The following is an 861,556-nucleotide window of genomic DNA, read 5'->3' on the forward strand; positions in this document are numbered from 1 at the left end:
GCAGAGGTCACGGATTCGACTCGTGGAACAGCTATGGATTTGTCTTGGTAGAGGAAAGGAAAGTGGTGCACTTAGCCTCGTACAGCCAAATGAGGGGCTGCTTGAGCGAGATGTAATTCGGAAAGCTGGTAACGGGCGAGAGAGCAGCTCCTCAACCCACCGAGCGTTGGGACGCAAGTGTAAGCCACTGGCTTCGTAATCTGGATGACGGCGGTTCAAATCCCCACATGACCATCTAGAGTTAGGTTTTTTTGTGTTTTCCTAAATGGCTACAGGGGAATGCACGGCTGATTTCCTTCATCGTCCTACCCATCACGAACTTATATTCCGTGCCTAATGACCTCGTCATCGACGGGACAGCACGGCGTCCGGTCAGTGTCGTATGATTCTCTGCTCCTGGTCGGGGAGCCTTGTTTATACACTACAATCCCGTAGGGCTGAGTGGAGTTCCTATAATGAATCGAAAGTATTGCCAATAAAGGGAACAATCTCGACTTTGGACACGTGTTATGAATGAACAGTTCTAGGGGAAAGTACGTATTTAAAGTTTCTACATACACTAGAGTGAAAATTGCAGCACCATAAAGAAATCATTAGACAACACGAAAATATAATTCATATGTTATCCAAGGCCATGCGAAATCCAAAACTTTTATTTAGTGAAACTCCGATCCGGTGCATTTACAGTGCGACCGACCCCGCCAGCGTTCGAATATGTCACTAAGGAGCGACATTCCAGATAAATTCTTTGGAATCTGTATTGGATACCGGTTGAGGATCTTGAGCAAGCCGGCCATCGGCGAAACTGCGGAATGGGCGAACAACCATTGCAAAGAATACTCACATCAAAGGCATAATGTCCAACGACAATAGGTAAAATGGTAGACGGAAGCTGGGAAGCTTGCTGATCGTTGACAGCTGCTGAGAAGATGGGCAGGAATTCGTTTAAAACAAAACGATAAGTATTAAAAATATTTAAAACATAAACCGAAAATAGGAAACTGGCCTCTTGTGAAACAAGGATTTTCCTGTGATTACAACACTAAAGTGCACAATGTATGAGGGTACGACTTCAAGATCTGATGCTGAAGCACTTAGTATTTCCACATTTTTAAACAAACTTGCCCGAACACAAACTTGGTGCATTGCAGCATACCAATACACATGTGCAGTTTTCGTATTTTTTACATTACCCACGCTTCCCGCTCTTCGTGTAATTACTTTCATTTTGTCACACTGCTTCGTTATTGCGCGGTATACAGAATGAACCGCGTTATAGCTGCTGTTTGACAAAGGAAATTGTCTGTCAAGGAATTACATCTTCACTATGTGATCGTAAGATATAAAAGAAATTCACTTGTACCTATCGGATACAACAACAAAAAGTAAATTACGAAAATGTGAGTAATTAAGTGCCACTTGATGCCTGTACGAATTGACCAGCATGCTTCTAGGTACATGTTTTGCATTTCATATCATATTCAAATGCTTCAGGTTAGGCCACCGACGGGAGCGGCAGCTAACGAGTTATATGTCCGGTGGATTGGCATGTGTGTTGCTCTAATCGTATCCTGCAGCGACTGCTGAACATTGAGGATGCCACGATTATAGTTCCAGCGTTGTAGCCCCATATCAGATCGATTTTTCTGATTGACATGGCAGTGTTTCCGTATTTGTCGTTTAGAGATAGTCTAAGGTCTTCTTAGCGTCGTTACGTTGCAGCTTTTATTTTAATAAACCTAAAATTCCTTTCTGTTTCTCCTCAGGTGCATTACGGCATTTCATTGGTGTACCTTTGCACTTTAGATCTTAATCATGAATTTGCATCACCTTCCGAGCGGCAGCTGCGACAAGAAACATCTTAGCGCTTAAATAAATAGTTGGTATGTTCTTGTGTAGTGCAGCCAGCAGCTGCACTGTTTGCCCGAACTGACTTCCACTTAGCGCTCACTTACGTCTTACTTGTCTTAATTAATTAATTATTTAATTGGTGTTTCTTTTTAGTTCTCCCCTCTCCATGACGACGTGTTAGAGTAAAAAAGGTGGTGATTAACGACATTGTGGGTCATACAAGGAGGTGTAGCAAAGGGGAGGACGAAAACAGCGACAACGGTTCTGTCACCAAGAGTTGTAGAGGCAAGAGGAAAATTCACACACTCTTAATTCACAGCAGGGTTATTTCCATATTAGCAAAACGAAAATGTCAGCAACAATATTTCTTCGCGTGCTTTTTTCGGTAGAAAATCGACGTCTAACGGTAGCAATGCGGTAAGACTGTAATTACGTGTACGACTTGCTTTTTGATTCAAGACAGTGTGTTCTGGATTCAAATGTAGTACGAACATGAAGTTGTGCCAAACCCTTAAATCAAGCAGCTATGTGATGTTTATGGTCGAAGGGAATCTACAGAGACGTATGAATTCAATAGTTGAAGAGAAGCATATGCTAGACCAAAAACGAGACGGGTTAGTTTCTTTGTCCTTTAGGAAAAGGATTTAACTGAAGAAAGGGGAAGCAATAACGACAAAAGGCTGAAACCATTGTTAGGTATAGGTGATAGAACATAATAAATTTTCAAAGCCAAAACGCTCCTTCAAAACAGTAATAATAATAATAATAATAACTATTGTACACTCATTGCTGTGTCAGTGTTACTTAATTGCATGTTTTAGTACAGTACGTTTTATAATTACTGTACAACGATTAAGAAATCAGATGCTATACCACGCAGAATAAAATAGCAAATAATAAAAAAATAAGCTACTTCCGGAATCTAAGCATTCATGTCGGATTTTCTAACCCAACACTCTACTATCTGCAGTAACTGGTCTGAGCTGCTATTCCGTTTCCAGTAAAGATACTTATTATTACAGCGTTGCCCAGTTGTCATTTGTCATGTCTATTTCTTACCGAAAATACGATGAAATTTGTTGCTGAAAGCAAAGAATCACAGTGTGAAGTGAGAGCGCGCAAATATTTTTTCACTCTTTGGGTCCAACTGACCCTAATCACAAAGTAGTTTCATATTACTGCTCGCTAGAGTGTTTGCATGTAGGCTCTGCAGCGATAATTAATTTTAATGCTGTCTGCTGTGTGTCATCTGAAATAGTAACTGAAAACTAAAGCGATGGTGGTGCCTAGCGATCTTGCTTGCCAGCAAACAACGAATGAAAACTAAATGAGTGTAATAAGGGAATGAAATTTGATTGATGCAGATGGTCACAGTCTCTTTAGAGTGAATTGGAAACACAGAATAAGCTGAAGAGAAAGCATTTCATTTCCCTCCAATTCGAACTCCGACCGTATTTCCATTTCTCCCTAATTTTCTTTCCCTTTTCGGCTGACATTATAGTACTGTTTGAGAAAGAGAGGAACAGAAGTGGAGTCCCGAATTTTCGTTTCTGTCCTCATTGCAGGAACTAGTACTACTAGATTAGTACAGAGACTGACATCTTTACGGTTTAGCGAGTTACTATCATATTTTGTATCATGCAAAGTCAACTGTATTTATAACACAGTTCGGGAAACTGCGAAAACAGGTCACTGGCCTATCGATGTAGTACGAAAGTGGAATAGCTGTAATGAGTATTTGCATTTTTTTTTCTTTCTAGCGAGGTGTAATCAGTTCCGCAGCAGGGCAACAGCGTGCGAAAAACACGTATAAATTTGCCGTGTTGAAACAGTAACATGTTTTGTCTGAAATTCTCATTGTGTTATGTCAAACCTAACAACTAGATGAAGATACGGTCTCTAATAACATGTGGTCATTGTCTCAGGTTTCCGTCTGCTGATGAAACAGCAAACCGTAAATTGCCGTCCCATACGCTATTAGGTGTCGCGTATATAACTAGGCAAATGGATAGTAGAGGGAAAAAGAAAGATATCTGCCGGATTCTAAGAAATAAGGAAAGACCGAGACCGCTATTTAACTGAAGGTGTGTGAATGAAATTAGCAAACATGCAAGAGCACCATGAATGGTCACAGCTAAAGACCGTAATGTTGCTGCTGCTGATGAAGATGATGCCTTTTAAACTATAAGGATTAATGGCTGACTGTTGATTAATACTGTAACTTTACACATTCGTAGCATGTCACACGGATTGTATCCCCTTCTCTGTTTGTGTGTGTGCCCTATGTTTTAGTGTTTATAATCGTGACACAGATGAGTGACTATTTTGATGTGGCGAGACCGTTCGTGTTGGATGTTCGGTGCTACTCAGCTCCTTTAACATGTTATGTTAAGACAAAAACTAGATCTACGGTTTGCCAATATGTCGATAAAAAAATTGGAATTTTTTGCTCAGTATTTGCCTACAAACAATATTTACCGATCAGATTGAACAAAAAATGCTGTATAAACGGACACTACTTACCATCTGCCTTCATTTGCATATAGTCGTAGATATTGCACCTCTAACCATAGTAATGGAGCTGAGAGTAACGTGAAAAATGAAATTCATTCGGTCATTGGCCAACAAATTAGACTCTAGTAATTAGTAGGTTTCACACAGTGGCGAGAGCATTTCATCGATGATTACACCGTCTTTGTTCCACCATATAACGCCAGTGATACGCTGTTTTAGTAAAACATTCCGTTGTATGGGTCACCAATATATACAGCATGTCACACGTCCCTTGTCCGCCCCCGGTAGCTGGTCGTCCTGCTCCTGCAGCGGTTTCTTAAAAAAGTGGTTCGCGCGACAGAATGTCAATCCTAAGGGCCCGGGTTCGATTCCTGGCTGGGTCGGAGATTTTCTCCTCTCAGGGACTGGGTGTTGTGTTGTCCTAATCATCATTATTTCATCCCCATCGACACGCAAGTCGCCGAAGTGGCGTCAAATCGACACACTGTGCACGCGGTGAACGGTCTATCCGACGGGAGGCCCTAGTCACACGACATTTACATTTTTTTACAAGTCCCTGAGGTCAAAATTGTCCAGATGCTAGGGATCTCAGAGTGAGTACTTTGATGTAAGTAAGAAATGGCCAGAAATAAATATCTGGTTCCTTACTGACATGAATAACGTATCCCTTATAGCAACAACTTAAGCTCATAGCAGGTGTTCAGAATGACGACTGTTAGGTCGCAATGCATGCATTACAACGGTATGCATTTTGCGGCACACACTGTTGTCTGTTGCGGTACCTATGATCGAACAAACAGTTCGCCTTCAGTTTTTGCTGCGATTTCATCCACCGACGACTTCCAGCAAGCCGATAGAACGAGAAACTATCTTCTACTCGACCGAAGAAGGGATCTGTTGTTCAAGTGCTCGTGGACATTAATATGGATGTGGCGCGGTGAACAATCCTGTTGCAACCACACCCTCTCAAGGGAAATAAGAGGTATTGTCGCAAACAACTGTGGCACAATATTTCTAATGAACGCAGGTGACCTCCCCCCTTCAGAAAATGCAGCAGCAAATAAGATCCTACTAGTTGATCTTGAAAAATTGTAACACAGGAGTTGCTGAAGATTTGTTACTCATGATGCAGGCCAGCGACGTTCACAGATTTTTATTACTCCAGTCATTGCTGTTCTAGCAGTTGTCAGCACCAGTACGAATGAAAGGTCATTCACATGTGGGCAATACACACTGTGGGAAGATCGGCATTGCAGTACAGTGCTGGGTAATTCATTTGTAGAACTGAAAACTAAGTTCAAAACCGTTTGGCTCCACTGCTTGCTCACGTTGTTTATATGATAGGGGAGTAATTTCTCCCACATCACTGCTCTCTACTTTGTATTCTTCAAAATGAATGTTTCGCGAGCAAGTTGGCGAGTGTTTATTAATGAATACACTTTCACATGATCAGCACGATCTCTTCAAATTCTACTTTGGGTGCATTTTTTTGTGGATAACGTAGACCAACTCTCAATGGCTTGAACGATCCAGTTTCTCTAAGTTTCTTTACACGGTGATTAATTTCTTCCAGTAAGGCTGATGACTCTCGGGGAATTTTTCTTTCTACATTCGTCTAGTTTTCAGACCACTACATCCCACTGCACCACACAGTAAATGCACGTCTACTATTTCCTACAATGAGTAAGTCTTCATCTTTGACAACCCCTCATGGTCTGTAAACACCGATGGACCCCACCTGTGATACATTACAGACGGCTATGTGTTGTTTTTAAGGTGACATCAAAAACATGATTCGGCACAGAGCAGAAAGTTATCAAACATGCATTCACAAATAAATACGTGCCTCACGCGCATGGATCACCGAAAGCCTCCTTTTGTCAACGGTGGTGCTGCGGTGGATACAGTGGTTTCTGTCAACGCAACCAAGTGAAGCACTATCGGGCGTGGCCAGTACTTGCACGGGTGATCGGGTACGACGCGCGCTGCTGACAATTTTCCCTTTGCCTTTTCAGCAGGGGGGAGAAGAGGGCTGGTTGAGTAAAATCCCTGATTACCAGTCTTTGCGCCAGTATCCCAGGTTAAATAGCAAACCTCTCTGCAGTGTCTCTTGATATAAGGACATGCCACACTGTGGTGTTGATGTTGGTCCATCCGTCGGACGGGGACGTTAAGCTTGGCAATCCCCTTGGTGCTATTCTAGAGGAGTAGACTGTGTGCCATCACTGATTTTCACCTTCTCCCATCTCTCATCATCATCCTACACTTACAGAAGTTGGACAAAAATATGCAAACACCGCGAGAAACGCATGCTTCAACATGAATGCAGAAGCTAACTGAGCCTGTAGGTTGCGCTGTCCTGTTTGACCACGTTGCAAGTGTTGTGTTGAGAACAGTGTTCTGTGTAGTTGTGAGTGAATTATGTCGGAGGTGAGTGAAGTCAACGTGGGGAAATTGTAGGCCCTCTTATGGTGGGTGCCTCTGTAACCGACATGAACTGTGCGGATACTTTAAACCGCGTACAGGTAAAGCGGAAAAAACATCCGCTAAGTCACAACGCAGACGATAGTTTGTGTTGAGTGACAGCGATGGACGGTCATTGAAGAGAATTGTGACGAAAAATAACGAGGACGACAGCTGCGAAGTCACTGCAAAACTGAATACCACGCACGTAAATCCTGTCAGCACCAAACAACTCGAAGGAAGCTTCATAAGCAAGCGAGCCGGAATTCTAAGACCATTCGTCAGTGGTGCAAATGTTCTTAACAGGAAAGTGTGTTGCCGAATCCGTAAACTCTGCGCTGTGGAGCAGTGGAAGAAAGTCCTTTGATCGGATGAGTGATGTTTCACATTGTTTCCGTCCCAAGAGTGAAATGTGATGAGGGTTCGGTGGTGATTTGTACAGCCGTGTTGTGGTATCCCATGGGCCCCGTGATTGCTCTTCGAGGTGGTATTACTGTCAACGATTACGCGACTATTTTGGCTGATTAGGTCCATCCCATGGTACAATGTTTGTTCCTCAGCGGTGATGCTATCTTCGAAGATGACGGGGGCTTTGTTCACATACATCGCATTATTCAGGACTAGTTTTGTGAGCACGAGGATGAACTGACGCATCATGCCTGGCCACCAAAGTCACCAGATCTCAGTATCATTGAGCCTTTATGGTCTGCTTTGGAGAGAAGGTTACATAATCGCTTTCCACCGTCATCATCGTTGCCTGAAACTACCACTACTTTGTAGGAAGAATGATATAGGATTCCCATGGAAACCATGAAGTACCTGTATTTATCCGTTTCGAGACGAATGGAATCTGTTTTGAATCCAACGGTTTTCCTACACCGTATTAGGCACGTTAATGTGTTGCATTTTTGATACAGTATTTCTATATTTTTTTCACGCTCTTTACATGACATCACACAACAGAAACATATTACAGTCGCCTACACTTAACAGCTACACTTAAACAATACAAAACGCCCATACTTCGTGTAGGAAAGATGCCTATGGATGCGAAGGATATAAAACCTCTTTCAAAATGGTTCAAATGGCTCTGAGCACTATGGGACTTAACATCTTTGGTCATCAGTCCCCTAGAACTTAGAAGTACTTAAACCTAACTAACCTAAGGACATCACACATATCCATGCCCGAGGCAGGATTCGAACCTGCGACCGTAGCGGTCACGCGGTTCCAGACTGAAGCGCCTAGAACCGCACGGCCACACTGGCCGGCAAACCTCTTTCCAATTCAGGCGATTGAACGTGCGCTAGGGGTATCCCAGCAGATCATGCCATACGACTTTACTTTACCTCTTTATCACCTGAAATATTCATTTCCGATCTTTGTTTCTCTATCTCAAAATACTCACTTTAGGTTGGTCTACCGTGTGCTTTATTTCGATCCTAATGATTTGGGAAACCCTGCATATTTAGGAATATAGGAAGTAAGTGCTGTTTACCGACCGGAGCAATCCCGGTACGCCTTTTCAGCATTATCGTTACGGACAGAGCAATAAGTGCACCGGTATGGTGTCATGTGTGAGATGACATGTGGAAGTGGTGGTGTGAAGCTGAGACGGGCACCGGAACAGAAAGCACCTATAAAAGCTACAGATGCTACGCTGCGAGTGCCGTGACAATAAAGCCTGTCGGCAAGATGTTTCGCTTACGTAGTTTGTACGCAAAATCTAATCCTTTTACTTTAGCCGTTATTAACATTTCTTCATTTCTGAAAAGTCGCGGCAAACGATAACTTACTAATTTTCTGGAAGGGGAAAAAGAGTGGCATCGTGAATATCGGGTTTTCACGGGCGTTGTGCTTCAGCGGCTGGTAATTTGCGTGTTTCGAATGACATTTGTCATAGATTGAGGGCCCCCGTTCGTCGTTACATGGGCAGAGCTCGCGTGAAATGCGACCGCCTCGTCCAGGATGTCATTATACCAGCGCGCCACTTCCCTTTTATTTCAAAAAGCTCGTACGAACGTCCCTTTTTCTAGACGCTCAGTCACGCCAGCTTCACCACATACCTGCACACGACAGTTACGCCGTCTTCCGTATATTCTACTCTAGTGTTTGGCGACATCATATGTCCGTATGAATTTGCGATATGGAAGACGACATAACGGTTAGTTCCCTAGATAACCTATCTACCGGAAGTATCGCTATAATCCATGTAACATCCTCCTTGCTTGTGCAACACGAATATTGAATTTCCTGGACAATTCCACAACTTTGTTATAAATATTCACAAATTAGGATATTCTCAGATATTTTGAATAGTGTTACTGTTCTTATTGTTTCGCGCAGGCCGAGATGATTCCTTCAACGATGCCATCGACGAATTCTTCCAGGTACTAGTTCGACCGAACGATTGTTTGGTTTTTAATTATTTGATTAGATTACTTTTCCACAGATCATTTGCACGATCAGTCGTAATGACGTGGAACGAGTCATTTTACATTCACATCGCAACTAAAATTTTTAAAATGGCTACATGCTGAAAATTTATAACTTGAATGTTTTTTGTTGCTGTTGTTAATGCAGATATCAGTTAATAATTCCTACCTACCGCCTTTTACATATTACAACAATAGAAATTATTCTACGGGATAGAAGGAGTTGTAAAGGAGAAACTTTTTCAGTTTGTTTTAAATTTTACTCTGTGTATCAGACATTTTATACCACTTGATAAGTTATCAAAAATTTTAGTGCAGCATTGTGCACGCCTTCGTGTGCTGAAGACGACCTTAATGTGGAGTAGTAAATGTCATTTTTCTTTCTAGCATTGTAATGATGTATATCATTGTTCCTTTTCAATTGGTGTGGATTATATAAAATAACTTCTTAATGACATAAATAGACTATGAAGCGGTAGTCAGAATGCCCAACTTCTTAAACAGACAATGAGACGTTCAGTCCTAAGAGCAAGGATACTGTTTGCATTGTGGATTCTGTCGGGTTATACTAACAAAGACTAATCAGTTACGTCATACAAATAAATGTGTACATAAATTCCGCCGTCAGTATCAAAACCACTTTATTCTATTGTTTTATGCATTTTGGTCAGAGAACACCGAAATTGTTTTCATAAATTATACTATAGGAAATACTGCAACCAGCCACAAGTTTTTGTTGTGATTTCATTGTACCATTACTAGTTTCGGGCCCTAGCCTATCTTTAGATGATAACTTGATGTCTTTGCAGGTTTTACATTTATGTCCTAAAACATAACAAAGTTTTTGTGACGCAAAGTTTACAAAAGGTTTTACATTTGCATCCTAAAATGTAACAAAGTTTTTGTGATTACATAGTTTTACACTCATATATGCTCTATACATTGTACTCAATTCTTGAAAAGCCCTCCTTTGCAAATTGTAAGACAAAGATTTGATTCTCTTCTATAATTCATACTGATCAGTGAACTCAACTAAATGCAAGATGACGGATACATTTTTTGTTTACGTTGGGTGCTGATTGTATGTGCCAAAGAACGCGATATTTGTAAAGATATGGCGCACTTCTGGAAGTACTTCAAAGATATTTCTGCATAGAACAGATAATTTTATACAGTTAGACATTAAAGTATTTGGGTTTTAAAGATGCTAGTAATGGCCACTGAATAATTGATTCTCTGTCAATTAATTATTATTTCTATCATTTCAGGTTATAGGAATTGTATGAAGTTCCGGAGCCACATTGTATTTTGGTTCTAGTTTATCATTCAGTATGCAGTCAGGTTTATTGTGAATGTGGTTGTATGTTTCTAATTCCTCTAACAAATTTATCTGTACACCTTTTAAAGACCTAAATTATTAAATGTCTGACTGTATAAAATAATATATACTATGCAGAATTATCTCTGAAGTAACACCAGAAGTGTGCCATATCTATATACATATCACGTTCTTTGGCACATCAAATCAGCAGTCTATGTCAACAAATGTATCCGCCATCTTGTATTTAGTTCAGTTTGAATTATAATCCTGTGTCTTATAATATATAAAGGAGGGCTTTTTAAGATGTAAGTTCAATGTATAGAGCGTATATAAGTGGAAAAACTATGTAATCATAAAAACTTTGTTACATTTTAGGATGCAAATATAAAACATTTTCGTAAACTATGCATCACAGAAACGTCGGTATGTGACTTGTTGCAGTATTTCCTTACAGTGTAACTTTATTTTAAATTATACACGACGACATTTCTGACACGTGAAATCAACCTTTAGGTTAATTGGCTTGTACAGCTTCTGCGTGAGTCGTCCTCTGTAATTACACGTGTCTGTTGTTAACAAAAACGATACTATGCAGAAAAAAATATAAAAATATTACTATACAAATCGAATGTTAATTATTTTACACAAATTACTTTGCCTTCTATGGTAACCTGAATCCAAGACAGATTACTAAGTGACATAGTTCTAAATCAAAACTAACTTAGGAAAATTACAAAGTGTCAACAATCCGTGTTAACAAAGCAAAGATAAAAGCTTATGTTCAAAGACGTCATCATAAAAATACCTGCTATATTTAAAGACAAAATTTCGTAAGATATTTTATTGTTATATTTTCGGACATCCCAGTTAATTAGAGATATTAAATGCACGTGGGTGTCTAATTAGCGATCTTGATCTTTATCCAAAATGTTTTAGTGTTCAGCATAATTGCATCAGGAAGGTGACTGATAAAGTCGTGGTTGTGGAATTCAGTTCCCTCACTCAGCAGATCTGTTGGCTCATGGATATGTGCCAGTAAATTTCAAGCTTTTCTAGTAAAACTAATGTTTTTGGTCTTTAATATGGTATCACACATACTAAGTGTTTTATCTCTTGTATGCATTTTGTGAGTTATGTCCTGCATGCGTGTCACTATGGATGTTTTTTTTTTAAGTGACTCAGTCAAAACCCGTAAAGCTGCATTTCAAAACATTTTTTAAAAATTCGTTCTGTCTGTCCTATGTAATGTGCAGAACCATTTACACAACAAACTTTGCATACGACGATGTTGCTTTTTTGAAATGGTTCAGATGGCTCTGAGCACTATGGGACTTAACATCTGAGGTCATCAGTCCCCTAGAACTTAGAACTACTTAAACCTAACTAACATAAGGACATCACACACATCCATGCCCGAGGCAGGATTCGAACCTGCGACCGTAGTGGTCGCGCGCTTCCAGACTGAAGCGCCACATCGGCCGGCGCTTTTTTAAATTCTGTGTGTGTTCCTGTGTTATGTATTAACTGTTGTTCTAGTTTTTCATTGGTGTATGCTACGAGAATACTGGATTTCCTGCATAAGTCGACAGTTTTCTGGTATATACAGAGTGATTCTTATTACCGTTTAAAAATCCTCTAATCGACGTAGATGACGCTGAGACAAGTAATTTAATATAAGACACATGGGGCCGCAAATGTCGGGAAATACCCAAAAATGGGATGACAAGTGTTGGACATGGGAGGTCATCAGATGAAGTATGTCACCGCACGTGCAGCCGTGGAGCCTGTCGGTTTGTCCCATCCCAAGTCAAATCAAGTATCCACGTCGGCGTGGCTCCGGGACCACGTCGGCTACTTTAGCGTGTCGATCTCATGGATCAAGTCTTGTGTCTGACAGGCAGCATTTTGCGTTAGACAATTATGTGTTTACATTGACGCAGTATTTATTATTTTATTTAGCTGTCTCACGGCCTCCACTGGTTACCTGCAAAATACTGTACAGCAAAAATCTACTATATTGCGTCACAAATAAATAACTATATGCTTCTGAATTGCATCGCTACCAGTAAATGACCCACGTGTTCTTAACTAAATAAGCTCTATTAACAAAAAAAGAAGGGACAAAACGAAAGAAACATAAAATAAGAGCAGCTTTTGCTTGTTTACAGCGAGGACAATAATTTTGTAGCTTCTACGTTTACAACAGGTTTTCTAAAATAGAGGAACCTAGCGGAGAGATGTGTAGCACTGACCGCTACCGGCGAGGGTAGGATCGAAAAGTCAAATCTCTGTACGTGAGGTGAGGTACGTCATTTGGTGACGTCACATGTCCAACATTTGTCATCCACTTTTGCGGTATTTTCCGACATTTGCGGCCCCATGTGTCTTATATTAATACTTGTCTCAGCGTCATCTACATCGCTTCGGGATTTTTTAAACGTTAACAAGAATCACGCTGTATATATTCATATGACTGTCACAGTCCTCGTTATTTCCAGCACGTCGCGGGTACGGAGCCATATGCTACTTCGACAGAAGAAACATTTGTTGCCGGCCGCGGTGGTCTCGCGGTTCTAGGTGCGCAGTCTGGAACCGTGAACTGCTACGGTCGCAGGTTCGAATCCTGCCTCGGGCATGGATGTGTGTGATGTCCTTAGGTTAGTTCGGTTTAAGTAGTTCTAAGTACTAGGGGACTGATGACCACAGCAGTTGAGTCCCATAGTGCTCAGAGCCATTTTTTGAAACTTTTGTTCTAAGTACGACTTGTTTCGAAAATTTATTGTGATGCTAACATTTTTATATTAAGTTGTCGATGTGACTGATTCTTCCGAGTGGGAAATGCATTTTATTCTTTTCTTCGTATTTATCTCAATGCAAAAAAGAAAACGAACTTAAGTATATTATTATATTCAACAATTTTTAAATCTGTATTTAGGACAGCGATAACATTTATTTATACATATTAGACGTTTTGCGCTGAAGAAATTGGCTCGTCCTCTCTGTCATCCCGCAATGGAAATGTGGGGTCCTGACCACTCGTCGCCTATAGCCTGCCTAAGGGATGCTGCGTTCTCGGAATGCTATACAACAGTGCAAGTAAATTACATTAGTAATTTTATTTCAATAAAGCAGATTGATAATGCTTAACTTTGAATTCACACTGGAGTCGCAAGCGATGGATGACATGCAAACAAAGTCCTTTGCTGTATACAAGATCCATGTAAGCACTTGGTATGGATCACACGTCACTTCCATCGTAGTATTGTCCTAGTACTGTGCGAATACTGTCTGGACGAGGCTGGCAGGAGCGGCGCTTATATTCACTTCGTCTAGATGTCGCTCCTATCGTGGTGACATCCTGGTCAGCGCGCTATTGGCTGACGTCGTCTCACCGCCTTCTCTGGTCTTGCGTTCTTCGCCTTCGTGCCGGCGCTTTTCGATACGGCGGAACAGCAAATATCACAGGAGATTGATATTTGAAGGATACTATATCTAGCATCATGATCGAAAATATCCGAACGACCTGAATTACATTCCACCTGAGTGGCACGCAACCCTCATTACATAGCTTCCTTGCGGGTTCTCTAGTCACTTTTCGGTATAGTCCTTTGACTATAGAAAATAGCTACCACAAGTGACCGCTAGAGAACAGTGTTCTGTATGGCAATAATTTAAGATGTAAATTAATAACTCGTTACTGTAAATATCAGAGAACGCCGTAGTAGTGGTGAGATAGTTCTTAATGCTTGTAAATTCAAATTTATTGCAATAAGTGACAGTTCTAAAATGTTAACACTCTCATTAGTATCTGAGACTACCAATGCCCGTAACTCTACTACAAAAATTATTCCTTAATCCTTACTCAAATATAATTAAATTTGGAATAAGGTATTTTTCAAGAAGATTTTATCTCCAGAAGTTCAATGATATTTTGAAGTGTTCTTGCTCTCTAAAAGGTTTTCAAAGTACCTATTAACCGTCGTTCGCTTGACGAGTGGTTTTGTATCAACTGGTTAATGCCCTAACGAGACAGACAGAGCGCGATTAACAGTGTGTAGCGCTTTATGGAAACCTCACGATCAACAACGTATCATTAGTAATATGACACGCCTCCGCAGCCGAGGTCGCTAACGCACGCTCGTGCGGTGGCGCTCGACTCGGAGGTAAACGATTCGAACGGTGGATGAAATTTTCACTGCGAGTATTTGGCTGGCAACGGGGGAACAGGTGATGGCGTAAAGGTTCTGGTCACCAATATTTGCGGCAATATTTTGGATTAAATTCCAAAGCTCTCCGCAGTGTCTCTCGTGAGCATGTCACGCTGTTGATCGTGATCCGTTCGTCGGATGGGGACGTCAAACTCGGCATCCGCCTTGGTGCTACATGTGAGGAGCAGGCTAGGTGCCGGCATCGGGTTGCACCCTCTCCCGTCTCTCATCATCTCCGATACGAACATGACGCTACACTACACACACATCAGTCACTTACGCTTCACAGGTACACTTACCCACATAGCTCTCATACTTGGCGAAGGAAATGTGCCTGTGCGCGCGAAGAATAAGAAAAAGTTTTACAATTAGGTGGCTAAACCTGTCCTTCGGGATCTCCCATTCGTGGCATATGACTTTAATTACTAGTAATATCGCACTATTCATCATGATAAGTGGATCTAAGTACAGTTCGGAAGGCACCTATAGCCATAGTTATCTAACAAAAAGTGACATTAAAAATGTAAATTGTCCGTGAGCAGCAAATTGTGCATATGTTTGAACTTTAGATGATAATGTGAACTGTTTACTTCTGGAGATGAATTCAAATCTAACATTCACGGGTAATGAAAACTAAGCAAAATTTTCGTGCCTGATCGAGAATGGAACACAGAACAAATCGTCATTACTGACTTGGCATAAAGAACCGTGATGTATCTAAATTTTGAAATAGTATCAGTTTGCAATTCTGAACTTGAAATCTGATGACAAAACTCCTAGTTTTGTAGCCACGAGTGGACATTAAACGTAAGTTTCTTTCCTCAGTAGCGAGATGGGCTCATGTCTGAATGAGAAATAACATGATGAAGAATTCACTGCTGACTGGGAGTCGGGCCCCACACATATCGTCGTTGACTAAACACCAAGAACGCATTAACTATCGAATTATGTTTCATCAGTAGCTGGGAGTAGCATGTTTGAACTTGAAATGATGAGACGAAAAGTTACGTATCACACTGGAAGCAGAAGTCCTCACATGTCGTTATTGTTGAGAAAGGATGAAGAGATGCTAAAAAGCAAAGCTATTTCCCATGAGCAGATAGATCTGTTCATGCTATAGCTTGAAAAACACAAAGAAAATTTCTATGCCAGACCAGGATTCCAACCACAACAAGCGCCTGACGTGAAGACGTTGGGGTGTTTGGAATTTACAGCAAAAAAACAATTTATGGAACCGTGTCGCCATGAAACGATCAAATACCGCTAGACGAAGGATCCGAGGTCGAATCACAGTCGAGAAGCAATACATTCAACACCTCATGCTCAAATCAAAAATGGAATAACTACCTTATGACCTTACATGGAGTCTGGTTTAGTAACTGAAACAGTACTGGTATTAGAATGGTTAATGGTGACAAAGTTTCTACATGCCGTATCTTCCGTCTCTGTCGTGGTCCAACCTATCCTCTTCTCGGCAGCGAAGGGGCACCATCAATATAGTGAATATAGAATTACGGTACAATCGTACATTCTTCATTGGTGTAACCAGAAGTTAACAGGATCTGTTTGTGGGAAGTAACTACCTTCAGTTGAAGCGAGACTCGAATCCACACCTAGCATCAGTCCACCACATCACCGTGTTCTATATGTGACCGTATCACCATTTTGGCGTAACGCAGAGCCTCGTACTGGATGCCACGGGGTCCCGGGTTCGATTCCCGGCGGGGTCAGGGATTTTCATCTGCCTCGAGATGCCTGGGTGTTTGTGTTGTCCCCCTCATTTCATCATCATCCAGGAAAGTGGCGAAACTGGGCTGAGCAAAGGTTGGGAAATTGTACGGGCGCTGATAACCGCGCAGTTGAGCGCCCCACAAACCAGACATCATCATCATCGTTCTGGATGAGAATGATGACTCTCTGAAGCTGATTACATATGTTCACTGCATTCATTTACTTGTTCGAGCGAATCGCCATTAACTAACTGCCTTAACTGTCCAATGCTTACATTAAATCTCATTTTGTAATCCATACGTATTATAAAAATGGATGTACGTATATATGTATATTCCACATCTCCTCCTAAACCACTGGATCGATTTGAACCAAACTTGGTACACATATCACGTATTGTCTGGAAAGAATCGCTGTGGGGGCAAGAACCACCTACCTATTAAAGGGGAAGTTTGAGAAAGTTGCGTCGGCCACGAGGCGCAAACACGCATACTTCAGCCATCCAGTATTCGAGAAGGAGATCACTTATAGACTTGCCACTAACTTTACACAGATTTTCAAACCTTTACGAAATCTTTTCTCTCTGGTGATCCCCACAAACTGAAAAATGGTGAAAGGAAAGAAAAGCTTATCTCTTAGTACATTTTCGTTGTTCACGCAGTTAAACTGTCGAATGAAGTATTGACATTTCAGTTTATTACTTGTTTACAACTAACTATATTCGCGACACACTCTGCAGACAGTATTCACGTATACCACTGAGTGTACCAGAAAAGATACGCTATGTGATCAAATGTTTCCGAACACCTGGCTGAAAATGACTTACAAGTGAGTGGCACTCTTCACCGGTAATGCTGGAATTCAATATGGTGTTGGCCCACCCTCAGCCTTGATGACAGCTTCCACAGTGGCAGGCATACTTTGAATTAGGTGCTGGAAGGTTCCTTGCGGAATGGCAGCCCATTCTTCAAAGACTGCTGCACTAAGGAGAGGTATCGATGTCGGTCGGTGAGGCCTGGCAAAACATTCCAAAGGTGTTCTGTAGGATTCAGGTCAGGACTCTATACTAGCCAGTCCATTACAGGAATGTTATTGACGTGTAACCACTCCGCCACAGGCCATGCATTATGAACAGGTGCTCGATCGTGTTGAAATATACAATCGCCATCCCCGAATTGCTCTTCAACAATGGGAAGCAAGAAGGTGCTTAAAACATCAATGTAGGCCTGTGCTGTGACAGCGCCACGCAAAACAACAAAGGGTGCAAACCACTTCATGAAAAACACGACCACACCATAACATCATCGCCTCCGAATTTTACTGCTGGCACTACACACGCTGGCAGATGTCGTTCACCAGGCATTCGCCATACCCACACCCTGCCATCGGATTGCCACATCGTGTACCGTGATTCGTCAGTCCACACAACATTTTTCCAGTGTTCAATCGTCCTATATTTACGCTCCTTACACCAAGCGAGGCGTCGTTTAGCATTTACCGGCATGATGTGTGGCTTAGGAGCAGCCGCTCGACCATGAAATCCAAGTTTTCTCACCTCCCGTCTAACTGTCATAGTACTTGCAATGGATCCTGATGCAGTTTGGAACTTCTCTGTGATGGTCTGGATAGATGTCTGGCTATTACACATTACGACCCTCTTCAACTGTCGGCGGTCTCTGTCAGTCAACAGACGATGTCGGCCTGTACACTTTTGTGCTGTAGGTGTCCCTTTACATTTCCAATTCACTATCACTTCGGAAACCGTGGACATAGGGATGTTTAGGAGCGTGGAAATCTCGCGTACAGACGTATGACACAAGTGACATTCAATCACCTGACCACGTTCGAAGTCCGTGAGTTCCGCGGAGCCCCCCATTCTGCTCTTTCACGATGTCTAATGACTACTGAGGTCGTTGATGTGGAGTACGTGGCAGTAGGTGGCAGCACAGTGCACCTAATATGAAAAATGTGTGTTTTTCGGGGTGTCCGGATACTTTTGATCAAATAGTGTTTATCATTGCACCACACATAGTTCAGGAAATCTGACGTTATAAACACTGAGTTACGTGAGAAACTGCAGAGATGCATGACGTGTTATTTCTTTACTGCTAAATCTATTCGCAGCACATTTCGCAGACAACACCCACATATACAACTGGATATACATGCAAAATTGTATCATTGTGCAGCACATAGTCCAGGAGATACGTCATAAACATTGAGCTGTATGAAAATGGAAAAAAAGGCGAAATTTGTTAGATATGCAGGTGAAATACGTGTACAAATATTTGTGAAATACGTGAAATATATGTGAAATATATTTGACATGTGCGTGCGTGGGAAAAGCCACTAGGAAAATGCTCGTCCTGTCATCCTAAACCCCTGGAATGATTTCAACCAAATTTTGTACACATATTATTTACAATATGGAAATAAATACTGACTGAGTGAGAACCACCAACCTCCTATTTTGGGGAAGCGTGATAACGTGAAAAGAGAAGGAGCAGGAGGAGGAGATTGGCACAGACAGGGGAGAGGAGGAGATGGACAGAGAGGGGGGGGGGAGGAAGTGGACAGAGAAGGAGAAGGAGGAGGAGCTCGACAGATAAAGGAAATAGGAGGAGTTGGGAGGAAATTGAGACAGAAAGGGAAGAGAAGGAAATGGACAGAGAAAAGGTTAGGGGGAATTAGAGGGGGAGGAGGAAATAGACAGAGGAGAAAGGAGCAGATGGACAGAGGGGGACGCGCAGGTTGACACACACAGGGAAGAAGACGAGACTGACAGAGAGTGTGGCAGGGGTTGGTTGTTTTTGGGGGGAAGGAGACCAGACAGCGAGGTCATCGGTCTCATCGGATTAGGGAAGGAAGTCGGCCGTGCCCTTTGAAAGGAACCATCCCGGCATTTGCCTGGAGAGATTTAGGGAAATCACGGAAAACCTAAATCAGGATGGCCGGACGCGGGATTGAACCGTCGTCCTTCCGAATGCGAGTCCAGTGTGCTAACCACTGCGCCACCTCGCTCGGTGTGTGGCAGGGGAAGATGGACAGAGAGTAGGGGATGGAGGAGGTGTACAAAGAAAGGGGGTGGGGAAAATGGGTATAGAGGGGGTGAAGGAGGAGATCGACAGAGAGATGGGGAGGAAGAGAGAGACTAATAGAAGATAGGAATAGATACACACCTGGACAAAGCTGAGTACTCATCTAGATAGAGCCTTCCATCCCAGCTGCTCTGCTTTACAATCTGTTCGTCGCACAGTGCAAAAGAAAAGGTGAGTTATTGAACCCACTCTCTTTGTAAGTTTTTAAGCCACGGAGCCCAGAAATAATTCACTTCGTTTTCTAACCCGTGAATAGTAGCAAAGGGCTGGAACGACTTTTCCTTGAAAGAGCTCGTGACTGCCTTTCCTAATCAGAACAATTTCTGCACGACCTATGATCTACAGCGGACGTTCCTGTACTCACGTTGGCTAGCGTAAAATTATTTCATATTGTACTTTGGTTTTCAGCGTGAAATATTTTCGATAAACCGAGTGTACTCCATGCAGTAAAAACAACGTTGTAACCAGTGTTCACACAGCACACGACGTGAGGTATATTAAGCACGCAATCTGCCATTGCGGGCAAAAATCATCCGAAAAAAGTAGGTTGGCCTAGAAGTTCGGGGCGACGATGTTTGGTGTGTTAGTATGCGCGTTGCTGTAAATGTATATATCAATCGTCATTTTTTATTCCTGTTAGTGATCCTGAGTTGACATCTTGAACGTTGCATATGTTAAGGTTTTGATTAGCGTTGTTTATGGGTTAGAAACCGGAGGATTAAACGGAAAAAAGGGTAAAATTTGTAACTTTTTTCCTCTTTGGATTTAATAGAGGGGTAAAGGGAGTTGAGGTAGCTGGAACATTTGTGCCGAATACGAGATGAGTGCTATCACATCAGCAAATAGTTTTCTCACGTCACATAGGATCGTTTTGACATGAATTATTCGCCACATTCAGGAATTCTAACGGCTGTAGTTCTGTCAAGTAAGTGGTCAAACGCTAGTTTCTCTCAACATTGGAGCCTAGAACCAACACTGAGTTGGCTTGGAGTAAGACGACGTTTGCAGCAGGACGACAAACCACAAACGTAGCAATCGGCTGAAACAATTACTGCTCCCTCATTGTCATAGTGATAGCTAAGACAGATAATTCGTAATGAGAAAAAGGGAAATTAGTTGTATTTTGTACGTATAATGACCTTCCTGGACTGATAACATAAATTTGATAGTAAAATGACACACCATAATTGAAAATCATTCAGAATATTTAATCGAAATACCAATAAATATCAAGTGAATGTAGCAGTATAATTCTGTATCATTCCAGGAAGTTACTCGAAAATTATAAGGTGGCCAGTCCTATTCTACGATGTTGTCAAGTCCCAGTGATCCTTGCCGCAGGAAGGAATACGTTTCCACAACCGATGTGTTCCTTGAGCGAGCTAGCATTCCAGGAGAAAGCTTTCGCATCGAAGACGAAATGGAAACTGCCGCCAAATTGACATAAGTTTGAAATACGACAGATATAGGGCAAGGTGTGTAAGCCGCCCGTGACATCATAAACAAAGAGGAGGGGAAATTAACTGGACGGCCCTCCTTGTCATAGCTGTCGTTATTTTAATTTTGTTAAACTCCACGTTTTTAGTATATTCGCAGGAGAATTATAGAGGAGTAATTGTTAGAATAGACTGCTGCATTAAGTGTAAATAAGGAAATAACTTAGTGTTCATTCTGATGAATGGCTCAATGACAGTAAATCCTTAAATAGAAGGAAATTTTAAAAAGCAGACTGGAGTGTCGTTTACACGCATTGACCCACAACAACGTCTGGGAAAACGAATATGTCGGTGCAGATGGACAGACGGTACTGGAGTGTGTGTAGACAACCCAGATGCTGCTGATTCATTAAGCCAAATTACAAAATCTGTTTAATAGCGATCATTGTCAGCTAAGTTATAATTCAAACTAATTTTCTACGATTGGAAGCATTAGTCAACGGTGTGTGGACAGCATCAACACCTTTTCTATCCCACACACAACACAGCCTCATCACATTCTAGTTAATCACAGCAATACGCTCTTTACTTGTACCTTTCTGTAGACGATTTTCTTCGTAACAGGGAGACACCTCTCATTTTAGGGGCGTATCTCACCGCTGTCCGGGGCATCTCCAGACACCTCTTCTGTTGGAATCTCATTGACTGGAATATAATTGAATTCAGCGATTAGTTCCGCTTCGAATAGACCCCGACCAGCGGACACGTGTCTGGAGACGCCCCTGTCAGCGGTGGGATACCAACCTCAGTATCGCCCACTACACAGCCCGACAACCAGTGGTGATGGGCTGTGGTGGCATTTCTTTTCGTAGCAGGACCCCTTCGGTGATCATCCGCTGCAACCTTGCGGCACAGCTGTACGTCGACGATAGTCTACGTCCCGTTTGGTTGCCCTCCAAGGCAAGCCATCCTGAGCTTATATTTCAGCAAGAAAATACCCGCACGCACTCGGAGAGAGTTTCTACTTGTTATCTTCGTGCTTGCCAAACCCTGTCTTGGCCAACAGAGTCCCTGGATTTCTCCCCAATTGAAAACATTTCGGACATTATGGGCAGGGCCCTCAAACCAGCTCGGGATTTTGACGATCTAACTCACCAGTTGGACAGAATTTGGCACAAATCCCTCAAGAGGACATCCAACAAATCTGCCGATCAGTGGCAAGACGAATAAATGCTTGCATAATGGCCAGAGGTAGACCAACACGTTACTGATTTGCTTAGTTTGTGAAGCACTTTCTCTCGAATAAATCATCCAATTTTTCTGAAATTCTTTTTATTTGTTTGCCTGTATGTGTACACCACATCTACCGATTTCCGTCCCATTCGGATCATTACTTCGTGGTGCGTCTTTTTTTGTCTTAGAATGTACGTAGTATCGCGTCACAGGATTTCAATCTTAACATTGTTGATAAATTAAGATTGAAATCGCGTGACACAACACTATGTTTTGTGAATCATATCGTCTAGACCACTTAACATATTTCTTCATTGATTAAGAAGGTTTGGCTACTGCCATTATCAGCTCAAAAACTATGTATTAAAACATTTTATATGAGGTAGCGCTGATGTGCTATCCCGAAATGCGTAAACAGATTTTTAACAATAAGTAGACAGTTATTAGTTCTACCAAAAGAAAGAGTGGTGGTACCTGCTCAGTATTCACCATCTTATGATGGGACTGTGATGAGTGTAGGATGCAAGACCGCGGAGGCTATTCACACTCTATTGAGCAAATTTGAAATATAATCTGGTTGTTAACGAATCATGGTACTTTAATGTAATAATTCTACGACGTCTGGATAGTCTCCACACACTCCAGCATCATCTTACCCGTCTATACCGACGCATTCAGTCACCACATGCTGTTGTGCGACATTGTGTGTAATTACCATTCCAGACTACGTTTATTTAATTGTTGTCTATTTCAAGACTTGCTGTAACTGGGCTCTTCCACAGAATGAGCACTACGTTATTATTTTTATATATACTTTTATATATACTTAAAGTAACCCCTGGATTGGTAGTCCACTCAGGGAACACATCAGCTGTGGAAACGTATTCCTTCACGCTGCGAGAAGGATTGGGCCTTGCCAACATCGCAGAATAAGCCTGGCCACCTTGTTATAGTCAAGTTACTTCCTGGAGTGACATAGAATTATCTTGCTTAATTCACTTGATATTTATTGGTGTTTTAATGAAATATTCTGAATTATTTTCAAATTATGGTGTTTCATTTTACTATAAAATTTACGTTTTTAGTCCAGAAAGGTCATTACACGCAGAAAATACAACTAATTTGGTTTTTTCTCATTACGAATTATCTGTCTTAGTTATGACTAGGACAATGAGAGAGCACTGATTGTTGCAGTTGATTGCTAGCTTTGTGGTAATGTTGTCTTGCTGCGAACGTAGTCTTGCTGCAAGTCCAACTCTGGGTTGGTTCTAGATTCCAATCTCATGAAAGACCAGCGTTTGACCTCTTACGTGACAGAACTACAGCCGTTGGACTTCCTCAATGTGGTAAATAATTCATATCGAAACCATCCTACATGACCCGAGAAAACTATTTGCTGATGTGATAGCACTCATCTCGTACACGGCACAAGTGTTCGAGCTACCTCAGCTCCCTTGAACCCTCTATTAAATACAAAGACAACGAAATGTTACAAATTGTATCCTTTTTTCTCTTTAACGCTCCGGTTTCTGACCCATGAACAACACTACGCAAAACCTTAAAATATGCAACGTTTCATATGTCAACTCAGGAACACTACTACAAATAAAAAATGACGGTTGATAAATACACTCACAGCGTCTTTTAATGCCTATTCAGCAGTGATGATCAGTGCTGTGGTCGAGTCTCGATCAGAGAGCTTTGCTTAGTTTGCATTGCCTACTTATGCTGTGTTTGAAGCCATATCCAGATCAAAACAGTTCGAATGTTATTTAAAGTTCAAACATACGCACAACTAGCAGCTCATGAAAAATTCTCGTTTTAATGTCACTTTGCGTTAGATAACTAGTGCGATAAGTGTCTTTCGATCTGCACATAGATACACGTGCCATGATGGATTCAGTGATGTTACTAGTGATACGGGAAATTAAAATGTAAATGTCGTGTGACTAGGGCCTCCCGTCTGGTAGACGGGGTGCAAATCTTTCGATTTGACGCCACTTCGGCGACTTGCGCGTCGATGCGAATGAAATGATGATGATTAGGACAACTCAACACCCAGTCACTGAGCGGAGAAAAATCTTTCACCCAGCCGGGAATCGAACCCGTGCCGTTCGCCGGGTGCAAATCTTTCGTTTTGACGCCACTTCGGCGACTTGCGCGTCGATGCGAAAGAAATGATGATGATTAGGACAACTCAACACCCAGTCACTGAGCGGAGAAAAATCTCTCACCCAGCCGGGAATCGAACCCGTGCCTTTAGGATTGATGTGCTGTCGCGCTGACGACTCACCTACCGGGGACGGACAGTAAGAAGGTATCGATGGTGAGAGTTCCATTGAGCGCTACACGCTGTAAATTGCGGTCTGTCCGTAACTAGCTGATACAGAACCACTCGCCAAGCAAACGACGGTTAATAGGTGGTTGGAAAACCTTTTAGAGGGGAAGAATACTTCGAAATATCATCGAATTTTTTGGTGTTCAGGTGTTCTTGGAAAATGTCTTATTCGAAAAAATTCCGTTTTGATTAAGGATTAGGGAGTGATTTATGTGGTAGAGTTACGAGCATTAGTCATCTCGGATACTAAATAGTGTGTTAACATTTTAGAACTGTCACTTATTGTAATCAGTTTGAGTTCATAAGCGATAAGAGTTGTCTCACCTTTAATAATGTGTTCTCTGATATTTGTAGCATCGTGCTATTATCTTATGTCTGGATTTGTTATTACAATACAGAGCAGTGTTAGCTAGTGGTCCCTTAACTCTTCTGGTTATGAGCGTCCCACTTCCTCTAAGCCGTTGTTGTAGCTGAGCGAAAGTGGTAGGTGATGGACTGAGGTGATCCGGAAAACATTATCGGTAATGCGGTGTGCGGCTCTACCACTACTTGTGTAACGTGAAGTGGGAGATACGAAAGTCATTCATCTTCAAACTTATCTTATATCCAAACCGTACAGTTCTGGACGTGGGCATCTTACCTAAACTTTTTTCTACTAAATCCCGTCTATTACCCCTAGAATAGGAAACGTGAAACATCCTGTATAACCTGAACCTATGTGAACGTACTCTCATACAAGAAAGTATCCAAACGACCTGAATTGCTTTCCGAGTGATTTGTATTACGCGACATACATACTAAATGGTTATTACAAATCATCACCAGAGAACATTGCTCTATATGGGAATCAGTCCAGAAGTAAATTATTACCACGATACGAGTGCAATAAACAGTAAATACGTTATTAGGGGTGACGCAGTCTTTAATGCTTGTAAACTCAAATTAATTACAATAAAATTCATTTAAAAACGCTAGTTTCAACTTGAAATTGCATTACACAAGTTTTTGTTCTGGACCAGGACCCGGGACTCTATTCAGAAACTATTGTCCGTGTTAACTACTCACGAAAGTTCTTAAAACTGCTTTCATCCACAAGTGACAAAGTGTGCGCATATTTAAACTGGAGATGATGTACCTTACTGTTTTGTGTTGGGCAGTGATTCGAGCCCAGCACCTTCTCGATTGTTTAATAAGAACAACCAAATGTTAGTCGACATTTTTCACCAGTAGCGAAATGACGATACGAAAGAGTTTTGCTTTACCGAGACTCGAACCCGACACCTGTCGTCGATCTTTGCAAACCACGAATAGACATTGAATATCTGTTTATTTCACCAGTAGTGAGATGTGTCTATGTTTGAACTGGAAATAATATAATGTTGAACTGGAAATAATATAATGAAAAGTTACGTGCTGGTTACGAGTCGAACCCACACATATAATCGTTGTTGGCTGCACACGAAGAAACTTTAACTAATGGTTTCATTTGGCTAATAGCTAGGAGCGGCATGTTTGAACCAGAAATGATAGGGCGAAAACTCTGTGTAACGGGCACCGATGGTTACTGTTGATAACACACGGAGCAACGTTAAAAATCATAATTACTTTTGACCTCTAGTTTTGTTTGCACATGGTAAAGCTCAAAATGGCATAGGCAGTAGTTGCTGAGTCCTGCTCCAGTACAAACATCTTCGTCATGTAATCAAGTTGAAACATGCTTTTTGAAATGTCATTTATTGCAATAAATTTAAGTTTGTACGAGTTTAACACTGTCAACTCCAGTAATGTGTTTCCTGATATATGCCTTATGGTATTAATTTGCATCTGGACTGATAGCCATACGGACCAGTATGCCCTAGTGGTCTCTTGTAGTAACCATTTTGTATAGTCAAACGATTGTACCTAGAAGAGATTAGAGGCCCTGCAAGAAAGTTATCTTATGTGAGTGGAATACCAATCACACAGAAAGAAATTTACTTCTTTCAGACACTTCTGAACATTAGAATACGATCATGCTCAGACTGCGTGGTATCGTTACAGCCCACATAACGTAACTATGTTGCAGGTATTCCACTCTCTTTTAGGCACAGTCGTGTGACTGTAAAATGTGGTTATTATATGAGATCGCAAGAAAACATTGCCCTGCATGGTAACCAATTCAAATGTGAATTAATACCATAATATTTGTTTTATAGTTCAAACCCTTGTTTCTTGCTGCAGTCTACATCGTACTTACTTTCCAGGCACATTTCGTCTATTATAGTAAGATATCTTCAGTGGATTTAATCCCGAGTAATACAGTTTTCTTTTTATATACGAATCTCAGAAAATACTTCGCGTCATAATTTTTACGTAAATAAGTTATTACTTACGGTTATTTTTTTCCCATCTAAAATTTGCGTTTTCTCCCATGTCGTCATTGGTTAGAGATCACACCATCATTTCACTTACAAAATATACACACATTTTCATGTCACGATATTTTGGTTATGTTGTTGTGGAACACCATCACTAATCTGGCACTAACTGCAGATTTTTGTTGCGATAATTGTCAGTGATTTCCACTATATCAGTGCTGAGCTGGTGTCTCTTTTTTTATTTTTTTTATTTAAGTGTTGTCAACCTAATGAAATTCTTGATGCAAGCCTAATGTTACTTTATTTTTTTCCTGTCTGTCTCTGTATATGTTGTGTGCCCGCGCGTGTGTGTGTGTGTGTGTGTGTTTGTGTTTGTGTTTGTGTTTGTGTTAGTTGCGCCACGGTTCGACCTGGCGTAGCGGACGGCTGTAGTGACCGACTCAACAAAATGACGTGACGAGTAGGGTATCGCAAGACGCGTCGCTAACTAGGGCGCCTGGCACAAGACCGAGGATTCAGTAAGCTGAAATTGCCAAAGACGCTGCACAGGACCTCTGAAGAGGAGGAGGTGCTTCACACTAGAGCAATGACAGACCTGGAGGAGGACTGACACTTGGCCGGCGCCTCAGACCTGTTGTTACTTAGACGTCAGGAACGGTGTCGTTTCAAAAACACTAGCCGAACAAATCTGTATACATACCACCTAGTTAAGACAGGCATTACTGCAATCACCAGCAACGCTAAAACAGGGGAGGTCCACGTTAGTCGTGGAGCAGAGACGAAGTAAACTGCCTCCAGCTGACTCTTATCTTCAACAGCGCCGCGCCGGGTAGCCGCGCTGTTTCAGGCGCCTTGCCACGGTTCGCTCGGCTCCCCTGTCGGAGGTTCGAGTCCTCCCTCGGTCATGGGTGTGTGTGTTGTCCTTAGCGTAAGTTAGTTTATGTTAGATTAAGCAGTGTGTAACCCTACGGACCAATGACCTCAGCAGTGTGGTCCCATAGGAACCTACCGCCACCAAAAATTCTGTATGTAACATTTGGCTCTGCTTAGTTTACAGTCTGATAGTGGCATTTCCGAATCCATGTCCGACAGGATTTAAGGGGTGCACACTTTGTTACTTGTAATGAAACCATAGTTAACATCTTTCGTGGTTAGTTTACAGAGACAATAGTTGCTGGATAGGAGTCTCGGACTAGTATAAAATTTTTCGACATGTAATTTCAAGTAACTTCCTTGCAGGTCCTCTACTCTGTTTTACGTACAGTCTTGTGACCACACAGAATGGTTACAACACACCCCTAGAGAACACTTCTCTGTATGGTAATCAGTACAGATACAAATTAAAACCACGATATTTCAAACTAATACTGGCCAAAAAACATATATTTCACGTCTGTTTATCCCTACTCAGCAATGACAGTCGGTGTATGTTCGAGTGTTAATGAGGCACGAAAGTTTTGGTTGGTTAGCATTGGCCATAGGTGCTAGATTGGAGACCAAATCCAGTACAAAGCAACTGGGCACGTCATTTAAAGTTCAAATATATGCGCAAATAGCTGCTTTTGAATCCCTTAGATAACAAGGGCGAGAGGTGACTTGAACTCATAAACTATTATGATTACAGTGAAATTACTAGTGATATGCTGTTGATTTTAAGATTTCCGTAAAGCACATCAGGCTCTTAACTGCTGTTTTCATTTTGGTTATATCTTTAATGAGATTGTGTAAAATCACCCACCAAGCGAATGATGGCTTTTAGGTGGTTGGAAAACCTTTTAGAATGGAAAGAATATTTCTAACTATCGTAGAACAGTAGAAGTCCTGGTATTCTTACAAAAGCTCTTATTAAAGAAAAAAAATAGTTTTTAGTAAGAATTACTGAAACATTTATGTGACAAAGTTAGCAATTCTAGTTGTCTCAGATGCTAATGAGAGTGGTTATATTTTGAAAAACCACATATTGTAGTAAATTTGAGTTTACAAGCGTTAGGTATTATCTCATCTCTGGTAACCTGTTTCCTGACATTTGAAATATCGTGGTTTTAATTTGTATCTGTACTGATTACCATACAGAAAATTGTTCTCCAGGGGTCTGTTGTAACCATTCTGTGTGGTCACAAGACTGTACGTAAAACAGCGTAGAGGACCAGCAAGGAAGTTATGTCATGCGGGCTGCAAGCAAACTAGGCGGAATGCAATCGAGGACATTCGTATACTTTTGGTCATGAGAGCACATATACAATATTGTTTATAAGAGTGATATAAATGAGAATACCAGTAGTTACAGTATATCTGAAAGACATTTGAGACAGAAAACCGATCCGGGCATTAAATCCTCTCAGTGTTCAAGTTGCGTCAAATCTAAGTAAAAACTCGAACTTTTAAAGATGTCCACACCTTCTCCGTCAGACCATTCGAAACCAGTTTTCGATTCACTTTCCAATTTTGAGGATAAGGGTTCGTAAAACAAATTATACTTTGTACTCAGGATGTGTTTCCTATTAAACCTTTCATAGAAGAGTTCACGACTGAGTAAGTTAGCAACTAATTGTAAGTTAATTTGGAGTACTGTGTGCGAGGAACAGGAAAGCTACAGTTTTAATCCTACATGTTTCAGTGGAAAATAATAAGTAACTACCGTATCGTTCAAACATATGAGGCGTACATACATTTAACTGTTATTGAAGATAAAACGCGAGTTATCACTGTCGACGGACAGTGGGAGAGATTATTGGTATTGACGTATGCGGCAAGACTAGTATAAAATACGTTATTATCAAAAAAGGTAATATGATCTTACCTAAAACGGCCAAATTCATTTCGTGGATTCGGTTTTTCAATAGAATATGCAATCCACTCATGCATTGAACTGAATCAAGCAACAGAACGTTAAAGCAATGAGAATTTAAAGATCAATCTACCGCAGAAACTATATCTCGATTTTTAACCCATTTCGTTATTGATCATATGTATGCCACAGAACTTGATGAATCCTCACGTGCGTATGAATAACACAGGACTGTCACGCTGATGATGCAGTGCAGAATTCCAGAACACAGAACTATGGAGAAGCGACATTTCACACGTATTCTCATCTGAAAATCTGAATTCCATTTTTTTCTACATAAATTAACGTAAATCGAATTTATTTCTGAGTTATTCTTAATTTGATTTGTAGCAACTGCCTACTAAAATAAATGTGTGGCTAAATTTTCATTTGTCTCGGTGAGTAATGTGCACAAATGAATAGCAAGTACTCACGATTACACATGGTTTTGTTTTGCGACTTTCTTTTCTTTTTATGATAAGCATTCTTCCTCCTGACATTGTATGAGTAAATGTACATCTGAATATCTTGCTCACAAGATCACTGTATAAATCGTATTTTCTTTCCACCGTTTATATTTTCTTTTTGTCTTCAAAAATGATTTTACATAAAGTAATGGACTTTTTTCAGTTGAAGTATGACGTATCTGAAATGCACAGTTGCTAGATTGACCGGTTTGTATACTAAGACAATTTGCATATCTAATATTTCGCAATGTACATCTTACTGGCCTTTTTAGGTGGTTGGGGGTGGGGGGGGGGGGGGGGGGGGAGTGTCATCTGTCACTGCATGGCGTCACGAGGCGTGCCAGATTTCCTCTCCCGCGCCGAGCTCTTATCTCAGAGTAGCACTTACACCCAACGACTGCAATTATTTGTTGAGCACATTCTAATTTTTGTCCTCTCGTACAGTTTTTAGCCCTCCATTAACATGGAAGTTATTTCCTGTCATGTCCCTTCTTATAGTAAGTGCTCTCCACATACTCTGTGACAACTTCGCATTTTTATGTAATTCGTCTATCTCGCTGAATAAGATAATTACATAATCACCAAAATACACTTGTACACAATTATTCTCAGCGTTAATTATGAATGAACTCAGTAACTGTAGTCTGTCCTACCGCGTTACATGTTCTTACACGACGGTGTTTGATATTCTTCTCTGTGCTAATGTAAAATTCTCTATTCATCCATCATCAATTTGACCCTGAGTTATGAAATGTGGGCTAGCTCATGATGTTTCTGCTACTCAAGTGTATGTGTCTCAAGGCATAATTTTTCCGAATTTCAGCAAATTCTGTGACGTGATTTGGGATTAAAAGGTGTAATTCAAGTAAATAAGGGTAGAAATGCGGTTAAGATTGTTCGAAATTTTACTAACTATATCGGAAAACTACATCTTCTAAACTAGATGTAGGCTGTGACCGTCATATCATTAAATCAGTCTGCTGTTCTTGAGTTTACATTACACAAATTAAGACCTGCTGGATGCTTGATTTTTTCATATATATTCCGTCACATAATATATGTCACGGTGCATTTGATAATTCTAGCAATAGTTAATTATGTATACATTCTTGGCACGTTTTCGACGCTGTGACGATACATTTACAACTGGAAACAACTATCATACATTTTTCTTCGTAACGCACATAATTACTTTCAGTTTAGACTAAGAAATTTTCTTTGCTGTACGTGGAAGTTCCTAAAATGCTTGCTAATTTGTGCTTGGCTCCGCCTTTTTTAAGTGCAATAGACAGAGCAGTCCATAAATGAGAGCGCAGTTCCTGTTTAGAAGCCAAGTGAGGCAGTTCTGTTTCAATATCGAGCTTAAATTCTTGCTAAAGTACGATGAACTAAAATTCGACTAAAAGTCATTTTACAACTTGCTAAAACGCCACTTCAGTGTTGAATGAGAAACAGGTGATTGGTTTATATTTAAAATTGGTGAGCTCAAAAAGCATTGTAGGACTGCCATCAATGTAAGACGTATTCGCGTAAGATTTTACTTTGTTACATGAATAAGCAAATTATAATAATTTTTATGTGTTTATTACGGTAAATTAATACTTCGGTGAATATTCTACGTACGTTTTGAATACTGTTTTGTCTAACCGATAATTCATGTTTAATTGAACAACTGCAACATAGTTTCTGAGATAAGTTTGCTACTTAAAATAGGCCGCTGAAACGTGAACGGTCAACACATTCCACAGTCTGTTGTATACCCAAGGGCTAAGAGTGGATTAAACATAGTCACCTGAAGTTTTTACAGACCACCTGCCTTAGTAGCAGTAGTGGCGGAGTATTTTAGGGGAACTTGGAGAATATTTCGTGTAAGGTCATGTTATAGTATTAGGTGGAAGTTTGAACTTACCAGCTATAGACCGGGAAGCTCAAGTGATTAAGGCGGGTAATAGGGAGAGGGAATCATGTGAAATTGTTCTAAATGCCTTATCCGAAAATTACCTGCAGCAGCTAATGAGAGACCCTGCTCCGAAAAATATATTTGGTCTTTTAGTCACCAACTGGCCCAAACTTTTTGACTCAGCGTAGGACAGGAAATCAGCGATAATAAGGCCGTTGCAGCATCACTAAATACGGCTGAGAATAGGATTCTGAATAAAAGCAGTAAGATATTTGTGCTTCGCAAGAGCGACAAAAAGCAGATTTCAGATTATCTGAACGGTCAACATAAGATTTAATCTCCATAACAGACAATGTTAAGCTTCAACGGACGAAGTTCAAAAGTATAGTACAATACGCTTTAGACAAGTATGTACCGAGAAAAGTTGTGATGGATGGGAAAGACCCACCGTGGTTCGACAGTCGTGTTACAAAGCTGCTACGACAGCAAAGAGCGCTTCAGTGAAAATTTAAAAGTAGTAAAAACCTTAAAAACCAACAAAAACTGAACAAACACAAAATTAGCGTAAGCAGATCCATACGTGAACGGTTCAACGAACTAGAAAATAAAATTTTATCTACCAGCTTGACAGAAAGTCCCAAGAAGTTTTGGTCTCACGTTAAACCAGTGAACGAATCGAAGCCGCTGTACAACCTGTGAGACTGCAATGGTATCGAAATAGAGGATGACAGAGAAAGCAGAAATACTGAACGTCTATTTCCAAAACTGATCCGCTGAGAAATGTAACACAGCATTTCCTCGTTTAAACTGTCGCACGAAAGTCAGAATGCCAGATATCGAAGTAAGTGAACACGATACAGGAAAGCAACGGAAATCACTCAATAGAGGCAAGGCCATGAACCTGACCTGATACCAATATGATTCTACACTCAGTATGTGAAAGAACTTGCTCCTCTGCTAGTAGCAATTGTACTGTAGGTCGCTAGAGTTTGGAGAAAAGCTAAGGTCACTTCCGTCTCTGTTCGTTCACAAGTCCCAGAAAGCAGTAGGTATCGGTGCCTAGTTGATACTGTGTTCGCCGGCCGGAGTAGCCTTGCGGTTCTAGGCGTTACAGTCTGGGGCCGAGCAACCGCTACGGTCGCAGGTTCGAATCCTGCCTCGGGCATGGATGTGTGTGATGTCCTTAGGTTAGTTAGGTTTAATTAGTTCTAAGTTCTAGGCGATTGATGACCTCAGAAGTTAAGTCGCATAGTGCTCAGAGCCATTTGAACCATTTTTTGACACTGTGTTATTCGACTTCGGGAAGACGTTTGATGCAGTTCCTAATGAACAAAATACGAGCGTACGGAATAACAGACGATTTGTGTGATGAACTGAAGAATTTATAGCAAAAAGAACTCAGCAGGCATGCTACTCTCAACGGAGAGTAATCTTCAGACGTAAAAGTAATTGGGGCGAACCGTAAGGGAGTGTTGTAGGACCATTACTACTTACAATATAAATAAATAACCCCGACGATAACTGGGAAGTTCTACGAGGCTTTTCGCGGATGATGCTGTAGTATACGGAGAAGACGCAACGCTAGAAAACTGTAGCGACATTCAGGAAGACCGACAGGGGATCGACGCTTGGTGCAGGAATTGGCACTTAACAATCAGCATAACGTACTGCTCGCAAATATACAGAAAGGCCCATTATCATATAATCACACGATTGCAGGACAATCACTGGTTTATCTAGGAGTACGCGTACACTACAGTCTGGAACCGCACGACCGCTACTGTCGCAGGTTCGAATCCTGCCTCGGGCATGGATGTGTGTAATGTCCTTAGGTTAGTTAGGTTTAATTAGTTCTCAGTTCTAAGGGACTGATGACCTCAGAAGTTAAGTCCCATAGTGCTCAGAGCCATTTGAACCAGTACGCGTACGGAGCGGTTGAAAGTGGCACGACCACGTAGAACTAATGGTAGGTAAGGCAGATGCCACACTGGGATTCAGTCGAAGAATCCTCAGAACGTATAGTCAAACCACGAAGGAGGTACCTTACAATGCTCGTCAGTGGAGAATCCTTACCAGGTAGGACTGAAAGAGAAAATATGGAAGATACAAAGTAGTACAAAGCGCTTCGTTACAGGTTCATTTAGTAAGAGCAAAAGCGTCATGGAAAAGCTCAGCCAAGTCCAGTGGCAGACGCTGCCAGTGTGGTTTTCTGAATTGCTATGCCGTTTACTGTTGAAGATCCGAGAGCCTACATTGCTAGAAGAGTCAACCAAAATATTGCTCCCTCCCAAGCTTATCTCACAAAAAGGCCATGAACATAAAATTAGAGAGGATCGAGCTCACGCAGATCGTCAATAACTGTTCTTTTGCGAATGATTCGCGATTGGAATAGGAAACGGGGGAAGCGGCAGCAGCACCCAAAGCACCCTCTGCCACATACTGTAAGATTTAGACGCAGGTGTGCTTCTCATCAGGGTGTTTTGAGGAACAAACAGAATGTAAAGCTGGAATTCGGCAAAGGTGCACAAGTTGCTGTAAAACTAACATTTCGAAAATACACTGAAGAGCCAAACAAACTAGTACACGTGCCTAATATCGTGTAGGGGCCCCGCGAGCACGCAGAAGTGCAGCAACACGAGGTGACATGGACTTGACTAATGTGTGAAGTAGTCTTGGAGGGAAAATATTGCAGGGTTGTCCATAAATCCGTAACAGTACGAGGGGCTGGAGATCTCTTCTGAACAGCACGGTGCAAGGCATCCCAGAAATACTCAATAATTTTCATGTCCGGGGAGTTCGGTGGCCAGCGGAAGTGTTTAACCTCGGCAGAGCCTTCCTGGAGCCACCCTGTAGCAGTTCTGGACGTATGGGGTGTCGCATTGTCCTATTGGAATTGCTAAAGTCCGTCGGAATGCACAATGGACATGAATGGATGCAGTTGATCAGACACGATGCTTACGTACGTATCACCTATCAGAGTCGTATCTAGACGTATCAGGGGTCCCATATCATTCCAACTGCACACGCTCCACACCATTACAGAGCCTCCACTAGCTTGAACAGTCCCCCGCTGACATGCAGGGTCCATGGATTCATGAGCTTGTCTCCATACCGTAAACGTCCATTCGCTCGATAAAATTTGAAGCGACACTCGTCCGAACAGACATGTTTTCAGTCATCAGCAGTCCAATGTTGGTGTTTCCGGGCCCAGGCAAGGCGTAAAGCTTTGTGTCGTGCAGTCATCAAGGGTACACGAGTGGCCTTTGGCTCCGATAGCCCATATCGATGATGTTTCGTTGAATGGTTCGCACGCTGACACTTGTTGATGGCCCAGCATTGAAATCTGCAGCAATTTGGGAAAGGGTTGCACTTTTGTCACGTTGAACGATTCTCTTCAGACGTCGATGGTACCGTTCTTGCAGGTGCACTCACGAAATGGTCGTACGGGAAAATCCCCACTTCATCGCTACCTCTGAGATGCTGTGTCCCATCGCTCGTGCGCCGACTACAACACCAGTTCAATCTTACGTAAATCTTGGTAACCTGACATTGTAGCAGCAGTAACCGATCTAACAAATGTGCCAGACACTTGTTGTCTTATATGGGCATTGCCGACCGCAGCACCGTATTCTGTTTACATATCTCTGTATTTGAATACGCATGCATATACCAGTTTCTGTGGCGCTTCAGTGTAGTACTTGCCAAGTAAAAGTTTCTGTTTGGATGAAGAACACCTGTTTAAATGAAGAACAAGGAGAAACAGGCTTTATACCTCTATTGAGAGACGTTACAAAGCTTAAAATAGGACGAGTGTGCAATCGGAATCCCGGTTCGACAATGTTCACCTGCCGAGAGAGCAGGCGCCGGAAGCGGCGACATCTGTCTGGAGGTAGGAGCAGACAGTAAAGCAGCTTCTACCGCCTCAGTAGATTCCTATCTGCATTCCCTCTACCCCTATTCTGTCACTGCCAGAAGGTGCTTCATACCAATGTTACTTCCTTTGTTATTCTATTTGCGAATGTAAAGGGCGAAAAATAATTTATCTTCGCCTCTGCGGTTTATGGTTCTTAAACGAGATACAATAACAAGACTTATATTAAAAATACACGAAAGGTATCGCTTTCAAGAAAAGTTACATGACATCACTGCTGACTAGTTCCGCAGATTTCTTGTCATTATTGTACGTATATAATCGAAACTAGTCATCATTTATGCCATGCAAGTGGGACTGTAGAAATAAACTTCTTTTTAAAAAAATATATATATGCATGGTAGCTCCCGCACGGAAATGACGTCCGCTCCAAAAGATATTCCCTATACATCATTCAGGTGCGTGCCCGAACGTGCTCATATTCTGAAGACCAGGTAGATAAGCTCTGTGGAGAGTGATAGCAGATTCCGCTAAAAGGTAATAATACGGAATTTATATGCGAAAGTAGAAGCCATTATTAGGAAATTTCGAATACGACACCAGAAATAAGAGAACTCATACGTCAGCAGAATTCACCGAGAAGATCAACATGGCTGACCTCAGTACAGTCTTCCGAAAGATCAATATAATCATTGCATGGTTTGTGACGGTGCTATACACACATCAAAAAAGGTATTGCATCTCCGTGGTTCCGAGAGTTCCGGAACCTGTACCTTTCTATTGCTCATGAAAACCACACATTGCATGTCGTAACACCGCAAAGCGAGACCTTCAGAGGTGGTGGTCCAGATTGATGTACACACCGGTACCTCTAATACCCAGCAGCACGTCCTCTTGCATTGATGCATGGTTGTATTCGTCGTGGCATACTATCCACAAGTTCATCAAGGCACTATTGGTCCAGATTGTCCCACTCCTCAACGGCGATTCGGAGTAGATCCCTCAGAGTGGTTGGTGGATCACGTCGTCCATAAACAGCCCTTTTCAATCTATCCCAGTCATTAGCGATAGGGTTCATGTCTGGTGAACATGCTGACCACTCTAGTCGAGCGATGTCGTTATCCTGAAGGAAGTCATTCACAAGATGTGCTCGATGGGGGCTCGAACTGTCGTACATGAACACGAAAGCCTCGCCAATATGCTGTCGATATGGTTGCACTATTGGTCGGAGGACGGCATTCACGTATCGTAGAGCCGTTACGGCGTCTTCCATGACCACCAGCGGCGTACGTTGGCCCCACATCATACTACCCCAAAGCAGCAGGGCGCCTCCACTTTGCTGCACTCGCTGGACAGTGTGTCTAAGGCGTTCAGCCTGACCGGGTTGCCCATTCTGGAAACATCCCCACGATGTGGCTAAGCCATGTCTCCCCAATATCCTTTCTTCCAGGTGTGCTAGTTGTGCAGGAGAGCTTCTGTGAAGTTTGGAAGCAGGAGACGAGGTACTGGCGCAAGTATGGCTATGAGGACGATTCCTGAGCCGTGCTTGGGTAGTTCGGTTGGCAGAGCACTTGCTCGCTAAAAGCGAAGGTCCTGAGTTCGAGCCTCGGTCCTGCACACAGTTTTAATCTGCCAGTAGGTTTCGTATCAGCGCACACTCTGCTGCAGAGTGAAACTTTCATTCTGCTTGAACTTTGCCCCTAATCCCTCTACGTCCATATTACTGGAACTAACTGACGTCAATTCACTCTATAACTGAGATGCTGACAACTGCTTATCTGCTCTATCTAGCAGAAATACGCTCCTAGCCTTCTTGACTGATTTATTAACTTTCGTAGCCAGAGTTGCTATAATGACATCATGATCGCTAATCCCCAATTCTATACTCACATTGTCGAGAAGATCTCGCCTATACGTAGATACAAGGTCTAAGATAGCGTGTGGGTTATCGAGCTAGCTGTTCAAGACAGTTTTCAGGAAACGAGTACAAAAGTATCGCGTACGACTCTGCAATGAATCGATAGAAATACGAGTCTATAGTCGGCAGGTTAAAGTCGCCTCCAACTAGTATTGCATGATCTGGGTTTTTGCCCGTTATTGACCGTATATTTTCTTTGAATGATTCTAGAACTGTCACATCAGAATCGGGCGACCCGTAAAAACATCCAACGGTTAACTTGGTTTCACCTGAACATATTATACTCGACCAGATGACTTCACTGTCACACTCATCTTCGACCTGGATAGAGGCAATATTTATTTTTGTCAACTGCAATGAACTCTCTCCCTCCTATGGCCTCTAATCAGTCTTTTCGAAATATGTTCCATGACTCACTAAATATCTCAGAGCTTTTCACTTCGGGTTTCAGCCAGCTTTCAGTCCCAAAAATAATTTGAGCGCGAGAACGTCTCTGGATGGCAGTAAATTCGGGTCCTTTATTATGAATATTTCGACAAATGACTGATAAAATTTTGACAGTCGAAGCGTCTTTACTCTGAACGCGGTCTGACTCCCTTGATGCGTATCGACTGTCGAGTGTTCATAAGAGTACCTCAAACTACCGCCTAGTCTAAAAAAACCCTCATGTGCACTCTACAAGTACTCTGTTACCCGAGTAGTTGCTACCTTCGTGTGGTGCACTCCTGAAAAGGGCCAAAAAACCTGGCACACCTGACTAATATCGTGTAGGGCCCCCGCGAGCACGCACAAGTGCCGCAGCACGACGTGGGATGGACTCGATTAATGTCTGAAATGGTGCTGGAGGGAACTGACACCATGAATCCTGCAGGGCTGTCCATAAATCCGTAAGAGTGCGAGTGGGTGGAAATCTCTTCTGAACAGCATATTGTAAGGCATCCCAGATATGCTCCATAATGTTCATGTCTGGGGACTTTGGCGGCCAGCGGAAGTGTTTAAATTCAGAAGAGTGTTCCTGGAGCCACTCTGTAGCAATTCTGGACGTGTGGAGTGTCGTATTGTTCTGCTGGAATTGCCCAAGTCCGTCGGAATGCACAATGAACATGAATGGATGCAGGTGATCAGACAGGATGCTTACTTACGTGTCACCTGTCAGAGTCGTATCGAGATGTGTCAGGGGTCCCATATCGCTCAAATGCACGCACCCCACACTATTACAGAGCCTCCACAAGCTTGAACAGCCCCCTGATGACATACAGCGTCCACGGATTCATGAGGTTGTCTCCATAATGGTACACGTCCATCCGTTCGATACTATTGAAACCAGACTCGTCTGACCAGGCAACAAGTTTCCAGTCATCAACAGTCCAATGTCGGTGTTGAGGGGCCAAGGCGAGGCGTAAAGCTTTGTGTCGTGCAGTTATCAAGGGTATACGAGTGGGTCTTCGACTCCGAAAGCCCATATCGATGATGTTTCGTTGAATGTTTCGCGAACTGACACTTGTTCGTAGCCCATTGAAATCTGCAGCAGTTTGCGGAAGGGTTGCACTTCTGTCACGTTGAACGATTCATTTCAATCGTCTTGCAGCACCATTTTCCGGCCGCAGCGATGTCGGAGATTTGATGTTTTACGGGGTTCCTGATATTCACGGCACACTCGTGAAATGGTCTTACGGGAAAATCCCCCCTTCATCGCTACCTCAGAGATGCATCGCTCGTGCGCTGACTATAACACCACGTTCACACTCGTTTAAATCATGATAACCTGCAATTGTAGCAGCAGTAACCGATCTAACAAATGCGCCAGACACTTGTCTTATATAGGCGTTAGCCAACCGCAGCGTCGTATTCCGCCTGTTTACATATCTCTGTATTTGAAAACGCATGCCAATAATAGTTTCTTTGGAGCTTCAGTGTACGTAAGAGGTTTGCAACAACTGCTCGAAAGTATCATGGTCCTAAAATAGCTTAAATCTTTGGAATTTACTTTATGAGCTTAACATGGAGTCATGGGTACAACGACATACATGAGACAATTTATTACCAAAAATCATCCCTAAATTAAGTTATAATGCGCCTAGTATATCTACAGATATGACGCGCTCCTCAATCAAAATCACAAGTGTCACTAATGTATCCAATGTATAAAGCTTCCGTTTTAGATACTTGAAAGTTGCCTAAGGCCAAAGTTGTATAATCGTACATTAAATAAATAGAGTGGCAGCTGAAGGTATCACGAAATCATTCAAAAAATTCATCGCAGCTGCAGACCCTATCGCATTGAAAATTATACTATCGAAAGGCTCATTGGAATTCGGAATCCACCTATGTAGACACCTTCAGAGAAGGTCTGGGTGAGCTAGATTCCTATAAATTCACTTCATGGCTTCCATAACAGCTTCAGGAATAGAGTTCTTGTGTTCAAAATACACTCCTGAAACTTCAGCCTTCAGGAATCTACACCATGATGTAGGTCCAGGTTGGTGAACTGAGTGCGTCGCTTTTCTTTCAGTAGAGAGTTTGTGGACTTGTGAGATCAAAACTGCTTTCTTCATCCTTTCTAAATCATATTCGTTATTCCTGATGGCAATTCTATAATACTGCTGAAGCTGATCTATTGTTTTATCAGTCAGGCGACACCTCAGTAGGTTCACCATCTGCGTGTTATTGGCAATAATTCGTTTCAATTTTCTGAGGCTTGTGCCCATCCTATTTTGTACATGTCCGTCGTATTCCAGTTTCTTTAACTCTACATTTTCATATGTATTTGATTCAACTACTCCCTTACAGGCTTTAGAATCGCATACAAAGAGATGCATGTCCGAAATAAGGTCGTGTCGGAGATCCGCAAGTAATATAATAAAATTAAAAGTAAAATACTTCTAAACGTCACAGAAAGATACGTTATACAGCATTTTGTGCAAGAAAGAATGAAGAATATTGTTCAGCTTCTTTTGTAAAATGTCAGAAATTTTGATTTTTTGATTACACACTTCCCTAACCGATTAATTAACAAATAACTGTGTACTAAAACAGTTTTTTTGGTTAACGTCGGCAAAAAAATATTTTCTGATGGACTGTAGCTCTATGCTTTCAGACCTTTCTGTAGACAGTGAGCGTGTGCATAAACTACCCGAAGCTGTATTGGATTGTGCACATGAAAATCAATAGCGTTGTTAGCTTACACCGCCAAGATGCCAGAGGAACGTTAGTTACGGTGACAGCACACAACTGGTACGGCGACCAGCGTTAGGTACGGCGGCAACACGAGGCGAAGGAGAGAGCGTGGCGTCGTTGACAGCGCAAGTCACAGCTTCCGTTGCGTCAGTGTGCCGAGGTCGCCTTCTGACGTCCGAGACAGACAGAGAGAGAGAGAGCCCTTAGATGCATACCGCTATCGTCAGCGCACCAGCCTCACTAACAAAAATGCCGAACGGTGATTTTTTGCACGAATCACTGGAACTGCTATTAAATGTCCATTTTATTGCCGGCCGCGGTGGTTTCGGGGTTCTAGGCGCTCAGTCCGGAACCGCGCGACTGCTACGGTCGCAGGTTCGAATCCTGCCTCGGGCATGGACGTGTGTGATGTCCTTAGGTCAGTTAGGTTTAAGTAGTTCTAAGTTCTAGGGGACTGATGACCACAGCAGTTAAGTCCCATAGTGCTCAGAGCCATTTCCATTTTATTCTCCAGTACACGTTTTGATTTGCAGCTTCATTTCCGGTTAGTTAGTTCCCTGTACGCGAAAGTGCTAGCAAAAATTATTCCAGTCGATTGTAGCATCAGATATATATTTCCATGAAATGTCCTATTTCTATGACTTTATAACGTCAAGCTGGTCGTTGGCATTACAAATGACAATCGGAAGTGCAGGCGTCATCGACTTGAAAGCTAGAGCTACATTCAAAGAACCTTGATGTGTGCAGTGAAGGGCACTTGAGAGATCATTATTTCTTCCTCCCACTCCCCTCCCCCTTCTCCCATTTAGGAATGCTACGCGCGAGTTATAATTTCTCTGTAATTCTCGTCACCTATACATCGCAACTATCGTTAGATATACGTTTACGACTGTAATGGCTTCCTCACTCTTCTCTGAACGCATGGTCTCTGAATTTTAACAGTAAACTTCTCCGAGCTTCACAACACCTCTCTTGTAGTGTTTGCCAGTGGCGATGAATGAGAATCACCGCGAGCAAAACAAACCGTAACGAAATCACCGTCTACCTCTGGATCTTCTCTATCTTGCTATTAATTCTGTGTGTTACAGGTCCCTAACTGGCGAGCAGTGCACCACAGACTATTGAACGAGACTTTTGTAACGTGTCTCATTCTTGGACGAATTACGTTTCCTTATGATTCATCCAGTGACTCTTAACTGGGCTCCAGTCTTTCCTATTATGTGGTCGTTCCAATTTAGGACATCTACATCTACATTTATACTCCGCAAGCCACCCAACGGTGTGTGGCGGAGGGCACTTTACGTGCCACTGTCATTACCTCCCTTTCCTGTTCCAGTCGCGTATGGTTCGCGGGAAGAACGACTGTCTGAAAGCCTCCGTGCGCGCTCTAATCTCTCTAATTTTACATTCGTGATCTCCTCGGGAGGTATAAGTAGGGGGAAGCAATATATTCGATACCTCATCCAGAAACGCACCCTCTCGAAACCTGGCGAGCAAGCTACACCGCGATGCAGAGCGCCTCTCTTGCAGAGTCTGCCACTTGAGTTTATTAAACATCTCCGTAACGCTATCACGGTTACCAAATAACCCTGTGACGAAACGCGCCGCTCTTCTTTGGATCTTCTCTATCTCCTCCGTCAGACCGATCTGGTACGGATCCCACACTGATGAGCAATACTCAAGTATAGGTCGAACGAGTGTTTTGTAAGCCACCTCCTTTGTTGATGGACTACATTTTCTAAGCACTCTCCCAATGAATCTCAACCTGGTACCCGCCTTACCAACAATTAATTTTGTATGATCATTCCACTTCAAATCGTTCCGCACGCATACTCCCAGATATTTTACAGAAGTAACTGCTACCAGTGTTTGTTCCGCTATCATATAATCATACAATAAAGGATCCTTCTTTCTATGTATTCGCAATACATTACATAGGTCTATGTTAAGGGTCAGTTGCCACTCCCTGCACCAAGTGCCTATCCGCTGCAGATCTTCCTGCATTTCGCTACAATTTTCTAATGCTGCAACTTCTCTGTATACTACAGCATCATCCGCGAAAAGCCGCATGGAACTTCCGACACTATCTACTAGGTCATTTATATATATTGTGAAAAGCAATGGTCCCATAACACTCCCCTGTGGCACGCCAGAGTTTACTTTAACGTCTGTAGACGTCTCTCCATTGATAACAACATGCTGTGTTCTGTTTGCTAAAAGCTCTTCAATCCAGCCACACAGCTGGTCTCATATTCCGTAGGCTCTTACTTTGTTTATCAGGCGACAGTGCGGAACTGTATCGAACGCCTTCCGGAAGTCAAGAAAAATAGCATCTACCTGGGAGCCTGTATCTAATATTTTCTGGGTCTCATGAACAAATAAGTCGAGTTGGGTCTCACACGATCGCTGTTTCCGGAATCCATGTTGATTCCTACATAGTAGATTCTGGGTTTCCAAAAACGACATGATACTCGAGCAAAAAACATGTTCTAAAATTCTACAACAGATCGACTTCAGAGATATAGGTCTATAGTTTTGCGCATCTGCTCGACGACCCTTCTTGAAGACCGGGACTATCTGTGCTCTTTTCCAATCATTTGGAACCCTCCGTTCCTCTAGAGACTTGCGGTACACGGCTGTTAAAAGGGGGGCAAGTTCTTTCGCGTACTCTGTGTAGAATCGAATTGGTATCCCATCAGGTCCAGTGGACTTTCCTCTATTGAGTGATTCCAGTTGCTTTTCTATTCCTTGGACACTTATTTCGATGTGAGCCATTTTTTCGTTTGTGCGAGGATTTAGAGAAGGAACTGCAGTGCGGTCTTTCTCTGTGAAACAGCTTTGGAAAAAGGTGTTTAGTATTTCAGCTTTACGCGTGTCATCCTCTGTTTCAATGCCACCATCATCCCGTAGTGTCTGGATATGCTGTTTCGAGCCACTTACTGATTTAGATTTAACGTAAGACCAGAACTTCCTAGGATTTTCTGTCAAATCGGTACATAGAATTTTACTTTCGAATTCACTGAACGCTTCAAGCATAGCCCTCCTTACGCTAACTTTGACATCTTTTAGCTTCTGTTTGTCTGAGAGGTTTTGGCTGCGTTTAAACTTGGAGTGGAGCTCTCTTTGCTTTCGCAGTAGTTTCCTAACTTTGTTGTTGTACCACGGTGGGTTTTTCCCGTCCCTCACAGTGCGAACACGTACTCCTAGTACGATCAATAACCTTGGAACCGAACGATAATCGGTCTTTAACGCCTATTTATGCACAATATGCTCGCCGTCAATTCTCAGCACCTGACGAAGCTTCTATTCGTTCCTTCTATATTTTGCTACGGTTTTCCAATGCTGCGAGTTTCCTGTACGTAATTAATGAAAATGTGACTGCTTGAAAATACATTTCTTTCCATAAGTCGGGTAAACATTTTTGTTCCGTAGGTTTCAGTGAAACTAACCAGCGATTTAATCGCCTCTCGATGTTCCATAACAGCGTGTGCTACTACATGGTGCTTCTCTAGTGAGTAATACAAATATAAAAGTTGTAACAGCGTTAAATATGACCCATTTTAGACGGTAAACTATGCGTTAACAGCTGCAAGTAACGAGTAAATGTTAAGAGTCTATGGGCGTATTAAAAGAATGGAACAAACCAGAAAAACTACACAGGTTGCGGAATCATATGGAAGGCACAGGAATAATAAATTTAAATACCAGAAGATGTTAATAAAGTTGGAATAACACAAGTTGATATGCCACGCAGAAAAAAAATTGGGACTGGACAGTTGGCCTGGCAGAAAATAGAAAAGTCGGGAACAACCTGGTCTTTTAGATTAGATTTACTTTCATTCAAATTGATCCGTAGTGAGGCGGGCCTCCAGTCTGTAGAACATGACAGAAAAACAATAATACACGACAAACATTTACAACTAAAACAAATAAGTTAATGTACTTTCCACAGGTACCAAATGGAATGATCGTCTTTTTTTAGATGTACAATATATGAGAGGATCATTATACAACACTCATTTACTAAGATCGCATTAATGCACTGAATTTAAAATAAAAAAAAAGTTTTTATTTTTAAGGTAATAAACATATAATAGAACTACTACAATACTTATTTAGAATGAACACATTACTGCTCTGAAACGGTCCACAAGTTCGATTACACACACAAAATCAGTTGGCTCTATTGAGAAATTAATCAGTGGAGTAGAAGGTGTTGGTCACCAATAAATCCTTTAGGCTTCTCTTAATCTGAATTTCATTGGTTGTCAAGCTTTTTATGGCTGCTAGCAAGTTATTGAAAATTTGTGTTCCTGAATAATGCACACCTTTTTGTACAAGAGTAAGTGACTTTAAATCCCTGTGAAGATTATTCTTATTTCTAGTATTGATTCCATGAACTGAGCTGTTGTTTTGAAAAAGTCATATATTTTAATGCCAAATTTCATTAAGGAATAAATATACTGGGAAGTAGTAGTTAGTGCCCCTAGTTCCCTAAACAGGCCTCTGCAGGATGTTCTTGAGTTCGCACCACGTATAACTCTTATTGCACGTTCGCGTGCCCGGAAAATTTAGCTTGGCTGGATGAATTGCCCCAAAAAATAATCTCATATGACATTATGGAGTGAAAGTAAGCTTTGTATGCCAACGTTTTCATTTTATATCACCTATGTCTGACAGAATTCGCATTGCAAATAGAGATTTGCTTAGACACTTCAGCAGTTCTGTGGGTGCTCCTCCCAGTTGAACTTATTACCAAGCTGTAATTCCAAGAATTTAACACTGTCCACTTCTTCTAACTGCTTGTCATGATATGATAGGCATACACTCGTGGGACACCCTTTACAAGTTCTGAACTGCATTACCTTCTCTAAAATGTTTGAGAATGCTGGCGAAAGTGAAATTGGATGGCAATTTGACACTATTTATTTATCTCCTTTCTTAAACAGTGGCTTAACTTCAGTATAATTCAACCATTCAGGAAATATTCCACTGATAACGACTTGTTAAACACATATCTTAATATGCTACTTAACTCAGAATGACATTCTTTAATTAACTTCGTCGATATTTCATTATACCCACTAGATGTTTTTGATTTTAAAGATTTTGGTTCAAATGGCTCTGAGCACTATGGGACTTAACAGCTGAGGTCATCAGTCCCCTAGAACTTAGAACTACTTTAACCTAACTAACTTAAGGACATCACACACATCCATGCCCGAGGCAGGATTCGAACCTGCGACCGTAGCGGTCGTGCGGTTCCAGACTGAAGCGCCTAGAACCGCCTGGCCACAACGGCCAGCTTAAAGATTTTATGATGGACATTACTTCTGGTGGGATAGTGAGGATCAAATTCATATTATGGAATTTAATTGAAATGTCTGAGCCGGCCGGAGTGGCCGAGCGGTTCTAGGCGCTACAGTCTGGAACCGCGCGACCGCTACGGTCGCAGGTTCGAATCCTGCCTCGGGCATGGATGTGTGTGATGTCCTTATGTTAGTTAGGTTTAAGTAGTTCTAAGTTCTAGGGGACTGATGACCACAGCAGTTAAGTCCCATAGTGCTCAGAGCCATTTGAACCATTTGAAATGTCTGATTTGCGGTATCCCATGGCAGCATCTACAGTACCTGACAACCCCATCTTTTCAGTAACAGTTATAAAATGTTTGTTAAAAAGTTCTGCAATACTATACACATCCTTCACCAATGTGTCATTTACTCTTAATGCTATTTGCCCCTCTTCATGTCTGGTTCTTCCGGTCTCCTCCTTCACTATATCTCATATTGTCTTTATTTTGTTATCTGATATGACTATCATTTCCTTGTAATATATTTGCTTTGACGTCCGTATTATAGCCTTTAATATTTTGCAGTATTTCTTGTAATATGCTGTAGCATCAATATCAGAACTGTTTCGGATTGACGGATACGTTTTCTTTTATTTTACAAGATACCTCAATTTTTGGCTTATTGATCACCCTCTTGAGTTCAGATTTCACAGATTTTATATCCTGTTCAGTATTAACATTTAACAGAAGGAACTGCATGTCATGGTCTGAGACGTCATGGAATATTGGTTTGGTAATATAATTTTGTTCATTGGACTTATCTATAAAGATATTATCAAAGGCTGTTTGTGAGCAATTCGCTACCCTAGTTGGGAACTTTACAGTAGGAGTTAAGTTGAATGATAGTGTTACCTACTCATATAAGTTTCTATTTGGAGAGTCTTTAAGGAAATGGACATTAAAGTCACCAGCAACCACTATTTCTTGGTTTTTGGTTCTTAAGTGGACCATTATAGCTTCAAGGTGGTTTATGAACACGTTAAAGTTACCTGCAGGTGCTCGATATACTCATAATATTATGAAGGATTTTTTTTGTGAAATTCTACTTCTGTTGCACATGCTTCCATGTGCAATTCTAGGGAAAATTTATGAATGTCGTATGTTCTTAAATTTATGACAATTCCTGATGAATGTGGCAACTCCTCTTTTTTCCATTTCTGCTCTACAAAAGTGAGATGCTAACCTAAATCCTGTAACACTTAAAAGTTCTATACCAGTGGTCACATGATGTTCTGAGAGGCAGATTATGTCAGCTGGGTTTGAGGAATCTGATACATATATGCAGATAATTAATGAATTAATTTTATTTCTTAGTCCTCGAATATTTTGATGCAATAAAGATAGCTAACATTTCACAATGACTGAGTTAAAGTTGGGTAGAGTTGAAATTTCTGCTGAGTGTTGAAAATTCTTAACCAACAGCTGTTTACGCTGATATAATAAGCTAAAATTATGCTTTTTGGTTTCTTTCTCAGACTGAAGGTTTGTCTCAATCCTAACCTCTCTTAAAACTTGGATTCTTTCTGTCCTCCCTATCCTAAAAAGGATCTTTTCTGAACCCTATAACTGCTGGTATTTTATCACTCATGACAGTGCCTCCCCCCCTTTAACTTTCCTGCTATTTTCCCAGCCAGTTTAGCCTTCCCTTTCCTGTTGAGGTGAAAGCCATGCCTAGTATAATCCCACCTATTGAATCAACAGGACCCACACCAATGTGTGACCTTGCATTAGACATAAGCAGCCGTTCCAACTCCAAATTAACTCTCGCGACAGAAGAGTCATGGCGTCCAAGAACAGATACAAACTCAACACCAGTATGCTTCGATGCTGATGCAATCTTTGGCAGGTCGCATTCTATACTGTACCCAGGACCTCTGTCAATTCTATTACCTGGCCCACCCACTATAATGACGGTGTCTTCCTTAGCAATATCTTTGCAAAGTGATCCTAAATCCTCTGTCACCTGCTCCAGACCAACAATAGGTTTAAAAAAATTGGTGACCTGGTATTCTGATCCTAGTTCATCCTGCAAACGTTCGCCAACACTTCTTCAATGGGAACTACCTAACAACACTTTCTTTCTCTTTACTGATTTCTCTATTGTCTTACTATTCAATTTTGCTGCTAAAAGTTTGTTGTACCCTGTCTACACCTTCAATTGCTTGAGGCTCGCCAGCTTCTAACTGAAGCAACAGGTCAAATCTATTTTACACATTCACCACGAAGCTGTCAGACAAAGTTCTAGGCCTTTTCCTCCTGTTGCCTGTTGACACTTCCCATCTCTCTTTACCGTCTCCCTCTTTTACCTGTCATGATCACCCCTTGGCTTGTCTAACTCAGTCTGAATGGCGGCAATTTTTCCCTGCTGTTCTAGTATCTTCCTATCTCTACTACATATCCTACAAAACCACTGATGAGTCTCATTTACTTCCCCTACTCCCACGCCACTACAGTCACCCACATGTAAAAAACTACAGCACACGTCACACCGAAACCCCGACCTAACAATTCTACGGCAAATCAAGCACTTGTCACTCATGATAAACGTAATGGTTTATTAAGAATAAGTCAGTTAAATTACAGATAAACACGAAAATTTGATTCCACAAATTTGGCCTATACGCAACTGTACGTAAACAAAAACAGTGCAGAGTTTCTGAAACAACAACTTAAACTTTATGCTGTTTTCCGGAAATGTGAGTTAAATAATGAAGAAGTATGCTAAAGCTAAATTACTGGAGAGAGCAAAGAACAATTAAACGAAATTCTATAGATTTTCTGCGGCCAAACGTAAACAGGAAATACAACTATATCCCGACTGTAAGATTTTTCGCGTTTGCTGCTATATTACGTAAAGAAAAATGAAACCTTTCATGGTACGCTTAAAAAGTACACTAATACACCTATTTATCAAGGAATCAGTACTAAACTAAATGTTATTATAATCTAAAATAACTTATCTTCACGAGAACACCAAAACTCGCACTAGTCGCCTGGCTGCAGGGCTGCCAACCTCCAAAAATGTACTGACAATAGGAAAAGACTGAAGGTCATACAGTCACAAAGAAAAGCTGAAACAAACTCTGAAAATGGCCATTATTGGACACCGCGTTATCCAGTAGCATCCAAACGTAAATAATAATAAATGTTTTGAACGTAACAGATCATTATAACCCATACAAAACTGCAACGGAGATGTTCAGGAAACTTAAATCGGAATCTCTATAAAGATAACGACATTATTCTCGAGAAAGCTTGGTCGCAAATTTATGTACACAACAGGATCCTCGGCGAAGAGCATATCGGTGCTTCCGACGTTACACCTATATCAGTGCAAAGTGAATGAGTTGAAGGAGACTCCTAAATAACAGCACTCAACACTGTTCTTCAATTAGTCACCTGAGATATATTCATAGAGCTACTGCGAAACTTCGATTCCATTGAGAAAGGCATCCGAGGACTTTCCCTCTGAAACCGCCCGGATGTTCGTGATTCGTATGACACTGGAGGAATATGGGGTATGAACATGTACAAAGAAGCGCAGGCGACAGGATTATAGATTTATTTGACCTTACGGCTTCTCAACGATAGGACATGAAGTGGGGTGTCGGGATTTTGCGGCAGACATGATTGTCGAATGTATTCCATGTTTTCGCAGATGTGTGAATACTATATCAGTTAGTACGGGATATACGGCATGCGACGTTCATACATTAAAAGTAGATGGACATGATACTGAACGTACAAAAAGATATAAGTAATCAAACATCGCAAACGAGAGCCCTTGGGTGTCGGTTTTCTCTAAATTCCTCTATGCAGTATTACTGTCCTTAGCTATACGCATCCACATAACTCCTGTATGCTTTCTATAAATGTTCAATTACGGCGTCCACTCAGTTTTTTTTTCGTCTCTTGGAATTCACCAAAGTATTTATTTGGTTTATCGATCGACCAATCATTCGCCTGATTGTATATCGTGTGCACCTCCTTCTCACGCTTATAGCAATTATTTATGTATTCCATTCCAGCCTGTTCCTTTTATAGTTACTTGTTTTCCCATTTCTTAGTAATTTGTAACATGCATCTTTGCATTGCTCACTACAGAGGTAAATAGCGTAATGTCATCAATAAAGCAAATGTGAGTTTGGTAGGTTCCGTTGAAACCTACTCCAATATTCATTTCTTCGTTAAATAGCGATCTTGTTTTGAGATTGACATTAAAACTTGAAAAAGTCGTTAGTTAAACTATATTGTGTGTTATTTTTTTCTTACAGGTACGTCAATCTGCGATGCTTCTGCACTGACTACGGTGGAAAAAAGTTTCAGCACTTTTGGAGGTAACGTACAAGCTTTGCCTAAATTTATCTTATGTGTGACACGGTCCGTCCGAAAGTTCCGAGGCTGATTTTATTCCTGGCGTACAGCCGATGGTAGCGCAGTAACTGCGGTTGCAGCTTGCACCAACAGTACCTGTAAACAACCGATGTGCATTCTACCCGTCAGATGAGAGTTGGCAGAGTGAAGTGGTGGACGTGCGACCACCGAGTGTCAGCGTTCTTTTGTCACAAATCACAATGAAGCAACATCTCTAAATCAAATTTTCAAGACATTCTCCAGAATATTTTGAAGAAGAGAAAACGGTGTGCACCGTTCGTCCCGCACACTTTGACTTGCAAACAAAAACGACCTGGAAGCCGGCCGCTACTTGATTGAAATAAAAAACGCAGAAAATTATTTTCTGAAAAAAAAACATCACAGGTGATAAGACTTGATGTTATCAATGCGAACCTAAGACAGAACGACAAAGTGTGGAAATTCACACGAAGGGTCAATGCTTTGACGATGTAACCGAGGGGTGTGCCAATGTGGCGCGCGAGTTGAACATCGCAAAGAGCGACTTTTTGGGAGTTTCACATGGTTGTATGAATGTTCTGTGCGTTGTACACAAGTGGTGGAAGACTATATAGGCCACCTGAAGCATTAAAACCATCATCTTAACGTATTTCTATTTTTTAAATGTCTCGAAACTTTTATGACTGACGGGGTACATAAGACTAGAGTAAAGAATGTAGAAGAATTCATTTTAAATCCTTGACAGAAGCGTAGAATATGACTGATATCACCTCTGCGAGTCGATTCTAATAAGTTACCTTAGCCAATTTCTGGATTCGTGCGAACACAAGACTATTACCAAAACAGTGGTTCCTGGGCAAAGAACCACTGTAAGACGTAGCACGGGAAAATTTCTATTGATAATACGATCGCATTGGATCTTTAATATCGGGAACAAGAACATAAATAAAAGTAGTACTACAGAAAATATGCGACCTCATCGATAACCCACAACTTAAATCGTGGTACATCTCCAAAAGCATGCGAACACCTGCGCAAAACTGAAACAGATAACACTACAGAAGGGGACTCCAGTAAAATCTCTATGTTAGATAAACGTAACTGATAAAAGTAACGAAAATATTAGGATAGAAAAGTATAGCAAATATCTCTTCAAAATTTCCGTTTTAAAATTTTTTATATATATTTTAAAGATTTATAGAACCATAATAGCGGCTGGGGTACTGTGCTAACTATAAAAATCGCGAGATATTATTGAAATTGATGGAGTGATTGGATATACATTTGGCACTTTGTTTCAAGGACCGAAAAGAAGAATATACACTCATCTTTCTGCCAAAGGGGTGCAAACCCGTCCCTTCCAGTTGGAACAAATACAGCCCCAATTCCCCATCATAGTTATAGTTTTATCATCATGATTACTATTATTATTATTATTACAACATACACAGCAAACGAGATCATATGTTGCATTTGCTATTTGGTCACTAGCAGCACACTTCAGGTCGGCCTACAGTTGGTGACGATCAGCGAATAATTCGTGCAGATCCCAGTATAGCGAATTTTTGTAATTAGTGGGTAAATCATTGGCATTGATGTTATACCCATTGGCACTGCTCCCACTGCGCCGAGAACCACAGGGACGACTTTCACTGATTTTCGCCATGCTCATTGTACTCGATTTTAAAGCCTTCATACCTCGTAAGGAGTTTTTCCACTTGTTTCTCGTCGATTCTGCTATCACCTGGGATGGCAGTATCAATGATGTATACTTTCCTTTCCTCCAAAATTATGATGTCTGGTGTGTTGTGTTCTAACATTCGATCTGTTTGATGTCGCAAGTCCCACAGTAATTCGTTATTTTCGTTATCAACGACATTTTTGGCTCGTTCTTTGCAACCGGTAGATGGCAATTTTGACATAAGCTCAAGTGGATCATTCGTGCCACATCGTTGTGTATCTGCTTGTAAACATTCTGGGGGCTCTTTTTGCAACAACTCAAGAAGTAGTCAGTTGTTTCCTCAGCTTTTTGGGAGAGTCTGCAAGTTTAATCTTCTGCTGATTTTTCTGTTCTGGCTTTGATAGCGTTAGTTCTGATGACTTGTTCCTGAGAAGTAAACATTAGTCTTTCAGATTCTTGCTTTAGGGTTCCGGTGGTCAGATAAGACCAGGCCTATTCTTTGCCTATTTTTCCTCCGTTCTTATCCAAAAACTGCCCAGCCGTTGCTTTATTGGGCCGGCTGTTGGTCCGGCATTGGAGTACAACTTTCTAGTATTGATTCTTGGTTTGTTGTACTTTGAGAAGCTTTCTTTTGTTGACTTCGGTCAGAACTGATTCTTGGCTGTCTATCACATAGTCTGCCAATGCAGTCTTCTCTTGTTCCACTGCTGCCTCACTTTTAAGAGGCTTCTACTGCCTGTTTTTCTGGGTAAGTACATAAGCCTATTATTGACGTCACCACGAGAGTGAAATACAAAGTCAGTTACCACAGTTTTCTTGTTTTCCTGTACAGAATATACAACTCCACTGGTGTTCAGTTCACTACGCCCAAAGTGTATCTGAAGATGGATATGGCCCAAGTATTGATTGCCTTGAAGGTATTACCGCCACTCAGTTTGACGTTAGAAACTTTACTGACCATTTGCGTGTACCCTGTTCTGTCCACACTTTATACATACACATACTTGTTGTCGCCCAGCTGCAAAATGCCTACGTAACTGTAGGCTATGGGTTACTGGCACCTGATAGCTTGCCCATTTGGCATACCGATCCTTCAGTTTCTGAGATTTTGCCCTTGTTTTGTGCCAGTGTGGCGTACTCATCGAAGCCGAATTCCATGCTGTTGTCACTGATGAGGATTCGGGGTGTGTTCATTTTGGACTGGATTTCAGTTTCAGATTTTCCGGTGAGCTTCAGGTCATCCATGCGAATCAGAAGGAATATTTTCTGTGAATTTCTCGCTGTTTGATAGCACCGATTTGCTTTCTGTAAAATGTGTGCCAGTGGGGTCAAGGCGATGATGAACAGCAGCGCGGAAGTGTCCTGACAAATGCCTCTCTTCGTGTAGATTAACCGTAACTTTCTTTTCAGTTCTGTCTTCTAGTGTTTCATCGGATTTTCTGTGAATTTCATGACCTTTTTGCTAATCTCGACGGTTTCTGGGTATTTTATGATCCAACTATGTGGCCGTGAGTCAAAGACTACTTTGTAGTCAATTCAGGTCATGCGTAGATTTGTTTATAATAATAATTATTATTACTATCATTATTACATATTTTAGATGGCATTGTGATACTGTGAAATACCTATGAATAATCTGCATCCTTGATGCTGTTGCCGACTATCAGTATCTAAATTCATAACTAAATCTCAATGAGTTTTTCTGGTTAAAGCTTTTGTAGCAATTAATTCGCAGTTAATTAAAAATTAAGAAATGTAAGAAGAATATTAAAAATACAAAAAGAATAATTAATTAGAGAAGCTACAAGAATTAAAAAATCTACCCCGATAGTGCAGCTTCCGAAAGATACCCTCACATCCGATCTTTTCCTACAAACGAAAATGTAAAGGCTCTTCCAGTCTTGTTTTACCTGCACTTGCGCCAATATTGAAAAAAAAATGTTCAAATGGCTCTGAGCACTATGGGACTTAACTTCTGAGGCATCAGTCCCCTAGAACTTAGAACTACTTAAACCTAAGTAACCTAAGGACATCACACACATCCATGACTGAGGCAGGATTAGAACCTGCGACCGTAGAGGTCGCGCGATTCCAGACTGTAGCGTCTAGAACCGCTCGGCCACCCCGGCCAGCGCCAATATTGCAAGATCCTGTAATTAATTAACTTGGCGAGGAGAAAAATTGAAAAATCATTCTGCAAAATCTAAATTTCAACCATTAGTTCGAGCAGGAAAGGACGGTTTCTTTTTCGGCCACCTAAAGCTATAAATTTCGAACGAAAAATGGAAAAGAAATTCAAAAACATACAAGAAATGAAGGGAATAATCGAAGAAGGGAAATTCCAATCTTCTTCTAAACGTTTTACTTAAAGAGAAACAATAATCCATAAAGTCACTGAATCAAGGAAGACAGATGTAATGGCTACTGTTTGCTGAATTTCAAATATATCTAGGAAATTATGCCTGTGGTTGCTTTAAGATGGTCTGTACCAACATTCTGAATGCCACAATGGATACCACGCCAAATTTATTGCGACCCTAACGCCAGAGAAGTGGATTGACAATCTTGCGTTTTACAAACCAACTGTGCCAGACGGTACATTCGTAATGTCCTTTATTTACATTCAGCAGTTTGGTCTTAGATGCCTTATACCTGTAAAGAGAATTCTCATGAATTATTTTATTCTAAACTTAACCACACACACACAGGATTTAAAAAAAAACTGAAATACTGGTAGTCTTCGTTGCATGATTGCCCCGTATGTCACAATGTGTTCAGAAACATATTTCGAAATCTTAAGAGAACCACCTCTTCTTCAAAGCTCATCTAACCCATGGAAAAAGTCACGAAAATTACATATTTGAAAATTCTGTCAGGACATACACCCAACAACCAATTTACTATCAACAAAATATAATAATAAGACAGCTACGTATTGAGCACACATTTAATCTATACTACATAGAACATTATTTCAGCTATGAAACTTAAATCCTTATACGCCGATGACATACCAACAGTCATATAAAAATTTTTCCTCGAAATCGAGCTGAAATAGAAATTTGTGAGTGAAATTTTAAATCAATATAAAATATAGTAAATTCGCGGCGTTCAACGCGAGAACAGCCGTGTGGCTGAATGCAGCCTCAGTAGGAGGGGGAGGATGGCGAGCCCATCCTGGATGGACTGGAAAGACGAAAACTCCCCGCCCCTTCCTGGGACTGAACCCGGGACCTCCAGAGCTGGAGAGGGCTCCGCCTACAAGATCACCGCGGCCACTCTTTGAATAAATTTAACAAAGTATGCTAAAATAGCCACTAAACAGTCCAGCTCACGGTTTCAGCATGTCACGTATCATTGATGCAGACTTTCATACTACAACGTACAAAGAAAACGCCTATTTTCAAGACAAATATCTCACATTGGCACTTGAAATCCTCGATACCGTCTGGCGATGGCCCAGTCCCGGAACAAATTATAGTGAAATAAACCATTCATTCGCCGCCCGGAGTGACCGAGCGGTTCTAGGCACAACAGTCTGGATCCGCGCGAACGCTACGGTCGCAGGTTCGAATCCTGCCTCGGGCATGGGTGTGTGTGATGTCCTTAGGTTAATTAGGTTAAAGTAGTTCTAAGTTCTAGGGGACTGATGACCTCAGATGTTAAGTCCCATAGTGCTCAGAGCCATTTGAACCCGTTGGCATTTACTTTAAGCACCAAAATCCTATACTGGAGGGACCATGAAAACAGAACAGGGGCAGGTTGAAATTTCACCGTAATGACCTAAAAGATTCTATAACGCCAATTACAGTGTAGCAGCAATTCAGGAACGGCGTCACCTAAACAGAATTTGAAGTAGCCACCATAAAACTATATACATGCTACAGAAATATACCATCTTTCGTGGCCCTGTAAGTTGTTGTAGCGCGTCGAGACAAATAACTGAAATGGTATGGTTAGAAAATATTATGGATGGGGAATGTCATACTGGAAAAGCTACATCTGCAGCCGTCACCTGGTTGCAGAAGATGAACACAGTGTTCTGCCTCATCCTGCCGTCTTATACAGCCCTCGTAATCCCAGGACCGAAAATGTAAGAAGTTTGCCCCAGTTGTGGTGTGGTAAATATTACAGGTCGCGGAAATTTTAAACTGATCCGAAAACGTAAGGCATCGGCAATGTTCCTACTTGCAGACGGTCCCAGATTTGTTTGGGTACTAGCAAAGGTGAGAGGATATCACAAAACTAATAAAACGAAATAAAGAGTCATAAAAATAGGGATATATTCTGAAAGTAAAATGGTGCAAACAGAATATTTAACCTAGGGCATCCTTCACTGACTTTACACAATGATAAGCGACAAAGAGGGTATAACATTGAAACTGTAGCTAGGCACACACAACTGCGATCAAATCGGAGAGGGAATGCTGAACAGTGGGAAGCAGATCAAGGTGAGAAAGCTGGAGATTTCGGTGAATCTTACCACAAGCCCGGGGCCTCTGGTTTGCTGTGTTCTGTTTAAAGCAGTGAACAGCTAAACTGCTACTATTATGTGGCAGCAAATTCCTACAGCAAGACGCGGTTTCGATGGTAACGGTGAATGGAAGTTACACTTTGTGCCTACTTAGAGGACGGATTGTGGCCTGTTCTTTCACTTGGCTCTGCACTACACACAGAGGCAGAAATGGGGTGCCGAATCTGTCACACGAGTGATTGCTCACGGTTCGTCACGTGGTGGACCCGGAAAAGTTCGACGTGTTACAATAGTACTCTCACTTTGTTCGCTGCCAGTGCAGTTGTCTACAGGGAAGTATCATCGTTGGATGCTCGTAAGGTAATACAGAACGATGTGGACAATATTTTCCACACATGATTACAAAAGAAAAGGTATGTCTGGTGGACAGCTCTGTGTGACACCAAGACACGGACAAAGAACAACACATAAATGAAACGCTCGGACATTTTGCCGGTGAATATGTAGTTATTAGGTGAAGATGGCACCAAGTCTCTTAGCCGCAGATTCGTGCAGTATCGTCTGCACCTGGCTAAACACCCGAGAAGAATTTGAAACAAATAATAAGATTAAAAGGCTTTCAAATCTGGTCTTACAGGAGTTTGTTAAAGATCAGATGGATTGGTTGAGTGAGGAATTCAAAATCCTTGCAACGAGTCAATCAGAAAATAAACCTGCTACAGAATATTTTGAATCGAAGGGGTAGAATGTTTAGGCATATATTACGACTTGAGTTGATAGAATCTGTCGTTGAAAGAACGGTGGAAGGAAATAATCACGAGAACAGACTTGGATACGCACGTAAGGCAGATCGTACACGATGTGAGAAGAAGCAGCTATTCTGAAATGAAGATGCTATCTGGCTAGCGACAGCATTAGATAACCGCATAAAAGCAACGTTAGGGTTGATGACGGAAACCACGTGAGTTTGTGGTAGGAAGACGCTAATGGAAGAAGCACGCCAGAGCTTGCGTGGTGCGGGGGCGGGCCGGGCCCAGCAGCTGGCGCCAGCATGGCCCGCTGTCAGCGACAATATTTGTGGCAACAGCTGCCCAACCTCATTCTCGCCAGCTTAAGCGCCACCACATCGTTTCACCCTGTATCAGAGGAGATAGAGGCTTTCTCAAAAATGTTTATTTAACCGACAAAACCACCATTATTGCAATGTACTACTGATTTCGGTTGATACAACAGTCCTCCGGTCATATTACTGTCACGGTAGTGTACTAACTAACAATTGCCAGTTCAAATACATGTGAACGTTTTGTTAAAATAGTAGTGATATGATCTAAAAATAGATGTTGTGTGAAGCGAAACCCATAACACAGTGTAATAACTACGTTTCTCTTGTTGCAATAAAGCGGGAGGAATCAACCAGTTATTCGTTCAAGTATCCTGTAAGTATGCAGAAGTGGTGAGGAAACAAACAGCGTTTGGCGGTGCAGTAGTAACAAGGGGCTAAAGTTCCTGTCGGCGACGAGGTCACTAGTTCTCCTCCTGAGAGAAACTTTCTTTTCGTTTATTTTATTGATCCATATTTTTATAGTCAGTTCAACATGTTATGCACTGCTCATGTGCCATTCATATAGATACGACTATTATTTTTTCATTGGTTTTGGCCTACTAAGGACCACATGAAATAACTTATGTCTTCTTTCGTTTCTTCTTTTTTTCTTCCCAGTAATTTTTCATTCTTTCGCTAACTTTCTCTCTTCCTTCTTCTGTTCATACTGCGCCCGTCTGCTTTGTTTTCCCCTGGAAGCCTTTGAAACTATTTACTTTTGCTCTGAAGTTTCCTCGTTCTGCTATTTCTTCCCCCGTTATTTCCATTTCTCTCAGGTATGCTTTAACTTCTTTGATCCATGTCATTGATCTTTTGAACTTTCGTCAATGAAGTTAAAAATTCTTTTTGTTATCCTCTTTTCATCTAGCCGCTTCAAGTGTCCATGAAATACAACTTTCTCTTCTTCATTGTGTCTGATATTGGTTCTGTTTTTAATAAATATCCTTATTACTTCCTAATTTCCATTACCCATTCTCATGTCTTCGTCCCAAGACTTTTCTGATTATTTTTCTTTACTTCCTTTTGTTTCACCTGATTTTTTATCTGTATTCAGTGAAAGCCATTACAAAGCATACAGGCATTCTGGTTTAATGACAGTGTTGTGGTGCCGGAATTTTGCATTTATGGAAATAGATTTTTGTTATACAGGTCTTTTTTAGTTGGAAAGCACCTACATTTTACTTGTCCTTGCTAAGTTAGCTTCTTTGTTCAAAATATTTCGTTGTATTAATATTGTTTTTATTATTAATCTCATTAAGTACTATGAATAATGCGATGTTAACTCACCAAGGATGCCTGCAGGCGTTAATTTTGCCAGATGAAATAAATGCGTAACACAAATAACTATTTACTTCTGAGCAGAGGCTAATTTTCGGCTCTGTGTTGTATTTCGAAGCTTCTCGATAAAATAAGGCAGTTGTTCGTACGGTATCAATCAGTGTTGGTAAAGAACGTTGTGCCGGACCACTTGACAATTGGCATCTATAAGTAGAGAAGTTAATATGCTTCCGTTGCATGTGTGACGGCGTGCTGAAAAGTAATGCATCCGAATTTTTAATGTGAAACCTCTTAAAGCTTTTTAAATCAGACGAACTTTATTGACATTCTACATCTTTATTCTTCATTTCTACATACTTATGTCTCAACATAGTTGCCCTGTCGACGAACACTTTTCTCCCAACGAGAGACCAGTTTGTTAACACCGTCTCTATAAAATGTTTGACTTTGTTGAAGGAGCCACAACCTCACCTCTACTTGCACCGCTTCGGCACAATCAAAGTGCAGTCCTCAAAGGTGTTCTTTGCGTTCTGGAAACATATGAAACTCGGATAGGGCCAAATCGGAACTGTATGGGAGCTGATCGATTTGAGTGAACCCAAGGCGTCGGATTGTTGCAGATGTCGCAACGCTCGTGTGTGGTCTGGCATTATCGTGCTGAAAGAGAGGGTGCTCCATGTGTGGACAAACGCTTCGAATTCTAAACTCGATTACAGCACGCTGTTTCTCGGACATCGACATAGTTACGTTACACACCGCTGTGTTACTCGCAACAATTCGGAGCCCTCTAGCGGTAGAGGGTTGCAAATATGTAGACATGAAGAATAGAGATGAAATGAAATGTCGTGTGACTAAGGCCCCCCGTCGGGTAGACCGTTCGTCTGGTGCACGTCTTTCGATTTGACGCCACTTCGGCGACCTGCGCGTCGATGGGGATGAAATGATAATGATTAGGACAACACAACACCCAGTCCCTTGGCGGAGAAAATCTCCGACCCAGCCGGGAATCGAACCCGGGACCTTAGGATTGACATTCCGTCACGCTGAAGAATAGAGATGTAGAATGTTAATAACCTTTGTTTTATTTAAAAAGCTTTAAGAATTTTCACATAAAAATTTCGGGGGAATTATTTTTCAGCACGCCCTAGTAAATGTAAGTCATTGACTGTGCGATAGATAAGTGTCTGATTCTTGTACGTCGGATATAATTAAATCTGATATTTGTGGGTTTGGCCGTGTTTATTGTAAAACAGCAGTTGCAATTATTCTTAAGAAATATATGGATCCACCGAATAAGAATCTGCAGAGATTTCGTGAACGTGTAAATGTAATGAATGAACCACAATTATAGCAATACTCATCAAGATCTTGCAAAATATCAGCCTAGTGCAAAGACTGGCAATTAGCTCTTCATGCAGGAAAAGTCGAAGCTGTGTCACTTACGAAACTTACCCTTTGGCTACATATTTGACGGGTGGGTCAAAACTAGAATCAGAAAAATCTTATAAATATTTGCAAGTAACTGTCTGTTGAGGTAGGAGGTGAAACGACCAACAGTGTCAGTTGCAGGTATAGCAAATGGCAGCTTTCGATTCCTCGGTATTATTGTAATCGTGTATGACGAAATAACATACAAAACACATCTACGGTGCTCACTGTAAAACTGCTCAACTGTACGGGATAGATACCAGGATACATCGCGTTCGTAGAAAGAAAAGCAATGTCAATGCCACAGGCATATTTGAGCAATAATCGAGCAGATAAAATTTGTCACAGTAAGATTCGCACTGACTCGTACATATCTTTCCACGCTTCGTACGTGAGGGAATGGAACGAAATATTAAAACATAGTCAATAATAAGTACATTCTGTCATATACGTCATTGTGATTTGCAGAGTTTAAATGCAGAAATGGATTTATGTGACCGCTCCACGTTAGGTCACAGCGGATGGATACCACTAGATACTTCACTGTTGGGACTGATTCCTGTAATAGACCGACGTTTTATGCTCAAATAGGTGTCTTTCGGCAATTTTTATCCATCTTCGTATTTATATTATATCAGTCGAACGTGGGTTATCACGTGTCATAGACATTTCAAGAGGATTAGCACACTGAAATTCGATAGCACTAGTGAAAGCGCAGTCCAGAATACAATCGTCCTATGGGATTCCAAAGGAAAAGTGCTTATAACTGAAGTAGCGTTCTGCTTTCGCGATGGGGAAAAGTAGGCATTTGAACAATAATTTGTCCCCCTAGGTACTTAACGAACAGAGGACAGAAACAGTTTTAATCTTGCTACTCTTAGAAATACATTCCTTTCTACGGCATCGATTCCGTGCTTTTGTGTTGATATAAAACGGGAAGGCAGCATTTACTGCAGCGAGGAACTCAATGCAGGCCAAAAATCGTGGCGGCACCAGCTATGTTGGTGTAATTGGCTCACTTACCGTTGACTCCCAGAGGCCTTTCTCACGACGTGTCACGAACATCGCAGTCCACTAATTCCCCTAGATTAAAATTTACGGCAGGCGCAGCCGAGAGCTGTTTTCGAGTAATCTGCTTTATTGTTGTATCATACTACTACACATAAAAAGTAAATGTGCTCCCAGGAGCTGACACACGTGTATGAAATATTGGCTGAGATCGTTTTGCCGTCAACGACTCTTTCTGCATGACGTAATAAAAAAGCTGAGCGATGTTCGAACGTCACAGGTTTATATGAAGTCGGGTGCAGAATAGCACATTCTCTTCCACCTCCACTTCCTCAGGGAAGTCCATGCTAGTCAGTCTTTCCCCATTCACACTCAAGCATTTAAATCACCAAACAAGTGGAGAATATGAGGATAATTTAACTTTGGCTAACATTTACAAATACTATTGCAGAAAGCATCCTTGTGGTGTGTGGCGTGGGGTATTTTGATACCTCCTTTCCGCTTCCATTCACGTGTACCTGGAAGGATGGCCGATTGCCCGCAAGTCTCCGTATGAGCTCGGATTTCTTTAATGTATGCGGAAGGCCTGTTCTTGGAATGTACGCTCCAGATATTTTGACACTCGATGAGGCACGTCGTCTCCCCTCGTGTTGTCTGGGCACCCCCACGATTCTCTCGCGTTTACTAAACGAACCAGTGGCGAAAGCAGCCGACGTTCTTTACATCCTCTCTATCTCCTCCATGAAAGCGACGCCGTGTCCCAGACTAACGAGCAATACTGAAGAATCGGTCGCACGAGACTTTCCAGAGCTGTTCCCCTCGTGGATGAATTACAAATTCCTATTGATTCTTCCAATGAATCCCACGGTGGAACTTGATTTTGTTGCTACTAGTTTTTGTGGTCGTTCCATTTTGGGTTGCTATCACAGTTACTTCCAGATTACTGTTTTAAGTGTGATTTGTCGCCGATACTGTCATCGAACAGTAATGGGTCTTCCGCTTATTCATAACATTTATTTAGGTCGAGGGTCAACTGCTAGTCTCTCTAACAACTGTCGATCCTATCCCAGTCATCTTACATTTCGCGTCAGTTTTATGACGGTGCAACTTTCTTTTATTTTGCTTCCTCATCCACGAACAGGTACGATTCTTCCTGAAATTTTGAAGTATCAAGAGCCACTCAGACTCTGAAATCTATCGAAAAATATAATAATCGAGGTGTAAGTTACACAGCTCCACGCGCTGAAAGAATCAGTAACATAATTTTTAGTTAGGTTGAAACCAAGGGTACGTAAGAATACTGATGTAGAACGCGACTGTCTAGATTGTGGGAAGCCATTATTGTTGGTCAAAGGAACGGTCTTAAACACTTAAATTTTCGTGCTTATTGAAATCCTTTTCAAAACAAAAGTAATAATTAATCGTATACTGGATAAAGTTCCACTCAACTGTCTTATCTTTTCATTATCGATTCGGGATGATTCAATCCCGTCTTGAGACGTCCTGCAAGATACGGAAATGGACACATTGCAATGCACCAACACGTTAAGTATTTGAAACAACGTGGAATATCGTCATATAAAAATTATCAGAGGTACATCTTTCTTCTGAACAATCGTGATTTGGCACGATATCTGTTGTCACTTCATTCAAAATACCGGTTTCGGTCTAAAAATAGATCATCTTCAAGATGTAAGAAATGACATTAATTAAAGGGCATACGTTGAATCATCATAATTTGTATCTGGATCAACGTTGTGGGAATTTCATAATGCAGCAGTGTCTGTTGTTTGAAAGAAACTGGTAGTTTTAGTGAAGAAAGTACCGCGATTGTGCCAGATGATAATTAAAAAGAAAAAAAACTAAAATATGTAAATACTTAAAATGCTGTATATCATATTTTCTATTAATTATCCAGCTTCATAAAAATATAAAAAATATATGACGCGTTCTTCGATACAAAAAATAGTCGCACAAACGTACTGAACTGAGATCTTATTGCCTAGCACGGAGTTTACCTAGTTAGTCTGGGAGGAATACCTTCGGAGAGTGACGAAAAGTGTGGGGTGATCAGTTTAAATTCAACAATTGTGTATAGTTAAAGGATACTTGCTAGTCACAGTTCTCGGTTCTGGTACCAGTTTGTGTAATTCTCGTTAAAACTGTGCAGGACTGTAGGCTGTGGTGTTGAGTTGCAGATCGGTAGGCGGCGTGAGAAGCGGAGTACTTGCGGCGACACGTGTTGGGGACGTACAGTACGCTGCGGCGGCGGCGGCTGCTGCCACGTGACGGCCAGATGTTGCCGGCACCGGGACGTGGGAAGTGCTCAGTGCTCGCGCAAGCCTTCTTTAGCACGCGGACCTTCTTTTTCTCTTTTAACTCGATATAGCAGCTACCTCGAGTGTGCTAACAAGCGGCTAATCTGCTCGCGTTTAGGATACCTACTTATGTTGTAGTACAGGCGCGCACTTTTAACGAGCAGATATTACAGCTGATATGTCCCATTTGACGCTGCTCCACGTTGTGCGTGGCGTGAGTGGTACGAGATATATTTGCTTTTGTGCTACCCCGAAAAGTCACCCGCACGCTAGAAAATTATCGTAAAATTATATAAATTATTTCTGGGATTATGCTACAAACTTTCAGTCGTGATAAATCTAAAAATTATACCCGAAAGTGAGGAAGGGTCCGCCTTCTAGAAAGCAGTTGATAATTGTCTTCACTCAAACGTGTTTCACCACAAATGTAGCATTCTCAGTGGGCATTTGTTTATTTACTCTTAAAATATTATTTCATAAATTGTACTGATTTGGAATATCTATTTTTCTCCATTTCTATTATGGTGTTTTTTAACTGGCGCAGCATCCATAGACTCAACACGATGTGAGATCTGATACTACCGGGAGATAAAGCTTACGCTTTGTGAGACTTGTAGCGAAGTAATTTTTGTGTTTCACCCTGCAATGTTCGCCACACCCATTTCACCTGCGTGTTAGTTGAAGTCTTGTAGCGGAGCGAACCATCCGCAGAGCATTACTGGAAATTCCTGCCCTTATAGCTAATGTTTTACGCCATGTACGCCTACCTGTTGGACGGGTTTGCCTACCCTGCGGTCTTCACAGCCAGGTACACGGCAAATCAGATTATTACATCACATTAACGACTATTCGTAGGCTCTCGTATTCCACGGCCAAATTTATGCCACAACAAATCTGGCATCGTAGGATTCGACAGAGTCGTTTATGGACCAGGGTTTCTGATACGTATGTCCTTCTTAATCACCCCTGAAAGTTTGGATCAACATCCGGACACATCCTCCATATGATAAGAGACGTTTGTCGCGTGTGAACAGTCGGTGTCTGGACTAATTCCATTAGAGAAGATTGTGACATTAAAATAGCAGATGAGCTGTAGCCAAGTGCGGCGTGGACGCAGATAGAGTGCAGTGCCACACGTCACCTACAAATGTCGTTAAGACTGGTGACATGCTTATAATATACGGAAAGCGAAGTCATCAAAACGTCAGTCAGCTACTACCACATGACAGTAATCGGGGAGCATTTGTTCGCAATGTTTGTTAAGTTCGTACTTCGTCGCATTTTTCTTTCACTTAACAAGCAACCTATTGCCAACGACCTTGCCGCAGTTGTAACACCGGTTCCCGTTAGATCACCAAAGTTAAGAACTGTCGGGCTTGGCTAGCAATTGGGTGGATGACCATTCGGAACTACCGAGCGCTGCTGGCAAACTTGGTGCACCCAGCCGTTGTTAGGTCAATTGAAGATCTGCTTGGCTGAAAAGTAGCGGCTCCGGGGCCGAAAACTGACGTCTGGGACAGCAGTCTGCTGACCACATGCCCCTCATATCCGCATCCAGTGACGCCCATCGGCTGAGAACGACACAGCAATCGGTCAGTACTGTTGAGCCTTTCGAGGCCTCTTCGGGCGGGTCAAGTAGCCTATTACGCAAGTACATCACCTCAAAGTTGCATATGACATTACACATACCACACAGATTGTTTTGCGAAGTCAACTCTGTCACGTGTAAAGCACATTGTAACGTCATTTTAACTGATTGATGAAGGTTTCTCGGGTCCGAGAAACCTTCATCAATAGTTTACGCCGGGAAAGCCTACAGTCACATGTCATTTTAACTAACACGCGACTTGGACAACACATGTAATGCACAAAACGACAACAAATCCTTGATGCCAGGTGTGGGTCAGTTGTGCTACGTAAAATTAGTTGTAAAATCTGGGAAAATACATGAACTTAAAATGGAGGGTAAATATTCCTATGGTCCTACCCCTTCACACATTAGTGTACCAATTTCCAACCGCGAAACCCTGGGTTTAAACATAGAGTGTCGAGAAACTATAGTTTCCAGCTGCGTATGTCAAGCGTTCTCAGTTGAACACTGTGTAACTTCGTGTCATGGAGTTAATACAGGGCCCTTCTGGTACGAAGGATGTTGAAACCTTTTGTGCCATTTCGGTTGAACTACGTGACGTTAGACCACTTCGCATGTTCTAAGGCAAAAAACCGATTCACAGCTTCCAGAATGGTACATTACTTAAGCAAAAGGCATTAAGATATTGATCAGTATCAAAATATTCACGAACGTAATCAGGATAACATGGCTCCAACAATTTAAATATAATGCGATTCTGGTAACTACGTCACGCCCTTTTAAGACTGCCATATAGCAGGATGCTTTTGTGAATAGTTCGGTCCATTGACGAGCAGTCTGAATTCTCGAGTTTCACGCAGCTTGTAACAACAGTTACAGGAAAAGGCTGAGGCAATATCATGTCAGAAAGAAAAGACTCTGTAATCGAATCAGTACCCATCTAAATGACGCTCGGGAATTACGATCTGATGTCTATCCCGATCTAGGTCATTTAAGATTTAGACGCTTCTATAATATCTTCAGAAAAGTCCCGACTGCAACCGCAGAACCAAATCGTGCTCCTGTGTCTAATAACTTCGGTGTCGACGAGACGTGAAGTCAAAATGTCTTCACTCCTCGAATCTTCCGGTTTCGTCTCATAAGATAAAGACCAGTGCATTTGTAATCGCGGTAAAATGGACTCGATGTCAGACAAGCTTTGTGTCAGGATTCAGGATTTCTTAGCAGATAGTACTGAACAAGTCGTTCTTATAGCGGACAAGTCGTTGAATGCAAACGTAATTTTGAAAGCACTCTAAGGGATGTTACTGGGCCGTTACTATTCGCGAAATATATAAAAGATTTAGTGGAAGCACCGATGATGCTGTTGTACAGTACATAGGAAAGCTGCAAAGCCAAAACGTTATAGCGATATTTCGTAAAATACCTGAGGGTAATACATATGTATCTTGAGTGAAACGACCACAAAAACTATTTGTCGGAAAAGTAGTTGGCACACTGAGAGTTACAGGAGGAATTGTAAGTAAATGTAAATCACCCACGAGAGATGTAATCACAAAACGCGCGTTCTGTTGAGTATTACTCGTGAGTCTGGAAACACAAGCAATTGCATTCGTAGAGGAGGCAGAGAAAAATCCAAAGAAAAGGTGTTCATTTCGTCACGGGTTCGTTTAGTTAACGCGAGAGCGTGGCGGAGATACTCGTGAAATTCCAGTGGCAGAAGACGCTTCGAGAAAGATGCTGTATACCGCGGAGAAGCTTACTGTCAAAAATTCCGCGGGCGTGCTTTCCACGAAGATCCGTGCAGCACGATAATTCTTTCTACATAACGTATTGCGAATTGCGAAGTGACCGTGTCGGGAAATCAAACAAAATCAAATTGTTTTACTGACAGTCTTCTTCCGATGCACCATTCGCGAAACGAAGAGGGGAGGTGCGGCAGCCGGCAACAACGTTTACATGGTGCGGCCTGGGGCCTGACAGACGTGGCGGTCTCAGGGGGCGAGAGGATCGTGGGGGGATTCTGCTGCTGTCGCGCGCTTCGTTACCTCCCACCGACTCAGCCCATTCAGCCCTCTCCGCTCCGCCAGTAATAAGCGTGCGACTGGCACGACTGTCTGTGTGACGTTCGCTCAGTGCCTTCTACCAACGCTTACCTATTCCCTGTTTCGTACCGAGGTTTTCCAATATTTTTTCTAAGAAATTAAGAACTAAAGCGTCGATAAAAACAAAAGGCTTAATCTACAGGGGGTAAGCGGTAACTGTTTACAACATATCACAGTGATGTAGGGGATATCGAGACAAAAAAATAAGACAAACTGGTCTACAAAAGGCACATAAGCTACATCGTGAGTGTGCCGCGCGGGAAGTTGAATATCCTCCCGCCCTCTTACATCATCAACTTTAGTTAACATTAGTAAGCTGACTTTTCTTGAATCTAGTTAAATTTCCAGTCCCATCTAATCTTAACCCTAATAAGCACAGTAGTCTCATAGTAAGAGGGCCAGGGAAACAAAACGGTTTACTCGTTAATTTGACGCTGCTAAAATTCACAAAATTCTGGTTTAAGACTTGTACAGACGTGAATTTTTAAAATTTCTAAGTGCCCGAGTAATCCAGGGCCTGAGAGAGCGAGAAGATATTCCGACACCTCGCACGATACGCCTGCGCCGTAGCTTAGGTAGTTTTTGTAAGCAAATTTGAGGTTCTTCTCTGGCTAGAGAGAACGTAAGTATCCTATTTCAAATTATTCATCTGGACTTGCCCTACACAACTGTGAGATGCAATAAACAGATAACGTTTACACTCTGTACATCTACATAAATTAGATTACGTTTCATGTTCTTCTCGCTTGGGCGCAGTACAAACTTTCTACAGACTGTCGCAAATGTTTGTTCTCTAAACTTCTTCAATGGCGTTTCGTGAGAACATCATTTTCTAAAGTCAGGGAGTATTTCCTTAACGCTCTCATATTGAGCGAAGCGATCGGCATCAATTTTAGCCGCACGCCTCTGAATTGCTTCGGCGTCTTCCTTTAAGATCCAAACATTTGACCACTGACAAGAATGGGTCCCACAACCGTTCTGTAGCAATCTCATTTATAGGTGCGCTACACATTCACTCACTCACTGCCCGCCATTCACTCTTCTAAAACTGACCTTATGTTCTCTTTTCATTTTATGTCGTTTCACAACGTTCCTCCTGAATATTTAGTAGACTTGACTGCGTGAAGCAGCAAAATATTATTATTTTATTCGAACATTCTAGGAATATTTCTTCTACCCGTCTCCAATACATCCTGAAACCACCTACACTCACTACACGGCAACGCCTTCCCCTGTCCAAGAACTTCATCAGCAAACAGTCCTAGTGTGATGCCTGCTACTGAGTTCTATGACTCATAAAAATCTTTGGGCCAGTCGCATACTTGAAAATTTATTCTGTTGGTTCTGTCAATGTATCATTAGAAGAAAGGCATCTGGAACGAGTAAAAGAAGTTATGTACTTAGGGAATTGTTTAGTAGACAACAGAAGCTGTATGGAGGGAATGAAAAGTAGATTTTATGAGTAAAAAGGCTTTTTAAATATTGAAAGGTTTGGGAGCACAACTAAGAATATCATTCATAATATGTACCTGGGGTGTAGTATTACGTCACGGAGTGGCCAAAAAGAACGCAGAAAAATATTTTCATTGTTTAGAAATATGAAACGTGAAATGGACTGAGCGAACGAAGGACGAATACATGGTTAAAATATATACCGGAAAGGAAGCTAACGAGAATGATTAGAGCGAGAAGAATATCTTGGCGGTGACATTATTTCGAAGACTCGTTGAATGAATGATTTCAGGAGAATCAGGATAAGGATGAAGAAGACTTGAAGTGCTGGATGAAATTAAAAATTGATTAAGGGAGAGGCACAGGGCCGCGGAAAGTCGAGAGCGTCCTGTCACAAGGCAGAGCCACCATGGCGAGAATATCTCATTACACAGCACTGCAATATCACTACTGAACCTTCCGGAATTCGACGACAGAGAATTACTATGGAAAGCGTGGGCGTGGGCCACAAGCTGCAACGAAGTCGCATAGCGCATGCGTATCAGCATCAAGCGACATGTTCTTTGTGTGACACGAGATGAGGAAGTAAGGAAGTCTTTTCAGGAAGCTGCCAAGTAAGGTAAGTGATGATACACGAAAAACAATACAGTGAAAGGAGCCCATCCACAATACGAAATTCAGTGGCAGCATTTTTACTAAATCCTTTCAGTGCAGTATTCGTTACCCTGCACCAAATTCCATTTCACATAACAGGCGATGTTATGCAAGCGGACTTGTATGAGACCGAAACCATGTTCCGATAGCTGACATAAGTTCAGTGTTGGATTTCTGACAGAGAGCACAGGTTCATAGTTCCACGAGCGTTGCAATGAGACTGTTACGGCGTAAAGCTAGCGCCGGCACGCCAGTCGGGAACGACTGAGAAGATACGGCTGTGAGAAGAGGTAAGCCAATCGCACGCTCGTCGATCTCCCTCCAGGACGACAACGCGACAGCAGCGGCCCCTACGTGAAGTGGACACAAGCGCCGCGCCCGTCTAGTGGCAACCCACTTCGACGGCAGCTTGAATGTTAGCCACTTCGTTAACTGGCGCATCGTACCCTAGATCATTTTACTCTCTACGTAGCACAGACATGTGTTTGTCTATTCTGAAGAAGACTGATTATTTTCTATGTCGCCCTTTGCTTGCAACAAATCTATCAATGTTAAGTATTGTATTTGCCTTGTTGTAATAATACGAGTTGTTTGATTCTTTTGCCCGCATCTCGTGGTCGTGCGGTAGCGTTCTCGCTTCCCACGCCCGGGTTCCCGGGTTCGATTCCCGGCGGGGTCAGGGATTTTCTCTGCCTCGTGATGGCTGGGTGTTGTGTGCTGTCCTTAGGTTAGTTACGTTCAAGTAGTTCTAAGTTCTAGGGGACTGATGACCATAGATGTTAAGTCCCATAGTGCTCAGAGCCATTTTTTTTTTTTTTTTGATTCTTTGTATAGCGAACAGAATACACTGAATTCTTAGGCACAACAGAGACTATCTCACAGACCACTGGATTTGAACTGCGAATCTATTATTATTATTTTATTATTATTATTGTCGTTTCAGGATATATTTGCAACGTTACTAGAATGAACAGAAGACAACATACTCATGACAGAATATAGCGCCAGGGTTTTTCTGTATACGTTCAGTTTAAATCAAATGTGAGTAAAATAGTTGTCACTAAAGACTGTTACTAGCACTAGACAGTTCTGATACTGCAGGAGAACCGAACCTTCTGCAAATATGGCACGTGGAGAAATGACCAAATTCAGAGCAGTTACGAACTCGTTCTTCAGTTTCACAAAGGACAGAATAGTCGTAAATATCTCCCATTTTCCTTCGGAAAGATCTCATGACAAATAACTTTAACGTTACTGGTTCCATGCTAGGCTCATCCATTGCATTGCTTCCAGTGCTTAACACAAAGCCTCAAAATCATGTGAGTACAGCCACCTTGCCTTTGACGGCACGATCTCTTCCGTGGCCTCTATGTTCTCTCGCCGTTGTAACTCCAGCCTCAGTCTCAAACGATCATTCACTAGAAAAACACCTGTACTCACAAACTCATGGATTGCGAAACCTGATAGATTGTTACACCGTACGCTTTTTATGTGCTGGTGTCGTTTACGTCTTGCGGGCAGCTCGCAGGTACAGTATTGACGCATGCCTTTCATTTGTCGGCCAGCGAGCTTATGACATTTAGTACCTGTACAAAGAGTTTAATAATCGCTCTGGTACTGATTTCGCTGCCTTATGTATCTAACATGTTGCACCATAAAACGTTATATTTTTATAACAAGCATTTGTAAGGTTAATGACATTCAAAAAATGAAAGAAATTCATTGCATTACGTAAATTATATTTCATCGATCAGTAAAAGGCACCAATGCGTCCTGTTATGCGGTGTTTTACCTACAATATGTATCTCTGTATTAGCAAGACGCATGTCTGTGGCATTTGTGACACATTATGGTGTCTTCTCTTATTGCGAGTCTTCTTTGTTTGCCTGAGACTCTTCTGTTTACCACAGACTTGGCAAGTGTAACTTGAAGAAAAACAGGTCGAAATATCAGCACTTTGGATGGCTCCGCTAAAGCACCTATATTTACATCTAAATCTACATCTACATGAGTAACACTCAAGTTACATACGGCATGTGGCGGAGGGTATATAGTGTTCCAAAATCCTTCCCCTCCCTTCCTGTTCCACCGCGAGTGGAACGCAGTAAGTGCGATTGCCAGAACTCGACCGTATAATACGAAATTTCTCTAATTTTACAGTGTAGTCGTAACACGAGGTGTATGTTGAACAAATTACAAAGCTCTTCTTTGAGTCATCTCTCTGTATCTTCCAATATTCAACTCTGGCAACAGATCTAGATGAACAATACTCAAGAAGTGGTGGGAAGAATGTTTCGATAGCGACATCATCGGGAAGAGAACGCCGTTAGTGATAGTCTGGCATCTGCCTTCTACGACCACATTTATGTGGATAGATACTCCTAGGTACCTGACAGTTATGACTGACCGAGTAACGGACCGCCGATCGTACGGTCAAAGGATATCGTATCGTATCTTATCTATATTACATTTATTGACGTTGAATTAGACGTCAATTTTTCCACTAAGCGCTGGTGATATGTAAGTCTTTCCGAATTTCATTTCTTCCTATAGTGAACTTTGTTATCCTCATACATCCTCATTTGTCTATACACGTTTAAAAAGTATTTACTGAGTTCTGTTTCGTAGCCTTCAGTCAAACTGAACATCTGTTCCGATGTTCCAAGTACTTTGTTTATTAGGTGAGGGGGGGTCCTCTGTCAGTAGCCTTCCGGAAATTGGAACTTTGTCATAAGGTCTTATGGGACCAAACTGCTGCGGTCATCGGTCCCTAAGCTTACGCACTACATAATCTAACTTAAACTAACTTATACTAAGGACAACACAAACACACATTCCCGAGGGAGGATTCGAACCTCCGACGGGTGGAGCCGCGCGGACTGTGACAATGCGCCGCAGACCGCGCAGCTGCCCCGCACTAGCCTTCCGGAGTTCGTAAATGAGTAGATCATACTTCGATGTGTGAATCCAGCGTAAGCCACGAATTGTGAAGAATACATACGTTTTAACGGAGAATGCACACACGAAGCCTAAGTCACGCTAAGACTGAGAAATTACAGCTGTCTTCCGGCTGTAGGTATGCGGGCAACCGAGCTAACAAACACAACATTGTTCTGTATTTTAAGGTGATGGAGAATTTTGTCTCGACGAGCGTCTGGATGGTGTTTACCTGCGTTGCTGAACGTAGATCTGGAGCGAAAACGGGAAATGGACGCAGATGTAGGTTTTTTGGCGTAGAGTGCTACATTAACAATCTATTCCAATAAAGTTTGTAAACAGAAATATATTTACTGTGGTGTCACCGCCAGACACCACACTTGCTAGGTGGTAGCCTTTAAATCGGCTGCGGTCCGGTAGTATACGTCGGACCCGCGTGTCGCCACTATCAGTGATTGCAGACCGAGCGCGCCACACGGCAGGTCTAGAGAGACTTCCTAGCACTCGCCCCAGTTGTACAGCCGACTTTGCTAGCGATGGTTCACTGACAAATTACGCTCTCATTTGCCGAGACGATAGTTAGCATAGCCTTCAGCTACGTCATTTGCTACGACCTAGCAAGGCGCCATTATCTTTTGCTATTTATCTTGTGATGCATGTACCCTCAGACCGATGTTCACCAATTATGGATTAAAGTTAAGTATTCCAGAAGCTACGTACCTTTTTTGCTAGTCTCAATTCCTTGTCCTGTTCCAGACCTCACGCCAGCCTGCGTGAGCTTAAACGCGTGCCTTTCGGCTTCCTCCTAGTGGCTTGGCTGTCTTGCCAGGCCACAACATTTACAACATAAGAAATTCAAATACAGCAATAATAGAGAGCTTTGGGCACTCCGTGGGTTTATCAGAAGCTGTCCTCTCAGCAATGTAACTGCCTCAGGGGATACTACTTCCGGCACCACAGCGTATCCTGCCTAAAGTTTGGTCCAGGTGGAACGAGGAAAGTTGAAGCCAGTCATTTCTGAGCAATGAACGCGGGAGCTGATAACGTCATCAAGATTTGTTTGAGACCGTGCATGTCTCCACGCTTTATCAGGTGTAAAAGACAGGTCGACTGACTCCTGGGCCTTCATCCAAGCACGTTTACAGGATTTCAATCTCATTACAGCAAGTGCTTCTGTTCCTCGCTGCATGGGATGACAGCAGTTGTTCAGTATTCTGGACAATAGTCTGTAAAGAGCGCTCTGCAGTCTTATGTGAGAGAATATGTTGTTCTATACGGGCGACTATTGGAGGAATGGAGAACAGCGTACCAGATTTGATTCTCACTGTGTGATGCAGTTGGTGAGAGAGGGAACTGTTGTCATATAGAAGAGCATGATTCAGCTGATGAATATAATAATGCTATAGCAATTGTTCGTATGTTCTCCCCACGAAGTTCCACAAGGCGTTGTTAAGGTTTTCAAGTTCAGCAGCTAGTATCTGAAGATGGAACCAGTACGTGAAAAATGTTTTCTAAGACTACACGCAAGTGCTTGTGGTCGTATCGTACCGTAATGTGTGACTGCCGAACCTGAGCAAAGACGAAGTTTGCTGCGGCACTGGCGTGGTGGACCTCACGACCGGAACATTCCGGAAAGGAACCCAGAGCTCTATCAAATCGTTCTTTTGACCACTCACAACTCCACATCTGAACACTCGGCTCTCAGTTAACTAGTTACGAACCTAAAATCGAAGAGAGGTTACTTAGTTATTTCTTACATTGTAGCCTTTATTCTCATAACTTAAATAGGCCTACAGGCTATTGACTGTAGCTCAAATTACTTCCACGAAGAGTTAATATTGTTTTCTGTACATCGGCAACTAATGAAAGTACATGTACTGCTGCAGCTAACATAATACTACTTGCCACCACTACAGAAGTTACTGAAAATAATTAAGGCTACACCTACTACCATAACTAACTATATGTACTAACATTATTGCGCTACTACTAATTCCGCTGCTGTCTAACAGTACTAGACATTACATCTATCTGGAACTTATTATAAACAGTAATAACAACAGGTTTTTCATAACAGATTCCGCAAGACACTCTGCTTTTCATAAGTGAGTCCTGTGGATATAGTCGTACTGGAGCATGGGAAATGAGCGCCGCTTAAAAATTTTGGCTTCGGTCGTTCTCCAACAGGCGGACAGGTATTTTCTATCACACTTAACAATGTGACTATTTATATGAGATCGTAAGCATTCCAAGGCTACAGCATCAGGCAGCCATTGGTGGCAGCTCTGTATAAACCACTGGAGATTTAAATTCTGCGCCACAGAGGTTTCCTCTCAGTTACAGAAGTAGGGGCCTACTAGCCGTGCTCTGGCCAGACTTCCCCTATTACCAACATGCGAAAAGCCGCTTATCGAACTACCGCGAAATTCGAATGAAGTTGTCTTCTAGAAAACTGATGTGCCCTCTCTCAATTCTGCAGTCGAACTTCGAAAGGACAGTAGCAACGCCTCACATATTTGCGGAAAATTATTTTACTCGCGTGTCGATGACGCTCGACCCGCCCCCTTCCACTCTATTTTAAACTCAGTACTGTGAGTGTTCCCCGCAGCCAATGATATCTGCAATTAAACTCGTAGAAGAAACAGAGTACTTCGCAGGTGATGAAGCTCCGCCATCGAAAGGCACCTGTAATAAACTCGTAATGGTGTCGAGATGTGGAGACGCGAACAGCTCTTCGCTGAAATCTCTTCCTTTGTATAGTATTTAATAGCTGCCTGAGGAAGAAAGAAGGCTCTCTAGGAGGCGCAATGTGCTGTTAGGCGTTCTTGCGAAATAGGAAGGGAGACAGACGGGTTTTACTGCCATAGGTGGACAAATATATTGGACGGATTACGCTCACATTAATGTCTATGACTGGAAGCTGCGGCATTAAACAGGATAAGCGACAGCTCGCGCGGCAGCTGCTCGGTCGGTCGATAGTCTCATTTTTGCGGACTTTCCGCGCCCGATGAAAAGCGCGACGGCGGCGGCGGCCCGCGGCGTAAAGTGCGCAGCTCAGGTCGCGCCGAGCCGGTCCGTCGGGTTCCGCAAAATAACACGGACACGGACGCCGGCGTCGCGACGCCGCTCATAAAACGCGGCTATAAACTGCATTCGGCGTGCGCCGCGGCCACCGCCTGGATTCCAGCCTAATGATGTCGGAAGAGCGGCCGGCGGCCGTGGGAAGCAAAACTGAAAGCCTGCGGCTGCCGCTGCCGCTGCGGGCACGATTAACAAGCGCCATTATGGGCGCGCCTCGGTGACATCATCCAGTGTCCCCTCACTGCGACGACGCGCCGCCACAGTTGGCCAGAATACCCTAACTTAGTAACTAAAGTGGACAGTCCTCCAGCGATCAGACTCCAGGAGAGGATGCGGCCAGTCGCTAAAACTTTTCGGAAACCTCAATAGTTGAAAAATGCCTGTAGTAAGAATATTCGAAAGAACAACCCTAACAACATATTTGTTATATCTGATTTAACTTTGTCGAGTATGCATATTGCTCGGTAAAGAGCATTACAGTGACGGATGTGCATTTAACACGGTGAGTTCTCTCCCCGATCGTGACGAGGATTAGAGACAGAAAGTGCCAGGAAGGTACGAATGAGAACAGATTTGTAACAGCGGCATTCTGTTCCGTATTTCTATTGAGAAACCGTGAGGTACATCGTGCCCCAGGCTGGAAATTGGAAATTTGTGTAAGGCCTTATGGGACCAAATTGCTGAGGTAATCGGTCCCTAGGCTTACGTACTACTTAATATAACTTAAACTAACTTACAATAAGGACAACACGCACACCCATGCCCGAGGGAGGACTCGAACCTCCGACGGTAGGAGCCGCGCGGATCATGACAAGGCGTCCCAGACCGCGTGGCTACTCCGCGCGCCCCCCAGGCTAGATACCATAAAATAGTCTAAACGGAAGGAACCGACGAAAGACTGAAAACTAAATGCGCAAATCTGCGGTCAGCAAAACTGAGAACCACCCGTCGATTACTGTCTACGTCTGCAACTACATACTCGTATATACTGCACAGATCACTGTACGGGGCGCGGTGCAGCGTAGTTCCTACCTTTATTAACGACTTCCTGTCCTATTCCACTCACCTACTGATAGAGCGAAAACGAATGTTAATAACTATGCCTCTGTCTTACCTTATTTTCGCGAGATATACGATGGTGCTAACAGAATTGTCGCACATTCATCCTCGAATATCGGTTCTCATAAATTTGGCCAACAGTACAGCACATTTCATCTAGATACCCATTTCAGTTCCCCGAACATTTCCGTTACACTTTCGTACGGACTATACCGACCAATTACCACGCTGGCAACGTACCCCTGAATTGGTTCGATGTCTGCTAACGTGCCTACTAGATAAGGACTCTAAACGCTGGAAAAATACTCCGCAATTGGTCGCACTAGCGTCTCGTATGCGACGTTGTTTAGAGATACACTGCACATTATCGGAACCCTTCCAAAAAATAGATATCCTACATTCATCCTACTGTTACAGATTTTGTGTGTTCGTCGTATTTCATACAGCTTGTTAGTATTGTCCCTAAATGTTTAAACAGTACGAAATGCGCCAGACGTTCACCACTGTTCCCGTAATCTGATACTATCGGATCCTTCCTCTTTGATACAGGCACTATCTTGCCACTAGAGGAAGCTGCCAGTCATTGCACCAAATATTTTGTCTAAGTGTTTCTACACTACCTTTCGATTGTCCAATGACAGTACTTTTATGTAGACAACAATACAGTCATGTAACAATCTGATGGATCAGTTAATTGTGGCTAATAAGTTGTCTATGTATCTTGGGAATATTATTCGAAGTATTAGGCTTCTTGCCGCGCCTTGCAGCCGCGTGGTCTTAGACGCCTCGCCACGGTTCGCGCGGCTCCCACCGTCGGAGGTTCGAGTCGTCCTTCAGGCAGGGGTGTGTGCGTTATCCTTACCGTAAGTTAGTTTAACTTAGATTAAGTAGTGTATAAGACTAGGGATCGATGGTCTCAGCAGTTTGGCCCCATAGGAACTTACCACAAAAATTAGGCTTCTTTGGGACACATCCGATGTTACTTTCGCTTCTGTTGAAAAATGGTTCAAATGGCTCTAAGCGCTATGGGACTTAATATCTGAAGTCATCAGTCCCCTAGACTTAGAACTACTTAAACCTAACTAACCTAAGGACATCACACACATCCATGCCCGAGGCAGGATTCGAACCTGAGATCGTATCAGCAGCGCGGCTCCGAACTGAAAGGCCTAGAACCGCTCGGCCACAGCGGCCGGCGTTTCTGTTGAACATTCGCCGTCCACTATGTAGAACTGGATTTCACTGGTCAAAAAATGATAAATCCAACGACATATCTGCGAAGATACTCCGTGTCATCGTGTCTTGGTTATCAGTCGACGATGCGGTACAGTATCGACGAACTTCCGTAAAGCTAAGGTAACGGGATCTAACAGCTCACCTGCATTTTGCTGTTTGCAAAGTAACGTGTATGTTTCATAGAAGTGTTTTTTTCCAGGCCCGTGCTGATTCTCCGAGAAAAGCCTCTTTTCCTCCAGCAACTCCATTACACTTAAGCTCAGAATATGTTGCAGCATCCTGTCCATGGAACAGAAACACACCCTACATATCATAAACGATACTACAGTAGTTCTTTTTTGTGTGCTGATACTGTCCGTCGTTGGTTTACAATTATTACAGCAATTATTAAAGGTATTTCATATCCGTCTTTGCAACTAGTAAAAATGCCAAATGTGCCATGTTGTACACATATGGCAAGCCACAGATCAAAATAAAGTATTTTAGATAAGGTGAAAATCTGAACTTCAGGTTGACAGTATTACACATACAAAACACACACGTACATAGATGTAACCACGTGTCGCGTTGGACGTCAACAAATTTGTAATACTGCAATCCAAAATGAACGCAGGAATACTAGAAAAATTTGCATGCAGACGACACGCCCATGTAAGTGATCGCCAAACCGTCGATCGCAAGCAACTAGTAGTTCGCGGGTACATTTTCGGTAGATGGCGGTAATGCTCAGGTTGGCTAACCTGGATTGCTTCGCGGTTTTTGAGTAAAGACCGCACTCACGACAACAACTGCTCGATTCTCCCGTGCAACTGCCACTGTCATTCACGAATACTACATTGTCAGCCTCTTAGTTCATTGTATATGCGGGAAGCTGTGGATGTTATGTTTCTCTTGCGTATATCAGACATTTGATAACGTGCATAGTTTGATTTACGCACTAATACTGAACTAAGTTTGTCGTATGACGTGTGGAAACAAAAAGTAAAAAAATTACCACTTTCATTCTGAATGGAGACCCGATTACTCCTTTAATCAGTTGTGTGTTTACTGTGCTATGCAAATGTACCAGTTGGGAAGAAAGGAAACGTCGAACGTCACTTCAAAACCGTTCACTCAAAGATTGGACGCCGGCCGCGGTGGTCTCGCGGTTCTAGGCGCTCAGTCCGGAGCTGCGCGACTGCTACGGTCGCAGGTTCGAATCCTGCCTCGGGCATGGATGTGTGTGCTGTCCTTAGGTTAGTTAGGTTTAAGTAGTTCTAAGTTCTAGGGAACTGATGACCATTGACGTTAAGTCCCATAGTGCTCAGAGCCATTTTTGAAAGATTGGACAGAATTTCCCACTGGATTCTGTTCTAAGGAACTTTAAGGAAAGGCAGCTAAAATCCAAAATTAATGCTCAACAATCAAGGTTTTTAAAACCATTAGACAAGACTAAAGCAGCAAGTGGAGCATTCTGAGTTTCAAATATTATTTTTCATAATAAGACACAATAAAATGACGATGAATTAATCGAAACTACGTTTCTAAATCTGCAGATTCATTATTTGACAGTTTCACAAATAAAACTGAGGTAATGCCTGGTATCAAATGTGTACAGCTTTCTGCAGATATAGTAATGAGAATGGTTGAGGTATTAGTTTTGACAACTTAAATTTGACTTTGATCGCTGCAGCTATTTTTCCCTACAACTTGATGAATCGACAGATATAGCTGACATAGCTCCGTTGCCCATTTTTGCAAGAATGGCTTTTGCTAATTTCGAAGTAAGAGAGGAAATGTTAAAGATTATATCACTAACATGACACACTAAAGCACAGGACATATTTTTAGCAGTTAGAGATCTTATAAACTCTGAGAATATTGTAAAGAGCTTGGTGGGCTTAGCAACTGATGGAGCTCCTGCGATGGTAGGGCGAGAGAGAAGGGATTATGTCTAAACCAACACCTTTCAGTCTTATCATTGTGTAAGACATTAGCAGTCACTGTGTGGAAAGTTTTTAAGTATGAACAGTATAATGCTAACAGTCATAAAAGTAGTGAACAAAATAGGAGACGTTTGTTCAAGGTGCCGGCCGGTGTGGCCGTGCGGTTCTAGGCGCTACAGTCTGGAACCGCGTGACCGCTACGGTCGCAGGTTCGAATCCTGCCTCGGGCATGGATGTGTGTGCTGTCCTTAGGTTAGTTAGGTTTAAGTAGTTCTAAGTTCTAGGAGACTGATGATCACAGATGTTAAGCCCCATAGTGCTCAGAGCCATTTGAACCATTTCTGTTTGTTCAAGGCACTGACATGGTGATCTACTGCTTCATACGGAAGTTCTTTAGCTTAGTAGAGGCAGAGTTTTACAACGTTTTAAAGAGTTTATTTCCACCTTACTAGAATTTTTTAAAAAACGAGGTAAATCCTTCTGTGAACTAGAAGATCTTGTTTGGCTGTCATGACTTTTTTTTCTCTCAGACAGCACCGAAAAGTTAAATATCCATAACTTGCAGCTTAGAGGTAAGGATAAAGATATTGGCGGAACAATTTCAAATGGTGCTTCATTCTCGAACGAGCTGGAACTATGGGACAAAAATCTTGTCCGGGGTGAATACAAACACTTTACCTGCTTGAACTCTGTCGTTTCTAGGTCCCCGGCTAACATACAATACAATACAATACAATACAATACCTGTTTGAAACAAACCCTTGACAAGCAAGGCTCCTCAACACCTCCCCACAACAGCAAACAATACCTCGAAATTCTTTAATGTTTGAGAAGTCAATTCAACAGACACTTTCAAGTTTTCAAAAGAATTTGAACTATCGCAAATTTTGTCAAATCGCATTCTACAGAGATTTATGCCGAAGAGCTCTCTACTTTTATCGTGAAGTATTTTGTTCCTAGAGAAAAATATCCAACTTTGGTCCGGGTTTGTCTCAAAATGAAGTCAATGTTCAGCTCAACATATCTATCCGAGGTTTCTTTTCCCAGCATAAATATAATTTTAAAAAAACACCCTCTGAAACAGACTGACTGATGAACACTTAGACAACTGTAGTCGAATGGCAGCCACTACTTGTTCTCCCACCACTAAAAAAATTGTGATGACAAAAAACACTGTCGTCCTTCTCAGGAAAGGTAAAATCTGTTCTTACATCTGTAATCTGTTTGCTAACTACACTTCAGTTTCTTTCTTACGTACAATTCAGTTTCAATTTATTTTTCTTATGTGCAGTTTATTTAAAATTCATTTCAAATTTATTATAAATGTGAGTTTACAGGCAATAAACAATTTTTTTTAAAGAAGTTCTTACTTCCGTGCTAGCTTCTTTTGGTAGCTCGCATTTGTATTTGAAAACAGTAGGGTAGCTCAGAAGCTTCATACGTTTGGCAACCACAGTTTCAAATGAAAAAATAAGACGCATATGGCCAAATCAAAATGTATTTTTATTAGTGGGCAAAACGAATTTGATATACCTATGATAAAAGTTGAACCTTTCAGTAACTAGTGTGGCTATCACTGAAAGAGTATGCTGCAGTGAAATTCATAGGGACTAAAACTCGTTCATGAAGGTCAGTATACCAAATGAAAATTCCGTTTTAAACGTGCACTACGTAACATAGAAGTATAGCTTACAACTAGTTATCACCAATGCAACAGTTGTGATACACACAATTGCAATGGACTAATTACCTAATTTTTACTCTTAATGATTAAGTTTTCATCTTGAGATCGAGCCCAGTAAGTGAGTAACACATATTACGCTGTCTTAAGCCTCTGCTAAGAATCACATTATTGCCATGAATTCGTATTTTGTAAAACCGGGTGTCCTAAAATTCTAAGGAACAAAAATGAACAGATGTTAGATGATACTAAACTGAGTGCTGGCGAAATAAATGGTGGAAATGAATGATTCGTTTTTTACTGACATAAACAACTTTCAGTTTGTAGAGTAATCATAATAGCAAATGAAAAACACTAGTTTCCTTTTGTTCTACGGTATTAATTTTTTGCGTTAACCGGTTTTCGGCTTGCAAAAGCAAACTAGCGCTTCTCATTTATTATAATGTTTTTCTACCAACAGCGTACGGAAGATTCAGTCAACAACCACAATAGTTCAGAATGATTACCGTCTGTCTAAGTACACTGCAACATAATCCTTTGGTCACTATTGCTTGCATACGTTGTTTATTCAAAAATGGCTCTAAGCACTATGGGACTTAACATACGTTGTTTGTGATAGGGTTAATTGATGTTGCAAAAGTATTCTCTCACACTATTTTTTGCAGTGTGTTGTGTGTGGCCAAGTTAATGTACGTTTATTGATGCATCTTTTCCCACATGGTCCAATACCATCTCTCACAATTTTATTGTGCGATAAATTTGTCCTCGACTACACTGGACATCTCTATGTGCCTGTAAGTTTCCAGTCACTGTAATAAGTTTCTTGCAATTAAAATAACACATGTTATGAAACTTGTCTCCGAATATTCGTTCGGATTTCTATGCACCACATTCTAGTGCACCATACATTAATTAGAAGTCCGCAAGTTCCTGCAACGAGTAACGCTCCGTCTTCGACAAGCAGTCATACTTTTAAAATTTACCTCAAGTGTCTGGCTTCACAAATTTAGAAGATATAACCTTGATACCCGCAGGACAAAGACAAATAAGGGCAACTCACTGGCTCCGTCACTAGCGTGATGGAAGCGTTACTACACTCACTCAGTCATGGCATCATATACTGTTTCAGTGGACATGATCAGGCAACCTTCCAACACAATCTCGCAATGTTCAGAACTTTTCTTTTGGCTTAAGATCATGCCATCTGCGTATTTCTTCAGTTGCTAGTTGGCTATTTCTGTAGACTGTTGCCGGCCGCGGTGGTCTCGCGGTTAAGGCGCTCAGTCCGGAACCGCGTGACTGTTACGGTCGCAGGTTCAAATCCTGCCTCGGGCATGGATGTGTGTGATGTCCTTAGGTTAGTTAGGTTTAAGTAGTTCTAAGTTCTAGGAGACTGATGACCACAGAATTTAAGTCCCATAGTGCTCAGAGCCATTTGAACCATTTTTTGTAGACTGTTCTTCTTTCCTGTGCGGATATTACTTCTTTTCGTGCCTCGATGACTCAGTGGGCAGGTATCAGGCTATAAACCCGGAGGTAAGCATTTCAGTCCCAGCTCGGTCCACAGAATCTTTTCCTTCACTTACCGCTTCTGTCGTCCCTGGCAATGAACTGTTAAAGCGAAAAGTACTGAGCTGCGTCACGGTTCGCCGTCCACGTTAAACTTAACACCCCCTATAAATGGCAGGCAAAGCAATTCAAAGTTTGAAGGCAGCGGCGCAGCACCCCCGGAAGGAGCGAGCCTAATAATGCACTGCGGTATTCAGTCCAAACTTCGTGTTGATGGTAGCTTTGATTTTTTTTACTCCGTATTTAGTCATGACAGGACTGCTTATTATAATGGTGCTGCCATATACTAGTTCCCCTTTCGAGTGCAATTGTCCGCTCGAAGTGGGCTGTAATTACTGTACCGCCTCATTCATTGGTAATATCCACTGAGCCTCAAATTGTCTCATTCCTCTGCAGCGTTCGCACTAGCGGCAACAGCAGTAAAAACGGCCGCCTGGTTGACAGAAGAATGCCCTTCACCGGAAGAGCCGTGACAATCGCATTAGGAGTTACAGTCTGCTGGTTGGAGCTTCAGCCGCTACCTTTCCTCGGCAGACCACAACAGAAGCAACTCCCTTTCTAAGGAGTCTCTAACGGCCTCGTCGTCGACGGGGCGTTAAACCTTAATCTTCTTCCAGGGGAATTCTTCTGACTTACTCAACAGTGACGCAAACATTGGTCACCTTTGACTGGACACCTTTAATATACGCACGTACAGTGTAGTGCACGTCCGAGAAGCAAATGGGACAAATAGAAGTTAATAGTCTGACATGTTCTACATAAACTGCGCTGCTACATATAGAAAAACATCGATAAACATTTTCAAAGTATGTGTAGAATTCACTGCTCATTTCAGTGTTAAGTGAGAATTCTTCTACAGTCAGTGTAAAGTTGAATAAAATCATTTTGGGTATCATGTAGTGTCATTCTCTAAAACTAACGTAAAGTTCCGCGTTCTGGCCCTAGACAGGCCAATCGGGTCCGACCGTCCGCCGTGTCATCCTCTGCCAATGGCGTCACAGGATGCAGCATGGAGGGGCATGTGGTGAGCACAGCGTTCTCCCTGTCGTTGTCAGGTTTGTTCACCCTGGCACCGCTACTAATCGGTCGTGTACCTCCTCAGTTGACCTCACGAGGCTGAGTGCACTCTGAACGAGTCCTCCTAGCAATACGGGGAATCGAACCCGAGTGCCCCGCATGGCAGTCAGCCGCGCCGACTACTTACCTACGGAGGCGGACGTCTAAAACCAAACAGCAATTATATAACACATAGACCAATGTTTCGTCCGAGTTGGAGAGCTCCTCTTCGGGGCGTTGGAACTACTAGGTTCTGATATCGCATGAGAGCCGAAATATGACGCATTGTATAGAGATGATAACATTTAAATCCCAATAGTTCCGACGATCTGAAGAAGAGTGCTGCAAGTCATTCAAAACGTCAGCTTTAATTTTATAGTCGTTAGTTAGTTCCACAAAATAACTTGGCCTTACGCCCAGTAAGTTGTTGATCTAACTACTCGTTCTGTTTCGAAACAGCGCCGCACCAAATGAGGCTTCTCCGATTCTTCTTTTTGTACTTGTAAGTCTCACAAGATGAATTGCAGTGCCGCGGTTCTCGCCAGCTATCTTCCTTTAAATTTTCGTGTAATTTTTCCCGCTTCCCCTTCGGTAAGAAAAACTATCTCAAATCAACTCCACGGGAAGTTTTCTTACCTTCTATGCCCATCCATAGACGTGAAGTAAAGGAAATTTATTCTATATTCGGGTCACTGTTCAATTCGTGACCATGTCGCAGCTTATCACACGGAATAAGTTCTCAGATTGTTGACTGGCAAGAAGAAGGTTTGAGCAGTAGAATCCAGTACGTTGTTCCGGACGGCTAGTCTTTATCAGAGACGAAGATAACTTCAAGAGCGTCTGACAGGACCGCTCCTGTTCTCCATATACAAAAACTACCTGTCGCATAGGGTCGGCAGTAATCAGAGACTTCTTGCTGGTGGCACTGTTCTGTGCGGGAAGGTGTCGTCGTTGAGTCACTATAGATGGATTCCGCATCTGCAACCATACTCTGCAAACTACTGTAAAATTTTATGGCAGAAAGTACTCTCCACTGTAGCGCGTATCAGGTTCTCTTTCCATTCCATGTGCGTGTTTAGTGCCGGGAGACTGACTGCTGAAACGCCTCTGCTGTAATTAGTTTTTCTCGACTCCTTCAGGAGTGATACGTAGGGCGCAGTAGTATACTCCCATTCCATAACCTTGCACTAGTTCTCAAAACTTTGTGTGTATGCTTTCGCGTGTTAGTTAGCGCCTACCTTCATACGTGTGCCAGTTCTGTTTTTTAACATCGTGGCGCTAACCCACGGGTTAAACAAAACTCGACCAATCGTGTAGTCCTTCTTTGTATAATGATCCCTGTCAGTCCTATTTGGTATAGGTTTCACACATCTAAACAATATTCTAAGGCGTTTTCTAATGAATAGCCATAGCTTGGACAGAGTTTGTATTTAGTGCGAGTAATGGCAACTTGCTTTAAATCTGGTTAAACTGGAGTTAATGCAGGCAGGTAGGATGTAAATTCTTGCAATGTCCGAGTACAGCCTTAATGGTGTGATGATTGACTCAGTCATGTCGATTAAGTATACAGCAGTAACGCTGCGCAACGACGTGAAATTGAACGAGCACAAAGGTCAGCTGCTTGGAAGGGGAATGGTTAACGGCGATTTGGAAAAGACTGGAGATTCAGCACCAATTCTAGAATTTTTTGGGATATCCAATAGGAAGGACCACGGGGACGAAATGAGGGAGATTAGGTCTCGTGCAGGGACGTAAAGGCAGTCAACCTTTCCTCGCTCCATTTACAAGTGGGAAAGGAAAGGGAACGACTAGCAATGATAAGAACTATTCCCCGTCATGTGCTGTACACTGAGTGGTTTCTCATCCCTGTTATAGTTTCTACGAGTCTAATGCAGAAAATAAAGCATAAACAGTTCTCATAGTCAAACTTTATCCTACAATCAGTTATTCTGATGCGCTGTAGCGTGACGTTCCGTCCTCACATTTCTCCGTTTGCATCACTCGTGTATCGGTGCCTGTACACAAGATTCTAACATTAATTCTTTACTATTAAATAATATAGGTGTGCCAAATATCCGTACCTGCGCTGTCCCCAATGGATCGAAGGGGTGAAAATTTACATCTCGATCTACAAAGATATTCCGCTAACCTCCGTAGAATGTATGGCAGTGGGTACTTATCACTTCCATTTCCATGAGCATACGAACCTCGCGAAGAACGACTGTGTAAATGCCTCGGTGCACGCTGTAATTAGTGTAATCTTGTCCTCGCGGTACCCACAACAGCAATACCTTGTGGGCTGCAGTATGTTCCCAGATTCTTCACTTAATACTGGTTGCGCGAACTTTGTTAAGTACACTCTGCCGGAATAATTTGCGTCTTTCTTCAAGCGTCTGTCAATTTCGGTTTTTCACTATCGCTAAGTTATAGAACTTTTCACGCGAAACAGAGTTAATAGACCGTCTTCCCCTTTGGGCCCAATCAGTACACAGTAATTTCCTTGTGTTCGGGACATGGTAGAAGCAATGAGTAAACCCAGTTCGCCTTCATAATCGATAGGCAGCTGTGTTGATGAAACAAATGTTTCAATAATGGTAATCAGGTTGAAGTTTAATGTGTACGACTGTTATGCATCAGTGTAGCTCTCTGTAAAATCCGAAAAGAGAGTTTTAGATTAGAGTTATTGTTACCGTACTTTTGAATAAGCTTTGCCCAAACCGTAGCTCAAAAACGAAGGGAAATTGGAACTATGTTCAGCCTGATATTTTTGTTTCGTATCAGCGGGACACAGTAATCGCTTGGTACAAATTGTCTGCATCCATTTCTCAAAATTTGTCAAGAGATTACATTTTTCTATGTGAAAGTGTGACGAATGCCTCATGCAGCACACAAATGTGATGATGATGATGAGGTCCCATACTTCGAGGAGCGTAAGGGACGATGCGGAAGACTCGCACCGCCGACTAGGCAAGGTCAAACTGTGTACCTTATAAATATTAAGCACTTGTTTAGAAATAGGTTAGAAACGATTGAAGATGCGTAAGTATAGATACAACCCTTGCATGTTTTCTAGCGAGGATATCAAAATTCTTCACGTAACACAGCAACTCATGTTTCTGTGTGAGAACTGTTTTGGAACTACACAGATTCAATAGAGAGTACTTTGATGGAGATTTGCCTGTTGATCAATGTAGGATTCGATGATAGTTTGTCAACAAATTGAATTGCCTATTATTAACGCCCCATTCCAAATGTGAATTTTATGTGAATATTTCTGCTCTGGGACGCGCTTTTCTTCGTTTTCAGTGTCTTCCGGTAGAGTGTTCTTGTAAAAATTCGTGTTCCACTGTCTTCCAACTACAGGCACAATAAATTGCTAAAACTTTAATTCTCGTAACTCCATCTTTTTTAAAGTATTCAGTTACATGGCTTGGCACGCACTTTTACAGATCCGATCACCTAATTAACGACTGTGAATGTAAGAAGCACATAAAATGTGCTCTGGTCCTTGCCCACTCGATGACTAATCCTCCTGTATCTTTGCACGATTATACTCACACTCAATTCCAAATAATGAAAATAAAGAGGCCTTTGATACCCCAGTGTGAATATAAATTTGACATGGAAAAAAAACACGAAAACCTGCCTGTCCTACAATTTATGAATCTGACTTTATACCTCAAGTAAAACTGTCATCTTTTTCCAACTGACAATGGGTTATGTTTATTTTAACAGCTGTCAAACCGAGCTTCTTTCGCTATTACGCTTTTAATTACCAGTAAGGGAGCTTCACGTTTTAGGTTCCGCTGCGTGAAAGAGGAAGCACAAGTTCAGATTGCCCAAGAATAGGAACGCGGAACTGGCTTGTACATTTCAAATGACCCGTCTTTGCATGATACCTGAGTAATGTAGGGAAACCACGGAAAACTGGAGGAAAGTCGACACGCCCGAATACGCGTCCAGTGACTTAACCATCCCGCCCATTTGCTCTTTTGATCTTGTTTTCGCTTCTACACTCGTTCACCTCCCTTCATTACATCTTATTTTTCTGAATTTATTCTCACTCTTCCTACGTCCAGTAAGAAACAAAATATCTCATATGTCACGTTCGCAATACGTTCTCATTTGTAGCGCGTTTTACGGTGACGTTTTTCATACCGGTACTAAACTGTGGGACACAGACATATATTCTACTTACCGCGTTTCGTCCAAGCTGGAAATAGAATATCTGGCCATGAAGTGGCACATGTAATCCTTCTTCAGCGCAAATCGACGACTTTATGTGACATCCCGCATCAAGGCAGAGTTGACTGCTTCCTACCACCAGAAATACGATCGTCTAGGAAAGAAACCGGTTTGTTCTGGCCAGCTATATGTCCGTGTTACGCCTTATATCTGAAAATTATTGCTCCTTCGTATCCATATTTAAATGGCTCCTCAGCCAGGTTTACATGTACAAGCCCAATAAAATATGGGAGACCAAATGTTGGATATAATTCAAAAGATGTTAGTTGGAGGAAGAACACTAAGAAACCAAATGCATGGCACCTACCCATTTTTTTAATTAGAAAGTAAGGAGATCACCGTTTTGATTAAAGCACTATGATTGTTATTTTCGCTCATCTCTCCTAGTGGATCGTATATGAGTCCTGCCATTTATATGTATGTGGAAAGGCGGTAGAGGAATCATGTTTTACTGCCAGAGAAGATTAAATGCATGCAATCATCACTCAGAGAGACCAATGTCAAGTCGCACCTACTTCAGGTAGCCAAATGGATTACTATTTTACATTTTTGAGCAGGAAAACAAAGCACAAAAACAGATAGGGATGCATTGGTAAGAGACTGGAGGACGCTAAATGCCCGTCATATGCCACTTATTTTTATTTTTCCTAAATAGCTAAAGGCAAATTCCTTCGGACAAGATACTGCAGATATCCTTCCTCAATCTGAAAAACAGGAAGGAAAATTATAGTTTAATGTCCAGTCGACAACGAGGTCATCAGAGACGGATCATAGCTCGGATTAGGAAAGGGCGTCGAAGGAAATCGGCCTTGCGTTTTTTAAGGGAACCTTCCCGGCATTTTCCTTAAGAGATTTAGGAAAATCATGGAAAACCTAAAACTACATCACTGGACTAGGATTTTAACCGTCGCCTACCCGAATGTTAGTCCAGTGTGCTAACCACACTCCGCCACAACGCTCGTTTCCCAATCCCAGCTCGTGTTCCGTCTCCAATGACCTTGTCATCGGCGAGACGTTAATCCCAAATCTTCCTCCTTTACGATCATATTTGTGAATTGTGCCAGAGGAGGAAGGGGAATATATGGGAGGAAATACACAAACCTGCAGTTCCACTTCTGCCTTATGACCGAACAGTTACATGTAATCTCCAGAAGAAATCCACAATTTTGAGAAATGGGCTAACGTACATTCCTAATTCTATCGCGCAGTTAGGCTGAAGAAAGGGTTAAGTATCGTAAAATGAATGAGAAGCAGTCAGTCGAAAATTCAGAAATGTACTCTACCCGATCACTTGAGTACTGATTATCGTGGAATTTTACCCATTAATGTTAAAACTGCCTCACTTCCAACCAGCCCGCGTTTGGAAACAGAATGATCTCTCAAGAGTGCCATTGGGGAGTTATGGGACCTGTTGATAGCAATGTAAGTTAGCAAACGCCAATACTGAGCACTGAACGTGCCGTTCTCATGGTCGTTTTAAACGATCATGAGCAGACTCATTCAAGACAACATTTATAACGTAAACGCATTTCCACATTAGCGAGGTAGTATGCTGCACTGCTCTCCAGAAGCGCTTAGCCGCTCCAGAGGAGAAGTAGATCTGACATGTTTTGTATACAAAAACACGTAAGAGTATGTTCTCATTATTCACCAGGAAAACGTCTTTAACAAATTAGAATATACTCCCTTGCACCACGCTTATAAATATTTTATCGTAGTGAATAGATCACCTAATCTCAAAATAAAAGCATTTACTTTCCTGTTTCTGTATGTTGTCGTGGAACAATGAGATTTACTTTACGATCGAATGCTCCCTGAAGGATGCTTCGTTTCTTGTACCAAAGCTGCGGTGTGTATTGAAGCGCCAGGCAGATTTGTTGTAAACAACCTATTAGAGTTCAGAAGGAGTAATGAAGTCCGTAACTGCAACACCAGCAGATAAAATCACTGCCATTAGTACTGACTTTAGCTCAAAATGTGGTGAATAATGCTGCTGCCGAAGTTTTTGGAGACATACTCAGTTATATTAATCGAAAATCTGCATTTAACGTAAACTACAAAATTTATTCTAGGCAGGTCCAATTCCATAGAAAAATACTTACTTGGAAACTTGTAGCTTATTTAGTGTACTTATTTCTGTTTTTAAACAAAATATTAATTTCTGTTTGTGAACTGCTCCGTAAACGATCAGCATACAGTCATATTTACATAAAAATTATTACAATTATGATGCCCCTTGAAAATATTTCTTCGCTTTACTAACGACCGAGCGGTCTGCCGCAGTGGTAAGACTTAGGACGGGCATTCGGGAGAACGACCTTGTAAATCTCCGTCCGGTCACCCAGAGTTTGTGTGTCAGTGGCTTCTTTACATCGCTTGAGCAACTCCGGAATGGTTCTTTTGAAAAGAATGTGGATATAGCCTTCCCGTCCTACCCCCTTCTAAGGACCTAGTCCTCTACCTCCCTTCATTCTTTGGTACCGGTCAAGAGAAAAGAAACAAAAGGTGAGACAAACGGTGGGTGTTATAAAGTATGCGTACCTTTCGCTTACCGATTCTCTCTTTTTGTCACATCATAAAACGTCAGTGCTACTTGACATTAGACGGAGTAAATTCTTCTCTCGTGTATAAGAGGCAGTCAAACAAAAACTAGACAGATTTATTATTTCAAAAATAATCGCCATAACTATTAATACATTTATCCCACTGTGGGACAAGACAGTCAATGCCTTAGTGGAAAAATGTTTCGGTTTTCCACGAAACCGCGATTGCGCCCAGGAGTGCACCTCTTCGTCCGAAGCAAATCGAGGGCCACGGACGTCTTTCTTCAGACAGTGGGATAAATGTATTAACAGTTATGGTAATTATTTCTGAAATAATAAACAGTTTACTTACTTTTTTCAATGTCTCATTTGACTGTCCCTTATAGTTCATCGTTTAATTTAGGTACGCTTGAAAACACGAAGACTGGTGGACATTTGAAGTGAAGTTGATTAGGTTGCCGTTAGCGTCAGGCGAGATAATCGTTTCCCGCTACTGTCGGGAACAGGTGTTGGCCGAGGCACGCGAAACCGAGAGCAGGGAGGCGGACCGAATCGCTCACGGACGTTCTGGCCACCTTGCTGCGTGGACAGATTGCAAAAGCACAACAAAACGGAGCTACAATTAGTTAGATATTGACGTGTGTGACAATGATATATTCTCTGTTTACACACCGCTTGACCCTAAAACAGAGTGTCTATGTGCGATGTAATCATTTTGGATTGTCTGACGTACAAAGTAATTTAACATCGAGGAGACTTGTGTTGTCATATTTCCTTTTCCGATAGGAATTAGATACGAGATGGAGAATGCTTTGACGTGGGACATATTTACGCAAACGGTTTCTTTCTTTTTTTTTCAGTAACTACTTCATCTCATAACGTTAATGATTTGAATCACGATTTCAGTAGCGATAATTAAGGGTGTATGGGCTGTTATGTGAGCGTGACGAAACAATATTTCAAGGAAAATCCAACGGTGTGCAGTTGGCAGTGCGACCTTGTCTAACTAATGAACAAAGAGGAAGAAAAAGGATAGCAGGCTGCCGGCAGATGCTTTAACTGCTCCGTGCACCTTCCTCCACGCTTCAAGGATGCCAAACAAACGAAAACGTACAATAGAGCAAAAATATTTGTAGCATCACTTTCGATGTAATTCTGCTTCCTATTCCCAGTTTTCTATCCCGTACTAGCTCTATTTTTTTGTATATTTAGCTCCAATCGAGCCTTCACAGTCGAATTACTTGAAGTTACTAGTACCTCAAAATAATACCGAGAAATACAACCTGTGGGCTGTATTGAAATATTAGTTTTATTACGTAGAACTAATGAAATGGGCATGCGCGAGAGGTAGAACCAGTAAATATTTGGACATCCGAATGCAATTCCCTGGCTACGTGTCAGATTACAAATCCAGATGTTCCAGGTTCAATCCCGGCGCAGACCTAGATTTCTTTTCAATCCTTTATCACTTTCTTAACCTTTGGCAGTTATTCGTATATGAGAAAAATCCTAAGTTGCACATTGTATCGGAGGTCTGAATAAGTCAATCCGAAGGTCGAAAGAGGGTAAGGCCTACAGCTTCAATTTTACTCAGTTGCATGAAAAACCGCTAGAAATACAATAGCTCCAAATTGAAGAACCTGCCACGTCAACAGATACTGTGCGCGTCCAGTTTAGACAAATATGTGCTTTTTGCCCGGTAGCTCACTGAGCGCTCTCGCTCGTGAGCACTGTAGCTACCACACATCTTTCTCTCTCTTTTTGCCTACAAGAGAAATTTTACTGTCACATTCTGATCAAATAATCGACGAAGTTGCACATTTTAATTCTCAGGACTGAAGATAGATGAAAAACTGTCTGGGAATTATCACATACAGGTGCTTGTGCACAAACTAAATGACGCTGTCCTTACTGTAAGAATAACCTGCACAGTCTCTGGTACTGAAACGGAGAAGCTAGTTTACCCTGCATTCTTTTATACAACAACGTGCTATGGTATTGCATTTGTTGGCAACTCTGTGTGGGCTTAGTCCAGAAGAGGGCAGACTGAACAATGTCTAGTTTACCAGTCCACTCAACAGTCGCTGCTTCCAATCAAAAGAAAATTTATAGTTAACTTAATCTCCGGTCTAAACTGGCAAATGTCCCCAGTGAAATATGTAATGTACACACAGGAAGTATAAGCATACAGAAAGGAACATAAAGATATGTATTTCACTGCATACACTGTGTATACTGGGATTTTTAGGCACAGTTGTTGATTTCTAATGCTTTCTACCAGCTCTAGTCAGTAGAGCACGTGGAAATGTGAATAGTTGTTAAAAAAACCGGGCAAGTGTGAGCAGGACTCGCGCTCTGAGGATAATAACAATAATTTGGTGTGGCTGTGGCCCGATGGCCTGGTGCAAGTCTTTCTGTTGGACGTCGCTTGAGTGACTTGTGTGTCCTTCACCTAATCCAGTTATCCAACGGGACGAAGGGGCCTACAGTTTAACGTGGAAACCGAACCACGTGTAATTTCTGGCGACTAATCACATCGTTAAAAGGTGAATAGTAGGTTACAACTATGACTGACAAATCCGTGGTCCGACAGAGATTCGTGCCTGAGATCTCTCGGCTTCCAGGCACGCGCTTTACCGTTTTTTTTTTTTTCTTTTTTTGTTTTTTTTTTCTTTTCCTTTCTTTAATTTTGTTCTATCTAGTTCGTTGCGTTTGGTCTGGGTGGACGTCACAATACATCTGTTCAAGTTGATCGTTGATTCCTTGACTCAGTTTTTTATTACAGAGTGCACGCTGCCCTCTGACCGAACATGCTGAGCTACCGTGACGGCATCCGTTAGACCACCAGGCCTGGCCTCCGTATAGATAGTTCATCCATAGGTATTGATGAGCGAGTTTGCGCGTATCGAAATATGTATCCTCTGACTTCGTTGGCTTAGAAGCTTAAAATATTTACACCACCAAGGCACCGTAGGCTTTGATATAAATTCACACACGTTAAAAATCTCCCCGATAAGACAGGAGAAATATTTATATTATTTGTAACCGTAATACATTCAATAAGATTTTCTTTAATAGATGCCAGCGCAGTAAAGGATGAAAGTACTTGGGAAGCCAAGACACACTCATTCCGCTTTCTTGCGTATTCAGCTTTAGGATGAACCGTAATTTCCTTGAGACTTTGCTAGCTATAAACAATTCTCAATAATTTTAGTACAGAAGCAACAAAAGAAGTTGTTCTTCGGGTAAGGAACATGACGTTGTTTGAACATTTCATCGTATTTAACGTCATGTGCTCTCCTAAATGAGATGACTGTTTCGAAATCTGATTGAACTGAGACGTGAGAATATCCAGTAAGTCCTGCAACGGCGACCACGTATTCTACAAAGTAAAACAATTACAATAGGATCATTAGATCTTCGCGCGCTACACTCTCCAGTAATATCAAGTTTCGATGTGTGGCCGCTAGGCAGTGCCGGCGTCGCGCTGACTTGTTGCCCTGCGACGAGCTTCCGCGTACTGGCACCAGAATGCGCCACGGTCGTGTTTGTCGCCACTTCGCCTTCCATTGGCGGTAGCTGCAGATGCAACGTCGAGGATCCCACACATTTTTACAAACTTCCTTTGCAAAGGATAACGTACAAGCGTTCAGCATCCAAATATTTTACCGTGTTTATACGACTGGAACCTTTCAGTTAAAAAGAGTTCTTCTTCTAAGAAGATACAACCCCCTCCCCCCTTGAAGAATATTTTAGTAAGTGTTATATTTCGGACCGTGAAAGTTTAAATTTTACAAAGATGGTCTTTGTGTAAACGATTATTAAAACCCACGATTGTTACATTTTATTTCGCTACCATAAATTTCAATAAAAATCATTTAACGTCTCATACTTTTTGTCTATCAAATATTTAAGACGCTTATTTTGCTCTCGTAGCCCAAGACGTACGTACTGGAAGAGAGCTACTTTCGCACTGCAGACAAATGAGACGAGGTATCAATCACGAAATTTTCAAATAGCAACCCCACGTATAGGTACGTAAAAATGAATGCATGATATCTGGGACGTTTGGCATTTATAATTTAGTGCGTCTCCCTCTGAAGTACCAAACCCGTAGAGAGGAAAAAGGTATCGCAGAAGAAACGTATCCTGCGTCCAGCTGAGATGTTTCTTCTAATTCTGATGACGTTATCGCGAGTTCTCCGGAAAATGGCACAATAACCCCGTCTCTGTAAGATTAAAATCGACACACATTTTATACAATGCGTCCGGACCGAAAATTGTTATCTGCATTCCGTAAATACGTGATCAAAACAGCAAAGATGTTTGTCGATAAACTAACAGAAGACGGCCGAGGGCACCGATACTCAGCAAGACGAAGCAATAGCTGTCATAGCACAACGAATGTTTGCACGTGTTCATTCGGGATTTGTAACTAGAGGACAGTAAAATCTCAGTCGTTGTGTCAAGAACACAAGTGTTCACGTGCATCTCAACTCATGCATATACGAGAGGAGCGTTACGGATTTGCTTCACTGAGGATAACAGCAGTCGTGATCATTCTTGCATCATGATAATTCATCAGCATCACTATCATCTTCTTCATTAGTCATTTGACATCAACTTTACTTACATCATAATTTTGTTCCTGAATGTTTTATATCCAGCTGTTTCTCGGTCTTATCTTATTATTTTTTTGCATTATCAGTCCAAATCCCAGTGGCCTAAGGCAGAAGTGGTAATAACCACTGACTTTACATTTTTCTTTTCATACAAACGGGAACCCCATAGCTTTTAAAACGCTGCTTAGTATATCAAAGGGGATTAGTGGCCATTTCTCCTCTTCTGTTCATTTCTTTTGCTGTCCGTACTGCGATTGTCTTCATCTTCCCTACAAACAAAAATTCACGAAATAGTTCTCTGACTTCCTTGTTTACTTCTAGTATTGTCTTTACGATATGTTGGTTATAGATTATTTTAGTCCTCTTGAAATTGATCTCAAGCCTAATTTCTGTAATCATCCAAACGAAGGTGGTTCAAACAATTCCATTAGCACGTCGTATTCCTTCTCTGTTTTGGCTAGTTTTAAGGATGTAAACACACGCTATAGAACCGCTATGAATTCTTTCAATTCTGAAGTTCTTACTATCATTATATTGTTTCTCAAAGGCTGTAGGTGTAGATTTTGTTGAAACTGAGTGAAATGTTTTCTCGAAATCATTGAATCCGAGCCCGCATCTCGTGGTCGTGCGGTAGCGTTCTCGCTTCCCACGCCCGGGTTCCCGGGTTCGATTCCCGGCGGGGTCAGGGATTTTCTCTGCCTCGTGATGGCTGGGTGTTGTGTGATGTCCTTAGGTTAGTTAGGTTTAAGTAGTTCTAAGTTCTAGGGGACTGATGACCATAGATGTTAAGTCCCATAGTGCTCAGAGCCATTTGAACCATTGAATCCGAAACAAAGTGGTAGGCAATCCACATTCACTGCTACGTTCTACAATTGCGTTCACAGCTTTGAAAACTTCAGAATATAATTTTGCAAGTTTCTGTGGCATAACTTTTTCTTCAGTTTTAACCATTTTCATTGAAACACTATCTCCTCCAGTTCCTTTCCATCCCTTCACACGTCGAATGGCTTTACTCAGTCGAGTCTTGGTAATGTGGCTGAGCGTGGTAAAACTATGGCTCGTTATGTCCTCTATTAACGTGAATGTTTATTTTCCAGTTTAAAAAGAAGTCGTATCCCAAATATACTCTAGACGCTATACTGGGTAACTAGCGAGGTTCGATACCCAGATGGTCAAGTTGAATTTACTGTAAGAGGCAGATCAGAGCAAGGAAGAATTATGTAAAGGTCAGAGATTACGGTCTGTAGGAAGAACTGCGTCGCGGATTTGTTGACAGAACCTTTATTAAATTCGTAGGAACTGATGTAAATCACGATGGGCTGGCGGGAATTTGAACCATACGAAAAATGTATCTAGCAACGTCAATCTGACCAAGACAAAAGCTGTCGTAGAATCAATAACTAAACGTCGATATTTAGTGATCATAACTGATGTGACAACATATATTTTTAGCTGTCCATGCCGCGCGTCGTAGCCGTCCCGTCATTGTAAATTAGTTTCAATTAGATTGAGTAGTGTAAGCCTAGGGACCGATAGCCTCAGCAGTTTGGTGCCATAGGAACTTACCACAAATTTCCAAAACTAAGTCCATGCATATTTTAAAAATGGATGAATGTATGTTTCACATCACCTCCTAAATCACTGGATCGATTTCAACCAAACTTGGTATAAATCTCACTTAGTGTCTGTAACTGACCACCTACCTCACAAAGGGGTAGAGTTCATGATGTGGACCGAGCGGGGTGGCGCAGTGGTTAGACACTGGACTCGCATTCGGGAGGACGACGGTTCAATCCCGCGTCCGGCCATCCTGATTTAGGTTTTCCGGGGTTTCCCTATATCGCTCCAGGCAAATGCCGGGATGGTTCCTTTGAAAGGGCACGGCCGACTTCCTTCCCCGTCCTTCCCTAATCCGATGAGACCGATGACCTCGCTGTCTGGTCTCCTTCCCCAAACCAACCAACCAACCATGATGTGGAAATAGCCAGGATTTGAGAATGAGAGCACTTAGTAACTTGCAGCCAACTTTACACATAATTTCAAACCTTTACGAGACTTGTTCTCCCTGAGACTTCCTACAAAAGATGAAAGAAAGAAGTTTATAGCTTCCATTTTCGCTGTTCATGCAGTAAAATTGCCGCATCATGCATGACGTTTTAATTTCTTACTTCTTTACTACTAATTCTACTCGAAACACATGTCTCGGACCGTGTCTCCATATACCATTCGACGTACCTGCAACATTATATCATTGTACGACACATAGTCCAGGAAATATGACGTCATAAACAGTCAGCTGCGTGAAAACGGAATTCGTTAGGGATACAGGTGAAATGTGTGTGTAAATATGTGTAAAATATGTTAAACGTAACTCAAATATATGTGACTTGTGCGTAAGTGGTCAAAACGATTGGTAAAAGCCGCCTCCTAAATCCCTGGATAGATCTTAACCAAACCTGGTAAACTTATTGTTTACTATCTACAGAGAAATACTGTGGGATATAAACTAATAATCTCCTATTGGATTGGGGCGATAACGTGTAGAGAGAAGTGGGGAAGAAGAGATGGACAGACAGAGGGGGGAAGGAAAAGATGAACGGAAGAGGAAGGAGAAGGAGATAGAGGAGATGAGGTGGAGATAGTAGGACAGGAGGAGAAGGGCTTAGGTGGGAGCAGATGAGATCGACAGAGGGGGAAATAGCAGGTGGACAGAGCGGAGGGGAGTAGGCGGAAAGAGGAAAGAGGAGGAGATGGACAGAGACAAGGGGATGAAGAGATCGTCAGCGAGAAGGGGAGGAGAAGATGGGCAAAGAGAGGGGAGGAGGAAATGGGCAGAGAAATGGAAGAGGAGGAGATGGACAGAGAAAGAGGAGTGAAGGAGATTAACAGGGAAAGGAAAGAGGAGGAGATGGATGGAGAGAGGTGGGAGAAGGATATGGACAGGGGGAGGGGGAAGGAGGAGATGGAAGAATAGAAGGCTGGAATGAATACGTACCTGGCCAAGGACAGGTAGTCAGCTAGTGCTGAATATAGGAAAGTGGCTCTTGAAGAGGCGGACGGATTTTTCTATGTCGCAAGTAGATCAGATAAAGACCGTTTAAGAAAGGTAAAGTACCACGGAGTGCAACAGGGGAAACGGTTTTCTATAACAAGATACAGCTACTAACATATTGAAATACAATAGAATCTTTGTGACCAGAAAGCAAAATGAAAATGTTTTGAACACAGCTTTGTACATGTGTGAGGTGTGGACCATGGGGAAAACAGAAATGAAACCATTAGACGCCCTTGAAATGTCGTGTTACATGAGAACGTGGTCGATCAAGAATATTGGTCGTTTGAGAAAGGTATAGATGCCACAACGATTCAGCAAGCGAAAAGTGCAGAACGAGAACATAATGAACCACAGAGACAAATAGGTGGGTGCATATTACGACACGAATAAAACATTGGGTGCATATTAGGACACGAATAAAGAACAAAGTTACCCGAAGAGAGAGGATGGTTGGGTGCGTATTACGACATGAGTCGAATCCGAAAATTGTAATTGAAGAGATGGTGGAACGAAAGGAAGAGGAAAGATGACTATCAACAGGGGTAGGGGCTGCATTAAAATAACAACTTTATCAGCTACGTTTGTTTGACAACAGTAACGTTATCTCTACAAAAATTGACTTTTATTCTTAATTCTTCTTTTTTCAAGGTCTTGAGTCCCATGTCGTCCGTGTGTGCTGAGCTGTGGTTATAAAGTTAGATCTGCTTCTGTTTCTGCTTGTCTCGAAGAAGATGGGGTCTATATTGCTGCTATATTACTATTTAATTTCCACGTAGATTTCATCCTTTACATGAAAGGCATATACCACAAATTTTTTTGTGCTAACATACAGTTTTGTTTTTACGTTTGTTAAAAATAGAGGCTGAACAGTTCATGCTCTACTTTATTACGTAAATAAAATGTTACAACTCTTTTTTTTTTGCCCGATCAGGAAATGTCTGCGTTTCCTCTTTGCATTGACATGTCTACTTCACAAGCCACCTTACAGTGAACTTCTGGTATCATAACCACTTCCCTTCTTCCTGTTTCGTTCACGAATGGTGCGTGGGAATAGCGACTGTCGATGAACCTCCGTGTAAGCTCTTTCTCGTCGTGAGACGAAGTAATATGTTGGCCGACTCCTCTTAAAACATATGTTCTCGGAACTTCAACCTATCCGAGATGCACAACGCCTCACTTGCAGAATCTGCCACTGTCACTCATTGAAAATCTGTGTAATGCTCTCCCACCGACTAAACGATCTCATAACCAGTCTTATGTCGTCATAAGTTACGAAACCCTCTTCCACTTCACATAAGAAAAATCGAAACGTATTCGCGTCGAAATTTTCGTTTTTCATATTCCTCCATGATTCGTATTGCGTGTACTATACGGTGAGAAACACTTCACTGGTCATCTGGCAATTATTTGAGACTGATAATCAAGCTATAGCTTTGTTAGTTGAGCCTAGTTCGCCTTCCTCCATAACGTCCTTCTTCCTGCTACAATCACTAACTTCGTGCATTTAAGTGTTATTGACTCACTTCCCGCCCTCAAGAAACGTATTCAAAATTCAGGTGGTAACTATATCGTGTTTTCCATCTGAACAACGTCAGTCGTTGTCTTATCGATATCTACGTCGATACGAAACCTACGCACATAATCTGGCAGGTAATTTTTTCCCTGGAAATGCGGAAATTACAACAAAAGGATGTACCCCTTTAATTATGACAATATGTTTCACAGATGGGTGGCCTATCTCGGTGTCAGGCTGACATTTAGCAGAATATCCGTGAATTATTTTGTCAGCACAAAATTAAATTACTGATAATTATGGAAACTGTGTCAATATATTAGCATAAACATAAGATTAATTTCAATGTAGTTGTCTGTTTAGTATGTGCTTTTACTAGAAATTTGCTCGTTTGTCATTATTTACTCATCGGTAGAGAGTCCATTTTTTAAATACGATTATTTCAGCTTCAGCGAGAATGAGCGTTGTGTAAAGAGTCGAGCAGGGTGGAGCAGTGGTCAAAGTAGAAGGAAGGCTATTTCACTCCGTCATTGGCCGGTCATTCCGATTTACGTTTTCGTGTTTTGCTTTAGCTGCCTAACAGTATGGCTCTACATCTAAATCAACATGTGCACTTACTGAACCGGATTACTGTCCGTACCACTACACCGTCTCCCCTTTCTTGTTCCATTCCTGAGTAATGTGTGAGAGAACGACTGTCTCTAAGGCTCTGTAAGAATTGCGAAAAGAGGCAATTCAATATTATATTCAACAGTTCTACAGGTGCAATACATAGTAGACTGAAGAATATTTCCAGATGCGACACCGAAAAACTGTTGTTGGGCTCTTCTAAGTAATTTTTCGCGACATTTTACACGACTTCCCGTAAGTACATGCCAGCTGATACTCCTGTGGTATTCTCCCGCAAGAAAAATGGGTCCGTAAGCATTCTCATTTCCCTCCTTTGAGCACAAAATAGTCAGATTTTCAGATTTTCACAGAAGACTTTTTGCTCCAACCACCAGCAGGTCAGCTCAAAAACTAATACATACTTAATCTAACAATATTTATTAGAATACATTTGAAATGTGCCGTAATCAGCTACACTGTAGAAAGTATAGAGGAACTCTAGAGACTACGAGAGCAGTAGTTCAAGTTAATGGGAGGCAGCCGCACACAGACACACAGTTACTAAGAACATTTAGAAGAATCAAATTACTGCAAATGCAAGGTCGTATTTCGTCAAAGATAAACACGATATGAACAACACTGCGACAGGAACGTAGTTCATCACGCTCTCTACTTCACCCGCAGAAACAACTCCGAGATATTATTAGTAAATTCGGAACAGAAGGAGATAATACAAATGGATGACGTGTCATGGCTGAAGATCGCCGATTCCATTGCTTTTGGTGCTCGACATAATAAAAACGTGGAGAACGTAGTAACCATAAGAAGCGAGTCTTAAATTTTAGGACCGATTGGCAACAAAATGACTGTCTGCAGTCATCAGTTCGAGCCTGTCCACTAGCATGCTCCGGTCCTCCGCGCGTGCGTAGCCCAAACTCCTCATATTGTTTCTGCTTTCTCTTTCTGTCATACGCAGATGAAAAGATGGCAGAAACAGGTAATCCCTATGGTCAGTTTTAATTTACCCAGTACAAACCAGGCGTAATACGTCTGGAATCCACAGTGAACAGAGTGACATCTATGGACCTTAGCTACGGTTCAAAGAATATTAAGACAACAGCGTCGCGCATTTAGGGAAGGTCGTCCCTGTGAGGAGTAGCAGGCCAAGCAAGATTTGAGAGTGGAAAAGTGCATTTCATCAAGTCTGAAACATTACAAACATTTGCAGTCTATTGTCAAATAGTTTCGAAATAGTATTATCGCATTCGGGACGGAAGACGTAGAGAGTCGACATCCAGAACTGTCTTGATTCAGAAAATGATCTTCCACCCTTTAGGGTGCAAAATCTGCCTCTTTCAATCCTCATCCCGCAACCAGTTAGTAACATCTCTTATTATATCCCAAGAAATGGACTGATTCTCAACATTTCGAACATAAGAAAGAGTAAAATTTTATGCATTGCTATGGTCTGTGCAGCCGCCGTATTAGAAAACATTCCTTCTTCGCTCACAGTGGCATATTTCCTCCGCGTACTGTTAAGTGTTTTGTATTAAGCCTCTCGGCTGAATGTGGGGAAGTGGAAGACCCACAAGGGGTTGTTCAGCAGCCTGATTGGAAAAGTAATCCTTTTACGCGCACAGTGGCATATTTCCTCCGCGAAAAGTGTTAAGCGTATCTGCTGAGTGCAGGTGACTCTGATAGTACATCTAGATATTAGTGATTTTATGACGATGATGAGAAAGGAAAGGGAGAAGATGAAACCCAGTGCCTGTACGTAGCCACTCCTTTCGATTAGCATCAAGTGGGCCGTCGAGCTCATCAACCTGAGCCAACGGATGAATCACCATCGGTAGTGTCACATGCCTTCGTTCCATGAGACACTGCGGAGAGTTTCGAAGTTCAACCTAGGATGTGGCGGAAGGTTTGATGATCAGGAAATATACGCCACTACCTATCTCCTCCTTTCCCGTCAATTATTGGCGATTAAAATTATATTATTAGAAGACCAGTGGGAGTTTTCAACGACATCGGTTATGGAGCTGGATTGCTTTTAAGATAATGAACTGTTAAACATGTAGCTTCCACATTTCAGGTAACATACTCGAGTATCGTTATCACAAACAAGTTACGTACTGCGGGTATTTTTACAGTCAATCCCTACGACCAATAAAGTATAAGAATTTCTTAAATTTTACAGGGGTGGGCTGAAAAAATAGACGCGCGGGGTGGTGCATTTGTTAAGTTCCTGGAATAGAGTTCTCAAGAACTGGTATTCGTTCCCCGTCAGTCTATCCAGATTTAGGTCTTCCGTGGTTTCGCAAGATCGTTTAAGCCCAATAGTTCCTTTGAAAAGAACACGGCAGATTCTCTTCTTCTTTCGTCCCCAGTCCGAGACGATACTCCGTTGCTGTTGATGTTGTCACCTACGCGACCTCAAATTATCAACTTTCTTCCTACTTCTGCCGAGTGCCAAGCGGAAATTTCACAATAACCCAATCGCATGCCAACTCCTCACGACAATATGTGACAGCTATGGAAAAGATTCTTGAGATGTATGCAGCGTAAAGCGCCGACAAAACTGACAGCCAACAGCTTAAACATATCGGTCGGAATTATAATTATTTTCCTATTTGGACTGTTTTTCATTTTCTTGGAAGTGCAGTTTCTTATTCGTCAATGCTGCTGTATAATTCCCAAAAAACTTATTCTATGCTTTTCAGTGACAGTGGTTACTCTTTCAAATCGCAAGTGACTATGTTATCCATCTGGTGACAGTGAAATTATGTACCACATATTGTTAAACAAGAGTTGCACGTAGCGGAACAGCATGACACAGTACTTAAATTTGATAACCTTATGTTAGTTATTTCATCCGAATACCTTGGAGTAACAGCATGAGGTTCCATAAATCCATAAATCTAAATGGTAGAATGCATTTACCTCGGTGGAATGTTTTGTGGCATTTCGATGTCTTTATAAAATTGTAGCGTCGTATTCGAAAAAATATCCTTTATGACTACTTCTGGGTCACACATTCAAACGACACGCAAATGTTTAGTGTTACATGAGCCTAATAGCATATACATAGGCTTATCGAATGGCAGGTTGTTGAACGGAATTGCAAAATATTGTTTAAATGCGAGATTCCTATAAATCAACTATAGCATTTGCATCTAACGAAGAGCTGCAGCTCATTGCGTAGTAGAATACAAACGTCCAAAACTCATCACTCCGACCCACTCGCAGTTTCGACTCAGTAAGTATCAATGAAAATTGTATCTGCTATCGATACAGCGACGTAATATTTTCGAACAGCATTTTCTCATCGAGCTACTAGTAATCATGCGATGCTTGGCTTTAACAAAACGACGAATCTGGATGGCGTTCGCCGGCCACAACAAATCTAGTCTCTGAGGTTACGTACTAGCGGACAACTGCAGGTGTTTCACCGATCTGGAGTAACCTCCTGGATTTTATCACAATGTCCAGTTCGTTCCTTGTCTCCCTTTTTTTTAAAAAAATAAACTCCCTATACCCTGTGATGCAAGACATATTTCATACCCACCTCTTTCTCATGATTGCTTTTTGATTATACGTGAGTAATTATATCAGAGAACTCTGGTTGCTGTTAATGCTCCGGCGCACTTCCAAATGCTTTCTCCTTTGCTCTGTTTTGCGTAGCAGCGTAGCTATTATGACTCATGCCGCCATGAATGACGCTTGACGCGGGTTCAGAGGTCATCCTCGATGCCTTCAGACGGCTGGACGAACCAGAGAAGACAGACTCGGGGTGGAAGCTCGGCTCACTATTTGTAGCATTGTACCCCAGAACTGATCCTGTGGTTTGGAGTCAAGTAAAAGGCTTAACACTTCAGGATAGACTACTCTGTAACGGTTTCGGATGCGAATTTCACACGTCCGATATGGGTGGCGAAATTCCCTCTCCCCCCCCCCCCCCCCCCAACCTTTAAGAGGTCAGGTATCCACTACAAACAGGTGCGGCTATTCGGGTAGCAGAATACGTGCGGCGTACACACGAGAAATTTGTAGGATAAAGGAACTCCTCAACAGGCTTTTTCATCAATTACGTGACGTATTCGGAGAGAAGAGTAGATCAACCTCATTAAATACGAAATGCGATAATATTGATCTGGTATATGTTAACTACAGGAAAGGTCCCAGAACGTTTAAGAACCTTTACCGAAAATAATGTTACGTGCTGCGAGCAACAGAAAACTGATGGAAAACAGAAGTGAAAAGCAGCGATATTTTTTAGTCCGAACGGAAGACAAATCGCAAGGATAGGCTGGACACTGATGGTGGCGACGTGTTTATTGCGGTAACGAACTCGATCACATCCATATTACAGATACCGAACACGAAATAATTTCGGAAGCAGTGAGCTCGCAGATGAGTCAGACTTGGTAATCGTGTGTTTTAACGACCACCTGCCTCTGGAGCTGTGTACAGAACGCTTCGTGTAAAACATGGATAATATCGTACGTAATTTTCCTATCATGAAAGGCAATTGGGGGACACTTCAAACTATTAGCTATAGACTAGGACATTCGCGCGATTAGAAAATGTGTAAGTGGCAGGGATCTGTGTATATTGCACTAATCATCACATCGGTAATACATGAATAGCCAGAGGACCGATTTATTACGATAGCATCTTAATTCCTGTGGAGGCAAACAGACTCAAAATTTTCGATTCAGTTAACGTAGAGTCACTGACCATAAGTCTGTTACAGCAGCAGTCACTACAGGTGTCGACAGGAATTTTAAGAAAGGTACGAAAATATTTGTGCTTAACTAGTGTGACAGGAAGGAAGGAAGATAACAGCTTACGGTCCCCTCGACGATTAGATCCATAGCGACGGACCATATACTCGAGTTGGGAAAGCATGGGGAAGGAAGTCGGCCGAGTCCTTTTGAAAGAACCATCCCGACATATGCCTCAATCAGCTTGATGGTTGGACGAATCCATCGTCTTAAGAGCCACGTCACCTCGCTCGATAAGGGCGACTACCTGAGCAATCGACATCGAACATTTATCAGTGGGGATGAAAATGTGCAGTACCAATGTTCAAAATTCGAGAGTGGTGGTTCAGATAGATACGTATAGATCAAGGCTGTGAAAGATGCTTCAATACTCGTGTTAGACAGCTGCAATGAATACAAAGCCACAGATGCTGTAAGCAAGGCCATCCAATCCGATAGTAAAATTCTATCGGTCGAGCTGACAAGAAATCCCAATGACGATTTGTTTTTGCGTAAAATCAGTAAACCTGACAACTCATCTATCTAGTCGCCCAGTGACCATTCCGGCACCGAAAGGGAGGATGATACAGAGAAAGCACAAACAATTAATTCTGTTGTCCGAAACTCTTTCATCGAGGAAGATCATGATATAGTGCCTGTCGACGATCTTCTGAGTCTCATCTTGTACTCTTCATCTGGGGTACCCAGCAGAAAGCAGTCGCAGCTCGATGCCGTGTTCCTTGACTTCCGGAAAGAGATCGAAAGTGTTCCGCTCTGCTACCTAGTGAACAAAACACGAGCTTCGGAATATTAGAGTAGCTTTCTGAGTGGACTGCAGACTTCCAGAATGGCAGCTGATCTTCAAAGGAGACAAACATAACGTAATGAGCATAAGCAGGCGAGCGACCCACGACTGTTCGCTAACACGATTGGCGACCCATCACTGGCTACAGGAGCCACCGTTAAATATCCAGGGGGGAAGTATGCAGTGTGATTTAAAGGGGAACAACCACATAAAACTAGATGTAAGAAACTCAGATGCTACAGCGAAGTTAAACGGAACAATCCTAAGGTAACGTATTCCACTCATGAGAGATAAATCTTACAGAATCCTCCTTCGACTTACTCTTAAGAATTACGCTTCATTATAGCACCCCTACCATGTAGTATGAATGGAAGAGCTAGAGGATGATTGAAAAAGGAGCTGCGCATTTCGTCACAGGCTTCTTTGTTGAACACAAGAGCGTCACAGAGATGCTCGTGTAACTCTAGTAGCAGGCGCTGCAGCGACGTGTTGTGTTGTACATGACAGAGGTTAACTTACTGTTACAATTCAAAGATCGTGCATCCAAAGAGGTTTCAAGCAATATATTTATTACTTCCACCCAAATTTATTTCGCGAAATGAGCATGACGGTAAAAATGAAAGCAATCTGAACCCTAATGAAGTCTTTACCGCCATCTCTTCTTTCCGTGCACCGTTTGTTACCGTAATAGGAAAGGATGAGATTATAGCGGCGAGTCAAGACTTCCGCCACATGTGGTTAGTGATGTGTTGGTAAATGTGCCAACACCTTGTAGATAGAGGCGGCCTAAATGCACGCTATCTAACGCAGACGGGCGTGAATTCTGGAACAGGATAAGTAGTGAATTCTAATAAGAAAAGTATGCAGCTCCTCGAATACTTAACTTTATTCTGTCCTTGTGGTACATCGCTCTTGATAATACAAATAAGACTATCTTCAGATACGGTTAATGGCGCCTTGCTAGGTCGTAGCCATGGACTTAGCTGAAGGCTATTCTAACTGTCTCTCGGCAAATGAGAGAAGGCTTCGTCAGTGTAGTCGCTAGCAAAGTCGTCGTACAACTGGGCGAGTGCCATTCCGTTTCTCGAGACCCGCCTTGTGGTGGCGCTCGGTCTGCGATCACACAGTGGCGACACGCGGGTCCGACATGTCCTAAATGGACCGCGGCCGATTTAAGCTACCACCTAGCAAGCGTGGTGTCTGGCGGTGACACCACAGTTAGGTGGATTGTAAAATATAAAGGTACGATTTTATAGGTCACAATTACAAAAGAACAGATATCGAAGTACTGCTGTCATCTTTGTAATACGTATGAGAATAATAACCATTGGTATGAGTTACTGAGCGCTTCCATTTCAGCAACTAGTGTTTGGCTTCTTGCCGTTATCGTACTTTAATCGAAATATCCTAGGGGTGAAATAGTGAAAAGGCACCTATCTCGGAGTCTTTATTTGTTTTATTTGGTTTCCGTGACAATTATAATTTTACCAGCTTCAATTTGTCTGTACATATTGAGGAAAAATGGACTGACTGTAACGTTTATAGGGCAGAAATTCAGTTAAAGACAAAACTTTAAAAAGTAAGTCTGTATCCCAGTATAGTGCTTTCTTGTAGAACTAACAGTAATAATAAATGATTGAGTATAATATGGGAAGATGCATTCCGTAAGTTTGATTCCTGGTTTAGAGCAAACGTATTAACTACAGCGTCTCCCTCAGTTCTCTTACTGCGAATACTTCATAGTGTTCGTCTACGTATGCGCAGATATAGACATAAGATTCGTCCATCAGAATTTTCAAAGATGTTTCATATGATCTTATTACGCTAATGTATTCTCCGACAAGCAGAATACCTCGAACACGAATACACGATAAACTTACGAAGATGTTTGTCAAAAACAATCAACGAAGAGTTTTCTGAAATACACTGCCGGCTATTAAAGCAACAACGCCTTGAACGCGTCATGCAACAAATTTAAAACTGGCATCAAGTGTATGTGCGTCCTTTGACATACTAATTATTAGCAGTTCACAGCAACTGCACAAAGTAGTTTTGAGTAACGCCTCCTACATTCTGTATTCGAGAAAAGATAACATTCTCGGTTTCACATTGAATTGTAGCATATGAATGTTGGTTGTTGTCGGCCGGTGTGGCCGAGTGGTTCTAGGCACTTCAGTCTGGAACCGCGAAACGCTACGGTCGAAGGTTCGAATCCTGCCTCCGGCATGGATGTGTGTGCTGTCCTTAAGTTAGTTAGGTTTAAGTAGTTCTAAGTTCTAGGGGACTGATAACCTCCGATGTTAAGTCCCATAGTGTTCAGGGCCATTTGAGCCATTTTTGTTGGTTGTTGGTGAGAAGATGGTGTTATGCCTCGGGTAAGAATGAGAAACATCTGCCAGCACGTATCGCAGTTGATCGTTTCGCGATATTGCTGCTCACGTTGGTCGGGATTGTACAGCTGTCATTCTAATATGGAAGCGATGGGAATAAGATGGCCATATGATATCAAGGCCCCAGGTGACTGGCGCCAAGTGGACTGACACTCGGCCGTGTAGGATCGTACATCGAGATGGCCTGGCTCGAGCCAGGAAACGGGCTTGTTTGCAGCAAGACGGACGATGCGAGTACATCTGACATGTGGAGCACCACGACTGGCAGCGCGGCAGCAGAGAGGTGCGGGGAATAGCATCGCGGCGTCTTCTCAGACGACGTTCCTTTCTGCTTACAGCATCACAGAAGATACAGTCGTCGTCGCCGTGCAAGACAGACTATATATAAAATAATTGAAGACGTTGAAATGACCACATCTGCCGCCGACAAGAAAAAGAATACTATCAAATCTGTCGCTGCACACGCTCTACTGGACGGACCTGCAGTCTTTTGTGAATGCAGACTGAACTTCAGCATCGACATCAATGATTCGTTTACCCACGGAAATGGATCGCTAACAGTCGCTGTTGTACGTGGTGGAACAGGTGTACCCAATGTATCCGGACTGGAAAGCTTTGTTGATCGTGACATCATAGCATACCGAACATGGCGGGTCTGCGCAGGACGAACATTCATTATCATCGTGTAGGTCGAGCACATGGTGTGACGGAATTGGGTGCCACTGGGTACACAGAAAGATCACCTGTGCTTCCCATTGCCGCGAATGTGGACAGAGGGCCTTACATTTTTGATGTGTTACGGCCGGTGGCTGCGTTTTACCTTCGAGGTCTCTGTGGCGTTAGCTTTCAAGAAGATGACCCGACACTGCTCGGTGCTCGTGCTGTCCTGACCGACCTCGGTGCAGACGGTGTTCGATTGTTACCTTGACCAGCATGTTCTCCACATCTGTCACCAACTGAAATGCCTTGTCATGGATTGCCGACATCAGAGGTATTGCTGTGCCAACACTCGCCACCCACTACGATTGATGAACTCCGGCATACTGTTGAAGCAGCATGAAATGACGTACCCGTTTCTGTCATACAAGCTAAGTTCGACTCGATGTCCATTCGGATTAGAGCTGTTACTGCTGAAAGTGATAGTCCTGCGTACTAAATTTTGCACTCTCTATACTCCAAATCACCTACAAATTTGATCATGTTATTGTTATACTTCACTGTCCAATCACACCTGTCAATAGCTTGAATGACCACCATCTTTTGCAGTGGCACCGCTGCGAGACATGCAGGAGAGAGTCAGTGAGGTTCTGGAAAGTACTGACTGGGATGTGGGGCCGTGCCGACTCCAGTGAGGTGCCCAGCTGCGCTAGGTTTCTCCGTCGAGGATCCACGGCGAGAACAGTCCGATCGAGGTGGTCCCACATATTTTGGACTGGGTTTACATCTGGAGAGTTTGGTGGCCAGGGGAGTAGGGTAATTTCATCCTGGCGTTCTTCGAACCACACACATACACTGCAAGACACATTGCATTGTCCTGCTAGTAGATGCCATCGTATCGAGGGAAAATAAACTGCATTTAGGGGGTGGGCATGATGCCCAAGGATAGATATATACTTACGCTGATCCACTGTGATTCCAGAATGACGAAATTTCCTAGGGAATGCGACGAAAACATTCCCCAGATCGTAACGCTCCCTCTTCCTGCCTTGACCCGTCTGACTATTGTTGCAGGGTGTTTGCTTTCAGACGTTTCACGTCGTACACGTCAACGGCCATCTGTTCGATGGAGCATAAAACGTCATTCATCTGAAAAGGTCACCTATCGTCACCCAGTGGACGTCCAGTTGCGTTACTGGCGTGCATATTCCAGCATTCGTCCCCAATGAACAGCACTCAGCGTGGGTGCGCGAACCAGGCACCTGCTGCGGAGGCCCATACGCAGCAACATCTGCTGAACGGTACTTGAGCAGACTCTGTTGGTAGCCTCCTTGTTCATCTGGGCGGTACGTTGATCGACAGTTGCGCTTCTATTCACCTGTACGCATCTCTGCAGCCGTCGTTCACCACTGTCATCTATGGACCGTGGTGCACCATAGTTTACTCTGCGCCGGTTTTGGATAGCACCAATTTTGCCACACACGGTGCATTTTAAACGCGGTTTCACTGCGAACAAATGGTTCAAATGGCTCTGAGCACTATGGGACTTAACTTCTAAGGTCATCAGTCCCCTAGAACTTAGAACTACTTAAACCTAACTAACCTAAGGACATCACACACATCCTTGCCCGAGGCAGGATTCGAACCTGCGACCGTAGTGGTCGCGCGGTTCCCACTGCGAACAGTTTACAAACTTAGCCGTTTCGGTAATGCTTCCACCCGTTGCCTGAAAACCACTGATGCCAGAAAGATAATGATCGTGCCCTTCTGGACGCCACATAAATCGCCCAGTTTCCGTATTACGACAACGGCTGCACTGCTTCCTGCGTTACCCCGACACGCTTTACCCTCCACTACTAGTGCTGCCACTTGGCTTCTGTGAGTGATTATTGCACGTTGACGTCTAACATAGGCGCTGGTCACGTTAATGTGACTGGACCGTTTCGTAATTCCTCACATTTGTAATTTTAATGGCCAGCAGCATTTTAGTGAAAGACAATACAGTTCCTTGTAAACAGCCTGGCATCAAAGGTTCGATTCCAGATCAGTTCAGTATTCTTTCCAAATAGCTTGCCCTTGGTTCTCATATGCTTTTTAAGGGAAACCAGGACATTTTCAAAGTATTGCACAATATATCTTAGAGAGCTTTTTCAGTATTAGGACATGACTAAAATTTTCATTCATATACACATACTACTCATTTACTCAAACAAAATAGGACAGAAATAAATTATTGAGCATATAACGTAGACTCCACAGAAACATTTCAAATTCTGGACTGAACTTGATGGGAATATTATGATACCATTATGTAGGAAAACAACAAATAGACGAACAGGTTTGAAATCTGCGTGGTCAGAAGAGTAAATAGTTACTGAAATACTTTTTACTTCTTTTAGATAATTTCTTAATTGTTCCATATCAAATGATGTAATTACATTCACAGTCATTAAATTAGTTTCAGTTTGAGAACATGAAAGCTTCTGGAGCAATATCGTTATAACTATATCAGACGTGCAATTCGACAATCTAAGACAATGGTTGCGCATCACAGTGTAACATTCAGACGTAGCTACTTGACTAGCAAGTCGTTTTTCCATGTCTGTAACTGGCTTCACCAAGATGCAGTTATCAATTTTAAACCTTGGCGATTTAATTGGAACAGAAATTTCATGTTTGTTTGCCTTCGCATGAGCTATAACGTTTGTTCCTCTTCCGTATCTAATTCTAAGTTTCGCGCCAACATTCTCACCCTCTCCGTTATGAACTAAATGTGTTGCAATAATTTACTGTTTACTTTGTACTTTTGTTTTCCAAGAATAGAAAATAATTCACCATGTACGGAACTCTAACCTTGACACTGCTTAATTTTTCGGGACTACGAAGCGTTATGTCAACATTCTTCAAATTCATACAATAATTAAATTAACGCAAGGGAACTTCGACCATTGTTCTGAAAGAAGGCATCCTGTACAGTCGGCTGATTAGTTTAAATATGAAAATGGAAACGTACGCTTCGTAACACGAAAATGGGAACATTTCGCTGTTCCCAAAGAGTATGTGGCGAGAGCGGGGCAATTTGTTAAAACTAGGGTCCGCCCCGGAAAGTTGTGAGTGGTAATTGTCCTGAGCGAGAAGAGAAAGTGTCATTTGACGAGCGGTGCGCGGGCAGTTAGCAAGGAGCGCCGCAGGTGCAGGTCACGTGGCCGCCTCGAGGTCGCCCCACAGGGACAGCTGCGCCTGCCCGCAAGGTCCTCGTTTTACAACTGGGCGAAAAACTCATTTCGAAATCAGTCAACGCGAAACGCCACACAACACAATACGCTTCGATGACCAAATTCCCCACCGTTGTTCCGTAGGATGAAAATTACCCGCTTGCAACAGCGTCTCACGTGACGTCTTAAACGACTAGAATCAAAGCTCCCTACGAATTACTTTATTCCTCACAATGTGTCGACAATTGTAGATCCTCTGCCAGAATGCAGGGATGCAATCTATCAGCGAAAAGACAGAAATTTATCGATATTTTCTTGCGAATATTGCGTGAATCATTTGTACGATTAATCGAGATGTTGTGGAACGAGTTATTTTACGTTCACATTACACATTCATATGTAAATATGGTTCCATACTGGCCATTTGCTGGTGTGTTTGTTAATTTGTCACTTATTTTATTTTTAATACACATATGAATTGTTAATTCCTGCTTACAACCTTTAACACAGTACAAAGAAATAGTTCTTCTACGGAATAGAAGGTTTTGTCAAATTTACCTTAGCTATCTGTTAGACAAATTATGTCAGTAGGTAGTAAGTCATCAAAAATTTTGGTGGCAGTATGGTCCTAAGGACAATGTTGATGCGGAATAATCACTGTCTTTTTTCTTCTGGCATTCTAATGATGTACATAATTTTTTCAATTGTAGTGGGTTATTTGCAACAAACTTAAGGCGGGAATCAATATAATGCCAACCAGTAGACTAAATACCCAATCCCTTTGTGGTGGTAAGCTACTATGGGACCAAACTGCTGAGGTCATCGGTCCCTAGCGTTACACGCTACTTAACCTAACTTAACTAATTTACGCTAAGGATAACACACACACACACATGCCCGAGGGAGGACTCGAACCTCTGACGGGGAGAGCCGCACGAACCGTGGCAAGACGCCTAAGACCGCGCGGCTACCCCGCGCGGCCCCAGTTCCTTAAACAGAAGTATACAAGATGATCCTGGGTGAGCACTACGTATTATTCCTACAACACGTTCCTGAGCAATTCTTTAAGACGAGTTGCCCCTTCACAGCATGGATTACAAAGAATTTGCTGTTTTGCTTCCATCATCTGAAGCCACCTTCATTCCTCACTGAGCATTCCAAATACTATTAGATGTTGCTGCTTCCTTTCTGTATTTTATCGCTTGAGTGGGATGGTTTTCGTCTGCAGAGCGAGTGAACGCTGTTGCTGTTTTCTTTTTCTCAGTATTAAACTAATCTATCGCTATATTTCATTTATTACACTGCTTGTTACGAAACAATCCTTTTTCCTAAAATATTAGGCCGGAAATTTTACTGGTCATCACATGATATTACAACATTTTGTGAGCCATTAAAGACCAAATCATTTCCATGCCTGCGTCTGCCATTACTTAACGGTGTTGGTTCAAATAGAAAAACACATCAAAACAAAGAAAAAACGATACATGGGTTCCAAAAGTTGCCATCGTATAGATGAAAGTAATCATTGTGCAACAGTTCACTTGAAATTGCCGTTAACAATGATACAATCAAACGGAGCAGCTTCATGAATATGCGACTGACTCGATGAAAATTTGAGTAACAGTATGCAATACGTCATACTGGACGGCGATTTTTCAATAGAAACGAACGTAACATACTACGCGTCCCAAGAAATCACAATTTAAATCTCTAACATTCTTAATACATATAAAATATTTGTCAGATAAGGTCGACAAGACTATCAGAATCAGGGTGTATACGACCCGGGACAACAGGGAGATCCGGGAAAAACCCGGGAATTTTTTCATCCGGGAGAAAACCGGGAAAAAGCCGGGTATTTTTTAGAATTCCGGGAATTTTTCATTGTTTTAGTTTTCAGTTAAATTTTTGTAATTTTGACTGGTAAGAATCGATACTCTAACAAAGGAAATTAGTGTATGCCGCTACTGCAGAATAATACTTCAACAATAAAACATAAACGAGAGAAAAAACGAAAATAACTTAAATTGCAAAGGAAATGCGCCATATACAAAGACACACAGACTCATGCAAGCGTCTCCCAACAGCAACATGTGTCAAAGGCTTTAGGATGACTACGCGATGCTCCATAACAACAAATTGCCTCCGATGAGCATGAAGTCACAACTGTTTACATTTGATTCATTTTAGCAGTTACGAGCGGGCTCGTGCGTATGCGCAGGTGAGTCGCGTTTGAGTAGTAGATTCTCTCGCTTCTGGCTACAGGAATGTGGCTGTTGGCTGTGCAAGCAGTCGCAGCAAGCAGCTAGATGCTAACGGGAAAAGGGGGCGCCAAATTCATGTTCTTGAGGAAAAAAATTTTGTTTCACAAAGCGCGTAGCGTCCAGAGCACGTTTGTCTATTCATATGATCTCGAAACGCTTCCCTGTTGGTTTTTGAACATTTTGGAACACATTTTAAGTTGATTTCTGAATGAATCATAACTTGATTTTTGAATGCTTGCATAGTGTATGTGATGTCTCTGTCAGGAGAATCCTCGACGCATCTTGAAATAAACTTTCCGCAGACAAAAGAGGAGGGGGCTATACGAGCTGAGCGGAGTAAAGCCCAACGGATGAATGGGAATCGCTGTCTGATTATGTGGTTGATTGGGTTTTCGAATGATCAGCATTGAATCAATGGATTTCGCCAGTAATTATAACAGACTACCAAAATGGAAATAAACGACTGGCAGGAATAACAGGTGAGAAAGATTACGTATTATCTTCTCAATGTATCCAAGAAGATGAAGTTTTGACAGAAAATTTTTGCTCAGATCGCTACACTAGTAAGGACCAGTTGTACAGTCCCCGGCTAGCAGCCGCTTAAGTTATATTCTGGAAGTAACGCGGAAAACGTGTTGTACGAACACGTAATAACGCCTATCCGGAAAATAATCGCGGGATAACTAAACCTGTGATTCTGGCGGGGTTAGTAAAGTTAATCGGCGAACAAATTTTGACAATGGCAGGAATAGCTACAAAATCGGTGATGACAAGATTGTTTGTTAGAACGAGGAAGGAGAAGAAACGGGGAAACGGGGACGTCACACAAATTATGGAAGAATAAGACTATTCCAAATTTATATAAAAATTTCGTAATACCACTTTTCGATCTCATGCTTGAGAAACTGGTGCATATGAACGAAATTTGAAACTATTTCCTAACATAAAGCTTTTTGCTTGTAGTAGGCCTAATAGGCATTTGATATTGGTACTTCGTGAATTATATTCCGTCGTGTTATGAAAATGACCATTTGTGCCAAAACAGTTTCGTTTATTTGGTGTGTTTTACAAAATTGCTGCAATATTAGAAAGGCCTATTTTGTTTTATCTAGAAGACAGTCACAGAATAGACGTAATCAGATCGAGAAACCACACCAGTCTTCGTTATTATTTGTGTTAACACCTTTTCAGTATTAAATAACGACATTTCGATTTTTCATTTAGCAAAACGTTCGACGAACTTTGATGAGGTAATAGATTCTTTCGCAGAAAGGAAAGCACGCCATGTAAAGTTGTAGCAAAATTAGAGAGAAAAAAATGCAAGGAGCTAAGGATTGAAGAAATGTGTACTTTCTTGCTTGTCTCTTGTCTTTATTGGTTTTATGTATCCTATATTTAATTTTATGTCACACAAAACAGCAAGTTATTAGCTAATAGGCAATAAAGAGTGCAAATTTTCTGAAGAGTTCGTGTTCTCCCGATTACAAATAATCCCATCTGCTATTAATCGCGAGATATTTTTTAAGAGGGGCAGGCTGTCAACCCAGCCGACTGGGAGCAGGAGAGGCACCACAGGGCATTTCAATTTCCACTGTCCTGAAAATAGTTTGATGGCATACATTACAAAATATACACGTTTCAATTCCACAGAGCGAAATACAGTGACGTGTGATAGAAGAATGCTTTATGAATTGGCGTGGCACTGCACGTTGGCACACTTCAGACCAAACAATATGTCTTACATTTCCTCGAACACATATGTTTTATGTTCTAGACTTTTCTGAAAGATGTACGCTACAAGATGAACATATTTTTGAATATTCGATTTTTCTTTTTTTTAATATTGACAAATATCCGTAGATCCGGGGCTGACGCACAGGGCAGTCTGAGTTGTAGTGGGCAGTCTCCACGTGACCCGTGCTTACATTTAGTGATTTTGCCGTTTCCCCTTCGTTTACTCTCACGTCAAATGAAAACAAAACGGATATCTGTGGCCGTGAGCTATCAAGTGAATTAAAATTCATTCACATAATTACAGAAGGCTAAAATATGTCATTAGTTTGAGATTTTATTTTATTTCCACCTTTCTGACAGACAGGCATTAATCGCCTTGCGGAACAATGAAGTTATTTTTGTCAGTTTGCTGAAGAAATTTGGCTTTTATTAACCTTTTCCGCAGAGGCAGTCAATATATTTGAAACGAAATGTTTAATTGCACAGTACTGGCTAGTTTCAACTGTTCGCTGCATTTCTAGTGCCCGTTTTCATCTTCTAGCACGTATGGCATTATGCCATAATAAAGTACCAAACATGATATAATACAGTACTGGTGCTCCAAGAAAATTTACATCCCGAAAACCACATTGAAAAGCCTAATATCATGTCGAGGTCTACTTCATTGGGAATCTGGACATACGAATGTGCACTTTAAGTATGCACTTTAAATGTGCACATTTTAGTATGGTTCACGAAATTCCGATGCTCTTGGAGTATCCTCTGATGTCTTATTTCTTTTATGACATAATGTATGATCTTTCAATGTTTTACACGTATGTACATACAGGCTTCCTACGTCATGATAGCAAGCGCGGTGTCGCCTGTTATCTGCGCTCTCTGGTAACTGCCGAACGAAACTATTTCTAACAGGTCGCGGGAAAACACTGCGAATGGTGGTTTGAAAAGCGTTACTTTCAAAGTAAATATCCTTTTACGTAAGTTGAACTATGTGCGAGAATGTACCATGAATATCTTAATTCACAGAGCGTTTGACTCTCATTTAAAAATCAACTCTTTGATGACGAGCCATTTAGAAGAATTTCAAACCCTGAAGATCATACATTTATGTCATTATTAAAAATTTTACTGCCACATTTGTGTGATATATCTTAAAGTGTAACACGCGCGAGAAAGATCAACATTATATGCGAAAGCTCAGCTTCTCTTGCGGCTTATTAACCTTAGAGACCAATATTATATGTGAAAGCTTTGCTTTTCTTGTAGTAAGACTATGTATATTAATATAACTATTAACTTTTCCTGTTTGTGTGTTCGTGCTACTTAACAGTGATGTTGCTGTTGGCTGACTACATCACCTGTCCTATGCTCTGGATATCAGCCGTCATCGGCTGGCGAGATCACGTGACATATGCTATAACTGGCTTACAAAAGCGCTTCGCAATCTCGAATTCAATGATTCGGAAAGTAACATGCGGTGTTTGGTGGAATTCCAATGTATGCTTTCGTAATACAAAAATACGCAGCGTGCATGTTGCTGCACATCAAATATATTTCCAAAACGTGTCTTGTTTCCCTGAGTTTCGTTTTCTAAAGTGCCGGGAAATTCAAAGGATTGATAAGGGAAAATATACTGTCACTTAACACGGAAAAAGCGTGTTTTCATCCGGGAGAAAGTGTATTTTTAACCGGGAAATCCGGGAAAAATCCGGGATTTTTTTTCCTTGTCCGCGTATACACCCTGAGAATGTTTGCTGACCATGCTGTTGTCCGTAGGAAAGTATCTTCGTTAGAGAAAATGTTCGCTCGATGTAATGATCGGCAGCTCTCTTTAAATTCAAGGTAAGGTCGACGCGAAAGAGAAAGATCCAGATGGTACCCTATAGCATGATTAGCGGGGAACATTTTGAGAATGTCACATCGTTCAAGCACTTGAGAGTTACCCACTGCTGGAAAAAAATGCAACATCCTCAAGTACTGTGTTCAGGGGCACCAAGGTGTATTATATGCCTACTGAGGGGCTATAGTGTTAAGTGATTCATTGACCACTGTCATCGGCGATCACACTGTAGCCGGTAACTGTACTCAGTTTAGTGGTGAACAGTATTTGCAACAGTCATTTTGGGATACAACTCTGCCACACTGACGAGTATGTGCTCCTACATCAGCTTCAGCCATTTGAACAAGCTCGCATAGTGGGATGCAGGAAGCTGGATGGACGTGTCGACGGACTGCTGCATATGTTGGCCACAATGTGTCGCGGTGTGTCGTTGTTTCAGCAGTGGTCTGTGAAATAGTACCACACCTGTAGATCAGTTTCTGGGCGTCGTCGTAGTACAGACATACGTCAACATCGATGCATTGTGCGAGCAGCGGTGGCCGACCGGTCATCATCCAGGGACCAAATCCGGGCACATGCTGCACCTGATATGCCATCAGGGACCACTGAGAACCATCTGCCTACAGTATACTTTAAATCACGTGTGCCTCTGGTCAGGCTACCACTGACACAAGGACACCTCCAAGAATGAATCCTGTGGTGTCGTGAAGGTGTCAACTGTAATGCGTAATGTGTAATGTCACTCTCGGACGGAGATAACGGCCTGTGCTGTGTAGCGGACACTGGCTTCTTTACCCTGCAGATATACCAGGTGTGAACTCAAGTTGTAACTGATTGGCCAGCACACCACGAAGCCTGAGATGGGACCTTTGTGACGCGAGCGAATGAATTCTGAATATGCAGCTCACCACTTCTACGCCATGCACGTGTACGTCCATCACTCGCTTACAGATAGAACCTATTCTCATCACTGGAGACAACAGCCATTTTGTCGACAGGAAAGTGATGCTCTTTTTCAGCAAGACAGTGCACATCCACATACGGCTGCTGCAACGCAACGTGCTCTTAATGGTGTACAGAACTGCCCTGGCCAGCAAGATCACCAGATATCTCTCCAACTAAACACGTATTAGTGTCAGTGGTATTGAGAAACAGCTGAAATCGTTAAAATTGAACAAAGCTCCCGGGCCCGATGGAACCCTGTCAGATTCTACACTGAATTTGCAGCTGAATTAGCCCCACTTCTAACTATAATCTGTCGTAGATCCCTCAAACAAAAAACCGAGCTCAGTTCTTGGAAAAAGGCACAGGTCACACCCGACTACAAGAAGGATACCAGAAGTGATACACAAAACTACCGTCCAATATCCCTGATATCGTTTTGTTGTAGAATCTTAGAACATATGCTGAGTTCAAACATAATGAGATATGTTGAACAGAATGACCTCCTCAATGCCAACCAGCATGGATTCAGAAAACATCGATCATGTGAAACCCAACTCGCACTTATCTCACATGACACAAAGAAAGCTTTAGATCGCGGCAGTCAGGTAGATGAAGTATTTCTTGATTTCCGAAAACATCTGACTCAGTACCACACCTAAGCTTATTGTCAAAAGTACAATCATATGGGGGAATCAAGTGAAATTTGTTACTTGATTGAGGACTTCTTCGTAGGGAGGACACAGCATGTTATCTTGGATGGAGAGTCTGGGTCAGATGTAGAAGTAACTTCGGGTGTGCCCTAGGGAAGTTTGTTGGGACCCTTGCTGTTCGCCGGCCAGAGTGGCGGTTCTAGGCGCTTCAGTCTGGAACCGCGCGACCGCTACGGTCGCAGGTTCGAATCATGCCTCGGGCATGGATGTGTGTGATGTCCTTAGGTTAGTTAGGTTTAAGTAGTTCTAAGTTGTAGGGGACTGATGACCTCAGAAGTTAAGTCCCATAGTGCTCAGAGCCATGTGTGAACCTTGCTGTTCGTGTTGTATATTAATGACCTTGCAGACAATATTAATAGTAAAATCAGGCTCTTTGCAGATGATACAGTTATTTATAATGAAGTACTACCTGAAAAAAGCTGCATAAATATTCAGTCAGATCTTGAAAAGATCTCAAAGTGCTGCAGAGATTGGCAACATGCTTTCAGTGTTCAGAAACGTAAAATTTTGCACTTCACAAAACGAAAAAACGTAGTATCCTACGACAATAATATTAGTGAGTCACTATTGGAATCGGCCAACTCATACTAATACCTGGGTCTAACGCTTTGTAGGGATATGAAATGGAATGATCACAATAGTTCAGTCGTGAGTAAAGCAGGTGATAGACTTCGTTTTATTGGTAGAATACTGGGGAAGTGCACTCAATCTACAAAGGAGATTGCTTACATATCACGCGTGCAACCAGTTCTACAATACTGCGCAAGTGTGTGGGAGACGTACCAAATGGAACTAACAACGGATACTGAATATATACACAGAAGGGCAGCACCGGTTTGTTTAATCCATGGCAGACTGCACATAGGTACTGAAGGGACTGAACTAGGAACCTCTTGAAGACAGACGTAAACTATCCCAAGAAAGTCTATTAACGAACTTTCAACAACCGGCTTCAAATGATTACCCTAGGAATACACTACAACCCCCTACGTGTCGCTTACACAGGAATCGTGAGGATAAGAGTAGAATAATTACTTCACGCACAGAAGCATTAAAACAATCATTCCTCCTGCGCTCCATACGTAAATGGAACGGGAAAAACCTTAATAACTGGTGCAATGGTTCGTACCCTTCGCCATGCACATCACGGTGGTTTGCAGAGTGTAGATGTACTTGTAGATGTATGGGACATGATGCGGGAACTTACACGTTGTCCAGAGACTGCAAGAACCATTGCCGAATCGCAACAAAGGGAGCAATTGCTTGAGACAATCTGTCGCAGGATGTCATTCGATACGTTTATGATGGTTTGGATGCGAGGATACACGTCTGCGTTGCCGGCAGGGAGTGGTACACTGTGTATTGATGGAACTGTTTAGACAGCCTTTAGTGTGACGTGTGTCGCATTTGGTCTGAATTTGTTATCATGCACTCCTAAAACGATGAACTACCTCTCACATCGCGTGTCAATAAAATGACGTTGCATATGAAGATAGTAACTGTTCTCGAAAGAACAGATACCATTGATGACCGTGCAGCTTCTCTAGAATAAATAATAATTAATATTAACCCTCAGCTGTCGACAGGTGTTGTTGATATACCTCGATGGGGACAGTGAAAAATGTGTATCCCGACCGGGATTCGAACCCGGGATCTCCTGCTTACATGGCAGACGCTCTATCCATCTGAGCTACCGAGGACACAGATGAATAGCGCGACTGCAGGGACTGCGCGACTGCGCACAGATTGCCCGAACTCTTACGGGAATCATCACCTTAGTGTCCGGGAGTAATGAGTGGATGGGCGAATATCTATTAGGTACATTACATACGTGGATTGTGGACAGTTGGTAATGTGGGTCTCGCGGGAAGCGTGCAAGGGATAAGTCCCTGCAGCCGCGCTATTCATCTGTGTCCTCGGTGGCTCCGATGGATAGAGCATGTGCCATGCAAGCAGGAAATCCCGGGTTCGAGTCCCGTTCGGGGCACACATTTTCAGCTCTCCCCATCAACAACATCTGTCGGCAGCTGAGGGTTTCAATCAATTATCATTTAACATGACTTTGTTCTTCAGGGCATTGCAGTTTTTGCCGGCAGTGTATTATGAAACGATATGAAGGCATGGTAAATCAGTAGCAGAATAGGTAAATGGAAGACTTACGTTTGTTGCAAGGGCTCTGGGAATGCAAGTGTATCTGTAAAGGCGCTAATGAGACAGTTCCCGGAGTGCTGTTCTTACGTTTTGAGTCCTTGTCAAATAAGCACAAATGCGCCCACAGCGAACGAATTCAGAGGCGCGCTTCTACGATCGTAAGGGACCGGTACAGACCATATAAAAGTTTGACAGAGATGCTCTGGGATCTTGAAGGATTGAAAGATAGGCAGTATTGTGAATGTAAACTTCCCCACGCGTAGTGATGACGAAATCTCGGGTTTCCATCCGGGTGCCTGCGTTGAAATTCCGAGACGTTAATATGAATCTCATCTTCTGATGGTGATGAGATTGACACTCACAGAAACGTCGTCGAATTTCAGAGCACCCACATTGATAGAAGGCCGAAAAGAGCTCGTCAAAGTCCATATCGTTTTTTTGTAAACCGTTTTGAGTAGAATTTGAGAACTAGTAGTCAAGGAAGACTGCTTCCACCATCGCGTATTTCGAGTATGAGAGTTACAGACGCTTGAGTCAATCGCGTTTCGTTACTTAATAGACGAATGGAATGGGGCAAATAAAAATCCCTAATATTGGTGAGAAGTATCTATTACCGTGCGGGGAAGCCGCGTGGTTTAAGGCGCTTTGCCACGGTTCGCGCGGCTTCCGCCGTCGGAGGTTAGAGTCCTCCCTCGGGCATTGGTGTGTGTGCTGTCCTTAGCGTAAGTTTGTTTACGTTAGATTAACTAGTGTCTAAGCCTAGGGACCGATGACCTCAGCTGCTTGGTCCCATAGGAATTTACCACAAATTTCCAAATTTCAGAACAAACTTTTGGCTGGTTGCTGTATTTCCTACTGTATAATGTATTTTTCTATCAATTAAACTGTCTTTTCATGTTAACAGTCGAAGGTAATTCATGATTCAGAGGGCTAATATTTCGTAGTAACGCTATTAATGTTTCCTTCCGGCATATGCAACGAAAGCGAACGTGATTTAAAATTTCCTCTCCAGTCCAGTCCCACATAGAAGTTGAAGTGATGTTAATGCAAAGGAGGTGTTATTTGTATCGACCGTGGTTAAAAATCGTATGGTATACAACAACTAAGAATTCGTATTCGCAGCTGAACTCACGGTATCAAGGTTAGGTTGGTATAGCTGGTATAATCACTAGTGTCTTCCCCTTGTTACCTGCGAGCCTCTCCGCTCTCTGTCCCAATCTTTTCTGACGAGTTGCTTTGTCTAGCGGATAAAGTCTCCCAATGGCATTTTGCCATCGCAAACAGCTTTTTTCACAAGAGTGTCAGCTTTTTTATAGTTTCGTTTGTTTATATGGCCTCTTATACTACAAATCGCGAAATGGTGTCCCTTTATAGACAACCGACATTTATAAGTCACTATCTAGCACACATCGGGTGATTTGAATGTCTCTTCAGGTTTTTAAACAATGTTAATACAGACTTGTCCGTTAATAAATGGTCGGCAGCAAGCTCTGCAGTCACGATAGTAGTGTCATTATTCAGTTTGGATTTGGCTTTTGATGTCGTATTGGGTCTCAGAAAGCACATATTATGCCATCCACGTTTTCTGACTCATATATACTCTAACTTGCAGATACTCTGTCAGCTTTTCACTGACATAAGCTCTTTTTCATGCCTTTTGTAGTAAACAATAGGCTCACTATTACGTCTCAAAGCAGGGAGATCCGCGCAAATCGTGGCAAGGCACCTCAGTTTTTTTTAAAATTATTATTATTTTATTGTACCATTACTAGTTTCGGACCTGAGCACATCGTCAGGTGGTAGCGTCGACTTCTTTGCAAGTTTTGCATTTGTGTCTTCATGAAAAGCCATTTTGTATCATAAGGCAGAAGTTTGATTTTTTTTCTGTCTTACAATATTTAAAGGAGGGCTCTTGATGAAGACACAAACGCAAAACTTGCGAAGAAGTCAACGCTACCATCTGATGATAGGCTCAGGCCCAAAACTAGTAATGGTACAATAAAATAATTTAAAAAACGTTTGGATGGTTGCAGTATTTCCTGCAGTGTAAGTTATGAAAATAGCTGCGGTGTTCGCTAACCAAAACGGATAAAATAAGAACAATACTGAATATACCTTCTCATTGGAAGCAAAAGTAACAATACAAATAACATTTTTTAAATACAGTGTAATCAGATTACCTGTTTCTAAGTACTAGTTACTCAGCTACTGTAATTGTGCCTCCCATTTTTTATGTTTTGGGTTTTACACGCTTGCGCTGCAGGAAGGGCCGCACACGTGTACGCAGGGTGTGCGATGCGGAGGCCTTGACACTATTCGGGTTACGTGGGCCATCGCTTCTCCAGCGAGCTTACACTTTATTGCTGATGCAACTCCGCTGTCAGTCAATATGCTAATGGATGGCTCACCATTCTTACAATCTGTACCTGTCACGGCGCGCACGTCAAAGCCTCTTCATACGTATTCATCCCGCCTGCGGCATTAGCACACCTGAAACCAATTCTCGGCCGAGCTCATCTGCCAGTCTCTTAAACACAAATGGTATTCGCAGCAGGAATACCGACAAATTTGACACATTTCATTGCATAATTGCGATGAAAGTCTCTAAGCATTCTGGTCAAAATTATACGATGGTAGCTGATCCTAAAGTGAGTACTTTGAGATTACGAACTACGGGTAAGAAATTAATATTTTACATGAATAGTATTACCCAAAAATAACCAACTGATATAAATATCGAATATCTGATCACTAAGCCAAGTATTGTGCCATCGCACAGTTACAGTATGCCGATTAACTGCGCTTTTATGCACAACGATGAAGTTTTCAAAGAAGCCGCCTAGTATATCCAGGTTAGCGAGTAACACATCTCACGCTTCCTTAAAGCTTGGCTAACAGCACATTAATGTCGTGAATTCGTAATTTCTTAATACATACTGTCCCAAACATGTAAGGTTAAAATAATACAGATGTAGACCACCCATAACTGAATAAAAAATGGTTCAAATGGCTCTGAGCACTATGGGACTTAACTTCTAATTCTAGGCCATGGGACTCAACTTCTAATTCTAGGCCATAAAATACGCACGGTTTACTCAAACTATTGTTTTCCATTCGTGGTAGACGGCGCTATAATCGACAAATATCAAGTGTGCCTGTTTTTGCAATTAAGAATTGGCGCATTTTAGTCTACATTTCATTTACGATGTAAATGTAAACCTTTGTATTCCAACGGTTGATATTTAGGTTCATAATTTACTTTATTGTTACAAAAATTGTTGGGCAATGCAATATGATTAGCCTTGTCAATGTTTGGTTAGAAACTACGTTTAGCGTGATCCAGGAACAACGACTTGGATGTAATAGTTTTGTGTTCCCATCGGGATGCCTGATTTCGGTGAGTGTCCTTGCTCCTCACCATTGTGGTGCTTGATTTCGGTGAGTATCCATGGCAGGTGCGCCTGTCTCTATCACTTCATGGACATTTTACCTTATTACAGTGGTTGTGGTTTGTATTTCGTTGGTAGACTCTAGCAGCCTGCTTGAGAGTTACGGCGGTTGGATGGGAGCACAAAAATCAGGCACCCTGACGGCGGGGTTCGAGGGCGACCACCGAAATCAAGCATCTGGAGACGCGCCATAATAAACTCCGCAGGGAACAGAAAACTACGTTACCATACAAGTAGCTTAATTGTCAGACATGACAATGTCTAGCCATATTATCTGTACTGTACAATCACACACGACTCAAGTAACGTTGGAACATCAGTATCGACCGTTAGAGCAGAAAGGTTTACATTTACATCGTAAATGAAACACAAAATGAAATGCATCGCTTCTTAATTGCAAACACAGGCACACTTGATATTTGTCGATTACAGCGCTGCCTACCGCGAATGGAATGGTTTCACTAAACCGCACGTATTTTTTTTCATGGAACCCGAATACGCAATAAAAATGGGGGTGGTTAGGAGCTGGTGAGCTGAAGCACGGACAGATGTCCCCTTTATTACTATTAAGTTTTCACCTAGGTTTTTGTTTCGTACGTTGCGTCGTTTTGGAGATATTTAGTTACCTCAGGTTACAACAAACATCATGTATAATAATTTTCTTATATAATGATTCTACATATGTTACTATGCTACATTTTTTGTTATTCTCTCGTGGTTAAGTCAGGAACAACTCTTAGGGGCGTGAGTTTCGTAAGGTTAAATCCATATTTGGTTCTGCTTGCTGTATTTTGATCTTATTAGTTCATATTTGTCGTCCTGGAGTTGTACTTGGTTGGCGTACAGACACCAGGATGCCTGGTTTCGATCACATTTCAGTATTGAATAGTTCTGTTTCACTGTATATAGGAGGAGGGTGTTTTTTGATTATAATGTTGCCAACTGCCGCTGTGTTTTTCGTTCGTTTCTTTTTTGGTAGTGTCTGTATGCAATTTTGTTTGATTGTTATTTGTTGTGTGTCTGAGTGTGTTATTGTGGGTGCTGGGGCCTGCTCCGAAGAGGAAATCGGTTTTTTTTGCACTTTTGTGGTGGGAGATTAAGTTATTACTTAACTCGGTTACGTCCTACATTTCTGTTTGCTATTGTTTTAGTGTCTAACATGATCAGTGAGTTGTTGCTTATATTCATTATGTCGTTTACTACGTTCTTGTTCATTTCAGTGGCTCCTGTATGTAAACGTTTTTCTGTAGTGTTAGGAGTTTTCTGTTGTAATTGTTCGTTCTAATAATTTTCATACCATGTTCTGCGTTAGAGCGCACATGCCCAGGCTTTATTAGATGTTCAGCAAACGTAGAAAGACTATTTTCATACTTCCATCATCTTATGTGTACTTCGTATCTAGTTTTGATATTTCTGCTTGTTGTCCCCGGATACAACGATTTGCAGTCTTGGCATTCTAAGCGGTATGTACCAGCTCCTTTCTTTTTCCACTTTGTACAAACTGTAGGGATTGATCGATGAGGCTATACGGAACAAAAAAGGTCTAATGAACTTATTTCCTGAAATGCATGGTTTCCATGCTAGAGACCATTTATTCAATCATACTTTGTCTAATACGCGCTTTACCATGCAGCCACTGTTATAGTATGCATGGTTTCCTCCCAGAGGGTGGTACTGTTCCTCATACGTCATGCCCCAGCGACCTCTCCTGCCATAGTAATTGGTAATTTTGTGTCCGATCCACTTATCTTGCTTACTCACCTCGTAGTTCATGTGATACAGCATTGTACACAATGGTTCCGTATTCGAATCGAGGACTTGCCGACAGCGTGTTTACTTACGGAAACGTAAATAGCAATTGGCGGCGGGCAGCAAGGTTGTATCAGGAGTCCTATCCCCGCTGACAACAACCACAGCATTCAATGTCTGCAACAGTTTTTCGCTGTTTGTCCGAGGCATGGGTTGTTCCAGGAAGCAGGAAATCTTGAAGGGCTTACCCGAAATGATGGGACACCAGGCATGGAGGAAAATGTGATTAACACTGTGGAAGGCGACCGACGTGTCAGGACCAGGCAGTTGGCCCGCCAGTACAGGGTAAGCCTGACGACCGAGTGGAACATTCTCCATGACAATTGTTACTACCCTTACCACGTACAGCGTGTGCAGGGCTTACTAGCGACAGACATTCCACATTGGGAGCAGTTTTGTCACTGGTTTCCCCACCAGGCATTCCCCAACGATTCTGGGATTTGTGTCAGCCATCCTATTCACAAACGAGGCAATCTTTACGCAGAGTGATACCTTCAACTTTCCTAGCAGTCATCTGTGGGACAGTACGCACAATCCCCTTGGTATGGTGACAGCGATTCATCAACATCGGTGCAGCCGCAATGTGTGGGCTGGGATAATTGGCGACCTATTTTGGGACCAGTCTTCCTTCCACGCCGCCTAACAAGCCGGAACTATCGACGTTTCTTGCGGGTGGCTTTGTGTCCACTGATGGAAGAAATGCCACTGATGTTTCGAAGGGTTATGTGGCTGCTACATGATGGTGCTCCAGCCCATTTCGCCGTTAACGGCGGGACGCATATCAATCGGGTCTTCCCTTGTCGATGGGTAAGACGAGGGGGTACAGCTGCGTGGTCTCCTCGTTCACCGGATCTCAACCCGTGCGGGTTCTGGTTATGGGGGCATCTCAAAAGTATTGTGTATTCAGAGCCCATTCCAGATGTGAAGACACTGGACAGTTCATTAGAGCTTATTTGTTCCATATCCTCTCATCGATCAATCCCTAGAGTTTGTACAAAGTGGGAAAATCACCTTGTATAACGCAGTTATTATGTACATAAAACAAACATACATTACAGGCTACTAAAGATGTTTCATAAATACAAAGAAGTGAAATGCAAATGGCACAAAACAAACAGCCTTTCACTTAGTTGCATAGACGGACCACATGTCGAAGAATGCGGAAGAAACTAACGAACGACGTAAAATGCAAAAAATGAGGAAAGAGCTCATGAAATACTCAACTTTTTATTGATGTAAGCAACTTAAACCTTGCAGCAACGACGAGGGATAGCAACCGCTCTAAGTGACTTGCAATCCTTTGTGGAGGACCTCGGCCTGCTCTCAGTAGCGTAAGGGTCGCGACAATACCGAGCGAGGTTGAAAATTGGTTAGCACACTGAACTCGCATTCGGGAGGACAAAAGTACAGATTTTACATTTAGATTTTCCGTGATTTGCCTAAACCGCTTGATCCAAACGTTGGTACGGTTCCTTTGAAAGGGCACGGCCGATTTGGTACATCGTCATTAACCAATCCGAGCTTGTGCTCCATCATTAACAATCTCTTAGTTCAGTGGACGTTGAACTCTAATCCTCCCCTTCCTTCCTCAGTTCTCGCTTTGGTCATAATATTAATTAAGTGTTCGCTATGGAAACAAGAAAAGAATGAATGGAGAACTTCTCGGTCCTCTGAGGCGTAACACTTTTTGCGTGATAGAACATGCATACGACTCGGGAATATGACAAACAAATCAGGCCACACTAACTCAAACGCGTACTTTACAACTAAGCTATCAGTATACTACCACGAGGAAAAATCTGCTGTACAATGTGCCTAAAACAAAAGAATGCCATCGACGTGTGCGGCTTCGTACTGGTAGCCCTTTCACGTTTGGAAGCCGGCCGTGGTGACCGAGCGGTTCTAGGCGCTTCAGTCTGGAACCACGTGACCACTACGGTCGCAGGTTTGAACCCTGCCTCAGACATGGATGTGTATGATATCCTTAGGTTAGTTAGGTTTAAGTAGTTCTAAGTTCTAGGGGCTGATGACCTCAGCTATTAAGTCCCATGGTGCTCAGAGCCATTTGAACCATTTGGCGTTTGGAGTGACAACGGTGGCAGCTGCGATCTGCTGCGCCGCCCGGCCCGCCCGACTGTTGCTTTTTATTCCGGTACGTGCCCACACAGCCACCTCAACAATGGGAAGGCGATACGACTGTGTGTCGCGACAATTCAGAACATTCTGTACCGATTGGAGAAAATCTCCGACCTGGCCTGGAATCGAACGCGGGTCCAAGCGGTTAGCAACCCGCCGCGCTGACCCCGCAACTACCGAGGCATTGTGCCAATTCACCAGCCATCTGCCCGCTGCCGACCCCCGACTGCATTGCGAGTACGCACGGACCTCGCGATCGCACCTGATTCGGCCACTTACCGGCTGGTCAACTCCAGCGCCAGTCTGGCGCGAGCTACATTTTCTGTGTGACCTTTTCCTGCATTTCCCAACATAACAACGCTACAAAGCGCTCGCTGCCACGCGAAATCAGCACGATGCACATTCTTTCGAGCAACATTGCTACAAAGTACCCTATGCCACGTAACATTAGTACCCACCCGACAGCAGCGCCTGGCCGCACGAGCTACCATAATCCCGAGGAGCTCTGTCATTCACCACTAGATAGGAAAGGCATCGTTTGCATAGCAGTGAGGGAATTAACTCATCATAGTTCAGCCAGTTTGCACGAAACATTTATAAACTCTACAAAGAAACATTTCTTGTAAATCATATTGCCCATCTGTATAAACAGTATGAAAATCCCTACAATAGTTCCTCAGCCGGCCGTTGTGACCGACGGTTCTAGGCGCTAAGTCCGGAACCGCGCTGCTGCTACGGTCGCAGATTCGAATCCTGCTTCGGGCATGGATGTGTGTGATGTCCTTAGGTTAGTTAGGTTTAAGTAGTTCTAAGTCTAGGGGACTGCTGACCTCAGACGGTAAGTCCCATAATGCTCAGAGCCCTTTGAACCCCCTTTGAGTAGTTCCTGAGATTAATGCGAACATACAGACGTAACTGTGGCACGGGACTCGATTTACATCTCTGAAGAAAAGAAGATGATAGATAAAGAGATCACCTTGTACACATCGATTATGGAACACGCAGGAAAGTAAAAAAGTCATCTAATGCCTTTTTCATTCTTATTTCCATATAAGTACAAACAAACATTCACTGCATCACTTTAAAATCTATGAAGCCCTTAATAATTTTTGCAAGGAACATTATAAATCTTTTAGTGTCCAATTTTATTTACATATTTCTTGAATCGTTTAATATCAATGTCTGGTAGCATTGCACAAGACGGCAGTTCAAGCTCAGCATTTTTAAAGCATTTGCCAAATTCGAAAAAATGGTCCTTTGTGTAATACATGTCGCTAGATTCTAATGCAGCATTGGGCGACAAACAAATGTATAGCGAATTGTAATGTGATAAAGTGACTCGTTCTATACAATTTCGATAAAAGAATCGTTCAAATGATCTGTGGAACATGTTACTAACTACCTGCAAGTTTCATTCCTCCGAACCGTAAGTCCTAGGACTCAAAACAAAAAGGACAGTATTGGCTGCTGCAAAGAAATACTCGTAAGACCTGTTCGCCAGTACAGGAAGTCTCGCGGCAGCGACAAGTGAACGCGGACAACTTTTTACGTCCAGAATAAAAAACTCTGCTCTTAACCATGAGAGTTATTAAGACTGATCACGATTACAATAGTGTGACTGCTATTCCCAGTCATCATCTGTCTCTAAACGTAAAGTCTATGGTATTCCCGTCAAAGATTTCTCGTGCCAGAGAGTTTTAGGTCATTTTTACTTTCCAATCATAAAGGTCTTCCTGTTCGTAATAGGTGCTCTTTCGGTGGCGGCGCTACAATTCTCGACTAGTTTCGAAAGTGCTATTTCGGAATTTTAAAGAGTAAGCCTTCACATAACGGCCCACCTTTAACATCTCCTGCTAGGAATTGCTGAATATCTTTGTGACGCTCTCGTGCCGATTAAATGAACTAGGGAAGAATCGAGTAGTTTTTATCCCAATATTCTCCTTCGTTTGCGACGTCCGCCGTATCCCCGTCGTCAAGCGTTACAGGGATGCGCACGAACTCGAACACCTAGACATTAATCGCACGGCCGTTAGTTCCGCCAATGCTGGGCACAAACATAGGAATCGCGGTAAGCACGTATCTAGTGATCTCTGTACTGAAATGGACGAAGAACAAATGTTAAATTTGTATATCTCACCTACGTACAATAAAATCGTATTAAGGGACAGATTGTGTTTTTGGAGGGAGGGGGGTGGTAATAGGATGGAGCGGGCGGGGTTGGAGGTTAGAAGTGCGAGGGAAAGTAGGTCGCTGGATTGTGGCCATGCGCTTCCCTCCTTCATAGGTCTGTTAACTGAAGAGCGCGCAGATTCTCCACTAAGTCACAAGAAGCAGGGTGTTTCACAGAGATATACCAACCCTCCGTCTTACCAATCACTGGCTACATGGAATACCGATATGAGTTACTAGCAATATTAACAGAGAATCTCATATAGTAATAGACGGCAAATCATCGAGTAAAACTGAAGTGATATCAGGTGTTCCCCAGGGAAGCGTCCTGGGACCTCTGCTGTTCCTGATCTATATAAACGACCTGGGTGACAATCTGAGCAGTTCTCTTAGGTTATTCGCAGATGATGCTGTAATTTACCGTCTAGTAAGGTCATCCGAAGACCAGTATCAGTTGCAAAGCGATTTAGAAAAGATTGCTGTATGGTGTGGCAGGTGGCAGTTGACGCTAAATAACGAAAAGTGTGAGGTGATCCACATGAGTTCCAAAAGAAATCCGTTGGAATTCTATTACTCGATAAATAGTACAATTCTCAAGGCTGTCAATTCAACTAAGTACCAGGGTGTTAAAATTACGAACAACGTCAGTTGGAAAGACCACATAGGTAATATTGTGGGGAAGGCGAACCAAAGGTTGCGTTTCATTGGCAGGACACTTAGAAGATGCAACAAGTCTACTAAAGAGACAGCTTACACTACACTCGTTCGTCCTCTGTTAGAATATTGCTGTGCGGTGTGGGATCCTTACTAGGTGGGATTGACGGAGGACATCGAAAGGGTGCAAAAAAGGGCAGCTCGTTTTGTATTATCAGATAATAGGGGAGAGAGTGTGGCAGATATGATACGCGAGTTGGGATGGAAGTCATCAAAGCAAAGACGTTTTTCGTCGCGGCGAAATCTATTTACGAAATTTCAGTCACCAACTTTCTCTTCCGAATGCGAAAATATTTTGTTGAGCCCAACCTACATAGGAAGGAATGATCATCAAAATAAAATAAGAGAAATCAGAGCTCGAACAGAACGGTTTAGGTGTTCGTTTTTCCCGCGCGCTGTTCGGGAGTGGAATGGTAGAGAGACAGTATGATTGTAATTCGATGAACCCTCTGCCAAGCACTTCAATGTGAATTGCAGAGTAGTCATGTAGATGTAGATGAAAAAAATATATTTCAAACTGTTCTACACTGCTAGAGGGGAAACTGATTCTCAGTGATCTTGTACGTCAGCTGCAGCGTTCTTCCGAGAAAGGCAGCTTCCACACCAAGAGCGCTTCTCCGTTTTCAGTTTACAGACAGGACCACCTCCTCAACGTTTTTTGTACACTTCTCTAACGTGCGTACGCAAAGTAACTTTATTGAACTCATGTTTATATAGTCGAGTTATTTTCACTTTATCGAGTTAATTTATTTTCTGTTGTTAAGTGCGCTGATATGTACAAAGGCTCAGTAGCTGAAGCTGTCAACTGTCTACCAAAGGACGTTCTAAACGGAACACTGAAGGCCCGAGGAGATAACATAGCGTACTACTTTTGACTCTGTGGACTATTTTATAAGAGGGGTTCCCAGTTCTGCCATAACAACAACCACTCTATGTCCACCATCAGACAGGCATAGCTGAGCTCAAAGTATTGATTAATGGTATCCCTCAGAAACTTAAAAGAAAGATATCAAACAAGACATACTTACACAAGGACTTCAGGTTACTGAAATCCACCAGTACATGACGACATATGAAACGACAAGAGAGATCATCCGAAAGGCCACCTTCACGGAGACATTCCCAGTCACCCAGCAGTAGGTGCAATTTACGACGTCATATGTATGTTATACACCAGGGTGAGAATGAAAAGTATGTGTCAAGGGACGAAAACCTAAATGTAAAAATTTTCATCGCTGGAAACAAGTAACTACTGTTTGTTACCGTCGTCATGTGTTAAGTGTGGAGACGACGACCAAAGACAGACATGTAAACTGAGAAAAGACCAACCAACAAGATGTGCCAACTGTAAGGAGAGAGGACATCCGGCGTTTTCAAGGCATTATAAGCCTGCAGAGTAGTAGCGAACATATCCATTACAGAGGCAGGACAGAAAAGTATTATCAAGAAAAGAACCGAATGGGTCCCATGGGGGAACAAAGAAACCAGGAAAGAGATGCAACATCCACAGGACAGTAACAAGGACGAAATCCACCTGAGATCGCAGTCACCATCAAGGAGAGGAAAACTCTAATCTAACGTCCTACAAAACAAGGAGGGAAGTAAACAGCAAGATACGCCACCACATCAGACAATACCGAGACAAGTTAAGAGATCAGTGAATTTGCTGATTTGGTCCACTTCTTGCTTATCGACAATCTTTGTAAAAGACCAGTAGACGAGAAAGGTAATAAAACGAACACCAGACACAACGTCCAAGATCATCACCTTGATTAAGGAAATAGTGAACTGTTTTGAGTAAAGCACAATGGCCAGAAACAGAACAAAAGACCTAAAAATCTGTATCTGGACCAGCAGCAGCACTCAGAAAAGGAAAGAAGAACGGCAAGACATCCTAATATCCAACACTGCAGACTTCGTATTTTTAACCCAAACCCACCTCAGACAACCAAACCACTCTAGTTGAGGAACACGATAGGATATCCAGCAGACAGAATAAACAGAAGAGGAGGAGGAACCGCCATCTTTCTCAAACAACACAGCACACACCAGGAACAAAAATTATAACAATTACAACAACTGTAAGAGACAGCTGTCACTGTGCTCGGAGCAGCACTTGAAATCTATGTCCTCAATTATTTGCTGAATGTATTCCAAGCTCTCTTTCTCTACAGTTATTGCCCTCTACAGCTCCCTGTAATACCATGGAAGTTATTCCCCGATGTCTTAACAGATGCTCTATCATCCTGTCCCTTCTTCTTGTCAGTGTCTTCCATACATTCCTTTCCCTGCCGATTCTCCGGAGAACCTCCTCATTCCTTACCTTATCAGTCCACATAATCTTCAACATTCTTCTGTAAGACCACATCTTAAATGCTTCGATTCTCTTCTTTTTCAGTTTTCGTACACTCCACATTTCACTACCATACAATGCTGTGCACCAAACGTACATTCTCAGAAATTTCTTACTAACATTAAGACCTATGTTCGATACTAGTAGACTTCTCCTGGCCATGAATGCCCCTTTTGTCAGTGCTAGTCTGCTTTTTACGTCCGACCGTCATGGGTTATTTTGCTCCTTAGGTAGCAGAATTCCTTAACTTCATCTGTTCCGTGACCACCAGTTTTGATGTTAAGTTCCTCGCTGTTCTCATTACTGCTACTTCTCATTACTTTCGGCTTTCTTCGGTTTACTCTCAGACCATATTCTGTACTCGTTAGACTGTACATTCCATTTAGAAAATCCTGTAATCCTTCTTCACTCCCACTGAGGATAGCAATGTCATCAGCGAATCTTAACGTTGATTTCTTTTCACCTTGAATTTTAATCCCACTCGTGAACCCTTCTTTTATTTCCGTCATTGCTTCTTCGATGTGCACATTGAACAGTAGAGGTGTAAGACTACATCCCTGTTTTACACCATTTTTAATCCGAGTACTTCGTAGCATATTTAATACCAAATGCACAGTTCGTTGCACAGCACTCCGGGGACATTTTGATAGATATAACGGATTAATTGTAGGAGGCAACTTAAACGCCGAGAACCTAAGTAACTGGTGCAATGATATGGGACCCAGTAGACCCAACACTCATGCCAACACAACGAGACCAAATGCCAGACATAATCGACATTGTGATGATTAAGGGAGTGAAATGCGACCCTGAGCTCATGACAGTTAACAAACAGTCATCGGATCACCAGCCAGTACTTGGAAAAATACGAGTAAGGACAATACCAACACTGCGTACTAGACACGAAACGGACTAGGAGAGATACTCCAGATCTCTAAATCACAATACTGTCCCCACATTCGCCGGCCGGAGTGGCCGAGCGGTTCTAGGCGCTTCAGTCTGGAACTGCGCGACCGCTACGGTCGCAGGTTCGAATCCTGCTCGGGCATGGATGTGTGTGATGTCCTTAGGTTAGTTAGGTTTAATTAGTTCTAAGTTCTAGTGGACTGATGACCTAAGATGTTAAGTCCCACAGTGCTCAGAGCCATTTTTGTCCCCACATTCGAACTGAGAACACCAGAACAGATTGACAAAAATGGTTGAAATGCCTCTGAGCACTATGGGACTCAACGTCTGAGGTCATCAGTCCCCTAGAACTTAGAACTACTTAAACCTAACTAACCTAAGGACATCACACACATCCATGCCCGAGGTAGGATTCGAACCTGCGACCGTAGCAGTAGCGCGGTTCCGGACTGAAGCGCCGAGTACCGCTCGGTCACCCCGGCCGGCCAACAGATTGACAGAGCAGTGCATTATGTGACCGAAACTGCACAAAGCGGAGAACTTAGCATCTATTACAATAATATATGTTAATCTACAGAATGAATCTTTACCGCCACTTCTCCGGAAACTTAACCATAAAAAAAAAGATTCTGTAAACTCTGGCAAGAACTCAGAAACCATAGGGACAGAAGGCGAATTCATGGACTGCAGAGTAAACTCGACAGACGATTAATAGAGGAGAGACAAGAGAAGTGTAAGGAAAAAACGAATAATTTTAAACGACAAACAAAGGAAGAATGGCTATAAGCGAAATGGTTACGGTTGCAAAAACCACACAAGAACACTTTTCGCACCCACCAAGGACTCATAACAGACCCAGTGGCCAAGCAGAAATCTCCAAAAGATGTATACGAAGATCAAAACACACTTCTCGAGGAGGATCCCACCGTACAAGAACGAGAACGGGATATCATAATCAACCAGGTGGTGGAGAGAATAGTAAATACGGACATCAACGTCCAACCCAAACAACTACACCACGAGAAGTAAGGGCGACGATAAAAATTGAACAGTTCCAAAGCACTGGGATGGGACAGTATATCTAACAAGCAGTTAAAATGGTAACCGACAAAACCAAAGGAGTTCTTAACCAGAATTTATGACAGCTGTCTACTAAACTGCCACTTCCCAACAAAATGGAATTTAGCAAGTATCGTACCTATCTCTAAACATAACAAAGACCTCTCAGGAGCGGAAAACCATCGGCCAATAAGCCTTCTAAGCAGTCTAGGCAAAGTGTTTGAAAGTTTGCTCAAGGAGCGGATCCAAGAACTCGCCAATGATGAAACCATCAGAACAGAACAGTCTGACTTCCGAAGGACGATCTCTGCGGAGCTTCAAGTGCACAGGCTGACATTGCTAAGAACTTGGAAAACCAACCTTATACGGAAGATACATGACCAAACAACAATACCACTTTGGGACACGAAGCTCATCGCCAGCTTTCTAAAAGACACAACAGTGATCGTTAAAATCGAGCGAAAAAGAACAGACACCAAAAGACTACGGCCAGGAATACCACAATGTTCTGTCTTAATACCTGTACTATACACAATTTACGTTAATGACGTGCCGATGACCAGTAACACCTCATTGACACTATTTGCTGAGACACGACCTCCCTGACTATAGCCCGTTCAGCATAAGAATAAACCTGATGTAAACAAACACAAACGCGCTGATTGGTCAGAAGCCGTAGCACAAGTACACTGGTGTTGTTACGCTCTTGGAAGTAAGTCCTACTTATGTATTAGATATCTCATTACTAACAAGGGAGCCTCCCCATCGTACCCCCCTCAGATTTAGTTATAAGTTGGCACAGTGGATAGGCCTTGAAAAACTGAACACAGATCAATCGAGAAAACAGGAAGAAGTTGTGTGGAACTATGAAAAAAATAAGCAAAATATACAAACCGAGTAGTCCATGGCCAAGACAGGCAACATCATCGATAATCTGAGCTCAGGAGCGCCGTGGTCCCGTGGTTAGCGTGAGCAGTTGTGGAATGAGAGGTCTTTTGTTCAAGTCTTCCGTCAAGTGAAAAGTTTACTTTCTTTATTTCCGCAAAGTTATGATCTGTCCGTTCGTTCATTGACGTCTCTGTTCACTGAAAATATTTTAGTGTCTGTGTTTTCCGACGCACCGCAAAAGCGTGCGAGTAGTAGACGAAAGGACGTGCCTCTCCAATGGGAACCGAAAACATTTTATCGCAAGGTCATAGGTCAACCGATTCCTCCACAGGAAAACACGTCTGATATATTCTACACGACACTGGTGACGGCATGTGCGTCACATGACAGGAGTATGTTGTCGACCCACCTAAGTTGTACACTTGGCGAATGGGTAAAAAGATTCTTCTACCTTCCCCGATTTAGGTTTTCTTGTGGATGTGATAATCACTCCCAAAAAAGTGATGAAAACTTAAGAGTTTGTCACATAAACTGCAACAAATGAATGCAACCGTTTCACAGTCGCACAGTTTTCCCTGTGATCTGTCAAAACATATGTTTTTAACGTTTTCAAATTTTTCCGTGTGTAGACCGTCAAATCCTGCATACGTCCAAGCAAATCTGAACATGTCCTTGAATTTTGGAGAGTGAAGTTGATTATATGTGAGTGCCTGAACTTTGATAATTGACACAGGATCACGTAAACAATACTGCTCTGTGTACCTGTGCAGCTTCGCAAAATCATAGAATGTTTTCACAAAGTATTTCACTTGCCGAAAACCAAACACATCTAACGGTTGCACAAGAGGTGTACAACCTGGAGTAATGGTGATCACGTCTACTCCCACACTAAAATTGTACAATGCCTGATCCTTCTGTCCTGTATAGCTGTCAAGGAATAAGGCAAAACTTTGTCCGCGTAATCAGCAATCACACGTTCATTAAAGTCTTTCACTAGTCTTTTCTCCATTTTTCCTGACGCACTGCAATTCACAATGACATTCGGCGGTCAGATAATAATTGTCTGAAAATAAAAAATTAAAGTTTTTCTTCAAGAGAAGACTCGAACCAAGGTCCTCTCGTTCCGCAGCCGCTCACGCTAACCACGGGACTATTTTTTTTACGCTACCCCCTTTTTTTCTCTTTTTTTCTTTTTTTCTTCTTCATTTTTTATTTTTTTCTACCAACTTTTTTATTTTAATTTTTTTGTTTGTTGTTTTTTTTCTCTTTGTTTTAACATTTTCTTTTCTTTTTGAAAACCCTTCAATAATAAAAAAAAAAAAATAAATAAAGAAAAGGGCCAAGTGCCACCGCCACTTTTCATCCTATAACAAAAAATCTGGTCCACTTCAGGCGTTGGCTCCTGACGAAACCTACCCCAGAGAGCTGCCTATATACCAGGGGAAATATGGGAAATCAAGGTTAGGGCTATCCTTACAAACAAAACAAAACCTTCCTTTCCCTGAATTATATTTTTATTGTTTTTATGTTTTTTTTGTGTAATCGATCAGAGGCCTTCTGCGCCCCGCTGGTAATATGTTGAGTCACGTCTTCTCGAAATTGATGTGTTCCGTTCAATTGTTCAGAAATGTTCATTGGTTCAAACAGGAAACCTTCTTCTCTCTTGGCTTAACACATTCCAGCTGCGAGGCGGGTCGTGGAAAGCACTCCCAAGGAAGTTCGAGAAAAATTTTCTGTATTTTGGGTGACGGACAACGACATAATGACGGTCATTGAGGTATGTCCAAAAATCGAGTACAGAGTTTACAGTTTGTCAAAATAGGTAGTGAATGGCATGTCCGCGAATCCAATTCACAGCATTGGTCTTTGTCCGAGGAAAATATTCACGTTCCGGAACTAATAATGAAAGGGGAGTAATCCGATCCGGAATGTCCCGCGTTAGAAAAGCGACAATACGACGAATCAAGTGCCAAACCTCCTCCGCCGGTCCGCAAACAAGTCGATGTTCATCAGTGTCTGGCACTCCACACGTGGAACAGAGAGGTGATTGGGCGAGGTGGATACGATGAAGGCGGAATTGGTTAATTTGCTTACCATTGACAGTTAGGTACCAGACAGATTGAACATTCGTGTCAAGGTAACAGGCGAAAACCGCGCGCCATACATGACGCCAGTCAACCTGGGGGAACTTTTGTTCAGTCGGGTTAGGTGGACGACCTAATTGGAGGACATTGTATACTGCCTTTGTCTTGAGTAAAAGCTGTCTTGGTAAGGTGATGCGTAGATAACTGAGTTCAAGAAAGAAGTATCGTATATAATGGAACTGAGCCGGAACATCCGAGCTCATCACTGGGGCTGACAGTGAAACCGGCGAATATGCCGACAGGAGGAGACCTGTGAGGCTCGTTGGGCAACGTGTCCATACCGTCATCTGGGAGCTGACAAATAGGGCGCGAGCTCTATCCGGCACATGAAACAGACCTATCCCACCTCGTTCGCGGGGAAGAGTAAGGGTTGCATAGTTAACTTTGAACAACAGCCCAGAGCTGACGAAAGATGCCATCGCTGCCAACATGCGACGTGCCACAGTAAGCGGGAAAGGTAGAACTTGTGCTACATGGGGAACTCGGGATGCGATATATACACTCCTGGAAATTGAAATAAGAACACCGTGAATTCATTGTCCCAGGAAGGGGAAACTTTATTGACACATTCCTGGGGTCAGATACATCACATGATCACACTGACAGAACCACAGGCACATAGACACAGGCAACAGAGCATGCACAATGTCGGCACTAGTACAATGTATATCCACCTTTCGCAGCAATGCAGGCTGCTATTCTCCCATGGAGACGATCATAGAGATGCTGGATGTAGTCCTGTGGAACGGCTTGCCATGCCATTTCCACCTGGCGCCTCAGTTGGACCAGCGTTCGTGCTGGACGTGCAGACCGCGTGAGACGACGCTTCATCCAGTCCCAAACATGCTCAATGGGGGACAGATCCGGAGATCTTGCTGGCCAGGGTAGTTGACTTACACCTTCTAGAGCACGTTGGGTGGCACGGGACACATGCGGACGTGCATTGTCGTTGGAACAGCAAGTTCCCTTGCCGGTCTAGGAATGGTAGAACGATGGGTTCGATGACGGTTTGGATGTACCGTGCACTATTCAGTGTCCCCTCGACGATCACCAGTGGTGTACGGCCAGTGTAGGAGATCGCTCCCCACACCATGATGCCGGGTGTTGGCCCTGTGTGCCTCGGTCGTATGCAGTCCTGATTGTGGCGCTCACCTGCACGGCGCCAAACACGCATACGACCATCATTGGCACCAAGGCAGAAGCGACTCTCATCGCTGAAGACGACACGTCTCCATTCGTCCCTCCATTCACGCCTGTCGCGACACCACTGGAGGCGGGCTGCACGATGTTGGGGCGTGAGCGGAAGACGGCCTAACGGTGTGCGGGACCGTAGCCCAGCTTCATGGAGACGGTTGCGAATGGTCCTCGCCGATACCCCAGGAGCAATAGTGTCCCTAATTTGCTGGGAAGTGGCGGTGCGGTCCCCTACGGCACTGCGTAGGATCCTACGGTCTTGGCGTGCATCCGTGCGTCGCTGCGGTCCGGTCCCAGGTCGACGGGCACGTGCACCTTCCGCCGACCACTGGCGACAACATCGATGTACTGTGGAGACCTCACGCCCCACATGTTGAGCAATTCGGCGGTACGTCCACCCGGCCTCCCGCGTGCCCACTATACGCCCTCGCTCAAAGTCCGTCAACTGCACATACGGTTCACGTCCACGCTGTCGCGGCATGCTACCAGTGTTAAAGACTGCGATGGAGCTCCGTATGCCACGGCAAACTGGCTGACACTGACGGCGGCGGTGCACAAATGCTGCGCAGCTAGCGCCATTCGACGGCCAACACCGCGGTTCCTGGTGTGTCCGCTGTGCCGTGCGTGTGATCATTGCTTGTACAGCCCTCTCGCAGTGTCCGGAGCAAGTATGGTGGGTCTGACACACCGGTGTCAATGTGTTCTTTTTTCCATTTCCAGGAGTGTATATTAAATATCGAGCTCGCTGGAGAATATTTAGGGATCGAAGGCGATGGTCCATAAGACCTGCTCTGATCACTAAAAGGAGGCGTCGACAGTTGATGGCGGCTGAACGCCGGAGATCAGATGAAAAATCTATTCCCAAACAGCGAATGGTATCAACGGTGGTGAGAGGTGTAACGCACTCCACGCGAAGTCCCGTGCCAATGAACATAACTTTCATAGTTCTGAACAACTTCTTCCTGTTTTCTCGAGTTATCTGTGTTCAGTCTTTGAAGGCCTATCCACTGTGCCAACTTATAACTAAATCTGAGGGGGGTGCGATGGGGAGGTTCCCTCGTAAGTTACGTTAAATGAAACTTAAAGATATTCAAATATATTAACCGCCATCAACGTTTTTCTTAATCACGCTTTAGCTATATAGTTTTTAGTTAAAAAATTGGGTACAGCCACAGCCTCTGCAGCGTTGCGCTCTGACTGTCGCGCTGATAAAGCGCAGTATGAAAATGGCCGTGGCTGCTTTCTGTTCCGTAATGAGACAGTTAATAAGTTCCGAGAAATAGGCTGTTCTTAATGTTTTTCATCAATTTACGACGATAATCGGCTTTGAAGTTTTCCCAGTGGTGTATATATTGCAGTTGACAAAAGAAACTCACATTCAAAGTATAGCGCAGTCGGTAGCGTAATTAAATATGAACCAAATGCGTTTGTTCGTGCTGTGGTTTAAGCCTCCACAGTATCATTTTTTTCTCGTTCAATTTGAAATACCTACATCTCGTAATTATAAAACTCACCATCATTTTTTTATGAATAATGCACGACTTCTTGTTTCTACATATTGGACGCGAAATTCCTGTTTCCATTTGCAATACAAATTCTTAATTATCGATGTTTCATGAAAGACTGTTCATAAAAGTTGTCGAAATTAAGAAAACATGACAGTTTAATTTTTTAAAGCAAAAATGAAAAAAAACCAATCCTCTTTATTTGGACTATGCCCATCGTTTTATACCACAATGGTAGATACGTATCACAGAAACACGAAAACCAATCATTTTCACAGCATCGAATACATCGAACAAACGCTGCATTTTTACATTTGCTACTGGCCCATTACAATATGAACCCAACAGAACTGATCTGGAGTCAAGCTGCGGGATTTGGCCCGAGAAGTAACAAGACTGTTAAGCTGCCAAACTTACTGGAAATAACGCACGCAGCTTTTTCACGCGTCACTGCCGATCGCTGGCGGGATATAGAACAGCTCGTCATAAAAGAAGAAGAGAATATGCTGCGCCTGGTTGGCTTCGTGGATTCTGTTGTTTTACGTGTGAACTACAGCCGGTCACGTCAATGCAGGCTAGCTCTACCAGCTGAACGGACAGTGCTGTCCAAGTTAAATGTGCCGGTAAAGCTGTTGTCCCGTATTATCGCTAAGTCAATGTGCGAGCAAAGCAGAGCACAAAACGTACTCTTATTATCGTACTTGACAGTACTCGAGACAGCTGGGCTGAAGTCCTATGTGAAACGGAAATCCAATGAGGTTCCAGCAAACGCGCAAGAATACATAATGCAATGTTTAATGAGGTTTATTCTTATGGTGAATGGATTATAGCGGAGGAACACATAGCAAGTTCACCTTAATTTAATGTCTCAATGGTGTCGGAACATCAAATTTATGATTAGCTCCCTAAATACAACAGCTGTATATTTCAGCAATAAATGCCCTAACAGGCCAAACATTAAATCTTCACGGACAGAATTTACCATAGGGCCCAAAGGTCAAGTAATGCATACACAACTCTTATTCCATAACCATGTCATCAGGGCTGGCATCTGGTTTTCGCAAATAAACGTTTCTAGTGCAGCTCACCGTATATAGAAAAAATGGTTCAAATGGCTCTGAGCACTATGGGACTTAACATCTATGGTCATCAGTCCCCTAGAACTTAGAACTACTTAAACCTAACTAACCTAAGGACAGCACACAACACCCAGTCATCACGAGGCAGAGAAAATCCCTGACCACACCGCGAATCGAACCCGGGAACCCGGGCGTGGGAAGCGAGAACGCTACCGCACGACCACGAGCTGCGGACCGTATATAGAAGATGTCCTTTAATACATAAGAATTAAAACCCTCCCGCTGCCACCTAGGAAGTGTGGATCACGGAAGTGATGGAACCGCCATAAAAAAGCAGGGAACTATCAGATCCTTGAAATGCATTCGTAGTTGCAAATAGCACCAACCATCACCTATATAAGAGAATGACGACAATGAAAATTTGTCCCGAAGTATTGTTGTATTGTCAGTACGAGAAATATTGACGATCTAAATATCCTCAGTATTACCAATGCGTATTAAGCGTGTGAGGGCGAGTATTATCGATTTGATAATTCGCCATTCCTTTGTTCGCATTTTTCCAGTTTTTCTTCAGTGTGATACAGCCGATATATGCTAACGTCAATCGATTTAGACTTTTAAACTTTTTATAATGAACAAATAAATGATGGTTTAATTTATTTAATGTTGCAGAAGCAACCCATGACTATGTGATCAGTCATCAAAAGTATTTTTGAACAAATATTTTTTAATAAATGCTTGCTAACAGTGTTTCTCGATATTAACACATTCGAATGATCTGCCTGTGATTAAAAAGATCAAAGATATTCTTGATTGGTTGCGGCTGGGACTGCCTATCTCATTGCCTTATTCTGTTTTTCTAACCTTTCTCGTATTAACATTAGTAAATAATTCTTGTGCATTGTGGACGTACTAGAACACTGCAAATGTTGAAACTGAAGGTACTTTGTAATGATTTAGCTGCAAACAGTTTTTATACCCGCTAATTTTTCGCAATGATATTTCAGGTTGACTGGTATCCAATCTTCATATATTTACATTTATTTATGTGTCAGAACATTGTTTCTTTACTAACGGTGGTGAGAATTTTGCAACGGAAGTTTTTAATACACCTATTGTAAAGCATTGTAAGTAACGAAACAGTGTTCATAAAGCAAAAATAAATTTAAACATCTGAAGATGGGGTGAATATAAAACGATTGTACTCTCAAAAACGCGTGTTTTGAGGCACAGTTTGTTGGTGTGACGTGTAGGGAAACGGGTGCCATTCATATCTGTGCGTTACCCCACAACCATCAACGTAGAAAGTAGGAGGAAAGTTCTGTTTTTAGACACTAGCCATGGAAGAGGTGTGGGCCACATCCTGCTGGAAAAATTAGATGACAGGTACCAGGTCACAATCTTTTTCAAGCCCAGTGCTTGTCTTAGCCAAGTGATAAAGGATGCAGAATCATTGTGCAAGCATTTTACAAAGCAGGATCATGTTGTGATAGCGGGTGGAGCAGGAAACAGTATTCATAGGGATCAGGGCAACAATATTGAGAGTGACCTGGTTAAAATAGCATCTGCAACGAACCATACAAATGTTGGCTTCTTTCCTGCTTTCATGCAGTATGATCGGCCCCAACTGAACAGCTCTGTCAGGAGGGTCATCATGGAGCTACACCAGCTGCTACGGGCGATTACTTTGTCAGGCATACGTTTAGTTCCTGTTAATGGTACTGGAGACGTGTTCATAGAGCCTTATGATTAAGGCGACTGCTCGCGATAAACAGGAATTCCGGGTTCGAGTCTGGTTTCTTTTTTTCTTTTTTTTTCGTTAGTCGCATTTTCGTTAGTATCCGAATACTTACTAAAATCGTCTTAGACTGCCGTTGGCATTTATCTCCTCTGAATGACAGAATGTGGTGCCTTACGTAAAGTCCCACTTGAACTTGTCTTGCAGTCATGGCCTCATACATATCAGATGCCATCATGCTGACCGTAACACAGGCATCTTTCATGGCTGACGCCGGCCGAAGTGGCCGTGCGGTTAAAGGCGCTGCAGTCTGGAACCGCAAGACCGCTACGGTCGCAGGTTCGAATCCTGCCTCGGGCATGGATATTTGTGATGTCCTTAGGTTAGTTAGGTTTAAGTAGTTCTAAGTTCTAGGGGACTAATGACCTCAGCAGTTGAGTCCCATAGTGCTCAGAGCCATTTTTTTTCATGGCTGAGGATATAAATGAAAACTGTATGATGGTTTGGGGAGCTATTAGAAACAACATGTGCCCTCGACTGCAGTTTATTAGCGGTAATTCGAACAGCAACTGATGCATCACACAAGGCAACCTCACATGCTATATTTAAGCAGGAAAGTGCCTAGCCACAAGTGACGAAGGACGTGCAAGTCTTCTTCGAAGAATGGCAGATATCACTGCTTCTCTGACATGACGTCTATCGAATATTTCTTAGATTTTGTTGAGCGGCAACTAGTTCGTCACAGTTAACCAGTGAAACCTGTTGATAGTTTGTGGCCTAGTTTTAAAACATAGTGGAATGAAATTCCCAAGAAATGGATATGAACGTTTCTTGAATTAACTTGCACGACTCTTAGAGACTCTTTTTTGCAGTAAACTGAGACTTCAAACTATACTATATTCTCAAAGTAATAGACCATTTTCAATTCTATAATGCTAATCATTTCTATATTGTTATGTACAAAATCCCTTTCAGTCACTTGTGTTCTACTGGTTTAGCAAATTTTGACAAAAGGCATTGTAAGTATGCATCGCAGTCCAAATGAAATCGTTGCAGAGTTTATTGATTCTATTTATTGCTTATTTAGCCTGACAAGGTTATGACCTTAAGGTCCTCTCTTACATCTAACCAGGGGCAACACATACCAAAGATATTAAAAAATCTTCCCAATAATAATAATAATAATAATGTAGTTTATAGACGCAAATGTGTTTCCGGGCGCAAAAGACAAATGAAAATATCTTACAGTCCCCGTTGCTCGACTTCTGGGGCGTTTCGAGATCATTGCCCGAGGAAAATTCCGACAGGTCGAACTACGATATAAGTGACGAAAGTTGTGGTAGTTTGAGAGCCCGCCAGCGGATCACCTTGAAGAAGGCCTCGCCTGAAGGAGAACCAGTGCTGGCAAATCACTCGAGAGTTGCTGAACACATTATATTCGTACTAAGTATATTGCATGCTAGAAATGAGGGGGGCGTGCACTCGGCGTGCTGCTGAGACAATGGGTACCTCGACAGAGCGGGACTGCAACTTTTGCTCGGGGCAAAGTCCAAGTGCAGTTGCACCGTCCGTGTTCTTTCCACGTCTCGCAGCTGACGGCCTTGGGGAACGCTCTCGACCACGGCGCTCCGCCAGAACTACACATTTCTACAGACCAGTGAGCAGCAAATACAAGGTTTCCCCAGCGATGAAACTTTATCGTCTAATTATATCACGATACAAGCCGTTTTCTACCACAGTGATACACATTGTAGTTCAGTCTTTCTTGCTTACTCGTAGCTGTGTAACTACCGAAAAGTAGAGTAAGTGGTTTTGCTGTCGAGTAATCGTAAATGTTTCCTCTGTAAAGCTGGGCATTAATTTACCGTCGAATAAAAGCGTGCATTAATCTTTCGATCTCTGTGATCATCAGAGAGACGATATAATTTAGATCGTCTATTCAGTGAACTATTTTCTTTGGTGCATCATTTTGAGACTGTTTACAATCCCCATGTGAAAACTAACGAACCACGACTCGATAAATGGACACACACTTAACCTACAAAAGAGCACAGTTCATTCAGTTGCGTATAAAATTAGCTATATCATCGTCAGTGATAAAAATAGTGAGGAAATATGTAAAACTGATTGCTGAAATTCCAGGGCGGGCGTACTAATTATAACTTCAATAGGAAATAATATATTCTGTAAATTTTAAACACCCGAATTCAGGTAAACTTGCTCTCCCTGTAATTACTGAGTTTGGTGGTAAAAAATCAGAAACTTGGCTTACTGCGCGTAACTCCATTTATTAATGTCACATGGAATAATTTTCTAAGGCAATTCCACATATAGATGTCAATCGGCCGTTGCTCGGAAGCGTGCTATCATGAAATTCGTGTGAACCGTCGAACTGTAGGCAACTGTTTAGGCACACTGTCAACAGTCTTACAATATATGTTCTGCCTTATGAAGCTTGTTGTGAAGAACAAATAACTTCCAGGCTTTTAAAGGAGGAGAATTAATAGTCCGAAACGCGAAATTTGTCGTTTATGTTGAGTATTATTTTCTACATCCTGGTTGAACGCTCGTAAGATGTAAATTCTTCGGCAACTAAAAGTGTGAAATTCTACTTTAACTGCTCTTTCCTAGGCTTCCTTCTTCCGTCATGTAAGCAAGAAATGACGTGGAAGAGACGAATAATAGATAGTGAAGCATGATGGCCGGCCGGTGTGGCCGAGCGGTTCGAGGCGCTTCAGTCTGGAACCGCGCGACTGCTACGGTCGCAGGTTCGAATCCTGCCTCGGGCATGGATGCGTGTGATGTCCTTAGGTTAGTTAGGTTTAAGTAGTTCTAAGTTGTAGGGGACTGATGACCTCAGATGTTGAGTCCCATAGTGCTCAGAGCCATTTGAACCATTTTTGAAGCATGATGTGTGGACGACTGGGGTGGATGCAAGTGAAACGAAGTGAATTCTGCGAAGCAAAGCGTAATATATGACAGGGTTTTGAATTCCAATGAAAGAAGGGTTGAATGAGGGGCATTCGCTATGGCTTGCTGTTCACTCGCAGCCCCGCGAGGAATAATTTGCGCTTCCTGCGACGCTACTCTCTATTTGGTGTGACTTTCACACTACAACCGCGGACGACAGCAGGTAAAGAATTAGTTCCATTTTCGGGCAGTTCTGTTAATGTGCACACCATCTTCGACATTACAGTTGGCATTAGACACTTACGTGGCAGACGTCAAAAACAATCTTACAGTTTTTAGAAAAATAACGTAGCTTTTTTGAGCGTGCAAAATGCCTTGTCACATTAAATTACGTGGTGTAAAAGAAGTGAGGAACACAATCACATAAATTTGATCGTTTTCAATCAACATAGAACATGTGAACAACATTGTTGTTAGCTTGCCCAAGTTCCAAACCAACGAGCTAGGAGTTGGAATAATATCCGCACTGAAAGCTTGCATGCGTCAGCTAAGACACACTCGATATTAGCACTTTATCTTCTTAATATATTAATGTAGTCACTGGAGGATAGAACTTTCGTGTGAATACGACAGAAACAATGTTTGGAGTTGTGATGGACCGAAAAAATCCCGAGAGTGAAGAACAAGACTCCATTTCATATCTGAGAAGTCCTGCACAAAACCATCATTGGTAGCAATGATTAAAGAATCATTCTGTTCTGTGCTGGTAAATACGGAAGACGAGCAGGTTGATAACTTCAAAACCAACATCCCATCACGTTAAGTATCATTCACTGTCTCTTAGCGATGCACTACCCAACTTGGTCCATAAAATAAGAATTCAACTTATAAGTGCTCACTAATTAGCTAAGAACCTAAGAACAACATCTCTTCCGTCAACTTACGGCGTCAGAGGCCCTGCACAGCCAAGCAGTGAAACTCTGAACTCAAATGACGCAGAAGCATGGTTTAAAGCAAACCACAACACCCAAAGTTAGCTTCTCTGTAGTTTTCTCAATAAATTTTGTGCGAGGCCTCCTTCCATTCATGACAAAGGAGACTAACTGCCGCAATCCAGCCCGTCCATCGTAGATTGTTCCCCAAATCCTTAGGGTTAACATTATCCAGGTGGTAGAGGATTGTAAACTGAGTGTTTGGTACTAATGACCGGAAATGAATATATACTTTTTCACCTTACACTTCATATGCAAAAAACTTAAGGTATAGCAACTGATCAAAGTGACGGCCATCAGTCTCAGTACATGCATTGCAAAATAGTCCACGGACGGAATTGAACCGTGCACACAAATCATTTGGTCCCCACGGTTCACACATGTTTGTTTGTTGCTCCGCAAGTATTCTTCGCACTATTCTCTTTCACGGTGAAGCTTAAGGATGCTTACTGATGAATCTACTCCCACACGATACAGCCGACGACCAAGTACTGTGTACCAAAGTGCGGCTACCTTCGTTGATGCGGTAAGCAGTAATTTTTTATGAAACAAACAGTTTACAAACACTTGCCTCACACACATTGGTCATTCAAGATCTCGTAGCGCCTGAAATACTCATTGCTGACCACTGATTCTTTATCTCAAAATACTCAGTTTACTATCCCTTATAGCGTGTATAATATTAACCCTAAGGGTTGGGGACGCCCTGCGTGTAACGTAAAACTCGAGAGTAATGTGCTGGCAACACTCAGAACAGAAGGCTCGGATGATGTAACTAGAAGCCTGAGTTCAAACTCGCGTTTGAAACGCTCAAGAAGTTTGCTATCTGGCAACATTTCATAATTCACTGTAACGGATACACTCTTAACGTCTTTACTACCAATAAAGCTACGTCGGACCGTAAAGGATTGCTGGACTACATCGATGACTGCTGCCTAACCAATTACCGCCGACACTAGGTTACAGTCGTTAGTACAGCTTAGAGTCCCAAGAAATACAGAAACAAACGACGGATAAAATTAAACACTGCTGAAGACAAGCTCGTGATCAGTGAAATAGTCAATCCACAGTTCTGCAGTAAGAAACAATAATGAACTGCAAAAGTTGTGGCACTCCGAAACATTCACTGATTTATAAATAACAACAGAACAATTTAACTAGTTCTGCGTAGGTGCGACATTCGTAAGCTTTATGAGGAATGTGCTATGGCTGCGCAAAGGCCAGAGTTCTATCGTCCTTGCACAATGAGACAAGGAGAAATAGAGCAGAGCTATAACCAAACAAACCGTTACCCTTACCCTCTTAATGAAAAATCTGCGTTCTGTACTTAGACTCTCAGAAGTGTAAGAGGATGCCGCAAGGAAGAAGTTACAGGTGGTTGCGGAAAGAAATATTCTGTCCCTCATTCTGGCGACCTGCTATTCGACGGATAACTTGTACTACAGTGTTATCGGACTCGGCGAAGATGAAGTAACACCTAGTTCCTGATAAAAGGGTCTAAAATCAAATGACACATTAGGTTTTAACGTACCGCAGATACCAAAGGCATTAGATACGAAGCATAAGCTAGGACTGCGGAGGGAAATTCGCCTTTTAGAGGTGGTCATCTCGACATTTGCCTGAGGTCATCATTGCTGTTGGAATATCGTAAGGAGCTGCAGGAATATTTGAATAAAATTTCCACAATTTCCTCGTGGTGTAGTGGACGGTAGCTCTCTTTAATTGCGGCTAAATTCAATATAATGCCTTTAACAAACACAGAGAACTCAACAGTATCTGATTAGAAAATTAATGGCGCACATGAAGCACGTCACGTCGTTTAAGTACGTAGGCGTAATAGTATAACTTGATATGGAATGGGACGAACAGGTAAAAGCAACAGAGAAGGCTAAAATGAAAGATTTAGAGTTGTTGGAAGGGTTCTGGAGAAGAGCAGTGCATATGCAACCGAAGCCTCAGACAAGATGCCAGTGCGTTTAGTGTTCTAGTTAAGTAGGCGTGACATCAGACGTGGATGCATCCATAAACGGGCTGCTAGGATCGTAACAGGCCGATAGAGTCCGACAATTCAGTTACCACCGACCTGCATCTCTCGTAGGGGCCGTTAGAATGAAATACGAGAGATTAGGGCGCCTCCAGAGCCGTATACAGATTGTAATTTTTTCACCGCTCAGTACACAAATGGAAAAGGACACAAAATCGACAATATAGCTACGAAAAACCCTGCACCAAACATTTCATAGTGGCTTGCGATGTATATACATGCATGTGCATGTAGATTTTTGACTCGTGTGCCTCGTTCTGTATAGGTTCCTCGTCCCGATTAATGAACATGCTGCAAGCCGGTGTGGCCGAGTGGTTCTAGGCGCTTTAGTCTGGAACCGCGCGACCGCTACGGTCGGTCGCAGGTTCGAATCCTGCCTCGGGCATGGATGTGTGTGATGTCCTTAGGTTAGTTAGGTTTAAGTAGTTCTAAGTTCTAGGGGACTGATGACCTCAGATGTTAAGTCCCATAGTGCTCAGAGTCCCAATGAACATGCTATTCCTGGGCAAAGGCCAGATTACAGTTTTCCTCGAACAATGTCGCACTAAGAAAAACAGACCAGTGCCAACACTAAATCGGAAAAAAACAACTGCCTTCTTAATGACAAACCATTTTTCAGTACTTTTACCGACAGAAGTCTGTGAAGATAGAGTACAGATGGCTGTGGAAGGAACATGCTGCCTCTCAGCCTGGTGAGTTTATGCTCGCTGCATAGCTTGTGCTACGTGTTATAAATCTTAAGGGAGACGCACTAACACCCGGTTATTGCTTAATGGGTTTGAAAGACAAAAGCAGATTAGGATCTAACGTCTCACTGGCTACGAGGTCACTGAAGATGGAACGCTGTCTCGGACTGAAGTAATCAAATTCCACTATGGCCACCAAGTTTTATGTTTTCGTCCTTCCCCTAAATCGCTTAAACCGATTTCAGCTGTGGTTAATCTGAAAATGGCAAAACCCTTTTTGTTTTCTACGCACTCCGAGGATGAGTTCTTTCTCTAATGGAGACGAAGTTGAAGCGACATTAAACCGTAGTTCTCCTCCGTTTCCTTCCTTCAACCTCAATTCTTTCCACAAACCGTAATTTCCCTTCCTTTCAATTAACAGCCCCGCATTGATGGTCAGAGCCTTGACGACTCTCAAAAGGCAACAGCCTATTATCTGATTCTTGTCACCCATACGACCCGTTTCCGTAATATCTTCGTATCATTTATGTCCCTTTGGAATCGGTGACACATAACGTATGTCTGGGAAATTACATAAACTTACTCGAAAACTAATATCAGTTAGTCTGTTACGTGGCTTTCACCCATTTCTCGCTTAGTTCCCATCTCGACGGTAAGCGCACTTCGGGTTGCGCTATACTAACAGTTTCCTTTCTTCACACTTCTCTCCCACCGTCGGTTTGTTCCTTCGAAACGTTTCTGAAATAGTTAAGACTGGAAAAGGAAGATTCACTTTTGAGGAGGAAATCAGAAGCTGTAAACAATTTACCGTCAAGGACATGCGACCACAACTGCAAATCGCTGCTCTCTGTTGTGAGAATTTCATTTACAGAGAGCAAATTATGAACTGTGTTTCGCCTACCTAATCATTTCCTCTTGGTTTCTTTCTAAGAGGAACCACCCGGTGTGTGCACAGAACGGCCCAGTGGTGGCGTACCAGACAGAGCTCTATTTGCTGCGTTACATTTTGCGGACGACGTTTACATCCTTTTTTGCCATTTACTGTGCACTTTCACATCGCATACACCCAGATGTCAGTTCTGCCGTCTGGTCTAATGCTTTGCTAGTTAAAATTAACAGAAAAAGTAAAATACATCGTCATTTTAAGAATTTCACCATTCAGTTTTCACATTGATGTACAGCTGAACGTGACATTCATTATGCAATAACAATTTATTAACAGAATTGTTACTTACTTAACAAGTGGTTAGAGCTTCATTTGAGTCAATAGTTTGTTTATTGGATTAACACATCTGACAGTTCTGTATATTTACACTCACAAAAAGCCAAAGATATAGAGCGTATGTACATGTGGCATTTAATAGCCTGTCGCATTATTTCACATACGAACAGCTAGCAAATACCCTACTGGCCGTTAAAATTGCTACACCACGAAGATGACTTACTACAGACGCGAAATTTAACCGATAGGAAGAAAGAAGATGCTGTGATATGCAAATGACTAGCTTTTCAGAGCATTCACACAAGGTTGGCGCCGGCGGCGACACCTACGACGTGCTGACATGAGGAAAGTTTCCAACCGATTTCTCATATACAAACAGCAGTTGACCCACGTTGCCTGGTGAAACGTTATTGCGATGCATCGTGTAAGGAGGAGAAATGCGTACCATCACGTTTCCGACTTTGATAAAGGTCGTATTGTAGCCTATCGCGATTGCAGTTTATCGAATCGCGACATTGCTGCTCGCGTTGGTCGAGATCCAATGACTGTTAGCAGAATATGAAATCGGTGGATTCGGGAGGGTAATACGGAACGCCGTGCTGGATCCCAACGGCCTCGCATCACTAGCAGTCGAGATGACAGGCATCTTATCCGCATGGCTGTAACGGATCGTGCAACCACGGCTCGATGCCTGAGTCAACAGATGGGGACGTTTTCAAGACAACAACCATCTGCACGAACAGTGCGACGACGTTTGCAACAGCATGGACTATCAGCTCGGAGACCACGGCTGCTATTACCCTTGACTCTGCATCACAGGTCTGCGATGGTGTACTCAACGACGAACCTGGTGCACGAATGGCAAAACGTCATTTTTTCTGATGAATCCAGGTTCTGTTTACAGCATCACGATGGTCGCAACCGTGTTTGGCGACATCGCGGTAAACGCACATTGGAGGCGTGTATTCGTCATCGCCATACTGGCATACCCCCCGCGTGATGGTATGGGGTGCCATTGGTTACACGTCTCGGTCACCTCTTGTTCGCATTGACGGCACTTTGAACAGTGGACGTTACATTTCAAGTGTGTTACGACCTGTGGCTCTACCCTTCATTCGATCCCTGCGAAACCCTACATTTCAGCAGGATAATGCACGACCGCATGTTGCAAATCCTGTACTGGCCTTTCTGGATACAGAAAATTTTCGACTGCTGCCCTGGCCAGCACATTCTCCAGATCTCTCACCAGCTGAAAACATCTGGTCAATGATGGCCGAGCAACTGGCTCGTCACAATAGGCCAGTCATTACTCTTGATGAACTGTGGTATTGTGTTGAAGCTGCATGGGCAGCTGTACCTGTACACGCCATCTAAGCTCTGCTTGACTCAATGCCCAGGCGTATCAAGGCCGTTATTACGGTCAGAGGTGGTTGTTCTGGGTAGTGATTTCTCACAAGGGAACCTCCCCATCGCACCCCCCTCAGATTTAGTTATAACTTGGCTCAGTGGATAGGCCTTGATAAACTGAACACAGATCAATTGAGAAAACAGGAAGAAGTTGTGTGGAACTGTGAAAAAATAAGCAAAATATACAAACTGGTCATCAGTCTTGGCCACATAGGCAACATAAAGGAGAACGTAAGCTCAGGAGCGCCGTGGTCCCGTGGTAGAGTGAGCAGCTGCAGAAGGAGAGGTCCTTGGTTCAAGTCTTCCCACGAGCGAAAATGTTACTTTCTTTATTTTTGCATAGTTATTATCTGTCCGTTCGTTCATTGACGTCTCTGTTCACTGTAATAAGTTTAGTGTCTGTGTTTTGCGACCGCATCGCAAAACCGTGCGATTAGTAGATGAAAGGACGTGCCTCTCCAATCGGAACCGAAAACATTTGATCGCAAGGTCATAGGTTAACCGATTCCTCCACAGGAAAACACATCTGATATATTCTATACGACACTGGTGACGGCATGTGCGTCATATGACAGGAATATGTTGACGACCCACCCAACTTGTACACTTGGCGAATGGGTAAAAAGATTCTTCTACCTTGCCCGATTTAGGTTTTCTTGTGGATGTGATGATCACTCCCAAAAAAGTGATGAAAACATAAGAGTTTGTCACATAAACTGAAAATAAAAATTTAAAGTTTTCACTCGATGGTAGATTTGTACCATGGACCTTTTCTTCCGCAGCTGCTCACGTTACCACGAGACCACGGCGCTGCTACGGTTCCAGTGTCCTTAATGTTGCCTATCTTGCCATGAATCACTCAGTTTGTATATTTTGCTTATTTTTTCACAGTTCCACACAACTTCTTCCTGTTTTCTCAATTGCTCTGTGTTCAGTTTTTCAAGGCCTATCCACTGTGCCAAGTTATAACTAAATCTGAGGGGGGTGCGATGGGGAGGTTCCCTTGTCAGGATCTATGCACCCAAATTGCGTGAAAATGCAATCACATGTCAGTTCTAGTATAATATATTTGTCCAATGAATACCCTTTATCATCTGCATTTCTTCTTGGTGTAGCAATTTTAAAGGCCAGTAGCGTATATTTAAATAGTTATTGATGTCATCTCTAGTACCACTTTGGCGCTCTGTGAAAGTCGTACCGCGCTACTGAAAATACTTACCAAGTTGCTAATTTTTTACTTTCTCTGTTACTCTTGTGCCACACAGTACGTACCAGGTGGCTATAATTGAAGTGAAGCTACCCGCGGAGGTCCAGTGGGAGCTGTAATTATCGTATGGCAGCGAAACTTGATAGATTTTCTAATACATTAATGGGGAATCGACTTACGCTGGAAAAAAATTAGTTCCAATTTTGGCCACCAGGTACAAATCTGGCGCTGTACAGCATCTCGTCGACGTATCTGGTGCTCATAGTGAAAAAATTGTGTAAGCTGCGGTTAATAATAAAATCGACATTATGTCATTCTCGGTTATCTGAATTTCCTGCACACGTCCCATTTCTAATGCAGTACATATGGAAACATTTCTATACGTCTTTCTTGCATTCACAGCGCCAGGTTTGCATCTAGTGGACACAATTTTAACTAATTTCCCCCAGCGTAGATCGGTTCCGCTTTAAAAGATTAGAATATATACCAAGCTTCCTTGCCATACGATAATTGTAGCTCACACTCTGTGAGTAGCTGCACTTTAATTATAACCACACGATACAGTAGCAGCAACTGTTTTTTCGTCATCGGTTGCAGAGGCCCATTATTTTCGAATAATCTCGATTCTGAGAAAATGACTTCTTTCTGGTAATATTGCTCCAGACATAATGCAACTGCAAAACATAAATCTGTAGTCTTTTTCTCCTATTGTATCTATTAAGTGCTAATGTTTTTTTAAATCGCTAAAGGGCACCAATTTTTCCAACTTTTCGCGTTACATGGGCAAGACTTTTGGTCTTAAATTTGATAGTACCCCGTACCCTCAAGAAGCCGCCGAACAGAGCAAACGGAAACCTAAATATTCCACTAGAATCGTTTAGGAGATCATACGGAAACGATTGAAATAAGAATGTTATCGCTTTCTGTTGCAACAAATTTTGACTAGCGTATACAATATCAGTCACTCTGAGTGTGCTATAGGAGTGCAGTATCATTTAAAAGGGATATTTTTTCTGAGAAACTGTTTTACCTTATTCTATGAGTCAAGACTTTTTGTGACTGGCGAAGTAAACAGATAATGTGCGAATCTGGGGAATACAAAACTCACGGGCTATTATGCAGTATGTTCGCAAGTCACCAAAGATTAATGTTTTATGAGTTTTATCGCTTTGAGAAACACAGCGATCTACGAGGTGTAGATATTTTTCTATTTATTTTCAGTTAATTATGGCAGGCAAATATGCGTAGATTATAGCTTTCAGTCGACTATATGATGCACTACATTTTCTAGTTTCTTTCTATGTTGCATTGATTCCACAAAAGCAGACCGGGTAACAAATGAATCACCCCAAGAGCCATGAAGCTATAGTGTAGAACATAAGCTATACCTTTGATAAAGGAAGAAGAAACTCCACATGTTTGTTCAGGTATACCATATCCTGCAAAGCCACTCACTGATAATTAGATTCCGTAAAGCTACTAAATTGCGCGCAATTTTATTTGTTACGTTTGACTCGCTGTTCCAAACAGTCCCAGACAAGATCGGCTGATTTAGCGGTACACTGGAGATGCCTGCATGTTCGTCAAAGCAGCACGTTTGCCTGCAGGCCTCAAAACACGACAGTTGTCATCTTAGTAGATAAGATTGTCCACAGCATACTCATCCTGAAGATGAAGAAGAAAGGACAACACCAGAGCACCGAATGTTAAAATAAACATCGTGGTTGACGATCACAGTTACGTGAATGAGTGGCCCAAGGTATGATACGAAAAACTGGTACCAGTTCTCACCATCAACAGCACTGCAAAGTGACCAGTGTCTTCTTTTAAGGTGACTAATGCTTTCTTCGGTGAACTTATCCTGTTATTGGATTTCATTTTGCTGATATATCTCTGTTTGTTTGCTTTTTTCCTAGACTTCATATTTGCAAGCATATCTGAGGATGGTTATTGCTCGAAAATGATATTTTTATTAGGTTTTGCGATCTCATTTCCTTCATGGAGCAGAAAATTGTGAGGATATGTTGCGAAACTGGCCTATACCTTAGCTAGAGATGGACAGCGTGGACTTCATCTACCGACAAGATATTGGTTCACCACATATCTGTCTCCATGCTCGTCAATCCTTAAACACAACAGTGGGGAACTGATGGATAAATCGTGGTGGGGATGACGATGAGAAATTCCTACAACTGCATCCGCAATCAACTAACTTTGCTTCAAGCGATATTCTTTAGCGCTCGTGCCATCTTTACTAGGAGACCTAACATACCACCAGCGCCTTCGAAAAGACTGATATGGATATGTTACTTTGAGTGTCGTAATAGCTTGATTACAGACTCGATATCTGCAGAATTAACTACAGGGAATACATTCAGCACTTTTAACTGAAGCTTTATACGATCCTCTGTGTGACTGTAAAACCCCACAATAGTATTTCAAAAACTACAGCTACGCTGCAATGGCGAAGCTGCGTCATTCATTTGTAGCCACCATGTACACAGTCAGTATGGCCACAATTAACAGTCGTATTTCTGTTCATTTCATAGCTCACCGTGAAACGAAATTTAGTGATAGAAGAAAAGTGCTACTGTCGGACCATCAAAGCACATCCCATATTGAGCTACATTCCTTGCTACACTTACTACACTGTTCTCGACGGAACTATTCGTATAAGTGCTGTGTGCCATTACATCTGCGTTGTTAGAAGTGACATATTGTTATAAGAGTGGACTTTCGATCGCCGGCCGGAGTGGCCGAGCGGTTCCAGGCGCTACAGCTGGAACCGCGCGACCGCTACTGTCGCAGGTTCGAATCCTGCCTCGGGCATGGATGTGTGTGATGTCTTTAGGTTAGTTAGGTTTAAGTAGTTCTAAGTTCTAGGGGACTGATGACCTCAGAAGTTAAGTCCCATAGTGCTCAGAGCCAAAACTTTCGATCATAGGGACAGCCTAGGATAATCCATGGCAAAGAAAAAGAACACAGCATAATCCAATTACAAGATTAGTGGTTAACTTTTGGAGTTCGTCAGATAGTTTTGAATATTTATGTATTTATGTATAATAACGAGAAGTGATTTGAAATGGCATGAATATACAGTTTAAAATAAATAGCGTACTAAGGAATACGAAGGGAAGAGTTACATAAATTGGATGGATTCTGGGCAAGTGTAGTGCGTATGTAAAGAAAAATTTATACCAGACACAAGTGTGGCCAATTCTGAACTATTTCTGCAGCGTTTGGGTACGTTATTAAGTAAAAATTACACCAAACATCGAACTAATACAGAGAAGCGCTGCTACGATCGTAGCAGATCAGTATAGTCTTTGTGGAGTAGTAATAGAGGTGCTCAGGGGATACAAACAAGAAGAAAGGCGACGTTGTTCCTTGGATTACGTGTGTTGAAAGGGAAGAAACTCTAATAAGAAGTCCAACAGGAAGCGCCTTCTGCTATGCATTTCACAGTGCTTTGCAGACTATGTGTGTAAAGACAGATGCAGAAACCGTATTGGCAAAACTTAGAAAAGTGGTATTTTAAACAGAGTTCTGCTGCCACTGTTGCATAATATGCAAAGGACTCGTGAAAATAAGAGAGATTGGGGGCGTACAGAGCGCCTTTCATTGTAGCGTGGATTGTGGAGAATATGTGTAGATGTGGACGTAAGTTTTAAGATGACGATGTAGTGAATCTCATTGTTCCAAATTCCCTTTGCGCCACCATTGTCTGTGCCCCTTGGCATCCATTTAGTTCTGTGCTTCGCGGGACGTTTCCTGTTGTTTAATCATTTGCAGGAACTCCAAAAACTATATCATTATAAGTAATACAGGATTCAAGTTGCTTGTAGGTTGTGTTGGTAAGAGTACATAGCAAGACGATGAGATGCGTTTTTAAATAAGCGTTGCCCAAGCGCTGGGCACTGAGATGTGTAGACGGGAAGCGAGTTCGAATCCCATTGCGAACAGGCGTAAGTATGCTCGCCGTCGGTGTAACGTGACGTAGCTAGCAATCCAGCTCCGTATTTCATCTAAGCCGCGCTTTTTGTAGCGTCTATCGACGGTGTGAGCAAAGTGGATTTGTATACGGCGTTCTCATCTTTTAAAGTTGACAGGATACGGTAAAAATATTTTTTAATCTTGTTCAAAATCTTATTACTTGCTATAAAAACAGAAGCTATACCTGGAGCTCAGAAAGGTCCATGACTTTTACTCTCCTTTGTAGCTGAACACGTCACAGGGGGCAAACCTGTTTGAAAGGCGAAGCTGTATATATGTTTGTGTTAAGTTATTTACAAAACGCGTTATACTCAGAACGCGATAGCCGAATAAAATTCGTGGAACCGCGAAAGTTAACAGCGCTTCCTCAATTTTTCGCGTTCGTCACTCTCGGCATTTTACGACCTACGTCGGTGCAACAGGGCCTCATTAAAGCTCTGCGCACAGCGCTTCCTTTTTGCACTCGCTGTATTACCAGACAGGCGCCGCTTTAAAAAAATAAAAAAATATATAACAACAATAAAACGCGCGTTCCTCAGTGTTTATCGCGAAATAGCTCTCCTGCCCCTCTGTTATTTATCCGGGAATGGATAGTCCGCCTTCACAGTTCGGGCATCAAATCTAGAGCAGAAGCTGCGAAATTTGTTGCACAAAGATGCGCTCAGTCAATTACCACACGAAAACGCGGGTTGTAAAAATGCTGGGCATTTTTATCGATTTGCGGTGTGGCGGGGAGGGCGCACGATTCGGCGCCCTGCTGCCATCTGCGGACCGAAAGGCGAAGTTGCGTGGCGGTAACTGAGCAACGCTAACAGTAGACAGTCGGCACTCTCCCCTGCGCCGGGCTTTATTTTTTTAGCGCAGCCCTCTTCTTCTCGCCTTCACGATGCTCTCCTTGCGTTCCTAGTTTCTCGGAAGCGATTTTCTCGGTGGCGCGAGTGTTTGCGTTTATGTGAAATGACGGAGGGAAGGATCGCAGGGTAAGTGTAGTATTTCATTGAAAATTACCGTTACGTAAACCGTTTCTTCCCTGTATTCTGTGCGTAGTTTTTATTTGTAAGTTTCTTTAGTAGTCGTTTAAATATCAGCGTTCGTAGCTGCTCTTACGCACACTAAAAAATCTGATGGACTGTGGCTCAGCGCAGAATAGCTCGCTTTGTACCACTAATGCAAGAGGCTGTAACATACTAAACAATAAATGTTCGCCAAATAGACCTTGCGATTATGTTTCAAACGTATTCCTACTTTGATTGAGCGACAGTATCTCGATACCTAGTTCCAGTGGAGAATGGTCTTCATAACGAATACGTGAGCGAGTCAGTTGGTGAAGCTGATGGACATGTCGGTTAGACGCGCACCCTGCAGCAGCCCTGAGGACGCGGCAGCTACGGCGTCGCCAGGTCTCAGCGGCCACGTGCTCCTCCCATTTCTCCCGAAACACCCACAAGACTCTCGTCATATCGCAAATATCTTACCAAAACAGCTACCAGTACATATCATTAATTTTGCTTCCGTCTCTGCACAGTTTAGACTGTGAAGCGCTTTTCAAATGTTTGTATGTACAAGTTACCAAATTTGACACTTTTGTCTAGAGCCCAATAACTCATCAAATCACACAATGGTGCAAGCGTAGGAGGTTGGCCACAATACTGGACTTCACAATTAGAGACGTGATCAGGCATATCTCAGGTGACACGTTGCTACACATAGTCCAGTTAGTAAACATCCTAATGCTACCCCTTCATAAGTACCCACGACGTACAATGTACTTAACTGCGGTGTACAGATTGTATGACATTCGTACTATTGTTTTTCTGCCAGGAAAGTGACATTCATACACGCGCGAATACTTTGCATTTCCACGGTTTAGTAGAGTAGTACCTGAAAATACATCGTGATCTGAAACAACAACGCTAAGGAAAGCTTCAAGGATCCAGAGACATCAGCCATTTTCAGCTGCAAGGAGAATACTGATGAACGGCGAAATAGTTTTAAAAGTTCATGACAAATGGCTGTTGGTACACTTGCATCTAGTCAGCATATATGACGCGTTCTGTTCGACTTGAACTACGTCGGTCTGTGTGCCGGACAGCATAAGCCTTCAGTTGGCGCAGATCATAATTTTTCTCTAGATAAGGGATGAGGCAGCTGCCCTCCTCTGTCCCTTTCTGTGTACTTCCTTGGTAATCCCACGTGTTTTGATGAATTGTTGGATTCTAGCTTAAGTACTTTCATTTTTACAAATCATTTTTACAAATCATTTTTACAAATAGAACATTTGTAAATTAGTTCACCACCAAAATTGTTCAGTAATAATAACAAAATGAAGGGACTTGTAATGCGCCCAGTGGTAGCCGTTGTGGTGAAATGTTATCATTCAGACAATTGCAGTGGCTGAGATCAACTTTGAAATGTGTTATGACTCTGGTAGACACCTTACTCAGACAGGGTATACACAAACTAAGCATCTACCTAGGGCGCGGAAATCTGGGAAACGTCAAATTTTGTGCGGAAAACCACAGTTCGCATTATTTACGGACCGGTAACATGTGACCATGGTTTACATTAACACATACCCGTCAACACTGAAAAATACTACTTGGTACAACTGTACCGGCTAGCCGATACGACGGACTACGAGCCAATGCTAAGAGGAGAGGAGACCTTCAAGCAAAAACAACTTAATTGACATTCAGTTAATGTCTTACGTGACCAAGGAAGCATTAAATGAGCTTTGCTTGTTCACTTAATACGTTAATCGCTTAGCTAATAGTATTACTTGCAATCCCATGCTTCCCGCGAATGAAATACTTTCTGGATAAAAAAAGTGCTGTGAAAGTGTGTGGTCTCGTCTTCAAAGTAAATGCCGATCTCTTTGGAGTGAGCCCAGAAACTGCGAAGGATACCGAATTTCTGCCTGCATTTTATGTGACACTGGTAACTTCTCATGAAAATGCAATGAAAAATCTGTTTCTCGCGACACAAATCGTTTAGCGGACACTTCTGACAACATCGTCCGTATTTTCGTTTCCCAGAATTGCATTTTTTTCCTCTAGCTTCTTACTATTTCACACGGTTTTAAATCTACACTGCCTGACAAGAACAGTTCAGCAACATGAAGGAAAGGAGAAAACAAATTGAGACAGTATGTGATGATGTTTCGCTGATTACAAATTCAAGGCAAATTTATAAAGAAGTTGGCAGTATTAGCCCATTTATCAGTATGACGTTTCATCTGGATGCATACACTGATTCGATTGGGAAGGATGTCATAAAGCTACTGTATGTTGTTCTGATGCACCCTGGCACACAACAGTTGCTACTGGTGCTTGATATCCCGGCTACTGACACTGGGACGAAGTTGACGTCTGAGCTAGTCACATTTATGTTCTATTGGAGACAGATCTGGAGATCTGGTTGGCCACGGGGGTAACTCAGCATTATACAGGCAATCCTTAGAGACACATTTTATGTGAGGATGAGCATTGTCTTGTTGAAAAGTAGCACTACTAGCTAACGCATCACAGGTAACACGCGAGGATGCAGAATGTCTGTAACGTATCGTTGTGCTGTCTGAGTTCTCTCGGTCACCACCGGCCATGACCAGAAGTCATACACGATGGCTCCCCACACCATAACGCCAGGAGTAACAGCACCGTGCCTTTCCAAAACACTGGAAGAATGGGACCACTCCCCAGGTCGACACCATACTCGTTGACGATGGTCATCCAGGGGTTCCGCAGAACCGCGATTCACCGCTGAACACAATGCGATATCATTCGTGAGCTCTCCAAGATTCCAGATCATGGCAACATTCCAAATGCAGCCATTTCAGTTACTGTGCCAACGGCAGCCTACGAATGCGACGGTAATTCCCTAGTCCTACTAGCCTCCGACCAAAGTTGTGGGATCACACAGAATGCTGCAGGGAGACCATTACTTGTTCTCGGTTAGGAGGCGCAGGCGTGAAGGGTTTACGAAGTGCTTGGTGCACCATACGACGATCCTCCCTTGTGATGGTGAGACGATCGGAATCTTGATGACGCATATGCCTGCCCCCATGTCCCCATGCAGCCCGACATAGGTCCAGTGTCACATCCTAATGCCCCACAAAGCTGCATGAAGCACGATTCGACCAGCCAGTGAAGTGGAGACCCACAATGAGCCCGCTTTCAAGATCTTGTCAGATGCTGATAACGCTGTCTCGTACGAATATGCGGTATCTCTGTGTTCTTGACAGTGATTGCTCAACATCTCTCGCTGTTGTAGCTCCATTTCATACTCTGCCAGGTTTGGTGAAACACTAAACACTAACATCTACTAGTTGCCGTTACACGTTCACAGAAAATTGTGACTCTAATGATGGCGATGGTGAGTACGTGTACAAAGTTACATCGACATTCGACCATTTCTTCTCGGAGCTTCACATTTTTTTCTGATTAAACCTATATACAATAGTCTTCACTATACTGGTAGATCTGCCAATGGTTTCTCCGATTTATCGAAAAGATTTTCGGCGGCTTGTGTGGCCGAGCGGTTCTTGGCGCTACAGTCTGGAACCGAGTGCCCGCTACGGTCACAGGTTCGAATCCTGCCTCGGGCATGGATGTGTATGATGTCCTTAGATTAGTTAGGTTTAAGTAGGGGACTGATGACCTCATATGTTAAGTCCCATAGTGCTCAGAACTATTTGAACCATTTTTTAAAAACTTGATGCAGATTTCTTTTGTAATATCGCGACGTTTTCGGCCCATGCTACTTAAGTGTTTGAAACAGAGACGGAACTATCCACTACAGTCTATGAAACACAACTGCGTAAGGAAAGGGAGAGGGGCGTGTGTCAGTGCGGCACCACATCTGGGATCTTGTTTATTAGGAGAATACTTGTTTGATATCAACAGGGGCATGATGTTAAATAACGTGGATTTATTCATAAATTAAGCGACATACGAACCCAAATAGAGTTTTATTTCTATATGTTGATATAAACCGATGCAAGGAAAATGGATACTGTTCGTTTCTTAGCTACATTTTTATAACTGTGGTTGCTTACATGCTATGCGCTATGGTCGGATGAATACTTTTTGGAGTCACTGTATATGTATGATAAAGTAACATGTTGTCAAACACTTCTTTGAAAGTACGCCCACGGAACTGTAATAGCAAGTACAATGATATTCTTTTACTCGCACGTATTAAACGAAGCCCTGATGAAACGAGTTCATCTCTGAATCTTTTCTACCTCCTCCAAGAAATTGGAATGACCAACAATTCTCAAGAATTAGTCGAACGAGATTTTTATAAGTTATCTATTTCGCGGCTAAATTACGTTTCATTATGAGTCTTTTTTGTGGTCGTTACGCTTGCAGGGAGATTGAAACATAAACGTAGCAAGACTAAATAAGAGCCTCGCTGAGGTATCTTCTAAGTGAGGTATAAATAGCACCAAACATCAGGACAGTAAGTAACGCTGGTAACCTGTAGAGGCACACGACAAGAGCTGCTTAAGACAATCAGCTGGAGTCAGGAAATACGGCCGAACAACTAACAATTGCTTGTATATGGCCGACATTATCCGAAAAGTAACAGTGAGATTCGAATCCAATTTATGTCGGATCTCGCACTGTTTTGGATCAAAATTTATTGCAGTGATGTGGAACTGAGTCGCAGTAGCATTCCGTTTGCATATTTTTCACAGATGAAGACGGCTTACACCACAGACGAGACAGAATATGGTCTCGAACAAAGAACAGAAATCCTAAAATATTTTAATCAGTGGGTTTTAATAGCCTTGCAGGAATCTAGAGCCCATTCGTTTAACTACAGGAGGTAATGTGTAGTCTGGTCGAAAGTTAAACAGTGAAAATGCTAAGGATAAAATCGAAGCAGAACAAAACTGAAGAGTCGCTGGGAGAGGATAATAGTCAGGTATAACATTATGGCTACATTTTTTCGTGGAAATTGCATTGTTTTCGTGGTGAACCTTTCCGAGATAATGGTTTTGGAGCAAGGTATCAGTCTGAGGTAAAGAACCATGGCCAAAAAATTACTGAATCGAAAGTTACAAAGTAAAACATGTTGTGAAATAACTCGGTCAGTGGAATATGAGTCGTTGTTTTTACGATGTACTAAACTGATTTGCTATTTACGTGGTTGCTAACACTGGTAAGTAGGCAAACCCAAGCAACACACTGGCGTACGCCGTGAGGAATCCTGTATGGTGACCAGCTCGTTCATCTGACCTGAAACCACTTTGTCTGTTTGAGGGCCATGTGAAACGTGCAGCATTGGGATTTTCCAGAAGAGTACGACCGAACTTTGTGCCACAATGACGTGGCTTCACAGAATCTGGGGAATGCTAGTTTGAATAAATGTTGTGAAGCGCAGGTAGTATAGATAAATGAAACTATTACAAAAATGTATCTACTTGCATTTTTAATATCGTCAACATACCACTCGTAAATTTCCTCACTTTCGCTAGTAACTTCGAATACGCCATTTCCGAAGTAGGGTTTCCTATCTCATATTAATAAACTGGTCCTAAGAATTTGTGTCATCGTCTCTGAAACAACCTGGGTCTCAGCGCAACATACAGCTTTCTAAAATATGCTACGAGTGCCATGCATTTGATATAACACAGCATTCACCGCTCATATTTGCACACGGGGCTTTGCAACAACCGAACCGCATGCGCGCTCTTGCTGACAGCCCAAGTAGTGAATCGCTGTCGACGGGAAATCAGGACATTGAGGAGTATAACTTTGCTCTCTGGAGCTTCGTAAACGTAAAAATCACTATTACGAGATATCTGACGGCGCCTAATCCGCATTGCACTGTCACTCATAATCTGATACAACACGTCATAGTGTATGACAAACTGAATATCTGATGCGTACGTAGCCATCATTGTAACAGAATCTAAGCGACAATGCGTTCTGCTGAGCAGCATTACTGCACCGGTATTTTGGATGCATAAAAAGCTGTCTACATCGTCTAACCTTCAGTACCATTTTTAAGCAAGCGGTTGAAGGATTTATCGTCATCACGACCGACACAAATTGCGGGTACCTTGAATTGAAATCGTCAACTATACGAAAGTCGTACGTTTCGTTCAGCACATTTCTGGCGGTAACCGAACCAGGTGGTGCACTCTCAAGATGTAGGCGGTTCAAACACCCAACCAGTTTATGATTTTTTTCGTGTTTCCCCTGAATCAAATACTGGCATCGAGTCTTTCAAAGGATGCGACCGATTTCGTTGTCTTTTCTGAGATTGTACTTCGTCTCGTATGACCACATCGTCGTCGGGACGTTAAAACCGAACCTTAAATTGTTTCTGTAAGAACGATCAGAACATCGCAGCAGAGCAGGAAACGGTCACCTAGATGTTTGCCAGGCAAGTCGCCAACTGTATACCTTTGGCTTATAGTCGCTTCTCAGACGGCCCAGGGAGTAGACGAACTACCAGATGTCACCGTGTAAGTGGGACAGATAGTGGGTAGAAAACTTGCAGTGTTGTATTTAAAATGAAATATACGTCCTAACCGACTTTTCCGAGGAGCACGAATGCCCATAATCTTCATTATGCCTGGACTTCCTGACTCACTCATTTTGACTTCTCTAAGTTTAAAGTGCATAGGTTTACTGCAATATAATGCAGACTGACACGATAATTTATAATACGCACTATTCCATACCGTGGCGAATACGATCTTCACAGTGGTGGTGAGATCTACTGTTAGATCTTTCTGCAAGAGAGTTCGTAAGTCTAAGTCGATGCTAAATCTCTCTGGATGTTGTTCCTGGCAGTGAAGTGATCATTCATCACTAACTTCGTGTACTGAGAATGTGGCAGTAATATTTCTTAGATTTGCCTACACTAGGAAGGTGTTCTACGAGACCACCATTAAAAAAAAAAAAGAAAGTCTATGATCATGCCCTGAAGACTATGCGACGTCGAACAGCCGGCGCGTCACCTTGTGCTACTATGGTGGAGGGCAACGGAGTCACAACAGCGCTCCCCCTGCCGTTGGTGACTTCCAGACGTTGGAGCCACCACTAATTCAAGTAGCTCCTCAGATGGCTTAGTGTATCCCATTCCAGTCCTCCCACGATGGTTCAAATGGTTCAAATGGCTCTGAGCACTATGGGACTTAACATCTGTGGTCATCAGTCCGCTAGAACTTAGAACTACTTAAACCTAACTAACCTAACGACATCACACACATCCATGCCCGAGGTAGGATTCGAACCTGCGACCGTAGCAGTCGCGCGGTTCCGGACTGAGCGCCTAGAACCGCGAGACCACCGCGGCCGGCCCTCCCACCATGGAAAAATCCCTGGCAGTACCGGGAATTGCACCTGGATCTCCCGCATGAGAGTCAGACGCGATCACGACGTGTTTTTTTATTACTTTGTAAATGGTTACTTTGTCGTTTTCCTACTGCGGAGAGATCAGTGTTGTTTGTAACTCACGTAACGTCTTTCACACATTAACGTTGACACTTTTACTTAGATTTTATTAGATCATTAAAGTAAATCGCAATTGCTTTCATATAGCACGAATAATCCATTTTGAAATATGGTTTTGTTGGTGTCGGCTTCCTGGCAGCGAGTGGGCCAGGCTACACCGAGCATTTAACAGCAACGACTCTGGCCTCGAGTGTAAGTACTGATAATCTGGCAAAATCTTCAGTGCCCTTCCAGCAAAAACGGAAGTGCCTCACATGAGATGCAGTAACGAAGTGTCCCCTGGCAGCAGAGTATCAGTTTCTTGTCTCCCCTGACATACTACCAAATTTTCCCTTTGCGTGTCTTTACTTCTGATAACCAACTATTATTCTGAGTCCCACAAATCCTAACATTAGCTAACTTACTACTACTGAGTAATGTCCTGTTTTCCCTTGCTAAAATGCACACGCATCAAAAAATTTCCCTCCAAAAGCAACGCACAATAGTGCTTAGTTTACCAAAATCTGCAAAACTCTGTGTCCCGTCGGATCATAAATATTATGGCCCTTCAGGAAGGGCTCTGGTTCATCCATCGTGCACTATCATCGCTGATTTGCAGACCAGCAACAAGCCGAGGTCTCTTACACGACTACAACAGCGCTCGGGAGACGTCTGGAGCAGCACTGCCTGGTAAGATGGTTTCTTTCCTGTATATTAAGGCCTCGTATTGGATAGAGACATCACACACCTTTGAAATTTAAATGCAGCTTCAACTCGCCTCAGTACTGAATGCTAGATGCGCTGATGTATCCCTGGCGTATTGTGTATAGTTAGGTTGCTTTCCACAACACGGGTACGAAGATTTCCTGCGCATCAAGTTGGTGCGTGTATCGGTGCTACTAATGGAACATATTTTCAACATTTCGTGCAAGGAAGAATTTTATGAGGTATACTACAAGTACGTTCTGTTCCCGCGTAATTCCCATGAGTAATGTACTTTGAAAGTTGTGAAAATGAGTTCTAACCAGGAAATAAATCGCTTTTCGACCCCAGTCGATGTAAAAAATTTTGTTCTTTCCTGTGCCCCGCGTAGTGGCCACGCGGTTACGGGCGCCATTGTCACGGATTGCGCAGCCCCTTCAGCGGGAGGTTCGAGTCCTCCTTTGGGCACGGATGTGTGCGTTGTTCTTACCATAAACTAGTTTAAGTTAGTTTAAGTAGTGTGTAAGACTAGGGACAGATGACCTCAGCAGTTTGATCCCTCAGGAGTTCACACACATTTGAACATTTCTCTTGTGCGAGTGATTCAGCCTGAATGTTCTTTTTACCACTCGCGTTTTTCACTAACACTGACGCTATCAATTTCTGCTCTTTCACAATCAGTTTAAACACGTCGTCTTTCTAGCTGACTATAAACTGTTTCCCTACTTTGAGTTTTACGTGTGAGTTGACGTCGTCGGATTGATTAAGAGGTAACTAACTAACTATGGTGAAGATAACATCAGTTGTCGAAACTGCAAATGACAGTGTTAGAATCCGCTATTGATAGTAATAAGTGAATGTCAATATATTTAATGTCTTTGATGTTCATTTAAAGAGTATTTTGTGAAAACACATGCGATAGTAAGTATTGACATCCTCGTTGCTTTATTAGGCACGGTCCTCGTGGATGTGATACGCTAGGCCGCGTGGAGTGACCGCCCGGTTAGAGGCGCCATGTCACTAATTGCGCGGCCCCTCCCGCCGGAGGTTAGAGTCCTCCCTCGGGCATGGGTGTGTGTGCTGTCTTTAGCGTAAGTTAGTTTAAGGAGTGTGTAAGTCTATGGACCGATGACCTTAGCAGCTTGGTCCCTTAGAAATTCACACACATTTGAACACTTTTGATACGCCAGCGAGTTATAGGCAAACGTAGACTCTGGATCACAGCGCAAATTAGCATTGTTCACGTACATAAATTATGCCACAGTTGAAATAAACTTTTACCATTAAAATAATCTTAAGTGCTACCGGGAATCGAAACCCGCACCTTCAAATTTGTAGTCCGAAATTTATAGCTGGTTATTATCCCACATAGTTAACAGAATCATGCAGACAAGAATGAAACAATATCACGAAACTTTGGTTTGATACCTCGAAGAGCGCATAGGTAATGGAGTACGGCTCGGTCACTCCTTCCAGATGTGTGGGGACAGGCGTTAATACGTACAGTTTTTCCGCGTTACGAGGCGATCGATCAAATGAATGGCTGCGAGGGTGCGAGCCGCGATAGAGACGCGTGCGCCGCGGCCGCACCCAGCCTGCGGCGCTGAAAACACGCCGGGACAGCGCCGACGGCTGCTCACTCCTCCACATTTGATTCGATAAACTGATAGACGACTTCCAGCGTCAGCCGTTAGCGGGGGAATGGGTTTGCGACATTGTACGAAATTAAACCAACGTACTTAATTCGAAGAATGGAAACTCAAACCCTTTGTTCTGGTGAAGTAAATTGCAAACATTCAAAATATATTCGCCAAACAATACATGAAAAAGCCAGATATGCAGTCTACTGCTCATTAATACATTTGTCTCTAAGAAACTGCCTCAGAGTGCCAACAAAAGTGATCAGGCTACACCAACAGACTGTGAGATTGTACTGACAACCGACTATTTTTAGCGTATCATTGAAGATTTCCATCTGGTATTAAGCTACCAGAAAGTTTCAGACTTCAGTGCCGAACACTAAAAGCTGCACTGCTGTTGAACGCAGGTACTGACAGACGACGTGCCTAAAGTTTAATGGCGAGAACTAAAATAGCGTCGACTGAAAGCTAACCACCACAAGTCAGGACAACAACGTAAAATATAATTCCAGGTAGCCTTGTCAGAAATTCCAACTCCATTCCTCCCTACAGTGAGTCCAGAACCCTAACCAGAAAACCATCTAACTCGGTGAGTTGCGTGGAGCACACGTGTGTGCTGGGTACATAAGCTTCGTCATAAATACCGTTATGTCTTAACTATCTGCGATGTTTCCTAATTTCAAATACAAACTGGAATGATGTAACAACTAAAATCCACCACTAATAATGTGATCGACAAAAGAGTTTGTGAAGCAATGACCACCCTAGATGTCACAGACTAAACAGTAAGCTACATTGAAACCTACTTATTGTACAAGTCACTCGTCCACTTCTGTAGCTGAATGGTCAGAGCGTCTACCTGCTATATGGAGAATTTGGGTTGAATTCCCGAAACTATCAGCTATTTTTCCTTGGTAGGAAGACTGGAATATTTCTCGTTACTGTGGTGTCACGCATACTGAATGTGTTATCTGTTTCATGCGTTTTGTGACCTCTCCCCTGCATGTGTGATACTATGGATAATTCATTGAAGTGGTTCAGTCAATATCCGTCAAAGTGTCCTTCAAAGCGTTTTTAAAACTTCGTTCAGTCTGTCTTACGTAATATGCAGAACCATTTTCACAGCAAACTTCGTATGCAACACTGTTGCTTGTTTTTTATTCTGCGTGCGTTCTTGTGTCGTAAATTAATTCCTCGCCCAGCTTTTGACTGATGTATGCTACGCGGATAGTAGATTTCCTGGATAAGCCGACAGCTTTTTGGTATATATGGTGCATATTCATCGGAATAGTCACAGTCATGATTATTTCCGGCATACGATTGATGTCACAGATTTGGAGCAATATCTTATTTCGAGAGAAGACATTGCTGAAGAGGTTACCATGAATGTTTCTGCTCGGAGTCTAACATTTTGCAAGGAAACTTGTGTGCCTCATGTCAGTTGGTTTCAGCACTCTATAAGGTCATCTTTCATGGTAAATAGCTGCACTGCAAAATTCAAGGACGTGGTAGACAAAGTAATATAAAGTATTAACAACTCCGTGAAAATGAAGGGAAGTGCGGAATCATGTTGCCAGAGGTCTCCCAGTCTTGCACAGAAAGCTGGACGCCACATGGCGTGGGATGGGGCCTATGAAAAATACGGGCCCTGAAACATACTTGTGACGTCACACTAGTCAGTTTGTCCACCATACTTCGCGAACGCTCGACTCCTTGTAAGGCCCACGAGAAATCAATGTGTAATTGAAAAGACCCTCACTAAAGGCCTTGACTTTATTGTTAGCTATCGAGAGTTTGCATGTGTTTAAACGCGTAGTCAAGAATTATTAAACTCGTCTGAAGTAGTTACTCGCTCCCCGCCGGAGACGGCTGCTGTCACTCGTAAGACCTGCAGTGTCACGTGCTGTGACCAACGCGCCACGGCCTGTCTTTCTCGTTGGCCTCGGTGTGAGGTCAGAGTGACTAAACCGCCAAATGGGGCTGGCCCCGCAACACGAGGCAGCTGAAGGAATGGGGAAAGACAGTGTGTGTCAATCAGAGAATAGTTACGGTGTACTGTGGTGGCGTTCTTCATTACAACATGGCCTGAAGACAACCTACGGACGACTTCACACGGACAAGAATTATCGGGGAATTGGAAGAAGAGTGACGAGTGTAGCGCAAGAGTATTATTTCATGTGCGTGGGTAACGTTCTGACCCATGGGCATGCTGCCGGAAGGAGAAGAGCTGATCGACCACGGACAACTACAACAGCAGATGACCGGTACATTGTGCAACGGGCGAGAGGGGACGCACATAAACAACGGGTGCAATTGCAACCCTATTTAACAGGACTGAAAGGCACGCAATCTCGTCCACAGTGGCATGGCGACAGCATGGAGTGGCCTCTTTACGCGACAACCAGTGCGTCCGTTGACAACCTCACTGTTTGGGATGGTGCCAAGAGCACAGGCACTAGACCAATGATGAATGGTGTGCATGCTCTTCTCGGAAGGGAGCAGATACAGTCTGAATAGTGATTCTGCGTGCACCCTCATATAGCGAGAGGTGGGAACATGTAATGCAGCCAGAAATATTGTCGAACATGATGGTTTTGGTGCTCCAGGTGTTTTAACATCTGTCTGTGACGTACTATTGGGCCTTCAGAGTTCCCTGAATCACTAGCAGAGGTGGACTCAAGTCATACCCGATGGCTTCCCACACATTGAAGCTGTGGATAAAACCCATTTGTGTCTCCAAAACATTGGCATAATGTATCCCCTCCCATCGGGGCCTTCATACATGCAGAGTGTGGTTACCCAAGGTACTGCAGAAGCGAGATTCATTTTTCACGATGATGCGACGCCACCCGTCAGCAGTCCACGCCCCCAAGTGCGGCACCACTCTTAAAGGAAGCCACCTGTATTACGGTGTTAACGGCAGTGTTCTCACTGGATGGCGATTCAGTAGCCCAGCTTCAGCTAGTCTCCAGACAATGGTGCGGGATATTGTAGGGAGTCCATTACTTGTGCGAAGATAAAAGGTGCGAACATGAAGCGGTTACGGTTGGTGAACAATATGGCTGTACTCTATCAGTCGCTCAAAACATCGACGGCTTGTGTGGTTCACCTCGTGATCCCATTCAGTCCAACAATGGATCACGGTCACATCCAAATGCCTGAATATTGCGTAATCGAGCAGCCGGGACATGCCGACCCACAACGATGCACTTTTCAAATTGTCAAACGCTGATGTTGTCTCATGTGAGCACAGAGCACTCTCCGTGGTCCTTCAAAATGTTCGTCAACGATATGATGCACTGCACACCTATCGTATATACTGTCAGCCCGGATAACGTGGTCACACAGTGAAGAACTAATGCAGTCTGGCGGACATCCTAGCCATCACAGACGATTGCAACTCTTAATTACTAACATACCTCTAGTGGTGCGTATGTGTAAGGAATCGTATCGGCATCGGACCTTTGCTTCTAGATACTCAACCCTCTTTGTCAACAAATATAAATAGCAAAGATTAAACTAGCCTTGTTACTTCTGCACCTTTCGCGATTATGTCGCACCTATTTGGTACTAAATCTTTAAAGTTAAAATAAATCCCATTATGCGTTGAGACAGCTCCTTTCTGAAAGCGGGAAACCCTAGCAGAAGCGGGAAGCATCGAATGTGCTTGGTCAGCGGGCGGCTGTTTAGCGGTGAGGGCGGACGAACGTGCTGCAGCGCTAGCGGCTGGCAACAAATCGGGATTCGTGATTTAACGGTATCACATTTTCTACCCGGGCCGTGTCAAATCGTTTAGAGAGCATGCCCCGTGCGGCTTTGATTGTTTCCGTGCATTCGCCGGCGTTTCTTGCCGCTCCCGCGCTATACGAGAGCTCGCAGCGGGCACGACGACGCTACACGTAGTTTCCTCGTCCACATTATTTCCGGCCTGCTGAATCACTTGTTTCATAGCACAAGTTTCTTTAAATGGACTATTTTTGTAAGGTTTTGGCGAGTCATTTATTCGGGAGTGAAATTCCGTACATACCCAATGAGCTCGTTCTCGAGGAACACGAACGGTTTTAGCGGCGACGCTCGTGCATGATTTCAGATCGGACTGCGAGAAAGCTGCAGCGTCACAAAAACTTTGTAAACATGCCTATGACGTTGCAGCTACAGCGGTACCAGCTAGTGGCGAGAAATCAGGCTGTTCACAAAGCCAAAATGGTAAATCAACTACCAGGTCGCTAGGTCCGCGTTCAATACGAGTTTCTCACATTACAGAAAGCAAAATGTGTGGCTGCTTATTATTTAGTGTGTCCCTGGTTGGATCTCAACAGATTCTGTGGTTTCCCTAAATTTCTCAAGATGAATATCCACATGGGCGTTTTCAAAAGGACACGGCAAATTTGCTTCCCCAACCTTGTTTATTCTGACGTTGAGCACCATCTATATTGGCCCCATCGTGGATAGGGCATTGAACCCAAATCTTCATTCCTTACCCGCAGGTTTGATATTTTGTAGTGCTTAGAGTATGTGCAAAAACTCAGTCGTTTGATGGTTCTAATGCCACGTTAAACCGTACTTTCTCATACTACTGGCTCCGTTAGAAGGGGGGACACTGGATCTTGAAATCAAGCTTAAGAGTGTACAAAAATTCCCAGCCTTTTTGCCGCGTCGAATTAGAATAAAACTCCATTGTCTTTGCTAGGAATAACTGACTCATGCTGTGATGGCCTTACGCAACGAATAATCGACCTATGATTGGTCGACGTACAGTATCGTGACTTAATGCTACCAGAGGTCGTGTCGATGTGTGTGATGCCGGCACCACCGCTCCCGATGGAACGTAGACAACTCGACGAATACCTCTGTAGCGACTCAACGTCGACAGCCCGCTTCCGTGCAAACACTAAGATAGTAGCTGTTGTCCCGATTACAGCCATTGTTGCACATTACGGTCTAGTGGCCCCTGTGACCGACAGGTCTATACGTGAGACAAGAGTTTCGTTTCGTCAAACATAATTTTATGTTTATTCGTGAGACAATTTTCAGCAACCGCTGAATTTTCTAATAAGCCCTGGCGGTACACGATTTTTAAGGTGTCCCAGGTATTCTGTACAGCGTTTGGAAACTGTACGGATTGAATGACCGACAAAGATGCTACAGTAATACACCAGCGATGCTTTCGGCATTTCAACAGGAATGGTGACATCGTAACACTGTAGGTACCGACACTATCTCTGGCAGCACGGCACTATATGATGTAAGTCCGTCAATCACACGCCGACTGTTCGTTACATACGGTCACCACACAACACTTAAGACTGTCAGTTGCTCCTGACGAAGAAGATGGTGGTTCCATAATGAATTCTCCGTCTGCACCGGAGTGTGCACTTATTTGAAACTTTCTGACACTGGAGTTTTTATTCTACTGTGGCAACGGGCGAATACTGAGACATTTCATATACTTATTATATTCTTGAAACTTGGTTCGATTTTTCGTGATCTGGCAGACTTCACATCTCAAAAGCAGTATAAAACACGCGTCCATGATTGCACTGTGTGTTAAATATGTTGTTAACATTGAGGAACGAAGTGTACGGCACGACATCATCTAGCTCGCAAAACAAATCTTGTATCTTTGGGTACTGGGTGATGATGTGATATACACTAAACCCACTTACTTACGCAACATTAACTATGTATTAAACATACATTGAAATCACTGACACGTGGTTTATACCACTTAGAACTGTAAAGTCTGCCAGATGATGACGAACAGTGGAAATAAGTTTCGGCAAAATATAGTCATATGCAATAACAGCTTTCGGTTGTATGCACAAGTATAGCTGTACCGAAAACTGATCTGGGTCTTCTGATCAACGTTTCGTGAAACAATAAGCCGTGTAATTTATCGCATAATTTGGTTGGCGCACCGCACACTGTCAGGAAGTAGTAATCCCGGCCGCGGAGGAGCCTTATATTTCTACATTACGAAAGACCGGGAAAGGAAAATTTCCAAACGAAACGGAACGGAAGATGTTACACAGGATTTCTTCGATGAAAACATTTTTTCAATTGCAGATACTCAGAAGAAAGAAGAGATACCGTGATTGCGTCGCCACAAGTAAAGATGAATATGTTTGCTCACAATAAACACCATAGCATGGAGAAAAAGTCTTGTCAAACGTTGTACTAGACAAGGAATGGCTTTAAATCCTTGTCCGACCATTGTAGTTAGGTTTTTTGTAGTTTCCTTGAGCTATTTAAGATGAAAACCGAACGTTACTTCAATATCGCTTCATTACACTCTTTCTCTCATTGCTTTTAAACCAAACGAATTCTTTGCGTCTTGTTCTCATGTAGGTGGCGAGTTCTCTTAACAAGAATTTGAAAGAAATCTTTGTCACACTAATCCACATGAAATGAACTCGGTAAAATATTGTCAATGATGCCCTCTGAAAACTTTTCAGAGAGAGGGACAATCCTTGGTTTAAATTCGTCGATGCGTTATTCTGGGGAATTCAGCTTAACAGATGTGATAAAATCGAGTAAAATCTGAAACATACTGGCAGCATAAGCTCCTAGAATACGATGCTACCGTTTCATCCCCTCGTTCAGGAAATGTCATCATTTTCAGTATATCACAGAAAGTAGACACACGTCAGTGGATAGAGCACCTCCCTGCTTTGTCTGCTCACATTCTAGTTTCTGAATGTGGGTACCGTCCGCGACCCAACCATAGTACAGACACGTCCCAACATGTCATGATCCTAGTGACCGCGCTGCTTGTCTTTCCTTGCAACACTTCCAAAGCAAGTGTCGGTGGAAGCAGGAAGACGTGATCTTTGACATAATCCTATAAAAAGATTACGGGGAGGTAAGTCAGGTGACCGTGGAGACTACTGACGAAGAGGACAGCACATGACTACCGCAAGCATGAAAGTTAATGATAGCTTGGAATGAAGTTCCATGTGTCATAAATATTCTATAAGCAAAGTATTGCTAAAAGAAGACGTAGGAATATTCCGACGTATATTAATGAGCCGACTGTATTACTTTTTCCCAAATGTTAATTTTTAAGACCCTTCAGAGATAATATCCGTTACCTTCCTATACAACGAACTCTAGCTATACGTGTGAGAATGTTCAGATAATACGTCTTGGCAACTGCCTACTATGTACTTGAGTGACATTGCCACTGAACCAAACTAACGATAACATTTTTTTACTTTCTGTTTAGCAGCCGTTATAAACTAATTAACCGTTCGAATCATGGTTCCGTCGACACTGTAAGCTTTTGCCAGAAGCTAGAATTATTGGTACACCATGACTGGCCAGTGAATTCAAGGGATACAACGAAACAACAGTCATAAAGCGCAGCACGTGACTCAAATTCGTATTGATAGCCACAAGTACGAGAGTTAGAACGTTAATAATCTCAACTGTTTACTTATCACTTATACAAAATACATTGTCGGGGAAAAATCGCAACACCGAGAAGGAGTTGTGTGACAGTAACGAAAGCTAACTGATGTGTTTCTACATCTGAAAGATGATGACTATTCAAATTTCGCGCCAGTCGTATAAAAGCGGTGCTTGCAGCGCCACTATGAGGATGCAAAATAGGTTTGCTTTAAATACACGCTGTAACTGTCGTGAGTCTTGCCTATGGAATTGGACGTGGTGAGTTGATTTTAGTCAAGAATGTCTTTAAGGCGACAAAGACGCCTTTATCAACAACTCACTGGGTTTGAAGGAGGTCGTGTAATAGGGCTACGAGAAATTGATGTTTCTTCTGCGATATTGCACAAAGACTTGCCAGGAGCGTAGCCACTGTACCTGATTGCTGGCAGCAGTGGTCTTGAGAATGTACGGTCGCTAGAAGACCGGGCTCCAGATGGCTAGGTGGCACTACCGTGTTCGGCGTATGGCTCTGGCGCATCGTTCTGCAGCTGCAGCATCAATTTGAGCAGCATTTGGCACTACACCGCTACAATGAACCGTTACAAATCGGTTACTTCAAGGACAGCTCCGAGCCAGACGACCTGTAGCGTGCATTTCACTGACCCCAAACCACTGCCATTTGCGATTTCAGTGATGGCAAGCGAGAGCTCGTTGAAGGGCAGGGTGGTCTGTTGTGTTTTCTGAAGAAAGCTGGTTCTACCTCGGTGCTGGTGATGGCCGTGTGTTGGTTAGGAGGAAGCCAGTTGAGGGCCCGCAACCTAACTCTCTGCGTGCTAGACACACTAGGCCTGGGATGCGATTGGTATGACAGCAAGAGCACTCTCGTGGTTTTCCCACGTGTCCTGACTGTAAATCTGTACATCAATCTGGTGATTGGACCTGCTGTCCCGCCATTCATAAACACCGTTCCTGGGGATGTTTCCCAGCATGATAACGCTCGTCCCGTCATGTTGCCGTGGACTGCTTGACCACCACATGTCTCCAGTCGAGCACATATGGACATCATCGGTCGACAACTCCAGCATTATCCACAAACAGCATTAACCGTCCTTCTGATCACCGATCAAGTGAAACTGCCATGGAGCTATATCCCACAAACTGACATCCAGCATCTGTACAACACAATGTATGCACTTTGCATGCTTGCATTCAACATTCTGCCAGTTACACCGGTTATTAATGTACCAGCATTTCACGTTTGCAATGGCTTAATCTCGCGCTTACATTAACTGCGACCTTGCAATGTTAATCACATAAATATATTACCTAGACACACGTATCCCCGAAATTTCATTACTCTACATTAATTATTTTTGTGTTGCGATTTTTTCCGTCTGTGTAGACACGTGTTTCAAATTTTTACTGCTTTAAAAGTTATCACTAGGCTTGCGTATTACACGTGGGCTCAGGCTATGTTCCAAAACTGAACACCTTAGCGAAAGGAGCTGTGACACTTTATGAAAGACCTTCCCATCATTTTGCAGGACAATGCTCGGCCGCATATGGCGCAAGTTGTGACTGATTTATTCGATCAATGTGGCTGGGAAGTGCCGTTACTACCCACGACACTCCCCGGACTTAAACCCTTGTTACTTCAACTTGATTCCTAAACTGAAGGAAGCACTTCATGGTATTCGCTTCAGACCTGTTGCACAGATTCGTCGGGCAATAGACCGCTCCACTCGAACTATCAACAATATTGGCGCTGCTAAGGCTATCCTACGACTTCCACATCGCTGCCAGTTGGTTATACACAATTATGGTGACCACTTTGAAGAACAGTAAAACTCTGAAACATGTATCTAGTTTGCATTAATTATAAGCAAAAGTTTGCCACTACTAAAAGTTCGAACCCTCACGTTACCTGTCACATGCTTGTAAATCAGGCTCAGTACGTACCGCGTGAGAAGCGCCTCTAAGGCCAAAACTAACCAGTCATGATGGACAAACATGTTTTAATTTTTGGCAGGAGCTCGCAGCCCCGTAGAAACATGTTTTTAACAGCGAACTAATTACGAATTCCCTGAGAACAATTAGGCCGCAGTGTTCACATTTGTTGATTATCGATCTATTCTGAGCTTACTCCATCAGATTTTTTCCTCGTAAGTATTAACAAAAATTGAAGTTTACAGAATTACAATAAACACAATTGACGAATAAAGGTAATAGACGAGATCAATATTGCCGCCACCGTAGTAAAACATACGAGCGACCTTGGAACAATGATATTGCACAATGGTTCGCTGCAGTTGGACGTTTTATTGTTAAAAAATTTATTACACTCCTAGAATTTACTTGAATACTTTCGGACAAATGTCTATCATCAAGCTACTGCCCTAGAGTTGCTAATTTCTGTGATTGTTTATATATATATAACTGTAACATCCGAAATTCAGTACCTAAAAACCACAGAACACATACATGTATACAAAAGCTTTCGGCACTACCTTCTCAAATATTCGCCGTATCCACTGAAACAACATGTGTACAACTGTGCATTAGTGACGAGTGGTGATATCTGAGATTGTTTGTATTTAAACCTAGCTACACACTCAATAGTTGTTTAGTCTGCTTAACAATTGACAAACACTGACAACACTGTCAAAGACAAAAGAATGTGATTACTAAAAGAAGTGCTTAACATCTCAGGAAAAGAGGTGCCCGAATTGTCTTTGACTGATAACTCGACTTCGCTCCATCCACTTTGCCCTTCCTTCTCTGTTGTTCCCGCAGACAAAAATTATTTCGCCTAAGGGTCTTGATGAACTGGTTAACTCAAACAACGTTTCACTCCGAACTTCAGTCACATGCTATTATGTCATCTCTGCATTTTGAAATCCGTTGGACGGTGGAGCACTGTTTCTTATAGACGCCACAAATTTCCTTACACTTTACGATCATCATGTATAGGTTTCGGGGTCGTAGCTTGCCACGTTTTAGTAATCCATTGACGTTATTTTATGCCTTGCACCTCATCACGAGCTCTTATAATTTCTTTCTCGTTGTCGAGATTTTCGTTACGATATTTCCTTTTTCCTAGTATATATGATTACATTTATCGATGATTTGCGGTTATACAGGGTTTGAAATCTAATAGACAGAGCTGCCATTTCTTGTCTCTAACCCGGCTGTATTTCAGATACCAGTACCTCTTTCTATGGCAGAGTAGCGGCTGACGATTGTGAGAAAACCAGTGTCTCGCCAAGTCGTGGCAGATGTGAGCTACGTGTCGTCCAGGGCGCTAGCCGCGTGCAGCCATTGAGATATGGTATACGTCGAATATGGCCCTCCAGAGCCATATTCGCTTGAGAGTCGTGGGATTCAGACCAACGTGAGCAACGATAAGCCGCAGTCCCGATAGGACACCTTCCTGTCGACAGTGCTGGCTGACATTTCTGCTTGTTACAAACAACTAGCATTCAAATGCGATTTCTAATTGAGTAACTGTGAAAAATGTGTGTGATATCTTATGGGACTTAACTGCTAAGGTCATCAGTCCCTAAGCTTACACACTACTTAACCTAAATTATCCTAAGGACAAACACACACCCATGCCTGAGGGAGGACTCGAACCTCCGCCGGGACCAGCCGCACAGTCCACGACTGCAGCGCCCCTGACCGCTCGGCTAATCCCGCACGGTTAATTGAGTAACTCGCTGCCTAATTTTTCCTTATATACATAATGTGGATAGCGTTGCTCACACCTGCCGCTGGATCTAAATTCTTCTCATTTTGATATCCTAACATGCAGTACACATCATGGCAATCTGACGTTTGTTAAATCCTTCATCGCGGTGCAAAAATATTGGTGACCAGCAAAGTATATTCCTGTAACTGCACTACTGGCCATTAAAATTACTACATCAAGAAGAAATGCAGATGATAAACGTGTATTTATTGGACAAATATATTATACTACAACTGACATGTGATTACATTTTCACGCAATTTGGGTGCATAGATCCTGAGAAATCAGTACCCAGAACAACCACCTCTGGCCGTAATAACGGCCTTGATACGCCTGGGCATTGACTCAAACAGAGCTTGGATGGCGTGTACAGATACAGCTGCCCATGCAGTTTCAACACGATACCACAGTTCATCAAGAGTAGTTACTGGCCTATTGTGACGAGCCAGTTGCTCGGCCACCATTGACCGGACGTTTTCAGTTGGTGAGAGATCTGGAGAATGTGCTGGCCAGGAGAGCAGTCGAACATTTTCTATATCCAGAAAGGTCCGTACAGGACCTGCAACACGCGGTCGCGCATTATCCCGCTGAAATGTAGGGTTTCGCAAGGATCGAATGAAGGGTAGAGCCACGGGTCGTAACACATCTGAAATGTAACGTCCACTGTTCAAAGTACCGTCAATGCGAACAAGAGGTTACCGAGACGTGTAACCAATGGCACCCCATACCATCACGCGGGGGGTACGCCAGTATGGCGATGACGAATAGACGCTTCCAATGTGCGTTTACCGCGATGTCGCCAAACACGGTTGCGACCATCATGATGCTGTAAACAGAACATCGATTCATCAGAAAAAATGACGTTTTGCCATTCGTGCACCGAGGTTCGTCGTCGAGTACACCATCGCAGGCGCTCCTGTCTGTGATGCAACGTCAAGGGTAACCGCAGCCATGGTCTCCGAGCTGATAGTCCATGCTGTGGCAAACGTCGTCGAACTGTTCGTGCAGATGGTTGTTGTCTTGCAAACGTTCCCATCTGTTGACTCAGGGATGGAGACGTGGCTGCGTGATCCGTTACAGCCATGCGGATAAGATGCCTGTCATCTCGACTGCTAGTGGGATCCAGCACGGCGTTCCGTATTGTCATCCTGAACCCACCGATTTCATATTCTGCTAACAGTCATTGGATCTTGACCAACGCGAGCAGCAATGTCGCGATACGATAAACCGCAATCGCGATAGGCTACAATCCGACCTTTATCAAAGTCGGAAACGTGATGGCACGCATTTCTCCTCCTTTCACGAGGCATCACAACAACGTTTCACCAGGCAACGCCGGTCAACTGCTGTTTGTATATGAGAAATCGTTTGGAAACTTTCCTCATGTGAGCTCGTTGTAGGTGTCGCCACCGGCACCAACCTTGTGTGAATCCTCTGAAAAGCTAATCATTTGCATATCACAGCATCTTCTTCCTGTCGGTTAAATTTCGCGTCTGTAGCACGTCATCTTCGTGGTGTAGCAATTTTAATGTCCAGTAGTGTTGACAAATAGCTGTCACATTTTTGAGTAGTACGGGCAATGAAAGACAGCTGTTGTCACGCAGTATGCCACATGCTAAATGTCGCCGTACGTCACTGTGCGAGGTAGTCGTGTAGACATAGTCCCTTAATGGAAAAATCACTTTTTTGAAGAATCGTGACATTACTCGCAACCAAGGGGTTTACACATTACTGTATCATTGTTATTACGGTAAACCCCCAGATATCTCAGCTGCTGAGTCCTGTATGCAAGTCAGAAAGAAGAGCAAGAGAAAAATCACATTTCGTTGGCACGGACCAAATAGAAAACAATTGATCAGCTTCTCATGAATATTAAATGGTGGAACATGGTGACTAGCCCGTTTACCACCACTGAAACTGCTGATGTGTGGTGTTCTGCCAGTGTCAAAATCACCAGAAACAAATTAACCTCAGTTACCTAACATCTTCATGATTCTCGGAAAGTAAGCATCTACCTGCTGTGTAACATCAAAATAGGGAACAACACACTAGTCAAAGAACTGAAAGCACTCACGCATCCAGGTACCATTCTTCAATAAAACAGCTCCACTTGTGTCAGATATTGATACGGTACTGACAAGGGAAACTCCCCGTCGCACCCCTCAGATTTAGTGGTAAGAGGGCCCAGTGGACAGCCCGTCAAAAACTGCACTCAGATCGAGCATGAAAACAGGAAAAAGGTGTACTGAACTGTGAAAAAAAAACCAGGAACAGTGAGCGGTCCAAGCAAAAAGTGCAACATAGAGCAATGCAGAAGAGTAACGGAGTCGTGGTCAAGTGGTCACGGTCTTAGACTACCAAGCGGGTGAGCCCTGTTCAAAGCTCGCTTGATTCTTCCGCTGTTCGCTGTATTGAAATTTGAGTCTGTTTCGTGGTGTAACGTCCGTTTGCATCAACGTGGTGTAAGGAAGGGACCTATAATGAAAGTTGGTTCTGCACAACTACCGTATTAGCAGCCGAAAGGAAGTAGCATTCGAATGGGAACCGCAAACGTTTGATGACAAGGCGACAAGTCAACCGAATCCTCCAACGGAAAACACGTCTGGTGTGTCATACACGGCATTAGTGACAGTACATCTGTCTTATGATACGAATCTCTTATCGACGCACCTAATTTATACGCGTGGTGAGTGAGTGAGATATGCCTCCTTGCCCGATTTACATGTGTTGCGTATGAATGTGAATGTGACCTCCCCCAAGGGAATGATGAAAACATAATAGTCTGTCACATAAGCTGCAACAAATGAATGCAACAGTTTCACAATCACACAGTTTATCTGTGCTCTATCAAAACATATATTTATAACGTTTTTGAAGTTGCGTTCCGTTTCCAAAGCTTTGACTATTCAATTCCTTCGTTACAACATAGTTCACAACCGTTTATTTGTTGTTTTCATTTTTGTGAGAAGTCTACGACGGATCTCGCCTGCTCTCACTATTCATCACTCGTACCTGCAACGGTAATACACTGAAGCGCCAAAGAAACTGGTATAGGCGTGCGTATTCAATAAAAGAGATATGTAAACAGGCAGAATACAGCGCTGCGGTCGACAACGCCTATATAAGACAACAAGAGGCTGGCGCAGTTGTTAAATTCGGTTACTGCTGCTACAATGGCAGGTTATCAAGATTTAAGTGAGTTTGAATGTGGTGTTATCGTCTGTGCACGAGCGATGAGGCACAGCATCTCCGAGGTAGCGAAGAAGTGGGGATTTTCCCGTACGACCAATTCACCAGTGTACCGTGAATATCAGGAATCCGATAAAACATCAAATCTCCGACATCTCTGCGGCTGGAAAAAGATCCTGCAAGAACGGGATCAACAATGTCTGAAGAGAATCGTTTAACGTGACAAAAGTCAAACCCTTCGGCAAATTGCTGCAGATTTCGATGCTGGGCCATCACCAAGCGTCAGCGTGCGAACCATTCAACGAAACATCATCCTTATGGGCTTTCGGAGCTGAAGGCCCACTAGTGTGCCCTTGATGACTGCACGAAACAAAGCTTTGCGCCTCGCCTGGGCCAGTCAACAGCGAAAGTGAGCTGTTGATGACTGGAAACATATGGTCTCGTTTCAAATTGTATCGAGAGGAAGGACGTGTCCATACGGGGACAGCCTCATGAATCCATTGACACTGCATGTCAGGAGGGAACTGTTCAAGCTGGTGGAGGCTCTGTAATGGTGTGAGGCGTGTGCAGTTGGGATGCTTGGTGCGTCTAGATGCGGCTCTGACCTTGTGACACTTGCATAAGCATCCTGACTGATCACCTGCATCCATTCACGTCCACTGTGCATTTTGACGGACAATGTGACACCCCACACGTCCAGAATTGCTACAGAGTGCTCCAGGATCACTCTTCTCAGTCTAAACACTTCCGGTGGCCACCAAACTCCCCAGACATGGACATTGAGCATATCTGGGATGCCTTGCAACGTTCTGTTCAGAAGAGATCTCCACCCCGTCGTACTCTTACGGATTTATGGACAGCCCTGCAGGCTTCATGGTGTCAGTTCACTCCAGCACTACTTCGGACATTATTCGACTCCATGCCATGTGTTGCGGCACTTCTGCGTGCTCCCGGGGGCCTTACACCATTCCGCGCGGGGTAGCCGTGTGGTCTAGGGCATCCTAGCACGGTTCGCGCGACTCCCACCGTCAGAGGTTCGAGTCCTCCCTCGCGCATGGGTGTGTGTGTTGTCCTTAGCGTACGTTAGTTTAAGTTATCCTTAGCGAAAGTTAGTTTAAGTTAGATTAAGTAGTGTGTAAGCTTAGTGACCGATGACCTCAGCAGTTTGGTCCCATAAGATCTTCCTACAAATTACCAAATTTTCCTTATACCATATTAGGCAGATGTACCAGTTTCTTTGGCTCTTTAGTGTATATTCTTATCACACGACTCATACTCTATAGCGAGTGTATAGTATGACAACTGCCAGCGCTACAGAAAGAGAACAAACATTTCAATGACCGGACGGATGTCCGTTATGTGAATAAAAAATAATAAAAGTAAATGGAAAGGTAGGTTTGTACACGGCTCGTCCGGTTAGCAGTCCAACACCGTAGCCACTTAGGCACCTAGCCACTGCTACTTCTCTTCTCTCGATGTTACACTTGTTAAACTTGGACCGTTCACTATTTCTATATTCTTTTTTCTTTCTTTCTTTCTTTTACAGCTCAGAACGCCTTCTTGCTGTTTTCATGTTTGATTTGTGTTTAGTTTTTCACGGACTATCCGCTAGACCATCTTACCAATAGAAGGTGGTGCGATGGGGAGATTCCCTTGTGAGAAGAAAGTGCCTGAAAGTATACGTCTGGGTACGTTAGTGTGTGGACGTGTAACGCGAATGATTAGAAATCCGAGGAAGATGAAACTAAACATTTTTTAAATGTGATGCTACTGTAGGCAGTTAAAACACGAAATAAAGAAGTAGTATAGGAAGTGATGAGGACATAAGGCTCTGTAAAACCCTTACCAAAAGAAGGGTCAACTTGATGGGACGTGTGCTAAGGCATCTACGGATAGATAACTTTGCGCCTGTAGTAGCAGCAGACTGAAAAAATAGTAGGGTTAAACAAAGACTAGAATGTTATAGAGAATGTTAACTGTAGTAGTTGCTTATAGATGAGAAGCTTAGTACACATATAATGTGACGGACTGCAAAATAAAAATGTGTTTTAAAAAAATAGCTGTTGTGATAAAAAAATGGCTCTGAGCACTATGGGACTTAACTTCTGAGGTCATCAGTCCCCTAGAACTTAGAACTACTTACGCCTAACTAACCTAAGGACATCACACACATCCATGCCCGAGGCAGGATTCGAACCTGCGACCGTAGCGGTTGCGCGGTTCCAGACTGCAGCGCCTAGAACCGCTCGACCACTCCAGCCGGCGCTATTGTGACATCTTTTGATAAATCGCAAGTTTCGTTACATTTAATTGGTGTCAAGTGCATTTCTTACAGGACACGAGAGTGTGGTGATTGAAACTCCGCGTTGAACACACTTGTTTCAGAAGTGTTGGGATGTGAGGGTTTAGCTGGCAGAGGTAACCTTAGAATAGCTTTCACTCGACCCCCACAGCCGACACATGGGCTGCTAAACGTCCACATCGCTCACCGGTTATCTGCGGAAGGACGTCGTCGCCTACCTGTAATTACTGTGTTGCTGGAGGCACAGTAATTTTAATTATTTAGCTTTTTGTATCGGAAAGAAAAAGGAAAGAATGGACGTGGGCTAAAAGCTTCTGCACGCAGGTCGCGCACTCTCCATCTAATGCAACGCGCGGTAGGCGGTGCGAGTGGATCGAGACAGCCGTCATTCTATGCTCTTCGCCATCGACAACATTCGGCTAACTTCGGAACGTTGCCCACGCGTCTTTCTAGGCGTTATCCACAACTTCGGTCCCAAAACTGTCGCTCATCAGGTATACATTCGTACGGTTATGAGACATAACTCGGCTTCACATATAGTTGGGTCATTCAGACAGCAATAACAATAGTGTTTATTTAGCATGCGAGTACACTGCTGGTCATTAAAATTACAACACCGCGATGGCGTCAAACTGGCATAAAGTATACTACACACTTCATATGTATGGCACAGGGTTCCATTATTAGCGATGTTCTGTCCGATTGCTTTGGCGTATTGTGTAAGCGGAAAATGATAGCCTCTATGCCTTTGCACCCGCCCAGATCAGTTTTACTTTATTTTATGGTCTATAAGCGAGTTATACGATGATGGCAGCACAACTGTGTCACTGTCTTCCTGCAATATCGGATCCCAAAATTTACTCAGTAGAGTTTCCTGAGAATAATGTCCCCACTATTCTAAGTTTACAGACCATTCTTGCATTTTCGTCTGGGCTCTACCGACCTGTTGCAATGCGAGCAGTGCGTCTCTGAATTCGTTCCAGCGGTCACACTAACGATGCGAATTCTCTTACAGACACCTAGCACTTTCCCACCACCCTTCCAATAAATTTAAGTCTTCCATTTCCCTTAACATTGATTTTCATTTCTTCATATTTCATAAAACTTCTTATATTATTCTCGTTATGCCAAGAGGAAATTTTCTTCACGTTTTTTCTGCAATTTCTTACGACCATCCAACGAGAATACTTTCTTGTAGACAACAAAGGTCGGCGCTTAATAATCCCATAGCGCTTATGATAAATAGTTTATGAATAGCGAGTAACCTATATTATAGGTCTAACCATGCTAAACAGTTGTACGCCCGATAATAGAGTGATCCTGTTGAAATTTCGCCGGTTGGTATAACGTACTTGGCTCTATTAGTCAAAAATTCACCGAGCCAGTCGCTTTTTTGTGAAAATACTCCGTAGGATTATATCTTGGTTATTAGTCGACGATATCGTATTACTTATTCATATTCGAGGAAACGCAACGAACACTAGCAATAGAACAGAACACAATGTATGTCTGTGTGGGACGTCTCTGCCGTGTTAAATTAATATCTGGCAGCTATCTCAAAGGAGCTTCTCCTAAACATTCCTTTTAAACATCTATACTCGTAATCTGCGAATCGGAGGATCTTTACTGAGTGATTAAAGTTCTTTAAATATTGTGTTTCATTTCTATGCGCCATAATTAACAATAGCTAATGGACTTGATCGATCCAATGAATAATTCTAATTCGGGATCGTCTTAGCGGATAAACGTCGCGGCCATATGCTGTTGGTGCTCTTTGTATTAAGAAAGTAAATCTTAGTTGTTAAAAGTAATGACACATTTAAAATCCGATGTTCAATTTGCAATAGTTTATTACTGTCTGCAGCACTTTTTCAATGCTCTCGATATTTGTAGTAAATAGGGGAACCCTATATTCCAATTTATTTTTTCAAAACTTTTAATTACGGGTAGTTCAAAGAATTTTTCCTCGCCACTTCACAAAAAATGATCGACCAGTTTCTGACGGACCTAAAGATGCACAACCAGGAAACAATAATAATGCAGAAAAGTGTGTCAGATTACATGCAGACCGTTTTTAGCAACAGCATTTATGTTGGAAAAGACCGATATTAATCTGAAATTATGCCCCAGAGTGCTGATGACTCTTACATGTGGCTTGTCTGGAGACTCGATTCGATATAAAATACTCCGCTCAGTGTATTTCCCAGGGCAGCGAGTAACTCTTATTAACTGGTTTTACGACAGCAGTAACGTCTTGAGTAATCTGACACGTTCAGACACTTTTTCTTTTTCCGTCATGTTTCTTTTTATTTATTTCGCTGATACCTTCCACACGACTACAGACTCGGTCAAGTAGTTGCCGCCTCCGTCACTAGATGGCACGGGCAGATCGGACGCCGTCACAGGAGCTCGATTCTTTGGGTAGCAGCCATTTCGCAGGTTATCGCAGCCACTGATACCCTTATTCTACTTAAGTTACATCTCCCTGTTTTCTACAGTTCGTGAAGAAGGGAGTCGTTCATAGGAAGAGTGACATTATTTAAAACTCATTGTAAGGCTGCCTCCTGCAAAAAGCTCTATGCTTCCATTTTCGTTCATACGTTCACTTTTACGATGCGTTAGCCAATAATGACAACGAATGACATTCCGCTCGAGACCTTAGCAATAAGTTTTGCCTACTCTTTGTCACCGCGTTATCCTAGCACCGGTATCGTCGACGACTGTTGTTGACGGTAGAGAATTTCCCAAAATGCTACCAGTTTCGCTATGGTCGTTGATGGTCGTGAATGAGATAGGAAAGAAAACTGACGTGGAATGTTAACTCGTAGAATTCAGTTTCATCCCCCTCAACTCAAAATTCGTTTGGGAAACAACTATGTCATCTACAAAACCGTATTCCTCAAAAAGTAGAGCTCGCAGGGTAGCTTCATTCTGTACTGACGTAATCAGTCCTTCCTTTAATTTTCTGATTATGTAATGGTGAACACCATCATCGTTGATATTTCCTTGATTAGAGTCCTTGACCCATTTTTTTAAATGTAAGCACTTTGTGTGTAGGTCGTGCTTGGGGTTGTTGATTTTAATGATCATGTTACGTCATAAGACTTTATATTCATGGCTTTAAGTTTCTGTTGAATCACTTGACATCAGCTAAGGAAGGAACTTCGGCTCTGAAACCCGATGTGGTGAGTTAAAAATGTAAAATGTAACGACTGGTTCCAGTTTCTTTCTTCTCGTTCATTTTACTTCATGCAATCAGAAGTACGTGAAATGCGTGGTTGCCATTTAATGTTTAATAATATTCGTAGTTTCTGCCCTTGAATCCGGTCATTGGAGTTTTCTGAGCAGCTTCTCACGTGCCTGGGGGATGGTGGTGGGGGGGAGGGAATGGGGGGGTGGATTTCGTCACGTGTCTTGTTTGTCTATTGCTATGATACTGACAATGGCTCTTGCTCCCTTTTCTCCTAAAACGCTGATTTTCATCTAGTTTCGTTGATCCGTGCTGGCCGCACACTTAAAAGCTTACAGTAGTTGGTCAGTGACCGACCGCATAAAGACAAATAATGGCTGAGCGTTGTGTGACACCTTGAATATCTTTAGAGAACTGCGCATATCCGAATTGCGCGACGCTTCTTTAGTTGAACTGCTACCTCATCGTAAGTGATGAGACCATTGCTAGCCCATCTTTCGTCAGTGTCGTACTGGTGTGACTGTCAGTTAAAACACATGAGCTGTTAAACCGCGACAAAAAGGAAAATACACTGAAGACTACGAATTACATTAGGTTCTCTCTTGATTCTCGAGATCAGATCACCTCACCAAACTGAAATAATGTATTATCAGAAAGAGCAGCTACCTACAACGTGTGATATAAATGGTTCAAATGGCTCTGAGCACTATGGGACTCAACTTCTGAGGTCATCAGTCCCCTAGAACTTAGAACTACTTAAACCTAACTAACCTAAGGACATCACACACATCCATGCCCGAGGCAGGATCCGAACCTGCGACCGTAGCGGTCGCTCGGTTCCAGACTGTAGCGCCTAGAACCGCTCGGCCACACGGGCCGGCCCGTGTGATATATTCTCATAGATCCTGACCGTAGAAGTCACGATCATTAGGGAAAAACAAGTCAAAATATACTTCTTCTGATCTGAAAATTCTCTCAATTTCATGTAATATTTCGATTTCATCCAGTAGACGACCAACAATTAAGAGTGTGTAGGAGAACATACATTTCAATACACTATACCATACCATACCATTTTTTCCCGGTAAATTCACGAAAGAAGCGTGGGAAATATGTAACATGTTCGTCTCACTTTGACGACCTCTACGTAATACATACGAAGAGGCTGAAGAATATTCTTATTTTTTGGTCTCGAAGCCGTTTCTTGGAGTTCGTTAATCAGCTTTTTGCGAGTTGTACGGTGTCCGCCAGTTGGTACCACATTTTAATCCCATGTCTGGAATACTCAAAAAGAAGAGCGCCGTGTTCCACAGGCATTGTCACTCAAAGCTCGCCGCCCTCTGCCACGGAAGACCCACGGAAGACCCTGCCACGACAGACCCACGGTTCCGACGATTTTCTGACTAGAATGCAGGCGGATAAATGACGTAATACTAGAGACTCTAAAAACAAAACTAGCTTTATAGCACTCCAAGATTACCATGGTGTCTGACCTTGAAACAGAAATAGATCACTTTGATCAATCGAACTACGCTAAACTCGTCAGTGATTGGAATATCGACATTATTACAACTTTTGAAAGTTGTAAGATCATCTTTACCAAAACTGCTAGTCAGTATTCCGACTTAGCTTCAAAATGTAGTTCTTGTGAACGGGTGGCGACAGGAAGGGCGCCTGGTCATCCTCTACCACTAAGATTGCCAAATACAGGTTAATATACCGACCCCTCCAAATTATGGGTAAGGCCAGGAAAAACAGAAGAAGATTTGATATACCTTGCTCATCTGCAGAAGTTTCTTCGTCTGCTTCGAAAAATTTCTATTGTGCTTTCAGAGCAACATCATATGCTTAACAATGAGATGTTGTTGCAGGCATAACACTTGATTAGAAATTAAAGAAAAGGGGAGCCGACACTGATCCATGGGCAGCCTTTTTTTTTTTTTTTTCAAGTAAATCATATAAAATGAATCATGGCAAGACTCATATGAGCCAGTCATATCACCTAAAGACATGGAGCCACGGAGAAAAATCTGGAGCCACATGAGTCGCACAGAACCAGGCATGAAAGATTCAAACCATGGGATTTTGTATTCTGTCGATAATGTGGCAAAACAGGTTGAACAGCAGATCGCATTATTAACGAATGCCCAATAAGAAGATTTTAGGGAGACTGGAACGCATTCGTACAGGCCTCTGCAAACGCTACGGCGTGGTTACAGGGCCGGTTTAAGGCCGAAGCGGCCCAAGTCGTCGCTTAAGGCGCCAAGCTGTCGGGGGCCACAACTGTATGATTTCTGTACAGGACGCGCCACAATTAGCAGCTGCCGCTTGGGGAGACAACCCGAGAGGGGTGCCACGGGCATCCAAGTGCAAGACTCTTTTTGTTTACCGGTCGTGGTGTACGAGACAAAAGAGGGAAGAGGGATGCAGGTATCAAGTAAGTCGCTATTGTGGAAAAACATTCTCAAACCGGCTCTGCATGGTTAAATTTCTCGGACATAGAGATTTAATGAAACTGTAATATTAATAACGTTTCTAAATGTTCACTCGCTATAATTTTACACTAGTTCCTTAATATTTCGTACGTTTTCTTTACATCTTATTTTTCTCTTTTGTAAATGTCACGTTTTCTGCAATTTTCCCATACGCTAAATAATAAACGATAATAATCTGATGATAAGTCTTCAGTAGCTAAGGGGCAATAAGAACTAAAAGATGTTAGTCATCTCATTTAAAACTCTTTGCCGCCCTACTAGCAATTGGAAGGCTCTCTCCTATAGGTTTAAATGATCAACCACGGCCTTTCGTGTAGCAACGTTCTAGTATGTGTGCCAATTAAACATTCCCCTATTCAACTTTCTCGATTTCTCCGTTGAGTCTTCCGCATCGCGAGCTCCACGCCTCTGACAATCGCTGGCCACGCGACGAAGACTCACTGCTGGCCTTCCCGGGTTTAGGGAGGGGAGAGGATAGCGTCGCGTTCATTAAGCGCCAGGAATTCCCATCTACAGCGAAATAAAGTGTCACCACAACCAGCAAAATCGGATTTCCTCCAAACTACGCCTGATCTGCAAGATCTTGTCATCATCAACTATGTCTTCTTCTTATTCCAGTGTATAGCCACTAACGAATTTTTAGCTCTTCTGCTGAGTATATCAGTGATTGCATATCGTTGTGTCCTAATACTTTGCAGCCGAAACGCCCTATATATTCCAGTTCGTCTTCCGCGTTTAATTTTGTATTCAGGTATCAGCTTCAAAAAAATGGCTCTGAGCACTATGGGACTTAACATCTGTGGTCATCAGTTCCCTAGAACTTAGAACTACTTAAACCTAACTAACCTAAGGACATCACACACATCCATGCCCGAGGCAGGATTCGAACCTGCGACCGTAGCAGTCACGCGGCTCCGGACTGAGCGCCTAGAACCACGAGACCACCGCGGCCGGCTATCAGCTTCAAGAATCGGTATTTTTTTTATTGGTACGATATGTCCGAAATACTCGTCATTCTTTTCTTTATTTTACTGCGTAGATCCGGTCTCTATTGATACACTTAACGAGTTCCTCATTTGTTATTCCCGCTGCCCACGGTATCTTTAAATGCTATGCGTTGCATCTACATCTCGAAAGTTTCTATTTTGTTGATGGTGTTTACTTCTTAGTGTCCAACCTACTCCGTAAGGATGTATCGACTGAACGTGACCTTTTTGAAAACCTATTTTCTTACGTTCCGTTCAAAATACCAACTTGTAAACACTTTAAGACCGCTTGTCTAGCTCGTCCAATGCGGAATTTTACTTCACTGCATGATATCTAGTCTACAGAAAGCCATTTGCCACATATTTAAATTTGCTGACTCTGTATATGGGCATTGCACTAAATTTAACTGCATAGTTTTGGTACGATTCAATGTCCATCGACATAATTATGAATTTAGTACTGCATCGCCAATATCACGGTTGTTGTTGATCCAGTTTATTTTCAAATTCACCGTGGTGGCCGAACTGTAACAACAATTTTGAATATCACAATTAAATTTAATCTACAACAGTGATTGAATATTCTGCTAGTTACAGTTCTGCACATTCATACTGGGAAGCAGTTAGTCGCATCCTGCATTTCCACACAAGATTAGTGTGATTGACTCATTACCAAAGACGTCATCCAGTCAGAAAATGAGCGGTTCTGTCATAATTTCTTCTTGGCTCTACAGACGGCCCTCTGAAACACGAATTTCTAGCTCATCAGTCTTAATGATAAAGAAGGTAAGGCGGATTATACGGTTGTATTCTTCTTCTTCTTTTGCTACTGCCTTTATCCTGCATCGTACGCGGCCGGCCGCGGTGGTCTAGCGGTTCTAGGCGCGCCGTCCGGAACCGCGCGACTGTTATGGTCGCAGGTTCGAATCCTGCCTCGGGCATGGATGTGTGTGATGTCACTAGGTTAGTTAGGTTTAAGTAGTTCTAAGTTCTAGGGGACTGATGACCACAGATGTTAAGTCCCATAGTGCTCAGAGCCATTTGAACCATTTATTTGCATCGTACGCAGGGTCGGCAAGGCTAAGTACGGATTTGGCATAGTTAATTTTCCTGCCGCCACCCCGTACCCCCCGGGACGGAATTAGTGTACTCCAGCTGTCTGCGTATAGTGTAAATCATGAAATAGTGTGAATTTGATTCAAATATCTGCAAGTCGTGTAACTTAGATGGGACGTGGGGACCAGCCCGGTATTCACCTAGTGGAATATGGAAAACCGCCTAAAAACCACATCCAGGCTGGCTGGCACACCGGTCCTCGTCGTTAATCCGCCAGGCGGATTCAATCCGGGGCGGCGCGCCTACCCGAGTCCAAGAATCAGGGCATTAGCGCTCTCGGCTATTCTGGCGGGTACGCTCTCGGCTATTCTGGCGGGTAGAATAATACTGTTGTGTATAGGGAAGTTATAAAGCATAAAAAGTAGATAATTAGAGGAAGACCCGCACAGGATCTAATAGCCCACAGGCGGACTCCTAGTCCAGCAGCGCGCAAGAAACAGCCAACTTACCCTGTACTATGGATCGGTCTGCATTTAGCACCAGGCATTGCCTCATTCGTTTGACATTCTGTTTGAAGTTATCGCATTCCGTGAGAGAATTTACAGCTGAATCACCTACGTAACACACTCCGGTCTCTAAACACCCTGCAGAGCTGTCATTCGGTTTTATGGTTGAGAGATAAACCGCGTGCAACTCGTCACTTTTCAACGAAGTGGGATGAGATGGGGGTAATTACGTACAGTGCCCACTATCAACATTGCCTTCGTCTGGCAAAGCACTTCAATCTATAAAGCAAGCACGCAAATATCTTCGCACATAATCAATTTTCTTAGTGTGCAGTTGACGAGTTTCCTTCAAAATGTTTCGTACCGTGTGCATTTGCATTTAGCAGAGACGATACCGAATGATTTGCTATATAATCTCTGCAAGAATTTTTTCTACTGTACCACATCACACAGGATTTCTTCGATTTATCGTTTTTAAGATACTTGACAACAATTACAGTTTACACAAAAATTCTATTTGTCGAGGTTCGACGTAGCAGCAGCCGACTATTTCAATAGTGACTGTCCATACTACGTGAGGAGAGATATCGCTTCTCCGTCCACCGAACACCCCACCTTTGGATCTGTAGCCTGACGAATTTTAATTTTACTGGCGAATTACCAAGAGCACTAACAAATGACTTGGTGCTGTTAGGAATAGAGGAGTTAAGGCACGTACACCGGAGGTAGAATGGTTAATCTATTCCACATTCTATTTAAACTCCGGCTTTCAAGCTCTTTCATACGTTTAACACATCCAGGCGGATGGGTTTGTCACCGGTTACACTTCCAAAAGACGCGACAAATTGAACTGGGAACATTAAACTCATCCCCGAACGTTTAGATTTTATAATTAATGGTAGAACTCTGCATGCGTTCTTATGGGGGAGAAGTCATCAGATGTGGAAGTGTCTTTGTGCGTATACAGTTGAAACGCCAGAAAACTGCAGAAAATTTGTATTAGTCCTTAATTTTTCCTTTTACTCCTCTGATCCTACTTGAAGCAAAATTTTTGTATACTTTAAAGCTCTAGTCAGCTAATTTTACTTTCTTTTTCTCAAACTGATGCACCTGAAATGGGAAAGATATGCTACGACTTGCGGCTGGCGAATGTGCTTCTCTTTTTTCGGAGGTTTCAGTTGGCTAAGCAGAAGCTACAGTGTTTTTATTTGGCTCGCCAGTTAGGACATATCACTAATGTTGCTCAGTGAGAAACGTGGTTGTAATTTTATGTATGTCTCCGGTGCTAAATATACACTATGTGATCAAAAGTATCCGGACACCCCCAAAAACACACGTTTTTCATATTAGGTGCATTGTGCTGCCACCTACTGCTAGGTAATTCATATCAGCGACCTCAGTAGTCATTAGACATCGTGAGAGAGCCGGGGGGGGGGGGGGGGGCTCCGCGGAACTCACGGGCTTCGAACGTGGACAGGTAATTTGGTGTCACTTGTGTCATACGTCTCTACGCGAGATTTCCACACTCCTTAACATCCCTAGGCCCACTGTTTCCGATGTGATAGGACACGTACAGCAGAAAAGCGTACAGGCCGACCTCGTCTGTTGACTGACAGAGACCGCCGTCAGTTGAAGAGGGTCGTACTGTGTAACAGGCAGACACCTCTCCAGACAGTTAGGCGGGAGGTGAGAAAACTTGGATTTCATGGTCGAGCGGCTGCTCATAACCCACACATCACGCCGGTAAATGCCAAATGACGTCTGGCTTGGTGTAAGCAGCGTAAAAACTGGACGATTGAACAGTGGAAAAAACATTGTGTGGAGTGACGAATCACGGCACACAATGTGGCGATCCGATGGCGGGGTGTGGGTATGGCGAGTACCCGGTGAACGTCATCTGCCAGCGTGTGTAGTGCCAACAGTAAAATTCTGAGGCGGTGGTTTTATGATGTGGTCGTGTTTTTCATGGAGGGGGCTCGCACCCCTTGTTGTTTTGCGTGGCACTGTCACAGCACAGGCCTACACTGATGTTTTAAGCACCTTTTTGCTTCCACTGTTGAAGAGCAATTCGGGGATGGCGATTGCATATTTCAACACGATCGAGTACCTGTTCATAATGCACGGCCTGTGGCGGATTGGTTACATGACAACAACATCCCTGTAATGGACTGGTCTGCACAGAGTCCTGACCTGAATCCTATAGAAAAGCTTTGGGATGTTTTGGAACGCAGACTTCGTGCCAGGCCTCACCTACCGACATCGATGCCTCTCGTCAGTGCAGCATGGGCTGCCATTCCCCAAGAAGCCTTCCATCACCTGACTGAACCTATGCCTTCAAGACCGGAAGCTGTAATCAAACCTAAGGGTGGGCCAACACCATATTGAATTCCAGCATTACCGATAGAGGGCGCCACGAACTTGTAAGTCATTTTCATCCAGGTGTCCGGATACTTTTGATGACATAGTGTAAGCAGCTTGTTTCAAATAATCGTTTTTCTTTAATTTAAACATACATTTATTTGATTAGCCCTAAAATTGCATCTTTTATGGCCGTTTCTTCAGTTGCAAATTAAAGTGTATTAGATTATGAATGAAAAGTTTCGTATTCTGGATGTCCCGAACAAGAGCATAGCTCTGAATAAAAAAGTGGGGAAATGTCCAAACACACTATCTGCAGCTGTTCGTATTTCTTTTTTCTTCTAGTAAGATGCTGAACATCAAAGAACCAACGAGGAATATCCTGCGAACAACAGGACGACAGTCGGCAGGAGTAAGTTGATAGGGATGTCACGTTAATTTGTCGAAATCTACTTCTACAATGACCAGTCAATTCTGCTGCATGCCCGAGAGAGGGCACCATCTTCATACATCTATGGCTGCGCTATAAACCTTTCATTCGTGCTGAATATGTTTCGAACCGAAGTCCATTTTCAACAGTCGTCGTGATAAAATAAAGGTATGAGGATGCGTTCATTTAACAGTCTCACAGTAAGAAGAGGTCCCATATTCATCGATACAAAATACATGTGGAAAAAGGATCAGCAGTCAAGATAATATTGAAGCAAAGAACGAATACATGGGTTACATTTGAAATTCTGAAATGTTTTTGCTCCTGCTTTGGTTCAGTCTTATCTTTCGTGCTGCGCCTTTTTCCATTTGTATATTATATTGATGTATTTACGAGATGAAATAACCGAACTTAAGTAGGTTCTTAAACCCAGATGTGTAAGTAGGGTATGGCAGCCGAGGCGCGATCCCTGGGCGCTGTTTCCGTGTGGGCGCAGTTTTGTGACGAGTGAAAACAAGGAATGGCCAAAGAAAAAGGGAAGAGGGAAAGCAGAGCAGAAGGTGGAGGAGGAGGAGGAAGAAGAAGAAGGGAAAGGATTGGAGGGCACTGAAGTGGTAGGAGGGTGGAGGTGTAGTTACGTAATCCCTAGCTCTCGCTGGCACGGGGAAGCGAGTATCTTCTTGTCGGTTACAAGATGGAGCCACTCTCGTTATGCCAGCTGAGCCATGGCAATGAAAGCGTAAGTAGTATATTTTGCTTTTTTTAGGGCTTTGTATTGGTCAGCAATTAAAACCGAAAAAAGAATAGCGTTACTGTTGCAGGCAATGTGACTTTGGACTATGTGTTTTCCATATTTTGAATTATATCATAGAAAAAAAGAGATACCGAAACGTGCAAGTTTCACTAAATAGAGGTGACGTCGACCGCGAGGGGAGGGCGGAAAAGTCGGACTTTACTCTGGGAATCAGTTAGCCTAATTACACCACCGCTCATAGTTTTGTTTTATTACGTCCGTTGAAAATGCACTTTGGTCCAAGATATATTCAGTATGAGAAATAGAAATTTATCGCACAGTGTAATGTGAACAAACAGTTTCTTTCGGTTGGCAGGCACGGACCCTACAAGCTGTCTGAAAAAATGAATTTCCTTCGAAATGTATCCAACCACGCGAGTCGGATTTTCAGCGAGCCCTGGGCTCGTTACTTTTACACGCACGCTTCAGAGTTTTCACGTGAGGCGTTCGAGCATGTCCTGCAAAATGATGGGCAGGTCCTGCAGGGAGTGGCGCCGCTTCTTTCTCTAATCTGGTCCCGGATGTGTTCCAAGAAAGTGAACAGCTCGTTCACTAGTGAACGCCGACTGGGATGGGAGACACAATAACGTTTGCACTGTGTTTGTAACAAACGCTTTTCACTTTGCCAAAACAAAGTTCTGCAAAATATTTGAAGTATGGTTCAAATGGCTCTGAGCACTATGGGACTCAACTGCTGTGGTCGTAAGTCCCCTAGAACTTAGAACTACTTAAACCTAACTAACCTAAGGACATCACACACATCCATGCCCGAGGCAGGATTCGAACCTGCGACCGTAGCGGTCGTGCGGTTCCAGACTGTAGCGCCTTTAACCGCTCGGCCACTCCGGCCGGCTATATGTGAAGTATTTGTGTGCGGTTCTCAATAAGTGGTGACAACGCAAAAGAAAAAGGATCTGCCAAAGAAAACCATGACAAGTTACCAGTACACGATAATGTACAAATGTTCCAGTATAACCGATAATGTAAAAATTAAAATTTGAATACAGAAAACCCACTGATGATAGCACAGAGATGCTGAGACATGCTCGAATCACATGAAAAAAAAAACAAGTGTTTCGCATGATAGGAGGATCTGATATCCATTAACGTCGAATATTGTTCAGCTACCTGGGTACCCGTCCAGTTAAGAAAGCGTAAATAAAATTTGACAATTAGCTGCCACAGAGATACACAGACAGACATTCTTCCAACGCATAGTCAGTGAATGAAACCCAGTATTGCGGTACAATAAAAGGCACAACCAGCCAAGCACTTCGCAGAGCGTTCTCTATCCTCGTCCAACCCGAGCTACTATTCCATCGCTAGTGACGCTATAATAAATTCGGACAGTCCTTCCGAGATTTTCGAGCAAGTTCTTTCTTCAATGGGATAAAATTAGTTCCACTAACAACAATTTACACCTTGCGAAATAAACATCTAGTCTTAAGTAAAATCTAAATATCATACACTGATGAAGGAACGGAAGTTTAGTGTTCTATGTCACGACTAGGTATGGAGTACATGTATATGTACATCTACATATATTCCGCGCAGACCAAGGTACATTGCGTATTCCATTTGCGTATCGAGTGACTGAAAAATAACTGTTCGATATGTCTTTGCACGCAGTCTAATCTCTTTCGTCTTATTCTCACCATCCCTACGCGTGATACGTGAAGCTGGCAGCGCAGCTATTGCGCACTCAAGTACCTGTGCTCTAAATTTACGCAACAGAGTTTGACGAGAAATACGTCAGTTTTCTTCCAAAGATTATCATTTAAGTTCGCTGAGCATCTCTCTTACACCTTCGTACGCATTATACCCATTTGTTACGATCCGAGCGTCGCGTCTCTGAATTCTTTAGATATGTGCACTCGTGCCTACCTGATAACAACCAACGCTGGAGCAGTGCTCTAGAATTTGTCGCTCTTTCGTCTTTTATGCGGTTTCTTTTGCAGAGACAATGTATTCTCTCAGAGTCCATCAAACAAATGCAAGTCTCCAATTCGCCTTATCTCTGATAGATTTCACGTATTCGTGCTATTTAATATCCATTCTTAGTATTACTCCTAAACATTTAAACGATACAACGGACTTCATAAGCTCCGTACAAATCTTATAGTCATATACCGTAGGATTCTTGCATATTACTGCATTTATCGACGTTTAAAGAGACCTGCCATTCATTACATCGAGTGGAAATTCCATCAAAGTGATTGTGCATGTTTCCTCTATCTTCCGTTGAGGATGCACTCTTGTAGATAGGTTCAGGTTAGACAAGGACAGGAGAAGGAAAACTGCGGTCATCTTTTTTCAAAGAAAGCGTCCCGTCACTCGCCCTAATAGATTGATGGAAGCCCCTGTTTTTCTTGCTGTAGTCCAAGACATGGTTGGACTTCGTATGTGTTGAAAAGCAAAAGCAAACAAAAAGCGTTCGCATAAATTTTCTTGATTTTTTTTCTACACAGTAAAGCAGAATGGCAAGATATCAGTGGTTAGAGGCTATCCAAGTATAGACATATATCATTGGATGGACATAGACGGTACTGGATCCCAGGTACGCCTGATGATGGAGTGTGCATTTCGAAGCTGATAATGTATCTTGCATGAATAATAAGCATCAATAAAGTACATCTTTAGGAAGTCTTTAATATTTCACACAGGCTAATAAAATATATTTCGCTTGCGAGCCTTCGAGATGTCATCGTCGAAAATGATGGAGAGATTGTTGTTGTTTTGGTCTTTTGACCAACAAGTAGTTGGATGCAGCTCTCCACGCAAGTCTACCCTGTGCCAGCCGCTTCATCTGTGAATGACGACTGCAACCTGCATCCATTGAACCTACTTGCTGCATTCGTCCCTTTATTTCTCTGTACAACTTTTACTCGCAACACTTCCCTCCAAAACCAAATTTACGATTTCTTCAAGAATCAGAAATTTCTTGTCAACCGATCACTTCTTTCAGTCGAGACGTGCCATAAATTTCATTTCTCCCAAATTCGATTTAGTACCTCCTTAGTAGGTATGGGATCTACCATATAATCTTCAGCTTTCTTCGGTCGCAGCACGTTTCAATTGTTTTTGTCTGGTACGTTTATTATCCATGTTTTACTTCCATACAAGGGCTCCATTACAGAATAATACCTTCAGAAAAGAATTCCTAACACTCAGATTTTTATATGTTAACAAACTCCTCTTTTTACTACGTTTTTATTAGATTGTCTTCTTTTCTGTTTGTTTGGTGCAACTTTTGCAGTTGATTTTAAACTAAGTTCCCAATGAGCTAGAGACTTGTAATTTTAAACGCAGCTCACAACTGGATGTCAATGCAATATTAACTCGCTTTCTTGTCTGTCTGATCCACCTAGGTCCCACAGGGGTGGGTGTGGGGTTGGAGATGAAAAGGATTAGTAACGCCTGACATCTCGGCTGCTATGCGGGACCAGCTCGTTGTGCAGGTAATATCGGAATGCTTTCCAGGTGGTATGTGTGGAACTCGATGTCGGCAGCCAGACGGCACTACTGCATCTGTGAGCGCCAGCACTGCCTCTGCAGCGTATACCTCGCGGAGCCGCAGGGCCACGTCCACCTTACTGTCCAAATACTGCACTCGACTGCATTAAGCTCTTGCATCGTTCTCATTACACACTGACCCACTGACAAATTTCACACTTACAAGGCTAAGAAGCTGCAAATGATAATTTAAATGACATACATTTTTAATGTAACATTCTTTTACCCGCCCGGATAGCCGAGAATATAACACCGCCACTTCCGGTACAGGAAAGTGCGCTGGTCCCAGATCGGATCCGCCGGGCGGATTAACGACGATGGTCGGTGTGCCGATCAGACTGAATGTGGTTTCTAGGCAGTTTTCCACATCCCACTAGGTGAATACCGGACTGGTACCGAAGTCCTGCCACAGTAACACGACTTGCAAACAATTTGGAAAAAATTTCATGACCTCTACATGTACACTGAGGTGACAAAAGTCATGGGGTAGCAATATGCACATATACAGATGGTGGTAGAGTCGTGTCACAAAGCATAAATGGGCAGTGCATTGGCGGAATTGTCATTTGTACTCAGGTAATTCATGAAAAAGTTTTCCGACGTGATTGTGGCCGCACTACTGGAATTAACAGACTTTGAACGTGCAATGGTAGTTGGAACTAGACACATGGTACCATCCAATTAGAAAATCGTTTGGGAATTCAGTATTCCGAGATCTGCAGTGTCAAGACTGTGCCAAGAATATCAAATTTCAGGCATTATCTCTCACCACGGACAACTCAGTAACCAACGGCATTCACTTAACGACCGAGAGCAGTGGCGTTTGCATATAGTTGTCAGTGCTAACAGACAAGCAACACTGCGAGAAATAACCACAGTAATCAATCTGGGACGTTACAACGACCGTATCAGTTAGGACAGTGCGGCGAAATCTGGCGATAATGGGCTATGGCAGCAGACGACTGACTCTGGTACCTTTACTAACAGCACGATATCGCCCGCAGCGACTCTCCTGGGCTCATGATCTTATCGGTTGGGCCCTAGATGACTGGAGAACCGTGGCCTGATCAAATGATACCCGATTTCAAATGGTTCAAATGGCTCTAAGCACTATGGGACTTAACATCTGAGCCGGCCGGGGTGGCCGAGCGGTTCTAGACGCTACAGTCTGGAACTGCGCGACCGCTACGGTCGCAGGTTCGAATCCTGCCTCGGGCATGGATGTGTGTGATGTCCTTAGGTTAGTTAGGTTTAATTAGTTCTAAGTTCTAAGCGACTGATGACCTCAGAAGTTAAGTCGCATAGTGCTCAGAGCCATTTGAACCACTATGGGACTTAACATCTGAGCCGGCCACGGTGGCCGAGCGGTTCTAGGCGCTACAGTCTGGAACTGCGCAACCGCTACGGTCGAAGGTTCGAATCCTGCCTCGGGCATGGATGTGTGTGTTGTGCTTAGGTTAGTTAGATTTAAGTAATTCTAAGTTCTAGGTGACTGATGACCTAAGAAGTTAAGTCCCATAGTGCTCAGAGCCATTTTGAACTTAACATCTGAGGTCGTCAGTCCCATAGACTTAGAACTACTTAAACCTAACTTAACATAAGGGCATCACACACATCCATGCCAGAAGCAGGATTCGAACCTGCGACCGTAGCAGCAGCGCGGTTCCGGACTGAAGCGCTTAGAGCCGCTCGGTCACAGCAGCCGGCTACCCGATTTCAGTTGGTAAGAGCTAATGGCAGGGTTCGAGAGTGACGCAGACCTCACGAAGCAATGGACCCAAGTTGTCAACAAGGTACTGTGCAAGGTGGTGGTGGATCCATAATGTTGTGGATTGTGTTTATATGGGATGGAGTGGGTCCGCTGTTGCAACTGACTAGAGAACATTTGCAGCCGTTCATGGGCTTCATGTTCCCGAACAACGATGGAAATTGTTGGCGATTGGTTTGAAGACCATTGTGGACAATTCGCGCGAATGATTTGGCCACCCAGATCGTCCGACATGAATCCCATCGAACATTTATGGGACGCAATGGAGGGCTCAGTTCGCACACAAAATCCTGCTCAGACAACGCTTCCGCAATTATGGATGCCTATAGTGGCAGCATGGCTCAATATTTCTGCAGTGAACTTCCAACAGCTTGTTGAGTGCAGGCCACCTCGAGCTGCTGCAGTACGCCAAGCTATCCGATGACTTTTGTCACCTCAGTGTACAACGCTAAAAGTAGACAGCTGGAGTACACACACTCCGTCCCGTCCCTGGGAGTAACAAGGTGGCGACAGGAAGCGCATCCTCTAAATAACCCATGCCAAATTCGTTCGTAACTATGGCAAGCTCGGGACAAAGGCACAAGAAAAAGAAGAATGTAACTCTCTTTTAAACTGGACTAAAAGGTATAAAATAAGTTCTCCTAGTCCCATACAGATTCCACTTCTATGATTTATAATGAAAGACGCTGGGTACATGTAACAGGTAATAGTTAGGAGGTGAACTATTCATGTATCAATTATGTATTGCAAGTGCCCATGTTCTTCATTACAAATCCTACAAGTATTTTCATAGCTATTAAATATTCAATCACAAATTTTCAGAGATATATGTATGGATTAGGAATCTATATGTAGCTAGGAGAAATTATTTCATTTAGTTCCGATACGACGGACCTAGAGGAATTTTGTACAAAGTTTAAAGTAAATGTAAATCGCACTCTAGAGTAGTATGTGCCGAGTAAGTGGATTAAGGAAGTAAAAGGTCCACTGTGGTTTAATAACAAAATTCGGAAAATAGTAAGGAAACAGAGATTCAAGTACTCTCGGTTTAAAAAGGAACGCATAAATGTCGACAGGCAAAAGTTAGTAGGACTTCGTGCATCAATAAAATGATCTATGCGCAAAGCATACAATAAATTCGAATGTCACATGTTAGCGAAAGATCTTGCCGAGAAGCAGAGAAAATTCTGGGCCTACGTAAAATCACTAAGCGGGTCGAAGGCTGCTATTCAGTCATCGACCAGTGTAGCGTGGCAACAGAAGATAGCAAAAGGAAAACTGAAGTTTTAAAGTTCGAGTTTACAAAAATCATTCACGCAGGAGGACTGTACAGACATACGATCGTTTGACCGTTGTACAGACTCACATATGGTGTACATAGAAATATTCATCCATGGCGTTAAGAAACAACTGAAAGAGCTGAAAACAAATAAATCGCCAGATTATGATGGAACTCCAGTTCGGTTGTACAGAGAGTATTCATCGGCACTGCGCGTTTCGTAGCTTGCATTTATCGCGAATCTCTCGCCCAGCGTGAAGTTCCAAGCGAGTGGAAAAAAGCGCGGGTGACTCCTGTATATGAGAAGGGTAGAGAAACGGACCCGGAAAATTACAGACCAGTTCCGTTAACCTCGGTTTGCTGCATAATTTTTTAGTATAGTCTAAGTTTGAAAATAATAAATTTCCTTGGAACATAAAAAACATGTCTCCACAAATCATCACGGATTCAGAAAGCATCGCTCGAGCCTGATTTAATTATCTTAATTTCCATTTCTTTTGTTTTACTTTTGCAAATGTTTATCTTATAAGCTACTTTCAGGACACTATCCGTTTCGTTCATCTGCTGTTCTAAGCGCTTTGCAGTGTCTGATAGAATTACAGTCTCATAGGCAAACCTCAAAATTCCTATTTCTTCCCCCTGAGCTTTAAACACTTTTCCAACCTTTTTTTTAAATTTGATTTACTGTTTTATAAATGTACAGACTGAACAACATCGGGGATATGCTTAAAACCTGTCTTACGCTCTTCTCAACTACTGCTTTCCTTTCATATCCTTCGACTCTTATAACTGCAGTATGGTTTCTGTACAAGTTGTAAATAATATTTCATTCCCTGTATTTTATCTTTGATACCGTCAAAATTTGAAAGTGTGTACTTTAATCGACATTGTCAAAGGTTTTCTCTAACTCTACAAATGTTATATGCATCGAGTTGCCTTTCTTTAAGATACATTCTAAGACAGTATCACCTTGTATTTTCCTACATTTCTCCCGAAATCCAACGGATGTTCCCCGAGGAAGGCAAATACCAGTCTTCCCTTCTATTAAAATTCATACCAGTATTTTGCAAGCGTTAATGATACCGCGGTAATATTCACACCTGTGATTTATTTCATTCTTGAAGTCTCAGGGTATTTCGCCTGTCTCACATACATCGCCCGAGAAAAAAGTGAAGCACCCAGAAGTGGAGGAAGAAACGAAATTTCACGGGCTCAGAGGATATGCGGTGTTACTTCAGTGACTGCAAATTGGAGTCCGTTTGACGAAGTACTTGGAAGTGTGAGGCCACTTATCAGTATGACATCTCCTATCTCATCTTCATCTACTTCCTATTACCTTTCTACACTACTGCCTCAAAGTTCATTTCGCTCGTATAGCCCCTCTCTATATCTCTTCCACCTTTCAGTTTTCCATTCTTTGCTTAGAAGTGGCCTCCCATCTTAACTCTTGATATTTACACAGTTGCTTCTCTTTTTAGGAAGAGACTTTTTAGAAAAGGAGAGATTAAAAGACATTAATTAGTTACTTTGCACCGAGAGAGGTGACGCAGTGGTTAATACACATTCAGGAGGGCTGCGGTTGAAATCTCCACATGCGAATTCGGTTTTAGGGAGTGTGGTTTCCGTACCACGCTTAAGGTCGAGTGTCGACGTGGTTCCTTCGGGGAGGTTGCGGCGGATTTCTTCCCCAGTTCGAGATTTTGCTCCGTCTCGAATGACCTCGCCGTCGACGGTAAGATATATCCCGATCCCGCTTCCTCCGCTGTTATCTACTAGTGCCTGTAGGTGGTGGGTAGGAGAAAGAGATCTCGCGTTTGTTTGGCTGTATCGGCAGCGGGCCCGGTGCGCAGGCGTGGCCTGGTGGCGCGGCGCCCCAGTGCGGCGGCGGCAGGTCGCCAGATGCGGGCCGCGGGCCCCGCGGCTCGCGCCGCCCCCACGTCCCGCGGCTCCTCTCCCCGCTCCGGCGACGACGAGCGCGCCTCCGCCCCCGCGTCCAGGCCGTTCCAGCTGCCGCCCGCGCTCTACAAGAGCTTGCTCAGCAGCGCTCTGCTAGACAAGGCGGCCAGCTGCGTCTCCGTGGGCGTCCCGACAGCCCTCCGTGCGTCTTCCGCCGCCGCCGCCCGCGCCCCTGAGGTACGAACAAACTTCGGCAGTCGCGTATACGGGGCGTCCCAGATCTTTTACACTGGCCGTACTAGATCCTGAACTCGCGGGTTCGAATACAGATTTTACTGAGGTGGTTTATCGGTGCTCGAGTCGGAGTCGGAAGCTACACAGTTGTACTCTAAGTCGGAATCGTTATGTACGAAATTATCATTTACGAATAACAACAACACTGCGTAAAATTATCGGTCTATTTACTCGTATAACGAAACTACTTTCTTTGGAAATTATTTACGAAAGAAGAATGAAACTTTTCGATTAAAAGATGTAATTTAACTGAGTTAAATCAAATTAACATGAATGTAAAACTTAATAATATAATCCGTCTACTGTTTTTAATAACGTTTTTATTTCGCCAGTGTACAGTTCGATGACACAGTTTCATCGTCAGAGCTCCAGTTGTTATCTAAGAACCTTCATTAGGATGACAAGAGATCAGCGACGCCAATCTGTTGGTGTGGGTGTGAAAGGATATATTTAACAAATGTTCAAATGTGTGTGAATTCCTAAGGGCCCAAACTGCTTAGGTCATCGATCCCCAGACGTACACACAACTTAAACAAACTTATGCTAAGAACAACACACACACACACACACACACACACACACACACACACACACCCTTGTCCGAGGGAGGACTCGAACCTCCGGCGGGAGGGGCCGCACAGTCCGTCACATGATGCCTCAAACCGCGCGGCCACTCCGCCCGGCTATGTATTTAACAAAGAGACATCTTGTAAAAATGTCAAAAGTTATTTGAGGTGAAAACGTTGGGCGCCTCAGCCTGTATATTTCGCTTCTTCTGCTAGCTCACTTTCGTATCAACGGTGATGTTATCAGAAATGGATACCAGCCCAGTTTCGGTGACAAATGAGTTGGGTGCGGCATATACACAGTAACTAACTCCGCACTCGTGTAGACTAACTTATCCAAATCGGAAAACGCAAAGAGGTATGGCTCGCGCAAATCTGAGTCTATAACACCTCGAGAATACAGGTTCAGACGTTTATAGTTCTTCCACTTAGTTTTGGTGATTTGCAGTTGATAGTAATGCCGAAGACAATTTCACAGCCATGTACCCCAAAAATTAATACACTTTCTAAACCTTGGAAAGAAAAAATGTATCATAAAAACCCTCTTTCCAATCTCCCGTGGATCAGTGTGGTGTTGAAAGTGAAGACATCACAAACAGAGCCCGTATATGAACTTCCTTTATTAATACTGAATTCACGCATAAAGAAATTATCACACTTATATGTCCGCCCCGGTAGCTGAGTGGTCAGCGTGACAGACTGTCAATCCTAAGGGCCCGGGTTCGATTCCCGGCTGGGTCGGAAATTTTCTCCGCTCAGGGACTGGGTGTTGTGTTGTCCTAATCATCATCATTTCATCCCCATCGACACGCAGGTCGCCGAAGTGGCGTCAAATCGAAAGACCTGCACCAGGCTAACGGTCTACCCGACGGGAGGCCCTAGCCACACGACATTTCCATTATATCACACTTATATCAACAATTACATGACTACTCTCCAAGTCACGGTTAAGTGCCTGGCAGTCGGTTCTTCGAAGCATTTCGACTGTTTTCGTTCCACTCTCGAAAAACACGCGCGAAAATTAACACTTAAAATCTCTCCGTACGAGCTCTAATTTCTTTTATTTCTTTCACAATTATCGTTTCTTCCTATGTAAGCTGGGACAATAAAGTACTTTCGCATTCAGAAGAGAAAGGTAGTGATTGAAATTTTTTGAAAGATATCGCCGCAACGAAATAGGCCTTTGTTTCAATGATTGCCAGTCCAACATATTCGTGAGTCTCTCTCTCCCATTTCGCGATAATACAAAACGCGCTGTCCTTCTTTGGACTTTTCTATGCCCTCCGTCAATCCTGTCTAGTTAGGATTCCTTAACGCAAAGCAGTAATCTAGCAGAGGACGACAAGAGTAGTGTAGGCAATCAGTAGACCTCTTGCGTCTTGTGAGTGTTCTGTCAGTGAAACACAGTCTTTGATTTATCTTTCTCATAATATTATCTATATGATCGTTCCAATTTACGTTGTTCACAATTGTAGCTCTTAGGTATTTTGTTGACAGCCTTTAGATTTATGTGATTCGTCGTGTAACTGAAATTAACGAATTTCTGTTTGTACTCATGTGAATGACCTCATACTTTTCATTGTTTACGGTCAATCGCCACTTTTTGCACCAAACTGATGTCGTAACTAAGTCACTTTGTAATTGGTTTTGATCGTCTGATGACTTTACCAGACGGTAAATGACAGCATCATCTGCAAACAGTCTAAGAGGGCTGCTCAGATTGCCTCCTAAATCGTTTGTATGTATTATGAACAGCAGAAAGCCTGCAACATTTACCTCGGGAACAATTAATCTCACTTCTGTTTTACTCGATGATTTTCCGTCTATTACTACGGTCTGTGACCTTTCTAAGAGGAAATCAGGAATCCAATCACACAACTGTAACAATACTCCATAGATATGCTAATTGTTTAGAAGTATCTTGTGAGGAACGGCGTCAAAAGCATTCTGGGGATCTAGAAATATGAATACAATATGAGATCCCCTGCCGATGGCACTCATTACACGACATCGTTTGGTCACTGCACACGCTCACCTGTGTGAGGCAATTGAAACCAATTAACACTACTCTAGTTCAAAAAGGCACCAGGTCCTCACAGAATTCCTGTTAGACGTTGTACTAAATTAGTTCCAAATCTACTAAGAAAATCTTGTGCGGCGAATTGTCCTGTGTGACGGAAAAAGCGCACAGGTCAAAATGGGTATAATCGCAAGATGAATGGGTATAAACGCTGTAGGATGCTGCAACGCATTGTGCGGTCGAACCACTAATTTAAGACATAGATCGCTTTATTCACACACACAAAGTCTTGTAAATAATACATGCAAGTGAACGGGAAGATTCCTTATTCCAATATACTGTCGACTAATAATCAAAAGACGATTGTACCTAATATATTCACAGACATGTGAAGGGGTTTAAGAATTTTGATTACAGAACCCAGTACGTTAAACTGAACAGCGTATGATCGACAGAAACGTATGTAATACCGGCTAACCCACAAAGTAGCAGGATAGAAACATTTACGTTTCAATATACATAAAATATTTATGAAAAAGAGAAAGAAGCGGACGTCATTGGATTGTGTATGGCTCGGTAACTCAAATCAAACCAGGAACTGAAGACAGTTTCACATTTAGTACATGATTAAAAGTTATTGATATATTTCTGGAGCCCAACGTTTAAAAACTTTCAATTAACGCTAAGAAGCGATATGGCATGTGACATAAACGTGAAGCTAGTGGTAGACTATGTCAAGGCCCATCCATATATTTGCAAGCAGTGTTCTGGGACAGTGCGGCGCACCTGTAAAGAAACCACATACAAAACTCTAGTCGACCGGTTCTACAGTACTCTTCCTTATTAAGTATATATTACAGCGGATATCGAACGAATTGAGCTACGTACTCCTAGAATCGCAGAAAATCATTATAGCCCATTCGAAAGTGTGACAGAAATGATTATGCAACGTAAATGGAAATATTTTGAAGAAGGGTGACAGTGTTCTCTCGAAACGCTGTTGGTTAAATTTAGAGAAGCGACATTCGAGGAAGAAAATGTGATAAATCCACTATTTTCATCGTATGTATTGCGTAGAGTAGTTGTTGTTGTCGTCGTCGCTATTGTGGTCTTCAGTCCGAAAACTTGTGATGTAACTCACCACGGTAGTGTATCCTGTGCGTAGTTACTGAAACCTACACCCACATGAACCTGCATACTACAGTCAAACACAGCTCTTCGTCTACAATTTCTACACCCACACTTCCCTCCATTGCCAAAATGACATATCAATCGAGCCCCTCGTTTACTCAAGTTGTGCCATACATTTCGTTTCTCTCCAGTTCTACTAACTAATTCTTCATTACTTATCCGATTTACACATCTAATCTTCAGCAGTCTTCTGTTCACATTTCACCACATTTCAAAAGCTTCTATTCTTTTATTATCTGTAATGTTTATTGTTAACATTTCTCTTCTGTACAAGGCTACACTCCAGAAAAATACTTTCAGGAAAGATCTCCTTACATTTGAACTCATATTGTATGTTAACAAATTTATCTTTTTCAAATACCATTTTCTTGCCATTGTCAGAAGATATTTTACATCCTCTCTACTTCGGCAATCTTCAGCCAGTGTTCTGATTAAATCACAGAATTCATCTACTACTTTTAGTGTCTCATTTCCTAATCTAATTCCATCACCAGCACTTGTTTCAGTTCGACTAAAATTCATTACTCTCATTTTACTTTTGTTGAAGTTCATCTTATAACATCTTTTCGTAACACTGATCATTCGTTCATCTATTTATTTGATCTTCCATCCCCTTTGACGTCTCTGACAAACCTCAAAATTTTTATTTCTACACTCTGAACTGTAATTCCATTCCGATATTGCTCTTTGGTTTCATTTACTGCTGCATATGAACTGTCACTTTCCTCTCATTCAATACATGAGCCGAGTTGGGCAGAAAATCGCTAAACTTTTACAAAGTACCGTTCATCAGGTATTTTTCAGTGGCTTGCGGAGTATATATGTAGATGCAGATTTAGAGAGATACAGAAATCGTGAATAATAATGCCAATAAAAGCCAAGTGCAACTAATCCTGGCTGTAGGCGTTAATCTTCACGTGAGACTATTAATTTCGTCGATGTTAGTCACAAAAATGATTACACTTATACACTTGTTTCGTAATATCGTCATGGCTCCATTTCCACTGCCGGCATGGTAATTCCTGCTAGTTGTTTGTTGCTAATTCACGGCCACTCGAGACGGAAGTTCCGCGTGACGCCACTGAGCGGGCGCGACCTTGTTGCACTCGAACCTGACTTCCAGCATCCGCTGGGAATATTCAGGTGGCAGCTTCCAGTTGCAGACGGGGGCGTCTAGGAGCGAGTACTAATGGCTGGAAGTCCCGGGGAGCCGGTTTGACTGCGAGGAGTGGCCGCGCGCTCCGAGCACTCCATTTACTCTTATTATAACACACCAGCACTGCCTCTACCTCTCTCTGGTCGAGCCCAAATAGTTGAACATACATTTCAGTCGATTGTCGGAGCTGTACAGCTATAACGATCACAATCTTTACCGATGTAAACAAAGTCTCTCTAGCAGATGCATAGGGCTATAAAAATATACTTCAAATTTATTAAAAGTTAAAAAATTAGCGGCACAATGTAAGCAGTAGAAACTATAAGTTCTGTCTAACCTATTTCCATCACAAGTTACAGCTGCTCATGTGTTCAAGTTTGACCTTCACACGTTGGAATAGGTCCTCGTCGGTGGTCTTCAATGCAGCAGCAGTGCGTTCCAGGAAAAGGAAGAGTAGGGGTTAGGGTTTAACGTCCCTTAGGTTATTAGAGATTGAGAACAAGCTCGGAATAGAGAATGCTAGAAAAGGAATGCTGTTAGCTCTGTTTGAAATGAAAAATGATGGTATCTGCGTCATTTTGTTTCATGAAACATCAAGAAAAAATAAATACTGATCATATGTCTTGTTTGTACCCGGCTCCACCCGAAAGCAGGTACAGTGTCTTAATCGCTACACCCGCGGTTCTGTAACTTCTGCAGTACACAAACTAAATGCTTTGTCATGCCCTTAAATTAGTGCGAACCTTGAACTGTAAGATCGAGAGAGTTAGGGCATACTTTACGATATTTTCCATTTCTGTGACATAGCTCTTCTTGCTCCATTTCAAAGAGTGTCTTTCCTTTTACTGATAACCAGACAGTTCTAGGCGCGCAGTCCGGAACCGCGCGACTGCTACGGTCGCAGGTTCGAATCCTGCCTCGGGCATGGATGTGTGTGATGTCATTAGGTTAGTTAGGTTTAAGTTGTTCTAAGTTCTAGGGGACTGATGACCACAGATGTTACGTCCCATAGTGCTCAGAGCCATTTGAACCATTTGATAACCAGACAGCAATGCAATGCTTACCTTCGGAGGATTTCTCAAATTCTAACACTCTTTCTAGAAATCATGTGCAGGAATGTAACAAGTAGCAACTGTTTCCCCACTACAATAGCTGCTGCCACCACGCGTCGTCCTGAGGGCAAATATGTGACCTCGTAGTTCGCCTCCTTCAGAAATATCTGCCTGGAAGTTTGCACTCTGCCCGCTTCTTGGCTAGAATGTACAACTTCGTTATTTCGGCACTATGTGAACTGAAACGAACCATTCCTCCGTAGTGTCAAAAGGTGGAATGTGGGTTACATTTCAGTTCCATACCACGAATTCCCGAGCTTGGATAGCCTCCCTGAAATCCTCTCCCACGTATCTCAATATGCTATAATATCTCACTTTTGTATCCTTACTTGCTTTCTTCATTGTTAGTTCCTAAGCAGTTTTATTATTCCCAATCGTATTGCACATGTGCAAATTTTATTAATACAGCATTAATTATTATTATTATTAACTACATTATTTTTTCTTGTTTATTTTTAATTATATTATTGATAGTTGTAGGATCCCAAACAAAATTTTTCTTCTTTTCGTTTCGGTCATCTGTGGACAACATTAATTGGGATCATTTTCTTTTCTTTCGCTCTTTATCCTCGTCCAGTATGCCTTTGCTATCACACTTTGCAACCCTCTTCGCGCCTCTGTCAGTGACATTCTGGTCATCCACCTATTGCCCTAGGAAACTGTGGCAGCATCGACTTTCATTTGACGTTTATCCTGTGGTATGCATCTATTTCTTGTGCTCATGTTTCTTCTATAGCTCTTTGTACCTCTTGTATCTATCGCTCTTTGGATTTCTTGCTCACAATAAACTGTTATGTCCATCTTCGCTGGTCCATTCTACAGATGTGTTCAAAGAAAATAGTCCATTTGTTCATGGCAGTGTCCGAGATCTTTTCCATCCCGATATGTTACTCTTGATTAGGTATTCTTCTAAATGAACAGTCTACAGTTCTTCGAGGACACAATATTTTTCAGAAAGTTCCAAACGTTATAGCTTCCTAATAGAGATTCAGACTCCCAGCAGCTTACAAGTTTTCAGGTTAGATCACAGGCTGATAATGTCTTAACTTTATATTGATCGAAAGCTGTTCATAATGGGTTGATTCGTACTACCGTAATGTGTTTCTGTCACATCAACATTTATCCACTCTCCTAGATGTTTAAATCCCTCTACTTTCTGAATTTTGCCTCCTTCTAAGATAAACCACGAAGAAATGGTTTTAATGTTCTTCATATATGGTGTCCCAAAGATGGAGATCTTTAATCCTGTAAGAGATTGGGTGGCTTGATTAGTCACATCCAACGATTGCAGCCGGAATTATTAACTTATAAACAGGCACTCTTTTACTCTTCAGTCACGTTTCAGTATCAGTATTTACTTTGACTGGAGGCGCTGGGTAGAATGCCGCCGTCACCAGATGCTCATCTATTAACCATACATTATTTTGGGTGAGTACTTTGTCATAAGTTCGATATTTTTGTTATTTAATGTGTTGGCTAGGTTTTGTGACGAAATTTAGTTATTTATCTGACGAGGAATCTATTTCTTGCACAATAAACCAAATAGTACGCGAAAAACGAAAACACTGCACTTATGGCAAATGCACTCAGGGAAAATAATGTCTAATTAGTGGATAGCTCGTCGTGTCGAACTAGACTTTGCTTTTAAATGCGACTAAAGCAGAAAAGTATCTTGCTTCTAATGTGCTTCCGAGATTGATGGTGAATAAGGCAACCAGTCGTAAATGCTTTTAAAATGCTTTATTTCAGTACCATAACATGCATAACATGTTTCGGGCTATTTTCAGATGGACAACGTTTCCGATTACATTAATGTTTATTCTTAAGTTCGATATAACATGGATAAATTGAAGGAATCAGTTCGTCTAAGAAGGTAGCAGGATATCACAGATATTTCACAAGACTTACGTGCAAGCATAATCGTAGTCGAGGGCCAACAGTCCCAAGAGCATAATTTCGTTCTTACTAGTGTGCGGTTGTAGTTTCCGGATAGTACCATCACTCCCCTAGCGGCTGAGGAAGGGGCCATCTAATTCTGAATCACTTGCTTAGGCAGAAGGGAACGTCACGTGGAAACTGACGTATCTCAAGCGATTGTTATCGGATAAACAATGGTAAACCGAGCTCAGACGATGAATTGAAATGCTTAAAAACAGGTTTTATCAAACTGCTACCAGTAACAACTCTTCGTTAACTTGCTAAAGTTATTTAATATTGCAACATGCTTCGAGGAATGACCTCATCAGTACGTCAAAAAAGGCAATACAAAAAATTTAACAACATTACACGTAGATCTTTATTTAGTTACTTTTATTTTGACATGATTTATGGCCTGCTATGTCCATCAGAAATGATTGTCTTCTTGAGGCGTATTTCACTTCTTCCGTTTCTGTGGCTATCTGGATTTTTGTTGTCCACTGTTTATTTGTGAAGAGCCATTACAAAACGTTTATTATAATCAACACCACTACGCACTAGAATGAAGATTCTAGTGATAGATCGTCATTCTAGAAATAACTTACGAGAATGCAGCCAGTTAACGTCGTTGGCAACAGCCGATATTTCGGCAGGAAACACTCCCCATTTTGAAGGCACAAACGAAACGGGAGATTGCTGTGTGTGGCAAATTAAACCCTCAGTGGACTGGGCTACGTCCACCAGAAACAACAGAAGGCGTACGAGTAAAGACAACAGAAGCTGTAACAACAACCAAAGATAACCAAAGCCAGAAGTTATCGGTCGCAAAATATTAATTAATGACGGATGGGAAATCAGCGGTGACTGTCCCTGGCCAAACAATAGAGTGACAGAGTTACTGCCACTTGCTAACCCGCCGTTAAGTAATCTTTCGCTGTCGATAACTTCTGGCGCTGGTTATCTTTTGTTCTTAGTTGTTTAAAGTGCGGCTTTCTATACATGCTGCTTTTCGCTTCCGGTTCACGCAGCGTGGCCCACCGAGGATTTAAATTGCGAGGCAAAGGGGCCTCTCCTTTCATTTGTTACTTCTTGTATTCACCTGTCGAAATATCGGCTGTTGTCGACGACGTAACCCGGTTGCATTCGCGTAAGTTACTCGAACATTCGACATGCCGGGAAAAGCTCGACTTCCACACCTCGATTCTAGTCCACAGTAGCGCTGATTATAATAAACAACATGTAATAAGAATTATTCACAAGTTTGTAAAGAGCGGACAACAAAAATTCGGATTTACCAAGTGTAGAAGTATAAAGCCGGAATTTTGTTGCAATAATTACACGTCTGTTGTTTGAAACTGATAAACAATATTTTATACAAAATAATCTCCATTGCTATTATACATTTCTCCCACCTCTCCGACAGGCTATGGATGCCACGCCAAGAAAACAGTTCTACGTTTGAAGCGAAAATGTCAGCGAGCCATTTTCGCACCTTTTCATACAAACTGAAGCGTTGTTCAGCGAAAGCGTGTCCCAGTGATGCAAATAGAACATAATCGGACGGAGCCAAGTCTGGAGAATAAGCCGCGTGCCTTAGTATTTCCCAACTGAATGCCTCGAACGTTTCCCTGACCCGGTTTGCTGTGTGCGATGGGGCGTTAGCATGGAGCAATATGACTTTGTGTTGCCTTTTTCCATATTCCATTCGTTTTTCACATAATGCTCGATTTAAATCGATCATCTGCTGTTGGTAGCGATCAGTGTTAACAGTTTCTCCAGGTTTTAGCAGCTCATAAGAGATGAAACCCTTCTGGTCCCACCAAGTACAGAGCATTTTCCAAAGCGATTTGGTCTTGCAGTGGATGTCGATGGTTTCCCTGGATTCACCCACGATTTGCGACGATTAGGATCTATTTTTCATCGCCTGTCACTGTTCCATGAAGAAACGACTTTCTTTTATATCTGGCGAGCAGCATTTCAAAAGTAGTCTTTCGAGTTGCTTGGTGTCTTTCATTCAGTTCATGCGGAACCCATTTTCCCACTTTCTGAACCTTTCCCGTAGCTATCAACATTCAATTGTTCCGCGAGTTCGTGTTGAGGATGATTATCACCTTTATCCAATAAGGCCTGCAGTTCTTTGTCTTGGAACTTTTCCGGTGGTATCTCGTGCTCGTCGTTTCTCAAGTCAAAATAACCACTTCTGAAGTTTTTGAACCACTCGAAACACTGTGTTCTCCCAAGAGCATGTTCGCCGAAAGCTTCGACAAGAATTCGATGCGATTCTGCAGCAGGTTTCTTCAAATGATAACAGAGAACCAATGATGTCCGAAAATCGTAGTTGGTAGGCACAAATCTCGACACGTTTATGGGTTTTAAACAGATACCGATGTACGGAACTTGGGCTACTGTGTGTTGACATTCGTCGTCAGCCGTTACAGGAAGCAGATGGTGCTGCAGACACTGTCTCATGGGCCCTACACTGACGGCTAGCACTATCTATAGGGAAATTCCGGTTTCATACTTCTACACGTGATATACAGAAATCCAGATTTATTTAGTACACGCAGGCATCGCTTGCTGTGGACAGAGCGGTTGTTAGGAATTAATGTCCAGATAGTATTATCTGAATCACAGTTGGTTTCTAGTGCTAGCAATAAAGCAAATAACCTTTAGTTGTTTATGAGAATATCAAAATACAAATAGCCAAAAATAATTAAAGAAGGAGAATACATCGCAAGAAGAGAGCCAATTCTAACGAACAGCACATGCCACAGCACATGCCAAAGTAGAAAACTACTACATTGAGATCTGTGTGTATTCGTGTCAAATGCTTTTGTACTGCTACCTTTCGCCTGATGATGAAGTGATACTTCAAACCGCGTTGCAAAAATAAATAATTTAAGCAAGTTAACGAAGAAACCGTGACCGGTAGCGGGCCCTGGTAAAGCTGTTTACAAAATTTTAAGAAACAGTCACGGTTTTAAAGAAGTGTGAGTGAGGAAACTGGTGGGAAGTGTGGCGCAGCGCGTGTGAAGTGTGGGCCGGCGCTGCCGTCTCAAGGGCAGGTGTCGCCCGCGGCGCTGCGCCCGCAGACACGCTCCCAGCCTCAGCACAATAACCCACAATCCAGCTCCAAGCTTCAAACGTTAAAGGAAAAGTTTACAGAAAGCTTGAAATTGTGCTTAAAAGTTGTATTATGGAACACCGGATGAATAAAAACTAGGCAGTTTGCGCTAAGCAAAAGCGAGTTTGTCACGCATCTCCGTGTTTATGACGTCATGTCTCCTGAACTGTGTGTCGTACAATGATGTAATTTTGCACGTTCAGTAATATGCTTAGATACTGCCTGCAAAGTGTGGTGCGAGTAGAATATGTAGTAAAGAAATGGCAAATTAAAACATCGTGCCCGATGTTGAAGATTTACTGTGCGCCATTTTAAGCAGAAGCTAATTTTTCACGCATCTAAATGTCTATGACGTCATATCTGTCAAAATACGTCGCACGAAATGATATAATATTGCAGGCGCGTCAGTGGTATCTGCGAATACTGTCTGCAAAAAAAAAAAAAAAAAAAAAAAAAAAAAAAAAAAAAAAAAAAAAAAAAACGTCAAATGTATGTGAAAACTGCTAAGGTCATCAGTCCGTAGCCGGTCGGAGTGGCCGAGCGGTTCTAGGTGCTACAGTCTGGACCCGCGCGACCGCTACGGTCACAGGTTCGAATCCTGCCTCGGGCATGGATGTGTGTGATATCCTTAGGTTAGTTAGGTTTAAGTAGTTCTAAGTTCTAGGGGACTGATGACCTCAGAAGTTGAGTCCCATAGTGCTCAGAGCCATTTGAACCATTTTTTTCATCAGTCCCTAAAATTACACACTACTTAACCTAAAATATCCTAAGGACTACACACACACACACACACCCATGCCCCAGGAAGGACTCGAACCTCCGCCGGGATCAGCCGCACAGTCCATGACTGCAGTAATGTCTGCAGAATGGGTCTCAAACAGGGTCGGTAGTACGGAAATAATAAAATGAAACGTTTTGTCCGATGATGAAATTTCACTACATGAGCAGCGAAAATGTAATACGTTATAAATTTTTTTCCTTTCTTCTCGTATGAGGGAGGGGTGACAGCGAGAAAAAGTTTCGTAAAGGTTTGAAATTATGTGTAAAACTTGTTGGAAGTCGCTAAGTGCTCTCGTTCTCAAATACTGAACGAATAAAGCCCGAGTACTTGCGCAGCCTCAGGACAAAACAACTATAACAAGCTATTTATTGTGTTAAAGTTTTAGCGTACGATTATACGTCTTTATGAGCAGATAATGATGGTTTTTTAAATCTGTCAAATTCCCCCCATAATTAAGCGAAATACTGAAATAAAAAATTTTATTGCTCCTAGAAGCCGTAAGATATGCAACCTCACCTGGTACTGAAATCCAGATTCCCGGTTACTCGCTTAGTAATATGGTTCAAATTGCTCTGAGCACTATGGGACTCAACTGCTGTGGTCATAAGTCCCCTAGAACTTAGAACTACTTAAACCTAACTAACCTAAGGACATCACACACATCCATGCCCGAGGCAGGATTCGAACCTGCGACCGTAGCGGTCGTGCGGTTCCAGACTGAAGCGCCTTTAACCGCGCGGCCACTCCGGCCGGCGCTTAGTAATATAAGAGGGTTTTTTCTTCTCTCCAAGGTCCGATCGGTCGCGAAATGGAAACGACAGTGAAAATCAAAACTCTTTTATTTGCAACATTTAGCTACATCTTCCAGCTACTTGTCTACATAGTCGCCACCACGACTTAAGACATCTGTCGTAGTGTGGTACCAACTTTCCAATACCGTCTTCACAGAACGCAGCTGCCTACACTTTCCGCCAATTCCCTGCTCCGGCCTGCAGCTACAGAGCAAGTAGATGAGTCAGGGGGAGCTAAATCTGGAGTGTATGGTGGGTGATAACACATGTCCCATCAAAAACGCTGCAGGAATGTCTTTGTTATAGCTGGAGTGCGCGGCCGAGCAATGTCACGAAGAAGCACAGTGGTAGATGACAACATGCGAATCGCTTGCTCTGAACTACCCTTCGTAGACGATTTTCTCGACTTTCCTGGTCAACTTCCTGAACAACATCGTCGGTTGACACTCCCTTTCTTCCCTGACCGCCAGCATCGTGAAGGTCTGTACGTTCTGCACCACTGAGGCACGTTTCTGTCAGAAATCAGGAGGCGACCCTGAATGACAGCACGTACTTCGCACTTGGCGGAAGACTCTATGGTTCTAAGTACCTTTACGAGCTCACTGCGAGCTCACAACTCGAAAGTGCAACCTGATGCGGTCGATGGGCAAACTATAGAGACACTGCACAACACATTTGTTCCAAGTTTCCTCAGATTTTCACCGTGGTTCTAATCTCACGACTGATCGACCGAGCGAGGTGGCGCAGTGGTTAGCACACTGGACTCGCATTCGGGAGGACGACGGTTCAATCCCGTCTCCGGCCATCCTGATTCAGGTTTTCCGTGATTTCCCTAAATCGCTTCAGGCAAATGCCGGGATGGTTCCTTTGAAAGGGCACGGCCGATTTCCTTCCCCATCCTTCCCTCACCCGAGCTTGCGCTCCGTCTCTAATGACCTCGTTGTCGACGGGACGTTAAACACTAAAATCCTCCCCCCCCCCCCCCCCCCCACGACTGATCGGACCTTGAAAAGAAAAGTTGCCGTTGTACATTGCAAGAGAGAAATGTGGCCTTCATATTTGATCTACAACATCACCACCATTAGCCATCTGACATCCGGTACTGATTAAAGACCTCTAGAGTTTCCCATGTATTACCATCGTCTAGCATACGTCAATGCACATTCCATTAAGTCGCCCTATCGTCTATTATATTTTGGAATGCAGCACAGAATTTTACTGCTTTACCCTATTTTTTTAAGCCTGTCAATCCTAGCAATTCCCAAAATGATGCATCTCTCCATTTCTCGCTGATCAGCCGTCAATTTTTGAAAAGTTGTCGCTTTAAGTGTGCACGTCTCATTGTAAATAATTCAATACTGGTACCTTGTATTTTCAGATATATCGGAAGTTTCAACTTAAGAAGCTCATTTAATTTACCAAAAGCCCTCCAGGCTATCACCCGTATCAGTTTTTGCTATTAATTATCATACAACCTATATAGTTAAATTCAGTGTCTTGTTACTAAACAACTGTTAGTACTGATTTAGAGGAAAGTGAGTCTAAAGCTTTCTCAAAATGTATAAATCCAAAGTAAAGTGGTATTTCGTACTCATTGCTACATTCTACAGTTTCATCCAGGCGAGGCTTGTACTCCATTGTCCTACTTCCACTATTAAAGCCAGCTAGTTCCCTTACTTGACTGAAATCCAACATTGATTTATAAGTGTTTGGTATTACTTTAGGTGAATTATTCGTACATAACGGAGGGGAAGCTGATACCTCTACAGTTTTTTACGTCTTGCAGTTCTCATTTCTTGTGAAGTTGAATATTAACAACATTGTTCCAAATTTGGAAGACTGTCCTCCGCAAACACTCCGTAAACAATTTTTCAAGTTTCTTTTGTGTTACTTTCCCTCCGACTGTAATCACTGCTCTGGAGAAACACCATCTTCTAATCACTGCTCTGGAGAAACACCATCTTCTCCAGGCGCCTTCTCTTTCTTCATACTCGAATGGCTTTATACACCTTATCTGGCATTATACGTTGATTAAACGTCTCTAAAAAGGTCACCATCATTAACAGGTGATGTGTGAAAAGCAATAATGTAAAAGTGCAAATAAATTAGAGTGATAGTGGCACACGTCGGAGGGTGTCTCCTACTGACGCACGCTTCATTTTTAAATAAAACACCGCGAAAAATACAAGCGACATCCTTCAATGGTTCAAATGGCTCTGAGCACTATGGGACTTAACATCTGTGGTCATCAGTCCCCTAGAACTTAGAACTACTTAAACCTAACTAACCTAAGGACATCACACACATCCATGCCCGAGGCAGGATTCGAACCTGCGACCGTAGCAGTCGCGCGGTTCCGGACTGAGCGCCTAGAACCGCTAGACCACCGCGACCGGTCATCCTTCAATACTACGATATATGTGCCGGTATTGAACCCTTCTCACCGTTGCATTACCAAGAGCGGGCAATTATTTCATATCTAATATTTCAGATTTGCATAAAGCTACAAATTACAAAATTATACTCGTAGAAAAAATCGGACGCATGACGGCTGTTACATTTGGCCTTGTTGAGCAACGTTCGCTACACGTGTTGTTAATCGGGCAAAACTGGTTGCAGTTAGTCTATTACGAAGAGTTTCGCAACATCTGATTTCATCTCTTGTTTGCGAAGATATTCGAAGTGATAGTCTGAGATTAAATGTACCACCTAGTTTTGTTGTTCATCTTACAGTTTATGATCGGAAATGTAACTGATTAAAACTTTTAATTGACTTGATTCACAGCTACGTCACAGGTGGCATGCATAAATAACAGCGAAAAATAACGGAGGGAGGATTTAATGAGGGATGTAATGCCCCACTACCAACGTTCGTAAATTCATGGAATGGAAGGATCACATCACACTGTGACCATCAGTCAGGTTCATTCCAAAGGATAATGTTTTGTGAAACTGCAATAACTGTTTGCCAAACTATCATTTCAACTGTCCGGCTAACACGTACATGGCATAAATTTATGATTGATGGTATTTTACGAACGCATTGTTAACTTTTCCACAGTCTTTGTCGCTGTCTGAGAATAAATAATGTGCTGTGACAAAATCCATTTCTTCATTATGTATGACAGAAAGAGGTGCTGCAGCTATAAGTCACTGCATCATATTTCGCGACAAACATGATTTAAATCCCCGCATGTCATGCTTATTTCGGTTCCGTGGTTTCCATATATCGACGCAGGTGATTGCTGAAATTTAGTTTTAGTAAGCACATGAGCGATTTTCTTCCTTATCATCGATCAGTTGAGCTCCAGTACAGTGTCTCCAATAATCTAGGCGTCGACGAAACGTTAAACTCTATAGTTCCTTTTCTTTTCCTTTAGGATCTACTAATATATTTCAGCTAGCGAATATTCGTGATTTTAACAGTTATTTCGTGTTTTCATTTCACAGAAACGCTTTCACTCACAGAAATAGCGCATAATTAACAAATTAAAATGGCACATCATTGTTTGACAACCCTTGGTTTTAAGACGCATTTCGAATACTGCTGCTGATAAATGTTTTGTGACACATTGCAGGTATGGTACCAACCACAAGGACAACAATGAGGTTCGAGTTGACGCCTATAATAGACAAAAAAGTTTCATGCGCAATCGATTTGAATTACTTTCCGCATGGACGGACACTCGACTTCCGACACTGCTGGAAACAAGAAGAATAACAGACCCAGGCAGCCGCTGTTTTCCCTTACACTTGAACAAAGAAAAGCTAATTATGCAGGGCAAACCACTAACATGAAAGCGCTTGGGCGATAAAATGGCCAACTATGCGGAAGTTGGTCGTCTCACTGGAAAACCGGCAGATGCAGCGGAGCGCACCATATTCCGTTGACCAACAGCCCTTTCCTTTCCAAAGAAAGCTGTTACCCTTTCCCCACAAAACACGAGAACGCAATTCGGAATTCTCCACTAGAAAAAAACTATATAAGTACAAAAAAAGGACAAGAAAAGCAAAAGTAAAACATGGAGATGATCCCACAGAGTTATATATTTTAGACGGTGTGCAGACATTTTGAGATAAATGCGATTGTGAAACGATGAAACACATGAAAAGAGCGTTTTTCGAAGTGAAGAAACGAAACAAGTGACGGAACAAAGGGTGTGGACGAAGGGGGGAAAGCAGAGTCATAATTGTTACAAATTTCAAACAGATTGGTTTTTTTCTTTTTGTATATAAAATTCTACGTTATACCACCACGATATATATACAATGAGAGTCGGGGGCGAGGAGAACGAGAAAATGTATCAATTTGACATACGGAACCTTGGTTCAAAATTGTCTGAGTCGAAACATATTAGGGAGAATTGTTGGCAGCAGATTCTCTTCAGTATCGATAGGTACCTCGTACGCAATATTTCACGGGGAAAAAATGAAAATTTTAAGGGTTTCCGAAGGCATTATAATGCTGTCAGAAACGGCAAAGGCCTCGGAAGATCAGGTGAACGGAATGGGTAATGTCTTGAAAAAAGCTTTAAGATGATTATCAACAAATATAAAATAAGGGTAATGGAACGTAGCCGATTTAAATCAGGCGTTGCTGAGAGAACTAGAATAGAAAGTGAGGCACTAAAAGTAGTAGATTAATATTTTTTTTATTTGAACAGCAAAATAATTGACGGTGGCTGACGTAGAGAGGGTATAAAATGCAGACTTACAATAACAAGAAAAGTGTTCACATCGAATGTAAATTTAGGTGTTAGGAAGTTTTTCGGAGGGTATTGATCTGGGACTGTAGCCATGTGTTGAACTGAAACGTGGAGGTTAAACAGTTGAAACAAGAAAAGACTAGAACCTTTTAAAATATTCTGCTACAGAGGAATACTGAAGATTATATGAGTAGATGGGATAACTAATAAGAAAGTACTGAGTAGAATTGAGGAGAAAGGATATTTATGGCACAGTCCGATTAAAAGAATGGATAATTTGTTGAGAAACATCCTGAGGTGTAAAGAAAGGGTGTGTGGCGAGAGGTAAGAGGTAAAGAAAATGACGACTTCACTACAACGAGCAGGTTTAAATGGTTGTAGGTTGCAGTGGTTACGCAGAGATGAACGGACTTGCGTACGTACAATGGATTAGAACAGCGTGGAAAACTGCAGTGAAGCAGTTTCGGACGGAAGATAACAACAACAAAATCGCAAGACTTTTCACGTGGTACAACAATAAGAAGACAAGTATTGTCGGACGTGCTGGCCATGAGACGATGCCTCTCAGAAACACAGTATTCACCGGAGGGATTGAAAGGGGGGAGGGGGAGGGGGGGAGGGAGGAAGGAAGGAGGAGATACGGGCCTATTATGCAACAACTGAGACTGGCCGCCCCTATGTTCACTACAAGTCTAATGACTTTTCACTACCATAGTCTGGGCAGCCTCAACGGCTCATACAGATTATTGCGACTACGAACATTCTGTCGTTGCTTGCACGGGCTTCATTTCAGAAGAGAAGGTTTGCAGCAAGGCAAGGTGCTGCAGCACCTAGTGGCTTGAGACGTCGCGATGCCGGAGGTCATCAGGCGTCAAAGTTTGTACTTTTTGCTGCTGTTCAGTTACCACTTTACATATAGGACACTACACGAAACACATTTTATAAGCAAGCGGTCGACTGCTGATTGAAGGCCCATCTTCCAGAATACCAAGAGCAAGCAGGCTGCTTCCGATTTAGAAGCCTGTACAGCTCGTTATTCTCCTCAGTCGGTACACTGTGGTACCACTTATCATGTTTCCTACAATCTTGGAAATATGGTGTGCGTCGGATGTCTCCTACGTGGATACTTATCTCTATAGCACTTGTCACATTCCCTGCATTTTCCGTTAGCTTGTGCGTACACCACTATTATGTCTGCAAATTTTCAGTACACCGCCAGTCACTATGGCTCATCGACTATACAACTCAATTTATTAAGTCAGACCGTTACATCAAGACCCGTTATGCCACTTCACACATAACGCCATCTGCAGTACATTAGTTTATCTCCCTTTCCTCTAGGTTGGTCGGGTTTGGCTACCTTACTCTGTTGGTAACTAAATAAAAAATAAATCCATTCATTACGCTGTACAAACAACGATTTGTAGGTTCTCGTATTCCGCTGATAGAGTTACCTCATTACACTTTTGGCTCTATAATGTTCGACTCAGTCATTCTCGAACCATAGCCTCTCATCTTAAATTGAAATATTTGCTCTTCTTTATCATCCCTGAAATTTCGTATCATCATCACGGAAAAACACTGCTTTCCTAATAGTATCAAATTGGGAATAATTTTTGGTGTGGTCTTATTTAATGTGACACGTTTACATAAAAGCTTTTTACTAGCAATGTGTCAGTGCTTTTCTTGTCTCTTTGTAACAATCATCGTACTGTAATAATTGCTCATATATTTTTGAAGCCGCCGGCCGAATTGGCCGAGCGGTTGTAGGCGCTTCAGTCTGGAACCGCGCGAACGCTACGGTCGCAGGTTCGAATCCTGCCACGGACATGAATGTGTGTGATGTCCTTAGGTTAGTTAGATTTAAGTAGTTCTAAGTTCTAGGGGACTAATGACCTCAGAAGTTGAGTCCCATAGTGCTCAGCGCCTTTTTTTTTTTTTTTTTTTTTTTTTCGAAGCAAATAAATAAGTTGCTTTAAATCCGCCGATCAGTTTTCAGATTCAAAATTTCTACCATGATCGATATTGAGTACCTCACATGGATTTCTGCACTCTCCTGTGAACGACTACTGGGCTTCGTTGCTATATATACTGAACGAGGTGGCGCAGTGACCAGCACGCCGCCAGCCGGAGTGGCCTTGCGGTTCTAGGCGCTACAGTCTGGAGCCGAGCGGCCGCTACGTCGCAGGTCCGAATCCTGCCTCGGGCATGGATGTGTGTGATGTCCTTAGGTTAGTTGGGTTTAATTAGTTCTAAGTTCTAGGCGACTGATGACCTAAGAAGTTAAGTCGCATAGTGCTCAGAGCCATTTGAACCAGCACGCTACATTCGTATGCAGGAGTAAGACGCTTCAAATCCCCTTCTCGTCGACTTATAAGTGTTTAGTGGTTTCCCTAAATCTCATAACTTAAATGCAGAGCTAGTTGTTGCGAACAGGACACCATCGATTTCCTTCCCCTTACAATAAGTTTGTAATTGGCGTTTCAACGAGTCGTTTGGAAGGGAGCAGTGTTTCTTCCTCGAACACCACGTGGACGTTTTATTGCCTGTTTCGCAGGCATATGCAGTGCCCCAACATGTACTATACTCCTTCAATCTATCAACCACAAAGCTATTTTATCCGAGCTATAACGGCCTCAATGAGCGAGGTGGCGTAGTGGTTACGATACTGCACTCGTTTTCGGGAGGACCGCGGTTCAAATTCCCGTTCAGCCATTGAGATAAAGGCTTTTTGTGATTTCCTTAAATCACTTTAGGCTAATACTGGGGGAGGGGGGGGGGGGGTTACTTTGAAGAGCAGCATGTGCTGTGATCTCGTCGTCGTTTCAATACTTCTGTGGCCGCGTGATTTGAGGCGCGTATCACGGATTGCGCGGCCCCTCCCACCGGAGATTCGAGTCCTCCCTCGGGGATGGTTGTGTGTGTATGTGTGTATGTGTGTGTGTGTGTGTGTGTGTGTGTGTGTGTGTGTGTGGATGGGTGGGTGGGTGTTTTGTGCTTAGCATAGTTTAAGTAATGTGTAAGTCTAGGGACCGATGACCTCAGCAGTTTGGTCCCTTAGGAATTCACACACATTTGAACATTTGAATACTTCTGTGTTGAATTAATACATTACATATGCTCCCACATAGTTGGATATGGAAACAACAACACGTTAATAAATTTGTGTTTTTTGTAACACTTATAGACCTATTATAAAACATGACACTAACAAAGCAATCCAGTTGCTCATAAATACGGTATTCCATTTACGGTGTCTTACTTTATAGTTCAATCCACTTGCTCAAAATAACTAATATGTCCATTTCGTATATAGTTATTAACCATGTGATCAAAAATTTTCTGGGGTCTCTTACTACCTTCTTTCTTCGCGCTAACTGAGGCCCGGGAGCTGGTTTGTTTAGTATTAAATTATTCGGGGAAAAGAGACTCATAGAATGAGCAGAGACACGTGAAGCACCGGAGGACACTGTACAAACTTTAATAGTATTCACTCTCGTGTAGTCATGGTGGATGCTGTAGAACCTAAAACATGAGCTCTTCCTGCAGAGTAATTTCTTTCGGAAGCCAAGCAGGACGGTACGTGTGGCAGTTCCCCGTACTTGGTGCAAACCTAGCTTGAAGGCCGCACCAAGCAGGTGAGAGACCCCTATTGACGGGCCTTCTTTGCCCCGTGGACCAAGAGTAGCTAAATAGTACGTAGAAAATATTCTGCACCTGCCTCACTTTCCTTCTACATGAAGTGCTGCAGAAAGTAGCTTTCATTTAGAGAACAGTGTAGCTGGAACAGAGAATTTTCGGGTTTCTGTAATATATATTACTTCCATTTACAAATAAATGTTGAAAAAAACTTTGGTGTTCAATCAAGCAAAGGAACAAGCTGGCTTTAGAAGTGGGCACTCAGATGGTGGCAGAAATTACAGAATAAGTGTGAATTACCACTTCGCCTGGGATTCATAGTTTTTTACTCACTTTCATCTAAATTTGTACTAACTGCTTTTCAGAAACAAGGCATTGGTGCAATTTGGGTTAGTAAACCGAAGAAATTATGTATGTCAGCGATTACACTTCAACGGAAATGCGGGAAACTTAGAATTAGATGTAGAGTAAAACCATTCTCAGCAGAACTGGAGAAAATTCCCAAATCCTTAAACTAAAGAAACAAAGAAGGAATATGTGTTAATGGAATATATCTAAACCACTTTTTTGCGGATGACTGTTTGCCTTGAGTGCAGATGAACTTCAACAACGACGGGAAGAACGTTAGTATCGAAAGAAACGTAATACAAACCAACAATGAAATTCTAGAACCGCTTATTGAGCTTTTATATTTAGGACTGCTGATGACATCGACGGGATAGACAAGAAATGAAATACACACAATAGTAAATTGACGAGTGCTTGTGGCAAACGAGGGCTAGTAGAAATCCTTGGGTGACAGAAGAGAAAAAAATGGTTCAAATGGCTCTGAGCACTATGGGACTTAACTTCTGAGGTCATCAGTCCCCTAGAACTTAGAACTACTTAAACCTAACTAACCTAAGGCCATCACACACATCCATGCCCGAGGCAGGATTCGAACCTGTGACCGTAGCGGTCGCGCGGTTCCAGACTATAGCGCCTAGAACCGCTCGGCCACTTCGGCCGGTGACAGAAGAGATATTGGATTTAATTGATAAAAGGAGAAGACATAAAAACACAGTAAATGAAGCAGGCAAAAAGGAATACAAACGACTTAAAAATGAGAGCGACAGTAAGTGCAAGATGGCTAAGCAGGGATGAGGACAAATGTAAGGACGTAGAGGCATATATCACAAGGGGTAAGATAGATATTGCCTACAGTAAAATTAAAGAGACCTTTGGAGAAAAGAGAACCATTTGCATGAATATCAAGAGCTCAGATGGAAAACCAGTTCTAAGCATAGAAGGGAAAGCAGGAAGGTGAAAGGAGTATATAGAGGGTCTATACAAGGTCGACGTACTAGAAGGCAATATTATGGAAAGGAAGAGGACGTAGATGACGAAGAAATGGGAGATATGATACTGCGTGAACAATTTGACAGAGCACTGAAAGACGTAAGTCGAAACAAGGCCCCGGAAGTAGACAACGTTCCATTAGAACTACTGATCGCCTTGGGAGAGCCAGCTCTAACAAAAATCTACCATCTGGTGAGCAAGATATATGAGACAGGCGAAATACCCTCTGACTTCAAGAAGAATATAATAATTCCAATCCCAAAGAAAGCAGGTGTTGACAGGTGTGAAAATTACCGAACTATCAGTTTAATAAGTCACGGCTACATAATACTAACACGAATTCTTTACAGACGAATGGAAAAACTGGCAGGGGCCGACCTCGTGGAAGATCAGTTTGGATTCCGTAGAAATGTTGGAACACGTGAGGCAATACTGACCCTACGGCTTATCTTTGAAGCTACATTAAGAAAAGGCAAACCTAAGTTTCTAGTATTTGTAGACTTACAGAAAGTTTATGACAATGTTGACTGGAATACTCTTTCAAATTCTGAAGGTGGCAGGGGTCAAACACAGAACGAAAGCCTATTTACAATTTGTTCAGAAACCAGATGGCCGTTGTAAGAGTCGTGGGGCATGAAAGGTAAGCAGTGGATGGGAAAGGAGTGAGACGGGATTGTAGCCTACCTCAGATGTTATTCAATCTTTATATTGAGCAAGCAATAAAGAAAACAAAAGAAAAATTTGTAGTAGGAATTAAAACCCATGGAAAAGAAATAAAAACTTTGAGGTTCGCCGATGACATTGTAATTCTGCCAGAGACAGCAGAGGACCTGGAAGAGCAGTTGAACGAAATGGACAGTGTCTTGAAAGGAGGACATAAGATGAACATCAACAAAAGCAAAACGAGGATAATGGAATGTAGTCGAATTAAATCAGGTGATGCGGTGATGCTGAGGTAATAAGATCAGGAAACGAGACGCTTAAAGCAGTAGATGAGTTTCGCTGCTTTGGTATCAAAATAACTGATGATGGTCGATGTAATGATATAAAATGTAGGCTGACAATGGCAAGGAAAGCGTTTCTGAAGAAGAGAAATTTGTTGACATCAAATATAGATTTAAGTATCAGGAAGTCTTGTATGGAGTGTAGCCATGTATGGAAGTGAAACATGGACGATATATAGTTTAGACAATAAGAGAATAGAAGCTTTCGAAATGCTGAAGATTAGATAAGTAGATTACGTAACTGATGAGGAGATACTAAATAGAATTGGGGAGAAGAGGAATTTGTGGCACAACTTGACTAAAAGACGGGATCGGTTGGTAGGACATGTTCTGAGGCATCAAGGGATCAATAATTTAGTATTGGAGGGAAGCGTGAAGGTAAAAATCGTAGAGGGAGACCAAGAGATGAATGCACTAAGGAGATTCAGAAGGATGCAGGTTGCAGCAGTTTCTTGCAGATGAAGAAGCTTGCATAAGATAGAGTAGCATGGAGGCTGCATCAAACCAGTCTGTAGACTGAAGACAACAACAACAAGAAAACAATCAAATGCATCGCGGAATAGACGGGAGTGGAAGATATAAGTATGACTATAATGAAATTGGCATGACTGTGGGCTGGACATGTAGCCAGGCGGAAGGTTGGTAAAGGAAAGAAGGGAGATCTTTGCTGGATTCCAAGAAATATGAAAAGTCCGAAACTATGGAGAAGCAGGGTTCTGGGTCCTGATCTCAGTTTGCTGTGGTGCCCCTAAATTAGTTCATGCGAAAGCTTGGATGGTTATTTCTACAAGCAGCGATCTAAAAGTTCCCGTTTGAGGGCGTTGCTGCAGCCTATATGCACCGTAGCGTGAAGCTGATGCTGGCGTATAAGCACCGACATGTAGGCAAGGGATTGGTGTGGCATTTGTGTCTCTCCTACGTGGGTGCGGTGAATGCGGAAACGTAAACTATGGCGACATTATCACCAATAGGACTAACGTGTTGTTATTTTTTTCTTGGCTCCCGAAGGACAAACGCCGCTAGATATTCATCGGAGAATGAAGAATGTGTATTGGATAGCATGTCTGTTAGAACCCACTCTTGTGATAAATGTTGCGCCAAGTTCCGTGCTGGTCGCGAATCGACAAAAGTCGCCAAGCCAATCGCAACGCAGAAGTTAGGCCAACTCAAGCGGGAGACACTCGAGCACTCGCCCTATAGTACGAGGGGTGTCCAGAAAGTAAGATGCGATCGGTCGCGAAATGGAAACGACTATGAAAATCCGATAAAGCTTTGCACAGATGTGTTGGGCAATGTCTCTAGTACGAGCCTAGATAGCAACACGTCGCACTTCTCATTTCTGAGCTCACAGTGAGGGCGTAAAGATGTCTAGCAAATAGTGTTTCCCGCCAAGTACGAGGGCCTAGTCAGAAATTTCGCCTGAAGCTATGCAGCCAACATTATGTAAGTGTCGTCCGGTTTCTTCTTCAAGACAATTCTCAGCCGCATTCTGCAGGGGCAATGAAGATGCTCCTGCATCGTTTTCAATTGGAAATGTTTGATTACCCACAATACAGCCCGTAATTGTCTCCCACTGAGTCTCATGTCTGCTCACATGAATCACTGGCTATGAAGACAACATTTTGGCACAGACAACGAGCTGTGGGCCAGCGTAGAGAATTGGCGGAAAGCGCTGGCGGCTGCTTTCTATAACGAGGGTACTGGAAAGTTGGTACAACGCTATGACAAACGTCTAAGTCCGATCGGTGACTACGTAGAGAAGTAGCTGGAAGGTGTAGCCAACTGTTACAAACAAAACATTTCTGATTTTCACTGTGGTTTCTACTTCGCAATCAATTGGAACTTACTTTCTGGACAGCCCTCGTATCTCTCCTCATGCTATTATCACTCCTTCGGTTCCTTAAGAAAGGACTGGAAAGGTCGACGATTCCTGTCCTACGAGGATGCGCAGCAGGCAGTTACTGACTCTTCCATGCAGTAGGACAGGTTGTTTCACGAAACGGGTATCTTCGCGGGATTGGCCGAGCGGTCTGGGGCGCTGCAGTCATGGACTTAGCGGCTGGTCCCGGCGGAAGTTCGAGCCCTCCCTCGGGCATGGGTGTGTGTGTTTGTCCTTTAGGATAATTTAGGTTAAGTAGTGTGTAAGCTTAGGGACTGATGACCGTATCAGTTAAGTCCAATAAGATTTCACATACATTTGAACATTTGAAACGGTTATCTTCAACCTGGTGCGTCGGTGGGATGAGTGCCTCAGTGCTAACAGCGGTTTGGCGTGATTGTCATATCGATTCTGCTCTGAGCGACCTTCGAACGGAAACTTTTTGATAGCCTCTTATACATACCAACGTTCACTTGGTCGTCCAGCTATGTTAGTGCTGTGTTTCCAGTGACGTCTGATGTCAACAGAATATGAATTCTATTTTTTCTTTGACTTTGGTTTTGTGGAACTTCACATGCTGGTTAAACACAGTATGTAAAAAATGAGAAAAGCCAAGTACTATCCCTAGACGGTCTCTTCATTAGCACTGTCTGTAACAACTGGCCACTATTGCCGAAGTTGCACTCATGTCCAAGCTCCAAATATCCCTAAACTTGGCGCAGCCAAGCCAAAACAGAGGGCGAAATCACAGATAAATTAGTTCTTTAAACAAGACTGTCTGCCTTATCAACATTTTTCTCATGCCACGTCCGAATGTATAAGTGAGAGACCAGCCACGACAGTTACAAAACCTAATAGCCAGGTTCTCAATCTGGATACTTGATTTTGTCGTCCATTTCTGGTTAATCTTGTTAATGCGCAACTCTGTTCCGTCATTTGAGATATTAGCCAGAAAATCCTTGTTAATAAACACGTAAGTTCACCAGACGATATGTAATATGTTACATTTAGCGCCCCGAATAAAAGTATTGACGTGTTCAGTAGGTTGCATCTTACAGCTCTCAGATACTGTAGAAAAGACATTTTAAAATATTTAACACTCAAGCTGCCGTTTATTTATTGGCTGACTAGTTTCGGGATTTTCCCATTTTCCCAAGTCGCGTATCTGCGATGGCACAAATAGAACTATCCACACCAAACATATCTTAAACCCAAATAAGTGACTTTTGAGAAGGGAAAAACCCAAAACTAATCGGTCAGTAAAGAAACAGCAACTAGAGTCGCACTTGGGATGTCGATAGGTCCAAGTCTACCACGTAAATTCAACAGGATACCGTGGATGAGAAAAAAGTATTGCAGCAATAATATGTAACATTGCAACAGCAGTTTCCGTAATTATACAACGGTGATGGCAACGAAACCACAGTAAAAAAAAGTAAAGATAAATTTACAAGTACACAGACACATCGTTTTCGGACCACATAACCAAGGTAGATGGCTCAAGGCCAAGCTCGCCAACCCGTATTTGCTTCATTAAATTGTTCGTTTTTTGCCTCTTAAGATTATGGTGGACTGAATTCCGTGTGTGCTTGGACACCCGCATGTTCCGCTCACGTGTATCACCTTATTTTTGCCTTACTGTGAAAATGAGGATGTGGGACTTGCCGGCGGTTGTAAGGGGGTGGGTAGAGTGAAGACTGCCTAGATTCTGTTAACGGATTCTCTAACTCTGCTTCCCAATAACGTCATATAGAAGTACTGAATTCTTTTCAAACTGACATCGGAGTTCTATAGTACATGAAGAGTGATATCAAACAAGTAGTCCAAGGTAAAAAAAAATCATTATTTTATACTTCTACAGCTTACAAAGCCTATTGCAAATATCTACAGCTGCACACCTCATGAAATAATTTGGTTCAAAGATGGCTCTGAGCACTATGGGACTTAACATCTGAGGTCATCAGTCCCCTAGAACTTAGAACTACTTAAACCTAACTAACCTAAGGACATCACACACATCCGTGCCCGAAGCAGGATTCGAACCTGCGACCGTAGCGGTCGCGCGGTTCCAGACTGAAGCGCCTAGAACCGCTCGGACACACCGGCCGGCAAATAATGTGGGAAATTGCAGCTTACATAGAGCTTTAGATTAAAACAATCATTTAATTTTTGAGTCAATAGTACTGTAACGGCCAACTACCGGCTCAGGAGGTCAGTGGGCGTCGAGGTTGGACAGATGAGACGGTGACACTACAAGTGTCGGAGGACGAGCTTTGAGTGCTGGTGAGTGTTTCAGTCTTAGCACCGAATGCGTCACTGAAACAGTGGTATCTGCAGTAATATTTTATTTACGTGATTTCTACAATGCACACTGTCTTACCTGGTGCACAGTAAACAGGCTGGGCTCCTCGGTTACATGTCGGTGAGGAATGGTAGTCACCACACTCCGCAGCTCACGTAGCTTGCGACAGGTCAGGCACACTGCCTGGCAGCAAGGTGGCGTGTAGTGAGGCAGAGGGCCCAGAGACCCACACCTCTGCGGATACAGTGGGCATCAGGACTCTCCAAGATGGATGCACGTTTACACCTATACCCACAGCATCTTCCGGATGGCAGCTGTCGTGAAGGTGGAAACCCAGGGCTCGCTCAGCACACGCAGCATACAGTCAGGAAGGCAGTAATCTTAAAGCCGGTCGGCACTCCAGCAGAAGGGAAGCTTGCAGTTAGTCGGTTTGGCCCCTCATCAGAGGAACACCCAGTAGGTCCGCATCTTCTATCAGTCACGGCTGTGGCAGTAGCGTGCGGCAGTGGAGTGGTTCAAATGGCTCTGAGCACTATGGGACTTAACATCTGAGGTCACCAGTTCCCTAGAACTTAGAACTTCTTAAGCCTAACTAACCTAAGGACATCACACACATCCATGCCCGAGGCAGGATTCGAACCGTAGCGGTCGCACGGCAGTGGATTCCCACCACAGCCGACAGGCTGCAGTGTCGTAGTGGAAGTCTTTAGGCAGGCAGCAAGCAACAAACCACGGTTGGCCAGTAGGCCTAATCTGTAATTAGCGAGGCTGTCATTCCGCCGGGATCGATGATGTAGACAGAATGATCACACACCGAGGAGGAGATGTCTGGAACTGAAGTACTTAAAGGCAGACATGAAGTCTTTGTAGCATGTTAGGCGTCCATTTGCCCTCGTATAACACTTTGGAGACCGCCCACTTAGAAGAATATCGGGCCTAGAAAACTGGACAAAAAGGACCTGGCTTCAAGATTTATTTCTCATATATTCTTTAGTTCTTTAAAATAATGATGACAGAACGTATAATTATCCTTCCATGAAAAAATTGTGGGGTGAGTTGTTGAGCAATTTCTTCCTCTTAAGCTTCCAAAATTTCTTGCTCAAGCAACAAACGTGGTGGATTTGTAGCAGAATTACAGCAAACAGTGAAACCTAGCGAGTACACACCTTCAGTGCGCTCATACTGGCTCAGCCATTCGTGTCAGTAGCCGTAACGTTCGATAATATATCTTTCGAAATATTTATAGAGATTTACAACCGAAGGCAGTAACAGTCAAGAGACAGATAGCGAGACGCCCGTACATTGTTCTCATACGAAATGAATCCAGTTTTAGAGCGATAGGTGGCTCAGGCGCGGTGTTTTTATCATAAAGTTGTGGGCCGAGCTACGCTCGGGATTCTTTTCTAAAGTGTTAACCAGAGGTGTGAGAAGAAATTTTGGATGCTGTCATACTGCACCATTTGTGCTCCTTGCTATGGCTCTGCTCGCTCTGTGGTAATGAGTTACAAGCGTTGCCCTGCTTTTGCAATATTGGCTCTCTTCGTGTGCTCTAGGTTATGAGTGTTGTTTTAACGGCTGTGTCGAGCAATAGCTTCTTTTGGCGACAGTGTCGAACAACAGCTTTGGAAATTTATTAGTGCACCTGGCACGGCTGTGCAGCAGTACTCGGCCTTTTCAGCGTCGTTCCCTCTCACAGAATTGTGTGCAGGAATTCGGGCTTATGTCTCAGTAATTTCCCCTTCTACTGAGCCAGAAAGTTTGCCCGTGATTAGCTAATGAAATCAATTTCAGTTGATTTGACATTGTGAAGACAAAATAGCTTCTCAAAGGAACGGAAGTTCGACAGTCAGCTACAGACGACTTGCGAAAAGACCCCACTTTTGACTCCTGTTCATTGTTTCATGTGCGATGATTTAAATCCTCCTGAGGAGCGCGTTGATTTGTCTATAACACAAAGGAAATTACTGTTTATTACTTTTTTGTAGAAAAATAAATGTCTATTACAGTAATACATTGCTGCAGAAAACACTGCAAAAGTTGACTTGTACTAAAGTATTGATACTTCAAATACAAACTGCTGAAAATAAACTTTTACACCACCCTCATTACTTACATGGTTGGTGTTTTTTTTTTCAATGGACACTTCTTTCGCAGCGAAGTGAGCGCTGATACGAAACTTCCTGGCAGATTAAAACTGTGCACCGGACGGGTACTCGAACTCGGGACCTTTGCCTTTCGCGGGCAAGTGCTCTACCAACTGAGCTACCCAAGCACGACTCACGCCCCGTTCTTCATATCAGCGCACACTCCGTTGCAGAGTGAAAATCTCATTCTGAAAATGTATGCTACCTGCGACCAGCTAACTTCTCGTGATTTCATCTGTAGTAGTGTCAATATGTGATGCATGTGTATCGCTTTTCGTTTATGAAATCGTACCACTTGAAAGTGCATCCAAAAACTTTTCGATTTCAAATAAATATGTCTTACAAGTTGGGTGTTTTGGGAGAGAATATCACAGTATTCATAATCCAAACAAATAGTGTTATCGTTTCATCAGGCACACAGTAGTAGTGCGAGTACGACAGTTTCGTCTTGACACTATGTCCCTCTAGAATGCACCGTTTATCCACTATTGAAACATATGTGGCGTCAAAATCACTTTTATATACATCCGTTACATTAAGGATCACTAGTCCCTCTCTACGACATATTCCGATTACTCCATCTATGTAATGCTGTTTTATTTCTCAATGTATGTGTGGCGTCATGTCTCTTCCATCTCACTGTATATGTAACAAACTCCGTATATTTTTGCCAAGGGGTCTACGAACCCCTCTCTGCATTCAGCGAAGAGCTCTCAGTCATTTTGGGAGCAGATGGTGCTGTGATTCTAATAGCTTTCGTCCTTGGTACAAACTTGCAGCTTTCTGAGAAAATATCAAAGAACTCTTCAGACACTGTAATCTACTCCTTATTTCACAACTTTCGACTACTTTGTATGTATAAATACAAATATCCTGTATGACCATATTATATCCAGATTTTACCGTATTTTCGACATTTTTTACTGTGGTTAAACTGCCTGTTGGCTTTTGCCTTGGGTTCTCCGGCCGACGTTTGTTTGTTAATTTTTCTGACGATTCGCTAGCGCGACTCGCTGGCTTTGTCAACGCTTCACCATGCACTGCTGACCGCGGACTGAACTCGAACTCACGGCAACAAATTATGTGACCTGGCGCGCCCGCCCAGTGGTTTTTGCTACATGCAACAGTCGTTCGCTGCAGCACGGGAATCCAGGATCCGTCCACCTTGAGGCTTCCTTATTTCTCATTGAAGCTATTGTCGTGTTTGTGTGTTTCTATAGCTTCTCTGAATAAGCGGGTTTGATAGCTCTTCTCTACAGCAAGAAATTCCGCGTCAGCGAATTTTACTATGAGGTGCCACACAGCGCGTTCTCCGCCACGACCGAATTCCCCACCTCCTCCAGCCTGAAATGCCGCTTATGCTCGGTGACCCTGGTGTTGTTTGAGCGTCCAGTCATTTCAACACAGGCTTTTCACATGTACATAGTACGCAGTATATTCTCGACATTGCAAGTGGGTCCCATTTCTCTTTTACCGATGTGAGACACTCTTTGATATACTTTGTCGGCTTACAAACAGTCTTCACGGTCTGTTTGCGCAATATACGGCCGATTCTGTCCGTCACTCTGGGAATGCATGGCAGAAAGGACGTACCCGACATTTCGTTTTCCAATGTTTCAGTCCCAGTATGTTGGATTCTGTGACACTTCGGATGCAACAGGTGGTGTACGTGTCCCTCAGGACGCTTTCCAGGTACTGCATCTCGCGTATGAGGTGCTGCGGCTCACATATTCGTCTTGCTCGCGTTTCGAGCGTGTCAATCATGCCTCTTTTTCTGGCTCGGGTGAATATTTAACAGTTTGTCCAGGTATCGGTCCGTGTGTGTCTGTTTTCGGTACACGCTTTGTCCTAGGTTTTCACCATCTCCCGTGACCAGCACATCTAGAGAAGGTAGCTGTTGGTCCTTTTCTACCTCCATGGTAAATTTTATGTTGGCATGGAGGCTGTTCACGAGTCTTAGAAAGTCACCGAGCTGCTCCTCATCATGGTTCCATACAACGAAGATTTCGTCGAGATATTTGTACCACACCTTAGGTTTACAAGGCGCCAAGTCTAGTGCCTGTGCTTCGAAATTTTCCACGAAGAAGTTGGTCATCACTGGACTAAGAGGTTTATCCACGGTAACACCTTCCAGCTGTTTGCAGAAGTTGACATTCCACATGAAATAGCTCGCGGTGAGACATGCATGAAAGAACTCGATGATGTCTTCTGGGAAAATGGAACCGATGTGCTCCAGAGTGTCACTGAGCGGTTCTTTGCTAAACAAAGGAACAACGCAAAGCTGACCAGGATGTCGTTTGATCCAAATTTTAGTTTCTGCAGCTTCTCAATGAGATGCCCTCAGTCCTTTTGTATGTATCAGGCTTTTCCACGTGCAGCTGGAGCAGAGAGGTCAAGTTTTTCGCCAGTTCATACGCCGGTGAGCCATGGGCGTTAACAATCGGTCTTAATGGAACATTCTTCTTATTATCTTCGTTGATCCATATAGCCGACGTGGTAGAGCTCGTGTGTTATGTAGGTCCATCTGTATGTCGGCCGAGAAAGAAGACGCCTTGCCGGCCGCGGTGACCGAGCGGTTCTAGGCGCTTCAGTCCGGAACCGCGCGACTGCTACGGTCGCAGGTTCGAATCCTGCCTCGGGCATGGATGTGTGTAGTGTCCTTAGGTTAGTTAAGTTTAAGTACTTCTAAGTTCTATGGGACTGATGATCTCAGATGTTAAGTCCCATAGTGCTCAGAGCCATTTTGAACCATTTAGAAGACGCCTTGATTAACCGATTCGTATCCCGTATGATCCGCTGCTTCGGATCAGCGCTTATGAGCAGAACATCCGGGACCTATTAGATCTGACTACTTACCGAAAACTAAACGCTGATCCGGCGCAGCGGATCACAAGAAATACGAATCAGTTAATCAAGGCGTCTTCTCTCTTCGCCGACATACAGAGGAACCTGCGCAACACATAAGTGTTGTATGGATTACCAAAGATCCATAAAAATAATATTTCATAAGACCTATTGTTAGAGCTCCTGGCTCATCAATGTATAAACTGGAGAAAAACTTGGCCTCTCTGCTTCATCCGCACGTGAGAAAGCATGATACGTACCTAAAGGACTCAGGACATTTCATTGAGAAGCTAAAGAAACTAAAACTTGATCACGAAGGATGGTAAAAACCTGAGACACAGCGTGTATCGAAAACACACGGGCCGATACCTGCACAAGGTGGCTCCATCAGTGATACATTCGGCATATTACTCGGCGTGGGTGCACCGAGGTTAATTCCAGGTTAATATCCGCCAGTGGATCCACTAACATTATACCTGGGGTATTGTTCGGAGTGGATCTAACTGCGCTACGTCCGTGTTTCATAGGAAGAATCTCAAGGAAATGTAACACATCCAGGAAAGATGTGGCTTAAAAGGGGCTCGTTTGACCGATTCCTGAATATTGTTTGTCAATCCTGGTCTCTTATCAAGTAGGACTGGTAGATGATATAGAGAGGATTCAATGAAAAGCAGCACGTTTCGTGACGGGTTCATATAAGTGTTGATGTAGACGTGGATATAGGAAGTGTCTGAAAATGGATCCACGTATGTTAAGTTCAGGGCAGCATCCTAATGTGGGACAATGTCCACATACCACCAGGGATATAGTCCGAAGGTGGATCCACTGCAGAACGCTTAGGGGAGGAAGGAGGGGGGGGGGGGGGGGGGACGGAGAGATGTAGGAAGAAATACTGTCAACAAACTCCCTCCATAGCAATCGATCTAGGTGTGTGTGTAAGTGTATTAGCTCTGTCTTTGGCAGTTAGTGTAACGTAATTTGACATTTAGAAGAAGTATAGCTTGTAGGTACTCTGGCTGGGTTTGGGGTTTGTATCTCAGTTCCATGGTAATAATAGCAACCCACACCTGGTAACGTAAGAAATAATAGCATATATACACTTGTGCATTCACCTACTGAATATAGATAAATGTGGAAAAATGGCAAAATACTGAAAAACAGAAGAAATGGAAAAATATGGGGAAGACATTAAAAAATGTCAAAAATACGGTAAAATCTGGTTGTGATACGGTTATACAGGATATCTGTATTAATACATAGGAAGTAATCGGAAGTTGTGACTTAAGCAGTAGATGAAAGTGTCTGGATATCTCTTAGATATTCCACCAGAAAGCTACAAGTTTGTACCAAGGAAGATAACTATTAGAATCACAGCACCATCTGCTCCTAAAATGACTGAGAGCTTAGCGCTGAATATTGAGAGCGCTCGCAGACACCTTCGCAAAAATATATCGAGTTTGTTATTTATACAGCGGTGGGATGGAGACATGTGACAACACACATACGCATAGAACTAAAAAGCATTATACAGACACAGTAATCAGAATATGCAACACCGCATATGCGTCAACAGTCGAAAGATGCGCACTCTAGTGAGACATAGTAACAAGACGAAATTTTCATCCTCACACTAATTCTGTGTGCATGACGAGGCGGTAATGTTATTTATTTAGATTCTGAATGTTATGGTATTCTCTCCCAATACACGTGCGTTGCAAATCGTATGTATTTAGAATCGGAAAGTATTTAAGTGGAAGATTATGGTTTAACGTCCTGTCGACATCGAAGTCACTAGAGACCGAGCACAAGCTCGGAATGTTTCAAGGATGGGGAAGAAAATCGGCCGTGCCCTTTCAAAGGAACCATCCCGGCATTTTCTTGGAGTGATTTGTGAAAATATCGGAAAACCTAAATCTGGATGGACGGGTTTGAATCATCGTTTCCCGTATGCGAGTCCAGTGTGCTAACCACTGCGCCACCTCGAGCGATGTCGGAAAGTGTTTGGATGGAGTGTAAAGCGATAAGATTCCGTAAACCTAAAGTAATACACATGAATTACATATTGACACTACCACAGATGAAATAATGAGAAGTTTGTTGATAACGTGTAGTATCTCCCCATGACGTGCAGACTCAACTGAAGTAGTTATGAACAACGATAAGGGAGAAGCGGAGCTTGAATCTTATTGGTGCAGGGGTGAGAGGTTTCCCGCGATCAGTCTAGGGACTCCCCACCAATTTTATACCACACGGGCCGGCCGGAGTGGCCGAGCGGTTCTAGGCGTTACGGTCTGGAACCGCGCGACCGCTACGGTCGCAGGTTCGAATCCTGCCTCGGGCATGGATGTGTGTGATGTCCTTAGGTTAGTTAGGTTTAAGTAGTTCTAAGTCTAGGGAACTGATGACCTCAGATGTTAAGTCCCATAGTGCTCAGAACCATTATATCGCACGACCAATATCGAGATACATCATCACCTAACCTACATGCCTAAGGTGTGTTGGTACAACAGGAATTACCCCAAGTGATCTGGATCAATTGTTGGTAGTCCCCCGTGAGGGGGAGGCAGTGCAAGTGTCCTTGGGTTTACTAGCAGAAATGTGTAACCTGACACCTGAAGTCCGTATCAGTAACCTTGAAATAAGATCGTTATCTTGGCTCGTATTTTGTACTGCTTATCTGCTGACCCTTTGAATCATATCTCTTCCTTTAAGCCGCTGTTGTCGAGCGGTTCTAGGTGCTTCAGTCCGGAACCGCGCGACTGCTACGGTCGCAGGTTCGATTCCTGCCTCGGGCATGGATATGTGTAATGTTCTTAGGTTGGTTAGGTTTAAGTAGTTCTGGTCTAGGGGACTGATGACCTCAGATGTTAAGTCCCATAGTGCTTAGACCCATTTGAACCATTTTGATCCTTTAAATCGCCTCCATTTACAGTATGTTCCATTAAATCTCGAACTCCCACTATATGACTACTATTCCGTCTGTAAGCAATTTTGTTGTATTGCTCAATTGAAAAAGTCAGCGCTCGGAAATTATAAGACTTCTGCTTGAAATCTATAAGCAAATTTAAAAGGAAGATGGAAAGCAACATCTAACACATGGAAGTCCACCAGCAAAAATCCGCTTAGTCTGCAGTGCTATCAGGATGAATGGAGTTCACTGATACTACACAGTGGGCATGTTATCAACTGTATTTGAGATAAAAGAAGAATAAATGCCAGTCATAGGAGAGCGTTTGGCTGGGGTGATCATGTGCACATCTTAAAAACAAAGAATGTCTGCTTCCTTCCTTCAAGTGGTGATTGCTACGTAACTGTAAGTAGGGAGTATCTTTTCGTTCATTTATTTTTTTGTTACATTACTATTTCATTGGAAAGACTCCGTTTGAAAGCTAAAGTAGATAAGAACAACAAGTCTGAAAAACCATGTCCGTGTATTTATGTTTTACTATACGACTGCACGTGTACACATTAAGAATATACTGAAGGTTTACTTATGGCTTGGATACTCATGAAGAGGAACCTCAGGACGCGAGAAGAAGACTATGAAAGGTTCGGGGATCGGATGCTCTATCGGTCCCAGAATTTTTTCTATCACTTATTGCATCTTTACTTATGGCAATGTTTTGTTAATGTGAAAAGTGGCAAGTTGCATCGTGGTTCGGAGTACACTTTAAACTGTGGATCCCCGAGTAGCTAGCTGGGTACGTCACTTCAATCGCCGGACGAAGAAGAACGCATTATACGTCCAGAACGCCAAAGCGGCGTTCAAAAGAGTCTTTTCGGGTTTACATACCAAGAGAAAACCACTTTTCTGCGAAGTTCTGTGTTAGTAATCAACAGGTCAAACCGTCGCGATCGCTAAAGGTAGAGCTACCCAAATATTTCCCGACTGAGTCCCGCTCAAACTGTTTGCTTGCTAGAAGGATTGAGCCATTGGTGAAAATCCTGTACCCCTTCACTAACTTAGTAAATTGGGCTGATATTCTGTTAATATCGAGAAAAACTTTATATTTGTCTTCAAGTATACATTTTGCTACTGCAGTCTTCCACGCAAACTGCGCCCTGGAGTAAGTCCTTGTTTGTTAATCTAACGGATGAGAAGAATCTCTTCGTCGTACGCTATCACATCAGGGGTCAACTTCACAACATAACTGGCAGCGGCTTATCAAAGAAGCATCTGGTTCTCAAAGAAAGAGCCGTTCTGCGAGTTTGGCCCACAATTTTGTGTATCCTACAGCCTGCACGATGGCAACAACATATAAAAGTCACCTGCAAACATTTCCGACGAGTAATTCTCATCGCTATGAAACGGAACTCAACATCATGTCAATTCTTGATTGGGCTTTTGCTTATCTACACGCCGCAAACATGCTTACGGTTTGTAGCGGAGGGTACTTTGGGTGCCACGATCACATCCACTCTTTCCAGTTACACCCGCGAGCAGCCAGCGTCATCAACTGATATGAATAATATATCATCTGACTTTTTTTTCAAAAATGGTTCAAACGGTTCTGAGTAATATGGGACTTAACATCTGAGGTCATCAGTCCCCTAGAACTTAGAACTATTTAAACCTAACTAACCTAAGGACATCACACACATCCATGTCCGAGGCAAGATTCGAACCTGCGACCATAGCGGTCGCGCGGTTCCAGACTGAAGCGCCTAGAAGCGCTCGGCACAACGGCCGGCCTGACTCTTCTTGGAAAGTACGTTCTGGTATCGTTAACAACAAACCTCCCAGTGATGCGCAATAACTCTCTTGCAGCCCCTGCCAATACTGTGCGATGTGAATCTCCGTGATGCTGTCGAGTTTAGTGTGACGAAATTAATATTATGCGGTAAGGGTCCCGTAATGACAGTACTCAAGAATCGCTCAAATAAGAGGTTTCCAAACCACCTCTTTCGTGGATGAATGACTTCTTTTTAAGTCTTCAAATAAGTCGCAGTCTTTCGAAGAAAACATTCTTGTGAACGCATTTCGGGTCGGCGCCGCGGATTTTTCGTGAAAACGTAAGGATACAATCATAATAAGCGTTTCGTATTAGTACATAATTTCATTATCAATCTGTTTAATACAATAGTTACAAAGAGAAGTGTAATGATTCAGAATAAATAAATCAAAAGTCCGAACGGTCGCTAGTCGCTGTAGGTCCGATGAGCCAGCTACGTAACAGCTTTGTGCCGTTTTTTCATTTACTTTCCGACACTGCCGTAGGTCTTGCATTCTTCCAGTATAAGACCTTTGGGATTCCTTTCGACGTGAGCTTTCCTCTGACTTCCATTTTTTACAATTCCAAGAAAATTTAGGAGTCGTATGAGGCGACATCTTTTAATTTAATACCGATTTGCACCTCTGTTCCGGCGAATATTTTTGCTGTCTCATTTTGTGTCGTAGTAGTGCTCCGCAAAAAATGGCATCGGAATCAATGCTCTAGCTAAAAGTATACACACGCAACACCAATTTATAACGTTACCCAATGCTAATTCGTAACAATCACGCGCATGCGCCTACGACGATACGATGACGTCACAGGCAAAACAAATACTGCGCGACAAACACGCACAGACAGGATCTATCCCTTGTAGGCTCAACTACTGTTTACGCGTTATTAATCTCGTCGTTATTAGCGATTGAAATCTGACAGCATTTTGTCACACAAGAAAGTTCAACAGACGATCAAAATAGACGTTTTCACGTCAACAATAACATTCTGCCATCGGAGACCGTAACTGGTCATATATATATGCCTTTATTTTGTTATTTAGCCGGCCGCGGTGGTCGTGCGGTTCTAGGCGCTGCAGTCTGGTACCGCGGGACTGCTATGGTCGCAGGTTCGAATCCTGCCTCGAGCATGGATGTGTGTGATGTCCTTAGGTTAGTTAGGTTCAAGCAGTTCTAAGTTCTAGGGGACTGATGACCTAAGATATTAAGTCCCATAGTGCTCAGAGCCATTTTTTTTATTTTGTTATTTACGCAGTTACTGTTCGCAGTGCAACCGGTTTCAGTCACACTGTTTTCATCTTCAGACACTATAAGAAAGAAGAAAGCAGGTTAGTTATAAGGAAATCTGCCAAATCTCCAATTTTAAGACACAAGGAACATAAAGCAGTTTGACACCTATGCTTTCACGTTGCCTACAGTGTTACCAGGTGCCCACATTTCTTCGTTCTACTGATACATCTAGTCTATCCCAATAGAGTACTGGGTCAATGCTTTTCGATCGGGTTCTGAGACAGAGGCCAAGGCAATAAAATCTAGTGTGAGGTATTTCAGTCTTCTCGAGTTCTGTAGTCACGACAGGCCACAAAGTACGAATATAGATTTCTTTATCTGACAGGAAGGAAGACTAGGGTTTCACTTCCTGTCGATATTGCGGTCGTTAGAGACGCAACACGATCTCTCGGGCTGGTTCAGGGCGGGAAAGAAATTGGCCTTCCGCTTTCCAAAGGAACGATGCCGGCACCTGCCTTTAGCAACTTAATGGAGCCATGGAAAACCTAAACGTTGATGGCCAGACGAAGATTTAAAAACCGATCCCCAGTCATGGGAGTCCAATACTTGAGCCACTGCGTCACTTCGCTCCGTTCCCGACTCTATGGTGTCCCAGATGTGACCAATAGCATTTAGGGTTGGGGTTGGGTTGTTTGGAGGAAGAGACAAAACAGCGAGGCCATCGGTCTCATCGGATAGGGAAGGGTGGGGAAGGAAGTCGGCCGTGCCCTTTCAAAGGAACCATCCCAGCATTTGCCTGGAGTGATTTAGGGAAATCACGGAAAACCTAAATCAGGGTGGCCCGAATGCGAGTTTTGTGTGCTAACCACTGCGCCACCTCGCTCGGTAGCATTTGGTAAACAAAGGTTGTACACCGACAATTACCTTTAATCAAATATTTTATCGCTCGGTTGCACAGATTCTGTCCAAAATCAAAAAACAACGTTTCTGTAATTTCACTGAACTTAGACCCCAACAAAACGAGATACTATGGAAGACGCCCCTGATATTTACTGTGCTGGCGCATGAGTACCAGGAGGTTCGCTTTAGTGATTTCGCAGACTTGCATCCAGTATCTGTAGTGTCATTCGCCGATGATATAGTCATAAAGCACTCAGACGAAAATGGTAATGTGTGTGGCCAAGCTGGGAACTCCACCTGCGGGGTGCCTTGCCGCCTTTTTAGTTAACACCACTTCGGCGACTTACGTGTCGATGAGGATGAAATGGTAATGAAGGCAACACAACACCCAGTCCCCAAGCGAATACAACAAACTTTTTTAGCTTCATTAACACCCTCACTAAACGGAAGATCATTGCTGAAAAGAAAAGAGAGACAATCTCTTATTTTACAAATCGATTCTAAGACCGGTAATGCCGCATGCCTATCCCATACAGAACTTCGCATACGCTCATCGATAAACTCCATACTTTCCGAACAAAACACAGCGAATAATACTACATACCCCGCGGTTTGGTAGAAACTCAACAATACATAATAACCTAACAATCAAAGCATTTCAGAAGAAGTTCGCTCTATATCTGAACGCTTACTCACCAAAATACACAGTCATGAACTATCCTACTATGACATCTCTGATCGACACGAACATGAACCTCTAAACCGGGTATTACTTCCACGTCGGAAATATTAAAAATGATAATGACGAATAACAGAAGAACATCTATTTTAATCATAGATTCAAGGTAAAAAATATTGTAAATGCCGAGACGTCTTTTTTTCTTTTACAATAACGAATCATGTGGTCCAGTAACTAAGTATAAGAATCCTTGTGAAAGTTGTGAATGAAGAAAATGTAAATTACAAGTATTAAGTCCTGTCGACGCCGAGTTTGTCAGTGGTGGACGTAAGTTTGGACTGGAGAAAGAAATCGAATGTGTCCTTAAAAAAGTAACCAACACGGAATCTGACGTATCTGATTTAGTAATTATGTTACTCATCTAGAATTTGCTATGTTGTGATTTTTTAATTACTTAATCGTGAGTAGTCTTCCCCTATAATCATGAAGCGATAATTATACTAAATATTTTTCTTGTATTAGGATGTGAGGATCCTTGGTTTAGAATCATAGAAAGAAGTGTGACAAAAAAGCTCTAAAGATGAGCTGTATCGGTAGCAACCCATGCGCATCGTCAAGTGATCGAACTTTGAACTATAGACACTGCAATAACTAGATTGCTTCCGGAGCTGTCTACAAATGTGCCTCGTCAAAAACAGTTAAAACAAACGTGGAAACTCGTTTTGCATTCTAACTGCATACGAGATTAGTCGATGGTAGCTTAACGTATAAGTGTCATACAACAAATCCAGGGCTCGATCCCCACACTGTCTAAGGATTTTGGTAATTTATCGCTTCTTTTAGCTCCGGCAATGATTTGTGTGTGAAAAGTACCATGTAACATTGTGATTTGGAATCCACGTCACACTGTATATCCCTATAGAAGGTGATTCAGTTTCCCCTACGGATATCATTTCATGCAACCCCTAATGTTACATCTGGCCTTCAAATGCCACGAGCGAGATTTTCGTATTCTCTTGTTCGCTACGCACAAATTATTAATTCTAAAGAATAAACCAATTGGACTTTTTTGTAGTAAATTTAATATAGTTAAATTTTGTACTGGGATACGTTTTCACTGGATGCCACGGTTTCCGAGTTATTAAAGTGACCTTCAAACGCACCACTAACCCGATACTCGATCCTCACCAGACGGGAATAATAGTATGTTGTTCGTGGCACTCCCTCCTACAAAATTTCCTACTACTCGAACTATTCCCGATATTCGACCTTTTTTGCTTTCTATCGATTGGGCTATTACGCCATCAGCATATTCGGCTACTTCGTTAACGTTATCAATTTAAACGTGCCTATGAGGGTAATGAAAGAAAACGACTTTTGTAAGTGTTTCGCTGGAACCAATTACGTTCACAATTCGATGCAAAGCTAACTCTTATGAGTACAGTAGTTTCGTGTCAGAAAGCCTGAAGAATACAACGATGTACCTGTTTATTTTATGTTGTTTAAATTTACAGAGATGTTAGGTAGAACTTACACAAACGTCAGTTTGAAAATTTGCAAGTGCTCGACTAAGACGGTGGCATAAAACGTCAGTCAACGGAGACCAAAAAAGGTCGAATGTGGGAAATAATTAGTGCAGGCGCGAGTTTTTGTACAGTGGTAGGAGGAAGTGCATAAAAAACATATTAGAAATCCTGACCGGTGGGAGAGGAGTGTGCGTGCGTTTGAAGGTCACTTTTGTACGTGTCTCTCGAATAACTCGAAAACTACTGCCTCTAGCGAAAACACATCCCAGAACAAAATTTAACAACATTAAATTTCGTACAGGATTGTACGATTTCTTTTTTCTATATGACTAATAGTTAGCGCGAAGCGAGCGAGAGAATATGAAAATCTTGCGCGTGGGTTTTGAAGGCCAGATGTAACATTGCGGGTTGTATAAAGCGACGTCGGTAGATGCAGGTGAATCACCCTATACGACTTGGTGGGTGAATCAGGTCGGAGGAAGACAAGGATATACCACCTCTAACTGGACCTGTCTAGTATTGCGGTGTTCAAACCAAGCATCTTGCTCAGATGGCTCTAAGCACTATGGGACTTAACATCTGAGGTCATCAGTCCCCTAGACTTAGAACTACTTAAACCTAAGGACATCACACAAATCCATGCCCGAGGCAGGATTCGAACCTGCGACCGTAGCAGCCCCTGGTTCCGGACTGAAGCGCCTAGAACCGCTCGACCAAACATCTTGTTACTGAAAGCTTTCGTTATATTTCTCGTATAACTATAGGGTTTCAAAAATTTTATTTTTTTCAGTTTAAGTGGTTATTGGATCTATGTGATGACTATTTTTTCCACAACCTGCCAAACGTCGTCGTTGTTTATTTTTACTTTTTTATTCATTTACACGTCTAGTTCCGTACGATCAAATTGAGGAGCGAATCTCCGAGAACATGGAACGTGTCAGTACATGAAATTATAACATAAAAGTAATAACAGATAAAATAAAATGTTGATAAGCCATAAGTTTAAGTCAACGCAATAGAATAGAATAGAACATAAGAATCAGATCGATTTTTCAAGGAAATCCTCAACAGAATAGAAGGCGTGACCCATGAGGAAACTATTCAGTTTAGATTTGAAAGCAGGTGGATTACTGCTAAGATTTTTGAATTGTTTTGGTAGGTTATTGAAAATGGATGCAGCAGTATACTGCACACCTTTCTGCACAAGAGTTAAGGAAGTGCGATCCAAATGCAGATTGGATTTCTGCCGAGTATTAACTGAGTGAAAGCTTCTAATTCTTGGGAATAAGCTGATATTGTTAACAAGAAACGACAGTATATATATATATATATATATATATATATATATATATATATATATATATATATATATATATATATATTGAGAGGCCAATGTCAGAATACCCAGACTAATGAACAGGAGTCGACAAGAGGTTCGCGAACTTACACCACTTATTGCCTGAACTGCCCCTTTCCGAGCCAAAAATATCCTTCTAAAATGGGAAGAAGTACCAAAAATATTATACAATGCGACATAAGCGAATGGAAATAAGCAAAGTAGATTAATTTTCGTGTCGAACGATCACTTCAAATACTGTTCGAACAGTAAATATGGAAGCATTAGGTCTTTGAACAAGATTTTGAATGTGGGATTACCACGACAGTTTACTATCTATCTGAAAACTTAGAAATTTGAACTGTTCAGTTTCACTAATTATATGGCCGTCCTGTGAAATTAAAACGTCGAGTTTGGTTAAATTGTGTGTTAGAAACTGTGAACACCGAGTCTTACTGCGATTTAGCGTAAGTTTATTTTCTACAAGCCATGAACTTACGTCATGAACTGCACTATTTGAAACAGAGCCAATGTTGCATACAACATCTTTTACTACCAAGCTAGTGTCATCATCAAACAGAAATATTTTAGAGTTACCCGTAATACTAGAGGAACAGAAGTGGCCCCAACGCTCATCCCTGGGGCACCACCTCGTCTGACCGTGCTCCACTCAGACCCCACATCACAGCCATTCTCAACACTGTGAATAATGACTTTTTGCTGTCTGTTGCTAAAGTAAGAGGTGAACCAATTGTTAGCTGTTCCACATATTCCGTAATGGTCCAACTTCTGGAGCAATATTTTGTGATAAACACAATCATACGCCTTAGTAAAATGAAAAAATATGCCTAGCGTTCGAAACCTTTTGTTTAATTCATGCAGTACCTCACAGAAAAAAGAGAATATAGCATTTTCAGTTGTTAAACGACTTCTAATGCTGAACTGTACATTCGATAGCAAATTATGAGACATCAAATGATCAGTTATCCTTACATACACAGCCTTTTCAATAACTTTAGCAAAACTAATGGCATAGGAATAAGTCTAAAATTTTCTACGTTATCCGTTTGTCCCGTTTTATAAAGCGGCTTTACTACAGAGTACTTTAATCGTTCAGAAAACTGACCATTGAAAAATTGCAAGTATAGGTAAGTACAGGACTAACATGTGCAGCACTGCACCTTAATATTCTGCTAGGCACTCCATCATATCCATGAGAGTTCTTAGTCTTCAGTGATTTAATTATTGACTCCATCTCCCCTTGTCAGGTTTGAAGAGGACAGAGGAGCATTTCAGACATCATTCTCGGAAAGGCATTTTCCAAGAGAGTTATATGATTGCCAGTAGAAGCTAAATTTTTTTTAAATCATCAGCAATGCCCAGAAAATTATTGTTATATACTGTACATATATCTGATTTATCAGTAATAGAAATATTTTTACTGCGAACTGACTTTATATCGTCGACCTAGTGCTGCTGACCAGACACTTCCTTCACAACTGACCATATGGCTTTGATTTTATCCTGCGAATTAGCCATTCTATTTGCGTACCTAATAACATTTTTAAGCACCTTTCAGTACTATTTGTAATGGGCTACTGTAGATTGATTCTAAGTATTTCTAAGATTTTGATATAATTCCCCCTTTGTTCTACATGATATCCTTATCCCAGTAGTCAGACACTCAGGCTACCTTTTACTGCTACTAGCCTGTTTAGAACGATCTAATGGAAATCAACTCTCAAAGAACATGAGAGATGTGTCAAGGAAAGCATTATATTTGTCACCTATGTTATCGACACTATTAACATCCTGCCACTCTTGTTACTTAACGAGGTTTGAAAAACTCTCTAGTGCCGTTGAATTAGCTTCCCTACTTAGTTTGTAATTATATGTGACATTTCTTTGAGTACAAAAGCCTTTTAATGTTAAAATTTGTGCATCATGGTCTGAAATGCCATTCACCGTTTTACTAACAGAACGCACATCTAGTAATGAAGAATTAATAAAAATATTGTCTATGGCTGTGCTACTGTTCCCCTGCACCCTAGTTGGAAAAACACAGTCTGCATCAGATCATATGAGTTAGGGGGAGGACCAACATAATTTTTCTTGCACAATCCTATACAAAATTAACATTGAAGTCAGCACATATAACTAATTTCTGGTACTTCCTATAAAGTGAGGCAAGAACCCTCACTAGTTTGAGCAGAAATTCTCTGAAGTCAGAGTAAGGGGACCTATAAACAACAACAATTATAAGTTTAGTTTCACTAAATTCAACTGCCGCTGTACAACACTCAAATATCTGTTCAGTGCATTGTTGCAGTTGGAAGTGTGAAACGTCGTTTGATGTGACTTCTCGAGACAGTCACTGCAGCGCAAGTACCTTCATGTGTGTACAACTACAGCAGCCTACGTCCACTTAAACTTGCTTATTGTATTCAATCGAGCCTTAGTCTTCCTCTACAAACTCCACTTCTCACTTTCTCTCTATTGCCAAATTAACCATTTCTCGATGCCTCTGGATGTCCAATCAAATTATCCTTTACTTTAGTCTAATTTGGTATCTGTATTAGTGCAGGTTTAATGTAATCACCCATCTCTGTAGCTTCTAAACTTCTTCGTCCGAACAGGCCTCGGAAGGCCCAACGGTGTCAACCGACCGACGTGTCATCCACGGTTGATAGGCGTCACTGGATGCGGGTACGGAGAGACATGTGGTCAGCACACCGCTCTCCCGGCCGTTGACAGTTTTCGTGACGGGAGCCGCTACTTCTCAGTCAAGTAGCTCCTCAATTCGCCTCTCAAGGGCTGTGTGCCTCCCGCTTGCTAACAGCGCTCGGCAGATCTGGACCGTCACCTGACCGAGAACGAGCCAAGCCCGGTGTTAACACTGCGGCAAGGTCGTTGGCCCAACTCTATAAAGTTTCTTTAATTTAAAAGAAATTAAAATATTAACATCTGTTTTTATTTTTTAGATTAAGCATATTACTCGACAAACCTCGTGAATAAATTGATACTCCCAAATCTATGATGAAACAGATTTGTTTTTTGAAACGTGAGGGGTGATGCCCGGTGCTGGCGGCTCTGTTCCAGAAGGCAGCGTTCGTGTGGGGCGGCGAGTCGTCGTCGGCGCACCACCACCACCAGCAGGCGCAGCACCAGCCGCAGCAGCAGCCGCCGCCGCCGCAGCAGCAGCCGCAGCACCAGCAGCCGCAGCCGGCGCCGCAGCAGCAGCAGGTGTCGCAGCAGCACCAGCTGCAGCTGCAGCAGCCGCACCCGCCGCACGCGCCGCACCAGGGCAAGTCCGCCGCGGCCGCCGCTGCCGCTCTGCACGCGCCGCCCGCCTCCGCGCAGGGCCTAGTGCACTGGATGTCCGTCATGGCCGAGCACATCAACACGCCGCACCACGACTCCATGCACTACATGTGGAACGGCGTCGAGGTCAGTCGCGCTACCCTAGTCTCGGCCAATCCGACAATCGACGTCTCGCAACTTGTCTTAATTATTTTACTAGCTTTCGGGTGACCCCGCGTCAGCTGCCTGCATACGATGGATGGGCATGAAGTTTTAACTATCACCTCCAAAAAAAATTACGTAATTAATTGTTTGTTTTACAGGTACTGGTACACACTGAAATTCTCCCGACACGGTAGGTCTAGTAGGCTGCTAGTGCGGTCAAAAGAACACGGTACATCCCGTTTATAGAATACACCATTGTGCGATAATTTGCTTTCCGGTGAATTGGTGGAAGTGTACGGTAACAGTGCAACACCAAATGACCCAGTGGTTACGTCACGCAGACAATGTCAGTGATGTCTGAATTGTGAAGAACACAGTGACAGACAATTTCTCCGTAAACAGCCAGGACTCACGAGAGAAGTAGGAGCCCTAATTTTCGAAAACCGACGTGGCGCAATCGATGCGATAGTGGAGAAAATGAAAATCAGTCGTGGGTCAGTTTTCACCACGTTGCACGAAGTTTGAACACGACGGAGGTCGCACCCATCGTTCACTGTATTCCACAAATGAACACTCCGTTTCAAAAGACCCGACGAAGCAAGGAAGGAAGATTAGAGTTTAACGTCCCGTCGACATCGAGGTCATGAGACGCAGAGAACGAGTTCTCGTTGTTTCGAGCACGGGGAAAGACACCGGCCGTTCCGTTTCCTGGGAGCGATTGAGAAAGCTAAGATAAACCTAAATCAGAATGATCTGAACCGTCTTTCTCCCAACGAACCGAGGCAGTAGCGGAAACTTTTCGGAAGTGGCAGGCCAGTCCAGATGACTTCCTTAGTCGTTTAATCATAATGGATGAGTGATGGGTGTTTCAGGATGACCCAGACACAAAACAGCAAAGCACGCAGTGGAAACTTGTAGATTTACTGACGTCGAAGAAGGCGAACACAGAACATTCGTCGATCGAGGTGCAGATTACGCTCGTAAGCGGCAAACTGCCACAAGATCATACTACGGCACTCTCCAGATGAGGTTACTCGAGCCTGTCAGTATGCAGCGCCACAGGAAGCCGTCCGAGGGATTGTTTTTGATCGACGACAACGCCCCAGTACATTCTGTATAGGAAACAGTCACACATGTTGCTGCTTTGGCCATCAAATTTTGCCTCACGTCCTGTGTTCTCGTGACGTGACACCCAGTCAGTGACTTCTTCCTGCCGCCTCAGATGAAGAGACCATCCAGTGGCAGACATTTCCAGGGTGACGACGATGTGATATCTGTGATGCAACGTTTCGTGAACAGCTAAAATCAGACTTACACAACCGTCTCCGCCGAGTCATCTACCGTTGGGAAAAATATTTCCATTGAAGGGTGAATACGTAGAGAAGGTCTAACACGATCACCTACATCATGATCACAGCTTGATTCGTTGGATGCGATTATTAAAATTTTACGACTACCCCTCACACATGCCAGTCTTGAAGGAAATATACTCAAACGTTATGAAATAATACGCTGCACAACACATTTAAAGGGCCATCTTTTCGAAACCTCGTAATTGTCTCCCAATACGGCCTATGAGTCTGAATTTTTTTAAAGGTACGTGCAACCATCCTCTGTCTTGGTACAAAAGCGCGGCGCCCTACAACGTCATCCTCGAGCCCGACAATGGTTCAAACAGGACACATGCGAAATAAAGGCCAAAGCTCAGAAGCTCATGAGAGCTTTAATGTGGGTTAATAGTGTCACATTGGCTCCAAATTTCACCACAATTCTGCCCAACACCACCGTGGAAGTGTTACACGATAGAAAGGTCATCACACTCCCTCTTAACCACATTTCACTCTCTTTTGACGCCTAGGCGATAGAGGTCAGAACAGCGACGCCTAGCGTCAAAATCACACGGGTTTCTTACGGGTCGCCGAGGAAAACATTTAAGACGCACCGCAGCTCAGAATCGACACGAAACGCCTCAAGCGGTGGTGTAAAACGCGTGAATGAAATCACCACTTTCCTTGGGGCGTTGACTCCCACACATTTCGCGGTCGAGAACTACACTCCGCACTGTGATGTCCAACAGGAATACGTTCCCGGCAACTTTTGACTCTAGTGACATCCCATGGACGATACAATCCTTCTCCAAGGACATCGTGGGCCACAAATCCCACCGAACATGATCGCAACACTTTGGAGTGTAGCATGGCCGCAATTTAGCTCTGTTGTACGGAGTGGAATCATTAGGGTCCGTTCAAAACTATTCGACGACGTTTGAATGCGGTCGGAAGCAGCAAAGGGCGCTTATGCTTTTTCAGCCCTCCAGTTTCGCGCCCTCTTTCCTCTTGTGGCGTAATCACAGGGGAAGAGTGAGGGTGCAACGTTGACACATGCATGAATAAAATGGCAAAGGGTCCCTCTAAGACCACCCATTATGGCAACACCCTCGGTGGCATCGGCACACCTTTATTGGAAACTTTAAAAATGTATCCGTACAGAGACAGCCCTTGCTGTAGTCCTAGGCACCTCCAGGCTGACAAAACCCTGACCCCCCACCGACTCAACATACCCGCTATCATCGGCTAGCAGCAGCGTAGCCTGTCTGCAAGTGCCTATGACTCCGTCACGGGTTGTCTCTGTACAGACACATTTTTAAAGTGCTCAACGAAGGCTGACAGGTGACAACAAGGGTGTTGCCGAACTGGTGGTCTTAGAGGGACTCGTTGCCACTTTCTTCACCCATGTACCAATGTCGCACCGCTTTCCCCCCTCTCCCTCCCTCAGACGAGTGTCAAAGGTTTTCAAGTACGTCGTCGTTGCTCATCGCACTGGGAATTCTAATTTTAAACCGCGAAATGTGTGAGAATCAACGCCCCAAGGAAAGTGGTGGTTTCATTCACGCCTTTTACGCCAACCCTTGAGGTTCAAATGGTTCAAATGGCTCTGAGCACTATGGGACTCAACATCTATGGTCATAAGTCCCCTAGAACTTAGAACTACTTAAACCTAACTAACCTAAGGACATCACACAACACCCAGTCATCACGAGGCAGAGAAAATCCCTGACCCCGCCGGGAATCGAACCCGGAAACCCGGGCGTGGGAAGCGAGAACGCTACCGCACGACCACGAGCTGCGGAGCAACCCTTGACGCCTTTTTGTGTCGATCCTGAACGGCGGTGTGGCTTAATTGTTTTCCTCGGCCACCTATAAGAAACCCGTGTGATTTCAACCCTAGGCGTCGCTGTTCTGCCCTCTGTCGCCTAGGCGTCAATAGAGGAAGTGAAATGTGGGTAAGAGGAAATGTGATGACCTTCCTATCGTGTGACACTTCCACGGTGCTGTTAGCCAGAATTGTGGTGAAGCTTTCGGCCAATGTAACACCATTAACTCACATTACAGGTCTCATGAACTTCTGACCTTCGGCCTTTATTTCGCGTGTGTCGCTGTTTGAAGCGTTGTCGTGGCCGAGGATGACGTTGCAACGCGCCACGCTTTTGTACCATTACAGAGGATGGTTGCAGGTATCTTTAAAAAAAATTCAAAGTTCTAGTTCGCAATGGGAAACAGTTACGGGGTTTCTAAAAGTGACCCTTCAATTCTGTTGCGCAGTGTAGATACATATTTAAACCACCTTGATAATATAGCACTAGTCTTTACGATCGTATTCTATTCTCACATCAAAATCGTTGCTTCATATTTCATGAAGTCTCCTATATAATTACTGTTGCTTTCATTATGGAAATTCTGTATACCAAAATGTTTTCCGATGAAACAGTACAGAGCCTAAGGTTGACAACTAATGTTTCAGACGGCTGAGGTTTCTTAGTAACGCAACTGACATGTCGTTCCAGCGTATGCAGCCAGATACAATGTGATTTCGATCTTCCTCTTCACCGCGGGACGCACAGAGCACCTGAGAAGTTCTCGATTCCAGCACGTTCTTAGTATTATCGAGAACTAACGAGTTTTCAGCTACTACATTCGAAAACAAGACCTCGTTTGTGTAGCGTATCGGCTCGTTTCGGTAGCACTCGAAGCCAAAAGGAGAATAGTTGTTGGCTGTTAAAACTTATCAGTTCACGAATGAGTATTCATTCCCGGGTGTTTTGAGCTGCCTCTTCCTACGGAAATTTGCTCCACAGATTTCACTTGTTCTCTTGTTATACAAGAGATTATTTCACTGATAAATGTATTAAAAAACAACACTGGATCATACATACTTGATATTTGCATCAACATAACTCTACTGAATTTCGCTGAGAACTGTTTCATTAATTTTAAAAAATAACTCGGAAACACAGGAGAATAAATATTTTGGAAACAAGTTTCATGAAAATACAGAAGTTGTTTAATTTTCAATTTAAATCTAGATTTAAGTTCTATTCTTTAACCTCTTTTCAACAGAACAAAATCACACAGTAATTTTCCCGACGAATAAACGTCGAATTAATTGTCAGTTTTAAATTAACATTAACAATGATTTTTACAGAATAGTTGCTTTACAATCGCATAAGAAAGACTGCAAAATAAGGAATACACACTAATCCAGAAACTACCTTATTTTTGCATGTGTACAAACAAAAAAGAAGATGACATCCGAAAAACGAACTACAGAAACAAACGTAGCTTTGCTTCACTAACATAAAACTAATTTCCTTAGGGGCGCAGAATACGACGTAGACGCAGGCATGCTAGATATACATCGGTGCTCGTGAGTTGTCACATGGGGATAATGAAAAACTTATATCTTTCTTTCAGTGGTTCATGGCTTCTGTAACTCTATATAATAAAGAACTCTATGATTGGTTTCCGTTCGACGAGGCAGGCCAATAGTTTCGCCTTGTTGGATATGTGAATGCACAGAATTCACGTATGCGGGCTATGGAAAATCGACACAAAACCTGGGTGTTTCGTGTGCTGACGACATTCTTTCCTGATACAGTGCATAGTGAAAAGCTACATCTAGATGGTGCAACAATTTTTAAACTCAGTATTTGAAAACTAGGTGCAGTACACATAGTTTCAGCAGCACAACCTACATCAACATGATTACTCTGCAGTTCACAATTAAATTCCTGGCAGAGAGTTCACGACCTTCAAGCTGTTTCTCTGACGTCCCACTAAGGAACAGTGCGGGGGATATCAAACACTTAAATCTTTCCGTGCGAGTGCTTATTTTGTTATAATGATCATTTCTCCCTACTAAAATGTTTTCGCAATTTGAGGAGAAAGTTGGTGATTGAAATTTCATGAGAAGATCTGCCGCAACGAAAAACGCCTTCGTTTTAATGACTGCCACCCCAATTCGCGTATCGTATCCGTGGTACTTTCTCCCCTACGCAGCGAAAATACAAAACGAGTTGCCCTTCTTAAACTTTTTCGATGTCCTCTGTCAGTCATATATGACGTGAATCCTATACCGTGCAGCAATGCTCCAGAAGAGGATGGACAAGAGTAGAGTAGGCAGTCTGTTTAGTTGACCTGTTCCATCTTCTAATTGTTCTGCCAATAAATCGCAGTCTTTGGTTCACTTTCCTCACAACATAATCTGTGTGAACGTTCCAGTTTTAGTTATTCATAATTATAGTCCCTAAGTATTTAGTTGGATTCACAGCTTTAGATTCGTGTGACTTATCGTATAACAAAAATTCAGCTGTTTGCTTTTTGTACTCATGTGGATGACTTCACGCTTTTCATTATTTAGATTCAGTTGCCACTTTTCGCACTATACAGGTGTCTTGTCTAAATCACTTTGCAGTTGGATCTGATCATCTGATGACTTTACAAGACGGTAAATGACATCATCCGAAAGCAGTCTAAGAGAACTGTTCAGATTGTCTCCTAAATCATTTATATAGATCAGGAACAGTAGACGGCCTATAACACTTCCTTGGGAAACGCCAGATATTACATCTGTTTTACTCGATGATTTTCCGTCATTTACTATGAACGTACATTCTGACAGGAAATCACGAATCGAGTCGCACAACTGAAACTCCGTATGCGCGTTATTTGATTAGAAGTCGCTTGTGAGGAACGGTGTCGAAAGTCTTCTCGAAATCTATAAATATGAAATCAATTCGACGTCCCCTGTCTATATCACTCATTATTTTGTGTGAATGAAGAGCTAGCTGTGCTTTACAAGAACGATATTTTCTTAATCCGTGTTGGGTATCTGTCAATAAATCGTTTTCTTCGAGGTAATTCATGATGTTTGGGCACAGTATATGTTGCAAACTCCCACTGCAAATCGACGTTAGTGATATGGGTCTGTAATTCAGCAGATTTTTTCTACTTCCTTTCTTGGGTATTGGTATGACTTGTGCAACTGTCTAGTCTTAAGCTAAGGAGCTTTCGACGAGCGAGAATTGTATATGACTGCTCAGTATGGAACTATTGCATCAGCATACCTTGAAATGAACCTAACTGGAATACACAGGGTAGTCCATTGATCGTGACCGGGCCACATATTTTCCGAAATAAGCGTCAAACGAAAAAATTACAAAGAACGAAACTAGTCTAGCTTGAAGGGGGAAACCAGATGGCGCTATGGTTGGCCCGCTAGATGACGCTGCCATAGGTGAAACGGATATCAACTGGTTTTTTTTTAAATAGGAACCCTCATTTTTTACTACATATTCGTATAGTACGTAAAGAAATATGAATGTTTTAGTTGGACCACTTCTTTCGCTTTGTGATAGATGGCGCTCTAACAGTCACAAACATATGGCTCACAATTTTAGACGAACAGTTGGTAACAGGTAGGTTTTTTAAAATTAAAATACAGAACGTAGGTACGTTTGAACATTTTATTTCGGTTGTTCCAATGTGATACATGTACCTTTGTGAACTTATCATTTCTGAGAACGCATGCTGTTAGAGCATGATTACCTGTAAATACCACATTAATGCAATAAATGCTCTAAAGATGTCCGTCAACCTCAATGCGTTTGGCAATACGTGTAACGACATTCCTCTCAACAGCTAGTAGTTTGCCTATCGTAATGTTCTCACATGCATTGAAAATGCCTTGATGCATGTTGTCAGGTGTTGTCGGTGGGTCACGATAGCAAATATCCATCAACTTTCCCCACAGAAAGAAATCCGGGGACGTCAGATCCGGTGAACGTGCGGGCCATGGTATGGTGCTTCGACGACCAATCCACCTGTCATGAAATATGTTATTCAATATCGCTTCAACCTCACGCGAGCTATGTGCCGGACATCCATCATGTTGGAAGTACATAGCCATTCTGTCGTGCAGTGAAACATCTTGTAGTAACATCGGTAGAACATTACGTAGGAAATCAGCATACATTGCACCATTTACATTGCCATCGATAAAATGGGGACCAATTATCCTTCCTCCCATAATGCTGCACCACACATTAACCCGCCAAGGTCGCTGATGTTCCACTAGTCGCAGCCATCGTGGATTTTCCGTTGCCCAATAGTGCATATTATGCCGGATTACGTTACCGCTGTTGGTGAATGACGCTTCGTCGCTAAATAGAACGCGTGCAAAAAATCTGTCATCGTCCCGTAATTTCTCTTGTGCCCAGTGGCAGAACTATACACGACGTTCAAAGTCGTCCCCATGCAATTCCTGGTGCATAGAAATATGGTACAGGTGCAATCGATGTTGATGTAGCATTCTCAACACCGACGTCTTTGAGATTCCCGATTCTCGCGCAATTTGTCTGCTACTGATGTGCGGATTAGCCGCAACAGCAGCTAAAACACCTACTTGGGCATCATCGTTTATTGCAGGTCGTGGTTGACGTTTCACATGTGGGTGAACACTTCCTGTATCCTTAAATAACGGCCGGCCGCGGTGGTCTAGCGGTTCTGGCGCTGCAGTCCGGAACCGCAGGACTGCTACGGTCGCAGGTTCGAATCCTGCCTCGGGCATGGGTGTGTGTGATGTCCTTAGGTTAGTTAGGTTTAAGTAGTTCTAAGTTCTAGGGGACTTATGACCTAAGATGTTGAGTCCCATAGTGCTCAGAGCCATTTGAACCATTTTTGAACCTTAAATAACGTAACTATCCGACGAACGGTCCGGACACTTGGATGATGGCGTACAGGATACCGAGCAGCATACATAGCACACGCCCGTTGGGCATTTTGATCACAATAGCTTTACATCAACACGATATCAACCTTTTCCGCAATTGGTAAACGGTCCATTTTAACAAAGGTAATGTATCACGCAGCAAATACCGTCCGCACTGGCGGAATGTTACGTGATACCACGCACTTACACGTTTGTGACTATTACAGCGCCGTCTATCACAAAGCGAAAAAAGTGGTCCAACTAAAACATTCATATTTCTTTACGTACTACACGAATATGTAATAAAAATGGGGGTTCCTATTTTAAAAAAAACGCAGTTGATATCCGTTTGACCAATGGCAGCGCCATCTTGCGGGCCAACCATAGTGCCATCTGGTTTCCCCCTTCAAGCTAGACAAGTTTCGTTCTTTGTAGTTTTTTCGTTTGATACTTGTTTTGTGAGATATTTGGCACGCTGACTATCAATGGACCACCCTGTAGTCTGGACCTAAGGCCTTGCTTTTATTAAGTGACTTAAGCCGCTTCGTTACACCGTGGATATCTATGTCTAAGTTACTCATGTTGGCAGTTGTTCTTGATTATAATTATGGAATATTTACTTCTTCTCCTTTGTTGAAGCAAGTCCGAAAAACCGTGTTTAGTAACTCTGCTTTAGTGGCACTGTCAGCAGTAACATTACAGTCGCTATTGCGTAGTGAACGTATTAACTGCATCTTGCCACTGGTGTTCTTTACATACGATTAGAATCTCTTTGGGTTTTCTGCCAGACTTCGAGATAGAGTTTCGTTGTCGACACTATTAAAAGCACGTCGCATTGAAGTTCGTGCTAAATTTCGAGTTTCCGTAAAACTTCGCCAGTCTTGGGGATTTTGTGTTCTTTTAAATTTGGGATACTTTTTTCGTTGCTTCAACAGTGTTCCGACCCGTTTTGTTCAACATGTGGAATCAGTGCCATCTCTTATTACTTTACATCTTTCAGTTGCCGTCGACACTGCTACTTTGAATCTAAACAAAATCATATCTACGCTTACATAGTCAGATTGGAAGGAGGCAGGAGTCAAGCGAATTTTTATCTCCTTTTTCAAGCAGACATATACTACGTTTAATTTTGGTAGATTTGAATGTTACAGTATTCATTCTTCCTACAACAACCTTGTAGTCACTAATCACTTTATCCGTCATGATGCTGCCAATTTGCTCAGGATTATTTGTTGCTAAGAGGTCAAGTACGTTTTCGCAACCATTTACACTTAGAGTGGGCTCCTGAACTAATTTTTCGATATAATTTTCTGAGAAAGCGTTATACAGCTAAATCTACACCGATACTCCGCAATCTACCCTACGGCGCGTGGCGGAGGGTACCCTGCACCACTATTAGTCATTTCCTTTCCTGTTCCTCTCGCAAATAGAATGAGGGAAAAACAACTATCTTATATGCCTTCGTGTGAGCCATAATTTCTCATATCTTACCTTCGTGGTCCTTACGCGCAATGTATGTTGGAGGCAACATAATCGTTTTGCAATCAGTTTCAAGTACCTGTTCTCAAAATTTTCTCAGTGGTATTCCTCGAAAAGAACGTCGCCTTCCCCCCAGGGATACTCATTTGAGTTCCCGAATCATCTCTGTAACACTTGCGTGTTGTTCGAACCTACCAGTAACAAGTCTAGCAGCCCACCTGTGAATTGCATCGATGTCTTCCTTTGACCTGACTCTGTACAGATCTCAAACACTAGTCCAGTACCCAGAACAGGTCGCACTAGCGTCCTATATGCGGTCTACTTTACAGATGAACCGCACCCTCCCAGAATTCTCCCAATAAACCGAAGTCGATCATTCGCCTTTCCTACCTGTCCCTACATGCTCGTTCCCTTTCATATTGCTTTATAGCGTTACGTTCAGATATTTAAAGGACGTGACTGTGCCAAGCAGGACACTACTAATGCTGTATCCGAACACTAAAGGTTTGTTTTTCCTACTCATCCGCATTAACTCACATTTTTTTACATTTAGATTTAGCTACCGTTCATCAAACCAACTAGAAGTTTTGTCTAAGTCGTCTTGTATCTTCCTATAGTCACTAAACTTACCGTTCACCACAACACCATCAGAAAACAACAGCAGACTGCTGCCCACCCTGTCCGTCAAATCATTTATGTATACAGAGAACAACAGCGATCCTATCACACTTCCCTGGGGCCCTCCTGACGGCACCGTTGTCTCTGATGAACACTTATTGTTGAGGACAACATATTGGATTCTATTACATAAGAAGTCTTAGGCCACTCACATATCTGAGAACCTATTCCATATCCTCGTACCTTCTATAACAGCCTGCGACGGGGCACCGTGTCGAACGTTTCCCGAAAATCTAGAAATACACACTACTGGCCATTAAAATTACTACACCACGAAGATGACGTGCTACAGACGCGAAATTTAACCGACACGAACAAGATGCTGTGGTATGCAAATGATTAGCTTTTCAGAGCATTCACGCAAGGTTGGCGCCGGTGGCGACACCTACAACGTGCTGACATGAGGAAAGTTTCCAACCGATTTCTCATACACAAACAGCAGTTGACCGGCGTTGCCTGGTGAAACGTTGTTGTGATACCTCGTGTAAGGAGGAGAAATGCGTACTATCACGTATCCAACTTTGATAAAGGTTGGATTGTAGCCTATCGCGATTGCGATTTATCGTACCGCGACATTCCTGCTCGCGTTGGTCGAGATCCAATGACTGTTAGCAGAATATGGAATCGGTGGGTTCAGGAGGGTCATACGGAACGCCGTGCTGGATCCCAACGGCCTCGCATCACTAGCACTCGAGATGACAGGCATCTTACCCGCATGGCTGTAACGGATCGTGCAGCCACGTCTCGATCCCTGAGTCAACAGATGGGGACGTTTGCAAGACAACAACCATCTGCACGAACAGTTCGACGACGTTTGCAGGAGCATGGACTATCAGCTCGGAGACCATGGCTGCGGTTACCCTTGACGCTGTATCACAGGCAGGAGCGCCTGCGATGGTGTACTCAACGATGAACCTGGGTGCATGAATGGTAAAACGTCATTTTTTCGGATGAATCGATGTTCTGTTTACAGCATCATGATGGCCGCATCCGTATTTGGCGATATCGCGGTGAACGCACATTGGAAGCATGTATTCGTCATCGCCATACTGGCGTATCACCCGGCGTGATGGTATGGGATGCCATTGGTTACACGTCTCAGTCACCTCTTGTTCGCATTGACGGCACTTTGAACAGTGGACGTTACATTTCAGATGTGTTACGACCCGTGGCTCTACTCTTCATTCGATCCCTGCGAAACTCTACATTTCAGCAAGATAATGCACGACCGCATGTTGCAGGTGCTGTACGGGCCTTTCTGGATACAGAAAATGTTCGACTGCTGCCCTGGCCAGCACACTCTCCAGATCTCTCACCAACTGAAAATGTCTGGTCAGTGGAGGCCGAGCAGCTGGCTCGTCACAATACGCCAGTCACTACTCTTGATGAACTGTGGTATCGTGTTGGAACTGCGTGGGCAGCTGTACCTGTACACGCCATTGAAGCCCTGTTTGACTCAATACCCAGGCGTATCAAGGCCGTTATTACGGCCAGAGGTGGTGGTTCTGGGTACTGATTTCTCAGGGTCTGTGCACCCAAATTGCGTGAAACTGTAATCACATCTAGGCGCTCAGTCCAGAACTGCGCGACTGCTACGGTCGCAGTTTCGAATCCTGCCTCGGGCATGGATGTGTGTGATGTCCTTAGGTTAGTTAGGTTTAAGTAGTTCTAAGTTCTAGGGGACTGATGACCACAGATGTTAAGTCCCATAGTGCTCAGAGCCATTTTGTAATCACATGTCAGTTCTGGTTTGTCCAATGAATACCCGTTTATCATCTGGAATTGTTCTTGGTGTAGCGATTTTAATGGTCAGTAATGTAGAATCTGCTTGTTACCTTTCATCCACAGTTCGCACTTTATTATGAAAGAAAAGGGCAAGCTGAGCTTCGCACAAGCGATGCTGTCTAAAACCATGATGATTCGTGGACATAAGCTTCTGAGTCTCAGGAAACTTTATTATATTCGAACTGAGAATATGTTCACAGATCCCACAGCAAGCCGATGTTAGGGATACTGGTCAGTAATTTTGCGTGTCCGTTCTTTTGCCCTTCTTATACACAGGAGTGAGGCCGGCCGAAGTGGCCGTGCGGTTAAAGGCGCTGCAGTCTGGAACCGCAAGACCGCTACGGTCGCAGGTTCGAATCCTGCCTCGGGCATGGATGTTTGTGATGTCCTTAGGTTAGTTAGGTTTAACTAGTTCTAAGTTCTACGGGACTAATGACTTCAGCAGTTGAGTCCCATAGTACTCAGAGCCATTTTTGAACACAGGAGTGACCCGTGCGTTTTTCCAGTTGCTGGGAACTTTGTGCTCGGTTAGAGATTCACAATAAATGCAAGCTAAGTAAGGGGCCAATGCCGTAGAGTACTCTTTAAAAAATAGAAATGGGATTCCATCCGGACCTGGCGACTTATTTCTTTTCAACTGCTTCAGTTGTTTCTTTAGCCCAGGCATGCTTAGTACTATGTCCTCATTGCAGGAGTCTTTTCGATGGTCAGACGATGGTATATTTGTACGTTTCTCCTGCGTGAACGATTTCTTGAACGTGAAACTTAAAACGTCGACTTTCGTTTTGCTACTTTCAACTGACACACCAGACTTGTCAACAGCTAACTGGATGAAAGGTTTCGACCAACTTAGTGATTTTACATACGACCAGAATTTTTTCGGGCACTCTGCCAGATCAGTTGCTACTGTATGACGGTCGTAGTACATTAAGTACGAGTATAAAGGGCAAGCGTGAGGAAGTGATCTCCACATGCATGGGTCAAGGCACCGCAAGGTGTGTGGCGGGGATTGCACAGTGTTTTCCCATGGTTCCTATTCCATTCGCCAGAGTTACACGTAATTGTCACATAAAAGATATGAGCCCGAATTTCACTAATTTTACCGTACTGAACATCACGCGAGATGTATGTTGGAGAGAAGGAGTAAGTTCCTTGACTCATAACGTGAATTTTTGGAATTTTGTAAAGCTCTCCACGGTCCATAAAGTATTTCACGTAACATCTGCAGTTCGTTGAACATTACTGTGACATTCGGGAGGACGACGGTTCAACCCCGCGTCCGGCCTTTCTGATTTAGGTTTTCCGTGATTTTCCTAAATCACTCCAGGCAAATGCTGGGATGGTTCCTTTGAAAGGGCACGGCCGACGTCCTTCCCCGTCCTTTCCTAATCCGATGTGACCGATGACCTCGCTCTCTGGTCTCCTCCCCTACAACAACCCAACCCAACATCTCTGAATCTTTTCTGTCTCTTCCGGTAAAGTAACTTGGAAGGGCTCCGAGATCTACGAGCAATACTAAACAATTCTCTGAACGCAGATTTTGTAACCGACCTCTATTGCGACTTTAGGATTCCTTCAATACATCCGAGACTGGCATCTGCCTTCCTCACGGACAGTATCATGTGGCTGTACCGCCATGAACCACTTCGGACAGAAAGTTATAGATACTTAAAGACCATGAATGACTGTAGCAATTAGTGGGCGACAGTGTAGTTAAATGATATCGAATCGATTCGTCTGTTTACGCACATTATAGTACGTTTATTTACATTTAATGCCAGGGCGCTAACGGTCTGTCTGCATTTTTAAACAAATTTCTAACGCTGTCACCTCCCTATGCAGAAGTACGTGATCTTGAAAGAGCCTCATGCCAGGGCGCTAACGGTCTGTCTGCATTTTTAAACAAATTTCTAACGCTGTCACCTCCCTATGCAGAAGTACGTGATCTTGAAAGAGCCTCATGCCAGGGCGCTAACGGTCTGTCTGCATTTTTAAACAAATTTCTAACGCTGTCACCTCCCTATGCAGAACTACGTGATCTTTTAAGAGCCTCATACGGCTACAGACTCCATCTGCCACGTAATGTAAATGCGCGTGTGGCTAGGGCCTCCCGCCTGGTAGACCGGTAGCCTGCTGCAAGTATTTTTAGTTGAGGCCACTTCGGCGACTTGCGTGTCGATGAGGATGAAATGATGATGAAGACAACACAACACCTACTCCCCGAGTGGAGAAAACCTCCGACCCGGCCAGGAATCGAACCTGGGCCCCTGGCATGACTTTCTACCGTACTGACTACTCAGCTATGGAGGCGGACATCTGCCAGGTTATTTATGTAGGGTGAACCCAATCACGAATTTTTAGATGTTGTTTAGGACTAATTTATGAGCATTTTGTTACAAGGGACCCGTGGTCTCCGTTGGCTGGTAGTTGAGAGGCAGGGAGACTATGAGGGCAGATGATGATTTTATGTCAAGGTCACAGCCACACTTCCGAGAAATCCACCCCCCTCTCCTCAAACCTGTCAGCCACTTGGGTTTGGTACATTCAAGGTCAGGATGTAACTTGAAGTGTGTCAAGTTTTCTCCCCTTCCACTGCCCATATCTGTAAGGTAACTGTGTGTGGGTCATTGAAGGTCCGGATGTAAGCAAATACCTCACCCGTACTTTTAGGGTACGTGACATAAAAAGGGCGGGGAAACGAAGGTCACCATCCCCCTCTGTCGCCTTCTTCTTCTAGTCCAATACGAATCATTCTCCCCATGCCATCGACCCTTTTTATTACTATTGCAACTGTAAGTGTTTCATCACTCAAGGCCAATATACCGTAGTGAAAGGATCATGAAGCGCCATCAGCCACTGTCTCTGACCAGAATAGAAAAAAGTCTGTCACGTTCGAAAGTAAGTATTAGTACATACATCTCTCTCATTATTAATCAGTTATTAATATCCTATGTGTTTTTAGATATACCAACGATTTTTCTTTTTTCCACAAATGAGTATATATTTAATAATAGTCTATATGTTTTTTGGAAATTCTGACGATTTTTATTTTTTATTTTCCAAAAGAGAAAAGCCCCCGTGATGCGGCACTAGCTAAAATGTTGGACCAGAACATGCAGGTGTTTAAGATTCTATTGTCTGCACGACCACCACGGCAGCAGACACCTGAATTATGGGACAGGGAAACGCGGCTAGCATATGCACTGCAGCAGCAGTCACAGCGACAGGCTACCTGGTATACGACAAATATTCCCAGACATCGAGTTCCCATTATCGGCATCATCAGCACCACTCATCAATCTGCTACCATGGCATAACTCGCCTATTAAGGTGATGTTATTTTCTGTAATGTACAGTCTAAATATGAGTGGTAGTAAATGTCTGGTTGTAGGATTATATTCAGATTGTGAGTTCAGCAAACTGGTAATGGTTGAAAAGCCCAATATAGTGATATGACTGTAAAGATTTCACACTACGAATGGCATATATTATGCTACAATTTCTCAGATATATCTACAATGGTCAATGGTCAAATGTCTCCTGTGTTACCAAATTACCACATAGTATGTTATTTTATTTATTTTATTTACACGCCAAGTTTCGTAGGACCAAATTGAGGAGTAAATCTCCAAGGTCATGTAACGTATCAGTACATGAAATTACAACATAAAAGTAGAAACAGATAAAAATAAAATGTTTATGAACCCGAAAAAGCAAATCCATAAGTTTAAGTAAAAGCAATTAACAATACAACAAGAATCAACTTTCTTTTTCAAGGAAATGCTCGCCAGAATAGAAGGAGTGACCCCTTACGAAACTCTTTAGTTTCGATTTGAAAGCGCGTGGATGCTAAGATTTTTGAAATCAATGGTCCAACTTCTGGAGCAGTATTTTGTGAGCAACACAATCAAACGCCTTAGTTAAATCAAAAAATATGCCTAGCATTCGAAAACTTTTTTTAACCCATCCAGTACATCACAGAGAAAAGAGATTATAGCATTTTCAGTTGTTAAGCGACTTCTAATGCCGAACTGTACAATTGATAGCAAATCGTGTGATATAAAATGATCCATTATCCTTACATACACGGCCTTCTCAATAACTTTTGCAAACACTGATGCATGGAAATCAGTCTAAAATTGTCTACGTTATCCGTTTCTTCCTTTTAATGAAGCGGCTTAACTACTAAGTACTTTAATCGTTCAGGAAACTGACCATTGAAAAATTACAAATGTAAGTAAGTACAGGACTAACATGTGCAGCACAGCTCTTTAATATTCTGCTAGGCACTCCATCATAACCATGAGAGTCCTTAGTCTTCAGTGATTTAATTATTGACTCAATCTCCCTCTTGTCTGTATCACTGAGGAGTATTTCAGACATCAATCTCGGAAAGGCATTTGCCAAGAGAGTTATATGATTCCCCGTAGAAGCTAAATTTTTGTTTAATTCACCAGCAATGCTCAGAAAATGATTGTTAAATACCGTACATATATCTGATTTATCAGTAACAGAAATATTTTTACTGCGAACTGACTTTATATCGTCGACCTAGTGCAGCTGACCAGAAACTTCCTTCACAACTGACCATATGGTTTTAATTTTATACTGTGAATTAGCTATTCTCTTTGCATTCCACATACTCTTTGCCTTCCTAATAACTTTTTAAGCACCTTATAATACTGTTTGTAATGCGCTACTGCAGCCTCATTGTGACTACTTCTAACATTTTGATATAATTCCCGCTTTGTTGTACATGATATCCTTATCCCACTAGTCAGCCACCTATTAACTGCTATTACCCCGTTTAGAACGTTCTAATGGAAAGCAACTCTCAAAGAGCATGAGAAATGTGTTAAGGAAAGCATTATATTTATCATCTATGTTATCGGCACTATAAACATCCTGCCACTCTTGTTCCTTGACAAGGTGTAAAAAACTACTTGGAAAAAGCACAGTCTGCCTCTGATCATACTAATTTAGGAGACCTACCAACATCCTATTTCTTGCACCATCATAGACAAAATTTATATTGAAGTCACCACATATAACTAATTTCTGCTATTTCCTACAAAGTGAATCATGAGCCCTCTCTAGCTTGAGCAGAAATGCTCTGAAGTCAGAGTTAGGGGACCTATAAACAACAACTATTAGAAGTTTAGTTTCATTAAATTGAACTGCCCCTGAACATTATTCAAATATCTATCTGTTCAGTGCAGTGCTGTGATAGGTCTATGGACTCAAAAGGAATACTGATTTTTTTACGTACATAGCCACTCCCCCACCCCACAAGGAAGTCCTTGAAAAACAGCCAGCTATTCGCGAAGTTAAACTTACGATCACCTGAAAAATTCAGATGTAAAGAAATACACTTACTTTTCTAAATAATACTCAGTTTTAGCTTTTGAAGTACTTTTGGCTTTTAAATAATGGTTGTAAGTGTTCCAGACTGCTAATAGTTGTCAATAATCTCGACAACTTAATGTATACTGGTATTTCAGACCAAAGATAAATAAACGAGTCAAACCATGGTTTGTTCGCTAAGGTGTCAATACAGGTGTCAAGCGAAAGAGTCCTGAATTCAGAATTAAACATCTCAAAAGCTAAGATCGATAGACGAGTGCAACAAAACGAATGTTTATTGTGAAAGCTGTGAGCAGTTTGTGCAGAAGTTACACAAAAGTTTCTAAATAGTTCGAAAAGCTGCAAACAGATGGCACTGTAATCGCAATACATAGTCTCTATAACTTGTGCGCCGCAGTTCAGTGCTATCAGCTGCACCGTTAAAGCGTAAAAGGCGGTTAGCGTACCGAAGGAAGAAGTATAAATCATGTATTCCACTGAGCAACGTATTTTTCTGGTACAGGTATACCACAGGTTAGAACACAGCCCTGCGGCAACTAGGCGCAGTTTCCAAACACGGTTTACTGTTGCAACAGGACCCGATGTGAAAACCATTCTCAAGCTCATCGCCAAACTCCAACGGTCAGAAATGGCTCTAAGCACTATGAGACCATCTGAGGTCATCAGTCCCCTAGACTTAGAACTACTTAAACCTAAGTAACCTAAGGACATCACACACATCCACGCTTGAGGCAGGATTCGAACCTGCGACCGTAGCAGCAGCGCGGTTCGGGACTGCAGCGCCTAAACCGATCGGTCACAGTGGTCTGCTCCAACGGACAAGTAGCGTTGCTGATGATCTAGCAGGGTATACTCCTGAAAATATTGCCACGATTTCTTGGATTATTCAGCAAAATCCAGGGACATCCGTCCGAAGCATTAGAGCAGAGACTGGTTTGAAGTGTTCCAGCACGCAGAAAATACTGTAACACAGCTACACTTGTTTCCACGCAAAATCCAAAGCCAGCACGCCATAGCTGAATTGTGTTACAGAGGGCTGATTTTGTGAACCGTATGACTGATAAGGAAGGATTTCCTGTTGGCTGTATGTGGTTCACAGATGAAATGGAGTCGCTAATAAATAAAACTGGCGATTTTGAGGTTCCGAAAATGCCCGATCACTAGTCAACGTTACGTTGCTATTTTGGAACAATTGCGTTGCATTATTGCAAATTTACCGGCACGTGTATGGATTGACCTCCATATTCTTCTGATTTGACTTCTTGTTACTACTTTTTGTGGGCACATTGAGAGACACTGTCTGCCGGAACCATCCCACCAAGATGGACGAGCTTGAATAGGCGATCTGTGTGGACTCTGAATGTATTTTCCTTGAGACACTGCAGGACGTGATGGCAAATTTCATTGTTCGTTTGCACCGCCTACGTCCTACGATTAATGGACGTTCCGGAATCATTGTGAAGTGATTGCACAGGTAGCTTGCAGAGGACAAGTTTAATTACGCATGCTGATACTGAACAAGCCGCACAGCGTACAGCGCCATCTGTTAAAGGCTTTTCAGACTATTCGAAGATTCTGTATAACATTTTTACAGCTTTCATAATAAGCATAGGTACCTTTGTTGCACTCGTCGCTCTTAGTTTTCGAGATATTTAATTCTGAAATCAGGGATTCCTTCATGGACACCCCGTATGAATTTACAGAAGAAGCTGCGTTTCACACGACGGGTGTTTGCAGTTGCTCGATTTCCCGAAAATGCATTATAATTCTCACCCATAATACTTGTGGCAAGAAATTTATGTCAGTGGGATATATTTTACGTCTTTGTGTGTCGGTCAATACGATCTTGTTCGTAGGTAGGAACGACCTGCGCGTATTTCCAGTCATGTTGCACACTCCGTCGCTCCGGAAAGCTAAGTAAACTTATGCTATACTAAAATGAGTTTAAACTGAAGACATGCGTCGATAAACTCTTTTATCGCGCTCTGCTTAGAAGCAAAGGCAGGAGGAGGAAATCTAACGCTGAATCACACGTCACTCACCAAGATTCCTTGTGAAGAATTCTCACACGTAAAGATCTCGCGCTAAGTTCTTTGAGATTCACTCTGAATATCCACGAAGCATTACTAACATCACGAAGTTGTCACTTGTACTTACGTGTGATGTGTTTTTGCTTCGGTGATGATTTGATGCAGCTCTCCCTCCAATCCTGTCATTTGCCAGCTATCCATTTCAGCACAACTGCTACATTCCACATCATTGCTGATCTATCTTTTACACACATAGAAAGGCCTTCACCTGCGATTCATGCCTTCCACTATGCCTTGAACTAAAAATTTCACTTATGACTAATGTCGTAAAATATGAGAAACCAATCTCTCTCTTCGGTTCATTATGTTCTTTGTTAGGCATTTCTATCGTTGACTCGTTGCAACATGTCTTCACCAATTGCACGATCAATCCATCGATTCTTTATTCCTCCTCCGTAACACAACACTTGAAAGGCCTCCAGTGGTTTCATTTCTGACGTCCCCATTGTTAATGTTTTGCCACTATAGCTGTCACAAGGTTTATATTTTTCATGTCTCCGGTTGCTTCTTTGTATAGGAAGCCCTTTTTGCATTGTGCAATCCTTGCTGGTCTGTCTTCCCTGTATTCTCCTTCTTTGTCTATTCTACAATGATGTGCAAAACTTAAGGACGAAAGTAATTCTCACATGACGTGTCACAACCAAGTAATATAGCTCGATGAAACTTGGACCCTGTATAGAGATGTACTACAGAATAGTACTGAACGTAAATGAAAGAAATACGCAATGAGAATATTTACACTGAATTCACCGCGGTTCGTGATGGTCCTCTCGTCATTACCAAAGGCAGAAAATAGTTTTTAATGGGTGCGTGATCGCCACAGACGGCAGTGCATGCACTGCAAGGTGCTCCCGTGTGGCCACAAGGCTGGTAAGCGGTTTCATTCCACCACCAGCGAGGCTGACGACAGCTGGATGGTCGTTGGTGCATGTGGACGTGCTGCAATACGTCCCTCCACCACATCCCACAGGTGCTCGATGGTATTCAAGTCGGGGAAGCCGCTCCATTCGCCGAACATCCTCCCGTTGGAGAAGTACAGTGTCACAATACCGTTGACCAGTGAGTTACCACGGTCAAGGCTTTGGAGGTCAGCCCGCCCATGCAACATTATGCCTCCCCACACCATAACACCTGGACCGCCAAAACGATCATGTTCGACAATGTTCCTGGGTGCATCATGTGTTTCCACCTCTCGCCGTATGAGGATACGTGATGCACACAGGAACATCGTCGACCATGATCGTTTTAGCGGTCCAGGTGCTATGGTGTCGATAGACACAACGTTACATGGGTGTCTTGACCCCCAAATCTTTGAACATGTTACTTTCACCGGTTAACGTTACTGTGACCTGCTACTCCTTCCCCATGTGCCTCTTCTCGGGATGCATTCGGCCCTGACTTCATGTTTATGGATGACAATGCGTGATCGCATCAAACAGCACAAGTGAAGGAGCTCTTGCAACGAAGGGATATTCGGCAAATGGCCTGGCCTGCCCATTTCCCCGACTTAAATCCCATCGAGCACGCGTGGGATGCATTGGGGACACCTATCGCAGCACATCCACATGCAGTAGAGACCATCCAAGAACTGTCAACCGCACTGGTGCAGGAATGGAACCCCCGACCACAAGACCTCTGTACCAACCTTGTGGCCAGCTTGGGAGCGCGTTGTAAAGCATGCAGTGCCGTCGGTGGTGATCACACTCCACGATAATATCTAAGTTCGGCGTTTTGCAGCGTCCAGGAGGCCATCGTGGCTCCCTGTGACTACAGTATAAATATCTTCTTTGAACTAAGTGTCATTTTTGTTCATATCATTGCGTATTACTTCAGGTTACCTTGTGTTCTATATTATAGTAGTTCTCTCTATGTTTGGTCCAAGTTTTATCGCGATACAAAAAATGGTTCAAATGGCTCTGAGCACTATGGGACTTAACATCTATGGTCATCAGTCCCCTAGAACTTAGAACTACTTAAACCTAACTAACCTAAGGACAGCACACAACACCCAGTCATCACGATCGCGATACAGCTGAGTACCCGGCGTTCCCCGTGGTATGTATTTATTTCAGTCTTCCATGAATCCATCTCCTCCTCCCCCTTCTCTCTGCCCATCTTTTTCTTCCGTTCCTCTCTGGTTGGTTGATTGATATGGAGGAGGTGACTAAACAGCGAGGTTATCGGTCCCATCGGATTAGGGAAGGATGGGGAAGGAAGTCGGGCGTACCCTATTAAAGGAACCATCACGAATTTGCCTGAAGCGATTTAGGGAAATCACGGAAAACCTAAATCAGGATGGCCGGACGCGAGTTTGACCCGTTGTCCTCCTGAAAGCGAGTCCAGTGTACTAACCACTCCGCCACCTCTCTCGGTCTGCCTTTCTCTGTCTATCTCCTCCTCCCCTTATCAGTGACAATCTCCTCCTTCCTCTCTCTGCCTGTCCATCTCGTCCTACCCCGCTCTCTCCCCACGTTATTACCCATATCTCAATACGAGATTACTGGCTCTTACGTCCACAGAGTTTCTTTCCAGACAGTAAGTAGTATGTGTACCAAGTGGTTGAATTCCATCCAAGGATTTAGAATGAGCTTTTACCCGTGGCTTTGCCCGCATACACACGTCGTATATATTTAACATATTTCACTCAGATTTTTGCACAAATAATTCACCTATGCCTCTAGCGAATTTCGCCCTGCAATTTCGTTTTCACGCAGCTCAATAATTATGGCGTCATATCTCCTGAACAAAGTATCGCACATTCATATATTTTATGGGTACGTCCAATGGCGTATGTGGATACTGTATGCGAAATGTATTGCGAATAGAGTTAGTAACAAATAAGTAGTAAATTTAAACGTCATACATGATGCGGCAGTTTTCCACGCATCTAAGTGTTTACGACGTCATATCTCCTGAACTGTATGTCTAATAATGATATAATCATTGTTGTACATTCAGTGGTATATGCTGGAAACCGTCTTCTAACTTTGTCGTGAACACAGTAGTAAAGAAGTAACAAACTAAAACGTCATGTCTGATGTACAGTTTTACTATATGAAGAGCGAAAATGTAGTAAGCGATAAACTTATTTCGATTCATCATTTTCTGGGGGCTGTTAGCGAGAAAAAGTTACGCAGAGGTTTGAAACTATATGTCAAGGTTGCTCCAAGTGTCTACGTCCTCTCATTCTGAAATACTGGATGACTAAAATCTGCGTATTCTCGCGTCGTGAGTCACACTTTTTTTTCACCTCCACCCTCACCCCCACACCTTTGTGAGGTAGGTGGTTTTTACCGCCATAGCGATACTTCCCAGACAGTATTGCCGGCCGGGGTGGCCGAGCGGTTCTAGGGGCTACAGTCCAGAACCGCGCGACCGCTACGGTCGCAGGTTCGAATACTGCCTCGGGCATGGATGTGTGTGATGTCCTTAGGTTAGTTAGGTTTAAGTAGTTCTAAGTTCTAGGGGGGCTGATGACCTTAGCAGTTAAGTCCCATGGTGCTCAGAGCCATTTTGAACCAGACAGTATGTGATATGTGTACCAAGTTTGGTTGAAATCGGTAAAATGGTTTAGGAGGAGATTTGGAACAAACGTACATACATATTTTATAGTATAATATGTATGGATGTTACCTAGCAGTGACACATTATGTTAAAGTCTGTTTCGTCCTTTAAGTTTTTCACACCAATGTACATGCAAGACGTCCGTTGTCACGTAGTGGTTATAGTCGGTGGATGAAGATGTGCGGATAACTGCTTCGATGTTTACCTACTGAAATTATTTACCATTTGTGATTTCTATTAAGTTCTGGGACTTCTTTATGGAATTAAATAATTTGCTAGAATATTCTACGTATATATGAATAGGAGCACATTGTACGTGTATACAAATAGGAGCAGTCTCCGCTGAGACAGGAAGTTCAGGTCCGGCTTTAGCTTCCTGTGTGCTTTAAAAAAATGCTTTCGGTGCGAAGTATTAATTTCTATTGACGGTCCTGCTCTCCTGACTGGTACTTAATTCCGCATTCTACGTGACGATATTAGAGCCGTCAAATACACGTTTCACAATATTAAGCACCCGTCTCAGTTCCTGCTAACTTTCGGCGACCACTGCTATTTCATCAGGGAACCATATCATGCTGATTTTTTTCCATAGCAAACAACTCCTCGATCGAGATAGTTCTTGGTGCTCTAACTGTTCCTTTTATATACAAATTAAGCATCAGATTTGTCTACGAGCAAGTCTGCCTTTCACCCTCCCTAATTTTGTCTTCTTGTACAGTGCCCTCTGTGCTTATTATTCCAACTTGCTTCGCATAAAGGAAATGCATTTCAATTTTTCAAAAGTCCTTCTCCAAACTCCAAATCTACGATGAAATATGTGTTCCTCGTTTATCGTAAACTTTGCTCGCGGTGCCTATACTTCTCCTAAAGTGCTCCAGATCCTCGTTGTTGTTGTTGTGGTCTTTAGTCCTGAGACTGGTTTGATGCAGCTCTCCATGCTAATCTATCCTGTGCAAGCTCCTTCATCTCCCAGTACCTACTGCAACCTACATCCTTCTGAATCTGCTTAGTGTATTCATCTCTTGGTCTCCCTCTACGATTTTTACCCTCCACGCTGCCCTCCAATGCTAAAGTTGTGATCCCTTGATGCCTCAGGACATGTCCTACCAACCGATCCCTTCTTCTAGTCAAGTTGGGCCACAAACTTCTCTTCTCCCCAATCCTATTCAGTACCTCCTCATTAGTTACGTGATCTACCCACCTAATCTTCAACATTCTTCTGTAGCACCACATTTCGAAAGCTTCTATTCTCTTCTTGTCCAAACTATTTATTGTCCAGATCCTCACCTAATCTAATTCCAATTCTCCGCGATACTCTTCGATGAAGTACCCGAGCGATTATTTTTATGCATGTGCCTATAGACTGATTGTACAGTGATCTTCACAACCACCCGCTCTTTCTTTCTTCTGAAGTGTAACGGTTACAGTCTTTTCAAAACTTGATAGAATACACCCAGTTATGTTAATGTTTTTAAGGGTTTGTTTTTTCGTATTCGTACTTATACAAGGAATATTGTTTATAGACCATCTTTGGCGACTATAATAAAAGTCATATTTAGAACATAGTTGTTTCGCTTTATTTTAGAGCATCGTCAATGGTCACTGTAATAGTTGGATATTTCCTACAGACTTGTTTGTCAAGATCTTAAATAGGTCTCATGATTTACATTGCTACTATTAAACAGGATTAAATTACAATTATTACTCAAGATTTTTGTTTCCTACTTCATTCCTAATATTCTTCCACATATAGGCGCTCGATTTGTAGAACACTGTCTTCACTGACACTATATATATTTACGTCGTCATATTGTGCAGTTACAACTTACGCCCTCGTACAGTTTGTTTTCATGTTGCTCAAAATGGTTCAAATGGCTCTAAGCGGTATGGGACTTAACATCTGAGGTCATCAGTCTCCTAGACTTAGAACTACTTGAACCTAACCAACCTAAGAACGTCACACACATCCATGCCCGAGGCAGGATTAGAACCTGCGACCGTAGCAGCAGCGCGGTTCCGGACTGAAGCGCCTAGAACCACTCGTCCACAGCGGCCGGCTTTCATGTTGCAAGATGCGATTGTCTTATGTTTTGTTTTCTGTGGTTGTGGAAGTGTCTGTTGCTCGTCTGTGTGTGCTTTCATTAATTTCCGACTAGTATGTGTGACTGCATATATATATAACGAGAGACCAATTTGTTGCTAGCACCGTTATAGCACTTTTGACTTTTTTGACGGAGCCACAACCTCACCACTGCTTTCACCGCCTCATCATTGTCAAAGTGAAGTCTTCGAAAGTGTTCTCTACGTATTTGCAAAAGACGAAAATCGGAAGTGTTCAAGTCGGGACTGCATGGAGGGTGATCGATGGCAGTGAATACAAAGTGTCGGATTGTTGCAGATATCGCAGCGCTCGTGTGTGGTCTGGCATTGTCACGCTGAAGGAGAGGTATTCCATGTGTGAACGAATTCTTCGAGTTTGAAACTCGATTACAGCACGTTGTTTCTCACGTAGCGACTTACTTACAACACGCCGCCATGTTACACGCTACAGTTTGGAGCACTCTAGCGGTAAAAAACTTCAAGTACGTAGACACCAATAATAAAAAGCTGTAGAAATGTTAATACCGTTTGTGCTATTTAAAAAGTTTTAAGAGTTTTTACAAATTCGGAGGCATTACTTTCCAGCACGCCCTGTTTGTTTGTGTGTGTGTGTGTGTGTGTGTGTGTGTGTGTGTGTGTGCAGGGGAGACATGTGTTCTAATTTCTTTGTACACAAATTATTACTTTGTTAAAGCTTCTCTACTGTGGTGCCGAAACAGTGATCATGGCTGGGTATGTCGGCTGTTTTATATGACACTGTTCTTGTGTTGTCTAGAGGGATTGTTATTTATGGTATCTACTAAATGTTTTATAGTTTAAATAACGTTCGGTTTCTGATATTTGTTTGGTCGTTTATTATCTGTTTCTTTTCTGTGACTGCGTTTTGAATTTGGATGTTTTCTTGTCGTGTTAGATGTTGATCATTGCTGAGTTTGATTGCTTTCATATCTGTTTCTGTAGTGGTTGGGGGAAGGTTTCCCTGTCGGAGGTGTTCTGCAATTCCTGAATGGCTGGTGCCATATTTCCATGCTTTTTTATATTCTTTACTTCCTGTTTAAAATGGTTTCTGGTATGTCCTAAGTATAGAACATCACAACTATTCTGTTGGCGTTGGTAAATATAATCGCTTTTTTTCCAGTGGGTGACTGTAACGTCACTGTCCTTTCCTGAAATTTCTGAAATAATATAAGTCGAGTTTCTCTTGTTGCTAAACACAAGATACGTCAGTGTCATCCTCCTTCTTTAAACCTTTCGATATTCAGTTATAACTTTGGCAAGTTATATTTATTCCTCGTTTCTTAAAGATAATACCAATTCTATGTGTCAGCTTGTTTCCATATGTGAATATGTACTAGCTTGGTTGTTGAGCTTTAGTGATGTGTCCTTGTTGTGAAGTAGTGGTGTTGTTAGTATGTGTGTCTGTGGTGAGTGTTTTGAGTCCATGGATATGTGTTGTCTTGTTTTACTCTCTTGGCTTGTTTTATATTTATTGTTTTCTGGATTTTCTTATTTAATTTTGTAACGTACCCATGGTGGCCGTTGTGGATGCTTTGAAATAAAGCGAAAAGCGTTTAGTCTGAATAACACTTTTACTGCAGTCGCAAAAGCGTGATACAAGCTACATTACTTGTGCGTAAATTTTCGTTCACGAATTTGTCTAATTCTTGTTCCACCCTTTAGCTCTTCTGGTACGGATGTGGATGTGATTAAAATAGAAGAAATGCAAACATTATTGTAAACAATGGAGCACGGACTTGGCGGCCCTGTAATGGGTACAGGCTGCGCAGAGAGAGGGACACGCACCTGGCGTTCGGATATCGGCGCTTACAAAAGCCGCGCCCTGCGTCCCATCCCCTCACGCTACCAGCGTCCTTTAATCTCTTAGCCCCTTTCAAAGCCTCACACCTGAACCCATAAAATACGCTCACGACCTAGCCCACAAGCCACACCATAACAGCTCGTGGTAACATCGGGGAAGCGGTGGACGACGCACTAAATTTATACCAATGTTTGCCGGCCAGACTCAGTGTTGGCTCTAAGGCATTTATCTCAGACGAGCATGAAATACCACTATGTTTCTACGTAAGTTATCGCTTTCCTCTAGTGGGTGACTGCAACGTCACTGTCCATTCCTGGAATTTCTGAAATAGTATACGTCGAGTCTCCCTCGTCCACACTTTCCACGTTCCTTGTACAATAAGACAGATTCCAAGGTTAAAGACAGTAAATCCAGTATATACTTGTCGTTTGTTTCCCTGCACTGTGGTTTTTTGCAACTGCTTGTGCTCCGCACGCCACTAAACAGTTTGTGTCGGGCGATGCTTCGTACCGATTTCGGTGATATTCTGTCCGATTGTCCGATTCGCGTAATGAGTGACGGTAAATGACTGTCTATTTGTCGACGTATGCACCCTACTCTCTCTTATCTTACTCTCGTGGTCTTTTACACGCGGTATGTAATGGTGGGATACAATGTTGTCGCACAGTCTTCCTGTTCGAATGGGGATTCTCTAAATTTTGCTCAACAGGGTCTCGTGACTGTTACAGTCCAAACAGCGTGTGTCTGAATTCGGTGGATGTCTCTTCTCATGACTTCTTAACACTGACTCCAAACTCCGGAGCAGAAATTTAGAACTGGTCGCAAAAGCGTCTTGTACGTGAATTTTGCACTGCACTTTCCCGGAATCCTTTCAACGAATCCAAGTCTTCCATTCACCTTTCGACTACTCATTTTACGTGATCGCCCCATTTAATATTGTTCCTTACCATTACCTCTAAATATCTGCGAGTAAATGCTGTAACGGTTTCCAGAGATTCACTATTAATCTTGTAATAGGATACTGTCACATTATTTTTGTTATGGACATATTCTTTCATTTATACTTAAAGAGAAATCCTTTTAATTGCACCGAGCGTAAATTACAGCCAAGTCGTTCTGGATTTCCTTATGATCAACGAAAGATGATATTTTCCTGTAGAAAAAATCACTGCAAGTGAACAAGCTAATTTTGCTGCTGACTCTTATCTGATAAACCGTTTACGTATATTGAGAATATTGTTGGTCTTATTACGCTTCCTTGTGGATTATACGATCTTACTTTTTTCTGTTGAACATTTCCTGTCCGATGTGATGTGCCAGTCATAACATTGTGAAATACTTGGTCTGATCGTATCTAGTTTACAAGTCGGCAGTGTGGTACGGTGTTAGTACAGTTTTGAAGAAACAGGAATATACTCGTAAAATCTGCCTATTCAACTGCATCCACTATTTGCAAGATAATTAAATGGTTCAAATGGCTCTGAGCACTATGCGACTTAACTTCTGAGGTCATCAGTCGCCTAGAACTTAGAACTAATTAAACCTAACTAACCTAAGGACGTCACACACATCCATGCCCGAGGCAGGATTCGAACCTGCGACCGAAGCGGTCGCTGCTCCAGACTGCAGCGCCTAGAACCGCACGGCCACTCCGGCCGGCTGCAAGATAATTAGTGTGACCTGTGTTACACAAGGCTGTTATATCCCGAAGCCGTGCTGATTCTTTCAGAGCAGCTTCTTTTCCTCTTTCTAGACCCATACAGCAGACCGATGTATGTAACTCAATGCATTCGTCGTGTTACCCTTTTCGAAAGAAGGGGTGACGTGCGCTTTTTTCCGGTCACGTGGGACTATTCTCTGAGCAAGATTTCCTCGATAAATATGAGCTAGGAAAGGGGCAAAATCCCGCAGCGTATTAAATGCAAAATCTAAAATAAAATCCGTCAAGGCGTAGTGACTTGTTCGCTTTGAATAGTTTTACTCGTTTTTCAATACTGGATGGGAGCTTATAGAATATCTCTCATCTGAGTGAGTGTTCTGCTGTCGAACATTTGTGTGGCTGTCTTCTCTTGTGAGAATACATTTGTAAATGCTCTTTCTTCACTTTAACACCAAACAGATCCACTTGTGATTCGATGAAAGGTTTGAAAAGAAGGGAGCGAAGAATTTAAGGCTTAACATCTCGCCGACGAGGAGGCCGATAGAGACAGAGCACAGGCTCGTACTGGGGAAAGATGGGAAAAGAAATCGGCCTTTACCTTTCCAAAGGAATCATTCCAGAATTTTCCCCAATCGATTCAGGGAAACCCCAGGAAGACTAAATGGTGAGAGGGGAAATTGAAGCACCAGCCCTCCGAATTCGAGTACGGAGTCTTACCACTACGGCACCTCGGTGGAAAGGCTGGATCCATTCATTAACCTTAATGTTACATGTGACCACTACTTCCTAGGATATTTTGGTATGTTTTCACCAGGATCTGAAAATGAAAATTATTGCATGCATGATGCAAAGTCCTCTTAAAGATGGCAGAGTTACCATTAACTTTACTGTATAAGTTACTTCTATTCTCTTTGTAACGAGAGTCCAAAGTCCATTCTCCAGATAGTACCATTAACCCAAAGTGGGACGTGTTTAGCTAGAAAACAATTTAGGTGGATGGTTAATCTGCGTTTCTCGTATTCGAACAAAATGATCTCAGTTCGTCTTTTAAATAGGCTCTTAGTGACACAATCACTTCGACCAGACACACATACTCTTCCAGCTGTTTCGACGATTTTTTCACTTTGGTGAGCATCGTCCCTCTAATAGCATCATGATCACTAATTATTGGTGACGGACTTGAAAAGATGGGACCCGCTTCTAACCAGTAGGCCTAAGACATTTCTTCCGAGTGTTGGCTGTCGGACAGATAGTTTCGTGAATGGTGCAGATTCCCTAACACCACTGTCGGGCGCTGCAACATCTTCGACGTCTATCATGCATGTACTTTCTCACTGTCTACCGAAAAAAGAATTATAGTATCGTCGTGAAGGGGCTTTGATATCAGTGCATAAACAAGTACCGTCTGTTTGCATTCCCAAAATTTCATCTAATTAGCAACATCTGTAAAATACACTACTGGCCATTAAAATTGCTACACCACGAAGATGACGTGCTACAGACGCGAAATTTAACCGACAGGAAGAAGATGCTCTGATATGCAAACGATTAGCTTTTCAGCGCATTCACACAAGGTTGCCGCCGGTGGCGACACCTCCAACGTGCTGACATGAGGAAAGCTTCCAACCGATTTCTCATACACAAACAGCCGTCGACCAGCGTTGCCTGGTGAAACGTTGTTGTGATGCCTCGTGTCAGGGGGAGAAATGCTACCATCACGTTTCCGACTTTGAAAAAGGTCGGATTGCAGACTATCGCGAATGCGGTTTATCGTATCGCGACATTGCTGCTCGCGTTGGTCGAGATCCAATGACTGTTAGCACAATATGGAATCGGTGGGTTCAGGAGGGTCATACGGAACGCCGTGCTGGATCCCAACGGCCTCGTATCACTAGCAGTCGAGATGACAGGCATCTTATCCGCATGGCTGTAACGGATCGTGCAGCCACGTCTCGATCCCTGAGTCAACAGATGGGGACGTTTGCAAGACAACAACCATCTGCACGAACAGTTCGACGACGTTTGCAGCAGCATGGACTATCAGCTCGGAGACCATGGCTGCGGTTACCCTTGACGCTGCATCACAGGCAGGAGCACCTGTGATTGTGTACTCAACGACGAACCTGGGTGCACGAATGGCAAAACGTCATTTTTTCGGATGAATCCAGGTTCTGTTTAAAGCATCATGATGGTCGCATCCGTGTTTGGCGACATCGCGGTGAACGCAGATTGGAAGCATGTATTCGTCATCGCCATACGGGCGTATCACCCGGAGTGATGGTATGGGGTGCCATTGGTTACACGTCTCAGTCACCTCTTGTTCGCACTGACGGCACTTTGAGCAGTGGACGTTACATTTCAGATATTTCAGATGTGTTACGACCCGTGGCTCTACCCTTCATTCGATCCTTGCGAAACCCTACATTTCAGCAGGATAATGCACGACCGCATGTTGCAGGTTTTGTACGGGGCTTTCTGGATACAGAAAATGTTCGTCTGCTGCCCTGGCCAGCACATTCTCCAGATCTCTCACCAACTGAAAACGTCTGGTCAATGGTAGCCGAGCAACTGGCTCGTCACAATACACCAGTCACTACTCTTGATGAGCTGTGGTACCGTGTTGAAGCTGCATGGGCAGCTGTACCTGTAGACGCCATCCATGCTCTGTTTGACTCAATGCCCAGGCGTATCAAGGCCGTTATTACGGCCAGAGGTGGTTGTTCTGGGTACTGATTTCTCAGGATCTATGCACCCAAATTGCGTGAAAATGTAATCACATGTCAGTTCTAGCATAATATATTTGTCCAATGAATACCCGTTTATCATCTGCGTTTCTTCTTGGTACAGCAATTTTAATGGCCAGTAGTGTAGAATACAGATCAACGTTCCTATTCACAAGGGAATCACGTTTACTCGTCATCACCGATTTCATCCAAATTTATGGAGATCTCGGTCTTGGACAGAAGCGGGACCTCCAGATGACCAAGTGTTCAAAAAAAATAATATTTTTGGCGCGGGTCGGGCGAGGCATTAGCTTATTATGTTAGCGTTGTTGTCAGACAGCGGTTGGTGCAACATAGAGAGTACGTTAACCCGAGGGTTGTGGAATCAAGTCCCTATGCGGAAACTTCGTTTCTTTTCTGTATTCAATTTTTACGGTACTTACACTGAAAATAAACTGAGATAATGCTCTGTGTATTGTATTTATGTGATGAAACACTATGTGCAGAAGAACGAATTTCTTCTCATAATTTTCTGGTAACTGGCTCGTGAGGAGGACACACAAATCCACAATTATACGACGAGGTGAAGAATGATTTCCATCGTGCAGTATTAAAGGGATTCCAACCAAATGCAAACCGCTAGTAAAACCCTGCAATGTCTATTTTTATCGTCAACGAAATAATTTTATCAGAAAGTTGCATAACTGATCCTACCCTGTCGAGACAGACAAACAAATCACATTACGAGAAGACTGCATCAAAATACATTCCATTGTACATCACAAGCTAACCTCACCAACATTTGGAAAAATTATTCGTTACACGTAGTTTACAGTCAAGCTCTGCGATGAAAGAGAACCTTTTACGACTGTAAACCAAGTTTTTTATCTGAAACTTTAAAACAACCATGTAACTGTAAAAGCCGCGCCGCGCAGCGCCTCTCGGAAACGCACTGGGCAGAATGGTGCACACCAGGGCAAAACTGTGCAGAATGGAGCAGTGTCAGTGTGTACGTAGGTGTGAGGCAGTTGTTCCAGTAGGCGCGCGCGCGTCGATAAAAATGGAGAACGGGAAACGCCGAATCTCTTTCCTCGGTTTTGAGTGGAGCGGCTTAAAAATGCAGCGTTTATGACGTGTGCTGAAAGCCGAGAAAATTACAGCTTCCCTTGTTTTTTCGAGGAATATTACCCAAGCACATTTAAATCATCAACTGTAAAATAGCAAAAGTATGTAATTATATACACGGAGTTCTCGTCTAAGCAGTACAATCCCTTCCTCGAAATTTTCCTTTGCCTTTCCTTTATAAATACAATATATTGAGCATTATCTCAGATTATTGGCACGCTAAGTAATTTTAAAACTGATAATTAAAAAAGTTTCCTCATAGGGACTCGATGCAGCGACCCTCGAACTATCGTTCTGTACTCATTCCACTGCACAAACAGTTGATAGAAGCTACGCTAAAATAAATGGCTCATTTCTCGCCTGACTTGCAGCAGGAATACTATTTTTTTCTAAATACTTGAACATCTGAATCTCGCACTTCTGTCACTCGTTTCTGCGCAAGACCTGCATGTATCACAAATTTCGACGAGCAGGTGCCGTCCCCTTGTCAGCAAAGTGGCACAGTGGTTAGCATATTGTCGGACTGACGGCCAGTTTTCCGCCTGCACATCCATATCTAGATTTTGTATTTTTATTTATTTTTATAAAACTCATGAGACGTCAGTGTGTGAGTATTTATGTTATTACTACCAGTTTCGGTCATTAGCCATTATCATCCTTCGAAGGTGCCATACATCAACTGAGCATCACAATAGTTTGAGAGACAGAAAACGCAATTTTGTACGAGGCTTTTACAGTACAATAATAGGCAATGACCGAATCTGGTCGTAGTAAAGTAAATACTCATACATCCGTGTGCCATGAATTTCTTTAAATATTTAACCATTGGTGGTAGTCGACTAGTACAAATGTTAAATTGCTGTGGTTTGTTCCTGAGGAGAGGATAGGGCCGATTTCCCCGCCTGTACCCCGTGTCTAATAGCCCAACAGGATGTTACAACTTAATATTCTTGTTGTCTTTGTTCAGGAAACTGCGCTGGTTAGCTGGGTAGGTGGTGGATCATATTCATATCTGCATGTCTGCGTTAGCACATCGGGGGGCACTCTGGAGTCTTGATTGTCCTGTGTGCCTGTAGGAACAATGGATACAACGAATTAAAATTACAAAGCGCGTACCGCACAGTAATATGAGGATGTATGCGTTCAGCTTCTGGAAGAGCTGCTCACTGTATGTAGAATCGCATTTTATGACCCTTTAATATTAGGCTTTCGAGATACCAGACATTACCTACTTTTTATGTTGTTTAAATAACATACTGAATTTTCATTATTGTGAAAGCGACGTACTTCAAGAATGTTCCAGTCCATTGTTTTTAACGTTATCAAAATGGTCCAAATGGCTCTAAGCACTATGTGACTTAACATCTGAGGTCATCAGTCCCATAGACTTAGAACTACTTAAGCCTAACTAACCTAAGCACATCACACACATCCATGCCCGAGGCAGGATTCGAACCTGCGACCGTAGCAGACGCGTGGTTTCAGACTGAAGCGACTAGAACCGCTCGACCACAGCGGTCGGCCTTAACGATATCCACTACAAGTTACATGGTAATGTGGCAGAGTGAGATGACGCACACCGAACTCGTAAACGAGTGGAGCAAGATTAAAAGCCCTGTTCTACTATACCGGCGTGTAGCTACTTTCTGCTGTTACTGCTACTATCTGACGCCCATATATATATATATATATATATATATATATATATATATATATATATATATATATATATATATATATATAATTTTGAGTGTTTCACAGCAGAGAAATAACACGTGGGCACTCTAAGTAACCGTCCGCCAGTAAACAACAGATATGCATTCGACCAGTCGATTGTGAACAAGTAGTGTTAAGCAGCGAACATGCGGCGGCGTTGTTGCATCACAAATCGTAATGGAGTACTATATGTAAACCTAGTGCTCAAGCCTTTCTTGAGAATGTTTTGAAGAAGAGAAAAGCGTAAACAAATTTTGTTCCGCACACCGTGACTCCCGTACAAAAACGTCGACGCGTGGACGCCTGCCGCGACTTGATTGAAATATAACACGCGAACAAGTCTTTTCTGTAAAACATAATCACGGTTGGCGAGACTCGGTGTTATCAATACGAACCTACCACAAAACGACGAAGTGCAGAAATTCACATGCAGGGTCAACGCTTTGACAGCATAACTGATATTCAAGCCAATGTCATGCGCTAGTTGAACAACATCCCAAAGAAGGACTTTTCTGAGCGTTTCACATGGTTGTATGAACTTTCTGTGTGTTTTATGCAAGTGGGGACAGACTATGTAGCACACCTGAAGCATTAAAGTCACCATATTAACTTTTCTCTATTTTTTATTAATCCAGTCTCGAAACTTTTTGGACAGACAAGGTACATACTGGTTTAACAATGCTCACATGCGACGTAATAACTGCTACACTGCCTTGAGAATCGCATCATATATTCACTTACGCACCAGACAAACGATGTACGGTTTGGCTGAAACCTTTCACTTTATAGCAGACAATAACGGGATCAACACTCCAGATTGACCGTTGCACTTTTGGACCACGAAGCACTGTGTTTCCACCTCTAATGACCTCGTCGTCGACGGATCACTGAACTGCAGACTTTCGTCAACTGTTTTCACCACTGTCACTATTCTCCGGATGCAATCGTGTGTAGTAGATATGATCTCTGTCGGTGTGATGCCTTGCATCTGTTGAACAATACCTCTTGGAACGCACGCCAGGGACACACGGCAGTCCTTTCTGTCGTTTACAGCTTTTTGTGAGGTACACAGTAACTTGCTTGACATTTGAATTTGCTGCAGCTAGCAGCCTGCTGTTCTCATTTTGTAATAGCTCACCAATGCACACCAACTGTCTCGATGGCTATCGCATTTTCCTGCTCGTCAAGTAATGTTGCTTTACTTCTATTTTCGAACTGCCCATTCAACAGTTCATTATTACTCACGTGGAAGCGATATGTCTGTCTCCGCACAGAAGTGTGATCCGATCATACGCAGTCGACACGGCTAAAGACTATTCACATACGTTTTCTGTAAATCACTACATTGGCACTCACTGTCCCCACATGACGAACAACAGGCAGACGTAACTCGCACTATTTGCGTACTAACAATTCCGAACTGGGACAATGCTTATGCAGCAGGCTCGCAAGAGGGATGAAGGTTGGTGTGATCTGGACGATTCTGTAGCTAAGCGCTGACTGCCACGGCTGTTTATTGCTCGCGCGTATTTCCAGTCGACCAATGAACAAGCACTCAAAAAACTGCCCCCACCTGGGCTGTATTCATTCAATACGCTCTGCGGTCATTGAGATGGCAGTTTTTTGTTGTTGTTTTGCCAGCTTTTGACACTACTCGGACACCTGTGGCTTGCAAGACAAAGCGCTTTTTTGCTCTCCAGCAATTTTTTCTTCCTGAGGGGACACTACGGAGGGCTCGGCCGTGTACTGGCTTAAGCAGTCATACTTGCATGCAGTTGAGATACAAAGCACTTACCACGTTCGCAGGGAGTCGCAGATCTGGAGAACTCTTTTGACTCAGGTTTAAGAAGATACGTACTACGAGTACATAACGAAGGCATTGATTCAACCTATGTTGTATGTTGAAGAATATATACATAAATGCTACAATCTCCATTGGACTTCATTTGGAGAGAGCGAAATTCAGAACTAAAAGAGGCATCTGGAAAGAAGGCGATATGTCACCAGTAGTCTGTATCACGGGACCTATTTTCGGCGGTCCTGGAGGACGTTATTTGATCTTTAAACTAAGTTATTTGATCCTTAAATTGGGAAGACACCTGGAGGAACGCGTGTTAAGGGAACATATCCGAAGCACATTCATTTTGTCCATAACACCGTACTGTTTGTATCTGGTGAATGTAAACTTCAATAACGAATGGAAGAACCTAAAACAGCAAGGTTGGAATCAGGTCTGAAAATAAATTATAATACGATTAAAATAAAGTATGATGAACAAATCTGAAAGAAAGAAGTACAGATTCACAATGAAGTAATGGAAATAGTTGACAAGATTTTTTTATAATTTTGTATTTTGGACATCTGGAAACGACAACTAAATGGAAAGTAAAAGAAATAAACATGAAATTAAATGTGGCCTGCAGCACTTAAACTTAATCTGGTCTCAAACTAAGCTTTTGTACTGTCTAAACATAAAGTTTACAATCAGTTACATTAGCAGTTTTAATTTATGGGAGTGAGATACTGACTCTCTACGCAAAAAGGTATACACGTAGATGTAGGATGTTCAGCGATCAATCGAGAGATGCATAAGAGAATCTGGAAAGCAAAAAAATGGATCAGCGTACTCACTGGAATGGAAGACGCACTTGTGACTGTAATAAAACTGAAATGTGATGGATGCGAGGTGTAAGCAAGTGAACAGATTGTAGGTGGACCAAAGAAGTTCTTCGCTCGATTCCAAGAGATAAAAACGACGGAGACGACTACCGAATAGAAAGCGGTAAATGATATTAAGGAAACATGCAGGAGCAACATAAATGCGTGTAGCTGAAGAGAATAATGTATGGAAAGGTCTATCACTGGGTTTCAAACGCCATGATGATGACAGTTGTAAATAACGCGATACTAGTGGTATTTTAATACGAAATTAATGCAATTTACAAAATTGGGGGGGGGGGGGGGGATAGCGGTCTGACAAAGCGAACACGTTTAGGGGATAATTACGTCCCTTTTTGATAAACTAGCCTTTTACCACCTAAGACGTTCTAAAAGCTACGTGGATGTGGAACCGCATGTAAAACAGATGTGGTTAAGAAAAATAAAAATTGTTGACTGTCTATCCAGGGACGAGAGATTTGTGTAGATGCCAAAGTTTCCAGAATTCAATAGCATACGTATTCTGCTTGCAAGAAATATCATCATGCCTAGAATTAGGACAGGGAATGAGAAAGGATCTAGTAGCAACCGCCTGTGCTGAATGGAAATGACGGCAAGTGGTCGGCGGCAGACCGGTTCGGGAGTTGTGGGAAGCTGCGCTGTCGCTCCCTCCCTTTGTACGCGCGCCCGTAAACATACACGGAAGATAACATCCCCACCCAGACGGGACGGCCCTTCGCGGCGCTCTTTCGCACTTAGGCATTCCCACTGTTCCGCTGTTTCCTTTTGTCTTGATTCCAGGCACCCGAGTAAAAAATAATCTGCCGGTGGTAGATGGCTGTAAGAACATAAGCGGTCTTTCTCTAACGGCTCCGTATAAAAAGAGGGGCCGGACTTTTTTGTGCAGCGTCTTCGTGCGTGTGTGTGTCCGAGTATGCAAATATATTTCTCTGCCGGGGTACGGTGATCAGAGAGGCCCCCGAGAAAGATTAGGGTTAAGTATGCAAATGGTGTTGTCCTATGCGAGATCTTTACTAAGGACCGAAGGTATACAGGGGTTAAGATAAAAGGCTTGTTTTCAAAGGCGCTGGGGAAGAGAGAGAGGGAGAGAGACAGAGGGTCCATAAGGAAAGGATTAGTGGTCTCTCGGAGAACCCTCAATCAGCAAGAGCCAGCGCTGGGAAGGGGTTAATAAATGAATAGGCAGTAGACATTCAACTGAGAGAACACCGTACTCATCATTTATAACGCATGCAAAGTAAGAACTAACCGAGGTGGGGACCGCGCCGCTTTCAAGGCGATGAGAAAAAAATTCGCGTCGCTCTTGTCCCTACGAGCATAGAAAAAACGCCGAAGAAAAAGCGGGAAGCTTCGTTCTCACACCTCGACTCGTCCAACGAATCTCAACTGCCGAGTCGTCGTCCTGTCTGAGCTTTTTATACCAGTATTAAACGTGAATCTGTGAGTGGTATCTAGGTAGAGATCTCTTTCGCTGTGTTTCAGTTCGGCTCATTTGTACTCCGGGAAGCTGCCGACAGTTACAACGAGACCGTTGGTGGATAACGAACTGGACCAGCGGACGCAACTTGGCTGAGGTTTCATTGTCTCGTACGTGAGTCAGCAGGACCACCGACGGTTCGTTGGATACGTGTTGAGCATGTACTACCTGCTGCATCTCAGAGGCGAACCGCCGGCCAGTGGCTTCCTGAAGAATTTAGTTTGGGACGGAGAAGAGCTACTCAATGATGAATTATTTCGAAGATCGCCATGATCACATGAGTATATAGCGATCTAGCAAAACCACAGTCGGTGAGGAGTCACAGACAACAGTTCGTGGTGTAGCATTTTTCCGTTGCGCTACAGCGCTGGATAATTTCACGTAATGCCGAGAGTTCATTTCTCCTTAGATGTTTCTACACAAGTGTCGGGTGGCCGTAGTCAATTCCTACTCTTCACGTGAAAAGTAGCGAGACCTCTCGCTGAAACGTGAGGAACATTTGCAATCCTAAGATCTTAATTAACCAGTGTTATTAGTTTTGTTGTGAAAGTCTCGGAAGTGAATACTTCTCTTTCCTTAGTGGAGTATAATATCACGAAGTGTGGTTCAAGACACTATTGTACCGCCAAGCGTGTTTCAGTTTTACGTAAAGGACTTGCCCATTAATGTAAATTCTATTTGCAGACGATTCATAAATGTTGACAGATGGTAATGGCGCTGCAAAATAATCCAAGTTCCAGTGTGATAAACCTCATTTTCCTAGAAACATGGTAACAAATTTATGGATTGAAACTGAGTATCTTCAAACTCTGTATTGAGCACTTTAGAGCCAAACATTAAAATTTCCAGAAAATTAAAAAAGGTCAATACAGTCAACTTAACAAATAACCTGATGCATCCAATTGCATGGACTACATACAGACTACAATTTAAGCTTTAACCATGTTCAATTTCTAGCGAATAAACGGAGCATTTTTCAAATGTAAATATTATCAAATGCTACTGACACGTAAAAAAATAATATTTTGTAGTTGTTGAATCTGTCATTAGATATGGCACTGTGTATTAGGAAAGCTCAAGGGAGCTATCTTTGATATTGAAGTTGCAGAAGGAAATTTCTTAGATCCATGTGTATTGCACAGCTAGAAGATTATTATCGCCATCTTCAGTCTGCTCCCTGTACATGTGTGAAACTATAATCTTTTTATACAGTGGACTGAAATTATTTGAGAAAGATCAATTTGACCTTTTCTATTCAACAAAGTGTGGGTAGGTAAGTGCTCACGGTCGGTGGCCATAAGAAAATTATTCAATACCTGGTAGAAAACTCAAAACTTTAAAGCAAAATGACAGAAGTCAAATGAAAGATGTTATGGCACAGTGAAAGAGTCTTTTCTTTGTATTTTTTACAGTGTGTGTATGATAAGTCAAAAACACGGAAAAAAGAAAGAAATCAAAATTTATAACAGGAAACAGTTCCAATGAATTAGAGTTATATAGGTGGCAAAACGCGGTCAGCTGCAGGGAAGAAGACTTGAAAGAGATTATGAATAACGTGAAGCCAAAGCTGCCCATGTGAGAAGCGTTCGACGAATTCGAAAGTAAAATTATATCTATTGACTTGACCGAAAATCCTAAGAAGTTTCAGTCTTATGTTAAGTCGTAAACGGATCAAGCCATCTGTCCGGACACGGTGTCACCATGACGGTATCGAAACGGGGGATGGCACAGAGGAGGTCGAAATACTAAACGTCTTTTTCCAAAACTGTTCCACTGATGAACATCACACTGTAATTCCTTCTTTAAACCGTCACACAAACGCCAGAATGACAGAAATCTAAATAAGTGTCCGTGCGACAGAAAAGCACATGAAATCGCTCAACAGAGGGAAGGCCACTGGACGTGGCGGGATACCAATACGGTCCTACATAGAGCATGAAAAAGACCTTGCTCCACTTCTCAGCGCACCGCAGGTCGCTGAAAGAGCGAAGCGTTAGTAATGATTGGGGAAAAGTGCAGGTCATTCGTGTTTTCAAGAAGGGTTGTCGAACTGGCGCACGAAACTACAGCCTGTATCTCTGAGGTCGGTCTGCGGTAGATATTTGCAGTATCTTTTATACTCAAGTATTATGACATTTCTGGAGTCCGAACATGTCCTCTGTAGGAATCAACATGGGTTTAGAAAGTGACATTCGTGTGAAACCGAACTCGCTCTGTTCGTCCTCGAGACACAGAAAGCAGTAGATATAGGCGCTCAAGTTGGTGCCGTGTTCATTGGCTTACGGAAGGCGTCCGATACAGTTCCGCTCTGTCGTCTAATGAACAAAATACGAGCGTACGGATTATTAATCCAGCTGTGTGGTTGGATTGATGAGTTTCTAGCAAACAAAACAAAGCATGTTATTCTCAGCGGAGCTAAATCTTCATGCGCGAAAGTAACTTCAAGTGTTTTAGGACCGTCACTTTCCACAATATATCTAAATGACGTAATGGATGGCGTCGTAAGTTTCATGAGGCTTTTCGCTTACAATGGTGTTGTATACACAGAAGTACCACCGGTAGAAAATTGTAGCGAAATACAAGAAGACCTGCAGTTGACCATCAACATCAACGAATGTAACGCATTTAGCATAAACAGGCAGAAAGACCCGTTCTCGTATGATTGCATGATCGCAGAACAATCTCTCGAACCAGTCACATCCATAAAATATCTAGGAGTGTGAGTACGGTGAGATTTAATATGGAACGACCACAAAAAACTAATTAAAGGTAAGGTAGATGCCAGACAGATTCATTGACCTCGCTCAGCCAGTACCTAAATACTGTCCGTCTGTCTGGTATCCGTACCATTTAGGATTGATAGAGGAAAGAGAGAAGATCTAAAGGAGAGCAGCGTGTTTCGTTAAATGTTCATTACTGCATCTCGAAGCTGCCAAAGAATTGGGTTTGCTGACGGCCTGTTGTGCATGGCGTCGTATTGGTAATGTTCATGATGTCGGTCTGCTCTAGTTTCAGAGTGGCGGATTCCAATAAGTGCTTTGCGTGCGATAAAGAGTTTCAACATTCTATGCACGTATCATGCCAGCAGCTTTTCAAGAAGTAGTGAATCTTATACACGTCCTTGGATCCTACCAGATTCAGTAATAAATTGTAAAGTCATTGTTTCGAAAGTTCTCTGTAAAGTGATTTGAATATTTTCGTTAACTTGTCCTATAGAAATCATGGAAGTGCTGTGACTACATTCCTCTAAGTATTTCAATGTCCTTCACATGAATACGGAAAATATGCAATTTAATACGTACTACATTAAAACATATTAGTTGAGGCTAGTGAGTTGAAAATTTCGTGATTTATTTCAGATATCTGGTTACACATCAAAAGTGCTGATGATACAACAGATACACTGTTATAATCAGTGACATATATCTACAACACAATTTGGAGATAAGAGTATTGTCTAGATCTGTTCCTCATTCAGCCCTATTTATCATAATGCCACAGACAAATGAACTGGATTTTGAAAAACTACATATAGGAAAATGAGATTGTCACATGCAGTCGGAATATATCTGTTTGTTTTCACAATAAAACGACGGAAATTTAAGCATAACACATATTTGGCCTAGAGTGTTATACTGGAAACCCTTCCAGGGAATCTTGGTTGTGGTGACAGACTGATCTGTAGCATATCCCGAGGTGTAGGGTAGGTTGAAACGTAGTAATGTGGTTGTGAGCTGGCGAAGCCTCTGAATGTTAATGCCAAACGTAGATTGTGTTGACAGGTTTAAGTGTAGCGCAGCCTAACATTTACGAAAGCCTCATATTTAAATGACGTTTCTATATTTAACTCCCTTTTCGCCATAAAAACTAAAACGGCAAAAACAAATCAGAAAACGTATATTAGACAATGAATAAGTCTCCGACGAGTATTTTGATGCATATTCCTTACGCATACCGTAATAAACTGAAAAAAAAAGAAAAAAGAAAAAAGGCAAGGGTGTCCACTAGATAACATTTATCCATATTTAGCCTATTTTCCGCATTTGCTATTGCCGCTAAAGATGCAGATTTACGGAGACTGTGTTATGCTATAAATCAGTCTGTCATTCGACTAATTATTCGTAGTTACATTCACTGGCTTCAGAGAATCGTCTTACAATCTAATCTTTAAGTCCGATACGCTACGGTTCAGTCTGTCACCACAACTGTGGTTTATCACAATCGAATCTGGCTTGTACATTTCATTTTTATAACCTAAGTTCCAGTCCGAATCTGTATTGACTAGAAGTTCCGTAATAACAGCTGAGGTTCGGTCTCTATTAAAATGATTTGGTGAATAGGTGAGTGACGTCACTTTTGTCAGTAGAGCTCCTTACAGGCCAAGTCACGAGGCGGTGCTCTTACAGACTTTCTGCCTTATGACGTCATGAACGCCAGCCAATTACCAACCAATACCTTGGCAGCCGCGAGACCCGGGCCAGGCTGATGTGGTACGCGCGATAGCTAACTCTAGTGCCTGACGCTGCAAGAGAGGCGTTCAGCATCACATTGTGGTTTATCGTTGAACATCCAAGAGTGTACTTTCCTAGAAGAGTCAGCCAATATATTGCTTCCTCCTACGTACATGGAGCGGACACAAATATGGAGACACCACAAACACGACACATTACCATACATAACGCGTTGTATGAAACTCTTTGGCATACAAAACAGCTTCCAGTCGTCTCGGGGAGATGCGACAGCTCATACTCGTGCTCACAAAACCAGTCCTGGACGATGCGAGCTGTGGAACTCAGCATCACCGTTTTGGAACAAACACTGTACCATTGCATGGATCCGATCAACACAAAATCGTCATATAATCCTTGGCAGTAATGCGACCTTGCAGAGAACCCATTAGGTTCATGGAATACCAAGTTATGGCTGCCTAAATCATCGAAGAACCCCCGCCATGTTTCGCTCTTGAGACGTAAACTCGGCAAGAAGTTGGAAACAATATTCATCCGACCAAACGAATTCTTCCAAAGCTCCATAGTCCAGGCCTTACGACTTCGGAGGCAAGTTTTTCTGTTACGGGCATTTGCCTCGCTGGTGAGTCGTTTTGGAATTCCAGCTCACCCTGTAATTCCTTGCTGCTGGAGCTCCCTTTGTAGTGTTTTTGTGCTGACAAGCTTCGCCAGTGCGATGTTGAGTCCTACAGTGACTTTTGCAGCTGTCATCCTCTTATTTCTCGTCACAGTACTCTCCAGTGACAGTCCGTCGTAATGAATCAACACACATTTTCCTTCGCGGTGTGACTTGCGGTTGATATTCTTCCGCTTTCCCTGTAAGATGTAAAAATCTTCGATGCGTTGAAGCACCAAACGCTTGGGCTACCTTGGCTACGGAAGCACCCACCATACGAGCACCAACAATTTTCTCACGCTCGAATTCACTTAGCTCCGATATAACGCACTCACAACTCCACAGAACACTGTTCTGACCACGATTGGCATTTGCAACGTATTGAGGACATTGCAAAGGTATAGTTAGTGGTCAAGTAGAATAGCACAACCTGCACGCTTGGCTAGCATCTGTATTTATGTCCATGCATACATTTCTCACGGTGTTCCCATATTTCTATGCAAACCCTGTACGCTTCGCCAAAAGACCATAGATTAGAGAGAATCCAGCTCGCACGGAGGCTAACCAGAAACTTTTCTTCAAGCGAATCTGTCACGACTGACGCAGGTCAATGGATATGTGAAAGTGGTACACACAGTACCCTCCGCCACGCGCCATAAGGTGACTTGTGGAGTACAGATGGAGACGTGAAGCTAAAAGGAATATTAAGATTTCGTGGAACAGAATAAAACACCTTCCGTTAATAATGCTGAAACAGATGCTGGGACCATAGAATAAGTCGCTAATTATATTGTTGTTTGCAGCTTCCCCGACGTAATGCCTGCTTGAAAGGTTCTCGGGTGTTGCGTTGGATGGTGTTGTGGAAACTGCACAATATATCAACGCGGCAGCTGCTCGTCATTGTGCAGTTTCCGTAACAGCATCTGACGCAACGCACGAGGAACTTTCAAGCTTTTATATTGCTCTTTAAATTTTTAACAACTAAAGCAGGCAATCTATAACGATTATAATATTATAGGAATATTTATTACACTTCCGTATGGAAATTATATCAGCTGTTAAAACACACAAGCCGGCCGCGGTGGTCTAGCGGTTCTAGGCGCGCAGTCCGGAACCGCGCGACTGCTACGGTCGCAGGCTCGAATCCTGCCTCGGGCATGGATGTGTGTGATGTCCTTAGGTTAGTTAGGTTTAAGTAGTCCTAAGTTCTAGGGGACTCATGACCACAGATGTTAAGTCCCATTGTGCTCAGAGCCATTTGAACCATTTTTTGAAAACACACAAAATTTTCGTAAACAGTCGCAGTATAAATTCGTTCTACCCAGAAACTAGAGTAAGTTTGAATAACGAACGATGATAAATAGCCATGGGAAGGTAACTTTTATACGTCGCCTTTCAGAAACGAGGTAAAAAAAGACTATGCTGACTTATTATGTTTCGAGAAAATACAAATCTGCAGTTACATCCGGGTGACTTTGAGCGTATATTAAGAGTAAATACACAGAATACGAGGCAATAGTTCTACAGAAGAAGTAGATGAGAAACAAAAGAAATCACACGTTTATCTGAAGAAAAGGTTTACTCTGAAAATAATTAGAACAGAAAGTTCAGGGAGGGCAGATAGTCTCCTTTGCTGATATTTCGGCTGAGAACCGTCCAGCCAACTCCTGGGCCGTAAAACTGTATCTAATAAGATGGCTGGACGCTTTACAGCGGAATGAAGTATTTTGTGTTATCATAGGAGTCGAAGGCTGGAGGAGCCGGCCCAAGTGGCCGTGCGGTTAAAGGCGCTGCAGTCTGGAACCGCAAGACCGCTACGGTCGCAGGTTCGAATCCTGCCTCGGGCATGGATGTTTGTGATGTCCTTAGGTTAGTTAGGTTTAACTAGTTCTAAGTTCTAGGGGACTAATGACCTCAGCAGTTGAGTCCCATAGTGTTCAGAGCCATTTGAACCATTTGAAGGCTGGAGGACCTGAATATCAACCAAGACTTCACTTGTGACTGTTTCTCCATGTATGTATGTATTACAGTACTTCCTGTGCACGCTCGAATTTAATGCTGTAACACCATTGTCGTGCAGAGACAAGTAATTAGACGTCAGACAAATTAGATTTGGATTAGCCTAATTAGTCTCCACGTCGGAGAGAGAGAAGGTGAAAAAAACGTTCCACACTTCGTACTGGGTTCTTTTTGTGAGAGTCAGAAATGCTCAACAAATTGCAGTGGGAGGCGCTGTGTATGCTGGAGAACCTTCCACACAAAATTCCGAGTTCCAACATACATATCAAGCAATTATCACAACGGTAATAACAGATAAATTCAGGCTTACACTGAGAGGATTTCTTCCTGTGTACCATTTGTGAATATTATACGGCAGGAAGGACACGAATCTTGTGCAGGACGTACCCTACGCCAAACACCGTACGGAGTACAGGTGATTACGGACAGCTAGATTCTTTCATTCCCCGAAATCACAGCAGCAAGCTATACATGAAGGGAACATATTTCCTCCTCAGAAGGCGTCCAAGTAAAATTAAAGTGAACGTAAATGAAATTTTCGTGCGACTAACTGACTGAGATCTCTTCGGCCCAAGAGCGCGAGCCGAGCATTTAGACGCCAGTGTCACGCAAAATAATTAGGGATGGATCCCTTTTCTTCGCTTAGAGAGTGATGAATTGGTTTTCCTACTTGTGTATGCTAAACCGTCTCAAGTATTACGAAAGGCGTGGAAGGAGATGGGGTGGGGACAGCATAAAAGAAGTCCCGACAAAGCCCTTTCCGTTTCAGACGGAAGGGGTTATTAAGCACAGTTAAGTCTACCGTTATTTTCTTTCGTATTCAGAGTCCGTGCCCGTATGGAGAGAAATAGGGGTAGAGACAGCATGCGAATATGTACTGTTTAATCACTACTACCTCTGTTTCGTAAGCAAAATTTATTTTTGGGTAACAGTCGTCGTGAAAGGCACGGGAAAAATAATTGTTCTCTTGGTAAAACGCTTTCGCAGCGAAGCTGCATCACTTCTGATTTCTCGCATACAGTAACGAAGATTCCAGAAAAACACTCAAATAGTGCAATACTTTATCAACATACGCCGTCGCAAAGACTTCGAGATTTTTTTGAAGTCACAATTCTGAATGAATATCGCACTAATAAATCAGGCGATGTTAATAGACGCGAACTGGTGGCCACATGGTTTAAAGAGTCTACTCAAACCAACTAATAAAACATGTAGACGTTTGTAAAGTTGTGGAATTACAGATAGATCACAGCCTTAATTGGAAAACGCACACCCTAAAATCAATGAAACGCCTTAGTTCAGGTACATGTACAGTATGAATGATTACTTCAACAAGTGATTTAAAAATGAAGTAACTAATTTATTCTGCACATTTTCATTCATTAATGAGGTACAGAATCATGTTTTGTGGAAACCCAACTCATAAGGATATTATTTTCAGAATGAACAAGCGATTTAAAACATTTTATCTGCTGTCAGTCCTAGAACAACCCGCAGAAAACCCTTGAAAACAATTGGTATTTTGACAACGGCTTCACAAGTACACACACATTCATCAGTGTCCTTTGTCGTTACAAATATTCCTGTTTTCTCAAAGAGTAACGAAAACCGTGAATGTTATACTAGGACTAAAAACCACCTCAACAAATACTTCAAAGGGGTTGACATTAGTAGAGAAAGGAGTTAGATACATGGGTACGTATGTATTCAACACGCTGCCAGACTATATTAAATATCTAGTAGCTTATGTGGCGGAGTTGAAGACTGAATTAATGAAGTTTTCTTCTACTACACTGAATAGTTCTCTACAGAATCTCTTAAAATTGATGTTTAGGTTACTTTGCAATTCAGGTTGGCACTGTGCATCCCAGAGACCCCTCTCAGCGGTATCCACGCCATACGGTCACTGTAATGTAACGTAATGCCATCAACTGGACAATGGGGTGCCAGATATCCAGGAGTTATTTTGTGAACCGAACGCTTATAGACAGTCTAATAGAGCGTGGTCGGAAACAGTCTGAAAAGCTTGTAAGGCCGTTGTTAGGTAAATTGTACTGAGAAATACCTGTTAAGAAAAAAAATCTATACGTGGCGCCGTTTCCGAATTAATTAGAATTGAAGTCAGCCAATTAGGCCGTTGAACGCATATTCATAGCGTAGATGATAATGAACGAGACTGCTCAGCCTTTGGTGGGTTAGAACCTTAATGCTGTTCCATGTCCAACTTCAGTATCGCTCTCTTGTTCGGTTTTAGGAAACCAAACGCAGCACACGTTAGGCGACACCGTCCCCGGCGGGCCGCTTGAATTTGCGCGCGCGGCGGCCTGAGTGTCTAACTTCAATGCTACGAGTAATTAACTCGGAAACGGTGCAGCGTATCGAATTTTTTTCTTAACAGTTGTTCCTCAGCACAACCTACCCTGCAACACACTTACAAGCTTATCAGACTCTTTCTCACCACGCTGTGTATCTAACAAGGGGAAGGCCTCAGACACGGCCAACCGATTCGGCTCAAATTTGGCAGGTCCCTTGAGTACAACCTAAAACGAAGAAATCTAAGATATTTTCGGTCAACACCCCCGCAATTTTGAGAAAATCACCCCTAAAGGTTATGACGAGCAATCGACTCAAAATTGGACGGATCGATAGATAATAGTAAATAGAGCATTTTTCATAATCGGGTATGGTGTCCGCAAACGCAAACTTTTCCAGAAATCGAGGAAAGAAACTTTTACAGCTGCCACTTCTGTACCCCCATGGTACACGCTTTTCGCCGACAGCGCCCTTAGCGCAACGGCTAAGGTAACTAGCTAGGAGTCGGAAAACCCGGGTTCAAATCTCGTAGAAACCTAGCGGATGTTCTTCTTTTCGTTTGTATTTTTCCATATCTCAACTGATAGGAGGGTTAATAAGGTAAGTAAATCAATAAGGAATGATAATAATAAGGTAGGCAAACTAATTTCCCAAACGCCGTGAGTTAGTAAAGTATTAAACTTTTAAGCCTTGTCATATGAAAACAACTCCGAGTAAGAGTGCTACGAATTCCTCACGAGGGATTACAGATAGCCAACCGCGCGACGCTTGTTTACAGCGAGGCACAGGACAGAATGCACGTGGGAGAATACAATGTTCTTCCGTAAGTAACATACGACGAGGGTCAGCCGACGTGCACTGTAAAAGTAATACCGCCAAACTGCACACCTGTGTACCAGCTGTGTGATGTTTATTTCTATCGCCAAGTTAAAAACTTTATATCCAGGCTTCAGTGTTGCAGCAGTCTGCCTTCGGCAGTGACACAGTGCGGACCGTGTTGCCTGCCGGCCGCGCTGTGGTGCGCACGCCTGTTTGTTTACGCCGGAGCAGCTTCGCGTGTGCGGTGTTGTGAGTCTAGAACGATATGGCACACTCGTACAGAAAAACGACCTTGAAGGTCAGTTTTGCGAACGACTATACACGACCAAAGGCACACGAGATCGAACGTTTCTTAAGAGAAGAGGTAAAAATCGATCCACAGGAAATCGTGGGAATCAATTTATCGATCGTTTCAAGCATCGTCTATGTCAAGCTTGTTGACGAGGCTGCTTGCGAAAGACTTCTACAACGATCACCGAACGGGTATCGTTTCCCTCATGCCGACGGGAATGTTGGTGTGGTTACGGTCGATCACGCGGGAATGGGGATCCGCACTATACGAGTCTTCGAACTTCCGTTTGAGGTCCCGTCTGAACTTGTTACCGACGCCTTTCGACCATACGGTACAGTTCTATCCCATGTGGCCGAAAAATGGACGAGTTTTACCACGTACCCCGTTTTAAATGGGGTGAGACAAATACGGATAGAACTGCGAAAGCATAGGAGGTTGTCGAGCGATTATAATCTATGATGGGCAACCTCGCACTTGCTCGGGGTGCGGGAAAGAAGGTCACGTCCGCTCGGAATGCCTCCAGCGACGTTTAGTGCAAACCCCACGGGATGACGTTCAGACACCACAACAGATGACTGTCTTACCGTTGTTGACCTTTGTGGAAACCCTCAGAGGCGACGCGAGGGAGATTTCCGATGGGCACCAGCAGCTGCCCCCTATAGAGAACATGGACACCAACGGACTGGAACTCAGACCACCGGTTCCACCACAGCAGACACAGGACACCACACAAGAGATGCAGCTGACGGCCGCTCCAGGCTCATCCGTGGTGGCTGTCAGTGCTTCCACCGATAGCGTGATAGGCCAGGCCCAAGACGGAGGATACGCAACCCCAACGGCCGATGCGGAAGCAAGGCAACGGAAACAGCGTTCGCCGAAGAGAAGAAAGAAGCGTCGACTGACTTCTGCCGACGATAGCCATAGTCCCGAGGGGACAGTGGACGACGACAACGACAGTATCGACCTGAGACCAGTGGATTCAACACTTACCGAGATGACGGTGCAGGAATTACACAGCGACGAAAACTTGAATTCTCCTTCTGGTGACCGGAAGGCAGAAGTGGAGATGACAATTGTCCAACATCAGATCGGTGACAACGTTGCCTCCCATCCTTTGACCAGTTCCGGATATACGCTGGGGGACTGGGCGCAAGAATTGGACCAACAGGAACAGAATGAAAATACGAACGCGACGATTGAGGATACTCCTGGACAGAGACCGGGAGGGGTCGGGAAATGTTGAACAACTTAGTGTGGTGAGGAGCGCCGGGGGTGCAGATAGACGCTTAATGACACCGCCCTCCAACTGATGAACACACGCCAGGCGTACCGCATTGCAGCGATAAACATTAATGGTATTCGGACACCGCTTAAAATTCAAATGCTGAAAGATATGTTGCGCGTTGCGGACGTGGATATTGTACTCCTACAAGAAGTGCGTTTCACATCGCCGCCAGAGTTCTACGGCTACGAGGCACATTATTCACTGCACGATGAAAGTGGATGCGGTGTGGCGATTCTCACCAGGGAAGGAATAGGACTGGAGGACGCCATGTCTCTCCCTTCGGCACGTGGCATAGCGATCACTGTCGACGGCGTTCGTTTCATCAATTTAAACGCGCCATCTGGCTCCACAAAACGAAGAGAAAGGGCGACATTTTACACCGAAGAGGTAGCACCGTTGTTCGCTGGACACTATGATAACTATATAGTGGGCGGCGACTTTAATTGTGTCGTCGACAAAAAGGACCAAGTACCTCATTACGTGCCATGCATGGAACTGCGTGCGTTGATTACCGAGATGGCGCTTCTGGATACCTGGGAACTGCAGCATGGCGACAGACCGGGATACACGTTTGTAACGGGACACTCGGCGAGTAGACTTGATAGAGTGTATTTTTTTTTTTTTTTTTAATCTTGGACTTAACATCTATGGTCATCAGTCCCCTAGAACTTAGAACTACTTAAACCTAACTAACCTAAGGACATCACACAACACCCAGCCATCACGAGGCAGAGAAAATCTCTGACCCCGCCGGGAATCGAACCCGGGAACCCGGGCGTGGGAAGCGAGAACGCTACCGCACTACCACGAGATGCGGGCAGAGTGTATGTGACACGAGCTCTACGGACGGCGATACTGGATGCCGAAATCTGGCCAGCGGCTTTTACGGATCATATGGCGTACGTCTGTACGATTTCACTAACGCGTCAGAAGATATGGCGGAGTAAGGGTGCCTGGAAAATGAGTTGTGCACTTTTACGTGACGCTGCATGTCGCCGGTCGATAGAGGCGGCATGGGAGACCTGCGTTCGCCGCCAACGAGCATACACCTCAGTTCTCCAGTGGAGGATCAAATGTGCAAAACCAACGTTACGGAGAACGTTGATACGATACGGGCAGGACAAATCGCAGTGGAATCGCACGACGGCTGATTTTTATTTTACAGTCCTGAGGGAGCTGATGACCCAACAACCATCGCCGGAAAGGCACACGACCATACGCAGGATAAAAGCCAAGTTATCACAGCTGACGAGACTAAGAATGGAAGGTATAATGGTCCGGGAGAGATTGGCGGACACAGTTACTGCCGAAACCCCCTCCATGCACCACGTAGTACGTGAACGCCAACGACGACGCAGGACATTGATCAGGGAACTAATCTCTGAAATTGGCCAGCAAGTTGTGAACCAGCGTGATATTGCTCATGTGTTTACTATTTCCGTCAGTTATATGGACCTGTACAAGTGAACCACGAGACACTACATGATGTCATCTCGGAAATGCCAGATAGAGGACCACCACTGGATGCAGAGACTTTCATCACAGCGATAACAGAGGACGAGCTGACAGATGCAGTTGCCAGGGGGGCTCCGAACAAGTCCCCAGGACAGGACGGCTTCCCAATTGAATTTTACCGTGCCTTTGCATACCTCATGGGACGGACCTGGATTCAGATGTACAACGAACTCCTGTTACCTCAGACTGAGATACCTGCCAAATTCACGGAGGGTATCATCACCCCAATACCCAAACAACACGGTGGCAGAAGGCCAGGAGATTATAGACCACTCACTCTCTTGAACTGCGACTATAAGATTTTCGCGCGCATCCTTGAGGCCCGCCTACGGTCTTCAATTTCTGATAGACTCCTCATAGATCAAACTTGCCTCGGCGGTAAGAGTAACGTACATACGGCGCTCGGTGACTACCGAGATATCATCGCATTAGCAGCGTCATGCCGAGTGCGTGGAGCACTCGTCGCTATTGACTTCGATCATGCGTTCGACAGAGTGGATCATACCTTTTTGCATGCGGTGATGGGCAGATTGGGAATCCCACAGGCCTTTATTCTAGTGATCATGCGACTGTTACACGGCGTGCGATCAAAGGTCTTGGTGAATGGACGGGGCACTGACTACATTGTTATTTCAAGGTCAGTTCGTCAAGGTTGCCCCCTTTCGATATTTTTGTATGCAATGGCTTTGGAACCCTGTCTATATGGTCTCCGAAGACGGTTGGAGGGAGTGCCGTTGCCACAACTCACCTTTCATTGCCGCGCTTATGCTGACGATGTGATGCTGGTGACAAGGACAGGCGACGAAGTACGTACGGCGTTGGCATGGATACAGCGATACGGGATGGCGGCAGGAAGCGTGCTTAATCTACAGAAATCGCGCTGCATGAATGTCGGTCGAGTATTACAACCGGGGGAGGAAGGCCCGCTCATGTTAGTTAAGACCATAAAATGTCTAAGTGTTACATTCCACACGTATGTGCAGCGGACAGCAGCGGATAACTACCGACACATATTGAAGCTGATGCGGACAATGGTGATGTTACAGAAATTAAGAGCGTTGGATATGATTCAGAGGGAGACCTATGTTAACGTATACCTAGCGCCGAGACTCACTCACGTAGCGAATGTCCTGCCTTTAACGCGCACAATGCCTTCACAGATACAAGCAACTTTCGGAACCTACGTGAGTGTGGGACACCTGTTTAAGATCCAATACACAACGCTTACGCTACCACCTGGACAGGGTGGACTTGGTCTAGTGAACGTTTATGAAAAGGCACGGGCGTTATTCGTCAGTACGATTTTCCGACAGTGGCGCGGCCAATTTCGCAATATCTCGGGTGCGTTGGCCGATGTACTAGCGCCCACTTCAATGCTGCCCCCAGTCAATGTGGGACATATTTCACCGAAGCTGTCACATTTCAAGTCTTTTTTTTTTTTTTTTTTTTTTTTGGAGCTTAGCTATGTCAGAGATTCCTTCCCAACAACACGACTACCGACGACGCGAGATGTATACCAACTCTTACTGCGCCTCCGGCCGAAGTGGCCGTGCGGTTAAAGGCGCTGCAGTCTGGAACCGCAAGACCGCTACGGTCGCAGGTTCGAATCCTGCCTCGGGCATGGATGTTTGTGATGCCCGTAGGTTAGTTAGGTTTAACTAGTTCTAAGTTCTAGGGGACTAATGACCTCAGCAGTTGAGTCCCATAGTGCTCAGAGCCATTTGAACCATTCTTACTGCGCCGGTGCCCCAGAAATACCCTGGAAAAGAAGTACCCAGACAAGAACTGGCGACAGATACGGCGCGTTATACGGAACGTTTACCTCCCAACGTCGGTACGCTCAACATGGTATGTGGTGGTAAATAGGAAGTTCGCAACGAATCAACGGCGGCACGCGATTCATTTGGCAGACACTCCACTATGTTTAGGCTGCGCAACAGTGGACACTGATGAACATCGTTTAGCATGTAGTGGGTCGGCTCCAGTGTGGCACTTAACACAACAGACATTGGCGTTCCTGTTACGCTCCGCCCCTCACACAGTTTCGTCAGACACACTTTTTTCCCCCCAAGAATCTTATTTTCCGGTCCAAAAAACCAATGCAGTGACGTGGGTACGGGGAATGGTGGTGGGCTACGTGTATAACGAATCGGAAAAGGATAAAATTGATTTTTGGCATTTTCTCCTGGATGGACACACGAAGTTGCAACAGCATAAGGGATATGGGCAAGACTTCGCTAATTATTTGCGACTTACATTTATCGACCCGCCGGCCAGATGGGGTGTGACGGGTGAGAGATGAGATAGACTAAGAAGGCGAGAGACATCGATCACACTTACGGACCCTTAGTTAATTTCGAGAAGACGACCCAGTCTTGCACCAACGTCTGGGGAACGAGTCGATAGATGGCTCTCTTGCTCTATCGAACGTCGGGTCGTGAGCAGGTGTCGCCCCCGACACGAATTTCATTTCATTGCTACAGAAGCATGTTTCTTTTGTATCTGTCCTATCCGCAATGTCTTCCTGTCTTTCATTTGGGCATTTTCAGTTTTCTTCAAAAATGGTTCAAATGGCTCTGAGCACTATGGGACTTAACATCTGTGGTCATCAGTCCCCTAGAACTTAGAACTACTTAAACCTAACTAACCTAAGGACATCACACACACCCATGCCCGAGGCAGGATTCGAACCTGCGACCGTAGCAGCCGCGCGGTTCCGGACTGAGCGCCTAGAACCGCTAGACCACCGCGGCCGGCACAGTTTTCTCCATTTCCTTTATTAATTAATTTTCTAATTAGCCACTATTTGTCAACATATGGACATTGTAGACACAATTTATGCGGTAGTACAACAAAATGTATGTCAGCAAAGGTGGTAAGCCTGACATTGAAAAAAAAAAGCGCGTTCGGCCAAAGGGTTAGCTGCCTTAAAAAAAAATAAAAAAAAGTTGGTAGAGCACTTGCAATTTAAAAAAAAAGATGGATAGAGAAAAAAAATAAAAAAATAAAAAAATAAAAAAAGGTAACTAGCTAGGAGTCGGAAAACCCGGGTTCAAATCTCGTAGAAACCTAGCGGATGTTCTTCTTTTCGTTTGTATTTTTCCATATCTCAACTGATAGAGATAGGAGGGTTAATAAGGTAAGTAAATCAATAAGGAATGATAATAATAAGGTAGGCAAACTAATTTCCCAAACGCCGTGAGTTAGTAAAGTATTAAACTTTTAAGCCTTGTCATATGAAAACAACTCCGAGTAAGAGTGCTACGAATTCCTCACGAGGGATTACAGATAGCCAACCGCGCGAAGCTTGCTTACAGCGAGGCACGGGACAGAATGCACGTGGGAAAGTTATGTTGTCTCTGTTGCCTCTTCGTCATATCATAGTTGTGAACCTGCAAGAGTGAAGGTGTCCAGTACGAGCCTTATAGAAGTCAATCTGAAAGAATTGTTTTCCGTCATTTGGCTGCCGCGAACCTCTCGGATACATGTAGTGATTTTTCCATCGCTAATGCGCCGAATGAAATACGTTATTGCATGAGTACAATGTTCTTCCGTAAGTAACATACGACGAGGGTCAGCCGACGTGCACAGTAAAAGTAATACCGCCAAACTGCACACCTGTGTACCAGCTGTGTGATGTTTATTTCTATCGCCAAGTTAAAAACTTTATATCCAGGCTTCAGAATTGCAGTGTGCTTCTGGAAACCCAGCGGTGATGGCACAACCGCACGGACGCAATAACTATTCACAGCATAATTCATAACCAACTTTCAGCACCGATTATTCAGGCAATGATATCGCATGCGTGGTGCGCATTAAAATTAATTCCCGAAAAAGACATATTTTTAAATGTAGACAAAGTTTGTTTCCCGTCGACTCTTCGGAAGGAACAGTGCAGCTGTCGAAAGATTGCATTCATTATATGTTCTTGGTGCCGTGAGTATATTTGTTTCGAATTTTTATATGACAAGTACCATCCATCTAGTTGTCCGAAGAAAAGTGAGGACACGTAACAGTGACTGGAAGAGCCATTGTAAAGTGACCTGGAGTAACATTTTAGTTGTTTATTATCCCAAGGGGTTTGAGAAATTTATTTGCCTACCTTATTATTATCATTCCTTATTGATACATACCTTATTAACCCTGCTATCCCTATCAATTGCGATATGGAAAAATACAAACGAAAAGAAGAACATCCTCTAGTTTTTTTTTAGTTTCGAGATCGAGTTCTCCGATTGCCAGCCAGTTACCTTGGCCTTTTTTTTTTCTTTTTTGGTCATAACATTCCACAGTAGTACACAATTTTCAACAGACATTTAAAAGTAATAAAACAAACTAGTCGGTGAACAGTGTGTACCATGTGGGTACAGAAGCGGCAGTTGTAAAAGTTTCTTACCTCGATTTCTGGAAAAGTTTGCGTTTGCGGACACCATACTTGATTATGGTAAATGCTCTATTTACTATTATCTATCGATCCGTCCAATTTTGAGTCGATTGCTCGTCATAACCTTTAGGGGTGATTTTCTCAAAATTGCGGGGGTGTTGACCCAAAATATCTTAGATTCCTTCGTTTTAGGTTGTACTCAAGCGACCTGCCAAATTTGAGGCGAATCGGTTGGCCGTGTCTGAGGCCTTCCCCTTGTAAGCCGCGATGAGAAAGTTTTGCAAACTGTTGTTAATAAAGCTTTCGGATAGATACACTTTCCTTTATAAACACAACTTTCAGCATTAGCCTAAGCAGTATTCAGAAAATTAACTATCAACTCAACCACACATAAGCTGAGCAAAACTGGTGGAGGACAAATGGACAGGACGTTGACCAGAATGTAAGGCATTTGGTACAATGTGCGCAATATGCCGATCTCAGTCATCATCACAAAGAGCGCAAAGAGTACTGAGGGCATCCAAGCCATTCCAAATGGTGGGAATGGACATTTTGGATCGATTCAACCTAACACCTGCAGGTAACAGCTATGTGTTAACCATCATATTGCACATCTAACGTTATGCCACAGTGTTTGCAGTACTGAATGAGCAAGTGAGTAAGATGGCACGGACAACAGTAAACAACTGGTTACAGAAATGTGGTATTCCTAACACAATAATTACACATCGGGGCCCGAACTTCATGTTCAAGCGGATTAAGCACTTGCGCCATCTATTGCGAATCTGGAAGCTAAGAAGTTGTCCTTACAGCCTCAGTCTTATTGAAGAATGGAACACATCCACTGGTCTCTCACCAAAATGTTAAGTTATTATGTGGACACCCATCATAACAATTTCTTAAGTTTATTTACTATATGTTGTAGCTGCATACAATTCTAATGTACATGATAGCATTGGGGTCTCACCACAGTCGGTAATGAAAGAAAGGTGCCATGGTCTTTTGAAGTGATTGAGCCTCGAGTTGGGAAAATAGGGAGTCATTGAAGAAGTTTGTGAAGATGTTACAGGGTATGTGGAAATGGGTGAAGAAAGCAAACACTAAAATGCTCAAGCATCAAGAGCAAGTGAGACGATTTGTTGGTAAATTACCTGAGAAGAGACTCTGTCATTGGGTTATGCCGGTGAGACCCTGCACACTGACGGGAAAACGAAAATTTCCTTACGCAGTATCAAGTCATAGAAATGAAACCGCCCATGAATGTAAAGTTACAGTTAGTAATAGATCTACACTAATTAACCATTAACACAACAACAAAAATCTTAAATTTTTTTGTTGTACTTTTACACATTTGTTTTTTAAAATTATTTCATGTAAATTCAAATTAAGTGCAGCTATGTATTATTGTAATTGCAGCAGCAAAAATTGTACAGAAAGAAGTATGAGAAAATGGTAATGTAAAATTGAATGTATGATATCACCATGAGTAGTATCAATAAATACATATCTCTGATATGGGAAAGTACTGATGATGTGGATGGCGCAAAAAGTTAGCATGCATACAAGAATATACAGAGAGATGAAGACATTGTATGAAGTAGACTGCCAATAAAGTAAGATGTAGTGAGGATGGTCGCTCTGTGGTGTCAGAACTTTGACTAATTGATAGTCTAACAACAGTAAATTTGATATGAAGTGAGTTGTAATAATTCAGTAAGAGACTGAGTACTGCACTATGAATTTTATTTAGTGGATAAAGTTAATTTGTGTTAATTGCCATACGAGTGCAGTGGTAAAAACTGTGGTGTGTGCTCTTGTAAAGGTATAGATGATCTACGATGTGTGGCATGAAAAATAATAGAGCAGATGTATTGTGGGGTATTCTGCTTTAAACACCAATTACCAGCCTCTACTAAATTGTCTGCATCATATACAGCAAGCAGAGTATAAATGCACATACTGGTACTTCAAGATGATAATGTGTATACTAACATGTGATATGTATTGTAGAGAATTGTATCTAAGAGCAGCCGCAAAATGAGTACATACTTCGTCGACCACAACCACCAAAAGGCAAGATCTAAACATTGTATACATTATTTTTGTATACATTAGTTTTGTAACAGGGTTCAGATAAGTTATGTTTTGTTAATTTGAACAGTTAAAATCAGATAGGTATTTAGCGCCTGTTATTTAATGAAAATTACTAACAAAGTGAACATAATTACTGATTCACAGCAATTGAAAGAGTGTGCATTTTTCAAAGCGATTATCATTAAATATTTTACATATACTGGTACATATACCAAAATCCATCAGTCATTCCACATGGAAAAGCTTCTATACATATACATTAAAGTGAGAAGTAACTATTTACATGTTTACATGTTCAGGCAGCAAATACATTAATTAATATTTTGTAGAAAATATCTGACAGAAACGGTGTTTTCCATTCCATTAATTCTATTATAGTAAAAATGGTTATTCCATTGTTCACAGAAGTTCATGAAAGTAATAACAAATCGTTATTAGTTAATTGAAGTTATAACTGCTTTTGTTTATACCGTCTTAAAGTGTACTCCACTGAGAAGCAATTATGTGACCACAGTATTATAGTGGAAGTAATGAGAGCGTGTTCGGTACAGTAACATACTTAATGCACCTATGTTAGTGTACATATACATGTAAAAGTTACTGTACTGCTGCTGCTTTGGTTCATACAAGATGAGCTGTAGTGATTCTCAGTGAGTCTGGAAGTTTAACTATTTTTCTACCCAGATATTCTTAGCTTTGTCAGTAAATACATAGAGGTAGTACGTTGCTTAATTCTTGCAGGCAGAAAACTTTAAAATCTTCACAGTGCTTTAATTGACAAAGTATTGGCTTTAACACAAATAACAGTTATCCTGTGTTTTATCATGTTTTAAGACACCACAATTGCTTTCCAAGTTATATTTTATGCTTCTTTATTTGGGACTTGCATCACCTTTCAAAATGAAAGTTAACTTCTCCAATCAGGTACTGGCACAATCAAGTTTTTCAAGTGAAAAACTTTCATGAAATCATTAGCATCACTAAACTTTTAGATTTATGATTTCATGGTAAGTATTGGCTTCTGTCTTAGCTGAGTGTACTGCACTGCCACAAAATGTACTGAAGGAGGAGCAGAACAAGAGGGTGGGAAGCAATGGTGTTTATTAACAGTCAATTTACAGTGTGTTGTTGTGTCTTCGGATACTGACTGCCTATGTGTTAGCTAAGTCACGGTCAAGGTACACTGTAATTATTTCAGTAGTTAGCTGGTTAGTTGCTGTATACAAGATACAACTCTCGTTTATTTATTCTTTTCGTGTAAAGAAGTAGGGTAAGGTTAGTATTGATGGACCAGCTCCATCGATAAACCGGCTTGATTTCTCTCCTTATATTGACAATAGGCACATTCTAGCGGTCATTAAGTGCACCCCATGTTGCCAAAGATTAGCTATCTTAGTTGTAAGTCGTTCCACGAAAACACAAAGCAACCGTGAAATAAGGTAAGATTTTCAGTATGTTCTCGTAACTGAATACTGTTAAAGACTGAAACATTGGAGTGATACTGTAATAGTGATTAAATTTCTGCGGCGATAATTGAAAAGTAGGAGCAGTTCACACCATTTTGTCATATTCACAATACGTGCTGTGGACGAAGACTAGGTATTCTTAAGCGATGCCATGCGAGTTGTCTTGAGCGAGCCATTTTCAGTTTCTGTGAATACGTTCGTGGCCCAATATGGGAACTATCTCTACACATACTGTCACAACAAGAGTTCGAGTTATGTACCAAACAAATGCGATGGTTGACTTAAAGTTTTAAGTAACAACTAACTGACTAATAATTTATGAGTAATAAGCAACTAATTAATAACAACTATATGAGCAACGAATAGTGAAAAATCAATTTAATAATAACGATAGATCTGATAAAAATAATTGAAAAATTGATTTAACCATCAATTGAATAACTGTTAACTGAGTAATGATTAAGTGCATGACAAAGGATAATATTTAATTTCATAAATCATATATTATTCTATATTTGGTGTTGTTTACCCCAGGCAGTACATGAGCTCTCACGTGCTGTTTTCCCTTGATACGCAGTCTTATGGGGCTATTTAATGTCACACGTGGCGTGGAGTGGCCATGTCTCGGACTGCGCGGCCCCTCCCGCCGGAGGTTGGAGTCCTCCCTCGGGCATGTGTGTGTGTGTGTGTGTGTGTGTGTGTGTGTGTGTGTGTGTGTGTGTGTGTGTGTGTGTGTCGTTCTTAGTATAAGTTAGTTAACGTTAGTTTAAGTAGTGTGTAAGTCTAGGGACCGACGACCTGAGCAGTTTGGTCCCTTAGGAATTCACACACATTTGAACATATGAATAATCTCATAATTAATGTGATAATAGTGAATTACTTAATTAATTAATTGATACTAGTACTAATACATGCATATATTACATGTGAGGTTTCTATCCTGGATGCCTCCAGGACTGAAATATGGAGAGTGGCAGGAAGTCGATATGGATCGTGCATTAGCTGCAGTACGAAATGGTGATATGGGAATCAATGCGGCTACCAGAACTTGTAGCGTGTCGACAGCCATTTTACAAAGACATTTAGTGAGGAAAAACTACTTTCCTCTTGACAACAAAAGAGTTATAGGCTGTACGGCTGACCGGCCCATGGCAGTGGAGGAGTAACTAATTGTGTAGGTCCTGAAACTAGAAAAATTAATATTTGGCGCTATACCAGAGGAATTATGTTCATTAGCTTTGAGATAGCGGACAGAAATGATATTTAACACAGATTCAGTACGGCAAAGAGAATCCCCAGGGAAAAAATGGTATTATTCATCAATCGGGGGGCATCCTGAGCTTAGTTTGCGTCAGCCAGAAGCGACTTCGTATGCACGAAGTAAGGGTTTTAACAAACAGAACTTGATCCACTTCTTTGATATACTCGAAAAGACCGTTGATGAAATCCAGCTCAGCACAATACGAGTATTCAGCGTTAACGAGACAGGTTTATCAACAATTCAGAACAAACCAAGAAAGGTACTTGCCCACAACTGTAAAAATATGGTGGGGTCAACAGCCAGTGGCGAAGAGACTAGCCAGTATGTCCCATCTTTAACGATTTACAAACGTTCCTATTAGGATGAAGGGTTAGTAGAACGAACAATTTTTGATTTATCAATAGGGATATATATGAGAGGTGGTTAAGACATTTCATCAACTCACTCCACTCCTCAAAGGAGAGAAAAATATTGCTTCTACTTGATGGTCACTCAACCCACACCTAGAATCTCGATGTCCTTTATAGTGCTCGAGGAAACGATGTCATCCTGTTGTCACTGCCAAACCACACTACCCACAGGTTACAACCACTGGTGTCTCAATTTTTAAGCCTTTGAGTAGTTATTAAATTGCAGAGATGGAGGATTTTCTAACGCAAAAACGCAGTGAAGGGAAACACGAAGTTGTTATGCAGTTTCACCTTGGGTGTCTCTCCGGTAAAGCACAGGGACAGGTTGCAACGTAAAGCACAGGGACAGGTTGCAACAATAAGGTGTGCAGTAAATGGTTTCGCAAAAACAGTAGTTTGGTCAGTAAACATGAATGTTTTCCGTACTGCCATTATGTAGCTGTGATGCAGTTTGAAACAAACAATATTTCTATAAGAGAACGACAAGCTAAAGAGCTAATTTTGGTAAGGCATATTCCTAGGCCCAATACAGTCGTCCCCGCATCTAGAAGTCAAGATAGGCCGGAATTTATTCCAGTTGGCGCAGCAACATGCGCTTCGAAACTTTCCTTGCATAAAATTTTTCCCATGCTGGAAAAACTCTCTCGAGAAATAAACTTGAATAAGGCTCAGAAAGCCATAGATATCACAAGCAGTCCATACAAACTGAAGCTGGAAAAAGCGGCAAACAGAAAAAGTTGTAAAGAGAAACAACTAGATCTAAAAAACGTCTACAGAAACATGCACCCAAGAAGTTAACTAGAGCTCAACTTTCGTCAAGTGATACGGCCACCCAGATCGACCGACATGTATCCCATCGAACATTTATAGGACATAATCGAAAGGTCAGTTCGTGCACAAAAGCCTGCACCGGCAGCACAGTCAAAATTATGGACGGCTATAGAGTCAGCATGGCTCAATATTTCTGCAGGGACTTCCAACGACTTGTGGAGTCCATGTCACGTCGAGCTGCTGCACTACGGCAGAAAAAAGGAGGTCCGACACGATATTAGAAGGTATCCCATGACTTTTGTCAGCTTAGTGTATTCTAAATGCAGTCCAGGGATTGGTTTAGAGCTTAAACTTCATCATCCGAGAGTGCGGCACTATGCGGTAATCGCTTATACTTCTTTCTCTCAGAAGATACAAACACTTTAGCTTCCCAAATGTGGATTTAGGTCGTTTTCTTACAAAATAGCGCTTGTACCACTTTTACTCTAAGCCCTTCAGTTGTTATTTATATTATTTACATTATACTGGTGATGTGTAACTTAAAACAACACGTCATGTAGACAAATATCTTACTAATAGATAGCTCACTAGTCCTTGCAGATTCGTCTAACAGCGTATCGTGTACATATACATAACTGTCCCTGTAAAATGACAGGCCTACACTATTGGGTCATTCTCAGCCCAAACAACGCATCTGTTAAATGCTTTTCCACAGCACACGCGATACGCATTTGTCAGCGCTGTTTTAAAAATATCCCAAGTGTTTTCGTTGCTACAGATGACTTTTTTAGGTCCATCATGTCACTCCAGATTCGACAGAGCTATGAAAGCAGAGCTATGAAAGCAGCGTGTGGAAGCTGCTTCAAATAAGGCGATATCGATTTTATATGCCTAAAAGATTTCGGTCAATAGTTTTGGGAAGCAATTTCTTTCCTTTTGAGTACCTTGCAGAGTGTAAAGCTATAAAAAATTTAGGATACTCGAGTCTTCCGGAGTAACTGGATGCAGAAACATGAGATAGGACGTTGGGACTACAAACGTTGGGGAATATATGTACGAAATGTTGGAATATCGATCCTGTTCGTAAGATTTAGCACCTTCTGACTGTCTATTTCCAGTTCTGAAAGAAAGTTTTTTTACATCTACATCTATACCCTACACATCAGTGTGAAGTGCGTGGCAGGTTCTTTTTAACGCACCACCATACATTAGGTTTTCCTCTCGTTCCACACACTAACAGAGAGTGGCGAGAATAACTGCTTGTACGCCACTGTGAGAACTGTAACTAGCACAATTTAAATCTATAAAGAAATTAAAATCTGCTCGATCTGAATGGAATAGGTATGTAGAGCGAGAGAGCACATAAGTAGTTTTGTGCCATGTAAGTCGTTTCTTTAACCTTTTTAAGCAAGCGCTCGCTAAAAGCAAGGCGTCATTCTACGAGTGACTGCCATTTAAGATTTATTTAGCACTTGTACTACCGTCTCTCACCAGTGAAACTCTCATTTGACGATTCGCGGCGCCCTTCTTTGTTGACGGTTGATGTACCCTGTTAGTCAGGCCTCATAAGGGTCCCATAAACTTCAGTAGTATTTATGCAGGTTAGTACAAGTTTGCCGGCCGGTATGGCCGAGCTGTTCTAGGCGCTTCATTCTGGAACCGCGCAATTGCTACGGTCGCAGGTTCGAATCCTGAAAGCCGGCCGGAGTGGCCGAGCGGTTCTAGGCGCTACAGTCTGGAGCCGCACGACCGATACGGCCGCAGGTTCAAATCCTGCCTCGGGCGTGGATGTGTGTGATGTACTTAGGTTAGTTAGGTTTAAGTAGGTCTAAGTTCTAGGGACAGATGACCTCAGATGTTAAGTCTCATAGTGCTCAAATCCATTTGAACCATTTAGTACAAGTTTTCTGTATGCAATTTCTTTTGCAGACAAACTGCAGGTTCCTACCATCGCGTCAATGAATGCGCTTTACGTTCAACTGACCGAATGTGCTCTTTCCACTTAATATCTCTAGATATCGTTATTCCCAAATATGTGAACGACGTGATTGGCTCTTAGGTCTGACGCATTATTTCCGTAGTCAAAGAATACCAAGTTTTTAAGTTTCGCGAAGTGGCCACATTTTACTACCAGTCTTTACAACACGCTAATATTTGAGTTCGAAAGTGGAAGCTACGGTAGCCGCTGTCGTTGTTGTATTCAGTACGAAGACAGGTTTGGAAGAGCTCTCCACGCTAGTCTGTCCTGTGTAAGCCTCTCCATTTCTGCAGCGCACATCCATTTGATCCATTTCTGCAGCGCACATCCATTTGATCCCGCTCACTGTAGCCAAACGTTGGGCACCCTCTACAATGTGATCCCTTCTCCTTCTTTTAATCTGATAGTGCCATAAAATTCTTTTATCGCCAATTCGAGTGAGTACCTCTTTCTTAGTTATCTGATCTACCCATCACATCTTCAGCATTCTTCTGTAATACCACAGTCCAAAATGTTCTATTCCCTTCTTATCTGAATTGTTTATCGTACACGTTTCACTTCCTTTCAAGGCTGCACTCGAGACAAATACCTGCATTCATGATTTCCTAACACTTAAATTTATATTCGATGTTAACATGTTTCTCTTTTCCGGAAACGCTTTTCTGCTAGTCTGCATTTTATATCCATTCTACTTTGGCCATTGTCAGCTATTTTACTGCGATAATAGAAAAACGTCTTATTTATTAGCCTAATTCCCTCAGTAATACCTCATTTAATTTGATTGCATTTCATGCAAGACGTAGCTCGATCTCATCGAAGCAGGAGAGTGTTTGATGTCCTGGAGGAGTTCTTTGGGGACCGCATTCTGCCATGGACCTTTTGTTCACGTTCGTCTTATATCCTTTCAACAAACTGTCCATTCCTTTCAATTGACCATTCACCCGTTGATAAGTGTTTTCGAGTACTTGAGGCATAGAAGATACTGACAAGAAAAGCAGGAACAAATTGTATAGAATTATTTTTGCTGCTGATGGTGATGAGGTGGTGTTTTATTTTGGGCAACGGAAGAGCACAGGGAGGACGCATCTACTTGTGCAACGGCCCCACCGAACGGAAGGGGCGGCGTACGCTTAGTATTCCAGGCAGGGCTTTATCTCGCACTGCGACTCGACTAATGCGCCGACTCGCGCTGCATACGTTAGCGCGGTATCAACCGTTAGCGTCTGCTGATGAGTTGCTACCTTCCGCCGTTTCCTCGCGGATAGCTGGCCTGCCAGATCGCAAATACAGGACGACAATTATTGAACTATATGAAATTAAATCGTCATAACTTCTGAACGGTTAGCGTTAGAGCGTTCGAACTGCACGGTTGGTCGCGGGACATGATGGGAATTAGTATGCGCTGTATGGTTTGGTTTAGCGATGAAGGCCACTTTCATTTGGATGGGTTCGTCAATAAGCAAAACTGGCGCATTTCGGGAACTTAGAATCCGCAATCGAGAAGTCTCTTCACCCTTAACGGGTGACTGTGTGTTTTTCAATATCAAGTCACGGAATAATCAGTGCGATATTCCTTGATGGTACGGTGTCTACCGAACTGTAAGTGAAGGTTTTGGAAGATGATTTCATCCTTATTATTCAAAGTGACCCTGAGTTCTACAAGATGTGGTTCATGCAAGACGTAGCTCGATCTCATCGAAGCAGGAGAGTGTTTGATGTCCTGGAGGAGTTCTTTGGGGACCGCATTCTGGCTCTGGGGTACCCAAAAGCCACTGGCATGGACCTCGATTGGCCGCCATATTCTCCGGATCTGAACATATACGACTCCTTTTTGTGGGGTTATACCAAAAACAAAGTGCACACCAATAACCCCAAAACCATTTCTGAGCTGAAAACAGCCATTCAGGCGGTTATCGACAGCTTCGATGATCCGAGACTTCAGCGGATCATGCAGAATTTCGCTATTCGTCTGCACCACATCATCGCCAATGATGGCAGTCATATCTAACATGTCATAACCTAAATCCGAATATCTCTAGTGACGTTTACATGTCGAATAAAGCGTGTCCACGCCGAAGTTTGTAACTAATTTACGTTTTTTTTCATATAGTTCAATAACTATATAAACCTTGTTGCTCGATACAGTCGCTGCCAGTGGAGACCGGGACATCGACAGCCGCATCCGTCGGGTGCGAAAGTTGGCGTTAGAGAGGCAGCATCCCAATTATATTTTCTAAAGCAGTTCACGTCCATTTGCTCTGTTTGGTAACGCGTGAACGCTGGGTTCCAAATTTCATACAACTGTTTCAGGCACGCTGGAACAAAATGATACGGCCGTATGTTCGTGACATATTCCTTACACTCAGACGAAGAAAATAATGTGCCTGTACGTGGGTCCGGCAACGCTTAATTTTCATGTTAGAATTCATTTTATAAACTTCTATACTGCATTAATCATGGTAATCACATACGGACAGAACGTATCAGCACGTCATATACAATTTTCTCTTACATAAAGTGTCTAACATGATCTCCGTTAGCTTTGATACATGATCAATTCGTCGTCAGATTGATTACCACATGCGCTCATGATCTCTGAAATCCTGCGTACGGTTTCGTATCTTTACGCATTAGTGTCACGAAGACACTGTACCTTGTAGCGGAATTCTATATACAAGAGCCTTAAATTTTTTTTCAAAAATAGAAGTCTAGTGGATTTAGGTCCCGAGAACGTGGGGGCCAGGGTGACTTAAGAGTAAATCTTACCCTGACGCAACCGAGCTGGCAATTCGAACCGTTCATTTAAGCAAGGTTCTACGTGAGGTATGGTAGTACGTTCAGTTCCCGTGTGTTCCTCGTACCTAACGCACTATGATGAATTGTAGAATCTTAAGTCAGACTTGGAAATAAAGCTTTCCAGGCCCTTGTCCATTTAACATACTCGTATTTTCTGTTCGTATGTGCGAAGACTGTGTCTTGAAAGTTTGACAATACGTTTTCGTTACACCCTGTACAGTATGGGCTTTTAGTATCTCCCAATTGGGTTACACAGTTATTTTATGAATTAAATATGATAACTGCTGTGAACACAATAGTAAACTAGGACGAACGGTAAAGGAAAGAAAAAAAGAAGATTGCTTAACGTTCGCCGACGTTGAAGTTATGTAAGACGGAACGAACGGTAAAAGGTGAATTGCGTAGGAAAACGAAACCAACATCTTGTCGAACTGTGACAGTGCTGTTAGCTGGTAGTGCAATGAGATGTCAGTAAGCCGGCCGCTGTGATCGAGCGGTTCTAGGCGCTTCAGTCCGGGACCGCGCTGCTGCTACGGTTGCAGGTTCGAATTCTGCCTCGGGCATGGATGTGTGTGATGCCCTTATGTTAGTTAGGTTGAAGTAGTTCTAAGTCTAGGGGACTGATGACCCATAGTGCTTAGATCCATTTGAACCGTTTGAGATGTCAGTAGAGGAGAAAGCCATGAAGTCCATGCGCAACTTAGTGAAATTAATTTTTCGGAAGATATGACAACATACATCAAAACGCACGCGAAAGGAAATAGACGTATTAAAGAACAACGGGCGTTTGAACCTGCTGTCTCATCAAGTATACAGCCGACGAAACAGAAAAAGCACTGTATACTGAATTTAAAAAAAAGCATGGGAATAGAGTAGCGCTGTTGTTTCTGAACACAGAGGGAGGGGGGGGGGGCGGCAGGACAGGTTCCTAAACGAGATTGGGGGGGAGGGGTTCAAATGGCTCTGAGCACTATGGGACTCAACTGCTGAGGTCATTAGTCCCCTAGAACTTAGAACTAGTTAAACCTAACTAACCTAAGGACATCACAAACAACCATGCCCGAGGCAGGATTCGAACCTGCGACCGTAGCGGTCTTGCGGTTCCAGACTGCAGCGCCTTTAACCGCACGGCCACTTCGGCCGGCGTGGGGGAGGGGGGCAGAAGATATCAAGAAAAGGAAAACAACGAGAAAAAGCAGAAGAGGTAAAATGGAAAAGATTAAACTAATAAACATTGTGGTAGAGCTGTATTTTGCCTGTAACTTCGCTGTATAAATTTTACTCCAACTCACTGGCTGGCGTGCAGACCTCTGCATGAGACAAATCGTTTCTAGTACCTACGTAACCTTGCTGAGTACAAGAATTGGCGCTGAAGTTGTGCAGCCATTCGGTCGTGAGAAATGCGGTTTTATTCTTGATTATTCATTAAAATGTTCATGGCAAGTTCAGCTCCCAACGATCTGCAAGGAAAATACAACAATCTCAAAATTACAGGTCACGCAGAAACCTATAACCTCAATCGTGAAGTTATAGGTCACATGGATTACTATACATTTGTATCTGCAGATCAGTTTTCAATAACATAATGCGGTGCTAACAGAGTTTTCTTGAGTTAATAAATGATTATTCCACGGATGTTGTTGATATTGTTGCAAATTCACATCATCTTATTACACACTACTATATACTTATGTTGATTTCTCCGATATTTTCGGAAATCAAAGATCGATTGCGAGCACAGTTTGCAATCGCATGTTTCAGAAGGAAGGCTCTTTCTTCATCATAAACGACATTTTCGACTGATGAATCTGATTCTGATTTAACATACAAGACACATTTGGCTTCTACATAACATTACTTCAAATTACACATTTTCTTCCATATAGATATTTATAATGTATGTACTTTATCAGCTTTTTCCTATAATTCAATTTCTTGTAATTATGTTCCTTTTTAGAAATTATCCCCCTGTTACTAATATTTATTTCAAGCTAGAACCACCTCTCATCCTGCGTGACGTAATAGGTTTTGTACGGAACAGTTTCACGAACTACGAAGCCCCTCAATTTACTTTTTTCGAAAGTTTCTTTGAAAAGCATTGTGAAGAAACTGAAGTTTCACAGTCGATGTACAAGTTCGAAATACCCCGTGAGATCCACACTCCCCACGGTAACTGTTCTATCAGGAACAGATACTACCGTCATATATAGTTAAAATATGGCTTTCCGGCCATTGACCTTCTTGTGCGAACGCACACGCTATGCCCGAACTCGTACGGGACTTGGTAGATTAATCTGCCACGAGTAATGAGTATAATGGGCAAACATCTATTAGGCGCACTACGAATGTAGTGGTGTGGACATGTTGGGAATGTGGATCTCACGGGGAGCGTGCAAGGGATAAGTCCCTGCAGACGCACTATCCTCTGTGCCCGCGGTGGCTCAGATGGATAGAGCGTCTGCCATGTAAGCAGGAGATCCCAGGTTCGAGTCCTGGTCGGGGCACACATTTTCAACATGTCCCCAATGAAGTTCATCAACGCCTGTTTGCAGCTAGGGTGTCCATTTAATTATCATTTCATTTCTAGCAAAGCTGCATGGTCATCCACGGTAACTGTTCTATCGGGAACAGATACTACCGTCATATATGGGATGTAAATCATATTTCCTTTGCTTAAAAGGCGCGTAGATACCACCAAATAACGATTTTACAGTTGTTAATCAGATATAATTAAGCAGATTCAATCTACCACTATCAACCAGCTTAGCAGTTCTCCTTGGTCAAAATTATGTTGTCAAATTGAGAAACACAACAACACAGCTGTTCTAAATAACTAATATAGACCTGTAATGTCCCAATAAAGCTCTAAAACACAGAGAACTATACTGACTATATAACTCAAATACAAAATAAACGTGCGAGGGAGGGGAGGGGGGTACAGTGATTTTACTTTTCCGAGAACGGCACCAAGCTGATAAGGATGTGCGAGGAACGAAGAGTCTTGCGGAGAATCATAATTGAATTGTAAGTTGATTGTAAGAAAAATAATATCTAGAGTTTTCGCTTTATTTGAGGGTCACGAGAAATGGATCGAAGTCCAGCTGTTGTTTATCGTTCGCTGATATCTGAAAGAAGCTAATAAGGTGTATAAAATGAAGAGTAAGTCACCATCGTTATCGAGAATACTCCCACGGGAGACATGGTAAACAACAGACTTATGGCACCAATGCAGATTTTTTATTCGATTTGGAAACAAAAAAAATTACCTCTTCGTTTTATTCTTATACAAAATAGAGAATGTAGCAAATAATCGTGATCGGCAAAATGTTGTGTTCTTTTATTTTAGGAAGCTTCTGACACAGTTCTCAACTTTTGTTTAATGAACAACTTACGTTTTGAGGGAATATTAATGAGCTGTTAGCACCCGTCGCGTTTTTCTTTCCTAGTTCATTTTAAGTACTCTCTTTTGTAACCTTCTCTTCTGTCTATCGTCTTCCTTTTTCTTTTCAGAAAAAAAAGAAGTCGACGTTGAGGCAGTTAGAGACACTCCTTCTCTTTCAAGATACAGACGGACTAGTACACTCAAACATGGCACTAATTTGTCGTTCTCCCCTGGCAGCTCATAATACATTTAATATCATTAACGGTGAATCACTATCACAAAAGCAATATAAATATGTAGGTACTCTGAGGACACTACAACACAGTCATAAAGGAGTCTGGGAATCTGGAACTGTTTTATCTACAATAGTACATAGACTTTGTTGGGTCACATTGGTTAATGCCGTACTTCGTCGTGTTGCGTAAAACAAAGGTCGTTAGATCTTTTAAGAGCTATTTGAGTGACAGTTGTGTATGAAATGGACAAGGTGCGCGAACTCACATGCCAGACTATCTCAGAAGTCGTTCAGGCACCATGTGAAGAGTCTGTAGTGAGCCACTCAATCCAAGTTAAATTGGCACCAGCAGAGCCAATTACCGTCGTCAGTAACACAGTGATGATGGAGGTCACTAGCTATTAGCTTATGGAACAGCAGATAACTTATGAGCCATAAATTAATACACTGACAAAAAATAGCAGCAACTATTATTAACCACAAAGATCTAGCACTATCTCTTTACTACTGGATACATGAGGCGTACTTCCACACGAGTCTTACTGTTAACGACACGCCAAGGTGAAGAGAGGTTAGCACGAGTCTGGGAACACCCCTGTTGGGCACCTGAATAAGCGAAAATGTCGCCCACGCAGATTAGCGGAACATATCTTGCTACACACCACTGACAGAGTGCACAAGGTGACAAACAAATGGTACATGTCATGCTGGTAGTAGTATCCTCGTACGGAGACTGGTAACGGATAATGAAATCGCGCACATGACAGACGTAGTCGAGAAGTGCTCTGGAGTCTGCTCCGACCAATGTACCAGAGTTGTGAACGGTCGCAGAGCAGACGTGCCTGTAGACCAGCGTGGCTCCCCTCGTGCTTCCCGCCTTGTATGCCACGTGGAATCGCTGCCATCTTCAGGGTGAGGAGGGTTGCTGCACGCCACGTGCTTTTAGGGAAAGATGCAACTAACACGAGCCTACATTACACGTCCATTGCTTCCTTCATCTTATATACACATAAAAGTTAAGCTCCTGTGTGCAAGAGTGAGCTGAAGATTTGAGTGGTTCCCAAAGGTAAAAATAAAGTTCCTTTTGTATTAGGATTCATAAGAATAGTGAACGCATAATTTTTGTGAAATCTGGCGCGCTCAGCGAGAAAAAACTCATACAAATTGTAAACTGTGAAGCAGCAAGAAATCACCAGGCGATAGCATGCCCACACTCACGACTAATACTTGTATAAAAGAAAAAGAGTCGTTCATTGTTCGATAACCGGCGGCTCAGCTTCCGAAAGCAGGTGTCCAAGGAAAATGAGTGGTCTGCTCTCACCTGATTACAATATGGAAACACACTAACTAATGGTGATCAGACTGTCACTTCAGATCGGGGATGGAAATCAAATACGTGCGTAAGTCTTGAGCTAAGAAGCCAAGTTACTCCTGAAGTTCGTTCCTTTAACATTCCGAGCCGATAGTGCAGCCTGTTACTAACGTAAACGCTACAGAGAAAATGACTTTTTCCTCGCTGCTCTTCGTGGCAGTCGCTTTTTTCAGAGCAAGCGGGCGACCTTGGCGCTGTTTGACCCAGTATCGGGGTGCGCCTGCGCGTTGCGTCCTCTCGCCTTATTGATTTTCCTCCCTCGTCTGGCTCCCCACCCAAGTTAGAACCCTGACCCAGCCTACTGCAGCAGACAGTGCGTGCGTGGGCAGGCGCTCCAAACAAAATACGGGACTACACGTCCATAAGAAACGACTCGTGGCTCTCCAACGGTGGCTGGCAGCCTTTACGCTCGTGACTGTACCCTTCCATTGTAATGGAGTATGAGGCACAGTAGCAGTTTGTGTAATGTTTCCTTATACGTCGCGCTGCGTTTAACGACTGACGCTCTCTCGTCTTATTGTAGAGAAGAATAGCAGAATATCGCTTCATCTACTTCGGTTTCTATTAATCTATCTTTGTAAGGGTTTCTTAAAAATGTTGATAGGCTTCTTTCAATTGCCTGTAAATATTGTTAGTTAAACTCCTTTATAGCTTCATTTAAAACAGGATTAAGTAAATTTAATAGCATCCGAGGAGAATATTAGCAACTTTCGTATCGATATGGCTTCAAAAGAACTTTCTGAGTAAAGAAATCGCGTTGTAGCAACTTTTCTCGGTGTTATATTCAGACTCGTGAGAGTTGTTCAACTCGTAGCGAGTTTCTTCACTTATTCTCGGATATATTCCGAGTGTCCATGTGAGTAGTACGACGGTCGTTTGACAAACGCACTGAAAATAAAATAAAATATCAGTTTAGGAAAAAAAATTCATTTTGTTTTTCAACACTGTCTCCATCCGTGACTATTCCTGTTGCCCAGTGCGCTGCAGATTCTTTAATTCTGTCAGAGAATAGATTTTATGAAATTGCAAAATATTGGCGCCAACGACTACTTCCTCATGAAATATAAAAGGTTCTTCTGCGCAAACCAAATTTCAAGTTGAGTAATGAGAAAATGTCACTTGGAGCTAAAGCAATGGAATACGCCTAATGAGTAACTAATTCGAAGAACATTTCACGCATTTTTACTACTGCGATTACTACAGTATTAGAACGATGCATTATTGCGGTAATCAAAATACCTTCTTGCCTGACAATTTCGGTCGATTTCGCTCATCTTATATTTCAGACTATACAGAAATAAAGCATAGTAAGTTGTGGGTATGATTTCGATCTTTCCAAGTATTGTACGATGATTATATCCCGGGAATACAAAAATAAAGTGACCATTACTTCATTAGCCGATGAGCAGTACGTAACTTCTTCGCCGCAGTTCTCAATGGCCTTTGTCCATTGTTTTGGCCTGCGTTTCATCGACAGTCAGGAATCAGCTAAAATATCCTATAGTAAAACATTCTTCCAAATGCGTTTATGGTCAACAGTCGGTACCGCGGCACACGTCGCGCATGCAGCTTTCTGATTTCCAGTATTTCGTCCAGCTCAGATTCCAACACTCTCAACTTCTTGGGGCTCTTGGCCGCGTGGTAAGTATGCCAAACGGCATTGCTGGCTAATCATGCTGAGGTTCCGAGATCGATTTCCGGTAACCATCTCAGGTTTTTGTGGGGTGGAAAGATCTGAGAAGGAGTCCACTCAGCTTTGCAAATGAGTGTAACAGAACAAGTAATTGAACAGAAGGATGAAGTGTCGACAAATGAAAAGGCTTGCTGCCCGCGACTCGGTGGCCTTTCATTACAGTCATGGAGTTTGTTTCAACGATTTCAGTTCAGGTAGCCACGAGTGACAGGATGAAGCACGCTTTATCTTCAGTCCATCTAGTTCCACGTTGAAACTTATTAATCCAAAAGTAAATGGCTTTCAGTTTTGGTTCAGATACCTGGTGACCTTCATCCAACTCAGTTTTGATCTGTCCAGCTATTCAACCATCCAAATGAAATTGTTTAATAATAACACGGAACTTTTTACAATGTCCCACAGCAGCTACTACACTGATCATTTCAGGTGGCTGTCAACAGTGATGTGGCTGACGTATCCCATTCTAACGGGGTTTATAATCGTTGAAGGAATCACCCTTGCCTACGACGAAGCAGTTGGAAAAATTCTCTGCTATTTCACAGAAATTTTCCAGCCATAAGAAAAGATCTTCGGCTATTTTTCCGGTATTCCTAGTCAGGAAATGTTTAAGTGAAAACTTTCGTTAGAACATTGTCTTTATCTCTCCTACACTGTATATCAGACAGAACTCCACATCACGGAGGAAATTCAAAAACTCGAAGGAAATTTAAATATGGCTGGCTATTCATAATAACCTAATTGTGCTACAGGGCTTCTAGCGACTAGATGCTGATCAGCTACACCATTAGCACACAGTATACCCGAGACTTGAAAGTGAGTGAAAGTCACTACCCAGCTGGAGGCAGGTAGCCAATGTGAGGTACGCCTGAAGTGCACCTGCATTGCACTCTCGACCGGTAACTTTCTGTCGGCGCTGTGGTTGTCCAGCTAGTCAACAGCCCTACCTCGCAGTCGCTGTGTTTCTGAGAAGAGCCGTTTTCCAGTCATTTGCAGTTTCGGAATACGTCAGAACAATTTGGAAGGGCAGAGGCATTCTTTTCGTGAGCATTTATTGAAAAAGGTTAGGGAACTTACACTTGCAGCAGACTGCAGAACGATTTACAGCCTTGAACGCCTGAAGACATGAGAAATCAGGACTTATATGGAAGTATACACTCGTTATCTCCTCACTAAAGTATCGCTACTTGATGGTTAAGATCATCACGCAGAGTACTTCATCATTTGTACAATAACCCGAAAATATACGAGATTTACTGCTCGTTCTAAAAAAATGGGAGTGACTGCTTAAGAGTGTGTCACTATACATATTACAGTGCTGATTCGGTGCTACAAAAGACAAGAACGATGCTGACATTAGTGATATGTCTCGAATTTCACACACAAAACCTAGAATCCACACTGTAATGTATAATACTTTGCTGTAAGAGTTGTACTGTTTGTAGTCAAGTAACAATTCCCCTGTACTTGTGAAATAATAATGGTTTCACGTGTTTTACACGGTCTAATGACACAATTTCATCTGCCTGTATCGCCATTGCCAAACAGAAAAAGGGTTGAGAAACCATATACGGAGGAGTGTTGAAGAACTACGTACTTAAGGCAGTAGTTTGGAATATTTAGCTGCACTTCAACTCTCAAGTACATTATGTTTCTGTATTTAGTTGGTGATATATGTTTCGACTCTGGATATCTGGAGAATAATATTGTACACAGTGTTCACATTTTTCAAATAAGTCTTTGGTTTTACCCAATACTTGTGGTTGTGTCATTTGTCACAGTTCGTTATCGGTTTTACTTAAAAGACTATTATCTCCTTGTAAGGAATAGATACGTGCAAGGCAGCAGTGTTTGAGGTTTGAAATAACAGTATTCTGCCGATATTTTACTAATGTCACGAACAGAACTGAACAGAAGCTCACCCAATCTCTGTCACACAATAATCGTCAAGGACATGGTTAGAGAAAATTCTGCATGGTGCTGGTAGAATCTTACCAGTTCCTGTCACTTATTCAGAGTCACTACAGCTATGAAACTGAATGATTCAGTTTATTTCCAAATTGCTTACAAGTATCCTAAATGTGGTGGAGAAAATTCCTCTAGAAGTTTGATACAGCATTTCACAGTAGGGCATTCGCTGTAATTCATCTTTACATAACTGCAACACCCTCGACCGAATAGCACACAGCTTACATAACAGAAACCTGAAGTGTCCTGCATATATTAGACTACCATTACATTGAAGCCTATTCAACCTCAAACCAACATTGCATGATTCAGCCTTTATACCACAGACGGAATACATCTCATAACACTGGAATCTGAATGACACACATCTCAATATACATGAACGACAGACATTGACATCAAATCCACAGGATTTTTATATCAGTGCAGATGAGCAGCATCTACGATCACAGTTTCTAGCTTGACACAGGTAGCTTGAAAGTCTTGACTCACAAGCACTGCAAATAGTTCTAGACATGGAAGAGTATCCCTTTCGATTGATGAAAGTGAAGTGTTGCTACATACTAGATGAACGACGACAAGTGTCAGAGGTTTGCAATCGTAGACAGATGGTAGCACAGTACAACCATTTGAAACTGTCGCAGAAGATATGCTGTGAGTTAATTGTCAGATATATATTTCACATTCTTCCTTAGGATTTCTAAATCATTTCTAATGAATGCAGGTTGATTCTTTCTACAACATACTTGCATTGCAAGTCTATGCTGGCCAAGGTTGTAGATGTTCATTATAGAGAGGTCTGCTGCCATAACTTACATTACATTCCACACACAGGCTTACGGTTGTTGGCAGATCCAGCATGCAGATGAATCAGTTCTACATCCGTTTCTTCCGGATGTATCTGACGTTGTATGTTTACATAAACTCCTGTAAATTGCTGTTGTAGCGCTAACGTCCAATAGAATCCCAGATGCATTCAGATCAGACGAATTTGATTCCTAAAATATCAACGTGAGTAGACTTTAAACCACTCTGGCACAACTGAGGCTTAGACCACAGTCAGTCATAAGACTTTTTGTACACGAAAATATGTTATAGTAGCTGTTAACGACGTTTGGTCTGTGTGGCTCAGTTGGTAGAGTAGTAGTGGTTGTTGTTGTAGTAGTACATTCATTACATGGATTCAAACAGTAGGTCATGGCGAATTCAGTAAGGCAGTAGCAGTAGATTCGTACGAAAGATTGAACTAGGTTCCCACTAGCTATACTAGTAGGGTAATACCATAGATTCTCAACTAGCTGCATCGTAACGACCACAAACTTTTTGACAGTATTCTTCTTTAACTAACATTGATTTTCGCTTGAGGAAAGCCTTGGTGTGATAGCAATTTCATATCGATGTAGACACAACGGTAAGTTCCAATTACCATTCCTATAAACATAAAGCAATCTAATATCCATGTTAGCGCTGCATTTTTAAACGATTTTATGGCGATTTCTCTCATAAATTGCCTTTTAAATTATACGTACAAAGTCTAACATTTCCAGCGGATTCATAAGTGGTGGTAGTTGAGGAATCTGAAGATGTGAGCGACATGTGAAAAATGTTCATAATCAATTGATGGATTAGGGGGGATTCAGTGTTGGAGATATTCTACAAGTCTGCTAAGATATGGGACACTGAAGAATGTTCAACTGTAGCGAGATATTTCCGACAATCTCCGAACTATGATTTATTCAAGTTGGTGAGGAGTTCTAAGGCTACTCCGAAATATATTGAACAAAGTTTGGACTTCGAACATTGCATATGAAGTGGAAACGTGGTGGGAAATTGAACAATTCGAATGCTGCATAGTGGGGGCTACATAGCACCTCGCCCCATACATTTAAATGTCACAGCAAAAGCTGTAACAAAGTGCTCCAAAACTGAAGCATTCGGCATAGCGAACAATCCAAAGTAGAGATCCTGAAGGTATAGGCACAGTCTGCATAGTTCTAAGTTCAGAATTCAAGGTGGCGATCTGGGATGGTAATCCATGAAGTTATCAATGACATCAGGATCCAAGATGGCGATACAAGATTGTTGACCTGGGGATATGAGTGCAGACTGCAACATTGCTACTCCAAAATACTTGTTCCAATTTCTGTAGGGCTGCACTCTACCTTCACACCGCTCATTCTCAGTATCCACTAATCAGTCGAGCTTGGCAGACATATTCAGTACACCCTAGTGAAAAGCTGATCATCATGAAGCATCATCAGAGATCTGCCACCTCCAGACAGAAAAAAACTAACTTATACAGTGGATTATAAGTATTAAACCGTGCTTTTCTCTCAATCTTTATTATTATTATTCATTGTGTGTATGTGTACATGTTTTCAAAGTTTTCATTTAATTCTCCCTCAGCATAGCAACCCCTTACATAGATGAAGCAGTGGCTGATACAGCTGAGCAGCAGCAGAAATCACGTCAGCATGCAGCCAGACTCCGTGATACAGTGCCTGATATATGGGAGCAGGATACAGAACTGTTTCCAGACTTCAAGTTTCTAATATATCAAGCATATGCACCGACAATCACGCCACCAGCACTGCACAGTGCACCTGATACTTCAGAGTAGTAATCAAGCCAGCATTGTAGAATTATTTCCAGACTTTGGGTTTCCACTATCACCACTGTCTGCACCACTCTCCGAGCTGCTACCATGATAAGAAGCAACTATGAAAGTGGTTTTATTCTTGGCAGCATACAAGCTGAATGCAAGTAACAGTAAACACATCACTTTAGGCTTGTTCTCAGATCACGAGTTCAATGTAGTAGTAATTTTCGAAACTTCACTATTTAGTGACATAACAGTACTGATTCAGACAATGAATAGTATCAATTATGTAGGAATTCAACACAAATAACTGCAGTGTTCAATGTTCAAATGCCTGCAGTGTAACTGAATTGTCATATAATGTGTGTTGGGGACTACCCAAGAATATTGAAAGTATATAACAATGAGTATACCATGCAGTGCATTCATTTTCAGGAATCGAGGTTCATAAACTCCATGTGTCGTTTATGAGCATCTTGGGTGTACAGAATATGTGTATGGATTTTTTGGATATATATCGCATGCACTTACAAAGCTTACCCATCATTACATTTCAGAAGAAGTCTTTTCTGCTAATTTTGATATGTGGTGCACTTCAGTATACAATATGTATGATGAATCAGGATCGTCTCAATCTGACATTGCTAGAAAATTATTTGCATATTTGTACTTATTTGTATAATCTACAACATAATCTCAAGTTAAAAAAATAGGAAATAAATTAGTATTTATTTCTCAAAACTGTATTCCATTTCATCAAAAATCTCAGACTTGTTGAATAAAATATAAAGTTAAGATTGTTAAAGTGCAAATGACAATTAGAATTATTTACATGTCCAGTAATCATGATAAAGAGGCAGTCGAGATATATCTTAAGGTGAAAGTGAAAACAGTGAGGGTTGCACCTACAACACTAGAGGGAAATTGACCTACACTACCTATTATTAAAGCTATGAGTGGCTCAGAAAGGAGTTCAATATGCAGCAACAAAAATATTTGATCAGCTGCCCAGTAACATCAGATGTCTGACAAGTATAAAAGCAAGTTTTAAATATAACCTAAAACATTTCTTCTAGACAACTCCTTCCATTCCATGGGCGAGTTTTTATTTAAACACTGGTAGCTTGTATACAAAAAAATCTTGTTTTTAAGAGTACTTGAATGATAAAGGCTAACAAAATAATGTATTCATTAATGTTAACACCAATCATGTATACGTATCCTGTAAACTGACTTGTACCCCATCATTTCAATAAATGAATCATTTAAATGATACATGGAACATGGAACTAACTAGCTGACTAACTAACTTTACCTACGGACAGGAGCACGCAGCAGAACTGTAGCTCAAGTTTAAATGAACAGTTGCCCATGTACAGGTTACATACATATCTAGTAGAACAGTTCTCACATCAGATACCTGCCTCTGGCCACGAAGCAGCTCTTGCTCACTTCGTCATGTCCTAGATATGTGTAGTGTAGTGTGTGTCTGCTAGCGGTCTACTTGTTCAATGTCTAGTCATTAGATTGGGGCTGCACTCTATCTCTGGTGATAACAGAGTTTTTCATGTTGAAATGCTGTGCATAAGAAGGGTACAGACCACTGCTGTCATAAAATCTCTTTCTTTTCACATCTATATTTCCCATGTTTTTGAGGATCATGATTCGTCTGCTCTCTTCACGAGTTTATTCCGTTCTCAAAACTGGTGTGTATGAGTGGGTGCATATAATCTTCACATGACTGAATGAAAATGTTGGGCTGGTTATTGACTAGCTGCTACCGATACAATGCATTAATTTTTCATGATGAATTTTACAGGCATAGTACTCCCCAGACTGGTATTTGTTTTAATAAAGACATAAACACTCCTTTCATACCCCATCAGTGGTGCCAGTAGTTTAAACATAGCACAAGTTGACTTAAACTTAAGACAAGTGATATGTGACTCCAGGCGAGAATCAATGATTTTCGATATTCCCACCTCTTAAATTTAGGATAAGTGATATGACAACCATGCAGCCTGGTTCAGTATCCAGTGACTTGGCAGCCAATATGCCAAGGTCGCCATCTTGAGTTAGGAAACTGAATTGTAACATCATCAGGTTGAGGAAAAGCTGACAACTGTGCAGGCTGAGCCAGTATCACAGGGTCCACCATCTTGGATTTTAGCGACCAATAATCATGCAGGCTTTGCCAGTATGCCGAAGTCGCCATCTTTAATTGCCATCTGCGACTGTGATGTGACACAGGCTGGGGAAAACCTGACAACTTTGCAGGCTGGGCCAGTATCCCAGATCAGCCATCTTGAATTCTGACATAATAGGGCTGACCTCTTGAGTTTTCAACTAACAGAGACAATGCGCCATCTTGAATTTCCCACCAATTTATATTTAGGATAAGAGCCCTATTTCCACTGTGGTATCACAGGAGTGGGGGAAAGCACTGTAGCACAATTGAGCTCTTTTGAATTTGCAGCCATTTTTTAAATTTCCCACCAAGTTCTGAATTTCCTGCCATTCCATGCAGAGTGCTATTACCCATCGTTAAAGTGGGAGAAATCTGGCAGCAATGAAGAGTGGGCCAGAACTGGCACAGCTATAATGCACGTGTAAGACAACTAAATCCAATCATTCTGTGAAGTCCATTACTTTGTCATCCATTCAATAAGCACTGGTCCACATGACAGATATTATAAGTTTTGTGGAAGAGGAAGTTTGGTTACTTCAAATGGCTCTAAGCACTATCGGACTTAACATCTGAGGTCATCAGTCCCCTAGACTTAGAACTACTTAAACCTAACTAACCTAAGGACATCACACACATCCATTCCCGAAGCAAGATTCGAACCTGCGACCGTAGCAGCAGCGCGGTTCCGGATTGAAGCGCCTAGAACCGCTCCGCCACAGTGGCCGGCGTTTGGTAACTGTCTCACATATTTACAGACAACATAAACTGTGGTACAAATACATTTAACCACGCTATGATTTATATACTGTCACACTATAGTGCTTTGTCATTCAAGCAACAAAATCTCTCAAAAATATTGCCATTCAGATCGATTCATGCACAATGGTGCACGGTACCAATACATTCCAAAAAGCCTTCTCATGGTCACAGAGCTAAGGGGTCACATGTTTTGGATAGTCCTTGGCCTAGCGACTATGTTATACCTATCGGAACAACGGGAATACTGTAGTTATCCTCCAGTACAGGGTCAAAATTTAAACATTTCACACTTCCTCCAGACCAGGCAAATTGAGCAAATCGGTTGGTTTTTCTGCATTAGGTGTGGTCTAGGGTAGACACTGGCGGTGTATAAAAGCACCATTTGTTCACCAGCGGTTCCTGAGAAAATCCCGAAATACCGTGATTTTTTGATACGAGAGGTGCCAACTCCCGGAATAGCCTCTTCTATGATTTTTGTTCATGGCAAATTGTCGAATTTTTTACCATATGTTCTTAAGATGATATTCTCGGGGAATGTCGAAACTTTTTCGGTATCATTATTCGTTAGTGAGACCAAGAGGTACAAAGTTACTGTACCTATGCAGAAAAATGCAAAAAACGGTTGTTAGCAATTTTCACAAATTGGACCACATTTATCTAAATAACTAACCTTAGCAGATGGTTCCAGTTTCAACTGTACTTTCTTTCGACATTCGTGTAGAAAGCCATTTTCCCCATTTTCGAAATCCTGTAGCCCTTACAAAGATAAACCTGATTTTTGGGTACCAAAAGTACTAATTGTGGGTATGGCCGCTTCCATAACTTCTTTTCATGGTAAAACGTCGAAATTTATACCATGTGTTCTTAAGATGGTGTTCTCGGGAACCTTGAAACTTTTTTCAGTGTTATTATCCATTATCGAAGACCAGAGGTTCAAAGTTACCACACTTAATGCACATAAATTATGAACACATGACAAGGATCCTCAGGCCATCACAAGGGTTCTGTGGTCACGAAACTATGTTTTTAGTTGTCATTTTCAATTGTCATTTTTTCATCAATAAAACTTTATGATGTTCCATAAAAGTAAACGTGGTCCGTCGTAGGCTGTATTGTGATTTTAATCGTGTGATTAGTTAATTTCGACTACCTGTCACTGTCAAGTGCCTGTAAAACCAACATAGAAAAACACTACGTTGTCTGCATACATTGCCATGTATAAATAACAGTTTGCCGGCCGAAGTGGCCGTGCGGTTAAAGGCGCTGCAGTCTGGAACCGCAAGACCGCTACGGTCGCAGGTTCGAATCCTGCCTCGGGCATGGATGTTTGTGATGTCCTTAGGTTAGTTAGGTTTAACTAGTTCTAAGTTCTAGGGGACTAATGACCTCAGCAGTTGAGTCCCATAGTGCTCAGAGCCATTTGAACCATTTAAATAACAGTTTACACACCTCACATTAAGATAAAACTTTACTGCACAAATTTCTTACAACCACATGGTAACTGACAGCAGCTGGTAATTTGTTGTAATAGATTCATTTTCATCCAAAGACCTTAAGACTCTAGATTGCATGTATCATACGCACATTACATATTTGCTGGCATGCCAGACTTAGTTGATGTCATGTATAAAAACAGTCATCGACCAAAGAATACATTACGGGTATACAAATGGAAATAAAATATTATATAAAGTACATGGCCTATCACCGGGCAAACTACATTATTTTAAACATCATATTAACAAAAGTATACACGAGGTACATCCAAAGTTCCACAGATAACAGAAATAGAATATTCCATCAACTGCTGGCGTGTCAGATATAACGATTGCCTTATATCGTAAGTAATCAGTGTATGAAAACTGTTTCTAGGCACACAGAAGCCAGACCCAACAACCAATATGCAATGCTGAAAGGGTGGTGACGAAATGTTACTGCGCTAAAAAATGTATCAGCCAGTATTGGGATCATAAGGTACTTCATGACTTACGGTGTATGACAATATCATAATATAAAATACATTAAAAAATCATGGGATCGGTTCAATATCAAGAGAAATAACTATACATGAGAAGAAACAGAAAGAGTTATGTGGCCACATAAAGTAAGCATAACACTAAAATGTAAAATGTGTAAAAATCAATGTCATAGTCCTAAATTAATAGCAGTTTGTTACTCAACATTCACTACATCAAACGCTATTGGATACATAGAGCTTCCAAAACAATGTTCTCACAATCATATTCATGCTTATAATGTTGAGCAAATACATGGTAATACATCATATTGTTTGAGGAAAGATATATAGTAACCTATAGCAGAATTACAACGGAAACAGGTATACAATATTATATGACGCATATCAAGTAAATGGATGAGCTAATACACACAACTTATTCAGAATAAAAAAGGTGTCAACAATTGTAAAATGTAGGGAGGGACAGCAAATAATACTTGACTTGCAACGGGAAGTGTGGGAGCCACCACTGTACACGACATAACATGTATACTGTTATCATGATATAAATTCCGTTGTAATATTGTAAAATACATATAAAAACATTTTGGTCAGTTCAATAAAAATACGCCATATTGCAAAATGACGCCCGAAAATAACGGCAAAAATAAGAAACTGAGCATAACACTAAGATATGAACCATAGTCCTAAGGCAGAGCAGTTTGTGAAGATAATATTCAACATTACTGCGTCACACATTATTGGGTACGTAAAAATGTCAAAAAAATTTTCTCACTATCATATACGTGACTTTCATGTTGAGCAAGTACATGGAAACGCATCACATACTTTGAAGAGAGATATATGGTAACCAATAGCAGAACTAAGGAATTAAGAGGTATGAATTACTATATGTACATCGACTGATGGACGAACTAAAGAAAGCATGTATGGTGGGCACTCCACGCCAATAAAGGCTGTCTTGACCTGTAATTTATTCGATGATGCCACCTGGCAGCGTAAGCACCTTACAAAAAATTATTTTGACACAGAAATTCTTTGTACTTGCAAATCAAATACCGCATTTTTGGTATATGGAAGGTATGGCCTAAAAATGTTGTGTGTTTTCATGTAAAGTAGTGTAAAGTGAACTTTCATTGGATGCGAGGCGATTTTGTGTTAACCTTATATTATGAGTACTTATTTGTTGTTTATGTTTGTCAAAATAATTAAATATGTCGAAGTATATAAACAAAATGTGAAAACTTATCTACACAGTTCGTTTTATATGAACAGCATACCTCTGTTGCGATAAGGAAAAATGTTCATGTCAGAGCACAAAAAAGGCGAATATGCTCCTTTTTAAAAGATTCCGACAGAAAAGTGGGTAACCAGCTGCCTTAATCCTCATTCTACCTTCCTCACCAAAACTTTTGGAGTGCGAACATATTCGTGCTTTTTTGTGATGGAAGAGAGTAACAGAGAGACAGTGACGGTGGAAGAAAGGGGAGACAGTGCCACTGGAAGAGAAAGAGCGACAGTGAAAGAGAAAGAGAGAGGAGAAATGGATGAAGACAATAGCATTGGGACCCAAAGAGAAAGGAGAAGTGATCGCCAGTGAGACATAGTGGCAGTAAAAGAGAAAGAGAGATGGTAGATGGATGGAGATAGTAGCAGTGGGAGCAAAGGAGAGAGGAGGCAGTGGAAATGAAAAATAGAGATGAGTGGAGATCATACATGGACTTGGAACGTCTGGACCTCTCCCCCCGACCGCAGCGAACTTAAGCACGTAAAAACTTGCTCACTTTCCCACATTTCCCAGTCTAGAGGTCAAAACTCTGAGCAGACCATCCCCATGAATATGCGTGGAGAGGAGACAATGGTGGCTGAAGTGAAAGACAGCCGACTGACTGTAAGTGCGAGAGAAAGAGACAGTGAGAGACAAAGAATGGGACAAGTGGCAGTGAGAGGGAAATACTGTGTATGAAGGCTTCACTAGAAAGAGAGACTGGGTAAAATGATTCAAAATGTTCTGTATTAAAAGTGCGTGAATATGTTCGCATGGCAAAATTTTTGGTGAGTACGGCAGAATAAGGATTGAAGCAGATGGTTCCCCATTTTCCTGTCAGTCTCTTAAAGAAGAGCATATTCGCCTTTCTGTGTCTGACCGCAGCGTTTTCCAGCTGATAATAGAAAACACCCAGTTTCACAACTACAAGTAAAGTGGTCTTTCTTATGAAGTTTTAAATTTTGTTATTGTGATGTATAGGAGGTAGCTTCATCACAAAGAATACCTACAGATGAGGCATTTCATGCAATGCAAAATGTCAATGGACAAAAATTTTATTGTTAACAATTGCGGTCATTCTTCCTCAGTCACTAGTCAAGCAAAAGAATAATTATTCATCGTCTTTAGCAAACGAAATTTTAAAAACGCTGCAAAATACGAGCAGCAGTTATTTTTTTCAGGAAGATAAACAGTGTAAAATACTTCGTTTTGCTTCTCACTACACATGAAACTTCTCTACACTGTAATTTCCTATGTCCAATCGATAGAGCAACCTCCAATTAGTCTGCTACAGTATTCAATTCAAGTGGATTTACTGAGGCTGCCAGCAAAGCATGAAGGACAATTGATGTTTCCAGCAGCGGTTGAATACCACAGCTGTGCCGCGCATTACTGACTTTTTTACCGCCCCATTGCACAATAGTACAATGGAGCTGAGGCCAGCGTGGCACAATATTGGCATATTGGTATGATATTGCTTACAGAACACTCGTTCGACCAACACTTGAATACTGCTCGTCAGTATGGGATCCTTACGAAATAGGACTGATAGAGGAAATAGAGAAGATCCATAGAAGAGCAGCGCGTTTCGTTACAGGTACATTTTGTAAGCGCGGAAGCTTCAAGGAGATGCGCAGTCAACTCCTGTGGCAAACAGTGCACGAGAAGTGCTCTGCATCATTGTCTACTGATGAAGTTCTGAGAGCATACGTTCCTAAAAGAAACAACTAATACATTGCTTCCTCCTACGCATATCTCGCGGAAAGGTTGTCAAGATAAAATTGCAGAGATTCAACCCCACACGGAGGTATACCAGCAATCGTGTTTCCTGCGAACGACACGCTACTGGAACAGGAATACACAAAGTACCCTCAGATTGCGGAGTGTAGATGTAGATGTAGAATGACTACGGAGAATTATCCCACCCCTATACACCTGCACCCATATTCAGCAAATAACTGTAAAATGTAGTACTTTTTATTGTACCGTACATTCATGTTTCCGGAAGTTACCATTCCAGGATGGAGGGTGGGAACAATGACTGCTTGTAGCCTGCGTTTGAGCTGTTAACCCTTTGTGCGTCACATTAAGAAAAAAAATTGGGGAAAATTTTTTTGTAATGAATATTTACTATACATGTTGCATATATGCCATATCCATTGCAAAAGTTCTTTTGAAGCTATAGGTTAATAAATAAAATAATGATTCCAAATGGCATCATTAGAAATTACATAATAATTACTCAAAAAATGCATATATAACTGTATTGTAAACTTACCGTATTTCTTTCCCTTGCCCTTGAGGAACTACTTAAAGTTGGTTCCATAACCAAGAATTTCACTACACACAGCATAAAACTAAACACAACAGTTATTTTTCACTCACAAATTCAGTAGCACAACTCACGACACTTCTCTGTTCTGCACTTCAAACAAAGGGCGAGTCACGAAAGCAAACGCCACTTTGATCTGTTGGAACTACGTGAAGCGATGCCAAACGATATCATTGAAGCATTGGGAAGCTAAAAAAAGCCATTTGGAATCGCAAACGCAGAAAGGGTTAATTGCCTAACTGCATCCGCACGATCTTTGCGGTACAAATACGTAGCTAGGGTATTGAATTTTCGTAGTTTCGGTTCTGAAAGCCGGTTCTTGAGGTTTTCCTCGCATGTTCTCTCGATATGTATAGCAGACGTCTTCACTGTCTGTCAGTTAATCGTTTTCAACGTATCTGATACACTCTCGCGAAAAACAGTCATAAGACCACTGCAGCGCTCTTCTTTGTAGACACTCGGTATTCCCTATTAGACCGACCTGAAAAGAACCCCATGTGCTTGAACAGTTTTCTAGTATGGAACGTACAAATATTTCGCATGCGATCTGTTTTTCAGACAAACTGTAGTTTCCCGGTATTCAATCAATCAATTTAAACCTGCCATTGCCTTTACCTATAACTGAGACTATATGATCATTCCATTCGTAGATCTGCACCTTTGTACTCGCAAATATTTATGAATCTTGACTGGGTAGTCGTAACTCATTAATGTTGTAGTCGAAGGATGTCAGATTTTACGCTTGGTGAAGTATACATCTTTGCATTTGTCAATACTAATAACTAATTTTACCAGGTTGATGAGTTATCGAAATCTATTTGAAAAGAGTTTCCTCACTGCTAACTGCATCACATTCGAAAAGTCTGGAATTACAGCTAACATTACCCATTAGAGATAACTTGTACGTTATACAATAGTAAACATCTACATCTTACCCCCGCAAACCATCTTAATAAGTATAATAATATTTTCGCCTCCTCCAACTCCACTCGCGCGGGGTATGCGGGAAAGCAGAATTCCTCTAATTTTAGCGCAGTCTTTATTACTTTGTAGAAGGTCACACGTTTCTCGGCTCGTCTTGTAACATGGGCTGATGGAATTCGTAGAGTAAGGCACTCCGGGAATAACAACACTTTAGTTGTTACCTCTCCCACTGTAGTTTTTCGAGGATGTCTGTGACGCCGTCGTGCCGACTATACAAACCTGTGACCAATCGTGCGGCTCTTCTTTGAATCTTCTGTACCTGTTCCATTAATCAAGTTGATATGGGCCCACATCGGCGAATAATGCTCAAGAATTGTTCGAACTAGCGTTTCGTAAGCGACCATTTTGGTGCGCCTGATGCACTTCTTCAGCGTACTTACAATAAAGCTGATTCCGGCATGTGCCTTCCCCACAGCTGGATTTATGTAGTAGTTGCTTCTTAAATCACTCTGGACGGTGTTTCCCAGATGAAATTGGTGACTCATTCCAGTGACAGACTATCTATCGCCCATCCAAAGTGTCGTCTCATTTCCTCCGTGCACGTGCTTTGTTTACTAAGGGTCGGTGTGGAACTAATCTAAGGGTTTGTTTAAGTCACAAAATACAATATCAACCCTGCTCCAATATCTCTGGATCTCATGAATAAACAGAACAAACTGGGTTGCACACCGTCAGTGCTTGTGATATCCTTGTTTATTCCCACGTAGGAGTTGTTCGATTTTCAAAAAAGTCATCATTGCGAGTACAATATACGTTCCATAATTCTGCATGAAGTTTACGTCAACCAGATACTTCTACTCTCCTGCGCATCGTTCTTGCTGTCCTTATTATGTGGATCGAAACGATCTGCAAGTATTTTTTCGTAATATGTGTGACATATTTACCGGAATCACCCTCTTATGCTCATTGTACATTACTAGAACACATTTCAAACTGAAACATAATGCACGCATGAGGTATATAGCGTCTTTTTAGACGTAGCAGATGGTTTGGCCTTCAACCGTAGCTGTATTTACACCCGCTTCTTTGTTGTTAATTACCAGGTGGCGATACTGATGCCTTGTTTGCTAACTGGTTGTTATTTGTTGGCAGCAATGCGGCCCCCACGGGAAGGAGCTGGATTACGCGTGGTCGCGGCAGTCGGTCGTCGCAAAGCAGGGATATGAGGTGAGTAGCGAATCTCTTCTTACCCATTAATAACTGTAATCCTGAGAAAGATCCGTTGTGCTATTTAGTGAATTACCAATCTAAAGAGCATTTCGCCGTTGCTCAAGCAACACACAGTTGCGTGTTTCCCTCTCTTATAACAGTGACTAAAAGTGCAGTCTCTGGAGTGCCACCATTCTAGCAGTCACATTCCGTACAAAAAAATGTCAGGGTTTCTAGACCTGTTAAATGCTGAAGTACCAAACACACAACCGAGCCCAAAGAGATACGAAACGCTCATGACAGGTATACATGAAATCTTGTGGAGGTCTGCACGTCAGCCACGACACCTTACCGTAGATCTTGCCGTAACTTTCCATAGGTAAAGAAAAACCTTTTAGCTGACATATTAGAATCGAGAAATCGATTTATATTATCATTTGCAACAGCGAAAAAGGATTTCAAAATAACTGGACTTAACCATAATTCTTGGCAATCGGTTTGATGGTCAGCAACGTTCCAATAAAATATTGTCCCATTCCAAAACGAAGGAAGATTAGGGTTTCACGTCCCGTCTAAAATGGGGTTATTGGAAAAGGGAATAAGATTAGGGTTTAACATAACGGTGAAGTCAGTTAAAACCTAAAGTTGGGTGACCAGAAGGGGTTTGAGCCAACGGCATTGCCGCAGTGTTAACATCGGTTCCCGTCGGATTACCGAAGGTAAGTGCCGTCGGGCTGGGCTAGCAACTGGATGGGTAACCGTCCGTTCTGCCGAGCGCTGTTGGCAAGCTGGGTGAACTCAGCCCTTGTGAGGCAAACTGAGGAGCTACTTGATTGTGAAGTAACGGCTCCGGTCTCGTAAACTTACAAATGGCCGGGAGAATGGTACCCTGTTCAGATGCTCCACCATATTCGCAACCAAAGGGGCTAAGGATGACACGGCGGCCGGTCGGTACCGTTGAGCCTTCATGGTCTGTTCGGGCAGAGTTCAGTTTAATTTAGTTTAGAAGGGGGTTTGAACCATCGTCTTCCCGAATGCGAGTTCACAGATAGTGGAAGCGTAGGGAAGGAAATCGGCTTCACGGTAACTACCCCAGTCTCTATGACATCCTGGCTGAACAGGCCATAGATTTTCAGCAGAGAAGAAAAAGCTTCAACATGTAGTATTCTTGAAATTATACAGATTGGCCAAAGTAAAATTCGCCCGATATATATATATATATATATATATATATATATATATATATATATATATATATATATATATATGACATAATTTACGTTTGTAAGTGAACAGGAGACCTGCTCTATACGCAAGATGCTGGAAATGACCGCTGTGAGCGGTTAGTCACACTATGAGACACGCCTAACAGCTCCGCGTCAAATATGGCAGGTGTGTCGTTTTTTACGTTCTGTTGCTGTGCGTTGGGATTGTTTGAGAACACCTGATCCTTGAACTCTTCCCGCAGACAAAAATTACACGCATGGAGTGAGATCAGTCGATCTTGAAGGCCAGGAGATTTAACTGCCTTTTCCGACTGACATCTCCTCAACGATCACCACACGAACTCGTGCCAGAGTTATTTGCGGCATGCGGTGTTGAAGCTCTGTCTTATCAAAAGCATCCATATAGTCAGTTTCTGGTAACTGATTACAGACTATTCGGACAAGTTTTATTTTGGCCATTCTGTGTGAGCAGATGACGTGTGTCCAAATTATTAAAAAAGAAGTGAGTGATTGCTCCACCATTTTTCAAAATCTCTTAATCGTGGAAAATCTGAGCCAGATCCTTAAACTATTGTAACGCATTATTTGAGGCCGCATATTATCGATCGGCGATATACCGTTAAGCATCAGGATAGAGGATGAGAAATTTGGTAGTGTTAATTAGCTACTGCGTGCCAACAGTGAAAAACAAGCACTTGCGCATCAAAAACTTTCCGGACAAAAGAGCTTTCCATAACTGAGAGCACTGTTCAACGATACTGATGTTCGATTACCTTCCCATGAGGCTGTCTGAACCTGAATTTGTTTCCTCCGGGGTTTTGCAGCGCATTTGAGAGTTACGGACATGCCCTCTTCAAGGGCTATGAGACACGCTTGAAACGTAATTCCTGTATGACAGACATACATGTAAGACTTTTAGAAAAGAAAAGAAAGAGGCCTTGCTGTAAAAGAATACGTGATAATCGTATACTTGTGGTAGAAATGTATTAGACAAGTGTCTAATAATTTACGATGTTTTTTTCTGAAAACTATTGACGTGCATCGACTCCAGACACATGTGCGTATTATGTAATTGTTACTAAAATGTCATTATGACAAATACGCTTAAAAAGCGAAAAACTGTATCATCCAAGAATGTGAGACAACTCGTTTACATAGTAATAACATAAACTGCGAATATGAATTCATTTGTCGGTGTAGCTTGTAAGTAGGAGAGACTTTCCAAACTTCCGTAATTTTTTACGAAAGCTTATACGCTCAATAGAAGTATAAGGAGCAGAGACAGGCAAGCAAAATCTAACAGGGGTACACTTACGCTCTTGTAGTCTTGCTTCAAGAAATATCGACAGATGAGAAAGAAGAACTTTTCACCAGATTGGTAGTTACATGTCTGTCTCTGAATGCACACTGTATAGACTAAATACAAAGCCACTACACGATTACATGGAGAATAGCTCCAATATTTCTCAGTCGTCGTCTTTCAGATATTAGGTACGCATAAAATTTATGACCTCATTAAAATTTGTCGTAAATTCTATGAAATAAATGTCAGTTATAAGTGTCCGACCAGTGGAATAAAGATGTCAGAAATACGGCTTCTTCGGTCGATTTGTAATTTTTATTGCCTAGCTCTTGCACGGGTATCATTAAAAGCGCTCGACGTATTCTCCGCCAGAAAGTCTCGACAACTTGCAGAGCATTTAGGAAAAGAAGCATGACACACAGACACCTCAAGATTTCGACTAAATTACAGTCAGCAATAAATTTTCTCACTTTGAATTTTAATTAAGTTAGGATGGGATGACGTCAGATATCAAGTTCAAGCAGAAGACGTGTCAATTAGCGATGAAAATACTATAACTGACAGCTAATATCGTTCTATTAACAACTTAATCTTTTAATGCAAGCGCCTAAGGCCCTTGTACCTAGACATCATACGTTGCGAGTGTGCTTCTCTTGTGCTTCGATTTCTGATCGATACCTGTCCTTCCTCAAACTGAAATGCAGAATGATATTTTGCCTTCATTTTGAGGCGATACATTTCACCTCGATACGAATGTTTATATCTAAATTTCATTTCACTGGCTACACTGCACACACTTCGTGCACTAAATGTAATTATAAAACCTAGCGATGTACCTTGAAGGCGGTGAACTTAGTGGAACGGCCATGCAGGTACATCGTTTTATACACCGGGTGAAAACATATGACGTTGTCAGCTGAGAGACCCTATTTGGATAGGTTTCCATTCCTTGCACGCAATAGCAGCTTTCCTTCACAAAGCACAGGTTTTTTAAGTAAAGTATCCAATGTAGGTGACTATGACGAAAGCATATAGAGTTTATTGTCAAGTTTTCGTTGTTGATGTCGATGAGGATGAGAAGGGAGGTACAGTTTCAAACCCGGTGTCGGCAAATAGCCTGCTACTCTCGAAAAGCGTTAAAGGGACCGCCGAGCTTAACGTCCCCATCCTACGAATAATTAGCAGCTGTACGTCACCACATCGCCTCCACTTGGCAGCCGAATGCTGACGATGAAAACTTCTTCCACCACCAGTATTTGAACCAGCTATATTGTTAGAAAATGTAGCTAAACCGAAATGACTCTGCAAACGAAATTTTGATCTAAGTAATTTTGCCGTCACAAGTTGATTCAATGTTCGATTGTGAGGGAGATGGGAAAACAGTTTGTTACTGTCTCTCACCGTCTATTCTCCGTCCCCCCAATCCTACCACAACTTGCCGTCATCCCTGCTTCTAACGTGTGTACGATTTTGTTAATAACAACAATAAACAATATAAAATGTTTTAATATGGTAATAATAAATTATTTATCTCAACAAATGCATAAAACCTTTTTAATATAATAATAATAATAATAATAATAATAATAATTTGTTTAGATCGGTGATTAGTAGATTGCTTTAACGTAAACTTACGATAAATTGGAGTTCAGAGAAGTACAGCAAGTAAAAAGAATTAGTCCAAAAATTTGAGATGTACATACAGCGTGCAGTTGATTTAAGAACTAGAAGAATAAGAACTGTCAAAACTTTCACGTCATAATCTACACGATATAAAATTGTTGTGTGCTCTTACCGTTATCAGTATTCCACATAGCAGTGCGACTGTGAACAGGCACTATCTGATCAAAAGTTTCCAGACACACCTATGTATTGCGGTACTGACCACTAGATGTCACGACAGTAGAAAAGGAGGCGGACAGTATTGTGTTGTCTGTAGAGATGCAGTATCAGCAGAATTGGTCGATCAGGAGAACTGAATGACTACTAAAGTGGACTAGACACTGGATATCACCTTTCAACCCCTCTGCAGCTGCCCAAGTCAACCGCTAGTGATGTGATTGTGAAGCAGAAACGCGAAGAAACAACAACAGCTAAACCGAGACCAGCCAGCCCTCGTGCTGATGGACAGGGACCGTCGAGCATTGCAGAGGCTGATTGTAAAAAAATCGCATGAAATCAGCGGAAAGAATCACTCTTAAGTTCCAAAATACTGTCAGCAATCGGGCTAACACGTTGACGGTGTGCAGGGAGTTAAAAGAATGGGCAGAATGGTCGAGCACCTTCTCGTAAGCCAAACGTTTCTGTAGTCAGTGCTTAGCGGTACTTGTGGTAGAGTAAAATGCGAAGTGATGAATCACACTATACCATGTAGCAGTCCGAAGGAAGGGTTTAGGTTTGGAAAATGCCTGGAGAACGTTTCCTGCCTTCACGTGCCAACAGTGAACTGCGGCGGAGATGGTGTTACGGTAGAAGGGAGATTTTCTTGTGTGGGGTGTGCTCACTTACCGCAGTCGAGAAAACGCTAACTGCTGAAAGACTCGAACACATGTTGCAGCACTGTGTAATGCACACTGTAGAGGAACAGTTTGGAGATTATGATTGTATTAGCATGACAATGCACTCTGTTATAAAGCAGTGTGTGTGAGACAACGGTCTGTGGCCAATAATTTCACTGAAATGGACTGGCCACTCCAGAGTCCCAACCTCAACCCAATGGAACGCCTTCTGGAAGAGTTGCAACGTTGGCGTCAGCAGGTTAACATTGTCGGGTCTGGTTTCAAAGAGACACTTACTTCAAGGTCACTGATAAGTGCTTAGCGGTACTTGTGGTAGAGTAAAATGCGAAGTGGGGAATCACCGGCAGATGAGCAAGCTCACCCCAAACCCTCTCGCCTCGCCTCCTCCCAGAGAGGTGATAGAAAAGCTAGGCCCATATGAATCGATTGCTTCCCTTCCCTCTCCTTTATTATACTGGGTGTTCCATTTCTCTGATAACTGCCTATGTGGCGCAGTAGATGCCAGGCAGCGAGCGCTCCGCTGCCCAGCGGTCAGATGCCGTAGCCCGGCGATCAGATGCCGCGTCGCCCGTCTATTGCTGCGGTACGACATGACCATATTTAAAAGATAAACAAATAAATTTTGTACTCGCGCAAGGAGATGCTGGAACCACCTGCCATTATTTTCCACGCGTTTCTGACATCTACTCAAGAAATTATACATCACATGATGTAATTCTCTGAGATATTGAATTAACTGATTCACAGATATTATCCTTGAGTTCCTCTATCGTGTGAGAATTTGTTGTGTGCACTTTGTCCTTCAATGCACACCAAAAATAAAAATCGCACTGAGTTAAATCAGGACTTCTGGCGGGCCAGATATCGTTCCCAATCATTCTTTCATCGAACACATCGTGACTTGCGTGCAAAGAAACACTGGCCGTATGAGCCCTTGCCAAATCCTCTTGAAGAAATGCGAAACTCCGTTCTCTTTCACTCATTTCATTACAAACGGTCAAAAAAAAGTTTGCACATATCTTTCACTTGTAACTGTCATTAAAAAAAAATTGGGCCTATTATTCTGTCACCACTAACTGCGCGCCACACCCCTATCTTCTGATCATGAAGGGTTTCCTCATGAAGCACAACAAGTCTATCTGCGCTCCAATGTCGTCAGTTTTGGGAATTGACATACCCGTGTAAATGGAAACGAGCCTCGTCTGAAAACAGAATGAGGTAAGGATCCATTTTACCGTCATGCATTTGTTTTAAAGTCCATTCGCAAAACTTAATCCTGTGCACAGGATCACCAGGTCGAAGTTCTTGTACTACTGATACTTTATACAGAGATGCACGATATTTGTGTTTGCTCCGAAAGACGTCTCAGGGATTTTTAGGGGAATTTTCCAGGCGGTATGCAATGTCATCGAGACGAGCTGCTGTGAGCACTGTACGTCATCGTTTGCGTTTCTTGTCTTTAACACTTCCCGTTTCACGAAATTTATTCACTAATTTGTGAACTGCATCACGATTCTGAACTCGAATACCTGCAAACTTCTGTTCAAACAATCTCCGAACGGTACGAGCGGACTATGTTCGCACATACGAATCGTAAATAAACACTCCTTGTGGAATTGAATAATTCGCTCTTGCCATTGCTGTGTTCGCAAAACTTCCCTGTTACACTCGTGATGCCTGATTCACTGCTCAAATGACACTGTCTGACAAGGTGCGTATGTCTGTACAGTCTCCACAAAAGAGGGGGGGGGGGGGGGAGGGGCATGGCATAGTCTCGTGGGACCTATTCGACCGGCAGGCGCGGTTTCCGTGGCCGGCCTGCAATACCCCTGCCAGGCGGTCATCAGATAAATGGAAAACCCTGTATTATGAATCCAGCTGCCCGAAGCCCTCCACCCTCCACCCTCCACATTCGAGGTATGATCTTCACAGTGCAAGGATGTAGCTCCAGCAGAGAGAAGCCAACACTTACAGGCATAAGAAGAATAAGACTGTTTGACTTGAAAGTAAGTATCTATGAATTCTGAAATTATTAACATTGCTATTCATAAATATATTCGGTTATACTTAAGTTTTGTTACTTTTCTTCCTCCAGTGCAACATGCCTTGATCTAGTATTGAGAGAACAGCTGGACGAGAACACTGACATACCATTAGCTACATTGCCACACCAGCCAACAGATGGTCTTGCTAATTTATCAGACCTGGCGTTCAACTGGCACAGCTGCAGGTGTGTCCCTCAAGAGTGCTACTGTCTGCGAACACTTATGATGTGACTGTGAGTGGATCTAAACATGTAAATATAAGCCTGGTACAGGACTTCGACTTTGGCGTGGTAACTGAAGCTGAAATGTGGAACATGATGGTGCCAAAGTCCAATAGTCGTGATGTAAGTGGGACTATCTGTGTAATATGATGGAGTATATAAAGAATAAGATGATGGACGAATATGTTCCATCCCATACTCCTAAAGAATTTCGTATGTATGGCTGTAAAGTCTCTGTATTAGATATTTACGATGAGGCAATATTAGAATTAACTTCATGTGAGACAGGCATGTACTTAAAACATTCGAGTGCTGTGAAATTAGATGATCTGTACTTTCCACTATCAATCACCACAGATACATTGTACCGCAGATGCCCATATGCAAGGGGTTTTACTGCAAGTTTGTTCACCATTTAAGCAAAAATACCGTAACTACGTACCAATTAGAGCAGTGTATTAATACCTGCATTCCCCCTGTACCAAAGTGTGTTAGCGTATAATCTATCAAGTCTACAGAGGCTGTATTGACTGAAGAAATTCCTATATACATTATCCCATCTACTGGACTGAATGCAATGAAAGTCGAATTTAAGGGTTACAGAAGGCAGCTTTTTTTCAATATTCTATTCTGGCCACATGCAGTGAAATTTGTGTACATATAAATCAATAAAATATTATATATATATATATATATATATATATAAATTCTTTTTGTTGTTATTTCACACCTCAGTGTCCTATCAAACTACCTACAAAAACATAGCTTCTTACCAAGAGTCAGCCCTCACGTATCCCCGACACTGCAGCCCCTGATGCCGCCAGCCCCGACATATCAGGTCTCAATGGGCAGCCGCCATCCACAGAGCGCTGTAACAATGGGCAGACTGACATATAGTCACGTCGTCCTCATTAACGTATGAAATAAGAGACTGTGATAATATGTACACACACAAAGATGTACACACAGCAGCTTAGTGGGAACCGCCTTTGATTCCTAAACATTACCACATACTTGCTAAGCCACTGTGTCTAACATATTTTTATTATACTGCTAATACAAGTACACTGAGTAAAAGTAAGTCATTTACTTTCCTTTTTAGAACCAGCAAATTGCCATTAGGTAAAAGGAGGCCCATCATAATGCATTCACATAATGCATTCACATCATAATGTCCATATAAGGACTCATACATAGAAAGAAGCAGATCATTTTTAAACGCTTGAGGCAGTAAGTAAAATTTGTGCGAAATATCACACAGTGAAGGTGTAAACCACTCAGGGAACAAATAATAGTTTAAAGCATACAATCTGTGGCGTCTTTCAGTGTGTTTCCTATAAATGTTCACAAGCACTTTACATGTATTTCGTGATTTTAACAACTCGAACATGTAATAGGCAACAATACGAATATTGTCGTCTTGGAAACAATAGTCTTCCAGCTGAAGCACTGTGACATGATCAGGAATACACAAAATAGCTGACGCCTCACTGGACATCACTTACAATATTCCCCCCACAAAAGTTAATGCCGAGCATTGTCGGTCTGCAAAGGATCATAACCTTGTTCATTCTGATGATGAACTGGCAGTAGAGGCCAGCATATTTGTCTTTTATGATGTGATGATAAATTTTTAAAGTTGGATACAATGCTGTAAATAATGTATATTAACAGCAGATGATAAATACACTCATGAGAGAAATGGCAAAGGGTGAAGGTGTTGAGGTGCACAGCAGGTGAGGTGAAGCAGCCACGTGACACAATAATTATGTTTTTAACAATGCTATAGATTGTACAATAGAGGCTGTAAATGCACCAGTGTCAGTGCGACGTCAGACCAGGAGCTGTATCCAGTGGTTTCAAACACATTTTAATGATGATGGATATGTATTCCAAGTTTTCCTAGATCCTTCCTGTGAAAGTAAAGACTGGGAGGGAAGTTACACAGATGTTCGAACAATTTCTGCAGACTTGGACGAATCGGTGCCCTGAAAACCTACAAACCAACCGCGGAAGTGAATTTCAAAATAAGTGTTTCAAATTAGTAATAGGGTTATATGGAATAAACCATTACTCAACATTCTCCCTCATGAAAGCAGGTAATGTGGAGTGTCTGAACAGAAAAAAGCTCTTTGTGTATGCAATTTAAACTCCATGGTTCATACACATCGCTAGACACTCTCCCACAAATTACATTCTTATTGAACATCATATAGTTAAAATGAAACCTATAGATATATACAACAGTGGGCTTCTAAATACAGCATACAATCGAATTAAGATGGATCCTTGCAAGCAGAAATTCACTGTAGCTAATTTCTAAATACAAAACTGTGTTTCAAAAGTGTTACTTTCCTAACTGGTCAACGGAGATATTTACAGTGTCCAAAGTACATAGAACAAACCTAAGCACTTTCATCTTAAAGGACAACTAAAGTGCGAATATTGCAGAGAGTTTTTAAATGGAGGAATTATGGAAAAGTTCTGAACCGAACGTGTTTCTCATAGAGCGTGTCACAAGGCATCACGGGATCAAGGCTTTAGTGAGATGGCTTAGTTTTCCATCATCACAAAACAGTTGGGTGAAGGTTCACAATTTGGTAGTTAACAGAGTGCGCAACCTCTGACAGTGCAGTAACATAACATGACTGCTAGGAAGTGCACCAGAGGTGGCGATGATTTTCTTGATAAACTCCCACTTGAACTTTGTATCCCTGGATACAACTTCTATGGACCTGGAACGAAACTAAAACAGCCTGGCTCATGGTTATAAGGCTATTAAGCTGCTTGACAAACGATAAAGCCGCGTATATACATCGAAGAAGGGACATGGGAATTGGACAACTTATTGCAATATTCACAATTGATAAAGCAATGGATACGAAAATTAAATTGGGTGCTTGAATAATACCGAAAAAATTATGAATGCAGTTGGTCATACACTAAAGAAGAAACCCACATGTTTAAAAAGTTGCAGTCCTATCAGCAGTGATAGGGACATAAAGTGTCTTCAAGAAGAAGAAGAAGAAAGGAGTAAGAAGAAGAACCTATGTTAAAACGCCTAGGGTTCTGTGGATTATCCCGTTTCTAATTACAGTGTTGGCGGGGCTTAGCAGTTGGGTCATTAGCAGAAGAAACTGCTGCCATATTCTGAGCAGTAAAGAACGCACAAAACTCTCAGGAGCAATTACAGGAAACCAAAATGTCATAATAGGATAAAACCATACCAGAAATGACTTGGACTGCTTATTTAAAAAAGGAAGTCCCCTAAGTATTCTACTGGACAGACGACTTACCAATATAGATCTGCTTGGATTCAGCAAGAAACTGAAAATGTCAAGATTTCGTGGCGTGTTTACGTGGAATACTTTGCCGAAGACGAGCGTTGTACTGATGAGTCTGGAAATTTATAACAGCATTCCAAATACCTCTGAGGCAAACAATAAACTTTGTCTATGAGGTGGCAAAATTGTGGAGATTCCTTCTGACTCTTCCAGCAATAATGATCTAAGTGCAATTATAATACAATCTGTAAAAATATTTGACTTATATACAAACATTAATACATTTAAAACAGAGGTAAAAACGATAAAAACAGGTAGTAGACATTAGCCAGGACAGCTCAAAAAGATCAGTACTTGATTTCTTGAGGCATTACATTTCGGTTAATAATACCGAGAAAATTTTTGAGTCAGATCCATCAGTGGATATTCCACTTGTTGGCACGATACATGTCGAGTGTAATATCGCAATGAATTCATACGTTAAAAGATGACTAATACATACTATCTACAAACTTTTCCCAACAGTGGAACCAGGATATCCATATTTACATCATACTCTGCAAGCGACCTGACGTGTGGCGGACAGTACTGCTGGGAACACTAACTGATCCACCTACCCTGTTCCATTGGTGAATGGCGTGTGGGAAGAATGATTGTCACTGAGTCACTGTATTAACTCTTAATTTTTTGAATTTTTCTCGTCATGGTCATTTCATGAGGTACCGAGCAGCCCAATATACCTTCCAGTGACTGTACACGCATTAAACCATTTAAAGTGGAACGTTATTGACCAGGACGGAAATCCAGTAGATTTTCCGAGCAGAGGAAATCATGGTACATTTTAATTTGAATCAGCGCTATGGGCATAAGGTACAAAACCAGTCCACACACCTGTCAGTACTCCACTCTGCAACAGCAGGCAGTGTGGTAAAACATAAGAATTACGAGTTCCTCAAGTCAACAGTACTGAAACCTCACAATGACGTCACACCATATAACAACATGATGAACAAATCACTTTCAGAAATGTATCTCCCACAGACCTTTCACTGAGGCGACATTCGATAATAACGACAAAATAAGAATTCTGATTCAGTTTCAGAATCATTTAACAATTCTGAACAACGGTTTCATCTACTTGGAAGGCACATTTATCAAGAATGATGGAAGCTCTTCAGCAGAAACATTGCAACTTACACATAACGCTTTCCACATTCTGTCTCAACGTATTTGATACAAACGTAATGACGTCGAAGTCAACTGCACAAGAAATATCAACACTCAGAACTTATGTACGCGCATTAAATTCAGGCCTGAATGCTGTACAAAACACAGTATGGTTTAATCACAGATCTTTAAGTAATGACTTCAGTATGTGTATCCCTTTAAAATGTCTATGGGTTCTTTGAGGATAATAAGCGAGTCCTTTTGAACGCCAAACGAGAACTGACTCTCATTCAAATTGCTTCAGACAATAATGTGTACATTCGACAAGTGCAAACAGCAGAAAATAAAATTGTTTAGGATAATTTGGTATGTAAAGTTCCGCACATATCAATATCAGATGAGGACCATTTTAGACTTTTACATGTGGTAAATTCTGGAGTTCAGCTGCCATTAAGTTCTGTTAGTGGGAACACTACAAGTATCCAGTTCTGCCAACAACATCAGGACATAGCTGGTCAATAGAGACAACTGGTCAACTATAAACTCCTCAATTAATTATTCTGGTGCCGCAGACAGACAGGAGAGGGAATGTGAATAAGGATTCCAGCGTATTCAACAACTGTAACCTAATCAGTGCAATAGTGTTACTGAATTCAGTATATTACCCACATGATAATCTGCAACCTGACTAGAACAATTACAAAATAAGTTTACTGTACGATATGTAGTCAAGGTTTTGCTGTTCTTACTATGAGGGTGATGAATTTGGATGCATGCTCAGCCCACAGTAGTTTAAAGAATTAGTCGAAGATCTCATGATCGACTACTCCGAGCAAAATTAGAGTATTAAGATAGGCCCTATAGACATCCTTGTTGAATTTGGAAAGGAGGAGGAGATTAATGTTTAACATCCTGTCGACAGTGAGGTCATTAGAGCTGGAGCCCAAGTTCAGATTAGGGATGGGTGGGGAAGGCATTCGGCCATGCCCTTTCAAAGATACCATCCCAGTAATTTCCTGAAGCGATTTAGGGAAATCATGGAAAACCTAAATCAGGATGGTCGGATGCACATTTGGCCCGTCTTCCCCTCGAATGCTAACCACTGTGCTAACCACTGTGTCACCTAACTCGGTCCTGAATTTGAATCATTAGACTATTTCCCTCCAAGCACCATAGCGTACGCATTATTGTTACATAATCACGTGATAAATTACTCACCTCACACAGGTTTTGTAGAGTGATTAGTATAAATGTGTCAGTGCGGCTTCACACCAGAAGCATTCCATGACGACACCACAATGAGCGAACATCGTCACGGATGTGCAGGGCTTTTAGGCCTGTGTGGACAGTTTGTGTCTAAAGATGCTGCATTCCTTTCATTCTCCAACACTTGAGAGGTGCTGAATATCGTCGCTTCACCCAAACTGTTTAGCGCAGTATAGAGTGCCAAGATTCTACAGACAGCTGCTTGGTTGTCTCACTATCACCACGGAAAGTGGTGGGATGATGACGGATTGCAGTATTAAGAAACAGCGACACCGCGCCGAATATACGATGATAAAGACAGCAAAGTTTGCGTCAAAGACCGTGAAAAAGTGTTCTGGCTTAGCGACAATTTCAAAAGTGCATCAACAAGGGATCTTGAAGATTATAGCTGCCCAGCCATTCAGAGACTCAGGAAAAAGTGTGGTAAACAGATAAGAGATAATATGTGTGCTTCAGAAAAGCACAAAGACCTTTATGTTGGAGTATCAATAAAAGATATTGTCTTTTTTTTAAACTGTGTATTATTTTATTTTATTTATTTCACAATACACTTAGAGGGTTCAGCTAGGTATTCATTATACACTGCCTGTGAGGTTCACTGAGTACAGGGGTTGTAAGCCTCCTCTAGACATTTTTGAAAGTGCCACCTTTGCATAGTCACCTGCTTCCAAGGCACCATGCGGGTCTCTCTGTACACGATAATGGGCCAATAATTTTTCGTATGTGACGTGAAGTGCACACCTCATCTGGAAAGCGGACTTTATTCATCATCACTGCGACGTCTATGTCACAATTTTTTTTATATACAGACGTGTGTAACCGCACCACAGCATGTGACGGCGAATGCCTGCAGTGAGCCGCCCTGGCAAACGCCAGCTCGGAGCAGCAGTGGCCGTGTCTGCCCAGGTGGCCAGTGATAATGGCCAGCAGCCTGGGCACAGCTCTGCAGATAACTACATCGTGGCAGTTAGCGGGGGCCATCTTTCTCATCTCTGGTTCGATCCTCTACCGTTGACGTAGAACACCACAAAGTGTCTGAAAAATATTTTTCACTGGGTGGGATGCAGCCCACGTACGACAAATATGATATAGTGCATACCTGCAGTGAAATGTACACCAGTGTGATAGCGCTGCCGTTTACTGGGTGCCACAAAACGTCGGAAGAAAATATTTTTCTATTGCTCTCAGTATGAGGCTAAATTCCACCGCCGCTCAAGTTATTGACCAACGAACACACTAGCATGATAGCGAGAAGGCTCTGGCATGCCCGAGACTGTGCATGCAGAATCCAACCTGTCTACACAGCTACACAGCGATAGGCAGCCTGGATTCCTGTTGGTTGAAATAAGCAATGGAACGCAGTTCTCGCCTATAGAAAGGACCACTTTGTCGTGGATTGTCATTCCGGTCGGATCACTAACAGAAGGTATTTCCCTTCCTGGCTTCTGAGTAGACTGTACGGAGCCACTCTTCGGTGCTTCTCAATACCTATCCCAGCCTTCCCTTCATTCCTATACTGAGTAGACAGGCTAGAGCAACTCTCTAGTGATTCTCAATAGCAACCATCCCACCATCCCAGGATTCCTTCCTTCCCACTGAGTAAACTGGCTAGAGCACTCTCCAGTGCTTCTCAGTACAAACCACTGCTCCTCCTTTTTTTTTAAAGCTCTTTCCCAGAACTCGTCATCGTTCAGTGAGCTATGGTGGTGCTAATAAGCATCCCACACTGAACTCCAGTGATTCTACAGGTATGTGATGATGTAATATATCCTTTATTGTAATAACGTCACAGTTGCGTTTTAATATACTGGCGACTAGTTAGGAACTATCAAATTTATTTTAAAGCCAGGCCTATTAAAGCTGCACTAATAGTGCTTGGTTAGGCGATAATCAATTCACACATAGGTAATAAACACGTGATACATATTCACACTGAATGTTAGACCACTTTCACAGTGTAGATGATTCATGAGGTGCAGTTGAACCTGCTAGTTCGAAACTAGTCGCCAACTTAATAAAACACATCTATCACGGAATTACAATAAATAATTTGTGTTATCCAAGTTGCTGACGCTGTCCTGACTTCATGTTGGAAATACATAGCGTGTGATGATGATTTCTGTCCATATTGTTATTTTTGTCTTTATGTTTTAGCTACAATCTGATGACTAATTTCTCTTTCTGCTGCACATGGGTGCATACCGTCAGCTCCGATGAATGACAGTACACTTGAGGATTTGATGAAGCGACTTTGCATTCCAGAGGTTGGTACATCGGTAACTGCCGAATCTCGTGAACGTAAGCACCCATTTTACCTCTCCCTCTCCATGTGTGTGAATAATGCAGTCATCGAACGTTATGCTTGTTTTATGTTTGTTGTAGAATTCTTCAACAAAATCGCACTTATGGGCATCGATCAGGTATTGCCGATTTCAATAACAATTAATTCAGTTCTGCAATCACTTACTGAGATGGATTCAAAGGATGGTGTTCACATAATAGCGCCAATGATCCTCATAATCGAGCCATCGGCTTTCTCTACTATGAGGTCATCAGGAACGACTCCAGTGATTGATGGGCAAATACATAAGTAGTAGTTTTTTTCTATTATTCTCCTACAATAATATGCTTGTTACCCATACGGCTGTATGCATTACTAATGTGATGTGTTCTTGTTTGTTTGTGGATGCCGTTGTGATGCTTCAGAGATAGAATTAGCTCATTCAGTGCTGCAGTCTATGATGGAGACTGGACCCTCACCATAGTCTCCAGAATTAGCTCGCGGGGGTTGACTCGAGTCATTGAGGAACGAATACGTGGGCAGAAGTTGTTTCTGTTCTTCTACAATAACATGCTTGTTACCTACACAATTGCATGCATTACCAACATGAGGTGATTTTGATAGTTTCTGCGTGCACTTGATGAAAATATTGCCATGACCCAAGGGGAGTGCGGATCGATCTGAACGTAGAGTTGGATAGGATCTTATGAGAGATAGCAGCCAATAGTGGTGTGACGAATGTCTCATGGACTGATTCGGGCGCTTCTAATCTGGAACATATGTGAAAGTACTTTACCCAACTTGCATATATCTTTCTTTTCATTACACATGATACATAAATTTTTTGTTTCTTTGCAGGTGGCATGGATGAGATATGTGGGCTTGCGCATGTGACAATAACTGATATAAATGACGGTGCAGCAGTGACCAGACTGTTGCTGACTGGCCTCTCACCGACAATGATTATGCACCCATTGCTGGATGTGTCGCAGGCTGGCCCATCAATGACAATGTTGTATTCACCCTGGGTTGGTCCATCATCGTCACCATGGCATTGCGTTACAACTCAAGTTCTTTTTCCAAGGTCTAGGCCACACTCTCCACACCCTGGCCCATTACATGAACGTTGCCATTGGGCATCACTAAGACACTGCCCTGGGTCTAGCAGCAGCAGCACCCCCACCCACTCCATTATGGGTCACCAAGTAAGTCCTGCAGCTGCATCGGAGTACTTTGTGGTTGCTGGTACAGTTGCTGACAAGAAATCACAGGATCCCATTGACAACATTAATGTGGGCAGCAGAGATCCTGCCACTTTGCTTAATGGTGGTCAAGTCGTCCTGGAAAGGCACCTCCCCGAATTCATCAACGACTCTCGATATCCTGCCTTTAAGTGCAAAGCGGTTATGTCCTGTGAACTCACGCATCCTGTGAAAGAGGGCAGCGGTACTGTTAAGTAAAAAAAGCATCGTCCAAACTTGGGGGTACTCGGATATTTTTCCGAAATGCTGGAAAGAGGGTCTGGTAGGGCGCTCAGCCATGTACCCCATCTTGGTTTTTACTCACATGCCTTTGATCCATTTAGTGGTGGTCCAGTTTCATCCCTGTCCCAAAAACTATTGCTCCTAAAAGCATCCATTGAGATTTATAATCTTAAGGAGAAATATTGCTTTGCATAGTTGCTTCTTGCTTGCAATAGAAATTACCCTAAAAATGCAGCTGATACGAAAACATATCAAACATCTCATGTCCGTGACCATTACAATGTCCAAGGCATCTCGTTCCCCATAACGGTACAGGAGGTACCAAAATTCGAGAGGCAAAACCCTGATTATTCAGTTCACATATACGGGCTAGATGTTGATATCAAGGCAGAAGATAGCCATGAGCACACTGTACAGGACAAAGAAGTTAAGTATGAAGTAGTTGGACACCTCTAATTTTCAAATCTAGCCAGTCAGCGCCCTAAACATGTAGATTTTTTGCTCTTCTGTGAGGGCGAGAAGCAACACTTAATGTGTGGATCAAAAACGTTTCCTGTGTCAACTGTTAAAAAATAAAGGAGTAAGGTAGTTCTGCTATAGATGTCTCAGCTCGTTTTCCAAGAGCAAGAATTTTGGAAAATACCTCATCGATTACTCAAACCAGGAACTAGTACATGCGGAAATGCCTACCGAGGATAAAAAGTTCTTAGACTTTAAGGATGTCACCACCAGGAGTGATGTCCCTTCATCATATACGATGATTCTGAGTGCATCCTAGCTCTTGTGGCACATTGTGAAGGCAACTCCAATACCTCCCATACTACCTTCACAGAACAGCACGTACAGTATGTGGTAGCATATATAATTGTATTCTTATATGACTCCAATCACGACAAATTCGAAAATTACGTCAGGGATAATCCTGCAAGATGGTTTGTCACTGAGCTCGAAAATCTTGTGTGAGAAGTTGATGGGATTTATCCCCGTGACTGACTCATAGCAGAATGATGCCTTACATGAGCAGGCAGTTAATTGTTATATTTGTGTGCTGCCACTGGATAGACAAGCAAAAACTCTACATAGAGCCCTATTCCATCTAACAGGGAAGTTCCACACGCAGCTCACAACCCATGCAACTTGAAGTATCAACCGCCATGGCACATACCAGTCGTCGTTCACAGTTTGAGCAGGTATGATGCCCACTTTCTCGTTGAGCATTTGGATGGTTTTGGTTCAAAGTATGAGAGAGTCAGTGTTATTCATCACACTGTTGAAAACTATACTTCTTTTTTCCAAGAGAATCATGCCAAAATTACCGCTCGGCTTCGTTGATACACTACGTTTCATACACTCATTTATTCAGAAATGTGCTAAGATGGTGTATCAGGAGGACATGCTTATCACGAAAGCCACATATTCTGATGATCTAAAGTTTCATACTGTGACCGAGAAGTGAGTCTTTCCATACGAATAACTGGATTTGATGAAGAGACTTCATGAAACCACGTTGCCCGACATAACCAGATTCTCTAATAAACTGACAGGCACTGCCATAATGGATGTGGAATATGAGCATGCGATGAATGTTTGGCAGGAGTTTGGCATCGCTAATTTAGGAGAATCACCAACATTGTAGATGAACACCAATGTACACCTGCTTAAGGGCATTTTCGAGGAATGCCAAATTCTATGCCTAAACACAGTTTCTCTGGTTCCTGCCTTCTGTATCACCGTGACACGGCTTTCGTGGGACATAATGCTTTGAGGAACACGTGTGAGCACCGAACTGTTGACCGATGTTGAAAAGCTGCTGTTCTTTGGACGCGGAATTTGCGGCGGGATTTAGCCAGGGCGTGCAGAGGTACGCTAAGGCAAATTTCCCGTAAATGAGTGAGGAGAAGTACAGGGCATCTGAACTATTAACTTACATCCTTTACTTGGATGTAAACAACCTCTACAGGAAAGCCATACAACAAACTCCTTCATTTGGAGGAATCCAATGGCTGCCTGAAGAGGACATTATCATACCAAAAGAAAAGATCCATGACGTGGATGCTAATGCTGGTGAGGGATGTGTTCTGGAGGTAGAACTGACACATCCCACCCATTTACATGACACACACAGTGGCTCGACATAGTGTCCAAAGTGCTTAGTCCCTGAAATGACCCCATCCCGAAGCTTTTTGCAATGCTGTGGAACAAGAAGCAGTATATTCTACACTACAGAAACCTCAAGTAGTGTGGAACCCGTTAAAATCACCTGTAACACCTCCTTCAAGCTGCGCTGCTGGTGAAAAGACTATAGTGATCTAAACACCGAACAGAGGGCTCTCGCGGTGTGTGACTTTGCAAAAGTGTTTTACAAATTGATTATTAATTCATTTTTTCGGAAAAACGAAGGAGAACGCGGAATTCAATTAGTTTATCGTTCAGACAGTTGTCGTGGCACAAGAGATTACTTCTCCGCGACAAATTCCATGCATGCCGCCATTTTCAAAGAAGGATTACTCAATGCGGAGATGGCCAAGGTTTCAGCGCAGTTCACAAAACCTGTCTCTATCGGTACGTGTCTTCTGGACCTCTCCAAACTCCACATGTACCGATTCTACTATGAGTTTGCGAAGCCAAACTGCACCTATTACAAGTTATTTTATATGGATACAGACAGTTTCTTCTACTTGGTGAACAGCTGCGATTCATATGAAGTAATATGGTACAGTCACATATAATTCAACATGTCTGAATGTGCAGTCGATAATCCTTTTGCAATAACACCACAAAATAAGAGAGCTATCAGCCTGATGAAAGACGAGACGAATGGTTCACAGTTTGTGGAGTTTTGGGGGCTAAGGTCGAAAATGTATGCGTACTGCATAAATGCAGGTGCCACCCAGAGGCGGGCTAAGGATGTGTATTGCGGGGCCTCAAAGGCTCTCATAATCGAGGATTACAATAGATGCCTGCTCGAGAGCGTTGGCGCCGCTCCATACGTGGTGCACCAGGTAGTGTTTCAATCACGAGGCCATGAAGTACATACTGCACTGCAGCTGAAAGTAGGGCTGTTCCGTCATGACGACATATATATCGTACATAGAAATATGATAGGAAAAGGATGTGTAAAATGTAAATATTGTACATAGAATAATCAGAGAGAAAATCATTAAAATGTAAATTTTGTGTAAAAGAATAAAAAGTGTATCTAGAAACAAAAATGGGAAACGTAGGACCTAAGCTGTTCGTCTCTCTACTAGTTTTAGTATAAATAAATGCTTCTGATAGTCATAAGTCATCAGAAAAAATAGCTTTGTAAGGAACTCAATGTATATAACCCATCAAAAAAATTATAGATTGCATCTGTAAATAAAATCATAAAAGAAAAAAATTTAATAAACAACAAAAAATATTGTAAAAAAGTTATATTCCAAAAACGGAATTGTTAAGAATAAACCATTAGTTATTTGCCACATCATTGTTATTATTTCCAAACTCTTTCAGTATAGAATTATTCTCAAAAATAACTTGTTTACAGCAAACCTGAACCTTTCCCCATGATGCACAGAACTTGAATGAAGAGGCTTACTCAACTGAACTAGTTACAAAGGCTGATAATGGGGAGAAGGAACCTGAATCTTATTGGTCCAGGGGGAGAAGGAGAGGTTTCCTGCTATCTCAATGCTTCCATTGTTCCAGGGGTTTCTCACCAACTTTATATCACGTGACCATTCTCGAGATATGTTATGACCTTGAATACAGCTAGTCCATTTGCCTAAGGTGCGTGGGTAGGACAGGGCTTCCCCTGGATGACCGTGGTAAATTGCTGGTGGTTCCCCAGGAGGTAGGGGAGTTGGGTTAACCTTGAATATACCTAGCACAAGTGTATAACTTGACAACAGAACTTTTTATCAGTGACCTTGATATAAGTGTCCCTTTAAACACAGGGGGGTTCCATGAGGCTGGTCGCAAATCGTGGGGTTGTCTATAAGAAGAAGATAGCAAAGCCAGAAGACTATACCAAATTGCAGAATATTGATAGAGGGAGTGGCATTTGACACTGGAGGCACGTAAACGTAATGTACTGCATATAAATAGGAGAAGAAACCCGCTCACTACTGTTCTATTACACTATTGGTGATAAATCACTGGTGGCAGTAACAATCGCAAAATATCTAATACCATCTAGACAGACCTAAAGTCGAACAGCCATGTAAGACAAATAGTAGGAAAAGGGGATGCCAGGCTGATGGGAATCTTAAAGAAATGTAATCCATTATCGAAAGAAGTGGTTTACAAAGCATCTACCTGACTGATTTTTTTGAGTATTGCTTGTCTGCCTGGGACCCTTCCCAGGTTGGATTAATAAAAGAGACAGATAAGATCCAGTGACAAGTGGCATGCATGTAATTTCTTAGTCAGTGCTAGAAAATTACACAGATGCTAAAGAACAACTACAGTGGCAGTCGCTACAAAAGAAGCATTGCATATCACGCGAAGGGTTTGTTGAACTATTGAGTATGTACACATTAAGAAGATACAGCAACTTATTACTTTCTTCCACACATGTCTCATGAAATGATCAAAATCGGAAAATCAGAGAAACTAGAACTATTATGAAGTTTACTGACAGCCATACGTTACGTTCAACCTAGGAATCCCAAGTACAGTCCTTTATATATGTATATTACAAATGCAGTAACCTCATTTTTCTCACTGTCAAGCAGTGCAGAGTTCAAATTATTGAATCCGCTTTTTTGTCACATGTACATCTACTTGTATATATACATAATCCCTGTACATGCCGGAAGCTAACACTAGAGATTTTAGCAGCTTTTCTGCCATGTACAGATGTTAAGCAACGGAACAGTGACTGTCTTCATACACTGTGATCTCTTTTATCTTATTCCTATGGCATCTGCATGACATTTACAGTGGCACCAGTAGAATTATTGTACAGTCTACATCATAAGCTCATTCCCCAAAATTACACAATAGGATTTTTTGAGAACTACATTGCCTTTCTTCCATGGAATCTCATTTACTGCAGAGATGAGATATCAGCCTGGGAATTACATATGCATATGTCCAAACATCTCTCAGGCTGATCTGTGTACTAGACAAATGGTAGCAAATACAAAACACATAAGTAATGACTTTGTTTACATAAAAGTTCTTTCTTCACTGAGTAATACACTACTGGCCATTAAAATTGTTACACCAAGAAGAAATGCAGATGATAAACGGGTATTCATTGGACAAATATATTATACTAGAACTGACATGTGATTACATTTTCACGCAATTTGGGTGCATAGATCCTGAGAAATCAGTACCCAGAACAACCAGCTCTGGCCATAATAACGGCCTTGATACGCCTGGGCATTGAGTCAAACAGAGCATGGATGGCGTCTACAGGTACAGCTGCCCATGGAGCTTCAACACGGTACCACAGCTCATCAAGAGTAGTGACTGGTGTATTGTGACGAGCCAGTTGCTCGGCCACCATTGACCAGACGTTTTCAGTTGGTGAGACATCTGGACAATGTGCTGGCCAGGGCAGCAATCGAACAGTTTCTGTATCCAGAAAGGCACGTACAGCACCTGCAACATGCGGTCGTGCATTATCCTGCTGAAATGTAGGGTTTCGCAGGGATAGAATGAAGGGTAGAGCCATGGGTCGTAACACATCTGAAATGTAACGTCCACTGTTCAAAGTGCAGTCAATGCGAAGAAGAGGTGACCGAGACGTGTAACCAATGGCACCCCATACCATCACGCCGGGTGATACGCCCGTATGGCGATGACGAATACATGCTTCCAATGTGCGTTCACCGCGATGTCGCCAAACACGGATGCGACCATCATGATGCTGTGCACAGAACCTGGATTCATCCGAAAAAATGACGTTTTGCCATTCGTGCACCCAGGTTTGTCGTTGAGTGCACAATCGCAGGCGCTGTTGTTTGTGATGCAGCGTCAAGGGTAACCGCAGCCATGGTCTTCGAGCTGATAGTTCATGCTGGTGCAAACGTCGTCGAACTGTTCGTGCAGATGGTTGTTGTCTTGCAAACGTCCCCATCTGCTGACTCAGGGATCGAGACGTGGCTGCACGATCCGTTACAGCCATGCGGATAAGATGCCTGTCATCTCGAGTGCTAGTGATACGAGGCCGTTGGGATACAGTTAGGCGTTCCGTATTATCCTCCTGAACCCACCGATTCCATATTCTGCTAACAGTCATTGGATCTCGACCAACGCGAGCAGCAATGTCGCGATACGATAAACCGCAATCGCGATAGGCTACAATCCGACCTTTATCAAAGTCGGAAACGTGATGGTACGCATTTCTCCTCCTTACACGAGGCATCACAACAATGTTTCACCAGGCAACGCCGGTCAACTGCTGTTTGTGTATGAGAAATCGGTTGGAAATTTTCCTCATGTCAGCACGTTGTAGGTGTCGCCACCGGCGGCAACCTTGTGTGAATGCGCTGAAAAGCTAATCCTTTGCATAACAGAGCATCTTGTTCCTGTCGGTTAAATGTTGCGTCTGTAGCAAGTCATCTTCGTGGTGTAGCAATTTTAATGGCCAGTAGTGTATTATTCTTATTTAAAATACTGTGTGCTATTCGACTGATAGAACACTACATATTAATATCCAGTAGTATGTGTCTGGATACTTTAGATTAGATAGTATATGCAGAATGTAAATGACAAAAGAAACTAGTAGAGAAGGAAATTTGCACATGGACAATGCCAAAATAAATTTGTAATTAGCCACGGTTTTCTTATGTGCTATACATCATTGTCAAAGTATCAACATTCGTTTAGATGCTGTGTCGAGCTGGTGGTATGGGGCCTGGAAGGATGCGTCTTATATGCTCCTGGGTAGGGAGGAGTGAGAAATTTATTTACGAATGTGTGCCGCCAGCTGCTCCCTTAGATTCACACAGTGCTGTTGATCACACTTCACCTCTGAGTTGGCCAGAGGTAGTAGCTGCTGGCTGCCACTATCGTAGTCATATAGAGGACTGCACAGCAGTGAGTGGCACGACGAATTGTGTCGTGCCTGCTGTAGCTTGGCCCTGCTCTGTTGGCATGAAAGCAGTCAGCTGTAGCTCTCCAACATGACACAATCTGGATGGTGTAATGCACCATGTGAGGCACTGCACACTGCAGTGGTTGTTTAAATAACAAAGGTGCAATTGGTCCTATCCTATCCTAGCAGTGGTAGTAACAGAACAAGAGATCTGGCAGCTGATGGGGGAATTTGTTTAAACTGTTTCATCAGACGGGCCACAGGATTGTTTAAACATTGAACTGTGGGATATCAACGTAACTTATTGTTTATGCACCTCCATGATGTAATTTAACGATGACTTCTGAGACTTGCAATGTGTATTTTAATCTATTACTGGTACATGTACATTTGTGAAAATATTCCTCCTTTGATTTTTTTAAATTTACAGCCGGTTTTACACCTATACTGTAACATTATGATGCAGTACCAGGCATGTTTTGATTGTGGTGTCTATATTTTAGTCACAAATTATAGCAATGAAAATAAGGGTACATAATATAAGAGGGAACATATCCAGCGGCTATATTGCATCACAAATTAAGATAAGGATGATGCTAATACAAAGGCAGGTCTCTTTCGGTAATGGGGTCATAAATCATAACCATTAAGACAGTTGGGTAATAAATTGGTTCAAATGGCTCTGAGCGCTATGGGACTTAACATCTGTCGTCATCAGTCCCCTAGAGCTTAGAACTACTTAAACCTAACTAACCTAAGGACATCACACACATCCATGCCCGAGGCAGGATTCGAACCGGCGACCGTAGCGGTCACGCGGTTCCAGACTGAAGCGCCTAGAACCACACGGCTACACCGGCCGGCCTAATAAATTGGACCTAGATATATATGGGAAAAATCTGGCTACTATTCAGGCTGCACCGCTATGCTTCAGCGAATAGGATAATACCCCACCCCTAACTTTTTAATTTCCTACCATTCATACCTCACCCAGCTTGTTCAGAAAGGAGGAGGAGAGGTGGACTGGGTTGGAGGAGGGAGGAGATCTGGCAAGAATGCAGATTTCACTTGAAATGGTACAGTACCACTACTTTTATATATCAATTTCCTAATTTCTCGACTAAATTTCGAAAAATAAAGTTAGCACGAAAATAAAATGTCACGGAAGTTGCAAGGCACTTACGAAATGTGTGTAACGTAAGATACTTTTCAGTTGCTGGTACACATGTATAAGTTTGCTGCCTACGTGGTTGAAGAAAATATTCCAGCCAGGTAAAAGTGTCGATTCAGAGGGTGATTATACTGTTGCTAACAGTACATCTAACATGGTTCATGAGTCCAGTAGTCGAATCGGCAAACTCCTGGAAGTTGAGTAAGATGTTACAGAAAGGGAAAGACACTCCGCTAAGAAAAACATATCAGGAATACTGGCTATCCCGAATATAGGCAGAAAAACTGAAAGAACAATTCCGAAAGAACATCTCGCAGAATCCGCAGCTGTGGTACAATTATGGAAACTGAAGGTGGACTGGGGAGAAAGGTAAGGAAAGAGAGGGCACTGGTGATACCAGCTGCATCGGGAGTTTATACGGTAACTGCGGAGACGAGTCAAAATGTGTGCCGGACCGGGCTCGATCCTGGAATCTCTTGCTTACAAGGCAATTGAGTTAACCACTGCGCCATCAACGCATAGTATTTATCGCGGATATACGGATTACCTCGGCACACTTCGTTTGTATAGCCATAGACTATAGACCTGGCTATTCGTAGTGGTAACTGAAATACTGATAATGGTGAGTGCTCACTTCAATTTTATATTTTGAAAAATATGACATTGTCGAAGCCATACAACTTTTTATATCAATTTCATGACACTTGTATTTCTCAAATTCTCAAATGAGTACTTTCTAAGCGATGTGTTTCTCTGAACCGAATTTTCTTGGAAGTTATGTTAAAGAATTTACTAAGTGCTGATGTAAACAAATTATTATTATTATGTTACTGTATCTGTGGCTCGTTAAAAGCGAGGTTACGGCAAGTTTCTATTAGCGGGGAGGAGACGGCAACACCAAAGTGTCGATCTCGCCTCCGCCCCTCCCCATCGTTAACCTGATGAAATCGAAACTTTCGAGTATGTTAATAAACATGAGCTATAAGATGCTATCCCTAAGCGACTGCGCTCTAACTGCGTAAGGTAACTTACTAATGAGACATCTCAAAAGGATCTCTATCGTTGCCACCTGTTCCAATCGCGTGAGTCTGCCATCTGAGAGCAGAAATGGCGTAAAGCTGTAGCGAGAGGGGAGGAAGGCAAGACAGAACACATGGCAGGCTGCTGGCGTCCCTAGGGGATGGCGCCAGACGTCTCAAGCGCAGAGGGGTGCACGCCGGCAACAAATCGTCGCGGAAGAACACTTCGCCATAACTCACCAATCCGCCAGATACTCGCACTCGCTCATCAGTTTGAACACTGACGACATTGCATGTTTAAGTTTTGTCAGGTGGACAGTGTACTGCGATTTAAACAAACTGTTGAGTGATTCTTATGTAGTATCCAATGTTAAATATAGCATCTGTGCAAAACTTAAGGACGAAAGTAACTTTCGCATGATGTATCACTGCCAAGTTAATTTTTTTTTCATCAATCTTCTGTCTGGTTTGGTTCGGCGCGCCACGAATTCCTCTACTGTGCCAACCTTTTCATCTCAGGGTAGCAACTGCAATCTACATTCTCAATTATTTGCTAAATGCATTCCAATCTCTGTCTTCCCCTAAAGTTTTTACCATCTACGGCTGCCTCTAGTACCAGGGAAGGAATATTCTCTTCTGTCCCGGTTTTCGCACAGTCCATGTTTCACTAGCACACAATGCTGAAGCCGCGCGGTTAGAGGCGCCATGTCACGGACTGCGCGGCCCCTCCCGCCGAAGGTTCGAGTCATCCCTCGCGTATGTGTGTGTGTGTGTGTGTGTGTGTGTGTGTGTGTGTGTGTTGTTTTTAGCATAAGTTGGTTTAAGATAGTTTAAGTAGTGTGTAAGTCTAGGGACCGGTGACCTCAGCAGTTTGGTCCCTAAGGAATTCACACACACATTTGAACAATGCTGTGCTCCAAACGTACACTCTCAGAAATTTCTTCCTCAAACTAAGGCCTATGTTTGATACTAGTAGATTTCTCTTGGCCAGGAATTCCCTTTTTGCCAGTGATAGTGTGCTTCTTATGTCCTCCTTGCTCCGTCCGCCATGCGTTATTTTGTTACCTAGGTAGCTGAATTCCTTAACTTCAGCTATTTCGTGATCACCAATTATGATATTAAGTTTCCCGCTGTTCTCATTTCTACTACTTCTCATTACTTTCGCCTTCTTTGATTTATTCTCGATCCATATTCTGCACTTATTAGAATGTTCATTCCAATCAGTTAGCTCCTGTAGTTCTTCTTTACTTTCACTGAGGATAGCAATGTCGTCAGCTAATCATATCACTGATATCCTTCCACCTCAAATTTTAATCGCGCTCTTGAACCTTTCTTTTATTTCCGTCATTACGTCTTGGATGTATACATTGAACAGTAGCGATGAAAGACTACATCCCTGTCTTACGCCATTTTTAATCCGAGTACTTCGTTCTAGGTCTTCCAGTTTTATTTTTTCCTCTCGTTTCTTGTGCGTATTGTATATTCCCCGTCTTTTCCTATAGTGTAACACTATTTTTATTAGGCTTTCGAACATCTTGCACCAGTTTACATTGTCGAATCTTTTTCCAGGTCGACAAATCCTACGAACGTTTCTTGATTTTTCTTCAGTCTTACTTGTATTGTCAACCGCAACGTCAGAAGTGCTTCTCTGGTGCCTTTACATTTCCTAAAATCAAACTGATCGTCACCTACAGATCCTCAATTATCATTTCCATTCGTCTGAATATTATTCTTCACAGCAACTTGGGTGCAGGAGCTGTTTAGCTGATTTTACGATAAACCTCGCATTTGTCCGCTCTTGCTACCTTCGGAATTGTGTGAATGATGTTTCTTCGAAAGTCTAATGGTATATCTCCAGTCTCATACATTCTATACACCAATGTGAACAGTCATTTTGTTGCAACTTCCTCCAATGATTTTAGAAATTCCAATGGAATGTTATCTATCCCTTGCGCGTTATCTGATGTTAAATCGTCGAAAGCCCTTTCAAATTCTGATTCTCATACTGTATCCCCTAACTCTTCCCTGTCGACTCCTATTTCTTCTTCTATCACGTCATCAGACAAGTCTTCCCGCCCATAGAGGCCTTCAATGTACTGTTCAAACCCATTCTCTCTCTCCTCTGCATTTAACAGTGGAATTCCTGTTACACTCTTAATGTTACCGCCATTGCTTTCAGTTTCACCGAATGTTGTTTTGACTTCTCTGTATCTTTAGTCAGTCCTTCTGACAGTCATTTTTTTCCCGGTTTCATCACATTTTTCATGCACCCTTTTCACCTTATCTTCTCTGAACTTCCTATTTATTCCATTCCTAAGTGACTTGTATTTCTGTATTCCTGAATATCCCTGAACATTTTTGTATTCCCTTCTTTCGTCGATCAACTGAAGTTAAAAAATGGTTCAAATGGCTCTGAGCACTATGGGACTTAAATCTGTGGACATCAGTCCCCTAGAACTTAGAACTACTTAAACCTAACTAACATAAGGACATCACACACATCCATGCCCGAGGCAGGATTCGAACCTGCGACCGTAGCAGTCGCGCGGCTCCGGACTGAGCGCCTTAACCGCGAGACCACCGCGGCCGGCCAACTGAAGTTAAAAAAATAAAAAAAATAAACTTCAAATGGCTCTGAGCACTATGGGACTTAACTGCTGAGGTCATCAGTTCCCTAGAACTTAGAACTACTTAAACCTAACTGACCTAAGGACATCACGGGCAGGATTCGAACCTGCGACCGTAGTGGTCGCGTGGTTCCAGACTGAAGCGCCTAGAACCGCTCGGCCACACCGGCCGGCGACCAACTGAAGTATTTCTTCTGTTAGCTGTTATTTCTTCGGACTTATCTTCCTGGTATCTATGTTTTTCTTTCCAATTTCTAATATTTCCCTCATTAGAAATGTTCAAATGCGTGTGAATTCCTAAGGGACCAAACTCCTGAGGCCATCGGTCCCTAGACTTACACACTACCTAAACTAACTTATGCTAAGAACAACACACACTCCCATGCCCGAGGGAGGACTCGAACCTCCGGCGGGAGGGGCCGAGCGATCCGTGACATGGCGCTTCTAACCGCACGGCCACTCCGCGCGGCCCCTCATTAGAGATTTCTATTACTGTTCAACTGAACTGCCTAGTGAGCTATTCATTATCGCAGTACCTATATCCTTAGAGAAATTCAAGCGTATCTCATTATACCTTAGTACTTCCGTATCCCACTTCTTTGCACACTGATTCTTCCTCATTAGTCTCTTAAGCTTCAGCCTACTTTCCGTCATTATTAAATTGTGATCTCAGTTTATATCTGCTCCTGAGTGCTCCTTACTATCCAATAACTAAATTCGGAATGTCTGTCTGACTGTGATGTAATCTAACTGGAATCTTTCCGTATCTCCCGGCCTTTTCCATGTACACTTCCATAAACAGAATATTCGCTATTACAAGCTAAAATTTATTGCACGACTCAATTACCATTTGTAATGTACTGTAGCAGTTCTTTCTACGTGTGGGCAAAGTTTCATCGAGTTATGTTACTTCACAGTGTCATGTGTTGTGAAAGTTAAATAGGTCTTTAAGTTTTGCGTGCCGGTGTATATAGAAGCTTTAGCTTAAAAACAAGTAAGTTGTAATATTACCAGGTGTGCCACAGTACTAACACACTGAGCTCGTATCTGGGATGACAGACGTTTAAACCAGCGTCTGTCCATCCCGTTATAGTTTTTCCGTGATTTCCTAACATTCCTCAAGGCAAATGCCGGTATGATTGCTTTGAAAAGGAGGCGGCCGATTTCCTTTCCTGTCCTCCCCCGAATCTGAGCCTGTATGGCGTCTCTAATGGCCTCTTCTTCGACGAGACGTTAAACCAAAACCTTATTTCCTTTTTCTTGGAATATTTTCGACAATAATGAGCGGTGTGGGATCCTTAACAGATAGGACTGATGGAGTACATCGAAAAAGTTCAAAGAAAGGCAGCACGTTTTGTATCATCGCGAAAAATGGGAGAGAGTGTCACAGAAATGATACAGGATTTGGGCTGGATATCATTAAAAGAAAGGCGTTTTTCGTTGCGACGAAATCTTCTCACGAAATTCCAATCACCAACTTTCTCCTCCGAATGCGAAAATATTTTGTTGACACCGACCTACATAGGGAGGAACGATCACCACGATAAAATAAGGGAAATCAGAGCTCGTACAGAAAGATATAGGTGTTTATTCTCTCCGCGCGCTATACGAGATTGGAATAATAAAGAATTGTGAAGGTGGTTCGATGGACCCTCTGCCAGGCACTTAAATGTGATTTGCAGAGTATCCATGTAGATTTAAATGTAGATTTCCCCTTAAATTCCAGGGTACTAAGAAACTGTCGTTTTGTCGACGACAATATATGTTTACAAAGTAACTGTAAGACCCGAAATGGGATACTGTTGAGATGTCAGGTTTGATACCAAGAGTGTTTGATCGGATAAGGATAATGGCAGTGGAATTACGTACACGATCGTGCGACTAGCGGGTAAGTGTAGGAAAATGGTGTAAAATCTGAAATGATAGTCAAAGAGGTTTAAAATATTTTAAAAGCCTATTTAGAAAATTCCAGGAACCGGTTTTCAGGGCGTAATGTTCGAATGTTTACCCTATATATAGTTCTGACGTAAACCGTGAAGACTAATAACAGGTCACATATTGACTTATCAACAGTCGTTTCTCCCTTTCTTAATTAGCAGAATAAGAAGGACAAAGTAATGTACTGTAAATTGAATGCAAACTTTCTGTTTTCCATATAGTTATATGTGGCCAGTGCTCATATTAGGAAATCCTACTTCATAATACATGACCTTGTCTTAGCATTTGTCAAATAGAGTAGATATAACAATGCGCTTGTGTCTTTAAGACCGATACAGACACGTAAGATTATAAGGTGAGGTTCGATGTTTTTAATATGGCACTGTAAAAACACCGTTGTTAGGTTGTAGTTCTGATACAGTGTACGACTTACGTTATATTGATTTCAGAAAATAAACTGTACGTGCTTATGTTTAAGAGAAATTGTATTATGTAACTTGATTCTTCAACGTGATGTCTATGTTTAGGCCAAAACAAAGAGTTGTACTAACTCCCATGTTTCTTATTTTCAGGCGAAGATGAGTACGCTGGATCAACATAACCATTCCATGCAGAAAGGTTTGTGTATTGTCTCACATTGATTACGTTTGTCACCTGAACCAAGTGCTTCTCTCTTAGATGTGTAGGTGTATCGAACCGTTAATTTTTGCTGTGCTTTTTATTGTGCAATGTATTAATCTGTAAAGCATAAAGACTTTTTATTTCTGATCTTCATTCAATATTTGAAAGATAGTGACAATACAGAGGCAAAGCTATCAATGTCATTACCACAGCCCTGAGAAGAAGTGATGTCTTAAAAATCTTGCCAGTCAGAAATTAACTTAAAATATGTATTCTTGGGCGATCATGCCATTTTTCTGTCTTTTACAAAAGAGTGCAGGTCCACTACATTTATGACAGTTTTCTCCAAGTTGTACAGGACACATATGGGTCCTTGCCATTACGTGCACCAGTATTGTCCGTGCTACACTTCAGGAATAAAAAAGATGCAGATCCGCAACTGAATTTTTCAAACGCTGTCCCGTGTTGACTTTAGAACAGTAGGATTATTGTACTATTCATGATTGACGTCAAGTTCTACGACTGTTGTCAGTGAAGACAACGTCCTGTCGATGGCGAAGTTATTAGAGATTGACAGGACTGGACAAGGATGCGGCAGAAAATCGGACGTGGCGTTGCAAATCCCAGCTATGGTTTACGTAATATACCGTCACTATCAATGTTCCTATTACACTTTTTGCCGTTCGCCCGAAGTAATTTTCGCTTCTAACGAGGTACTCCAAATGAGTTTGTGCGCTAGAAGCCGGCCGGAGTGGCCGAGCGGTTAAAGGCGCTACAGTCTGGAACCGCACGACCGCTACGGTCGCGGGTTCGAATCCTGCCTCTGGCATGGATGTGTGTGATGTCCTTAGGTTAGTTAGGTTTAAGTAGTTCTAAGTTCTACGGGACTTATGACCCCAGAAGTTGAGTCCCATAGTGCTCAGAGCCATTTGAACCATTTTTTTTGTGCGCTAGAAGTTTACCAGCTCAGTCGCGTATCTAGTCCAACAATGAGCAAAATAGTTTTACTAAATTACTATCTGGAACTGTATCAAAACCTTTCCTATGCATTGAGCTGAGCTGAGCTTTTGATTTCTACATCCTTCGGTATCTTGCGAAAGAAGGGGGTGACCTTGAACTATCTTGTTCGCATTTTGTTGAAGTCATACTGTTTATAGTTCCTAAAGGAATTCCTCAAGAAGCCGACCATAGTCGAGCTGGTAACTATTATCATATAACAAACTTGCTAATTTTGTTGCGGAATCAATACAACTATGTCTTTCTTCGTTCGATGATCTATAGCTCGGATTGTGGAATTGTAGTACAACCGTCATTCGAAAAATATTTAGAATTGGTGCAGTTACCTTACATGAGAATCACACCCCCTAACCTTCGGTCAAGAGTTGGCTTGCAGATTTGTTGGGGGTGGGTTGTTTGGGGGAAGAGACCAAACAGCGAGGTCATCGGTCTCATCGGATTAGGGAGGGACGGGGAAGGAAGTCGGCCGTGCCCTTTCGAAGGAACCATCCCGGAATTTGCTTGGAGCGATTTAAGGAAATCACAAAAAACCTAAATCAGGATGGCCGGACGCAGGATTGAACCCTCGTCCTCCCAAATGCGAGTCCAGTGTGCTAACCACTGCGCCATCTCGCTCGGTTGCAGATTTATCGCCGTACTGTAGCAAGGGACTCAAGATGCACCCAGAACACGAACGTGAGATTGAGATAACCTTGACACTAAAGACAGCACCAACCCCTGTCAACCCTATTCCCTAACGACCTGTAGGACATAACGTTGTGATTCGCAACAGGGCAACACAGATCAAATAAATGCAGCTTTTAAAGTTCTCATTACCACCTGGAAGAAGATGCGGTTGGATTGGTAGCATTTTACCACAACAGTTAATGTTATTTATTTTGCCAGAATGGTAGTAGAAACTGATGTAATACAGCTTAGAATGCTTTGCAACTGCGCTGTTCAGTCTACGATAGCTCTCATTTTCCTTCCTTAAATTCCATTTCCTGTTACAGACTGTTTGTAAAAGTACTATTACATAATATCTTTAGAGAAGAAAATGTTCTTGATTTAAGACGCCGGAGCTTTATAAAGAGAATTTTGGTATGGTGGAATGATATTCGAGATTCTTTCATTCAACAGCTTACTGTGATCGGAAACAAGTTTTTAGTAGCAATACCACCCTTTGCTAAGAGGGAATCGTATTAGGTTTTCTAGCTCGATGAACCTTCATTACTTGTAGATTAAAGGTGACAGGAATTCTTAGTTAACATCGGAATGTTTGTGGCCTATGTTTAGTTGTTAAAAGCCATTAGAAGCGATACACTTCCGTAGTTCGAAAGGTGTCGTACTATAGCATCCCGTGAGCTGTGAAATACGTATTTCAGGGATGTGTTCGCCAAATCCAAAGCCAATCGAGATTCCGAAGCCCAGTCGGGGATTGGAGTCACGCTCCTCGAACGTGTTTCTGCCCTGCGCTACCTCAGACACGGAGAAAGTACGGCGAGCATATGTGAGCGCAGCGCAGAGGACCGTAACACTGGAGGTGGACGCTGCCTCACAAGAGGGGAGTTATCCATTGGTACTCCCCTAACCTCCTCCACTGCGGCTTTTAAAACACTGGCCAATAGGAATCGACCCGACTCCTTTCTTTTATCTCCTTCCTCCTCGTCCGACTCCGAGGAGGAGGGGAAGTCCAGCTGTACGAACTAAGCTTTCGAATGCCAGCCCGGGTCCAGTTGGCAATGCTTTTGATAGTTGTTCCGGCTTGTTACCACTTGCGTTGGATACATTGTTCGTTACTTGCAGTACTGATCAGTTTTCGGTAGTACCCATAAAGTATCTGGAATGTCGTTCGGTTGTTGTGGTACTCGGGAGTGAGCGTTGTGTGCTGGCCGACAGGTTCTAGCGCAGTGAGAGCCGAAAGAAAGTTCCGGCATTATGTAAAGTGCAGTGTTTCGTTAAGTTAATTGTTGCCCTAGACTGCTGACGTCATTCGTTGGGGGACTGAAACAAGAGCTGCTACTGACGTCACACAGGCAGATGTTGCCGACTGCGATAAGAGGCACTGCATTGTCACCGCGTGGATAATTGTGCGGCACACTAGAGCATTTGTTTGTCATTTGTCTCTGCAAAAAGGAAGAAACCGTTTCTAATGTCTATTGTCGATACGTTAGACATCAAACAGCTTCCTATAAAAGATCGATGTTGTTGGATCTTTCATTAGAGTACGGTGAGTCAACCGCTTATCTCTGACAATTAATGTGTGCATGCATGACTGAATTATTTTTGAATTCTGTTCTGCAGTATTCGAGTGCATGGAATCCTGTCTTTTGCGTTACGTAATCGTTATCTTAGTCACAAGTGCGATGAAAACGAGATTTATCCGGCTTCCACAACTTGTTTCTCTCTCTCTCTCTCTCTCTCTCTCTCTCTCACTCTCTCTCTCTCTCTCTGAGCCAAGCACATCACAAGTTTCATAGCGCATTTTCTCTACCGAAAAACTGCTATCAGAGAATAAACTGTAACATAAAATGAAAACAAATTAACACTTCCACAGTACTGTCCTGAAAATAGTATTTCATGTGCTTTAGTAATATCTTTGCATTTCGAAACACACCTATGTAAACGCCATTATTTTGATTATAGAGCAATATATAGTGGTAATAAAGATAATATCTGTTTTCCTAACACGATTTCGTAATTTGAGTCGGTCCTGATTGTAGGTTACAATACCCTTCGTGACATATCTAGTTCATTCAACAATTACTGCATTTCTATATACCTACTTTTCATTTTCTACCCAAAAATTGGAGTGGGCTGTTGCTGTTCTGATCCACAGTGGCTTTCAAAAGTAACTGGTTCTTAAACACGAGCAGAACGAGAAAACGCAGTAAAAAATCAAACGGGTCAGACAATCTGTTTTTGTCTTCCACTTCTTCGTCTTCTTCTTCTTCTTCTTCTTTTTCTTTTTCTTCCGTTCGTATTTAAGATCGAGTTACTGGACGAATCGAGTTTGCTTTTTAGTAAAAGACAGTAATAACATCGGTTGCCAAACGGCGATGTTTAATTGTTTACACACCTAGAACAAAGACTCTTACAGATAAAAAGATGTGGTGTGCCAATCCAAGCTTGATCGCGTGTATCTCTCTCTCTCTCTCTCTCTCTCTCTCACACACACACACACACACACACACACACACACACACACACGTACTCAGGCTCTGGAACTCGATTATTACCTTCATTTTCCTTCTTTCCCATTACCCACTACGTGTATTTCAGGAATCGTCTAAGTACTGACGGATATAGCAGTAAGTCACCAGGCTAAATACCTCAAGGTGAGGCGTGGCAGGGAAAGACTATGTTTGTGATCGTAAGACTTAAGAATCAATTTAATAAAGCCGTTGACTTTCATTCAAGGGTAAACACACCGAAATCCGTCCCTTCTGGTGCAGCTCTTCTATGGTTTCCACAAATTACAGCAGGTAACCAATATGATTTCTTCGTACAGAGAATAGCCGACTTTCTCTCATGTTCTTACCAAAAGTTAACTTATGTTCGTAATACGTCTCTACTGGTCACTGTATCGCCTAAATATTAACCTGTAAACCATACGAATGCAAATAGAGGCGCTGTTGGGAAGCCAAAGATGAAACTGTTTACCTCTTCACAGTTCATCGAAGAATGAGTAAATGCCAGACTAGTTATCCAAAGTTCCCTAGTCCGATCCCCAGTTGGCCCTAAGATGGTTTTCAGTCACTTACCATTTCTTCCATTTATGGTAACGATTATTACACATGAAAAATGCCATCTTGCACCATGGTTCAAAATCCAGGTTTTTAATGCAGTTCCCCCATACAAATGGCTGAATAAGTCAGTTCAGAAGCCGCAGCAAGACAAGGACATACTACTCCCAATTGGACCATGCTTAATAAGGAACTATGGTGTTCTTACAGATCTTCGTGTACTGTACAGCTATATTTCATTTGCTATCATTATAGCAACAGTGTATGTCCAAAGTAACGCATGTAGGGATGATCTGAATGCAAAGTAGAATTAGTAGTAATCTGTGAACTCTTTTACGCTTCTGCCAAATTCCTGTCTTATCAAACGTTAATTCCGAGCCTACTCTACAAAAAGACAAAATATGGTTTGAAAATATCATTGAGAAACCGAATGTGACAGAGTAAAACAGGTATTCATTGCAACAACAGACACTCCTCGCTTTCGAATGTAGGTATTGCAATAAGAAACGTACAATTAATATTGCATCGACAATTGATATAATTTATCGTGAAACAAAATATAAATTGTTAAAAAAATAACGGTACACGATCATATGCATCTCTTCGTGAGTGAGGACCAGTTTTTTGACAGGGTTAACTGAAAATTAGGTCAAATGTGTGAGAACGCTACGGATTTCATAACAGACGAAACCCGACACGTGATCCTCAATTGGTAGACGTGGTGAAACGTGAAATCAGCGTCGCCGTATTTGGTAGGAGCATTCATCACCATCATCACTGTCATGATCAGCAGCATCGATACGGCAACCACAGATAGATACAGGCCTATTCCAGACTTCTGCATGCACTTTGGTCTTCATATTCTCTAATGTCATCTATTAACCCTCCGTTAGGTCGTCTTCTCGATCTTTTTCATTACATTCATAATTACGTAGTCCACTCCAGTCTACTACCTGACCCTTTTGTGTTGTTTCTCAGAGTTCACTTTCCGTGTTGTAGGATGCATCAACTAATCGAAATGGGTGTCATTAGACGGACCATAACTTCTTTCGTCTTTGAAGATCAAAGATTCTAATTAAGTCAAACAAGAATGCCATTCAGCTTCCTCCCTATTGTTCCTAATCGTTTTCCAGTTTAAGGAAGAGAACCAAGGAACTTTTTTGTGCACAATAGAAGCATTTTTATTACTATTATTTCATAGAAAGTGGCACGATGTTTAGTGTGTGGTAGTTTTTTAATAACTTTTTGACGCCACATTACTTAGTTGCCGATATGGGCAAGGAGGAGACAGTATTACGGAAACACAGCATCCAGTTCAAAACTTACGCCATGGAAGGTAATTAAGATACTAACACGAATTAAAAAGTTTACAAAAGCTTGTCTTAATTGCCGGTACCACCTACTGGTGAAAATGTATGTCCACGGAGCGTTATGCATGTTGTCATTGTATCGTATGTGAAAACGCGTAATGTGCCGCCAGTTACCGCGGCTGCGGTGGGATCAGATTCCTGCTATCTCATCTATAGTTTCCACAAACTTATCCAGCTACCTGTATGGGGCGCTGTAACTTCCTCTGTAATTTAAGTAATTTCTCGAATCTTCACACGATTAATTCATTTTTACTGATGCCAATATCTTTTCCTAAACTCTATGTGCAATGTGATATTATTTTTGTTTCACCTGCCATCAGAGCCTATAGATTTAGCCTCAATTTCTAGGAACACAACGAACTTAACGCTTAGCTTTTCCGACCTAGAAGACAGTGGTTCTCAGTTTACCGTATTCTTTTCACGTCTACGTCGATCTACGTTGTTAGAGTATATCAGTGAGGCTAGTTTGTCTTGGAAATGTTAAATTACCAACAGTGTTAATAGTATATTGCCTGTCAAAGACAGAAGATTTTACGCTTTATTTCTCAGTTTATTTAATTTCTCTATCAACAGCGTACCACAGGAATTAGCTTAATTTTTTTAAATTTTCCCAGGAGTTCCTCGATAGAGCAAAAGGGGGTAAGCCATGAGGGAACTCTTCAGCTTAGACTTCAAAGTGCGTGGATTGTTGCTAAGATTTTTGAATTCTTGTGGTATTTTATTGAAAATGGATGCAACAGAATTCTGCACGCCTTTCTGCACAAGAGTCAAGGAGGTTCTATCCAAATGAATATTGGTTTTCTGCCTAATATTAACTGAGCGAAAGCTGCTAACTCTTGGGAAAAGACTGATACATTACAGAAAATATGTATTGAGAGGCTAATGTCAGAATTCCCAGACTTCTGAACAAGGGTCCATGAGAGGTTCGCGAACTTACATCATGTATTGCTGGAACCGCCAGTTTCTGAGCCAAAAATACCCATTCTGAATCAGAAGAGTAACCCTAAAAAATAAAAACTTACATCATAAGCGATTGAAAATAAACAAAGTGGACCACTTTTCGTGTTGAATTACAACTTATTTCAGATACTGTTCTAATCGTAAATAAAGCAGCGTTTAGTTTTTGAACAAGGTCCTGAACATGGGTTTTCCACGATAGCTTACTATCTATCTCAACGCCTAAGAATCTGAATTGTTTAGTCTCACTAATCATACGTCCATTCTGTGTAATCAGAACGTTATTTTTGCTGAACTGTGTGTTAGAAACTGTAAAAACTGAGTCTTACTATCATTTAGCATCAATCAATTTTCTACAAGCCGTGAACTTATGTCTTGACTGCATTATTTGATACTGTGTTAATACTGCACACAACATCCTTCACTATCAAGCTAACGTCACTAGTAAACAGAGTAACTTTAGAATCACCTATAATACTTGAAGGCACATTATTTATATAAATAAGAAACAGTATCGGTCCTAGCACCGACCCCTGGATTACCCCCAATAAACTGTGCGCCTTTGGGACTGAACATCGTAGCCGTTCTCAGTGCTGCGGAGAATGACCTTCTGACGTGTTTTCTTAACGTAAGAGATGAACCAACTGTGAGCTACTCCCCCTTACTCTATAATGGTCCAACTTCCGCAGTATTATTTTGTGATCAACACATTCAAACGCCTTAGTTAAATCAAAGAAGAGGCCTATCGTTTGCAACCGTTTATTCCGTCCAGAGCCTCACAGAGAAAAGGGAATATGTCATTTTCAGTTGTTAAACAACTTCTAAAACTAAATTGTACATTTGACAGCAAATTACTTGAACTGAAACACCTTTGTGTGTACAGCCCTCTCAATAACTTTAGTAAACTCCGATGGCATAGAAATAGGTCAAAAACTGTCTACATTACCACTTTCTCCTTTTTCAGAAAGTAGCTTCACAACAGAGTACCCCCAGGACAGTTTCCTGACCATTCCGGAAGGAAAAGTTACAGATACGACTAAGTACTGGGCTAACATATGCAGAACAATACTTAAGTATTCTGCTAGATGCCCTATCGTATCCATGAGTGTCCTTAGCCTTCAGTAATTTAATTATTGACTCAGACTCTCCCTTGTCGGTATCATGTAGGAGTATTTCAGATAACAGTCTCAGAAAACTATTTTCTAAGACAGTTATATGATCCTCTGTAGGAACTAAACTTCTATTTTGTTATATTCAGAAAGCGATTATTAAATGCTGTACGTGTACATGGCTTATCAGAAACTGAAAAACTTCTGCTATGCACTGTCATCATATCCTCAACCTGATGCTGCTGACCAGACACTTCCTTCAAGACAGCCTTTCGCCACTGTTCTAGGATAAATTCCAAACTTCTCATCGGATGGGGATTTTAACTTAGGCGCACCCGCCATTGTGTTCGAGAGGAGTAGACCTGGTGCTAGTTATGATTTCATACTCTCTCGTCACTCACATTGTCATCACAGTCCTAATATGACGCTAAAATTTCACACGCACTCATGACAGTTGCCTGTACTTAACAGGGAGAGCTAAGAAACACAAAAACCGCACTTCACGTGGGAAACGGCATTAGCCGCGCGAGGAAGGAAAGACACTGCAATTAGATTGCTAACAGCCCCCCTCAAGTAACACAACCAATAATGCTATACAACTTTTTTTTAGTTTTCTCTTCAGAAAAATGTGAAAGAGCTTAAAAATACTCCCGGTTACTGCCGGCTGTTCGTAAAGATTATCATCTTCATGACACACTATGTAATGACGGTTCTGGACCAAATACGCACACTGGCCATTCCTTGGGCTGTCTGAATTAGATGCTCGGACTGTGGTGGATGGAAGCCACACCCCACTGATATCACAATCCAAGGTTGCAGCATGCCACGCCCCTCCTTATCAATGACATCATCAAGCTATATTCTGTTTTGCTCCCTCTTCCCCTTCACCAACCAACCAAAATACAAAATGGCGGACTTAACCCAGCTGAGCTAATGGCAAATTAAAATTAAAATCTAAGATGGCAGAACTACACCAGTTGTGCTTTTTACCCTCTCCCCTAATGAAGTATTAAAATGAGACAACTGATCAGAATGTAGCTGCAAGTTTTTGACACCAAGTTCAAAAACACGCATTATTTCTGTAACCTCCTCCTCCACTTTTCACTGACCATCTCCTCCACCCCTTCTGGCTGTCTACCTCCTCAAGCCTTCACTCTCTCTCCATCTTCTCGTGCCCCTCTCTCTCTCTCTCTATCCATCTTCTCCTTCCACCCTCTTTGCCTATCTGCTCCTCTCTCTGTCCATCTCCATCTCCTCCTCCTCCTCCTCCTGCCTCTGTCGATCAGCTCCTTCTCCCTCTGTCCATCTCCTCCTCTAATTCCATCTCCCCTTCCCCCTCACTTTGTCCTTCTCCTCCTCCCCCTCACCCTGCCCATCTGCTCCTTCCCCTCTTGCTTTTTGTCTTAGCCTCCCTCCTCTTTCTGTCCATCTCCTCCTCTCACCTCTCTCTATCCATTTCCCCTCCCCCTCTCTCTCCATGTCCTGCTCCCCTCTTCCCTGTGTGTAGCTCCAACTCCCACCTCTCTGTCCATCTCGAACTCCCACCTTCTCTATCCATGATATCACTCTCATCCCAATAGGAGGCGGGTGGTTCTAAACTCATAGTATTTATTTCCAGAGTGTAACTAATATGTGCAACAAATTTGATTGAAATCGCTCCAGGTGTTTACAATGAGCTTTTAACCTATGGCTTTGCCCACATAAGCACATGTCAAACATATTTCACATATATTTATAGTATTTCACACATATTTGTAGACATATTTCACAACTATATGTAGCGAATTTCGCGCACAGATTCATTTACATACAACTCAATGTTTGAGGTCATATCTAATGAACTGTGTGTCGTACAATGATATGTTTTTGTAGGCACATTCGGTGGCATATATGGATACTGTCTGCAAAATGTGTTGCACATGAAGTTAGTACCAAATAATTAATAAATTATACGTCATGCATGGTGCGGCAGTTTTTCACACATCTCAGTATTTACATCATCATGTCTCCTGAACTATGTATCGTACAATGATGTAATTTTGCTGGTGCGTTCAGTGCTGTATCTGTATACTGTCTGCACAATGTGTCAACAATACAGTTCGTAATAAAGAAGTAAGTCTTACTGTATATGGCAGTTTTACTGCATGAGCTGCAAAAATGCAGCAATCGATAGCCTTTTTTTCCTTTAATCATTTTGCGGCGGTTGTCAGCGAGAAAAAATTTTGTAAAGGTTTAAATTATGTCTGTTTTAAGTCACTAAGTGCTCTCATTCTCAAATACTGGATAAATAAAGTATGGATTTTCGCAAATGAATATTAATTTGCCACAACTAGGTTAATTCCGCCATAATGGGTTTTGATTGGTTGAAGAGAGGGGGAGGTGGGAGGGGGAGATGAGCTGGCCTGATCACACCATTGATAAGAAGGAGCAGGCCTTGCCACCATCTTAGATTGTGGTGTGAGAGGGGCGTGGCCGCAGCCTGCCACAGTCTAAGGCACACATATCTACTATCATAGGATGTCAGGACCGTCCTTCCATCCATTACAAAGACATCTAACATCTCTCTGACAAGCCACTTTGCAGATCAGAGCCTTCCGCTCAGGCCTTTTGCGTTCATTCGCAATGGTGCTTGTACCAGCTACATTTTTGTTTTCCTTAATTTACAGTTACATTAAATATGAAACTTCCTGGCAGATGAAAACGGTGTGCCGGACCGAGACTCGAACTCGGGACCTTTGCCTTTCACGGGCAAGTGCTCTACCAACTGAGCTACCCAAGCACGACTCACGCCCCGTCCTCACAGCTTTACTTCCGCCAGAGGTAGAGCACTTGCCCGCGAAAGGCAAAGGTCCCGAGTTCGAGTCTTGGTCCGGCACACCATTTTAATCTGCCAGGAAGTTTCATATCAGCGCACACTCCGCTGTAGAGTCAAAATTTCATTCTAGATACATTAAATATATTTTCCCTTGTTTGATGCTTTCGTTTCTCATTTTTTCTCTAAGTATATACCCAGTCTTTCTTCTTCATTCAGTACCTACCTTCTCCTTTTACTTTGAAGCCACATTCTCACATCCATACAACTTCATATGCACTGCTACCACACTGTATAAGATATCATACATTATGTCATTAAGTGTTCTATTTGTAAAGCCACTTATCATTTGGAATTTACTAAACTTGTTTCTCAGCTGTTTATCTTCATTACTGGAAATCAAGCATCCCACATAGCTAAACTCGCTGAAGTACTCGATTATGCACTGGTGTGCAAAACTTATGGAGAAAAGTAACTTCTCCATGATGTGTCACTATCAAATAACGTAACTCAATGCAACTTTGTGCGTGCATGGTAGGAACTGCTGCAGTATAGTATGTACACTCCTGGAAATTGAAATAAGAACACCGTGAATTCATTGTCCCAGGAAGGGGAAACTTTATTGACACATTCCTGGGGTCAGATACATCACATGATCACACTGACAGAACCACAGGCACATAAGAACACAGGCAACAGAGCATGCACAATGTCGGCACTAGTACAGTGTATATCCACCTTTCGCAGCAATGCAGGCTGCTATTCTCCCATGGAGACGATAGTAGAGATGCTGGATGTAGTCCTGTGGAACGGCTTGCCATGCCATTTCCACCTGGCGCCTCAGTTGGACCAGCGTTCGTGCTGGACGTGCAGACCGCGTGAGACGACGCTTCATCCAGTCCCAAACATGCTCAATGGGGGACAGATCCGGAGATCTTGCTGGCCAGGGTAGTTGACTTACACCTTCTAGAGCACGTTGGGTGGCACGGGATACATGCGGACGTGCATTGTCCTGTTGGAACAGCAAGTTCCCTTGCCGGTCTAGGAATGGTAGAACGATGGGTTCGATGACGGTTTGGATGTACCGTGCACTATTCAGTGTCCCCTCGACGATCACCAGTGGTGTACGGCCAGTGTAGGAGATCGCTCCCCGCACCATGATGCCGGGTGTTGGCCCTGTGTGCCTCGGTCGTATGCAGTCCTGATTGTGGCGCTCACCTGCACGGCGCCAAACACGCATACAACCATCATTGGCACCAAGGCAGAAGCGACTCTCATCGCTGAAGACGACACGTCTCCATTCGTCCCTCCATTCACGCCTGTCGCGACACCACTGGAGGCGGGCTGCACGATGTTGGGGCGTGAGCGGAAGACGGCCTAACGGTGTGCGGGACCGTAGCCCAGCTTCATGGAGACGGTTGCGAATGGTCCTCGCCGATACCCCAGGAGCAGCAGTGTCCCTAATTTGCTGGGAAGTGGCGGTGCGGTCCCCTACGGCACTGCGTAGGATCCTACGGTCTTGGCGTGCATCCGTGCGTCGCTGCGGTCCGGTCCCAGGTCGACGGGCACGTGCACCTTCCGCCGACCACTGGGGACAACATCGATGTACTGTGGAGACCTCACGCCCCACGTGTTGAGCAATTCGGCGGTACGTCCACCCGGCCTCCCGCATGCCCACTATACGCCCTCGCTCAAAGTCCGTCAACTGCACATACGGTTCACGTCCACGCTGTCGCGGCACGCTACCAGTGTTAAAGACTGCGATGGAGCTCCGTATGCCACGGCAAACTGGCTGACACTGACGGCGGCGGTGCACAAATGCTGCGCAGCTAGCGCCATTCGACGGCCAACACCGCGGTTCCTGGTGTGTCCGCTGTGCCGTGCGTGTGATCATTGCTTGTACAGCCCTCTCGCAGTGTCCGGAGCAAGTATGGTGGGTCTGACACACCGGTGTCAATGTGTTCTTTTTTCCATTTCCAGGAGTGTAAGTTTACTGAAAGACATACACAATTGAAGAAAGAGAATTGACACTTTTATTCAAAGACATCATGATTGATGATGGTCCTCTGATATTACAAATGGCATAACATGGTTCTTAATAGTGTGTGTGGTCACCACAGATGGCAACACATGCTCTGTATAGTAAGGGGTTCTTGTGGTATGGCATTCCATTTCTCCATTAGTGCAACAACTGGTCGATAGTCACTGGTCCATGGGGACATGCTGCAATACATCTCCCCAATGCATACCACAACATGTTATTCCATACCTGTAAGGACATCACTTGGGATCTGTAGAAGGTACATTAGCAACTTTTTATTTGTAAGTATTTATTGGTGTTTTTGTTTTTCTGGGATTTTTTACATTCTGGAGGATCTCTTCACTATGGCTCCATTAGAATAAAAAGTCTACCTAATCTTAGCTCATCTAAACATGTGTGGGGATTTAAGTTGCAGCAACAGGCAGGCCAGTCAATTCACCGAATATATTTTCTTTCCAAGAGCCTCTCCACATTCACTGTTCGATGCAGTCACAGATTTTCGTCCATAAAAATGAAGAAATATCTGTATGTACCTCTTACAAGCAGTACAATGTCACAGTGACAATGATCAGTGGGAGTACAGTGTTGAAAGATTTAACAGCCAGGCAATATAACCTTATGTCTCCCCACACCATAAGATCTGGACAACCACAATGATCACATTCAACAATGTTGGACGTACCCTTATATGGCGAGAGCTGCGAACACATAATGCACAAGGAAAATTGTCGAATGTGATAGATTTGGTAGACCAGGAGTTATGGTGAGTAGATGGTCACTGCAGGTTCTGGCCCAAAAATTGCTGACATCAGCATTCCTGGAATTGATGACATCAGCATCAGCATTCCTGGAATTGTCAACATCTGCATCAGCTTCCCCTCCCCCTTCCCTCTTCCTCCTTCCCATGGTGACCAATGGTATGTGCGTCAAAGTTGTCATGCGCTGAGATAATTGTGTTCGGCCCCTGAAACACTGGGATTTCAGCCAAGTTCAGCCCCCAAACCTTGAGCAATTTTCATTTCTATACTTTCCTTATGTGTGTATGATCATTTGTCATCTGTAGTTTGTCCAATACAAAGCACCACCAGCAGCAGCAGCAGCAATCAGCCAGAGAGAAGAAGCCTAACAGTAAGTATCTGTCAATTCTTTCTGTGATAACAGTGTGGTTGTTAGTAGCAAAAGCTACCAATATGTGCTTGTTTTCACAGCACTCCATTGTGGCACAAGTGCAGCAACTTATGTTGTACTAATTCCATGCCAGACTTAGAGAACTACTGCATGTGTATTTTTACAGACATGGCGACCTGTTGTAATAAATTAATAATGTTATGAGTTTTCTGTACACACTATGTGTATTTATTGCATTTATACTTAGGTTTAGTTGCTAGTGTTACAGCCCCCAATAAAGTGTCGGTAGAGTCCCAACCATCTACTGAATTTAGGGGCAGTATGAGGGAGATAGACAGTAGCCTGTGTCCTGTAAGATGCACAGTATGTAATCTGGATGAACCTCATGCCCTGGAGTGCAATAAATATATGCTGGGGGCAGTTTGCACAATACGTGGGATGTAAGAAAACCTGGTGAGTGATGCCATGAAGAAGAAAGAAGGAATAGCTATAGGGAGTTTGTGGTGTGGTGTGTGTGTGTGTGTGTGTGTGTGTGTGTGTGTGTGTGTGTGTGTGTGTAGACTAGTCCAAAATGCAGCTGTAGTGGCCGAAAAGAATTGTATGTGTGTGAATACTGTATATCCATTCTTCCAGATATGCTTACTGTGGTCTCATCCAAAGAAAGGGGTGCTGTAGGAAAGATTAATACCTCACAACAAAACCAAAAGAGTATACTCACTGCATGCTGCATTGATGAATAGGAAATGCCAGAGTAGCCACGCCTCCTAGAGCTTTGCTACACTATCACAATCGATAGTCTACTTACAGTTGAGCAGAGGAACACACAGCCCAGTTCTCAGTCAATGATCAAGCCGTCAGCATCTTCTTAGATAGCCTACCAGTGTATAAAATATGTCTCAGGCAGAACTTAATGTGAACATTATTTGTTTTTCATCAGCTGAAGAGTCTTGTAAATTTGTCTGCATCAACTGATACTTTAATATTCAAGAGACAGCAGGAAATACTCACAACATTCCTTGACTGTACAAATCTATGTCAATCTTCATCTCTATAATGTAATAAACTGAACTAATATTTTACATGTAATAGTTCTGTTCAATATCCTCCTGGAGCAAACCAAAGAACCATCACTGTGCTGGCGAATGTATTTTCTTGTGGCACAACACTTATCACCCCAGTGGAAAAACTACAGAACACTGTTAAACACCACACAGGAGCTGTTCTACAACTTATTCATTGATTGTGTGGTGTCACCGCCAGACACCACACTTGCTAGGTGTAGCCTTTAAATCGGCCGCGGTCCGTTAGTATACGTCGGACCCGCGTGTCGCCACTATCAGAGATTGCAGACCGAGCGCCGCCACACGGCAGGTCTAGAGAGACTTCCTAGCACTCGCCCCAGTTGTACAGCCGACTTTGCTAGCGATGGTTCACTGACAAATTACGCTCTCATTTGCCGAGACGATAGTTAGCATAGCCTTCAGCTACGTCATTTGCTACGACCTAGCAAACCGCCATTACCAGTTACTATTGATGCTGTAAAACATGTACCGTCAAGAGCGATGTTCACCATTTACGGATTAAAGTTAAGTATTCCAACAGCTACGTCCTTTTTTGCTAAAGTCTAACTTCCTTGTCCTGTTCCAGACCTCACGCCAGCCTGCGTGAGCTAAAATGCGTGCCTTTCGGCTTCCTCTCGTAGTGGGTTGGCTCTCTTGCCAATCCACAACAGATTGATACAACATGGAAGTGGAGCATTGAGTACAGTTGTAAATAGTACTTTTTGTTCTTTACACAGGGTGAAACACACAATCCATTCTGTTCCCAGCTACAAGATTCTGTTTTCGCATAAACATTTGGTTGCTAAACTGCTACTTCTATGCATAGGACTAGGTGTACAACATCTAGTCCCCACCATTTAGATGGAATGTAGCTTCCATTTTTTCAGCAGATCTAGGTGAGAATGTAGCTTTATAAACATTTTTCATGTGTCCCTTAATGCAGTAAACGGTCTCCATTCTGACATTTTAGACCAGTACTCCAACATATGGCTATTTTCAATTTTTATGGCTGGAAAAAAACCACCTTCCAAACGGTTTTCTTTGCTAGTGCTGACAATAACGACAGAACGCAGCAAGAGTCATTGTCTCCATTACAGTAACTATGGGAATGCAAAGGATAGCTAGGCATCTCTAGAGATCTGACTCTTACTGGCAAAGATATAGATATCTAAAGAAGGCAATGTGTCAAGGAACAAGATGTAACTTTTCAATGTGAATACGCTGAATGCAGTATTGCATGTGTAAATGTACTACAGCTCCACTGTGCTACATTAATGTAAACATACATCCATAAAAATATCCGCAATCACCAGCCACTTTCGATCCAGTCTCTAATTATTAATCACCTCTAAAACACGTTTCTGATTTGTGTGATGTGTTAATATAAAAAATACAGGAATTTTTCGTCTGCCTAATACACTTACGAGGTTGGATCAATGAATTTGGGATATATTTATCATGAGAAAATATGATCGAAGCCTATTTTACTGTGGCAATGTAAACCCATGTAGTGTTTACATATGCATATATCTGAACAAATAGCTAATTCTGCACACATCACAGATTCTTCATGCTTTACATGGATTGTGATGCAGTGTCATCACAATAGCATGGCACGAACTACTATTCTGCACTTCACATTGATATTGAAGGTTTTTTAATCCAAGCAGTACACTGAGAAACGACACATGCTGGCCACATGCACAATCTGCATGTATCATCAAGGTCACTCTCTCTCTCTCTCTCTCTCTCTCTCTCTCTCTCTCTCTCTCTCCATCTCTCTCTCCATCTCTCTCTCTCTCTCTCTCTATCTGTGTGTGTGTGTGTGTGTGTGTGTTTGTGTGTGTGTGTGTGTGTGTGTGTGTGTCTACCTTCTACCAGCATCAGATGGGGAGCTGTACGAATAACAACAAAATCTATAGAGAATGTCGTAACGTTATTAATTTATCACAGTAGGTCAGCTCATCAATAAAAATACACATGCTATAGTTCCCTATGTCTAGCATGGAAGTAGTAGAATATTAGCTGCTACTCTTATGCAACATTGGAGTGCTGTGTTGCGTACATGCATATTAATACTAGACAAAGTATAGATGGCAAATGATGGCGCGCACACAACAGAATTATAAAAATTAAAATTGCTTGATGGGTGGAGAGCTGAACTTGCACACAACTGTCTGAAGCATCACTGCTCCATGGCTCCGACACAACTGGCTGAGAGCTTGATGATATCGACACACATGTAGTGCCATTGGCCACAAGGGAAGGGGAGGGTGGAGAGAATGCTGATGCTTATGTTGGCGCTTTTTGGAATGCTGATGCTGATGTCATGAATCCCAGGAATGCTGATACTGACGTCAACAACTTTTGGGCTAGAGCTCACAATGATCCTGGGGAGTGGAAAGGCATAATATTGCTTAAGTACACTGACTTCCAAACCTTTGAACATGATACATCCACTGGCCAATACATTGTGACACTGTAGTCCTTCCTAATGTGTACCTTCAGTCTCACTAATGCTCATTGTGTGTAATTATAACGTCAAGTTTCGTTGAACTGTGTGTTAGAAACTGTAAAAACTGAGTCTTACTGTGTTTTAACGTCAGTTTATTTTCTACAAGCCATGAACTTACTTCTTGAACTCCACTCTTTAAACAGTGCCAACGTTACACACAAAACCCTCTACTACCAAGCTAGTGTCATCACCAAACAGAAATATTTTAGAATCACCTGTAATACTAGAAGGCATATCATTTATACAAATGAGGAACAGGAGTGGCCCCAGCAATGTACCCTGGGGCACCCCCATTTAATTGTGCCCCACTCAGGTCCCACATCATAGCCATTCTCAGTACTGTAGAAAACGACCTTTTGCTGTCTGTTCTGAAAGTAAAGGTGAACCATTTGTGAGCTACTCGCCATATTCCACAATGATCCTACTTCTGGAGCGATATTTTGTGATCAACACAATCAAACGCCTTAGTTGAATCAAAAAACATGCCTAGCGTTCGACACCTTTTGTTTAATCCATCAGTAACTCACCGAGAAAATAGAATATAGCATTTGCAATTGTTAAACCACTTCTAAAACCAAGCTGTACATTTGACAGCAAATTATGTGAAATTAAATGATCAATTATCCTTAGATGCTTCATTTTTAAGGATAAAAATGCGCGAACGCATCGAACGGCGCAGGTGGAGAAGCTTTTGGAATGAGGGCAATGGGATGGCCTGCCTGTTCTCCCGATTTGAATCCCATTCAGCACGTGTGGGATGCGTTGGGAAGGCGTATTGCATCACATCCACATGCACCAACGACCACATAGCAGTTGTCAATCGCGCTTGTGGAAGAATGGAACGTTCTACCGCAAGAACTCCTTACTAACCTTGTGTCCAGCATGGGAGCACGTTGCAGAGCATGCTGCGCTGTCTACGGTGAGCCCACACCATATTAAGAGCCATATCCCGCCGTTTTTTATGTCCAGGGTACCATAATAAATTATGGTGACTTCAGCGTAATTATTGTCTTTGAATAACAGTGTCATTTCTATTAGTCTCATTGCATATTCCTTTCAATTATCTTCTGTACTACACCATAGCAGTTCTTTCTATGTATGGTCCCAGTTTCATCGAGTTATGTTACTTGGCAGTGGCACATCATGCAAGAGTTACTTTCGTCCTTAAGTTTTCCGCACCCGTGTACCGGTGCGTTATTTTCAATTACGATCTTTGAATGGACTGGCTATTTCTCATTATATACCATTACCTTAGAGCTGCTAAAGTATATATCTAGGTTGTAAAGGTAAAACTGAGTTGAAAAGCTGATTTGGGCCAATTATAAGCCAGTTGTCTGTAATTATGGTCTGATAATGAGCAAATGGTTCAAATGGCTCTGAGCACTATGGGACTCAACATCTGTAGTCATCAGTCCCCTAGAACTTAGAACTACTTAAACCTAACTAACATCCATGCCCGAGGCAGGATTCGAACCTGCGACCGTAGCTGTCACGCGGTTCCAGACTGACGCGCCTAGAACCGCACGGCCACACCGGCCGGCGATAATGAGCAAATGAAACTATTTTTTAAACTGTGTTTTCAGTTTGAAACCTATTTCCTTACCTCATCTGGTATTTCAAGTAAAATTGTCTTGTCACCCCTTTACGTGTCAAACAAAATCGGTGTGCCACGAGAGGAAATAACGGCAGTCCAAACATTGGCAAACGACGTACCAAATGTAAACTGCCTGTATCAGGAAGCGATGGTCTATCAGGGGTACCTGGGTCCAGTAAATAGCAGATCCACCTTTTTGTTCTGTATCTTCGAAGTCGAACCACGCCTTCCCCACCTGTCAGACTTATCTGATCTTACCTGCAGGGCAGGTAACAGCACGTTTCACACCTGCATATTAATTCTGGGATCGAATGTGCTACGAAAATAGCACTCTGGTGATGTGGTTACACCCGTAAATGACTCACAGACAAATCTAGTAAAAGCTTACTATATTGTCGAGGTTCTGTGTAAGTGTACATTCGTTACAGTTGTTGCACACAGCTATAAATGATTCGCTCAGAATTCATCATGTTCTGTCAAACGAATCTTTTTACTTTCGCCCCAACCCTACCGATACACAAGAGAAAGTTACTTGCACCAGAATGTAAAATACTAATCTGCCACAATTCTGCTGTGCTTTGAAACCTGTACCAGCCACAGAGGTCTTGCTACCACATCACCAGGATAGTTTAGGAAATGCTGGCACTGTTTCAACAAACACAACGCTGAAGCAGTAAACACTGGAGTAGCAAAGACACCCAACTTAACTAACACGAATACCGGTAATGGCATCACGACTGGCATAAGCTTTGCGCATTGCCTGACGCTTTCTAAGTCTGCGAATTTGTCACCAATCAAAAATACTTATAGTCACAAAACAAATTCACTTCTTACGCAGCTTAACTTGCAAATACCTTATTTGTGTAATATGAACAAAGTTAAAGCGTATTTTGCCATAGCTGTGCAGCTGCCTCTCACACCACATCCGACATTTCAGGTCCCAGTCACATTCTTCTGATCAATGGCGCGTCCTCCCAATTGCTGCCTGTCCTAAGCCACAATGACAAAAGTGTTAATGTTTTTGGTACAAGAAAAACTTCCGTCGACAGCTCCATTGCAGAAGGATATCTGTCAGAATTTTGCCTATCTCCTAAGACAATTCCTAACTTTATCATATCCTACTTTTCCTCTGTCTCTATACACTTTGCACTCTTCCACCCGCTCGGAGTCTGCCGCTGCAAACTACGCTGTATTTTTGCTTAGTACACAGTTCGAATCCATCCGCCAGCCTTCGAAACATTCCCTACGCCGTGGCTTCTCCCGCGTCCCAACAACGCGATTTTACGACTATCACTGCCCCTCTCTGCAACAATGGCGTCTCCCCCTCACTTTCGGCACTCAGAAATTTAGATCGATCAGCTGAATCAAAACTCTAATATCTCGTGATTCGGTGCTCGTATCGTTGCAGTTTTCACCACAATTGTTGGAATAAAATTTTCTATACAGCTGGACATGCTTATACTTGTTCAGTTCTTTCTTTCATTATTTTAATTTATCCAATTATGGATGACGAGTACAATCAGCATGGGCAGTGGACACTTCCACGTCTAAAGATCTAAAATGTTTTATAGTACTTTGCATCTAATGGAATTAAAATCCCATAGCATATCAATTTATTCTTCTCGATAGACATAAATTTCTATTAGTCTTGTTGGTAAAGTCTGTTTCTATGGCACGTTGTCGTTATTACGAGGCTTTGTTAGAGCTGCGGGTGGGCATTTCAAACTGCCCGAGCTTTGCATCCTCTTCACCATCACATTTATCTCGTGATCGTAAACGAGTAATATGTGTAAGGCACCCATATAGAGCCAGAGCCTACCTCTAACACCACTTAACCATATTCTTTCTCGGCACTGGCCTAAATAAATACAGAAAACACATTCTACCTATTCGGTTCGCATTAGGGGCGCATTCGCCAATTAAGAAATTCGGTCGATATCATGGCTGTTAGAATCTAACATGCGAAATGATTCCAGCGTCACCTTTTCTTTCAAGATGACAACCTTGTCTTAAACAGTCGACGAATAATCTATCTACATCATTATTCCGCAAACCGCCTTACCGTATGTGGCGGAGGGTACTTCGACTTCTACTGTCGCCTACCCCTTCCCTGGTACAGTCGCAAAAGGTGCATCGAAAGATCGACTGTTGGTAAGCCTCGGTATGAGCTCGAATCCCTCTAATTTTACGTTCACGATTTTTTCGCGAGGTATGTGGAAGAGGAAGCAATATATTGAATGATTCTTCAAGGAACGTACCTCTAAATTAAATCGTTCCGTGCAATGGATGTGACTGTTTCTAATGATTGTTCAAGAATAGTATAATCAAACAGTAACCACGCTTTCCCTTATTTATGCGAAATGCGCTCCATTTGTTTGTGTTGAGGGTCAACTGCTAATGCCTGAACAACCAGAAAATTTTCCAGTGTTGTGACTTCAGCATCATTCGCCAACAGTCTCACGGAGCTTCTAATGTTATCCACTACGTCATTTATATTTACTGTGAACGGCAATGGCCCGATAACATTCCCTTCAGGTACTTCAGAAACTACTTTTACGTCTGTAAATTTCTTTCCGTTAAGAAAAAAATGGTTCAAATGACTCTGAACACGTAAATCGATGCACGGCAGCAAAAAAACAAACTAAAAAGGGGACAAACGAGTGATTCAAATTCGCACGATTAACATCTATATCTAAATGTCCTCATCGGGAAGCAGTCAAATGAACATGTGGAATGCTGTATTTCTTTCATTTCGGCGTATCTTTTATTATAAAACGTATGTTCCGCGTAGTGGTTATGAAGACTTCGTGGCTTGAATTATTTTCTTGGCATAGCACAGGCACACGGTATCCAATCTTCTGTGCAATTTAGCGCATCGGGTGCCTTTACGTGTGAAGCAGGTTGCATAAGTATGTACCAACTAACAATGGCCTCATCCTTGTGTTAAATTAGCGAGACTAAGAAACATGCAATAGCCGTACGAATGCAAAAATTCCAGTTGCAGAAACTGCGAAAGGATGGCAACTGTTCTGGTAGCGGCACAGAACCTTCAGAACACTGTACAGTATTCGATATGAGACGAAGACCATTTGCAACTGTACGTCTTCACTGAAAATATGGTGCACGAAGTCGTACTATAAAGAACAGAAGGGAAGCCTGGAATGACTAGCGGGAAATATCAGCAGAACTACTCATCGATTATCTAGAAAGCTTCTCGAGGGTGAGTTGTATTAACACCCACTGAAACAAAATTGTACCGATTTCTCCGTTCAGATGTCTCTGTTATATCAAGGCAGCAGATATTCCAGTGAGTTCCAGAACTAAACAGCTTAAATTACGCCCGCCGTTTCCCAAAGCGTATGGGTATGTGCTCATTTATGCAGAAAGTAACAGCACATAGAACGTTATTAGATGTGGAATAAAAGGAACAATTAATGGAACAGATTTCTTCATTGAAATATTTTTTTTTTTTTTTAGGATGAAGCATAGGAAGAAAATTTGCTTGTCATTAAAAATCGCATCATTTGACACAAATGAAAGTCGTGAAAACAGTGGGCCGCGTTTATAAATGCTTTAGGCAGAACTACGACAAATACAAAGCAAAACGGTCAGAGTGGAACAAACCTGTCCAGTCTGAGAAGTATCCTGTCAATCGGTGTACAGAAAGAATGTGTGCCTCTCCGAGAATATTAATTGAACCGTGTAAGAAAGCTACGAAATTTCGTAACGGAACCTGAAGATCAGGCCTGGGAAAGCTCTTTGAGGAAGGCGAAGCCGAAGTCCCGTCAAGTTACACGTGAGCCAACATACGCGTAGTATACTGGCCACGCTGAGGTAAAGCAGCACGTACAGCTTACACTGGAGTACAAGTTCGGCTAGAGGTGATGGCTTGGTTCATGCCATCAAATGTAGCTGTTCTTCGTGCAGGCTAACGTTACCTTTGCCTTAACGCATAGATCCAAGTTGGCATCACCTGAAAGAATATTTATGTCGTCGTGGTAGAAGAGGCGTACGTGGAAGATTATTAACAAGCATACCAGTGTTTGTATAGAGCCTCGTTTGAGACGTAATTACAATGGGTCGCAGAAAGATCGAATGATATTTAACTTCCAGAAGACGTTCTATACAGTTGCGTACTGTTGTCTAATGAACAAAATGCGAGATCATCAGATTTGCTATTGTGATTGGCTCAAAGAGTTCCTAGCAAATAGAACTGGCCATGAAACTCTTAACGGAAAGGCCCGGCCGGTGTGGCCGAGCAGTTCTAGGCGCTACAGTCTGGAGCCGCGCGACCACTACGGTCGCAGGTTCGAATTTTGCCTCGGGCATGGATGTGTGTGATGTCCTTAGGTTAGTTAGGTTTAGGTAGTTCTAAGCTCTAGGGGACTGATGACCTCAGATGTTAAGTCCCATAATGCTCAGAGCCATTTGAACCATTTCACGAACGCTACAAACCGATAATGAAAAAAATTATCAAATCATAACCAGTGACTATTTTTCGTTCATTATTAAGCCATCGTGAGCCTATGCTCCTTTCTTTTGTTTTCATCACGATCACACCATCTTACCATCACCATTATCATCATCATCGTCATCATCATCATTACCAATCATTTGACAATCATTGCTAGATAAAGGCCTCTTCTGGAGTTTCCTGTGCGTTACGGTCTTTAGCTATATCCATATTCTCGCGTATTTCGCAAAATCATCTATGTACCTTCCATTACTGCGGCGCCATCTCGGTGTTTACTTACATCTTTTAACCCTGCAAAGAACTCCACTGGTCCATCTGCTATATACTAGCCTGGCTACATGTCACACCTCCCTTTCATTTTCTTTCCAGTCGTAACTACATTTTCCACTCCAGTTTTTATCTGATGCGTCCATTTGTTTCTTTTCCTGTTTCTGACAGCATCACTCATAATGCATCTCTTCGTTTCTCACTGAACCACTCTCAATTTTTGAACTTTTTCAGATTATAAGTCTTGTTTCACCGCCATTAAATCAAAAGCATTAACAAATTCTGATTGTAAGTTATTATAAAGTATGTTATTACAATCAACTGTCGGAACTTTTTCCAGAAAACAGGTTTGACAGAACATCGTTGGGTCAATAGTAGTTACAGAGCAGTGACTCACTTTCACCCAGTATAAACAACGTCCATAAATGAGTAAGGTACCTCAGTGTCAGGTGAAAATAATGTATAGCATCACTGTGGCAAAAGGCGGCAGTTGACTAAACGACATAGCAAAAATTCAGTTGTCTCGAGTATTTCCACTTTACAACATGCCAAGCTTTCGTAAATTGTTTTAAACTTCCCTTATCTGCCCATGCAGTCGTTGTCTTCATCTGCCCCAAATACAAAAACTTATCAACTTCTTGATTGAGTTAACTGAGAGTTTATACTATTTTCTTTTCGATAAGACGATTATACATTATATTACTCCGGTTACAATTGATTTTCGGACGTACTTAAAAACTTCCATTCGTTGTTGAAGTACAGTATATCTGCACTAAATGGAAAGAGTACGAGGCCAGTCCCGGTGCGGTACAAATTTTCATGCATCACAAATAAGGTATAACTACACCTAATGTAGTTGATGTCAAAGAAATCGTTATCAGCAAACAAATTTCGTAATATTCACTACAGCTATTGATCGTCGACAATGTTTATTCCTCCAGGTAACCAGTGTGAACGAAGAGACACTGTAATAATTAAATGAGCACAATAAATCAGCAAAATGTAATTAGTTTACATTTGTTCAATTAATAGGTATTGCTTTTTCGGTTTCCTAGTTTACGCTTCCTCAAACTTTTTCTACAACTGCAGAGAACAGTTTGAGCGATACATAATTTTGGTGGTACTTCGTCTTACTGCCTGACTCCTCTTTCAATTCTGAGTAGTACACCATTTCGGTGACGTCTAATCTCATTTTTTAATTCGCCTCCTTCCTCTTCGTCCAATATAATCTATATGGTGTTCCTTATGAAAACAATGTTGACTACTGTTAATGACACTGCACGTATACATACAAGAGTATTAGAATTAGGAGTCGTTAAAAACGACGCATAACGGTGATGCTCGTAGTAACCATCATAAGCTTCAGGTCATCTCGTTCACGACACTGTGTGCGCCAGATTGCCATCTACACGTAAAAAATGACTTTTGAAACTCAAACGGAGCATATAATCCGCCAGATAAATGGCATAACTTTTTTTTACGACGGCTCCGGCTTAAGGAAGCGACGATTCAATATTCACGCCAAGCATACCACGTCTGTAATGACGGACGGTGAGCACGAAGCGAGAAACGAACGAATAAGTTTGCGCGCCTCAGACGAGCAGCGTCAGAAGGCAGCTGGGAGGGGAACGGTTGCGCACGTACGCCGTATTTCTGGCTACTGATGTCATTCGTCCAGCACTTACCGAAAATAAAGCAATACAGGCCCTTTGTTGCCATCGTTTTTCGCAGCTGCCGGTGGAATAATCTTAGCTTTGGGATAAAGACATCTCCTTGGGAATTTTTAAATTCCTCACAAAATAACTTAAGCTTCTATTACACAGAAGAATATTTAGTTCCGTGTACTGCAAATGTACACTTCAAGCTACTTGTGACTTCTTAATAGCAGTCTTCCATAGAGGGAAACACTTATCTTTGTTATTTTCTTAGGTCGATGTTGACACTAAAAAGTCTGTTTACATATACATCGACACTTAAATTCCGCAAAGTTGAAGGTATTTTGTACCAATGTTTGCGATGTTTTGTATTATTCCATTCGCGTATGGAGCGCGGGCAAACTGAACGTCTATACGCCAATGCCGTAAACTCGAGGAAGCAGAATTATCGCACATTCTTCCTCGAATAAAGGTTCTTTAAATTTAGCGACGAGAACAAGGTCATCTTTCATTCAAAGATTGCCATTAAGTTTCACAGTTTCATTTGGGCTATACGGGCCTGTTGTGATGCTAGCAGCGCGTCTGTCTTAATTCGATAGATATCTGCCGCAATGTTAGGGAGTACAACCGCTGGGGCAGTACTCTAAAACTGAAATCTTTTATCCGGTTTCCTTTACAGATGCCCTGTACTTCCCCAGTACTCTGCCAATGACTTAAGTCTTCCATTCACCTTCCCTACTACTGACTTTACGTGTTCGTCGCATTTCATCACACTTTTAGTATTTGAAGAATATGATGGCCTACTGCAGTTTACTACTACTGTTGCAACCGGGCACAGTCTGGTTGCTCCCTTTTTTATCCGCAATATCTTGCGTTTATCCACATTTGTTACATCAAGTGCAAACTTTGTACCTAGTTTCCTTCCTGTCGTCCAGCTACGATACTTTCTTGTAGACAGCAGTATCGTTAGCGAACAATCTGTAGTGCTGCTGACCCTATATGATAAATTACTTACTGATATATTGAGAACGTCCGTAGCTAGTGGTCTTGCGGTAGCGTGCTCGCTTCCCGCGCACGGGGTCCTTGGGTTCGATTCCCGGCGGGGTCAGGGATTTTCCCAGCCTCGAAATGATTGGGTGTTGTTGTATCGTCTTCATCATCATCATCATTCATCCCCATTACGGTCGGAGGAAGGCAATAGCATACCACCTCCGCTAGGACCTTGCCTAGTCGGCGGTGCGGGCCTCCCGCATCGCCCCCTACTCCTCGGAGTATGGGACGTCATCATAATATTGAGAACATTAGTCGTCCACATACGCTTCCTTCGAAGACGAACTACGTTACTGCTGTTTCCGTTAACCTTTCACTACCAGTATGACGTGCTGTGTTCTGTTAGTCAAATATCCTTCGAGACGATCGCATATCTGTGAAGATGTCCCGTATGACTGTATCTTCGCTGTTAATCGAAGCTTAAAAGGTATCGTGTCGAATGAAGCAAACTGTGTTTCACACGGCAGGACTTTTTTAACCGGTGCTGATACTTTTAGTAAAGCCTGTTTTTCTGGAGAAGCTTCATAATTTTCAGAGTTAAAATATGCACTAGGATCCTTCAATAGACGAACTTCGGCGATATTCGTTTGTAAATTTGTGCATCCGTTCCTTCATCTTTTTGTATATAGAAGTGGCTTATGCTCTTGTCCAGGTACGTGGGAGCAGTTACGTGGGAGGATTCGCTACGTGAGAAATTCTCTCTCTTCGAGCAGCTGCCGTTATCTTCGATACTGGAATTACACTTTGGGATACCCTAATAACGCTTCACGCTATGATTGACTAGGATCTATATACCAGTGCTACGAATCATAGTAAATCACGTTGCTTTTCTGACACAAATACTGTTCAGCCTGTATGCAAATGATCAGCTGCTTCTCCAGGACGCCAGAAATTTTCTAGACGCAGATGATCTTGCCCTCGTCGTACAAGATGGAACCCTTAAATATAAGGTGCATTCGAAAAGAATCGAGCCGAAGACTGTAAAATGAAAGCCGCTGCCGGCCGCGGTGGTCTCGCGGTTCTAGGCGCTCAGTCCGGAACCGTACGACTGCTACGGTCGCAGGTTCGAATCCTGCCTCGGGCATGGATGTGTGTGATGTCCTTAGGTTAGTTAGGTTTAAGTAGTTCTAAGTTCTAGGGGACTGATGACCACAGATGCTAAGTCCCATAGTGCTCAGAGCCATTTTTTGAAAGCCGCTGAAGGGATTATAATGTATTGCCTGTGAAGAAGGTGTGGCCCCTATTAGAGGGCTGAGGCCTCAGACTCGCCGCTAGAGGGACATGGGCGCACATCTACGTGACGACAGAGCGAGCACGTACACGTGTCGACCGTCCACTGCACTCAGTGATGCTGAAAACGCAGAAAATGAGGCTTCAAAAGATAAGCAAAGGGGTGTAATGTGTTTCCTAATAGCGGAACGAGTGCGGGAAACGGAAATTCTCCAAAAAATGACGTAACTTTGCGAAGAGCACTGCACGTCCATTGCAAGGGTCAAGGCGTGTCTCAAGCCATTCAATGAAGGACGGATATCGCTGGCCGATGACGCACGATCTGGAACGCCACACCGCATTTCCGATAACATCGTCCAGCAAGTTGACTCCTCATTATTGAAGACCGGTGACATACGATGGAAGCCATTGCTCCAAAGGTCGGACTGAGCGTCGGAATTCCAACGGACATGCAGTGCTCCTCATACATTTGTGCTCCGACATGCAGTGCTCTTTGAAAACTTGTGCTAGTCTCTCATGAATTCCCGCCCCCACCCTCTTTCCCTGGAAGCATACGCACTACACCCCTTTGCTCTTCTTCTGAAGCCTCCATTCCCTGTTTTCAGCATTACTGACCGCAATGGACGGTCGACGGTCGACACGTGCACGTGACTGCTCTGTCGCCGGCCGAAGTGGCCGAGCGGTTCTAGGCGCTACAGTCTGGAACCGCGCGACCGCTACGGTCGCAGGTTCGAATCCTGCCTCGGGCATGGATGTGTGTGATGTCCTTAGGTTAGTAAGTTTTAAGTAGTTCTAAGTTCTAGGGGACTGACGACCTCAGAAGTTAAGTCCCATAGTCCTCTGAGCCATTTGAACTGCTTTGTCGTCAGGTGGATATGTGCCCATGCCTCCCAGCGGTGATTCTGGAGCCGAAGGATGACACTTCTTCCGTAGGCAGTGGTGTACCATCCCTTCACCGCTTTTCATTTTACAGCTTCCCCTCGCTTCTTTTTGAATATACCTTATAGGTCGAAGATCAAATCAGAAGAACACTAATTGCATTCTGGAGGACGGCGGTTCAAATCCTCATCTGGTCATCCAGATTTACATTTTCCTTTGTTTATGTAGACCGCTTAAGGTAAATGCCGACATGATTCTTTTGAAAAGATTATGACCAGTTTCTATCCCCAACCATCCACAAACCGAGCTTGTGCTCCGTCTCCAATGACTTCGTCGTCGACAAGGCTTTAAGTCCTAATATTCTTTTAACATCTAACACCGACAGTGCAGAGACAAAATTCTTCAGCGACTGAATTCTGTGTCTTCCATCTGTACTCGGGCTAGCACGATGAAACTTAATGTACCATAGTAAGCCAGCTACTAAAGCATATGCATACTAAAGCATATGCATACCTTAGAGATTGTTCTGCTGGGAAAACGTTTGTAAACATACAATTCAGAATACTGAAGCAAGCTATAGTACACTTAGAAAGTCTGTGCGCCACAAATTGAGTTCAAATCTCCTGCTCTCAAAAATCAGCCAATGCTTGGTCAAACTGGAACAGATCCGCTCATGCGAAGAAAGTAGGTATCATCCTTTATTATACTTGCTAGGTAATAATTGATTGCACGAAAGGTGCACATTTGAACAAGGTGTAGAAACCAGAAGACATTTGTACTCCAACAGTGTAACGAGTAGCTCATCAATACCATAGTAAATTCAATAAAGGCTATGGTAAAAGACGTGAGATTAATTGAACAGAGGATAAAGTCGGTGTACCACAACTACTAAAACCAAAGAACTCTGTCGCATCACAGCTCAACACAGAACCTTTAAGATGATGTCCACTTCGAGGGGACGAGCCCACTGGCATTAAACTTCCATGGAAGACTTGGAGAATGTTCTTTCTGCAGCGGTGAAGACCAGCCTAGCAAGATATGGCCTGAAGGGTGCCGTCAACATCCTTTGTGACTGCAGTCAGGTACCAAACATACAGCATATCTTGAGTACCCTGTTTCACTCTTCCTGCTGTTGAATATCTATGGGAAACGAATAGGGGTGCCACCGGCGTAGATAAGCACTGGCCTAAGAAACTGTAGGAATTTTATGACACCTAGATAAGACAGAGAATAAAAAAATATTTTACAGAGGTTTTATACCATGTCTACTTAATATTTCTTTTTATTGGCATCTGAGGACGGCTACATGTTATATTAATAATATTAACAGTCTCGATGATCGTTGTAGCCGATACCATTACTTCATACACACACACACACACACACACACACACACACACACACACACACACACATCACTCCAGACCAGACCGGAGCAGATGGGAGAAAAAAACGAAATGAAACTTTACGTGTTTAGAGGGTATTTGATGTTATTTCATAGATTGGAATATAGAGTCAAATTTATGAAGTACTTTAGCAGTACTAACACTCTTATCACTATGACGTTACAGCCTGTCTGTCCTTGATGCATGCACTGATTCGGTTAGCACGTGGTAGTCATCAGGTTACAATATAACGTTGAATTTACCACACGCTGTTGTCCTAGGTCCCTAGAGACGTATCGTTATCTGAGCTCGTATGCCCATTGATACCATACTGTAGTCACCAATAACAATGCAGAACCAAGATTCATTACTCAACACAATGTGACGCATTGCATCAGCAGTCCACACTGCCCCGTCATAGCACCAATCCTAACACAGCCATTTGTGTTGCAGCATTAATGGTAGCCTATGCATGGGATGGTAATTTCCTAGGCTGGCTGCTATCAGTGTCCGATCAATGATATGGATGATACAGAATGTTGCGAGGAGTCCACTACTGTTCTCAGATGGCAGGTGTAGAGGTGAAAGGGTTACAATGTGCACGGCGCCCAGTTCATCGATTCTTTGTGACTACGCTAAGGCCCAAAACATACAGTATATTCTAATGGGCCATTCTCAGCTCATCCTGTGTACAACACTCATACACCCTGGTGGATATTCTATCTGGCACAGTGTGTTTCAGCTCAAATCATTTACATGCCTGCCAGTGGTTTGTACGTGTATGAAGTTGCATTGACATCAGCCCACGTCTTCTCACTGCTTCATTTTTTTGTCAGGCAGTGTAAATAAGTAGTAGCGTAATGGTACCATGAGGGCATTTTGTTACTGCAGTTTACCTACTTCAGGGGCAAGTATACATTCAGAGACAAAACTGTTGTTCTCTTTTGATTGACAGGTCCTTAACTTATTGTTCTGCTAAGACGTTTATGATTCCCTGGGGACAATCCGACCTTTTCATCGACAGGCCCTTAACCTATAGTTCAATTAAATGGTTTTATAAGAAACCCCCACCGTTCCCCCTCCCATCCCACCGCATCCCTCTTGGAAATCCCCACGCTGATACAAGTACACTTTTGACTTCAATTTGATTGACTAGTTAATTAAATCAATCACATAACTAACCCCTCCCCCTCTGGGAAACTCCCACCCCTTCCCCTTCCCTCTCCCGCCTGGAAATTGATGGGACAAGGGCTCAGCTGATTGGCCATTTGGCGGGAAATCGATTGCAGTGTATGCAATATTGTTTAAACAATTTAGACAATACATTGAGTATATTTTATTTAAACAAACTATGCGATCCACGACAGTGTATAGAATATAGTTTATTTATTTATTTAAACAATTTGGTGAGAAATCGATTCCAGTGTATGTAATATTGTTTAAACAAAATCTGGAAGACAAGTCAATGTGTGGAATATTTTTTATTTAAAAAATTTATGGGACACAAAGCGATGTTTGGAATACAGTTTAAGTATTTAGTTAAACAATTTGTTGGGAAACTGACTGCACTGAGTGGAATACTGTTTATTGAAGCGATTTGAGGGTAACAAGCCACTATGAAATATTTAAACAACTGTGGCACTTTTTATTCTGATCGTGCATGGAATCGCTGAGGAGGCTTAGGTCATATTTGCTGCCGGAGTCAGAGATGTTAAGATTCTAATTTTTTTCCCCACTTTTTGAAGCATACTAGTATCTGAGCACAGACACGAAAATCAGAAATATTATTTCGAAACCCACCGCCACTTACTGCAGATAGACAAATTACTAGAATCTCAGCAGCAAACTATTTTGTACAGATCGAGAAACACACAGCAGTCATATTGCACTGACAGTTAAACCCTGCAACAGTGGTCTACAGATCATGAGTAGAATGAGGTGTAGTGAAGCAACTACCTCCAGCGAGTATGTCCATCATCATGGCGCCACCACAAAGGTCAAAACAGCCCAATATCTTAATTACAGATCATGTTACTAAATACCATGGACAGCATATCGGCCTCCGTTCATCTCGCAGCCCCCCCCCTCCCCCCCGCCGCGCCCAAAGAAAGCATCAAATGGCAGCATTCTGTCGATCGGGAAATTCCAGTCTCGCTTCCTCTTTCTGTCTTTCTCAAGAGACCACTCCCTGTTTGTCTGTGAGAACCAACGTCTCGAAACACGCTGACGGAGGTTTTCATCTCTCCTCAGAATATGGTGTTCCTATTAGCTAATGCTGGAGACTAAGGGAGAGCTGATGCAGTTTCAGTACCAAAATTAGAGTGGAATAATCCATCTGCACTACCCTATCAAATTAACTGTTTAACAATTTACAGAAGTCAAATACATCGCTTAAACCACTCACCTCGACTTTACAACTATCATTCTTCATAATAAATCGTATTTTTAACATTTGAGTATCACATGCAAACATTATGAAAATCAAGTAATGAAATTTCGACCACAAAGAAATTTTAACGCTACATATATACAAGGTCTTGTACACATCAACGTGCGAGAGCACAAATACCCACCTCCACCACTGCGTTTCCACTAACGATATCTGGTGAAAAATATCCTACCAATCACACGAACTAGCGATCGCGAGGCACGCGCCATCCGCTGACTACAGGGTAGCCCTGTCCACACTGGCCAGGAGACAACCGCACAGAACATGCCTGCCTGTACCAAACGGATGGAGAAACAATAAATTGACCAATCAGGAATTTGACGTTGCGACTGGGTTTTTAAAACACAACAGAATTCCTAAATTGGTCCTTTCCACTACATGAGGAAGGAGGAGGAAGGGACTACCACGTGATAGGATAGAGACAACAACAACAAATACCTCTGCAAGGCGGAGTCCACAGCGATGTATTGAGAAGGACTAAATACAACACACTTAAACCACAATCCGATCCGCAGCAGTAGTTGTCATTGCTAGAATCTTGAGATCGCAGAAAACACTTGCACATTCCACGCGCTCTTGTCCAGATGCCCACATGCAGCACGCCACTGGCCCCAGCGTTCAGAGGTCAGTAAAAACTATCGCCACAGCCACAGTAATGGGCGTGCATGTGTGCCAGAGTGCACCATCCCTAGCCATGGAGGGCATCTGGGGATTATTGGAGTGGTAGGAATTTGAATGTTATCAATATGTCCAGCGCAAACATCTGTCATTTGAATCTTCCCTCACACAACACACACATCCGCTTCTGTCACCGCTCAAACTGCATACTAGTCGCTTCACGAGCCTCCACTGCCGCGGGAAAGATAAAACGTGTCAGTACATTCTTTGCACCTAGCCACCCGCCACCGGTGAGCTAATCCGCAACTTCCGATTGCCAAAGCCTGGTGACCACTTCTGCCAATAGCTGCAGTGCACAGCGAAACAAACGCCACCAGCAGCGATGCACTGCGAAACAAACAGCTGCAGCTTCGATGTATACAGTAGTTCTAAATAATTCCACTCTGATATAGAGCCGCAACCCCCCAAGCTTAAAAACTCTACTTTACCCAATCCGAGACAGCAACGTTGTTGACCATACACCTGTCAATCAAAAGAATGGATTATCCCCTGGGAATCATAATACTCCTAGCAGAACAGTACGTTAATGATCTGTCAATCAAAAGAGAACAATAAGTTTGCCTCTGACTGTACGAGGTGCTATCCAAAATTTTCGGGACTGGTGCTGCCATCTGTTGAAAACCTTACATTTGGACTAATGGTCACCATCACCCTCGAAGTAGTTCCCATCCGCACGTACACACCAGTCCCAGCGCTTCTGCCACTGGTCAAACGTTTTCTGGAAGTCCTGATCTTGGAAGGGGGTTTATCACCACCAGCGATGCTTCTTGAATCGTCTCTAGAGTGTCGAACCGACGGCCTTTCAACTTGAGTTTCAGTTTTGGGAATAGCGCGAAGTCACAAGGTGCCAAATCTGGCGAGTACGGTGGGTGGGGTACAACCGCCATGTTGTTTTTTGCCAAAAAGCTCCTGGTGAGCAAGGACGTGTGACAGGACGAGTTGTCGTGATGCAGCAGCCAGTTCCCTTGACGCCAAAGTTCGGGCCATCGTCGCAGCACGTTTTCACAGAGCCCTCGCAAAACGTCACAGTAGTATGTGGAATTCACTGTTTGGTTGGGTGGGACGAATTCTTTGTGCACAATTCCCTTGGTATCAAAGAAAACGATGATATCTTCTTCACTTTGCTCTTCACCTGTCTCGTTTATTTGGGTTTTGGAGACGATTGTTGCTTTGTCTTTGGGTCATAACCGTAAATCCAGCAAGGGTCTACATAGCACTTTTCCCGAGATTCACACAGAATTTGATACACAAACGCTGTTCTGTTGGCGGATCCATCGTAAAATAGCCACACACAAAACACAGAGTACTACAGAAATCACTGTGGACACACAACAAGTCCTCCCAGCTGAATGCCGCTCCGCACACTGACTCATCAGATATGCAGCTCTCGCCACCTAGAGATGCAAAAATCTACTACTCCTACTTTCCAGATGGCAGCACCACTCCCGAAAATTTTGGATTCCACCTCGTATACTTGCCACTGAAGTAGGTAACCCGCAATAACAAAACACCTTCATGACGCCATTACTCTACTAGTTACATATATAATGGGCAGTCAAATGAAAATGAGACAGATGGAAAGAAGTGGGTACCTGCTTATTATTTTAAAAGTACTCACCACAGTTGGTAATACATTTATCCCGCTATGAGACAAGACAGAGAAATGTTTGCAGTTGCCTACAGAACCATGACTACACTTAGGCTTGCACCTCTTCATCCAAAGCAAATCGATGGCCATGACTATATCTCTCTCTCTCTCTCTCTCTCTCTCTCTCTCTCTCTCTCTCTCTCCAGGGCTCCAAAAATATGGGAATCACCATGGAAGAAATCAGGTCTGAATGGAGGATGTGTAAGGGTTTCCGAGCGAAACTTCTGCAGCATAATGAAAACTACATTGGCACATGTGGGTGGGCGTTATCCTGCACAACAGAATGATGGGAGTTTGGACTTGATGGCGCACTTCAATTTTTGTAAAGTGTCCATATATCGCTGTGAGATAATTGGGGCGCCGTGTTCCAGGGAGTCAATCACACAGAGCCCTTGCAGTCAAAGTAAAAGGTTGTCATGACTTTCCTGGAGCTAGCGTGCCTGTTCTTTCGACTGTGGTGTGGAAGTTTCACTGGGAAGCCCTTACACATCCTCCATACAGTTCCTACTCCCACATGCGATTTCCATGTTTTTGAAGCCCTAGTGAATGACATTTGTGTGTCCATCAATTTTCTCCGTACAAAGAGGTGCACACTTCAGTACAATCATCATACCATAGGCAACTCCAAACATTTTTTCATGAAGGCATTGACCTTCTAATCTCACAATGGGACAAATTTATTAATAGTTATGGCGATTACTTTTGAAATAACAAACAGTTTACTTACTTTATGTCGTTTTCATTTGACTGCCCATTACACACAGAGGTGACAAAAGTCATGGGATACCTCCTAACATTGTATAGGACCTCCTTTTTCCCGGTGTGGTCCAGCAGCTCGATGTGGCATGGACTCCACAAGTCGTTGGAAGTCCCCTGCAGATATATGCGCCATGGTGCCTCTATAGCCATCCATAATTGCGAAAGTGTTGCCGGTTCACGATTTTGTGCACGAACTGACCTCTGACTACGTCCCATAAATGTTCGATGAGAATCGTGTAAGGCGATCTGGGCGGCCAAACTAGTCGCTAGAACTGTCCAAAATGTTCTTCAAACCAATAGCGAACAATCTTGGCCCAGTGACATTAGGCATTATAATCCATAAAAATTCCATCGTCGTTTGGCAATATGAAGTCAATTAATGGCTGCAAATGGTCTCCATATAGCCGAACATAACCATTTGCCATCAATGATCGGTTCAGTTGGACCAGAGACCCCAGCTCATTCAATGTAAACACAGCCCACACCATTATGGAGCCACCACCAGCTTGCACAGTGCCTTGTTGAAAACTTGGTTCCGTGAGGACTACGGCGCACTCGAACCCTACCATCAGCTCTTAACATCTGAAATCTGGACACACCTAACCGGGCCACGGTTTTCCAGTTGTCTAGGGTCCAACCGATATGCCCACGAGCCCGGGAGAGGAGCTGCAGACAATGTCGTGCTCTTAGCATAGGCACTCGCGTCGGTCGTCTGCTACCATAGCACACTAACGCCAAATTTCATCACATTGTCCTAATGGATACGTTGGTGATGAACGTCCCACATTGATTTCTGCAGTTACTTCACGCACTGTTGCTTGTCTTTTAGTCCTGACAACTCTACGTAAACGCCGCTGCTCTCGGTCGTTCAGTGGAGGCCGTTGGCCACTGGTGCTGCCCGCGGTGAGAGGTAATACATGAAACATACACTACTGGCCATTAAAATTGCTACACCAATAAGAAATGCAGGTGATAAACCGGTATTCATTGGACAAATGTATTATACTATAACTGACATGTGATTACATTTTCTCGCAATTTGGGAGCATAGATCCTGAGAAATCAGTACCCAGAACAACCACCTCTGGCCGTAATAACGGCCTTGATACGCCTGGGCATTGAGTCAAACAGAGCTTGGATGGCGTCTACAGGTACAGCCGCCCATGCAGCTTCAACATGATACCGCAGTTCGTCAAGTGTAGTGACTGGCGTATTGTGACGAGCCAGTTGCTCGGCCACCATTGACCAGACGTTTTCAATTGGTGAGACATCTGAAGAATGTGCTGGCCAGGACAGCAGTCGAACATTTTCTGTATCCAGAAAGGCCCGTACAGGACCTGCAACATGCGGTCGTGCATTATCCTGCTGAAATGTAAGGTTTCGCAGGGATCGAATGATGGGTAGAGCCACGGGTCGTAACACATCTGAAATGTAACGTCCACTGTTCAAAGTGTCGTCAATGCGAACAAAAGGTGACCGAGACGTGTAACCAATGGCACCCCATACCATCACGCCGGGTGATACGACAGTATGGCGATGACGAATACGCGCTTCCAATGTGCGTTCACCGCAATGTCGCCAGACACGGATGCGACCATCATGATGCTGTAAACAGGAACTGGATTCATCCGAAAAAATGACGTTTTACCATTCGTGCACCCAAGTTCGTCGTTGAGTACACCATCGCAGGCGCTGTTGTCTGTGATGCAGCGTCAAGGGTAACCGCAGCCATGGTCCCCGAGCTGATAGTCCATGCTGCTGCGAACGTCGTCGAACTGTTCGTGCCGATGGTTGTTGTCTTACAAACGTCGCCATCTGTTGACTCAGGGATCGAGACGTGTTTCCACGATCCGTTACAGCCATGCGGAAAAGATGTCTGTCATCTCTCTGCTAGCGATAGGAGGCCGTTGGGATCCAGTACGGCGTTCCGTATTACCCTCCTGAACCCACCGATTCCATATTCTGCTAACAGTCATTGGATCTCGACCAACGCGAGCAGCAATGTCACGATACGATAAACCGCAATCACGATAGACTACAATCCGATCTTTATGAAAGCCGGAAACATGATGGTACGCATTTCTCCTCCTTACACGAAGTATCACAACAACGTTTCACCAGGCAACGCCGGTCAACTGCTGTTTGTGTATGAGAAATCGGTTAGAAACATTCCTCATATCAGCACGTTGTAGGTGTCACCACCGGCGCCACCCTTGTGTGAATGCTCTCAAAAGCTAATCATTTGCATATCACAGCATCTTCTTCCTGTCGGTTAAATGTTGCGTCTGTAGCAAGTCATCTTCGTGGTGTAGCAATTTTAATGGCCAGTAGTGTAGTATTCTCGGCAGGCAGGCTCTTGATTCTGTGGATATCGGAAATGATATGCGAAACGGAATGGTGGTGGTGGTGGTTAGTGTGTAACGTCCCGTCGACAACGAGGTCATTAGAGACGGAGCGCAAGCTCGGGTTAGGGAAGGATTGGGAAGGAAATCGGCCGTGCCCTTTCAAAGGAACCATCCCGGCATTTGCCTGAAACGATTTAGGGAAATCACGGAAAACCTAAATCAGGATGGATGGAGACGGGATTGAACCGTCGTCCTCCCGAATGCGAGTCCAGTGTGCTAATCACTGCGCCACCTCGCTCGGTGAAACGGAATGTCCCATGCGTCTGGCTACAACTACAATTCCTTGTTCAAAGTCTGTTAATTTCCGTCGTGCAGCCATAATCACGTCCGACACCTTTACACATCAACCACCGGAGTTAAAACGACAGCTCTGCCAATGCATTGTCCTTTTATTCCTGTGTACGCGATACTACCGCCGTCTGTATATACGCATATCGCTAACCCATGACTTTGTAACGTCAGTGTACAACGTATAACTGTATCGAAATTAATACTGACAGCATATGGCGACAACTTCTGGATCTCCAGTACTAGAGAATGCTTCATTCATCACTCGTGATTTTGGGTGAAGTTCGTGATTAACGGGATGCCTCATTTTTCCTTTACTACTAGACACTGCAGACTCATTGTGACTGCCCTGTAATGGTTCTGACAGTATCTATTTAAAGTCGCATAATGCATGGCACCTATGTGCGGACCTTTTTTTGTTTCGTTTCCCAAAGCTTCATCTACTCTGTTAATTAGTTCTTTCCGTTTCGCTGTTTTTTTGTTGTAAATATTTACGCTGATCTGACACAGATGCTAAAACGCAGTTTTCCTCTAGCTCAAACTGTATCAGTGGCCAAGTATGAGATGCTGTCCCTGCGGGGCTGAATTGAGTCATTTCTGCAAAGTAGGCACCGCGCGCCCCGTCCTTGATTAGCCCGGGTCAATAGATGTGGCCTGTACGCTAACTACACAGCCTAGCGTTTGACTGCACTCGCTTCCGTATATTTTCTCAACAAAGGAATGTCTAATTGGGGCATCCTGGCCACAGAAGTAAAGCGTGTACACCGGCAATGGCTTGTTTATCCTCTCATTACGATTACCATTTTAGATCTCGATTAATACAAAATTGCTACAATTTATAGAAGTAGAAACAAAACAGAGGCTACAAAACGGAAAACCAAGCGAGGCGGTTCAGTGCTTAGGACACAGGACTCTCATTCACGACGAGCGAGATTCAAATTTCCGTGTGGTCACTCAAATTTGCGTTTCTTTGGTTGGCCTAAACTCCTTTAAGGCAAATATCAGGATGGTTTCTATGAAAAAGACACAGTCGAATTACTTTTTCACCCTTCCCCAGTCTGACACTGTCTCCCGTCTCAGCTGGCCTCGCTGTCGACGGACTTAACGCTCTACTTTTCCTCTTTTTTTGAGATGAAAACGTGGTCGTGTTTCTTATTTTAATTTTTTTAAATCTAAATAATTTCTACGATTTTATGAATTTTCTGTCAGGGGAAAACTGAGCATTATTAAAAGAACTAGAAAATGAAACCAATATCTAGCGAATAAATTGTAACGTACAGTATACATAGTAACCAAAAGTGCTCTTTTTCTGTAATTCAAAAAAAATCTAGCAACAAGCGTTGACTGTCATGAAATCTAGCCTAAATGTATATCACACGACAGGCCATAGAAAACACGAGAAAATGCGGCTCCAGATGAGGAATTTAGTATAGAAATTTGAAGACGTCTGAAGTGAACAAAACAGATGTTTCATATTCCATCATTGCTTCCACTGCAGAGTGTCTGCTGGGTCCTTTCCAGCTATTGTTAAGGAGAGTTGGTATATCATGTAAGTGTTTCCTTTCATATTCTTTCCATTCCCTACCCCTAGAGGCAGAGCAGTCTGTTCCAGGTCTGGCAATTATAGACTCAGGGTCTTTTCAAATAAATAATGAGTGAGCTAGCAGTGGGGCTCTCGTAGGAGCGGAATTCGAATTCCGGCGTTTTGCCATACAAGGGAGATCTCTCAACCCTTTGATCAGAACTAGGAAATAGTACCTATTTTTAACTTAGTTTTATTGCATGTGTCATAGATGATACAAGTGACACAACATCCCCAATCATAGGTAATACTTGTGTCATAGATAAAAAGCAAACTGGTCCGAGAAGCTATGAATCCGCAATGTTGAAATTCGTGGCAGGTTTCTGAATTTCAGGCAGAGAAGATAGAAACCAGAAATTGGTGTGAGAGCGACTACTTGAAACAAGAGGATTCCGAAAATTGTCTAGAGGGAGGCCCTCGTCGCGACTGAGCAGATTATCTACCAGTCGTATTTCCAGACATCCTAAATCCCAGAATCTCAAAAGGATGAGGCTGTGAGCAGCGTCTAAACATTGTTGTAATTAATGGAATGACCAGAAGAAACACAATGGTCAGGCACTGTAGGTCTGTTCGGCTGTAGTGGAGAGTGTGCCGTTGGTGTTCGATGTAGCCTTTATTTGTACAGACCGTGTGGTTTGCCTTATTACACACACGGTAACGCATTATGCGATTTGATAGTCATACATTAATCTGCCAAGACATATGCTGACCTATATTAATATAATGTACTGTGTCTTCCGGTGATGTGATTAGACCCGAATATGGTTTGCAGTCATTCATTCGGAGCGTAGAAATTGGTATTGGCGAATATACGAAATTATGCCATTTGATGATTACGCTGTTACATGTTGATATATTCTACACTGTTCTGTCGGTCATGATATACTTTTGCCGGCCGCGGTGACCGAGCGGTTCTAAGCGCTTCAGTCCGGAACCGCGCGACTGCTACGGTCGCAGGTTCGAATCCTGCCTCGGGCATGGATGTGTGTGATGTCCTTAGGTTAGTTAGGTTTCAGTAGTTCTAAGTTCTAGGCGACTGATGACCTCAGATGTTAAGTCCCACAGTGCTCAGAGCCATTTGAACCATTTTGATATACTTTTGACACATTAGTCCTTTACACTACACATTTGTGTAATGTTTGAAAATGACGGAGGGGGTGATTTTAGCTAACTGAGCATAAAATCGAGGGTTTCTTCCAAATAAAAATATCCCCTTATGTAGGAAAAATGATTTAGACCAAGAAACTGAAGGCGGCTGTGGACACAAACGTAAAATGTACAAAGTGAATTAAATTTTGAATTCACCTGGCAGACCGATACAATATACGCTACCCAACAACAAAAGTGATGCACCCAGAAGACATGGTCAGACTTCAACGTAAAATCGTGCACGTACACACGGAAGAGCCAAAGAAACTGATACACCTGCCTAATATCGTGTAGGACCCCCGCGCGCACGCAGAAGTGCCGCAACACGACGTGGTATGGATTCGACTAATGTCTGAAGTAGTGCTGGAGGGAATTGACACCATGAATTCTTCAGGGATGTCCATAAATCCGTAAGAGAACGAGGGGGTCGAGGTCTCTCCTGAACAGCACGTTGCAATGCATCTCAGATATGCTCAATAGTGTTAGTGTCTGGGGAGTTTGGTGGCCTGCGGAAGTGTTTAAACTCAGAAGAGTGTTCATGCAGCCATTAAGTAGCAATTGTGGACCTGTAGGGTGTCACATTGTCCTGCTGGAATTGTTCAAGTCCGTCGGAATGCACAATGGACGTGAATGGATGCAGGTGATCAGACATAATGCTTACGTACATATCACCTGTCACAGTCGTACCTAGACGTATCAGGGGTTCTATATAACTCCAACGGCACACGCCACACACCATTAAAGAGCCTCTACCAGCGTGAATAGTCCCCTGCTGACACGCAGGATTCATGGATTCACGATGTTATCTCCATAGCCGTACACGTCCATCCGTTCGATACAATTTGAAACGAGACTCGTCTGACCAAGCAACATGTTTCCAGTCATCAACAGCGCAATGTCGGTGCTGCCGGGCCCAGGCGAGGTGTAGAGCTTTGTGTCGTGCAGTCATCAAGGGTACACGAGTGGGCCTTGCGCTCCGAAAGCCCATATCGATGATGATTCGTAGAATGCTTCGCACACTGAAACTTGTTAATGACCCAGCACTGAAATCTGCAGCAATTTTCGGAAGAGTTGCACTTCTGTCACGTTGAACGATTCTCTTCACTCGTCGTTGGTCCTGTTCTTGAAAGATCTTTTTCCGGCCGCACCGATGTCGGAGAGTTGATGTTTTACCGGATGCCTGATATTCACGATACACCCGTGAAATGGTGGTACGGAAAAATCCCCACTTCATCGCTACCTCGGAGATGCTGTGTCGCATCGCTCGTGCGCTGACTATAACACCACGCTCAAACTCACTTAAATCTTGATAACCTGACATTGTTGCAGCAGTAACCGACGTAACAACTGCGCCAGACTCTTGTTGTCTTATATAAGCATTGCCGACCGTAGCGCCGGATTCTGCCTGTTAACATATCTCTGTATTTGAATACGCACACCTATACCAGTTTCTTTGGCGCTTCGGTGTATAAATGGTTCAAATGGCTCTGAGCACTATGGGACGTAACTGCTGTGGTCATCAGTCCCCTAGAACTTAAAACTACTTAAACCTAACTAACCTAAGGACATCACACACATCCATGCCCGAGGCGGGATTCGAACCTGCGACCGTAGCGGTCACGTGGCTCCAGATTGTAGCGCCTAGAACCGCACGGCCACTCCGGCCGGAAGATGTATAAATGATTGGAGTTGCAATTCTCTGTGACACGCAGAGCGGTCAGCTGGGTGCATTAGTGTTGTTCGTATTTTGCGTTGTTACTAGATGGGTAGATCACATAACTAATGAGGAGGTATTGAACAGAATTGGGGAGAAGTGGAGTTTGTGGCACAACTTGACTAGAAGTAGGGATCGGTTGGTAGGACATGTTTTGAGGCATCAAGGGATCACCAATTTAGTATTGGAGGGCAGCGTGGAGGGTAAAAATCGTAGAGGGAGACCAAGAGATGAATACACTAAGCAGATTCAGAAGGATGTGGGTTGAAGTAGTTACTGGGAGATGAAGAAGCTTGCACAGGACAGAGTAGCATGGAGAGCTGCATCAAACCAGTCTCTGGACTGAAAACCACAACAGCAACTAGACATGTTTGGGTACATATTGGGCATGAACAGCATCAAATGATTAGTATTCACTGTGAAGGACACACAGATGCCACGCATTCGTCTGAGACAGCGTTATCAGCACGTGACAGAATTTGAAAGGTGCTTCATTGTGTGTCTTCATTTGGTTGGCTGATCGAATCGTGTGAAAGGGGCTTCATTGTGGGTCTCCATCTGGTCGGCTAACCGAATCGTGCAGTGTCTAGACTTGTGTAGCATTCGTATGTGACAGCGGCCCGATGTTTGATTGCATGAGAATGTGAGGGCAGGGATACCCGTCGTCAAGGTCCCGTTAAGCACCACGTCAGACCATCACAACGGGTAATTTCCGTATTATGCACCAAGCACATCGTAAATCCTTTACATCCGAGAACAAGTATTGAACCTCCTGTAACCTTCTGTACCATCCCGCACCATTAGTCTGAGACCAGTAGCATCGGGACTAGGGAATTACCGGCCCGTGCTGTTAACACCGCAACACAAATGGCTGCGTTTGGAGTGGTGCCGTGACCGGGAAGCATGAACTTCTGCGTCGCATTGTATTCAGCGGTGAATCGCGGTTTTACACTACCCCGGATGACCATCGACGACAAATATGGAGGCGAACTTTGTTGAGGTCCCATTCCTCCAGTATTTTGGAGGGGCACAGCAGTATTACTCCCGGCGCTAATGGGGGGGGGGGGAGGGGGGGGAGGAGTCATCAGGTATGACTTCACGTCAATACCGGTAGTGATTGAGGGAACTCTGACAGTTCTCGTCCACACATGAGAAGTGTCTCTGTGAATTGCATGCGTATTATGTGGTTATCCCATGGGTGGCAAGATCACCAAACCTGTACCTATAGAATCTGTGTGGGGGCCAGCACGAACGTCAACTCCGTCCCAGCGCCAGCATCCAAGATATCAAGGGTCAGCTTGGCACAGGAGAGGGAACAACAACTCTGTGACACCGCTCCCAACAGAGTCAGTGCAAGTATCCATGCCATATGAGGCGCAACGTCATACTCATCAGTGGGCTCATACTGCCAAGTTCTTTGAAAATTTGACTCAGTTTCATAATCACTGGAATAACATCATATACTCTCTCAAGCAGTGCAGTTTTATTTCGTTTCCTCCTCGCCTTTGAGTGCTTAACGTTTTTTTCAGGCAGTGGAATATAGTACCGGTACGTCTTCGACCATCAGTCACTGCTATCAGTCACAATAGTCAAGTATCTAGTAGAATTATCTGCCCGGAACGATGCGGAATAAAACGATAACTTAAATCTAGCAGTATATAAGTCAAACGCAAATTCACATTTATGGTAAAAATTATAAGAATGTGTAATTAACTCTCGAAAGTGACGCTGTCAATACCCGCCTTCGAATTATTTTGTGTCGTCCGTTAGGCTGGGACACTCGCCAAGTTGGATTAGCGGAATAGATGGAAAAGATTCAAAGAAGAGCTGCAATATACGTCAAAGGTTTGTTTAGTCACCGTGAGAGTGTCACACAAATGCTCAACAAACTGCGTTGAGAGACGTTAAAAAAACATAAAGTGCGTCGCAGAGAGGCTTGCTCACAAAATTTCGGAAGTCTTCGTTGCAAAATGGGACAATAAACATATTTCCTCCAACCTTAATTTCGTGTAATAAAGACTGAAATTAGGTCATTTCGGGCCCGTGTAGTCCCCGCGTACGATTTGTGCATGAAATCAAAACGAGGGGAATGAAATTAGTACAGGTACTTTTCAGCACAGTAGCCTACAGATTACAGATGAATATTTGAATGCAGTTCGGAGAATACTGCGTCAGATTAACGCTGGACGACGATTGGTTTTAGCAAAGGAACGTGTAATATTAATGATTTTTAGGTTAGAACCGTCCGTTTGCAAATGTATAAAGGCAATATTTGTTTTGCCAGACGCGTTTCGCCTCAGTCTGTTAGGACATCGTCAGTGCCTGTGTATGTTCACATTGTTCTACATGCCACTGATGATGCCCAAATAGACTGAACTAAACGTGTTTGGAAAACAAATACTGCCTTTATTCAGGTGCAAACAGACGATTCTAACCTAAAAGCTTTCAATATAATATTAACAGCAACTGAAGACTGACAGACCGACAACATTAGAGGTGTTAAAAAGAAATTTGTATTTCTCAAGGATATTTTCGTAAATAAATACCCATACATCAACTATTTAGTGAAAATACACTTTAAAAAACTCGCAGAAACGAAAGAAACACCAGTCGTACCCTAAGGAAGAGTGACTGAACCCTTAATGTATGTCAACAGGAAAGTATCTTCGTTTGAGGTCGTAAGGAAATGCAGAAACACTTGGACAAAATTTCCACTTGGTGTACCGATGACTGCTCTTTCTAAACGAATATGAATGCCTTTAATAAAGGGAAATAATCCTACGTTATCCATTTACAAGATTAGTGGTAAACGTCTAGATCACGAACATCGTTTAAATATGTAGGAGTAATTGTAAGAAGCGACGTGAAACGGGACGAACACGTAAATACATTATTAAGGAAGATGAATGCAATAATGAGATTTGCTGTAAGAGTTTTAAGAAATTAAAGGAAATCGCATACAAGACGCTGCAACGAGGAATTCTAGAGTAAGTCTAAGTGAGTGTTGAGTCCCTAGCAGACATGACAGCAGAGATACAGGGTGATTCACGAAGATAGGCAAATATTTTAATATGTTATTCTAAAAGTAAAACTAACGAAAACAGTTCTTATAAACATAGGTCCGCAAATGTTTAGTTACGGAGTTACGGCTAATAAAAGTTTTTGTCTGAAATTTAGCAACTTCGCGAATATGAAACCATCGCAAAACTGTACGAGGTTAAAGTAAAGCACGATTCTCATTTATTTTGTTGTTACTGATCTGGTGAATCTAATAAAACATGTCCACGACGTGTATCTGGAGTAGTAGAGAACGTGTCTCCCGTAACATTCGAAATACTCCACTAATGGTTCGTGCATTCGGAATCCTCCGAGTTGGATAACGTATGCGATATTCGTTAACTGCAGCCGTAGCATTAGCATCACATTTGCCATAAATAAACACCATATCGGCGTATTCCTCTTTCGTAAATTTGAAAGGCATCCCTATTTCATAAATAATCTACAAATTACAACATTTACTATGTGGTTTCAATTAAGTACACTGTTGTTATTATGTTCTTGCACTGAAAAATACAGAAACTAACTCGTTTCAAGGTCAGAAAACGACTGAAATAACCCACTAACGGTTGCCAACAATGACATAAACGATTCTACATTCTTAATGGAAAGGAAACAAATTTACTTGTATAATAATCTTTGCTTCTCTGGATGTTCTGGAAAACTACTGCACGTACACGTCTGGGGCATGTTTTATTAGATTCACCAGACCAATAACAACAAAATAAATGGAAATCGTGCTTTACTTTAACCTCGTACCGTTTTGCGATGGCTTCATATTAGCGAAGTCGTTACATTTCAGGCAAAATATTTTATTAGACGTAACTCCGTAACTAAACATATGCGGACCTATGTTTATATGAACTTTTTCCTTTAGTTTTGCTTGTAGAATAACAAATTAATATATTTGCATCTCTTCGTGAATCACACTGTATAACGACACCAGAGACGCGTTGCTAACATCGTAAGATGTCGGTAGAACTGATGCGAAAGAGTAACAGAGATACAGTGGAATATTTTTAAAAAGACGACATTATTCGCGTGAAACACTTGTGTAAATTTGAAGAACCGATATTAGAGGAAGAATGTACCACAGTTCTGCTGCGACCATTATCTACCTCGCATAGGGATCACGAGAGTAAGATACGAGATAACACGGCGTAAGTAGAGGCGTATAGACAGTTATTTATCACTCTCTCAATACGCAAATAGAATAGCACAGAAATCGCTACTGTTGTTAAGAAGTGTATGTAGGTGCCGATCAGTACGTAGGATACTTTGAAAACTTGTCTCTTTGCGTCACAGAGTAAGACACAGAATTGTCAAAATGTCAAGAAGAACCCAGTGTGAGTCATCAGAGGCTGACGGTCGCTGGGAAGAGATCCAGTTTTGCAAACATTACTAGAGCTAAACCACTTTCCAGTACCATTTCCTCGATTTAAACCGTCGGGGGGGAGAGGGGGGGGAGGGAAGTCGTGTCGAGATTGCATATGATGAAACATATCTCATATTATACCAGACGAAACAGTAACTGAATATATAATTACGAGGGAACTACAAAGAGTAAGTTACACTTCCCGCCCCACGCTAACACCAGAGGGTACATGTTCTGTCTCTCCTGCAGACACAGTTCTGTTGTTGCACGGTACATGCGCATCGTAGTGTCGGAGTAAAGTGGCACGGCAACTTGAAACGTACTCCAAAGTTGAACTATGCGACACATTTGGATTATTATGGAAAACACGTCTAAATTGCACACAGATTCACCGAGTCACTCTGGCGGTATACGCTGACGGAAAAAAAATCCCAATACCAAGAAATAATCAATTTAGAGTAATGAAATTTCGTGAATACATTTGTCTAGCTAACACATTTCAGTTATTAGCAGTGCAAGATCACAGGTAATGTAAACGCGACAAAAGCTGCTGGTACATTAATAACCGTAATCGCCAGAATGTTGAATGCAAGCATTCAAACGTGCATGCGTTATGTCGTACAGGTATCGGATGTCAGTTTGTGGGATGGAGTTCCATGGCCGTTAAACGTAGTCGATCACTAGGACAGTTAATGCTGCTTGTGGATGACACTGGAGTTGATGTCCGATGACGTCTCATACGTGCTCGGTTGGAGACAGCTCTGGTGACCGAGCAGGTCTAAGCAACATTTCAACAATTTACTGAGCAAGTTGGGCTACAACAACAGTATGTGGGCGAGCGTTATCCTGTCGGAAAACACTCTCTGGAATGCCGTTCATGAATGGCAACACAGCAGGTTTGCAGTTATGATGCTTGGGGTAATCACTAGAGTGCTCATGCTGTCATACGAAATTGCAACCCAGACCTAACTCCAGATGTAGGTCAAGTGGGTCTGAGCAGCAGACTGGTTGCAGACGCTCATCTTGCCTCCTCCTAACGAAACACGGCCATCACTGTCGGTACAGGGTACCCTCCGCCACACACCATACGGTGGCATTCGGAGTATATATATAGATGCAGAAGAAGATCACTGGTGCCGAGGCAGAACCGGCTTTCAACAAATAAAACAACATACCTCCAATCCGCCCTCATATGGAGTCTGCAGCTGTAATCTGCTGCTCGAATTGCTGCTGCAGACGCCATATGATGCGCAACAGCCATAAGCTGAACATGACGGTCTTCCCTCTCGTTGCCGGCCGTTGTGGCCATGCGGTTCTAGGCGCTTCAGTCTGGAACCGCGTGACCGCTACGGTCGCAGGTTCGAATCCTGCCTCGGGCATGGATGTGTGTGATGTCCTTAGGTTAGTTAGGTTTAAGTAGTTCTAAGTTCTAGGGGACTGATGACCTCAGATGTTAAGTCCCATAGTGCTCAGAGCCATTTGAACCATTTGAATCTTAAGTATCAACAAGATAGAAATGGCACACCACCTTACCAAAGCTGTTTATAACGAACGATCAGTATCCATCAATGGCTAAGCTCAAACGCTACTATACACAAGATCTATATGCTCAGGAAACTCATTTCTGATGACTGAAAGTCAGCACGTCTGCATAGTTTTAGTTTAATTTTTTTTTCTTTTTTTTTTTAGTTTAGTTTAAAATTTGACTATCCCTTACTGCTACATTGAAAGAAAAATTCATCAAAAATAAAGTTCCTGAGTTTCGTATAAGTAACAGAGCATAGTGTTTCTGCTTCTTAACAAATCAGAAAGATCTGCCAAAACAACAGGAAGCCAACGAAAGGAAGAGTCTGAGAAAGAGCTTAAGCAGACAGAAAAAATAAAAACTGCTGAGTAAAGCACAACCGAGTGCTATCACAAATAGAGAAAAGTACAGACACCACTCGGAACTGAAGGATTTCGTATTGTGGTAAGCTGAGAATAATGTGACCACAAGGGTGGTACTGTTGAAACTTTGTCCACTCCTTAAATAAAAAATCTATTGTGCTTAGTTCACAGAAGTGGAAAAAGGCTTGAAAAGTCTAGGTATCTTACGTTATTTCATTGTGAAAGTTTCTTCCATTATGGTCTCTGTAGGACCACAGGTAGCCCCTTCATTTTCTTCTTCTCCTCCAAGAACATAATCATCCTTTCTCTTTTTCTCCCTCGCTCTTCTTTCAGCAGAATACTCAGTTTCCTCTTTCAGCCCAAAGTTTAGTTTGGAATCGTCCTACCCATTTTCTTCATCCTACATCCTTTCCAAAACACTTTCTCAAAAAAAAAAAAAAGCTGTCCTAACATACAGCTCACTTCCTGCGAATTAGTACAGGAAAGTGAAGTGTTTCCTGCGAATTAGCACAGGAAAGTGAAGTGCTTCTTTTTTATAAAGACCAGTGTAATTTTTTATCTTAAAAGACAAACGACTTTTATTTAAAATCTTCGATGAACAAACCGCTAGCTTCAATAATTTCATGCAACTGATCATATTTTAACATTTGATGTTTTAAAAAACTATGCTTGTATATTTTATAATTGCCCGCGGCTGAAAAATGCCGATGTATTGCTGTCAGCCCACCATTGCCTTGATGGCCGAGGAAATGGAGCAACAATAAAGAAAAAAAATATACCGACGTCGCGAAGTTAGCGAAGAATGGACTACTGCTCACATGCTCAAACGTATATAGTATCGGTGTGAAGTCAAAATTTATGACTATGTAATGTTTGACAGTTTGCGTGACCCCGCATTTGTTTGGGCCAGTATGTATGAATGACGTGGCGGATACAGCTGGCGGCAGACACAGCCATTAACCAGATAACGTCATTATTTACGATTTAGTATTATCGGAATAAAACATTGCGTTAATTATCGGCAATTTTGCAGCCTGGTTCCGTGATTAGCAACTTGCACTACAAGTAGATAACGCAGATTTGTGCATGCCGCAGAAAGAAATATGATAGTAGCCTGTAATTAAAATGCTTATCACGCAGACCTGACAGAAGTTTCCGAGAAAATACAGACGTGCTGCTAGGAACACGGGTTGGTTAATATACTGAAGAACGTGGACGTTCATGCTACAGCTCGGGTTGTGCTTCACCAGGAGAGTGAAAAAACAACTGCAAGATGATTCCACATCACCAAAAGTATTCTCACTTGGTCTATAAAAACTTTTATATCTTTAAACTGGAAAACGAAGACCGAATATGCGTTAATGAAACATATTTGAAGCATTTCCGTTTTGACGATGACATTAACCTTTTTGGCTATAGTGAAGATCAACATAAACAACAAACGAAAAATCTTAATAGAGCCATTTAAAATTACCTGCAAAACAACTATACTATGACTAACATAACGTAAAATGAACACATCGAAAAGTAAATTGTACTAATTCACTATGTTACAGAATCAGTTGATGGATTTTTGATTTTACGATGGTTATGGATAACGACTGGGTGCACTAAAAAACAATTGAACATAAAACTAGAAATTATCAGGAGTGCTTTCGGTAAAATGCATTGGATTTTCAAACCTAAGCTATCGATATGTCTTAAGAGAAATATTTGTAGTCGGTGTGTATTACTAGTTTTGCTTTAAGGTGGTAGTAGACGTGTACGTTAAATGTGAAACTCTTTCAAGGTTTTCTCAGTGGTCAATGGGGAAGTGCGCCCGAGTTGGGAACTACTAGTAGAAAGAGAAAAATCAACGACGGATCAGGTATCTATACACTTCAGTATGGCCGTAATGAAAACGAAACTGACCTGGCAGAAATTTGGCCAGGCGAATGGCTCGTAGATGAAGCAAGCAAGTTCGTGGCTGGATTCCACGCCATCAGAAATGCGCGGGATGATGATAGGCGGATAGGTGTCACTAGAAAACATGCAGCATTGAAGGCTGTCGCTGAAAACCGTAATGTCTCTAGGAAAACATGGGAGGCCTTTCTTCAGAAATAGATGTTAAATGTCTGATGATAATAGTGGTGCTAGCCCATACGGAAGTGCAACAGAAACGCTCATGGTATCTTTACTGGGAATGTCAAGGTTGTTTCCGCGATACTCTGTCGAGTAAATGCAGAGAACCTGTTTTTGAGGTAGAATGGCCAACAATTCTACTGCCTCCATCGTATCTCTTGCGTAGGGATGATGATAACATAAGAGGGATTAGCGTGCACAGTGGAATAGGACAGGGGTAAGTTAATACTGGTACGAAGTACTCTCCGCAGTGCACTTTATCTCGAGTTACCGGGTGTGTGCGTGCACGTAGACAAGCGTCTCACAGCGGGAACTGTTGTCTTACTCTTATTAGCACGTAGGAGTAACAGTACGAACGAGGTTGAAGGCGCGCGTTGGGTCGCGGGTGAAGCAAGTAGAAGGCGCAACATGGGGCGCATCTCTTTCGTCCGACTGTATGACTCCGTGACCCTACAGAGATAACACAACTTCCGTTCGGAGTTCTGGGGCTTCTGGTGGCAGCGCTGCGTCAAATATAGGCGCGCAGTGCAGAACGGTTCAGCTTTTCCCACTGTGAATCGTATTACTTTACTTGGGACGGTTAGTCTTGCTCTCTGCAAACCATTAGTGACAGAGTGTTTCTTGAGGATTGGCTTAAGAACTACTACACTACTGTTTATGAAAGAGCAACGCCGCTAACGCAGTTAAAAGAATAGAATATTGAAAGGGTAAGACATCTTCAAAATTTGAATCTCCAAAAGCCACTATATGCCGCGCATTGAGTCTGTTCTCGTTTTCCACCTCTGCATCTTCAACTACTCAATTTCTCTTACTAACACCGTCAAGTATTCAGACTTACCCTTTGACAAGAAACTAACCTGGGACACATGCCACCTCACGATCCAAAAAAAGCCTGAAACCGACTAAAATCACTAAAATGATTAACATGACGCACCTGGTGCCTACATCCTTCTACCAACATTCTCACCTGTGAAACTCTTATTGGTTTTCTCCTAATGTGTAACAGTACTGCCTGAATAATTTCCCCTCCAGAATTCTGCAAGTCCAAGACAATACATATCCCTTCACCTCGCCTTCTACACCCACCTGCATTCCTCAACTCGCCTCCTACACCATCCCACCTATTTCCCACACCTTCTTCTCGTTCTGGGGGAACCTTCGAACGCGTTTCATTAAATGAGAAATCTACACTCTGCGTGCAATATCTTATTCCCTAATCACTATTTTCAACTTCCCATGTACTTCCAAGCCCTTATCCATCCAATCAGGCGGAACATGAAACAACTTTCACTTTCCAACCGTGACATCCTTCCCGACATATGCACTTTCTAGCAGCCATCGTAAACAACACTCCATTCTACCCTAATCCCAGCCTATCCTTTCGTTTTTCCTCGTCCTCGCCTACCACATTCACTGTCAGTTACATCTTGCTGTTTTTCACGGCCACATTACAGTTAAAATCACTTCATCTCCATCATGCATCCAGAACTTGATCGTTGAGTCCAAAATTCAGCTTTACTGCCCATTACATTATCGTCAGTCGTAACGGCGGGACGATTCAACGGCTGATATTTCCAATAAATGAGCGGGCTAGGAAAGATAATACACCTGCAGTGTAGAAAAATATTTGAAAATTCTGTACATTATGTACGGAACAGCTGGATTTAGTGCCACTTCAGATCCCCATCGCAGTAGCTTGTGCTTTATGATGTTGAATAATCCACTCTGGAAAATAGTGTACATCTCTCATCACGCGTATTCAATCCAAGATAAAGCGAAACGCAAAGAAAAACGATGCGTTGCTTTTTAACACGCCATTTGCGCGTCTTCGGTTTGGTTTCTACAGCAGTCTGGACAAGATAAGTGATCTCGCTCTGTCAGTGACGTCTACAGACGGAGGAGGGGACGCAGACAATGGCATAGCTATTGCAGCAGTACACCTTTGTTGTGACGACATTCGAAATAAACCTGTTATGCAGACGTGGCATCAGTCAACCTGTGCTGATGTCCGATTTCGTGATCGATTGCCTGGATTAAGAGACCCGTCCGATTCTCTTCGGCGCGCAGTTTCTGTACAGGCCTCCCCGCAGCAACATTACGCCCTGAACGGGCTCAAATCTCTAGCAACGAAAACCTGCTTTCCCGAACGCGGTTCATTCTCCTTCCTTCGAATTATGTAACGGTTTCACTGGTGCCATCTGGTCAGTGACATCTCACTGGGCGTTTACTGCCGGCAGGCAGTGATAAAACGATCTCTGCATCAATTTTATAATCCTAAACGTCAGCCCATGCATGCACTATTATTGTTGTCATCGGTCTGAAGACTGGTTTGATGCGGCTCTCCACGCTAGTCTATCTCGTGTGTTTTCATGTCTGCATAACTACTACGTCCTACAGCCATCTGAACCTGCTTACTGACTGCAAGCCTTAGTCTACCTCGACCATTTTTATTCCCGACGCGTCCCTTCATTACCAAAGTAAATATTCTTTGATGCATCAGGATGTGTCCTATCAACAGACCCCTTCTTTTAGTCACGTTGTGCCATAAAGGTATTTTCTTTCCAGTTCTGTTCATTACCTCTTCATTAGTTTCTTCATCTATCCACCCAATCTTCAGCATTGTTCTGTAACACCACATTGAAAAACACTCTGCTTTCTCCCTACCAGGCGGCCGAAGTGGCCGTGCGGTTAAAGGCGCTGCAGTCTGGAACCGCAAGACCGCTACGGTCGCAGGTTCGAATCCTGCCTCGGGCATGGATGTTTGTGATGTCCTTAGGTTAGTTAGGTTTAACTAGTTCTAAGTTCTAGGGGACTAATGACCTCAGCAGTTGAGTCCCATAGTGCTCAGAGCCATTTGAACCGTTTTTTTTTTCTCCCTACCTGTGCTGTAAATTGTCAAATCTTATACCTTGTTTGAACACCGCACAAGTTTCGAATCATTTGCATCTTTCTTCGTGATAACTGCAAATTTAACTAATAGTTAAGTGGTTAAAGAGAAACAACGCACTGCGGAAGAACAACAATACGCTCCACACAGTACAGCTATTTCAGTATACATTCGGTTTTCCGTCAAACCCCAAAGACAGACGTCAGTAGGAACTATTATTGGTAAGAGCTTTTACGATCGATGTTAGTTACTTTTAAAACTGTTTTTGTGTAACGTCATTTATTGTACTTGTATTAATGACGTAATCAAGTTTCGAAGAATACTTCGGCTTTCTAGTGTATATACTTCAATTTCGGTAACGTGCTGTTACGGCTGTTAGCAGCATAGATCTTCAAATAGCACCTTTGTGTTTCGTTTTGACGTGACTACGTCTCACCCTAAGGCGTTCGTGTTCGAAACGTTTGAATTGTAAAAATGATCTTACAAAAATAAATCTTTGTTGTTCTGCTCTGAGGTGACAATAGCTTACCACCAGGCATTCATGTCCAAAAAGTTTGCGTTATGCGTTATGAAAATACGTCGCCTATCTTCGGCTATTTGTGACAACATATAAATAATAATAACAATAATCCCGTATCGTACCACGGCCTGGAGCAAGTCTTTCAATTGGACGCCATTTCGGAGACTTGCCAACGGCACCCGGTTGCTCCCAGTCTCCCACCAAAGTACTAACTGGGCCCGACGTTGCCTAACTCCGGTGATCGGGGAGGAACCGGTGTTTCCAAAGCAGCAAGAGCGTTGGCTGACACATAAATTATAATTATTACATCATTTTCTTGTAGAACATCTTAGTTAGATATCCCCGATAAACGTCTCAAAAACCATCGTTACCGGTACTGGGAAGAGACGAAAGTGCGAATTGGCACATGAATCCTTGGTTAGTTCATGTGGATGTGCCAAAACAAATTAAAAAGATGATAAATTTTTGATATGTTGGCCTTACGTTTTTTAAAAACGGATACTCCATAAAATTATATCGTAAGCACGCTGGACCAAAAATTAGTCACCCCTCTACCCACAGGGCTGCCTGCAGCTGTGATACAGGCCTCAATTCGACCAGTAAAAAAGAGAGTCCACTAGTTTCTTCAAGTACGTCATATCCAGATGAAGCCACTCATTGATGATTAGATCTGGTAGAGATATCGGACTGTTGTGATGTTAATTTCTAAATTTGTCCCGTTGTCCCAAATAGTCCCAGTCATTTTCTATGCGATTAAGATTTAGTGGTTTAACTGGGCAGTCGAGGTGCGATGGATGATTGAATGTTCGTCTAACCTGGTGACTGATTTTTTGTCCGGTGTACTCACCAGCCTCGTGGTGTACGAGTCCAACATGTTGTAACGGAGGCAATAGAGTTTAGAATGACGGATCATTTATTTCAGTAAATTATGGGATCTGGTTCAAATGGCTCTGAGCACCATGGGACTCAACTGCTGAGGTCATTAGTCCCCTAGAACTTAGAACTAGTTAAACCTAACGAACCTAAGGACATCACACACATCCATGCCCGAGGTAGGATTCGAACCTGCGACCGTAACGGTCTCGCGGTTCCAGACTGCAGCGCCAGAACCGCGCGGCCACTTCGGCCGGCAAATTATGGGATCTGTCGATGAACTGCTTCAACCACGTGCGAAAACATATCACGCTATATCTCCATTCAAAGATAATCGCATATTTCCGCGCTTTTGGTGAGGTTAATATCATACGACAGTTTCTTCACCCACAACGTTTCACAGTTTGGCTAGTTTTGAATCTGTGCGAGATTGTTTGATGGCGCAGCGCACAACCGCTAACACGACAAGCCGCTTGTCATGTTCACAGTTTGGAGTCCAAACAGCGCTTGACCCCCGACAAAAATGACTTGGGAAGCAAAACGGCAACGTTAACTCAGCGCCAAACCCAAAAACTTAGTAATCAGATTTCAATCATTTTGGATGTCCGTCGGTCCTCAGGCTCCGCAAAAAGTTATCAATAACGACATTGTTCCACAGCAGGCTGAACGTATAACGATCCATTATTCCTCACTACTGTATAGATAAAACAACGAAGCCATTTCCAAAAGCACTCAATTGGGGACTATTCAGATGTAATGGTCATTGGATGAGCAGGTTGTTTTAAACTGATCCTAGCATATGACACACTTCATTTTTCATTGTGGTGTTTATGATAGAACTTGTTGACTCAAATTATAGTGTCTGAAAATGGTTTCATGGCTGCAACTGTATGGTAACGAGGAACAAATTTGCTTTAATGTGAGCCCCGAATTAGTATAATAACAGATAAAAGCAATCATTGTAAAACAATTTAAACTGACACGATTCCAAATAGGTGTAAATTCCCACTAGCGGGAAGATGATGACACTTTCATGTTTTTTCTGTGTAATATATGTATTATTAGTTTTATTTATGTTAATCTAACTATGCTAACTAAACATACTCCAATTAGGGAAATATTATTATAAGATTATAACAACAACATCTGGCGATAAATAGTGAACACTTGTATGGTCTTTTGTTGAATTGTGTCATAAAAGGAGAGAGTTTGCAGTTATGGATACCGAATTCAGTTGCCAGTGGAAGAGTGACAGATCGTTTATTGTAACCAATCATCTGATGTGCACAGAATTTATTGTAACGTAATATTTTATGTATCTGTAACAAGGCGAGCGCGGCAATAGAACAATAACGCCTCTTGCGAAGTAGCCAAAAAACGGCTGAAACAAGCACGAACAAAAAACTGCTGGACCTGGCTCAGGGCGTGCCTGTGCCAGTGTGCAGTATTGGGCAAGTGCAGCGGTGTTCTTTTTGGCGGCGGCTGCCTGCAGGCCAGCTGTGAGGCAGAGCTGTTGGCACAGTGTGTGGCGCGGCACGGCCTCGGCTCTGCTACCTGCCCCTGTCAACATCCACATTCCTAGCCGCTCCCGCCTCCCGGATTGATACGCTTCTCACTGTTTGCACTCCTCTCACGCCGCTACCAATCTTTATAATCGCCGCAGACGCAACGGCCAGCGAAGCCAACGTGAAACTTCCACAATAGTAGTAAAGCGGCAGGGCAAAACGCATCACAACACCGTTTGTCGGAAAAGGTGAAATGTTACCTGCAGGCGTGAGAGGTCCAACAAATTCTGGCAATCAAATTGGGAGACACAGCACCCAATACAGATCGCTCCTATCTAACTTCTTGTATGTCATTCGCTTCTGATTGATGTCTTTACCATACGCTTCTCTTCAGTCTGATGTGACTGCGTTTACAATCCTCCTCAATTGTCTTAAAACATATGTTCTTATCCTTACGTAACAGACTTTGAAGTGGTTCCCTTTGACTTCCTGGACAGTTACTCGAAATAAATAACATCTTGTACATTTATATATAAATCCATTACAAAAGCCTTAAACGCATTTCAGGTATTACTGTTATGCCGCGCGGGATTAGCCGAGCGCTCTAGGGCGCTGCAGTCATGGACTGCGACTGATCCCGGCGGAGGTTCGAGTCCTCCCCCGGGCATGGGTGTGTGTGTGTTTGTCCTTAGGATAATTTAGGTTAAGTAGTGTGTTAGCTTAGGGACTGATGACCCTAGCAGTTAAGTCCTATAAGATTTCACACACATTTGAACATATTACTGTTATGAAACGTTCGTAGGCGTGCACTATTTATCTAACGTCTCCTGAATCGGGGAAGTCAGTAGTAGTCGGAATAGTACAGATCACTAGCGTTTCTCTCCGGTCACTACCAGCTTAACAGACGGAAAACAATGGCAGTACTGGGTGTAGCACTGTAGTAGCCACTGTGGCAGTCAGGAACATTCGTGTTTCCAAATGTGTTTTGAAGTTATTCTGGGCCTAGTTCAGAAGCTAGCTATGACTCCAAAGTGAAGCGTGAAAACAATAATGTGAGCGAATGCCGTTTTTCTGAACCAGTGGGAGTATGCGTAGCAATAAGTGTAATTATTGGTTATGAACTTGTCAGTATGGCACCGCTACGAAACATTTAAGTATTCACTACTTCCCTGCAACACTTCTACTTTTCGTACTGAAGTTCAGTACGAAATACGAAACACATAAGAAGCGTTCACAAAAATTTCGACAAATCATTCACTGAAGACCATGTGTCATACGACAAACATCAAAACGATAACCAATTTCTTGCCACACAGGAATCAACGAGACGCTTTTACTGTACGCACAACTTTTATTTCTATATAACCTGTATGAGAGGGTATCAGGCCTTCCATTTACATACATTCGCAAACGAATATTACAAAATGGTTCAAATGGCTCTGAGCACTATGCGACTGAACTTCTGAGGTCATCTGTCGCCCAGAAATTAGAACTAATTAAACCGAACTAACCTAAGGACATCACACACATCCATGCACGAGGCAGGATTCGAACCTTCGACCGTAGCGGTCGCTCGGCTCCAGACTGTAGCGCCTAGAACCGCACGGCCCCTCCGGCCGGCAAACAAATATTACATTGAGTAAGAAAAAATATAGTGTCCAACCGTCAAATGTTTACTGTGACTTTTTTTTCATTCAGTGGCTGCAGCAATAAACAGCGAAAATGTTTTTAATCAACAGCAAGATGTTCTTTTCACTTGCCTCGAGCTACGGTCGCTGATATTTCGGTGTCCACCAGAACCATACTGTAGAAACAGTTAGCTCCTACATTCTCCTGCGGATATGGTAACAGTTACTGACCACCATGAGACAATTTCTGCCATTGCCGTTACAAGAAGGAAATTCATTGTGACGAAGGTGGCATAGCAATGCAGATGGTCACAACAGAAGTGAAGGACGCGCAGGCAAAGAGTGTTGTAGTACGCATATACGTGGTGTATTCTCATCCCATCGCACCTCATGTGGATGAACTCAGGGCCTTTGCTCTGTATGGATGAGATGCGTGCCTCCTCGTGGCAACAGATGCGAATGCAAAATGCCCTCTGTGGCACAGTAGGTAAACTGACGAACGAGATCAGATACTAGAGGACACAATACAGGAACTGGACCGCATTGTTTTAAATTTAGAAGACCAGCCGAGGGACGAGCAGGTGTAGCAACTAACATAGATGTCTCTTTAGCAAACCGCATGGCAGCAACAAAGATTAATAGTTGGCAAGTGCAATGGGGCAAATGACAATAACACAGGGAGACAACCAGAGGAAAGCAGGATTGGGTTAGACATCAGGAAAACGGATTGGGATGGCTTAGTTGCCTACGTCGCAGGATTCCCAATGGAAATGCTTCCGGTACACGTGGCCTTGGGTGCGCAGCTACTAACTGAACTCTTGCAAAGAGTACAGGACTTTTATATTCCCAGGAAAAAGGTAAACAATCAGGCTACGTTCACTTGGAGCTCAGAACTCTCCAAGCTGAGGGGTTCGGTAATATCAAGAAGACCTTATCAACATGCTCTAGGGCAATCAGGCTGCCAGGCCCCATGAATATAGGGCAATTAAGACGCGCTACAAAACAATGCTTCAGGAAATTAAAAGAATACACTGAGGGAAATTTCTATTAAGGTAACTGCAGTTTGACACATGGGGAAGACCGTGTAAATTATTGACTGAAAAGGTTAAGGGGCCTACAGTCATGTCCGCAACTCACAAAGACGATGGCTCAATGATGGCTGGATGGAGGGAGTCAGCAGAATATCTGCTAGCCGCATTGCTTCCTGATGATAACTCAGACAGTGATACTGAAATACACGCACAACTTAGAGGTGAACTAGATAACGGATACGGCAATCAGATGTTGGTGATGCCGTTCACTCAAGAAGAAGTTGCTGTAGCAATTTCCAAGCTCAGAAATGGAAAAGTACTTGGTCCAGATGGCGTCCACCCTGAGGTCGAGTGGAAGGTAGAGCCACTAACAGTGCCATATTTGACAGCAAACTAAAATAGGTGCTGCGAATAGGTAGGATGCCGGCGATATGGAAAACAGCTAGGGCAATAGCGATTAAAAAGGGAAAGGATAAAGACCCAGCATCACCGTAAAGCTATACCTATTTGCTTATTAAACATTTTGGCCAAAGTTCAGGAACGTCTGCTTTATGATCGGTTGCAGGTGCACATGGAGCTCTTGGGTCTAAACCAGTGTCAATATGTATTCAGAAAAGGGAAGTCCATAGATGTTGCGGTTAATAGAGCGCTTCAGATTGTAGAAAATTCGACAACGAAGTATGCAGTCTCACTCATGATTGACATCGCAGGGGCATTCGACAATCTTTGGTGGTCTGCGATGGTCGCAAGCCTTCGAGATCTCAGGGCCCCAAATGTCTTATTAAGAGCTTTGTAGATTATTGTGGTGGACTTACTGTTCAGTGATTCGCGGGGCAGAGCAAGACAATCATAAAGGTTACCAAGGGCTGTTCTCAAGGCACCATAAGTGGTCCACTGTTCTGGAATCGTAATATTGAACCCCAGTATGCATATGCTACTGAGTTGCATACACAGATGGCATCCTTGAGGTTGTGTCTGCAGACGCCAGGGCGAGACTTGAGGAAACGGCGAATTACGTGCTTGCTCAGATTCAGTATTGGTGCAAGAGCATCAAACTGCTATAGATTTTCATAAAACCACATGCACACTTCTGAAGGGAAGACTTTCTCTTGCCAGATATCCTTTCCTGAGGCTGAACTGTCTGTAGATATTTAGGCATTCTTCTAGACGAGAAAAGAAACTTTCTAGAACACGTAAAATCTGTCACTCAGAAAGTGGCCAAAATTATGCATAAGAATGCCCGTGCTGTAACTGCTGACTACGAATTTCCGTTGCATGTGGTGCGATCATATCACAAAGCTATCTTCAACGCTATTGTGGGTTTCGCAGCCAGCGTCTGGACGCATCACCTTAGACTAGGCAGGTACGAAACAATACTGCGATGAATTCGTCGGAGCATACGTCTGAGGCTCACTGGTGCTTTTCGCACTACACATGTAGAGGGTTCAGAGGTGATCCTCCGGTTATGTACGATGGATATCGTGGTACGTTACAGGGCAGTTCTTTATTGGTTGGGACGTGAGCAATATAATCGAGCCATTTGTACGAGATCACAGGAACGCATATTACTGATAAAATACATTTACGAGCCTGGAAGTCAGATGAATGGCAGTCTGACTGGGACACTAGGACCACTGCAAGGTCCGTTTACGGCATATTACCAAGGACCAGGAACAGGCTCGAACTGCGTGACATTGCCCCTACACAAGGTATGGTGTACCTATTGACAGGTGACAGTCCATATCCCAAACATCTTCATCTAGTGGGATGTAGTAACACGCCAATCTGTGAATATGGGGGAGAACGGTTCCGCTGATCACCTCGTTCTCAGATTCCCCCATTTTCATGTAGAGAGACACTGCAGACGATTAGACTGCGATGTACAAGCAACTGTAAGTGATCATAACCTATGGACTAAAGTCAATATCGTGGCACATCGAATATCTAAAAGGCAACTGCTTAACTTTTAGCCTACAAGATCAAGTTGACGCTCTGAATATCAATAGTGTCAACAGGTTACAAGAAACGTTCCCTCAATTATAGATAATGACAGGCACATATAATTTTAATTAAGAGAAACCTCAAATACAAAAGTTACAAAAAGAGAAAAAAAAGAAAGAATGCTATGGCCACTCGCACGTGTATTATAGTTCAAGCCAGCCATTCGCTTGCATATAGGCATTCTGGCTTCACTACTATGTTGTGTGTTGTAATGCCTTTTTTTGCGTTTTTGGATAGGCACTTTTTTTGTAGAGGTATCTGGTTACACCATATGCTCTTCCCATTTTAAGCAACATTTTCTGTCTTGCAGAACTTTCCATAGCATTTTCTTGGATTATCTCCCCAAGATATTAGAATTTTTTTATTCTCTCTATTTGGCCAATACATGTTTTCGGGAATTTTGGAGCATCCTTAACGTTTGTCAAAAATCTTGCTTTTGTATAGAAAGCTTTAACTCAGTTCTCTTGGCTATTTCTTCCACGAGATTTGTTTGCGTTATAGCAGATTCCACGTTTACGTAAAGTATAACAAAATCATCTGCAAAAGGAAGGCAATTGATTTCGATCTTTTTGATTCCTCTTCTTAACATTATCGGCGAAATGTTGTGTTCAATACGTTTCTCGTTCCAAATTCTCACTCTTTCCTGTAATACACTATTAAAAAATTTAGAGACAGGCGCAGGGTACTCGCCCACTACTACTGCATGTTGCTTCTCTCTTCCAATCTGTGAATTATAATCTCCTGCGAGTATCTTTACATGTCTATGTGGTATATTTTTCAGTGTATCATATACACTCCTGGAAATGGAAAAAAGAACACATTGACACCGGTGTGTCAGACCCACCATACTTGCTCCGGACACTGCGAGAGGGCTGTACAAGCAATGATCATACGCACGGCACAGCGGACACACCAGGAACCGCGGTGTTGGCCGTCGAATGGCGCTAGCTGCGCAGCATTTGTGCACCGCCGCCGTCAGTGTCAGCCAGTTTGCCGTGGCATACGGAGCTCCATCGCAGTCTTTAACACTGGTAGCATGCCGCGACAGCGTGGACGTGAACCGTATGTGCAGTTGACATCCTTTGAGCGAGGGCGTATAGTGGGCATGCGGGAGGCCGGGTGGACGTACCGCCGAATTGCTCAACACGTGGGGCGTGAGGTCTCCACAGTACATCGATGTTGTCGCCAGTGGTCGGCGGAAGGTGCACGTGCCCGTCGACCTGGGACCGGACCGCAGCGAAGCACGGATGCACGCCAAGACCGTAGGATCCTACGCAGTGCCGTAGGGGACCGCACCGCCACTTCCCAGCAAATTAGGGACACTGTTGCTCCTGGGGTATCGGCGAGGACCATTCGCAACCGTCTCCATGAAGCTGGGCTACGGTCCCGCACACCGTTAGGCCGTCTTCCGCTCACGCCCCAACATCGTGCAGCCCGCCTCCAGTAGTGTCGCGACAGGCGTGAATGGAGGGACGAATGGAGACGTGTCGTCTTCAGCGATGAGAGTCGCTTCTGCCTTGGTGCCAGTGATGGTCGTATGCGTGTTTGGCGCCGTGCAGGTGAGCGCCACAATCAGGACTGCATACGACCAAGGCACACAGGGCCAACACCCGGCATCATGGTGTGGGGAGCGATCTCCTACACTGGCCGTACACCACTGGTGATCGTCGAGGGGACACTGAATAGTGCACGGTACATCCAAACCGTCATCGAACCCATCGTTCTACCATTCCTAGACCGGCAAGGGAACTTGCTGTTCCAACAGGACAATGCACGTCCGCATGTATCCCGTGCCACCCAACGTGCTCTAGAAGGTGTAAGTCAATTACCCTGGCCAGCAAGATCTCCGGATCTGTCCCCCATTGAGCATGTTTGGGACTGGATGAAGGGTCGTCTCACGCGGTCTGCACGTCCAGCACGAACGCTGGTCCAACTGAGGCGCCAGGTGGAAATGGCATGGCAAGCCGTTCCACAGGACTACATCCAGCATCTCTACGATCGTCTCCATGGGAGAATAGCAGCCTGCATTGCTGCGAAAGGTGGATATACACTGTACTAGTGCCGACATTGTGCATGCTCTATTGCCTGTGTCTATGTGCCTGTGGTTCTGTCAGTGTGATCATGTGATGTATCTGACCCCAGGAATGTGTCAATAAAGTTTCCCCTTCCTGGGACAATGAATTCACGGTGTTCTTATTTCAATTTCCAGGAGTGTAGCTCCTCCCAGAAACTGTCTGCAACTTTCTTGTCTTTCGTGGGTATTGTCCTACTACATTTCTAAATTTCTTTTCTCTGCCTATTTGTGCATTAAAGTCGTATAATAGTAACATGGCGTTCATCTTTGGAATTTTTGATATTTCAGTTTCTAATAATCCCAGAATTCCTGTTTTTTTGTTGATTTTTCTTGTTGTCTTCATTTACTGGTGCATGGCAATTAACAAGTGTCTATACCTTATTGTTGCATTTAACTGGTAGGAAAGATACTCTTTCTAAGGTGGATTTAAATTCTGTTACATTTCCTATTATACATTTATGAACATAGAAAGCTGTACCCAATAATGGCATCTGATTTATAAATTTGATTGCTGGTTTGTCTTTGAAGATTCAGTAGTTGCAAGTATCTACTACATTTTCACCTAGGAACCTTGTTCCTTGCACTGCTAAAATTTAAATTTTGCTTTTCTCTAAAAATATTCCTAATTCTTTTTGTTTACCAGCCTTGAGCAGAAAATTTACATTTAAAGTGTCTGGAAAGAATTTCATTTTGAATTTTATTTTAGAAGGATTCCACGGTTGCTCCGATTCAACCCTCTGATTGCAGTTGTTGGGTCTCCCCAGAACCCTTGGCCCCAATGCACTGCGTAATGCAATGGTGGATTTCTCTTTAGTTACCACCTGAGGGAGTGCATTCGTTTTGTGGACTTTCCATAGTGCAATTGAAGTTGTATTACATACAAAGTAAGGAATTAGATACCACGATAAGATCCGATTGTTAGACCGAAATTTTATTTCTTGTTCGTGGTACACTCCACTAGGCTCTTCCGTTCTCTCCTCCATTGGAAATTAAATCAGACTTCCTCTTCCGCCTTCGAGACCGTTGGCCGTTGAACCTAGGTTTTTAAAGAGGTTGTTACTCCTCCCTCTCCTCCCTCAACGTCATTTGCTAAAGGGGGCCCAGGCTTCGAATCGGTAATAGCAGAGTTATTAATATTATTATTATTATTATTTTAAATTATTCTTATTTTTCTACTGTTCTGTTTTATTTGTACTTTAGTATTACCAGTGGTTGCTGTTAACATGATTTACTACAGCATACATAATATAAAACATTGTATGTCATCAAGATTAATGAATATGTACGACCAGTCTAGAGTTTCCTTTTAAAGGGGCCTAAAATTCATAGTAACAAATAAATTGAATTGAATTGAAATAATTGAATTGTCCGTCAGATCTCCAGGTCAAAGTGAGATGGCGTTCCCTCATGCAGGAAAATTATATCATTCGAATCTCTTAAAGTTGAAGACTCAACCAGATCTGTAAAATATCCACGTCTTAAAATTTCAATTACGTTTGTTTATCGAAAAAAGAGGCATAATTATATATTAGTTACGGAAATGGCGCGAAACACACATCTCCGAGAGAATCTCTACCATGTTAGTCGACCACATAAACGTTTTCACTCCTGTAAGTTTTAAAATTTTGTGATTCACCTCAGCAATAGAATCATCATAAACTATTTGTCGTTTGCTGCAACTGTCGTCATTCATAACATGCTGGGCAGCAGTATCAGACTGTAATCATTTGTTAGGTTAGCGTACGTAATGCCTGCAGGAGCCGCAATATGCACTTTGTTGTTTACATAGAAATAGTGGAGAGGTCAGTAACGGCTCAAATTATGGATTTCCTTGTATTCTAAAAGAACTCATCGCCTATCAGCTCAACTCCATGTGACGACGACCAATCCTTTTCCATTTGCGTATGTAATAAGCTTCTAACTTGTCTTAGTCACTCTGCATATGAAGAGGCCACTGTTTCGATAGCAAAAATCAAGTCGTTCTTGAAAAATAGATTTACACTTCCCAAACTTCCACTCGTCCTGAGACGCACCGTATTCCGTTGAACTAGCTGCTTTGAGTTAGGTACGTAATATATTGGTATCTATACCTTTATCAGTCTGTTTAAAAGAAATTATCGAACTATAGTATACGCAACATGTATGTATTATTTCTGCATCATACCTCTGCCCTATTTTAAAAAATCGTGAAGTATCACCCTTTGTAATGAAGCTTACCGAGGCTAACTAGTTTCTGGAGAACAATATGTGTCTGTCCATCGAAAAGTGTTATACAGGACAACGCAAAGCCTGTAAGTTTCTTACATCATGCAATTGAGGAACCCTGGATGCATATCTCTGCCACTTTCATTCACATTCAGAAGTTGCGTTCCTCACTTTTTAAGGCTGCTTACAAGCTGACGTTAGTACGCCGATTCAGCCTCGCAATTTTCGCTAAAATGGACGACGATCGCGCCGTCAAATGAGAAATTAGACTGATCAATGGTTAAGAAGTCCCGGGTTCCCGGGTTCGATTCCCAGCGGGGTCAGGGATTTTCTCTGCCTCGTGATGACTGGGTGTTGTGTGATGTCCTTAGGTTAGTTAGGTTTAAGTAGTTCTAAGTTCTAGGGGACTGATGACCATAGATGTTAAGTCCCAAAGTGCTCAGAGCAATTTTTGGTTAAGAAGCAGAGGAAGAAACGGGCCTTTTCGTTTTTATGTATGAGAAATTAAGAGAAAAATCTCCAAAACTATTTAATTATTACACAATGTGTGCAACGCCTTTTACATCGTGTGCTGTTGCTCTCCGCATACTGATACTGGCTGTTCAGTACCGACCGGCCGCTGTGTCACACTCTGCTAATGTCGTCGTTCAGACGCTGTGTGGAGGCGCCGAAGCCGCTACTTGTGTCTCACGTAGCTCCTCAGCTGGCACCACGTGGCGGATGGCATCGCGCTCCACCGCCCCAGTCATCCCACCGAGGAAAAAAATCCGTAGCAAACACCACGAATTGAAGATATGTAAATTTTATGAACTTGGACGTCACAGCGGTATTCCTTGCACACTAACAGTCCTAAAAGATCTCTTACAGAATTCTATCCCTTGCATATTTTCGGTAGAAAATGGACGTCAAAAAAAGGCAGTTTGCCAACACTGTAACCACGCATATGACAAGTGTCTTCAGTCAGTACTGTATAACTGTTCTGTCCAATTAGGACGCTAGGTATACTGTTATCATAGAATTCTAGACTTCGTGAGTTCGACTGCGGAGGTAGGTGAATTTTTTTTAATCAAAATGTTTATCACTTTGCGTGCAACAGGCTCTGTTTCAAGTAGACATTTTTCGTCCGAGCGTGCACGTCAACAAACTTTTCAAGAACGTGAAGAAATTATCGCAAGTGTTGAGCGAAGTCCCAGTACGACCATACGAAGAATGTCCCTATGTATCAGTGTTCCACAGACATGTGTATGGGAAACATTAAATGCGGAAAACCTGTATCCATTTCACATACAGCGTGTCCAAACTCTCCACGTTGGCGACAATGCCCAACGACTTCAGTTCTGTCACTGAGTAATTGAGAATAGTCATTTGCTTCCATACGTACTGTTCACTGACGAAGCCCAGTTTTCACGACTTGGAATAAGCAACACGCGCAATAATCATCCATGGTCACGGGAAAATACACACGCTTTAGTGTATAGCAATTTATAAATTCGTTTTGCCATAAATGTTTGGTGCGGCATGATCGGTAACCTTATGTTAGGTCCATTAATTATCAATCAGCGACTGACGGGAGAGAGGTACTTGCATTTTTTGGAAAATTCATTTGTGGAACTATTGGAAGACGTTCCCTTAGCCAAGTGAACTGGAATGTACTTTCAACATGACGGTGCCGCTTCACATGTTCCCTTACGTGTAAGGGACCATCTCAACCGCACCAAACGTAATCGCTGGATTGGCCGTGGCGGTGGTATTAACTGGCCTCCAAGATCAACTAACCTTACACCTTTGTATTTCTGTTTATGGGGTTGGATGAAATAAGAGGTGCACAAAGTAAAGGTAAATACACGAGATGAACTGCTTCGTCGCATCATGGATGCTGCTGAATTCATTAGGAACCAACCACAGGCAATTGAACAAGCAACACAACATGTTATCGCTAGAGCGCAAAAGTGCATTGATGTTCATGGTGGAATTTTCGAACTTGTTCTGTGAACCGTACTACGTTTGTACGATAAGTGTTAAAACCGTTTGTAAAAGACGTGGCACGTCTTTTTCAACTCAATACATGTAACATGCATGTTGTAATGCATTATGTACTAAATGCAAAGAAAATAAACAGTATGTAAAAACGTGTAACGTAACTGTACTTCTCTGTAACATTGTTTTCAAGAAAATCAAGTTACGGTCCAGTTGCATTGCGTATACGTTCACTTTGTGCACATCAATTTTGCAGAATTAAAGTTCCTTTCAATACCCATACCTCCCTAACGAAGCATTTGCGGACCTACGTTCATATAACATTTTTTGTTCAGAATTACTTATACTGTCACTGTGTAAAATATTGACCTTTCCTCCCAGAACACTGTGTACAGCAATGACAGCAATTCTTTAAGAACAAAATATTCCTTTTTGGGTGGAAACATTTACTCTGTTGTGTTCCACATACTACACCCCTACATGCTTTCCGGCCGATTGTCAGCACTGTATTACTTTTCTTCAAATACATCCCACCCCTCAACAAAAAGTTCCTTCTTGGAATATCATTGTTTCTTTTACCCTAGATACTCCCACTGCAGCCTGGAAAATACATAGTCACATCTCGTAAGTGTATTGTTTTGCCCTACTTTATCAACTACATTCGAACCCAGTTTGCAGTATAGCCTCTGCCATAGGTCCTTTCGATTAGTAACAACTATCATGCTTATCAATCCCATGTCCGTTGCATTTCTTTACTGCATCTTGTCGCCAGTAGGTGTAGCAACCCCCTCCGCAGGTAGTTTCCACACTCTGTTACTATTCGACTAGTAATGCCCTTCGGCTTTCAGTCTACTACCACTACTACTACTACTATTACTATTTTTCATTATATTATTGGCAAAATTAGCAGCAAATTTTTTATTTCTTTTTGATTACATAAGTTCACGACAAGTTTGTTTCGATATCTGTGGAGTGACGTCCATAAATTATCTTGGAACGTAGTTCCTTCTATGTTCTATGTTGTTAAAATAGATCACACATTTACTTTTTATATAAATTTCGTGTTACTTTTTGGCAGTTGAAAACGACAAATAGTTCCAATGATGTTTTATTGCCATCATCATTATTATTATTGCCTACATAGTTTGGATTTCGTAGAAATGTAGGAACACGCGAGGCAATGCTGACTACGACTTTTCTTAGAAGAGAGGTTAAGGAAAGACAAACCTACATTAATACCATTTACAGACTTAGAGAAAGCGTTTGACAATGTTGACTGGAATACTCTCTTCCAAAGCCGGGGAGCGAAAGGCTATTTATAGTTTGCACAGAAACCCGATGGCAGTTATAATAGTCAGAGGGCATGAAAGGGAAGCAGTGGTTGGGAAGGGAGGGAGACAGGGTTGTAGCCTATCCCCGATGTTCTTCAATCTGTATATTGAGCAAGCAGTAAAGGAAACAAAAGAAAAATTTTGAGTAGGAATTAAAATCCATGGAGGAGAAATAAAAACCGTGAGGTTTGCGGAAGCAAAGGACTTGGAAGAGCAGTGAAAAGGAATGGACACTGTCTTTAAAGGAGGATATGAGATGAACATCGACAAAAGAAAAAAAAAAAGGAAAATGGAATGCAGTCGAATTAAATCAGGTGATGTTGAGGGAATTAGATTGGAAAAAGAGAGACAAAGTAGTAGATGAGTTTTGCTATTTGGTCAGCAAAATAGCTGATAATGGTCGGAATATGAAATGTAGCCTGGCGAAGTCAAAGAAAGTGATTCTGAAGAAGGGAAATTTGTTAGCATCGAGTATAGATTTAAGTGTCAGGAAGTCTTTTCTGAAAGTATTTGTATGGAGTGTAGCCATGTGTGGAAGTGAACATGGACGATAAACAGTTTAGACAAGAAGAAAATAGAAGGTTTTGAAATGCGATGTTACAGAAGAATGCTGAAGATTAGATGAGTAGATCACGTAACTAATGAGGAGGTACTGAATAGAATTGGGGAAAAGAGGAACTTATGGCATAACTTGACTGGAAGAAAGGATCGGTTAGTAGGACACGTTCTATGGCATCAAGGCATCACCAGTTTAGTATTGGAGGAAAGTGTGAAGGGTAAAAATCGTAGAGGGACACCAAGAGGTGAATACACTAAGCAGACTCAGAAGGATGTAGGTTGCAGTAGTTACTCGGAGATGAAGAGGCTTGCACACGATCGAATAGCATGGAGAGTTGCATCAGACCAGTCTTTGGACTGAAGAGCACAACCACAACCACAACAACAACAAAACATGGATGAGGAAAAATCTTGTCTATTGCTGCTAGGGAAACGGCGTAGTTGAAAACTGACGCCTTTCTCGCAGCAGTGTTGAGCTGAATAATGGAGAACAAAAGCTGCTTTCTACAAAGCTGCATTCTACACAGCCGATTACATGTTAAGAACATCACATACATATGACTCTTTCTTGAATCATTAATTATTCATCGTCATTCTGTTTCCTCCAAAAGTACTCCCAAAGTGTTCTGAAAATCTTCAAATCGTTTTGAATTTGTCAAGACATGTGCTGCTACTTAAATTTCGGTTTTAAGAACTCAAAGTTTATCTCCATAACTCCGTTTGTAAAAACACCACCAAAAACAACCTGCAAAATCACAGGTGCCGACTCCATGGGGCCTGAGTTCACTCAAAAATTTGTTTGGCGCGGCGGACCCCCCCCCCCCCCCCAATAATTTAAGAAAATTATTAGTTATATTATGCTTTGTAAAATCACAAAATTATGTTGGAATTTTTTATTTTCCTTGTTTGACGGTAGTTACCTTTTAAAATACATCCAGTAATGAGTTAAAACGAATAATTATTACGGTAGTAAGCAGGTTAACTGAAGACGAGTGGTGTGAATCATGATACTGTTACGGTGCTGCGGGCACACTTAGAATTTGACCCGTTGCGCTTCGGGAAAAGTCTGGCGCCGGCGGGCTAGCTCTGAGGCCGCGGCGACATCAAAAGGACTGGAGCAGAAGCGGCTGGAACCCTCCGCCTCTTGTCGGCTTGACGCTTCCAGACAATACGGCGCCGCGGCTATATAAAGCCCACCCTGCTGTCGCAGTCATTCCGCGTGGATAGTTTCGTTCAGTGTACGCTGAAGATGTGCTTAGTGTTCCGACTTTAGTGTCTAGTGGACTATTTTATATGACTGTATTTTATTTGTTTATTTTGGTCTCTTAGTGTATTGTGAATTAAGTTTGCAATGGATAAATTCGTTACAAAAAGGGGCGCTTGGAAGTTAATGATACTGGAAGTCAACCTCCATCAATTACTGCGTCGTCAAATACTTCGTCGTCTTCAGGAGAGAACCGTTCACAGTCGAAACCTGGACAATTCGGTAAGGGAAGATCATTTCAGAAGTCGTGGTTGATCAAATATACATGGCTAGAATATGAAGCATCTCCCGAAAAAGTTTTTTGCAAAATCTACAAAAAAGCAGCTGCTAAAAATCTATTACAATTTTCTTCAAAAAAAGAAGATGCATTTACTTCCATAGGGTTTTCTAACTGGAAAAAGGCTTTGGAAAAATTCCATATTCATGAAAATACGTTTACGCATAAAGAAGGTGTTCTGCAACTAAATTCTATCACTGACCGAAGTGCGGCCTCCCAGTTGAATGAACAGTTATGAAGAAAGGCCGTTTAGCTCTTGAGACAATTTTTACTACACTTTTGGGAATTGTGTTTAAAAGAAAAACCTTCACAAGTTGATGATCCTTCGCTTCCTCGGAATCGAAGTATACCAAAGAAGTATGAAAACAACGAAGCCAGCTCACCGCACACTTTCAAACCCCCAAAGGAATACTACAAAGCTATTTACATTGAAGTTTGTGAAACGGTGCAATCTTGCATTACTGAGCGGTTTGCTTCAACTGGACTCACACAGATCATTGCAGTTGAACAAGAGTGCTTGCTTTAGAGCGGTGATAAAAATTTGGCAAAATCAGCTGAGTTTTTCAGAAATGACCTAGACATTGAGTGAAATGTTTTGTGAAGTAGTGAAGTGCATTATGCTTCTCCGAGTAGTTCCATTCATGACAGCAACAGCAGAACGGTCATTTAGCGCCCTTAGATGTCTGAAGTCATATCTCCTATCAACAATGGGACAGAAGAGATTGGACAACTTCGTTATTCCTCATGCCCACCGAGATGTTTTGGATGAATTGGATATCCGACCAGTCATCAACGACTTCATATTCAGTAATCCAGTCAGACAGTCGACATTTGCACCTTTCTAAAGACACTCTAGCCCTAATAATTGCATTTAGAGCAATATTAAAAATATTTATAAAATAGAGAATTAAATACATACATAAAGTTTTCAGTTTCAAAATATTAGTACTAGTTTAGTACTATATTACTATAGTACTGTATTAGTTATTTTCAAATACTTAAATATTATTAGGCTGTAAAACCCAATTAAAACGCGCTATTTACATACTTTTTGACTGAAAGTATTAGGCATACTGTATTAACTTTATTAACTGTATAAAATCATTAACTTCGAGATATTGTTTTTATTTAATGAACCCTGAGCCTTATTCAAAGTAAGCTTAAATTAGCTATTTCACTCATTAATCAAAGTGCTATCACTGTGCGACAGCAATATTTTATGTTTTATTCTTTTAATGATGGTTTAGGATTTATTTAAATATAATTTCTGTCTTTTCAGAGCTATATATTCACTGCTCTGTAATAGTCTATAAGCATGATTACTACTGTTAAATTAAATTAGCATTTTACGAAAATACTGTGCGTGTTTATGTTTTGTTTCTTTTTTCAAAGTAAAAAATGTGTAGGCTTGTCGAATTTCCCGCAGTGTCGAATTATCGAGAGTCCAGTTTTCGGGGATCTAATGTTGATCATATGACTTTACAATTCTTTAAAAAGCTTTAAAACTCACTACTTTTCATCTAAAATTTAGAAAATTTCTCGGAGCAAGACCCCCAGTATGCCCCCCCCCCCCCAAATATTTTTTATAAGTCGGCGTCTCTGTGCAAAAGGGTTGACGTACGGGTAGGGACAACAGTCCATTTCGACTAACGAAGTGTTCACGTGCACTTTTCTACGCATTTGCAATGTGGAAGATCTGATAGCACGTTCCATCCTGCTCTAATAATTGGCGATGCAGTTATGCTCCGAAGCTTTCAGAGAGGCACGAGCCAGTGAGTCTTTAAATTTTTTAGGGTAGGCTGAGAATTAGAATTGCGATAAATGAAAAAAAAATCTTAAAACAAATCTTGTAAAACGGAAACACTGCCCAAGGAACTTGGTTACATATTTCTACTAAGACTGAAACTACTACCGAAACTGTGATAAATAAATGCTTAAAAATATCAAGCATCTACACATTCATAAAAATATAATACATAGTAATGCACCGTTACATATGTTTATAAATTTGTTCTATCCTCCAACCCTTTTTCAGAGTGTAAACATTGATAATAAGAGATATGAAATCCTGCCGATTAGTTGAAGATTTCCCGTTTCCCTTTTCTATAGCCAAAATCGCCAAGTTTGACAGTCTGTCATTTGCCACTGTGGTGCGAAGGTAGGCTTTAACGCGTTTTGATGTACTCACGCTTCTTTTGCAAGACGCAGTGGTTGTTGGAATTGCAAGAACCAACGACAGTAATTTCACACATTCAGAGAACATAATTTTAATCCATTGTTTATAATGGTAAGGAGGTCCTGAGGCTCTGGAAGTTTATCCTCACTGCTGTAAATAAACATAAGTTCTCTTTTCAGTTTTCCATTGTCAATAAAGGATATACTTTACGTAGTTCTTTAACTTCACGTATAGGGAAATCGTTTGTCCTACGATAACCTGAGAACGTTTTCTCGATTACACGTTCTGTGGAATCTGTTTTATGGAAGTTCTGGAATCTAGTTTCAATGTTTACTACTACTGTGTCAATTATTTTGAATACTACCCTTCTCAATTTCTGAATACTTACTTCTGTTTCGTTAAAATTTATTTCAGATACTTCTGTTAAATGTATAAGGCTCTTAGCACCCACTATGCATTTCAGAATAATTTCTTCACATATTAGTCATTCACCAGCTTTAATACAGTTTTCAATTTCAAGCTTACAGCGTCTTATATCCACAGTTTTACTTTGAAACATGTCAAACAAGAAGCTTGTATGCAGGAAAATGGAACTCTACAGCTGCAGTAGAAAAAGAAAAGTCTGGTCATCTGAATACTATCTAGCCCAATTGCTTGATGTAAAGAATTATAATCTCAACGCTGCGTTCACACTGCCGGCCGGGCCGGGCTGACGCGTACTGGCTCGGCTCGTGCCTAGCCAGTTCAGGCCGACGAGTAGTGCATTCACATTGCGCGCCGCGCCGAGCCGGGACGGCAAAATGGGGGAAAATCCACTTCTCCGATTTTCATGTTCTAAAAATTCTTAGCGGTATATAAGACTTCGCCACATCGTTTTATGAACTTATTTTTTCCTTAAAAGCGTTACTTTCGTCGTGAAAAAAGAAAAAGTCTACTTTTCGTTTCGCGTGATTTCTTAGTTTCGTAACGCTTCCCATCCGATTTTGAAGAAAGTATGCGGCTAAAGAATCTGATTTTTGTACATGTGGTAGTGCAACATCTTAGCTTCGTATTGAATCATTTATCTTTCCATATTTCTTAACAGTCATTGTGAAATCATGCTATTTGTCAACGTTGTGCACTTGATTTACAAATCTTGTAGTGAAAAAGTTATGTAGCGGGTAGCCTACTGTTAGATCCGTTTTAGACCATACATTGTTGGGAATGAAATGTAGCTAAAAGCACCAAAAAGTTTTTGAAATGATAATGAAACTGATATCTGTCTCTGGTCTCAAGTAATGCGAGCTATTCAGTGGCGTCAGTGCCACGTCCGCAAGCCACGGAGTTTGTGCGGTTACAGCTTGGTTTAGTGTAGTCATATAATGCAGGACAGAAAAAAACTAATTACTAGTGATCAGCGCAGACCTAGTGCCGGTCCCTCTTATTATTTTAATGGTCTCATTCTCTAGATAAATCCAAATGTATAAGAATTTTTCCCTCGGCTACTGGACAATCATCTGCTATGCTTTTATAATTGGCCACACGTTGCATCACAAAAGACAAACAATTATTTGTCATCTACATCCTACAATTAGTATGCTGTACATTTCGTATTTCGAACTAAAAGATAACTGAAGCGCAATTCTGTAGTCTCGTTGTCTACTTTGACAGAAAAAATAATGGAGAGCTAATGAAACTACTGTAGATCGGCACAGATGTGCGTTTCATTGTTCTTCATTGTTTTTTTTTTCTTCTGTGGCGGGCTGCGCTGCACTGTCAAGGTAATCCCCACTCTTTGGCTAAATGGCTGGTGGGAGGCCAAATAAATAAATTTAAAAAGATCCCCACCCTTCGACAGCTGACAAGCAAGTCAGTAGAAAACGCAGCTGCAGTCAACAGTTGCTCGCCTTTAGCTAGTCTGTGCTGTCGTGTAGAACAATGTCTTCACTCTTTTATTGGTATTGTTTTGACTCTGCAGTAACTCGTCGAGTTTTGAGGTACAGAAGAACTAGGAGGTTATGGATGAATCCCATAAATAGCGACAGACATTTAGGAGAGTTTTTTTCTTTATATGAAGAACTTAAAAACTATCCTGAAAAATTTTATTCAAATTACAGAATGAATCATAATACATTTCAGTATGTGCTGCAGAACATTCAAGACAAAATTTCTAAACAGAACACAAATATTCGCAGACGTATAACAGCAGAAGAAAAATTGTGTATAACAATAAGGTAAGATTCGTTTGTACACACTTTTTGGTTTGCAGTAGAACTTTGTACAGCATTCACTACCCCCCATTAATTGTAGTCATGCTTTTGTATTTTAAATTTCACAAACGCTTACCTCTGAGGGGAAGAGAGTTTATGGGACTCCTGAGAATCATTAGTGAGTAATTAGTTTCGTCATTTTGGGTAATGTCTTGCTGTGCCTTCAACGAAGAATCGCAGAAATCCTCCTTCAGAATTTTCCAACTTTTTTCTTCTTTTTTCTTCATGATGCAGCGCTTGGCAGTGGTGATTGTTCATCAGGTGGAGCCACTGATGACCTCACAGAATTCTTTTCATTACCTTGTAAGATAGACAGATTGATAGGCGAAGAGTTTTGAGATAATGCCCTTTGACTCAGTGGTTCTATTTCCACTGATAAGGAACTGCCACAGCATGACTTTACAATGCATTATCATCTGGTAGGGACACATTTACGTCCCTCAGTGACACTCATATCTGTCTCCGTTTACAAGTAAATGCGAACTATTCAGTGGCGGCAATGCCGCGATCGCTGGCAAGCTATTGTTGTAAATGCATGTAAATACTGCAGATTAAATAAACGAAATAAAAGTAATTTCGCATGTATCATTATAATAAACGTAATTTTTCCTCACTGATTGTGAAATGTGAGGTAACATTTTAAAATAAAAGACGTGTGCAGTCACACTTGTGAAGAAAGCAGAAGGGAGACGTGTGATGCGTGTACTGCAGAAGCTGTAGTGCTGCTCCACAGGCTCGCGCCTGCCGTCGGCTCGCGCCGGCAATATTAAACACTCGGGATGTCGCCGGCTCGGCTCCGGGAGGCTCACGCCGTGTCGGCGCGGCCCGGCCGCCAGTGTGAACACCGCAATTCAAAACCATGTGTTTGACATCGAAGCGGGCGGCGGCCCGGCCAGGCTCGGCTCGGCCCGGCCGGCAATGTGAACGCAGCCTTATGCAGGCTGTAGAACTCCAGTCCGCAACGTGAAAGAAACGGGCTTACTGTGCACGGTCGTAACAAGCACAGATTTCCGAGCTGCTATTGGTTATAGAACTCCAGTCCGCCACGTGAAAGAAACGGGCTTACTGCGCATGGTCGTAACAAGCACAGATTTCCGAGCTGCTATTGGTTACAAAGCAAGAGGAGTGATGCATTATACCGGCAGGTGAATATACGAAGTTCAGTCGTAAAATATTTGGCTCAAATGTCTCTGAGCACTGCGCGACTTAACTTCTGAGGTCATCAGTCGCCTAGAACTTAGAACTAATTAAACCTAACTAACCTAAGGATATCACACACATCCACGCCCGAGGCAGGATTCGAACTTGCGACCGGAGCGGTCGTTCGGCTCCAGACCGTAGCGCCTAGAACCGCACGGCCACTCCGGCCGGCTATGGACGAATTATTTTGAATTTTTTTGGTAGGCTCGGCCTAAGAGCCTTAAACGTATAAAGTGCAATTCGTCTCATATTTGTACTGTCAATTGTGTCAGTCAACAAGATCCCGATAATGAGCACTGCAGCGAGCCATTAACTTTGTAAAAAGTTTTTTCTGAATTTAGGATCAAGCCACACGACTGAATACCACATTTAAATTTAAAATCCTCTCTGGAGTCGTATGGCGTAAGACAAGAGAGAATCGGGCATTCTGATATATGTGGCATATACAGGGTGATTCCATGATGATATTACAAACTTTCATATAATTTGTGGTAAGGGACCCTGTTCTGGAAACAAATGAATCAAAAGTTATAAGCAAAAATCGATATGATACCTCTGATAGTTGAATAAATGTGCTGTTACAGCTGCTGCTAAGATTGTTAAATTTGCAGTGCTGGCATGGACTAAAACAAGAAAAAGATGTCTTGCAAACATTGGCTGTAAAACGTATACCTTATGAGCTGTGGACATTTGTTCAGCAGAAGATGTGTTTCACAGTAGCGAAGATGAACAAGTGCCCATAGCTCTTAAGGTATGCATTTTAGAGAAGGATTTTCACTCATAACTTTCGACTCCGTCGTTTCTGGACGAGGGCCCCTTACCCAGAATTAATACATTTACCCTTCTCCATCATCCCAGAAAGTTTTGTAATATCATCATGGAATCATCCTGTATGTCACGTACCTCTCTTCACTAGGACCCTGGATTGATTTCAAAAGAACTTGGTACACATACTATTGGGAAAGAAATCTTATGCGGGTACAAATCACCAACCTCCCACTATGGTGGGGGTCATGGACTGAGAAGGGGGAGGAGGTGGTGGACGGAGAGGCGAGATGAAGAGATGGACCGAGAGGGGATTAGGAGGAGTTGAGCAGAGGGAAAGGGAGGAAAAGTTTGACAGAGAGAGGGAGGAGGACATGTATAGAGAGCGGGAGGAGGACGAGGTGGATAGAAAGAGGATGAGGAGGAGACTGACACTGAGAGGTGGGAGGAGGAATGGACAGAATGAGGAGGGAGGAGGAGATGGACAGAGACTGGACTAATACAAGATTTGCATAGATATATACCCGGGCAATGCCGGGTTTCTCAGCAAAAAAAAAAAAATAAATAAATAAAAATAAAAAATGCATTTAAACCAGGAATCCAGTTTACGAACCAAGTATTGTATCGCAAAACCCTAGCATCTGCCCTAACTGGCAATACAGATATACAGTACTGAATGAAGATTCTTGCTGCACACGTGACTAGTGTTTCCAAATTGCCTTTCTCTCACGTCCATTTTCGAACGAAAATGTGCACGAATGAAATTTTTTGGGAGACACTTTTTGAGTGTTAGTATAAAAGGAGTCGCTCTGTGGCGTCAAAAGTGCGCGGTTTGTAGTTCACCTTGTAAATGTAAAAAGATGCAGGAAGTGCGTGAAGCATCAATCGCTAACTGCTAACGAACAAACGCAGTGCAATCTGCCTTGGCGGCAGCGGCCTACCGACACTGTCTACGCTGTTGAATTTGCTAGTGAGTTATGTCGTCAAATGCGCCGTTCGCTGCTATAGGTCGCGGAACAGGCGGGTGCACTGCTTTTGACGCATGATGTCTTGCAAGAACAGTGTACCAAGTGACAAATGCGACTTATTCGCCGTGCTAATCCCACGACCAGTTCGCCAATGTGACTGTGAGAAGGGAGCCTCATGTGCCAGTACGAGTATAATTCTTCACTGAACCGTCTTTAAAATTCGAAGAAACTACAATCTGACAACATTTTCCGTCTTCCTGAGTTTACAAGTCATATTGACTCCACATTCAGTGAAACACTTGTTATAGTTTGAAATGAGAACTATACAATAAAACAAAATTTAATCAATAGTAGAAACTAACAAACGTAGACGTACGATAGTCGATTTCCCAGTCGAACACTGTTCAACAATTCGCAATACTTTGCTATGCGAGTGACATGACGCTACTTACAGTTCCGATTACAATTAATAAAGAATTATTATCGAACTGAGAGAAGCTAGAACTTTTAACAGGGGTTACTGACATTTCGCACGCCGGCAAGAAAAGTGACACAGCTCAACAACACAGTACTTCAGAAAACTCGACTTTAAAAATGAATTCTACGAAACTTATACCAAAACAGTATAAGCTTCTTTTAAATTTCAAGTATGTATTGTTGGCAGTAAATTCCATTATATTTTTTTAGTGCAAGTTGTGGCACTTCACACGTATTTTTCAGTGACAAATTAAAAATTGCCGTTTGTCGACAAGTGTCACTTTTCTTGCCGGCGTGCGATTTATTTAGTTGCTACCTGTTGAATTTCAGTGCCATTACGTTTTCCGGCTACAGTAAGGCTACGTTCGTGAGGGACGGAAGCTATATCCGATGGGTTTTCCTTACCGAATGGCTCATACATATTTATTGGTCTCTGTAGGCGGATGTCTTCGCTCCTTTAAACAAAGTTATGGATCTGTGTGGTTTAGCGAAGCAGTTTTCCCGTTCGCCATACATGTTGTTAGGCCTCCGTTAAGTGCGGCAGGAAACAGGTGTAAAGGATTTCCTTGCCACGTTTTGCTGGAGGCCTGCATAAATCGAATGTTAGCTCTCCGATTCTACTTCACAGTGATGGCTTTGCAACAATGGCGCTAACAGCTCTCTGTGTCGTTTATTCCTCGAGCGTCCCGGGACACGAATGCCATTTGTAGTGCAACTATCAAATACGCAAATTTCTGCCCTGTTATGTCGCAATTTACTTGGTTCACCGTTGCGACACCTTCTTGTGTGAACACGATATTCTGTTTCACACACAAGTGTCTCAGTGACAAACGGCAGTGGCATCTACATCTACACACATACTCCGTAAGCGAAGGTGACTTTGCACCAATATTTGCGATTTACTGTCCTATTACATTCACAAATGGAGGGAGGCCAAATTAGTGGCTATATGCCTCTGCACGCCCCTTAATCTCTCTCGATTTGTTCCCATCACCGCTATGCGAGATATATGATAGTGAAAGTAGAATAGTCGCGTAGTCTTCACAGAAGTCATCTCTAATTTTGCGCTACAGGTTTCGCTAGAACGTTATCTTTCCACGTAAGACAAACAGAGCATTTCTGTAACAATGTTGTGTGGGATTTATTGACCTGTTACAATCCTGACAGCGCATCTCTCTACACCTTCCATGTCTGCTGTAATACGCTGGAACTGTATCCAAGAAATGGTCGCATAGCCGCACTGTAGTGTTGTATGCGAAGTGACTTACTAGAACTGGTCGGACTAGCTTCTGAGAAGTGTTTCCAGACCTCAGCTACCGATTTTAGATTCTGAACACATCGATTTGTAAACTTGTTGTAGTTTTATGTCCAAACAGTACCGCAGTATTTTCGAAGAGTACGAATGCCGACGCATTTGTTCATGACGTCTGACTATATAGTGGAACGTGTCAGTTGGTATAGAAGAAACCAGACAATTGCGAGTAGGACTCGAGGTCTGACGGTTCCACACCAATTACATTATGTATTTAGACAGTTCATTTATAGGTCCTGACAAGTGAGTTTGCGAGTATCAAAATAGGAAACACAAATGGCCGTATCTTTTGATTACATTGACTTAATTTTTTACACCGCTAAGGGACCGTAGACCCTAGTATTTGACATTCAACTTGATCCATCTACCGATTCCTGAGAGACAGACTACAAAGTGAGTCTACAAGGGTTACGTTTTGAACGACAGAGGCACAGAATCCTAAAAAAAGACATATTTTGTCAATGAAATACTACCATATGTTGACCTTTTACATGAGGGGCTTAAATATATTGTTACTTAATACACCAACATTCGTTTTAATTGGCTACGTACACACACAAATAAATTCTAAATTTGCCTAGGGTGCAAAATTCATGTCCTTATATTTTGCGAGTGTCTAATCGTTAATATTCAATGCACCAAATCGGAAAATGAAACTTTTTTCGCCTTCTTACCATTATGTTGATAGCAATTTATGTTTACCGCTCGGAAAATGAAAAAAAAATACTGTAAAACCAATGTGCACTCAATAGATACGTGGTACCATTCCTTTTAAATGCAAGCAACTTTTAGTCAAGTTTATGTAGGTTATGTAACCTATTACACAGCCACTAAATGAGTTTATAACCTTAAAAATCAGAAGGAAAAAACAGAAAAAGTTCCCATTTCGGTTCGATGAGGAACGATTTGGAGTTTAACGTCCGATCTTAAATCAGTACATTTTTCTTGTTTCTTTCATCAATTTAAAACGTACTCTTGAAAATATTTTAATGTAGATTTGAAAATACACTTACTGCGAATATACAGCTGCAATGACGTGAATTTTCATTCCTATAAAATGTAAGTAAAACGTGTTAACATTCTTCCGTTAATGGCTGAAACTTACGGAAAACGTGTCACAGATGTAACAGCTAACAAGCTATTGCAAAGATGTTAATTCAGTATCGATTCCAGAAGCCATGTTTTCTTCAGACTGTTAGAAATAGACTTAATTTTATAAATTAGTTTAGTTCTTTTTCCTGCCGATCCAAGAACTCCGTTTATTGCGTTTATCGAGTAATTAGATGCTTTCAAAAACTGCGACCGAATTTTCGTGCGTAAATTTTTAAATTCACACGTATGTCATTTAATTGTTGTCCAGAGGTGTCAATATGGTTAGCTTTCGGCGATTTGTCGAAATGGTTCAGGCTGTTGAGTTTTTGAGCACACGTGGAAGAGCTCGAGGAGTTTACGTCACAGCTGGGGAAATTTCGGGCTCGACCGGAGTTTTGGATCGCGATCTCTAATGGTACTAGCGCCACGACGAATCTTAGCGCGTAATTGATTCTGGCGGTTGTGATCATAATTTAGTATGAGAACTCTTATTGAAAAACTGTTCAAATACAACAAGTGTTCGTGCTGTGTTAGAACTGAATGCTATTTATTTCTGTGCTTTTTTCTCGAAATTGTCTAAAAACTTGTTGTTGCATCTAGATCGTAATTTATCGCGTACTGCTTGCTCTTCGCGACGCGCGAGTCAAAGTAACGTCATTGTTCAGCCATGCTTGATGAGTGTCGAGCTCTGCGACGTATCAAGAAATTTCGGCTCCCTTAGACCGCGAGTTTCATTTTTTCCTCATACAGACAAAATGCATCCATGAAACGAGTGCCGCACCTTCTACCTGTTTCGACAATATAGTGTGCAGGACTGCATCCATAACGTACATAATTTATGCCACTATTTTCTTTTTTAGATTTTATGTTATGAATTAGTGGATGTTTGAACTCGTTGTTCCATGTGTACGATGCCCCCCCCCCAAAAAAAACTGGCAATTTAACTAAGAAAATAGATATGAAACTGTCTTTCTCCACCAACAATTTATTCATCCATTCAGTCAATGCCAGACAGAGAGCATTTGCACGTTGAGTGTATGTCCATGAATGTATTTCGGAAATGTAAGGAGTTCTAGAGAAACTTTTTGCATTTCTTGCACCTCTGTTTTTCAGACCCAGATAGAAGCGTATTCTTATCACGAACTACTTTTTTCTTTCACAATAAAATCAAACATTTGTTGAATTTATTGTGTGTTGGTTTTGTTCATTAGCGGACTAATAGTGCATCACTTAAATATGGAGTGACTCATTTCACCGCCGGCCGAGATGGCCGAGCGGTTGTAGGTGCTACAGTCTGGAACCGCGCGACCGCTACGGTCGCAGGTTCGAATCCTGCCTCGGGCATGGATGTGTGTGATGTCCTTAGGTTCGTTAGGTTTAAGTAGTTCCAGGTTCTAGGGGACTGATGACCTCAGACGTTTAAGTCCCATAGTGCTCAGAGACATTTGAACCATTTTTGAACTCATTTCACCCATCCTAAATTAGGTTAACCCTTTTTGTCACAATTATGGTTCACGTAGGTACTGAGGAAGCAAGTTCACACCCGAGACCTTCTTATCTTTTCCTGCATGTGGCAGAGGAAAACTGTGCGCCTAATTGGGATAGCTGTTTTCACGAGCAGTGAACGCAACGTATTGACCGACTCAAATCTTTAACTTGCCACTGGCTTTTCTTATTTCAAGTTGAAACGTCGTGTTGTTCGAAGAGCTGTATTGTAGCACAACGTGTAGCGGAAAGCGGGACCGGGGTACTCAGCAGCACACGTCCCCCACTCTGTTTTATCCCTTAACGTCCTAGGCGCGGTCTCAGAGACCACTAACATTTATTGTTACTCTGTTGCTAATGGATAGAGGTGGGGTAGGGGATTACAGCGTTGTCTAGTTGTTCTTTTCTGCCGTGGTGTCCTTCGTCATTAGCCACTTGAACGTGACGTCGATCGATGCTATTACTGCTTCTTTCATGCTAGCGGTCTCTGGGTCTTTGGTTTATAGATTCAGTAGCCAGGTCTTCGTCTACTGTTCTTGTTACAGACCCTGACTTCGAGGGTACGGTTGTAAAATGGTTTGAGGACAGTTTAGGAAGTGTTTGATCAGATAGTAACAGCTGAATTGAAAGTTAACATAATTAAGAATCGGAACAGTGTGAAAGTGAAGATGAATTTGTTTTACCACCTGTGAATCCCTTGAATGAAACAAGTGATCAGACTGATGAGGATATAAGGAGAGAGACTGAACTTGTAGCTAAACGTTCTGCTAGAAATATATTTGGTCGAAACCAGTATCGCTCGTCGTGAAAGCCTTTTCTCGAGCGATATGGTGTTCAGCAGCACAACATCATTCGTCTGCTGACAGTGCAGCCACCTGTTCAAGTAGGTAATAAACTAGATCATCTTGCTACTTGGAATTTGCTTGTGACTGACGATATTTCGAGTATTCTACTGAAATAGACTAGCGTAAAAATAAAGAAAAGCCTGAAAATGATACAAATGTTTGGTATGAAGCCGATTTATGTGAACTAAAAGCGTTTTTCGATTTACTGTTTTATTCGACTATTTTCAAATTCAGCAGATAAGATTAAAAAATGGCTATGAGCACCAAGGGACTCAACTGCTGTGGTCATAAGTCCCCTAGAACTTAGAACTACTTAAACCTAACTAACCTAAGTACATCACACACATCCATGCTCGAGGCAGGAGTCGAACCTGCGACCGTAGCGGTCGCGCGGCTCCAGACTGTAGCGCCCAGAACCGCTCGGCCACTGCGGCCGGCCAGATAAGATTACAAATCATTGTATGCCACAGATAGTACTGGACATGATATATTTAGGTGCGTTATATCCAGAAACCACTTTGGTGTACTCTTAACATGCTAGAGATTCGATGACCCTGCAATCCATACTGAATTCAAGCAAAAGGATCCTTTGGCTCAGTGTCAGAAATTTTTAAACAATTTATTGACGGCTGTGAAATGTTGTACAACGTTGGAGAATGCACATATATCGATGAAATGCTGGTATCATTTCGTGGCAAATGCAGATTCAAAATGTACCTGCCGAACAAACCGTGCAAGCATGCCTCGAAAGTCATGTGCCTTACTGATGCTCGCACTGGTTATCTGTGCATATGTTTACACAGGAACGGATTCCGATTGAAAAAATCTAAGCTCAGTAGAAAAAAAAAAGTTCCACAAAGCAACCCAGACTGTGATTATATTAGCTAAACCAACTGAACAGACTAACCGCAACATTACTGCAGATAAGTGGTTTAGCTCAATCGAGTTAGCAACATGTCTCAGATCGAGAGGACTAACGTACGTGGGAACATTGAAAAGCCGGCCGCTGTGACAGAGCGATTCTAGGCGCTTCAGTCTGGAACCGCGCGACCGCTACGGTCGCAGGTTCGAATCCTGCCTCGGGCATGGATGTGTGTGATGTCCTTAGGTTAGTTAGGTTTAAGTAGTTCTGAGTTCTAGGGGACTATGACCTCAGATGTTGAGTCCCATAGTGCTCAGAGCCATTTGAACCATTTGAGCATTGAAAAATTTAAAAAATAAAAGAGAAATACCAGAAGAATTCTTACCTATGAGAAGAAGCAAGGAAGTCAGTTCTTCAATGTATGCATTCATGCATGATCTAACTCTAGTTTCATTTATGCCGAAAAAGAGTAGGGTAGTGACTCTAATATCGTCTGTGCACTATGATGAATGTAAAGATGGTGATGGAGGAAACCATACATAATACTTCATACTATAATGGCAGTAAAGATGGTGTAGATGCCCTAAATGAGAAGTGTGCCAAGTATTCCTCTGCACGACGTACCCCATGATGGCCAATGGCATCGTTTTTCCTCATGTTGGACCTAAGTGGGGTAAATACCTTTGTCCTTCATTACACCAATAAAGACACTACCCAAATCAACCGCTTTAAGTTTTTGAAGAAGCTTGCATACACATTGGTGACACCACAAATAAAAAAGCGAGTCAACTACTCTCACATACGTTGTGAACTTCGTGCATCCATTCGTAGCAGAACCAGGAGCAGAAGTCGTCGTAGAACGACTGGAAAAACGCAAGACATGCTCCACCTATGACCCAAAAAAGAAGAGGAAGAGTTGTTATGTTTACCATTATAAGCAGCAATCTGCCTTGAATACTGTACAAAAATTGGCAGAGTGTGCAAAGAAAGCTTCTGAGACGGAAACTAAACTCCAAAGAAGTACTAGTACAATTTTTATTTTTTTATGTTGCATTGGAGATTATTATGTATTTGTTATATCTTTACGTACGATCTCTGATTTCCCTTATTTTATCGTGGTGATCGTTCCTCCCTATTTAAGTCGGTGTCAACAAAATATTTTCGCATTCGGAGGAGAAAGTTGGTGATTAGAATTTCGTGAGAAGATTCCGTCACAACGAAAAACGCCTTTCTTTTAATGATTTCCAGCCCAAATCCTGTATCATTTCTGTGACACTCTCTCCCATATTTCGCGATAATACAAAACGTGTTGCCTTTCTTTGAACTTTTTCGATGAACTCCGTCAGTCCTATCTGGTAAGATCCCACACCGCGCAGCAGTATTCTAAAAGAGGACAGACAAGCATAGTGTAGGCAGTCTCCTTAGTAGGTCTGTTACATTTTCTAAGTGTCCTGCCAATAAAACGCAGTCTTTGGTTAGCCTTCCCCACAACATTTTCTATGTGTTCCTTCCAGTTTAAGTTGTTCGTAATTGTAATACGGGGCGTGAGTCGTGCTTGGGTAGCTCAGTTGGTAGAGCACTTTCCGGCGAAAGGCAAAGTTCCCGAGTTCGAGTCTCGGTCCGGCACACAGTTTTAATCTGCCAGGAAGTTTCGTAATGCTTAGGTGTTTAGTTGAATTTACGGCTTTTAGATTAGACTGATTTATCGTATAACCGAAGTTAAACGAGTTCCTTTTAGCACTCATGTGGATGACCTCACACTTTTCGTTATTTAGGGTCAACTGCCACTTTTCGCACCATTCCGATATGTCTTCTAAATCGTTTTTCAGTTTGTTTTGATCTTCTGATCACTTTATTAGTTGATAAACGACAGCGTCATCTGCAAACAACCGAAGACGGCTGCTCAGATTGTCTCTCAAATCGTTTATATAGATAAGGAAGAGCAAAGGGCCTATAACACTAACTTGGGAAACGCCAGAAATCACTTCTGTTTTACTCGAGGACTTTCCGTCAATTACTACGAACTGTGACCTCTCTGACAGGAAATCACAAATCCAGTCACATAACTGAGACGATATTCCATAAGCACGCAATTTCACTACGAGCCACTTGTGTGGTACTGAGGAAATTGAACGATTTACCTAATTCAAAGAAGTTTCTCGATGAATGCTTCGCCGCATAACTGATACAAGGAACGGGAAAAAGTAGGATTTAAGGTCCTTTTGACGACGAAGTCATTTATTAGGACAAGTTCCGAATGTGGAAGAATGGAAACTCAATGTTTTATTTCTATTTTTTTATTTTTTATTTAAAAATAACCGTTGCGGCACTCAGCACACATTATTTAGAAATGCAACGGAAAATATAATTTGGATGACCGGACTGGGATTTTAAACCCTCTGCATTCAAGCGTAAAAGCTATACGTCAACTTACTACGTCATAGCGTGAGACGAATGGCTGCAAGCTGTTAGAGATTTCACTGAGCGTCAGATAAATACGACATTTCCTCTTTTAGGAACGTGTCTGCCGCTTCTAGTGCGAACAGGCTATACATCTGAGTGCAACGGAATTGGTTACTGTCGACACAAGCGAGACGTTATTACGCGCACACTCTTTAAGGGGCGCGGAACAACCTCGCGAACGGATTATGAGCCGCTTGGGGAAAAACTGACACAGAGAGCTTTGCCTTTATTTAGGATACACACTGTATAGCCGAGGCGGAATACGGCGAAATGTGTATTCTTAGAAATGTAGCTAAACCGAGGTACGATACACAACATTAGGATCTGAGTAATGTCCTCGTCAGTCGCGCATTCAGGGTTCGATTTTGGGAGGAGGGGGAGGGGGGGAGAGGAGAGAGATGAGTTTGTTAATGTCACTCTGTCCCTCCGTCACTCCTAACGGAGCCCGCATCTCGTGGTCGTGCGGTAGCGTTCTCGCTTCCCACGCCCGGGTTCCCGGGTTCGATTCCCGGCGGGGTCAGGGATTTTCTCTGCCTCGTGATGGCTGGGTGTTGTGTGCTGTCCTTAGGTTAGTTAGGTTTAAGTAGTTCTAAGTTTTAGGGGACTTATGACAACAGCAGTTGAGTCCCATAGTGCTCAGAGCCAGCCACTCCTAACGGAACTTCCCGTCACTCCCGCTTCTAAAATGACTACGATTTTTGATAATAACGTCACTACAAAATATAAAATCTTTTAATATATTAATAACAAGTGTATATTTATAACGAAATATATATAATGTTTCAATGGAATAATAATAATGATAATAATAATAATTGGTTTGTATTAGTTAATTAGAGCAGCGTTTGAAAATAATACGTCAAAAAATTTGAGAACTACTTATATCATGCAATTGATTTGAGCTCTACAACAGCAACAAAATCTCTGAAAACTGTCACAACGTCATAATCTACACGCTATAATATCGTAGTATCCACTTACCGTTATCGATATTTCACTAAGCATTACGACACTGTGAACGTACGCCGCCTAATCAAAAGTATCCAGACACCCCTACGTAATGCTTAACTGACCGCTAGATGTCACGAGGAAGTCAGCAGAGCGACAGTAACACCAGGAAAGCTCATGACTTCCCACCTGCGCTATTCACTAGATATCACCTGAGTAACAAATGCATCAGGGACATTTCAACCCTTCAAAAGCAGCCCAAATCTACTTTTGCTGATGTGACTACGTAGTGGAAATGCAAAATAACAACCACAACTAAATCGAGACCAGACGATTATCACGTCCTGACGGACAGGGGTCGTCGAGCACTGCGTAGGGTAGTTGTAAAAGTTCACACGAATTCTGAGGAACGTGGTAGTGGTAAGTGTGGTGTCACCGCCAGACACCACACTTGCTAGGTGGTAGCCTTTAAATCGGCCGCGGTCCGGTAGTATACGTCGGACCCGCGTGTCGCCACTATCAGTGATTGCAGACCGAGCGCCGCCACACGCAGGTCTAGAGAGACGTCCTGGCACTCGCCCCAGTTGTACAGCCGACGTTGCTAGGAAAGGTTCACTGAGAATTACGCTCTCAATTGCCGAGACGATAGTTAGCATAGCCTTCAGCTAAGTCAATTGCTACGACCTAGCAAGGCGCCATTTTATCCTTTGCTATGTATCTAATGAAGCATGTACAGTAACAAGACCAATGTTCACCAATTGTGGATTAAAGTTAAGTATTCCAGCAGCTACGCACTTTTCTTTATAGCATTCATTACGTATCCTGTTTCAGACCTCACGACAGTCTGCGTGTAATTAAACGCGTGCCTTTCGGTTACCCGTCACTGTGGATTGGCTGTCTTGCCAGTCCACAACAGTAAGTTCCTATGGGACGAAAATGCTGAGGTCATCGGTCCCTAGGCTTACACACTACTTAATCTGACCAACTTACGTTAAGGACAACACGCACATCCAGGCCCGAGGGAGCACTCGAACCTCCGACTGGGGGAGCCGCGCGAACCGTGGCAAGACGCCCTTGACCGCGCAGCTACCCCGCGCGGCTTCTGAGGAAGGAATCACTTGTGAGTTCCAAAGATCTCTCAGCAGTAAAGCTAGCACAATGACTGTGCACAAGGAGTTAGAAAGAATGGGGTACCACGGTCGAGCACCTCTTCGTAAGCCACACATTTCTGTAGTCTGCAAAGCGAGCTTTCAGGTGGTGTAACGAGTGATGTGGAGTGATGGATCCCGTAGCAATCCGATGGAAGGGTTTGGGTTTGGCGAATGGCTGCGCAGTGAAGTACGCTGGAGGCTGTCTTACGGTACGGGGTTGTTTTTCGTGGTTAGAGTATGATTCCCTCACTGCGCTTAATAAAACGCTAAATGCGGAAGGATATGAACATATTTTGCATCGTTGTCTACAGAGTATGTAGAGGAACAGTTCGGAGGCGACGGTTGTTTGTACCAACAGGACAATGCACTACGTCATAAAGCAGCAGCTGTGAGGCAATGGTTTGTGGAGATTAATATTCCTGAGACGGACTGGCCAGCCGAAGGTCCTGACCTGAACCCAGTGGAACACGTTTGGAATGAGTTAGAACGTCAACTTCCCTCGACACGCCAGCATCCAACGTCACTACTTTCTCTGGTTACGGCTCTCGAGGAACAATGGTTTCACATTCCTGGACAGACACTGACACACCTTATTGGAAGTGTCCTCAATAGATGATGATGGTGATGATGATGTTTGGATTGTGGGGAGTACAAATTCCCAACCTTTTCTCAGTACAATCTTGCCACTTGCATGAATGATGATGAAATGATGAGGACAACACAAACACCCAGTTATCTCGAGGCAGGTTCTTCAATAGAGATCGAGCCGTATGTAGGCGAAGGGTGTCCGGATACTTTTGTTCAGCTAGTGTACTGTCTACCGCGTTAATGAGTCGAACGCTGTTTCCTTCAGTCGTTTGTGCCTCAGTTCTCAAAGACGGTCTTTCTGTGTTGCCTTACTCAACTTGCTGTGATTTGCTGTTTCTGGCTGTGGATTTGTTGTTGATAGCAAGTACGGTCAGGCTGTGGAATGTTCCCTGCAGCCCTTCCACGTGGGCAGGCACTCACACAACTGGAACTTATCCTGTGTTAAATTTTGCGGCACTTGCAAGGCACTTAAGTTTTCATTCTGTTTTATTTTCCGTAGGTTAGTTAAGGCATTTAGAAAATGATCGACGTAGAAATATAAAAGAATTTCTGGAGCGTAACGCGTGTGTCGGCGCAGGCGGAGGCGGCGGCGCCGAGGACCAGCAGTTGGGCGGCGCGCTGGCGGCGCGCTCCTCCAGCTCCAGCAGCTGCGCCTCTCCGCCCACGCACGCGCACCCGCACGCGCACGCCGGCGCCGCCCCCGCGCCGCCGGCCGCCATGCTCGTCGTGCCGCAGCCCATCAACGCCTCCAAGCAGGCGCCCGCCACCAACGGCGGCCCGCCCCCGCGCAAGTACCAGTGCAAGATGTGTCCTCAGGTAAGCCCAGCCCTCAATTTCTTCTTGCAGAATGAACCTCAACACACGTTTCTGGCCCATTCGGGTTCGGGATGTTGAAAACTAACGTTATTTTTTTTCTCCTCGAGACCGGTCGGCTGTTGGGGGGTTGAAAGGGGCGATATCAGCGCTCTTCTGCTTTCGAATAAATTAAATTAAATCTACATAATATACGTTAATAGGAATAAAAACGACGGTCTTAAGCTCGATGAGATGTTTGCTATGTGTGGGTCTCGAAACCTGTGAGGACGGCGGTGTTGTGCCCTCCTGATAACAGTTGCTAGCCGAAGGATTTAGATGCACGAGAAAGGGTGTGGGATAAGTATTGGCAAGAGCCTAGGGGGAGGCTGTAGGAGGTAGAGGATGGAAGAAACACAAAGGCGTACAACGAGGCGAAACGAAGAGGACTTCCGAAGATACGAAATGACACACATCAGGGGCCTGCGCTACCGAAAGTGCAAATTAAATGCCACGTGAAGCTCTGTCTGTTCATAATCTCTATATACGAGGGTAGTTCAATAAGTAATGCAACACATTTTTTTTCTCGGCCAATTTTGGTTGAAAAAACTGGAAATTTCTTGTGGAATATTTTCAAACATTCCCGCTTCGTCTCGTATAGTTTCATTGACTTCCGACAGGTGGTAGCGCTGTACGGAGCTGTTAAAATGGCGTCTGTAACGGATGTGCGTTGCAAACAATGGGCAGTGATCGAGTTTCTTTTGGTGGAAAACCAGGGCATCTCAGATATTCATAGGCGCTTGCAGAATGTCTACGGTGATCTGGCAGTGGACAAAAGCACGGTGAGTCGTTGGGCAAAGCGTGTGTCATCATCGCCGCAAGGTCAAGCAAGACTGTCTGATCTCCCGCGTGCGGGCCGGCCGTGCACAGCTGTGACTCCTCCAATGGCGGAGCGTGCGATCACACTCGTTCCAGATGATCGACGGATCACCATCAAACAACTCAGTGCTCAACTTGACATCTCTGTTGGTAGTGCTGTCACAATTGTTCACCAGTTGGGATATTCAAAGGTTTGTTCCCGCTGGGTCCCTCGTTGTCTAACCGAACACCATAAAGAGCAAAGGAGAACCATCTGTGCGGAATTTCTTGCTCGTCATGTGGCTGAGGGTGACAATTTCTTGTCAAAGATTGCTACAGGCGATGAAACATGGGTTCATCACTTCGAACCTGAAACAAAACGGCAATCAATGGAGTGGCGCCACACCCACTCCCCTACCAAGAAAAAGTTTAAAGCCATACCCTCAGCCGGTAAAGTCATGGTTACAGTCTTCTGGGACGCTGAAGGGGTTATTCTGTTCGATGTCCTTTCCCATGGTCAAACGATCAACTCTGAAGTGTATTGTGCTACTCTTCAGAAATTGAAGAAACGACTTCAGCGTGTTCGTAGGCACAAATATCTGAACGAACTTCTCCTTCTTCATGACAACGCAAGACCTCACACAAGTCTTCGCACCCGAGAGGAGCTCACAAAACTTCAGTGGACTGTTCTTCCTCATGCACCCTACAGCCCCGATCTCGCACCGTCGGATTTCCATATGTTTGGCCCAATGAAGGACGCAATCCGTGGGAGGCACTACGCGGATGAAGAAGTTATTGATGCAGTACGACGTTGGCTCCGACATCGACCAGTGGAATGGTACCGTGCAGGCATACATGCCCTCATTTCAAGGTGGCGTAAGGCCGTAGCATTGAATGGAGATTACGTTGAAAAATAGTGTTGTGTAGCTAAAAGATTGGGGAATAACCTGGTGTATTTCAATGCTGAATAAAACAACCCCTGTTCCAGAAAAAAATGTGTTGCATTACTTATTGAACTGTCCTCGTAGCAGGTACCAGTGCTCGAGGTCAACATTTTGAGTACTTTAATTGATAGTCATAATAAGGAACACAAGAACTGTACCAGAGTTACGTGTTTATTTTCAACAGGACAGATGTTTATAGGACCTCTCCTCCTTACACACCTCATTATTGCATCAAGTTTCACAAATGTTGTATCACTGAAGTCCTCTTCAAAACTCTCTTTCCAGTGCCACATAAAAAGTACACAGTTTGTTTGTTTCATATTCCATGGATCGGTAGATCGTAATATTGCGAAATGAGTTTAGATTCACATCACAAATTACGGGGGGCGTTCAGTCAGTAATACAACACATTTTTTTCTGAAACCAGTCTAGGTTTTTCAGGATTTCAATACAGCATACTGTTCCCCACTCCTTTGGCTGCAAAACCGTATTTTTCAAAATTATCTCTGTTCAGTGCGACTGCCTTACGTCACCTCACCGCGAGGACCTGTATTCCCGCGCGGTACCACTCTACTGGTCGCCGTCATGCTGCATCAGTAACCTGCCCATCATCGACGAGCGAAGTGCAGCAATCAGGCCAAACAGGCAGAAGTCGGAGAGTGCGAGATGCGGACTGTAGGGTCGATGACGAACAACAGTCCAACGAAGTTTTGTGACCTCTCGGATGTGCAGACTGGTGTGAGGCCTTGCGTTGTCATGCAGAAGAAGAAATTGGTTTGCTTTTTTTTTGTGACGAAGAACACGCTGAAGTCGGTTCTTCAATTTCCTCAGTGTAGCACACCAGACTTCAGAGTTGATCGTTGCACCGTGAGGGAGGGAAGCAAACAGAATAACTTTCAGAGTCCCAGGAGACAATGACCATGACTTTGCCGGCTGAGGGTGCGGCTCTGAACATTTTCTTCGGAGGAGAAGTGGTGTGGCACCACTCCATGAACTGCAGACTTGTTTCCAGTTCTAAGTGATGAACCCACGCCTCTCACGATGTTCGTCAAAGAAATGTCACGATTATCCTCATAGACCGCAAGCAACTCTGCAAAGGTGTTCCTTTGTTGCTCTTTATCGTCTTCTGTTAGGCGATGAGGCACCAGCGGGCACCCACCTTTGAGTAGCCCAACTGCTGGACGAGTGTCAGTACTACCAACAGGGACGCCCACTTGAGCAGCGAGGTGTTTGATTGTGATCCGTCGAGCACTTCGAATAAGAGTCTACGCACGCATCAACAATCCAGGCGCGACAGCTGTGTGCGGCCGGCTGGCACGCGGCGTATCGGATAGGTGTATGCGACCTTCTTGCGACAATGACAGACGCTTGGCCCAACGGCTTACCGTGCTTTTGTTCACTTATAGGTCTCCCTAGACATTCTGTAAGTGGCTATTAATATTTGCGATTCTCTGGTTTTCCGCCAAAACGAACTCAATGACACTTTTCTAATTGGGACGCACCTTCGTTACAGACGCCGATTTGAAAGCTACGTCTAGCGCCGCCACATATCGGAACTCCATTGAAACTATAGGGCCTGAAACGGGAGTAGTCCTTGATGCCCGACAACAACCGCGTTTTCGCAACCGAAAATGGCCGAAAATAATGTGTTGAATTACTTGGAGAACTCCCTTCGCAATTTGTAATTATGGCTACATGCTGATCATTTACACTGAAGCGCCAAAGAAACTGGTATAGGCATGCGTATTCAAATACAGAGATTTATAAATAGGCAGATGACGGCGCTGCAGTCGGTAACGCCTATATAAGACAACAAATTCAAATGGCTCTGAGCACTATGGGACTTAACATCTGAGGCCATCAGCCCCCTGGAACTTAGAACTACTTAAACCTAACTAACCCAAGGACATCACACACGTCCATGCCCTAGGTAGGATTCGAACCTGCGACCGTAGCAGTCTCTGGCGCAGTTGTTAGATCTGTTATTTCAGCTACAATGGCAGATTATCAAGAATTAATTTAGTTTGAACGTGGCATTATAGTCGGCGCACGATCAATTGGACACAGAATCTCCGAACTAGCGATGAAGTGGGGATTTGCTCGTACAACTATTTCACGAGTGTAGCGTGAATATCAGGCATCCGGTAAAACATCAAATCTCCGGCATCGGTGCGGCCGGAAAAAGATCCTGCAAGAACGGGACCAACGACGACTGAAGAGAATCGTTCAAAGTGACCGAAGTGCAACCCTTCCGAAAATTGCTGCAGATTTCAATGCTGGGCCAGCAACAAGTGTTAGCGTGCGAACCATTCAACGAAACACCATCGATATGGGCTTTCTGAGCCCAAAGCCCACTCGTGTACCCTTGATGACTGCACGACACAAAGCTTTACGCCTCGCCTTCGCCCGTCAACACCTACACTGGACTGTTGATGACTGGAACCATGTTGCCTGGTCAGACGAGTCTCGTTTCAAGTTGTATCGAGCGGATGGACGTGCACGGGTATGGAGACAACCTCATGAATCCATGGACCCTGCATGTCAGCATAGGACTGTTCAAGCTGGTGGAGGCCTTTAATGGTGTGGGGCGTGTGCAGTTTGAGTGGTATGTGGCCCCTGATACGTCTATATGCGACTTTGATAGGTGACACGTACGTAAGAATCCTGTATGATCACCTGCATCCATTCATGTCCATTGTGCATTCTGGAGGACTTGGACAATTCCAGCAGGACAATGCGACACCCACACGTCCAGAATTGCTACAGAGTGGCTCCAGGAACATTCTTCTGAATTTAAACACTTCCGCTGGCCACAAAACTCCCTAGACAAGAACATTATTCAGCATATCTGGGATCCCTTGCAACGTGCTGTTCAGAAGAGATCTCGATCCCCTCGTACTCTTACGGATTTATTGGCAGCCCTGCAGAATTGATGGTGTCAATTCCCTCCAGCACTACTTCAGACATTGGTTGAGTCCATGCCACGTCGTATTGCGACACTCGTGTGCTCGAGGGGTCCTACACGATATTAGGCAGGTGTACGAGTTTCTTTGGCTCTTCAGTGTATAAATTTTATTCATTATTATTATTATTATTATTATTATTATTAAATATACAGATATGAGTTAGTAATTCCTACCCACCACCTGTAGCACATTATAGTAATTTAAATTCTTCTGCGGAATAGGAGCTGTCAAGGAGAAAATTTTTCAGTTTGTTTTCTAATTTTGCTTTGCTGTCTGTCATACAGTTTATAGCACTGCGTAAGTTATCAAAAAATTTATTGTGGCAGTGTGTACCCCCTTTTGTCCTGAAGACTCTAAATTCTTACTGGTAAGGAACGCTTAGAATTTTGAAGTATCCGCCCTATTAATTATTTTCTCGCCATGTGTTCACTTATCAGTAGTTAGTACCCCTAGTTGTATAGAACTGAATATGTTGTGCCTTTTTGAAATGAGGGTGATCAATTCGCATAGAACCAGTCAACGATACTTTTAAGGATACTGTTTACCATTTCTTCTCTTTCTGTGTGTATGCCCTGATTGAGTACAATACTAGTGTCTTCTGCAAAAATAACTAATTTTCCTTGTTGTATATTAGACGGAAGATCGTTTACATATATAAGGAAAATAGTGGACCTATGACTGAGCTTTGGGGACCCCTATACGTGGTTTCTCCCCAATCAAAACAATGTCTCCCGCCTACGTTGATTGAATTACTAAGTACAACATTTTGCATTCTTTTGGTTAGATATGACAGTGTCCACTGGTTGACTATACCACCAATCCCATAAAACTTCAGGTTATCTAAGACAGTGGTTCCCAGTCTTTCTTAGACCAATACCCTTGAGTGCAATCAGACATCAGCTACTACCTCCTACCTCTGCCATCTGTTGCCTCCCCTGCCGCACATAATCACCAACTTCAGCACCTAACTAAACTGTAGAATGAAAGAATTTCTTGGGACACTTTTGTTTTTAATATGACGAAAGATGAATGATTTTTTGTTTGTGTGTGTGTGTGTGTGTGTGTGTGTGTGTGTGTGTGTGAAAATGAATGAAGAAAGAACTCGTGGTGCATCGCAAGTGTTACTCACAACTCCTCCCCAGATAAGTAAGCTAGCTATACACATGAGATTAGACACTTGTTACAAAACATACATCCCCTGTACTATTACTCTCCATTGAGACACCTGCTTGACCTGCGCACTGCAACGCCATTTAAAATCAAACAGGTCCAGATGTGTGCACTATACTTACTGTTTGTAAATCACTTAATTGCTGCACTCCTTGTTTCTGAACTGACAGAAATTTGACGACTTCAGGCTGTCAATGCTTTGTGTCTAACCCCTCTAACAATAATAATAATAATATTGTGTACAGCATTATAGTAACTCTTATGTAGTTACTGCTGTGTCGTGTTGTCAATTAATTCATTTATCTGTCTCGAAACGAGTAATGAAAAAATTTCTGGACTACTGCAATTACTAGAATGAGATTTGCACTCTGCAGCAGAGTGTGCGCTGATATGAAACTTCCTGGCAGATTAAAACCGTGTGCCGGACCGCGACTCGAACTCGGGATCTTTGCCTTTCGCGGGCAAATGCTCTACCATCTGAGCTACCCAAGCACCACTCACGACCCGTCCTTACAGCTTCAATTCTTCCAGTACCTCGTCTCCTGAGACGACTGAGAATGCCAGTGTACATTTCGCGCCATATGTAGTCTGTGGTGTTTCTTCTACTAACCTAAATTGCTAGCAATAACGTTCACAATAATTCCTTTTATTGTAGCGTACGAACAACAATTACTGATTTCCTAGCCCCCTGACAGAGTTTACGACAACAGGTTTGGCTTCATAACTTTTGGCTCAGTCGTTGCCTTATCTCAGACTCACACAGTTGCCTTCCGTGTTTTCTCTGAAGTTCGTATCAACATCGCGAAAACACACCACAGACAACAGCCTAGGACATTGCAGTAGACTATAAATCATTATGTAGCCTCATCTGCGATCAGTATTTCAGAAAGTTTCCTTCTCGCTAGCAAGACAATCCCCCATGTCATGGAAAAATTCAAATTCTGTGACATATTATTTTATCTCATGGACATATTATATTTTTATCTCGTTTCTCAATCTTAGTACTTCGGGAAACTACAGAACAATAGGTATAACACACTGAACAAGATAGACTGTGGTAAGCGACATTCTTTCTGATTAGTTGCGTAAATTATGGAAAAAGATGCGCATTTGAGCTCCCAGCATCGTTGTAAGTAATGCGCACATATGCAGAGAAACGACTTCCATTTGTTAAGGCCAAAGTGACTAGTGGAGTAACACTTTTTAGTTATCTGTTTCAAACTTGCAGTTGATAGCTCCTTCAGTTGATTGGCAGCTTCCGTCCCTGCAGCAGCGCTCAGAAGCACACTGTTCCGTTTGTATGTTCACACAGCTTCTAAAAAGAAGTGCTATATTTTGAGTTTCCTGTGAGCTCTTTAATTTAACCTCTTAAATTTTATTCCTGTCTGTTTATTTATCAGCCACAAAAAAATGGCTCTGAGCACTATCGGACTTAACTTCTGAAGTCATGAGTCCCCTAGAACTTAGAACTACTTAAACCTAACTAACCTGAGGACATCACACACATCCATGCCCGAGGCAGGATTCTAACCTGCGACCGTAGCGGTCGCGCGGTTCCAGACTGAAGCGCCTAGAACCGCTCAGCCACAACGGCTGGCTATCAGGCACAGTTCCGCGTTTTAATAACTGCCCAGAGTACATTTCTTCCGTCGTCTTTAGCATGGATGGGGACTATTATTGCTTTATTCAGATGTGAGCTGAGTTGGTGACCCTTCGCTCGTAACTCCCAAGTTTTGGGCTGTTAGGCATCACGGGAGGGGGGGGGGGGGAGGGGGGGGGCGGACATAGATATTTCGATGGGCCAATCGAAGGGCCTCACCACATCACGTGGTACTGTCGTGTCTGAAAAACATCCTGAGCAACATGCAGTAGCTTGCTCTATTTCTAGGAAAGCCTCTTGACCGACAAGATCTGAGCAGTCACAGAGGATGGGATTACTGGTAGCTGTGAGCTCCAACGGTAGACGCATAATGAGGCCCCTTATGGGTATGACTGCTAAGGAAGGGAAGGAATCATCCAGTACCCACTCTGTGTGCATACGGGGAGGAGACATTCCAGATCTGGAACGGATGCTTCCAGATGCCATGAGAAGCACAGGGTACAGCCAACTGCAGGAGGCGGCTCATATCTCTGCTAACGATGTGTGTCGCTTTGGATCAGAATAGATTCTCTCTTGTTTCGGATGGCTCGCTGTAGTGGTGAAGACTGCCAGTCTTGCTTGTGAGATGAAAATGGAGCTTACCATCTGTAACATTGTTGAACGACTCCGGACCTTTGGCAGAGAACCGAATGGAGGGTCAGAATCAGAGACTCATACGGTTCTGCGACTATGTAGGCTGCAGATTTCGCGACTTGCGCCATAGAATGATGGGTTTTCGGGATCCATTTAATAGGTCAGGGATCCACTACACACAGGAAACGACGACACGGGTAGAGGGAGCTGTGTGGAGGGGACTGGACGGTTTTTTAGGTTAGAGTGCCTCGACAAACTACGGAAAAGACGCCAGTCTAAAGTAGTTCAAGGGAGACACAGAACGAGTGTAAACCTAGCAACAATCGGCATTGTAATTGTCTATTGTCGTAGCTGCGCTGGGAAAGAACCAGAGTTCAAGCGTAGGTACTCTGCTCATACACGGTGACAATTATTGAACTACCGTATATGAAATTAAATCGTCATAACTTCTGAACGGCTTGCGTTAGGACGTTCAAATTGGGTGGTTGGCCGCGGGACATGATGGGAATTAGTATGCGCTGTATGGTTTGATTTAGTGACGAAGCTCACTTTCATTTCGATGGGTTCGTCAGTAAGCAAAACTGGCGCATTTGGGGGACTGAGAATTCGCGATTTGCAATCGAAAGGTCTTTACACCTTCAACAGGTGACTATGTGGTGTGCACTGTCCAGTCACGGAATAATATTCGTTGATGGCACGGTGACTACCGAACGGTACGTCAAGGTTTTGGAAGATGATTTCGTCCCCATTATCCAAAGTGATTCTGATTTCGACAAGATGTGGTTTATGCAAGACGGAGATTGACCGCGTCGAAGCAGGAGAGTTTACGATGTCCTGGGGGAGCAATCTGGGGATCGCATTCCGGCTATGGAGTACCCAGAGGCCAGTGGCATGGGCCTGATTGGCTAGTATATTCTCCGGATCTGAACACATGCGACTCATGTCTGTATCCTGTCTGCGTGCTGGACACACTGGACTTGCACCTGGAGTTATGGTCTGGGGCGCGATTTCGTATGACAGCTACAGCACTCTCGTAGTTATCTCATGCAATCAGACTGGAGAACTGTATGTCACTCTGGTGATTCGGCCTGCTGCGCTGCCATTCATGTACAGCATTCCAGGGGGTGCTTTCCAACAGGATAACGCTCGCCCACAAACCGATATTGTAACCTGACATCTATAGACTGTCAACATGTTGCCTTGACCTGCTCAATCACCCCATCTGTCTCCAATCGGTCATATATGGGACATAATCGGACAACATCTCCAGCGTTATCCACAAACAGCATTAAACGCCTCTGTGTCGATCTACCAAGAGCAACAGGCACGGAACTCCATCCCACAAACTGACGTACGGCATCTACACAACGCAATGCATGCACGTTTGTGTGCCTGCATTCAACATTCTGGCGGTTACATCGCTTATTAATTAATGTACCAGCATTTCAAATTTGCAATGGCTTATCTCGCTCTTACGTTAACGTGTGACTTTCAGTGTTAATCACTTAAATATGTTACCTAGGCAAATGTATTCCCGAAATTTCATTACTTTACATTAATTATTTTTTGGTGTTCCCATTTCTTTCCGTCATTGTATTTATCAGATAGACCTAGAACATTGTAATATTGCTCGCTGACGATACTGTTGTAACAGGTATCATCTTTGTAAAATCGCAAGGAAACACAGAAAGACTTGTACAGACAGATAGTCAGTTGAAAGACCTGCAACAGGCCTGACCATTGGACCACACTAAATTATTATTGTAGGGGTAATACTAAGAACTGATGTGGAATGGGTCGAATACGTAAAATTAGCATAAGGGAAGGCGAAATGAACACACTGATTTGTTGGAAGGGTTCTCAGAAAGTACAGTGCATCTTTAAATTTATGTATTCGTGTCCAAGGCATCAAACTTCAGCATACATAATACGTGTATATACACACATAACGGCATTTGTAAACTAATTACTAATTTCAAATCTTAAGTCATGCGAGTAGTCTACAGCGGTATAGTTCGTTGAACTCCAGTCATAGTCAAATGGTTCAAATGGCTCTGAGCACTATGGGACTTAACATCGGAGGTCATCAGTCCCCTAGAACTTAGAACTACTTAAACCTAACTAACCTAAGGACATCACACACATCCATGCCCGAGGCAGGATTCGAAACTGCGACCGTAGCAGTCGCGCGGTTCCGGACTGAAGCGCCTAGAACCGCTCGGCCACCGCGGCCGGCTCCAGTCATAGTCACTTATAAAGTAATGCTAATTTGGAATTTGAAGAATACATTAAATGAATGTTGAAACAGAAGATTTAAAGGCAAAGATAACAATCTAAGCAACTCTAGCCCAATATTTGTCTGTCACTGCGACTTCAGAGCTTAGGACGGACATCAGCTCAGTAATGGTACATCTTGTAGGACATACGCTGCTTTGCAAAACCTAAGAAGGATACAGATAAAGATAACATATTAACAACTCGATAGAAATGGATGAAAGTGCGGGAGTATGTTACCAGAGCTCTCCCAGTCGTGCACAGAAAGTTGGATGTCACATGACAACAGGTCAGCGTGACTGTAACGCCAAATGGGGCTGGCCCACGGAACACGAGACAATTGAAAGAACGGGAACAGACGGCGTGTGTCACTCAGCGAGTTACTCCATGGTGGTGTTCGCTGAAACGTGGCACAGAGACTACATTTCTATGATTTCACACGAGAAATAATCACCAGGAAACTGGAAGAAGGTCGAAATGTGACGAGTGTAACGCAAGATTTTGGTATTGCTCACAGAACTGTTTCACGTGCATGGGGGAGCGTTCCGCACACAGGCAATGCTGCGCGAAAGGGGAAGAAGTGGGCTACGGTCAACTACAGCACCAGGTGACCGCTACGTTGCGAAAAAAAAAAAAAAAAAAAAAAAGACGGGTGCAGTTGCAACCACATGTAACAGGACTGCAATATCAGTGACACGGCGACTGTATGAGGGTGTCTCTTTGTTCGACGACCTGTGCGCTGTGTTCCGTTGACACCTGCACATAGATGGCACTGTTCGCATTGCTGCCAAGAGCAGTGACACGTGACATGAAAGTTACTTTCGTCTTTTAAGTTTTGCATACCAGTGTGATCTGTACATAGCACATTGGTACATGTGCTCTGTAGTTTGTTGAACTCCACAACCACCAAAGTTTGATGATGCGGGATGACCCCATTTCTGCAAATTGTGTTTTGACATGCAACTTATGTTTTGAGCCAGTTCAGAGCTTGTCACACGCGCCATTCTTCAGTGAAGCCGCCAGTTAGATTTTTCGGTGGAATCTGTAAGGAAATCGCATACAAAATGCTACTGCGACCAATTCTAGATAGGATAGGCGTTCCAGCGTTTGGAGTCCTGTCGTGCCAATGACAACAGACATCGATACAATTCATAGACACGTTGTTAGGATAATTCTAACCACTCTGCTTCCACTATCGTATGTCTCGCGTAGGGATCATGAGAATAAGAGTGTGATAAGGGTGCGTACGAAGACGTCATCTTTCACTCGGATGGATTGCTCTTTTATGTTTCGTAATCTCGTGCTGCCCTTCGGGTGGTCGTCTCGGTCTTTTCGTATCTCTCAGCGAAGAGCGACTGTGCCTGGTAACGTGTCCCGCTCACCTTGATTTCATTCCCATTACGACTTCCACTCCAGTCTCTTCCGTATGCCCTTTTTTTGTCTCTACTAGTAATTCCCTACATTAATCGCCCCATCGCTTTCTGTGCGAAACTCAGTTTCTGAATAGTTTTCGCCTTGAAAGTTCAAGTCTCATTGCCGTAAGTCAAAACTAGTAATACATATTAATTTCAGATACATCAGAAGATTGTTTTGAAAACATTAATTGTTTTATCAAAAGCACTCTGCGCTCTATTTTACTTTTAAATTTAATGCTAACGGAAACAAGAACTAATGAAAGTGCTATTATTGTCAGTTTTACAGTCCATTCGAGGCGTAAACAGGTAAATAAATATCTCAGTTGGTCACTAACTTTAAAGAAAGAATAGCTGAAAGCGGCATTCTTATTAATTTTACAGTCCATTCAAGACATAAGGAGGTGTGAAAAAATGTATGCAGTGACTAAGAACATCATATGTCCAGTTCCCATGAAATGTCAGCTTAGAACGTCATAATGTTCAATTCCCACAAAAGTCAGCTAATTACTTCAACAAGAATAGTCCGATATTTCTTACAGCATTTACTGGGTTTGTTCTGAGAAGTAATACATTAGAAAAATCAGAAGCCATTATATAAATATATGTTATCGACTGTTGCGTATTATAGATGACCACCTGAATGACGTTCGATTTTAACAATTTCATCCATTATGAAGTATGTTGTGAGGACTGCGGCTGTTCATTAAAATGAAAAAACATTAGGTGAAAGGCAACTTTTACGTAGCTGTTTTTAGTTGAAAGCACTGAAGGTTTTTTGGCAGAGCGTTTGAGGTTTCCTTGCGTCTTGCTCTGGTAATAATTAACCGAATTAGCCACAACGTCTGTAGATGCAACAAACTAAATAGCTTAAAGATATGAAAAGTATTTACAGCACAAGAAGAACATCATTTGTGTTGCATTTTGATATACAAAATCGTACATGCTTCTCACCGTACATAAATGACACAATATTGTTCTTACGGTATATTGCAAACGAACATAGTTTTTTTTTCAAAGGTTTAAAAGCCAAAGTATTTACATATCAGCTTCACAACAAACAGGTTATGCGTTGTGTAAAAGATGCCCTACATTTAGAGTTTAATACGCTTTATTTTATTCGTAGGAAGTAGAAAAGACACAGTAAAATGTTAGTATTAGTGAACAAATAAGATAATGATAAGATCCAATCGGGGCGGATATCCGTAATAAGTACAAAAAAGTGAACAGGTATTTAGATCACTCCCTGAGCACAAACTGTTAAAAAATGAAGGCGGCATTGTTACCACTCATTATCGAGGTCATTTACTAAAACACTAGACCCGTCGTATAGTGGCGATGCGCGAAGTTATGCGAGTCATTCCGAGTTGCTGCGACCTTGGCGTAGTCCAGCGGCAGTGAATCAGCGCCATTGGACAGGTAGCTGGGGCATTGTGGCGCTAGCTAACCTGTTACCCGAGAAGCGGACGCGCCCTCCCTGCAGATAAACTGCATTTTTTATGAGCGATTTCCATTCGCCCGAACGTGCCGATCGCCCTTCCCGTCGGGTTAACAAGTGCACTCCTATTGTGGCTGGTTGCCGAGTGAAAGCAATCGAGCAGGTTTCACACAAAGGTCTGTGTTATGCCACAATGATTGTGTGCCACCGCTCACCCTAGCTCTCTGTCAACGATAAACACTTGCCCTGTGGGTTACAGATGTATTATAAAAAAAATCTTCAGCCACCAGTCACACTGGCTCCTCCTGTTCGACGTGCTCTACTGTCAAACACTTTGAGCAAGTTATTTTGGAAGTTAACCAACAGTGTTAGGACATAAAAAAGTTTTGTATGTGCCAGTGGAAAGAGTTAGTGTAACAATTAGATAAAATTTGAGATCTACCGAACTACATGAGTCTGTATTAAATACGTATTTCACCTGAATAAGGCATGTATTTATCAGCCAACAGAGCAGTCTGAGAGTAATGTTCAACTCATAAAGATAATTTGTTCAGAAGAGGTGGCGTAACACTATTTATGGCTTATATTATTATCCGAAAATTATGGTTCCGGTTTTACTTGAGGTTAAAATGTGAAATTATTACTATTATTATGTTATTAAAAATGTGAATATTTTGTAACGCATAGTGCAGTTTCCCGCTTCTTCATTCACAATCGTTCTCCTAATGCGAGAAAATTTGAACTAGCCGGTCATCTGTTGCGCATGGAAGTGCTGTTCATGCTACTGTATCGGCAGCTCGTGGCTCTAAGACAAGATGTTGTGTCTGCTGACACCAGTTTCGAAAGCATAGTTTGTTCTTATTCTAGGCATCATGAATCTGAGAGTCATGGACTTACTCCCTTACGAGCCTTCCTCTGCTGTCAGGGAATTTGCGAAGATGTGCATCACATATTCCGCAGTTCTCGTGTCGTACGGAAGATACAGAGATAAACGCAGGCAGAGATAAACGCAAGCGGGGAGGAGGTATTTTCATTACTTTGACCCACTGTTATCGCTACTTCAATATTTTTTTCTTTTTTGTCAATATGTGCTTCCTAACTGGAAGCTCTGTCTTTCACAAAGGGTAATTGCTTTAAAAAAAGAGTACACGCCATTTGACTGTATGTTACAGTATTTTTCTTCTGTACAATCTAGATTTCAGCTTTTGCGCCATTATGGAGTACAATGCTGAAAGTTCTTACACCATTAACACGTCATATCTGGTAAAGCCAGCCTAAAACAGGCAAACAAGACTAGAACATGCATTTAAGATGTAACTATAGAAGTAACATCTTAAAGACATGTGCTAGGCTTGCTGACCTGCTTTGGGCTGACTTCACCACATGTGGCGTGACATTGGCCTAATAACTCTTTGCATTGGTGCTCTATAACAGCGTAAAACACGAAATCTAAATTGTACAGGAGAAAAATACAGTGATAAACAGTCAGATGGCGGTGTATTCTATCAAAAAATACTCTATGAGTGAGGCTCAGCATCATCGAAAACTTTTGTAATAGTTTTTGTTATTTGTTTTTGGGCCTCATCTTCTGCACCACTAAATATTATCTCTCCTGCAGTCATTCCGCGAAGATTATCAATCGCACTATAACCCACTACATGATTTTATATTGTTTCCAACAACAAACTATCACAAAATACGGTGATTTTAATAAACAAGTTCACCGCACATTGTTTGCCTTGGGGCTGTGGATGGTGTAGAACTGGTAATGCCACCATCATCCGCTGAGCTAACAGTGCTAGTCACTTGTATAGAAGTATCGGACTAGACGGAGTGGTATACCACCAGCAGCCGTGCGACGCGGCGTAAGAACTGTGGTAAAAAGATCCTAAGCGACAGGGACCTTCTCACTGATGAATCGTTTCAAACCAGACAGGGATTTCTGCTACCTGTGAATGCAGGTTCATCTCAACATGCTTCCGACCGAACATTGGGAAGGGAACCGCATGCAACGGACATTTGTAGTCGAGTACCTCGCAATAGGCCGTTGCCCACACCGGCACGTCTTCACAGGGACAACCAACACAGAAACTCGACAGTAGCGTAGTGTCGTCCGACGAGTCTCCATTTTGCCTCTTCGCAAAAATGTTTGGAATGCGAGTAGTGTGTGTGTGTATTTGTGATTGAATACACTTTTCATTTACTAAAATAAGTGTTACTAACAATAATTTGAAGCATGCTACGTATCGAAAGCTGGCTGAGTGGATCGTGTCCGATATCATCTACATCTACATCTACATCATACTCCGCAAGCTACTTAATGGTGTGTGGCGGAGGGTACTTTCGGTACCACTATCTGATCCCTCCAACCCTGTTCCACTCGCAAATAGTGCGTGGGAAGAATGATTGTCGGTAAGCCTCTGTATTGGCTCTAATTTCTCGAATTTTCTCCTCGTGGTCAATACGCGAGATGTGTGTGTGTGTGTGTGTGTGTGTGTGTGTGTGTGTGTGTGTGTGTGTGTGTGTGTGTGTGTGTGTGTGTGTGTGTGTGTGTGTGGGGGGGGGGGGGGGGGGGGGAGTAATATGTTGTCTGACTCCTCCTGAAAAGTACTGTCCCAAAATTTCAATAGTAAATCTTCCCGTGATGCACAGCGCCTCTCTTGTAACGTCTGCCAGTGGAATTTGTTTAGCATCTCCGTAACGCTCTCTCGCCAGCTAAACGATCCCGTGACGGAACGCGCCGCTCTTCGTTGGAACTTCTCTATCTCCTCAAAAAAATGGCTCTGAGCACTATGGGACTTAACATCTTAGGTCATCAGTCCCCTAGAACTTAGAACTACTTAAACCTAACTAACCTAAGGACATCACACAACACCCAGCCATCACGAGGCAGAGAAAATCCCTGACCCCGCCGGGAATCGAACCCGGGAACCCGGGCGTGGGAAGCGAGAACGCTACCGCACGACCACGAGATGCGGGCTCTCTCTATCTCCTCTATCAGTCCTACCTGATAGGGATCCCAGATAGATGAACACTCCAGAATCGGGCGAACAAGCGTCTTATAAGCCACTTCTTACTTTAAGATTCTTCCGATGAATCTGAGTCTGGTGTCTGCTTTTACGACTATCTGTTTTATATGGTCATTCCACTTAAAGTCGCTCTGGATAATTACGCCTAGATATTTTACGGCAGACGCTGCCTCCAGCTGTTTGTAATCAATAGCGTAGCTGTACAATAGTGGATTTCTTTTCCTATGTATTCGCAATATGTTACATTTATTTACGATCAGGATCAACTGCCAGAGTCTGCACCATTCATCCATTCTCTGCAGGTCGTTCTGCAAATTCTTACTACCTTCTGGCGTTGCTACTTTGGTATTAACAACTGCATTATCTGCGAATAGCCTTAAAGAGCGTCTGACGCTTTCTACTATATCATTTATATATATTGTGAACAGCAACGGTCCTATCACACTTCGCTGTGGTACTCCGGATATTACCTTTACATCTGTCGATTTAGTTCCGTTAAGAGCGATGTGTTGAGTTCTATCTGCAAGAAAGTTTTGAATTCAATCGCAGGTCTGCTCCGATACTCCGTAAGCTCGTATTTCTTTTCATTAAATGGCAATTCGGGACGGTGTCAATTGCCTTACTCAAATCAAGGAACGCGGCATCAACCTGAGCGCCGTTGTCCTCTGCGCTGTGGATCTCCACCTTTCTTAACATTCCTTGTAGGACCCGTCCTCATAGATGCTGTCACAGACTTATGATCATGGATACCTTCCTCTACGTTAACTAATTCGAGAAGTGCAGGTCTGTTTTTTGCTAGGAGGTCTAAGACGTTACCGTCTTGAGTTGGTTCTCTAACTAACCGATAACCACAGATAGAAAAAAATGATGTAAGGTGTCGAGTGGACGGACGGTTTAATGAGCCGTTTAATGCACAGTGTTTAGTTCAGCAGAGAGATGTTTCGCTGGTGTGCTTACCTTTCAGATAACACCATCTTATCGAATGATTTTCTAAAAGATCGACTTACCTCAGTCAATATAATTCTGATGAATCATTTAGGGCATAAATGTTCATTAACCATCTTTATGATACTTTACTCTTCTCGCCGATGCCTCATCCTGTTACTTTAACGGAAATTTTAAAAAAAATATTCGAGTTTTCGTTTTTCACCGAATTTGAGACAAATGCTCACCCAGGAGCAACTTCATTCTAATCTAAGTATATGAAACCAGGCAATGTTGTGAGATATTCATGCTTTACTCAAACTTTTAACGAGTTATTCATCTAAGTGCGAGTAATCAAACTAATTTTCATGCCGATCAACAGGGAAGCTTCATACAGGTTATTGACAAATCGCGCACTCACTTTAGACTGGTGTCCCGTGCAGTCTCACCGCTGGTTCACCCTCACCGGATCTGAATATTAACTTTGTAAAACTCACCAGAGCATAGCGACTTGCGAAATTATCCTTGGAAAAATCAACCACGTGATAAACCTGTTCCACCCTGAGAGGTGTAGATTTTACTAAACCACCACTTTAATAAGTTGTGGTTGCAAAATGCCAACACGAATTGTCTATATAAGGGTGGCAACGACCCGGAGGACTCGGCCAGGCCAGATCAGTTTGAGTTCCGGACAAATGTGAGGTAGTAATGACAATACGACTTAACGGACTGACTAAAGAAAAACAATCCTGCACGTATAGAATCTGCAGATTTAGAAAAAATCTTTTGACAGTGTTGATTGGCGAGAAGCGAATGGTTATCTACAACTTTTTAAGACAAAAAACCGTACGGTAGTTATAGGAGTGGAAGGACGGCAATTGTTGAGGAAGGTGTGAGACATGCTTATAACCTATCCTCGCGATATTCGAACTGTCTACTGAGCAGGCAGTGAAGGGAACCAAGAAGAAATTTAGAAAGGAAATATAAGTCCATGAACAAGAAATTCATAAATGTTGAGATTTGCCGATGACATCGTAATTCTCTTAGAGATCGAGTGGCTAGTGTGTTGAAAAGAGGTTGTAAAATGAATATCGACAAGTAAAATAACGGCAATGGAATATAGTCGAATTAAATCAGTTGGTGCTGAGGAATTAGATTAGGAAATGAGACATTAAAACCAGTAGATGAGATGTACTATTCAGCGAACAAAATAACGGACGGCGCCAGAAGTAACGAGAATATACAGTTCAGACTGAATATCAAGAAAATATTTCTGATAAGGAGAAATTTGTTAACATTCAATAAAAGCGTAAGTGTCAGGAAGTCTATTCTGAAGTTATTTAACTGGAATCTAGACTTATATGGAAATGGAAAGCGGCCGATAAACAGAAGAGCATACAAGCATTTGAAATGTGATACTACAGAAGCATTCTGAAGCTCAAAGTCAAGTAAATATCGAATTTATTTGGATAGAAAAGAGCTTTAAAGCACAAATTGACGAAAGGAAGATACAGGTTGACAGAACACATCCTGAGGAATCAAGGAGTAATTAATATGCAATGAAGCGAGTTGTGAGTTTCAAGCTCAAATGATTCAAATGGCTCTGAGCATTATGGGACTTAGCATCGGAGGTCATCAGTCCCTTAAAACTTAGAACTACTTAAACCTAACTAACCTAAGGACATCACACACATCCATGCCCTAGGCAGGATTCGAACCTCCGACCGTAGCGGTCGCGCGGTTCCAGACTGAAGCGCTCGGCCACACCGGCCGTCGAGGGTTAAGCTATGTAGATGAAGACCGAACGTTGACTGTAGTCCATGAGGCTGTAGAGTGCAACTGTTATGCAGGAATGAAATGACTTGCACAGGACAGATCAGACTGAACAGCTGCAGAAAATATCTACTTTTTTTTCATATTGTCGCCAAAAATTACTCTTCGCCAAGCTGTATTGTATTCGACATAGGTGTAACCAACTTTTAGGGGGAAATTGCTCTAGTTTCGAGGGCGTAATTCATCATATTCTACGACGGGTATACCGTTGAGACATGTATGTTTGATCGCAACCGAAAAAGGGGGAAAACATTATCTCTTTCTCACTAACTGATCTGCTTCCGTCTTCTTTATCTTTCCGGTGACCATTCTTAGTTGCTTACGTGTCTGACGCACGTTCTACGTTACTAGGGTGCTATTCCGGAAGGGATATCCATTTCAGATATGTTATCCGAGACAGATAACCACCCGCCCTAAAAACGTGAGTTCGTATTCTGAATGTATAGGAAGATTTTCGATTCGTCAGTGTCATTAATAAGTGGTGTGACATTGGTAGAAAACCGCGATTGGAGAGCCTCTTCCAGTAACAGCTTCAATGGACCCGCGAGAACGGCTCAGCATACATCATCCCTAGGCCTGTTCTTTTCAGATGCTCCCAACGCTAAGAACACGGCCTGTAGACGAGGAAATCCGCCCCGTACTCAGCCGGAGCCACTTCCAAGAATGAGGCACAGAAAGCTTTGCGCCCCCACCTCTGTACCAGCCCCAGGCTATTACTAAGTAACAGTGCTTGCTTTTTAATTAAAGTACCGAATTTGATAAGAAAAATTAATCTGGTGGCTCTCCTTCGTGTTTCTCTCTGGATGACAGAGTTCAGGATGTATTTTTTAGTCCGTCGCCTTAACTAGACTGCGTTGTGTGACATTCACGATCATTTCAGTCAATCAAATTATAAACTGTCGATCCTCCTCAATGCATATACGCGATTTTACGTATCCGTATAGCCGGTGCTTGTCTTTTCTTAATGTTATTTTGATGCACGAGCAGTGAGTCGCTTAAACTGGCCTTCGCGTTGATAAGTGTGTTACTACCTGTTTAGGCTAACACTGCACCATCTCTCGAATTTTTTAAAGGCACATACACAGTTATAAGTAGTTCGCGCATAACAGGTAGAAAACACGAAATACGCCATATAGTTGTTAAAGGGCTAGCTCTAATAAACCGTGCCAGATGTGTTCTCTAATACCATATGCTCAATACAACAGTATTTTGCGCGGTGTGTTCTGGGAACGGAGGAATTACTTCCATACCCTCTCAGCACCCCCAGCGTCAAATTAAATTACGCATGTAGTACAAGACGAGGTTTCACATGTCGGTGGTAGGCACTGAGAACCTTGTACCTTCATTTTGTTCAATTTTACAGGTGCAGCAATAACGGCTTCTTACAAGCCGGCCGGAGTGGCCGAGCGGTTCTAGGCGCTACAGTTTGGAACCGCGCGACCGCTACGGTGGCAGGTTCGAATCCTGCCTCGGGCATGGATGTGTGTGATGTCCTTAGGTTAGTTAGGTTTAAGTAGTTCTAAGTTCTAGGCGACTGATGACCTCAGAAGTTAAGTCTCATAGTGCTCAGAGCCATTTGAACCAAGCTTCTTACAAAAATAATATACGTGACTCAGAAACATGCTACATGTGTAACTGTAAAGTAGAAGCGTAGTTATTGATGGATTAGAGAAATCGATGCACTTTCAAATCTCTCTTTGATTGTGGAGTTACTGGTTACTGAAAATACAATGTTTTACAGACAGACGGAATTCAGAGATTTGATTGCTCACCATCGATGTGCGCCACATGGTTAGTACCCATTCCGATACCTTATGTCTTATACTGAAATATATGCATCTAAAAACTGGAACATCTTCACTGCTGTGCAGCTACGCAACATACCGCTCGTTATAGCATCTTGTGACAGACAATATATTTTTAACGATGTGGTGACGCTATTACCGGTTTATCACGTTGCGGCTGTTTTGTGAAGACGCCTGCACAGATGTCTGTTGTAGCTTACTCGTACCCTGTGGGGGAGATATGTAGCTACATGGCTCTGAGCACTATGGGACTTAACATCTTAGGTCATCAGTCCCCTAGAACTTAGAACTACTTAAACCTAACTAACCTAAGGACATCACACACATCCATGCCCGAGGCAGGATTCGAACCTGCGACCGTAGCAGTCGCGCGGCTCCGGACTGAGCGCCTAGAACCGCGAGACCACCGCGGCCGGCTTGTAGCTACATGTTTCCATCTTATTGCGCAGTAAGGATAGTGGCTAATCAAAATTCGTTTGCTGTCGCTATTGCTATAGCGGCATGTTATTACAAGAACACATATTTCCACAAGTTTCCAGTCATAAGCAGCTAGCAGAAGGGGAAAACATGAGCAATATTACTTCGTAGACGGCCATCGATTCCTGCTGATCGTACCAAGACTGCAGGTTCAGATGCAGCTGCTAAAATGCATACGTTAGGATAACATTGCTTTTTTAGTAATTTGCACGCACTATGTGTACATCATTTGGAGAGGGCACATCATTCATTAAGGGCTTCATGCGATTTTATTAGGCGACCGCGTAGCGTTAACACTGCACGTCAGTCTAATTAACTGACTGTCATGTTGGTTTTATGAGTATTCCCATCTTGTCTGGACTAAAAGCTTTTTCAGAAAACAAATTCACCCTTAACTAAGAATAAAGTCTTAAGAAGATAAACACGAAAGGGTAGTTCCTTTATTAAAACTGTTTCTCCCAGGAAAAATGGGTCATTCAAGAAAAAAATTGGTAACCATCTCACTTTGTAACACATCGTAGTCGCTATTTTGTGAAAGATACTACGATGGATTATAGTTTGAAAACAATACTAACACTCATAGACCTAACTCTAGCCTGGCAAACGATCTGATTATAACATACGGTGTAAATAAATTCTGTACCGTAAAGATATTCAACCAACAGAATTGATTTCCAAAAATTAATATGTGGAAAAAGCAAAATATATTCTGCCTGAGAACTGCTTGACTTCGGCAAAGCAGCGGAGCAATCAAATATCATTGTTGTGCATGTGAAAAGGGGAGAGTACTTTCAAACGAATAATTTAACTTAATTTTTCTTAAATATGATACGAACAACACATTTATAGCCGCGCAAGCACTAGAGCAGTGCGTTGCCTCGGTAAACATATTGACACGTTCCATATTGTGACAAATTTCCGTTTATGCGATCAGAATAATATACAACTGGCTCACACGTAGCTATTAACTAAAATTTGTTACCGAGCGGCGTTGCGCAGTGGAGGAGCAGATCAGTGTTTAACGTCCCTTCGACAACGAGGTCATTAGAGACGGAGCACAGGATTAGGGAAGGACGGGGAAGGATATCGGCCGTGCCCTTTCACAGGAACCGTCCCGGCATTTGCCTGAAGCGATTTAGGGAAATCACGGTAAACCTAAATCAGGATGGCCGGACGCGGGTTTGAACCGTCGTCCTCCCGAATGCGAGTCCAGTGTACCAACCACAGCGCCACTTCGCTCGGCCGTTGCGCAGTGGTTAGCACACTGATCCCCGTCCGCCCACACGGATTTTTCCCTAAATCGCTTCAGGCAAAGCCAGGATTTTTTATTGTGTTATTTAGTTTTTGGTCTCACATATGGTTCACAAACGCGCCAAGTCTTTATTTCGGGCCAATTAGTAATTACGAATTATTAAACTCTTCCTGAAACTAAGTAAAAATCTATTGTTAGGATAATCTCAGTGTGGCAGGCGTGGCTGCAAACAACAATAAAGACAAAATTGTGTCTATCGGGCGTACATAAGACAATTATTTGTAAATTATGTAGACATTCGACGCAACTTTTCGATTGTAAATACTTTTCGCAGTCGAGATAACATTTTGCGTAATGAACAATATATTGCTGTTTTGAGGGTACTGAGTATCGGAAGGGTTGTTCTACTCGAGCTCCAGCGTCGCTCACAGGTGAAACGAAACTCGTCTTCCACGGAAGTAAAAGTAGCTGGCTCGGCGATAAAGCGAGGCCGTGTGTACTAATTTGGCTGGTTGCGCTAGCCGCGGGCACCCTCCCCTCCAGACGTTCCCCCTCCACCGCGTGTCCCCGCCGTCCCTGCTTTTTACCTGAGGCACCGCTGAACACCTGCATTAGCTGCTCTGTGCCTCCTGCAACTGGACCACCGCTACCGCCCGGCACCGCAGCCTCCGCTTCCACGCACGTTCACCCGACAATCCTGCCTGACAAATTGTCCTACGAGGCTTACATTATGTACCGAGAATGAGCTTTAACATATACTCCGCACCACACCGTTCTCATATCTTACATCAACACCTACGCGCCACAGCGCGCTTTTTCCCACCAACATCTGATAATAAATTGCACGTGGTGAAATACAACTGTACGCTTTGCACTGTATTAAGTTGCCGCGGTGGCGATATTCGCACTAGTGTTCCTACTTCTCCGTCTGACAAATAAGACAGTCTCCGCGGTGAGTCTGCTGCGAGATGCGACGACGATCCTAATGTAGTAGCTGTGTGGTAGCGACGTGAAAGTACATTAATTATAGCCGTGGCGGGCCCATTCGCTGCAAACGTGAACCTGTCTGTACTTTCCCGTAGGGAGGAAGCAGACCCGTGTGAACCGAAAACCAGAAAAGGACAGACTTAAAAAGAAGAGTAGGCCCGCTTGAGGGGAACGAGTTGCTGGTGATTGAGTAACAGGCAGTGTGCTGTGCCTCCGAGCTATACAGTCGCTGACCAGCCTCTGTATTTATTGAATTCTTAACGCTGCCCGTACGCAGTACCGAAAACCGATGCCAGGGATCGCCGCTCTTAACTTATACGTGGAGTGCTAATTTTTGAACGCCAGCAACACGTTCACTTGCGGCATTTAGGTACGGCTGCAGCCGAACAATAATACATATACAAATATGTATAAGGTAATACTATACTAAATGTCTTAGTTATGTGAGTCCGTAAACTACAAACAGACATTTTTAATTTAAGAAATATCGAAAAAATTACGCAATCAACTTTATTTCTGATTTTTAACAACGTGATGTAGTTCACCTGATAACTCCGTATTAAGAGACGGAGAAATAATGCACGAAGCGGGAGCATCAGAAAAATTTTCAGTCGCTAACTACGAAATCGTAAAACTTCTAAGCTGGCTGAAACTAAATAATTAGATCAGCAACTTCCTGATGGATCTATGCTTGCCGGCCGAAGTGGCCATGCGGTTAAAGGCGCTGCAGTCTGGAACCGCAAGACCGCTACGGTCGCAGGTTCGAATCCTGCCTCGGACATGGTTGTTTGTGATGTCCTTAGGTTAGTTAGGTTTAACTAGTTCTAAGTTCTAAATACTTTGTGTCAGAATCATTTGTAGCTGCAGAGGAAAACGGACCGATTTGTTGGAAATAATTAACACAACCTTCATTAATAAATATATTTTATGAATAAAATCACCGTTCCAAATACATCATTACATTGCTTTCGATTTTGAATCCACACACACATATATATATATATATATATATATATATATATATATATATATATATATATATATATATATATATATGTGTGTGTGTGTGTGTGTGTGTGTGTGTGTGTGTGTGTGCATGTATGAATGTATGTTCCTAATCCTGGACCGATTTCATTCAGACTTGGTATGTATAACACTTACTGTCTGGAAAGAATCGCTGTGAGGGTAAGTACCGCGTACCTATCAAAGGGGTGAGAGTGAAAAAACCGTGTACCCCATGACGCGCGAATTTCCCTACTTCAGTCATCCAGTATTTGAGAGTGAGAGCAGTTAGTGACTTCCAACAAACTTTACACATAATTTCAAACCACTGCGAAACATTTTCTCGTTGAAAACCCCCACAAAACGATGAAAGGAAAAAAGTAGCAACGTGTACACCACTGAATATACCTGCAAAATAATCTTTGTACAGCACATAATTCAGGGAGCATGACATCATAACCATTGAGCTGCAGGAAAGTGGAACTGCAAGAGGGCGAAATTCGCAAGAGATACAGACGAAATATGTGTACAAACGGATGTAAAGTGAGTTAAATATATGCGAAATATATTTAAGAGCACCCAGCCTACTGTTGTGTGAGATTCATAACGTGGAGAGAGAAAGGAGGTGAGGAGACAGACAGAGAGAGAGGGAGAAGCAAGAGTTGGTTGGACACAGATAGGGGTTAAGAGGTGGTGACAGAGAGAGCAAGGAGGAGCAAATAGACAGAGAGAGCGGACAGAGAGTGGGTCATGGAAGAAGTGGAGAGACAGAGGGTGTAGAGGAGTTGGACAGAAAGGGAGGAAGGAGCAGATGGACAAAGAGTGGGTTGTACAGAAGGTGGAGCGACAGAGGGTGTGGAGGAGATGGACAGGGAGTGGGTTGTAGAGTAGGTGGACAGACAGAGCATGTAGAAGATATGGACAGAAAGGGGGGAAGGAGGAGATGGACAAAGAGTGTGTTGTACAGGAGGTGGACGGACAGAGGGTGTGGAGGGGATGGACAGGGAGTGGATTGTAGAGTAGGTGGACAGACAGAGCATGTAGAAGAGATGGACAGAAAGGGGGGAAGGAGGAGATGGACAGAGAGTGGGAGGTAGAGGAGGTGCACAGACAGAGGGTGTAGAGGAGATGGACAGGTAGTGTGTTGTAGATTAGGTGGACAGACAGAGCATGTAGAAGAGATGGACAGAAAGGGTGGAAGGAGGAGATGGATAGAGAGTGGGATGTAGAGGTGGTGCACAGACAGAGGGTGTAGAGGAGATGGACAGGGAGTGGGTTGTACAGTAGGTGGTCAGACAGAGCATGTAGAAGAGATGGACAGAAAGGGGGGAAGGAGGAGATGGACAGAGAGTGGGAGGTAGAGGAAGTGCACAGACAGAGGGTGTAGAGGAGATGGACAGATGCGTCTCGCATGATACAGATTAGGACCTGGTTCACCCTTGACGATGCGTTTAATATCGGTACCATCTTAGTACAGTTGTTGCTGTTGTGTCCGACTTCATGGACACTGAGGTGGCTAGTAATAACACAGTTAATTAGAACGTTATGTATGAGAAATACTTTATTAATTACAACAAAACGTATCTTTGTTCGGCTGTAGCTATGAAATTGCACACACGGACTTGCGGCTCAGAACACATTAAATGAGCCACGATTATTGACTGGCGGATTGACGCAAGTGGCTACAGTACAGTGTGAGAAAACACAAGTACGTAGACACTTGTTGACACAGTTCTGATAGCATTGGCGTGTAGGCACAGTTCACGGGAGACGGAAGTCTCTTCACTCCCCGACGGCTGAAACGACGGGTAGACGGGACAACGACGTTATACTCTGACAGAAACTTTCTGGAATTGGACAGGATCCTACCTCGGCTAGAACTGCCCTGCTGGACACTGGCGACGATATTTCACGGCAGAGACAGAGCGAGGTGGCGCAGTGGTTAGCACACTGGACTCGCATTCGGGAGGACGACGGTTCAACCCCACGTCCGCCCATCCTGATTTAAGTTTTCCGTGATTCTTTAAACCGCTCCCCGTAAATGCCGGGATGGTTCCTTTGAAAGAGCACAACCACTTTCTTCCCCATCCTTCCCTAACCCGATGGAACCGATGAGATCGCATCTTTCTAGCATTCCATTGGCGCCTTTTGCTACCGCGTTACTATACAGTATCTCTGTGGTGGTCGATACTTCTTGCTCCGCTCTCGAACCTCGACGACACCGCAGTTGTTTTTTTGATACGAATGTATGTTTTTCCGTGGATATGCACCTGCATTTACGATTTGAACGTTGTGAAGATGGTTGTTATACGCAAACGAAACTAGTCAGCATGTTTTAATTGTCTTGCCAATAAAAGTTTTTCGTATAAAACCTTTTTTGATTTTAATAAATTACGTTAGGACCGCTGCCGTCTTTCCCGATAATGTCAGGCTTTTTACATAGTTCAATAAACAGTGATACCCATGTGCCTCCACGTCTTCAGTTTGTTTGCAGAGCACGTAAGTCAGATTTATAGAACTCGATTTACTCACTAATTCATCTGTGACAGTTAACACGTAAATCGAATTTAAAATGAAAATGTCGTGTGGATTTTTGGGCTGGGGCGTCCTGACGGGCAGCAAAAGGCTTTTTTCATGCGGAAGGAAGGAATATTGGGGTTTACAATCCGCTCGACATCGAGGTGAATAGAGACGGATAACAAGCTCGGAATGTTGTAAGGATGCTGAAGCAAATTGGCTGTGCCATTTCTAAGAACGGAACTCGATATTTCCCTTAAGCGATTTAAGGAAACCACGGAGTATCTTAGTGTGGATGAGCGGACGCGGATTTGACTTGTCGTCCTCCCCGAATGAGAGTCCAGTGTGGTAACCACTGCGCCATTCCGCGCAGTTTCTTTATTCGAAATCATTCGGTACTTTTCATTTGAGAAGCTCAAATTTTACACTCCAGTGGGTCTCTGTCCAGTATATAGTTGCATTTAAATTACTGAAACGATGCGAGAGAGAATAGAAGGGTGACTCCGGATAGCACGTAGCTGGCTCCTTTCAAATAGTATCAACGGTTAATGTGGGGATAGTAGCGGCTTGCATGGGACCTGCGGTAGTAATCGAAGGCAAGCTGACAGCTGCGAACCGCCTGCATCCCCTTATGCTTGATGTCTTCCCCGACGACGACGCATCTTTCAGTTCGTAAAGGAATCGACGTATCGAGTCCCTCACTCCACAGGTCATTGTGTCGAGGATTTGGTATCGCGGCATAATTAGGTGATCGGGCACCTTACACAACTATCTTTCATTCTCTTGCCAGCCATATTCTTGCAATGAAAATGTATTCACCAGGCGAGTGCTACGGCAGTAGCGTTCTATACCGGCCGCTATTGCAGCGCGGGGTAGTATTGAATATGTTGAGAACAGTACTCTTTAGGATTTTGGCTCCTGCCGATAAATTAGAACCAGACTTGATTATGCTGTAACGTGCACTATCGCATTCTCTATTGCGATGTTAAAAATGTCCATGCCATGGCAGCGTTTGCAGACGCACATCCGTGCTTAACATTCGACACATAACAAATAGTAACTGCCTATTGCGCCTGTCTTCCAAACCTTTGATTCCAGGTTATTTAGTTACAGAGCATCTCACAGAAGGAGAGATACAAATTTTATAACTTCTGCAGGAATACTTACAACATGGCAAATGATGCAACACGCAGTACTTCCATTTTCTTTTATGGTTCAAATGGCTCTGAGCACTATGGGATTTAACTTAGAACTACTTAATCCTAAATAACCTAATGACATCACACACATCCATGCCCGAGGGAGGATTCGAACCAGCGAGCGTAGCGGTCGCGCTGTTCCAGACTGTAGCGCCTAGAACCGCTCCGCCACTCTGGCCGGCTTCTTTATCTGAGTCCAGTTTATACGCTGATGAAGAACAGGAGATGAAGACAATGTCAGAATGATTCCAGCTTGTGCAGTGGGCAGTTGCACCTCATAACTTCCATATTCGAAGGCACCTTAAACGCACCTCCGAATAGGGCACTGTCCTCTGACGCATGGATTCCTCCGCCGGTATGCAGTACTTGTCATGTACAGGCATCTGAACACATTTTAACAACATGCGTTTTATATCAATATATGAGGGCAGAGACTAAACTGCAGCTGACCTGCCCTCTATTTAAGATGGCGAAGACACGGATGTAGCCAATGTTTTAAGCTTCTTTGTGATGTCTTAGGCAGAAGACTAGCGTGTTTCCAAAGTGTTTGCTTCATTTTTTTATTTTATAATTGATAAACCAGGCAAAGCTCCCTGTTTCACTATTTTAGATGTTGTGTGGTTGTAGTGTGTGTAATTTACTCACAAACTGTCTTGAGAGTTACATTTTTTGGTGCTCTGTGTAAAAGTATGAGAGTGAATGAGAGAGATTGTCCCAGGAGGGCTGAAGATTACATTATATATTTTACCATCTGTTGCATACTCTTCGCAAAACAAACCACATTAGTGTCCCATCAGTTAATGGGAGACTAATGAGTCTGAATGAAGAAACGAAGCGTGGCGGCACAGTGGTTAGCGCACTGGATAAATACTCACGATTACCCGTCATGCTTGTTTCATCTATAATTATTTACCACTTTCATACCATACTTCGGGAAATGATTCGGTGTTTATGCTCTTTTACGTAAAAACATGAGGTTATTATATTTACTCGTTGGATTAATAGATGCGATGTATAATTATCACAGAAGCTACCTTAAACAAATGTTCCCTAAAAAATTATGCAGCAGAGTTCTGCGAGAACTGTGTTCTGGCTCCAGCCTATTTTATTGGGGAGACGGAAAGCCAGTCCAGGGTTTACGTATGCATGTGTCCGCACAACTGTAAGACTGAAGCGCTCGCCAATTCTCCGCACATGTCGCAGATTTCTTCGCGTTTTTTCATTGCTGGTCCGAACTGTAGCTCACTGTACGCCTATACGTTGGTCACATAATCATGACGTTCGTCCCTAAATTTTAGAACGCATACACTCCACAAACCACCGTGTGGTTCCTGGTGGAGGGCAAAAACAGGTCGAGACTTTTACTGCAGAGTGGGGGAGCCAGATCAAGGTTTACATGTGCATATATCGGAACAACTACTCGACTGATATGCCAAACAGACAGATGTTCCCTATTTCTGCACACATGTCGCAGATTTTCCGTGTTTTGTAATGTCTCTGTTAATATACCTGTATATAATGCATATAAGTTGGTCACATGGTCATGAGATCTCTCCCTAAGTGTCTCAGAACAAATGTACTCCGCGAACCAGCCTATGGTATCGGATGGAGGAGATTAATTGTCTTCTTACCCTGGGAACTCTGGCTGATAAAGAGAGATATCGCCCACAGTTCTCTGGTATTAAAAGCAGGGTAATTGGAGGACCTTGTTTCTTATTCTCTGTTGGTCCATCATGGACAGGGGACATCAGCTGTTCAAGTAATTGTCGATATCAATTAAATTCTCCAACAGCCGTGTAACTAAAATGTTATTTTATTTTATTTTGACGACAACCAGTTTTGGCACTCCACTATGCCATCTTCAGGGCCCATGTGCATCTCTCAAAACAAACGATAATGCCACACAGTGCCATATATCCCTGCACTTCGTGAATTCAAACCGTTTCACAAGTGCTTCATTCGAGGACAAGTCCTGAAGTTGACATAGTAGAATGCTGAAACTGGTTGTCGTCAAAATAAAATAAAATAACATCTTACTTATAGGACTGTTAGAGAATTTCATTGATATTTGCAATTGTTTCTTATTGGTCGAAAGAGACGGGAGGCAGAGAATGGCTCTTATCTGCAAAGCCGACCACGTATTTCCGCCAGCGCGTCACAACCTGTCTCTTGATATTCACGTTTCCAGGATGGCCCTCATTGAGTTTCGTACCAATTTCTTCTCTACCAGCATTTAGGATGGCCGCACCTGGCACTCAGAGGATTACGCATACATTGTTTGTTTGAATAAAATGTATTCCTTGACCGCTGCCTGCTCGGGTTCGTTCGGTCGCGCCAAGATGGAGTTCCCGCGCTACAGGTGTCGCATTTATTCTGAGAGTTCCGCGTAATGTAGGTGTGTATTATAACAGCGTAGTATTTGTTATATACTGATAAGCCAATACACTATGACCACTGATATATGAGGTCTTCACGGGTTGTCGCCGAGTAGCGTCGTCGTCTCGTAGCAACGTTTCGATGGAATGCGTCTCCATCATCTTCAGGCGAAGTGTCTCGATATCGTCGCCTGAAGATGATGGAGACGCATTCCATCGAAACGTTGCTACGAGACGACGACGCTACTCGGCTGACAACCCGTGAAGACTTCGTGTATGAAATTCGCCGAGAAAACCTGCACTGACATTATGACTACTGCCCACCCCGACATTGGACGCCGCCTCCTGCCGTTGTCACGTGACGCGGTAACAAAAGTATGTAAGCGGAGCACACCCGGCCGGGGTCACTCTAGCGAAGGTATGCTCTGCACTGAGATAAACTATCTCGACAGAGCCCGCATCTCGTGGTCGTGCGGTAGCGTTCTCGCTTCCCACGCCCGGGTTCCCGGGTTCGATTCCCGGCGGGGTCAGGGATTTTCTCTGCCTCGTGATGGCTGGGTGTTGTGTGATGTCCTTAGGTTAGTTAGGTTTAAGTAGTTCTAAGTTCTAGGGGACTGATGACCATAGATGTTAAGTCCCATAGTGCTCAGAGAAATTTTTTTATCTCGACAGAGGGCAGATTATTATTACGCACAGCCTGTGGACGAGTGTCTCGGAAACGACGAAGCTGTTCGAACGTTCACGTGCTACTGTCGTGAGCATCTACGGAAAGAGGTAGAAGGACAGTGAAACTACCACTAGGCGCTAAATGGTTCGATTTCCACGTCTCTTCACAGATCGTGAGGTTCGGAGGCTTGGGCGCTCTGTAAAAGTAGGATAGATGGTGATATGCGACGTCTTTGCCGAAAGAACACAATTCCGGTGCACGCCCAAGTGTTTCGGAGCACATCGTTCATCGTATACTGTTGAACATGGAGCTCCGCAGCAGACCACCCCTACGTGTTCCCATGTTCACACAACGACGTCGTCAATTACTATTGCAGTGGGCACAGGACAATCGGGATTCGATCGTCGATCAATAGAAACGTGTCGGTTCTTTGTGTGAATCACATTTTTGCTACCTTAGGTCGATAATGGTCTCCACAAACGCCGTCATCGAGGTGGGCGGCGGCTCGAAACGTGCAGCGCGCCGCGAACGCAGGCTGGTGGGAGCGGTATTATGCTATGGGAGACATTCTCCTGCTTTTGCATGGGACCTGCGGTAGTAACCGAAGGCAAGCTGACAGCTGCGAACCGCCTGCATCCCTTTATGCTTGATGTCTTCCCCGAAAAATGGTTCAAATGGCTCTGAGCACTATGGGACTTAACATCTATGGTCATCAGTCCCCTAGAACTTAGAACTACTTAAACCTAACTAACCTAAGGACATCACACAACACCCAGCCATCACGAGGCAGAGAAAATCCCTGACCCCGCCGGGAATCGAACCCGGGAACCCGGGCGTGGGAAGCGAGAACGCTACCGCACGACCACGAGATGCGGGCTCTTCCCCGAAGGCGATGCATCTTTCAGCAGTGCAATTGTACGTGTAGCGGAGACAGAATCGTGGTTTGAGGAGCATTATAGTGAATTCACTTTGACCTGATGTAGATTCTATGGATCTGATTCGTTATCGGGCGCCATCACCGCGTACGCAAATCAGCGTACTGTTATTTAGGCGAATTACATGATCTATGCGAAGACATCCAATTCCACATACCTCCACAATAGCACCAACAAACTGATGGATCCGTGATACGCTGAATCAGTGATGTATTTCGTTCCAAAGGTGGCAAGCTATTAAGCAGGTGGTCATAATGTTTTGTACATACAGTGTTCATGCACGCCTTCGAAATAGGTAAACCTCAGATTTTTATTATGAGGTCATCAATTTACCGAGATTTTGCCGTGAACTCGTGGTTTTTACTAATAGGAGAACAGAGATACTATGACGTCACACACACTAGTAATGTATGGATGGCGTAGCTAGTTTATTTTGCTTGTCTATTGTGCAATGGTATTTTTATAGCATTTAAAGTCTTTGCAAGAGTATATTTGCCGTTAACTCTGAAACAGAGTATTTGTCATTAAATGATGTGCCGGCCGCTGTGGCCGAGCGGTTCTAGGCGCTTTAGTCCGGAACCGCGCTGCTGCTACGGTTGCAGGTTCGAATCCTGCCTCGGGCATGGATGTGTGTGATGTCCTTAGGTTGCTTAGGTTTAAGTAGTTCTAAGTCTAGGGGACTGATGACCTCAGATGTTAAGTCCCATAGTGACTGGAGCCATTTTAACATTAAATGATGTGCTGCAATAGGAGAATATATTCTCGTACATTTACATATAAACTAAGGAAAATATGGCAAAATGTTTAAATTGTGGAAAATATGGGAAAACACAAAAATAAGACAAATGTGGCAAAATATGGAAAATGAGAGTTGTTACATATTTGCCTGGGGGTGCTCGTTGGTCTCTGCTGGACCCTCAAATGACAAAAATTGCATATTTGTGATAATATTAAATCTCTTATTAACAAACACCCACAACCTGAGCCTCTCCATAGACCTCAAATGACGAAACTTATGTAATTACAATATATTAAACTTAGCTAATTGTAATAAATTTAATTATTATATTTATAACCAATGCCGTATCCAGACCCCAAACAAATCTGTTGGTCCTCTCACTTGATCCACAGAACTCGAACGATGCAGCCCAGGCATTTTCTCTAGTTATAAAGGATGAGTAGGAGGAGGAGGAGGAGGGAAGCGTTAATCCCATTGGTCCAGGAGGGGGTGCAAGGGAGGGGGCGCAAGGGAGGGTGCATGAGCAGGACGTCTAACATGATACAAATGGTCAACGCGATCTAGTATGCCCAGTTGCCTCATGTGTAACCTGATACCCCCTCTCAAGGTCAAGTGCACCCCAACGCCGGAAGTGCGTCATCAGACCTGCTATAACTTGTTCTGTGCTTGTGCCGGCTGTACTGGATGTGTGTGGACAGGCCTGGCGAGGAGGGGGTAGGGATGACCTTGAATACACAACATACAAGTGTGTAGGTAGAACGTTGGTTCCCATGGATGACCTCGAGCATAACTCTCTCAGTTGTATAGCCTGACACTGGAAGTGACTTCATCAAACCGGTTGTATCCGGCTCTCTAGCCAGTCATTTGGTCAACGCTATCTGTTGAAGCTAATTCTCTTGTTCTGACACTAGAGTTGTCGTCAACCAAGCGAAGAAGCTCTTCCTCCCCTCATCTTTCTTGGCCTCCCTCCAGACACAAGCATGCTGCCTACAACGCGACCAATCGCTTCAGACGTCCTCTGTCGTAGCACTGCCGTTCTGGGAATACGTCCCGATACGAACGTCTAGCGCCACGGCCATTCCCATCTGCTAGTCAGTACAGAAAATCGGCAGCTGCCAATTTCGCATTTAAGTGCGCGTACATTGCAGTGTACCGGATACTTTGACCGTGATGATCACTGAACAGTTGACGATACGTGCTTGATGCTCGTAGAGAAATGAAGTTAATCGCATGTCGACACAAGAGATTAAATGAGTCACATGTCGACATTATGTTCGTTCAATTGGAACAGCAAACAGTTTCGCTGAAACTACGAATTATAACTTACTATACGTTCTAACAAGACGTAACCAAGAGGATATTCTCAACATCTCATGCAAAAAAGTTTAATGTAATGCTGGAACGTTCTGTTTCCCACGATTAGTGTGATTATGAAGAGAAGTAGAAAATGAGCTCTAACGTGGAAATAAAGCATTGTCTGATCCATGTCCGTATAACACACATAGTTCCTCTTCGTGTAGGAATGCTTCCTGAAAATTTGGTCATAAATTTTCGTTACACCCTGTGTGCTGGAGGAACCCAGCGAAAGAAACTTTAATTTACTGCGAGAAGGATTTTAACGACATCAGCCTCATGACAGGAAGAGAACTTTCAGTTCACTTTTCGGAGGGGACCAGTTTCGATTCCTCACTAAACGTGTGGTAGAAACCTGGACGGTCACTGATTCATTAAATTTGTGCGTATAGTACGCGATAAACATCTCCTAGGAAGGCGGTACGACGAGTGAAAAGATAAAAAAATGTTCAAATGTGTGTGAACTCGTATGGGACTTAACTGCTAAGGTCATCAGTCCCTAAGCTTACACACTACTTAACCTAAACTAACCTAAGGACAAACACACACACACCCATGCCCGAGGGAGGACTTGAACCTCCGCCGGGACCAGCCGCACAGTCCATGACTGCAGCGCCTTAGACCGCTCGGGTGAAAAGATAGCACGCAAGGAGGTAATGGAGGATAAAAAATAAACGCGTAAGGATCACACTGAAAATCCAAATCGTCGGGACCCAGTCCTGTGTGCGTCGAATTTCTTTTAGGAGTGTAAAAAAATGGCTCTGAGCACTATGGGACTCAAGTGCTGTGGTTATCAGTCCCCTAGAACTTAGAACTACTTAAACCTAACTAACCTAAGGACATCACACACATCCATGCCCGAGGCATGATTCGAACCTGCGACCGTAGCAGTCGCACGGTTCCGGACTGCGCGCCTAGAACCGCGAGACCACCGCGGCCGGCTTTTAGGAGTGTATCCCTGCTTTCACCAGTCGCAATGATTTGTATGTGCCAGGTTGCACCGCGGTTCGGATTCCACCTTAAACAGTTGGTCCCTCATAAATGGCCGGACACCTCGGTTCAGAGGCCGGGACACACCACCATCCGCAGTAATCCACTGCGATGTTCGAGTTGAGGAAATGAACGCTGGGTCCAGGACGCGAGCACCGCGGTACTGGCGGACGCCCCACAGACCAGCGACAAGCGCATTAATCAAATTATCCCAGTTGTGAAACACTGCAACTATTCAAATAGCCTCTTCCTGTCCGGACATGACTTCATTTGCGCACTACACATTACACAGCTGAAATATTTTTGAAGCTATTATTTCTTGCTGTGGTTCTGCTTCTACGCATCCTAAGGTCTCGGTTTCGTTCCCCAGTCAGTATTACGATTTTCCTCTGTAGCTGTCACTTTTGACACCTCTAACAATGCTGGATAAGTCATTTCGAAGGTCGGAGGAATGTCAGAGGCATACTACCTGCAACAGCTTTAGCCCAGTGGTGATGGAAGAAGCCTTTAGGTTGATGACAACTTCATTTCGCTATTTTCTAATAAATTATCATTCGTACGACGACTAAGCCGAAAGCAAGTACCACACATTCACTAACGCCAAAACTCAACTTATTTCCTCCAAGTTTATTTCAACAAATCAGTTGTCGCACATGCATGAAGTTTTGGCTATCGGCAAGTGGAGCCTACTGGAAGCGAAAAACCTTTTTATAAGATATAATTGCTCTCATTTGCTGAATATCTTGTGTTTTGTTGTTGTGGTCTTCAATCCAGAGACTGGTTTGATGCTGCTCTCCATGCTACTCTATCCTGTGCAAGCTTCTTCATCTCCCAGTACCTACTGCAACCTACATCCCTCTGAATCTGCTTAGTGTATTCATCTCTTGGTCTCCCTCTACGATTTTTACCCTCTACGCTGCCTTCCAATACTAAATTGGTGATCCCTTGATGCCTCAGAATATTCTCTACCAACCGATCCCTTCTTCTAGTCAAGGTGTGCCACAAATTTCTCTTCTCTCCAATTCTATTCAATACCTCCTCATTAGTTATGTGATCTACCAATCTAATCTTCAACATTCTTCTGTAGCACCACATTTCGAAAGCTTCTATTCTCTTCTTGTCTAAACTATTTATCGTCCACGTTTCACTTCCATACATGGCTACACTCCATACAAATACTTTCAGAAAAGACTTCCTGACACTTAAATCTATACTCGATGTTAACAAATTTCTCTTCTTCAGAAACGATTTCCTGGCCATTGCCAGTCTACATTTTTTATATCCTCTCTACTTCGACCATCATCAGTTATTTTGCTCCCCAAATAGCAAAATTCATTTACTACTATAAGGGTCTCATTTACTAATGTAATTCCCGCAGCATCACCCGATTTAATTCGACTACATTCCATTATCCTCGTTTCGCTTTTGTTGATGTTCATCTTATATCCTCCTTTCAAGACACTGTCCATTCCGTTCAGCTACTCTTCCAGGTCCTTTGCTGTCTCTGACAGAATTACAATGTCATCGTCAAACCTCAAAGTTTTTATTTCTTCTCCATGGATTTTAAATCCTACTCAAAACTTTTCTTTTGTTTCCTTTACTGCTTGCTCAATATACAGATTGAATAACATTTGGGGTAGGCTACAACCCTGTCTCACTCCCTTTCCAACCACTGCTTCCCTTTCATACCCCTCGACTCTTATAACTACCATCTGGTCTCTGTACAAATTGTAAATAGCCTTTCGCTCCCTGTATTTTACCCCTGCCACCTTCAGAATTTGAAAGAGAGTATTCTAGTCAACATTGTCTAAAGCTTTCTCTAAGTCTACAAATGCTAGAAATGTAGGTTTGCCTTCCCTTAATCTATTTTCTAAGATACGTCGTACGGTCAGTATTGCCTCACGTGTTCCAACATTTCTACGGAATCCAAACTGATCTTCCCCGAGGTCGGCTTCTACCAGTTTTTCCATTCGTCTGTAAAGAATTCGTGTTAGTATTTTGCGGCCGTGGCTTATTAAACTAATAGTTCGGTAATTTTCACATCTGTCAACACCTGCTTTATTTGGGATCTTGAATAGGTTCTTGGAATAGTTCACGTATTATTTCATATTTCTTATGAGCGGTCCCATGGGAGGTACGTCTGATTTCGCAGAGTTTATAGAAATGCATTTTGATTGCTCTATATAGTGCAGGTAAATATACACTGGCGGAAAAGAAATCGCAAAACATAAGTGAAAGTTGGTGGTTCCTTATAAAAGGCAGCTACTGATGTACTCTCTCCACTCTCATCAAAACAGAGCTTTTGTGTCACCTCTAACGACATCATTATTGACGGGGTGTTAAACAATATCTTCCCTTTCTTTCTTTAGTGTGGTATGAGTGGTGGATCGGAAATGTTGGTTTTCCTTTATAGTGTTACCCATGAAGATTTTCCTATCGAGTCCCGCAATCACTCACGCTTACTGAAATAAAGTCCCAGCAATTGGCTATACGACTGTTTAACGTGAACAGCAGTTTCTAATCGTCATTTCACGTTTGCATTAAAGTTCATCGGCAGAAAGTCTACTCGATAGCGTAGTCATTTATGCATGTAATTCATTACTAAACTTAAAGCTCAAGTTTACAGATAATATACCGAAATATTTGGAGAAGGAGCTCAGTGGCACCAGCCGTTTCAAATTGATCTCTCTATACTATTTATACTATTTATTTAATATATTAAAATATTTTCAGATTTTATTTTTATGCTGTCAAAGACTTATAAAATCCTTAATGAATTGTTTTGCAATGTAATGCTTTCTCGGCACTCATTGATATGTCAGGATCCCTTATGTCACTCCTCTTGCAGTTTCCAATTATTTTTCGTAGATTTTTGTTTTTGTTTTTGTGTCAGGTCCATCTCTTACTAGCACGTCTGGGGAAGAATCGGAATAATTTACAATTTTTGCCTCGGCCTGCTTGTAATGGACTCATTTATTGCATCGTACTGACGTTCGTTTCACTTGGTACGTGTTTCTTCTTGTGGGTGGGGGATATCGTGACGACAGAGCTGCACTCAGCTAAGGTCATGAATTACCCACTTGCTTCGGACAAGAAATTTGAATGGGGCAGCGGCAAACGTGCACCTGCCCCCCCCCCCCTCCCACCCCTCCCAGAAAAGCTGCATGTCCTCGTTTCTCGCTTGGAATAAGACATCCTTATTTATACCCGCATCTGCACCGCCTCTCCCTGCCCCATTGCCGTATGAAATCCGGGAAGTATTATTGGCTGAAATTTCTCTGACTACGTGATATACCGTTGTGAAATAATAATACGTTCATTTACTTTTTTCGGAAGTTGGTTTATAAGTAATCCTTTCCGTTACGCATAACGCTTTTGTTGCAGCATGTTCCGAAAGCTGCACACTAAGTACTGTGCGGACGGTAACACCAAACTGCCTGACTTAGGAATGCTGGCAGGGACAGTCAGCGGATGGCGATGTTTATTCACGGAAAGTGTGAACACTACAGCATCCCCTGGCCTTGGCTGCACGCCGGGCCGCTCTGAACAGCCGCCCATATCAATAATTCCTTGCAAAAGATTCTAGACGAAACAGTGCGAGACAGATTATTTACAAGTACAAAAATGATTCAAATGGCTCTGAGCACTATGGGACTTAACTTCTGAGGTCATCAGTCCCCTAGAACTTAGAACTACTTAAACCTAACTAACCTAAGGACATCACACACATCCATGCCCGAGGCAGGATTCGAACCTGCGACCGTAGTGGTCGCGCGGTTCCAGACTGTAGCGCCTAGAACCCCTCGGCCACCCCGGCCAGTTTTACAAGTACAGAGCGGTGCATTTTACAGCCAGGGAATGAACGAACGGATTTTAGTCAATGATATAATCTCGAATAATTCTTTGTCTGTAAATCTTCGTAAAAAATTAAAATAGTCTGCCTCACCGGTCGCGACTACGGATTTTTTCCTTCTGTCGGCAACATTTTGCTTGCGAAAATAAAACGACGTTGTGTCTATCGATCTGCTTATGTCAGTTTATTTCTGTTAAAACTAAAAACGACGGTTTTTGTAGTTTTGCGTGTGTAGAATTCATTGTTAAGTTTCTCTTCTTCGAGTATTTGAATGGTTTAAAGATTTGATGTGTCATTCTCAATTCTTAATTGTGCGAGGGTGCGTAATCAAAGACTTACTGGACTTCCAGTAGCTCGCCCTCAAATTACTCTTTTTTCCTCATTCAGCCACGCTACGATGGCCGCGTAAATGACGTGCTTCTTTTCCGTTTTTTCCTTCTTTTTTGTTTAATTCGGACTAAAAATGTTATTTAAACTAATTCTGTCAGAAGCTTTAAGTGTTTGTAATAGGAGTACAAGTAATGGTGTGTAGAAACTGTACGATGAATTGGTTTGAAAGATACGAAAAAGTAGTTACTACATTGTAACAAGAGAAATTTGTAGGATCACATACAAGTTAAAAAAAACAATAATAGGATGCACTGCCTCTTTACCAAAACATAACTACATGATTTTTAGTTCGCGATATTTTTTACACTCAATGCGTATTACGTTTTGATTTATTGCTGGTCGACATGGACCTTTAATGCTAAAACCGTTTAAAAACTGAGCGTTTTTCAGCGAGCAATGGAGAGATACATGCTAGGACTTACTAGAAGACACAGGATAGCAAACACAAACGTTAAAAGACCAGACCGGATTGGAAAATGTACTTACGACCGTCAAGGAAATGAAATGGAAAGGGCGGGAATCTAGCTACGCGAGAGGATAGTTGATATAACAAGAAAGAGGAATGAGACAATGACCTAGAAGAGGGTGTATAGACACCGTTAGAAAACACGCTGCACCAGCAGTGTAGAGGCAGCCGATGAAGATGGTGATCCAGCAACGGCTTCTGGCGACGCTATTTACACGAGGCTGGCGTTAAGACAGGGAACGAAAGGCGTCTGGGCTGCAGTGGGCGGCATTTACCCCTCAGACGAGTGTCTTACTTTCACGGCAACGAATTCGCCTCCACGACATTACAGAACAATGTTGCACTACGCACCGCTAGAACATACTGGGGTTCGTCTGCAGTGTGAGAAGCGCATTATTCTCAGAAGGCTGCCCGTATGCAAATGTTATAGGTCGCATAGGCAGCCAACCTTGTGTTCGTGCATTCTATAGCTCCTTCGTTTTTTACACACTCCCATGCTTATAAATTCCGAGAAGGCACATTTGTCAGTATTTTATTACGTATTAAGTACGCTAATAACCTCGCCGTTAATGTGCCGCAGCGCACGGCAGCCAGCGTCGTAATATTTCATTATATGCCCACCAAAGAGAAAAATACCCCTCCAGTTGACGACTTCCGTTTCTGATGTGAAGGGAGCAAACACTCCTATCCTTTTAAGTTATACTTAAAACATACAGAGAATATCACTCACCGAAAAATGCTGCGCGTATGTATTCCGTGATGGGTCGCCCGATAGGCCTAAATCGGAATTTGAAATTAGGCGACCAGCGGCAGACTTTGTGTGGGGAAACAGTCGACGGAGGCAGCAATTTGCGCAGTCACAATTAAGAAGAAATATAAGTCGTGCCAAGGCGGCGGCCTTGGCGCCTAACAGTCGAATTGCTGGCTGGCCCGCCAGTCCTTCACAAACATCCTTTCTCTTACGGCGAAATAGACACCCTATACATCACTGCACGCTGCAGATACGATTATCGTGTTTCGTCTACATCTACATTTATATCAGCATTTGCAGCTGTTCAGTGTCTAGGCAAGGATACTTCGTACCAGTATTATTCGGTTTCTTTCCTGCTTCGTTCACAATTGAAGACATCGGCTGTAAACAATACTAAGGATCAGTGGATGAGAAACATAGTTGGTAGTGGTGGTAAGTTCCTGTGGGACCACTCTGCTGAGTTCATCGGTCCCTGGGCTTACTCACTACTGAACCTAACTTACGCTAAGGACAACACACACATCCATGCCCCGAGGGAGGACTCGAACCTCCGACAAGGGGGGGGGGGGGGGGGGGACCGTGGGAAGGCGCCTTAGACCGCGCGAGAAACATTTTTATTGTGTGAAAAACATGGTAAGTCATATTCTTTATTAGTACTAGTTCGTAGTTCCACGATCAACGTTGTCGCTTGGCAGCTTTGTCAGGATATGTGCGTGTAAACAGTGGTGAGTGACACCAGTAGGGGTGATTTTTATGAATCTGACGGTGATGTGCACAGCTACGGCTCAGATAACGATCCTGAACGCGAATGCGCTTTAAAAGTAGTTGCTACTCAGGTAAATCTGAATATTTATTTAAGCGAGTAAACGGTGTTCATTTGTGTCCCTTACCAAAGTTTACGTGACGGGGTGATGATAATGTTGAGGGCCAACACTGTTTACGTGCTATAGTAAGGTGCTTGCTAAATTTAATTTTATACTGTGCCGAATCGTAGACTGATTTTTGACGTTGTGGTATTTTATTATTGCAAAAATTGTTAATGAAAATCTTAATATCAGAAGCTGAAAAAATTCGGAACTTTTAAATTTGTATATTTTTGAAAGGTTTCGCAGAAATATTTGGTCAATTTGGCAAGCAAAGAAACAGTGGTAAGCTAGCACTAATCCACGATAAGTGCACTGGATAGAAAAATCACATTGGACGTACTTGAAATTTCTTGTTTGAGAGACATTATTCACTGTGCCGTTTCTCAAAACAACCAGCCTGTCCCTTGCCGTTGTTTACAGCCGAGGTCTTCAGTTAGTACGGTGGAGAATAGTTTCTTGAGAGCTCAATCTTTCTTAATTCGTCCTTTTGGCTGCTCAACGAAACACAGAAAATTCTACTGTATCGCTTCGGTAAAAGTATTGTCGGCTAAGAGATGCGTTGTGCAACCGCCAAACTGGAAAGGATTTTCTTTCTCACTCAAAATAGTATCTTTCCAAGGCAAAGCGTGAGTACTGTTCTACGGTGTATGTGTCCTGTGTGAGCGACTGTGAGGAGTTTGCGTATAATTCAGTGTCACGTTTGTGTTGCGAGAGGGGAGAGGGAGGGCGAAACTCGGCGACAGCAGACAGCCGCCTCCTCTCGAACAAGCCCAGCTAGACGGACAGATCATTATCAACATACTCTCACTCCGTGACGCAAACCGGGGATCTTTGGAATTTAATCCAGGAGACTGGGACAAAGGCGGATAAGCAGAAACTGTACACCACTAGTCCGGCCAAACGAAGAAAATTTCTTCCACACGGTTTGCACCACCTATCTCTTACTCGAGCACCATTGTAAAACCTCGGCTTGTTTTTGTAACTGCTTTTGGTCACCTCCCCCTCTCCCCCCCCCCCCCCCCCGACCCTCAGCCCTTCGTGTTTCCACTATCAGCTTCCTTCATTTGTGTAAGTTCGCACTTACAGCTATGAGCGCACTTACCTTCTCTCGAAATTTGTTCTATGGATGAAGGTTAGACGAGCTCTGGTCTCAAAGTGCATGTATATTGACATAAATACCCCTTAATATATATATTTTTTTTTTGCAAATTAATGATGAATTATCGCCAAATGTTCCAAGGCAAATAATGCGGAGAAAGTGTGCACGTTGCGTGTATATACGGAAGAAAAGCCCTGGTCTTCGGTTATAGCAACGAACATAAGGTAAATAGAGGGGACAGTTTGCAGGCCGAAATGAAGAAAACATTTGGTGACACTCAAGAACGAGTCCGCTTAATAGAACAAATGAAGTATAGGGCCCTGCGTCATGCAGAATTGTGAATGTGATAGAAGCCGACAAAATCTCACATTTGATGAAAGGAGTCGCAGAAGACATATAAGCTACTATACTCTCCTGCTAAAGGACAGAATAATTCGTCAAGTGGTGCCACCGCATCGAGAAAATGCAAAAGAAAGGAAGAGAGAGAGAGAGAGAGAGAGAGAGAGAGAGAGAGAGGTGTCGGACGAAAGAGGTATGGTTGTCTCCCGGATGTGGTCACAACGGCAGTTGTGGGAACCAATCTCCATACCAGTTGAACGCTTATGAAAAATGGTCTCGGCTAACGCTGAATTACGGTGCAACTAACTTGTGACAGTGCAGGTGCAACCAACTCCTCCCCCACGCATCACGCCCCGCAGAGAAACAGACAACACAGGGTAACACGCCGGTGGGTCCCCACTATGGACGCCCTGGACTCGTTGTACGTTACTGCACAGAAAGAAGGTGAGTGATCGACGACTAGTACGCCGCAAGACGTCAACCGTCATAACAGTCCTATTCGCATCAGTCAGCTGCAGACGCTCGGTCGACCTCTGGAAAAAAATTCATCGCCGTACCCTGACCGAGGTCTCTCCCCAACATGCCGTAGCTGTTCCCCGTCGCCGTCCAGAGATAGCATCTCGCCTACATCTACATGATTAGTCTGCAACTCACACTTTAGTGTCTCGCAGAGGGTCCAAAAAATCGACTTCAGACTATTTTTCTGCCTTCATATGCCGCGCGGGGTATCCGTGCGCTCTAGGCGCCTTGTCACGGACGGCGCGGCTGTCCCCGTCGGAGTTTCGAGTCCACCCTCGGACATGGGTGTGTGTTGTCCTTAGCGTAAGTTATTTTAAGTTAGATTAAGTAGTGTGTAAGCCTAGGGACCTCCGCAGCCTGGTCCCATAGAACTTACCACAAATTTCCATTTCGAACACCGCGCGGGGACTACGAATTCTTAAGTCCTTCCGTGCGAATTCTGATTTCTCTTCTTTTATTACGATGGTTCCTATGTAGATGTACAACAAAATATTTTCGGAGTCGAAGGAGAAAGATGGTGATTGAAATTTCGTGAAGAAGACCTCGCCGCAACGTATACCCTTTTGTTGTGGTGATTCCCATCCCGCTTCACGTATCACGTCCGTGACCCCTCCCCTCCACTCCCCCAATCCAAGCTGCAAGCTGGTCTTCTTTGAACTTTTTCGATGCCCTCCATCAATCCTAGCTGGTAAAGATACTCTGTCGTTTACCGTCTAGTAAAATCATCAGAAGATCGAAAACAAATGCAAAATGATTTAGGTGATCTATTTGTAGTGAGTAGTATATCAGTGAGAATTCTGAGACAAATAATTCTCTTATCTCAAGGTCACGGGTACACCTGTGCGGTTACCTCCCTCTACCCACCCTTCCGAGGCAATTGCATGTGGTACGTTGAAGGTAAGGATGTAGCCTTACATCAGTCACGTGTCAAGACAAACGCTCTCTTCCATCCCTCGTGCCTCTCGGGCAGTTGAGCGACATAAAAATATTGGAAAAATGAAGGTCACTGGTACACTATACCCAGATAATTACCGAAGACAAGGCCACCCTCCCCCTCTCCCTTTTGTGTCTAGGCCAATAGGTAAACTTAAATCAAGCCCCACTCCCCCTGCACCATAATGAAAGGATCATCAGCAGTAGACTTATCCTACATAAAATGATGGTAAATACATTACCATAATTTATGAGGTAAGACACTTACACATTAGAGTGTGTGACTGGAGTGTGGGTGAATTGCTATAATTTAATGACATCATGGCATATTCTGGAAAAAGGTGGGGAATATTAACATAATTTATGATGTAAGATGGTTTGAAGTTGCAGTGCATGACTGGGACACAGCTGAATTACCACAAATTAATTATATCATGACATGTTCTGTAAGCACTCCAGCACGTATGTGCAACTCCTATTGCTACCTACAATTTCAGCATAATTTGTTATAATTTTGCCTATTTTTTCCAGATACCTACTTTTCAAGAAGACACACATAAATAAGAGACTTTAGTTGTTGAACAAACAGCACAGCATGATATTGAAACAAACGCACCACTGTTCCATGTTAAGCAATGAGCATGGTGGGACACATTAATAAATACACTGATATTCCACGTAAAACAAATAGTACACTGCAACAAATATGTACGAAGTCTATAGGGATCTCACCCCTGCATTATTAGTGTGTTAAAAAACAATGAATTCACTATAAGGTCGCCTTACAGGAGTATGACAGTACAGGGTTATACTAGAGTATGTACGCTCAAAACACTTTAAGAAATGTACACTGTAATCAACTACCACCTCCACTTTCTTTAGATAGGCATGGTCTACACTTCATTTTAAAAACAAGCAAAAATGTGAGGTGGAGATGCACATGTCATGGTCTCCTGTGGTCATGTGTGAATCTGCTCAGAAACTAGTGCGGCCACGCCTCGCTACAGTATCTGAGCACAGCCGCTGCTTTCTGCCAGACACCTCTCTGCCTCATGTATATATAACAAATGATTTTTGTTTGTTTGTGCTACATATTTTCTATCAATGGAGTGACTTGTGCAACATACCACATTATGCATAGAGCCGCCGGCCGGAGTGGCCAAGCGGTTCTAGGCGCTACAGTCTGGAACCGCGCGACCGCTACGGTCGCAGGTTCGAATCCTGCCTCGGGCATGGATGTGTGTGATGTCCTTAGGTTAGTTAGGTTTAAGTAGTTCTAAGTTCTAGGGGACTTATGACCACAGCAGTTGAGTCCCATAGTGCTCAGAGCCACTTGAACCATTTTCTTGCATAGGGCCAGTGTGTTGATGCATTCCGTATATTGAATGATTTTCAATTTCCTTGTTTTGTCGTGTATCGGAGCACCTGTAGCTTTCTCTAGCATATTTTTCCTATTTTTCCATATTTTCCATATTTTCTGTATTCTATACTCTATTGTAAATGCACAAGAATATTTATACTCCTATTCATTACCTTATCAGGTTTCCTTAGCATCCAAAATTGATTCAGATTCCCCCAACAAGCCAGAGAGAATCTACAAAAGTGTATACAAGGTCACTTGTTCCTCTTGCTTTCCCAAATGTCAACCCAGAAAAAAACCTCCTGTCAACACACAATGCTAAATGCCAAAGGTAACCCTAATTTACTCTAAAACACACATGGGTTGTGGTTGAGATAGAGTGCTAACTTAAGCTTTCTTAAACACAACTTCATGTTCACCGAGTCTGACAAAATCTACCTCTATGACCACCTGACAAAGATGACATCTATCTCTACTTTCCCGTATTGGGATAACACAAGTGCTATCCGGCTATGGTTGTCAAAGCTTCATATATATTCTAAAGATACTTGATGGAAATTATGTTTGGGAAAGTGACACACACACACACACACACACACACACACACACACAAACGCGCGCGCGCCGTCCTGTCACATCAATGTACCCACTGTCTGTGTTCAATGTCGATGTGCAGTAATCACTCACACAAGCCACTAGCAGCGGGAGGTATATAAAGCGTGTCCAGAATACACAGAAAACAGTGTAGTAGTTGTAACGCAGAAACGGAGCAGTTTATCTGACATCTAGAAGGGCATGACCATTGACTTTCGGGCCAAAGATGGAAGCATTTCCAAAAACGTTAAATTTGTAAACTGTTCACATGCTGCCATGGTTAAAGTACACCGTGGATGGCAAAATGGCACTATCCAAAGCTGGCGCTGACGCAACTGTGGTGCACCATGGGACATGGAAAACAGGGGTAAACAGACGCTGCGGATGTGTGCCGGCAAACAGACGTGCAGCTGTTGAGCAACTGGCCGTTCAGATGAACCAACGGGCTGCCAAAAGTGTCTCTTCAACGACTGTTCAGCATGGATTTTTTGTCATTATTTACAACTCTACTATAATTCAAAACAACCTTATAGTGACAGCATTGTTCGTAGCTCACTAATAATGCAGGAGCGAGCTTGGTATGTATTTGTTGCAGTGTGCCATTAGTGCATTTGTTTAAATGTCAATCTGCGCTAATTGTTCAGCATTTAAAGTCCCATATTTACATGTGTCTTCTTGAATAATGGGTGTTTGGAAAAAAATAGGTATAGTTATAACAATTTCTGCCAATATTGCAGATAGCAAGGGGGATACTCATACACTGGAGTGCTTACAGAAAAATTCGGGACCTCATTAACTTATAATAATTCAGCAATGAGCCGATCACACTCTAATTGTCAAGTGTCTTATGTTATAAATTACTGTAATACACTAAACGATAAAGAAACTGATACAGACATGCGAGTTCAAATACAGAGATATGCAAACAGGCAGAATACAGCCATGCGGTCGGCAACGCCTACACAAAACAAGTGTTTGGCGCAGTTGTTAGATCGGTTATTGCTGCTACAATGGCAGGTTATCAAGATTTTAGTGAATTTGAACATGGTGTTATAGTTGGTGCTCGAGCGATGAAACACACCATCTCCGAGGTAGCGATGAAGTGGGGATTTTCCCGTACTAGCATATCTGGGATGTCTTGCAACGTGCTGTTCAGAAGAGATCTCGACCCCCTCGTTCTCTTACGGATTTATGGACAGCCCTGCAGGATTCGTGGTGTCAATTCACTCCAGCACTACTTCAGATATGAGTTAAATCCGTGCCACGTCGTGTTGCGGCACTTTTGCGAGCTCGCGGGAGCCCTACACGATATTAGGCAGGTGCACCAGTTTATTTGGCTCTTCAGTGTACATCCTGTCATTTTGCAGAATATGCCATGATGTCATTAAAATATAGTAATTCAGCCATGCCACAGTCATATATTATAATATCAATGTGTCTTGTATTATAAATTACTTTAACATGTCCTACCATTTTGCCGACTCAGCTGCGCCCCAGTTACACACTGCAACTGCAGGAACCCTGACAAATTACACTAATAACTACTGTCTTTTTGAAGTAGGAAAATTCTGGTTGGTGATGATACTTTCACTATGCTGCACAGAGCACAAATGGCGAAACTCACACAACTGGAATTGTAAAAAAGGGGGAGTGAGGACTTGATTTAATTCTTCCTATTGGCTTAGAGGGAAAACGTTGATAGCGGTGGGTGACCTTGTCTTAGATCATTTTTTAGGCCAGAACCAACACAGTGAATGGTGACGTTCATTTTCCCACCTTTTTTATGTCACGCATTTGCCCGAGAGGGGTGGGTGGTGGTAGGGAAGGGGGCTTATTTTGACACATTACAGACATCAGATTACATCCTGACGAGGAGTTTACCATAGGCAACGGCCTGAGATGGGAGGGCATAGGGGGTTTGAGCGGCGGATGTTCCCCTTAGGGGGTCTCCCGTGACCCTGAGATACGTTCATTATTTGTTCCAGAACTCTCACTGATATACTACTTTTGACTGGAGTAAAAGAGCAAATTGAATCCAAACAATGAAAAGTATGCGGTCATCCGAATGAGTTCTGAAAGGAATCCGTTAAATTTCGGTTACACAATAAACCATACAAATCTAAAGCCTGTCAGTTCACTGAAATACGTTGGAATTGCAATTATTACGAACAATTTTAACTGGAATGATCACATAGAAAACGTTGTCAGGAGGGCGAACCAAAGACTGCATTTTATTGGCAGAACACTTAGAAAATGCAATAGATCTACTAAAGAGGCTGCCTACACTACTCTTGTCCGTCGTCCTCTGGAACATTGCTGCGCGGCAGAGGATCCTTACCAGCTAGGATTGCAAACAATTGAAGAGGGCTGCTAACATTTTCCCCTAAAAAGATTTATATAGAATAGGAACGTTAGAGAGCTTATAATACTTCCTTGGTGAATGCCAGATAGCATTTCTGCTTTGCTCGATCATTTTCCATCAGTTACTACGAACTGTGACTATTCTGACAGGAAATTACGAATCCAGTCGCACAACAGAGACGGTGCTACATAGGGACACGCATTGATTGGAAGCCACTTGTGGGGAACGGAGTCGAAAGTCTTCTTGAAACCTCGAAATATGGAATCAGTCTGAGATCCCACTGACATAAGACTCATGTAAGTAAAGAGCTAGTCGTGTTTAAGAAAAACGATATTTTCTGTATCCGTGCTGACTACGTGTCAACAGATATTTTTCTTGGAGGTTATTCATAATGTTCAAACACAGGATATGTTCCAAAATCCTACTGTGAATCGACCGCCATTGATATGGAGCTGTAGCGGATTACTCTTATTTCCTTTCTCGAGTATTAGTGTGACCTGCCTTCCCAGTCCTTAGGTAAGGATTTTTCATCACCGAGCTGCCGAATTCAGAAAACTAAGTGAGGTGACCAACTATGGAGGAGAGACTACAGATGAAAATCCTCCATGGACGGTAGTTACCAAAATTACAGAAAACCTCATCAACATCATTATCGACGGCCAGCCTGTCCTATCGCAAGTAGACTGAGGTGCTGTAATGTCAAATGCTTATTGTCATCAGCTAAAAAAGACCGGGTTCCGTGATACGAAAGCGATTCAACTGAAGGCCGCAAATTGGAAATACGTCCAGCCGATAGGAAAATGTATTGCAAGAATAACTATCAATGACAGAACACAGAACTTCAAATTAGTTCAAAAATGGTTCCAATGGCTCTGAGCACTATGGAACTTAACATCTGAGGTCATCAGTCTCCTAGAACTTAGAACTACTTAAACCTAACTAACCTAAGGACATCACAAACATCCATGCCCGAGGCAGGATTAAACAGTAATAGACTCTGGAAGACCAAAGCTTCAGATTGACGATGCTATTGCAACACGTCCACTTTACAGAGACTGCCCCGGGCGGTTGCTTGCCTTTGAAGACGTTATTTATTCTGCCATAATCAACTTGACGAGTGCCAATCGTCAGTCGAGATACTCAGTTAAACTGTGAAGCTTTTGTCGATTGCAAAAAGCTGGTTAGGCTCACAGTATAAATCTGCATCCCATCGACGATCGTAAGCATTGTAATTGGTCACGGAGAACTGTGGATCACTGCGACGAGCACCCACAACTCATCCTTAAAGGTATTTGCTTAGGGACAGCCTAGCCAGTCCAGGGAGGGCATGACGTTGATGAAGAACCGTGCTCCGCTACCACTACAGAGGAAGCTACTATCAATAGGATCTGGCCTGACGAATGAACAACGTTGGAGAGTGGGATCGATTCTGCTTCAGATTTCGGATGCTTTCAGATCTGGAGTGTAGAAAGACAGAACAAGCAACCGGTGGCAAAGCATCGTAACAGCGCTAGGGATCATTCCGCAGTTAGCCAGCGCTCATATAGAGAGTCGACGGCTGAATGACGGATAATCCGAGAGGAAGTGAAGGAGATGCTGCAAGGTGACATCAGTGAACTTCCTGTGTCCCTGGTCCTCACTGGTGGTCCTGCTGGCACATGGCATTTCTGCATCGACTACTGATGACTGAACAAAATCATGAAGAAAGATGTCTATCCATTGCCGCGCATTGATGACGCCCTGAACTGCTTGAAACGATCGAAGTACACTGCTGGAAAAAAATTATTGCTCCTAGAAAGACGACGTCGATTTTAATCCGATGACGGCATATGCCACCTGGTAGATAACAGACGTGCTGATAATCGTTTCAATGTCGTCCGCCAACAGATAGCGTATTGGCATAGCTACCAGAGCGCCATTTGTCCCTACCCTTTAATACGGAATGCTCACAGCGAGAAGGCTCCTGGTGGTTCAAAGCACCCGGCTACAGAGACGCAGTCGTGCTTCCTACAGCCAACTGGGCGAGTTTGAAAAGAATCAAATTGTAGCCTTCCGAGTGGCGGGATGGTCCTTTCGGAAAACTGCCACATCCGTTGGATGTGCTGTGTCAGTTATACAACGATGCTGGTATCAGTGGTCGCGTGAACATTCTCACATCCGTATACGAGGTTGTGGACGTCCACGCAGTAGAGACGCCCGCCAGGATAGTCATATTATAAGGGCAGCAGTGGCAGATCGTACAGCTACCACGGCGTAGATAAGACGGCTTGTGAATTCTGACGTGTCCACACGAACTCTTGCGACCCGGTTATAAGCAGTAGGACTTCGGGCACTAACAGCTCTAGCCCATCTACTCACGCCACACCATCGACGTGCATGGCTCAGCTGGTGCCATCAGAGGATCACTTGGAAGATGGAATGGCAGCAGTGGTCTTCAGCAATAAAAGCAGATTCTGTTTGCACGCAAGTGATGGCCATTTGCGCGTACGACGTAGACCTGGTGAGCGCTGTCTCGTACAGTGCATTCGCGCAAGACACACTGGCCCCAAACCAGGTCTTATGTTCTGGAGTGCGATAAGCTACAGCTCTCGTTCACCTTTGATGTTCCTGGAGGGGACGCCAACCAGCTCTCGGTACGTGCAGAATGTTGTTAGACCTGTCCTTTTGCCATTCTTGCAATGGGAAGGTGATGTGTTGTTCCTACAGGATAATGCCAGCCCATACACTGCCGTGCTCTACAGTGTGCGCAGCAACTTCCCTGGCCAGCACGATCACCGGATTTTTCTCCAGTCGAGCACGTGTGGGATATGATGGGACCAGAGGCGACTCGCACGACTCTTCAACCAACAACTCTTACAGAACTACGTGGACAAGTCGAGCAAGCGTGGCATAACGTATCCCAGGACGTATTCGCCATCTGTACGATCGACAGAATGCCAGAGTGAGCGCCTCCATCGCTGCCCGTGGAGGCTACACCACGTGCTAATACTGGTATTTCAGCATGGGTCCATAACTGGTACCTCAGAACCGCTTGTGCTATTGATCTGTAAATGTAATCGTTTCATATACTCCACATGCCCTGTTTCAACAATAAGTTTTAAGTGAATTGGAAATCTCTAAAAGGGTGTGCTAATTTTTGTTCAGCAGTTTATTTTTCACCTGTGGATATGCCGACAGGCTACGGCCAGATCAAGACTGATGACGCTGACTGGGAAAAGAATGTCTTCATAACACCTGACGGCTCTGTGAGTTCGAAGTTATGCCGTTTGGTCTATATAATTCTCCCGCCACCTTCGAACTTATAATGAACAACCTGTTCCGATACCCTAAATGTATGACGTGCTATTGCTATCTGGATGACGTTGTCGTTATTTCTAATACATTTAAAGAACTTCAACCCTGTCGAAATGTGCTCAGACTGCAGATCTCCGCCTTAGTTCGAAAAAGTGCCTTTTTGTCACCTAAGGAATAAATATCATGGGGTACCTAGTAAATGGGCATGGAGTCCGCCCCAATCCAGAGAAAATAACACCAGTCGCAGATTTTGCAAGAACTACTGTAGGAGGATGCCATATTTTCCTGGAACGAGTCGCAAGAGAGATCTTTCCTTGTCTTTACGGAAGCGCTAACATTTTCTCGAGTTCTATCATTGTATGACTGGAATGTCAAGGCAGAACTTCACATTGACACTAGCTGGTTTATGATAGGGGCAGTTCTATTTAAAATTCTGGAAAGTGCTGTAAGGAGTACTCTCCGAGATGAACTACTCTACAACTGAGGAAGCGTACCTTGCAGTTTTTTGGGCCGTCAACAAGTTCCCGCCGTATTTATTTGGTGAACCATTCACCATAGTACCGGAACATTGCTGGCTGACTAGCCTGAAGAATCTATCGGGGCGACTGGCGAGACGGGCAATGAGACTTTAGGAGTACAACGTCACAGTGCTATACAGAAGTGGACACTAACACAATGACTCTGACCGCCTTTTAAGGAATCCTTTGGCGGAACACTAAGCGTAGACGATATCTCAGTCATCGCTGCGTTAAATGACATTGCTGCTGAACAGAGGGAAGATCCAGCATTGCTGAAAACTATAGAAGCCTTGAAGAATGATGAACCCCGGCCGGTGTGGCCGTGCGGTTCTAGGCGCTTCAGTCTGGAACCGCATGACCGCTACGGTCGCAGGTTCGAATCCTGCCTCGGGCATGGATGTGTGTGATGTCCTTAGGTTAGTTAGATTTAATTAGTTCTAAGTTCTAGGCGACTGATGACCTCAGAAGTTAAGTCGCATAGTGCTTAGAGCCATTTGAACCAATGAGGAACCGAGCAAAGTAGGATTCCTGTTAATAAACTGAATATTGCGTAAGAGTAACTATGATCCAGTGGGTCAGAAATAGTTCCTCGTCATTCCACCTCATCCGACATTCCAGTTCGGGTGGAAACTTCAAAATGTTTAGGTGTCAACACTACTGAGAATTTAAACTAAAAAGAAAACAAAATTTTGAGCTCCTAAAACAACTTATTTCAGCCACATTTGCACTTCGAATCATTGTAAATCTTGTTGAAAACAGTAAGTTGACATATTTTGTATATTTTCATTCAATAATGTCATATAGACTATTTTCTGGGGTAATTCATATTTGGGAAAGAAGGTCTTCATTGCTCAAAAACGTGTTTTAAGAATGGTATGTGATGCTATGGGACTTAACAGCTGAGGTCATCAGTCCCCTAAACTTAGAACTACTTAAACCTAACTAACCTAAGGACACCACACACATACATGCCCGAGGGAGGATTCGAACCTGCGACCGTAGCAGCCGCGTGGTTTCGCACTGAAGCGCCTAGATCCACTCGCCCACCGCGGCCGGCCAGATCAAAAGGAACGATGATGTACATAACTAAAATACCAGAAGAAAAAAAACATTCATTACTCTATTTTAGGGCTGCCTTAGCACAAAAAGGGGCGCATAATTCTGCCACCAAAATTTTTGATTACCTACCCATTGACATAAAATGTCCAACAGATAGCAAAGTTCTATTTGAAAACAAACTGAAGAAGTTTCTCCTTCACAACTAATTCTATAAGAATTTCTATTACTGTAATGTATAAAATGTGGTAGGTAGGAATTACTAACTCACATCTGTATTTAGAAAATAAATAAAAATACAAAAAATAAAAAAGCTAACCTTGTAAACGGTCTGCGTGTAGCCATATTTACACATGAGTGTTTCATGTGCGTTTAAAACGATTAGTTCGACATCATTACGATTAAACGTACAAGTGATCCATGGAACATGAAACTAACCAACGAATGTAATAGCCTCGACATTGAATGTTCTGACAGCATATGCGAGCGCAGTAAAGTCGGTATCGAATTTTGTGTAAATGATAACATCTTCTGCAAAAACGCATATGAACCTGCGTAATCAATGTGTTACTATAACTGAACGTTCAAGTTGACACAATGTTGCGTGGAAACCGAGTCACAGGTCGTGCCGAAACGGAAAAAGCACATCTTTTCAATAAACCTCACCTGCCAATGCGCAACCACAAAACATGTTCGTTACGAAGCAACATGATTAACCGCTCAATTGGACAGACAATGACTTGATATGATTCAAAAACTCGACAGGAACGCTAATTCAGGATGTGAGAACGACGGTTCGACTCATGTCCCTGCCGATATTCGATTTAACTAACTTAACTATTGCCACAACAATATCGATATGTACTTTCACGTCGCAACAGAAACTTTCAGGCGAATTGCAATTGATATCTCAGATCAGAAATGAAGGAAGGAAGATAAAGGTTTAATGTCCCGTCAACGACGACGTCATTAGAGAGAGAACACAAGATCGGATCTGACTGGGGAAGTATCGGAAGGAACTCGACAGCAACCTTTTCAAAAGAACCGTGTCGGAATTTGCCTCACGTTAGTTCCGCAAACCATGGAAAATATAGATGTAGATGGCCGGACGGGGATACTCCCGTGGCGAGCCCAGTGTCATAACCACTGTATCACTGAGCTAGGGCTGGTAGCAGAAGCCGATGAGAAACTATCATCAAAAGCCATTTCATGTGCACCAGCGGTAAACGCTTCCTTTAGACTTTTCCTCGCATTATGCATCCATGTTGCTCTTGCACGTTTCCCAATATCATCTTCCCACCTCCCATTACGCCGTTGTCTCGCTCTTTTCTTATTTCTTGGCCCCTCGGCCTCGTCCGTTCCTTGATATTCAGCTTGTTTTCCCGTCTCCTCCGAGTAATTCAAAAAATGGTTCAAATGGCTCTGAGCACTATGAGACTTAACTGTTGCGGTCATCAGTCCCCTAGAACTTAGAACTACTTAAACCTAACTAACCTAAGGACATCACACACATCAATGCCCGAGGCAGCATTCGAACCTGCGACCGTAGCGGTCACGCGGTTCCAGACTGTAGCGCCTAGAACCGCACGGCCACTCCGGCCGGCTCCGAGTAATTCCCACCATACATTTCTGCACTGTTCGTCGATAACACTCCAGTTTTTGAATGAATGCTATATTCTGATTGCCCTATGTCAAAACTGGTGATACACACTGACTGTACGCTTTCCCTTTTAGACACTGCAAGGGAAACTTCGTTTTGAAAACTTAATTTAGTTTACCACAAGCATTCCAGAGCATTTCTACTCTTCTGTCCTCAACTGACTAAAACATGTCAGCCGGTTAATATGTACAGTTTTCTATTTCCATGTATTTATTGTACATTAATTGAGACTTGTTATAATTGATTTTCAAACTCATTGTCATCGCCCTCCGTGCTATATAGAGCCAGTCGCAATCCCAGTTAAGTGACAGAGATTTTTCTGAGCTGCAGATCACTCTACGTAGATGTCAGATCCATTTAGCCTACTGTGCAACTGATTATCGGAAATGTTAACAAATTAAATATAATGTTGACCTCATGATTCTCTGTGCATGCTACCTCACATTTATTCGTCCCGAATGTCAGCTACGAATCTTTGCGCAAGCAGCTCTCTCTGCATTTTACAAGAATTTTCCAAGATGTCTCCACACTGTACACAGCTGCGTCGTCTGCGGGAAAGCTCTGGGAGACACCGGCGTTACACATCACTGACTGACGATGCGTCTCCATTAAGAACGACGCATCTGTGCGACGGTCCAAAGTTGGCATTGTTTTGTGATCTTCGCCGAAGCAAATTAGGAAGGCAGAATTTCCTGTTTTAGCCCTTGTTTTGGCATCCGTTTCGATGTCATCATATCAACGAGCACAAGGGCAGTTCCATTTATCGATTTTAAGTAGGACCAAAACTTTTTAAGATTTTTGCATCTCAGCAGGTAAGCTCTTACTTTAGAATGATTAATCTCTTCCCGCAAAGCTTTTGTTTCATTTGCTTTGTTTGTTTCAGTTTTTTTTTTTTTTTTTTCGCCAGTAGGGACTCCGTTTCACTTGCTTCTGCCACGCTTCTCTCTCTGTTGTCTTAGTAACGTAGTTAAATAAGGAAAAAAGTAAAATAGCCTTCTGTCAACAAAGAGGCTCGTTTTTTGAGACGTTGTGGTCGAATTGTAGACGACCGACCGAACAGCTAAAAAGGATGACTGGCAATAACCTCGTTTGTTGAATGAGAAAGATTTGTGGAAGAAGCAGCTGCTCGATATTCGGCTGGATCGACGCATCGTTTGGAGCTGCTTAACATAAAGGTCTCCGAGAGAGTTACAGCTGGTGCGTAGCCTACCAACTTGATTTCAGATGCCAGCCCCACTGCACGGTCCCACCACCACTAGGTCCCTCTGCTCGTGCTGTGACGTTGACCCGCGAGGACAGTGGATGTTCATGAAGTTGTATAGAGCAGGGCCATGCCTTATTAAGCCGCAGATCCGGTTTGGCTAGTTGGCCGCGGCCTTCACCACGTGTACAGTAAAATGCTCCGCGACACCCCTGCATCTCACCCACCATCGTAGAGGGGCTTTTTCGAGACCGACAATTAAAAAACAATACAAACTTTTCCATATAGGAGAGCCTCATTGCTCTCGTGACGGGGAGGTGCGATTGACAAACAAGGCTGCACGCACTCCGGCTGCCGACTAAAACATTGCACGATGTCGTACTTACTCGTCAGACTGTCGCATAAACCTGTATCATTACGATAATTCTCTTTTGCTGAGGTGAAGGTTGAAACGGCGGGAGGGAAGAAGGAATGCATTAATGTGCCGTATAAATGAAAAGAGCTTTACTCTCGATCTAAATAATAATTATGATATATTCCACAATTACTTCAGAATGACTCCAGCCTGCTAATGCTCTCATAAAACCTACATTTTTGATTCGTAATGTACCAGGACACGAAGTAGGTAGCGCAGACAATTACGTAACAATAATCATTGCCGACAGATAGATTTGCTACTGTCGAAATCAGAGGTGTTGGGAGGACAGTATGCGTTATAAGAGATATTCGTCTTCCCCTTTATGAAAGGTTGCTTTTTTGCGCCAGGGCTTGTTTTAACAGTACATATTCTGTCTTGAGAAAAACTTATTTTCTTGTTTTTCCTTCACCCATACGATCATGTTTCACTAACTTCATTGAAGAAGCTTTCAAAAAAATGTTCAAATGGCTCTGAGCACTATGGGACTTAACATCTATGGTCATCAGTCCCATAGAACTTAGAACTACTTAAACCTAACTAACCTAAGGACATCACACACATCTATGCCCGAGGCAGGATTCGAACCTGCGACCGTAGCGGTCACGTGTTTCTAGACTGAAGCGCCTTGAACCGCACGGCCACACCGGCCGGCAAGCTTTCAGAGTATCGTGTCTACTTGCAAATAGCCTGTGGCTCCTCTTAGTTAAAATCGTAAACTTAAAAAATTTCTGAGAGTAGCGTGACATAACAACAAAGCTGCAACTTATTTTGGTGCGATCAGTGATATGTTACGATAAATTCTCTGCGTTCCCGGCTTATTAAAAACGAGACAAGTAAGTTGTTAAACCATCACATTATTAAATTTGGATACACTCGAACGCCACATAATATAATTCACTTTTTGTGAAAAAAAATGGTTCAAATGGTTCTGAGCACTATGGGACTAAACATCTGTGGTCATCAATCCCCTAGAACTTAGAACTACTTAAACCTAACTAACCTAAGGACATCACACACATCCATGCCCGAGGCAGGATTCGAACCTGCGACCGTAGCAGTTGCGCGGTTCCGGACTGCGCGCCTAGAACCGCTAGACCACCGCGGCCGGCTCACTTTTTATACATTCCCGTTACTGTTTTAATTTGGAAAGACTGCATCAGTAGATATAACAAAATCCACTCCTGTTGTTGTTTAACATACAGGTTATGTCAATAACACGTATCAGTCGTATTTGTTTGGGATGAAATCTCCATCCATTCAGCAGTTCGCGGTTTCGGCAGTGATATTTTGAATCACTCTGGTTGCATAACGACCTGCGTTCACAAATGTCTGCATTGCGTGAAACTAAGAATTCGCACAACTACACTTAAAATCCCAACACAATGGCAACTGGTCACACGTCGCATTTATACGCACATGGTACTATGACAGATTTGTACGTAGCGTTAATTCTTCTACTGCTATGTACGTGTTGTGATGGACGCTGCGATACCCTGCGACTTCGAACGACTGAAAATGCTGCAAGCAAGCACCTTAACGCAGTCTAGGTGCTACGGTCTGGAACCGCACGACCGCTACAGTCGCAGGTTCGAATCCTACCTCGGGCATGGATGTGTGTGATGTCCTTAGGTTAGTTAGGTTTAAGTAGTTCTAAGTTCTAGGGGACTGATGACCTCAGATGTTAAGTCCCATAGTGCTCAGAGCTATTTGAACCATTTTTTGAACTTCATCTACACTACGTTGTCAACAAATTGTTTTGTCTAGCGATGTAGCCTCTGTGAAGGTAGTATCATTAGGGCAAGTAAAAGTTTCGGGCAGTTTCCAGCGTGCCACGGCTGGAATATACTTATGTTGTACATAAGTCAAAAGAATTTCTGAGACAGAGATCTCCGGAGGAGATATAAAATATCCCTGTAAAATATCCCCAGACACATAGCCGTCATAATTTAAATGGGAGAGTAGCAGTATTTTCTCTTTGGAATCTGGAGAAGGCAGTGAAATGCTGTTGGTTATAAGCTTTGATGTTACCGAGTTGATGGCTAGTGCAACGAGATGCAACAGTTACCTGATCTTGTAAGCTGCGCGTAACTCAGACTACAAGCGTAACGGTTTGCGGCTTTCCTTTGCTCCTATACGCTGCCACGGCGAGAAGCCGGATAACGTCTTAGCACACGGATATCTCAGAAGAATGTAACTACTTGGTTACACAAGAAGCTAGACTGATGCTGACGTGTGTAGACACTTCAAATGAAACCATTTTGCTAAACTTAACTTTAGACGGATTGTCACTTATATAAACACGCAAGTAACTCGAAAGTGATACAATTCGTGTTGACTAAATTTTCGTCGAAGTATGGGAGAGGACAAGTTTGATGCAATGATCATTTTTCACAGCAGCTATAGTGATTGCATTTTCTGCGATAAAAAAGGACTTTTTCATGCTGCAAAATACTAAAATCTGTTTCAACCCAAGTGGATTCGTTTTTATTTAAATGTAGACATATAGAGAGAAAAGTAACTATAAGCATTTATTCATTTAACGTGGAAACTAAAACAGAAACTATTTTTGGTTTATTTATGACGCCAGAAGCAGGGTAATAATAGAGCGCATTTACCGAAGATTTCCCATAAATAAAAATGTGCAGGCAGGGGTGAGACGATTGACAAATTTTCGTGAAGAGTGCAGAGTTATCTAGAAAAGCTAACAGGAACGGAAACTTACACAAAGAAGCAGAGAAGTAACTGCAACACGGTTACTCTAATGATATTGGTGGGAGAAGTGAAGGAAAACAAGACGGAAGCTGGAGGGATCCAGGACCAGTTCAAAACTCCAGTCTACAATAAAAGATCGGCACGAATCAAACGTAAAGTCTGCCTACCAACATTTAAATGGTTTTGTTTCGTTATACGGAGAGAACTGCTATGTTTAAAGAGACACAGTTTGCTTAATTATCATAATTGACTTAGGAGCAAAATTTTTAATCGACAGTGCTTTGCAAACATGGAACTATCCATTTCATAGTTCACAAACCTCGTTAAAAATCTTGCGAATTATATTACCCCGTTTCGCTATATACACTGCTTTCATTATTACTGTGAATAGTCGTTTGTACTGTACAATCTTGTGCCAAGGTTAACCTGGAGCGTAGTCAAGGAAATAACTTATGTAGATGCACAGATGATGATAAGAGACGAAGGCGTTGCGGTAAAACGGAAGCCAACGGGCGTGTTTGTACGATTCTCCTTTCACGTTTTGGAGATCGCTAACGGGAACACTAGACGGCTGCTCTTTTGTTAGGACGCAGAGGGTGTCTGCACAACCTCTCCCCCTCTCTTCAAGTGTTGGTATCCCTCTCTTACGCCACCAGCGCAACTACGGCAAATGCTCGTTAATCACAGGCCCGCGTCTATTACAACCTGTTGGCCGTCACTCGCTACCAAGTGACAACCGATAACTATCACTTGCTCCGAGTGGAGAAACGCACCGTCTGCTAATGAAATTGAAGGGACTGCTGATACTGCTGAATGTTCTACACCACTCTGTCGAAGAGGATGTATAACCAAGTGAAGATCAAACTGGAGCTTCCAGCAAGAGCATTCAAAAGAAGAAGTGTTCAGTACCTCTTTCAGTACTATAATATATGCTGCTGCTGAGGCGTAATTTTTAAGTAAAATGCATCTGTTGTAGAACAGTCAGTTTGTAGGATACGCGCACGCTTTGTGATGAAGCAGACATCACATCTGAAGTCAATTTCATCACAGACTCGTGCTAATTGATGGAGTGTCATTTCTACAACTGCGGCATGGCTGCAATTCGCGGGAGATAACCAGGTGCAAGTGAAATCGCGAAACAAGAAGTCTATAGCAGGCAAGTTAGGTCAGTGTGAAGGTCACGCAACAGGCTCCTGACAGCCAATATAACACCATGTCGAAGGACCAGCAAAGGTGGCATCATGGTTGCATCCAGGTTTCGTACTCGGAGTCCCTGTCCGGCTGCCCACATTTTTGTTTCCTGTGATTTCTCTAAATCATTTCAGACGAATGCCGAATTGGTTCCTTCTAAAAGGCCAGGTCGGTTCCCTTCCCATTCTTGTCAAACTCAAACTTTGTCCTGTTTTTGAGGGCTTCGGTGTTGCCGGGACGTTTTCTTTTTTTTCCGATGAGAGATGCCTTCGGCATGTTAACTGATTTGTGTTTGTACGCAACTACGGCAAATGCTCATTAATCACAGGCCCGCGTCTATTACAACTATTTGGAAAAAAATGCGTGGGTGAAGCCTGATTTATGTGGCTGTAATATGACATCTTAATTTTTCTATGAGAATAATTGCTGTATGTACTGAAATTTGCAAAGCTCGCAGTGATTTGCATTACACTCTATAACTTTAAAGAGATCCGTTTGTGGTACACTTGTTTTGTAGCTTCAGGAGACTCATACTGAAGAATTATGTATGTATTTGTTTCGATGTTCAGTGCAGAAACAGATATTTAACATAATTGAAGAACGAAGCTGGGGGTTTAATGTCCCGCCGAAGTGAGGTCATTGAAGAACTAACACACACAGATAAATACTGCTTGCATTTGCAGATTGGCATCGTTTGTTACTGAGCCCATTTTTCTGAACCTAAAGAAATAACAAATTGCCACAGAAACTTACTATGCCACAGATTTTCATTTATGATGTATTCGCCCCCAAATTTTAGATGGCACTTCGAACTCGAAAAACCGATCGTTGTTATGTATGAAGTGTACTTGATATGCTGATGACGAACGAGTTGAAAGGTAGATAACGTTATACCGTGAAGCCGAGATTAAATGTCTATGCGGTCCGTAAAGTCTTAGGTTGAATGCGATCTCCCTGCAATACTCTAGAATCTAAATGAAGACTGAACAAGTTACTTTCAGTTTCCTCATCCCCGTCAGATTAAAACGATCGCCACAACGTTAACAACTAACAGCAGGAATACAGATCGAAAGATATCTCGGTACGTGAATTCAATTTCAAGCAACTAATGTAAATATTCTGTACTCTTTCATATTGCTGAACATTTCAGTATTCAGTAGAAGAGTTTTACTTCTTGTAGTTTCAGAATCTACTTCCGTGATTCACTGTGAGCAATAAGTTGAAAGCAATTCAGTTGCTTCGAGAATAGAATTATGTCGCACACAAAGTTTCATACTGAAATTTAAGGTCGAATCTAGCGCACATTCTATTCATTAAATCACTGATTCGTTAGTAAGATTCCTATTCGCAACTACCACATATAAAGTGAAGCACGAAACAGGAATGCACTTGTGGATAAATGAGAATTTGGATTTGCCCTGAGACATTTCCTATATTACATTTCTTAGCAGCCAGTAATAACCACGAAATAACGTGTAAATAAGCGAAACACTTATTCTATTAATCAAAATCGTCTATACGAGACATTTTCAATCTGCAGATGCGTAAAAATACCAAGTACATAGTTTGGCTGATTTACACGAGCACTGCCAGAAACGCCGTATATTTTGAATGCGTTACTCTATTTTTTTACCTTAAAACGGTGTGCCACGTAACGCAAAGTTAGCCGACGTCATTCTCTGAAAACTTTTCCTTTCAGACGCGGCTTCGTTGCATGCCAATAGCGAAGGTCGAATACGTCTATTGCGGTAACGCTGCACGCAAGGAGAGCGAGGGATTAACGTCTCTACAGCCTCTTGCATCGAGATTCTTTTGCCGCAGTCTTATTTATTGGACCACATGCGAGCAGGAAGAGGGTGGCCATCCGCACAGCCACTAACTGATGAACGAGCGTTATTCTCGGCTCCTACTTCTCCCCCCTCCTTCTTCCGTCAGTCTGGGCGCCCCACCACGCTCGCCCGGCCCCCACCACCCTCCGTCTTCCCTGGCACTTTTCACTCCCTTTTCTCTACCAAACTAGCAGTCTGCTTCACGGCGCCGCATTGTGGGCTTCTCTAAATAACGAAAAAAAAAGATGTTCTGAGTCGCCCCCTCGCGCGTCTTCCTCTGCTTGCTCCTGTCGTTCTCAACTGACGGTATTCCCCAGACAACATATCTCCGTTGTCGCGCCGGGAGCAATGTTATCGGCCTGCTGACAGTGTTTCGGGGTTGTCGTGCGTGAAGTGTTGCGTAGTGTACCACGGATTGAGACGCCTCACGCTGGAGAGCACGGTTGTGGAATATCGCCGGGCGGAGTTGGAACAGCCTCCGCTAGGTGTCGGCGTCGGACATGACCAGCATTCCGCCCTCGCAGATTATAAACGACTCAAGCTGTGCGTCGACGCGACAGCCTACAAGGGACATGACCACCACGAAGAAAAAGACGTCAAGTACACCCACCGGGAGTACGCCGGTGACAGTACAGACTATAAGTCTTTCAAGCTCTGCATCGATACGGAAGTGTACAAGGACCATTCGCAGACGGAGGCGGCGGACGTCAAGGGATGTTACAGTGCACCACCATCCCCCCAAGTCGAAGCCGAAACCAAGGTTTGTTTCAAATAATCTGAACCTATGAGGCGCGAGCAGAGTGCATTTGCTATAGGTACTTCTTCGGGGCATGAGTTTTGTGAAATTAATGTCCTTCATCTGTCAAGTACATGTATGCAGCTCCTAATTTCTATATTACGTTGGACATTTTAAGTTTTTTTCACATTTTGTGGAAAACATGAGGATATCATCACGGAAATTAGCTCAGTCCATTATTTTTCTACAGATTCATCACACTGCATGTGCGAATCAGCTTCAATTGCACGAGATGCGCTCTGAGTAAATCTTTGTTGTTCTGCATTTTTAATGGTACATTTCACTGTTCTCACAAAAAATGTTTCATAACGCCCAATGTCATGTCTATCAAGCAATTCATCGACTTTTTAAAAATATTCTAACAGTTTAATCATACATAACGAAGAAAATACATGACACGTTAAGTATCCGTAGTTGTGTACCAACTTGCGTCCTTCTACTGCACCGGTTTTGTTTGCCTTTTGTTGCACGCGTGCATCAACAATGAGCTACAAGGTAAACAAAACGATAAATTTGTGTATCACGTTGTTGAAGAAATTTGAAAGTACTTGGAGTAAAAGAGATGGGTAAACACATTAAATTGTAATTACTTTTTGCAATATGGTCTAATTAAAGTTTCGAATATCTCGCACCCTCAATTCTCATTAAATAAATAACATTTGCAGTGTTCTGTTTATTAAATCACAAATGTAGCGAACCGTCGATACATAATGTTCCTAATGAATTTGTCCTTGCCACTTAAACGTTTTATGAACATTACGAGCGGAGGCGTATACGGCAATATCAGAGCGCAGAAATGGAATTAACAAAACAATATATTGGGCAAAACGTTTGGCAGTGGGCTTTGTTTACAGGCCGGTCGTGTTAATGCTTCCTCTCAGTGAAAGAGTCCGTATCTGGGGTTTGGGGAGCTCCCCCTCGGCCATACATGATTAGCTGAGGAGTTCAGCGGAAGTCCCCCGACGGGGGTGCAGCCAGCCGACATTCCTCTCCTCTCTAGCATCCATACAGGGAAAAAATAAAGCTGTTTTGTACGCGTTTCACAGAACGCAGCTGGAAAGAAGTCTTTGTACGATACGCCTTCGAACGTGTAGCCAGAAAGAGTTCTTTCATTTCCACTGTAAATTTCATACCGCTAAAGGCCCGAATAAAGAAATTGTGTAGTTTGGTTGGTTGGTTTTTCACTGTAACAGTTTTACAATCCGATCTGAAACTAATGGAACAAGGAAGTTTGACGAGAAGACTACGTAAATGAACTAGGGATGTGTTTAAATCGCACTTTTAACGTACTCGTATCCTCATTACTGCGGGTTGGTCAGATGTTCTCTGTTAGCGCATGCGAAAATGAACAATCAAACGAATGCGTTCTGCACATGAATATTGTGTACGGATTCCCACACACTTACAAAGATTTATCTCAGTAGCTCTGTCTGCCTTTGCCTACATATCGGAAGTCCAATCAAACCTTTGACCACATTCTGTTGATGATGTGTCCATGTAATTATCTAGTCGATTAGTACATAGTGTTTTAGAAAGCTGAATATATTGATATGCAGAATTTATGGGAGCAAAGATGAAGTGTCTATTGCCCGAAAAATTAAATTCTAACGGTTATAAATATATCGAATTCAAGAATGTGTTTCGAAAGAAAGTGCCATGTTTTTATAACGTCCAAAAGAGTAACTAGCATTTATCTTGGATGACAAATGTATCAGCACACAAAGAATATTTTTTTTTTTAAATTGATAGTTCCAAGACAACTTATTAACTGATCCATTATGGTCTCTCTATAGGTTTGCAAAATAAAACTTGACACATCTTCAACCTATCACCAATTTTAAAGAGTATTCGTTTTGTGCTAGACGCGATAATAAAGCCATTGTTACAGCTACTGTGATGCGTTATTGGTTATAGTTCACAGCGCAGTAGAATAAACACGAAGGGATGATAAAATTATTAGTAGCCATTCCTGGTGTGCCTACTCCTGTGGAAATGCAACAAATAAGACTGCAGGATTCAGCTCCTTTCCCGATACTTTCTTAATATTATTTTTTCCAGACTTCGTACGATATTTAATTATAAATATATTGTGCTAAATTAGACGACGCGTTTCCCTATCCATATTCTGTTGTCGCGTGTTTGCTCGAATATCGCTTGTGTATTGCATATACTGTTAAATGTTCTGCCTCAGAGCCCATTACGAGATGATATTTTAAAGAGACCAATGACAGTTACTGACTGAAACAAACGATAATATATCATACTATTTGATGACCCGAAAACGAACTAATTTGATTTATAAGCAAACAGATATCAGTTCTAGCCATACATCACCTCGCTGATAAGTGTAAGAGACTAAAGAGACCACAGTATCCGGAATCAAATATCAACTCTTATTGCGCGTTAATGACCTCAAGTTGCTTGGGACTGCAGGAGAATGCAGAGTCCTTCGCAGACTCAGATGGGTCAGATTTCCTATTACGTCTGCCTCGCTTAGCTTGCGGAAGGGCGGGCACTGTTTCACGCTTCTTCGGGTACTTAAGGGACATCAGGAGAATGGGACAGGAATGATATTAACAATGCGTCTCCTCATTGCTCCAGTTTTTCACCACGAAAGATTTCGAAAATGATACCAGACTACAATCTTGTAAGGAAAGACCTCAATAGCATTTGGTGTCCGCTGAATTGTATACATTAGGAACAGTTTACCCTAACACCGGTATCCTTGTCGCCGCGTGTAAAACCAATGTGCACCACAACTTTGTGCACACAGTGAATGGCAAAGGATGCAGGAGTGGCGGAGGGGCGTGTCAAATTAGCCAGGCAGACTACCTAGAAAGGGCAATAGATGGATCAGCTGCAAGGATGAGGAGATGAATGCATAATTTTGGATCACACCAATTGTGAAGTTATTACAAACGGAGAACATGTTGAGTACTGACAACGACAGGGAACGATTCGAGATTGCCTGGGAGAGAAGTCGCGCCCAGACCAATTTTCAAATACCAGTAAGATCTTCTGCTCAAATTTTCCGCAGCTTTCCTAAAGAACTACAAGTGAATGTCCTAATAGTTCCTCCGAAATTATCACCTCGCGGATCCATTCTGTATTTCTAACTTTTTAAAGTAAAGGTAAAATGTTATGTGCCCCTTTCTCACCCGATCGACCGCCTGTCATTCTCTGCCAGTGACGTCATCGAATGCGGTTCGCTCGCTTATCTGGCAAGCATTACTTGTGCGGCATGTGTGCAGGTTTAACATCGAAATATTATTGCTGCTGAACCTCTCGATGTGGTGTTACGACTACCTGACTTGCAGGATTAGGCTCAGGTGATAAGCAGATGCTTTTGTCCTCGAGTTGCTCCGGGGAAAAATTTCTCGCAGCGGTATTGGCCACAGGTGACGCGAGGGTGAACTGTCCTCAGGCTGCCAGCGTCATCGAGGTACTTGACCTTGCGTTCGCTACTAGTCGGTCGAGCAGCTGCTCAGTTAGCCTGACGAGGATGAGTGCACCCTGTACCAAGAAAAATCCTTGGCAGTAGCGGGAATGAAACCCCGGACCCCGCATGGCAGTATGTCGCGCTGACATCACAGCTAAGAAGGCGGCGGACAGCTCTTTAAAGTAGAGTCCTTAAAATTCGGTGGCGAAGTGAAATAACTCGAGCCCCTATGTCTTTCGGCGAGTCCATTGGCAGTAAACAGATTTAGATACTGTATCTCGTTACTGTGCACCTATAGTGATGTACGGTTCTAGCCGCTTCAGTCTGGAACCGCGCGACCGCTACGGTAGCAGGTTCGAATCCTGCCTCGGGCATGGATGTGTGTGATGTCCTTAGGTTAGTTAGATTTAAGTAGTTCTAAGTTCTAGGGGACCGATAACTTCAGATGTTAAGTCCTATAGTGTTCAGAGCCATTTTATAGTGATGCAGAGAAGCTTCAGGAAATCGTGGCTGAGGCCGTCACCCGGCAGTTCTGTCTGGCTACCACACAATTGAGAAAAAAAGATATTGACCAGCTGAATTATTGCCACCACGCGCCCGGCAACATATCGCTTCGCTTTTAAATGCAATTCGTTGTGACCTATCGTACAGCCAGCGGTGATGTACAGTTTAATTCTGGATGTCAGCCCACACTCCACGTCGTCCCTGTGTAGTGTGAGTTTGGTACTGAGCTACGATCTGGCGTCGTATTCCACTTATGATCGTCATGTTTGATATGCCTATTTCTGGAGTCCATCACGCTTCTCAGACCAAAGCAGTGCGTTCTGACCTAGGGATTTGGCAGTTTCTGTCCGATTCGTAAACGTCGTGCATAGTGAAGAAGACACCAGATATCTTAGTGGTCAGCAACAAAATTAGCGTGTTGAGCGGCATTCGAGGTGTCTTCCGTAACGCTGAAAGGCTCAGAATACGCTAATACGACCACTACCGCAGTGTGTTAGTACCGCTGCGCATGTTTCGAGCAGTTGTCCTGGAATGAAAGAATGCTACCGCTTGATATTCCGTCTACATATCTCATCGAAGACGGAGCACTAGCCCAGCTGAATCGTATCGAAGGAAGGAACTGGCCGTCGGCAGGTGCAGGACCGCTAGTGAGGAAACTAAGCCAGGATGGCCGCACACGATTTAAAGTTTTGAAGTCAGGTTACGAATTTCGTAAGTCTAACGTGGAAAATATGCGCGAAATAGTGGAAAAGATGAACAGTGTAAACTTACCAAATACTCCAAGAAAAGCGTTTTTAACGTTTTAGCACCAGCGTACGTTCTTTTCTCTATCGTTTTTTACATATCACTTCACTCAAGAGGCACATACGCACACACATATTTATAAGCACTTCACAGATGTTTCTGTACACGGTGTGGTCAAAGATAGATTTTTCATAGTGCTAAAGATATAATTATTAAACAGTTGACACATACAGGAAACAAATGACATATGCAGGAAATAACTTTAGAATAGTTATTTAAAATTACTGAAATAGCTGTGGCTTGAGAATCTGTTTGTTCATTTAACATCAATTCTGTCTTTTTTTTTTATTTTGTGGAGGTATATCTCCAGTTGTTCTAATAGATTTAGGATCTTACCATTGGCTTCAATATGTAAGATTACCAAATTTTTTTTAGATTGTTGATGACATGTTTCGTTTCCAACATATGTTGTGCAGTGACTGATTTTTCAAAGTGGTTGAGCCTGGAAGCATTTACATGTTCTTCAAAACGGGTTTTGAAGCTTCTGCCTGTTTTCGCTACGTAGTAGGCAGGACAACTGGGGCATGATATTTAGTACACTCCACTGTTGTTGTATGTTTGCGTGTGTGATTTTACACAGCGGACTGTACAAAGTATCATGCCCCAGTTGTCCTGCCTACTATGTAGGGAAAACAGACAGAAAATTCAAAACTCGTTTTCAAGAACATGTAAATGCTTCCAGGCTCAACCACTTTCAAAAATCAGTAATTGCACAATATATGTTGCAAACGAAGCATGTCATCAACAATCTAGAAAAGAATTTGGTAGTATTACATAATGAAGCCAATGGTAAGATCCTAAATCTGTTAGAACAACTGGAGATTTACCTCCACAAAATAAAAAAAACCAAAATCAGTGTTAAATGAACAAACAGATTTCTCAAGCCACAGCTATTTCAGTAATTTTAAAGACTTAGTCTAAAGTTATTTCCTGCATATGTCAGTTGTTTCCTGTGTATGTCAACTGTTCAATAATTATATCTTCAGCACTATGAAAAATTCATCTTTGACCACACGATGTACAAAAGCATCTGTGAAGTGTTTATAAACATGTTTATGCGAATGTGCTTCTTGAATGAAGTGATATGTACGAAAACGATGGAGAAATGAACGCATTCTGGTGCTAAAACGTTAAAAACGCTTTTCTGGGATTATTTGGTAAGTTTACACTGTTCATCTTTTCCACTATTTCACACATATTTTCCACGTTTGACTTACTTTTTCTTTTTGTATACACTTTCTTTATCTATACACTTTCACATGTGCTTCGTTTGTTGGCTGTAGAACGTTCAGGCGGTACTCAGTTACTCTCCAGGCCTTTGCCTGCATGTCTTCTGTCACCGCTCCAACAGTATCTCGTATTCGTCCTGTAAGAATTTGCTAACGTGACCCACAAAAGAGTCAGGAGAGATTATATCCGGTGGCTGTGACATCGGACCGCCTCTGCCGATCTGTCTGCTCGGAAAGGTTTCACCCGAGAACTGGCTGTGTATTATCTTGTTGAAACGCCACCCATGGCAGATATTCCTGTAATGGGGATGCAACGTAAAGTTCCGACATGTCCAGGTAAACTGTTCGCGCGCTGGTAGGCTCACTGAAAAAGAACGTTCCAGTAATTGTGTTGTGCATTAAGTCACAGCACACATTCACTTCGGGGCTGTCACTGTTGTACCACGATATGTCGGTTCTCCGATCCCCCAGATACGGACATTATGCTTGTTTACTTTCCCGGAGATGCGAAAAGTTGCTTCGTCGGAAAATAAAACTTCGTTAAAGCAGTCGTTGTCGGCATCGGTTCGTTCCAGCATAATAAACTCAGTGCGTCTGGGTCATCATCTGGCTGCAAAACTTTCGCGAGTTGCACTTTACATGCACGGAAAGGACACCGTTTGTATAAAATCTTGACCACAGTATTCTAAGGTACACCGCTTGCTGTGGAAACACGACGCGTCGATTTCCGCTGACTGCGCTGAAATGCTGTACACGTGTGCACGACATCTTCTCGCCTTGTCTCCAACACTGCCACTCTCTTTAAACATGCTCTTCTTATTTGGCGGCTCTCGACCGTAGTCGCTTTGGAACTGTCGCCGAATTGCAATAGGCGACCGTGTTTGATGACACCACAAAACGCACTGTGCTTCCTCTTGCATAGATGTCATTGTGACAGCAGCACTCCGAAATTATTCTACCTGCATCGAGAGAGAGCACAAAATAAATTAGTGTCTGTAGGAGCTCATGTAGAAGTGTATCCATAAAAACCTTGTGAGTTAACCGACAATTCGTAAATAGAGGCACGGACATATGGAAATATTGCCATAAAATTTTTATGGGTTAAGCTACCATTTGCAATAATCTTGCGTACTTGTGTCTAGCATACTTCCTTAGAAATAATTTCAGGGAAAGATTTTATGCCCACCCCGTAGTAACACAGTGCCCTTAATCATTTCCTGTTGAACAGAAGTTAAGAACTTCTTTTCTACTGCCGTGCGAGAAGGAACATATTTGTGAGGGAAGAAAGTTCAGTCAGCAAACTTACTGGAAACGTTAGTATCCCCCTCAGTGCTATTTCACACAGCTTTGCTCGCTGAGAAAATCTGAAGCAAAATCATTCTTGACAAGGAAATTGGCCACAGTGTGATCTCTGTGTTCTGAAGTGTTCGCCTTTCTTCTTGTAAAGAGCTCATTGCGCTCTAAATTATCTATTTAAACAAATTCCAGTTTCATAGGTAGTCGCGAGATGGGTTCGAAACTCGGAATCGGCCCCGAAATGTTTAACGAAGCTTGTGGCCACACTAAGTAAACGTCTGAGAAGCCATACCTCAACGCTGAGTACTCCATCCTGTCGAAAAGCAGAGTTCGCTGTCAGAATGTCCTGATTTCTCTTCTGTTTTGTTATCAGATATTGTTGTAATGCTTAAACCGATGAGGCGAATGTCGTTCTGATTACCTTCGACAGATCCCTTGAGCGCGATGCTTGGACGTCGGTCGTGTCTAAGCTATCAGCTTTGCGGTTGACGTTCCAGGTTGAAAATAGTCGATTACGTAAGGTAGCGTTGTACAACCAGCGATAGTTTTGACCACGTTTTCTTTCAGCAGATGTTTCTGATGAGGAGGATGGATAGATGTTTCCAGGTCCTCGACGTCATGATCTTTAGCTCCCCACCGAAATGCTTACGAGGGGCGTTCAATAAGTAATGCAGCACATCTTTTTCTCTGCCTTTTCAATTGCAAAATTGTGTAATATCTTGGAATATTACCACTTCAGTTTTATGAAGTTGCGATAGGTGGCGACGCTCTACGTAGCCTTCAAAATGGCGTCTGTGACGGAGATGCGTTCCATATTGAGAGCTGTCATTGAGTTTCTTTTGGCAGAAAACCAGAGAATAGTAGACATTCGTAGGCGCTTCCAGAATGTCTACGGAGACCTGGAAATGAGAAAAGACACGGTGAGTCGTTGGGTGAGGCGTCTGTCATCATCGTAACAAGATCACGCAGAAATGTCCGATCTCGCGTCTGCCGGCCGGCTGCACACAGCTTTCAGTCCTGCAGTGTTGGAACGTACGGACACTCTCATTCGAGGTGATCGGCGGATCACAAACACCTCGCTGCACAACTGGACTTCCCTGTTGGTAGTGCTGACACACTCGTCCACCAGTTAGTGAACTCAAAGGTGTATGCCCGCTGGCTTCCTCACCACCTAACAGAAGACCATAACTAGCAACGAGTTTGGCTCAATGAAGGATGCGTCCGCTGCAAGTAGTACGTGTATGACGCGGAGATCGTTGATGCAGCAAGCCGTTGGTTAGGACTAGTGGTACCATGCGGACATACAGGGCCTCCCAGCAAGGTGGAGTAAGGTCATCGCATTGAACGGATATAATGTTGGAAAACAGGATTTTGTAGCCAAACGTACGGGAATAACATGGTATATTGTAATCCTGAATAAAACAAATCTGATTTCAAAAATATGTGTTGCATTAGTTATTGAACGCCCCTCGTAGAGACAAGCGTTATAAAAGGCGAGGAAAATTTTAAAAAAGTAGAAAATAGTAATGCTCTAAAGTCGCATGCACAAACGCCCTCATAAACGTGTTAAAAACTTGAGCTATGTCACATTTGAAAACTTTAGATAAAAGTAAAATAGATTTTTGGACAACATGGTTGTGGAGAGAAGCAGCGATTAGTATGATTAATCAATAATTCAAGAACAGTCTTAATCGCATTTATTATTGTTATAATACCGCCAACCGGTTTCAACCAGACGTAGGGGTCATCTTCTGGGCGTTTACACCATTCGTCGACTGCTGGTGGTGTCACTCCTGTCTACTTTTGATAGTTTCCTGCCGTTATGTAGACAGGAGTGACACCACCAGCAGTCGACCAATGGTGTAAACGCCCAGAAGATGACCCCTACGTCGGGCTGAAACCGGTTGGCGGTATTATAACAATAATAAATGCGATTAAGACTGTTCTTGAATTATTGACAAGTGGAATAGATAATGCTCGAAGGGAGAGATAAATAATGCCTCATATTTATTTAGCCGACTGATCACTGAACTGAGGATTCATGAACCGACCGCTCTTCAAAACACTAAAGCCTCGAAGCCACGAGTTGAGGCTGAGTTTTGGACAGATCACAAAATTTTAAAACATATGCTACACTCGTTTCGTCAGATGAAATATGACGACAGGCCCACACTTAAATTCCCTTCTGCCTTCGTGTCATAATGTGAAACGCACTCCGTTAAACTGTGTCGCATTGAAATTCATACTCGACGAACATTATAAACGGGAGAAAGTCAACTATGGCTTACTGTCACTTGATTCGGCCGCAGCTTATTTTGCGTCTCTTCCAGCCGCACTTCCTTCCAACCGCTTACGGCTAGAAACATAAAACGATAAAGCGAAACATGATCTGCGAAATCGGTGGGGTGCAGTGCGAAATTTGGCATTTTCCCTGTTTCTGTGTAAAACTATCTGAGGGCGACAGCTTGTTAGTATTGATAGCTGACAGTTAATGAATGCTGATTTAGATATTCACTTTTTTCTCGACACTGAAAACCGTACGTAATCTTAAAATGACAGCTGATTTACCGTATTAAGAACTAAGGCTTTAGATGTTACGTGAAACGAAGATACTTTGGTGATTTTCGCATTTATACTCATGTAGTACAAAAATATGGAATTTAATTGTGCATCGCATTAGAGATCTCACAAAAACGCCTTCGTTTTGGCTCGACGTTTTGCACAAAAATATCAGGAAATGTGACGTCGCTGGACTTGTATTCCAAGCTAAAATCTAAGATTCCTTCATTATTGTGAGAAAATGAATTTTTAACGATTAAATGGGAAGCTTCTGAGAAATAAGAAGGGTCGCGTACTTCAGTCAGAGGCGAAGGGAACACCGAAACACGTTAGACTGCACCTTCAAATAAGGATAATAACTCATATGGCCACACATCCCCGTAAGTTGTGTTCACTGCTCTAGGCTCTTGTTTCAAGCATAGGATGATGAACTCTGTGAATGCAAAGAATGCTAAAGAGTCTGTTCATATGGTCAGTTTCAGCCACGTAAGATATACTGAAGTGGTACAGATCCCTTCATAATTTAGTCAAAAAGCAAGCAGGATATGAGGGCATTGCGAAACGTCTGGTGTTGCACTGAAGGCAGTGTGTTTAGACTCTGGAAAGCTGTTCCACACTATAGCGAAGTGTTGACGAAAAAATTGTTCAAATGGCTCTAAGCACTATGGGATTTAACATCTGAGGTCATCAGTCCCATAGACTTAGAACTACTTAAAACTAACTACCCTAAGGACATCACACACATCCAAGCCCGAGGCAGGATTCGAACCTGCGATCGTTGCAGCAGCGCGGTTCCGGACTGAAGCGCCTAGAACCGCTCGGTCACAACGACCGGCCGAAGTGTCGACGGATCGCCTCCATAATGTCTGAGAAGAGAACTTTTAATTTACGACAATGCTTTCTTTGGAAATATTTTTAACAGTATATGGTAGCAAAGTTATTTTCTGTTTAACTTGTGAGATTCAATGGGTTTAATATAATAGATCCCTTTCTTAATTGTGTTAATAAATGTGGTCTTCATGTCAATAAATGTAATGTAATTGGTGGGTATATTTTCATTTTTTTGTTCACACTGAAACAAGTAAGACTAGAATAACAGACATGTGGTACTTCAAAAATAAGCCACAAGAAATTGATATCAAGATCGGCAAAAAATAACTCAGAAATTGGCAGAAAATAACGCCAGAAATGGCATAACATAACACCGAAATAGACAAAAAAAGCACCTTAACTGTCTTTAAAAATAAGACCGTCTGGGTGAAGAACAAGGAAACGGCTCGCAAGGGAACGGCAGGTATTTCCGCAGTGTGTCCTTGGGTGCTGCGTCACCTTCCTCATTACACTCGCACCCGCCACAATATTACTTCCTTTTCCCGGCCATTAGGACAAGCGAGTCCTGGCTCATCTGACTCGTTTCTCTGGTTGTTACATTTGTGGAATCGTTTGGCAGACACAAAGGGAAGTGTGGTGGATGAGAAAATTGTTTGCGATTCTTCACTTTCTATCGGCACCTTTTTCTACTACTACTTGGTGTGGGTGAATTTTATCTTACACGTAGGACTGCAAAGTTTTTATCTTCAAAGAGCCATCCGATTTTACAAGGATATACAGATACATGCATGCACAGACAACTTTAGGGTACTTTATAAAATCACGTTTAGGATCAAAATTTCATAGACCATTCTTAAATGTAACTGAACCCACGACAGACATTCAGACGACGGTCAAACTCGTGCCACACTTTTGCGAGCTTGTCTGCGTCCACTGTTGTAGGCGTTTGGCGCCGCAGTTGAGGCAGCGTTGTTGGAAGCGGAGGCACACAGTCTGTCACAAACCGTCAGATGAGGCGACGTTCGACGCGAGATTCGTTCGCCCGTTACGGTGGGCGCAGTGCAGTACTCTCGACGAAAATCACGCGGCACTGTTGTATTTGAACTGAACCTGCCGAAACATAAAGCAAAAGTTTTTTTTGTCGTTGTGTTATCATTATCGCGATTCGGCGCACGTGAGCTAAAGAACAAGCGAGAGGGATTACCGGCAATCACATCAACCAGCAACTTACAATGTAACAGGATATATTCTTGTCAGATGGGGTGATTGGTTGATGAAACATTTTGCCCGTTTGACATCGAGATTCGGCCGCACAGTCGTGAATAATTTTGTCCAGAAAATTCCATCTTCTTTCAAGCGTCAATCGCTTTCGCGATCTACGTATACATACGTACTCTGCAAACCACTGTGAACTACATGGCTAGGGTACTTGGCATTGTACTACATATTAGGGTTTTTTCCCGTTCCAACCGCGATGGGGCAGGTAAAGAATTATTCATGTTACTAAGTTTTGAAGCTTCTCTTGATGTTTTTCCGTGTTTACGATTTAAAAATGGGGTTGTTTTGAAAATCAGCCTTAAGCAAACACAAAAAAATGGCTCTGAGCACTGTGGGACTCAACTGCTGTGGTCATCAGTCCCCTAGAACTTAGAACTACTTAAACCTAACTAACCTAAGGACATCACACACATCCATGCCCGAGGCAGGATTCGAACCTGCGACCGCAGCAGTCGCACGGTTCCGGACTGCGCGCCTAGAACCGCGAGACCACCGCGGCCGTCTTTCAAGCACACACAATTTATTTTTGTATTTACCCAGACATGTTTCGACACCTATGTGTCATCTTCTGTGGGTCAAATTTTTATTTCTGTAAAATATAATGTCAAATTTATAATAATTTATCTATTGTAGGCCTAAGAATTACAACATGTGCCTTTTGCTTTGTTTTGTTAACACGCTCACCTTAAATTACATCGCTAGATGAACTGCGTTATTATACATCGGTTTTTGTGCCCTTTTTCGTCGTTTTTTGACATGTCATTTGCAAACTAGCCATGAATAAAATTATTGTGTATTTGTGAAGAACTGTTTCGTGGGTAGAGGTTCTTCACAAATTTGACATTATAGTTTACAGAAATAAAAATTTGACCACAGAAGATGACACATAGGTGTCGAAACATGTCTGGGCAAATACAAAAATAAATTCTGTTTGCGTAAGACTGTTTTCCAAAACAACACAATTGTCAAGAATGATGCTTAAATGCTCCTGTGTGCGTTTTAATTAGTTTAATCTTTTCCTTTCTGCCACAACGGGACTGATATGTAGGGGGCTCAATTACAGTCCAAGGTTCTCCACTATTTTGGAAGTAGGCTTTAGGAGGAACGTTTTCACCTACCCAGTTCACGTTTTCAGCATTCCCGTAACCCTCTCGCGTAAGTAAAACAAATCTGTAAGCATTCGTGTTGTCCTCTTTTCCACACGTTCAACGTTCCGTGTTAGTCCTATTTGGTGTGAGTGCCACTCTCATGAGAAATGATCTAAAATGGGACGCACAAGTGCCTCCTTTGTAGACTGTCTGTTTTTCGTAGTATCCCATACAGGCCTACACTGTACCGGGTCAAATCGTACGACATGAGCAGAATAACCAAGATGTGCGTCTGTGTAGCCCATCATTATGCATTGTAATAAAATTGGGATGATAGGGGCTAAAAATTCGTACGTATGGTTTTCCATTATATATATATTTAATAATCGCTAAAATGACGGTGCTTGGGTAAAATATAGGAAAGACCCTATTTTTTTAAAAAAAATCGTAAAATTTTTTGTAGCAGGCTACACATGTGGGAGAAGAAGACACAAATTAGAGTGTAAGATGACTTCCTCTGTGGCTTAGGGCTCAACTAAAGCCGTGGAGAAACGGTACATGGTAAAGAGATTGTCACAACAACGACACTAGCTACAATGTTCATCAACTGCTCCCAGGCAGAATGAAGCTGCAGTATGTTACCCCAAGTATGGGCACGATCCATTTGATAACGGAACGTGGGCCATACCTTCTCTGCCTGCGTAAAATCAGCAAAAGACGATGGACAGATAAGAAAGTGGAGGAGCAATCCATTGGAACGTCGCCTCTAAACAGTGATACTCTGTTCACAGATGTTCGCTTTGCATTAAGAAATCCTGATTTCTGGGCAAATATTAGTTCCAATGGAACTGTCGAGATCGAGGAAGAAAACGGATTCAAGTAGCTGAAGCGTCATGCGCTTCTCAGGCTACCTCTGTTATTCAGGGTGATTCAAAAGTCGTGTCCCACAGGACGGTGTCTACATTGGTGGTCCGCAGGACGAAGCCGTATTCAGCGATACGACAGGAACGCTCATTCGAAGCAAAACCTCTAGTAAACTTGTGCTCTAAAATGCATACCATAAGAGCTGTGAGCACTTGTTCATCTTCGCTACTGTGAAACACGTCTCTTCTACTGAACAAGTACACGTCGCTCTTAAGGTTTGCGCTTTAGATTCAATGTTGACCAGGCAGATTTTTCTTGTTTTCGTCCATACTACTTCCCTCCCAAGTACGGAAAACGAAGAGCTTGCAGTAGAAGAGATTCGTTTCACAGAATCGAAGATGAATAAGCGGTCACAGCTCTTAAGATACGCATTTTAGAACCCATGTTTACTAGGCATTTTTGCTGAGAACAATCGTTCCTGTCTCTGAATAGGGCTTCGTCCTATGGCTCAAGACTATTGAATCATCAATGTAGACCTTGTCCTATGGAACATGACTTCTGAATCACCTTTATATTCACAGCATTAGTGTTTCTTTCGCCATCATCTTCGTCTTAAATTGAATTAACATTACCTTAGCATACGGAACACATGTTTATCGCTTGTTTCAACTCCTCTTTATCCCTGTATTGGTGCCCGTAGTTTAATTGCTGCTCTACAGGCTGTGACAAGGCGCTCCACCCGAAATATGGGAACAATAGAAAAAATATCTAGGGTCTGTTTTCTCTTAAGTTATAGCAGCCATTGTACCGAATTTTCTTTTGTACGATAGTAATTTCAGCGCTTATAGCTGCCGAATTGAGACAAACTGCCGCATTGAGACACCGACTAGTTTCTTGTGGAACTGTATACTTTTTTCTGTGGCATTATGAAGAGCCTTTGAAGAGAACTTCTGCTGCTGTCCCTGCTGGCCTGCTGTACCAAATGTAAGCAAGCACGCAATCTGTGCTTGAATCCCAACAGCCTACGCTCTGCTGTTGAAGCAGTCAGGCAACTTGCTCTTGAACCTGTTCAGACTGTATCTGCAAACATTAAAAAAAAAAAGAAAGAAAGAAAGAAAGAAACTGGAAATGTGAGAATAAAATGCTGTAACGTAAAGGAACAGCAACTGACCAGAGACATACACAGTTCAAAAGTCACTACCAGGCCGCTTGATTGGCCAGTGGGGGCAGCCAAAGGAGAGACCATCCTTCCAACATTTCATTCCATCAACACTTCGTGGCACTGACTTTCGAAATTGCGAAGAGCAAATCAATTTTTCCCAATATGCAGTACTGGTCAGTTGAGAATCCACAGTGGCTGAGAGAAATTGATAAACAACGACCTGGGTCCAACATGTTGTGCGGGCTTTTCAAGAATCGTGTCATTGGTCCCAGTTTTATTGACGGGCTCTAAATTGGCACAAGTACCCACTGTTGGTAGCAGATATGGCGAACGCATTTCACTCGACATAAGGCCAGCAAAATGAAGCACGTTCCGACCATTCCGCAAAAATAATTTTAGGCCTCATTAACAGAACATATAGAAACTTCCTGGCAGATTAAAACTGTGTGCCGGACCGAGACTCGAACTCGGGTTCCTTGCCTTTCGCGGGCAAGTGCTCTACCAACTGAGCTACCCAAGCACGACTCACGACCCGTCCTCACAGCTTCAATTCTACCAATACCTCGTCTCCTACCTTCCGAACTTGTTCTGTGAAGGCAAGGGTCCCGAGTTCGAGTCTCGGTCCGGCACACAGTTTTAAGCTGTCAGGAAGTTTCATTTCAGCGCACACTCCGCTGCAGAGTGAAAATCTCATTCTGAGAATATTTAGAGATTGTGGTATCGGTCGTTCGAGAATTACAAAATGGCTTGCATGCTTACGAGATCTAACACCTCTGAACATTTATTTGTGGAGAAAATTAAAACAAGAAGATTAGAGGGAAAGACAAACGACCCCTGAAAACGTGAAAAATCGTGTTACAGGGTCTGTACTACGGTAATTCCAGACGGAATTCAATGTGTAGTGTTAGCCATCGGGAATCGCTTTATACCAAGTATCCATGGTCATACTCATCATTCTGATAACTTGACATGAATGTCATATTAGTATATATACGGGCCATGTATGAGTTACGTATTTTGCTTACATTTTGGTACAGCAGGGCAAAGTTCTTGGAACCTCTTCTCCTGACGGCTGGGCAGTAGTTTGCAGCGATGTTATCTTGGTTCTATTTCATCAAGTTTTTTTAATATCTTGATTTTTGTTTTATTGTAAATATTAGTGTTACCGTTATTAGTGATTAACATAAAAATGTCGCAGCATTTGTCTACATGCTACAACTGTCATGCTGTGGAAGCAGAAAGATGTATTAATATGGCCTGTCGCAAGCAGCAAGGTTGGAGATGTTGGCAGCTTTCTCACTCTTTACATACTCTACCACTTTCGTGAATGTCCCGACGATCAGAAATATTTTGGGTTCCACATGCATATACACTCCTGGAAATGGAAAAAAGAACACATTGACACCGGTGTGTCAGACCCACCATACTTGCTCCGGACACTGCGAGAGGGCTGTACAAGCAATGATCACACGCACGGCACAGCGGACACACCAGGAACCGCGGTGTTGGCCGTCGAATGGCGCTAGCTGCGCAGCATTTGTGCACCGCCGCCGTCAGTGTCAGCCAGTTTGCCGTGGCATACGGAGCTCCATCGCAGTCTTTAACACTGGTAGCATGCCGCGACAGCGTGGACGTGAACCGTATGTGCAGTTGACGGACTTTGAGCGAGGGCGTATAGTGGGCATGCCGGAGGCCGGGTGGACGTACCGCCGAATTGCTCAACACGTGGGGCGTGAGGTCTCCACAGTACATCGATGTTGTCGCCAGTGGTCGGCGGAAGGTGCACGTGCCCGTCGACCTGGGATCGGACCGCAGCGACGCACGGATGCACGCCAAGACCGTAGGATCCTACGCAGTGCCGTAGGGGACCGCACCGCCACTTCCCAGCAAATTAGGGACACTGTTGCTCCTGGGGTATCGGCGAGGACCATTCGCAACCGTCTCCATGAAGCTGGGCTACGGTCCCGCACACCGTTAGGCCGTCTTCCGCTCACGCCCCAACATCGTGCAGCCCGCCTCCAGTGGTGTCGCGACAGGCGTGAATGGAGGGACGAATGGAGACGTGTCGTCTTCAGCGATGAGAGTCGCTTCTGCCTTGGTGCCAATGATGGTCGTATGCGTGTTTGGCGCCGTGTAGGTGAGCGCCACAATCAGGACTGCATACGACCGAGGCACACAGGGCCAACACCCGGCATCATGGTGTGGGGAGCGATCTCCTACACTGGCCGTACACCACTGGTGATCGTCGAGGGGACACTGAATAGTGCACGGTACATCCAAACCGTCATCGAACCCATCGTTCTACCATTCCTAGACCGGCAAGGGAACTTGCTGTTCCAACAGGACAATGCACGTCCGCATGTATCCCGTGCCACCCAACGTGCTCTAGAAGGTGTAAGTCAACTACCCTGGCCAGCAAGATCTCCGGATCTGTCCCCCATTGAGCATGTTTGGGACTGGATGAAGCGTCGTCTCACGCGGTCTGCACGTCCAGCACGAACGCTGGCCCAACTGAGGCGCCAGGTGGAAATGGCATGGCAAGCCGTTCCACAGGACTACATCCAGCATCTCTACGATCGTCTCCATGGGAGAATAGCAGCCTGCATTGCTGCGAAAGGTGGATATACACTGTACTAGTGCCGACATTGTGCATGCTCTGTTGCCTGTGTCTATGTGCCTAAGGTTCTGTCAGTGTGATCATGTGATGTATCTGACCCCAGGAATGTGTCAATAAAGTTTCCCCTTCCTGGGACAATGAATTCACGGTGTTCTTATTTCAATTTCCGGGAGTGTAGTTCCCAGACAGCTGACCAATCTTTAATTCAAGACCTAATTGATTTATTCCCTTTCAAGTCAACGCTATTTGCGCCACTGTTCCCTACTTTTTGATAAATACGTTGCGTAGTGATGGACGAACTAAGTCATGACGTACGATTTTATTACGGATATTTCGACTATAGGGTTGCTGAGTTATCACTTTTCGAGTTACTATAGATAGCCTCGAAAGTCAGCCTCTGTATCTGTCAGCTGCAAGAAAGCTGGGCATAAACTAACCGCACTCAGAGAAAGAGTCTCAGTCACATGCTCGGTGTTCATTCCGGCACCCAACGGTAAGACTGTCTGCTCCTTCCGCCCGAATGGAGGGGTGACAGCACGGCGACTACAGCAAATCGTGTGCCGGAACTGCGTTCGTGAAGCAACGCCTGCAACCACAAATGTTCCACAATCCACGGTTCCGTCTCGATAGACAGGAGCGAAAAGCGAGTGCTTGCCTCATCAGCCCTGCCAGATGTACAGGGTGTTTCACTGTTCATGTTACACACTTCTAGAGGTGGAATACATGTACCGGTACTGTTGTTGCTAAGATTGTAGAGTTTGGCAACTTTCAGAGGCGGTAGTATGGACCAAAACAAAAAAGTCTAGTAAACATGGGCTCTAAAATGCATACCTTGAGCACTTGTTCAACAGGAGACGTGTTTCACAGTAGCGAAGATGAACAAGCTCTCAGAGCTCCTCAGGTATGCATTTTCGAGCCCATGTTTACTAGATATTTCTTCTTTTCTTGGCCCATACTACCACCTCTGAAAGTTGCAAACCCTACAATTTTAGTAGCAACAATACTGATACATGTATTGTACTGTCAGCTGTATCAGAATGATTTTCCCTTCTAACTTACGACTCATTCATTTCCAAACCAGGGACGCTTACCTCAAATTGGTACATTTATCCGTCTCCATTACCTTTGAAAATTTTTGGAAATTTATGGTAAGGTCTTATGGGGCCAAACTGCTGAGGTCATCGGTCCCTAAGCTTACGCACTACTTAATCTAACTTAAACTAACTTACGCTAAGGACTACACACACACCCATGCCCGAGGGAGGACTCGAACCTCCGACAGAGGGAGTCGCGCGGACCGTGACAAGGCGCCCAAGACCACGCGGCTACCCCGCGCGGCCTTCACTTTTGAAAGTTTATAACATAATCACGGAATCACCCTGTATATACATATATATACAGGTGCCAGCGTCTGTAACTTTGACGCTCTGTAGCGTCATTGGATGGCGTTTCCGGACGTGTGTTCCTACGTAAAACTTCATCTACAAATTCATCTCTACATCTTGTAGAAGAGTGTAACACGAATTGTGAAACACCCTCCATACGACGACCGAGGCGAGCTTGAGTGGCAGTCTCTGACAGCAGTGCCGTAATATCTCAGGCGCGGTGAGCGCCACGTCAGCTCCGGAAGACACGGCGCGGCCTCAAATAAGAAGCTGCTTCGATATTTCACATTGTATTATTACGGTAAAGCATCGCGAAACTGACCCCAGTGTCACATTGACGGCCACTACTCCTAGACGGTCAGAGAATGCTCTTCATCAATACTCTGCGAATCCCTGTGAAGTGCGTGGCAGCGTGTACTTTTTATTATAGCATATACAGGGTGACACAGAATAACGGGAATGTTTGAAATGAGCAGTGGCATCCGTGGGCAGGTGGCAGCACTGCGGGTTCGTGGCAGTTAGCGAGTAAACAGACCGCCATTTCAGTAATCATGGATCAATGGAACCGACAACAGCGTTCGTTAGCCATAAAAATGTTTTATAAAAACAATGATAGTTTGGTAGCGGCGCAGAGGGAGTTTCGACGTTTTTGTAATTTAGGACGTCATGATGCCGTTCCGTCGAAAGACGCGATAAAATGTTGGATTAATAACTTTGAAGAGACTGGATCTGCCCTCAAGAAGAAGCCAACAGGACGACCAAGAAGTGTTCGTTCTCCAGCGAACATTGATGTCGCACGCGAGTCTGTCTTACGGAGCTCACGGCATTCAATTCGTAAGCAAGCAGCAGTGGTTGGAATATCCCGGGAGAGTCTTGGCAGAATTCTTTATCTTGATTTAAAATGTCATCCCTACAAGCCACAGATGGTGCAACAATTGAAGGACAACGATTATCGGTTACGATTAGGAGTCTGACAACAAAAATAAACAATGACGATGAATTTCTAAACAAGTTGTGGATCTCAGATGAAGCACATTTTCATCTCACAGATTATGTGAATAAACAGAACTACTGTTACCGGGCAAACACAAATCCTAATGACGTTCACGAGCGCCCTTTACACGCTAGTAAAGTGATAGTATGGTGTGGTGTTTCATCACATGGGGTTATAGGACCGTATTTCTTCGCAAATGAACAGGGACACACAATTACTGTCAATGCCGATCGTTACGTGGAGATGTTACGAACTTTCGTTACACCCGCATTGAACAACAAAAGTTCAAGAAGCGTGGTTTCAACAGGACGGAGCGACATCACACACTGCACTCCAATCAATGGCATATGTGCGAGAATTGTTTGGCAACCGTGTGACCTCACGATTCGGTGACATTCACTGGCCCCCTACATTGCCAGATTTATCCGTTTGTGATTTTTTCTTGTGGGGCTACCTCAAGAGCAAAGGCTACACGACTCGACCAAGAACCCTGGATTAGTTAAAACAGAGAATTCGGGATGCAATTCACATATCCCAGGTGAGATGTTGCAGCGGTCAATGAGGAATCTCAACAGCAGATTTCACGAATGTATTTGTACAGGAGGATGAACATCTAAAGGACATAATTAAAAAAAAAATGATTAATGCCATCAATGTTTCGTAAATGGCAGAGTTGTAAGGATACAATTACTATGAATGCAATTTCTTTCCTTCATCGCTTCTAGTTTTATTGAATTTGGAAATGTTCCCGTTTTTTATTAAGGTTTCTTCCCATTGCATTCACGGATGGAATACTGATGATACGCCCCTGTGGGAGCTGTTACTTGCCTAACTCTATAAATACTGGCTAAATAGGTGGACAGCTAGAGGACAAATAAATAAAATAAAAACTCGATGTGTACGATCTTTACGGGCTTGGTACGTAGAGGGCTGAAGAAATTTCGCAGTTTCTACCCTACGAAAGATTGTTGTCAAAGTTTTCTAATCAGATTCTCGCGAGTTGTGTGCCTTTCCTCGTCGAATACCAGTCAGTTACGTTTTTTCGATATTTCTGTTACACTCTCTCACCTGTCAGACAAACCACTGACCATTCACTCTGCTCATCTATGTACAGACTTGACGTGCTCTCTTACTTCGACTTGACGTGACATAAACTGAGGTGACAATAGTCATGAGACAGAGATATGTACATATGCAGATGGCGGTAGTATTGCGTACACAACGTATAAGAGAGCAGTGCATTGACGGAGCTTTAATTTGTGCTCAGGTGATTCATGTGAAAAGTTTCCGAAGTGATTACGGCCTCGCGACGGGACTTAACGGGCTCTGAACGCGGAATGGTAGTTGGAGCTAGATGCATGGGACATTCCATTTCGGAAATCGTTAGGAAATTCAATATTCTGAGATCGACAGTGTCAGGACTGTGCCGAGAATAGCACATTTCAGCACTACCCCTCACCACGGACAACACAGAAGCCGACGGCCTCCACTTAACGACCGAGGGTAGCGGCATTTGCGTAGAGTTATCGTGCTAGAAGACAAGCAACACTGCGAGAAATGATGGCGGAAATCAATGTGAGACGTACGACGAGCGTATCCGTTAGGACAGGGCATTAATTGGCTATGGCGGCAGACGACCGACGCGAGTGCCTTTGCTAACAGCAGGACTTTGTCCGCACAGTCCCTTCAGGGCTCGCGACCATAGCGGTTGGATACTAGACGACTGGAAGATCGTGGTCTGGTCAAATGAGTCCCCATTTCAGTTGGTAAGAGCTGACAGTAGGGTTCGTGTTTGGAGCACACCCCGCGAGGCCTGCCCAAGTTGTCAACAATGCTCTGTGCAAGCTGGTGGTGGATCCATAAAGGCGTCGGCTGTGTTTACATGGAATGGACAGGGTCCGCTGGACCAACTGAATCGATCATTGATTGGAAATGCTCATGTTCGGCTACTTGGAGACAATTTGCAGCCGTTCGTGGACTTCATGTTCCCGAACGACGATAGAATTTTTATGGATGACAATGCGCCATGTACTCGGCCACAATTGATCACGATTGATTTGAATAAAATTCTGGCCAATTCGGGCGAATGATCTGGCCACCAAGATCGCCCAACACGAATCCCACCGAACATTTATGGGATGTTATCTATAGGTCAGTTCGTGCACGAAGTCGTGCACCGGGAACACTCGCGCAATTATGGACAGCTAGAGAGTAGCGAGGGCAAATATTTCTGCATGGAACTTGGAACAATTTGTTGAGTTCGTGCCACGTCGAGCTACTGCACTGCGCCAGGAAAAACGAGGTTCGACACGATAGTAGAAGGTATTCCGTGACTTTCGTCACCTCAGTGTAAGTCCCATACACTCGAATTCAGGCCGACGTGAAATCTCTTTTGTAGACAGATTGTAGCTCCCGGTGTCCTACCAATGAATCGGAAGCTGGCATTTGCTTTTCCTGCAACTGAGCCTACGTGATCGCTCCATTGCATATTACTACACGATGTTACTTTCAAATACACTGCCTTACAGAAAAGGTGAAGCACCCGGAAGGGGCTATGTCCGCAATTGCTGCGCAAACACTGTCTCCACATACACGTACACCACAATTACTCTGCCAGGCAAACATTTGGGGTTACATTCGTCTGGTATGAGACGTTCCCGGTGGGGTGGGGGGGGGGGGGGTGGGGGGAAGGAGGGAGGGGGTCCACTGGAGGCCCCACAATAACCCTGGGTTCGGTGTGGGGCAGCGTTGAGGCGGGTGGACTGCTTTGGCCTGTTGTGGGGTTGTGAACCATTGAGGGATACTAGGTCCTCGGTTCAATACACAATACGCACACCCAGAAGGGGAGGAGGAAACGAAATGAAACTCCACATGTGTTTACAAAATCGATTCAAAGTTACAAAGAAATTATTAGTATGAATCCATTTACCAATAAGACGTTGCACCCCCCCCCCCTACCCCTATGTCATAGATACATGCACCGATTCTGTTGGGAAGTGCATTATAAAGGCGTTGTATCGTCTCCAGAGTCAAGCCGGTCCACATCTGTTGTAAATGGCACTGAGATGGAGTTGACTTGCTAGCCGGTCACACACGTTCTACGGAGACAGACCCGGGAATCTCGCTGGCCACAGGAGTACCTCAGTATCAAACAGACAGTTCATACAGACTAGCATTGCCCTGTTAAAAATGGCACGATTCTGTCGCACTGGAGGAGCACAGGATGTCCGTGACGTACCGCTGTGCAGTCAGAGGTCTCTCAGCCAGTACCAGTCGTGACCTGTGGTCATACTCGATGGCTCCCTGCACCACGACAAGAGGATTAACACCGCTGTCCTCTGCAAAACATTGCAAGAATGGGATCTCCCCCCCAAGTCGGCACCATACACGACGACAATTGTCATCCGGGATAGTGCAGAATCGCGTGGTCAGACGTGGCCGCGCGGAACTTCGTTGACGAACGTGCCTAACCTCATGTTCCCAAGATCGGGCCACTTTTATATGAGGACTTCCCACAAATCTGGCTATTGCACGATTCGACCAATTCTTCAACTGGGGACCCACACTGAGGCTCCTGTCAAATTCTGTCACGCACTGATAACGCTATCTCATACGAGTACCGTACGCGGTAACTCCGTGTCCTTCGCAGTGACCACTCAACATCTGAAGCTTTTCACACCTCTTATACACACTAAACACGAACGACACTAATGCACTGTGGTGGCCATTCTAGCTGTCACAGAGAATTGCGAGTCTAATCATTTACATACCCGCTGATGGTGTGTATGTGAATGGTAAGAAGTTACACTGAAATCCGGACACATCTTCTGAGTGCTCCATTCTTTATTGTCACGCAGGGTTTCTTTTTATCTCATAGCATTTCGCAGTTGTGCTTCTTAACGCTGTAATCGAAGGATCGTACACTTTTTGTTTCATGAAGTTCACAACTTTCCATTACTCTTCATTAATAATTATTTCCACCGTGTTGATATTTTGTCAAGATACAACTGGATATTACTGCATTTTTATCCGACAGAATGTTCTCATTGAGTACTGCATTATCTGTTAACGGCCTGAATACTATCCGCTAAGACATAAATGTGTAAAACGAATAACAACGGACCTATTTCAGTCGGTTGGATCTTACCGGATGTTACTTCAGCGTCTGTAAATGACCCTCTATTCAGGTTAATGAACTGCGCCCCGTCTGTCCCAGAATTTTCTATTAAGTCGCAAACCTGGTATATCCTACTGTTTGCATTTAATCTGTACGGAGGGGCGTCACATGTACCGTTTCGCTGAGATTCAAGTACAGTGTGACGGATTGACGTAATGAAAGTATTACTTATTGCTTCTCATTTCTGTGTGTTTATTTTAATTTATATCTCATAATGTGATCATTTGTTATAATTATATTTAATTATTAATTACAGGATACTGTAACTTTTAAAGTTAGTTGGTTTTGTCGCCCATATGTCATTTATACAATGGTATTTGACATGTCATTCCAAGGCAGTGAGATAAACAGCTGAAAAGGTAATTAATTCGTACAAACAGCGACATTGGCTGCCAGAAAGGCAAAGGTGCAGTAGAGACTCAGTACTCTTCCTGATCAATATCGATTATATCGTTTAGTTCTGTGAACCGTTAAATTCAATTGCAAAAAATCGTGTGAACTGGGCCATGCGAGCCACGCATTAAGAGGTCATTAAAGAACTCGTTCCACGAGAATCAGAAGTGAAAAAATTACGCATTAACTGGAAATAACTGTGGTGCGCACACTTTACTGTAAAGGGGGCCGTTCCACACTGGAATTATAGGAATTTACGCGATCCCTGTGTGGGTCACTCGTGAATTGAAGCAAATGTAAAATCGTAGCTATCCCGAAACGTCCGTGGTGACAAAAACCGAACTACAGTACTCTGTTCATCGCAAAAATAAACCTGATGTAAACAAACACAAACGCGATGATTATTCAGAAGCCGTAGCACACGTACACTAGTGTTGTTACGCTCTTGGAAGTAGGTCCTACTTATGTATTAGATATCTTATTACTAAGTTACGTTAAATGAAACTTCAAGATAGTCAGATCTGTTAACAGCCATCAACGTTTTTCGTAATCATGCTTTAGCTAAGTAGCTTTTATTTCAAAAATCGTGTACAGTCACAGCCTCTGTCTGCACTGTTGTGCTCTTTACGACTTTCGCACTGTTAATACGCAGTGTGAAAATGGCTGGACTGCTTCCTGTTCTGTAGTAAAACACGCATGTGGAACACGGTTAAAAGTGCCCAGAAATAGAATAGTCTTAACGTTTTCCATAAATTTAGAGAGATAATAAGCTTTGAAGTTTTCCGAGAGACTGTATTAGATACAATTTACGTAGGAGTACATATTGAAATGCATAGCAAAATCAGGACAGTAATAGATAAATAATTTATTGCAGGTTATGGTTCGCTGGTTCAAGTCTCCCCTAAGTCATTTTTTTCTCGTTCAATTTGAAATACCTACATCTCCTAATTGTAAAATTCATCACCATTTTTATGGATAATGCACGTATTTTTGTTTCTAATTAAATATTGCAGGCGAAATTCCTGTTTTCATTTCAGATATAAATTTTCAACTGTCGATATTTTCTGAAACACTTAATAAAGATTCGTTAAATAAGAAAATATAACCATTTAATTTTTAAGGCAAAAATGAAAAACTAAATACTCTTTATTTGGGCTATATCCATTGTTTTATACCACAGATGCGTATAAGCGTCGTAGAAACATGAGAAACAACCATTTCACAGCATCGAGCACAGCATGCAAATGCTCTATTTTTACATTTTCCACTGTACCGTTACAATATGAACCCAACAGAACTGATCTGGTGTCAGTTTAAGGGATTCGACCAGAGAAATAACAAAAGTGTTAAGCTGCCAGACGTAGTGGAACTAACGCACGCAGCTTTTTCACATCACTGCCGAACGGCTCGTCATAAAAGAAAAGGAGAAAATGCGGCGCCGGGTTGGCTTCGTGGATTTTGTTGTTGATCGATTCGTTATCAACGTAGCAGATGTCAGTTCCAGATCTGAAATGTATTTCTCGGATTCGGATAAGGAAGGAGCTAAGAGAGTTGGGTTGATTTGGGGGAAGAGACCAAATAGCGAGGTCATCGGTCTAGGGAAGGATGGTGAAGGAAGTCGGCCTTAGCCGGCTGGTGTGGCCGAGCGATTCTAGGCGCTTCAGTCTGGAACCGCGCGACCACTACGGTCGCAGGTTCGAATCCTGCCTCGGGCATGGATGTGTGTGATGTCTTTAGGTTAGTTAGGTTTAAGTAGTTCTAAGTTCTATGGCACTGACGACCTCCGATATTAAGTCGCATAGTGCTCAGAGCCATTTTTTTTAGTCAGCCGTGCCCTGTCGGAGGAACCACCCCTGCATTTGCCTGAATCGATTTAGGGAAATCACGGGAAACCTAAATCAGGATAACCGGACGCAAGATTGAACGAATGTGAGTCCAGTGTGCTAACCACTGCGCCACCTCGCTCGGTTGGCTAAGAGAGTAATAGACGACTGACTGTAATTAAAACCTTTAGTGGCTATAGTATTCAACAACACTGTGAAATCCCTGCAGTGTGCTTTTGCATCACACATTGCTCGCTCAGAAAAATTACCCTGTGTTTAAGTTAGGAATTTTCATCACTCTTGTTTGTAATTAGAATACTATGTTAGGTGAGAACGAGAGCATTTTATGGTTTCCGTCTAGTCACATAAGAAGGGCGTGGTAGTGCTGGAATTTTGCCGAATATTATTTCATTCTCTTTAAAAATTAAATGATATTCGAAGATATATTGTCTGTTTTTAAGTCTGAACTGCAATGCTCACATCATTGCACGTTAGTTGGACCGCTGGCTGGCCAGTGCTGCGCAAGTTTAATGCGCCGGTAAAGCTGTTGTCCCGCGTTATCGCTCCGATAATACACATGCACAGCATACAACGTATCCTTACGATCGTACTTGACTGGACTGGTCACCGACTGGCTTCCGCTCCACGTGAAACGAAATCCAATGAAATTCAAGCAAACTCGGAAGAATACATGGCGTAATTTTTACATCAGGTTTATTCTTATGATGAACAGAGTATGGCAACCCACAGCCCATTGTCGGAAACAAATATTTGTTCTTCCTTTGACCAGATATTTGACGAACTATCGTAAGTTTAGAAATCGATGGCGATAGCTATCCAATGACCAAAATGAAAGAACAAGTAATTAGAATTTCCAAAAATTGTATCAAACACGACGTCAGAGGACGCAGGGTGATAACGACACTTCGCAAAGTCGTGGAGAGTACTGGCCAGTATTTGTAGTGGCAACTTCATAATTTGCTGTTGCTCTGAACTCCTCTACGCACGGGGAATTACTGTTTCTTTATCCTGGATCATCCTTTATTTCCCCGTTTGCAGAGATCTTATTCCTAGTTATGTTGCAACTATAAAATTCCACAGAATTGCACACAGTATTCGTGACCGTGGGTGGTGTAGCTACAGTTCTGTCAATCTTTTGTTAAGGAGACATTACTCTCACTTGAGAGACGCCCCCATCTTGGCAATAGACGTTATTTCTATTACAAAATTGTTGAAGGCTTCGTGGCCACTTGGTGATGTATTGCCTGTCGGTTTTTGGCTCGAAATTTTCGGTCTACGTTTGTTTAACGATTTTTCTGTCGTTTAGCGACTACGAGTGGCTGGCATTCTACATTTCCATCGCCAATGGAGAGTGAATCTTTAAAAATGTCAGCCACTCGTGCTCGCGACACGTCAGAAAAAAGCATTAAACAAACGTCGGCCAAAGATTGCGGCCAAAAACCGACTAGCAATGCGCTGTTTGTTTTGCACAGAGAGAGAAGCACTGTCAGAACTCATTGTTATTCGTGCTGTTACTGGCCACCACGCTTTTCGGAGAATGATCTCCGTTCTTTGAATTGCTTGTAAGTGTTACTCGAGAGCACCAGTAAGAGCCCGAGCAAGAGTAGAACAGTGAGTGTTTGCGCTACGTGAAAAGCTGGCTGATTATCGGAGTAGATAGGCTGTGCTAGTTGTGTCAAACGTCATCCTCATTTCCTGCACCAGCCGCCGTAACTGGTTTCTCCGACCCGCCACCGATCAAATATCCTGTTCTACACGCGGCAACCATTTCCTGGCTGCGTCTTACTAAGCTAGCTTACAGGAAAACCTATATTATCCTCTATAGACAATTTTGCAATGATAACGCGTTTGGTTTGCGGCATATTTGAATACTTTGCACAAAATAAATGGAATACTGAAGATGTGTCCGCAATCCGGGCACTGGTGTTATACAGGTCTGTTCATCTCTGGAACCTACATCCATTTGTATCTGCTTCTTGTATTAGAGCCGTGGCCGCCACCCAGAATTTTTAGCTCCCATACTTCCCTCCTAATGAAGATACATTTGCGACATTTCATTCGGGTAGAAGCGGAACAACAGTTTCTTTCCAGAATGAAATTTTCACTCTGCAATGGTGTGTACGCTGATACGAAACTTCCTGTAAAATTTAAACTGTGTGTCGGACCGAGACTCGAACTCGGAACCTTCGTCTTTCGCGGGCAAGTGTTTAGTCCTTGAAAGTTGTTATTTGCGTATAAGTACATAACCACTGTTCCAAGCTACTTTTCATGTGCCTCGAGCAGTCAAGTAACGTTCTACGTAGATGTGCAATCGAAGCAAGTTTTGTGGGTCCGACGTATAAAAGACGTAATTGTTTTTCTTTTTATGCGTGTTATTGTTTTTCTTTTCTTGGTGTTAGTGAATCTGTAGACTGAACCGTATTGTCACACAGGTAGCAAGTAAAAGTGTAACGTTTTTTCGACTCACGTAGAGTCTCCTCACATTGGATGAAAATGATTACTTTGCTATAGGAGCCGACGACCCGGACCTTTCCTGTCAATGTGTAGTCTATTAACGGCTCGCAACGTGTCACTGTACACGACAACTCGAAGAGGGGAAAAAAGCGACGAGGCGACCGCTTACGTATATGTAGAGAGAGTCCTACTAGAAACCGTGCTATGTTGTTTGCTCTGCAAGACATTAATGTGTTCTAGTTGGAAAAGGATAGATATTTTGTATAAGACTATTACTAGAGAGAGAGAAACAGGAATAGCTTAAATTATGACACTTAAAGTATCCTCGTAATCCACAGTTGGCAAAAAATTTCGTTTTCAGTTTCATTATAATTTAATGTCGTACAGGGCCTTCTTCCACTTCTCTAAAAAGTACCTGGCAGTTCAGTCTTCGAGTTATTCAATTCTTTATGTTGATAAAATTTATGGAACAATTGCTTGTCAGTGGCATATTGATTTCCGCTGCTTGTTCACTGGGAAGTGGGCAGTGAGGCGCAATGGTAAGACAGTGGACTCGTGTTCACATCCCTGTCCGGCCGGCCAGATTTAGGTTTCCCGTGCTTTTCAGATGGTTCGAATGACTCTGAGCACTATGGGACTTAACATCTGAGGTCATCAGTCCCCTAGAACTTAGAACTACTTAAACCTAACTAACCTAAGGACATCACAAACACCCATGCCCGAGGCAGGATTCGAACCTGCGACCGTAACGGTCGCGCGGTTCCAGACTGAAGCGCCTAGAACCGTTCGGCCACTCCGGCCGGTCCGTGCTTTTTCTAAACAGCTTAAGTCAAATGCCAGGATGACTCCTGTGAAAAGGACATGGTCGACTTCGTGCCCCATCTTAGCCCAGTCCGAGCTTGTGCTCCGTCTCTAATGACATCGTCGGCGGCGGGACGTTAAATCACAATGTTCCTTCTTCCTTTGGTATTTCACCTGTAATAATGTCACAACATGACATCAAAAGACACTGACGTGTAATACTTCTGAATTACAATCTCTTTAACCGTTGAACTTGTCACAGTGACACAAAAAAGAGTCTGGATTTCTGTTTTCTGTTGGGATTAGTATGATTGTCTGTCTTTCAGTGTTATCATTTTGAGAAACGGGTGTTCTTTACTCTGGAGCGAATGGCGACTCACAGAGCGATCAACAATTCCCTCTTCGATCACTCCCGTTTGTGTTCTGTTTCTTCGATAACACAACGGACGTCTTTCTCGGCCATCTTTGTCCGAGTAATAGTTTTTAGTCTGTGCTTAGTGACGGCGTCAAGAAAGACGTGTTAAATCCATCGAGAAAGACCTGTTAAATCCAAGGAAGTGTCTCGTCGTGTACTAACTCGACACAAATGAACGAGAACCCTCGCTTTTCTAAAAAAATTGTGTCGTGGATTATTAATGTGCGACTGTTATCCGACTTTAAACTTTTTCCTTTCTCTGTGACAAGTTTAATCGAAGTAGGCCAACTCACTGGTAGTGTACAAGAATTTAATACAGGAGCGGTATTGCGCTCCGCCGGAAGGAAAAGAAACGTCTGATCTGTACCGTAACCTCACAGACAACAAAAATTTTAAGCTCAAGCTAAAATCACAAATCACCTGTGAAGTACTGCTTTATCTACGGCATTTTTGTTGTAATCTTGTGTACAAGTCTCCTCCTCTCTGCCCAAATACTGCAACCTACATCGATTTAAATCTGTTCCCTTACTATAGTGAAGCTTTGGATTCCGTCTATAATGCGGACTCCGCACACTACCAACTCGATTGTTCCTGGATACCCCTGAAAGTGTTTGCCACCTACTCGCCAGCTCGGCTGAGTACCTCTTTTTCAGCTGTCCGCTCTACCAGTCTCGTCTTCACCATTTTTCTGTCACACCACATTTAAAAACTCGTGTTTTCATCTTGTTTGTACTGTTTTACGGCCGAAGTTATAAACGTAAGAGGATTCTAAATTGAGTATTTTGAGATAAGCCGATAAAACTACATTCCAAAAAAATACTTTCAGAATCGACTTCCATATGTTAGATTTGTATTTAGTGTTAACATTTTTTTCTTTTCCAGAAAAAAACAATTCTCGCTGTTGTCAGTTTACATTTTATGCCATCTTCCTACACCGTTAGGTATTTTGCCGTGCTAATAGCAAAATTCATCTACTACTTTTAGTTTCTCACACCCTAATCTCGTTTCCCCATCCTCACTATCACCTTTGTTTCCCTTTTATTGACGTTAATCTTATAATCTCTTTTCAAGACACTATCTATTCCGTTTAATTTTTTCTTCCAGCTCCTTTGCTATCTCTGACAGAACTGTGATGCCATCTACAGACCTTAAACTTTTTACATTTCCTCACATTTTCCAAATGCATCTCTAGTTTCCTTTACTACTTACTCTGTGTAGCCGCGCGGGATTAGCCGAGCGGTCTAGGCGCTGCAGTCATGGACTGTGCGGCTGATCCCGGCGGAGGTTCGAGTCCTCCCTCGGGCATGGGTGTGTGTGTTTGTCCTTAGGATAATTTAGGTTAAGTAGTGTGTAAGCTTAGGGACTGATGACCTTAGTAGTTAAGCCCCGTAAGATTTCACACACATTTGAACATTTTGCTCTGTGTATGCAGCGCGTGCCAGTGGGAATGGTCAGTATTCAGGGATATGACAGGAACGATCACTCGAAGTAAACACGGGCTCTAAAGAACATACCTTAAGAACCATGAGCACTTGTTCATCTTCGCTACTGGGTAACACATCTCTTCTACTGAACAGGCGCTCATGCCTATTAAGGTATGCGTTTTAGAATCCATATTTTTCTTGTTTTGGTCCACATGATCTCCTCCTAAAATATGAAAAGCAAAGAGCTTGCGGGACCAGAGATTTGTTTCACAGTATCGAAGATAATGCTCGTTGCTCTTAAGGGGTGCCTTTTAGAGCCCGTGTTTATTAGGCTTTTCTGCTTCGAATGATCGTTCCTGTCATATCCCTGAATATTGCCCAGCCCTCGTGGGACACCCTGTATATAGTAACTATATTTATTGTTATGCGGCCCAAAGAATTTGTCATCTCCAAATGCAGTTTGCACTTTTCTTCGCGATATTTTAGTAGTAGGGTTTACATCCCTCATTTTACCAATAAATTTTCTCGTTTCGTATGGTCTGTAGGAATATTCTCACAGATCGTGTATTTCGTTTCCAGTCACTGTTTAACAGACGTTTGGTTCCGGTTTTTCGTTCTTAATGTTAATTTGTCTTCTTGCATCACCGTGAACCCTACGCCAGGATCAGGGCCCGATATTATCTTATCGCTGACTCTTCCCGTACACTGAGTTCGCTCAAATACAGTCCTTGACGAACATTTTGTCGGAGTCTGTATTTTCCAATCCCCGTCCGACCATCCAAATTTAACTTTTTCACCATCTTCCTAAACAGATTAAGGGGAGTGCCGGAATGATTCCTTCAAAATGGCACGGAGGGTGCTGTCCTTCCCAGGCGGAGCCGCTGGCGCTTCTCTTAAATCTGTACTCGCATTCAGATCCCCCTCCCCCCTCTTTCGGCTTTCCCGAAGCAGATAATGGTGAATGCCAGGATGTTTCCTTCTTCACCCTATCCGAACGTGTGACCCGTCTCGAATAATGTAGTGAGCGCGCTATCTTACCGCTGTTTTCCTGCACGTTAGACGTTTGCTGCAGGCTATGCCACTCGCACTGCGCGGCATGTACGTACGACTCGATGTAGCGGTGCTGCTGCCGTCCGTACTTTTGCCCATTCAGTGATCTCCGTTATCACTCTGCAGTGCTAAATCTGATGAAGTGCTCGTAGGGACACACAGTTGTTACCGGATAAAGCATACCTGCTCACATTCCGACTTAAACAAGCCGCCCATAGTCTTTACGGTCAAAATTATAGACGTAGGAGGATCCTAAACTGAGTATTTTGAGACAAGGGGCCGATGGTGGGGAATGAATATTTCAGGTGTTACGAGGTCTCGAATGAGCAATGCGTGTGAGTACCATGTTTATGAACTGTTTGTGTTCCATAAAAAACAAGATCGACATTCTTTCGAGATATACAACCGCACTTGTTGGAGACAGTAGGCCTAGCTATTATCCGCGAGAACATTTGGTTTCGACGCAATGGTGTACCAGGCCTGTTTAAAGTTAATGTCCGTGAGCACATGAGCAACGGCTACCCTTATTGTTGGGTTGGGAAAGGTCGTCCTGTCCCATGGCTAGCGCGATCCATGGCTCCCACTCCTGTGTTTTTTTCCACTATCGAGGGGAGAATGGTTGGGATACATGAAATCATTGTTAGGCCCCTAGCTGCCTGTACAATTTGGAGTGTTAGAAAAGACACGGCAAAATATTATTCGCTGTTGTAAGTCATGCTTTGGCATTGGCGATCTCCACTAGTCGCGGTCAGGTGTAAGTCGTTTACATCAACATAAAATAATTCTTCATCTTATGGTTTGGGACATACTGTACAACAAAGAAAACGCGTTTTAGCTATCAACTGTTTTTATTTGAACCTTAATATCTACCTGTTTTGGTAGACCATTTGCACAGGATTAAGGAAAGGAAAGATCTGGTGAATACGGGAATCATTTTCTATTCTTGCTGACAGAAAATCCAAACCGTCATAATAGGTATAAGAAAAGAATACATGTTCCACAAAAGTCTAATAGATGTGTTCAATGTAACAACAGTTAACTGTAGTTACATTGAGCACATCTCTGCGTTGTTTCAATTACCGCTGAATGCCATCTAATCAAGACATTAACAACTGTATAGCGTCCGAGCGACTTACAACAAAACCTGTAGAAAGGCGAAAGAAGAGGTAAATTCGAAGAAGCTGAAGACAGGACAGTAGCCTAGTTTCTGATATGGATATAGAGAAGTAATACCCGTGCCTCTACATGTCTCCCTGTTAGTCCACATGATCTACGTGAATTCGTTCAAACTTCCGAGCTAATAGTCGATTATCTAGTTGCCCGGGTGTAATACGAAGAGTTTCGCCCCAGGCTCGCTAGTTATAAAAAAAGAATGGGAAGAAATACTCGAACCCAGCTATGTAGAGCGAAGAGAGTGTATGGGGAGGATAAAAGCCTTGGCATGTATAGGAAGAGACGGAGTTCGTCAAATCTGTGCAAGGTTGTCCAGATGTTAACGGGACTCATTGGAGGGGCGCTTGGTAACAAGTTGGAAAATGCTCGTTTCACTGTTTCATACAAATTCGGGGAGAAAAGAATTGTACATTTAGAAACATGCGGTCGCGTCCATGTCACGTTGGCGTCCAAAAAAGGGAACTGCATCTGGAGAGGAAAACTAAATTAGTTTTTCAAAAACTTCAGGTTATCCTTTTCTCAACAGTTTCACACAGCGAACCCATGTAAATGCAAGAATGGATCACAATGCAAGCTAATCTGTGATCCGCTTTGAATGTAAGTACAAACTGCTTCCCTCTATAGACCGTGCCATCAGAGGTACCGGTTGGCTATAATTAAACTTTCCCAATTTAACACGTTATAACATGGAAACCAATTACCGTACGATGACCAAAGTTGGTAGCGTTAATGTCAAGGACACGGAGAAAAGAAATAGCGCAGAATAAGTTTAATTGAAACACTTTTATGTGCTGCTGCAAGTACATCATAATACCGGTATTATTATTGCTACAAAAGGGGCTCAACATGGCTCCCGTCAGTGTCCAGAGGAGTCTGAAAGCGCAGCATTGCATTCTGCATAGCAGAACAAAGCACGGCCTCTCTTGATATGCTGCGCTTCAGATCAGCACATGTGTGAATATTCCCCTGGTAAACCCTGTCCTTCAGGTAGCCCTACAACCAGAACTCACAGGGAGTGAGATCAGGTGATGGCTCTGAGCACTATGCGACTCAACTTCTGAGGTCATCAGTCGCCTAGAACTTAGAACTAATTAAACCTAACTAACCTAAGGACATCACACACACCCATGCCCGAGGCAGGATTCGAACCTGCGACCGTAGCGGTCACGCGGTTCCAGACGGAAGCGCCTTTAACCGCACGGCCACACCGGCCAGATCAGGTGATCGTGCCGGCCAAATGTGTTTTGGAGAAGCAGGTGAACTTCATGAGCGATGTGCGGTGGGGCCCTGTCTTGCATGAGGACTGTTGAGTTCAATGCATCTCTCTCCTGTAGGGCGGATATAACGTGCTGGCGAAGCATATCGCAGTAATGCTGGCCAGTCGCACTGCACGTCTTCGGTCCTTGAGCGTCAGCCTGTTCAAAAAAGAATGGGCCAATGATGAACGTAGCCGTGAAGCCACACCATACGGTGACACATTCATGACAGTGACTGGAGGTGAAGATCCCCATACTCGGCGATTCTGTGTGTTCACCTCACCCGTCAGAGAAAAATGAGCTTCGTCTGTCAATAGGATGGTTCAGAACCAACCCTCGTCAACTTTAATCCTTGTGAGAAAGTGGAGAGCGAAAACAACACGTCGTTGTCCGTCCTGTGGTGCAAGCTGCTGTACGATATGGATCTCGTACGGATACCATTTGAGAATGGTTGGAAGCACCTGCCGTACAGTGGACCACGGGATGTTCAACTAACGTGATACAGCACGCGCGCTGCCTGACGATCGGGAATTGCGCGCAGCGTTGTCTGCCATAGCTACAGCAATTTCATCAACCACCTGTAGTGCGACCGTCGCCGGCCTCTTCCCCGAGCGACGCCCAGTTCTCCAGTTGATTCGAACTTCCTTATCATACTCCGCACAGCAGGAGGAGAAAGAGGACCCCTCCGTAATCCTTTCACCAGGCGATTTTCTCGAAGTGAAGCTGCAGCATTACTATTGTTTTGATAATAGAACTTCACCAGTAATGCCCTGCTCCTTTCGTCCGAGCTCGTGTTGACACCTCAACAAGTGCACTGCAACTGGTCAGATGTATGAGGCTATGAGTCACGATGACTGATCACGGCACCTGGTGGGCATAGTTGTAACTGGGCGGTGGCACTGTGACGCTTGGAAATCATATCACCCGGTACATAAAAGTGCCAATCCTATCAGCTTACTGCAGTTGTCGCCAGGGTCTTATAGAGGCTTCTCGCACGTTACAGAATTTTTAATTCTGCTAATAAATGTGTGTGCGTTTCAACTCACAAGAACACAGTAAGAATATCTGTGGAGCGAGTATAGCGTACTGTACACGTCGCCAACATCAGGGGAGAAAATTCACATAAATTTTGGTTTAACGCAGTTGTTTATATTTTGCGAAAAAACGGAGACTTTGATATTACAAATACTAGTCTTGTTTTTGAACATTTATTTATTAGTAACAGCAATGGTGAATAATTGCAGCTGCTACGGATGCAAATTGAAATATGTAAAAGGCAAACCAGTCACCCTTCAGAGGTTGGTACCAAAGAGTGATGTGGCCTGGGAGGCAGTACATGTTGACATTAAAAATCATGTTCAGTGCATCTGAATGATCGCCGCGTTATTGCACTATGTATTATGGGGATGAAAGAAGTCCAGACGTATTTTGTTTCTTTATTTGTTGTTTTTAAGTCAGTTAAATCTATATTTAGTTATCTCATTCGAAATTATTAAATGTACTGAAACCAGTAGCGGAGGAGAAAACAAATTCGTAGTGGCTCAAATGGCTCTAAGCAGTAAGGGGCTTAACATCTGAGGTCATCAGTCTCCTAGACGTAGAACTACTTCAACCTAACTAACCTAAGGACATCACTCACATCCATGCCCGAGGCAGGATTCGAACCTGCGACCGTAGCAGCAGCGCGATTCCGGACAGAAGTGCCTAGAACCGCTCGGTCACAGCAGCCGGCCAAATTCGTAGTGAATCGAGTCACAACGCGTTTTAGCTTCGGATAAGGCTGGATTACCGGACCAGAATCGCTTCAACTCTGAGATCCTCTCTAGAAAGTAGACTATCCATTGCTGTGTGCAGCCAATATTGAGATATCCAACTACAAAATGCCACGTGGTCGTGCCACATTTATTTTGATTTTCAAGTGTTTCATATTTTTACGTAGTTTACGAGGGTTGGGAATTTAATAGTGGCAACTATTTATTTCCAGCTTATACAAAAGAGATATATGTTTCAAAGTTTTACTGCCCTCTAAAATGGTCACGAACATTGTGTATAGCCCGTTGCCAGGGATATGGAAGTCGTAGTATATCCTTAGCAGCGCCAGCTGTATTGATAGTTCGAGAAGAGCGAGCTATTGCCCGACGAATTTCTGTAACAGTTGTGAAGCGAATGTCGTGAAATACTTCCCTCACGTGAGGATTCAAGTTGAAGTCACAAGTTCTGACGTTGGGAAGTGTGGTGGATGGTACAGCACTTCCCAGCCCAATCGACCGAACAAATCAGTCACAATTTGCGCCACTCCCCGAACGTAATCCCAGATGCCTTCTACTTGAAGCCTCAGGCGAATGAAGTACTTGACGGCATTCGCTTCAGAACTGTTACAGAGATTCGTCGGGCAATGGACCAATCCACTCGAACGGTCAACACAATTGGCGCCGCTAAGGCTACCTACTGCTTCCACACTTCTGTTAAAGTGTTATACACAATGTTGGTAACTTGTTTGAAGGACAGTAAAACTTTGAAACCTGCATCTATTTTGTATAAGTTGTAAGTAAATGGTTGCCATTATTAAAGTTCCAACGTCAGTAGTTTGTGAAATCTTTTGAGTAGTGTCTGATTTATTTCAATATATTTTGAGGGATGGAAATATTTGTGACATCTGGATGAGCAGAGCAGATGAGTAAGAATTAGTTACTGACATCGCATCTACAAACTCCAGGTAGTCTGCTAACTGTTTTGATTATCATGGCATTTTGAATGTCCATTGTTGCACTTCAGACGTTGATCCACTGAAGATTGTATAACATATTGTATTTTAATAATGCACCTTATCGCTGCCCTATTGTTCACTGTATATCTGGCATGGTGAGAAGTGTACCTGTGTTGGCAACTAATACTTGGAACGCGAGCAAGTCAACAAACTGTAAAGGAGAGGGAAGTGCTTTTGAGGAGAGCACAACTACCTACAAGTTTTGGTAAGAAATTCGTCAAGAAAAAAATTTACACATTATTGTAAAATACCATACAGTACTTTTGAGGAGCTTTCAAATTTGGCTGTGTTGGTTTGTCCTCGGTCACAGAAGAAAAAGAGGATACCATAATTTTAATTAAGAGGGAGCGTGTTTGGACTATCAAAAGAAGTGGTTAGTAGTTCAGATGATGTCGAAGAAGTGATTTTCTGCCTAGGATTATACATGTCTTGTTGTCTCTCTGTTGTGGCAGCTCCGAGGTTCTGTCTCTAATGACTTCGTCATCGATGGGACATTAAACCCTAACACTGATTTTTTCCTTTTAGGTTGACGGTAGAAAGCAAGCCGGATAAGAGAAATGATTTCTGCTTAGGATTTTACATATCTTGTTGTCTCTCTCTTGTGGCAGGTCCGAGGTAGGAAACGAGCTGGTGCCAAAGCGAGGGATGGCAGCTTATCCTGGCCAGGCATTGACCATACAAACCCGGAGGTAGGCTCAACACCTTCTCTTAGCATGTTGTAGTGGCATGTGTAGAACAGTCTGTTTGGGACCACCTTTTTCACCTCAGGTTAAACTTCCCTAAAGACCCAATGTTTTGAGGTAGAACAGAGGCGTGTGCAGAAATTAAATGAAATGGGTATAGGGTTTGAAACTATTATTTTACTTGGCTCGTACATCTTCATTTACAATTCAGTTGTTACCAGGTTTATTAAGTTTCTACATTGTTAAATGACAGAAATATCAATTTTGTTCCATTTCCATTTAATTTTCCATATAAATCAATTGAGAAATTCAAATTATCCGTAGAAATGAAAAACTAAGTATTTGCAAGATGACAACACAAATGTCATTTGCTTAATGTATCAACTGATGGGTACCAGTAATTAGTGTTTATTCTCAAACACTGGCAAAAATTTAGTGATGGACCATTATAAATTACTCTTAATCATTTTGGGTAAACTTCTACAATATTTGATATGTCATATCCACCCCAACACCCCACTCCTACAATATTTCTGTGGGTCCATTTGCGACGAAGTTACATGGTCTGGAATGAGTTCTACATATATTATACACAAAAAGCTACTAGAAGAAGATGAGAAATGTATTTGCTTTAGTACGTTCATACGAGTTCTATATTACAGCAAAAAGGCTCTAAGCTAATCTGCAGAACTCTTTTGCGGGTTTACATGTTATTAGTTGTATTCCACATATCCTTAAAAGAGGGTCTCAGGGATCTGGAAGTAAGGAATATGCCATTTGATGACCTTTTAACTTAGAGATGAAACTACAAGATTCAGTGCTCTCAATTTTGAATTATTTTGAAAGTCTTCTTGACATGCAACTTGCAGAATAATGGCCTATGGATCTTTCTCTGCAATGAACAAGAAAATATTCTACAAGTGCAGATACTGAATTTTTTATGTCTACAGCCCTTATGTGTCCATTTGAAAGAGTTCGTATTATTAACTGGAAGTATCACAGAAATGTGAAAATTCCTATCCTCTTTTGACAGCAGCCTGGATAAAGTTTTGTAACACATATCACAGGTCATTCTAATAGCCCTCTTCTGACATAAGAATAACTTCTATTAATCTGTAGACTTACCCATAGTATAATACAGCAGCGAATAATAAAGTGAAAATAAAGAAAGTAAACAAGTAATCTTTTGAATCATGCGGCGAAGACTTTTATGACTGGATGTCATACTTGCTAATGAGTCTTTTGAGCTGTATGGTCATGGTCAAAGAAACTTTTTGGATCCTGAAGTTTCATCCAGCACTGCACTGAACATCTTTGGAGGTGCTCCTGGCGACTCTGAGGCTTTCCAAATCTTTTGAATGAAAGTAACACTGTAGACTGTCCTGGTGGTGAAGACAGCAGTACTCACTTTATCCAACATATATCAAAATATCATTCTCCTCAGAAAACTTTTTCTTTTATCTTCAGTGTTAGACATTTAAAATGTTAGATTTAACTGATTATCTGATCTTCTTGTGATTATCAAATTTTACTTTAACAACTTTCTCTGTCAGTGTTCTGTTATCTGTAAGCTGCTTACGAACGTTATACTATTCTCTATTTGCTAAATAATTTATGTAATATTCTACAGTTTTCATAATCAAAGTCTTTCATCCACAAATAACAAAATTTTGGATTTATCTGCCATGTTAAGTAGTACACCATCGACACTTTTCAAAAAATGCTGTAAACCAAAAACAAACCAATGAGACATCTTATGCATTTAGACAAACCAATAAAATTAAAATTTGTTCCCTGTTTGTTCATCCTGGAGAACAAATTTCTGCTTCTTCTTAACTGAATGTAGAAGGAACCAGTGATCACCTTTCCCCTTTAGTCCATAATGTATCAACTCATGCATGTGTGGTTCACACAGTTAAATGCCTGTGTAAGTCATTGAAGGTAACTACTGGCCTCAACTGCTTCTTAGAGCCTACATCTATCACACACGAAATGATTATTTCATATTCTGTTAACAGTCCTTTCTGGAAGTCATACTGTGGGTGTGACAATTTATGTTTACTGATTTGTTTTACTGTTATTATATCCATCATCTTCTGAAAAACATTGTATCTAATGAACTTGACCCCTAATTATCTAGCACATCTATTTCCCCCTTTATATAAAGTGGTCTTACCGGTGAGTATTTTAATCTGTGTGGAAACTGACTTCACCCGAAAAAGCACTGATGTATGGTGCAGTCATCTTTGTAAGACTATTAGATATATCTTCATTCTCGTATCATCATCATTCAGACATTTAATCTATTCAACCTTCTTCTTGTTTTTAATCTGAAACTTGAAACACTGAATTGTAAAAGTTTTGAAAGTTTTTTTTTTTTTTTTTTTAATTTAATTTGCTAACGATCGATGGGAAATGCTCAAAGTATTAAATATTTCCACGTGCCTTTAGTGAATCACTAAAATATTCTTTATCCCCATTCATTTCCAAGGAAGCTAGTGCTCTGGTCTTACACAAGTAACTTCAGTGCTTAAGCTACACTTATCTCTAATGTTCTTCAAATTTCACTGTGCTTATCATGATTCATGAAGACTATTTCTCATCTGTTCATTCCATTAGATATTCAGCAGCTGGATTATTTTTTATACTAAAATGTATATTACTATCATTAACTGGGGAAACAAGCTGTAAAATACTCTTTATTGCACATTACCTTTTGTCTCAAATATTTTCGTTCAATGTTCAAAGACAAGAGTCCTATAAGCAGACATTTTTGAAAATTCATAAGATAAATGCTATTTTAAGAGTTATATGGTTCTCAAATGATATCAATATCATGTCTTTAGGAACATCTGGATTTGTAAAGCATTTCTTCCTTAGTATCTTGTTATTTCTGTTGGAAGTGCAGTAAATCAGCTAGTGAAGTTAGATGAAAGGTTAACTCTAAAGTGCATGGTTACATTATGCTAGTGTACATATATTGTGGAGAGAAGGTCTTTCTGTCCCAGAAGCTTGTTCGCATGTTAAGTCTGTGTACTGCTTGCATGATATAACTTACCAGTCTATTGCACGTTGACTGCAGGTAATACTGTTACTTCCTTCCATTGAGTCATGTAATCTTGTAAAGATAATCAGTCAAATTCTTGTGCTCATAAAATGTTGGTTAAACATTCATGTATAAACTGGATAGGTGCACATGACCACCTACTAGCCAAGCTGACTTCTGTCCACTGTTCACTCACTGTGCATTTGCAATTGGCATAGCATGTCTCATAAATGAAAGACTGTTGCTTGCAAATTACTTCCTTCCCTCACCCCACACCACCTCTCTCTCTCTCTCTCTCTCTCTCTCTCTCTCTCTCTCTCTCTCTCAAAAGTAGGACTGAAGGGGAAAATGGACAGTTGAAGAGGGGTAGCCTTCCAAACTGTGTGTATGTGTTTTTCTGCATGATTTGGAATCAGTTGTTTTGCTAAGCGTACAGTGAACCAGTGAACAAAATCTGGCAATTTTTATACTACCGTAATATGTTCATAATGTAGCTTCTACTCTGAGTCCAGTTTAAATCCATTTTCTTCTGGTGCTCTTTTAAATTAATTTCGCAGCCATACACCAGCATAATTCTACAATAATTTTGGGACTTCATTCATAATAAAAGTAGAATCACTATTCTCTGCAACAATGATCTGTAGATTATGTAAGATTTTATGTCACATTGATGACTGGCAGTACATCAATGTTTATAGATAAAATGCATAATTTTAACAAAGCAGTAGGAGGGAGACGTGTGTAATTTAAGATGTAAGAAAGTTTATTTCTCAGTCTTTTTAACTAAATATTGGTAAAGATTAAGTGAATGTTTCCGTCTCCAATTACCCTATGCATATATTTCATCATCTGTGTGTTTCTTCTAAGAGGATGAATGTTCTAATAGCTTAAAAAGTACTTAGCTTCTTATGTACATTTTCATAGTTCATGCATCCCCTTTTGAACTCTCTTATGTGTTATGTATGAACTCTTCTTTCAAGTGTTTTGAGACACACAAAATATATACACACTTGAAAAAGTATGATCACTTGCGTTTTGATATTTAAAGTTAGCTTACAGTTATTTGTTAAGGCAGACTTAAATGACTGCTCATGAACAACTACTTTTATATCAAAGATGAGTTCCTGAATGTATGCACATGATCAGTTGCACATTTGTAAGCAGTCAGTGTGCAACTATACATATTTTTATGAAATATATGTGACTGGTGTAGGATTTAATATGTACAACATTACAGTACTCATTGAAAATTCCTCAAATGAAACATTAAATTAAATAATTAGCCAATAATAGGCTAACCAGCTGCTTAAGTGCTTTTATTATTGAAAAGGATGAAAATTTTAAACATAACTATGATTTAAAAACTTTCCAGTGAAAAACTGGACCTACACTATGCGATCAAAGGTGTCCGGACATCTGGTTGAAAATGACTTGAAAGTCCATGGCGCCCTCCATCAATAATGCTGGAATTTAGTATGGTGTTGGCCCACCCTTAGCCTTGATGACAGCTTCCACTCTCGCAGGCATATGTTCAATCAGGGAATGACAGCCCATTCTTCATGGTGTGCTGCACTGGGAAGAGGTATCAATGTCGGTCGGTGAGGCCGGGCACAAAGTCGGCATTCCAAAACATCCCAAAGGTGTTCTATAGTATTCAGATCAGAACTCTGTGCAGGCCAGTTCATTACAGGGATCTTATTGTCATGTAGCCACTCCGACACAGGCTGTGCATTATGAACAGGTGTTTGATCGTGTTGAGAGATGCAATTGCCATCCCCAGATTGCTCTTCAACGGTGGGAAGCAAGAAGGTGCTTAAAACATCAATGTAAGCCTCTGCTGTGATAGTGCCATGCAAAACAACAAGGGGTGCAAGCCCCCTCCATGAAAATCACGACCACACCATAACACCACCGCCTCCAAATTTCACTGTTGGCACTACACAGGCTGGCAGATGATGTTCACTGGGTATTCGTCATACCCACACACTGCCATCAGATCTCCACATTGTGTACTGTGACTTGTCGCACCACACAATGTTTTTCCACTGTTCAGTCACCCATTGTTTACGCTCCTTACACCAAGCGAGACGTCATTTGGCGTTTACTGGCGTGATATGTGGCTTATGAGCAGCTGCTCGATCATGAAATCCAAGTTTTCTCACTTCCCGCCTAACTACCATAGTACTTGCAGAGGATCATGATGCAGTTTGGAATTCCTGTGTGATGGTGTGGATAGATGTCTGACTATTACACATTACGACCCTCTTCAACTGTCAGCAGTCTCTGTTAGTCAACAGACAAGGTCAGCCTGTATGCTTTTGTGCTGTACATGTCCCTTCACATTTCCACTTCACTGTCACATCAGAAACAGTGGACCTATGGATGTTTAGGAGTGTGGAAATTTTGTGTACAGATGTGTGACACAAGTGACACCCAATCACCTGACCATATTTGAAGCCCGTGAGTTCCGCAGAGTGCCCCATTCTGCTCTCTCATGATGTATAATGACTACTGAGGTCATTGATATGGAGTACCTGGCAGTTGGTGGCAGCACAATGCACCTAATATGAAAAACGTATGTTTTGGGGGTTTTCCAGATACTTTTGATCACATAGTGTATGTCCTGATCCTCTGTATGAATTTCTACAAAAACTAGTTAAAATATTGTGCAAAGTGCTATTTTCTTTGCCATGTGCTTCATGTTTAGTGAAGCCCTGTTTTCTGCAAAGTGATGTCTTTAAGTTACCGAAAACCTGTCAGGAAAACAAAATCCATTAACTGAATAATTCAGATGGTCATCAGTTTCTCTGTGTGTCTAAGGATACATACACATTTTGTTACATGAATCCACTGTCATTTATGTAATATTTTGAAAATAATCTTGTTAAATAATTTTCAGTCTACTTGGATCTGTATGCTGCTTCATTATTAATTTTCAGTTGATATATATAAAACTTTTTGTAAACAGTTTGGGTTATTCATATCTCCACTGGAAAATTAATCTCGCTTTGTTTCATAATAAGCAGTGTTTTGTATTAAATGCACTCTTTTAATTTAATATTTCTTCTGTTTACAGATATTTGGTTCAAAGGCTGATTTGCAGCTTCATACCCAGATCCACATGAGAGAAGCGAAGCCATACAAATGTTCTCAGTGCAGTAAAGCATTTGCAAACAGTTCTTACCTGTCTCAGCACACGAGGATCCATCTGGGCATCAAACCGTATCGGTGTGAAATATGCCAACGGAAATTTACACAACTTTCTCACCTGCAGCAGCACATTCGCACGCATACTGGAGATAAACCGTACAAGTGTCGTCATCCTGGCTGCAACAAAGCCTTCTCTCAGCTGAGCAACTTGCAGAGTCATTCAAGGTGTCACCAGACTGATAAGCCATACAAGTGTAACTCGTGTTACAAGTGCTTTTCAGATGAGCCATCTTTACTTGAACACATTCCCAAGCACAAAGAATCAAAGCATTTGAAGACACACATCTGCCAATACTGTGGAAAATCGTACACACAAGAAACGTATCTTACAAAACATATGCAAAAGCATGCAGAAAGGACTGACAAGAGACCGCCTATAACAGGTATTGGGCCTGATGTGAGAAACGCCGGTCTCGGAGGCGGCAATGGTAGCTCAGTTGCTGACCCACATCCTTACTGGCCTAAAGTATCGCCTGACACTGCTAGCTCACTGGTCGAAGCAATGAACCAGCACGAGGTATGCATGCAACACGCCAGCAGTGGAGGTCTCGGGGAACACCACTTGGCCGTGTCACATCACAGGAGTCTATTGGAACACGGGAGTCGCCACGTGAATGGTTCTGGGAGCGATGGAGGTGGTAATGGAGGTAGTGGAAACAGTGAGAATCTAGTGGTCATCCGGAGTCAGCAGGGTGGAGCTGCTGGTCTACACCAGCAGCATTCGGTTGCACCACCTGCTCCACCACCAACTCCCACCTCACAATCGCAACAGCAGCAAGCGACAGTGCCATCGTCACCTTCCTCTGTCTATGGTGATTCTACGGTAAAGACTTCGACTACTCCATCGTCAGCTTCTGCTTTCACTCCTATACAGTCAATGGGTGGCTTGACACAGACCCACCATCATCTCAATCACTTGAATCACCACCAGCTGGGGATAGCTTCACCTCCCACTCGGCCACCGTACATTCCGTATGACGCTATACCGTTTCCACCGCCAAAAGTTGTCACGTCGGCAGCAGGCCAACTTTCTGGCATGGGTGGAGGTGGTGTCGAGATGCCAAAGACTGGTTCAAACACGTTCCCTAACCAGCTGATCTCTTTGCACCAAATTAGAAACTATGCTCATCAGCCATCAGCCTCTTCATTAGTAACTGGTGAACATCTGCTCGGTCTGAAAGAGAAGGGACAGTAATGATATCCTCTGAATGAAGTGTTGTTGTTTTAGTAAATGTTTTGAGGATCTGTTGTTGAGACTGCTCAAATTTTAGCACAATGGAACTGAAAGAAGTGTAGAATCTGGACTGTGAGAAGTATTTTCAGAGGGTGCCTATGCGTCGAGTAAATTAATTTGTAGTTAAGCAATAATGTGCTCAATTTAGTAGAAAGAACTTTGAGGTTATTATTGTTTCCTAAATTTCACCTGTTCTGCTGTGTAACCTGACAGTGTATTTGTTTCGTTATTTAAGTAACGAACTGTAAACCAAAGAGCTGTGGTGTGTCAACTGTGTTAGTGTTGTCAGAAGAAGAAAGTTTGTTTGTCATGAAGAAAACAAATAATTTATCTCTTCCAATGTAAACAAAACATTTTAAAACACCAGTTTAATTTTTCCAGGCTTTATATTTAAGTTGGGTATACAGCATAATAGGTTTCAAAATTTCCTGTAGAAATGTCAACTGTTACTTTTGAACATTTAGTTTGAATATGTATACTACAGGAGAAATGAAATGAAAACTCTTGTGCAATTAATTTAAATAGAACTTACCATTTTACGTCTGTCAGCAGTTTTATTGTGACAGTTGAATTTCTGGTAAAAAAGTTCTGTTTGTACCAAATAAAAAAAACGTGGTTTACAACATTAAACCTAAACAGCTACTTTCAGAAAAATCATTCTTTAGAAGAATTTATGTGATTACTCAGAAAAGATCATATGTTGTTCCTGAAGTGAGAAAAAACCATTTCTGTGCTCATGGAGTTGTTTACAAAGAAACTTGGTGCTGGCATTCCAGAATATACAAATGAACTGATAATAATATGTAAAAAAATCTTTTCCATTTATGATGTTACAATTTTGAACAATAAAAGGCTCATTTAAAGAGAGCTGCAGAGAAATACTGATGTGCCGTCTGTCTGTCTGTCTGTGCACTATAAACTTAATGACTGTATCATTGTGGATTATCATATGTTTCCTATAAAATGCATTCTATATGTTTTGAATCTCATTGTTTTACTTACAGTGTCATTATCTTTCCTTGGGATCTGTGAGCTAGTGATGTTTTGTAACATCACCGAAAGAACTTGATGTTTAATGCAAAAAAATGATTTAGAAAAATTTTAACAGAATTTCTTGGTGTTAACTGTAGATGTGTATGAACTTCTTGTGAATTTTTCTCATGCGAAATATCAGACACTGTAATTTTTCAGAAAGAGATTTTAATTTTGCATCTAAAACACACATAATATGTGATGCAACTCTTATCAGAAAATAGAACATTCCTATGCAATGAACCATTTCATTTCAAAACATCTGTTGCAACAGTCCCACAATAAAGCAACTAAATACTCATTCACAACACAATATGTGTGTGTGTTTCATTATATGAAGACATAGATTTAGCTAATAACAGACCCAGAACCTATCATTACATTCCATAACTTTTCTTGCTGTATCTAAATGTTAGGCTGAAACTATTTAACACAACCATTGTGTTCTTAAGGACTGACTTTAATATACAAAAATCAAGAATTAATCAATTTTTTCCAGAAGACGCAAGTACAATGGTCAATCTCAATAGACATATGACAAGAAAAGTTGGAAATAATGCAATTTAAAAAAGCTGCTTGGTATTATGCAAATGGATCTCTCATAATTAGCAGAAAAATTAACTTATTCAGTTCTGGACAATAAAGGAAACAATACTGATAGCTTTAGAACACAAACATAGCGAATATGACAAGATCTTAGAAGTTTTTGTTGTATATACTGGGTGTCTGTCCTAAGAGTTGTCAGGCACAATTACTCTGATTTTCAGCAGACAGTTGCAGTTTAGGTTTTGCAATGTATAGATGTACTCAGCCCAAAAAAATACTGTTTATTACATGTTTCATGCAATGCACATTGTCATAGAAATATGCTAGTTTGTTTTGCATTATGTTCAAATTTTTCTCTAAACTGGAATTTTATGTGCTCATGACATATATCTCCTCATGATATCTTATTTCCAAAACCTTTCACTCACTTCATTCAACTGAATAATTCAGAATAACTAGTTACTTAAGAATTACTGCTAAATATATTTATTTGTAAATAATCAGCACATACTGCTGGAACATGTAACAAGCTAGTGCTATAAGCACTCACAAGATAGATTATACTGAACCAAAAGGCATTATGTGTCATAAAGGTAAAGAAACAATTGGGACCAGTAACATTAGACTTTTAACTGTCTTAACAATCCTTCATTAAAACAGAAAATACAGAAATCTGAAGTTGAACTGCTGTCTTTGAACTGCATGGCAGTCTGTGTCACTGAGTGCTGGTGTAGAGGCACTCACATCCAATGTATAGTGCTGTTATCGTACGAAAGGGCATACTTTCTTTTTGATGTCTATAGGGTGGATGATCGTGCATTCATATCAAAAAATACACATAAATTAAGATATGACCTTAGTACAGTTAGTGAAGACAGACACTTTTAAATATTAGCTATTGAATTAACAAGGCTTGAAATCAACGAGAAATTAACCAGTTTGTGTGTGTGTCAGTCACCTAGCTGTAGCGTGGATACTTTTTTTAATAAATTAACAGAAGTTCTAGATATAGTCTCAACTACAAAAGTGAACATAGTTTTGTATGGAGACATAAACATAAACACATATACCACATATCAAGTGAGATGCACCGTCATAAACATCCTTCACAGTTTTAGCATGTCCCTGTTGGTCAACAGAGCAGCAAAGGTAACTACAACAATGGCATCAGTAATCAACAATGTGGCTACAAATATGGAGAAGGAAAAGTATGACATAGCTGTAAATGATCTCGGACTCCCAGACAATTTCTGACAAATAGTAATAGTAAAATCAGGTCCAAGAAAACGTCCTTAACCTTAAGTCTACAAAGGACTCTCATCAAACATCAGCACACAAGTTTTTTCAAGAGAACTAGCAAACCAAAGACATGATGAAGTGAACAGAGAAACCAATGTAAATACAAAATTCTCTAAGGTCTCAAAAGTATTTAAAATGAACTTTTGAAAAGACTTTTCTAAAAGTAACCCCTACACACACACACACACACACACACACACACACACACACACAAAGTAGCAACATCTCACAAAAATAAGACATTGACAGCAGATATTAGAAAATCCTCCCAGGCTTAAGTCTCCGTTTCATGAGTAAAGGTCATAATGATCTACAATTTCTTGATGAAAAAGTAATATATAGTGCAGAAAATAAAAAGCATACTGGGATGTCATTAAACAGAAAACAGGGAAAGACAAATGAAAGAATAACAACATACTGATAATCGAGGTGGATAAAGCAGTAATCCACATGAACAATCAGACTATGTGAACAAGCATTTTTCAAGTATTACAGAGAAGTTACACCATAAATTCCCATATACAAACATATATCTATAATATTATGTACTAAGTACAATGATAGTATTGTGAACTACAGAGCATGAAGTCACTAAAATAGCACAAAACCTAAAAAGTCAGCTGGATTAGATGAAGTACCAATCTGTGTGCTGAAACAATGTCGAAAGAGACTACAAGTTCCCTTAACAAGCATAATTAATGACTCTTTTGCATCAGGAAACTTTCCAAAGTGTTTAAAACAGCCAAAAGGCATGCCATTGATAAATAAAATTAATGCAGTAGGTGAAAAAATAGAGCTTCATTAACTGAGAGAGAATAATGTTATTTCAGTGATTCCAAATGCAAGTCAAAATGACAAAGAAGTTGGCACTATGAGTCCACTTATCAGTGTGATACTGCAACTCCTCTAGCCTGGATACATGCAGTGATTTGGTTGGGAATGATGTCATGAAGCCATTGCATACTCTCCTGAGACAAGCTGGCACACAACTTTGTAACTGGTCCTGGATACTGACACTGCGATGGAGTTGGCATCCGAGCTTGTGCTTCACATGTTTATCAGGGACAGATCTGGGGATCTTGGGTGGCCACAGTAGTAACTCAACATCATGCAGGCAGTTCATAGAGACACCTATCAAATGTGGATGGGCATTGTACAGTTGAAAACTGGCATCATGATACAATGAAATTAAAGGTAACACGGAGGAGCAGAGGATGTTGTCTGTGTAGTAGTAGTAGTTTATTCATCCAGAGACAATTTACATTGCATGGATTTCGTCAAAAAATACATAGTATATATATACACACAAATAGGGTGAAAAATACTATACAAAATACAGATGTGCATAGTAGACTACATAACATCAGACCACATTGAAATAGCATGTACAACTTTGATTATTTACATTGATGTATGAGAAAGACTTTTTACATGGAATACACAGTTGATATTTAGATATAACACATACAATTCTAGCACTTTTGTACATATTATTTATTTAGATCATAGCAACAGTCAGATAAAAATTACTATTGGCACAGAGTACATAAATATAATTGTTTAGTATGAAGCTATTCAAGGTATTCTTTTACACTATAATAGCAGTTGGTCATTAAAAATTTGAATACTGCTTCTTTAAATGAAGACAATTTCTTTTATCTTTACCGGTAGTTTGTTATACAATCTGCTTCCTTGTATGTTTGCTTCTTTCTGCGCCAAAGCCTTGTTAAGTCTTTTTATATGAATGTCATTGCACTTTCTTGTGTTGTAAGTATGTAGATCCGAGTTGGATTGGAAATTGTTAATATTTCGTTTTACATTAATTATGCTTTTCTGTATATAGAGGCATGGTAGGGATAGAATATTCAGCTGTTTAAATAATTGCTTTGAAGGAGTTAGCCTTGAACTGTTGGTAATTATTCTAACAGCTCGTTTTTGTAGAGTAAAGATGGTTTTGAGATTTTTCTTACTATGACCACAGAAGATGAGGCCATAGGTAATAGCAGAATGTATATAAGCAAACTAAACAGCTCTGCTACATTCCCTACTACATACAAAGCTAATAACGCGTAAAGCAAAGCAAGCAGAGCTTAACTTATGCGAGAGATACAGGATATGGGATTTCCAGTCTAAATTTTCATCTATATGTACACCTAAGAATTTTGTGGTAGCAACTCTCACAATTTCTTTATTTTGTATTCTGAGATCTAGATCAGAGTGTGACTCTGCTTTCCTGTAATGGATATAATTAGTTTTAGAGATATTTATGGTTAATTTGTTCACTTCAAACCAATTTTGCAAATATTCTATAACTCTGGTTGCAGATGTTGGCAATACCCGGTTTATGCCAGTTACTACAAAGTTTGTGTCATCCGCAAACAGGGTTACATGAGTACCATTTACTGGAATCTTGATATCATTTATGTAAAGAAGAAATAGGAGAGGTCCTAGAACACTCCCCTGCGGTACCCCTATTGGCACAGTCTGAAAAAAAAATGGTTCAAATGGCTCTGAGCGCTATGGGACTTAACTTCTATGGTCATCAGTCCCCTAGAACTTAGAACTACTTAAACCTAACTAACCTAAGGACATCACACACATCCATGCCCGAGGCAGGATTCGAACCTGCGATCGTAGCAGTCGCGCGGTTCCGGACTGAGCGCCTTAACCGCGAGACCACCGCGGCCGGCGGCACAGTCTGAATATCCGATCTGTAAACAATACTTTGGTTTTTACTGTTTGTTGTTGCAATTTCTACTACCTGTTTCCTATTATGGAGATATGACTGAAACCACTTTTTAGCTACTCCTCGTATACCGACATATTCTAATTTGTCTAGCAGGATATCACGTTGGACAGTATCGAATGCCTTTGAAAGGTCCAAATTTATTCCTATTGTACTGTTGTTCATATCTAGCCCCGTTACAATATTTTCAATGAATTGGGTGATGGCTGACTCTGTACTCATTCCTTTTCGAAAGCTGTGTTGGTTTTCAGACAATAGATTGAATTTCTTGAGGTAATTTGTAATTCTGTTTTTCATGACTGTCTCTATTACTTTTGAAAATACCGATAATAAAGCTATTGGTCTATAGTTTCCCACTTCATGTATATTGCCCTTTTTATACAATGGTTTTACTTTTGCAATTTTTAATCATTGTGGAAAGACACCTTCTGAAAATGATATGTTTATGATGTGTGAGAGTGGGTCTGATATGACACTAGCACATCTCATCATGACTGAGCAAGGTATCTCGTCAATCCCTGAGGACATTTTATTCTTCATTGTTTTTATTATTTGATTAACTTCCAATTTGTTTGTGGGAGGTAGCAATAATGAATTAACACTTTGTTCTTCTGGGATTGATGTTCTACTAATGTTAGAACAATTTTTATGCAGATTGATTGGACTATTTATGAAGTAGTCATTAATGTAATTTGCTAAAGTACGATTTCTGACTAGCACACCTTGATCATCTTTTAAAACAAAGTCATCTGGATTTCTAACATTTTTGCTTGGGCCTATTTCTTTTTTTACTACATTCCATATAGCTTTTGATTTGTTTGCTGACCCAGCAATTACACTGTCATTGTGCATTGTCTTGACTTTTTTGATCACCTTCCTGTAAATTTTCTTGTATGTCTTAACATAATCTGTGAAGTGTTCATCTTTGTTATCTTTTTTGAGTTGACTGATATGTTTTAGTGTTTGACTATATACTCTAATAGCAGGTGTTATCCACTGGCTTGTGTTCCTAGGCATGACATTGATCTTTGTGAGCTTTTTTGGGAAACACATCTCAAATAGGGACATGAATGTACTAGAAAAAGCATTGAAAGATTCCTCGGTTGTTGTTTGTGCAAAGACATCTTCCCAGGTTTCATTAGCTAACAACTGGATGAAAGTATTTACTTTTTCTGTATAGAAGTGCCTTTTGTATCCCCACTTATAATTTACTGCCTTGGGGATAGAGTAACTTATGTACGTTAATAGTGTATTGTGATCCGAAAGACCTAAGTTTACGTTTAGTGGCTCAGTGATACCATTCTCCATATTTGAGAAAATATTGTCTAAAAGAGAAGATGACAGTTCTGTTATTCTGGTGGCATCTGTAAAGAGTGGTTTCATGTGGAAGCTGCTGAGTATACTCAAAAACTGTCTTTTTTCATAACTTTCAATTAACAGGTTAATATTAAAATCTCCACATAAAAATAATTTCACTTCATTACTATAAAAAGTGTTTAATGCTGCTTCTATTTTTTTGAAGAATATGTTTTTGTCACCCAGTGGAGATCTATATACTGTAATGACAGCTAGTTTTTCACTCTTCTCCTCAGTTTTTAACTCTATGGCACATGATTCAAAATGTTTTTCTATATTTAGATGGTCCAATTCTGTTTTCACTTTGAACTGCAGTCCTACTCTAGAGTAAATGCATACCCCACCATTTTTAAAAACACTTCGGCAATAATGTGTTGCTACATTAAACTTGCTTATATTTATGAGACTTAATTCACTAGCCTTGCACCAGTGTTCAGATAAACAAATACAAGAGACATCAGCAAGATTATTTAAAGCTACTTCTAGATCTAGTACTTTGTTTCTGAGGCATTGAATATTCTGACACATTATCCTGACTGTTTTGCAAGTATTTTTTCTTTTGCCATTATCTGGTAATGTGCTGCTTTTTCCATAGTAGTTGTGACTTATCTGCAAATTTTTTGTCAATCACTACGAGCTGTAACTTGAAGTCATACCTGATGGTTCACCACACCATGATGCCAGAGGTAATATTCCTGTCTTTCTCTAAAACCTTGTAATAATGGGATCTCTTCACAGGTCCCACCATACCCATCAATGATGGTCATCCAGGGTATTGCAGAGCTCTGATTCATTCCTGAATACAATACGGTGCCATTCATCATCAATCTGTACTTCCCAGTCACAGAACCACTGCAAATGTAGCTGTTTGTGGTGTGGTATCAGCAGCAGCCTACGCATGGCACTGTAATTCCCTCGCCTGGCTCCTGATACTCTCTGACCGATGGTGTAAGATGACATTACTTGCTCTTAGATGGCAGGCACAAATGTGAAAGGGTTACAATGTGCCTAGTGCACAATACAGTGATACTCTCTTGTGGTGGTCAACTGGAACCTTGACAATGAGTATGCCTGCTCTCACGGTCCCATGCAGTCCAATGTCAAGCTACTGTCACGTATGAATGTTCCACATATCTGAATATTATTTGATTCTACCAGCCAGTCAAATGGAGACCCACAACGATGTGCCTTTAAAACTCTGTCAGGAGTTGATAATGCTGTCTCACGTGAGTACACTCCCATCTCCACGTCCTTCAAAGAGATCACTTAGCTTCTAAAACTGTTCACCATCTTTACATATCCTGCAATGCCTGATAACAACAATAAATGCAAACAAAACTAATGCACTCTGGTAGGTCATAGAGATTTGATATTCTAATCATTTACATACCTGCATATGGTGCGTACAGGTATAAAGTTACATTGACACCTGACCATGTGTTCTGGGTACATTACTTTTTTTTGTCAGGCAGTATATGATGCTATCGTTTATGAAAGGCAGATTAATGAATTATTTGATTAAATGAAACCTAAGTGAATCATAGTTTGGGTTCCAAAGTCGTAGAAGTACAAATTCATCGATAGTAGAGCTCACAAAAGTGGGATTTGTTGCTCTTCAACAGGCTGAGTGTGTTACAAGCATATTCTTAGATCTGCCTAAGGCTTTTGATACTGTTGACCACAAGACTTACTAAAGCTTGAATCATTAGGAATAAGAGGTGTAGCTAATAACTGGTTCAGATCATGTCTAGCAGACTGTGTACAGAGAGCAGAAATGACACGAGTCTAATGATACACTTATTAGAACCAAGATACATTAATATAGCAGTTACTAAGGGTAGAATATTAAGAACAATACTGTTCGTGATATACATCAATGACTTTCGCAAAAGTGTGAATCATAGGCAAAAAATTTCTCTATGTTGTTGATGACCTCAGTATTACAGATACTGAAAAACCAAGATAGTTCCTTACAGAGAAAGTAAATGAAATCCTCAAGGAAGTTTACAATAATTGTCAATACACAACTTTAAAAAAAAAATGCCATGAATTTCATTTTGAAGACGGAAAATGGGACTGTTAAATTAAATGTAGTTGGTACCCCTATAGACTGCATAAGAAACACAAAAATTCTAGAAATGAATATTGATTCACAGTTGAAATGGTGCAAACACACAAAGGTACTTGCAAACAGAATATCATCAGCATGTTAAGCTATTAGAGTCCTGGCACATGGAACAGCCAGTGTCTTTTAGCCATATACTATTCATATGTCCACTCAGTTCTTAGTTATGGAACTCTTTCCTGGGGAACAAATGCACAAAACATGAACACAGTTTTCAGACTACAGAAAAGGGCCAGAAGAATAATAACCAAAATAGCAATTGGGCTAATTCTGATGATCTGTTCAAAGCACAGGTGATTTTAACCACACCATGGAAGTAGATTTACAATTGAGTCATGCACTTCAAAAAATAACCTTGGAAATCACTGCACAAACAGCTCTGTCCACAATCATGGAAAAAATCTACACCGAACTTACATTTGCCAAGGAACAATAGATATAAAACTCAAAACAGAATTTTCTGCCAAGGAATGACCCTGTAAAATAAATTACCCTAGGAGATTAAAGAGATTACTGTCAATAATACAAACTTATTTAAAAAAGACAGTTTAAAAGTGTCTGTTAAGCAATACATTCTATACAGTGATGGATTACTTGGATTGCACAAAGTAGGGGTTTTATAAAAAAAATAACACAAATAACAACAATAATAATAATAATAATAATAATGATAGTAAAACATATCTGTCATTTCAAATGACACTTTTGCTCTTTAACATTTATTATTTTTTTCATTTCAAGTAAACTCTACTCCAAAGCTCTTACTAAAGTCAACATCTCTCTCGTTATGGAGGTATACTAACTTAGACTTTTAGAGAGGCAAATAGGAATTTTTGGAACACAATATGGAAGAGAAACATTATTGCTGTGGTCCTTAGGCCAAATAAAAGTGTGTGTGATGTTACATCATTATGATACATGAGTCAAGGCCGACCCAAGAATGTTTTACTACACAAGTGGCTTATCATTTGGTGCTCCCTCTCCCACCCCCCCTCCCCTCTTATCACTTCACATACTTTATTCAAATCACTTTTTGCTGCTAATTTTAATAGGTAGTGTGTATACATCTTGCACTTCAGCACCCATCTTAGCTTGGGCTCCAAGCAGCTGCTACTAATTCTGATACATCCTGTATAGAAATCTCAGTTGTGGTGCCTCTGATGCCCCTCTCAGCATGGTACCCAAGTGACGATTTGTGGCACTTCTTAAACCAACCCTGTGTACAGTGTGTGCAATGATCATTATTGACAAATGAATGAATAATGTAGCACTAGCTTTTTACATTATTACATAACTTCTTTGCAAGGGCTAAACCAAATTAGATCACTCTGTTTTAAACAGACTGGCCTTATATTTGGGAGGATGGGGGCCTGAGTCTCCATTCAACCACCCTGTTTTAGGTTTTCTATGGTTCACCTAAATTACATGAGATAGTTGCCGATTAGGTTCCTACTGTAATGCCATGGCCAACTATCTGTCCCATCCTTATCAAACTGGACAAATATACTACTTACTACCCATCTCATCCTCATTTACATGCTTTTTTCATTCTGTAATGTAGTCTTTAAGCTTGTTTCCCTTATAAAGATACTCTATCTATTCTTTCCACATTCCAGCCTTCCCTTATTTGATTGGTACAGGCTATCTGAGCTCTTAATATTCATACATGTGTTTGTCTTTTCTCGAAAGATCTCCTTAAATTTCCTGTTCACTACATCTTTCTTTCCAATAATCATACATGCTTCTCAGACCTTGCATTTTTTGCCTATCCATTCCTGCTTTCCCAGTTTGCCATCTGTCAGTCTCATTTTTTAAGAATTTCATTGCTGCATTTCACTTGTGGTATTTTTTATTTTTTCTCCTTTTGTCAATTAGATTCAATACCTTGTGCCTTACCCAGGTATTTCTAATAGACTTTGTTTTTTTTAAAATCTATTTAATCCTCTGCTGCCTTCACTATTTAATCTCTCAAGGCTACCCATTCATCTTATATTGTGTTCCCTACCCTTGTTCTAGTATCATTGTCTAACGTTCTCAACAAACTCTGATTCTTTCAGCTTATCTGGTTCCCATTTCCTTAATTTTTCTAACTTTCTGCTGTTTCTTCAGTTTTAATCTACAGTTCCTAACCAATAAATTATGATTAGAGTCCACTTCTGCTCCTGGAAATGTTTTGTAATTTCAAATCTGGTTTTGGAATCTCTGTCTTAACATTATGTAATTTATTCAAAACCTTCCACTCTCTCCAGGTCTCTTTGCCTTCACTATATTTTTAAATACAATACTCTTTTTCTGGTTCCTTCATTTTTTACAAAGTGCCATAGTGAAACACACAATTACTGTCACTGTCTGCTCTGAGTGCATAGAGGTTCAGTAGTTTCTTCTTCATAAAATACAGCTGTAAAAGGTAGACACTTGGACAAGATGACCAGTTAATTGTTCCCTAACAAAAATAAAACAAGACATGCTCTTGCTTAATTTTTTTGTTTTCATTAATTGAAGTTTAAGAGACAGATTAAGTGTTTTATATGTTAATAAAATCATAACAGACAATGAACACAGTAATTTATTCTATGAAACAAACAGAAATGGGTTACAGAAGAAAGCAGACTTGTATTTTAAGCAGTTGCTGGTGTATTACTCAATTTTGGTCTACATTTATTTTTAAACATCTACTATCACATTCTATATTCATTACATTTTCTTCATTGAAACATTTATGGATTTGTGGCTGCTTCATTATGTTTTTATATAGACCAACAAACTGAGCACTGTTTCTAGTGGTCTTCATCAAGAGGCAGGCTAGGATCTGATCAATGAACACAGGGAGAAAACCACCTCTCTCTTAAGCTTGTGTAGTCCAGATCACTTTAAAAATTATTTTATTGACATTGTGGAAAATGCTATAAGTAAAATCCCAGACCTAAATACAGACCCTGCTGCTACTGTTATAAATGACAGAAGATGCACCCTGATGAACTGGAGAGAAGTACAAAAAATGAAATAATAAAGACTGCAAAATCTTATAAACTTTCTGATAATCAGGAAATATATGAGATGTTCACTAATGTCCTCAAGATAATTATCTATGAAGTTTCTGAAACATTAGCTGTGGTAATTAATAGGTGTTTCACTGCTGGTGTATTTTCAGATTTTCTGGAACTGCACAGTCAGTGTCAGTTTATATACAGGATGACCCAGCCATGGTAGCAAGCTTCAGACCAATCTCTATAATTCCAGCCTTCACTAAAGTCAATGAGACTGCAATGAAAGACCATATATCAAGTTACTTTGACATTAACAAATAAGTAGTTCTCGTAACATGCAAAGATCAGCACATTCCTCAAACTGGGGAACTATCAAGAATGGGGTTCCACAAGGGTCAGTCTTGGGTCCTTTGTTGTTCTTATTATATATTAATGACTTGCCATTCTATATTCATGAAGAGGCAAAGTTAGTTCTCTTTGCTGATGATACAAGTATAGTAATCACACCTGAGAAACAAGAATTAACTGATGAAATTGTCAATACTGTCTTTCAGAAAATTACTAAGTGGTTCCTTGTAAACGGACTCTCACTGAATTTTGATAAGACACAGTACATACAGTTCCGTACAGTGAATGGTATGACGCCATTAATAAATATAGACCTTAATCAGAAGCATATAGCTAAGGCAGAATATTCCAAATTTTTAGGTATGTCCATTGATGAGAGATTAAATTGGAAGAAACACATTGATGATCTGCTGAAACGTTTGAGTTCAGCTATTTATGCAATAAGGGTCATTGCAAATTTTGGTGATAAACATCTTAGTAAATTAGCTTACTACGCCTATTTTCACTCATTGCTTTCATATGGCATCATATTTTGGGATAATTCATCACAGAGGAATAAAGTATTTATTGCACAAAAGCGTGTAATCAGAATAATAGCTGGAGTCCACCCAAGATCATCCTGCAGACATTTATTTAAGGATCTAGGGATATTCACAGTAGCTTCTCAGTATATATACTCTCTTACGAAATTTGTTATTAACAACCAAACCCAATTCAAAAGTAATAGCAGTGTGCATAACTACAATACTAGGAGAAAGGACGATCTTCACTATTCAAGATTAAATCTAACTTTGGCACAGAAAGGGGTGAATTATACTGGCACTAAAGTCTTTGGTCACTTACCAAATAGTATCAAAAGTCTGACAGATAACCAACAAGTATTTAAGAAGAAATTAAAAGAATTTCTGAATGACAACTCCTTCTACTCCATAGAGGAATTTTTAGATATAAATTAAGAAAAAAAAAGAAAAAAAACAAAAATATTAAAAAAAAATAAAAAAAAATAAAAATTGAAACAAGTAGCTGAACAAGTTGCCCCTATAAATCCAAGGAAAAAACACCAGTGGTGGAACGATGAATGTGATGAAGCAGTGTTGGATCGACACCAAGCCTGGTTAAGGCATCAAAATGAAAAAACAGAAAAATCATATTTGGAACTCACAAAACAAAGGAAGACAACACAAAAAATAATAAGGAGAGTTAAACGTCAGTACCAAAAAGATATACTTCTAATGATAGAAACAAATAGTGAAAAAACAAACTCAAGAGACTATTACAAAATATTTGGCAGACCATTACAAAGATATGATCCTCCAACATTAATGTTAAAAGATAAAGATAATAACCTAGCCCATAGCAATAGTAAAAATACAGAAATTCTAGCAGAAACATTTAACAAGTTACTAAATTGTGAAGATCCCTCAGAACTTCTTCAGATAAACACAGAAACCCCAATTGAAACACCAGCAGAAAATATAAATCCACCTACAATTAATGAGGTCTACAGAGCTTTGAAAGAACTCAAAAACTACAAAGCAAGTGGAGAAGATCAAACGTTTGCTGAACTTTGGAAATATGCAGCAGAACCAATAAAGATAGCTTTACACCAATGCATAGTAAAAATCTGGAATGAAGAGAAATTACCAGAAAATTGGACTACTGCTATAATACATCCATTACATAAGAAAGGAGAAAAATCAAATCCAGACAACTATAGAGGAATTTCCCTTTTGGACTGCACGTATAAGATCATGTCAAGAATACTATACAACCGCTGTAAAGATCATCTGGAACTGGAACTGGGAGAATATCAAGGAGGATTTAGATCCTGGAGAAGCTGCCCAGAACAGATAATCACCTTGAAGTTAGTTATGGATGTCTACAAAAGAAGGCAAAAATAACTAGTCATAACCTTTGTAGATTTCAAAAAGGCGTATGATTGCATCCATAGATCTTCAATGATGAAAATATTAAGGGATTTTGGACTTCATCCTAAATTAATAAAAATGATGCAGTTAACCTTAACAAACACCAAATCCAAAGTAAAATTTAGAGGAGAAATATCTGAACCATTTACGATTAAAACAGGGTTGAGACAGGGAGATTGTTTATCACCATTGCTATTCAGTTGTGCTCTTGAATATGTAATGAGAGAATGGTACAAGGAAAATCCTATGAATATTAAAATTGGAACTAAGAAAGATAAAATAAACCTAAATTGCTTGGGATTTGCTGATGACCTAGCATTACTAGCTAATAATATTCAGGAAGCCACGAAACAAATAACAAGCTTACAAAATATAGCACAAAAATTAGGACTCCAGATATCATTTGAAAAGACTGAAATAATGGTAACGGATCCACTTGTAATAGATCACATCACAGTGAACAATAGGGAAATTAAAATAGTGAAACAATTTAAATACCTGGGTGAAATTATAACACATAAATTGGACGAGAAACCTGCATGGCGAGCAAGAACTAATAAAATGATAAAAGCTCAAAAACTAACATGGTCTACATACAATAAAAAATGTCTATCAATTAAAACAAAATTAAAACATTACAAGACGGTGGTTCAACCAGAGGTTACATACGGAAGTGAAACTCTTTTTAAAGTCACCCAGAAAAACAGAATTGACAAAATTTTAAAAGTAGAGAGAAGAATTGCTAGAACATGCATAAATAAGAAATATCAAAAAGCTGGGCAATGGCGGATAGTTCCAAATGAAGTGGTATACAGAGAACTGGAGCCCATCACCGATACTATATGAAAGAAAAGGATCTCTTTTTGTGGTCACATTCTGAGGACACCAGAAACCAGATTATCAAGGAAAATTATTGAGAAACTCTGGAATTTGAAACAACAAGGAGGATGGCTTAAGGAAATAAGAGAGGATATGGAAGAACTGGAAATAACACTGGATGATTTACAGAACAAAACGCCAAATTTAAAGAAGTTGAGGGACACAGAAATAAGATTTAAACCAAAAATTGACAAACGACATACAATGAAAAGGGTATTTACAGATGAGGAACGATGAAAAGCATCGGAATGAATGGAGAGATACTGGGCCACTCGGAAGGGGAAAATACCAAAGAAGAGGACCAGAAATGATTGACTGAAGTGGTCCAATGAGGCCGTAAAAGCAGAAGAAGAAGAAGAAGAAGAAGAAGAAGAAGAAGAAAAAATAAAGAAAAACAAAAAAACACAAAAAAATAAAGTTGTTATATCAACTTAAGTATGTTGTTAAATTAACCTAATTATGTCATGTATTGGAAAATTCAACTCGTTCCACATCATTACGAAATATCGTATTCATGATCCATGGAACTAGTATTAATCTAATCTAATCTAATCTCTAATCTAATCTCACAGATCCACAGCATGGTTCTGGAAAGACAAATCTATAACAACAGCAGCACTAGATTTGGTTACTAGGGTAAAGCAAAGTTTTGAGAAAAAAGAATCTGTAGCATTGACACTTTGTGACCTTAGTAAGGCATTTGACTGCATTCCTCATCAAGTATTACTAAACAAGCTCAGTAAATATGGTGCTGGAGGCACTGTTCTGGCAACCCTAAAATCTTATTTGGATAACAGAAGGCAGACGATTTACACTCTCATGGACAGTACTGGCAATTTGCAAATAACACAGCTCTGTACTTGAAAAGCTTTGATGCCAGTAAGGCTCAAGAAGCAGTAGATGCTTTGTCTGATGCTACAAAGTTGTGGTTTTTTATAAACAAAATGAAAATAAATGAGGAAAAAACAAAAAAAAAACATTGGTATATTGCCTCAGTGACAAAGGATACCTAAATAGTGCAGGAAGTGTGAAGCTTCTGAGGTTCGTGGTGGATAGTAAACTCATTTCTCAAGAACACACTGTGTATGTATGCGACAAACTGTCACAAGTCATATGCCTTCTGAGGCAACTGAAGCATGTGGTAACTGCTCATTATCTGCTGATGGTGCATTATTCACTGTTCCACAGCCACGTCAGCTATAGCCTGTTACTTTGGAGTCACTCTACAAGCTGCAAGAAAATATTGCTACTATAAAAAACACAGTAAGGATCATAACATCAAGCAGAAAACTGGGCCACTGCAAACCCATCTTCATATGTCTAGGAGTGATGACAATTTTCAGTCTTCACCTGTCTCATGAACATGAAAGAAAATCATGAAACATTCACCAACAGCAGTAACATCCATAATTATAACATACATAATAAGGAAAACATAGACTCCCAAGCTGTTGACTTTCCATGACACATGACAGTTTTCCATCAGTAGCTATTAAAATGTTCAACCATCTAAATACTAAAATTCAGTCATTGGAATTGGTGTAATTTTAAGGAAAGATGTCACAAAACCTACACCGAAAACCACTGTATAATTAAATGAGTTCTTTGACAGTGAAACAGCAAACTGTACTGTCTAAGCAATGCACTAATGTATGAAATGAAATGAAAATGTATTCATTAAAAAGTTCTCACTCCATATATCATTGTTATGCTATACCTATGCAAATGTGTTCTTGCATTATTATGCATGCTTACACTAATTAGTTATTGTGTTATAACACTTTTGTAATCTTAACCTTGTAACACTGATGCAGTCCAACCAATCCTGACTGGCAAATGATATTTCAGTGGTAATAAATAGTGGTAATAGTAATCAATATTATGGGAAAGGTTCTATTGAAGATGACCACAGCCACATAAGCTTTTTCTTTTCTGTTATGTTATTTTTTATTCCTTATTTAGACAGATATGCACATACGTAGGAATATGTGTGCTGCACTGAATCATGCTTCTGCTCAGATATGTAGCAAATGTCCCCCCCTCCCCTCCCTCCCTCCAGCTACAGTTTTGGGGAACTCAAGTCATGTGTACAGTAATTTGACCCCACAAATGTCACTGTCTGTTTTAGGAATTTTGTACAACATGTACAATTCTATAGAGGTCAAGCTCAAGCTTCCAACAAAGACTACTCAGGTCAAACTTGGGGTTCAGGCTCAAGTAACCATTACACACTTCACATTTCCCTTCTGCCTCATTTGAAACAGTCACAATACCCCTTACTGCCAAGTTAATTACAGAAATTTGGTTTTATACAGACGGGTACCATCAATTGTTCATACTGCATACCACTCACAAGTTGAGTAGGAAATAGGTGGGGAGGAGGGATGATATCTGTCACACATTGTGTGCTGAGTACAAATGTATGCCTGGAAAGTAAAGCAGTTTTTCTTTTGATGCCTCTATTGTTATCAGTGCATTTAGACCAGGTAGATAAAGTGGAGGAGACACTTAGCTACCTCAGTCCGTTCTGAACTATGGGAGGGTTAGGATTATTGTTTTCTTGAACTTCCCAATAATGCACTCATCACAATGTGGAATGAAGTCAACTCTCAAAACACGACAGCTGCATTTTAAATAAATGTAGGCTAACACAAGCACAAGACTCCAAAAAGCTGGTGTAACGTATGTTAACAATTAGTAAAGCATCTGTGATATTTGCTAACATTGTAGTTCTACAAATGAGTTAAGTAAGATGCAGGTGTGACATTATTTGCCCAGATGATTTACTCATTGTGTGTCTGATAATGATATGAAGATGTAAGCATTCATCCATATAAACTCAACTGATTGTCAAGCTTTTGTAGTTTTAATACAAAATCTTTATTAAAATATGTTATCAATCAAACCAAATAATGAATATGTAATGGAGATTTCTGGCAGAATTTAAATAACTTAGGAGTAAAGGCCAAGAGCAGTGTTGACCATCCAGTGACAGAACACACTACCGAGCACAACATGCTCAATTTCATTGCCCGCTTCACAATCTGTGCCATCTGCATCCTTTCCCGATTACCACCTTTTTGAAACTACATAGATGAGAATTATCCTTGTAACATAGCCTTCCCCACAGTCTCCTCTTCCTCTGTTCTGTCACAGTTTCCCAATCCACTCTCCTATGTCACCATTGTTGTGTGCTGCATGAACACACTAGCTCCAGTGCCTGGGTATCACTTTTATATCCCATGCACCTGAGGCCTCTTCCTCTCACATTCCTGTCTTCTACACCTGCTGCCTCTCTGTGAGCCGTCAGCCACTCTTTCCCACATCTGCCCCCCTCTTCCTTCCCTCTTTTCTCCACACATCCATTCCACCCATTACAATCATTCATATCAGTCTACCTGTCTAACTGCAATCCTGGCAGTGTGTATTCAGTCAGTACAATGTAGCTGTACAGCTGTGTGCACATGTATTTGTATGTAAATGAACTATAGCTCGATAAAGGATTCCTCCGAAAGCTAGTGAAGTTTTCAGTCTCATTTGTGTGCCTGTCAACATCTCCGTGCCTCTACTATTCAGTGAGTTCTCACTATTACTTCTAATTTACATGCAAACTAAGTAATGAAAAATTAAAAACTCAAAATACTTGTAATAGGTAATAACTAAGGCACATCTAAGAATGCAATCGACTTCACATGGTCTTAGATATGTGTAAAGTTAACAAATTTTTGTACCTTTACAATGGAAACCAAAGTGGAGTCACAGGAGAATACCACATATCATCACATCATGACCACAGTCAAGTGTTAATCAAAAAGAAGTGTCACCAATGAAGTACAACACTTAGTACTGAAAGAGTGTTTGTTGTGGACACCAACTTACAACCAGAACACAACTGCCTTCTGGAGGAGACCACTGCTGTTTATACAAACATTGAATATTAAAGAATATGCAAATATTAGAAATATAAAAAATTGAAAACTTTCCAGAAATGATAAATATTAAATAAAATATATTTGCCAGAGATTGGATTTGGACCGGTGACCCCACAGCCTGCCAGCCAGCTACACTAGCTGCTACTCCATTCTGCATGTGACACAGTTCATTGTATTGCTCCCTCTTCTGCACAAATGACAATCAAATGTTTTAGAACATCTCATTGGAGGCAACTACAGCATCCTACATGTAGAACTTGTCAGTGGTCTAGTCCATGGCAACACTGGAGGATCCTTGCATTTGGGTCACGTTTTTACATTCTCTTCATTATGATGAACATCAAAGGTAGCCCCTCTCATTAAAGTTACATGACTATTGAGTGGACCTTCAGTTTCCTCGAATGAGAAGCCCCCGTTGTCAATCTATGCCTAGTAGGGTTTCACGCGGAGGACATTGATGATATCTTTTTGCTTCTGTCTTCTTGGTGAAGGGTTATAATCCTTGACTTTGTATATGACATCTCACAAATGATCAGGGGTTCAATATGCCCCAAAATAGCATTTTAGTAACTTTTCCAATAGTTTTACTTCTTGCATAGGATAAAACTCCATGCAACATCCCTCAGGCTGTATTTCATTGGCTGGTGCTTGGTGTAACAGTGCTCTTGATGTTTCTTTTGGGCATCTGGGAACTGTATTAGAGCCAACTGTCTTGCTTCTTTACTCCTGGTGATGAGGTGTTTTCCAACTAGTCATCCTAAGTGTCGTACATTTGAAACAGAAACAGTGATTCCTTTGTTGTTTCAGCCTTGCAGCTGTGTAGTAGAAAAACGGTGTGAATCATGTAGTGTCTCGATTCCCTGTGTTATATGTGAATGTTGCAGTGGGCAGTATTGTAGCCAAAGTTCTCTGTTTGACACCGACATACGTCAGGAGTGTATCGGACCATGTATAATTGAGGTGTGTTGTGAGACCATTCGTCTGAGTGTGGTAGTCACTCATTATCCTGTGCATGATCTCACAGTGTGACATTATCTCTGGTGGTAGCTTAACCTGGAAAACGTTTCCATGATCAGAGATCATGGCATGGGTCACTCAGTGCTTCAAAATTATGTCTTCTATAAGGAAACTTTCAATCTTTCGGAGATTCAGTAGTCAACACAGTTTTGATTGCAGTGCAGCATGTGAAGCAGTCAGTGATGACTATTATCCATCAGTAACCATTTGTCAACTGCAGGAATCTCCCCAAAAGGGCAGTTCAAATGTGATGGAATGGTGTTGCTGCGGGTGGAACTGGTATCAAATGCCCCAGAGGTAATGGCAACACAACTTCTATTGTTGGCATTCGTTACAGAGGCTCAAATAATATCTAATGGTTTGGCAAAGACCTGTCCACTAATATCTGTTTCTGATTCTATCTAGCGTCTTCAATAATGCTGTGAGTTATGATGTAAGTCGATAGTTGAGAACTACTTTGCTCCTTCCAAGCAATCCACAGTGTTGTCAGTGTGTGGCAATGGGGACACATCTTTGTTCACAATTTTGTTCAGTGGCTGGTCGACACAAATGCCATGTGTCATCCTCCTTTACTAGGGCCACAGGAGTGGGCCAAGAACTCCGTGAAGGTTCAGTGATGTAATATTGCAGCAACGTCTTAACTATCTGTCAAATTACACTCTGTTCAGTCAGCGACACCCTGTATGAGCACTGGCTAATTGGTGGTTGGCCCCCAGTGTTGACACAGTTTTGTACTATGGGCCCCTTGTTCTGTTTTTTCTCCACTCCAGATTTGAAAGCATCTGAAAATTGGTGCAGAATTGCTAACACTCACTGAAGTTGTTCACTGGTCAGGCCAGATCCTATCGGCAGTTCGACAGTAATTTTCTCCTCTGCATAGTCTGCACTGATAGCAGAGCACAATTCTTCAATGATGGCACTGAGCTGTCCATCCTGGGCTGGTTTGGCTATTCCTGTGCATGTACCTGTAGGGATGAGTTTTGGCTGCTCATGACAATTAGTGTACTATCCTTGCCATCTAAAATGCTTATGATTGTCTCTTGTTTGTGAGTCTGAGTAACTTTTTGCATTCAACAAATTCTCCTCTGTTTGAATGAGCATCTAGATTGATGGTTGGAGCTCATCTTGGTGATGTTGGTGGGACATCATCATCTTCAGTGGCAAACAACTACCCAGAGCAACCTATTTATGTGTGCTTGTTGAAATAGCTTCATGAATCTGGAATTCTGATCTACCACAGTCTGTGACTGCTTGTGATGCCTGCAAGAAGTCCTATCCAAGAATAACATCATGACTACATTCTGTTAAAGTGATAAATGAAAAAGGCTGTGTTCTGCCATTGTTCTTGGAATATACGTTCCTATAGGCTGGACATATTTCCCATTTGTGACATTCAGCACAATCAGTTTTGTATTGTGGAATGTAGCCTACCTTAGCTGGCAGTGATAAGTATTCCACTGAGTTGACTAGTGTCTGGTCAGGCTGACTGTTGACATTAATGTTGATGGGATTTCTTGACATATTGTTAACTATCTTCCCTTGACAATGTTCATCTGTGGCAGCCTCATCTCCATAGATGACCGCGTCATTTAGTTTTCCTGATTTTGGCAGCTAGGTGAGTGGGTGGAACCTCTGTACTGTGATAGGGAAGAGCCACAGCATGTTGAGGAGTGACCTCACTGAGGGTACAGTGATGGGCTTTGTCCAGTAGGTGGATTACCCAGTTGACTAGCATCAATAGGGCAGTTGTGATGTTTCATGTCTTGCAGTGTAATAGTTGTTGATAACTCTTTTTCTTTCTCTGCAGTAGTATGCAATGTATCCAGGGCTTCCACAGTGGAAACATAACAGTGTGTTGTCTTGCATCCCTTGCATCCTCCAAATGTTGTTCCTACAGATCGATAAGCCTCTGCTTCAACTTTATATTTTCCCTTATGAACTAGAGTGGCAACATTCATGGCAGCTCTCTCTTGCTTATTAGGTCTGATTTTTCTGACTACCATAAACTACTATATCTCTTCTCTTACTACCTGGCATATAAGAGAAGTGAAGTAGTGGTGGTCTTCCACAACTGTCATAGTGACGGCATTTGGGGGTCTGTTATAGTTCATTCACTCAATACTTTTCTGCTACATATTCTTGATGTGCTGACACCATTCAATGAATCCCTCTTTTGAGACATCCTTTCCCAGAAGAGTGTGGTGCGTGTCTTCTGTGACTACCGTCCTTAAGTGTGATATTTTATCAACTTCTGTCATATCCACATTCACAATGTGGCATAGTGCCTAAACATGTGTGTGGTGTTTTCCCAAGACATTGGCTCTTGTTCTTCTACTAATCAGATTTGCTGCACATTGTCACCAAGTGGTTTGTTTTTCTTTTTTTCAGTTCAGCTTGGAATTTATGTCAGCTATTGAGTTTCTCTTTGATGTTACCAAACCACTGCTGGGCAGTGCTGTTTAAGTAAAAGTACACATTTATCAAACACATCATGTTATCCCACCTAGTGTATCTGGTGACTGTTGAATCCTTTCAGCCATTCTGTCAGGTCCTGACCAGCGTTTGTAGAAAACGCTGGTGAATGCCTAACGAGCAGTTGCATCACTGCTATTTTGGAATCCATTTGTCTCTTGGGTGTACAGACCACAGGAATGATGTACTGCTTGTATTCTGGTTTCTGTCTGTCTGTGTGGGTGACAGCTTTTACATTGCCTAATTGCAGCCTTCTGGAAGCAGGGTCGTCACTGAGGTACAACACTTAGTGCTGAAAGCACATTTATTAAGGACTCCAACATACTGTCAGAACAGAACTGCCTCCTGGATGTAAAGGGCTGCTGTTCATACAAACATTGAATATTCAATACATGCAAAAATTACAAACAAAAGAGATATTTAGAATTATTATAACACTGTACAGACACAATATCACAAGTAACACCAACTGAGTTTTATTTTGTTCCCACATGAAGATATCCACAATAACAATGAATGAAATATAGAACAGTACAGCATGTCATAACTACAGAACACATCAATATATGGTCTCCTAGGTGAACCTACAATAAGCATGTAAACATAAGTGGGTCTGAGAGTCCAGTGCACTGGGCTTATATTGGGGTGTTGTGCACACAGCACAGTGCTTGCTGTGCCATCTGTCCAGGTTATGAGGTGGCCTCTCGAGGCCAGCCATGGAGGTTCTTGTTTGCATGCTGTTTGATTATGTGCACTCACACTATAGGGTTACAACACTCCTTCCCCTCCTTGTAGAAGAATGTTCACGGTAGAGATGTCCACATCTTCATTGGTAAGGGATAATTACTGGAGCCCATGCTGTGCTGTCATAGGAGAATATTGTTCGAATGGTGGTGGCCCGGTGCTGATTACTCCGTGCAGCAGTGGTGGCACCCAGAACGAAGACAGCACCAGAGCTGAGGAGGCGTTAACTGCACTGCAAGGGCTGGTGGAGATGGTGGAGGTGGCCTTGGGGGCAGAGGGCTCTCCAGTGTGTGGTCAGTCACACACAGATGGAGCTGGTTATAGTACCGTGACACCAAACCATCAGAGGAGTGCACAACACAAAGGCATCAGCCTCAGCAGTGATGGATGACTGCTGGTATCCACTTAGGGTACTGGCCAAACCCACAGGCCCAGACAGCAGAGCCCAGATGGAATCACTGCAAGGCAGGTGCTGGCACATGGCTGGGCATCAGCTGGAACAGATGAAGCAGCATATAGGGCTGGCGGTCATGAAGCAGCTCCACCATGTTAGGGTCAGGGACCGGAGTGAGCCTACATGAACTGGAGAACCTATCGAGGGCTCCCTCAGAAGAAGATTCAGTGACATATTTTTTCATCTTCACTTTGAATGTATGGATCAGCTATTTTGTGTCTCAAATGGACTGGGGATGAAAATTAGGCTCCACAGCAAGCTGGATGGCACTCTTTGGGCAAGAATTTTCAAAATCATCAGACAAACTGTTGGCCATTGCCTATCACAAGCATATACCGCAATTCTTCTCAGGAAAAAATCTTTGAGAGAGCCATGGCCATAGCCATCGTGGATGTGGACGGCCGATGAACTGTATCAGGAAGTTTTGAGTAAGCAAGCCAAAAGGAGTTAAGGAATGGACCAGGAAAATCAGCACGAATTCACCCCTAGGCCATGGGGGGTGAGCCATGTGGGAAAGAAAGGCCTGTGGTGCCACTTGACGGGCAGCGCACTGTGGGCACGCTGACACGATGTGCACGATATTGTCAATACCTGTCCAAAACACACGGTGGCAGGCCAGCTATTTTGTACACCACAATGGTGCAGGTGGAGAGGCCACTTGCCATCCTGCCAACTCTTTAGCAGCCAACAGTAACACACCATCAAGAACTGAGAGGTGCAGGACGAGAGCATAAGAATCACACAAAGGATCAAAAACAGTCCAGCAGCCATTGAGCAACCTGACTTAAGACAGGACTGGCCATGACAGCTGCACAACAGCACAGCACAACATCCTGATCAAATTCTGGATTGGGGCCAGTTGGTAATTGAGACGGAGCATCCGTATAACCGTGTTGTGCTTTGAGTTGAAATGAATTCATAGTTATAGAGTGACAAAAACAAAACCTAGCATTGCAGCTGATGGGCCACTCTGTCCGGTAAAGATGCTGAAAGACTGAAAAGAGAAACCAGAGATTTATGATCAGTAATAAAATGAAACTTAGAGCTGCATAGGAAAACATGAAATTTTTGGAGTGCATACACAATAGGAAGGGTTTTTCTTTCCTGCGAGTAGTGCTGTTGGGCCTGATTCAGAGTTTTGGAAGTGCACACAGTAGGGCATTCAGAATTGTCTGCATATTTGTGCATGAGAATGGCCTGAAGGCGACCACTGAAAAGAAACATCTTTATGTAAGAGAACATGAAGTGGCTGGACTAATGTGGCTGCACCAGGAAGATGTTTATGGAAGAAGGCAATCTTTCTGAGAAAGGCTTCACATTGGTACGATGCAGTAAAGCCATAATGGTACTGACATGTCGCTGTAACGGCTCTATGACAGCATGTGAGACATCAAAACTGAGATACAGGATAGATTGCCAAAAAAATTGTGATTTGTCCAAGTTACATTTCAACTAGTGGCCTGTAGCAGTGTCCACAAGGCGTGAAGGTTCCACAAATGTTCATCTGTTGTGGAACCTGGGACCAAAATATCATCCAGGTTCTTAACCCATCCCAGAACAGAGGCCGTGAGCTTTTTTTTGCAATGGGTGCTCATCACTCAATACTTTGGGCATGCAGCCCACTCAACGTTCAACAAAAAAATAAGGGCACGGCAGAAGAGGAGCGCACAGCCACTGTTGTGCTGCTTAGCACGGCACTGACCGAGGCGGCGTGGAGGCTGCAGTTGCACAGCCGCCACATCTTCCCCTGTCCCCAGCAAACGAGGAGAAGAAGCAATGGCAACTACCTCACACCGGGGTTCTATCTGCTGTCCTGATGCCCTACATACTTCAAAAGACTGACAAATCTTCAGAAAATCTGTGTGACAGGGATGTTCATATGGTAAATCCCATTGACAAACCTCCCTGTGAGGGGCCACGCACAGTATAGCATCACAAACCGTCAAATCGGCATACGAGTCCCAGAGGGCCTCAGTAGCACAAACTGGCAATGTTGGCTAAGCCTGTGAAGTTCTAATGCTCGAACTCTGTACGACTGTTGTGACCGCTTTTGACAGTGGTAGAACTCAATGCGAGCAGCAATAACGTGAGTATGTTTGTAATGATAATCGGAGAGCAACTGACACATTTCATCAAAAGAGAGACTGGCAGTTTCCTGAAGAGGAGCTAGCAGACACAAAAGGTTATAAACACAAGATAAAATCCATGACAAAAACAAAGCCTTACACAAATTGGGGTCGGTGACTCCAATAGCTTGAAACTGTTGCCGAAAGTGTTTTTCATATATGTCCCAGTCTTCCACAGAATTATCATTTGGAGGCAATGGTGGGGACTCAGCCAATGACAGTGGTACTTGGCACATCAATGAGGCTGCCAAGTTGTTTAGTGCCATGGAGAGAGCCTGCTGTTGGTGAGAGCTTGCTGTTGTTCAACAAGATATTGAAGAACTTCTTCCACTGACCAAAGAAACGAAACATGCAGAGTAGAATACTGCAATTGTTGCCAAGTATATTACAATGTTGTACAGACACAATATCAGAATTAACACAAACCAAGTTTTATTCTGCTTCCACATGAAGATGTCGACAGTAACACTGAATGAAGCACTGAACAGTACAAAGTGCTGTTCACCTTTATTCTTATTCTTACAAGATAAGGCTCAAACCACTTTCTTACTGGTCCTCTGATACCTATAGCTTCAAGCTTTTCCAAAAGCGTGCTGTGGTCAACAGTGTCAAAGGCTTTTGACAAATCTAGATTTATCCCAACTACACTTTTTCCCTCTTCCAATTTACTGATTGTTTCTTTTGTGTATTCCAGTACAGCTGTTTTGGTACTTCTCCCAGCTTGAAATCCATGCTGATTACTGTTTATCAGATTGTGGATATTAAGATAATGTGTGACTCTATATTTCATTACTATCTCTAAAACCCTAGAGAAAGTTCCACGAAGTGAGACAGGTCTGTAGTTTTCTATTTTAAGCTTATCACCCTTTTTCAACAGGGGAACGACTTTAGAAATTTTCAGTTTCTGTGGAAACATGCCCTCAGCCATTGACGAGTTTGCTATATGCGCCAATGGTTTTGCTATTTGATTAGCTGTTTTCTTTACTAGTATTATTGGCACCTCATCTACTCCAGCTGACATCTTGGACTTGAGACTTTTAATCACTTTTAAAACTTCCTTTTCATTTGTTGGAACTGCCATCATACTGCTGGCTGTCTTGGGTGCTTCCATCTTAATCTGCTCCCCAAAATTCCAATGTTTGGGGTACATTTAAAAAGTAATTATTTATATAATTAGGCAATGGCATGTTTATCTACCATTTTATTCTCCTCATCTTTTAGAATAATTTCCTTGTCTTTGATAGGTACCCCAGTTTCTTTTCTCACAACTTTCAGAACTGTTGAGGGATACTAATAAACAGATCTTTATTAACTGTCAGTTGTGATCATCCGCAGGCACCATAATGTTATTTGCAACACCCTATGTTAGCTGTGCATGCAGTATATCAGTGAGCAGAATGCAAACCTTACAGTGTGTGAAGATTGTAAGTAGCTATATCAATGCATTTTACTGTTCCAATTTACTGGAAGATTGAAACTGTGTCCTGGCCTGGCATGCAAACTTGGAAACCTCACCCTTTAGCTCTCCTGGCTGAGCTATCCAGGCTCGATGTTTGATGTGATCGCACAGCTTCACTTCCTCCACTACCTCTCTCCCATCTTTGAAGATTTACGGCAGTTCTCCTGCATGTCTAGCAGGACTAGCACTCCTGGAAGTAATTATATAGCAGAGAAATGGCTCAGCCACATGCTAGGGAATTGCTTCCAGAATGAACTTTCTTTCTGCAGTTAAGCATGCACTGATTTGAAACTTCTTGACAGATTAGTCGATGAGTAACTCAAAACAGTGCTATAGCGCTGGTAGTGTTTATACAATGCAGAGCAATGGCAACGATAAAGGAAACGTTGCATTATATCTACAAGAGCAGTTGCCGAAGTTGACATTTCGCCAGAAAGGAATCCAAGGAATTTCGCAAAAGTGAGAGAGAAGTGGCAGACGAAATACAGGGTGAGTCACCTAACATTACCGCTGGATATATTTCGTAAACCACATCAAATACTGTCGAATCGATTCCACAGACCGAACGTGAGGAGAGGGGCTAGTGTAATTGGTTAACACAAACCATAAAAAAATGCACGGAAGTATGTTTTTTAACACAAACCTACGTTTTTTTAAATGGAACCCCGTTAGTTTTGTTAGCACATCTGAATATATAAACAAATACGTAATCAGTGCCGTTTGTTGCATTGTAAAATGTTAATTACATCCGGAGATATTGTAACCTAAAGTCGACGCTTGAGTACCACTCCTCCGCTGTTCGATCGTGTGTATCGGAGAGCACCGAATTACGTAGGGATCCAAAGGGAACGGTGATGGACCTTAGGTACAGAAGAGACTGGAACAGCACATTACGTCCACATGCTAACACCTTTTTATTGGTATTTTTCACTGACGCACATGTACATTACCATGAGGGGTGAGGTACACGTACACACGTGGTTTCCGTTTTCAATTGCGGAGTGGAATAGAGTGTGTCCCGACATGTCAGGCCAATAGATGTTCAATGTGGTGGCCATCATTTGCTGCACACAATTGCAATCTCTGGCGTAATGAATGTCGTACACGCCGCAGTACGTCTGGTGTAATGTCGCCGCAGGCTGCCACAATACGTTGTTTCATATCCTCTGGGGTTGTAGGCACATCACGGTACACATTCTCCTTTAACGTACTCCACAGAAAGAAGTCCAGAGGTGTAAGATCAGGAGAACGGGCTGGCCAATTTATGCGTCCTCCACGTCCTATGAAACGCCCGTCGAACATCCTGTCAAGGGTCAGCCTAGTGTTAATTGCGGAATGTGCAGGTGCACCATCATGCTGATACCACAAACGTCGACGCGTTTCCAGTGGGACATTTTCGAGCAGCGTTGGCAGATCATTCTGTAGAAACGCGATGTATGTTGCAGCTGTTTGGGCCCCTGCAATGAAGTGAGGACCAATGAGGTGGTCGCCAATGATTCCGCACCATACATTTACAGTCCACGGTCGTTGTCGCTCTACCTGTCTGAGCCAGCGAGGATTGTCCACGGACCAGTAATGCATGTTCCGTAGATTCACTGCCCCGTGGTTTGTGAAACCCGCTTCATCGGTAAACAGGTACAACTGCAAAGCATTCTCTGTTAATGCCCATAGACAGAATTGCACTCGATGATTAAAGTCATCACCATGTAATTGCTGATGCAGCGACACATGAAACGGGTGAAAGCGGTGACGATGCAGTATGCGCATGACACTACTTTGACTCAGTCCACCGGCTCTCGCAATGTCCCCTGTACTCATGTGTGGGTTCATGGCAACAGCAGCTAACACACCAACTGCACCCGCTTCTCCTGTGACGGAGTCCGGGTACCGTTCTGCATACACCCTGCAGGCTTCAGCTGCATTTCGTCGACACTCGCCATAGATGAGTATCATTTCCGCCTTTTCAGAGTTCGAATACACCATGGTCACAGTTCCTACAACACTACACTATCACAGACGTCTGGTAACACGGTGTACGAGGTGCGGCTAGAAAAAAACCGGACTTATGCTGGAAAAAACATTTATTTACAATTATTTACAATTTCATGTTATCTCCTTCAATGTACTCTCCTCCTCGGTCTCTACACCGCTCCATACGAATTTTCCACTGTTCATAGCAATGCTGCAGATCATTTTCGGTAAGTCCATAGATTACCTTCGTCGCTTTTTCTTTTACTGCTTCAACAGTCTCAAATCTAGTTCCTTTCAAAGCTGACTTGACTTTAGGGAAAAGAAAAAAGTCACAGGGGGCCAAATCAGGTGAGTAGGGTGGATGATCTAAGATGGGAATGTTGTGTTTTGCCCAAAACGTCTTCACTGACAACGCACTGTGAGTTGGGGCATTGTCTTGGTGAAGGATCCATGACTTTTTTCTCCACAAATCGTTCCGTTTTCTCCGTACTCGCTCACGTAAGGTAGCCAGGACGCTAATGTAGTAATGCTGATTCACTGTTTGTCCCTCTGGTACCCAATCAATGTGCACAATCCCTTTGATGTCAAAAAAAAACAATCATCATTGCCTTGAATTTCGATTTTGACATTCGTGCTTTTTTTTGTCGTGGAGAACCAGGAGTTTTCCAATGCATCGATTGGCGTTTAGTTTCGTGATCGTAAGTAAAAAACCACGATTCATCGCAAGTAATAACATTTTGTAAGAAGGTGGGATCACTTTCAATGTTTTCCAGGATGTCAGAACAAATCATTCTTCGGCGTTTCTTCTGTTCAATTGTGAGACACTTTGGAACCATTTTTGAACACACTTTGTTCATGTTGAAACTTTCATGAAGAATCTGCCTAACACTTTCCTTGCCAACTCCTGTTAACTCAGACACTGCTCTGATTGTTAAACGGCGATCTTGTCGAACAAGTTTACCGATTTTTTCAATGTTTGCATCAGTTTTTGCTGACAATGGTCTGCCAGTGCGAGTGTCATCACTGGTGTCTTCGCGGCCATCTTTAAATCGTTTAAACCACTCAAACACTTGTGTTCGCGGTAAACAATCATCGCCGTACACTTGTTGTAACATTACAAACGTTTCACTTGCAGATTTTCCTAGTTTGAAACAAAATTTGATGTTAACACGCTGTTCTTTCTGTACACTCAACATTTTCCGACGCACAGACAAAACGTCAACTACTTAAAACAGACGCCACGGGCAGACTGAGTGCAGGAGGCAGATGAAACTATGAAACTCGAGCAGTAGGCGGAGCGAGAGTCACGTGACAGGCCACGCGACTTTCAGCCTTATTGCATTCGTTTTATTGTTTCACCAGTACTAGTCCGGTTTTTTTCTAGCCACACCTCGTACTACAGTTGGTCTGCGTGCGGAGACGAATGCAGAATATCAATAGCAGCAAACGCTACATGCGGACACTGCGACAGCTAGACCAAACCACAACAGTGCACTGCAGCCACACTCGTAAACACGGCCGTCATCGTAAACATGTCCCAGCAGATGTTGCTCGCCGACCGTGGCCCGTGTTTGTTACAACACGCAACTGAACGTCGGAGGTTTCAAGCGTCAACTTTAGGTTACAATATCTCCGGATGTAATTAACATTTTACAATGCAACAAACGGCACTGATTACGTATTTGTTTATATGTTCAGATGTGCTAACAAAACTAACGCGGTTCCATTTTAAAAATCGTAGGTTTGTATTAAAAAACATACTTCCGTGGCCGGCCGAAGTGGCCGTGCGGTTAAAGGCGCTGCAGTCTGGAACCGCAAGACCGCTACGGTCGCAGGTTCGAATCCTGCCTCGGGCATGGATGTTTGTGATGTCCTTAGGTTAGTTAGGTTTAACTAGTTCTAAGTTCTAGGGGACTAATGACCTCAGCAGTTGAGTCCCATAGTGCTCAGAGCCATTTGAACCATTTGAACCATACTTCCGTGCATTTTTGTATGGTTTGTGTTAAACAATTACACTAGCGCCTCTCCTCACGTTCGGTCTGTGGAATCGGTTCGTCAGTATTTGATGTGGTTTACGAAATATACCCAGCGGTAACGTTAGGTGACTCACCCTGTATAAGCATTTCTGCAAGATGAGTCAATGAACTGTGTAGTGTCGTATACGCTCGGCTGTGCGGACAATACTTGCTTAACAAGTGAAAGTGATTTTGAAATAGGTGTCGAGCCACTTAATTCATGATCCTTGTCGGACAGGTAGTCACAAATCCCGTCTCCAATGAAACGTAATGGAAATGAAAATGAGCGTTTGGTGTCATTGGCCGGAAGGCCCCTTACGGTGCAGGTCCTGCCGCCTTCGTGCAGGGCTTATTACAATCGACGCCACATTGGGCGGCCTGCGCGCCGGATGAGGCTGAAATGCTGATGAAGACAACGCAACATCCAGCCCCTGAGCGGAGAAAATCCTCGACCCAGCCGGGAATCGAGCCTGGGCCCGTAGGACGGCAAACAGTCACGCTGACCACTCAGCTATCGGGGCGGACATGAAACGTAGTAAAGGACAATCTTTGCCCAAGGAGCGGATACTAAACGTAATTACGTAATGCAGTAAAGTAAAAAACAATTATGAACAGATTTCGAATAAATCTGCAGCAACATGACCATGTAGCGCAAAGGAAAAACTACATGTATTCGAGGGAGGACAAGGCGCACTAGTTACGAAAACTGGTGTTTGCGAATTCCAATGATGCTCGATAGAATATACAGGGTCCGCATGATTACACGTATCATAGATTACAATGATTTCAAGGGAGCAATGGATGGTTGCATAATTCAAACAGTGCTACAGAAATGGAAGACATAAGATGACGGAATTTCAAACAAAGTGTCAACTTTAGGATGCACTGCAAACTGCGGAATAGGGCCAAAATTTGTAGATGAGATAAACTTATCCCATCGATCAGTAAGGAAATTGTTTTGAGCTCCGACCAATCGGGATTTGAAGAGGAAATGTCTTTGTCGAGATCAATTAACGTCATTGCCTTTATGCATCCGTATAAAATTATGTCGACTGTTAATCTGTATGGTAAACTGGCTGGAAAGTTATTTATTGTGCTGCGAGTAGTTGGAGGTGCTCTGTCTCCTACGATTCTTTTTTGTGTGCGTGATCTTGCACGGGCAGGAGGGAATATTTACGTCACTGTAAGCAAGAGTGGAAAAATGGGCGTAAGAGAACTACAACTATGCTGTGAGCACTGCTTTTCGACTATAACTGATCAAAATAAGTTGCTTTTGCTCGATTCCTGGTCTGCGTATAAAAATCGTACTTGTTTAGAGGAAACCATCCCGTCTAAAAAGTGAATGACATTGAAATTCGTACCACCTGAAACCACTGGACAAATTCAGCTCCTGGATATTTGTTTTTCTCGTGTCTATAAAATATATTATTTCACTATGTGCAGCTACGCCTTAGCACAGTCAGTTTCACGATAAGCTCCACGACAGATTGTTTCGCGTTCGGTTGGTTGGTTTGGGGAAGGAGACCAGACTGCGTGGTCATCGGTCACATCGGATTAGGAAGGATGGGGAAGGAAGTCGGCCGTGCCCTTTCAGAGGAACCATCCCGGCATTTGCCTGGACTGATTTAGGGAAATCACGGAAAACCTAAATCAGGATGGCCGGACGCGGGATTGAACCGTCGTCCTCCCGAATGCGAGTCCAGTGTCGAACCACTGCGCCACCTCGCTCGGTTTCGCGTTCGGTTTCTTGCTATCACATTCCATCAGTTCTCATCAACCCGTCACACAAATGTGGTTCTATATGCATTCTCTAAGAGTGGATACATAGCTGAACGTCCTGCACGGTTTGTAACTCCCAAGGAGTTCATCTTCGATCTCGATAGTACGAACCTTTGTGATCACTGTGGCACGTCGTTTTTCTTTTGGAGTTCATGGCGCAAACAATGGTTTGTTTTGAACATTTCGAGAAGTGTAATACGTATATCCCCTGTCTCGTGGGCCCCTACCACCACGGGACAGCGCGTCCCCAGGTTGCGGATAGGGGATACGGCCTTCAGATATGAAGGGTAGCTGCGAATACAAAAAATAAGCAGTCGCGGACAACCGGAGGGGAGCAGGCGATGGCGCGATGAACCATCCCTGTTTCTTCTTCTCTTACTATCAAAGCTATTCATCAAGAATCAGCAACATTAACGGGCATGGGTCCCTTTGAAGTAAAATATTCCGGAGGTAAACTAGGTTCCCATTCGGATCTCCTGGCGGAACCTACTTCGAAGAGATTGAAACGCGTATGTATTCAGTACCAGCGATGGCGAGGCATGACAGAATCTCTGACCAGAGAGTTGTTTATCGTTGCTAGTCTGCGCTTGACTGCGTGAGAGTTCAGTTGCGAGTTGTACTCAGTCGGAGTTGTGTGTGAGGAGTCGGCGGGCGTCGACATGGGTCTCTGGTCAAGGTTCGGGACGAGGTATATTGTTAAATAAGGTAATGAAGCAGCATTGCGCTCAGCCAATAACATCTGTTAATTGTAATTAAGTTGTTCAAGAAATGCCCCAATAATAATTTTGTTTTCAAAGCAATCGTTTTTAAGAAAAGAATCATTCCAATTGAAACAATATTTCCTATGTTTTTCCTCCCAGAATCAATTTATCAGATTAATTATTGCACAGGGCCTAAGGTCAGCGATGCTGCCCTATTATTGTGGGTTTAATGATTAATCTTGATTTCTTAATTTTTGTGTCGAGTTTACATTTGGGTCAGTATTATTCTATAATTTTTGTGGGGACCAAGCATTTGGCTCATTTTCATTATCATTGAGTTTTCTTTTATTTTTGCTGGGAAGTCACACTTGGGGTCTATTCACATTAACATTTGTATTGTCTTGCAAATATTTGCTGGGAGGTTACGTTTAGCACGATGCCCATTTACATTTAATTATTGTCTTTTCAAAATTCTGCGGGGAGGTTACACTTGGCGACATCCGGACCAGGATCGTATTTCTTTGGGAATCTTCTGAAAAGTAGTCAGATCTGCTCTTATTTACTAAAATATAATTAGCATTTGGCGCAACGCCTTTACTAAGTTTGTGACTTTCTTTCCTCAGATCATCGGCAATTCGTTGCTCTTTGTTGTATTTGTATTTGTTGGATTTTGCATTGTGTTTGTTTCATTTGTGAATAATTGTGACTTGTGTAAAAATGCCGCGAAAAACTATTAATAGTACATCGCGAGGTATAATGAGTGAAATAACCGAATTAAACAACTTGACCGATGGTAATTGTGACACGCAATGTAATGATGACAATCAGTGTGTACCGACCACCAATGTTGATTTTGATCTAAGTTATGAACAGACGAATTCAATTGCGTCGTCTGTTAATTTAACGACAATTGATGACGCGGGGCGTTCTGTTGCAATGAGCGCTGCCCGGCTTAACACAACCGGTTTGCAAAATTCACGTGACGAACAGACAAATTTGTCTAATGAAAATGAACAGTGTAATCAGAGTACAACAGATTTATTTAATTCCGAGGTAGTGACTAACAGTGCGCATCCGATAGGCAAGCCTTTCGGTGAATCACGGAATGACCAAATGGTCACACAAAACGTAATAATTGCAGGTACGCCATCACACAGCACGAAGAATAGAGCCGGTAATTTTGGCTTGGATCAAGTTATGGCATTTTTACGACAAATGGATGAAAAACAGAATGAAAAACAAGACAAACTTAGTGAAAAATTAGACAACAATTCCAGACAGTTAAATGAAAAATTAGACAACAATTCCAGACAGCTGTGTGAACAGATTAGAGCCGTTGCCGCACAATGTCATGATACTAAGGAACAATTACGCGAGGAAATTGAGGCTTGTGCTAGGAAAAGTAGCGAAGAAATTAGATCTGTTGCTCAAAAATGAAGGGAAATGCAAACAGCTACAACAGAAACACTTAGAGACGAAATTAGCTAAACAATGCTCTGAAAAAGCTGCACAATTACGAGACGAGTTTAAACTAATGACAGCAGAACTTTCGCGCACAATGGATGCAAAGATAGACGCGAAATTCGACCAACAGAACACTCAGATTGACGAACGTTTTAATCACCACATACAAAACAGTGATACACGTTTCCGCAAATTTATACAGGATCAAAATAAAGTAAAACGACAAGTAATGGAAACAATCACAGCACAGAGACAAGAAGACAAACGTAAATTGTTCGCGAAGGCAGAAACATATGTGGACAGCAATATTGCTGCAGTGTCCGATGAAATTAATACCATCAAACAATCGAACACAGAATTACGTGACGAAATTTCCGATCTTAAATCGAAAACAGACACATACACAACAGATTTTCAAACAGTGACCGACAGACTCGAACCATTAGAACTAACACAGGATTCCGATGTCGTCAAAGCTGACGTTAAAAAACTGAACGAAACCACACGTAAAATGCAAAAACAGATTAATGCCTGTGACACTAAAACCGATGATCAGGTAAAAATACTGACTGAAAAATGTGATGAATTGGCCAGTCATATTGATATTATTGAAAGTAATAATGACAACAAATCAGACGATACTGCACCGATTTCGTTTAACCAAACACCTGAATTCCAAAATTTACAGCAGACAATCAATGAGATTGATTCATCTAATAATACATTACGTAGAAAGTTGTCAAGTTTACAGCAAGAAGTAACAGAGATGAAAAATATTTCAGTTAATAACACATCACAACAGACGCCACTTTGCGAACATTTGTCAGACTCACGCAGCGCGTATAATTTGGGTAATATACAGAGAATACGCAACTTAGATTCTGAACAGACACAAACAAATAGATTCTCTTACAATCCTGAACCTGTTCCATCATACAGAGACGATAATTTTGATTACAAACATTTTCTGTCAGTGAGAAAATTTAAAGTGTTTAAAAATGACAGAACACAGATTCACCCACTGGATTGGATACAACAATTTAGCTTTGCTTTTCCACCGACTTGGCCCGTAACACATAAACTCGAATTTATTTGTAGTTTTTTGGAAGGCGAACCGGCAACTCGTATGAGACCGATCGCGAGACAATGTTACTCGGTAGAAGAGTTTCAGAACGCTTTTCTGTCAGCGTATTGGTCGAAGACGACACAGCGCGGAATTAAAGATCAGTTAATTAGTTTACCAAATTATGAGAACTCCAATTTTCCCAGTGTGACGCAATTTTTTGAGCATATGGTACAACAAAACCAGTACTTAAGTGAACCATATAGTGAATCTGCACTCATTCAATTATGTATTTCTAAATTACCACGATCATTAAGAGTGTCACTTTTAACGGGACAGCAAAAAGAAAATATTTCGGCATTCAGGGATCTGTTGCAGCTTTTAGAAGTGCAGCAATCAGATTATTCCTTCGTGAACAAAAATTTTTCATGTAACAACCAAGGCCAACAAACTTACAGTAATTACGATCAACCACACAATTTCAATAGCAAAGCTAATAGACGCTTCAGGAACGACAACCACCAGAACTTTAATAGCAGACAAAATTTTGATTAGCAGTATCGACAAAATTATCAGCAGGAACTGGAACCACATTTTAGTAACAATAGAGGTTTTTCACAACAACAGCAACAAAACCAGCCAGTTAGCATACCTAACCAACAATGTAATGCACAAGGTCAACCTAACTTTAATGTTTCGCCGCGTGGACGTATAGTCCCTGGTACAACAAATAGTAACGCACGGCAGCAAAGAAACAACTACGTACAAAAAACACAGTATTTCAATTCCTATCGCAATGCACCGTATAGGAATGACTATTACGACAGACGTAAAAACAATGAGCACAATTATCAGCGTACGTATAATAACAGTCGGTCTTACGAGCAGCAAAATGATCAGCAACGACATATTCTCATGAATGAACCCGACAGTAGGTATCATCCAGAGCGTAAAACGTCTGGAAGAAATAATAGAACAGTTCAAATAGTAGAAATGCCACAACATCCTCCAGAAAATAGTAACACGTCAGATAGAATCTGACTAGATACTGTGGAGGTCGCATCTTCCAGTAACACAAGCACTACCTTTGACACGCAGAATGTTGTTCACGAAAATGTTATTACTTTTGACGACATCCGAGACACTCTTTTACAGGAAAGACCAGTTGTTCAAAAAACTATTTCACATCCTGTCATCGAAATTAAAATTGGTTCATCGAAATTTTCACCAGTAATCGATTCCGGATCACCTATGTCAGTAATAAATGAAGAAACTTTTAACGAGTGTAACAAAGAGAATACCTATCCCATATTACCATTAGGCAAAACGAAAGTGAAAGGAGCAGTGTCGAGTAAAGGAGTAGACGTTAAATTACAGACACATTTATCATTTTGTATTGCAGATCATACTTTTCACTCAAATTTTTGGATTGTTCCTTTATTGACAACAGACGTTATTTTAGGTACTAATTTTCTGGTGCAACACGACGCAGTTATTGATTTTCAAAATTCCTATTTAATGCTAAAGGATGAAAATGTACAACTGGCTTTAGAATTTCAGCACTCTTTATCTGCGGAAGAACAAACAATTAATCGTACTGAGGTCATTTCCGCATCACGTAACATAGACTGTAATTCCACATTGTTCACAGATACGTACGTACATAACTATAATACTCCAGACGAAGCTGACTATGATGTAATGCAGATGATTTCTGATAACGTTAAGCAGAGCTGTGCAAATACAGACGACGAACGCACGCAACTACACAAAATTCTTTTACAGCAAGCTCCAGTTTTTGACAACATTCCTGGTACTATGTCCGGTTTTATGTATGAATTTCAAGTCAAACAGCACGACACATTTAAAGCAAAGCATTATCCCATTCCATATATCCACAGAGAACAAAAGAAAGAATTGCAGGATATGCTCGACCAAGGAATTATTGAACCGGCAGTTAGTCCGTGCATAAACCCGCTACATATTGTCAAGAAAAAGGATGGCTCACTTCGCCTTGTATTTGATTCGCGTCACATTAATGACATTATTATTAATGAAACAGATCGACCACAGACACTAGAATAACTACTACAGAAATTTCATGGTACGGCTATTTATTCCACACTAGATTTGAAATCGGGAGACTAATGACCTCAGAAGTTGAGTCCCATAGTGCTCAGAGCCATTTGAACCATTTGAAATCGGGATTTTGGCAAATTCAGCTTCATCCGAATTGCAGAAAGTATACAGCTTTTCTCTGTTTCGGTGACTGTTATCAATTTTGTAAATTACCATTCGGTTTAACTATTTCTTCTGCAGCTTTTATTCGCGGTTTGAACACAATACTTCCGACAGAGCTTAAAGACAGAATTACGACGTACGTAGACGACATTCTTATCGCAGAAGCTAACTGGTCTGAACACAATATGATTCTTGAACGACTGTTGCAAACTTTTCGCGCACAAGGACTCACAGTTAATCTCAGTAAATCGCACTTTGGCAAAACTTCTATAAAATTTCTTGGACACGTAATTTCAGCAGAAGGCATTGCGCCTGATCCGGAAAAACTTCAAGCTTTACGTGACATTACTGTTCCTACAACGAAGAAGCAACTACGCAGTTTTTTGGGTTTAATTAACTTTTTTCGTAAATTTATTCATCACTCTGCTTTAGACACACCTAGATTATGCCAATTGACAGCTAAAAACACTATTTGGTCCTGGGATAAGCAAGCACATTCTGAATTTATGAACCTGAAACATGCTTTGTTGAATGCACCACTTTTATCGCACCCAGATCTTACCAGAAATTTTTCCACTGCCGCCGACAGTTCCAACACCGCTTTTGGCGTACATATTTTTCAGGAAATTGAAGAAGATGGCTCAACAATAATTAAAAACATCGCATTTGCAAGCCGCATTCTGTCACCTGCTGAACGAAATTATTCTGTTACAGAACTGGAAACGTTATGTGTTGTATGGGCTTTTACGAGATTTAGGCATTTTCTTTATGGAAGACACACCACCGTTTACACAGATCACAGAGCGATACAATTTTTACTTTCAGCTAAATTTTCACACGACAGATTAAGCAGATGGAAGCTTTATTTACAGGAATTTAATTTCACAATTGTTCACATTCCCGGCACACAAAATGTTGTAGCAGACGCACAATCTCGTTCTCTCAGCAACAATCAGCAAGGCATCGCAACCAACTTCTGTAAAGCAAATTTCAGCGTGATGTACATTCAACAAGTTGCATTCGAAAATTTTATTTCGTCATCATTACAGGACATAGCACAAGAGCAGAGTAGAGACAACGTATGGAAAGAAATTAAACACCTCTGGCAAGATAGGAATAATGTTACGATTAGAAACCATTACACTGTACGCAATGACATTCTGTTTCGCCGTTCTCATCCTGACAGCAACAATTGGTTATTATGCATTCCTGACGAACTGGTTAACAAATTAATATGGTATACTCATTTAAGTTACGCACATTACGGAGCTAGAAAATGTTTTCTTATACTGAGACAGAACTGTTATTTTGCCAACATGGAGAAACGTATACGACGAGTTTTAGCGTAATGTAAAATCTGCCAGAAAGCTAAGTCAGACACAACTTCACATATTCCTCCATTACATCCAATTGTACCTGTTAAATTAAGACATATGGCCGCTGTAGACATTTTTGGTCCGATTCCCAGAACTAATAGAGGTCTTTGCTACACCTTTGTCGCTGTTGAACTCACTTCAAAATTTGTAACTTTCACTCTGTTACGCAAAGCTACTGCTAAAACCGCTTCGAAAGCATTTGTAAAGCATTTTCTATTTCATGTAGGGCATGTGTTGAAAGTAATTTCCGATAATGGATCACAATTTCGTTCTGCTATATGGACACGCATGTTACGAGCTAGAAACATTTCTCCGATCTATATATCCAAGTACCATGCTTCTTCGAACCCTTGTGAACGATTAATGAAAGAAATTGGTAAACTGTGTAGAATTTACTGCCATAAAAAACATATTGATTGGGACACACACATACGCTCATTCCAGGATGTAATTAATTCCATACCAAATGAATCCACTGTGCTATCTCCGTCTGTTATACGGAAAAATGTTGAACCACCTAACAAAATTACAGAATTAGTAAACTTTCCTACATCTCGTCGATTACGACACCACGAAATAATCGACATTGCGCTGAACAACATCAAACGTGCCGCAGAGCGCCGGAGAAGACAACAAAAACAGGTTTGTACACGCCGTGACTTTCACATTGGACAGAAAATATTAGTACGTACACACTATTTATCCAACAAAGGAAAAGGTAGGTGCAGTAAATTTGAACTTCTCTATGCAGGTCCATATCGGATTCGCAGCATTCCTCACCCCAATGTTGTACACGTCGAAACTTTGAGAACCAGAAAATCCAAAGGCACTCACCACTGGTCAAACATGAAACCTTTTATTGAATGAAGACACTTTATGATTTAACATGCTATAATGCCATTTTGCTAGTTTTATGATCACTTATGCAATTATATTCACATAACTAATTACCAATGATTATCGTATTTTTTCTTGGCAAATGCCCGGCAAGGTAAGGTTAGCAGGTTGCTCTTCTTGTCGTTACATATCAGACTGTGCACATTTTTTCCAGAGAAACTTACGTATCTTATGAATAATTATGCAATGCTATCTAGTGACATATTAATTTTATTAAATTTTCTCTCCATTAAAGTCTTCAATTCTCGCCTCTATTAACTACACAACATACAAGCTGAACACAACGAACGTCACATTTTTTGTCTTTCTTAGGTATATACGATTGTTTCATGTTTTGTTTGTATGCACTATGAAATAGTTAAGATATAGCAAACACCAGTTGACTTTGACATTTTGCCTTATGTTATCTCAACATCGTGACTACTTTACTGTTACATTGTGATGCACTGAGTACATTTTTGCCTCTGAACACTATATAAGTTTTTCACATATTACGTTTTTTGTCATGTTATGCTGTATGCTTAATTATGTTACCATAAACCAGTCATTATTTAGTGAGTATATGATGTAAATGCAAGATATTAATCTTTGTTCATCAATTTCAGAAAGAAATGATGCGTGAAAGAAATAAATTAAACAAAATGGGAATTTCACCTTCGGAATAAACGAAAGAGAATGCAATACTTCATGATGAAGAGTAAATGGATCAGAATTAACAAGCATTAACAAGAATATACTATACACATCGTAGAATAGCAGCCTTAACTATTTTTTTCTTTCAGAATACGAGGCGATTGATGCAGGCCGACAGACAGAACTACACATCTTAGTTTTAGTGATGGAGTATACTAGAGATAAGGGATAGTTGTATAATGAGTAATGAAGTGATTTTTTGCAGATGATAATGAATGCTGATGAATAATGATGAAGAATATGCTACTATGGATAATGAAGTTTTTCTTTACAGATGAGGATAATGTGGAAGTTATGTATTCATGCTATGTAGTTATTTAACTATTTGTTGCAGTTCGCTTTGACAGCAGGTGTTATATTGTATAGTATAATGACTGAAGGTTTTGGAAAGGACAGCTATGGAACACATCTTTATACACATTTCACTACCTGTTAATTCGAAGTTCACTACTTTTCAGCATAAAATGCGTTTCTTCTTTCAGCTTAATAATCCATTTTTAATATATTTTTGCAGGAGAAATTATTTATGAAATTAATGTGCTATAAGCAGTTGTTCATTAAATCTATGTCATTTATGAATGTGATTACATATACTCTATTTGTTTCATAACCTTGCTACAGCTGACTCATGACGAATGACGTTACACATTTTCATTTACAGGAACAACCCAGAAGCAAATTTTTTTTCTTCTTGCTTTCCCCTATAATTACCCAAAGCAATGCATTGCTAACAAAAAAATGTATTACCAGTCCCAAATAACGATACCAGTTTAAGAGAGTTCTGCGTAATACTGATTAGCTCTGAATAGTATGTCACTTGAATAATGAATGCTACTGATTACTGTATTGGGATGACCAGTGATTAATTAATAATGCTTTGTAACTGGGAAGTGAATGCTACTGATTACTGTATTGAGATGACCAATGATTAATTAATAATGCTTTGTAACTGGGAAATGAATGCTACTGATTACTGTATTGGGATGACCAATGATTAATAATCAACATTAATCTGTAATACAATGTTATTGACTACCTCATGTTTTAAGTAATGACCTCTGATGATTTGTAATTAGGGAATGAATGCCAATGTTCTCTGTAAAACGAATGACTTCTATGATTCGTAATTAGAGAATGAGTGCCAATGTTCTCTGTAAAACAATTAATGAACATTTTTCTGTAATACTACGTACATGGTACAGAAATGTTCAATAACTGGGCTATGACTGCCGCAAACTACTAATGTAATTCCCAATGAAGACCAGTATGTGACTTAATGTCCTTCACCTTCTGACCTAACTACCCTGAATTACTGCAATATCCATTTGTCCTGTATATCCTCTTGATCATGGAGCACTATATTTGGTTTTTGCACTAATTCTACGTCGGTGTGCCTTGTAAGAGCATGGTGTTGACACGACATGCTGTCCACCACCGTGAGTGATGGAGACGTTATTATGGTCCCACTGTTTGGTGTACCTGATGTACTGCCAAAATGATAACATGGAATATTACAACGACATTTCAGTGTCTTGGCTACGCTGATAAACACTTCTGGCAAAAGAACTTCAGATTGTCTCACTTGGTGTTATACTTCTGTGGAAAGATATGGACTTTCAGTGCAGCTGCATGCAACCTAAAGTGCTACAACCATGATGCAATCCTTCCCTTTCCTATCCTAATTCTTGTAACATAGTGAAAATCATTTTTTTTTTTTTGCTAACATCATTTGTATTCATGGCCTACACATTTTTTCGATATATTCTGAACTACAGTGCATGTGCACTTTTATCATTTTTCTAACATGATTTCTACTTATTGTATATACATTTTGTGATTTGCTGATATATTCTGAACTACAGTGCATGTGCACTTATGTCACTTGTCAACATGATCTTTTTGCCATTATGTTTATTTGTTGTGAAAATGCTAAAGAGTTTTTCAGTGCGTGTGCACTTATGTCATTTGTTAATATGTTTTGTACTCACATTTTGTTATTGTCTAATATGTTTTGTACTCGGTGTATGTGCACCACATTTACTTCATGTTCTACATCTGTATATTCTGTGATTGTAAAGTTAATTAGTCAAGAAAAAATTTGTTGCTCATGGCAAGTCCAAATGACTCACCATCGCTGCCAAATTTTTGCCCCCCCCCCCCCCCCCAGTGGAGGGTTATGAAACACGTATGTATTCAGTACCAGCGATGGCGAGGCATGACAGAATCTCTGACCAGAGAGTTGTTTATCGTTGCTAGTCTGCGCTTGACTACGCGAGAGTTCAGTTGCGAGTTGTACTCAGTCGGAGTTGTGTGTGAGGAGTCGGCGGGCGTCGACATGGGTCTCTGGTCAAGGTTCGGGACGAGGTATATTGTTAAATAAGGTAATGAAGCAGCATTGCGCTCAGCCAATAACATCTGTTAATTGTAATTAAGTTGTTCAAGAAATGCCCCAATAATAATTTTGTTTTCAAAGCAATCGTTTTTAAGAAAAGAATCATTCCAATTGAAACAATATTTCCTATGTCTTTCCTCCCAGAATCAATTTATCGGATTAATTATTGCACAGGGCCCAAGGTCAGTGATGCTGCCCTATTATTGTGGGTTTAATGATTAATCTTGATTTCTTAATTTTTGTGTCGAGTTTACATTTGGGTCAGTATTACTCTATAATTTTTGTGGGGACCAAACATTTGGCTCGTTTTCATTATCATTGAGTTTTCTTTTATTTTTGCTGGGAAATCACACTTGGGGTCTATTCACATTAACATTTGTATTGTCTTGCAAATATTTGCTGGGAGGTTACGTTTAGCACGATGCCCATTTACATTTAATTATTGTCTTTTCAAAATTTTGCGGGGAGGTTACAAGATTCAGGCCGAAAGGAACTTTCAGGTTGGGAACATGGAACGTTAAAAGTTAGAACAGGCCAGGAACGTTCCAGACATTATTAGACGATGTGCATCTTCAGGTTTTGGCGGCGCAAAGACTGTTCTATTAAGTTTCGGGTGTGCAGCCGCAAGAAATCTCCTTCTTCTTCTAATATTTCGGCTGTATAGCGTTCAGCAATCTTTAGAGTGAGCCGCAAGACTGCCGCTCCAGTTTTTTTTTCTTTATTGTTATTTTCAAACCTGTTAACAGGCAGGCCAGCAGCAGCATGCTACGCCGCTCTTTGGCCTCAGAGAACACACAAGATACAAATGAAGACATCGAGAGAAAAAACATGGTGGACATAGAAATGGAGACAAACACTTTTTCAAAATACAGGGAGCTGTTCACGGGCGGAGAGTCCAAGATAAAATTTGTTCAGACACTTGGACAGAGACGAATATTGTCACACATGAACGTAGGTGCACAAAAACGAATAACACTGAACCACTTAAGCACAAAACGATGACACACACAGAACACGAGGTGTTGATCTCCGGCGCGCGAATGTTCACTAACCGTGTACGAGTCCGGGGACCTGCCAAAAGAGGAGGACGGGGGGTGGGAGAGGGAGAGGGGAGTGCAGATGCCAAGGGCAGGGGAGATAGGGGGAAGGGAGGGAGGGGGAGGGGAAGCCTGGGGGAAGAGGGGTGGAGGGAGGGGATGGGGGAAAAGGAAAGAGAAGGGAAGGGAAGAGAAGGGAGGGAGGGTGCCTAAAGGAAAGGACACAGGAAGTGGGGGGGAGCATCAAAGTTGATAGGAGGGGTAGATGGAGGGGAGGAGGACAACATCAGGGAGGGGAAGCTGGCGGAAACCACCTTGGGAGAGGGTAAGGAGGGTGGAGAGATGGAGACTGGGTGGGACGTGGGAATACAGGCACGGCAGCGGGCAGGGGTGGGAGAGGATTGGTGAGACAAGCGGGTGAGGAGGATCGAGTTTGTGGGAGATGTACAGGATCCGTATCCTTTCAAGGAAGAGGAGGAGGTGGGGGAAGGGGAGGAGATCATACAGGATCCGCGTAGGGGAGGGGAGACGGATGCGATAGGCGAGGCGGAGAACATGGCGTTCAAGGATTTGGAAGGATTTATAAAAGGTAGGGGGGGGGGGCGGAGATCCAGGCCGGATCTGCGTAACAAAGGATAGGGCGGATGAGGGATTTATAGGTGTGGAGGATGGTGGAGGGGTCCAGACCCCACGTACGGCTGGAAAGGAGCTTGAGGAGGCGGAGTCAGGAGCGTGCCTTGCCTTGGATTGTCCGGAGATGGGGAGTCCAGGAGAGGCGACGGTCGAGGGTGACGCCAAGGTACTTAAGGGTGGGAGTGAGGGCGATAAGACGGCCATAGATGGTGAGATAGAAATCAAGGAGGCGGAAGGAAGGGGTGGTTTTGCCTACAATGATCGCCTGGGTTTTGGAGGGATTGACCTTGAGCAACCACTGGTTGCACCAAGCGGTGAGCCGTCAAGATGAGATTGGAGAAGGTGTTGGGAGAGCCGGCCGAAGTGGCCGTGCGGTTAAAGGCGCTGCAGTCTGGAACTGCAAGACCGCTACGGTCGCAGGTTCGAATCCTGCCTCGGGCATGGATGTTTGTGATGTCCTTAGGTTAGTTAGGTTTAACTAGTTCTAAGTTCTAGGGGACTAATGACCTCAGCAGTTGAGTCCCATAGTGCTCAGAGCCATTTTTTTTTGGTGTTGGGAGCGCTGCAGGGTGGGGGCAAGGGCAAGGAAGGCGGTGTCATCGGCAAACTGGAGGAGGTGGACGGGGGGTGACGGCGGCGGCAAGTCCGCCGTATACAAAAGGTACAGAAGGGGGGAGAGGACGGAGCCTTGAGGCACACTGGCCGAGGGGAAAAAGGTGTAGGAGGCGGTGTTATGGATGGTGACGTAGGAAGGACGGTGGGAGAGAAAGGAGCCGATCAGACGGACGTAGTTAATGGGAAGGGCGAAGGTTTGGAGCTTGAAGAGGAGACCGGAATGCCATACGCGGTCATAAGCTCGTTCGAGGTCCAGGGAGAGGAAGATTGCGGAGCGACGGGAATTAAGCTGGTCGGAAAGGAGATGAGTGAGGGGAAGGAGAAGATCGTCGGAAGGGAAGGACAGCCGAAAGGCACACTGGGTAACGGAAAGGAGGCGGTGCTGGCGGAGATGCTGGTGGATGCGGCGGGTGAGGATAGATTCCAGGACCTTGCTGAAGACCGAGGTAAGGCTGATGGGACGGTAGGAGGAGACGGCGGACGGCGGTTTGCCAGGTTTAAGGAACATCAGGATACGGGAGGCGCCGCTCCAGTGCTCGCTTCGTCCCTTTATACTCGTGTACCGCGCGACTGCGCATGCGGCCACAGATGCAAATGCGCCAGAGACGTTGGTCGGCGGCAGAGACATGCATAATGCGCGAGTTGTATCTATGACTCCGCAGTTGATCTGTGTTGGCATATCGATATATCATTGTGAGCTGCACTGTGACGACGTCTTTGTGAGTTTATTACAGCAAGTGCCGGATTCCATGATTTATCAAGATTGAAACCACTATCTCTATTAATTAAATTCGTCGTCAAGCGAATTTCAATCGCCTCCTTCACTATCGAGTCCCAAAAGGACTCAGTATGGTCACAGTATGTTGAATGAAAACGTCAAAATTTTGGCAACTACATCATCCTTTTGGGACTCGATAGTGAAGGAGGCGATTGAAATTCGCTTGACGACGAATTTAATTAATAGAGATAGTGGTTTCAATCTTGATAAATCATGGAATCCGGCACTTGCTGTAATAAACTCACAAAGACGTCGTCACAGTGCAGCTCACAATGATATATCGATATGCCAACACAGATCAACTGCGGAGTCATAGATACAACTCGCGCATTATGCACGTCTCTGCCGCCGACCAACGTCTCTGGCACATTTGCATCTGTGGCCGCATGCGCAGTCGCGCGGTACACGAATATAAAGGGACGAAGCGAGCACTGGAGCGGCAGTCTTGCGGCTCACTCTGAAGATGGCTGAACGTTATACAGCCGAAATATTAGAAGAAGAAGGAGATTTCTTGCGGCTGCACACCCGAAACTTCATGGGACATTATTAGACGAATTAGATAGTTACGATGTAGACATTACAGTTATTTGAGAAACTCTGTGGCAGGGGGAGGGTAGCATAAAGAGGGGTAACTATACATTTTTCTATGGAGGTGCGGAAGCTCACAGTTTCGGAACAGGTTTCGGAGTACAGAGAAAAGTGTTTCACGCAATCAGAGATATAAGGTTCATTAGTGACCGACTATCACTTATAGTGTTGTCCGGCAGGTGGAATAGACTAGTAGTAATTAATGTACACGCACCAACTGAGGACACTGAAGAGGTTGTTAAAGACGGCTTTTATGAAGAACTAGATCAACTGTGGGATGAGTTCTCCTCGTACGATACAAAATTAATCATAGGTGATTTTAATGCAAAGATAGGAAGGAGGAAGCATTCCGGCCTACAATTGGGAAAGAAAGTTTGCATAACATTTCGAATGATGATAACTCAAGGGTGGTTAATTTTGCTGTTTCAAAAGACACGATTGTTGAGAGCACATATTTTAAAAGGAAGGACATTAACAAAGCAACTTGGGTCTCTCCGGGTGGACACACCCGAAACCAAATTGATCATGTTCTTGTAGATTGGAGATGGAACACTAGTATAGAAAACGTTAGGACTTTCAGGGGAGCAGACTGCGATTCTGATCAGTTTCTTGTAGTTGCCAAGGTTCACCAACGGTTATCTACAGCAACATCAAGGTGTCACAGTGCAGAACTTGTTAGGTTCGACACTGACAAGCTAAATGATGAAAACTTTAGAAGAAGGTACATGATAGAAATTTCAAATAGGTTTGATGCTCTCAGGACACAGGAAGATCAAGACGAGGATGTAAATAAACAGTGTATCACTGTGAGGAATAATATCAAAGAGGCAGCGAAGGTCACAACAGGTACAATTAAGAAGAACAGGAGGAAACCGTGGTTTGATGAGGAATGCAAGAAATTGGTAGAGGAAAGGAGAAAAGCGCGATTAGATTGGGATAGAATGGGAGACAGAACACGAGAGGAGTTCTTGAACATGAGAAGGGAAGTTGGTCGTAGGCTATGAGCAAAGAAGAGGAATTATTTGAACAAACAAATTAAAAAAATGGAAACAAACAGTAAAACAAAAAACATTAGGGAACTTTACCTAGACATAAATGGGTATAGGAAGGGGTTCAAGGCTAGGACAAATGCACTTCGAGGGGATGCCGGGGGAATACTGACAGACTCCAGTGCTATATCAAGTAAATGGCGGACGTATTTTGAGCATCTATTAAATGTACACCAGGAAGCAGGAAATGAGCAGGCGTACGAAATACATACACCAGAACCCTAGATTCCTGAGCCAACGTTAAAGGAAGTAAGAGATGCAATCAACAAATTGAAAAACTTTAAAGCACCAGGATCAGATTGCATAACTGCAGAATTAGTTAAAAATGGGGGACAGAAATTGGTGGAAGTAGTTCACAAAGTGATAACTAAAGTATGGAACTCAGAGATGATACCTGAACAGTGGCAGGAGTCGATTCTGATCCCAGTTTTTAAGATGGGCGACAAAATGTATTGTAGTAGTTATAGAGGGATATCGCTATTACCAGTATGTTCCAAATTTTTCTCGAATATTCTGCTAAGCAGGCTTACACTATATGCAGATCAAATTGTGGGGGATTAACAAGCTGGCTTTCGGAGGAACATATCAACTATAGGCCAAATATTCACCCTGCGTTAAATTTTGGAAAAGAAATGGGAATACAATAAACCAGTTAATAATCTTTTCATAGATTTTACAAAAGCATATTATTCAGTATTGCAATCAAAATTGTACAGAATTCTTTTGGAACTTGGAATACCAAAGAAGTATGTTAGACTTATAGAAGCGAGTTTGAAAAACACGAAAGGTAGAGTACGCGTGGGGAAATTGGAGTCAGAAGAATTTGTAATAAAGAACGGACTTAAGCAGGGAGATGACCTGTCTCCGCTACTTTTTAACTTAGTGCTAGAATATATTGTACGAATGGCAGCAGATAAGTCAGAGGGTGTGGAGTGAAATGGAAATATTAAGATATTAGGATATCCAGATGATCTAAACATCATTAGCGATAGGAAAAAATCTGTAACAGCAAATGCGAATGCCTAAATCAAGGGTAGTGAAGATGTAGGTCTAAGGATAAGTGAAAAAACTAAATACCTGGTTACTACTAGAATGCCAACGGCAGTAGATCAGGAAATGTTAAGAGTTGGAGACATGCAGTTTGAAAAAGTGAACACATTTAAGTATCTAGGCGTGGACATCACTTCGAGAAATGAGATTGAATCCGAACTGAAGAAGTGATTACGGGTGGGAAATGTGTGCTACAACTCACTGAATAGATTACTTTCATCACGGATATTGTCTAGGAATTTAAAGATTAGTATACACAAAATTATTATTCTACTAGTTATGCTGTATGGGTGTGAGACTTGGTCTCTCACTGTGCAAAATGAAAAGCCGTTTTGAGTATTTGAAAACAAAATTTTGAGAAAGATTTTCGGAGCAAAAAAGGATGACATTAGCGGAGAGTGGCGAAAACTGCATAACGAAGAGGTTCACGAACTCTATTCAAGCCCTGACATAATCAGTATTATTAAATCACGTAGGCTGCGATGGGCGGATCACGTAGCTCGAATGGATGAGGGCAGGGCAGCGCGCAGAGTACTGGTAGGGCACTTAGAGGGAAAACGTCCAGTGGGGAGACCCAGGCGTAGATGGGAGGACAATGTGAAGGCTGATTTGGGGAGCCTAGGTATTGAAGGTGAATGGAAGGAAATAGCCCAAGATAAGGACAGATGGCGAAAATACGTTACTGCAGTAATGGACTCTCGAGTCCGGTATGACCAGTGAGTTAGAGTGAATACGTATATCCCATAGAAGGTTGATCTCTGCACCTTCAGGACACTCATTTTCTGTCGCACTCCTGATGCACATGGCGACTCGTTGGCAGTTAATATTTTTCCTGTCATGATTGTTAACACAACTCTTTCAAATCAGCCTTGCGAAAGATTGAAGTTGCAACGTCGCACTCAAGGCGCACATTGTGAGATACACTGAAGAGCCAAAGGAACTGGTACCACTGCCTAATGTTGTGTAAGGTTCACGCGAGCACGCAGAAGTGCCGCAACACGGCGTGGGATGCACTCGACTAATGTCTGAAGTAGTGCTGGAGGGAACTGACACCATGAATCCTGCAGGGCTGTCCATAAATCCTAAAGAGTACGAGGAGGTGGGTATATTTCCTGAACAACACGTTGCAGGGCATCCCAGATATGCTCAATAACGTTTGTGTCTGGGGAGTTTGGAGGCCAGCGGAAGTGTTCAAACTCAGAAGAGTTCCCTGGAGCCACTCTGCAGCAATTCTGGAAGTGTGGGGTGTCGCATTGCACTGCTGGAATTGCTCAAGTCCGTCGGAATGCACAATGGGCATGAATGGATGCAGGTGATCAGACAGGATGCTTACGTACGTGTCACCTGTCAACAATACACGTATTTAAAATATGTTACGACACTCTCACCCTCCCCCTGCACGATGGAGGACTGGGCAGGTTAATGTGCGGCCACGGTCAGCTGTTTTCTGTATGAGCAATATGTGGAAATGTCTGCTCAGCCAGCACGTCTCCGTAGCGGGTCGTCTGCTGGGAGTTGTGATGCCGGTCTCTCACGACCTGCCAATGTCGGTGGCACACGTCGCGACACAGCTCTCCCGCGTATCGACATTTATTCTCGAATACAGCCATGTGATATCGGATCTCCCTTGCAATGCGCCCACTGAAGGCAAGAGACTTTAACACCACCCTCCTGTGGGCGGTTCCGAGTAACGTGGTAGAAACCGAGTACCCGACTGTCCGCTGGCCACGAGTATGGAAAAAGATGTACCACCACTTTCTGCCCACCACAGTGCACACGTCTTGATATCGTGTCACCTACAAAAAATATGCGACGAGACACCCGGTTCCATTAACAGACTGGCCCCTTTGTTCTGACTGTCGCCTCCCGTACACTGATGAACATCGTTTCACACGCGTACCCTTGCCCGGCGTTTGGTGACTGACAGTAGATTTTAGCTTGTTACTTCTGTGTAACGCCTGACGTGACAGTCTCGCAACCTCCTCTGCCTGAATGACTATTACTTTCCTCCCGCAAAATGTCATGCGATTGCTCGGTTCGAGGGAATGGCCATTGATTATGTGTTTGGCGAAGAGGAAAAAGTGGAGTTGGGTCACTGGTGGTACCTGCAAAACGCCCACAACGCCCTCTAACACACACATCGAGGTACTGTACACTCTTCACAAATTATTTCGTTTACCCCTTCCTCCCCCCCCCCCCCCACCCCAGTTGAGGAGTGCCAGACTGAGGCAGAAGACGCCGATGGCAGCGCTTGAAGAGGGATAATTCATTTTTCATGGTTGGGTAAAAGTGGCGGTGCCAGTTAAGGGTAGCACTGATTTTTGATTCATTTTTTTGTTTGAAGATTAAACTTAGGCATGACTGGTAAATGAGAGGTTGTGGGATCCAGTCCTGGTAAAAAAGGAAAAAAGTGGCGGTAGTGTCTTTGGCTAGTGATCTGATCAAAACGTCATGGGCTCGCCATTCGAACCCAACCACTGCTTAACTTTTGAATGAAAATCATCAGCATAAGGAGTAATTTCTAGTCTGCCAACGGCCTTGTCAAGGAGGACGGAGGAGCGGACATAGGTGCAGGGCACTTTCTTGTCCTCGGGCTGGGAAACAACTCCTAAGGCGAAAGAAACAGCATGATAAACGGCATGAGAATGCAGAAGGCAATGGAAACCACTGCATTAGAGACACATAATGTGTATCCACATGACATATAATTGAAAAAAAAGTGTCATGACGAACTCTCCATCAGCAAAAGATTCCGCATTATTCTCCTATTGGGATCTCTGGTATGGGCTGCCGAGGAGGAAGTGGCCATGAGAAAACGAATAACCAAAGAACGGATAAAATTCAGCGAGTCAGAGCACGGAATGTCTGAAGTTTGAACTTAATAGATAACACAGAAAATCTAAAAAGGGTGTAACAACCGAACCACGAAAGGTTGCTAGAAAAAGAGGAGATCATCTGGGTATAGATCTTACCTGTAAGACTTTTAACTCAGGTAGAGATGTACAGTGCAAACCGCTTTCGTCAGCCTATGAAGAGGTCACAAGCAATGGGAAGCTGCTGATTTCTCGCTTACCGACTGCGAATCGGAGGTAAAAAGCGACGCAAACAGCCTCAAACGCCCTATGTAGAGGCCCTCAAACGCCAAGCGAGTTAGAGTTGGAGAGTTCCAGCGAACGACAGCAGCCACGGGTGAACGAGCCTACAATAGATGCCATGTATGAGAGCAGCCAGACGCAGATAACTTTTTGCACCAAGAAGGGATTGCAAAGCTTGCCTGTACGCACGTCTGAGCTACAGTTATTGTGTACATTTGTCTACATGTAACCATGTCTGCTTGTCACTTAAATTGTGACGATTACATGAATCTAAGGCTTCTATTAAGGCAATGGAATCTGGCACTTTCATGGTTCGTGGCCTGTAGTGTCATATATTACTGTGTACACCCGAATCCAAACAAAGTTACAGACCGGGGTGGCCAATTGTTTTCGTAACTGATAGGAGAATCTAGTAAGCATCTTCTATGTTTTTATAAACCCCCCTGTGCTCTTCTGCATGTTCATGCAAACACGCGAAGAAGCAATAAACCAGACCAGTAAGCCAACCCAGAGTTTCAAAAAAATGTGTGTGAAATCTTATGGTACTTAAATGCTAAGGTCATCAGTCCCTAAGCTTACACACTACTTAACCTAAATTATCCTAAGGACAAACACACACACCCATGCCCGAGGGAGGACTCGAACCTCCGCCAGGACCAGCTGCACAGTCCATGACAGCAGCGCCGTAAACCGCTCGGCTAATCCCGCGCGGCCCCAGAGTTTCATTTCACTGTCATTACCATACCTACCTCCTTTAGCCTGACATCCAAGTTTTTCTGTACTGTCTCTAACCACAGAGATCAGAGATTGAAGGTGTGTCGACTATGTGAACTTCAAAGGCATCCAGGGCCATTTTATCAGGTGAGAGCAGTGGGACAAGGGCCACGCCACCTCACTCTGCATTGCTACCAAATTTATCCAAGATGGCGGCTATAGATATGCCAATGTTGCTATAGATATGGCAATCATGGTGGGAAGTTCAAATTTTGGCAGAAGAATTGGTCAACTGGGCTACCTCCACCAAACTAACCCCCTCCCCTCCCCCCCTCCAATCACCTCCTCACCTCTCCCATCTGGAAACTGGCGGGCAAAAGGACTCAGTCTGTGCTGGGCTACTGGATAGGGCAGATGCAAGTATGCATTGTGTTATTTAAGCAATTTGAGTCGTCATAGACAGTAGCTCCATCCGGCGTGTTCACCATGAGGTCAGGAGTCCAACTGACCTAGTTCACAACACCGCCACCAGGGTGCACTGTCAGCTCTCCCCCTCTCCCCTCCTGTGATGTAATCTAAGATGGCGGTCAGGGGAAAACACAGAAAAAGGACTCACTCTGTGTCTAGCTGCTGGACTGGGGGGATGTACGTAATTGTTTACTGTGTTCAATCGATGAGATGGCTATGCTGGAGAAGGAGTATTTAACAGGTATGTTAGATGTAACCATGCATTGAGGACTGTGTCGATAGCAATGATATTTGGTGAAGATGAATACATTTCATGTAGGTATGAAGAAGGGGTTACTATATTTTCAACAATCTAGTTTCAACTACTCTTCAAGAACAACAGGCTACCCACTTTCACCATCCCAAGTACATGCACATGGGTCATTGTACATAGGAAATGTCTGAGGCTTTTTGGTAGATTAGCGAATAAGACAAGCAAATAATCTAGTACGAAATTTTTATTCACTTTTGCATCTACAGAAAAGAACTCTTTCCTTATTTTTGTTAGGCATAGTGTTAATATAGCCCAATTTAATTTTTAACTTTTAACTTAAATCCACATCTGAATCATCCGTTTCTTTCTCCAGCCAATAATTTGACATGTTCGCGAATATATATATCTAATTTCTTTCTGCAAACTACTTCTTTTATGGCTTTAACAATTAGTTTTGTTCCTTCTGGCAGTTCTTCTAGACGAGAGCATTCGGGGATTTTAATTTTTCGTCTTATTTCCTGCATGACATTGTTGTTATAACACTCCACATCTTCCTGGGTGTAGGCTGCCAGTTCTTCTGCTGCACATTCTTGTAGAATTTCGGTGCAGAACTTTAAGCTTACAACTTTTGCAAACGAGTTGGCATTAAAGGTTGTTATTCCGTTGGTTTTAAGCTCTGCAAATGGTTGTTCTGTTGCTAAGTTTATGACATCAAGCCCACCACATTTCGATATAATGTATCCATCCTTTTTAAGCAGTTACCAGAAGGAATAGAGTTTGATAAACAGATTTTTCGTGTGTCCTTCAACATAGTAAATGTGATCAATACGCTGTTTTCGGCCAGGACTCCAACATATGGCCACGTACCTCTGTTCTGTACACTAAATGCTATTACCTTGAATTCCCCAGTCGTACCAGATGTCTCCATACACTGTGTTTGAAGACATATGTAAATCTGGCCTGCACATCCGCAATAGCCTCTTCTTTTTCCATTCGCAGCCTATATTCTTTCTTTATGGCAGTTGCCTTCTCCATATACTACAGTTTTCTTTTCTTTAATTGATGTCTTCAATTTCTAGTTGCCTTTTCCGTGCACATAACACATTAACTGTACTTAAAGGTGTAATTTCTTTAATGGGGAATGGTTTAAGCCTGTGTGCTACATTTACTTTTTTCCTTAGAACTTGTGGAGTAACGCTGCTCGTGTCAATGAGTCACAATTCTGTAATATCTGTATCGGACGGTATTGTGGAGAACAATGTTCTAGACCGAGAAAAATAAGTTTTAACGTAACAGTTTTGTGTAATAGTTATATCGTCTTTATTGGAGTCAGAGTTAAGAACCTCCACGTAGTTTACAGGTAGATAATTAAACCTGTATGCAGACAGAACATAGCTCTTCTCGGTCTGGGGCATCTGGAAAACGTACTTGTATACTTGTCAATTTTCGGGTATTCTTATTAACCCAGCACACAAAATGCAGAACGTTATTAAAAACAACACAAGAGTTGTTCTGTATGTTATCCATTAATTGACGCCATGTGGAAGCCAGTGGCACACAGTAAAGTGAAGCACATTGTAAATACTGTTTGTTGGTGTCCACCATACGTAAACACACCTGCACATGATCGAATACACGATCCATTCTTTAGTTGTATGTTGTAGCCTCCAACCTGGTAATACCACGGTGCTTAGCAAAGGAAGATCTAGAAGTTCCTCGTAGTCGCATGTCTGGACACTTTATAAAATCTATAATGTGACTACCCATACCTTTGTTCACTCATGGACTTGTGATTTGACATACAAATTTCTTATATATCTTTACGGTTGGAGGTTAATCACGTTAGACAGTCTATTCCAATCGTCTTATCGTTGTCCACAATCACATTGCTGTTCCCCTGGTGATCTCCTTCCTTACCGAAGTCGTGGGTTGATATTAAGTAGTCGCACATCTTCATTTTGTTAAAAATTCCGGCGAAGTCTTACGTTATGTCCAAATACAAAAGGGAATAGTCGTCTGCACGTAGCTGTTGAAATATTCCAGGCAGCTCTTCCATTAGAACATCCATTTTAATGTCAGCTAATTCCACTACATATAGTATAACCACAGGATTTTTATATTGTCTCGAAATACACTCCTGGAAATTGAAATAAGAACACCGTGAATTCATTGTCCCAGGAAGGGGAAACTTTATTGACACATTCCTGGGGTCAGATACATCACATGATCACACTGACAGAACCACAGGCACATAGACACAGGCAACAGAGCATGCACAATGTCGGCACTAGTACAGTGTATATCCACCTTTCGCAGCAATGCAGGCTGCTATTCTCCCATGGAGACGATCGTAGAGATGCTGGATGTAGTCCTGTGGAACGGCTTGCCATGCCATTTCCACCTGGCGCCTTAGTTGGACCAGCGTTCGTGCTAGACGTGCAGACCGCGTGAGATGACGCTGCATCCAGTCCCAAACATGCTCAATGTGGGACAGATCCGGAGATCTTGCTGGCCAGGGTAGTTGACTTACACCTTCTAGAGCACGTTGGGTGGCACGGGATACATGCGGACGTGCATTGTCCTGTTGGAACAGCAAGTTCCCTTGCCGGTCTAGGAATGGTAGAACGATGGGTTCGATGACGGTTTGGATGTACCGTGCACTATTCAGTGTCCCCTCGACGATCACCAGTGGTGTACGGCCAGTGTAGGAGATCGCTCCCCACACCATGATGCCGGGTGTTGGCCCTGTGTGCCTCGGTCGTATGCAGTCCTGATTGTGGCGCTCACATGCACGGCGCCAAACACGCATACGACCATCATTGGCACCAAGGCAGAAGCGACTCTCATCGCTGAAGACGACACGTCTCCATTCGTCCCTCCATTCACGCCTGTCGCGACACCACTGGAGGCGGGCTGCACGATGTTGGGGCGTGAGCGGAAGACGGCCTAACGGTGTGCGGGACCGTAGCCCAGCTTCATGGAGACGGTTGCGAATGGTCCTCGCCGATACCCCAGGAGCAACAGTGTCCCTAATTTGCTGGGAAGTGGCGGTGCGGTCCCCTACGGCACTGCGTAGGATCCTACGGTCTTGGCGTGCATCCGTGCGTCGCTGCGGTCCGGTCCCAGGTCGACGGGCACGTGCACCTTCCGCCGACCACTGGCGACAACATCGATGTACTGTGGAGACCTCACGCCCCACGTGTTGAGCAATTCGGCGGTACGTCCACCCGGCCTCCCGCATGCCCACAATACGCCCTCGCTCAAAGTCCGTCAACTGCACATACGGTTCACGTCCACGCTGTCGCGGCATGCTACCAGTGTTAAAGACTGCGACGGAGCTCCGTATGCCACGGCAAACTGGCTGACACTGACGGCGGCGGTGCACAAATGATGCGCAGCTAGCGCCATTCGACGGCCAACACCGCGGTTCCTGGTGTGTCCGCTGTGCCGTGCGTGTGATCATTGCTTGTACAGCCCTCTCGCAGTGTCCGGAGCAAGTATGGTGGGTCTGACACACCGGTGTCAATGTGTTCTTTTTTCCATTTCCAGGAGTGTAGTTTCCAGTGCTTCCACGCCGATTTTTTCCCCCGTATCCCTCTTGCTGTCTTCGCCTTGACGCAATGTCTCGCAGTGATGAAACTGGAGAACCAGATTATCCAAGTTTTGCTGTAGTAACCACAAACTGAAGCGTTGATCTGTTGTTCTTGTCTTCCTCTCTAACAGCTGTGGGATGTTTAGCACTTTTGAGGAATCTATGTTGACACTTTCTACTGCTGCAGAGGACTGATCAGTTGCGGGTCGCAAGCCTCCTTTTATACTATAAATATCCAAGATGGCGGCACTTCCGGTCACGTGCTTTCCGGTCATAAACACTACTTAACCCTCCCATAACCAAGCTTTTTCACACCTCTATTTTACCAAGCGGGGTGTTTGGACTATCCCAAAAGAGTTATGTGTTTTATTGTAATATTTGTTCTCAGATTTCGTTATTTCCATTGAATGGGTTTATTTAGTATTGAAAAACAGCTTTTCAGGTTATTAGAAGTATTTAATCATGTTGTGGCGTAACAAGACAGCTACGCCACACTGAAGTAGCCGAAAGGCACACGTAATCTCACTTAGGCTAGATAGAGATCTGAAACAGGATAGGTAATGAATGGTAGCAAGAAAAGTACGTAGCTGCTATAATACTTAACTTTTAATTTTTCCTTGATGTATACATCGTTCTTGATGAGACATTTCATACGATAACTATCAAACTATGTAAGGCTAATGGCGCCTTGCTAGGTCGTAGCCATGAACTTAGCTGAAGGCTATTCTAACTATCTGCTCGGCTAATGAGCGATGCTTCGTCCGTGCAGTCGCTAGCAAAGTCGTCCGTACAACTGGGCGGGTGCTCTTCCGTATCTCGAGACCTGCGTTGTGGTGGCGCTCGGTCTGCGATCACACAGTGGCGACACGCGGGTCCGACATGTACTAAATGGACCGCGGCCGATTTAAGCTACCACCTAGCAAGTGTGGTGTCTGGCGGTGACACCACAAATCAGATCACATATACAAGTACAATTTTTTTTATATATCTTTCACTAAATTCAGTACTCAATGAACATAAAATTAATTATCTATGTACCTCAACAGTCACTGCAGTAAAATAACACATGACTTTTTTCAACTTTTCAGTCAAGTAAATTTCTGCACTGCATGCACTTCACAGTAACAGTTTCTTCTCTGTGTATATTACAAACAGGTTTCTTGCACGTTACACAACAGAATCTTGTTTTCCGATCTTCGTTTCTCTTGCAGTCTTGACATTGTTGTGATGTTGATAACTTTGAACACTGGGTCTGGATCACTGCTGTAGGAACTGCAATACCACAAGCTTTCAGTGCATCTTGTACACCTTTATGAAGAGCGTTGATATTTTTGGCTCTTTCTTCCATTTTGCCTTTGCTGAGTCCAAATGCCAGTTCAGTCGTGAAGAGTTTACGTCAGCTTCGGTTATTCTTCTGCCATCCAGGAAATCTTTGAGTGTACAGAAGATATGCATTCAGTGCTGCAATATCTATCATTCCCATGAATATTCTTAGTGGCCACCGCCTCGTTCCTCTAACACAACTGTATTCTCTTGCCATTTTGTCCCCATTATCTACAGCACTTTTGGTTTTGTTGTAGTGCAATATGATTTCGGGTTTGTGTTCACTTTCTTCACCACTCACTTGTCTCTCATTATGCTGAGTACAGAGTAGTATTACTGCCTTTCCCTTCTTTGGAACATAGGAAACAAGGGTCAAGTCATTTGTGAAACCAAACATTGAAGAGTGAACTTCTCTCTTTCTGTTTGGCAAGAATTCCTTCGGAATCACTTTCTTATTGGAACTTAAGGTACCAATCAATGTCGTGTTTCGTTTTATTAGTTCAGCAGCCAATGGAAAACTAGTGAAAAAATTATCAGTTGTTACACCATGACCGTTATTCAGAAATGGTTCCATCACATCCAAAACAACTCTCTGTCCTTGATTCACTTCCAGGGTACTGTCCACCATTCTTGTGTAAATTTGGATCCGTAATAAGTAAGATGTCTTCACATCAGTACAAACCCAAATTTTAATGCCATACTTGCCAGGCTTGCTCTTCATATAAACCCTAAAAGGGCAGTTTCCTCGGTACGTTGCTAATCGTTCATCAATAGTCACGTATTCATAAGTTATATTGCCCAAGTTATATTGAAATTTGTCGAACACTACCTTGATGGCTTTAGCTTGTCCATGGTTTCTTCAATTCTCTGTGTTCTTGTGTCTCTGTTGTCAAATCGCAAGAATTTCAGTATAGACAAAAATCGGTTTCTTGACATGGCAGCAGAAAAGAATGGTTGCCGAAAGGCAACATTACGTCCCCACAGATCGGAAGCACTTGTGCAATGGCCATGAGTTTGACCATCTCCCATTAGAACTGCTAATACATCGTACACTTCAGTTGCATTTATATCTCTCCATGTCGTTTTGTTCGAAGAATGAGCTGCACTCCACAAAGAAATTACTCGTTTGGCTTCCCTGTTCGTTTCTTCTACAATGATGCTCACGATTTCCGGTGAGATAAATAATAAAAATTACTCTGTTATTGTTTTGATTGTTTTTCCATCATTACGTTCAAAATGTTGCAACGTCGACGCCGCCCACCTTTTGGTGGTTCACTAGCAAATTGTAGTCCACTTCTAGAAACAAACAAATCTCCAGTGTCTTCGTCTTCATCTTCTTCTTCACCATCCTCTTCTTCTTCTTCTACTTGTTCACGTGTAGTGTCTTCTGATATTTCATCATCAGCTTCATCTGATGCTATGATATGGTTTTTGTCAAGATGCTCCATATATTCATTCAGTTCATTATCAATGTCCCATTGGCTTTCATCGTCCCTGAGATCAGAATTGTATAGAATTTCCATGATATCTTCGCTAGAAAGTCCTTTGGACATCCTTACTTGCAGATGAAATACTGACTCGTGTAATGTCACCTCAAGAGTGAACATCAAAAAATTGTTCAAATGGCTCTGAGCACTATGTGACTTAACATCTGTGGTCATCAGTCCCCTAGAACTTAGAACTACTTAAACCTAACTAACCTAAGGACATCACACACATCCATGCCCGAGGCAGGATTCGAACCTGCGACCGTAGTGGTCACGCGGTTCCAGACTGAAGCGCCTAGAACCACAAGGCCACACCGGCCGGCCAGGTGAACGTCAAATTCAACTCAACAATAGTAACTAGCAACAATAATAACATTGGATCTATGGCAAAACTCAACAAAGAAGATGAATGACATATATTTCCCAAAATCTTCTTTTTCTACAAATAAGAAAATAAGATGTTTCATACCAAGCGGAGTAATCTTACAATCCCACCAATAAATGACTTGAATAACAATGATAAAGCCAAAAAATTGGACAGTCGTGAGTGTGAATTCAACATCAATCATTTTAGTACGAAGCCATGAAACCACAGGCATGTGGCCCTTCAGATAACATTATTATAGGGAAAAAATCAGCCTGCGGTAGTCAGAATACCCCGCTTGGTAATGCGAGGGTTAACTCCTAGCCCAGTTGCGCTATTTTGTGTGCAATGTATCTGTGGCAGGAATGGAGACCGCCCCCCTCGCTAGCACCGCCCTATCCCACACCGCATAATCAAAATGGCTCTGAGCACTATGGGACTTAACAGCTGTGGTCATCCGTCCCCTAGAACTTAGAACTACTTAAACCTAACTAACCTAAGGACATCACACACATCCATGCCCGAGGCAGGATTCGAACCTGTGACCGTAGCAGTCGCGCGATTCCGGACTGCGCGGCTAGAACACACCGCATAATCCCACTATTATGATGGGGTACAGTGCTACACTACTGTGTATGTCCGTCGCACTTTATCATCCCTCCCGAAATCGTATCCCAGTACAGTGTTATACTCAACTGTATGAATATTGCGCTGTACCACCCCATGCAAACGAAACGTCCAAGTACAGCGCTGTACTACACATTCTGGCTAATGTACTGGCTCTATCCCATACACAAGGATTGTACTAGTGAGGGAGTGTGTCTAATGCAGGGAGGAGAAAACTGGTTCAGATGTGGATTTAAGTTAGAAGTTAAAAATTAAAATGGGTATTATTAACACTACACCTAACAAAAATAAGGAAAGTGTTGTTTTCTGTATGTAAATGTATATGCAAAAGTTAATAAAGATTTTGTACTAGAATATTTGCTTGTCTTATTCACTAATCTACCAAAAATCCTGAGACATTACTTATATACAATGACCCATGTGCATGTGCTTTGGATGGTGAAAGTGGGTAGTCGGGTGTCCTTGAAAAGTAGTTGAAACTAGGTAGTTGAAAATATAGTAATCCCCTCTTCGTACATATATGACACAGGACATGAGAGATAAGAAAAGATATTTTTCTACCTGACGTGAGGATACTTAGAGGGAACATAACCTATGCCATAGTTCTGTACAGGATTTTCACAACAATTAGTATTATTTTAGCGATGTGAAAACGCATATATGGTCCAATCTTCCAAAATAACTCGTACAAAAGGGATAAATATATATTTCACGTGGGATATTCGAGGTCTATGGTCAACAACATCGTTGGCTCAGATTTGGTTTTTTAATCTGGTGGGTCTATGTCGGGGTGGAATTGTTTAGAACTACTGTATATGTCCAAGCTGCAGCTGTTTGTTGTGCAGTGTACCGCAGCTGGCTGCAGCGGCGGCCACGACGACTCGGGAACCGGAAGTAACGGATTAGCTCAGCCTGGGCCGGGTGCAAAGAATGCGCCGACCTCTCTGACCTTGTCCCCGGCAGCCATGGCTGGCGAAGTGACCAGTGTGCTGGGTGAGCGCGACAGAGGCGGAAGTGTGTTTGTTGCGTGAGAGAAGATTCAAAATGATGGATGTTTGCACTCGACGTATTGATGACATCCGAATTCCTACCATTCCAATCATCCCCGGACGCCCTCCATGGCTGGGGATGATGCACGCTGGCATACACGCACGTCCACGGCTGCGGCCGCGGCTTCAGTTTCCTCCGGTTCCTGAACGTCGGCGCTGGTAGTGTACGAGTGGACAGGCGCCTGTGTGTGAGAGTCTGGGAGGTGAGTGCGCGGGATGTGCAAGTGTTTCAGCGATCTCCGACATCTACCCACAGCAACTACTGCTACAGGCTGCGTCATGGTTTAAGTGTGTCATGCTTAACACTTCTCAGTACGTCACAGTAGATTCTATCTTGCAGTGGTGTTTGCTGTTGTTTCTATTCTATCACACAGTAGAACTTTCCTCCCTCCTTCCTTCTACAGCGGAGAGAACCAGTTTAGGAAATCTGTAGCACTTTTAAAAACCCAATCGTGACGTCAAACTCCCGATCGATCAATTTCTTGTTTTTGATAGTTGTATTGCATGCATGCATGAGTTCGATAGAGGTGGGCATGGCTGGCGCGGGTGTGTGTGTCTCTCTCTCTCTCCCGGCCCCCCTCCACCCCCCAGTCGTGCAAATGAGGCTACACTGCAGTCGGCAGATAGCACGATTCGTGATCGGGAGTTTGTGTGATCGTCTGGATGTTCCTCCCACCAGATATGTTTAGTGGAAACGTCGTGGTGGAGGAGGGTGTTTGTGCTCTCAAACATCGCTGCCTACAGGACCTCGGATATATTTAGCACTATGATCTATTTGTGACGGAAATTTTATTACTTGATTTGCATAATGTTTGCATGTGGTACATGGATTATTTCACTCTATTTTTGATATCGAAATTGCGTCAGCTTTCCCTTTGTCTCCACATTAGTCAATAGGAATGTAGTGTTCTGAGGAGAGATAAAAACCATTATCTTTGTGTTTGGAGACGTTGGTTCACACAGGAAAGCAGGGAATGGCCTCTTGACAAAAACAGAGACAGAAAGCAAGTCTGGAATTTGACAATCAAAAGTATGCCGTCACTTGACGCTTTGTCTGGGGGGCGCGAGATCAGAGGAGGCCGATATCGAGTCTGTGGTCAGTGGTATTTAGTAACATGATCTGTAATTACGACATGGCCGCATGGGGTAGCCGAGCAGTCTAGGGCACCTCGTCCCGGTCTGCGCGGCTCCTCCCTCCCCCCCCCCCCCCCCCTCGATGGTTCGAGTCCTCCCTCGGGCATGGGTGTGTGTGTGTTGTCCTTGGTGTAAGTTAGTTTAAGTTAGATTAAGTAGTACGTAAGCTTATGGACTGATGACCTCAGCAGTTTGGTCCCATAAGACCTTACGACAAATTTCCAAATTAGGACATGAGCTGTTTTTACCTTCATGGCAGCGCCCTGACGATAGACACAAGCGCAGGAGACCCCAAACAGTGGCTACTATATCGCACTTCGTTCCATTCCCTGGTGATTACAGTTATTATATCGTGGGGAACAAGAGGGGGTGTACCCAAGTGGGTACTCTGTCTCCTGCAAACCGATTAAATAGAGAATATGTATCAATATATTATTCACTTTGATTTGAATTTCGTGTCGTGGCATCCTTCCTCTTCACAAAGTGAGTCTTTTTCCCACCAATTTTTTCTGGGATGTGTGGGGAGGGAGGAGGCGAGGGAGTACTAGCTCAGTCGACTCCTGCATGTAAAGGTGAGCACACACGAAAATTTTCCAATAAGACGACACCTCCAATCTGCAGTGGTGTAATTATGTAATTAGGACATGTAGTTGCTGGATGTGAGCCTTTCCCACCAAATAAAAGTGAGATCCAGTCCCTGCAAATTGAATTTTATAAATAAACGGTATATCATATGCTATGTGATTGAATTTCTTGTTGTAAGATCCATCCTCTCCAGCACAGACGGCAGCTTAGAGCCTATGGCAGAATCCATTCTCAGTGAGTCAGTTGCCTTGGAAGTAGTTCTTGTGTGCATTGGTATTCCACAGGAGCTCGCTGGGTAAATGCTGCTTTGTTTGCAGTTTGGTCCGACAGTGACCGATGGGACATGCAGGCCTGGTATTGGGACGCTACAGGAGGAGAGAGAGAGAGAGAGAAGAGATAGAGAGAGAGAGAGAGAGAGAGAGAGAGAGAGTCTCTGTGTGTGTGTGTGAGAGAGAGAGAGAGAGAGAGAGAGAGAGAGAGAGAGAGATCATGTGTTTCGACAGGAATTTCTCATGTATCAAATATCGAATGATTGTCGCCGCCTGATGCTTCTGTTCGGGGATTAGCGTGACATCTGGTCCATCAGTTGGGGGCCCGAGTGGACACTCTTGGATACAGGCGTGTGACGTGGCCGCTGATGGACACTTAGCTTCGTGGGGCCTCCAGTGCAGCCTGACTCTGGGCAGTTTGTGTGGGTGACACAAGTTAGCACTAGGTGTGGGCCAGCAGATGGTGTGTGCTTCACAATCAAAAGATTTTTTAAGAGTGTAATTATGTGCAACGGGTGTTTCATGACAGTATTCCTTGCGTGATCAGAATAAATAAAGCGAGAGATTTAACTACTTATTTTCGACGTGTTTTACAAGATCCTTCCTCTCTAGCACAGAGCTGCCAATTTCCACTTAGGGGAGGGGGTGAGCTGGGTTTACCAGAGAGGTAAGGGTTAATTAATTAATGAATTTGATTAAGTAGTCAATCAAATTCATAGAGTGAGAGGGAGCATTCGAATAACTCAGGTCTGAAAGTGTACTTGTATGAGCGAGAGGGAATAGGGGGCATTGGAGGTTTCCTGAGAGATTATGAGGAGGAGAGGGAGGGAGAGGGATGGGGGTAGGTTTCTCAGAAGGACAGATTATCCTCAGGGGACCATAATTCACATAGCAGAACAATAGGATAAGGACCTATCAAACAAAAGAGAACAATAGGTTTGCCCCTGAATGTAGGCAATCCACATTAACTAATTGTCCTTGTGCCCACTTTGTCCCCCTACTGGCAAGACCGTGATACGTTACGTTTGTGAGGAAACCAAGACACTTAGCCTGACAGTGTAATATCGATGCTAGCAGATATGATGGCTCAAACTGGGAAATGGAAGAGCACCAAAGTTGTACGCAGTAGACTGCAAGGGAAGAAATGATGTCATTAACATGAGATGTACACATGGAATCACTAGTTTCGTTGCAGACAGTGTTGCTGGGGTGAGTGAAATAAAGGACCCAGCATTGAAGAGTGTGGTGAGCACTCACTCCGTCGAAAGAATAAAACTTAAAAGGATCACTGAAGGAATAATAGACACTCGTAGAGCCGCAATGATAACGCTGAACGTAGATGAAGGTGTGTGTGTGTGTGTGTGTGTGTGTGTGTGTGTGTGTATGTGTGTGTGACAAGTTTCATATAGTGGAGGACGAGCTAGAGGTCCAATATGAAGGAAAATTAGTGAGAGACTTCCGTGAAAGGTTAAAAGTAATCGTAGATTACGCACCAAAGACGCTATGAGTGAAGGGCAGACCAGTACGGTTACGAACAGAACTTGAACGGAACCGGCAGATCCTGGCGCACCACGAGAGAACAGCGCCGAGAGACACGGGTCACGAGGGCAAATGTGACACCAGAAGTATCAGGAGGAATTCAGGCAGGATCAAACTTAGAGTCGAGAAGAAAGAGAGACCTCCAAAGCGAGGAATCAGAAGAAATAAAAAGCGATAGGACACCGCATTTGAAGGAAGCGAAGAACAAAGATGAGCAGCAGACGGAAAGGAAAGATGGCCTATGTGATGTTATACCAAAAAAAAAAAAGATTTTATAGATTAGAGTGCAGAACACAGATCTGACCGAAGGGATAGTGAAGAAGAAGCAGTTGCAAATGGGCGTGTATTTGCCTGCAGCCTTGCTGACCATGCAGGGAGGCACTTGGTTCGCGAGTATTTTGAATGCCACGGAAGAAAAAGTCATATTGAAATGTCGCAAAGTGAAGATAGAAGCAGTGCCTGACATAGGACATTCCAAGGAACGCCACATACGTGGTATAGTTCCAGTGGATCAAGAGACTTGGTCGCGAGTTGGAGGACTAAAGAAAATGGTGTGAGTGGATCGCTTAAACGAAGAAGGAAGGACTTTGATTATTGAACTGTGTATTGTATATTATGATGTATTTCGCCTGCCCAGAAATAGATTAACATTACTTGAGACAGTGAAGCAACAAATTTAGTTAAACCCAGAGACGGGGGATACAATGATCAATATCCGACCGATCAACTATCAGGAGCGCAAAAGGCAGCCCTCCAAATCAAGATACGCGCAATGTTCAGGGAGGCCATCATTACGCAGAGCACAGTTGGGCTGAATTTCCCGTTATTGATGATTCCGAAGAAGACTGACGCTTCAAGGAAATGAAAGTGGCGAATAGTTGCGGACTGCTGGAGATTAAATGACATTTGCGTTAGCTCTGTATTTTCGCTATTCCCTAATAATGATATTTTAAATAACTTAAGAAAAACCAAGCACTTCACCACTTTAGACCGTGCAAGGGTACGAGATACTCTTTAAGAGGATGATAGAGAGAAAACAGCCTTCTCTACTCCAGAACGGTATTACAAATACAAAGCATTACCGATGGGAATAATAGATAGTGGAGCTACTTTTCAGACACCGATATACACAGTACCAACTGAGTTTGAGGGACACAAGATGTTTGTATATGTAGATGATGTGGTCGTGTTTGGAGCTACGTTGGAAAAACATATTGCCAGAACTGAGGAAACGATGGAGAGCTTCCGATTGCACAATTTAAAACTACAGACTGACAAGTGAGTTCCTACGGAATAAAGTAACCTACTTGGAGCAGGTAATTATAACAGAAGGATTAAAAACCAAACCACAGAAGGTGAGTGTGATAAAAGAATATCCAATACCCAGTACCATAAAGCAAAGAGCTTTTTTTGAGACCGTATCATTTTATCATCGCTTTATCAAGGACTTCAGTCGGGTAGCGAAACTGTTGCACGAATTACTGAAGAAAGGAGCAAATTATGAGTGGTCCGCTCAGCAGGAAGCAGCTTAGAGAAAAGAGTTAGCCCCATGATCTTACAGCATCCTCACTTTACGAAGCAATCCACAATTACATTGGACGCTAGTAAGCAATCTGTTGGTGTCTTATTGCGTCAAGGAAAATAAGGACAGGATGCGCCAGTAGCGTTTCCGTCCAGAGCGCTGTACCCCGCCGAGAGAGGATGTAATACAATCGAGCGACAGCTCTATGCCATCATGTGGGCAGTGTAGCGCTACCGACCTTACGTCTACGGCAGAAAATTCGGTGTATGTACTGACCACAAACCCTTGAAATGGTATACGCGTGTAAGTGATCCACCGTCAAGATTAATGAAATTCAGAATTAAATTGGTAGAATACTACTGTCAGCTAATATACATAAAGGAATCGCAAAACACAGTAGCAGATGGATTGGTATGGAGACCAGAAGACCCAGCTGCAGTAATTAGGAATGTGGAAGAGATCGACAACCCACGCCCGGGTTCCCGGGTTCGATTCCCGGCGGGGTCAGGGATTTTCTCTGCCTCGTGATGACTGGGTGTTGTGTGATGTCCTTAGGTTAGTTAGGTTTAAGTAGTTCTAAGTTCTAGGGGACTGATGACCATAGATGTTAAGACCCATAGTACTCAGAGCCATTTTTTTGAGATCGACAAGGAAAAACAAGACGACCAGCAACCAGGCATTAGTGAAGAGGAGAAGCGAATTGAGAAGCAATTTCACGATTTCCCAATAGGTGGACACCAAGGAGTCAGCTACACATATGACCGAACTGAAGGGTATTGATCATCGAGAGGTATGAAGATAGACAGAAGGGTACATCCGAAGTTGCGAGAGTTGTCAGAAGAACAAGATTACGCAGAGCAAGGTTTAATTACCCAAAAGCAGCTTAGTACGCTGTTGAGCGGTAGGGCCGCGCCAGAAGGCAAGAAAGCAGCGCTCACAGTCGAAAACATGCATAATCTTTTATTTAAATAAAAGTCAACAATTTATGACGTCAGTAAAGGTACCTTTTAAAAACAAGTAAGAAATTAAAACCATTTGTCTGAATTAACGAGGAAATGACATCAGCGATTGACGTCAGCAAAAGGGCTTTTAAACAATTAAGAAACTAAGCAATTTGTCGGACATTAACAGGTATCTGATGTCAGTCAAGCTCCATTAATAATCAAAATCTTAACGTTTAGAAAATTTTTCAATTGGCTTTTAAATATAATTTCTTAACCAACTGCAGCACCTTTGGTAACAACAGTGTCAACATAACGCCGGTGAAGAAACAATACCGCGTAACTGACAGATTATCGATGTTCCGTTTTTCAGTCATTTCATATCCTTGACTCTCAGCGCATCTACTCTTACCGCCAGAATGCCGATTGTTTTAATTATCTACATATAAAGTGAACTAAATCAATGCCATGTATATGACACAGCGAAAAAAATGGATGGAAATACCGCGTAAGTGCAAAAGAATGAAATACTGCGTAACTGGGTTGGTTTGGATGTAGTAAACAATACCGCTTAAATGTAAAAGCTTGCGCAGCCGCAGCACATTGTTATTGCTTACTACGTTTCTTCCAGAGTTCGAAAATGGTTCCTTAGTTCTGCCTCCAGTTCATGAAAATGGGCAGCGTTTTACAAGATGATCTTTTTACTGAGGAAGAAATTGTTTCTTAGCTGAAGTTAGCATATCAAAGCGGAGAATCCTTCTCGAGGGTAATTCACAGTGGTAATAAAATTTTTTTTGTTTACCTCGCATTAACAGCAGTCCGCAGAAACTCTAAAATTTGATAGTTCCACAGCTATTTTACTGTTATACCACATTTCACTTATTGTGCTCTTTAGTCCTTTCTGCTAAATGTTTTGAATACCAACTTTATTATAGGTTCTCATGTACATCCAGAACGAACAACAGACAAGAACAGTAGTAACAGTGAAGTTACATGCACAGGCGAATTGATTTCGTATAAGTGGTTCTCAGTCACTTTCCCTGGTTCGTCTAATGACACAGGTAAATTTTATTGTGACTATTAGTGTTATTAATGATGTTATAATCGTCGTTATCATGAGGACATGAATCTGAAATTCAACTTTGGTCTTCTTAAAATAATTTTTCAAACGTTTCTGTTCTAGAAACGTCACTCACTGCATCCAACAATGCTCAAAATGATACAGCAGTCATAGCTGCCACTGGAGACGACAGTACTTCACAGTTATTGCTACATGATAGTGCTGACTTTTTATCAGTCAATTCAGATAACTTATCGGAAGTTGACGGAAGCAAGGGTGTTGAAGGTGGAGGCCAAGAACTTAGTTGTGACTTAAGCAGTGACAGGAAAAGAAAGTCTAAAACCTGCCCTGAAGCTAGGATGAAAAACGCCAACAAAACGCTGCGATTCCGCAGACAAATGAATATCGGAAATAAAAGAAGGCGAAGTGACAAAATTACTCATAATAGACCAAGAGAGGCACGAAAATGAGGTCCGATGTGTACTTCAAAGATGTGTCAGAAATCCGTTCAAAGGAAGTGTCAAATTTTTGCTGGTGATAGGCAGGCAGTTTTCAACACTTTGTGAGAAATGATGTCATGGGTTCAGAGGAAGATTTACATGATCTTGTGGACATAATTCCAACCAAACGTCCAGCGAAGGTCACTGGTGAATCCAGGAGAAAAGGCACGCTTGTTTATTTTCTGAGAAATGATACGAGAAAACATCAAATATGCAAAAAAATCTTCTCAATAGTCTTGGCATTAAAGAATGGACAGTGAGATATTGGTTGGCTAATTCCACACATGGGATGAGCCCTGATCCAGAATTGGTACGTTCCCTAATAAAACAAACGAAGAAGAAAGATGAGAAACGCTTCATAAAAGAATTCCTGGACGATCTTCCGAAACTGCCAACACATTATTGCAGTAATTCCTCCTCCCGGTTCTAGACGCTACAGTCTGGAACCGCGCGACCGCTACGGTCGCAGGTTCGAATCCTGCCTCGGGCATGGATGTGTGTGATGTCCTTATGTTAGTTTGGTTTAAGTAGTTCTAAGTTCTAGGGGACTGATGCCCTCAGAAGTTAAGTCCCATAGTGCTCAGAGCCAGAGCCAATTCCTCCTCCAAGCCGTATCTTGAGCCTACTGTACAAAGTAAACAACAGCTGCATGGACTCTTTGCCGAAATATGTAGTAAGGAACAGGTTTCACCATTAAGTCGGGCCATTTTTAACTTTATTTTCGACGCGGCTAACCTTAGCTTATTTTCTCCAAGACCATTGCGACTTGTGCTGTAGTTACATGCCAGAAAACTTGAGTGAAGACATGGCGAAGCAGCACATACAACGGAAGGAACAGGCAAGGTTGCAGAAAGATCTAGATAAGAAAGGTGCCCAGCGCGAGTTCTCCCCAGTCTACACTATGAACTTACAGTCCGTGAAAGTAGCAACACTTTTACAGGCAAGTGCAATTGATTATAAAACAAAATTGGCTGTCCATAACTTCACAATGTAGAATTTAGAAAGTCATGACGCAGTGTGTTACTGATTCGATGAAACGCAAGGTGAAATTGTTGCATCAAGTTTTGCCTCGTGTATCGTGGGCACACTATTCAAAGCAAATAAGGAAAATCCTGTCCCTGTCATTTTGTATTCTGACAGCTGCACCTATCAGAACAGAAACGTGATATTACCAAACGCTCTTTTAAGGTTAGAAATTGATTCAGGAGTATCGATTACGCAAAAGTTTTTGGAGAGAGGTCATACTCAGATGGAATGTGACTCAGTTCACAGTTCCATAGAGTGCAGTCTCAAAGGACGTGAAGTTACACTTCCCAAGCAATATGCCTTGATATCTAAAGAGGCGAGAAGAAAGCCACGATTTTACAAAGTCAATTACCTAGAATACTTTATTTTCACTAACTATGCAGAGAAAAGTTTGTGGCTGCATGATTCAATTAGGCCCGGAAGAGCTGCAAAGAATGATCCAACAGTTACGGACCTGAGGGCGACACAATACAGTCCAAAAGTTGTTATTTACTACAAGTGGACTTTCAACGAAGAGTGGCAAGAAATACCAATACGTCTGAGAAAAATTCCTAGAAAAGCTTGCATCCCGAAACTACACAAGAAAGTCTCAAAATCGGGAAAGCCAAATGGGATCATTTACAACAACTTAAGGCCGGTGTTTCTAAGGATCATTGCTATTATGACAATATTCTTTACGAATGATCATCATCTTGAACATTACTGTTTCAGGAGTGACAATGAGGTGTAGCTCTTTGGTTGGCAGTTTTTTCTTTAAGAAATCTACAGACATCAGACCTATGTGAACCGGTGTGTATACTTGAAGTTTTTTATCAATTCTTTCAATAAAGTATTTCCGAAACGATGTTGTTGCTGTTTTTTTCAGCACCAAAAACAAAGTAAAATTGGTAAGTCGTACAGGAGACCGAGAAAGCAATACCGCCTAAATACCGTTCCACTTCAATAAATACCGAGACAATTCTGCGTATCTGCCGTAATTAAGCTTTCTAAAGAGTATTTTCTTCGTTTCACTTTTTGTTACGATCCGGAATATCCTTGCAGTGCAACAATGCAAATTTCGTGTCCTTGTGGAACGTATAAGCTATTCTAGATAGTTTTTAGTCTCTCCTGTAAAATACATGTTTTGCTACTTGCGCGGTATTGTTTCTTCACCGACGATAAGTAATGAGTCACGTCCGCTGGTGACTAATATTTCATTATACACTGAAGTGCCAAAGAAACTGGTATAGGGATGCGTATTCAAATACAGAGATATGTAAACAGGTAGAATACGGCACTGTGGTCGGCAACGCCTATGTAAGACAAGTGTCGCGTAGTTGTCAGATCGGTTACTGCTGTTACAATGGCAGGTTATTAAGATTTAAGTGAGTTTTAATGTGATGTTACAGTCGGCGCACGAGCGATGGGCTGCAGCAACTCCGAAGTAGCGATGAAGTGGAGACCTTCCCGTTCGACCATTTCACGAGTGCACTGTGAATATCAGGAATGCCGTAAAACATCAAATCTCCGACATCGCTGCGGATGGAAAATGATCCTACAAGAACGGGACCAACGATGACTGAAGAGAATCGTTGAACGTGACAGAAGTGCAACCCTTCCGAAAATTGCTGCAGATTTCAATGCTGGGCCATCAACAAGGGCCAGCGTGCGAACCATTCAACGAAACATCATCGATACAGGCTTTCGAAGCCGAAGTCCCACTTGTGTACCCTTGATGACTGCACGACACAAAGCTTTACGCTTCGCCTGGGCCCGTGAACACAGACATTGGATTGTTGATTACAGGAAACATGTTGCCTCGTTGGACGAGCCTCGTTTCTGTTTTTTCGAGCGAATGGACGTGTACGGGTATGGAGGCAACCTCATGAAATCATGGACCCTGCATGCCAGCAGACTGTTCAAGCCGGTAGAGGCTCTGTGATGATGTGGGGCGTGTGCAGTTGGATTGATATGGGACCAATGATACGTCTATATAGGACTGTGACAGGCGACACGTACGCAAGTATCATGTCTGATCACCTGCATCCATTCATGTCCATTGTGCATTCCGACGAACTTGGCCAATTCCAGCAGGACAATGCGACATCCCACAAGTCCAGAATTGCTACAGAGTGGACCAGAAACACATTTCTGAGTTTAAACACCAAACTCCCCATACATGAACATTATTGCGCATATCTGGGATGTAATGCAACGAGCTGTTCAGAAGAGATCTCCACCCCCTCGTCCTCTTACGCGGGAGCCCAACGCGATATTAAGCAGGTGACCCAGTTTATTTGGGTCTTCACTGTATTACCATTTAAGAGCAACCAAGTTCGTTATTTATGGCTAGTGTTTTACTGCAAAACATGTCAGAAGTCAGAGAGTTTGAATTTTCTTCCATTTCAAAATAGTGGTAATGACCGTTTCTGCTGAATAATTAGTACAAGTAACTGCCTGACAATTTTCGGGGTACCTAAGCCTTATTGGTTTTCTCATTCCTGTAATCAGAGTGCTACGCAATTGTTAAGTGCTTTGTTGCTTTTCACCATATTCACTGATTGGGCAGATGTTTGTGTGTTTATTTATGTTTGGCAACTGAATCTCAGATGTCAAACTTTGTTTACCAGACTGCCCGTAACAACTAAAGTGGAAAAGTACATTCTTATTTTAGCAGAATCTACCACAGAAAAACTCAGGGCGGGTCAACTAACAATCCCACCAAAATGTTTTCCAAATGCTTAACAGAAATGGTTGCAATGAAAAGGCACTCTGGTAAATTGACTAACCCCACTAAAATGTCTTGCAAATGCTTAACTAAAATGATTACAGTGAAAGGCACACTGATCAAGCTAGACTTCACTCTATTTTAAAAGGAAGAACAACACACAATTCAGCCCTCAAGACGGTCCACAGAAAGCCACTCGAAATATGACCAATTTAAATAGGCAGTTCTGATTAATGTATCTCCACTAGCTCTGTAACACAGACCACATATCTTCCACACATTTCACAAATAGTTGCGACTAACGTCTGTAATTAAAGAGAGTTGCTTCCAATAAAGTACACTTCAGTTCTTTCGGAGCGAACCCCCATTAACAGCAAACACAGCAGACCTTCCGGGAAGGAGAATCTTGTCACAACACTACGAGCCTAACAAAAGAGTGCGCAGAAGCCACAGAAAGAGTTGGTTTGTTGGTTGGTTGGTTGGTTTAACAGAGACGGGGGAAGGGACCAAACTGCGAGGTCATTGGTCCCTTATTCCCAGTAAAATAATTACACAAGGGAAAGAAAAAAAAGGAGACTTACAGTACAATAACAAAAGAAAAGAAGAACCAGAAGAACGACAGAAGGACACCCAACACTACTATGAACAAAACAGGAAAAGAAAACCACAGAGAGAAGCAAGAAACAGGTAGAAGAGGTAAAAACAAAGAATAAATAAGAAAATCCAGCCACTCTGTGACATTAAAACATCCACCCTAAAAGCATTAGAGTAGAGAACACAATGGGACAAAGGACATGCACTAAAACTTACATAGAATTATAGAACCCATCGTCATGTATAAAACGTAAAACTAAATTAGCCAATGAGGCGTTGTCAGCTAAAATTAATGGCAACGAGTCCGGTAACTGAAGAGTCCGTCGCAGGGCAGCCAAAGGAGGACAGCTCACCAACATATGGACCACTGTCAGTCGGGCGCCGCACCGACACTGAGGTGGGTGCAGGAGGTAGCCGTGTGTCACCCAAGTGTGGCCAATGCGGAGCCAGCAGAGAACAACAGAGTCCCTGCGAGAGGCCCACATGGAAGACTGCCACACATTCATAGTCTCCTTAATGTCATGCAGTTTGCTGTGCGTGCTGAGGTTATGCCATTTAGTCTCCCAGAGTCGCAAAACCTTGCGGCGTAATACTGAACGCAGGTCAGTTGCAGAGAAGGCGATCTCCATAAGCTGTTTCCGCGTAGCCTGTTTGGCCAGCCTGTAGGCAGGTTCGTTGCCTGGGATTCCGAAGTGACTTGGGGTCCAAACCAACACTACTGAACGACTGGACCGTTCCAGGGCATAGATGGACTCCTGGATGGTCGCTACCATAGAATTACGAGGGTAGCACTGGTCGATGGCTTGTAGGGTGCTCAAGAGCCACTACACAGAAGAAACGACTCCCCAGGGCGTGAAGAGATGTGCTCAAGAGTACGAGATATAGCCACCAGCACGGCAGTGGAAACACTGCAGCCAGCGGGAAAGGAATGCTGTTCAATATGTCCTCCATGGACATACGCGAGCCAGCCGGTGTGGCCGAGCGGTTCTAGGCGCTTCAGTCTGGAACCGCGTGACCGCTACGGTCGCAGGTTCGAATCCTGCCTCGGGCATGGATGTGTGTGATGTCCTTAGGTTAGTTAGGTTTAAGTAGTTCTAAGTTCTAGGGGACTTATGACCTCAGATGTTTAGTCCCATAGTGCTCAGAGCCATTTGAACCATTGACATACGCGAAGCTGACATGAGCGTCAGCCATCGAGCCATCGGTGTAAACCACTTCGTGGCCTCAGTACATGTAAAGAATCGAGAGGAAGTGGCAGTGGAGAGCTGCGACGTTAACTGGGTCCTTAGGGCCATGTGAAAGGTCCAGGCGAAGCTGCGGCCTAGGTGTACACCATGGAGGTGTACGTCAATGGACCTCAAGCATAGGTGGTAAAGGCAAGGACTTCAGTTCAGAAAGAAGGGATCGGACACGAACTGCAATTGGAAGCCCAGACCTGGGCTGCCGATGCAGGAGATGAGCTGCCATGGGTGGGAAAAGGAGACGGTGATTCGGATGCACAGGAGAACTACGAACTTGTGCAACACAACTGGCCAGTAGCTGTGCACGCCTAACCTGCAATGGATGGACTCTGGCCTCCGGACTCATCCTAAAAGCTCCTGTCGCTAGGCGAACGCCACAGTGGTGCACTGGGTCGAGTAAACGCAACGCTGAGGGCGCCGCCGAACCATAAACCAGACTCCCACAGTCAAGGCGGGATTGAACAAGCACTCTGTAGAGCTGCAGCAGCGTAGAGCGATCTGCACCCCAGTTGGTGTTGCTCAGGCAGCGGAGGGCTTTGAGGTTTTGCCACCACTTCCGCTTAAGCTGACGAAGGTGAGGAAGCCAAGTCAATTGGGTGTTGAAAACCAGTCCTAAGAATCGACATGTCTTCACTACAGTGAGTGGATCGTCATTAAGGTAAAGTTCTGGTTCTGGATGAACGGTACTACGCCGACAGAAGCGCATTACACACGACTTTGCGGCCGAAAACTGGAAACCGTGGGCTAGAGCCCATGACTGCGTCTTGTGGATGGCTCCCTGTAGGCGCCACTTAGCAATACCAGTACTGGTGGAGCAGTACGAAATGTAAAAGTCGTCTGCATACAGAGAAGCTGAGACGTACAGCCCTACAGCTGCTGCTAGACCATTAATGGCCACTAAAAATAGAGCCCTGCAGGACCTCATTCTCCTGGATATGGGGGGAAATATAGGAAGCACCAACTTGGACATGGAAAGTATGAAGCGACAGGAAATTTTGGATAAAAATCGGCAGCGGGCCTCGGAGACCCCACTCGTATAATGTTGCAAGGATATGATGTCGCCAGGTGGTGTCATACGCTTTTTGTAAATCAAAAAAGACGGCAACCAGGTGTTGGCGTTTGGAAAAGGCTGATCGATGGCAAACTCCAGGGACACAAGATTATCAGTGGTAGAGCGACCCTGGCGGTAGCAGCCCTGACATGGAGCCAGTAGGCCACATGACTCTAGGACCCAACCCAACTGTTGACACACCATACGTTCCAGCAGCTCACAAAGAACGTTGGTGAGGCTGATGGGCCGATAGCTATCCACATCAGGGTTTGAGCACTGGAACGATGGTGCTCTCCCACCATTGTGATGGAAAGACACCATCGCACCAGATCTAGTTGAAGATGATGAGATGCCACTTGTAGTCAGATGAGAGATGTTAAATCATCTGACTGTGGATCTGGTCTGGCCCAGGAGCTGTGTTGGGGCAATGTGCAAGGGCACTTAGGAACTCCCACTCTGTAAATGGGGCGTTATAGGATTCACTGTGGCGTGTAGTGAACGAAAGGACTTTCCCTTCCAGCTGCCGTTTGAGAGTGCAAAAGGCTGGGAGGTAATTCTCCGACGCAGAGGCTCGAGTATAGTGTTCAGCAAAGTACTCAGCAATCGCGTTTGTGTCGGTAGGTAACACGCCATTTATCTTAACACCGGGATCACCTTTTGGGTTCAGATACGCGAAAATACATTTAATCTTTGCCCAGACTTGGGAAGGTGACATTTGGCACCCAGTGGTCTAGACATATCTCTCCCAACACTCCAGCTTCCGTCGTTTGATAAGATGGCGAACGTGGGCACGGAGCCGTTTAAAGGCTATGAGGTGCTCCAGGGAAGGGTGCCGCTTATGCCACTGTAGAGCTCGCCGACGCTCCTTAATTGCTTCAGCGACTTCTGGCGACCACCAAGCGACTGCCTTTCGCCGGGGGCACCCTAAACTGCGAGGGATCGTGTTTTCTGCCACAGAAACGATTGTTGTAGTCACCTGCTCAACAATCATATCGATGTTACCGTGTGGGGGAGATTCAACGGTGACAGTAGAGATGAAAGTTTCCCTGTCCGCCTTGTTTAAAGCCCATCTGGACAGGTGTCCATGGGCCTGAGACCGGGGCAGTGACAGGAAGATGGGGGAGTGGTCACTACTGCACAGGTCGTCATGTGCTCTCCAGTGGAGAGATGGGAGAAGTCCTGCACTGCAAATTGATAAAGCAATGGCAGAGTAGCTACCATGAGCCACACTGAAATGTGTAGTGGCCCCAGTATTTAAGAGGCAGAGGTCGAAATGAGACAGTAAAGTTTCGACATCTCTGCCTCAGCCAGTAAGCACGGTGCCACCCCACAAGGGATTATGGGCGTTAAAATCTCCCGAAAGTAGGAAAGGTTTAGGGAGTTGATCAATCAGTGCAGATAATACATGCAGGGATACTGCACCATCTGGAGAAAGATATACATTGCAGATAGTTATTTCCTGCGTCATCGTTATTCTGAAAGCCACAGCTTCAAGAGGAGTTTGAAGGGGCACAGTTTCACTACAGACTGAGCTTGGACATCAACGCAAACTCCACCTGACACTCGATTATAGTCGCTACGGTTCCTGTAGTATCCCTTATAGCTGCAGAGGGTAGAGGTCCACATTGCCAGGAACCAGGTTTCCTGGAGGGCACTGCATAAAGCAGGTGTAAAGCTTAACAGTTGCTGTAGCTCAGCCAAGCGGTGGAAAAAACCACCGCCATTCCACTGGGGGATGACGTCATCGTGAGACTGGGAAGGCATGGAACATTCAATGAGCCATTTACGCCTCAGGGTCACCTGTTACCACCGATGTTTTGCCTTAGCAGTCTATATCCATTGTGTATGAGGGGCCGGCGAGATCTAGGTCCTCAGTGGACGCCAGAATCTCCACCTCATCTGCAGACACAGAGCTTGTAGGTAGCGGTGATGTGGGTGCCACCGCAATTCCCTTGGTCTTGGGGACCACCTTTTTGGATTACTTTCACTGCCCCTTGGGTTTCCCTGGCTGGGACGACTTCACTGATTCACTCTCCGGGACTGAGGATGATTGTGAAGACCTATGACCAGTTGCTTTTGGGCACTTCAGCCACTGGCAGGTGTCATCTTTCTCACTAGCAGAAACCTAGGAAGGGAGTGACCCAAGGGATGCCTTCCTACAGAGAGGAGCCAAAGAAGTCTTACACTTCTCCGGCTGAGAAGTGGGGACTGATATCCCTGATGGTTGGGGGGGGGGGAGGTGTTCTTCCCAAAGTAGGTGGTGTGGGAGCAACAGGGAGGGAAGTGTGCCCCACCATCAAGGGGGCAGGAGTAGGCTTCCGGTTCTGAAAGGCGACAGGAATGAGGGGAACTGATGGGGTGACAACTGTTCTCCTAGTGGTGACATAAGAGGAGGTCATAGTCACAGGATGTAGGCGCTCAAAGTTCCTCTTTGCCTCAGTGTAGGTCAGTCAGTCCAGTGTCTTATATTCAATGATTTTCCTCTCTTTCTGTAAAATCCTGCCGTCTGGCGAGCAAGGTGAATGATGCTCTCTGCAGTTCACACAGATGGGAGACGGGGCACATGGAGTATTGGGATGTGATGGACGTCCCCAATCTCGACATGTGATGCTGGAAGTACAGCGGGAAGACATTTGGCTGAACTTTCAGCACTTAAAGCACCATAATGGGGGAGGGATATATGGCTTGACGTCACAGCGGTAGACCATCACCTTGACCCTCTTGGGCAATGTGTCACCCTCGAAGGCCAAGATGAAGGCACAAGTGGCAATCTGATTATCCCTAGCACCCTCATGGAAGTGCCGGACAAAATGAACATCTCGCCATTCTAAATTGTCGCACAGCTCGTCATCAGACTGCAAAAGAAGGTCCCTGTGGATTATAATACCATGGGCCATATTTAAGCTATTATGGGGCGTGTGGTATCAGAAACATCCGCAACTTGTCGCAAGTTCGTAATGCCTGTGACTGGGCAGAGGATGCTGTTTCTATCAAGACTGACCCAGAGCGCATTTTGGACAAGCCTTCCACCTCCCCAAACGTGTCCTCCAAATGCTCCACAAAAAACTGAGGTTTCATGGACATGAAAGATTCCCCATCAACTCTCATACATTTGAGGTACCGAGGCGAATAAGCTTACTGCCATCCTTAGCCTTGTGTTCCTCCGATGGTGTGGCCAGGGAGGGGAACGATTTGAGGTCATATTTCTCAACATTGAAGTTGCCTGCTTAGAGACTGCTGGCGGCTGACCACCAGCAAGAGATGACATACTTCACTTCATGCTGTGTCATCTGCCCTGATGCCACCCACTCCAACCAGGGGCCCTCCCCACAGATGCCACCCAGCCTCACAGCCTCAGCAAGGCCACCTGGCAGGATGGCCATTGCCCAGAGTCCTGATGCCCCAGGGGGATGGGCATCTACTCCATAGCTTACATGGGGAGTTAACAGCGCAGGCATCAGCAGAGTGATCCCTGTGTGTTCAGGGGGCTACAACCCACAGGGTAAATGGTGGCCCCACCACAACGGACTGACTACCATGCTGGATATGAAGTGCAAAGAATTCTATGGTCCTCGTTGGCACAGAAAACGACACTGCACAGTGGGTGGAGGAAAATGCACCCGGGAAGGTGTCCTCGCTAAAGAGATGGAGGATGAGTGGGACTGCATGCCTCGATGAGAAAGTGGGCTAAAGATCTCAATGCACGATGGACATGATGCACCATGTAAAGTGCCCTTCCTCAATTGGCTTGCCCTTCAGGAAAATCTTGAAAAATGGAGGTCAAACCCTACAAGGGACCATCACACAAAGGCCGAGAAGTGTGAGACTCCTTTTAGTCGCCTCTTACGACAGGCAGTAATACCTTGGGCCTATTATAACCCCCAGGCCCACATGGGGAACAAGAGGAGGAGGTGCATATACTTGGGAAAGACCCAGACACACGGGAAGATTTCAACTGGATTACATAACGGTCGGACAGAGATTTCGAAATCAAATATTGGATTGTAAGGCGAGCCCAGGAGCAGATTACACTTTAGTAATAATGACGACTAGACTGAAGTTTAAGAGAATCATCTGGAAGAATCATTGTAGGTGAAAGTGGGATACTAAAGTACTGAGGAATGATGACATTTGAAATTCACTAAGGGTGTGGATAGTACGATAAGGAATAAGAGAGTAATCAGTTCAGTTTAAGAGGAATGGACACCTTTAAAGCGATAATCATAAATTTTGAACAAACAAACATAGTTAGGAGGAAGTTAATTGCAAAAAAAAAAAAAAAAAAATTGGGTAGCAGAAGAAATTCTTCAACTGATAGACGAAAGAAGAAAGTAGAAAAATACTCAAGGAAAGACAGGAATACAGCAATATAAATCAATCAGGAATGAAATAAATAGGAGGTGCAGGGATGCAAGGGCGAAATGCTGCAGGAAAATGAGAAGAAATTGAAAAAGAAATTATCGTCCGAACAACTGACTCAGCGTATAGAAAAATCAATGGAAGGGAAAAGTACACTGAAGGATTCTATGAGGGGGATGACTTGTCTGACGAGATGACAGAGGAAGGAACCGGAGTCAATATGGAAGACATAGGGGATCCAGTATTAGAACCAACATGTAAATTAGTTCTGGAAGACTTGCGATCAAATACTGTAGATAGGATGGATAACATTCCATTGTAATTTCTACAATCAGGGGGGGGGGGGGGGAGGCGGGGTGAAGTGGTAACCAAATGAAATTCAAGTTTCTATGTAGAATATATGAGATTGGTGATGTACCATTAGACTTTTGGAAAAATATCATCCACACAATTCCGAAGATAGTGTAACGTTATGCAAATGTGAGTTATTCGGCTGCCTAGGATCGATTGGAGGCAAGGAAAATTTGTTTTGTACGGCTGTAGCTAAGCCACCAGACTGAGGGGCGAGAGAGTGGTGTGACCAGTCCAGCCGGAGCGGCCTGAGTACAAAGGCTGCTGGCCTAGAAGGAAGCGGGTAAAACCCGGTGCAGAGAATCTGGGCGACCGTCACTCAAGTAGCAGAAGAACAGACGATGCCCTAGAAATGATAGCGTGTCAGATAGTCTGAAACTGGGCTCCTTATAACTCTTAGAAAATCTATAATAAAATTCACAGTTACATAATAATGCAAATCTGAATACATCATTGATCTCAGATGAATGAGATGCATCCATTGAAACAATTATATTTTCAATATCTTTAAAACTAAAAAAGTCAATAATGTACAGCTCCTAAATATCACAATGAACTTTAGAAGTAACAACTTTTAAACGCTTCATGTAGTTTCAACAAATGATATCTCAGGTGACAGCATTGCACGATAGCTCTCATCCCCGAAAGCCACTTATCAGAAACTGCTTTATTTGTTGACTTACGTTGTTGTATCCTTTTCATTACACAAATGTTTGTCCAAACACCGTATCCTCCACAACAACACAGCAACTGAGTGCAGAATGAATAATTTTTATTTTCTCATACTTGTATAGTTATTTAAGGTATATGCTACTACCTTGTCAGTATTTTTACTTAAATATAATTACAGTCGATAATACAAAACCGTGCTAATTTAAGAAGTGGTCCATCATTCATGTTAGTTGACACAATAATTGAAAAGGGTGCCAAAAGAGGCTTCTATCGAACAGACGTAAATAATTTGAACAATATTTAACAGCATTTTGTTTTCAGTTAATATGAGCACTGTGCAAGAATGCTAGCTTATTTATTTACGAAGAAACCTAATTCATATTTACTGTGAATGTTCTGTGACCGAATGTTTATAACGTTTCTTTATTTAAATATTGTCGTAATTTATTAGTTGCTGCAGAAAGCGGTCAAGTTGAGTCAAATCATGTCTATAGAATATAAGAAAGATGTGCTTTTGGTGAGGATGGCCTTAGGCTAATGTAGAAGTAGGCAGTGGCCGAACACTGCTGGGTTCAAGTGGAGACGGACACTAAAGAGTGGTGCACTGAAGGGAGCGATTGGCACAAGTTACGCTGAGACTCTTACGTTAGCTCTGGAAGAAGGGAGACCTTCCTGAGGGAACATGTAAGATTTAGTCGTGTAGGTGATTGATTCTGGGCAGTGAACGGCCATTAAAAAACTTCAACTTTTGAGGGGACTCAAAATTTCTCGAGGTCTGAATGTGCTCTAGTGCAGAACTTTACCTTTTCCGCTTGCTGTATGGAACTGAGAATAGATAGCTTTGAGTTTCTGCTCGTTATCTCTCGTGTGTTATTGTGTAAATTGCCATACTGACCTCTGAATTATGTTGAGCTGGTGAAGATTTCGTGTATTGTGATCACGTAATGAACATAGTTTTCATGAGTCTTGGATGATTACTTAGCTTGGGGATGTCGTTACGACTCTCGTAACGCTCTAAGCGCAACTTTACTCCGTTTAATAAGGTTATTTTATGTCTGTATTACAACTGGTTGCCGTAGGACCACATTCCGTATATTTGAGATTTATTTTCTTGAATAAACATTATTCATCAGAATTCTCTGATGTCGTCTACATCAATTACTGACGTTAGAATAGGACCCTGTTTATTAATTCTTCATACATCTTTTAGTTACTGACGTTAGAATAGGACCCTGTTTATTAATTCTTCATACATCTTTTAGTTAATGTTTCTGTTGTTAATTTGCAGCAACTTTTCTGCTGAGCATGAAAGCAGACGTGGGTGGCTCGACCTTCCGACATTACCGAGCTATTCATTTTGGCTCTGAGCACTATGGGACTCAACTGCTGTGGTCATAAGTCCCCTAGAACTTAGAACTACTTAAACCTAACTAACCTAAGGACAGCACACAACACCCAGCCATCACGAGGCAGAGAAAATCCCTGACCCCGCCGGGAATCGAACCCGGGAACCCGGGCGTGGGAAGCGAGAACGCTACCGCACGACCACGAGATGCGGGCGAGCTATTCATTTTAAACAGAGTCGTGCATAAACCAATTACCTAAAGTAGGAGTAACCGCAGTTAAAGTTACAGTTTGCTCGTACGGGATTCTGGTTAGAGGAACTACTCAGCGGAATATCCATTAGGGAACGTCGCAATAGTAAGGGCCTACAAGTGCGACAACTATCACAAACAGTTTAACAGCTCATACATCCGAGCTGCTGATAAGAATAAAGTGCAGAAGAATGTAAAAGAAAACTGAGGCTCTGGTAGATGATCAGTTTGGGTTTGGGAAAGGCGAAGGCACCAGAAAAGCGCTTCTGACGTCGCGTAACAAACATGTATGAAATAGCCGCACGCAGAACCGCGATTTGGTGGAGGGGGGCGGGGGTCTTTGTGCTCCTATTTGAGCAAGCAACATGGGATAAAATGTCTTTTGTTTAGCCCGGAACAGCGGCCATTTGCATAGTTCTTCGAACATGTCTCGCTGTAGCAATGTTACAGTATGTTAAACAAGCTTTGAACGGTGAACAGGAGCTGGCGGGCTGGTAAATTGTGCTAATCGACTAATTCCTTTAGCAAAATACTATAATAGGGCTAAACTTAATTCTCAGCTACTGGCTTCCCTTGTATGAGAGCACCGTTCGGATTTTACGTGCAAAAGCAGTCACCCTCACTCGGATTTCACTCGTAAATAACTGCGGACTGGATCGAGACTAATGGTTCAATTTTGATCCACCAGTGTATCGGACCTTGGTATAAGGTAAGTTTTAACAGTTTGAAAAAAATCTTGTTTCGTTTGAATTTTACGCGCAAAAAACACTTTCTCTGGGAGGTTTTTGAAGCGTGCCACTTCTATGCCTAAAACTTGTATGAATCGGTTCAAACTTTGCACGAAGATAGATAAATGGATAAAGTCAAAAGAAAATTTTTTCACCCAGTAACCTTTACCCGTTGTCGAGATACGATGGTTTAACGTCGAGCAAAATGTAGCACGTAAAATTCGTTTTCAAGTGAACAGAACGCGTGGAAACGGTTTAAAGTGAATCAGATAAATAAAAAATTCATTCTTACGATAAAACGGAAAACTCACTTTCAAAAATCTAGCTTCATTGTGATATTATGTGCAAAAAATATGTTTTTTGTGACGTTTTTAGCGCACGCCACTTATATTTCAAACTTGCGCGAATCGGAACAAATTTTGAGGACAGTAGATAGACATATGTAATTAAAGATCGTCCTGTTGTCTTGTGAAAGCTTTATCTGTTGCCATGATATGGCAGTCTAAAGTAGCACGTAAAATGTGCGTAAAATTCAGTTTAATGCTTATCGCATGTGCTTAGACGGTTTAAAGTGGTACAGATGACAATAACAAAATATATTCTTATGGTAATTATAAAAGTGTTTACGAAAATCTTTCATCGTTCGGTTTTTACGTGCGAAAAATTATGCGTTTGCACATGAAACTATGTTTCGTAGAAATGTGTTGCATTTTAAGTGTTGCCTTTGGATATAACTGAAAAAAATGGTTATTGCAGTTAATTATCATTTCGTTGTTTATTCGTTAAAGATTTTATTCATCAGAGGCTTAAAATCACCGAAAAATCTTTGGACGTGCAAAACAATGCATGTACCAAACCAGAATTATGCACAGCCCTTTACAACATGATATACTGTTTCACTGAACAAGCTTTATCACGACCAAGCAGGAAATTAAACTAAGCCGAAAACTGATATAAAATAATTATCACAAGAAAGGTCGCTTATTTCTAACCAGCATAAAATGTTTTACTCCATTTTCTTCAAAAACTGCTACGCTATCTTGTAGAAAGTACGGTAGTTGGGAATCAGAATGAAAATACTCCTATCATAGCACAAAAAAGGCAAATTCTTCCTGGTCAGAGTTAGGGATTTAGAAGAAGGGAAATAGCTTCTCTACTTATCTGGAAACTTCGAAGGCATTTAAATCACAACATATTGATATATTTGCGCACACTTTTTTACGAGTTAACGCAGTTTCCCCAGTGCAGTGAGCTCTCTTATCTGCAAGGTGTTGGCACACTTGCAACTTGCAATTTATAGGCTAAGGTCCCCGATCCTGTGCCCAAACTCCAGACGATTCGCCAGCTGTAATAAACAATACATAACATCATATGGCTGAATAACATAGATGTAATAGTTAAAAAAGTTAAAATTTCTGGGAGCGGATTTGTTCTCGTAGGTACGCTAAAACAATTTTTTGATTTCTGTGTTGGGGTGGGTGATTTTTTCCCCAAGGGACCATTTCTCCCGAAACCCACCTTCTGTTAAATGTATGGTGAGGGTTGTAGGAACAGACACAAGTTTATGTTCTTCTAGAGAGTGGTGTTCATCTACAGTAAAGGTTACCCGAGAGAGGGGTGCATCTACAATAGAAAGTATCCCAGAGTGGGGATTCACGGGTCCTAAACTTTAATGACATGTTGTGTCACAACATGACAAATGCCATGTTGGATGATGTGATGGCACGTGTCATGTTACATAACCCTCACTGTGCTGCTATTGGTCGTCTCCCCCCCCCCCCCCACCCCCCCCCCCCCCCCCCCACCCCCGCCACACCAACCGCTCTCAGTGTCTTCCCAGCATCCCGAAACTGGCGTTCTTAACGTGGACCTAACTGGAGCAGCAGCAGCATCAGTAAATTCAGGTGATATTCCAAATTTCCAGCATAGTGTAGCACCTAGTGGTATTGGCCTAGTTTTCACAAATGTTCGGCATCCACTCTATTTTCTGCAGTCCGCCCCTAGTAGCTGAGTGGTACTGAGTAAAGGACTCAACGATCACCTTGAACGGATGTCTTGTGACGTCCGCCCAGACCAAACGCAACGAACAATACCGAATAAAATGAAGAGAGCGAGAGAAAAAAATAGTGGTCAGCGCGACGGACTGTCATACCTAACGGCCCGGGTTCGATTCCCGACTGGATCGGAGATTTTCTCTGCTCAGGGACTGGGTGCTATGTTGTCCTTATCATCATCATTTTCATTCCAATCGACACACAAGTCACCGAAGTGGCGTCAACTGGAAAGACTTGCGCCAGGCGAACGATCTACCGGACGGGTGGCCCTAGCCACACGGCATTTCCATTTTATATTCTGCAAAATACGACGCTGTTTACGGTTTCGTGGCTAATTTTTACCGATTTTTAAGAAGATGCACATTTCATAATTTTCTTCTTATTAGCCTACAGTTTTCGAGAAGATACACACAAATATGGGTTCCGCTGCTATTTTACCGATTTTCAGGAAACATATGTAAAATACGTTCTTTAAATGGCTATAAGAACTATCACCAGTGCTATTTGCAGTTTAAAGAAATTCGTTAAAATGTTATCGGTATTCCAAAATACCTATTTTTACAAGATGACGCACTTAAATACGAAATTTTAAAGGGGTAACAACTAACATCATATTTAGCAGTACGAGTGACAGTGGCACGTAAAGTGCCCTCCGCCACACACCGTTGGGTGGCTTGCGGAGTATCAGTGTAGACGTAGATGTAGATGAGCACAACAACATATGATATTATTTACAATTTTTGGGCCAATCGTTAAAATTTTGTCGATTTTATCCGGAAATAGGCACTTTTTTTCCTCAAGTAGACACACCAAAACGAGAAATACGCAACAGGACGTTTCGGTTAAAACGAACGAACTTATTACCTGCACGTCCAGTGTGTGATTTAATTATCAGCTCCCATAACGCTATAAGATTATACAGGACTTGTAAAAAAGTAACTGCTGGAACGCTTGTACAGACGAAGGTATATGTTCCATTCACAAAGCGCGTACTAGACTGGCGGAGCGTCATGTTTCTGCATTTGCCTACCGTATCTAACCGTCACTCCAGTTCGCAACAGCAGCCGCTGCTTTGCTACAACAGGGGGGAAGACCTGTGGTGGCGCTGGTAGTTGACACGAACGTAAATAAATCTGTTGCACGTTAATAAGACTAGAAATCCTCTTCACTCACATGAAGCATTAACCGCAGTAAGCACCTGGAGGGAGTTGAAGTAGAATGCATATGTCGGACTCAGATGCATTTGATGGGATCTTCAGGGAAGTAACATTCATTTTTACTCGATCTTTACGCGTGTGAGTGGAACAGGAGTGAAAAAATCGATAATACTGCTACGACATAGTCCACACGACGCACCGAACAGTGATTTGCGGAATGTGTATTTAGATGTAGGCTCCTGTCTATAGCAAGATTGGACAACAGTTGGTATAACGATTTGCAGAGGACTGAGGATCGATGCGAGCTGGAGGTGAATGTAGATAAATGTAACTATTGAATCTAAAATAGCCAAACAAAAAAATGGCTCAAATGGTTCTGAGCACTATGGGACTTAATATCTAAGGTCATCAGTCCCCTAGAACTTAGAACTACTTAAACCTAACTAACCTAAGGACATCACACACATCCATGCCCGAGGCAGGATTCGAACCTGCGATCGTGGCGGTCGCGCGGTTCCGGACTGAAGCGCCTAGAAACGGTCGACCACCGTGGCCAATAGCCAAACAGCCCTGCTACTGTTCTGTTACGCCATTGGCTACAAATCACTGAAAACAATCTCCATCGTAAAATATCTGGATATAAGCATCCGCATGCTGACGTATTTCTCCCTGCACATTAGTGTGCAACTTTTTTCTCTTTGTGATGGTTCCCTACATAAGCTATGACGGGTACAGGGCTAGACAGCCTTCGAACTATTGGAACAGCGCAGTCAGATCCTGTTGGGATTTTGAGAAAACTAAAACGGCTCTGTGACTTGGCTGGGGATATCTACAGCGAGCCTTACTCAACAAAATCAGGCAGATGCACATGCTAAATATCGAAGCCTGAAAGATTTTTGAGAATATGGGAGTACAAAAAACTCTGACAAAAGGGAGGCAGGGATTTGATCACTTTACAGCTTCTTGTGAGTATTGTTAGCAAACATATTACTCCCTCCCACATATGACAGTAGTAGGGCAACCTGTGTTCTGAGACAATTTGGCTGTGCAGGTTGCCAATATCAGGGGCAAGCATACATTTAGGGATAAACATATTGTTCTCTTTTGATTGGCAGGTACTTAACCTATTGTTCTGCTAAGTGGATTATCACCCACTGGGGATAATCCATCCTTCCGAGAAACCCCCCACCCCTCTACCACCTCCTCCCCCACCCCTCTGGGACCTCCCCTCACTGATAAAAGTACTCTTCCAGGCATGAGTTATTCGAATAGCCCCCTCCCACTCTATCAATTTGATTGATTAATTAATTAAATCGGTGAATTAATTAACCCTTCCGATCTTGGAAATAACGCCCTCCCCTCCCACCACAACGTGGAAATTGACGGCAAAAGACTTAGTTGATTGCCCATTTGGCGGGGAAATCGATTGCAGTGTATGGAATATTGTTTAAACAATTTCTAGTAGACAAGGCAATGTGTGGAATAGTGTTTATTTAAACAGTTAATCGGATACAAGGTAATGTTTGGAAAGTAGTTTAATTATTTATCTAAGCAATTTGTCAGGAAAGTGACTACAGTGTATGGAATATTATTTATTCAAACAATTTGTGGGTGACAAAGCAGTATGACATTTTTTGAACATTAGAAGCACTTTTTTATTCTGATCACACAAGGAGACGATGAGTGGATGTAGTTTATATTTGCTGCTGGGCTCACAGATGTTAAGGCACTTATTTTTCATTTCCCTTGCTCTTCGAAGCACGTTGGTGTCTAAGCACAGATGGGGAAATCAGAATAATTACATATCTAAAAGTTAATGACATATTTCGAAACCCACAACAGAACGTGAAAAAAAAACCACAAAAACAGAATTTGAAGCGCTATCTTACCAATGAGAAAAATGGCTGGAATTTTCGGAGAATTTTCGATGTCGTATGAATGCTGATCTGGAGATGCTGTAAAGCTACAATTGTGGGTGGGCGACAGCATTCCACCTGTCAGAACCAGAGGAGTCTGGTCTGCCTGCTCATATCTCTCAACACTCTAACAAAGAAGATATTACGTGACTCTCTGACGTCACAGAACTCCGTGCACATATCACACTCTGCCCCCATCTTCGTTGAACCAGTCTGTAGAGACTCATATACCTCCCACAAAGAATGTTTTGTGACACTCTGAGGTCATGGAACTCCCTGTGAATGGAGAATTCTGATTGGTTCATACTGGATTTACCCATCAAATTGCTGCATTCGGTGTGGGAACACCGTCCACCACTTTCTGCAGATGGACAAATTACGAGAATGTCAGCAGCAACCTTCTTTTTACGATCCTAAAACGTACAGCAGCTATATTGCAGTGACGGTAGAACCCCTCAGAAGTGGTCTACAGATCAAGAAATATACAAAGTATCGCCAAAGACACTTAGTCAATTACACTGCTCTGCTGTTGTCGAGGAGAGCTTGAATTTTTCGGCGTGAAACCGATCTCCATCCAGACTATATCAACACAAACGATTGTACCACCAAACCATATCGATGTAGAATGAGATTTTCACTCTGCAGCGGAGTGTGCGCTGACATGAAACTTCCTGGCAGATTAAAACTGAGTGCCCGACCGAGACTCGAACTCGGGACCTTTGCCTTTCGCGGGCAAGTGCTCTACCATCTGAGCTACCGAAGCACGACTCACGCCCGGTACTCACAGCTTTACTTCTGCCAGTATCTCGTCTCGTACCTTCCAAACTTTACAGAAGCTCTCCTGCGAACCTTGCAGAACTAGCACTCCTGAAAGAAAGGATATTGCGGAGACATGGCTTAGCCACAGCCTGGGGGATGTTTCCAGAATGAGATTTTCACTCTGCAGCGGAGTGTGCGCTGACATGAAACTTCCTGGCAGATTAAAACTGTGTGCCCGACCGAGACTCGAACTCGGGACCTTTGCCTTTCGCGGGCAAGTGCTCTACCATCTAAGCTACCGAAGCACGACTCACGCCCGGTACTCACAGCTTTACTTCTGCCAGTATCTCGTCTCCTACCTTCCAAACTTTACAGAAGCTCTCCTGCGAACCTTGCAGAACTAGCACTCCTGAAAGAAAGGATATTGTGGAGACATGGCTTAGCCACAGCCTGGGGGATGTTTCCAGAATGAGATTTTCACTCTGCAGCGGAGTGTGCGCTGACATGAAACTTCCTGGCAGATTAAAACTGTGTGCCCGACCGAGACTCGAACTCGGGGCCTTTGCCTTTCGCGGGCAAGTGCTCTACCATCTGAGCTACCGAAGCACGACTCACGCCCGGTACTCACAGCTTTACTTCTGCCAGTATCTCGTCTCCTACCTTCCAAACTTTACAGAAGCTCTCCTGCGAACCTTGCAGAACTAGCACTCCTGAAAGAAAGGATATTGCGGAGACATGGCTTAGCCACAGCCTGGGAGATGTTTCCAGAATGAGATTTTCACTCTGCAGCGGAGTGTGCGCTGACATGAAACTTCCTGGCAGATTAAAACTGTGTGTCCGACCGAGACTCGAACTCGGGACCTTTGCCTTTCACGGGCAAGTGCTCTACCATCTGAGCTACCGAAGCACGACTCACGCCCGGTACTCACAGCTTTACTTCTGCCAGTATCTCGTCTCCTACCTTCCAAACTTTACAGAAGCTCTCCTGCGAACCTTGCAGAACTAGCACTCCTGAAAGAAAGGATATTGCGGAGACATGGCTTAGCCACAGCCTGGGGGATGTTTCCAGAATGAGATTTTCACTCTGCAGCGGAGTGTGCGCTGACATGAAACTTCCTGGCAGATTAAAACTGTGTGCCCGACCGAGACTCGAACTCGGGACCTTTGCCTTTCGCGGGCAAGTGCTCTACCATCTGACTGATGTAGCACACTGATGACGATGAACAAACTGAGAGGATCTGCCAGTGGGATGGAGACGTGGGTGAAGGGAAGAAAGAGTGGAGGGTCGCTGCTAGAAGGGGGGACAGGGGAGATGGGCAGGGGACAAGCCGAAGGGGGCCGGGGAAGGAAGGACGTGGGAGGGAAACAGTCGAGGAGGGGGTGCAGAGACTCAGGGGGGAAGGAGGAAAATCTGCTCTGGGAGAAGGAGGGGAGAGGAAAAGGTGGGGCCCTGGGGAAGGGGGGAGGGCGACAAGGTTAGGCTACATTTGGAAGGAAGGGTAAATGACATGGGGAAGATCAACATCTGTGAGGGGGAAGTGCTGGAAATTGGCCTGATGAAGGAGATGGAAGGTGTGGAGGTAGGGAGAGGGAGGGATACAGTGATAGATGCACAGCAACAGGTGGTGATGGACAGGAAGGAGGAAACCAGGGGGTGGGGGGGGACCAAGCCTGCAGATAGTGTAAAGGATGCACATATGTTGGAGGAGAAGGAGGAGGTGAGGGAAGCAGATGAGGTCATACAGGATTTGTGTGGGGAAGGAAGGCAGATATGGAAGGCAAGGTGGACGCGTGGCATTCTAGGATTTGGAGGGCCTTATAAAAGTGGGGGGAGGGGGCGGTTGGCAGAGATCCAGGCAACACTGGCATAGCAGATGACGCAATCCCCATGTCTGGCCAGACAGGAGTTTCAGCAGGCAGTGGTGGGAATGGACTTTCTGCTCAATGGTCAGGAAATGAGGGGTCCAGATGAGGTGACCGTAAAGGGTGAGGCCAAGGTATCTCAGGGTGGGGGTGAGCTGGATGGGACGACTATAAATGGTTAGGCAGAAATCATGAAGACAGAAGGAGCGGGTGGTGCGGCCTATGATGATTACCTATGCTTTGGAGGGGTTAATATGAAGTGGTGAACTGGTTAAGATGGGTTTGGAGGGTGTGTTGGAACTGTTGAGTGGTAGGATAGAGAGTCAGGAATGCGGTGTCATCAGCATATTGCAGGAGGTGGACAGGAGATAGAGGAGAGGGGAGAGAACGGAACCTTGGGGGACGCCAGCAGTGGGATAGAAGATATGGGAGTTGGTATCATGGAGGGTGACCATAGGAAGGACAGTGTGAGAGGAAGGAAGCGACCAGATGGACAAAATTGATAGGCAGGACATAGGTTTGGATCTTAAAGAGGAGACCAAGGTGCCATACACAGTTGTAAGCATTTTGGAGGTCGACAGAAACAAAAATGGCGGAGCGACAGGAGTTAAGTTGGAGGGAGAGAAGGTGGACTACATTAAGGAGTTGGTCTTCAGTGGAGAAGCAGGGTCGGAAGCCACAATGGTTGAGGGAGAGGAGGTGGTGTTGACTAAGGTGGTGATGGATATGACAGGAGAGGATGGATTCGAAGACCTTACTGAAGATGGAGGTGAGGCAGATGGGACGACAGGAAGAGGCACTGGAAGGGGGTTTGTTGGGTTTGAGGACTAAGAGGATGTGGGAAGTCTTCCACACGTTGGTGTAGAAGCTGGTAGAGAGGATTACGTTGTAGAAAGCGGCAAGGACAATCAGGAAGGAGAAGGGGCATTCTCTGAGGCGGCGGTAGGTGACACAGTCGTGACCAGGGGCCGCGTTGCTCTTTCACCGGAGGATAAGAGTGATGTCTTGTGCTCTGATCAGAGTATTTATACTAAGGTTTTAATACTTATAATCATATGTGTTCTAGATGCAAACAACACACATCGCAATCGATGTTCTTTCAACCAAATAAAGACGGAAAATGTGTAGAACGGCAGTACAAGCAGTCAACCGATCAATTTACATGGGAGGGAATAATTGTCGAATGCAAACACTCACCCATAACGAATATTCTCAAATTTCCACGGAACATAGTCGTGACACACACGATCGCGAAGGTTGCCTAACGCATACTGAGTTGGTTTGCTATACACCCCCCTAGAGGGCAACATGGTTAGATCAGCTGCATTCTTGTACGACGCCTATCCAGGTCGGGTGACTCAGCGACCGCCCACGCCTTAAACAGGATATGTCAATTCATTTCGGTCACCGGCTACCTCTGCCATGCACTCGCTCACCAGGCAGAAACGTCCTAAGAAACCAGCCACATACTTATCAGTGTGATTACAATTAAATATTACGATCCTAGTGACTTCTGACAATGAGTAAAGTATCAGAAATACCTCCTCCTGACGACTGTGGCTCTAGTAATATCAATATCTATACCATTCTTGTGACTGGACATGATTTTCCACGTAAAATCCTTCATCCCCCTCACGGCTATCAATGTGCTGAAATCACGATTCGCCACGTCGAACCTATACCTCCTTTACGACGGGACAAAGCCATTTTCTTTGCACATGTCAGAACATAAGCTACAGAAACTTTACACTCCAACATATACACATTTCACGCAAGCAGTGTAGTTATCGTTTATGTGTGTCTAGCACGCGACAAAAATTCTGGTACACCCTCACTCACACCGGCTAGGAGTCTCAATTCTCCCCAGTGCCAGGAAATTATTTGACGTTTGTGCCTTCCAGTCAGCGCTTCTGGAAGGTGCTGCAATTCGCCAAGACTCTTTCAACGAGTTTTGTAAAGCACAGACATCTGGTGCCATGTGATAATCAACAGCACTCCCATGGAAGAAAGGGTTGGAAGGACATCAACGATATGAGTTGGTGTACTGTAATAAACATCGTTGTCGATAGTGCAACAGAGAACGCATGAAGATCTGCTTAGGGGAGCCATTTTGTTCCAGCCATATTGCCCGTCCTGTTTGTACTCTAGAACTGATCCAGTTAAACCCATGCATTGCGATATTGTGCAGCTGTTTAAAAATGAATCTCTCACCCCTTATGGCCAGACATACTTCTCAATGCACTGAAATCACAGTTCAACACGTCAAATCTATCCTGCCCTTACGATAACACATACGTAATTTTTTTACGTGAGTAGTAGTATGATCACTTCCCACAATCGTCCGGTGATATGTCGGAACATAAGCCACAGTATCTTTACGTCGAAGCAGCATAACATATCTATCATTTATGGGAGTACAGCGTCCGAAAGAAAGTATGGTATGTCCACACTCCCACCAGCTGTGTGGCGTTTCGCACTGCCCAGCACCAAAGAGCCCCGTCCCTCCCCCCCCCCCCCCCCCTCCCTCCACCCCTGACCTCGTCATATCGTCGTCGTTATCACATATTTGTCGAGGAATAAATGTGTAATTACAGTTAAATAAGCCCTCGTGTCTTTTTTATTTTCTCGATTTCGCCACTCCCACGAAACCTTTTCGTATTTTTGACAACTGTAAATCCAGCCAACACATTGGTGATTCTATATATTTTGTTATCTTCCATCTTAAACTTCACCTCCATAATTGCACTCATCTTCAGAAAAACTAACCTCATTTATGTCATGCACATACTTTATGTGCGCATAATACAATAGGGGTAGGTTTCTTTTGTAAATAATTACAACAAAGACAATGGTAACGAATTTTTTCCTTTATTCATTTTACACAGATACAATTTAATTTTTGAGAATCATTTCAGTTCTTGAGATGAAATTTGACTCTGATACTGCAACGCAGAGATTCTTTTATCTTAGGATTTCGTACGTGCGCTGATGGCCGCTCAGTTGAGCGCCCCACAAACCAAACATCATCGTCTTTTATCTTACACACTACGACAATGACACTGACTAAGAATGTTTTTCCAATTTTTTTATATATCTACACTAAAACCCAATGCAGAGATACTTGTTTTTCTTTTTTTGCTACAACTACATTCCACAGTCCCAGTAGCATAGGTTAAACAGCAATTCTGATGGACTGCATACAGTTAGAAACGCATAAGTCTTGGACAACTAGCAACAGGTGAAACTAAAAAAGCTATTCTCTTTCCGTGACACACACGGTGCTTAGATACATATATTTACACAGTACTCATACATTATGTAGGAATAAATAAATATACAAATATTTTTTGTTAGTTTATGCTTATGTTCACATTTTTAAATTTTTTTACACGTGATGTGCATATATATTTACACACAATATACATATTTTTTCTTGTTTCATGCTTTTTTTACGCACATGGTGAGTGTGTGTGTGTGTGTGTGTGTGTGTATGTGTGTATACATAAATAAATATTTCCATGACACACACACACACACACACACACACACACACACACACACACACGCACACGCACACACACACACACACACACACGCACTCACAGAGACACACACAATTACTTACACTATCATAAAAGGGTCATACTACTCTGCAGACACAGATTATCTCTCTCTCTCTCTCTCTTCCACACACTCACTCACACACACACACACACACACACACACACACACACATACACTTATTCCCTACCACCCAATCAGAGTACCCTGTCCCTTCTCTCACTGCAAGTGAGTAGTGTGAGTACAGGAGAGTTTCAATCACATCTTCACAAATGAACCTTTTATCGTCATGAGGTATCCTGTGTCCTCTCGGTCGAATACACGCCTCCGGCGGCTACGGTGCAGCACCACGAACACTGATATGCAGGCACAGCAAATTGTCTTCGATACAGAGGGCTCTCGATGCCATATGACGCACATCCTTAGCCTGCCTCTGAGTGCCACCTTCCAGTATGCAATACGCATACATTTTTAATTCCAGACCTACAAACTCCACAACAGCAATCCATTCGCCTCGTCTTTCATAAGGCCGATAACATTCTTGTTCTGTGGAACAATACCATAAGGATTATTGGCCGTGTATGGGGATGTCTCGAATTCATTACCGTGGTACCTCATTACTTCATCTGGATCGCAGTTCTTCACCCAATGGATGAAGCTATTTGCATCCATATAAAGTAATTAAGGAACTGCGAAACGAGTTCTCGCAAACTCGTAATGAAAGCGATACATGTTGACTTTGGAGAGGTCTAGTATGCACATCCACACATAAATAGGTTTCGTAAACTCTATTGCAGCCTTCGCCATCTCCACAGCAACAGAGTACTTATTGAATATGGTGACCCGTTTAAAATTTGGTCTGGCAGTGCATTTTCTTACGCCCTAACGCCAATTCTGTTCGTTTCTAATCAAAATTTCACGCCGTTTCCTCAACTACTCTATTTTTTACCGAAAATTGAACTATTCATTAATTTATAAAAAGCTTTCTCTAAGTCACACGTTGTGTAAGCTCTCTGTGTCGTATAATCCTTCATCCAAGGGGACTGCTTGAAAGAGATAGTCCAGCTAATTCTAACCAGCTCCATTCCCAAGCTGAGACACTGCTGGAGATTATGGTGATGAATAATATATCTCCGTTAATTCCCCAACGTCGTCATCAATTTTTCGATGGAACCTCCTCGCAGAACTTGTTGCTCTGGACGCAGCGGCAAATCAGCGTGCGCATCATGGAAGCTACTAGGGTAGATGAGTTCTGCCTCCACCACATACCTCACATCAGAATCAGCCGCCATATTCCCCTTGCACTCGTCTTCGGGCATGTATCAAAACTCCCTAATTAGCAGTGAATGTTGTTGTAACCTTTAAGTTGCTGACTTCCAAGGACATGATGTAACTTGAATCAAGAAATGTGTTGAACTTGTCACCAATCCATGGGTTATTTGCCTTTGCGTGCTTATTGACACGTTGGCAAATTCCCCTATGGATCCTTCACAGAAAGACAGAAGCATGTCAGCATCAGTCAATAATTTATTACTGCACTTCGTTTTCTTGTTCATTGTGTCCCAAGGCAACCAAGGTTCCATGGGATAACAGGTGGTATCTAGAAGAATACGTTGTCATGAATAGACTTCAGAATTTCTCGACAATGTCAAAAATGGTTCAAATGGCTCTGAGCACTATGGGACTTAACATCTGACGTCATCAGTCCCCTAGAACTTAGAACTACTTAAATCTAACTAACCTAAGGACATCACACACATCCATACCCGAGGCAGGATTCGAACCTGCGACCGTAGCAGTCGTGCGGTTCCGGACTGAGCGCCTAGAACCGCTAGACCACCGCGGCCGGCACTCGACAATGTCCGCAAGCAAGTGGGCATCTGTGTCCATGTAAAGCCATGTGTACTTTTCTGAAGTGGAGATGTTGAATTCCTGCCACACTTCACAGCATGCTCATACTCTGCATCCATTATGATATCGCCTATAAGGTTGCTGGAGAATGAAGTTGTTTCGGGTAGCGTGGTTTCGTTGAGTTTTGCCATACTATCCACATACTCGTGTGGGAAAACCCGCCTCCTAGTCACAAATTGAAACTTTTACTCGTCGGGAAATGCAGCTCGAATTTCTGTAGTGGCGCCTACATAAAACGTAGCGTTGTCAACAAGGAAGCGGAGAGTAATTCTCGCGTCGTTCGTTTGGAGAATAAAATATTTTTCTCAACGCTCTCAGGCAGGACACTGACCTGATTTTTCTCCCAGCCGAAATCAGCCAAATGCTCAACAAGAAGGTGAGCGTCGTAGCCACTTAAATTATGGAAGAAAACGGGTATGTGCCTCGGTAGCTGATACTTCAAATTGCACTTATTATGAGCTGCACCCCAGAACCTCCCCGTAACATGACAGTGGTCCCTGTGAGGAGTTCCCTTTTTCCAGTCCAACATTAGCCTGCAAATATGACAGTCAACTGCGTTATTGTACAAATCTTTATTCTCCTTCGATCTGGTCATGGGAACGTTGCCGTAAAGCTTATCAACCTCCCATGAAAGTTTTTAGAGCTCAGTGAGCAGCCAAGCCTCAGGATTATCACCGACACAAGGTTTGTAGTGGTTAAGACTTGAATCATAGAATGATACAATTGGTACGCTGCCGCACATGGTATGCGTTTTTCTGTAAAGGTGGTATATGAGGCTGTAGGGCCACAGGAGTGAGGAGGCATCCAATGTCGACGTACACTACAACTGGGCATATTTCCAGATGGTGAGCATTTTTAAACATTATGAATTTGTTTTCCTCAGTTGTCATAATAACACATAGAAGGTCCTTGGAAGAGCAATCTAGTTGATGTGCTGCCGATAACTTGTCTGAGGAAAAATGATTGATGTACCTTAAGCAAATATGCTTTACATAACTATTGGTTGATGATTGGGAGAAAAGAAGTTGGGACATGCCTTTGACCCAAACATAATGATAAATGCCTTTTCCTTATTTTACTCATCGGAGGATAAGAGCATGCTTATATGCACCTTATGCTCACTCGCAAATTTTGAGAAATGGAGGAGGCCGACGACAATACGGTTGTCCTGCTCATCCGGCTTGTTTTTCTTCTCCAGGACTTATACATGAACCGATATTCCGGTATTCTAAGCCTCCAGTTTAGGTATGTCCTGGATCTTGATGGGGAACTCGATACAATTAAAGTTATAACACTTATGAACGTCAAGATATCTACCGATTGAGATGTGCCCTGTGCATGTACCTTAGAATTTCTTTCGCAAGGATTGACCTTGAAAAGCATGAATGAGCGTTTTCATTTTGGACATTAATACATGCCTCCTTATTAGTTATATCCTTAGGGAGCTTGATGTAGCTGGACCCTCCATTTTCAGGATCCTAGACATGTGTATGGATGTCCAGGTGTAGTATTCAGCTGAGTGCTTTAGCTGACCCTCTAACTTCCATAGTGGAAAACCAGGCCAGTATAGCTCTCAAGGTGGATTCACGAAACAACTCGGTGTTCGATGTGCTCCCTGTTATCACGCCATTATCTCCCCAAAGATGATGAACATCTGTCCCTTCATATTCTTTTTGGGGGGGGGAGGGGAGGTGGCTGTTTGATGCACAACAGCACATCGCATTTAATGGCGGGATACTGCATATCATTGATGACCTTGAGGAGTTCCATTTCCAAGCCATGAAGGCCACTCTTAGAAACCCAGCAGGGCCGCGGTACCCTCCTGCCAGATTCTCGATCCTTGTAAACAAGATTTACTGCTCAAAGGCTTCTGCAATCACTAAGTATTCTGATCGCAGTATGGTGTCACTGACCTGATGTCCTTCACTAAAAGGACTGAAGAGGGAACTCCCACTAGCCACAGGATCATATCTATTTTTGATAGTACTACAATTACATGATGAAGGTGCTTGAGGTGAGACGTTGAGGGGTATGTGACATACCTCGCGAGATCGGCGAGGACAAAATGGTGGAGGAATAGGAGTAGAAGCTGAAGTATCGGGCCAGTGTGAGCAGCGTGGCTACTGCAGCCCCCACCCGCTGGCCATAGCGAGTGGGATCCACGGACAGCAGAGCGGTGCTGGCGTGGGGGCGGCAACGGCTTCCTGCATGGCGACTAGCGGCGCTCTTGGTGGCGAGGCATGCCGCAGCAGGCCCCGCTTCGGTGAAGCAGGTCTCGCCGCCCCTGGTACCCACACCACGGCGTATTGCATGGATGGTGATGCTGTAAAGAGAGACAATAACGAACGCAATTAAGTACAACATTCGAGACATCACCAGCTGCCGCTGCTGCAAGGAAAGAAAGAAAGGATACTGGTTATTTGTAAGCAGAGTGAGTGTATTTTACCTATTTCGCTCTGGCTTCTTGGCAACTCCCTCATTTCCTCATGGTGACGAAGGTCTCTCTCCGACTCCTCCACCCATAGTGGTATTTCGTCCTTGTCTGAAATGGGGAAGAACCATCTGTCCAGTTGCCCTACATCACCTGCAACATAATGATCTAATAATAAAAACATACACATGCAAAAAAATAACAGCGATGGTTCCTGCTTATCCCAGATACATACCCCTCCCTGTTCCCCTTCTTCCGCCAGGAAATCATCTACAACAAAGAATATGCACCACATTACGTATACAATAAAATTTTTAGAGAGAAATTTCTTATACACAGTAATATGGAGATGAAAAAAAGTTAATGAATATATACTGAAACAACCCGAAATTCTTAATGAAAAGAAAAGAAGTATCGTTTATCAATTTTGATCCCCGAAATCATCTACAACAAAAACAAAATTTACGTATATGTTGAATTTTTTTTAGAAAGGAAATATTTGTACACGACATATACTGAAACTTTACGAAATTCTTAGTGAAAAAAGGCACATTTAAAGATTTTGGTCCCTTAATATCGTCTACAACCACCTCAGACTCGTTGGTCGCAACATATTACGTATACGATGAAAAATATATGTACTACTTACGATGATATTGGTGATGCTGCAGCTGCTGCCACTGCTGTTGCAGCTGCTGCTGATGCAACTGCTGGCACTACGTTGCTGTTGCACCTCAGCAGTCATTTCGTCCACGATTCGGTGGATATATGCTGAAACAATAAGACAAGTATTCATTACGAAATTCTTAGTGAAAAAAGTTACAATTATCTATCCTGATCCCTCAAAGTCATCTACAGACTCGCTGGTCACACCAGTACTACAAAGACGAAGTATATATTTATAATGCCGCCGATGCTGCTGCTGCTGCTGCAGCTGTTGCCACTGCCTCTGCTATTGCTGCCGCTGTTGCACCCCAGCATTCATTTCATCCACGATTCGACGGATAGGCACTGATAAAATAAGAAGAAATGTCTTTAGTACTTATACTACGAAATTCTTTATGGAAGAAAAAGTTACAATTACCACTTTGAATCTGTAGTTAGCAGGTAATTCTCCATCCTGCTCTAACGTCTCTGTCGTTTACGCCACTGGCACTACCGCTGCTGCTTGATGCCGCTGTCTGCTTCATGTTGGATGAATCAAACTAACGATTAACGAACACGAGCGAGAACAAAACAGTCAACCGCACACAACGGCGGATGAAGGCAGAATGAGGCTGGGAGTGGAGGAGGTAGGCTTTATATGCCTTCACTGATTCAGCATCAGCCAATGGGAAGACAGTCTTCTGGAACATCTGCTCAGCATTAGTCAGTAGGAACGCTGCATTTGGGTATACCTTGGTCGACAGGTTTCGACAGGTTGGCCGGAATTCTCCCTTGCTGCTATACATCCAACACAATGCATCACAATTGATGGTGGTCCATCGCGCATTCGAGTCATAATGCTTAAAGCAGGGTTCCTAACTTGAAATGAGATCATTCCTTTTAAATACGTCAGGTAGCAAAATAGAATCTGTGTGATATATCACATAGTAATAATACTAGTTGTGTAGCGAACATTTAGTAATCAAGAACGTTCACGTGGCGACGACTCTTAATCAGTTTCATGTAAATATCCGAGAGCACGTTAAGCACATTTCTTGATTTCACCTCCTCAAACACATTATAAGCAGTATCATTCTCTTTTCCCAGCGAATCCGTAGTCCTCAACGTTAATTGTCGTAACATATTGAGCAAGCAAGGACTCTATAATATTTTTTCTAATGTGAGGGCATAGCTGTGTTCTTGAATAAAGCAGAGTTGTGCAGTCACTATTTCCCTGTAATGGCTTTGAAATAGCGAGAACTAAATTAGCATTCACGACCATACTTTGCACATTACACTCACTACCACTCCTCAAATCGACTATCAGAATTACGACAATACCTTATTCACGGACATTCTGCACATACTTGAAGTTGAATAACTGAATGCTGATGGATTTACATTGGTTATTCAGTTATATACAGTTGGTGTGCCGTAGGGCAAACAGAAGTGGTGCTGCCATTCTACACATTTCCTGTCTTTATTTGGTTGAGAAAACATTGATTGAGATGTGTGTTGTTTGCATTTAGATGGTGAAAACAGATGGAAGAGACGTTTGCTGGTTCCCTAGAAATGAGAAACACATACGGATACAAGTATTAAAACCTTAGTTCACTTTGTAAAGTGCAAGGATGATCTCGAATCTGTAATACGATTGACATCGTATTCGTTAAAAAATAATGTGGAACTGCCAGTTTCCTCTATTTTCCAGTTTTCACGTAAAGATCTTCACAGACAAGATAAGTTTCTAGTTACTCAAAGGTTTGCAGCACGTCCCACATAATTACCTCCCTAAAGTTTTGTGTTTCTAGAGATATAATTTACGCTCTTTATCTTCGGAATTGTGCTTGCAAGAGATCGGTAGCACTCTGCTGTGCGATTGATATCGAGAACAGTTTCGGAAATGGTATGATATTCTGGCAGAACATGCGAAAATACATGAAATTCCAGAAATTTGCGTATGCTACACGATGATTTCAGCATAAAAGTGTCATAAATACATCGTGTTTTTGGCGTGTATAACTGGATATTGCAGCTGATATCGGTTTCGATATTGGTAAATTAATTCGCCATTGTTGACGCATTCCTCATCGACAGAGTTCGTAAAGTATATGTTTTTGTAAATCCAGAGTCTGGAAATGATTGCAACTTGTTGCAGAAACCACGGCACTAAGCAGGCCAGACCGGAAACAGTACCGTTAGTGGATGCCTTTGTGGCAGGGGAACCAGCCCAGTATTTATACACCAGTTCGGAGAGTGGCCGCTGTCCACAGACGGCGCTCTGATCACGCATGGCCGGCCGGTGTGGCCGAGCGGTTCTAGGCGCTTCAGTCTAGAACCGCGCGTCCGCTACGGTCGCAGGTTCGAATCCTGCCTCGGGCATGGATGTGTGTGATGTCCTTAGGTTAGTTAGGTTTAAGTAGTTCTGTTCTAGGGGACTGATGACCTCAGATGTTAAGTCCCATAGTGCTCAGAGCCATTTGAACCATTTTTGATCACGCATCAGGCCAGCATGTGTGGGGGCAGTTGCCTCGTGACCGTTGGCCGCGATGGATGACTGATCGACCTCGTGGGAAATTTCTAGTGCTGCAGCTATATACAGTGCAGGTGGTTATGTTTTCTGGAATCTGTCTGTCTTCGTGGAGTATGTATGAGTGTCTGGGGCTTGATAGATACATGCAGGAAGCAGAAGAGATGATTTTCTATGGTGCAGGATACGAATTGTGTTTACTACATCGGTATGGTATGGTGGTACAATCGTTTGTGTTGGTATAACCTGTATGGAGATCGGTTTAACGCCGAAAAATGCAAGCTCTCCTCGACAATAACACAGCAGTGTAATTGAATAAGTGTCTTTGGTGGAAATTTCTGTATTTCTTCATCTGTTGACCACTTCTGCAGGGTTTAACTGTCAGTGAAATGTGACTGCTGTATGTTTTACGATCTGTACAAAATAGTTTGCCGCTTAAATTTTCTTAATTTGTCCGTCTGCAGAAAGTGGCGAGTGGTGTCCCACACCGGATGTAGCAATTTGGAGGGTAAATTCAGTATGAACCAGTCAGGATGCCCCATTCACAGGAATTTCCATGACACCGGAGAGTCATAAGACATCCTTTATGAAGAGCATAGTGGTCTCTACAGACTGGTTCGAACAAGAGGAGGGAGAGCAAGGTATCTACAGAATGTTCCGTGACGCCAGAGAGTCACGTGATATATTCTTTGTTCAGAGACAAGTCCAGGCAGAGGAGCCTCCTCTGGTTTGGACAGGTGGGACACTGTCTCCCACTCGCCACTGGGCCGTTATAACATCTCCAAACCAGCATTTTCAGGACATCGAAAATTCTCCGAAAATTCCCGTCATTTTTCTCATCTGTAGGACAGTGCTTCGAATTCTGTTGGTGTTTTTTTTTCACATTCTGTTGTGGATTTCGAAATATGTCACGAACATTTAGATATGTAATTCTTCTGATTTTCTCGTTTGTGTTTAGGCACCAGTGTGCTTCGAAAAGCGAGGGAAATGAAAAAAGTGCCTTTATATCTCTGACCCCTGCAGCAAATATAGACTAAGCCCAGTCAGCGTTTCCATGCGCCATCGGAATAGAAAAGCGGCGCAATTGTTTAAATATTCCATAGTTCCTTGTCACTTACAAGTAGTTTAAATAAACTGTATTCTATACACTGCAGCCAATTTCTGGACAAATTGTTTAAATAAGTAAATAAACTATATTCCAAACACTGCATTGTATCCCATAAGCTGTTTAAATAAACAATATTCCACAGTGCCCTGTCTATCAGAAACTGTTTAAACAATATTCCATACAATGCAATCGCTTTACCGCCAAATTCGTTAAATAAATAAGTAAACCATATTTCATACACTGCATTTTACCCCATAAATTGTTGAAATAAACAATATTCCACAAATTGCCTTGACTACCAGAAATTGTTTAAGTAATATTCCATACACTGCAATAGATTTCCGCCAAGTGGCCAATCAACAGAATCTTTTTCTCGCCAATTTGCAGGTGGGGGCAGGGAGGGGGATGGCTGGGGGATTTCACAGAGGGGAGGGTTTAATTAATTGATCGATTTAAATAATTAGTCGATCAAACTTATAGAGTGGGAGAGGGGCTATTCGAATAATGCATGCCTGCAAGTGTATTGTATCACTGAGGGGAGTTCCTAGCGAGGTGGCTGAGTAGAAAGGGGAGGTGGGGTTTCCCAGGAGGATGGATTATCCTCAGTGGGTCATAATCGACTTGGCAGAACAACAGCTTAAGGAGCTGTCAGTAAAAAGAGAACAATAGTTCTGCCCCTGAATGTATGCTTGCCCCTGATGTAGGCAACTCACACTAACAAATAATCGCAGAACACAGGTTGTCCTACTGCTTACGACTCACTAAGTGAAAGCAGTGAGAAAATTATAGCTTTATACGAAGGTTTTTAGCGAGAGATGTTCAGCAGCAGAAGTTCCATCTTCCATTTTCTTGATAAATGTGTTAGGGTAGGACAGAAATGGAAGAATGGCGATATTACTGTTGCTGTGTAAATCTATATATCGATGGTTTAAGTATTTTGATGGAGGAATTGTTAAAGGCGAAAATATGGGAGGAAAAACGGTGTCATCCACAAAGGAGCAAACCTCATATATTAGAGGTGGCTGGAGGCCCTTCTCATATTAATTAGCACTGTGAAGCCATCGAATGGAAAGTAATTTTTTTTAATACGTCTTTTTATTTTCATATAAAATGTTCAGCTGATTCAGCACGCCCAGTTGGTTATGGAGTCGCCATTCCCACTTCTCTCTATCTACAGTCACACCACTGACTGTACTAAACCAGCAACACGTCTTTAGAAACTTTAAATTATATGCAAAGCAGATAGCGACGAACAACAATCTTCCTTGAGTGTGGTGCAGATCCCAAAAAGTCGTAGACCCAAGTTGTCAACAAGGCTTAGTGCAAGCTGGCGATGGCTCCATAAGGCTTTAGGCTGTGTTTGCATTGAATTGACTGGATCCTCTGGTCCACTTGAACCGACCATTGACTGGAAACCCTTATGTTCGGCAACTTGGAGAACATTTGTATGCATTCATGGACGTCATGTTCCCAAAAAAGATGGAATATTTATGGATGACAATGCACCATGTCACTGGGCCACAGTTGTTCATGACTGGTTTGAAGAACATCCTGTACAATTCGAACAAATGATTTGACCACCCAGATCGCTTGACATGAATCCCATTTACCATTTACGGGATATAATCCAGAGGTCAGTTTATACACAAAATCCTGCATTGGCAACACTTTGGCAGTTATGGACAGCTACAGAGGCAGCATGGCTCAGTACTTCTGCAGGGGACTTGGAAGGACTAGTTGAGTCCATGCCACATCGGGCTGCTGCACTACTCTGGGGAAAAGGAGGTCTGACATGATGTTAAGAGTTATGGCCTGACTTTTGTCACCTCAGTGTAAATTTAAATTGTTGACTCGTACGTAAAGTCCTGTGAATAAAGCTATTGCATTGCCTACCAGCTCAAAAGTTTTGATCAACAAAGAGTCAGTCTTTTTACCCATAAAAATGAGCAACGAAAGCATGTTCTAACGTATTTATGTTATATTTAATTTCTGTTAAACAACAAATAACTCATGTTGGACCAATAGCATGAAGAAGCTTGCAGCACGAACTTAAATAGGGAAAGGTTTCCAAGGAATTTTTTGTTGACTTATGAAAGAAAATGTTAAACATAACCAATACAGAGTTGACTTATAATTTGACGTTTTCTTTCAACTTCTCATCTATGGAATATAATTACGTTACTTCTGCAATTATTATCAATTCTCTGCTAAGTTGTAGCAGAGACTTCGTGACTGACTGAGAAGACTGGATGGATAGTGCAGATTCTTCCATAAGTTTTATCTGCCTATAAATGGACTGACATCGTAATGGGCATGTTTCAGGTGCGCCAAGAAATGCACGAATGCTACAGCTGTAGTTACAAGCAGTGGAAAAATGGAAATGTCGTGTGGCTACGGCCTCCCGTCGGGTAGACCGTTCGCCTGGTGCAGGTCTTTCGATTTGACGCCACTTCGGCGACCTGCGTGTCGTACTGGTGGTGTCCAGTATTTGCCGGGGTCCTGCAGACTTTTGTCAGGCGAAAATTTGGCAACAATGCGAGGTGCATGGGGGCGCTGGACGCAAAATGAGCTGAACAACTGAACACTGTAGATGCCTCCCAGTAGTCTGAACTCCCAAAAATGCGTACCTGATCATTTAGACAGTGCTGTCCGCTCGTCAGTCTCGTTTTATGTGACTCTGGTACCGCGCTCCGCGGAATTTGAATCCGCGCCAGATGTCATGGACGTCGAAGATCCATAGAGGTCTCTGCACCATCGCCCCGTAAGCTGTGGCGGCGCGCGCCTCCTGGCCCGCTTTTAGTGTGAGGGCGCCACAATGGAACACGTGGTCCCAGCGGCCAACAGCGGAGCCCCCGATAGCGTACTTAAGCGCCTGCCTCGCGCTCAGTCAGCGACCCGCCACCAAACGGCAACTCAACCGTATGCGGCGCGAATTCACGGTGGCTGTGGACAATCACCGCAACCGGGAGTGGGCTAGCCGTGTGGCGACTCTTCAGCTTGACGACGGGTCTGACTGGAGGACCGCGAAACACTTCCTACGGCGAACGCAGCGTATGCCGCCTCTCCGAACTGCAACCGGAACTGTCTGTGAACCAAACGCGAAGGCTGATGCCCTCGCCGATGTTTTTGAAGAGAACTTCAAGCCTGTAGAGGATCCACTGGACGCAGAACATGAAGAGATGGTCGCTGACCGGCTCCCTCGCTATCTGGAAACGGAGGGCGATGATGACATCGAGGCCACAACTCCTGAAGAAGTCTCGACGGCTCTGAAGGCCCTCAATCCAAAGAGAGCTGCAGGCCCTGACGACGTCTCCACTGCCATGCTGAAACAACTGCCTGAGGACGCCTCTACTCACCTGGCTGCAATCTTCAACAAGATCTTTCGCACCGGTCACTTTCCCCTGCAGTGGAAGCATGCTGAGATTGTGGCTATTCCTAAGATGGGAAAAGATCTCCGGCAGCCGAAGAGCTATCGCCCAATTAGTCTGCTGCCTGCCATCTCGAAAGTTTTCAAGCGCATCTACCTGAAGAGGCTACAGCAACACGTCACCGCCGAAGCTCTACTCCCAGATGCCCAGTTCGGCTTCCGTAAGGGCCACTCTACGGAGCACCAACTTCTCCGACTCGTGGAAGAAGCCTTCGATTCCCTGGAGAGGCGCGAATACTTCGGAGCAGTCTTCCTTGATGTCTCGCGCGCTTTTGACAGCGTCTGGCACGATGGGCTGCTCTTCAAACTTCTCGAAATGGGGGTCCCTGGATCCCACATCCGTCTGCTACAGTCCTTCCTCGATGGACGGACTTTTCACGTCCGTGCAGCAACTGGCCTGTCAACAGTCCGTCCCATCAGCGCAGGCGTGCCGCAAGGGTCGGTCTTGGGGCCGATCCTGTACACGCTCTACACGGCTGATACGCCGACGGTCCCTCGTGTGCACCTAGCACTGTGCGCCGACGACACTGCGCTCTACTCACGCAGTATGAGCGCGGACACACTTCGCCAGAGGTTGCAGCACGCTGTCGACACCCTAGCCGATTGGGCTGTCAAGTGGAAACTGCAGTTCAACGGCGCCAAGACGCAATTTTTCATTGCAACCCGTCGTGTCATCCCAGCCGCTCTGCCCCCACTCGTCGTTGGAGGCAGTCCTGTCAACTGGCGACCGACAGCGCAGTATCTTGGGGTCACCATAGATCGCCGCCTCACCTGGGGCCCACACGTGAAGGGCGTCGTAAACAAAGCAAGGGGTCGACTTCTCCAGCTCTACCCCCTGCTCAACCCGACGTCGATTCTTCCTCCGCGACTGGGCGTCACGTTGTACAGGGCGCTAATCCGCCCTGTCTTCGATTACGCGGCTGTCGTCTGGGGGAATGCGGAAGACGACCACCTGAAGAAACTACAATCTCTGCAGAACAGGGCTCTCCGCCTCGCGCTGCACCTGCCGCGGGACTTCCCATCTGGACCACTGCACGACCTCGCTGAGGTCCGCAAAGTCAAGGACCACGTCCGTATGGTTGCGTGCCGCTTCTACGAACAGGCGCGGCAATCCGAGAACCGGTACATACGCTCTCTGGGGCAGAAGATACAGCGCAATGCCAACACACGCTGGCCCCAGCTCCTTACAGCATAGGCTGTCACTGAAGAAGCAAAAAGAGTGGAAACAACCAGAAGCCTATCACCTCTAGAAGACGCACCACCAGCATTAATGGGAGGCAAAACATGTATATGTTGTGAACTCCGCTTTACTCGAAGAATGAAGTTTCTTCGCGAAGAGGCCACGCAGCTCAGTCAGCGAGTCTAATTTCGCGAACGTCGGTTTACACCTCGCTTCGCGCTAGACAGCTTTCTTCCTTGTTTTGTGTACGAGTGGACTTGTTTGTTTCCTTGTGACCCCGTTGTTCGATCGTGTTGTATTCGTTCTGTCCTTAGTTGGTCATGTCCGTCCTCTCCCGTTGGGTTGTTGTTCGCAGGCCTCTCGGCGTGTCCCGCCGTGCCTTCCGTCATGCTACCCCGCGACCGTCCTGGTCGCAGTTACAACAGTGACCATGAAGTATATCGCACCCCTTGGGTGGGGAAGACGGTTATCGGTTTCGTCTACTTACATGTCCATTGTTTTTCCCACGGCTTCGTTATCGGACAACATGCTCTGTCACTAAGGAGTTACACCATCTGGGAACAGTGTTTGAGCAGATCTGTTGTGCGATGCTCATTACTGTGATCAAGCGGTTTCAAGAGCACACTCTTCTGCTATTAGAAAATATTGTTAGTTGGTTGTGTATTGCTGTACTACAAATAAATGTATCACTGTGAGGACACGTTCTGTTCAGTTACTGTCACCATGGCCAACACCCTGAGCACCGTACGTGGGAGAGGCAATAAAATGGTCCACTGCACCACTAACTTGTAAGCAGTGATCCTACATGTTGTCACTTCAATGGTGATGCCAACACAAGTGTCAGCCTAAGCACGTGGTTACTACTCTTGTCAGCTTGTGTGAAGTGGAACTGTGAATGGAGTGACGCTGATGTCCTCATGTGTGAAGAGTACCTTGTTAGCAAATAAACAATTCTGTGCTCACCTGTATTCATGTGTGAAAAATATTTGGATTTTGAAAATTTACTTTTTTGTGTCGAGTAATTTTTATTGTGTCCTTTATACTTGAGCGAGGAATTGACTTTAAGCCAAGTAAGCGACTTTACAGGAAATGCAAAAAACTATAGAAGATCTGGTAGTGTGCAGCCAGAGGCTGGAGCATGAGTTGCAGGTGTACCCTGCATGCACAAATTCCACACACCCAGGGATGGCTCAGGAAAATCTCAGCACGCAAAACATTGCCACACCAACTCTTTCTACTGTTACTGGAGCAGTGACAAACATAGGATGGGTGTTGATCGGGGTGCCTCCCTTTTGTCTCTGCAACCAATTCATGTGGTTCAACAATGTGGAGGCGGTTTTCCTGAGTAAAAATGTAACCTAAGAAATCGTCAATTTCAGGCATGCGAGAACTTTGCCGCTGAAGTCCTCAAATAAGCAGTTAAAGGGGGAGTTGAATGGTGGGCTTTCGGTGTCGCAAGAGGAACGAGTGCATCAGTTGCTGCGCCAAAAGGAACACGGTGGCAGGAAGTCTTCTCAGTTCCTGCACCATCTGCGGTGCCTCGCTCAGTCTAGCATGGTCCCGGATTCACTGGTGCATGCTATCTGGGTGTGTAGCATCCCAGCACAAGTGCAGCTAGTGACAGCCATGCGGAAAGAGGTGCAGGTGGACTCTGTTGCAGACTTGGCCGTTCAGGTGCACGATGTCTATTACTGCAGCCCCAGCAGCCTATGACACTGTACACCCACCTCCATGGTGATACACCCTTCCCACAGCCAGCACCTCAGACAATGACCTGCTCCACATAGTTCAGAACTTGGCCACACAGGTGGCAGCACTCAGCAACCAGTCAGCATACTCACCGACAGAGTGTGGCAGGCACCATAGTGGCAGCTGATACAGCCACTGCTGAACTGGCTCATGCAGCTGGCAACACAGCACTAACGACTTTAGTGGTACACCTCAGATGTCTAATCAGCTGCCAAATGGCTTCTGCTCATATGATACCTGCTGCAGCAACGACACGACAAGTTGCCAGCTGCCCTGCTCATACCCAAATGTCAGCTGCAACCAGGCAAAGATGCACCAAGGTGCAGTGCCATATCAAAGCATCTCTTTGTGGTGGAATGGGCTAGCAGTCTCAGATACCCTGTACACACTGACCTGTCAATACTCCTGTGAGCTGTGCTCGGAGGCTGCAGGACCAGCGAGGCACTATCTCTCGTGGCTGCAAGCAGTTTGACAATCAAAACATATGGCACACAGCAACAAAATGTGGATCTCAGATTACACCACACATTTGTGTGGTCCTTCACTGTGGCTGACGTCGAGTAGGCAGTCCTGGGTTCGAGTTTGCCTCAGACAGTACAAGATGCTTGCTGATGCCTCAAACGCCCAGCTGATAAACGCAGCCACAAGTCTGAAGAAGCATTACACCAGTGCAGGCCACTTTCTTCAGTGTAAAACCAGTCAAGTGCCCCAGTCTACATTGATATCCTTGACAATTTTCCAGAGCACACTCAACTGTCTGGGGCTCTGAGGGACGTGAAACATTTGACCGTCCACCACATCATAACTTTGCCCAATTCTCCTATCTCATGCCATTATCATCAACCTGTGCCTGGTAGGCTAGCTACAGCAAAGCTGAGTTCGAGGCCATTCTGTGACATGGCATTGTCATACCATTCACCATCCCACAGTCATCTGCCTTGCACTCAGTCCCTTAAAAAGACAATTCATGGCGCCCATAACGCAGCTCCCATGCTTTGAATTCACGAATGGTCCCAAACCGATATCCAGTACCACACCATCAGAATTTTAACCATGACCTGGCGTGCTCAGTAATTTTCAGCAAAAGTCGACTGCACGAAGGCATTCACGCAAATTCCACTGGTGCCTTAAGACATTAAAAAACGACTATCATCACACCATTCGGACTCTTCGAGAGTATGTACACGACTTTTGGCCTTGAAATGCTGCCCAGACCTGGTAGCGTTTCCTGGATAGCGTCTTGCAAAGTTTATCATGTTGTTTCGCCTATCTTGAATACATCCTGGTTTTCTCAAAGTTGCCCAAGCTCCACTGCCATCACCTAACAACCGTCTTTGAGCGTCTGAATGAGGCTGGCGTTCTTGTTAATCCCATGAAGTGCGTATTTGAGACCACTGAAATATAATTTCTTGGGCACCAAATCGCACCAAGCAATCCGCCCTGCTACCTAACATAGTACAGATGATCTTAAACATACTGCGGCCAAAGACACATAAAGAGTTATGCCACTACCTTGGCATGCTGAATATGTAACTACGCCATCTCCCTAACGCTGCTACCAGCCAGAAACCGCTGATAGCAGCTCTATGTAGCCTCACCATGAAGGGATAGACTCCCAAGCACTGGATGGGTGTGTGTAATGGGAAAAAGCCTTGCTGAAACCAGACAAAACCTTGCAGAAGTGAAGCTGCCCACTCACACATGTATAACACTGACCTGGTAGTGCTTGTGGATGGTACCGAACTGTCATAGGCACGGTGCTTCAGCAACACAGTGGTGGTAGATGGCAACCACTTGGCTTTTTGCAGAAGCTATCGACGTCGCAATGAACATGGACTGCCTATAACCACGAGTTGCTTGTGGTATATCAGATGGTAAAATGCTTCCACCCATCAGTAGAAGCCCATTCCTCCATTATTTGCTCCTACCAGAAGCCCATCTCACACACACATTGCAGTTTCCCATGCCAATCTTGGGAGTTGGAGTATGTGTCGCTGTTCTCCACAGGCATTCGTCATAGTTCTGGGACAGACAACATCATTGCCAACTGCTTGTCCTGCACTTGTTCCTTGTCTCTCATGTGAAATTTGAGGACACAGGCCATGATAGGACAGCGACGAACAGCTAGATAGCCTCTACCACAACACCTTCAGCAGCCTATGACTCGAACTAGTGCCCCTTCCATGCTACATGCATAAGATTTGGTGTGCTGTATCTATAGGCATATGATGCCTGCTTCTCCCAGAGAAATTCTGCAGCAGCGATTTCGACTGTGTCCATGGGCTATCACAACCTGGTGTCAACACTACTGTGCCACTCATCATCATACATTTCGTCTGGCGAGAACTCTGGAAAGACTGCCATCAACAGGCATACACTTGCACCCTATGCCAATGTGCCAAAGTCTAGAGACAGACCCATGCACTCGTTGGTGCCTTTCCCAATTCAAGTCCTCTGCATATATCCATATGGACATTGTGAGCCCCCTTCCTCTGTCCCATAGCAAGCAGTACCTGTTAACGATGGTGGACCATTTCACTCACTAGCCACGGGCAATCCCCATAGCGAATATTACCAGTGAGACCATCGCCACCACCCTTGCTGACATCTGGGTGGCACCCTTCGGATATCTCAGTTGTGTCACAACAGACCAAGGCCGCCATTTGACTGTGCACTGTTCAGATATAGTACTTGAACGTGTGGTGTGCTGTTGCACAGAAACACTAGCTACCATCTGGCGACTAGCAGCAGGGTGGAGTGGCTCAATAGGTCTCTGAATGTCGCCCTAACTTGCCACAACACTGCCTGGACAGAAGCACTCCTGCTCTTACACCTTGGACTGGGAATATCATCAAAGGAAGAGATCCTTGCTACACCTGATGATCTTGGTTATGGATAACAAATCACCATTCCTGGAGATTTCATGGAGGAAGTACCACCACACACTACACCTCAACCCAACTATTGGTAGAATGTCTGTGTGCACTGATGTGTAATGGCACCAGCAAAGCATTTGTACATGCCGGTCTGCAGTGCTGTACATATATGATGTTGTGCACTGACATGGCAGAGCCACCACTTTGGCCATCCTACCTGCGGGCGACATCTTATGATCACCTCTAGTGAAAGAACATTTGACATTGAGTACAATGGGAAGCTGACCAAATTTTCAATTGACTGAGTCAAACAAGCTCGTGTCTTGTCCACTCCAGCTGATGGTCATTTCTTCAAACCAGTGGAAGAAAAGCTGTCGATGGGCGACGCTTCCTCTGCTACTGGACAGGGAGGCTCTCCAGCAAAGTGTGCGCTGACACATGCCACTGACGTACGTAAGCCAGAGCCTCTCCCCTTGTCCAGACACCGAGCACAACCACCCAGGCCATGTCTATCAACACATGCACCGATCACTTTGTTCAAATGACTCAAATGGCTCTGAGCACTATGGGACTTAATTTCTGAGGTCATCAGTCCCCTAGAACTTAGAACTACTTGAACCTAACTAACCTAAGGACATTACATGCAGCCATGCCCGAGGCAAAATTCGTACCTGCGACCGTAGCGGTCGTGCGGTTCCAGACTGTAGCGCCTAGAACCGCTCGGCCACACCAACCGGCAGTCAGTTTGTTCACTTCGAATATCCTCTCTGCGTTATAATAACATCTCATGACGCAACATATGTTGCTTGCGCCCCTGCCATCATACAGGGCCAGAATCCACCCTCTGAGTTGCTGCTAGCTGGAGAGACCCTGTCTCCACCAGGCAACATCACTAACTGATGTCTGGTCCAGCTTCAATCGTCGCCACATGTCTCACTGGCTGCTCGTCTGTCACAGCTTCCGAACCCTCACTCGCATCCCAGTGTGTCCATCATGTCGGACGTCAAGGCCACATTGACTGCTGGGGCAGTGCTTTAATGTCCTCTCAGATGAACCATCTATGAGTGTGGACTGTGAGCAGCCTGCTGATGCTGTCACTAGCTGGCTGCATCTGGACACAACCACTGTGGACTCTTCATGATAGCCACAAGCTGACATCATCATGAAGTACGTGGGCTCCAAACACACTAGCCACAAGCTGCCATCACCACAATGCACATTGGCTCTAAACACACTAGCCACAAGCTGGTTGCTGCCACCTTCCCATAGCTCCTGAGTGTCGATTTCCAAGGGGAGATCTGTGTGGCATCCACCCCAAGAAATGCATGAATGCCACAGCTTTAGTTACAGCCAGCACAAATCAGTGGTGTCAGAGATTCACTAGCATGTCTACAGATTTACTGTTAGGCCAAATATTGGCAATGGTGCGACACTCACAGGCGTGAGGGAGATAAAGCAGCAGACAGTGTGAACTGAACAACAGAACAGTGCAGACGATTCTCAGGAGTCTAATTCAGCTTGCTGTATACCACAGGGGTCGAGCCTAATATGAGCTTCCCTCAATGTGTACTGGATTATTTAGCAGTGCTGTCCATTTGTCCATCTCATTTCATCGTGACTGCAAAGTACATAACACTCCTTGCGTCAGGAAGATGGTTATCGGTTTCATCTGATCACGCATCCATCGTTTTTCCTGCAGTTAAGTGATCAGACAGTAGTAGGGCAAACTGCGTTCTGGCACACTTTTGATGTCAAACTGATATGCAAATTAATTAAATTGTGATAGCTGATTCATTTATGATCTTAACGTATTATTCTGCTAAGTGGTTTTTCATGTAACCCCTTCCCTCCCTCAACATATTGTTCTGTTAATTGATTTATGAGCCCCTGGGGATAATCTGTTCTTCAGAAAAGCCTCCATATTTCCCCCTCCAACTCCCTCATCCCTCTGGGAAATCCCCTCATCGATACAAGCACAGCTTTGATATCAAATTAATTGACAAATTAATTAAATCGATAAATGGATTACCCCCTCCCCCTCTGGTAAGTCCCCCAGAACCCCCTTCCTTCCCACACCTGGAAATTGGTGGGAAAAAGACTCAGACTGTGCTGGAGAGGAAGGATCCCATGACGTGCAATTCAAATCAATGTCAATTCCATAGCAAACGGTATATTGTTTATTTATAAAATTTAATTTGCAGGGATTGGATCACTCTTTTATTCGGCGGGAAAAGCTTATAATTCTCTACTGTTTTGGAAGATGCTGATCCTGTAAAACATATCGAAAAAAAGTAAATGAATAGATCACTTTTTTCTGATCATGCAAGGAATACCATCACAAAGCACTCTTCACACGTAATTACACCCTTAAAAAAATCTTCTGACCGCTTCTTTGCACTGACTGTAGGGCAGGTGGGCCAGGAGCCATGCCAACTGGGACACTGCACACCCACATGCCAGCCACCTTGCGTATTACCATGCATGCAGGTCAGGAGGGAGGCCCACATGCAGGGCTGGCTCATGTAGTGTGCACAAAGGAAGTCGTGCTAATTCTCGAACAAAGCATCAGGGGGTCACAACTCTTCAGTATTGATACCTGAGAAATTGCTGTTGATACACAAGTTCTCTCTCCCTCTCTCTCTCGCTGTCCCCCCCCCCTCCCATACCTCTCTTAAGTGGCTATTTCCTGTTTGAGCATGCATGAATCAACCTGTCCAAACCTGCTGACTAAGGTATCCCTGAATATTGCGAGCTGACTAGTTCCCGCCAAATTATGCTATCATTCGCAGTTGGGTCAGCTCAGTTTGATTCCTCCCTCATGCATTAGTACTCTTTTTGCTTTTTCATCGTCTTTTCTATACGAATGTGAAGCATTCTGCTGTGGCATCAGGCAGTAACAGTGGCAGTGCCACTGGCAACAAATGCCTGAGGCAACGGGAATTACCTCGTAAGTTAATGTTCAAATCGGCAACTGTAACTTTTTCTTTTACTAAAAATTTCCTAGTAGCGACTTGAAATACATTTCGTCTTATTGTTTGAGCATATATCCGCCAAACTGTGGATGAATTGGAGGCAGAGAGGCTACAGTGGCAGCAATACCAACAGCGTTATAAGTAGTACATATGTATTGCTTCTTTGTAGTATTGTGTATACCTAGTATGTTGCTGTTTGACAAAAATTTCATTGTATATGTCACATGGTGCATATTCTTTGTTGTTGTTGTACACGAATTCCTGGCAGAAGAAGAGGAATGGGGAGGGGTATGTGTTAAGGATAAGTAGGACCTATCGCAGATCTTCTATAAGTGCTGCAATTGGGAGGGTGTAAATGGAGTTGGTTCTGTCTCAGGAGGCACTCTCCCTGTCCGCTCCTTCTCAGTTTTCCTCGGTAGGATACTATTGACCTCTGGTCACTGGTAGACACACTGAAAGGAGATTAATACAGGTAGCTTGTTGACTTGTGGTTGGCAGAGTCTGTCAATGACCACTGAGGCATTGCATCAAAAGTGGCCTCCAGCTCTCTCACAGCAGATGACACTGCACACTTTGTTCCAGCCAGCTGCTACACTGGCGGTTGACCTGACATCATTCATCATGACTGCATCATGCTTGCTATTACGAAGATATCAGCAATTTTCCTTCTGATGTGCTTGCCTAACGAGTTTCTTATAGCATAGAACTGGTTCGTAAAGGCTCTAGGTACCATTTGTTGCATTCATCGTAGCCTTTTTTTCGTCACATAATGAAGGTGATGTGACCCTATTTGACTGCACTGAATCACTATATTCTGCTGAAGTCTGTTGCCTGACTGGCCAGAAACGCTGATGTTATGTTTTGCCCCGACTCAGTCTCTGTGGCGAAATGTTTCCATTGCAGCTGCCTCATGTCGACATTGCCATAATGTAGCGAGATAGCTTTACTCTGGGACATTGAAAATCATACCTTTTTTATTCCCTGTACAAGGTTGACATGCAAAAGTGCATATTCTAAAAAACATTCTTTTTCTAGTTTGTTTTGTGGGTGTATATGTTTTCATTTTAAAAAATTAATACGTGGTTTTAGGTGACATCAGTGAGATGAACAGATAGCTCTTCCCCAATTCAGACGTGTATGTAATGCCCCCCAGGGTAGAGGAGATAGAGAGAGGCCTTTGTTATGAAGTAGTGTTGGATGACCCGAGGGAGATACCGAGGAGCCAGAGTGAAATAGGTAATTTATATAAATGCACTCATTCTACTCAAAATAATAATAATATGTATTCTTTCTTCCCTTGCTGGAACAGAAGGTGGCAATGTCTGGAAAATTATATTTTTAATTTTCGTCATTCTGTCTCTTCTACAGCGGCTACGTCAGGGAATACACCATGGTGCAGGCTTCACCAAAGCGGGGTCCAGTGAATCATGCCTCGCCAGCAATGGCGCCATTAGTTGGTACACACAAAGTCACAGCCACTGCCCCTGCTGCTGCAGCCCCGGCACCACTCTGGCATCCATGGGCCACCCTCCCTCCAGCAAGCAGGTCACGGGTGCAGCAGCAGTAGCAGCATCCACAGCCACGCTGCCCACACAGGCCCGATACCACATCGTCTCCACCTCCTCCACCCTGTCATTCTCGCCGATATTGCAAGGCACAGCACATACCTCTCAACACCGCACTGCAAGCAGCTACATCATTGTCATCATCCAGTTGTAGTTATATTTGGTGACTGTGGATGCCTTTGAGAAGCGAATCTTGTTCACTAGGATCAAGAATCCAGCAGGAGGGTACCACGACCTTGTGTTTCTAAGAGCGTGCCTTCCTGTCATGGAAACAGAGCTCCTCAATGCTGTGAAAGATCCGCAGTGTCCTGATATTAAATGAAGTGCAGTGCCGTGCATCTATCTGTCACACTCCTCCCCCTTCTCCCCCCCCCCCCCCCGCCCCCTAAAGTTGCCTCTGGTGTTGAAGAGGTAAGTCTTCATTATCTTTGGGATGATAATGGCGTGATAATGCGGAGCACATCAATCACTGAGTGGTTTCGTGATTTCGCCTTGAGAGCTATACTGGCTTGATTTTCTAAGATGGAAGTTAGGGGGTCAGCTAAAGTACTCAGCTGAATAACACACCTGGAAAACCACACACATGTCTATGATCCAGTTAATGGCAGGTCTAGCTATACAGAGCTACCTAAGGATATAGCTGATAAGAAGCCATGCATTAATGTCGAAAATGAAAAGGATGAGGCTTGTTTTGCATTGTCAATTCTAGCTTGCAAGAGGCATTCCACAAAAAATCCGCAGTGCACATCTCAGCATGCCAAAGGTATTGACGTTTGTAAGTGTTACAGCTTTCGTGGTTTCTAGTTCCCCGTCAAGATTCAGGCCATACCTAAATTTGAGGTGCTAGAATACCAGAATATTGGGTCATGTTTATGGCTTGGAGAAATGCAAGTCAGACGAGCAGAACAAGCATACTGTCGTGAGCCCTATCCCTTTCTCAAAATTTGTCAGTGAGCAAGACGCATGTTAACATGCTCTTTTTTTCTGATGAGAAAAATAAGGAGAAAGGCAATTATTATTATGTTTGGATCAAAGACATGTCCCAAGTCCTTTCCTCCCTACTGTTGGCAGCTCATTGTGTGAAATGTATTTGCTTAAGATGTCTGAATTATTTTTCCTCAGACAAGTTATTAACAGCGCATCCACTAGACTGCAATGCCAACGACCTGGTATTTGTTATAATGTCTACTGACGAAAACAAATTCATAAGGTTTAAAAATGCTCACCATCAGGAGCCATGCTCGTTTGTAGTGTATGCCGATTTAGAATGTCCCCTCGCCCCTGTGATCCACTATGAAGGTGAACCCACAGCCTCACGTACTACCTTCATACAACAACACCTACCATATGCAGCAGTATACCAAATTGTATCGTCCAATGATTCATGTCTTAACCACTACAAATCTTATGTCAAGAATAATCCTTTGGCTTCACACTGAGCTTGAAGAATTTTCAAGGTAGGTTGATACAAGAATTACAGCTACAATGTTTGCATGACCAAATCGAATGGGAATGAAGATTTGTACAATAATGTGGTTGACTGTCATGTTTGTGGGCTGCCGTTAGACAGAAAAGCAGAAACTTCTCTCTGGGATCACTGTCAACTTACGTGGAAGTTCCGTGGCGCAGCCCACAATACATATAATTTACACTATCAGTTATCAAGGCACATACCCGTTTTCTTCCATAATTGAAGCTGGTGTGACACTCGGTTTCTTGTTGAGCACTGGGCTTATTTCGGCATGGAGAAAAATCAGGTCAGTGTCCTGCCTGAGAAAGTTGAGAAATATATTCCATTCTCCAAACGAATGACACGGAGAATTTGCTGTACTTCCTTGACTCGCTATGTTTTATGCAGGCACCACTCCAGAAACTTGTTGAAACTTTACCTCACGAGGATATGCACATCACTCGATCTGCATTTCCCAACAAGGAAAATTTTCAACTTTTGAGCAGGTAGGGGGTTTTCCCAGACGAGTATGCGGATAGTATGGCAATACTTAAAGAAACCAGTCTACCCAACATAACTGCATTCTCCAGCAACCTTACAGGCGATGCCACATCAGATGCAGAATATGAGCATGCTGTAAATGTCTGGCAGGAATTCAACATCTCCACTTTAGGAGAATATGCACAGTTTTACACAGACACAGACGTGCTCTTGCTTGCGGATGTTTTCGAGAAATTTGTCAGTCTATACAAGATCACATTCTCTGGATCCCACCTTCTATTACACAGCACCTGGGTTGTCCTGCTATGTTATGCTCAAGAAAACGAAGTGCAGTATTGAATTACTGGCCTATGCTGGCATGCTTCTTTTAATTCAGCAAGGGACCTGTGGGACCTTGCCAATGCATCCATATGCATGCCAAGGCAAATAACCCATAGATGGGCGACAGGTTCAATGCATCCCTTGATTGAAGTTGCATCATGTACTTGTATGTCAGCAACTTGTATGGGCATGCCATAAAGTTCCACGAGGAGGCCCCACCCCAAGACTGACGAAAACACTGGGGAATAAGGGGAAATATATTACTCAGTATCATAATCTCCAGCGATGTCTCAGCCAGGGGTTGGAGCTAGTTAAAATCACCTGGTCTATCTCTTTCAAGCAGTCGCCCTGGTTGATTTGAATATAGGACAGAGAACTTCCACAATCTGTGAATTTGAGAAAGATATTTTTAAATTAATGAGTAATTCAATTTTAGTTAAAACAATGGAGAATTTGAGGAAACGGCGTGAAATTTTGATTAGACCCGAATGGGAAGTGCGCTATGGCATATGAAAATGCATTGGCAGACAAAATTTTAAACGGAACATTGTTGCTGTGGAGATGATGAAGACTGAAGTATAGTTTACGAAGCCTGTTTATGTGGGGATATACATACTAGACTTGTCGAAACTCCATATGTACTACTTTCATTACAGTTTGCGAAAACTTATTTCACAGATCCAAAGTTATGTTATATGTATAAAGATAGCGTCATATATTGGATGAAGAACTGCAATCTATATGAAGCAATGAGGTATCACAGTAATGAACTTGACTCCTCAAACACAGCCGATAATCCTTATGGTATTGTTCCACAGAACAAGAATGTTATTGGCCTTATGAAAGACGGGATGAATGAATTGTGGTTTTGTGGAGTTTACAGGTCTGCAATCAAAAATCTATATGTGTCGCACATTGGAAGGTGCCACCCAGAGGTGGGCTAAGGGAGCACCTCATATAGCATCGAGAACTCTCTCTACCAAAGACTATTTGCAGTGCCTGTACAGGAGTGTTCATGGTGCTGCACTGCAGCCGTCATATATGGCATTGAAAACTAGTATTCGATCGAGAGGACATAAGGTGTACCCTTCTGCGGGAGGTTCGAGCCTCCCTCGGGCATGAGTATGTGTGTTGTTCTTAGCATTAGTTAGTTTAAGTTAGTTTAAGTAGTGTGTAAGACTTGGGACCGATGACCTCAGCAGTTTGGTCCCTTAGGAATTAACACACACATTTTGACATAAGGTGTACATTATGTTGCAGTCGGAAGTCAGCCTGTCGTCTCATAATGATAAAAAGAGTCATTTGTGAGGACGTGATTGAAATTCTCATATACTCACTCTATTCACTTATAGTGAAAGAAGAGGTGGGGGACTCTAACTGAGTGAGATGGAGAGAATGAGTGAGAGAGAGTGCGTCCCTGTGTGTGTGTGTGTGTGTGTGTGTGTGTGTGTGTGTGTGTGTGCGTGCCATGAAAAAAAAGCAAAAAAGTGTACAGAAAATGTATAAAAGCGTAAACAACTATTTGTGACTTCAATATTTATTTATTCACACACAGCGTGAGTGTACTGGTCACACACATGTGAATATATCTATGCACCATGTGCATCATGTAAATAGAATAATTTATAAGTTTCACTGCCACTAGCTGCCCACGACTGATTACTTTTTAAGTGCATATAGCCCAAGTTCCATAAGAATCATTGTTCATCCTATTGGGACTGTGAAATTTGGTTGTATTACAAAAACGTATCTCCACATTAGTTTTTAGTGTAGATTTACAAAAGTTGTAAGATATTCTCATCCAGTGCTACTGGGAAAAAGTTAAAATATTTTCAACCAGTGTAACTGTTGGGAGGTTCTTTCTGTCCTAGTTATTAATAATAGTGTGTAAGTTAAAATTATCTCTGCATTGAAATATCGGAGTCAAAGTGTATCTCCATGTCTTTGTTGCTGTTATTTACAAGAATTCTATTCCCCATTGCATTGTGCACATAAAGAGTGTGCAGGATACAAAGGACATCACTTTTGAACCTGAAGGCGATGTTTAGCAAGGAAAATAACAAAATATAAAGAATGGTTGCATGAGATTACGTCTATCATGCAGAATGAATTGGCTTATGAGATCAGGAGGCACGTGACCATGTCCAATTCCAAAGGCATATAGAAAACATGTCTAAAGCTATACCTCCTGTGTTTGAAGAAAACCACATACATGGTATCTGGGCAAAATTGTATACTATCAAAGTGGGAACAGTGAGAAATCAGTAAAAAAAGGACACACACATTGTGAGGTAAAACTTCATTTATATCTCATCCAGTTTAAGGATATTTTGCATTTTCATAAGCAGGCACAACACTATTTTTACACAGCTTCCTCTTTGCCTTGAGTTGATGGAAAGCAGGACACCCACAGAATACCAGGTCTTGAGTAGCAACAAACTTGAAGATTCGACCCATCCATGTGATCTCCTTCCCCTCGTAGATTATCATATCTCTGTGGTTGAATAATCACAGCGATGTCACCATATCTTTATAGGGTATGGCAGGATCATCCCAATTAATTCTATGGTAGAAATGTGTTAACCACTGTGCACTCCATATTTTACCACACTTCACATTCTTGAAAGACCTGGTGATGTGATGTTTGCTGAGAAAGTCTCTTTTATACCTGCATCTTCTGTGTATGAACTGTCTACTCACATAATCACAGAGACCCTGAGCATCCGCAATGATGTTAACACCATTGTGGAATACTACGGGTATGGCGCAGCACCTGTTCATTGATTCAGCTTGTTGCACAACACCAGTGAGCGAGCAGTAATTAATCACACAGTCATGTAGAGCTAGAGCATAAGCTGAAGTGTGTTCTGGGAAATTTGCCAAAGATTAAACTTCAATTCATACGCCTATAGGTTCAGATTTAATTATCTTGTTCCGTTTTGAGCAGTTGTGATGCCATGGCCAATAACGAGATATATATTTTTTCCCCTTTGTTTTACTGCTTTGTACTCCTTAGATATGTTTCCGATGATGTAGAATATTTTTCATTTGGTTATATAGTGTAGGACATGAAGTGTGTGAATATGTTTGCTATGCTATTTTCTGTACGAGTTCCTTATGAAAAGACTTGGATTTGGTTCTGGTGATCTTTCAAATAGTTTTATTAAATGTATTGTGTGAAACAGAATGCAATAGGCAGAAGTGTGGTAAGAACTGAGGAGCGAGATAGGTATCGATAGTTGTTGGGTCGAACAGTGAGACAGACAGTGGCAGATGGTGAGGAAGCATGGCGGTATGGAGACAAATACTGAATACTGTGTGTAGAAATGGTGTGTTTTTAACGCGATATTAATACCGGACGTTTTTATGTTAGACCCGTTTGTAATTCGACTTTATGATGGATATTCTTAAAGGGCTTTGCATTACGCAAACGCTTTTGGTCTTTGCAGAACGATGCCTGTGGCAGTGACAATGCACTCGTGAACAGACAGTATTGTCGTCGATTTAGAACTGAGCTGCATTACATAAACTGTGAATTTAATATTGCTCATTTTATTGACTACGATACATGATGTGTGCTAAAACACTAACTACCAATGTGGAAACTGTGAACTGTGTTGCTATGTAAGTGAATGTTTTCGTGGGAACTGTGAATATTAACAGTAGATGGACTGTCTAGCTCCGCAATTGGCGAAGTATGGCAAGCGGAATGTTAATTTGTGAACTGTGTCGAACTATTGTGTGTGAAAGTTGCAGTTAAACTAATACTACCTTCAGGTGCTGCATAAGCAGTTACTTTGTTCTGGCCTACAACAGGTGGATGCTACCCCACTTACTACCACCGCCAGCCGAAACAAGATGTAAGGAAAGAGGATATTTTAATGCCAAGGACACGACTGGATGAACTTATACGATTCATATCAGGAACTTCAAACTGCTTCTGCCGCCATCGCCACACCACGCCGACCCAGAACAGATAAGAATCAAAAACATTCCTCTCTTCGAGAAACACAATTGCAACCACTTTAATTGTTTTATGATTTGTAATATACTATCTCTTAACGTTTCTCTTTGTAAATAAAAGTAGTGTATTGTAAAGACTGTTCACCTTCATTGATTGTTGACCCCACCCCTAACGTCAGCTATTGCCATCATTTATTTGTTTTTGATTTCTATTGTATTTGTAATAGTCGTTGCATGCGTTGTATGTGTCCTTTGGAAGGGTGTGCTTCGATGTGTATTTACAGTAATTCAGACAGGAGAATTTATGTGTTGCACTGTGAAATGTGACCAAATGTGCAAGTTGAGCCATCTGCCATTGAAGTTATTTACCCCGACCAATTACAAAGAAGTAGCTTATTCACTACTGGTTCAAGTTAGTGTATTGGAGGGAACTTTGAATCTAACAGTTGTCAAAGTAAGCGATCTTTGTTTACATGCCACTCAATGTCATATCCTCATTCATTCATGTTTAGGTGCAAATTTATCTGGGTTTAACTGTTACTAGTAGGCAAAATTACAGTACACTGTGTCATTATTTATCATATTAGTTTCAGCGTGTTTCACTGTTTTCCACCATCAAAGGTTTTTATTATCAGGATTTTAACAAGATTCGGAAACTTCTCATATAGAGGTGTACTTTTGAAGTTTCCAGAAGTAAAACGGGTTCATGAGGTTTGCACAATATTAGTTTTCTTCATGCAGTTTTTCTTTAAACATTTTCTGATTACAAATTCATGGTCATAGTAAATCTCCAGGAATAGTTTTCTTCATACAGTGTATTACAAATATTGGCGCTAACTCTTTGAATTTCCATTGACTGAGTAGACATTTGCCCTCTCCATGGCATGAAGTGCCATTGACTGAGTAGACATTTGCCCTCTCCATGGCATGAAGTGCAGAATCTCGCATACATGTCATATGATAGACTGCAAACATTTTCATTAATGCAGATATAAATTCTCATACAGTTAGAATTCGGAGTTCAGGTAGGCTCTGTAATAAGTCAACTTGCAATCGTCAAGTTCGGTGGAATCATTTTCTATATTCCCTCTTCTATTGATTTGAAACGCAAGTTTTATGAACTTCGGCGTTCCAGTTGAGCGGAGGTTCTAATGGACCACATTTATCTGCTTACTGTTGGTAGCACTGGGTGCTCAAAAACCTCCCATGAACAGTAAAAATACACAAGCATTCAAAACTTTTAAAAGCTTCAAACGCTGGTCATCTGATACTAAGATGTGTGGCATTTTCCAAATTATTTTGTTGATGGTGATCTCGATCTCTTCTTGAGCTTCTTGCATGTATGAATTGTTATCCATTGGACATTGTACCAGAATAAGTTCCTATGCAGCACTCAGAACAATTCGCTGCATGTCCTCAAAGTACGCCATAAGCAATTTTAAAGGTATACATGCAGTAAATCTCTTGCACTCTTCCACTGTTATATCCACTTGCTTCTTATGAACCATCCAACATTTTCTAAATCGTTCGTGTCCGAGGAAGAAGCAGAGACATACGTTTTAAGAGTTGAAGTTATGTCTGCATTGCGTGTATTGTGAATCTCGACCTCGTTAAGTTCATATTGTATCTCAGGAAACAGGAATGCCAAAGCGATATGTGTAAGGTTCGATGACACTGAAGCAGTACCATCCCTTTTCGTAAATGATCCACCAAGACATATGAAACTCTAGCATGGGAGGCTTAAAGCATCATGGTGTTGTACAACAATCCTAATTTCATCGTTCTTGTTGAATGTGGTTGATGCATAAGGCTTATGCGAGAAATACTCCTGGCATATAATACACTTACCATATTCCACCAGGCTAGTTATACAAATGACTTCATTGCGTGTCTTCATACGTACTGATTTAAGAAACTCGTAGTTTGTAGTTGTTATCACTTTGATGTTTTGTTGTGAAATGCCACACTGCCCATTTTGCCCTTTTTTTTGATACCTTGCACCTATCATGTCTTTATTGACAATATGGGGCTGCTGTGATCCCTGACTGGTTGAAGCTCACCACCGACACTTTCAATCCGGCAAGTTGAAGGTCGTTGCTCCTGCCTCCAACAGGTCCTGGGTAGTTGAAGGCCACCGCCTCTGCTGGGGCTCTGCACATTCAAGGTCACTGCTGCTTCTGCTTTAGATGTAGCTGAACAATGATTTCCTCGCCGCAAAAATCGACAAGTTGATTATCCTGGTCCACAATACATATCTCCAGATAGTCCAAAGCCTGAACCTTTACTGGGAGGTAAACAATGTTGGTAGGGGTCTCAACAACCTTATACCCTGTTTACTCTGCTTTAATCGGTCCTATATATTTCAGGGCACTTTTAGCTGTGTACATCGTTGTCATGATACAATTTTTTAAACATCCCTGTCTTGTTTTCTTCTTCTTTATTATTGTCTTCTTCTTCTTCAGTGCACGATGTGCAATGCTCATAATTTGACTGAAATTTACACCCAAACCCAACTTAATTTTGCTTGTATGGGTTTGTCAATTACAGATGCTGCAATGCTCTGTCCTATACCAGTATCCTTTCTCACACGTATTGCCTTAGTTGTATCAGCTAAAATTCGATCTACAGCATGACATCCTGGGAGATCTTTATGTTTTGTATATGAACCATCGTTTTCCAAACATGCCTCTTCAAGTAGGTTAATCCTCTAATCACAATGAGCTAAACGTTTTTGAAGCTTTGTACCAGGTCGATAATAATTATACCCCAGAATGTGCAATTTGATGGAAAGTTTCTCGAGAGTACCACAGCCTCCGATAGTGTCTCCCTTCATGCGTGTTATGCTACTGTACTGCATGTGCTCTGTGGACCCCATTATATAGCAAATCATCTGTGTCAATCTAGCTGTTTAGTGTTTCAGGAAAACCAAGCCATTTAACTAGTGCTTCATTCCCTCGATGTCTTATGACAGGCTCTATGAGAAACATGTAGTTCTGAGCTCTTCTGCACTTCCTTGGTGTAAAAGCTTCCTGAAATTTCAGTGTCACTGCTATCCTTTAAGATGTAACTTCTGGAAGTTGTTCTCTGCACTTTGGAAACTGTGAATATCTCACTTGACCTGTTTTGGAGGTATGGCTTCTCAAATGCTGTCTTGTGTTTTGAGATATGTACCATATGACCACATGAAATTTCTGTTTACGTGGATCCAGCATTTTAAGGAGACCACATCCAGCCTATCTAACCCATGTTAATTTAGGCAAGTATTTGATCAATTTCTGGAAAAACTATTTGTTGCAGGACCTTAATATTTTTACTGTATGTTACATGATGCTAATAGAGTCAACTGCACTAAAATCTACTTAATCCATTTTATAGTTTTTAAGAAATACTTTTTAAATTTATTAACAAAAAATATTAAGTTTTTTCTGCAGAAAATAATTTTTGTGAACTTCCTAATGGGGGAATATTAACGAATGGAGTACCAGAGATGGCTTTTTATGTTATGCAGAGTCTCTGAAAATTTCATTCATTTATCTATGATGGTTTCTGATATAATGTGGCATATGTACTGAAAATTTTAGTTTGCGGGAAATTGACTTTAAAGAAAGAACATTTAAAATTTGTTACTTACAGTTAATTAAAACTGTCCTGCTGCATATGATGGCCCTTCTTTGGCCTCTAGCAGGTCTTCCAGCTTCTTTTTCAGCTTCCTGGATGTTTGTCTTGCTTTCTTGGCCATATTAGATGCAGACCTGCCTGCATCGGCTACCCTCATTTTATCTCAATGTTGCAGCCCAGTGATCATATTTTCACCAGGATTAATTCCCAGCTTTTTCAGTACCCAACACGTTCCAATATTACCACAATCGAATGTAATAGTAGCATCATGAACTCCTAGTTTCATTGTATGCATGCCTACAAATACAGTTTTAGAAAGACGGTTTCAAATTATGCTGTTCAAACATTCATTTGGTTTCTGTGCCTGCCTATGCAGAAATTTCCTTAGAAGGTCAGGATGAGCCAAGTCTCTGAAAATAGGTATAATTTCTGTAATAACAGCAGCAGGAAGAGAATGGTGGTGAGAATAAGATTCTCCAGTTGCCTGAACCCTATTGTATTTGTACCACGAATTTTCTTCTGATGGACACAATTCATGACATGGCTTATCATCAGTAGAGGACTTACGGAAGAATATGGCCCGAACACCTCTCTTCATTGCCTCCAGATTTTCTTATTTCTCCTAATTGATACCTGCAAGTTTTCTATTTCAGTTTTAGTTAACTGACCCTGTCTGGTCAACAATTTTCCATCTTATAATTTTTTTCTCTCACATCAACAGTAAGTTTTCTCAGCCTTGTTCCCAAACGTTTTTGAACATGGCCTACACATTCTATTTTGATAATTATGGCATCTCCATGTGGCTTAGAGTTCACCATATTGTTGTACGCCTTACTGTCACAATCGCCCAAAGATTTGGTGTACCATATGCCTCTTGTTTCTAAGGAGCGATGAAATATTAGTTGTACTCCATGAACTTCCATGCCACCAGTTGTTCCTCTAAAATTAGCCACACAGTTATGTTCTTTATATCATCGACTTTAGAACATTTGCAATATTTAGACATTATCTCCACATCTAACACTTTACCAGTGTTTACACTCGTGGCAGTCACTACTCCATTCAGAGAAGTATGTCCTCATTTCTGCCAACTTCCATCAAGTGCAACTGCAATATCCAAACATTCATCATTTTCTTCCACGGCTTCCCTAGCAGCCAGTTTCATGCTTTCCTCACTGACCTCACATACAGCTTTCTCTAAGATTGCAGTCAATTTTTCAAATTTATTTGGTGGTTGATGTAAGTTCATCACTGAACAAAATGTTCTCCTTGCAGCCATGCCATTGCCAATGGATCATAAGGCATAAACTAATCTAGTATTGATTTCATAGAGGCCACTTGCATCTGGTTTTGAAGAACTCATAAATGAAATCACAGCTGAGCTTTTAGTGCAAATTAAATCCAAAGCAATTGCTACGCCTTTTCTCCCACAGGCACTCTCAAAAATTTTCGCACTGTGTGGCTCACTACATTGTCTACATTGTACAAATTTAGAAATTACATCTGATAATATTCTCAGATTTATAATAATGTTACTGCACCCCTTGTCACTTACAGTAAATTCGTTGTAACTCTCTTGAAATGGTGAGAGCTTTGATGATGCACTTGTTGAAGAATTACAATTAGAAACATCGTTACCAGGCGACATAACCTCTTGTACAGAAAGCTTTCTAAACTTATTTCCTCTAAATTGTTGTTTCTTGAAAATGCCTTTACGTTTCGTCATCTTCAATAAACACAACAAAACAGACGTAAACAATCACTGCAAACGTAAGTATGACAACTACTCGCAATTACACTTGAACAAAACTAACTGCATGCTTGAAAGTGTGTTGTTTACGAACAGCAGAAACAAAAGAATACCGACCGTTGCATTCCAAGGATAGTCAACATACTTGGGAGTAAAAAAAATACAAAACGTGTAGGGGATATAAAGATCTAAAATATATGCAGAACAGTGGGTGACAGAAAAGTGGGCATGGCACATAAACACACGTGGTAGGAAAATGCTCTTTAAATGCTCGAAAAAAAATTTCTCAGCAAAATCCTTTTCAGAGTACTTAAATAAAACCTTAATCTATCGAAATATGATGAAAACTGAAAATCGATTTCTTTAGACCTGAACCACAGTGTGGTGCCCTTAATACAGTAGTACGCCATTTCCATGAGTCCATTATGACGAACATCGATTGGTCTCATTTTTATTGTGCCATGTTCGGTTCAATTATACTGTGCAATTATTTCTGGGAATATATCCGTCCATTTGTACGAGCTATGAAGATTAAAACGCATGTTTCACCTTTTATTGTTCTGTTCAGACGTTCCATGATACTTGCACCTGGGTAGGTGCATGCTGAGTAGTGATGTATTCCATATCACTGCATCGCGGTCTTCAAATACCTATTGTAAAACTCTCCACCATGATCGATTTGGAGATTGTCCAAGTATTAATTCGTCCCTGTCTGCAACAAATGCTCAAACATATCAGAGACATTTCTCTCTGTTTTTGTTTTAACAGGTAATGTCCATGTATCAATAACCATCAATGAACCTTTGAATTCATTATTCTCATGTGAATATTGCCTCATATCTATGAGATCAGCCTGCCATAAGTAATCTAAGCCTTTAATCATAACATGTCTATGACAGTATGTTTTGCTTGCTTGTTTGTGTAGTTCTCAAACTACTGGCTCCATACTTATTCGATTATACCTCTCTCTTTAAGCTCTCAAATTATTGAGACAGCCTTTTTCAGCTGAGTGGTATTGCTGCAGCAGCTGATGCAGCAATACTCATAACTTTTTTTTATAGCTATATATATGGAAACTCCAGGAAGTTCTTTCTATACCTACCAGTTTTTTGATTTATCAATAGCAAGAAACCCCATACTCTGTGTAATTCTAGCAATCTGCACATATCTTACAAAATCACTGAATGAGATGTCAGTTCCTAAATGCACCTGGTAAATATTTTTTAGATTCAGATTGTCTTGTTTGATAGCTAGTATGAGATTTGCATTATTCCCCACCAACTGTTTCGAGATTCTGGGATATGTCTGACTCAAATAAAATACATCAATACCCATATGACGACCAAAACAGAAATATCATAGAATTTGATCTTAGTTTCCAACAGCAACATCGTGAAATGGGAACACAGTGTTTGACTTTACTTTTTCTGGCAGGGGGATTTTACTGCTTTGACTGAACTTCGTGAAAGTAGGTTCTAACGTACAGCGTGACATAAAGTCTAAGAACACTTTCAATTATTTATTGCACAATAACCAAACATTGTACAGACGTCACAAATATGTCATTTTGGAATGAAACCCTGAAAGGTTTTTTTCATGTACACCGCCACAGCGTAGTTTGGTAATTTGCCGATAGTCAGCGCTAGTCACAAACATAGCGAGTTCAGGTGCTGAGCGAGCTTTCTGTGTGTTGAAGTTCGGCAAAAACAAGTGTGCAACAGCTGTTCAACGGATATTTAGAACCAAGTACGGCAAAAAGCCACCAACAAGGAAGGGCTTTTACCATTGGCACAACAAATTCGTTGCGACAAGTTGCTTGTGCCCAGCAAAGAGAAGCGGCCATCCCAGTGTGTGAGAAGTGAATGTGGAGCACTTACGAGAGACATTCATAAGGAGTCCGAAGAAATCGGTGCATCGTACATCCCATGAACACGAAATGGCTCCAATGACAGTGTGGAAAGTCCTGCGACAGAAGCTGTCTATGAAATCATTCAAACTGGAACTAGTGCAGAAGCTAAATGACGACGACAAAGACAAGCGTTTTGAGTTTTGTTTGCAGTTTCAACAATTGAATGAGGGTGGGGATGACATTGTTGATCACTTAATTTTTAGTGACGAAACCACTTTTCACAGTAATGGGAAAGTGAACAGGCATAACTGTCGAATCTGGGGTACAAACCACCCACACAAATGCATTGAATTTAAGCGTGATTCCCAAAGGTAAATGTTCTTTGTGCCTTGTCACGTAGAAAACTGTATGGACCATTCTTCTTGGCTGAGAGCACTGTCACTGGATATTCGTATTTGGACATGTTGCAGCAATGGCTGACACCTCAAACGCAATTGGACTCTCCGCTCATGTTTCAGCGGGATGGCGCTCCACCCCATTTTCATCGTGAAGTTCGTGGCTACCTGAACACGGAGTTCCCGCATTGATGGATCGGTCGTGCTACAGAAGGGGACAGCTGTTTCATGAAATGGTCTCCCTGATCACCAGATCTCACTCCGTGTGACTTTTTTCTGTGGGGACACATTAAAGATCTGGTATACGTACCGCCTCTACTACGTGATGTAGCAGAGCTCTGGGAGAGAATAGGGGAAGCAACTGCCACAGTGAGTGGGCATGGAAAGAATTCGAATATCATACTGACCACTACCAGGTCACTCATGGTTCGTACATCGAAGGTTTGTAAAAAAAAAAAAAAAAAAAAAAAAAAAATTCAGAGTTTCACTTCGAAATACAATATGTATGACATATGTACAATGTGCAATAAATAACTGAAAGTTTTCCCGGACTCTATGGACGCTCTGTATTTGTATTTAAATTCCGTAATTCCGTTAAATGGTGATTATGTAATAAATGACGCTAGACAAATAGCATGAAACAGTTTGTAACATCAGGCTAAATAGACACCAATTTCCAAGGCATTTTTCGATGACTTTTGAAAGAAAATGTTAAACAGTGCCAACACAGAGTTGACTTGTAATCTATCATTTTTCTTCAACTGCTCAGTTACGAAATATTACATTACTTCGACTTGTAATCTAGCATTTTCCTTCAACTGCTCAGTTATTATTAATCCTCTGTTAAATTATAGTAAAGACTTCGTGTGTGACTGAGAAGACAGTGTGAGTAGTTTATACTCTTCTGCGACTTTTATCTGGTTATAGAACGATGGACTAAATTTGTTTTGTTGACTCTTAGATAAAATCCAGTGAATAAGGTTATAAAATTATTCTGCAGTGCAAAAATTCTGACCGACAGACAGACATTCTCTCCACCCAACAAAAAAGAGCAGATGAATGAACCAAACAGCAACAAAAACAGGCCCTAATATATTTGTTTTATATTTAAAGTCCTTTAACTGATCATTATGGAATAAAAGATGCTGGACCAATAGCCTGAAGCAGCTCGTACCATCAGGCTAAGTGGACAAAGTTTTCAACGTTTTTCGATAACTAGTGGAATAAAGTGCTAAACGTTGGCAACACAGAGTTGACTTACAATTTAGCATTCTCTTTCAACTGCTCACTTACGGAATATAATTACTTTGTAGTAGAGGTATCGTGAGTGGCCGAGAAGACTGAGTGCATGGTGCGAATTTTTCTGTGATTTTTGTCTATCTATAAATGGATGGACTGACATTTTAATTGGCAGACTAAATTTATGTTGTTGACTCGTAGATAAAATCCAGTGAATAATGCTATAGAAGAGCCTACAACGCAAGAATTCTGACCAACAGACAGGCATTCATTCCGTGTGCAATCCAGGAATAGTACTAGTTGCAGACGCAAAACAAATGCGCTTGACAACTCCTAAGAGTGACAAAGTGTATATCTGATCGCTACAATAATGAAACTTAAAATGAGGGGAGACCCACCTGCCGGATTTGGAACACCGGTTCATTCATCGACGATCATTCGGTTGGAACGACAGGGAAAAAATATTAGAATTGTCAAACCGTAAGTGAACATGAATTTTCGTAAAACAAATTATGTCACATACCTCTGGAAACGTATACAAGCTTCCAGTATTGATGCAAATTCGCGTATGCAGTCTGCTCGACCACAAAGGGGGAGGTGGGTGGGGAAGCAAGTGGTTAAAGCAAATTTTTTAGTCGTGATACATACGGCACTATCTCATAGAGGCTTGAGAGCAGAGTTGGATAGATGTGTGCGCCAGCTCGAGGCAGGGAAGGGCTCTTTACCGGTGGGAGAATGGCCATCCCCAGATGGTCGCGCACCCCAGATGGTCGCGGAAAGCACCTGTCTCCTTATATCCGTTTCGTTCGGAGGGCCAGGGATGTGAGCAGCCATTTATCGAGCCAGCGTCTCCTTACATCAGTGTTGCCAGCCGGTGAGATTTATCCCATATTGTGCTACATTTCATCAAATATTTTTCAGGAAGAAGAAAGGGATTTTTTTGCAAACAGTCAGATGAATATGGGACATTTAATTGCAGCTCCTAACATAGTGTAGTAACGGTTATGGTGCGTATTACGGCGTAAAATCAAGTGTCGGTATGCCAGTCGGGAACGACAGGGAAGAGAAGGCTGTGTGAAGAAGTCAGCCAATCGCATGCTGACCAGACCCCTTTCCAGGACGACAATGCAACAGCAGTGGCCCCTATGTGAAGAGGACTTAAGCGCCATGACCGACTGGTGACGGCCTAGTTCAATAGCAACTTCAAGATTAGCGAGTTCAATTGCAGGGGCAGTGCTAGTCCCTTTGCTTGTACTCTCTATGTAGCACAGACTGGGGATTGTCTATGCTGAAGAAGATAGATTATTTTGTATGTCGCCCTTTGCTTCTGACACATCTGTGTAACTGCAAAAGTTAAGTACTGTAATTTTCTTTTAGTAATAAAACTCATTAATACGATTTGTTTGAATGTTTGTCTAGCGAACCGATTACGCAGGATTCCTAGATACCACATATTTGGCGACGAGAAGGTGAACGAATACCACAGGAAACCCAGAGCATGCCACAACTTTTGTTTTTTCGAGGGCTTTTGTTGCTGGCACCTTAATTCTACCTTGTCTTTTCTTTGCAGGAGTGTGTTTACGTGTTTTAACAGTCTCTCATATAGTGTTTTTTTCTGTTCAGTGTTTTCAGGTGGGCGTTGTAGAAATGTTTTTTGCTTGTATGTTTATTTTTCTTGCTTGTACTGTCTGTTTATTGCATTTTCCTATTCCAAAACGAGCAACCCACCTCTTCCACACCCTGCTCAGGCACCTCAGCTGCAAACGATAGATGCAATACAGCTAACGCAGATGTTTCAGTTTCAGATGCAGCAGATTGTCACTCTACTAAATAAGGTACAGCAGCTTCTGGTGAACCAAGTCGCTAACGCAGCGCCACAAGCAACAGCTGTAGCTCCATGTGCCATACCGCCTTTTCGCCAGTTTAATGAAAAAGAAGAGGAAAGGCTCGACTGGTTGCAATAGTTTGAAGCCCACATCATTGCTCACAATGTATTGGCTACTGTCAAACTACATTACTTTTTGCCAACGGCAGGAAGTGCAGTCTTTCGCCTCATTCAGAAATTGTGCCCTAACGCCACTCCGAGTGAACTTTCCTACGATCAGGTTGTCGATTCGTTAACTAACTATTATGACCAACAAGGAAATTTGGCGGCAGCTAGGTACCAATTCTTTTGTTGCAAGAACAGGTCAGAAAAAAATTATCTCGTGTGGATAGCAGATTTGCAGGGTATGACGAGGAAATGCAAATTCAGATGTGCTTTATATTCCGATAAATGTTGCGTTATGCGATCATGTACAATGTAACTGATTCAGACTTAGAGAACAGAGTTTGAAACAGTCAGATCCATCATTTCAACACATTGTGCAAATTCTAGATCGGTATGATTCAGGTGGCATTGCAGCTGATAAATTTGAGCAGCCACCAATTTGTTGGACTGAGTCGTCCCTTGCTGACGACCGGCCCAGCAGCACGCATGTGCCACACCATATAAACAGCTCTCTAAACAGCTGATCAGAATTAAGTCACGCCCTCCGTGATATTCATGGCACAAACACCAAGACTGCCCATCCAGACAAGTACAGTATTACACTTGAGGCAAAAAAGGTCACGTACAATCCATATGTTTGCAACGGAACAAACATGAGAATTCTGCCCACTCACAAAAATGTAGTGACAAGGCTCATGTAACCAATGCCTCTGTTACATTCCTGAATCGTAAAACATATGAACTATTAGGCTCCCCACACCTGTCTAAAACTAGCATGCACCTGACTGCTTATAATGGACAAGATATTCCTGTTCTCGGTACTTTGCCTGCCGTGCATCGCTCACATATGTGAACTGTGACTTTCACTGTGCTACAATCACGCGATTGTGAGAACATATTTGTCCTTGATTTGTTTGATATGTTTGGCTTTCAAATTCAGGAGAATGTATTGTTAGTGATTGCATTCAGTGCCAGAGACAGTGTAGCTTGCTGTAAGAATTTCCTGAACACTTTTCTGAAGGTTTAGGCAAGGCTAACAATTTTGTTGTAAATATTACTATGAAAGACAATGCTCAAACGAAATTTTTCCAGGCCAGACCTGTTCCCGTTGCATTACGGGACAAAGTCACTGCTGAACTTAAAGAATTACAAAGATAGCGGAGCTATTGGGCCCATACAAGCTAGTCAGTGGGCAAGTCCACTGGTTTTGCTCCCCAAACCTTCAGGTCGCATTCGCCTCTGTGTTGACTTTAAGTCTACAGTCAACCCGCAAACTGTGATTGATACTTACCCATTGCCACGCCCAGAGGATATTATGGACAGATTAGGCGTTGGTCGCTACTTTTCTAAAACTGATTTGCGCGACGCATATCTTCAAATACCGCTAGATGAAGAATCTCAAGTCGTATGTGTTGTGAACACTCATTTTGGCTTGTTTACACATTTGCTTTTGCCTTTTGGCAGGGCTTCCGCACTCGCCATTTTCCGATGGTATTTGCAACAGCTGGCTGCTCAAGTACCAAACTGTTCAAACGTTTTGGACGATATTGTCGTAGCAGGCCGTACAGCTGAAGAACACATTGCAAATTTGCGTGCTTTGTTTCGTGTGTTATCTGATGCAGGTCTAAAATGTAGACTGTACAAGTGTGATTTTTTTAAATAGGAGTTGCAGTATCTTGCTCATGTCATAAACAGTCAAGTTGTACATCCTCTACAGTCACATTTGTTAGCCATACGTGACCTGCCAGTTCTTCCCAATGTCACAGAATTGCAGCCAGTTTTAGAAAAAATGAACTATTATATTCGGTTCATACCGAATGCTGCACAAATCGCAGCTCCATTGCGTCGCAAGAAACTCCCCTTTGTTTCGACAGATGAGTGCCAAGAAGTTTTCCAAAAATTTAAAGATGCATTGCTCAGTGATCGATGCTTGGTTCACTTTGATCCTGACAAACCAGCTGTGCTGCAAGTTGAAGCTTCCTCTTACGGAATCGGTGCAGTGCTTTCGCACAGATTTGCTGATAGAGACAGGCCTATTGCTTTCGCCTCAAAAGTGTTGTCCAAAGCTCAGTGTAACTATTCAGAAATAGAAAAAGAGGCATTGGTTATTGTGTATGGTGTCACCAAATTCCACCACTATTTGTACGGCAGAAAATTCTACTTAGTAACGGATCACAAGCCATTGCAGTCCTTGTTTCATCCGACGAAGCCGGCTCCTGTACGAACTGCCCAAAAATTTCAAAGATGGGCTTTGTTGTTGTCTCAATACCAGTACGAGATTGTGTATTGTCCGACAGCTCAACAATTGGCCATGATTCGGACTTTGACGCTTCTGGTGCATCTTGTTGTCACATCGATGCTCAGGAGTCTGAATTGCTTCAATCCTTTCATCTGAACTATAGGAAAATTGCACAGGGTACGGAAGCTGATTCAGATCTGAGCATTTTGCTAAAATACATTCGCACATCTTGACCTCGCTCATTGGATAGCATAAAGAACTCTGTATTGCGCCAATACTCTGCACGACGGCATAGCCTCGCTATACAGCAAGGTGTGATTCTTGTTCAAAATGACAGTGGACAGTGACGTATGTTGATCCCTAAAGCTTTGCAAAAGGAAGTGTTGTAGTTACTGCACCAAGGACATTGGGGAATTGTTTGTGCGAAACAGTTAGCTCGTCGACACTGTACTTGGCAAGGTATGGACACCCAAATAGAACAGATAACGCCACAGTGTGACGCATGTGAGGAAATCAGTCCGCTCCACCACAAAAATTGGCCTCAGTCTCAGTCACCATGGCAACGTGTGCACATAGACTTTGAGGGACCTTTTTGGAACATTCGTTGGTTGGTTGTGGTAGACTCTTATAGCAAGTTTCCTTTTGCTGTGCCAATGAACTCGACAACGTCTCCTAGCACAGTTCAGGTGTTGCCTCGAAGGTTTGCCTGAAGTCATAACAGTGTCAGACAACGGGCATCAGTTCACGTCAAATGACTTGAAACATTCTGTGAACACAATGGCATACAGCATGTAACTAGTGCACCGTTCCATCTACAGTCAAACGGCGAAGCGGAACGTTTTGTCAGAAACTCCAAGTAGCGAATGGCCAAACTTCGCACTGCACACACCAGGATCAAGCATTGCAACTGTTTCTCGTCTCGTACCGTTCGCATCCACGAGATGGTGAGCGCGCGGCGAGAACCTTCGTCGACTTGGCGCTTGCATATATCTCACTTCAGGCCCAGACGGCTTGCAGCGCCGACACCACACTCGACCTCGCCACTGTCATGTGTACGGTGATCCTTCTGTATCTTCTCCCCCAGATTCACGGATCCCGAGCACGGCGCGACCACAGCAGCCGCCAGAGGACGTCATGACGACACCGCGGGACGACCCCATGGAGACAGAGCCTTCGCCTCCTCCGCCTCCTCTCGTCCTAGCGAAGGAGCTGGACACCGTAGCAGCCGACGCCTTCTACATCTTGCTATGGCCCTCTAAAGGTCGACGCATACCCTTCTGGGCGTTTTCTGGGAGGTCTCGTCCGCCAGAGCGAAGGCGGGATGGCCGGCCGGTGTGGCCGTGCGGTTCTAGGCGCTTCAGTCTGGAACCGCGTGACCGCTACGGTCGCAGGTTCGAATCCTGCTTCGGGCATGGATGTGTGTGATGTCCTTAGGTTAGTTAGGTTTAAGTAGTTCTAAGTTCTAGGGGACTGATGACCTCAGATGTTAAGTCCCATAGTGCTCAGAGCCATTTTTTGAAGGCGGGATGGTGGGGTACGACCGGAAGTCTGATGCCCCTTGCAGCCACAGCTTCCAGTCCCATAGGGCGTCCACACTCCTGCCTCCCCTCCCGTTGTCGTGCTCGCTATACGACGACGGTCAGTCGCTTTGGGGGTGGAGGGGGAGGGGGGGGGGAGGAATGTTACGGCGTAAAGTCAAGCGCCGGTACGCCAGTCGCGAACGACAGGCAGGAGAAGTCTGTGAGCCAGTCGCACGCTGAGCGCAAGACGACAACGCGACAGCAGCGGCCCCTATGTGAAGAGGACTTACGCGCCGCGACCAACTGGTCACAACCCCGGTTCAATAGCAGCTTCAAGACTAGTGACTTGGATAGCAGCGTCAACGTTAATCACTTCGCTTGTACTCTTTATGTAACACAGACTTGGAATTGTCTATACTGAAGAAGATAGATTATTTTGTATGTGGCCCTTTTGCATGCGACACGTCTGTGTAAACGCAAAAGTTAAGTACTGTAATTTTCTTTTTGTAATAAAACTCATTAATACGATTTGTTTGAATGTTTATCTAGCGAACCGAGTATGCAGGCTTTCTAGACACCACAATACATACAACAGTGAAGATAAGCATTTCACGGAAGTTAAGTACACGACACACAGCAACTGTCATTTGCCCAACCAGCAGTCAGCACTCTCCCTATGGGCACAATAGGTTTGCTTATACAACAGTAACACATGTGCAATGTTATAGGTATGATTGTCACATACCAGGAAAATAAGGCAAAACAGTTCACGGAAGTAATTATACGGCACCCGCTGACTATCATTTGTTCAACCAGCAGTCAGCAATCCCATTGTAGCAGCTATTCTTAGTTCAAATTTCCTTTCGGATGCACGACTTACATGCATCATTATTTATGAATGAGTGACACGTGTGAAACATTGTCGAATTTCCGAATAAACAATGAACCTCAGAATGCAAATTAGACGGCCGGCCGCTGTGGCCGAGCGGTTCTAGGCCCTTCAGTCCGGAACCGCGTGGCCGCTACTGTCGCAGGTTCGAATCCTGCCTCGGGCATGGATGTGTGTGATGTCCTTAGGTTAGTTAGGTTTAAGAAGTTCTAAGTCTAGGGGACTGATGACATCAGATGTTAAGTCCCATAGTGTTTAGAGCCATTTGAACCATTTGAGCAAGTTAGACGGCAGGCGAAGTGAAGTGGCTTGCTAAGCTGTAAAGTAGTACATCGTTATACGGTATGGTCTGAAGTGGTTTAATTTTCTCGTTCAGTGTCACTCGAAGTTATTACACGCTGGTTGTCGATTCGACTTGAAGTCTTATGTGCGAATCTCGATCTTATTAAAAAATAAATCGAAATCCGGGCGCAGCGAATTAGATCCGGAAAACCATACTAAAACTTTCGAAGACTCTTGGTTTCAAATTGACAGATTTAAATGGTGGTTGGAGGCCGTTGAAAGTGTTAACAGAAAGGAGCGTGTAAAGCGTGTAACGTGCTTGGTACCTGCGCTAAAAGCGAACTTGAAAAACATGCTTCTCGAGTTAAACCCATTAAAAATGTTAAAACTGTGCAAAGTGACAGAAATGTCGTTGATTGTTTTTCGAATGTGATGAAAGCAAAGATGCGGGAAAAGTGAAGACAGCTGAAATGAAATTAGTATAACTTTTTTTCTCGGAGCTCAATATTGCGTTTTCGACATGGACCATTTCCTTCCTCTATTAAAAGACGTTTTCCCTGAACCCAAAATTACTTCAGAGGTGGCTTTAGGTCGCACAAAGTGTACCAATATAGTAAAAAATTTTATTGTAAAGGTGGAAATTGATAAAACGGTTTATTTACTAGAGGACATTAAATTATCTATTCTGGTGGACGAGAGTAAGGACATATCAGATAGCAAACATAGTTAGTGTCGTCAGTTAGCGACAACTTCTGGACTTGATCCCTTTGGACGCCAAAGAGTGCTCGATAGAAAACCTGCTCATAGCTCTGGAGAGTATGTTGAATGAGGAGGATGTAATTGGCATGGCTTGTGACATTGCATCTGTAATGGTGGGAAGCCGTAATTCTATCATAACAAGACTGAGAAATGTTGTTCCAAATCTGATTGCCCTCAACTGTATACGCCATTCATATGCTTTTGTTGCAAGAAAGGTGTGTGACAAGCTTCCCAGACCCTGCGAAGAGTAAATTAAAGAGTTGCTTAAATTATCGGGTAACGATGGCTTGTTTTACAAGCATGTGTTGTGCGTCCGTTGGAAAACTGGGATGTATTTTTGCACTACTTCAAGCAGACAACTGTTGAAGATAAATTAAAGTCTGCAGAAATGATTCTTCGTGAATCAGAAAATTCGAACACTAAAGCTTGTATGTTATTTCTAATTAAGAAGACTCTTTGCGTCTGTTTAAAAACATTGGTCAGAACTTTCTGAAACCTGGTGTCCTCAGTGACATGCACAACATTAATACACTTCAACCATGCCATTATCTCCCATTAAAATCAGCGTGTCTTGGCCCCGAATGTGAACAGTTATTACAAACCCTCCTTAGAGAATGTGAAAAGGGAATACGTCAACTAAGACTTAAATGCCTTGATTTCTACACTGAAGCGCCAAAAAACCTGGTATAGGCATGCGTGTTGAAATACAGAGATATGTACACAGGTAGAATATGGCGCTACGGTCAGCAACGACTATATAAGGCAACAACTGTCTGGTGCAGTTGTTAGATAGGCTGCTGCTGCGACAACGACAGGTTATCAAGATTTAAGTGAGTTTGAACGTGGTGTATTAGTCGGCGCATGAATGATGGGACATAGCATCTCCGAGGTAGAGGCGAAGTGGGGATTTTCCCATCATGAATATCAGGAATCCAGTAAAACTTCAAATCTTCGACATCGCTACGGGCGGAAAAAGATCCTGCAAGAACGGGACCAACGACAACTGAAGAGAATTGTTCCACGTGACAGAAGTGCGACCCTTCCACAAATTACTGCAGATTTCAATGATCGGCCATCAATAACTGTCAGCGTGCGGATCTTTCAACGGATCATCATCGACATGGGCTTTCGGAGCCGAAGGCCCACTCGTGTATCCTTGATGACTGCACGACACAAAGCTTTACGCCTCGCCTGGGCCCGTCAACGCCGATGTTGGACGGTTGATGACTGGATACGTGTTGCCTGGTCGGACGTGTCTCGTTTCAAATTGTATCGAGCGGACGGACATGTACGGATATGGAGACCTCATGAATCCATGGACCCTGCATGTCAGCAGGGAACTTTTCAAGCTGGTGGAGGCTCTGTTATAGTGCGGGGTGTATGCAGTTGGAGTGGTATGGGACCCTTGATACGTCTAGATACGACTGTGACAGGTGACACGTATGTAAGCATCCTGTCTGATCACCTGCATCCATTCATGTCCATTGTGCATTCCGAAGGACTTAGGCAATTCCAGCAGGACAATACGACACCCCACACGTCCAGAATTTCTACAGAGTGGCTCCAGGAACACTCTTATGAGTTTAAACACTTCCGCGGCCTCCAAACTCCCCAGAGACGAACGTTACTGTGTATATCTGGGATGCCTTGCAACGTGCTGTTCAGAAGAGATCTCCACCCCCCGTACTCTTACCGATTTATGGACAGCCCTACAGGATTCATGGTGTCAACTCCCTCCAGTACTACTTCAGACATTAGTCGAGTCCATGTCACGTCGTATTACGGCACTTCTACGTGCTCGCACGATATTAGGTGTACCAGTTTCTGTGGCTCTTCAGTGTATATCGCAGCAACCGACGAAATGAAGACACGTTCACCTACACACGATGAATTTTTTGGAAACTTCATAGAGCCAAATATTGCATTAACAGCTGAGAGAAGGTCCCAGGTAAATGATGTATCGTGTTTTGCATCAAAGTTTGGAGGGTTTGATCTAAATACCGTAGCAGTTGAATGGAGAAGTCTTCCACTTGTGCCTGAGGACAGGAAGAAGGAACTTTGAGAACTGGACTTGGATTGTATGAGGAGTGAAATCTCAAAATTGGAAGACTTCCAGGATCAGCTGTGCTTTCAAAATATCAGCAAACTCGCTAAGCTGCGTCTTTCACTTCCATTTTCTATTGTAAATGATATAAAAATAAGAAAAGGTACAGAACAGGAGGTGAGAATTTAAATTCCATAAGTGTCGTGAGATCATTTCAAGCAAATGGAATTGACTGCACAACTTATGAAATGGAACAAATGGAGAATTTAAATTTCATATGTGTTGTGAGATCTTCATTTCAAGCAAATGGAATTGACTGCACAACTTATGAAATGGAACAAAAACATCTTCACAATAAGATAAATTTGTATTAAGTGGAAGTTTAAGGGTGCGATGGGGACTGAAAGAGGGAGGAGTATGTATTTGGGGAGTAACATTTCTACAAAAGGAAAGCTGTATCTACTGAAAGGAGAAGCAAGCACTTCAGTAACTTAAGCCCTGGTTTTACATTATATTATGCAGTATTGCAAGCTTGCTAGTAAGTATTGCAATTGTGCACCATAAATTCTACTACTAGTTTATCATCCTGCATGTGGAATTGTAGTCCATTATTTCTATTGTTGTACCTACCGTCTCTTTCTCTCTCTCTCTCTCTCTCTCTCTCTCTCTTTAGGCAATACATGTTTTCCTTTGCCGTGGGGCACTTTATACACCGTGGGGCACTTTATACAGAAAAGGGACATTTTGAGTACCCGGTTGGGACTTTTGAACTTCAGAGGTTGGCATAACAAATGGCTCTGAGCACTATGCGACTTAACCTCTGAGGTCATCAGTCGCCTAGAACTTAGAACTAATTAAACCTAACTAACCTAAGGACATCACACACATCCATGCCCGAGGCAGGATTCGAACCTGCGACCGTAGCGGTCACGCGGTTCCAGACTGAAGCGCCTTTAACCGCACGGCCACACCGGCCGGCGGTTGGCATAACGGCATTAAATGCAGGTACTGAAGGCCGTGCGGTGCGGTGGAGAGAGAATGTGCCCCTGTACTATAGGGACCACTGTGCGGAGTATGGCAGTTTATTTTTTTACCTGTTTTTAAGGAGCCACTGCACTGTCGGTTCCCGGCGGGGTCAGGGATTTTCTCTGCCTCGTGATGACTGGGTGTTGTGTGATGTCCTTAGGTTAGTTTGGTTTAAGTAGTTCTAAGTTCTAGGGGACTGATGACCATAGTTGTTAAGTCCCATAGTGCTCAGAGCCATTTGAACCACTGCACTGTCGAAGCAGCGGCGGCAGCTGCGAACTGGAGTGAAGGTTAGATACGGTTTGCAGATGCAGAAACGTAACGCTCCGCCAGTCTAGTGCGAGCTTCGCAAGTGGAACGTATACCTTTCCTTGTAAGAGCGTTCCAGCTGTTATTTTTACAAATCCGGTATAATCATATAGTGTCATGGCAGCTGATAATTACGTCATACACTAAAAGTGCAAGTGATAAGTTCCTTTTAACCGAAGCGTAGACTTGCTACGTATTTCTCGCAGAAAAAATCGACAACATTTTAACTATTCGACTGAAAATAGCAAATAGAGTCATATGTTGGTGTGCTCGCAGTGGTAAATGTGATGTTAGTTGTTACCCATTTAAAATTCCGGATTTAAGTGCGTCTTCTTGTAAAAATAGCTATTTTGGAATATTGAGGGAAAATTGATAAAATTTTAACTTAGTGCCTCAAACTATAAATAGCGTCAGATGTTGGTAGTGACAGCTGTTAAAGCCATTTAAAGCCACGCATTTTACCCGTATTTCCAGAAAATCGATAAAATAGCAGCGAATCCCATGTTTATGAGTATCTTCTTGAAAACTGCAGGGGAATAAGAAGATAACAATGAAATGTGCATCTTCTTAAAAATCGGCGAAAATTAGCCACTAAATCGGAAATAGCATCGTACGTTGCAGAAAATAGAGTGAGTGCCGAACAAATGTGAAAACTAGGTAATTTGCAATATCACTTGAATTTGCTAATGCTGCTGCTGCTGCTGCTGCCCAGTGAGGTCCACATTAAGAATGCCAGTCTTGGGATGCTGGGAGGACACTGAGGAGGGGTGGTGGTGAGGGAACGGCTAATAGCAGCGCAGTGGGGGCAATGGCTGCAGGAAGACATAATTTTTTTGGGTCATAAATTACCACCATCAAAATGACAGTTATCACTTAAAATTAAAAGCATTTGGACTCCTGGATAAAAATGAACCAAGGCTGCTATCTTCCCTACAAATTACGGTAATTATCATGCCAGTTGTCAGTTGTTGTCCATTAATTATGCCCTAATTAAACAAAACATGCGCCAAAGTGACCAGGTTACTTACATAGGAGTCATTAAATTAGGCTAGAGCACTGGCTGCTTTGTTTACTAATAGAACAATGTCCCTCATTCAGGTAGAACCAGTAAATTGCCATTAGCGCCGTGACATTTGCATACAGCAAGGTGAAGTAAAACACTCCAGGATTTACACTATTCTTTCTACACCAAGGTGACAAGGTCGAAAAGACATCGAGTACCATGTCCTCGTCTCAACCCGATGATACTCAGGGTGACTACGTGAAGCACCTGATCGCCAGGACCGAAGAAGCAAGAAGCGAGGCAGCTGTATGGCTTACGAAATACGGATGCCCAGGAGACGGTCCGAGAGCCCTGCAGCGCAAAGCACGGACCACTGGGATACTGGCCTCGAGACCTGGCAAACATTCTTATGCCTTTGCGTAAAGTGGGACTACTGGAAAAGTTACTAAAACACTCTTTTGTGCCGTATCGTAATATTCATCGCTTGTCAGATGTCACGTATGAAATCTTGGATTATGTGCTTCATCAAGAAGACAAAGCAACAAGACTTCAGACTTCGCCCATGTTGCTCATGTCGCCCAGGCCCGGATCTAGGGGGAGCGGGTGCGGGAGGGGTGGTTCGCCAAATTCGTATTCTTGAAGAAAAAATCCATCTTGCAGAAACCGTCTAGCATTCAGCCCACGTTGATCTATCGATTATTCATATGGTTTTGAAACGCATCCCTGCTGGTTTTAGAACATTTTTGAACACATTCTAAGTTGATTTCTGAACGAATTTTAGGTTGTTTTTAAATGCGTGCATAATGTACATAATGTCTCTGCGAGGGGAATCCCCCTCGCATCTAGAAATAAAAAACTTGCCCAGACAAAAGGGGACGGCGCTATCAGAGCTGAGCCGCATACACCAGCACGGGAGAATGCTAGTTGCCGTTTGTTTATGTGGTTGATTGTGTGTCTGGATGATCAATGTTGTTATAATTATTAGCGAAATCCATAAATTCAGACTATCAGAATGGAAATAAACGACTAACAGGTAAGAAAGATTACGTATTATCTTTTCGGTGTGTCGAAGAAAGTGAAATTTTGACAGAAAACTTTTGTCAGATCTCTACACTTAACGTTACGAGATCTCTTCAGCAACACATCTCACCGAGAGCTACACATTGCTAAATCATCTACGACAGAATGTTTAAAAACTGAAACTGAATTTATAAGGGCCAGTTGTACAGTCCCGATTAGCAGCCGTGTTAAGCTCTATTCTCGGAATAGCGCGGAAAACGCGTTGTACGAACACGTAATAACGTCTAACCGGAGAATAAACGCGGGATAACTGACCCGATGAATCTGGCAGTGTTAGTGAAGTTAACTGGACAATAAGTTTTGACAATGCCAGGAATAGTTACAGAATTAGCGATGACAAGATTGTTTATTAGAACGAGGAAGCGGAAGAAGCAGGGACATCACTCGAATTATATGGAAGTATATGACGATTCCAAATAAATTTCCTACTACTGCTTTTCGATCTCATGCTTGAGAAACTGGAGTATATGAACTGAACGTGAAACTGTTTCCTAACATAAGACATTCTGCTAGTAGTAGGCGTTTGATGCTGGGACTTCGTGAATTATATTCTGTCGTTCTATTTATGTAAATGAGGTAGATAAAAACGACCATTTACGCCAAAACAGTCTCTCTCATTTGGCGTGTGTTACAATTGTTGCAATATTACCAGGGCCTATTTCGTTTTATCTAACAGATAGTGACAAAAAAGGCGTAATCAACTCGAGAAACCACACCAGTCTTGGGGATACCGTACGTATTAACAGCTTTTTCAATATTAAACAACGACATTTTGATTTTTCATGTAGCAAAACGTTTGAAGAACTTTGATGAGGTGCTAGATTCTTTCGCAGAAAGGAAAGCACGCCGTGTGGAGCTGTAGTAAGATTAGAGAGAGAAAATTGCTGGCACCTAAGGATTGAAGAAATGTGTAGCGTATTGTCTTGCTTGTCTCTTGTTTTGCTGGTTTTATGTTTCCTATATTTAATTTTATGTGACACAGAAGAGAAAGTTATTAGCCAACAGGCAATAAAGAGTGCAAATTTTCTGCAGAATTCTTATTCTCCTGGTCACAAATAATCCCACCCAGTGTTAATTGTGAGTATTTTTTAAAGTGGGGTAGGACGTCAAACCGGCCGACTGGGACCAGGAGAGGCACCACAGTATATTTTAATTTCCACTGTCCTGAACGTAGGTTTGATAGGTTCCATTACGAAATAGATACGTTTGAATTCCATAGAGCGAAATACAGTGACGTGTGATAGAAAGGTGCTGACTGAAGAGGCGTGGACTGCACTTTAGCACACTTAAGACCAAATACCATGTCTTACACTTCCTCGAACATAGATGTTTTGTTTATCAAACTCTTCAGAAAGAGGTGCGGTACAAAATGCATATATTTTTGAAAAATCGATTTTCTTTTAAATTTTTGACGTCCTATTTCAGACGCTCGACGGGAGGAGGGGTCGCCACTATGAAGTTTTTGCCCCGGTTCGGAAATATCGTAGTTCCATGGCTGCGAAGACCTGCTACATTCCAGAGATCGACAATGGGAGTCTCAAGGAATCTGAAGACCCACTCAACGATCATCCATCTTCAACAGGAGGGTCTACGTTCGATGTTTATCATAGTGAACACGACCAAGACGCCAGGATCTGCCAGCGCAGCCATAAAGTCTTTTTAGATCTGTCAAAGGCCTTTTACTCTGTAAATCATTCCATCCTTCTATATAAATGAGAAACTTATGGAGTCAGAGGAGTGGCATTAGACTTGTTAAGATCCTACCTTGCTTACAGGAGACAGTGTGTTAAGCTGTATCATACAACTGGTGGACATACACAAACAGTAAAATCATCTTATAAAATTCTTAACTGTGGAGTAACTCAGGGAAGCATTATTGGTACTTTTCACATCAATGATATAATAATTCCACAAAACTCAGACCTAGTAAATTATGCGATACCTCCTTCATAAGCTGGGGCTCTAAAAAAACTTTTGGCAGTGCAAAATAATACAGAGGACATTAGCCTCATCACAGAATATCTCACCAAAAACAAATTGGCGCTGAATAAGGACAAGACAATTCTCATCTAGTTTCTGCTAAATTATTAATCAAGACAAGTGTATACTGAGCCAGAATTATCAGTTGAACAAATTGATAAACTAAATTCCTGGGTATTGTAGTAGATGAACATCTTACATGGAAGGAGCACATCAGCTATATGTGTAAAAAAGTCTACTGGAACACCTACCTGCTAAAACGCCTTTCTAGCACAATAGCGCCACCTGTCTTAAGACAAATCTATTTTGGAATCATACACTCCCACCTACAATATGGTATTGAAATTTGGGGTGGGCCACCAATGGCATACATTGATAGGGCTTTCAGAGCCCAAAAAAGAGCAATTAGCATAATAGCTAATATTGGTAAACGTCAGTCCTGTAGAGAATACTTCACTACGTATAACTGTATAAAATACTAACAGTGTATTCACTGTATGTTCTCTGGACTATACTGTTTGTAAAGGAAAATATGGAACATAGTATAACCAATAGTCAAATCCATAATTATATAACAAGAAAAAGAGACGATTACCACATAAATTTTAGCAATAAAAGAGCAACAGATCATAGTCCATTTTCTGCAGGAAGACATTTTTATAACAGGTTGCCAAATAATATAAAACTGTTAAATGGAAACATATTCAAGAAAAAATTAAAGGAACTGTTAATTGCTAAATGTTTGTACTACATCAAGGATTTTTAATAATATTGTGTATAATTTATCTTTATTTCTAAAATCTTATTACTGTTCAAATGTTGATAAACAGACGATGGTCAGTTTAACGTTGAGGGCTGTTTACATTAGAAATCAATGCGTCACTGTTATGTTACTGCTATACTGACTACTTTCCTACTCACTGTAGTCGGCAGTTATGATGCGTCTGAGAACAGTGGCCCTGCGGTCCTTTCCTACTAGTCGACTCGTTTGTTTACTGAAGTGGGCAGGACTGTAAGATTATTCGTGGCTTAGTATGGCAGTTGAGTGCACAATCTTGCTGTTGTAAAGTAGTGCTGACAGGCCGAATTGACTGACTGTTGGAATCAAAAAATGGTTCAAATGGCTCTGAGCACTATGGGACTTAACATCTATGGTCATCAGTCCCCTAGAACTTAGAACTACTTAAACCTAACTAACCTAAGGACAGCACACAACACCCAGCCATCACGAGGCAGAGAAAATCCCTGACCCCGCCGGGAATCGAACCCGGGAACCCGGGCGTGGGAAGCGAGAACGCTACCGCACGACCACGAGATGCGGGCTGTTGGAATCAAAGGGCATCTAACAAAGCTGTGTTCTGTACGACTGTGCAAGATGTAAGAGGAGAATTAAGTGATGCAGTCAATTACGATTGTAAATGTACTTCATTAGAGGAAGCGTGATGTTTCGAAAATGTCCGATGCTATAGCCCACTCTTCAAACTAAAAGTGTACAAAGTTTGCCCAATGCAAACAAAATGGTTGTATTCTTGTTTACAACATTTCCACGATGGGAAGACATAAATGCTCTGTCAAACGAAAACTGTGCACATGGAAAATTCACTGCCATGTCCCTGCGACCAAAAAGTGCACTATTTGCGTATTCATTTGATCAGGACAGTTCCACAGCTTACCATTTATTTCTGTAACTTTTTTGAAGACCGTTGTAAATTTATTTTAAAAAGTTAACATCATTTAGAAAATACATTTTTTCGCCCTGTTTTCTTGTGCTGTCTTCACAGACTCGGTACCATGACAAAAGTGTGTGTATGCCAGAGTAATTGTTAGACCTTATCTGAATATATTACAGTAGTCTCAAAAAATGTTTTGTGTGTGTATCTACACACAAACATATACATACTTTTATTGGAATACAGACACGCATACATACATAATATTGTACATCCATATTCACATGCATCATATACACACACACACACACATACACATATGTTATGTATTTACACACAAACACACACACACACACACACACACACACACACATATATATATATATATATATATATATATATATATATATATATATATATATAAAGAGAAACCCTGAAAGTTCTTTTTCACGTATACCGCCACAGCAGCGTAGTTTGGTAATTTGGCGATAGTCAGCGCTAGTCGCAAACATGGCGAGTTCAGGTGCCGATCGAGCTTTCTGTGTGTTGAAGTTCGACAAAAACAAGTGTGCTACAGCTCTTCAACGGATGTTTAGAACCAAGTACGGTAAGAAGCCACCAACAAGGAAGGTCATTTACCATTGGCACAACAAATTCGTTATGACGGGTTGCTTGTGCCTGGCAAAGAGAAACGGACGTCCCAGTGTGAGTGAAGTGACTGTGGAGCATGTATGGGAGACATTCATAAGGAGTCCAAGGAAATCGGTGCATCGTGCATCCCATGAACTCGAAATGGCTTCAGTGACAGTGTGGAAAGTCCTGCGACAGAAGTTGTCTATGAAACCATTCAAACTGGAGCTAATGCAGAAGCTAAATGAAGACGACAAAGACAAGCGTTTCGAGTTTTTTCCGCAGTTGCAACAATTAAAAGAGGATGGCCTTGTTGATCGCTCAATTTTTAGACACGAAGCCACTTTCTACACTAATGAGAAAGTGAACAGGCATAACTGTAGAATTTGGGGTACAAAGCATCCACACGAATGCATTGAATTTAAGCATGATTCCCAAAGGTAAATGTTTTTGTGCCTTGTCACATCGAAAACTGTACGGGCCATTCTTCTTCACCAAGAGTACTGTCACTGGATATTCCTACTTGGACATGTTGCTGCAATGGCTGATTCCTCAAACGCAATCAGACTCTCCGTTCATCTTTCAGAAGCACGGGGCTCCACCTCATTTTCATCGTGAAGTTCGTGAGTATGTGAACACGGAGCTACCGCGTTGATGGACTGGCCATGCTACAGATGGGGACAGCTGTTTCATGAAATGGCCTCCCCAATCACCAGGTCTCACTCCATGTGACTTTTTTCTGTGGGGACACATTAAAGATCTGGTGTATGTACTGCCTCTACCACGTGACGTACCAGAGCTCCGGGAGAGAATACGGAAGTGGCTGCCACAGTCGCTGATGCCACGCTGGGACAGGTATGGCACGAATTCTATTACTGTATTGACATCTGCCGGGTCACTCATGGTTCGCATATCGTATGTTTGTAAAAAAAACTTTCAGAGTTTCTCTTCGAAATGCAATATGTATGATATCGCTACAATGCTATATAACAACAAGGATGCACTTAGTGAAATCATTGATGTTTCCTGTGTTCTTGTGTGGTTGCGAGACCTGGACTGTGAAAGTTAGTCGCAAGAGGTAAATTCATGCCTTTAAGATGTAGTGTTGGCAGAAGATGTTAGAGCAAAGAGGAACCAGTGCTCCCATTATAGAAGAACTTTGCAGCACAAGAAGTTTATCTTTGTGTGTCATCCAAAGATACTTCAGGTTCCTTGACACGTTTTGACAAAATAAGGAGATAGCTTAGAAAAGACCACCTTGCAAGGCAAAATCGAAGGCAGAAGACCACAAGGAAGAGCAGCAAGTGGATAACTGGATATGGCAGAGAAGATTACTGACCTACCTCTTCACAATACATTACAAAGAGCTGAAGTTTGCTGTGGATTGAGATGTCTAGTCGAAGATTTGATTGTATAAGAAGTGAATGAAGAAATGAGGTCACAACACTCAGAAATGAGTAAACCGATTAACAAAGATTATATGTATGTACGTGTGTGTGTTTGTGTGTGTGAGTGTGTGTGTGTGTGTGTGTGTGTAAATATTCATATACATAAATGTATGTACAAACAGAAAAATATTCACTGCAAACTGATAAGTCGCTGTATTGATATACACTCCTGGAAATGGAAAAAAGAACACATTGACACCGGTGTGTCAGATCCACCATACTTGCTCCGGACACTGCGAGAGGGCTGTACAAGCAATGATCACACGCACGGCACAGCGGACACACCAGGAACCGCGGTGTTGGCCGTCGAATGGCGCTAGCTGCGCAGCATTTGTGCACCGCCGCCGTCAGTGTCAGCCAGTTTGCCGTGGCATACGGAGCTCCATCGCAGTCTTTAACACTGGTAGCATGCCGCGACAGCGTGGACGTGAACCGTATGTGCAGTTGACGGACTTTGAGCGAGGGCGTATAGTGGGCATGCGGGAGGCCGGGTGGACGTACCGCCGAATTGCTCAACACGTGGGCCGTGAGGTCTCCACAGTACATCGATGTTGTCGCCAGTGGTCGGCGGAAGGTGCACGTGCCCGTCGACCTGGGACCGGACCGCAGCGACGCACGGATGCACGCCAAGACCGTAGGGGACCGCACCGCCACTTCCCAGCAAATTAGGGACACTGTTGCTCCTGGGGTATCGGAGAGGACCATTCGCAACCGTCTCCATGAAGCTGGGCTACGGTCCCGCACACCGTTAGGCCGTCTTCCGCTCACGCCCCAACATCGTGCAGGCCGTCTCCAGTGGTGTCGCGACAGGCGTGAATGGAAGGACGAATGGAGACGTGTCGTCTTCAGCGATGAGAGTCGCTTCTGCCTTTATTTATTTATTTTATTTATTTATTTATTTATTGTTCCGTGGGACCACATTTAGGAGAAGTCTCCATGGTCATGGAACGAGTCAATACATGAAATTATAACACGATTGTAGAAACACATAAAATGAAACAAGTCGTTAGTTTAAATAAAGAAAATCAAGAATGTAACACTGGAATTTGCTTAATTTTTTATCTCTTCCAGGAGCTCCTCGACAGAATAGAAGGAGTGAGCCATGAGGAAACTCTTCAGTTTAGACTTAAAAGTGTTTGGGCTACTGCTAAGATTTTTGAGTTCTTGTGGTAGCTTATTGAAAATGGATGCAGCAGAATACTGCACTCCTTTCTGCACAAGAGTCAAGGAAGTGCATTCCACATGCAGATTTGATTTCTGCCTAGTATTAACTGAGTGAAAGCTGCTAACTCTTGGGAATAAGCTAATATTGCTAACAACAAACGACATTAAAGAAAATACATACTGTGAGGGCAATGTCAAAATTCCCAGACTATTGAATAGGGGTCGACAAGAGGTTTTCGAACTTACACCATACATAGCTCGAACAGCCCGTTTTTGAGCCAAAAATACCCTTTTTGAATCAGAAGAATTACCCCAAAAAATAATACCATATGACATAAGCGTATGAAAATATGCGAAGTATACTACTTTTCGTGTTGAAATGTCACTTATTTCAGATACTGTTCTAATGGTAAATAAAGCGGCATTTAGTTTCTGAACAAGATCCTGAACATGGGCTTTCCACAACAGCTTACTATCTATCCGTACGCCTAGGAACTTGAACTGTTCCGTCTCGCTTATAACATGCCCATTCTGTCTGATTAAAATGTCAGTTCTTGTTGAATTGTGGGTTAGAAACTGTAAAAACTGAGTCTTACTGTGATTTAGCATCAAATTATTTTCCACAAGCCACGAACTTACTTCATGAACTACATTATTTGATAATGTTTCAATATTTGGTGCCAATGATGGTCGTATGCGTGTTTGGCGCTGTGCAGGTGAGCGCCACAATCAGGACTGCATACGACCGAGGCACACAGGGCCAACACCGGGCATCATGGTGTGGGGAGTGATCTCCTACACTGGCCGTACACCACTGGTGATCGTCGAGGGGACACTGAATAGTGCACGGTACATCCAAACCGTCATCGAACCCATCGTTCTACCATTCCTAGACCGGCAAGGGAACTTGCTGTTCCAACAGGACAATGCACGTCCGCATATATCCCGTGCCACCCAACGTGCTCTAGAAGGTGTAAGTCAACTACCCTGGCCAGCAAGATCTCCGGATCTGTCCCCCATTGAGCATGTTTGGGACTGGATGAAGCGTCGTCTCACGCGGTCTGCACGTCCAGCACGAACGCTGGTCCAACTGAGGCGCCAGGTGGAGATGGCATGGCAAGCCGTTCCACAGGACTACATCCAGCATCTCTACGATCATCTCCATGGGAGAATAGCAGCCTGCATTGCTGCGAAAGGTGGATATACACTGTACTAGTGCCCACATTGTGCATGCTCTGTTGCCTGTGTCTATGTGCCTGTGGTTCTGTCAGTGTGATCATGTGATGTATCTGACCCCAGGAATGTGTCAATAAAGTTTCCCCTTCCTGGGACAATGAATTCACGGTGTTCTTATTTCAATTTCCAGGAGTGTAGCTGTCATGCATATGTAGTCACAATGTCGTGAGTCCTCAGTTATACTTATGCATTCATGTACTCATCTCCTTTCAGTGCTGGTATGTTTCACTTGCATCCAGCAACAGACTCAAGTGACGAGTTTGCAGTTAATGGGCAGTGGCGGGACTTAGTGGTCGAGTATCCATGAGTGTGAAGACGGCAAGTCTGGAGACCAGTTTTCAATTTTAAAGCTCATTTTTGATCTTGACCATTATAATGGAACTCATCAGTGCTCCTATCTCTGACATAGATTGTCGAATATGATACTTGCATTAAAGTCGTGCAACGAAATCAAAATCATAAATTTAATAACATAATTCATTCTTACACTTTTCATAAAAAGAAAAAAATGTATAAAATTGACAGAAGTTTTATTTCCAATTTAATGTGAAACTATAAATATATATTAAACTATTGTAATTACTCCTATTTGTATAATTGATTCTGAAAACATTTGTAAAAGAAGTATTTAATTTTCTATGGAACTCCTTGGATGTAAAAGATCAGTGTATTATAAGATCGCTTAACTGCTCTTTCTTGTATCTTTGCATCTGTTGATTTGCTGCATTCACAGTGTCATTGACAACAGTCGTCAGACGCTGACGCCAAAGGTTACCTGATAATGTTGGCAGACAGCTTGGTCACAGTGCAGCCCATTTCCTCTGACAGTTTTTGGTGGGATACGGAGGTTAGTTTAGGTTAGGTTAGGTTAGAGTCTATTCTGTGTATGAAGTAGGCTAGATTTTAACCTTCTAGGATGGGATAGATACGATGATACCTCTGTTCTTGGAGACGAGTGCTGTAATGAAGGTTGCCGGCCGGCGTGGCCGAGCAGTTTTAGGCGCTTCAGTCTGGAACCGCGCGACCGCTACGGTCGCAGGTTCGGATCCTGCTTCGGGCATGGATGTGTGTGATGTCCTTAGGTTAGTTAGGTTTAAGTAGTTCTAAGTTCTAGGGGACTGATGACCTCAGATGTTAAGTCCTATAGTCCTCAGAGCCATTTGTAATGAAGATTTTGCTGTTGAAACGATGGCGAGTGCGTGGAAATGAGCTATATCTGTCTCGAGAAAAACGTTGAGGGTACTGGACACTCTGTCCTCAGCTATTGGAATTACCAGACAATGCTTTATGGATGCATGGGATGAAGAGAGAAACGTACTGTTACAAACTCGATGTGATTCGTGGTGACGGTGAAAAGTGGGATCACAAATACTCGGTCCTGCTGAATTTACTTGAAGCTGTAAAGACATACGTCAATTAATCTTCAGTAACTGTCATTCAGCATAAATGTGAAAGACGAACAAAGTTCAGAATAAGATTCTCTGAAGATCTAAATATGGACACCATATTTGCAAATCTCCTCATATAACAGAATGACCACCCTACTGGCTAAACACGTCAGTAAGCAGCAGTGATTTGTAGATAGCTAATGCCCACCTACCACAACTTAAAAAAATCCACTATAGTAACAATAAGCATAAGATATGCCAACCTTCTCACATGAACAAATTATTTTTTGATATAGTAATATATAACTAAAATTTCGGATAAAGATTTTGCCTACTTGTGGTTTCCAATAAACCTGCACTTTCAGTTCATAGATTCCGAACTAGATCCGGGTTATGACATTTTGTAAACTCATAATGCCACAAACTCCTTCTTTGCCTAAACTTATCACTTTCTCACAGTCCATATTTCGTATCGTATCGGCCGATACGACCGAAGAAAACAAATTGATTTGAATTCCACCGAATGGCGTCCACAGTCTAAATGTTCGGGAAATGATATCGGCTACATTGTGAGCACACTCTTAGTGATGTACTGTTTGGAAAAGATCAGCCGATGTCGGTCGGCGGCGGAATCCACCGATATCGCTGCCATAGGGACTACAGCCCAACATTTATTAGTCTGAAGAAGTTGGAGAGCTATGGCACCGACAGATGGACTACGAAGTAATTTTGTTTTGCCCGGAAGCGACCTGATTGGTGTTTGTAATTGTATGGAACATGATTTATGCAGTCGTGTACAAAGTATACATGAAATGCCGAAAATAAAAACGAAAGATTAAGAAACAAGTACCAGAAGTTTTCACATTCCCACAACACACATGATCATATTCCTAGATATGAAAATTAATGTTTCAGCGAACCATGATACTCAAAGAAGCAACAAATTCAACTAGGAGCAGCAAGAAACAGGTACTGAGCGACTTTTCCCTTCTCGCCTATTTGTCAGCTGCATGTACCTCGTGATATAAGCTAGAAAAGTGCACCTCAGGTTGGGTGCTTATATGCGGGATCTTTCAGAAGAAAAATTTGGATACTGCTGTTAATTTATGTTTTGCAAGTTATGAAGGAGAAATTATTCGTGAATTTACATGGAAAGCAGCAACAATGCAAAAATTATGGAGGACTGATACTCATTTAACAGCCAGAAGTGGTGGACGACGATTATGATGGACAGTAAAGGAACTGGCTTGTAAACAGAAACATCAAGATAAGTAGAATCATATATATATATCTTTTCAGTGTTTTCTTCCATTGTGTCATATGCCAAGTTTAGCCAAAATTACGAATTTAAAGCCGAAGTTAGAAAATATACCAGACAGGATTAAAAGGTTATCAGACATTGGGGACTTAGACATAACAATCAAGGACAGGAATGAATCATGAGAACTAGCAGAGCTGAGAGAAGCAAACAGTATGATAAAAAAGAGGAAAAAGATTTAGATCAGCAGACATGACCTTATGAGAGCAGGATATATGTTGGTAAGAATGGGTCAATTTTTGGAGAATTTTCAGATAAAAAATGAGAAAGCTTTGAAACAACAGAAGAATTGTGGCTAAAAATAAAGAGAATTTAAAAACTGTGAAACAACACCTCAATGTAAAAATCTTAAATTTGGGATAAGACCTAAAACCATTTCACAGTGTAATGCACAATCTTGAAAGACTGCTGATGAAGAACAAAAGATGTTGGTTATAGAGTCAAAAATTCAGGAATAGATCCTAGTCTTAGTAATCAAATCAAATAGGCCAAATACGATATTGGCACTGACTGGGAGAAAAATAAAATTGTTCTGGGAAATCAAAAAAGACAGAGATTCAAAATGTGGATGAGAATATAAAAGACCTTATTCTTGGTATTGAAATAACTGTCAACACCGAATTGATGCGAAAGTAATAGCGGTTAGTCAGAAGTTAGTAGTTACTCGAATAAAGTAACTAGTAAAAATAATGTGTCAAACTTAGAAATTAATATTTCCATGCTTGCTAAGAAATTTGATGACCTTAATAATGACACAATAAGTAGAAATTTTGCTAATAATATTGGTACTATGTGGTGTAACATTGCAGTTGTGGCGTCTCTGCCGCAGAGCGCCATATCTTTCACTCTTATTTCTTTGGACTGCTTTGTTCTAGTTCATTCTCAGCACGTAACTTGTTCTTCTGCCACGTTCTTTCATTTTGTCTCAGTGATTAATAAATGCATATACGATACTCAGTGTGTGTTATTACCGACCAACCATGCGTGATAACCACACAGTGAAAAACTTTTCAGATGAGGATAGTTGCACCCAATTGCGTTTTCACAAAATTGTATTGAAAACTTTTTGTCTAATATGAGTGACCACACGGAAATTAAATTTTTCAAAACATTTTTGGAAGGTGAATTATTGCCATGGGCTAATCAGAATTTTTCTGTGGGCATATCTTCTTCAGAATTTGAAAAAAGAGTTTTCAAATAAGTTCTAGTAAGAAACTGGACAGTTCAGAATAAAAAGCTAATTTTAGAATGGACTAAACTATAGGGAAGGACATGGTAGCATGAAACAATTCTGCAAAGATCAGGTAAAGAAGTAAGAACACTTACTCCATTTGATGAGTTCACATCGATGCTTTGGGAAGGAGGTTGCCAGCTGAAATACAATAGGACTTAGTGTATGGGCCACATGATACAATAGACAGGTTTTTACAATATGTGGCCAAACTAGACGTAATTGTCGAAAAAATGAGCAGACAAACAACACAACGACCATGGTCATTTACAAAGGAGAGGCAATCAAAATTGGGGACGTGATGATCATCACAGAAGGGAACACAATAGTTACAAACTTTCAGTGAAGGGACATCAGTAATAATAAAGGTAATAATTTTCATTCAAAAGAACACTATGGAAATGGTTGGAACGGAAATGGGAATAGAGACTTTGACGTAAATGTAGATGGCATCAACACAATGACATAAAGAGACAAAATAATGTAACTATTCATCAAATAAAAAACAAGCATGCACTACATTGTAGGCCCACAAGGTAGAGGTGAATTAACTAAGTAATAAATGGTCCAATGATAGTAATGACACAGAACAAAAAGATTCATGTGAAGTAGTTACTATTTCAAACATATGTACTATCCTATAATATAATATCTGTTTAAAAGAAGTATGTCGACCAGCCAAACCAAAAAGAAATAAGTCAACCAGCGAAGCTGAAGATGGCAGGTAAGGAAAATGAACACACATACAGGGTGACAGTTATTGAGCTATATGAAAAAAAGTTAGTTACAAACTACAGCGTGCACATGCTTTATTCAACATGTAAAAGTCATTACAGATATTCAGATTTAGGTTATGACATGTTAAATATGCCTGCCATCATTGGTGATGATGTGGTGCAGACGAATAGCGAAATTCTGCATGACCCACTGAAGTGTCAGAACATCGATGTTGTCAATGGCCTCCTGAAAGGTTGTTTCCAGTTTAGCAGTGGTTTTGAGGTTATTGCTGTACACCTTGTCTTCAGTATAGCCCCACAAAAAAGAGTTGCAGGTGTTCAAATCCAGAGAATATAGCGGCCAATCGAGGGTCATGCAGGTGGCCACTGGGTACCCCAGAGCCAGAGTGTGGTCCCAAAAGTGCTCCTCCAGGACATCAAACACCCTCCTGCTTTGATAATGTGTAGCTCTGTGTTGCATGAATCACATCTTGTCGAAATCAGAGTATCTTTCGATAATGGGGATGAAATCATCTTCCAAAACCTTCACGTACCATTTGGTAGTCACCATACCATCAAGGAATACTGCACCGATTATTCCATGACTGGACATTGCACACCACACAGTCACCCACTGAGAGTGAAGAGACTTCTCGATCGCGAAATGCGGATTCTCAGTCCCCCTGATGCGCCAAATTTGCTTCTTGCTGAACCCATCCAAATGCAAATGGCCAACAACAACATATTCATACTGATTCCCATTATACCCCGCGGCCAACAGTGCGGTTTGAACGTCCTACTATAAACCATCCAGAAGGTATGACGATTTTATTTCATGTAGTTCAATAATTGTCGCCCTGTGTGATGTGGAAGAATATGAAGTTATTAACTTGGTGGAATTTTATAATTGGATAGAAACGTGTCACTTGTTAGAAAATGAGCAGGTAACTAACGCAAGGTAAAAAATATGTGAGCTCTGTGTTGCTGAAAATAATTTAAACATAATGGGGTGTACTATCAATGTTGTAAGAGTAGTGGGTTGAGAAGCTGATGATGTTTGTGATACTAGGAAGAATGATGAACATGGGAACTCGGTGGTAGATGGTGAAGAGAAGAAGTATTCTGTTTGTTTTAAGTAGGAATTAGCAGGATTCGGAATTGATTGATAAGTGGTTATCAGTTAATATACCCAAGGACAGTACTGAAGAAATGGGTAACATTAATGACAGTGTAGCATCCAGGGTGTTTCTTTATTTGATTTATTGTAAAGATGATAAAAATATTTCATTTACCAAACACGACAGTGAAGGTAAATTGCCTGTTGAAAGGGGAAATTTCAAGAAAATGGTTCTTTCTCTGTCATACAAGCTCAAATAATAAAAATAACAGTAAATCTGGAACTCATAGTTTTAAAGAAAATGAAGATGACTTATTGCATAAAGATGTCAGCTATGAAAAAGTTATGAAATGTTTATTCCTTTTATGTAAGTACAGACTGTTTTTTGGGGAGGTAGTCAAGGTAGAGACAGGTAGTCATGTTTTAGGAATATCAGAAGCATTAAGTATGAAACTGAGACATGAAAAAGGTTACTCTGAATTGCCTTAATTAGTGTAAAAATAAAATGTGCAACAGGAAGACACAGTAAGGTAGTAAAAAAACAAATTTTATTAAATTTTACTATCGAAGGATGACTTTTTATACATGGACGTTTAACTACACCTGATGTCAGTGAAGATTTTATTCTGGTAATGACTTGGACAGGAAGTGTGAGTGCAGGGTTTGACTGGAGAGTACAGAAACTTTGCATAACAGCAGCAAATAGGGAATGTATTTGTACTAACTTCATAAAATCAGGTGTAACTTGTAATGACAAAATTAAGAGCAAAAAATTTTCGAAAGAAGGAGAACTTGTAGAGAGGGATGTATCAGGTCTGGACACAAATTAAACACCAATTCAAAAGCCTTGCAGACATAAAGGTTTCCGAATCGTGAGGGCTTACTGACAAACAAAAACATGAGTTGATATAATTATTGCTGGAATATAGTGATGTTTCAGTAACATTCCTGGGAGAGTTAAAGAGTACCAGTGTAATTTATGGTTAAAACCAAACTGATCATTTTAAAAAAAAACCATATGAGGCATCTATAGCCAGACGAGTAACTGTTGAAAAGGAGTAACATAAACTGGAGGTGTGTGACATTATTGAGAAAAGTGTTAGTTCATACTTTAATCCCCTTGTAATTGTTTCAAAAAGAGATGGAAGACTGAGGTTGGTTATAGATTCTAGACGTTTGAATAAACTTTTGTGCAGCGAAAAAGACCATTCTGAGATTATTTCTGAACTTTTACACAAATTGAAAAGTATTCAGATTATGTCAAACTTAGATTTAACATCATGATTTCAATAGGTTCTTTTAACAGCAGAATCCAGAAAATATACTGCTTTTTTTTTTAGAGTAAACAATGCAATCAATATTGTGTGGTAACTTTTGCATGCATTCATCTGCAGCAGAATTCATTACAGAATTAGATTATATATTGGTACAGGAAGTTGTATATAAATTGCCAGTTTATGTAGATGACATTTTGGTAACTGGCAAGTTAGGAATGAACATATTGAAGTTTAGAGGCAAATGTGACAAACTTAGGCTAGGAGCTCTGACACTAAAATTAGAAAAATGTAAATTTGCAGGACCTGAATTAAACGTTTTTGGACATATGATTACTAAACCAGAATTTTTGGCAGATTCAGAAAAAATCGAAGTTATTTCAGACTTTCCAACTCAACATAACAGAAATAAAATTGAAATCATTTACTGTTTATGTTGTTTTTACAAAAGATTCATAATATGAAAAAATTTCAAATGTTCCCTGTCTACATAACTTGCTTAAAAACAATAATGTTGTGGTATGGATTAAAGAATGTAAAGAGGATTTTGGAAACACCAAGAAAAATTACGTTACCAACATTTGGAACATAGACCTGATTGCAGTTTACCATTATGTTTACATACTGACAGCAGCAATTTTGGTTTGAGCGCAGAATTATTTCAGGAAATAGAAGTTAAAAGAGCAATTATACGCTAAACAATTGTTTTTACAAGGAGAAAGCTTTTAAAACATGAAAAATCTTACACAGTTGCTGAAAAAGAGTTATTAGCAGCTTATTAACAATACATTGGACAGTTTAGAATGTATTTGCTGGGACAAAAAGTAAAAATATATTCAGATCTCAGGGCCTTAAGCTATCTTCAGGACTGTAGAATTCTACTGTAGTGGATTCACCAGTTTGGCAATGTACCTACAACAATTTTATTACGAGACAAAATATATTAAAGGTTCTGAGAACATCTATATCTACATCTATGTGACTACTCTGTAGTTCACAACTAAGGGCCTGCAGAGGGTTAATCAATCTATTTCTCTACAGTTCCACTCTAAAACAGCGTGTGGGAAAAATGAACACTTAAATCTTTCTGTGCAAGCTCTGATTTCTCTTATTTTATTACAGTGACAATTTCTCCCAATGTAGATGGGCGTCAACAAAATATTTTCGTGATTTCGAAGGAAAAGTTGGTGACTGAAATTTCATGAGAAGTTACTGCCACAACAAAAAACGCCTGTGGCGGCCGAACAATCCTTGTTACAAATTACTTCGGCTGGGAAGTGTGTCATCTCTTTCGATCTTTGATATTCTTCTGAGTTTTAGCGCCTTTTTCTGTTAACGTTCTGATTTTGCGATGTTCTAACTGTTGTAATAAAGATGTACAATGCTATCCAGGGTGTTTGTACTCACTCAACAGTGAAAGCTCACATGGAATTGATGACATTTCCAACAGAGTACTAAAAACGTTTTCCCAAGTGATAAGTAGGAGTGTCAACAACATAAGTAGTAGCTCATTGAAACAGCGAATTTTTCTGGAGAGACTGAGATATGCTACTGATAAACCATTGCATAAACAGGGGCCTAAGTTTGAGGCTAAACCTACTGCCCAGTATCACTTCTGACAACTTTATCCTAAAGTCTTGAAAAAGTAATGTATTCAAGAGCAGCTTCACATATTTGTAAAAATGAAGTACTAAGAAAACGTTTCCAGAAAGGCTTTTCAGCAGAAAATGCTGTACATAGGCCAATCAAATATTAAATGCGATACCTTTAGCATGTAAATCACGAAGTGAAATTGTGAACGGCCGGATCAATTGGTGCCACATTGTCCTTCCTGTCAGCAGGTAGCATTACTTTTGCCAGTATAGTTTACTAGTCTTCTTGCTCCGTGTACGCTAGTCGGCGCTCTGCGCTCGCTGGTGCTACACCGCGTCATATACTCGTCCATCGTAGCGGTCGGGCTCACAGCACAGAGCGTAAGTGTCCTAGTGTCCGCTGTATATTTCTTTACCCAATCGTCCGTTGTATGGTCTGATGTTGCCTAGGCACTGAAATAGGTTTTACCGCACCTAGTCCAACCACTGTTTTCTAAAATGTTATATGGAACTTCTTTTTCGTTTTCTCATGAGTACTACTGCATGCCAAATTATTGTTCATTTTCAGTATCACACCTAATGATGGGCATGTAACAGCCTGAAACCGGTAGTGGTTTAAGCATTTGAAAATAAAAAGTCTTACAACTGAAGTGGTACTTTCAACCTGAGTTATTCCTTAATGGTTTTTGTTGCTAGTAATAATCCTTTTCAACTGAACTATGATATACATACTTACAATACAACATAAAAATAATTTTCACGTAGACTTTCTTTCCATGTCCAGGGTTCAGAATGTAATTACATGCTCTAGTGGTAAGACATTTAACAAGCTCCATTACATAACATTAATTTAATACTTGTTCCATAGGTTATGAATACAACATTTCATTATGGTGTGGAATGTGTCAGGTTAATACACGGTTTCTTTAGCAGTATCATTAATTAATATAACTTTTATGACTGCTTAATAACTAAAAATTCCTCGATTGAGTAAAAAGGGGTTGTCATTCAGAAATTTGTTTTTAAATGCTGGTTGGCTATTTGGCAAATGACCAAAGACTTTTGTAGCAGAATAATTCACCCGTTTCTGTGGCAAACTAAGAGTTAATCCAATGCAGTGAAGATCATCCTTTCTTGTAGGGTTGCAGCCATGCACTTTGATATTATTTTTACTTGAGGTGGATTATTAATACCAAATTTGATAAGTGAATATATGTATTGCCAAGGTACTGTGAATATCTCGATTTCCTTATGCAGGGTGGTCCATTAATAGTGACTGGGCCAAATATCTCACGAAATAAGCATCAAACGAAAAAACTAAAAAAAGAACGAAACTAGTCTAGCTTGAAGGGGGAAACCAGATGGTGCTATGGATGGCTCGCTAGATGGCGCTGCCATAGGTCAAACGGATATCAACTGCGTTTTTTAAATAGGAACCCCCATTTTTTATTACATATTCGTGTAGTACGTAAAGAAATATGAATGTTTTAGTTGGACCACTTTTTTCGCTTTGTGATAGATGGCGTCAGATGGGTGTCAGCTATTGTGCGTTTACGACCGAGCCCTGGCCTGCGGCCGAGCTGAGGCCAGGGAATGAACTTACGGTTATCACGAGAGATTAGTTGAGAGATAACTCACTTCGACATGAAATATACATTTATTGAACACTTGTACATACGACATTTATGGCTGTTACACATATCATGAGCAGAAATTTCACGCCAGATTCGCTAGTCCAAAGAAAAGGTTCCCAAAGACAGGATGCTCAGTGCCAGAGACGCCACAGAGCCCCCCCCCCCCCCCTCCACCGTAGTGCGGAGCACGGCGGAGGGATGGCTTACGGGATGGGGTCGTAATCTCGGTGCCAATGTGGCGGGTATAGGCAGCAGCCGACGTGGGAAGTGGAGGTGGCGGTGTTGTTCCAACGGCTGCACGTGGGAGGTGACGGTGGGTGAAGACGAATCGGCCGAAGGCAGGGCGGTTGCATTGGGAGGAAGGTCGTCGTCGAGGGCCGTGCCGGTTTAAGTCTGTTAACTGAGGCTGTTTGGGGCTGTCTGAAGAGGTGGATGACAAACGTGTTGGTACTGCAACATAGCACACGGTGAGGGCCCGAATAGCGTGGCTGAAGGGCTCCCCACACAGTGTCGTCCCGCAGCATTGCAAAGTCGCATGTAGCAGGGTCCTTGTGGACGAACACACGGGAGTTGGTGTGGGGGCGGGCAGGGGGATACAGAGGTGTGTGACGTGCATGCAGACACGCTCGACCAGGGCAGCGAGATCCCCGGATGTGGTGGGAGGTGAATCCTCGACGAACTCGGCGGGGAGGACTGGCTCGCCATACAGAACCTCGGCGAGCAAGGCACTAAGATCTTCCTTATGAACCGAGCGAATACCCAGCAGGACCCATGGAAGGGCCTCTGACCATAGGCTTCCGTGGCACATTAGGGCGGCTTTGAGTGTGTGGTGCCACCACTCGACGAAGCCGTTTGCCTGCGGGTGGTGAGCTGTGGTATGAAACTTGGCGATGCAGCAGAGTTCGCAGAATCGTGCGAAGAGTGCAGACTCAAATCGGCTTCCCTGTTCGGTGGCGAGAGACAGGGGACAGTTGAAGCGAGAAATCCACGCCGAGATGAAGGAACAGGCGACGGTCTCAGTTTTGATGTCAGTAAGGGGGACCGCCTCGACCCAGCAGGCCACACAATCGACGACTGACAAGATATATTGTGGCCCTTGGACGGAGGAAAGGGACCAACGACATTGATATCACGTGTTTGAAATGTCCCTTAGGGATGTCAGACTTGTGCAGAGGAGGTTGGGCATGTCAACTATTGATGCGCTGGCACAGAATGCACCCACAGCTCCAAGCGCGACAGTCGTGCTTGACACGAGGCCTGACAAAGTGCTCCGTAACCAGCCACATCGTGGCTCGTGTCCCAGGGTGAGCTAAGCCATGCAAGGCAGTAAAGATCCTATGGCGTAGCGTGGCAGGGACCAGGGGGTGAAGTGTGCCCATAGCGGTGTCACAAAGGACAGGGATTGCTGAACCAGGTAATATATGGGGCTGGACAGAGATCAATGAACCGTTGTCTCAACTTAGTTGCTGTATATTGTCGTCGTCAGCTTGTAGTTGGGCGAGCTCCTCCAGATTCAGGAGTGTGGTTAGCACGCAGATGCGGGAAAGGTAGTCTGCCACAACATTCTCTGTGCTGTGGATATAGCATGCGTTGGAAGACTTCTGACAGATGTAGTCCATATGGCAGAAATTCCTGGGCGGAAGGTCTTTAGCTGGATTACAAATAGCATCCTCAAGTGGCTTATGATTAGTGCAGATCGTGAAGGGTTGCCCCTTGAGGTCACTACGAAAATGTTTAATTGCCTTGTACACTACGAGCAGCTCACAGTCAAATGCTGACCACTTACACTGGCTCTTAGTCAGTTTCTTAGAAAAGAAGCGGAGGGATTGGGTGGAGTCGGCAGTGTGCTGCTGTAAAACGGCGCCCACAGCTGAATCACTGGCATAAGTCGTGATTGAGACACGGGCTCCAGGGTCAGAGTGTGCGAGAGTGACAGCTTTGGCTAGGACAGTTTTAAGGTTACCAAAAGCATCGAGCATTGGTTGAGTCCACTCCAACTTCCGTTTGCTAGAGAGAGTGTAGGTGAGGGCCATTTGGGCAGAGGCAGCTTGAGGAATATGGGGGTGGTAAAAGTTTGCCATACCCAGGAAGCGACAGAGCTGAGCATAATCCTAGGGGCGAGGAAGTTTAAGTACGATTTCGACACAGGAACTCGTTGGACAGATGCCGGAGGCAGAGACGGAATGACCGAGGAACGTAACTGATGTGGAAAATAGTTGAGATTTATCATGGTTGATCACCACACCTCAGTAGAGGAAGAAAAGACAAGGATATCGTCAAAGTAAGCGTAAGCAAAAGGCAGAGGAAGGAAAATGGAATCAATGAACCGCTGTCATGTCTGTGCAGTATTTTTCAATCTGTAAGGCATGTAACAGTATTCAAATAGGCCAAAGGGTGTGATGATGGCCGTCTTTGGAATATCTGGTGGGTGCATAGGAATCTGGTGATAGGCTTTGGAACAATCTAATACAAAGAAAAAGGTAGAACCATGAAGCAACTTCTTGAAATCTTGGATATGTGGTATGGGGTAGTTATCGATAATGGTGCAGGCCTTAATGGGCCTGTAGTCCCCATGCATGCATAAGGCGCTGTCCTTTTTGGGAACAAGGTGAATAGGGGAAGACCAGTTGCTATTGGAGAGGTGAAGGAATCTCGAAGTCAACAGATCGTGAATGATCTCCTTGGTGTGCAGAGGTTTGGAATTGTTAAGGCACCTGGCCTTATAACGAACAGGTGGGCCATCGGTAGTGTGAATCTTACGGCAAGTGCCATTACTGATGGCCAATAATCGTGTAGGGGAGTTGGCATGAGGGTTCAAGAAGGTATCCATAGGCAATGTCAGTTCACTGACCTTGATGAACTGGGCTGACATAGGTGAGGTATCGGCTGTTGTCGGCGACGGTAGGTACAATGCAGGAGTGAAGCAGTGTGGCACATGCAGATGTGTCTTGGAGATGCGAAAAAAACAGCTTGTGGTGGGATGCTCGATGCTGGAGCAGGTTGTCAAGAAGATTCTGTAGGGGCGTGTGCTGGGCTGCCTCACTGGGGGACTGCAGATTGGCAATGTATGATGTGCTGTGCATGTGACAATTTGGCTGAGGCAGAGGTGATGTGGGTGGGTAAGTCATTGTTCTGGGTGTGGAGTTCGTCGATCTGGGAGCGCATGTACGACAGATCAGAGAGCCATGAGAGCATGCGCTCGACCAGGGAAGCACATGTGGAAAGACTAGCCAAGGAGGGGGAGAACAAAGTCGTTCTGAACTCAGGTGTGCACAGAACTGTAGAGCTGGACATGTGGCTGAGTGTGGAAGCCTGTAGGTCTGGTGAAAGTATGTAATGGTGTAGAAAATCCAACCTGATCACAGGTTTATCCAAGTGGAAGGTCCAAGGGGAGGTGTGAACCCGTGAGAGGTGATGCAACATCTTGATGCAGCCGTGGACTGCAATGGGAGAACAGTTAGCAGCGATCAGGGTGATGGTAGTGGGGGATAGCGCGTTGACAGCGTGCTTGGCCAGGATGACGCTAACATTGGTGCCAGTGTCAATCAGAAAGAGAGGATGCTGGTTGAGGTATCTGTGGCATTGAGGGGTCACCGCTGAAGCAGGTGGTGCAGCATCGGAAGATAGGCGCCGTGAAGGTACATGGCGGGACGTGGCGCCTAAACGTGCCTGCCAGTCTAGTTTGGGCAGGTGCAGGGCATGCAGCAGTTGCGGGCAGCATACCCATAAGTAGTGTGGAATGATCACAGTGGGTAGGACAGGCGGCGGGCAGACGTGGTGTGGGTGGTGGCAGAGGCTGACTGCGGCGGGACCAGTAGCTGATCAGGCCACTGCTTGGGGGAAGTTGGAGGCTGTTGGGAGCCCACTCGCAGTACATCCTGTAGGCCGCTAGGTGGCTGCTCCTGATGGGCAGCTGAGGCGCTGAGACGAGTGAGCTGGTCTCTGCCGGCTGGGCGCGGAACCACTATATAAATGAAAATTGAAAATGTGCTACCCCGTGCTTTGTAATGTTCGATTCACAGTCCTGGAAATTTGCTGGCATGTCAAGCCATCCTGAAGGTAACGATGTACATGGAGGGTAGACCATAATGTCTTTAACTACAATGTCCTCCATGTTGTGGTTAGGCAGTGGGCACTCTCCATGTTATGGCTGTTGTTATGCTGCCACGCTAGGCGGCGGCCATGTTGAACTGGGTAAGGTTAGGTGGCCGCCAGCCTGGCCGAGTGTAAATAACTGTTCACTTTTAGCCAAGTTCGAAGGAGGTACACTTGTCCACTCATGTTCGCTATCGGCAGAGTTAATGGGGCCCATTACCCTTGCACCCAAAGTCGCAGGTAGATGCATTGTGGCGTAAACAATGCAGTCTGGCACCCAATGTGAGTGAATGACGAAAACAATCACAAATAACGATGGATGAGACGTCGACGGCGTCGGGATCACCACTTGGGTTATCACGGGAGATTAATCGAGAGATAACACATTTAGATATGAAATATACACTTATTGAACACTTGTACATACGACAATTATGGCTGTTACACATATCACAAATTTCGTGCCCAACTCGCTAGTCCAAAGGAAAAGGTTACCAAAGATAGGGCGCTCTGCGCCAGAGCCGCCACAGACTCTTGTCAGCGGGAGGCTAGCTAGCTCTTCCTCGTGTTCTGAAGAGTGCCTTCAATATTTAACAATCTTATGCTTTCCTAAACAAATACGGTTTGTATAAAAATGAAGTATGTAGCCTTGGGCACAGTTTTTCACTTTCAGATGACCTCTGATGCAATGCTAGTTGCTGGGCGCGAAAATTGCAATTGATAGCAATGTTTGTGACGTCAGAGGCGACAGATTTTTGGAAGCAGAAGGGCGAATGAAAAGGTCATTGCTGTTTTATTGCAGCGCGTTTTTCTTGGTGGGATTTTTGTGCCTGGTTGTGTGTTCATGTTCTGTGATTGGCGGGCTTGTCCTGTTTGGCCGGAAGGAGTTACAGGCTGTATGGTTCATCTAAAAATCTAGGAATTCACAGGGAGACAGGGAAGTGTTCGCGTCTTGCGCGCATCAGTAGCGTCTGTTCAGAGACAGAGAGCCGTGCACATATGGCGCGCTTCTTAGCAGACGACCAGGCCCAGAGTTCATGTTGACAGAAGCTTGACCCTTGTCCTGTACTGCAAAGCCACACCCTCAACGGTGACGTTCTACACGTCTCATACTGATTAATTATGGTGAGCATAATGAGTAACACCAGCATCCTAGACAACTCTTGGTCCACGTTTGCTGAAGTTATTGCGATCATCAGTCTTGAGCCGTGTTATCCACTCCATTGTGCGCAATAATTACGGTTTGGGTCTTAAAGGCGTGTCCGACTATTAACCAACATTCTGGGTCAGGATAAACATTTTTACACGCAAGGAGTTTTGCAGAAATTGGCGAACTCATGCCAGGATAGGATGTTTAGGATTTTCTGGGAAAAAGTCAGTAACATTAATGTCAGTATTTATATAAATTCAATTTGCATTCGTTGTATGAGACTTGACAAGAGATAATACACAACACCATGACAGTTTATATTACTTTGCTGGTACGAGTAAATGACACATGTAATTCGAGTTCTCTTTAGCCGCATGTTTTTGGTTTTGTATATTTTGCTCCACGTCTGACTTATTACTGGTGTTGTAAGTTAGAGGTGCAAAATTTTGGATGGGTATATATTATGTTGAGGGGATCTGTGACAAGCTGTGATGGGAACAGATAATGAGGATCTGTTAACTGGACTTCATGTTTCTGAAAGTATTAAATTTCGAATGTGCACATAAAACAAAGTACAACTTGAATTAGATTAGAGTGAGAATAAAAGAGATAGCATAATGGAACAAGGTAAAGTCAAGGTTAGGAGAGGAACAGATTATTTATCCCTCTGAACATTCAAGCCTGATTGGTAGAATGACGGAGATAGTATAATGTATACCACACCAATAGAAAATGAGGACAATACAGTGAACTGCAGTACCTGCAAAGACGAAGATGAGGTCACACCACAACATGTAGAAGCAGTGGTGATAATTAGTAACTGCTAGAAGAAATTAGTGGGAAGTCGAACCAGGCAGACACAGATGTCATTTAGGTTCATGCGCATCTTAGGCAAACCCGAGTAGTGAGACAGGAAATAACAATTGAATGTTATACAATTTTTAAAAGAATGTGGAAAGCGAGTAAGGACATCGGGGAGAAGAAATGAAATGATGTTGTGAAGGAAAAATCAGAAGCTGGCAGAGGGAACTATGAAAATTGTTGAGGAGGCGAAGAACAAAGCACGAGAAGGAAGCAATACTAGCGAAGGAAGATTGTAAGAAAACAGTTAGCCTAAGGAAAGTCGTGAGGCGATAACAAAAATAGCAGCAGAGTCGAAAACACGAAGACACGTCAAAAAAGACGAAATAGAGAGAGAAATAGGTGGATAAGGGAGAGGAGAATATTGGCAATAGAAAAAGAGACAAATTGTTTGGCAAATGAGAATCTTGGAACCGCAAGAAAATAGATCGTGAAATTCAGAAACTCAGTGCAGGATCTGATCTGATAATCACGGTATCAATTGCAGAAACTGAAGAAGTAGAGACCCTTCTCGCATTCGAGAACCAACAAGAAGGTATAACATACAGTAGCAGAAGAGTATCGAGGAAGCATATAAAAATAGAATACCAGAAAATAGAAAGTGAAATTCAGAAACTCAGTGCAGAATCCGGTATAACAATCCCAGTATTTATTGCAGAAACCGAAGAATTACAGAGCCTTCTAACATTCATGAACCAGCTAACAAATACCAACATACAGCAGCAGAAGAGTATCGAGGAGGCATAGAAAAACCACATTAATCTGCAAAGACGGCCAGGGGCGCATTAGGAGAGGATACCGTATCAAATGAATTGTGTGCCACTGAGGAGCAGTCACGATTACGATGAAAGCGAACGTAGCTATAAACTTAGCAATGGTGAGAAGTTGCAAGACAGCAGGCCCTCTGTCCTCTTCATATAATTATTAAACGCCATCCAACCAGCTTGCCTTGCATTTCTGAAATCTGAATTTGCATACGTACAAATTAATGTCATTTTGTTACCGTGCTGCACTGTCGTAGGAAGTAGGTAATCGGATACCATGCACCAGAATGTATATGATGGGGAGTAGGATGCATGCATATCATAATTCTGTTCATTTGATGCTGAAGACGAGAGCCCATCTGCAAGCAGAGGAGCAGAGCAGCAGCCTCCACCAGCATACCACCTCGCACTGCACTGTAGACCTGTAGGATTTCAGATGGTTTTTTAGCTGCCCAAAATTCGAATTGAGGTTTCTCAGTGGTTGCCTCCTTAGCTGATATTGTGAAACTGTATCCGACCACCCACTGGTTTATCGATATTATGAATTTCACTTGATGTATTTGGTCCCCCTTCTCATAGTAGAGAAGCACACTAGATTTCATGCAGTGTCATTTGTACGAGTTTCTTGCCAACATCTCTATCAGATGAGAACTATTTACGTATTTGGTCTATGTTCATCTACATGACTGCCCCTTATACAAATTCGTGATCAGTTTTGTGTTCCATTCCAAGAAAATATATGTAATTTTAATTTTTAACACGGTATTTGTCTCTTAAACAGTCAAACACACCAGAATCCTTTCCCATCGTCATTTTTGGAGGAGATCTTTGATCAATTAATTTAATGAATAAATTGTATGTGAAGCTAGTGAGCCTATGTAGGGTTTATATCAGGGCCATTATAAGATTGCAATACATACATAGTGCAGATTAAATATAAACCCCTTGCCGGCCGAAGTGGCCGTGCGGTTAAAGGCGCTGCAGTCTGGAACCGCAAGACCGCTACGGTCGCAGGTTCGAATCCTGCCTCGGGCATGGATATTTGTGATGTCCTTAGGTTAGTTAGGTTTAACTAGTTCTAAGTTCTAGGGGACTAATGACCTCAGCAGTTGAGTCCCATAGTGCTCAGAGCCATTTGAACCAGCCAATATAAACCCCACTTGGGTGTGATTTGTATAACATCGTATTTCTGCCCCCTAACTCGCGTATCAGTTAACGGTCCTACAATAGCAAACACACGAAGATTTTATAAAGTTTTAAGACAAACCTAGACAGGATGGTGTGACAAGAATGTAAATGACAGTCAGGACAAGCGCAACTGTCGAAATGCCGTTTGATTAAAAACGTTTCATGCAAGTATGGAAGTTCCAAAATTATAAAGACGAGGGAATACGCATCACCCTAAAACTTGGATTTCTCAGTTTGATTTATCGGTACGTCCATTATAGCCATTGGCCTACAAATTAGAATTTGTGTGCACACACCCAGAAGGAACGGTAGCAGAAGAGATGAGAAGCATAGCAGCTATGCATAGTTTGTAAAAGGATTTAGAGATGGTTTCCTGGTGAACAACTGGTCATAGGAGACTCAAGAGAGAATTAGACATGAAATAATGGTTGGCAAATAATACGCGGGGTCAGGCTTTAAAAGCCTGGAGAAATTCCTAGAGGCAGTGGTAAGGAAGAACCAATTCCTAGATCTACAATGCACTCCCAGCGAGATAGGGGGTTCTGCGAAGCAAAATTACCGTTGCATTATCAACAAGTTGATGCAGTGAAGATGTAAGCACATTTTGCATAATGCTACATGAATTGGAATTTGCAGTCAGTGAACAGAGTAGCATAGACAGGAGGCGTAATCAAGAGAGGTACTTTAGTGGATCGTTGTGACATCAGAACAATAAAAATTACGACGGCAGAAATGGATCCTCGGGTGGTGGCAATCATTTACAAGGTGCGTCAGGAGGCGGTGATTATGGGTGTAATTATGGATTGCAGAATGGCGGCTGGAACAATGACAGGACCAACAATTATGGACCATGAAATAGCGGCTGGAACAATGAACAGGAGTAAGAATTATAGACCACAGAATGGCTGGTGAAACGGTCACAGGAAGGAAAATAATGGGCAACGATTTATGCAAAATGGTATGGCAGGTGATAAGACCAGAGTTCAGGGAGAGATCACTGAAATTAGGGCGCCAAACCAACATAATAAACAGCATGGAAATAGTCCAAAATGACACTGACTGCAGGAAAAGGCAGGAGAGGCTGATTTTATACCAGCCATACAAATCAGAACCAGCCATGTAAATGTTATAAAGTATTATGACATTTCAAACATATTATTAGAAAAGAAAAAGGTGACAATAACGAAAAATTAAAGTCATGATCGGAGAAATAGAGCTGCAAGGTATTTTGGATAGCGGGAGCTAAATTTCAGTGATAGCTGGTGGTGGTAAGTTCCTATGCGACCAAACTGCTGAGGTCATCGGTCCCTAGGCTTACACACTGCTTAATCTAACTTAGGGCAAGGACAACTCACACACACACACACACACACAAACACACACACACACACACACACACACACACACACACACACACACACACATGCCTGAGGGAGGACTCGAACTTCCGACTTGGAGCAGCGATAGCTGAGACCACGGACACGCAGTGAACTTCAGTTGACGAGTATTATCGTTAAGATACACTAGAGTAAAAGGTGCCACACTGGGTAACATTACGGAACTAAACCGACAAGAGAGGCTCGAACTGGTGTGCCAAGGACACACGCTGATAGGAAATTTCCTTGTGGTCCCCAAACTAGCGACTGATTTAATTAATGTATGGACTTCCTCTGTGACTACGGTGGACTTTTAGACCTACGAGGTGGAGAAGTCATTTTGCAAAAAGCAGAGAAGATTCATACTCGTTTTTAAGAACAAGTCATTCAGGCGCAAATAGTGGCGATATGTTTGAACCTCTGCATGGAATATGAAGAACATAAGGAATTGCAACGAATCAGAAAAGGGAAGAAAGGGAATCTGAGGATGAAGAAGAGATGATAAAGCAAGAAATCTGTCAGGCCATCAACGAATGAGTGATGCAGGTAACAAACATCGATGCGAAGGGTAGGGAATAATTGCAGGAAATATTACTCGAAAACCAAAATATATCTCTACCGAAACCTGACACAATTTGTAATTTCCAGTATGCATTCAAGATAATGGATCAAAAGATTAAGTGATGGAGTGGTCGAACATGCGGTTTCTACCTATAACAGCCCTCTGAGAGCTGTTGAAAAGAAAGACAGGTATGTACACAACATACTAGATTCAAGGCACATTAATGTCATTATCACACCAGAGATGGACAGGCAGAATTGTTGCAACGATTTCACAGGGTGAAAGTCTTCTCGTTGATAGATCTAAAAAAAAGTTTCTAGCAAATAGAACTGCATCCTTATTGCACAAATATACTGCACTTCTCGCATTTGGCCGTTGTTATCAGTTTTTACACCTACTATTCGGACTGAATATACCTTTGGCTGCATTTATTCGAGGGTAGTCAGAATATCTGACAAGACTCTGAAACAAAAGATGACATGTTATGTTGATGTTTTGCTGATTGTAAAAAAAAATTGTGGAAAGACCATACTAGAGCCATAACGGCGTTGCTGAGTGCTCTAGTGAATTAGGGGCTAACCGCCAAGTTAGGCAAATCTTATTTTGGAAAAGCAAGGTGGAGTTCCTAGCACATATGATAACAACAGAGTGGATATCATTGAACCTACAAAAGATAGAGGCCATCACTCGGTTCCCCACATCACAAACCATAAGAAGTCTGAGGCAATTTCTCAGGATCATTAATTTCTACAAAAAGTTCATCAGGATGCATACACTGGTAACACTGAGATGTGTGCATTAACAGACAAGAAAACACTATGGGTGTGGGATCATCTGTCAAGAGCGAGCTTCAGGCACTGAAAAATGTGCTGGCAGATTTTTGTAAGTGCGAAAACGGGAATCAGATTTATGATCTTTCAAGAGGTTGAGGAGAATCGAAAGTATGTAAAGAAGACATAGCGACTGGTAGTCGCATGCTATCAAAGAACAAGTGAAATTATTCACTTAGAGAACTCAAGGCCTCAGCTGTAATATGGAGTTTTAAGAAGTTTCGGTACCTTCTTTACAGACATTAAACCAACGTTTACTCAGGCCACAGACTGCTGGAGTTCCTATTAACGGCCAAATTAACCCATGGCAGATTCGTGGGGTGGGTTCTATTCCTTCAAGAATAAGACTTTTCACTTACGCGCCGCGTGAAACAAATGTGATAGCAGATGTACTGTCTGGTTCACCAGTAGGATTAAAAGAGGACATAACTAAAGACACTGAGGATAATCACTTCAGGTTATTTTATTTCAGGAATATTGTCTATGAAAATTACATTACTGTGTCACTAAAGGAGACTGAGAAGGAACAGGACGAGGATCTGGGACTTAGGCGGCTGAAAGAGAAGTGGAGAGGTAGAGATGAAGCTAGAATTAACCAGTTTTACTTGGTGAGAAGTTTTCCACCACAGAAGCATGACTGATTCGCTGTGGGCCGTCTGTATACCAGACAAATTGGTAAACGACGTGATATTGTACACTCACTTTAGTACTCACATTCTGGACCAAAAAATTTTTCTTAAAATTGAAAACCTTGTGTCACTTCAAAAACATGGACCACAGGATAAGGAAGGTCCTTTCAATCCGCAAGGCATGTCAAAAGGCAAAACCATCTACTCAAGTGATGCAGGCCCCTCTCTGTCCGAGTGTGCCAAATAAACTATGACATCTTAGAGCCACAGACTGAATGGGACCCTTGCGAATAACACGCCATGGCTATGTCACATATTAGTTGTAGTAGAGTTCATGTCAGAGTTTGTGACTCAGACCACTCCACAGAGCTACAGCATTTACCATATCAAAGGCACTAAGCAAGGACTTCCTGGCCCAGATAGGCCACATTGACGAGATCGTCACAGACGATGAGCCTCAATTCAAATTATGACAGCGGGGAGCTACACTGAGAAGACACAGGATGCAGCCTATATATATCTTATTGCACCACCTGAGTTCAAAGCCCACATGATGCATGATGAGAGATCTTGGTAATTTGTGCCGAATATACCGTCACAAAAAACGCCCCACGTGGGACGTTTTGTTGAAGAACTTCCAAAATGTAAAAAATGAGATGCTGCACAGTTCGTCGCTATTGCCATGTTTATTTGTCCTAGAGAATCGGATGCCACCAGACAGATTGAGGGAAGCTGTTAACTACGCACCAAGAATGAGAGTACAGCATCGGGCACTGAACAGGACATGAAGACAGGAAGAAAGAGAAAGGAAAGAGCCGCTAAGGAGGCGAGAGTGAGAGACTAACAGGTGGAGCAGAGAGTCCTTGTCAAATCCCTCCGTCCTTCAGACAAGCAGAAGAGATTGTACAGCAAGTTTTTCTCAGTATACAGCAGACCACTCAGAATTGGACAAATTGCACATGTGAACACATTATGAAGTCCAAGAAATCAGTTGGTGTGCATCGCATCAGTCAAATCAAGCGTTTCTTAGTATAGACGAAATGGAAGATACGAAAAGCAGGCAAAGCAGGGAAGACGAGAGGACATTTGCAAAAGATTATTGTTCTACTATATATGAGCGCACAGTAATGAAAGAAACATCAAAGCACGAAGTATGTAGATGATTGGAGCCAGTATGGAAGAGTAGCGTTCAGTGAGAATCTCAAGGAAGAACCCATGTAAATACATTTGTTTTATCTTGACTTGCAGATGTTCTGGAGGGGGGGGGGGGAAGAGTTATGTTGGATTCAAAATAAGTATGTATGTTGAGGAGACACACCGACGCCTCACATATATGAATTATTATTACATTGGGAAGATTGCCGGACATAGCTGTGTGAGATACATTAGGAACCGTATTTGGGCTTCATGTCTATGGCTGTTGCATGGGATGAGGAATGGACACTTAGAGTAGATCAGGGGAAGATGCCCTACTTAAGGTTTGGAGGATCAAAAGGCGAGTTAGGATTTGAGATATATGATCAGCACTGAAATATTGTTCAGTGATGAGATTTTTCTATGTAAAGGCCAGTTAGCGCTACAAAACCATTAGTAATTATATGCGTATTTAATTTTTTTTATAAACAGTGTCGTTTAGGCATCTCACCCCAGGCATGGGGGTGAGATGACAGTTATATTGCAAGGAAATTCCAGCACTAGTTTTGTGCATTTATGATACAACAGAACTACATAAGTAATTCAGAAAGCAAATTTATTACGTTTGTAAGGAACAGAATACAAAACAAATATATAAACACATTTAAGAATAAGCAAATGACAAGAAAGCATCCAAATTAAATCAGAATTCATTTGCACAGTTATTGCACATGTTTTCTTCCTCTGTACAGGTTTCATGCAACCATTTATTGCAAATGACACACTGAATCCAATCCACTTGTGGTCCATTTTTATCATAGTAATTCTTGGCACACTCAGCACAATAATCACTGTCATCTGCTGAGATACTTCGTGTGCTAAACTTAGACCGACCTGGAGTTGATTTTTTGCTTTTAATTCCTTGTGACCCAGCTCTTGCTGCTTCTTTTCGACTCCCTTCTGTGAGAACTTCAGCGGTTTCTTTCTGCACTTAGATGGTAATGGATCCAAGACAGGAATAGGAGTAATTTCTTCAAATGATGTTCCTGGCATTGGCTCATTATCAATCTGTGCTTCAAGTCTTCTATTGCCTTTCTGTGGGAGAACAACCTGAGCACATCTACAGTCGGTGTTATATCCTTCATTCTTGTTTGCCGCACCAGTAGCAACCAGATCAGAAACTTCCTGGCAGATTAAAACTGTGTGCCGGGCCGAGACTCGAACTCGGAACCTTTGCCTTTCGTGGGCAAGTGCTCTACCAACTGAGCTACCCAAGCACGACTCACACCCCGACCTCACAGCTTTACTTCTGCCAGTACCTCGTCTCCTATCTTCCAAACTTTACAGAAGCTCTCCTGTGAACCTTGCAGAACTAGCACTCCTGAAAGAAAGGATATTGCGGAGACATGGCTCAGCCATGAACCAGATCAGAAATTTGAAATGCCTCCTCTGGAATTCTTTCCAGGTTATAAGGGTACAAGCTTCAAATGAATCTTGAGCCTTGGATGGAACTGCAGCTTTCTTCCAGGCTTCGCTGAGGAAGACTGGGAACTGTGCTCTTGAGACTTTACGTCCAGGGTGACACAATGTCCAGTTTCGCATTGTCCTGTAAAAAGCTTGTTTCAGTGATTTGAATACACACCTGTCAAGAGGCTGAAGGTAGTGTGGTGAATGCAGAGGTAAGCAAATCATGATCACATCATGTTCTGTTGTAAGATCAAGCATATCTGGATCAGTAGAATATGAGGTGTGCTCATCGAGAAGCAGACCTACTTTTCCTTGTTATTTTCTGGGAATAAAGTGGTCTTTCATCCAACTCATGAATATATCAGAGTTGACATGCCCTGATCTTTCATTCATAAATACAACTGAACCATTCAGAAGTCCATCCTCCCATTCAGACTTCTTTTTTATATTTTAAAATGCATGCTGGAGGAATGAAGTTGCCTTCAGCATTGCAGCAAGTGGTTACCATTATGGTTTCCACTTTTTCTTGGGAAGTTACCTGATACAAAGAAGGAGAATCTTTTTCTGTTATCACTCTGTCTGGCTTAGAATTCATCTGAAACCCAGTTTCGTCCATGTTGTACAGGTGGCCACGCTTATCCAGAAAGAATTTGCTGTTAAGACATCCAGAACTAAAGAAAAATATGCTGCAATAGCTTCTCTATACATTCCCATAGCCCTATCAATAGAGAGACCTTGTAGCTTCTTCATAGCTAGCTGTGGGTTACGTTTCAGAAAGGACTGTAACCAGTCCAGCCTATGAAGAGTTTCTCCAGTTGGTGGAAATCCACACATTTGCAACTGTTTATGTAAGTGAGCAATTGTTTCTCATTCTCTTTACCAAGGCTACCTATAAATAATAACAATAATTTTAATATGATAGTTATTCATCACTGAGAAAAGTTTGAGGAATTAAAAAAGTGTAATTCGATCATTAATTTTTATCTGAATTAATATTTCAGTTAGAAATTATTCTCATTTTGATCCATAATCAAAGAAAACATTATAATTAATAGAATACTGCTTACTTTTGTGCCCATGCCATGCTTCCTTTCATCTTTCTTCACCAGACGTCGTTTCAGAGTTCTATATGGGATCCCATGTTCATGGGAAGCTATAAAATGATTCATTCCACCAGTCGCTACATGTTCCATAGCCATTTGTAGGGATTCTTCAGACCACTGACCCCTGTTTGATGTTGTAACATATGTTCGAGGCATTTCCTACGAAAAGGAAGTCTGTGTACCTGAGGGGTACGATTCAGCATCTTACCCCGAGAAAACAGTGGCGTCTCTCCTGAAGAGAGATGCCACTTACCGTGACTGGCACAACATGGCCGTTGTGTGGCAACGGCGGATGGCAACTTAAACAACAAAGTATCTTCTACACTCAACATGTGCAGCACTTGGCTCTACTACATTATTCAGACGCTCGTACTCTCTTGGAAATAGCTGTGCACTATTAAGAAGGCGTCAGTTTTAGCTCTTACCTTGTATTTGTTGCATCCAAAGCGGAGAAACAATTACCACAGCAATACACGGAGCTACCTTCGCCCCATACTACAGCTAGCGATTGCCGTGCAGGTTGGTGTCGCGATCTGTTGAGAGCCGGCGGAAATGCCAGCTTCAGGCATCTCCCCCTGTGTTAGGATGTTGCTTTTTGTGTTGTGAGATTTTTGTCAATAGGTAAACCTTGTAGCATATGAAGCTCTAGTGAAGGAGATATTGTAGGAAAGAAGGATAAATAATGATAGGTAGATACGTAAGGATAGTACCATACCAGAGGGGGAAAAAACCTCGGTTTAGATACCAGTATCTTAAATTGTCCAATTAATGATTATATCTTCTAGATTATTTGCGTAATCTACACAAATAACTACATTTAATATGTTTGCAAATTAACTGGGTGGCATGAGTGTAATGTGGCATGAGTGTAATGTGGACTAATACTAATTAACTAACAACCCTTATACTAAACTCAAACTTCATCTATGATAAACTGGCATGATACAAACGATGATAGGTTCCTGTTGCCATCAGCAGCACTTTCAGTCAATTATAAAGTCATTAATAAAAAGTTTTTTGTGAAAATCACACAATTTTCGATGTTGTAAGGAACTCTGTATATTTGATATTGATTACCATTCGTGGTCATTATTTTGATTTACTGCTTACTATAAGAGTTTCGGCATATGTGTACAGTCATTCTCATAGAGATATTTCTTAGTTTGTAGTTAATACTGTAATAGAATCGTGTACAGAGTCTGGTCTTGAGGAGTGTGAGTGGTTATACGAAGACGGCATGCTTCACTGTCGCCGGCCGGAGTGGCCGAGCGGTTCTACGCGCTACCGTCTGGAATCGCGCGACCGCTACGGTCGCAGGTTCGAATCCTGCCTCGGGCATGGATGTGTGTGGTGTCCTTAGGTTAGTTAGGTTTAAGTAGTTCTAAGTTCTGGGGGACTAATGACCACAGCAGTTAAGTCCCATAATGCTCAGAGCCAGAGCTTCACTGTCCGGTGCAACAGGTCGTAGAAGACGCTGGCAGCAGATGCAGTCGAGATAGCCCACCTACCACAGGTGGACAGGGTGCTGACATGGAAGGTGTACTGCAGTTTCAGAGGATCGACAGGGGCTTCCTAGGAGGTGAGAGGTGGAGGACAACACAGGAGACTTCAGCATAGTGACAGAGGCAAGCCGCAGTCTGGAAAAACGAAGCGGCCATCGCAAATAAGGATTCCCGTGCGCTACGGACACCTCAAAGACAGGCAATGCTTGCGCTGGCGCTGTACCACAATAAATGAACATTTAACCTTTGTGAATTCGTGACAGAAAGTGTCTTCATTACCATAACGTGAACTCATTTTGTCCACCTAGACATTTTTATCCGTTAGCCAGTCTGAACCACAACACGGTACTGTGTTATATAAACCCCTTGCAATAGTTCTGTCCCAAAGCGAGAATATCCTGATACTGTCTGCCATTAGTCGGTATCGATCAGCACGACCTTTTCAAACTAAACCCTTGGATCCAGAATGAAATTTTCCCTCTGCTGCGGAGTGTGCGCTGATATGAAACTTCCTGGCAGATTAAAACTGTGTGCCGTAGTGAGACTCGAACTCGGGACCTTTACCCTTCGTGGGCAAGTGCTCTACCGTGTGAGCTTCCCAGTCACGAGTCACGACCCGTCCTCACAGCTCCGCTTCCGCCAGTACCTCGTCTCCTACCTTCCAAACTTTACAGAAGCTCTCCTGCGAAACTTACAGAACTAGCACACCTGACAGAAAGGATATTGCGGAGACATGGCATTGCCACAGCCTGGGGGATGTTCCCAGAATGCCATTTTCACTCTGCAGCAGAGCGTGCGCTGATATGAAACCCTTGGATAGTGACGAATGACTATCCGAGCAACTTCACAAGTGGCTACTATTCACCTCTAGTAAGTGGATTAGCAACAAACTGTCATGTTACAGCTGAACCGGCAAATAAACGACCAGCACCAGGCACAGCACTATGAACAATGGAGACACCACAGACCGCATCGCATGTTCCCCCCACCTGTTGCCATATGACCGGTACAATGGGGAAAGTCGTCACATGTCGTCACTGAGTGAGGTGAAGTCACATCCAGCATCACCGTCAGCCCTCTCCACATTATACCTGGCCATCTACATCTACGTGATTACTCTGCTATTCACAATTAAGTGCCTGGGAGACGGTTCAGTGAACCACCTTCAAACTGTCTCTCTACCGTTCGTCTCTCGAACGGTGCGCGTGAAAAATGAGCACTTAAATTTTTCTGTGCGAGCCCTGATTTCTCTTATTTTATCGTGATGATCATTTCTCCCTACGTGGGTGGGTGTCAACATAATGCTCGTAATCGGAGGAGAAAACTGGTGATTTAAATTTCATGAGAAGATCCCGTCGCAAAGAAAAACGCCTTTGTTTTAATGATTGCCACCCCAATTCACGTATCATGTCTGTGGCACTATCTCCCCTATTTCGCGATAATATAAAACGAGCTGCCCTTATTTGAACTTTTTTATCATCCGTCAGTCCCTCCTGACACGGATCCCACACTGCACAGCAATACTACAGAATAGGGCTGACAAGTGTAGTGTAAGCAGTCTCTTTAGCAGATCTGTTGCACCTTCTAAGTTATCTGTGGGACCGTTCCAACTTAGATTATTTGTAATTGTAATCCCTAAGTATTTAGTTGAATTTACAGCCTTCAGATGTGTGTGACTATCGCGTAATCGAAATTTAGAGGATTTCTTTTAGTACTCATGTGACTAACTTCACACTTTTCTTTATTCAGGGTCAATTGCCACTTTTCGCACCACCATTTAAATCGTTTTGCAATTCGTTTTGGTCATCTGATGACTTTACAAGACGGTAAATGACAGCATCATCTGCAAATAATCTAAGAGGGCTACTTAGATTGTCTCCTATGTCGTTAATATAGATCAGGAACAATGGAGGGCCTATAACACTTCCTTGGTGAACGCCGGATATTACTTCTGTTTTATTCGATGACTTTCCGTCTATTAATACGAACTGCGACCTTACTGACAGGAAATCACGAATCCAGTCGCACAACTGATGCGATATTCCATAGGCACACAGTTTGGTTAGAAGACGCTTGTGAGGAACGGTGTGGAAAGCCTTCTAAAAGTCTAAAAATATTGAGTCAATTTGACATCCCCTGTTCATAAGTATAAAGAGCTAGTTGTGTTGCGCAAGAACGATATTTTCTGAATCCGTGCTATGTGTCAGTAAATCGTTTTCTTCGAGGTACTTCATAATGTTGGTATACACTATATGTTCCAAAACCCTACTGGAAATCGACGTTAGTGATATGGGCCTATAATTCAGCGGATTACTCCTATTTCCCTTTTTGTGTATTGGTGTGACTTGAGCGACTTTCCAGTCCTTAGGCACTGAACTTTCTGTGAGCGAGCGGTTGCATATAATTGCTAAATATGGAGCTTTTGCATTTGGATACTCTGAAAGGAACTTGACTGGTATACCATCTGGACCGGAAGCTTTGCCTTTATGAAGTGATTTAAGCTGCTTTGCAACACCGAGAATATCTACTTCTATGCTTCTCATTTTCGCAGTTGTTCTTGATTGGAATTCGGGCAGACTGGAAGGTGACCGGCTTGCTGTCCACTGTACCGCTAGAATCTATCCGATGCATCACACCCACGCTGCAAGTGACCACAAGTTGGTGACGCAGTGAACTGATCCACTTGCCCCCCTCCCCCCACATACGACGTACCTCCCTTCTAATTGTTAACTAATTTTATGTTTATATTCCCAAAATTGCACGAAAGATTCAAGTTTAACGGGCAATGTATGTTTAAGTCGAATGACAGTGACATAAAGCCATAGTAAAAAGTTCACCTAGCAGTAATGTTGCGTAATATCCAATATGTGGTCTAGAGTGTGAAATGACACGGCAAAGAGATACCAGTTCTTCTGTCTCAAAATACGTTTTATTCACCCTTCCACATAACATACACATGCGTTTTCAAAAGTGTCACAAGCAAATATCAAAACACAAAACTCTGAGCTCATCACGTGTTGCAAGCAATTTTTCTAGATGTTTACTCAAGCCATGTAGAAACTGCATATACGAGTCTGACCTGAACTAAACAATGAACTGAACTTAACTGACTCAATTGGCACCAAACAAATATAATATAGGCTGCATAATCGTTTTTTGAACATTCCAGTTCATTTGATGACTCAAAATATTATCGTGGTGACTTCCTTTTTTTAAAGTTATACATCTGATTTAGTTTACAGAATGTCTCTTGAAGATATATATTTATCTGAAGGTTTTTAGCAATGTTATTTGATAACGATTGTTACAGAGCTTGCAAATACAAAATTTGGAAACTGCCTGTTATGTTGCAATATTGATCATATATCGATAGTGGCAGGGGTGGCAGGGATAAAATACAGGGAGAGAAAGGCTATTTACAATTTGTACAGAAAGCAGATGGCAGTTATAAGAGTCGAGGGACATGAAAGGGAAGCAGTGGTTGGGAAGGGAGTGAGACAGGGTTGTAGCCTCTCCCCGATGCTATTCAATCTGTATATTGCGCAATCAGTAAAGGAAACAAAAGAAAAGTTCGGAGTAGGTATTAAAATCCATGGAGAAGAACTAAAAACTTTGAGATTCGCCGATGACATTGTAATTCTGTCAGAGACAGCAAAGGACTTGGAAGAGCAGTTGAACGGAATGGACAGTGTCTTGAAAGGAGGATATAAGATGAACATCAACAAACGCAAAACGAGGACAATGGAATGTAGTCGAATTAAGTCGGGTGATGCTGAGGGAATTAGATTAGGAAATGAGACACTTAAAGTAGTAAAGGAGTTTTGCTATTTGGGGAGCAAAATAACTGATGACGGTCGAAGTAGAGAGGATATAAAATGTAGACTGGCAATGGCAAGGAAAGCGTTTCTGAAGAAGAGAAATTTGTTAACACCGAGTGTTGATTTAGGTGTCAGAAATTCATTTCTGAAAGTATTTGTATGGAGTGTAGCCATGTATGGAAGTGAAACGTGGACGATAAATAGTTTAGACAAGAAGAGAATAGAAGCTTTCGAAATGTGGTGCTACAGAAGAATGCTGAAGATTAGATGAGTAGATCACATAACTAATGAGGAGGTATTGAATAGAATTGGGAAGAAGAGGAGTTTGTGGCACAACTTGACTAGAAGAAGGGATCGGTTGGTAGGACATGTTCTGAGGCATCAAGTGATCACCAATTTAGTACTGGAGGGCAGTGTGGAGGGTAGAAATCGTAGAGGGACACCAAGAGATGAATACACTAAGCAGATTCAGAAGGATGTAAACTGCAGTAGGTACTGGGAGATGAAGAAGCTTGCACAGGATAGAGCAGCATGGAGAGCTGCATCAAACCAGCCTCAGGACTGAAGACCACAACAACAACAACATCGATAGTAAAATAAATAAAAATGGAGATAGAAACGTATGCTTTACCTGCATTCAAAAGTGAATGGTAAAAGTAGTAAAGATAATGTACATTTGTTTTTAGAGCACCTGCTGTCAATTATTTTCCAGCTAATTTTCATAGGGTAAGATCGAAGTGTGGGAACATATTGATACATAAACGGAAAATTATATTTGTGGAAAAATGGCACTCAGTGAATAGATAACTCTGTGAACATCCACAGTCATGGAATACATAATTTATACACGAAAACCAATTCCGGTCTGGCCAGAATTAGGTGGTATCACATAGTGGGAGTAGCCAGGAGAACATATGTGAACACACAGTGAAGCGCAGCATTATTCTGTGGCGACGAGCCCACGGACAATCTGCTTCACTCTTTGATTTTTATGATTCTTCTTTTGTAATGACAGGTTTTTCAGTTGATTGGTGACTGAGCTTAAAAAATAAAAAGTTATTGCCTGACTACTTTGTTGGAGCAGAGATAAGCTGCAGTTAGCTAAAGTGATGACCCCGTATATTGAATTCCGTTGTAGACGAACAAACGCAGCTCAGTTCAGCATCGTCTACCGCAGAGTCGGCGCGACACTGAGTACTACGATCGGCGCGACGCTTGGTTGAGGCACATCGAAGATTTACGACGCGACATTGAAAACCAGGAAAATGCTGCGCTGAACTTTTCATTGCATCAAGGAACGGCCGTTCGGCGGATAACAGTAGCAAGATGAACATACGCCCACCGCAGTTCATTCCCGATAAACCTGAATTACGGCTTGCAATGCTCAATCTGACTTTCGAGGACCACGGCATTCTAAACGAAGATACCAAATTTATGATCGCCGTTGTTGCGCTCGACAATAAAACAGCAACGATCAGCGCAGATATAATACCCCACCCGCCCGCCACACAGAAGTATTCACAGTTTAAACAGTTACTCCTCGAGCGGTTACGTGGCCGGTGGAACAAGTATCCAACGAGCACTGCATGGTGAAAAGAGAGGAGATAATCCGCCTTTGGAATTTTGGCGGCACCTGCGAAGCTTTGTCGACCACACCGAGTTGCCATAAACGACACTGCAGCATGTATAGGGCGTACAGTTGCCAGAGGGTGTTAAAACAGCTGTGGCGCTTTCCGATGCACCCGATATTTCCTCTGCTCTCACCAGCAGACGAGTTCTATGCCTCATTAGATGCAGGGCACACGTCGTCTGTAACGTGCGAACGCAGTAGTACAGACCTCCAGGAAGCTGCAGCGATACAACGACGCCAGCAAACGGACGTTGCATTGTATATTATTGTATGTTAACCGGGGACCTAGAAACGACGGAGATGCTCCATCCCCGCCGCAGCCGCAGTGGTCCACAACCCCACGACGACTACCGCAGTCCACTTCACCCCTCCTCCACCCCACACCGAACCACTCTTTCAGGGTTATTGTGCGGTATGGCCCCTGTCGGACCCCCACCCCAGGGATCGTCTCACACCAGACGAGTGTAACCCCTATGTTTGCGTGGTAGAGTAATGGTGGTGTAAGCGTACTTGGAGAACGTGTTTGCCGACATAGTGTAACTGAGGCGGAATAAGGGGAACCAGCCCGCATTCGCAGAGGCAGACGGAAAACCGCCTAAAAACCATCCACAGACTGGCCGGCTCACCGGACCTCGACCCGAGTCCGCCGGGCGGATTCGCGCCGGGGACCTGGCGCTCCTTCCCAGTCCGGAAAGCCGTGCGTAGGTCGCACGGCTAACCGGGCGGGCAAATGAACGTTACTCCAGCTGGACGAGTTTACCAAATCACATTGACAGCTTGCGTCGGGCGCCAGATATCGACATTGCTCGGAGGCAAGGCAGGCACGTACAAGAAGAGCTAGGAAGATGACAACGTGTTAAGGAGCGTATCTGGTGGTGCCACCGTCGCCTCGGGAACGAGGCGACGCGGCGCGCATCGCCCTGCAATCACACAAATGGCGACGGCGGCCGGCGATAGGCGTAACCGGTCGCGAGTTCGAGCACCGGCGCCTGCCACTGCGAGGTTAGAGCCATGACGGGCAACTAATGGCGAGTAATCTTTCGTTTTTACTCTCGCTGTCCCAGCGACTTTTTGTCACAGACGTTAAATCCCGCTGCGTTTATCTAATCTACTCGGGTTGGGACGTCAGTGCATTGCCTGTTAGAAGTTGCGATGTGAAGCTTCCTCCATATCAATCAAAGCTCACAGCAGCAAACCAGACTTCAACAATGACTTATGGAAAATGCAAGACAGATGTAGACCTCGATTTCCAAGAACGTTTACCACAGACTTTCGTGGTTGCCGATGTGTCAGACGCAATAGTGGGTGCGGATTTCTGGTTTCATTATACAGTTGGAGCAGGTACTGGCTCGTCGAGGGTACGCTGTGCATTAAAGGCACCCTAGGTCTAACATTCTGCGTGGTGTCTGTTTGTTCTAAGTCGTGTCTCCCTAGCACCTTCGCGCAACGACGCTCTGAGCGTGTTTTTTAGGGAATTGACTAGTTTGAACCTGGGACCTGTTGCTGGTAAGGAGACGCCAGGCCACACATGACATGTAGAGTTCAGAAAAGTTCAGTGAGACTAACGATGATATAACCAAATACTTAATGATTTCAGCGTCAGCTCCACTGCACTCCCTCTAAAAGAATCTTAATACTAACTAAATTTAGTGGAAGGGGTTCAAGGCTTTCCTATTTTTAGTTAGCTGGTAAAATAACGTCGAAAAAGCAGTTAAGTTTACCATCGGAAATTTTATTCTACTCACAAAACATTGTTTATAAATTGCACTATTGGTAAAACAAAATATTTTAACACAGGACGATAAAAACCAACTGCGTTCAACAAAAATGTGAACGAATATTCCCTGAGTGGGTTTCCAAGTTCTACAATGGACCGAAGGATGAACTACGCCATATCACATCTATAATCTAGGTTTAAATTAAGTTTCACGAAAGAGAAAACTATCAAAATGGTCTACAGTGACCCTCAATTATCTTTAATTACTTATCTAACTTGTCGTAAATTACAGTGGCTGATGTGGCTTCTCAATAATTATATAACAGAAAAATCATTGCATTTCAGATTTTAACTTACGTAGCAAATGTGAATACCATGAGCTTCAATTGACGATCGACACTAGTATTACGTAAAAAGGGGATGTAAAAGATGAGACTTGTGCAGTTCTGAGTGAAGCCTTATATGCTCAAAAATGCGGCATCGTGTGCGTTCATTACCTTGTCAGTGTTCGTCAGGGGGCGGCGGGCGGCACAGCTCCACGCACCTCGCCGTCTCGGAAGCGACTCTCTCCTAACTTCTCCTTACTACAATTTACCGAAGTTGGTTTAAAAAAAAACTGTCTGGCTGTGTTTTCATCTGTCTATTCTGTTTATCCAATGAGAAACGTTATACTTTTCGTGGTGGGGCAATGTTTTTAACGTTTGCAATGTAACAGAGATGCGAAAAAGTCTCACGCTAAAACTTGCAGCTGGTGTGGTCCTTTTAGTGTTATCGTAAGATCTATACTGTTCTTCTGGAGGGCTTTATCTTTTAACATGGGCTGAGGGGTGGTCCTGGTGGTTGGCTGGCGACGTGGGTGTCTGTCCCTTATCGTAGGGCCTTCTAGCTTAATACGGTTCTGCTCTCGGCGTCTGTTCTCGTTTCTTCCCTCTGAACTGCGCCTGTTTCACGGTGGGAAGGTATGACATGCATTTAGGCGTTCTTGTGTTAGTCTGTGGTATTCCATTTGCTCACTCGTTGATCGTATTACTTTGGTTAATTTAATGTCAGGATTTATTCGGAGCTATGTGACATACTGCCGGATTTGCTTATCATGTCAGGGTTTTCATGGGAGGTGTTGGATTTGCCTGACTCCTTACCTATCACCACCCTTCGAACTTAATTTTTGCACTGAAGTTAGGCAATTATTGAATCGTTGTCTAAGTCAGTCAAAAATTATTCCTTTATCTAAATTTTGTTGCCTACTGTTCAGCCACATTATCCTGCTTCTATGCTAGTTTGTGTTACTAATTTATATTTTTATATTCTTCCACATTATTCTCAAAAATATGTTTATATTGACAAGAGAAGAATATTTTTATGCTATTGTAATTATTATTTTTTAATTATTTTCTTTCTTTATTTAAGTGTGAAGTTTGTTTTTGTAAGAAGTTTGTTATCAAAAGTGAGGAGTCTTTCACATCAATTTTCTTAGAAATATTGTTTTTTTTATCAATATAGTAATTAAGTAAAATCTATTCCTAGCACATTTTCTAAATATCATGTAGAAGTAAAATGTTTTTGTTTCTAGACACTCATTTCAACATTGTTACATTAACAAATAAGAATTATTTCCAAGAATTGCTTTGACAGAGAAATATACATACACAAGTATTGAGATATTATCCTAACAAATGGTACAAATATTAAGAAAAAGGGAAAACATCCAACAGGATAATTTTTTATTCTTTGTTTTTATAAGGAGAAAATAAGTAAAATATAGTTATTCTTTTATTTTCATGAGGAGAAAATAAGTGGCATATAGGTTTAGTGTTTATTATGCCTTACTTTTGTTCTTTATATACTGTCCATTTCAGAACTAATGACTTATTTTTATCGATAGTCTATTTTTTACGTAAGTCCATAGTAAATGACTGTTATTTTGTAGTTTATTAGCTGTCTGGTGTGCTTAACTTATTTAGTTTTTCCCACGTTTCTTTTGTACAATTCCTACATCACATAATTTGATTTCATACATTCACACAATCCTATGAATGTTTAAGCATGAGGTTGGCGAATGTTTTTGCACGAAGGTGATGGACTTGAGCGAGACGGATGTGGGCAAGTATTTGATGTACAGCTTTGTTCGTTGTTCCTTGTTGGCTTTGCAAGTGTGTGTTGCTGTTGTGGAGGTCCCATAATGGTATGGAGCTGTGAGTGCAGAATCTCGTGGTTTACTGGCTTTGTATGCATGAAAGTCATCATTATGTGTCGCTGAAAGCGGTGGTTTTTCGTTGTAATACTTCGCAGGTGACTAGTTTACAATAGGATAGGGATTTGGGAAGGTATGTCGTCTATTCTTCACCCATCTTCTTTCTTGGTCTCAATCTTGCGAATCTTCAACTTCTGTTCTTCCTGATTTTTCCCTGCTTCTTACTTGCTTCTTGGTTCTCCTCTGGGCAGGATATGGAAATATTTATTGATAACTAGTCACTTTGAAGTTCTCCTCTTAGTAACAGTTTGATAAATTGTTTGGGCATGACATTTTTACTTTGTGGAAGTTTTCTTCAGTTTCGTGCATCAGCGTGCTGTTTAATAGCAGTAGTGTGACTTTTACACATATTTTTTTGCCAGTGGTGGCTTGCCCAAGCGGTCTTCTCGTTGGGCCGTTTTTTGCTCGCTCTGCTGAGTGGGGGCGTCCCGGGGTTTACGAGCGGTGAAAGTCCAATGTTTGCTTGTCTGTCCCTGCACCGGTCGCTGTCCTTTCCCTTCTCTCGACGCTTCGGCCTTGTAGGAATCGTGTCTTGCTAATTACGTCCTTCTCTTTCTGGATACTTCTCACGTTGCAACTTGTGGGTCGTTGCATCTGGTCCTTGCTGGAGTTTTTACAATGGTTCTTACAAAAAGTTTTACTTATATTCATCTAACATATGTCTAGTACCTACATTGTTTTACGCCTTTTTAAAAAGCTTTACAAATTTCGGCGCCCTTTCCATGTTACAATTCTAAGATATTTTGAGTCTTAACTTCTACGAGAATCCCCAAATTCGTTTTTTATTTTTGTGGAGTGTCGTGGTGTATAGCATTTTAGTATTTCATGCTGTTAGACTATCAATGCTTTATCCCTTCACCTTAATCTATGGTACTATTGGTGTTATTTTTGTTTTTGTTTTTATTGAAACTACTTTCTTTTTTTTCACCTTCCTCTCTCTTCATTCTTCTTTCTCCTGACGATCTTATCTGCAACATAAACATGAAATATTGTGCTAATTATTTACCAGTAATAAAATTAATCTTCAAATTTTTTGATATGGTTCACATGGTGAAGTCCTAAGGTTTTGCCTGTTTTTGGGTTCATTAGTTCCACAGCATTATCATGAGCAATTCAGCTAATTATGACAATTTACCGAAGTTGGTTTAAAAAAAACTATCTGGCTGTGTTTTCATCTGTCTATTCTGTCTATCCTATGAGAAACGTTATACTTTTCGTGGTGGGGCAATGTTTTTAATATTTGCAACGTAACAGAGACGCGAAAAGGTCTCACGCTAAAACTTGCAGCTGGTGTGGCCCTTTTAGTGTTATCGTAAGATCTATACTGTTCTGGGGGGTGGTCCTGGTGGTTGGCTGGCGATGTGGGTGTCCGTCCCTTATCGTAGGGCCTTCTAGCTTAACACGGTTCTGCCCTCGGCTTCTGTTCTCGTTTCTTCCCTCAGAACTGCGTCTGTTTCACGGTGGGAAGGTATGACATGCATTTAGGCATTCTTGTGTTAGTCTGTGGTATTCCATTTGCCCACTCGTTGATCCTATTACTTTGGTTATTTTAATGTCAGGATTTATTTGGAACTATGTGACATACTGCCGGATTTGCTTATCATATCAGGGTTTTCATGGAAGGTGTTGGATTTGCCTGACACCTTACATAGGAAGAGGTTCTCTTCCTACGTTCGATGACAGAGAGGCGGTGATGCCACACTTAACTAACTGATAATCTGCCGCAGCGAAGGTAGAATTCGAAGAACTATTGCGCTCATAGATACAAAAGCCCATGATCATCGCCACTTCATCTAGTAAAGAAGAAAGACGGGACTTGGAGACCACGTAGAGGCTACTCAATACCCTCACCATTCCCGATACCACTTATTAGGAATTTTACACACGGACTGGCAGGCGCAACCATTTTTAGTGTCATTGATTGCCAGAAAGCATATTACCAGATACCAGTCGCACCTGCTGATATACCGAAGACCACTGTCAGGACACCATTCGGCTTGTTCGAATACGTCCGTATGCTGTTTGGTATGAAAAATGCGGCACAAACTTGGCAACGGTTTGTCGACGAAGTACTGAGAGATTTACCGCACTGTTTCTCATACCTCGATGACATCCTTGTCTTTTCGGCGTCCGAGAAATTGCACGATCTGCATCTAAAGACTGTTTACCAACACGTTGCTGCATATGGCATTTTGGTCAATGAATCAAACTGTTTACTTCGATGACTTTAGGTGTCATTCTTGGGATATTCAGTGATAGCAGCCGGTATCACCCCACTACAAGATAAACACGCCGCTATCGAAGAGATGGTTCGCCCCATCGACTATCACCAACTACGCCCGTTCCTTGGAGCAGTTAATTTCTACAGACAACATCTGCCTAACGCGGCGGCCATCCAGGCATCTTTGACGTCAGCACTAGCCGTCAAGGACGTAGTGGGCAAACGACCTTTGCAGTAGACACCAGAGATGTTGATGGCGTTCGATAAGATCGAGGCGTGTCTACGTCAGGCAATCATGGCACACCAGGTTCCTCAGGCGCGACTGGCAATTGTGCATGCTAGCCAGCAAGCAGCTGTACACCAGCCTGTGGCAGGCCACTGGCAGCCCCTGGGCTTCTTCTACCGTAAGCTTACGTCGTCAAAAGTTAAATGGAAAACTTACGATATTGAATTGCTGGCAGTTTACCAAGCCGTCAGACACTTCCGGCCACAAGCGGAAGCCAGACCATTCACGCTTTTCACAGACCGTAAGCCGATTACTTTCGCCTTCAGTAGGAACAAGGATAGCTGCTCACCGTGACAGTTTAGACAACTTGAATTCATCGCCCAATTCCCGACAGACTCGCTGCATATAAAAGGAGTTGAGAACGGCGTGGCGGATTTCCTGTCTCGGTTGGAATCGATCCCTCAGGCTACTGACTACAAGGCGCTAGCTGCTGCGCAAGACACAGGCCAATAAAGCGTCGAATTTCGTTGCGACATGTATAGGTACACAAGGAAAAGCCCCAAAAAGCTACGAAAAAAATTTAAAACCAATGATAATAATCATTAGCGCGGCCGGCGTAAGCGCCGATAAAGAAATATTTTGCTACGCCGGAAGGCGGATAACAAATGATAAAAAATTCCCTTCAATATTTTTTTGCATTAAGAGAGAGACTCTGTCTATAGTTCTCCAGTGGAGAAGACGTATTTTTGTAAGATGTGTGTGATAGCCATTTGGGTTGTTTGAATTTTAATTATTATTTGTGCAAAACCACGAAAGTTTTTTTTTCTTCCGCGCATCATCTCAATGTCAGGTCTTCAAGCGGCCTGCATTCGGAAAAAGAAGCCCGATTAAGAACTTTTATAGACACGGTCAACAGATAAATATTTGTGGCGGAAGAAGATGAATATAACCAAGGACATCAGAAGTAAGTTCACGTTAAAACGGTCTCAAAGGAGAGAAATTATAAAAATCCAAAATTTGGGCATTAATTGAAAATAATTGATTGCTAATAATCTCTTCATTTAGGTACCCTTCATTATTAATGTTGCTGTTTATATGCATATGTACATTTAAAATTTGCACAGACAGTACATCCGGGATACGTCTGTGGCAAATACAAAACCGCTGGTGAACGTTTCCGAGTTCGGTGCGAGAGGGAAAACCGAGACCTTTTGTACCTGAGAAATTGCGACGGCAAATATTTGTTTGACACGTCCATGACCCGGTTCGTCCAGGAATAAACGCCAGTGTCAAACTCCTGACGGAGAGATTCCTGTAACCCAGTGTAAAGACGGACTGCCGTAATATGGCAAAAACGTGCTTAGATTCTCAGAGTGCCAAAGTCGTAGACACATGCACAAAGTAGTAGGTGACTTCCCACTTACTACGAAACGTTTCACACATGTGAACCTGGACATCATTAGAACATGCGCACCTGGACATTGTTAGACTTCTATTGCCGTCGGAAGGATACTATTCCCTCCTCACTGCAGTGGACCGCTTCACCAGATGGGCGGAGGCGATTCCATTATCGGCCATTTCCGTGGAAACGGAAAATCATGGATCGCACGTTTGGGCTGCCTTTTGCATCTCACCACAGACCAGGGGCGTTAATTCAAATCGACGCTGCGGTTTCCACCGTCATCATACCACGGCTTACCACCCAATAAGCAATGGAATGGTGGAACTCTGGCATAGAATGTTGAAAACTGCATTAATGTGCCACGCACAATCTTGGTCGTCAACTTTGCCACTGGTTTTGTTGGCTCTTCGTACAGCATTAAAAGGGAATTTAGGAGCGCCCACTGCAGAGTTGGTTTACAGTGAACCCTTACGACCGCCCGCAGAATTCTTCGCTGATCAAACTGGGGCACGACAGACCGAACTGCCTTACGTACTTCAAACGGTGCACAAGCGTATGGCCAGACTTCTCCCATCCACTGTCTCAAGACATGGGGCGGTGACTAAGTTCGTGCACAAAGATCTACAGTCATGTGCGCATATCATGCTGTGGACAGACGATGTCAAGTCACCAATGCAACCCCCATATTCTGGGCCCTACAGAGTGCTCTCCTGAGATGGACGTACCATGCATATAGATCAAAATTGGAAGAGCCAAGTGGTATCACGGGAACGGGTCAAACCTGCACATACACTGAAGCGCCAAAGAAACTGGTACACCAGTCTAATATCGTGTAGGGCCCCCACGACCACGCAGAAGTGCCACAACACGACATGGCATGGACTTGACTAATGTCTTAAGTGGTGCTGGAGGGAATTGATACCATGAATCGTAAGGGTTGTCCATAAATCCGTAAGAGTACGAGGGGATGGAGATCTCTTCTGAACAGCATGTTGCAAGGCATCCCAGATATGCTCAATAATGTTCATGTCTGGGGAGCCTGGTGGCCAGCGGAAGAATTTCAACTCAGAAGAGTGTTCTTGGTGCCCTCTGCAGTAATTCTGGACGTGTGAGGTGTCGCATTGTCCTGCTGGAATTGCCCAATTCCGTTGGAATGCAGAATGGGCATGAATGGATGCAGCTGATCAACAGGATGCTTACGTACGTGTCACCTGTCACAGTCGTATCTAGACGTATCAGGGATCCCACATCACTCCAAATGCATATGCTTCACGTCATTACAGAGCCTCCACCAGCTTGAACAGTCCCCTACTGCCATGCAGGGTGCATGGATTCCTGAGGTTGACCCCATACGCGTACATATCCATCCACTCGATACAATTTGAAACGAGGCTCATCCGACCAGGCGACATGTTTCTAGTCATCAACAGTCCAATGACGGTGCTGATGGGCCCAGGCAAGGTGTAAAGCTTTGTGTCGTGCAGCCATCAAGGGTACACGAATGGGCCTTTGGCTCTAAAGCCCATATCGATGATGTTTCTTTGAATGGTTCACAAGCTGACACTTGTTGATGGGCCATCATTGAAATCTGCAGCAAACTGCGGAAGGGTAGCACTTCTGTCACGTTTAACAATTCTTTAAATTTTTTAAATTTTTAAATCTGTGATAAATTCTAAGGGACCAAAGTGCTGAGGTCATCAGTCCATAGGCTACTTAATCTAACTTAAACTACGCTAATGACGACACACACACACCCACGCACAAGGGAGGACTCGAACCTCCGACGGGGGGAGTCGCGCGAACCGTGGCTAGGCGCCTCAGACCTCAGGCTGCCCCAGGCGGCAAATGATTCTCTTCAGTCGTTGTTGGTACCATTATTTCAGGATATTTTTCTGGACACACCGATGTTGGAGGTTTGATGTTGTACTGGATTCCTGACATTCACGGTAAACTTCTGATATGGTCGTATGCGAAAATCCCCACTTCATCATTACCTTGAAGATGCTATGTCCTATCAGTCATGCACGGACTATAACACCACGTTCGAACTCACTTAAATCTTGATTACCTTCCATTGTAGCACCAGTAACTGCTCTGACAACTGCACCAGACACTTGTTATCTTATATAGGCGTTTCTGACCTCAGCGCCATATTTTGCCTGTTTTCATATCTCTGTAGGTATTTGAATAAGCATAACTATAGCAGTTACTTTGTCGCTTCAATGTATGTTACCGACTGATGAGGATGCACATGCTGAACATGGACGACACTGTCTCGGCACCACAAGAGGAAGTGGGGAAGTGGTACCATCACTGCTAGCACTGGAGGTTGAAGAAGTTCAAGCAACACCTTCAGTATGCATGAGAGCTGGGCATCAGGTGTTATATAAATACCTCTACATTTCCGGAGCTCCTCTCTACCAGGGGAAGGGGGAGAGGGTCTTTGTGGGAGTTGCCAGAAGAACATCTGTGAATGCACAGTGAAGCACAGCATTAATCTGTGGTGACGAGCGCACGGACAATCTGCTTTACTCTTCGACTTGTTATAACGTTTTATAATTCTTTGTATTGAATTAGATTTTTCAGTTAATTGGTGTTTGAGCTAAAAAAAAGTTACTGCCTAACTGCTTCATTGGATTTCTTTAACAGACAGAGAGAAGTTGTAGTTTGCTAAAACATAGTTTGTCAAATGAGCAAAAGTACTGTTAAATCCTGATTCATTACACACTGTACATTGTGTGTCAATGAACCCCCAAAATACTCATGTGACAAACTGAACCCCAGGTGATTGTGATGATCTAAAATAATACTACGCCATGATCAGGTTCAAATTCAGTGATTTGTGTTAATTATATAGACACTCATGTTTGATGTCAATGTTTTGAGCATTTATTATCATTTAATTTGTTCTGTTTATTTGCTGCCACATGTCTTATCAATTAATTGTTGATTTGAGAAGTTTAGATGTGCTCATTCGTAAGAATTCCATGATCATACATAAAGACTTGCATTAATTTTGATTGGCATTGACACATTAGATCTAGTACTCACACCATGTTTTCACAGAAAAACTATTTAGTAAGTTGAAACATTATATTTAACATTTCATTTAGTATCAAATGAACTGCCCAAGTATTTGAAAACATGGGTACATTTAAAAAACAATATTGGAATTATAATATTTTACGTTTTTCATTGTTACTCACCTTGTTCTGTCCATCATTGTGTACAAATATACTGCATTTTTATAAACTCCTCTTGTGGATTTGTGTGATGATCACATTTGTAAGTTGTTTTCATATTTAAAAACATGGTTAATATCAACATGTTTAGTGGATGATATGTATTTTCCATACAATCTTATAATGTAATTTTGTTTCCGCCTTTAATAAAGAGGTTCTTGTGTTTGATCACTTAGTACATGCATACTTATTTGCTGTTGTGTATATTCAATTATTTAACATGACCTGCCTTCAGCATTTGGTCCAGCACTAATTAATAGTTAGAATAGTATCCTTAAGGCTGTATGTGATTGTCTCTGTTTGTCAATTTGTTTTTATTTACATGTTGTGGTTCTCAGGGTTACTTTTTCTACACTATTTACATTTGTTAATGCTGACAGTCTCTTCAGCCAACCTGACATTATTGCAAAATCAAATGGATTGTGAGTAGCAAAATTTTCCTTGTTGCTACCCCTCTGTCAATCTTAAGAAGCTCACCTCTGGTAAAAAAAATATTTATAATTAGGGGGTTGTTATGAAACATGGCAAGCCATTTTGTATGACCCTTGTTATTTAATTTGAGAACAACATTGTAATTAGAGGATAATGACGGAGCAGAATATGGTAATAATGTTTTATTAAAGTGAAATAGATTACAGTGACTGTATGTACTGACTTCTGATCAACTTCAGGTTAAATACATTTAACATTATGCATGTTTTCCTTGTTTTCCTCTGTGCTTTCTGTGTGCACATGGGAATGAGAAGCATGCTGAGTCTGGAACAGACAAGGCAGTGACTGACATTATGAAAAAAGCAGCCCCCTGGCATCAACTGCACAAAAATTGCCACACTGGGCCAGTCATGTGCATTTACGACTGAGCCCTGTCCTGCAGCTGAACTGAGACCAGGGAAGGGACTCTGTCATCAGGAAGCCAACACTTTCTCAAGTTCTGAAGAGTGTGTTCAGGAGGTAACAATCTTATACTTTCTTAAGGAAACACAGCTTGCAGAAAAATAAGAGCCTAGCCTCAGGCACACGTTCAGAGGACTTCTGATGTGGGGCTAGTTGCTGGATGTGAAAATTTAATATTCGTAATAATGTTTGTGACTTCACAGACATAGGGCAGAAGTGAGAGCTTTTTTGAAGAAGCGAGAATCAAAAAAAGTCATTGGCATTCTATTGCAGAGTGTTTTTCTTGGTGGCATTTTTGTGCAGGATGATACCTCACCAGTGGCCGGCTAAGTGCTCATATTCTGAAATCGGTGGGCACGGCCTCTTTTGCAGGAAGGAATAGCAGGGTGTACAGTTCACTCCAAAATCTAGGCATTTTCTAGGAGACAAACAGGTTTTTGCATCCCGTGCACACCCATAGTGTATGCCTTCAGCACACATCTAAGCAGACAGGTGGAGTCCAGAGTTGATGTTGACAGAAGCTCAACCCTCATCCTGTACCACAGAGCCACACTCAATACACCGGTGTCATAGCACAACTCTTGGTTTGCATTTTCTTAGACCACTGCAATCATCAGTCCCAAGTCCAACATTGCTTTAGTTGATACATGAGTTTCTCAATAACTATCAAGCCAACAGTCATTGTATTCATTTAGATAAAAGCTTGTGAGTAATTTTCAGAATTTCAGTTGCATATAAGGGACACATTTACTTTTTCATTCAAGTAACACTGAAAACCGATAGGTTTATTTGGTAAAATTCACATAGGTGACATTTGTGAAGCCAACTGATGTTCTTTCATAATCAGATCCATTTAACACTCGAATGGGTGTGCCTATGTCTAAAGTGCACCACCCACAAGTAACATAGTCTTGTAACATTACATTGTTGTTTTACAATTGTGAGCCCATACCCATTCTTTCATTATCACTTAAACCAACACAGTGATAAGTTGTATTGTCATATATCCACATGAGCAGCAGTAATATAAACAGTGAGCCAGGTGAGGAAAAATTTACAGTCCGTGGAGGGAAATAACCCAGATGCCAAGAAATATTCTAGATACATGATGTTTACAGTATTTCATTTAAAAAGGCAAAAATCGCTAACTGGCTTTATATTCCAGCTCTGAAAACATGTTGTGAGCCATTTACCAGCACTTCTTTATTTAAGAAGGCATTTGATCTCCTAAGGAACAGTTTTCATAATTTTGCGGAAGCCTGATAAAACTGAAACTGGCCTATAGTTAGCAATTTCACCCTTTGCACCCTTCTTGTGCAGCGGAGTCACTTTTGCAATTTTTAGTCTATCTGAAATCCATCACCCTCAAATTTACTATGGCTGCTAGTGTTTCTACAGTAAATGTTGCATTAGATTTGGTGATAGCATCTGCTATCTCATTAGCACTCACTGGATATTTATTTGGTAATCCAGGTATTGCTGAGTACAGGAATAATATACTTGTAATAACTTTTTGATCTCATTGTACTCTCTTATTGTCTGGCTGCTTGTCGTGATGCGTTTATCAACTGCTGTGCTATGGTATGTTTGAGACATAATGGTTGTTGAAAGCAGTAGCCACTTACTTGGTGTTAGTTAGTTTATTGTGTCTCTTGTACCTGAATCAAATGATTTGGTTACATATATGTTATGAGACAAATGAACCACAATTCACTATTCATAATTGGCTCTATATTACTGTGAAAACAGACGTTGCACTCATTTCTCTTTTTATGATTTGCCAGGTTGCCATAGTTTTATTCTTGTAATTACATATTAGTTTGTCACTTTCTAATTTTTTGATTGTTTCTGAAATAACTTGGTTTAGTATGTGTCTGCATCTTTTGAAGTAGGTAATAAAATCAGGACTAGTAATTTTCTTGGAGTCCTCATACTATCTCCTCTTGTTTTGAGATGATAATTATACCTTTTGTGACGCACATGTTTTGTTAAATAGAACTAAATGTAGTTGTTTTCTTGTGGAAAGCTACTTCAAAAAATGAATAAATAAATAAATAAAAATAATGAGTAAATGTGGCCACAAACTTATCATATTTTTCATTGGCAGCTGTATGCACAACTCCAGTTTTCACACTTCGTGGGGAAAATAATAATATTCTATACTTTTATTATTGAAATTTTTTACAGTGTGCCTTATACCATGGAGTTTTGGATTTCCTCTAAGATCCGTCGTAAGAATGTGAGTGTAGCGATCGCTAAAACCTATGTTTAGCACTTGTGTGTAAGAGGCATTTTTACACCTGTTTATCAAGATCTGGCCAATGATAGATGCAGAAGTCACTATTTCACAAGTTGGTTGAGTTACAGCTGAGCTTATATTTGATGACAATTGTAAATTTATATTGTCTTTGAATTTATTGGATTTTGATAAATCCGTGTTGAAAACATCACATATAAGTAAATTTTCCTTGGAAGATTTAATTTCTTCCAGAAGTTCCTCCATTTTTGTTTCAATCTATTAACCTGAACACACAAATAATAATTGTATTTTGCCTTGGTAATTATACTATAGAGAATTCTATATCTGTTTCACTGGACAGATTATGACATTTAGTTACACTGTTGAATTCAGTATTTTCTTTAACATATACACAGAAGCCCCTATGACTTGATATTTCCCTACAAAACATGATTGCAAGTTGTAACAAGCTCTAACATATCTTTTTAAGAGAGTGTTTGGTAAAGCATATGGCAGAAGTATAATTCAGGTCATTTAACATTATTTCTGTTTCATTAAGTTTGTTGGGCAGTGATAGAACATTCACATGGAGAAATTTAAAATTAGACAGAGGTAATACATTATTTCTTGCTTGACCATATACATCACCTTTTGCACTAGCATATCTAGTAGAGAAAAATCCTGTTTTTCTTCCAGCAGTGGGACTCTTGGTGTTTTTGGCTTTTGGCTTGTTGGTTCACTGGATGTAGGATTATGCCTTTCTTTTGTTGAGATGTTTCCAATTTCCACTTTATTACTGTCATTTTTACGAATCTGTCCACTAATGTCCACCACCGTAGCGTAGTGGTTAGTGTAGATGGCTGCCATGTGGAGGACGTGGGTCCATTTCCCGGTACTGCGAAGGATTTTGCCTTGGTGAGGAGACTGTTACAGTGTGCAGTCAGTCTCGTGGTGCCAATTGAGGAGCTACTTGACTGAGTAATTGTGGCTCCACAGTCTGGAAATTCTGCAGAACACTGTTCATATCGGAAAGCCATGATCAAGCTGAAGTTTGGCGCTACGTACTCTAGACTCAAGGTCAATGAAGTACACAGATTGTATATCTTAAATTCACTGATGATGAAGCCTCTGACAAACTTCTCTGATGCTCGATGGAAGGTTATAGGTTCTGCCACTCTGACGGAAACATGGTTGTGGTAACACTTGAATGTGCTGGACTGAGAATACAATGTGCACATGTATGAGTTACCATCTTAATTTCCAGATGATTCGGTCACCCGTGCTCTTCAACCCCATGGCACAGTTCTCGGCCATATGGCCAAAAAATGGAAGACTTTCAAACCTTACCCTCTCCTTAATAGGGTGCGACAGGTCCGTATTCAATTTTTATCTCATAGTTGCTGGTTGCCAGGAAATAATTATTTATGATTGTCAGCCGAGGACCTGCCCTGAATGTGGACAGGTAGGACACATGCATACCGAATGCCTGCAACGCTGCCTCATGCAGATGCCCTCAGCCGATCAGATTTGACCATCGATAGTGACTTCTATGCCAATTACGTATGTTGCAGTAGTGAGACAGGAGATGCCAGCTGTATATGATGACCCTTCTGTATTGGTGCAAGCCTTGGAGGTCCCTGAAATAGTTCCTCAGGAGCCCACAGCATCATGCAGCACCAATATCTCTGTTGCCCTCTCATAAAGCCCAGGCACACTGCTACAGTGACAAGCCAATGATGCAGTGGAAGTTGAAGAACAGGATTCCACATCCTCCTCCTGCCCTGTGCCAGACACAGAGGTGAGACAGTATAAATAAAAGTCACCAAAGCGCCATCACAAACAGCGCATAACAACCAAAGCAGTAGAACAGCCCGAAACAGCACCGAAGGATGATGAGGTGCATAAGCTGATAAACCAATCTGACAAGGCTGATACTAATGCACCACATGGTTCGACATCTTCTCCCACTACCTGTGTGTCTGCACACGTGGGGATGCAGGAAATCACCAAAGCTCCGACCCCAGGGATGCACCACTGACTTTGTCTGCCTCTCAAGATCCAGTGGTATTGATGTTCCTGGGATACCGCGTGCAGGACATGGAGACGCAGAACCCTGACAATGTACTGAAGCTGTTGGCAGTGTCTACATTGACGATGACAGATGCCTAGGCTGGTACGCCTGTTGCTTCCCATTTCTACACCCACAAGATGCTGCATATCACAACTAACGCCCACCTGTAATACCAAGGTCCCCCCCCCCCGCCCCCTCAATATCAAGGACCCCCCTTCCCCCCCCCCATGACTTGATGGAACAAGCATACTGCCTAAACACAATCAGTGTCAATGGTGTTACTTCTGCTCTAAAAATCAGTATGCTGCAAGATACGCTATGAGCTACAGATTTGGATGTTGTTTTCCTTCAAGAAGTCTGATCAGGATTTTGTATTGATACCTACAGATATGATGCCTACCCTATGCCTTCAGATGTGGGTGGAGAAGGTATGGCTATTCCATTGAGGGAAGGTATTATGGCAACTAATGTATCCTATTTATTGTCGGTCCGCGGGTCACACTCATGGTTGGTACAGTTCATCTGGTGAACCTGTATGCTCCTGCCAGCACTGATGTAAGGAGAGAAAGCTGCACCTTTTTTTGCTGAAGACATAGCTCTGCTCTTCCAGGGCACTGTCAACCACTTGGTAGTAGGCAGAGATTTCAATTGTGTACTCAGACCATCCAACCAGACGCCGCACTATACCACCTGCCCAGCAATTCAGTCACTTGTAAAGGACTTGGCTTTGTCAGACACTTGGGTCATACGACACTGTGACCACAAGGAATACACCTACTTTTCTAGTCATTCTGAGAGCCATTTGGATCGAGTCTACATCAGACACTGCCTGCGATCGGCAGTTGTCGGCGCTGAGATGTGGCCAGCAGTGTTCACGGATCACCTAGCGTATGTGTGTATTCTCACCCTCCCTCAACAATACGTTCGATGAAATAGAGGTCCATGGCACCTCAATATGGCCCTTCTTGATAAGATAAAGTGCAGACACAAAGTTGAGTCCACATGGAGCAAATGCCACTAGTAATTACCTGCCTACGGTTCCATACTTCAGTGGTGGTTAAGGTGTGTCAAACCCACTTTGTGCTGAACATATTAGCCAGCTATGGACGAGATAGAGCACACTCTTATACCATGACCACTGATTTCTACTACACTGCGCTCCACAAACTGGCTGTTTAACCACCATTGCCGGGACGACACTCTGCAGAACACCACATCAAAGCATAGTTGCTACATATCACTGCTGTACGTCTTGCGGGTCTGCAGGTGCGGGTGAGGACAACTGATGATATTAGTGGAGAATGACCTTCCCTCTACCATATCGTTCAAGAGAGGAGAAGACACGAGAGGCAGCTCATTACGGAGGTTGAGATGGAGGATGGAGACGAGCTGAAACACAAATGGACGTCATCCCAGCGTTCACACAGTCATATACACTTCTCTACGAGCGAGAGTACAACATGGATGTAGGAATCAGGGACGTCCTATCTGACCTACCAGTCTCTCAGAACCCACAAGATGATGCTACACTCTTATCGGAGGTGACTTTAGAAGAACTACAAGAGGCTATGTTGCGCGGTGCTCCTAACAAGACGCCAGGCACTGATGGAATCCGTCTTGAAGTATACAAAATGTTTTTTGATCTTATAGGCCCAATGTGGGTCAAGATGTACAGAGAACTCCTGAAACACAATTTTCAAGTACTATCTGGATTCGCTGAGGGTCTCTTGAGTCTGGTGCCCAAACCCAGAGGAGTCTGTTGCCCACTTGATTTTCGACCGTTGACAATGCTAAACACTGACTACAAGCTGTTGACACACATGCTCCATGAGAGGCTCAAACCTATGACAACAGCAGCCATTCACACTGATAAAACCTGTCTCAGAGGTGACACTAGTGTGTGTATGACTTTCAGCAAATATAGAGATATGGTGGTACTGATGCAAACATGCCATGTCCATGGCGCTCTTGTTGTACTGGATTTTGACCATGCTTTCCATTGTGTCAAACATCGTTTCCTGCATGCTGTTATGGAACACATCAGTATCTCACACATGATGACATCTGTTGTGCTTCATTTGACCCATGGGGAGGTAATGAGGATTATCATAAATGGCTATCGGTTCACTCCCGTCCATGTCAACAGGTCTGTCAGACAGGATTGTGCTCTTTGTGCCATGTTATTCACCATTGACCTTGAACCAGCTCTTCACGGACTGTGGAGATGCTTGGAAGGTCTTAGCCTCTGCTCCGTGACCTTTCGATGTGGCACATATGCCAATGATGTGATGTTCTTAGTATGGACTGTTCACAAAATACAAATGGTACTTTACTGGCTCCAACAGCATGGGGTGGTGGCAGGAAGTGTGATCAACCTCCGGAAATCATGCTACATGGAGGTGGGATGAGGCATGCCTGCAGAGCTGGATGTACCCCTGACAAAGAACCCAATGCTCTAATGTTTAGGGATATTGCTCCATCGACAAATACAATGTACGGTGGCCTTTATGTATCATAAGGTCTTATGAAAACTCTGCATAAAGGCTTGCCCCAACAAATTTAGATAGTTGGACATTTTGCAACACGCTCAACATGTCAACGTGTACATGGCTTCTCAACTTAACCATTACATCAACATATTACCGATGACAGACACTATGGATTCCAGGATACAGGCAGTGTTTGGACACATGGTGAATGCTGGTGCCATTTTTAAGATCCGTTTTGTTACTCTTTCTTTACCCTTCCACAAAAGAGGTGTTCGACTCATTCACATCAAGCATAGAGCGTTGGTGCTGTAGCTTCACTCAATGTGGCGACTCTGGCTTTCACTAACAGACAGTCTTCCTGTCATCCTGCTAACAGAGGTGGCTCCACACATGCTGTGCCCACCGGTACCTGCTAGTCATTTATCGCCCTCGCTATCTCATATTAGGGTGTTTTTCGTGGAGCACAGCTGTATGTTGGGACTTATACCGGAGACACAAAATTTGATAGCAAAGATTTATTATAGTGTTCTCCAACTCTGGAATCCAGCTAACGATATTGTATGATGCCACCCCACATTTGACTCTATGTGGGTTTGGCAAGCCATCCACGCACCCTTCATGTAAACTTAGTGTGATCGACGTGGTATGTGGTCACTAGTGAGGAATTTCCAACCCGACAAAGACTACATTCCATTCACCTGACTGACCATCCTATGTACACCATTTCGTGATGGTAGACAAGGATGATCATCATGGAGACAGAGACGGAAGAAGAGATAACAGGAACAATTATCATGATAATAGTAACAGGATGAACAACCATTAGAATGACAGACACAGAGATGGTGATGGGAGAAATAATAATTGAAATGATAGATGAAGGGATGATGAAAGGGGTCATGAGCAAAGAAGTAGGCAATAGAAACATAATGATAGAAGGTTTAATAACAAGAATTTTGAAAATATGGGAAATGGATTCGAAAACTAAACTTCATCTCGTGGGGAGCCTGTTGATTTGGGGCGAGAGAAAATAGATACCAAAACCAGGCTAACAATTTTTAGGAGAGTGAGCAGTAATGTTCAATGGGGGTTCCACAGCCAAGGTTACAGTAGTTCACTCGAAATAAACAGGGCAGAGTTTAGGAGGGACTTATGTGAAGGTATATTAATGGAAATGAAAGGGGAAGGAAATAGGAAGCAGAAGGCTTAAGTTGATCTTGATGATGGTGTCTTGACATATTTATTTGATGAATCTTGTAGCTGTAACAGAGTCTTGATTAAAGATACTAGTGATGATAATTGTGGTGAGTAAGGTCTTGTGGCATTACGAAGATGTAGAAGAGAGTGGTGAACCCATTTGTGCTGAGGTTGAATGTGTTGAGACTGAGATTTGTGTACCTGAGGGGGGAGAAGATAGCATAGATAGTAATTATGATGATACTGATGATGCTTGTGCTGTGAATAGTGATGTTATTGAAGATGATTTAAGTAATGGTGCTGTTGATGGTGTTTCTGATGTTGGAAGTGATGATAATGATAATGATTTTATCGCTTGTAAAGAATTAGATAGCATGATTTATGTTGAAATTAAAGAGGAAATATGGATGAAAGAGTATGATAAAAGTACAATTGTAGGTATTAATGACGATTTAATGAAGAATAGAGAAGTACATAATAATCTGCTTGTAGCAAGTCAATATCAGTGAAATAATGTCCACTTGTTCTGATGTCAGTATGCAGAGTGAAATGATCAGTGATGAGATTTTGAGGGTTAATTGTGATTATTTGGATAATGTTGGTAATGATTGTGAAATTCGGACATACATCCAAAATGACAAGTTGGGAAGCTTACAGCCTTTGGAAAGTGGAGACTCCGTAGAGAACGAGAAAGGTATGGGTTTCAGAGAAAAAAGAAGGGGATTTGCTGTATGAAGATGAAAACTGTGATAATTTTGATACACAGGAGAGACCATATATTGTGTTCAGAATGATAATTGGAGGGATAATTGCCTGGTTGACACTAGAAGTCCTATTTGTGGAATATTGAAGAAACATATAGACAGAATAAAAGACGGGCAAAATTTTGCAGAATTTCCTGTAACTGGAGTCGTGAATAAAGGTGCTATTGGAAAAAGTAGTAAAGTGATTACCAGAAAAGTTCTAATGTTTTTCAGGATAAATGGTGTTTATTTGTGCAGGGATGCATAATGACCAAGGATTTGAATGAAAGTTTAATGCTGGGAATGAATTGGATTCTCAACCATAAAGTTGGTTTTAATTGTAATGATATGATATGACTGGTCCTTAGGGGGGAATTTCTGGGGAGACAGATTTTAAGACCATAAATAACAGTAATAGTAATCAGATCATGGGAGCAGAGGAATTTAATGGTAGATGATGGATGAAGGCTTTTTTGATTGGGAAATAATGATTCTTACAGTGAACCTGCAACAAAAAAGATAGGGGAACCAGAAGCTTTAAGTACAGAGGATAAAGAGGAACTAGAAATTTTTATTGGAATATAATGATATTTTTGATGAGAGACCAGGTAGGGTGAAGAATTATCGAGGTAAACTAAAGTTGAAACCTTATGGCCCATTTTTCATGAAGCCTTGTAGTGTGCCCATCTGTAAGAGGAAAGCAGTTGAAAGGGAGTTACAGAAAATGCAAAAGTGGAGGATACTGGAAAGAAGTTGTGTCCAATATGATAACCTGTTGGTGGCAGTTTCTAGACAAGGCGATGGAATTAGTCTAGTTATGGACTCCAGACATTTGAAAATGTGCTTGGAGGGAGAGACTGATCACCCAGAAAACATAGATGAGTTACTGAATAAATCTGAGAATGTAAAATAAGTGACTAGTCTCGACTTAACTTCTGGTTTTCATCTAACTGAATTAGAATTTGACTCTTAAGAAAGTATACTACATTTTTATATAATGGTAAGTGTTTTCAGTATTGTACTGTTCCATTTGGGTTGAATGTTTCTGTAACTGAATTTATTAAGGGGTTGGATTTTTTTTTGGGGGGGGGGGGGTTGGGGGGGAAGGGAGTTGTTGCCAAATTAACTATTTATGTAGATGGCTTTTTACTATCCATAAGAGCTGGAAAGATCATATGAGTATTTTAAGTGAAATTGAGGGGAAATTGAAATAGGGAGGCCCAACTTTGAAGTTAGATATATGCAGATTTGCAGTGAAACAAATTAGCTTCCTCAGCCACAGAAAAACAAAGGAGGGAATTTTTCCTAATAATGAGAAAATCCATGCAACTGCAAAATTTCCTAAGCTTAAGTCAATGAGAGAGCTAAAATCATTGTTCAATCTTGTGGATCTATATATAGAAAAAATGTCAAGACTCAAGCTTTAAATGCACCTTGCTTAAGCAATCTGTTGAAGAAGAATATTATATGAGAATAGAGTGAGGAGTGTCATACTGCCTTTGATGAGATAAAAGAACAACTTAGTAAGAGTGAAATTCGGCATAGACCAGATCTTTCTTTGCCATTCTGTCTAATGACTTACAGCAGGATTCAGGTTTGGGTGTTCACTTATTTCAGGAAAACGTAGTAAATGAGGTTACAGAACATCATTCAGCTGCATTTTCAAGCAAAGGTTTACATAAATATAAGAAGAATCACATCATCACAGAAAAAGGAGCTTTCAGCAATAGTATGGGGTTTCAAGAAATTTAAGAATTATTTACTTCATTATAAAGTTAAAGTTTATTCTTATCACAAAGCCCTATATTATCTTCAGGAATATAATTTGTATTATGGGAGGATCACCAGGTGGCCAGTTTATTTGCAACAATTTGATTACACAATAGAGTACATTAAAGAGAAAGAGACTGTTATTTGCTGATGCTTTGCCTAGATTAACAGTGAAGGATGATTATGAATATGGAAATGGAAATCAAGAGAGAAATTTAAAAATCATATACACTCCTGGAAATTGAAATAAGAACACCGTGAATTCATTGTCTCAGGAAGGGGAAACTTTATTGACACATTCCTGGGGTCAGATACATCACATGATCACACTGACAGAACCACAGGCACATAGACACACGCAACAGAGCATGCACAATGTCGGCACTAGTACAGTGTATATCCACATTTCGCAGCAATGCAGGCTGCTATTCTCCCATGGAGACGATCGTAGAGATGCTGGATGTAGTCCTGTGGAACGGCTTGCCATGCCATTTCCACCTGGCGCCTCAGTTGGACCAGCGTTCGTGCTGGACGTGCAGACCGCGTGAGACGACGCTCCATCCAGTCCCAAACATGCTCAATGGGGGACAGATCCGGAGATCTTGCTGGCCAGGGTAGTTGACTTACACCTTCTAGAGCACGTTGGGTGGCACGGGATACATGCGGACGTGCATTGTCCTGTTGGAACAGCAAGTTCCCTTGCCGGTCTAGGAATGGTAGAACGATGGGTTCGATGACGGTTTGGATGTACCGTGCACTATTCAGTGTCCCCTCGACGATCACCAGTGGTGTACGGCCAGTGTAGGAGATCGCTCCCCACACCATGATGCCGGGTGTTGGCCCTGTGTGCCTCGGTCGTATGCAGTCCTGATTGTGGCGCTCACCTGCACGGCGCCAAACACGCATACGACCATCATTGGCACCAAGGCAGAAGCGACTCTCATCGCTGAAGACGACACGTCCCCATTCGTCCCTCCATTCACGCCTGTCGCGACACCACTGGAGGCGGGCTGCACGATGTTGGGGCGTGAGCGGAAGACGGCCTAACGGTGTGCGGGACCGTAGCCCAGCTTCATGGAGACGGTTGCGAATGGTCCTCGCCGATACCCCAGGAGCAACAGTGTCCCTAATTTGCTGGGAAGTGGCGGTGCGGTCCCCTACGGCACTGCGTAGGATCCTACGGTCTTGGCGTGCATCCGTGCGTCGCTGCGGTCCGGTCCCAGGTCGACGGGCACGTGCACCTTCCGCCGACCACTGGCGACAACATCGATGTACTGTGGAGACCTAACGCCCCACGTGTTGAGCAATTCGGCGGTACGTCCACCCGGCCTCCCGCATGCCCACTATACGCCCTCGCTCAAAGTCCGTCAACTGCACATACGGTTCACGTCCACGCTGTCGCGGCATGCTACCAGTGTTAAAGACTGCGATGGAGCTCCGTATGCCACGGCAAACTGGCTGACACTGACGGCGGCGGTGCACAAATGCTGCGCAGCTAGCGCCATTCGACGGCCAACACCGCGGTTCCTGGTGTGTCCGCTGTGTCGTGCGTGTGATCATTGCTTGTACAGCCCTCTCGCAGTGTCCGGAGCAAGTATGGTGGGTCTGACACACCGGTGTCAATGTGTTCTTTTTTCCATTTCCAGGAGTGTATATGAAGAGCATGAGAGATGAGGAAGATATGAGGGGAATTTTTAGTCATTTCAGGAGAAACCATGATCATGATGATAATTGGAAATTAGTTAAAATTACTAGAGGAAGAAAGATTATGAGAAAGCACAGCTATATTATCAAGTTTAAAAAGGTTTATTATTCTATATACAGACAGATAGTGACAAATGGAAAGTTTGTTGGCTTGAGCAGTATTCTGATGCACTAATTAAGTATGTACATGAAAACTTTGGTTAATGTGGTTCATTGAAATGGATTCAGAAAAATTCAGAACATCTTTACTTCCATAGCATTGCAATTTCTTTCTGCATGTCATAGATGTCAGTGAGTCAAAGATAACAAGCAAACACATAGATATTTTTTGCAAAGTGTAATTTTTAACAGATGGACATAGTTGGCATAAATCTATTTTGCCAGTTACCTAAAGCAAACGGAGGATACTCATATATTTGTCACGATAGATATATATTCGAAATTCATTAAACTTAATCCTTTGAAGAAAGCTACTAATACAAAAATGATAACCAAATTTATAAAGGACTGTTTTCACACTATTCGTCTTCCCAGTACTATTCTTTCTGATGAGGAGAGTCAATTTACATCAAAAGCCTGGAAGGATTTTACTGATGATCATAACACAAAATGCATACTTATTTCTATTTAGTCGCCATCATGTAATCCTACTGAAAGATATATAAAGGAGAGGCCATCTCACAAAATGCATACTCATTTCTTGTAATCCTACTAAGAGATATATAAAGGAGAGGCCATCTATGCAAAAGTTGCTGTAGCAAAGATCACTCAAACTTGATAGATTATATTGATTGCTTTGAAGGTGTAGTAAACAGTTTGCAACACACCACAACAGTTTTTTTTTCCATGTGAAATTTTAAATGATAAGAAACCTCCCTACCACATCAATGAATTAGTTGAATTTCCATCATGTGGTTTCTGCAGCTGAGAGAGAAGACATAGTTAGGAAGACCATGTAACAACAACGAAAACAGACACCTCACAACAGAGTGATCAAGATTGGAGGCCTTGTCCTAAGGGGCTCCGGAAAGGCTCAAAATCATGAAAAGTTCGATTTTTACTTTTTTGCGTTTTCTGAATCTGCAGACTATTACCTTTTAATAGATATATAATTTATTCAATTCCAAAGACTACAACTATTTTTAATTTTTTTTTGAAATGTGTTCTACATGGGCGTGACCCACTGTGGCGCTGTTAAACTGCTGTCAAATGGTGTTATTATTAACGTCCGTGTTCATCAGGTACATTTTAGTGATGTGAGATAAAGTATGTGTTGTGGCTAACCTGTGATGGTTCAATATATATCGCTGGTGCGATTGTCGATTGTTTCATGTTTATTTACTCTGTCGTTATCTCGAAAATATTCGTAATTAATTCTGTTTCTTGAGTCTCTGTTTTGTTGAAGTATAATAATGAGTAAAAGTAAAGTTATTAGAAATTATCTGAAGGCCTTTAAGAAAAGGAGAAATGTTGCAGAGCCAAAGGTATGTGTTATTACTGTAAACAATAAAGACGATAACCAAGTGAGTGAACCTAACCTCTCAAGTACACCTGCCCATAGCAGTCAAAGTGGGAAAGAAAATACTTCACAGAAGAAGCTTGGTTCAATGAGTGAAAACTGCACTCCTGGAAATTGAAATAAGAACACCGTGAATTCCTTGTCCCAGGAAGGGGAATCTTTATTGACACATTCCTGGGGTCAGATACATCACATGATCACACTGACAGAACCACAGGCACATAGACACACGCAACAGAGCATGCACAATGTCGGCACTAGTACAGTGTATATCCACCTTTCGCAGCAATGCAGGCTGCTATTCTCCCATAGAGACGATCGTAGAGATGCTGGATGTAGTCCTGTGGAACGGCTTGCCATGCCATTTCCACCTGGCGCCTCAGTTGGACCAGCGTTCGTGCTGGACGTGCAGACCGCGTGAGACGACGCTTCATCCAGTCCCAAACATGCTCAATGGGGGACAGATCCGGAGATCTTGCTGGCCAGGGTAGTTGACTTACACCTTCTAGAGCACGTTGGGTGGCACGGGATACATGCGGACGTGCATTGTCCTGTTGGAACAGCAAGTTCCCTTGCCGGTCTAGGAATGGTAGAACGATGGGTTCGATGACGGTTTGGATGTACCTTGCACTATTCAGTGTCCCCTCGACGATCACCAGTGGTGTACGGCCAGTGTAGGAGATCGCTCCCCACACCATGATGCCGGGTGTTGGCCCTGTGTGCCTCGGTCGTATGCAGTCCTGATTGTGGCGCTCACCTGCACGGCGCCAAACACGCATACGACCATCATTGGCACCAAGGCAGAAGCGACTCTCATCGCTGAAGACGACACGTCTCCATTCGTCCCTCCATTCACGGCTGTCGCGACACCACTGGAGGCGGGCTGCACGATGTTGGGGCGTGAGCGGAAGACGGCCTAACGGTGTGCGGGACCGTAGCCCAGCTTCATGGAGACGGTTGCGAATGGTCCTCGCCGATACTCCAGGAGCAACAGTGTCCCTAATTTGCTGGGAAGTGGCGGTGCGGTCCCCTACGGCACTGCGTAGGATCCTACGGTCTTGGCGTGCATCCGTGCGTCGCTGCGGTCCGGTCCCAGGTCGACGGGCACATGCACCTTCCGCCGACCACTGGCGACAACATCGATGTACTGTGGAGACCTCACGCCCCACGTGTTGAGCAATTCGGCGGTACGTCCACCCGGCCTCCCGCATGCCCACTATACGCCCTCGCTCAAAGTCCGTCAACTGCACATACGGTTCACGTCCACGCTGTCGCGGCATGCTACCAGTGTTAAAGACTGCGATGGAGCTCCGTATGCCACGGCAAACTGGCTGACACTGACGGCGGCGGTGCACAAATGCTGCGCAGTTAGCGCAATTCGACGGCCAACACCGCGGTTCCTGGTGTGTCCGCTGTGCCGTGCGTGTGATCATTGCTTGTACAGCCCTCTCGCAGTGTCCGGAGCAAGTATGGTGGGTCTGACACACCGGTGTCAATGTGTTCTTTTTTCCATTTCCAGGAGTGTATGAATGTTTTATGGGCGAATCGGATGTGAATGAAATATTTGATATGTCGATTCTGAAAGGAATTTTTTCAAACTGTGTAAGATGTATTCATTGTAGTGAAGTTGGTCTGGAACTCTCCATAATAAAGCATGTAGGACTTGCTAGTGAAATACAACTGAAATGTGATAAGTGTTCATACATGACCACCTTTTGGAACAGTGTTGCAGTAACTGCAACTGAAGAAAATGGTACCAAAATCTACGAACACAACAACGAGCGATGTTTGCTTTAGACAAAGAACGCCTTCGGGCTGCAGACAGGGCTGTAAAGAGTCTAGAAATACAAGCAAGAGTAAACAGGAGGAGGAACAAGAGGAAGCTGGAGGAGGAGTTTGCAGAGGATGAAGATAATCCATCCTATGGACCTGGAATGCACTAAAAAGTTAATCCAATCTTTGTCGCTCGATTCCCAAAACTTTTATTTTCTCATACTAATTACATGTTTTCTAAGGATCTTCCAAACATATTTGTTTCAAACTTTCAGTAAATGTTACACAGTACCTTCTGCATAATTTAACACAGCCTTCTTCCAAAAAACTGTATATTTTTGAATATATAAATAAAAAATTGCAAAAAAATGTTTTGAATTTTCATTACAATTGAAAAAAAATCATCTTTAATAACTGAAGTAAAAATTTGTAAAATCGCTGTGTTAAGTTGTAGCCCATATTCCAATAAATAATCTGTAAAAAGTTCAACTTCCTACCTCAAATACTTTGTGAGGAAAGATGTAATTTATAAGCGTTATTTTAACATTGCAAGTATAGGGCGTTCCGGAGCCCCTTAACTAAGAGCTATGCCAAGTCAAAGTTTACAAACAGTGAGATTAAGAAGTTTTTTGACATATACATTGGATCATTTGAAATTTTATAAAATCGACATCCAAATGCATACAGACTTATCTGTTCTAAATCTGGGAAACTTTATGGGCTTAGGAATGTAACACTGCTGAAATTATACAGATAAATAAACTGAACTGATGACTGATACATACTGTTTGGTTTACTTGAAATTTCATGGTGTACCACATTTTGCATTCCCTCAGGAGGCTGCACACTCATTTCTGCATCATGAATGTAGCGAATGCAGAGCCCTAGCCACTTGAAATTTGTTTCTACAGTAACACATTTGTGATGTCACATATTTTATTAGACTATCCTTTATCTCTCACTTACACACCTATGTAAATACACTTATCTGTTTGGCCTATGTTTGGATACATATATATTTGGCAGGGGATGGAACTTTGATTATGAGTATGAACTTGGTTTTCCTTACACACATATATTGCTCTTGTGATTTGTGGACTATCTGTACTCTGCTATGTGTCTGGCAAACTGCTCGGTGCAGCCACTTAAGACTTCAACACATCTTACCTCACTGATACACGGTATTGGATCAGCTACCACAAATGGAGTTTTATTGGATTTGTTTTGATAAGCCATGTATTTTCAAATCTTTCAAACCACATTCTCAGCTAATTAATTGTTTAGAATTGTGACAATTTAAAGGTTAACAAATATGGAGTGGATTCTACATACATATCTCCAGCAGACAGTTATTTATGAGTGGAAGATTTATTTAGCTGTTTTGAGCACAATTATACTCTGATAATTATGCATATTGTTCATCAAACTACACTATGGTACATTGGTCATGTGAAGGAGGATATGCAGCTATGTATTTTATTTATTTATTTAGTCCTTCAAATCCTATATGTATAGAATGTATACAAGGATATTGGACATGGTTAGGTATTTACAAGATAAAATACAGTTTGTATTGCAATCCTAAGGACTAGATATTGAAGTAATTCAGAACAGATTCATAAATACAACAAACATTACAGGCAACATACAAAGAAGAATATTAATAATGCATCTTTATTTTTGTTGTTTGGCTTTTATATATTCTGTCAGACTGTAAAAGCAATGATCAATTAAATATGCCTTTACTTCAGCCTTAAAATTACAGATTTTACCTATTGATTTAACATGTTTAGGTAGATTATTGAAAATCTTTATCCCAGTATGTAGTGTGCCTTTCTGGCACAATGATGTTCTCACATGTTTTACACGAAGGTCAGATTTTTGCCTTGTATTGTGTGCATGTATATCTTCATTTTTTAATAAGATATCTGAGTGTCTATTGATATATTGTTTGATGAAAACTGGTGTTTCATAGATAAAAATGCAAGGAAGAGGAAGAACTGACAGTTTTTTGAATATGGGTCTGCACGATTTCGTATTGTTTGCCCCTTCAATAATTCTTAGTATTCTCTTTTGCATCCTGAAAAGTTTAATATTTGTTGTTGTATTGCCCCAGAAGATTATGCCATATTTAATTACAGAATGCACATAGGAGTAGTATACATTTAACAGGCTGGCTTTGCTGCAACAAGTTTTTAAGATCCGTATCATGTAGCAAGTTTTGCTTAGTTTTCTTTGCAAATTTTTTAATAATTGCATCTGGTATTCCACCAATTCCACATGAGTACCCTGTTTTCAAGGTTTTTATAACTGATAAAATTTCTTCAGAATTTGTGGGTGAAAGGAACAAAGATGTAGACACATTTCTCACACTATTGCATGTTGGAGGTGATATTTTGTTGTGTTCTTCCAGTCCACTCACCAACTGCTCACTTACGTTTGCAAAATATTTGTTGAAGGTCCCTGCAATTTCTGTTGGGCAAGAAATCATTTGTCCTTTGTAACATAAGTTCACATTTTTATATTGTTTAGTTTCACTTGTTTGATTTTTTATAACTTCCCATATAGCTTTAGATTTGTTTTTTGAGTTTTCAATGTATTTGTCATTTGCCATTGTTTTGGCTTTCCTTACAACATTTTTGAGGATCCTCTTGTAATTCTTCAGGTACAAATGAAATTCATGAGGCATGTTCTGTGTCTTTGCTATATCGTTTAATCTTCTTTTCTCTGCACAAGATATTCTAATACCTGTTGTAATCCATTTGTTCTTTTTGAAGTTAGGTTGACATTTTTGCTTTTTTAATGGAAATGCAGCTTCAAAGTATGACATGAAGATTTCCATGAAATTTTCAAACTTTTTGTTAGTATTTTCACAAGTATACACTTCATACCAAGTTTCTTCACTTAGTCTCTGTACAAATAGGTTTATTTGTTTGTTAGTGAATTTCCTTGCTTCTTTTACAAGTTCCTCTTTCTCAGTTGTTTCACTTGGGGTGTGCAAAGCAATAAACTGTGCATAGTGATCACTGAAGCCAGTATTAAGATTTCCGGCACAGAAATTGTGATTTACATTTGTGTTGATTAATATCTGATCAATTGTTGAGCTCGTTGTTGGTGTAACTCTTGTAGGAGAGTCTATGGTGGCTTTTATGTTATATGTTTCCAGTAGGGTCATCAAGCTTTGCTGGTCTTTTGAGATTTCTTGAAAATCAATATTAAAATCTCCACATATGATCACTGTTTTGTTGAAGTTTTTTATAGTATTTAAAGCTGCTTCTATTTGGTGACAAATCATTTAAGTTCCCATCAGGGCTCCTATATACACAGATGATTATTAATTTTAATGCAGAGAGTTCAACTGCGGATATTTCAAAAATTTTCTCTTCAGCTAACAGTTCAATGGGTTTTATGTTACAATAATCAATGCCACTTTTAACAAATATACATGACCCTCCATGACTGGATGTAATTCTAGAAAATGATGAAGAAAGATTGAAGTCTGCAAGTTTTGTGACTGACATTGCACCTTTAGGCAGCCTAACATAACATGGCGGCAAGTAGTATGGTTACAAGTGAGTTAGCTCCCAAGAAAAGTAGAATTTTGATTAGTATAAAGTGCATAAAGTGTAGTAAAGTCGTGAAAAACGGAATTCTGTGTGATGAGTGCGACGGTTGGTTACATTTTCGATGTGCAAAGTTAGAAGAAGACAATCTTCCAGACGAAAACAGCGAATGGCGATGCAATGTCTGTCTGAAGAGTAAGGACAATATGGCGCCGATGGAGGAAGATAAACATGAGGTAAACGCTGACTATAGTACTTTACAAGCTATCTTATCAGTGGTAATTGAAGAGAACCTAGCTCTGGCCAAAGAAAACGAACAACTGAAGAAGGAATACGCAGCAATTAACCAGGAACTCATTAAACAAATTTCCCAAGAAGAGGTTAGTGTCGTGTACACAGAACCAAGCAATCAATGTAGGCCATTAGATCGCCTACAAAGACAATGGCAGGCTGTTCCCGTCACAAAATGCGGTAGAGTCTGTGTAAACTTTCCGCCCTTGGAAAACAGATTTAGTGTTTTTGCTACAGAAAAAAACATTAAAGTAGACTCACAAGTCAATGTGCTTAACACAAGTAAGGTTAATGAAAGTGAAGTGAGTAATAGGTGTAGCAACAATATTACATCAACTGTCAATAGAAGTGAAGTGAATAATGGGCGCAGTAAAAATATTACGTTAACTGTCAATAGACGTAATGAAACTGTCAATAGAAGTGAAGTGAATAATGGGTGCAGTAAAAATATTACGTCAACTGTCAGTAGAAGTAATGAAACTGAAAACCACAAGAAAGCAAGCCGCAATTGCAGACCTAGCCCTGTGAAAATACATTTATATGCAGACAGTCAAGGAAGGAAATTAAGGGATATAGTTGAGAACAATTCAAGCCACCATATCTCAGCCACAATAAAATCTAGTGCAAAATTTAAAGATGTAGCAGGTTCTTCACCAGCAGAAGCCATGGAACTGGCAGTTTTTCTGGCTGGATCAAATGACGTAGCAAGAAATGAAGGAAAAGACTTCTTGTCCTCATTAAAGAAGAAACTGCAGGAACTACAAAATACAAAAATCCTAATCTTTTCAATACCATTTCGGCATGATCTTCCATCCTGGTCGTGTGTGAATGTTGAAGTGACAAGAGTAAATGAAGAAATGAAGAAAATTTGTAAATACTTTAAAAATGTCTGTTTTGTAAACATAACTAACTTATGTACAAGATTTCACACTGTTCATGGTCTCCATCTGAATCAACTCGGAAAGAGGTATGTGAGTAATGAAATCATAAAACTAGCCAATGAGTTAGGCATAACAAAAATCGAGAGCTCTAAGTCAATACCACTTAGATTTAAGGAAAACTCTTTTTTAGAGGTAGCAGAGAAGGGCTGAGACCAACAGCTTTGCCCAGATTCACACTGGATGACCAGATTAAAGATAAGAATAATATAATAAATGTCAGTAACACTAGAGAGAAATATAGCAGTAATGATGAATGCCCCATTAACAAAAACCACTCACCAACTTTGTCTTTCAAGATAGGTTATCTCAATATTGAAAGTATAAGTGGAAAACACATAATTTTAAACGACTTTGTAAATGAGAACTTATTTGATGCATTATGCTTAAGTGAGCACTGGTGTAAAGGAAATGAAATATCTTTTCATGTACTAGATGATTTCCACTTAGCAAACAGTTTTAGCAGAGAGCAACATATTCATGGGGGTGTATCAATTTACATTAAGAAGGGATTAATAAATTGTAGTAATGAACTAGATCTAGGATTTTTGTGCAGTGAGATACACTTTGAAACCACAGGCATATATCTGGATAATTTAAAAATTGTTATTGTATCTCTTTATAGATCACCAGATGGAAGTCCATTAATATTTTTAGAAAAACTTGAGACTTTACTAAATTTCTTTCTTAGTCCTCAGTGGAAGAAATATAGTATTGTGATTGGTGGTGACATCAATGCCGCATTTGATGTAAACAAAGATGTGCACACTGTAAATGAATTTAAAAACCTGTTACGACAATTCAACTTCCTTTTTACGAACTGCAAACCCACAAGACAGTCCGCTTGTCTCGACAACATACTTACAAATGTCAATAGAGAGTTACTGTCTTCAGATGTAGCTGTCTTCGATTTCTCGGACCATGACTCAGTTTGGATAAAAATAGGTACAGATTGGCCTAACATGGAGTATAAGGAGTTTAAAGAGCCTAAAATAGTCATCACAAGACCAATAACGCAAGAAAAATTGTCTAATTTCATGGTCTCACTCAGTAATTATGACTGGTCACATCTGTTTAACAATAATGCTCAGGGCTCTGCCAATACATTGTTTGATAGATTTTTTTCATTATTTCTTAAATATATTAGAGACCAACTGCCCTCAATAGAAATATAAAGTTAGCCCTAAAAGTAACAGTAATAGACATAGGGATAAGAGTCCACGGTATACCACTCAACTAGCCAATATGAAAAGAAGGCTGTTGTTGTATAGAGATTCTTACAGACTTCAGAAAACTGATATGGCTAAACAAAGGTACTCAAGAGCACAAAAGGAATATAAGTATGCTTTAAATGAGGCCAAAAAACAACATAACCTAGTCAGCATTGAGTCATCAAAAAATAAATGCAGAAAAGCATGGACTACAATAAATTCAGTGGCCAAAACCAAGCAGAAAGTTGAGGTAGTAATTTCAGCAGACGAATTTAATAACTACTGTACAAAATCTGTTAACCAAATTAGGGAAAGCATTGTGAGGCCACAAGAGACTGTTGCTGATCTCATTAAATACCATAATGTAGACTACACCCTGAAAGATAAATTCCTTTTATCAGAAGTCACACCAGATGTTGTTTTAACACTTGTAAATAACTTTAGACCCTCTGATAGTGAAGATATATATGGTATTTCTTGTAATATGTTAAAAAAATAATTGGCTACATAGTATATCCTCTTACTAAATGTATAAATAGATGTCTAATTGAAGTAGTATTCCCAGAAGTATTAAAATTATCTAGGGTAGTGCCCATTTACAAGAAAGGAGACAAAAATTGCCCATCTAGCTATCGCCCAATATCCCTGACACCTATTTTATCTAAAGTTTTGGAATCCATCATCAACTCCCAGTTGTGTGATTATCTGACATGTAATAACATTATTACTGCGGTACAATTTGGCTTTAGGAAGGGCAAATCCACAGTCCATGCCATTGACTCCCTGATTAAAAAAGTGCTTAATGCTTATGAAGGAAAACATTTTGCTCAGGCTACCTTTTGTGATCTTAGCAAAGCCTTCGATTCTGTGGAGCATATTTCACTCCTCAACAAACTAGTTTATTACGGAATCACAAACAGTGAAGTTGACAACATTTTTGAATCTTTCCTCAGCAACCGTAGACAAATTGTTTGTATTGGTAAACAGAGATCACAGCTAGCTGAAGTTAAGTGCGGTGTGCCACAAGGCTCAGTATTAGGACCTCTGCTATTTATCCTAATGACAAACGATCTAACATCCTACATAAATACCCACTCCATTCTCTATGCAGATGATTCCACTTTTTTCAATATCAGCTCAGACATTGATATGCTCCAAACTGTGGCAAATGACACAATATCACAGGCATCAGTCTGGTTCCGAGCTAATGGGTTCCTGCTTAATGAGAGTAAAACTCAAAAGATTGTATTTAGTTTGAGAGATCCGCCAGCAGAACACTTCAAGAATAGTGTTAAGTTCTTAGGTATTGTTATAGATACTAAACTGACTTGGGAGCCACATATTAAATACATTAGTGCAAGGCTGTCTAGAGTGGTGTATTTGTTAAAGAATTTAATAAACCATGTACCTGCGGCCTATGTAAGATCAGATGTACACTCTCATGGAACCAGAAATAGTAGCAATCTTGACATACCTTACTACAGATTATCCAAGTCATTGAACAGCTACGAAGTGGTGGGCATGAAGATGTTTAATAATTTGCCACTAGAATGGGTAGAAGCTCCATTTGATTTATTTAAAGACAAATTCTTCAGTTGGTTAGCTGCAAATCCATACTACTCACTTCAGGAATTTTACGACTGTAAAATATCATAGTGGTACCGATTTGGAGAGTGCAGCATAATTTCTTTAACTGAATCAGTTATGATGCAATGCTTTCATATTATTTCATTTTAAATATTGTATTTTATGTAAAACCTATGTCACATATTGATCTTTAACCCATGTATATATGCTGTATAACTTGTATATATGTAACTTGACTTTGTCAATTGCCGTAATAGCTAAACGACAATAAAATTTCATTCATTCATTCATTCAGTGTTCAGTTATACACACTACAGAAACGTTTTTTAGCTCATCAGTACATAAAATTTCAACTTCACTTAATTTGTTTAGCAATGATTGGACATTTTGACGAATCAGCATGAAATTAAAGAGTTTGTTAGGCTTTGGCATATTGTTAGACTTTGGCATATTTAATTGATCACTTACCTTTACCTTGTCAATAAAAAATCATTCAGGTGTGCTGGAAGAACTGCTTTTCTTTTCCCGATTGAACCTATTCTTCTGTTATCATCTGCAGCAGAATTTTCTTCTGTGTCTGGCTCCCCTTGTAGTTGTTCAGCTGCTGCACCTACTGTTGATAATATTGCTGCTGGTGTTAGAGCTGGGTCTGCAATTGGTAGAGCTGTTACTGCATTCATTGTGCCTGAATATTGGAGGCACCTAGTTCCTTCTTTTGTTGTTGATGTTGGTGAGTGAGGTCTTGCTGGCGTTGTTTCCTTCGAATATTTGGGGGGCCAATCCAGGATGATTTTGCTTTTGAGTGTTTGATGCCTCTTGGTGATAATTTCTTCAATTTTTCCGACGAGCAGTTTTTTCCCCATGTTGTTAACGTGCAATCCATGTAATGTGTGGAATCTGCGCCCAATATTATTAACATTTACGAGTTCTACATTTCTGAAATGTTTGCAAAGTAATGAAATTTGTTGGTTGGCATTGATTATTTCTTTATTTGCGCATGACCAAGACGGTAAGTCATGCCGATGTGCAATGTTCAGCACTAAAACATTTGTGTGTGTCAACTGTCCTAAGCACCTTTTTAGTTATTGTTTTGCTTTGTGGGTTTCGTTTTTATATACGTCATTTGACCCACCAATTAGCACAACAAAGTCTCCAGAGGATAAGTCAGCAACGTCTGTGGATCGTATATGATTGCAAACTTCCGACATAGAAGCACCAGGCTTTATGTAAGCGATTGTTTGTAAACTGGACTGACCGTTCAGAAGGCGAGCAAATCCACGACCATGACTGTCTGCCATCAAAACTACTTTTCTTCATTTAGGTTTCTCTGCCTGTTTAGAAGGTCCACCGTTGTTATGGCCAAACGATTTAGTATCAGCGCTGGACAAATACTTGATATTTGGGTCACACAAGTGTTCAGGTCTTTCCGTTTCATTTCCATTCATAACAGTAGTTGAGTTGTTAGGCATTCTTTTGGATGTATCACTCCGCGTATTTGTAGTTTCATATTCAGCTCGGAAGTTAGTTTTATCACGTGCACAACGTTTCTTACCTTGCACGGTTGATTGCACACTGAACCTGCTTGTAAACGCGATATTAGGGTCATACAATAACCTTTGTTGAGAATGAGGCACTTTGTTTTTCACTTTGCCCGGAATTTCGTGGTTACTGTGAGGCAAGTTTGATGTAGGTTCACACTTTCTGGATGTAAGTTTTTTTAGTTCGCTCATCAGAGTATTAATGGTTAGTTGCAGACTACTTAAACAATCATTTAACTTTCTGATTTCATCACTACAATTCGTGCACACGCTGTTTTTATCGGTGTAATTTTCACTTTTTTCCGCATAAATACTATGCATATCAACACTAGCCGCCATCTTGATTTCCTTTCAACTGCCAGAATGAAAGAGGAGGGTGTAATGGATGTATGTTTGTTCAGGTCACTATAACATTAAATTTTCATATTTTCATGTAAGATGCTCATTGAATAGATTCATATACAGATGAAGAATAATGATTAGTAATGAAAGTGCTTTACATTTTGTTTTTGAGATTATGTGTTATGGTTTATTGTATTAACAGGTAGGAGAGACATTGGTAATGGATTTGTGAATTACTCTGCTGCACTTTGAGATAAGTACTGTTATGTAGAAGAGAAATTAGAACTTAACAATTGAAGAAGTCACTTAGCAACTCAAAACTATACCTGACTTTGTAATGGATAGCAGGCTTAGAGGAATTGTGCATTAGTATGACCCACACACAATCTCATATAAATTAGTTGTGCTACTACTTTAATACTAGTCTAATGTTTACTGTATATCCATTACACCCTCCTCTTGCATTCTGGCAGTTGAAAATTTCCCTTGTTATTTAACTGTCGTAAAAACGAAACTCATCAAATCAACTATCATCAATTCATCAATCCTTGCCCTAGTTTTGTGTTTTCTCAATGGCCCAGCAGATGACTCTGCAGCAGCTCCCATCTGAAGAATGAGAATGTTTGCTTAGGATGCCTGTGGGCCAGATCTAACAGCTCACATATGTGCACTCTACAGATGACACAAGCCAGACCATCCACTGTCCCCTTAAGAAATGTTGCTTGTTGTATTGCCGACATATTCCACAGTCCATGTCTGTTTCTTGGAACACTTTAGGAAATGACCCAAACCACTGCACTTAATTTTGACTTCATTGCTTGTAATCACTAGCGTGTAAGTTGCTGATTTAACTTTAAGACCGTGACAGTAACACAACATTGTCACTCATCCTGTGAGTGCCTAGTAACAACAGTATGAGCTGTTTACAAGAATACAGCTAGGGAAAACAACGTTATGAGTGTTTTGTCTTTATTGGTGATTATTATCTGGTTTATGGTGTGGCTGTTAAGGGAGTTGAAGAGGGATAGAAAGGGAAATACCACTGTTCAGGTAGTTTAGGAGAAGGTGGGATAGCTCTTTGAGGTGAAGTCTGGCATGTTGTTGCTGTTTGAAGTTGCCTTGGCGGATGTCTGAAGAATATTACTAATTACCAAGCTTACCACAACTACATTTACTTTTCTTTAACAACATAGGAAAAAATAGATACCTATTTACCATAAAGATGACACTTTAAGTTGCAGAAATGAACAATTAAAAGATACTTATACATAAGATTTGACGCACAGTCTTTGTCAGAAAAAGGAAGAGAAACACACACCATTCATTCACACAAGCAAGCACACCTCACACACACATGATCGTTGACTCGTGCAGTCTGGACCAGACCCCTGACCTGGGGTTCTGGGTGACTTTTCTGAATTCTGCTCCTTTTCCTAAACCTCATCTGTCCTTTCCTTTTACCCCTCTTCCTTCCTCTTCATTCCTTTTGCCAGAAAAAAGAGCCACTGGTTCTGAAACCTTGTAAACTTTATTAACTTCCATATGTGTGTTTCTCAGCCATCACTTGGTGGGTAGATCCTTTATCTATCCAATTACATAATACATAATTATCAATATTTCATAAAAATAGGGTTTACTTATTATGATGTTACAGAAATTCAGAGAGAGAGAGAGAGAGTTGGAGGAGTGGTCAAGCAAGCACTGTTTCAAGTTTACCTTAAATTAATTTAATGTCAGTATACATTTTAAGTAAGAAGACATATGGTTACATAACACAGATCCAGTGTAGTTTTCTCCTCTTTGGCATACATTTCAACAGACTGTGTTTACATGAAGGTTTAACTTCTGCCTAGTTTCATATGCATGTAAATCCTAGTGTGGCACCGATGAAGTCGACACCATCATCGATATGCATTTGTCTTTGGACTCTGAGCATCGTCTTTGGACTCTGAGCATTGTCTTTGGGCTGTCCCACCATGTTCAGTTCTTTGTGAGCCTTGCAATGTGTTTAGGTGAATAAATGAACTACTGCTAAATGGGTGTTGTTTGGTGTAACCAACCCGAACTTCTCCCTCACTGGTGACCCCAAGTTGTAATGTCTTCTGTTTTCGCCGTTTTACTGTGTCCGTGACCTCTGTGACGGTTATTTTCGTGTGTATTACATCGACACAGCATTCAAACAATGACTTTGGCCCAGTGCCTGATGCCGGATTTTGTGATCGACATGCATAGTGTTGTGAGCGATGTACACCCACCAGGACTGCAACACGATGCCTCTCACTTGATGATTCCACCGATTTCGCCAGACGTTTTCAAGCCTGCAACAATAAGTGAGGTTAAGAGTGTGCATGAGTCCAGCTATCGAACGCCTTCGTTCACGCCACATGTGCCTTCCCTCATCGACTCTGCAATTACCTCTTACGGATCTCCAGTGCAGTGCTGGACCAATGCCGATTTCTGCAAATGCTTCGTCGGACAACCTACTACCACCAGGACAACGATTTGCCACGCAGAAATCCGTGCAGTACCACGTGAATAGCAGCCACGTGACTGGAACTGCTTTGTCCAGAGGTCAACCTCTTCAGCATCCAAGCACGCCCGCACCTGCCTCGGTTCAGCATCAGCACATGCCTTCCTACTTTGATACCTCGTCCTGCAACAGGAACAATTACTTGTTATCTGTGCCTGACCCCCCACCTCCATCTCACTGCTACACCTCAGTGTTTTGTGCCACAACATTCACCTTATCCGCACACCGTTTTCAGGGGAGTGACTATGAACATTGAACGTTCACACACCTTGTCCCATGTTCGACATCATTTCCCACACTGTGCTTCTGGACAGCCTGCACCTCCACAGCCTCCCTGCAACACAGGTGGCTCCGGCTCTGGTCATACGTCGAGCTTTCCATGGACTAACACGCGTTCTCAAACTTTGAACTTTTTCTCATCTGTCGCCCCCTCGCCGGCTCCAGCTGAGCTTCTGCTACCGTCCTAGGCCCACCACAGTGCCTCATCCACTTCGGTCTTCCACAACGCGTCAGTCCGAACACAGCCGCAACGTGTTGAGCTTCCGCAACCGCAATCGACACATTACGGCGTCTCACTCGCATCAGCCTTCCGCGTCACTACGGATTGCGCTCAACTGCACTGTGTCACTTTCACGCTACCACCCGAACAGCCATTGTTGCCACATCCCCTGGAGGCACACTCTCCTGGAATACTACAGCAACAACAGCTCGATTCAGGCAGTGCCGCGATGAACTCAACTCAATCTGTTCTTCCGAACATTCTACAATGCCTACCGATGCTGCCACTGTTTAATCCCGACAGAGTTACAATCTGGTTCAAAATTGTGGATGAAGTGTTCAACCATTACAAACTTAACGAGTCAACCAGGTTTCTGTGCCTCATCACCCACCTCCACGACCAGGAGGACTTGATTGCTGACCTGGTCGACGCCCCAGCTCATCTACCCAGTACACTCTAGCCAAACAGACGTCGGCTTGCACCCTCAACTGAGGCAGCAATACGGCAAGTGCTCCACATCGAGAAACTAGGCAACGACAAACCTTCCCAGCTCTGGAGACGGCTATGTGCCCTGGTCAGCGCCGATCTATTCTCTGACACAGCTCTCCTCGCCATCTGGTCAGATAAACTATCTCGTCACATCCACTTTGCTCTGGCTCAAAGGTCTCCTGAGCCTGTCGAGCAAAGAATAACAATTGCTGACAGGCTACACGATGCATCACTGCTCTATTTCGCCAGCCATTGCCTACCTGACAAGTCTCAGGTTCAGGCGCATCACCCTGCGGCCGGACGCGGCCGGGGCCGTACTGTGCTGACCATTCCGCTCGCTCCGGGAAGCAGTAAACAAGCAACTGGGACGTCACCAGCTCTGCCCAGTCACGCCCCCTCCTGCAACCAAACCTGCTGCGGCCACCGAATCTCGGCCACTGCCACTGGCAACGAACTTTCTGCAGGAAATGCAACGGCGCTACCTGTACTGTTACTTCCACACATGGTTTGGTGAGGCGGCACGGAACTGCAGACCACCCTGCTACTTCCCAAACGCCAATCGCAGATAGGACCGGGTGCTGCCTCCTGCGCACAACATGACAGGCACCCCCCAGTGCTCCATTCTGTCCGGGAACGACCGGATAATTGTGGACGACTTTACATTAAAGACATTTCGTCGGGATACCTTTTCCTAGTGGACACAGGCGCCGATGTTTCGCTCCTGCCTACGTCCTTAGCATCGTCGAACACCCTCCCTCATCATACTTCACTGCAAGCCGTGAATTCAACCAAACTACAATGCTCGGGTTCAACTTCCCACGTCATCTCACCCTCCGCAAACTGCAAACTCGAGTGGACTTCTTTAGTGTGCGAAATTGACGAACCTATACTAGGCATTGACTTCTTGCGACACCACAAATTTTCACTGGACCTAGTGCGAAACACCGTGTTTCATCATCCATCCAAGACTCACTTCCCCTACTTCCCCTGTGCTCCGTCAAGCAAACCCCCCCGTGACACATCGGTCCGGGCTCATCTCATCTGTACATACTCATCTCTGTTGACGATGTTACAAGAAACCACGCACAAGTGCCTTGCCTTCACAAGGAAAACTTCGAGCTCTCCCTCCAGCTCCAGGAAACACAGCTCCAGCTCTCCGATGCAGCAAAGGAATTACATACACTACAGCAAGGACAAAGCAAGGTCAGTAAGTGCGACGAATCTGCTTGCAGTCCCAGAAATCGAGCCTCCATATGTTTACCTCCCACTTTCCCACGCAACTGTGTTGTCAAGACTGCCATAACATGTACTGACAGTGCCGCATGGCCACACCCTCCTAACATGGCAGCATTTGACACTCGGCCGGACACAAGTGCGCATGCATGATGAGTGTCATGTGTTCCCGAACTGACGGCTCCTACCCCGCCCCTCGTGGACAGCACCTCAAACTTACGCAACTTCGGCTCCTGCACGCCGCTGTGCGACCGCCACTGACAACACAAACAGGGCACTCGTGCCAAGCGTTTCGTCCGCGACCGTGCTGCCACAGGCCGCGCCATCGGACAATGTACTCACTAACGGCTCACGAGCTCTACCGAGCTCACCTGACCATGGTGCCACTGCTTCGGGCCGGCGGCCATCTTGTCACGTCGACTCCTGGGACACTTTGCCGCCTCGGCTCCCGTTGGATCCGCCGAGTGGCTCCGAACACCACAACCACGCCTCCCCTGCCCCGCCCCACACACATTGTAAACAAATCGCCTCCCGCGCCGCCGGCAACATTTCCGTCGTCACCAATGACACGGTTCACAAGCGTCGCATCACGCCAGGTCCCCCGGTCTCCAGTAAACCATGACGACTTTGTCCCAAGCGCCTCTCCGACCTTAAAAATCAGATTTATGAACTACTAAGCTCCGGCGTCATTGAACCCTCTGCCAGTAGCTGGTCTACGTTGATACATATGACACCCAAGAAAGACGGGTCCTGGCGCATTTTCGTAGACTACCGTTGACTAAATGCACGAACAATTATGGACACCTACCCCATACCCAACATTGCCGACTTTACCAGTTTCCTCGGAGGTGCGACCTACGTTCTCTGTCATTGATTGCAAATGGGCCTACCACAGGATCCCCATGGCACCTGAAGACATCGAGAAGACAGCAATCACCACCCCAATCAGGTTATTTCAGTTTCGATTCATGCCCTTCAGTCTGAAAAACGCAACCCAGACCTGGCAACGCTTCATCAACGAAGTGCTATTCGACCTAAAATTCTGCTTTGCATATCTTGATGACGTTCTTGTGTTCAGCTCCTCCGTCGAGGACAACATTCGACATGTGCAAACTGCTATGAAAACTCTCGTGGCAGCAGGCATCAAGACCAACCAGGACAAATTGCAGCTACATCAACCCACTGTCACTTTTCTTGGTTTTCGGGTCTCTGCCTATGGCATTTCACCGCCCCCTGGGGAAGTACAAACAATACTAAACCTACCCAGACATTAGTCATTCAAAGAGCTCCGGCACTTTCTGGGTACGGTTAATTGTTATCGTTGACATCTACCTCAGGCTGTGGAGATTCAGGCTCCACTGACAGATGCCTTGGCAGCCACCAACACTTCTGGATCTCGGCCGGTTCCATGGACTCCTGCTGTGACTGACACTTTCACGGCCCTCAAAAATCTTCTTGCCGAGACTTGCACCATTGCACATCCTCATCCCAATGCACAGCTTTTCATCACCACAGATGCAAGCGATACTACCATTGGCGCTGTCCTCAGCCAGACAATCGACGGCCAAACTTCGGCTCTGCCGTTCTTCTCGCGCAAGCTCACCAATGCACAACGGAAGTATTCTGCGTTTGACAGGGAGTTGCTCGCAGTCTACAAAGCGATCAAGCATTTTAAGACTGATGTTGAGGGACGTCCTTTCTATGTGTTAACGGACCACAAACCCCTGGCTGTGGCCATTACAAACCCACCAGCTGACCCGCCTCCTCGCCGCTTCAGATGCATGGACTTCATATCTCAGTTCACCACTGATGTCATACACATAAAGGGTGCTGAGAATATAGTTGCTGATTTCCTTTCACGAGTCGATGCCGTCCATTCGCTGTTAGACCTCTCTGAACTGCCTAACCTCCAACCCGCCGATGAGGAAACACAAAACCTGATTTCAGACTCTACTTCTTCACTACACTTCATCCGCACCACCTTCCCTGGCATTTCTGGTGAGATCTGGTGCAACGACAGTACTGGCACGTTATGCCCTCTCATCCCAACCACGCTCTGTCGAGCTATCTTCAACGCATTGCATAATTTAGCCCACCCCGGTGTTCGTGCGTCCGCCAGCCTCGTAGCAGAGCGCTTTGTGTGGAGAAATGTCAACAATGACTGCCAGCAATGGGTACGCTCCTGCGTCACTTGCCAACGCTGCAAAGTACACAAGCACACTTCACCCCCCCCCCCCCCCCCCCCTCCTTTTTGATCCCTCCAGGGCGTTTCCAGCATATTCATATTGACATTGTCGGCCCTCTCTACCCCTCTAACGGCTTTTGTTATGTTCTCTCGTCTACTGACTGAACAACTCGCTGGGCCAAGGCTGTCCCCCTTCCCAATATGACAGCAGAAACTGTTGCTCGAGCTTTCGTTGAGTCATGGGTATCGCATTTTGGATGTCCAGCTATCATCATGAATGACCAGGGCAGACAATTTGAGGGGGCCCTGTTCAATGGGATTTGTAACATTTGCGGCATCCGGCGCATCCATACTACAGCATATCATCCGCAAAGTAATGGGCTAGTTGAGCGCTGGCACTGCACTCTCAAGGCGGCTCTTCGATGCCACGTCTCTCTATGGATGGAGGCCCTTCCCCTTGTGCTACTCGGCATTCGTACAATCCATAAGGAAGACCTCAAAGGCACGATAACCGAGTTCGTATACGGCCAGAAAATTGTTCTCCCTGGCGAACTTGTGAGCCCTTCCACTTCTCTCCCTCAGTCTGACTTACCTTCCTTCGTTGACCGCATCAGACTCCACTTCATCAACCTCCATATCCTTCTGCCCGTCAGCCATTCCCGCCCTAAGTTTCACGTCCCGAAATCTCTAGACAATTGCGAGTACATCATGCTCCTAGATGACACTATCCGTGCTCCCCTCCAACCTCCATATACTGGCCCGTACCGAGTTCTCCGGCACTCAGCCAACACCTATGACATCCAGATGAAAGATTCATCTGTTAAAGTCTCTCTCAACAGACTTAAGCCTGCTCATGTTCAGCCTTCTTCTGCCCCCCTTCAGGCCACAACCACGCCACTCACTGTCGTGGCTCACAATGCTCCGACCACTCCCTCCACATCGGACTTACACACTCAATCGAGTGACTTCCAGTTCCAATTGTCGAGCTCTCCTCCGACCTCGCCCTCTACTCCGGTCTCACGCACTCCATTGAGTGACCACTTGCTCCCCACGTCGAGCTTACCTACGATCATGCCGTCGCCACCGAGCCCTTTGCCGGTCCCTTCGACCTCTCCACCACTGCCTGCCTCACCCTGTCGAGGTTTCTCGTGGCCCCCCATCTTGAACGTGCCCTCGCTCAAGGTGTTTGTGCCTGTCCCCCTGGACATAATCCACGACATCTCAATAATACTGCCTGATTATACACTGTTTGTCGTGTGTTTCTCTTCATCCAGTGCTCATGAAACAACCTCCACCATTCCCTACCACCTGGTGAAATGTGTTCCCCTCCCGCCCGACGTTGCCCTGGACATGCTTCATGTGTTCGCCACGCCCACCGGAGACATCATTGTCGTTGCTCCGTTCCACCCACAAACTGCTGGCCTACCTGTCACCGCACAACCAGCACACCCAGTACAACGCCCGGCTCGCTTCAACGACTTCCAGGTTCGGTGGCCAAACCTTCCTTCACGAGATCTAGCCACACAGCTCCCTGACGATGCTGTCGAGCTGACCGTGGTCTGCCTCCCGCGGACCACCCCTGCCGACATCTTAGTACCCCCCCCCCCGGCCTCTCAAGAGTACTCCGTACTGTGGAGAGGGGGGGGGGGGGCTATGTGGCGCCGATGAGATCGACACCAGCATCGATATGCGTTCGTCTTTGGACTCTGAGCATCGTCTTTGAACTCTGAGCATTGTCTTTGAGCTGTTCTGCCGTGTTCAGTTCTTTGTGAGCCTTGCATGTGTTTAGGTGAATAAATGAACTACTGCTAAATGGGTGTTGTTTGGTGTAACCAACCCGAACTTCTCCCTCAATAGTAATAATTGAAGATTTTTTTTGAGATGATCCCTTTCGTAAAAATTAGTACCAAAACTTCATCGATATACATGTGTGACAGAGACAGTATTTTCAGACTTTAAGAAGGGCTCTACAGGAAGCCCTGCATTTAGTTTTTTTTAACTGTGGAATTTCTCCAAAAACTTATTCTTTGCATCAATAGTGAATGTATACTGCCATGTTACATTGTCACTGCCAATGAGCATCTTGTATTTGAGTGAAAATCGTAACAGCATACATACATGTTTTTAGATTTTTATTTGGATTGTTAAGGTGCATAGCACACTTTAAATCCTCCTGAATATGTATGCCTAAATTTTTCTATTAATCACATTTGACTCATTATTCCATCAATGATGAAAACAGGATGGGCAGTATGGAGATTTTTGAAATGTGAAGGTTAACTGCCACAGTTTTTTTCAGAATTTTTGACAAGTGTGCTGGTCCTGAATGACTGTGCTAAACTATGCATAATCGATGTTGCAGTTTAATGCAGATTTTCTTCACTGTGTGTTTTAATTAGAATGTTAATGTCATCTGTCATGAGTATTGTGGTTTCATCATTTATTTTGTCAGCCAAGTCCCTTAGATTTAAAAGAAATTGTACAGGTCTCAGAACTGACCCTTTTAGGACTCCGGTCTCAGAACTGACCCTTTTAGGACTCCATACTTTTTTCCTTGTAAGAACAAGAATTTTTTGTGTTTCACTGTCAATGTATTTTATTTTGTAATCTGCTATTGATTGTTGAACCTAAATAGTGGCAACTATTTATTCACAACTGATACAAAAGAGTTACGTGTTTGCACCTGTTACTATCCTTCAAAGTAGTCACCAGTGTTGTGTAGAACCCGTTGCCAGTGATGTGGAAGGTATAGTATGCTGTTAGCAGAGTCTGTTCTGTTGATGGTGTGAATGGAACAGTCTACTGCCTGTTGAATCTCTGGAACAGTTCTGAAGCAAATGCCACAAACTGGTTCCTTTATCTTCGGAATCAAATCAAAGTCACAAGGACTTAAGTATGGGGAGTATGGTGGATGGTACAGTACTTCCCCCGACAATCAACCGAACAGAGCAACCACAGTTTGCACTGTATGCGCCCACATAGTGTCTTGCAAAATGATGGGTGGGTTGCGCAGAAAGTGTCATCGCTTCTTTCACAATGCTGGTCGCAGGTGATGCTCCAAAAATGAACAGTAATACTGTGCATTGATGGTCTGCCATGGAGGAACGTAATGCATTAGCATAACACCATCATGGTCGTACATGAGAATCACCATAACTTTCACCATACTGGGGCTCAAATGCACTTCCAACTTTTGCGGCAACCCAAAATGACACCATTCTTTGGATTGGTGTTTCAGATTTGGCTCATACGATGTGGCCCATGTTTCATCCAGTGTTACAGTACAGCGTAAGAAAGCCTCCTCTTCACGCTCATAGCGCTCCAAGTGCATCTGAGCAGCATCGTAATGCATCCATTTCTGCATTTCCATCAAGTCATGCGGAACCCATCGTAATGCAATTTTTAGCATGCCTAAGCGTTCCTTCAGGATGCAAAGCACAGCCGTATGTGCTAATGCGGTTTCATGGGCCGGCTCATGAATCATATGGTGTCGATCACTGTCCACTAGCATGGCAACAGCTTGCACTTCTTCTTCAGAGATGCTAGGACAACCTGCCCAATGCATGTCTGCCACAGTCTGCTGACCTTCATTGATATCTTTTACCCAATTTTCCACTGTTCTGTACGGCACTGTCGATTCCCCGCACGTCTCTTAAAGACCTTGATGACACTGTCATGCTGTACGACCTCTGGCACATTCAATTTTGATCCAACTCCATTGTTCCTGTTTCAAAAACGTATTGACACTGTTACATTAGATTGCTCGCTCACAAGTGACTGGGTTTCCCTCGATTGTGTGGATGCTGGTGATGGGCGAGTCCATTTGCTCAGAGGTCAGGTAGGTGCTATCAGCGACAATAGTAGATTCGATTGCATAGTGTCTCCACAGCAGTGTTCCCACTATTTAAGTTCCATCCTACATATAATTGAATCCACCTTTTAAACTGGCCTCTAATTCCACAATTACTTAACTTATGCATGAGAATGTAATTATCACTAACATCAAAGACTTTACTAAGATCAAGAAATATTCCAGATACATGATGTTTATAGTATTTCATTTAAAAAGGCTTTATATTCCAGCTCTGAAACCATGTTGTGAGTCATTTATCAGCACTTCTTTATTTAAGAAGGCATTTGATCTCCTAAGGAACATTTTTCATAATTTTGCTGAAGCCTGATAAAACTGAAACTGACCTATAGTTAGCACTTTCACCTTTTGCACCCTTCTTATGCAGAGGTGTCACTTTTGCAGTTTTTGTCTATTTGAAATACATCACCCTCAAATTTACTATGGCTGCTAGTGTTTCTACAGTAAATGTTGCATTAGACTTGGTGATAGCATCTGCTATCTCATTAGCACTCACTGGATATTTATTAGGTAATCCAGGTATTGCTGAGTACAGGAATAACATACTTGTAATAACTTTTTGATCTCATTGTACTCTCTTATTGTCTGGCTGCTTGTCATGATGTGTTTATCAACTGATGTGCTATGGTATGTTTGAGACATAATGGTTGTTGAAAGCAGTAGCCACTTACTTGGTGTTAGTTAGTTTATTGTGTCTCTTGTACCTGAATCAAATGATTTGGTTACATATATGTTATGAGACAAATGAACCACAATTCACTATTCATAATTGGCTCTATATTACTGTGAAAACAGACATTGCACTCATTTCTCTTTTTATGATTTGCCAGGTTGCCATAGTTTTATTCTTGTAATTACATATTAGTTTGTCACTTTCTAATTTTTTGATTGTTTCTGAAATAACTTGGTTTAGTATGTGTCTGCATCTTTTGAAGTAGGTAATAAAATCAGGGCTAGTAATTTTCTTGGAGTCCTCATACTATCTCCTCTTATTTTGAGATGATAATTATACCTTTTGTGATGCATATGTTTTGTTAAATAGAACTAAATGTAATTGTTTTCTTGTGGAAAGCTACTTCAAAAAATGAATAAATAAATAAATAAAAATAATGAGTAAATGTAGCCACAAACTTATTACATTTTTCATTGGCACAGTTACAGCTGTATGCACAACTCCAGTTTTCACACTTCGTGGGGAAAACAATACTATTCTATACTTTTAGTAGTGAAATTCTTTATGGTGTGCCTTATTCCATGGAGTTGTGGATTTCCTCCAACATCCATCATAAGAATGTGAGTGTAGCGATCGCTAAAACCTATGTTTAGCAGTTGTGTGTAAGAGGCATTTTTACATCTGTTTATCAAAATCTGGCCAATGATAGATGCAGAAGTCACTATTTCACAAGTTGGTTGAGTTACAGCTGAGCTTATACTTGATGATAATAGTAAATTTATATTGTCTTTGAATTTATTGGATTTTGATAAATCCGTGTTGAAAACATCACATATAAGTAAATTTTCCTTGGAAGATTTAATTTCTTCCAAACGTTCCTCCATTTTTGTTTCAATCTATTGACCTGAACACACAAATAATAATTGTATTTTGCCTTGGTAATTATACTATAGTGAATTCTATACCTGTTCACTGGACAGATTATGATATTTAGTTACACTGTTGAATTCAGTATTTTCTTTAACATATACACAGAAGCCCCTATGACTTGATATTTCCCTACAAAACATGATTGCAAGTTGTAACAAGCTCTAACATATCTTGTTTAAGACAGTGTTTGGTAAAGCATATGGCAGTAGTATAATTCAGGTCATTTAACATTATTTCTGTTTCATTAGGTTTGTTGGGCAGTGATAGAACATTCACATGGAGAAATTTAAAATTAGATAGAGGTAATATATTATTTCTTGTTTGACCATATACATCACCTTTTGCACTAGCATATCTAGTAGAGAAAAATCCTGTTTTTCTTCCAGCAGTGGGACTCTTGGTGTTTTTGGCTTTTGGCTTGTTGGTTCACTGGATGTAGGATTATGCCTTTCTTTTGTTGAGATGTTCCCAATTTCCAGTTTATTACTGTCATTTTTACGAATCTGTCCACTAATGTCCACCTCCATAGCGTAGTGGTTAGTGTAGATGGCTGCCATGTGGAGGACGTGCGTCCATTTCCCGGTACTGCGAAGGATTTTGCCTTGGTGAGGAGACTGTTACAGTGTGCAGTCAGTCTCGTGGTGCCAATTGAGGAGCTACTTGACTGAATAGTAGTGGCTCCACAGTCTGGAAATTCTGCAGAACACTGTTCATATCGGAAAGCCATGATCAAGCTGAAGTTCGGCGCTACGTACTCTAGACTCAAGGTCAATGAAGTGCAGAGATTTTTATGCGACCCAAAATAGCTGCTAGGTATCCACTTATCTATCATCTTCAGCACTGTATATCTCAAGTTCACTTATGATGAAGCCTGTGACAAACTTCTCTGATGCTCGATGGAAGGTTATGGGTTCTGCCATTCTGACAGAAACATGGTTATGGTAACACTTGAATGTGCTGGACTGGGAATACAAAATGTGTACTTGCTTGTGTTATCATCTGAATTTCGAGAGGATTTGGCCACCCTTGCTCTTCAACCCCCATGGCACAGTTCTCAGCCAAAAGGCCGAAAAATGGAAGACCTTCAAAACTTACCGTCTCCTTAAGAGTTTGGAGCCGTTGAGCTATTTTGGAAGTAACCCTCTAGCATGTAATTATGGGAGTAAAAATGTACCCTTTCAATGCTGTTGTCTACCTATTATTGATATATCCTGCCAATAATGGGTTAGTATAAGTAATTACATCTTTGGAACTGCAGGTATCCTTACACCAGTAATTTCTTTATTATCTGACTGTCTCATTTTCCTCCATCAGATTCTCTTGATCCTCTTGTTTGAAGCAAGACATTTACTTGTTTTTTCAGCAGATACTGTACAATCCTCAGTTGCCATGAGTTGTTCAAACAATCAACAATGAAGGCATAGTTGATAGTCACCTGTTGATAATGAACCCTGTTTTGATCAAGTAAATGGTTAGGCAAGGGATTGATAGTATTTTTCAACTGATCCCCTACTGAAATGGTGCTGATGTGAACCACATTAAGTATGAATTTCCAAGGGTACCCCAAGTGACTGATTTTCTGCTGGATTTTGGGTGATTCTGCTAACCTGGTAACAGGCCCATTTGGCAGGGGAACATGTTCTTAATGAAGCCAGCGATTTTGGGCATGTGGGGAGGAACTGTTTCCAGAATCCCAGCTGAAAATGACAGTACTAATCCACAGATATATTTCCAATTATTATTTTCCTATTAAACCTAAATTCAATCAATCTTACTATTTGTTGCATTGTATAGTTATGCCATTTGTTCCTTAGTCTCTATATTCTCTTCATACACACCTGTGTTTCCACAAAATTTTGTGGTACATTTATATTCCTTAACCAAGCAGTAGAGTGTTCCCTATCAGTCATGTTCTGGTGTTTCAACATTGTATTCCTGATCAATTATTAAATCCTCATTCTTCTGAAATGCATTGTACCTTCATTATTGAGACAAAACATAGACAACATCTGGGCACTGCAGTAGCTTGCACAATGCATTTCTGTCATGCTGCTGCACCTCGCCATGCACCTCACTTCCTGCAGTGTTACGACTGGAACTCTGCAGAGCAGGCTTAGAGGAATTGTGCATTAGTATGACCCACACACAATCTTATATAAATTAGTTGTGCTACTACTATAATACTAGTCTAATGTTTACTGTATACCCATTGTACCTTCCTCTTTCATTCTAGCAGTTGAAAATTTCCCTTGTTATTTAACCGTCGTAAAGAGGAAACACAACAAATCAACTATCATCAATTCATCAATCCTTGCCTCAGTTTCGTATTTTCTCAATGGCCCAGCAGCCCCCATCTGAAGAATGAGAATGTTTGCTTAGTTGTTAATAGTGGGAAAACTGTATGTATCAGCTTCCAGTCAAAAAACTATCCAAGTAAAGTTAAATAACGATAAAATTGAAAATATAAATGCAACAAAATTTTTGGATCTATGGGTCCAACAAAATTTAAAATGGGACACACATATAAACAACTTATCAAAGAAACTCTCATCATTGTGCTATGGACTAAGAATACTAAATTCTACAACAAGTAAATCCACACTAATGCAAGCATACCATGCGCAGTTCCACTCATTGCTCCACTATGGAATCATCTTTTGGGGAAATTCAACTCATAGCACAAATATATTTAAACTACAAAAAAGAGCACTGAGGATAATCTGTGGCCTCAAAAAGCTGGAATCCTGTAAATGTCAATTTATAAAACTTAATGTTCTAAGCATCGCATCCCTATTCATTCAAGAAACAATCCTATTCACCAGGGAATACCTCTCAAGAACAGGCAAATTAATCCGAAACAATGATATACATGCTCATTATACCAGAGGGCAATCTAATATCCATCAAATTTTTTCAAGGACATCATCATACCAAAAATATATAACTCATCTGGGTGTCGTATTACACAATAAAATTCCAGAACAAATAAAAACTGCTCCAGATCCAATATTTAAAAATAAACTAAAGGCATTTCTGACAAAGCACTGTTTCTATTCAGTACAAGAATTCCTAGAAATGAAAAATTATAAAGTTCCTTTGTAAAATACTGTGATTAGAGTAAAACATTCTGTAGGCAAAATAATAACCTAATTTCTACTATACAAAACTATGTTTCAGTTTCACTTCCCAAAATTTTTCAACTCGCTTTTGAATGTACAAGTACACATTCTATTAGTATTAAAAGTTAATTGTCTATGAAATCTCAATGTTAATTTCATGTTTAATGTAGTTTTTAAATGACATTGTCCTTCTGTTGTGTTTCCAGTTGACATTTTCACTATTCTGTAATCTCAGTGATTATTTGTGTAAATTTGAAGTAGCACTACATTGCCTACATGTTTCTTAGTTCCCCATGTAAATTGTTTGTATTCTCTGTATGTGAAGTTACTATATTCATCAACGAACAATTTTGTGTACATTTTTTTAAATGGCAGTCCATTGCCTATTTTTTTTCTCCAAACTACATATTTGTTAAGAAAAATGACTTGTCCTATATCATGTGTACTTTGTACAATATGTGATCCACAGGATAAATAAATAAATAAATAAATAAATGCCTGTGGGCCAGACCAAACAGCTCACATATGTGCACTCTACAGATGAAACAAGCCAGACCATCCACTGCCCCCTTAAGAAGTGCTGCTTGCTGTGCTGCCCATGTATTCCATGGTCTATGTCTGTTTCTTGGAAGGCTTTAGGAAATGACACAAACCACTACACTTAATTTTGACTTCATTGCTTATAATCACTACTGTGAAAGTTGCTGTTTTAGCTTTAAGCCCTTGACAGTAACACAACATTGTCACTCATCCTGTGAGTGACTACTAACAACAGTATGCGTTGTTTGCAAGAATACAAATAGGGAAAACAATATTGTTTATGAGTGTTTTGTCTTTATTTGTGATTATTATCTGATTTTGAAACTATGGCAATATGTTTCTACTGTGCATTTAAGGCATACCAAATTTGATGCTGAATTAAATGCAAATTTGCATTATTTTTTCCTGTGAGACTCTGCTTCTCTGGAACACTTCTCCATTGCTATTGACAATATCATCCAACTGCAAACTTACCTTGTGAAAATAAGTTGAACTCTGACCTTACACAATCACAGAATCATTATTGGCCCACGTTGGCGCACACACATTTAGATACTCAGCATGTAAGACACACTACTGACTCCCCATGTCCCTCCCCCGCTGCCTGGTGCAGGCTGGTTAGAATGTCACTCAGACTGTAATGAACTTTGAGGGCACATAACAGTTACTCATGCTGTATGTGGTTTGGTGAGCACTTAGTTGGTGAGCTTCACTCACCTAAGGCAGCAAAAGTCACTTCACATCTCAACAGAATAACCGAGCGAGGTGGCGCAGTGGCTAGCACACTGGACTCGCATTCGGGAGGACGACGGTTCAATCCCGCATCCGGCCATCCTGATTTAGGTTTTCAGTGATTTCCCTAAATCGCTGCAGGCAAATGCCGGGATGGTTCCTTTGAAAGGGCATGGCCGACTTCCTTCCCCGTCCTTCCCTAATCCGATGAGACCGATGACCTCACTGTCTGGTCTCCTTCCCCAAACAACCAACCAACCAACAGAATATGCAATAAAGTGTAGCCTGTTCCAATAGGAGTACCTACCCTTACATAAGAAATTTTCAGTTTATCCATTTACCAAATGTATATCTGAATACAAAACAAGTTACCACTACAATTCTTGTACATCCATCACCTTAATGGCTATTGATAAACTATTACAGAAACACACTGAACATTTGTGACTCACTTGTACCTGTACATCAAAAACTGCTTTGCATCACCTCGGTTATGAGAGTTCTGGAACCTGTACAGAAAATTGGAGTAGAGATCAACATAAACATCATTTCTGCACTTTTTATTGCTGTCGAAAACCACACATTGCATGTTGTACCATCACACAGTGAGACCTTCAGAGGTGGTGGTCCAGATTGATGTACACACCGGTACTTCTAATACCCAGTAGCACTCCGTCTTGCATTGATGCATGCCTGTATTCATCATGGCATACTATCCATAAATTCATTGAGGCACTGTTGGTCCATATCATCCCACTCGTCAACGGTGATACAGTGTAGACCTCAGACTAGTTGGTGGGTCATGTCTTCCATAAACAGCCCTTTTCAGTCTATCCCAGGTATGTTCAATAGGGTTCATGTCTGGAGAACATGCTGGCCGCTCTAGTCGAGCACAGTTGTTATCCTGAAGGAAGTCATTCACAAGATGTGCATGATGGGGGCACGAATTGTCATCCATGAAGATGAATGCCTCGCCAATATGCTGCCGATATGGTTGTGCTATTGGTCACAGGATAGCATTCACATATCATACAGCCATTACAGCACCTTCCATGACCAGCAGTGGTGTATGTTGGCCCCACATAATGCCACCTCAAAACAGCAGGGAACCTCCACCTCGCAGTACTCATTGGACAATGTGTTTAAACTGTTCAGCCTGACTGGGTTGCCTGTTGCCTCCAAACACGTCTCCCACAATTGTCTGGTTGAAGGCATATGTGACACTCATCGGTGAAGATAATGTGATGCCAATCCTGAGTGGTCCATCCATCATGTTGAACCCATCTGTATCGTGCTGCATGGTGTCATTGCTGCAAAGATGGACCTCGCCATGGACGTGGGGAGTGAAGTTGTGCATCATGCAGCCTATTGCACACAGTTTAAGTTGTAACACGACGTCCTGTGGCTGCATGAACAGCACTATTCGACATGGTGGCATTGCTGTCAGGGTTCCCCTGAGACATAATCCATAGTTAGCATTCATTCATTGCAGTAGTAGCCCTTCGGCATCCTGAGCAAGGCATGTCATCGACAGTTTCTGTGTCTCTGTATCTCTTCCATGTCTGAACAACATCACTTAGGTTCACTCTGAGATGCCTGGACACTTTCCTTGTCGAGAGTCCTTCCTGGCACAAAGTAACAATGCAGATGTGATCAAACCATGTGAATGGCATGGTTAACTGCAGACAACATGAGCTGTGTACCTTCTTCCTGGCGGAATGACTGGAACTGATTGGCTGTCAGAGCCCCTCAGTCTAATAGGTGCTCCTCATGCATGGTTGTTCACATCTTTGGGCAGGTTTAGTGACATCTCTGAATAGTTGAAGGGACTGCGGCTGTGATACAATAACCACAGTCAATGTCTATCTTAAGGAGTTTTGGGAACAGGGGTGATACAAAAAATTTTTTGATGTGTGTAGTAACCACTTCTAAGACTATGTCACAAATTCTAGAGGTCAATAACAGAATGTTAAACAATATAAATAAAAGAAGTTATGGTATTGATATTTGTGGCAATCTGTATGAAGGTATTGAGCATGAAGTCAGTGTCACTGCTGGTAAGTCAGTCACCAGTGACTGCTGCTGCATGACGATATCATCAACTCCACAAGGGCCTTCATTGCAGGTAAGTCATAAGGGAACAGTTCTAATGAATGCAACAGTGGACCTTATGATGACATCACATCACATCCATTTTCACTTAATAATCAGATAATAGGTACTTGGAAGGAACAAGGGAAAGCAGCACCCTTGAGGAGAACTCACACCAACAGTTAACACCATGTCAGAATTAACACTGAGGTGTTGTCAACACACTCACTTTGAAGGAAAAGGTTAAGAATAGCCCTGCCAGTTCAAGATTCAAATGTGAAGGGTACAAATATGCCATGATTAATATGATCACACTATGGGAAGTCTATTGCTCAAGTCAGTTTGAAATACAACTTTTTATTATGTACTTAAGTTGCGGTTATCTTATTATTTTGACATTATGTTCTTCTGTATTTTCCATGTTATTCATTTACTATTTTATGTTATTTTGGTGATAATGTATGGCATGTGCACTAGAGTGTAAAGTCATGACAGTCTTCTCTTGAAGTTAACTGAAGTTAAACAATGTAAACTGTGTGTGGCGATCAGTTATGCACCATTTTCTTCTATGTTATAATTATAACATTGTTAGGCCATGTTTAGAAATATTGTCACATAGGAGAAGGTATAATTAGATGAATGACGAACACTAACTTCACTTAACAAAGGTTTATTCAGCACTTACACATATAAGAGCACAGAGCGAACTGCCTCCAGCCAGAACATTCCAGTACAATGATTCTTGACATTTGTGGATACTTCTAGAATGTACTCAAACCGAATGTAGAAATTAAAATTGTACACTCTTGGCAAGTTTTGAACTCACGACCCTCAATGCAACAGTTCAGTAAAATAACCACTACACCACATTGCTACTCATCTTCTTCTCATTCATTGCTTCTTCCTTAAGAGAACAGCGTCTCGGCATTACGTCGTCCTAGTCCGGGAACGAGTCATCAATCCTGCATACCCTGACTCCTGATGACTGATGCCTGCTCTGGCAATGATCTTCTTAGAACTCCTTTTGCCGCTACACTTTTTGTCACCTTTCCGGTTACTGCGTGTCGCTGGAGCTTTTAATTTACCCTGGATGGCAGGAACCTTGAAGGGCTTCATTTGAAGGACGTGGATGATATCTCTGATCTTTCATGGTCTTGAAATCTTCAACTTCATAAGTAACATCAAACAACTGTCTTACAACCTTATAAGGACTGAAGTAGCGCCTGAAGAGTTTCTCAGAGAGACCAACCTTCCGAACAGGAGTGAAGATCCAGACAAGGTCACCAGGCTGGTAGACAAGAGGGTGGTGGCTTGTGTCATACCTTTGGCGATCATTTTCATGAGCCTGCAGCGTGCAGAGTCAAGCTAACTGCAGAGCTTCCTCAGCTCTGGTTAACACCTGGCCGCTGAAGTCCTCATCCACGTCATCAGACTGTAACAGAAATACAGTGCCCATCATCATAGTCGCCTCGTGCCCATGCACCAGGAAAAATGGCATAAATCCTGTGGTGTCTTGTTTGGTGCTGTTGTAGGCAAACGTCATGAAATGTAGCACCTCATCCCAGTTGCTCTGCTCAACATTGATGAACACTGATAGCATGTCAGCCTGGGTCTTATTAAGGTATTCAGTAAGTCCGTTAGTTTGCAGATGGCAGGCAGTCATCATGTGATGAGTAATGTTGCACCAATGGTTTATCTCTGTCACAAGATTCGATTGAGAAACTTTCCCTCGATCCATAAAAAACGACCTTGGGGCACTGTAGTTTAATATAATGTCTTCCACGATTAATTTGGCTGCCTCAGATGCTTCGGCTTTATTCACAGCTTTTGCAATGGCATAGCATGACAGATAATCAGTGCAAACAATAATCCATCTATTGCCACAAGCAGACATTGGAAATCATCCAAGGAGGTCAATCCCTACATGCTGGATAGGCGTTTTGGCTGGTGGAATTGGTATGAGTCAGTCAGGTGGTTTCTGAGGAACTGCCTTTCTCCTCTGGCACTCTCTACAGTGCAACACATGGTGACAGACACTCCTAAATAAACCTGGCCAGAAAAATCTCTTGTGGATTCTATCGTAGGTGCTAATAAATCTGAAATGTCTGTCCTCAGGTGTATCATGGAATTTCTGTAGAACATTTGAGCACATGTGTTTGGGAATCACTGGAAGCCACCTCTTTCCAAGCGGGTCAAATTTCTTCTTGCAAAGTAATCTATTAACTACCTTAAATTGTCCTTTCACATCCTCTGACCAATTTAAGGCAAGCATAATTTGAGATATCTTGGTGTCCTTCTGCTCAGCAGAGAGATCCTGGAGTGCAGTGAGACAAGCATTATCTTCCTCAAAGTCTTGATGGTCTTGCACAGGGTTTCTTGAGAGACAGTCAGCATCTTGGTGTTTTCTTCCACTTTTGTACACTAAGGTAATGTTATACTCTTGAAGACGTAGTACCCATCTGGTGAGTCGTCCTGTTGGGTCCTTGAGACCTGTCAACCAACAAAGTGAATGATAGTCTATAACAATTGTGAATGACGTTCCATAGAGATACTGTCAAAATTTGAACATGGTCCATATCACAGCAAGACATTCTCTTTCTGTAGTTGAGTAGTTTCTCTCAGCTTTTGTACGTGTCCTAGAAGCATAGGCTATAACCTTCTCTTTTCCATCCGAAATTTGCACCAGAACAGCACTGATCCCATACCCACTGGCATCTGTGTGTAGTTTTGTAGGTGCTCTCTCATCATACAGACCAAGTACAGGGTCAGTCATCAGAGCTTTTCACAGCACATCAAAAGAATCTTGTTGAGCACCACCCCATATAAATTTATCATCGGCTTTTAACAACTTTTGGAGTGACCTGGCTTTGATACAAAAGTCTTTGATAAAATGACGGCAATAAGAACATAATCCAAGGAAGCTTCTCAGATCTCTAATACTTTTAGGAATAGGAAATTCCGTTATAGATGTCACCTTTTCTGGGTCTGGATGCACACTTTCGTTTGACACAAGGTGTCCAAGTACTTTGATTTCTTTTGCTCCAAAGAGACACTTTCTTGGATTAAGTTTCAGTCTGCCTTGTTGGAGACACTTAAGAATGGCTCTCAGTCTTTTTACATGTTCATCAAATGTCACCTAAATGACAAAGGCACATCTTTCACTTCAGGTGACTTTGTAGGTGCTCTCTCATCATACAGACCAAGTACAGGGTCAGTCATCAGAGCTTTTCACAGCACATCAAAAGAATCTTGTTGAGCACCACCCCAGATAAATTTAGCATCGGCTTTTAACAACTTTTGGAGTGGCCTGGCTTTGATACAAAAGTCTTTGATAAAATGACGGCAATAAGAACATAATCCGTTCAAAAGTTGCCGGTGCTTTACGCAAACCGAAAGGCATTACTTTAAACTTATACAAGCACTCAGGGGTGATGATTGCAGTTTTCTCACGATCAGCCTCATCTACTTTGATTTGCCAGTGTCCCAAGTACATGTCCATGGCTGAGAAAAACTTAGCCCCCTTCAGACAATCTAGTGTATCGTCAATTTGTGGAAGAGGGTAAACGTCCTTTTTAGTTATCTTATTAAGCTTAATGTAATCAACACAAAAGCAACAACTGCCATTCTTCTTCCTGATGAGGACCTCTGGTGATGACCATGGGCTCTGTGAAGGCTGAATGATGTCATTCTTCATAATTTTCTCTACCTTGTCGCGAACTATTTGACGAGCTCTCTGGCTCATTGGTTGATGGTATCCAGTGCCAATCCAGTGCTTGACTGTCGATTTGTCTAATTTGTTCTTCACATTTGGATTGAAGCATTCAGAGAACTCTTGAAGAATGGCAAGCAGCTTCTCCTGTTGTTCCTTCATGGGGTCTGGTGATAGTCGAGCTTGTCTCATAGTGGTAGTGCTAATTTCACCCACAGACTCGGCATGGGAGGTTTCTATGATGCTCAGCTGTTCTTCAATTAACGGCTCACTGTTTGCTCAGCACATTCATCTTGGAAGGATCTGCAGTTCTCAGTGACAGTTATCTATCCACAATTCACTGAATCCGTTCTTAAACGAGATGACAGAGGCTGGGATGACCAGGTTATTCTTGAGTGGTATGCTTCTCTTACATTCCATTACAAGATCCATGGGTTGATGCATGGCATGACATGTGACATTTACCTTTCTAGTGCTGACTGCAGGAATGATCACTTCATCCAGAACACATAGTTTCCAAACACACGGATGCGCATCTTCCTGTCCACAGTATCTCATCTCATCTAGCATAATCTTTGAGCGACCACAATCTATAATTACCTGAGAAGCTTTCAAAAAGTTCCATCTGAGTATGACGTCATGACTACACTCTTGTAAGGTGATGAATTCTAAGGGCTGTGTATGGCCACTTATACCCACACAAATGGTACATCTTCCTGTAGGTTTTCCATATTTCCCATTAGCCACCTTCAGCAGAGATGTTTTACTATCGACAAATACGGTTTTCTGCAACTGGCAACGGTACTTCACCGAAATGACTGAATATGGTGCTCCAAAGTCCACAAGAGCTTGGGCTGGTCGGCCATCCATGAGGATATCAACATAGTTTCCTATCATTTTTGTGGTGATCGACAGCGGAGATTTTTTCTCTTCGGCGGCCTCACCTCCAAGGAAGGTCACACCCTTTAGTTTTCCAGGTTGGGGCAGCTAGGTGATCGGCTGGAGCTTCTAAACAGTGATGGAGACCTTGATCGGCGAGTTGGGGAGCATCCTCTCCAGCGGCTAGCTTGCGGTGATGGTGACCTACGTCGTCTTGCACTCACATCTTCTTGTTCATCTTCGTCATCCAGGGGTTGGTGTCGGCTAAGATCAGTCTGCTGTCTTCAGGCATGGGCATAATCAAATATCCGCCGCCTTTCTCGGCAACAGTCCACATGTCCTGGTCGTCCGTAGTGGAAAGTCACTGGTTGGTTATCCTGGGTCCTCTGGACATCTATCTTCCTTGGTGCCCAAACAGGTACCTCATGAGGCATTGTAGGAACATAACTTCACCTGGGTCATGACTTTTTCACTGTTTTAGAGGGAAATGATAGATGAGAGATTGGATTCAATGTCTGTTCCACTTCCTCCCTTATGACCTCTTGAAGCACCTCGGTTTTTTGCTCACCGTGCAATCCAAGTGCCTTCTGAACTTTCTCTCTCACTATCTGACAAAGAACACTTGTGGAATCAGTTCCTTCCTCCATCACACACATCAATACGGCATTTGTAAGCCTTTCAAACTTCTTGCGTGTAGTTCTTTTTTGATGCATTGTCTTGATATAATGGCACCATTTTATGAAGTTGACTGCTGTCGAAACCTCCTTCAGGAGTAGGGCTTGATACATGTCCTCAGCAACACCCTTCATGAGATGTGCAAACTTATCTTCTTCCTTCATTCTAGGATCCACTATTTTACACAGCTCCAAGACGTCTTGAATGTAGGATGCTGTAGTTTGTCCTGGATACTGTATCCTGCACTTTAATTTATTTTCAGCCTTGCACTTCTGCAATTGTGTGTCGCCGAAATACTTGCTCAGTTCCACCTGGAATATTTCCCAGCTTGTGAACTTCTGCTTTTTGTTCTCATACCATTGCTTGGCAGTACCCTCCAAGTAGAAAAATACGTTATCCAAACATATGGTGTCATCCCATTTGTTAAATTTGGCTATATGCTCATAGACCTTCAACCACTTGTTTGGACCTTGGCCATCATCGCCAGAGAACCCAGAAGGAAGTCTCATGTGATGGCACACAGTTGCTGTCATCATAACATCCTCTTCTTCTTCTGTCTCTGATACATTGCGATTTGTTGAATGTGGCTTGAACTCAGGTTTCTCGCCACATAAACGACGGCTTTGTCATGGCCTGATGGGAGGCACTGTGGCATCGATAATGTGCGCTATCATAAGTTCCAATACCCAGGGTCTCCACCAGAATAATTTCATGTAGAAGAAGGTGTAATTAGATGAATGACAAACACTAACTTCACTTAACAAAGGTTTATTCAGCACCTACACATACAAGAGCACGGTGGAAACTGCCTGCAGCCAGAACACATGCAGTATATATACAGCTACAGAACATTCCAGTACAATGATTCTTGACATTTGTGGATACTTCTAGAATGTACTTGAACTGAATGTAGAAATTAAAATTGTACACTCCAGGCAAGTTTTGAATTCATGACCTTCAATGCAACAGTTTAGTATCATAACCACTACACCATGTTGCTACTCAGTATCTCCTGTAACAATATTGTTAAATCCTTTTCTTAGCCAATTCAGCAATGGCACTGAACAGTGTTTTCTGGTTAATTTCTTATTGTGGATATTACACTAGCATGTGTTACCATTTTAATAGGCCTGGACACATTAACTGAACATGTCCCAGTGCCTCTGTGTTGCACGTACTCTAGTGAATTGGATCAATGTTGTTTTCTTGACTATGGTTATACTTTTGCTACATTGACCACTATTTGGACATGTACAGGCACAGTTGTGAGCACAAACATTCATTCTGTTCCCACAAAGGCCTGGCAGATGTTACTTGTATCATAAACATACATTTGTCCTAAATGTGTCTACATTTTCTAAAGTTAGATAGCAGACCTCATGCAGAATTAAGGTAATAACCTACTCATTTACTGTCAGTCAATACATTGTGGTGAATCCAGAGAACAGAAACTACGCTGACCCATTCTAACCAGATTTCCTCCTAGCTACTCTATGTAGAGAGTGTTTATTCTTAGCCATGGCTAACAAAGATGAGTAGGGAAAACTTGTCAGTGACTCAGTTTCTTAAGCTACTGACAAGGAGCATCTGCAGTTGTCCATTCTGCTGGTGAGACCCTGGTAGCCAGCTGTCACTGCAGACTATTGCAGTTTGTTTTTGTGCCCACCCCTGTCATTGTTTACTCCACTGTCATGTCACTGAATCTAGTCTGTTTTTCTGCTTCTGGTGAGGAGAGAGTTGTCTTAGCCACATAACTCTGACAGTATTAGTTCTATCTTACTTTCCAACCATTTTTAATGAGGTATCACTCTTCTATTGTTCCAGTGTACATTTTATCTATTCACTGAGCATTTATCATTGGTCACTAACTACGTCTCAAAGAGCTAACTAAGTAAGTAGTCAGTGATACCTTCAACTGAGTTGATTCAGTATATTGATGGTCAGTCAGTAAACTTTTAGACAATTCCAGTGACCTACTTCCTACTGCAGCAAGTTGTTTGTAGAACACTACAAATCACCTACCTGTATCCTCAAAATGTGAATATGAGGAGGTCCCAATTACATACTAACACTGTCAGCTCAGATCATTATTTCTTTCTTGGTCTTTCATTCTCATCATGTCTACAGTGAGTGTATTCAATCTGGTGTATACAACTTTTCTCTGTCATACTTTGTAATTGAAAGACATCTATAAGAGATCATATATTCTTGTACTAAATCACTTAAGCAAGTGGCCCAACCTATTAACCTCAGTCTCACAGATTCATGAAGGTTCATGTTTTCATCTTCAACTCCAAAGTTTCTCCCATCCATTTTAGTACAAGTTGTTATCCTTCCTATTCATGAACTTCTCCAATATCTACTTATATGGATATGGTGTCTGTTCTTTATTTACACGTCAAGTTCCATAGGACCAAATTGAGGAGCAAATCTCCAAGGTCATGGAATGTGTCAGTACATGAAATTACAACATAGAAGTAATAACAGATAAAAATAAATGTTCATGAAAGTGAAAAAAGTCAGTCCATAAGTTTAAGTAAACGCTGTCAGCAATACAATAAGAATCAGCTTAATTTCTCAAGGAACTCCTTGACAGAATAGAAGGAGTGACCCATGAGGAAACTCGCCAGTTTCAATTTGAAAGCATGCGGATTACTGCTAAGATTTATAAATTCAAGTGACAGCTTATTGAAAATGGATGCAGCAGTATATTGCACACCTTTTTGCACAAGAGTTAAAGAAGTCCAGTCCAAATGCAGGTTTGATTTCTGCCGAGTATTAACCAAGTGACAGCTGCTTATTCTTGGAAATAAACTAATATTGGTAACAAGAAATGACAATAAGGAATATACATATTGAGAGGCCAATGTCAAAATACAGAGACTCGTGAACAGAGGTCGACAAAAGGTTCGTGAACTCACACCATCTATTGCCCGAATTGCCCATTTCTGAGCCAAAAATATCCTTCTAGAATGGGAAGAGTTACCCCAAAATATAATAACATATGACATAAGTGAATGAAAATAAGCAATGTAGACTAATTTTCGTTTCGAACGACCACTCACTTTTGATACCATTCTAATAGTAAAAATAGCAGTATTAAGTCTTTGAACAAGATCCTGAACGTGGGCTTTCCATGACAGCTTACTATCTATCTGAACACCTAGATATTTGAACTGTTCAGTTTCACTAATCATATGTCCATTCTGTGAAGTTAAAATGTCAGGTTTTGTTGAATTGTGTGTTAGAAATTGTAAAAACTGAGTCTGACTGTGATTTAGCGTTAGTTTATTTTCTACAAACCATGAACTTAGGTCATGTACTGCACTATTGGAAACCAAGCCAATGTTGCACACAACATCCTTTACTACCAAGCTAGTGTCATCAGCAAACAGAAATATTTTAGACTTACCCGTAATACTAGAGGCCATATCATTCATATAAATAAGGAGTAGGAGTGACCCCACAACTGATCTTTATGGCACCCCCCACTTGACAGTACCCCACTCAGACCCCACATCAAATCTGTTATCAACATTGTGAATAATGACCTTTTGCTGCCTGCTGCTAAAGTAAGAGGTGAACCAATTGTGAGCTTCTCACCGTATTTTGTAATGGTCAAACTTCTGGAGCAATATTTTGTGATCAACACAATCAAATGTTTTAGTTAAATCACAAAATATGCCAAGCAGTCGAAACCTTTGGTTTAGCCCATCCAGTACCTCACAGAGAAAAGAGAATATAGCACTTTCAGTTGTTAAATGACTTCTAAACCCGAACTGTACATTTGATAGCAAATCGTGTGATATAAAAGGATCAATTATTCTTAAATACACAACCTTTTCAATAACTTTTGAAATCACTGATGGCATAGAAATAGGTCTAAAATTATCTACATTATCTCTTTCTACCTTTTTATGAAGCGGCTTTACTACTGAATTCTTTAATCACTCAGGAAACTGACCATTCGTAAAGGAAAAATTACAAATATGGCTAAATACAGGGCTATCATGTGCAGCACAGTACTTTAATATTCTGCTAGACACTCCATCATAACCGTGAGAGTCCTAAGTCTTCAGTGATTTAATTATTGACTCAATCTCCCTCTTGTCTGTATCACAGAGGAGTATTTCAGACATCAATCTCGGAAAGGCATTTGCCTAGAACGTTATATGAATTCCTGTAGAAACTAAATTTTTATTTAATTCACCAGCAATGCTCAGAAAATGATTATTAAATACTGTACATATATCTGATTTGTCAGTAACAGAAATGTTTTACTGTGAACCGACTTTATATCATCGACCTTGTGCTGCTGACCAGACACTTCCTTCACAAATGACCATATGGTTTTAATTTTATCTTGTGGATTAGCTATTCTATTTGCATATCACATACTCTTTACCTTCCTGATACCACTTTTAAGCATCTTACAATACTGTGAATGTATGCTTTCCCAGTGTATACAGCTGGCGAAGAGTTCTCGGGCTTCCAGCCGGGTGGCAGTGTCTTCAAACTGCGTCATTTCAACGAGTGACATATATAAAGGTATAAAAGGACCGGCATCCACAAAGTCTCGGCACTTCGCCAGAAGATGACAAGTATGTCACTCATTGAAATGTCGCAGTCTGAAGGCACCGCCACCCGGCTGGAAGCCCAAGAACTCTTCGCCAACCTTACAATACTATTTAAATGGGCTACTGTAGCTTGATTGTGACTACTTCTAACATTTTGATGTAATTCCCACTTTGTTCTAGATGATATCCTTATCCCACTAGTCAGCCACCTGGGCTGCCCATTACTGCTAGTACCCCATTTAGAATGTTCTAATGAAAGCAACTCTCAAAGATCATGAGAAATGTGTTAAGGAAAGCATTGCTTGATGAACTAAAGGATGTTTCAGTTTTATGTGTATGTGAACATTGGTTAAAAGAAAATCAAGCTTTTGCTGCCAGAATAACAGGATATGAAATGGTTAGTAGCTTCAGTAGAGAAACTTTTAAAGGGGGAGGAACATGCATTTATGTCAGACAAGGAATTGAATATAAAGAAATCAAGTTTAGTAAGATAAAAAACATTGAAAAAGTATTTGAATATTGCGTTTGCAAACTAACAGACCTTAAAATAATTATTGTGTGTGTATACCATTCCCCATCAGGTAATTTTATGGAATTTTTGGACAGTGTTGAAAGTCTTTTTAGGGAGTTAAGACATTCTACAGAAAGCATTATTGTACTTGGAGATTTCAATGTCAACTTCAAAATCAACTGTTTAAATGTTACAAAATTGACCAATGTCTTTTGTTCGCATAATTTAGCACCAACTATCTTTGAATACACTAGACATGGAAAGAACTCTGAAACAATAATAGACCAAATATTTCTTGACTTACATAAACTAGACAATGTTGTAGAAGTGATTGACACTGGATTCTCTGATCATAAAGCACTAAAACTTAGTATAAATAATGTACTCTGTAAAAACTCTAGGCCAAGTGAGAAACACATCCACAGGAGATGTATTAATGAGGACAACATTAGGATTTTTAATTTCTTGTTAAAAAATACAAGTTGGGATCTAGATAAACATGATAGTATAGACATTAAGTTTGAGTCATTTCTAGCTGATTACAAACATAACTTTGAAATTGCTTTTCCCCTTAAGAAAATGAAAGTAAAAGGCAAAATTAACACATGGATAACACAGGGCATAAGAAAATCTGGAGAGCAACTCAGAATGTTAAGTAAATCAGCAAGGCAAAATCCTGCTTTGAAACAACGTGTTAAGTGTTATAGGAAATTATACAAGAAAGTAATCACTGCAGCAAAAAAGTTAAATAATGATTCATATATCAGTAGAAATAATGGGAACAAAAAAATGAAATCAGTTTGGAAAGTGATCAATAGTAACTTAGGAAGAAGCAAAGTAAGAAACAACATTGTTATTAAAACTGAGGACAAAACTATAAATGATCCATTACAAATTGCCAATATATTCAACTGTCATTTTACAAGTGTAGTTCAAAACCTCATACAAACCCAAAGTAGTACAGACATCAGTCATAACATCACATTGAATTCCAAAACTATGTTTTTGTATCCTGTAACAGTACATGAGGTAGAGAATGCCATCAGCAAACTAAAAAATAAATTATCCTGTGGCACCGATGGCATTCCAGACAAAATCATTAAACACAGCAGATATATTTCTCCTCTTCTTGTAGATATAATTAATGCATCTTTCAGTACTGGCACTTTCCCTAGAAAGCTGAAACAATCAATTATAAAACCATTATACAAAAATGGTGATCATTATGATCTAAGAAACTACAGGCCTTTATCAATGTTATCTTGTTTTTCAAAAATTATAGAAAGAGTAATGTATGGAAGACTCTCTACTTTCCTAAAAAAAAGTGGAATATTGGTCGATGAACAAAATGGCTTTCGAAAGAATAGATCAACTGAAACAGCTATATACAACTTTCTAAAACTTGTCCTAAATTCCATTGATAATAATGAAGTAAATTGTGGGGTCTTTTTAGATTTATTAAAGGCTTTTGACGTTATTGATCATAAACTACTGCTCGAAAAACTTAGTTGCTATGGACTCCGTGGTACTGCTCATGCATGGTTTAAGTCATATTTATCTGGCAGATCCCAGAAAGTAGAAATAGTTCATGATGGAAAGTCATACTTTTCTGGTTATAAGGAAGTTAGTTATGGGGTGCCCCAAGGATCGGTGTTGGGACCCCTGTTGTTCTTGATCTTTATAAATGACTTGCCAAACTATTTAACACAAGCTGATTGTGTACTTTTTGCTGATGATACAAGTCTCTTTATTAAAGCTCAGAATGAGACTGACCTTAACAGCAAAATTGAAACAACAGCAGTTGAAGCAAGTAAATGGTTCAGGGACAACAGTTTATTTGTGAATGAAGGGAAAACATTATGGATGAATTACAGACATGTTTCAAATAATATGAAGCCCAATATAACTGTGAAGCTAGGCCAACAGAATATACTACAAACGCCGAATACAAAATTCTTAGGAATTTGGTTAGATGAGCATCTAAAATGGGACAAGCATATAGATGTGCTCAATAAAAAGTTAAGTATATGTTGCTATGTATTTAGAATGCTCAAAAATTGCTGCAGTGATCAAACAGTATTGTGTACATATTATGCATTTATGCATAGTCTTTTGCGATATGGTGTCATATTTTGGGGCAATTCAAGTCAGGCAAAACACTCCTTTATTATTCAAAAACGAGCGATAAGAATCATAAAAGGAGCTGCACCTAGAGATCCATGTAGGGAAATTTTCAAGGAATATAAAATCATGACTCTTCCATCCATTTACATCTATGAAAGTATATGCTTTCTGAAGTCTCACCCCCAGTTTTCTTCTTTAAACAGTGAGTTCCATGACTATACAACAAGACAGAGTAATGAATTTCACAGAGAAGTGCATAAGAAAGCCCAATACAACAAGAGTGCAATATACCACCCAAAAATTCTCTATAGTGCTCTTCCCTTAAAAATAAAAAGGATTCAGCAGCTGAGCAGTTTTAAAAGTGAACTCAAAAGAATGTTAATCAGTAATAGTTTTTACAGTGTTAGTGAATATATGAATTCTTAAGAAAGATAGCGTGCCTACACCTATCTTATAAGTTACTCATATACAAACTTGTGTCGTGGGGTAGACTCTTTTTATGTACACACAAAAATTACTTAATCTGTCACTATAGAGTGTTATAATCATTGTTTCTTGTTGCTGTCCATTATACACCGAATATATGTAACCTATTTGTGTCCTATATTGTTACAGATTTATATCATGTAAGCTATAATTGTTTTGCCCATATATTTAATTCAGATTATTCACTGATAGTTTTTACATAATATGTTGTTATTCATATTTTTTTCTGTATGTAACACATGACAAATCCCATATCATTGTACATGATAAAACGGGTGCTCAATAAACTGAAACTGAATCATCTACGTTATAGGCACTATAAACATCCTGCCACTCTTGTTCCTTGAAAAGGTTTAAAAAGACTCCCTATTGCTTCGCCAACCTTACAATACTATTTAAATGGGCTACTGTAGCTTGATTGTGACTACTTCTAACATTTTGATGTAATTCCCACTTTGTTCTACATGATATCCCTATCCCACTAGTCAGCCACCTGGGCTGCCCATTACTGCTAGTACCCCATTTAGAATGTTCTAATGAAAGCAACTCTCAAAGATCATGAGAAATGTGTTAAGGAAAGCATTGTATTTATCATCTACGTTATAGGCACTATAAACATCCTGCCACTCTTGTTTCTTGAAAAGGTTTAAAAAGACTCCCTATTGCTGTTGGATTAACTTTCCTACATAGTTTGTAATTAAATATGACATTAGTTTGAGTACAAAAGCCTATTAGTGTTAAAATTTGTGCATCATGATCTGAAAGGCCATTCACGCTTTTACTAACAGAATGCCCATCTAGTAATGAAGAACGAATAAAAATATTTTCTATGGCTGTGCTTCTGTTCCCCTGCACCCTAGTTGGAAAAAACACAGTCTGCATCAGATCATATGAATTTAGGAGATCTATCAACATCCTTTTTCTTGCATCATCATATGTTGTTGTTTTCTTCAGTCCTGAAACTGGTTTGATGCAGCTCTCCATGCTACTACAGCAGCAGTGATGTAAGCAAACTTTGGTTACAGACAATAAAACACTTTAAAATTCCTAATGTAGATGTTCATACATTGCTCATATACAAAATTTATATTGAAGTCACCACATATAACTAGTTTATGGTACTTCCTACAAAGTGAATCAAGAACCCTCTCTAGCTTGAGCAGAAATGCTCTTAAGTCAGAGTTTGGGGACCTATAAACAACAACAATTAGAAGTGTAGTTTCACTAAATTCAACTACCACTGCACAACATTCAAATATCTGTTCAGTGCAGTGTCCTGATATGTCTATGGATGCAAATGGAATACTGTTTTTTGCGTACATAGCCACTATAGTTCTGGCAATACCAGCCATGACCTTCCTCTTCTGTGTGGATGCACATATATTACCTGAATTATTATGGGTTTTGGTAAGAATGTCTTCCATGAATAATGAGTGTGTTGGGTAGGGACAGTATGAATGTAGTGTGTGGACATATAAGGTGAGAAAGTGGGTCTTGCGGGAAGTGTGCATGAGGTAGTTCCTGCAGTCACACTATCCTCTGTGCCCTCAGTGGCTCAGATGGATAGAGCGTCTGCCATGTAAGGAGGAGATCCCGGGTTCGAGTCCCAGTCGGGGTACACATTTTCACCTGTTCCCGTTGATATATATCAACGCCTGTCAGCACCTGAAGGTATTAATACATAATTATAATTTCTCCAATATCTGACTAGCACACTTCCATTCCTATATTTGTGGTTATTTGCACTTTATAGTAATACCAGATTCCTTTCCAAAAAGAGATAGTGACAAGTCCACCTCAATTATCCTACACATCCCTCCTCTGCTGTTAACTCCTGTTTCCAGTTCAACAGGGAACAAGCCATCAGGCATGGTGTTTCCATAAGTTTATTAAATTGTTATTTCACCATAAACAGCATGAGTCACCATTGAAAACTACTAAATTTAATAACTGTATAACAGTGCACAAACAACTTTGACAGAACTTAACTTAAGAACTACTACAGCAGCAGTGATGTAAGCAAACTTTGGTTACAGGCAATAAAACACTTTAAAATTCCTAATGTAGATGTTCATACATTGCTCTTTGCTGAAGACCAAGTAACTGTTAGTCAGAATGAAAATAACCTACAATAACCAGAGAATACAATCTGAACATCTCCATTCCAAAGACAAAATCAGCGTAGTGATGGCTTGACCAATTTTGGAGGAGGTAGAGTGGACCAAAATACCCAACTCTGACACATAATACTTTTCAGTGCTTCTCAGCAAGGTATTTACTATTTGTATACAATCTGTTATCTTTTTAAAATGTATTTGTGGAATGTGGAAATAAATTCCTCAATTATTTTTCTTCTTCCTCTTCTTCATCGTCATCATAAACAACCATAACAACAAGGTTTTTTAGGTATTAAAATACAATAAATAGGTAGCAGTATCATAGATCAATTTTATTCATTTATTGGTCTTGTGAATTTAGGACTGTACAACATACGAAAGGTATTGGACCATTTCTTAATTGGTATACACGTTCTTTGAAATTTTTACGTACATCAGTTTAGCGAAAGGTTATATTGCATTGTATTTTATTATTCTATGTTACTGTTGTGGTCTTTAGTCTGAAGACTGGTTTGATTCAGCTCTCCATGCTAACCTATCCTGTGCAATCCTCTTCATCTCCGAATAACTGCTGCAACCTACATTCTTCTGAATCTGCTTACTGTATTCATTTTGTGGTCTTCCTTCATGATTTTTACTCTTCACACTTTCCTCCAGTATTAATTGATGATCCCTTGATGTCTCAGAATGTGTCCTATTAGTGTATACACTTTACAAAAGAGTCTTAATTGGTGCTGGAGGTTTGTTTCACTGGATACTCTCTTACTATATAGAAGCAGTGCTTCACTAAGTAAACCTTCACTGTTGATTTGAAATTGTTTCTATCTATTATTGTTTTTGTGGATTTTGGTAATGCATTGTACAGTGTGATGCAAGGGTGGAGTATGTCTTTCTGTAATAATGCTGTATTTGTCTATTGTAAATTACATCATTTATTTGATTATGAGTGATGCATCAACTGCTACTGATTTTATGCTATCTAAAGACAAGGAAGTGGTAGTATTTTTTTTTTAATTGTGGCTTGCATGATAATTTTTGATTACCTCTTCCATTAGTCTAATAATCTTTTTCTGTAATCTAAATGATCTCAAACTTGCTCCACAATTTCCTCAAAATATTACATCATATTTAAATATTAAGTGAACATAAGCAAAATATATGGTCCTGAGATTATTATATGATATACAGTTCCTTAGTACTCTTATTACAAAACATGTTTTGCTCAGTTTTCTGTTTATGCAGTCTACTTGTGTACCACATTTCATATTCTGTTGCATCCATATACCGAGAAATTTTTTACTTTATGTTTTTCTGATTTTTTGTCCCATTTACTCAAGTCTACTATACTCTTTGTGATGGCCTTAAGGCTGTTTTCAAAGGAATATTTATCACTTAATGAAATTGAGATGGTGGTGTCATCTACAAATTGGTACATTTACATATAGTAAGAATAGTAGTGGACCCAAAATGGAACCTTGGGGAACTCCATGTTTGACCAATAATAAATCTGACTGATGGATACTGACTGTCCCATGTAGTTCATGTGTTATCTCTGTGAGCTGTTTTCTTTGATAGAAGTATGATTTAATCAAGTTCTGTGCTCTCCACTAAAACCCCAATTCTGAATCTTACCAAGTAATTTATCATAGCTGATTGTATCAAATGCTTCAGATAAGTCTCGAAATATGCTCAGGGTAAGTTCCTTCCTATTTAGGGCTTGCAGCATTTCATACATAAAAGAAAAGGTTTTATCAGATTTGAATCCATAGGCAAACATTTGTGCCTAGTGACTGTACACATTTCAATCAGTAAGGAGCACAGCAGCATTTTTGTCTTGATTGCTGTAGCCTTTACTACCTGAAAGAGAAGGTTGCTATTTCAGTCAAGTGATTTTTCCTAAAACCATGTTATGATTCTATTAGTATATTACATTTATGTATGAAATTATACAATTTTTGTAAAAAAGTTTCTCTAAAATTTTTGAAAATACAGACAGCAAAGAAACAGATCTGTAGTTTGACACCTCTTAGTGAGTTCCTTATTTTTGTAGTGGTTTCACTTCAGCAATTTTAAAGCATGTTGGAAAGTTGTCAGTTGACAAGGGCAGGTCCACAGGATAGGTCAGTGGTTCAGAAATTAAGTCTACAATTTTTTTTACTACAAAATCTACTATGTTATCTAATCCTGATGAATGTTTTGATTTTAGAAGCTTAATTTCTTGCTGTATTTCTTGTGTATTAATTGACATGAGAAATATTGTGTAATCTACCTCATCAACTGTCCATGTCATTTGTGTGTGATGTTTATGGGTGACATTTTGCTCTACAAAATTTTCTGCTACATTCACAAAATAACTGTGAAACATATTAGTTACATCATTTGGTTTGCTGATAGTTTGTGAATTGTTATTCAACTGGCTGCTACTAATTTTAGTTCTGTTGCTTCCTGTTTCTTTCTTTACAATATTACAAACTGCTTTCATTTTACTGGCTATATTTCTCACGTAGCTGTCATTTTCCGTCATTTCGGCATTTTGTATTACCTTTCTGTGTATTGTTTCACAGTTTTTAAAATACCTATCAAATTCAGATGTTGTGGGACACATTTTAGTTATTCTATAAAGGAATCATTTCTGTGGCTGATTTTCTAATACCTGTAATGATCCATTTTTTTGTGAATGATTTTTGACCTCCTAGTTGCAAGTGGAAATGCTACATCAAAATGATATTTAATTGTATCTATAAAGATCTTAAATTTGTCAACTATATTTCCAGTATCATAAATTTGCTATCATGATTCTGTTTTTAAATAGTTTCTAAATATTTAAATCTTCTGAACACTAAAATCTGCTCTCATGAATGCTTACCAGTTTATTGGCCTTATAACTTTCAATATTGAAGCTAATTGTTTGTGCATAGCGGTCTCCAAGTACAATTCTCACTATTTCTGCTTTGTAATGTTGTTGACAATATTGTGGAAAGGATAGATTGCTACTCACCATATAGCAGAGGAATTGAGTTGCAGACAGGCACAACAAAAAGGCAACTAAAAACGTAAGCATTCAAGCAGAAAGCCTTCTTCTGAAATAGACACATTCATGCAAATGTAGCTCACACAAACATGACCACTGCCATCCTCAAATCATCAGTCCCCTCCCAGATCCTCTTCACAAAGTCCATATCCCCCCTTACACCTACCATCCTACCATTCCCCACACTCCTGCCTTCTACACGCTTTATAAAGTTGATAAACTCAACCAGTCAGAATGCCACATTGTGGCCAATTACTGGGCCTCCACTGAGAGAATCTCTGCTCTAGCAGACCAACACCTTAAATCTACCCTCCTGTATAAAAGATACCAATTGATGCCTCTCCCTTTATACTAACATCCCTAATGCCCATTGGCTAGTCGCTATTGGAAACTACCTTTCCCAGTGCCCAACTGATTCCAAACCTACAACCTCCTTCCTGGTTACCATGACCAGCTACATCTCACACACAATTACTTCTCCTTTGAAGGAATCATCTACAAACAAATCTGGGGTACGGCTATTGGCGCCCACATAGCACCATCCTATTCCAACTCATTCTTGGGTGATCTGGAGGAATCATTCCTAAACACCCAGAATCCCAAACCCTCCCCTGGTTTAGATTCATTGATGACATGTTTGTGATCTGGATTGAGGGTGAGGATACCCTAACCCAGGGGCGGGCAGGAATCCTGCACGTGTGCGGTGCACTTGCACGCGTGCAGTTAACAGGTGTTCTGCGTGCACAAAGGGGCAACCTGGCCACCCGCTTATCTCCCCTCCCCACCATACCTTCTGTCCGCTCCTTCCTCTGCAATGCGTTTTGTTTCCTGGCTTGCTTTATTGAATGTAGGAATAAGATTAGTACTAGTAGTGCTTGAAGGATATCATGGTTTGAAAGAGTACCTATTACCTAAGGTACGTTTTATTTAATTACCACAGGTGGAGTGGAACAAAATTTCTGCATACAGACAAACGCAAGCAGTTACTTAAATTTTCACCACTGATGTTTGCTCTTAACCGACACTTACTAATTCAGCAAATGGTTTTCCAGCTCTCACTATATTAAGCTCGTACCACTGGGCTATTATTGTTGTCATCCTGAAAAATTGAAAACGGTGCTCCATAAAATGTTAAATCAGTTGCGTGAGAGACATGATGAAAGGAAGTCGCAGATCTCTCGTGACCACAGCAACTACGACAGATTCATCTAGTATCGTCAGATCGCTCTTCTTAAGCTCAGTCAATTTCCCCATCCGCTCAGAATCCGACAATAAATTGTACTCGTCCTTGTGAAATTTGTTATAATGGCCTTCAATACTAAACTTCCTCTGACCAGCGAGAATACTGCCACATATTAAACATTTTGAATTTTCACGTTTTTGCACAAAGAAAAAGTGATTCTCCCATTACGTTTTAAAACATAGCAAATCTCCACTTCTCCGTTTCCTTGTTTCACTCTGCATTTTCCGGTTCTTGAAATACAACGTTGACTACGTAGTGGTCGCTACGCATCAACGTCTGCAGCTTAGCCTGGTACTACACTGCCGCAACCTGCCGGCTGTCGCCACTGCCCCAGTCGACGATTGCACGCGAGCAGCACACGGGCAGCGCTGTGCGCTCATGAGCCGCGTGCAACATTTGCCCGCCCCTGCCCTAACCACATTCCTTCAGAACACCTTCTCCCCCTTTCACTTCAGCTGGTTCTCCTTAACCCAACAAGCCACCTTTTCTGATGTTGACCTCTGCCTCAAAGATGGCTACAGCAGTACCTCCATCCATATCAAAATTACCCACCACCAGTGATACCTTCATGTCAACAGCTGCCACCCATCCATACCAAGAAGTCTCTTCTATACAGCCTAGCCACCTACGACCATCACAAATGTAGTGACAAGCAGTCCCTCTTTAAATATACCCAGGGCCTTACTGAGGCCTTCAGAGAATATAATTACGCCCCCTATCTTGTACAGAAACAAATCTCATATGCCTTATCTCTCCAGACACCCACCACCTCACAAAGTCCCACCATCTGGCCACAGCGGAACATACCCCTTGTGATTCAGTAACACTCAGGCCTGGAGTAACTGAATCACATTCTCACCAGAGTTTCAACTACCTCTCATCATGCCCTGAAATCAGAAATTTCCTACCCACTATCCTTCCTACCACTGCCACTGTGATATTCCATTGCCCACCGATCCTACACAATATCCTTGTCCATCCGTAGACAAGCCCTGCTCCCAACCCCTTGCCTCACAGCTCATATCCCTGTAATAGACCTAGTTGCAAGACCTGTTCCATCACCCTCTCACCACCGCTTACTCTAGTCTGGTCACAAGCAGAACCTATCCCATCAAAGGCAGGGCTACCTATGAAACCAGTTGTGTGATCTACAAGCTAAGCTGCAACCACTGTGCTTTGTTCTACGTGGGCATGACAACCGACAAGCTGTCTATCCGCATAAATGGCCAATAGGGCCAATGACAAATTGTGACCAAGAAACAGTTGGACCACCCAGTTGCTGGGCATGCTGCCCATTGCAAAATTCTTCATTTTAATGACTGCTTCACAGCCTGTGTCATCTGGATTCTTCCTACCAACATCAGCTTTTATGAATTGCATAGGTGGGAATTTATCCGACATTCCCATAACCCTCCTGGCCTCAACCTTGTTTAGTCATTGTCCTTCACTCATCTACCCCTTCCCTGCTCCCACTCCACAGCCTTCTATTCCACAAGTGCACCCACAGTCTTCATAGTTCTTTCCTTTTCTGCCCCAACCCCACCCTCTGTCCAGCCTCCTGACTACAACTAGCTGCCCTTCTCTCTCTCCACCTCATCCTCGCATGTTCACACAAACATCACTTTACCATCCCCCACCTGTACCCTACTCTCTCTCTCTGTCCCTGCCCCAGCTTCCTCCTTATTCCCACCACTCAGACTATTTCTCCCATCATGCACAATTGCTCGCAGTTTGGCCTCGTCAGCTAGAGACAGTGGTCATGTGTGTGTGAGCTGCATTTGCATGAATGTGTGAGCATGTTGTCTATTTCAGAAGAAGGCCTTCTGGCTGAAAGCTTGTGTGTTTTAGTAATGTTTTTGTTGTGTCTGTCTGTGACTCAACTTCTCTGTTATATCGTGAGAAGCAATCTATCCCTCTCATAGTATTTTCCATTGTTCATTAGAGTTAATTATTATTTTATCTACTGTGGATTTTGTATTGCAAGTTTCCCATGTGGGTGAATGAATTATGGTTTTCAAGTTATACACAATTAAGATATACAGTTCTGTTCTTACTTATGGGGCTTGCTAAAATCAATAAATTTAGTAGTATATTGCTCAAAGAGTACAGTAATTAAGACCTTATTAGCAAAGAAATGAGAGAAAATTATACTAACAAGCCACTAAAAGACAGTGAAAGTAGCATTCCTAATTCATGCAGATTCTGAAAAATAAAATCCTCAAGAACCAGACAAGCTAAAATATAAAATTCATAGACTATCAGGATTTTGTCATTGTACCATTATGAAATAAAATTCCTGGTAGCAGAGAAAAATATAGGACCAATGAAATTCTTAACCGGTTATGGAACAAAAAATGGAAATAGTCAAAGAATCATGCAGGTGTCAATTGAGTTATAGCAAAGGAAACAGAAATCTACTTCACTTTGATCAGTTACACGAAACCTTTCTGTCACTACTTTCCAGTAATTGCAATCTCAAAATGAAGTATCTGTAATTTTCTTCTAGATATTTATATAATTTGTCTGGGTATGATGCACAAGTGATGTCTTTATGACGATTAACATGTATGGGGCGTTGTCATAAAATTTTGAGTACTACCTCAAAAAATAAAGTGATATAATTAATTTTCTGTTTGCTTACATATCTCTCCAGTCCTGGAACACACTGAAAAATTTACACACCACAGAACCATAGCACACTGCTAGTGGTGACAAACAAAATGACACAGCCACTGAAAAAATGAAGTATAGTGTGGTAGCTTGTTTTCTGCGTGCCAGAACAGTTCATGCTAAATTGATGGAAGTGTGTCAACGATGCACCATCATATGGCACATGCTTAGGTGGTGTAGACACTTCCAGTGATGTCAGACAAGTCTGAATCATGAAGAAAAAAGTGAAACACCATCTGTTTGTGAAGATACAGGCACTGCAAGAGAACTGGAGGCCTTGGGGCTCAAAAGCCAACATATCATAATTGAGAGGCAATACTGTAAAAGGTAAAAATCTATCATCAATCAGTTTTCAACATCTTGCATGACAATTTTGAATGAGACAAAGTTCACCACCTGCCATTATCTGTTACTGCTCACATCCATTCAACAGTCTGCCAAACCAAAGCATCAGTGGTAATGTTGCAGTTGTGTCAGGTCAATCCAGATGACTTCTTTAGCCACTTAATCATCATAGATGAGTACTGCATATACCACTATGACCCCAAGACAAAGGAGCAAAGCAAAGAACGGAAATATGAAGATTCACAATCACTGAAAAAGGTGAAGATTTAAGCAAATTGGCCTAGCTGACACTCAGTGTTTTTGACACTGCCACAGTGTGATGCACATTAGGAGCAAATTGTCACAGGAGCAGTGTATGGTCAATGAGAGCTGGTGTAGATATGTTATTGAACTTTATTTTGGTGAATTATTGTAAGGCAGATTAATGACATCACATTGGCTCCAAATTTCATCACAATTCTGGCCAGTGCCACCAGGGATGAGTCACATGATGGGAATGTCATCATTCCCATCCTTATCCACATCTCACATCTGGTCTTGATGCCTCTGTGATGGAGGTCAGAAGGTTTTTTCTTTTGGGTGACCAAGGAAAGTATTTCAGACACATCACTGCTGAGAATAGACACAAAAAGGCCTCACGAGGTTCCTTGTGGCGTTCATTTATGCATGCTTTGGGGTCAAAAACGACAGATTCCAGTGTGATGTGCAGCGGAATGATGTTCTTGACAGCCTTTAACATTGCTGACACCTCCTGAACAATTAAATGATTTTCAAAGGGCAACACCATTGAACATGATCTGACACCTTTGGAGTGTAGTGCGACAGCTATTGTGGTTCTGGTATAGGGACCATTTAAAATCATTTGATGAAGTCTGAAGATAATCGGAAGCAGCAAAGGAAGTTCCCACTTTTTCAGCCCTCCTTTGGCATGGTCATGGGGGACGTGATATTGACAGGTCCATGATAAAAAAGCAAAGGGTCCCTCTGAGACCCTCCAGCACAGCAACACTATTGGTGCCACCCTAACACTTTTGTTGAGCACTTTAAAAATTTACCTGTACAGAGATAAACCTTGACTGATTCTCTTGACACCCTTCAGCTGAGTGGCGCATGCTGCTGCTCTAGCACCTGCTTGGAGGCATGCAGAATGTGAATGGTGTCAAAAGGGTTGTCTGCCAGCAGGTGTCTGGTAATTGATCAGTGGTGGTCTCTGAATGAGCTCATTTTAAAGTGCTCATCAAAATTGCCTAAATGGCACCAATAGTGTTGCTGAACTAAGGGTTTCTAAGACCCTTTGCTGTTCAATTCATGCATGTGTCAGTGCCACACTTACCCATGATTGTGTCACAGGAAGGCTGAAAAAGCATGAACACCCTTTCCTACATCCCAGTCAACTTCAAATTTCATCAAATGGTTTTGAGAGGTCTTTAGCAGTTCCATCCTCTACACCAGAGCAACAACTGTGCTCACACTGCACTCCAAAGAGGTGACACCACATTGAAAATGGTTGTAATACCACAGTACCCTTAGAAAAGTATTGAATTGTGTGTAGGGGTGTCAGCAGTCTCAAAGGTTGTCAGGAATGTCATTATATAACACATCCCACTACAAATTGTCATTTTTTACTGTAAAATGTGTGTAAATGAATGCCCCAAGGAACAGGGTGGTTTCATTGATGCCTTTACACCACCTCCTGACACCATTCCATGTTGATTCTGAGCACTGGTGCGTCTGAAATATTTTCGTGGGCCACCCATAAGAGAATGGCATGATTTCAACACTGGGCACTAAGGTTCTTACCTCCATTGCAGAGGGTATAGCAAAGGGGTGAGATGTGGGTAAGGAGGGGTTTGACAACCTTCCCATCATGAGACATGTCGTCCACAGTGGCCATGGGAAGAATTGTGGTGAAATTTGGAGAAAATGTGACACCTTAGACTACCTTATACTTTATATAAACTACTGAGCTCTGGCCTGTTTCCACGTGTCGACACCTTGCTGTTTGAAGTATCAAAGAGTCAGAGTGCCACATGACAGGGTGCCATGTTTTTGAACTGCTACAGAGGAAGGTTTTAGGTACTTTTGAGTCAAATTCCACACTTCTGTGCAATGGGAAAAATGACAGTGTTTCAAATCGTCACCCTTTAATTCTTTTCTGCAGGATAATTTGTGCTGAATCTAATCCTCATTGTAGCTGTGCAGAACTCTGTTTTGGCTCTTACTGAACAATTATTTTGTAATTTATTTATAATAAATAATTGATTTGTTTATCAGAATTTTAAATGTGCTTATTTTATACCTGATTTCAACACCTATCATGTAGCGTATCATATACAAGTGCAGCATGTCTAACTTTTATTATAAATAATTTTATACATAAACATTAATAACTTTCTCAATATTTGTTGTACAACTGTGGTAATAATTTTATTGGAATTGTCTCTTTATTATGATTTCAGTGCAGTAATCAGATTTCTTGTAGTTTGTCTAGAAGTAATTTTAGTATTTTTGGTGAATATTTGAGACTTCAAATATTGGCACTGTCCAGTATGACCATTTTTGCTTGCCACTCACAAGCAGGCTGCAGTAACTGTCATGGGAATTCCAAGAAGTGGGCACACAGCTGTCTACTGGATATGTATCCACACCCTCATGTGGCTTGATCACCTACCTGATGGTGCTGCCTCACTGCAATCCACCAGCAACATGATGCTCAATTCAGCATACCTTTCTGTGGTTAATTTATACATATCACCCTTACAGCCTGAAACCTCACAGCCTGTATCAACAAAGCTACAAGCTCACTTCAGTGACATGCTATGGATACTAACTTATAGTGCTTCAGCCGTTGCAGATCCAGGGTAACAGATCAGCAGAGCTTGACCATCTCCTCTTTTATGTTTATACAGAGTGGATTCTCTGACAATCAGATTGGCTATGCATTGACCAGCAAGCAAAAGACCCCAAGAGCAGCCAGAAGAAACAGAAAACTCCACTAAGATGATTTTCCTGTATTATGTTGGTGGTGTGTCCTTCAAGATTGGTAGGCACTTTGAGGAACACCAAATAATATGTCTCTCCATCTTCTGGTGCAAGGTTCCATAAAAGATGACCTAGTTCTAAGGAGACAAGGAATATACGAGATCCCAAGTCAGTACAATAAATTATACACAGGCCAGACATGTCGCCCTGTGAAAGACAGAGTTGATGAATACAGTCACACAAGACCAGATCACCCAGAAAATTCTACTGTTGCTGAAAACTATATTGCTGTAGGACATGGCATGAATTACAAATGAGGAAGATCTTCCCATGTGCCTCCATGTACTGGGACTCCATAATTAAAGAAGCAGTCAGAATATGTATCTCTAAGAGTTTAATTAATAGACATGTTTTCAATTAAGCAAAACATGGGAACTAGTTTAAGTGGAACAAAGAAATTCATGACCACAGAGAGATAGATGAAAGCAAGGATAGCTAAGACGAGCTGGGGCACATTTGTTAGGGTCCATGACTCACTTCCCTGACAGGTTGCTTTGGAAGTCAATTGCCCACGGAATGACATTATAGAAACAGCCCTACCTGTTAGCATCTGTGCTTTTCTAGTAAACTGGTGCTAAACTGGTAAGCCAAAACATCTAGCCATAGTCGCACCTGAAGATGATGAGCAGCTGCCTTGTGGAAATAATGTACAGTTTAGACAATACAATCTGCTGCTATGCCTGAGATCCTTTCAAGCAGGAATATTTTAGTTTTATACAGAGTAGTGACATGTTACAACAGTGAACAGTCATTATATGACAATCCTCACTGCTCTGCATTGATAAGGCTTGAACAGCTAAAACTGACAATCTCACAGACCAGGAAGTGGCCAAAACATAGTTGGCAGCAAGAATTCCGTATGAAAAATTTTAGCTGCTGATTGGAAAGCAACATTCGCAGAATGGCTAAGAACTGGTTAGGGAACAAATAAAAGGCTTTACAAACATGTATAACTAGACAAACTTAGATGCTGTCTGTGGATGATTAAAGAGAGCATTGGAGAGAAAAGTAGCAACTGTATACATGTGGATAGCAAAAGTCAAAGAAAGCAAATGAACTTTAAGACACTACTATTTAAAGGGAAGAAGTAGTAAATGAGGATGAGATGAGAGATATGATGCTGAGAGAAGAATTTGAAAAAGCACTGAAAGATCTAAGTTGAAACAACATTCCATCAGAATTACTGAGACACTTTGCAGAGTCAGCCATGATGAAACTCTTTCACATTGTGTGCAAGATCTATGAGACAGGGAAATACCCTTGAGCTTCATGAAAAATGTAGCAATACCCATTTCAAAAAAATCAGGTGCAGACATTTGTGAATATTCCTGAACTGTCAGTTTAATACATCATAGATGCTAAATATTGACACCAATTATTTACAGAAGAATGGAATGAGTGGAAGAAGCCAATCTCGGAGATCAGTTTGGATTCTGTAAAAAGGTAGGAACAAGCAAAGCAATACTGACCATACAATATATCTTAGCAAGTAACTTACAGAAAGCAGATGTAAGAGTTGAAGGGTATGAGAGGGAAGCAATGGTTAGGGGAATGAGCCAGTGTTGTATCTTATCCATCATGTGATTTTGTCAGTACATTGCACAAGCAGTAAAGGAAACAAAGGAGAAATTTGGAAAAGAAATTAATGTTCAAAGAGGAGAAATAAAAACTTTGAGGTTTGCTGATGACATTGTAATTCTAATCATTATACACTTTTCTTTGGTGAAAAAGGCAAGTACAACCAGTAGTGCCAACATGATCACATATGAACCAGTGGAACTTAAGGCCACGAGTTCATAAACATTACTGATTGGCACTGATGTGCATTTAACTATCCCCTTTTTGGGTCCGTTTTGTTATGAGTTGGTCAAATTGTTTAGGTATACTAAGGTACAAACTGTGTTCTCTAGAAATGTGGGAATGCAGTTCCTGCTTCCTCACAATGAGAAACCTAAGTCTTTCCCCTTCTAAGTGTTGGGAGTATATAAAATTATGCACACTATATTGGCCAAATGGGGAGATCCTTTATAGCCTGTTTCAGTGAGCATCTTTTAACAAAGAAAAGGACAACTTAAAAAATGTTGTCCCTTTGCACAACATTTGAAAACTTCTCACTATCACCCACCACCCATAAATGATCTCAATATTTTGCATGTTGTAAAAAAATGTAAGAAGATGAACATCCTCAGAGAATCTGAAATTTTGAAAAGAGTCTATTTCAAGAGGCCAGGCCTGCAGCTGGCCTTCCATAACCAGGGTTACTTTGAAGCTATGATGTTCCTTTCTAAATAAATGTCTATGCACATGTGGCTTTTGTTTATACATTCATATTGTTTAGTTGTGCTTCCTTGTTTTTATCTTATATAATTGACCTAAGTTTATCATTAATCTGTTAACATTCTCTGTTTTCCCACTTGGGAGTGCCATCTGGTACTGTGGCAGTCACTTTGATTAATAGCTCTGTAGTACGAGCCATAACGTGTGCCATGAAGATGCTTTATGAACCTGGCCTATGTTGTAAACATGCCCTGCACTGTGTTAAGAGTGAGTACGCATAAACTTAATGTGTGATCTTGTACAATTTTATTGCTTATATTGCTCAAGTACTTTGTGAGCCAAGGTCTCTTAGCCCTGAATATTTGTTCCTTTATGTCCGCACTTATTTACGTGGATTCTTACGTTTGTTCCACATTCCGGCCTTCACCTCGCAACATTTCTTATTTATTTCCATAGGTGGATGTGACCTGTATATTTTATTGGATGACATGCCATTTATTGTGATTGCAGGACTTTCTGCAAATTTTCCAGTGGTCGTCAAGTGTTTTTACCTTGTGAGTTTGTCTTTGCTTGCACTCTTTTCACAACTTGGATCATGGTTTCCCAGTTGCTTTATTTAACAGACAATGTAGCTTTGTAACTGATTCCTGACTCATCAACGTGTACTGAGGAAACTTGTTTTCAACCAGATGTCTGATGATGCTCCTGCAACAGTGAAATGTGTCACAAATTAAACAAATAAAAAGCCATTTTGCAACTGAGACTGCCTGTTATTCTTTCTTGATCACATCCCCACTTCATCGCTACTGCGGAGATGCTGTGTCCCATTGCTCATGCACCAACTGTAACACCACATTCAAACTCTCTTAAATCTTGATAACCTGCCACTGCAACAGCAGTAATGGATCTAACAATTGCGCCAGACACTTGTTGTCTTATATAGGCATTGCCGACTGCAGCACTGTATTCTGCTGTTTACATATCTCTGTATTTGAATACACATGCCTATACCAATTTCTTTGCCTTACTAAGAAAAAAAGAATATTACTTTTCACATGGTTTCTGCACATGACACTGTCTGATGTATGGAATTTTTATGCTACATGGCTGCACATTCTCTTACACTCATTCTGTTGGCTTGTAAGGTGAAGCATCAAACTTATTAACTGAAAACAGAAGATAATATTACTAAATTTGAAAAATAGCTACAACTTTCATTTTGCCTACAATGTCTTTGCCAAATTGGTAGGGGGTATATACAACAAACGTAAGATTTCTAATTGTTAACATTTATTCCTTGTAAAAGATTTCAATTTGTGGTACAATTGCCCAAATATATATTTCTTATGCATCACAAACACCAGTCACCTTTAGCATTCTTCGGCCCCTAGACAAATGTTTATGAGGACCCCCAAAGCCTTCTCAGCTGATAGGTGCTGTATGTTGTTTTGCAGGAGAGCAGTAAATAAGGTCTGCTTGCACTGTCAATAAATTATTTATTAATAGAACGTACCACATTTGAGCATTTGATTAGATACAAACATTAGGTCAACACCACCACCAACAACAACAACAATAATAATAATAAGAAGAAGAACAATAATAATAATAAGAAGAAGAAGAAGAAGAAGATGATACAAAAAAAGTGAAAATAGAAGGAAACAAAACCAAACATTCAACACAAACCAAAAGAAATTTTACCAGACAATAGATAACACACACATTAAAATAGACAATCCACCAAACATAACAGACATGGAACACTTCTGGAGCAACATATGGTCAAACCCGGTACAACATAACAGGCATGCACGGTGGATACAAGCAGAAACAGACACATACAAGATGATACCACAAATGCCTGAAGTGATAATTTTGCAACATGAAGTCACCCAAGCAATTAATTCTACTCACAATTGGAAAGCCCCTGGAAAAGATAAAATAGCAAATTTATGGCTAAAGAAATTCACCTCAACACATTCACATCTAACTAAATTATTTAACAGTTACATTGCAGACCCATACACATTCCCTGATACACTTACACATGGAATAACTTATCTGAAACCTAAAGATCAAGCAGACACAGCAAACCCAGCTAAATATCGCCCCATAACATGCCTACCAACAATATACAAAATATTAACTTCAGTCATTACACAGAAATTAACGACACATACAACATAGAACAAAATTATAAATGAAGAACAAAAAGGCTGTGCAAAGGAGCACGAGGATGTAAAGAGCAACTGATAATAGATGCAGAGGTGACATATCAAGCTAAAACTAAACAAAGGTCGCTACACTATGCATACATTGATTACCAAAAAGCTTTTGATAGTGTACCCCACTCATGGTTACTACAAATATTGGAAATATACAAAGTAGATCCTAAATTGATACCAGTTCCTAAACATAGTAATGAAAAATTGGAAAACCACACTTAATATCCAAACAAATTCAAATAATATCGCATCACAGCCAATACAGATTAAGTGTGGAATATACCAAGGAGACTCATTAAGTCCTTTCTGGTTCTGCCTTGCTCTGAACCCACTATCCAACATGCTAAATAATACAAATTATGGATACAATATTACTGGAACATACCCACACAAAATCACACATCTGCTATACATGGATGATCTAAAACTACTGGCAGCAACAAATCAACAACTCAACCAATTACTAAAGATAACAGAAGTATTCAGCAATGATATAAATATGGCTTTTGGAACAGACAAATGTAAGAAAAATAGCATAGTCAAGGGAAAACACACTAAACAAGAAGATTACATATTGGATAACCACAGCGACTGCATAGAAGCGATGGAAAAAACAGATGCCTATAAATATCTAGGATACAGACAAAAAATAGGAATAGCTAATACAAATATTAAAGAAGAACTAAAAGAAATATATAGACAAAGACTAACAAAAATACTGAAAACAGAATTGACAGCAAGAAACAAGACAAAAGCTATAAATACTTATGCTATACCAATATTGACCTACTCATTTGGAGTAGTGAAATGGAGTAACACAGACCTAGAAGCACTCAATACACTTACACGATCACAATGCCACAAATATAGAATACATCACATACATTCAGCAACTGAAAGATTCACATTAAGCAGAAAGGAAGGAGGAAGGGGATTTATCGATATAAAAAACCTACATTATGGACAGGTAGACAATTTAAGAAAATTCTTTATAGAACGAGCAGAAACTAGCAAAATACACAAAGCAATCACTCATATAAATACATTGGCTACACCACTGCAATTTCATAACCACTTCTACAACTCTTTAGATCACATAACATCAACAGATACGAAGAAAGTAAATTGGAAAAAGAAAACACTACATGGCAAGCACCCGTATCATCTAACACAGCCACACATCGATCAAGACGCATCCAACACATGGCTAAGAAAAGGCAATATATACAGTGAGATGGAAGGATTCATGATTGCAATACAGGATCAAACAATAAACACCAGACATTACAGCAAGCATATTATTAAAGATCCCAATACCACAACAGATAAATGCAGACTTTGCAAACAACAAATAGAAACAGTAGATCACATCACAAGCGGATGTACAATATTAGCAAATACAGAATACCCCAGAAGACATGACAATGTAGCAAAAATAATTCACCAACAACTTGCCATACAATATAAACTAATAAAACAACGCGTTCCCACATACAAGTATGCACCACAAAATGTACTGGAGAATGATGAATACAAATTATACTGGAACAGAACCATTATAACAGATAAAACACCACATAACAAACCTGACATCATACTCACCAATAAAAGGAAGAAATTAACACAACTAATCGAAATATCCATACCAAATACAACAAATATACAAAAGAAAACGGGAGAAAAAATTGAAAAATACATCCAACTGGCTGAGGAAGTCAAGGACATGTGGCATCAGGATAAAGTTGACATTATACCAATTATACTATCAACTACAGGAGTCATACCACACAATATCCACCAGTACATCAATGCAATACAGCTACATCCAAACTTATATGTACAACTACAGAAATCTGTAATTATTGACACTTGTTCAATTACCCAAAAGTTCCTAAATGCAATGTAACATATACCGTACAGTTAAAAGGAAGTCACGCTTGATCAAGGTCCGTGTCACCTTCCATTTTTAACCAGACATAACATCTGAGACAAGAAAGAAAAAAATAATAATAATAGCTACTAATAGAAACAAATCTAACATTTAGTGGGAAACCTTAATTTAAAAAATCTGGTTGAAACTGTCAGTGTCAGCTGAACAGTTTTGGACAGCTGTAGATGGAACAGTGAATCTTCTATTCTTGTAGCTGATGAAGTTATCCACTACATCACTGAAGCTCATTTCAGAAGCAAGTTCATGTTCTATTGATAACAGTTCTAGATGATAAAGATTCTCTTGGACTAAAGTTGATCTTAAATGATCTTTGATTGATGCTAATTTACTAAATCCTCTCTTACCTGAAGCAACACCCATTGGGAGGGTAATGATAATCCTGAGGGCAATGCAGTGTTCAGAAAACGTGGATTGTAACTTGAGCTTATAAATTTCATTTTGATGAAGAAATGGAAGCCCTTTGTTTTCTGTTGTCTTTGTCAAATCCAGAAATGCAGGTGCATTCACTGGCTTAAACATTTGTATTTCTTCCATAAGATTATCACCCACATCATCAGGATTAGTTCTAATTAATTTTGTAATCATATCACTATCATCCAAATTTGTATTTACTCTAAGAATAGCTTCAAAAGTTGCACAAATATTTCTCATTTATTCTTAGTGAGAAGCCATCTGTGAAACAGTCTCATCTGTGATTACACCAAAAACCTCTATGAGATTGTTCCCAAGTTTCATCTGGGAGTGTGTCACGTACTCTACTACTACCCCACTCAGATTCATCAAAGAAAATCCTCCATTTCTTTCCTCTCTTTTTTGAAAGAAAAAAAACTGCCTCAATCTTAATTTAAGTAGCCATTAAAAGCTCTGCTTAAGAAAGGCAAGAGAGTTCTTACATCCTGATTTATGGTAAATGTGGGATCTTCAATATTTTTCATTTCAGTATCAAGGGAAATATCTTTTAACTGCAGAATCAAACTTCTTATGTTTATATGGTCTAAAATGTCACTCCAAACAATGAATCAATATTTCAAAGTTCAAGAAATAACTCATCGGCCTACTTACTTCTGTTATCCCATCATGAAACAAACTACATGGACATTTTGTGTATTTTAAAGCTAACATTACTTATGGTACTTCTTCTGCTATAGGCTTCATTGCCACAGTTCTTAAACTCCATCTTCTTTCAGCCAAGCCATGAAGAGATCGATTGCCAGTGCATCTTAATGACCTTTCTCATCTTTGTGTGCTTACACTGAAGAAATTGTACAGTTGGTTCAGATAGCTGAAGAATGTACCTACTACTTTATTACTTCTTGTAGCATGTAATCCTACTAAGTTCAGGATATGAGCTGCACAAGGAGAAAATGATGCCCGTAGATAAATGTCTTTAATTTTTGCCTGCACACCTCTTATTTGACCCAACATATTTGATCCATTATCAAAGCACTAACCATGACAGTGCTGTATATCAAGTCATTGCTTGTTAAATATCTCTATGATAACATTACCAATTGCATCACCAGTCTTTTTCTGAAAATCAAAATATTTGAGAAACCTCTCATGAATTTTCAATTTATTAAATTTATTTTCATTTTTGTAAAAAAAAAAACAACTTAAAATCCGAATATTCTGTTTGGTTTTGGACACATCTGAAGTCTGCTTGTGTCTGTATATGTGCGGATGGATATGTGTGTGTGCGCGCGCGAGTGTATACCTGTCCTTTTTTCCCCCTAAGGTAAGTCTTTCCGCTGCCGGGGTTGGAATGACTCCTATGACTCCTTACCCTCTCCCTTAAAACCCACAACCTTTCGTCTTTCCCTCTTTCCTGATGAAGCAACCGTTGGTTGCGAAAGCTTGAATTTTGTGTATTTATATCTAAAAATTCAGCTAATGAGCAGAAGGAGTTGTCATCTAGAAATTCTTTTAATTTATTTTTAAATGTTGGTGGGCTATCTGTCAGGCTTTTGGTGCTGTTTGGTAGGTGACCAAAGACTTTTGTGGCAGCATAATTTACCCCTTTCTGTGCCAAAGTCAGATTTAACCCTGCGTAGTGAAGTTCATCCTTTCTCCTGGTGTTATAGCTATGCACACTGCTATTACTTTTGAACTGGGTTGGATTGTTAACAACAAATTTCATAAGTGAATATATATACTGTGAGGTTACTGTGAGGATCCCTAGGTCCTTAAATAGATGTCTGCAGGATGACCGTGGGTAGGCTCCAGCAATTATTCTGATTACACGTTTTTGATCAATGAATACTTTTCTACTCAACGATGAATTACCCCAGAATATGATGCCATAAGAAGGCAGTGAATGAAAGTAGGCATAGTAAGATAATTTACTGAGATTCTTATCACCAAAATTTGCAATAACCCTAATAGCACACGTAGCTGAACTCAGACGTTTCAGCAGACCATCAATGTGTTGCTTCCAGTTTAACCTCTCATCAATGGACACACCTAAAAATTTTGAAAATTCTACCTTAGCTACAGACTTCTGTCCAAAGTCTATATTTATTACTGGAGTTGCGCCATTTACTGTACGGAACTGTATATACTGTGTTTTATCAAAATTTAAAGAGAGTCCATTTGCTGAGAACCACTTAATAATTTTGTGAAAAACATAATTTACAATTACATCACTTACTTCTTGGTTTTTGAATGTTATTACTATACTTGTATCATCAGCAAAAAGAACTAACTTTGTATCTTCATCAATGTGGAATGGTAAGTCATTAATGCATATCAAGAACAGTAAAGGACCTAAGACCGAACCCTGTGGGACCCCGTACTTGATAGGCCCCCAGTTTGAGGAATCAGCTGTTGTTTTAACATTACATGAACCACTTATTTCAACTTTCTGCATTCTTCCAGTTAAGTATGAATTAAACCATTTGTGCACTGCCCCCCTCAAACCATAATGATTTAGTTTATCTAAAAGAATTCCATGATTTACACAATCAAAGGCCTTTGAGAGATCACAAAAAATACCAATGGGTGATGTCCAGTTATTCAGAGCATTTAATATTTGATCAGTGAAAGCGTATATAGCATTTGCTGTTGAAAAGCCTTTCTGAAAACCAAACTGACATTTTGTTAGTACTTTATTTTTACAAATATGGGAGGCTACTCTTGAATACATTACTTTCTCAAAAATTTTTGATAGAGCTGTCAGAAGAGAGATTGGGCGATAGTTGTTGACATCTGGCATATCCCCCTTTTTATGCAATGGTTTCACAATGGCATATTTCAGTCTATCGGGGAAAACACCCTGCTCCAAAGAGCTATTACATACGTGGCTGAGAATCTTACTTATCTGTGGGGAACAAGCTTTAAGTACCTTGCTGGAAATGCCATCAATTCCATAAGAGCTTTTACTTTTCAGTGAGTTTATTATTTTACTGATTTCAGAGGGAGAGGTTGGTGGAAATACAGTTGTTTCAAACTGCACAGGTATGGCCTCTTCTATTAGTAGCCTTGCCTCTTCTAGTGAAGTTCTAGATCCTATTTTCTCCACATCATTTAAAAAATGATTATTGAAAATATTTTCAATTTCTGATTCTTTGTTAGTACACTTGTCATTCAGTTTTATGGCACTAAAGTCTTCCTGTGCTCTTGGTTGCCCTGTTTCCCTTTCAATAATATTCCAAATTGCTTTAATTTTATTATCAGAGTTACTGATCTCAGACATGATACACATGCTTCTGGACTTTTTAATAGCTTTTCTTAGTACCACACAATAGTTTTTATAATATTGAACAATTTTGGGGTCAGTACTCCCTCTTGCTGTTAGATACAGTTCTCTTTTATGGTTGCAAGATATTCTTATTCCTTTAGTTAGCCAAGGTTTTTTATATGTTTTCTTGGAATTATGTTTAACTATTTTCTTGGGAAAACGATTTTCAAATACCCTTAAAAATGTATCGTGAAATAAGTTATATTTCAAGTTTGCATCGGGTTCCTTATGCACTTCATCCCAGTCTAGCTGCTGTAGGCTTTCCCTAAAGTTTGCAATATTTATATTGTTAATTGAATGCACTGCTTTGAAATTCTGATTTGATATACTGCATGGAGCTATGTCATGTACTGTAATTAGCTGTGCACCATGATCTGAAAGACCATTCTCAACAGGATAAGCATTTATGTCCTTAAACTTACCTTGGTCTATAAAAAAGTTATCTATCAATGTCCTGCTGTTCTTTGTTATCCGAGTAGGAAAATCAATGACGGAGCTCAAATTGAAAGAACTGAGTAATACTACAAGGTCATTCTTCCTATTACACTCTTTCAGGGAATCAACATTGAAATCCCCACAAATGATAATTTGCTTCCCCCTGTCTGACAGATAGCACAACAAAGTATCCAAGTTTTCTACAAACAGCTGGAAATTACCTGAGGGGGACCGATACACTGTTACAATTATGAAAGTGCCATCATTTAGTTTTAGTTCGGTGGCACATGCTTCCATATGTTGCTCTACACAACATTTAGTTTCTAAATTTTTTACACTGTGGAAGCTTTTGACATATATGGCAACTCTTCCTCTCAGCACATTATCTCTACTTACATGCGCAGCTAATTTGTACCCATTGATGCTAACCTTTTGCATATCAGTGACAATGTGCTCCTCAGACAGGCATAGTACATCTATTACATTCTCAGTTTCTGTATCTTCTAAACAAAGCAGAAGCTCATCAATTTTATTCTTCAATCCCCCAATATTTTGATGAAATATACTAACATTATTTTTCACTTTACTTTTGGGAGTATCTTGAACTTTTTTTAACATCTTTAGTACTTGCCTGGCTGAGTTTCCCACTGGACACTGATCTTACACTAAAAAAGTGTTTCCACCATGCGATGTAGTTCCTCCCCCCTTTAAATTTCCTGCTATCAGCCCAGCCAGTTTACCCTTCCCTTTCTTGTTGAAGTGTAGGCCATGTCTAGTATAGTCCCACCTACAGAGTGAATCAACAGGAACCACACCAATGTGTGACCCTGCACCAGACCCAAGTAGCCGTTCCAACTCCAAATTAACTCTCCTGACAGAAGAGCTCAAATGAGGTCGGTCATGGCGCTCCAGAACCGACACAAACCCAACACTGGTATGACTCGATGTTGATGCAATCTGTGCCAGGTCACACTCTATGCTATACCCCTTGATCTCTGTCAATACTGTTGCCCGGCCCACCTACAATAACCACGGTATCTTCCTTAAAAAAAGCCTCTACATAGTGAACCTGAATCCTCTGTAACCTGCTCCAGTCCAGCACTGGGTTTGAAAAACTTGTGAACTGGTATTCTGACCCTAATTCATCCTGCAGAAGTTGGCCCACACCCCTAGCATGCGAACTACCTAGCAACAAGACTTTCTTTCTCTTTGCAGACTTCCCTACCTTCTTATTCAATTTGCTGCTGAAAGCTTGTTGAGCCCTGTCTACATCTACATCTGTGACAAGCTCATCAGTTTCTGACTGAGGCAACAGGTCAAACCTATTTTGTACATTAATAACAAAGCTGTCAGAAGAATTTCTTGGCCCGTTCCTTATGCCTGTTGCCACTTCCCACACCTGTTTACCCTTCTCCCCCTTTAACCTGCCCAGTTCTCGCTTAGCCTCATCTAACTCAGCCTGAAGGGCAGCAATTTTCCCCTCCTGTTCCACAATCTTTCTATCTCTACTGCATAGCCTACAGAACCACTGATGAGTCTCGCTCATTTTCCCAATTCCCACGCCACTACAATCGCCCCAATGAAAAAAGTTACTACATCCATTACACCAGACCCCAGAACTAACGATTCTACGGCATGTCAGGCACTTTACACTCATGGTACAAATTGATTTTAGTGACAGAAAGACAATTAAGTTACCGGAAAACAATGAAAATACATGTACAAAAAATTAGGCCTACTCGCGACAATGTAAACAGTGGTTCAGAAGTTTATTACTGGAAATTACTTAAGAGATGACGATACTCTACAGATATAAAGGGGCAGCAAACGTATTTAACACACTAAACTGTCAGTAAATGCACTTAAAATTGCGGTATGAAGTTTAATCTGAAAGCTCAAAAGTTCGGCCTGGCCGCGATATGTAAACAAAACGAACATTACGCGATTACTGTGAAAATAAGCGAGTAAGACAAAAACCTTTAATGGTACGCTTGAAGAGCACTATAATTAACGTAATAAATTAGTTTAAAGTGTTAAAAACGGTTTATTACTACTTAAATTACTTATCTTGTACGAGAGCTGTGACTCAGACGTCCGTATAGCAGGCGCAGGGCTACCAAGGCGTACCTCATCACACCTGCTTCGCTGGAAGGGGTTCAAATGGCTTTAAGCACTATGGGACTTAACAGCTGAGGTCATGTTCCCTAGACTTAGAACTACTTAAACCTAACTAACCTAAGGACATCACACACATCCATGCCTGAGGCAGGATTCGAACCTGCGATTATAGCAGCTGGAAGGGGGTACACAAAGGTTGTGTTCTGGACTTAACTAGATGCAGCTAATTGTCTGCCACTTTCAGCCACCCTTGCCCCCATCGATACATGACTCTGTACCTCAACAGTGAGGTGATAACACGCAGGGGGATGGCATGTGGAACTAACTGAGGGTCTCAACATGCTTGCTTGGCTGCTACATCTGCCCTTTCATTCCCTGCAATATCCATGTACTCTGGCACCCTTTGTGGGCAGAGGTGGGCACCCTGGGGTATTCTGGACTGCCTTATCTGCTGTGTACAAGTGCTGTAAAGAGTGAAGGGAACTCAGAGAATCAAATCAGACAGGGAATTTAGCACCCAGAACACATCTCATCTGCTCCAGTGCCTGCAAGATCGTGTATAATTCCATGTCGAATACAGTAGACTTTTGAGGCAGTCTGAACTTGAGGACATAATCAGCAAAAACAACAGAGTAACTAATGGAGACTCCCCATTTAGACCCATCAGTAAATACAGCTACAGAGCTATGGTATTCAGCTAAAATGTCATAAAACAATGTATTAAAAACATATGGAGGAGTGCAACCTATCCTGTACTGCACTAAACCTAAAAACATTCTGGGTCTCTGCAGTAACCTGGGTGGCAAGAGGTGAAAACCCTGTATTTGGAGTTGAACTTGCTCCACACTAAGTGGCACCAGTTCACACTTCGAGAGGATACCACATGGCCTTGTTGCTGATGGACAATTGGTGAAGTGGTGTTCCATAACTGGATGAGCAATGGTGTGGTATGGTGGTGAACTGGGAGTAGTTAGGAACCTACATGCCTGATGCACTACGAGCAGTTGCCACCAGATGATAAGTGGTGGTTCCCCAGCCTCAGCACAGAGACTGGGAATGAGGCTTGTCCTGTAGGCACCTGTGGCCAGCCTAATCCCCTCATGTTGGGTAGTGTCAATAATCTTCTTGTAAGAAGGCCTTGCTGACTAATACCCTGTGTACCCATAATCTAGCCATGATCACTCAAAAGCCCTATGAAACTGAAGCAGATGTACACTGTCTGTTCCCAAGGACCTGTGGTTAAGGCACATCAAGATGTTCAGTGCCTTCTGGACCCTTTTGCCTTCAGGTCCTATAGGTGTGGTAACTATGACAATTTGGAGTTAAAAATGAGGCTCAGAAACCTCATAGAGCCTTTAAAAGTGAGAACAGTATTCCTCATATTAAAGCCAGATACACTGCAAGTACAATGAGAATTATTAAAATACATGCACGCGCACACTTATCTGCAGAAAACTGAAAACCATCTCGCCAGCCCACTGCTTTAACCTCTACACTGTAATTTCCAAATGCTGAGTCACTGTTGAAATACTAGAGGAGGAACAGAAAACTTCAAAATCATGTGCAAATAAGGAGCATTTTACAGGACTCCTTACCACAGACATAATAATGTTTATGACAACGGAACAGACAGTAACTCTTAAAACACTGTCATGAGGAAGACCATTCTCCTACTCAGGATGATCTGACAGCACATTACCAACTCGGGACTTAACAAGACCATGATTAACCATTTGGTCCAGGCTCTTTCCTATGCAGCTCATTAAGGTGACTCATTGGTATCTACTGGGACATATTCAGTCCTTACCTTCTTTGAGGAGAGGTATCAAAACTGTCTCCCTCCGCATGCTGTACATCTACATTTGGTGTAGATTTCCTTTGATGCTGCTGGTGAATGTCAAAGCATGCGGTAACAGATTTGGTCCGGATTGGGTGCATTATCACGAGCCTCAGCCAATGCAGAATCCAGCTCCCACATAGAGAAAGGGCAGTTGTAACACTCAAAACTGTTGGATCTGAAGTTCAACTGGCCCCTCACTGGGCCATGCAGTATTAAATTTTGCAGAGGTAAATACAGTGAGTACACAGTGATTCTCTGAAACACATGAACTTCAACTGCAACTGCCTGCAGGTCAGTACCCAGGGGGAGAGCAAAGGAGTGGCACGCATTATTCACAAGCACAGCGACCCTTCCCTTGGCCCCTTCCACAGTCAAGTCATCCTTGCAATGAATAGTATAGCCCCATAGTACAGGGGAATCAGACACTTTAAAAGGATTTCCTGTAAACACAAACATAGGAGACATTCCTTTGCTAGGTATTTCAGTTCCTCCATGTGTGTCCTGAACCCATTAACATTCCAGTGCAGTTTGGGAGCCGTTTATCACAGATGATGATGATGATGATGATGATGATGATCAGCACCCGTGTTATGACCCTATCTTTGCTTAGTCCAAACTCGCCACTTTCAGGAATGATGATGAAATGATAAGGACAACACAAACACCCAGTCATCTTGAGGTAGGTGAAAATCCCTGACCCCACCGGGACTCGAACCTGGGACCCCGTGCTCAGGAAGCGAGAACGTGACCGCGAGACCACGAGCTGCAGACGTTTATCACAGAAGTAGCACTTTCACACTGTCTTTCCACTAGGGAAGAGAGCCCAGTGCCACTAGTAGTGGGTGAAGGCACACTCTTGGGGCAAGATGAGTGCCCCAGGCTGATATCAAGGTCCATTGGCTCTAAAGATAAACTGTAAGAGACATCAGGGGGTGTGACAGTGACATCATCAAACTGATTACTTCTCTCCTCCTTGAGTGGTTCATGTTTTGCTTTTATTGCCTAGGGAGGCTTTGGAGCCACACCCACATAACTTGTAGTGGCAGCATGAGATGATGGACCAGACTGAACCTTTTGAGGGGCAGGGAGCTCTGCAACATCGGTCTTTTCTAATGTTCTGTAGAGGGGGGAGGGGAGAAGATGAGCTTCAGCAGCACAAGGGCATTGACAAACATAGGTACCAGTGCTGACACTAACACATTTGTGTAGCAGTATTGGTCTTTTGAATTGGTTGTTCAAGAACAGAAGCAAAGGAAGTTGTGAATCCAGGGGGGGCACCATGGCTTTATACATCTTTTTGGCCTCACCATATGGCACATGCTTCGTAGTTTTAATTTCTTATAAGCCTTCCGTTCTTCAAGATATATGCTGCAGGCCCTACTCCAGACAGGGTGAATCCCAGAGCAATTCAAACACTTCAAGGGAAATTGAAAAGCCGTTCTACATTTGCTAAAAGTGGCTTCTCCTTAACACTCAAGAGTAATATGTGTTTAGTGCTGATATTTCAATCAGCATAATGAGTTAGGGGACATAAGGTTGCACACTTAGGTGAAGGAATCCTGCCTTGACATGCTCTGGAAGTTTGGTGCTGTGATAAGTAAGTATAAACAAGTCAGCTTAACAAGATCACAATCCACCGTTTTCATTATATTTTTGACATCAAAAATGCCTTCTTGGCCCCATTCAGCTTTAAGTTAATCTTTGTGAACGTCCACCAGATCCCTCCTCGTCACAACACCTTAGCTGCAGTTCGAGATGGTAAACAGTTCACTTTCAGTGGCACATTCCCCAAGGTTTTTTGCTTTCTGCAGGTTTTCAGTTGTTTTCAACCAACAGTGCCTCCTTGTAAAGTTGCCTGACAGATTTTAAGATGCCAACAATGCCCTCTAAACCTTTTTGGTGGAAGAAAGGTGAAACTTTGTCAAAGTTGCCCTCTTTCCTCTTTACTATTAAAAACACATTCTGACTAGTAGCATGCATTCTGTTGTTAGGAAAAGTCTTTAAATTAATGTCTTCGTCAGGAGGATTGGCTACATGATCCCTCTTGTTTGATTGGTCTTGGTACCTACTGGTGGCTGGGAGGAGGAGGAGAAAATTTTAAGGGTACCATCGTGGTCCCACAAGCAACTAGGGGGATAAAGGTCTGCTTCGACAGAGCCCCACAAGCCTAGATAAACCTTATCCAACTGAGGTGTGGCAGTTTCTCCAGAGGTTAGCCCACTAAAGACTGTTCCACATCAACAGCCATGCGTCTCACCTGCATGCAGCACACCTTTAGATTTTTTTAAATTTTTATATATAGAGGTTTTTACACTCATCACAATTCAGGTGCTCAAGCCAGGAGCCCCATTCCCTGTGGCACACAATGTTCCACCACCTTTACCATACAGTGGTCACTGAAGCAGGCCCAGAGCATAAAGTGACAGAGGACTAGTGGCACTTATGAATCCCCAGGTCAGAAAACCTGGTGTACCTAACGAATGAATGATGAGCCCCCGAGAGCCTGATAGGTGTAAGATTTTTTGCAATGAAAATTGACACTTGAGCCCACTGTATGAAGTTACCATTTGATTACATGAGACAATACTATCATATGTATTTAAATGAACCATTCAAACTAATCGCAGGCATTACAGTGTATGAGTCAGTAAGTGCAGACAATGACTGGACTTTCCCTCTAATAAGTCAGCTTTCTTTCCAAAAACTTACTGAATCATATAGATATTATTTGCATGAACCGGTGAACTTACTCTTTGCATTTGCAACAAAAGTTTCAATCACTTCGGTTTGAATCATTTCTTTTTCAGATTTTTCTTGGTACTAATTTTATCACGTTTCTTTTTATACCTATATGTGATGTCTTGAAATGAGTAATTTGACTTTTAAAAACTGCAAGATCCTTTACTCTACATCATCAGAAAAAAAGTCCATTCATACAGGATAATGTCCTCAAAACCAGATTTCTTTTTTGCTTAAGGAAAAAACTTACAAAGTCACCATCATTTTAGTGACTTTTATAAAATTCTGCAGCTTTGTTTTTTAATGTATACAATACACCTTCAGAACAATCAAAACAAAATTTCTTTGGAACCCTCTGACACTCTTCTTATCACGTCTGTAAGACAATACACTACCATTTACAAGGCTTGAATTGTTCCACACAATCTAAACAATTTAAGTATTTGCCTAAAATTTTAAACACCATTCTGCACACCAAATAATCCTAGCACATATTTTTTGTTGATGATTTCACTTAGTATCCCCTGTGGGATGACATAATATACAGAATAGTATTTACGCTTGGACTTTAGTCACAATGTTGTGTTTCGAACAGTAAGTATAAAGTAAAATGAAGAAAGCAAAAATAAAATCAAATGTTGAAACTTCCTGGCAGATTAAAACTGTGTGCCGGACCGAGACTCGAACTCGGGACCTTTTCCTTTCGTGGGCAAGTGCTCTACCAACTGAGCTACCCAAGCACGACTCACGCCCCGTCCTCACAGCTTTACTTCCACCAGTAAAAAAGACTTTCTTCTAGGAGTGCTAGTTCTGCAAGGTTCGCAGGAGAGCTTCTGTGAAGTTTGGAAAGTAGGAGACGAGGTACTGGCGGAAGTAAAGCTGTGAGGACGGGGTGTGAGTCGTGCTTGGGTAGCTCAGTTGATAGAGCACTTGCCCGGGAAAGGCGAAGGTCCCAAGTCCGAGTTTCTGTCCAGCACACAGTTTTAATCTGCCAGGAAGTTTCGTATCAGTGCACACTCTGCTCCAGAGTGAAA

At 42.4% G+C, this 861,556-nt stretch overlaps 1 protein-coding gene, 3 non-coding genes and 1 pseudogene across 4 annotated transcripts; 3 read left to right on the forward strand and 2 right to left on the reverse strand.

The window, feature by feature from the left end:
* Positions 1 to 65,446: 65,446 nt before the first annotated feature.
* Positions 65,447 to 65,565, forward strand: LOC124557380 (annotated as a pseudogene).
* A 10,505-nt stretch (positions 65,566 to 76,070) lies between these two features.
* LOC124556338 (zinc finger protein rotund-like) lies at positions 76,071 to 575,880 on the forward strand. Its single transcript, XM_047130307.1, has 8 exons — positions 76,071 to 76,174; positions 207,940 to 208,075; positions 254,347 to 254,490; positions 343,187 to 343,261; positions 374,400 to 374,445; positions 465,119 to 465,357; positions 567,332 to 567,412; positions 573,529 to 575,880. The coding sequence occupies exons 1-8, from the start codon at positions 76,071 to 76,073 to the stop codon at positions 574,855 to 574,857; spliced, it is 2,154 nt and encodes a 717-aa protein (XP_046986263.1). The 3' UTR covers positions 574,858 to 575,880.
* Trnat-ugu lies at positions 122,020 to 122,094 on the reverse strand. The gene has a single exon. It is a non-coding gene; the product is annotated as a tRNA-Thr (tRNA).
* Positions 323,770 to 323,844, forward strand: Trnat-ugu. Its single transcript has one exon. It is a non-coding gene; the product is annotated as a tRNA-Thr (tRNA).
* On the reverse strand, positions 385,332 to 385,406 carry Trnas-uga. Its single transcript has one exon. It is a non-coding gene; the product is annotated as a tRNA-Ser (tRNA).
* Positions 575,881 to 861,556: the final 285,676 nt, after the last annotated feature.

Source organism: Schistocerca americana, chromosome X (assembly GCF_021461395.2).
Source record: "Schistocerca americana isolate TAMUIC-IGC-003095 chromosome X, iqSchAmer2.1, whole genome shotgun sequence".
Taxonomy (NCBI): Eukaryota; Metazoa; Arthropoda; class Insecta; order Orthoptera; family Acrididae; genus Schistocerca; species Schistocerca americana.

Excerpts from the sequence above, each read along its gene's own strand:
- LOC124556338 (XM_047130307.1), top strand. The coding sequence starts at position 76,071 with ATGTCGGAAGAGCGGCCGGCGGCCGTGGGAAGCAAAACTGAAAGCCTG. Across the intron at positions 343,262-374,399 it reads TCGCAAAGCAGGGATATGAG|GCGAAGATGAGTACGCTGGA; the intron begins GTGAGTAGCGAA and ends TCTTATTTTCAG. Across the intron at positions 567,413-573,528 it reads TTGACCATACAAACCCGGAG|ATATTTGGTTCAAAGGCTGA; the intron begins GTAGGCTCAACA and ends TTCTGTTTACAG.